General features: G+C 38.2%; 2 protein-coding genes, 1 long non-coding RNA gene and 2 pseudogenes across 14 annotated transcripts; 4 read left to right on the top strand and 1 right to left on the bottom strand.

Moving 5' to 3' along the window:
* The first annotated feature begins 113,791 nt into the window (after window positions 1-113,791).
* On the top strand, window positions 113,792-114,420 carry LOC132772850 (mediator of RNA polymerase II transcription subunit 20 pseudogene; annotated as a pseudogene).
* A 124,632-nt stretch (window positions 114,421-239,052) lies between these two features.
* CSMD3 (CUB and Sushi multiple domains 3) lies at window positions 239,053-900,448 on the bottom strand. 8 transcript variants are annotated; one of them, XM_060775789.2, is made up of 71 exons: window positions 900,129-900,447; window positions 762,979-763,201; window positions 724,411-724,523; window positions 672,796-672,990; window positions 628,732-628,939; window positions 588,770-588,882; window positions 566,570-566,884; window positions 554,238-554,315; window positions 542,390-542,477; window positions 528,995-529,119; window positions 522,525-522,646; window positions 503,236-503,339; window positions 494,671-494,783; window positions 477,434-477,616; window positions 474,767-475,093; window positions 470,244-470,438; window positions 467,949-468,087; window positions 462,929-463,116; window positions 459,000-459,188; window positions 444,356-444,472; window positions 442,202-442,417; window positions 441,390-441,578; window positions 437,656-437,825; window positions 434,555-434,711; window positions 434,166-434,357; window positions 432,380-432,506; window positions 429,788-429,990; window positions 415,924-416,115; window positions 409,878-410,016; window positions 405,707-405,894; window positions 403,800-403,994; window positions 401,168-401,284; window positions 378,952-379,065; window positions 376,582-376,677; window positions 375,403-375,606; window positions 371,864-371,988; window positions 370,111-370,207; window positions 368,518-368,622; window positions 365,513-365,631; window positions 364,685-364,754; window positions 363,352-363,468; window positions 362,212-362,421; window positions 359,306-359,494; window positions 358,605-358,782; window positions 350,136-350,281; window positions 346,073-346,153; window positions 343,686-343,808; window positions 342,424-342,612; window positions 342,004-342,150; window positions 337,588-337,776; window positions 332,419-332,604; window positions 330,552-330,746; window positions 329,556-329,729; window positions 314,270-314,443; window positions 313,170-313,343; window positions 309,299-309,484; window positions 302,208-302,381; window positions 296,460-296,642; window positions 292,997-293,173; window positions 288,997-289,176; window positions 285,803-285,976; window positions 281,961-282,134; window positions 280,530-280,603; window positions 267,282-267,393; window positions 266,395-266,574; window positions 262,404-262,469; window positions 254,152-254,310; window positions 251,994-252,106; window positions 248,941-249,028; window positions 244,545-244,680; window positions 239,053-241,448 (listed from the first exon to the last, which is right to left on the bottom strand). In XM_060775789.2, the coding sequence occupies exons 1-71, from the start codon at window positions 900,376-900,378 to the stop codon at window positions 241,289-241,291; spliced, it is 11,208 nt and encodes a 3,735-aa protein (XP_060631772.2). In that variant the 5' UTR covers window positions 900,379-900,447; the 3' UTR covers window positions 239,053-241,288. The 8 variants fall into 8 exon arrangements, with proteins under 8 accessions (XP_060631772.2, XP_060631774.2, XP_060631775.2 ...); XM_060775791.2 differs by having other exon boundaries at window positions 343,695-343,808; XM_060775792.2 differs by lacking the exon at window positions 554,238-554,315.
* Window positions 601,994-609,200, top strand: LOC132770211 (integrase/recombinase xerD homolog). 5 transcript variants are annotated; one of them, XM_067467325.1, is made up of 3 exons: window positions 601,994-602,185; window positions 603,664-604,166; window positions 606,591-609,200. In XM_067467325.1, exons 2-3 carry the CDS (start codon window positions 603,665-603,667, stop codon window positions 607,571-607,573), a joined length of 1,485 nt encoding a protein of 494 aa, XP_067323426.1. In that variant the 5' UTR covers window positions 601,994-602,185; window position 603,664; the 3' UTR covers window positions 607,574-609,200. The 5 variants fall into 5 exon arrangements, 4 of the variants coding, with proteins under 4 accessions (XP_067323426.1, XP_067323428.1, XP_067323427.1 ...); XM_067467327.1 differs by having other exon boundaries at window positions 601,994-604,166; window positions 606,591-606,736; window positions 607,593-609,200; XR_010909796.1 differs by having other exon boundaries at window positions 601,994-606,736; window positions 607,593-609,200.
* Window positions 845,680-846,376, top strand: LOC132772682 (glutamyl-tRNA(Gln) amidotransferase subunit A, mitochondrial-like; annotated as a pseudogene).
* A 142,400-nt stretch (window positions 900,449-1,042,848) lies between the features above and the next one.
* Window positions 1,042,849-1,043,244, top strand: LOC137096912 (uncharacterized). The gene is made up of 2 exons (XR_010909795.1): window positions 1,042,849-1,042,917; window positions 1,043,017-1,043,244. It is a non-coding gene; the product is annotated as an uncharacterized lncRNA (long non-coding RNA).
* The last annotated feature ends 110,189 nt before the right edge of the window (window positions 1,043,245-1,153,433 follow it).

Below are 1,153,433 nucleotides of genomic sequence, written 5' to 3'. Positions count from 1 at the left end.
TGATTTTGATGTACACCCAAGGCACCTATTTTCGTGTGTAGGCTAGGAACAGGCTAGGAACTGTGATTTAAATAACCAAGGTTAGGGTGAACTGAAATGGCCTAGAAATGGGAGAATCTGGCCTTAATAAATCCTTGGGACAGAATTCTCTGTCACATTTCCCTTAGTGGTTGCTCAGGGTTATTGCAACCGGGGACACAGGTGTTCCACCCAAAGTAGCTGAGGAGTAGGCTGAAAGGGTCACTACCTCAGCTTTACCTACACCAAGTTCATGACACACTTTAGAATTAGCTGCAAGTTACAAAGTTTATTTAGGTAACATTAATAAAAGTTGTCCATAGTTTAACACACTTCTGTTAATGTTGCCTCTTTATTTTGGGAGTTGGGTGGCAATCCAAAGTCAGGTTTCCTATAATAAGAGGTCTGTTTTTGTCTTCAAAAATTTTCCATTCAATTCATTTAGTTTCAAAATTATATCTCACTTCCAAAACTGGGAGAGGCATTAAAGGTGTGGGAAGAGGTGATTTAAGAAAAATGTCTGTGTAGATTTTAGCATACTTCTATTAAGGAATCTTCTTTCGTTTGAATCATTCTGGCCTACAAATTTTCAGTTTACCAAGGGAAAATGCTAAAGGTAAGGCAAAATATTAACTTAATTCAAAATAGGTGCTCTAAATAAATGGGAATATGATACATCAACATTTGTATACATTGTATTGCAATGCCCCATTAAAATTCTGACCAAGATCTTGCATTAGTCAGGCTATATACCCTGCAACAATCCATCACTTTACAATGTAGTAGCTCTGTCCACAGGGGCTAAAACATGCAAAATGAAATGTGATGATGTATATTAAGGCATAATGCAATGACTGTTCCCATTGTGCAGCAAATCCCATGGTGATCTGCTGTCCATTGAGCAGCGGGACCTATAGTGCAAGAGGCATGCTGTTGGCTGTGTTTGTGAAATGGTTCAAGTGATGTTGCTCCAGTACTCTTTCACTCTGAAATACAAGTATTGCACAGCATCATTTACATTAAGTTAGTTTATGGTGTCATAAAAACTAAATATATCAAAATACCTGATATGTAAGTTCCATTAATAAAAGAAAACTTACACAGTAGTTGACACGAACAATTGAACACAACAGCTGGTGGCCCTCCAGCTGTTTGGGCCTCCAACTCCCAAAAGCCTTGGCCAGCTGATTCAATGGTCAGGAGTTTTGGGACTTTGAGGCCCTAACAGCTGGAGGGTTCCATACTTCGAGGATCCATGCCCTAGGATGTTGTTAACTAGTGTGACAAAATAATAAAGCATAATGAAAAATATATTTCCTTTTTTTTATGGATCTAGGCATCAGCAAGACAAAGAAGTGGTATTTGTGGGACAAACTGAGAAAGATTTCCTCTTCCCTCCTTCCATTCTTTCCCCCCATATTCCTCAATATCTCATATTACTGTTGCTTAGCTTCATAAATGGAATGGGAATAGAACAATATTTTTTGGAGACAGGAATGATAATGAATCTCACAATGGACAAAGAGGAGTGGGCAGGCATTTTAGCCTTCATATATTATAACCTGATTTGAGGAAGGCAAGGTATTGGCTTGAATTGGATGTCAAGAGCTTTATGAACCCAATGAGTTTATGTGAGGTCCTAGTCAATAGAATCTTATAGCATCTTTAAGTGTCTAAGGAATTAATTTTTATTTGTCTATTTCTGTTGTTGTTTCCCAAAGGCAAAGCAAACTCTGTGCTATTCTTGTTAATTTCATGAACCAATGTTATGCTGCTAAAAACAGAAGACAAATATTTACCTTGCCAAGGTGACAAAAATCTTTGAGTTCTTGGTTAATGAGGTCCCAATATGCTCTTTCTGTAGATTTTTTTTCTTTATGAGGCTCCACTCATTTCCAATTATTTTTCTCTAATGATCACACTTGACAAATTTAATATGGTTATTAAAATGACTGCTCCATTGTTCTAGGTCCCAATATCATTCAATGAGAAAAATATAGACATCAACTTTGCCAGTGAAGGCTGAAGGAACTATAAAGGGGAATCCGATTTCACACTGAACATCGAAATAAAGCTATTTAACTTTTTAAATAGATAGAGTCATTCCAAGTATTATTTTCTTTTTCACATAGACTGCCTAAACTTTAAATGATCCATTACATCATCTGACTTACTAAATACTTGCACCATATTTTGTGATTACTTTTTGAATATGCTTTCAATCTTGAAGGCTGATTATAAGTCACCAGAATCATCTGGTTCTTTTCTCCTGCCTGCAGCTTTTTAAAAATTTCTTCTCTTAGGCTGTAAAGTTTCTGTCAGCACCTAAATCTGATAAATTATTGATGCCATTCAATCTTTAAACCAAAGGCTTGAGCCAATAAACAGAAAATGGTTTGATCTTTCATTGCTCAGAATTTGCTCATTCAGTTTTAGCAAAATGTTAGTACTCAAATATAAATAATTATATCAATAATGGACATAGTGCCCTCAGACCTAACCTTCAGTCTAGTTCTATTGTTTTCTCTGCTATTTTAAATCTTATGTGCAAAGAGTAATATGCCATAATTATACTTGGGGTCCCAAGGGGAAGTTTTAGAGTCTTCCCTATCGGAATTCTTCAAGGCCTGTATTATTTATGGGGATGGACACTGGTTATGGCTCACCATGTATTGATTAGTGGGATTCCATCTGAATTGTGACTTCTACTTCAGTAGAATGAAACATCAGCACCTTTTGCTTCTCTGAACCTTTATTGACTATAACAATTTCAAAACAGGCATATGCTGGAGGGTATTGGTGAAGCAGAAATGGAGGAAAGACGTAAGTGAAAAGATAGCTACATCAAATTGAAATTAAAGTTACCAATATATACCCATGCGTACATTGGGCACATGAGTATAAGTTAGAACAGGTTTGGGGCTAACATTATTGAGGAGATGTTGAGGTTTGTTCCATAGAGAGGGGAAAGCATCAATGCTGTCTTGGGAGGCCAGCTGCCTCTGACCACCATCACCATTTTCCAACCCTGATCAGAGATGCTGCCATGGTGGAAAGAGGAGAGGTGCTTGTTGGTGCTTCTTTTAGATTCCCAGGGGTGGACTTTCACTATTTTACTCAAATAAGTGAATGTTAGCTTTTAAATAAGATTTTAAGTACACTAGCCCATGGAAAAGTCAATCCAGGTTTGGAGGTTGTAGAAACTAAAGTTTCTACAGTTATATGTAAGCATATAGGGTATTGTAGCAGGAATTAGAAAACCTTCTAATGCACTTTGCAATCAACTAAAACAGATATGAAAGTGATCTATAGAAAAGATGTTGAGCAGTACCTGGACAAATGATCAAACTAGTTTTACAGGAATAAGTATTCCCAGTAGGTAAACTATTTTTTTTTCTGACAATGGGATGTCTTTTGAGATGTAGATTCTTTTCCCCCCAAAGGGAATGTAAGACTATTTTTCTGGAGGCATTATGCTAGTCAAGAAAGAAAATATTCTTAAAAGCTTTTTCACCATCTATAACATGAGATTAGAATTTGAAATTACTTTTTTAAAGAACTGTAAGAGTTAGAGCAGGTTTACTTAATCATGCTCAGGCAAGTGGGTAGATAAATGCTAAGAATTACAGAAAATAATTAAACAGCATATTTTGCACAGGGATTTGAGAAGAGTTCCAGAACAAAGAATTCAATGCTGGTGGTCTTTGCTTCTTCCAGAATGCTGACATTTGTCTGTCTTCCCAACAGATTTACAGGATTTTTTGCAGATAACAGTGATGGAATCTTTCTAAAAGTTGAGAGTGACATTTGTAGACATTTCATGTTTCCAAGTGTGCAATAAAGTTGGAAAGACAATAGCTTTATAAAGAAGCATTTTGGTAACCCTACAAATGTCCTAATCCTCTCTGTGTCATTAAAAAAAGTTGTATACCAAAATACTAAAGGAAAGAAGGGAGGGAGAATGATTAAAAAGAAAGAAGGAAAAGGGGGAAACCTCAAAAAAGATACTCAGGAGTAAAAAAAAACCCTTCAATTTATACTTTATTTTAACTTTTTCTTTTTTTTTTCTCTTTCTTTTCTCTTCATTTTCATCTTTGTTCTTGTTTTCCTTTTTGGCTTTTAATGATTTTAATAGAAATTTTCCAATAAAGATTATTTTTAAAATGTTGTATGAAGTAGAGCATAGATGACAAACTGTCTCAAAGGGCAGGAGGGTGAACACATGAAAATTAGAAAGGATTTGCATAACAATATTTCATTATTAACATTTGGAAAAAACAAAACGTTGACAGGCCATCTTAGAAACACAGAGGCCTAGTAAAGTCCATATCCTGTTTTTCTTTTTAAAAAAACAAAAACTAATTTTAATCTTCATTATATAGTGCTTAATACAGTCAGCAATTCAATATTGATTGGGCAATGTGTGCTCTTCCTGGGTATCAATATCATTATATTGAAAGCACTGGATTAATTAGATTTGGAAAACTGGAACTAATTCATCAATTTCTCTAGCAGCCCACAGCCATTTTTAAAATAAAAACTTTCACATTGTCATTGTTTTACTTCATAAAAAGAACAATATTTACTTCAGTATTTACATTAATCTGCTTCACAAATAATTTCATCCCAAATTCTTTTGTCGGGATGTCCATACCAACTTGGAACTAGCTGCTCTGTCCACCCTGTGTCATGGATGTTTAGAGGGGGAGGCTAGGAGAATGCATGAGAACACATCTTAGATAAAACCACCTGGACTGAAGAAAACAAAACTGTAGGATAGCAATTATGGGAATGGAATGTAGCCACTAGAGGTGGATGGAATAGTTGAATGATATACACAGGAGTTGGCGGGAAACTTTCAGAACTGTCTTCCTATTGTCTATGGTAAAACGGAAATAAAGCTTTATCCAAGGATTTCCCTTTGTGAGCATGCTTTTATTCCAAGAGCTTCCAGGTTCTGACATTCTTTGCTATTCAATATGGTAAATATGTGTCTTTTAAGAACAAATATAAGTTAAAAATAGGTTGTTTGTACAAATACTACAACTTTTCCCCATGTCAGTTTGCAAAACAAACTACTCATTCTTCAATAGGTTTCAGTACTTTTGTAGAAGCTTCTATTACAGATACATTTCAGGCATTTTTGTTTTTGTTTTGTTTTGTAGTAGTTAGGAACTACATTCTCTTTGGGTGGAGGCTATGGCTGAGAAATCACCTCTGTTTTTAGATTCATCACACAACTTGAAAGTAAAAGAGTAAAAGATTATTCAGATTATGAATAGCAGTTAGAGAAGAGGAAGAATCAAGCAAGGTCATATATAAACCTCTTAGGAATTAATTCTGAAGATCAAAATAGTAGTAATTAATCAGTTAAGTTAGAAAAAATCCCTTTTCTCTTATTTCTACATAAATATGACAGGAATCCAACAGAACACAGAAGAATGAAATCAAACCATGTAAATATGACAAGAGATTTTATATAATAATATTTTCCAGTAGTGTTCCATTATCCAAGCTGAGGCCTCTAGGGAGTGCGAGAGAGAGGAGGATAGTCCATTATGGGGGGGGGGGGGGAGTTGAAAAAGGAAAACTACTCCCCCATTTTTGCTGGTTATTACCACTCCCAACTTCCCATTTCATTAATGGGGGTTGTTTCTATGATAAGGACATGGGTGGGAGGACTAATAGGAAAACAGGTTTTTACTCCTTCCATCCACTCTCCACCCCCTTAAAATGGATTATTCTTCTCTTTCTAGTACCCCCCCCCCCCCCCCCCGCCCAGCCCCATTGGCCTGGATAATGAAACAGTACTCTTTTTTCATACAAGATATATGCTTTTATGTATTTGTTTTGTCTTGTTAGCCACTTTGTGTCCTGTGCTAGGAGAAAGAAGGGATACATATTAAACTAATTCTGTAAAACATTTTGTTTATGAGGGTGAAATGCAGATGCCGGCATACTTCTCAAGGCTGTGTCTATGCAAATGTTAGAACTAAAGGTAGTGCTCTGAGGTATCCACATGAGAATTGCCAAAACAAAAAAAAAAAGGGGGGGGGGATCCATTAACATCCTCCCAAAGGTTCAGATAAATATAGTACAACCTAATTTATACAGTTAGAGATTTGGAAATAACTTTGTTGTTAATTATTGTCAAGTCAACTTCTTACCCACTTTTTTTCACTATCCAGCTTTTACAATAATACCTATAAATTGTAAATTCACTAGTATTGATGATTCTAACTTTAGTATTGAAATGGTATACCTGTACCTTTCAGGATCTTGTCTAGTTCATGCATAGCTATCCTTCCAAGTCCTAATATCTTTCTGATTTCTCTATAGTTTTTTTCTGTATTTACTACTAGTTCAATGTTCCCTAGAGTTCTGTCTATTGGCTTTCCAAAAATACTATGTGCCAACACTACTATTGAGGCAGCAGCTGTATATATTTCTGCCACTGGCAATTATCAAATAGAGTTCAGAAACTAGACATAGGACACTGCTTTATGCAAAATGACCCAAACCTAAATATGCAAACCAGGTGGAAGTTCTTATGTTTAACCAACATGGGCATTCAAAAAAATTAGGAAGGGTAACCATTAGGAAGGTGACAAGAGACAGGGCCTTCTCAGTGGTAGCCCCTCAGCTGTGGAATTCCCACCCCAGAGACATCAGGAAGGCCCCATCCCTTCTGGTCTTCAGAAAAAAGATAAAGACCTGGCTCTGTATGCAGGCATTTGGAAAATAAGACTTTATGGATTTCAACACATTCTGAATAATGATTAAGAACAAGGATTATGGATGTATAGAAACAAGCACTTTATATTATTTTAATCTGTGTATTGTTTTATGTTTTTATTTGTCTATGTGTTTTAATTGTTTTATAGTTGATGTTTCTATTGCTATGTTGTATATGCCATTGAATTTTGCTGGAGTTGTATGTTGCCTTGAGTCCCCACTGGGGTTAGAAAGGTGGGGTATAAATGAAGTTGTCCCCATAATCACTGTTGCTTTCAATGCTTTCTGCAACTCTGACAACTCCTCCTCCTCCTGATTGCTATTGTTGTTGCTGCTGCTATTGTTTTATATCCTGCCTTCTCAAGACAAGTTTCAAAGTTAGAAAAACAGATACAGTTAAATAGTAAAAACATGATAAAAAAATAGAATCAAGCAATCCATAAAGTTAAAAGTAATTTAAAGAAAAACAAAAAAAAACTAAAAGCATAGCACCTATATTCCCTGAGCACTCAGGTCTCAAGGATCTGCTGAAACAAAGAGGTCATTGCCTGCCAATGAATAAGATAGCAAGGAAGATGACAGTTTGACCACTTCAGGAAGGGAGTTTCAGAACCTGTTTTTTTAAAGGTGAATCCATTTTAACACTTCTAAGCATTCTTATAATAGAAATAGTAGTAGCAGTAGTAAAGAATTCTAAAGAGAGATCAATATTTAAGTAGCATTTGCTTTGTGGCCATTAGAAAAGCTTTCACTGCACTTCATTTTCACATAGTATCATCAGATCACCTGGAGGAAAGGTATAAAGGGTTCCAGTATACACAGTAGCTATGTAATTGTTACTCTGAGATAGTGAAAGTTCATTACTTATTGTGCTGTCCAGTATACATTAATCGCAATATGGGATTCTTAGGATACTATCATATGAAGCTCATAAGGAGGGCTGCAGTCTCCAATCATGAATGGAATCAGGTACCATATTCATTCCAAACCAATTTGCAACTCATCTGTATCCAGTGCATTTTTTTAAAAAAAAGGACCCTGCCATTTTTAAGCAACTGACAATATTTTCAATCTATGTTCAAAGTGTTTTCAGTACTCCCTTACTTGCAGAATACATAAAACAGGGAGACAATAGTAAACAGGAAAAGGATAGTAAATGCAAAATACATATTTCCTTTTTGAAAATCACTATTTAAAGTGTTTAAAGGAATAGTGCTTGCAAACAGAAGCCTAGGGCACTTCCAGACAGGGCTTAAACCCACTTCAGCGTGGGTTAGAGAAACTCGCTCCAAAGTGGGTTTAAATCCCCACGACAGCCCAAAACAAACAGGCTTCCCAGTTGGTGTCCCTGCTGCACTCCAGGCCTGGAAACACCTATGATCACCGTGCCACACAAGAGTCCAGGAATATAAGCAATTCTGTATTTTTTTTTAAGTTGCAAATCACTTAAAGGGGGGAAAGTGGAGAATTCAGACAAAGGTTATTAGCAGCATCAAAGCATCCATTTTCGATACAAACTGTTAACAAAGATTGCAATATTTTGCAATGTTTTTCCAGGAATCCAAATGATATTATGTAATTGGGTGGCTATTTCCCTTTTCTCTATTTCCAGATGCTAAAGTGAAGCCAACTACATTGGGGCCATGAAAATAGGGGTGAAAGGATTAAACTCTTGTCATCCCAGTTAGGATTGGGGGCTCTCCCAGTGGCTGTAGATTTGTATGACAGAGAATTTGTTTGGAAAGGGAAGGCAATGATACAAACTGTCTGAAGGGAACAAAAACTCACTATTCCAAAATACGATTTCAATATAGAAGCAACAAGAGCTATCAATTAAGACAAAAGGCCTTGCAGAAAAATTGAGTTTGGAAGAGTTTTCCCAAGGAATAAAGTAGTCTTTAACCAAGGAGAAAGTCTCACACATATAGAATAACGCAAAATTATGCATAATTTGAGCCATAACTGGAAACATTTCCACTCCATTCTTTTTTCTCTTTGTATTCATATTTAAGGCATGGCCCGACTTACCAGGCCAGGGACGTTGTGGTGTGGGGCGTCCCCACCATCATTCTTGCTTCAAGGGGCCTTCTTCCTCCCAGAAGCCCCCTTGGATGGCGGGAAAGTTTCCTGCCATCTGGCCAAGTGACCAATGGCCAGCTGACCATGCCTCACTTCTGGAGAGGCCACAGCTGGCCTCTCCCTCCTCTCGGCCAGCCTATTTAAGGCTGCCTCAAGCTCCCCAGCAGGCACTGTGTCTGCATCAGCTGATCCACCCCACCCACCCTGCATGCTGTTTGCATTTTCATTGGTGGTTAGTTTTTGTTTGTTAGCTTTCCTGGTTACCTGTTAACAGTTGCTTGTGTCATGCTACTCATCACAACTCCTTGTTGGTGTGGGGCATGGTCCCTGGATCTGGCTTGGTATCCCCCCTAGCGGAAGGGGGGAACGTCTAGTGGTCCCAGGGGTGCCGGGTTTATGTAGGCCCGGTATTGTGCCAGCTGCACCCTGGCATTTTGCAGTACCGGACAGCAGTGGGCTGCCCAATCTTGATTCAGGACCCATGCATGGCTGCCAATCCTCGTTTCTGTTATCAATAAATTAGTTGTGGCCATTGTTTATGCCAAAAAACTGTGTGAGTGTATTTCTTGGGTTGGCTGTGGGAGTTGTATTGCCCTTGCTCACGCAAAGATACCTTCCTGCTAGAGGTGGTAATTTCAGTTGTATGAGAGGGTCAGTTCTAGCCAACAAAAGCATCAGTTTTTAATGAGTTAACTAGCCAGTTTCATCTATTCCACATTCTTTTTTTGAACTCTCAAGTTATTCTCATCTATCTCAACTTTAAGGTGCTACTTTTTATTGTACCATGGCAATAGAATTCCAATGGAATTTAGTAGGGGATCTTTTTAAATTCACCTTTCTGTATTATGAACACACATATGCTAAACTTCTTCCATAAAAATGCAATGATTTCCTATTGCAGAGTAATGGAAATAGGTGTTTCTTAGTATACATATGAGGAACACGTAATGTCCAGAAAAGGAAGTGATTTCCATGTACTAAACTCCATTGAGTGTGTAAATGACACAAATCCTTAATTTCCTGGAACTTTCTCAGGCATGCATCACAGAATCTGCCACATTGTGGAAAAACAGACAACTCAGATGTCAACTGGCACTTGTCCAATATGTCTTCCAACATCATCCTTGATTCTAATATATAAGACAAGCAAATGACTTTCTATTTCAGGGCTGTAGGCAGGGGACCTGATTACCAACTTTGTAAACTTTGAAGTTTCAGAAGACTGATTCACATGTTCAAAAACACTCCATGTGAGGAACCCCAATGGATGTAGCTCTGTTAAACAAATCCTTCGTGACCAGGCAAGACAATGTTCCCTGATATCTCTTTTGATCAGGTGACAATTTGTACAAAATAGAACACTAGTAATATGCATCACTATAGGGAAGGCATTACTTCAACTGTAGGGCTTGCTGATAGATTGCTCTATACACAAGAAAATCTATACAGTTTCTTCATCGCTCCACTTCCAAACATTGTCTTTTTTTCTGATGTTCTGGATTATTACACTCTCCATTAATGAACTCAGCCAAAGTATAGGGAATGTTCATCCATTTGGAGACCTTCAACATTCACCTTAAAGTTCTACCAATCTTTTCTGGTCACAGTTGCTATTTTCTTAACATTAAACTATAACCCTGTTTTTCTTACTTAACTTTAATTGGCAATCATACACCACCTCATCACAAAGGGCTAAAATTGGGGCATGAGCCAATTTTAGCCCAGGTTACCCATAGAGCTGTCCAGCTCCCATCACATGATGCTGTTCTGTGGGTGAAGGAGGGTGGAGTTATCACATGCCAGTAGCAGGGTCACACAGGAGAGCTCCCATGTTACCATACAATCTATGGAGGCAAGCCGCACACACCACATGCACTCACGCATCACCCTCACTTGGTTCCGGGCAATGTTGTGCATGGGGTGCCAGATTCCCCATGAACTTATACAAACTGGAGCACTGCTGGCCACTGGCAAGCAGCCATCTGATAAGGTATTTGCCATCTGATGAAATATTTGCCATTTTGTGCTAGTAAAATAAAGTCATTTTTTTAAGGTTCTTTCCCCCAGTTGCCAAAATGCAGTTTTTCCTTTCACCTTACCAAATGGAAACCACTATTTCTATCCATACTTTCTATAATGTATCCTAACACTAACCTTTGGTTCAGAGTGTAAGTGACGCATGAAGACACCCCAACTAAAGTAGACCCATTGAATCAACTGTTGAAGAGTGAAACAATGTTTGGTACATCCCAATTGAGTTTCTTAATTGGATTTATAGCCGATGTTAGGGAATTTATAGCAGAAGGTAAACTTGTGAAACACATAGCAGAATACTGATGAGAGCAGTGAGCAGGGTTTAATGGTTTAGAAGAAAAGTCCTTTCAGGCACCTAACTTCGGCTATACTTTGCAGACTAAAAGTTTTAAAAATTGGCAATTTACCAAAATAGAGAAATATCAGGTTAAGTACAAGCTGTTTTTAAAGCAAAACCTTTTACTTTTTTACTAAAAAGAAAGAAAAATATAGAAGTAACCCAATTGAACAGTTTGTGTTCAATGAAAAAAAGAGGATAAAGATAGCTAAACTTAAAGGACTTTAGACTAAATCAAAAACATTTTTTTTACTCAACAAAGTGGAGAAAACTCCAACCCAAAAGATAGGAAAGCAGGATGACTCAAAATAAAAAGGATCTTCAGAAGATTCTCTCTCTGGTCCCTTCTACACTGTCTTATATCCCAGGATCTGATCCCAGATTATATGATTATGCTTATTCCAGATTATATGGTAGTGGAGACTTATATAATCCATTCCAAAGCAGATAATCTGAGATAATCTCTCTCTCTCTCTCTCTCTTTCTTTGGGAGCTCTTTGGAAACCCCCTCCTTGCTTTGCTCTTTGGCCTAGATTTACCCCATGCTTAACTCGGGATCTGTCGTGTGGAATGAAGGAAACATATCTAGGTGGGGTAAAACACAACCTTAATCTTATACTATGGAGAGGATTGTTGTTGGGGTTTTTTTTGGGGGGGGGGAGGGGGTTAAAAATAGAAAGTCCCTATGTGTGCAAGGTGATGAGTGCAAAGCTTATGACTTATGATAAAGCTGTATCAAAAAAGAAAAAGAAAACAGCTATCAGTATGATCTGTGCTTATTATCTTCCGGGGATTGGTAACGACTCTTAGTTGGCCTGGGAATATGAAAGCAATGGAGCTGGACATAGCACAAAGCAAATCAAGTACAGATAGTCACTGGGTTGCAAACATGATGGGTCCTGGAGGTTTGTTCTTAAGTTAAATGTGTAGGCAAGTCTGAACAGACACATTTAAAAGGGTAACTCTAGCTACATTTTTTTTTAAATCTTTTGGATAGCATGGGGAAGAGTTAACACCGCTGTAACATTTGTTTTGCTGTCTGTGACCTTGTTCAGAAGATTTCAATTCCTTTCTGTCCCTGTGAAAACTGGGTTTTGAAAATTTTGGGTTGTTGTGGAAACAAGGATTGGTGATAAAGATTCAGTGGAGACACCTTTTTTCCTATCATAACTCTTACAGGATTGAATTTCCCTTCCTAGGAGAAGATTTCCTTTCACTTCCTGTTGTCTCATCCCCTGTTGGTAACTAGGAGTCATAAGATGTTTGTAATTTGGGGACTGCCTGTATAGACATTTGTCCTGTTTCAAATCCAGATGGGATTGTCCACTATCTCTGAAGAACACACAATACCTTGGGTTGTAGGTTTTTGGGGGATATATGGCCATGTTCTAGAAACATTTCTCCTGACATTTCACCTGCCATAGATGGAGGCAAAACGTCAGGGGAGGATGCTTCTAGAACATGACCATACTGCCCGATAAATCTACAATAACCCAGTGATTTCGGCTATGAACGCCTTTGACAATACACAATACCTTGCAATGAATAATATACCAGTCTAAGCCATTCAATACAAGTAACAAAGACACTTAATCACTGATTGTTCTCCTAATGTAACAAAAAGGCAATTTCCTTGTCAACAGGAAGGAGGGGGATTTTAGAGGAAAAATCAAGTTCCTCCTTTAAAATGAACCTTGACTTCCAAGATGACCTCGGATTCAGGCTCTCTTTTCCATACCCTTGCAGCACTCCTCTTACATAATGTGCAGACTCAGGGAAGAAGCAAAATCCCTGTCTAAGACATCAAAATCAGGTTGCAATCTATATTTATCAAGCATAACTCATATGAATATACAAGGCAATCCCCTTTGTTCCATAGTCATAGTCCCAGTCCAGATTGTATTAAGCAAAGAAGTCATTTCTGAAAAAAGTCAACCACACTTTAAAAAATCATGTTACTGCAACATGTAGGTGACCCGATTCAGCTTTATCTGACCACCTCCAAATTGACACATGAGACAAGTTCTAGAATATGCTCTTACTATTCACACATGGTTTATTTAAAAACAGAAGCTGCTTCAGAATAGCTTAGCAAGTAGATTCTGCTTTCTGACTTAAACTTAACTTTCAACTGAGCTTTTTTAGGCTCTGACCTGGGGCTAAAATGGATGTTGCTCTCAAGTAGTCCTCAGTTCTTTTCAAGAAGAAGAAAGCACACCTTTTCCACATCTTCTTGATCTTTCATGTTGCTACATAAACATTCATTTCACTCATTGATATCCATTTTTTTTCCTTTTCCCTTGTGTGTAGAAATAGGGCAATCCAAAGATAGCAAAAATAGCAACACTTTCAGAAAGTGTCTGAGTCAACTGAAATAACATATAAGGTGAAATCCTTTACATTTAAGCCATTCTCTCTTACAGCCTTTTGTCTGACCATCTGAGTCTTCAGGCAAATGTGCTGTTTGTTTTATGGATTCTGTCATCTCTGCTTTATCTCATGGTGCTATTGCCTGTCCTAGATTGCTTGCAAGCAGACTGCCTGGGGAATGTACACTCATGTCACATAGGTTTAAATAACCTAAGTGGTCCTACTGCTCTAATATATGTTGCCAAAAGGCAGCAATAAGTGACCAACAAATCTATTTCTTTCTTTGCTTGGCTGTCAGGGATTCTTTGTTTTCAGAGATGAGATAAAATGCCTATTTGCTATTTATACCCTTTCCAGGCTTCTAACTGCCAGCATGAAAACAAACGCCATCACCCTTCAACAAAAAAGCTTGATCAAATGATCCATGCTGTGGAAAACAAAAAGGGACAGTTCTTTGGTACATTTTAAGCATTCCCTAAACACTTCCTATCATTTCATCTAAAGAGTAAAACATTGTTGTTTATTATTCACAGATGTAGATTTCCTCCAGAATAGATGTGAAAAAGAATGAACAGTGAGTAAGTTGTTATTTCGTCTTTTTTGCACAATGTTTTACCAGCAAAAAAAGAGAGACACTTTTTGAAAACTTTTGCAGTAATTGGCTACCTCCTATATAGAGTGTCTTAATAGTTCAAAGATGATAAAATTTGTGAGTATTCTTTACATCCCTAATGCTGAGAAATAATTTGATGACTAATCATGAAATAATGAGAAAAGACACAGAAAACTGGGTTAAACAAGACCCACTTTATTAACCTATACCTATTTAATTAAGTTGTTAGTGGGGATAAACAGAGGGAAGGACCACATTCTCACCCCACACCTGGACAAAACACCTAAACCTGAGGACAATCCAGTCCTACAGGTTGCTCATCCAGCTGGTCCTATACTGGAAGGTGAACACAAAACATTCATTTCTCAAGTCACAGGACTTTATAAGAGAGATCTAACCCAACACCCACCCGCAGCCCTGTTTTCTCTGGGTCAGATTGTACAGAAGTACTTGCATCAAAGCCAGCGATTTCTATCTCCTTAGAATTAGTGAAACATGGCTAGACAAATGTCTTCCTGGTTTAGTTAAAAGGACAAATGAGTATGGGATTAGCTAAAAAAGGAAGAGGACAATCTCCCCATATTTGCAAACAAGAGTGACAGGAGTTACAAACTTTCCTGCCATCTGGGGAACTAAAGGTAGTATTCCATCACAAGCCATCACTCCCATCGTCTAGAAGAGGCTATGGCAAATATGCCTATGGCTGCCTGCCACCTTCTTGAAAAGGTAGAGAACATGATGGCATGTAGGCCATGCTGCGGCATAGGCAATAGCTCAATTCATTTTCTCCTGGAAGAACCACTGAACTGAGTATTAAAGAGCTGTCCTGTCACAGTAAGTTTGGGAGCTTTGGCTGCTTTCACTTCTGCCTATGGAATTCTGTTCAACATACTCCTTCCCTCTTCTTTTTGCAGAGTTGGGGAAAGACTAGAGAAATGAAATTTATAATCTCTGCAGCTTTCTACAGGATAATGTTTCATGTCAGAGCTCCACCGCACTCCACAATTTGAGGTGATTGCCTCGCTCAAGCTCAGGGTACAGCTGACCTTGAGGTGTGAAATCTGAAAAAAATAGCATTTGGCATCCTTTAGAATGCTTCCACCAGCATTGGAACCAGTGGTACCTGAGCATAGAACAGAGGCATTTCTTGTCACAACGGGTCTTTCACACTACACATTTATAGAGCAATGATTCCACCTTAACTGCCATAGTTCAGGCTTTGGGATCCTGGGATCTAGAGTAAGGAGAGATATTAAAGATTCTCACCTACAGAGATCCATCACCTCACCGATCTATAAATACTACAATTACATAGGATGCAACTATGACAGTTAACATGGAGTCATGCTGCTATAATAATGTGAAACAACTCAATGTTTAGGAGCACGGTTATAACCAGAACTTGGAAGTGATTAATTGCCTTAATTTGTTACTTTCCCAAATTGCTAAGGTATAATATGTTTGTTTTCCACTTTAAAACAGTTAGCTCCATTCATTTTACTGCATAATAGTAATTTTAATTATTTTTGCAATTATTTTTGTAGGAGAATTGTGTTATTAAATACTGAATAAAGAATGACAAGTTTTGCAGTATGGCTAATACTGCTGTATCATGCTCTGTTGTTGCTGCTTTAACAATGACAAAATGAATGTTGGAAGTGTGTGTTATAAAACATGGGCATATAGCATTCACAGTTTGGGAGAAGAAATGAAAAATAACTACTTTAAGCTATTTTTGAGATCAAGAGTTAGTTTTAAAATTCTAATTATAATGATGTCTAACTGCTTTCTGCACCTGGGAATTAGAATTGTGAACACTTCTTAAAGGTAATGTTCCACATTCTGAATAAGCTACTCCTTCTATATGATGATGCATGATTCCAGAGTATTTTGCTAGCATTTGATGAAATCATAAAATATATGAACATCTCTCACCCATATCTCATCCCTTGGTCATTGCTTTTCTAGCTAAGTAGCTCTACAAGAGGTGCAGTATGTTGTCAGATGATCTAAGCAGAGCCTTTATCTTTTCCTGGAAGAGATGCTTTAGTCTCATTGGCATAGCTTCAATACATATGATTGCAGTGATTTTACAGATACATTTCAAAGTGATGATTGCTGTGCTTAGAAAGATTATTGCAATGCAGCTTAATGATCACACAATCTCTGCTAACTCTAAGAGTGCCATACTTCGCTTTATAAAAAGAAATAATTCACCAAAAGGAGACATACCTGAGGTGGCGATTATTTCAGACTCTAACATTATTTTCCTGCCCACCTCTTCACCAAAGTTTCTGAGATTTTGAGGCCAAGGCATGCACAGATTTAATGTGTCCTCACCATTCCCAGCAGCACAGTAGAAATATCAAAGACTGAAAGAAAATCTTTCTTTTTTCCTTACCAAAATGAGTGTTGGGAGCTTCCAAATATGTAGATCCCATTAGAACCAATTCTCTTAATTGTAGTAAAGGGAATATGGGTGGAAATAATATTTAAAAATATTTGGAATAGGGTCAATAATGAACTGGAAAAATCTTATGAGGGAACATCCTGACTGACAAGATCTTCACTACTCAGGATTTATTCTGCACAACAGTTGTACATGAGTTTTGGTTTTGTTTTTTTGCACAATCATTCCCTGCTTTTACTTTTGAGGAAATAAAAACAAAACAGCAGCCAACTAATAGAACATGTAGTTTGACTTTAAACTTGAACCATCTTTTGTCACCAAGGAAATTCAATAGCCATATTCAAACTCTAGTAAGAAGGGTGAAGAAACCAAAGAATTCAATTCAACTGCAGAGAAGCCATAGGTAGAGGCAGATTGTCTAAAAAAAATACCAGCTTAAAGTTTATTCGGAGAAAGAGTATTGCAGAACTGGCAAAACATGGGTCATTCAGTCATCAAAGCTGAGTTTGCAGGACCTGCCTTAGAATATTCAGAATGTACTGTTTGGAGACATATATATATATATATATATATATATATATATATATATGGTTAATTACCTCTCCTGAAAATCACAGGGAAGAGGCAAGTGTTAGATCCCAAATGCACTGTTTAATCTTATAAAAGAAAACAATTTTCAAAACCAGAACAGAATTTTGGACCATGGGCCTCATCACGTCCTGCTTTGCCTGGGTTCGGGGAGAAAAGAGGGCTGTCACCTTGCATGCAGCTCCCTCTTGGAGATGCTTTCCCCCATCACATGGGGGAAGTATGGCCCTTCCGTGGAGGACCCATTCTGGCTCCATTGGAGTCAGCACAACATGGGAAGCCTCCCATGTTGTGAGGCAAACAACTGGTGACACTTTCACCCAGGTTGGGGACAGGGCCTCCGCCAGAACCCACGTGACAACATATCCAGAAGACAGGCTGAAAATGTCCTAGGATTATTTTTAGGTGAGTATGATGAGGTCATCAATCTAGAACTTTCAATTGAATGGCAGATGTCAAACAGTGAGCAAAAAAATAAGAAATCTAAAATGTCCTCACATTACCCAAAGCTGAGATTATTTGCAAACTCACACATTCTGTGGAATGCAATCAAGCCTCAAGAACAGGACACATACAATTGATTTACACATGCTACATCATCTCTAGAACTGTCTAGAGCTGTGGTTCCCAACCTTTGGTCCTTCAGGTGTTTTGGACTTCAGCTTCCACCATTCCTAACAGCTGGTAAACTGGCTGGGATTTCTGGAAGTTGAAGTCCAAAACAACAGGTGGACCAAAGATTGGAAACTACTGGTCTAGAGGAACTAAATATTTCCTTATTCCAAGCTCCCTTTTATCTATTCTGTAAAATTGGCTGTACTCATACTGGAGAATTTCATGTAAAGTTAAAATCTGCTTCTTATCAAAGGAAATTCTATCTTCAGAGTTACTGCATTGTGCACAGGCTTTACCCTATCTGTGGAGATCATTGTCACTATAATGGTATTACCTTACAGGTCTAGAGAATGGGGGGATGACAAATAAGCATTGTTTCCCTTTACAGTGCAGTAAAAGACTTTATGTTCCCATTTAAAACAATATTGGAGAGCTGAGCTGTCCTACCATGTAGTAATAATCTCAAAATGTAGACATTTTTCCCATTTGATGCTACTGTTGTTAGCTCAGGAAATTACTCTCTTATTGGGAATGGCCACTGGCTGCAGATTTCAGATTTCAAAAGGCCAGAATATCATGGAATAAATAATAATCACTACCCATAACTTAGATGAAAAGGAAGGACTAGAGAACCTGGATAATGTGTGCTTAGGGTTTCTTCCGTTCTCCTTATTCTTTTCTATCCATGCTTCCTTCCTTTTCTTTCTTGCAGAAATAGTATTTTTTAAACTAGCCAACAAATCAACAGAAGTAACAAAAACAAAGCAAAACAATCTTGCTTTAATATTTTCATAGGAGAAAATGTTATGTCTGCCTTTCTTGTCTAAATGGGAGAGCAATGGAGATCTGTTGTAGACCCTCTGATATTGTCCTTATATCTAGGTTATTTAAACATGACTAATGGCACATTAATATGATACATCTTTTTAAAAGAGTCATCTCCCTCCCACAAGTTTTATACCTGAGAATTGTACTTCAGCACTTCCTCATTGCCTTAAAAGGATATTAGGCCTGGGTAACAACGGAAAAAATTGTTTCTAAAATCGATTCGTTTTTTGGGGTTTTTTGCGTTTCGATATTTAAAAGAATTCCGAAATTTTTCTTTTAAAAAGTTCGATATTTACGAAATTTCGTAAATGTTAAAAAAATTACGAAACATTAACGAAACAAATACAAAACAATAACGAATCGATTCGTTAATGGCGGACGCGACCGCGCAATACGCTAAAAAACCTCCAAATGGGACAGGGGGAACTTCTGAAGCTTCCCTCTCCCTCTGTTGACTGTTGGTGTGATATTATAATTTTTTTCACTAATTAAACAGAAAACAACTATAAAACTTGCCCCAGACATGCGGAAATAATAACAAAACGACCTCAAACCGATAACGAAACGAATACATAACGAATCCGAAGCATTTACGAAACGAATTTAAAAATTCGTTTCATTTTTAAGTTGATCCAGAATGGTTCGTTATCGCTTCGTTATAAAAAAAACGAATTTTTAACGAATTACAAATTAACGAAACGAAACCGCCCAGCCCTAAAGGATATGTATTCTCCTTATCTTTCATCTCCAATTTTTCCTCATTTGTTTTATATTTATTTTTTTCACTGCCTATAATCAGTCTTCTTTCATATCATGCTGCTTGTTGCCTATTGACCAACATTCAGTTGCTAGTCGCAGCTAGAGGAGAACCAATGAATCAATGGGGTCTGAGTTAGATTTGATTAAGGTCCCTTACACATAACAGTATAAAATCCACACTAAATTGGATTATTTGGCAGTGTGGACTCAGATAACTCAGGTCAGTTCCAGACAGTGTCAAAGTATGCACTGATCCAGGTTTTAAAAACCCTGGCCACGGCAGAGTTTAATCCATACACCAGATCTCAAAGTCCGCGCTATCCACAGTGGGTGTCTAGATGCCCTCCCAAACCACTCCACCCAAAAGCCTTTTAAAAATAAAATAACTAACCCGGCCACCATTACACTGCTGCCAGAGGGATTTTGTGCCTTACCTTCCCCCCCCCCCACCCCACCCCTTCTCCTGACATATCATTTCTACACTCCAGGAGACCTCCGGCAGCAATGTAATAGCAGCCTGTTAAGTTATTTATTTTTAAAGGGTGGGGTGGTTTGGGTGTCTCGGTGCCCTTTGGAGGGTTCTGGGAGGGCATCCAGACACACACTGCAGATAGTGTGGGCTTTGGGAGCCGGTGTGCAGACTAAACTCTGCCCTGACCCATGTTTTTCTTTGGGGGAGAGGTTCTAGGGAAGTGTTGGTGACCTTGGAGTTTTCTGAGCTGATTCAGCTCAGAAAATCCACAAAAACTGCACAGACTATCCCCTCAGTAGTGCCAGGACTGAGGGGGCATTCCAGACAGAGTCCATACTTGATTAGATAAGACCCAGGGTTTTCAGGAAGACTCGGGTCTAATCCAGTACCTAATTAATTTGGGTCAAAGCAGGGTTTTCCTTTTACCTGAGATGTTGTTTGGGCACCTCAGGTAAATTTCTGAGAGAGCCTTGTGTGGATGGGCCTCAGTTCAAAGCAGGTATTGCGGGTTATCTGCTTTGATATTCTGGGTTATATGGCTATGTGGAAGGGCCCTAAGCAATAGTAATTGATTCAATGGGTTAACTCTAGCTGGGACCATCAATTGAATCTGAATTACAATCTTCAGTCTAATGGAATTAGTTCTAGTTTTAGACACATCCTTGAAACTTGTAGGTCTATTATCATGCATGGAAAGGCTTCCTCAGTGATGGGGATATCAGATGTTTTTGTCTTAAAGGTAAACTTTGTTTTTATTTCTAAAGAACACCTCCCATTTTCCCTATATTTATGCTTGTTTCCAAGGAAACTTTCTTCTTTCTCTCTTTCATGTTACAGTACTCCTTGAGCATCTGCATATGTATCTCAGTATGGAAAATTTATTCACTCATTTGGAAGAGAGATAATCAAAATCACACGCAGGAAAAATCTGATGTCACTGTTATTTATGGAAACATGAAACATTGCAGGTTAATAATAATAAAAAAAACCTCAGATCATTGGGGCCTTAAAAAACAAAACAACAATATATGATTGCTGCCAGAGCAGCTAGAATAAAAGGACAGACCATTGTGGGTTTTCCCTTTTGAATGCCAGAATTTTATTATCTTCTATATCTCTCTATAACTACCATAATATTTATAATAAAAGTGTATGCATGTGTGTGTGTGTGTGGGGGGGGGGGGGGGGAGGCAATGTATGTTTGTGGTTGATTTCCTATTGGTTCCCACTACCAGAGACCACTGTGACCCCCCCCCCCATCAACCATGAATCTTGACCAAACTTGGCACAAATACCCTCCATGACCCACTTTAAGTCCTGGTGCATTTTTTTTGGGGGGGGGGGTTGAACCATGGACAATGAGAGTTGCAATACCTGCACCCACATCTTGAGACTACTGTGAAACCCATCACCCATGGCTCTGTACTAACCTTGGCACACAGACCCTCCCATGACCCACTTTAACATCTGCTATAGCTTTTTTTTGGGGGGGGGATGAACCATGGACAATGGGGGCTGCAGTACCTACACCCACATCCTGAGACTACTGTGAACCCCATCAGTCATGGATCTGGACCAAAATTGGCATACAGACACATACCTTCTCCCACATCCAGAGAGCACTGTGAATATCATCAAAAATGGACACAGGCACACACACCCCCATGACTACTTTAAATACTAATAGAGTTGGGGGGGGCTATGTGACAGGGGGTGATGGGACTTCCAGCCCACCCATATCCTTGTTTATTTCCTAACAGAAGCATTAATAAAATCCACAAACAAACAAAGACTCATTTTAATATTTATCCTTTCCAAAAGACCTAACCCAGGCATCACCAGATACCTAACTTAGTATATAATAAAAGTTAAACAGAAATATCCTCTATTTTTTCCCTCAGTGTAGTTGATAGATCATCACTTGTCAGTAGTATTTATTTATTTATTTATTTTGAACATTTATATCCTGTCCTTCTCAACCCCTAAAGGAGGACTCAGGGTGGCTTACAACTGGCAGTCATTAGATGCCAACAAACAAACAATCTCAGGGCAAACAACATTAAACAAACCAACAAGATTATAAAAATCCATTAAAATATTGGCCATTAAGTATTAAAACACAACCGAGCCTAAGTCTCCAGTATACACAGCTATAGTCAATATAGCTGAAGATAATTGAGTGAAATCATCCTCTGGCTACTATAGGAAGTGACTCAGACTGAGAGAAATGTTTGCTACTGTAGTTAGAGAATGTCTTTGCTCTGGACTTCTCCAAGCAATTTAGCTATGCAACTATGAGGTATAGTATACTTGTTTTTCATTTTTTTAAAAACCTTATAAAATTAACTATAGTTACATTATAAAAATGAGTAATAATTCACACATACAGAGCTATTTAGATAATAGTAAACAAGCATTGTTTAAAGCCCTTTCCCAATCTATGTCTTACCTATCAACATGGAGTAAGATTATTGCTATCACACACCCTGGCCAAAAAAAAAAAAACCAAAAAACTTTCTGGACTGAGGCTGTACTTGTTGGCAAACAAACTTATCGTTTTTACTACTATCTTCAACCTCCCTTCCAGTGCCATTTCCAATAATGCATAATGCATGAAGATCCGAGTAGGCTGGCCTTTTTCAGCTGACAAATGGTAATTTTGTCAGCATCGATTGGATTTACGTGCAGGCCAAGGTCTTTAGGTACTACACACAGTGTGCCGATCACCACTGGGATCACATTGACTGGCTTGTGCCAGAATCTTTACAGTTTGATCTTTAAATCCTCATATTGTGTCAGCTTTTCCAGTTGTTTCTCTTCAATCTTGCTGTTGCCTGGGATTGCAACATCAACAATCCATACTTGGTTTTTTAATACAATCGTGAGGGTCAGGAGTATTGTGCTCCAAAACTCTTGTCAGTCTGAATTTGGAAGTCCCAGAGTCGTTTGATGTGTTCATTTTCTGCAACTTTTTCAGACTTGTGATCCCACCAGTTCTTTGTAGTTGTTGTTGTTGTAGTAGTAGAAGTAGTAGTTGTTGTTATTATTATTGTTGTTATTATTATTATTATTTGACTTGAACACACCCATACTCTCTAACAGTTAACTAAAACTCAAGCAACTAGAACTCTCATACAATTGGCAAAAAACTTAAGAAATAATACTTCAAACAATACATAAAATTCTGTTACATTAAGTTTGTTTTAATTTCAATATTAATATTATCTCAAAGTTATAGTATGGAATATAGTATTGGTTAGGCCAATTTTTAATCACAACTCTCAAGCAACCAGAACGTACATTTACCCAGCATCTACCAATCTACATGGAAGCCAGTTAACTGAGATGCTACAATATATGTAATGTTACTTATATGCTCTGCTGATAGTTTTGTGCAATATCCCTGTAAGCTTTTCATAATGCTGCTTCTAAGTACATATGAAACCCAGATACTGTATGTCAGCCTCTATAGTTCCCATTCATGAACAGTGCAGATGCTTTTGATGTGTTGTAAAGCATTTTCTTGTAATAATGTATTGGTGCATTACACATTTCTTCTTTTATTCTTTTCAGATATCCAGTCTTTCCTGTCCCAGATAAACCACTTTATCACATTGAGAAATTTCACAGTCGTAGGACATTTCAGCCTCTATTAAAACATGGAGAGGCACTGAGCTCATCACATGTACCAGGGTTTAAAAGAGCCTGAAGCATCCTCAAAGGAGTTCCTCTAGGACAGGGGTCCTCAAACTAAGGCCAGGGGGCCGGATATGGCCCTCCAAGGTCATTTACCCGTCCCTCGCTCAGAGTCAACCTAAGTCTGAAACTACTTGAAAACACACAACAACAAAAATCTTGTCTCATCAGCCAAAAGCAGGCCCACACTTCCAACCGAAATACTAATAAGTTTATATTTGTTAAAATTGTTCTTCATTTTAATTGATTTTTGCACTACAAATAAGATATGTGCAGTGTGCATAGGAATTCATTCATGGTTTTTTTTTTTCAAATTATAATCCGGCCCTCCAACAGTTTGAGTGACTGTGACCTGGCCCTCTGTTTAAAAAGTATGAGAACCCCTGCTCTAGGGGTGTGATAGAGCAGGGTAAAAATCAAGTACATAAATAAATAAGTAAACTCTGAACACATGCCATCAATCGGGTTCAGAGCTCCCATCTCTTATCGCACATTACTCACATCTTTACAACTGAAAAACAGATGTGATGGGAACCATCAAAGTTTCATAGGCCTGGATTTAGAGTCCTCATCAGTTGATTCCATTGCCATCAAAAGCCCAGCTATGTCCAATCTCAACTATTTCACACAGCACAGTTGTGATATCTAATGGCAATATATATCTGACAAGATTAAAGGAAAGATAGAAATAAGACTTTGTTTGAAAATCACTTCAGCCCTTATGCCATTAGTAAGCACTTTTTTCAGCCACTGTATCTTGCTCTTACTAAAAATTAAGTTTGTGCATTCCAAATTACTGTCTGAGATTGAATATTGATAAGGTAACTACTTGTGAACTTGCATGACAGTTGTGCAATGCTGTCTCACTAGTAAATTTCAATGTCCATGTATACCTGTTCACAATGTTTCATTGCCCAACCACAAGCAGTCTCTTGTATCCTATGTAGTTTGATGTAGAACCATAGGATCCCATAGAAAGAAATTGTTTTAAACTGGTGTCACTCTCTCCTTTAATGTAAGGGATCTCTTGGTTTTAGGATATTGTTGTTTCTCCTGATTAAAAAAGTAATAATGGTCTTGTGATGAATGTCAGATAAATGTTTTACCAGCTCTTAAGTTTCCACATGTGAGTGTGAATATGATGGGGAGGCAAACCACAAAACGGGACTGCTGAAGATGTAAGAGGGGTGATTCTCTACTCTTAAAGGACCAGTCACCCATGCTTTCCCCTCTCAATATGATGGGGTTGTAAGTCACAGTACATGGTCACTGTGTAATTAAAATATGTGTAAGGGCCACAAATTTTGTATTGACAGCTTAAGGTTTATTTAAGGAGTACCAGAAATTAATTTTCAAATAAGTGAATACTTAACACAATGGGAGAAACATGAAATACTGTATAATGTATTTGTATTGCGAAAAATCAACAATCTGCCCAAATGAAATAAAATAGTTATTAAGAAATGCTAGTACATCATTGCTGTTTAGTAGTCACTGTTAAGTTATGAACTGGAAATCAAAATACAAGCTCCAGAAAACTCATAACAATAAGTGAGATGTTAGAGGAAGATGATCCTTTCATGGTAATCTCATCACATCAAGCAATCAGTTTAAATTGGATTTCAGTTGTGTGAATTTCTAGTTTGTACCAGAAGAGGACAGAAAAGGAAATAGTTATGTGTGAATGGCACTGAACCATGTAAAGCTTCCTCTTGTTTTTTGATAACCTGAATGAAGCAGGGATGTTTGACTGCTTGTTAATAAGCTACTCATACAATGTTTTCTCACTCTTCTATGCCCCTTCTGTTACAGCATTCAGCTAACATGAAACTCATCAATAGAGAATAAATGTGGCAGCTACTGAGACCTGATTGATAGCAGCAGCAACATTGAAACACTGTCAGCAATAGCATCTTTCCAACCCATGAAAGACAACTTGCTGCTGCTTAACATCAGTGAAAAGAAGAAAACATTTAGAAAGACATAGGGGAAGACTCCATGCATGAGGCAGACTAGCCCAGAGCACACCTTGTTGATTGACCAGTAAGACTTTCTATTATTTTCTTCTACTTCCATGTACAGCATTTGTGAAGAACTGTCACCCAAAACTGGTCCCTATGGGATTTAGATGGCATGCTGCTCCCTGAGGACTTCCCTGTGCTTTCCTTGAATCAATGTGGCCCTCAGACCAAAAAAACCTTTCTGCTAGGAAAACCAAAACAAATAATCAACCAAAATAGTTTAAGGGCAGAATGGAAATATGAAGGGCAAAAATAAAAGACACTTTACAATCTTACAAGTAACTTACAACTTATTTTTAAGATGTACAACTTGCTTTTTTACAACCTCTTTTTTATTTTTCCACTAAAATGTGCTTATGGGGACATCTATAAAACACATTTTAACTGGACTTGTCTTTTCTGTACTGTTATTTCAAAATTGTTCATCACTTATGCTCAAATGGAAACCACTGGGGAGCCCTCTTTCTCTCTGTGAAGATTGCAGAGAAAATCACTTTTCACTCTTACATCCAAATAGAATTTTAGTGTTCATGTGTGAAATTATAGGCTAGGTAGAGAAAGAAAAAATTAAGGTACAGGGGTGTCTGGAGCATTATAAGCATGGGGTGGGGAGGAATAAACTACCTGCCCATCTATGTTTGTATGCTGGAATAAATATTCTTTGTTTTCTGAGCTGAAGTGTTACTTAAAGTGACTAGGTCCAATTCCTTAATACAATCCACGAATGAAATTAAGATGTAGGTTACAAAACACTAGTGTTATCATAGTTCTCTATGGATATGGCTATTGAGCATCTTTAAGTCATTCCAGTGGAATTTCTGCAAAACAATATTCTGTGAGTGCCAATCTTCTATTTCCCCAAGAAGGAATTTTCTATTATAGATGAACCTGTCCCAGCTGGATCTTATCCAGAGAAGTAGCAAATACATTTTTTTTTTGCTTTTTGTTTCTTTATGAGCAAGAGTTACCCTCCAATGTTTCATAAATGAAAACTGTGGCATTTTGCCAAGCAACATTGTGATCAAGATGTCAAAACAGATGAAAAATTGAAATGGTATGTAACTGTCTTAGTTTCTAATTGTCCTGGAAATGTGTAACATACTTTGCCCTCTGCCATCACATAGAGAGCTATCTCATGAATGTATCATTATTTTGCTTCCAAATGGTGATGGTGGTGGTTGTAAATAGTTTCTGTTAATAAAATCAATCTCTGTTTTTCATGTTGCGTTAAGATTGTCCCACATTTACAAGCTTTAGAATACTAAGTCATTGCAGATGTTAAATACCACATTGATACTGATGTTGCAAAACATCACCGAATAGAATTAGCAATGCATGGGTATCTGTATGATTCATAGAAGTTAGGCATGGTAACATTGGGCATGTTCTCTGAAAACTTGAGGCTCTCCATTTACGTACAGTATGGTAACAGACTTTGCTGTGAAACACCTATTATATTTACTAATGAGCAATACATTTTTAAACCAGTGACTTTCACTTACACAAATCATTATCAGATCTGTTTGATGTACCAATCAAGCCACCAAAATCTCCGGTGTATATCATTGAAGTGAAATCTAGGCAATATGAATACTCCCCCATGCCTAACAGCAGCAAGTGCCAGGGAAAGCAGTCTACAACAGAGAAAACTATTACAGATGAGTCAAGCCTATCTAAGTCATACAGAAGTAATCAAGGGAGTTCACCAAAGTTGAAGGGCAGTGCAATAATAGGGCTTCATTAGTTTCAGAATCCAGCATTGAAGCCAGACCTCACAATGACTAAAGCCAGCAGGGAAAGATAAAGAGACGTACAGCATAAGCTGATTCAGAAGCTAAGAATCCAAAATAAATACATGAGAAATGTAGTAAAAACCTGGTAAAATGGACAATTGTAAAATAAATCCCAGTAGTTCCTGGGAAATTTACAGATGCCTACTCTTAACATGTGATGTATCTAATTTCTCAGTTATTACCTCTTCAAGCAAGATTTGAAGCGCGTCCCCTTTTGATATACAATAAAGGTTGGGGCGTCTTTATAGTGCCCCTAGTTCCAGCTGATACAAGACCCCATCTTTTTTAGGCTGACCTCAAGCTGTTCAGATTCTTGGAGGGAAGTGACATCTGAAGTTTTGGGCCATTCAAGATTTTACTCCTCTATATCAGGTTCCACAGGGTGAGTTATGAGAGGTATGATATGATATCCTATGTTGAAGCTAGTTCCAATATCATTTCTTAGAGCTGGAAGACTATCAATAACTTCATGGTGAATCTAAATTTTACATTTGTCTGCAATAAACATATGAACTCTATGTAAAAGACACTTTTATTCCATGTTAAAATTACCTAATAACAGCCAAATCTACCCACATCAAATGATGGAGTTGGTCAGGATCAGGAAAGCAATCCAGTCCAAATCCTCACTCGGTGCACAGTTAAAACATGTCTCCTCACTATTTCTCTAGATTTTTTACAGTTGTGTGCATGCATGCAGTTGTTTATTTGCTGATATGGTTAGAGAATATGAGTCTGCAATGAGTCTGTTGATCATATTTTGGGATGTGAATCTGTCCACATCAAGTTCTGTTCCTTTAAGTCTTGAACCAAAAGGATTACTTCCCTCCACATTCAATGATGCAAAATCATTTTCATCATTCCCTCTTATATTTTCTTCTATCTCCATGTTAACCAGACATATTCTCCACATTCTATAACCATATGTAGTCTGCAGATTGCTCTTTTCCCACTCTGACAAATGATTTCTATACCTGCAGATTCATAGAAAGAAACAGATAATGTGATTTATATAATCCTCCAGAAGACATGCCTCATAGCCCATAATTTAAAAGGTGGAATATAAATGTTACAATAATAATATAATAAATCCAAACACTTAACCCCGTGGTTAGTTCTATCTAGAAAATGTTTCTTAATCATTGTCAACTTTTGGGCACAATCCTATGTACACTGATTTAGGAGAAACCCCTTTAAACCAGTGGAACATTCTTCTGAATAAGCACCACTCTGTAAGACTGGAATATTTTGTAGGCAAGCCATAACATTCTGCCATCATATTGAAACATCAACCCACTCTTTGATCTCTCTTAACATCCAGCTTGATGGGGGAGAAATAGTATAACTTAACAGATCAAATACTGCTTTGTGAACACTGATTGGTCCTAATAGAGATATTATCTCTCTGAAGCAAGGAAATGTGAGAGCTTCAACTTGTAGCATGGAGAAACACTGCAGCTCTCCAAAGGAAAATATCAGGCAGCTTCTAAATAATGATATCACCAATAAACTTCACAGCAATGGATGTTATGCACAGCTAATCTCTTACACTGTCTGCAGTCTTATGTTTTGATTGATGGAGATCACTTGATATGCAGCTACAGCAGCTGTCACAGTGCCAGCTAAGCCAACACACCATAAATTTACATTCTTCTCCTGCAGCTTCTGTTGTTGGTAACTGACTCGTAATAACAGGTGATAATCTATGATTGCTAGTTGCAAGAATTTCATCTCACCGCTGGAAGCTACCTCAAAGTAGGCCATATTGTTTATTTGTCTGTCAATAATGGGCATATCTGTGGTCAGAAACACTTTATGTTCTGTGGTGGGACTCTTTTCCATTTTGTCCTCCTTCCTTCTTTTAACAAGAGACACCTCAAATTGAATCCGGGACTTTCTATATGCAGAGTATTACTTCTAAAATAGAACTATACATTCATCCTCAAATAAGTGATAATTAAGCAGAATTAAAGCCTTTTAGTTGGGAAAATAGTAATCCAGCTTTCTGATAGTGTCTTACATATGTCCAGGTTCAGCTATAGATTGTTGTTGTGTGCTTTCAAGTTATCTAACATTTCTGGGAATCCTAAGAAGAGTGTATCAATGAATATTCTTGGAAAGATTTGTTCAGATGTGGTTGCCTTCCTCTGAAGCTGAGCATTTGTGAATTCTCCAAGGTTTTCATACCTGAGCAGGGATCTGAACCCAGGTCTCCAGAGTTACACTCGAGTGCCCAAAACACTACACCACATTGGCTATCTTCACATACAGAAAAGATTGTATATTCAGTACAAGATTGCAGAAGTGGAATTGTGCATGTTTTCCTGTTGTTTATAAATGCATGTTGCACACGCTTGCACAGACACATACATTGTGAACAGGTATACGTGGACATTGAAATTTACTAGTGAGACAGCATTGCACAATTGTCATGCAAGTTCACTTTCAGTGGCTGAAAAAAAGTGCTTACTAATGGCACAAGGGCTGAAGGGATTTTCAAACAAAGTCTCACTTCTCTCTTTCCTTTAATCTTGTCAGATATATATTGCCATTAGATATCACAACTGTGCTGTGTGAAATAGTTGAGATTGGTCATAGCTGAGCTTTTGATGGCAATGGAATCAACTGATGAGGACTCTGAATCCAGGCCTATGAACAGAAGCACATCTTAAAATCATAATCCCAGCTACATATAAGTGCAAGTACATTACACTGACAATTTTCATTTAGTGAAATTTATTGTAAATTGGAACTCATTGTTGCCAAAGTTGAAAATATTCTGTAAATATGTGATTTGAACTCTTCCCTTTCATTTGGCTATAATTTCAAATTAAGTGGTCGGTGAGTACTATGTAAGCATAAATGACAAACAGGAATATTGAATTGTAGGCCACAATTAGTATTTGGAAAGTTGATACTTTCCAAATGTCTGCTTGTAGCCAACACAAATAAGTCATTATTTTGTGCAGTTCTGGAAACAAAGGAACAGTACCAGATGACTTCTGTGCCTTGCAATTGCTTCTCCACATAGAAATATTAACGGTGTTATAAGTATGTTATAAGGGTATTTTAAAATGCAAGCAATGAAAAATTATGGGCTAGACAGACACTAACTTTAACAACCCGTTTAGGAGTAGAAATGTGAATGTCTCATCCCTTGATATAAGATGTTCTAGGCAGTGCTTGACAGAGCTTCTATCGCCTGTAAATACCTACTGCAGCATAAAGATTTTGCTACATGACTATGCAATTTTATCATGAGAAAAATGGCATGTTCAAAAATGACTAAATGCAAACTATTCATGAATGGAGACCTTTCCCCCTCTCTTCTAGAATGACAAAAATAGTATTTTCCAAGCAATCTGCAAATAATGTCAGCTCATGGAATACTAACAAAAGTATATTTGTTGCTGCTAATGTATACTCTACAGCAGCAGTTCTTAAAGTGTGCTCCACAGAGCCCAAAGGGCTCCACAAAGTACTGGGGGGCTCCACACTGCCCTCTCTTCCTTCCTCCTCCTCCTCCCCCCCTCCAAACATGCATGGCAACACACAGCTGCTGGCGGCCCATTTGTGATTGCTGCTGTTGGAACAGTCAGAGGGTGGCACATGCCCCATGGCGGTGTGCCCACTGGAGCCCTTCACTTGCCTGGCCTGTGAAAAGCCCTTCCCAAAACCCAAGCCCCCAATAAAGCACCAGGACTGGGTCAAACTGGGCTGCCCTGCCCTCCTCACCCACAGTGTCTAGACTCTATAGAAGAGAGTCATGTTGCTCTTCGGTTCTGAGTACTTTCGCCCAAACTCTGCTTTATAGAGTCATGAGAAGATATGAAATCATTCAGTTATACATATACATTTGTTGCAATTAGACATTTCTATTGAACTCTATGTTTAACATGGAGATTTTATTTAGGCATTAAAATTAGACATGATTAAAAGACATATTGATTTTGTGCTTCTGATTTTTTCTCACTTCATGTAGAACCTTACATTTGTCTCTGTTGAAAATCATGTTGCTAGCTTTTGTCTCAGTTCTGCAGCCTGCTGAGCTGATCTTTAATGTCAGTGTAGCTGAGATCAGGTGTCAAACCACAACAACCTCTTCAACTTATCTCTTAGGTCAAACAATGACTCCATGCACAATGCAAAGCTATGAGTAATTCACCCTGGCTGATCATTTACTGGATGTTCAACCCAGGATACTCCCTTTCAAACACCAGGACTTTCATCATCACCATGTGCAATCACTCATGGCTGAGTATGATTTTCTTCCAGAGGTAGAGTCTTGGTGTTGGGTTAGTACATGATTTTTACAATCCATGTAAAAAAGGTAGAAAAATTATTTCCAGTTCTGAGGTAATCAGTTAGGTAGTGAGAGCAGGAGGGTGGGCTACAAATGCCAAGACTTGGAATATCATGGAGGCCATCAAATAGCTCCCTCATCTATACTGTTGATCACCACATGGTCTTAGAAGCATAACATTTCAGTTTGAAGCAATCTGCCATTTTGGTGTTCATCTCAAATGGTTTTTCCATCCAAGTTCTTTATAAAGAAGTTGAACAGTACCAGGACAAAAACTTGAAGCACCCCAGTTGACACTTCTCTAGAAGATGATGTGAAAACACTGATACAAAGTCTTTAGGTATAGTCCACAAGTTAGCTACATATTCCCCTAACAAATACCACATTTTACCATTTTATGTTCAAGAATGTCATTGGGGAGTATTGTCAAATTGCTGTTGTGTGCCTTCAACTCATTTATAACTTATGGTGACCCTAAAGTGAACATGTAACAGGTCTTTTGGGGCTGAAAGTGTGTGACTTACCCAAGTTACCCACTGGGTTCCCATGACCAAAAAGGGAATCAAACTCTGGTCTCCAGAGTTATAGTCCAACACTCAAACCATTGTGCCAAGCTGGCTCTCACTTTTTCAACAGCCTAGTTGGTATTTACCCAGATTCTCTCTTTCCCCTTGTTGAAAGTAGACATCATTTCCAACCTCAACCTGAAGGGACCTTCATCAAGTTATCCAAGATTGCATTTTCAAGCTAACTTAGTAACATTGGACACATTTGAACTAGCTCTGGAGATTTAATACATTGAAGGTAGTTAATAGGGGTATACAGACCTCTGTTTGGTGAATAAGGATTTGAGAAAAATTGGCAATCCGGCAACCAGAACTCTGAAAATGGACAGGGTAGGATCCAGCTGAAGCCTTAACCAGAATGGATCACGAGCAGCCGGGTCTTTCAGCTAATGGGAGTGATGGGGCTGAGTGGCACTCAGCCCCATTGCTATTATGGTAAATAAAGTGTTATGGTAAAAGAAATTAAAATTTCCCCCAAAAAATCAGTGGATTGGTGACACGTTCTGAAGGTTGGCAGGTTTTCAGCCATAAATGTGGCCTACAACTGAGGCAAGTTTCTTCCTGATAGACCTAAAATGATGGAGAAATGAGGCTCTAAAGTTTCCCCATTGGCACCAATGGACTGAATCTTACTGGAACAAAAACAACACCCTATATGGCTTTGGAGCATTGTACACACCCCTAGTAGTTAAGTTGTTCCTGAACCATCTCTTTACCCACTTTTTGGCTGCAGCCACCCCATAGTATTCTTTTAATTCTGTTTTCAGTGGATTCAGTGGTTCTTTTCCTTTCAGGAGAAAACAAATGTCAAGTTATTTGGTGCTGTTTCTCTTTCCTGTAAGCATTTCATTATCATCTCCACACAGTGTTTTCCCATCTGCAACAGATCCACAGTCTCTATTATAAAGACAGAACATGGTTTTAAAGAGTCCCACCTCTATGTGTCACATTCTTCTTTCTCTACTCTACCCATCTTTCCTAATGTGCCTAAAGATGGATCAATGTGCCATACGCAAAGTGGGCTTATTTTATAGCTAAACATCTACCTTGTACTAACTCCAGGAATAAGATTTTATAACATTAGGGGAAAAAACATATGCAGTGAATCGCTGTAGCAGCTCCTTAACTATATAGTAGGCCTGGGTAACAACGGAAAAATTTGTTTCTAAAATCGATTCGTTTTTTGGGGTTTTTTGCATTTCGATATTTAAAAGAATTCCGAAATTTTCCTTAAAAAAAAGTTAGATATTTACGAAATTTCTTAAATGGTAAAAAAATTACAAAACAATAACGAAACAATAACGAATCGATTCGTTAATGGCGGCCACAATCGCGCAATACGCTAAAAAAACTTCTGAAGCTTCCCTCTCCCTCTGTTGTTGACTGTTGGTGTGATATTATAATTTTTTTTCACTAATTAAACAAAAAACAACTATAAAACTTGCCCCAGACATGCGGAAATAATAACGAAACGACCTCAAACCAATAACGAAACGAATACAAAACGAAATACGAAGCATTTACGAAACGAATTGAAAAATTCATTTCGTTTTTAAGTTGCTCCAGAATGGTTCATTATCGCTTCGTTAACAAAAAAATAACGAATTTTTAACGAATTACGAATTAACAAAACGAAACCGCCCAGCCCTACTATATAGGTCTCTTTCTCCAATGTAAGCAGTGACAGAGAACTCCTGTTCCTCCCTCAAACTTACCTGCTAAATGTTCATGCAACATGTCCTTGTTCATACATGGTTGCTTTTGAGATTCCAGAGACTGAGGACAACTGTATACGGCTACTGGATTCTGTCACCCTAACCAAATTAATGACTTCCATCTTCTCAGCAATCATTTCCTATTCCAGTAAACTTTCACGCTTCAAAACCATTCTTTAATTAGAGCAGAAATACATAAGCAAATTTCAAACAATCCAGACACTCAAGTAACAATTCTACCTTGTTTTCCCTCTTCCATAAATATTCACTCTTTATAAAGAACTTTGTTGGGACCTTTTTACTTTAATTCTATAGCTACAACTCTGTCTGCTCCATCTAAACTTTTTGCACAACTAAGATTTGAGGGTTAAGGAAACTGACAAATTGCTTAAGAGTTTAACTCAGATCTTCTGTTGGCAGGTTAAATATGGTCTATTAAATAATGAAGTAATGTTAGTGGCATTTCTAGTTAATCATAATGAGCACAGACACGGTGAGAATTTTTAACTCGGCACCTTTTGTTACAGAGTTGAATAATTGCAGAATTAATAATGTATATTGGTACTATTTGAAGATCATTCTTGGATAAAGTAAATGTGGAAAGTTAAAGCTTCCCACTTATAATATTGATGTCTGATGGCATGTTTATGGTTTCCACTACATTAGAATCATTCTGTAAAACCAATCTTCAGATTATATCTTATCACTGGTAAAATATATGAAATGACATTTGAACTGAAGACTTCCTGATTCACCATTCATTATATATGGGCTGTAGGGTAAGCATGTGACTGCTACCAATCATAGTAAGGGCACACAGTTCTGTCCTTTTCACCCAAGCTGCAAAACTGCTGATAACTTTAATAGTCACTAATGGGATAGTATTCTGTAGACATTGGTTCTTGCAACAATGAGTGAGGGTGACTGTACTAGAATCCATATTCTGAAGATTCCATATTTTACTTTCTGGACTTGATTCATAGAGTCACCGAGGTAAGAAACATAACATAGAAGAGACCACAAAGTCCGTCCAGCCCATACATTTAGACCAAATCCCTGCCATGTAGGAATACACAATCAAAGTGCTCCGAACCGATGACCTTTCACCCTCTGTTTGAAAACCTTCCACTAAGGAGTATTCACCACACTCCAAAGCAGTCTATTCCACTGTCAAACATCTCTTAGCAACAGGAAGTTTCTTCTTTTTAACTAGATAATATTACACTCAAGCCAGGCAGAAGAAACTATTAGACTTGAGCAGATTCATTTTGACCATTTTACTTCAGCTTCTTTGGCTTGTTTGGCTTCTATGGATGCTCATAATGGCAAAGGCTTCACCACCATGTTTTTTGACAGAGCCAGACCACATGACTGCCAGTCATGGGTCCTTCTGCTTTATTCAGAAGCATGCAGCTCATGGAGAAGCTGCCACATATTTTCATGGGCTTTCTCTGTGAACCTGTCTGTTCAAAATAGAAGAAAACTGTGACACGTCTTACACAAGCTGTGTCTATTTAATGGGGTAAGTGCCTCCATTACTCAGTTGCATCTTGGCTCTAGAGAGAGGTGCTTCAGTCTGATTGTCTTGCCATATACTCTCAGCTTTAGCTGTTGGCTTGGCTTCTAGCATTGGATCTTTTGGATTTTCCTTTATTTTCTTGATTCTTTACTTAGTGGGACTGGGAGTTAGAAAGTGTAGGTGTTGGTATTCATCCCCACACTGCTCAAGTTTGCAACCTCAGTGAGGAACAGTTAGTTAGCTTTAGGATAGGCTGAGGGAATCCCTTACCCCGACTCCTGAATGACAGTAGGAATGTATCTATTTGTCCTCTTCTTCTCTTATATCTCTTCCCTTCTCTCTTTCATCAAAATAGCACTTTCAAAAGATTGTTATTAATAATTATAGGAATTCCAGCAAACAACAAAGCCTCATTCTCAGAAAAACTACCTACCGATCTACCTATCTAAACTTACCGCTGATATCTAATAATTTCTGGCTCATACATTAGGGGACATGCTGCTTGCATGCTTGCTTGTGGATGGTGGGCTGCTGGCCTCTTACAGTATGCTGTGAGAACAAGAAATGAAAATTGATAAAGCTTTGGAAGAAGATACTGTTTTTTATTAGTAAAGAAAGTGTAATAGTGGGTGGGCTGTGTGGTGTGGAAGTGCATCTTTCACATTTGGCAGGAGGGAATGGTGCCCTGATGCTGCTCCTGGTGAAGTTGCAGAGCAGGGAAAGTCGGGGATACCTCTTTGGGAATTCTTAAATGAGGCTTTATTTCTAGAAAGAAAAAAAATCCTAAAAATCAGGCAATGACACAAATGTTATGAAACTTAGTGGGCCAACACTGATAGACGTGTCCTCCGTGTGTGGCCATGTTCAGCCCAATAGCCCTGAAAATGATGGGAAGGGGAGCCCATGAAGCCCCTGCCCCTCGATTGCTGCCAATGAGCCAGATCTAGTACAATTTCCAGCTGTGGGCAAAAAACACCAATTCAGGCACTTACCCATTTTCGGGAGGCACACAAAAATGGCCCTCCCCACTCCCCCCAGAATCTCAAGCCTAGAAACTACCCAGAGTTGTCGTTGTATATTGTATAAAAAGACAACTTAAAGATCGTGATAAATTAACAACTTTGAACAAAGAAAAAGGCTGTGGGATAACATATAGAAGAAATGCAGCTTGGTGACTGCAGATTATTGGGGGGTGAGGTAGGTGGCAGATATAAGGTAAAGATGTTAAAAATTAGCAGAAATTAATAATATGTAAAGTCAATTTTACTCCATATGTTTCTCATTTACTTAATAACTATCATTGTTGTAGCAGTAGTCAGGCATGTTGGTGGGGGGGGGGGGGCTGAATTATCAGGGTGATCTGCGAGAAGGCCTTACTGGTACATTATTTAAACTGTTATGTTTATTCATATCATGATCTGATCACCATACTCAATATATCCGATATGCATGGGGATATTGGGATAATGATACAAAAGGTTTGCTAGGGTAGATCCTCTCTCACTCAGACTCAGCCTCCCCCCCCCCCCCATCAAAATCCTGGCTACGGGCCTGGCAGTAATAGTATGTAGATGTGGAGGAGAGGGCAGGCTTTAGGTAAGAATGTCTAATGTAGGAATTGCCCCTAGCCTCTGAAGCAGCAAAAATACAAGATTGCTCTTTCTTGAATATGGCATCCTTAGACATTTTATACATAGCTATCATATCACCTCTCAACTTTCTCTTCTCCATGCTAATCATATCTATTTCCCTAAGGTGCATCTGATGAAACATTCAAAGTAATCAACAACAGTCTAAACCCAGACCTAATAATAAAACCAATTGACTCCAATGAACTCAATATTTAAAGTAACCACATTTAGACCCTGAGGAATGCTGCCTGCCCCCTCCAATTTTAGACCTAAAAACATTATACTATAGATTTTGGAACAGCAAGTCCTACCACTGAGCTACTGTCAAACATTGTACTGAACTAAATTCATAGACAGATCGCAGCTTAGTGGTAGAAACATGCATTGCACACATAATTTTCCAGATTCAAGATTTGCACATGCAAATTGGAATGGAACAAGCATAGTCAGAATTATAACATATGAATAGCAAGTTTTTGGGCATCTGTGCCCCAAATGATATGGGATCCACAAGATATTTCAGACTGAATGTAGTGTCCATATGTATCTAACTATTGCATATGATGGGGCCAGGATCATATAAAATGTGAAAGACAGGGAAATCCCACTTATCCATGCATTTAGTGTATGCTTTCTGAAGATCTGGAGGACTTCTGTTGTACAAATAGCTAATAAAAATGCAAGCAGAATTTTATATGTTAATCCCATTTTATAACATTTGAATTGACATTACTAGTGACAGATAGTGTTGGTTTAGTAAGATTCATAAAGTCATTTTGACAGAGGCTAAACTTCTCAGAGCAGTTGATGCAAAGTACCTATGAACTAGAAACCCCTTGAAAAAGCACACTAGTACTTGAATTGTTTGGTTTATTGGTGTCAATAAAACAAACATGGTTTGCAGGCATGGATGTTTGGACAGTTGAAATAGTTGCAAACTGCAGTAAGTATTTCCATATTAAGAGATTAAGTCCATATTTTCTGATAATTACTGCATATGTCCCTTTCTCCTGAAAGGTTAATATTGAGAATTGATATGGGAGCCCAATAATTGAATGTGTTCCCTAATCAGTGTTTCTGGAGACAAGTTTATCTTGGGGAGAGAACACAAAACATTGTGTTAATTAGCTTCATTATGGAATCATTGCTTTAGCATTGTTAATTCATTTGCCTAATTGGGAGAGAGAAACAATTGTTGTTCTAGCAGCAGCACTCCTTCAAGTAAAGGACATTTTTTGCAGAGTTCTTGAGGGTGGCACTCTGGAACTTCAAAGTGGTATTAAGGAATACAAAAGAAGAATGAGATTAGGCAGTCTACTCTACGTGATTATCCCATTACTGTCAATAGCTAACAGATTGAAATAATTTATATGTATATCCACATTGCAGCTGATAGATTTGAATTCTGCCGACCTCTACATCCATAAAATTCTACAACTCTAAGTTTGTTGAAATATAAACTATGATTTTCAATGCTAAATAAAATGGTTAATTTAAATATATGACATTATACATTTTTGTATCTTTGTTGTTCATTCGTTCAGTCGTCTCCGACTCTTCGTGACCTCATGGACCATCCCACGCCAGAGCTCCCTGTCGGCCGTCATCACCCCCAGCTCCTTCAAGGTCAGTGCAGTCACTTCAAGGATGCCATCCATCCATCTTGCCCTTGGTCGGCCCCTCTTCCTTATCTTGATCACATATAATGTTATAATAACTTCTTTGTATTGGAGACTGAGGATGTACCTAAACAATAGAATTAATACATCTTGACACCTGTGCTTAACTGTCATGACTCAATGCTATGGAAGCATGGAAGGTGTAGTTTTGCAAGGTCTATCTTTCTTTTTAACTGATTCTATTTTAATAGAGTTTGCTTATCCAATTTATATACAGTACCTGGTTTATGTAATGTAATATTGTTTTATGTTTATGTATTTTATTTTATGTATTATGTATTTGGTGTATGGCATCTTTGTGTGCTATTTAGTAAACTTCCCCGAGTCCCTATGGGAGATGGCGGGTTATCAATAAAGTTTTATTATTATTGTTATTATTCTTTGCCAAAGAATGTTAATACCTCACCAAGCTACAATTCCCGTGATTCCATAGTGATTTAGTTTTCTCTATGCATCATTTTTTTTCTTTTGATTTGTTGTTCTGATTTAATTTCTCTGGATTTGTTTGTGTGATTACTACTCTTTATATTTTTCTTCTTTGTTGTAAGCCACCCCAAGTCCCCTCGGGGAGAGGGGGTGGGATATAAAGCATTATTATTATTATTATTATTATTATTATTATTATTATTATTGCTGCTGCACCGGGCCATGTCAGTTGAGGCTGTTTCATACAACATTAATTCTACAGTAATTGTTGCCAACATTGTGTACCACCCTGAGTTCCCTTCAAGGTTGAGAAGGGCAGTATATAAATACAGCAAAACAATAATAATTAAATAATAGATGCACCCTTAAGTAAGTCAGCTTCTCTCAACCTAAGAGAATGATAATATCAAACCACTTGATACACCTTGAAAAGAAAACCTATGATATGGGTGGCTTAAATCAGACTTGCCTTGAAGGCATAAAACAATCAATTCCAGATTTAATTACAACATTCATTCCTACATAATGTGTTTTGCAAGTTAATAGCAGACCAGGCATATCTTTCTGGCATTTTCTCAGCCTAACTTTTAAAAGTTTCTTTAATAATTTTTTTAAAAAGAGTGATGTGAAGATAGATTTTTGTGACTTTAGGAACAGATTTGAACTATTTAAAAATGTTATAAATATAATGCATATTTTCTTTCTACTAAAAATGTTAATACATTTGGTCATATATTTTGAGATATTGGCCTGAATCCTACTGATAAATTGAACAAACCTTTGAATCAATTGTATTTACTTACATATTGACTAAACATCAGACAATTCATTCAGTGGGTCTACTCTAATTGAGGCTGGCACATTGGGTACAGGCTGTAGATTGGAAACCAAAGCCCAGTATAGCTCTCCTTTAACCATCTGGCCTGAATGTGATCATCCTTTTGAAGTTCTCCCATCTCCTGAAAAACTTGGTACTAACATGAGCCTGAGCAAAGCAAAACATTATCTTGGAATAATATATGTTCCATGGTTTTTCAGTCATAGCCTGGCACATTTTATTTCACCTGATATTTTTGCTCACTTTGCACACTTTTGATACTACTGTGATTGATATTGGGGGGGGGGGGGTGCCTTGCCCAGTCTTTTTTTAGTGGCTTATTGTATTGACTAAATCATTAATGGCTATGAGCAATTGAGTTTTGCATTAGTAACTGGGATTAAGGCAAATCATAGAACACTTTTCAAGTTGAGTACATATTGCACATATCTAGCTATACCAGTAACAGGGGGACAAGTATCTTCATTGTTCAGTAACAGAAAACATATATTTCTAAAAGGATTAGACTAGTTCTAACAATCCTGTGACTGAGTAGAGGGTTGGATTCAGTTCAAAAAAAGATCTTTGCAAAACAAGCTACTTGCGATTTCACACAACAGTTGAAGAACAATAAATTAAAACTGGCTTGTTGCTGTTGAAGAGATGAGTTTTGGCTTTCATATAAAGCAAGACAGAGAGCATTCAGGAGCCAGGCAAAAAGGCTGGGAACCAACACATTTCTGAGCAGAACAATGGACACAGCTTTTTGAGCTTAACACTGATAAAAAAAAGAGCTGGGAATGGGTGGAAGGACAGAATATTTCAAAAAGACATTCTAGCATGTGTTGAGTTGCTCAAAATGTCATGTTGGAAGGATAAAACAGACCCAATGTTTTAATGTTAAATTCCAAGGAGTTTATGTATAAATTTGCTGATATTAGGAATCAAAGGAAGGAGGAATCATGATGCTTCATTCATTTTTACTTTTCCAGCTCCGATAAGCTTCAAAAAGTCAAAATGAGTAAGAAATACAGTCCCTCTCTACAACTCAAGGCAAATTTAAAACTCCAGAATTTTTTTAAAAAACCTGTGAAAATATTGGCTTGAATCATATTAATTAGTTCCAAGTAAAACAAACCCACTGAATACACAAGTTGATGATAAATCAGCACACAAGTTAACATGGTATGGCTCTGATTTAATAATACTACAATTTATGTAAGAGCATGTCACTAAAAACCTGCTAGTTTATTAGGCAAGAGTAAGAAAAATTGAATACATTTTGCTAGTCTTATGTTTCATTTTTCTTTCTCAGATTCAGATAAGATATTCTTTGCTAATTAAAGTCAACTTTCCAACAATATCAACTATAAGGCCTCAGGAAAAATAAAATTTATGTCAATGCAAGTCTTTCTGTATGGGAAGCCTGGACTTAACTTGATCTCTGCTAAGGATGAAAAAATAGGTCAGTTTCTCATTAACTTTGCCTCAAGTTCTTTCCAGACTGAATGTGAACATTTGAAAATGCTGGCAAAGTTTTGTCAACAAAATTATCACCCATTTGCACTATCTAGATTCAATAGGCACAGCTATTCTCAACATAGAAAGGATTGTGTTGTTCTTGCTTGCTAGTCATTAAATATGGGTGGGGGGGGGGTGGATGTTAATCTTAATTAAGCACTAAACTGAAATGGATTCAGTTTCAAACCAAGCCTTTATAGAGTCAATCCCTTCCCCTTTCCAAGTTGATGGCTGAGAACCATCACTTCAGTGCTGGTGGTCTTTGCTTCTTCCAGCATGCTGACATTTGTCCGCTTGTCTTTTCAAGAGATTTGCAGGATTTTCTGGCGGCAGCGCTGATGGAATTGTTCCAGGAGTTGCATGTGACGTCTGTAGACAGTCCACGTTTCGCAGGCATATAGTAGGGTTGGGAGGACAATAGCTTTATAAACAAGCACCTTGGTATCCCTACAGATGTCCTGGTCCTCAAACACTCTCTGCTTCATTTGAAAAAATGCTGCACTTGCAAAGCTCAGGCAGTGTTGTATTTCTATGTCAATGTTCACTTTGGTGGCTGCCAAGGTAGCGGAAATTGTCAACATTTTCTAATGTTACACCATAAAGCTGTAACATTTTCTAATGTTACACCATTAAGCTGTATCTTTGGAAAGGGATTGGAAAGGGATTGGCTGGTGACTGCTGGAAGAGCACTTTGGTTTTCTCAATGTTCAATGACAGGGCAAGCTTCTCGTATGCTTCTGCGAAGGTGTTTAGAGTGGCTTGTAGGACTTCTTCTGAATGTGCACAGACAATATTGTCATCAGCATACTGGAGTTCTATAACTCAGATAACCCTGTTCAAAGCAGATATTCTGGGTTATATGGCTTTGTATAAGGGCCCTTAGTGGTGTTGACAGCAGTTCCAATGTATTACAATGTCCTGTGCACTCCCAGAATCCAAAACAATGTTTTGCATTTTTCAAAACACTGATTTTGTCCCCAAATTCCCTCTAGAAACTGTGGAGGTCATCTCTATCACCATTTTCCAATTTAGGTCTCAAAATAACTTCTGCTGACTTCCAGGTGTTAAAAAATTCTTCCTCTGGGACTATAATAAGATTCATTTTCAGGCAAAATAGTTTTTTTTTTCCAGGAGTGGGTATAGTTGTGATCATTATTAATCTGTTGAAGGTTAATTTCCCCCCCTAAATTTTCACTGTTGCCCACTCCTGAACTTTGAAACACATAAAATATAGTCAGCAGTTTTAATAATTGTTAATGCTCATATCACCATACTGACATGTGCAAAAAATATCATGAAATAAGGTATCACACATGAAATGCGTATTACCTGGAGAAGTCACTTAGACCCCATATCACAATGGGTCAAATAAAGCAAAACCTTTTAGCAGCTGCTATGAGGAATTATCATGATGTATGGCAGGTTTTGCAACAGAACCACTGCTTTCAGCCATTAATCCAGAACAAGGGAAACCAACATTTACTGAAGTTTGGGACTAGACTGATTCTGGGGCAATCAATGTCCACATATTAGGGAAAAAATATTTTGCAGGCCAGAAGCAGCTCCAAGCAATTCCCTGGTAAATCTGCTGAAAATAGGTTGGGGAGAAACTGTTGTCCTGTCTGGATTATTTTCAAGGACTTTCCAACATGCTGACCAATGTTCTGAAATCTATTATGTTGTTTGAAACATTTTTTCTTCTACTTCTTTGTGAATTTATTGACCTTCAGGGTGTTCTAAGGATTTAACTTTGATTGAGCTTAGGTGCTATATAGCTGTTGCTAGAAAGGTAGTATTTTACAGAGGAGAATGCTTCTTGTTTTCTCCTAGGTCGTGACTTTTGCACATGGTAACAATTACTACCTTGTTGCTGGCATGTCTTGAGGGAAATGTTGTCAATGACAGGTTTTCTTTTCTTTCTTTTTTTTTTGCTTCCTTATTTATTGCTCGTGTGTCTGAAGAAAGAGAGAGAGAGAGAGAGAGAAAGGGAGGGAAAATGGCAAAAATAAGTGTTCCTATAAATAAGGTTTTAAATATATTTTGAGACTCACTAAAAGGTTTATTGCATCAAATATTCACATCACCATTTTAACCCAGTGAAAATGGAATGTAGCAATGTCAAAAAGATCCTATCTTGAGAAAAAATTAAATGTTAATGCAATTTCTTCATTTTTCAAAATGGAAAATTTGCACAATGTGCATTTTTTTCTGCCTACTTTACATTTTTGTAGTGATTTAGGCAACCATTTCATCCATTTAATTTCATTTCTCACCACCACTCCTTTTCTATATATCAATCACAGTGTACACGTTTCTTTTTAATTAGTGGTTGAGCCAGACTACAAACTATAACTTAAATAAAAGCAAGCCATGGTAGTATGAAATGTTTCCTCCACCTAAGTTGCAGAAAACTGAAAGGTCACTTCCAGTAAAATTCCAACAGAACTCTTATTTTGGGCTCTGTCTGAAGGGGCCCAAAGAGATGTCTTTAGGGGAGGGAAAAAAGCCTTCTTCCCCAAGCTGTTATTATTTTTAAAATAGAATTATAATTTAGGAAGAGTTTCTATAAACCAAATGCTACCCTTAACAGGCTACATTTAAGCTATAAATCAAGATAAGTCTTGATGACTGTTATCAAAGTGAAATGAATGAATGATAACTTGGGCCCCTTCTACACTGCCATTCAGATCCAGGTTATCTGTTTTGAACTGGATTATATGGCATTGTAGGTTCAGATAATCTGGTTCAAAGCAGATGATCTGAATTATTTGCTTTGATGATCTGGATTATTTGTCAGTGTAGATCCAGCCTCACCCCATCTACACCATCAGATAAATCCAGATTATTTGCTTTGAAGTATATTATAGAGCAGTGTAGACTAATATAATCCAGTTCAAAGCAGATAATATGGATTTTTATCTGGCAGTGTAGGTAGGGCCCCTGATTTAGAAAAAAGGAATGGGAAATATCTTCTGAACAAATCTTGTGAATAAAACCCTGTGATAGGTTTCTTTTAGGGTTGCTTGAAGGTACGCAAACTACAAATGATAGTTAAAGAGCTATAAATGTGTAGTGTTTATAGGGCTCTTCTACACATGTCTAAAATCCTGTAAGAAACCAGGATTAAAAGGGGGCATGATGTTAAGGAAAAATCCACAAGGAATCAGGTTAACAGTTGAAAAACACGTTTAAAGATGTGCTTAACCCCGATTAGAGCCAAAAAAATGTGTACCTTTGCATGACTATATGTCCCTGAAGTCATGGAAAATACATGACTTCCTTTCTTATACCCTGGTGTGGACTGCTCCAGTACATGTGCATATTACAGAAGCCCACACAGATGACTCAATCTATGCACAGTTGGATAGCAATGAGAACTTTTTGCAACCATTCCTTTGTTCTAACATTTATAATATTAAACAGAGCTTGAATTTATAACTGGGTGAAGAGAGATAGCAAGAAATCTGCTTGTATGTACATTAGGATCTCTGCATGAGTGCATGGGAACTCAGCGCATCTCAGAAAATTTACAGGATTGTAAAATCTGCTTCAAAGTAAGGTGTGAGGATGGCAGAGAAGCATTTTCCGAATCTGACAGGTCTGTGTGTGGACTTGCTGTTAGGTCCTAGAAATTTTTCCTTCAGGTTTTAAACCCCCATTTTGACGCTGTCTGGAAGCACCCATAGAGTCCCGGGTGATTTTTTTTGTTCAGATATTGTTTCTACCTTTTCTTCTCCACATGCTATGAGTACATGCTCCTGAAAACCAAAAGGTGGGTATGGACCTTACAGACTAGGTTCATGTTGTTCTAAATATTCCACTTGTGATTATTTTATGTTTTTAAATTTAAATACTAACATCACTGGAAGTGACACATTTTAATCAACATGAATGTAGCCCCTGAGGCACATTTCATTAAACTATCATATGTGATTTGCTTCGAGACACTGAAGATCATAAAGTCCTGGGATGCCTAGCTGCTATAACAGGAAAATTCACTGTGGGATCTGCTGTCAAGGATGAGTAGGTCACAAATTATTTCACTCAGCTTCAATCCTGAAAAGGAGATCACAGCCAAAACATGGGAAATCAAAAGAAGTCATTGACAAAACAATAGTAGGAAGTGCTATTTATGGCTATCAAGTGACACAATTGTCATGACATGGCACTTGAAACAAAATAAAATGCAAATCATTTTAGAATTTTCATTACAGTATATTATTTTTGGAAGTTTCAGATCTGTTGCCCCTATTTTGTGTCTGAAAGTGTATAGTGAGTGTCAATTCAATAGGTTCTTCCTTCAGGAAAATAAGAAATGAGTCATAAACAAGCTGGACATTTTCAATGATAATTAGCACAGCTTTAAAAATGAGATATGCAAATTAGCAAATTGGTTCTTGGCTCACAGATTCCTCTTTGTTGAAAAAAAATGGAACCATGGGGCAAACTGCAAAATGGAAAGCTAAATACAATTTAGGTAGCATGATAGGAGTCTTTAACATCTGACTTGACAAAAAGACAGTTTGTTATGATAATTTGAGGGTGTTTCTTGTTTATGAGGTAATCACCATATTCCAAGCTACTAATCTCCAGGACCAACAGTGTATATTAGCCAAATATATAATTATTACTGAGTCAGGAAAGCCTCAAATTACAATTACTATGTAATAATACTAATTGTATATTATGGGACTGTGTAAAAGCTAGATATATTATAATTGACTGAAGAATAATAATGACTAGAAGTGGAAGCAAAATGAAGACAGCCTTTTTGGTTTGGGAATTATTATGAGATCTATAAAGTCATATAACTCTATAAATGATCCATACAGTACACATTGAAAATTAATTTTCTGTACAGCTCTACAAATTTTCTTAACTTGTTTTGTACTGCTCAACTTCAATCCAGTAGCCATACAGCTTCCTGAGATTGTGATTAGTTCTCTTTGGTTTACAATTCCAAGTATCTCTAACAGGTCTGGGAGTTAGTTGGTTTCATAGAACACATGCACACAGTCCTACTATTGTGAATATGTTGTGTGTCTTTTTAATCATGAGATATACAGAATAGAGGATGCCTGGCTCGATGACAGTACATGTGAAAAAGATCTTGGAGTCCTTGTGGACAACAAATTTAACATGAGCCAACAATGTCATGTGGCAGGAAAAAATAATAATGGGATTTTGGTCTGCATAAATAGGAGTATGATGTCTAGATCCAGGGAATTCATGCTACCCCTCTATTCTACCTTGGTCAGACCACACCTGGAATCACACTGTGTCCAATTCTGGGCACCACAATTGAAGGGAGATTTTGACAAGTTGCAGCGTGTCCAGAAGAAGGTGACCAAAATGATCAAGGGTCCGAAGAACAAGCCCTAAAGAGCTGGGCATGTTTAGCCTTCAGAAGAGAAGGCTGAGAGGATACATGATGCCCATGTATAAATATGTGAGGGGAAGCCATAAGAAGGAGGGAGCAAGCTTGATTTCTACTGACCTGGAGACTAGGGCAGAGGACAATGGCTTCAAACTAAAGGAAAGGAGATTACACCTGAACATGAGGAAGAACTTCCTGACTGTGGGAGCTGTTCAGCAGCAGAACTCTCTGTCCCTGTGTGTGGTGGAAGCTCCTTCTTTGGGGGTCTTTAAACAGAGGCTGGATGGCCATCTGCCGGGGTTGCTTTGAATGCGATTCTCCTGCTCCTTGGCAGGGGGTTGGACTGGATGACCCATAAAGTATCTTCCAACTCTATGATTTAAAACGAACTTTGCTCCACTTCAGGCAAAATTGGGTGACACTCTGGGGTTTGCTTATAACTCTGAAATACCCTGGGACTCATGGATGGTTCATGTCATTGTGCCTCTCCTCACTGGTCACAGAAATTCATCTGAGTAACTGGCTGACAGCCATTGCCTCTGTGATGTCTGAATGGAATAACCACATAACCAGGGCAAAAAAGGAGTTCAATCCCTTCCTTCTTGCTGGTCATTTGGACACTCCGTTCTGAAACCATCAGATGTGACCTCATCAGCCAAGCACTCAGAGTGAGCTCTGAGGACAGCTAGGACTGTCAGCAACACAGAAAAGCTGAGAGCCCAGTCAAATCAATGTGACCCTGGTCTGTCTGGACAATAGCCCCTGATTCAGCACATTTATTTTGGATCTGAGCTTGCTCCAGATTAAATTTGCACTGGGTAAATATGCATGGTGTAGTTGAGACCTAAGACTGATATTACCATACTTTAAGATAATTGACCGTTCTGTTTTCAAAGTGCTAGTCATGACATATAATACCCCACATTGCTTGGATCCAGACTATATTGAGGACCATATCTTTTTATATAAGCAGGCTTAAGTTATGAGATCTGTGGGGACAGAGGCTTTCTTTCAGTCACATAATATTTATTTACACATTCATTGAGGACCTGAAATATTGGGACCTTATAAAGTGATGGGCTTTATAGTTTGATGACTCACTGAGGTTCACTATTATTTCCTTGTTCTTAGTTCAAGACTCTTACTTCTACATTATATTGGAGATTTGTCTTGATCTTTGTGCTCCCATTATCGGAGACAAAGGATATTGCTGTGAAAAGTGAGCCTTCTCCCTAGCAATTTCTTTTATGTTTGAACAATTTGCCAAAGAAATTTCACCACATTGATAAAGCAAATTTTTAAGGGGACATGAATGCATGGGATGAACCAATGCATGACCTTGAACCCAATCTTCAAAAGATATGTTTAAATGTTTATGTGACACAAAAAGCAATATATATCTTTCAGTCTGTAACCAACTCATTGAGAAAACCCATCTATTCTTGGATAGTAAGGTCTTTAACTGTTACTACTTCTCTCAATGTTTTCCTGCCAAAACCCTTAGGCTCCGAGAATATTTATCAACTGTAGCCTATCCATTTTTGAGGAAAGCCTTTCAAGTATTAATATTTAGACAGATTTCATCCATTGTCTGGATGGTTGATATCTTCATATCATATGTAAGTGTAAACTGTGTGTTTGGGAAAATTGTTACTTGAAGGAACGGGTGTACTATTTACTATTCTTGTCAAGTGTAAGGCTTTTCCAGAGAATATTTGCTGTTTTATTATGTCTAACAATGCAGTGGGTAGCCAGTAGAGAATGTAGTGACCCCCTTATTATCTCTCAAGCAGGAACATTATCCAGTTGCATTGTATGTAACTGAAAGAAAGAAAATTAGAATAACAATCTTGAAAGATGGTAGTAGATTATAAAGGAGACTTGGTGATCTGAAAAGGATAATTTCACAAGTAACTGTTGGGAGTTTTAAGCATGAATGTTTTAAGACATTTTATTATATTCATTGTATTCTGTTGTTCTGCAATGGCCTATGGTGAAAAGCAATAAACTATTAATGTACCCAAATCTGCACAGACTCTCAAACAAAATATCTCTTCCCCTGAAAAATGAAGTATCCTGCATGGGGTGATTACATGTATTTGGAAATTCAGCCAACCTCTATATGCACAGATTCTGTATTGACACATCCCACCATTCATGATTTGAAAAATATTCTCTTCCCCTTCCCCCAAATCCATAAATCAAATCCTGATGTTGCCATTTTATATGAGGAATACCATTTCACAAGACCAATTATAAGAAGCTTTGAGTATCCATGGGATTTGGTATCCACATGAAGCTATGAAAACAAACCTCAATAAACACCAATGGCCCACTCTGTGGAATGACCAGGGTGGGACAAAGAACTCTTGTCTGTTGGAGCTAGGCGTGAATGTTTCAACTGACCACCTTGATTAGCATTTGATGACCTGGCAATGCCTGCAGCAATCTTTTGTTGAGAGGTGATTAGCTGTCCTTGATTGTTTCCTCTCTATTGTTTTGCTGTTGTGATTTTAGAGTTTTTTTTAATACTGGTAGCCAGATTTTGTTCATTTTCATGGTTTCCTCCTTTCTGTTGAAATTGTCCACATGCTTGTGGATTTCAATGGCTTCTCTGTGTAGTCCGACATGGTGGTTGTTAGAGTAGTCCAGCATTTCTGTGTTCTCAAATAATATGCTGTGTCCAGGTTGGTTCATCAGGTGCTCTGCTATGGCTGACTTCTCTGGTTGAAGTAGTCTGCAGTGCCTTTCATGTTCCTTGATTCGTGTTTGGGCGCTGCGTTTGGTGGTCCCTATGTAGACTTGTCCACAGCAGCATGGTATATGGTAGACTCCTGCAGAAGTGAGAGGATCCTTCTTGTCCTTTGTTGAATGTAGCATTTGTTGGATTTTCTTGGTGGGTTTGTAGATAGTTTGTATGTTGTGTTTCCTCATCAGCTTCCCTATGCGGTCAGTGGTTCCCTTGATGTATGGCAAGAACACTTTACCTCTGGGTGGATATTTGTCTTTACTCTTGTGGCTTGTTCTCAGTCTTGCAGCTCTTCTGATGTCTGAGGTAGAGTATCCATTGGCTTGTAAAGCCCAGTTTAGGTGGTTCAGTTCATCATGGAGGAGGTGGGGTTCACAGTTTCCTTTTTGCACAGTCTGCCAAGGCTTTAATGATGCTTCTTTTTTGACTTGGGTGATGGTTGAAGTTTTTATGTAGATATCTATCTGTGTGTGTGGGTTTTCTGTAAATGGTGTGACCCAATTGTTGATCCAGTTTACAGATTCTCTATTGTTTCTCCTATTATAAAACATAAATTAAACTATTGCCTAAACAGGAGAGCACTATACTCCATCATATTGAGATACACTTTCTTTCCCCTCATGCATTTGGACCATTAGCTACTGCCAATGTTTTTCTGTTTTTCAGGACTTTTGCCATCCTGGAATGTGGAATACCTTCCCAGAAACTCGAGTTTATATTATTCCCTTCTTACATACTACTCTTTCTCCTGTGTTCTCTTTAATTACCTTGGAGCATCAGGGATTACTGTTTTTTGTGACTAAATGTGCAATGCCTTGGAGCTGTTGTCTACTTTGTGTCACATTTTCTACTAGAAAATTCTTTTAACACATATCTGTTTTAAAGTCAAGGGGCAAGTCAGACTGGCTAGTAACCTTTTCTAGTCTTTCTGTCTATACCTTTTTCTCAATCTATAAATGGTTATTTGGTTAGGTGTCTTGTTCAGCTTATTTACTTCAGTCATCTGGAGATGCTTCTGCTGGGACCCAACTGATGTTCATTCTGTATGACTTTATGATATAATGATTTTTATGGTGTAGGCTGATGCAATAAAACTGGGAACCAATGAGCTTTATCCTGGATTTTTTGATCCATTCATAGCATAATGCAAAAGACAGGCAATATACTACAGAAGCAGGGTTGCAGGAGATAACCACATAACACATGGTCATTTTTCAGAGTGTGGTATAATTTGAACATACATTCCAGAGACTCTAGCCAAGTCTATCCTTGCAGAGAGTCAGGAAATATTGCATTGTCACTTTCAGTTGTTTTATTTTACTTCTACATATTGGGAAACTTCATAGTAAGCACAACTAACAACCTTGTTAGGTGATAATGTGTAATTGTGTTATTGTATGTTATTTTGTTGCTGCATTCATATGTTTTTTTTCTTTCTTTTTTGTTAATGTAATTTGATGCTGTTGCTTGTTGCTTATGTTTTGGTTTTATTTTTGCTGTGATATGTTGTCCGGGCTTGGCCCCATGTAAGCCGCTCCGAGTCCCCGCCGGAGAGATGGTGGCGGGGTATAAATAAAGATGATGATGATGATGATGATTATTATTATTATTATTATTATGTTGGATAATGATGACCAAACATCTAATTATCTACTAAAAAGGAGAAAGGGCCCCAAAGAACATACTTTCAAAATATTCATTCTCCATTCAGAAAGAAAAATGTATCAGTAAACTAATATTAGAATGATTGCCAAAAGTACATATGTTGTTACATAGGTAATACACACACTTGATGCGATATTGCAAATTTAACAGTTTGTAGTAATTTCTGTGCAACTGCAGCAGATGTTATGGTTTGTGCCAAGAATTTGAATTCTTTATTAAAAAGGAATGCAAATTGGAAATATTAATAAGCAATAGTATAGAATTGGTTTAAATATATTTTTATTCACTATTTCAAATATGTTACTGAAATGCAGAGGTTGATCAGATCCTGTACTGCACACCAAGCTTTAAATAATCCAAGGATTTAATGCTTCAGCCCTGACTACTAGGCCTGTCGGTTTCGTTTCGTTGATTCGTTATTTCGTATTAAAATCGTTATTTTTTGCATATCCGAAGCGATATCAAAACATATTTTCAAACCCGGAAGGGTATGAAAATATCGAAGCAGCAGCCCCATTTTTTTTACGAGTGGAAGCTCCGCTCGTTAATGGGATGGAGGCTGCTGTGCTGCAGTGCTGGTGCCTGGGAGCCAATCCGGTGCTCCCAAGCACCCCAGCAGTAAATGGGGCGGGCGGGGCGAAGGGGCGGCGCGAGGAAGAGGAGGGCGCAGGAGCGCGCGCGCCATCCGATCGGCTCGGCTCCTGCGCCCCCCTCCTCCTCCTCCTCCTCCTCCTCCCAGCTGGGAGGAGGAGGAGGAGGAGGAGGAGGAGGAGGAGGAGGGGGCGCAGAAGCCAGAGCCCATTGGATGGCGCGCGCGCGCTCACAAGCGGCCTCCGCACGCCATCCGGCTCCGGCTCCTGCGCCCCCCTCCTCCTCCTCCTCCTCCTGACACTTCCTGCAACACAGCTGGGAGGAGGAGGAGGAGGGGGAGGGCGCAGGAGCCGAGCCGATCGGATGGCGTGCGCGCTCCTGCGCCCTCCCCCTCCTCCTCCTCCTCCCAGCTGTGTTGCAGGAAGTGTCAGGAGGAGGAGGAGGAGGAGGGCGCAGGAGCGCGCGCGCCATCCGATCGGCTCGGCTCCTGCGCCCCCCTCCTCCTCCTCCTCCTCCTCCTCCCAGCTGGGAGGAGGAGGAGGAGGAGGAGGAGGAGGAGGAGGGGGGCGCAGAAGCCGGAGCCCATTGGATGGCGCGCGCGCGCTCACAAGCGGCCTCCGCACGCCATCCGGCTCCGGCTCCTGCGCCCCCCTCCTCCTCCTCCTCCTCCTGACACTTCCTGCAACACAGCTGGGAGGAGGAGGAGGAGGGGGAGGGCGCAGGAGCCGAGCCGATCGGATGGCGTGCGCGCTCCTGCGCCCTCCCCCTCCTCCTCCTCCTCCCAGCTGTGTTGCAGGAAGTGTCAGGAGGAGGAGGAGGAGGAGGGCGCAGGAGCGCGCGCGCCATCCGATCGGCTCGGCTCCTGCGCCCTCCCCCTCCTCCTCCTCCTCCCAGCTGTGTTGCAGGAAGTGTCAGGAGGAGGAGGAGGAGGAGGGGGGCGCAGGAGCCGGAGCCGGATGGCGTGCGGAGGCCGCTTGTGAGCGCGCGCGCGCGCCATCCAATGGGCTGGGAGGAGGAGGAGGAGGAGGAGGAGGGGGGGGGCGCAGAAGCCGGAGCCCATTGGATGGCGCGCGCGCGCGCTCACAAGCAGCCTCCGCACGCCATCCGGCTTCCGCTTGTGTGACTTCCGCCACACACACATCCGCCATCCGCTTGTGTGACTTTTCAGGGCTGTATATGACCATGTTCCAGAAGCATTCTCTCCTGACATTTTGCCCACATCTATGGCAGGCATCCTCAGAGGTCTGTTGGAAACTAGGCAAATGGTGAGTTATATATCATCTAATATTATCTATGGAATGTCCAGGGTGGGAGAAAGCCATTCAATGCTAATCAAGGTGACCATTACTGCAACATTCACACTTAGCCTGTTTGATCAAGAAAATTTTTTTTTCTAAAATGTTTTGTAAATAATAACGAAAATTCGTAAATAACAAAACATTTTTTTGGAAAGTTTTGTAAATATTTTAAATATCGAAACAAAAAAACACCCCAATTAAGAATCGAATTTAGAAACAAATTTTTTCTTGATCAAACAGGCCTACTGACTACATCTAAGTATTATCAATTTGTTCATCATGAAACTATAAAAAAAGAACAAAATTCCTGTAATGAATAGCACTGTTCAACATTAGTGATGCTCAAGAAAATTTAGTAAAGCCAATAGGCAGCCACTGGGGAATAAATCAGAAGAGGCTCGAGAAAGGACATTATTTATTAAAATATTTGAATCTTGCTCTGATTCACAACATCTCGGGGTCATATAAAGATAACATAGATGAAGGAGAATGAAGAATAGTTTAAGCAGTATAAGAAAGAATTAGTACAATGGGGCTGAAAGAGGAAATTATCCCATACTTGAGAATTACAGCAAAGAAAGCCATCTCCCATTTTTTCACATATTCAGGGGTGGGTCAACCCATTATGCAAAGTAAGCATTCGCAGTATAGTTGATTTTGCCCAGGGGTGCTCTTGAGGCGCTCTTGGGGGAAAATAGACCTTGACATATGCGAGTTGTAGTTATTGGGTTGTATAGTTCACCTAAAATCAAAGAGCATTCTGAACTCCACCAATGATGGAATTGAACCAAATATGACACACAGAACTTCCATGATAAACAGAAAATATATATATCAATTATTTGTTGGGGGGGGGCACCAAAATACTGTTTGCTTACCATTGAAAATTACCTGGGGCTGCCCCTGCACACACTGCATTGGTTCAATTGGAGCAGTGTTTCTCAACCTTTTGGTCCCCAGGTGTTTTGGCCTACAACTCACAGAATCCCAGCCAGTTTTCCAGCTGTTAAGATTTCTAGGAATAGAAGGCCAAAAGCATCTCAGGACCCACGGGTTGGAAACCACTGCATTGGTGGGACACATAGAAAGTTCCTTTTAACAGATCTTAGTCATTCGGAGAGGCATTACTTCACATACTGAGCTGCCAATATATCTATCCATGTCATCCTAAGTACATTGAATACATACTAAAGTGCAACTCATATAAAACCATGGTTTATGGGTATTATTTTGTGTTCATTCCAAAATGCTAACCTACAGCAATACAGCTACTGTGTTTTACACTAGCTCAAGCTTCAGAGGATGAGTCTACACATGTCAAATAAAATGGATTCGCTTTGCAAATGCAATGAGTAGCAAATACAACATAAAGCAGGGCATAAAAAAGAAAAAAAGAAAAAAGCAGATTATTATGCAGAGGCATAATACTGTTGCTCAGATGATCCACTGGAACTTGTGCTACAAATACCATCTGTCTGTGACACAAAAGTGGTGGGATCCCAAGTCTAAAAAAGTTACAGAAAATAAACATGTCAAACTACTCTGGGACTTCTGAATTCAGACTGACAGAATTTCGGAGCACAATACTCCTGACCTCATGATTGTGGGGGGAAAAAAATATGGTGTGGTGATGTTGCAATCCCAGGCAACAGGAGAATTGATGAGAAACAACTGGAAAAGCTTACATGATATGAGGATTTAAAGATCAAACAGCAAAGACTCTGGCACAAGCCAGTCAAGGTGGTCCTGTGGTGATCAGCACACTGGGCTCAGTGCCTAAAGACCAATTGGGGCTGACAAAATTACCATCTGTCAGCTGCAAAAGTCCACCCTATTCGGATCTGCACACATTATTCATCCATATATCACACAGTCCTAGACACTTGGGAAATGTTTGATGTATGATTGAATACAAAAAGCCAACATAGTGATCTTGTTTGCTGTGTACTAATCATGTCATGGATCAAATAATAATAATAATAATAATAATAATAATAATAATAATAATGCCAGATTTGCAGTAGAAATGCTGTTTCCAGCCACTGATCTGGCTCAAGGCGAAACAAAATGTATTCTAGAACTTTTAGAAAGCTTCAGAGTGACCCTAACATTTCTGACTTGTAGGTGGTTACGTCAAGCTGGATCTAGTGTTGGCACATCAAACAGAGCCATTGATATATCACTGATTAGAAACAGTTCTCTGGCAGAGCCTAGCTTGTGATGTCACGGCCTCATGTAAGCTGCACCGAGTCCCTTGGGGAGATGGTAGCGGGGTATAAAAAAAGTTTTATTATTATTACTTCTGTTGATCATATGGATAGACACTCTGTCCTAATCTCGCCAGGAATGACATGGCCAACAAGGTTTTACCAGAGATCTGTTTTTGGCCCGTGAAACAGTGGTGGTATTATCGGTCCCAACAGCTTAATTAAAAAAGGGCTTTGGGCCATCAACTCCTGAGCATAGTACTCCAGATTATTTTGGTAAGTGTAGATGCAGCTTGAGTCGTCTTCAAAGGCAGTCCTAGCACATGACTTTAATCTGATTGTGAGGTCACACTGTAATTTGTGTATGTACATTGTCTTTGATTCAGTATATTTTTAATTTATTACACTTTGGATTTTGTGTATTTATTCAATGAAATCAGATGTGTCTAATTGGGATGTTATCCGAACTCATGCAGCAAGATTATTCCTGTCCAGAAAAGACCATTGCTTAGAAGGGTTGCCTGGGCCACTATGAAGAAAGATGAAGCTAGAAGTCCTTCTAAGCTATGCAATTCTTCCTTCAAAGGAAATCCAATCCCAGCCAGGTCTGTAACAAAAAAGGTCCTACAATAACTGGGTCATTTATTTACCGCTGTTTTAATGGACTACTATTATATCATGTATTGCTGTTAGATTTTGAGATAGTTTCATAATTTATTTATTTTATTTATTTACAGTATTTGTATATTGCTTTTCTCACCCCGAGGGGGACTCAAAGCAGTTTACACATAAGTAATGGCTAAATTCAATGCCAGTACAAACAATTACAATTATACACTACAATTAGACATAAATCAAGTTAAAAACAGTGCATCCACAAGCAATAAAACAATAATTAAAACAATAAAATAGTCTCATCTATTGAATCACCATTCCAGTCATTGTCTTTCTGAAATGCAGCATACATTTACTTCTACTGCCCGAAGGCCTGGTCCCAAAACCATGATTTTATTTTTTCTCTAAAAGCCGGGAGGGAGGGAGCAGATCATACGTCATCTGGAAATGTGTTCCATAATGTCTGTTACATAGCGAGTTTTATCCCATTTAGATGTTCTTGTTGCTAGCTTATTTTATGGAAAGGCAGAATAATAATGCGGTACAAATCAACACATTTGTAAATTGTAATTTACAAATGTGTTGATTTGTACCGCATTACAAATACAATATTTACAAATACAATAAACTGAAGATACTTCTCACATTTCAATACTTAATGAGTGTGTTTAAAAATATTTTTTTCTAATCTACAGTACATGTTTCTCATGCTTTCATTCCAGTTTGTTTTTAGGCATTCCTTCATATTCCTTGCAAGCCACCAATTTGCTGTAGGTAAGTAAGTATCTTGGAATGAACACAAGATGTCACTGGGGAGTTTCCATACAGCTCCCTTATTAAAAGCTGGTCATTAGAATAAATTAAATAAATTTTATTTTATCGAAGTACCAACTTAATAAATGAATACTCTAAACAAGAAGGTGCTTCCATTTCCAAGCACCATATAGTTCATTAAGTGGAATTATAACTTAAATACTAAATGTTCTGAAAGATGTTTACAGTAAAGAGTGCAAGCAAATCAAATAACGAATTAATAATGGAGGGATGAAAGCAACTGACTGACAGGACACATTTTAAGGAATAAACACTTCATTAATATTTAATATTCCCACAAATTTATTGGTATGGAACAGAAATGTTATTAGCTGCTCCTGCTTTTATTTCATATACTTTTAATTATTCAATGGAAGCTGCCCTTTCCTATATACACTATTTTGAGCCACATTACACAAATTGATTATTCCATAATAGTGTCATCTAATTTAATTGAACAGTTAGGAATAGAACCGCATTGAGTCGCCTAATCTAGGCTGAAAAATGCGGTATAGAAATAAAGCAAATAAATAAATAGAATGGAAAATAATCTCATATGTATTGTAGTGGTGAACTATGAATCTATCAGAACAGGTCTGAGATAATTTGAAGCCTGATGAAAAAGAGGTTGATTTCCCATTCCATGTACAGAAGCTTATCATTCTGGGAGAAATGCGGGACATACATACTATGAATCAACCAGACAGACAATTAAATGGTATTTTGAATGGTTTATGAGATGGCATCCTCCATTACATATAAGGTATATGTCTAACTTATGGGATTGAGGGCAGAAGGCATGGTACATTTTGCTTTGTCCCATTCCCGAATAAAGGATCCCTTTCCCCTAAAAGGGACTCTGCATTCAGTGAGCTGTATGAGATCCCATATATCTTATCTTCCTAAATGGAGGAAGTAAAAATGTGAAACGGGGAAGTAAAGGGTCATAGGAATAGAGTAGGAGGGAACAATCTGGTCTTCAGGTTGAAAAGAAGTGATGCAATATGTGATACAATATGAAATAAAAGTGATACAATATGAAATAAAATTTGCAATTATTAGAATAGATATAGACTTTTTCAGGATACATCTATTCTGTATAATGAAATGGGATACCATTATAACTGTCATGGAATTACAGTTTTACAAAGGCTTTTAGCCTTCTCTGGTAAAGAGTGCTGATGCCTCACAAAACTACAAACTACCATGGAGTCATGTCAGTTAAAATGGTTTTGAATAATATTGATTCTGCAGTATAGATGTATACTTAACATGTCACAAGCTGTGTGGAACTGAGCAACTACTCCTAAGTATAAATAAACACCCTGAAATAATCTAGTGATTCCAGTGAAAGATACCTGATATTTGCATTATCCAAGTATTGTGATATGGAGACTGCATTTCTTCAGCCCTCTTCAGCAAGGCAATCCAACTTTATTGAATTGCAAAAACAAAATTAAAGACAATGAACCATTGTAAATGGATGCTATCATGCTCAGTATACTGGAGCTGAGAAAATAATTACTTGTCTTACTGAGATAACAGCTCGAGGCCATCCAGTATTTTCAGAGGCTGAGTATCTTGGCTCTCATGGAGTATAAACCCTTAGAAAAAAATCTTGTTCCTGTTGGGGAATAAACCATATTCAGTTATGGAGGTTAACAATCTAAAGAGTATGGAATTAAATAATTGAAAGTTTTACATCAAGTGGAAATTGACAGAGGATGCCTGAATTTGTTTAGTAAGGTCAAGTGGATATATGCAACTTTTGGGAAGAGAAAGCCTAGATCTTGAAAAAGTAGAACATGGAAAAAGTCTGCTATAGAATGAAATCAATCTCTGGCATTTCTACATTAGGGAACAAATCAATAATGAAAATCATGAGAATGGCCTCTACTGGAAACCCTGGAAACCAGTGGTTCTCAACCTGTGGGTCCCCAGGCGTTTTGTCCTACAACTACCAAAAATCCCAGGCAGTTTGCCAGCTGTTGGGATTTCTGGGAGTTGAAGGACAAAACATCTGGGGACCCACAGGTTGAGAACCACTGCTGTAAACTGAGCCTCTGCAAGTCAAATAGGTTCATCCCAACTTATATTTTTTTGTTCTGGCTTTCAGCATCTGCCCAGGATTACAAATAAAACTCTTTCTTAGTCCTACCTAGTGATCACATATTTTCTCTGATGTCCCATCCAAATGGAATAATGTTGACATAACACACCCAAACATTTATTAGTGTATTTTTTCATAAAGTATAAATTACTGCTTTGAGTCCCCCTAGGAGTGAGAAAAGTGGTATAGAAATACTGTAAATAAATTACAAAATATTCCAGTATGTAGAGTTCACAATAAAAGAAATCAATTTTAGTGAAGCTGCCTCTTATGAAATACTTATGGTCAGTCACAGACAGATGCTAGCACCTGGTCTCTCTGTGCAATTCTCATGTTTTTCTCTTCAATTTCATATACATCTTATAATTCACATTACCACACATGCTATTAATATAGCAAAAATGTAACAACATGTTAATATTCATTTATTTAACTGGCTTATATCGCCCCCATGAACTGACTTGACTACTTTGATATACTTTAAAATACAAAATAAGAATCAAATGTAATTCAGTGTTCCGGATATCAATAACTGAAATATGAAATAAGATAGCAGCAGATGGCATCCTAGCTTAAAAGGACATTGTAACAAAGGTCCACAGATTCAAGCAGAACGAATAAGGAAATCGTATGCATACTTCTAGTATAGTTATAGGTCTACATCCCCAACCCCACAAAAATAGTGTGCATTTTATGGATACAAAGGATACTTCTGATAATTAATTTTTAAACCATTCTTATGCCTAAAGACTCAAATCATCACCTCAAACCAGGCCCCAAACAAACAGGCAGCCAATACTGTTGGTGCATTTTGCATCTATTTATAATTTAGAACCTAGGGCTGGCTTATGCTAAGTCAGAAAATTGATCCACATACATTTATAATTTCAATTCTTACTGCCAGCATTTGCCTGGATTTCAGTTAACATTTTTTCTTAATCCTACCTAGAGATCATTGGTGTTCCTTAATTTTCCATTCAAGTACAAGTAAAGTTTGTTCCTATTTGGCATCAAAAATCGGGCAAGATTGGGTCTGTTTAAAGCGCTATTTATTTTTTGGCTGTCTTTCCCAGAGGTGCGACCACAGAGGTGCACCATTAATAGCTAAAATGGAGATCATCTGTTTTTGTGGAAGCTTTATTTCTATAGGGCTACAGTTGATGAACCAAGTTCTTGTTCTCTCATTGTACTGCTGATCCCAGAAGACTTTCAAAGTTGTATATTAAAGGAGCTTTTGAAGGGTCTTTTAAAGATAAATGAATATTATGACAAATGAAGGCTGTTGCAGGGACCTGAGAAAATCTCCTATTGCTGCACACTTCAACTTACCACCTTATTCAGAAGTATATCAAATTCCTTTACAATTTTTGAAAGCATTTTATGGAGATATTGACTATGGTTTTTAGTTCAGGAGATTTACAAAGATCGATTACACAACGTAACAAAAATCCTCCACAAAGTAACTAGATCCCCCATCCCCTTTCAGATTAATTTTGTCTTTCAGTACATGGCAATGGCAACAGACCAGATGCAGTATCAAAGGTGTAAAATTAGAGTGTCTGTCCTGTTCTTTCCATAAAGTCTAGGAATGTGAGCAAGGAGCAAGGAAACTCTCTCACGAAACATCTGCATAGATTTGGGGATTCAGTGTGGTCTTGGTTATCAACATTCTCCTATGTCATACCTTCCACACTTATGGAATCCCAACACATTTTAGTCCCAGTCAGTATATTGACAATGTTCCAAGTATGGTCAATTTCCTTAGAATGTAGGATTTGCCATCCAAAACAGTTGAAGGTCTCAGATCTGAAGCAGGGGGAGTGCATATGAATGCTTACTTTGTAGATTTGCCTGCCAATTGAAGTAACCAGCTTATCAAAAACCACGTGGGTAGTGAAACTGCTCCTGATTTTACCATTGTTCTTCTTTGAGTTAATTTGAATTGTGTGAAACTTCAGCTAGTGATTAGACTTGCACACTTTGGCTGAACCTCAATCTATTTCTGCTATCCAGATTCTGATACATCCCCACAGGTAGCCGGATAGCCTTTTTCGGTCCTAGATCTGGCCCATTGGCAGCAATAGAGAACTTATGAGGGTCCCCTGTCAATAATTTTAGGCATTGTTTGCCGTTATAGCTTTCATTAAGATCTGGATTAAAAGCATCAGAGTTAAGATACCATTCTTTCTGTGATCCTATCCTTTCTGTCTATAGAGGAGACTGAGTTTAATGCTTTGTTGAAGTGGAATCTTTCTACTCTAGAGGAGGCAGGCACTACAGGCATTACAGGTGCACACACTCTCTCCCACCATGCAACTTTCCAAGGTATTTTAAGGAGGTTTCTCACTTGCTAGGGAAGAAAGAGCAGTCAATCTGGAGCTATCTTACTGCGGGGTTCCTTTTAAAAGCCCTCTCTTTTTTCTTGATTTGCACCACAGGCCCTACCTGGAATTATGCCTTTTCTTTTTGTTTACTGGAATTACTATTATTATCAATAATATTTTTTATCTTTTAGAAGTATTTTCTGAAGGGGAGGAGGGGAGGAGAAAAGAAGCAAAAAAGGTTACTCTCCAAGCCCCCAAACACACATGTGCATCCCACCCACCCGTCTTGCATGTCCCAACTCCCAGTCAGTCCAACTAAATAAAAATAATCAAGAAAATAAAGAAAAATTTAAAAAAATTCAAAAGAGAAGCCAAGCCAGAAGCCAAGCCAAAAAATACTCTGAAGCCAGGACACAACTGTGATGCTGAATAGGGGAGGAGCAGCTGTGATCAGTTGCCTCTTGGTCCTGTTTTGGACAAGAATTCATGATGGCTGGGTCCTTACCATTACTGCCACCCGATCCAGCCAAAGAAACCGGATTGGCCAAAGGAAAATGGCTACAACAAATCGGTTCACAAGCCTACTAGTAATGATATTCTGAAAAGATAGGATACAACACTAGGAGAATGCTTCTATAATTTGGGAGGAATGGTAATGAAATTATTGGTGGATTCACTGTCCCTGTGATGGTTCACCCCACCTGTCAATCCTGCTGCTAATAATTCCCTAAGTAATTTCACATCCATTTTGTATGCAAAATAGATCACACATATAGAACTTTCATTCTATGTGCACTGGGATTTTTCATTCAAGGGACCCTAAGTAATTAAAAGATGTTTAATCGACAAAATGCTGTGCTTTTAAGCAATGAACATATTGATCAACTTATATACAAATGTACTATGTAAGTAACATTTAATTAAAAAACTTATTTCCTTTGGCAAATTGTGTACTTAGCATAACTTAAAATACATTGATTGAGTCAAACATACTACATGGTTTGCAGCATAACTAACATTTCTGGTATGGGTTTCCGCAAGGCTAGTGAAATATAAAAGCCAGTAATCAGTTTATCACTTGCTAAATTCTGATCAACCTGAAATCCTTTATCCAATTACCCTATGCCAGATATAACATATACAACACATATAGCAAATGCAGTCTATGCATAAAACATTGCATACATGTTCCTAGTTACACTCTTTTTGTGTCACCTGCTTCAGGAATTGGTCTCAGCTATTGGAGATAATTTAAGTTCTATAAAAGGTCAAATATATTTTCCAAATCATGCTTCCAGGTTCATAAAAGAGATATTTTAAAAATGTATACCACATAATTCAATTTAAATCCTACTTATATGTCTTTTTTCCAAAGTACCCAAGTTAGTTGTTATAATAACTGATCCCAAATGAAAAGACATTATTCTCTAGTGTATTAAGTGTAATGGTATGCAAAGTCTACAAGAGAACTAAATATTTTAAATTTGAATTACCTCTATTCCGTTCAATGTAAGGAGGGAAATACTAACAAGCAAACACACAGGCATGTTTATTTGATTCACAGGACAACAAGAAACTGGTAAAATTTCACCGTGAGAGGCTAACTCATGGACTGTAAATTATTTCTTCTTGATATAAATCAGGCATAGATATCTGTGGGCCCAAAGTGTGAATTATATATATATATATATATATATATATATATATATATATATATATTAGGCTTGGGTAATAACGGAAAAATTTGGTTCTAAACTCGTTTCATTTTTAGGGGGGCCCTTGTGTTTCGTTTTTTTAAAGAATTCTGAAATTTTCCTTTAAAAAAGTTCGAAATATATGAAATTTCGTAAAATTACGAATCGATTCGTTAATGGCGGACGCGATTGCGCAATATGCTAAAAAAACCTCCAAATGGGACAGGGGGAACTTCTGAAGCTTCCCTCTCCCTCTGTTGTTGACTGTTGGTGTGATAATTTATTTTTTATCATTGATAAAACAAACAACAACTATAAAACTTGCACCAGACATACGGAAAAAATTACGAAACAATTTCGAAACAATTTTGAACCAATTATGAAACAATTACGAAACAATACGAAATAAATTGGAAAACTTGTTTCGATTTTTAATTACTCCTCACAGTAGCCCTGCATGGCTCACTATTGGATCGTAAGCTAATTTAAATACGAATTAATAACGAATTACGAAATTAACGAACGAAACCACCCAAGCCTAATATATATATATATATAATGTACATACAATAACAACATACAGTGTAAACACAACACAAAACAGTGAACATTTTACAAACACATAGTCCCACCACCAAGGCCTGAACAAGTATCCTTTCCTTCACCATATATTTATAAATCAACCCTTAATCAAATGTCATATCCAAAATTCCAGATCAACAGGGTTATACTGTTTTCCATTTTCACTCTCTAAAGCATATTTAATAATGCGCGACCGCATCTCTGTATACGAACCCACACGATCCCTTCGATCATCCAGAGAGGCCCTGCTCTCGATCCCACCAGCATCGCAGGCGCGATTGGTGGGGACGAGAGAGAGGGTGTTTTCGGTGTTGGCCCCTCAACTCTGGAACTCACTCCCTAAAGACATCAGACAGGCTCCAACTCTGGTAGTCTTCAGGAGGAGCTTGAAGACGTGGCTGTTCCAGTGTGCCTTCCCGGAATAATGATCCCATAGCACTTTGTCCTCCAAATCACTTTACATTTTTTTTTATATCTGCTCGTATGCCCTTCCACAAACACCAGTATCACCTTTCGTCCATGTCCCAGAATTATTTCCAATTTTAACTCTACATTTGGCCTTCCCACTGTTTTTAATTGTGTGTTGTCTTATTGATAATGTTGTGTATTTTATTGTTTATGTTTTTAATTGCTTGTATTGTTGTTATTATTGCTTGTATTGTTGTGTTTGGGCTCAGCCTCATGTGAGCCGCACCAAGTCCCTTGGGGAGATGGTAGCGGGGTACAAATAAAGTGTTGTTATTATTATTATTATTATTATTATTATTATTATTAAAGACCAACCAGTATGCCTCAAAATCCGATCTGTTAATATCCCCCTTGAATACCCTCATTTCCATTGTTAATTTATCATTTAAGGCTACGTTCTATAACTCTGAGTAATTAAAAGGTATTGTAACTCCCAAATACTTAATTTTATTTCTAATCTTAACCTTAAATTAATCAATTGTTTTCTCTTTGTCTTTTCTCTCCAGTTTTATTGTCATTACCTCAGTTTTCTCCCAATTAATTATCAGGCCTGTTATTTTTCCAAACTGTTTTAAATGTAGGTTTATCCGGTCTAGTGCCCTATCTGGGTTTCTGACTGTCAAAAGCATGTCATCCACAAATAAGCTAATTTTGATTTTGTTGTCCACTCCCATTCCCTGTTGCATCTATATATATAAATTTGTTAGGGGCATCCAACGAGGAAACAAAACTCAAAAAACCCCCAACGAAACTTAACCAAAATTCCCATGCCCATAACACAACCCACAAGGTACAAACATATCTACTCAAAATGAAAAACAACACAACAACACACTCACAAAACGGCAAAAGAATAAAACTCAAAAAAACCCCAACGAAACTTAACCAAAATTCCCATGCTCATAACACAACCCACAAGGTACAAACATATCTACTCAAAATGAAAAACAACACAACAACACACTCAAAATGGCAAAAAAACAAAACTCAAAAACCCCCCAACGAAACTTAACCACAATTCCCATGCCCATAACACAACCCACAAGGTACAAACATATCTACTCAAAATGAAAAACAACACAACAACACACTCACAAAACGGCAAAAAAACAAAACTCAAAAACCCCCCAACGAAACTTAACCAAAATTCCCATGCCCATAACACAACCCACAAGGTACAAACGTATCTACTCAAAATGAAAAACAACACAACAACACACTCACAAAACGGCAAAACAACTGAGCATGCCCATTGGCGCCCAGCCGCAAGTTCCCTGGCGCGCGCACATGCCCTTCCGGCCAATGTTCCCTCTGCGGAAACCATGCCCACTCCAAGCCCCGCCGCGCTGCTTCCCGCACACACACACACACCCCTGCCACACACACACACACAACCCCTCACTCCATCACTCCCCCCGCTGCCGCACACACACACGCAACCCCACTCCCCCACCGCCGCACACACACACGCAACCCCACACTCCATCACTTCCCCCGCTGCCGCACGCACCCACGCAACCCCACTCCCCCGCCGCCGCACACACACACGCAACCCCATGCTCCATCACTCCCCCCGCCGCCGCACGCACACACGCAACCCCACTCCCCCCGCCGCCGCACACACACACACAACCCCACGCTCCATCACTCCCCCCGCCACTGTACACACACACACAACCCCACGCTCCATCACTCCCCCACCCCAATCTTACCTCCTTTTACTTCACGCCCCCTCCAAACCCCACCCCGCCCCTTCCCGCCCTGTCAAAATCTAGGAAAGACAGGAAGGAAGGAAAGAAGGAAGAAAGAGAAAGGGAGGTAAAGAAAAAGGGGGAAGGAAGGAAAGTTAGAGAAAGAAGGAAGAAGAAAAGGAAAGAAAAGGAAAGATGGAAGGAAAGAAAAGAGAGACAGCAGAAAAGAATGAAAAAGGGGGAAGGAAGGAAAGAGATAGAGAAAGAAGAGGAGAAGGAAAGATGGGAGGGAAGGAAGGAAGGAAGGAAGGAAGGAGGGAAAGAAGGAGAGAAAGAGGGAAGATTGGCCACAGCAACACGTGGCGGGTAAAGGTTGTTTTTTCTATTATTATTATTATTATTATTATTATTATTATTATTATTATGCTATTGTTCCTATGAGACCCTGGAGGAATGGGAGAGGTGTCAGGTCCCAGATGCAATGCATTGCATTATTGTTATTGTTATGATGGCGGTAAAATAAAAGGAAATAAAAAGTGAAAGAAGGAAGCAAACAGGGAGGGAAGAAAGGCAAAGGAAGAAAGGGGAAGGGAATGAAAGAAAGAGAGAAGGATGAAACCAAGTAGTAAAAGAAAGAAAGAGGTAGAGAAGGAAGAAAGGAGAGAAAGGGGGAGGAAAAGGGGGAAGGAATAGGTAGGTACCTCTCTTTCATAATAGTCCAGATATCTACCTCAACTTTGATAAGTTTTACTATAGGCCACAGCAACGCGTGGCAGGGCACAGCTAGTGTTTCCATGAATTTGGTATGGGTTTTCCCCTTAATATTTCATTGAACAATCTCTGTAATTTGGGTACTAGGAATTCTATATAAGTTTTATACATTTCAGCTGGAATACCATCTTCACCCGGTGATTGACCCTTCCTTAATTTGTGTATTGTGTCTTTAATTTCCTCTTGTGATATAGATTTCTCCATTTCCTTGCTCACCTAATATCTTACCTAAATTTTGTTCCAGATACCAAAGTGTGAATATAAATCTCTAAACATAATGCTCCAGATCTTTATACTTTCCTTAGGCCACATCCTTTCAACAGGCCACATTTAAGGGTTATCAATAATATCAGTATTGTCAAAAGAAGGAAAAGTTGGTGAAGCAATCTGCCTTTTTCTCTTCTCCAAATTCATAGGGGAACCTTGAAAAATTGGGAGAATGAGAATGCAACACTCTCCCCATATTTTGTCAATTTTATTTAGATTTTAAATACAGTTATAAACAATAATGCATCCTCCTTTGTTATCATTCTTTGTTTGCTGCTGTTTTGTGTACCTAGACTGAACACATCATAGGATTTTCTTGGCAAGATTTCTTCAGAGGGGGTTTGTGTATATGACCTATCCATGATCACACATGGAATTTCCATGGCTGAGCAGACACTTGAACATAGTTCTCCAGAATTCTAGTCTAATATTCAAATCTCTACATGATACTCGCAACTGCCCCCTCCACCCTCATTAAATTACTGTAATGAATTATCACATCTTCCACCTAGCATGTTTACATAATATCTAAATTCTACCCATTTGTCTCCATTCCAATTGTCAATCACTGTATCAAAAAGTACTATTCTAAATAGTGATATTGTTGTAGTAGAGCCTGTGAGTAATGTTACAAACAGTAGTATGTGTGCCAGAAGGGGGAAAGGGTTACTCGGGAATCTGATGATGAGCAGCAGAGAAAAAGGATCCGGGACATATTTACAGCACTTACAGATTAGGAGTCATTTGAGGGATTCTCTGGGGATGATGGTTCAATGAGTACGGGTGTCAGAAGGGGAAAAAGGGTTACTCAGGAGCAGGAATCTGATGATGAGCAGCAGAGAAAGAGGATCTGGGACATATTTACAGTGCCTACAGATGAGGAGTCGTTTGAAGGATTATCTGGGGATGATGGGTCAATGAGTGAAGGAGAAGAAGGAGACACCATGGATTGGACTAAGATAAGAGAAGTTCAAGTTATTTGTGAGGAGCCAACAACTAGTGATATCTTTATGGGGTTCTCTGGGGGTGAAGACTGGCAATCAGGGGATCCAACTGAGTCTTGGGGGTACCTAAGTCTTGATAGGAGATGGAGGACTTGGAGGGAAAGACGAGGGGGCTCATGTGAAGCGCTGGAAGCAGCTGCAGGGGATAATGATGGGGCGGTAGTCACAGTTCATCTTCTGATGACGAGTTGTAAATAAAAGTGGGTTCAGGGATGAGGGGTCCTTGCAGAATGCAAGGTGTTGGTATGCATTTGTGTTTTGGGTGCTGTATGACTTGCTGCTGCCAGTTTTGTGTTGAGCGTTGGTTTGGGATCTGCAGTTTGAATCTCTTGATTGTTTGCATGTTATTGACCTGGATTGGCTTCTCGTGAGTGTGGACTTCTCCCTTCCTGGACCTGGATCAGCTTGACTAAAGACGCTGCTTCTGCGGACTCTGGAGCTGTGCTGTTTTGGATTTCTCCCGCTTCGACCCTGGACTTCGTCTGATGATGCTTCTCTTCCTGCAGCTCCTCCTTTTATTAACCAGTTGTGTACTGTGCCTTTTTGTTTTACTTCAGAACACTTTGTTTGATTCGTTTCTTTTATCCAACTAATCTGGATTATATTATTGTTAACCTTTTTGAACCAGGACTGTTTCTTGAGTTTTGACCAGTGGCACTGCATTTAAGTGCTTCTGTGTCCTTTTTCTTTTTTTAATAAACTCTGTATTGAAGTCACTTTTGATTCTGGCCCTTTAAGATGTCTGTGATTCTAACAGATATATTGATGATCCATGTGTTGAAATCAGAATTGTGCAGGAAACAATGTTAATCAGACATCTTTTCTTTTTAAAAAAATAACCCATCTTCCTTTATCTCTTCCCAGCTAGTTGTAGATGAAATGTTAATGTTTCGGTTAGGGCAATAGAGAAAACTTTATAAGTGAAGGAAATAACAGAATGCTTTACTATACATAATACCATCCTGCCCATCTCTGATGAACACAATCAAAAGCTTTGCATAAAAATGTGTTTTTTCCCCATTACTGGAATCTTCCCAGAAGGAAATTACAATCTTTCATTAGTTGGTTTGATAGAGCTATTTGTCCCTTAAATTCTCCTCCATTGGGACAGAGTAAAGGCATGAGTCACACCAACCAATTTTTGGAATGCAGAACCCAATAGATTTTTCCCAAAGTAATGAAAAACATGATGAGAAAAAGTTTTCTGCATTCCTGGTGTATTTGATGAAGCTTTCATAGAGTAAACACAGAAAGCTATTAAGTTGTGTTATTTATTATGTTTTTTTGTTTCCTTTTATGTCCATGTGAGCTAATTTAACATTCTTGACAAAGGACACCTATTCATGGAGACTATCAAACAAGCACAAGTTAACTATTGTACTGTCTTGCCATAAGGGGTGAAGTGATAACATAAGCCGAGTACATCTGCAGGCTAATATTTCTAGGCAGTTAATGACTTCTGGTGGCACTGTTCATCATAAAACATGAAGGGTGGAAGTAATTAATGGATGCTACACAGATCACACACCACTAGCTTGTCAAAGCATATTTTGTACTTGGGACTGTTGGGGAGGATAATTTGACCCATAAACCATGTTAGTAGCATTTTCTTGATAACTGCAAGGATCTGATGGATTCAAATGGGCATGGGGGTAGTTTTTCTTACAACATGTTAAGTAAAACTGACTGCTGTGGACTGAAAGCCTGCTGGTATTTAACATTTATGTAGACTCAATGGGAACATACGCAAATTAAAGCCCTTTTGGTTCACAGCTAAAGTCTGTCTAGTCTATCATCCTGTTTTCTGAGGTGACCAATGGGTTACCTATAGGAAATAAATATGGAGGACAGTGGTATAATGCAATATATATGTTGTTAAAATGCTGCTAGATTAGAATGATTATTTTTATTTTATTTTTTCATTTTGCAATTTCTCCAAGCTGCCTATTTAGATCTTGCAAACCCAGGGCTATGGCTTCCTCTGTTAAATCAATTCATCTATAATATGGTCTTCTTCTTTTGCTACTGCCCTACACTTTACCAAGCATAATCCTCTTTTCTGAAATGTCACATCATCTCATGACGTATTGAAAGTACGACAACCTCAATTTAACCATCTTCACTAAAAGTTGCTCAAAAACTTTTCTTTGAAAATAAATTTCTCTAGATTATGTTGCAGACTATAATACCATTTATATTTTTGCACATCTGTTTAATTAGCAAAAGTTGTTTCTTTCACTGGTATTTGTGCAGCTGTGAAATACTTTCAAAAATGTATGATAGTCTTTCAGAGTAGGATATCTGAGTTGTCAGGAGAAGAAAGCGGGTCAAACATATAGGACATTTTATTAGGTTTGTGCCCAGATCCGTTCGGACCAAAAGTGATTTGTAAAATTTGGTTATTTGTTTCCTAAATCCTCAAAAACAGGATGGGGGCAGGGAGCCAGAAAGCTGACCGAAGCAAATCAAGAGAGCAGGATTTTTTGGCTACTGGAGATGATGGAGCTAACTGCAGTATACCTGAGGCAGGCGTCTGCCGCAGGGGCTCCTGGAGATGATGGGGTTAACTGCAGCATCTCTTTTTCTTCATCCACAGTATCAGCAGCAGCAGCAGCATCCATTTCTTCTGGAAAAGTTCCCTAGGCCCCTCCTCCAGAAAGGACCCTGCTGGGAACTTGCTTTCCCAGCAACACTTCAGTGGGACGGTTATTGAAAAGCCTCTGAGTTCCTATCAGAGCATGATGGGAATTGAAGTTTGTCACTTTCTCTATTTCTCAGACAATAAAAGGCCTGGTTGTGTCCATGCTCTGACTGGCTGATAATGGACACAACCAGCAACTACAATTCCCAGAACCCTCTCTTGTGGTTTGTCTTATATTTCAAAAATGTTATGGTAAAAAATTAAAATAATTCCAAAAAATCAGTAGATTGGTGAATTCGTCTGCAACTTGGCAGGCCTACAGTTGTAAACGGGGTCTAAAACTGAGGTAGGTTTCATGCAGATAGCCCTTAAAATGACTGAGTATTGAGCCTCTAAAGTTTTCTCATTGTAGCCAATGGGTCAAATCTTTTCCGAACAAAATGACCCCCCCCCCCCCCCCCCATTTGAGCAATTTCCTGATAAACAGAATGAGGGGTTATCTGAAAATAGAACTGAAAATGCCATGATTTTTTGCTGAATTGCACAACCCTAACATTTATGTGGTCTGCCCCAAAAGTAATGAGAATGATTTTTTTTTAAAAAAACTGAACATTCATGCAATTAGTTTAGCCCCTTGAAAATAGGCTCTTGTCATCCAATACAGCCACTTTACTATTTTTCCACACTTCATAGCAGTGGAAGATATCTTCACTTCAGTAATCCTCCTTGCAGCTGTCTGAACATTTTCAATTGTCCCAAAATAATGTCCTTTGAGGTGGGGAAAGAAATCATAGAGCCAAGGCAGAACTTTATAGTGGGCGAGGAAGCATTCAGAACAGCCTTCACATGAGCCACATTGAAGGACAATTGCATTTTTTGCCAGTGCCAAAACATAAAAAACTACCATGCAGTTTGCTAATACAGTGACTTCTTCAAAGGTGCAGACTCAACTGAGGAAGGTCAGATTGTATGTTTAGGTTCTCCCTCCACCTGCCTCAATGCCTACTTTCTTTTTCTGGCCCTTCTTTGCTGCACACAAAAAACCCTTTACTTTTGGGACAGACCTGTCATCAGAAACATCAGGAAATTATGTCATTCTGGAAAACTGTCATCTACAAATGATGAGCCAATAGAGCTATTGTGATCATCTCCAAAATTGGTACAAGTCATCTGTTGAGAAATGCAGTGTCAAAGTCTGATACGTTGCAGTTGTAAAGCAGTTAATTCTTACATTGAGTTTTCTGCCAGTTCAAACCCCCTCCAGTCATGTTTAATTACCACCCAGTAATTAATCAATGCAAGTTTCCATGTTTTCAAAAGCCAGACGTGAAGGATTTAAATTGGCAAGTTGGAAATTGAAAGCAGAGTGAAGAGATAACTTAGGTGAGATGACCTGTCTCAGTCAGTGTTAATAGGAAGCTGATAAGGTAACAGTTTTGCTTGCTGAGAGTTTATAATGAGGGTGTTTTTCTGAATTTCCTAATCTGATTGCAAGGCACCTGGTTTGTATAATTTAAGAGAGACAAATGTTCCACATTAGCTGTTAGCTGTAAAGTGAATATTTTCATCTTATTCCTCAAGACCTTCAATCTTGTGAAGATGTGAGATAGAAGCAGAAACAGAGGCTAAAGAGGAGAATCCAGAATCACTTAAAAACTGTCACAGCAAACTGTCTACAACAAAGAAATTCCTGTTCAAGAATTTTCAGTGTCTATTGCTGCAGAAGGCAAGAGGACGATGAAATGAATATGAGTAGCATCTATACACCCTTCTCATTAAAAACCAGCACAGTTAAACTTTTTCAGAGTTTTCTTTTCAATTAGTTTAAGAGGCTAGAAGGAAGATAAACTTTTTCTAAGGTCGCCTTAAAATCTGATAATTTCTCCAAGTGGAAAAGGATAATCAGTCTGACTAAATGTACCAAATGGACCATTGACTACTGTGTACTGCTTCAACCAACAACAGCCAAAAAAACAAAGTAAAAATGTAAGGTCCAAATCTATGACTGCTTCAAGACATTTGTTACAGGTAGCTGTGTAACCAATTGTGTTGAGAATGGCACTTAAATTTTCTCCTGCATGTTCAACTTTGAAGTAAATGTTTGCCTTAAGCACTAGGTCTAACTGGAACTTTCAGCAGATTTGTAAATCAAGATAAATTCCACTATTGTCCATAGTAGAACTTGCTATAGCCAAAAAGACTGTGTCCCTATTCAGCATGAATATATATTCATTAAACAGTTCTAAGACGTTTTTGTGTCCATGAAATCTGAGTGCTGTTGCCAGACTTTGAAAGGCTTGAATGCCTTTTATAAGCTCCTGCATTTGGTTCCTATTTAATATGAGAGTCACCTTGTGAGGACTGTGTGTTTAAAAAGAACCTTTATTAGGGAGGAAGGAAAAGGAAACATATGTTCATGGATACTAGATAAAAAATATCGGATGGAAAGCTATTCCAAAAGGAGAAGACAGATTGAGAGGGGGAAACAGATGACATGTAAGACAAGCAAGGGAGAATAACATGTGAAGAATAAAGCCTTTAGGAAAGCTTAAGTGAGGAAAATGTAGAAGGAGAGCTTGGTGGTAGATGGAATCTATTATGATACCAGGCATCACCGGAAAGAACTGCATTCATCAAACAGAGTGCAAAGGATTCACAAGATCAGATATTCCAAAACTCCTGGAGGTCTTCCACTAGAATGGAATGCAGATGGTTATGCATAAATGCAAGAGTTTCAAGAATCAGTCACATCTCTTCCAGCAAGACAATGCTTGAAAGATGGATTTGCAAGCCACACCCATTACTAAGAAGTAGAAAAAAGAAGCAGAGATGTAAGGCCACCATTCCTTGAAAATGGTAGAACTTGAACATTTTGGTAGGTGTGCAAATTTGAATTACATACAGATAATTAAAAGAATAGGAAAATAAAAGAAGAAGAAGAGAAGGAGATATATATCGACATTGAAAGTAAAAAATGTGAGGGCAAAATAAAACCACTCTGGCAAAAACCTTTTTTTTTTCATATTAAGGTTTTCCCCTAAAGTAATTAGAACTTCCTGCTCTTTTTAATAGATCTCCAATTCACATATGATGTCACTTTTTCCGTAATAATAAAGGTGAGGAGGAAAATATTGAGGGAGAGGAAGATGAACATGAAACAAGAAAGAAGATATATCACTGCTTCTTGTCTTTGTCTGTGAATTCAGAGCTGAATTTTAACACTTCCCTGTTTTCCCCTCCTTACAAATGAAACCTATTAGTCTTATAATTTATTAGAACATTTTATCACATCATGAACATTCACAGCTAAAATAAAATATTAGCCAAACAGCTGGATTTATATTGATTTGTGTCCAGCTTCATTTCTGCCTAGAAGAAAATTAACTGAGTATTGTTCCCAATAAAACACGTTGTAAAATGTGATGGCTTGCTGGCATATAGGATTTCTCAAAATAATTAACATATTGTACAAAAAAAAGGGAAAATACTCTGCTTCCTTGTATAATGTTGCAAGAAGCAAACAAAGCAGCAATAAGACCTTAATGTCTTGCCAATAAAAGAGTAAAGCAGGAGAGGGCCTTTCCTCCCTCCATTTGTCTTCAGCTGAACTTGGTGTGGTTTTTTTTACCTGCTTGATGGTTTCTTTGGCTAGCTCCACCTCACTTGGTTGTTCAAGTGGGGCCATTCAGGCCTGTTTGTAGAGCTCCATAGGCAATATTTTGTACTTATGGTATTACACTTGCCTTTAGGCAGCCACTTTTGTGACAGCTTTGGTACTTGTCATTGAGCGACCATATTGTACATTCCTTCGCACTTGTCTTTAGATGGCACTATTTGTCCCATACTTAGTATACCATACCTAGTACTTGTCTTTTGATGGCCATGTTGCAAGCCCCATGTTATTGTTATTGGGCTACTATATTGTTTCATACTTAGCATGTGTCTTTAGGTGGCCTTTTTTTTTACTTTTTAACACTTATCATTGGGCAGCCATTTTGGGTACTTCTTAGCACTTATCATCAGGCGGTCATTTTATAGACTTTAGGGCTTGTTATTAGATGACCATTTTATGTCTTTTCAGGCACTGGTCCTTGAGTGGCCATCTTGTGTTTTCCTTAGCAATATAGCAGGTGGCTGCTTTGAGGTTTTAAGTAAGCTTCACCCAGTATCCTTTGACACGATACTTAATTGATTGGGTGGCCATTTTGGTCTGGTTTAATGGACATAGTTACACATGGACCTTTACATATTAAGCTGTGATTTGATGGTGTCTCATTTAATATCCCTCTTTTTATTATACCCAACATGCCTCCTAAATTGGGTTTAGGTGGGAAGAAAAGAAAGGGCCTGGTCAAGAAGTTGTCTTCTAAAACACACACCTTCTGATTTGCAACAGTAGATAAAGATTCCAATGGGGACTAAATGGACTTCAACCATGCAGTTTTGCTCTCCAAGATAGAAAAGCTCAATCAGAAGCAGTTGGGAATAAATAAGGCCAAGAACAGGGCATCCTAAGATTCACATGAAGGATCATTTATGGGAATGGTTTCATTTTGCTTAGGTTCCTTGGAGGAGTGTGTTGTTTTGGAGGAGACAGGTGAGATCAGTACTTGAAAACCTAGTGGTCACATTTTATTTGATTCCTTCATTTTATTCTAACTATGTAACTATGATAATTTTCATCCTAGTGAGTGGAAAAACTCTTGGGATAAATGCAATACCTTTTACTTTTGTCTCATTGCCAAGAACAGTTCACTTCACTTCACTTCACTTTATTTCTTAATTAGTCGCTCTCCACCAAGGTGCTCCGAGTGACTTACAATCTAAAATAGCATTTCACAATATAAAAACATTCAACATAAAAATATTCAACAGTTCAAAATCCAAAACTATAATCTGGTTTTAGAGAAAATGACATTCTGAATAACTCAAAGTACTAAATGTGTACGTTCTGAAAAGTATTCTGAAATTGGTACATATATCTAGGTACCGTGGTACAAGGGATACATATAAATATAGTCAAAATTGCTCAAACATAAATCTATGCTAATGGTATCCAACAATCAGGTTCTCCACCATGAAATTGTGTTCTTTCTCCCACATGGAAGAAAAAAAGCAATAAACAGTTTTGTGTTGTGAAGGTGTTTGTTCTGAGAACCACTGCTATTGTTAGGTAGAATAAAATAAAAGTTGCTGACCTTAAGGGGCAAATTTTAACCAGAGCATTGTGAGAAGTGGCCTGGCTGGTTTAGGGACTCTGAGATTTGTAGTTCACTTTTGATGTGCTTCGTGCAGCTCAAGTTTACAGAAATTGTTTAAGGGAAGCTAAAACTAAGCTGAAACTATGTAGGTACCCAAGAAGCAATATTAAAAAAATCAAATATGTTCAAAGAAAGAGCTTAACCAGGCAGGCTGTAGGGCCATTTTTACATAAGGGAGGTTAACAAATCACAGTCAAAAGACAGAACTACTCAATGCCTATTTTGCTTCACTTTTCTCCCCAAAATAAAATTGTTTACTTAGTAGGGAAAAGTGGAGGGACCATCTTACCTTATTCTCTACTGCCGAGGTCGGGCTAAACATCCCATATCCTTTCCCCATCTTTTCCTGTTTCCTCCTCTTTCTTTTTCAGTTTGTGCTCCGTTTCCATGGAAGTGTCCTACATCATGTGATGGCTTCCGTGGGACGCTGGTTTTAAAGTGAGTAGAAAATGAAAAAGTCCACATGTGATGAGGTCTTTTAATGCAGCAATAGAGATCCTGGCTGGATCTATATTTCAAAGCAAAATGTACAATGAATTATTCTGGAACCATCTGGCTAAATTAAACTAGTTCAGGTGTTTAGAGCCAGATAAATTGCATCCAAATCACTGGATAAACTTGCTGATGGACTCTCTGTCATCACTTTTGAGAAGTCTAGGACCCCTCTACACTGCCATATGTACAATCCAGATTATTTTATTTGAACTGGATTACAAGGCAGTGTAGACAGATGTAATCCAGTTCAAAGCAGATAATGTGGATTATCTGATTTCATAATCTGGTTTATATGGCAGTGTCGAAGGAGCCTTGGAGAACAAGTGGGGTGCAAAAGGACAAACTGTGGACCCTTGGACACTGTCATATAAAATCCAGATTATCTGCTTTGAACTGGATTATATGGCAGTGTAGACTCATATAACCCAGTTCAAAGCAGATAATTTGGATTATCTACTTTAATAATCTGGATTATAATGCAGTGTAGACTGTGCCATTGCACTTTTCTTCAAAATGAAGATCCAGAAAAACTACACATTAGTTATCTTAATCTGAGTATCAGGGGGAAAAAAACAAAGCTTATAATAATGCTTTGATTAGCAAATTGATTGTTGAAGAAAATGGCTTTACTATGCAGATAGAAAATCCTGGAACCAGGTAGAAAATCCTGGAACCACAGAGTACTGATGCATATTAAGGGTTGTGTTTGTGAACTTTCATGGGTGTTCATTGTTTAGCTGCTGCAGTTTGCAACTAGTTTCAAACTGCATTAAATGATCAGTAGGGCCATAGATCATGGGGTGGATTTACTGTAAATTTGTTTTTATAAAAACAATCCACCTGCTATCATGTAATTCAGTTGAAAGTTTTTCTATGCATGAAAGCATTTGCAATAGGATAATATGTTATTTTTCTCAGGGAAAAAACCTAACCTCCTTTGCCTATCTTCCAATGTTACTTTCTTGGACATTAGCCACAACGTGGCTACATTGCTGATCGTATGCGGTTATTAGTCTTTAGCAGATGCATTGTATGGGCTTTCATTCCAAATCTAAAACAAACTGCAGTTATATTGTGAATTTGTTTTCCTTGGATTCTTTGTGTTTATCTATATGATAACAGAAATCCTTCATTTGCTCAGAGCTTTATGTAGTTAATTTGCATAGATCTTTCACAGTTGTAAAACCAAGTCTTAGTAATTTACCTGACACATTGAAATTATCTCTTTAATTCCAGGTGATATGCCACTTTTGTGAAGAAAGTAAAGATTGTATCATTTAGAGTTTATGCAAACAAATATCTTTTAAATTTATAATGCAGTGTCTTTCTAGTTATTTCATTTGCAGTAGCAAAAGATAGAATGCACAACTGTTCAAAAACAAAAACCCTTTGATTTGCTAAGTTTTTTTCTCTAACAGTCAAAACAAATACCATGTTTCAAAGTGACAATTCACAGTTAGATATACAAAATAATTAACACAATAAACAGAAGAGGAAGAAAGGAAAGGACAGAATAAACAAGTTAGAATTAAGTGGAAATGAGGGTACTGTGACCACAGAGCATTAAACGTATGCAGAGCCAGGTTGTCACTGTAAAAATGACAAATGAAAGTACAAAGAGTAACTGTTACTGTAACTGCTCTATATCTCATGAGTTTTCTAAAAAAAGTAAATGTGGAAAATGTTTTATGCAGATGAGAAAGGCCTTTAACAAGGTTTGAAATACTGCTCATTGGGGATTAAAATTACTTTGACATTGACCATTGAAGAAGGCTACATGTTTCAGAGGGTATTACAAGACTGGGTTCTTTTATAACAAGCATAGTTCAAAACTAAATAATGCTGTTGAATTGTGCATAAGAGCCTAAAAAATGAATTCACATTTTCCCCACTTAATACCAGTTCAAACTTGAATACACTGGTGAGTGTTTGGCTAGATAGTTAACCTTTTTTCTTGTGGGTGCACTCAATGTATTTTTGGCTTACAGTGATCTTAAGGTAAAGTTACAATGGCTTTATTGAATAGATTTTTTATTCAGAGTAGACCAAAAGAGTATGACTTGTCTAAGGTCACTAAGTGGGTTTATGTAGCTGAATGATGATTCAAATCATGGCCTACCAGTGTCTTAGTCCAACATTCAAACCACTCTACCTTTCTGGTCCCCCTCAATGGATTGTAACCATGTCATTGTGAGGGGGCTTGTGTTTTCCGGTGAATCTATGAATGAATATGTTGGAGTCATGTACTTCTAGAGGGATCTCCCACATTGGCAGGGTCACAGGGGAGGAACCAGATGAATCACAATCCAAAGACCTCAATGACAAAGCAGGTGGATGATATCGTACATGTTACAACCACTGTGAGGGCAGATGAAAGCTGCAAAAGATGAGAGGACACCAGTCATCAAGTTAACCATGCCACTGGATCAGAAAATTGATCTGAGAAAACTGTGTGTTTTGATCAGGTATGCACTGATCTCCACACATAAAACAAAGTCACTCACAGGTGTCTTCCAAGACAAAACCAAAACCAAAAACTCCCATGGCAATTGGCAAGTGGTAACAGGGACAAGACTGTGAAATCTGGAAGCCCCTAGCTAAGAACTGGCACATGGGCAGTGAATATGGATTCTGTCATTCTAACTTAAGATATGAGGCAGTTGATAAGTTTGGCAGGTGTATCCATGACTGAGCAGCCATATTTAGGATCTACTCGGCTCACACAACATGAGGATGGGGCTAGAAAAGGTGCCCTAAACATAGTCTAAATCTCTTACTTATTCCTGACTGGACTGCCACATCCATAGGGATCACCACCTTGTGGTCAAAGAAAAAAAAAGAGCTTTGAAATGTGGAACATACAGACATTTTTGGTTAATATAGACAATGAAAGACCTGAACATATGCCTGTTATTATTGAAAGGAAGCTGAGGAGATCAGGAGAGGGACAGCTGAAGGGTCTGCCTGGACATGGATGACAAAAACACAGAATCAGTTTTTCATTCATGAACGACCTGGTGAAGAATCTGTCTGAAGCACCCACTGCCATTAATGAATTACTCTCAACCCCAGCAGGCAACTATCATAACCTATGCACCAACACTAGATGTTGATGACATCAAGGAAAAATTCTACAGTCAGCTGGATACTATCCTTTCTGAGATACCTAAGGAGAACAAAATCATTCTCCTGGGTGCTTTTAATTAAAGGTTTTGACTATAGGAGCTATAGGGAAAAACATGGTTGGAAACAGCTACTTGAATGGCATCTTACTTCTCACCAACACAACCTTGTCATCTCCAACACTCTTCCACCAAAAAAAAAATGTTTAAGAAATCATGAAAGCATCCCTGGTCAAAGCATTGGTACCTCTTATACCATGTAATTATATGTGCCAGAGATTGCCACAATGTACTTTTCATGAGAGCCAGGACAAGTGTTGATGACTGCTGGACACACCACCTGGGCTGTGCAAATTTTTCATTAGCCATCATAAGTTGGATCAAATTTGTGAAATTCATAATTACAATGTGATATCTGGCACATAGGCATGGCCAGGGTCAAAAACTTTAGAATTGAAACTTACCCAATACTTTTAGTTAGAATTTTGTAAACCTTGGAAGCCTCCCAAAGTCAGTTTAATGTTCAGCACAAACAAGCAAAGCAAATCCGAGCAAAAAATTCATGGCCTCTTGCCGTTAGGAGACAGAAGCAGCAGGGAGAAAGCAGAGTTCACAGGAAAAGAGACTGAGAAAGCACAAAATTCTTGGCAATGTAGTTTGGGAAAGCAAGGAGCCTTATGCCAGAGAATTCAAAAGGCCCTAAACTACATTTCCCAGAATTCTGCTCAGCATCAGAAAGCCCCAGTCAGCATAGAGGAGAGATGTGTTCCAGCCAAAGTTCCAGTAAATTGTTGAATCTGCAAAGACCATTGATTTATACTTCTAGTAAGTAAATCTAATCTAAATCTAACTAATGCTAATTGTGAATATCTGATTAACTAATCTTGATATTGTCTATTAACATATGATTACAAAGTCAGAATTAATATTTACAATTATTCCTTAGAATGAAAACACAGAAAATTTTCAAACAAAGAATTGTACCATAAATATTGTTTTAATTCACTTTGATTTCACAGAAAGTTGCAGTACAAAATATTAGGAATTACCTAATTAGCCCATGGAAATCCAACCAGCCAATGTTTTTGATTTCTTGAATATGAACAGAGATATGTTTTTGTGTGTTTTTAATACTTGAAAATGTAGAGTCAATTTATTCTGTTTTCATTTAAAGTGCAAAGTCTTTTAAGAATAAGATTAGCAAGGTTAGGATTCTTTGGTCACCAGTTTTCAATGTATGCCTTATAGGAAGAACTGTACATGCATTTTTATTTCAGATTCCTTTACTATTATTATATCTTCTTTCCTCTTTTCTTAAAAAATAAACTCACAGCAGAATAGAAAGGAAATTTTAGCTCATATTCTAAGAAATCATGAATGGATGCTAGGATAGAAATAACTTTTATGGATAAAAATATGAGAATGCATAAAGGATAAATTGACCCTAGTTCTTTTGCTTTACCTACACATTATTCTAGATCAGAATTTCTCAAACTTTGCTCCTTCAGTTGTTTTGGACTTCAGCTCCCAGAAATCCCAGCCAGCTTACCAGCTGTTACAAACTGTAGGAGCTGAAGTCCAAAACATCTGGAGGAGCACAGTTTGAGAAACTCTGCTCTAGATATTAACCACCCTCTTCAGCCCTTACAAATTGAGAATTGCTGCTTCTTTGGTTGAGACAATCCTCTTATAATGTAGCCTTCCTCTTTTTCTACTGCCTTCAATTTTACCAAGGTTTATCATCTTTTCAAATAAGTCAAGTCATGTTATATGTCCAAAGACCATTAGTCTGAGTTTTATCTTTTAGACTAAAATCACTACATGAAGTTTGTAAAACATTTGCAAAGTCAAAGTAAATCGCATACAATTTGTACATTTGCAATAAGTAAAGTCTGTGAAAGTACTTCTAATATCAAAGTGCATCTGTCAATGTTCCTAAGGTGTGAAAGGCCTACTGTTTTTAACAATGCATTTTTAAATACAGTGTGGTATTTTGAAATACTCTGCAATTAATTTGGTACGTATTAATTAAAATGTCATTATCTTAATAATGCTAATAAGAAAATAATATGCCCTTGGCTGAAATCTCAATCAATCCACTGGAATGACAGCACAGTATGTGCTTTTATTAATGGTTTGAGGAAATGCACAAAGGGTAAACCAGAAACACATTACTATAACATTAGAAGGCACTGTAGATTTATCTACTGGTATGTCAAAAATGCATTCAGAGTTATAGTATAAGATCCTATTAAGCTAGTAAAAAACAATAAGCAAGCATTTTCTGTCATTATTTCAGTTTCTTAAAGTACAAAATGTTTATCATTAATGTACAAATAGTTAAACCTATTACAATGCAGTCTGAGCCCTCCCTTATGCACAATGGAGGACTTCCTTATAGCAACACCAGAGGCACTCTAAGTGGCCCGCTACTGGTCAAAGGACATTTAATATAATGCCAAGTTTTTAACCTTTTGTTTTTTAAATGCATTACAACTGTACCCTTGGCTAGCTTCTGATACAATCAATAAATTAATTCATTTTTTTATAAGCTTCCATTTATTTATTTATTTATTTATTTATTTGGGGTGCTTCTACTCCGCCCTTCTCAACCCCCTAGGGGGGACTCAGGGCAGCTTACAAAAGGCACAATTTGATGCCTAACAATTCACAAAATACAATTCCATTTGTCATTAAGCATACTACGCCTGCACATGAATTTGATGTGATTTATGTGTGAAGATCAGCACACAACCGATCATTGATCAACACACAGCAGAACTATTCTCCCTTTACAGTTTTTTTCTCTCATTCATCCATTAACCAAAACATTTTAGGAGTACCTCTTTTCCCTTCATACAAAGTCTCTCACAAGAATGATCTGGTGGCTATAATCTCTCTTTACAGCTGCTCATAAACTTGCCAGGTCAAGATAAAGAGTTCCTAGCAAATGAGAGAAATGGCATTTCCCCATCAACCCCAATATTCAAGACCACACATCACCCAGTGCACATAAAATATAGCCAATGCAAGTATTTTACAAAAGAAAATAGCAAATATAGCAAAACATACTCCTAACACTGCAGTTCACAAGTATGGAAATGGAAAGTGGATATACAAATTACACTTTACTGAATCATAGGCAAAATTTAGTCCCTTTTACAAGAGATTCCCTCCAAGACAAATGCATAGGAAAATCAATGAATTACTGAATATCTCAATGGACAAACATGTGGTTCAAAATATGTGTGCTAACTGCAAATTATCTCAGTTCTTGTCCTTGCACCACCCAACTCTGTACTTCCTGTAGAATTCCCCTAACCATTTAGTGACCAGTGGAGGACAGATGTGTCCAGAAAGCACTCAGTTGTGTTCTGTAACTTGGACCGCTTCCACACATCTGTATAAAATCCACATTGAACTGGAATATATGGCACTTTTAGCCCACCAAGTTACATAATGTTTGGGTCATCCCCCAATTTTTAGGGATTTCTTTTCTTTCTATAAATAAAATCTCCTTAAAAATACTCCCTCTTTCCACTCTTTGGCCCCACTCTCTAACTTCTCCAGGAGCAGACAGAGCTGTTCTCCTCCAACTGGCCCAACAGGCAGGGCGCTGAGGGAAAGAGCAAGAGGCAGTTCTCCGCATGTCGCATGACACAAAAAGCAGGTGAGGAAATGGTACCCACTCCTGCTTGCTTTAATGTTGAGCTTATTTTCGTGCTGGAGGAGAGGGTCCGGTTTTGTTCCCCCAAAGGAAATGAAAGAATGAATGAAACAGGATAAATGGGTACTATGCACTACTCTGCTATGTAGTAAAATAGTTAATTTTGAGGATTTTAATAACAACAACAACAACAACAACAACAATAATAATAATAATAATAATAATAATCAGAAGCTTCTGAGCCCTTGATGAAATATAGAGTTCGTTAGCTCAATTTATTGTCTCCAAAAGTACTTAGTTTTTATTAACTCAACATTTTATTTACTTGGATTACACTGGTTCTGCATCTATTACCTCTTATCTACCTGGATGGAAATAATTTCATTTTGATTGTATTGTGTCACAAAATTTACATATCATTCAAAGTATAATATTCGAACATTTTAAAAATACATTTCTACTCCTTTAAAATTGAAGATAAAATCAATTGGTTTGGAATGCACTACAACAAATCTGGAAGGTTCTATTGGTATTAGCATTTTTAGAAACATCATAAGTTTTTTTTTCTTTTAAAAAAGAAAACGAATATATCCATTTTCATGCAATATTCTGAGTTCTCCACTTTCCTTCTCTAATTGTGGTTCTCAATATCTGTATTTCTAGAGTTTTCAATTTCAGCAACACTCCTCCCCTAGCTTCAAATCATGGGTTTCCCAAATGATTTATATCTCTGTCAGTCATTTATACTCTGTGATGTCTACTTTTTTCTTTAAAATTATTTTTATGCCAACTTGAAGCATAGCTTGGAGGTAATGCACTACAACAAGAGGCTCATCAACATAGACTAAGGCCCCTTCCACAAAGCTGTATAAAATCCACATTGAACTTGATTATATGGCAGCATGGACTCTGATAATCCAGTTGAAAGCAGATATTGCAGATTATCTGCCTTGATATTCTGGGTTATATGGCTGTGTGAAAGGGCCCTGAATAACCCACACTCACAATAAAGGTGCTCCTGGTGGTCTTCATAATAATGCCTTTACCATGGAATAAATTGAGTTAATCCAGGTTAACCTCATGTTAAGAAAGATTAGGGGAGTGGTCATAACATTGGTTCAAACTCCAGAACAAGTTTGGGCAACATGAGCAGCACAACCAGGGCTGATGCAGATTGGCCCACTGCATCCATGGATCTGCTGCTATTGTCCCCTTTTCTCTATGCTCTAGGAGATAGATGGCTAGAGGGTTTCTAGCCTGAATATCAGCAAAGATGCCCACATGAACAGGAAGGAGGAGAATTGTCTTATTAACATGGGGCTTATCTGGATTAACTTGGCATATTTGATGATATCCTTATGCAGTGTAGATGAAGCCAAAGAAAACTTGTTGGAAACCAGAGGACTGATTTCACTAGTGCAGTTTTAAAATCAGGAATAGAGAACTTCACCTCACTGTAGAAAAATAAAAATAGGAGAAAGCAGACCGCTCAAGATATATCAACCAGTTGGCTATAAGATTTCCTGAGAAGTTTGGAACATCTATATTCTTCATTCCTTGAGGGGATTGTTCACATTTAGTATTCAGGAGAGAGCATCCACTTGTTCAACATTTCACTGCAGAAATGTTGAACAATTTCCCCCGAGGAAGAACACAGATGTTTGAAATGTGATGAGAAATCTGATCATCAATTTGTTAATCAGTCTTCTTGACTCTTATCAGATTTATTTATTTTTCTTAATTCTTCCCAGTGGTCTGAAATTAAATGACTTTGGAATATATTTTCATGTTTATAAGAGAAATAGGCATTTCTGCTTAAAGGTCAGGTTACTGAATTCTGCCAGTTTTATTCTCATGCAAAGGTACACAGGATTGGATAGACATAGGATATTGCTGGTGTGTTTTACATTATCACAAACTTTAGCCTCACAGAATGGTGAAGTTTATGGATAACCAATGGGTGCATTGACGCCTTACATCTGCTGGTTTGACTGGGCCATATGTTTTTTCTCCAGTACCTGAATCGTCACCGTTTCTATCACAATGGAGCCAAAAATAGAAAGTTCATTTCACTCTTGTTCTTTGTCAGCTTTTAATAGTTCTGATTGCCTAATTATCTGCTCCAGTGCAACAGCAAAATGTTGCAACATTTCATTTCCCCTAAAGGAATGAACACGGTCTCTAAGCAGTCACCATCTGCTCATTTTCTTTAAATACTAAGGTGAAAAAAAAATCCCAGTGCCTCTGTCATGTTCACATTTGTGTCATTTTTCCATTGTTATTCCACAAAGGGATCAAATCCCCATGAAAAGTAGCACACAGTGTCATTCTAAAGGGCATTGGACATTGGACATGGGCCAAGACTCATACTGCATTGAAGTTTATCGAATGCTTCCCCAAAGTCTTTCAGTAGTTACTCATTTTACACCAAAACACACTTCTTACATTCAAATTTCATGTGTGGGTAGTATGATGTTACCATTTGGTGAGAAATACTCTGGTGCTCACTTTTACTCTTTATTGTAGTAGGTCAAAGTTTTGTGTAATCCTTTGGGTTATATACTGTATCTAGAATCATTCTGAAGTATATACAACAATAAAGCATACTCCTTAGTTACTACTTGGGCTCCAGTACATGTCAACATTTTGTCACCTAATTCTTTTATATCCCTGTTCTTTTCAACCCTGATATTCATGAACCTTCCATTTCACCCCTCCCTAAATTACAGTTTATTTCAAACAGATGGTCTTCAACATTCCTGCTGAAAATTATTTGGGGGTTATAAATGTTTTAACAGACCACAGTTATGTGAAACCGTAGATATAACTGAACACCTCTGCATTATTTCACTTCTAGTTCCAGAATATTATAGAGCTGAACTGGAGGACCTATCATTTCCTATAGAGGTATCCAATGCAACATGTCCAAGTGAACATTTATATACATTCAGGAAGTGCTGTGGTTTATAGCTTTGATTATGTTTTTATAGATTATAACTGTGAATGTTTATATTATTATTATTATTATTATTATTATTATTATTATTATTATTATTATTTACTATATTTCTATACCACCATTCTCAGCCTGAAGGCGACTCAGGGCAGTTTACAAAATGGCACAATTTGATGCCCACAATAGACCCTGTTTCTCATTCCCGCCAACCGAACCTGTGAAGAAGGCGAGACCGAGAGCAGGACCTCCTCAGAAGAATATAATGTATATTTAATACTGTTTTAATGTTTGTATACTTGTAGGTTTTAAACTGTACTGAAAGGATTTGAATGTAAGCCACTTTGAGTTTCCTTATTAGAGAGAAAAGTGGGGTATAAATAATAATAATAATAATAATAATAATAATAATAATAATAATAATAATAGCCTGAATTTCAGAGATGAATCCTAGATGCTTGGATGCATGCTATGAGGTTATGTACATGTAAATAACAACAACAACAACAACAACAACTCTGGCACAAGCCAGTAAAGGTGGTTCCAGTGGTGATTGGCACACTGAGTGCAGTGCCTAAAGACCTTGGCCTGCACTTGAAACACAATCAGCACTGAGAAAAATACCATCTGTCAGCTGCAAAAGGCCACCTGTAATGAATTCCTTACCTTAGCAAGCTAGCTGAGGCCTAGGGAAGTGGGCCTGGTGAAGCCACAGCATCCATTTTAGGAAAGAGAGACAGGGAGATGCCATCTTAGGTTAGGTTTGCCTTAAGGGGGCATGTTCTAGTCTTGGAAGGAAAGTTAGAAGGCTAGAATTGGTAGGAAGATGGGGGGCAGAGCCTAAGTGATCTAAAGGAAAAAAAGTGGCTTTTAAACTGAGGTTTGACTTCCCAGTTTGAGAGTCGGACTTTGGATCAAGTAGAGAGAAGTGTGGCTGTTAGTGAGAGCAGTTTGGGTTCCTGAAGAAGAAGTTTGGGTCAGTCTTTTGTGTAGTATTCAGAACAGTTATTGAGTAGATAGCTGGAATACTGTGTGGAACAGTACCCCATTAGTTGACTGTTCAATTCCTAAGGAAGGCTAGTCCAGGGTTTTTGACTAGATTCCTAAGAGGGATTTTTGGGGAGTTACTATCAGAGATTCATTTCCTGAAGTAATTTTCTGTGTTGTAGCTTTTAAGACTTTTAACCCAGAAGTTTTTAAGATCCTTACTCAAACGCAACCACAAGCTTTTTATGCCAGTATTTTACTGAGACCATTAAGCATTTGCACCTGAATTATTCAAGCCTGTTCAATAAACGTTCTTGTCATTTTTATCAACTTATACCAGCCTCAGTGTGAATACCTTTGTGGTCAAAGCTTTATTCAAGTCAGCTTTTAACAGCCTTTAAGAAAACTATAGTGACACAGAGTGTGTTACTGAGCAACCTCTCAATAATACCTCAGCCTGTTTATTTATTAATATGGTGGCAGCAGAAATATTTTGAAGAATTATTTTAAGTTTCTAAGTTCCAGTTGTTCCCAGCTCCAACTGTATATGTTGAAAATCAACATATACAGTTGATTTTCAACAACTATACTCCCTCTGAATTTTGGTGAGCTAGTTCTGTAGTGGAGGTGTCATCATTATAATTTGAAGGAGCAGCGTTGGGATTATTTTTCTATTTTTCACTGTCTGATACATTCAATTTAAAATCTTACTACTACCTCTCACTGCGTCATTATACCGCCCTACACAGATCTGCACACATTATTTGCTGATACATCACACAGTCCTAGACACTTGGGAAGTGTCTGACATATGATCCAATACAACAGCCAGCATAGTGATTTTGTTTGCTATGTATTAATCTCGTTGTGTTTCTAATAATAATAATAATAATAATAATAATAATAATAGCCGCCTGATATTCAGAGATGAATCCCAGACAGTTGGACTTAATGTGCATGTGTGATGTGATATATGTACATGTAAATAATAATAATAATAATAATAATAATAATCAGGTATTTTGTGTATAGGCATAATGAATGCACAAGAAGGGATCTTTCCTTTCCTCCATTACTGCTTCCAATGGCTTCTACATGGAAAAAGTGAATATGAGAGCCTCCATTATGTATAACGACACATTATATAACTCAGACAAAATCAAGAAAAATGTTTCAGGTTTGATGTTTGTCATATTTTTCCCTCCAGCAGACTTCTTCATATATTACTATCAATGGGTGGAGACTTGTTTATCATGTAGGATCTACACAATACCATGTTTGTTAAAATATATTGGTTGTCTGTCTTGTGAGAAATACGGCTTACAGATAAGGGATAGAAAATCTGCAGGAAACATATGTTGTCCTATTACTAAATGGAAAAAAATACTTCTATTTATAACTCTGATTTGTCGCATTTGATTAATCTTTATCTTCCCTATTTGCCTGTTATAAAATTTTGTGTTATATGTCTGGGTGAGCATGTCTGCTTTTATTGAAGTCAGCAGTAAAAATTTAATGAAACAGGAATTTTGCTTTTATCAATTGCTGCCATCTTTTTAGCATAAGGAAGGTCGCAGCTCATTACAACTTTTTCTGCAGATGATAGTGTCATTTTGGAACTATGTGCCACTTTTTAGCTATGTGAGTTTTAGAGCATGTTGTGCTTTCTCTCTTTGGCACTTCATCTTCATCATTTGGTTTCAGAAGAATAATTCAAAAGCAGCAGAGCAAGACCTTGGTGTATTTGAACCATTTTTGTATAATTGCAGGCTTGAATTCTATTTTGGGGAAAGACCGGCAGATACAGCCACCTACAGATTTCTATGAATGCCTTTGTTTTTTATACTATATGATGAGATCTCAGGGTAGCATATAAACACAATCACTTTTAAAAAGTTATAAATCATTTGCAAATTAAAACAAAGGTAATTTAAACAGATTGGAGGGATCTTGAAAAATTTAATAATTTAAAGAGGGTTGAAAAGGAAAGAAACAAATAGTTTTGCACCAATTGTTTTATTTATACACGCAAAGACATATGGTTATCCTCATTAGACCTTCAACTGATTTGTGGAAATAACCGCAGAAAATATACAAGATTTCACAGGAAAAAAAAACATTTAATACTAAATGAGTATAAATGGGGGCTGGTAATTATTTTTCATAGTAAACTATCTTAAGATTTGAAGTGAGAATCAAAATGGGATATACAGATACAGTACATTTTGACATCTCAAAAGTCATCACAGAGTTGTGCAAGTTTTTTTTTCTTTTCCCATGCCTTCTGGTTAATGCTTTCCTTTAGCAGTTGGATTCTTATTTGCATTTAAATAAAATTATAAACATTTAAATAGAATTATAAAATACATTAAAACAATTTAAAACATATAAAACAATACTTTCACAATTAGTCATTTAATCGTCAAGCATAATCTGGGCCTTTCCAATAGTCATTTGACATCATTCCATATCTATCTATTACACAAGTCTCCAAAAACTTGGTCACAAAGCCACATTTTCTCTCTTCTATGGAAGAGGGAGGGGACTGATCTAATATCCCTGGGAAAGGGATTGCACAGCTGAGGGGCCACCACTGAGAAGGCCCTGTCTCTCATCCCTACCAAAGGAAGCGGGACCGAGAGCAGAGCCTCTCCAGAGGATCTCAAGCTCTCAGATAGTTTATAGGAGGAGATACTTTTGGGCAGGTAGGCTGGGCCAGAACCATTGTGGGCTTTATAAGCTAAACTGCCCCAAGTCCCCGTTGGGGGAGATGGTGGCGGGGTATAAATAAAGTTTATTATTATTAAAGCCAGCACTTGAAATTGTGCTCGGTAGCAGACTGGCAGCCAGTGCCAGGGGATTGTATGCTCCTGTATGCCACTCATTGGTTGCTTCATTCCTCTGAAATCCTCCTATTGCCTTGTTCTTTAATTCAAATTGTTTGAAGAGTGTCAAGAAAGATTTTCAGTTGGAATTAAAATAAGATATAACTTGCCATTTTTCATTAAGCATTTCCCGCATTTTCTTTTCAATTTCATTTTCACTCCTGTGCTTCACTAAAGGTGCTTTGAAACTCCAAAACAATTTATCACATTATTTTATTTTCACTATAAATGTTGTCATACTTCATTTCCAATTCCAAACCTTTGCTTTTTGTTCCCCAGAAGCAAGCTTTTTAAAAGTTTCCATCTTGTAATTAACTTTTTCCTACAACTGCATCCATTTCATTCTGACTGTATTTCACTGTTTCTATAATGGCTTCATTGGACAGAACACAAGAGGACAAATAAGAATCCTTAGTGACTGAGATGAAAATGGTGACAATAATGATGATTTTTAAAATGTATGTTATACATTTTTCCCAATAATGGGACTCAAGGTAGTTAATGATATTTTTAAAAAGCATTTAAAAGTATACAAAATGTTTTAAAAGCAATCAAACAATTTCTAAGGTTGAAACACTAGAAGTTAAAATTATAAAAGTCCATTAAAATTATATATCTAAGGTGGTCCTCCTGATGTTTTGACTTCAATTCCCAGAATTCTTGCCAGTTGGCCAAGCTGTTTAGGGCTTCTGGAAATTGAAGTACCAAACATCTGGAAGACCAGAGGTTGAAAAAACTCCTGTATACAGACCTTAAAAGGGGCACTGCACCACATTAAAAGGGGCATTGCACCACTGCCAGAAGGGACAGAGAGCTTCATCTTTGCTGATGATTGTGCCATTACTGCTCAAGCAGGGAGCTTTGAAATGGTAGAACAGAAGCTCTCCGAAGCTCTAGGTACCTTTACCGCCTACTATAGGGAAAACCAGCTGATCCCTAACCCATCTAAAACACAGGCATGTGCTTTTCACCTTAAAAACAGACAAGCATCCCGAACTCTGAGGATCACCTGGGAAGGAATCCCACTGGAGCATTGCAGCTCACCCAAATACCTGGGAGTCACTCTGGACCATGCCCTGACCTACAAGAAGCAATGCCTGAATATCAAGCAAAAAGTGGGTGCTAGAAATATCATACGAAAGCTGACTGGCACAACCTGGGGATCACAACCAGACAAAGTGAAGACATCTGCCCTTGCGCTATGCTACTCTGCTGCTGAGTATGCATGCCCAGTGTGGAACACATCTCACCACGCTAAAACAATGGATGTGGCTCAGGCATATAATAGTCTCTTTCAAAGCAGGAAACGTTGAAAGAATGGGTCATTTATGAAACCCTGGAACTACCCAGTCAGTCCCACTCTACTAAACTGTTAGTAGGTTAAACCTAGTAGAATGTACCAGATAATGAGATGGTGCAATAGACGCTTTGTTGAATTCTATAATAATAATGTTATCAGCATTATTGAAGCCAACGTAAGTAAAAATTTCACAAGGGCTTAGCAACATTGTTCTACTTGTGGTCCCCTTGGAATCCATCCAGGTTAGGCTGGAAAAGACTGCTACTAGGAAGGAAAGTGCTATCAGTCAATACAGAGAATTATTCACTAAAATAATCACTGATCTGGTGACAGAAATAACTTTTAGTCATATATTCCAAAGGCATGCCAGAATATATCTTCCTTCCTTCCTTCCTTCCCTCCCTCCCCTCCCTCCCTCCCCCTCCCTCCCCCCTCCCTCCCCTCCTTCCCTCCCTCCTTCCTTCCTTCCTTCCTTCCTTCCTTTGCTGTCATGGGTGCCATTTGTAAACTCATGAAACAACAATAAAATTATAAAGTGGTGCTTCAGAAAATACTTTTGCAATTTGCTACTGATGCTTTATCATAGCAACTACTTTGGATATTTTAGCTCAAAAACTGTATATGTATATTAATTTATTTTTTAGGGTAGGAGAAACATTACTTTCAAAAGCAGGGGTCCTCAAACTAAGGCCCGAGGGCCAAATACGGCCCTCCAAGGCCATTTACCCAGCCCTCACTCAGGGTCAACCCTAGTCTGAAATGACTTGAAAGCACACAACAACAACAGCAGCAGCAGCAGCAGCAGCAACAACAACAACAACAACAACAATCCTATCTCATCAGCAAAAAGCAGGTCCACACTTCCCTTTGAAATACTAAGTTTATATTTGTTAAAATTGTTCCACATTTCAATTATTGTATTGTTTTTAAGTGTTTTTTGCACTGCAAATAAGGTATGTGCGGTGGGCATAGGGATTTGTTCATGTTTTTATCAAATTATAATTCTGCCCCCCAACAGTTTGAGGGTCTGTGACCTGGCCCTCTGTTTAAAAAGTTTGAGGACCCTTGTTCTAAAGTATCCTCCTATTTTATGATACTGATAGATCTCCAGTTATCATAATTTTGAAGCTCCCTGCATGCTTTCTATTTCAGCATATTCACATTCCTTTAGAAACCAATGGCTGCCTGTCTCTTTGTTGTTTCCATACATCTGGGAGGGTTTTCGTAATTGACATTTAAAAATAATAGAAAATACTAATTATGATCTGAGCTATAACATCTGGCACCCAGTTTTCATTATATTGTAGAACGAAATTCCGAAGTTCCATATATCCATGGAGAGTTGAAAAAATGGAAAAGTTACTTGAGTGATTTTTATTCTTTCTATATACATGACAAATGTGGCTTGCATAATAGTAATAATAATAATTTGGAACAACAGAGATAAATTATTTTTTTCACCTCTTGACATGGATGTTACTTAACAGACTTTGTCTGCAGAATAATCTTTCCTGTTTTTGATGCATCCCTTAATTTTCATTCTCAATTTTCTTTTTCTTTTTACAATTATGTACTTCTAATTAAGGTTCCATAAATAAATGTGAGGTTAGAGACATCAAGGAAAATATCTATATGAAATCTAGTTATGGAAAATGTATTGACTTCCTTATGTTCCAGCTTCAGACAAAGTGAACTGTGACAAAAAGAGGTCATAGGCATCACTGAAAATCATGAAATAGTGGTGTAATATTTGTCATTTCTGATTTTAACTTTCATCCAAAGGGGGAGATATAATATTGCATATGTGTTTTCATTTATTTATTTATAAATGCAATCTCCCCCAAATTTTATTTGTGAATGTAATCTTCTCTCCTCAAAACAGTTGTCAATATAAAATTAAACATGATACACTATCACAATAAATGAAAAAAGCACATCATCAAATCAACATAAAATATATTGTATTCATGGGTCTGAATGTCTGAGAAAATAAAAAGCAGGCTACCTCACAGTCTGAATTATGTTAGGAAAAGTCAAGGAGCCCTTGAGAAAAACCACAAGCTCCCACCCCATTTCCAATTTTGGCCAAATTAAGGCCTGCTTAAAGATTAGATGAGGTGTCTGTTTTCCCTCCTGTATCTCCAGCACTTAATTGAAAGAGTTGTGAAATAAGTTTGGGATAGAAGAGAGTACATTTAGAGTGAGAGATGATTATAGCTTTCAAGCATTTGAACAGTTGTTATGCTATGGAACAACCTTCTCTCTGTTGGACCAAAGCGTAGAACCAACAGGTGAAAACTGCAGAGAAGCAGATTTCAGTTAAACATTTGGACAAATTTTGTAATTAATCCATTGTATGATCTAGTGTCCTTCATTAGATAAGTGTAAACAGAGGCTATATGACCATGTATCAAGAATATACTTTACAATGTAAGTTGAAAGGGACTCTAAGAACTATCTAGTCCTATCCTTGCCAGTCTAAGAAGCTATAGCTAAAGCATCGCTAAAAAGTAGTATTGCCATATAGCAATGCCCCCCAACATCAAATGCTACTCTGGGACCAGAGTAAAGAGAGAGGCAAAGAAGACAGTGCCACCTTGTCTTCAGTGTCATCAATTGGGAGCCCCTCTCCCCAACACCAACTGCTACTCTGGGACCAGAGTAAAAAGAGGGGTACAAGAAAATATCGTATTTATTTTATTTATTGTATTGTATATTACTTGTAAGCCACTCTGAGTCCCTTTTGGGGTGAGAAGGGTGGTATATAAAAGTCATAAATAAATAAATAAAACTAAATAAATGCCATGCAATGTTTACAATGAAGAAGTAGCTATTAATAGACCTTTCATCAAAGGAATGGCTGCAGAAGATCTACCTAAATTCAATGATAATTGTTCTTGTTTTGTTTGGTTTAGCTTTGCTATGCTGTGCTGTGCTGCAAAAAAGTAAAAGAAAATGTATCAAATTTTTAGAGATGATGACATCAATAACTCTGAATCTTTGGGAATCAGTTTGTAGGATTCATAAAGACTGTTGGCAGAGCTGCCCAGATCAACACAAAGGAAATACAATGCAAGGAGTTAAAAGTTGCCATATTCACATGGTGCATTTTATGGTAACCTGCCTTGTCAGGAGGCACAACGTTTCATACTCTGACAGCATAAATGCAAAGGAATGTGTGTTTTGCACATTGAGTCATGCCAACAAAAACTGGCAATTGCTACTTTAATTAGTGAGCATGCAAAAAAGTCTTGATAGTAGTGTAATTAAAAGTGTGATACTTTACCAGCACCCAAAACATTTATTTTATCTTTTCTTAATTCACAAAAACTTCCTTCAAACATTTTTTGCAACTCATGCTGAGAAACCTAAAAGAGATCTAATGACAATTACTAGAAAAGGACAAGAGAGGGAGGAACTGAGATATAAAAAATCCAACAATATAAAAATTAATGATGAATCAAAGCACTAATATTCCGATAAACTATGTTATTGCCACCAATTTTCTATTCCTTCTCATCTCTTTTCAAATTTTCATGCATATTGTATAGCATACAAAAAATAATTAAGGGTCCTATATCTCAGTACAGAGCTGTTGACATCTTTTTATGCTGGATGAGCAAAACCGATTCAATCAATCATCTTCAGTGTCATAAAGAATTGATAGTTAAAGAGCAGTGAAATAAATTCATTCACATTCTAAATCTGCAATGAGTTCTCTCTCTCTCTTTTTCACACAGTCACTGTTGTCTGTCCTTCCTTATTAAGTAGTTCCCTGTTTCCACCCCAAGACCTATTGTGATTAAATGATAGACGAACCAAAGGTTTCTGCAGCAAATCCATAAGCATTTGTTAGTTGGCAACAGACTGATGATTTGCAAATGAGTACACAGTACAGAAACAGCCATTCTCATATGTCTATCGAGTACTTTATGGCCTGGAAAACATAAAGGAAATCAATTTTTCTAACAATGGTACATATGAAAGTGATTTCCAAAAATAAGAAAATTAGATCTGGAATCTGGCTAGGGTCTTACACATGCTAAATTTACTCTATTAAAGCAGTGGGAGATGTCCCTCCTATGAATAACCTTCACATTCAGTTCAGGTTACAGAAGGAAAGTTGTGTTTGTGATGTCTTTATGCACACAGATGTGCATTCTCAGCGGATGCATATACATTTGCCTTTGACGTAATTGCTTATTAAGCTGTCCATTTAGTTGTTCAATGTTGTCACTTAATAAAAACGGATTGTGCAGGGCAATCAGAGCATAAATCCATGCATGGGATTTTATGCTGGAAAACATTGATGCAGGCTCTCAGCCAAGAGGTAACATTTTAAGACCTTATTTCTCTCCTTAACAGAAAAGAGAAGTTTATAATTCAATGCAATTCTATGAGCTGTACCCATTGCAGATTCAAGGTGAGTTTCACAATGTTATATTTTCTGAGATCTTTTCCACACTGAAGATTAAAGTATGCCCAATTATCTGAAGACAATTTATGACTTTTTTAAAAACAGTGTACCATAATACCAAGTGCAAGCCAAGCTCTTTTACTTGATTCAATTAGCTTCAACTTTGGTCAGTTCCAGTAGAGAAGAAGGTGCCACAATTCTATAAAGCTCAACTGGATAATAATACAAGTTTTATTGAACATAAACATAATTTGTGAAACCTTGAAGAACAAGGAGCTCAGAATCACCTTGGGACACTGTGTGAATACTGATGATCTACTTAGGAAGAGGTTTTTTTTCTTTGTGTGACAAGCACACTACTTTGGCCAACTTTAGTTTGTGATGGTTGCTGTTCCATCCCTTACTACTGTTTTGTTGCTATGGGGAAGGGACTCATCTCTTCATTATCGGCTGCCATGTTTTGCACAAACTTCTAGCTCTTTGTATGGAGAAGTAGATGACGTTTCATGTGTTAAGAAATTATTCATAGCAATGATGTTCTTATTTTGAAGAGGTCAGTAAAATCTTTTTTGCTCTATTTCTTTTAGAAAAAATATTTTTTTAAAAAATGAAAGGGCATGCTTTGACAGCACATCTGCAAAGAATTCCTTTTGCATGATGAACACACACACAGAGGTCAAAAGCCCTATTCTCTATGGGTAGAAATGGACAGCCTCTTCTATTGTCTTTCAGGCTAAATAAACACACAAGAGAGGGAACGTGCAAGCATTATCCTCCTTATCATTTCCCTACTCTCTGAAAAGCTATGAATCTAAAGGGAAGAGTTTGTGTGAAGCTGAAGCATAAGGAAGAGCCTCTTTTCACAGTTCTGATCTCCAACTTTCCAAATTTATGGCTTGCCAGAAGAGTCTTGTTAAATAGAAGAGGCTACCTGGAAATGAATCTATGAGGAATATTGATGACCAAAGATACAGAACTAATATGTTCCCCACTGTATCTTTTTTTTTAACCCAAAGGAGAATGCCTGGATAAGACTCTTAATGTGTGTTCATCATGGAAAGGGGCTCCATGAAAATAAGGGACAATAAAATCATGTCATCAGCCCACCCCATCATGTGTCCTCAATGAACTTGTACAGTTGCTAACTATCTACTTTGAGTCTATACATACTATAAATGGAATTTAAAAAAATATTTTAAAACTGGTAAAAAGAATAATTTGAATGTTCAAAAACTTTGATGAAGAGAATCCTGGACTTTTCACAGTTCTGTACTTAATTCCATGCAAAATTCGAACATTGCTGATTGCCCCAAAAATAAGATATTAGCATATGGTTGATTTACATTGGGGAAGTAATAGCATAAAGTATTCTGGGCAGAAATTAATATTTCTTCATTGTGATTATTTTGCATGGAGAATATGCTGTTTACTTTTAAAAGTGATGTTTTCTACACAAGACAACCACATAATATTATGTTCACAAGAAATTCCAAATTGTGAGTAGCTTTCAAAGTTGATATGATCATTGTTACCCCCAAGAAGAAAATTAGTAAAGAAGTTCAACCCTAATACATGTTCCTTTTTCATCAAGCGATGCAAATACATTTGCATTTTATGTTTCTAAAACAAAGCTTTCTTAAAATGTATTTGAATAGTATTTTGCAAAATGTTGCTAACCAGAAGATGTATCTTTTTTCAGTTTAACATTTGAAAAATGGATGCAGAAATCAGAAAAGTGAAAGAAATTATTTGGTTTTCATTGAAATCATAATGAACTGACAGAAACCTACTGCTGCAAAACTTGACTGATTGGGAGCAGTCAGCAATGAAAATAATTATTTCTTGATGAATGTATTAGAAGAGGGTATGAAATACCAGAAGAGAATTTTGGTAACCCATTATTAATTTCCATAATTTGAATGCTTAATGCAATAATGGTTAATATTATACTTTCAAAAGCTACATAACATATATTTCTATATGTAAATCCACAGCTCAAGAAGACAATGTTATCCAATCTATACACAATATAGAATGTAGTGGAGTGGTAATCTAGGTGTCATATGTACTCATGTATAAGTTGACTTGATTTATAAATCAAGGGCAGGTTTAAGTCACAAAATTATAGATATTGATATGAACTATTAATAAATCAAGGGTCATTCCATGGGAGGGAAAAGCACCAAATCTGTCTCGGGGGACACCCTATTTCCCCACCTAGGCATCGAGTTGCATGGTGGAGAGAATAGAGGGTGTTGGTGATTCTTCTAGATTCTACTAAGACTGAGTGAACTTTTGTCTTTCATTAATCTACTTAGAGAAGCTATATGGCCATGTTCTAGAGGCATTCTCTCCTGACATTTTGCCTGCATCTATGGCAAGCATCCTCAGAGGTAGTGAGGTCTGTTGGAACTAGGAAAATGAGTTTATATATCTGTGGAATGACCAGGGTGGGACAAAGGACTCCTGTCCCACCCTGGTCATTCCACAGATATATAAACCCTTTTTGCTAGTTCCAACAGACCTCACTACCTCTGAGGATGCTTGCCATAGATGCAGGTGAAATGTCAGGAGAGAATGCTTCTAGAACATGGCCATATAGCCCGAAAAAACTTACAGCAACCTAGTGATTCCGGCCATGAAAGCCTTTGACAATACTCAGAGAAGGTTGAGTCCTTTTTTGATAAGGTAAAGTATCGCACTGACCTGCAGATAAATTGACCTGGATTTTTTGGGTTGAATTTTTTTATTGAATTATCCAGACTTATACTTGAGCATATCTCATCAGACATAGGCTATTAGTTTCAGAATTTCAACTAATGTTTTAATTAAATTCTCTTGTAAATAAAAAAACTAGAAAAGTGGATAAAAACCTAGAAATCTTTTCATCTTGACATACTACTTTTCGAATTTGAAAGAAATATGTTACAGGTGGAAAATATTCCAAAGGGGAAAGTTGTAGTGTTGGTCTTTTAGGGAAAAAATCAAAACCATGCAGTTGAGAAATATAATTCTTTGGATAAGGCATAATGGTATGAAATAATGTGCAAAAGGTTAGGTTGTTCCACACTGTTAATCAGAGGAATATTCTGCAAAGCAGGGGATGTAGGAAGAGAGAGGGAAACAAAAACAGTTTTATCCATTGTCTATACTTGGGGTCAAGAAGTTAGGCCAAACTTTCCCCAGTCTTACTATTCAGGAAACTGGAGGGCTAGAAGCATGTGAAACATTGCCACCCAAAACTTTGCCATGGCATTGGCTGCACATAGACTTGATCCAATTGAGAGGGCCCTTTCTATTGTGGTGCCCCAGTTATGGAATCTTCCCTCTAAAGCCTAATTGAACTCCAATATTGTTCTCATGAAAAAGTGATTGCTTCTCAAAGCCTTTGGGCCTATTTAGTGTTACACCAGTCCATACAAGTGCATGGTTTTATATTATATTCAGCTCTTTTAAGCCATTTCAGTCTGTCTTCTTTTCATTTACTATACTATTAAACATGTTTATTTTTTCCTTTAAAAGGATTTTTATTTGGATTGATCAACTTGATATTATTGTACATCACTTTGAAACCTTTAGATAGCAAGCAGGATATAAATGTTTAACAAAAAAAGGTAAATAAATAAGTTATGACAATATTATGGAGACACCAGATTGTTGAAGAATATTGGCAAAGCAAGCAATGCAGACTGTGAAGAAAGCTTGAATAGGCCAGATGGGGAAAATGCCACATATCCAAAGCCACTTTCGGGGTGCAATGTCACTTAATCATTTTATGACAGAAAACATTATAATGATGGATAGAGCTAAGGATGTTCCTAATTTCCAGCTAAAATTTGAGGAAAGAAGAACTTGCTTCAGGTGTGTTCCACATTTCAGCTAATATGCAGAAGAAGAAGGAAGCAAGATGGTTTGCACAAAACGAGAGCATATTACTGAAGGGTGAATTACTTTATGATTAATGAGTCTTGCATGGCTTCATGAGAATCAGGGAGGCTGGAAAAATTAAGCACAGAATGAAAGAATGTTCTACTAATTATAATAAATTACAAATGTACGTAAACTGTGTAAATTAATTTTCAAATGGAGGAAGAAAATAAATGGGGGAAATTGCAGCTACTGAAAGAAGGAAGTTGTTTATGTAAGAAAGCTTACTGTAGGTAAGCAAGGGGTTGGGGGGAGCAGCCAATTCAGAAATATAATTGATGACTCTACCGTCTAGTAACAAATGCCTTCCTTCCAACTAACAGATGACGTACAATACTGATGACCAGCAACTAACATTGTTTAAATAAACAACTATCGCATGCCTACAATTCCCTCTTGTGCATCAGAAGAGGGAGATTTAAGATTTATTCATAGATCCCTCTCACATTCACAGTAAATTGGTACAAATATATTTACATTTCCACAATCCTTATCTTATAACAGGCAAATCTAGAACTCTTCTAAATAATTTCACTATCACCAATTTAAAAAAAATATCTTAAAAATGTGGACAATCCTTATGCAAAGAGAGCCCTCCAAATTATCTTCATAAATATGTTGCCTTTGATATTTTGTTGCATTCTGTCCCACTTCAAGGAGATACATTGGCACTAAAGCATATTTGACAAAGAGCAATTTCATATAATAGAGCTCTTTAAGTTGGCTCCATAAAGAGATAGGGAAGGAAAAAAATACACACCATTGGATTAACTTCCACAGCTACGGTACCACAGGTGAAAGGAGCCTGTCATTTTCACTGACAGTGGTACCTGGGTTGTACATAGATACTCTATGGACTTTATTGAAGGATCGGACAGATTGAAGATGGATGGTCCCTGAAATCAACTTGTTCTAGATTGCTCAAGGATTTGAATGTTACTTCAAGGCTGTAAAATTGGACACATAAATAAAGAAGTAGTGAATGTAATTGTTGTAAATGTTGTATGTTTAAGTACTTCACATCCATAAAAAATTAGGCACATACTTTTCATACTAGCTGAAACTTTCAATTCATTATTAAGAGCAAGTTTGCAAAGAACATATTGCAATGGTCACGTTTTCATGTGACTAGTAGGAATGTACTTATTTTTATTTATTATCTTGTGAAATTAATTCTTCATCCGATTGTGATCATGTTTTCAAAAGCCGCATATCTTTTGAAGAGTACTCACAGTTTAGAACTTAAGTCTTTGCAAAACTTCTCATGTTGTTTTTTCCCCACAAACAGCAGTATTTTCATTTCATTTCCTCTGCCAAAGATGATATGGATGGAGATGTACTCTGCACAAAATTCACACATGGTTTCCCTCATAGAAATCAGCATTTTGTACACAGGAAACAGTCTTTTCAGGTACTTCCTTCTTGAGTTACCTACAAGCCTGAATCTAGAACTATTTGCGTTCCTGTATCCAAATCTGCAGATTCTATAATTCACAGTATCTCCATCTTAGGTAAATCTTAGTTCATACTAAGATTTACCTAACATACACACTTATCCCCCTCCCCCCCAATAAAAAATCCTGATATAGTGAGGGAAATTTTTAATAACATTGTTCACAACTAATTGTATCAATGTTGTTCCTGCTGTGAAAAATTCTTTGAAATCTGAAGTTTTTAAGAGTCAGGACAGTTTCATTGGATAGGAAATGACTTTCTTTCAAGATTTTCTTCATAGCAGGGAAAATATGTGAGTATTGTGGGTGCAGTAATAATTCAAAGCCACAGTAATTAAACACAACAACATATGAAAAAGCAGATACTATAGTGATGTGTTTAATTACACTGTGCACTTTTCATCTGGTTTGATTCCAAAATTTATTTTCTTGTTTCTCATTTTTCTGTTCCTTTCCCCTATTTTTCCTTTGGTATGCAATGCATGAGAAGGTTTCACTTGCTGGAAAAAAAAAACATAATATGTGCATTGTGAGATCTGATACATAAAGCAGAGAATGTCGCTCATGTAATTTATTTTATTGAATGCATTATTATTCAATTAACCAAGCACATTGGCTGGCCACTGATTTTAACCGGCTTAATATTAGGTTTCTTCTATAGGTGATGTTTCTTGAATTATCAAATACTATATGTGTCTACATTTTAACAGAAAAAAATGAGCAGACATCTGAATTTCGGATTGTTTGAGCTGTTGATTTTCCAAAGGTACATTCTCCAGATAGAAATAAAAGCTTGTGTACATCAGTTCATGATAAACAGCTTGAAACAAAGAACAGATAACCTGTAAACAACTTGTTCAGGCTATTGGTCATCAGCTGCTGCAGGATAGTCAGGTGCCTGTGTCTCCATAGGCAGAAATTTCCCCATTAAATTCCAACTGGACTGACATTTGATTACTGTCTTCACAAAACAGAAAGCTATATGGAATGTATGAGGGGTTGTTTTACTTTCTTTCTGTTATCTCAAGCAGTTTCAATGCTTTGTGAAATACTCTTGCAGAAAGGCTTTCAAGGTTAGTATCTTTTAATCACAGATGTCATATAACCAGCAGCAGCTGATGTTGATGAAATGAATTTCATCTGTATTTTCCAGTATTCTTTATGATTCGTTGGGACTGATGGAATATACAGTCCAATATCACTGGAACAGTGAAAGATTTGTTGTTGTTCTTTTGTGCAAATCCCTGCCTGTCAGTTTTATTTCTGCAATAATGGAGTAATACAATTGTCAGTACCTTGGGTTATTGTAGGTTTTTTCAGGCTATACGGTTATGCTCTAGAGGCATTCTCTCCTGACGTTTCACCTACATCTATGGCAAGCATCCCCAGAGGTAGTGAGGTCTGTCAGTACCTTGTTAGTGTGTTGCAATAGCATTAGTCCAATTTATGCTATCACAATTTACTCTTACCTGAGATCAGAATTCTTCCACCAAATGTGCAATGCCTATTCCTTCCAAAGTCCACCTTTTAAGTAATGCACCCTACCACCCAAACATGACTATTTTCATCTCTTCAGGGAGCAGTAGGAGCTATAGAAATTTGACCCATTATTTTCAATGTCTCTAGCCTTTTACTTCAATTTCTGCTTTCACCTTCCTACTTTCCAGTCTGGAGTCATTTCTTTTCTTCATTGCCTTCCAGCACTTCTAATCAAAAGGCAAAAAGTGCAAAAAGTGCAATTAAGTTTAAATAGCAGAGCAAATACCCAACCAAAACCAGCAAACTTCCTTTTCTAGCCACCAATTAAAATACATAGTCCAATGTCCAGCAATCCCCTTTTGTCCCCTTAACAGTTAAAAAAAAAGGAGGACTGAAACTAAATATGTAAACATAACTATCACACATATTCATCTGTTTCTATTGTCTATGAATAGAAAAGGATAAATACACAGTTAAGGGTTCACCACAGATATCTCCTTCTCAGCTTCTTCTTCTTTTCTTTTCTGGGTTAATGTATTCTCCTGGATAACCACAGCACACAGGGCAAGCGTAATACATTTCCAAGAAGGAACCACCAAAATGTAATTGCATAATAGCTTGTATTTAGCTCTGTCTGAAACTGAAGACACAGAAGATACCGCCAAGGCCAATAGGCCTTTGCTATGAGTTTGAGAAGCTCTGTCTGGAGGATCTCAAGAGATGTTCTTAATACAATAGAATTTAGAGGTAGAACATTTCTTTCGATGATTTTTAATTTACCTTGGGTAGGGATACTCTGGGAAATGAGCAGGCTGCAACCAGCATCTGAGACACTGGTTCAGACAAGCTTTGTGGCCCAAGAGTCATGGCTTTGAAAACATAGAAGTTCATTCAATGATGTTTGGATTAGGCATCTCTTGCATCTGGCGACTGTCTTTATCACTTCACTAGACTAGATCTACTGTGCTTACTGCCAGCTTTGGCTGATATGCTAGTTGTGCCCCTTTCTAGAATTGGAGGGCTTAGAAATGGTAATTAACACACTAGCAACCTTGAGGTTAGATTTCTGCAATGTGCTTTACAATGGGTTACCTCTGCATCAAGTTCAAAAACTCCAATTAGTTTGAAATACGGCAGCCAGACTACTTACAGGAACATCTATGAGTGAACATATCACTTCTATACTAAAATCACTCCACTGATTGCCAATTAGGTTTTGGGCAAAGTACAAAGTGTTGGTTTTGACCTTTAAAGATCTACATGGTTTGAGTCCAGGTTACCCACAGGATCACCTCCTTCCATCTGAACCTGAGGAAGAACCTGATTGTGAGAGCCGTTCAGCAGTGGAACTCTCTGCCCTGGAGAGTGGTGGAGGCTCCTTCTTTGGAAGCTTTTAAACAGAGGCTGGATGGCCATCTGTCAGGGGTGATTTGAATGCAATATTCCTGCTTCTTGGCAGGGGGTTGGACTGGATGGCCCATGAGGTTTCTTCCAACTCTTTGATTCTATGATTCTTTCCAGACACTTCGATCCTATGATTCTTTCCAGACACTTCGATCCTATGAGGGGCATCTATTCCAGCCAACCAGGACCCGACTGACAACCATCACCCAGAGAACCTTTTCATTGGCCACCTCAAGACTATGGAATGACCTGCCAGAAGAGCTCCAACAGCTAAATTAGGTGTTGAAATTTAAGAGACAATTGAAGACCTATCTCTTCTGGCAGAACTACCCAGTCAATTTTTAACTATGAATTTTTAATTTATGTCATGCTTACTGTATTTTAATATTTTTCTGTGTATTTTAATATATGTATTCATAGAAATATGTTTTAATACAAAATATTTTATAATGATATGTTTTTAACTGTGTTGCGCCCCTTCTTGAGTCTCAAGGAGAGGCAAGTAAAAAATAAAAATGATAATGATGATGATCATCATCATCATCATCCCCTTTGTAAGACAATCATACATGGCCATGAGTGATAGCCTATGATGATGGGCATCATCATTTTTAAAAGCCTACAGAAAGACTACTTTTCATAGCTAATTGAAGGGAATTAGTAAAGATAAATGATATGATGCATTCTTTAAAAGATAATAGATTTAATAAGAAAACAATAGCAGCAAAAACAACAACAATATAATATAATAGCTCTATCAGTTCCTACAAAAAGAAAAGAACAATAGATGCCGGCTTGATAAAAGAAAATTACTGATAGCACTCTGCCAATCTTTTTCCGAAAGAATGCACTATAATTCTGAGCTCTTATGAAAAAGCTTGACATCTCATTTTAGCATCTTAACCCGCCTTTAATAAAGAACAGTCTACAAAGCATGCTGACTAGAAATTAATTGGTCACAGAGCCCATTTGTGGAGAGGTAATTCTTAATGATCGCCTCAATCAAGATTCAAAATCTGAAAAGTGGAAATTTGAAAGGAAATTGATAATAAGTGAAACTAGCATTAAACCATTTCAATATAGCCATTACTTACCATACCTGGTCTATGATATGCAGGTGCTGAAGCCATCGGCATCTGAACACATCTTCAGTGGCATCTTGGTTTAGTTCAAATTATGGAAATCAATCCTGGAATTGCAGAATCAAAGTCAACCTAGAAATGCAAGGCTCATGTTGGAAAGTCTAGGAGGGTAAATCTCTTTGCCCTTAAATTTAAATGGAAATTCCAGCATTTTTAGAAAATTCAGCCTGATTTTCAAGAACGGCTCTGGGTACAAAAAAAACCCTCTAAGCTACTATCTGGCTATATATATATACTAGGCTTGTGCAATCCGGGTAACTGCACTCCATTTTGGTGTCAGTGGAAATTTCAGTGGGGGTCCTAGTCCATTTTTGGGAACCTCCCAAATTTGGGAAGACAGAAATCCATTTTTGACCAGGAAAGATTCATTTTCTATCCTGCCCATTATGGGTGGGGTACGTCCCAGGCTCCCCATAATTGTAGGCATTGTTTGTCCTTATATCATTAATCAAGACCTGGATTAAACGCATCAGAGTAAAGATACCACTCTTTCTGTGATCCTTTCCTTTCTATCTGTAGAGAAGAACAAGTTCAATGCTTAGTTAAAGCTCTTTCTACTCTAGAGGAGACAGGCACCGCAAGCACATGAGTGCCCTCCTCCGACAGCACATAGCTTTCCAAGGCATTTTAAGGAGGCTTCTCCACTTCCCAGGGAAGGAAGAGCAATCTACCTGGAGCTAAACTAATCTGAGCTTCCTTAAAAGCTCTCTCTTTTCTCTTGATTTGCAGAACCTGGAGTGGTACCTTTTCCTCCTCATGCTTTTCATTCTAGCAGCTGCCTCATTTCCATACTCCACTTGTAACCCAAGGCAGCTGGTTTTTGATAGCCACTGTTCTTTTGTGGCCAAAGAAAATGTGGAGGCTGAGCCCTTGCCGTTACAGCCATCCAAACAAGCAGGACCAGCCGGATTAGCCAAAGGGAAATAGAATTCATGCAGAAGCCTAATGTATACATAAAGTATATTAGATACATCCTCTCCAGGTCAGCTTTTCTTATCAGCACAATTTCTGTCATGTCTGAAATAAATTCAGTCTGTTTCCCTAATCCAGTCAATAGATAGTGGTTCAGAACTGAGACAGCAATTAGCTACCCAACCCCAAAGGATATGCCTGATCCCAGTCCAGCATCAACAATAACAACACCACATGTGGAAAATGTGTGCAATAAACTCTGTGTTGAATATATTCCTGTAAATAACTGTATTAATTACAGAAAATGCACATGCATTTCCATTCAGGAAGAGGGGAAAACAAAATTTTACATGTGATTACAACATCTGAACTATCTGAAATCTAGAAATAATTTGTGCTAAATACTCAGTTAATGTCTATAGATATTAATGTTGTCACCTTGTCGTAGTGAGGGGGCTTGCGTGTTTCAATGAACCTGCAGGCACAATGACTGGAGTCGTGCACTCCCAGGAGTGGCCGCAGGGGAGGTTCCAGACTAAGCACAGTCCAAAGACCCAAAGACCTCAACAGTGGAGCAAGCGGAGGATAACATGGTACATGTTACAATGGCTGTGAAGGCGGAAGAAGGCTGCAGCAGATTGAGAAGCCACGGTCATTGTGTTAAACTACACCACCAATGGAACCTTACTCTGTGAAGACTGTGTGTTGATCAGTTGTGCACTGACCTCCACACATTAAAAAAACCTCATGCACAGTCATCTTACAAAGAAAATAAAAACAAACCAACAAAAGTCCCAACAAAAGATCAGCGAGTGGCGACAGGGGCAGGACTGCGAAATCTGGAAGCCCCTACTCACAGACTGGCACATGGGCGGTGGATATGGACTCAGTTGTTCTACCTCAAGGTCCGAGGCAGTTGAGTAGTTTGGCAGCTGTATCCATGACTGAGCAGCCCTTTTAAGGACTCACTCTGCTCACCCCACATGAGGAAGGGGCTAGAAAAGGTGCCCTAAATATAGTCTGCCTCTCTTATCCCTGACTGGACTGCCGCGTCCAGTGGGTTTACCACCCTGCATGCTGCAAGTTGCTTCTAGTTGCTTCTGGATCGAGAGAATCAGCCGTCTACGAAGACGTTGCCCAGGGGACACCCGGATGTCTTGCAATCCTGAGAGGAGGCTTCTCTCATGTTTGGGTATCAGCCAGCACGTCAATGACTTAAATCAAGAAATAGTTTTCTAAGATCTACAGAGACACTCCCTGGAACACCTCAGCAAGTGAGAGTCCAAACGTGGCAGGCTCAAACCCAGAACCTCAACCAATGGCTGATACCCAATAAGAGCCTCCCCCCCTGGGTACACAGAAAACTGGGCGACTTGGAAGGCGCTGAACAGACTGCGCTCTGGCACCATGAGATGCAAAGCCAACCTTCAGAAATGGGGCTACAAAGTGGAATCCACAACATGCGAGTGTGGAGAAGAGCAAACCACAGACCACCTGCTGCAATGCAACCTGAGCCCTGCTACATGCACAATGGAGGACCTTCTTGCGGCAACACCAGAAGCACTCCAAGTGCCCAGATACTGGTCAAAGGACATTTAATCAACTACCAAGCTCTCAACCCTTCGAATCGATCTTGCCAAAACCCAACAAGCAACCATCATAAGTGCCTATGCACCAACACTAGATGTTTATGAAGACGTCAAGGAAAAATTTTACTGTCAGCTGGACATTGGAGATACCTAAGGGGGACAAAATCATCCTCCTGGGGGACTTTAATGCAAGAGTCGGGTGAGACTTCAACCTGTGGGCAGGGACCATAGGAAAAGACAGAGTTGGAAACAGCAACTCGAATGGCATCATGCGTCTCACCAAATGTGTGGAACACAACCTTGTCATCACCAACATGCTCTTCTGCCAGAAAAACAAGCTCAAGACATCATGGAAGCACCCCCAGTCAAAGCATTGGAAACTCTTAGACTACGTAATCACTAGGCCTGTCGGTTTTAGTTCGTTAATTCGTTATTTCGTAATTTAATTGTTATTTTTAGCATATCCGACGCGATTTCAAAACATATTTTCAAACCCGGAAGGGTTTAAAAATATCGAAACAGCAGCCCCATTTTTTTTACGAGCTTCAGCTCGTCTCGTTAATGGGATGGAGGCTGCTGTGCTGCTGGTGCCTGGGAGCCAATCCGGCACTCCCAAGCACCCCAGCAGTAAATGGGGCGGGCGGGGCGAAGGGGCGGCGCGAGCAACACAGCTGGGAGGAGCCGGAGCCGATTGGATGGCGCGCGCGCTCCTGCGCCCTCCTCCTCCTCCTCCTCCTCCTGACACTTCCTGCAACACAGCTGGGAGGAGGAGGAGGAGGAGGGCGCAGGAGCGCGCGCGCCATCCGATCGGCTCCGGCTGCTGCGCCCTCCTCCTCCTCCTCCCAGCTGTGTTGCAGGAAGTGTCAGGAGGAGGAGGAGGAGGGCGCAGCAGCCGGAGCCGATCGGATGGCGCGCGCGCTCCTGCGCCCTCCTCCTCCTCCTCCTCCTCCTCCTGACACTTCCTGCAACACAGCTGGGAGGAGGAGGAGGAGGAGGAGGAGGGCGCAGGAGCGCGCGCGCCATCCGATCGGCTCCGGCTGCTGCGCCCTCCTCCTCCTCCTCCTCCTCCCAGCTGTGTTGCAGGAAGTGTCAGGAGGAGGAGGAGGAGGGCGCAGCAGCCGGAGCCGATCGGATGGCGCTCTTGCTGTGAGTTTTCAGGCTCTTCTTTTGCTGTGAGTTTTCAGGGCTGTATGTATGACCATGTTCCAGAAGCATTCTCTCCTGACATTTTGCCCACATCTATGGCAGGCATCCTCAGAGGTCTGTTGGAAACTAGGCAAATGGAGTTTCAGTTTATCTGCTACTGCACCATTAGCTTCCACTTCCCAATAATTCCTCTCACTCCCTTTCCTCCCTAGCAACCCAAACAGCGCCTTAGAACTACGTTTCCCATGATGCTTTAGGGCACCGCTTGAGTAGCTCAGTGGAAAAGAGGCTGGGTTGTCTCTGGTGCCTCGGAGCTGCCTTTAGCCTCCCCGTGCCCCTTGGAACTACGTTTCCCACAAGGCACCGCTCCAACAATTCTCTGGAGGGAGGGGCGGGGGACAGGGGAGGGAATGGCTAAGATTCAGTTCTTGTGGGTTTTTTCGGGCTATATGGCCATGTTCTAGAGGCATTTCTCCTGACGTTTCGCCTGCATCTATGGCAGGCATCCTCAGAGGTAGAGGAGCTACCTCTGAGGATGCCTGCCATAGATGCAGGCGAAACGTCAGGAGAAATGCCTCTAGAACATGGCCATATAGCCCGAAAAAACCCACAAGAACTGAGTGATTCCGGCCATGAAAGCCTTCGACAATACAATGGCTAAGATGGCGGCCGGTCTGAGGGGCTGTGTTGGGAGTCGGGGGCGTCGCGGCGGTCGGCGGCGCTGCTGAGGGGCAAGCAGTGCTCGGAGCAGCCGGCTAGCCATGTTCCAGAAGCATTCTCTCCTGACATTTTGCCCACATCTATGGCAGGCATCCTCAGAGGTCTGTTGGAAACTAGGCAAATGGAGTTTCAGTTTATCTATTAGGCCTGTTTGATCAAGAAAAAAATTGTTTCTAAAGTGTTTTGTAAATATTTACGAAATTTCGTAAATAACAAAACATTTTTTTGGAAAGTTTTGTAAATATTTTAAATATCGAAACAAAAAAACACCCCAATTACAAATCGATTTTAGAAACAAATTTTTTCTTGATCAAACAGGCCTAGTAATCACACATACCAGAGACCGCTGTGATGTGCTCCTCACAAGAGCCATAACAGGTGCTGACGACTGCTGGACAGACCACAGGCTAATCCATTCCACGATGGCTATCAAGATCGCCCCCAAGCGCAGACTCCAAGGAAGAAAGACAAGGTGCAAAATGAAAACCCAAGCCCTTCAGGGACCCTCCAGATGAGCCTTTCTCCAAACAGCACTCAAGGACCATTTACCCACAGAACACCCCAAAAATGTTGAGGAACATTGGAACAAACTGAAGACCTCCATTATCCAGGCCTGCAAAGAAACTATTGGATATCAAACCAAGAAACATCAAGATTAGTTTGACTAAAACGATGAGATCCAACAGCTAATTGACAAAAAAAGGAAAGCCTTCCAAACATGGCAAAGAGACATCAACTGTGCTGCTAAGAAAAGGATTTATGCCACTGCAAAAGCTGAGATCCAAAGAAGGACAAGAGAACTCAAGAACAACTGGTTGACAAAGAAGGCTGAAGAAATCCAACACCTAGCAGATACCCATGATGCTCAGGGATTTTTCAAAGCCACAAAGGTCATCTATGGACGAAGAAACCATGGCATACAGCCTCTACGCTCATCAGATGGAACCAAACTCCTGAAGGACCAAAACTCAATTGCACTACGTTGGAAACAACACTACCAAAGCCTCCTCAACCACAGCTCCAATGTGACCAAAGAGGTTCTCTCACAAATTCCACAACAACAAACCAGGGGTGAGCTTGCAGTACTGCCTAGTTTGGAAGAAGTCAGCAATGCCATCAGCCAACAAAAAAAAAAAAAATTAAAGCCAGTGGACCAGATGGGATCCCTGCTGAAATCTTTAAAGAGGGAGGACCTGAGCTGACACACCAATTCCACCAGCTCACAGAAAAAGTGTGGGTGACTGAGAAAATCCCAGCAGATTTCAAGGATGCCACCATCATCATCCTCTTAAAAAAGTGGAAAGAACAGACTGCGGAAACTATCGAGGTATCTCCCTTCTAACCTCCGCTGGGAAAATCCTCACAAGAATCCTTGCAAGCCGCCTTCTACCCTTCTCAGAAGACACCCTCCCAGAATCCCAGAATGGCTTCCGCCCCTCCAGAGGAACAGTGGACATGATCTTCACTGCACGACAGCTCCAAGAAAAATGCAGGGAACAAAATCAACCTCTGTATATGGCATTCACTGACCTTGCAAAGGCATTCAATACAGTGAATCGCAGCACCCTCTGGACCATCCTCCAAAAAATCGGGTGCCCTAACAAATTTGTGAACATCCTGCGGCTCCTCCATGATGACATGATGGCAACAGTCTTGGACAGCAATGGCTCCCAAAGTGACCCATTTAAGGTGGAATCAGGCGTCAAACAGGGATGTGTTATTGCCCCAACTTTATTCTCCATCTTCATCACTATGATACTTCATCTTGTTGATGGGAAGCTTCCCACCAGAGTGGAAATCATCTATCGGACAGATGGCAGGGATCTCAGCAGACCAAAAGCCAAGACCAAGGTTACAACAACATCTGTTATAGAACTCCAGTATGCTGATGACAATGTTGTCTGTGCGCATTCAGAAGAAGCCAACCCTTCTCCAATGCCAGAGATACAGCTTAATGGTGTAACATTAGAAAATGTTGACCATTTCCGCTACCTTGGCAGCCACCTCTCCACCAAAATCAACATTGACACCGAAATGCAACACCGCCTGAGCGCTGCGAGTGCAGCATTTTTCTGAATGAAGCAGAGAGTGTTTGAGGACCGGGACATCCATAGGGATACCAAGGTGCTTGTTTATAAAGCTATTGTCCTCCCAACCCTGCTATACGCCTGCGAGACGTGGACTATCAACAGACGTCACATGCAACTCCTGGAATGATTCCATCAGCACTGCCTGCAGAAAATCCTGCAAATCTCTTGGGAAGACAAGCAGACAAACGTCAGTGTGCTGGAAGAAGCAAAGACCACCAGCATTGAAGCAATCATCCTCCACGATCAACTCCGCTAGACCGGCCATGTTGTCCGGATGCCCAATCGTCTCCCAAAGCAGTTGCTCTACTCCGAACTCAAGAACGAAAAACAGAATGTTGGTGGACAGGAAAAGAGATTTAAAGATGGGCTCAAAGCCAACCTTAAAATCTCTGGCATAGACACTGAGAACTGGGAAGCCCTGGTCCTTGAGCGCTCCGAGCGCTCCAGCTGGAGGTCAGCTGTGACCAGCAGTGCTGCAGAATTTGAAGAGACACGAATGGAGGGTGAAAGAGAGAAATGTGCCAGGAGGAAGGCGTTTCAAGCCAACCCCGACCAAGACCGCCTTCCACCTGGGAAATGCACTCACTGTGGGAGAAGATGCAGGTCAAGACTAGGGCTCCACAGCCACATACGGATCCACAAGAATACTGATCATGGAAGACTATCCTACTCGTCCAACGAGGGATCGCCTAAGTAAGTAAGTAAGTAAGTAAGTAAGTAATGTTGTTATATAAATAATAACATGGAGCAGGCTAGATTTTTGGGGTTTTTTTTTGGGGGGGGTTGCTTGTGAAATCAGTTATAACCTGCTAATCTTTCTTTACATGGACCCACAAGGGGATTGAACTAGGTTCATTTTGGTGGGGTCACAAGGCATGCTATCTATTGTATAACTTGCATTTTGAAAGTATGCCATATCGTTTCCCAGTTCTTCTTTTATCATTTGTTCACTTGCGTAGAAATACTTTTCCTTTGTTCCTCTGGTGATGAGTTTCTGATTTACCTTCTCTCAAGTTCATCTGGAACAGCATTGGCAATATCACGTTCTCCCTCAGAGCTTTCCTTGAGCTGTTTCTGACAATCTATTTTGACATCAGTCCAAGCACTAAGGCATTCAAAGACTTTAGCTTTTCCTTTTTTAGCTTCTGACTATTTTTGTCATCCACAGTGGTCTCCCTACCTCCCTTCTTCTTTCCAGAAGGCAAATCCACTTTTGGGAAGCAGAAACACAGAGTACAAGTTTCTCAGTAAGCGTTAACATGTACTTTGTCAGATCCTTTGACAATTTAAATTGTATCCTTGAAAATGTTTTATTAGCAGCATTCCCTTGTCTCTTGCAGTCAGTAATTGTCTCAAAGGCCTCAGACAGCATCATAGACATTATTTTTGTGAACATCTTCTTCCCAGCCCACTCTCTTGTCAACTAATGGTTTATGATTTACAACATCTGTGTATGTGTCATTTTCTGTCTTTGCTGCTGGCCACTCCTCATCAATCAGTTTTTTTTTCATTCTTGGTCCTGATGTAGCCCATGATTTAAATTTACTATCCTGAGAAAACTATTTATTTAACTTAAGCCTTGTCTTTTGCTCCATCTGACAGTACCAGAAAATATTTGTTTCTTCCTTCTATTCCTTGGTCATCTGCTGTCAAGGTGGCCTGTTGCAATGAAAGCTGTGTTGATATCATGTCTTTTATTTTTTTCAGGATTACTTGCAATATGCTGTCGATATTGTCTCATCTGTTGAGCTTGACTGCATTTTGACTGCCTATCATCCTCATGGAGCTCACAAATCGAGCTCAACAAAGACTTGGGTGTAATTGAATTTGTAGCCTTCAATTCCCTTTAAAGCACAAGAAAAGATACCAGGGGAAACAAAGAAGTGGACTAAATGAAGATATTGTAGCTTTACAATTTCTCTCTTTTGTAAAAATAAAAGTAGGAAAACTGTATCACAAATATGGATCAACTTGTGATGCAATCTAAATTCAGATGGCCACCTGTGTGTTATGGTTCAGCATGCGATATGACCTGCTACCCACTTTTGAGGTACCTGTCCTAGGGATTTTTCCATCAATGAGTACTGAAAATGGATGGTCAAGAAGAATGTTGTTAATTTCTTACTATATGAACAACATGGGGAACATGATCCGAATGCATAGGTTCCTTCTGTGGCTGATATTTTAGTTATGCATAACCCTACTTAAGATGATATGCTTAGGCTTAAGCTCTTTAAGCTGATATGCTAGTTATAACCCTGCTTAGACGAGAGATCTGTACTTTGGGGATTTGTTCTTCAGAGTCCAGCTCAGAGAAGGTGTTTCTGTTTATAGCTCTGTGAAGTCACCACCTGAGGGAAGGCATTGAGGGAGATTTAGAAGCCTTAGGCAAAGTTTCCACCTGGGTTTAGGCATTCTCCCGTGGAAACAACTGAGGAAACATGGGTGTCACCTGCGTGTCTCAGATGCCCATAGCAGAAAGGAAGAGTGTCTAGCAAATCTGAAATCTTAATAAGAAAGCTAGAACTACTTAGAGCATAAAAACAAGGAACATTCTGTGCAGACTGTGAAATGTACCACACTGCAGCTCCACAGTGGGCAATAAAGGGCAAACTGCCAAACTGATGTATGTGATGCACAATTCTGAATGTCCCTTCAGCTGTTTCCTTCCCTTTGAAAATGGCTCCTGCCTCTTATCAGATGCCAACTTTGACTTCCCTTATGGTGAAACAGAAAGACTTATTTCAAATTACCAAAAGGAACAAGATAGAGAGCCGGGGCACTTGGTACCAGTACTATGATTTCTTGGTGAAGGTTGGCACTGTTACCATGGGACCCAGTACTCAAGGAATATCTGTGAAGGTGGAATACTGTCCCTCTGTGGTAGCCAATAACTGTTGGAACCTGCTAATGGAGTTCCACGGGTAGTCATGCACCGGGAATCCCTTTTGTGTTTGGCAATAACCATGACAGCATCTACAGTCCAGATGGCACAGTTCATGAAACTCTTCAACAAGATCTGCGAGCAGCAGATATGCCAATTGCAGGTATAAGATGAGGGATCTTTATAAGGCCTTTCTTCATGTGAACAACCACATTGTTGATTAGTCAGTCAACTGAGTAGTAGTTCTATTCTGGCACTCCAGATTGCTTTAGTTTCCATTTTAAAAATGAAGCCAGTCTGCCTTGGAGGTAGAATTAATACCATATCATCTCTAGCTCTCAAGGCCTCGGTGATAATGGCATGGGTGCAGGCATGTAGCCGGGGGGGGGGGGGGGGGGGCTTCAACCCCCCCGAAATTTTCATGGTGGTTCGCGAAAAGGCCTTATTGGTGCATTATTTAAACTGTTATGTTTATTCATATCATGATCTGATCACCATACTCAATATATCCCATATACATGGGGGTATTGGGGTAATGATACAAAAGGTTTGCTAGGCTATACCCTCTTTCACTCAGACTCAGCCCCCCCCCCGAAACTCAGCCCCCCCCGAAACCCCCCTGAAAAAAATTCAGCCCCCCCCCCCCCCCGAAACGAAATCCTGGCTACGGGCCTGCATGGGTGTTCCGCATACTCAGTGATTTGCCTTAGATTCTTCAAACAAGACTCCTACAACAGAGTGAAAATTGAAGGAAAAATGATCATGCAGGAAAGAATATGTGCAAATGGCAGGACAGGCTTTGGATTTGCTCAATTGGCTATGAGTTAACTTGAGATTTCTACAAATAATATTAATATATTTTAATGTTTATTTTCATATGATGCCTAAATGTATCCTCAAATTAGGCACATTTATGTTTTGAGTCAAAACAGTACTGTAGCATTTATTGCTAAAGCAAACAGACAGCAACAGAGTTTAAGTTCCTAGCCTTCAATTATCTTCATGAAGCTTGTTGTGGGGGATTAACATATTAGAGCGTTAGGATAATATCATTGGATCCTAGAAATTTAAATCCTTTCCTTTCTAGTCTAATGTAATTCTGTCTGATGGAACAGAGAAAGCTCCTCACTTTGGGAATTCATGTTCTGATAGCTCTTAGGTCGACTGTCCAATGTATGAGGTTTTGCCATCCAACTCCCTTAATAAAGAGACCACACAACAAATATGGGTTAAATTATGGGCAACTTTTATTAATGTTACCTAATTAAACTTTGTAACTTGCATATAATGCTAAAGAGTGGCATGAACTTTGTATGGATAAAGCTGAGGCAGTGGCCTTCCCAGATCTACTCCTCAGCTAATTTGGGCAAAATACCTTGGTCCCCAGCTGAAATAACCCTGGGCGACCACTAAGGGAAATGTGATGTAGAATTCTTTCCCAAGGATTTATTGAGGCCAGACTCCCCCGTTACTAGGGCATTTCCATTTGCCCTCATCTCAGTTATTTGAACCATATGTGAGAGTTTCTCTTCCTGGCCTACAAACAAAGGGGGTGCCTTAGGTGTAAACCAAAATGTAAAGCCCTTGCTGTTTTCCAATATGGCCTATTTAAAACCACAGCTTCTCAATTTGCCCTCTACAAAAAATATAGGGTAGGCAAAAAAAAAACCCTAGAACATGGGAGGGGGGGTTCCTACCCAGTCCCCAAAGGCAACCAATTCATTATACTATTAATGGGCAGGATGGTGGGTCAGCTTCCAACTCTCGTATGAGCTTAAGGGATGGACTGCTACCCATATCCCTCCACCCCCAGAAAGTAGCTGTGGCCAGAGCTACTTTCCTTTGGTCTCTCCCTTGGTGAAGGTGGCAAAGCACCTCCCACCCCCCCACCCCCCATCTGTGCAAAGGGGGGAGGGTTAATTGCATACAATTGTTTGAAGATGGCTAGAACCCTGCAGTTTGTTCAGAGTATAGAATGGTTGCTGCCTGTGATCATTATGGTCACATTTGCCCATTGTGTCATGTCAGTTACACTGCCTCTGAGACGATAGGCTAGTCCAAATTTTACACAGGTTCACATGTTTCATGCATGGATTAAAATTCTACATTTGGGTTGCATCATGCCTGCATGTAGAGTGATGTATCAATTGCATTATGCGACTTATGTATTGAATGGCAGCACTAACAAATTTACTGTGCAAAAGGATCAATTGAGCTAAAGGCACAGCTGAAGAAGCATTACCACTGACTTCAGAAAGGGATATACATAAGTTTTGGATACATATCCACATACACAGTAGGATTGTATGTACAAGTGAGCTACCATGACCCTGAAATGAATTAGGATGTTTCATATAAAAAAAACAAAACAAAACAAAACAGAGATACATGTAATACTAACAAAATGACAGATCCAGGAGCTTTAAGGAGGGGGCATTTGGAAACTGTTATGCTGTCCACTATGTGTTGGAAATGGTTGTTGTTGTTGTTTTCCTTCAAACCATTTCTGATTTATCATGACCCTAAGGCGAACCTGTCACAGGGTTATCTTGAGGCTTGTCTACACTGGTAGTCTATCCCAAATTGGACCTGAAGTTACTTCTGAATGTCCAGACAATATCAAAGGAGTCCCAGTCCTTAAAGTGGGATAAACTTGGATTAATCTGGCTTTATTCCATGTTCACCAAAATTCACCCTACACTTCAGGATGAATGTGAACATCATCACCAGCTCTAATCTGAAGCAATTCATCCACATGGGCTGGCACTGCCATCCTCTTTTCTTGTATGGTCTGGACTCCACCTTGCTGCCATTGTAAGACAAACATGGAGTGTGATGCCTCCTCAATATAGGTGTAGCTGAGCCCTTTACAAGATTTGTTCACTGTGCCTGTCTATTAATCTTGATATATAAAATTCTCAAGAGTCATAGAAGTTCTGTCTCAAGGTTTGTAGAAGGTAAGTCCCAATGTTGGTTTAGCCTTCTTCTGAGGCTGAGAGAATGTGACTCACCAAAGGTCACCTTGTAAATGTATGTGTTTGAATGGGGATTAAAATTCTTATCCCCATATTTAAACCATGCTGGCTGTCCTCCATTGAGAATGTAAAAGGACCCAAATTGAAGAAACTGACTGGGGAAGGTGGCAAAATCTAGTTTTCAGAATTGTGTTTGGTTGAAACCAACTCCATATAAGAAAGAATTTTTACACATTAGGAGTAAATTCATCATCTCACATTACTGGCAAAAGGGGAGTCTATAGTAGCATCTGAATTAGTCTTGAGCCTGTTGGAGAAAATACCAAACTATAATAAAATCATATTTTTTTCTGCTCACAGAACAGAATAGAAACTTACAAAATACCATGTAATCCAATTATTATTGTCCTAGCACTGTGAAATTCAGGATTAATGAAATCTTTATCATATAAGAAGCACGCTTCGTGCCTTGGGAATCCATGTGAGTCCATCTGTTGACTCAGAATCATTTTAGTCAGTAGAGACAGTGAAGCATTGTCTTTTGCAGTTTGCCACCTAAAAAGAAATGCATTCAATGGAATGCATACTTTTATATTCAGTAAAACTTGAAAAACTTGAGTCTGCATTTTTCTTATTCATTACTTTTCCCTTTCTTCCTGTACTGTATCCAAATGATTAACTCCATGAGATTTGTGCCAAGCAAATAAAAAAGAAGGGGAAAACACAAATACAAATAAAAAAGGACAAGAAGTACTAATGCCAAAACAAATGCAACCTTCTACCATTTTTATCTGAAAATCAAAGAGGGGTGATTAATCTCTTTATATAGATACACAGAGAAATAGAACAAGTTCTAATCTTTATGCCAGGCACATATATTTCTTCAAAATGAAACTGCACATATTCTGCTGAGTGCAGCAGCTGGAAAGTTCACAAGGTAAATCTTCCCTCAAAATGCTGGATAATGTATACAATGTCCAAGTAGATAAAGTTTTTAACAATTCCTCATTAGTATTGCTCTGTCCGACTACAATGAATAAGAGCAGTAACATCTTGTCTATCTCTTTGTATGTCTTGTTTATCTCAAAGTGGCAATATTTCAAAATTCAAAAGATATATTAGATATCTTTATTGAACAACTCCTACTGGATCTTTATTTTACTAAAGTTCACAAAGTATCATTCCACAATTTAGCTCAGACTGTGGATTGGTTATAAATTTGCGAGATGACATTACACAAGACTATAAAACATGAGTCTATTGTGCAGATTAGCATGAGTCCTCCCCATATGTTTTTGCATAGTCACATCAAAGTGATTGGGATCCTTAGTCTCATTCTCCCTTGCAGTGTTCACTATGCCTGTCTGCTAATCTTCATACATAAAAGAGTCATGGAAGTTCTGTCTAAAGGTTTGTAGAAGGTAAGTCCCAAGCAGAAAGAAATGAAACCTAGAAACTTTGTTTGCTGAGCCAAAGGATAAGATTGTGACCACTGCATAAAAAACAGCTGGATGGTGTAGCTAAATATATCTTCAATACAGGAGTCAATGGTATCCACTGTACCTGGAGGGAGTGGGTTAGCTTAAGATTTGGACAGAGGCATATGTGCCTTGCCTCTAATACCCTTCCGCTATCCTTGATGATTGGGTCACTGTGCCCTTCTGTTTAAGGGCTGTCATAGATTCCAGTTATATGGAAGAACCTTTATTAGTACAGTGGGTAGAAGAAAGCATAAAGTAGTCCACCTGCCATGCTTCTTCTTTGACATTAATCTGATTGCTTCAGCTCTACTATTTTCAGAACCTAGGTTTCCAATACTTCCATAGCCTGGGTAGAAACCGAGGTACACAATTATCTTATATTGACCATAACTACCTTGGCTTCTCTGAACAAAGTGAACATTTAAATGGATTGGTGAGACAATTTTAGTCAGTCTTGGAGAATTTCAAAAGCTGTTCAATCTGACTACATATACACTGCTCTTGACCCTTTAGCATGGGATCAGATGCAAAACGATGTGAAGGTTTTAAAAAACCAGTCCATACAGAGTAGATATGTCTATAAGTTGCATCCACTGATATCTTTTGATACTTGGACAGTTTTCTAAGTGCTTGGCATTAATATTTTTTAGTATCAGTATTAAAAAGTATGATATTACACATTACCTTTCCAACCAGTAAGAAATTCCAGGAGTGTTAATCCAGGTTTCCTTTAGAGGCTTAGAATTTCATGACTCATTGTGTGTGTTTAGCCACAGAGGTTTCTATATAATCCTCAGTCCATAGGGCATTCATGGAATCATAGAATCAGAGTTGGAAGAGACCTCATAGACCATCCAGTCTAACCCCCTGCCAAGAAGCAGGAATTGCTAAAAAAAATGGGGAGTTCAAAATTGAGAACCTTGTCTCCAAAATCTCATACAAGGCTTAGTTCTTTGGTTAGAGTCTCTTCTGAAGGAGCTTGCTACCTCAGTAAGTTCCAAAGCAAAATGTAACCGTCATGATCCTTGGAAGCCCAAAACTTGATAGATGCTGTCCTTGGATTGTTTGTAAGCAAATATCAAGCTTTATCGGGATTTAGGAATATAACTGTTTTAAAATACAAATTTCCCAAATCCTTTAGTCAATATAATCATTGGACCTGGGAGATTTTGGCACCTTTATTCCAAATAAGCTCTGAGATAGGGCAGCAATAAGGTAAACCTCAGCAGATGCATGCGGATGCCAATTTCTGATACTAATTCTGACCATGTCATGGTTCCTCCCCCAATGCCAACATTATCCTTATTGTCATTTATGGTAATGTTGGTATAGAGCGGAGTGATAAAATAAGTTACGCTGATATGTGCAGTCTTGTGGCTTAACATTGCAAAGAGCTCTAATGAAGTTGTCTCAGTCCCTCAGAAGTCATTTGAGAAAGGGCACATAAATCAGTGATCCAAAATGTATGTGGTCAAATAATGTTTCATGGGAACAGGTCTAAACCTCAAGGCATATATTTTTGGGAGTGATATTTTAAGTTTATTGTGAAAGTTGCAGATGATATAGTTGTTAACAGTTTTACACAATAAAGGAAAGAAATAGTTTAATTTCAAGGAAATGTGTACGACTAACCATTTAAGTATTAGAATACATTGAAAATCAAAAGGAAATAGTAATTTGTCTGTGAATCAACTTGGCACCTATTTAATTGCAACATTAAAGTTTGTTTATTGCTTCTGCAAAAGACACAATTAAACGAAAGGAGTTAGTCTTTTTTTTAAAAAAAATGGAATTCATTGTAGATGCTAACCAATAATATAGAAGAATTCACTAATGGTGACTGAGAACTAGAAAAAAGGAAGTTTTTACAGTGATGCCAGAGGTATACATAGATCCAATTAAATTGTCCTTATTCGAGAAATGAAAAAAATGAAATGTAGACAATAACATAAAGAAGTAATAAGGAAGAAATTGAACATTTTCTTTTTTACTTCCAGAGTTCAAAATGCTATAAAATGTACAATAACTGGTATTGCTCATGTAGCCAAAAGAGCTGAAAATCAGAAAGGAAATACCCTTTCAGATAAGAAAAAACCCCACATAATACAACATTTTGATGCTTCAAAGTACAAAGTATTTTATTTTCCTCACTTCCATCTTAGATCTTCCTTCCTCAAAAATACCACATTTACAGTCATATTTCATTTGTTCTAGGAATGTTTTGCCTCTTGCTGAGAAATTCACTACAGCTTATGTTTGCCTGTGTAACATCTACTGTAATGCTGGGAATGAATTTATGGTTTGATAACAGTGCTCTCCTACAAAAGTTTTCCAACACAGTTCTGACTACATCTCACTCTGGGTGCATCTACACTGTAAAATTGATGCATTTTGACACATGTTAACTGCCATGGCTGAATGTTATGAAGTCCTAGAATTTTTAGCTTGGTGAGACATAATAACTCTTTGACAAAGAAGGCTAAAGGATTCGTGAAACTATAACTTCAATGGCAGTTAAAGTGTGTGAGGCTATGTTAATTCTATAGTGTGGGTGCACACTAAGTTCAGTAGAAGTACTCAAAAAGAAACAAGATGGTAACATCAAGGTACATGGCATAGCAACTTCATTGAAATTTCATCTGTTCTGTAAATTCCTCAATAGTTGATTGAACTGGAGCACTATATTAAAAGCGGTTTCTATTTATTACTCTTTTTTCTGCTTCAATTAGCTTATCAGGAGTCTTCATTTTGAAGTCATAGAAAAATAAAATGTATTAGAATGGTAGACAAGATGGTTGAAAAGCAAAAGGTATTCCTAAATATGATGACCAACTAGTAAAAAGGGTTCTGAGATACACACACACATGCACGCACATTATCCAATCACACACATGCGCGTGCACACATGGGGGGGGGGGGTGGGAGGACTACCTGAACTGAATCTCTAACAGAGAAATACCTGAACTGAATCTCTAACAGGCTTTAAAAGACACAAAAAATCATATTACCCAACTGAAAAAGCATACAAATTTTCATCATTTTAAAGCAAGGCAAACAATAAAATAAATTTAGTTAGCTGTAATCTTAAAATGGAAGAAATATCTTTAAAAAAACATTTCTTTGAAAGGCATTAAAAAAGCAAGGGATACAGAACTTAATTCAACTATCTCACCCCTTTTTAATGAAACTGTTTTTTATTATTAGAATATTTTTATTATTTAGAATATAGCAAACTTCACGCAGAGGCAGTTCTCCTTCCAGTGAGTTTTCCAACTCACTCTATAAATGGATTACTAAAATAAAAAAAGGTTTGTTGTCAGTCTCAGAATAGTTCTTGAGATGTGCTTATGTTTTTAGATAAGTCCAAATGACATTATGTATAGAATACTATGGCAAAGTCATTTTTGTGGAAGAAAGATAGAATGTAAATGTCATTGCCCATGCTTTCTCCATTTATGCTTGAGTGGATCTAAATGCCATGTGTAAGAACTAATATTTTATTTTCTCACATTAGGAGAGAATTTCCAGAAACTTTGGTTGGATTGTGCCTACCATGAAGAGAACTCATCCTAGACAAATTCGCATCAATTACATTATTTCTTGAACATTTTGGATGAAGTTTTAAAAGTACAAACTTGTCCTTCTTTGTTTCTTTTTTGGCCTTTGGGTTTCATTTCATTCTTGGCCTTCAGTATGTTCAAGAAGTAATTCAATTTAGCACTGAACCATTACACCAAGGGTCTGATAAATTACAATACATTCCAAGTATTACCAGAACAGGAGATGGGAGTGTTTTTTTAAAAAAAAAAAATGAAATAAGCAATTCAGAATTTCAAGGACTGAATCATCAGGGTAATGACTTGGAAATTTCTTATTCCCAGATAATTATGACCCTGGCGAAGGACAATATTGTTTCCAAAATTGTCAGTTGGTCTTAGAGAATAAGATCTTACTCCTAATAATTAAAGCATTGAGCAGTAGTTCTTCTCAAATGCCTTGGCAGATAGAGAGAGATTCATCAAATGTTCATTCGTGTGTTTGAGGGACATCTGGATTCACAATGTGGCATCAAACCCATGGGCCCGATCAACAAATGAGAAGAAGAGACATTCTCATAGGTCTTGTTTCCATGCCATTATAATCTTTTACAATCATATCCTCTTACCTCTTTCTAGTCCTTGCCAATACTGAATTCTTCAAATCACTAGATAGGAGCTGCTTCATCGATTTGTCATTGTTCCATGGAAGTAGCCAAGTAAGCCAAGTTCTGCAAGGAACAGATGGATATTTTTAACTTGGAGAAAGTAAGATTGGAAGATAATATGATATAATTTTAAAAATATTTTAAGAGCTATCATATGGAGGATGCAACAAGCTTATTTTATGCTGTTCCACAGGGTATGAACCAAAGAGATAGATTGAAGAGATTCTGACTTATAGTGAACTTTCTGACAATAAGATGGTTTGCATTGCAAAGAATAGCAATCTATCCTTCTTTAGAGGTCTTTAAACAGAGGTTGGATTGTCATGTCTATAGAGTGTTGGATTAATGCCACCTGGTGCAATGCACCAAAGCTTGACACATGCTTGGGGTGGAGCCTAGATTATTTAAGGCAAATTATTCTTTGAGTCATGCAATTGTATTGTTTTTGGCACACTATTAAATACAAGGAATCTTTGGGATAGAGCATATGTGCCAAATCAAATATATAATTTGTTGTATTGTTAAAAATGCAATGTGACTTACAGTCTGATGGTTTTTGCAATAGTTGGAACAGCAGAAAGTGGTACAAAAACATAACATAACACAAAAAGTGCATAAACAGTAATTTCCTAATACCTGCTTAAATAAAAGGGCACATCACAGAGGGGAAAAGCAAGGGGGCAGCTTGGAGTCCTGTACAAGAGAATTCCAACTCTGAGCTACTTGGGTTTGTATAATTGTTGTTCTGTAGTCCCGAGTTGTCATTTCATCTTGACTTGCTCTTTTGTCCTGACATTTAGTTTGTCCCACAACTTCTGATTCCTGGCTGCCAACAGCCCCACTCCCAAGTCACCAATGTGCTGGGGACATTATGGAAACTTATGCAACTGCTCAATATTTTTCAAATATATCTAGTTAAACCAAAAACCATTGGAAATCTAACCACTGCTTATGTCTGGGTTGTGGTAAAAGGTTAATTACAATCTCCTTATTAACAGTGAGTTGTTCTAAGTTTCTCAAGCTTTATGGCCATGTTCTTGATGTTTTGCCTGCATCTATGGCAGGCATCCTCAAAGGTTGTGAGGTCTGTTGGAAACTAGAAAAATTGAGTTTATATATCTGTGGAATGTCCAGGGTGGGAAAAAGAACTCTTGTCTGTTGGAGCTAGGTGTGAATGTTTCAACTGATTACCTTGATTAGCATTTGATGACCTGACAGTTATTAGGTGTGGCTTCTTACTGCCTGGGGGAAATTTTTTGTTGAGAGGTGAATAGCTGTCCCTGATTGTTTCCTCTCTGGAGTTTCCCTGTGTTTAGGTGTTGTTTTGCTGTTATAATTTTAGTAGGGTTTTTTTAATACTGGTAGCCAGATTTTGTTCATTTTCATGGTTTCCTCCTTTCTGTTGAAATTGTCCACATGCTTATGGATTTCAATGGCTTCTCTGTGTAGTCTCACATGGTGGTTGTGAGAGTGGTCCAGCATTTCTGTGTTCTCAAATAATATGCTGTGTCCAGGTTGATTCATCAGGTGCTCTGCTATGGCTGACTTATCTGGTTGAAGTAGTCTGCAGTGCCTTTCATGTTCCTTGATTCGTGTTTGAGTGCTGTGTTTGGTGGTCCCTAGTATGTAGACTTGTCCACAGCTGCATGATATACGGTAGACTCCTGCAGAGGTGATTATGGAGATCATTGACTACAATTACATACTATGTTTGTACAAAACTAATGTTCGAGGTATTTCCATTCTTTGAGAGGTTCATCTGGCTATGGTGACACATTCCTTGATGACATCCTTGTCAGATAGCTGTATGCAAGACTGCTTTTGGAAACTGTAAACATCAGTGGTCCAAAACACTGCAGTCAAATCTCAAAAACGATATCTCACTCAACAACCAGCTTGAATGTTAAGACCTTTTTGTGGCAGTGCTTTCTCTCATTTCCAACACCATTGGAGATGTGATTGGGGAAGACTGTTCCTAAGTTATTGAATGCTCTTCCAGGAGAGATCCATTTGCTCCATTCCCAGTTTATCACCACCAGCAGGCTAAGCCTTTTTATTTAAGTAGGCCTTTGAGTTTTAAATCATTTGACAGAATGAAGTTCAGAAACCTGCATTATGTTTGTATACTCTTATCTATTATCTTGCTAATTATGTTTTTAATAAGTTATATATTCAATTAAATAATTTTAAAGTAAGTTATAGGAACACTGTTTAATTGTTTAAGTTTTCCAATATAAGATTTTCAACAGAACTTTAATTTAAATTTGAAACAATTGTAACCACTCCAATGTCAGGAGAAAAGCTGGTTATGAATTGAATATTTCAGATTAAATGTAAATGTACATTTTATTTAATATATGCTTTTAAAAATATGAATTGCATTTAAATATACTTGTAAACAAAAAAGCAAACCATAAAAGAACACATGAAAAGGAACACCTCAGTGCTATTCCAACTCTATGGTTCTATGATTCAACTACCAATGTTGCTCTGAATTAGTATGTCACCTTACACAACCAGTGCAAATAATGTGTATGAGTGTGTTTAGGCTTCATGACACAAAGTAATTTAAGAAACATCTTTCAGCTATAATCAATTCCCAGATCTTTCTGTTCTGGTGCTTGCTTAATGCTTTTTGTCCTTCAATATGATGAGCACATTTGCTTGAACACACAAGGTTTTAGTTAATTACCTAAGCATTTAGCACAACTGTTCTGAGCAGATATGTGTCAACTGAAAGCTTCAGATATGGACCAGCTATTGTATCAAGCTAAAAGAGGTTTTTCAGGCTGTCATTGATATCTCTCTGGAGGAAAGACTAGTCAGGCAGTTTTATAAATGTCCAGATCAGCACAGGGTTTCCTGTAATAATTATGATATGAGCCTAAGTATATTTTTCCAAAAATCTTTCAGTTCATTCTTGCTAGAAAAAATGTAGATATCCCTGTGGGTATGATGTGGGTAGCAGAAAAATTGGCAAAAAGTTAGGAATGTAAATTAGGCATATCTCATACAACTGTTTTAGTGTAGAAGAGCCATGTATTTCTATAAGTAGCAGCAATGTCTTTACTAGCTCTCTCCATTGGCTTACCTGATGCCAGGAGACCATAGCTTTAGATGTAAACATCCTGCAGTTATCTGTTGTCTCCTTGTTACTTCATATCTTGAGGAAGGCAATTTGTTTTCTTTTAAAAAGACTTCATATAGTTAGAAGGTCTCCAAAGGGCTATCTAGTGCAACCATCTGTCAAAGCAGAAATCCTCAGCCAAGGTAGCAATGATCTCAGTTTATCCAACCTAGGTTGAAAACACTCAATAAAAGAGAATTCACCACATTCTGAGGTAGTCTATTTTCCTGCCAAAGAGTTCATCTTGTGAAGAATTTCAGATTTACTTCTGATTTACTTGGAATCCCCTTTATAATTATTGGATTCTCTTGGCTTGGCCCCTGTTTCTTGCATTAAAAGGTGTTAAGTTTCTTTTTCCACCAGGAATCTTATTCATATATCTAAACATGCCTATCAAATGACCTCGTACTGTTATCTTTTTCAAGATAAACATTTTAATTTATTATTTTTTCTTTTTTAAAAAATAAAACTGTCTCCAGGGCGCACACAAGCTGCAGGAGGCAACCAGGATGCCCACAAGCAGCTGGAGGCACCCAGGGAATGCCAGGCATGCACCTAGAATAGCACGTGCTTATAGCCCCCGTGCCTGGGCACACAACACTAGGCCCAGCTTATCCACATGCCGGCCAAGACATAGGTGCTGCAAACCAATGCTCCGCTGTGCCTACCCGAGTCAGCCACCCTAAAGGACAGAAAAAACTGCCAGCAGCCGCTCCAAAAGTCCAAGCCGCCCTCCACTGAGGGCGATCGCCACCAGGCTGAAAGGCGCCAACGGCAGCTCACCCGTCTCATCTTTGGCCCGCCAACCGTAAACGGGCAGAAAATAAACAGGGAAGGGGAGGAAGGGGGGAGAGGCAGCCCACCGCCCGCCCGGGCAAACATGAAGCCTGCCCACCTCGGGCCCTGTAAGCCACCAAGGCGAGTGGCGGCCCTCCCTCCTGTAGATCTCCCAGCAGGGTGGCAAGGGGGTGAGGGCGTCAAGCCCCATGCCCCAGCCAGCCCCGAGACCAACCTGACGTCTCAAAGAGCAGAAGGCATCTGAAGGTAAAAAGGGGGGAAGGAGCCATGCAAGAGCCTACCCACCCCCCCCCCCCGAAGGTGGAACTATTTTCTTTCTTTGAGGGGCAGGGACAAACCCCTCTCCCTCTCTGGCTGTGCCAAAGAGGGAAAGCTTCTTGGCTTGACTCAGCAGTGTCTGAGGCCCCTTCCACACAGCTGCATAAAATCCACAATGAACTGGATTATATGGCAGCTTGGACTCAGATAATCCCATTCAAACAGATATTGTGGATTATCTGCTTTGATATTCTGGGTTATATGGCTGTGTGGAAGTACCCTGAGCCAAGCCAAGATCTGTTAGTCCTTTTGACATATGCTGCTGTCAGCTATTCTATATTTGTGTATCCAATTTTTTCTGCTTCCATTGATCCCAGTGGAACTTCATTTTGTTCATCTTAGCTGGGATCTCTAAATTATAAGGCCTTGTTTCTGTTATTTTTAAGTACCGTATTAGCAACCACTCTTTACAAATTAATGCTTTCTGAAAAATCCATGAGGATATGTGCCCTCTATTCCTTCATCCAAGAATCCTTAGTAATTGAGACTTATACGTGGAAAAGGCACTTATGGCAATGATATTATTGTGGAGAAAATTCTGCAATAAATGCCACATTTTTACATTAAATTGCAAATTATAAAAATTCCTTGAAAATTGCACAGTGTTTTTGCTACAAGAAGAAAAAATATAAAATTATTTATTTTTCCCAATGAGAATGAAATTTACGAATTACTAGCTTGTGATTAGAGGAAATGTAGTTTACCTGAACATACTTGCTTAAGATAAGGAAGGTCACAAGTTTTCTCTAGTGTTAAATGAACACCCTTCACTTATTATCAGACTTAATCCTTCAAAGCTTTCCACAAAGTTGTTTTCTGGAAGCATCTTTGCAATTCAGATCATTTGAGTTTTTGCAAAACAATATAAAAATAGATAAAGTTTGTTCTCAAATCCTGTTTAACCTGCTAAAGTCAAATAAGTACATGAGGATAAGAAGAGAGGAAATGGAAATGGATGGGGTGTCCCAAAGAGTTCTGCAAATTAATCTTCTGCTTCCATTTAGTTCCTCCGTATATCCTATTACTTACTGACTCTTCTCAAGAGAAGGTACTGTAAAGATGTTTTTGTTTCTCTGCTTTAGAATTGCCACTGGATTTGGATTGTCAAACCTCCTAAACTTTCACCTTATCCCAAGAGTGTTGGTTCCTATTTAAACAAGATGGAAGTATAGATGCACAAATCTGAAATGGAATTTTTCCAAATGTTTCCTTTTTGCAAATCTGGCAATTTTGGAAAGATGTGAATAGAATCAAAACATTCCAGAAATATTGTGCAGTTTGACAAGTGAGCAAATTTCAGTTTTTTGCAGGTTAAGTCTGAATTTCTACACAACTTTAGTCCTGACAAAGTCCTCCCACATCCATAGACAGATGATCTATTCAAGAACTTCATTTTGGTAGCAACTGTTAAGTAAAAAAAAAAAAAACTACAATCAGAAATGCCAGTGCAACTTCCACAAATTATCCAGTTTCACAATATTACCAAGATTCAAAAACTAGCTAACACTTTCTATATTTCATCCCTATAATTATTTGCCATTTTATACTTGCTGACATGCCATTGATTTTCTTCTGTACTATAAAGTTAGGAGAGAAATTGTTCTTAGGTGTTTTGTAGCTCAGTCCCCAAACAATTCTCTTTGCACGTATTTATTGCTGGAGGCAAAATTAAGTCCTTGACAAATATACAAGCCTTTTCGCCCTTTACAGTGTATTGTGTATCCTGATATGAGGCTCTAGAGTGTAATCTTAGGCAGTCAACTCACATGATGAAATCTGTGCCTAGTTCATTTTTTTTATTTACTCTTTTCACACATTGGCACAGATTTCTCTGGAGTTTAAAGACATAGGTTTTGTGCCATTAATGGTCTTCTCATACTATTTCTTTGGACACAATTTTATTGGGAGCTAGAAGTCCATACCTTTTCCACTCAACCAATCACAAAGCATGTGTATGCTATTAAATTTGCTTTGGCTGGTTTCAGAAATGTCTTCAGTAACAAACAGCAAGACTATAACTGCACTGCAACTTGACAAGTGCCTTTGTGACTAAGGACCTATCTTCTCCATCATTCTGCTTCCAAGCCAGTAGTTCCTGAAAGCTTATAGGGAAAGAAAAAAAATATTTCTTCCACCATTCCTTGCTTTTTCACAGATGCAATATCCCTGTATATTGAGGTTTTATTTCGCTATGATAGCTAATAGCTATAACTACATATATTGTCCACATTATTTTTCATCCATTGAATGAATACTGCTTAGCAAATCTGCTAGTCTACTATCCAGTTCAGTTCTGTATGATTCACTAATGTGTGTGTGTGTGCATGGTTTCAAATCATTTGGAGAATGGCCCTGCTTAGCTTCTAAGGTCAGATAGTATCTGGTAGCTTTAAGGTATAGTCAGACACACCCTCAAACATTTCATGAATAAAAAGTAGTACACATCTGACCAAGCAATATCATAGTGTGGTCAAAATGCTAAAGCTATCAATGCAGAATAACTGGGTTTCTGTAAGTTTTTTGGGCTGTATGGCCATGTTCAGAAGCTTTTGGAATATGGCAGGCCGAAAAACTTACAGCAACCCAGTGATTCTGGCCATGAAAGCCTTCAACAACACAATGAAGAATAAGCTAAGCTATGAGAAGATGTAGCAATTTGCTTTTGCCTGAGGTAACTAAGAAGAGGCCGGTCCCATCCCTTCTGAACTCAGTTCACAGTAGTTGATATATACTGAGGAGATGAGGTGTGGTGGCAGAACAATACAGAATTTGGGACAATATAACAACTTCTTTAAAAGTGATATAAGAACAGAATTTATCAGGACTGTCCCTGCCAAATGAGAAAAATGGGAAGGTATGTGAAGACATTTCATCATGGCCTATCTTTTTTCCTTTAAAAAAGTTCGAAATATACGAAATTTCGTAAAATTACAAAACAATTACGAAACGATTTCGAAACAATTACGAATCGATTTGTTAATGGCGGACGTGATTGCGTAATATGCTAAAAAACCCTCCAAATGGGACAGGGGAAACTTCTGAAGCTTCCCTCTCCCTCTGTTGTTGACTGTTGGTGTGATAATTTATTTTTTATCACTGATAAAACAAACAACAACCCTAAAACTTGCACCAGACATACGGAAATAATTACGAAACAATTACAAAACGATTTCAAAACAATTACGAAACAATTACAAAATAATTACGAAATAAATTGAAAAAATTCGTTTCGATTTTTAATTACTCCTGCATGGCTCAATATCGGATCGTAAGCTAATTTAAATACGAATTAATAACGAATTACGAAATTAACGAATGAAACCGCCCAACCCTACCATAATGGTCATTTCTGAATGAACAGTCGTAAGGTAAAGGTTGTCCCCTGACATTAAGTTCAGTCATGTATGACTCTAGGGTGTGGTGCTCATCTCCACTTCTAAGCTGAAGAGTCAGCTTTGTCCATAGACACCTCCAAGGTCATGTGGCCGGCATGATTGCATGGAGCGCCGTAGCATGTTGTAGTACGCAACAGTCGTAGCATGTTGAAAAAGTGCTCAGACCCCTAAATTCTCCCTTATTGAACTGTTGAATCCTCAAAGATGCCATAATTGTCCAACCATTTCAGACTTTATTGCAGACCATCCAATATTATAAAACAATCATTCACTTTGGCATACTACAGATGACTCTGTTTATAGAAAGAATGGAATGTCAATAGGAAAGTAATAACAGATCCACTCCTGGGAATCAAGGAATAAAGAAAAATGTTGAAGAACAGAAATGTAGATAATTTGGGAGAAGTTGGCTTCCAGTTTGTACCTGACATGGAAAAAAAAACAAAGCACACTGCCTTTGCCTATGGATAGAAAAAAAGAACTAAAACTAAACAAGACCACATCAAGGCATGCGCATGAAGAAAATAGGGAAAGGAATACAACATGATGGAAGTGAACAACTTGTAGAGCTTTCTACCAGGTGTCAGAAATCAGTTTTGGTCTTGAAAAGCAATCCTGTTAATTAAAAAAATGGCACTCTCTCTCCTTTCCATAGTCAGTCAGTACATTTCTAGTTTATTTTATAAATTTATAATATTAATTTAATATTCTGCCAAATGCTATCCACATTTACTTGGGTTTTCTTCTTTTTTTTATAAGAGACTAGCTTGGGGACCCGGCGTTGCCCGGGTTATTAGAGAAAGTGGGTAATGGTGGTTCTGTATGCCAAGTTTGGTCTTTATTGGTCTTTGGATAACGGTTGCATTATTTTCAGGAAGTGAGTGGAGGTACTTGAAGTCCCATCATCCATGGGCTATCCTCCTACAAACAGCAGCAGGATATAGAGTGGGTCATGGGGGTTCTGTGTGCCAAGTTTGGTCTTTATCAGTCATTAGATGAGGGTGGCACTGGTGTCAGTAAGTGAGTGAAGGTAGTGCAAGTCCCATCATCCAAAGTCCATCCCCTTTCAAACTGCAGCAGGATGTAGAGTGGATCATGGGGGCTCTGTGTGCCAAGTGTGGTCTTGATTGGTCATTAGAAGAGGGTTGCAGCAATCTTCGGAAGGGAGTGGAGGTACTTGAAGTCCCATCATCCATGGTCTGTCCTCCTCCAAACTGCACCAGGATGTAGAGTGGGTCATTGGAGCTCCATGTGCCAAGTGTAGTCTTGATTAGTCATTGGCGAGGGTCTCAGTGGTCTCAGGAAGTGAGCAAAGGTACTGCAAGTCCCATCATCCATCTCCAAAGTTTTCCAAACAACACCAGGACGTAACGTGGGTCATGAGAGGTGTATGTGCCAAGTTTGGTCTTGATCCGTCATTGGATGAGGTTTGCAGAGGTCTCAGAATGTGAGTGAAGGTACTGGAAGTTCCATCATCCATGGTCCACCCTTCTCCAAAACTGCAGCAGGATGTAGAGAGGGTCATGGGGGCTCTGTGTGCCAACTTTGGTCTTGATTGGTCATTAGATGAGTTTTGCAGCAGTCTTGGGTAGTGGAGGTACTTGAAGTCCCATCATCCATGGTCTGTCGTCCTCCAAACTGCTCTAGGATTTAGAGTGGGTCATTGAAGCTCCATGTGCCAAGTTTAGTCTTGATGAGTCATTGGCGAGGGTCTCAGTGGTCTCAGGAAGTGAGTGAAGTGACTGCAAGTCCCATCATCCATTGTTAAATTCTTCCAAACCGCACCAGGATGTAGAGTGGGTCATGCCGGGTCTCTGTGTAAATTGTGGTCTTGATCCATCATCATTGGCAGTTGTAATGGTCTTCGGAAGGGAGTGCAGGTATTGCAAGTCCCATCGTCCATGGTGCATCCTCCTTCAAACTGCACCTGGATGTAGAGTGCGTCATGGAGACTCAGTGTGCCAAGTTTGGTATTTATTGGTAATTGGATGAGGGTTGCAGTGGTATGAAGAATTGAGCAGTGGTACTGCAAGTCCCATAATCCATGGTCCATCCCCGGCCAAACCACACCAGGACGTAAAGTGGGTCATGAGAGGTCTCTGTGCGAAGTTTGGTCCTGATCAGTCATTGGATAAGGTTAACAGCGGTCTCAGAATGTGAGTGGTGGTACTGCAAGTCCCATCATCCATGGTTCATACTCCTCCAAACTGCAGTAGGATGTAGAGTGGGTGATGGGGGCTCTGTGTGCCTATTTCGGTCTGTATTGGGAGTGTTCTGACCCAGCCCCCTCTGGCCTTTCCTTTCCTCTCTTTCTCATCTCGGAATGTTGGATTTGAGGCTGGCCGATCAGAGACCATATGCAAATTTCCTTCTGTCATGCCGCGTTTCTGCCATGAACCCTCTTCTCCACCAGGGGCTCCTATTGAAGCTGGCCAATCAGAGACCATATGCAAATAGCACCACAGCGGCAGCCAATCAGAACGCTGCCACATACACCGCCCTCCACAATTCCTCTGTCCGATACAAACACTCTTCTTTATTATATATACAGATATTCTATTATGGAGTTTCCTCTCATACTCGTTCACTGCACATAAATTACCTTAGTACAAAGAAGCTGTCAAATTCAACCTGAGATAAACTACCTCAGTGAGAAATCTAAGAAGAGCTATGATTGGATGCAGTACAGGAAAGGGGGGAGGGAGGGAGCAAATGACAGTACAACATTGATATCACAAAATCACTGCAAATACCTTTAGAACCCTGAAAATAGGCAACCTGTATACAGGTTTAGGGTTACAGCATATTTAGACAATTTTCATGGCTTAAAGAGATCTTTCTGTGAACTGTTTTTTTCCCCAATCATTATAAGTGAGTTACAATTCAGAAAATCCTCTATCAAATAGTCCTAGTTCATCCTTGACTCATGTTTAGCTTATGGTCTACTAAAATCCTTAGGTCTTTTTCATTATAATGCTGCCTGGTTAGATGTTATCCATCCATGTAGTCTGAAGCCCTTCTATTAATATAATGTGTTTATATAGAAAGATTTTGCCTGCAAAGTATTGATTGCACCACTTGCATAGAGCAAGCAGAGACTGCAGTGTAAGGACTTTGAAAGTACATTCTTCCAAAGACAGTCTGCATTCACTGCCAAGTGCAGCTGCTAATAGGAAGAAAATAAGATAACAGTGCAAAGAAACACACTTTATCATCAGTCTCAGCTGAAAGGAATAAAAACAGTTGTATGTTTATACTGAAACATAAATTAGAAATAGAAACAATGTCCCATTCAGCCTCATCAAATTCTCAGGGCAGAATAATAGGGCTGTGCAAAACTTAATTTGTCATATGTTTGTCATATCTATTTCGTTAGATTTGTACATATGAAGCAATATTAAGAAATGGGAAAGGTGGCCACACACAAAAATTTAAGATGCAAAACATTGACCTATGACTTTCAGAAGAGTTATGTAGTCCTTTTTGCTCTTTCTGCAAAAAAAAAAAAAAAATATCAGAAAGATAGAATCATAGAATTGAAGGAGACCTCATGGGCCATCCAGTCCAACCTCCTGCCAAGAAGCAGGAAAATCGCATTCAAAACACCCCCAAACAGATGGCTATCCAGGGTAAGTAAAAATCCAACAGTCCTAATTATCAGGTAGCAGGTGCTGCAAGGAACAAGGGTCTGTTGCTTCATTGATTGGGATACGGCAGATTGATATTGTTGGCATAAAATAAGAATTACAAATTTAAATGTTCAGTTGTAATTGGTCATATTAATTCCAGTTTGACAAAAGCTGACATCTCACCCATCATAGAATCAAAGAGTTGGAAGAGACCTCATGGGCCATCCAGTCCAACCCCCTGCCTAGAAGCAGGAATACTGCATTCAAAGCACCCCTGACAGATGGCCATCCAGCCTCTGTTTAAAAGCTTCCAAAGAAAAAAGCTTCCACCACACTCTGGGGCAGAGAATTCCACTGCTGAACAGCTCTCACCACTAGGAAGTTCTTCCTAATGTTCAGGTGGAATCTCCTTTCCTGCAGTTCGAAGCCACTGTTTCACATCCCAATCTCTGGGGCAGCAGAAAACAAGCTTGCTCCTTCCTCCCTATGACTCCCCCTCATCTCTTGATACATGGCCCTCATCATGTCTCCACTCAACCTTCTCTTCTGCAGGCAAAACATGCCCAGCTCTTTAAGCAACTCCTCATAGGGCTTGTTCTCCAGACCCTTGATCATTTTAGTTGCCCTCCTCTGGACACATTCCAGCTTGTCAACATCTCCTTTCAATTGTGGTGCCCAGAAATGGACACAGTATACCAGGTGTGGTCTGACCAAGGCAGAATAGAGGTATAGAATGGCTTCCCTGGATCTAGACACCATACTCCTATTTGTGCAGGCCAAAATTCTATTGGCTTTTTTAGCCACCTCATCACATTGTTGGCTCATGTTTAACTTGTTGTTCACAAGGACTCCAAGATCATCCCCCATTCTGTATCTTTCCATTTTTTCCTGCCTAAGCATTGGTGAGCACCCTTTTGGGTTCATTTGCTTAACCAATTACAAATCCACCTAACTGTAGGTTTGCTTAGTCCACATTTGACTAGTTTGTTTGCTAGAAGATCGTGGGGGACCTTGTTGAAGACCTTACTGAAATCCAGATATGCTACACTCACAGCATTCCCTGCATCTACCCAACTTGTAACTCTATTGAAAAAAGATATTAATCTGGCATGACTTGTTTTTTGATAAATCCATGCTGACTATTAGATTGAATTAGATAAAATTGCCATCAACTGCCGTGGAGACTTTAAGGGTTAATTGGACCATCTTCCAAAATGCATTTTTATTATTGTTAACTTTTGCACTGTTTTTGCTCTTTGTGGGAGCATGATTATGGTTTCTATTTGGTATTTTTGGTGCCTGTTGCTCCGAGGGTACTACTGTGTGCATGTGATGCTTTTTTGTCATGGCCCTGGTCCCATACAGTGAATTATTTTGATGACGATGATCCTGATAGTTCTAAAAAGGAAGGAGAAAGGAGCCCCAGGAACTCCATCTCCCTTGTGCAATTACTTAACAAAAAAGTAACATTATATCATTATGGTTATGATACAGACCTCTAAGTATGTATTTTAGAAACACTTTAGAAATGAATCTCCCCCCTCTTCCCAAATTTAGTAATGAGCACTGAAACATTTTTTTATTGATCACACAGGCCTACTGAATAAACCTTAACATAAAATGCATAAGCAACATTAAAACAAAAACAAAACCTTGTGCTCTTGGTAACATAACAGTTCAATATTGTAACATGTGTATCCATAAGAAATACATGCAATTAATGTTTAAAATATAATTCCTGTACTTGTTACTTTCAAAAAATGATCGGGATTTTGCTTTGATCTTCCATCTCTTGGTGTTAATGTTTGAAACGTCATAGGTTTCATAATATATATGATGAAACAGTTTTGCTTTGGAATTTAATGGTCACAAAAGGTGAAAATGTATGAGAAAGATTTGCTGTTTTTCCTCCCCCTTTAATGGCTTTTATCTCACTGTTTGATTACACTGAGCTGTCTCTTCTTTTCTACTGTAGGGTATTCATGCAATTTTTGATTAGCTGAAGTGTTGCATTTATTTAGGGAAATAATAACATTACTTTGGACAACTTTGACACATTGCAAAGTAAAGACAAGTCATTTTAATTGCATATTGAAAAGGGTTCAAGGCTAGAAAAATTGAAATTTCTCTACGCATGAAATTTCAGAAACCATCTTTCATTGACTGTTAGAGGCATAAGATGTGAAATATAGGTTCAACAACTCAGTTCCTAAGAACTGAAAATAATAATACATGAACCAGGCATAATCTACCACAAATTTTAAGCAAGTGAGGTGTTCTTATCCACTGTATCATCCACAAACTATAAGGTAAAGGTAAAGGTAGTCCCCTGACATTAAGTCCAGTCATATCTGACTCTGGGGTGTGGTGCTCATCTCCATTTCTAAGCTGAAGAGCCAGCATTGTCCGTAGACACCTCCAAGGTCATGTGGCCGGCATGACTGCACGGAGCGCCGTTACCTTCCCGTCGGAGCGGTACCTATTGATCTACTCACATTTGCATGTTTTCGAACTGCTAGGTTGGCAGAAGCTAGGGCTGACAGCGGAAGCTCACGCCGCTCCCCGGAATCGAACCTGCGACCTTTCGATCAACAAGCTCAGCAGCTCAGTGCTTTAACCCACTGCGCCACCGGGGGCTCCACAAACTATAAATACTGTGCAATACTAAGTACCTCAATTTCTTTCTCATAGACAATCTCTCTCCCTGCACTTTATACTGCATTCTCTCAGCACTTTATACATATGCTGCTTATGTTATCCATGCTGCTATTCTCTTAGCACTTTAAACCAACTTCTCCATTTTATATCTTGCACTTTTTATTTATAATGTCTAATTTTTAAAAAAAACTGGAAATGAGGAAGAAACAAAAAAAAAAACAAGTCCAAAAACAGTTCTGTTGCTCTGACCAAGAGTTAGAGCTAGTGAACGTACACTAATTGAATCTCTGATGGCTATTTAGGTTTCAGGATAAATCCTCCCAGCAGACAAAGCCCTTTCTGTTCAAGAAGTCCAGCAACAGACTGTCTCTCACACTCTGAGGTTTTCAAATGTAAATGCTGGAGTTCTTAATATTTTACTGTTCATTTATTATTAGTGAAGAGTTTTAGAAATGTTTGAATTGGTGGTTTAACAGTATAATCAATGTAATTCATATTTTAATATGCATAATTCATTGTGCTTTATTGGAATCTTTTATAATTGCTTTGGAAGCCACCTTGTCGTCCAGCTTTGACAGAAAGGCAGAATTTATATTTAATATTTAACTAATTAATAAATTAAAATTCTACTATCATCCACGAGCTGTAATTCTATATATTAGTTTGTAGGCGAATGACATCTTGCCCTTTGCTTCAAGTAACAAAGTAAATGTAAGGAGCCACACACCTCCTGCTGATAACTCTCTTATCACATTCACATCTGTGGGTTATAACATTTGTGCTATAGCACACAGCTGCTCAGCCAATTTTGTGGCTCACTACCAAGGTTTGTCTAATCAATCAGTTTCAAAGGCACCAATTCTATACAGCTTTAAAAGCTGATGGTTTGTTCTACAATGGGTTGGAATTGCACTTTATTTTTATTAGACCACTTGTTGTTATCTTATGTCAATGATTTCAAGGCAACTATTTTACTCTACAGGAGAAATGCAAGGAGAGTATCAATAAATCTTCTGATAGCAATCTTCACTTTTTTTCCCAAGTCCTGTAGAAAACACCAGTAGACAAAACTGTCTATGATCCGGATATGCTTTAGATCAGCATGTGATTTCAAATATAGTTTAAGTGAAAAAAAGGTGATGAAGGAGATCTATAGGTGATAAGAAAATAGAATTTTGCTGGCTCATTTACCAGATGTCACTGCCTGATAAATACAGGTTTATATTTCCCAGTGGAAGATTTAAATGCTATAAACAGCTATTATTTACCTGATAAGCCTTGAACTTTTCAAATCCAATCACAGATTAACTTCATTTCTGGGTTGTTGTAGGTTTTTCAGGCTGTATGGCCATGTTCTAGAAGCATTCTTTCCTGACGTTTCACCTGCATCTGTGGCAAGCATCCTCAGAGGTTGTGAGGTTTGTTGGAAACTAGGAAAATTGGGTTTATATATCTGTGAAAGGTCCAGGGTGGGAGAAAAAACTCTTGTCTGTTGGAGCTAGGTGTGAATGTTTCAATTGGCCACCTTGATTAGCATTTAATGACATTACAGTTTTTAGGTGTAGCTTGTTATTGCCTGGGAAATTCCTTTGTTGAGAGGTGATTAAGTGTTCCTGGTTGTTTCTTGTCTGGATTTCCCCTGTGTTTGAGTTTTGTTTTTTTTTTATTTACTGTTATAATTTTAGCATTTTTTAGTACTGGTAGCCAGATTTTGTTCATTTTCATGGTTTTTTCCTTAGGCAAAATGTCAGGAGAGAATGCTTCTAGAACATGGCCATACAGCCCAAAAAACCAACAAAACCCAGTAATTCCGGCCATGAAAGCCATCGATAATACATTAATTTATTTTTTTATCCATTTTCAAGGTACATATAACTTATTGAAATGCTGCTTAATTTCTGAGCTATACAAATAACATTTCAGATCAACACATTGCTATCAGTTCAGGGTCCAGGCTAACAATACAATCCCCGCCCTTCTATTTGAACCATTTATTATATGTATAGGAAATCCATGCTAGTTCCAGTTACAAATAACCACTATTTACTTTTCCTGTTTAAACCAATTTGATGCAATTTTTTCTCCCAAAGTTAAAATAATTGTTGTTGATGGTATAAGGTGTTTTTTTTTTTTTAGTATTTTATCAAAGGAGTTCAGAAAACGAGCCCTTGACCTTTTTCCCAGTGGTTTTCTGAGGCAGTTTATAGGAACCAATCTTCAGCTGTAGAACTGTATTACGTGACTTTTAGCTATTTTTCTAATATGTTTAGGATCAACACTTGAAAGGATTAGGAAACCTTACTCCAGAAAGGGCAGTGGTTTTTTTCCCCCGATGTGTGTTTTTTAATACCATCTATTATGTGACCTTCATTTTCTCCTATTCTGTTTAAAGCCCTCCTCAGATTTATTCAGAAATGCTGTTTTGAAAATAATCTTCTAGGAACAAATGTTTCCAGCATCTTAATTATTCGATACTTCCACTTAATGCCATCCTATTATCTTACTGAGGAGCCAACACCCACTATATTTCTAATATAAATGGAGGGGGGGAAAGGAACTAACTCGGTAATTTTGCATATTTCTAATGAGATTCTTGTCACCCAGGCTATTCACAAAATGCATTTATGCTTCCCCATCACCCTCAATGCTCTGTGAATAGAGAAAGATCATCTGTCATAATCTTTCTCACCTCTTTTCTTCCCCGAAAAACTTTTTCTTTTTTTAAAAAGTCACGTCTTTTTACATCACGTCAGTTAGTAACAAGGAAGTAGGGATTTACAATTGCTCCATTGAATGAGCTAAAGTTTCACAGTATTGCTGTATTCAAATATTTTGTTATTGCTGCCATCCACAGCCATTTTTTTTTGTTTTCACTTATTAGGCTCTGTCTTTCAAATCATGAAAGCTTTGTCATTAAGTATTTGTTTATGCTTTGTCAACTGTCATAGATGCCTCTTCCAGTATATTCTTATATATAACAATGTTTCAGGGAAGCTATTTGCTAACTAGGCTCAAAATATGTTGGCTATCAGATGCTGGGGGGGGGGGGGCTTCGTATGATGCTGCTTATTAAGGTTAGGAAAGTAGAGTTCAGAGAAATTACAGTTTAGATTACAAGTCCAGGATTCCTCTAACCAGGTATGAATTCTGGGAGTAGTAGTCCAAAAACCTAGTGACAGAGCCCAATCTCTAAAATTATGGGCATATATACACTGACACTATAATGTGGTTTGTTACCATTTTGGGAGGAACCAGATGATAAGACTGACAATTTTGAAACTAGTATGAGGCCAGAAAGGTGAATATATTAACAATGAAACCTGACTTAAAACTGTTCTGTGGCTTCCCCCCCCCCCCCCACACACACACACACACATTTCTCCCCACTCCCCCAAACAGCTTAATTTTTTTTTAAAAAAACTTGCTGGTCTACCATTAAGCTTCTCTGGCAGACCTCCTGGCTCATGGAAATGACAAAATTCTTCAACAGTATAATCCTTTGTACATTTTATCAGACATATATGACAATCAGCTTGAACAAGGCTTGTTCCCTGGCAAATAAAACTGGGCATAGCAGGGGCAGGATCAAGTGACTCTCTGTACTGTTGTATTGCAACACCTCTTGATCCTAACAACTATAGCCAATGGTGAGAGATAGTGGAAGTTGCAGTTAATCTCTGATATATTCTAAATTTGCAATCTGTCTTGGCATAAATTTGTATTAAACAAACTATTGAATTCAATAGGATTTGCTCACAAGTAACTGTACAAGATTGTGACTTATGTCTCCATGATGGACCAAATATGAACTTGTTAGATAGATATGGCAAAACATTTCTAATCATAAGAAAAATGCTGTTTGATGAACATGTGGAAAATTGATATCACCTGGTTAATGACTGTGAATGTTATAATGCAACACTTAAGGAAATGTAGTAAAGGCTGAGTCATAAACATGTGCGGGTTTTTGAAAAAGAGTTGCATCACCCTTACTGATGACCTATCAGCAGCTAAATAAGGAGGATAAAAGAATCCATCTTTCCCTCTCCTGGGTGACTCAGTGTGAATATCTGCCTGTTATGTATATGACTATTTGATGATTCTAGTTGTTTGCAAGTACAAGGAAAGTGGATCTGTGTATCATGTTTATAAATTTGCATATAATACAGTGCAAATTTACAAACAGGTGAAGATTAAAGTCTCCAGATATTTGCGATGAAACCTGATTCTGTGAGTTTACTAAACAGTGTGTATAGATAAGGTCAGATGCTGGCAGTTGGGACTCTGCTGATAGATGGGATGAAACATGTCTTGGCTGTGAAAGGACTTTGCTGTATTTTTGCTTGCTTCTGGGACACTTGCTATCCAACTTGCAGCAATTCAGGGAGGTTGTGATTGCCATGACAGAACTTACATAAGAGATTCAGCAATGGAGGACACAGTTGGGAGATCAAAAACAGCATATTGAACTTAAGGCAAAAATTCAAGATGCAAATGGCCTATTCAGGAAATTCCTGAATAAACCATTTGTCATTAGCAAATCTATGCAGCACTCTTGGCTATCGAAATATGGATCATTCAAACTTATTAGCATTATCTCTATTCATAAGACACAATTTCCATGCAATATTTGCCAGATTTAATGTGATTTGAAGACCTTTCTGCAAAATACTTCAAAACCTATCCCAAAAATTTCCTACATTTTTTTCTCTCTGTAATTTGTCATTGCTTATACATTTAAATTTTGTAACGATTGGTAATTGTTTTTTAATTATGTAGTCTAAAAGAGGCAAGAAAGCCTTCTTTGGCATAGTTGATGTGATTGCCAATAAGACAGAAGGCATTCCAATGGGTGCAAAGGAAACATAGTAACAACAACAGTTGCTGTGTCAGAATACATGTTGCTCAAAAGAGCACACGAGTTGCTTTCTTACTGTTTTTTTGTTGAATATATGGACATTAGTGCAGATGACTAATGAAACTGGTCTAAGTATATCTGTAATTATGCAAAATGTTTTGATTAGCCATCATTTAAAAAACTAATATTAATAAAATAATCAGAATATATATGCATGTTGCTACAATTTGTGGTGTTGATGAATTTCATAATGGGCAGAGTTTTAAATCGCAATATAATCATGGGCTGAGCTAAAATGTTCTTTCAAACCATTAAAGCAGGCATGGGCAAACTTCGGTCCTTGGATATTTTGATCTTTGACTCCCACAGTTCCTAACAGTCTACCAGCTGGGTTGTTGTAGGTTTTTTCGGGCTATATGGCCATGGTCTAGAGGCATTCTCTCCTGACATTTACCTAATAGTTCCTAACAGTCTACCAGCTGTTAGGAACTGTGGGAGTTGAAGTCCAAAATACTTGGAGGGACAAAGTTTTCCCTTGTCTGCAATAAAGTGTTGCTAAGTGGATTGTTTGCAATGTACCAACTGCTTTGAAGAAATAAGGATGCAAATAGAAATATGAAATACCTTCACCATGAAGAAGCAAGTGGTCAAAACTTTACAGCTGTTGCTTTTTATTGATTCGATTTTCTACTGTCAATTGCACTTGCAGCATTTTCTGTTTTTATTGTGTTTTGTCTCTTTTTTAGTGTTTTAAAGACTGTATTCTATTGTATTCCTGCTTGTAAATTTCCTTGGTAGCCACCAGCTTTAAAAGTATTAAATCAGATAAACAGACAGTGTTTACCAATACCTATTCAGAAAGTAAAGGCCCATATGCATTATATGATCAGTGTAGACTCATAATGTACTTTAACCACACTGAATTGCATTGTATGAATCTCTACTGACCACATAATGTAGTTTAATAGAATGCAAGCTCAATGCATGTATGACAATGTAGATGAAGCCTTAGATGTTTGAAGGGGGAAATGCAGTTTAGCTGTTACTGTTGCTTCATCCCAGCATTGGCTTTCTATGACTTGGAGTTGTAGAAGCTCACCTCCAAGTAGAGTGAAGACAGGGAAGAATGTGAACTGGATAACAGCCTATTGATGATAGGGCAAAAGTAGAAGAACATTTTCTTCCTATACCTTACATCAGGGGTCCTCAAACTTTTTAAACAGTGGGCCAAGTCACAGTCCCTCAAACTGTTGGAGGGCCGGATAATTTGAAAAAAACATGAACGAATTCCTATGCACACTGCACATATCTTATTTGTATTGGAAAAAAACACTTTAAAGCAATACAATAATTAAAATGAAGAACAATTTTAACAAATATAAACTTATTAGTATTTCAGTGGGAAGTGTGGGCCTGCTTTTGGCTGATGAGATAGGATTGTTGTTGTTATTGTGTACTTTCAAGTCATTTCAGATTTAGGTTGACCCTTAGTGAGGGCCGGGTAAATGACCTTGGAGGGCTGCATCTGGCCAACGGGCCTTAGTTTGAGGACCCCTGACTTACATGGTGATTCAGTTGATTGTGTAGCAGTCTTCCGTTGATTGATGGCAGAAACTCTGTGAAATCAGCTGTGGTTGCTCTGCTCAATTGTGTTCAGTTACAGAAAGGCCAGAACTTTATGTAATCCCAAATAGTTTACTGCAACACACTCTATGTGGGGTTGCCTCTGAAGACAGTTTGGAAGCTTCAGCTAGTCCAGGTTGCTTACAGGAGCAGGGTATCAAGTGTGCACAATGCCCTTTCTGCGCCAGCTCCACTGGCTTCCTACTAGTTTCTGAGTACAATTCAAAGTGCTGGCTTTAGCCTATAAAGCCCTTAACGGTTCTGGACCAATCTACCTGTCCGAACATATTTCCCTCTACGAACCACATAGGACCTTAAGATTGTCTGGGGAGGCCCTGCTCTTGGTCCCTCCAACATCACACTAAGGTTTGGCAAGAACGAGAGACAGGGCTTTCTCTGTGGTGGCCCCCTGCTATGGAATTCCCTCCCAGACGAGATCATATCAGCTCCATCACTCCTAACCTTCAGGAAAAAAGTGAAATCCTGGCTATGGATCAAGTGTTCACAGATTAGACTGACTTGCTGGCAAAGATGCTGTTTTAATGGACTGTGATGGACTGCTTTTAAGATGACAGCTTAAAATGGCAAACTGTTTTAATGTTTTTTTATACTGTTTTATTATAATATGTATATTTATGCTTGTTTTACTCTGTTGTTGGCACTGTGCTGTGCCAGTTGGTAGCTGTCCTGAATCACTCTACGGAGGTTGAGATAGGATGGGATACAAATACCCAAAATAAATAAATAAATAAATAAATAAATAAATAAATAAACTGAGCGTTTCATGAATGAAAGATGAATCAAAAGCTTTTAGTGTAACATATACAAATCCTACACATTTTCCTAATTCACGTGACCATCTGATGAGCAAGATTTAGAAACACATTTTTTCTTGACTTTCTTCCATAAGATTGATTTGTATCTCTTTGCCCATTGAAAACTGTATATCCTCATGTACAAGTCTTGTTTTTTGCCAAAACAATTGCCCTACAAAAAACTGGTTTAACTTATCCGCAAAGCAGTGCACATATTGGGTTGTTGTGTGTTTTCCAGGCTATATGACATGTTCCAGAAGCATTCCCTCCTGACATTTTGCCTGCATCTATGGCAGGCATTCTCAAAGGTTGTGAGGTCTGTTGGAGATTAGGCATGTGGGATTTATATATCTGTGGAAAGAACTCTTGTCTGTTTGAGGTAGGTGTGAATGTAGCAGTTGGTTACCTTGATTAGCATGTAATAGTCTAGCAGTTTTTCTAGGTCTGGCTGGTTCCTGACTGGGGGAATCCTTTGTTGGAAGGTGATTAGCTGGCCCTGATTATTTCTTGTCTGGAATTACCCTGTTTTTGAGTGTTGTTCTTTATTTACTGTTATGGTTTTAGAGTTTTGTAGGTTGAAGTATGCGGAGTGACTGAAAATGTACCATAAACAGACAATCAAGTCAGTGGAATTTGCTTCCCTGTTGACTCACTGGTCATAAGTTGATTATTTATTGTTGTTGTTGTTGTTGTTGTTGTTGTTTTACTGACGCAAAAACATAGTATGTCACAGCAAACGAGATCTACATGCTGGATTTCGTATCAAAAAATCACAAGTTGAACACTTCCCAAACGTCTAGGACTGTGATATTATTATTATTATTATTATTATTATTATTATTATTATTATTAATGCCTTTTCTCTTAAAAGAGACTCAAAGTGGCTAACAGTACTAAAACAACACATTGAATAGTTTTAAAACTGAAGATATATAAATACTAAAATACTAAATACCAAACTACAGTTAAACATAAGAGTATTAAAAAAGTTAAAACCAGTAAAATTATTTAAAAATATATTAAAATACATAAAACACCCACTGGCTTAGTCTTGAAAACATTTTTAAATGAAAACTATTAGGGGCTAAGCAATACGATTTGAGTAAGAATTCCTTTCACACAAAGAGAGAAAGAGTGTTTTGTCATCAGCAAATTTTCCAGATCACAAATAACAACAACAAAAACAATAATAGTAATAATAATGGCAACACTTTATTTATATTCCGCCCTAACTACCCAAGAGGACAGGGCGGATTATATAATCAAATAATGTAATTAGTATTTTTTTAAAAAAGAAAAAAAGAACTGAGACAAAAATGTAGTAGAAGCAGCAAATGAAATGCTTAGGGTTGTTTATGCAAGAAGGTATAATGCTATAGCCTATTAAATAAAAATAACACTAATGTATCTTTTTTACTTCTTTGAACTGAACACTGCAGGTAAAAGGACAGTGTCTGTCCAAGGATTTACTTGTGTCTTGAACAGGCAGAAACTAGGTCATGGATACAGTTTTAAGAGCTGATAAGTGTGAATTGCAACATCTTTTGTGTTAAGTCCAAGATGCGTATACAATATCTTTACAACTGAACCATAAAATATTTTAAATGATCAGTAAAAAGAAAAATGAGTCTAGTGTAATTCTACACATCAAAATATCCTTTTAAAAGCTCTACTGCTTAGTGAAATAGCAAAAGAATACCTTTTGATTATTTCTACAGCCAGCTTTTATACTAATGACCTTGGTGAAAAGTGCCAAGATCAGCTCCTTCTATAGCAAATCTATGTTATTGTGTTCATTTTTGTAAAAAAAGAAGAAAAAGTCTTGCTCTGTGGCAGTTGAACATCTCATTTTTTTTCTGGATGGAAATGAATGAGTGTGCCTGAAATTGCCTCCTTCCCACCGCCTGCATTCTGAGTCACCTTCCAAATCCTCATGGGACTTCTATTCTTTTGAAATCTATAACATGTCTAAGTTGTATTTTTTCCTTCAATCAAATCTTCCTCTGGTGCTCCCAAGCCACTCTTATTCTTCTGTTTTATAATGTGTCCTGGCTTAGAGATTAGCAGAGATCTGGCAGGGGAGCCAAAGAAATTTCTGCTTAATGAATAGAGTTGGAGAACTGTTGAATTTTGAAAAATAATAGAAGCCCCCTGTGAGTCTGATATGTAGCTCTAGCTGGGTGGGTTGAGCAGATGATTGGCAGGAAGATGCCCCCTTTCCCCCCATATTTCCTTTAAAGGGAAGGGGCAGTATAGGAGTACTGTGGAACTACCTAGGGATGTGCACACTCTGCTGGTAGATAACATTAAGGCATATGTTATCTACCATGGACAGGAAAAGAGATTTAAAGATGCACTTAAAGCCTACCTTAAAAACTGTGGCATACACACCAAGAACTTCCCACCGAGAACTGGGAAGTCCTGGCCCTTCAGCGCTCTAACTGGTGGTCAGCTGTGACCAGCAGTGCTGCAAAATTTGAAGAGGCACGAATGGAGGGCAAAAGAGAGAAATATGACAAGAGGAAGGCATGTCAAGCCAACCCTGACTGGGACCATCTTCCACTGAAAACCCGAGGTCCTCACTGTGGGAGAAAATGCATATCAAGAACAGGGCTCTGCAGCGACCTACAGAACCACCACCAAGACACTACACTTGGAGGATAATCATCCTCAGGCTATGTGGGATCACCTAAATATTAAGTAACATTAAAGCAACCTACAAAAAACCATATCACACATCACTCTTTTAATTTAGGGTCAAACTACATGTTGCATTAATTTCATAGCATTCGTTTTCCCTTCTCATAATTCTGTTTACCACCCATAGAAAGAACAAGTATAATTATTTCCTCTCCTTTTTCAGAAATCCACCTCAGTTTCTTTGCAATGGAAAAAGTCTACATTGGTGCCTGTGGAAGCTTTTATTTCCTTTTAAAGTGCTACTTCCAGGAATATTTCAAAAGTGGCTGTGGAAGAAAGGGTTAAAACTGTATGGCCACTGATGGTCTCAAACTAATCCCAATTGGAAGGCTACATGCCTACTTTGGAGTAGTAACAAGTGGTACAGCATACTATAGTTAGGGACTCCATCAACACAGTGTAGATGAGGTCAAAGATATATTTAGTTTTCTCTTATGATTTTTAAAACTGAATATAGACTTTATTCTGTAAAGTAGGACACATGCCTCCTTTATTTGTTTAACTCTTTCGGTTTAGGATCTTGGTTCTGTTTTTCCTGTTGGCTTTGTTTATTTATTTGCTACAGCAAATGTATCCTTTCTGGTTAAAATAAGAACTTAAGGTGGATTCTAATTTTTAAAAATCACACAGAAATTTTAAAATGATAACTAGCAAAACATTAAATAGTAATTTGACTGGCCTACCACAATGCTATTCTTGTTCACATATGGATATATCAATTTGTGGTAGAATGGCAGGGAGGGGTGAAATCATTGGGCTTTTTTGTTGTTGTTGTGTCAGGAGCGACTTGGGCTGAATCCTATTGGTTAGCCTCAACTAGAGTAGGTTTCATGAATAAATGAACAGTGAATCAATAGGGAAAACAATCAGACTGACTTCATGGGTCTACCCTATTTAAGGATACCAATGGGATTCTGGTCATATCATTTGGGATTTTTATAGAAATATACCAGCTTCCATATCTTCTGGGCACAATTCAGTATGCTGATTCATATGACTATGGAAGGCCAGGGCATTCTTAATCTTACAGGCAGTTATGAACACTATTGTATGCTTTCTTCCCTGTTTACTAGTATCTTTGAAAAAGTTTTGTTTCTGGTATGCACTGTAGATAGGACACTAAGAATCTGGAATAGGATCTTCTCTCCTGGGGTGCCTGCTTGGGAAACCAGATTAGTACCTTATGATTTAGTTAATGAGTGAAAACACTGTTTATTCATGACAGCTTACTTCATGTTTGAATGCCCATGTTAAAGCTGTCTTACCACAAGACATTGATTTATTTTATTTATTTACTACATTTATATGCTGCCCTTCTCACCCCGAAGGGGACTCTGAGCGTCTTACAAGACATAATTATTTCAGATGTGTGCACTACATGGCCATACCATTGTATATTATTTATTTACAACATTTCTATCCCGCCTTTCTCCAACCCGAAGGTGACTCAGTACTGGCAATCGTTAAGGACAGCATCATTGACTCTTGATTGTTTCTCCTGAAATAAAGTTATATAGGCAACATGACTTCTCTTGACCTCACTAAACTAAAATTCATTGAAAAAACGAGCCTCTCACCAGTGACTACCTAAATTCAGTTATCAGTCCTGTCCAGTTAACTTTTGTTGAAAGAATGAAACATCATCTTGTGCTTCTTGTTTAGCAAAGCACACAATAACACCAGTAAGGTGCTTCTTATTGCAGGACTGTTAAAAGAATGACATCTTAAATAATATACTGCTGTAAAGTTGAATAACAAATTGTTTAAATTAACACGCATTTGTTGTTCATTCGTTCAGTCGTCTCCGACTCTTTGTGACCTCATGAACCAGCCCATGCCAGAGCTCCCTGTCAGCCGTCACCATCCCCAGCTCCTTCAAGGTCAGTCCAGTCACTTCAAGGATGCCATCCATCCATCTTGCCCTTGGTCGGCCTCTCTTCCTTTTACCTTCCACTTTCCCCAGCATAATTGTCTTCTCTAGGCTTTGCATAGGCATGATAAAATGTCATGAACAAACAATAAGGCACACCATTTCAGTCTGACCAATTGTTCTCTATTTTCCACTGTTAATGATGTTCGGATCTTGAGCTACAATATATTGCAGTGGCATGATGAGTCCACTCCAGGTTTTAGTCAAAACCTTACAGGACTCACCAAGGTAGTGAGTATTTTTGAAACAGGGGGCAGTACCTTGGAAAGTTAATTTTAAGTTCAGAGTAGAGCCTGGACAGAATTCACAGAAAGATTAACATGAAAAGCACCAGATGACTCTATACTGAGGGAAGATCTTTCCCATCAGCTGCTACCTGATTCTTTTCAACTGGGTTTGGAATTTGGCATGTTATTTGAACATAATATACATTCTTTATGATCTCACAGTGAAACGAATTCTGACCAACTGCCCAGTCAAACGCAGTCTAGCTTGTCAAATTGTTCCAAACACATGTATACATACCAATATTCTGTATTCCTGGAGTGATAGGAATAGAGCTCCTCAAATGTGTTTGCACACTGCATTTTTTTCAGACATGCGACAAATATACTAAAAACATAGATAGAATATGGAAGAAATCATAGGAATAAGTACAACTTCTCTTTAATTTCCAAAATAAGAGATTGAGGACTGCTTGCTTAACATCTATTTTAGAAAAGAAAGATAATAAACCACATATTTAGTATGAATAGCCAACATAATCTAGGCAGTTTCAGCTTTATATGATTCTTGAGAAACTGTTGAAACCATAATGCATAGTAAAGGTAAAGGTTTCCCCTTGACATTAAGTCGAGTCATGTCTGACTCTGCGGGCTTAATACTCATCTCCATTTCTAAGCCGAAAAGCTGGTCTTGTCCATAGACACGGCCAAGGTCACGTGGCCAGTATACATATCTCTATTAAATGTTATTAAATGTTGCTTAGATAATAAGGAAAATGTTTACTTGAATACCTGTACAGATTAATAGAATAGACATGCAGAATTAATATTACACTGTCAAATAATACTTTTCATTCTGCAAAGTGTCTGTGTAGAGCTTTCTGTAGCTCCAAACGCTTTCTTAAAAGCTATGAATATAACACATCAATGTCCTTCATACCAAATGTTACTGGCAGTTTGTTGTATATAAGTTCTACATTGAGTGTCTTGCCCTTCTCTTTCCCCTTTCTGATACTACCTTCCATGGTACATACAGGATACTGATCCATTAAAGGAATTTATGGACCACCAGCCTGATCAGCTATGGCATTTTTTTATCTTATTACCCTTTGAAACCCTTTTCATCTTCAATATATATATTTTAGGTACACCTTAATGGAACAATGTGTCACTTTATGGGTGCATATCATGGTGAAAGTGAGAAATGTATTTGTCAAAATGTGGAAGGCCGTAGTAATTCCCTTCATGCTGATTTACTTGCAGAAAATGTTATTATTAGGTGACTCAAAAACATGCTGGATAGGATGATGCAGAAGTCTAAGTAAACAGGGAGATAAACTATCTCAGAAGAGTCTGGATATATTCTAGAGTGTCCTGATATATTATATCTATAACAAGAACGCTCAAATAAAATCAATATCGTCATAAATATCCACCTTAACTATCCAGAGGTACTAAGCCATAAAGCATAGCTCTCTCTATAGAATTATGCCTTAGAAATGTGCAATTACAAGCAAAATAAGAACTTTTTGAAAGAACTGTCTATCAAAAGCTGAGCAGAAGAGAATCAAGAAAAAAACAATTGTTTTAAATTAGACTGGAACACCACAAATAGAACCCACAAACAGTTAATCCAAGTTAATTTGATTTAAGAAGAGGCATAGCTTGGTGATATTATGCCCTACAGTATTTTAGCAATGGAAATTAGAAATGTAGCAGTATGAAACCATGGATTTCATTTCTGAGGGGAAATATTTTTTAAAAAATTACAAACCTTTTTTCTACTAAGATGAGTAAGAAATTATTTTTAGCTGCTACATTTTCATTACTGATGCAGTGAACAGCTGTTGTTCAGGTGATAATTCTCTAACATAGGATACAAGAAGAAAGATGTGTAAAAAGTGAAAACAGGTGAGATCAAGCAACTCAATAGAGAAATGATTTCCAAAAATAAATGAATAAAATCTATTGATTTTTTGGATAATTTTGTGGAAAATTAGTCACTTTCATCTGATTTTATTGCATGAAACCACCATCCTGCAGTATTCACAGAATCATTGATCACAGTAACTCACCAAGATGGTCTATCTCTCTAGTACATCTCTCTGGACTGCCACAACTGCATTGCTTAACTTCTCCATAGCCCTGCAGCTGGGCATAGTATTGTGGAGGAAATTCAGCTCATAAGATCTTTCATTTTTAAAGAAGGTTTCTATAAAGATTTTTAAAATAAAAAAACCCTTTAATTACTGGAAAAAATGATGGGAGAGTGGCTTAGCAGGAAAATATCATCTTCTGACATCACTTCTGTGCTGGCATGCTGACAAAGAAGGGAATGGGGTTCATTGCTCAGGTAATGCATTACCTGACTTACCGGGCAATAGCCTGTTGCGACGGGGGCAGGGGGGGCATTCCCACCAGCCATGCTGAAGGCATGGGCCATATTCTTCCCAGAAGCCCCCTGTATGGCAGGAATTTTTCTTGCAGTTCGGCCGGCTGGCCAACCAGCAGCCAGGCCTGCCCCACCTTCCTGATTGGCCAGGGCTGGCCTCCTCCTTCACCCCGCAGCCCTTATAGGGCTGCCCTGGGCACTGGCAAGCATTGTGCCTGCTTCAGCTTGCCATCCCACCCGCCCTGCATGATTCTTTGTTTGGATATTGTTACTGTTGGTTTGCTTATTGTTAGCTTGTCACACCTTCAGGTGGCATGGGCCCTGGATCTGGCTTCCCCTCTACCAGAAAACGGGGAAATGTCCAGTGGTTCCCAGGGGTGCTGAGTAACACAGCCCGGTATTGTGCCAGTGGCACACTGATGTGTATAGTGGTATCAGTCATCAGCAGGTTGACCAACATGATCCAGGACCCATGCCTGGCAGCCAACCCCTTTGTTCCTGTAATCAATAAACAAGCTGTGTCCTTTTTCTTACCAACCTGGTGTTTGTGTCATCCATGGTTTTGGCGGCGGGAGGGGTGTTGCTCTCCCACAGGCAACATTGCAGTACCATGGCATGATCAGGGTTTTGCCCATCAGTAGCATATGTTTGTCACATGGAGAATGCAACTCAATAATGGATATTGCACAATTTCCTTCTAAGCTGGTTTGTTACCTTCAAAGATAAAGTCTTTGGTATAGACATAGGTATGAAAAGAATTTGGAATTTAAATAGGAGGGATGGTATTATTATCCAGAGTTCTGACACTCAACTTCTGCACTGCAGTCTTGCTCTGACAGTACCAATGTCCTTGGAGAAAAGTTCTTGATCAGAAGAGACATTTTGGTACTCTGAAAGCAAAGATCTGTCCAGTTTCATGGGTTCCACTGAAGCCCACATGGAAGACAAGATAAAGTTTTGAGCTAGGGCTGAATGTCTGGAAGCATATCACATCCCTATTCCAATACAGAGAGCTGGACAAGACAACTACTCCAGCTGCCTTCTCTTTCCCAGCTATTGACAAACAAATGGATAGATGGATTGATTGGCATGAACTGATAATTCCTATAATTTTTCAAAGCTGGACATGTTATGAGGCGATGTGAATCTGGCCAAGGATGATGGAAATAGCAGGATCTGAAGTCTGAATTATACCATAAGACTTTTAAAAAATGCAAGAAAATGAGAGGAATATTTGAGGATTTCCCTCTATTTGGTTGCGTATTTACAGATACCTGAGTTTGGCCAGAGAAGGATTTAATGAGAAATGTAAGTTCACACAACAGATAAGAGACACTTGATGCTGAACTCCATGGTCACTGTGCTGTAGAAGGGCATTAAAAGCCTCTGTTCACTATCTAATTTCATATTTTCTGCTGTGTAATATTTGGAAGATGTTATACTGAGGAGAAATCAAGCTTTTTCATCTCTTCACAGAGTCACATTTTCTCTGCCATTGCCCATCCATGTATCATGTGTTTGTTTCAACAGCTTTTGGAAAAGGAAATGTATTTCTTATAATGAAAGGATCTTTCTTGCATAAGCAATGCCCATTGCAATCCCAAAATATGCAGCTGAATGCTCTTGGGCAATAAAATAATAGAAGCCACGTTACTCTGATTTTCATTTTCACCTTTTACTTAATCGGTTTGATTTAAATAGTTCCGTGGGGTATTCCATTGCATAAAATGTTCTTGTTTGTCCACTAAAGCACTACATTTTAATATTTATGGAATTTTGCACCCACTTCACTTGGCAGGTTATTAGCCTCTGATCTGTCCCATTGCTTCCCCTTTTTTACATTTCATAATTGGAAATACAGTCCACAATAACCTCAGTATTGCCATCGGCCTATCTTCCCATGGGCCAAGCATGACAGGCCAATACCTTTGAAGAGTATTTATGCAGATTTCACAACAGCTATGTAAAAGAGCTTCACAGCTTAGACCTTCTGAACCTATTTAATGAGTAAATTTAAGAAAAATAACTTGGAAATGATAGTAGATATATATATAGAAGCAAACGGATTTAAACCCTGTTCTATAAGAAGGTAGTATTCTGAACTATGGAAATCTGCATGAACATAAAATAATTTCTTTGAAAGAAGCTTGGGAAGAGAATAATGTAGTAGGCAACCATGGTTGTAGTCACTTACCTATAGCCACTTTCCCATTAAGGACTACCTGGTCCCACCTCTACTCCCGTGAATATCATGGAATATCATGGAATGTAATTTCCTATTTTTTATGTGTCAGAATGTTGCCAATTGTTTATTCTTTTGTTCGTTGCTGTTCTTGGAAGGGAATGTCATTTTATGTTTTGGTTACATTATAGTGCTGTTTAATTTTTAGCTTTTCCATATTGGAATTAAATGATTGAACTGTGACTTTTGACATATAATGAGATGACATAAGTCAGCAGAAATGTTAATAATGCATAAAAATAGAAGGCAGTAGGAAAAAAGATGGGTAGATTCAGGCCCCTTTCACACTTTCATATGAAATCCAGATTATCTGTTTTGAACTGGATGATATGCTAGTGTAATTCAACTAAAAGCAGATAATGTGGATTATCTGCTTTAATAATTTGGATTATATGGCAGTGTAGAGGGGCCACTCTCCCATCATTTTTTCCAGTAATTAAAGGGGAGTCTGGAGAAGGGCTGTTGATGATAGAGTTATTTGGGATGCATCTACACCAGGTGTGGGCAAAGAAAGGCCCACAGAGCAGATGTGGTCCTTTGGGTGCTTCTGTCCAGCTCTCCTATTTCCCTCTGAACCCTGGACATTAAGATGTGGCAGCCCTCTGCATCCTTACACCAAAGAGAAAATTTGACTGGAAGTCAGATTCAAAAATCACCAAAAATCAAAAATTTCAAGGTCACAATGGGTTAAACAACATTCAAGAAAATTGTCATTGCAGATTATGATTGGCTAATATACATGAATGTGCAACACAGATTTAAAACAGGCAAAAAGTAAACAAATAAAGGTTATAATTTCCAATGGTACTATTTAAGACTATTGTCTGGAAGGTGTAAAATGAATTTTAAAAACCCTCTGTGGTTTCACACAGAATAAATAAGAGTTTGAATTACAGTTATGTATGGATGAACACCACTTGAATGGTAAAATGTATGAATTGTTAAGTTAGGATGGAGATGAAAAGGAATAAATTAAAGGATGGGTCAGTGAATAGACTCAAAATTTTGATTATAGTATTGGAATGTAACAATGGGGAAATGTGGCGGAATGGTTTAAGCTTACATTATGATTATGATTTAAAAGAGATTTTTTTTACAAAATAATATGTCAATGGTTGTTGACTCCAGCATAATTATGTCCAGCATAAATGTATAAAGCGGGCAATATTGTGTGTTACAAATGTGATTGTGAATGTAAAACTTGCACATTTAATCATATGTGGTGGTCTTGTGAAAAAGGGGTTAAATGAAGACAGATCCATGGTATGCTTGAGAAAATTTTGATTCTCCTTACCTAACATAGCATTGGGGCAGGGGGTCATTTTCCTGACTTTCAATGGGAGGAGGCCAGAGTGAGTGGCATTTTGTCATGTTGGGACAGAACTGAGCCTTCAGACATGCCATTTTGCTCCCTGTTCTCCTTTTTTGGACATTGCTGACTGAACCTCCCACCTTTTTTCACAGAGTATGCCCACCATACCCCCCCCTTCCTAAAGTGTTTTTGTCTATTTGTGAAATCAAAGTGCATTCTTGGTCTAACATTCCTTTTAATATAAATTATTCTACCCATCCAAGGACTTCCTGTGCAGGACTATTTTAAAAATAATGCTAATCTACCAATCTAGAGTCAATTAAATGCTTTGATTGTCAAATGGATGCATGAAATTTAATATATATATATATATATATATATATATATATATATATTGCTCTGTGCATAATGAGTACCTTAAAAACAAAAGAACCAATGAACGAAATCACACCAAATTTGGAAACAAAGTGTTTCACAACACAAGGAGTGACCATCACTCTAAACATTATGATTTTGTCATTTGGGAGTTGTAGTTGCCGGGATTTATAGTTCACCTACAATGAAAGAGCATACTGAACTCAATCAACGATGGAATTGAACCAAACTTGGCACACAGAACTCCCATGACCAACAGAAAATACTGGAAGGATTTGGTGGACATTGACATTGAGTTTGGGAGTTGTAGTTCACCTACATCCAGAGAGCACTGTGGACTCAAACAATGATGAATCTGCACCAAACTTGGCACAAGCACTCAATACACCCAAATATGAACACTGGTGGAGTTTGGGGAAAATAGACTTTGACATTTGGGAGTTGTAGTCACTGGGATTCACAGTTCACCTGCATTCTGAATCCCATGAATGACAGAATCGGGGCAAACTTCCCACACAGAACACCCACGACCAACAGAAAATACTTAAGGCCATCCAATCCAACTCCCTTCATCAGGGCAAGAAAACATAATCAAAGTCCTCCTGACTAAGAGCCATCCAGCCATAGATAGATAGTAGGCCTGGGTAACAACGGAAAAATTTGTTTCTAAAATCGATTTGTATTTGGGGGTTTTTTTTGTTTCGATATTTAAAATAATTACAAAATTTTCCTTTTAAAAAGTTTGATATTTACGAAATTTCGTAAATGTGAAAAAAATTACAAAACATTAACGAATCGATTTCCGAAACAATAACAAATCGATTCGTTAATGGCGGACGCGACCGCAAAATACGCTAAAAAACCTCCAAAATCTTCTGAAGCTTCCCTCTCCCTCTGTTGTTGACTGTTGGTGTGATATTATAATTTTTTTTCACTAATTAAACAAAAAACTTGCCCCAGACATGCGGAAATAATAACGAAACGACCTCAGAACAATAACGAAACGAATACAATAACGAAATACGAAGCATTTACAAAACGTGTTTAAAAATTCGTTTTATATATATATATATATATATATATATATATATATAATTTAAAAGCCAGTGCCAGTACTATTCCATCAGGCAAAATTCAACTACCAATGGCCAGAATTTCAGAGTGGGCCTAGGCTGGACTACTGCAATGAAGAAGAATAGGGCTGGGAGAGTGGGTAAAGTGCAGAGCAGCGTCCTAACTGATGGTCAGAGTAGGACTTGGAGCATCTCATTTCCAAGGTCTGCTGAATAGCTATAAGAGGGCTGGGCCAGGGCTAGTACAACGAGGTAGCATAGGACTGGGGAAGTGGTTAAAGTGCAGGGACCTAACTGATGGCCAGGGTAGGGCCTGAGACTAATCATTTTTATTGCATTCCTATGTATTCACATATGCGATAGAGTTTAGTCATAGCTTCCATGTCTCTGTGTGTGGAATATATAAAATACACAAAGCTGCCCTCTACTGAATTATATTGTAACATATGTTTGAAGTTACCTCTATGTTTATTTTTTTAGAAAGTAAATGTTTTCGTGTCCATAGTTACCAGCTTTAATGCAGTGAAGGAGAACATGCAATGCAAGTTGATATCCCAGTTTCAGATCTTAGCATCTCCAGATAAAACAGGACCAGGTGATATCTGAGATTCTAAGGAGCTGCCAGACAGAATAAATAATACAATATAGGTTGAGCATCCCTTATGAATAATTCCAAAATACTTAAAATCCAACAATATCTAAAGGCTGAGATAGTCACAGGTCTGCTTTCTGATAGTATACAAACTTCATTTCATGCATATTATTATTAAAAATGTTTTATAAATTTACCATCAGGCTATGTATATAAGATTTATATAAAACACAAATGAATTTCATGTTTATACTTGGGACCTATCTCCATATACAAATACAGATATTCCAAAATAAAAAAAATGTATTTCTGGTCCCAAGCATCTCTGATAAATAATACTCAACAAGATGATTAGTCTAACCTCTATACACTACTCAATTATTGTTATTAGTTCCTTCTTCTGGGAGCTTTGAAACATATAGAGTGGGTTACAGCTTCCCAATCTTTCAGCTAGAATGGCTACTGGAAGTTCTTTACCAACAAAGAAGTTTCCCAAACAATGTTTTTGTTTCTGTCCAACAGTGTTTATTGAAAAGAAAAGGATATGTCAATATGTGTTTGTGTCTTCAGGGTGAATATGCATAATAGTTTGATTAGTGTGTCTTTGGCACAGTTTTTAAGTATTCCTTTGTCCTTTATTACAACTACAATCTCCTTTATTGTACAACTCAGAAGATGCTTTTCTAACCAATCCTTTAAAGCACACTTTAGCATAGTGAACAAACTATGACCTACAGCAATAATTTTTCACTTAATATGAGAAGGTTAAGGATCAAATATTTAATAAGAATTATATGGCACTGATCCCAGCTCTCAGTGGAATGGCTGATGATTCAGCAAGTAGTGTTGGGTTCCAGTCAATGTTTCCCAAATAATTTTAAATGGTTGATGGTAATATTGGGCACATTTAATTAAAAATTGACATTCTTCAGCCTAATCACCCTGTTCCACCTTTGGTAATGTAACAAACACCTTATGAACATCATTAATCTGATGCCTTTTTCAATACTATGAGCATAATATGGATATGGATATACTGATGCCTCTGTAATGATAAGAACTCCAAAATCTGGGTGACAGATGAAGAAGTCTTGATAAGCACATTTTTAAAATCCTTTTGGGGGGATTATTTTAGAGAGGAGACAAGGATGTGAAGCATCTGTCTACTTTTGGTCGTGTCAGGAGCGACTTGAGAAACTGCAAGTCACTTCTGGTGTGAGAGAATTGACCGTCTGCAAGGACGCCCAGGGGACACCCGGATGATTTTTGATGTTTTATCATCCTTGTGGGAGGCTTCTCTCATGTCCCCGCATGAGGAGCTGGAGCTTGATAGAGGGAGCTCATCTGCCCCTCCCTGGATTTGAACCTGCGACCTGTCAGTCTTCAGTCCTGCTGGCACGGGGATTTAACCCACTGCACCACCGGGGGCTCCGTCTGTCTACTGAATCTAACTAGTGATCTGTATTGATTAATAGATTGAATTTGTTCCTACATAAAAACACATGTGATATAAAATTTGATTTACAAATTAATAGACACAAAAACTTGCAAGCAAATAAAAAAATCAGTTAAAATCTCAACATTTAAGCCTAAAATGTACATTTTAAATCTGAATATCTTAATTTAGCCAAAAGAAAGGTGCAAAAGCTCAGTGCCTATTGTCCAAAGAGCAATCCAGTATTGAGTGGCCATCCTAGAAAAGACTGTGTGCATTAAAATATGCATTGATTTAGCTGATTATACTCTGGAAAGGGTTTGTTTTGAAATTAGGACAAGAATTACACCAATGCTCCATTAGGTAATGGTGAACAAACTATTTAGGTCTTTGAAAAGAACAACTGGCACCTTTCCTTAATTTTGGAAAAGTGCCAACTCTGGTGGCGCAGTGGGTTAAAACACTGATCTGCTGAACTTGCTGACTGAAAGATTGATGGTTTAGATCAAGGGAGCAGGGTGAGCTCCTGCTGTTAGGCCCAGCTTCTGCAAACCTAGCAGTTCAAAAACATGCAAATGTGAGTAGGTCAATAGGTACCACTTCTGTGGGAAGATAACAATGCTCCATGCAGTCATGCTAAGCCACATGACCTTGGAGGTGTCTACAGACAATGCTGGCTCTTCGGCTTAGAAATAGAGATGAGCACCAACCCCCACAGTCGGACACGACTAGACTTTATGTCAGGGGAAACCTTTACTTTTACCTATCTTTATTATTGGTAACTAATAGCTTGGAGAAAGCAGGCTTGAGTATTGTACAGGGTTAGTCAAAATGCATAGGCCAATAAGCCATTCAATTGAATGGCTTATTGACCTATGCATTTTGACTAACCCTGTACTATGGCTCTGGAAATCAGAGTTGAATCCTGCTCAATCACTGCTCAATGAAATTCAGCTAATTACACTCAGTCTAAGAGGAAGGTAAGACAAACCCCATCTGAAAAAATCTTGCCAAGAAAACTCTTGATTCAGGTCACTATAAATTATAAATATCAAGGCACACAACTGTTACAGTAAGTCGTAACAAGATCGAGAATGTGTGTTAAAGAAAACCTTATACTGCTGGTTATTGTGTGCAGCTGCTAATGTAGGTCAGCAAATAAGTTTGAACTACACCTGGTGGGGTATAACTGTATGTGTTTTAGAATACAGTTTAGCTTTGCTCTGAGGAGCCTATGCTCACGCTTTATGTTTTTATGCTCTATGCTGTAATAGCTTGATCTCTGAGGAGCTCAGGCATTTTACTCAGCTATTTGTACTGCTTTCTCATTTGAATGAAGATGAAGAAGCCTTATTCTGTATTACTTACAAGGACTATGTAAGTTGTTGCACTGTTTGATTTTGTATGCAACACTGCAAATTTATGTTTAACTTTGCTGACAAGAGTAAAGTTTTCTGTTCTTTTTCCTCTTGCCTTTGTGCAAAGTGATTCTGTCTTTTACATTGGACCAGACTAAATTCCGCTTAAGCATAACAACAACAACTGCAGAACTAATAGCTTGTTGTTATGTGCCTTGAACTTCAGACCAATGTATAAGGATTTTTCCATAGAATGTTCTTGGCAATATTTTTCAGAAGGAGGTTTATCACTCCTATATTTTAAGGCTCGGATTATGTGATTTGCCCATGGCCACTCAACATGTTTCCATGGCGGAGCAGGAACCCCTGCTCTCCCTGAGTCCTGGGCCCCATCTACAGTGTCATGCTGTTTCATAATGCAGTTCAACTACTTTGAACTGCATTATATGTTCATACATTGCCATATAATGCAATTCAATGCTGTTCAATAGCATTATGAAACTGCATTATATGACATTGTAGACAGGTGTGATTGCCTACCTGTAGGCCAGGGGAAAGCTCGGGAAGTAGGCCCAAGTATTTTGGCAGCCATTTTGTGGGATGGTGTATGGAGGCATACATCTTAGGTTAGTCATTTCCTAGGGGAGGCAGAGCTTAGGAGCAGCCTGGAGGAAAATGTGGAGAGCCTTTGTTATGGGAGACTGGGAGAAAGACAGGGAGACTGGGAGAACGTGGGCGGAGCTTAGTTGGAGTGCAGAAAAAAATGCTTTTAGGAGTGCATTTTAAAATCTGACAGTTTAGTCAGGGTCTGAGTGTTGAAGAAGAGAGTTAGGTTTTGGGAGAGTTAGGAGAGGAGAAGTTAGTGAAGCCAAAGTGGTTAGTTAGAGAATATAGATAGCTATTAGTGAAGAATAGCTGGTATAGAGATTATGAACATATTCTAAGGGAAAGGACACTTTAAAGTATTAGGAATTCTAGTAAGAAGGAAGTCTGCTAGTTTCCTGAGAGAGTGAAGAGTTGTTATTGGAACCAAGCATTAAACTGTTTTAGAGTAACCAAAAAGCTTTGTCTCATTCTTGCAACCGTCATGCTTATGTGCCTGTGTTTTTGAAAACAACACAAATAAATAACTTTGTTCTTTGTTAATAAACAACTGTCTCAGAGTGCCTCTGTGTGAAGAAGTTACATAGCAGATTAGGGAAACAGAGTTCCCAGATTGGTGGCAGCGACTATTTAGAAGAATCTCACTGTTATTCATCTCAGTGTTCAGCGCCCTGAGTTCAAATTCAGCACATTCCAGCTTACTTAAAAGCTCTGGTCAAACAAAGACTGAAAATCCCTTTTGAATTTGGGTGGTTGCCTGTTTCCACATTAAAGATACCTCAGAATACAGTGTATTGGTGGCAAAGCATCTACAGCCTCCAAGCATTTAAGTTGTTTTTTTTAAAAAATAATCTGTTTTAATAGGCTCCTAGTTCTGCATTCAAACCGTTGGACTTTGCTGGTTCTCATACCCTTCTTCAGTCTAATAAAAAACCAATATAATTCATGTAGAATTAGTGTAATATGGACCTAATGTACCTGTAAAGATTCTAAGATTTTTTTTCACACAGACCATGTACCAAACTTAACAGTCTTCAAAAACTAAAGACTTTTTTTTGCAATGGGAAAAAATTACTAAAATGACTTGATTCCTTTGAGAATTAATTAGAAAATCATTACATTTACTAGATGTGGCACAGAATTCCATGTACTAAGTGAAGAATAAATAAAGAATTGCATTTATTAGTGTAACACTTACAAGAAGAATTTACTGGAACATGAATCACCATAGCAAGGTGTTCTGAATTTCCATTCAAGAATGCTACCAAGAAAGTTACACTTTGCCATGAATTAGCATGAATTAGTTACACTTTCATGAATTAGCATGAGCCTCTAATTTAAAATAATGATAAAGCCCAGAAAACTCATAGCAACCCAATGATAAAGTGGGTGCAGATGATGAATCGCAACATAATAAAAGTTACCTTCCTTCTAATCTACTATCAACTTCCAGATTGCAGCGGGATGTCCCCTTCATGGGAACTCACATGTTCTACATTTCAGGCCCATTCGTAGTCCCAGGACGGACATCAAATACATGACTATAAAGCAGGTCCTTTTATGCGTCTGCTATACTTAGCTGCCAAATAAAAGAAGCTTCTAGGAGCATAAATAATTAATTACAGATAAGACTCCCTTCCTTAGTTGGGAGATGCTACAAGTATGTGGCACAAACTAGCCTGTGAAATGCATTGATCCTAATCCTTTGGGTGTAATATGCTGGTGATTGTATTTTTCCCAAGACAGCTGGATAGATGTCAGGAAAGGCAGACAACATCTGAATCTTCTTTAAAGACAGACAGGATATGTTTAATTCGTTTACTCAATCAGTCAATCAATCAATCAGTTAGTAAAATAGATGCAAGCAGACAATTTCTCTAGTAAATTACAACCTTTACATCAGTTCCTTCTCCTGTTGTCACTGCTTTTGCCATTGGTGTTACACCACAGCACAATGTCAACAGGACTCCAGTCCTAATTTTTCAGAATGCCATAGTGGAGTAAAAGGAAGTTCAGTGCAGCCAGAATGTGGTTTTGCTTGTTCTACGTGTATGATAACATTTCCAAGTCCATTTCAGGCTGTACTATTATGTTCCATGAATGATTTATACGCAATTGTTTCTTGTGGTAGTTTTTCATATTCGCTACACAAGCCTATTTGTATTCAGCAAATGCTGCAGCTGGTGAATCTGACAAAGCTGGTAAACAGTATACCAGGCCCCAAGTCCACTTCAGTCTCCTGTGATACTGTTAGATCAAAAAGCATCCTCTGCCCAGAAAATCTGAGAGTGGGTTTATCCTTAAAATGCCTAGCAGAGCTGTCACAGCATCACTGCAAAGATCCCATTCTTCTTGACGTCCAGGTGTACCACATCCTTCATCATTAAAACAAATAGTTTGCTGGATGTGAAGTTATGGAAGTGTTTGACCATGGTCATCCAAGGCCCCATCTGCACTGTTGCTTTGAATCTCCTTTCGGGTGGGGAAAAAGGGTATAAATAAACGTAATAATCATAAATAATAATTGTCAAATAGCTGTTACTAACAATGCAATGAAATTTGAAAAAGCACAAATAGAGGGTGAAAGGAAGAAACATGCCAAGAGGAAGGCACTTCAAGCAAATTCTTCCTGTGACAGTTTCTATCTGTAAATTGACCTCATCATTGTGAAAGACCATGCAAATCTAGAATAGGTCTCTACAGTCACTTACAGACCCACTGCCAAGACTCTACACTTAAAAGACAATCATACTCATTCACAAGTGATCACCTATGAGATAATCCAGTTTTAGAATTCAGATTAACTGCATTGAACTAGATTATATGTCAGTGTAAACTCATATAATTCAGTTCAATGAAGTTCAATCTGCATTATATGAGTGTACACTGATCATATAATCCAGTTCAAACTGTTTCATTGCCCCACATTGATTTTCTGATAAGCTAAGGCACTATGGTACAGAAGGGGATGTTTGGAAGTATCAGCATTCTTTTTCCTCTCACTATTCCTTAGTTACACCAGACATCTAACGGGGCATCAACTATGTCCGCTCTAAAAATACTCCAGATCATTTAGGAATTCCTCAAACTCCATGAAACTCCAGAAATGAACATCAAAGAGATCCCTAAAAATTAGAAAAGTTGTGCATGTATATACTTTTAAGTCACCTGCAATTTATGTCAACCTCATGATTTTCCTAAAGCCTTTTTAGGCAAGGGATACTCAAAAGTGAAATACGCCAACATAACTTGTTATTCATTGGTGGTATTCCATTTAAGTACAAAAAAGAAGTGAACCTAATATAGTTTCGAAGATGAGATGAGATGCCTTACGGCATTTAGGTTACTGCCAATTACATTTCTCTGGAAAAAGTCTGCTGATGTCTGTGAAGTTATAGAGATACATTCTCCAATTCCAGAACTTATTAGCAGTTACAAAGAAGAGGTCCAGATTTTATTCATGTTTGAAATAGTCCTGTGACTGTTATGGCAGTCATTAATTCCTGCTAGGTCAACCCTGGCCATCACTAGCATGGATGTTGAAAGGACTACTTCAGTCCATGGAAGGGACTAAGAAGAGGCTTCCATTGGAGGACTGTAACCAGTTTTCCCTTGATCATTTTGTTTTGGTTTCCGTGCTGTTATGAATATTTCACCTGCTTGCAGGACAGACTTCTGATGAATACAGGAGATAAAAGAGTAAGAAGAAATGATAAAAAATCATCTTTGTAGTACGGGTGTCCCTTGTGAGTGAAGTTTCATGTGTAGATTGTTTCATGTAAATTGTTAAATTAATTCTGTGAATGCAAGGCTACAACTCAATATTAAGCAGAATTTTTATTCTAGAGACACAAAAATTGTAATATAAACATGGTGACTTGGTAGGACTTATTTTCATATGAAATGAGATGAAAATCATAGTAAAGAGATTTTGACAATAAAATACAGTAACCTAGAGATAACGGAAATAGAACAAAGCAGCAGTTTGATAAGAACAGAAAGCAAAATGATTGTTTGCTCTCAATACTAAATGCTGGGAGAGAAGAGATTTGCAGGGGCACTGTGGAAAGAAGATCCTTTTTATAAAAAAAAAGGTGTGTAGAAAGACAGAAAAATGTAATTAATCCTTCTTGGATCTTGGAAAGGCCATTATCTTATAGTAAGAAGTAAAAGAGAGAAAAAGGCTGTGAGGCACTGTTTAAAAAACCAAAAAAAAAAAAAGGAAAAGGAAAAAAAAGCTTTAAGTGAACTACAAAATAAAAACTAGATTTACAAAGTAGTGTAAAAGTCTTGTCTCATTATTTTAGTAAAACTAGAAGATATCAGTGGTTCTTTAAAATCAATGAGGTTTTCATCATCACTACTGCAGGCAAGGCAAGTTACAAGCTGTGGCAGATTTATTTGTGAATGGACATTGACTATACTGGCATCCCATGGTCCATCAGTAAGCATTCATCAAATAACTGAATCATGCTCAATTTGACTCTGCTTCAGAAAATTATTTGATGCATCACCACTGTGGCAATAAAATTTGTCATGACTGTTCTTTCTAAGCCTTCGACAATACATTGTTCTTTATAAGTTCTGCCACATTTTCAGTACAATTCTACACATGCCTGCCCAGAAATAAGCCTCATTTTGTAAGCTTAGGTTGCATGGAAGTTAATGCTGCACACCTAACCTAACTAAACCATGCTGAACTCAGTGGCATTTAATGCTTTTTATTATTAGCATGCATAAAACTGTGATGTAGTAAATAACAAGTTATTGTCTGGGTCATATGGCTGTGTGGAAGAGCTCTTAGATCAGTGGTTACCAACCTTTTTTTTTTTAACCGGGGCAGGGAGCACTTTGATTTTTGTTGTTGTTAGCAGGAATCACAAGGTTGCTGATCTAAAAACAAACTTTAATCAAAACTTTTAACATATTTGTTAAATATAATAGTAACACGAATTAAGAGTACTATTATATTATAAAAAAGAACATTTTAAATAAAAAATTAAATTTGGTTTGCATCAATGTGATTTTTGAGCTTGCATCTTTGAGCTAATATTATTGCTCAAAGCTACACATATATCATCACTTATTTTCAATCAATTACTAGACTTGTTTTTAATTACCAGTAAAGCAGAAAACTCTTGTTCACATAAATAAGTTGTGAGGAAGAGCACAAGGCAATTCCTCAAATGTTAATATAAAAATTGCTTTTTTACACCAAAACTCCTCAAAAGAATCAGATCAAAATTTATTTATTTATTTATTTATTTATTTACTATATTTGTATACCGCCCTTCTCAGACCTTAGGCAACTCAGGGTGGCAAAACCACCTGCAAAGAAGCCTTTCCTGGGGAAACCATCTGAAGTTCATGGGGTCACCATAAATCCCAGGCTTGTGTTTCTTTTTTACATATTTGAAGCTCTGAAAAAATAGCACTGGAAGGGAGTTAAAAAAGGAAGCCAGCTGTCAAATATGGGGGGGCTTTTCATACTTAGGAGAAGGAAGAAGAGGAAGAGAAGGAGCAAGAAGAGGAGCACAAAAAAGACAAGGATGAAGGAACAAAAGAGATGGGGGAGGAGGTAGAAGAATAATAAAAGGAGGAAGGAGAAAAAGAAGGAAGAGAAGGAAGAAGAGAAGGAGAAAAAGTAAAAGGGAGAGAAGGGGAAGAAGAAAAGGAAAAGGAGTGAGAAAAGGAAGAAATAGTAGAAGAGAAGAAGGAGAAAAAGTAAAAGGAAGAGAAAGGGAAAGGGAAGGAGAAGAGGAGGAGGAGGAGAAAAATGAGGAGAAAGAGGAGAAGAAAGAGAATGAAGAGAAGGAGGAAGGGAAGGAGGGGAAAGAAGAGGAGGAGAAAAAGTAAAAGGAAGAGACAGGGAAGGAGAAAAAGGAAAAAGGAGAAGGAAGAGGAAGAGGAGGAAGAGAAAGAGAAAAGGGGAGAAGGAGCAAGGGAAGGAGACGCCACCTGTAATGAACTCATACCTCTGCTTCGTAGGCCGCAGCCTGGGAGTCAGTGAGCTGGCCTCCATGTTGAGAAGGCAGCTCAGGATGGCTGACATGTTGGTAAAGGCAGAGAGGCAAGGGGAGGAGTCAGCTAACTCCTGATTGGTTCAGACCTCAAGGGGAGGAGTTGAAGGAGAGTGAAAAGGAGGCTGTCATTTTTGACAGGAGGGAGAGAGAAGGATTTGATCTAGGAGAGATAGGATTAGGATTTCAGACAGGGAGAAGAGTTTCTTAGTGAGCTAAGAATTAGACTGTTAGGGAATAATAAGAGCAAGGGCTTCTGTGCAGTTTGACTAGGGCAGTCAAAGTGAAGACGTGTTTACTTGTATTAGGACAGAATACAAGTGGATTTATTTCCCTAAAGTTTAGAGTAGTCCAGGGAAAACCTAGATACTCTAGGAGGGCAGCCAGGGGTGGCTGGTCAAAGACCCGCACTGTTACATGTTACAGGATAGTGTGAGGAAAGTAGCTCACGTTAAGGAAAAGTTACTCCTTCTAAAGAAACCATTTGCTTGATAAGTTTATGCTTCAGAAACAAACTACGCGTTGTACCTCTCAGTAATGAGTTGTCTGCTTCAAATATTTCAATAAACCTCTTCTCTAGTTTACTGTTAATCTGCCTCAGCTTTGTTTTATCATATAAAGTTAGATCCAGTCAGCCTCCACATCTCCACGGTGCAGTCACAAGAAAGGAAGCCAAAAGGAAGAACTGGTGTATAGGGACATTTTACCTCAAGTACAATGACCAGACAATTCCCCAACCTGTAATTTGGAGTGGTGGCAGCAAACCTACCATTACATACACACCATTCCTTCTCATCACCTGTAATTCCCTCATACATCTTGTTTACATTGGTGACAGTGGTGGGATTGAAAAGAAAGGTTCTCCCCGTCACATGCAATAAGAGACCCTTATCTTTATTACACCACCCTTCCCCAAGGAGGCCCAGTGCCCCTCCTGTAGGTCAGTGGCAGGGAGGGTGCGATCAAAGAGCTCTTGTAGTGCTCCGCAGCCCTGAAGTGGGAGAGAAGTCGCCTTGAGAGGCCTGCCCTCCTTCCTGCCTATCTGTTTGCCCAGGCTCCTCTCCATTGGTGGTGTCTTTGAAAGGAGGGAAGGAGGGCAGCCCAGCCACACTCAGGCTCCACTCCTGCATTCCCTGCCCTTGGCCATCTGTGATAGGGCTTCTATGACTTGGATTCCTCAAACTCTTGGGGGTGGGGAGGCAAGCTGGCCTTTGCTTCTTAGGCAGACTAATATTGAAACATAATTGACACACACACATACGTTAAATATATATTAGAACAGGAGTCCTCAAACTTTTTAAACAGAGGGCCAGGTCACAGTTCCTTAAACTGTTGGAGGGCTGAATTATAATTTAAAAAGAAACATGAATGAATTCCTATGTACACTGCACATATCTTATTTGTAGTGAAAAAAAACCACTCTAAACAATATAATAATTAAAATGAAGAACAAATTTAACAAATATAAACTTATTAGAATTTCAATGGGAAGAGTGGACTTGCTTTTGGCTGATGAGATAGGATTGTTGTTGTGTGCTTTCAAGTCGTTTCAGACTTAGGTTGACCCTGAGTGAGGGCCGAGTAAATGACCTTGGAGAGCCATATCCAGCCCCCGGGCCTTAGTTTGAGGACCCCTGTATTAGAATTTTAAATGTTTTGCAGATCAAATTTGAGTTCTTGTGGACCACTGCTTGGGAACAACTGCCTTAGACTGATGGGCAGAGGGTACTTCCCATAAGTTTGCTAATCTGGAATCAGTCTTGGGTCACCTGTCATCATCTTATAGACACTTGAGTACAAAATCTTGAAACAGGTAGTCAGAGGTAACATCAAGATTGCATATGTATTCTTAAGGATTTGAATTTTTAGGATATTAGAGTTTGGAGGAAATGCACAGGTTCTTTGATACCATTTTGTGTTATTAAATGCATTCATAAACAGAACAGCATTAGATTTTCTTTTAGGAAGAAACACAGACATGGCAACAGCTAACCTCTGCTTTATTACACTGCTTTGTACTGCATATAAGTCATCTTATATTCATTACGTTATATCACATGACCCTCAAGATTTTACCCTTTCATCAGGGCATTTCACAGGGACCCTATTTCTCTATTCAGCTCTTTAACAGGGTTGTTGTAAATAACATATATAGAACAGCAATATAGTTCAAAAATATATGTTATTCAATCCATAATTTCCTTTGGTTCTTTTGGGGCACCATGCAGACAGTTTTAAAAAATCACATACTTGTGGAATGAAACACAGGGTATCACATGGTTACAAAATAAAATAAATTCTATGATGGTCACAAATCTCAGTAGTAGGCATTATGTGGGCTGTATCTAATATGTACATTGCCAGAGACTTACATATCTGCAACATCATATGTTGAAGACAAGTGGGAAAAGGGACTTCCTGTATTACTCCCACTCAAATTGCTAGTCTTTCATAATGGAAACAATGTCTGAAAATAAGCATTATTGCTGCATTTTCCTTCTTAATGAGATTTGCCATTTGCTTTACATCCTGATTGAGATTCCCAACAGAGCAAAAAACAACCAAACAATTTTAGCTATCACTTTTATATGTTTCTTCAAAATGAAAACAATCTGAAAATATATTGCTTTCTCTGGTCTGTGTCATTCTATGGAGTGCATTAAGGGAAGAGTGTTTCATGAGCTGCCCCTTGCCCTTCTTCCCAGTACACCCTTATTTGGTTTTCTAGACATAAGAAACCAGTAATTCACCTTAAACATGAACAGCAAGATCTCTTTTTATTGTCAAACTACACAGAATTGATCCCCCCCTTCCCCTTTTTTCCTCCATATCTCTGAGCAGTAATTTTCTATTGTTTTGCTGCTGAGAAACCGGAGAGGAATGTGTGTAATTATATTAACTGGCATTTAATGGAACATTTGGGGATCTGAATGCCTACAGTGAAATTGTCAAAATATTTAAACAATGGTTGAAAGGCTCACATAATTACCTTATCCATTTGCAAGCATTCTCCCATAAAGCAGAAGAGATACTACCTAATCAAAGAGAAACAACAAAAGGGTTTTGCCAGGAGCAAACTAATTCTGACCAGAATCTGAAAAAATAGAATGATACAAGAATGAAATGTTCATGGATAAAAATAGAATTCATTCAGTTATTAGAGAATGTTCATTAACTTTTTCCTCCTTTGGGTGATGAAAAAAAAGGCTACAAGGAGAAGAAACAACCCAGTTTCAAATATAAATCTCGAGTGATAGAACTAGTAAATCAAGCAAAGCAGTAAAATCAAAGTGCTGTGCTTAGGCAGAAAAAAATGTACAGATATAGAATGGGTGAAACCTGGCCCAATAACAGTATGTAACTGTATGAAAGAGATCTAGGAGTTTTAGTAAATCACAAGCTGAACATGAATCAGCAATGTGATGTGGCATCTAAAAAAGCCAATGCAATTCTTCGTCAAGACGATTATAATGTCTCGATTGAGCATAGTAATAGGACCAGTGGTTCTCAGATTATTTCCACCATTTCTTTTAATATCCTTGGATGTAGTTCACCTAGCCTTGGAGATTTGAATTCATTTAGAGTGAAGTATTTATTTATTTATTTATTTATGATATTTCTATCCTGCCTTTCTCGAACCCGAAGGTGACTCAAGGCAGCTTACAACCAGGCAGCCATTTGATGCCTTAACAATATACACTTAAAACCACATTTAAAACAGAATTTAAAATTACATTCAACAAGACCTTTGAAAAACATATAAAAGCAATATATAAAAGCAATACTTTCACTGTTAACCTCATTGTACAAAATCATCATCTGAGCCATTCCAATATTCCATTTCACATAATTCTGTGTTTGTCTATTGCACTGGATTTCAAAGGCTTGCTCAAATAGCCACATTTTCACTTTTTTATGGAAGGTCAAGAGGGAGGGGGCTGAACTAATATATCTAGGGAGGGAGTTCCACAGCCAAGGGGCCACAACTGAGAAGGCCCTGTCTCTCGTCCCCACCAGTCGTGCCTGCAGAGAATAGGGCATCCCCAGATGATCTTAAATTCCTAGATGGTTCATAGGGAGAGATACATTCGGACAGGTAAGCTGAGCCTGTATTGCTGCATTGCCCTGTAGCTATTGCTGTGTTAAGAGTTCACATTCAGCTTGTTTCATTCCCATGCACTGCACATCAGCGTAAAGGCATTTACGACTATCAGTCACTCCCTCTAGCTGCTTACTTAAATTTATTGAAATTGATGGGTTAGACCTGCCAATTGAGATAGGTTTTCAGATGTATCTTAATTCTGAAGCTGATTTAGCTGTCCAGTCGCTTCCAGCAGGTCTTGAGAGAGCCAATGAAATGGTCTTCTGAAAAATGGCCAATTATCATTTCAGTTTTGTCTTTTGAATAGTTTGAATAGATGCCCCCCAGAGGACCTCAGTGTTTGGGGGTAGAGTTGGCCTTTTCTCTGTGTAATGTTTCAGCTATTATTTCCAGGACTTGTTGAACTTTTGTTTTCAATAATACTGTCTTCTTACCTCACATGTGCCAGTTATTCAGTCTGAAATAAAAGAGCTAGTTACAGTTTTTTTAAAAAAAAATTCCAGAGGAAAATCTAATTTTAATGGGATGCTGCTTGCAAGCTTGAGGGTTTCTTGTATATACCTTATAAGAGTATACCTTGTATATACTCGTAGCAGGTAGCCAATGGGATGTGTATGAATCTCCTGGCTGATTTTGTACAATAATCTCTCAGGTAAATCTCCCCAGCACTCTATACTTCCATTAAAATCCAAGAAAGGCATAATGAAGTCAGTCTTCCCATAGAAGCCTTCCCTTTTTCACATCAAGGGACATGTACAGCCAAAGAAGTATGAAATAATAGGGACATTTCAGACAAGATGGGGAGGCTCAGCACTCCCAGTGCCTTTTCAGTTGTAAGGTAAGTTCTAAAACACAACACAACAGAAATAAATATAAAGGTCACTGAGAATGAGGGAGAAAAATTGAAATCCTTTTTGCAGGTGAAAAAAAGTTTAGAAAAACTTGAAAACAGATCTCATTGAAAGTTATAGTGTCTCTTGTGTCTCCTTTCCAAATTCATGCTCAGAAAGATATATTGCCCACTTCTCAGTAAGTTACATTTTAAAAGGTGAATAATAAGCTTTGTCTTTTCATGCCATTGTTAGGTAGACATTGAAAGATTTAGCTAGGTGGCTAATAGATTAGTGAATCTGTATCACTTCACATCAATGATTTCCTAAGCCTTTTGCAGACTGCTAGATACACATCCCTGCGCATTGAATTTATTTTCCATGCTTTTCAGGTGACTGCCCTGTATATCTTTCCTCTGGGAGCCATGTTGTGAAAAAGATACAGTGAGAGCACAGCTGCTGAATTAATCAAAGTGAGTGATCTACCCTTTGAGAATAGAATCAAAATAAACTTTTTTAAAAAAAAATCCTGCTATTTTGTACTAAAGCTTTTTTTGTATTTATGCACAAGAGACTTATTTTTATGAAGACAATGGGAGATACAAGCACATGCCTGAAGAAACAGAGGTTAAAACATTTGTTTCTGTCATCCGTCCCTGACAGGAAAGGATAGCCTAGTAATAGAGGATTAGTACATGATGATTTTTAAAAACTACAATCTTCAAAGGAAAGGAAGAATTGTCCTTCATTCTGAATCAATTGTACATTTTGGAAAAGGACAATAAAGCAGTAGAACGTATTGTTTCAATATACAAAATTAATCAAATCTTTCTCTGATAGAAGAACCCAACATTCACTTTTCAAAATTTGAACCATAATTGCAGCTATGTGTATTTAACTAAATGGTGTCTCCTGGACCTCAATTCTGATGATTTATCAGGCAGGGGCCACTGTAAGCTATGGAGGTCCATTCTTTCACTGAACAGGCTTCAGCCTGCTGGCCTTTTCACCCTGCCCTCCAAGCAATCTCTTGTGTGATCTTAAAAAGAAAAGTCCATATGACAATTCCTCCTCACACTGGAGATCACTCATAGGAGTGATATTGAACACATATTTGGAAGGGTCTCACCCTGGAGGGAGAGGACCCTCAAATCCAAAAATGAGGATCCGCTACAATGTAGAATTTCCCTGATTCCCCAAATAAATCTTACCAAAGTTGAAGAAAATGCCACCGAGTTGATTTATTGTGTTCCAGCTGGAAAGAATGCAAACCTGCGATAATTTGTCATGCAAGCATAAAGCATGCAGGGCAAAACAGTACATTCTTATAGAAATACAGAGCTGTCGAATTTGAATTTCCCGCTCCCCACCCCTCTGCTGGCTTTGCGCTGATTGGCTGGTGCTTAACAGCTGGGAGGAGGCTAGGCTGCCTCTAGTGTGCCTCAGCCAATCGCCGAGGCACTGCTGCCTCGGTCTGCTGGCCAATCAGGAGAAGGGTAGGTGGGACGAGCGAAGAGAAAGCAGGAATGAGTGGATTAATGTCCTAATTGTCCTTGAATCTGGATTTTTCCTGTGACTTGCCATGGAGACAATAAGCGTGATCTGTGTGGCAGTTTCGGTGTGGAAGTAAACAAAGGATGAAGCAACTGGAGACTTGTTTGTCCCTTGTGTCGTGATGGGATTAAACAGATGGATGTATGCCCCAAGAGGTTCGGCTCCGAGGCTTGAGGCATATTTCCTTTGTATTATCCATGCAAGTCATTTCTGTCAGGATTCCTTTCAATCAAAGGATTATCTTCTCAGAGGAATGTGAAGTCTTCCCTAAGGCTTTGGGTGTTGGGGTCAAGAAGGGTGGCATTTCATATTTTATACATTATATATTATATAGGATGGGAAGGGGAGGGGAGGCATAGGAGGGAATCAAAGGGTAAATTCATAGAAAACATAAGGTAAAGAAATCATGTCCACCAATCTCACCCACCAGAAGTCTATAAATCATAATAGAATGAAAAAGTTCAGTAAAAGTCTCAAAACTCTGGCCGAGTCTGCCAGGGCTCGAATAGTAGCTGATAAGAGCCTTGGTCATGGATCAGGGTATGTCCATAAAGTTCACGAGAGGGGCCCAACATATCATATATGTGTCCATAGAGAAAATGTCAAAAAAAGGAAAAAAAAAGTCCAAAAGAAAGTTTGAAAAGACGTCCCTAGTTGGGGCAAAGGAATCCATTTGGGTCTGGGTGCAATCAGGTCCAAAGAAATGAATTCGTGAATCCACTGAGTCCAAACTGGGAGTTCTATAACAGCTGGGGCCGAAGCTTGCCCACTGTGGAAAGGAAACTGAGATTCCAGCTCCGGGGCCTGGATGGTGAGCCCTCTTCCCTGGTGTCTCAAGGGGTGTCCACATTGAGTACCCCTGGTCTGGGGGCTCCTGGATGGTGGGGAACCATCGGCAGGAACAGTGCGGCAGCAGGAGCTCAGTTTGACAACCAACTGTTTCTTCATGAAAATATTCTTAAAGACAAAAAGGTTATTCCCAGAGCGCAGGGGTCCAGAACGCAGAAAATGAGATAGCAGTTAGACTTAGAATTAGCCTAGGAAAAATATGACACAAAAATGGAGGCGATTGGTTGACTCATGGATATGGGGACCCGAGGGGTTTCCGTATCTGCGAGTCAAAGAAATGCAGTTTCGGTCTCCCCGGGATGCCAGGAAAGCATCCCGGACGAGCCTACGGCTGCCCGCGGCTCGCGAGGGGGAAGGTTCATGCTTTAGAGAGTTTGGGCCAGTGAATAGACACAATGTAACACTATGGAGAGGTAGAAGTTACAAGTTAATAAAACTTTATTGGGGGGATTTGTTACAATGTTAGGGAATGACTGAGCCTGCTGCTGAGACCCACTTTGATCGAAGCCAGCCCAACAGGGCATCCAGGAACTGCGGAACTCCCTGCTGCAGCTCAGATCAGCTTGAAGGCCGGGGTCCCTGCCCAATTCGGTCTCTGGAGGAGTGGAAAAATTGTGGGGTAGGACTTTTCTATCCTCCCAGGTGAGGCACAAAAGTTAGAATGAGCCCTGAAACTGAGGAGGATGGCATACAGACAACAAACAATAACTTTGGCCAACAGAGCCAGCAAATTCCAGTGCATGTTTCAGTCCAACTTATTCAAGCATAGGTCGAAATAGATAACGTTTATTCCATGCATAGGAGTTATACAGACAAACCGTTCATGAGCAATATCTAATGCATATATGATGGTTCTTATCTAAGATTGATGTGACTAAATGGATTGTATCCAGAATGCCTATTGTTTATAAGCATGTTCTCATAGTCTGGCACTACAGTAAATTAGAGGAAGAATCCCTGTCCACATAATATTGCAGGTACAGCATTTCTAGTACAGATCAAATGGTGAAGCTCAATAATCCAATACAAGTGATGGGTGAGATGTCAGCTTTTGTCAAACTGGAATTAATATGACCAATTACAACTGAACATTTAAATTTGTAATTCTTATTTTATGCCAACAATATCAATCTGCTGTATCCCGATCAATGAAGCAACAGACCCTTGTTCCTTGCAGCACCTGCTACCTGGTAAATTAGAACTGTTGGATTTTTTTACTTTCCATACATATTCCTTACACTATTGAGTACATAGGGATCATGAATACAAATCAGTTATTGATGCATAACTTTAGGCTCTACATGAATGTGAATTCCTGCCACAGTTTTTATATACTACATGCAGAGAATTAATGTTTTGTAAAGGATAGTGAACAGAATTCAGGATCAGACAGAAGGAAATCTTGTGGAGGCTTGATGTTAGATGAAAGGCAAGGGGAATTAATCTGTTTTTTGTTTCAGTAATACCTAATAATAATAATAATAATAATAATAATAATAATAATAATCACCATCATCATCATCCTTACTGGAATCTGCCCGCATCATTCACCGATACATCACACAGTCCTAGACACTTGAGCAGTGTCTGACGTGTGATCCAATACAACAGCCAGCAAAGTGAGCTTGTCTGCTGTGGACTCATCTTGTTGTGTTTCAAATAATAATGATAATGATAATAAAAAAACCTGTCACAAAATGAATTAAGGAGTAGGATTTCTATTTTACATTTGTGTAGAAGAATATCTGGGCATTATCTCAGTGATTCTGTTCATTTTAATAATGTTTATTTTGTAAGGGGTGGAGAAAAATTAGGGTTTTTTTCCTTGATGCATTCATAAAATAAAATTACAAATTACAAATATTTTATTCAGGAAGGACTAACAGTTACAAGATTGAGCCACAAAATTATCAGACACGAGGTCTCAATGGAAGGAGAAAAAGACTGCTGTTGGACTTCATATAACTATGTGTAAAAAGATGTAATTTTAATATTATTTCAGGCTGACCTTTCCCCAAACAGTGGGGAGTTACAGGTAATGTTTTGGAAATCAGTTTCCTCAGGAAGAACATTTCAGGATTATTATGGCTTTGTAATACAACTGCTTTGTGCACAGAAATGACATACTGAGAAGCTATAATTGGAATATGGCAGCAAACACTTCTAAACCTCTTCTTTAGACATGGGAAAGGTTTCAGCCTCCATTCCTTGCAGGCAGGCGGAATGCCTGATCTATGATATGGAGAGCATGGAACAAACTGTGATATAAGCAAATAAATCAACAATAAAGTTCATTGCTGTAAAGTCTGGCCTGTTTCTAGATTGAGTGCTATTTTTCCCTTTGAATATTTATTTATGATGTGTTCAAAGGTTCAGCTGCTTCATGTAATTGTGCAAGAAGAACAAGAGAACACACACACACATGCAATGCCATCAAGTGAGATGCAATGTTTTGCAATATAATTATTGAATTCCTGCAGCTGCCGGTCACTCAGTGTACTGTACAGTAATGAAATGTGAAATTTTGGCTCTATTCACTTGTATGGTACCTATAGGCAGAGCATGAAAATAGAAACCACATGCTCCAGTTATATATGATCTGTAATTGTCAATGTCTACAATAGCATTTTCCCTTTGAGCAATTAATATGAACCTGAAAAGAACACATACACATACTGATGATTAGCCAGAGTCCATGTTCCTATTGAGGAAGCTCATGGACATACATCTATATACATCTGTATATGAGTCTACTTATGGACAAAAAGTGGTGTGTTAATTAATTAATTAACACTTTAAAACATCTTAGACAGACAAAAGTGTGGCCAAGATCATAACCAATAGGCAAGTTTCCATTTTGGAGATGAAATTATCTGGAAGCCTTTCAAATGACCAAACTACTAACAGAGTTCTAGATGACATCTGTGTGTGAACCTGTGTATTGCACTATGTCAGTAGCTTCATCAAAAGTCTGAGAAAGAAAAATCCTTCACAACAAATCTAGTTCTTTTATGGTTAATTCATATTCCATTTAGTTTCAATATACCAGTAAATACTCAGTGTCATAGGCTTCATTTTACTGTGCAAGACCATAGCCAGAACTTTTTTAGAAGGGGTTGAAATCCAATAAACAAGTCCACAGAAGTTAGAGTTCTTCAGTTTCAAAAGGTTGCAAAAGACCAAAGTCCCTTGAAGAAACAGCAGCAAACTTGAACCGTTAAATCCCAGTGCAAGAGCTTGAAACCAGGACAAACTGCATATAAGAATCTCAGCATGAACGTGAATCCCAAGCAGAAGGAAACCAGAATCTTAGCATGAACAAGAAGGCATGGATACCAGGCATGAAACAAAAGGCATGGTTACACGTGGAAATCAAACATTGAACTCACTCAGGATACATTCACCTTGCTCAGAACACCACACTACACCAAGACTGAAGGTTTTGTAGTTTATTGAAGAAAAAGCAAAGTCTTTAACATAAAAGTAAGGTTTCAAACGTTCAATGACAAAAGCAGAGTCTTAAATGCAAAGGCAAAGTTTCCAAAGTTCAATGGCAAACAACATGAAGCATAATCAAAAGGCATTGGATTAGGTCATCGTCATCCCTCCTCACCTTTAGAAAAAAGGTTAAAACGTGGTTGTTGGACCAGGCCTTCGGGCAATCAGGTTAAAGGACAATTGATAATGTTTGACTATGGCATGGAAGAGGATTTGGATAAGTTAAGCGAAGTAATCATTAGTAGATGGCTAGCTAAACAGCCACCAGACTGGCAATAGTTAATCAGAGTGTAAGTATACTGTTTTAATCTTTATTTATTAATGTTCATGTTTAATTGTTATATTTGTCATTCTGTATTTTATGATGCGGCATTGAATTATTGCCAATTGGAAGCCGCCCTGAGTCCCCCCAGGGGTTGAGAAGGATGGGTTAAAAATGTTCTAAATAAAGAAATAAATAATCAAACAAGATTCCAGGGCAGCATGACAGAGTCCCAAGGAGCCAAGAACAAGGCAAAGTCCCAAGAAGCCAAAAGCATTGCCCAAAACCCAAGCAATCCTCCCTCTCTAAATCTGCAGAGCATTCAAGGTTGGATAGCTCATTACCCTGAGAATCGGCAGCCTAATAATCAGAAGGCTGAAAGCGCGCCTCCTCCACCTGCACCTGGGAAGTTTCACTAAGATCAGAAACATCTTCCAAAACATCCCTTGTCATGGGAAACTGAAACTCCTCGTCTTCAGTATCAACATCATCTGTATCAACAACAGGAACATGTTCAGGAATCTGAAACCCATCTTCTTCTTCCTGAGGCTCCAGCTGAGCCACAACACTGAAGAGTGTAGATTCACAGGTCCTATATTTATTCAGAAAGCCATGGCAAAAGCATTCCGTTTCCCTTAGGAAACCTCTCCCTGACCTCTTTTTTTCTCTTAATCTTTTGGACCGCCTTCTACCTCCTTCCAGGTGGCGATGTTGATTGATTTGACTTCTCCTATCAAAGAGTGTCTGATCCTCCCTCAGCTTGCCAATTAGTTAATTCCTTTCACTATCATTATGGCTATTTGACCTTGGCTGTTCAACCTTTTCCTTGGCCTCTTTTTCAGTTAGCATTGAAGCATCTCTGTCTTGTGAACCATCAATCCCAGAATCCTCAGGTTCATTCTGGCTAACTGTACTCTCTTGAACATCATCGCTATTTACAAACCCCTGAGAGTCAGCAGAAACCTGATCATTTAACTCTGCAGACTCATGATCATTCTCCTCAGAAGCCTGAGGCAAAGAGACAATCACAGGCTGAACCCCTACAATAAACCAGTGGTAGACACTCCGGTTTCCAGTTTCCTCAGTTTTTACCTGCAATCCACGTCAAATCCACCCGCCATTCTGCAACTTAGACTTTGACTGCCAGCTACCACATTTTAGCAGTTTCCATTATGTCATCTATTGTTGCTATCACAATGCAAATTGGAAGAAAGGTGGGTAATAATAATGTGAACAATCAAAATGTGGTTGATATATTATGTGGTTGATATGTTATGTTATGTAAAGAATGAATGTTTGGATGCATGCAGAGGAACAGAAGAAACAGGCCTAAAAGGAAAACCAACATGGAGTTCTCGCAAGGCATGATATGGGATGGCCTCAGCAGTCGAAGCGAGGAGGCAGCAAGGCATAACTGAATGACAATGAACAATAAGGTGTGCGGCCAAGCATGTAAGGAGGATAAGGAGTGTGCAGGTGTGTCCCATAAGTCATGAGGCCTGGAATGCAGATGTCCTGAAGTTGAAAAGAACAAGGACTTGAAAGGAACAGAACAACCTGATTATTAAAAAGAAGAAAAATCAATTTTTGCCTATAAATGCAGGGGACACCAAGAAGATGCGTGCTTCCTGATCCATGGCAACGGAGCGTCCACACCTCCTCGGTAAAGACTGATCATCTTTGCCGGATGAGACCTGTGTGTGCGTGAGTATGCATGAATGTGTGTGTGTACGAGAGCTCTCCCTTGATGTGATTCTGATATGATTCTGTGATGATTGTATTTCAATAAATGTTACATGATAGTGTTAAAACCAAATTTGGTCTCTAAAGTGTCTCATTGGTCTAAACTGCCTTACTATTCCTTGAACACTCTGCACAAAAGAACAGGAACCTCTTTGGTTTTATAACAGATATAGTGCTTGTAGTTCTGGAAGGAATCCAATTTTTGCTTCTCGTATTCTTGGCATGGAATTTGGTTAACCAATTAAATTTCATGAATAAACCTGGTTGTTTTTTTTTTACCTGATTTTTTTCAGGGTTGTTTGAACCCCTAAACTTTGGCTATGGGCTTGGTTGAGAGGCAATATAGTATCACATGAAGTATTTTCATTTCCAGTCTTTTTGTTACAGATATTCAGACAATAGCTACACAATGATTGTATTTTGTGGTTTTTGGACACATGAAGTTCAGTGTCAAATTACTATGGCAGTTAATTTCCTGAGAATGTGGTTACTGGGGCTGATTTGTGTAGAACTGTTCAGTGAAAGGATAGTTGGGTAATAATCTCATCTACACTTTTGAAAAGTGAACTGTATGGGGGTGTAATAGTAATTCAGAAAAGTAATGTCATAATGAAGAAACCATCAGAAGCATGAAGAAATCAAATAGAAATGGCCTTTGGATAAACCGATTGATGGATCTGAATTTCTACTAACTGACCCTTAATGTACTGGACAGGAAGAAACAACTTCTAAGTATGACTAGTCAGAGCAAAATATGCCATAGCTACTTAGCATTAATTCACTAAAGATACTGAATGAGTGAAAATTCGGTGCTTAGGATAAATAATGAGATCAATTTGTGAAAACTAGGATTTTTTTTTCACGATATCTCTTCATGAAGGTACCAGTGAGCAATGTCAGCAATATTCTCACTGCAATGAGGTCCTCAAAAAACACACAATTTTTGAGGTTTGTTTGCAATTTGGAGGCATTTTGCATTTACTTTCCAAGTGGTTGTTTTGCACACAAAACTGATTTCTGCATAGAAAACAGATTAACATTTTCCATGCAAATCAACCATGTGTGAATTTTGCACAAAATCAATTATCCACAGAGGCATTTTCTGGTCAGGAAACAGCATTTTCTTGGTAAGAAATAATATTTCTGTGTTGAAACATTATTCCCATGAATCCAAGATTCCTCACATCATGATTTCTCAATAATGAAAGCACACCCATATATATATATATATGTATATGTATTGAATCTTTTGAATATTGTTTAATGTTCTCTGTAGCCCTAAAAAAAGGGGGGGGGGTAGATATATTACCAGAACACATGGGCTTATATATTCAGTTTTTGAAAATAATTTTGTATTTTGTTTCTTTGGCATACATTTCATAAGATGTAAGCTTTCTTTCCATTACTAGATAAAAAGACATGAATTTTCAAAGCACATTTCTAATAGTGTACAGATTTTCCCATTGATGAGATCATGTTTGTGAATGTAATTTTTTTTTCATTCTCAAACACGAGAAAGGGAAGAGGAGAAAGAATCCCATTTACTGATAAAAAAATTGCATTAAATTTGTGGCCAAACTCCAGTAGTATACATTGCCAGCAGAACTGGGTCCTTCTGCTTCTTTTACTTGCATCTCTCTGTGATATAAAACATCTGGTTCAAGGGGGTTTAGGTTTGGGGGAGATAAAGAAGATAAGATCATACCATGGAACTTAGACTATGTTAGAATAATATTACACTGGTAATAGACTTGCAGTAGCCTGGTTGCAATGGAGATGATTCAACAGTAGTAATATTCACATTTAGGAAGTATGCCATACATACTTTTGGAATATGATCCCTTCCTCCCCCTGGTAATCCCTTAGTGAGCAGAAGATGATATACAGAAGATCCTTGCAGTTGCTGGAGTTTCAGAAAGAGATACTGGAGCATTGCCGGAGTTACTAACTGGGCTCTGTGGACCAGTGGAGTATGTTTTTTATGACATTTGCTTATGTTTCTGAATTTCAGTTGAGGTAATACAGAGAACAGATGAAGACTTCCTTACTGGTAAACAGCTAATTACATCCTTAGGGAACCTAACTTTTAAAAACACTTCTCAAGAGATTTCTTAAGAATATCAAAGCTTCAACATTTATGTTTCAAGGGATAGTAGATATGTGCTTGTGGTAGAATGCACATTTCTTTGATTCTAAGAAACCATCAACTGTAAGATACACACTAATTTCAGTACCACCAGTAAAAAAAAAAAGGTTTGATTCTAAGAAAAATACATTTCTTAGAATATCTTTAAGAATTTCTGGGAAATTTCTGAGATGAAGATTTACATCACTAATGTCAAAATGTCTACTAGCAGTTCTATTTCCATGTTCTTCTGCATACACAATATCTTTTAATTTCAGTACAGTTACATCGGACAATCTTCATGAGAACATTTTAATGTGCAATAATGGATCAAAATAAATGCAACATAGTAACTCAACTTTTTACATAGATGGTTTGAAAGCTACAAGTGACCCTATAAAATGTGTCTCCACATTTGCAAAGAGCAGCACTGTATTCAACAATGGAATAGAAAGAGTGGAATGGATAATCATCAAGCTTGAAGTTGAGGTTTCCACTTAAAAACAAAATGTGTACTGTCAAGTGCAGAAAAATTGGGGGAAACCCCTTGAGATTCTAAGATGCACCCCATTTTTTAAAAATATTCTTTATTTGTGTTTTCAGTTAAATACTAGGCCTGGGTAACAACGGAAAAATTTGTTTCTAAAATCAATTCGTTTTTTGGGGGTTTTTGCGTTTCGTTATTTAAAATAATTACAAAATTTTCCTTTTAAAAAGTTTGATATTTACGAAATTTCGTAAATGTGAAAAAAATTACAAAACATTAACGAATCGATTTCCGAAACAATAACGAATCGATTCGTTAATAGCGGACGCGACCGCGAAATATGCTAAAAAACCTCCAAAAACTTCTGAAGCTTCCCTCTCCCTCTGTTGTTGACTGTTGGCGTGATATTATAATTTTTTTTCACTAATTAAACAAAAAACTTGCCCCAGACATGCGGAAATAATAATGAAACGACCTCAGAACAATAACGAAATGAATACAATAACGAAATACAAAGCATTTACAAAACGTGTTTAAAAATTCGTTTTTTTAAAAAAAATTGCTCCAGAATGGTTCGTTATTGTTTTGTAATTTAAAAAATTAACGAATTATTAACGAATTACAAAATAACGAAACGAAACCGCCCAGCCCTATTAAATACATATACAAAGGCACAAAGGGACAGTGGGTGTTGGGGTGGTTGGGGGGGGGGAGAGATGGGGTGGGCGAGAGCGGAAGGGGGGGAAGTGGAGGGTCGTATGGGTGGACAGAGGGTAGGGATAGGAGGGTGGGAAAGTTGGGAAGGGGAGGGAGGGGGAAATACGGTTTGTTAAAAAAAGCTTGACTTCCAAAATAGTCGGTGGAGGGAGTTCCAAAATTTGTTATCTCTTTTCTTCTTCCCGTCTTGTTTACTTCCGCTACCCTAAGACCAGCAGTCTTGTACAATGTTTTTCTTTTCTTTTAGGTATGACCTTATTGGTTCCCAATCCGTCCTTCTTTTCTTATTTTTATCATATACTAAATTGGCCAGGGAGTCCATTTCCATTAGGTCCCTGATGCACCCCATTTTTTTGAGATGTTTATATGGTTGAAATTTCATCTTAGAATCAAAGAAATGCGGTATTACTTTGAGAAAATTCATTAATTTAATAATTACAGTCGTAAGTTAAGAAGCTAGAAACCGTTTTTACTATCATTTTGTAGCCGCACATTAGTTTTGCCCATTAAGTAAGGTATATTTTTTCTTGTTGTACTGAATATGTGTGTGTGTGTGTGTGTGTAATCTTCTTAGGGCCATTTCACATTAATTTGAATCCAGACATAATGACATCCAGAGCTTGGAGGCAGTTGCAACTCATTGCTTTTGGAAGTGGTGAGAATATAAACATTTTTTTTAAAAAAAATAACAGCAATTTATTGAAAGCAATTAAAAAGGTAATGATATTAACATATTTATTTTAATATATAATGTCTTCACTTTTTATTCCAATAATGTTGCTTTGTGCAGATTATTTGAAGGAACTTTGGACCACTTAAATTTTAGGGTTTCCCCCCAACCCCCCCCCCCTAAAAGTACCTAATTAGAAATGAATTATTCTACAAATATCAAGCAATAAGTATATAATGTTAATTTGAAATGTAATGTATGACTTTTAAGAAATAATGTTTCAAGCTCCGAAAATGACTAAATTTTCATGGATTTTTTTGGCTCAGCTCTATGGATGATTTAGTCTAATGCATACTTTTGTTTATTTAAAATACTTTCTGTCAAATACCTTTACTCACATGTATACATGAGAAAAAATAGCTATATTCTATATCACTTGGTTGCCTGTTTGGAAACAACTAATTATAAAAAAATAAACACAAATGTATATCTATCTGCCTGCCTATCCTTTCTGTCTCTTGCTGTCCATTGGGTCCTCTCTGATTTTTTTCCCCTTAAGTAGCCTTTGCCCTTCAAAATCCTATGCATTTCTCTAATATTCCACAATTCAAAATTATATGTCTGTCTGTTTGAAACTGGCAATAAGTACTTTTATCTTAGACATCTCATTTTGACCTTAAACACAGAACCAATAATGGGGGGAAAATTGGAAACTGGGCTCCTTGTGTCTTTTTAATGCTTCAAATCACAGTGTGTTAAGGAACAAGGCATTCTAAAAGCTGTTCAGTGATTTACTGAAGTTGGTGATAGAAGATCCTGGCAGGATAAATGACTAGCCTTGAGGAAATTAAATGTAAATGCCTTTCAGGTATAAAAGTCAATCACTCAATGGAGTGAGAACACTGACACCAAGAATAAACTTCTCTGAATCACTGGCCAGGACAGATGCCTCAGCAGTTTAAGCAGCATTGTCCCCAATGAACCTGAAAGACAAAAATAGGAAAAAAGACAATTTGTAAGACATCAATGTCAAGGCAATAGCAAAGTAACCTGAAGCATTATCTTCCACTATCTATTGGGAAATGCATTCCACAGACAGACTAACACACACATCACACAATGAACCCAAATGTGAATTTCTTTCTACATGATGTAAGTTTTGGATATCATGTAATGAATATTTCACCTTTCCATAATTATCAAGATCCCAATGAATCATCCAGTTTGGATGTAAAGTTTGCCAAACGAGTGAGTATTTTAATAAAAATCACTGTCATACAAACAGTTCTATTGCTTAGATTAAAGTTATGGCAAATTCCAGGCTGGAATAGATTTGCATATTGGGCTGGGGAAGAGGGGGGAGAGAGAGGCACAGAAGTCTCAGGGCTTATCCCAGAGGTGACATCAAGAGTTGTAATTCAGCTCCATAATTCCGGATTACTAGCAATTATAGTTCTGATGGGGGTACAGACCAATAATATCTGGTGGACCTTAACCAATATGCACCTGAAATAATAACAATATTTGTTTCCACGGCTTTATTTCTGCAGTTAATATTGCAATTTATCCTCCTTATGCTCCTATCACCTTTGTAAACTTGGATTACTTTTCTCCCTCCATTTCATCTTGATTTATGGCATGATGGTTTGTCATTTTCATAGGAGCTAGTCTTTGTATATTCTTGCTTCACTCTGAAATTGAGCATCCATCCCTATGGGGTACTGGGGGCCTCAGATGTTACACTTCTGCATGCTGTCTTCACGGGGATCTTGTCTTTAGATGCTTGATCACAGATTTGTCAGATGTTTATGGAATCTTTATTGTAAGCACAATTGTATTGAGATCTAATGTTCTTACCCATCCAATGGAAAATTGTGGGAATTTTTGTGATGCTGGTTTGGGAAGAAAGCCTTTGGTTTTCTTATTTGATAATAATTTGGTTCATCTACATTTTCATTATGGAACTACAGCCAACAATCCAGAAGCATCATAGTATCATGCAGTGGTCAATTCTGGTGGAGAAAAGAGTCATCCTCACAATTTGGCAGCTGTCCATGCATTGTGTCTGTTGCAGAACAGTTAAACAATTTGGCTTGAGTAAAACTATAGCAGTATAAATATTGTTGTTCATTCGTTCAGTCGTCTCCGACTCTTCGTGACCTCATGGACCAGTCCACGCCGGAGCTCCCTGTCGGCCGTTACCACCCCCAGCTCCCTCAAGGTCAGTCCAGTCACTAGTATAAATATAGCAGTATAAATATTGTGTATACTTTGCAATATCCAGAAGATTAATGTTGAACAATACCTGTGGGGTTGTGTGTTAAATTGTAGGTGTAGCTCTGTGTGTTTTTGCACCTGATGTATTATTTACAAGTTTACATAAGATGCCATTTTTCTTGTTCCTCCTATTTTCTGACCGGAAAATGGTTGCATTTGAGTCTTGCTTGAATTGTCATGGTGGCCATTGCCAAATTGTGGTCTCAAATGTACAGGTTGGACTATATAAACAGGAAACAATACTGTCCTTCTACAGATGTCACAGATCATAGAAGAAAATATATTGAAGTAGAGGAATGATAAAGTGCTTAAATCAAGATACCCACCACTTCCAGAACTCTGCTAGTATGAGTTGATAAATGTGTATGCCTCAGTTTCTAAGAATGGCATGATAATACTGTTAACTGCTCATTCGACACCACCAACAATAGCCAATGGGGTATATCTAATTAGGAAATGCTTGAGAGTCACATATGGTTACATGAAAAATAAGTATAGTCAATAACCAACTTAACAGGGTTAAGAATGAGGTGCAGCAAACATTGTGTCATTAGAAAAGGTGGTTGCAATGCATTACTGCTTGGCCACCTCCACAACCACAACAACAACAACAACAACACTATAGCAGGTTACCTGCCAAGGTCTTCTACTCCTGTCAATTTAGTTAATGTGAAACATAAACTAACCCTTAATACTTAGATTGTTTATTGTCCATACAAAAGTGCTGAAGTTGTGTCTCAAAACTCATCAGCCTTGTTATTAAATTGGTAAGTATAGTTGCGGTATTGTGTATAATCCTATCTGTGAACTGTGTTAGTGAATAAATTGTCCTTATGTTTGTTTGAGCAGAAAAATACCAAGAGTAATATTAAAGTGTTTATAGTTTCCCTGAAGCATGAGGACACTTTAATGTGTCACTACTTGAGACAGTTAATGCCAGCTGACAATGCTCTACTTGGAAAGAAAATACTATTTGTAATACACAGTGCTCATGCACATTTTTCCCACTCTATCCAATTTTATTTTTAAAAAAGAAAAAAAGAAATAAGGAAGAAGGGAAATGATCAAAACACCAAATTTAATGTCAAGCTTTTAATGAGTTAGTAGTTTGACAAATCTTTTACTGAAATGCTAATATTTTTTGTATATTTTCTTACTAAAAATGACAACAGAATGAAGCTAAAACAAGACTAGATTTTTCTGAGGAAATCATAAGAAACATGAAATGAAGGGGTGGTTGTTTTGTTGTGTGTGCCAGGGAGATAATAATTGGGATGTCTTGTCTTTCAAAAGTCTGGTCTTAATTTTAATTTTAATTTATTGTGTAAATATATGCATTCAAAATTCCTGTCAATTTATTGCTGTTTGCACTTACCTGTCTCTGAAAATAGCCCACAGCAGGGCTACTTACAGCAGTGTTTTGTGGGACAATGTGGGTTCACCAGTGATTGACTGCTGGGTCCTAGCAAGTTTTCAAGAAAGAAAAAAGGGAAAAAATAATTTAAGAAATTGGTATAAACCTTATACTAGTCCATAAAAGATTAGAAATCATTTAAGATTCTCCCAAGAAATTCTGGGTACTTCTTAACACAAATTAAGGTTCTATGGGAGTGGTTCAGACAAATGGTTTCTTCTTATTGAGATTCAAGTCTAACTAGACATAATTTGGGGAGGAGAAATTAGTGCATACTGATCAAGAATGAGAAGTGACTCAGTGGTATTGATGTGAGGGCCCAGGGGAAATATTTCCAGTAGGTTGACAAGGTTGGAACATGCTTAAAGTTCAATACGTGAGAAGCATAGGGATGACAACCCAAAATTAGCTGGGATCTAAAATTAAATAGTCACATAAATAAAAATAAAATGATCATACAATCTGTCTGTTTTGTTAAAAAATTGAATCGAGAGAAGAAAAGAAGAGAATTACATGAGTCTATTAGCATCCCCATGGTTTAGGATGAATTCAATTATTAAATTGAAATTACAGCTTCTAATATTTTTATAACATCTATTACTTAAGGATTTTATGCCCTGAAACTTGTTTTCTGCAGGCCTGCCAAATAAGACAATATTTTAGTTCTGTAGCAGGTAGTTTCTTTTTTTGTTTTGTTTTTTTATGATGTGACAAAACACAATTCTTTCCCAGGAAAAAGTAAGACAGGAGCAGTAAATCTATTTCCTTCAGTCTACAAAATCCTAAGTAGTAGGATGACTGACAAATGGAACAATCTGCATTTATTGTCGGAAGGGGACTTGAAGTATAGAATTGATGCTCACACCTAAGAGAAATGTTTCCTATGAATTAATGATACTTCAGGTTTCCTCTTATGTTTAACTTGCTCACTGAAAAATATGTGTCTCTGAAGGCCTGTTTTAAATTTGAAATTTTGTCACCCACTATATGTGAGAAATGAGAAAACCTTCCAGCTTAAGCTGAAAGAAATGTTACTTTTTGGACTTGTTATGACTTCTGAGTTTTTTCATGAATTTGTATCCCATTGGTGAGCTTGTTGACTCATTTGTGAGTCTTTGATTATCAACACAGTGGAAAAGATTTCCAAGACTGAATGATAAAGTTGCAGGGACATGATGTTTTGCCAACTTGGAGAACAGAACACTTTGAACACACAAATATGTCTGTGGTCCCTGAAAATATCTGGGGGGAAAAACTCAAAAAGTTCCCTTGTATAGCTAAATATAAATTTATCCAGTATCCGTGAGAAGTAAATTTACTCCCAGATGATTGTCACTTGAGGCAGAGATCTAGAGAACTAGTGCCTTAGAGCAAAGATTTATTATCTGTTGCAAGATAAGACTATAATTCATTACGTCTCATACAGAGTGTGTATAGGTTAGTGGCCTGAGGCAGGGTGGCCTTTCAGGAAACCTGACAATTGATACAGTGGAACTGGCAGGCATAAGGTACCTTTGCTAGTCTCTCCAGCTGTCTTTGTCCCTATGTTTCCTTATCATGACATATGGCCATATTAAATCTCTTTATATTCAAAGGAGCATAGCGACCATGTGGAACAGTGTCTTCTCTGTACTAACGCTGTGCTATGAAACCTGCTGCTAAGTGATAACCAAAAGTACAGAAATCATTTCATGTTTTTAAGCACACTGCTGCAGATAACTGGCAACAGGTTGATCATTGCTCTCCCCCTCCCCCAAGAACGGAGACTGAGGCCCCATCTACACTGTCATATAAAATCCAGATTCTCTCATTTGACCTGCATTATATGGCAGTCTAGACACATATAATCCAGTCCAAAGCAAATAATCTGGATTATATGGCAGTGTAGAAGGGGCCAGTGAGAGAAGTACAAAAATGGATGTAGGGCTGCATAGAGTCTGCATGTTCAATTTTAAAAATAATAAGTATAACTTAAACTAAAATACCAACACAATGGTGAAATCTTTGGCTTCCATTCCTGTATGTTTATAGTTTATTTTATGTCCCAACATTGAATGTTTGCCGTATATATGTTGTGCTCTGCCCTGAGTCCCCTTCGGGGTGAGAAGGACAGAAATTAATTGTTCTAAATATATAAAGAACAAATAAATATTCCTTTATCTGATGATGACCAGCATCCATTCACAGGAAATGGTAAAACTGTCACCCTAAACAATTCATTCTACCCCTATTACCACATGGTTAGTATTCAAGGTCCCTTTGGTTAGTTTAAAGTTTTCTAAGGCTGGATCTACACTGGATATACCAGGATCTTATCCCAGATTATTTTCTCAACCAAGATTATCTGGCAGTGTAGACTCATATAATACAGTTCAAAACAGATAATGTAGATTATCTGCTTTGCAGAAGCAAATGAACAAACCCATTCCACACTGCCATATAATTATCCCCCTTGCCCCTCACCTCCTTTCTCCTGGTACATAATTTCAATGCATGAGGAGGACTCCGGCACCAGTGAAATGGCAGCCAGGTAAGTTATTTTCTTTTTAAGGGGATTTTAAGGGGTTTTGAGGAGGGAGTTAGGGTGTCTGTTGTTCTTCTGAAAGGGTATGGGAGTGCATCTAGACACCCGGCACCGAAAACACAGGCTTTCAGGTTGATATGGGGACAGTAGGCCACCTTGATCTAGGTTTTTTAAAAAAACCTGGATCAGCACAGACTTCTTTCCTGTCTATAATTGGGCTCAGATAATCCAGTTCAAAGCAGATAATGTGGATTATCTGCTTTGATATTCTGGATTATATGACAGCATTGAAGGGCCCTTAGCCTGGCTCCTTAGTAAACCCTATCTGGGAAACCCTGCTAGAAGCACAGTTGCAATCAGCAAAATTATTACCTCATGGGAGTTTGCAATCCTAGCACTGCAGAAAAGCCACGTGAACTTGGTAAATTTCAGATGACTAAAACTCAAAACATTTTTCACTTTCAGGGTAGTCCTGCATGCCTAACCATGTTGAACATGGAAGTCTGACTGTAATGCCATACCTTTCAAGTGCAAAGTATGTTTTCTCCTAACTCCAGATTCTATTTGACAAAATGATCTGACATCAAAAGAATCCTAGTCTGTCCAGGGGCAGGAATCAGAGGATTTTATGATGGATTTTTCCAGGACCCACCACAGAGACCCATCAGAGTTGTATATAAGTAGAATTCACAGTGCTGTATACAGGGGAACTGCACTGAAAAACCAAGACATGAAAAAGGGAGCTCTGTGTCTAGCTTATCTTAAACTTTCTTGTATGGGTCAAAAGATAGCAGGAGCAGAAAGGAATCCTATAATACTGATATCTATAAAGTGAATGCACCCCTCTGCTCTCTCAGAAGAAACTTTGCACTCCAAATCTCCAGGGCCAATTCACTTTTCAGGAGCCAGGATTGTATATCAGCTGGAAGGCATTGTCAAGAGACACCAGGTGCTTTAAAGAATATCTCTATGAAATAGGGGATTAAAGAACTGTCATACAGAGTTTGATAAATTGGTACTTTTCCAATAAGTCAAGCCACCTTGAAAATGCTTGAAAAGTGAGAAGCAGAAAAAGAACGCATAGCATGAGGGCTGAAGGAAAGTGTGAAAACCTGGTGCTATTATAAATTGGAACAAAAATTAATGTTAACTGGAAAGATAGCCAGGTTTACTGCATGCAAGGCAAATGTTTCGTTCATACAGTGTCTTCCTTTTCCATCAGCCCATGCTGAGGACACATTAGCATTGATGACTTCCCCTTCTGGGGGGTTGCCAGTGCCATTGTTTTTAAATAGAAGCTGGTTGGCCATCAGTTGGGAGTATTTTGATTGTGCATTCCTGTATAGCAGAAATTTGAGTGAAATCTACAAATCATAGAATTTGGAAGGACTGATAGGGCCTCCTCAGTCAAATCATGTCCCTACAAATACAAAACTGAAGTGGTCTTGAAAGACAGTCATCTCCTTCTCCAGAAACAAATGTATTTACGTCATTATGCAAATTGCTAATTAGAGTATATGGTAGGATTTTAAAATCAAAACTGTTTTGTGGAGTGATAGGGTTAAATCCTATCCTTCCTACCAATTACTTTAAGTTAAAATAAGCAAATACACAATCATTTTATGGATTATATTTTTTGGCCATAGTACAGGACTGTGGAAGCAAAAAAGTATTATTTCATTTTCAATACCTTTTTTGTGCTCTGGAAAGAAGAATAGAGCTTTTTTTACATTACTGATTAAGGGCAGACATAAAATAGGCTAAATTAAGTACTTTTCATTCTTGTCCTTGCTGATTTCAAGTATGGTATTGCCTGCAGTCATTGAATCATAGAATCATAGAGTTGGAAGAGACCTTGTGGGCCATCCAGACCAACTCCCACCAAGAAGCAGGAAAATCAATTCAAAGCATCCCTGACAGATGGCCATCCAGCCCCTATTTAAAAGCCTCCAAAGAAGGAGCCTCCACCACATTGCTGAATAGCTCTCACACTGCTGAACACTGGTAGGAAGTTCTTCCTAATGTTCAGGTGGAATCTCCTTTCTTGTAGTTTGAAACCATTTTTCTGCATCCTAGTCTCCAGGTCAGCAGAAAACATGCTTTCTCCCTCCTCCCTATGACTTTCCGTCACATTTATACATGGTCATTCTCTTCTGCAGGCTAAACATGCCCAGCTCTTTAAGCTCCTTCTCATAGGGCTTATTCTCCAGACCCTTGATCATTTTAGTTGCTCTTCTCTGGACATATTCCAGCTTGTCAACCTCTATTTTAAATTTCAGTGCCCAGAATTGGATACAGTATTCCAGAGGTGGTCTGACCAAGGCAGAATAGAAGGTGGCATGACTTCCCTGGATCTAGACACTATATTCCTCTTTATGAAGGCCAAAATCCCATTGGCTTTTTTATCACATTGTTGGGTCATGTTTAACTTGTTGTCCATGAGGACTAGGGCTCCTGGTGGCACAGTGAATTAAACCACTGAGCTGCTGAACTTGTTGACTGAAAGGTTGGTGGTTTGAATCTGGGAGCAGGGTGAGCTCATGCTGTTAGGCCCAGCTTCTACCAACCTAGCAGTTCAAAAACATGCAAATGTTAGTAGATGAATAGGTACTGCTTCTGCGGGAAGGTAATGATGCTCCATACAGTCATGCTGGCCACATAACCTTGGAGGTGTCTATGGACAACACCAGCTCTTCAGCTTAGCCAGACATGACTAGACCTAATGTCAGGAGAAACCTTTACCTTTTACCATGAGGACTCTTGATCTTTTTCACACATACTGCTGTCGAGCCAGGCATCCCCCATCATGTATTTTTGTATTTCATTTTTTTCTGCCTAGCTGGAGTATCTTGCATTTGTTTCTGTTGAACTTCATTTTGTTAGTGTTGGCTCATCTCTGTCAATCTGTTAAGATTGTGTTGAATTCTGCTTCTGTTTTTTGGAGTATTAACTATCCCTCCCAATTTGGTGTCACCTGCAAACTTGATGATCATGCCTTCTAAACCTTCATCTAAGTCATTAATAAAGATATTGAATACAACTGGGCCCAGGACAGAACTCTGTGGCACTCCACTCATCGCTTCTTTCTAAGATGAAGAGGAAGCATTGGTAAACATCCTTTGGATGCTCTTCTTGTAGGTTAGTTTATTTAGTATCTCATCAAAATCAGTAAGACATAACACTTCTGATTTTTTTGGATGGTATTTCAAATTGTGTATTAAATGGCTGCTGAGAATGGTATGCTGTCAATTTTATTGGGGAGAAATTAGTAAAATTGTATGTTATTTTCTGCCATTAGCTCCTGAAAATAAAGGAAAGGCTTTAAAGTAATTTGGTGTCTGCCATTTACGCAAGTCAAGGATGAACAGAAGTAAACCACATACAAATATCCAGAGTGATCCTTTCAATTCACTGCCCCATTTCTTAAAATATGAAATATTAAACTTTCATATCTATCCTAAAACAATCAAACTATCATAACCCATAAGCCTCAAGGAGGGTGCAATGTGCTTTCTTAATACCTCTCCCTGAGAATTATTTGCTTTGGCAAAAAGGCCTGTTTTAGAAACTGGGTATGGATTCATCTGTTGTTTCTAGAAAAGTAAAACTGTATTTATATGTCAAATTATGTCCTGTATCTAGGTTTCTGGGATAGTTTTGTAAACACTTTTTGGGAACTCACAATTTGGATAGAAGTGGAGGATGAGATATTTGTGTTGCCCACAAAGGTACAAGAGAAGGTTGAAATGTGCTTTGGACTACCAGAATCTGCCCATCTATGATCTCCCTATTAATTTAGACATATTTTAGATTGTTCAGAAATGTGTTTTATCTTGACTAACTAGTTACTAGTAGCTTTGTGCACAGAAGCACACAGAAGCTCTTGCACAAGAAAACCATATTTCCCATTATCTTTTGTCAAAAAGCATCCCCATTTTAATTTTTCCCTGTGTATCATTTGTTCTCATCATCAAAATAAATAAATGAAATTATAGCTTGTGGACCAGCTGTAAATGTATGTGTCAATGTTGTGGAGGACTTTATTTCCTCTGACTGCATTTTATTAGTCATCTCGCTGCATCTGGTAAAACTGCAACATAATCTCATATTTTATATTGGTGAAATGGCCAATGCTACATTAATGTCTAAATAAATTAGAAACATTTGGTGTCTAGTTTATTTGCAGTCCTTTGGATAGTACAGCAGTCCATTGGAGAGACAATCCAGCACTGATCCAATGGGTAGTCCAAACTAAACTCATTGAATCAACAGAATTTACATTGATTCAGAGATACGAAAAAAAGTAAAAAGGTGCTCCTTTGTTATGCTTATGTTGAAAAACTAAAAAAAAATTCCAAAATTGGAAACACGTTTAATTAGATTGAAAAGACAATATTCTACACTGGTATTCAAATTCACATAGAATTCCACAATGTTGCTGAAATGAAGGGAAATGTTCCAATGTATGACTAAGTGCTCCAAATCCTTTTGTCTCTGTTTCGATCATGGAACAAAACAGCACATTAAAAAAAAAAACAACTTTTTCTCTCATCTATCCATTGAAAGAGAAATAATGAGATTTTTAAGATACACACGAGAAAGATACAGGAATTATGTTTCTTATAAGAGTATAGTAATAAGCAAGCAAAAGGATATACTCAGTTGACAAACTGGGGGCCCATCCAATACGTTTATCCCAGGAGCTCCTGCAGCAAAGAGGAAGGTGGCCAGATGTCGTTCACTGTAAACACAGAAGCAGTCAGTACAAAAGGCAAAAACTGCAAGATTTCCAGGTGCAGGAATATCATGGTTTTGAATATGCGGATCTTCACATGTCTGTATGTCCCTGTGTAATAAAGTGAAGGATCTTTTATCGCATGTGTGGCAGGGGGAAACCTTTCTTTTCAATCCCACCACTATCACCACTGTAATATGGATATATACGAGGGTGTTACAGGTGATGAGAGAGAATGGTGTGTATGTAATGGTAGGTTTTCTGCCACCACCCCAAATTAGGGTTTGAGGAATTGTCTTGTTGTTGTACTTGAGGTCAAATGTCCCTATACACCGGTTCTTCCTTTTGGCTCCCTTTCTTGTGACTGAACTGTGAAGATGTGGAGGCTGATTGGTTCTAACTTTGTATGATAAAACAAGGCTGAGGCAGATTAATGGTAAACTAGAGAACAGGTTTATTGAAGTATTTGAAACAGACAACTCATTACTAAGAGGTACAACGCATAGTTTGTTTCTGAAGCACAGACTTATTAAGCAAATGGTTTCTTTAGAAGGAGTAACTTTTCCTTAACGTGAGCTACTTTCCTCACACTATCCTGTAACATGTAACAGTGCGCTCTTTGATCAGCCGCCCCTGGTTGCCCTCCTAGAGTATCTAAGTTTTCCCTGGACTACTCTAAACTTTAGGGAAATAAATCCACTTGTATTCTGTCCTAATACAAGTAAACAAGTCTTCACTTTGACTGCCCTAGTCAAACTACACAGAAGCCCTTGCTCTTTATTATTCCCTAACAGTCTAATTCCCAGCTCACTCAGAAACTCTCTTCTCCCTGTCTGAAATCCTAATCCTATCTTTCCTATATCAAATCCTTCTCCCTCCTCCTGTCAGAAATGACAGCCTCTTTTTCACTCTCCTTCAACTCCTCCCCTTGGAGTCTGAACCAATCAGGAGTTAGCTGACTCCTCCCCTTGCCTCTCTGCCTACACCAACATGTCAGCCACCCTGAGCTGCCTTCCCAACATGGAGGCCAGCTCACTGACTTCCAGGCTGCGGCCTACAAAGCAAAGGTATGATTTCATTACACCCTGCAATCATAGATCATGGGATTTTTCTTTTTTCTGGGTTTGTTCCTGGGTTTTAGATGTTTGTTCTTGATGGGCTGGTTCCTAAAAAGAAGGTGACACTTGAATAGAAGGCAAAAACCTTGTTTGTGTGCCAGAAACTTCATGAAATGTGTGGAGGGCACATTTTCTCTGGGCAGGACAAATTGAATCTTTGCAGTAATTCACTGCAGTCTTTCTCCACATATCTTGATTGAAAATTTTCTTTGATTTTAAATGTAATGCATTGCATATGTATATTGCAAACTGCTCCAAGCCTCCGGGGAATGGTGGTATATAAAAATGATAAATAAATAAATAAATAAAAATAAATAAATATCTGCATATCCGGTACCTGCAGAAGTCCCGCAGCTGCCATCTTGGGAGCCTCTAAATCTTGCAAAAAAGCATCAAGTCTGGACAATGGAAGCAGAAATCCCAAGACCAACAGGTATGTGGACCTCTCATGAAGTCCTGGGTTTTTTTTGCCCCTATTTAAAACCCGTAATTTAGTGCTGTCTGGAAGTACCCTGGGTTAAATCCAAGTTAAATATTCTAATAAATTATGAGTTTGTTCCTGGGACTTTCATTTTTGAATGATGTAATGTGCAATTTAAGTAATGCTCTTCCTATAAGGGGTTTTCAAGGTCTATTTGCAGCTCTGGGTTTCTTCTACATAAAATTGTACATGAGAGATTCACACATCCACACACACAAAGACATGATAGAATAAACACTACAATGTTTTTTTAATCTTATATTTGGGCTCCATTTTTAACTTAATTCCACCAAAATCTACAGGGTTTGTGTATCCTACATTTAGATTTTGTTTAAAAAAATCCATATTAAAGAATCTTTCCATCCTTTGTAGGTCTTCCAAAAGCAACCCAGATTCTCAATTCTCCTTGGGGCTCAGGTGTCTCACTCAGGGGAAAGCTGGGGAGGAAGTCTAGAGATATTGCCTCAGCTACCCTTATGCTAGGCCTCGTCCCTTTTGTACATCTCAAGAGGATAAAACATAAATGGCTGGTTATATAAATAGAGTGGAACATATTTCAATCCAGGCTTTATGTCGTGCTCTCATTATTTCATGAGTTGTGGCCCTTTCACACTATACATATACTACTATGATTCCACTTCATCTCTAGAGCTACATAGTATGGAATTCTAGGGTTTGTAGTTTGGGAAGACACCAGGGCTCTCTGGATGAGAATTTTCAATATTACTCCCCTAACTGCAAATCTCAGGATTCCATAGCATGAAACCATAGTAGTTAAAGTGGAATCACAGTGCTATAACTGTGTCATGTGAAAGGGCTATTTGGATTTGAAAGGTTTCTAAAAGGACTACGTGGACCTTTAAAAACATTTAGAAGGGAAGAATTCATTGATCTAGCATATACAGTTCTTGACATAGTAATCTATACTTTCTCCTCTCAACATCCATATGCTTTTGACCAGTCAAATTATGATAATATTTGTTGGGGTACTTTTGAAATGACTGTCTTCTGAAAAGGGAAGGGAAATAATCCTAGAATCATCATAGATAGAATAATGTGTCAGTTGAACATTTTAAATTATTCCCCTTTGGAGCTGAAAGAGACTCTTGTGTCTATTACAAAACAACCTCAATACAAATTGAGAATGTACTATTCATTCAAGCATTTGTTTGCTTGCATCTGTTTGGCAACCCCAACATTTCCCAGTATGGTAAACTAATTAATTCAGAGTGTTTTAATTCTCTCTGATTTCATTTTCCATTTCATGTAGAGGCAGAGACTGATCATTATTAATTTAATGACTGTCATTTATATGTCTTGATATTGCAGTGTTGTAAACATTTTTTAAGCATTTTCCAAACCTGCTCTTTTCTGGAGATAGATTTTTAATGAGCAGTTTTAGGAAACATATATTAAGAAATATATATTTGATTCCATCTCCCCCAATTGGTTTAGAGAACTGACCTTAATTTTCTACATATTGGATTTTCAGGCATTACCATCATTAATTTGATCAATTTTCTCAAAATCTTTGTTCAAATTATTCAAGAATTAATTACAGCATTCTTTAGGTACTCTGTAGGCACTTTAGTTTTGGGTTGTTTTAGTTGCATTACTTTTGGTTTACTGTTATATGCTCTATCTACAGTTTTCTTTGAGGAGTGTTGAGAAGCCTCAGCCAGTCCATGTTTCTGGGGAGACCTCTACAGCATAACATTATGCATGTTAGCTTAAAATGAACACACTCTACTGTATGGATTGGGAAGAAACATCTGTTTGTTAGTGGTCCTAGCCTCTTGCACATAGGAAAAATATAATACTGATGATGATAGAATATGTATAAAATTAGAATGTTTAATCAGACTAATAGCTCTATAGACTGTATATCAAGCTGCTTTGTGAACAATTCCCTAGACCATTCTAGATCTCTCTTAAAGCAAATGTTGAAGCCCTGGATGCTTCAACATCTTTAACTTTAATGAGCCAGACAATAATATTTTTTAAATGAGAACAAAAGCACACACTCGGTCACAAACAAAACTAGTACCGAAAATTCTTTAAATCCATATTTTCTTAGTGGGGAGCTCCAACAGTTGAGATATAACTTGAACAGAGGTAGATATAGATAGATAGATAGATAGATAGATAGATAGATAGATAGATAGAGATAGATAGATAGATAGATAGATAGATGATAGATAGATAGATAGATAGATAGATAGATAGATAGATATTAATGGTCTTAACATCTTTTTCACACCAAAAATCTTTTTTGCCTTTCCACCTACTCCTTTAATCCCTGCCCTTCTAATTCCTCTGGACTGAGTGCACAGGTAGGGGCTCATGTAGAATCTTACATCAGGGCTGCGTCTACACAACCATTGAAGTACATCCAGGATGTGGATTAAAAAGACTCAATTCCTTGCAGAGTGCCTCCATAGGCAGTCAAGGAACTGGCTGGAAACTAGGACCGTGGGCACAAAGATCAATACGATCCATGGATTATTTTTTCTTCCTTGTTGGGTTGGATACACTCATAAGAAGCAGCCATTCTGATGAGGATCACTCATAGACAAAAGCAGGGTAAAGCAAGGAAAAGAAAGTGAGTGCTTCCATGGGAACAGACTGTAGTTTCCTCTTCAGGTGGAGGTGTTCCCAGACTGTGAAACTCCCTCCCAAAAGAAACCAGGATTGTCCTATCCATTCTGGCCTTCTGCAAGCAGATCAAGACCTTATGTCAACAGGCATTTGAAGAAGGGTTAGTGGCAGATTTTGGGAAGTGGGTTGGTTTGGGGGAGGGAATATGAGTTTTCAATGCTATTTTAGTGTGTTTACTCTATTTTGTTCCCATTTAATTGTGTGTTGTTTTTTTTTAAAAAAAACCTTTTGTATTGTGAAGTGTTTGCTGCCTTGAGTCCCCACAGAGAGAAAGGCAGGGCTTAAATAAAGATGAAGATGATGAAAATAATGATAATACTAATAGATGTACTGAGCTGTGTATCCAGTTTCTTCCCCACTCCCCCTAGCCCTGCCCTCATAAGTACTCCACATTTTAGCCTCAGATTCCTGCTCAGCACCAACTCTACAGTGATTGACTGCAGTAGAGATTATTTATTTACTTTATTTATATACTGCTTTTCTCAGCCCTCAGGAGATTATGACCTGTTCTGGAATTTCTAAAGAGTTTTTTAAAACCTTGTTTCTGGCTGAATGCATATTGAAGCACACATTAGGGATGTATATTTTGTGGCTACCCCAACCGTAAGATGGCTTGGAACTGGAATTTTGTCTCTGTTTGGAGGCACCCTAAGTGTTGGGTACCTCCACTCAGGCCACATTTCATCAATGGTCTTGCTCTAATTGAAACAAATGATTGGACCTAGCCCAACATTTATTTGTACAGTTTTTAGCTACCATGAAAAACAAAATCTCACAGATGATTTATCGATACCTGAGAATCAACACAACCATCGCTCATTTTGTCTTTAGGAAAATCATGCCTCAGAATGCAGCTGCTACAAAAATGCAGGGGTTTTTTGGGTAACAAATGTAGCTTTTTGAGAGAGCCAACATCTGATTTTATTTCCATTATTTCCTTTAAGCAGTCTTCAAAAGACAGGAGATTACTAAGTTATTGCTGGGTGCTACAGAACAATACAAACCATCCCCCACAACTTTCAGCTACAGATATATTGCCCCATTTAACTTTGTTTTATTTTTCAGATCTAAAATGAACATTCTCATTTTCCGTTGTGGGTATTATCTGGGATCTAAGGGCAGTGACAGACATTCTGAGAGATTTTAGGCTAAGTGGTGCTGAGGGAGAGCTGTAAAAACCACAGATAAATCTGTATTTCTTTTTTAATACAGACATCTATCTGGACTCAGTAGGATGAAAGTAACTACTATCCCCATCTATTCTCAAAATATGTTGAAGGTTACTTCTGGCAATAAAAACCAGAAAATTGCTGTTCATTTTAGGGGATAAAATAGGAATGATTTTATCCCAGACTGCCATTCATTAAAGGATAATGAATAAGTGTTGCATTATTGTTTACAGAACATGCATTTTGTTACAAACATCTGAAAACAGATTTTTTCCCAAACATATTTTTAATGTGGGCAATTCTGGTTGGCTGAAAATGTGCAAATAACTCATTTCACACTTGCTAATTCCACTTGCTTGGAAGTGAGCTGCATGTCAGTCAATGAAATTTACTCCTGAGTAAACAATTTTGAGGTGGAGATGCCAATCATTTCTCTCTTCAGATAGCAAACACTAACCCTGATGCCAAGCTGAGCAAAATATTTTCCCCTCTAGCGGCATCTGGTTTGTTGGCAGGCGATTTCGGCAGTTGCTTTGCCTTTTTTCTCCAAATGCCCCTGGCTCTCTCACATCATTATCCTGATGGCTTGTCTTTGCTACTGACTGCTCCTGCTTAACCCCTTCTTGCTTTGATTGCTTTGTCTGAAGAGTTTGTTTGTAGTGTTAAAGTATTGATTGAACTATTGTTGTTTTACTCTGAAAGACTGGAAGATCATTCTAGAGTTCAGAATTAGACATTTCGGAGAGCTGGAGAGGTTCCTGTTCTTTATTTTATTTTCTGAATTATTTTAAGCAGTACCTATAGTCAACAATCAGATAGTCCTACTAGATGCTGAAAATTACATGAACACAATGCCACTTTGCCTTCATCATGTGACAAAATTCTAAGCCCCTAGAAAAGACATAGAAAGAATTGACCAATTGCCAAGGTGCTATGCAATCCGAATATTCATTGGCCAAGTTGCCTACCAAGTTCCCTTGTTTTCCTTCCCCTCCCTGCTGCCTTGTATGGACTGAAAGGGCTTTTATAAGAAATCACTACTGGTTTTTTGTTGGTTGCTGTCTTAAGAAAAAAATTGCAATAGTTCAGACAGACTCATAATTTATAAACCTCAAAACTAGAAGGACGTTATCTCAAGACAACATCACATTAAGTGCTTTAAAGTGCCGGATACCACTATCAATTGCATGGCTGCTGTAAAGATCCCTTACCTTTCCAGCCTGGGTGGCAGGGCCTAGGAGAAGCAGGCCAGTTAGTTGCAGCTTTAGAAGGCCTGGCAGAGGGCAGCAGGAGCCATTTTAGTTTAGGGAAAGCACCATTTCAGAGAGGGGGAGTGGCCTAGGCCTGAGACAGCCTTAGAACAGCCAGGATTGGTTTATTAAAGGGGGCGGAGTTAGACTGTTTGGAGGGAAAGAAGAGGGCTTCTTCAGTCAGTCTGTTGTTGTTGGAGATTAGAGTAGGAAGGTAGATTAGGAGTTCGTGTTTTAAGATTAGTTTAGGGAAGGCAGTTTGCCTTAGGTTTGCCAGCAAAAGAAGCTGTGGCAAACTGGAACAGTTATCAGGGAAAGATAGCTGGTTTTGTAGTTAGCTAGGCCTCAGTTTAGGGTAGCTAAGCTACAGTTGTATCTTGGCAGAGATTCAGATCCTGTCAAGAGTACTTGTGTGTTAAAGAGAAGAAAATCTTTATATTTGTAACAAAGAAAGAACCATTCACATGTAACCGTTATGCTTGCAAGACAAACCAGAATTTCCTCTGTAGCCACCAAGATTTTTAACAGCATTTACTTCATTCTGTATTTTCCATCAATAAACTTTCCTTGATTATTTTATAACTTAAAAAGCCTGAGTCAAGTGTGCCATTTGTGGCTATAGTTCTTTTCCTTTCCAACCTCACCTGCTTCCCTTTAAAGAAGAAAATAAAACTCAGTACTTGGTGGTAATAAAAGTCCTTTTAATATTTTAAGTCGCTAGAGTGTTTCTGTACTTTTCAGTTATGGTGGCAGCGGAAGTTAATTAGAGAGACATCTCCTCATAGCGTTATATAGGTGCCAGTGAATTCTTTATATTGGAGGGACAGTTGGTGGGATCTGCTTTACCCCCTGTCCAGTTATTGTTTGGCCACACGACGTGCCTTTATAGCTGCCTCAGGCACAATTCTGGGAGTTGCAGTTTACGATGGAATCTTTGCAATTCTCTGCCTGGGAGGACCTCAGTTTCCATAAACTGCAAGCCACAGAATTCTGCAGGAACTGGCCATACGACTGAATGCTAATGTGATAAGGTTGAGCATAACTGGTCTCAAGGCTGACCTTCAATTTGATTCTGTTCATCAAAACTCTATGATACACTTTGCCTTGGACTGCTAACAATATAGAAAATAATGATCTATTCATTTTTTATTTATATTGCATATAAGTAAGGAAAATACATAATGAAAAATGTCATATGATTGGTATCATCATCACCATTATAACCAACTCAGATATTTAATAAAACTGTGTAAAAAAATAATTTGTGGGTCATAAGTGTGAATCATTAAATCTGTATTTATGATTCTAGAGGAGAGAGGAGCCATGGGTGCACATCTGGAGGAGCTAACCCTTGGGTGGTACTCTCCACCCTCTATCTCTCCCTGCAGGAGGCTGAGTGATGTCAGAGGATAAGGCACGTCTGCCCCATAACTGGTGGTGGTGGCAGCAGCCCCACACACTGCCTACACTTTTGCTTTTCCTGCTCCTGGCCTTGGGATGGACAGAAGGAAGATGAGGATTTGGAGGAGGAAGAGGAGGGGGGGAGGGCAGGAACCAAAACTCACAAAGTGCCTTACTGCTGCTCAAAGGCCCACAATGCCATCATGGCTGCCTGTGGGAGGCTGCTGCCCCACTACACTGAAGCTTTGAGCAGCAGTTAGGCATCTCTCGGCCTCCTGCAGGGAGAGAGAAAGAGAGAGAGGGAGGGAGGGAGGGAGGGAGGGAGAGAGGGAGAGAGAGGGAGAGAGAGAGAGAGAGAGAGAGAGAGAGAGAGAGAGAGAGGAAAGTACCACCTAGGGGTTAGCCCACAGCTCCTCCTCTAAAACTGTAAATACAGATTTAACAAAGCACAATTATGGCCCACAAATGATTTTTTTTTGCACAGCTCTAGTATTTAATTGAAGGAGCCCCCGGTGGCGCAGTGGGTTAAAGCACTGAGCTGCTGAGCTTGTTGATCGAAAGGTCGCAGGTTCGATTCCGGGGAGCGGCGTGAGCTTCCGCTGTCAGCCCTAGCTTCTGCCAACCTAGCAGTTTGAAAACATGCAAATGTGAGTAGATCAATAGGTACTGCTCCGGCGGGAAGGTAACGGCGCTCCATGCAGTCATGCCGGCCACATGACCTTGGAGGTGTCTACGGACAACGCTGGCTCTTCGGCTTAGAAATGGAGATGAGCACCACACCCCAGAGTCAGACATGACTGGACTTAATGTCAGGGGACTACCTTTACCTTTACCCTAGTATTTAATTGCGCAGATTGACACCTTTCCCTTTAACACATTCTCAGGATGTCTTTCAAAGACTGTTTCTGTTTGGGCTAGATCTTTTAGGGTAATGTTCCTGAAATTTGTAGTTGTCACCAAGCAAGTGATAAGACAATGTTCTACAGTACTTTCCCAATTTGTTGGCTGCTGTTATTCAGTCAGAAGGACCTGATCAGAATCACATTCTTTTCATATCCTCTCTTTCTGCTGGCACTGTTCAACAATTACTATGTGTTGCTGTCAGCGCTCAGCTAAAAATAAGTCATAGTGGTTCATTCTGTATGGTCTCTAAACAAATTGATAGCTGAAGCTTTTTAAAGTCTTTTCTCTTGAAAACACAATTACATTACTAGGTGACTTCCTACCCCGAAACCTGGAGATATCACTGTTCAGGAAGTATTATTTCACTCGTTCACTGTATATTGTACCAGTGAAACATTATATATCTAACTTTATATCTATCTGTACATCTATATAAATTTCACTGTTGCTATTTTCTACATCTCTGTCTGGATAATTTAATTTAATATTTGATAGAGAAGATTTTGTCATTCTCAACCCACTAGTCAATGTAACAGAGTGAAAAACTTGAGCCCAAATATCAGATCCAGGAAGGATGTTAAGGAACAAGGGAAAGGGTGAGCCATGGGTTGGAACTGCAGGGCCAACATAGATGGGATTTCTGTCAAAATCATCTATTTTAAGTGCTTTTAAAAACAGACTTGGAAATTGGCACCCACCTGAAAAACAGCAATTCACAGCTGTCAGGTCAACTCTTGAGTTACGGAAACCCTGTGAATGACAGAACTTCCAAGATCACCTTCGTCAAGTGCTCAAAACTCAGAATCCTTGATGAAATCACTCCAACTTGTCTTCTCTTCTTTCCAAATAGTTGTTTGAGTGTCATTTTCAAGTATTATGTCTTGTTTCCTAGGATTCATGATAAAAGACATCAACAAGTGGTTTTCCAGTGCCTCATTTTATGCAATACTTTTTAGAGTTAGTTCAAGTGCCACTGCCATTGTCTCTGTGAAATCTTCAGCTAGGATCACCTTCCACTACTACAGCCAACTAGTAGTTGTTTGATACCCTTAATATAGCTCTTCAGCAAAAAAACAACAACAACAACTTATTGATTTGGGAGACCCTTTAAGTAACAATGCTACTGTCAATATAGACTCTTACCCCCAATAAAGTATACAATCCAACTGACATGAAAATGCAGTGCCAGGTTCAGAGAAATTATTATACATTTACAATTCCTTTGATAGTTATTTTTAAACTCAGGGTGACACCAAAAGGATAGCCAAGTAAAGTTCAGTTTGCCTCCAAATAGGAAATATCTGATATTGAACAGAAATAGTACATTAAAATATATGATGAAAATTAATGTAAAACAGGAAATGACTACTTCTCGGAAGTCCTGTTGGAGATCTTTTTTTTTTTTTAAAAAAAGGTCAAAATAGTTAATAGTTAATAGAAGCAAAATAGTTAATAGAAGCAAAATAGGCAGCTCAAATAATACATCAGATATTTAAACTGGCAAAATATAATTGAATGTGCTTGTTAGGACCATTGTAGTTATAATTAGTAGTACACACTTCTTTTAAATCTGACTGACTCTGGTGAGCCACATTTTTAATGTGTTTGTTTATAAGCACTAGTAAATGGCATTCTGTGGATCCAGTCCACCATCCTTTTCGCATAGTCACCAACCAGTTGCTTATGTGAAACCTGCCAGCAAATCTTGAATAGAACTTCATCCTACTGCAGACTCATGTGGATTATCAAAGCTAATTAGATTTAAATGGCAAATTGGTCCAAGATTTGCAAGAGCAAAGAAGGTCAGCCTTGAAACAATATATTTGCATCAAATGCTGAAAATGCGAAAATAAGAAGCACTTTGACAAATTTTGGAGAGTAGGAGAACAATCTATGCAAGATAAGAGGTTTTGGAACAAATTTAGTCATGGTTTTTACCCATAATGATCCTGTTATAAAAGCAAGCTTTTTAACTATTATTACATGAAGTGTATTGGGTTGCACACTAATCTGTCATCTATAGCATGTTTGAAATTCCTTTGAGTGTCACAGAGCCAAGTTGTTCCTTTACCATAATGCATCACAGTAGAACTCTACACAAAAAAACATGGCTATTTATAGAGTTTTATCTGTGATAAGAATAGAATGCATAAATAGGCATGATTTTCTGTTCCCATGTATTTGTTCTTGCAGATAAGTGTCTTCCCTCCTGAACAGGCAGTAGGTTTTAAAAGCTTTCCAATTTTGGGGGATAAGGATAGATGGGTAGATAATGAGTGGACATCAGAACAGTTGTACTGAATAGCAATGAGTCCAAAACGTATTTTATTCATGTCTTTGGTTTCAAATGGGACACTTGATCATCATCTAATGCAGTTTCAGTTCACTCTATATCTTGTTTTCTTGGAAATGCTACACGGCATCAAGTCAACAGTAATCCCCCAATAGTTTCCCTTTTTCCTCTTTTTTTTTTTTTTGGATAAATGTTTAAAATGAGCCAATCTCTATTAAAAATCATTTAAAATACCCTATAAAAAGAAGTATAATATACAGAATTACTAGTTCCTGATAGAAGAGATACACATTGTAATAATTGTACAATGAGAAACTGCTAAGCTCACATCTCACATAGCAAATGAAAATACTTGGAGTTAAGAAATTTTAGTGCATTGATACATTAGAAGTTTATATTTTAAAAACTAGATTGTTGCACTTAGATTTAAAATAGTTATCCATTTTTTTAAATTCTAGCTACCTATACCAGTTACCTGGGAGTAAATCAGTCTCATACCGACATACTGAGAGTTAGCCCATCCTGCATTCAGTGGAACTGAGAATATATTCTGTGATCTGATGCAATGATATGTTGTAGAGATAAAGTATTGTGGCATTTGGAAAAAACACAAGCTATATTGTGATGTACAATTTGACTCCTGACCAAGGAATATAGGGAACTTACAATCGGAAAACATGGGACGGCTTTAAATATAATCTGTTACTGTGGTTTGTGAGGTGTTATTTGAGTAGCACATCCACTATGTCTGACCACTGGCCATGCTGGCTAGCTCTGTTAGAAGTTGGGCATCAGTTGATCCAGAGATTCATAGGTTGTACACTCCTGCTATTGATGTAATAAATACTAAAGTTAAATTAGGATCAAGAATATTTATTGCTAACTTTGCCTTTGGGGTATGCACTGTCTCTAGTAATACAATGAACTTCATTGCTCTTGCAATACACAACAGAGCGTAACAATTGGCAGGTGCCATCCTATCTTTTAAACCTCTGGGAGCACTGCTTGTTGCCTGAAGCATGGGAGGAGGAGGAGAAAAACACATACTTGCATGCTGTGTTTTCTAATTGGCACCAGCAGCCAGAAAAAGATCGCAGGCATACTTTTCTTTTGCTATGCCATCTGTAATTCTCTGGACTGTGCCACAGAGAGTCATTGCTGCTGAATCTGGATTCTGTCATTTGAGTTGCCTGGCACCAATTAACCCTAGTATATCCAGGAAGCAGCCCTAAATTTTTCAAAATAAATCAAAATGCATAAATAGGCAAATTTACCAAAACAATCTCCCTGCTGATTTCTTCAGGGAACCACCAAAGGGATACCATTGTGTCTAATAAACAGTGTAAGGCGAATGTATTTTGCATTCAGAAAGGATAAGGGTCAATCTCTGGATATTTCTAGTTCAAAGTATTCCAAGAAAAATATCTGCACAAGACTGAATGTTAACCACAGGAGATCATACTGGGCTGGATGTGCCAATGGATTGCTTCAATCGAATGTCCAGTTGCCAAAGCTCAGCTGGAATATTTCCTATTATGAAGAAAATACTTAGATTAGAAACCTGTAGGCAGAGTCTGCTTTCATTTTTATACTGATATAAGTGATTTTAGAGTAAGACAAATAAAGGTCTATTTATTGATTTTATTCACTTTTGTTACTGTTTTTCTTTTTAAAGGGTTCAACTAAGTTATAAACATGGAAGCAACCTTTCTTTCTTTTTTCAACCCTTGAAATGAGATATGTCATTTTGCAAAGTGTGATCAGGAAATGAAAATTTTAAAGAAAGGGTTTTTATTATCTCCCTAAGAGTTAAGGTGTTCTGAAATGACAGGAAATAGGAAAGCACCCTGGCAACTCAAGATATCATTTTACTAAGTTCAGTTATGTAGCATTATGCTACTTCTCTTTATATTCAGTTTTTTAAGCTGATTTCTTGGAGGTCATTTCTTCTAATGCACAAAGGCCAAGGACATAGCTAAAAGAAGGGCACAAAATTCAACAGACAAAGGCAAAGACAGAAAATTTCACAGTTTAGTGTATGAATGATTTTCAGTGCCCTATTCTCTACAATACCAAAAAAATTTAAGGCTTCAAGGTGCCAGGATTACCCTGATGCTGCTCCAATGCTGCCCAAATTTGCCACAGAGGCTAGTGAATCACAATGCTGGACCTCATCCATGTATGAGGTCATGAGGCAGATTAATGTCTTATACAATAGAGGAGCTATAACTTCTAAGATGTATCTCTTCTCTACAAATCTTCTAGAAATGTCAGGAGTTGAAATTTGGTATCCCAGTTCTAGAAACAATATCTCAAGGGTTGGGTGAGCATTATGACACAAATTACTCAAGCAAACTATTTGTATGGTGTTTTGTCTAGCATCCATCATCTATGTTTTATCAATGTACATAATACTTTAGAAGTACAACACTGAGAACAACCACGAGAGCAACAAATAGCTCTACCTTAAGGTTTATAATCTAATTATCAATCAGGAATAAGACCCAATGTGATATGTATGACAATGGACTGTATGACAATTGGGAATAAGACTCAATGTGATATGTATGACAATGGACTATCCCAAGCACTGATTTTAATCAAATGTTTCTTAATATTTTAATGAACTGTTTTAAAATATGTTTTATAATTGTGGTTAGCACTCAAATGAGTGCTTGTTGTGAAGCCACCCTGAGTCGTTCCCCCCATCCCCCTGGGGGTGAGAAGGATGGGATACAAATATACAAAATAAATAAATAAATAAATAAATAAATAAATAAAACATGACATAAAAGTAAAAGCAAGTGTAACTAATTTATCTTCATTAAGCCATTTTTTCTCTTTTTGCCTGTAGATCAATCTATTTGTAGCCAACATAACAAAGATCCTTTTCTGCTTTAAACTCTTAATATATAGTCAGATTAATTAACTAACTGTTTCAAGATTGATTCATAAAATTAATATCAGTCATGGCTAACCAACTTATTTCAATGGTTCTACTCAAAGTGTAACTACATCTGGAATCAAATCATATTTTCTTGTTTTGTGATTGGATACAAATGAGAAGCATGTAATTTCTAAAACCTGCAAACATATAGTGAAATTTGAAATGGAAGAAATGCAGCCTAAATAATCTATGATTAAACGGACTAAAATTTGGTTATAATAGACAGATGGATCAATGGAAACTTATGAGGTCAAATAATGAAATTTACATTATGTTATGTTCTTAAAGAGAATTGTTGCAAAATGATGTCCCAATGTTATATGTCACCAAAGCATAAAGGAATTTCCAATGTGTGCTAAAAATGAAAGGACATTTTATCTTATGTGTTGAACATAGGAAAAAGCTAAAAACTATACTGGATATAAATACATATGTTAATGAAGAATATTTTAAACATTCAAATTCAATTAAAACTGGAATAGTTGCATTTGAGAGTGATGGATATGCCACTGGAGAAGACCCACAAAAGAATATATGATCATGGGAGCAAAGCTGTTGTATGCCTGAAAATATAAGAATTCAGATGAGTCATTAGTGCAATAGATCAATTTGGAGAAAATTAATAAATTGCTTTGCCATTAGTCATTGAAAGAAGTGAGCTTGTTGTATTGTTAGTATGGGCATTTATGCATATAATTGTAACTGTTGAGAAGATCAGAAATCAACTTTTGGTTTTTTTTTCTGTTTTCTTAATGCTTTCCCTTTTCTTCCATTTAGGTATCTTTAATGATACTTTTATAATCTAAAAGGAATAAAAACGTATTTTAAATGTACTAGGAATGTACTATCTTGAATTGGACATTAATGATACATCAGCCTGAAATGTTCATCTTAAAGAAAACAAATCCTCTTAAAGCCATAAATCTAGAATCATAGAGTTGGGTCATCCAGTCCAAATATTCTGAACATATATAACTTTTTTGGATGTAGAAATATCAGTGGTATTAATAAGGAATATTCCAGAGATCTGTAATTAATAATAATGGATTACTCTATCTTAATCAATAAGTATTCACGATTTTTTAAATAAACTTATCCTCTTAAAATATGGTAATGGAAATCTCATTTCAGATGACTTTTCCCAAAGGAAGGACTGAGGCTTTCAAAAGGGTAGAAATCTATCATTAGGATGCTAATCCAGCTACGACCTCCCTCCACACTCAGCATTACAGGCACAAGTGGTTTTGCGCACCATCAATGCTTAAGTATCAGAAGAGCCAGAGTGTGCAGTGAAACAAAAGGAGGTGGGAATACCGTGTGCCTCTCAGAGAAATTGGTTCCTCAGAGAAAAGCGATTAAAAATCAAGCATGCAGCATTGCAAAACTAAGACTACTGAGATTATCATAAATACTGAATTAGTCTGCAAACAACAAAACCAGCCCTGTAAATCTTACCAGGAAGGAAGCACAGACATGGATTTCTCTGTTCTTAAAGGTTGTGGATTTTCCCCCTTTCACTTTATCAAAAAGGAATTGAGACAGAACTGGAACAATCCACTCTACCAGCATGTAAATCTACAAGATGCCAGACTACTGGCATCTGGGAGAGCCGTCTGACTAGCATGAATATTAATCCATCCTGCATCAGATATGCAAAAAATAAATCATTTCGACTATATTACCAACGCAACTCCTTACATTATAATGGAGCTTAGTGAAATAAATTCCATGTTCTTGCAAGCCTGGCTTTCTTTTTCTACCCTTCCTTTCCATGTTGCTGTGCCTCATTTAAATGTTAAAAGGTTTATTCAAAATGCAGAGCTTTAATACAAAGTATAATATCAAATAGCTTATTTTAAACTGTGCTAAGTTGAAATAGTTTAAATAAACAGCAGTGCAATCATTATTAGCTTGTCCTCCCTATCATCCCCTTACAGCATGTGTTAATGCGTTGATAAGGAAAATAACATTCAGAGTTTTTTTGGGAAGTTTGTTTTCTTTTGGCTGACTAATTGGCAGAAATTTGTACATTTGCATTGTACAAACCCAGTTACCAGAAGGTGACACAAGCATTTTTGTCATTCTGTTTACTTCATCATATTCTTAATAGCAGAAGAAATACAATTTTAAGACTGGAAAAAGGGTATGCATACACTTCAAAGATGCCTGCTGCTAACACAAGTTATCTAGAGTATAGAAAATCTTAACATTTTGCCTTTCCAATGTTGTTGGACCCCATTAGTTCAAAAAAGAACCAATGGTCAGGGATGATGGCTGTTTGGGGCCACATCTACACTGTCATATAATTAGGTTAAATTGCATTATTTAAGTCTATATTGAACATACAATTTTTTTCAAACTCTATTGCATGGCAGTATAGATGGAGCCCTAGTCCAATAGTCAAATGACACCTGTCAACATCTCCAATGTGGAAAACAGTAGTTTCCTAATGACAAAGAAAGTCTAATGGAATATACAGGCAGCCTCCAAGTTATGAACAAGATTTATTCTTGTTTCTTCTTAAATTGAGTTTGTATGTAAGTTGGAACACATACATTTTTAAAGTGCAACGCCGGCCAAAAATATTTCTTTTTAAAGCTTTAGATAGCATAAGGAAGGGTTAGAACTCCTGTGGTTTTTGTTTTGCTACCTGTGCCCGTTTTGAATATTTCACCTGGAAACAAGGATTGATGAGAAAGCTTCAGTGGAGACACCTTTTCCCCATGATAATTCTGTCCAGGGTGAATTTCCCTTCCTAGGGTTAGATTTCTCTCACTTCCTGTTGTCTCACCCTTGTTGTAAGTCTGTAAGTCTGATTCTTGTAACTCGGGGACTACCTGTATATACCACATACTTATTTTGAAAGATTTCAAGTGGGCTTTTGGATAAGCATGGAGCACCATTACCTTCCCGCCAGAGCAGTACCTATTCATCTATCCACATTTGCATGTTTTCGAACTGCTAGGTTGCCAGAAACTGGGGCTGACAGTGGAAGCTCATGCCACTCCCTGGTTTCGAACCTCAGACCTTTCAGTCAACAAGCTCCATGCAGTCATGCTGGCCACATGACCTTGGAGGTGTCTACAGACAATGCCGGCTCTTCAGCTTAGAAATGGAGATGAGCACCACACCCCAGTGTCAGACACGACTGGACTTCATGTCAGGGGAAAACCTTTACCTTTATCTTTATCTTTCGATAAGCAAGACTTAAAAAACAACAGTTCTGCCATTATAACCACCAAAATTGTATTGCTTATTTTAAAAATGGTAATGATTTGAATTTTAGCATCTCTTATTTACCCCAAAAGTTCTACAATTGTATCAAATCGCAAACTGATCTGACTGCATCATAAATTACATCAAGTTGGAAAGAGCTGGAAATGTGTACATTTTTCCTTCCACTTCCAATTTCTAAATATAACAGGTATATCAGTTAGCTGTTTCAAGCTCAAGAAAGCAGGTTCAGTTCTGTGCAGATATAAGCCTCAGTGTTTCCCATGCAAAGCACAATTAAGTTTATTTGTGCTTTTCCTGGCCAGCAAACAATTTCCTGGCCAGCAAACAATGGTTCAGTTGTATGGCACAGCTTCCCCGGTTGTATATAGTCCTTTAACTACTGTCACTGACCAGAGATATCAGCAGAAGTCGTCTATGGCTATCTTTTCACCTGTCAACATTTTTGTCATAGCCAATTAATTAAGCTGAATATTAGTTTATAGGGTATTTCTTTAAAGCCTGGATTAGGAAAGGGTATCAAGGAAACAGAACAGAAGCTGAATATATGCCAAATGACAAAATGTTATTTGCTACTGTAAGCATATTTTGAAAGTAGGATCCAAGTTCATAAAAAGCAATGACAGAAGGAAAGTTATGGACTTATGGGGTGTTTGAAATATAACCTGTAATCAAAAACTGGGTAGCATTTAAAAGACAGTTAATGCAAGGGAGCTGGGAATAAAAACGTCAAAATAGATAACAAAATAAAAGCTATTTTTATGTCAGCAGCATTGCAATGAACTTTGTCAATGACATAGTTTCTAAAGTGTTTCCAGAATAATGGTGAATGACAGGAAAAAACTGACATACTTACATGTTGAGATTTGTTTGAGTGGAAATCCATATAAAATTGATTATGATTCTTATAAAATGTTCAGACCTTGTCACAGTTATTTGAAAGAAATTTCAATAATTACAATGTTACTGTAACAATAGCTTTAACACTGCTTGTATTTGTGAGATGAAGACCACAATCTCCATGACAAACACAACAGGTACAGCTATGCTCAACACTGAGAAGATCATGTAGACTTGCCTGCCATTAGTTGTTAAAGAAGCTTCTCAGAAAAAATGAAGTGACAACCTACATCCAGTTCCAATACAGCTAAAATGAACAAAGATTCAAACTTGTATTTGTATAAGTTTGAGACCCCTGAACTTGAATGGGCAAATATTTTGGTTTTGGTTTCTAAAATATAATGTTTGCATGTATTTATTTGAATGTTAGGATCTTCCATCCAAAACATTTTTTTAAAAAAAGAATGTCAAAAATGAACAGGAATGAAATTCTCTTCCTTCCCTTTGCCATACCAATCACTGAAGATGTAGTTTAACACCACTTTAACTGTCAGGTTTAATGCCAAGGAATCCTGAGAGCTTTAATTTAGTGGAGCAGTAACACTCTTGGCTAAATACCTTCTAAAACTTCAGCCTGCAGAATTCCATATCTTGGGATCTTAGTGGACACCAAGATGAACATAAGCCAACAGTATGATGCAGCAGCTAAAAAAGCCAATGGGATTCTGGGCTGCACCAAAAGGAGTATAGATTCTTTTGATGCAGTCCAGAATCCTATTGGCTCTTTTATTCTGCTTTAGTCAGACCTCACCTGGAATACTGTGTCTAATACTGGGCACCACAATTTGAGAGATATATTGGTAAGCTGGAAGGTGTCCAGGAGAGGGCAACTAAAATCATCAAAGGTCTCGAGACCATGTTCTCTGATGAGTGGCTTAAATAGCTGGATATGTTTAACCTGCAGAAGAGAAGATTGAGAGGAGACATGAAAGACTGTCATAAGGATGTCATAAGGAAGACAATATTTGAAAGATTGTCATAAGAGGGAGCAGGCTTCATTTCTGCTGCCCTAGAGACTAGGGTCCTCATCACATAGGTAAAATTCCCTGTTTTAGAAGACTTCACCATGTACCCGGCATGGAGCCTGCCAGACCTCATCACATGATGCACATCTACTTCTGGTGGGAATCCATGCCATCTGTATCAGCAAAGTGTGCTACAAGAGAGACATCTGAACACGGGAGATTACACATGTTCATATAGAAAATCATGGGGATAGCATGGGAGCATGCCGGAAAGGTATGTTTTCCAGCATGTGATGGGCAAGTGGGTGGTGCAGGTGGTGCAGGGCACTGGGCAACAGATTTGTTCCACTGCCCCACAATTTTTTGTAGGCCTCAAAGCAATGGAAACAATTACAGAAAAGGAGATTTCACTTGAACATAAGGAAGAACTTCCTGAACACAGTGGAATTCTTTCTTGTGGTGTGAAGCTTCTTCCTTGGAGGCTTCTAAACAGAGGCTGGATGGGCTGGATAGGTTGGGGTGTGCTTTGATTGTGGTTTTCGTGCATGGCAGGAAGTTGAACAAGTTCACCCATTTGATCTCTTCCAACTCCATGACTCAGATTTTATGATTCTATAAATGAGCCTCAGCACTAAAAGCATTGTCAAACTGCATTAATGTAGATGCACGCTCAGATCAGTAGGGATGAGAACAATTCTGACCTGGTGACAATCTTTGCAGTATGTGATTTAGTCTTTACAAAATTTGCTTATGGATGTTTTGTGCAGTATCGAACAGCATTTTCTGCACAGAAAACAACATCTGTTTAGTCTGCATAGAAAAAAAGATAATTGGAATTTATTCTGTGGGTTGAAGTTTTAACTGGGATTGATTCTGCAAAATCCATACATGGTTGATTTGAAAGCCTTTTGGACTGCATTCTATGATTTCCTGCAACAATAGGAGTTTTTTTCTTGGCCTTTTCTCAGTCAACTTACATTAAAGTTGTGACTTTTAGACTTTCACTGTGTTGTTGTTTTTTCACCATCCACTTCAAAATCTGTGAATAATGCCGATGGAACTCTTTTTAAGAACCACGAAGAATGGATCATTTTGAATTTGAGAGAGTATGGCACAAGACAATCTGGAATGAACTGTCACCTGATGCCCAATCAGTTTCACAAGAAAAAGTGTGTACAGTATGGTTAACTCTGAAAAATTTAAATCTGGGTTCGATAGGCAAGTTTTATATAGCCAAGGGATCCCTATGGAAACATTCATTTGGTGAGTCTGGATCCTTGCAAGAATAAAGATTACCTGGAGACGGTCATGAAAGCAATAAGAAAGCAGACAATTTCCTGTTTCAGATTACAGGAAGAATAACATGATTTCCCCCCTTTACTTTGTGCAATCTTTTATAAGATACTTTAGATGATATCCTGTCATGAAATAACCAGTAGTAGTAAATGAAATGGAATTATGTCATACAAATAGGAGCTATTATGTTACCCCCAACCTGGCCTTCACCATAAAAATTTCATCCCTGACATTCAGCAATTTGTTAAGAAGAGAATTTAGAAGATATACTATGTCACATTACTTTAGGTATAATTTATGAGCTACAATAACTTGTTGAAAACCTTCAGAGTGCTATATATTTCTAACCACCATGCCAGTTTTTCCATCGTTTGTGTACTATGGAAACAATCTAAAATTATCCCAAAGAAGAATAAAATTACCTTTCCTAAATATGTAAATTAGGAATTTATATTATTTTTTATCAGGGTCAAGCATATTGATATACTTCCAAATAAACTGCTGGGCAGCATCCAGTGCTAAGTAAAGAACAGTTTAAATGAATTTCCATGGAAACCTCCAAAAGAAAGGCATATGTGTGATAAATTGGGGAGAGGGAAAAGTGAATGCTAGGCAATGAGAGGAACAAAGACTGTGGTCAGAAAATTACCCTGGGCAAATAAATTTTCTTTGTTCAAAGTAGTACGTTTCAATGTATCAACATAACAGAGATTAATAATGTGATCGGACTCAGATCAGCTTGTTTTTAAGCTAATAACAAAATGCCTGTTGAACAAGATTGTAGTCTTTGGCCCCAGTCCAATAGTATACATAGCTACTGCTTCAGTTTCATGATTATCTTCTTGTTAGAGAAAATGGGTATGGGCAAAGTAACATCTTTCTCCTCCTTCTTCTGTACTGCTAGTTTGTGGAATTGTAGTTGATTTTCTAAATGCAAAATTGTAGGGAAGCTGTGCTGGCATCTCCTTTTCTGCCAGTTTTTCCTCATTCTTGGTTCTCTGATGTCTTTTTAAAGGTTTTAAAGATTAGGAACAAGTACATGTCCATGATTTATATGTCATTCTTTTAAGGGATCATGTACATTCAACATATTGTACTCATGTAAGAAGCTAGAAATTTTAGTCCAAAAATCAACCCCAAAAAACTGGATTGATCTACCCACAGGTCAAGGTAAGTCCTGAGCTTAACATAATCCTTGAAGTTGCTACAGATGTTCCAATCACATTCTGGAACCACCTTTGAATTCTGGTCTCCAGAGTCATAAACCAACACTCAAACCACTACAATATGCTTGCTGAATTAGTCAGAAGTAATTAGCCTTTGTAACTGATTCCCCAATCACTTTCTAAAAAGAATACAACTAATAAAGGAACCCTATTATACATGAATTACTAAACTAAGGGATTGGGGAGGGTAACAAAATGAGATCATAAGGGAGGGAGCATGGGAAAGAAAGGAAAAAAATGAACAATGTATGTAAAAAAACCCACATGATGCTATCTACTAATTGGATTAGCTTCTTTAAAAAAGAGCACTAATAATTAACATGTTAATCCTTTTCCTATCTGTGCCAAGCCTCACCATGCAACATGCATTTGTTGTTTGGGAAAATGATGTGATATGAAATGATGATTACATAGAAAAATGAATGTACATATTTTTAAAAGTATTTTATCAAAAACATGGTAAACAAATTTTGAAAAATGCAAAAGTCATAGAATAATTATGTTCATTGTGCATGTCATTCAGGAGATATGAATCAGGTCAGTTCACTTTGCTTATCATATTAATGCTGAGTTTCCTGTCTCCAGTTTAGTGAAATGATAATGTGACATCTGTGGACCAACATATCTGACAATGTAAGAACACATGATCTGGGCCAACACTCTTTTCAGGGAGGAAGATAGGGACTGATCAGAATTTGTTTCATTTTGGTTGTGATGTGATACTACCAATGTAAATTTACCGAATGGAATATAAGATAATGGACCTCATCACACTAGAGAATGAATCCACTTTAAATCTGGTTGCTGCCTCTTGAAGAATTCCAGCATTTGTTGTTTAGGGAGGAGCCTATAGCAGACTCACTAAACTACAAACCCCAGGCAACAAAGTGAATTCATTCTCTCGTGTGATTAAGTTGCGTATATCAATGTATACTCCAAATCCTTGTTCCTATGCTAAATACTTTCTCTCTCCCCACCCCCATTTTCCTTCTTCTTTCTTTTCCTTTTCATACTCATACTTTCAAAACTCTATCACCACAGAATCACAAAATCTGAATGTAGAGAAAGATTTAAACTGCCTTTCCTAGAGATGAATGAGAATTTCATTTCAGATCATTTCTAAAATGAGGTTTCACAACAAAAAAAGAGGGGAAGCAATACCCTCTGATTTGCATTTCATATCAAAGTTTCTGTTCGCCAGAAGTTTATCTGGTTAATTGGAGTGTCTAAAAGAAAATTTGACCAATATTTGGAAACAGGTGGATTTGGCTTAGGCCTTCTTATTTTTAAGTAAAGCAGACACTTTTAAAACTGGCATAGCTACCAACAGAGGTTATTCAACCCAAAAGTCTTTCCAGTTGTCTCACTATTGTTCTTGTTGTTTTCTCTCAGGCCCAGAATTGATGGAGAAATGTTGCTGTGGCATTTTCAGAATGAACAAGGGATTTGGGAACTTTCAGCCTACACCCAAATTTTATCTGAAACGTTATAACTCAATTCCTTTCTATAGTGACAGAAATCAACACCTAAGGCAGAAGATGTACAAAGAACATGAATGCTATCCTAGTATGGTTTATTTATGGGGAGGAGATTAGGCTATTTGGCTGACTGCATCTCCTTGAACCTGATTTTCAGGAGAGGCCCTTCTTTTGGTCCTACCTCCATCGCAAGCTCAGTTGGTGGGAACGAGAGAGACGGATTTCTCAGTGGCTGCCCCTCAACTCTGGAATTCCCTGCCCAGGGAAGCTAGAATGGCCCCCTCTCTGCTGTCCTTCCAATGACACACTAAAACCTTTTTATTCAGGAAGGCTTTCTTAAGATCAAGTCAGAAGGTACTGTGGTTTTACTTTATAATACATTTTAATCAGTTTTAAGTATTTTAACTGTTAATTTTTAATTAATACAATTGATATTTAATTCTATTTTAATGCTTGTATATTTTTGGATTTTAAATTGTATATACATTTTTTTTAATGTAAGCCACTTTGATTCTTCTTTGTGGTGAAAAAAGTAGACATAAGATAGCAACACTTTTATTTTTACAAAATGCCCCCCCCCCCCCAGGGAGAATTTGTAACAATCATTAAATCATCTGACCTTTCTTCCCAAAAGTCAGAGCGGAACAACAACTGATGAGAAGTATATAGCAATACCTCTGACCAATTTGTTCTATTTAGATGTTTTTAGTTCAATTACATTAGCTTGGCTCATGTTGGATTCTACATAATTGATGTGCTTCTGTTGCACGACTTCTCAGTCCTAGGAGTTAATCACCTTGCAAATTAGAGCTGTTAACTAACAGTGCAAATTATAATAGTGTTCCATTTCTACAATATAAATGGACCTCTCCATCCACAGCTTGCTACATTTTCATTATTACAACACCTCAACTGCACCACTTCTAGAAAATTTCAGAGGCGTAATATGCAACAGTGGAAGTTGATGTAAAGTGTTTCTGACTCCCAGATGTATTTCCATGCACACATATTTGCCCACTTGAGACATGGATACAAAATTAATCCATATCTTCACATAGAGTTGGAAGAAACCATGAAAGCCATCCAATCCACAGAGACACCCCAAACACCACCATGCAGCAATACACAATCAAAGCATTCCTGACAAATATCCATCCAGCCTCTGCTTAAAAACCTCCAGAGATGGAAACTCTACCACATTTTGGGACAGTGAATTCCACTGTCAAACAGATCTTACCATTGAGAAGTTCTTCCTAATATTCAGGTGAAATATGTTTTCCTGTAGTTTGAATCCATGGTCCATATCCTAGCTTCCTGAGGAGCTCTATCGTCAATATGTTATCTTTCAAACATTTAAACAAGACTATCATTTCACCTTTCGATATTCTCTTCTCCAGGTTAAATATACTCAGCTCCCTATGCTTCTTCTCATAGGACATGTTTTTAGACCTTTGGCCATTTTGGTTAACCTCTCTAGACATTTCCAGCAGAACTGGGTACAATATTCCAGTGCAGACCAGTGCAATTTATTTATTTATTTGCAGCATTTATATTCTGCCCTTCTCACCCCACAGGGGACTCAGGACGGATTACAGTGCACACATATATGGCAAACATTAATGCCAATTTTGACATACAACATATACAGACATACACAGACATGCAATGTCTCTTGATCTACATTATACCACTAATAATGCATCCTAGTTTTTTATCTGCTATGTCACACTATTGACTCAAGTTCCTAAGATTTCTAAATCCAAACCAGGTGTCATCCATCCAATTCATTTTTTCTACCTATATTTACTAGCTGACATTTCTCCCTGTTGAAATTCATTTTAATAGTTTTAGCCCAACTTTCTAATCTGTTTAGGTCATTTTGAATTTTGATCCTGTTCTCTGGGGTATTCGATGCAGTTCCTAATTCAGTGTCATCTGCAAATCTGATAAATCAGTCCTCTATTCCATCATCTATGTAATTTGAAAAGATGTTGGATAGCACTGGACTCAGGATTGAATTTGTTAGATCTCTCCATTGTTGACCACCCTTTGGGTTTGGTTGTTCAACCAATTACAATTCCATTGAATAAGTACCATTATGTGACACACATTTTGCCATCTTGTTTGCAGGAATGTCGTGGGGAACCATACCAATGGTCTTACTGAAATCAAGATACATAGTACTACCTTCATCAGCCAAATTTGTTACCTGGGATGGTGGTGGTGGTGTTACTCTAGCATTACTTGTCTTTCAGAAATCCGTGATGAAGTTTAGTAATTATGATATTCATTTCTAAATCCTTACAACCTGCTTGCCTATAGTGCTCTATAATCACAAGGACAATTCCATCAGTTCCTGCTCAACATTTTTGATGATTGATTTAAACTCTAACATTTAAGGCAAGGCCAGTGATACAAGCCATAAAAAAGCATTATTGGAAAGTCATTTAGATAGAAAGCAAAGTAGAGTGAAAAAGCTAGGAACCCACAGGGGCATTAATGGATGAGGTTGGCAGTAATCAGCTGTCACAGAAGGATAATCAAGGGAGATGATATCCCTACTACTTTACTTCAGAAATTCCTTGCTGACTAAATTACAAGTTTGACTGGAATATATATAATCTAAAGAGTTGTCATTTCTATACATCCAGAAACACCCAGTTAAGACATGGACCAATCAAGTAATAACTGGCAACCTGTCATTAATTTTGAGAGAAGCAACATGTGCCAAAAGTATATAGGAGACTTGAAAGTTAAATAAAATCAGGAACCAGTACAGTACATGGTTTGTGAGGATAACAGCATCAAAGCCCATATCAAGTTATAATAGATGTGTATTGTAATATTTTCTACAAAATACAGTATACTGTGTTGCATGCAAGAAAAAGAGCATGAAGTAGTGATTTGAGTGATGGGCTACAACTTGATTTTGCTATTCTCTATGAGTATCAGTATTTCAGTGGACCATTTTACGGCATATATAATGAGACTTGACCATCCATGGATTTTGGTACCCAAGGGAGTCTTGGAACCAAGCCCCAGCAGATACCAATGACCTACTGAAATAAGTAAAATAATTAGTTCCCTTCAAAAGGCAACATTCCAAACTCACATGAGTCCGGATTAAAATAAATGTGTTGACAGTAGCTTAGAGAGGAGATGAGTGTGATGTAAAAGGAAGATTTAGATGATGTTTTAAAAGACCTTCACAACTATTTGAATTTCACCAGGAGCAAGATGGACTGGAAACCTACTATGGAATGCAATCACAAATGTAAAGCAAATTATTTTTAAATAACTTGATGGAAAATTGTAATCATTGTGCTAGTGCCTGATTCAACCTGCAGTAGGTTCGAGGATGAGTGTAAGGAATTAATAAAATAAAACTGTGTTCACAAGATATTTCTTGCCTTGAGCTTGTGATAAAATGGTCAAGTATGCATCTGTTTTCTTTCTGTTTCTTTTTTATTTATATAATATGATGCTATTTATTTCAATATATGAATATTCCAGCTCTTGACAATTGCAAAGATGGGTACTAAAATACAGACATACATTGTCAATGGAGTTGCACTACATTATCAAAAAGGTTTTTGCTACCTGGTGAGGCTGCCATCATTCCTAAGAAAGGGTTGTCTTATTACGTTTATATTTGGAAACACAAAGGGCAGGCTCTTATGTTTCAGCTGTATTGCCTGCTTGGAAAGGCACTTAGTGAAATAATAGCCTGTAGCATTTTCCCCATCCAGCTGAGAACAGATGTGCATCTTTGTAAAGTGTTCTGTTAGAAAACTAGCACTTCATTTCACTGAATTATATCATTACTCTGTGTTTTGACACGCCGTGAAATATTGCTTCCCCTGGTTAAACCATACGAAGAGAAAGACCCAATTCCAAAGGGAAAATATTAAACCTATTATAGGTTTTAATATGACAGATGTTCCAGCTGCACTCTGTTAGTCATGGCTACCCACTGCTAGGGCATCATATTGTCCTTTGCAAATCTTTGATGGGAACAATGCTGGGAAGTCCATGCACATTTGTCACAACTTTTTGATTTGTATAACATATTCTCCCACTTGTATAGCTGTTTAATTGGTTAAAGGGTTTATTTCCTCAGTAAAACACTTTAACCAACTAAAGCAAAGGATGAGTGATACTGTGTCAAAGGACACAACTGGATTCAAGTTGAAGTGATGTTTGGATGGCGACATTTTCAGATGTGAAAGCCCAAATCTGCACAGTTTTATAACAGGGATGTGGAATGTGAGAAGCATGAATCGGGCATTGTCAAAAAAGAAATGGATGGATGAATCCTGTATTACCATTATGCACTGTGTAGCACTATAATCATTTGTTTAGCACTATATACCATTATGCACTGTGTAGCACTCTGCGAGCGCAACATTTTTCCGAATGAAGCAGAGAGTGTTTGAGGACTGAGACATCTGTAGGGATACCAAGGTGCTTGTTTATAAAGCTATTCTCCTCCCAATCCTGCTATACGCCTGCGAAACATGGACTGTCTACAGGCATCACATGCAACTCCTGGAACGGTTCCTTCAGCGCTGCCTTCGGAAAATCCTACAAATCTCTTGGGAAGACAGGTGGACAAATATCAGCGTGCTGGAAGAAGCAAAGACCACCAGCATTGAAATGATGGTCCTCCACCATCAACTCCGCTGGACTGGCCATGTTGTCCGGATGCCCGACCACTGTCTCCCAAAGCAGTTGCTCTACTCCGAACTCAAGAATGGAAAACAGAATGTTGGAAGGTAGGAAAAGAGATTTAAAGATGGGCTCAAAGCCAACCTTAAAAACTCTGGCATAGACACTGAGAACAGGGAAGCACTGGCCCTTGAGTGCTCCAGCTGGAGGTCAGCTGTGACCAGCAGTGCTGCAGAATTTGAAGAGGCATGAATGGAGGGTGAAAGCGAGAAATGTGCCAAGAGGAAGGCGTGTCAAGCCAACCCCGACCGGGACCGCCTTCCACCTGGAAACCAATGCCCTCACTGCGGAAGAAGATGCAGATCAAGAATAAGGCTCCACAGCCACCTACAGACTCACAAGAATTCTGATCCCGGAAGACTACCCTACTTGGCCAACGAGGGATTGCCTAAGTAAGTAAGTAAAGTAAGTAGCACTATAACACTGCTATCATCCATAGTTGGTTATTTAAGTGCCTTACCACATGACACTGTGTTGCATTGTCTCATAATCATCACAACATTTTCATAGTAAAAGATATTCAGAAATGGTTTACCATTGCTTTTTCTGCCCAATACTAGCTAGCAAAAGAAACATTGCTGCTGTTTCTGAGAGATCCTCCATTAATGTCAGCCCACAGTATTGCTGTTACCTAGTAACCGTTTGGCACATTTAGCCTGGCTCCTCATCAGAAGCCTGTCTGATGTGGGAGACACTACCAGCAGCAGTGCTACCATTATCATATCACATTTACACTGAGATGGATTTCCCTGCTAATTTTCTCCCACTTTTTTTAAAAAAAAAGCAAACGAAACACACACAAAAACAAATTGCCTTTTCCCATTGCTATACTGTGGTACAACCAATGTAAAATACAGAGTGTTTCAAAAAGATGGACCCAGTTTGAAATTGCTGCATCTCTTCAAGCAATGGTTTTCTCACTTTTACTGGAGGGACCTCTTTCTTTCTCTCCCTCTCTCCCAACCATATAACACAAAAGGGTGCAAACAGCTTCTGTTTTATTTGTGTGGTCTCAAAAATAATTAAATAAAACAAATTTGCATTTATAAAATCCTCTTATAGGAGACATCAATAGCTTCTGATGTTCCAAAGCCACCACAAATGAGGGTAATGTACCACAAAAATAGTTGTCTAAGGGAGCTGTGCATATGCCCACTTAGAACATTAAGACTCAAACACTATTTGGAATGCCCTTAATGGCTGGCTTACTAGTCATTTGTCGCAGTTGTTGCAGAGGAAGAAGTCAGCAGGTTGAATTCAGCTGCTGTTTAGCTGTTTGAGAAGGGTTTTTTTTTAAAAAAAAATCACCATAGTAGCCTCAGCAAGTGGATTCATTTTTCTTCCTCCCACCATGCTGTCTGCAAAAAGTGGCTTCCAGCAGAATTATTCTGGGATGTGAATGACGTAATAAATCAAGTCTGTCTCCAAGTACCTGGAGGCTGATTCAGGTTCTGCCCACTGTGACAAATTTGCTAGCGAGCTTGTAGTTCAGATCATTCACATCCTGTTTGACCAACAATTTTATTGTAGGACTGGGCAGGATCTAAGGCATTCAGTCTTGTTTTGTGACTATAAATGGTCCTTCACCACTGGCAAGGTTTATGACTGGGATAAGAAGATTCAGAAGAAATGCTTGTGAGTTAAGTGGTAGAAGATTACAAAGAGAAAAGCTTTGTAACACAGCAAATAAGACCTTTCTAGAAAAAAAATAAGGGAAAAGCATACTTGTATTACCATACAGATTTCAAAGGAAGAGAGTTCTTTAATGGTATCAGTTTTGATTCATTTTTCTTTCATGAAACATTTTAAGATAAAATGGGTTTTATTACAAATTATGGCATCTAGAGAGTGCTAGCAGAATTGCAGTAGGAAGCATTATTTTATTTCTTATTCATTGGATTTCTAACCCTATTTTCAAATGGGACTAAGCAGTAACAGGGTTTTGCTTTGGTCAGGAATGACTTCAGAAACTGCAGGTCACTTCTGGTGTGAGAGTTGGTCATCTGTAAGGATGTTGCCCAGGAGATGCCCAGAAGTTTTACCATCCTGCAAGAGGTTTTTCTCACATCCCTGCATAAGAAGCTGGAGCTGACAGATGGGAGCTCACCCCACTACCTGGATTTGAACCACCAACATTTTGGTCAGTAGTTCTTCCAGCACAAAGGTTTAACCCACTGTGCCACTGGGGGCTCCTAGCAGTAATAGTGACCAGTTGAAATATTAGGAGGTACTCATATTTTGTGGGATACTTGAGAATTCTCACACTAGATATGTCAAATTCAGACAAGGCTGACAATGCATTTTGGTAATCACATGTTGATTCCATGGTCACACTGCCACATGATGCAGGTTGAAATTGGCATGACATCTAGCAGTGTTAAAGTATTGCAAAAAGACTTTTTGCCTGTTGCCTTCTGCAATACATTAATCCAAGAGATACAGGTGAGCTAAATGGCTCCAGGCACAGCATGGTCCTATGTGTTTTCAATGTGCCATGCTATGCTGAGGAAGATGTAGAGGTCTTGGGCTGAGGAATGATAATGCCACATCTTTCCCCGTTCACATATAAATACAGGGTGTCCCTGAGTTACAAGCATATGACTTACGAACGACTCATAGTTAAGGACGAGACAACAGGAAGTGAGGGAAATATACCCCTAGGAAGAGAAAGGATTTGTGAAGCTTTATCACAAATCCTTGTTTCCATAACAAGCCAAATTTTTCAAAATGCAATTATCACAGGGACAGAAAGTGAGGTGAAATCTTCTGAACAAGGTCACAGAGAGCAAAACAAAAAAATGTTCACCCTTCCCTATGCTATCCAAAGCTTATCTATCTATCTATCTATCTATCTATCTATCTATCTATCTATCTATCTATCTATCATCTATCTATCTGTAGATTTGTTCTTCAGCAAGAGCAAATCTACAGAACCTATCTGGTCTGTTCTTTGGGGACTGCCTGTACTCAAACAGTACCTGGTTCCATGGCTTACAGGCCATCAGTAGCCAGGAAAGTGAAACTGAGCTCAGGACACTCAGGGAGAAAGCAATCTAGATGGCATCTAGATCAGTAGCATAGATACTAGTCATTATGTGTCAATGTGGTGCACCAACTTGATTATGACAGTCTCATTGAAGCATTGTCTCTTTCACACAGGTAAAATCCCTTTTATTTATACCATCTTTTTATACTTCAGTGTTTACATCTATATGCACAATCAGATATGCATGCATTGTTTCAACTACATGGTTGTTGGCTTCAGCTACATAACTGACTGCACAAATACATTTGTGTCATACACACACACACACACACACATTTATATATATATATATATATATATATATATATATATATATATATATATATATATATATATGGTGAAATTATATAGGGAATTGTTTGCAGTCATGTTAAGGTGGGTAAGAAAATCTCTACCACTTCTTCAGGTGCATCTAAACTGTAGAATTAATGCAGTTTGATAACACTTTAACTGCCGTGGCTCAATGCAATGGAAGATAGGAAATGGTCAACTTATAAAGAATGCTCAAACTTTTGTACAGTGGCACTTCTTTCACATGCCAGTAATGTAATGCTCCAATTCCTGCAAGGAAGAGTCAAGCAATACGTGGGGAGAGAGTTGCCAGATGTACAAGCTGGCTTTAGAAAAGGCAGAGGATTGAGAAACCAAATTGCCAATACTTGCTGAATAATGGAGGAACGCAGGGAGTTTAAAAGAAAAAAGCATCTATTGCTGTTTTATTGACTATTCTAAAGCCTTTGACTGTGTGGATCATAATAAATTGTTTTTAAGTTCTTGCTGGTATGAAGATACCAAATCACTTTGTCTGTCTCCTGAGGAATCTGTATAATGACCAAAGGCAACAGTAAGAACTGACTATGGAACAACAGCCTGGTTCAAGATTGGGAAAGGTGTACGCAGGGTTGTATACTCTCACCCAATCCATTCACCTTGTATGCAGAACATATCATGTGATGTGTGGGGCTTGACAAATCCAAGGCTGGAGTTAAAATTGCTGGAAGAAACATTAACAACCTTAGATATGCAGATGATAGCACTTTGATGGCTGAAAGTGAGGAGGAGCTGAGGAGCCTTCTAATCAAGGTGAAAGAAGAAAGTGCTAAAGCTAGGTTGCAGTTAAACATCAAAAAGCCAATATTATAGCAACAAGTCCGATTCATAACTGGCAAATAGAGGGAGAAAACATGGAGGCAGTGACAGACTTTGTCTTTCTAGGTACAAAAGTTACTGCAGATGCAGACTGCAGCCAGGAAATCAGAAGACATTTATTTTTTGGGAGGAGAGTAGTAACCAATCTCGATAAAATAGTGAAGAGTAGAGATATCACAATGACAACAAAGATCCACATAGTTAAAGCAATGGTATTCCCCGTAGTAACCTATGGATGTGAGAGATGGACCATAAGGAAGGCTGAGCGAAGGAAGATAGATGCTTTTGAACTGTGGTGTTGGAGGAAGATTCCGAGAGTGCCTTGGACCACAAAAAGATCCAACCAGTCCATACTGGGAGTGGTGATGGCCGACAGGGAGCTCTGGAGTGGGCTAGTCCATGAGGTCACAAAGAGTCGGAAGCGACTGAATGAATAAACAACAACAGCAATAGGAAATGGTAGTTTTACAAGGTCTTTAACCTTATCTGCCAAATAATTCTGGTGCCTCAACAAACAACAACAGCAACTTTATTCTTATATCCCACCACCATGTCCCCAAAGGGACTTGGAGCAGCTTACATGGGGACAATCCCATGATTTCATATAATTGAGCCATGATAGTTAAAGTAATGTTGAACTACATTAATTCTACATTGTAATTGCACCCTTCATTCTCATTTGCCTCACCCAGGTGCAAATTTCCTTATATTAAGGGCTTACCCTTGGATGCCTTTTCATGTTATTTATCCTCAGGTTTAATCTATTCCACCTCAGTGCAGAAACATAAATAGGATATGAAATTTGATTCTTTGAGAGCTCAGTTGGAGCATATTGCTAATATTAATGGGAAATAAATTGTGCCATTGAAGAATTTATAAGTGAGCGCTGAAATTTTCATGGACCCTTTTATGAAAAGAACACTTACCGTGTACTTTATTTGTATCCATCTTTTATTCAGAATTCCTGAATGATGACAATTAATTCCATGCATATTCATAGAGCAATATTAAAGGGTTATTTTCATGATGAATTCGTTTACAGCTTACACATAAATTGTTAACAAACCCAGAGTCTATAAATAAACATTTAAAATGGTGGGTATTTTAGACTGGATGAGCTGCTTTTAAATTTAGTGGAATATAAATATTCTTAAATATCATGCTACTACTATTGATTTCACCAGACTGGTAAATCATTAAACAGTGGCTTGAAAACTTTTCCCATTCTCTGTTTGGCTGTAGTCTAAAAGTGCTTTAGCCTGGGCCCTTTTCCCAGCTAGAATTAGGTCATCATTTCTAACTAAGGCTGCAGTCCTAAATCCACTTGTCTGGCAATAACTCAACTGAACACAATAGGATTTATTTTTGAGTGTAAAGTATTATTACTATATTATTACTATATCCATTCTCATTGGTTTGAGTATGAATTTGCCAAGATTCAATAGCTGGTGCCATACTTCAAAAATCATTTTAGGCACAAAATAGTGTTTGGTTTGTTGGTTTGGTTGCTTGACTTATATTCCACTTTTCTCCCAAGTGGTACTGAAAGCAGCTTAAAATATAAATCAAAGCAGGATACAGTATATAAAAAATATGGAGTGCAATCATTTTAATATTCAGCCCTGCATCCAATTGAAATATTACTTTTCAAAATATTAACAATTAAAACAATCTATCTATCTCATACTAAAAAAACCCCAAAAAAACAACCCAACAGCGCACTCAATTGCATATTTCTCTTCCCGGGTTAGTAAAGACTAAAGGCCTATTTAAACAAAAATATCTTCCCTTGTTCCAAGCAATATGGCAGCAGAGAGGGGGTGGATTAAAGTCTCAAAGTTTAGGACCAGCCAAAGATAATGCTTTCTCTCATGTCCTCACCAGCTGAGCCTCACCCTTAAATTAGAAGACTTGCACATATGGGGAGATAGTGGCTTTCAAATAGTCTGGACTTAATTAATATAGGGTTTCATAATATCTGGATATTGAAAGAAGCAGCCCTTGGTGATATTACTAAGCATGATAATTTAACACAAATCATAGCTGCACAGACAATGACTTAAAAAAAACCCCAAGTCCAGCAACTGAAGGAATGTATACTAACATATTGACTACATACACAGACTCACTTTTTTCGAGGCAGTACTCTTGTCTTGAACTTACTCCTAAGGGACAGGCTCGGGATTTGGGAACCCTGCTTAGGACTCCCTTCATATTGGACCTTCTTCATACACTGTTTTATCTTTTCCAAAAACGTAATATTGGGTACTTACAAAATTGATGGGGAGAAGTATGGAGCCAATTAAAGACAAAAATCAGTCAGAATTGCCTATAAATAACCAGGAACATGTTGCACTCCAACTTTATTAGATACATTCAAGAACACTAAGGTGAATGTAGACATTAGTAGCAATCCCTCACCTAGCACATTTAAGTAACAGATGTGTCATAAGATATATACGTAATGCATTCAACACCCAGTACACTTCATCAATGTTAAAAGCGGTTCATGGCATGGGATAAAGTGAGTGATGCTGACAACTGTTCTTTCAGATAAAATATGAGTGATTAACAAAAATGCTCTTCATTGTTAGCTGGCTCAACAGTTCAGGGTGTATTCCAGGAGGAAGCAGATTGCACTAATACAGTGGACAAATGTACTATTAGTAACCCTGTCTATAGCTATTCATCATTTTTACCCATCTGCCTACCACTCAGCCATCTGTCTCTCCAACTTCAGGGAGCTTAACTATCCAAATAAGGCAGCATATAGCTTTAGTGATTGGAAAAATCTCAAGGAAGGAGATGTATTACATACAGAAGCTCATTTTTTTCATAATAGCCCCTCATCTTGAAGTACACAATACTTCCTAATGATTTTCTCTCTGTCTTCTGTCCAACTTGTTTTGGCATCATGAGATTTAGGGCACAATATCTAAAGCCAGAAAATAGAATACCAGCTTCAAAGAGTTGGTCTGGCTGAAGTTTCTCAAACTTTTGCTCATACTAAATATATATACTGAAGATCAAAAAAAAAAAAGATTAGGATGGGATATGGAAATAGTGATAAAAAAGAAGGCAGGCAAAAGGCATGTCAAAGTGGCAAAAGGAACCAGCAGGCTGGTGAAAATTACTGTACTGGTTCAAAGCCACTTTGAGTTCCCTTGAGAGAGAAAGTGGGAAACAAATACTATGAATAAATAATTACATTCAAATAAAGAAACTGTTAGAACCCCTTATAACACATTATAGCAAATTTGTGATGCTAGAATACCTTCCTCTTTCGAGGTATCTCAGGTTGCATATACACTGCAGAATTAATGCAGTTTGACACCAGGCTAACTGCTATGGAATCATGGGAGCTGTGATTTTATAAAACCTTCAGCTTTCTTTGCCAACTCCCATGATTCCAAAACATTGAGCCATGGCAGTTAACCTGGTGTCAAACTGCATTATTTCTACAGTGTACATTCACCCTCAGATTTTGACCAGAAACCTATTAAAGACATGCACACATACAGTAAGCATTGATTTCATATGCAGTTATTATTTTTTTGACATCTACACACAGAATTCAGGTAAAGTGTAGATTTGGAATTCTGGGTGTACTGGACTCAGACTTGAGTCTGGATGCCCAGGTTTCTGCATTGGCTGGAATACATTTGCACTGTTGTGCCAGCTGGGAATGACTGAGCTCAATATGTCTTAGGACCTCTTCACACGGGGGGGGGGGGGTTCAGACCCATTTTTCCAGTTGCCAATGGGGCCTGGACAGAGCCTGCCAAGCGACATAAGATGACACTAGCTTGGCCCCGCCCACAGTCCTCACAAAGTGGAGGGGAAGCATCACAAGACACTTCCTCCTCCACGACAGATGGTGGAAGAAGGAAGAGTGTATGGGGTACCATGAGACACTCCATGTGCCTTCCCTTTTGCCATGTGAAGAAATCCTTAGTATCATCTTATCTGGATTACTATAGACTGGTCTGTCTTTGAAAAGGGCTTAGAAATATCTATTGTTCCAAAGATCTGCAGTCAGATTGTTAACTAGGGTTGGCTACAGGAAGAATCAATGTCCTTGTTGCAATAACACCAGTTTGGAGCCCTCAGTGGCTCAATGCGTTAAACTCTTGTGCTGACAGGACTACTGACCAACAGGTCAACAGTTTAAATCTGGGAGAGAATGGGTTGAGCTCCCTTTATCAGCTCCAGTTCCACATGAGAGAAGCCTCCCACAAGGATGGTAAAACATCAAACATCCAGGCATGCCCTAGGCAACATCCTTGCAGACAACCAATTATCTTACACCAGAAGCAACTTGCAGTTTCTCAAGTCACTCCTGACCAAAAACAAAAACACCAAAAAAAACAAAAACCTCAAGTGGCTGTTACTCCATTTCTTTACTCATTTTTTTATTGCTGGTCATGATCTATAAAGCCCTATATAGTTCTTGTTCTGGCTATAGGAAAGCTCTTTTCCCAATGGCCACCCAGTTTCATTTTGTGAGAACAAGGAAGAGGGGCTTCTCAGTGGCCCTCAGTGTTGTTGTTTTTTTGTGGACAAGATATAACTTTTTGTTCAAACAAATCTATTAAGTTTTCCATAACTCTTACTATTTGCATTGCCCATCTTTAAGGACACCCTACTTAGTACATCCTTCTTAAAAGTAGATGTCCAGGACTCCGCATGAGATCAGACCAACACACAATATAATAGGCTCATTACTTCCCTTCTAATTTTTATTGAAGAACTGAGAGTTCAAAGCATTGTTGTTCATTTAGTGCTGTCTATCATGCAATATCCAGCAATCTGGCCAAAATTAATATCTTCACTATCTTGAATTCTCAGTTGACTTTTACCATATGATGAAAAGCACATAGTATGATCTACTCAGCATGGTATTCTGAAATCTTATTTATATTGGGTTTTGAGCAGAAGTCATGTTAAAAAACAGAAAGTAGCTGGAAGTCCGGCAACTCTAAAAGTAATTGTGATTTTTGCAGAGAAAGTGATAGGAAGAGATAAAGACCAAAAGATGATCTTAAACATATGAACAATTCACATATAGAGAATGAATATTCCTCTTGGATGAGGCAGATACATTTTTTCACTTAGGTCCAATTTGGTTGTAGTTTTGTGGTACCCCATTGTATAGGACAAGAATTGTTTAAGTTGGACAAGAAAAAAGATGTTTCATAGGTATCCTAGAAAGAGGGCCTAGAAGGGTGACTGGGTGAAATATTTTTTTTTTTACATATATTTGCTTTAGACTCTATCATGCTATAGGGTTTTTTACTTTTGTCAGATCCCATGTGAAGAACTTTGGCTCAATATATGTATATATCACCACTGTGCACTTCTATGTGTCTTTCATAAGGGCCCGTACAAATGTGCTTTGGGCCTTATCAGTAACATCATACAGATCTATTTTATTTTATTTTATTTAAGTTTAGCAGCATATACTTTCAGCTATTTAGAATCTTGCGTAAACTCATTTATACAGTTATCAAAACAATTTCTTTATGAAATGAGAACTTTGGGATAAGAAATGGAATATACAAATTTGAGATTATGTTCTTAAGTCATCCCCACATTGGATAAAAAATGTCTTTCATTCCTAGAAACATGCATATAAGAAATAGACAGTTCAGCATCTTTCTGGTGATTTATTGGAAGGTGAGGATAGACTCAATTACTCACAAGCTCTTGGTAGGTTGTCTGGTCAAATGATTTGAGTCCCATACAGAGACACAGCTAAACAATTTTAGGATAGAAAGGCACCACCAAGGGAATCTTTGCTTGCTTTGGAAATACTATAAAGAAGCTTATTACTGAAGCTTAACTGCATGTTCTTCTCCAGGAAGGTTTATAAGGAATAAGATAATTAAAGTTTTTTATTGCATAGGCTTTTGAACATTTGTGAAACAAGTAAAAATATTCAGTAGGGACTCATAAAATAAGGCATTTAAAGCCCACATTGAAAGAAGTATGTAATATTTCTCCCCTAGTATTGTATCAATTATGTAAATGAAAGAGTACCATGTTTCCAAGCACTTTCCCCTGTATAATAAAAGACTACTTACTGCCAGCAGAAAGTGCTTACCTGGGGAAAGTTGAATTTTATACTATACATATAAAAAAAGTTAACTCTGTCACTTTACAGTCCAGTATTTCCAATATCTCTTTGCCGATTCCATTTAAGGCAGGCAAATCTGCAATTTCAAATGTTAAAAGATGAAACAATGGCCACTGTGTTTTTTATGGTTGGTTCCTGTTAAGTATGGCTGAGCATAAAAATAATAGTAATAGTAATAATAATAATAATAATAATAATAATAATAATAATAATGATAATAATATTTCTTGCCTGCCTCTCCTCACAACTTAAGTTAATTTTATAAGAATTTAACACAAATTGTAAATTTCTTCCTGTTAAGGTTAGAATGAATATGAAATGCATTTATTTATTTATTTATTTTAAAAGGCACTAAAACCAATGCATATATTCAAAGTCCTAAATAGTCTCTATATACACAGCTATGTCAGTGCTGATATATAGCTACTCTTTTTTTTTGTAATGATAACTCACGCTTTTCAATGGTAGCCCATCTGTCACAGCTTTATCACAAGTACAACATGATTGTCTCCATGCTGGGACTAAATATAGATATAGATACTGGAACTGGCTAGTGGAGATTCAAAAGATTTTTTTTCTAATCACCTTTGAAGAATATTTCAAAATGTAGATATTTATTTGTACTGAGGATAGAATTTGGAAGTCTTTAAAATTGAATGTATGAGAAAGCCACTTGCTCAACTCTTGATGTTATCTTGTATTTAGACCATCTAGTGTAAGTGTGCATGGACACACTTACACTTAAATTTTATTCATTCCCCCAATGAGTCCATGTGGCATTTGCGGAGTCTTGGGGAAATTTCTTTTTAAATATGTTCTGTAACCCATGGTCCAAGAGAGGCCTTTATTTACAATGAGAAATAAAGAATAAGTAATCCCAGAGTATCTTCATGATAGGAAAAAGGGGTTGTCCTGGTTCTAGGAGGCTTGAGGAGACATTTGAGGGGGGGGGGGAGAATATTAGGTAGTAGAATGGGAAAAAAAATCTCCCAGGGTCTCCTGAGAGGCTAATAAAATATCCCGTACTTTAACAATTGTCCATCAATTTGTGAAAATAGGTGCAATAAATATCCATGTAGATGAAACAATAAAAAAAATCCAGCAACTGCAAAGCACACATCTATTGAAGCCACTAGTATAAAGCAGCTCACCATTTATATTAAAAAAAATAGGAGAAAGAGGAGGCAATAAGTATATATTTTTTGCAGTATTTCAGATAAATTGCACTAAAAGGTTTCCATTCATGTTTATCTCTAGATTAGAGATCGTGTGGCAAATTACCACCTGGTAGGCCTTAGTTGGTGCTTTTCTACACTAGCACAATCCCTTTATTTTTCTTATAACATGGAACCAGTTCTGTGCTCAGAACCAGCTAGCTTGGCACTGACATTTTAATTTACCCCAATGCACTCCTGAAGAATACTAAAATGGCAGCTTAACAGATCTAGTTGCCAAATAATGTTTCATAGAGCAGATGGTTTGAAACACCTTCATGAATGGCAGAGTCGGAGAAAGAAATATTACTGTGATCTTAGAAAAACATACAACAAAGGTCACCAAACAACAAAAATACAACTATTTTAATCGTCTGTAGCACTGTACAGTAATTACCTCCAAACAGTCAATTTAATTTATTATATTTTCAGTATAAAACTATGGCTAGCATTCAGTATCACAGATACCAACGAGTAGCGGTTACATATAGGTAATTGCTCCACTTTCACAGTCCCACATGGGGATTCACCAGTTTCCCAAATCAGTGCTGGAGTTGGTTTGGGAAGAAATAATTTCTGCAGGAAGTGGTATAGGAAGGAAAAATAACAAAGTTCCTACAGCTTTTCTGGAATGTTTTTCTCTCTTCCCAGGGCACATCTGCAAGGACATTCCAGATGCATGGAGCTGATTTGGATTACCAAGGGCCAAGACCACTTAGTGTGTCACTCTGCTGACCTAGCAGATGAAACTTCAGTTCATTCACATCACATCCAGTGCTCACTGCTACAATGAGAACAGGAAGGGAATGGTAAAGGTGGCCATCTAGTAATGCCAAAACATATTTGGCACTACTGGATGGTCAGGGTAAGGATTCCCTTCTGCCTTAAAAGTGACCTATGGACTTGTGGTAAGAACTGTCCTAGGGCTGATGCAGAGTTGATGTTGACACTCTGGAATAGTCGAGGAATATTCTGTAAAGAATTGTTCAATTCTATTGTTCAATTCTATGCTTTTCTATGACACATAATAGGTATAGAACATGTTTGGTACTGTTTTTCCACAACTTTTGATCTCCCGCTCCCACCTGCCAAATTATACAGAAATTATCAGGTGAGAGAAGGTGTTATATTAGTCAAACCAACTGGGGAAACTGAACAGAAGACAGTTCCTAGAAAGTTGAAAATCTTTTATCAGAGAACAGTAGCTTCTAGCAACTTACTGTGAAAGATTAGGTGGGATTGTAAAAAATTATTTTAGTTTCTTCACCCATTCCTCCTGTCAGTTTTCCACACTGAACCACTGAGGCTCGGGAGAAGGAAAATTGTCTGAAAACCAGAAACCAGATTCTCATCTGCCAAACTTCCACAATCTCATCCCCATTAAAGAATAGTTCCAGTTCTCACAAAATGCCTTGAAAAGTTTATTCTTCCCTGGTTTGACAACTAAAATGTCTTTTCACAGGCTCTTGTCAGGACAGGAACTTGACTAAAATAAAGTTACATGAAAAACAAAAACTAGATTGTTAGTGCTAAACATTCACAACTCTCCACAATCTGTAACTGTCTTCCATAGCTCTCCCCCCCCCCCCCGCCCCAATGTTTTGCAAAAATCCTGGCAACTATCTGCCATCTTCTTTCCTTTTATACAGGTCACAGTTGGTTTGACAGCTGTAACATCTTTTCATGGCTCTCAATTTCTGTGCAACTTTGCAGTAAAAGAGAGATGGGAGGGAGAGTTGCAAAACCCCTAGTATTCAATATGTCAGCTGAAAAAGCTGTGCACTTTCCAATGAAAGCTGTGCAGATTCCAGAGGCAGCTGTGAATCTTCCTGTCATCTCGGTGGGGAAATCCTTCATCTGTTAACACCACAAATATTAAAAATAGATTTTTGCAACATCCACTAGAATGGAGAAAATAGAGAATTAACATATTTATATTAACAGATATGAAGATTATCAGAGGTACTCTTCCAAATCAACTTTTCTGAGTATAAGATGTAACAAGAAAAAGAGCTCTGTTCTGCTAGCAATCAAGAGCTGGGCAGACGATGATTCTGTCCTCTCTAATTAACAAGAATGTGACAATTGAGAGCAGGACTCCATACAGTTCTTTATTGCAGACTCATTCACTGGTGGCAGTGGCTGGAAATATCACTGCCCTGGACCTCAATCATCAACAGGCTGCATATACTCAGTAAAGTATGGCTATCTCAAAGAAGAAAACAAAAAAAATAACATATGGTTCTATATAGATACATAGATAAACTGGATACTTGAAAAATAGAAACAGTTGTTTGTAAAAGCACATGATTTTTGGGAAACGGAAAAGGTATAGAGAGCAGACTGATACACAGAAATGCAGTTTTGTGTAAGAGCTTATGAAATTAGAAGTCTCCGTGGATTATCACACAACACCGTTAATGAGTTGGGTGTCCTGCTTTAAATTGTATGGCTGACTCCTGCTGAATACTTAGATTTGTAGTTTAGGGAGAGGGCCCTTAAAATTCTCAACCCAAGAAGTCTTGAGCCTCCCTCAACTACAAACCCCATCATTCTGCAGGAGGAAGGCACAAGATTTAAAATGGGATGCCAATTCTTTAAAGTATAATGTGAGAATCTCCTCTTTTCTGTTCCCTCTTCTAACTCAACCTGAATTTGCTTTCTCATTAACTCCCCTCTTCCATCTGAAGATGTAGCTGTAAGTCACATCTATGATCATCTCCAACCTCCACACACCAACAATTTTCTCCACTGCAGCTTCCAAAATATTCTGGTTAGTACAAAGTAGGAAACAACAGATACCTATGAAACTTTGGGGGTTCCTCTTGAAGTCCCTGCAAATGATACCCCCCCCCCCCAATTTGTTGATGTTTGTTTGCAGCTCCTTCTACACAGCACTACATCCCAGGATCTGATCCTAGATTATCTGATTTGAACTAGATTATACTAGTCTGCTTTGCCATCAAAGCAGTGTACAAGGAACACCAGTGTGATAAAGTGGGATGGGGCATTCTGGTCATTACATAGTTGTTAGTGAATTCCTAACTCTTCAGTGACCAGAAAAGTGACTTGCAATTTAGTAAATAAGTCTGTCACCATAATTCATCAAAAGTCCATGGGCATTCTCATTACTCCAGTTTCCCAACATTTGATATATATAATTAAAACAGTTTTTTAATATTCCTTCCACCCTTAATGGGGACCTGGCTTTTGTTTATGTGTTTAGTTATTTACTTAAGCTCACATAATAATGTAAAAAATATTAATTCACATTTATAATGTATTACGATGAATCATCTCTGTCCTAAACAGAGTACTGAAGTTCATAAAGATGGATTCATTTCTATTTCCCAAAGTAATTTAATTTTTTTGCTAATATTTTTAAATATACCAATATTCCACAAGGAAGAAATAACTGTAATTTGAGCCTCTCCACAGCAATATATTAATTTTTCACCATGAGTTTTATTAATTTTCAGTACCCCTACCTGTTATGTATTTATATGTTCTCTTTGAAAGGACACACAATATTACAAAAGCAATTATTCATTTTTATTTTGTTTACATTGCACTGAAAATTTACATCATACTTTTACAAATTCTTTTTTTCATAAAAATAGACTTCTTTACAAAATTGTATGCATTAATATAAGAGGAGTAGCCAGTTGCAGAAGAAACAAGATTTCAAACAAGGTCTCAAATGTATTAACCTTAACATTAATGAATGAATCATCATTATTGCAATCATTGGAATAAACAAGAATAAATAACAAACTGATGGTATAAAATATAAAAATGGCATTCTTTTAGTAGAAGACAGTTCCTGGACAGAAGTGTATGAGTTCTCCAAACAAAAGTTTGTAAAATGATTTCTAAGAAAATCCATTAAACACCATAGAAATCCAAGCAGCAATCCTGGGTATAATTATGGATTAGGGCATGGGGAAGATTTCATTTCTTTTTCTTTTGGTAGGCACTCTCTATAATGTTAATAAAATTTGATTTTCACAACGTTATGTGTGGGAAGAGACAGTACTACTCAGTAATTCACACCAGCTCATGTACAGCACTGATGAGTCCAAAATGATTTCATGCTATCAAAGTAAGACCATGAACTATGGCAGAGAATTACTCAGACTGTCATTTGATAATTCGGTTATGGAATGAGAAAACTAAAATTGCATTCTTTTATAGAAGAACAAAATGGGCCTATGATTACTTAGCTCAGACAAAAAGAGAGGATACTGTATTTTGCTTTCTGTACCCTTATATACACTGTACTACTGCAGATGAATAAATTGTAACTCAATAGAATTTATATTATGAACATAAATACTAATTTACATTCCAAAAATAACTAAAATTTCATATTATGATAAAGCACAGTGGGGGGGGGGGGGTTTGGGAGGGGGACTCAAACCAAAGACCAGTGAAACTCAATGAAGAACATTTTATTGATGAACTGTAATGAGACTGAAATCAAACAGACTGAAATCTACAGGACCAAATACTTTGGCTCAATTGGGTTGGGAACTGGATTAAACATTCTGTGTTTAAAGTATTTGTGCTGGCATAACCATTCGCAGCCACAGTAATGCCAGGCACTGCTTTGGCAAAGGATTCAGTATACCCACTGAAATCACTAATTCCTGGCAGAGTTCTTTATAATGAGGCAAACTTTGCAATTGCAAAATTATTTCTCCCCATGGGAAGATTGGTTTCTTTTAATGATATAAACAAATATCTGTATTTACTGGAATATAATGCACTATTGAATGTAATGTGTGCCTCAAATTTTTTAAAAAATGGATTTGCTGTGGAATGTAACGCAAGGAAGTGGTGGCTATGAAGAATCTGTTGGGAAGCCATATCTCTCTGTAAGATCTGGTAGGAAGCCGGTAGTGGCCACAAAAAGGCTGGTGGGAAGCTGTGCCCCTCCATTTGGCCTCCCTAGCCATTTTGCACCACCATCAGTACCCCACCTGCATTTTCATGGCCACTGTTGCCTCTCCCTCCTCCATTCCCAGCTAGGATCTCAATACAGACAAGTTTAGATGAGCGATTTTAATGCATCATCAAATTTAGTGCCTATCTCAATTTTAGCAACGTACTTTAGCTAAAGAAGTTGTGTGTTAGACTCGAGTAAATATGGTAATATTTACTTATCAGTTTCTAAAATGTAGGGAAAAATTAACATATTCTAGTTTTTGAGCTATAGATTTGTTAAGTCAATTACAATTTATTTGCCATAGAAGTAAGTTGAAGATCTAAGACCCAATTAGAAAAAAAATTATTAAGATTAGGCTAAATGCACTTCCAAAAGAATACACTATAAAATAATTTCAGTAGAGAGAATAAAAGGTCAGAGAGCTATGTGCTCTTGACTCTCAATGAAAATCCTTATGGTTTCCAACTAATATGAAATTCCATTAGTGTACCATGCTGCTGCATCTACTGGAATTAATGTGGAAGATCTGGGAAAGTGGAGGTGATGCTCCATGGATGCATTGGAGAATTAAATGTACTAATGGATTAAAGTCTATACTTTAATGGCTGCAGCTTCTCTGGCCTTTAATCATAACCTGTGTGCAGCATTTAACACAGTGTGGAAGCAGGACCTGTAGTGCAGATGTCTGAGTAGGATGTGAAATATAATGCTTAATATGCATTATTATCATTTGCCTCTGGACAGAAGGGCCAACTGTATGACCGGAGGGGAGCCTTTGAATCCTCCACCTTGACAAGACCAGGTTTCCTAGATTGGTGTTCTCACCAGTTTGCAGAGGAGAGGGGCTTAAAGTAAACTTCCTGTAGTTAGCCCCTCCCTGCTGCATTCAGCCTTTGGCAGCGCTACCCCCCCCCCCCTCCACTTCACTTCAATATGAGGTGATACTGGTCACAGTAGGGCCAGGTAGGATTTTTTCCCTCCTCAAGAGGAAGGGTTTTTTTGCCTACCCCATATTGAAGCTGCTGGGAGTAAGGATTTTAAAAGGCTGAAGCTGTCATAAATAGGTCTCACTGGCAGGAAGTGGGGGGAGAACATGGATTAATGCACACCTTGGCACCCCTCCATTTTGGGGTGAAGGGGAACTTTTGGGTCAACCTCTATAAGTTATATGGCTTAGGGGGTTTCCAAAATATCTCATTGGGGCTTACTTGGGGGGTTTACCTCTGTCCTATTGGGTTATGTTGCTTGGGAGGGAGATCCCCAGAGACAGCCTTCCAGTAATGACTGGCCAGGAGAGCCAACCATCAACGTGGAGTACCCTCGGAGTCAAGTGCTTCGCCCAGTAGTTGGCTTGGCAGGTGGTCAGGGAATGATACCTGGCCTCATGCTATTGCCCATGATGGAGTGTACCCCCACAACTAGTCATTTAGTTCAATTACCAGTTTTTAATTAGGTCAATAAAATGCCCCATGATTTCTCCATATCTTGTGTCTAGTCTCTATTTCGTGGTGGGGATTCAACTAGGTGGTAACATTATTGTACCATAATGGTTTCTGCTCATACGAAAATTTCAAAACAAAGACATTTGACTTGCCAGTGGAGTGGAGATTTGAATTCCTGTACAGGGAAGGGAACAATGTTTAATGGGAATTTTGAGAAAAGCCTTCAACATCATAGACTGTTGAAGAGTTGCAAAACTCAAATTAATTAGTACAGCACATCTCCACTCTTTTGAGACTGTTATCAGATTGGTGGTTTTGGAGGGAAATAATGTGACTGAATGGAAGCTGACTGACACAGGAGAAATTAGCATGAAGGAAACAGTGAAAGCTGACAATGTGCAAGGAATTAAACACATGAAATAAAGGAGACATGACTTATAATTATACCACCATGGCATAGAAATAATAGGCTGAACTTGCAAACCAAAGCCTATTAATGGTCACAGCATAATCTAAGAAATTCATAGGTACCCAGGAGTAGGGCAAGAGACACAAAATGTACCTAAAAGGGAAGATAGAACTGGAAGAGAATAGAAACAGATTTTGGGATTTTTTTTGTGGGGGGAGAGGAGGGGAAGATATGGTTTGTGATTGTTCAAGAGAAGTCAGTAACCCTTGTGGTCTCCTGTAAATAACTCTTAATTTCTACCATATATCATTTATTTTGTTGTTTTAAACCCAGTCCCTCTAGCATAGTTTATAAAGCACAGAAGTACTGATAGTGGATGCTCCTCCAATATATGCAAATATGTTTTATTTTTATTTTTTATTTTTTTAGAATAGTCTTCTTTTTTTAAAAAGCAAATAAACTGAGTAAGCACTCATGGAGTGCAGCAGACTTTCTGTAAAACACTCCACTGTAATCATGAAGTCAATATATTTTTTCCAGTTCATGAAAAAAGAAACCGACTCTTGTCTCTCCTTCTCTCGCATCTTCAGGAGATGGTGACCCAGGAAATCCTGAAAAGTGTGCTTTAAATTTTTTCATTTAGTTTTTTTTTAAAAAAATCAATGAACGATGTGTTCACTGTGTTGTGTTTCAGTTTTCTGATAACAGAAGTCAGGTCTTCACAACGTTATACCATTGTGCAAACTGTGTTCAAGTTGGGATCAAATCGTACGGCCTTCCCTTCAACAGATTTTGCATTGGTGTCATACATAGGGTTTTCGAAAGCAGCTTGTCCATTGTTATTTTCGTGTACAGAACAGCCTGTATATTGAGTTTTAGGTGCAGTTCTGGGGAGAAAGAAAGAGAAGAGGAAAACAAAATATTATTTATGTATTGAAAAAATGTAGAGTTTACTTTTTCAAGTCAACAGCTCCTTGAGTTCATTTCATTACAAATACAAATAGAAAGGAGAGAAGGAGTCTTATGTCTCCTTGATTTATTTTACTCTGAGCTTAGATGAATTACAGTCCACTTCTTCAGATCACTAATGTATTTTGTCCACCCACCCCCACACCCTTGTAGAGTATGTGCAAAATAGTTAGAACTGCAGGAAACTATTGCAGTGCCTAAATTAACCCATAAGGTATAGATTAGAGATGTGATCAATAGACTTCTCTATATCTTTGTCTGAGTTTTGTCATTATTGAAGACTTGAATAAAGTGCTCCTGAAAAATGTTTTACCTACTGAAAATGCATATTTCCTTGTGTACAAATCTAGACATTGTTCAGGCACTGAAGATATGATTAATTTGTGCTTCATTACATTTCAGAATTAGAATACTATTATTCCAATTTAGCCACCATGGTTCCATCTTATGGAATCCAGAGGTTTGCCAAGCAGCGGACCCCTTGTTAAACTACTAGCCCTGGGATCCAATTAGACCCAACCATGGCAATTAAAATGGGCAAGCAGTGATACAATTCTGTATTGAGAATGTGCTCATGAACATATGAAGGGGATAAACAGGTCAGCACAGCTGCCTCTATTGCTGCTCTTTTCACATGGTTAGGAATGGTCTGAAAAACAGAGGCTATTTGCTATGTGTGGAAACTTCCCCATGCAAGCCAGAACCCTAGAAAAGGAGTTCTTGATTGAAGAAGAAAATATCCTTAACAAATACAGCATTTCATCACTCTTCAGGGATTTTGGATGCATTACGGTGAAGTGGAACTACCATGCTCACTATTATCACACGTTCAAGTATATACTCTTTTACTCTCCTTCATAGGGCTTTACAGTTGTAAATATTTGACCCAGCAATACCTGATAATAGATAATACAGAAAATGTGACTTATCCTCAGAAAAAAATTGTCATAGGAAACAAAGTTCAAAATGATAGTTTAAAGGGGTTACTTGTACTTGTAAATCTAAGCCTATTAATGGTCACAGCATAATCTTTGAATATGATAGCTACTAAGGAACTTTCAAGTCACACCTAAATATTTTGTATAAAATGATCCATTGATATAGGACAATAAGATATATGTTAATACAAGGTTTATGATGGCAACATAAATGAAATAATGGTTGAATAGGCAATGAATATCAGCAAAACAGCTCTGTGAATCAGCCTCTTACAGACATAAATCCATTCTATGCATTTACAACCTAGTAAACTAGGTTGGGTACAGGAAAAATTATGCAGGAAATATGTGACATAATATTCTAAATGTCAAAAGCTATATATAGGAACAATGCAAGGTAATGCATCTTTATTGCATTGTTCAGAGCATTTTGAACAATGTTGACCCTCTTTAGAGAGAATAATTTATAACAGTTTAAGATGGAGGTATAGTGTAGAACAATAAGTCTACTTTTCATGCTTCCCTGACACTTCTAAAGTAATGTTATGCATGCATATATAAAACTAGATGTTTTGCAAAGGAGTCCCAATTTATCTTGAATAGAAGAATAGGAGGTAGTCACACTAAATAATTCAATGTAAAGGTCATATTGAGGACAGACAAAAGCTATTCAGGGTAAATAATGTTACTGAGTTTGATTCCCATATAGCTTCAGAGCCATTCCATACAGCCATATAACCCAGAATATCAAGGCAGAAAATCCCACAATATATGCTTTGAACTGGGTTGTCAGAGTCCACACTGCCATAGATTCCAGTTCAAAGCAGATAATGTGGGATTTTATTCAGCTGTGTGGAAGGGATCTTATTCTTGTTCCAGGAATAAGATACTGAAACAACTTCTCATCTCCAAGGTTCCCATCTCCAACCTTTCTCCTCCCATTCTTACCATTCTTGCTTGGAACCTATAGATGAAAAAGGTCCACTGTTCTGTCCCCTACTTCAGTAGGGTTCACAACAACAATTTGAAATCTATTATGCTTCTTAATAGGTTATATCTTCAACCAAAGTTGCAACCTTATCAAAAAAGTTGCAAACAAGTGTCCTAGTACACTTCTGCTCCAGTTCACCCATGGGCCTCACGCAACTCTTCAGATGATGTAGGGTGACTTCTGGTGGGGTTCTATAGGAAAACTGGGGCAGAAGCATGGTGGGATGCTGGCACCACCAACACAATAGCCTCCCTGTGATCCACAAGGAACAACGGGGCTTCATTGGACTCAAGCCGCATGGCAATGCTTTCCCACATGGGATTGAGTCAGCTGGGACTTAGGAGCAACATATACTTGAGGAAAAAAAAATTTCTTCTAGGCTTTCATATTTGTCCCAGAGCTCAGAGAGAGCAGCAGGTGAATTAACAGCATTTCACTTCAGCTCTGCCACTGGGAGAAAAGAACAAAAATTGTTCTCTTGTATCTGCAGTGATTCACTTGGGAGGTGCTAGTAGCATGGGAAGGCAGACAGATTTAGTGATAGGGGCAACTTTAATTAATTAAGACAGATATTGAACAATAATAGAAAGAATTCACTCATTTGGGTTTGCTTTCAACCTACAGAAAAACAGCAAAACATATGGCCACTAAAGCAATGACGATCAATGTTTTGCTATAGAGAAACCTCTGAAGATCTCAGGGAAGCCCTTCATAAAACATACTATATCTACAGATCAAAAAAAAACAAAAAAAACCACTATGGATCCCTAGACTTCAACCCACATTAAGCACCTCTCCTGGAGACGCACCCTTGCCTTACTCGAAGATAAATATATTTTTCACAACCTGAGATGTCAACTGCATTCTGTTCAGGCTTCTATTCATGAAAGAACCCACATTTAGAAATAGGGTCATCTTCAAGGGCATATATATGGCATATACTGCTAGACATAAATAAACTTGTTCAAATCAAGGAACAAGGACACTAAGCTGAAATCCTACACTTCTTCCATATCCACTTTAAAACTGCACAACAGCAACAACAACTTATGAAGCTGAATAGTATGTGCACAGACACAACTTACCTTTGTTTATAAAGGTAAAACCCAAATCCTGCTAAAATAAGGGCAAAGAAAGGCACGAGAATAGCAATGGCCACAGAACTGCTATTTGTTCCATGTGGTTGGTTTGATGAATTTGAACCTTCAGTCATATTAAGTCCTATAGAAAAGAAAATTATGGTCAGGTTTCCCATTCCAAATATTTAAAATGTCATGTGATACATTTTAGTGCAATAAAAGAAGGAAATACATCACAATCCTTTGTATTCATGGGGATATGTTCCTAGACTTTTTGTGTGGATATATGAAACTGTAATAATAAACAAAATGGAATGAAATATGGAAATGGCTTGTTACTCTGGCTTTTAAATTTTATCTCTTATTAGTCTCAATTTTTAAGTTTTGTTTTAAATGTTTATTCATCAAAATGTGAATTTTTAGTTGTGTGATACCTAATTTATTTTAATGTACCACTACTGTCTGAAGTTGATGTCTAATACGTTATTATTTGATTTATGGTTTATTTATTTGCTTTTTCAGTCACACTTTAAAGCATTGAATGTTTGCAGCTGCATGTTATGAACCGCCCTGGAGGCCCAGGTGTCAGAAGTGGCCAGGATGGCCTTTGCACAATTAAAACTTGTGCACCAACTGTGCCCGTTGAGAAGCAGATCTTGCCACAGTGGTCCATGCCTTTAGTTACGTGCTGTTTGGATTACTGTAATCTGCTCTATGTAGAGCTGTCTCTGAAGAGTGCTCAGAAACTTCAGCTGGTCCAAAGAGCTACAACCAGGTTGCTCATTGGGACTGGTTGCAGGGAGTGGACTAGCCATCTGTTGAAGCAGCTCCACTGGCTTCCAATCTGTTTCTGGGCACAATTCAAAGTGCTGGTTATAACTTTTAAAGTCCTAGATGGTTCAGGTCTAGGCTGTTTGGCCTACTGTATCCCCCTGTGCAAGCCTGCCCAGGCCCCGAGACCTTCAGAGGAGGCCCTTCTCTTGGTCCTACCTACATCTGAAGCTCAATTGTTGGGAATGAGAGAGAGGGCCTTCCTTCTCCATGGCTGCTTCTCAACTCTGGAACTCCCTGCCCAGGGAAGTCAGAACAGCTTCCTTCCTGCTGTCCTTCAGGTGGCACAGGTTAAAACCTTTTTATTCAGGTAGGCTTTTAAAGAAGAAAGTTTTTAAGATACTCAGGGGCTGCTGTGATTTGATATGCTTTAAATAATGTTCAATACTATTTTAATATTTGTATATTTTAGGTTTTACTGCAATGCTTTTAGTTGTGAGCCACTTTGAGTTTCTGAATGGAGAGAAAAAGGGGGATATAAATAAATGTAAGAATTATAATAACAACATTCCTTTGGATAAAATTATCATAGCTGAAAGAGACCCGGATGCTTAACAAGAAATTACAGACAAAACAAATAATTCCTCTTAAAAATTGTACAGATTGGTATAAATGGAATTCTATTGCCTGAAAAGTGGAACACTTAAGAATGTACTCGCATCTTTCCAAGATGAAAATATTGCAGCTAAATAGAAAGGAGCTCCAATAATTTATAGCTTAATATTTTTTTTTGCTACCTCGCTTTTTAAATTTTTATATGCTTTGGGATGAAGCAGTAATATTTTATTAGCACCAAGAAATCTGTGGGAATAATAGACAAACACAGACTGGTGCAGATTAAAAAGTAACACATAAACATTTCAAAAGGCCCTCCAGAGTGCTGCCTGAATCACCATGTAGTCAAACCTGGATATTTTAACAGACATTGATTTGAGCTAACAAGAAAATTTTAGAGCTAAACAAATACAAAGGTAGCTCTGCATGGCAATCAACTTATTTCGATGTGTCTTTTTTTTCCTTCTGCAAAATTTGATGACATTTAAAAGCAATAAATCTCTGGTGAAACATTTTCCAGTGAAATTGAAAAAATATTGTTCAAAAAGAGAGTTTGTTATCTAAAGATGGTGCTGATTTATTAAAACAACCAGGCATGATTAATATTGTAAGCCTGCAGACTTGCCTGTTTTAATTTTGTATAATTTAGCTATATTCTCCTCCTCCTTCATTTTCCATAATCAAAAGCAACAATTTATTTGTGAGACACAGAGCAAATGGGAATTAGCTTAGCCTTGCAACACTTCTGCAAAGTCACAAGCCATGGCATAACATTGTACATTTGCTGCAAGTCAGGATAAATGCAAATGTTGCAAACTGCAAGGAGAGGCATCAGGTGTTACCTGCATGGCGCACTACAATTAAAGTGCTAATCTGGAGTAGGTTTTGACATATGGCAGATGAGAGCAGAATGAGTTGCAATTATAAAGAGCTGGCCTCGGAGGCTTTAGCACTAGCAGACTGCTAGAATTATTTATGATGCTCAAGTCCATGGCCAGGAATATATTGTCAGGAATCTGGAAAGTTCTTTGGATTGAATGATTGTCAGGTTAAAATAGTAAAGTCATTATTTATTTGAGTTTATGTCTGCTTTAAATAGATTTCCTCCCTCCTTCTATCTCCCCCCTCTGTGTGTGTGCGCGCGCACAATCTTCCCTTAATTCTTGTATTTTTATAAAATAGTTCCCTAGTTTAAAATTAAATAAAGTTTCAGACAATCAGGGCACCTCTATTATATCTTTTTACTGAAGCCCCGATCATTTTGGTGAATGATCTGTCCAGGCAACTAAAGAGAGATAGTGCTGTCATTTTCATAACCTTCTCAGCAGCATCCACCAGAATCACCTGTAGTGTGGTACTGGATGTTTGTATAGGTTGGGATAGAAAACACTATAATAATATAGTTACACTTCCATTTGTCTGATTATTTCTGAGTGTGGTTTGCTTGGCCCTTTTCCCTTGAATTTCTTCCAAGATGTAATATTCTTCTTCATTCTTCTGAACCTTAGTCTGGGTGGCTTTAGATGTGGATAAATCTGAAATGTTTGTGCATGTTGTATAAATGCAAGCAAGTCAACCAAAAAATCTTTATGAAATGTAGCATTGCATCTTCTATCGTAAGGAGATTGTGTTAGGAAAATAATAATCAAGAGCCTCTCAGAAATGTTTGGTTAGCCATCGTCAGTAACAGAAAACTAGACTTTAATTCATGTCACCATTGCTTACATTTGATGTGTCTTTTGACACAATATTATTTCTGTTGAAGAGTATTACCTATTCTCACAACCAGGTCTACATATGGTAGCTTGTTGACTTTAGGTGCTCTCAGCCTATGGATCATTTGACTTTTATTAGCATGTTGTCACTAACCTGAAGTTGGGGTGGTCTGTAGTGATATGAACAACATTGAAAGTAGTACATATAGATTAGCAATAATAAAACCCAACACCAAGCAATCCTGTTCTGTAACCATGCCCTAATATAGATTTAATATACGGATTTTTTTTAATAGACATACATTTTTATTGTGAATATTGAAGTCATTTCTGATTTATAGGAGCCATAAGGAAAGCCTAGCACAGGATTTCTTGGCAGGATATTTTTTTGAAGGGGGAGGGGTCTTTGCTTTTCTTTTGGGCTGAGTGTGTGTGTGACTTGCCCAGGGTCATCCAATTCTCATAACCAAGTGGGGATTTAAACCCCAGTCTCTGAAATCATACTCTGGCACTCAAACCATTTTCACCACACTGGCTCCATGCTAAGCAGCAAATAGCGAATTTAAATTCACCCTAGCAAATATATTTAATTAATTATTACATTCTTAAGATGTTCATAAAGCATATTCTTTACTCTAAAAGGCCTACAATTTATGACCTTACCACATGTGAGGCTGCCCCCTGTGCCATTTTGCCTGCAAGCATAGCAAAACGGCAGGCACAGTGATGCTTCCCTTATCACACGGGGAAGTATCGCCCAACCAGAGCTAGCACAACACGGAGCCAGCACTACATGGGAACCTTTCTGTGTTGATGAGGAAGCACCCTAGGATGCTTCCATGCCAGTTGGGGGTGCGGCCTCTGCTGGACATTGAGCGACCTCATATGATGGGCTGCATGCCCATCTGCTCCTCAAATAGAGTAGAAGCATCCTAGATGTGATGACGTCCTTAAATATAATCACACAAGTGCTTTAACAACAAATAAAACCACTGATATCATATTCTGCTATTTAGAATCCCTATGCAGTCAATGTATAAAAGGCAGAGCTGATTCATGTCAAGAGTGCAATTTCTCAACCTACAAAGCATGATTTTTACAAAGCAGTAAATTAGCTAAATGTAAACTGTCTCTTTTAAATCATAATCCAGCTTTTTATGCTATTTGTGGCTATGTGTCTCTGTGCACACAGATCAAACTGGAACATGGGCATTGGGAATGTTCCCAATCTGCTTTCCATATATGGATTCCAAATAGCTGTGCAGAGTTTAAATAACAGAAAATCAATGCCTGCTGATTACCTAGTCTTTGAAGTCCAAATTGCCCATAATCTTTACCCTGGATAAATCCTTGGAAAACATAGGTAGCACCATCAGGCTCAGCAGAAACCTACAAAGACATTTCAATAAACGAACAGAATTATCCTGGATATACATATATTGGATTGAAATTGAGAAGCTCATTAGATTCAAATTGTAATGGTGGCACTTAAACTATTCTGCTGCTAGTATCCAATCTTCCCTTTTCATGGAGATACATTTTCTGGTAAGCTGCACTAAAATATGCAAGTTATTTTAAATATTGCTCTCTGAATTGCCATTAACATATATCTTGTCTTTATTAATATCTGAGATTATTAGCATACACATAGACACATACAAAAATGAGAAAACTTTCAATGTGGTTTTGCATTTGTTACAAACAGCTCCACATATAAGCTCAGATCCAAAAAGATTTATAATGTGCTATATGGAATTAATGTTAGTTCTTTTAAAAATACCCACATGTTTTATATATATATATATATATATATATATATATATATATATATATATGTGTGTGTGTGTGTGTGTGTGTGTGTCCGTGTATGTCCGTGTATGCATATGATAGGTAAAAGATTCATAGATAGTCAGTCAGATAGATAGACAGACTGACAGGAGATAATGGAAAGGATTGTGGACAACTCTCATCACAAAGATATTTGCTTTCAAAATACTTCCATGACTGGTCATAATTTGGTTGCAATAGTTTAAAAAGCCAACATGCAACAAATTAAGCAAGTGCAAGTAGGTGTTAAGGAGCTTCTTCAATATGCATTGCTCAATGTTATCTTGCGTCTTTTCCTATGCTAGCTGTCCACTAATATGTTCCTATTACTTTGCATCAGCACATTTCTTATACTGTTCCATATACTGTTGACAGGTTTATGGATGAAGTTATGAATGTTGTGTGTGTGCTGTATGTCTCTTCAAGACCCCTATCCAAAGCTGCTAAAAGTTTAAGTGGAGGAATCAACAAATCATTATACTTTGCCAGTCACACACTAGGATTCCGACAACTGCTTTTTTTTTTAAACCAAACTAGGAGGCATGGGATTCCATTATCAGTGTTAGTATTAATCATACATACCCAGTTGTGCTACCATAACTCCATGAGAAACTTCTATACCTCCGTTTTAAGCAAATCAAGCTAGACTAGGACACTGTTATTGAAACAAATATTACCTATACCTACTCAAACATTTTATCCACACTATTAATTTATGCTTTACAATTGCATGACTGCAAATAAAATTTCATACCATTTTTCTGCAACACATTTTCAGTCCAAGTTTATACTAAATTTGATATTTGTCCCTGGGCTGAATATTAGGGCTGTGCAAATTTCATTGATCAGATTAAATTCATTAATTTACGACACAATATCCGACATGTGGGCCTGGCCTGCACTAAAAACTTCAGAATCAAAACTTACCTAACCCTTTTTTCATTTGAATTTTGTAAACTTTGGGATCTTTCCAAAATCTGTTTAATTTTCAGCACAACAAATTAAGCAAGTGCAAAGCCAAAAAGGCTGCCATTCCTCCTTAAATTAACGGCTTCTCTCCATTAGGAGAGGGAAGCAGCAGGGAGAAAGCCAAGTTCACTGGGAAAGAGACTGAGAAAGCACAGAATTCTGGTACAAATTGTTTGGCAAGGCAAGGAGCCCTAGAAAATTCACAAGGCCCTGCCCTAAACTACATTTCCCAGAATTCTGCTCACCATTAGAAAGCACCAATCAAGATAGGGGAGAAATTTGTCCCTCCGTAGCAGCAGCCAGCCAATAAATGGTTGAATTTGCAAAGAGGAGGACTGACTGATACTTCTAGTAAGTAAATTTCCATGCTGGGCTTGGGAAAAAAAATCCATAAATGGAAGTTCTGTTGATTAATATGAGAAACATTCAATAGATAGCTGTTCTGGCTTTTAAAAATGTTTTTGTCAAAACTTTTTTTTAAAATCCCTAAGTTCAGTAGATTTATGAATATTTCTGAAAATTGGGGAAATGATCGCCCGTTATCTTGTGTCATTGCAGAGAAAATTCAAGGATATGGCTCTTGTAGTTTTGTTTTCTTAAAATATTGTTTATAATAACTTGATAAATTCTCCAAAACTCCATGGATAAGTGAAACATTCTGAAACTTGATGTTCTAACAGTGGTAAATGTGTTATACCATTGTAGCAAGCTTCACCCCAATAGGTGTAAATATGAAAGTGAATGGAGCCCCGGAACTTTCCCTACTTACACAATTACTACAACAAAAAGTAACACAATTTGTTACTCTTGTTATAGTAACAAAATTTTCACTAAATATACTTTAGAAACACTTTTGAAACAGCTAATTTTGTAATGAGTTTTGAAACTTGTTTTCATTGATCGCACAGCCCTACTGAATATAATTCATATACGGTGATACAAATAACAACCTGTGCTCCCACAGCAAGGGGTAAGAGCAGTTATCAGAACAATGTTCTTGCCAAACAGCGATGGTGTCTTAAGATTGTATTTCCTAAACAAGGATAACATATTCTGATAGAATACCTAGGACATTATCATTACTTATTTTTCCTGCCAATAAATAACAGTTCTGCATCATTCTAAATCTTGAGAAGGAACACTTCATTTTATGGCCTGAAATTGGAAATCACTGAATTTTACTATGAATATTTTAAAGGATATGGAACAATCCTATACTACTATAAAAAGTGATAAGTGCTTTTTTGAAATTAACATGAAAATGTCTAACTTTCTTGTGCGTTAAATGCTCCCTCCCTCTCTCACACACACACATACAGATACACAAATTATTTTGCTTTTGAAAACAACCAATAACATTCCATAAGCCCATTTGAGAATGCCACTGTATTTTAGTATCAACATTTATTTTTTGCTCTGTCAGCAACTGTCTGTATGATGCTCTTTTCCAGTACTGCTAATTAAACAATCATTTTTAAAATGTCTTTTTTCATGGTCTCATGCACAACCTATCATTTCCTATTAAGACAGCATTAGATTTTGTCATGGCTGTACTCACAAAGCCATCCATTGCCCATTTTTCCTCCTTCAGTTTGTTCAAGGCAGTTTGGGATGGTGCTTTAATGAAATATATATGGAGCATTAAACGTGCCTCTTGGCTTTTATACACCCCTGAAAAAAAAATAAAAGCAATTGATCTGTGCCACCTATTAATAGTATGCGTTTTTAAAAAAGAAAGAAAGAAAAGAACACTTCTCATCTACTTCAAAAGACACTATGTCCAATCCCAGGCATCTCTTGGTAGAGATGAAAAGGACAGCCAGATGTTCCAATGATCTGACTTGACATAAGGTTATTTTCTTTGCTATTAACACTATTTGTGCTATATTTAATGTAGTGCAGGTTTTTTAAAATTATATTTCCATCTCCCTTTGCTCAAGCAACCTAAGTGAAACATTGTTTAGGAAAGGGAATATATTTGAAGCATTTCAAATGTTTTTGGTAGGCATGACACAGGTAATGTTAACAGCTATGTTAGCAACTCCGTACAGCTGTTCATCTGCTTTTACATAGGCATAAACAGGTCAGGGATATGGGTGCATAAGCTCCTTTTTACAGAATCAAAATTTCTCAAACCTCTACTTATATAGTGAAAAATCCTATTTAGGGCTCAGTGACAACAACAAAGCCTTGTATTTTGAAATTTTATACACTGTAAAATGCAAAATCATTGTTTGCACTGCCCTTCTGGATATTTCTATATGTTGAGATATGGAAGCACTATGTCTAAGAGTTCCTTGGTATGGCTTTGGGGACATTTTGCATAATCTTTCTCCTTTCCATTCCTTCAATAACTCTGTGTTTAAGTACTGTTTTTCATATCACCAGAGGAACTATTGCATGATGGTGAAGACACTATTAAGTATGCAAGTTTGTAGGAGTAAATCTTAAATCTGTACTGCACTGTGATGGTGCCTAATATTATCCATGCCTAAACCTAATCAGCGAAGAGTTAGCACACAACCAGCTGTTGCCAGATGTCTCCTTTCATTGCCAAAGAATTGCTTGGCTTAGAGAAATATTAAAAGCTGAAGTTATACTGACAGGTTTTAGCAAAATGAATGAATTATCTTTCCTGATAAATTCCTCCGATAATTTTTTCTGGCAAATTATGATAGAACACTGTTCAAGACTTCAGCGAGAATGGCTGAATGTAGATGACTTCTCATTCAGATAATCTGCATTAATTATAGCCCTGCTTGGTCTTTTTGCATATGTCGATGCCACCAGTGGAAAACAGGACAGCAAGATAGAAGTTATTGGTTCATATCCTTTCACCTGTTGTAGATAAAAAAATAAAAAGTGCTTTGTGTATATGCTTCAATCACATCTTCATGTCAGTGACCTGAATCCAAGGGCATTGTTGTTGCCATTGAGAGTGTTTTGGATAGGGACAATAGGGCAATCGTCCTCCCTGACATCTCGATACATAGCTTCTCTGCATGAATAATGACTGGATGATTCATATTTGGATCATATTAACTGTTTTTCTTGCACGGTTTCTGTATTTAAACATGTTTACCATTGAAATAAAAAAGAAATTAGTTTACAACATAATATTTTAACAAATATTATAATACTGGTATTTCTAACAGCAGCAAAGTAATATATACTTTCAAAAGACAAATCAACGACATATTGAAAGATTTTATCATTACAGACTGTCTTTCCCTTCAGAATACTGCAGGCATAGTTTAGGCAAATTTATACAGTTTAGTATCTAACACTTTTTAATGTCACAATTTGTGGCATTATATTATGTTGAAGAACAGAATCATTTTAGAGTTTACATTGGGGAATGTACAAGTTCTTATTTTTCTTTCTGCAATACCACATAAGACTTTTTTCCATCTAGCCTGAAGAAATTTGGAATATCGAGAAACAGGAACACATAAATGCAAGAAAACTCTACTGGAACAGATGAATGGGTCATATAACCCAATAGTTAAATGAATGCTGTTTTGAATTTACTTCAACCAATTTTACTGAGTAACCAAACAGTCTAGAAGTATGAAAGAGAAACATTTGAAGTCCAGTTAGAGGATGCTTAGTGGTCTTCCTTATCTACATATTATTGACATTTATAATTGCAAAAGTCATACTGTTTTTTTTCCCACTAGTAAGTCTTTTTCTGGATCTCTAATACTAGGACATACCTGAAAGTAGTAGCTCCATATTGCTATTAGTAAGTGTTGCATTTACTCTTCCTGATGTTGAGTTAAAATTAGTAATTGTCAAGGTCATAGGCTGTTTTTTCCCCTTGTAATTGTAGGAACCTTTCCATATATAATTCTGAGCAAAAACATCATCAGGAACTGAGGAGAAAAAAGAAAAATGTCAATATATTTCTCCATATTTCAATTTCTGTAACTCCATTAAAAGATAAACAAGATTCTTATTCCTCTTCCTTTACTTTTCTTATGATCTTCACAAAACACTGTGTGCGCGATAAATACATAGTTAGCCCTTCTTAAACTAGTTCCTTTGAAAAGAATGAGAATTGGTTGTTGTTGATATGTCTCAAAGCAGATCTCTACAGCGGAATGAATGCAATTTGACATCCCTAAACACCCATGGCTTAATTCTATGTAATCATGGGCCCTGTACTTTTACAAGGCCTTTAGCTTTCTCTGCCAAAAAGTGCTGACACCTTACCAGACTATCGACCCAGGATTCCATAGCACTGAGACATTACAATTAAAGTGATGTCAAACTGCATTAATTTTGCAGTGTAGATCATTTCGATTATTTCAATGGATTTTTCTAGATGACATATTAGACTTGACAACATACACTACATATGCCAAATGCATAGTTATTGAGAAATCTTCAGCAAGCAGCCATGGCTGGTCTGAAAACGGTAAGAGACTGTATATGACTATTTAAGGACCTCTTCAAATGGGCTGTTTTTTGGTGGTGGCAATGGGGTTTTTTTTTTGGTCAGTTTTGCCATGAAGCCCAATGGCTCCCATCACACCCTTCCAGGGTGGCTCAAGGTGAGACTGGCAGAAAATCCCTGTTGGCAGTGCACAGCGTAGAATTCCCCCATCTTTCCATAGGGAAAGATGGGTTGAGCTGCCCTAAAGAGCGCCCCCCCCCCCTGGTGATGAGGTAGTTGGAAGCAAGGATGGTGTGGGGAAGGGGTGACAGGTCTCCACACACCCTGGGTGGATACTGCCGAGATCACTGTGATTCAAGGCGATACTTGCCGATTCCAGCAGCACATGTGAAGAGGTCCTAAAAGGTTATGTATAAAAGTCAAATCATAGATTTGTTTAAATATCTACATGCAAACCAAACATATAAACATAAATCTGATGTGTATTTCCACCTCCACTGCAAAAACTTTAAAACAAATTCTGATGATACTGTCCATAGGCAAAACATGAAAGTCCATTTCCCAAAGGAATACACAAAAGCACTGCTACTCCACCAGAGCCTTCCAAACATAAGATGAAATGTTGGATTGCATCATTACATTCAACAATTTTGTACATCAGCAAGGTTTTGTTTCCAAAACATGAGCCAATAATGTAATGCAGCAGCTAAAAAGCCAGCGGGATTTTGGGCTGCATCAAAAGGAGTATAGTGTTTAGGTTGAGGGACGTCATGGTGTCTCCTTCTTCTGCTTTGGTTAGACCTCATCTGGAATACTGTGTCCAATTCTGGGCACCACAATTTAAAAAAGATATTAACATGCTGGAAGGTCTCCAGAGGAGGGCAACAAAAATGATGGAAGATCTGGAGACCATGCCTTATGAGGAGCGGCTTAAAGAGCTGGATATGTTTATCCTGCACAGTTGAGAGGACAAATTATAGCCATGTATAAATATGTGAAAGGATGTCATAAGGCAGAGGGAGTAGGCTTGTTTTCTGCTGCCCTGGAAACTAGGGCCCCTTCCGTACAGCTGTATAAATTCCACATTGAACTAGTATATGGCAGTGTGGACTCAAATAATCCAGTTCAAAGCAGATATTGTGGATTGTCTGTCTTGGTATGCTGGGTTATATGGCTGGGTGGAAGGGCCCTAGGACTTGGAGCAATAGGTTCAAATTACAGGAAAGAAGATTCCACCTGAACATTGGGAAGAACTTCCTGACTGTAAAAGCTGTTCAGCAATGGAACTCTCTGTCTCAGAGTGTGATGGAAACTCCTTCCTTGGAGGCTTGTAAACAGAGGCTGGATGGCCATCTGTTAGGGGTACTTTGATATTGCTTTTCATGCATGACAGGGGGTTGGATTAGATGGCCCATGTGGTCTCTTCCAAATCTATGATTCTATGTGATATAATGCAACAACAAATAATTGTTTTTGTTACTTTAATTATTATCTATTACATAGCACTTTAAGAACAATTTTGGCAACATTTTTGCAGATTTCATGCCATTTTCATATTAGCCTATCTTCTTCCATGTAACAGAATGCAGAAAAATGCAGTATGTCATGCTGTGTTTGCAATAAAGACCTTAACCCACCCCAACTTTCCCATTTTCTGACAATCTTTTTACTCTGACTTAACCGAGTTCCACAAAGGCCTTCCCAAGATACACAGTTACTTCTGGTGGCTGTGCACTGAAATCTGTCTCACCAGTGTGAGAAGATAATCAGAGGAATCCGTTTTCAATTTGATTGAAGACAGAGGCAGGAAGCGGAGGAAAGCGGGAAAATGTTGTTGGATGCCTGGCCATTCTTGAAGATGGGTCTTGTTGTGGTAGATCACATCCACAATATTAAGGGCACTTTCCCCCGCTTTCCCCCACTTCTCTCCTGCCCATGGAATAAGGTCATAAGTTACATTTCAAACATAGTAACAAACAAACATCAGTGCATTGCTTTCAAAATATTATAATGAGTAACAGGAATATAGATATAGATATCTATAGATATAGATAGATATTTCAAGTTCTGTACATAATTATTAAAATACATGGAAAGATTTTCAGGGGAATTTACCCATGAGACACTTGGAGCACTGAAATCTTATGAACACCCCATCAGATATTTATAAGGCACAGAGATGGAAGCATTTTCTATCCATTCACAGAGTTCTTTTAAATTTTCAAGCTGTAAGACTGACTAAACATTCTACAGAAATGTCAACATCCCTGGTAAACAAATTAAATGAAAATGTTCAGCTGATCCTAAATTAAACTTAAAAGTGTTCTGCAAACAAACGGCACATCCTGCATTCATCAATACATCTAGTAAAAATAATCTAGAGAACTAGCCATAGCAGGGTAAAATATATGAAGGGGTGAAACAAAAATAACTTTGCAGCTGTGGAATTCCCACTAATTGGATTTTGAAGGGACATTTTCAGAAGTAACTGAATTATTCTTTTTTTCTCTTCTGAAAAAAGGTACTTGTGCATGAAAACATTAATTACTAGATACTGATGACCAACTATGAAATAACAAGATCAGACACAGAGAATTGGATTAAACAAGGGCCATTTTATTTGACCTATAGCCTATTTAAGTGAGTTGTGGCTGAAGATAATCCAAAGAGTAGGAAGCAATATGATGCAGATCTGCCTGAAGCAATGTGTCAACCTGTTGCCAACTCCTCAGCCATCCATTGGGTGAAACACCTGGCCTTGGGCAACCCAATGCTATGAGTTCCTCAATTGGTCTCGTCATTTCTTGAAATACAAGCCAAGACACTCCAACTGAAATCTCAGGGCTTTATAAGAGACAGAAAACCCTCAGGTTGGCCAAAAGGAACTAAAGAGGCCATTCCAGAGACCCATCTTTCACCAAAAGAGGGCCAAGATGCACATTAAACTTTTACAATATCTCCCTGTTATCTACCTGTGACAATCTATTTACTGGCACCATCCTTATGCAATCATGAAAGGGCCATTGATACAATTTGGGGCAATCAAAACCTTCAGGAAAATGGGAGAAAATTCCAACCTGGTCCTGAAGCAACAAGCAAAGTCACACTGAACTAAGGATGGGTGGTTTAGCCACAAGTCAAATAATGTATAGGGAGTTCATGAGAGATTGGACTGGCTTTAAATAACTGATGGCCCGCTGCCCTCTTGATGTGCCCTGACTCGAGCCCAAGAATTAACTTAATTCTGGCATCTGTTCATGGAGGCCATCAGTGCCCCCTCTCTGCAGCATTATATACTTGTGTAAACCTTGCTTAATATTAGAAATATTACGTCTTTTGTCCAAAGAAACAAAAACCACATGCAAAAAACATATACACATTTATCAAGGATAAGTGAAGGTGGTCAAGTCAATGTGGCTTCTTTGCCATTTGTTGGATAGTCCTGATTACATCAGTGCTAGGAGAGTATCTAGGATTCTGTATAAAACAAGTTAAATGCTGTTTCTCATACCAATAAAATCCAATCTATGATTATTTTCCCAAAAGCAAGTTGTGTTCAATTCAGTGGGGCTTTAAACCTAGCAAAGTGTTCATAAGTATGCAAGCTTGAAGTATATAAAGTGTGTAAATTCTTCATGACAAATTAAAGGAGAGTTCTAAGCTTTATTCTTTAGGGTATATTCCACACAAATGAAACAAATGATTCAATGTCTTCTTTTAGTGCCTTATAGGCATTTCTCATATTTCTACGCTCGCCAAAGAGTCCTTTTGGAATAAATGAATGTTAATCATTATAAATGGAGGTGCAGATTGATGAGCTAAGCTCTAACACAAAGCAAAATCAATGGAAAAAGTTTTACTCATTTCAATAACTCTGAAGTTAGACTCTTAAACCTGAATTGATGCCTACACAGTCACATTTAGATGCAAAGACAAAATTCTAAGGACTGTGAAGGAATAAAAACTATGAGGTACAGGCTAACACATATGCAATATATAGTTCAGGATAAATTGTGTATTAATGTTTTACCAAAACAATGTGCATTATTGTTTTGGTACTATTATTTGTATATGTTATGTCATACTATATATTATCTATCATATCATACATTACATTATGTGTCTTATTGCTTTGATAAAGCAATAATAGACATTTTAACTTGAACTACATAAAGCAATGTAGTACTTGGTTTTAAAGTATGTACTTATGTATTCTGTTGATCTGGTATCTAGGGTATCCAACGAAATCCAATTTCTTTGCTCAATCATACTCATTACCCTCAAATGCCACATGAAAACAGCAAATAGCTACAGTTTCTTTTCTGAAGCAGTGGATGTATAAAACTGTACCTTTAAAGGAAGTAAATTAAATGTTACACAGACTAGAATGTAGTTGGTGGAAGTTTTATACAGCTTCTATATTGTTGAAAACACAAATAAAAAAGCTTAGAAGGATGATTGAGATGATATTTCCAGAAATTTCAAATCCATTTTCCTTATATCCAGGTGGTATTTGTATTTCATTACTGTAGCAGGCCTCCTCAGGCCTTTGATAGGATCAGAGCACAGAAACAGGTGCCTGTGTGTTCTCATTCAAATACACATTTGAGAAAGATAATCTATAAGCAAAATATAAATAAATAAAGATATGCATGCATACTGTGAAATGTTAGCGCTTGGGGTAAAAATGTAAGTTCGATGACTGGTTAATGCATTATACTTTCTCAGTACGTCATTTATCAACTTGTACACTAAATATAAAAGTATATCTAAATAAGACCAACAAGTTAACAATACTCTCACAGGCACACACATTGTACCACAATATGCCAACATTTTCATGGATGACCTAAAATAACATTTCCTTAATCCCTACATCCAGAAATCTCTCTTCTGTCTGAGGTACATTGATGATATCTTCATAATTTGGATTCATGGAGAGGACTAACTCAAGGCATTCCACCAGAATTTCAACTCCTTTAATCTCACCATCTTGCCCTGAAACTAAAAACAGAATAAATCCACGTTCTGGACAACCTCATACAACTGTACCATGGACATCAGAGCACCACATTATCTTGAAAATCCCACTGACCACTACATTTACATATTTCCTGTTTTCCCCCTGAAAGCACTACCAAATCCAGAGTTTACAGACAAGCACCCTGATGCAATTGCATCTGCTCAGACCCACAAGACAAGGAAGCCAAACTCATGAAATTGCAAAAAGCATTCTTGAAGTAACAGTATGAAGATAGGAATTGAAATAAACAAAACACAACAACCAATCACATAACACGACAGTCTTTCATGGCATTTCACCAATGACTTTAGAATAGCTGTCCTCACACACACACATGTTCACACTCACACAGAATTATCACCCCAACCGCAAGAGGGCTCCCTTGGCCACTTCATCATATCTTCTTTCTGGTTCCCCAGGACCATCCCATTGCATTCCAATAACTCTTCTATCATTCATTTGGTTATCTACTAACCCTGGTTTAAGCTACATTTTTCCACTTGGATTTGTTCTCCATCAACAAATGTTAAAACTGAACTTGTCACCTCATTAACATACCCACATGTTTTGCTTTTATATGATTGTTCATACATACAGTCAGCATTCAATGCAACTGAGGAAGCAGGTGCATCTACTGTATATTGTAGAATTAATGAAGTTAGACACTCCTCTAATAGCTATGGCTCAATGCTATGGAATCATGGGAGTTGTAGTGGCGACACTCTTATTTGGCAGAGAAGCCTCAACACCCATGCCTGCACTCTAGTAGCTCAAATCTATAAAAGCTTGTACTACCAAGGTATTTATGTCAGTTACTCTCTTAAGATGCTATAGGATCCCTTGGCATACTGATATTCCAAACTACCACAGCTATGTATTTGAATTTTAAGTCCCCTTTGGAAATTTTAAAATGAGTCTGATCCCACCACTGTGACTTACATGTTTATTTAGAAATAAGTCACTATATTGGGGCACTCAATATGTAAATATAGACCGGATTTCAAATGGGATGCTTAGGATTTAGAATTTTGCTGATCTGATTTGTGCCTCTCAAAGTAAAGTGCAGTCACCCAATAGTTACACTTCCTAAACTATTGAAAACAACTTTTGGACAAGATTCATATGGAAATGAAGTTATCATGGCAAAATACGTTAAAAACCCATGAACACTTGGACCTCAAAACTGGGATGCTTTGGGATTATACTTGCAAAATTTAATTTATATAATGATAAAAATTATTTAACAATCTCAGATTTTTGATGAAAGAAACTGGAAAGAGACCCCATGTGAAAGGAATACAGACTGATGTTCTTATCTCTGATTGCAGCTATGACACAGAAAATGTTATCTATATCAGAAAGACTACAAATGGCTGTTTTCCAAAATGCCTGAGGCCTATGATGCAAAGCCAATTCTGTTTTCAGCATGTGTATTTATGATAAACACTTCACATATCAGTCTGTATATTTTAAAAATGAGGAAAAACATACTGGTCATGTATTCTCGAAGGCTTTCATGGCTGGAATCACTAGGTTCTTGTGGGTTTTTTCGGCTATAGGACCATGTTCTAGAGGCATTTCTCCTGACGTTTCGCCTGCATCTATGGCAAGCATCCTCTGAGGATGCTTGCCATAGATGCAGGTGAAACGTCAGGTGAAACATCAGGAGAAATGCCTCTAGAACATGGCCCTATAGCCCGAAAAAACCCACAAGAACATACTGGTCATGATTGAGTTTTTACTCAGATCTCTAATAGTGCATACCAACTTATGACCACCTACATCAATCAAACATTTCAATGTCGATTCAAATTTACATTCAGATACAGACTGGCACCTACAAATACAAGCTCACAAGAGCACACAAATCTCATTTGCTGGATTACAAGTGAACATTTGAAGCTTCCTAATTATCATCTTTATCAAGTCCCCACAAATGCTTCTCTTCTTCAAACATTTATTTGCACTTCAAACTTTTTAAAAGATTAATACATAATTTTACAATGCCCCAAAACAGCTTTATAATGTATATGCAACATATGTTTGTTTCACTTAAGTTTCACTATATGAAGAATCCATATGTCATGGTCTAGAAATACACAAAAATACATATGAATAATTTCTGAAAAAAAGGAAGAAAAATAATTTCTTAATTGCATTCAACACTGCTTGTGTTTGCAAACATATACTATTAGATTAAATTTACAACAGCGGATAATGAGATTTGAAAAGTATCAATAAGATTAGGCTTGAAAAGTATCAATAAGATTAATGTATATTATTTTTAAAAAGCACTGCAATTCTGAGGCCCATGCAGAGTGTATCCCATCAGGATAGCTCAACAAAAGTCCTGTAAGTCTGGATAGTTACCATATGGATTGAGGACATGAACATAACTATTTCCACTCCATACAGTTCCTTTTCGACCAAGTATACTTTAGGTTCTCTTTTTGTGCTCATTCTGTAATTATTAAATAATCAGTGAAACTGACTTCTGAGTAGAATTTACTGCAGATATTTTAATAAATAAACTGCCATTCACTCACCATTAAGTTTAGGACTTGGTGTTCCTAAAGCTGGCCTCGGGTCTTTCACCAATATTTTGGAACCAGCTGTTGAGATAAGCAATAAAACTTAATGTTATATATAAGTATATAAGTATAGCTATATATTGTATTATTATTTCACTAAAATTCACAAAATATTTGGAATTAAATATATTGCAGCCAATTATAAAAGTGAAGTTTTAACTGAAATAAGTTACTTCACACCTGCAGGTCAACATTCATTCCACATATCAGTAATATTGTTGAAACAGAAAGTAAAAGTTAGTGCTAAACTTGAGGATTGTAAAGCACCCCTTCTCCCCATGCAAATCTGGATCTTGAACACCTTGATAAGAATTTATTTTATCATTTGATAATAACCTTTAATCCTGTGCCTACTATCTCAACATATTACTTATTCTTTTGCTTTATCATAATGGCTGGGAAATAGACAAACAAAACTTGCCAAGTTAGAGCTCCCCTATTACCACCTAGAAACATGTCTTTGTAATGTAATCTTGTGAAAACTGTGGAGCACCTGATGTGTTAGGAAATATCAAAGTGTTCAGAGCTTCTGTTAATGTCACTGGTTCTATTCTTCTACAAGTCAAAATCACACTATTTCCTATATACTGGGATATATACATTTCAGGGATGAAATGAACCTTCATATCATTATCAAAAAGAAGTTCATGTATTGAAGACAGAGCAACTTTACAACTGCCACATGTATCCTTATTATTGTGGTTTCCTTTGAAATTTGAAGCATGAGATGAAAGCACCATAATTTTCCTTTTTAAAATCACCAAAGCAGCCATTTTTTCCTGTTTTTTATAAAAAAAATGTTTTCATCAGCAATAAGAGTGACAGGAGGACACACTGCTTTCTCTCCCAACAATGATTCTGTCTGAAAGTAAATGCTTTCTTCAGATTTCTGCATCTGTCAATCAGCACATGAAAAGAAAACCTCAAAGAGCTGCTGGTTTGTTCTAGAGCAAAGATTTTAAAAAGTTCAACTCTTTCATATTATTGAAGACATGTGTATTTTACTCTCCTCTTTCCAGTTAATTTGTTTTACTTCAACCCATATTTTTGACAAGTGGAAAATAGCAATGTATGAAAAGTACATTTTAATAATTCTTATTCAATTGGATAGAAACTATCTTATGGGTAGCATTTGTGAAATTAACAGGGTTATTGAATACCCAGGGCTGAAGCTGCTGCTGCTGCTGGGGTTAAGGGTTCAAAGCCCCCCGAAATGTATCAGATTAAAAAAAAGTAGTTTACTTGTGAACTTTAACTAGTTAACTGATTCATGAATAAACCAAGCTTATTTTAACCTGACATTTGTTTTTTTTTTTGGGGGGGGGTTACCCTTAACACACAGCCCTTTCTGGGTAAGGGCTTGTGAATACCATATGTCCTCACATTATAGTTGCCACCGTGTAAAATTGCACCTCCATTTTTAAGGTGGCATAATTTATATTTTTGTATTCTTCACACAATTACCATACCCTTCATTCACTAACTTGCACACCCACCTCCTTGTAGCTATGGGGCTTCACTCAGCTGATTGAAGCCCTGTAGCTGGAAAAATGGCATGCTTGCAGGTGAGCGAATGAAACTTCAATTGCTTGCCCACCCATCCCCTTGGAAAGGAAAAAACACACCCCACAAGAGCATAAAAACTGTGAGTATTGTGTGACAGAATATTATTATTTATTATTTATTTACAGTTCTTATATTCCGCCCTTCTCACCCTGCAGGGGACTCAGGGCGGATTACAGTAAACACATATATGGCAAACATTCAATGCCAGTTTGACAAACAACATTTAACAGACAAATACACCGAGGCTATTTAACTTTTTTTTTTCTGGCTGCCAGGGGAGCTGCTGCTTTTCATCATCCATCAATGACACCGATGAAGTTCTTCCACATTCCCTGGAGTCTTTTTTCTTTATGGCCTCATAAATTAGTTAAATTTAGCCTCCCACACAAGGTGGTACCTTATTTTCCTACTTGACAGATGCAACTGTCTTTCGGGTTGCAAAGGTCGACAACGGGCTACACAATGGCTGGACACCCATTCCAGCCTGGGCTGGCTTCGAACTCATGACCTTTTGGTCAGAGTGATCTTAATGCAGTTGACAGTCAGCCAGCTGTGCCACAATCCCGGTATGGTAGTTAAAAAAGGTTTTTGTCAATGTTTTGGACTTTGTTAGTCCTAAATAAAGTTGCCCCTCCAAATCTACAGAATTTATCTTTGTGTGGAGACTTACATTTCAACAGTTTATTTTAATGGGTTTACTCTAGTTAGAATGTAGAATTCAAGTTCTTCTCATTCATTTTATAATTGTCATTCTGTTTTCCTTGTTTCTTATAAAACTATGATTTTGGCATTTGCCTACACTGAGTTTCAATACATGATGTGACAAAATCACTACCTATGTATTAGGATGGTTTGAGCCAAAAAAAATAAATGGTTCAAAAAACGTTTCGGATGTAGGGGGCACTGGTGGTTCGATTCTAAAGTCAAAAATTTTACAGAAAAAAATGCTCAAAATCTTTTGAAACTTCTGAGACTTCCGAGTCTTTTCTTAATGGTTTGAAAGTGTTATTTCCTGTTTAAACGGGTGTTCTTTATTTTGAAAGTAGTTCTTTTAGTTCAGAAGTAGGGGGAGAAGCAAAGGGAGGGACTTCAACCACTCTGGTTTAAAGTGCTTCCCAGGCTTGAGACAGAAGCAGGGGGAGAGAAAAGGGAGGGAATTCATCCACTCTGGTTTAAAACACTACCCAGGCTTGAGACAGAAGCGGGGGGAGAGGAAAGGGAGGAAATTCATCCACTCTGGTTTAAAACACTTCCCAGGCTTGAGACAGAAGCAGGGGGAGAGAAAAGGGAGGGAATTCATCCACTCTGGTTTAAAACACTTCCCAGGCTTGAGACAGAAGCGGGGGGAGAGGAAAGGGAGGAAATTCATCCACTCTGGTTTAAAACACCTCCCAGGCTTAAGACAGAAGCGGGGGGGGGGGAGGGAAGGGAGGAAATTCATCCACTCTGGTTTAAAAAGCTTCCCAGGCTTGAGACAGAAGTGGGGGGAGAGGAAAGGGAGGAACTTCATCCACTCTGGATTAAAACGGCTTCTCTGGCTTGAGTCGAAGCCAGGGATCAGAAGCGGGGAGAAGCTGAATAATTTCCAAGTCACTTACTGTTAAGTAACAGAAATGATGGAAAAAGCTTCAGAAGGGCAAAGGGACTTCTGGTTTCCTTAAAAACTTTAAAATCCCTTCAAAAAGCAAATTTTTCCAAATTTATTTTGAATTACGAAGATTGTGACTGAACCTAAACATGCCTACTATGTATGTTTATTGGGTGGCAGAAGTGGAATGATGCAATGACATGCTACATTGCACTAGAAGAGTAAATAAAGTCAAAGGGATGGGGTACCGGGATTGTGGCGCAGCTGGCTGAGTGTCAGCTGCATTAAGATCACTCTGACCAAAAAGGTCATGAGTTCGAAGCCAGCCCGGGTTGGAGTAGGTTTCCAACCAATTGTATGTAGCCTGTTGTCGACCTTTGCAACCCGAAAGACAGCTGCATCTGTCAAGTAGGAAAACAAGGTACCACCTTAAAGTGTGGGGAGGCTAAATTAACTGATTTATGAGGCCATAAAGAAGACTCCAGCAAATCATTCCAGCGGGGAAGCATGCGGGAATGCAGAAGTGCTTCATCAGCGTCGCAGATGGACGACGAAAGCGACAGCTTCCCTGGAGGCCAGAAATAGTTAAATAGCCTCTGTCTATGTCTGTATATGTTTGTATGTAAAAAATTGGCATTGAATGTTTGCCATATATGTGTACACTGTAATCCGCCCTGAGTCCCCTGCGGGGTGAGAAGGGCGGAATATAAAAGCTGTAAATAAATAAATAATAAATAATTCTATAAATATGCTTCTTCTCCATAGAAACAACTGAATTATGTGAGAAATTACCTTGACACACAGGAACTTTTCCTGTCCAAGTGCCATCAGATCTACAGACTCTATGTTCCGATCCTCCTGCTAGAAAGAATCCTGGTTGGCAGGTGTATATGAGGGTATAACCAAGAGAGGGGAGATCCATTCCAGCAACATTTGTGTGAGCTGGTGATTCTGGCTGTTTACAACTGTGAGCTAAAAAGAAAGACATAATTTACTTTACATATGGCAAAACAGATAGAACTATCATATTAATGCGATCACCACCCAAGTCATAGATGGTGGGAGGATCCGTAATAAAACCTATAAGTCCAATCTAATTCACAAACCCAATCCTTAACTCTTGTCAACAGAGCAAATTAGACTCTCTCACCCTTCTAAATCAGTATCTAGGCATCTGGTACAAGAGTGAAGAAAGGAAATGAACAGAAATCTAACAAACCAGGTAAAAATGAATTTGACAGAATTGACTGTCCCTAAGAAGTGGGGGTTTTAACATCTTCTTTTTCCTTTTTGATCATAACCTCAAAAAAATAAAAGAATGTTGGTAAAAGATTACCTCTTTATTTTTGAGATACTATGCAAAGGATGAGTTGTGTAGCACAAGGCTAAACACTTTCATCTGGTAAACAGAAAGGAACCTTCTTCTTCTTACCATGGCCATAATATACTTTCTCCTTTCCCTCCAAAACTGTCAGGAGGGGTTGAATCATAGCTTTCTCAATGACTGTGAAACATTTGTCCCAATTTCATACATGTTAAAGGACTGTTTACATATTTTCTACAGATTTGATAAAAATAAAATGTGTAAAATATCAACAGACATTACTGGTGAAACTCCCAGTGATATTAAGCGTTATGAATCTATCTTTGTCTATTTCTACTATTTCCCCATAACTTACGTATGCATTCTGGCTGAATCCCACTCCAGGTAAGGTCAGGAAGGCAGGTTCGAGTTGTAGAACCTTGAAGTAGGTATCCTTTTCTGCAGTGAAACTGTACAATATTTCCTACCTATTGAAACAGAAAGAGCACTTTGATTTGTTAAAGGGCAAATAAAAAAATCAGCAAAGACAAGTCTTTTTCAATCCACTTCAACAATATATAGATTTATATGTTTGTATTTTCTTTAAGGCAAATTCAACAACTGCAAGGATTAACATGGCTTTCTGCAATCTTCATGTTTCTTCTAGAAAGGACTCAGAAAAACTTTTGAGGTTGTTCAGAAAAATGCAGAAACAAAGAGGAAGATGTGACAAGACAAAGTCATAAAATCTAGGTATTACTGTAACTAACTACCATGAAGTAGTGCACACTGGAACAGAGTGGGCCTCAATCTCCCCATGTTGCTGCTGGTGACCTCCCTCTGTTATTATCATTTGTTCTCTACATGTGCCTTTCACCTTGTTTCATGCATAGGGTGTATTACAATGCAGTCTGAGTCCTGTCACATGCACAATGGAGGACCATCTTACAGCAACACCTCCAAGTGGACAGCTCCTGGTCAAAGGACATTTAGTATAATGCCAAGTTTACCACTGTACCCTCAGTTTGATTCTGATATGATAAAGAAATGCACAGGGAAATCAGCCAGAAATGATGGACCATCCCCCATCCCACAACAATGGGGTAGGTTGGGTAGGAGACTAATTATTTGTAGTTAAAACTGTGTCACAGAAGGAGAACCTCTTCTATGCATCGTGAATTCCTAAAATTCCCACTCTTGAAGATTGCCAATCATGGAATACTGGCCCTCATATGAAAAAGTAGATAGAACCACTATAATATGGATGTTTCCCTTTGTCATCCAAATCTTTCCTTCTTGTCTTTTATAACTAGTATTCTTGCTTTAAGATGAGCATTATTTGAATCCCTGGGGTCCCAAAGAGAACTGTGTTTTTCTCTTCTTTTTCCTAGTACCAACTGATGAGGACAAAAACAGGAAGAGATGTAAACAGTGTAAGAGAGCTTGTTCTTTCTCTGTTTTGCTCTCTAGGCACTTAAGACTTTATTCTCTCCTTTTGTCTCATTTGCAAGTCCCTGGAATCACCATCATACTAAAAAGCTTATTTTCTACCTTTCTTTTTTTCCTAGCAATTAGAATGGATCATCCTATTGTGGAGATTTCCACTGAGAGCAGACATTTCTGGTTCTTTCTACAGTACACAGTGAATAGGGAATTGATATATAGGTTTGGATGGATATTAGAAAAGTTCTTATTTAAATCTAGTACAAAATTCCTGATGTCCAAGGCTACATAAAAAAAAGTAACTACTGTTATTAACTGCTAGTGTGATAATATACATATCTTCTCAATGTACATCAAATGGAGGCCCACTGTGGTTCAAAGGAAAAAAACTGGTCTTCGCTCTACTGCTCTGCCAGGGTGCAAAGATATTTCTAATCAGGAAAATGAATGCTTGTTCAAAAAGGTAACTTGTTGGCTGAAAAACTGGCTTTTAACATATGATTATTTTATATTTGTTCCCATGTTCCTGAATTCAATTTATTTATTTACCATATTTATATACCACCTTTCTCAGCCCAACTCAGGGTGGTTTACATTCGGCACAATTCAATGCCCCCAACAACATAAAAACAATTTAAAACATTAGCATATAAAAATAATTTCATATAAAGTTTTAAAAAACCATATATCCTCGGCGTCTCCTTACTAAAATCATTATTCAATCACATCGTCCAGTCATGCCGTGGGTCTATCTGTGCCTGTTACATTGCATTTGCAAATGCTTGCTCAAAAAGCCAGGTTTTAACTTTTTTGCAAAATGTTAAGAGGGAGGGGCCCGATCTAATATCCCTGGGAAGGGCATTCCACAGCTGAGGGGCCACCACTGAGAAGGCCCTATCTCTTGTTCCTGCCAAACGCATCTGTGAAGAAGGCAGGACCGAGAGCAAGGTGAGATATGTTCAGACAGGTAAGCTGGACCGGAACCATTTAGGGCTTTATAGGCTAAAGCCAGCACTTTGAATTGTGCCTGGTACCAGACTGGTAGCCAGTGTTTCAATATCTGTTCCATTTTGTTTTCATATAATATTTTTTGTGATTTAATCTTTAATTTTAAATGAGCATTAGATGCAACAGAGTACATCTCTGTTGCCTGGGTGTGGCTGTTGCCAAGGTATGTTGCATAGAACATTTGTGATTACAGCAATTGTGCTACAATTGAAATTTGCCCAAGCCCTTCTCCCTTCTATTTTCAATATATGTTTTGTTTTTACAGGAATGAAACTTGTTAGACAAAATGGTTCCCAAGATCTCCATTACATAGATACTGATTAGCATTTTGTGTTTGTGTATTTGTGCAAAGAATAAAGTCTGCTAGAAACTCCAAACAAACATACCTGCTCATGTAAATGCATGTTTTCTGACCTTGGATGTTTGAGTATTGTGGAGCACTCTTCATTTCACACCTACAAACTCTCATGTGAAAATGGCTTTTTTATATCTCAGAAAACATTCAAGCATTCATGCCAGTTTATGTAAATAGTAAATAGCAAATAGATGAAAAGGGAAGAGTGCTTTAATCCCACTCTATAAAATGCGACCACCTTTCTGAGGCAAAAAGTCGTGGTCTATGCATAAAAGCTTACCACGCAATTTGAAATTCTTAAATATCAGGGTTCAGAATAATGTGCAAATCCTCAATGAACCGAGGGTTTTCAGTTTTGGAATGTTGTTTTTCATGTGAAGGAAGTCATATTAGGTCATGATAGACAACCACATTGTGAAATGGTACAGAAATTAGCCAGTGAGTCTGAAAAGGAGCCTTATGTCTGAATACAAGGTGATTACTTTTGAATAAAGGATCGCTAAGGGCAGGATATCCACAGCTAAATCATCCTTGATATGTAGCTCTCCAACCTCTCTTTAATACATTGGATTAAGGGCAGTCCATCACAGTACATCAACTTTTATCTCCTTCAAACGGAGTGGGCACAAAGGTGCCAATCCGCACATTGAATGAAGGATGTCTTTGTTACCATCTAAGTTCTGTTTTGTTGACAGCTGTGGTGGAGGAAATTAACACTTCCTCTGTGTATTTATTTATTTACAGTATTTATATTCCGGCCTTCTCACCCCAAAAGGTACTCAGGGTGGATTACAATGCACACATACGCGGCAAATATTCAGTGCTGTTTTTGACATACAAGACATTCAGAGGTCATTCAGCAGTTTTTCTGCTTCCACTTCAGATCCTGGAGGTTGCTCGATTCCGGCCATGGGGGAGCTGTTGCTTCATCCGCTATAATGCCGAGCCTTTTGATCATAGTATTTCCTCCTTGCTCTCTGGTATTTTTATGGTGTCATAAATTAACCTCCTCGCTTTAAACAGACCCTAATTTCTCTACTCACAGCACAGCTGTTTTCAAACTAGGTTCTTGTGGTTTTTTTCAGACTATAGGGCCATGTTATAGAGGCATTTCTCCTGACGTTTCGCCTGCATCTATGGCAGGCATCCTCAGAGGTAGTGAGGTCTTTTGGAAATAGGACAATGGGTTTATATATCTGTGGAATGGCTGGGGTGGGGCAAGAAGCTCTTCCCTGCTGGAGCTAGGTGTGAATGTTTCAGCTGATCACCTTCATTAGCATTTGAAGGCCTGCCTGAGCCTGGGAAAACCTTTTGTTGAGAGGTGTTGAGATGTGCCTGGTTGTTTCCTCTTTGCTGTTTTGCTGCTGTATTTTTAGATTTTTTTAATACTGGTAGCCAGATTTTGTTCATTTTCATGGTTTCTTCCTTTCTGTTGAAATTGTCCACATGCTTGTGGATTTCAATGGCTTCTCTGTGTAGTCTGACATGGTGGTTGTTGGTGTGGTCCAGCATGTCTGTGTTCTCAAATAATATGCTGTGTCCAGGCTGGTTCATCAGGTGCTCTGCTATGGCTGACTTCTCTGGTTGAAGTAGTCTGCAGTGCCTTTCATGTTCCTTGATTCGTGTTTGGGCACTGCGTTTGGTGGTCCCTATGTAGACTTGTCCACAGCTGTATGGTATACGGTAGACTCCTGCAGAGGTGAGAGGATCCCTCTTGTCCCTTGCTGAACGTAGCATTTGTTGGATTTTCTTGGTGGGTTTGTAGATTGTTTGTATGTTGTGTTTCCTCATCAGCTTCCCAATGCGGTCAGTGGTTCCCTTGATGTATGGCAGGAACACTTTTCCTCTGTTTTCAAACTGTTTAGGTGAACAGTAAGCTGGGCTATTTAAAATTAGGAGCTCAACCCCAACTTGGGCTTTAAACTTACCACCTTTTGGTTGGTAGTGACTTATTGCTGGTAGCAATTAAACAGCTGTGCTACAATATCACCTTCCTCATTAAAGTTCAAAAAATATTTGAAGAATGGTCTAAAAACCTGTTGCTCAGGTGTTAAAAAGTCTGATAATGAGATTCCTGGACTGCCATGAATCTCTGCAATTCACTATCCATTTTGTATAAATTTTCAAGTAGGAGTTTCTGCAAAAAAGCGGTATCTTTCACACAGGAAATATTATAAATTTTGTACAGAAAATAAAAATTCAGTACAAAAAGTACCATTTTTTGCAAACCCCACTACTATCATATATGAATTTTGTACAGAACATTAAATTGTGCAAAGCTTTGGACCTCATTACATTAATGCTGGGATTTGCTATGCATTGTGGTGAATCCGGTGGGGTCTGACGGGGGTATGAGAACCTGGCACCCTGTGCCCCACATCACCCGCCTTCCCCATCCCATCCCATCCCATCTTTCCCCCATTGTTTTTAATGCAACACAGTAAGCTTGTGCTGCCACAGCTACCTCCAACTCAGATTTCACCCTTCTTCAGGCACAGAGCCACAGCAGAAGTAAATCAACATCATGTGATGGGAGCCAGCACACTCTATACCTTACTAGTGATGAAATAAGTGTAGGACAGCAAATTTTGCCCTTACGATGATATGATGATGTGCTCCAGTGGGAAGAAAAATACTAATTTTGCGATCCTTGCGACCCTGGAGAAGGTAGGTAGTGGTAGGCTCCATGGCAGTCCCCTTGATCTTAAGGTCCTGCTGATTAATGCCAGATCCGTTAATGGTAAGACCGCGGCCATCCAGGACTTGATCCTGGATGAGAGGGCGGATCTGGCATGCATCACCGAGACCTTGTTGGACGAGCTGGGGGGAGTAAATCTCACTCAGTTGTGTCCACCAGGTTTCGGAGTGCACCAGCAGGCCAGACAAGGGGGGCGGGGAGGAGGGGTCGCAGTAGTCTTTCGGCAATCCATCGCCGTGATCAGATGCGCTGTTCCGCAGGTTTCTGGGTTTGAGTGTGTCCACTTGAAAGTGGGGAGCCGTGACAGTGTGGGGTTCCTGCTGGTGTACCGCCCACCCCGCGACCCAGCAGCTTCCCTGTCTGAGCTAGCGGAGGTGGTCTCTAATTCGGCCTTGGTTTCCCAGCGCCTGGTGGTGCTGGGAGATTTTAACATCCACGCTGAGACCACCCTATCTGGCGCAGCTCAGGACTTTATGGCCACCATGACGACCATAGGACTGTCACAGATAATATCTGGTCCCACTCATCAAGCTGGACATACTCTTGACCTTGTTTTCGTGGCGGACAACGAAATGATTAGAGTGGAAGATCAAAACATCCTTCCGGTGTCATGGTCTGATCATTACCTGATCACTTTTAGACTTGCTGCGACTCTTAACCTCCGCAGGGGTGGAGGACAGATTAAAATGGTCCGCCCTAGGAGACTGATGGATCCGGACGGATTCCTGAGGAATCTTGGGGCTCTTCCTGCCTTGGAGCCTGGCGATTCTATCGACGCCTTGGTAACTCTCTATAATGGGGAGATGTCCAGGGCCATAGATACGATCGCACCCGAACGCCCCATCTCATTGCGTCGTGACAGGCCATCTCCCTGGTTCACCGGGGAGCTGGCTGTGATGAAGCATACGAGAAGGGGGCTAGAGCGCAAATGGAGGAAATCTCGGGACGTCTCTGATCGAGCACGGGCTAAAGCCTCTCTTAAGGCATACTCCGTGGCTATACCGGTGGCCAGGAAATCATTCACGACCACCTGTATAGCGTCTGCAGCAAATAGATCATCGGAGCTGTTTCAGGTCGTGGGGGAACTCCTCCACCCACCTGTGGTGGAGGAGATCACTGATGACCCAGCAGCTCGGTGTCGCGATTTCGCACACCATTTTGCAGGTAAAGTCGCCCAGATACGCCTTGAGCTCGACTCCAATTTCATCGCAGTGCCAGAAGAGGTGACGGAGGCACCTGCTTGTCCAACTTTGTGGGATTCTTTTAGGCTTGTTCTTCCTGAAACCGTGGAGGAGATCCTTGGGGCTGTGAGGGTGACCACCTCACCTCTAGACCCATGCCCATCTTGGCTCATTAAATCAGCCAGGGAGGGGTTGGTTGATTGGTTTGTGTTGATTGTCAATGCATCGTTGGAGCAAGGGATTTTTCCATCTAATCTGAAACAGGCTGTGGTTCGTCCACTCCTCAAAAAAGCTTCCCTTGACTCCACGGTGCTGAGTAACTACAGGCCAATCTCCAACCTCCCTTTTCTGGGTAAGGTGCTGGAGCGGGTGGTCGCCTCCCAGCTCCAGAGCTTCTTAGACGATACCAACTACCTAGATCAGTCACAGTCTGGTTTCAGGCCTGGTCATGGCACCGAGACAGCCTTAGTCGCCTTGGTGGATGACCTCCGCAGAGAGCTAGGCGGGGAGTGTGACTCTGCTGGTTCTCTTGGACATCTCAGCGGCTTTCGATACCATCGATCATGGTATCCTTCTGGGTCGTCTCTCTGGGATGGGCCTCGGGGGCGCGGTTCTGTCGTGGCTCCGGTCCTTCCTGGATGGACGAACCCAGATGGTGAAGCTGGGAGATGCCTGCTCTGACCCCTGGCCTTTGACCTGTGGGGTCCCGCAAGGCTCTATCTTGTCGCCCATGCTTTTCAACATCTACATGAAACCGCTGGGAGAGGTCATCCGGAGTTTTGGAGTTGGGTGCCATCTTTATGCGGATGACACGCAACTCTACTACTCTTTTCCACCTAATTCCAAGGAGGCGTCTCGGGTGCTGGACGAGTGCCTGGCCGCTGTGTCGATCTGGATGAGGAAGAACAAGCTGAAGATCAATCCCGACAAGACAGAGGTCCTCCTGGTCGATCGTAAACCGGATCGGGGTATAGGGTGGCTACCTGTGTTGGACGGGGTTACACTCTCCCTGAAGCCACAGGTCCGCAGTTTGGGTGTCCTCTTGGATTCTTCGCTCACACTTGAGGCTCAGGTGTCGGCGGTATCCGGGAGGGCCTTTGCACAATTGAGACTTGTGCGCCAGCTGCGACCGTACCTCGTGAAGGCAGATCTGGCCGGGGTGGTCCACGCCTTGGTCACCTCTAGAATGGATTACTGCAATGCGCTCTACGTGGGGCTGCCCTTGAAGACGGCTCGGAAACTTCAATTGGTCCAGCGGGCAGCAGCCAGGATGCTAACCGGGGCTCATTATCAAGAGAGGTCTACCCCTCTGTTTAAGGAGCTCCACTGGCTGCCATTTATTTTCCGAGCCCAATTCAAGGTGCAGGTGCTCACCTACAAAGCCCTGAACGGTTTGGGACCACCCTACCTGCGTGACCGCATCTCCATCTACGAACCCACACGCTCGCTCCGGTCATCTGGGGAGGCCCTGCTCATGATCCCACCCACGTCGCAAGCGCGCTTGGTGGGGACACGGGACAGGGCCTTTTCTGTGGCTGCCACCCGACTTTGGAGCGCCCTTCCAAAAGATCTTCGACAGGCCCCTACTATAGCAGCTTTCAGAAAGAACCTAAAAACTTGGCTGTTCCGATGTGCCTTCTCAGATTAGGAATCCCCCATCCCAAGCCCTAGAAGCACTTTAGCACAACCAATGTTACTGCACACCGCATCTTTAATCCTATGTTCCTCCTGCCATTTCAGCACTTTTAACCCTGTACCCCATTGCGCCGGCCAAACCAGTTTTAATAGTGTCTTGATGTATTGTCACTGTTGTTATTTTGCTTGATTGTTTTGATTTGCTTTGTTTATTATTGTGTTATGTTTCTATTGTATTATGTTTTGAGGCTTCGGCCTGTGTAAGCCGCATCGAGTCCTTCGGGAGATGCTAGCGGGGTACAAATAAAGTTAATAATAATAAGAATAAATAATTTTGAAGTTGAAATTACCAAAGAATTATATCTCTACATTTCATTCATCCGATGTAGCGGACACAGTGTTCACAAAAATGTATAATATTATTGATATTTAGGATGATATAGGATTCTTTGGGATCTTTTTGCTTCAACAAATTGTGACAAATACCTCTCCAGAAATCTATTGACCAAAATTCCTATGCTTTTGCATGCATAGGAGTGCCTTTCTGCAAATGAAGCCCATCACAAACTAGCAAGGTTATGCAACCAGTATGGATAACATGCTCAGTAAGGTGGGGCTAACCTCAGTGATTCATCCTACCCGCTACAATGTGTTTAGAACAGAATGGTTGAATATGATTATAACTGAAATGCAACTTTTTTAGGAGCAGCATGCTAGAACAGAACACCTTGGTTTCTTTCATCGTTTAAAGAAATAATCCAGTACGACATTTTTCTCTAGATAAACAAACTCATCTTTCTGTGACATAATTTTTGTACTTATGAAAGTATTAAATTCACAGAAAAAGATGGGTTTCAACATTGTACCTTATCATAATAATGAGTTTCATACCAAGTGTGAAAAAGCTGACCTGAGAGCAAATACAAGGAAAGTTACAAGTGTAATGAACAGATTTTTTCCCCTAAATTCCGATTGTGTCTTAGAGCCTTTCAGATTTAATATAAAAGATACTGCTGCATTTATACACAAGCATACATGCATACACAATAAATTGGTGAAAAGAACAAATCTTAAAATCTGCCTTGCGTATATGAAATATTGTTTTAAATAAATCTAGTTATTTCAGCTCAGTACTATGTTGTCCTATAATGGCTTATGGTCAGAGTGCTATAAACAATTTCCTATGTTACCAGCAATATCCCTGCAAAAATATTTCAAGCTCGCAGTTCATTTCGGGGAAGCAATTTGTTTTTGAAGCCTGCAGATGAAGTTGGTAAAAAATTGACATCCAAATATATATTGTCTCTGTAAAATCTGTGTAGCTGTGTAAAAGGAAAGATCTATGATATAGTTGGACAGGATAGCCCAAACATCAAATCCAAAGTATAATGGGTTGCATTATATTACAGATTTCATTTACTTGCAACAGATGGAAATGAATTCAAGGCTACCATGGCCTGAATTGGGATGAATATCAACCATCTACATTGATATCTACAGAAAACCACAAGAATAAAAATCAAGCCCAGAAACCAATAAGTTATATGGGTTGTTGTAGGTTTTTATCGGGTTATATGGCCATGTTCTTGTTGAGGCGTTATGCTTGTTATACTGTTGTTAATTGTTGATGTTATATTCTGTTTTAATTGCATTATACTGTTTTGTGATATTTTGCATTGTTGTGTAAACCGCTTTGAGTCGCCTAAGAGCTGAGAAAAGCGGTATAGAAATAAAGTAAATAAATAAATAAATAAAATGTTCTAGAGGCATTATCTCCTGATGTTTCGCCTGCATCTATGGCAAGCATCCTCAGACGTAGCGAGATCTGTTGGAACTAGGAAAATTGGGTTTATATATCTGTGGAATGACCAGGGTGGGACAAAGAACTCTTGTCTGTTGGAGCTAGGTGTGACTGTTCCTCTAGAACATGGCCAGTGATTCTGGCCATGAAAGCCTCTGACAATACATCAATCAGTTATATGTTGAACTTTTCCCAGATTTGTAAAATGAAGCTACAATGACTGCAATTACAATATTAATAATCATGGCCTCTTAATCCCCTTCTTTCTCTCTGTTTCCCAGCTAACATACAGTATAACAGAACAAAATAAGAATACTTTTTCAAATGGCTTCATATTACACAGGGGCAAAGAAGCAGATATTAGCATCTTTGACAATGTGAATTAAAAACAGCATAAGAAGTGTTTTTGAGATAGAACATAAATACTCCAAGGGAGTCAGAAGAGATAAACTGTAAAGTTTTGTGCCACCATTTTGTGTCTGTATTTTATAAATGGGAAGATGTTGTGTTCACGGGGTTTGATATTATGACTAGCAATTACCAGATATTCCTTCCCTTTCAGACAACACATTGCTTATAATAGCACAAGCCTGTTTTTTTTTCTCTAGTGGATACTACTTCCTAGGAAACAAAAGGTGATTCTTCTGTAGGTTTTGGAAGAGGAAAACAACTAGAACCTACAACAAGAAAGTCTTTCCTTATTGTTTTGCATCTTCAGATCCATATAAAAAGAGTGCAAGGAAATTGCAGGACCATTGCAAAATGCTTACAAGGTATAGAGAAAAGGGGAAAAAATCTACTCAACACTTTCTTTGCTTTCTCTTCTCCCTAAAGGAAAACAGTGTTCAGCCTGGAGGTAATAGAGCAGATGATTCAGTAAAGGAAAATGTAGTGCAGAGTAAGTAGTAGTACAGGAATACCTGGCTACTCTAAATGAATCCAAGTCTCAATGGACAGATGAACTACATCCAAGTATATTAAAATAACTGGCAGAAGTAATATTAGAACCACTGGAAATAATCTTTGAAAATATCTGTAGAGCAGGAGAATTCCCTCCAGGCTCAATGAGGGTAAATGTCATTCCCCTCTTCAGAAAGGAAAGAAAAATAGGACCTCAAGAATTAACACCTAGTCAGTTGATATCAATTCCAGGGATTTTTTTTTAAAAAGCAGATCATTAAATAGTTTGTAAGTATTATGAAAGAAATGTCATGATCACCAAAAATTCAATATGGATTTCTGAAAAACAGGGCATGACAGATTGATCTTATGTCTCCCCTCTCCCCCATCTTTTGTTTGATAGAGTTGCAAGCATGGTAGATGAAGAAAATGCTGTGTGTGTAACAAATCTTGATTTAAGTACAAACTTTCGAAAGGTTTCCCAAAATATTATTGCAACCAAGCTAGTAAGTTGTGAATTAGGCAATGCTACTGGTAAGTGGTTTTGTGTTGATTTAATTGATTACAAGGGTGCTAGTTCCTCCTCAACTTGTAGCAAAATTACTGATGCCACAGGGTTAAGTCCCGGGTCCATGGCATTCAACATCTTTGTAAAAGATATGGATAATGGAATAGGGAGCAGGTATATCAAAATTACCAATAACATCAAATAGGGAGAAATGTAAGGTTCTGTAGGCACATACAGGATAAGTAGCACAAGTATTTGTGAAAGTGATTTAGGGAGTCTAAGGACTAAGGACCAAGGGCAAGATGGATGAATGGCATCCTTGAAGTGACTGGACTGACCTTGAAGGAGCTGGGGATGGTGACGGCCGACAGGGAGCTCTGGCGTGGGCTGGTCCATGAGGTCACGAAGAGTCAGAGACGACTGAACAAATGAACAACAACAAAGGACTTTATCACACCAACTGGAAATCTTGTAGCAATCATGCTGTTTGCACAATTCGGAAACACACTTTATTTCACACACATGCCGCCACTGCACAATGTTGCTGTTCTGTTGATTTTGAATCCTACAAGAACTATTCTGCACAGTTCCGCTAGACTCTCTCCCCCGCATCCACACCCCAGGTTCATTCTGCCCTGTGCATTCAGCACAGTATTACGTGACTGCAACTTGTTTGGGGTTAGGAAGGGGACAGGAGAAGAATCACTGAGCTTTCTACATGTGACTGCATTAATTCCGGAATTGCTAAGGAAGGAAATAATTGCTTCAGAAATAGTGCTGCAACTACAGTGACGGTGGAGCCATTAATGGGGTTCCACCTGTTAATGAAAATACATAATCTAAGAACAAGATGGACAATATGCAACAAAGAGCAAAATGTGATATCATGTGGATCAAAATTGCACCTTAATACTCATGTGAAAACTTCTTTAGTACACAAAAACTGAACACGACTCAACATTTTGATGCAACAGCTAAAATACCATCAATAGAATTGTAGCATCTAGATCGAAGGAAGTAATACTATCTATTCTACTTTGATCAGATCTCACCTGAAAAACTGTGTTTAGTTTTGTGCACCAGCATTCAAGAAGAATATTGATAAACTGGAATGTGTCCAAATAAGAGAAACCAAAATGGTAAAAGGTATAAAAGCTAAGCCCTATTAGGAGAGGCTTGGGGAGCTTGATATGTTTAGTTTTGATAAGAGAAGGCTGAGAGGAGACGATAACCATAATTAAATATTTGAAAGACTTTCACATTCAAGATAGAGCAAGCTTGTTTTCTGTTACTCCAGGGCATGGATCAAGGAATGCAACCTACAGAAAAAGAGGATTAGGAAAAAAAACGTCCTGAGAATAAGAGTCATTCCACAGTGGAATAAGCTGTTCCGTTGAGTCTCCTACATTGGGTATTTTTAAAACAAGCTGGGTGGCCATCTGTCAGAAGTGCTTTGATTATGTGTTCCTGAATGAGAGGAGGTTGGACTGCATGGCCTTTGTAGACAACTCCAGCTCGAGATTCAATTATTCTGTTTTATGATTCTTTGTCACACTGATGTGATTATATAAAAAATGGAAACTGGATATTTGGTGTTTTCTTTCATAAAAAATTGTGACATTGAGCTTTGATCAGGCAAATTTGGATTTATGCCCTAATGCTTAATCACCATGTTCTCAGCCTTGGTTTTCACTCTGCAAAATAAGAATTATTATATTGTACCTGCAGTACAGTCTTAAGGATGCTTATACTCTCTCAAAAGCATGCCTAAACATTAAATTTGAAAGGCATTCAACATTTATGAGAACGGATATTATTTTCCTTGAGTATAGAAGTTATACTATCAGACTTTCTAATATTCAACCAGTCAAGCATGTGAAGTATTTCTGTTTCTCTTTCAAGCACATTATACTTATACCATACCTATAGGGCAATGTCTTACAAAAATCAGGAAATATTGCATTAATAAGTAGGAAAGGGTGAGAAATGCATTGCTGATAGCTTTTCTAGAGATACTGGCACATGTTTGATGAACCCTAGGTCTTGAAACACTTTGCAGAGACCAGAGCTATAGCATGAAACATAAATGAGCTACCTGATATCCAAATGTATCATTTTGCGATCCATGGCGAGGAACTCCGGGGTTTTCGCATGCTGTGCGTGAAGGCTCTGTAATACAGAAAACATTTCAAATGAAAATAAATGGTTATATTTAAATGCATTTGTAGCCAAATTCATGTGAATAGTCTTCAGAAGTGTCAATATTTAAACTGAAGTTTAAGTTGTAGTGAATTCCATTATTCATTTATTAAGCAGGATTTTAAGGGGGAAAAACATGCATGAAATACCTTGTATAGCCTTATCTATAAAAAGAAATATAGAAACAAAACAAAACAAAATGTGTAATGGAACCAAAAAAAAAGATAAAAGCATGCATCAACTCAGAGATTTGGGCTGTTAACCAAGGTTAGCAAGAACTGTGTATATATTGCTGACATAATCTATTTATCACACTCATGTACACAAATAATTTACCAATTGCCACTCCAGCTTGTATTACACATCAGCTGCATTATCAGGGTAGCATCCAGGTTTTGTTATGCTTACAAGAAAATTTCATTGATATTGAAATGGATGGAGCTCAGTGGTCCTTATCTAAGCCCGGCTTCATATAAAGCTCTTGTGTTCAGGCATGATGACAGCTTTTGTTTGAAGGTGTATGCATTTGATACAAAATGGAGTTGCCAGAATTTTGCATATACAGATCATGCACATCACAAATACTTTAAAATCTAATTATCCTTAACGTCATCACATACCAATACATGCTCTTAAAAGAAACAAACAAATCAATAAACAAATTCTAGTACAAACTTTATTTTGCTCCTGGATGAAGTTGAAAACCAAGTATCCCTTTTTATCAAGAAGGGTAATGGCAAAACCATAGTTTATCCCCAAAGCTTTGTAGTTTGTGCCAAAAAATTATCTATATTTTTTGCCTTCAAATAATGATTCTATGCAAGAAAAGCCTCACCCCTTTTGTAAAACAAACACTAAATTTTAGAATATCGTTGACAAAAATAGGTATTTCTCTTATTTTGCCTTGCCAGAGAAAATGTTTGAAATGCTTTGTTTTTGTGTGCACTAATAAGCGAAGTGTACCTCTTTAATATAGATTGGGATACAATGATGCTACATGAAGAGGAGCCATTTCCAGATTTATTAAGATTTAGAAAATCTTAAGGTCTATTAAGAAAAACACACACACACATATATATATGTATGTGTGTGTGTGTGTGTGTGTGTGTGTGTGTGTGTGTGTATATATATATATATATATATATATATATATCATTGTAGTCCTCATATTCGGAATTTCTTTACCATCTAGAGTCAGTTTTTATGAGGAATAGGAACATGTTCAAGAATGGTCCCTGAGTAAATGGATGTTGAAAATTATACCCAGTGAAAATGGCATTAAGCAATTCATGCAAAAGAATAGTTTAAGAAATATAACTCATCATACCTATGCAACGAGGGGAGGATCCACTCCAAGTACCATCTGCTTGGCATATCCGAGTACTAGAACCAACCAATATAAATGGGAGATTACAACTGAAGGAGACTTCTGATTGATAAATAAAGCTCTTGCCTTCCCTTCTGCCTTGAGCTGGTATTCCTGGATCACCACAAAACTTTGCTGTAGAAGAAGAAAACACATGAAAAATGTTCTGTACAATACAAAGTGGAATGTTAGAGTGTCTATTTGAACCTCTCAATTACATACAAAGTGTATACAGTACAACCCCAGTCTACATGGGAATGGTATCTTTGGTTGCATTTACCCACATCTGACAGAACACATTCTCTCTAGGCACTTCATAGGCCTTTATATTCTGGGGCCAGAGGTTCTTCATTTCAATAGGATCTGCTATGAGCCATAGTTCTGGGTATCCACATGAGGTATGAGAACACAATCCTTGCGAATATTGGTGGGGTGGAGGTGGGGAGGTTGTGTTTTAGATATTATCATATTGTAGCATACATTGAGACTCTTAAATTTCAGTTACACAGGTGTCAAATACAAGGCCCACAGCTTGAATCCAGTCCTCCATGTCATTTTATGTGGCCCTTCAGATGCTGGACTACAGCTCCTGCATTTCTAATAATCATTAAACATCATGACTAGAACTGATGGAAAAGGGGATACAGTAACATTTGAAAGGCTGCAGTTTGTTCTGTTTAGTCATGAGAGTGTGTTTGAATCTAGATATAATATGTGTGGATATGACATCTGACTTTAGAATGTCCTATAACTTTTTTCCCAACTTCAGAGCCACAAGTCCTATTGGGCTGCAATTCCCATTATCTCCAGTTTGCATGGCAGATAATAAAAAATAGGAGCTATCACTCAATCAGGGCAGATCACCGACTATGTAAAAAAAATACAGTTGACACTCTCTACCATAGATTCTCCATCCAACGCACTTTGAAGGCAACCATAAGTCTTATGTGGCCCTCAATGAAAACGAGTTTGACATCCCTGAACTATTAGGTATATAAAAATCTGAAAAGAATACCGGGTTCATATATACTATCTAAACTTTATTTTTAAAATATGCATATGTCTATAAGAATACAAATTTATGTAAATAGTTTAAATGCTCTTTAGAGAAATAAATTCTGAGCATTTATGTCTGTAACTTTGGTTATTTTTTATGTGAGGTTTTTTGGTGGAACTAAATCATTGTCTACAATCTTTTCAAAGTGCTATATGTACTATGGTTGGATGCTTAGTAACTCTCTTTGTGAGTAGGTAGCCATGGAAACTAAACACCACTGTCATTCACATCAATCTTTTTTCTTTTTTCTCTAGAATGGAAAAATCTACAGAGAAAACACTGTTTATTTGTAACAGACTACAAGTTCTAGAACTCTTTCTTTTTTCAGCAAAGTTTGCACTGTGGTTGCTGTTTTCCAAAGCCACCCAGATGTGTCTGGAAGTGATAATTAATACTGCTTCTATTTTATGCCACATAAGCATAGTTAACTGGAAAGGTGTTGTGAATCTGACCAATGCTTGGCAGATAATACAATCTAGGAACACAGGGAAGCAACAGCAATATATATATATATATATATATATATATATATATATATAGACCCTGAGAAATCCATGAATGAGGAAAAATAGAAAATTACTTTATGACACCATTCTGAGTACTGTATGATACCTTTCTAGGGATGCAGTCATGCTCGTAATAGTCAGCCCTTGATATGTATGGTACAGTAGCCATTTAATTAATTAACTTCATTTATAGTATTAGTATCCTTTCCAAATAATATGCCCAAATTATCTAACAACAATAATGCCTGCAATTTACAAAAAAGAGAGAAACATGAAGTCTTCCAAAATTTAATAATATAATAATACTGTATTTAGGTCTCATATCTGATATTAGAACAAAGAGAATACAAGTTTAATTATGAAGAATTTAAAAATATTTCACTTCACTAGAGCCTGTAGACATTAACTATAGCTGCAAACGCAAAATGTCATGCCAGTTGGGAGAGTCATGTTCCACGGTCTTGGAGTCATCTTCAATGGACATGAATTTGTCTTCAAGATGAAAGAAATTGCCTGTGAATGTGCCATAAAACCTGATATATGCACCTTGGAATATCTACAAAGTTTAGACATACTGGAATCTATAACTCAGAAGCCCTTATGATATTTGAGGTTATAAATTTAAATTAAATGATTCAAATTAATGAGTCAATAGTTTCAGATTGAAACTTTACATTAAATGCTTTGGGATAAGGAGAACCGTAGCTCACTGTTAGGTCTAATCACCATGTGGTTCTTATGCCACACAATTATGAAATAATTATATTTTAAGCCATGGGTAGTTGCTTCCACTAAGAGTCAAAATACTAAAGAGCTTTTCATTATCATAACGCTGGAAGACTGAACCAAACACTATATACTAGAATATATACCAAATACTGTATTAGAAGCTTGGAGAACTTGCATCACTTTCCTAATATGTAGTTGTTTTGGTAGGGCAAAAAATAGAAATAGAACAAAACTGGACTCTGTCTCTGTGTATGTTTTTTGCTTTCAGCATCACTCCAAATAATTACCAAATGCTTTTTTTTCAGAATCTTGGAGAGCTTACATCACTTTTCACATATGTAGCTTTCATTTGTGATGTTGCCTTTCAACCACATAGTATTTTGGTCTGCATTTCCTATATCCTAGGTTATCAAATCTACAGATTTAACTTTTTTAAAGGTTAGTACTTTTTTCTTTTTTTTTTAAGAAAAATCTATGCATGGAGCATAGTGTAGAGCCAGCATACATTTGTTATAGTAATGAAATCGGCAAGAGTGCAAAATCCATCACTGTCAGCAAATGTATGATAATATTTTTTTCTATAAAATAGTTAATTTAATATAATGTTGGAACAAAAATCCAATTCTCATGGACACAGTCTGCAGTTCTTTCTGTATTTCTGGCAGACAAAGGGCCCTTCTACACTGGCCAATAAATTGAGCTTCAGACCAGGTGTGTGGCTCCACAGGGACTCCATCAGCTGTGTTGGTGATGGCAGGCAATCCACACTGCCTAGCTATCACAAAACCAGCTACAGAAGCAACACAGACACCTATTTTATCCAGCAACCTTCTGGCAAGTCCTGTGACATGTGAAAGGGGCTAAAAGGGGCAAAGGAGAGGAGAAAAAAAATCCCCTCCCTCTCTCCTTCTTCCATACCACTATTATTGACCTGATTTAATATTACACAGTTTGTGATTAATTTTTAGGTTATTTTTAAAATAAACCTTCAAACTCTTGAGACACAGAACCATAATTTAGTGCACACAGGTGAAACGTAAGCTCAATTGGGCAAATCCAGCCTGCTATGTTATTCTGTGTGGACTATGAGGCTTTCAATGCCAGGGCAACATAGTTAAACTTACACAATCTTACAATTGCTAAAGGTGCTTCGAAGGTAACTATAATGCTGGTGTGATCTTCAGTGAGAATCAGTTTGTCACCCTGGTTTAAAATGATCACAAGTTAGCATCGGCCCTACAAATGGCATAAACGGGGTGGTGGTGATGATTATGTTTATTTATACCCTGCTTTTCATTTCCACAAAGAAGATTCAAAATGACTGTTATGTTTGTGAAGGAATAAGAAGTTCAGAAGGATGTTTGTGGTCCTGCATCTTGCCTCTGATTATGTAATGGATGTTGAAGTATTCTCAGCATGTCATGCTCAAATACATTAGCAAAAGTGCCTTTAAAAAAGATTTAATGGAAACAATTGTAAGAATACCATGTAATTATCAAATAATTACTTACGCAAGCACTGAGGTACTTCACCACTCCACGTTCCATTCCCAACGCAGGTCAAAACAGCAGGAAACGATAGCTCATAGCCAGGCGAGCAGATATAACTAATACTAAATCCCCAGTCAAAATTTGTTCCTTCCTGTCTTCCATTAGAAATCTGGGGTGGTGGTGGGCAGGTAACAGCTGCAACAACATTTAGAGTCATTAGGCACAGCAGCTGCAAATGTCTCCAGTGACTATATATACTAGGAGTACCATATGTGCTAATTTTACATTTCTTGAAGGGTAATATCATTTTTGTAGTAAATCTATTGGAATGACATTTTCTTGCTAGTGCTTCATGAAACACTATGCCTACTCATTTTCATGCTCTAATATATGCAACACGTTGCTATATCCTGCCACCCATTTTATATGTAGTTTTCTTCTTTCTCTTTCTCTTCCTCATGCACACAGGGAAATCACATACACTTGCCTTCACTTTTTCATTCAGTGCGTGGGTTTTATAAGCCTTTTATTGCCATAAGGATAGCTAGAAACAACCAGTTAATGGTTGACTACTAAGGTAAGTTAGTGCCAGGAAGTTGGTAGAAGGAAAATGAGATTTTTTTGTTGGGTCACTGAGGTCATTCTGAACAATATAGGATAAGGCAAAAAAAGGCTGGTGAGGGCGGGAATCACACTGAATTGAGAAAAAGTCCATTAAAGTTATCCTCAAATTGCAGCAGTACCCCATGAACAGCAAAAGGAAAAAAAGAAAGGTATGACAATATGTATCAAGCTACGAAATCTTCTCAATGGTCTCTATTCCCTATTGAACAGATTGGTAGATATGGAAAGAAGCAGTTCTTCAGGAATTGTAGTGTAAATCCATGCAATTCTTCAAAGGTATACACACATTATTCCATTGCAGGTTTTATAGACAAGATGCAATGAATATTAATATTGAGCAACTTACTCCCATTATTCACTGTAACAAAAACTCTATTTGTTAGGGACTAAGAAATTAAGGAAAATAGACAATGGCTTTGTATTATGTTATGCCTTCTTGAGAATATCATCACAGGCAAAAACACACTTGATGGAAGCACAGAAATGAGGCATTCCTTGCTTTTCTATCCAATTATAGAATGCAATGAGATTTGCAGTTAGTTCCACTTGTCTCTACTTTTAAGGAGGCTTCAAAAATCTCTTCAATTTAACCTTTCAAACCATTTCTATAGTTACAAAATACTGTTAATTATTTTAAGGCTTTTATTGCTTAAATACCCAGTGGCACAGTGGGTTAAACTACTGAGCTGCTGAACTTGCTGACCACTGGTTCAGATCCGGGGAGCAGGATGAGTTCCCGCTGTTAGCCCCAGTTTCTGCCAACCTAGCAGTTCAAAAACATACAAACATGAGTAGATCAATACCTCTGGTGGGAAGGTAATAGTGCTCCATGCAGTCATGCTGGCCACATGACCTTGGAGGTGTCTATGGATCATGCCGGCTCTTTGGGTTAGAAATGGAAATGAGCACCATCCCCCAGAGTCAGATATGACCAGACTTAATATCAGGGGAAAACCTTTACCTTTACCTAATATTTGTTAGCCTCCTTGAATATTACACTTTTGGTAAATGGCACAAAAATGTAATAAATAAACAATATTTCTGATTCTGGATTAATTTGAAGTGAAGCTGTATGCTGGAAAAGATAATCTTAAATTATAGCTTTGTGTGCAACACAAAGCCCAAAAGTATGAAATTGTATAAGAGTTCAGTAGATTCAAAACTGGATTGATTTTGCCTTGAATTTAAATATTGGAGACTAAGAGCCCTTCTACACTAAGCTAAAACCTGAGATGAAGCAGATTGTCTAGATGGTATCCTGAGTCAACCAAACGACACTCCAGGTAAACAACAAGACATGTCCCACATTTTGAGCCTGTCTGGATAACCATATCCAAAACCAACTCCTCTTGAACAAGGCAAACTATTCAAGTTAGACTGTCATGTTTTCAAGAGGAATCTTATATCTTGAAGCTGTAATTTGGTGTTTTCATTCTTCTGAACTTCAGACACAAGTAATTTTGGTTTATTAGTACTCAATAAGGTAACAGCAATGTTGAGCAGTTTCAGTGTAAATGTCGAAGTGCTGAACTATCCTGGGGCAGACATAAAGTCTAACTCAGTGAAAAAGCTAACTATGTGGCCTTGGATCATATACTCTCAACACAGCCTATGCTACGAGATGGTTGAGAGATTCAAAAGGCTGAACAATGTCTCAACCTACATGGAGGAAGCCAGATTATTCAAATAACAAATAAATGATGGTCAGAAATTATGAGTGCTATTTCTTTATTGAGATGGGTTAACCCTAGGGCTGGGCGGTTTCATTTCCTTAATTCGTTAAAAATTAGTTATTTTTTTTTATAACGAAGCGATAACGAACCATTCTGGAGCAACTTAAATACGAAACGAATTTTTAAATTCGTTCCGTAAATGCTTCGGATTCGTTACGTATTCGTTTCGTTATCGGTTTGAGGTCGTTTCGTTATTATTTCCGCATGTCTGGGGAAAGTTTTATAGTTGTTTTTTGTTTAATTAGTGAAAAAAATTATAATATCACACCAAAAGTCAACAGCAGAGGGAGAGGGAAGCTTCAGAAGTTCCCCCTGTCCCATTTGGAGGTTTTTTAGCGTATTGCGCGGTCGCGTCCGCCATTAACGAATCGATTCGTTATTGTTTTGTATTTGTTTCGTTAATGTTTTATAATTTTTTTTAACATTTACGAAATTTTGTAAATATTGAACTTTTTAAAAGAAAAAATTCGGAATTCTTTTAAATATCGAAATGCAAAAAACCCCAAAAAACGAATCGATTTTAGAAACAAATTTTTCCGTGGTTGCCCAGGCCTAGTTAACCCATCTAATATAGCTCAGAACTGAAGAAGCAGAAAGTGATCATTAAAATGCAAAGTAACAACAAGAACAGTTGTCCTTGTTTCCTTGAACTAGAGGCCAAAAATGCTTTCTCTAGAAAGTCTCTAGTACTTGGATCAAGACTCAAACCCTCATACATCCCTGGTGCCTTTATTTAACATTTGTTACTGCTCATCTTCTCCAATAGATCAAACAAGTCACAAGATATGATGCGTGCTGTATCATAATACTTCCTTGGAAAGAATACTCTAGAAATGCCCAATAAGCTTCAAATTGTACCTTTACATGCTGGAAGCATTCCACTCCACGTGCCGTTAGTGGTACAAGTACGAAATTGGGAACTGTTGGATTCCATTGTGTAACCAGGTTGGCATATATATATGACATTTTGTCCAACAACGTAATCATCACCATACCTCAGTCCATTGGCAGGTATACCTGGGTCCCCGCAACTGATTACTGAGAAACAAAAAAAAAAAGTAGTTGAAGAAAGGGTTTTTAAAAAAGTTTGACTGGATTTATAGAGCATATCTATTTTTCATTAGAGAAATCTTTCAATATTTCCAATGCACAAATATTTTTAAAACTATTGCCTTGCAACTATTCATCAGACATAATTCAACAGTTAGAAGAATGTGCACCTGTAATCACTATCAAATATGCAAAAAACATTAGATAGGCCATCAGCTAATATTAAGCTATATGCTTTGATCACAATCTTAGCCAATACATTTCTCTTTCTCCCTTCTATTTCTCCCTCACTGCATTTAATTTTTAAAACTCACTACTATTTATTATCAAAACATTAATAGTAGCACTAATAACAGGAATAGTAATGCAACTCATTACACTGAGAGGGACAACATGATAAAAAGAGCTGTTTATTAACACGGCAATATTGGTCTCTTTTAGAAAATAAGCATCAATTAAAATAAAAGTTATCAGAGCTGTACAATTGATTAATCATTTGAAACAACATGTTTCTAATAGTTGATAATGGGAATGCATTTAGAATCAGCACAATTGTGAAAATTAGGGCACAGCTGTTAAGCCTGTTCCTGCATTGACAATGTAACCATGATGACAAAACTCCATCTCACCCCAAACATACCTTTGGCAATGTCATTGACCAAAATGTTTCCAAGGCACTGGAGATCAGGGTACTAGGAAATGATATCTGCGGGGGTCTTTCAATTTCAGATTGCATTGAGAACAGGCATCTGTCGAGACAGGATCCCACAGAGCAGTTGAAGCAGCATCTTTAGATACCTGGGATTCCTGCCTCAGCTGCTTGTCCCAAGGCACCCCACATCCGGGAAAGAACTGTTAACCTCATTTCCCAGTAAACACCAATATGAAGTGCCACTTTGGTGAGACTTCAGCCAAGCTAAACTTTTTGTGAGGTTGTTTTTCATTGTGAATCCCCAGCAGATGTGAGATTGTAAGTCAATTTTATCATCACATTACTGCTAAACAGATTCAATTCAGTTACAAGGATGGCTGAACTAAATATAAGAAATAGAACAGGTACGATCTCCTCTAACGCAAGAAAAGTAAGGATAGTACTTCTAAAGCAATGGTTCACAATCTTTTTTTGACCAGGGACCACTTAACCAGGGACCACTCTCCAACATTATTACCAAAAGGGTTACAAATCAGTTTTTGGTCAACTTTACATTCAGTTTGGTTATTTGAGATGGTGATTCAGAAAATTGCTTTGAATAGACCACATCAGCTCTAGTTTCTAATACAGAACATATGCCAGTCACCATCTGCTCACCCACAGAAAATCATATTTAATAAGCCTTGGCACTATAAGAGGGTTTTGCGAGACCAGCTGCTCTCATTGCAATGTTGTAGTAATGGTGAGGCCATGGACCATATTTAGTTATTGTGGACCACTGGTGGTCCATGGATCACAGATTGGGAACAACTGTTCTAAAACATAGTATTTGATGTTGTGTTTTATGATACCACAATGCAAGATGGTGGAGCCCGTCCAAAATATCAAAACATGTTTTGAAAACAATCTACCTGTTTCATGGGGCTAGATGAGACACTCAGCTTTCAGTTTCCTGCCTTTTTGTAGCATGAATCAATATAACACAATTTTAACTCTAGTCTTAAACCTGCAGGATTTTTTTTTCATATCACTTAGTATGATTTAGACAGAGTAAAGATATCATGCATCTTTTATCTCTTTTTCAGTGTTACAAATCAAACTTGTGTTCCTTAACACTTTCTTTTATTAAAATGAAATCAATAAATATTTTCAATAAAGGAAACATTCACTCATTGTGACAAAGAAAAATAACCTCAGCTATATCCATATTTTGAGACAAAATTCTGTTAATTTTCCTAGCTGTGGGATAGTCATGGTTTCTCCAATATCTAACTTCGTTCTCTGATTTCTGTTTCATCTTGTTTTTTTTTAGAATTCTGTCTCCAGAGGCTTATATTTATACAAACTTCACTTCATGATTCTGCTAGATAGCTAAGAGGATACATTTTAAATATTTGTATTGTGCCCACAATTTGGAAACAAACAAACAAACAGAAAGTTTTTGCATTTCCTTTTAAAAATAGTTTTTGCCCCAAGCTGTTTATGTGGACTTTAATTAAAGCTGCAGGTATTACATGGAGAAAATACCAACACTGGAAATATAATACCCATTTTTTTAAAAAAAACAACAACTATAAAATCTCTTTAAACTGTATAAGGCAAACTGAATAAAAAGATATATTAAATCAGATTGCCTAAAGGAAAATACAGAAGAAGAAGAATATTGACACCAAGTACGTTTATTTCATGAATGCAGCTTATATTTTAGAGCGAACATGGTGTAGTGATTAGAAAGTTATATTAAGATATCGGGAGACCAGAATCCAAATTTTTGATCTGCAAGAAACCCACATATTGACTTTGGACATACTAAATCTATCTGAATAAATCTTGATAGAAAACCCCCATAAATCAGGAATGACTTAAGACACACAACAACAACAACCAATGAAGGGTGCACATTTCTATTCCCCTTCTTACACTGGCTAAAGAAAATGTGAAAGGAAGGAGAAAATGTGACAACAAACTCAATACAAGAATTTTTGAAGTGAGTAGTACATAATTGGATTCCCATGGGCACACTTCACCTATTTCTGTGTTCAGTAAATGATAAGCCTCTTTGTAACATAGAACAGAATACATTTTCAAAGGAACAGTTTTCATGTCATAATTTTGCACTGCCTCATGACACGTGATCTTCCATGGTGGCTAAGTGACAGAAAATCAATTTAGGGGTTGATGAGTTAGAGGTGTGTTTAAACTAAAAGCATTAAAACTCTGAACATGATAAAGCTGAAAACTTTCAAAATCTCAACAGGCCTCTCTGAGGACTTTATCGTACAAAGTCACTATTCCACTAGAGGTGCATTATCATTGTCAGCAGATAATACCACATTGAGCACCCTTAATAATACACCTCTCTTCGTTGGTGCAATTGTGACATTTTTCCATTTCATGGGCCCATAATTGTACACAAAATTAAAATAAAACAAGTACAACCAGCTTGGGAATAATGACTGCTGGTGTGCACTGAAGCGGAAGGGATTCATCACATCAAAGTAGGCGACAGGAATGTTGTGGGATTGGGACTTATTGACATTTGTTTTCCATTAATAGCTAGAGGCAGGAGAACCACATGGAAGAGGCAGACTGGCAGTAGGATCTGTATGCTCTCCACTACCAATGTCACTTTATATGCCTTGTGCAGTAAAGCACTGAGTATTTATCTTAATAGTGGAAATGCATAAATGCAAACTCTCTTGTTCCCCATTTACTTCTAATAAAGCAAGAAAATATTTTTCCTCATAGAATCAAAATAGAACAGAAGGCTCAGAAATAGTTCCTCTACAAACCAATGACAACTTGAGTTATAGTGCTTCCAGACAGCACTTAATCACGGGTATTTGTGAGGGGCAAAAAATCCCGAGACTTCAGCAGAGGTCCACATACAGACCTGTTGGTCTTGGGATTGCTACCTCTGTTGTTCTGAGATTTAAAGATTCCCAAAATGGCTGCCACAGGACTTCTGCCATAAACCGGCTTTTTTTTAAAACAACCTTGCCGGCTGTAGAGATTTGGATATATGGCTAACTAGAAAAGTTCTGTTGCTCAGTGCTCTCATTGGCAGTTTCCCCAAGTACAAAAAGCTGCAATTTCTCCATATTTTATTTTAAAAATAAATTAATTAATATTTCAATTATTAGTATGGTCACTTACTTGTGCAATTTGGCAAAGAGCCAGACCATGTTCCATTTGCAGTACACTGTCTAACAGAAGATCCAGATAAGATGTACCCTTCCATGCAGGAATATATCACAGAACTAGCGAATGTGGTACCATCTATTCGAAACACTTTCCCATTAGCTGGTGTCCCAGGGTTGCCACACTGGATAGCTAGAAAATCCAAATTGGAAACATAGAAAATGGAATCAATGAAAATGGAAAATATTTTTAAAACAAAAGTGGAACTGTTACAGCTTTAAAAAAATTTCCAAGGAATATTCTAGGAGGTGGAACTAATTCCAAAATCAAAATCATTTGCATTAGGCACGAGTAAACCTTCTTCAGAATAATTTTGCTAGTCTTTTGAATCCAGTTTTAATCATCAGAAGTTTCAATAGAGGAGAAACCTTCAATTTGCTCTAATATTTGCTTCATGTGCAATCCAATTACCCCTTTCAAATGTGAAGCCCTTTTCCAATCAAATTGGTTAGTCTTTTGAATAAAGACAAGTATTTGACTTCTCTTGTGATTTTACATACTTCCATATCAAGAAGAATTCTAGATACAATTTTGGAGGAGTCCTGCTGGATATAAACCTATCATCTATCCCTGAAGGCAATAGCAGCAACCCATGCCTTCTCCATGATCTAGTATTTAGATGTACATGTGCTGGAATAGTCTCCACAGGGAAGGCAAGGAAATCACATGCTTTTTTTTTTGTTTTGGTTGTTTTTTTTGGGGGGGGGGGGGTTTGTTGTGTTTTTGCAAATGCAGGAATATACAGTGATGTGAATATGCACATTTGGGGGGGGGGGGCAGAATCAAGTTAAAAGATAACCATTTTACCCTGTTTTAAATCAGTTGCTGTGAATACTGCTAGCATCATGTAGCCATCCCCCCATTTTTTAACTCAGGAAATCCAGTGTTTTAGGTGCGGTGTAGATGGCTTGAAATGTATCATGTGCCTTATAATATGAAGGGATAAAAGAAAACATCTACATAGAGTGCTTTCCAAGTCTTATGGCTCCAATAAATATGTCCTTGGTATGGAAGTTTCAAAATTGCATCTATAAACTAAAGTAAGATGTTGGAAAGAAAGGAACAAGAAAATGACTCAGTCATCAAATAGCTTCATACAAGCAATAAAGCTGATCTCTATCTATACTCAAGTAACAGGTGGACCTATACCCTGACCTTTTATGTTGACAAAGAGAAATGTCCATAAAGTAATCGATCAGCTGACCAACAGAGATGGAAGTGCTGGGAAATATCTTGGAAATCGAAGGAGAAAAATATCTTCTCAACCAAAAATAGAAGATAGCCAGGATTCTATAGCATTGTAGGTGAACGGGGAATTAAAGGCATATACAACTCACAGAGGGGTTTTTTTTTGTTGTCTTTCACTCCTTCAGATCCCCTGGGATGCCATTTATTTTGCCTTCATCAAAAGCGCAAATTACTGCTCCCAGAAGCCTCCAGGAGAAATAATTCACCTTTAAGATAGGTTATAAGATCTCCCTGAAAGGTCTAACATTTAATAAACCCACCCCCTTTTTTTCTTTTCATTTTTCTTCTCCTCATTTGTGGTGTTATTTGTGAGACATCCCAGGGGAAGAAAAATACCCATTAAGCATCATAGTTACCCACTCTGTCTAGAGTATCTTTTGTTAATTGAAGGCAAAACAGTTTACACTCTAATGCAAACAAATTTCCCCAAAACAATATATTTTTACTTGCCATTAGAATAAAGACTGGTAAGCTTTTGTCCATAAGGATAATGGCAACGTCTGTCACTACTACAACCACAAGGATCTTATATCACAAGAAAGATTGAAAGAAGTACAATCAAGAAAGTGCTCAGAAAAGGGGAGCTGCACTTCTGAAGTGGAAACTACAGTCAAACAATAATTCTAAACTTCTTTGTCTTGTCAGGAGTAACTTGAGAGACTACAAGTCACTTCTGGTGTGAGAGAATTGGTCGTCTGCAAAAACGTTGCCGAAGGGACACCTAGATGTTTTACCACCCTGTGGGAGGCTTCTCTCATGTACCTGCATGGGAAGCAGGAGCTCCCCGGATTCAAACCTTTTTGGCCAGTAGACTGAAGACTACCAATAATGACTAAATATCTTCTAAGCAGACGATCCAGAATCAATAATACTATCATACTCTGAAAGCAATGAAAGAGCAAGAATTTATTCAAGTATAGTATGGTCTAAGAGCAAAAAGGGTCATGCCGCTAGAGATTGTCATCAAGGACTACAAGAGTATATGAAATTATTGGATCTGTGCTAATGTTAATAAGAAGGAAGATTGGAAGTGTGAAAATGTCTTTGCAGTGAGTGCACAATCAATGTGGATAATAGTGGTAAAGACAGATAGGAACAGCCACTGTTAATTTTCGTGGTTAATTCTTGTCCAATTTGTCTCTTTCTTACCTATAAACATTTCCGGTTGAATTTGTACCCTTCCATAGTTACTGCTATCTTCTTTCTTTCCTAAAGGTAGACTTAGAAAAGTTTCCCAACCTTCCCTTCCTATGCTTAAAGTGAGTTCCTATAACAAGCATTATTTTCCTAACTACTCCAAATTGGTTTTGTTCTTCACATAAGCCTTCTGCATCCATCCAATATTGCCAACATTCATACATCCTGGCTTGAATTAAAATCTAAATACTACAAATTCCTTTCTACCTTAATAACCAAAACAGAAATTAAGCTTTGTCTCTTTGGATTTTAATTCTTCTTTTACTACCTTCCTTCTTCCCAAATGCCGACCACCATTTTCCTTCTTTGGTATTACAGCAGCAGTGGAAGAGAGAGAAAAATATGAAGATCTCATTTCAAACTTTACTCTTTCATGCTGATCATTGCTTCACTTTGTAAACTGGTTAGATTTCAGAAATTGTTAGATAAAGAGTTTCCACAATGGTGTGGACAGTAGTACTGGCAAAAAAGTGAGTCTGTAGCAGTATTCTACATGTCAGACCAGGGACACACACACATACATACACACACACACACACACACACACACACACACACACACACACAGAGAGAGAGAGAGAGAGAGAGAGAGAGAGAGAGGTCCTGCACTTTAATCATTTCCAAATTTTGATATGTTGTTTTATGTTGAACTAGTAATTTCCTGTGTTCTCATGTATGTTCAAGCAGGAACAGGACTGAAATAGATTGAGCACTCCCCCGGAGAATCTAGTTCATGCTGGAGGCTGTCTGTTCAATGGATGAAGCTCACATTGCTCATCCACTGCACTACACCAGGTCATGACAGTAAAATCTCTATAGAGAAAGATAGCACATGGTCTTTACAGCTGGCTAAGCTATAGCAGATGGATTTCACTAAAGTAATATAACAAATCTAGCTTTTTTCATCTTGATGGACCGAGTAGTGACGATTTATTGATATTGTACATAGTATTCTAATGAAAAATTTAATTTACCTTTACATTCTGGTTGCCTTCCTGTCCAACTTCCATTTGCAAGACAAGTTCGTTCTTCTGATCCATGAAGGATATAGCCGAGCTCACAAGAGAATTGCACAACACTTTTTACTCTGAAATTGCTTGCTTCTCTAGAACCATGACCAGGTATCCCAGGATCTCCACAAGACCCTGCTGTGTTACCTATAATTCATAGTACAAAAATGTTTTAGGGAAAATGTGACAAATGTGATACAAGTTGATTATCCTTTATCCAAAATTCTTAGGACCAGAAGTGTTGGATTTTGTATTTATTGAGATGCTGCATTAAAGGATTTCTGGAGACAGGCCTCAAATCTAAACACAAAAATCATGTATTTTGTAACATAGGCGTCCGGCAATTTTATGCAGTATTTTAATGATTGTCTATATTAAACAAAGTTTGTGTCCACTGAATCCTCAAAAAGGAAAAGTCTCAGCCACACATTTTGGATTATGGAGAATTCTGGATTTTAGAATTCTGGATATTAGATCCTCAACCTGTTTTATGTTTTTTTTATAAAACCAGCTAAAATATGAAAAACATTAAGCATAGACAAGTCATGTTATAATAATAACACAATTATTGTAAAATTGAAATCCAAAATCCAAAATATATTTATGGTGATTATGATATTTAAATTGCTCTCCTTTATAAAATGTTACAGTGATTTTAGACAGGGATTTTATACAGGAATTCATTGTATTCAATGAAGTTCCATATGCATTTCAAGTTGGTTATATACATTTATTTAAACATAGTGTTTGAAGAAAACTTTTAACTAGTGCCAAATTATACAGTTCATAGTAATTTCTAAAAAAATCAAGCTTATGTCTGCTCCATAATAATTAGGTAGATAGATAGATAGACAGATAGAATGATTACATTGCTGTGCTCCTTCACCAACTTATGGTGAATATAAGACAAACCTATTATAGCATTTTCTTGGTAAGATTTGGTTAGAGAAAGTGTGGTGTGCCTAATGTCACTCAGTGGATTTCAGTGGCTGGCCAAGTAGAAATTTTAATGCTGGCTCTCTTCATTGACGTAGATATATACAGCCAATGTTCTTCAAAAAACCTAGTGTCTGAATATTTTCATATAACTTGATTTGTATCATTCAAAGTAACATTTAAGAAGCATGGTATAAAATATAAGCAAGAATCAATGCTTTTTTCCACCAAGGATTTGAAATTCATCCATGATGTTTCAAGCAGGCAAGCTATTAACAAATGTAAAAGAAAGTGTGCTGTCTTCCTGACACAATTAGATTCTGAACATGAACAAACTTCCAATTAGTATTGTTACAAAGGCAGATTTAAAAATGCCCTTTAGGAAATATACACAGTTGTCACTATTTATCTTTGTAGATAACCCAAATGGTGGCAAAGAATCGTTTTAGGGCAGTTTACATGAACACCTTGTCCTAGGGCTGACCTGGAGTGTTGCATTCCAAACTGGTTCTGCCAGCACTTGGGCCACTGTGGAGATAAGATGTTACCTGGAATGACATTGGCTGAGACACCAGAGTGATGCAGGTGAAGGAAGGTGAGAATGGAGGAAAAATCTCCTTTCCTTGACCCCTCCTTTCTCTATTAGCCCATTTTCTACAGCTAATGTCACTCCAAGCATTGAGCTTTAGCAACCAGTCATGTTGCCCACTGGCTACTGCTATGATGAGAACAGGAGGAAGATGCTAAGTGTCATCCTACGTCTCTGACCACTTGCACCCAGTGAATATGGGAGGGCTAAATTGTCCAGCAGCTTAAATGGGTGCAGTCATGATCTGATCCGATTCTTGGCAAAATCTCAGGAAACTGTGACCTGTACTAAAGCAGTTCAAGACTGCATTTAAATGACCTTGGCCCACGTTGAGCCAAAACAGCTCCATGAGTCACGCAGCTGCAACAGAGATGATCTGCCCTTCCGTTCAGTATAAAGGGTCTGAGTAGTTGTACCCTTATGCATAATAGATTTGTGGGTTTCTATCAAGACCTAGAATATTATTCCAGCAGAGGAAAAAATCAGGAAGTTGCTCTGTCTACCTTAGGGAATATATTTACATATATCAGTAGGTATTATGCTTGAATAGACATGCACAAAATTATTCATGCCTGATTATATATGTATTTAGAAACAGTTATTTTGATTAATATGCCCTTTGTCATTCTAAAGCTGTGGTTCCCCATGTTTTTTGGCCTACAACTCCCAGAAATCCCAGCTAGTTTACCAGCTGCTAGGATTTCTGGGAGTTGAAGACCAAAACTTCTGGGGACTCACAGGTTAAGAACCACTATTCTAAAGACTCCAACATGAATGAAAACAAAACATTTTAAAATTCATAAGCAACAATAAAAAGCATTAATAGCATTTAGCAGTTAAACCTATCATTTGGAGAAGAGCAAAACAACTATAAATTTAATGTATAAACTTAATGTAGTTTTAACCCCTTTCAAGAATGAGGAAAGGACCCATTCTCTATCCCTTTCATAGAAAAATCTGTTTTCACCTGTGCTAGAGAAAGCAACAGCAATGACAAGAAACAAGGTTAATGGTATTTGGGATTAATATTAAGTCAAAAATTGATACTAATACCCCAAATCCTTTGCAAAGTTTGGTTATAAATGACTGGTTAATCAAAATAGGTGAAAACACAGTAAATACACTATGATCACTGTATCAGTTCCAAGATTACCCATGAATATCTGTAACTGTGGTAATAGTGAACCCAATATTATTTTGGGCCAGAGGCATATCATAGAATTGCACTGGAGGATCTGGAATGGTCCACTAATACTTCCTTGGGGAGTAATTGAATAAATGAAATTGTGGAAATTGAATCCACAGATAAGGAGGTAATACTGTATAAGGTAATTAAGCATGGTAAGCATGAGATAAAATCTTAACTAAATCAAGCAGAGGAAAACACATGTTGAGGGAAAAGATAGTAGCTAATGTTTCATCGATTGATTTTTATGCCATCTCTAATAAAATAATGGTATTACATCTACTCTGGGCTAGTGAGATATACACCTCTCTTATGAATTTTAATGAAATTATTTCATTGCAAATGTATCCAGAAACTTGGGGCAAAATGTCAAGCCTTGGTCTTATGCCACCAGTCTGATTTCCCTAAGCAATGAAGTGATAGCCCTTCTAAGCAACAATTAGCCACCTTTATAGCAATGTTGCCTGGACTGGAGCCTTGGCTCTGTTTCAGTCTGCCTGTAGTAGTGACTTTTTGTCTTTCATGGAGTCTCTGAAAGAAGTTAGAAAAGCATTGCAATTATGGTTAGTTTTATTTTTAGTCAGTTTTAATGAACAGATTTATATGTGGCTTCTTTTATCTTATGTCATAGAATATGTAAGGAATATTTTATAAGGAAGATAAATAAGTGATGCTTTTCAGTGACACAAATTCTGTTATGTTACTTATTTCCAGCACAAAAAGTAATGACCACATCATATGAACCACATTTATCAACAAAACCTCAATTTAAATTAGAAATGTAAATATTGATCATTCAGAAAAGTAATTCAACTTCTTACAGTGAGAGTTTGGAAACATATGTGGAACATATGTTTAAATGGCCACATCACTGTTTAAGGACCCAATTCCATTGGGGGGGGGGGGGGTTATCTTATCATTTCCTTTTCATTTTAAAGACAAAGTCCCATTGAGATCATAAAAATTCACCAAGTGGGCTGCTTTCAGTGGATTTTGCCTTTAAAGTGAAGAGAAACAGAGTCTAGTGTATCCTGGAAACAATCGACTTTACTGCATTCACTTTGCATAGAAATGGCTGAAATTGTGCATCTTAAGGTGAGATGGCAAGTGCTGTATTTTAAGGTGGGATGGAAACTATGGTTAAATTATCCGTTTTCTTTGGAAATGGAAGGCCACTGAATGCCACACTAAGGGCCATCCAGACAGGGCCCAAAACGCAAGAGCTGGTGTGCAAACAATGTCTCCAGAATTTATTTATCATATCAGGAGCTAACCAAGGGTACAATTGTGATGTATTTGAGAAAACACAAAGTTTAAAATTTTAGCATTCTATTAAATGTCCTTTGACCAGTAGCTGGCCACTTGGAGTGCCTCTGGTGTTGCTGTAAGAAGGTCCTCCATTGTGCATGTGGGTGCAGGTTAAAATCCACACACCTTCCCCCTAACCTGCAATTTCTGGAGGGGGGGGGGTTGCCTAGACACCCAACAACCACCCTCCTCAGAAAAATGGCAATTTTTTTTAAAAAAAACCTAAATCAGATTGAGCGCGGGTTAAAGCTGTGTGGAACCAGCCTTAGAAGATTATTCTGCCCACTTCTCCCCCCACACCCCATGGGATGAGATCGTAGTACATGATATCTTTATTATTTGTTACATACACAACTCTTTAGAAATTACAAAATTCTGATTCTATCTTTGTGCTATGAGAGCTGAACACATTGTCTCAAAATTTTAAATGTGCATTTTCATCAAAATATGAATTCCTATTATCTGTTAAAAATGATGATATTGAGAGTGTGGGGGCTAAGTGCACAGTTCCTTACAGTGCAATGATGAGGTGCCCTGCTTGGACCATGTTTCAGTGGCATACTTAAACTACAGCATGGAGAAATATGACATTTTAAAAGCTCTCATTGAGAAAATTGCAACATCAGGAGGAGATATATATCATGTTATTGCATGTAGAAAGGATCAGATTCCTCAACCATTCTTAGCTTAATGGGACATGAAGGATGCTTATTCCACCTTTCATCTGCAGTGTCTGTCTACACTAGAATGATATTATTGATAACTTCAAAAGTTGTGAAGTGGTCTCTTCAAGTTCTTAAAATTTGAAGTGGAGCATATTTTTCATTTAAGAAAGTTGTAACCAAGAATGGTAGCTTTAGTTACCTAATAGGTTTAGTTGCATAATCTCAGTCTTTTTCAATGAACTGAGCTCAAAATTCACCAGTCTGCCACTGAAATTAGGAAGCAGGATACTATACACACACACACACCTGAAGTTATACATCTGTTAATGGCTCTTCAAACCTACTGTTTTCTTGCATTTGGGATTTTGATTTAAAATGGAAAGTAAAAAATAAATAATGGATATATATATATTTAAAAATGTTAATTTAAATAGTCCCTTTTTTCTTTATTAATTCTAAAATAAGTTCAAGGATCCCAATCTGGATAAGGACTATACTATTTTCATATACTATTCTCTAGTTCAGCCCTCAGATGCCTGCAGTTTTCTATTGACCACATTGAGTTATTCTTCAAATTAATCATTTTGGGCATTATAAACTACAGATATGGTGGGTCCTGTACAGTTGCCTTGTAAGGATCTGTGTGTGTGTCTGTAAGGGATAGGAAGTGTTAAAATATCTTTACTTGACCCATTAGATCTCTCATATTTACTCTAGAATAAAAATATAGTTGTTCATTCAGAATCGTTCTTATCAATATGTAAACAGAATTAAAATATTTATTATCAACAGGTCAACTCTCACAGCTCATGGTGACAATTTATCCTTTGTTTTAAATATTACAAGAAATGTCCAATTTTCACTCTTGGTGTCCTTTGTAGAATTCAGCTTTGGCTGAAGGCAAATCTTCTGAACAATATTTGGTTTGATTTCTCAGTTCCTGAAAGGCAAACAAGTTGTTCTACCCAAAACCAATATAAGGTTAGAGTTGGTTTCAAAAGCACATTCACATACTTTAAAAGTGGTACCTGAGCAATGAGGCATAGATCCACTCCAGTGTCCATTTAACTGACATGTCCGAGATGGATGACCTATTAGTGACCGTCTTCCTGTACAAGAATAACGAACAGTGGATCCAAATGTGTATTTCTCCCCAGAAAGGACTGCGTTTGGAGGAATGCCAGGATGACCACAGTCAATCACTATGATGCATAAATATTGGAGATAAAAATGACATTACAATCACGAAACTCAAATGTATTCCCCACCTCCTCCATATTCTCAAGTTTTAGTGATCAACCAAGACTTCTAACATTGTGTCTTTATACCTGAGTTTCCCATAGTACTGTTGTAACAAACCCATGGTTGTTTGTTTGTATGTTTTCATAGGAGTAGGATGTGTAGTGCCCATTGTGATGTTTTTGTTTTTGTTTTGTTTTTTAAAAAAAATGACATTTAAAATTTAGTGAATGTCATTTTTTCTTACAGATAACCCAATCCAAGTCACTTAACTGTTTCAATAAGATTCATCTCTTTGTACTTCCTAAAGCCTTCATTCATAGTAGATCTGAGAAACATTATCATGCTTCCTGTCATACATTAGATTATTTAAAAAATGGTAGAAAACCCTGTTAGATTTAACAATAGTCATGCAATGTTTCCCAGGAGCCAAGATAGGGCTGGCATTTTTGCAGCTGATTTGCTATGTTGGCAAATGCAACATAAAGAACTGAGTTATGTAATGCCCATAAAGGTTTTTTTAAAAAGTAAAGTGTTTAGTAATATTGCACTTTTGATTCACTGAAAATATGGGCAAGTAAAAATGATAATACTTTTCAATTAACCAATTAGCTTTCATTTCTTGCGAAAAGTGGATATATTTACAAGTAAAGTTTACTTTGTAAATATATCCACTTTGTCCTTTTTCTCTTTCAGATCACACTACAATATTTTGAAAAGAAAAGGAAGCTATGTATGTCTTCTCCAACCACAAAGCGCAGCAATGGGCACAATTGCTTAGGTATTTTATTGGAAGTAAATAACACTTATTTTGTGGCTCTGGATAAATAAAAAATCTGGAGGCATGAGAGATAATCAGTTTGAAGAGTCATAACATTATAAAACATAATTCACTTTAACAGATCACGAAGGAAGGTAATTTAATTTAAAATTGCATTCAGCCCTAGTAAAGATTTGAGTATGTGATGGCTGCTATCTGTTTTGTTGCATTCATATTTGTTGGAAGTTAACTATTTGTGGCCGGCCATGCTTATATTAGGCAGAAATTGCTCATGGGCCATAATAAGGAAATGTCAAATTAGGTGACATATTCAGCATGTATTTCAAAAACATATTTGCTAAAGTGGTAAAATACCTGATTTTTTGGTATGGTTGTAGCTATCACTTAGCTTTTTTTCAGGGAGTAATGGTCATTGGAAGGTAAAGTGTTCTGGAACAGCTGTTCCAGGAGCTCCAGATTTATTTGCTGTGTTTAATGTTTGTTTGCAATCCCAGGGTTGGGATTTTGCGGCAGGGTGGCTTCCTGTTACAGGCTGCAATCATAGGGTAAGCCACCTGCCAATTATAGTTAGGTTCCCTGGTCCCGCCCCTTCTTGAGTTTTTGGAGGGAAGGGGCCATTTTTCAGTCAGTCACACAAGGAAGCCAGTCTATAGGACGCAGATCAGCTAGTCCCGTAGGAAAGGCTTCATTCCTCAAAACCTTCCGGGGAAATAGAAACAGCCATCCGGGGTCCATCCAGCGACCATCCAGGGGTCATCCACTGACCATCCAGTTCCAGGGAAACAGAAGGAAAAGGTCCCAAAGGCTCTGGCTGAGAGCTCACAGCCTCTCAGCCTCACAGCACCAGAGGGGAAAACAGCCCTGAAGTTTCCACAGGACATCACTGCAGAACCACAGAATTCCAGCTAAACATCTTCTAGCTTCGTCTGGTAGGTTACTCGGTTTCCAGACGCATTTGGGGATCGGCAGTATTACCCAGACCAGCGAGGCCTAGGTGATGGACGGCCTGGGAGGGATTATAAAGAGTTCTTCCTTATGAGATAGTACAGTCAAACCAAGTTAGTGCCAGTCTCTTAAAGACTTGAATAGTAAAGCCGTGAAGTTTTGTTTGAAGATTTGTTCCTTAATAAACTTTGTTGTACTTTTAAAGACTCTAAGGCCCATTACTTTTGGAAGTCTCTAACAATCTCTCTTCGGGCACCCCGGCTTCCCACTGGGTTTAAAGTGTGCGTTCTATAGAATAAAGACATTTTGTTCGGACCCAGTGGCGACAGAACATTGAGGAATGATGCTGGTGACCTTTGTCACCCGGGATTAAAAGTAAAAGACAGAGCTGGTGGCTTCTGCCACCCGGGAATAGAGAAAAAGGCTTTACAGCTACAGAACAGTGTTTTAAGAAGCTTGTACAAGCCATTTCAAGTCTTCATTACCTGGATCCATCCATCTGTGTGTGTCTGAGGAGTTTCGGCCATCTTGAAGAGGAGCCCATCTGTTCGTGCTTCTTCATTTTCGGCCATTTTGGAAGACCAGAAGGGAGGGGCTGGCAGCCTCCTTCTTTGCTTCAGCTCTCTTCCCACCATTTTGAAGATCTACTCAGTTTGCAAGTTGCTACATTTCTCCTCCAGCTTTTGCACAGCAGGTCTGCATGGAATTGCAACAGTTTGTTCCAGCTACAGTTTCCAGACAGAAGCAAGCTTTCCCGCTCTTTTGAAACAAGCCTTGTTTCTGCTTTGCCTTTCAGATTTCTGGAAAGGGTTTTTTGCAATCGCCTTTGGCTTTTTACAGCCTTTCAGCAAGAGTTTGATGTTCATTTGAATAATTGTGTATGCTGTGTCTATTCTGCCAGTAAAGTGATAAGGTTTTGAGTGTGTTTGCAACTGTATTGATTGAATTGCTTGCTTTACTTGTCATTATTGCATTGCTTCAAAGTGATAAGCCATTTGTGTGTGCATAATTGCATTGATATATTGCATTGCTCTATTTACTGTTATTTGCTGCATATTGCATTTTCATATTGATATACTGATATTATTTGTTATTGTGATTGTATTGCTATACTGTGTGGGCAATTTGCTGTCATGGCTGGCATCTCAGGTTCCCCAAAGGCTTTAAGTGTGCAGAGCAGTCAGGGAGGTGCTTCTAGCCAAAGCAAGCACAGCCACACCAGCAGGAGGCATAGCAGCAGACATGGCTCCGCGTCAGGATCGTCTGTCTCCAGAAGCAGCTCCTCATCTATGGTGGCCCTTTACAAGAGGGAAACAAGGCGTCTCAAACTGCAAGAAAAAATTCTTGAGGCGGAAGCTGAGGCAGCAGCGGCAGATTTGGGCCTGAACTTCGAGCGGGCTCAACTAGAATTAGAGGCGAAGCAAAAGAAGTTACAAGCCGAGTTAGAGGCGAAGCTAAAGTTGTTGCGCATCCAGCAGGAGGCAGCACAGAAGAGGGTCCGTGCCGACATCTTGGAAAAGGCACTGCAAGGAGAACTGTCTCAAGAAAATGTCAACCGTTTGCCAACGCCTCCAACCACACCTCTTCTGCCAGCCCACGTTGGTTTCCAAGACGGCAACCTGGTGCATGCGGACAGCGACATCACGCCAAGGCTGGTCGAGCAATTCAGGGCCAGGAGCCCACAGCCGCCAACTCAGGCACCAAAGCCCAGCCCAGAAATCAGGGTTTCGCCCATTCCTGAGGCCGCAGGTGTCCCCTGGAATGGACCTTCTACATTTCAGAAGAACTTCACTTTTACCCCCCTCCAGTCAAAGTCATGCGAAGAAAAGGTGAAGTGCAAGGTGTGCCAATCCGAAAGGCATTGCTCAGCTATGCATGACAAGGATTTTGTGCCCTCCAAGGTCAAGAGTGGAGCCACAAGTCCACGCTCCCCAAAAGCTACCCCAGGAGATTCAGCTGGACCTTCATCGGGCACTGAGGCACCCTCTGTGGCCTGCACACAGCTGTGCGGCAGTCCAAAGAAGACTAGGATTTGCCACCCCATTTGTTTGGCAGAGGTTTTTCCTGCCAGCAAGCCTTGGATGAAGAAGAAAATGTACGTGGCCCTTGACAACCAAAGCGACGGTTCCCTGGCCACCCCTGACTTCTTCAAAATCTTTAAAAGGCAGGCAAAGACTATTGACTATTGTATTTCTACTTGTACAGGCAAACAACAAAGACAGGGCTGCGTTGCATCTGGATTTATCATTTCGCCATGTGGCAAAGACATTTGTTTTGAGTTGCCTGACCTTATTGAGTGTGCATCCATCCCACGCAATAAGGACCAGATTGCTACTAGACAGATGATGCAAGCGCATCCTCACCTGAAAGGACTACAGGACCTCATTCCACCCTTTGAGCCGAATATTGACATAGTCCTGCTCATTGGATCCAACTGCCCCAGCTTGATGAGCATCCGAGCTGAAAAGAGAGGTCCTCCTGGTGCACCTTTGGCACAGAAGACTCTATTCGGATGGACCATACAGGGACCTGTATGTGTCGACAGAATGCATCCTCCATCTTCTCTGTGTCCAGATCAACCCAACACCCTCAATTGTGGCAGAGTCACCCTCATGCAGAGTTGCCTCAGCCACATTTCGGTTTGCTGCCAAGGAGTTTCATCTGAGTTCTCTTCCATCTTCGACGTGTCCCGGGACAACGAGAACACAGCGCTCTCCCAAGATGAGCAAGCGTTCCTGAACATCATGAACTCCGAGGTCACTCTCAGCGAGGAAGGGAATTGGATCGCCCCTTTGCCCTTCAAAGCAGACCGGCCTACCCTGCCTCCCAACAGACAGGTAACAGAGAAGAGACTGCAGTCTTTGAGACGCAAGATGCAGCGTGATCCCAAGACCAAACAGCAAATCGTTCAGGCTCAAGATTTACACCAGCTGAGCATCCCACGTCAACTCACGGCCAGGAGCCCTTTACAGAGCTTGCACACCGAACTCCATGTCTTTTACGACGCTTTGGAGAAAGCTATCACAGCTGTGGCTTATGCCAGACAAAAAGGCTCTAGCTCTTGCACTTTAGGTTTTGTTATGGCCAGGGCCGAGATTGCTCCATCTGATGCCACCATCCCTAAGTTAAAAGTGCCCCCAGATAGGACCCCAGTGTCAATAGGTATTTGAGTACAGAAAAGATTTCATGGTTGTTTAATGTACCGCATGCGTCTCACATGGGGGGTATGTGGGAACGTATGATTGGTTTGTATAGAAAGATTTTGAATGCTATGTTTTTAAAGTATAAGAATTTGACCCATGATGTTTTGGTTACTTTGATGGCGGAAGTGACAGCAATTGTAAATAGCCGCCCATTGGTGCCCATCACCACAGACTCTGATACTCCACAGCTTCTCACTCCTGTGTCCATTTTGACTCAAAAGACTTCAGAATGGCAGGAAATTATGTACCCTGTTCCTGAAGAGTCTTACAAAGTACTCTGGAAGCAAACTCAAATTCTTGCCAATCAGTTTTGGAGACGCTGGAAGGCAGAGTATCTGGCTCAACTCCAGAGTCGCAGGAAGTGGAAGGACTCTAAACCCAACATCCAAGTTGGGGATGTTGTGTTACTTAAAGACAAAACCTTACCCCGCTTCAAGTGGCCTTTGGCCAAAGTTACAGAGACCTTGCCAAGTCCGGATGGATTAGTAAGGAAGGTGAAACTAAGAGTGTGCCAAAATGGCAATGTTTCTGTCTTACACAGACCAATTTGTGATGTTGTGTTGTTATTGAATGGGTAATTGTTTATTCCAAATTGGATTTGCCGTTTATTATAGTGTAGATTTCTCATCGTTGAGAAATCTAGGCCAGGAGTGTTCTGGAACAGCTGTTCCAGGAGCTCCAGATTTATTTGCTGTGTTTAATGTTTGTTTGCAATCCCAGGGTTGGGATTTTGCGGCAGGGTGGCTTCCTGTTACAGGCTGCAATCATAGGGTAAGCCACCTGCCAATTATAGTTAGGTTTCCTGGTCCCGCCCCTTCTTGAGTTTTTGGAGGGAAGGGGCCATTTTTCAGTCAGTCACACAAGGAAGCCAGTCTATAGGACGCAGATCAGCTAGTCCCGTAGGAAAGGCTTCATTCCTCAAAACCTTCCGGGGAAATAGAAACAGCCATCCGGGGTCCATCCAGCGACCATCCAGGGGTCATCCACTGACCATCCAGTTCCAGGGAAACAGAAGGAAAAGGTCCCAAAGGCTCTGGCTGAGAGCTCACAGCCTCTCAGCCTCACAGCACCAGAGGGGAAAACAGCCCTGAAGTTTCCACAGGACATCACTGCAGAACCACAGAATTCCAGCTAAACATCTTCTAGCTTCGTCTGGTAGGTTACTCGGTTTCCAGACGCATTTGGGGATCGGCAGTATTACCCAGACCAGCGAGGCCTAGGTGATGGACGGCCTGGGAGGGATTATAAAGAGTTCTTCCTTATGAGATAGTACAGTCAAACCAAGTTAGTGCCAGTCTCTTAAAGACTTGAATAGTAAAGCCGTGAAGTTTTGTTTGAAGATTTGTTCCTTAATAAAGACTTTGTTGTACTTTTAAAGACTCTAAGGCCCATTACTTTTGGAAGTCTCTAACAATCTCTCTTCGGGCACCCCGGCTTCCCACTGGGTTTAAAGTGTGCGTTCTATAGAATAAAGACATTTTGTTCGGACCCAGTGGCGACAGAACATAAAGAAAGGGTTATTTTTCAAGTTTGATTGTTGAAGCATGTAGGCAGTATATGACTGATTGTTGTATGTATGCAGTACATGCAAAGGAGCCCCCGGTGGTGCAATGGGTTAAACTCTTGTGCTGGCAGGACTGAAGACTGACAGGTCGCAGGTTCGAATCTGGGGAGAGCATGGATAAGCTCCCTCTATCAGCTCCAGCTCTCCATGCAGGGACATGGGAGAAGACTCCCACAAGGGTGGTAAAACATCAAAACATTCGGGTGTTCCCTGGGCAACGTCCTTGCAGACGGCCAATACTCCCACATCAGAAGCGACTTACAGTTTCTCAAGTCACTTCTGACATGACCAAAAAAAAAAAGCATGCAAAGAACATTGAATGCTTGAAAGCATTATACAAAAACAAATCCCCACCATAATTAACAATGAATATTCTAAAATACTTACTAATGCACTCTGGCAGGGGTTTATCCCAGTGAGCATTGGGTTGGCAGACTAAAACTGAAGATCCAAATAAAAAATATCCAGGATTGCAGTCATAAAAAACAACTGTACCATAGGTGAAATTTCCATGTTCAATTTTACTTTCTCTTATAGAATTTGCAGGGATTCCTGGGTCAGTACAGTTGACCACTAAATAGAAAATAGTGAACAGAAGCATCACATGCATAGTTCATATTTTTAAAGAAACTGTACCAAAAATTGTTGGTTCTTGGAAAGAAATCTTTTCAAGTAATTATGTACATGATTCCAATGAAATAGCAACTAGTACTTAATAAGATACAATTTGACTATACCTAAACTTGAAACCAATAAAAAAATATTATAGCATACATTGTTGTTGTTGTTGTTGTTGTTGTTGTTGTTATTATTATTATTATTATTATTATTATTATTATTATTATTATTTCTACCCTTCCACCATCTCCCCTAAGGGATTCAGGGTGGCTAACAAAATACAGCAAAGTGCCACATATAAACAATACATAGATCTAAAATGATAAAACCATAAAATTACAATCACAGAAACACATAATTACATTATAAAACATTAAAATGCATAAAAAAACCTCATAGCTGCTGATAAAAACAGGTTGTTTTCAATTAACACATGCCTAGTGCTGAAGTGACACTAACAGTAAGTCCTTGTACTGACCCTTAAAAATCTACGTAAGATTAAAGGCTTGTTTTAAAAGCCATGTTTTTAAACTGGATCAGAATGATTGAAGTGAAGGGTAACCCAATCTCTCTAGCGAGGGTATTCCAGAGCTGGGGGACCATCACCGAGAAGGCTCTCTCTCATCCCCACCAACCGCATTTGTGTCGGTGGTGAGACCAAAAGAAGGGCCTCCTTGGTAGATCTAAGAGGCTGTGCTGGCTCATAGAAGGAGATGTGGTCTCGAAGATACATTGGACCTGAAGCATATAAGCCTTTATAGGTACCTGTACTTTGAATTGAGCTCAGAAACATATGGGAAGCCAGTGAAGCTGCCTTAACAGGGGCATAGTATGCTCCCTGAAATTAGCCCCAGTTAAAATATTGCCATCAGTTATTCAGTATGTTTTTTCCATTTGCCATCTACTGATCTTCATCAAAGAGGGATGATTTTCTGTGTACATCTGCACAGTGATTATATTAATAGATACATAAATAACCTCATACAGTCCTATGATGCCATCCACTAGAATATGAGAGGAAATAAGACATTCATGCACTTTCATCTTTGATGCAATTTGTGCCTACATAGTCATGTATTTTTGTCTATCAACAAACCACAGTCAGTATTTATAGAGAGAGTCAGCCTTCCATATTCACTGTGATTTGAGATATATGATCCCTATGAAGCAGAAAACCATGAATAAATATTTTTTTAACTTCTAGGAATCTTCTTTAGCGAATGGAGGAAATAGATATTCCTAGAGATAATGTTCAAATCAAATCTCTAAATAATCAAATTTGAAAAGTTGAATTCACTACTGTGGAGGACTCACAATATAATAAAACTTTATAGAGAGACAACACTTTTAGCCAGTTTCATATAAGCAATCAATTATAGCAACATAAATATAAAATGAATAAAAAACATTACATGCCAGAAACTGGAACTGAAATACAGTACTAAATAAAAGAAAAATGTTTTTCTCCTTTTCTTTTCTTGTATTCTGAGTATTTTTCTCTCTCATTTTGATTGCCATATTTTTCCTGTCACTTTGACAGGAGTCTACTAGAGGGAATACTTTAGCTTAACTTTATGTAAAAGCAACTTGCAAGCTTGCAGTTATTTGATAAGTTTACCAGTTTTCAACTGACAACAGCAAGTCTTGATTAATTTTAAAACAAATCGATGTAAATGTCATAGTCTAAAAACAAGAACTGGTGTTTGGTACCCCTTAGGAAGGACATGATTTAATGAACTTTATCAACCCAGTTTGACAAATCTCCTTTAAAAATGTGATTTGAAACTTCATGACTACTTTAGCTTCTGAAAAAATAAAGGCAGTGAATACACAGTTTGGGTTTCCTATCCTTAGAGCCATAAAGTATATAGTTTTATTTATTACTGACCAATGCTCCAGAGAGATTTATCATCATTAAGTGTTTTTGGAGTTTTTTGTTTGTTTTTTGTTTTAAAAAAACAAACTCCCAATCTTATTACTAAAGCTATATCTTCTGGCAAAAAAAGTTCTTCCAAAGATGTTTTTTCACCATAAAATAAAATAAAATATTGTATTTTGCTACAATTTATAGCTCAGTTTCAAGTATTAGACATACAATGTCCTCCATCTGTTCTAATCTATCAGGAACAGTACTGAATAATCCTCTCCTGTCCCAGGAGTCCCCAGCGGTGCAGTGGGTTAAACCCTTGTGCTAGTAGGACTGATGACTTGAAGGTTGAGTTGCTGACTCGGAGGTTGCTGGTTCAAATCCAACCCGGGGAGTGTGTGGATGCAGGGACGTGAGAGAAGCCTCCCACAAGGATGGTAAAAGCATCAAAATACATCCCGGCATCTCCTGGTCAACATCCTTGCAGACGGCCAATTCTCTCACCCCAGAAGTGACTTTCAGCTTCTCAAGTCACTCTTGACATGAAAAAGACTCCTGTTCCACGTTTTCAACTATTTTAAAAATGTCCCATTTTTCTCACTTCTTATTTCTTCCCTTCACCTCAATTTTGTTTCTATTATTGCAAACAGAATTTGAAACTCAAAATTAATTTGCACTAATGCCCTATCTACAACACCATATAATGCAATTTCAAAATGCAGATTAACTGTGTATGGCTGTGTATACTGATATAATCCAGTTCAATCTGCATTTTTTGAGTTTACACTAATCATGGTAATGTAGTTCAAACTGCATTATATGACTGTGTAGATGGTCCTCTGTTACTTTAGCTGGGGAGCAGAGGAGTGGACAGAATATAATTCTTCCCTGTAGACTAAAGCAAAGAGCAAATAGTAGATGCAATTTTCCTAGTCTCTTTGTCCTTCCTGATTAAAACTATTGCTATCCTGACCACACTCTGATCTTTTTTGGCCACATGAATCCTAGTTTTCATCAGTGAAATGTTGAAGGGCTAACATGTTGTATTGATTTAGCTTCCACAGCCTTCTACCAACTCATACATTTTGTATATTTTCATGTTAAGGTTGACCTCATGTATATGTTGAGGATAGTTTTGTGGTCAAAATTATGAATTTTTATATGACCCATAGATAGGTGGAGGGTCATTTTACAGAGGGGGAAAGCACCAATACCACTTCAGGGGACCATCGCCACAGACTACTGCAATTTCCTCACTCAGGCATTAAAAAAAGGCCATATATATATATATATATATATATATATATGATTTAATGTATAGAATTCACATTGATAAACTGGCCAAGATTTTGGGGTTGATTTCTTAAACTAAAATTTCTAGTCTTATACATGAGTATATAGGGTCAATCCATACTGGAAGGGAAAAGTGATGTATAGAAAAGTACATTGTTTTTGAATATAGGATTAAGATTTCAAATCTTAAATGTATCTATTTCAAATCATTTTTCTTTTAAGCCTATAAGAGACATTAGGCTAGAATAGTGTTGGACCTACAATGACAATATCATAAAATCCCCCAAGGGAGAGAGAGAGGTATTTTTCTTTTCCCAATAAGCTCTCTGTAAATTTCAAAAAAAGTTCAAAGGCACTCATAAATCCTCTCAATTGGCTTTCTGGGCACCTCTAAGGGCTATATGAAAATTAGAGTAGCTATATATTTTTAATTGTATAGTTTGGCTCATGTCACACAAACAACAGAGGTCTGACTCATACCTTTGCATATTGGAGGAGGATGACTCCACTGTCTGTTCGCTTGGCACTGAGCTTTGGTTGGTCCTTGCATAACATAACCAGTATTGCAAGAGAATGTCACAACATCATTAAAGTTGAAACCATTTCCACTCGTTCTTCCATAAATTGGACTACCGGGATGGCCACAGCTAATAGCTAACATCAGGAAAAAGCAAGATGGGAAGTTTATTGTTATCACTTCTCACACATGCAGTATAATTAAAATGTGTTAGTCTAATGTCTCATTTTGACATCTAAGAAAGAATACAGATTACTCGGTTGTGGAAGATGCTTAAAAGAAGAAAATGTTCAAAAACAAAACAACTGTTAAGAGTTACTAAGGACCTCATCACACAAAAGCATTTATCCACTTTAGTTGCTTCCTCCTGCAGACTTGTGGGGTTTGTAGTTTAGTGAGACCCAGGACCTCTCTGGCTGAGCAATTCAAAGGTCCCTTCCTAAATGACAAATCCCAGAATTCTTCAGGATGCAGCAACTGGATTTAAATTGTATAGATGCTCTAGTGTGATGAGGTTCTAAGAGTATATATTTTAATCATTTTTGATGTAAATGTTCTCACATACTTCAAAATTTCAGAAATCTAGATTGGAATGGAAACTTTAATATTCAATTATTAATTCCATTAATGCTATATAATACAAAATAGACATCGATAGTTTACGACTATGGCCAATAGCACACTATACTTTTCTACAAGTATACATTTGCCTAGTAAAAGATATATCATAACTTCATAGCTTAGGAGTAGCTAGTTACACAAAATTATTCCACTTTGGAACAACATGCATAAGATAATGAGAAATAGCATTACTCTTTTAGAGTGTAAATGTGCAATGCCTCCTTTTAACACAGTGTGAACACTAAAGTGCTGACAAGGTGAAAGTGAGACTTTTTTTTTTGGATTCTAGTTGTACGAAAATGAGTAAGTAAACAAATATCTGAAATGAAAGTTTGCCTTCCAGGCTTCAAGGTAGTAGCTGCTTATTAAATAGTTTTCCCTTCATCAAATTAGTAAAAATACATTATATAAGTCCTCTACAACCTCTGTCATTCTTACTTACGCACACAGGATGGAAGCTGACCAGACCAGTTGTGATCTTGCTGACAAATCCGTACAGAAGAGCCAATGAGTCGAAAGCCAGGATTGCACTGATATACAACAGTGTCTCTGTAGCCATAATTTTCTCCAATTACTTGACCATTGACAATAAACTCAGGAATTCCACAGTGGCCAGCTAAAATAAGATAATGAAATAACAATAACTCCAAACTGAAGCACCAGTTTTATTGTCACCCACCCAAACATTATTTGCTGGGGAGTTATTAAAAAGACACATAAATTTACCTTTTGTCAAATCACAAACACAGACATGTAAAGACAGAATTCCAATATCAACAATATTTCTTGTTGGTACCCAAGATCTACAATTTTACTGAAATCCAAATTAACCAAAGAAAGGTTACTGCACATACTCAGCCAGTTTTCATCATGAATTTTAAACTTGTGTTTTGTGTCCACTATATTTTAATCATTGTTCTGTGTGTTTTAATATATGTATTTTGTAGACATGCATTTTAATATATTTTATATAATGAGTGCATTTTAGCTATGTTGTAACCTGCCTTGAATCAAGAGGAGAGGCAGGGAAGAATGATGATGATGATGATGATGATGATGATGATGATGATGATGATAATGATGCTTGTTCCAGCAGATTATTTTAAGCCTGTGACCTCCCAGTTAATAACTTTCAAATCCACAAATACATACATACAACTGCCATATTTAAGATAATACTTCATGCATCCCATGATGCAAGCAGAACAGCCCCCAGAGGCCAGCCTTAGTTGGTCTATTCCATTTCCCCGTAGAGAGCTCTTTGCTGAACTCCTCCCTCTTTTCTGCAGCTGTGATTTAGGCTTGGGATTGTCTGGTAATCCTAGGCCCAAGCAATTCAAACAAATATCCTTAGCACCTGCATTCAGCAGTATTTTTATACCACAAGTCTAAAGGACAACAGAAGCTTATGACCAGCTTATGCTTCACAAGAAAGAAGATTGAGACAGTTTATAACCATCACTTTGCATCATAAGCAGAAGACGCCAGAGAGATGACTGCAGCCAGCAGAGGCTCCTTTTGTAATGTATTGATTTAAGTTACCTCATGATAGTCCTGGGTGAAGTTAACCCTTTATTCATCTTGTTTGCAGTAAACTCATTTTGTTATCTTTTCACCTTGCCTAAAGTGCCTCTGTCTGCTAAGGGTCTTAATCTTAAGAGAAGGTATACAGATAGCCCCCGAGAAAAGCCAAACAATATAGTCTTTTCCAAAGGCTCGGGCATGCCATCACACCCTACTCCTGGTATTTACAGCTGATGGAACAAAAAGCTTGTCTACAATATATCTTTAATCCAAAGTGGATCGGAAGGCAAAATGGGATGTCCAGGTGATGTCTGGGGACTTCTGTTTTTTTTAAAAAAATATAGGATAAACCCAGCTAAAACAGTTTAATTCTGCATTAAGCAAAGTCAAGAAATGCTCTGGAGTTTTGATGAAGCCCCAATGGAACCTTAGACTTAGAGGTGAGTGTGGAAAGCAGACAAGCTCCAAAGTGAACTGGTCTGTAGCGCCTTCCCTTTTCTCCTGTATTTGGCAGTGCAGGAAAAACGGAATCAAGGCTGTGAAAATGTAAGATAGCTAGAGAGAGATATATATGCAAAAGAGAGTCCTCTCACTGTCTGCCATATTGGTCGAAAAGAGAAAAAAACAACATCACTATAATATAGTCCATTATTTATATTAATATTGAACATGAGATATAAATCTGAAGTCCTCCAATCCTTTCCAGTCGAGTTCAGCCTAAAAATACTCAAACCCCAATACATTTTCAGGTCAAATCAAGCACCTTGTTGTATTTTCAAGCCTCTTGTATTACATGCAAACTGATTTCATTTTTACATGTTCAAAAAAGAAACAAACACTTGGTTCATATCTAAGTAAGCCTCAAGGGAAGGCAGATATTTCTATCTTTGATGTCATATTTTCCCAGTGCCCTCAGCCAAAATGTGTATCATAGATAAAGTGAAATATCTGGGCTGTATTTGTAGGTTGACAGTGTGTGTATGTGTGTGTGTTATGCTATCATTAAAGGAATGTCAAAATGAGTGTTTCTGTTGAAGATATAGATTCTCCATTTGAAGTCAACAAAAATGAACTGTGGAAGTGAAAAGCTGTGTTTCAGAAAAAGGCAGGCTATTTAGACACCTATCATTTACAGGCATTTCCATCATCAAGGAAACCACTTTATTGCCTGCTCACCTTGAAGAAAGGCTGTCTCATTATGGCATGAAAAAGGTGCACAAGCAAAAAAATTAAGACATGGGAACAGCAAAACTATTGCAGATAATTGGTATCTATTTGCTGCTTAGCCATTCAAGCATATCTTGTTTAATTCACTTTAGTCTCAATGATTTGAAGCAGATTCTTTTTCTTGTCTTTGCCTTTTTGTCCTCACTTTTCTTTGTGATGAAAGAGTTGCAGGGTCTATTTGATGCTGTCAAAATGTGAGAACACTCACCACTATAAAATGTTCTGTTGTTAATGCTCTTTTGATGCTTCTATTTTACACTTTTATTTTCAGAGCTCTGGGATTGAGGCAAAAATGGTTCTGAAATTCGGTACCCTCGCTCTGTTGGGAAATTTGGTAAACTCCACAATTGTTCAATTTAAAATATAATCATTCTTTAGTACGTCTTTGCTAGGCAATAACTTTTAATGTGTTTCTTTCTTACAACTCATTTTTTCTGGAAGAGGTTTCTAATCATGCAATCTTTTTCTAGATTCCAGTAAAGATTTTTATTATCGTTCTAATATAGAGAAGATCAGACTATTTATTAAAACGACTGTTCAAGTATTCATTTACACACATGAGTCTGGCGCTTACATGGAATGCCATGCATCATAATCTCCATCTGATATGTCTGACATGTCTCTAGTTATTTTATAAATGCCCTTTGTCCTGAGGATGGAAGATTCATGTAAGTTGTTACAGGTATGTTTGCTGATGGACTAAATCGAATAGGTGTTACATTGAAGTAAAACACCATTGATACTAGGGGCCTCTTATTACTTTCACCAATACCTATACCATGGTATTAATGCACTTTGGTACCACTTTAACTGCCATGGCTTAATTCTATAGAGTCATGGGAGTTGCAGTTTTAAGAGATATCTACTATCTAGCCTTCACTGTCAAAGAGTGCTGGTGTCTCACCAAACTAAGAAATAAAGTGAAGTGAAGTGAAACTACCACTCCTGTGTCCATTACTTTTAAGAGCACACTGACTGGCAGAAATTACTATGTTGATTAAAAAAATATTGCCTGACAATCCTGCAATCTTATTTATGTGACTGAATGCAAGCATGCAGGATGTCATTTGCAGTATATGGGTGAAACAACCACAGAAACCTTAAGTGTTCTATTTTAAGCAGGAAACTAGAGCAACCAATGGCTAAGGCTTTTCAGAAGTAGCCTCTCTGTTTCACTTGGAGGTGCCATTTCCTTCCAAAGTGACCAATTCTCTCATATCTCCAAGAAACTACAGTATCTTATTTCAAACCCTAATTTTTGGAGGAGGGGCTCATCCCTTAAATTCAGTACAGACTGTGCATGTCTGACGAGAGAGGGTTTTGGGCAGGGGAAAAGAGAGATTGAGAGACTCACGGGAGAGGGAAGAGTGGGAAGGGGGGAATCCACATGGGGGTGATGGATCCTCCCTCTTTCCCTCCATGAATTGGAGAAAGGCCCAAAGGATCTCTCTCATTCAACCCAAGCCTGGTCCTGTAGTGAGGAAAGGGGGCAGAGTTTTTGCTCCCCCCCCCCACACACACATCTATGAAAAGTGAAAGAAGAGGAGGAAGGTGTGTGTGTGTGTGTGTGTTTGTGTATGTGTGTGTGGGGAGGAGGAGGACAGGAGAAAGCATAATTTCACCATGTTCCCATAAACTTGAACTTTATAATTAACAATATGTATACATGGAATGAAACAATCAGGTCAGGTATGCCATTCTTTTCCACTTTAGATTAATTGAATTGTTTATTGAGGCAGTGATTGTTTATCCTTATCTATACTTTACACATTTCCCAATGTTAACTCTACAAAAAAAATCCAGATAGACAGAGGACAAGGACTAAATCTGGAGTGAGGCTGCTAGGCAGCCTTTGTTAAAAAAAGTTTCAGTGACTGATAATAAATAATATACTGTTTTATTTAATATTGTCAGTTCCTTGAACATTTGCTGGAGCGATGCCACATTGCTAAAATTCACAAAATGTATTAGTCCTTAAATTCATGGCTTAAATATAAGATATTCTGAAGAAAAAGAGAAAACCCTTACCACATTGCCTCAGCTTAGCGGATAGGCCACATTTGAATAAACAGTTTCTCATGAAGAAAAAAATTAAACAGTTTTTCTTTGTGTGTTTTATGTGCAAAAAGGAGGCCTAAGTCTTATTTTAGTCTAATCTAGAGCAGGCACACCAACTCTATTACATTTTATCTACGTTGACATACCATTCAATAGTTATATTATATTATATTATTTATTTATTTGCTCACTTTATTTATACCCCACCTTTCTCCCTATGGGGACTCAAGGTGGCTAACAATTGCATACTTTGGTCATTATTTCAAAAGTGCAATACAAAAGATGGCACCGTTAGAAAGGGAAAAGTTGTTATTTTTTTTCCCGTCAGTCACCAAATGCGTATTCTTTTTCATTTCAGAGTTATTTAATTCTAAAATGTTCCTTTTCATTCCAAGTAGACCATGTCTTTGCAATCATAAGACTGATTGGAAAAGGAATTGGTTGATTCTATGGTTTGTTTTCATTTATTTTTTTACTTAACAGGTAGAAAAGGGAAAGCATTTGACAATGATAAAAGAGATATCACCTTCTATATTAATGCAGTATGACTCAGCATACTAGAATAACAGGGCATCTTGATAGGAAATGGTATCATTCAATCATTATTTTATGTTTTATGAAGGTTGGAGTCAGTACGCAAAGGAAATGATCTTAAAAATACAAAATAATATTTCCTAGAGTAATCCCTTTTTAAAACAAATCTACAAATGAAAGGTAGAAGATCCTATCATAATGCTGTGGACACTTTCTAAAAGAAATTAGCACAATTGTGATGCAACTCATTATGTTTTATTCATGTACCTATTACATCACTATCATAGGGACAACAGCACAAGTCCTACAGTACTTGTGAGTTCAGTGGCAGGGCTATTAGCCCGTTACAAATTTATTGATTAATTATAAACTGCTACATTTATTAACAATGAAAATTTAGCCATTTAGTATATTACACAAAATGAGAAATGGTTATCAATTCATAAACAAGATTTATTACAGTGCAGATGTCAATGACAACCCACGATCTGAGCATAGGATGAGTTATAGCCATATGGTGCTTAAATGTAACTAGATTAGGAAGATTGTTTGGAAAACTCACAAACTTTGTTATCCTCAGCGAGAAAGAATGTATTGGAAAGCTGTGGCAAAGACCATATTTTTTCACACCAGCAGTAACAGGAATAAAATTCAATTTGCAAACAAAAAAAATGTGAGAACAATAAAATTTTGTAAAACTTGATTTTTTTAAAAAAAAGCCAACATATGAAAAAGCATCATAAAATATAAGATTAAAAAAATGAAGGTTTACATCCCTAAAAATTGCATACTTTGGTCATTATTTCAAAAGTGCAATACAAAAGATGGCACCGTTAGAAAGGGAAAAGTTGTTATTTTTTTTTCCCGTCAGTCACCAAATGCGTATTCTTTTTCATTTCAGAGTTATTTAATTCTAAAATGTTCCTTTTCATTCCAAGTAGACCATGTCTTTGCAATCATAAGACTGATTGGAAAAGGAATTGGTTGATTCTATGGTTTGTTTTCATTTATTTTTTTACTTAACAGGTAGAAAAGGGAAAGCATGCCGGTAGAAAAAAGGGAAAGCATACAGGTAGAAAAGGGAAAGCAGCCATGTTGTTAACAGGAGCAGGGCGTAGGGAGCACACAACGCCCCTGCTGTCCCAGCTCCACTGGCTGCCGATTTGCTACCGGGCCCAATTTAAGGTGCTGGTACTATCCTACAAAGCCCTAAACGGTTCCGGCCCAAAATACCTTGCAGACCGCATCTTGGCCTACGAGCCCACGAGGACCTTGAGATCATCCGGGGAGGCCCTTCTCTCGGTCCCGTCTGCCTCACAGGCACGCCTGGCGGGGACGAGAGAGCGGGCCTTCTCGGTGGTGGCCCCCCGGCTGTGGAACGCCCTCCCTGCTGAAGTTAGACAGGCGCCCTCCCTTATGGCCTTTCGTAAGAGCCTGAAAACATGGCTCTTCGAGTTGGCCTTTAACTGAGTGCTATATCTTGGCAATGATGACCGGAATGGACCACGACTATGAGACTGACTATGACCCATGATATGACGAAGCGGATTTTTAGTATAAGTATATGTCAAGTAGTAGTAGCATGTTATGTATTGTTCTGATTACTGTAAATTGTCTTTTCTATGTTGTTGTTCACCGCCACGAGTCGCCCCCTGGGCTGAGAGTGGCGGTAAATAAGTGCAAGTAATAAATAAATAAATAAATAAATAAAATAGATACTATAGTAGCAATCTATACTTTAGTGAAAATCATCATTTCCCATGAAACTTGAGAAGTTGTCATATCACCCTAGCATGGGATTAGTAAAATAGTGGTGTTATAGAAATTTCTTCATTATAAGGGTAACCAATAACCGGGATATTAAGTGTATGATTTTTAAAGAAGCTAAATTATTGTCTGGATGGTTTTTTTTTCTTTCCTAGTCTTTTGGATATGCAAAGCAATCAAATTATGGTGGCCATGTCTATTAAAGCTAAGATTCACATGAATCATTGTTGTTATGTTCCTTTATGTGGTTCCCCAGATGATGATGTATTAATAACCTGGATTTTCTCTATAAAAAGAGACCCAAAGCAGCTAACAACAATAAAAACAATGCAATATACAATTTGAACCATAAAAAGCTACAAACACTAAAAATAGGATCTGAATATGTCTACTGTTTAAAATAAATAGCTAAAACTTAAAAATAAATAACTAAAGCTGCTGAACTGAAAGTCTTGGAGTTCTTTCTAACATAAGCAAAGATGAGGAAAACTAGTAGTTGTATTTCAACAAAGTCTGGAAAGTTGCATAATTTCTAACCATATATTGAGGTGTTATGTGTACATATATGTATGTACTATGTGGCTATGAAAGGAATTCAGAGAAACAGTCATTCCTTTTTGTATTTGTCTCTGCTATACACTGAGAAATGTTTTTTCATTACTAGAAGGTTCTATATTGTAATTTTTCTCTCAGTAAGTGAATTGTGGAGGAGGAGTTGTGCTCAACTCACAGAAAAATACAGTCAAGAATCACAGTATAATATTTCAAAATGCTACTTTTTAATTCAATTAGCTTGACAGTGAAAACAGAAGGGATGATGCTCATAAAATTGCGGACCAAACTCATTTTATGTGTTGTTTTATGAGACATAGCTAGTTACATTTTCACCTGTAATGGTCATGATATTTTTCAGTGGAAAAGAAACAAATTGTCTTCCTTTGTTACTCAATACTCTCATTCTCTGTGCTGACTCAGGACTTGTCCACACTATTGGGGTTAGGTAAAATCCAGCAACCCAGCAGGAGGATTGCCAGAAATGGACCAGGTGGGAGAAAGCCAAATGCTCAGCTAAAGAGAGAAAAGGTGGAAAAGCTTCCCAAAGTATCTCCTCCAGAGAGAGGGCCCTGCTGGGAAATCGCTTTCCCAGAAGCACTTTGCATGGTGCGGGCATGGAAGGAGCCTCTGTGCTCCCTCCAGGGCATTATGGGCATTGAGGTTTCTCTCTCTGTGTGTGTTTCTCATGTTTCTTTCTCAGCCAATCAGAGGCCTGGTTGACTATGTCTATTCTCCTCTCCTCTTATAATTCCCAGAGCCCCCTCTTGTGATATTTTTTAAAAAAGAATGTTATGCTAAATCTTTAAAAAATTTCCCCACAATTAGTGGATTGGTAAAACTTAGCAGGCTTACAGTGGCCTACAAGTTTCATTCCAAATTTGGCCTCTAAAGTTTCCCCAATGGCAGCAATGAATCAAATCTTGCCAGAACAAAAACAGCAAAACAGCACCCCCTCCTGATTTTGGGAATTTCCCAGTAAATGGGATGGGAGGGGGGGCACACACTGAAAACAGAATTGAAAACGGTAAAGTTGTTGGCTGAATTTTCCAGGAGGATGGCCTACTGGCAAGGGATGGGGTGCATCTCACACAAGTAGGAAAACACCTTTTTGCTCACAGACTCGCAAACCTCATTAGACGCACTTTAAACTAGGTCCACCGGGGGAGGGGGACAACAGCCTTGCGAACACTACTTTACCCATAATGTCTGGGAATCGCCAGAAGGCTAAACGGAGGGCTGCACAAACACAACAAGGACCAAGTACCAAAAGCACAATAATCCCAATTAAACAGCTCAAGGGAAGATCCCAGGGGCTCACATGTCTTTACACTAATGCACAGAGCATGGGAAATAAACAAGACGAACTCCAACTTCTAGCACAACACCACAAATATGATATCATAGCCATCACTGAAACCTGGTGGGATGACTCCTATCGCTGGAATGTAGATATCGAGGGGTATAACCTCTTTCACAGAAACCGAACAAAGGGGAGAGGAGGCGGAGTAGCCTTATATGTCAAAAACTCTTATGCTGCAGAAGAAATTCAAGACAGCAATCTGGGAAACCAGCTTGAAATCATCTGGATAAGAATCAAGGGAACTGGGACTCAAAAAGATGTCGTTGTAGGCGTCTACTACAGACCCCCAAGCCAGGAGGAAGATCTTGATGAAGTCTTCTGCCAACAGTTGACCAAACAGGCACAGAGAAGAGATGTAGTAGTCATGGGCGATTTCAACTATCCCGATATTTGCTGGAAAACAAACTCGGCCAAGAGTACAAGGTCCAACAAATTCCTCGCTTGCCTTGCAGACAATTTCATGGTCCAGAAGGTAGAAGAGGCAACAAGGGGATTGGCTACTCTTGATCTCATCCTAACAAATGCGGAGGACCTGATCGATGCGGTCGAAGTGGTAGGATCCTTAGGGGCAAGTGACCATGTGCTCCTGCAATTTGAGGTACAAAGGAAGGCCGAAACTAAGACAAGTCAAACCCGCATTTTGGACTTTAGGAGAGCTGATTTCCAAAAAATGAAGGAAACGCTGAGCAGCATTCCGTGGACACAGATACTAAAAGACAAGGGAGCTACGGATGGATGGGAATTTCTCAAGAGTGAAATACTCAAGGCACAATTGCAAACCGTGCCAACAAAGAGAAAAAATAGGACAAGTGCAAAGAAGCCAGAATGGATGTCCAAAGAACTTCTAACTGTGCTAAGACACAAAAGGGACATGCACAAGAAGTGGAAAAAGGGAGAAATCACCAAAGAAGAATTCAAACAAATAGCCAACACCTGTAGGGAAAAGGTCCGCAAGGCTAAAGCAAAAAACGAGCTCAGACTTGCCAGGGACATTAAAAACAATAAAAAGGGCTTCTATTCTTATGTCAGTAGAAAAAGGAAAAACAAGGAGGCGATAGGACCTCTTCGAGGAGAAGATGGGGCAATGCTGACAGGGGATAGGGAAAAGGCAGAACTACTTAATGCCTTCTTTGCCTCGGTCTTCTCACAAAATGAGAGTCTTCAACCTCAGCAAGATGGAGTGGATGAGGGATTGGAGGACATCCAACCCCAAATTGGGAAAGAAGTCGTCCAGGAATACCTGGCCGCTCTTAATGAGTTCAAGTCCCCAGGGCCAGATCAACTACACCCCAGAGTATTGAAGGAACTAGCGGAAGTCATTTCGGAACCATTGGCAACCATCTTTGAGAGTTCTTGGAGAACGGGAGAAGTTCCAGCAGATTGGAGGAGGGCCAATGTGGTCCCAATCTTCAAGAAGGGAAAAAAGGACGACCCAAACAACTACCGTCCGGTCAGCCTCACGTCGATACCGGGCAAGATTCTGGAAAAGATTGTTAAGGAAGCGGTCTGCAAACACTTAGAAACAAATGCAGTCATCGCTAATAGTCAACATGGATTTATCAAAAACAAGTCATGCCAGACTAATCTGATCTCTTTCTTCGATAGAGCTACAAGCTGGGTAGATGCGGGGAATGCCGTGGATGTAGCGTACCTGGATTTCAGTAAAGCCTTCGACAAGGTCCCCCATGACCTTCTGGCAAGGAAACTAGTCCAATGTGGGCTAGGCAAAACTACGGTGAGGTGGATCTGTAATTGGTTAAGTGGACGAACACAGAGAGTGCTCACTAATGCTTCCTCTTCATCTTGGAAAGAAGTGACGAGCGGAGTGCCGCAGGGTTCCGTCCTGGGCCCGGTCCTGTTCAACATCTTTATTAATGACTTAGATGAAGGGCTAGAAGGCATGATCATCAAGTTTGCAGATGACACCAAATTGGGAGGGATAGCCAATAGTCCAGAGGACAGGAGCAGAATTCAAAACGATCTTGACAGATTAGAGAGATGGGCCAAAACTAACAAAATGCAGTTCAACAGTGACAAATGCAAGATACTCCACTTTGGCAGAAAAAATGAAATGCAAAGATACAGAATGGGGGACGCCTGGCTCGAGAGCAGTACGTGTGAAAAAGATCTTGGAGTCCTCGTGGACAACAAGTTAAACATGAGCCAACAATGTGATGTGGCGGCAAAAAAAGCCAATGGGATTTTGGCCTGCATCAATAGGAGCATAGTGTCTAGATCTAAGGAAGTAATTCTACCCCTCTATTCTGCTTTGGTTAGACCACATCTGGAATATTGTGTCCAATTCTGGGCACCACAATTCAAGAGAGATATTGACAAGCTGGAATGTGTCCAGAGGAGGGCGACTAAAATGATCAAGGGTCTGGAGAACAAGCCCTATGAGGAGCGGCTTAGGGAACTGGGCATGTTTAGCCTGAAGAAGAGAAGGCTGAGAGGAGATATGATAGCCATGTATAAATATGTGAGAGGAAGCCACAGGGAGGAGGGAGCAAGCTTGTTTTCTGCTTCCTTGGAGACTAGGACGCGGAACAATGGCTTCAAACTACAAGAGAGGAGATTCCATCTGAACATTAGGAAGAACTTCCTGACTGTGAGAGCCGTTCAGCAGTGGAACTCTCTGCCCCGGAGTGTGGTGGAGGCTCCTTCTTTGGAAGCTTTTAAGCAGAGGCTGGATGGCCATTTGTCAGGGGTGATTTGAATGCAATATTCCTGCTTCTTGGCAGGGGGTTGGACTGGATGGCCCTTGAGGTCTCTTCCAACTCTTTGATTCTATGATTCTATGATTCTATGAATTCCACACCTGTAATAGCCATTTCACTTCTGATCTGATTCCTAATAATGCCAAATGAGCTTTTTCCTCCCCTCTGTTTTTTTTTTTACAGCAGTTGCATATTTTACCAATATTTTAATCTACTCCAAGATCTCTTTCTTGCCAGCACAGATCCCATCAGTAAATATGTGAAGATGGGACTTTTAGCCACAATAGATAGCACTTTATATTCATTTCCATTTTTCAGAGAAGCTTGCATATTAGATTTCACTGTGCAAATATATTCCTGGTCAAAATTGAAATTCGACATCGTGATTCAAGGAGATGGTGAATTCATATTTCAAAAGGTAACGTAACTCCATCCAACATCAACTGAATTTCTATTCCCTGACCTGCTTTATTATTTAGTAGAATCACCTTTAGAGTTTCTGAATTATGACTTTAGCTTTAGGAACCATCTAGTCCGTGGTTCCTCAAACTAAGGCCCGAGGGCCGAATATGGCCCTTGCTCAGAGTCAACCTAAGTCTGAAATCACTTGAAAGCACACAACAACAAAAACAATAACTATCCTATCTCTTCAGCCAAAAACAGGCCCACACTTCTCATTGAAATAGTAATAAGTTGTTCTTCATTTTAAATGTTGTATTGTTTAAAAGTGTTTTTTGCACTACAAATAAGATGTGTGCAGTGTGCATAGGGATTCATTCAATTATTTTTTTCAAATTATAATCTGGCTCTTCAACAGTTTGAGGGAACGTAACCTGGCCCTCTGCTTAAAAAGTTTGAGGATCCCTGATCTAGTGCATCATCAATAACATACTGAATTAGAGTATCAGCAGTTCTGTCAATTTAGATTGAAATGATAGGTAGAGAGTTGGACATAATAAATACACTGTCATTAAATTCAAAAGCTCTGTGTTACATCTTCTGGCAGTTTAATGTACAAGCAGTTCCTGAGTTACAAACATTCGACTTACAAATGACCCATAGTTAAGCATGGGGGTGAGATAAAAGGAAGAGAGAGAAATCTACTCCTAGAAAGGGGAATGTACTTCTGGAAAAAGCTATCATGGGGAAAAGGCATTTCCACTGAAGCTTTATCACCAATCCTTGTTTTCACAAAAAGGCATTTTTTTTCAAAATCCAATTATCACAAGGACAGAAAGTGAGGTGAAATCTTCTGAACAGGGGCAGAGACAGCAAAAGAAACACCACAGGGGTGATAACCTTTCCCTATAATATCCAAAGCTTTAAAAAAACCAACATTTTTGGCTGGAGTTACACTTAAAAATGTACCTGGTCTGACTTGCATACAAATTCAACTTAAGAGTCTGCAGAACCTATCTTGTTCATAGCAACAACAACTATGATGACTTCTTATTGGATTATATTAGACATAATTTATTTAGTTTAATTTAAAATGTCTGGCTCTATATTACTATTTCACACTTCCATTTTAATCTCTACATTTATGAGAAAATGTACCAAAAGAGATACATAAAAAGACAGAACTGAAATGTCACCTTCTTAGCCAAGCTTCCTTTTAAATGTCAAACAATTTCTTTTGTGATCTATGATAAAGAAATAATCCAAGCTTCTCTACGAGTTTATATTTCTTACTCTGCCCTTGACTAATGATTCCCCAGAAATCAGAATCACTCACTTTTGTACTAGCATCAAACAGTGATGACCTTATTCCTCACATACCCATAATTGTTTATGGCAAGAGTTCAGCATAACTGATTTCTGTCTGTAAAAAAGTTCCCTACTTTCTTTAAAAATATGTATTTTAAAATCCAAAAGATAATAAATATAACTATTAGTCAAACAGTAAGAATCATTCCTTTTTTGCATGTTAAGTGCATTCCTCTAGCAAAAAAGAAAGAAAAAATAAGTTTATTCTGAATGCCAGTGTAGTGAGCATAGAGCAGATGATGGGTTTTGTCTCAACCCTCAACAAGATTATTGGTTTTGTGTGCACAAATTTGATGCATATACAATGATAGAATCTGTATGTACAGGGCCCATTCAAATCATGGAAATTGGGAAGTGGTTAGCAGATGTAAATCAGCACAAAGTTGATTATGTAGAAAGGAATAGTTTCTGGAAAAATACTTTCATAACAATGATTGCAAAATTCATAGAAAACTAAGATGGATAAAATTGGGACTGAAAACATTACCATCTTCTAAAAATAGACTCCCCCCCCCCTCTAAATATAATCTATTGTATATTGTTACTGGTTGAAGTCCTAAACAAATATATTTTTACATTCTATTTCATTGCATAGCTCACTATATTACAAACAAATGTTAAACAAGTCTTGATTTATCAAGGCTGATTCAATATATAGTTGTCATCTTAGATTCATTCAGGAAAAAAAAAACCTGAACACCATATTTCTTTATGTTGTAAAATCACCCTACTAATCCAGAACAATATATAGATTGAACATCCTTTATCTGGAATCCTGAGTCCTAAAATATTCCAAAATATTGAATTTTGAATACGATTTCCCTGCTTCTTGGCAGGGGGGTTGGACTGGATGGCCCACAAGGTCTCTTCCAACTCTATGATTCTAGGATTCTAATGTTTAGACCTTAGCACTAACTCCAAGATTTATCATTATTTACATATAGACAAAAATTAGTATTCCAAAATATGAAAACATTTGAAATCCAGAACACTTCTAGTCTCAATAATTTTGGATAAGGAATACTCAATTTGAACATCCAATTATCATTAATTCCTATTTATCTGCTTCTGCTACAAAGCTCTAAAGCTGGAACAGGTTCTTCAAAAAGCTTTATTTATTTATCTATTGTATCTAAACCCCATCTTCCTTGCAGAATGGAAGTAATTTGTCCTATGCAAGTTTATACATGTGTGTTCTTTGTTGATATTAATCTATAGGGGAAAATGAGGTATGAATCCAGGAGAATTTCAAAGCTTTGTGTATTTAAGGGACCAGTGGTTAGCTCTTCTAAAATGTTTTGGAAGACTCGAAAGACTATCCACTACTGGCTTTGCCAGATGCAATGGTGTGACTTATCACATAGCTTCAAAACCATTTTATTGCCAGGAAACAGATGCTCAATCCAAAAGACAAACATCTTTCTGATTAGATACATGACAGCTTTAAGCACATTTGAAAGTCACTGCATTGTTGTGGCTTATGGCAGTGTACAATTCTCAGTGGTCCACCTGTAATGAATTCAAATGCTGCAATTTGCTATAATCCTATTCAAACAATTAGATTGATATGCATGCATCCGATGTTTGTCTAGTTACATACAGGCAGTGAAGCATTCTATTACACATGTGGAATAGTCTCTTTACAAAAGCAGCTGTTCTTCATCAAGCTTTTGATGATATTCATGAAATCAGCAGCACCATGTATTATTAAAAAGAAAGCCTTTAAAAATAAGTACTAGTTTTCTATACCCTGTGTGATGTTTGTAACTTTTTCTTTGAGTATTCAACACATGCTGTCTCACAAATTGTTATTGAAAGTCAGTTCAATTGGAAAAAATGGTTCAAGTAGTGCTTGAAAAGCACAACCTTTGGCATGCAAGGCTATTAGCACAGTTCTTTGAGCCTTGATGTATGTGCTGTTAACATTAGTCTTTAATGTACTATAACTCTCATACTTTATCTAGAGAAACCATCAATATAATGTGCTCTATTCATCAGTGTTATATCCATAAATTTCATTAAATCCAATAAGTTATCGATACAGAGGCTATATGTGCAGTATACAAGTCAAAACATATCATGCACAGCTTCTTCTCAAATGCAGAAATCAACACAGGATAAAAAAAATATGAGCTCTCAAATTCACTTTTTTCCTAATCTATGCTCTGTAGTATACTCATAAATAAAGAGATGGTAGAAAAAAGCAATTACTTCCTTACCTAAGCACCTTGTTTCAGTTCCACTCCAAAGTCCAGAAGACAGGCATTCCCTTACAGCTGATCCCACCAGCATGAATCCTAAGTCACAAGTAAAGATAGCAGTCGAGCCATATGTGATCTGAGTTCCAATTTTATTCCCATTTGGTGGAATTGGAAGTTCTCCACAGGAAATAACTTGAAAAGTCAAAGCAAGAAGAAATACATTGAACACTCCATCCATATTAAAACAGTCAGTAATCATGGCAATGGAAACAGTAGCTAATCTAAGGGTGGAATGGAGTAACATCTCCTTGGTAAATTAATAATCCCCCAAATATCACATTATAATACTGTGATTTGAAAGAAAAAAAGTTCAAATTGTGCAAAAGAATGAATGGAAGTGTGTAATGGCATTTCCTCCCCTGTATTTATGACAAACTTCTCCTTGTATGTTGATGTGCATTAAGTTGCCTTTGAAAATTATTCAGAGTTTGGAAATGGTAAATGATAACCTTGTGTGTATGTTTGTATGTGTCGGGTAGTTTCACCATGGGTTGTTATAGCTTGCAAACTAAAAAACCTCAGAGCTGAATGATTTCCAACTTAGAGATATTTTGTAGAAACTACTATAAAGCAACAAATTTGAATAATGCTGTACTCAAAATTTGAGAGTTAAAAATTTGAGATCTCTGGATAACATAAAATACTGTCTTTAAGATCATTGTTGTTCTGTGGTTTCAAGTTATTTAAATTTATGATAACACCACCATAGTTTTGTTTCTTGCCAGGATTTATTCAGATGAGGTTTGTCTGCTTTCCTCTAAGGTTGAGAGCATGATATGACTGAAATCAACCAGTCAATTCCCATTATTGTACAGGCTATCACTGTATGAGTTGGAGACAAGGGAGTGAAACATTTCTTGGTTTTCTAAACTGTCACTGGCATAGTTAAAAGTAGACATAAGGGACTACATAATAACAACGAGACTGTAGACCTAGGGTATATAGAATACTTACTTTGGCAATATGGCCTCTCATTTCTCCAACTCCAAGTACCATTGGCAAGACATTCAATAGATTCTGGTCCCAACCCATGGTATCCAGGGTCACAATTGAAAACAACTTTTGTTTTGTATTCATAATGAGATCCATTCACTATCCTCCATCTTCCATGTTCCAAGGTGAATGAATTGATACTTGGGCATGTAACAACTTGAGAGAGCATGGGGAAAAGAAGAGGAAACGAAGTGCTGAAGTAAGAATGTTTCATTTAAGTGAGGTCAAATATTAGGGCAAAACAATTGCTCAAACATTGTAATTAATATAGCTTAATTCAAATTCAGGAATAAAATTTGATATTTCACTTCTTCCTTGGAGAGTTAGAGAGTAATCCAAAATCATTTTACTGCTTAAAATAATTACTCAATAGATTGCTTATCATATTTTAAAACTGCTCTGCTCATCTGGTGGGTCAATAAAGAGCGGGGATATCACTTTTATAAAAGTATTTTTTATTTCTACTTCTTAATATCAACATCATAACCTTTAAAAAATTGAGGATTCCCATTTCAACTTTTCCAGCTAGAAAAAAGTTTATTCTAGCAGAATAGAGTTATTATAGACTACATATAATTAACAAGTTCTTCAGAATATGATCCTATTATTAAAGAGTTCTCTTCCTTAATGGTGTTTATTAGCTGCACAAAAGAAATACAGACTACTGTGAAACAACTTGATGTCGACACCTTGCAATTGCAGTCATCTTTGTTTTTTTTTTATAATGGTTCTATTGTATTAAGTGTTGTCCCATATTTAACAAAACAGCAAAGCTTTAGAGAACAGAGAGGCAGATTTAATTAAAGAATGATCCACTTACATCTATTAAAAAGAGGTTCATGTTTCAGTTTCTCAGCACAACATATGCTTTGTAAATTAAAGACTTCATCCTCAACATGAGTTACCTACTAAAATGGTTCCTATTCTGTTGTCCCACACTTAGAGTGTATCTTCACTTCAGCTGTTCTCTCATGAACCAGTTCTGAAACATATGGTTGAAATTACCCCCCAAAGTCCTTTCAGACTAACAGAGTGCTCAAATCATTTATTTCGGTCATTGACTAATTTTCAGACTAACTTTTCTCTTATAATTTTCAAGTAGCTGCTTTGTTTAATATAATACTTTGTTCCATACACTACGGCACATGGTAGTGTGATTCTCTGAACTGAGAATATAGTGTCATATTTACCTGGAGCTAAGTCTCTATGGAGCTTTCATTTAAGATCAAAGACTTCACTTCACTTTATTTCTTAATTAGTCGCTCTCCACCAAGGTGCTCTGAGAGACTTACAATTTAAAATAGCATTTACACAATATAAAAACATTCAACATAAAAACATTCAACAGTGACTATTTGGCAAATTAGATCTGATCACTTTACTTAAATGCACAACCAAACAGCCAAGTCTTGAGTGCCTTTACAAAAGGTCACAACTTCGACATTGCTCTAATATATGGAGGCAATGGGTTCCACAGAATTGGAGCATAGGTCGAAAAAGCTCTACACCTTGTAGCTAAGGCGTAGACTAAGGCAACTATTCTCATAAAGGAAAAAATACACAGAATTGTATTTACTTACACAGGAGTATTGCATTGGTCAGCTAATCATACTTACATCCTAACATATAATTCTATGATCTTTAATAATTTTCCTTTACATACATTGTTTACAAGCATTTACAAAGATTTCAACATGTGGTATTCAACCATTCTAATCCTGTCTCAACATTTAATAGTTAAAGATCCAAATATAAATCCAAATTAAAACATAACTTTGGAAGATAAGATACACTTGTAATAAGAAAAAGTAATTCTAGATTCCCTTACCTACACAACGGGGTGTTTTGTTATGGTTGCTCCAGGTGCCATCTGGTTGACAGGCTACAGTTGTAAGTTCTTTAGATGACAACCTGTACCCATCATTGCAAAAATATGTAACCCGGGTTCCGACTAGATAATCTGTTGTTAATATTCCACCATATACTGGAGCTTTGGGAATCCCACAAGAGATAGCTGACAATATAAAACAGAGATACAACAAAACAACGTAACATTTGAACTCTATAATTATATGATTGTTTTCCTTTACTTTGATTCTTCTAATATTTAGGCCCAGAGATGGGAATGGAGGTAGAAAAAAAATGAAACAACTTCAACTTTCCCCAGCACTTGGCTGTCCTAAGAATATATTGTCCACATTATACACATGCCTTTATTTGTACAGCCAAAAATGTAAGATATATTTGGTTGGCTGAAAAATGTTATCACTACAATGTGTACCTGGATTTTGTTTCAGGCTTAATGTGGTATGCCTGTTTTCCTCTATCCAAGTAGTCTGAAAGAAGAATGAATTGTGAATAACATAATGACATTTCTATATAAACCAAATAGATTTGGGTATAGATTCTGATAACTAAGATCAAATAATTCTGTATGTTGTCTCACAGTTCCAAATGTTTGTGGTCTTACTCTTGTGGAGATCTTGAATTCAATTGCTTTGGCCTAGTAGTTAGACAGATATATTTTATGAAGCAAAATGTACCTCTCAATTCACTATTCACGCGCCCTACACCACTGGAGAAATTACACTGCTTAGCCAGTATTGCACCACCTGACATCCGCCGCGAAGTAGCAGCCAATAGTGAAAGGACCAAGGCAGAAACATCTCCAGCTCATCCCTTGTTTGGGTATCAGCCAGCACGCCAACGACTTGAATCTAGACATAGTTTTCTAAGATCTACAGAGACACTCGCTGGAACACCTCAGCAAGCGAGAGTCCAAAAGTGGCAGGCCCAAACCCAGCACCTCAACCAATGGCTGATACCCAATGAGAGACTCCCTCCTGGGCACACAGAAGACTGGGCGACTTGGAAGGCACTGAACAGACTGCGCTCTGGCACCACGAGATGCAGAGCCAATCTTCAGAAATGGGGCTACAAAGTGGAATCCTCGGCATGCGAGTGTGGAGAAAAGCAAACCACTGACCACCTGCTGCAATGCAACCTGAGCCCTGCCTCATGCACCATGGAGGACCTTCTTGCAGCAACACCGGAAGCACTCCAAGTGGCCAGATACTGGCCAAAGGACATTTAACCAACTACCAAACTCACAAGATGTGTATTTTTCTGTCTGTTTGCTTTGTTCTGTTAGAAATGTAATATATAATGGACTGGTTGCTCTGACACGACAAATAAATAAAATAAATTCACTATAGCATGATATACCTTTTATTATTTCTACACAAGTTAGGTTGGATACTAGGATTTGGATAACAACTTTCTACCCTGTCTATTAGAAACATGCACTTCAACATTTCACTTATGAAAACCAGGTCTAAGTGGGTGTTGCTGCCACTACAGCAAAGAGCCATCAGCTTCCTAAATAGGTTGTCATATAAGGCTCTGCAGGAGAAAATATGCTATGCACAAATAATTGCCCCAATTAGTTAATTTCCAAGAGAAGTCTAAGCAAGAACCATCACAGAGATTAAGATGTTCTGGGGATGCCCTGCTCTCGCTCCCTCCACAGTCATAGGCACGACTGGCAGAGATGAGAGAGAGGGCATTCTCAATGATTGCCCTTTGCTATGGAACTCCCTCCCTTGCAAGATTAGATTCTGTTCTTCAGAAAGATGGTAAAAACTTGGCTGTTCGACCAAGCCTTTGGGACAGTGCAATAAGCCAACAATAGGAAATTTTACCCTGCTGACTGGATCGAGTATGGGTGATCTGAGATGGTTTAAAACAATTAATTTTAAAGTGGAGAAAATAGATGTCAGTGTTTATGTATATTTATAGTTTATTTTATATTCTGGCATTGAATGTTTGCCATATATGTTGTGATCCACCCTGAGTCCCCTTCAGGGTGAGAAGGGCAGAATATAAATGTTTTAAATAAATAAATAAATAAATAAATAAATGAGAAAATAGCAAGGCAGTTAGTGCTGGACGCACAGTGAGATAAAATTTTTTTGAATATATTTTAAAAATGATTGAAAATGTGGTTTTCCTGTATATTGAGATAACCCGATGAAAGGAATCTAGGCCCAAAAAAAATCTTAAGAATTTGTCATGTGTTCTGTGTAAATTTCATGAATGTTAGGTTTTTTTTAACACAGAAAACAGTGTTTTCTGCAGAAGAAACATATTTTCTTGCAAAAAAAAAACCATATTTCTAGACAGAAATAAGATGATAGGCAAAAAAATAATGTTGTGAATTCTACACAGAATTTGCACATGGATGAGTTGCACCAAAACCAGCATTTTCTGCACAAGAAACTGCTTTTAATGAAATACAAATAGTATTCCTACACAAAAAGCTGGGTTTTGTGCAAAATAACTATATACAATTTTTGTGCAAAATAAGTAAAGGATTGCAAATGAACACTAAATACTACATGCTTTTAATTTTTTCCCCAAATTGGAGGAATACAAATTAAAAACTAGAAAGGTCCATATAGTAAGAAAGGACACCTTGAAATGAAAAGAGAAAATGGGACTACAAAGAGCAAATTGTGGCTGATTGATGGTACTGGAAGCAAATGCAAATATTGTTATATCCATCTTTTTTTCAAAATTGCTCCTGGATCACAGCTATCTTGTCTTTTACATGGTGATTGCTATTAGCCACCTCTGCCCTACCTATCTACTGCTCTTTTATCAAGACCTTTTTAGCATTTCATTTGTGTTCCAACTGAGCAAATTGTTTATAAGCTTTCCAGCAGATAATATGTCATTATTTCTTTGTTCTCCACAGGCCATGAAATACACTTAGTACTAAATAAATGTTCAATCATGATGCAGGGCATTGCAGTAGTTATCCTTAGTGCTTTAGTAAAATAAGAACAGTAGCAGCTATGAAACCTGGACCATGACAAGCTATATAGAAAGTTCTCTGATTTTCCCTTTTCCATGTTGTTAGCTTTAGCTTGTTTTAATAAAGCCATTGTACCCTTTCATCTATCTCATAACCATACCACATTCTACTTCCTCCTCTTGTTACTGTAGCAAAGGAGTACTTGCAAAAATTGTTTCATGCTATATTTTCTTATAACGGTTTTCAGTATTCTGATGTCAAAAGTGGTATTCATTTCGGGGAAATGAGGGTGAGAGAGGAAATGGTCTGCTGTAGCAGGCTACCCAGAACAGTGTAAATTGAACACTGAGGGCAGTATATACTATATATCCTCCACTATATTTTTGTTTTTGATTTTTCTACATTCTAATCAATGTGAATACAGTGATTTTCAATGCTGAAAAGGGGAAAAAGAAATTTGGGGTTGGCTATACAAATGCTTTCTTGCTTCCCAGTGATAGCTGAAAACACTTGGCTAAACATTAATCTCTTTGCCATTATACTGTTTGAGTGCAAGGATATAGATTGCTGAAACACAAGACAGGATCATGGTAGCCATGCATTTAACATAAGGTAACACATCTAACAATTATTTCTAACTAAAGCCATTCCATCGTTTATGATGACGTGTTATAATATTGACACCTGACACACAATAATACCGATTTTCTAGTCTGCTTTTAACTTGGTGGACTACAATTTGTGGAAGTATGGTTTAAAACAACGTATTACAATAAATGAAATTGCCTACTAAGAAAGTTTTCAAATAAACCAAGATGGGGAAACTTTTTTTATGGCTTTTAAATATTTATAGAAATTAAGGCACCACCATACCAAGGCATTTGACATTAATTTTGTTTCAAAATACATAAAGGGATTCCTGATCTCGGCAGCCTTGTATTTCACAGCAAAGCATTATTCCCAATGACTACTTATGAGAAATTAGCATTGATGAATTCAACATCGCATCACCCAAAAGGTCAGGAGAAAATGGGCTTGCATTTAAGTAGGAAAAACACTTAGGTGGCATTTCTGTAATAGAGATTTCCACTCAGATATGTCTGATATGTTAGAATCAATGTTGGTGTCTCATGCATCTCAATAGCAAATGTTTTGCTTTTAAGAAATATATACACAAAAACATGGCTGTTGTTAGCAAACACCAATCAAAGCGCTTTTCAGTCCCCAAGAGAGCTTCAATTAAACTGCAGATATATATTCTGTAACTCTGAGATTTATGTTGCTGCATTATAAATTTTTAAGGTTATTTTTAAAGACATATTTTATTATTAGTTTTAGTGACACAAATAATTAGTAATAATTCTCATTCTTTCTGTATGACAAATATATGGCAATCACATGAAAATATTTTTCTTTACTTTGAAATATAGTGAATCTCAGCTATTTTTAAAGATAATGTTTAGGGCAAATCAGGTACAAAAGTGAATATGCAAATTCTAGTAATTTCACCAATAAAGGATGTGACATCACATTAGAAACACAAAGCCCTAAGTATTAGGTGACACAGGAGTAAAGGAACACCCCCTCGAATAAACGGATTTCCCTAAAATAACAGTAATATATATATTCTACTCCTAGAGTTCCTTTTTATGGAAGTTATTACTAAAACTCTTCTACTTGGAAAAGAAAATGGGGGCTATAGTAATAAAATGGGGAAAAAAGCTTCTTGGCAAAGGGGACTGTACCTTCATGAAGTAGCCATTGTGATCATTTCCAAAGAAGGTAACAAAAATGTGAGGCACCAAGACTGAAAATGGCCTATTCACCTATTCAAAAAGGGTGAATTGGGGCTTCAATAAATAAGGCTTTGCAAGTAACTAGACCTGATAATGTTTAGACCTCTGAACCTGCAAACTTACTGAACCCAATAGGACTTACATCTAACCAGCCCTGTATAGGCTTGTACTGAAATAAATAATATCCAACACTTCACTGCATTTGGAACAGCCATCCAATCTGACTTTTCAAGAACTAGAGTTTGCACCTGTTACCACCACATACTAATGAAACTACTGCCTTTTGTGTTTAGTGAAGTGAGCAACAACACTATTGGACTAAAAACCATGGAGATTAGGACCACAGGCAGAGTATATACATCCAGATTTGTAAAGAAGAATATACCTTGACATGCTGGGACAGGTACATCCCATGCATAATATCCATGGGGAGACTTCCTGCACACAGCAGTGCTTTTTCCAATGAGCCGAAATCCTCGGTCACAAGCCCACCGAACCACACTGTTGAGCTGCCCACCTGTCTGACTAACTATGAATCCATGAGGCGGTGACTCTGGAGTACTGCAATAAAGAGCTTTAGAAAACAAAGAAACAAACAAAAATTATTAGAATCCATCTTGTACATGATGTTATTTAACAGCAAATATTTGTCTGTAGATGTTGGTGATCGGACCTGTTTAGCAACAGTGGCAAATTAAAGAAGCTTGTAGGGAAAGCAACAAGAATTGCTTTTATTATTGCGCATGACCAATAAAAATGTTTGGCATAATTATTGAGCAAAGAAACAAGAACTGCTTATCCTAATGGAAAAGATAACCATGGTCTATTCTGTCAACCATTGGGATTTGCCAATATGTTTAGTCATCATTTAACAACTGATTCAATGTTTTACTCTAGTTGGGATTAACCCAATACATCCTTCCTATACCATTTTCCAACAACCTAAAAGACGGCTTTATACATGGACCTCACCAGATGGTCAACACCGAAATCAGATTGACTACATCCTTTGCAGCCAAAGGTGGCGGACATCCATCCAGTCGGTGAAAACAAGACCTGGGGCTGACTGTAGCTCAGATCACGAACTTCTTATTGCCCAATTTAGAATAAAACTAAAGAGATCAGGGAAAACACACAGACCAGTTAGATATGATCTCACGAACATTCCTAGCGAATATACAGTGGAAGTGAAGAACAGATTTGAAGGACTAGATTTAGTAAACAGAGCCCCAGAAGAACTATGGACAGAAGTCCGCGACATTGTTCAGGAGGCGGCAACAAAGTACATTCCAAAGAAAAAGAAAACCAAGAAGGCAAAATGGTTGTCTGCTGAGACACTGGAAGTAGCCCAAGAAAGGAGGAAAGCAAAAGGAAACAGGGATAAGGGGAGATATGCCCAGTTAAATGCGCAATTCCAGAGGTTAGCCAGAAGAGATAAGGAACTATTTTTAAATAAGCAATGCATGGAAGTGGAGGAAGACAACAGAATAGGAAGGACAAGAGACCTCTTCCAGAAAATTAGAAACATTGGAGGTAAATTTCAGGCAAAAATTGGTATGATAAGAAACAAAGATGGCAGGGACCTAACAGAAGCTGAAGAGATCAAGAGAAGGTGGCGAGACTATACAGAAGATCTGTATAGGAAGGATAATAATATTGAGGATAGTTATGACGGTGTGGTGAATGAATTAGAACCAGACATCCTGAGGAGTGAGGTTGAATGGGCCTTAAGAAGCATTGCTAACAACAAGGCAGCAGGAGACGACGGGATCCCAGCTGAACTGTTTAAAATCTTAAAAGATGATGCTGTCAAGGTGATGCATGCCATTTGCCAGCAAATATGGAAAACACAAGAATGGCCATCAGACTGGAAAAAATCAACTTATATCCCCATACCAAAAAAGGGAAATGCGAAAGACTGCTCAAACTTCCGTACAGTGGCCCTTATTTCTCATGCCAGTAAGGTAATGCTCAAGATCCTGCAAGGAAGACTCCAGCAATACATGGAGCGAGAGATGCCAGATGTTCAAGCTGGGTTTAGAAAAGGCAGAGGAACGAGAGACCAGATTGCCAATATCCGCTGGATAATGGAGAAAGGCAGGGAGTTTCAGAAAAACATCTACTTCTGCTTCATTGACTATTCTAAAGCCTTTGACTGTGTGGATCATAATAAATTGTGGCAAGTTCTTGGTGGGATGGGCATCCCAAGCCACCTTGTCTCTCTCCTGAGGAATCTGTACAAGGACCAAGTAGCAACAGTCAGAACTGACCACGGAACAACAGACTGGTTCAAGATTGGGAAAGGCGTACGGCAAGGCTGCATACTCTCACCCAACCTTTTTAACTTGTATGCAGAACACATCATGCGATGTGCGGGGCTGGATGAATGCAAAGCTGGGGTGAAAATTGCTGGAAGAAACATTAATAACCTCAGATATGCAGATGACACCACTCTGATGGCCGAAAGCGAGGAGGAGCTGAGGAGCCTTCTAATCAAGGTGAAAGAAGAAAGCGCAAAAGCCGGGTTGCAGCTAAATGTCAAAAAAACCAAGATTATGGCAACAAGAATGATTGACAACTGGAAAATAGAGGGAGAAAATGTGGAGGCCGTGACAGACTTTGTATTTCTAGGTGCAAAGATTACTGCAGATGCAGACTGTAGCCAGGAAATCAGAAGACGCTTACTTCTTGGGAGGAGAGCAATGTCCAGTCTCGATAAAATAGTGAAGAGTAGAGACATCAGACTGGCAACAAAGATCCGCCTAGTCAAAGCCATGGTATTCCCTGTAGTAACCTACGGATGTGAGAGCTGGACCTTAGGGAAGGCTGAGCGAAGGAAGATCGATGCTTTTGAACTGTGGTGTTGGAGGAAAGTGCTGAGAGTGCCTTGGACTGCGAGAACATCCAACCAGTCCATCCTCCAGGAAATAAAGCCCGACTGCTCACTGGAGGGAAAGATACTAGAGACAAAGTTGAAGTACTTTGGCCACATCATGAGGAGACAGGAAAGCCTAGAGAAGACAATTATGCTGGGGAAAGTGGAAGGCAAAAGGAAGAGGGGCCGACCAAGGGCAAGATGGATGGATGGCATCCTTGAAGTGACTGGACTGACCTTGAGGGAGCTGGGGGTGGTAACGGCTGACAGGGAGCTCTGGCGTAGGCTGGTCCATGAGGTCACGAAGAGTCGGAGACGACTGAACGTATGAACAACAACATACCATTTTGCAGTGTGCTTGTATTGTGCATTGCAATTGGATTCACTTTTCAAGAAAAGGCCATCTTACTACTTGAGTTAGGAACTAGGCTTTCATTTATTTCTTCATCCACAGTGTGAACCTTACTTCTCTGCATCTGATAAAAATTTGCATGTGTTAATTACAAATGTAATCCACTTACACTGTGTCAACATCTAAGTTCAATTTTCTTTCTGAAGATTCTGCACATTGTAATTGATACTTGTTTTAACATGTATCCAGAATAATTAATATTAGTAAGAAGATCAAGAAAGATGACACGGGTCATTTCTGGATAAAGGAAATACAAATGCAGCCAGCATGAGGTAGAAGACAGGAAGAATTCCAAAAGATGTTGAAAGCATGCAAATCACTGAATGATATTATACAGTTTGAAAAAGGTTGTCTTGCATGGTTTATATTCTCATTCTCACTTGACTGAGTTGTGCATGCATATATTCTTCTGCTTATAATACTGGCAGTTACCTTCCTGATGTCTCTTTTGAGAAGTGAATGGATTTTGTACACTGTAAAAGAATCTCAGAGGAAAATCTAAATTGTTAATTTTACAGTGGAAATGTATTATTGGAATAGATCATAGAATAACAATGTGGCTGGAGTGGGAAGGTTATGTGTACTTGCTTTCTTTTCAACAGCAAATAACACTTTCATCTTTATATACATATCTTTTTGGAGTTTAAGAAATGCCTGGTGACGGCTGTTCAGCAGTGAGGCTCCTTCTTTGGAGGCTTTTAAACAGAGGCTGGATGGCCATCTGTCAGAGGTACTTTGAATACAATTTTCCTACTTCTTGGCAGGGGGTTGTCCTGGATGGCCTACGAGGTCTCTTCTAACTCAAGGATTCTATTATTCTAAGCTTCCCAACCTGCTTGATTTCATGGCCATCAGGACATAGCTATCATGAGATAAATAACTATATGAAGGTATACAGAAACCAGAAATGGTTTTCTATAAGCTTAAGTAAGCCTTGCTGACTACTTAAACTAAACATTTTCAAATATACTGAGGTTTTTAAAAAAGGCTTTGGGGTAATTTCATTCAATTTCATTCAAAGAATGAGGCCCCTATCTACACCGGCCCATGATGCAGTTTCAGAATACATTTTAACTGTCTTGAACTGCATTACAGGCAGTCCCCAATTTATGAACTAGATAAGCTATGCACTGCATAATATGGTCTACACTGACCATATCATGCAGTTCAATCTGCATTAAATTGTAAGTGTAAATGGGACCTGAGTATATTTGGTAAAAAAACATAATAATTTGAAAAGTTGTAGTCTTCAAAATAAAATGGGAACAAGAGTCACCTCTAAATATATTACTTTGGCCTTTGACATTGTTGGGAAATGGAACACAACTTGGTTGATTAGACACTCTTACCAACAGAATAAGAGCTTTGTTGTACATTAACACAGCATAGAACATTATTTCAGATACTCATTCTTGTCAACCTGCAACCTCTTTGTCCAGGTGGAAAATGTCATACAGAGATTAATCTACTGATTATATTGAAGAGTGGAAAGGGGAAATATTTGTGTTACCTACCTATATATCTTATCCTGAAACCCCTCTTGTTTGTTCCATGGTCTGCTGACCATCGGAGAAATACTTCATGGCCCGTGCTAGTTATATTTAGAGTTGACGAGTAATCTCCACTTAGAGAGATTAACAAGGGACTGTGACTATTTGGTCCTTAATAGCAGGAATAGACAAAAGAAATAGAGAGAACATGAAAACAATGATTAAAATTAGAGATATACCCAACGTGTCTCCAGGAAAAGTAGTTAGCAAAAAATACAATATCTTATAGTGGCATGTTGCATACTATAAATAAGATTTAAAGCATAAAGTGTGCACATCAATGACAGTATAATTAATGTATAAAATACAATATAGTTGTTGGGAAAATGTATATCAATATTAAAGCCGTCCAGTTGAATATACAGTTGAATATACTGTAGTTACCATCAAACACCTCAAGTATGTCAAATTCCTTTTCAGTTTGGAAGAATTCAAAATAAAGGCTGATGTTGTAACCCTTTTCCACAGTAATGGTCCATGCACACATCTGAAGATTTGGATAACTATCTGGATAGCCAGGGCTCATAATCACTCCAGTTGAATCCAGACGTAATTCATTTGCCGGACATAGTACTGCAAAGCAAAGAAGCTTTGTTATAGAAATTCAGATAACTGGAAAGATGTGAGTAGCATTTTTATTTTTGAACATTCACTAGCTATATATCAATATTTTCTTTCCTATGAGTGTAAAATATGAACCAATGGAATGTTTTAAAAGGTACACCTCACCTTATTTTAGAGATATTAATATATGCCATATTATATTTAATTAAGCCCTCATTATTTATTTAAGTTAACAAAAAGATGAGTGTTAGGCTAATTCAAATCCCTAATTTCTTCAGGTATTCCCTGATGCTACTGTATCTCAATCTTTCAGTTTCTCTATGCCACCATAATTTAAAAAGAAATGTTCTAACTATTAGATGTGATATATTTCATTATAATCCAGGAACTGTGATGAATATGCTCTATAACAGTTTGTAACTTGGTGGAAAACTGAACCTTAATAACATCCTGCCTAATCCCTAAATTCCATTTACAAGAAGGTCCAAAGTTAGTTTACAGCTTGATTGATTTCATTGATTTTTTTTGTAAACAATATTTTATAATATAAATTGACCACAAGGAAGCAGTAGAAGCATTGCTGAATAACCCTCTCCTTTTTGTGACTAGTTGCAGAAAGCTTCTGAGAACATAATTAGATGTAATTATGGTTTTTATCTGATGTAAGCAAGTCATCAACTTATGCATGGACAACATGTATGGAATGTCATGTATTAGTAGTATATGCGGCCTTAAATGTTCAATGGGCAAAAAATTAAAAATAATAATAATAAAATTATCACAAATTAGGGGAAAAATATGAAGCTAACAAACTAGGCTAAAAATCAGGAAGCTTGTGATTCATACTTCATTTCTGCCATTGACCCAAATCTTTTAGATCCAAATCTCTGGTCATTAGATTGCAAAACCAAATTACTTTACAGAAGTGTTTTAAGGTTATAATTTATCAATATATGAAAAGTTTCATATCTAAAGTTTTATATGTGTGCTAATACATAGGCCTCTGTTGTCAGCAAAATTTCAAAACATATCACAACATGGAATTAATATTGATAAGTTTGTAGAAAACGAAAGAAAAGTACACAGAAAACCTTGACAAGCAGGAGGTACTCCATCCATCTGTAGCCTCTCTCCCAGTCTACATGTCAGAATCTCATTACCAACCAATGTAAAGCCTGGTAGACACTGGTACCTTATTATGTCTCCTGTTTGATTTAAACAGAAAAGACAATAAGTCTGTAGTTAACCAACAATTAATTGAGAATTTTGACATTGACAGTTGCATTGATTAATGAAGTACTTTTCTCACCATGAGGAAATGACCAGTACACCACCAACTCTGATTAGAAAGAGGAAACATTATGGAACATGAGCAGCCACATTTATCATTTTGTGCCAGCTATACTATTACCATGACTCATGTACTTTGGATGGCTGTTACTTTGCAGAGCAAAGCAGTAGGCTGATAGAGTCTGAAAGCTCCGTATTTTGTTGCTGCCATGGCAGTAATTAATAAGAAAGCTATGAAGTTTCTTATACCTGATAGGTAGCCAGACAGGCAGGTAGGTAAGTAGACATATCAGCAAAATATCTATGCAGTTCAGATAATGTCTTACTGGAATTGAAGCTACTAGGCAATTTAAAAACAAGTTTTAAAATGCAGCCATATATGCAATGCTCATGAAACTTTTTTTTGTATTAATTTTTTTAACATGACATAGAACAAATTTTTGTAGCATTACATTCTCTTGTGCAATAGAAAGTTTTCCGTATGGGACTTTGTTTTGTCTCATCAAATTCAGAAAGAATGCATCTAGGCAGCCATATATGTAGCAGTAGCAGATGGATCTGTGTTCAGTTAATGAACATTCAAATATTTTACAGAAGGTGATCATCTGGCTGAACAAGCAAACTTTTTTTCCCTAAAAGAAAATGGTCTTGTCCATTCAGCCAGGTAATTAGCTTCAATAAAACCTTTTAAATCACTTCTGGCTGCATGCACATGTCTCCCTCATCTGCACATATAGTTGCTTAGTACTACAGCCAAACCCTCCTTACTAGATGATGAGGACCACAAAGTGCAGAAAGTTTGACAGTTATGGTCAACTGAAGTTCCACAAAGTACCTCAGAATTACTATAATGTGTCAATATATTGGAAATAAGGACTTCGATATATTTGGGTAGGCACCAGAAAGTGATACATGTCAGATTATTTTGTTAGTTAAATCTGTTTTGAAAAGTTGGATTTATTTCTGATAGTATGTTACAAAAATAATGGGTTTGATCTAGTCTAACATGGTGACTGCAATGGCTATACACAGAGAACCTGTAATGGTCTGAAACCATGCTCTATAAGGAACAACTTAAATAATTGATTTTGTTTAGTCTGGAGAATAAAACATTTAGAGGTGTCATGATAGCCATGTTTATACATTTAAGAGGATGCCACATTGAAGATGGAGCCATCTTGTTTTCTGCTATTCCAAGGACTAGGACATGAAGTAATGGATTCAAACTACAAGTAAAGAGATTCCATCTACTCATAAGAAAGAACTGTTCAACACTGCCTAGGAGTTTGGTGGAGTCTCTTTCTTTGGAAGTTTTCAAACAGAGTTTGGTTTGCCATCTGTTGGGAGTGCTTTGATTGCTACACAGGAGGGCTTTGGATGGGATGACCCTTGTGGTCTCTTCCCAGGTGGGGCTTTGGTACATATGTTCTTGTTTTCCTTTCCCTATTGCTCTTTTCTTCTCATCCCCCAATCTATGACATATGTGCACGCTAAGTCTAATGAAACTTGTTCTTCTCCCTCTTTTTTTGGCACCATAGTAGATACATTAGTGCCCTGTTCCAATGCATTTTAAATGCCCATTTCTGTCCCTAGGGCAAATGAAAATTTCCTCTCTCATGCTGCATTCACACTATACATATATTAATGTTGTTTGGCACCACTTGAACCGCTATGGTTGAATGATATGGAATCCTGGGAGCTGAAATTTCATGAGGTATTAGTACTCTTTGGCAGAGAAGACCTCTTGAAGATACTCCCATGAAAAAAGCCAACTCATTATCCTCTTCTATGATATTATCTTTCGAAGTGTCAGAGATAATACTAGAATGAATATGTAGAAAACATCATAATAATCAGGCCTAGTAGATAAGGAAGGCTCTCCAAAGACAGCAGAAAATTCATTAATGGGCCACAGTTTTCATGTATTTTGAGTGTCACCCCTTTCTCCAGGCACATGCTACAAAACAAACCCATACATCAATCACACTCTATTTTTCTAAATGTTTGATTATCTGGATAATTCTGAATTCTACAGGAACTTATTTAATTGGTGAAACCATTTCTAATTTTTCTCTTCATGCATATTGATATGAATTTAAAGCCTCAGAATGCTTGTGCCCATTCAGCAGTATTAGTTTTGGGAATAAATGTGTGTTATTTATGTTTAGACTGGTTTTACCTATTTCAAATTCATCATCCTCAGTCAGGATTTCAGCATTTGGTACAGCAGCTGGTGCCTGACACACTCGGAGTTGATATGCTGTGAAATGCAGTAGAAACATTATGATCAATAGGTTTGTAAGGTAACAACAAACACTTATGACTTTACTGTGAACAGATCAACTTCACACAAAACAAAACCCATCATTCATTAGGGTTTGGAATGTTAAAGGAACATTTCAGAGTTACAGGGAGATTATTTCTCCAGAGCTTTTATTTCAGTGTTGTACTCATCTGTTTAAACAAAATACTTAATGGTGATATCACTATTATATATAGGCATTAGGGCTGTGTAAAGTTATTGTTAGTCCTTGTAAATCAGATTAAATTCATTAAATTCATACTTATGATGTGATATCCAAGATGTGGGAGTGGCCTGCACCAAAACTTAGGAATTAAAACTTACCCAATATTTTTCATTTGAATTTTGTAAACCTCAGAAGCCTTCCAAAGTAAGTTTCATTTTCAGTGCAAGGACACAAAGCAAAGCCAAAAAGGCTGCCATTCCTCTTTAAATTAATTCTCTCTTGCCATTAGAAGAGGGAAGCAGCAGGGAGAAAGCAGAGTTCACTGAGAAAGAGACTGAGAAAGCACAGAATTCTGGGAAATGTAGTTTGAGAAGGCAAGGAGCCCTATGGCAGAGAATTCAAAAGGTCCTGCCCTAAACTTCATTTCCTAGAATTCTGTTCAGCATCAGAAAGCCCCAGTTAGGATAGGGGCGAGAATTGTCCCTCCGTAGCAGCAGCCAGCCAGAGTTGCTATAAATTGTTGAAACTGCAAAGAGGAGGACTGACTGATACCTCTAGTAAGTACATATCTGTGCTGGGCTGGGAAGAAATCCCTAAATTGAAGTTCTATTGGTTAATATGAGAGACAATCAATGAGATAGCTGTTGTGGTTTAAAAAAATCATGTTTTTGTCAAAACTTTAAAAAAAATCCTAAAATCATTATTTATTTATTTACTGCATTTCCTTCTATACCACTTTTCTCACCTCTAGGGGGACTCAAAGCGGTGTTTCATGTATGAACATTTCTGAAAGTTGAAGGGATTGATCCCTGTTATTTTGTACCATTGTATAGAAAATTCAAGAAGAGAGCTCTTGTATTTTCTTTTTAAAATGTTGTTTATAAAAACTTTGAAAATTCCCCAAAACTCTGTGGATGCGTGACACATTCTGAAATTTGATGGGCTAAGAGTGTTAAATGTGTTTTTCCATTGTAGCAAGTTTCACCCCAATAGTTGTAAAACTGAGGGAGAAAAGAGCCCATGAAATTTCCCCATTTGTGCAATTACTATAATGAAAAAGTAATGAAATGTAGTTACTCCCATTATAGTAACAACATTTTCACTAATGATACTTTAGAAACAGTTTAGAAATGAAACACCGGAAACACCTAATTTTGTAATGAGTTTTGAAACATTTTTTTCATTGATTGCACAGCCCTAATAAGCAATGTTAGGTCCCAAACCACCTCCATAGAGAAATTTGATGGGCTAAGAGTGTTAAATGTGTTTTTCCATTGTAGCAAGTTTCACCCCAATAGTTGTAAAACCGAGGGAGAAAAGAGTCCATGAAGTTTCCCCACTTGCATAATTACTATAATGAAAAAGTAATGAAATTTAGTTACTCCCATTATAGTAATAAAATTTTCACTAACAATACTTTAGAAACAGTTTAGAAATGAAACACCGGCACCACCTAATTTTGTAATGAGTTTTGAAACTTTTTTTTTCATTGATTGCACAGCCCTAATAAGCATACCTATATGTTAGGTCCTAAACCACCTCCATAGAGCCAATATCAATTTAAAGCAAACCACAGTCCTTTTTTTTTTTTTTTTTCACTTTTCAAGTGAAAGACTAAAACACATTTACATTATTATGTGTTCAGTGTACAACAGTGCTTGGCTTATAAAAATAAGGTAAAAATAATAAGTACATAAACTTCCACAATATGATCCCAAGGCATGAAATACATAAATAAACTGAGTGCATGTGCAATACTTTCGCTGTACTATACAATTGAAAAGTGCCATATTAGCTAATCACTCTAAAAGCATGGTATATCTATATTTTGGGGGATATGAAAAAATAGATCTCCAAGAATGCTCTGTCAACCGAGTCTGTCACTTTTAAGAGTGATAGCTTGTTGCCTCAGATTAATTAACATTTAAGGCAACAGAACATGTTGGAATATTATTTTTGGAAATCTAATTTTGGGGACTGTATAGCATGAGTACAGCTTCTTCTAGCTTCTAGCTCCCCAGAGTACAATTAGAAATAATATATTTCACCTTGTTGTAATTCTAAACTTGGTATCTAAGAAAGTGGTGACAAATACTTTTTAGAGGAAACTAAAGAAAATTACAGTGGACATACTTCTTCTTTGCCCTTCTGCAAACTTTTTCAACCACAGTTTTCCAATTGGAATACTGAAAGGGTTGCCCTCTTTGCTTCCAAATATTCTGTATATGTATATGCATGTGCGTGACAGAGTATGTTAATATGCGTATATTTCATTTCAAACTTATCCTGCATACGCAGAGAAGAAAAAAAAACTTAAGTGGAAATTTTAGGGGTAACTATAGAATCTTGCAAAAGCACGTATTAAATGGTTTTCACTTTTTGTATGAAGATTTCCCATGAATTAAAATATTTTTATACATTTTTAAACCTAAGGATGAAATTCAACAGAGATCAAAATCAAGTCCCCATTCAAACAAATAAATGAATAAATAAATAGGCACAGGAATAAGCATAGGATTGAGGAGATCTGAATCAGCAGCACCTTATGTCAAACAGATCCAAATATTGTTCACCACAACCTGTACACAAGCCACAAGGGAATGACATGAAACTGTTGCAGCTTTAAGAATAACATCCAGATCACGAGAAGCAAGAATTTTATCATATCTTCAGCCTTTAGGCTACATCTGGAGTACAGTTTAGGCCTCATATTTGAAGTATATTGACAAATCAGATTGTGTCAACAGTAGGACATCCAGAACATTGAGGAAACAAGAAAACAAATCTGGTGAAGAGCACCTGAAGAGCTGGATACACATATACAAGAGAAGAGGAAATTAAAAGGTGACATGATAGTTGTCAAAGAAAATCTGAAGGGCTGTTATGCAGAACATCCTTTATGCTGCTTCAAAGTGCATGACTAGAACTAATGGATAAAAACAACAAAGAAGCAGATTTTGCCTCACTTTGAGGAGAAACTTCTAACCATAAAAAAACGTTCAGTAGTGGAATGACCTTCCTCTGCAGACAGTGGTCTCTTTTCAATTGAATATAAAAGCAGAGGCTGGGTTGAGTTCTACACTAAGCAAGAGGCCTCCAAAGACCTGCCAAATTTAAAATTTTGATTGTAAGTGATGTTTTATTATTTTTTATTTTGTGGAAGATTTTCCTGAGTCATATTTTGGCTTTATTCTATTTTCCCCCCTCTTCATAAGTGCCATGGTTACTCTGTTACTCGCTTCTCCCTCCAACCTTAATTCATTTTCTACGAATTCTAATGCCATATTTTCCATTGCTGCTAGTATTTAAACTTTCCTATAACTAGGTACAGTAGAGTCTCACTTATCAAACATAAATGGGCTGACAAATGTTGGATAAGTGAAAATGTTGGATAATAAGGAGAGATTAAAGAAAAGCCCATTAAATGTCCAATTACATAATGATTTTGCACATTAAGCACCAAAACATCATGTTTTACAACAAATCAACAGAAAAATACATGGTGCAATGTTATGTAGTAATTACTGTATTTACGAATTTAGCACCAAAAGATTGCAATGTACTGAACCAGCTGTGGATTGCATTGGATGATATAGAATGTTGGATGAACAAGACTTTTCTGTACATGACTCTTGTGACAATCATATTAAAGGTTACCTAGTAGCTTTTTGATATAACAATAAATAATTCAGATGGCATTGAAAAGAGTGTTATTTTATAGATGAACATACATTCACATATTCAATAGGAAATCAGCAAATAGATCACACTAACCATGATAACTCAGCACAAAGAAGCCACTTGTTGTGAAGTCACTATGGAATTTTATGAGTATCTGATTTGAAGTGCTGTAGACAGATTCCAATGCTGTGTTTCCACTAAACTGACCAATCTGCGGTGAACTTTGGTCAGGTCCATCCCTGAAAAGAGCAATCACAATGCCAGCAACAAAGTTAAATAAAAGTTAAAATTCTCAAGACATACCAAAAATAAAACATAAATAAAGAAGAATGCAGAGTCATGTGTCAACAGCACAATTCTGTGATTTAGAAGTAAAACCCCTTGTTTTAATTACTCTCTAAGATAATGGTTAAAAACAAGTTGCAATGCAACAGGAAGCAGACAGCCCTCTATTCCATAATTGTTCATTGTTCCACAACTCTTATAGCTGGAATTTGGTATCTAGTAGCTCCTTTTTACACAGTTTCTACCACTTTGACCTTCAAAAAGATTCAAGATCCCTCCCAGGTGTACAATCTATGATTTGTTTAGATAAAGTGATCACTGCAAGGGTCCTCAGCACTACTTATAAATCCTGGCAAACAACACTTAATGCCATATTAAAAATTGTTGGCAATTTTCAATGGAAACTAGGATGTTTTGAGAAGGCATAGGTGATGAGTAGAGTGGCTCTTCTTCCTCTTCACTATGAGAAGTGAGAGAGATAGCAGGAAATTGTTTGGCGGCAGAATGAGATCTGAATGTGGGCAGAGAGATGGTTTATTTCTTTACAATAAATCTTGTGATAATGGGTTCTCCAATAAGGTGAACACACAAAAGACAGAAAATCCAGAGTACAGAAGGTCATTACACCAGACTTTTGGTGTCCATTGGGATTTGGTTCCAGGACCCTTTATAGTTAAAAAAGTGGATGGTGAAATTCCATTAGAAACAATAGCATAGTAAAATTGTGTCCCTTACATAAAATGGAAAAAAATCGAGGTTCATTTGTTTGTTTTTTTTGTGGGGAGAATATTTTCAAGCCATGGATTGCTGATTCTGTGAATTCATAATCCATTCATACAGAGAAAAAATGTACCGTATTTTCAATCTAACTGGCTAGAGCAATATTCACACACACACACCTTGGAGTATTTAAATAAGAAAATGTGAAGATGGACAAGTAAATGGACCCTGCTGATCAAATTTTTGGTATTCCAAGAAACACCTATATTTTATTTTGTCCTTTTACAAAGTATGAAACTACTTTAGAATATACTCATGCGTCCATAAATATTATGTCAACTGTATTTTACAAATATTCAATATTCTGAAGACAATGTTTATAGAGTATTCAAAGTCTTTGGCTAACATTCAAGTGGATTACATAAAGATGTTGGCATTGTCTGTTAACTATAAGATTTGTGGTCATATTTAGACACTGAAATGCTGGCATTTGAAGTAACATAAAAATAGCAGACCATTTATAATTATGCCATTTTTAACATTCTGGCAGATTTCTAATCAGATCAATAGTGGGCAAAATATCATTTCCAAAAAAAAAATAAAATCCTGTTTTTTTTCTCTGTTCCCAGAAATATCCTGCCTTTTTTTCAGGCACCATCAAAATTGACAGATCATCCAGTTTATCTGCTTTAAACTGGATTATATGTCATCATAAAATCAAAGTAAATAATCCGGATTCAAAAACTGGATTATATGGCAGTGTAGATCCAGCCTCAGTGGATCCATGCACCTTTAAGAAATCAAGCGGGAAAAGTACTAATTCAGTTCTTGGTTTTCATCAAAAACATAAATGTTTTGTATGACAATTCTCTAATTATTTATTTGAATTATATATGTTTTCTAATTTGTGATACAAGAAGAAGTGGTTCTCTATCAAGTTGATGGATTTCTTTCAATGGCTCTATCAGAAAGGGTAGCTATTTTAATTGCTTATTTTAAATAAGGATGCTGCAGAATGTAGATGTAACACTACTACATTTTTGTAGGCCAGAATCCAAGCCTTTGAATTCCCCATGGAAGGCAATTTTTTATGAAGATTTTTTTTCCTGAAATATTTTCTTTTCCTTAACCTCAATTTTGAGATATAGCCATTACTGACAACAGTAGTGCATGCTATGCATTAAAAACCATTGCTCCAAGAAGCAAATTATTGAAAATACAAGAAACGTTTCTCTGAACACGGCTCTGAAAAATCACTGGATCGGTTTCCACAATCATGTTTATAACAATCTATTATGGCTGCTTATTAGGCACCGTAACTTCTCCAATATTTTTCAGCAACATTTGTTTTTATATCTCCTCTTTGATTGCAGGTTTGTCAGTACGTAAGGCAGCACCTATTCAGTAAATGTGGATGGTTAAGTGGCAAAGCGAGATGATCAGCCTTCAGCTAGAGGAGGCAGCTGACTAGAATAAATATAGTTTGTTCATGCTGTGGGAACTGCAGGCAAAAAAGAAGAAGAAGAAGAAGAAGAAGAAGAAGATTTCTCTTAGACTCGCAAGGCTTTCCAGCTCAGTGTAGAGCTACCAGCATTAACCCCCTCGATGGACTGTCACCTTGTCGTGGTGAGGGGGCTTGCGTGTTCCGATGAACCTGTGGGCACAACAACTGGAGTCGTGCACTCCCAGGAGTGGCCGCGGGGGAGGTCCCAGACCAAGCACAGTCCGAAGACCCAAAGACCTCAACGGCGGAGCAGGCGGAGGATAACATGGCACATGTTACAACGGCTGCGAAGGCGGAAGAAGGCTGCAACAGACTGAGAAGCCATGGTCATTGTGTTAAACTACATCACCAGTGGAACCTCATCTGTGAAGACTGTGTGTTGTTCAGTTGTGCACTGACCTCCACACATTAAAAAAACCCACGCACAGGCGTCTTCCAAAGAAAATAAAAACCAAGCAACCAAAGTCCCATGGCGATCAGCGAGTGGCGACGGGGGCAGGACTGTGAAATCTGGAAGCCCCTAGTCACAGACTGGCACATGGGCGGTGGGTACGGACTCAGTCGTTCTACCTCAAGGTCCGAGGCAGTTGAGTAGTTCGGCAGCTGTATCCACGACTGAGCAGCCCTATTGAGGACCCACTCTGCTCACCCCACACGGGGAGGGGGCTAGAAAAGGTGCCCTAAACATAGTCTGCCTCACTTATCCCTGACTGGACTGCCGCGTCCAGTGGGGTCACCATCCTGCGGCCAAAAAAGAAAAATGAACTTCGGTACGTGGAACGTACGGACTCTGATGGACAACAGTGACAGTGAACGCCCCGAACGCAGAACTGCCATCATCGCAAGGGAGCTGGGACGCTTCAACATCGACATAGCAGCCCTTCAGGAGACCCGGAGAGCAGGAGAGGGACAGCTGAAGGAAGAAAAAGGAGGCTACACCTTCTTCTGGAAGGGACTGCCCGAAAAAGACCAAAGAATGCACGGAGTTGGCTTTGCCATCAGGAATGATCTGGTGAAACATCTGTCCGAAGCACCCACTGGCATCAACGAACGACTCTCAACCCTCCGAATTGATCTTGCCAAAAACCAACGGGCAACCATCATAAGTGCCTATGCACCAACACTAGACGCTGATGAAGACATCAAGGAGAAATTCTACTGTCAGCTGGACAACGTCCTATCGGGGATACCTAAGGAGGACAAAATCATTCTCCTGGGGGACTTCAATGCAAGAGTCGGGCGAGACTTCGACCTGTGGCCAGGCACCATAGGAAAAGACGGGGTTGGAAACAGCAACTCGAATGGCATCCTGCTTCTCACTAAATGTGCGGAGCACAACCTTGTCATCACCAACACGCTCTTCCGCCAGAAAAACAAGTTCAAGACATCATGGAAGCACCCACGGTCAAAGCATTGGCACCTCTTAGACTATGTAATCACACGTGCCAGAGACCGCCGTGACGTACTCCTCACAAGAGCCATGACAGGTGCTGACGACTGCTGGACCGACCACAGGCTAATCCGATCCACGATGGCTATCAAGATTGCCCCCAAGCGCAGACTCCAAGGAAGAAAGACAAGGCGCAAAATGAACACCCAAGCCCTTCAAGAGCCCTCCAGGCGAGCCCATCTCCAAACAGCACTCAAGGACCATCTACCCACAGTACACCCCGAAAATGTTGAGGAACACTGGAACAAACTGAAGACCTCCATCATCCAAGCCTGCGAAGAATCTATTGGATACCAAGCCAAGAAACATCAAGACTGGTTTGATGAAAATGACATCGAGATCCAACAGCTAATCGACAAGAAAAGGAAAGCCTTCCAAACATGGCAGAGAGACATCAACTGTGCTGCTAAGAAAAAGATCTACGCCAGTGCAAAAGCTGAGGTCCAAAGAAGGACAAGAGAACTCAAGAACATCTGGTGGACAAAGAAGGCTGAAGAAATCCAACACCTGGCAGATACCCATAATGCTCAAGGATTCTTCAAAGCCACAAAGGTCATCTATGGGCCAAGAAACCACGGCATACAGCCTCTACGCTCATCAGACGGAACCAAACTCCTGAAGGACCAAAAGTCAATTGCACTACGTTGGAAAGAACACTACCAAAGCCTCCTAAACCGCAGCTCCAGTGTGGCCGAAGAGGTCCTCTCACAAATCCCGCAACAACAAACCAGGGATGAGCTTGCAGCAGTGCCTAGTTTGGAAGAAGTCAGCAATGCCATCAGCCAACAAAAGAACAACAAAGCCAGCGGACCGGATGGGATCCCTGCTGAAATCTTTAAAGAGGGAGGACCTGCGCTGACACACCAACTCCACCAGCTCATAGAAAAAGTGTGGGTGACCGAGAAAATCCCAGCAGACTTCAAGGATGCCACCATCATCACCCTCTTCAAAAAAGGGGAAAGAACAGACTGCGGAAACTATCGAGGTATCTCCCTTCTAACCTCCGCTGGGAAAATCCTCGCAAGAATCCTTGCAAACCGCCTTCTGCCCCTCTCAGAAGACACCCTCCCAGAATCCCAGAACGGCTTCCGCCCCTCCAGAGGAACTGTGGACATGATCTTCACTGCACGACAACTCCAAGAAAAATGCAGGGAACAAAACCAACCTCTGTACATGGCATTCATCGACCTTGCAAAGGCATTCGACACAGTGAATCGCAGCGCTCTCTGGACCATCCTCCAAAAAATCGGGTGCCCAAGCAAATTTGTGAACATCCTGCGGCTCCTCCACGATGACATGATGGCAACAGTCTTGGATAGCAATGGCTCCCAAAGTGACCCATTTAAGGTGGAATCGGGTGTCAAACAGGGATGTGTTATTGCCCCAACTTTATTCTCCATCTTCATCGCCATGATACTACACCTTGTTGATGGGAAGCTTCCCACCGGAGTGGAAATCATCTATCGGACAGACGGCAAGCTATTTAACCTCAGCAGACTGAAAGCCAAAACCAAGGTCACAACAACATCTGTTATAGAACTCCAGTATGCTGATGACAATGTCGTCTGTGCGCATACAGAAGAAGATCTACAAGCCACTCTAAACACCTTTGCAGAAGCATACACAAAGCTTGGCCTGTCACTGAACATCGAGAAAACCAAAGTGCTGTTCCAGCAGTCACCAGCCATCCCCTCTCCAATGCCAGAGATACAGCTTAATGGCGTAACATTAGAAAATGTCGACCATTTCCGCTACCTTGGCAGCCACCTCTCCACCAAAGTCAACATCGACGCCGAAATACAACACCGCCTGAGCTCTGCAAGTGCAGCATTTTCCAGAATGAAGCAGAGAGTGTTTGAGGACCGGGACATCCGTAGGGAGACCAAGGTGCTTGTCTATAAAGCTATTGTCCTCCCAACCCTGCTATATGCCTGTGAGACGTGGACTGTCTACAGACGTCACATGCAGCTCCTGGAACGATTCCATCAGCGCTGCCTCCGGAAAATCCTGCAAATCTCCTGGGAAGACAAGCGGACAAACATCAGCGTGCTGGAGGAAGCAAAGACCACCAGCATTGAAGCAATGGTCCTCCAACATCAACTCCGCTGGACAGGCCATGTTGTCCGGATGCCTGACCACCGTCTCCCAAAGCAGTTGCTCTACTCCGAACTCAAGAACGGAAAACGGAATGTTGGTGGACAGGAAAAGAGATTTAAAGATGGGCTCAAAGCCAACCTTAAAAACTCTGGCATAGACACTGAGAACTGGGAGGCCCTGGCCCTTGAGCGCTCCAGCTGGAGGTCAGCTGTGACCAGCAGTGCTGCAGAATTCGAGGAGGCACGAGTGGAGGGTGAAAGAGAGAAACGTGCCAGGAGGAAAGCGCGTCAAGCCAACCCCGACCGGGACCGCCTTCCACCTGGAAACCAATGCCCTCACTGCGGAAGAAGATGCAGAGCAAGAATAGGGCTCCACAGCCACATGCGGACCCACAAGGAAACCCATGATGGAAGACCATCTTACTCGTCCAACGAGGGATCGCCTAAGTAAGTAAAGTAAGTACCAGCATTAAGTTCTTGCTGATGGCAGCGATGCCAAATGAGGATAACTGGAGCCTGAAGTAGAAGGCCTGGCAAATGAGGCAGTGAAAAGAGATGCACTGAATCATAGCTGCATCTTTTTCCTTCCTTGTTGTTAAAATCTTCTCTTTAGCCTCAACTACATTCACACGATTGGTCATTCCTTCTTGCTTTGCAATTATTTCCCTCAATTTGTCATCCTTCTGTCACTGAAAGTACTGCTCAAATCACTACTGATCAAGATTTTCAATTTAGACTTTTTGCTGCCATGCACATAGATTGAAAAAGTGGGCATTGGATCTATTACAAAGCTGGTTATATCTCTTTTCAAAGTAATAGTTTGTGGGCAAAATAACTTGCTTATTTGAGTCTTTCTAATGAACAATGTTATACAAAAGTAAAAAATCCAAAGGCTGTTTGATTAGAATATACAGCTAGATTTTTCTAGATTTGGATCTACCTATTTGACTTTAATGATGAATTCTAATCCACATACTGTATTTTTTGGAAAACATTTATTTATTTATTTATTTATTTATTTATTGTGATATTTCTATCCCACCTTTCTCAAGCCTGAACACGACTCAAGGCGCCTCAGCAACTCAAGGCAGCTTAATTATATTAATTTCTATCCCAATAGATGTATTAGGGCTTATTCTCAGGGGATTTTTTCATGTATCAAGTGCACACATTATTTATGCATTGTCTGTACTCCAATTGTGCATTCGGTAATAAGTCTCAAGTTCATCTATTTACATAGGCATTTACCTCTCATTGAAAGGTTCCCATAGAATCAAAGAATAGAGTTGGAAGAGACCTCATGGGCCATCCAGTCCAACTCCCTGCCAAGAAACAGGAAAATCACATTCAAAGCACCCCATACAGATGGCCATCCAGCCTCTGTTTAAAAGTCTCCAAAGAAGGAGCCTCCACCACACTCTGGGGCACTGAGTTCCACTGCTCTCATAGTTAGGAAGTTTTTTTCCCTAATATTCAGGTGGAATCTCCTTGGTAAATGAGTCCATCTGGCTGTCAATCTTAACTCGGCTTATTTTGGGAGTAGGGCTTATGTTCTGAGCATCCCGAAAAATCATGCTTGGGTTTATTTTCTGATTAGGTATTATTTTTGGTAAAACAGGATATATCTCTTGTGGTTTGGTTCCAGGACTCCTATATAACAAAATCCATGGATGTTCAGTTCCCATTATATACAATAGCAGAGTAAAATGGTATCCCTTAAATAAAATGGTAAAATTAAAGTTTGCTTTTTGGATCAAAAAGAAAATTCAAGCCTTCGATGGTTGAATTTATGGGTGCAACATCCACAGATATCGAAGATCAATTCCAGTTGATTGCTGTGAATTCTATGACTAGCTGCTGAATCAGTGAACCACCTCTCGTTCACCCTTTTATTGTATTAATGACAGCCTAAATATAGCATAAGTCATTAATAAAATGTATTTGGGAAGCCATCAACTGAAACATTCCCAAAGTACCAGATCCCATCTGATTTTGAAAGCTAAGCAGTGTCACCCCTGGTTAGAACTTGGATGGCAGAATGACAACAAATGCCATGTGATGGAGGCTATATTTCATGAGAAGGAACAGGCACAATAGCTTTTGAGTATTCCTTGCCAAAGGGGGTGAGAGCCATGAAGTTGATGAGGTTGCTATAAATCCACAAGAACTTGAAGGGACACACTTACACACACACATTTGGGAAGCACTTACACGTGCTGATTTTTTTTTAACAGAAAAAGATATTAGTGTGCTCATTGGGGCTTACTCGCTGGTTTTCTATGTTAATCATAACCTATCTGACATATAACAGAAAATGATAAAGAAATGCCAGTAATTATAATTTCCAAATACAGAATACATCTTATTAAGCTTTAGTTGACTTATTGAAGAATGCAAGATATTTTGTACTACAAATCTGAAATGCTGAAACACACCAAAACAGTAAGATGAACCAAAATATTAACTGTTATACAATAAATGGGTTGATCATGTTAATTTCTGCTTACCAAACAGTTATAAAATCATATATTGGTTCCGTCTGAAGAACAGTAAAATTGATATAAATTCCATTCCCAGGTGGTACTTTAACAAGCCAAAAACAGTCTTGGAAATTTGGATATTCATCAGGATATCCTGGTGAATATATAGTACCATTCATAGCAGTTATATTTCCACCGCAAAGAGCTGTAAAACAAAACAAAAGAAACTAACAGCAATAGTTTACAAATATCCTGTAATATTTCTGCATTTTTAAAAAAATAAAGTTAAAAAGAAATCAGACTGACATGAATGACAAGAAGCAGATGCACTACTCAATTGGTCTCAGCACTATTAAATATACAATGTGATCCTACCATATGATGAGAGGCAATATGAATAACATTTGGAAAGTGACCAGACTGTGCTAGTTCCTCCATGGTAAAGAAAAAGAAACTAAATAACAAGAAACTAAATTGACTAGTTTAAAGATGACGTAATTAATTTCCCAACCACATTTAAGATATTAGGAGTGGGGATTTGAGTCACCCGTTGCCTCCCTTCAATAGTTTTCCCCTAAGGGAAAACTTGTCTAAGCATCCCAAGAACTGCAGCTATTGTATAATACTTGAGTAATGTTCAATTTCCTTAAACATTCCCGTCCCCAAAAACACAATGTTTACTTCTTCCAAAATGATACATGTATACGAAATATCTACTGAAAACATACCTTCACACCTTGGTAAAGGATGGTTCCAGTTACGGCTGATTCCATGAAGACAAGTAAGAGCTGAATTTCCAATTAAAGTATATCCCGGAAAACACTCAAATGAAACTGTTTGTCCCACAGTAAAGTCAGTTCCAATGACAAAACCATTGCGAAAGGGTCGTGGATCAGGACAACTTTGCAACTGATATGCTAAAACAAAATGTTAAGCATCATTACCTCTTTAGACTACCAGCAATGTTTTTCTCCCTGAGATGTAATTTTCCAAGTTAAAACAGCTATAGCATCCTATTCCCTGAAAAGGTTGTGAAGCTTTTCAAAACATGTTGCTGGGTAAACTTCTATTACCCATAGAAGGTGAACTTGCCTTGTGAACCAAGCAATTTTCTACAATTCTCTTTCTCCCCACTTATCTTTCTCAACCACCCACTGACCCATCAGCCCCCAGTGGCGCAATAGGTTAAACCGACAGGTCAGCGGTTCGAATCTGGGGAAAGTGGGTTGAGCTCCCTCTGTCAGCTCTGGCTCCCCCTGCGGGGACATGAGAGAAGCCTCCCACAAAGATGATAAAACATCCGGGCATCCTCTGGGCAATGTCCTTGCAGATGGCCAATGGCCAATTCTCTCACACCAGAAGCGACTTGCAGTTTCCCAAGTTGCTTCTAACACACACACACACACATATACACACACGCACACCAATTAATTTCTTAAAAACAAACAAAACAATGGAAGACACTTTTATGGAAAAATTACATTTCCATGCCCTCCAGTACTGGGTTGAAAATTATATTGTGCTCAGACTGAGATAAAACCAATAAGTGTATGCAATGACATATACTGATGTCACATTGAGAGAGAGCTGGTTTCAGAAAACCTATGATCTAATTATACCACAAATATAGTATCCAAATGTTAATTAAGAAAAGGTTCTCTCTGCAGAATCCGCAGTCCAGATCAATATGTGACTTTCTAGTAACTACCCCTACAAATGCCTGCAGGAGAGATGGACAGATTTATCATCTTTAATTTTGTCCAGACCCTTCTGGTCTTAAGTTCATTCCAACCTATTTCTACAGCACTTTGCATTTATTAAAGTTGTATGCATTTGTGCATATCTCTCTTAATATAACATATTTTATGCTACTTGTATACATATGTATATATATTGTCCAACATATCCATTTGGGGTGATTTTCCCCGATGCCCACATTTTTATATGCACTTTGTTGATTGGAGCAAAGCACCTCACAATTCAAAGAAGATAAATCCCAAGGAATGACTGTATTTCACATTATATTTCAGGAAGTGTAATTTAGGGGGACTCACATTAAAATGTGAGCTGAATGAATTTCTTTTTTATACCATGTTCTCAGCCAGCTATAAAATGCTCACAGTGCTTCCTCAGGAAACTGATTGGATTTTAGTCATTCTGAACAAGTATAAACATTTTCAAACAATTTTACAGTCATATAGAAACATTATTCTTCCTCTGTTGTTGTTTTTCCTTTTCTTGATATCGGTTTGCTCTCTGACATAGTACATTTTGCTTCCTATTCCTCATTGATCTGCCTTTGTACTTCTGCCCTCTGGATAACAGTGCTAGCATAATCAATACATATAAAATTGGTAAAATTCTTAGGCTTCTCCAGTTTGATAGTGTTGTTGTATTACTGTGTTGGATCAGCATCCCCCTCCTTTCTTGAGTTTCAAACAGCATTCACAATTTACTCATATAATCCACACTCCATATGATTCCACTCTAAGTAGCAATGCTTGCACCTTCATAATGCTATTTTGCCCTACAGCTGACTGTACCTATGGCCAATTCAAGGACAAGGCTAGCTGTCTCATTGAAGTGTTTACTTTTTCTTCCTTTGCATTTCAGTATACTTTGTGAAACTGCTCTTTTTTTTAAGCAGCCCCATGGTAGAGGGGGCTATTCTTCTAGAAAACAAAAATCCAGTTAACTTTTTATGCACCGTTTTCTGAATTCTATGTATCACGGAATAAACTGTCATGGAAGTCTTTCTTCATCAACAAAAAAAAAAAAAGGGAGGGGGGTGCCCTAGTGCCTACCAAAACTATTTAACCTTTAATATTCCATTACAACCTATTTTAAATAACATCACCTTAAGCCAATTACCACATCTAGATTAAACAGTGTGGGATAGGTGGAAACAAAAAACCCAAAGCTACTTGGGAAAAAAATCCTACCTGGCCCTAACACAATCAGTTTGCACTCACACTGCCCATAGGGTAGAAGGGTGGGTCATGAACCCAATGAAAGAGAGTAAAAAGGAGTAGCTAGCTTGGCCTTAAATCAGCTCCTGTTCTGCCCCTCACCATACTGCCAGGGCTTATGAATCCAGCCGGCTCCAATTACTGCAGGCCAGGGGTCTTCAAATACCAACCCGCCTGCCACTGCCATCTCATGGTTTTAGATGTTGGCTGTATGTGGGGCTTGTGGATATGATATTTTCCATGCTTTTGACTATACATACATACATACATACATACATACATACATATGTTTATACCTATGGCATATTATCAAGTACATAAATAGGCTTTTGGAATTATCTAGTTCTGTAGTGAATTGTACTAGTAGAAAGTATTTATTTCCTGAATAATGGGATGCATAATGTTTTACAAGCCTACTACTATGCTGCTAACCTTCCAACCCTCAAGAGAACTGGGTTTTTTAAGCAAAAAAGCAAGCCATAGAAGATTGAAAAGAGGCACAAAAGTTCTGAGACATTTTACAAAGTCTTTAAAATGAGGTTTAATTGAACTGGCTCTATACATCATAACTATTACACAACCATTAGATGTAAGTTACCTCATTTTTACAAAATAATGTTGTGGAAAAAAGCCATGTACAAAAGAAATCCCTACAATATACTCACCTTGATAAACTATATGAAACCCTTGCTTATTCTGAGAATAGTCACTGTGAAAATATAAGCTAGTTTCATGTGTTGTACTGAAAAGAGAGGACGGTAGTTGTGGGCCACTGAGTCTCCCAATAACTGTACTAATATCTGTTGATCCACTTCTTACTTCCAAATAATCATGAATTGTCTCTGTTGAAAAGTTGACAAATTGCAAGTGGACACCTGAAAATACATATATTGATAATAAATAAGAAGGCAGGATGAAAAAGTATGTCAATTTGTAACTACTGATATTGTGCACAGAAAATATAAAAACACCGAGGAAAAATGGCAAAAAAAGATGCAATTTGATTGAATCCACATGCAAGTAGGTATCTATCCCTGAAGGAAATAGCTTTTATGCATGAAAAGCAATAATTTCATGTAAATATGCTATTTTTTGTTTAGAAAGTTTTTCACATAACAACTGCATGCAAATTTGGTGTAAAATAAATCCCAAAATATGAAGATTATCATTAATCCACATTTTTTCTTATCATGAATCCTTAACATGAAAAAATGTTTTTAGATTATTACTGAATATTCTCCCTGTCCCTATCATTTTGTTTCATAGTTATCCTCTTCTCCACTAACTTGCAGGAATTAGAGAGAAGAGATAAACAATCCAGCTGTTTAGAAATAGAAATAATGTCGCTGGTTCGGATTTAATAGTATTGTGACATGCCACTTAAAGTGGTACCAAACTGCATATATTACACAGTGTGGATACATCCAAAGTATGATTGGCCCCCTGCCCTTTTTTGTGGCCTCGTTTTACTGTAACTGCTGAGTTTTGTGCTAGCAATTATATTCACCACTTTACAGGAAAGGGGATTCCACCTGAACATTAGGAAGAACTTCCTGACTGTAAGGGCAGTTCAGGAGTGGAACTGTCTTGAAGTGTGGTGAAAGCTCCTTCTCCAGAAGCTTTTAAGCAGAGCCTGGATAGCCATCTGTCAGAGGTACTTTGATTGTATTTTTCCTGCATCGCAGGGGGTTGGACTAGATGGCCCAACTATTATTCTATGATATATATGCACACACATAAACACAGTTTCAAGAACAGAGAAACAACAAATCACTTAGTTTTTGTGAAGTAGGATTACAACATACCAAATCCAATAGGCAGCTTGATGGTCCATGTACAATCCAAGCTGCTGGGATAATTCCCAGGAAATCCAGGGCTAAGGATTACTCCACTGAAGTCTGACATAGAACCACCACACTGTGCTACAAAAAGAGGATAGAACAAATAAAGGCATGTTAAGAAACAAAATTAGACCCAAGGAAAATAGTTAAGCTAGCCTTCTTTGTTGACCAAATACCATTATTTACTTGAGTATAATGCACCGTTGAATGTTATTGCACCTCAAAAAAAACAAAAAAAAAAACAAATTTGCTGTTGAATGTAATGTGAGGCAATAGTGACTAGGAAAAGGCTGGTGGGATGTCACAACCATCTGATATTTCCATCAGCTTTTCATGGCCGCCACTGCCTCTGTCCCCAGCTGTGATTTCTTGCCCAACAGAGCAGATGGGCTTAGTTGTGTGAGCATCAGATGTGAGTAAATACGGTAAGACATTATTGTCTCTCTTGATAGTGATTGAGTTGCAACAATATTGTCACCAACATGGGACTAAAATCCTGCTGAAAATTGTGAGATGGCAGCAGGATGCTCATCTAGGAAATGTGTTATGCTTGGTTAACAAAGGAAATGAAATTATGTGTGGTGGGAGAGAGTATGGCCAGCTGAATCATCAACAAATAGTAGAGATGTAAACCTACAGTGGACCCTTGGTATCCATTGGATTGTGCCAATATCCATCAACAACGGGGGTGTGTCAAAAAGATTTGGTAATATTTTTGCAAAATTATGAAGAAAAAAAAACCCTGCTGAGATATTGTATAGGACAATGGTTCTAAACCTGTGGGTCCCCAGATGTTTTGGCCTTCAACTCCCAGGAATCCTAACAGCTAGTAAATTGGATGGGATTTCTGGGAGTTATAGGCCAAAACACCTGGTTCAGAACCACTAGTATAGAGATATCACAATTTTCAAAATTTAAACTAATTGGTCATTTAAACTAATTGAGTCTCATTAAGACAGAAAAAGTAGAATGATGATGGTAAGAAGAAAAAGGAGGAGGAGGAGGCTAGTAGTAGTAATTTGGACATACATTTTCTGAATCTTTTAATAAAATAAAATACATCTAAATTATCTGGAAACTCAAATGTCTGCTTCTACTGCTGATTTAAGCTATGTTACTCAATACATTCCTTCTCCAAATCTTCATGTAAAGGTCTTTCATTAATTTGATAATTCATTCTGAAAACATGAAGTGTAGAAGATAAAGCCCTGATACAATATTTGATTGTTTATCCTAAGCTTCCCAATATTTTTCAGTGTTCATACAAAAAACCAAATATAACACATAGGAAACATACCTAAGCAAATTGGTATGGGATAATTCCATCTTCTTACTGGTCCAGGCATACAGGTGATATGTGAATGTCCCTATAAATAAGAAGATTTTTTTTAAAAAAAATCATGACAATGAAGTAGAAAATGTATGGATTGATATGAATTTCTTATTTTGTTTTTCTTTTAGTTTTTTGCTGCACATTCATTTTCCTGCACAAAAGGGGTTGTCCAGATTTTGTTCCCTCTGGATCTGCAGTTTCTTTACTATGTCTATAATTTTTTTTATTTCTTTGGATTTCATATATAATTTTACAGTGGATTCACGACTCTACTGAGCCAAGAAAGCCTCCTCTGCTGGTTGGGCCAATTGCAGTTTGTGGAATTGTTATTACTAAACAAATTACACTATGTAACAAAATTTGAAAAAAAAAAGTTTCTCGTTTGAAAGTGTTAGTCCTGTTTAATTGTGCAGTATCTATTTTGAAAGTTGTTGTTACACTCTGGAAACTTCATTTTTGTGGCTGCCACAAACTACGTTGAATTGGTTGAGTCTCAGCGAAATATTCATTGAAAAACTATAGCAAAATATGTTGCAGGATGTCCCACAAAAACAAAGTTTTTGCAGTTTAATTATCTTCTCCCATGTTTTTTAATGATAGAACCAATTGGGAAATGACATTTATAACACAGGATCAAAAATCATGTTTTAAGAAAAAATAACAGAGATTTATCTATATCAGCTGAAATCTACTTGGAGTTTAACTGGAAAATATAAAAATAACTAAATCAAATATTGATAATGCTTTAGGTTTTGTAGTATTATATGATACAATGTAAATTCATATTCTTACCTGAAGAGAATATCCTTGGTCACACTGAAAGGAAACTACATCTCCAACCATGTATCTGTCTCCAATCTTGATTCCACTGCTTGGTGTCTGTGGTTCAGGGCAAGAGTCCAAACCTATTGCTGTGAAAAGTTAAAAAACTTAACAGTGACAAAATAACTTTCTTCCATTGTAGACACAGATTTTATTACATACAGAACATATAAGATTCATATCATGAAGGACATATATCTGCAAAGTAGTGTTTTTAGTACTTTTAATCTTAAATTAACCTTTTTCATGTAAACTACATTGGGCCTACTTATTCCATTTTAAACCATGATTTTTAAATTTGCATTCTATTAATCTTTGAACAATGTGTTCTAATATATGTATTTTATGATAATGTGCTGTAATGTATGTATTTTAATGTATGCACTATATGTATTTTATTGTGATTTGTTTTACTGTGTTGTGCCTAATCTCAAGCTATGAAAGTTGTTGTTGTTGTTGTTGTTAATATTAACATTATTACTATTATCATCATCATCCAACTGTAACATGGTCAAGATGGGATATTGTATTGGTATGGAATTCATTTTTCCTCCAAGCACCCAGCCAGTAACTTTCACCTGAAGAGATTCTATGTCACATCTTACTGGTTGGGAGAACCAAAGCGCTGTATTTTTAGCTTTGGACATTTTTAGTCAGTTTGGGGGTAAAAGAAATATCTTGATGCTTCTGTAGGGTTCCAAGGGAAACACGCATAGCTCCCAATGCCACATACAAATAGTGTTTTGTCCAGTGTTTAGGTAATGAGTGAACCAACTGAATGTTGCGGATTCCAGGAAGCCTTAGGACAGAGATGAACACAAAACTGTAGCACGTTTTCATACTGGAATTTCCTGCCATAACCAAGTGCAAAGCAATGTCTTGGGAAAGAAAAGAGACACAGATGCAAAATCATGTGTAAGGAGCTGGTCCAATTTTCTACTATACAATGTGAGCTACACTGAGTTGAACAAGACATGGGTTTTGCAATCAGTCCTCTCTTTTGAAACAGGCCAGGTTTCCCTACTCTTTTGTGTCTTACCCTTTCCCCCTGACCAAGTGAGACATTCAGCTTCATACTTCTGGATTAGAAAAAACAGAGAGCTAAAGAATTAAATGAGTTACCTCCCTTATGGTCATCCAATGCAACTCTACAGAACAGATGGTTTTTAGATTGCAATAGTGATGCCTTACTGAAGTCTACCAAGTTCCTTAAAGTCATTCTTAGAATTGGCATGAGTTTCCTTAAATTATGATTGAGAGAAAAGCTTAATGTTGCCATGGTTCATACATGGGGGAAAAGTTAAAAAAGTTAAAAAAATGTAAATCAGATGTTACAAACATACAATTTAGAAATGTCTCATAGTTAAGAACAGAGGTGAGCCATCAGGAAGTGAAAGAAATCTCCCCTTGGAAGTGAAATTCGCAGGGACAGAAAGTAAGGTGAAATCTTCTGAACAGGGGCACAGACAGCAAAACAAACACCACAGGGGTGTTAACTCTTCCCTATGCTTTCTAAAGTTACAGTTAAAATGTACCTGTTCTGACTTACAAACAAATTCAACTTAAGAACAAACCTACAGAACCTATCTTGTTTGTAGCTTAGTGACTGCCTGTACTTAGTATGGGTCAATTGCATTTCTGGTTATCTTCATCGCTACGTGTTTATATGAAGGCCAGCAACCTTGTCATTCTATTCTATTTCCAATTCTGTTCAACAGTTTTTCCACCCCTCTTTTATTACAATCAACAAATCAAGAAAGAAAGGGAGGAAGGAATATATTTGTGATAGTTGACTAATAATTGGAGACCTTGTTTATAGCTCTTCAGACAAATTTGTTATGTCTACTGTGTAGGCCTATTTCAATGTGACCTCTTCAACAAAGATAGCATTTTGAAATGCCTCATTTGCTAGGAAGGGTTTTGACTACAGAAGTGGATGATCAACAGCTCTACAGGAGCAATAAAAATACAATATATATACACCATTTAAAACAGCTGGATCAAACACTAAATTTGGTACATGGTGGCAACTCCTGGATGTTGCAACACTTTTTTTATTTCCACTAGTTGTCAAATAGCCAATTATCTGGATATCTTTGGAATAAAGACAGCAAAATAAAAACCCAATAGGATTACATGACAGCAGATCAAAAACTTACAGTAGACACCTTTATCACTACTGTTATAATATCTAAAATTCAGTATATATTGGTTACAACAAGAAAGCAACAAATATCGAACAAAAAAATCAAGTATTTAAATAATAAATAAATTTAGGTATTCTGTCAGAAATGTTGATCAGAATATCATTGTTTGCAACTCTAGTCTTTTAAACCTTTTTTTTTTACAAGAAGGGGCTTCAGAGAAGTTTTTCAAGCTTTTCAGAAGAATGTGGCGCACATAATCTCAGCACTACTTTAATCTATTTTATCAACTAGATTACCCCATGGGTACCATATCCATTTCACCATATCTTCCATTAACAAATTCAAATGGTGAGTGCTAACAGGAAAGTAGCCCAAGTGACTCCATTGAAACAGAAGAGGAAGATATTGCTAGACTTGGGGAATTATAAATGTATGTAGAGAAACATCTGATTGAACATGAAAAGTAGGGAGGTTGTGTGGCTTGGTTGAAGGAAACAGATGATGGTAACAATGAACATGTAATAAAGCATGTAGGTACATTGCAATATATTGCTGCAGAACATATAGAGTATTGCAACAAGGAAATGTAGGATAGTTTATAAAAGACATTATCTTTATAATAATATTCGTTTTCCAAGAAAATGTTCCCATTTAAAGATGGTGCTACTTAAGAGCAGAACGTAAACTCAACATCAGATTTTTAAAATGTACAGTGACTCCCAATAATAAAGCATTTGTGTTTTCTAACAGACCAAGATTTAGCTTGTTTAAATATAATTCTTTATGTATTGATTCCTGCAATAGCAAGACATATAGCAAGTATATTACCTGTGTACTCCAAGTGAAATCCAGCAGCTGACACACTAATATCTGACTGAAAATTAAGGTACAGGTTGTTGGATGTACTGTTGAGAAGTGGAGGTATTGTAGTCCCTATGGAAAGGAATGTTAACAAATTATTGAGTCAGCATTATAAATAATCCACCTGTTTTTTATTATAAGGTATCTGTTTGTGAACATGTATTAACAGGTTCTATGGTTGCACATTTTGTGCAGGATGTAAGTATGCATTCTTGGCTAGTCCCTTTGGTACTGAGCTAGCCAATTGTAAATTGGGAGTACTGTGAGAATTTAAAAAAAATCTTGATTTTGCCATTTTATACAAGGGACACCATTTTACTATGCCATTATAAATAATGGGACCTGACCATCCATAGATTTTTGTATCCACACAGGATCCTGGAATCAAATCATTATGGATAGTAAGGACCCATTTACCACTCTATTGGTAAAAAGAATACTCTGAGGTCGACAGAGGGTAATCCATATTGCAAATAGTACACTACAGCTCTATACAAATACAACCCTACATGAAATAAAATTGACATACACTCTGAATAACTAACTAATTCTGAAATTCTAGCACATTCATGTATTAAATGAATAGGATTCATAGATCATACAGTGGAACGTTTACTTACAAGAGTCCTTACATATGAACTTTTTGACTTATGAAACATCACTTGACTCAGCTTTTGCTTTAAGATACAAATGGAGATCTGAGTTACGAAGCCTCCTTCTCCATCATCTGCCCTCCCACAAGTTCCTTTCAAATCCCCTCTCTTCTCCCCCCCCCTTCTTTTTTTTCTCTCCATCTCCTCACAACAGTGGGCAGTGGCATTTAGGGGCCCGGGTAGGGGGAGTGTGCATGTGGCTATGAGGGGGACAGGAGCGAATGCATGAGGTGGCATGGGCAGGAGTATGTGGATAATGCAGCTGCAGGGGTATGTGTGCATGAAGCAACTGTGATGTGATCATCCCCTTCATCATCTGTCTTGTTGGTTTGCACTGAATCAATGGGACGGTTGATGAAGGGGATGCTCATCCCACAGCTGCCTTGCACAAGTGCTCCCATTGCAGCTTCTTTGAGCATACACTGTTGATGCGGAACTGGCCAGACAGCTTTTGGCTGGGGAGAACTGTGTGCGTGAGGAGGAGAGGCAAGGCAAATATGATGGGGCCTTCATTGACAGATGATTCAGCCAGGTCTCTCTCCAGCTGTGGGCGAAAGGCTTCGTGAGATCTGCCCCTCCATGACATATGGAGGTGGACAATGGAAAGGCAAAGGCGGGTTTGTGTGCAGGGAGGGCTAAAAAGGTGCCAAGGGGTCTAATGGGGTGTGTGAGGGGAAGAAGACCAAAAAATAGATGGTGTGGTCTTTGGAGTAGCTGAAGCAGATTAATAGCATTTCAAAGTATTTCAATTGGGAAATTTCCTTTTGACATACAATTGTTTTAACTTAAGAACATGGTCACAGAATGAATTAAATTCATACGTCAAGGTTGTATCTTCAGAAGCGGCACAGGTAAATTTGGTGTTACAATGTACAACATTAGAAAGGTACTTATTCTTTTTATTCACCTGAATAGCTTCCAAGTCTTGGAGCATTATTATCAGAGCCATCATAAAAGTCCAAAGAGTCCCAGTTATGCTCTGTTGCAAAGCTTATAACTTGCACCTACAAAAAGAGAAAATTAATTGTAAAATTACAGGGGGAAAATACATATTACACTTGTTGAGCACTTAGCCTCTAGAACAAAGTACGCAATAGAGATTTCATTTGGTTTAAGTATGTCTAATAGAGTGCTGGATTCAATAAAATATTTCCCTATGAGGGCCATTTTTGCACATTATAAATGAAGTTTTGCAACTCCTCTGCTTGCTAGTAAAAAGAACTCATAAATAAGCATGACTTTCATTATCAGTCAAGGGCACATTTCTAATAATGTTTTCTGCATGTACAGATCATATTTAATACAATCAGATCACTTAATAATGCAACTTTCAATGGCAAAAATGCTGAAATGAGGCCTTGTGCAGTTTCCATATTCCAGCTTTCTAACATTCACTACAATAATAAAAAGTCAGTTCTGATGAGATATCATTTTTATATGTGATGAGTGTTTGATTCAGGTATCAAAAGAATAGTACCTTCCATAATGTCTGCTGTTGCTCACAGCTCCACATCTTCGATCTTAAAGTTATCCTCCTATAAAGTATGAGGATTTTTTTTTATGAACTTGAGCCTATGGAGAATACCCATGAGTCTTGCTCTTTATAAGGGAAGAGCTGGATGTTTTGATACAGGATTTCCAACCATGTGTTTATTGCAAATAAAGTGGGAAATAACTGGTGTCTTTAAATTTCCCTGCCATGTGCATCTCCTTTTAAAGAACGTGATTACATCATAGTAGCCTAGATCAGGATCTTTCTATGCATAACCCTTTTCTGACTGAGAGTTTTTAATAAGATCCTAGGTATATGGGTATATAAAATGGGTATATAAAACAAATATTTTTGCTTAGTATGGTTATTAAGCCAGAGTGGAAAGCATTTGTAAATGTAGCAATAGCACAACAATTGTAAACATAAATGCTGACATTTGTATCCTTTTCAAACATTAACACTGCTCAACAGGATGCCAGCCACTCTGTTTACACCCAGGACTGTCATACACTTGACACTAGAAGTCTTCGTTTTAACTTGTAAAATCACACATTTCAAGATAAGAACAAATAATTTGTCAAGGTTCCTTCACAATTTTAATAAATATTTTAATTAAGCTTCCGTAACGGGTATTTGTAACAGTTTGCATATAAAGATGCACTGAAATGACAGAAGGTGCTGTAGAAATTTCTCCATTGCAGAGAGTGAGATACAAGATATGCTGTGAAAAGTATGATAACATAGTTTTCCTGTAAGTTAATTCTACATATTAATTATAAATATAATTGAAAGACCAATTATATTTATAATTTAGACATAACTTGATTTATGTCTAATTGTAGTGTATAATTGTAATTGTTCGTACTGGCATTGAATTTTGCCATTACTTATATGCAAAGCGCTTTGAATCCCCCTCGGGGTTAGAAAAGCAGTATACAAATACTGTAAATAAATAAATAAAAATAAAATATATACCTTGAAGCAATAAAATAAGTATTAGTAAATGGAACTATGCCTCCTAGAACTTTTCCCCCAGAAAGAACTATATAATTGTTATGCCTCTTTACTGCTATTATATTTGTTATAATTTGATCTCTTCATACTTTCAGCAAACTTAGAAATGATAGCCTATGGTGAGATAAGTTTTTAAAATTGATATGTTTCTTACTTGAATTCCAGCTCCTTCCGGCACTGTGATCTTCCAGACACAATTCAGATTGTTGTCATAAGGCTCAGGATATCCAGGAGACAATATGGTTCCCTTACGCTTAGTTAAAATTCCTCCACAGGGCACTAGAAATAAATTAGGAACCAGAGATATAATACAAATGATAAATATACAAATATGATTGAGTGTAGTGGTTTTACAATATGACCTTACAGTTCAAAATGACTGTGGGGTGGGGAACCAACAACATTTCTTACCTCTTTCTCTCTCGCTCCCCCCTCCATTTTTGTTTCAATGTGTAAATTAAAATATGTTTTAATATGAGATGAAACAGTAAAAGCAAGTTGAATTAAGCTTTTTGTTTAATATATTTAAAAAGTAAAGTGAATAAATAAACTAGTGTTAAATATATAGTGACATCTGGTATCTGCTGAGGCTTGATCCCTGGATTCCCCATGGATGCTTAAGTCACATTTGGCACAAATTTGGCACAAAGCAGGAAAACCCTACTTTGTGCCAAGGTAATTTGAGAGTGGATTAGATCCACGCCTTCTTGAAAAGTGCAGGTTGAACCAACTATGGCCTTTTGTGGGAGTGGGCAAGTATTGATTTGTCATCGTGGTGAGTAGAAATGCCAAAGGCAACAGACTTTTTAAAAAGAGTTGGATCTCCTATTCTTCAGATAGCATTTTGCACAAAAGTTATCTCACAGACTCTCATACCAGCAGAATAAAACTATGCATCAAAACCAATGACAGTAATAATAAACATAAATAAAAAGAATTCAGAAGGGTATTTCATTGGTATTTGATGCTAAACATGAATGATACTTGTGGTCAAGAAACTAGACATTTTAATATAATCACATTAGACTGTCATCTAAATACAGATATTCGGCTGGTGTTTTAATGGCTTGGAGAAATGATTGATGAGAAGTTTTATGAGTAGCATTAGCAGCCAATACATCACTCCTGAGGAACAGCATTATCAAGTCCTTGAGCTTGTTTCATTAGACACAAATATGAGGACTTGGAGAATACATAGTAGTAGGGAAGTTATCTAAGTAATGAATACAGCAGCTACATTTTGCAGTGCATATAACTGATAGAATCTGTCAGGGACTACATGAATAAACTAAAGGTCAGTGTCACTTAAATAGTTTAAATAATTACTGGTAAAAGCAAGAGCAGACACAATGACTGATAGCTGATATCTGTAAGAAAACACCAAGGCATTTACTAGAGAGCGAAGGCAATTTCAGGTGGCCATGTCTAGCATTTCAAGTATTAACCTGATTTTGTTCAGTGGTGTTTTATGCTCATACATATTTATGCACTAAATCATAAGGGAGATGTGCACTAATGAAGAGCAACTAATGCTTTTGGCTTATAAACTTTCCTTCAGGCAAAATAGCTTTTATTATTTTATTTTATTTATTCAATTTATAAGCTGTTCCTAACAAGAATTCCCTGGGTGTTATATAAGGATTTTGTTTTTTTCAAGTGGCAAAATTAAGATTACAATTACAGAAAACAGAGTTAAAATGTAGAAGAAAGCAAAGGTACAAAATTAAGACAAATCACAGAGAGCAGGAAACACCATGGCACCAAATAAAGAAGTAAGGTGAGTGGGACACACACTCAGGCTGGTCCCACCCACAACAAGTCTTGGCCAGGACTATCTGCCTTTCCCTTCACTGAAAGGGAGCAAAGCACTTCCCCGCCTCCATGCTGGGGGTAGGAAAGGAATTAGAACAGGAATAATAACTATACTAGCACAGAACTAAATAATGCAAGCCTTTATAATAAAAACAAATATTTTCAAGGCTAGAAATGTAAAAGATCCTTCACTTGTGCCTAAAGGAAACTAGCTAAAATCTTTCTTTCTTATATAGAGTGAGTTAAAAGTCATGAAAACTTCTTAGGAAGGGGCACATTTGTGTGAAGCAGAAAATGGGTACTATATATGAGATTTGATTGTTCACAAGTAATGTAAATTTATGTCCAATATTGCTACTGTTGCTGTTGTTATTGTTATTATTGTTATTATTATTTGTTACTTGCCTCTTTTCACAATTCAAAGTGGGGCACAACACTACTAAAACACATCACCATAGAATACGTACATTTCAACAACAATATACTATATGACACATACACTCACAGATGATACTATGGCATTATACATTAAAATCAAAAGAATAAAGGAGTTATTAAATATTGATACCACTTTGTGCATTTTAGCTCACCCAGTACAGGGATATGTTTACATGACAATGGAAGACATTTTTTTTTGGGATGAGGAATGTCTGTACTTGTTCAAGTCTGCAGAAACACATGGACATTTGGTCTGCTCAAGGTTTCAATTTAACTCAAGCATTGCCCATATGTAACTACACATGCAGAGGTTTATAATATTCAGGCTAATGTAGAATCTTGGCCTTTAAATCTGCTGACTAGTCATGTTTTCTGAAGTGCCATTCCATGACCATCGCTAAAAAGGTCCCTCTCACAGGGAAATTGAAAGTGTTTGAAGATTGCAATGTCCATCCATTGGCACTTGACCGATTGCAATGTCCATCCATTGGCACTCCTCTCTGCACTTTCCATCCATAGATACTAACTCTTTAAGGGGTGGGACGAAGACAATTTTGTCATGTTTTGGCCCCTTTTCCTATGCCTGTTTTAGAAAATGCTTTTACAAAAACAGGAAGCAGACTGGAAGTCACTTCTGGTTTATTTTGTAAGAAAGAGAATAAAAAATGGGGAAGATAAGTGTAATGCTATTTGGACAAGATGGAATGTTACAAAATTAGAAATAAGTGATTCCTGAAAAAGTTAAATCTGATGGAATAATGTTAATGACGCATTTGATTATGATTTTAAACATCTTTCAATTTGTCTATTTTTTAAGTTATCCATACTTATGTACGTTATACAGTCAGAAAGCTCAAATCACAAGAAAATGCTTTAATGCCTGTTCCGATTCTTATGGGGTTATTTTTTATTAATGTGAAATCATGCTGTGTGTATACATATATTGAATGTATCTTGATTGTGAAGATATATTTCCTGCCTTACAAAGAGTTCTTTAAAATGCTACATTAGGATTTTTGCATATGACATGGAGGAGAGGGGGGAATAGTTGGTGGTACTATTGCCATTATCCAGATTGAAGCAGTTTTTCCTAAAACATAATAAACAATAATTCTAGTTAAGAATAGTTTGCCCAGATTTTGCTTTGAAAGTGTCTTGAATTCCCATGAATGATAAAGTATGTTATGCTTATTTTGTACAAGTTTCCATTTGAATATAGATATAGATAGACACGTTTCATTATTTTTGACTGTATATTTTCTGATTGTATATTAGATTGTTTGTGTCAAATAATTAATAAAATAATTTCATAAAATGGATTCTGTGGAAGAAATTATTCAGCAATGTACAGAAAGAAACGATTCAGCAATGGATTCAAACCTAACGTAATACTTCATCACACAGTAACTAGATACAGCAAATAAAATAGTTTCAAGTACTCACCAACACATGTAGGAAGGGAATCGTTCCACTGTGCCAAGGCATTGGGCACTGTGTCACATCTAATTGCGATTGATCCATGGAGTATGTAGCCTGGATTACACTCAAAAAGAACCACTGAACCAACTGCAAATTCATTGCCAATTCTTTTTCCATATCGTGGTTCAGGAACTGAACTACACTGTGTTGAGCTTGTTCTTGGAACCGCTAGTAACACAAAAGAAATAGTATTTATGGTGGAAAAGAAATCTTTTAGTCTGTGGGAACATTTAAAACGCCTTTAAATGTATCTCATCATTTTCATCAGTATGCCACCTAAGAAGCTTAAGCTACTTAAGTTTAAAGTAAAATTACAGTTCTGATTAGATAAGCGATGTATCACTCCAACCTATTTGGAAAATGACTTGGGGATTGTAATGCTCTTTCTGAGTTATACACTGATAATGCAAAGTGTTGCAGTATCTACATATTTTTCTTATGTTTTTTAATTTAATATACATTCCTTCTTCCTCCCAACAGATATTTATATCTTATAAAGCATTAAATTACAGTAACATATATTGATATATAGGCTTTTTGTGTATCTCTACCTTTAAAAAAGCAAATAATGTAAGTAAAATAAAATGTCAAGAGAACAAATACAGTTCTGCAATACAGTTTCATATAACAACAGTTTCTCTCACACATATACACACAAGATTGGCAGCCTAGATAAAACAGATCTAACTAAAAGAATGCAGATTTTCTTTTTCCTAAACATTCCTAATTGTATTTTCCCTCTGAACTTTTCATATTTTAAATCACTGTAGTTTCTTGTTATGGATTTAGGAATAGCATTCTCTCTGAAGTATGCCAAACTGCTGCTTTGGATGCAGCTCAGTTTCTTGTTTAGCAACTGACGAAGACAGAAGCTCAAGTGTTTTCCTCATTTTAGATTTTGTCATTTTGGTTGTTAATGACTTCAATATATGTTGCATATATGTGTTGCATATGTCTCTCTCTGTGTGTGCATCCACACAATACCTTATTAGCCAGATGACATTTTCATTGTTCTATATTTTAAACTTTACTAATATATCCTATGTTAAACACAGGTTTGTTTGTTTTTTCCAAAATATATGCTTAGGAAACCAAAGGTGAACACCCAAAATGAACTGAAATTAGAACACTAGTGTCTCATACCTTGGTACACAAAGTGGAATCCCTTAGCTGTCACAGGTCCAACTGAAGTAAATCGGATGGTAATCTGGTTTCCTGAGCTCAGTGGAAGGGATTCTCCTATTTATTTATTTTTAAAAAATAAGCATTTTTATTGCATAAAAAATGATGTACCTATAATCCAGTAATAATATCTCACAAAGTTAACAACAGACATTTATGCCATGACAAAACTATTGTATCATTGTGTTGTTGAAGGCTCATGGACATTAGACCCATCAGTATGAATATCAAATCAGTATTCAAATCATGCCATGTTTATGTATTTCTCAAAGACAGTTGGCAAAAATATTGGAAACAGAACACTGTACTCTTCATATGGAACAGACTTCCATATAAATTGTATGAATCTATCTGAAGATTAAGCATAATAGTTTAGAAAGCAGGAACAATTGTTGTGTAAAGGAAGTCTGTTGGAAATGATCCTACAACCAAATACATTAGGCATGGGCGGTTTCGTTTGGAAGTTGCGGATGTCGGAACTAAAGTTGGAAGTTTCACACTTCCAGACTGGGCTCTGACGTGTACTTGCAAGTCAGAATTCCTCTGTAGTTTCGAAAGCGACCTGGGTTATTGGTTTCAATGGCTCGGAAGTTGATTCGGAAGTATGAGAAAGCCTCTATGATGAAAGTAAGTCTGCTGGGAGGCGCAGCCTAAAGTGCTTGCCTCCCAGCCAACCAGGGCTTATGTTTTGTAAAAGGGAGGAATCCAGCATCCAGCAGCCATTGCTGCTTATAAACCCAATGCACATGGTTGGAAAGTTCATTCCAGCTAGGGAAGGGATGAGAGTGGTGGGATCTCTTTTGCTGTTACTGCTGCTGTGTGGGTGGAAGGGTATGCAGGCAAAGGCACTGGAGCCAAAGGAGGTTTGGAAAAGGGAGGGAGAAGGAAGAAAAGATTTTGGGAGAGAGAGAAGAGAAAGAGAAAGAGAGAAGAAAGAAAGAAAGAAAGAAAGAAAGAAAGAAAAGTTTGGGAGGGAGAGAGAGAGAGAGAAAAATTAGTAAAGTGACTGTGAAATCTGAGAGAGTCTTTCAGTGCCTGGGTTTGGTCCTGTTATCTATTATCGCCAAAAACTCCGGTCCTGAACGTCACCCCCCACCCATGTGCCTTCTCAAAGTCAAGGGAAAGGCACCACAGTTATTTGGGGGGGGGGGGGGTTCAACTGCCTCCCTTCTCTTTGAAGGGGGAGAGAAGGCTCTGAAGTTGCACATGTGTATCCTCCATTAACAAATTGATTCAGAAGTTTCGGAAAGTTTCAAAAAAACTTTCAGAAAAAATCAGAAGTGACTTTAGAATTGAATCACCAGCACACCCTACTTTTGAACACAGTTTGGAACCATTTTTTTATTGCTGTGCCTAAAATACATTATTTTGATGCAAAATAAATTAAACTTTTTAACTTCCATGGAATCTGATAGGAAAATTCAATTTTTTAAAAATCCATTTCAGAATTTAGGTTTCCCAGAGATACATCACATTTTCTTGACAAGTGTGCGCAATGCATCTGTATTACACAAACCAAAATCATACACGGTGTAATAACCATCTTAAGTACAGTGTTACTTAATTTAGTTCCACACTGTACCTAAGATGTTTCCAAATTAGGAATGTCCCTTTTCTTTAATCGACTCATAATAAAATTAATACTGGAAGAAGGGAGGGAATGATTGGATTCAAATGATTTTTTAAGTGTAAAAATGCCATCCATTTGTGGCAATCATTAGTAAAAAGTGGAGGATTGTTGATTTTCCATTCTTACTGAAACATTATGTGCTGCTACTCTGAAAAGACATCTATATCTGCAAAGCAAATTTTCAGGAGACACAATAGGAATGAGATCTCTAAGGGAGAAGAAAAATACACCTTTCCTCCTAATTGATACTCCTAACTGAACTCAAATGACAGATTACCATTTGAACACATTTTGAATGTATCTTGCATTGGGGCAATCCTGAGACTCAGAGGTAGACTTGAGGAATGTAAAATTGGGAAAGTATTAAAGGTTGAAAATCTCTCTTCCTCTTGTGTAATAAGGAATGGTTATTTGCTCATATTGAGTTATTTCAGGTTCCAATCCTACATTAACCAAAATGTCAAAACATGAATGATGACTAAATTATATGCCACACAAAGCGTACAGGCTGTAACCAGATATTTGTTTTCTGCATTCAGTAAATATATGCAGGGTGGGACTTATCAAGAAGGACATGCAATATGATTTGGCATTTGAAACCATATGATCCACATTCAAATCCAACTGTTATTCACTACAATATTTACCATACAAATCTATGAAAGTAATAATAAAAATACAATAGTTAGGTTATGACATACCTGAATGAGATCCTGACAGAGAAGATAATAAAGATGACTGCTGAGTTGGACCGTCATATACCTCAACAACATCATGCAGTGATGTCTGGAAAAATACAAACTGCCCAAAAACCACTAAAGAAGGAAAGAGAAAATAAGAAAATAAATGGATTGAAATAAATATGAAACAATCTATATTTCCTTCCTGTATTATCCATCTTTCTATTTTTTTATTTACAGTATTTATATCCCACCCTTCTCACCCTGAAGGAGACTCAGTGTGGCCTTACAAAAGGCAACAATTCAATGTCATATCAAAAACAAATATAAAATAAATATGTATATTAAAACATAAATATGAAAGCCATGTAGAGATTAAAACACATTATTAAAACCACACAAACTAAGATCATAGTCAAAAAGCTGTTCCAGTTATCATTGCACATTCTCTACAATGTGTACAGTTAGATTAGATAGGCAACTGTCATATTAACCACTTGCAAGATATTCTGAGAGTCTTTATGGCTAAAAACCAAGGCACAAATATTTCAAATAAATAAATAATATATTTTTTCATATAATAAGCTAAACATTTATTTCACTTCTACAGATGAAATAGAAGACCATGGTCTGCCAGTGATACACTCAAGTATATTGCATATATACTAAAAAGGCATAAATGAAGATGGCATTTGGATAAATAAATACTATAGCGATGTGCCCAGATTACCAATATTCCCATTGCCTCCAGATACTACTGAATGAGATCCTTGAAAGATACCCTTGGAGTATGTGTTGTAGCTAGCATCATATCAGTATTTGATACTAGCAAGAGACAGGTAGACAGCATCACCTTTATTAGGAATGTAAACTCCCTTATTTTATTTAGCTCAGATACAAAAGTATTTCATTACTACTGATTAACTTATTGGATGTCTAATTAACTTCAAGGTGATTAATGCTTTCATCACGTGTGCCCCTTTGGATTTTAAATCAATTTTATCTTCAAGGTACATGATTACTATGCGAGAGGTCAAATGGGAAGGAAAAAAGAAACAAAATGAAAAGAAATATATTGAGTCAATGAAATGTGGCTTTACTAACAATTGCTCTGCTCTGGTATGTCTCTGTAGTACAGAACTACAAAGGATTGTGTCTCCCCACCCTTCTTTACTGCGGATAAAAGGTTATTGTGTGAAATTGGATCCAAAGTAAGGAGAAGAAAGAGAACAGATATTTGTAATGGGGAAATAAAGGAAGGTCATCTAGAATCTCCAAATTAAAAATATTTTTGAAAGATAAACCAGTGAAGGGGAAACAATCTAACTGTGCAAGACCTTCCAAATCTCATAAAAGAAGTACTAACACAAGTAGTAACACTCAAACCATCGTACAAAAATGTTCTGACTATTTTTCCAACATTAGTAATATAGAATTTCCCCACCCACCAATAATAAGCCCTGTTCCAGTCTTTGGCCTAGTATTGGCTATCACAGCCAATACATAAAAAGCAGCCATAACCCCCCCCCCCCCCCCCCAAAAAAAAAAAAGAATGTAAAGGCTACCTGCCTAGATCACATACCTGCTGAAATTTGGAAAATGCTCAAAGACTGTGGGGTTACCTTTCTGGCATCACTATTCAACATAATCATAACAGAAAAAAATCACTCCCCAAGGAATGGACAACCAGTATAACCATACCAATTTGGAAGGCCAAAGGAAGTATTTATAATTGTTCAACATACCACCCAATATGCCTATCGTGTCATGCAATGAAAGTATTTGAAAGAATACTGGACAAAAGGCTAAGAAATCACACAGCTGTTACACCAAACCAGAGTGGCTTTGTCAGGGGATGTGGCACAATAGATGATATACATGCAGTCTGGTTACTCATGGAAAAACATTGAGAAAAGAAGAAAACATTGCACTTTGTATTCCTTGATCTCATAAAAGGATTTGATTGGGTTCCCCATAATCGGATCTGGTGAGCACTACAGTCACATGGAATACCAGAAGACTATGTAATATGGATAAAGCTACTATACAATAATACAACAAGTATGGTCCATTGCCCTGCAGGGATTTCATCACATTTCAACATGACTGTTGGTGGGCATCAGAGATCAGCACTCTCACCATTACTATTCATACCCTGCATGTACAATGCTACAGCAAATTTGCAGACTATGCATGCCTGGACACTCCTATGTGCAGATGACATTGCACTTGTCTACCAAAAACGTGCAGCCCTCCAACAACAATTGCAGAAATGGAGTGATAGACACAGTGAAAGTGGGCTTCAACTGAACATAACCAAAACAGAGTATCTGGAATGTGGCCTTCAAACTGAAAAAAACAATTCAAATTAATGGACAAGCACTAAAGAAGGCAGCCCAGCTTAAATACCTGGGGTCACTGGTCTCCATAGATGGCGACACAATGCCAGACATGCAGTCACGAATAAATGCAGTCTGGCTGAAAAAGGGGCGAACTACTAGCATTCTGTGTAACCCAAAAATTCCTGAGCAACTCAAGGATAAGGTCTACACTACAGTTTGTTTGTTTGTTTATTTTAGACATTTATATCGTGTCCTTCTCAGAAATAATAGTAATAAAATCACAATTAAAACATTAGCTTAAAATATCGAATTATAAACATCCATTCAATAGTTAAACAAAATCCAAATCCAGATCCACAGTCATAATCCAAGGTCTGTCCGCTGTCAGTCACATAAATCATTTGCATTATTATTACTGCATCTGCTGCTTGAATGCTTGGCCCCACAACCATGATTTATGTTTTTTCCCCCTACAGGATAGGAGAGAGGGGGCCAACCTAATTTCATTAAGGAGTAAGTTCTACAGATGGAGGGCCAAGAACGCCCAGTCTCTTGTCCCTGCCAATCACACTTGCAAGGGTGGCAGTATTGAGAGCAGGGCCTCCCCCAACTATATTAACCGAGGTGGATCAGTTGTTCTCCCAGTAGCTCTCTACAAGGCAGAGTGCTGGCCAGCAACAAAGAAACATGAACAAGCCCTTAACATAATGGAAATGGAAATGCTTAGATGGATACTTGGCTTGACATTTCTTGACCGTGTGCCAAATGATGACATCCCTCAAAGACTAGGAATAAAAAAGATCAGCAAGAAAATGCAGGAAGCAAGACTATGGTGGTATGGTCATGTCATGAGAAGAGAACCAACATCAGTAGTACAAACAGCACGATTATTTATTTATTTACGACATTTATATGCCACCCTTCTCACCCCAAAGGGACTCAGAGCGGCTTACTATATACACACAGACACAGACACACACACACACACACACACACACACACACATACACACAATATATTATATTATTAGCATAGCACAATATCATTATTATACATTACTATATTGTACTATACCATTATATTGTAATATTATTAGTAATATTCCATGTAATATAAAATATATAATTATAATATTGTATTATTAGAAGTATTATCTTATTATATTATTAGTATAGCACAGGAGACAAGGTGGAACTGTCTTCCTGGCCTCCTCTCTTTTCACTCTGGCCCAGAGCAGCAGCTGGGGCTGGGAGGAGGGGCTCCAAGCTGATGGCATAAGCAGGAGACAAGGTGGAACTGTCTTCCTGTGTTCACTCTGTGTTCCCCTGTGTTCACTCTGTGTTCACTCTGGCCCAGAGCAGCAGTTGGAGATTGCAGGACACTACTACATTTGGAGATTGCAGGACAACAGCCATGTGGACATGCTAAAGAAAAGATGGATTGATACCTTGGGAGGCTATGGTCTTTCTGAACAAATCATGCCAAGAAAACTGCCATGCTAATGGTTCCAAATACAACAGCTGTTTATACATGATTCACATGGAGAAAGCAGAATTTGATTGATCCTTCCTTCCTTCCTTCCTTCCTTCCTTCCTTCCTTCCTTCCTTCCTTCGAGTTTGTGCTTCGGTTCTATCAACTTTCAGAAGCTTGCTATTTCTAGCCATGTGAAGTAGAAAAATTGCTTGTCATACCTAGCTAGAATGTATTGGTGACTATGGGAATTAAAACCAGTCATTTCCAATGATGAAATATCCTGCAAGACATTTGCTTTTGTTTCATAATCATTCTGTGAACTTCTCTGTACTGAACATCTGTCACTGCTATTTACATATGCAGAAGGCAGGAGTCTGGCTTCCCACACAAAGTGAACCACAAACTGCTATGAACCATTTCCCACATCTTCTTAAATCTAATAAATGTTTATAAATGTGATGCTCTATCCTATATCTGGTACCCCAAACACGAATTCTAATTCATTAAAACATCTTGAATTTCAAGAAACTTTTAGAACGGGGATCCAGAGGGAAATGTCAGGCCAGGACTTAAATAAGAATAAGAATATGTGATGAAAGAAGAGTTGGTTTCAGACTATTAACTGATATAATCAATTGATTGCTGGAACTGACCAGTCCATCAGGGCCAAACCAGAGATTGTAAACTATTGCTAATTGGAATATATGATCACCACCACCATAATCATTTATAGCCTTCTTTTATCCCAATAATGAGACTCAAGATGGCCAACAACATATTTCATAACATTAAACATGAAAATTAATTAAAATATACAAACAATAAAATAGCACATCATTAATAGCCCATCACATTAAAATTCTACTATCCTGGGGCCACAATTGATTTCAGTAGCTAAAGGAAGGAAATACCTAGAAAGGGAATGCCAGGACTACAAAATGAACTTGAGAAGGTAGTAGAACACAGTTAAGGGCCTTCTCATGTGATCTTAATGAGTAAATCTCTATAACTCTGCTCATTGCCTACGTACATATACTAGTATTTACTCGAGTCTAGTGCATCAATTTTGAGGTGCATATTACAAAAAGAATTATTTGCTAAAGAAGTAAGGAGAAGTAGTGCCTTTCTGCCAGGCAGAGGCTGACAAATTTGCCAGCTTTGGGTTGATGAAAGACAATGCCACTTCTGCATCTCTCAAATGAGAACTGAAGGAGAGGGGAGGGTCTTCACACAATTAAAACCCGTGTGCCAGCTGCAACCATACCTCGCGAAGTCTGACTTGACCATGATGGTCCACGCCTTAGTTACCTCTAGATTGGACAATTGCAATGCACTCTACGTGGGGCTTCCCTTGAAGACAGCCTGGAATCTTCAATTAGTCCAGCGCTCGGCAGCCAGACTTCTAATCGGGGCAAATTATAGGGAGTGGTCAACTCCCCTGTTTAAGGAGCTCCATTGGCTGCTGTTTATCTTCCAGTCCCAATTCAAGGTGCAGGTCATCACCTATAAAGCCCTAAACGGTTTGGGATCCACCTACCTTTGTGACCGCATTTCCTACCACAAACCTACATGATCCCTTTGATCTTCTGGAGAGGCCCTCCTCTAGCTCCTTCCACCATCACAATCCTGACTTGTGGGTATGAGGGAGAGGGCCTTTTCTGATGTGGCCCCCCACCTTTGGAACTCGTTACCTGGGGAGATCAGCCAAGCCCCTACCCTAGCAACCTTTAAGAAGGCTTTAAAAACTTGGCTCTTTTGATGTGCCTTCAGAGAATGACCACTCAACAGATTTGGCTATTTCCATCTACAGTTGTCCCCTTGATAAAGTACCTTCCCCTGTTTCCCTATAAAGGCCAAACTCCACTGCTCCTCCTTCTTGGGCTCCTCTCTCATAAATGCACTTTTAATTCCTAACTCATCCAGGGTTTTAAGCTTTTATCTCATACATCTGGCCTACCCTCTGTGTTTGATTTTATTATGTCACTTTATAGTGTTTATGTTATATATTATTTTTATATATTTTGTTATGACATTTTTCCTGTTATTTTTTGTGTAATTATGTTGTATTATTTTGGGCTTGGCCTCATGTCAGCTGCCCCAAGTCCCCTTTGGGGAGATGGAGGTGGGTTATAAATAAAGATTATTATTGTTGTTGTTGTTGTTGTTGGAGGTAGGTTATAAATAAAGATTATTATTGTTGTTATTATTATTATTAAAGGACTTGGTGAGGGAAGTCACTGCTCCACCATCAGACTGAGGCTGGTGAGTTTGCTAGGCTAATCCTGATGGAGGGGCACAGGCACCTTTTGGCATGCAAGTGTAAAGTGCCATTGAATTGTAATGAGCATCTCCATTTTGGCTAAAAAATTAAGCCAAAAAAGATGTGTATTACATTCAAGTAAATACAGTAATAGCCACTCCCTAAAGTATTTGACACCTAGAGAGTTTGGAGGTCATTTTGATGGAGATTGCCAAAGATGCCCCCCCCCCCCCCCCCACTAAGTGGCAGCAGAAAAGCTAAAAGACCGAGAGGTTCTTTTTAAAAATATTACCAAATGTTATTTTATATTTATTTATTTTATATGTTTTTTCTCTTATATTTTTGTGATATTTAGACAATAATCCTACAAAGTCAAAATAGGGCACTCACACTAATACTGTGTTTATTGTGTTACCATGCATGCATTGTATTATACATAAGAATACAGTATATATGAAGAGGGAATTCCTTCTTTTTTCTCTTGAATAAAAATGTAGCATCCTATTTGAATTGCTTTCTCTGTGGGAGTTTTCATGCTTTTAAAGTCAGTTTCTTTTCCATTATTTCTTTATTCCTTTCTCATAAATATTCTATATCTTCTGATTGCTCTCAGACACCAATCTGATCTTTATCATTTGCTATTATGCAGTAGAGTGTGTATAAATTGAAATTGATAAAATTGCTCTTTCTTTTTCATTACAGGTTATTTTTATAATTTGAGAAATTCTTTTGCATGTGTATGAGGTCCATTTAATTGTTCACATATCAACTGTTTTAGCGCTCAGAATATTTCAAATTTATAAAATAAATGTGCAATTTACAATGTTCTTGTGCACAGTCCGAATGCATAAATGTGACCAAGAGGCCAGGAGAAAAAAAAAACTTGTCTAAACATCTGTTGCTGTTGTTTTATTTTGGAATTGAGGAAATCCTGGGAAATCTATAGTAAAAATTGAGCCTTCATTAAAACTCTGAAAAGAAAAGAAAAACCAAGAGAGGCATAATAACAATAAAAAACATTGGGCAAGAAAAAAGAATCAAGGATTGGGATGTTTGGAGAAGAAATTCTGATTGAAATATCTAACCACCATCTACCCCATGCAGAAAAGGATTTAACACATTACTGAAAATAGATGTTTTTGAAGAATTAATGAAAATAGAAAAGAGCATTAATTATGAAAGATAAACCATCTAGGACATTATGATCATCTGAGGAGGCCCTGCTCTCGATCCCGCCTGCGTCACAAATACGTTTGGCGGGAACGAGAGACAGGGCCTTCTCAGTGGTGGCCCCTTGGCTATGGAATGCCCTTCCTAGGGACATTATACTGGCCCCTTCCCTTTTAACATTCCAGAAAAAAGTCATGGCTTGGCTTTTTGAGCAAGCATTTGAAAATGCAGTGTAACAGACATAGGAATATAGAATCATAGAATCATAGAGTTGGAAGAGACCTCATGGACTGTCCAGTCCAACCCCCTGCCAAGAAGCAGGAATATATGGAACTGGATGATGAGATTGGAGAACGTTTTAACTAGGAGACACAAGTGTCTTATTTATATTGTTATGGTTTTATATTATATGTTAATGATTTTAAATGTTTCAAATGATTTTATGGTGTTGTTGGGTATTGAATTGTTGCCTCTGTAAACCGCCTTGAGTCACCTGCAGGCTGAGAAGGGTGGTATACAAATATAGTAAATAAATAAATAATTAAATAAGGGACTAGGTCAGAAAATGACTGCCCAATTAATTGTTTGCCAAAAATTATTAACAGGGGTGATATTTAACACATTATAGTCCCAACTAATGCCAAATTGTTGCTGCTGTTGTCCTCCTCCTTCTCCTTATATTCATTTCCCTTTCTCCCAATGGAAGCCATATTTAATAATTAAAACAATAAAAACTGAAAAGTATACAAAAGCCAAATTAAAAGGGTAAATATAGCATGTAAAAACAATGATACAAGCTATAGGTTAAAACACTAAAAATATTAAAATGTGCTAAATGACTATATGCAAAGCTTTAGTAAAACCTTAAAAAACAGCACTGTGCAGCATTAAAAGGCCAATCCTAGACAATTTGTAAAAGCCTGTTGTTATATGTTTTGACCCCCTGACTGAAGGGGAGCAAGCATGGGCCATTCTGTGTGTTTTAAAATTGGGAGTAGCCATTGAGAAAAGCTTCTATCTTGTGGGGCAGAGAGAAGGGACTCTCTTGATGATCCTAGAATTCCTAATTTAAGAACATATATTCCTTTCAATAACCAAGTCACAACTGCAACTCTTTGAGCTAACTCCAGTTTTTGAGCACTTCTTTAAAAAGGCAGTCCCATGTAGATTGCATTACAGTAATCTAAGTGGGATGCAATTTAGGTATACAGTGCTGACTTCTCCAGAAAAGAATAGAAGGCAATTGCACAACATTTCGGATCATCAATTACTGTAAAAACAAACAAACAAACAAACAAATGTGCACAGGGGTGGCTCAACCCATTATGCAAAGTAAGCATTTGCAGTATAGTTGATTTTGCCCAGGGGCGCTCTTGAGGAGCTCTTGGGAGAAAATAGACCTTGACATATGTGAGTTGTAGTTACCGGGATGTATAGTTCACCTACAATCAACGAGCATTCTGAACTCCACCAATGATGGAACGGAACCAAATATGGCACACAGAACTCCCACGACGAACAGAAAATATATATCAGTGATTGGTTTGGGGGTGGGGTGGGGGTACCAAATACTGTTTGCTTACCATTGAAAATTACCTAGGGCCGCCTCTGAATGTGCATATAGCATAGATTGGCTAAGAAAGGAGTATTTGATTCTTTCCCACACACACGAATCTTCCGTGATTAAATCACAACAGGATCGAAACTGCAAGCCTCAAATTAATACTCCCTGAATTGGTTTTATTTGTTCTGAGTTACGATAACAGGAAATAAAATGGGATATGTGATATAGTGTCAAGGTGATGCTGTGATCTCTACATGATACCAACTTGCTAGAATCACAAACTATGGCTTTAAAAATGAAACTGTGTGTGTGTGCACACAAGTTTCTGGAGAAGAAAAAGAAACTTCACAAACACTAAATCAAATAAAATCAAAAGATTTGTGAAATAGCAGGGGATGTCTTTGGAGAAAGAGGACACCATTACACTACTGCATTTTATGTTTTCAAAAGGCTAGATGAGATGAAAAGCAATGAAGTGGGGAGGGCTCCATTTCTATGCATTGGGAAATTGAATATTTTGAAGAGACACATTAGCATAGGAGAGATTTTGTTTCCTGAAAGTATTCATATAATTAGATGCAGATCATCAGCTTGGCAAAACTGTGCCTAGTTTGCCCATATAGTCAAGAAGACCTTACTTTGACAAGCATTTCTTTCTTTCAAAGTCAATGCACTATGCTTATTATTCTATCACTTTAGTAGCCTGATCCAAAATGTGAATCATTTATGGAGAGTAAAATAGTTCATTACTACAGACTAGAATCAAATAATGTTATTGTCACTGCACAATAAAATTAAATGCTTTTCCCAGCACACATCACAAAGAACAACACACCCATCCAGCCACACTCCAGCCACCACCGCACAGCCCCCAATGCCAAATCAATGAGGAACCATGGAGTTAATATAGTGACAGCTTTAGTCTGTTTGTCCTTGTCCACCTTTGGAATGCTTTTTTCCCATGTAAGTACTGACAGTGAAAATGGGTAGTTAAGGCTATTTAACAAAATATCTTAAAAGCTAAAAACTTTTTTAGCTTTTAAGATATTTTGTTAAATAAATAAAAATAAGGTGCAAATTCTGATGTAATTATTGCATCAATACTATATCTTCCAGTATTTGGAGTAAGATTGGAAGCAGTTGCTCTGATCTTCTCCTCCAGGAAAGTATCACAAACTTCTGTGATTATCTGAAAGGTTTACTAAAACAAATGACAGCTGAGATATGATACAAGAACTTTTAAAAGAACAGCTATTTGTAGCAGATAATGTTGGACCTTTGTAACTTTGCCCTAGATCAGCATTTCTAAACCTGGGGGTCAGGATCCCTGGGGAGGGTCACAAGGGGGGTTTCAGAGGAGTTACCAAAGACCAATGGTGTTAGGAACCCCGTTGGTAGAAAAGACTGAAGATCTCTCCACCTGTCCTTATTTATTTATTTATTACATTTATATGCCTCCCTTCTCACCCCGAAGGGGACTCAGAGCGGCTTACAAATAATATACAATAAAATAAATACAATATCTTCCTGGACCCCTCTCTTTACTTTGGTCCCAGAGCAGCAGTTGGTGTTGTGGGGAGAGGCTCCCAACTGATGACACTGAAGACAAGACAAGAAAAGATGACACTGTCTTCTTTGCCCCTCTCTTTACTCCATCTCTTCCTTTTTGGAAACAGACAGCGAAACCTCCACCAAAAGCCTTCCTCCTGCTGTGAGTAGTCGGCCTCTCGGCTGGCCTCTCAGCCAAGGAAAAGGCTGTTTCTGAGACTCCAAGCAAGGAGGGAAGAGCAGGTGTGCTCGGCAGCATGGTGAGCAGGTGAGAGAAAGTAGGCTGTAGGGAGGCTTGCACCAGCGATCCCTTTAAGGCAGGGGATGTGACACTGAGAGTGGCCCAGCAGCATCAGGAGGAGGAGGAGGAGCAGAAGCAGCTTAAGTAATTTGTAATGCTATTTATCAGAAAAAGTCAGTCTTTCCTTTTTTTTTTTATTAATGCTCCCATTGTAGGTCAATCCTCCCCAAATCCCACCAGTATTCACAGTTGGCCATGTGGGGTCTGTGTTCCAAATTTGGCCCAGATCCGTCGTCAGCTGGGTTCAGTACTCTTTGGATGTGGGCCAAAGTCAATCATCCCCCAAATCCCACATCATGTTGGGTCTGGGTGTTCAGTTTGATTCAGATCCATCATCAATGGGAGTCACAGAGTTCTCTGGATGCAGGGAGAACTATAATTACCATCCTGTTGGGTTAGTCTCTCCCCCATCCCCAAACACCACCAGTATTCAAAGTTTAGCATGTTGAGTATGTGTGGAAACTTTACTAGTTCCATCACTAGTTTGGTACAGAGTGCTTTCAGAGTGTTGGTGAATGACAACTCCCAGAATTCAAAAACAGCACCCCCTCCCCAATCCCACTAGTATTCAATGTTGGTCATGAAGGTAGTGTGCCAAGTTTGCTGCAGATCCATTGTGGGCTGGTTTCAGAGTGTTCTTTGATGGTAAGTTAACTACAAATCTCTGCAACTACAACTCCCAAATGACAAAACCATTTCCCCCAATCTCACCAGTATTCAAATTTTGGCATATTTATTTATTTATTTATTTAGTACACTTGTATACCACTAATATCTCAGCCTAAATCGGCGACTCATCATGAGATATTTGGGTCAAATTTGGTTGAGATCCATTGTTGTTTGGGTTCACAGTGCTCTCTGGAGGTAGGTGAACTACATTTTCCCTTAAATCACTGTCAATTCCTCCCAAATCTCTCCAGTATTTTCTGTTGGTCATGGGGGTTCTGTGTGACAAGTTTGGTTCAATTCCATCATTGGTGGAGTTCAGCATGCTCTTTGATTGTAGGTGAACTATTAAACCCAGCAACCCAACAAATCCCAAATGACAAAATCACCCCCCCCCCAACCCCAACAGTATTCAAATTTGGGTATATCAGATATTTGTGCCAAATTTGGTCCAGTGAATGAAAATACATCCTGCATATCAGATATTAACATTACAATTCATAACAGTAGCAAAATTACAGTTATGAAATAGCAATTCAAATAATGTTATGGTTGGGGGTCACCACAACATGAGTAAACTGTATAAAGGGGTTGCAGCATTAGGAAGGTTGAGAACCACTGCCCTAGATCTTGGCTCTGCTGGTCCTAGCTTAGAGTTGTGGACTCTGAATTAAGTTCATGTTTCAGATCCTGCTGTATCCTAAATCCTTGACTGACTTCTGGACTGACTCCCTGGCTTGATTTATGGAATTAGATTTAACTGAGTATTTCCTGACTATCTGGCTTGATTTTGGAACTCCGCCTCTAGATTATTGGTCTTTGATTTATGAACTCTGATAAGTGAACTCCTGGCAACTGAATATTGAACTGAAAACTTGACTACTGTTTGTTCTTGTTCCTGGCCTGGTTCTGTAGTACTTGGCTTCCCTGCATTAATCAGACTTTTGACCTTGGCATTGTTCATTGTTACTTGTCTATGTGCTACACATTTTTCTTTACAATTAACATGGTATTGACTTACATTGTGTTCCTTTAAATAAAATTCAGCCCTTGATCCTGGGAGGGCATGCAACATGACTACCTAATGAACATACACATCCAAATTGACCATGGTGTCATATGTAAATAGTGTATTACACCAAATGTTAAACTTTTCAAAGATAATAATGCCACAACTCTTACTTCAACTCATATCTAAGTTTGTTCCAACCTATGTGAGAGAAGGAAATTACAAACCTTGGGATAAGCCTTGTATCAATTTACACTGTGGACAAAATCACATTATAATTCTAAAGCACAGGTCTCCATTTCCTTATTATATGGTTTGCTCCTGCAGAATTCTGGGAAATGTTGTTTAGGGTGAAATCTTTGGAATTCTCAGCCAAAGAGGTTCTCAGCTTCCCTAAAAGCCAAGGACCTCCCTGGCTAAATATAAGAATATAAATGAAATGCTCATTTTCATGTGAGGTGCAAAAATGAGATCACAACAGGATCTAGAATGCCTCTATAGCACTAGCCTGACTCTACCCACTATACTCTGCAAAAATAAAATTGCATTACTGAAGGGACTCTTATTCTTTTTATAAGAACTAAGAGCTATATTTATCACAAGCAGAAGGGGCTGAGTTTATCCACATGTGCTCTGATCGTTATAATAATAGAAACATATGGAAACCATTTTGGCCTAATGAGAGAACATCTGGGCCAACATGAGGGAACCTTGTCTATGTCATTTCATGGATACTCACCCATATGCACATACTGAGAACAGGCTGATAAAACCTTTGCAGCATGTTCATTTGGGTTGCAAATATTTGTTTAAATACTGGACTAAATCAACATTTTCTGAAAGCTTCAGGTTTATCATTCCCGAATTTCCAGGAGCTGGCACAAAGCAGATTCTCCTACCGTATAGTTCAGTTCAGGAAGGATGCAGTATATAAGAAAGCTATAATGCTTTTTAAAGCTGCTGTGCTCCTTACAGGCTTCTAAATGACCATGTTGGGAACAGAAAACTGGAGCAGATAAGTTTTGTTTCAACAAGTATTGGTTTTATGTTCTAAAAATAAATAACCATGTTTCATTATGCTTACCATTGGCAACTCTATCTATCCATAGCCAGAAGAATCTAGAACAGGTATCAAACACAATACTGTGAGTTTTGCTTTCTACACAAAACATCTGAGTTTTCTGATTTTTAGGAAATTCTTATCACTTCAAAACGAAATTCTCATCTTTTTACCATTTGCAGTGGGCTTGCCCAAAAAGTAAAATATTATGGATCAAAATCCAAAGAGACATAGAAACTAAGCTTTCTGTGCCTAGTCTCATTATTTCATAGCTAGTCATCAGAAGATGATAATGTTTTGTGAAGCAGAAGACAACTGAAAAACAAAACCACCATGTCATAGCTGGATTAACTCAACTGAGGAAATCACAGTCCAGTTGATGACCTGGGCTCCATTTAAAGGGTTGTCAAAAGTCAAAATCAACTGAATGGCAAATGACAACAGAAATGATTTTACGGTGCAGTGATACCTGAAGTTGAGTTTTGGTAGCAGTGACATTTCTTAAAGCATAGTGTAAGTTTTCAAAAGAAAGAAAAAAAGGTGCATACTTTGTCTTTGCTATAAATATTTATTTTAAAAGTAGCACTGAACAATCTCTTTCAAAAGTCACTTCATACGGATTTCTTCCTACACATCTGCTCACTTGGCACGCAAGCAAAGCCCTGAACAAAGTACTTCCCAGCTGTGAGTAACGATCTTGTTGCATAAGAGATGCCAGTTCTTTCCCTTGTAAACTTGAGATTTGAAGGTGATGTGAAGGGGCTTTTACATTAGTCAGCACCTAAAAGAGGAGGTGCTGACCTTGAACTAAAATGTAAGATATGGTGCCTCCTGCGTTCAAAATATGGTCTACCTATCCTTTTAAGTCAGGGAAACTGGTGTTCAAGTTTATGAAAAGCAAGTATGCTTTGAACCGTACAAAGCCATGCTATGAATTAGCTTTCTGTAACAGAAAGCCATTAAATCATTAACAAACGGGCCACATTACAATTGGATTAAAATATTCAAATGTTTCAGCCCACCAGGCGGACAGCAGTTAATCCTGACTGATTGACTGCATTTATAAGCTCGAAGCCTGTATAAAGAGAATTTATAACCCTTTCAAACAGCACACCCATTACTAGATGTGCTTTTTAATGAAATTATATTTCCAGAAGGTATTAACAAGCACAATATTTACTCCTTGGACAGTCCATGCATCAGATCATGTCCTCACCTAGCTTTATTCCAATCCATTTAATTTTACCATGTCTCAAAGCAAGGTCCTTCCCTATTGCTTGAGACTGGGATACCTCTGATCCATTGGCTGTGTCTGCTCATATCCCTGACATTGCTTTACTTCAATGTGTGCTCAGAGCCACATGTGCTTGCTTTTACTAAGTGTACTTTCCTATCCCTCTGCTGGTGTAATGTTTTTACCATCACCATTGCAACCTAAAGTTATCCTAAATGGTAAGAGGTCACATTTATCTGTGTTAGTAACCTTAAACAGTGCAAGGATTTAGCATCTTTAAGCTTTTGGAAGACCATGTTTTTGTCACCACAATGTTATGCTTTGTGATCATATGCATGAGATAAGTGTGCATTCACAATCCCTTTCTGCAACATGTATGAAAATAGTAGCTTTAACCAATATAATAATAATAATAATAATAACAACAACAACAACAACAACAACAACAACAACAACAACAACAACAATCTTTATTTATACCCCACCACCATCTCCCCCAACGGGGACTCAGGGCAGCTTACATGAGGCCAAGCCCGAACAACAGATTACAATAAAATTAAATACAAATTGCAATAAAATAAATAACACGTACATAAAATGATTTAAAAACTCAGGGTGAGATAAAGGAGCAGAATTATTTGTAAGGGAGAACTCATAGAGAGACAGGGAAATAAACAGACACATTGCAAGCAACCAAACAATGCAGTCTACCACCAATAATAAGAAAACAGGATTAATCAACTGAGGAAAGTAACATGTGTCTTTTATTTGTGTGTGTCTCTCTCATATACACCCCATTTTCAAGTAGACACATTGTGTATTTTTTCTAATGAATTTATGTTCTATGCAGCAACACTGAGGAAGAAGGAAAGGAAAAACACAGAGAGAAAGTACTGTAGCATTAGTTGTAAAATTGAAGCATCATTTAATTTGTTTGCCTTGCATATCATTTCCATTCGATTTTGTCACTTAATCAGCAATCTGTATCTGAGTTTTCACTTTCTCAAATACGATGTACATTGTAAAGCCAAAGTGACATTGCAAATGTAACTGCTAAATGAAATGGCTTTTGAACTGTCTGAAGATCCCACATTCTGTGGACTGTCTAATGGGGATAGTGTGCATTGATAATATTATTTGGTTGCTTTTGCTCAACTAGCAGAACACATTTTTGCTTGCATTTTTATTGGAAAATGCTATAGTCAATCATTTATGGACTGTTCACTAAGAAATTGTTTATGGCCTGTTGATGATATTCCTTACAGATTCAGTTTTATGTTGGCTTCTAGTCTGTGACAGAAGAGATCAAACGGGAAATATCTCACATGCCAAAATCTTCAGCAACAACAGAATGTTGTGGAAAATGGGATTCCTCTGCGGTGGATTAGTAATTTGAAATGTGTTACGACATCCTTGTGAGTGACACTCCAGGCTTTCAGGAATACAAATTAGACAAGATACTATACACATCTTAGAATTTAGTAACAGGCTTCAGATTACAGATACTTGAATCCTTGCCTTGGCATGTGCTTCCCATTCAAAAACAAAACAAAGCAAATAAAGAACTGGGACAAAATCTGCCTCTCCCTCATTGCAAGCAAGCTAAAACATACCTCCACCAAGGCAGTAAGAGTTGATTCAGGCAGCATCTACTCTGTAGAATGAATGCAAATTGATATCACTTTAACTACCATGGCTCAGTGCTATGGAATCCTGGAAGATGAAGTTTGGCAGAGAAGACTAAAGACCTTGTAAAATTACAACTCCCATCATTCCATAGGACTCAGCCACAGCAGTTAAAGTAAGGTGGAAGACAGTGTGGATGCATCCTCATAATTATGTTATCTGATCAGTACATAAAAATAAAGGTAAGGATCACAGGGTGAGAGGAATGAAAAATAGAAAGGTAAGAATTAAAGATGTTAATTGGCCTCCAAAATGATGGAAAGGATACCAATAGTAACACTGATAAGACAAAAAAGGAAAAATGAGCTAACTGCCAGATAGGTATTTTATTTAATTAATGTTATAAAAACTCTAATGTGATGTATCCATATCTTGACTATATTAAATAGAGCAATAGTGTGCAAACAGGCAGCACTCAAGCTATGCTCAGCTGCTATTCAAAGTCTATAAATGCATACATGCACACACACAACCTAATGGATGATCTATCAATCTGAATTCAGAATAAACAAATGAGCACACTTCTGTAGTTCTCTGCTTGTGTGCTATATTTTGATACACAAATTACATCTTGCAACTCAGCAAAGAGAGGGAGAGGGATGGAGGGATGGAAATTAAACAACCACCATTTAATTTTAATCAGAAAAGGACTGTGGTGTTAAACAATTAGCGATCATTGTGCCCTTCTGCAGGATCAGTGGGAGAATGTCAGAGATGACTAGTCTTCCATGTTTACAAAAGGTTCTGCCTATGGCATGCTGTGTGCTTTTGTGAATCATTTATCTTCTAGCTTATACCCGTCACTGTATGAAATATTGAAACTGTGATTCTGCATGACAGGATAATGAAACATTGAAAAGGGGCTATACTGCACTGATTTCTCCACAGAAAGTGGGGAGTGAAAAGATGAAAACCTAAATGCGAAATTGCTTTTATTTCTACCCCATAAAAAGTTCATCAGCCTAATAAAGCAATTGAAAGATCTGTTTGTTCCTATATGCTCAATAAAATATTGTCACTATCATGCTGTTTTTATTTCACAGATTTTTCTCCGTCAAATCAGGATTAATTTTAGAATTGACATTTATGATAGCAACCTACTTATTCAGGGGAAAATACCATAAACATAAGCAGACTTTTTTGTGTGCAGGATCATGAGATCCAGCCATAGCATATTATGTATTCTAATTACACAAAAATGGCTTTATTGTCAAAGGAAAGACAGCAGAGTGAGGAAGGGGAGTCTTGCCTCTCTAGTAAGAGAGTTCCTAAAAATAGGAGCAACCACATGCCTATGTAGGTGATGGGATTGAGGTAAGGATTTACCTCAAATATCTCAGGGACCAGGAGGGCTTTGATGACAGAAAGCTTGAACCCACATCAAATAATAATAATAATAATAATAATAATAATAATAATAATAATAATAATAATGACAGACAGCTTGGAAACACATTATTACTATTACTATTACTATTACTATTACTATTATTATTATTATTATTATTATTATTATTATATTTCTTACCCGACTTTCCTTGTGGGTCGAGGCCAAAACTTATACTTCAAAACTTAGCCTGGAAGAAACACGCAGGTAATACACTCCCTGCAAATAATCCCAATCTAACTATAGCTAAGGAGTGGGTTACAGTTATCCAAATAAGATATAAATAACCATATGTTGTCATCTTTAGATCTGGCATTTCCATGAATGGATGAAGTTGGAACAGTACACCCAACTATGCAAATGCAATCTCAGCTGCTACAGAGATATGGGTACCCAGATGTAGGACTCAATCCAGGAATTTTCTAAAATTGTATTTTAAGGGCAAGCAGAACTTGAATTCCTACTCCTTGATCTATCATTGAATCAAGTAGGAACAATTTTTCTTGTATATATTAAGCTTCAGTCTGTTCACGTTTGCTCAGTCTATTATTGATGTCAGACAATAATTTAGAACCAAAACAATGTTCTTGAAATGGAATGGAAGATAAAGTTGTGTTAAACTACAAACTCTCAGCAACCTTTCCCATCAGTTTCATGTAGAATGAATAGTATGGAGTTAAAAAAGTCTAGCAGCCAAGGTGTTGAACAGGATATTCCAGCACCAACTTCTAAATTCAAGCCTCCAGGGGCAATATCATGGTCTCAAAAGCTGCTGAGATGCCTCAGAAACTAACAAAATCTATTCCTTATAGATTATAGCAAAGCCTTTGATAGCACAGATCATGAAAACTATGGTTGATTCTTGAAGAAATCACTGTGTCACTGTCTGATGCATTCATTACTAATACTCAGAAAAACATGCTACCATAAGGACAGATTGTGGAAAATAGAATGGTTTCCAAATGTTAAAAGGGTTTGGAGGCAAGTTGCATTTTTGCTTATTAATGACAAATAATAGAATAACAAGAGCAGACAAAAAGCCATGTCATTTGATCTATTTCCTGGTTAAATTAACTGAGCCTGAAAGATGCAAGAAGAGGTAGCTTCGTGAAGCAGGTGCAGCTGAAGTCGAGTGCATATCCTAGACTGAATTGTCAGTTTTCCCTTGGGGAAAAAACATTGGAGTCTCAATGTTTTCTAGCCATCCATTTACTGAAAGGTAAACCCAGGGCATCCCCATTAAAGTCTCAGGACCCTATAAGTGAAAGCAAATCCTCCAGGTCAGCTTGAACTGTAGGCTCTCTTCCCCACCTCCTGAATCCCAGGATCTATGGAGGTTGTTTCTTATCATTCAACAAAAGGGTCCCAGGGTGTACAGCAAACATTTAAATACTCCTTCCATCTGTCATAAGCAAGGGCCAAGCATATGCTTAGTTCCTTTCCCTCACCAGGCTAGCCACAAGGCACTTGGCTATTGTTGCAAGATCAAAATGCCACCAGTCTTCTATAGCTCAGTACAATAAAATCAAATGTTAGGATTTTCTTCCTAACCATAGAATCATAGAGTTGGAAGAGACCACAGCCCAAACCTTTGTCATGCAGGAAAACCATAATCAAACCCCTGACAGCCAACCAGCCTCTGTTTAAAAGCCTCCAAGAAAGAAGTTTCCACCACATTCTGTTGAACAGCTCTTACGGTCAGGAACTTCTTCCTAAAGATGTGCAAGAATCACAGAGGGTGATTCAACTCTCTGTGTAAAGCATTCCAGATCTCTCTGTTAAGCATCTTCCAATCTCTATCAAGACAGTAGGGATCCCTCAACCATTTCAAATTTGGCATGATGACATGGTCAACCAAACCAACTTAATGGTATGGAATTCATGCATCACCTGCAAAATGTGGACCTTACCCTTGAGAAAACCCTAGTCCTTTATGCCATGATAAATGACTAAAACAGATGGGTGAGAGAATGCTTGTTTTCTTAAGCTAGACAAATAAGTGTCATTGAGCAAATCAAGCTTGAACTTTCTCTAGAAGCCAAGATGACTAAACAGAAGCTGTTGTACTTTGGCTATATCATGAGAAAAAATGACTACTTCCATTTTGATAATAGTAGGTTTAGATAATAGTAGGTTTAGATAATTATTAAACAAATCACCTCTATTTACACATCTTATACTCTCCCCTAAGTGTTGATGTTATGATGCCCCCCCTCTCCAATTAATAAACTGATGCTGTTTCTTTTTGCCCTTTGCATTGTACTTTGGTTATGAGACTAAATTTCCCTCTATCATTTTCTTATCATATAAAAGAATGAAAATCCAAATATGGGAAGCCAATACAGCAGCCTGGAAAGTGTGGAATAGTTCAAGGCAAATGAAATTGATCTCATTAATAGAAGATTTAAGATGTTCCAAAATCTATTACTTGCCATCCATGAAAAATAAGCTAAAACATTATCTCTAACAAATTTCGAATTTCCTGAAATCCCTTTGATACGGTCATAACATTCTGAAATGTCAATTATACGGAGTAATATAAACATTTGTACAAAGAATTATCAGTGCCTGAATATCTGGAAATACAAACTATTGAAATAAATGTTATCTCTCAGACTTTGGCAAACTACAGTCATGTATTCTACATCAATCCCATAGCCAATGAAGCTAATAGCACTTTAAAGCACAACTATTTCAACTTGTTTACAAATCTCCTGCATGCCTGGCTGAAAGCAATAAAAATTCATGTCATAAAATTAGATGGATTTTTATGTTCACCAACAGATAATTTCCTTAGTTTCAAGGCAACCAGCATCAAGTACCATTTATGCCCATTCTTATTCAATCACAAAACATTGATACATTTGGCAGAATACAGCATTTAAAACCAGTGATTTCCAAGTTATGCCCCTCAAGAGGTGCACCTATCATGAGCCATTCTTGATTTTTTTGGAGGGGGGGTTATCTTGTTTTCCTCTGAGACTGAGAGTATGTGACTTGCCCAGAGCGACTCAGTGGTTTCCATAATTGAGTGGGCATCCAAACCCTGGTCTCCTAAACCCTATTCCAATGCTCAAACCATTATACAATTCTGTTTCACAGTGATTACACCATGTCCTCACAATAGATCAGCCCACAATGCTTTTATGTGATCACTTCTATTTAAAAAGACATCCTGTTGCTCACTCTGGAAATTATCAAACCAAAGGATGTGACATTAAACGTTTGACCAAGGAATGAGACAATTAAAAATAAACCTTTTTGTTTCTTTGATGTCTATTTTATTCTAGGGAGCTAATAAGGAATTATTATACCTTCTATTGAACTGAAACTTAATTGGAGGAAATATCAAGTATTTTTCCAGAAACTGCTTGAATGAATTTACAAGTCACTCTATCCAGCATATTCAGTGATGAAGAAATGCAGTCCATAATCATCTGAATGTCTACATTATTTTAACTTGAAATTTAGAAGCAAAGTGATAACACATGTACCAAAGACCACTTGAAACTATTATTCTAGTATAGGTTTGTGTCTCATAACTGGTCTGCATAATACATATTTGTCCACATGAAATTCAAAGATTTAGAATCAGAGATGCACCATCCAAGATGACTTTCTGAATCTTTATTTGGAACCAGTTCCACCCAATGCCCCAGTAAATATTCTTAATAAAAAGGGGGCCGTTGGCATTATAGGATGATACAGATGCCAAAAGGAATTCTAGGGAGACCTGTTCAGTCTCTAGGCCATTAGTCATCTCATTTAGAGATATGCTGGAAATTCTCTATATATCTACCTCTCTATAGAAGCTTCTTTGATATCGAATTTCATAGACATAAATTGTTGTTGTTGTTGTTGTTGTTGTTGTTGTTGTGTTTTATACTATGCTTTATCTCCCCAAAGGGGACTCAAAGTGACTTGACATAAATGCATTGGTATCCAACTTAAAATATACAAATATACAAACATTGAAACAGAATTAAACACAAACAGTATTAAAAAATTCAGTTAAAATCCACCAAACATATTCAAAGTTAAAAACCACAGCACGCCCTGACCAGAACTCAAACACCTTCATCTTTAAAAGCCTGTTTGAATAAAAAGGTTTTAGCTAGTTGGTGTGACCCCAGTATGCTCAAAATGTGCCAGAACAAATAAATAACATGTCCAAAGGAAATGTTCCACTAACATCCACTGGATTTGTTTCCAAATGGTATATAAATTGTGAACTTCCCAAAAGTGTGCAGTTTCCTCAACAGATAAAGTATTAAACAAAACAGCATGGAATAAACCATTTTCAGCAAAATGTTAAAACAACACAAGATCTTTTGAGAATCTTATCCAACATACTGTTATATTGAAGTGTAAGACTAAGCAAAATGGAATAGCAAACTAGCATTCATAATTTGTACTATCAGTTTCAAGTGCATTATATAGACTTAATAATAAAATAAATATAGATCCAAGTAACACTATGAAACCATTAACTGTCAAATCAGTAAAGTAGTAGTGAATAAAACAAATATGACTTACCAAATTCCTTTGGTACTGCAATGGAATAAATGCAGTTGTGTCCTATACTGTAGTTTTTAGGGTAGTTTGGAGATAAAACTGTGCCTTCTGAACCTGTAGAACGACTTCCACAAGGTGCTAGGGAAAATGGAATATATTCAATAATTTAATACTGAAAAGCAGAATGATCTGCGTAAATATGATTTAGATACATGGAAAGCAGAGATACAACATGGAGCATGCTTATTTTAGTTTTTGCTCCCTTGTTTATCAATTGTTGGAAAAAAATGGATGAAAAAGAAAATCTTCTGATTACTATGTACTATGCAAGTGCAGTTATCTGAACCAGAGACATCTGTGAACTCTTTAATGTTCATGTACAAATTAAATGGTACCCTGCAAATGCTTTCCTGGCTTCACTGTAGTTTGCCTTCAAATCTAGGCATTTTAATATTGGCAAGATTAAGACTCAGCTGACTTAACTGATATGGTCTTTTGCTGCGGCTTTACTGTGTATTACCACACATGTGAAATATGTTTTCCTAAAGTAACCCAGTCATAGTTATATATCTATGACTCACAAAATATTTAACTAATATTGATTTTTTTTTTAAAAAAATAACTATTTAATATTCAGATTCTGATAAGAAATAGAACAATTTTAAGTACTAAAACACCTATACATTCAAGTACTACAAACCATTGGTCTGTACTACAAGTCACTGGTTTTTCATAGGAAGTCATTTCCTGGGAAGGAATCCCACCAGAGCATTGCAGTGCACCTGGGAGTCACTCCGGACCGTGCTCTGACCTACAAGAAGCACTGCCTGAACATCAAGCAAAAAGTGGGTGCTAGAAACAATATCATATGAAAGCTGACTGACACATCTTGTTGTCTCATCTATCCCAACAATCTAGAAATCTAAGAAGCAGATCTTTGCTTTGTCTGGGGAGTAATCATGTTTTAACCTACAACTCTCTACAATTCTGGAACTGAATGCCAAAACATCTGGGGACCCACAGGTTGAGAACCACTGATGTAACACAATGAATATACAGAATATTCAGCCTAGTAAACGTAAAGGCTTCCCCTTGAAATCAAGTCTAGTTGCATCTGACTCTAGTGGGTGGTGTTTATCTCCATTTCTAAGCCAAAGAGCCGGCGTTGTCCATAGACACCTCCAAGGTCATGTGACCAGCATGACTGCATGGAGTGCCGTTATTTTTCTGCTGAAGTGGTAGTTATTGATCTATTCACATATGCATGTTTTTAACTGCTGGGTTGGCAGAAGCTGGGGCTAACAACGGGAGCTCACCCCATCCACAGATTTGAACTGCTGATTTTCTGATCAGCAAATTCAGCAGCTTAGCAGTTTAACCTGCTGCCCCACTGTGGTCTCAAATTCAGCCTAGGGATATGAAAATCCACCAGTCTCATTCAGATTATTTCTCAAAAACTCAATGGGATAGTCATTTCTTCAGTATCATGTTGCAAGATACTGAATAAATGTAAGTATTTTGTGCACACATATATTCCCGAATATTTTGTGTGAAATCACATATGCTTTCCCCAATGAATGTATTTTTACACAATTTACAATTGATTAAAACAAAGTTGCATTACAGAAAGGAACTAGAACACATTACTTGTAACACCAGATGTTGTACTGTTTTTACACATTACTTCTGAAATATAACCTTTAAACCTTAGTTGTCATCCCAAAATTATGAACTACAGATCATCGTAGTACAAATGCTTTTCAAAATTAGAATCCCAAAATTATGGAGTAGACAGGTTATGCTTAATGCCAGGAGTGCTCGTTTCCTCCAATAAACTCCTCAAAACACCCTGGAAACTAAAGCATCTGAAAGCAACATAGTTTTTTTCAAAAGAAAAAAAAAAGAAATAGTCCTCTTTATCATCAAAGGCAGCAATGGTAAACAAACAAACAAAAAAACTGAAGGAAAATAAACTTGCTTAGCAGGCAGGAGTATTGGTAGCTCAAGATGTGAAGATTTCTAAAGGGCTTTCTGAGAAGAAGATACATCTGGAAGGCTCCAAAGCAGAAAGAGAATAGCCACATCTGCACATTTAAGATATGCACAGCCGCCCTCATTACTTTATTGAAGTTCTGCATTAGTAATATCTTAAACATTTTCAAAATCCCTGAACAGTGGCAGACAAAACATACAAACCAAGCACTGGTGCTTTGCAAGGAAGGCAGACAACTGGCCAAAAAAAAAAAAAAATGACAGGATTCTTCTAGCTCCTAATAACAAAACCATTGCATACATTCATTTTGTAGGTAGATATGTCCCTGGGCATTACTTGTTTAACAGAAAATTCAATACAAGAAGCACAATTAACTTGGAAATGTTAGGGATAGATCCCTATAGCACAAAAAGTGAAGTTTAACAAATTTATTTAGTTTGTATCGTGTTTTTCTGCATATAACTCTGTGGAATGGAAAGAACTGGATGGATGTGCTGGCCTCCAACTCACAGCCTGTAATGAGATAGTAAAGGGAAAAGCAAGGGCCCATGGAAATGAATACCACTTACTATAAGAAGAAATGCAGTCATTAAAAAAATCAATGTAACACCGTTTCCTTCCCCCCACAAATGAGAATGTCACCCTCTCCCCAAGTCTTACCATGGCAGCTTGGTAAAGCCCTATTCCATCCAGGTCTTCCATCATCTCCCATGATACATGTGAGTGTAGAGTAACCTTGGAGAATGTAGCCAGCATCACAGTAATATGTGACTGTTGACCCCAATTTATAATCCATTCCAAGTCTTGTGCCATTCATTATGTTCCCAGGATCGAAGCAGGACTCACGAAGTTTGGCTACGATTAGGGAAGAAAACTGGTTATATGGATTTTTCTACCTATCTACTAAGGTAATTTTACTATTAACACACAGATTACAGATAGTGTGTGACAGTAACTGTGATTCTTAGATAGTTGGCATATTAGCAATAATGACTTTAAAGAACCTTTTTAGAAGTATTTGGGGAGGTACATGGGGCTGGAGAATATGTACAAAACTTTGGGAAACACAGTGTCATGATTTACTTGGTGGTGATGGTGACATGTGAAATTTATGTGTTCATTGTATTTATCCTTCCTTGGTTTATATACCTTAGGGTAACAATTGTTTTCTTATATGTTGATCTGTGACCATAATGAAATACTGATTGATATCTTAGTTTCATTCCAATCATAAAATGATAATTATCATAATAACATTAGTATTCACTCTTCTTCTTTGAATCTTTTTTATTTTTTATTGAAATCTCATTGCATGTCTCTCCAAATCTAATCAAAGCAGTGAGGATGGAGTGCTTAAACCTGCTTTCATGCTACTTTCCCAGTTAAAATCACAGGACCCTACAGTATTTTCCAAATCAAAGAGTTCTTGTTTCTTTTCCAATAAGAAAAGAAAAGCAACTACATAACTATTTTTAATTAGAAGTAGAATTAAATGAAAGAAGTATGCTTTCCTATCCTTCATATACTGTCACTGAAAGCTGCATTTCAGTATATAACAGGGATTGAGAAATTAATTGTGTTCTTCCTAGTGACTACAGATTTGACCAAACCCATGTGGGTTGGCTTAAACACAGTTAAGTCAATCCAATGTCTATCTATGTCTGTTTTTAGCCACTGACGAGTTTCCTTCCTGTGCAACTACCAAGACCCCCCCCCCCCCCACACACACAAATAACATAAAGCTGCTGAAGCCCCCTCGCATGGTCATCTGTGTCTGGAAGATAGCAAGAGGGTGAATATCAGAAGCACTTGGCTATGTCTTTGTAGCAGATACAAAATGAGTATCTCATGGACTAAGACAGTGGTTCTAAACATGTGGGTCCCAAAACATCTGGGACCCAAATGTTGAGAACCACTGCATTAAGACTTCTGTTGGTACACTACAGCCTTTGGCACATGATGCAATCATTTCATGTCTGCTATGGGCGCACAACCAGATGCTTCCTCTAGGTATGGATGGCTGGAAGAGGGCTTCTGAGGCCACACCAAGCCATCTACATATGAAAACCTTGTGTTGTTTTCCCAAACTCTATGGAGATACTAAAATATCTGATTTTTTTCCTGTTCAAACAAACAAAAATTATTCCAGCATAGGGGCAATTAAATAAAAGGGAAGGGCAAAATTGGGTATTTCTCAATGTTGTATATCCTTTCTCTTTCTCTTTCTTTATTTCTCTCTCTCTCTCTCTCTCACACACACACACACACACCTGAGAGAACATTCAGTTATGCCAGGCTTTCCTTTAGATCAGAATGATACATCCCTGACATGCTTATTACTAGATTAAAGCAATATGCTTTATTAAGATTAAGAATCTCCATGTTATTTTATACCATGTGACAAACAATAGCTTCCAGCCAGGCAAAATAGAGTATTATGACCAAATGAACAAAATGATAGAAACCTTGATTTCATGCAGAAAATTTAAGAAGCTGTGTTAGATACAATGATGAATATTATGTTCAAGCTATGCAAGATATCCAAAACATTGCTTATATACATTTACCTTTATACTCCAGGTGGAAACCAGTAAAACTAACAGATCCATCACTTCGAAAAGCCAAGTGCATTGAGTTTGAACTACTTTCTATCCTTTCTGGTAGCTTGCTATCTTGAAAGCTCCCAATTAGTGCACTATTGCTGTCTGGCCCATCATAGATATAGAGAAAGTCATAGTTTGGTTCTATACTGAAGCTGGAAAAATGTTTAAAACAAGACAAATGTCAGATAGGACTATAATTCACCAATGTATATACCAAGAAATGCCTGCCAACTCCTAAAACCATCATTATTTTTATAGCCAGTTAAATGATTGATAGACAATAGATAAATATATAGAGAGATATAGTTTTACACTGGACTTCCTTCTTATAAATTACAAGTCAAAGAGCATATTTTTGTTGGAAAAAATACATTACACTGTAAAACATTTTTTTTGTGGATTACCATACTTCTGTGCATATTTTAGCACTATGTTTACATATACTTGATTTCCTGTGAGGTTCTTGTTTGCATTCACACATCTTCTTACATGATATTCATTATAGTATGAACAATAGATTTGCTTTTTAAAATCTCTGACATCATTTAAGGCACTGATTGTGATAGAGGATTTGAACAAACAACATTTAATAACCAGGATAGCACCTACTCACCTGAGCCTTATGAGAATGCAAATATGTGGCTTACAAAATTGGTCTTAACATGCCTCTGAGATTTCTGTGAAATCTCACATCCTGTAAAAGCTGTAAAACCTCTTGGATTTTAGTTATGGGTCAACAAAATGTTACCTCATATTGATTATCTTATATATCAGGTAATTTGTACGGGCTTGGTTGTATAATGCTACAAATCCATGTATTTCTAGTTTAAATTATGAAAGTTGGCAGGATTATAGTTGTATTCATGTATTACTCATGTGTAAATAAGTCAGTTGTAAAGATCACATACCCTTGAATTATCCCAATTTGGCAGGTATAATCCTCAATTAAACTTCTGTTACCACACTTCAACTATTTTTAAATGTCCTGGTTTCTCTTCCTTCCTTCCACCTGCTCCAGTTACACTCAAGTATACTTTAGTTACTGCAAACTGAATTCAAAATGTAAAGATAGTCTGATATTGGTTGGTTGGGTGGAGAAGAGATGAGGAGGTGGAATTTTGCCCTTCTTTATAGACCCAAACAAGAGCTAGTTGATGCATCTTCTCTTAGCTTGTGTCTTCTTCCTCATTAATAATTTTTTGCTGTCTTGACCACACCCTCATGCTGCTTGGTCACATAATGACCCATGAAAAGTTGGAGGTTCTCAGAGTTTCCAGACTTTTCACTTCAGTGTGCTGTGTGTGATGGCCTACAAAATAAATACAGTAAAGTACCACTTAAACATTAGGAACAATTTCCTGATGGTAAGTGTTGTTTGACAGTGGAATATGGTGCCTTGGAATTTGGTGGACTCTCTTTCTTTGGAGGTTTTTAAAGAGAGGCTGGATGGCCATCTGTTCGGAATTATTTTCTTGTGTATTTCTGCATGGCAGGGAGGTTTAAATGGATGGTCCTTGTGGTTTCTTCAAACCCTATGATTCTATGATATCAGACAAACATACTGAACACATGAGCAGTAGGCTTGGGCGGTTTCGTTCATTAATTTCGTAATTCGTTATTAATTCGTATTTAAATTAGCTTACGATCTAATATTGAGCCATGCAGGACTACTGTGAGGAGTAATTAAAAATTGAAACAATTTTTCCAATTTATTTCATATTGTTTCGTAATTGGTTCAAAATTGTTTTGAAATTGTTTCGTAATTGTTTTGTAATTATTTCCGTATGTCTGGTGCAAGTTTTATAGTTGTTGTTTGTTTTATCAGAGATAAAAAAATAAATTATCACACCAACAGTCAACAACAGAGGGAGAGGGAAGCTTCAGAAGTTCTCCCTGTCCCATTTGGAGGGTTTTTTAGCATATTGCGCAATCGCGTCCGCCATTAACGAATCAATTCGTAATTTTACGAAATTTTGTATATTTCGAACTTTTTTAAAGGAAAATTTCGGAATTCTTTTAAAAAAACGAAACGCAAGAGCCCCCCTAAAAACGAAACGAGTTTAGAACCAAATTTTTCCGTGGTTACCCAAGCCTAATGAGCAGTGTATCTATAGGCTACGGAGATAAAACCTGGAGTGTTTAGCTGCCCTTGATTAAAAGCTACAAGCACCACAGATATCAAAATAGGTGCAGCAGCCTTAGTTCTTTCTATGTTGATATTGTATATTTTTCCTGCAATGAGATGCTGCAGGGAGGAAACCTATTTGGTGGCCTCCATTACCAAAAATCATAGAATCATAAAATCATATAGTTGGAAAAGACCACATGGGACTTACAGGAAAAACACTATCAAAGTACCCCTGACAGATGGCTGTCCAGCCTTTGTTGAAAAGCTTCCAAGGAAGGAACTTCCACCATACTCCGAGGCAGAGAGTTCCACTACTGAACAGCTCTTACAGTCAGGAAGTTCTTCCTAATGTTCAGATGAAATCTCCTTTCCTGTAATTTGAATCCATTACTCCGAGATAAGGCACCATGTACCAAAATACTGCATGCAATGGGGATGGGGTCTCCCACACACTTGCCTCTTCCAAATTCTGAATGCAAACAACCTTCCTGCACTCAATGCACTGTGGTCTTATTTGATCATTTTGGGGATGAGGAGGAATTATAAGGGTTTTCTCACCTACCTCATACTGTATTTGATGTCGATAGTTGGTTACAGTGTCACCTATAAACACAATATCATCTGCAAGTATTTGAGTGGATATATGTTAAGATTTTGTGTTTAGGTTCACTTTTTAATGTAGGATACAACTCGGAACAGCCTCCCCAGTCTTAGAGGGGTTTGGAAAGGGTAGACACTTAAGGGAACCCTTGGGATTTCACTGTCACTTGGAAGTCATGAGGTTCACTTTCCAGTAAGTGAACAGTCGTAGAGCAACCCAAATTTTTGAACTGCTCTCAGGGCTCAGAGGATTTTGCCCAAGAGAAAACTGTAGAGGTGTTTTCAAGGTAGGCACGTATCCTCAGCTGAACCTGCTTCAGGTTGCTCCTCCAGTTACACCTTTTGGTTCCAAATAAATAAATAGGACTTAGGATAAATAAAGTAGTCCTTCCTAAACCCAATCTTTCTGTCTCACCTTGTTATTCCATTACAGGCAGTCCCCAGGTTAAATTGATTTTGTAAGTTGGAACTCCAGCCAAATACTTTTTAGCTTTAGACAGCATAGGGAAGAGTTAACTCCCCTGTGATGTTAGTTTTGCTATCTGTGCCCCTGTTCAGAAGATTTCCCCTCACTTTCTGTCCCTTTGACAAGTGGATTTTGAAAAAAAAAATAGCTTGTTGTGGAAACAAAGATGGGTGAGAAAGCTTCAATGGAGACACCTTTTTTGCTCAGGAGTGAACTCAGGAGTGAATTTCCCTTCTGAGGGGTAAACTTCTTTCACTTCCTGTTGCCTCATACCCATTCTTAACTATGTGTTGTTTGCAAGTCAGATGTTTGTACCTCAGGTACTTACTTAGCAATACTTAATGCATACTTCTTTCCTCACAAAAACAATGCTTTTTCAGCATGGACTCCTCATATCTAGAATTGTGGTTTGTGCCTCACTTTTCACAAAACTGAGAAAACCCTATCATGGGATATTCTTGGCAAAATGACTTCTTGCATTTCTTTGAAGATTGAAAGAGGGTGATTTGCCCAAGGTCACTCAATTCATTTGGGTGGAGATTCTATTATAGTCAAAAACTCAAGCTGCTACCCTACACTAACTTTTAATATTTTAATTTTGTTGTCTGGGCTATTCTTCATGCATTATCGTCCTGAGGATGAGTAGACATGAAAACACGTTAAAAAAACCAAACAAGTAAATGGAGTTTTGGATACTTGGCATACTAATACTTATCTTGCTCAATCAGAGGTACTCATTAAATTTTTAGGGTAACATGCAAATATTTTTCTTTCACTGGCAACTACGAATGCATTTGAATTAGCTATTGTTGACCTACCACAAAACTTTTACTCTGAAAGATGCATGTGTTATGACATGCAAGGCAACACATTAACCATGGTTGACAGGGTGCATTTCAGATGCAGCTAGTATTTAAAATCAGATTCAATTGACCACTTACCTGATAAATGCTAAAGATATCACATAATCATTATTAACAGTGATCGTCCAGTCACAGTCTCTACTATGGGGATAAGGATGAGGGAAGTTTGGTGAAAGAATAAAACCTGATGAACCTGTCAGATTTCCTCCGCAAGGTGCTGTGAATGAATCAAGCAATGACAACAACCAATTAATTCCAACACTTCTATTATATTTTACATATATTTTACACATATATGTCAAAATAAGCAAAAGAGGAAAATACCTCTTTCAACTTGTGCTGATGAACCATTATTATTCTGGTTTATTCTCCAAGAATAGATTACATTCTTTTTAATTTATGTGTCAAAATATGAGTTTAAGCACATTGAAGTTTTCCAGGTGGATTAGCATCACTAGACCTATTATGCATTAAGTGCTACTATGCATGAGGCATGTTGATATGAACTCATGCAAAAAGAACTCATGGTGTTTTAATGATAATTGAACATTACCAATAATATAATACACTAAAAACAAATGAGATCACATATGATATGAACAAAATAACAACGTAGAACACTGATCTGTGTGGGAAAGTCCCAGAATATCCAACTGTATTAACTGACATCACTAGATACTTCATAATGGAAACAGAGCTTGTTCACAGAGCCCCTGTAGCTTGATCCAAATATAAATTTAACAATGGCCTCTCAATCTGACGTGTCTCTAAGCCCAAAGACAAATTTAACCTAAGTAACTCAAGAGCTTTCTGAATGCATGATATTATCTAGAGGATTCATTTCAATCTGGTCCTAGGCAGAGACAGCTTTGCTGGATGACCTGCACAGGGAATTGAAAATAGGTGGTAGCTTTGTTGATTCTGCTGGATCTCTCTCTCTCTCTCTCTTTTTTTTAAATACCAACAGACATAGTATCATTCTGGGCTGCCTTGATTGGATGGGATTGTGGCTCTTTTTCCTTTTTTGGACAAGAAAACCAAAGAGGTGATGCTGTGGGACTCCTGTTCATTTCCCACTGGCTGTTGGTTTGTGCAGTCTCTTGGGGCTCTATTTTCTCCCTGAAGCTTTTTAGCATATACATTAAACCACTGGGAGAGGAGAAAGGGTTTTTTTTTAGTGTGGTTCTATCTCTATTTGGGTACCACTCAGATCTACCACTCCTTTCAACCCTAACTCTAAACAGATCCAAGTTGATAGTTGTGGAGGAAGTTTTAGTAGTAGTAAAACAGTGCAGTGTGTATCTAATTCAATTTGGTTCCAGAACCTGCCATGGATTACTAATTCTATGGATGCTCAAATTCCATTATATGCAGTGGTGTAGTAAAATGGCCCTCCTTAAATGAAATTGAGAAATCAAGCTTTGTGGTGGGTTATTTTTTTTTGGGGGGGGAGGGGGAGGGAGAGGGGATATATTATTTTCAAGCCACAGATCTCAGGATACCAGAGAACAAAATGTAGTTGTAACAGTCACATTGGATCTAGGAGGGAAAGACTGCTGCTTCCCTGGACAAAGATCATTTGTTTCCATATTATTCCTAAAATGGATCACCTTATTGAAGCAATTCTCATAAAGAGGATATAACATCAACCTCACTGTGTTTGTCTGAAGCCCAACAGAAACGAACAGGGTGTGTGTAATGTGTGTGCATGAGTACTGGTTATTTCATTATCCCACAATCATGTTAACACATAAAAATCATAATAAATAATACATACAATAAATGTAATTAACAGGAAAGGCACCCTGCATGTTAGTCAATATAATCACAACTGAGTACTGGAAAATCTATTTCAATGTAAACGTACCAGAATCAGAGATTTGATTTTAGAATTATAATAGGGTTTATCCATTTTTATTGATATTTTCAGCTGAGTGAGGACAATTAGCATGCAGTATATGAACCTGTACATGCACTATATGATAAATTGTTTTAAATAGTTTTAACTTGTCAAATGGTTTAATGTGCTTTAGCCACTTTTTTTTTTTGCATTTTAATATGAGATAAATTGATTAAGTTTATTGTGTTGTATTCTGCCTTGAGAGCTTAGGTTATGAAGTGTGAGATATCCATATTTCAATAAATAAATCATGTGAAATGCTCATAATTTAAATGAGAACACATCTAAAAACAGAAAAAGGTCTAGAAGTTACATAAAGCCGTTGTTAATTGTCATCAAGTTGGCTTTGAATTATCACCACCCTTTTTATGAGACCACTAGTCATCAATGGACCCTGTTTAAGTCCTGTATATGCAAGGCTATGGCTTCCTTATCTGTTTATCTACTGGTAATGTGTCTTTCTCTTTCCTACAAAACATTAATGTCTCCTCCAGTTATTCATATAAAAGACAGTTGACTTTGCACAGATTCTGTATTCACATATTCCATCATTCACAAAGTGAAAACCCTATTTTTGCTATTTTATATAAGGGAAATAATTTTACTACACCATTGTATATAATGGGACTTCAGCATCTATGGATTTTGGTGTCCATAGGGAGCACTAGAACCAAATCCCATCAGATAATAAGGGCTGACTGATATGGTTTATTCACTTACTTGCACAACAATTAGCATAATTCACTAAATGTCGAGTCAGAGCTACATTTTACTCTTGAAGCATAGAAACTTTGCTCTTGCTAAATAAAAGTTGACCTATCCCCCCCCCCCTTTTCATGTGCTACTCTCAGCCAAGCAGGAGGCAAGACTTGCCACACAACTTCACAAGATTTCTTCCTTCTAATTTGAAACAAACAAACAAACAAACAAACCTGACCAATTTCTTCAATTCTAGGATAGAAAGTTTTCTGATTTTTTTTTTCTGACCACTGTCCATCCAACTACTCCTTTGTTTTTTGTAAACACATGCACACCCATTAACCTCTGGGTATGCACACCCATTAACCTCTGGGTGTAGCCTATACCTACAGTTCTGTATTAGAAATCTCCAGGCATATAATCATCATCATCATCACCACCACCACCACCACCATCATCTTTATTTATACCCCGCCACCATCTCCCCAAAGAGGACTCAGGGCAACTAACATGAGATCAAGCCCAAGGGTACAATACAGCAAAATAAAATACAAAATGCAGACAACAAACATATGGCACTGTCTTATATTGAAGGGTAATTTGATCTGTGCTGCAGATCTCACACAATAACAGAATCTACCATGCCCACTAGCAGTGTCATTGTAGTACAAAATTATTGGCTGTCCATTTTGAGAGACAATCATAGAATCATAGAATCAAAGAGTTGGAAGAGACTTCATGGGCCATCCTGTCCAACCCCCTGCCAAGAAGCAGGAATATTGCATTCAAATCACCCCTGACAGATGGCTATCCAGCCCCTGTTTAAAAGCTTCCAAAGAAGGAGTCTCCACCACACTCCGGGGCAGAGAGTTGCACTGCTGAATGGCTTTCACAGTCAGGAAGTTCTACCTCATGTTCTGATGGAATCTCCTTTCTTGTAGTTTGAAGGCATTGTTCCGCATCCTAGTCTCCAAGGAAGCAGAAAACAAGCTTGCTCCCTCCTCCCTGTGGCTTCCTCTCACATATTTATACATGGCTATCATATCTTCTCTTCTTCAGGCTAAACATGCCCAGTTCCTTAAGCCGCTCCTCATAGGGCTTGTTCTCCAGACCCTTGATCATTTTAGTCGCCCTCCTCTGGACACATTCCAGCTTGTCAACAATGTAAGAAGGCAAAATTTAGCTACCCACCTATATTACATTTCTTTATTTTTGATAGGTTCTATAGACTTATCAATTCACCTTGTGTCTGAGATCACCTAGTCAGCCATCCCTTGTTAGGTTACTGACTGAAGATGAGTGAGGAAGGACAACTGTAACTCTTGCTGCCCGATAAATTTTGGCAACAATAATTCAAATGCTATTTGCATTTCAAGGGAAGATCTCATTAAAGCCAATGTACACAATGTTACATCTGCTAGGATATATTAATCAATTTGAAAGAAGACTAACAGTAGCTGGCATGTTTATGCTGCATCACACACAAATATGTGTTGTGAAGTAGAAGGTTTAATAATGCATGCTGAGAAGTTAGTTCCAATGGAGACTACTGATATCTCTGAATGTATTAGGACTTGGAATATTTAATCAAACCTCACACTATTTTAATTATTTTTAAAGTACCAAGTAAATGCCTTGGATGGGATGACTGCAGCACTCTGCCAAGACATGAATGAAAACATAGACCTTAACAGATGCTGCAAACCATAGTTCATTCAAATTAAAACAGTTAGGCCAGTGAAAATATTTTGAATGCACTGTTGTACTTGTGTTTTAATTAGAACAGACAGAATAGGATATAAATGCCTATGTTTCTTTAATCTATTTTTCTGTTTGTTTGTTTAATGTCCTTTTACATATAAAATATTCAGAGACAAATGCACAGTCTCTGTTCCAATTTTGATCTTCACAAAAAACAAAGCTGTTAGATGTTTGGTCATCTGCTGGCAATCTGAGCTATTGATGTAAAATATTTACAAAGAACGCAATCACATTTCTATAACACAAATTTTAGGATGGCAAAATGATCCGTTTTCATTACAATTATTTTTCCCCAAAAAAAGATTTGTTTAAAAGAAAATCCTCAAGCAAACAGTCCTCTGTATAATTTAATCAGTACAGAGAAAATTAATACAAAGTCCCTGCATGCAGACCTTGGGGAAATCTTGCTCTAAGAATGTACATCTTTAAAATTATATTTTTGTCCTCTTTCTATCTGTCTTTTGAAGTAACAGCAGCTGTCCCAAAGGGCCTCCTAACTTTACAGACTGGCTTTTGAGGACACATATGATCCTGTGAATAAAGAGGCTTGGCAGTTTATACACATGGGAATTCCATCATCTAGTGCAAAGGACACAGTGGAAAACTAAGGGAAACATCGTTTGGAGGGCTACAACCTAACTTAACCTGTTTCCACCAAAACATCATTTTAGCTTCCAAAACTCTAAAGTGCATGGGGGTGTTTTCACTATTTTGGGGAAAATTTAATGACATTTTAGGTCTTTACTTAAAACATTGCTTTCATCCTGAGAGACAATTTGGGATCATTTTTTAAAGAACTGCAAAAAAATTGAACCCAGGGCGGGGGGCACACAAATAGCTCTTGGAAACCACATGCAATTTGAAGGCTGAACCTTGTCCCGTCCCCCCCCCCCCCAATGTAATTTTCCACCAAGAGATTACTAATTTAAGTGTTTCTTTAAATATATAGAGACTGTGAAAAGTCAACATTTTATTATCACCAAATAAAATTGCCCCAAAATCAGTTATAATCAACCAATTCAATCCAACTAAACTTCTCAAAAACAGAAAGAAAAGAGTCAGACATCTACTCAATACAAACAATCCTTTCTCTTTTTTTACCTAAATGGCAAAGGAAATCTTTATTCATGAGACAACTGAACCTTTTCTTTTGATGGGAGGTAGCTATGTTAAACATACAAAATGAGCATGGTAACTAAAATCTATGTGCCTTTATGAATGAAAATCACCATATTTTACAAGATATACAGAGCATTACTCTGGTGCTATTAATGATCTTTTCACTTTCCTACCATCATTAAAAGATACAATTCCATCCTTCCTGAAGCCTCGTAAATTATCCTCCAAAAATAAATAAATAAATGGATGACTCAAACATTCTGAATCCTGGTGGGCTTTCAGTGATAATGTGTCCTCAAAGTGATAAGTGAGGGCATTTTCATCCTAATAACTCTAAAAATGATAGAAAAGGGAGCGTCAGGAGTTCCCTCATTGCCACCAATGGGCCAGATATTCCCGGAGCAAAAATGGAACTTCCAGCTGATGGATCAATAAACAGTATTGTCCCCTTCCAAATTCAGGCACCCCCCTCCCCCCCCCCCCAAAAAAAAAAGAACAGGGGCATTCGAAAATCGAACACCAGAAATGGCACAGCGTTTACTCGAATTGCTCACACCTACTATCAAGTCTTGGCTTTGTGACTGGATAATTAAAACATGTTTCCAAAGTCAGAAAAGCAGTAGTCTTCTCTTGGTTTCTGCATACCTATACAAACTGGTGGGTTGGGCTGCCAGAAGTACCGATTTTCTACCTGAATGCAGGTTATTCGTTCATCTCCTTGCAATTCATAGCCAGGGTCACACTGAAAAATGACAGTGTCTCCAGGTTCTCTTCCATCTCCATTTCGAGTTCCATTCATGGGAACTCCTGGATCACGACATGCTGTGGCCACAGAACCTAGGAAGGGACAAATAAATGTATCCACTCTGATTCATATTAAGTTGTAATAATTTTAGCACATGACAAAAAGATAAAATATATGATTCACTTAAACAAGCAATGAACATACTCATATTTTGTCACAATTAATGAAGCATTTCAATCTTTGGAAGTGGCTCATAATCGGATAGTATGAATTGCCTGAGTGATCTATTGAAAAGTTTTTTAAAAAAAACTAGGAAGGAATTTAAGGTAATATAAGTGGAAAATGTGTTTCCAATGTTTTCGCTGGATATATCACAATACCACATGGCATACCATGATGATAATTCTATAATTGTATCAACATTATATCCCTCTCTGGGCATAGCCCAGTTCAGTTGAAATCAATACAAATGCTTAATTCATCTTCATAATGGCATTTATCCCAGTAGAAAATTTACACAAGTAATATTTAGCCATAAGTTCATCATTTTATCCCATTCTAGGTTAAGAATATAGCCTTCCATCAGGCAATCAAATATCATTTGTGGCAAAAGATCTGTTTTCCTTAAAATGAAATGTGACAAATTAAATCTCATTTTTTTTCCTTTCAGTTCATCAACACACTCATGCTTCTGTAGCTGCCAATACTAAAGCAAAATTAATTTTAGCTTTCAGTTAGTTGTTAGCATGTTTGCTTTCCAGTGAAATGCCAAAGCTCACATAAAAATGTCAAGCAGTCACTTTAACTGAATACGAGTTAACAAAAGATATCTCAAACAAAGGTTTGACTAAATAACAACTGGGTCACAAGTCACCAGCCAGCTGTTTGAAAACACCCTATCCATTGTTGTAGAAATTTGTATAGTAAGCTTGCATTGTCAGAAAATGCAGCTCTTCCTCTTTTTGCTTTTACCTGAATCATTGAACAATGACCTATTGGACACCCATTGTTACCAATACTGTCTCTTCCAGAATTGGAGCAAATATCAGTGGAACAAATCACCCCTTACATTTAGTCAAATTTGGCTCTCTTTTCACTTTTCTCCATCTCTACAATTGCTATTGTATCACAAATATTTTATCATCAATTATTTTAATTTTCCTTTTTTATTTTATTATTGCTATTTTGTGTGTCAGACTCATTCTCCCATCCCCAACCTGGGTTTTTTTTTGTTTTTTGTTTTTTTGTTTTTTTGCATGTAGATACAATTCAATTATTCATATCTGCTACTTTTTCAAACACTTCCTTAGTTGTTCCCCACCAAAATTATGTAAACCAAGTCTATATTTCACCAATGGTAAAATGTCATATAGCACTACAATCCCACCTGTAATTCACTCTTACATTCAGAAGACTCAATATTGTATTATTACTGTATTTATTACTATCCTGCTTTATATACCTAAAAAGAGATTTGGAGAATCTCTCATACACACGTAAAATGATTTTCGATTTGTCAGGATAGCAATACTTTCCTATACATAGTCTTTCTTATCTCTTCAATGTGCCCTTCATACATGCTGAGAAACAAGCAAGAAGTAAACTTCTCTTTGTTTATTTTGAAACATTGTACTGATTTTCTGTATCATAACTCTTATAAAGATTGGCTGCACTGTTTCATTATATTTATAATATATTTTATGCCTTTTGTGCATTTTAATTGCATCATCTATATTTTATTGTTGGCTTTATTATATCACTATTCTTTTTTTAGAAGTTTTTATTTAAGAAATATTGCAATTTTACAACCATGGCAACTTCCATAATAATAATGTAATAGTATAATGAATATAAGCATAACATAAATGTGATGAATGGGTCACACACTTTAATTAACTTTTCATTAATCTATTTTCTATAACTCATCCTAAATATAATCGTATGTTTTCAGATTACTTTCCTCTGCTATTGGAGGAACAGTTCAAAAAGAAAGAAGCTTGGATAAAATATGAATATTTACTGAGATTATCCTGCAAAACAGTAAGTTTTTGAATTTAAACCGTCTAAAAATTCTTTGATATTTTGTCTATTAAAGGTTGAGCAATGCCCACAGTTAGATAAATCCCCAAGTATTTTACATTACTTAAGACTTCTGTACTCAACTGAAAATAAATGTTTAGTTCTTTCTAACAAATTCATATCAGTGTACATTTCTCCATGTCATATTGATTTTGATGATAGCAATGAGATATGAGGAGCAAATACTTCTGGAATGGGAAATGGGTTCAATATATAGGGCTATAGTATAGGGTAAAGATACAATCATTGGACAGACCGCTAGGATGGGGATCAACAGAAACGTTAGATTAATATGAGCATATATTGTTAATGTGGGTTATTATTATTATTTTATTTGTGGTATTTGTATACCACCCTTCTCAACCACAAAGGGAACTCAGGGCTGTTCACGGTGTTTATTTATTTATTTACTATATTTATATCCCACCTTTCTTGACTCCGAGGGGGACTCAAGGTGGCTTACAGCACAGGCAATAATTCAATGTCTTAAAAACAATATACATTCAATATACAATTAAATAAATATTTCAATTAATAATTTAAACAAGATTAAGAACATTAAAACATTGCAATTACAACTATAAAACCACATCATCCACACTGTGTTGGTAACAAGTCAATGCCATTGATAAAACCAGTATAAAACATCAAAATTGACCCTCCCCTGATAAAACATTAAACATTACTAAACACATTACACAAAATAACCTCTGTGGCCTGTATTCTGGCAGGCACACCATATTCCAAGATCCCCTGTTACCCTTCTGGGGAGCAGGATGTTACAATGCCTACTTTCCCCCTGAAATGAATCTCACCCTGCAAGTCCAAGGCCATAAAAATCAATTTGTAGGGAACCTACAAAAGGCACTTAATTAAGAATGAAACCTTCAGCAACTGCCATGTACTCAACAAAAGTCTCAGAGCCAAAAACCTTATTATTCATGTTCCCTTGCAAGTTGATGACATCAGTACTTCTACCTATGCTCCCAATTTATTGATGGTGGCAATCTTCTTCATCCAGTGCAGATGGTCTGTAATTGTTTTTCAAATACAATTTACCTTATGCTATCTGTGAATAAGTTTAGTGATATGTTCCATAATACATGTAGTTATATTAATTATATGAACTAACTGATCACAAATTTGTAGCTCAGGATACTTTTTTTAAAAAAATGTCAGGAGCGACTCGAGAAACTGCAAATTGCCTCTGGTGTGAAAGAATTGGCCATCTGTAAGGACATTGCCCAGGGGACACTCAAATGATTGATGTTTTACCATCCTCATGGGAGGCTCCTCTCATGTTCCTGCATGGGGAACTGGAGCTGACAGAGGGAGCTCAACCCACTATCCCCAGATTTGAACCTCTGACCTGTTGACACAAGGGTTTAACCCATTGTGCCACTGGGGGCTCCAGCTCAGGATACAATATCATCCTATATATAAATCACACAACTTGCATAACTGATCTTATTGCTCTGATTACAAAAAAAAATCAGATTACTGAATAATGGAAAATTTGCTGCGGTATGATTTCCTTTTATTACATCAATATAAAAACAAGAATCATTCTGTGGTTCACAATCACATTTGAAAAATAAAACCAATAACCCTATTAAAGATTGTGTATAATCTAATAAAATTAAAAAAATCAGCAACTGTCCACTTATAAATAGAACATAGTTCTATTTATCTCTCGTCCCCTGGCAGGGACGAGAGACAGGGCCTTCTCAGCAGTGGCCCCCCGGCTGTGGAATGCCCTTCCTACTGACATTAAATCGGCCCCCTCCTTATTGGCATTCAGGAAGAGAGTGAGGACCTGGCTCTTCGAACAGGCTTTCAACTAAGCAGTGAAATTGATTGATTACTGGAATATGGATTAATGGACAACGAGATCAAATGCTGATCTTATTGATGAGACGTGATGGATTGTTGTTTTGCTGTATTGTTGTATTGATGTTCTGATGTTAATTAATTGACATTACTGTTTTAAATGATTAATGATTTTGTACTGTGTTGTTGATACTGGTTATTAACCGCTCTGAGTCACCTGTTGGCTGAGAAGAGTGGTATACAAGTAAAGTAAATAAATAATAAATAAATAATAATAGTTGCTCTGTTCTCCTATTCTAATAGTTTGTATTCAGTTTATATGCCATCTAGTTTAGAATGTGTTTATCTTCTGTCAAGACTACTAAAATGCATTGCACACTGGCATTTTCTTCCATTTTTTGAGGTTGCCTCAAATAATATGCAACATAATTATGTTGGATTCATTTCAATTGGTTCAGCTTGAGGATGTGGACAGGATCCTTGGAGAGGTGCGACCCACCACATGCATCCTAGACCCCTGTCCTTCCTGGCTGATCAAGGAAGCCAGAGGGGGCTTGGCAGGGTGGGTGAAGGTGATGGTTAATACCTCCTTACAGAAAGGAGAGTTTCCAGCGAGCTTAAAGCAAGCTATTATAAAACCGCTGTTGAAGAAACCATCACTGGATCCCACTCAATTTGACAACTATCGGCCAGTTTCCAATCTCCCCTACTTGGGCAAAGTCATGGAACGTGTGGTGGCAACACAACTCCAGGGGTTTCTGGTAGACACTGATTATCTTGATCCGGCACAGTCTGGCTTTAGGCTGGGACATGGAACTGAGACAGCTTTGGTCGCCTTGGTAGATGATCTGCGCAGGGAACTAGACAGGGGGAGTGTGTCCCTGTTGGTTCTGCTGGACCTCTCAGCGGCCTTCGATACCGTCGATCACGGTATCCTTCTGGGCCGCCTCATGGACATGGGGCTCGGAGGCACTGCTTTGCGGTGGCTCCGATCCTTCCTTGAGGGACGGACCCAGAAGGTGTTATTGGGTGACACCTGTTCGGCCCCACAACCGTTGTTGTGTGGAGTCCCACAGGGTTCAATCTTGTCCCCGATGTTATTTAACATCTACATGAAGCCGTTGGGAGAGATCATTCGGAGTTTCGGACTAAGATGCTATCTCTATGCAGATGACGTCCAAATCTGTCACTCCTTCTCACCTGTCACCAAGGAGGCTGTCCAGACCTTGAACCGGTGTTTAGCCGCTGTATCGGACTGGATGAGAGCTAACAAATTGAAATTGAATCCAGACAAGACAGAGGTCCTACTGGTCAGTCGGAAGGCCGAACAGGGTATAGGGTTACAGCCTGTGTTAGACGGGGTTACACTCCCCCTGAAGACGCAGGTTCGCAGCTTGGGAGTGATCCTGGACTCACCGCTGAGCCTGGAACCCCAGGTCTCAGCGGTGGCCGGGAGAGCTTTCGCACAATTAAAACTTGTGCGCCAGCTGCGCCCGTACCTTGGGAAGTCGGATCTGGCCACGGTGGTCCACGCTCTTGTCACATCCCGGCTGGATTACTGCAACGCACTCTACGTGGGGTTGCCTTTAAAGACTGCTCGGAAACTACAACTAGTCCAGCGAGAAGCAGCCAGGTTGCTCACCGGAGCGACGTACAGGGAGCACACCACCCCCCTGTTGCGTCAGCTCCACTGGCTGCCAATCCAATTCCGAGCAGAATTTAAAGTGCTGGTCTTGACCTATAAAACCCTATACGGTTCCGGCCCAGTGTATTTGTCCGAACGGATCTCCCTCTACATCCCACCTCGAAGTTTAAGATCTTCTGGGGAGGCCCTGCTCTCGACCCCGCCAGTCTCTCAAGCGAGGCTGGCGGGGACGAGGAGCAGGGCCTTCTCAGTGGCGGCCCCCCGCCTGTGGAACTCACTCCCCGGGGAGATTAGATCGGCGACCTCCCTCCTAGCATTTAGGAAAAGACTAAAGACCTGGATGTGGGACCAAGCTTTTGGTCACTCTGACAATTAACTCAAGGACCTGGGAATAGACAAAGGCAAACGGAGTAGAATGGACTGATGGACTCTGATATATGGACCCTGACATGAGATTGTTTTAGGTTTTTAGGATTTTACTATGTATTGATGTTTTAATTGAAGTGTTGAATTGTTATTTTTTGTATTACTTGTTGTGTGTTCGGGCATCTAATTGTGCCCTCCCCTGTAAGCCGCCCTGAGTCCCCCCTGGGGTGAGAAGGGCGGGGTATAAGTGAATGAAATAAATAATAAATAAATAAATAAATAAATAAATAAATAAATTTCACTTTCTTCTAGCTTTTTTAAAGCATTCATTGCTCAATCATATTTTGTAATGGATAAATCTTTAGGTCTTTTTCTCTTTTCTCATCTCCAAGATCCCATAATCTGCAAAATATTAGTTTACTTCCAGCTGATAGACCAGGGAAAAAAAGATTTCTACTATTGTTGTTTCGAAATGCTCCCTTGTTCCCCCACCTTAAACACGGTACTAGCAAATTTCATTCCTTTTCAATTACTGGTTGCCATGAAGTTATCTAGTAACAGCATCCTAATCTTCCTATCCTCTCTGTTTCAACAATGCCTCCCAACTTTATGCCATTAGCAAATTTCATGAATGCATTGCTTTGTTCATTGCCAAGGTCATTACAGATGAAAATATTAAATAAAATGTTCCCAAGACGAATCTGCAATAATTTCAAACGTAAATGTTCTCCACACAGATTCAGCAGCAGTACTCCCTCTTAGGGAGATTTCCTCCCCCTTCTTTTATGTTCCTTCACTTTAATTTTAAACTTTTCTAGCTGTTGTTGCTGCTATCTTCAGCATTCCTGTAACTTGTACTAATCCCAGGTAGACTTGCCTGATTTGTTTCAGGTTACTACCAAATCCCTAGAAAGTGAGGCTACCATACAGTTGGAAGGGGGTGGATGGGTTAGAATCATTTCTATTTTGTTTCTTTGTTGTCCCATGTTCAGTTTGTGGTTCTTAGACTCCTTTCATAGAATCCTAGAGTTGGAAGGGCCTCTAAAGGCCATCTAGTCCAACCCCCTCCATGCAGGGAAAGCACAAGGTAGCCCTGACACTTGGTCATCCAGCTTTAATATTAATACGAATAAAATAAATAATAGATTTGAAAGACAGCTCTAAAGGCCATCTAGTTCAATCCCCTTCGTTCTGCCTTCATGCAGGGAAAGCACAATCAAAACACCCCCAACAGATGGCCATTCAGCCTTAATATTAATATGCATAATAATAATAATAATAATAAGAAGAAGAAGAAGAAGAAGAAGAAGAAGAGTTGGAAGGGGGCTCTAAAGGTCATCTAAGCCAACCCTCTTCATTCTGCCTTCATGCAAGGAAAGCACAATCAAAGCACCCCCAACAGATGGCAATTCAGTCTTAATATTAATATGCATAATAATAATAAGTATAAGTATAAGAAGAAGAAGAAGAAGAAGAAGAAGAGTTGGAAGGGAGCTCTAAAGGCCATCTAAGACAACCCTCTTCATTCTGCCTTCATGCAAGGAAAGCACAATCAAAGCACCCCCAACAGATGGCAATTCAACCTTAATATTAATATGCATAATAATAATAATAATAAGAAGAAGAAGAAGAAGAAGAAGAAGAAGAAGAAGAAGAAGAAGAAAAGGAGTTGGAAGGGGGCTCTAAAGGTCATCTAAGCCAACCCTCTTCATTCTGCCTTCATGCAAGGAAAGCACAAGGCACCCCTGGCAGATGGCCATCCAGCTTTAATAATAATAATAATAATAATAATAATAATAATAATAATAATAATCGAGTTGGGAGGGAGCTCTAAAGGCCATCTAGTCCAACCCCCTTCATTCTGCCTTCTTGCAGAGAAAACATAATCAAAGCACCCCCAACAGATGGCCATCCAGTCTTAATATTAATATGAATAAAAATAATAATAGATTTGGAAAGGAGCTCTAAAGGATATCTAGTCCAACCCTCTTCATGCAGCAAAAGCACAATTACAGTAGGGCATCTCCTGGTCTCTGAAGACAGGCATGCAGGCAGGCAGCGAGGCCGAGTGGAGCTGGCTAAGGAGGCCAGCACAGGCTTCCACAAGCCTCCACAGCCCCAGAATTCAAGCAGCCATACAGGCTGATCGCTGCCAAAAGCGAGGCCACATGGAGCTGGCTACAGAGGCCTATGCTGGCTGTGAAGGCCAGCGCAGGCTTGCGCAGGCGTCCGTAGCCATGGACGTCAGGCAGGCAGGCAGGCTGCTGCAAGCAGAGGTCCTCCTCTGCTGCGTCGGCTGCATCCTCCACTCGCTGCGCACTCCAGCACATGCCTCTGCAGGAGCAAGCGGAGGATGCAGCCGATGCAGTGGCGAAGGACCTCTGCTTGCAGTGACCTGCCTGCCTGCCTTTCGTGGCTGCAGAGGCCTCCATAGCCAGCTCCATGTGGACTCACATGAAGTGGCTGATGAGCGCACCAGCTGCCGCTCCCCTTCCAATGAGGCCACTCCCGGAGGCTGAAGATGGAGCCAGAGGTGGTCTTGCTGGAAGTGGCGGTGGTGGAGGGAGTGCTCACCAGCTAGTTCACTCGTCCAAAGGAAAATGGAGGCCCGAGGTGGCCACGTCGGAAGCGGCGGCAGTTGCGCTTGCCAGCCACTTCTCGGGCCCAAGGATGAAGAAGGAGGTGCAAGGCTCACCTGCGGGCTATGCTGCCCCTGCCGCCACCTGGCATATTTCACCTGGCAAAAAATAGCTTTCTCTGCAGGAATGAAGCACACCTAGCCATGCAGCTCAATATTTCTTGATATGTTTTATAAGGACCTTTTTGGGTGGAAGTGACATGAGGATCACTTTCTCAAAAATTGCTAGCCTCTGCAAACAAAATGTGTTGCCAAAACAGAGTTAATGCTTGTACCCAGTTCAATTTTGCATTAGTGTTCTCATCTACCAACAAGTGAGCCTTAGCTTATGATTATGAACAAGAAGCCACCATAAGGTTCAGTTGTCAGGAATTTCTGTTCCTGCAATCTTAGGCTGTTATCTTTTTTATTGAAACAATCCATCTGTAAAGTAATATTCCCTTTTTGCTACTGCCTTCCACCAAAAAACACTATTATCTTTTTCAGAGTTGTGTTTTCTCCTGACACCTCCAAAGTATGATACATTCCATTTAGACATTTATGAAAGCTTATATTTTGTTTTGCTCCTAGACACCCTGTCTTTTTTTGACAGTTCATGGTACCTGTAGACATCTTCTCCAATATCACATGTGAAATGGCTTGGGTATCCTTCCTTCCCTCCCTCCCTCCTTCATCCTGTACAACTTTCACTTTCATGCACTTGGAGGACAACTGGGAATTATTCTGTTTATCAACAGTCTGTCCTGACAGCGATTTCTTGTTCTCGGAATAATAACTGGGAAATAAAATTATGTGGTCAACTTAGTTCTTTTAGAATTATCTATAGTTTTTCACAAAGTATGTAAAATGTGTTGACATTTCATCTTATATATGTATTTTAGGATATGCTTGCCTGGTTAACAGAAACTTTCTAAGAAAAACCCAATTATTTGCTCTAAAATGAAATTAAATTCAGTTTAAACCATGGGAAGATAATTTGTGCCAACCTCTTGGCTAAATCAACACCAATAATAATGGATGAACTGGAATTACCTTTGTATGATGCCACAATTTAACTATTTGATTACCAACCATGACATAACAAGACCCAGAAAGTTGGGTTAAATATGGGCCACTTTATTTGACCAATTTTCCACCTAAATTATTTAGATCTGAAAGGAGCAAATGGGATGAGTAAACCTGATGAGGTTCCAGATGAGACCAGGTTTAAAGCCTGGACTACCTCTTCAGTCTTCTCTTGGGTGAAACACCTAAGCTCTTACTGCAATTAGATGGGTTGCTCCCAGAAAAAGCAATTTACTATAAAATAAATCCAAGATACTCCAGCCAAGTTCTAATAAAAGTGAGAGCAGATCAGCCACAAGGGTAAACTCCATGCTCCACCTTTAGATCCCAAGATTTATGAAGTTCAGTTCACTAAAATAGGTTTCAAGGTGTACACTGAAGTCTCACACTTTCTCATTGCTACCTGTCAAATGACAACCTATTTACAGATATCACCCTTAGCCGATCATAACAGTTGTCACAATAGAGTATTGTGTTGTAAAAACAAAAACAAACCAGATAAAGGAGATAAAATTCCTACCCAGTCCAAAAGCATCAGGAAAACTCACATTGCATTGGAAGCGGATGACAGTGCAAAGATGCAAAGAGGCACATGAGGGGGTGGGGCCTATGGCTTTGCTTTACATGTGAAAACCCGTGGCCTCCAACCATGGGGATTATGTAAAAATATCTTTCCTGGCAATGTCTTTGCTGCTCTTGTCAAAATACCAAAAACCTCCAGAAATAGTGTAGTTTGTTAAAATACCAGACTTGCTGAATAAAATTCAAGGATTTATATTTTCCACAAAAAGTCTTCATTTGATCAACTAGAAATCTATTTTGACAACCTGATTTGATACAGATCCTGCTGTGCAGCTTTCCTTCAGGAACACCCCGACATACTAAGTTTCTTTTGAATTGAGAAAAAGGGATAGAGAAAGTGGAATATGTGCAATAATCCAAAATCTTCAAAGAATTTTGACTGTCAACAAATCAAAGCCTTTGAATCATACTACCGATTACTATGGGAACATTCTGACTGTCTTGCACTTCATTTGGATCAGATGTCAACGTTAACAGAATTTAATGAAAGAGAAAGGATTAACGGCAGAGAAAGGATTAATGAGAAAGATAAAGAGAATTCTCTCAGAACTGAGTGCAAGAGCATTTCCGCTCTTTGATATCATGATTCTGCATTTATATCAGATATAAAAATGTTTTTGTAGCTTAATAAAGTATAGCTGCTCTTCATCAAAAATAACTCTTAGTATCTAGAATGATTTATGGTAGGAAAGGGTGAATGGATGTACCAAGCTATTTTTATCTTGAAAGGGCAAACTTTAATTTCAGACATTTGGTATGGACTTCTACATTTCCTGTATAAGACAACTAGCATATTTATCTGGATTTGAGAGGAGGGAAGTAACATACCTGGCACTAGAAATGTGTTTCAAATCATTCTCCAGAAATCATTCAAGGTTATATAGATGTGCTTATTGCTGCCCTGCTAAAAATAAACTGTTGCTTTCATTTTTATTATTTATTTTTGGTATATAGAAGAGAGCAATGTTTCTCCTAAGGATCTAGCACTGCTTGAGTGATACTGCAATATTCTGCAATAACTGGCAAAGAAAGTTCTGTGTAAAAGGTAAAAAATACCACCATTTTCCCCAAAAATCCTGCCTACCTGTCTCCCATGTATGGGGAGGGGGGGGTCATACTGTATGTTTTTGTTTTGTCTCAATTTGTTGAATGAGTATCTGTGACAGTGAAACACATTATAATCTATCTCCACAAAATTGTTCTTCTTTTTGTAGTTATTGAGGTATCAAGTAGAATCACAGAAAACACAAATTGTTGCCTGCAACTATTTTGAATTAGAATAAGATCACAAGATTCCTATCTGCTATTACTATCAGCAGCAAATGGGCCAATGTAAATAATACTGCAGCACCAGCAGCCCAGAATAACACCTTATGAAGCAACACCAAAGAGTCTTGCTGTGGATAGAAAAAGAATGAAAGCCAAAGCTGCCAGGAAGGTGGGATATCCAGTCTCATTATAAGCTAAACAGTATATTTGGAAGAGATCAGGTGGGGGATAGATTGACCCAAGAAAGACAGGTTTTCCAGTACCAGGCCAGGTCACCAAATGCTTTTTGAGAGACTGAAGAATTGTCAAGGGGGTCTGGATACTACCCACTAGTTTATTAATGACATAAAACATGCATAAAACATGTTTTCATTACCCAGTCTCACTTCCATGTGGTGTGACACTACAATGATGTTCTAGGAAGACAGTACCAAGAAAATAAATGTGTGAAATGAATTGAAAAAAATTGATCAGACAACCACAGATTTTAAAAAGCTGTTTTCGTTTGTGAAAAACAGCAAATATTATACTCAAATGAAAAGGAAAAAAAAACTAGAATCACCTGTCTGAAACTGGATGGTGCTAATTCCTCTTTAAGAGCCTACCATGTCTACACATTTTATGTAGATGCTAGAAAAAAGTAGTGACTTTTTGTTTCTCAATCCTCCCCTTTCTCAGTTATGAGAGAATGCCAATACAGTTTCCCAGATCTAGATTTGGATTTTGGGATCTATAACTGAACTGAGTGAGTCCAGATCATTCTAATCTGAATCAGGCTGAAATCTTAACCACTAAATTAGATTCTCTACCAATTAGGAGGTTTAGTGCACAGCCCTATTGAAAAACTGAGGAAAAATATTTATCTTCCAATAGTTTAAACAACAACATGAGGCTTTATGCAGAGCAAAGTCCACCCAAGAGTGTCAGAAGACATTCTTCCTGATGTCGCCATTTACCTGGGAATTTGAAGATAGCCCAGAAGCAGATCTAAGTTTTATGGCAACAGAGATATAAAGTATTCCTTTAAAAAGCCATGCTGATACAATGCCACTTATCTTAAAATAAGACAAATCACAATCTTACCTATTCAAGAGTTATGAGTTATGAGTGAATTGGAGAATACGTAAAGCAGATCACAAAAGTTTGTTTTACTTTCAGAATTGTTCATGGTAGAAAAAGAACAAAAAATACAAAGACTATAATCCTGGAAAACCTTTGTAGAAAGCTTGATTATTTATTTATTTATTTATTGCATTTATATCCTGCCCTTCTCAACCCTGAAGGGGACTCAGGAAGGATTATCAGCATAGGTGTCACAGATGGAATAAGAAACTACAAGTGGAAAGTCTCAACTGGATACTAAATTATGGTCTTTTTTCCCATTCCATAAATAGAAACTGATCTTTAACTGGAAGAATTGTAGTCTAGATGCAACCCTATATATGATTTGAAATCCAAAGTAGCACATTGTTGGAGCATGCAAGGAATTGGTGTGTGTGTGTTTGTGTGTGCAAAAAGATGCATGAAGCTGATTGGTCGGGCAATGCATGGGGTGATGTCTGAGCCTAGAACTTTGATACTGTTGCATTTTACAGGCTTGAGCTTGCAGGTGTTCAGAGGGAAGTCAGTTGGAAGAGAGAAGGAGAGATACAAACTGATTTGCTTCTTGGCTGCTAAAAAGAAGATCTCTCATATGGACAAAGAAGTACCAATTTAAATCTTTCTAAAAAGACATGTAGTGAGTTGATGCAACTGATAATATTGTACATATGTTATTCTGAATTAAAAAGAGTAAACTACTTGTTCTTTACTGTTCACGTGTGTGGCATATTTTCTTTCCTTGGCTGATCCAATGTGAACTACACATGGTTTATTTTACATTTTGCCACACACATTGTCAATACTGAGTCTCATATAAAGCAGATATACTTAAGGATTTCTTAAGCATTTGTGCACTGACAAAATACTATAGTTGAGCTCAGATATTCAAGAAGAAAATAATATAAATATATTAATTCTTAATTATTTGAACTGCATATGATATTTGACAACTTTATAAAGAACATCAAAATTGATAAATTTGTTGAAAAATATAATTGCCTTTCTCACAGTACAACAATTATTTCAAAATAGCAAATAAACCAAAGGAATATCATAGAGTCATGGAATCATAAAAACCCAAAGATGAATGCTTATTTACAGATTATCACTGTGAAGAAACAGTAATATATGAAGAAACAACATCTAGATCAGTCAATTCAGAACTGCATTAAAGCATGCATAAACTTACTTGAAAACTGAATGGCAAATCCAGATTTGCTGATATAGAAGTCTGTGTCAAATTGAATTGTAACTATGTTGAGAGTGCTGTGGATGCCTTCTGGAATAAGGGAGCCACTGATTTCTTTTAACAGCATGTCATTTTCAGGTGGACCATCCCAGACACGGAGAATATCATGTGATGCTTCAGTATCAAATGCAAGGAACTGGAGGCTGTTAATGACAGCACTGAATTATCATGTCACAGGACCTCTAATTACCGCAAAAATAACTGTAACTATGCTCAGAATAAAATCTATAATCTTAACATTTGATAAACAAGCTCTGTAAACATGGGGAAAATGTTTTAAGGAGTCAGACTTGGTCATAATGTCATTAATCACAAAGAAGAATATACACATAAATACACATAAATCAAAGTAATTCGTTAAAAGCAAGGAGTTATTACTTTCAATTTATGGCAACCCAATTAATTTGATAGGATTTTCTTAAACAAGGAATACTCCAATGTAAGGGCTTTCTGCTGAGATAAATATCTCACACAAAGCATTTGTACTACTGCAGATACAGGTTACCTAGTACCTGGGGCTGAAAACTTCTTCGTCTCTGGGAAACAGCTTCAGACACTATTGCTATCACACCAAGAATAGAATTTTAGTCTCCTATATTCCACCCAGTCATTCTTGTTCCAAATGTTGGGGTGGATAGTTAGATTGCCACTGTTACTGCTAGTACCACTAGTGGAGGGGAGGAATATTATAGCTATTAAATACCATGTATCTACCTCCTGGACAGAGCACTAGAGAGCAAAAAACACATCACCCATTCCGCCTAGCCTTGCACCACCTCACCACCGGTTTATTGACACAATTATATATAGAGGAAAGTTTCCTTTGAATAGCTTGTTAGATTATCTTTTTATGAGGAAATATTATATATGTGTGTGTGTATGCATGCATGCATGCATGTATGCATGCAATGCTTCCCAGTTCACAAGGGCTCCTAATGCAATGAAGCAACAAAAGCCAATTAAAGCAATAAAAAATATATTTTTTTGAAAAAAATTCTTGAAATACTCTAAAATGCTTTAAAACAACCCCCAGAATCTAGCTTTGAAATTGTTCGAACAGCAATTTCAAATATTGAATACCATGCAGAAAAAGTGCTGTTTTGGCTGCCCACTGCATTTTAAAGAGTTTGACCAGCCTAACTTCCTTGAATAGGGAATTCCAGTCGCTATATTTCTGCAGAGAAAGTCCTATTACAACAATTCAGCGACCTAACTTCATGAGGTATTGGGCTAGGATAGAGGACCTCCTCTAAAGATCTCAAATATCTTACAGGTTCATGTGAGGAGTTAGCTTTTCAGGTACCTTGGCTCCAAGTTCTTAAGGGCTTTGTAGATCAACAGAATTACTCTGAATTGAGCTCAGAAGCTAATTGGAAGCCAGTAGAGTTCCTGCAAAACTAGTGTTTTGCATTTTCTGCAGCTTCCAGTTTTCAAAGCAGCCCCTGTTAGAAAGGTCTGTTTTCCCCAACAAACAAAACTGGGTAAAGGGTATCCTGACCATTTCAGCAATCTGGTTTTCCTGAAGAAGTATGGGTGCAAGAGCACCTCCAAAATGCAAAACTGATCTTTCAGAGGAAGAGCATTGCCATCTAGAATAGGATGTAGTCCTAATCCCAAGTTGGTTTTTCTATTGACTAATGACCAGTAAGGTCTTGTCTGGATTATGCCTCAGTCTATTCTAAAATTGACAGGAGCTTTGAGAGTGAAAATTTTGAAAAAGCTTATTAGCACATTGGCCTCATTTCTTTTCTTTTCTTTTTACAAAAAAGGCAAAATGGAGAAAGTAGTATTGTGTTTGTTAGATGTATTTTGTCATGATTTGGAAGTTTAAGATTTGCAGCAGTCTAGTTTATTCATGTTGCCTGCCTATAAAATTTAGAACTTTGCACAATTAGGATTTTAAATGGCTCAAGGAGCCTATATGAAAATGACCAGTTTTCTGTTGCAATTCTAACCCTCCAATATGTAGAAGTCAGAGGGAAAAGGTGGTAAATCTTGAAAAAAATGAGCCCCCAAACTCTCCAATGCTGTTCTAATCCAATGAGGATTTTAGTGACTGAACAAGATTAATTTCATTTCATTTTGCTCCAGTATCCTCTGGATAATTCAATTGTCTTAGAGACAAAGCCACTTGCAAACAGTATTATTAACCTTGAGCTTTTCTGAGCCCATGAGCTAGAGCAGAAATGAAGGCAAATGCATAAATAAGTAAATGCTGAGATGCCATTGCCTAAGACAAATAGTCTATTCATGTTTCTCTGTGCTTCAACAAGTGCATACATCTATTGTAAAATATTGAATAGCTTGGCTTCTGATGATTTGCAAGTATTACACTGAATTCCTATATATTTCTACTCATAGCTATGCCCTATTAGGTTTAATGCCAGCTTCTCCCATGTGGGAATATAGGACTTTAGATTTAAATCTTATAAACTGCACTCAGAATGCCAATGATATTATTAGTTACCACAAATACAGATTTCTTGTTTTGGGGCTTTGGCCCTTGCACAAGTGAAGATTGCACTGGAGTACCTGACAATATTTCCTGGATCAACTTCAATCATCCACATACACCTCAGATTATTGTCATAAGGAAAAGGATAGCCTGGAGATAAGATTCTTCCTGAGGATTCTCCTTTAAAGCGTCCTCCACATTCAGCTGTTGAAAATAAAGTGGAAATGGAAGTTATTTCTGATAAAGTTTTCATTAAGATTTCTTTGCCACCTCTGTTTATGGCAATTACGACCTTTTCATGTATTAATCTGTCTCACAAATAAAGACCCTGAAGTTTGTACTTTACATACAAGGCCACAATGGGGCCCACCCATCTCCCCATCGCTCCCTCCTTTGGGAAAAGAGCTTCTCCTTCCACTCCACTCCAACCTCACCATCTTTTTCAGGGCCCTTTGGAGGAACCAAACTCACCCTTTGGGGAAAAAAGTGGTGGCTGTAACTGAGACCTGGAGTAACTTACAAAGCTTACATAACTCTTCTGAAAAGTCATAGTTCAGTGTTTTAAAACTTACGTTTTGTTTTTTTGTTTTTTTTTGCATGGGCACTGCCCACATTTCTTAATATCCTGTCCCATGTATCTATCTTATGAAATACATCCAACATACGAGGTAGAAGTGACATTTTGCACAGCTCTAATACCTATGTATACACTTAAAGCATACAAAATAAAGTGTGCAGATGAACAATGTTGGTGGCTGCAGAATGTAATTCACAGTCATGTTATGCAATTTTTAATTTAAGTGCTCAAAATATAATTAAACAGATACAAACAGAGAGCCCAACATGATCAGGTGGGTTGGGTAAAAATCACTTTTCACCTTTGAAAATGTCTATATACATATGTGTTTGTATGTGTAAATATGTATATACTTTAATTGTCTTATCTACATATCACCTCACAATGAAATGATCAATTATTCAATGGAAATTTTACTATAAAAACAATAAATCCACAGTAGCTACTGTATATATAAATGTATTTTCTTTTACAAACCTGAGATAGAAATCTAAAACAATTTTATCAAGAAAAAACAAGTATATCAGTAGCAGAATGCATGTGTCTCATGAATTAATACTGACTTAACTGTCAATGCTATAATACCAACAGAGTTTTCTAATAAAATAGCAAAAAATTGTAAGATATGTGATAAGGCATCTGGAAGAGAGAGATGTTTAGCACCTTTCCAGTCAGTCCGAGGACAAGAAGCCAGGTAAGTAAAAGTTGATGGATGGGGTTAGATTGGATGGCCCTTGAGCTCTCTCTCAAATCTATGATTCTGCCAAGTCTGCTGCCCCTTTTCTATGCAATCTACTTTGAGGACTTGCTCATTTTTTTTCTATTATACGGAAATGCCCTGATGCATAGCCCCTTTTTTCTGAAGAGTGTCATCACTGCAAAAAGATGAAGAATCATGTTATAACCTAAATGATCATGACTATAATTGCCCCGGTTTCTATTTCTGCTTTACTGTCACTGTGATATAATAACCAGAATGCAGTAAGAAAGTTTCTGCTGTATTCAGACATGGAGCCCATTAGATTACCTTGGATCATTCACAATTAGTCACCCTAATATAGACACCAAAAAGATAGATAAAAGGTAAGATCATATATATATTCTGTTCTAAAATGTAAATGGCGATGAGAGAAATGTAGGAGTGGTTAAACAAATGAATGAATAAATAAATGCATTTATTTGAGCACTTTGGAGGATGGGCAAAAGAGGAATTAAAAGTAATACCATTTACTATGTACTTTATATGACAGAAGGCTTTTTCAAAAGCTAAAAAAAAAATCTCCTACCGATACAAGATGGAAGAGGATAGTCCCATGCCCGTCTTTCTCCTGTCATGCACTTCAAGAGGCTACTTCCATGCAAAGTGTAACCAGGGTTGCATCCATAAATGATGGTACTACCAGCAAAGTGTCCTTGGTCACTTATCTTGTACCCAAACTGTGGCACACCTGGATCCTCGCAATGAGAAAGTTCAAAACCTGTGGAAGAAACAAAGGCCACCTGTATTATCGGATTAGAAATTGTGTTTGACAGAAACACTTTCCTTCTGTGTGATTTAAAGATCACATATTGTACAGAGTACAAAGTGAACATGTTACTTCAGTCTCATCATTTGGCGCAGAGTGGATCTGGCCATTTTTTGGCCTATTCTCCCCTTTTCCCATTAAATACTTACTAGTATAAACAAGTTGGAAACCTTCATCTGTTCCCTCCGAATCAGAATTAAACTCAAGCCAAATATGATTTGAAGTACTGCTTAGTGTCAATCCTCGGAGTGAAGCTCCAGTAAATGCGCCCAGCATGTGTGCTGTATTATCCTTCCCATCATATATCTGTAAAACAAATTGCCCCTTGATAATTTAAATAGTCATAATGGAGAAATGCAAAGTAAGCTCCATCTTTCAATAATGAGACAGATCAAGATTTCTGCATTTCCTTTGATAGGTTTACACAAGTAGGTCTATAAGCACAAACCTTTTTCCTTTTAAAGTCCATGCTGACTTTTGAAAAAGGAAACCCTACATAGAAATAGCTGGATATATGTGTTCAGTTTCCCACTGCCAATGTTTTAATGGTATTATCCTAACATAATAAGCAATTTTTTTTATCCATATACAAGTGTCAAAAGGATTGGTGGGATGGCAATGGGAATTTTTTCTATGTCCTTTCCCAAGGAGTTATTTTGCTATTATGTATTCTTGATTTTATTTATTTATTTATTTATTTATTTATTGGTATCTGGCCATGAGAAAAACAGGTGCCAGTTTTTTGTTTCCCCTTAACTATAATCAGTTGGAAGGATGATGTAATCTGTATGTAAATAGTTGATAATAGTTGATTACATTTATTCATTTCATCCCCAGCTCCCTAAACAGCCCCTAATACCTTTGAAATGTAACTGAGATGGAGGAAATATTTCAAACACATTCTGTGTTTATATTTTAGTAGTGAACCAGTTTCAAAGCCATTTATCAAAAGGAGCATTTAATTTTTCTAGAGTGGAATTGCAATTGTATTATTGGTAAATGCTGTAAAAGATATAAATGTTTAGAATATAGAAATAATTTGTACTTGACTCTGTTATACTTTCACTCCTAGTTTTTAAGGTTACTTTTTCTGATGAAAAGCTTTGACATTAACAGGTGTGGTACTTTAGCACCAGCCTTAAGGGAACATATATGTACAAAGCACATTTATAAGTTCAGTAAAGCTATTGAGAAAACACAATCTAGCCTCTTTGGAAGTTCTTTTCAGGTTCTGCTGCTATGTCTACTTGAAATACAATAAAATTTACAACCCACAAAATAGCAATACATTTATTGGGTTGCACAAAATGCAACATGTAAGCTTTTGAATTTCTTCACCAGGCAAAGATGTTTACAATCATACAAGAGAAGAAACGTAATGAGTCACAGGCCTACATTTTGTCTCAGATACTACTTCTGTTGTCAGTTAGAATAGTACTGAGGACTATGTTTAGTATTCTCCCGAACACATTTTGATACACACACAGTTAAATAAATACATAAAGCAATGGCACATACATTGTGTGTACAATCTAATTCAATACAAATAAATTCCGAGCCATTCTGGGCAAAAGCTACCAACAATATCAAGATGACATACAAAATAGTACAACTGTGAACAGTCCTTCAGCCACTAAAAATAGATACTAACTACACCACACTGAATGAAGGTCACTAGAAGGTTCTCTCGAAATATATATAACTTTCTTTTCTTTTGTGAAGAACAGCAGTATCATTTTCTTCTTCCTTGTGAAACAGGAGATGCAAAGTATCTTTATGTTAAATCAATACACCATGAAACAACCTAATTTACAGAAATGATGCTTTCAGAATGGCTTCCCTATGAATTTTCAGAATATATACAGGTGAATAGATTCTATGTTAGAATTAAATTAACTCAGGCTGAATCTACACTGCCACATAATCCAGTTTCTGAATCTGAATTATGTGCTTTGAACTGGCTTATATGAGTCTACACTGCCATATAATCAGTTCAAGGCAGATACTCTAAATTCAAAGACTGGATTATATGGCAGCGCAAATTGGGTCTCATACTATGTGAGTATTATTCACACTCTTAATCAGCTGCATTTATTGTATCATATGTACACCAAGAGAAAATTGTACTAATAAATGTAGTGTGAACTACATTCAGATTTGATTATCTAAAAATGAAGAGAAAGTTAGAACAAAAGTAAGAGTTATAAAAGAAAGCAGTGCTTTCTGTACAGACTGCTAAAAGAAATATAACTCACTGCACTACTTTATTGCAGGCACCACTTTCATCTCTATATATCTGATGGTCCATTCTATCCACTGGAAAATATACAATGTCCATCTGAACTTTGTTTCTGCCAAGATCTGATCTATAATTTTCCCATCATAGTGCTACCTTTTTTTAATTAATGGTAGGTTTATAAGGCACTGGCAAACCACTTTTGAATGTCTTTTGCTGTGAAAATCCCATAATGATATGACAGTACAACATGAAGCAAAAGAAAGCATGACAAGATAAACCTCCAAAACCAAAAGGCATTCAATCAGTTATTGTGAAAATGCTGAGCTCAAATTTAACTGTGGGCCCTTCCAGACATAGCTAAATCCTGGAAGGAACTGGGATATTAAATGTTAAATCACAGTTCCCTACATAATTTAGTGTTCACCCCTGATCCAAGCCCCATGCTTTCCCTGGGAGGGGTGTGTGGCTATATGCCCCCCTGAGATTTACCTTCCACCTCCCCCCACCTTCTGACACATCATTTTCATGTGTCGGGAGAGCTCTCCAGAGGGTGCTGCACTGCCAACAGTCCCCTCAGTAAGTTTGGATACCTCAGGTAAAACCGAGACAGGTCCCATGTTTTTGGCCTGTCTGAAAGAGCTTGATATCTAATAATGCAAGTGGACTTAAACCAAAAGGATGATCAGCTGTTGATATGCCCAGATGGAGAAAATAAGCTAAATAGTGACAAAAGCTGATAAGAAGAAAACCAGAAAGCTGTTAGGAAAAAAATCAAGTCAGCTGAAATGTCGTACTGGAGGAGAGTTCTATGAATATCATGGATCACACATTAACATAAAAATATAAAATGAATAATAGAAATGGAGAAAAAACAGTACTGTGCAGTGCTGACTTATTTCATGCTTTTACTATCAAGTCCACCCACACAAAAACATGTTTAATGTATTTATAATGGTAGAATGAATAACATATGTTTTTACAGAATGAACATATCCCAACATTGCAACATACCTTAAGAACATCTGCTTGTGCTAAATGAAACGTTCTGGCAGAAATATTGATTCCCTTCCCTGCTTGTACTTGAATGCTGTAAATACATTCATGGTTGTTTTCATAGTTGAGTGGGTAATTAGGGGACAACAAAATGCCTTCGTTACTTGTTGCAGAAGCCCCACATTCCGCTGCAAGTAAAACAGAATTTGATGTATAGCTCAATTGAGAACATCAATTATTTCAGTAATGGTAAATATGGGAGTGCAAATACAATCAAATACTATATCATTGACATATGTGGCTCTCTAGAGGAGAGCAGTTATACAAATCAATTTGTAATTGCGAGTCACTACACTATTTTGTTAAACAAACACACATAACTGCTCCTGTGCAGTCTTCCTATACAAACATATACTATTATGAATCCATTTTGAAAATCATCATGTTTATTTATTATACTACAGTAAACTGATAATTTTAGTGACTATGCAGCATTAATAACAGTAATTATTTAAATATCAGTTCTCAAATATCAATTCTCAACTGTTTTGGCTTTAGCTGCTTTTCTATGTTTCCAACTATTTGAGAAAACAAGGAAATAAACTCAAGCAATAATACTTGAGAAATAATAAATCATCTTCATTGCTGATTCAATAAAATGAAGCACAGTTGTGGATGGCATATATAACAATGTGAAAGGATGAGTTACCGTTCCAAACTGATGAACATAATCAAAGGGAAAAATAATCAAATATCTAAATAAAATGAAACAAGTTTCAGTCTAGAACTACACTAAGATAGAGTTAGGAATGTTTTATTAAATGTAATGAAACCACATTGAAGGAATTGAGCAACTGAGTATTATGTGCAGTATAACTCAAAGAAAGAATGGAGTAAGAGATGAAAATACTACGTTATTTCATTTTTAATGATCTTATTCTGCTGGCAGTCAGTAAAAAAGTTATAATGAACAAAGTTTCAGAATATTGGAATGTTCTTTTGCCCAAACTTATAACTAAGTTTAGAGTACAAGTAATGCATAATGGGTATTGTGGCAACAAGAAGCCATCTATAAAGAGTAATTTGATAGGACAATTTCACATTCAAAGGTTTTAAGTGAAAAAAATTGCCAAAATTTCTTACACTATGCAACATAATTTTGGTTTCTGGGTTATAAATGTAATTTCCTAATTGATTCTATCATAAAAACAAGGAAATGTTTTACTAAACTGAATTTTTTGTTGCAGTCTGCCCATTGAAAAGTTAAAAATTGCATATTTTCATTCAGGAAGATTACAAACGAAGTGCCTGCACTGAAGGAAATAATCGTACTACCCTCAGCCACAAAAATGAAGTTTCTGGAGTACAGCAACTACTTTCAAAGCAAGTAGCACACAATTGAATAGGAAATAACACTTTCAAATCCAGATTTATTTATTTTTTTCAAATTTTGTTACATAGTCTTATTATCCCTGGTACTACACAGAAAAGGAAACTCCCCTCCTACTGGTTTTTTGATGGTGGTAAAAAAACACCTCTCTAAATGTAAACATGTTGAGTTCAGTTACCCCAATAAACACTCTATTGCTGTTACTACTATATCTACCACTATTTTTAATAATTGAAAACAATATCATGTGTTGTTCATGTCAGTGTCACCTTGACTAGAAAATATATTTTATTAAATATACTGGTACTGCATTTTATATGTAAAGACATGAAAACAGTGTATGGGATTTTGCCTGGGATATAGCTGTGAGAATTTAGCTACATTTCATCTCCCTGACCCCCCCCCCCCCAAACCCACCTTAAAAGCCAGGCAGCTGCACCAAGACAAGGAGTTCTGCATTACTGCTAAATGAGATGTTGAATGATGACATATTCAACTCTCTCTCATCAGTGAAGCATCGTGGTTAACAGAAGATTGCTTTGTAACTGTTTGTTGTTTTAGGGCTTGTAGTAGGAGGGAACTGTGTATACATTATCCTTCAACAATTGGCTTGCCAATGGTGCAGAACTCCTTTGGTTGGTGAAGATGCCCAGGTCTTAAAAGGTGTTTTAGGGAGCATTTGCAATTATGGCAGTTGTGTCATTATCATAACTGTGAATCCCAAAATTTATGAAGCTGTACATTTAGCTTAACAACAGTGTAAATACAGAAGAGGATGTCTTTCTCCCTAATATGTCAATCCAGAAAACCACACTTGTTTGGTAGCTAAGAACATATTGGACATTAATTCTGTGGGGTGGGGTGAGCACTTGGGAGGGCGAGGGTGGTGAGCAGGGGAGTGGGCAGGGGGGCCAAGAGGGCAGGGAGTGAGCAGGTGGTGAGCCCAGTGAGGTAGAGCCCAGGGGTGGCAAGCTCAAGATGGGCAAACAGGGAAGGCAAGTGAGCAAGCAGGGGGTGCATGAAAGCAGGAGAATGGGGGGGGGGGTGCAGAGGGTAGGCAAATGGGGTGGGTGGGCGAGAGGGGCAGGTGAGAGGGGCAGACAGACAAGTGGGGGGGGGCAGATGGTAAGAGGGAAGACAGGCAGGTGACCACCTGCATGCCATAGATTCACCACCACTGGCATATGACAAATTACATTTTCATTCCTTATTTCCATTGTGCTGATACATATGTTCCAAGATACTTGGGCAGCTGTACACATTGCTGGCAATTTGCGTAATCATGTAGTTCTGTCTATCTATCTATCTATCTATCTATCTATCTATCTATCTATCTAAGTTTTTCAGATAGTCATGTAGTTCTTTTTTTAAATGAACTTTAGTGACCCCATCCAGACCACTGAGATAGGTGTGACTGATTTCATGAGCTGTACCCCCACCTTCATGATGCTCATCCACTAGTCCTGTGGTAGTCACAACAAGATTCCAAAGCATTTACAGCCAGGAATTTAAAGATTTCTATACATTCTTCGAAAAAGCAGTCAGATAACTGAACTCATCACTACAACCACATTTGCTCACATGCATAGTTGCAGTTACTAATAAAGAATAATTCTATGATTAGAGCTCACATACTATGGAAATATAAATAGATGGGGTCATTGTTTACCTGCAGATTGTGAGCATTTATATAATCCTAGAAGTTACCTGCACGTATAACTAGAAGGGCAATGCTAAAAAGCTACTTTGGAGTTGCTCAGCATCATTGTATGCTTCACCTAACAATTTCATCTTTGATTCAGAAGAACTGTGAAACCTTAATGGCCAGGTCAATGTCCTACATGAGTTCCAGGTGGGCTTGAGAACATTTCTTATAATGATTTCCAAATCACTGAAAATTCAAGGAGTCTTTAGTATGCAAGTTAACTTGAAACACTTTGTTCTAGGCACTACTAATCTGATGGGTTATGTTCAGTTTATTTTACCAACAAATCCCATACACCTGAACACTCCCAATCAGAAAGCAACAGATTTGTGCTGCCAAACATAAAACTAATATATTGATATACTGGGAGACATATATACTCAGGAGAATTTTAGTCAAAACTCAATTCTTCATGCAGATGATGTTTCTACAAATAAAACATAATTCTGTCTGAACATATAATGCAAAAATCAACATTAGACATCTGTGTAGGGAACCAAAACATCTCACAAATTAAGATGAAAAGACATGGGAGATGTAAGGGCTATATTGTATCAAAATTAATAGGCATGTTATCATGCTTATCCATGCGGTATAGTTGAAACTCCATGGACAATGACTACACATACAAGCAAATGAAAGCAGCTGACCACGTACCCACACACCTGGGCAGAGGTGCACTCCACACTCTTCGGCCGCCTCCAAGACAGATAATCTCTGACACCCCCTCTAAGCGATATCCAGATGAACAGGAAAAGATTAGAGTGTCTCCTACTCCAAAGTTAGATCCTATTCTGCTCCCAAATTGAGGAGTTCCAGGATCCTCACAGGGCTCGAGATTATATTCTGAAATTGAAAAAGACAAATAAAAAATCTTCACAATTGCTTTAAAGGTTTTTTTTTTTACCATCTTGCCTTATGCTTTATTACAAAGAATATATTTTTTATCTGAGCATCAATTTAACCTTCAAATAAATTGTCAGAACAAATGCTCATATAAGTAAATAGGCAATTCAGTATCAATTTAGAAGCTGCGCCAATAAATGTCCATAGCATTTCTGAGAGGAGTATGAACAATTCCTATAAGGGCAATAAATGTATCTGAGTCTGAAACATAAAATCAACCAAAATAACTGTACAGCATAAAAGCATGACCATTTTTCTCAAGGTCTGATTTAGAACATCACTTTTTGAAATTAGACTTGAAATCTCTCTGAAGCAGCATAATTTTCTAAGCCAATAATGTTCTGTACAATTTATTAGGATTTTCTTAAGCCACATTTTTCTGACCTACCAAATCCACAATCAACAAGCTAATATTTGCCTTATGTAAGTGACAACAAAAGCCATTCTAAAGGCAAGTATCTGTCAGAATAAACATTCATCTCAGATCTCTCACTCACAACAGCACTGTCTTATAAAACAGTTTTTTCTTCAGTTTATACGGATTGGATATTTTGTTCCCTTACCCGAGAAGGTAATATTAAATCCTTCATATGATATTGAAAAGTCAGAAATAAAGCGCAACTGAGCCCTGAAATTTCCATAGAGACCAGCATTGATTGCTGATGGAAGTTCAGAGCCAGTCAGGCGTGCCAACGGCTGAGTAAAACTGCGATTTTCTGTGATTAGTAAGTAGTCATGATGATCTTCCAAATGAAAGGTGTGAAAAGTGAACTGCACTCCTATTAGAAAAAAAAGATATATAATTAGACTCACATATCACATAGTTAACATGAAAGCAAATATATCACTGATTAAACTCATACATTCCACTACAAACACAAGCTTGGAAATTTAAACAAGATTTACATTGCTTTTGCCATAAGATCCCCAGCTTCCCCCATCTACCCTTTATAAAAAATAAAAGCATTTTTTTTTCAGTAATGAAAAATTACCCCCTGACACACACACACAAAACAAAATAAAAAGCTTTTATTCTACATCTTGGGACATGGGTGAGAGTAAGAAGATTCCATAAATTCCAGGTATTACTACTCATTTAACAACCACAATGTTATGTTTTAGCTCTCAGGAATATTTTTGTATATATCACTATAACTAAAATTGTTTTTCTTCTTCTTTATGGTTCACCCAGTGTCGTGTGAGTATATAATTCAAGATAAATTAATAGTGAAATGCACTCCAGATTTTGTTTTAAGTTATAACTCTTTCATCATCTGATGTAAGCAAAAGCAAAATTATTAGGACAAATGATGACCAGAATGAATTTATTACATACTAATAGATACCCATGAATATTAGATACCTATGAATGATGACGATGTCTTGAGGGTCTTTGCTCAGTTTTAACCGAGACAGAGGATTTCAAGAGAACCACCCAGATACACATTTCCACTCAAAGTTCACTTTGTTGAAATAATTGATTTTCAATCTTCTTTTTGTCATGTGTCTTCAAGTTATTTCTGACTTATGTTGACCTTAAAGCAAACCTTGGCAAGATTTGATCAGATGGGTTTGCTACTGCCATCCTTCAAGGCTGAGTATGACTCCCTAAAATACCTCCATGGGTATTCAAACATTGCTTTCCCAACAGTTCAAATCTGGCACTCTATTACACAACAATGGTTCTCTATTCTCACTCTTACCCTGCACCAAATCTCAATCTAGCCATGTTTAATGTGACAGAAATTTTGAAGAGACAGCAAAATGCAGCAAATTGAGCACCAGAAGCCAGCCAACCTGAAAGATTGTGTGTTTGTGTGTGTGTGCGTGTGTGTGTGTGGGGGGGGGGGGGGGGTTGTATATATCAGGGCATAGTCATAACATTGTACACAGTCTGAAAATCCTGGATACAGAGATATTTATAAGAATACTAAATTGACTCAATTTATCTATGTGTGTATATGCACCTTTAAGTTGCCTGTTGACTTATGGCAACCCCATGAATTTATTAGTTTTATTAGGCATTAATCAACAGCACCTGGTATCCATTGGTGGTCTCCTATCCACTAACTAGGTCTGACCCTAACTAGCTTCCAAGACAGGGCTTGGGACTTTTGGGGTAGGTAGGCTCAAAACGTCTTAGGATGTTGTAAGTTGAAATAAGCATGTTTAGCTGTGTCAAAAAAACAATCTAGACCCATGTACTTAACAAGATCTACAAATGGTACTCCTATCGAGACTAGCTCAATATCGTGAACTGTATTGGTTTAAAATGAGGAGATAATTCACAAGACAAATACTGTAATATTGAAATATTTTAGTCAGAAATAATTTACAACACTGGCGTGTATAAACAAAAAACTGTTTGCACCCAGCATTACAGTCTGAGATTTCTGCTGAGTCAATGCTGTCCCATGCTAGCACATCTCTGCACCTATTCCAACCTCTGTGCGTGAAATGGGTTTTTGGTACTGTTTGGAATTGTGAATTTGATATCATAGATCATTTGTTTGACTATAATAAACAACTTTACTGTTTCTCTCTTTACAAATTTTGAAATATATATACTAGGAACAGATGAGTACAAATATAACATAGTAAGAAATTGTCCCTGATGGATCACAAAGATTTATGAAATGTGAAAGAGAGGTGAGTTGGCAGCACTAAAATGAAGTAGAAAGCATCATGGTTATGTACAATATAGGTAAATTCTGTACCTTTTCCATGAGTAACATCCACAGTCCATGTGCAGTTGAGTGAATTGGGATAGAGTTCAGGGTAACCTGGAGATAAAATAGTTCCACTTGGTCCTCTCACATCTCCTCCACACAAAGCTGAGAATCAGGAAAAAAATGCAGCCATATAAAAATAGCAAGGCATAGGAACTCAACATTAAATATGCAAGTTGAAAATAGTTTGGTGTGCTTAAACAATAGTCCACACACAGGAGTGTTTACAGTTCCATTGGGGAAATATATATTTATCTGTAATTCTAGCAGATGTTTACTCATAGTGCTTATAAAGAAAATGCAGTTAATTAATTCTTGAGAAGCTTGGCTAATAAATATTATGAAACAGAGATGCTAGTTATACTAGTCCATTTCAAAGAGCTCTTAAGGAAAGTTAGTTTGCAAAAGTAAATAAAAATATTATTATTATTACATTGTGAATGTAAACATTCTGGACAATACTTTCATGGCATAGCCCACACTACTAACCAATGTTGAGAGATTTGGAAAGGATCAAAAGTTGTGTATGCATGCATGTATATACATGTATGTTCATTCAACAAACCAGAATGTTTTGTAAACATTTTTTGCAAAATCAAATTGTAATATTGTAAATTATGAATTTATGGTAAGTGACCAGCCTTCTATGTTGTGAGCATTACAGATGATCAGTTCACAGAGTTAAGTGACAACAACAAACTCAGATATTTCACGTCTGTCAATAGCTATCATTTAGATGAAAATGCCCTGCCTGACTTACTGGGCAAGGGTATTGTAGTGGTGGGCATGCTCCTATTCACCATTGTGCCAGGGAAGCTCCTTATTTCCAGGAGCCCCCTGCAGCAGGCACACTTTCCGCACAGTGGCCAGCCAGTTAATCACTAGCAGGTCCCACCCTGCCCCCTCATTGGCCAAGCCAGCTGACATTCTGAACCACTTGCAGCCTACTTAAGGCTGGACCACTCCCCAGCCAGTGCTCCTTCAGCTGTCCCACCCCCCCCCCCCTCAGAACCGTTTACATATTTTGTGGTTATGTTAAGAGTTTTGATCTTTGTCACAACTTGCTGGTGTTTGGCATGAATTCTGGATATGACTTGTGTAACTCCGCCTCCCCATGGGAGAAGGAGCGCCCAGTGGCTTAATAGGAGTACAGTGGTAATGGTGTCCTGATATTGCGTCGGCTGGTAGACAGCTGCACCACCTGGTGTAGTTAAGTGGCATCGGTCAGCAGTGGGCTATCCAGTTCCTGATCCAAGACCCATGCATGGCAGCCAACTCCGGTTATCATTTGAAACTAATAAGCAAGTTGTGACCTTTTGTCATTCTTGGGTTCTGTGGTGGGAGGAGGGTGGTCACCAATGCCTATGCAATTAGCATTTGTATTTGAAGGCCTGTTATTCTTCCCCAAGTTATAGGCCAGAATGACACTGTTCAAGAAAAAGACTGTGTTAGCGCCACTTGGGCTCTGTTGCAGATACACCGATAGTATCTGAGCAATAAAGATGTTAAGTCAGAAATGTGTCATTTTCACGACATTTGAATGCCAAAAAGGTTCTTTGAAAAATATAAGTATGTTATATGAGTATGCATTATTTAAGATAATTGAGACAAGACATATTAGGACACACACACACACACACACACACACACACACACACACACACACATATATATATATATATATATATATATATAATATTAATACCGTGAATACTATGAAGTACTGTGATACCCAATTGCACCAAACTGAACCCAGTCCAGTGTAAGTTAACTTAAAGTAATCTAATCTTCATGTCATTTGTTCATGCCCAACAATAACTGTGATCTCTGATGAGTAAGTTCTAACTAGCATATCTGAAAGTTGATTCATAAATCAAATCCCAACTGGGATCTAAAGAAAAAGAAAGGTAAACCAAAAAATAACCCCATACTGCAATCCCATCTACCTTCCTGTAGGTGTACAAACCAGTCAATCATCATCATCATCATCATCATCATCATCATCATCATCATCATCTTTATTTATAACTTGTCCTATCTTCCCGGTGGGAGTAGGGACTGAGGGTAGTTTCCAACAAAAGATGACAAACATTCAAGGGTATCCCTCTGGGCAACTAACCCAGAAAATCCCAACTGGATGGCCCCCACAAGGGTCTTCTTCCTGGGGCAAACCAAGAATGGGCAACTTGGAAGTCCCTGAACAGACTCAGAAGTGGAGTGGGCAGATCAAAAGACAACCAGGCAAAATGGCACTACCCTTGTGTGTGTGTGGAGCGGAACAGACAACTCCGCATCTGTATGCTTGTCCACTATGCCCTGCCTCATGTACAGATGAAGAATTGTTGGAGGCACAGACAATGCCATTGCTGTTGCCCGTTTTTGGTCAAAGATATTTAGCCGCCTGCGCTCCTTCTATTTTTATCAATTTTATACTAATTTATGCAATGCTTTTGATACAAAATGAAATAAATAATGACATAATAAACAGTAGAAACAAAATAAGCCGAATCAAAAGAGTAAACAAACACTTTCTCCAGCTTGCCTACATAAAGCTTCAGATTTGGGGTGTGGGTGGGAAATTGGATCTCACACACTCAAATCCATGGGGCAGTGGTGGAAACGGTCACTCCATGACCCACATCATTGCTTTCCACATCACGGATTTTTAGTTTATTTCTTGTGATGCTTCCAGAATGGAGCCCCACTGGAAGTAGCCCTGTGTTATGTGATGGGCTCTGTTGGGCTCTGTCCTGGCTCCATTTTGGAAGTGTTCTAGGATGGAGCTGGAGCCCAATGTGATGAGGTCCTAAATCCACATGAGAATGGATTCAAATAACCAGTTTCACCCAAGAATCTTCAGTACTTATTTACCATTTACCATTGTTGAAAAGTAAATGAATGTAAATACTAGCAATGGCATTAACAATGGCATAATTCATTTTTTATATATATTGCTAGCATAACTTCAAGGGACAGGGCAGGGAACCAAGTTAACTGGAGGAAGTGCCTATCAATCATTTCAGGAATATCATGGTCTGTGGCACAAGTTGGGATGGTCTTTGTAGGCTCTTACACAAACATGCGAAACCTTCCATTTTATTTTCCTACTCTCCGATTCCAATTCCTTCCTTTATGAATGGCAACTGTACACTTACTATGGTAGTAATGATAAATATATTATTGAAAAATGGAACCACAAGGCATGTCATAATCACTATATGAATCATCATTGTGCTTTCAGTGTCTTTACCATATTAATTAAATAGATTGTTGGATCTAAATTATGTTCTTTTTCCAGTGTTTGGTATACATATTTATGCCACTTTTCAGTATCCTAACTATATATTCTACTAAATTAAATCATTTCAATGTAGAAATAAAATCAGTAATTTAGTTTTCAAACATGTACGTGTGAAAAAGATCTTGGAGTCCTCGTGGACAACAAGTTAAACATGAGCCAACAATGTGATGTGGCGGCAAAAAAAGCCAATGGGATTTTGGCCTGCATCAATAGGAGCATAGTGTCTAGATCTAAGGAAGTAATGCTACCCCTCTATTCTGCTTTGGTTAGACCACATCTGGAATATTGTGTCCAATTCTGGGCACCACAATTCAAGAGAGATATTGACAAGCTGGAATGTGTCCAGAGGAGGGCGACTAAAATGATCAAGGGTCTGGAGAACAAGCCCTATGAGGAGCAGCTTAGGGAACTGGGCATGTTTAGCCTGAAGAAGAGAAGGCTGTGAGGAGATATGATAGCCATGTATAAATATGTGAGAGGAAGCCACAGGGAGGAGGGAGCAAGCTTGTTTTCTGCTTCCTTGGAGACTAGGACGCGGAACAATGGCTTCAAACTACAAGAGAGGAGATTCCATCTGAACATTAGGAAGAACTTCCTGACTGTGAGAGCCGTTCAGCAGTGGAACTCTCTGCCCCGTAGTGTGGTGGAGGCTCCTTCTTTGGAAGCTTTTAAGCAGAGGCTGGATGGCCATCTGTCAGGGGAGATTTGAATGCAATATTCCTGCTTCTTGGCAGGGGGTTGGACTGGATGGCCCATGAGGTCTCTTCCAACTCTTTGATTCTATGATTCTATGTTTGATTTCAGATTGCACCAACATATATTTTTGAATATTCACATTCATGTATATACATTCACAACTAAAACCAGCCTTATCATGGATTTATCCAAGATCATGGTTCAGTGAGTTTTGCCAATCTTTACAAAAACAGATGCTACTAGATGTGTGTGAGATGCCTACTACTGTTTGTTTGAGACTCTAAATCCTGAGAGAATGAAAACTCAGCACTTTCACCAGACATTTTCACACCATACTCATAATACTTCATACAATAAAGTCAACATGGTGCCAAGGATGAAATGAAATTCCCAAATGTGTCGTCTCTTTGCATCAGCAATCTGTCACTGAGTAAGGTCAAGGGATGCAACTTTTCTGCAACTGGACTACAACACTTTGACTTCCCTTGGGTCTGCTTTTAGCTATCTGGATTACTGACCTCATGCCAGCTGTCCAGTGTATCCACTTGCCTTTGATTATGACAGCCTGTCCTATTGATTTTCTAATGAAATGCCTTATGAGTACAAACAAGGCACACAGAGTTTCAAGTGACTGAGATATTAACTAAGTTTTATCCATTGGATACCTCCTATACAAAACTGTATTCACTAAAAACTATTAACAGGGCTAAAGGAGAAATTGCTGAGTCACTTATTTTTTATTTTATTTTGTTCTGGCCTAGGCCCCAACCAGCAATTTTAGCCAACTGTGTTACTGCAACACTTCATAACATAAACCTTCTGCTTTGTAATTCTTCATGTTTGGATTTCCTGACTGTATGAGCATCTTTCCACATACACTGTAATCAGGATAAAATTCTTAATATTAATATAAAGGGTTTTTTTGTGTGTGCAGGTAACATTTATCTCTATATATCTGATGGTCCATTCTATCCACTGGAAAATAGACAATGTCCATCTGAACGTTGTTTCTGCCAAGATCTGATTTATACTTTCTACACCATTACGCTACTTTTTTAAAAAAATGGTAGGTTTATAAGGCACTGGCAAACCACTTTTGAATGCCTTTTGCCATAAAAATCCCAAAATGGTATGACTGTACAACATTTTGTGTGTGTGTGTCAGGAGCGACTTGAGAAACTGCAAGTCGCTTTTGGTGTGAGAGAATTGGCCATCTGCAAGAATGTTGCCAGGGAATGCTTGGATGTTTTGATGTTTTACCATCCTTGTGGGAGGCTTCTCTCATTTCCCTGCATGGGGAGATGGAGCTGACAGAGGGAGCTCATCCATGCTATCCCTGAATTTGAACCTCCGATCTGTTGGTCTTTAGTCCAGTTGACACAAGAGTTTAACCCATTGCACTACCGGGGGCTCCAATATAAGGTTAACAGTTTGTCATTAGATTATGGCCACATTACTAGTATTTAATTTCTAAAATGAGACTTCAATGATATATCCAAACTACTTTTACACTTTGAATATTCTGTTTTTCCTTCTAAATTATATTTACCCAGAGTCCTAGCCCAGTAGAATATATGGTAACTTTATTATTTTAAAATTAGCTTGTGGAGAAGAAGGCGGTTAGGGATTTATCTTAAAGAATGGACAGAAAGAGCATATGCCAGTTAAGGTGAAATATATATATATATATATATATATATATATATATATATATATATTGTAGATTATAATCTTTCGGAATGCATTCACTGAAATGGTAGGTAATTTGCATACACTTGGCTTTAAAAGCAATGTTAGCCGTGATGTATTATAAATCCTTTAATCCATGAGAATAAAATGATAGATGGTCATAAAATGACTGGATGAAGAACAGAGTTGTGAAATATATACATGTAGAACAAGAAGTAGAGAGAATAAGACTGAACTATACAGGCATAGAAGCAGAAATAGGAGCACATGAACTACGTAGATACTAAAAATGTAGAAACAAAAATTATTGTATTTTTCTTTAGGAAAACTCTTAATATTCTTCATAGAAAGATACAACTGTTCTAAAGATGCATTCTAAAGCAGATGTGGACAATGTCCCCCCCCCCCCAAAAAAAAAATGTTGGATGTCAACTCCTATAAATATTGTCCGAGTTAGATAGGAATTTTCCAACAACATCTGAAGAGCTGCACTTTGCCCTCATGTTTTTCATTTGTTTTCTTATGTGCCTTCAAGTTGTTTCTGACTTCTGCCAAATGTAAGTACAATTCATCATGAAGTTTTCTTGGCCAGACTTGTTCAGAGGGAGTTTGCCATTGTCTTCCTTTAAAAGTGAGAGCCCTGGATTAATAAATAAGTTTCCATGACTAAGGTGAGATTTGAACCCTGGCTTTTCAGAGACCTGGCTGAACATTTAAACTAGCATGCCACCCAGTCACCATTGAAACGTAATGCAAATAACTGAGTGATGACTCAATTTGTTTCTTACACTTGTCCATAATGTAGAAATGCAGTTCAAATAGTGCCATGTGGAGGGAAGAATGCCACTGAACAATGAACTACACAATACAGTCATATGTAATAAGCCACTTTGTCCCAAATAAGAAAAAAGCAGGATAGAAACCCCCTCCTTCCCTCTCCCTCTGCTTTCCAAATATTAATGAATAACATTATTCAAACTATTTTTTCTGAATTAAAGATATGTATAAATATGCTTTCTTATGTTTTCTTAGGAAGATGACATCAGATGTTTGGCTAACCCATGAATTCCTTTGCCTATGAAATTTTTCACAAACAGAATGAGAATCATTCATTAGGAGCCACCGATGGTGCAATGGGTGAAACCGACAGAACTAAAAACCAACAGGTCGCAGGTTTGAATCTGGGGAGAGTGTGGATGAGCTCCATCTGTCAGCTCCAGCTCCCCATGAGAGGACATGAGAGAAGCCTCCTATAAGGAAGGTAAAGCATCAAAACACCTGGGCGTCCCTTGGGCAATGTCCTTGCAGACGGCCAATTCTCTCACACCAGAAGTGACTTGCAGTTGCCGAAGTTGCTCCTGACACAGAACAAAAAAAATCATTCATTCCAATCAGTGAAGGGAGGCCAACTAATTTACTGATTTCACCTGAAATGCACGCAACATATTCCTATTTTTTTTTAAAGCTAGAGAGTTTCTCAGAACAGAGTGCAAGGAGATCCAGCACCAAAGTCCTGCCATGTAAATTTTACTGAGTCTTCCCACACATGCATTCTCCTTGGGTCTGTGAATGGTCTAGGAATTTGGTCAGATATGTGTACGGACTTGAGAATCTCCTCAGGATGGTGGCAGGTGGAAGAGAAGCTGCAGTTTCTCTTACTCCCTGCTTTCCCTAATAAGACGCATTTATCTTCTCCCACCACAGAGAGAAACCTAAAATAAGCATTCATCTTTGCCCACAAGGGTGAGATAGTCAAGGATTTACACTCCTAGCACACAGCAGTAAAAATCCTGGCTAAATTATGCAAAACATTCTACCCATTTTCCAAGCATATTGTCAATGTACCACCTGGCTGCTCAGTGCTCTTGTAACTCAAATTGTGCAATCATTATGTCACATAGCTGCCGCTAGGTAATTTATAAAATACTGGTATAGCCATTTGTAAGTGTTCCATCTGAGGGCATTTATGCTCAGTTATGCTGAGATCCTAAAATCAACTCTCATGCAAAAAAAGAAAGAAAGAAAGAAAGAAATTTAATTTTAACCCAGAGCTAGCCAATTTCTGTGCTGAGGAAGGGACCATGTTTCAGTATTCTTTCCCCAATACCTTGGGGAAACGACCAAAGCTACACTCTTAGGGACAGCACACCAATGCATAATGCCTTCACTAGAGGAACCACCAAATTGACTGTAAGCTGATTTAAGATGTTATCTAGGGTTTTGAGGTAAAGTATGGTTGCCATGATAGTGGTACCCAGTTCTATTTCTTCATTTCATATGAATTTACTGGGATGTTACAAGAGATGAATAGGAGCTAAAGTCTGGTCATTGGCTAGATGCAAGCTAAATGATGATCAAGTTTAGACACTTTCTTCTCGGATTCAGATCTGAAATACTGTGGGTGAATATTTTAATGTCACTATTTTGGAGTTACATTTCATCTGAAAGATTAGATGCTCACAATTTGAAATTGATTCAGAGTTGTCACAAAACTCAAGTATCCTGAGTGACTTCATAGCTTATTTATCTGCCTAAAATGATACATGTATGCAGCAACATATCCTGGACAGTATAGTTTACTAATTTATGCTCATTAATGATGAAAATAATGACTCAATGTGGATTCATTTTTGACAGTGTTGCAATGGTAAAGAAAGATTTAGTGGTTCAAAATGTGGTGGACTAGATTTTAACTGGGAAGCATGTGCCAGGATGATTATTCTGTTGACAAGAAAAATAAGGTTTATTCAAACATAACATTTTAAAATTAAAATCTTTTTCAGTTAAGGTTTAGACACTACAAAAACATGGTAGTACTAAAACATAGAATACTAATTAAAATTCTGATTAAAATATTCTGATTAAAATAATTCGGTTTATAGTGGTTGACCTATTATAATACCTGCCCATCGCTGCTGCTCACAAAAAATTCTGGAAAATCAAGATATCTGTTTCTGTCAATTATTTTCAGCCACTTGTACTTTCATATTCCTAGAAAAAGGTCATTTTGCAAAACTCCACACATTTGCAAACTTCTGAGATTTTCTTCCAAGGTTGTCACTAATTTGACAGATATCCATGTGTAATAGAGCAGCCCTCTGCCCTTTCTTAAATTTATTTATTATTTAGTAAATTTCAGTACCGCCCCTCTCAGCCTTCCGGCGACTCGAAGTGGTTTACAAGGCAAGAATTCAATGCCACCAAGGGCACAATTACAATATAAAATATAAAAAACATCAGCAACAATAAAATCAGACATTATAATGAAACATACTTCAATCGATAATCATTGAAACAATGTCCAGTTCCGCCATATAGTTATTCCATTATTATATTCGTTACTCCATATTTTCAAATGCCCACTCAAATTGCCATGTCTTAAGATTCTTCCAGAATGATCAAAGCGAGGAAGCCAATCTAATCTCTTTAGGAAGGGCGTTCCATAGCCGAGGGGCCACCACTGAGAAGGCCCTGTCTCTTGTTCCCGTCAACTGTACTTGTGATGATGGTGGGACTGAGAGCAGGGCCTCCCCAGATGATCATAAAGTCCTTGCAGGTTCATAAGGGGAGATTCGTTTGGACAGGTAAGTTGGGCCAGAACCATTTAGGGCTTTATAGGCTAAAGCCAGCACTTTGAATTGTGCCCGGTAGCGAACTGGCAGCCAATGGAGCTGGCGCAACAAGGGAATTGTATGCTCCCTGAAAGCCGCTCCAGTTAGCAATCTGGCTGCTGTCCGTTGGACCAGTTGAAGCTTCCGGACAGTCTTCAAAGGCAACCCCACGTAGAGAGCGTTGCAGTAGTCTATACGGGATGTAACAAGAGTGTGGACTACCATGGCCAAGTCGGACTTCCCAAGGTACAAGCGCAGCTGCCGCACAAGCTTTAACTGTGCGAATGCTCTCCTGGACACCACCGAGACATGGGGTTCCAGGCTCAGCGATGAGTCCAGGATCACATCCAGACTGTGAACCTGTGTCTTCAGGGGAAGTGTGACCCCATCCAACACAGCCTATAACCCTATGCCCTTATGACTAACCAGGAGTACCTCTGTCTTTTCTGGATTCAATTTCAATTTGTTAGCCCTCATCCAGATCGTCACAGCAGCCAAGCACCAGTTCAGGACCTGAATAGCCTACTTAGTAGCAGGTGGGAAGGAGTGACAGAGTTGGACATCATCTGCGTACAGATGACACCACACCCCGAAACTCCGGGTGATCACTCCCAGCGGCTTCATGTATATGTTGAACAATATGGGAGACAGTATTGAACCCTGAGGAACCCCACAAGACAATGGTTGTGGGGCTGAACAATGACACCATCTGGGTACGTCCCTCCAGAAAGGACTGGAGCCACCGTAGAACAGTGCCTCCAAGGCCCTTTCCAGCAAGGCGTCCCAGAAGGATACTGTGGTTGACAGTATCGAAGGCCACTGAGAGGTCCAGCAGAACTAACAGGGACACACTCCCCCTGTCTAGCTCCCAGCGCAGATCATCAACTAAGGCAACCAAGGCTGTCTCGGTTCCATGACTGGGTCTAAAGCCAGACTGTGCTGGATCCAGATAATCCATGTCTTCCAAGAATACCTGGAGTTGTGAGGCCACCACATGTTCCAGGACTTTGCCCAAAAAGGGTAGATTGGAAACAGGCTGATAGTTGATGAATTGAGTGGGGTCCAGTGATGGTTTCTTCAACAGCGGTTTTATTATAGCTTGTTTTAAGCTCACTGGAAAAATGCTTTCCCAAAGGGAGGCATTAACTACCACCTTTACCCACTCAGCCAATCCCTCTCTGGCCTCCTTTAAAAGCCAGGATGGGCAGGGGTCTAGGATGCATGTGGTTGCCCTCATCCCTCCAAGTATCTTGTCCACATCCTCAGGTTTCTCCAATTGAAATGAATAAATTAAAACCGGACAAGCAGATGCTTGTGTTACATCCTCAGAGATTGCTGTTAACATGGTGTCCAGGTCAGAACAGATCAAAGCAACTTTGTTCACGAAGAACCGAGCAAACACTTCACAGTGGGCTGTTGAGTTGTCAGGGCTCCCATCTGGAGAGTTGGGATTTAATAGGCCTCTGACAACTCGAAACAGCTCCGCCAGACGGTTCTTTGCAGATGCAATATTGGCCACAAAGAAGGATTTCTTTGTGGCTTTTATTGCTGTGTCATATGACCTTAAAAAGGCAATATGGCGTGTTTGATTTGGCCCGCTCGGGTCGGAACACCACACGCTCTCTAGTTCCCTCTTCCTTTGCTTCATCGCTGCCAGCTCCCCGTTGAACCAAGGAGATGGTTTAGTTCGTTATTTGAGAGGGATGTTCTGGAGCAATTGTGTCTATTGCTCTAGTCATCTCCCCATTCCAGAGAGAGACCAGGGCATCAACAGGATCACCTACCGAGGTGGTGGGAAACTCCCCAAGAGGATATTAGTGAACAATACACATTACAAAGGAAAACTAAAGGAAAAAAGTGGAATGCACAAAATTTTGATATTATGCAAGGGAGGGACTGTGCTAGAATGGTTCTTATCTCAGCAAACATGTCCAGATCTGACACAATTCATGCAGAACATGAGCATCCAAAAGTGCCAACGAAGTACAAAAATTAAAATGGGTTTAGTCATGAGTGAAAGAAATCGACTAGAATAAATATAATCAAATATGCTTTTAGATTATATCAATTCAGCAGGAATCGTATTTAGTGGTGTGCTGGGGGTGGGGGAGAGAAAGGAAGATAAAATGTCATTTACTTAATAAATTGCCTACTAATACATCTCAAGAAAGAAATTTGTCACAATATGTAATGTACTTCACAGCCAAATATACCATTCACAGAGAGCTCCTTAATAGTGTTTATTTTTAGATGGTGTGCATGCAGTTCTTATTAGAATAAAGAAAAATGCTCCTACTTCTAGAGTCTATTCAGTGAAGAGAAGCTTATCTATACTCTTTCCAAATTTCACTTATTTGTACTACATTACTGTTAAGCACATACCTATCCTACATGAGATCGCAGATTAAACATGAATGCTTTCTGGCTCAGGACAAAGAAAGATTAAACCAGCTTCTGAAATGAAATTTGTCTCCAGTTGTCAAGTCACCCACCAGAAAAGAACAATGCAGAAATGTAACTAATAAATAATAGCATCTAGATATAGGAAGAAATCAATCAGTCATTAAGCATGAATACCTCATAAGTAAAGGGATTTACCCATTTCAAGGTAAAGCTATGATATGGAGATGATGTCAGATATGTTAGGTAATGTCTCTGTATAGTCTCCCTCAAGTGAATAACTCAGGATTATGGTCTTTTTCCCCCTTAAGTCAAGTACCTAGTAATGCCAGCTGGACAAATGTTCTGTTTGATCCCTTGTTTTAGGCCTCTTCTACACTGCCATAAAATCCAGATTATCAAAGCAGACAATCCACAGTGTAGAAGGGGCCTGAAAGGAGCCTCAGTTTCCAGTGATGAAAATCTTGCCTTATAATATTGGATAATTTATACTAAAACAGTTTTGAAACCATCAGTTTGAGTTGCTTAGTTCCTTTGGGGTGAAGGTACTGAAGCCTGGAACTCTTGGTTTGCCAGGAATCAATCTCTACTTCATCTTCCAAGAAACTGGGAATTTTAGATCAAGAAATCTCATATTTTCTTCTAGTCCTGGATTTGTTTTAGTGGAAGATGTAAAACATGTTTCCCCCCTTTAATTTCATTCATATTGCTTTAGGGTTTTCTTCCTTGTCACAATTAATATTAAAATTAGTAAGTTTTATGGCATACTATATTCGAAGGAAATAGATTTCCAATGCAAAAAATATGCAAATTTATGCATGCATGCATTTATTTCCTGGACTAAGGTTGAGTTTCATAGCTTTTTTCAGATTCTCAAAGGAAAAAAAATCACTTCCATAGAGTAAGAGACTGTATGTAAGGTTCTCCAACCTTACATATAACGAAGCCACTATATGTCTTTAAGAAAAAAACATGTTCAATTTGTGTTTTTTTCTGAAGAGGAGACCTGCTGGGGGGACCAAGAAAAATAGTAATAGGTCAATGATGGAATGCCTGCCAGCATGTTGGATGTATGTCACCTGAAACTCCCTTGCTTCATTATGTAAGTGCTGCAGCTCTAGCATTGGACTGTAACTGACCTCCCCAGCAGGTTGTCTAGCTTGATTGTGTCCCACAAGTGTGGAGTTGCTACTGTTGAGTTGCTGCCAAAAGAAGTGACACCAAAGGGGGTCACATGAGGCTAAGGATCAGTTTAACGGAGAGAAGAAGGATTACTTTTCTTCATGTGCCAAACATATTTGCTTAGTTGAATTTACTTAATTTGTAATGTATTTTATTTCCATCTTGGAAGGGTACATTTTCAAACCATATTAAGCAATTTATCATGTTAGAACAGTTTAAAACATGCATAAATTACATTCTCAGCTTTGATATAATCCTTCAGAAGTCTGTTTTTCCTCATAAAATGAGAAAATCTCACTTTGGTAAATCTTTCCTACTATTTTTCTACCCATTCAATTTATTCTTCTTTCCAGTCTGCTTCCACATTACACTGAAAGTCAAAATTGTACTCTTCTCCAAAAAACATGCATTTGAATATGTATTTATTTGTACATTAACCCATTAGAACATGTATTAAGTATGTTTTATCTCACAATATATTGTAAATGAGCATTCTGATGCAAGTCAACTACAGATTATTGCATCATGTCATTTGGAGATGAATGAAATCTAGTAGTTAGCTAGGCTTTATGCAAACATTCGAGTAAGAAAGGAAGATGAAGTCATTTATACAGATATTCACAATGATCTAATTCTTTTAATTCTTCAAACTATGTAGAATTCTGTCTTCTCAGCTGATTAAATTCTTTGAGTGATCCATTATTATCTCTCACATTTTCCAACAACCCAGAATTCACTAGCTGCAGAAACCCCTTTTGACTATGAGTGTTGTAGCTGACTAAAGCATGTTCAGAAATTATCATTCTTTGAAACCATATACTGTTATATACAGAAATCCTCATATTATAAAGTTCCTGGCATTTTGATAGAATGCAATCCTGTCTTTAAAAGGTCACCGTAAAACAGAAAGTATTTATTGCAGTACTTTAAAAAAAATCTCTTCTGTTCTTCAAGGTTTCATTTTCATTTTGAAAAAAGAAAACTATCCTTGGAAAAAGCCCACATGAAGCCATACTTCTAGCACCTGTAATCCGTTCTGATTGCTCCACAGACAAAACAGCTTAACTTTGAAAATGGGATGAGTCAGCAGATGGTACAGGCATTCCCCGAATTACAAACATCTGACTTACAAATGACTCATTGTTAAGAACAAGGGTTAGACAAAAGGAAGTGAGAGAAATCTCTATTGCCACAGAAACGTCACAAAGAAAGAATAAGCTTGTAACTGAAGTAATCTATTAAGGGAAAAACACAGTTTGAAGAAAAATAAGTTTGAAACCTGTTTAGTGAAAGGTAGAGTTCTTTCCAGAGTTGTTTATGAAACGTTATAAATGTAACCTTTGAAGATTTGTGCCTCTAAGAGTAAGAAACATTGAAACCCCCACGCTCCTTCTACATTTCCATAAACTTGTTACTGTTTTTTCCTAAAGCTCTGTTTCTGTTACAATTCCTTTCCAAGTTAAGTCACGCTACACATTAAAGAAAGACCAAGTCAATATCCTAGCTATTAGCTACGCTATCAAAGTAATAAACCCTTACAAAGGGGTGGCTCCTTTACAAACTCTTCAAATATTAGTGGCCTCGTCACAAATTGGTGGCATCGTTACAACCCATGACAAGTCTGATAACAGAAACCATATTATCTTCATATAGTAATAGAGATCTGCATTGAAAACAACTAACACAGAGAAAATTGTTCATTATTATGAAGAAAGTTCTATAGCATTTCTGTTCCAGTTCAATTGATTCTTACCATCACAAGTAGGAAGTGAGTGACTCCACCAATGGTTCTTTTCACATAGCAAAGGCTCTTCATGACTCAGTCTATAGCCTGAATCACATCCAAATGATACCGTTGAGCCAATGGAAAAGTCATGCCCATAACGCCGACCATGAACAGGTATGCCAGGATCCAAACATGAATAGGTATTAACTGTTACACCTGGAGGGCAAGGAACAAAGATTACATGAAGTAATCGAGAAATATTATTTTAAGTCAGATCCTAATCAGTCTAAATACAGTGAGTTGTGTAACCTACATTTAGAAAAACACTGGGAAATCTCTAGTATGAAGGAAAACAAGGGTGTGTGTGACATTACTGTCATGATGCTTTTTAGTCCAGTGTTAATGAGCCATGAGAAAGGCAGAGGATATAAATTTAAATACAAGCATATATGTTAAAATTAGAATGCTATAATGCAAAACCCCACATCTAGGAAGAAATTTATATAATCCTCAACAGCAGGATTATTGTGACATTTCTCAATAATAATACAATGCACATAAAGTATTAAAAATATTAATATTACTAATAACAAGATATCTAAATGACATTTGCAATTATTGAAAAACATCTGAGAAACTGATTCTACATCAGCTTCAGCAAATCCACACTGTAAGAATGCAAAGTTATACAACCTTTTCATTAAAATAAAGCAATCTAGATATAATCAAGCCCTTAATTGTTGAATTAGGATTTCACTATTTTGTTTAAAAATGTTGGGACTGAGATACTACTGGTTAATTAAGTGTAGATAACTCTGTGATTAAACTAATTATGATGTACAGTAATGTACAGTAAGCACTCCAGAGTTTTACCCAGGGAAATATTTCTTCAGCATTTTTAATCTTTCTTTTGTTCTGTGCTAATTCTTTAATTTGTAGGCTTTAGAAGAAGAACGGGTGTAATAGTTGAGAATATAAGGAACCAATCTTCTTTGTGGCCTCTACTATCAATTGCTGTAGGCCTTAACAGAGGCCTTACCTCTGTACCACACCTTCAATAAGAGAACCCAATATCTGGTCTTATAGCATTAGAGGAAATCTTGAAAGGTAATCTATACAAAATGACATGTTTGTTTGTTTGTTTGTTTATTTATTTATTTATTTATTGTATTTTATACTCCACCCTTCTCACCCCATATGGGAGTAGCCCCTGGTGGTGCAGTGGGTTAAACCCCTGTGCCGGCAGGACTGAAGACTGACAGGTCACAGGTTCGAATCCGGGGAGAGGTGGATGAGCTCCCTCTATCAGCTCCAGCTCCTCATGCGGGGACATGAGATAAGCCTCCCACAAGGATGATAAAAACATCAAATCATCCGGGTGTCCCCTGGGCAACGTCCTTGCAGACGGCCAATTCTCTCACACCAGAAGTGACTTGCAGTTTCTCAAGTCGCTCCTGACACGACAAAATAAATAAATAAATAAATAGAAATTAAAAAAAGAAAATAAAAAAGAAAATAAGCCATTCTTCCCACCAATTCAGTCATTAATTTTGGTGTCCTTTCTATCAGAATACCAGCTAGGAAGGGAAAGAGCAACCCTCCATTCTTGTTTGTGGTTCCCATTAAGAACAGTTCCTCTCTAACGTGCACACGCACACACACACACTGTTAAATGTAGAAATGTATTAGGTGAAATTGCAGCTAGCACATGTAAATTTACATGTCATTAGTATCTGAATAATGTTGTTCCATTCTGGGAATGGTACAGAGTAACAATGTACCAGATCCAAATGACCCAAAGCTGTGATCAGCTTCTCTTACAATAACATTTTTACACCTCTTTTGAAATGTTAACAATTTGCAAAACAATTGGAAAACATCTTTTTCCTCTATAATCATGGAACTATGCATGCTAGGGGAAATGACTTCATACCCTTCAAAAGCACTTGGTCAACAATGAGCTATGTATGTGGTAAGTCATGAATTACTATAGAAAAATATGGGCTTAAAGCCTTCAGCTAAAATTGAATAGCCACACTATATTTTTCAAGAAGCAGGTGTTCTCATAAAATTGGACACAATAGCTCTGTATTTAGTAAACTGGTGGCTAACTTTGAAAACTTGCCTCCCCTTATCCTCAAAAGTATATTTTATGTGATCATATCTTTGTATTGCACATAGGTTCTTATCACAGAAAGTCTGAAGAAATCATGACTGACCTAATTTAACAGCCAATGAAAAAGACAAAAAAATGAAATAAACTTAATATGTGTGACGAATATTATTTGTTTGTGTATTTTTATCCTGCTTTTCTCCCTGCAAGGGGACTCATTAATATAGTCTTAATGTATTAGACTTAGAAGAAGCCAACTTTTTTAAAAAATCACATACACATAACAATACAATACTTAAGATATCCCATTATATAATCTATTTCACTATTAACTGTATATTTTATATTGTTACTTTCAGAATTCATCCTCTGACCTTCTCCTTTCCCTTCTTGCTAAAGTCAGATATAGATGTGTAACTTTCTATGAGGAAAACAATGAACCTATGACACTTTTAAAAACTAAAAATTTAATTTGGCACAAACTTTTGTAGACTTTTGTAAATTTCTTGAAATGTGTGACATGTTGCATTTTATTATCTATAATCCTGCATTGTGTGTGAAAATTTTCTCTGGGTGATGGCAAGGATATTACAAGGAGGTAGATTTGTTTTGTTTGTTTTTTTAAAAAAAACTAAAATAAAATCAATACAGACACAAATACTACCGGACATCTGATCTGGACAGAGCTTTATATGATGACTATGGAATTGATATTTGATTTTTGTGACAACCCAAGGCCATTTGCAAAACATACACAGTGCCCAACATATTTCACTTCTACAGCTGCTGGCGAAAATTTGAAGTAAATGCATAACTGCATAAAATAGTTCCAAGATAAGGTTGTAAAAAAGTATTAATTGTATTTCTTGTCCTCCAAGACTTCAAGACATGCTTTAAAATTTACTGGGAACTATGCTGAGATTTTTCATATGCCATGTAAATATAAGAAGTGTCTTGATCAAAGTGTCTGATTCTGACAAGAAGGCTCTACCCAGAACCTTCCATTCTGATAAATTACATACATGTATCAGGCATATAAGGGAAGGTTATTAATTGACAAAAATACATAAACAAACATTACAATAGTTCTACCTTTCAGAAATTTATCAAAAATGGCAGCAACAACAAAATTTGTGTAAAGATTGGTATTATTATTTAAACAAATACAATCTGGCATATATGAATACTCTCTAGAAAAAAATGCACATGCTCTCACTGTCTGTCAAATAGACAGAAAATAATGAGATATTTGTAACGGACTTTCCTCCCCCAACTATCTTTGAAACAAAATTAATTGTTCCCTTTAGACTGCATTTAGGTTGATGTAAAAGACAACATCAAAATCATTCCTATTCTGAGAACTATCAGTAATTCTGAGGATGCTTGCCATAGATGGAGGCGAAACGTCAGGAGAGAATGCCTCTAGACCATGGCCATACAGCCCGAAAAAACTTACAACAACCAGTGATTCCGGCCACGAAAGCCTTCGACAATATATCAGTAATTAAATTATGCATGGACCTAAAAACAGTTGGATTTTGTGCATGTAAATATACCCAGGGGACATTACGGCACCCAAAGCCAACTTATATAGCAAATCAACAACAACAACAACAACAACAACAACAACAACAAGTTATTATAATGGCACGATGTGTCATGCTGTAGATACTTCTCTTCTTCCCAGGCAACTTTGACCGTGTGTGTGTGATGCCCAAATAATAAAATACATGGCATATACAATCAGCATTATGTCCTATGATATTAACACAACAGAAAAATATATATAAAAAGCAAAGGAATTAATAAAAACAAATCAATAAAATGAATAGCCTTGACTTACTTTCATAATGTATCTTGAATCCATTATTAGAACGACTGTTATCTGTTGTAAAAAGTAGGTAAATGAAATTGCTGCTGCTGAACAGAAATTGGGGGACTTGTGTACCATTGTAAGATCCCAGAAGTGGTGATAAAAGATTTGGTCCATCATGCACTTCAAGCACATCATAGTTGAGTTCTGTCTGGAATCTACGTTGGAGAAACACACACAAACATATAAAATATACTCAAAAACTAAACAAATAAAATTGGTTACAAATTTGAAATACATCTTTTGCTTCTATGAAGCAAGTATAACTATCTTACATTCTATGTCTTTCTTTAAAACTGGCACTGAAATTAAATCCCTCAAATATCAATGATGTATGAAATTGACATTTTTATGTCCCGTGATAATTTCCATCCCATATCTGAGTACAGAACAACTCAGATTACATATTTCTGAACAACTTCTTTGCACGTACGCATTTTACCACTCCAACAAAAACACTTGTCAGTTTCACTTCTGTGCTGGCACTGCTCAGTTGTCAGTTTTACTATTGGTATTTGCAGTCTTTGCAGTGGGGACTAGATAATGTGCAAAGGTCTATGATGAAAGTGACAAGCTTTCTCCCCATTTATGAAGCAAGCCTGGGAAAAACTTCCTCAGTGCAGAGTTGATACTGACAAGGCCTTTCAAAACCCTTGTCAGTTTCACTTCTACTCTGAAAGAACTTTTCTGGACTTGTTTCAGAAGATATATGTGCGGCAAGGACAGATTGACAGTTCCACCACTGCTGTCTTCTGCCTTCAAGAACAAGCCTTTGTCCATTTCCAAAGTTAGGCAAGATATCAGACATTCAACCTTATCTACCTTTCTTCACTGCACAGTGTTGGATCATCTATTCACCCTTTAATTAAATTAAACAGATAAAGGACAAAGAGAATCCAAGATAGGCAGACTTCAACATGCCTGCCAGACATAGAAATTGGTAATGCGTGTATCCTTAACTTATATACATTTATGATTTATGCAGGTTTTGCAAATAATGATCCAACAGATAACTTTCATTTAAATATTCCAGTGTAGGAGCTGCTGATTTGTAATCAATAATTTTGTCTGCATTATATATTTACACGTGGCAAAACATTGTGATACCTATGGAAAACTACAATTTATAATATTGAACTGTTATTACTGGAATAGCAACATTCATAATAGAAACAATATTTTAAGTAATTCCTCAGGACGTTTGTATGAAGAAACTAGATCAGTGAAGTCAGTCAAATATTTCCCTCACTATTATAGTTAAGCAGATACCGGTATATGTAGTTAATAATTTCTGAACAATATCTGGTACCCCAGGAAGCCCCTATCCTTCAAGTTCCAATGCAGAGATGAAAGCAACCATCCAAGCTCACGGTTTTAATGAAATGTGCTCAAAATAAGTTAAATTTCAAATTTATTATCAATAGTTGAACGAAAATCTCCACATTTTCAAAACCAAAATTAAACTAAAAATATGTGAGCATCACTTCTTTAAGCTGCACTTGTTCCCATCTAATCATCACATGAATTAATACAGAATGAAACAGCCCAGTGAAACAGGCATTTGCATGTTTCTTAGGAAATTTCTAAATGTAAATACCGGCTTGGATGAATCTAGTTAGCCATAATGTGAATAGCTCTATTGGCTCAAAAGAACATGTTATGATTATACCATTGATGGCTGTGGAACAACATGGACTAAATCTTGACCTAAAGTTTTAGCTCTAACATGAATTCTCAAATGAATGGATTGTTTATAAAACAAAAATTATCTCATATTAATAGCAAGAGGGAGGGGAATGGAAGGAAACACATATGAAAGGCTAATTTTATTAAAAGTCTTTATTTACAGTACAATGATTAATAGGGATTGTTTCTTTTTACATCATTCTGAAATATTCCATGACTTACAAAAAATGTTAATTATAGTAAAATATCTCAAAGCAAACTATTCTCAAAACTATGATAGAATTCACATTAGGAAATGCTAATAAAATCGTATTTTGACCACACTTTTATTTTGTTTGATGTTTGGGGTGAGAGTTTTACACACTCTATCATGAGAAAGGAAGATACCTTCTGATTTTGTATAGTATCATTATCCAATGAACAATTCTATGTCCAAACTACAAAATAGCTTGTAAAGCAGGTTTCATACTGTTAAGTTACACAGGGTTGGATGTAAATTACGTCCCCCCCCCCCAAATTGTGTATGCAACTTAACATTTTCATCATTTAACAGCATTTACTCAACACTACTAAGAAACAAAGCTATAGTTAGCAAAAGCTATAGTAACTAACCAAAGGGGTTTTGTCACAAAACCTGACATGAAAATGGAAAGACCAAATATAGTTTGAGCCCCCCCCCCCCTTATTTGAAATGCTTGGGACTAGAGGTATTTTTGGATTTCAGATATTTTTAATTTTAAAATAATTATTTTACCTTGTTTTTTTTTTTATTCCTGTCTTTGCATAAACATAGTCAATGAGGGATGGGGGGGGGGGTAGTCCCATTCCCATTGACTTTTTCCTTAAGAACAGATCACATACAACAGATGAAGTGTGTTGGAGAAAAGGGAAGAGAGGAGGATCCAGGTTTCTAATGTCAGACTTACACAAATCCCATGTAAAAAGCAGGTATCATTGGAGGAAAAACTCCAGACACATCAGGGAATGTTGCAAAGTTCCAAATGTGCAATCAACCTATGATACATTTGTGATTTAATTCAAGGATACCCACCTCTTTGATTGGGTGAAAGGAAAACATGACAAGTATAGATTCCTTTTCTACTTTTTCTTTGTGGTGTGGGTTAGGAACAGAAACCCTCACCTGTGTTTATGTTACCATGGTGAGGGAGAACGGAAATGGCCTTGAAACAGGGAGAATTCTGGCTCTACAAAATCCTTCTGACTTGGGGCAAAATTCTTCATACGTTTTCATAAGCGGTCACCCTGGAGATGTTAAAGTTGACTAAATTTGGGCACCCAGCTTAATCGAGGGTAGGTCATAGAGGGTCACAACCTCAGCATAAATACACAGCAGGTTCATGCCCCTTTAGTTGTATGTTGCAAGTCACATAAAGTTAATTCAGGTAATGTTTAAAATTTTTAAAAATCAAAAAAAATATTATGGTTATAGACCAGCATAAGGAGAGTGAGGTACAGTCTCATAAAAGCATTGTGCATTAAAATCTAAAAGGCTAGAAAACAGAGGTATGTTGAATGTTTTTTTTTTTTTTAAAGTTGCCCATATTTCAATCCAAGCTGTTGTCTGGTCTCTTATTGCAGTAGTGGGATGGCAACTGTGAGGTGGATGTATCATAGCAGTTTCTTGACGAATTTATTCAGAGTAGGGATGGACATGTACATGTGCATGAGTAATAATAATAGTAATATAGTAGTAGTAGCAGTAGTAGTAGAAACGTTGGCTGCGAATTTCAAGTTGTACATGAAAGAGGAAAATATGAGTATTATATATGGAGGGAGATCAAAGCTCTGTTTAGCTAGGCTAGAGGAGTCCCCGGTGGTGCAGTGGATTAAACCCCTGTGCCGGCAGGACTGAAGACCGACAGGTTGCAGGTTTAAATACAGGGAGAGTGTGGAGGAGCTCCCTGTATCAGCTCCAACTCCTCATTCAGGGACATGAGAGAAGCCTTCCACAAGGATGATAAAACATCAAAAACATCCGGGCGTCCCCGGGCAACGTCCTTGCAGATGGCCAATTCTCTCACACCAGAAGCGACTTGCAGTTTCTCAAGTCGCTCCTCACATGACACAAAAAAGCTATGCTAGAGGACATTCTGCAGAGTCTCAAAAAGGGATATGGCCTTGATGTCATTGTTTTCTTTGGAATTCCATGTGTATTAGTAATCCATTCTTTGCACTGAGCTGCAAGACTTCTTTTTCATGCATGGAAATGTTTTTGCATACAAGCAATACATATGTTGTTGTTTTGTTAACATTCCCCCTTACATTTTATTTGAATCTTAGCTGCTCATATTTTTAAAATGCTGACATGGTTTAATCAGCATTCTATTTCTCTGAAGTTTTCTTGTTAGGCTCAAAAATCTGAAAATTCCTAAGGCAAGGTAGTGCCCAATCCAACCCACCCATAGTAAGTCTCAAGTGCAGAATTGGATTATTCCATCAGGAATCTCAGCTCCAGTGAAATTCTGTTCAATTCCGAACCTCAAATTTTACCAGATCTACAACTTGGGATAATTTTCAGTGGTGATGCCTGATATTTTCTTCAACTATATTTTTATATTTTCATCATTCTGTTCATACAGTGACCAGGTGGAAACTCATAATAAACTGAAAAGCAAGATGCAAATGCAATGTGTTTGTGATGCTGCGATATATTTTCCTGCACTAGTGATAAAAATATATACCGCCTTTGATACTGGAGAAAAAAATAGACATTATGAAAAATAGATTTTGAAAGCACATGAATAACATTTTAAAGACATTTATTGCCCACATTTAATGGTATCACTTTCCATAGCTTAATTATTGTTGTATTTAAAAAGAAAACCCTACTTATTTGTGCCTGACACGAGTTCTTCGCCATTCAGCTTCACTGGATGGTCCTGAATTACAATATTATAGGACAGGAATATTTGTGAAAAGCCTGTGTCTTGCTGTTACACTTTATTCATTTCAGTAAAAGTTTTTAACGAGATATGGTGCTGATTAAATTAACAAATGTGGCCCTTTGAGTAAAAGAATAGCAAAGAAATATAGGACCAAAATTTGAGGTTCAAAACTTTTGTAGTAAATTGAAAGTATTTATCAATCATTGAATCAATAGGGTTAAAATTAGCTTACATTCCAATAGTTTTCAATTATGTTGACATATTTGCACAAATAAAAAAGAAAGGATAATGTTTGTTAAATGAAAATGATCTTTCCCTTTATATAAAAGTGGAAGTAAATAATTTCCAAGTTATTAGTAAGAAGTGGAAATATAAGGAGAAAAAGCTTTTGTCAAGACCTTTCAAATGTAATTTTGATAGAGTGTCCTGGTTCAGCTTCAATCACCCACTCACAATTCAAGGAGTCTTTATAATACCCAGGCCAGCCTGGAGAAAGGATAACTCCACTGGGAGAAGAAAAATGCCCACCACATGGAGCTGAAAAGAAGAAAACAACAAATTGTTTCTGTCAGCTACATCCGTTTCAGTCTTCTTGCTAAGAAAGAAAAGGAAGTCATAATGTGGCTGGGAAAAATGTTTACAGAATTGCAAACCTTGTAACTGGAGAACTGATGTTTCTTCATTCTTAAAACAACTCTAAAAAGCCTGAAGACAAACCAAGTCAAGAGCTAAAAAGAGTAAAATGATACATGCACTAGACTAGCACAGAGTATAGCATGCATTACAAGTATGTTTTATGTGTTTATTACATTTTTATATGTTGGAGCTAGACATGGATTATATGGCTTTTTTCTGGTCCTAAAACATAACTGGGGAAAGAAAAGTGGGATTAACAGTACTTTTTATTAAAAATTATATGGGGGTGGGAGTTATAGTTTTAGACTTTAGTCAGGCCTCTGAGATACTGAAAGCAGTATGTGGATTGCAAGTTCCTTTTCTTTTTCTGGCCAGTACACTATGTCATAATTTCACAATGGGATTCACATTCAGCTACCTAGTCATGCATTTAAACCTCAAAGACTGAGTTGTTGGGCATGAAGGTCTCACTGGAATTTTAATTGACCTATAATTTGACACTATGAATTGGTCCTAGGATAAAGTATCTTTGCAGAACAGCCACATGAGAATGCAAATCACAGGATCTACTATATTGGTCCTTCAACCATAGCACAGAACAAAGTAATGAGATACTTAAAGTTAGTGCAGTCCGTTGATAATGACAGTGGCTATTTGAACTGAAAAATATTTCATTTTCTCTGCCTGTGGTCTCCCTTCATCCATCTTCACTGGAAATTTCCATGTTCTGGTATTATTGCAAAGTGAGAAAAATATCTCTCTTTTCCATTAGATGCTTAGTTCTCTAGTCCTCTACTATTTCCCATCATGTTCATATTTTTTTTCTAAATTAAGCTTGAGAAAGCAAAACACCAAAAAGCAAACCATTCAACCAAAAAACAAAAAAGCATATAATCTTCCCATATGGGAGAATTTCCCTGGATCATTTAAGTTGTCTTTGTTTGCATCTGCTTCTGCTTTACAGTATGGTCTTAGACATGTGATGTGTACAAGTACTGTATACACAGATTTCAATTGTAGCAGCAAATGTAGTTGCATCATAATTTTCTATAAAGGCAGGATGACTCTGGGAGTTTTATTTACAATTCATTTTCCTGCAATTCATTTTTCCACACAGGCTGTATACTGCATCAATGTGCTTGTTTATGTTCTCAAAGACCTCAAAAAGGTTAGTGTGAAAGTACTTAGCTTTAGAAGTCATGTTGATTGTTCTTCAGCAAAACTTCTTTTATATACTTGATAACATTAGCTTTAATTATTCTTTCCACCAATTTACCCAGAACAGATGTTAAGCAAATCATCTAGTAATTGCCTGGATTCCCCCTAGATTGCTTTATACAAAACTGATGTTTAATTGGACAGTCTCCAGTCATCTGGCAAAAAAGGAACTTCAGATGTTAAATAGGCTGCAACAGAAACTAGGTAGGGAAATCTAAAATTTGGTGTACACCCAAGGCACCCCCCTCAAGGGTGAAGCCCATTAACCAAAACACTTGCCTGGTGAAATCAAATGGTCTAGAAAGGGGGAGAGTCTGGCCTCAATAACCTTGACTGAGACTTCCCTTAGAGGTTGCCCAGATAGGTATTCAGGGGACCCAGGTGTTTCGCCTTAACTAGCTGAAGGGTAGGGCAGGGATGCTACCTCGGCTTTGCCACATCAAGTTCAGGACCCATTGAATTAGATTCAGTTAAAGTTTAATAAGTAACAGTTAATAAATGTTGCCCATATTTTAATCCAAAAACTGTTGTTTGGTCTTGTTATTTTGGTTAATCAATGACACTGAAAATCAATGACACTGGCAATGTTTTTATATATTCTATAAAAGTAATGGTTTGTGTACCAATCAAAAATATGAAATCACACAAATATTCTGCAATGGAAGAAATGCAAAAAAAATCAATCAAATGGAATACAAGCAATAATATTCACCCTTCTGTATAGACTTGATAAAAGCAGACGCACTTAACGTACAAGCCATAAACTCCAAAACTACAGTCATGCAGTGCACATACTTATAGGATTATTATCTTGAATTAAACAAAGATACCAAACTTACCTCCACACTTAGGAATAGGCCCACTCCACATAACTTTTCCATCCACCAGTACACAAGTAATTGTTTCAGTTCCTTGAGTCTTAATAAAACCTTCTTCACAAATGACAGAGATTGAACTTCCCAACTGAAAGTTGTCACCAAACCGGCGTGCATTGATTGGTATTCCAGGATCAGGACACTCATTGTGCCCAAAAGCTTTAAAACAAAATCAGGAAGAATTAAATATAACTATTCTAGACCCCCCAATGTTAGCAATATTATTCTCACTGCAAAAGAATTGGCACAATTTTGTATGTATAATTCACAAATTTGTTTTGTTTTTTGACAGAAAATAACATTTTTGATACACAAAGTTGATAAATTATTATGTGCAAAATTCACAAACTTGTGTGTATGTGTGAATAAAGCAGCACTTTGCTGTTTCCTGTGCATAAAATGCTGTTTCTGCAACAGCAACAAAATCCTTATATTTTCAACATAAATCCTGAATTTCTACTCAGGAAAGAATGCTTTGCAGTTTCCTGCACCAAAAAAAAAAAAATCATATTTGAAATTTGCACAGAATACCTTCACAGAATAAATTCTGGATGGCATCTGTGTCTGGATCTTGAGAAACACATTTTTGCTGATTTAAAAATATTTTCTAGCATTTCCAATCCAGTTTGAGAAACACTGATCCAGAAAATGCAAATTTAGAAAAGATCAATTTTGTTTTCCCATATCACTAAATCAAACTATATAGGAACATAAGAAAAGCCAAAATTTAATACAGCATAATGTATTTATGCTGTAAAATTTAATACAGCATAATGTTCACACAATTATCAATAAGAAGATTTTAGCAGAATACAAATATAATTTTGTCTCCTATCACGATTGCCACCAATGGATATACAGGATCAGCTTGCCTTGGATATCTGAGGTGACAGAAAATAATCTTGATGAGCAACCAAAAACCCATTCTCCATGAATTTATCATTTTAAAGCTATCCAAGTTGGCAGCCAAAACTAAACTCTCTGGCAGTATATTCCAGAATCAAATCTATGTTGTATGAAGGATCAGGTTTTTTATGCTATGTAGCTTCAGAATAGCCCACAAAATCTACCATTATGAAAAAAAAAAGGGGGGGGGGGTTCTTATCTCTCTAGAATCATAAAATAATAGAGTTGGAAGAAACCACATGGGTCATCAAGTCCAACCTACTGGCATGCAGGAAAAGCACAATCAAAGAGAGTTCCACTGTTGAACAGCTCTCACAAACATTCTTCCTAATGTTCAGGTGGAATCTCATTTCCTGTCATTTGGAGCCCATTGCTCCGAGTCCTAGTCTCCAGCGCAGAAGGAAACCAGCCTGCTTCCTCTTCCTTAAGGTATTCTTTTCAAATATCTAAATATGGTGATCATCCTTCTATTCTGCAAGTAAAAAATATACCCAGCTCTTGAAGCTGCTCTTTATAGGGCATGTTCTCCACAAAATGCACAGTTTGAACAACCCTATTATGCTTGTCATATGGAGCTTCTTTCAAATCTAAATAGCTTCAAATGCTTTACTTCTGAGCTAAAGCTAAGCTAAGGTGCCAAACCTTATCTCACAGAGGAGTTGATTCATTATGTTGTCTTTTTTTTCTAAAGTTTTCCAAATGTACAATATCTTTTTAAAAGTATGATGATTCAGACTGCATATAGGTTCCACTTGGGAGCCTGTCATGGATTTGTATTAAGTCACTACAATACGAACAAATGCATCTCCAATGAGTTTTCTAATTATACCCAATATGCAATGTGTCTTTTTAAAATCTGTTGTTGATTTACAATACAATACAAAACTTTATTATGGTCACTGTCCAGCACAAAGCAGGGCAAAAGCACCCTGGGAAGGGGAAACTCAACTCCCAATGAAGTAATTATTTAAAAAAAAAACAGATTAGAAAACAGTTTAAAATCACAATTTTAAAAACACAGGTTAATGTAACAGATATGGAACTGAGGGGGGCACTGATAAGAGGGATCAGAACACTGGGGGCACTAAAGGAGAGGGGAGGGGCACATTACAAGTCTAGTAGCATTTCAGCTATAATATGTTGCTCTAACTACATTCCCAACAGAGTGCTTCTCGGTCTTTTGGCTAAGATCAAGTGTAGTATCTCTTGTTGATTTGTCATATTCATCAAGCAAGCTGCCTACCACCACAACAAGACACCCTTTCATGTTCCTATCAGCTGATATCTCTTTGGTGTAACTACATCATATATTTCCATTTTTATTAAGTGATTAAAAACAAATGGTAACAAATTTAAAGAGATTATCAGTCTATTAACAAATTTAAAATTTGGCAGGCATTCCTTAACACTGAATTACACATAGTTGTCATACAAAAAAGGTGAATATAAATATAAATAAGTCTGAACTCTTTTGAGTGCTTAGTTACGATCCACTGCAAAACTGGAACTTTCTACTAGGCAAGTATCCCAGGGTTATCAACATCTGAAGAAAATTCACATTTTAGGAAACTCGATTTCATTTTCCAGAATAAAAACAGGGTTTGAAATATCAAGGGTCCACAGGGTTTGAAATATCAAGACTACGTCTGGCTCTGAAAATTAATACTAGACTATATTTGGATGAAAAGCGCCATGTCTTAATTTAGGTTAACATCTAGCATCAGAAAACTTGACAAAATGTGAAAAGTAAAAAAGAAAGAGAATCCCTAGTGGCAAACAAGCAGCTTTATATAACAAACTGGTATGACATACGTCAAAGCTAATTTAAATTATAATGTTCTGTGATTATATTTTGACAACTTATTGGTGACAGCACTTGCCACCAGTGTCACATCAGAAAATAGTAAACTTATATTATTACCAATTGCATAAACTCATTGGATTATTTCAGATAAGCCTGATAGTTTTCAGAAAGGTCACAAAGAAGAGTTATCTACTATTTTTGCCATGAAATGTTAACATTCTTGTCTCAACAGTGACAGATACTAGCTCATAACCCTGGAGGGGAATTCTCAAAACATGAAACATCACTCAAGTCTATTTTGCCTTGTAATAAATACTACATGAAAGCATATAATTGAGAAATGCTTATAATATGCATTATATGTTGCATATGTTTCCTTTTCAGAGTGCTAATTCCTCTAGGGTTGGGTCGAAGAAACAATTATGAAGAATAGTATCAGATTATTATGGATGACTGGAAAGACTGGTTCTCGTGAGGGATTGTTAGACCATGTTCTAGGTATCAAAAATCATGAAAATCTACCTAGCATATTTCCCATTGTTTACAAGATATTGTCTACAGTAATGCAGAAATTCTATGAGACACCATTTGTTGTCCAATTTATTTTTGTATATACAGAGTGCATTCAGAAACAGGAACAACTTTTTTTAGTTAATCCCAGGGTGCAATGTGCTTGATATTACTTTTTTCCAGTTGTATGGATGTTTGTATATGTGTGTTTGAGTTGTTGGCCAACTTATGGTGACCATATAAATATCATACAGATTTCGTAGGCAAGAAATACTCAACACTATTTTGGCCATTTCCTTCTTCTGAAATATAGCACCTGATGTTTATTGTTGGTTTCCCATCCAAGTACAAAACAGGGTTTACCCTGCTAAGCTTTCAAGATCAGTCAAGATCTGATGATTTTAAGTTATTCCATTAAAAAACAATATGCCCTGAGCTGTGTAGAATTTGTCATTAAAGAGAGCAATCATGATTTGTAATTTTGCTATCTAGAAATTAACCCAATAATTTTTAGATTAATAAAGGCTACCCTTTGGTAATGATAAAAATGAAATTGAGATGGTGCAGGCTACTCTTTGGTAATGCTAAAAATGAAATTGAGATGGTATTTTATTGATTTGTTCTAGTTTTACACTAGCTTTCCTTTCAAAATAGGAATCTAGGGAGATAACACTAAAATGAATACACACACACATACAATAAAGCAATCATTAATATCATCTCAACATTTACGAGTGTGGGACTTGATTGAAATTCTATGGGAGACAATATGTGGTAACAATGCAGGAATAAGACGTTTCTGGTGTTCTTGACAAGGGAATCTGATGAAGTAAGTGATTATTATTTTGACTGAAATCATACTGCACATAAGGTCATTTCAAATTGTTACATCTGTGTGAAAGTTACATCTGTGTGAAAGAGGGTCTACCCTAGCAAACCTTTTGTATTGTTACCCCAATACTCCCCATGCATATGGGATATATTGATTATGGTGACCAGATCATGATATGAATAAACATAGTTAAAATAATGCACCAGTAAGGCCTTCTCATGGACCACCATGAGCATTTCGGGGGGGGGGGATGAAGCCCCTCAAGCCCCCCCCCCCCCCCCCCCCCCGGCTACATGCCTGGAAAGAGAGAATAAAGTAGGGAAAATAGCTTATATTGGAATGGGGGGAAAACACTATTTTCATGAACTCTGTACAATGGAATTATTTGACAACTGTTAAGTTCATAAAGCTAAATTGAATTAGAAAGCTACTCACTGTTATATGTGATGTTAAATCCCCGACCTGACATTGAGTGGTCAGCTTGAAATTCCAGACGCAAAATATGACTATTACTAGTCAGATGGGATGGCACTTCAGCTCCAGTGAATGTGCCAAGTACTGGAGAATCTGAAAAGTCACCATCTTTAATGGCAAGAAAGTCAAACTGAGATTCCAAGTCAAAATCATTAAAAGAGAGATGAATTCGGCTCCCAGGATCTGAGATGATTGTCCAGATGCAGTTCAAATTATTTCCATAACCTTCTGGGTAGTCAGGAGAAAGAACGGTTCCCATCGGTGCCGTGAAATTAGAAAGGCAAGGAACTATCAAAAGTCAGGAAAGAAAGGAAAAGTGATTAACTAGGTGAAAGTGGCCTTTCCAATCAATGTATATATGCATCGTTTTAAAAGATAAGAAACATATAATAAAATTTGAGAACCTAAGAAAGTCATGGACTCAGAGAACTATGTAGCTGATACAAGCTGATTGAACCTATGGATGCATCTACACTGTATAATTAACACAGTGTGACAGCACTTTAACTTCCATGACTCAATACTATAGAATCATGGAAGCTCTGGTTTCACAAGGTCTTAATCTAAACAGTGCTACAAACTTCACAATTCCATAGCATGAGAAGGAGAGGAAGAAGTGATTGTTCCTCTTCTCTCTCTTGTCTTGCATAACTTCTATTTGGTTATCATCACCACAGGTACTATTGTCATGCCAGATTATCACTGAAAAAGCCAAAACAATTGGGGCAATGTAAGGATTATGACTGAACTGGTTCCATCACTGCTTGGCCATATGACCATCAGCCAGTCACTGTGCAATGTGGGTGGCCTTTGGTGACACCAATGCAGAGTAAGTTACTCTGGATCAGCATTGTCTTTTCTGACCAGTGAAGATGGGTAGGGTATCCCTGATTTTGCTCTTTGTAATCTCAAAGGAGCATATCTGCAGGCTAAAGTCTCTTTCGAGAGATGATAAACTATAGTGAAACAGAGACAAGTATCTCACAAATGCATTTCCCCAATTATCTACTATTGTTTTCTTTCTAAACTAACAGCAAATTAAAGAGTAAAATACAGCAGTTATGGTGTACTGAAATCACAGTATACCTCACAATTTATCTATATCTAACAAATCACATGGCACTAATCATTTTCTCTCTTTTGGGAACTCTATAAATGAACAATTATAGACTGAGGACAATTAGAGTCAGAAGGCAAATATTGCAATGATAATTTGCATTTTACAAATAAATATAGGAATTGCATTAGAAACAAAAGGATTCAACGATTTTCCTTGTTAACTAGAAAATATTTTATAGTTAAAGCTGCTACTTCAATAACTATAATGCAATTTATATAATTTTCACTGAGTGATTATAATGTTTGTATTAGGCCTGGGTAACAACGGAAAAATTTGTTTCTAAAATCGATTTGTATTTGGGTTTTTTTTTTGTTTTGATATTTAAAATAATTACAAAATTTTCCTTTTAAAAAGTTCGATATTTACGAAATTTCGTAAATGGTAAAAAATTAACGAATCGATTTCCGAAACAATAACGAATTGATTCGTTAATGGCGGACGCGACCGCGAAATACGCTAAAAAAACTCCAAAACCTTCTGAAGCTTCCCTCTCCCTCTGTTGTTGACTGTTGGTGTGATATTATAATTTTTTTTCACTAATTAAACCATAAAACTGGCCTAGACATGCGGAAATAATAACGAAACGACCTCAAAACAATAACAAAACGAATACAATATCGAAATACGAAGCATTTACAAAACGTTTTTGAAAATTCGTTTTTTTAATAATTGCTCCAGAATGGTTCGTTATCGTTTTGTAATTGAAAAAATTAACGAATTATTAACGAATTACGAATTAACGAAACGAAACCGCCAAGCCCTAGTTTGTATGTATACTTCTTAAAGATTCTGTGCACATTGAAGGATCTTGTTCTACTTTTTCATGTATTCTATAAATTATAATCCATTCCAGAGTTAGACAATTTTACTCTGTATTGTATCAATACTAGACAGTCAAAATTTCTATATCATAGATTATGTACATATTAAAAGATATTCATGTATAATGCATTATGAGACGTGTAAATAATTGAAATCCTCATGACTGTAATTCAGCCATTTGCAACTTTATGAAATATAATAGGTTTCTATCTTATTTCATTTCAGCTATAAAACAGTACATCACAAAGATAAAATATAAGACACACTACTTTTAAATGAAATTAAACCATAGCAGCATTGTATGGAGAGACCCATTTATCCCTTTTACAAGTAATATTAAATATTACAGAAACTGAAATTTTATCTGTCAGGTCTCCATATACATAGATTCGGGATGGATAGATTTGCTGCTTTAAAATATTATTTTTTAAAAACCCAAAGGCAAACCATGATTTTGTCATTTTATAAAAAGGACACTATTTTACTAAATTATTGTATATAATAAGACCTGAGCATCCACAGGTTTTGGTATCCATGGTGAATCCTGAATCCAAACCTCAGTAAATACAGAAGTCTCACTGAACTCAGAATTCCATCTAGTGACAGCATTAAAAGCTTACAACATGTATCCATTTTTACTTGCACATTTCCTTTAAAAATAATTGCCATAAAAGCTTTGTACTCACAAATGCAGATCGGTATATTTGCTGACCACTGGTTGTTCTCTTGACAAACAATAGATTTTTCTCCAATGAGTTCAAACCCAAACTGACACTCAAACCTTAACACATCACGGTTGGAAAATCCATCCCCTTCTCTAATGCCATACAATGGAGTCCCAGGATCCCCACAGCTTTCTTTCTCAATCTCTGGTTTAAAAAGAAGCAAATACACAATTCACAGTCCACAACATACTTGTAATAGTAAATAAACATTCTTTCAAATGAAAATAAAAGTACCTGGTAGTGGGATAAAGGAACTGTAATGACATATATTTGTCATACTCCAAATTTTTCATGAACAAATTTTCATTACTTATACAATCTGCAAACATTCTCATCCAAGGCTTTTAATATATACACATATTTTTTTCAAGACAATATATACTGCTCTGAAAAAAACATATTAATACTATACACATTATTCATGCTTGTTCATTGTTGTTTTATGTATTGTCAAAGGCTTTCATGGCCAGAATCAGGAGAAAATGCTGCTAGAACATGGCCATATAGCCGGAAACTCCACAAACACCCCACTGTTGTTTTGCATCAATGAAAAGCTGATGATCTGAAAAGGGCTGGTTTAATGCTGAAATTTTAAACCATCTCAAATATTGGATTGTGACCAAGGTCAGTATTAGCTATATGATTGATTGGTGCTTGCAATGTCACATTTTCTCAAAAATGATTACTGGACTAAATCTTCATAGCATGAGTGAATGATTAGCAGTCACCGGGGGGGGGGGGGGGGGAGAGAGAGCACACACATAGCTATTCCTGACATTTTTTAAAAAGTCTTAAACATTAGATATGAATTGTATATTGAATTTCAAAATCAACTGAATTATTGTGCATGACTGCTATATTAAGTATACAACATACAGCCAGCCTTCCATCTCCATGGATTCTGCATTTGTAGATTCTACCATCCATGGCTTGATTTTTTTAAAAAAGAAACCCAAAAAGCAAATCATTATTTTTCATTTTATATAAGGGAAAATATTTTATAAGATTTTGTATATATAATACTCCCTGAGCACTCACAGATTTTGGCATCCACGGGGCCTGTCGTACTTTCTCTTCACAAAAATTAGATTAAATTTGGTGAAAATTGTTCTGAGATGTTAAGCAAACTTCTTATATGGCAGAGATCTGAAACTGCATCTCCACTCCAAAATCAAGCACATATTCCCCTGTTCTTGCAAGCTTAGTCACATTAGTCAATCGAACACTTGTTTATAAGTATTTAACATTAATTTACTGGACAGTCATTTTTGTTAATGGGTACAAAGTTTCCTGAAGAACACAATTCTGTGTTTAGTTGGGTTTGCATACAATACCATTCAAGTCAATGAATAAACTACCTAACAATTCTGCCTTAAAGTGGCTCAATTAGAACTATTTATTTCTTTATTTCGGAACCATCTTCATTTTCAAAATGCTGAAGCAGTTCAATATAAATTTATAAAAGAAGAAAAACAGTACCCCAGTGACACTGGCTAAAATGAACAAAAAACATGAGCATTACATGCTGGACTGCAAAAATAAAATTCAAAAATACGATCCAATTAGACCCTGAGCTATTCTTTTTAGGAATTCAAAGTGAATGAGTTAAATAAATTAATTCCAAAACATAACAATACATGTTTAGTAGAACAAGAATGTTATATGCACGATATTGCAAAAAGGCTGAAAAATAACAAGTGAAGAGTGAATTATAAAAACTTTTTAAATGGCAGAAATGGACAAAATGGCAATGATGTTATGGGGAAAAGTGAAAGTGATGATGAAAAGGACTGGGAACCATTTCTGAAATTGATCAAAGAAGAGAAAGATATACAACCTTGGACTGGGTGCTTCAAATAAGTTTTAGGCAGGAACAATTCTATATTAGAAATATCTATAAATAACATTTAGACCAAAGGACCAACTTAGAATTGTCATCTTGGAAGATAGCTTTTATAAATGTTTAAAGTAGTAATGTCTTCTTTGCAGAAAAGATGTAGGGAGGGAGGGTAAAATGTATTACATCTTTCAGTGACCAAAACATGTGATGCCTGTAATGCAATTGTGGAAGAAAACAAATATTAAAATTGTGGGGGAAAGCAGTAAAATTGCTACCTGTAGTATAACTGGGGTACATTCATACATTTGTAAGTCAACTGATAGTTTGGGGACCACATGAATCATAGGGCCCTTCTACCCAGGCCCAAATGCAAAGAAAACCAACATTTAAAATGCTGTTTTATCATGTTTCTTAGCCACACTGTGACCCAAAATCCTGCCTTTTACCTTAACCAACCCTGCAGATTTGTGATCCGTATTCAGCAAGGGTGGTCATGGGGATTGTCTCCCCTACCCTCCCTGACCCTTAAAGACAAAAGAAAAGCCTCCATAGGAGTCAGGAGGCGTCCCTTACCTTCTTGGGGCTGGAAAACGAAACTAAAGAATTTGGAGAGGGGAGGAGGGGAATCTCCCCTCCAAAGCAGTCTCTACTCTACTTTCATTTGGAAAGGGGTAATTCAAAGAAACAGATGAAGAGTTTATATTTTTCATGCCGCCTGGCCCCCTGCTGATTTTCCACTCCAAATCCCCTTCCTACCATGTTGTTTATCTTTTTAAAAATAAACAGTATTGAGACTTTCTTGCATGAATTTGCATTTAACATGTGGTTTGTTAGTCCCATAGCTTATAAACTTCAATGATCTTTTTGAAGCATAAGTCTTTTGAATCAAAACAGCTTGAGATTTTTCAAGTTCTCTTTATCATGGTCTTTATATATCAAATGACATTACATATTAATAAATCTTTTTGCTTTGCAACACAGAAAAAAAGTTTAAACTGTTGTTTTTCTGCAATACAGCTATTTCACATTGTCAAGCTATGAAGTTTCCGAATCCTAGTCATTTCAATGGGTAAAGGTTCCAGATTCATTTACGTATTTTGCCAGGGATGGCCCTTCCCTCTAAAATCCTCACAATGGGAATGGAACTCAGATTCAGTGATATGTGACATGTCCTGATTAAAGTGAATAAAAACAAACAGAAAGACCAGCCTTTAATAAGAGAACATGATACCTTAACAATAGCTTATAATGAGAAGGCTCTGAGATGTGCTTTTCATTTTTGGAAGTTTTAGCAGTATTTGCATAATATTTACCAAAAAATTAGCAATATTTTCACAATGTGCATGTCACTTAAAAAACAAGAGGTAATGTGACTGTCCAGCACTAATTGCCTGTATACTGTTAATTTCATGAAAAACAGTCTTGAGGCCATATGTCTTCAAAAACCATTGAAAAACATCCGTGGGGAATGGATGAGTTCAATAGATGAGTGAGAAAGGGCAGAAAGTAAACATGAGGAAACACACAATGAAGGAAAAGGGGAAACACAAAGAAGAACTGAAGAAGAGGTTTGGAACTATAACTCAGAGAGGAACATATTCCATAAAAGGGCTGAGGGCTGAGAAAAGCGGTATATAAATAAAATAAATAAAAAATGGGCTGTGTTCAACAATCAGTCCAAGAGCATGTCCAAAACAGGAACCTGCATCTTCAGGAAAGTATGACCCTACCCAGCACAGATTGAATCCTTATTTTCTGAATTGGAACATTTGTTTTGTCTGGAGTGACACTGATTTGTTTATCCTCATTTTATCTGTTACTGATGCCAAACACTAGTTTAGAACAAAAACAGATATTTTAGAGTTCTTTACAAAGGAGAAAATGAGTATCATCAGCATGCTGGTAAACGTAACAACTCCCAATAGTTTCATATAGATTTTGTAAGTGTATGAGAAACAGAACAGAGTCCTGAGAGACTCTACTAGACTTTCTCTGAGTCAGACCCAATGCCACTCTAGTCTCCTTCAGCACATTCTCTCTGATCAGCAGGTAGTGGGTCTGTCTCCCCACAAGAACTCTGAGATGTCAGTGTGTCTATAACTCTATTTCAGAGACCAGCTATTTGTGTATATGTGTGCACATGTGTATTCATAAATAAATAAAACATAAGTAGTTAAATGTTTTAAGTCACTTTTTCTAGTCAAAAATATTTTAATTATATATAATAATAATTATTATACACACACCATTGCTTCAATGATAGAGAAAAAAGCCCTATTCCAGCATGTATAACTATTGAGATTAATTTGAAGGCTTCTTTGTATTCCAAGCCTCTTGTGGATTCGACAGATACAAGGCAACTACTTATGGGAAATTCCCCTATAGCCATAGAATTTTCCATATTGTTAGCCTCCAAAATACACGTATTTTCCAAGATTGCTTATCCTCAAAATGCAGGACCTTCTGCAATGTCCAGGATTAAACCTTTCCACTTGGGACTCTTGGGATCATGACCCAGAGTTTAAGAAGCAGTGTCTAACACTCTAATGTGACTAAAACCAAACAAGCTGAATTCCAAGCAAGCATATTTAGAACATGAAGCTTTAATAAGTTTGTTTTATTTGTTTAGCAATAGTATTAAAATCATAAATCTCTATGTTGCTTTGTAAGCTTTCTATTACAAGATATCACTCTCATCAAATTTCATTAGCATGGCACTCCTTTGGTCAGTATTTGATGGAACTTCATCACTTTGCAAAAGCACGAATGTTTGCCCTTCAGTTTCTTGGCTTGATCTCAAAGATGAAACAATATATGTAGGTGACATACTTAACCCCAGGGAGACAGGATGGTCATTTGCCATACAAATTCATTTTGACAGAATGGCACTGGATTCAATCCCCAAAGACTTAACTTGTCCATCTGGTTCTTTCCATCCAAAGAAAACAGACGAGAAAGCAAACATCAAAATACACTACTTATAACAGCAATAAAAAAGTTTTCAGGAAAGGAGTGCAAAGAATTATGACAAATTGCTGCAGACAGAAATGTGTAGTATTGTCATTCACCTTTACTATTATTAAAATGTACTTTGAAACTTGGACACAATTTCTACAATATCCTATTGCTTTCTAACACAGTTATACATCCATTTAGTTAAAATTTTGAACAGAAATATCAATTCAGTTTTTGAAACAGAAAACGAATCCATGTTACCTAGAGAATCTTCTAAAAATTAGTTGATCCTCTTTCAATTATGCTGGAATTTCATACAGTTTTGAAGACAAGCTGGAAATTATGCACTACTAATCATGGATTCTGAATACTTTTAGCTTATTAAATATTTAATGCCTGGAAAACTAGAATGGAAAGATGAGGTAGCTATTTAAAATGATTCAGAATTAAGAAAAATGCAATACATTTTGTGAATCTCTTATTCAGGAATCCATAATGCTCCAAAATCTAAAAAAAAAAAAAACCCACAACAGGTGGCTGAGATAGTGACACTTTTGTTTTTTGATGGCTCAGTAGTCACAAACTTTGCCTCATATACAAAATTATTTAATATACTGTGTATAAAATTATCATTAGGCCATGTGTATGAGGTGGATCTGAAACATAAATATATTTTTTTTCTGTTTAGACATAGCTTCCATCTCCAAGATATCTGCATTGTGTATATGCAAACATTACATAACAAAAAATTTTTCCTAATTCCAAAACACTTCTGGTCCCAAGCATTTTGAATAATGGCAACTCAATCTGTATGTGTTAATATTTAGTTAATAGGTGAAGTAATTATAACAATTGTTCACTAAGTTCATATTGAATTGATGGACTGTATGGTGTTTTCACTGTATGATACTATAGCTGGTTTCCAATTTAGTCCAAAATGATCATCAGATGGTTCTCAACTAAGGCAGTTTCTGAGATAAATGGTGTAGTCTCTGGACAATTATGTCCACATGGGTAAAGCTTTAATTTAGTTGGGATTTTGAATCACTATCAGAATGTCAAGAGTGTCCACAGCAAAGCAAGGGAATTATAAAACTGATATGGAGAGAGCAGTTTGATTTGCTCTGGCCAAGAGCAGCTAAATATCAACCATACTTAGCTTATTGAGAGAAAGAAGTGTTTCTAAACCAGTCAGACAGGCTGGCTTTACGGAAACCCAAAGGAAAACAAGGAATCAAACAAGTAAAATGAAAAGACCGCGGCTAGCAGGGTGAAGAAGAAAAAGTAAATGAAATATCCCTTGAAAAAATAACTTTGGGATTATATAGACAGTTATTAGACACTTGAAACAGGGGCAAATGTTTGTTACCATAAATGTTAACTGTCCTTCAGTAGAAAAATAATAAAAGGTTGTTTAATGAAATATTTTGAGGGACAAAACAAAATATTTCTTTATATGACACATATTTAGTCGTTTCACGATAATAATATGTACAATTCAGAGAGGATAAGGTCATCAATGAACATCAGTCATGAAGTCTATATATTACTGCTAATAGCACTGGCAGTATAGAATTCAAATACATTTGCTAAGGAACATGAGCTCATTTGTGATATGAACTTTCATCTGGATACTTCATAACAAAGTTAGTCTAGATCCAAAGTCATAAACACTAAGAGCTACAAAACCATACTCACTGTGAATGCACTGTTGGCAATCTTTTAGATAACACAGTAATTCTGAAGAGTATCCAAAGTCTTTTTGTTTTTAGTTTGAATATGTATGTATTTATGGATTTTAACTGGATTTTTAATACCAATGATATTGGTCAGCACAGGAAAAGGGGATGGCTCATTCTTGTGTTGCTGCTGCTCCATGGAGCTCCATCTAAATATCTGATCACTGTGGTCACACCTGTTGATGTCAGACTGGAGTACCCACATGACCAACAAGAAAGAGGGTAGTTCTATCCCCAATGCTGTCCTGTATTTTTCTTTACAATGGCCCCATTGTGATGGATTTGGGTATGTTCTTGGAAAGATTTGCACAGTGCTAATCTACCTAGTTTAGGTGAGCCCTAAGGTGCAACTGAGTACTCAACTCCAAAAAGTATGTTGACTAAGATATTATGATCCTTTTATTGAAAAACAAGCAATTGTCCAAATCTACATAGGTACAGCATGATAAAAATAACATTGTGACATGCTTTACATCCTATTTCAGTGGCAGTCCTCACTGTTTGTCTTCTTTCATTCAACAGATGCATATTGAAGATGTCTTTTTGACACCAAACAAAACAAAACAACCCTTTAAGTTTAGATAATAATGATTGCATTACATCTAAAATTTAGTCTAAGCACAATCTTAATGAAACTACTACTACTAGTAGTAGTAGTTATAATTATAATTATTTTATTTCTTACCCACCTTTCCTCGTGGCTCAAGGAGAGTCAGAGCACACTCGAAACACACAAACATTGCAGAAGTTCTATAAATACACACATTAAAATGTAGTTCTATAAAAGGTACATATTAAACAGATGGACAGAAGGATGTCTAGAATCACAGCTGAAACAAATTTTATGTATGCTTCAAAAATGCTACCTAACACTATAAAAATTGTTATATATTGTGAAAATGTATAAATTAACTTTATTTTGACTAATGAAGAAGTAGTTAGCTTCCCAAAAATTGTTTTAGTACATTTCAAAGCCAGGCAATGCTCCTTTGTAAATTACAGTTATAGATTCTCCTGGCTGTTTATAACAATTAAAACATAGAAAGCGAGGAAATGAGCAAAATGCTTTTCTATGTCGGAATAGTAACAATAGCTGACAATTGGATTCTGAATCCAAAGATAAATTAAAGAGGAAAGTTACACTCATTTTCATAGTATTTAAAACCTAAACGAAATAAGTCCCATTAACAGATGGCACATCAATACAGCTGTCCATCCAAATAATAGCAAAAAATGCTAGAGAATAAAATAATGGTTGATAAACTGCAAATATTTAGTATATATTTGAGTCTACAAGAAAGAATACCAAGGATTGCAGTAACCACTTACCCTTGCAATAATTTCCCATGAAAGCAAACTAATACTGGAGATTTTATACCATATGGAGTGAAAAATGCCAGATGTCCAAGCTGAGTTCAGAAAAGACAGAAGCACTAGTGTTCATATTGAAATATAGTTGACTAGTGCAGTGGTTAGAGAATTAAAGAAGAAAATCATATAAAGCTTTTGACAATGTGGGTCATGAAAATAAAATAAATCGGAGTCCCACAATATGTTATTTTTCTGATGTATAAGATACGAATACTGTGTTTTCTCTGATGCATGAAGAGACTTTGTCTCTGAGCTTCAGGTTTGTGTTCATCTGATGAATTATCTGGCTTTTTTTGCAAAAAAAGATGCAAAATATTAGGCTCTGCACAAATGTACACCAGGACAACATTGGCTATCAATAATTAAAAATACATATTTGTTATATTTTAAAAATTATTTCCATTTCACTTTGATCTATTAGTGTTAATACTTCAGTTTGTAATGAATATGGTCACTAGGTTGAAACCAGCAGAATATGTTTCTCATTTAAAGTTTAGTGGACAAGGAGTCTCAGACAGATTTTCTTCTTAATTCTCATCCCTCATACTGAACACAATCGGTAGATGGTCAGGTTTATTGAAAAGCAGGAAATATTACTGAAAGGTAGGAGCACAGATCCAAAAGATATATCAATGGTACAGATTTCTCCTCCCATTCAAATAATGGAATTAAAGCTACATACACATTCTCCACTTTGGCCTAGGACAAACTTAGGGATGTAACAAATGGCAAAGCTGGTTCAAAGCTAGTAAATATATATTTCCCCTCACCAAAACTTACAGAAGGCTTTCCAAACAAGAGAATATATAACCTATACAAACTGTTCTCTTTAAATTGTGATTTGAATGCATATGGGACATGAAAGGGTTGGTACCAGTTAATCCAGTTTACCAAAGAAGATAAGCAGACTTAACTACTTAAGTTGGATGTTCAAAACTGGATATATTTCTGATTAAACAAGAATGATCATAGTCCAGTTATATCCACCTTTTTTTTTTACACTAGAGCAGTGATTCTCAACCTATGGGTCCCCATATGTTTTGGCCTTCAACTCCCAGAAATCCTAACAACTGGTGAAATGGCTGGGATTTCTGGGAGTTGTAGGGCAAAACACTTGGGGACCCACAGGTTGAGAACCATTCCACTAGAGAGTACCATGAGGGAAAGATTTTGCCTTCTGTAGATAGGAGTCAACAATTTTTAACAATAGTTAGAACAGGAATGAAAATAATGAGAACATATTGCAAACTTCTTGTTGAAAATATCACTCCTAGATACAATTCCTAGAAAAATTCCAGGTGGACAACATTCCCACCACCATCTGCCTCTTGTGAAAACAATCAATTAGTGGCTTAATTTACTTGGCACCTCATATAGTGCTGGACATATGTTATGACTGGTCAAGCAATTCAGTTTGCACAAAGTTGTTGGACAGCTGCTTTGCAGCTTTTTGACATTGTAAATTTCATTTTGTAAACATTTTGCATTTTGAAGCAAGAGAAATAGAATCTTGCCCAAAGGTTAAAATCTCAGCACATCTTTCAATATTATGAACACATTACTTCAGGAGGCAAGGCTGCACCATACTGGCATACCAAATGTTATTTATTATTCATCAACATTGTTTTGAAAAGCTGCACATGATGATTAAGACACTGGGTTGCCTTTCTAAGAGTGTTACAATGTCACTCGAGACAGGAAATTTGAGACTACCAACACGTTTTGCATTTTTGTCCATTTAAAAATTGCCAATGATTACTGCTTGTCCCCCCCCCATACCCCCCACCTCTCTCTATTTTTCATATTCACCAGGATCTTGTCTGTTGGAAGTCAGAAAGTGATTTCTTCCTAAATTCAATGTCAGAAAGTACATTGATTAGTCTAATTAATTAGCCATGCTGTCAAGCTAAAATCTTCAGCACAAAAACACACTCACTGAAGCCTTTCACAAAAATTCAACCAAGAGGGGGGAAAAACTTTATTTGACATGATATACATTTAAAATTCTAGCAAAATAAGTTGAATATATGAAGCTGATCACATGAAAATATACACCATTTCTGACCTTGTTTGCACACAAATCCCGATGGGTCAAATAGCATTTGTCCCCTGTCATCATCATCCCATTGAAAACAGTGTGCAAAAGGTGGAAGAAACAGAGTATTTTTGACATGGGTTTCATATCATGCTTTTAAAATAAAAATTGCATGAAATTTGTTGCTTTCATGTGTGATCAGCAAAACAGTAACCTGTCTTCTTTTGGGGTCGTGTCTGTGGGCGGTCACTACGGACCTCGGGATTTGTCAGGAAGGGAGCTGTCGCCATTTGACTCTAGCTACATCATGAGAGAAGCTACTTTGAAACCTTCAGTCCTTTGAAAAATGATTTTCAAAACAATTTGACAGGAAAATACCTCAAGATCTCTTAATACAGCACAATAGTAATCACTATTTGCCGGTTTGCGCCAAGTAACAGTTATAGTGGCTGTCTACTACGCATGTGTAAGAATTGCAAATCTTGTGATATCACACTTCTCCCTAGTAGCATCATGATTAATTGGGAGGAGCAAAGTATGGGGGATGTGATGAGCCAAACCAAATTACGCATCCTGTATGTATCCTGTCAGGATGCTGTATGCATTCTCTTGCAATAAAATGTAGGATATATACTGATTTAGCATTTTAAACTTTAAATGTGATGAGGTGCTATAAAGCAAATATATGTTGTTCTAAAAATAGTACTTCTTCAGCTTATTCAACCAGCTCAAATTACTTCTGCATCCTTTTACACATGGAAATATGGGGTATTTTAATATGCATTATATTTATCATCCCATTGTTTAAAAGAAAACAAAAAGAAAATGTCATTGCTTTCTATAAAATGTAAGTCAGCTCATACTTTCATACATGTCATAACAATGTGCACTGAGAATGTGTTTTAACTAAATAGGATAGTAAAAAAATCTTCAATTATTTTAGCAGAGAACTGTAGCGATGTGCTCCCCCTCCCCATTCCTGAGGGGAGGAGGGCTTTTTGTTCCCCTTCAGTGAAATGAGAGCAAGAAGAATTAGTCACATGACCCCATCTTGTTCTTCATTCTGGATCCAGCATTGGAAGAAGATGGACTCACCTTCTTTTGCCCCATAAGTAGGGCTTGGGGAGGGTGAGATTGGCCTGGTTGCCTGCCCACCTCCACCCCCCACCCAGGGAAAAGCTGGGGCTCAGGGCCGTGACTCCCACCATGGCCTCGGACCCCAAGGTCAGGGGTTGGGAGGCTGGGGGCTTTGCATCCCCTCTCCTCCTGAATGCTACTGATGGGTGTGGGGTTGCCCTTCCCCTTGGGTCTGGCTCCCAAGCTGCCACCTGTCCAGGGCCGATACAGTGCTGCCCCATTTTCTGGCCCCAGTGGCAGCATAGTCGTCACAGTTTGGTGCCACTGCTTCTGGGTCTATGGGGCTTACCCACCTGCTGGCTGGCTCATCCATCATCCCCACCTGCCAGCTGTGCCTCCTTCTGTTGGCTCAAGCGGCTTGTCCCAGGCCTAGGCCTGTGGGGGCAGAAGGTGGCTTCCTCCCAAATGACATCATGACTTGACCATGCAGTGTTTTTTGGGTTGCCATTTTTCACTCCTTCCCCCCCTCCCCTTCCTCTTCGAGCGTGCTGGCCTCGTGGCCTCAAAAGGCACCTGGGGATGAGCTGTTTTGTAAATAATAATAATAATAATAATAATAATAATAATAATAATAATGCAAGACCAAGAACAAGCCATGAGAAAAAAAAGATGAAGATCCACTCAGAGAAAAAGTGTTCTTGCCATACATCAAGGGAACCACTGGCCGCATAGGGAAGCTGATGAGGAAACACAACCTACAAACTATCTACAGACCCACCAAGACAATCCAACAAATGCTACGTTCAGCAAAGGACAAGAGGGATCCTCTCACTTCTGCAGGAGTCTACCGTGTACCATGCAGCTGTGGACAAGTCTAGATAGGGACCACAAAACACAGTGCCCAAACACGAATCAAGGAACACGAAAGGCACTGCAGATTACTTCAACCAGATAAATCAGCGATAGCAGAGCACCTGATGAACCAACCTGGACACAGCATTTTATTTGAGAACACAGAAATGCTGGACCACTTTCACAACCACCATGTCAGACTACACAGAGAAGCCATTGAAATACATAAGCATGTGGACAATTTCAACAGAAAGGAGGAAACCATGAAAATGAACAAAATCTGGCTACCAATATTAAAAAAACTCTAAAATTGCAACAGCACAACAACAGAGAGGAAGCAGGCAGGGACATCTAATTACCTCTCAACAAAAGTTTGCCCCAGGCGCAGCCAGGCCATTGTATGCTAATCAAGGTGATCAGTTGAAACATTCACACCTAGCTCCAGCAGAGAAGAGCCCTTTGTCTCACCCTGGTCATTCCACAGATATATAAACCCTTTTGCCTAGTCCCAACAGATCTCACTACCTCTGAGGATGCTTGCCAAAGTGCAGGCGAAATGTCAGGAGAGAATGCCTCTAGACTATGGCCATACAGCCTGAAAAAACCTACAACAAACCAATAATAATAATGATAATAATAATTTTGTATCAGGCATGGATTTTATCAGGCCACTGCCAATATACAGACAGGCCTGCGTGCACTTCTTCAGTTATTCCCATGAGTGGGCCTATGGGCCTCACATGGATGCCATTTTGGGGCTCGCCATACTGTCCTCAGGGGAATGGCCATTGTGCAGTGACAGCTATCTTGGATGCTATTCTGCTGATGGAAACTATATTTCTTATGCTTATGGCCAACTATGCTTTCTTTCAACAGCACAGTTCCTAAGAAGAATGGTGGGGTGCTTTGCCCAGTCAAAAAGGCTCCAGCCAAGTGCCTGCCTCCTCCAAACCTCCTCAGATGATAATGACACCACATCCAAAGCCCTCAAAGCCCTCATGGCTAGGTGGCTGCACTGGAAAATGATAAGGGGAAATAGACCCCTCCTCCAGTAAGGCTTTGCTCATTAAAAACCCTCTCTTTCCGTATTTCCACTTTAGAGACAGAGTGGTAAAAGGAGTGCAAGTTTGAGTCAGCCCATGGTCAAGCCTGAGGATCATGCCAAGGCTCCTGAACCAACTCTCCAGATGCCTGAACCTATGAAGGAAGTCATCAGAGCCCTGAGTGGTCCCTCTGGAATCAACAATTTGTTCCATCTGAAAACCTGGGTGTCTCGCCAATGTTAGCTGAGGAGTAAGTCTTGGATGGCCACTGCCTCAACTTATCCCACACCAAGTTCATGCCCTTGGCAGGTCACATAGAGGTTGATTGGTAATATAGTTTATCCCATACTGTTGTGTCGACTCATTATTTTGGTGGTTGGGGCACAATTGTTCATTTTATAGAGTTCAGGATTTAATTTTTTGATAGATCTGTTGCTGATTATTAGAACAGTTATGCCTACCAAAGGCATTGACCAATTTTCTGCACACTATAGTTCTTAGCAACTTCTCTCTCAACCCAGTGCTCCTTCTTTCCCTACATTCTTCCCTTCCTTTAACTGGCTGCTTGTACTTTTCTAATGTAGTTCTTTACTCCCTGTTCATCTCTCTCATGAGCAAAAAAAACTTCTCAATTTCCAAATTTTTAGCAGAATCTTGTGTTCTTTCCCTTGGGGCTCATTCAATGGTCTTCTTCCTCTTACCTTTCAAACTCTCACATACAAGTTCCCATTCCCAAGAGACTTATTAGAGAATCAAGAACTGAACATCATTCCATTCCATTTTTATTTTACCCTTTATTCAAGTAGGTGATATTTCTTCTAAATAAGATAGACAATGTTGAGAGTTGCTTTGGGGGGGGGGGGGTCACCCAGAAAGCCTTGCAGTTAAACATAGCTATTCCTCAGATCTGACTGCACAGCAAAACCATTGCAGTCAATAAAGACAAATAATTATATACATTTTTAAAAATATTGTAATATAGAAATTAGTCCTTTTAGGTATAAGTGTGTGTGTGTGTGTGTGTGTGTGTGTGTGCAGTGTTTCTGTTCAAGTTTCTTCAATGACTTTTCTTATGCATGTCAGAAGCTTTCCTTTTTCCCCCCAGTGGATTGCCACTGGACTACTTGCACCCAAAATAATACTTTAATAGTTGAAAATTTGTGTAACACAAAAGCCTTATTTTTGAGAAAATGAAAGCATGCTATCCGACATACTGCTTTCTAACTACATAAAATAGCTGCATGATGAAGAAATTAACAAGCTAATCCAATTCTTCTTTCTAGAACATTAATTAAATAATAACATTTGTGAATCATTAAATCTGCCAGGAACAAATTCTTCACAAATGCTGCAGAACTAATTCTTTAGTCCATAGTAATATTTTAATGAGCACTTCTCAGGCTTATTTTGATTACAGAGTTGATAACTGGACAGTAGCATAATCTACTATGTTAGTTGATAATCATTTTTGTCATCATCATTATCATCATCATCACTAACAATGACTTCAAGGTTTCTGTTTTTATCTGTGATGTAAAAGGAGATTCAAATAGATTCAGACTGATTAGTGATGGTTGGGACCAAAAGAGCTAATACTCATGTCAGTGCAGAAATATGTGACTAAAAAATCTTTAAAGAGAATACCATCCAGTCCATGTTTAAAAACTGCCACCAAGGAGACTTTGCCACATTCCAAGGTAGGTCATTCAATGAACACCTCCTACCACCTTAAAGTTCTTCCTAACTATTGGACTGGAATGCTATTTACTGTACATTAAATATATTACAGTACCTTGGATCCTATGCACTGGAGTAGCAAAAAAAAAAAGTTTACTTCATCTTTCACCTGAAAGATTTTTCAAAAATTCAAAAATGGCTATCATGCCACCTCCAAAAGTTTTCTTCTATATAATATATCTGGTATGAATTGGTCCTCATATGGATTTGTCTTCTTACTCTTCAGCATATTAAAAACTCTAGCATGTAGATATCCCTCTAACTGTCTTATACAGAAGATGGAATTCCTGTTTTATCAAATCATGTATAAAGATAGTGAACAATAGGTCATAATCCCGGAGAAACCAATTTTTCATTTCTCTGTAGAGGAGGCTCTACATAGACTCTTTATCCTGGAGCCATTTCACAGTGGCAAATGCTGGATTGGCACCAGGATGGTTTTGACTAACAACCTCCTGGTTGCTTCCAATGTGGGAAGGAGCCCTGAGCATCCAGCAGGGCTGAACCTGATTCAGTGCCACTGGGGCCATCCTTTCTTTCCTCTTCCCATTCTAATCATTGCAGTAGCAAGCAGGCATGACATGGCAAGTGTCCATCATTCATCACCTGATGTTCTTTGGGATGCCTTAGTGACATGGAATGGGTTAAGTGTGGAGAGAAGAAACTGTCCATCTTCTCCCCTCTCCCTTCTCATCATCTCATTGCTTCAACTAGTATAACTCCAGGCAGCGTATAACTGCCATCAGCTATGTTGCACCTGTTGGTTGTTATGTCAATAGGAACAGGAGGGAGATGATGGGTACCATCAGGTGTCTCCAGGTCACCCAAACCCATGAAATATTTGGTGGATATTCAAATAGTTGAGGCCAATGCCAGCTCAGAACCAGCTCAATTGCTTATACAGATCCATGGTTGTGTTTTGCTCTGGATTCTTGGGGAGAATTTTGAGCAAACTGCAACATTTGTTAACATGGTTCAAGGCCCTATTAATTTATTTATTTACCATATTTATACCGCGCCCTTCTCATCCTTTAGGGTGCGCAGAGCAGCTTACATATGCAGGCAGAAATTTGATGCCAACGTGAACATACATCAAATAAAACAAAACATATACATTAAAACCATCGCTAGAAACTTATCAAGCATTAAAACCACTTATTTAAAATCATGCAGTCCAATGCCATAATCCGGTGCCATTCCAATTGTCATTGTGGCATTCTGTATTGTCTTATTGCACTGTTACTGACCAAAAGCTTGGTCCCACACCCATGTCTTTAGTTTTTCCTGAAGTTCAGGAGGGAGGGGGCCAATGTGATTTCAGTCAGGAGGGAATTCCATAGCATAAGGGGCCACCACTATTAATCAGCTCTGGATCACATTAACCTGAATAAATTCTCATCTCTGTGTGATTTTTCCTTAATAGTTTCTTGATATTTGAAAAAAAATATTTCATTTACCAATTTTCAAATATTATAAAATAGTCTTCCCATTTCTACTTCTGAGATGTTATAGGGTTACAGAAATAAAAAGGTCACTTCAGTTCAGTAATAGAATTTCTGAAAAACAATCACCCCTAGACCAAGTAAATGCAACAAAATTAACATCTAACAAAATCTAGTCTTCAACATATTGATTTCTTTGCCACAGTTCAGCTAATGCCATGGGAGCCAGATACTAACTGAAATTTTCCCCTTATAATAAAACACTTATTTGAAGTAGCCTGGATAAAACAGCATCCAAGTCCATCTTGGATACATCTTTAGAAGTACAAAGAACTCTCTTGAGGCATACTAGAATGGAGTGTATTTAATGTCCCACAGATTTGCCAACTTGTTTTCAAGATTGGATGCTTTAGGAGCTGTGATCCTGACTTAAATGTTGTCACTAGTCATCAATACAGCTTTTATACTCTGAGCGAGGAGAAATATATATACACCCACAAGCTTCTAGCAGTAGTGGAAGAAAGAAATACAGCCAGGTAGATGGTAAAGAATCAATAATTCACACAGCTGTTTAGAAGACAATCCTGCAGGTATCTTTCTACAGTTCCTTTTGTACATCAGCACCTATGTTGTAAGAGTAAATAGTCTTGTTTCCAATAATGTTTACAACACTGCTCTTGGTTCAGCCTTTATAAGAGAAATATATGTCACAGTCTCTAGGATGTAGTTCTATTGTGAAGAATAAATGTCCCCAGCATTTGTGCAAGCATGCTTTTCATTTAATTCCTTCGTATTTTTGTTGAGTTCTCTTTCAGCCATTTGAGATCACGTAAACAAAACATTTAACAGGAAGGTTTTCAGGGTTGTTCTATTGTTAAAGCTTTCAAAGAGAGAACTGTCAAATCATAGACAGGCATTCACATTCACTTTTAATAGGTTAGCAATAGGTTAGCATTACAGGATAATTAATTGGATTATATAAGTGTGTCTCTGAAAATTCTGTATCTATAATTAAATATAGCTTCATAACTACACATTAAAATATGCTTTTAATATTATTTATAGAATGAAAGCTCCTTTTAAATGCATCTAATAGATTATAGTTACCTTTGTAGTTAACTTTGAAGCCAATTGAGCCCACACTTTCATCAGTTTGAAGGTGCAGCCACATCTGATTGTTCATGCTGACAATTAAATCTGGCACGAAGCTTCCCGTTAACCTAATCATACACAAAATAAAAACTCAATTAGCTTGGAAATTGACTTCAAATAAAGAGATATTAAGAAAGCAAGTAAGAGTTTTTGATCACAGCACTCCAAGGACCAAAACATTATAGCAGTGATGACATTTTTTAAAAGCCCAGTCATCAGGAAAAATGCAGCCAGCTGAACATCTCCGAGTTCTGTATAACACAGTAATGTTGTGAAGATAATCTGGTATAATTCTATAAATCTATACTTGAAGGTAAAGCAAAAGCAGTTCTGTTTTTAAGGAAAGAAATGTTTAAGAATAACATGGTAAGGTTTTGGCTGTATGTATGAGCCTTTAAAATGGAACCTGGAAAACACATAACAGATCCACTGCAATGTACATCCCATCCTCTTCCTTATATATCATTGCTATCTTGTGAAGGAAATTCTGTTGAAGGACCACACTTATAAAGAAGGTAATAAGTAAGTCAGAAATGGGCAGCAACATGTTTTAACCCACTTCCTCTCAGGTTTTAGTATAATGTAGAGGGGCCCTTAGAGAACCACAAAATAACTAGTATACTGGCAAATACAGAGAAATAAATTCACCAAGCAGCAGCATCAAGCAAGAAAAAAAGACCAAATCATTAAGACTATTCCAGCTTCTCTGAATTGCTGAAGGTTCAGAGGGTGTAAGCTAAAAAATAGACTGGCAAATAGCTTGCACACATAATGATATTTTATATGGTTGGTGTGCAGAAATTCTCTTTTATGTATTCTTGTTGTCTTTTCTAACTTCAGTTGTTTCTTCTTCTCGAAAACATTGTTTTTAAAGTAGAAATTTAGAAGTTTGACTTTCAGATATGGGGGATTACATGGTTGTCTACATTGCAAAATGAATGCAGTTTGACATCACTTTAAAATTAATTATTAAAGGCAAATGGGACAGGAAATAATCACAATAAATGATAACAGATATCTTCTTAAATTATCATAGATTAATTAGATGCTTATTTGATAGCTTACTCTCATGACAGTCTGAATTCACGTTGTATTTATCTTTTTCCAAATAGCTGCTGCATCAAACTGAAGCATAAAAATGTCTCAATTCTACTCCTGTGAATTCATATATGCATATATATTTGTGTGTGTGCACACCTGTGCATGTGCACGCATACACACACATGATGTAGATGGAAAGGTAGGCAGACAGATGATAGAGATAAAGATACCAATTCAAGGGAAAATAGTCCCGAGACAAATAATCTCAGGCTGACAGCACTATAATTTGGAAAAGATTCCTAGAGCATTATCTGTACATCTTTCACTACTACATCTTCTTTATTATAATATAGAGGTTCTTTACTTTGAAGCTTATAACAAATTAAATAGGGTGCTCATAATAGAAAAACATGTAGGCTTTTATTTGTATTAATCATAAAACAATCAGTCTTAGTTAATGTACCAATTGGCTCAGATAGGATGCTCTGAAACATTAATATCTTAAATGGAAGGATGGGAAGCATGCAAGTAATAGTTCATATTTGCACAAGAAGCAGAGAGAATTGGGGAAGAGAGAACTCAGGAAACAGTCAAAGATCAGCTATGAAACTAAAGGAAATCATAAATATTAGGGCTGGGCGGTTTCGTTTCGTTAATTCGTAATTCGTTAAAAATTCGTTATTTTTCTTGATAACGAAGCGATAACGAACCATTCTGGAGCAACTTAAAAACGAAACGAATTTTTAAATTCGTTTCGTAAATGCTTCGGATTCATTATGTATTCATTTCGTTATCGGTTTGAGGTCGTTTCATTATTATTTCCGCATGTCTGGGGCAAGTTTTATAGTTGTTTTTTGTTTAATTAGTGAAAAAAAAATATAATATCACACCAACAGTCAACAACAGAAGGAGAGGGAAGCTTCAGAAGTTCCCCCTGTCCCATTTGGAGGTTTTTTAGCGTATAGCGCGGTCGCGTCCGCCATTAACGAATCGATTCGTTATTGTTTTGTATTTGTTTCGTTAATGTTTCGTAATTTTTTTAACATTTACGAAATTTCGTAAATATCGAACTTTTTAAAAGAAAAATTTCGGAATTCTTTTAAATATCGAAACGCAAACCCCCCCCCAAAAAACGAATCGATTTTAGAAACATTTTTTTCCGTTGTTACCCAGGCCTAATAAATATACATGTTCATATATACTTAGAACTGGAAGAACATGGATACAAAATAACTTCATTGTCCTCCAATGTCTACTCAACCTCTAAATACTTTTAACATATTTGAAAGCTGAACAATATACTTAATGTTAATTCTTTTCTATTTCCATTGAGAAGCTAATCTCTTTGAATGAAAGGGAAAAAAACCCTTAAAACTATGGAAACAATAGTAACAGACTAAAAATAAAGTGATTTACTACTAAAAGCATATATGTCTTGATACAGTAGGGGTCATGGTGGCACAGCGGGTTAAACTACTAAGGAACTTGCTGATCAGAAGGTTGGCTGTTCTAATCCAAAGGACGGGGTGAACTCCCATAGTTAGGCCAAGCTTCTGCCTACCTAAACATACAAATGTGAGTAGATCAATAGGTACCGCTTCGGCAGGAAGGTAACAGTGCTCCAGGCATTCATATTGGCCACATGACCTAGAGGAATCCATGAACAATGCCGACTCTTCAGCTTAGAAATGGAGATGAGCACAAACCCTCAGAGTCAGACTCGACTAGTGTTAATGTCAAGGGGAAATCTTTACCTTTATTTATTGATAGAGTATAGTAGTAACAGTAGAATGAGTCCCCTCGGGGAGATAGGGTGGAATATAAAGTTTTATTATTATTAATAATATGCATTGCCTTTCCCATATTAATAAAGCATTGTCTTTTAAAATACACATGGAAAAGCACTAATACTACTGTGCAAAGAGGTTTTTGAAAGGGTACAGTGTCACAAAAAAAGATGAATAGCAGCTTTGTAGTTAAGATACATTGGGTTTTTTGCTGAACACAAATAAAAGGAGAATATGGAAAACTGGACAGATTAGCTACACAAATGATTTTAGCTATGTAAGTTGATTGAGAGACTAGGTGACCTTTGGCTTGCATGTGATTTCCATCTCCATCCCCAAAATATGCTTCTCCCTGTTCAACAACAAATTATACTTCCAAATTTTAAAAACGAATAATTAAAATCTCTTTAAAACAAGCACAACATATTCTGTTTGGATGCCCCATTTAGCAACACAGCTTGCAGCTAAATCATTCAAAGACCTAGGTGAAAACAAAACAAGCAAAGACTTGTTTGAAAGTGTAAACAATCTAATTTTTAAGAGAAAAGAACATACTGTATGCATGAGATCAGAAGAACAGCGTGTTTGCATTTTAGCTTATCTTTTGCATGCTATTTCATTTTTAGGATGATTAGCAACACTGATGCCTAACCATGCCAAATTTGCCTGCTCCTAAATCATGCATCATCCAAATAAATAAATAATGTATATCTTGGTCCCTGAACACAGGGTCTCACAATACTCTGAAAGAAAGATCAATAGGATAATGAATTTCAGTCTGATTTCTCTGTGCCTTAAAAGAACTAAAGTGTCTCGATTCATTGTTGAGACTACAGATCAAGGTTTCCTGCACTGAATACTGTATGTTGTATGTAGCCCCATAGACTTCTCTATTACTTGTTATATAATTTTTCTAGTTAGATTATGTCACACAAGTCACTGTAGCTGTAGTCTGTCTAAAGGCACCTTGCAAAGGGCAATTCCACACAGGTCTTTAACCCTGGTGCAATCAGGTTTCTTAAACCCGATTGGGCCTTGGTTAAAGTCCACACACCTCCTCCCAACATCCACACTTTCCTGAGTGGGGTGGGTGTCCAGTAGGCTTGGGTAACTACAGAAAAATTTGGTTCTAAACTCGTTTCGTTTTTAGGGGGGCCCTTGCGTTTTTTTTTTAAAAAAAAAGAATTCTGAAATTTTCCTTTTAAAAAGTTCGAAATATACGAAATTTTGTAAAATTACAAATCAATTCGTTAATGGTGGACGCGATTGTGCAATATGCTAAAAAAAAAAAACCCTCCAAATGGGACAGAGGGAACTTCTGAAGCTTCCCTCTCCCTCTGTTGTTGACTGTTGGTGTGATAATTTATTTTTTATCACTGATAAAACAAACAACAACTATAAAACTTGCACCAGACATACGGAAATAATTACGAAACGATTATGAAACAATTTTGAACCAATTATGAAACAATACGAAATAAATTGGAAAAATTGTTTCAATTTTTAATTACTCCTCACAGTAGTCCTGCATGGCTCAATATTGGATCGTAAGCTAATTTAAATACGAATTAATAACGAATTACGAAATTAACGAACAAAACCGCCCAAGCCTAGTGTCCAGGCCTTCTGGCAGGGCACCCAAACATAAAACACCCCCCCCCAAGAAAAGCCTTTGAAAAGATAAAATAACTTACCCGGCTGCCATTCCCCCTTCTCTGGAGGTCTCCTGGCACATAAAAATAATGTGCCAGGAGAAGGGAGGGCCATGAGCGATTCTGTACCTCCCCCTTCTCTTGGCACATCATTTCTACATGCCAGGAAAGCTCTGGAGAAGAGGGAATGGCAGCTGGGTAAGTTATTTTATTTTATGGCTTTTAAATGAGGTGGGGGAGGGGTGGAAAGGGGGGGCTGGCTTGGGTTTGTTGGGTTCCAGGAGCCCAAGAAACCCGAGACAGCTGTGTGGATGGGCACTGGAAGTAATGCAACATAATCCCCGGGCCCCATCCACACAGTGCCCACAACTGGAAAGATCTGGGTCTTTCCAGCTCTCAAATTACTTCAGCAAAAAATAGCGTTTTCCTGCTTTGTCTCAAAGGAATGCATTTTTACCTGAGGCATCATTTGGAAAATGTGAGAGGGCACACATTTTAAGCGCTGTCTCGATATGCCCTAAGCAAGAGCTTATAACACCGAGCATTAGCTGAAGGAAACATTAGCTGAAGGAATATATTTCATAAACTCCAGCTTTCCTCAGAACCTCCTTGCTTTTTATCCTTTTGAAATGGTGAAATTTTTCCTAGAATATCACAGGCATTAGTACAATATCTAGCTTACAGATAAGAAATAGGCATGAAAAGAGAATAATTCAATATGATTATTTTTAGCAAAATGAAATAATCAAAAAGACAAATTACATAGGATTCAGAGAACAGAATGAAAGAAAAGCATAATGTTCACCAAATATCAGGGCTTTGTTTTCTTTTAGGAAAAAGAGAGCCAGCAGAGTGTAAAGGTCTAATCACTGGACTATGACTCTGCAGACCATTCAGCTATGGAAACGCATTTGGGAAAGTCGCACTCTTTAACCTCAGGGAAAGGAAAAGACAATCTTCCTCTGAACTAATCTTGCTTAGAATATCCCATGATAGGCTCTTCCTTAGAGTTGCCATAAATTGGAAACAGATGGAAGGTACACAACAAACCCTTCCTAAAATATTATTAAGGACATCAGACTGATCAGACAGTTTGCCTTATTTGAAAGTATTACAGTCTAATCTGTAAGAGTCAAGATCAAATTGTGCATGTGTACATGATGTAAGAAGATTATTGGGAAAAGCTAGAGTCTATGTTACATATATTTCTTCTCCACAATTGCAGAATCCAAGCTTTGCAGCTAAACGAAAGAGCACTTGCAGTACTGTGATCAATAGTTCAACAGAATTCTTGTCTCTCCAAAGAAGAGTCTGCTTGCATTGTATCTTATCTTCTCACACGTCATTTCATTTTCAGCACCAAAGCACCAAGCTTTAAGTACAGAACAGTAAACTCCACTGGGATTTCTATACTTTAGGACTGTTTCCAAAAAGAGGAAACTCCATTCTAAAATTAATTATATGTTTCAGCTACAGCAGAGAAAGATGAGCAGGGTTATTCTGCTGAGAGACCAGCTGCTTTTGGCTCTTTTTATCCCTCCACTGTCACTTAGCAGCAGCAATTCCAGTTAGCTGCTTGAACTGTTTCAACACCAACTGATCATTATTAGAAATTCCAAACATAATATATTATTGCAAAATAAAGCAAAACAAGTATGATGCCATTTTAAAAACGTACAAACAAGGAATTTCATTTTCTGAAATCCATGCAACTTCTTCACATGTGTAAGCAGAAGTTTCCAAACGTGTATGCTATCCATCATGATGTTGTAATATATTATTCTTTAAAAATGCTTCTGTAAGAAATATAGCTTTCTTTCAATCCATCTCCTTGTGTGTGTGTCATGACTTTTAGACCGAAAGCCTGAGTCCTCATCTACACTGCTCTTTAATGGAAATCCAGGTTTATTCCAGGTTAAAATAATACCTAGAAAGATCTGAACCTTTCAGGAAAATATGCATATTTGCAGGTATGGGGGACTGCCTCTATGGGGACTGACTCTTGGGATTGGCAATCCTCGCAGCCATCCCACCTCAGCGGGCTCAGGTAGCCTGGGGAGGAGGGATGGCAGTGACATCCTCCCCTTCCTGCCTCCTATTTTGCCCCAAAACATACTGTAAACACTTCAGGACTGATGTACCAGGGGCTCTGTGTCAGGATTTCAAAACACCATGAAATTCAGGGACTCTTCACTCCTGTTAGGGAACCAAATACCTTCTTGCTGTGAAGTGGTCTTCCCAGGAACAAGAACAACACAGACATAAAGCTGTCTGTTCTAGCTGGAAGGCTTTTCTTTCTTCAGTTGCATAACTAATACAAACAGTGCAAATACAAACAGTACAAATACTAACAGTAGGTAGAACAAACTCTCTCCCTTCTCTCTTCATCCATCAAACTCCTAACACAGGGTTACTACAACCTATATAATATAGTCTTAGCACTTGCCACTACACTCCAATTAGAATGACACCTGGTTAGGCCTAAGACACTGATCCTGTTCTCTTAAAGAAAACCTGTGTAACTTAGAACCCTTCTACAAAGCTGTATAATATCCACATTGAACTGGATTATATGGTGGTGTGGACTCATATAACCTAGTTCAAAGGAGATATTTTGAATTATCTGCCTTGATGTTTTGGGTTATATTGTAAAACTCCAACTACCATCATTCGGTAGCATTAAGTCATGGGAATCAAAGTGGCATAAAACTGCAATCATTCTACAGTTCAGAATGTGTAAGAACTGAATCAATAATACGATCCCATGGATGCCTCTCACTGATTTTATGTCACTATCTAACTCTTAACTGACTCAGTCTAACTATGTTGGTTTAATTTATTGATGTTATGTTTAACTCACTGATATTCATTTAATTTGATGTTAGGTTTTTAACGCTGCTTTCATTTGTGGGGTCTTTCTGGGATTTTATGTCATTGTTTGTTTGTTTTATGAAGGCATTGGATGTAAGTTGTATATTGGAATCTGCCTTGAATCCCTCGGGGGAGAAAAGACAGAATAGAAATAAAGATTATTATTATTATTATTATTATTATTATTATTATTATTATTATTATTTTACTGACACCAAAACACAGTATGTTACAGCAAATGAGATATATGTACTGGATTTCGTATCACAAAATCACAAGTCAAACACTTCCCAAGCGTCTAGGACTGTGTAATTTATTTTCGAATGATGCATGCAGATCCAAGTAAGGTGGCCTTTTGCAGTTGACAAATCATGATTTTGTCAATGTTTATTGTTTCCAAATGCCGGATGAGATCTTTTGGCATAGCACCCAATGTGCCAACGACCACTGGGACCACCTGTACTGGTTTATGCCAGAGCCTTTGCAATTCGATTTTGAGGTCCTGATAATGGCTGAGTTTTTCCTGTTGTTTTTCCTTGTTGCAACTGTCACCCGGTATGGCAACATCAATAATCCAAACTTTTTTCTTTTCCACAATCATGATGTCTGGTGTATTGTGTTCCAAAACTTTGTCAGTATGGATTCAAAAGTCCCACAGTATTTTTGCGTGTTCATTTTCCATGATCTTTGCAGGTTTATGATCCCACGAATTCTTTACTGCTGGTAGGTGGTACTTGTTTCATAAGTTCCAGTGTTTGTAGTCCGTCTGTGCGATTTTCTTGCAACAGCTGAGGATATGATCAATGATTTCATCAGCTTCCTTGCACAGTCTGCATTTTGGGTCACCAGCTGATTTTTCAATCCTGGCTTTAATTGCATTTGTTTTGATGGCTTGCTCCTGGGCTGCACGAATCAGACCTTCTGTCTCCATCTTCAGTGTTCTATTCATGAGATGATGATGATGATTTATTTAATTTAATTTATTGATGATTTATAAAGTCACCAAAGGTCAAAGCAGACTTCATGGAATATGACATCAGTACAAATCCTAAGAGTCATGTCAAATGGCACATGAACAAAGTAATAAACAACAATGACCACAGATAAAATAATGTGTTTAGAAAGTTTAGAAATTATTTAAAATGTGTGTAGAAATTATGAGTACTTACACTTGAAGTACTGTTTTAGGATCTCCTACTTCTCCTCCATCACCAATTGTTAGAGTGTCATAACCAATTTCCAGATCAAATTCTTCAAAATTAATTTGAATAACCTGGCAGTGGGAAGAAAAGAATACACAGTTAAAGGACTTCTGTTAACGCTAATTCATCAACAGTAACACAGAGATACATGGAATCCAGAAAAAAAGCTCATGGTTATTTCAGAATAATATTTTTAGTCTCTGTTTTATGCATACACATGAGTGATATGTCTGGAAAAAAATAATGGAAGTATGGTACAATACTTATCTCTGGTGATATAAGGTATACCTCATCCCTTCTTTTTTTTTCTGGCTATGCACATTGAAGCTTAAGAAGATAATTGTGTCTGTAGAAAGTCCTGTAGAAAGTTCTGGGCCATTTTGCTTGGACAACCATACTTGAAGACTATATTTTAATTGACCTCCCTATATTTTAATTGATCTCTCTTGATCATAACTTATCCTTGTGATTATTTAAAATATTTCTTTAATTTATACTGGAAAGCTTGAACATGATTACATGGAATACAATATGCCTGGGTGTGATCATTAATGCCTGAATCCAAGACTGAACAAGATAATCCAAAGATCTATTCAGTGAAATTCCACAGAAGTTTGAAGGAGGGGGTGTCAAACTTCCATCTATTCTGCTTCAACCTGCATCATCTTTTCTGCTGCTCTGGATAGTTGGCAAGACCTCAAAAACAGAAAATCAGGGCTTCTTAAACATTTTCCACTGACAAGTCCTTTCTGCTTGGGAAATTTTTACATGACTCTGGGTATATAGGTATATAAAGTAAGCATAAATATCAAACATTTATTGACAATAAATCAGTATTTGCAAGGCTTGCTAAACTGGCTAATATGATTTTTGTGGACTACAGCGGAAGCATTTTCTGCTGGGCTCACTGTAAACACTGCATGTTGCTCCTAACAGATTTGTGTAAACGAGTAGCAGTCAGAAACTTTTTCATGACCCCAACATTGAGCTAAAGGAACACATTTAAGGTTGGGAGCCACCGTTTAAAGCCCCTTCTACACTGCCATATAAAATCCAGAATTTCCGCTTTGAACTGGATTATATGACAGCGTAGGCTTATATCATCCAGTTCAAAGCAGATAATGTGGATTATCTGCTTTGATAATCTGGATCATGTGGCAGTGTAGAAGGGGCCTAAGGAAGGGTCCCAAAAGCATATATCTCAAAACCCTTGAATGGGCCTATTCTTTTTTTCAGCCCCTTCCACACAGCTGTATAAAATGCACATTGAACTAGATGATATAGCAGTGTGGACTCAGATAATCCAGTTCAAAGCAGATATTGTAGATTATCCGCCTTGATATTCTGAATTATAAGGCTGTGTGAAAGGGCCCTTCATCACAGATATAGACATCAAAGCTGTTCATGCCAAATGTGACACCAATTTTGTAATGATATAGTTGTTACTTTGGTGGAAAAAAAATATAACAGTATCTTATTGGATATCAGTTTGGCAGGAAAAGGGTTCAATGGCTGGGAATGGGGGCAAGATCAAAGGTTATTTTCAGATTATGGGCTATATGTTTCCTATGTGTTATCCACAGAAATGGAAGGGAAAAAAATCTCAGAAAAATGCTATTTCATTCAATTCCTTCATTGGCATTTTATGGATTCCGCTAGCAACTTCTCAGCAAGTCCAAATCAAACCTGTAACATTGGATCTAGCTGACTGCAACAGGTATCACACTACATTATGCCATCATTCCTGCTTCTGTACCAGTTTCAACCTCCCTGCAATGACGTAAATGGACGGCATGAGAGCTGAGTAACACTTAATGACCCTAAAATGTCCAACCCTCAAAGAAACACAACCAATTAAACTTGACCACTGAAAGCAAAAAAGTAGATAACTCTTATCAAATGACAAAGGAAATAAATTAAGCAAAAATGAAACACAAAAGAAGGAGATTTACACCACAAACTTCAGTTTACAAAACCACAGCTTGCTTTTGGCATTGGTTTAAGCCCATAATTATGAAATCACTAACTTTCCATAGCAAAGTTTACTGTGCATTATTGTGTACTGTATTATGCCGTGCAAACAGAATCAAAGTGAAGATATGTAATCAGGCTGTTAGTCATTTGTGTTCTCTTTAAACAACAGTAAATAAGAATCTGTTTAAATCAACAAAATTTAATGAAGTACCCAGATTCATTTTAGAAAAAGATACTGTCCACATGAGGACATAAATGGGGACAAAATGTGAATAAATTGTGCAGCAAATGCATGTGCCAACCTGTTTATCGATCTCCTTCTATAAAATCGAATGAATAATTTATTTCATAAAAGTTTATTATATATCATGTGAAAATGTTGTTTAATTCAATGCTCTCACTGTTTAGATTGTTTATGGCATATCAGTGTAATCATCAATATATTTACATGTCTTCCATGTGTTTTAGATTCAGTGATTAGACAGCAATATTTTCCCTATAAACAGAAATACCATTATGTCATTGTGATGAAATAAAAAGCTATAGACATTTAAACTAGCTTGGCATTTGGAAGATTTGTCTGCTGACTACTGATGGAATGAGGTGAAATATACTGCCTCCAAGTGAGGTGGTGTCTTCATTTTTGTAGGTTTTAAACAGTGGTGAGGTGGCTATTTGCTGTGACTGTTCTGGTCCCTGCATGGCAGAAGATTAAACTGGATGGTCCTTGTGGTCTCTTTCAACTCTGTATTTCTGAGCCTCCCTGTCTCCCTTCTGGCTCAGTATCAAATGATAGAAGTAGGGTTCTTCCATCGGGGCATTTGTCATTATATATTTCCACTGCCACTTGAGAATGAAGCAGAACCAACTGCCCAGGGGTGATCCACTTCACCAGCACCTTTAAGTTTCCTTAAGGGGATGCACAAATGGGTAAGAGAGGCACATGGTCCTTGATCTTCCACCAAAATAGATCTGGTCTCATGCAACATCATTAGTTAAGAGAAGGAAACATTACAACGATAGGCACATCAGTTCACACTCAAAGTACAACAAAAATAAAAAGTAAATCTATGGAAAGGGAGCCCACAGGAACCCTTCAGAAGGAGAGGCTTGCATGCCCTAGGAAAAATGGGGGGCAGGCATGTAGCCGGGGGGGGGGGGGCTTGAGGGGCTTCACCCCCCCCCCGAAATTCTCATGGTGGTCCGTGAGAAGGCCTTACTGGTACATTATTTAAACTGTTATGTTTATTCATATCATGATCTGATCAGCATGCTCAATATATCCCATATGCATGGGGGTATTGGGGTAACGATACAAAAGGTTTGTTAGGGTAAACCCTCATTCACTCAGACTCAGCCCCCCCCCCCAAATCAAACTCAGCTCCCCCCAAAACAAAATCCTGGCTACGGGCCTGTGGGGCCGATACAATTGTTGGATGCTTCTGGCTTGGATGTAATAGTTTATGCAGGCCCAATAGTTATTATCTTGTATCCTGCTTATCGAATGTTTACTAGTACTTTTCAGTTTGTTTAGTCTAAAGATAAAGACAGAAGCACTGGAAAGGTAAGAGTCAACTTGTATTTGCAGAGCACTTGTCCTTCTCGGCACCCATCCCTCTTCCATTGTGAAAGGTAAGTTTCTGGTTATCTGAATAATTTCTACTGGCAAAATAAGCAAGCAATGGAATGATGATGAGGAAGATGAATATTGATAACTATAATTTAGCATACTGTTTTGTTAGATCAAAAACATATCAGGACCCATCTGTCAATTCAAACTGATCCAGAGGGTCCATTGGCCAATGGGTAAGAAGGCACAGGACTGAAGAATGCTCCCAGTGACTAACCACTGCCATAACAGCTTGAACTGAATTGTCAAATTAGAGTACTTCCTTATACATTCTTATCGGGAAGTAAGCCACATTTAGCTGTTTATTTACTTATTTCCATGTTTAATTAATTAAATGGTTCTCAAACTGTGGAGAAAATTGTTTTAAAAGAGCAGAACTAGGAGAGCACATAATCTTAAAAGTGTCTACTCAGAGACATCATTCTTACAGCAGAATCCTAAACATGTATACTCAAAATGTCCCATTAACATTTAAGATTCTGTGGCCAGTATTAGATGACAATTTATTGTACTTGACAGCTCTTTGATATTCACATATCTATCTATCTCTGTGTATGTTACAAAATGCTGCAACCATTTTGAACACCTACATGAGGTAATCTTTTTGTCTAGCTGTTCACCTCTATGCTAGATTTTTAAAAAGTGTCTCAGAGGACAACGCTTTTGTCTCCTGGCCAAGTCTATTAATATTCATATCTAAAAAGATTGCTGAAAGGAGATTACTGTTGCTATTTTAAGAATGGGTTTTTCTTGTTGTCCATTACATTCATTTAGTAATCTGTCTACACTTACAAAGATGATCACATGGCTTGTGTCCTTCAGAGAAAAACTTTCTAATCACATATTTGAAATTCTTATTCTTCAAACTATTCCAGTGGAGTGATCTTAAAATTAATACGCTTGAAATTACTGTAATGCAAACACCATCACTACCTTAAAATGACTGGAGTTATAGTCCAACTGTAATTTATGGTTTCACTCATCCACTGATTTTTTGGGAATTTTAAAAAGTTTTAATGAACATCTTTAAAAAAAACCTACAAGAGCTATCTCCTTGAATTTCCATTTTCAATGATACAACATAACCAGGGCAGAATCCCCCCCCCCCCCCGCAAGTTTCAGAAAGATTTGCACATCCATTTAACCAACCCCCCTTATGCCAGACAGGAAAAGAACTTCCAATGGACGCCCAATCACCCTTTGAAATAATAATAATATTTTTTTAATTTATCGTGTCATCAGCAACCATTGTATTACAATTCTAACAGAGCAAAAAAAAAAAAAAACACACACACAGATTAAAAAGAAAAAGGAAAAAAAAACAAAGATTTTGCAAATTTGGTAGTTGGTTAAATGTCCTTTGACCAGTATCTGGCCACTTGGAGTGCCTCTGGTGTTGCCGCAAGAAGGTCCTCCATTGTGCGTAATAAGAAGAAGAAGAAGAAACCTAGCATGTAAATTTTGGCATTATTGCCTCTCAGCTTTGCTTACTTCACAGAGTTGATTCAACTCCCAACAATCCCATTTTATCTCGAAATCCCTTTAGAGAATGAACACCAAAATGTTCAGGGAGGAATTCTGGGAAATGTAGTTTGGTAAGGCGACAACCCCTCTGCCATAGAATTCAAAAGGTCCCGCCCTAAACTACATTCATCAGAATTCTGCTCACTTCCCACATTAAAGCCTCTATACAATGGTCTCTGCTTGCCTCTCTTTGGGCTGGCCATATGCCGGAGGGGCTTCTTCCTTGCCCAGCCATCCAGCCAGGCATCCCTCCCTCCTGCCTTTGGGAGAAAGAGCAGGGCTTCTCCCGCCACACCGACCTCACCATCTTCCTGGTGGCCCTTTGGGGGAACCAAACTCAACACTTCAGGGGCAAAACAATACCCGTGACAGAGACCTGAAGCCATTTACAAGACTTACATAACTTTTCATAAAGTCATAGGTCAGTGTTATGAATCTTAGGGTTTTTGCATGAGTGTTCCATACTGGAAAATATACCCACAGCATTTACACCCAATTCCCAGGACATGACAAATGAGAGAAAACTGTCCACCTCTCCTTCCTCACCTCTCCAAGACCCAGGATTTGTGGAGGCCATTCAGGAGTTGGGAATTGTCATTGAGAAGAATTTTTCTTCAGCAATTCCAGAAAGATTCCACAGCTGAATACACTGGGCCCTTCCATATAGCCATATAACCCAGAATATCAAGGCAGAAAATCCCACAATATCTGATTCGAACTGAATTATGTGAGTCCACACTGTCATATGTTCCACTTCAAAGCAGATATTGTTGGATTTTCCACCTTGATATTCTGGGTTATATGACTGTGTGGAAGGGCCCACTGTGTGAATCTAAAAAAGTATTAAAGACCAGTCTCTTCCAGCAGCTCTATCCATTAAATTAAGAATCAAATTATGATGTTTATGTACTGATTATTTTAACATATATAGATTGTATATAATATTTTAAATTGATATTTTAACTGGCTTATGCACTATGTGTTTTTAACCAACTGTATATGTTGTATCCATGGGGAGAGGGTGATAAGAAATAATAATATTTCTCATTCTTATTTATCTAGGTAGCCACATGAAATGGTGCAGAAATAGTGATGGACTCATTTTCTTAGTAATGTAGCAAAAGATAATTTGTCTCTTTTATTTTGTTAGTAAGAATACAAAATGTAGAGTCTTTGCAAAGTAGCAGTGAAAATACACCTTTTTTCTGTGGACTTTCTGCATCATAATCAATAAAAGCTAGCAGAGGATTTATTGACATTTGATTCCTCCCCCAGAATTAGCTGTTATGCAATTTCTCTCCTTCTCATACCAGATATGAAAGTTATTACAGTCACTCTGCCCATACTTTTAAAAAATGTCTATAAGGTTCCTCTTTCCTTGCACAGGTGTGTGTGTGTTTCTAAGTCACCTGTCAATTTATGAAAACTCAGTGTCCTAGGGTTTTCTAAGACAATGAATACATAGAGGTGGTTTTTCCAGTGCCTTGCTTTGAAATATAGCCTAGAGCACATGGTATATGTTTGAAGTCCCACATCCAAGTGCTAACTAGGGCTGACCTTATTTAGTTTCCAAGGTCAGACAGGATCTGATGCCTTAGGGTTTTTAGATTGCCTCCTTGCACTGTTACTTCCACAGATTTCTTGAGAAACAGGTGTTCATAAGAAATAGGTATCAAACACTTGGCGAAAACAGGTAAAAGTGGAACTGACAAATGCATCTGAAAATAAAATCAAAACTAGCCCTTATAGACTTTCATTACTTTTTTGCATGTATAGGCCTGCATTGTCCTTGCATTAGCTCAAGTGCTATTGATGCTCAATCACAAACAGAAGATAAAAACGAATGGTGCATCTGATTAATAATGTAAGGATAATAGCATTGTTAATGGAATTGAAAGTCTTTGTTGTATAATGCTGCAGTTTTGTATTTCAATCAAATATAACATTCTGTCCTACTCAACACTGAGCACCAGATCTTTCCCCCCAACCTCCTGCTCCCCAGCCTGTCTTCTTTTCCTATCAAAAAATGGGAATTGTGAGCTGGTTTATTCTACAAAATACTCCATATTCAAACTTATAGTTATTCCCTCTTTTATTACACTGTACCTCACATTGAACATGTTTTCATGCATGTCACAAATGGTGTGATATGACTGACCCATATTTTTTTTCTCCCAATGGATGAAGCTAAGCAAAAAATTGACTCCAGACTTTACAGAGTCAAATTCAAATACTGCAGTAATTTCGAACTCTATCACATGAAGGCAAAAAAAAAAAAAAAAAGCCACAGATTGTGTCACTTTCCCATCACTTACTGCTGTGATGAGCCTATTCTGCCTCAGTGCCAGCATGTCATTCCTGAAATGACTGATGTGATTGTACTCTCTCATTGATTTTCAGGTTTTTTATTATTTTATTTTTAATAACCTTTGCTAGAATAGCAAAACTGATTTATTTATTTTTTTAAAATGGACCAGTCGAACTACAGGTGGGTAGAGTTACAATGCCAAGTGGAAGCATGCCTGTTGTACCACAGACCAGCACATCATCACAGTGTGAATGTGAAGTGGTATGATAATAAGGGGGGGGGGGCATTCTCATATGTTGCCACGATCAGCAATCATGCCACTGCCATGGGATGAAGGCTTCAGGTGATAAAGTCCTTGAGTACATTTAATAGCCTTTGCTGTTTACAGACCTAAGATTAAAATTCCAAAGTTTAAGTCCAAACAAATGTAAAATTTGAGGGCAAGGTCGAAGATAACAGAACTCACCACATGAGGAATTGTTGTTATAGAGAACAATACAATGCATAGGAATGCAACAATTTGGAATTAAAATATTTTTAAAAAGGTTTGTAATCAAGCTGATGTAGCACTTAATAATAAAAAACAAATCCTGAGAAAAGAAAATGCACTGTCAGACTTCTCAAAATACAATTTTATAATTTGTGTTTATATAAAACATTTTGATGTCTTGAAGAGTGGCTGATAAAAAGGCACTTAAAGCATTCCAATTTTACATCTAGACACTATGTCAATAAAAGCAGGAAGACTCAGGAGAATGGACAATTTAACTGCTGGGAGATTTGCCATTTTCCAAAAATGTTTAATGGATGCACTCTCCAATGTGTGCCAAGGGAGGGAAAGTGGATAGATATGGAATAAATTGTCTCAGGGTTCATCTCTATCCCTCCTCTGTCTTTCCTCTCAGGGTAGATTCCTTCAACAGCTTCATACTGTCTTAACAAATGTATGTTACATTCATAGCCATATAGAAGCTGTAGCTATAGAATGAGAGAATTTTCTTTTGATAACACAAAAAGTGAATTTTATTAGAGTTACCTCCCCCATATTTTGCTCACTGAAAAATATATTACTATTTTCTACATTAAAGATTAAGTATCTCTTATTCAAGAATCCAAAATCCGAAACACTCCTAAATCCAGAATTGTCTACAGGAAATAGTGATACCTTTGGTTTTTTTATGGTTCAATGTACATGAATTCTGAGTTGCTGCGAGTTTTTCAGTCTGTATGGCCATGTTCCAGAAACATTAACTCCTGACATTTTGCCCACATCCGCAGGCATCCTCAGAGGTTGAGGAGTCTGTTGGAAACTAGACAAGTGAGGTTTATATATCTGTGGAATGTCCAGGGTAGAAGAAAGAACTCTTGTCTGCTTGAGACACATGTGAATGTTGCAAAATAGAGTTTTTTCTCCCACCCTGGACATTCCACACTTGTCTAGTTTCCAACAGACCCCTCACCCTCTGAGGATGTGTGCCATAGATCTGGGTGAAACATCATGAGAGAATGCTTCTGGAACATGGCCATACAGCCCAGAAAACTTGCAACAACCCAGTGATTCTGGCCATGAAAGCCTTCAACAACACATTACACGAACTCTGTTTCATCCACACATTTATGCAAAATATTCTGCTTGTGATTACTTCAAGACTAAGCAGATCAGGTGGATATGAATTTTGTGTTGAGACGAGACCCATGCCAAGATATCTCATTATGTATACTGTATGTATACTGTATCCAGAATTTAAAACACTTCTGGTCCCAAGTATTTTAGATAAGGGATATGCAAACGGTGCTGAATATTAGTACAAATAATACTGGAACATTGTTTCATTTTTCAACATACATAACTCATTTTTTTCTAGTTTTGCTCTTCTGTTCATCACAATACCTAGCCTGAGGTAGAATATATAACTTCTTTATCCACTTTGTAATACTTTACCCTCTATGGTCACCAAAGATAGTGACTTGTATTTTGAGCTATAGAAGAAAACAGAAGCCAAAATGTCTTCCTGTATTTAAATAGTTCAGTTTGCTTACCACTATTGCAAATAATATAGTGGGTGATTAACTGCTCTAGCCTAACCAAGAAGGCTGTGTTATATCCAAGCTGATGTTTACCTCTGATGATGTTTTCTCAGGCTAGACCTCCATTGCAACTGATATTGCCATGGGTTTTCTCATTACCACTGATATGCCAGTGGTTTTGTCAATGAATCCCTTGACCGGAGATGCCTTTTTTCTCTCCACTGACTGATGAACCACTACAGACAAGGATGCATTGGGCAAATTGAGAAAATGACATTCTGTAATTCTCTGTTGACATGGATAGCAAAGTACATTAAGAGAAAATTATTTGTGACATATGAGCTGTCAAGGACTAAATTTCACAGTTTCAGACACTACTCCATGATAGCTATATCTGCCTGGACCTGTAGGAGGCCTTCTCAGGTAATAAAAGAAAAGGGAGGAGAGTCATGATGGTAGGCAATAGTTGGAACCAGAGGAGATACCAGCATTGCCCTGGTGGAAAAGGAAAGCATCTCATGCACCTCCTAAATATTGAATCACTTCATACAATCCTGTGAGTACTGTAAATTGAAATACCAGTTGCAAATGAAAACACCCTGGTGTGCTTAAAAGGAAAACTGTGAGGCAATTAGGCCAACTGTCTGATTTTATAGCTAACTACACAACCATGGCCATTCATTTTATTCAAGCAATAGCTCCAAATTTCTGTGTGGCCTTGTCTTACTTACATGCTCTGCATATTTTTGTATGAGCATTATTTTACTCTTTCAAGGGACTGTTTAACACTGAGCCTGATCAAGACTGCTTTTCACATCTACACTCTGTGTTACCTTCAATAATGTGCTCATTTGGGCTAAAGCTTTGTGCATGACTTTAAACTGGTTTGTCACTATCATTGCAAACAGTTAGCTGTTATGAATGTATTGATAAGTCTTTGAAGTCATACAGAGCTTTGTTGCTTTTGCTGCAAAAACTAAAACAAAAAACTTCTTCTAGAGAGTGTTTTCAGTACTCTAGGTGTTCCGGACTTAAGTTCCCATATTTCTGAGCATTGGACAAAGTGGTCAGGGCTTCTGAGAGTTGGCGTCCCAAACACCTGGAGGATCAAAAGTTGGATAACACTGTTATAAAAAGTATTACACTGAAGAAGACAAGGATAGCATACAGGTCTTTCCCAGTACTTTAGGAATGCTAGTCAATTTAAAAACTCCTCCCCTTTTATTAACCAAGTACAAAGAAACAATTTCACTGGGGCCCCTTCCACACAGCTGAGTACAAACAGACATAATCTGCTTTGATCTGGAATATATGGCAGTGTGGACTCAGATAACCCAGTTCAAAGCAGATACTGTGAGATTTTCTGCCTTAATATTCTGGGTTATATAGCTGTGTTGAAGGGCCCTGGGATTCTGTCAGAAAAGCAACTGCTCTATGAGAAGTGACTTGAAGAACTGAGTATATTTGGCCTGCAGAAGAGAAGTTCGAGGGGAGACATGATAGCGATATAAAAATCTTTGAAAGGATGTCATATGGAAGAGGGAGCAGACTTTCTGCTGCCGTGGAGACTAGCACATGGAGCAATGGGTTAAATTACAGGAGAGGAGTTTTTTTTTTTATGTGGGGCTATTTTGGGTTATTATATTTGTATTTACTGTTATTGAGGCATTGATTGTTTGCCTTCCTGGTTATAACAGCTGTTCAACAGTGGAACTCACCACCTTGGACTGTGGTGGAAGCTCCTTCTTTGGAGGCTTTTAAATGGATGCTGGATGGCCATTTGTCAGGATTACTTTGATTGTGCTTTTCTTGCATGTCAGGAGGTTGGACCAGATGGCCCAGGCAGTCTCTTCCAACTCTATGATTCCTATTCAGTAAGACTTTCAATGTCCGAGCATATTGATCAGTGGATATGCCCACCCCACCCTTAATTATCCTGCTTTTTTACTGATCTTTTTCTTGAAAACATTAATTATTCAATCAATCAATCAAACCAATGAAGGGGATAATTAACAAGGAATAATTAGAGGGGAAAAATAAGATATCAGGTGGGTAGAAATAAATGAAGTGGTTTTAAAATTGCCTTGTGTAGCAACATCATATTTTGGAGTCATTCAGAAGAATGAGAATGGAGAACTGGTACAAGAATAAGAATGGACAACTGGAGGAGATGAAACTGTTGTATGCGGCCAGGATATGTTGTGGTATGATGAAAATAACTGGAAGTGTACGTTGTGTTCTTTTGTTTTCTATAAGGAAGTGTTCTTGCAAACCAACATGAAGCAATGACTTCTGGGAGTGTCACTAAATATCTATAAATGCATGCAAATATACACAAAGTTTTCTAGAAATTCTCACAGTTTCCAATACCATACAATTTGATCTAAACTGTGCAGGGCATTTATACTCCCAAAGGCCTGAAAAAATAGTATACTCATATCCAAATCTGTTTCCTTTCCATTATATTTCTCAGTAATGACAGAGGGAAAAAGACTATCACATTATCCTCCAGTGCTAACTCTCTAGGATATCTGAAGCAGCCCCTTGCATAACACATAATTCTTGAAATGACAGAAGTGTACATCAAACAAGTCATAGTGAATTGATTTTAAATGTTTACTAGAATACAAGATTGCTCTGGAGAGAAGTACAAACCTCGCCTGGTTCAAAAACTTGAGAATTATCAGCACATTACAATGTGAAATGCTTTATTACACTTGTCGAAATCCGGCATGAGCTACCACAGAATTACTGTGTTTCTAATGTAACATTGCTGAAGTCATCAAAAATGTTATGCTATCTGGCACATCTTGACACACCACTGAGAAGCCTGAGATAAATAAAACATCTAAACTGGTTCCTGAATCTTAAAAAACTGCTGTCTCTATACAATTTTGCACTAGAATTAATAGAAAAAAAGTTCTGAGAGGGTATGTCGCTACTCACTTTATGACTTGCCTTTGAAGAGCTCATAAAAAGCAGTAGCACAATTGGGCACTTTTGTCATATTGGCAATAAATCACAGACTAATATGGCCAGTGTCATCATTTTATTTTATATTTCGGCTCCCTGGCTTCAGTATATAAAAGTACTCAGTATAAATCTATGAAGCTACTTTGCAGACTTTGTCTGAGGTTTATCTGAATATATATGTTTATATGAATCTGTACATGTGCTGCAAATAGTGGCTTTATAGCTTTAATCTGTGGAGCCCCAGGTAGCGCAGTGGGTTAAACATCTGTGTTAGCAGGACTGAAGACCGACAGGTCGCAGGTTCGAATCCAGGGAGAGGTGGATGAGCTCCCTCTATCAGCTCCAGCTCCTCGTGCGGGGACATGAGAGAAGCCTCCCATAAGGAGGATAAAACATCAAATCATCTGGGTGTCCCCTGGGCAATGTCCTTGCAGACGGCCAATTCTCTCACACCAGAAGCGACTTGCATGACAAAAAAAGCTTTAATCTATCTGCTCCAAATGCTATCTATCTATCTATCTATCTATCTATCTATCTATCTAGCATATATATATTTATACAGCTGGAAGAGGCTAGAGCTTCATATCTTCTTAACAGAAATATTTAGCATTTTTATCTTTTCCCCATAAAACTGAAAACCAATGGTTTCCCAAACTACCAAATCTCATTTCAGCATCACATTGTGCAGCGATGCAATGAAGAGAGAGAGGGCCCCCCTACACAGCTATAAAACCAAGAGTTTCAAGGCAGATAATCCACAGTATCTGCTTTGAATTGGGTTATTTGAGTCTACACTGACAGATAATCCAGTTCACTGTGGATTTTATACAGCTGGAAGAGGCTAGAGCTTCATATTTCCCAGGTCTTCTTTATCTTACTATTCCACAAGTAGAAAGTCACTACTATATATTGCCCTTAAACATTTCAAAGAAACTAGGTGCGGAAACTTCACTCAATAATATCAATCAAGTCATGTCTTCTTGAAGATTCTATGTAAACAAAGTTTTACAATGTATATATAAAATTTTAGCACTTTAAATTGATGCTTAGTTTTTATGCATGATTATGGTTTTATTCAGATATGTGATTTTGAAAGACACTTCTAGAGAAAGGTAACACCGGGAAGTCAAACCGAAAGAAGAAGGAAACTTAGGATCTTTGTTTCACAATGCTTTTAATACACACTTCTTTCTTAATTAGGCACACACTATCCTATTCCCTCCCAGCCCTTGCCCTTCCCCTTCCTACCCATTTAGAATATTTTTCTTTTCTCTTTCTTTTCTTTTCCTTTTTCTTGCTATCTAAACTTTGAAAATGTACTGCATTTTGACAAAACCATATGTAAAGAAAGGGAGAGAAGACACCAGTTTGTGTAAAAGAAGGATGCACCTATGTGCACTCCTCTGCCAAATCTTTAATATCTGAGTTGCTATGAGTGTTATAAAGCAGAAGCCTCTTGGCTTGGAAACACAGGCTGGAGTCTCTCTTGTATGAAACAAAGTATCAACATTTATTCAAACATTCCAAGCTCCAAACGATTGTGGTTACAATTACTATTTTTGTTGCAAACTTAAGTTTCAGTCACATATAGTATACTTGTTGCACTTTCCTGAAATAGGCTTTCAATGTTTCTCATTTATCAAGATGGTATTTGCTTTACACATACAGGACTAACAGTATTTTCCGATTCAAGCACCACTGGCTTTTCTTTAGGTTCCCAAAACTTGTACTCTATTTGACTAGCGGCTTACTTTTCTAACAGGATTGATTAACTACCATTCATGAACAGGAATCCCTAACTCTCTGTCCTTCACAAACTGCAATCCCTACTCAACTAACTCCTTTTTAAAACTCTCTCTCTAACTCCCCTCCTTTTTGAACTTAACTCCGCCCCTTTAGAATGTTCGGCCCTGCTCTTCCCAACTGTCATTTTGTCTCCCAACCTTTTGAAATCCTGGGGCTATGCTAATCTGCATATGACCAATCAGCCTCCATATGCAAATAAATCCGGTCCCTCTGTTGCTATCCTCTCTTGTCTCTAATCTTCCTTATCTGCCCCCTGCGAACATAGATCTATACACTAAAATTTTCACACAGAGTAACAAATTCGCTACATACGCCCCTTCCCTATAAAAATATTGCTGGAGGTGAGTGTTTTTAACCTCATCGAAAGCAATATTGTTAACTTATACCTTATCTAACAATTCTGTATTCAATTCACATTTAAAACCATACATTCAAACATTTACATTTCTATCATATATCACATGAAAACATTATTTAATAATTATACTATACAGTTATTCTATCAATACAATTTTATATAAACACATGTATTATATACTTTACCAACGTACATTACCAATAGTCACCTTCTTGTACCCGGTTTCCAACAAGTCTACATTTAATTCACAGTTTAAACCATATATCCAAATACTTATTTTTCCATCACACATTACATGGCATCATTTATTAGTAACAGTATAATTATCATATAATTTCTTACTACAATCCTGCATAAACATATGCAGTGCATGTTTATATTTTACCAATATACTTTACCATATCTTTACATTTTATATCAATGACCTCAAAAAGAAATTTCCACTTACATTTCAATATATACACTAGGTCTTATCAATGCCTATGTGAGTTTATCTGGCTATATTAGATTTTAAAAGCTAAATCCTTTTCCATGGAATCAGTATTGATGAAACACCTTCCAATGGAACTAACAGGTTAACACTAAACCTATATCTATATAGCTTACCTGAATAAAACTATCCTGGAGTCCTCCTCCATGTCCATGAGAAAATGTCCACCTTGACATAGTCACATCCTTCAATATACTATACATTGAAGTGATATTATGGAGCCTCCAACTCCCAATTCCCACCTTGACAGTTTGCCTGTCCCCTGGGCTCTCATCACCTATAGAAGCCCAAAACTCAGCACTCTTTATCTTAGAGGCTGCTATCTTAGACCTAACTCTTCCTCTTGAAGACTGGTTCTAACTTTAAAACACTTTCTCAAAATGGATTTCTGTCTTTACCTAAGACACACAACTTTACCTTTCATTAACTTTATCTTTACATCCTCTCGCATTTATTCAATTCTCCGTATCAACATCAAATATCCCTGTCCAAATGGGTTTCTATCACATTACAATATACGGATGGGAAGTTATGAGTTTTACATCATCCGTATTGATCCTATGAGTTATTAGCTCCTTTTTTTCCCCCTGGCACATCCCTAAATACATTTGGATGTTGCTTCAATATACATCTCAATTGACACCTTTGTCCCTCTGACAATTCTAAACAATTAAATACATCAGGTATTTTTCCTCTGTTCATTTAACTCTCCCCATTCTTTTCACCAGATAATTTACATTAGACAGTTTCTTAACTATTATATAAGCTAATCACAGGTTGTTCATTACTAAGAGTCTCTCGGTCTTCTCTGAAGTTACAACACTGCTGTAGGAAGTTCTCTTTTTTTGTTCTTCTTTACTGCCAGAGTTTTTTCTTTAACCTGGTCTTCCAATTATCAGGAACAGTTCTGCTTTTATAGAGTTTCAAGGCTTGAACAACGGCTTGCTCTAATGTAGCATCATGTTGTTGTGAAGAATCAATGCTTCCTTGAATATCTTCTCCTGGCCTTGAAGAGAACTCACCACCGTTGGAAGAATGAACATAAACATTGTCTTTCTGTACTGCAATCTCATCACTGCTGTCTGGACGAACTTCCAAAGCTAGAAATTGTAGCTTTTTCCTTTTATCACCATTAACATAGTCAGTGTATATCACTTTTCTTAAGAGTCCATCAGCTTGGTTTTTATTCTCTTTTTCTTCCTTGCTCAAAGATAAAGAATATTCTTCCTCCGATATATGATGATTAGATCTTCTTTTTACATTTATCTTCTTTTCAGTTGTAGGCATTTCGAAGTGTTCAGATTTGGTAATGAGGATCTTATCTAATGGTTTATCCTCAGCAAAACGTCTCTCTTCTTTCAGCTTTTTTTTCTCCTCAGAGTTTACCCCTTGCTCTGCAAGACCCATTGTCTCTATATTCTCATCACTGGCTCCAGCTTCCCTGGCAACCATGATGTGCCCCTTGGTAACTTTCTGTACCACTCCTTTGGCCACACCATCCAGCCTTGAGTCAGCTCCGCCATCTTTGTCTTTCTCATCCACTTGAGCCACCTTCCTGGCTACTTCCCCGAGCACTGTGGCTCTCCTGAGGAGGGACAAATGGCCTGGAGTCCCTGGCCGAAACTTCTGATGCCATTCCACAGCCTGTGCCACAACTTCTATAGCACTGTCTAAATCTCCTCCGCTCCTCAAACATGCCGCCATCGTCAAAACTAGATTTGAGTCACGCCTCAGCACTTCCGTATCTCTTACAATCATATATGCTTCAATGACATGGCCTTGACCCAACTTTTGTATTGCTATATCCAACTTCTCACATTCATTCTCTAATTCAGCCATGCTTTCTTTCTCAGCCTCCTTTTGTTCTTTATCTTTTCCTTGTTGATCTGCCTCAAATGCCCTTTGCACTTTTGGGTGTGACTCTCCACCTATGACTAAAGCTGTCTCTTTAGCCTTGGTAACTGCCATGTTGGCTGCCTCTGAGGTAAACTTTTCTCTTGAAGTCTCTGAATCTTCTGGCTATACCAGCCTCTGGTGTATTAAACCACAGTTCTTACTGGATAACCTATATCACAGCACTTCTTCAAGACTGGACCACCTCAGCCACAGTCCACAGCTTCTTCTAGGCACTAGACTAGATGTATTCTACGTATCACGTCGCTTTCTGAGGCACTAGATCAGTCTTGTCACACGCATCCCGTCGCTTTCTGATGCACTGGACCAGATATATTCTACTTATCCCGCAGCTTTCTGAGGCACTAGATTAGTCTTGTCACACGCATCCCGTCGCTGTCTGAGGCACTAGATTAGTCTTGTCATACGCATCCCATCGCTGTCTGAGGCACTAGATTAGGCTTCTTATACGCTTCCCGCCATTTTTTTAAACACCATATCAGTCTTTTTCTATGGATCCTGCCTCTTTCTGCTGCACTGAACCAAATATATTCTACTCATCCCGTCGTTTTCTGAGGCACTGGATTAGTCTTGTCACACGCATCCCGCCGCTGCCACCAATTATGTAAAGAAAGGGAGAGAAGACACCAGTTTGTGTAAAAGAAGGATGCACCTATGTGCACTCCTCTGCCAAATCTTTAATATCTGAGTTGCTATGAGTGTTATAAAGCAGAAGCCTCTTGGCTTGGAAACACAGGCTGGAGTCTCTCTTGTATGAAACAAAGTATCAACATTTATTCAAACATTCCAAGCTCCAAACGATTGTGGTTACAATTACTATTTTTGTTGCAAACTTAAGTTTCAGTCACATATAGTATACTTGTTGCACTTTCCTGAAATAGGCTTTCAATGTTTCTCATTTATCAAGATGGTATTTGCTTTACACATACAGGACTAACAGTATTTTCCGATTCAAGCACCACTGGCTTTTCTTTAGGTTCCCAAAACTTGTACTCTATTTGACTAGCGGCTTACTTTTCTAACAGGATTGATTAACTACCATTCATGAACAGGAATCCCTAACTCTCTGTCCTTCACAAACTGCAATCCCTACTCAACTAACTCCTTTTTAAAACTCTCTCTCTAACTCCCCTCCTTTTTGAACTTAACTCCGCCCCTTTAGAATGTTCGGCCCTGCTCTTCCCAACTGTCATTTTGTCTCCCAACCTTTTGAAATCCTGGGGCTATGCTAATCTGCATATGACCAATCAGCCTCCATATGCAAATAAATCCGGTCCCTCTGTTGCTATCCTCTCTTGTCTCTAATCTTCCTTATCTGCCCCCTGCGAACATAGATCTATACACTAAAATTTTCACACAGAGTAACAAATTCGCTACACCATACAATGGAGATTGGGTAAATACTGTCCTTTTTTGTTTTCAAAACAGAATATTTAAAAAAAACCCAGAATTAACAAAAAGTTTAACTTGTTCAACCCTATATACAATGACATTTTCAGTATGTTCCTTTAAAATCAATTAGTTTACATCTAATATTTAAATTTTTGTTTCAGGTTTTTAAATATGTATTCATTGTAATATATGCTTTTATTGCTGCATTTTAACTATGTTTTAATATGTGGTTTTACAGATATCTTTAAAATTTTGAGTCTCTTTTTTTGAGAGAGAGAAAAAACAGGGAATGAAGGAGGAGGAGGAGGAGGAGTTATGCCCCAAATCAAGTCAAAAGGAAAGGTGGGTAATATATAAAAACATTGTTATTGCTATTGTTACTGTTATAATTAGTAGAAGTAGTAGCATTACAGTATTATTATTTATCAATGGCTATGCTGAGAGACTATCAGCTTTATTTTTCTATCATCCTAATTTTTCTATCATGGCTACATTTTGAAAGTTCATATAACAACTCCTATGAATCTGTTTATTTATGAAGGTAGAGTACAAAAAGGAGATAATCTTATTATTCTGAGTGTACCATTATTCCCACCAGCAATGCAATTGACAAATCAAAGTTAAGTAAGGATCCAAATTACAGTTAATAGCTAACAAGCAATTAGGAAAAAAAAAAACCTGGTCTCTCCAAGTTGAAGAGCCAGCTCAAGTTGAAACCTGCGCTTGAGGCTCAAAAGAAAAGACTGAGCAACATTTCAAAAGAGCAGCATTCTACAAATGGACAATGAAGGTACTCACTTGAAAACTGAAGCTGCAAAATGAAACAAAAAATGAAACAGTGTCCTGAATTTTATCTTACCTTGTTTGGATTGATAGCTGTGATAACCCACACACACTGTGCATTACTGTCATACTGGAATGGGAAGTTGGGGGATGTGAAGGTACCACCAGGACCCTGAAGATTAGATCCACAAGTCTTTACTGTAAAAGAAAGAATTGACATTACATTTCCTGAAGCTTGTCGCATTTTGTTCTACCTGAATCACATTTTCCCACATATAGGTTTCTGTGTAAATCTGCATGATAGGGCTCTAATTTTCATGCTAGATGACAAAAGTTCTGATACTCTGCCTTGTAACAGCAGGTGTTTTATGTTCTTCATATATCTCAGTTTAATTTTGCATGCACAAAACATTTTGGGCTCAATTGGTTACTTTTAAGAATAATATTAAACTGTGATTTAGATCAGGAGAAATTTTAGAAAAGTAATAAAACATGTTGGGTATCTGAATGATACTTTCATCTTTTCATCCACGAATGAAACATCTTTTTTTTTTTCATGATTTACTTTTCCACATTTATGGTATGTCTGACAGCTGCTTCTGTTTACAGAAGGATTTCAGATATTCAATGAATTAAAATAATATATTCAGAAGTCATGTACCATAGTCACTTTTGTCATTGCCATCTGTTACACCATGTAAAAACTGCTGTATTTTTAATAACGAAAAATACTTCTTACAAATCCAGAATGTAATGAAATTTGTGTTAGAGTAAACAGATCAAGATTCATGCATAAGCTTTGCATAATTATTCTGATGTTTGTGCATTATTCAAATCACAAAAAATGTGTATTTCTTTTTTAAAACCAGGATTATAGAATGGAATGCAAGGTAGAAAAGTGTTTGCAGTAAAACTTTATCCTTAGTTTTTTAAAATAGCTCAACAGATGAACAAGGCAAACCTAAGAATGGTCATGATGCCTCCAATCTAATTTATCAACACTGATATATTTAAGGAGACCATCAACCATGATGTCTATGCTTTAAACCAAACATATATGCCTGTTGCATAGTGCAGTCTTATGAGAATATTTTCCATTAAAATGAAAATGAATGCATATGAAAGTCAGAGAATTATGGAATTACTGCCAAATGTTTTCTTTTTATTAATCTGTTTAAAATGTTACACAGAAACCACATCTATTGAGATACGATTGGACATTCCACCCTGTTTGGGCGGCTCTTTGAATGTGCAATAAGGTCTCCTAATGTAGCAAAATGTCTGGTTGCTCTAAACACTTTGACTGTGCTCTTGGCTAATGCTATAAAAAACCATAATTTATTGATAACAGTGGAGGAATGAGGGGGTGGCACTCTAAAATTATAACCAATGCCTCTCACTGTTCCACAAACTGACATGAAAATCACAAACTTGTTTCACAAACTATTAGGAAAATGATATTAGTGTTTAAAATGACAAGCCGCATTTGGAAATGTTACATTGGAGGCTTTAAAATGCTAAATCCTACCTTTAACAGATAACTAATGTCTTACTTTGAGAGCATACTTGATGTTTTGGATAACTATTCAAGCTCTTTATAATCTATTTGGTACCACACTATCACTTAAAAAAATCTTTCTTGACAAAAAAATTCATTACTATAAAGCCAGAATTTCCAGGTAACACTTCATTTTATCCCACAGTTTTTATTCTTTAATAAGGACTTCTTCACATGGGATTCTTTTAGGCATCAGCAAAGGGGTTTTTAAAGTTTGACCATGGAGCTCCCATCACATCCAGTACAACTACTTCTCAGCCGGCTCCATGGCCGAACTAGGGGAAAAAAAAAACCCTGCCACCACCAAAAATAAGCCAGTGGCGGACAATGGGAGTCTCCTTGTTTTTTCCATTAGGAAAGATGGGTTGAGTCAGAGACTAGTCAATTCTGGTGTTGCATGTGACAAGGTGGTCAGATATAATATTTCAGTGAGGAAATTTAAATTTCAAATGCCAATGCATTTATTTATCTTTATTTATTTACAGTATTTATATTCCACCCTTCTCACCCCACAGTAGACTCAGGGCGGATTATAATGTACATATAAATGGCAAATGTTCAATGCCATAGACACACAACATATATAGACAGACACACAGAGGCTTCTTAACATTCCAGCTTTTTGGTGAGGGCAATGTATCACTTCGCTGTGAAGTAAATAGAATCTTCTCCATGCAGTAATCTTTCTCTTTCTTTTTCTTTTGGTGCAATCATTTCTCAAAACTCAGGCAAAAGGTGGACAGAAATGCTGAATCATGAATTTGGACCAAATTTATTTTTTTTAAAGCTGAAGTCAAGAGCTAATTAACAGTTACAACACTATATTAAGTGACATGTTACAAAAATGCAACTCAGCAAATGAGTTTCAACAAGTATTGTAAAATATATGACATTGAGAAATGACTTAGGAAGGCTATTTCTTCAGATCTTACTGTTAATTCCAAATAAAGTAAATCCACTGAAAAAAATCACTGAATGCAGATATTCATTAATCGGTCTTATATGGTTGGGACTGACAAACAGTTTCAGGTTAATATGTGTACTCATTTTTAAGTACTGTGGAACCCCTTGTGGGACTACTAATAAACTACATTTCTGTTATGCAGCTTTCATAGTCAATTTCTGTTTGATCATCACTCTTTTGATTGTATAGGTTTAGGTGTGTAGTATGCAACTAAAATGCCCAATCTCTTAGTCACATCTTAACAAAATTGATACTCAAGAATACAGTGGCATACTACTTGCATAACAAGAGAAACTGGATATGAAATCATCATGTATAGAATTGTAACTATGCACTTTTATACATGTGTACTCAGAATCTGAGTACCATTCATTGCATGCCCAATGAGCAATTTGCTCCGCAGTCAAATTTGTTCCCAAGTGAGTAAATACAGTATTTCAGACTTAAGTTATTTTCATTAATGACACCAACAGAACTAAAGATTTATTGCATACCTGCACTGCATGTGCAATCACAGACAGAAAAGGAGTAAACTTTTCTGCCTTTGATTTTTAAAAAGTATTTTTGTAGAGCCCAATCTACTAGGTAAAATATGCAACCACCAATTATTTTATAATTAATAAGCCTACTGCTGCATTTTACTGTTTTTGGTCAATGAAGGATGCCATTACAACATGTGCACTGAATGATGGAAGATTTTTTATGATAAAAAATTGTATCTCAATTTTAGTTCATGGGTGTATGTGTTGGGGGGAGCAGAAAATACTACTTTAGCAATCCTTTCAGGTGAAATTTAATTTGATTTTCATTAATAGTTTTTAAATATTGAAATAATATTTTATGAATCCATGAAAATGAAGTCTTTTATGATAGGGTTATACATTGGGATACTGTGACTTATGGCAACCATATAAAGCAATCCAGTATTATTCTAAATTCTTTGCTGGATGGAGAGTGATTCAGAATTTTGCTCTAGTGGTGCTATCCTTATATTGAGTTTTCCACAGAATTCTGTACTATCATTTACTATATAAATGTAGACACAAGCAATTCACTCCTTCCCCCCATCATCATGTGCTGATCTCACTCCATTATGAACACTGATCACATTTTGCAAAATATTGTTTCAAAGTAAACACAAAGCATGAAAGACTTGAAGTGTGAAATAATCATATCTCACTGTCTTCACATATTCATGCAGTTTCATCAATTATCAAGTGAGCAGTCTCATTACAAAGTGTTTTGCTGTTTCTCAAGCTTCACTCCATTAGCCTCAACCTTACATATTATTAACTATCACAGTGCATATCAATTTCTTAAAGTCTATCTGATTACAACAAATGAGGCTTCTTGACTTTAGAACTTGCAATGTGTAACTGTTGGAGGTCTTCAAGGACACCAATCCCATCCATATTTTATTTCTTGAAGAGAGCAATTTATGTTGGCTAAGTTTAAATAAAATTCTCTTCTTATGCTTGAGAAGTTCAATTTCATTGCTAGTACCATCATTATGTTTAGCTTGCTAACAGTGCTTCCGTTTTGTTGGTTTTGAATTAATATTTTTAAAGCACATCACAAGCACTGAGATTTCATTTTTTGTCATTGCGCAGGAATGAAATGAATTCCAATAATAATAAAAAAAGTAAACTCTTTATTTTATTGTAAAAACTTTGGTATATATTCACTTGCCTTCTTCCCCTTTCCTTCTTCCTTTTGCTTGGGAAACTTAGAAATTCTTAAATATAGTCTCATGCAATCTATTTTTTCCCACACCAACAAGACTTTGATGAAGATCTTTTTGGGGGGTGGGGGTCATGGTGTCCAGATGTTGTACTGGAATTCCCAGTACAATACCTGGACACCGTGACCCCTACCCCAAAAGTCCTAAAAACCCCTTTAAAAGTAATGAAAACTTACCTGGCCTCCATTACAGTCTTGAAGGAGCTCTCCCGGTGCATAGCAATGATGCATCAGGAGAGCAGCAGGCGGGAGTGATTTCTCCATTTTCATTACTTTTAAAAGGGTTTTGTGGACTTTGGGGGAGGGGGTGGGAATTGTGTCTGGACTGCAATCCAGACACCAGAAGTAGTGGGTTTATCCCGTGCCTCCCAAGAAGGTGCGGAATAAACCCACTATCTAATTAATTCGGAATTGTCCAGAATGTCATCTGAACAGCCCCCTTTTTATTGTGGAAGTTTCTACAATAAAGGGGCTGTCTAGATCTGGCCTCAGTGATATGGGACATATAGTGTTCTAGATGCATCTACTTTTCCTCAAAAAGCCGAAAGGAATTGAGAATGCCTCTAGACCATGGCCATACAGCCCAAAAACCTACAGCAGCCCAGAGCATGGCCATACAGCCCAAAAACCTACAGCAGCCCAGTGATTCCAGCCATGAAAGCCTTCTTACAATACATCAAGCAATGTAGATGGGAGTGCCTGAGATTTACGTCTCAGTAAGTGACCAACTAGGGAACAACCCAAATATTTGGACTGCCCTCAAGGCTCAGGTGCTTCACCCAAGGAGATTGTTTCATGTGGTTATATAATCCTATTGCTGGTGTTTTTAATCTCAAAGCAAACGCTGAAGTTCTGAATTCAGTCCAATTGATGCTATTTTAAGAGTGCAAATAATTAATTAAAGCAAATGACAGAATAAATTGGGATGTCTCTGCAAATTAATGAAATAGACTATCCAAGTAATTCAAATCTCTTTCTATCTCTTGTTCTAATTACCATATATTAATTGATGTCACCTGCTGTAGAAAAAACCCCACTCTAATCTTAATGGCTCATTACTGATTGGCAAGTGAGGAAAATTTACAGACACTTTTCATCTAAAGAAACTTCAGTTCACAAATTTATCTTTGATGCTCAATGATTCGATAGTTATTTTCCCAAATTAAGTTTTCAAGGTTAACAATCTTCCTGACTAATTGAGGTTATTATTTTTCTCACATTCAAAGTGCAAGAAATCATGTATGGTTGCTTGAAGAAAAAGTTAAGTGATTATCTCTTGAATGGGATTTGTGAGAAAGAGAAAAACAAATTAATTTTTTTTTAATGTCAGGAGTGACTTGAGAAACTGAAAATTGCTTCTGGTATGAGAAGATTGCCCCACAAGGATGTTGCCTGGGGATGCCTGGATGTTTGATGTTTTACCATCCTTGTGGGAGACTTTTCTCATGTCCCAGCATGGGTAGCTGGAGCTGACAGAGGGAGCTCAACCCACTCTCCCCAGATTTGGACCACTACTATAACAAAAATGTAATGAAAGTTCATTACTCTTATTATGGACTTTTATAACAAGAGTAATGAAAGTTCAAATTTTAGCGAACAATAGAAATTAAATGATGGTGCCTCCTAATAATGTAATGACTTTTGAAACTTTTTTTTTGATCACTCACACAGCCCCAATAGTTACTGTACCATAAAACGGTGTCAAGGCTTTGTTACTTGAAGGACCATAATTCTCCCATGCGAACTGGATTGTGTTTGAGATCTTCTGACGAGGCACTTCTCTTGGCCTCACCATTCTCACAGGTACATTTTTTGGAAAAAACAAGATCCTGATCATCCAAAAATGTTCCAGTTAGTCAATAGCTTCATTAAACTGTTTTAGCCCAAACTGGACACACAATTCCAGGTTAGGTCTCAACAAAAGAGTGACACTTTTACTTGTCTTGATTGGGACATCTCATGTGAAAAAAAAATATTCAGAAGTATTTGAAAAATGTTTTTAAAAATCCAGCACTGTCCACTTTTGTAATTTAAAAATAATTAGAGAAATATTGTAAAAGTAATTTGAGTTCTTATTTGGTAGCACTGACATATGAATGTTAGAATTCATTGCAATACAGCAGCTCTGTTAAGAATGTACAGAAATAGTAAAGTGAGATAGAAAAGCAGCTTTACATTCAACAACACACACACACACACACACACACACACTTGTCATGAAAACCTTGTAATTGACTAAAATGGAAAACTAGAAACAAAATGTGTGTATCTCTCACATTTTTACCTTTGCACACAGGTCTATGATCACTCCATGCTGCAAAAACTTCTGCTATTCTTTGACAAGTGATACTTTTTGCTCCCTGAAGCACATAGTCTTCATCACAAGAAAACTGTACTGTTGCATCCAGGCTGAAATCAAACATAAAAAGCAGAAATAATTATAATTAACAGTATTTTCCCAAGGATTTTGCACCATAATATTCTCTTATTAATGTCAAGAGTGTGTCTGTATGCTATTGTCATAAGGAATGTAATAGCTGTGGTTGGAATGCTGAAAATAATAAATTTTCCCCAGGTCATTTTAAATATTTTATGCCATTTTTTCAATTTAGCATATGTACAAAATACTTGTGGATTACAAAATATAAGCATACATTGGCTTGTTTAGTACATTTCTTTAACTAAGTATGAATCAAACAAGACAAATTTGTGATCTGATTCAGAAATTAGAGAATCCACCTTACCATAATATACCTAGAAATGTAAAAATAATGCTTTTAAATATAAAGAAGATTAGTGAATAGCAGATCTGATGAATGTTACAGTAGACTACATCTTCAAACTCCTTCAAACACTCTGATGAATGTTACAATAGACCACGTCTTCAAACTCCTCCTAAAGACTGCCAACTCTGGCAGTCTTTAGGAGGAGTTTGAAGACATGGTTGTTCCAGTGTGCCTTCCCAGAATAATGTTCCCATAGCACTTTGTCCTCCAAAGCACTTTATATTTTAGGTCTGCTTGTATGTTTTCCAAACACCACCTTCACCTTTTCTCCCATGCCCTGGAATTACTTCCAATTTTAACTTTACATTTGGCCTACCCACAGTTTTAATTGTGTGTTGTCTTATTTGTTTATTGTTGCATATTTTATTGTCTATGTTTTTATTTTAATTGCTTGCATTGTTGTTATTATTGCTTTTATTGTTGTATTTGGGCTCGGCCTCATGTAAGCCACACCAAGTCCCTTGGGGAGATGGTAGCGGGGTACAAATAAAGTGTTGTTGTTGCTATTATTATTATTATTATTATTATTATTATTATTATTATTAGATATTAATATTCTCTTCAATGGGTATTGCACATCTCTTTTGAGTAGCTCATTTTTTAGTATTAAGAGTACTTTCCCAGGGAGGGTGGCTACATGTCAATTCATCCACCACCTCCCCCCCCCCCCCCAATCGCATCATTTCTTCATGCTGGGAGGATGTAAGGAGCACCTTAATGGCAGCTGGGTAAGTTTTTAAAAAAGTTTTAAAGGTTGTTTTGGGGGCTCGGGGTACCATCTCAAACCTTTGGCTCCAGGAGCCCAAAAAGGTTTGGAATGACAAACGAGGGCTCATCCCCAGGTAGTTCTGGGTAGTCCTGGAACTGCCTGGGGATGAGTCCCAACAGGCCCAATACACCATTAGACCTGCACTTTTCAGAAAGGCACAGGTCTAATAGGGCATTAATTCATAATAACTGGGAATATTCTGGATTGATTCATTTTTTTTACCAGGGACATCAGTTGGATGCTCCTGGTAAAAACCCAGATAGGTCTCGGTTTTAACGCCTGTCTGGATGGGCTCCTCGGTGGCCCAGAGTCCAAGGAGTTTTACTTTTGTGAAATAACTAGCACTCTTTGGTATATAAGGCTAAAGAACAGGAATCTTCATTTCTTCTAGTCCCAGTAATCTTAGGGTGGCTTGTAATCTCCCCTTCCCAACCTATAAGCTTCTAGAAAACACATTTTATGTAACTCAAACCACTTGAAGCATTTATTTGCCTCAGTTGAAGAGGTGCATCTAGTTGCTGATTTAGGAAATCTAGGGGCTTAAGAGCAAAAGACATTTGTCCAAGTCCTGAAGCCATCAACTGCATCCATTGTCAGCTGCAGAAGAAAACTGTCTTTGTTTTTATTGCTGCATCAATTCACAGCCTACTTATAATCAATAAAGCTGTATTTTGGAACATCAATTTCTTTGTTTTAGTTCAATGTATCCTTGAAATCTAATATAGCTAGTACCTGAGTGGATCAGACTCTGCAGCATATTACATAACCTTAATTCAGGTAATCAAAGAAGCTTTAAGTTTCCTAAGATTTTTGATCCTATACCTTACATTAACCAAAATTAATTCAGCTCACTAACTTGTCCTCAATCTAACTAACCGGTTTTTGAGAAAAGGGATTAATACAAAATCAAACCAAGGTGGTGTCATTTTCTCTTTGTAAATAAATGGTGATCTGTAAGCTAATTATTGCTGAGGTTTCCAAATTAGGGAGTTGTGGAAGTCATTTCAGTCCGAGTTTAAACTTTGCAAACAGCATGCCATGCTTACAGAAAGATCCTGAATGATACAGTATATATAACATCAAACCATATGGTGAGTATTTTTCTGCAATAGCTATCCATAATAATTTCTACATACAGCAACTTTATTCCCAATATGCCTCCAAACCACTGAATGTTCAGGGTTTCGGAGAGTTTATTGATATGGCCATTAGGTTTAAACCTATAAATAAATCTGTAAGTGAGCCAATCTCGGTGAGTAACCTTAACGACATTGTATTGGTTTGAGACCTCCTGAAATATATTATTTGAGGAGGAACAAGTCAGGTGACTGGACCATCTAGCTGACTATATGAGGAATTCAGAATCTGTTTTTGCTAAGGGATTGAATTACTGTTGTAGATCTGGGCAAAGCTAAAGACAAGGGAAGGACTGATACAAAGAATATGGCCAAGTTGGATAGAACCAGACCATAGATCCAGACATGTCTATAAAAAGGAAACCCCAAGAAAGAAATTCCTATGCTACAATTAAAAGTTTGTTCTGTGCATACTATTAATTGTTTAATTATTTTTAAATTATCCTGGATCACTGGTAAGAAGTAACAGCTTTCAATGAAAGTGGTCTTACCCACTTTGCCAGGGAATGAGCTTACAGGTATTACACATTCTTTTTGTTGTTGTTGTTGTTTAGGAAAAAAGTGGGGGGAAACAACAACTCCATCCCTTTCCCAGTTATAATTAATACAGGAATCCAAGTGATGCCATCCAGTTCCCTCCAGGATCTTTCACTGTCTACTCATTTTGTACATCTTCATCCCAATGGCCCTAAGTTCTAAAACTGATAAGTGCAGATACACCAAATGTAACAACACAGATTTTCATTCCATAGGGAAGACATATTTTTCCCCAGTAACTACAACTTCTTTCTTCGGGAAGATTATAAACACCTCAAATATCCTATTAACTCCAAGAAAGCTCCTACCTCACTCCAAGGAAGCTCCCCGGATCCTGCCTGGCAGCTGTGATGGACTGGATGAGGGCTAACATGCTGAGGCTTAATCCAGACAAGATAGAGGTCCTTCTAGTCAGTTGTGAGGCCAATTGGGGTATAGGGTGGCAACCTGTGCTCAACGGGGTTACACTTCCCCTGAGAACACAGATCCGTAGTTAAGGGGTCCTCCTGGACTTACAGTTCAGGTGTCAGCAATGACTGGGAGGGCCTTCCTACAGTTAAAACTTGTGCACCAGCTGTGACCGTACCTCAAAAAAACCTGACTTGTCGATGGTGGTCCACACCTTAGTTTACATCTATAATGGATTACTGCAATGCACTCTACATGGGGCTGCATTTGAAGATGGCTTGGAAACTGCAATTAGTCAAAGGTCAGCAGCCAGATTACTAACTGGGGCTGCTTATAGGGACCATATTACACCCCTATTAGAGCTGCTCCACAGGCTGCTGACAAGTTTCCAGTCCCAACTCAAAGTGCAGGTCATTACCTGTGAAGCCCTACAGGTTTTGTGTCCATACTATCTTTGAGACCACAACTCACCCCATGAAGCGATGTGGGCTCTAAGATCTGCCAGGGAGGCCCTCCTCTCGGTCTCACTTCTATCTCAAGCACAGGGGATGAGGGAGAGGGCAGTGGTGGCTTCTCAGCTTTGGAACATACTCCCCAGAGAAATTAGGATAGACCCCCCCCACACACACTCCAATGTTTTCAGAAAAAAATTGAAAACATGGCTCTTCAAGCAGACCTTCAAACATGATTAAACATCAGTTAATACTCCAGGACCAAGCAAATTGTCTGACTCCTACACTTTATGTTACTAAAATTGATATGGCCATATTTTACTCTGCAGCTATTGCTACATTTTATTGAAGATTTTATTTAAACTAGATTCGGTTTTATATGCTGTTTTATTTGTATTTGTTTTATGTAAATTGACACTGTTATATGTATTTTACTGTACCTTGTGTATTCTGTTGCACTACTATTTGCTTTCGTAAGCCACCCCTAGTCTCTTTTGAGAGATGGTGGCAGGATATAAATCAAGTATTATTATTATTATTATTATTATTATTATTATTATTATTATTATTATTATTCTAATGCATGTTTAGGTAGGATAAAGGTTATCCCCTGACATTAAGTCCAGTTGTGTCTGACTCTGGGCATTGGTGCTCATCTTCATTTCTAAGCCAAAGAGCCGGCGTTGTCCGTAGACACCTCCAAGGTCATGTGGCCGACATGACTGCATAGAGCGCCATTACCTTCCCGCCGGAGTGATACCTATTGATCTATTCATATTTGCATGTTTTTGAACTGCTAGGCTGGCAGAAGTTGGGGCTGACTTTTAGTCAACAAGCTTGGCAGCTCAGCGGATTAACCACTGTGCCACCGGGGGCTCTCAATGTTTAGACAGAAGTAAAATCTCTCCTCACAGTGGAACATGTTTCTAAACAATGTACCTTGAATTGAAACTTCAGACTTCAAATAAGTGAACTTATTTGGAATGTATGCTTTGATTTTGCTGGTTATAGAATTATGGTTTATAGAGGTAGGCAGAATATTCAAAATATTTTTTTTACAATAAACCCTCTTTTTAGTATTGAGAAACTGATGAGAAGCATTCTGGAGTGAGAAGAAACCTCACAATATGAGACTTATTCTGAATTAATTTTACATGTGATTGTTTTGCACATATACACAAACAGTACTATTATTTCCTGTGCAGCAAAAGTTGTTTTTAGGATGAAATAGCCACACGTGCAGAATGTCTTTAATTACTGGACATTAGTACAAATCAGCCACACGTGCTGAATGTCTTTAATAACTGGGTTTTCTTTCATTACAGCCTTTTCTGTTCCAGAAATAATATTTCAATGCAGAAATTATTGGTTTTATCTGGAATTGTTTTCAGTTGCTTAGATGACATTATAGAGGATTTAACAGCAGCAGCAGCAACAACAGCAACAACAGCTGCAACAATGAAACCACACCACATCTCAACTATTTGTCCATAAAAATCATTACTGGAGTTTTCCACCTATAACAGAACACAATGAATATTTCCCAAGTTTTCTCCTGGTGTTCAAATGCATTTAGGACCCTCTTCACATCCTAGTTCTTCAGAGTAAAATGCATTTCATCCTAATTTTTCTGTTTGCTGGCTGCCTTTTTTTTTTTTTGCTGCACTCACTGCACTGTTCCCTGCTTCACAACCTTGTAAAATGCAGAGTAGAGAGAGTTCTTCTTTGCAATATGTGTGCTTGACCTAAGCAAGAAGAAACTTCAAAATGCTGCCACAGAGGCATGGGCATACGGACATTAAGTGAAGTCTCTCCTCTGCTCAACCCCAGGGGATGTGCATGAAGATGCCAAGCAACCATTTAGAGAGATAAAGAAATGATTTACTAGCTGAGGCTCATAAAGATTTGTTTCCAAGCAGACATGATCATTTTCATCCCCCTTTCCACCTCTTTTTCCTTCTGCTTCTGTTTCAATAGAGCTATTAGTGCAATGGAAGAAACTTCTTTCAGAGATCTAGAATCACTCATTTGCCTACATGTAACAGCTCAGAGGGCAGCAAGAGGTGAGTTTAATCCAGACGGGCAGAAATGTAGGCATACTGTATGCATGTCTGCTTGATTGTGCACAGTACTGTAGTATTCTTGGACAGTCAGCAAAATGCTCCACAAATGTATGTGTGTTCAGAATGTAAGTAGCTGCTTGGTGAGGAAGAAAAAGACCCATTGGCTTGAACTCACCAAGAACCAGCAAGGGGAGGGGAGCATAATGCATTGCTTTTCCCCTTCTGTTTTTCTATCTACTTCGATTCCAAGAGAGACATTGCTAGCACAGAGGGATAAATCTCATTTACAGATTAGAAATGTATTTTTAACCAATTTTAGAAAGAAGCAGTGAGTATTTGAGCATTTTAATTTGTGCTGTGAATTAGCATTTCGTCCAGGATATCTGAAATATTGTATCTCCTCCTTTAAGATCTTGGGAGAGGTCCATCTAACCACCTGTTGTTTGGTGGAAACAAGAGAGACCTTCTTGGTGGCTGCTCTCAAATTTTGGAACTCATTCCCTAGAGGCCTTGGCTGTCATTCTTCTTTTTCAATGCACTAATCACCAAGCATATAATGGTCTTAGCATGATTCTAAAAGAGGCTCATGAACATACACATTCAATATGGAAAATTTAAAATACCTAGGGTATTTTTAGCCTTTAAATAAATAATATGTTTATGGCAGTAATTTAAGTGTGTATATTTTTCAATTTAGAAGACCTTCAGAAATACCTTGTTTATTGTTTTTGTTACATATATTCATTTTTTTTCCTTCAGAGTGCTTTCCAGATTTTTCAGGAGAATTGAGTAATTATGTATATTTCATTTAGTGAAGCAATACATGGATGTCACTTTGTTTCTTGGTTCCAATATGGCTAAGTATCTTGTGCTTCTTTTATCTTAAAGAAAACTTATCAGGTCATTTTTAAGATAAAACTTTTATATAATGCAATTGAGGGGAAAGGCAATTCTAGACTCAATAACAACATAGTTGTACAGAAATTCTTTGGAAAATAATAATTAGATTCACAGACCTGTGATTAAAAAACACCTTTCCCCCAATACTGCAGCTGTTTTAATGTATTTTCATTTTTTTTAAAAAAAAACCCCCAATAAAAATGTCATTCCACACACAGTCTTTTCACAAATATCCTTACCCATTTCAATCAGTCACCTCTTGCAACACAGAAATGTCTAAACATGTTGGGAAAAATATATTTAATGGACAAATGTGAGGTCATCTTGGATTTAGAATAAATTCCTATGAAACATTGTCCATTTAAAAAAAACAACTGTGAGCCCCGGTTTTGCAAACCTGTGATAAGATTCCAACATATGTGCATATCTAATTTGCAAGATCTACAATTATGGGAAAAATCAAATAAGAGTCAATCAAGTAATCAAGTTGGTTGATTCTGCTTGCTGCCAATAAATAGCATTCCAAGTTATTTAATTTCAAAAGTCAAATGTTTCCCATGACACTGATTGGATTAAATTGATTAAAATGAAATGATTAGACCCCAAACCGTGTAAAAGATATTATAGGTCGATCAATTTTTTCTCTCTCTTTTGCATGCTTCCTTTGTCTTTCCAGATGCAAAAGCCAACGTATGGCATTACAATACATTTTTGGAGGTTATATAAATGCTATTAATTTGTTGGTTTAGCAAAAACCTTCATAAAAAGAAACAAATGGCTAGCCCAGGAGATACATTTTACCAGCATAAGATATTTAAGGAAGTGTTCTTCATTTTGCCCCATAATCCACGGGTGTGTGTGTGTGTGTTGGGGGGTGGCATGCATGAATTAGGTGCAAGAAAAAAAAATCTTCAAATTCCTTCATAGTAAGTATGACAATTTAAAAATCTATTTTCAAAGGCTTAAATGTTTTCCTTACCAAACTTGCATATGTAAATGAAATCACTTTCCAATGCAATAAAATAAATACATGGAAGTTTTTTATATGAATATTTATCTTTTTAGGGAAAAGTGCATACCAGTTTGCAAAGTGGTCTGTCACCTTTTTAAAAGGCAATGAATGACAGTGCTAAAGTCAACAGCAGGTCTATGTCACTGCATTATTCTTGGGGCTATGGAAATGCAGTGCATTTTATTAATAATTCGCTAAACAATTCCTTCCGTCTCTAGGCAAGCAAGACATACCTAATGTTAAACTAAAAGCACCATCTATGTCTCCCAACAAAGGCTGGAGACTGACATCCCTTCAATATAATCCAGGCTATCCAAGCAGACAGTTCACATTATCTGATTTTGAACTGGATTATGAGCCTTCGCTGCCACATAATCCAGTTCAAAGCAGATAATGTGGGTTTTATAAGGCAGTGTAGAAGGGGCCAGAGATAACTGATATGGGATTAAGATTAGTGTATACCCATACTTACCAAGTTTTGTCCAAAAATTCCATAGAAATATGTTGTTTGGAAACTTTAAAAAAGTTATTGTGATAGAAGAGAAAATGGGCAAGATAATGAAAGAGTGTTGGGATGACTATTGGTATCCTTGCAATCTTTCAAATTCTAGGAAATGTCTTGAAAGATAGAGAAGAGTTTGAAAAGTTTAAGATGTATAAAGAAAATAAAATGTTGAAGATATTCGTAACTGGGCAATGTGATTAAAAAAAGATGTAGAACGAATGGTAAAGGAAGGAAGACAATAAACTGGGGAGTACATTATGTCTGCAAGTTATCCAGACATAGAAGTACTAAATGGAGTAAAATATGATTTATCAAAACAAGAACTCCTATTTCAGGTTTTGTGCTTTTTTTTTTAACAGCAAAAACTGGTAGTCCTGGGGCAATTATACACCATGCACTTGTATCTCTAGACTTCCAGTTTTCACAAAACCAGAACAAATGCAATTCAGTTCGGGTCATCAAACTCCTTGGTGCCAAAAGCAACAACAGATGCTTCATTCATATGGCTTGTCTGGAAATTACTTTTTAGAAGTCATGCCTGTATTTTATTATTAAAAAAAGCTTAGAATACTATATATTCACCACACCGTTGGCTTCCATTAGGATTTTCAAAACTATTTCACATTGATAATTTTAGTTTTGGGGAAAGGACTCCAACACTGGAAATTTTGCAACTCTTAAGCTTGTGAAAACTCTCATATTCAGTTTTGTTATATGCATATATTAATTATATATTTATCAAATCTTACTCACATTCATATATGGCCTTTCATTTATATGATTTTGCAAGATTATTTTTCTCTTCATGTACTGAAATCTGCAGGCATTTTAATACATTGTTCCTTTATTACTTTTCCTTCATGCTCATTTTAATGGATTTTACTGACCAAGCATGGGCTAAAGCCTCTTTTAGGGTTTATACCGTGGCTATACGGGTAGCCAGGGAATCTTTCACAACTGCCTGTATAGCGTCTGCATCCAATAGATCATCGGAGCTGTTTCGGGTTGTCAGGGAGCTCCTTCACCCACCTACGGTGGAGGAGACGTTCGATGACCCAACAACTCGGTGTTGCAAGTTTGCACACCATTTTGCAGGCAAAGTTGCTTAGATATGCCTTGAGCTGGACTCCAATTTCGCCACAGTGCCAGAGGAGGTGACTGAGGCATCTGCTTGTCCGATTTTGTGGGATTCTTTTAGGCTTGTTCTTCCTGAGACCATGGAGGAGGTCCTTGGTGCTGTGAGAGCGACCACATTGTCTTTAGACCCTTGCCTATCTTGGCTAATCAAATCGGCCAGGGATGGGTTAATTGATTGGTTTGTGTTGATCATTGATGCATCATTGGAGCAGGGGGGTTTTCCATCTCGACTTAAACAGGCTGTGGTTCGACCACTCCTTAAAAAGGCTTCCCTTGACTCCACGGTGCTGAACAATTACAGACCAATCTCCAAACTCTCTTTTCTGGGCAAGGTGCTGGAGTGGGTGGTCGCCTCCCAGCTCCAGGGCTTTCTAGATGACAACAATTACCTGGACCAGTCACAGTCTGGCTTCAGGCCTGGCCACGGCACCAAGACAGCTTTGGTCACCTTGGTGGATGACCTCCTCAGGGAACTGGACAGGGGAGTGTGACCTTGTTGGTTCTCTTGGACATCTCAGCGGCTTTCGATACCATCGATCATGGTATCCTTCTGGGATGACTCTCTGGGATGGGCCTTGGGGGCACGGTTCTGTCGTGGCTCCGGTCCTTACTGGAGGGTCGATCCCAGATGGTTAAGCTGGGAGACGCCTGCTCAGACCCCTGGCCTTTGACCTGTGGGGTTCTGCAAGGCTCTATTCTGTCTCCCATGCTTTTTAACATCCACATGAAACTGCTGGGAGAGGTCATCTGGAGTTTTGGAGTTGGTTGCCATCTCTATGCAGATGACACAACTCTACTACTCTTTTCCACCTAACTCCAAGGAAGCCCTTCGGGTGCTGGACGAGTGCCTTGGTGCTGTGGCTGTCTGGATGAGGCTGAACAAGCTGAAGATTAATCCCGACAAGACAGAGGTCGTACTGGTCGATCGTAAACCGGTTCAGAGTATAGGGTGGCAACCTGTGCTGGACAGGGTTACACTCCCCCTGAAGTCACAGGTCCGCAGCTTGGGTGTCCTCTTGGACTCATCACTTACGCTTGAGGCTCAGGCGTCGGCGGTGGCCGGGAGGGCTTTTGCACAACTGAGACTCGTGCGCCAACTGCAACCGTACCTCATGAAGGCTGATCTGGCCGGGGTGGTCCACGCCTTGGTCACCTCCAGATTGGACTACTGCAATGTGCTCTACATGGCCCAGAAAATGGCCCGGAAATTCCAACTGGTCCAACGGGCGGCAGCCAGGTTGTTAACTGGTGCTCCTTACAGAGAGAGGTCAACCCTCCTGTTTAAGGAGCTCCATTGGCTGCTGTTCATTTTCTGGTCCCAATTCAAGGTGCAGGTGCTTACCTACAAAGCCCTAAATGGTTTGGGACCCGCCTACCTGCGTGACCGCATCTCCGTATACGAACCCACATGATCTTTTCGATCATCTGGAGAGGCCCTACTCACGATCTCACCTGCGTCGCAAGCGCGGTTGGTGGGGACGAGGGACAGGGCCTTCTCTCTGGTAGCCCCCCGACTCTGGAAGTCTCTCCCCAAGGACATTAGACAAGCCCCAACGCTGGCAGTCTTCAGGAAGAGCTTGAAGACGTGGCTGTTCCAGTGTGCCTTTCCAGAATAGGAAGCTCCTAGCATCATGTCCCAAATGCACTTTACTATAGATTTAAGATTGTCTGCACACAGCACTACCTCTAAAAACCTATACATTTCACCTGTCATGCCCAGCACTTTTAAATTCTATTCATTACATTTGGCCCGGCCTTAGTTTTAAATTCATCGTGGTATTATTGTTTTTAATGTTTATTGTTATTGCTTTAATTTTTTTTTTGCTTTATGAGTTTTATTGCTGTATTTGTTTATGCTGTTGTTTTATTGAGGGCCTTGGCCTTTTGTAAGCCACACCGAGTCCTTCGGGAGATGTTAGCGGGGTATAAATAAAGTTAATAATAATAATAATAATAATAATAATAATAATAGTAATAGTAATACTGTTTTTACCTATTTTGTTTATTCACTGAACAAGTCTGTACAGCATTTTTCATTTGTACCCAACTTTAGCTATTGTTTAAAATGCATGTCTATGCAGCCAAGCACAACTAATTTTATCATTTTTCTCACAGTGAAGCAGTAATAAAAACTATACCTTATTTTTTTTTAAAAAAACTATTAATAGTTTATGACATATTCTGGGTAAAAACATTGCTTCCTACAAATAAATATTGTTGTTTTGTGATGAGAACATTATTTTCTGTGCAGAAAATGCTATTTTATACCCTTTTCACAGTTTCCAAACAGTGTCTCAATGCAAAACCTGGAGAGGCTAACCCATACACTAACCTTAATCCCTTATGTTCATTTTTGATAGACTAATTAGTATGATGAATTGGTATGATGATTAATTGAATATGTTTTAATGGTTTTAAATTGTGAATTTCAATACTGTTTATATTTAATTCTGTTTTAATATTTGCATATTTGTAAATTTTAAATTATATGCTAATGCTTTTATGTCAAGCCGCTTTGAGTCTCCCTTGGGAGAAATAAAATTGGGTATAAATATAATAGTAATAATAATAATAATCATCATCATCATCATCACCATCATCTTTGGATTTGCATTTGAGACTTCTTTGTGAATATATACCATAATGTTAAATTCCCAGCTTTGTTGGATTTTCCCTTGATAGTTTATATAACTACACAATGGATCAATAACTGGGAACCGACAAGCAGAGTCTGTTTTAAACAAGTCTTTTCTATTCATATTTTCTCAGGGGGTATTTTGGAAGGTAGAGAGTGTGTATCAGATAATTTATTTCATCTGTGGTTACTGGTCAGGCCAAGAAAGGAAAACTGATTAAAGTATGTTGGAGGCAGTAAGGAATTATCCATGGTAGTCTTTCTGAAGAGTGAGGAAAATAAGTGTAACATTGTAATGAAATAACTTGATTATCAAAAGGCACCTTTTTCTATATTTTGTGATAGCAGCACAAAATCAAGGCTGACAGATTGAACTTCATAGAATATTGTTGTATACACATTCTTTCTGGAATGTAATACACTTTATTCTTACACTAATACATTTTTCTTCAGAGACGACATGCCTCAATTTTCCTATGTTTCCTGATAACATATGCTTCTGAACATCCAAACAACCCTGATAGTTTTGCTTTCAGAGATGTGAAACTGGAATTAAGCACATAAGTTCAGATTTCTTGTAGTATTCTATCAAAAAAGATATAAGAGGTATAAAGGTTTTTCCTCAAGAAACAATATTCTGGGAGATACTGGGAATGAATTCTTTCCTCCAAAATGTTGCCCTTCCTCACATTTTGCTGGAATTGTAGCATGGATGTAACTGGAATATATTCATTTCTTTAGTTATGGCAGTAGTGTAATTGACTATATTTTAATTTCAAGATTGCTCACCCATTTTGACTATAAAGAAAGTGGCCATCTATCATTAATTTTGACACTGGTAAAAGTACATGCTTACAGTCTTGGTTTATCTCTAATAATGATCTTGGTGTGATTAGTACCAAGAGAGTAGAGCAAACTCTTCAAGTGAATATAGTCATATCCCAACTCATATACCTGGAGAATCGATATTTTACATTTTACAATTTGTTTACATTTTACAAGTTATTTTTGAAGCCTTCCTGATAGCAGGGGAAATGTACTAAAAGACTAACAACCCTAGTATTATATTACAAAATACACAATTGTGCTCCAGCATCACATTTCAATTGCCCATTTTTAATACTAAAGTGAGACCAAAAATGAGAAATTATTGAAATCTACCTCCAGCTGATGATTAGTTATCACTCTGATGGAAAGGAAAAGGAATCTATATTAGATTTAAAAATCCACTGACCATTTCCTTCTTGTTTAGCCATTCCAAGCAAATACTGGTATCAATAAAAACACAGATCAGAGTCTTGTGAAAAGATTTCCGATCTTTGAGATCTACAGATTTTACCTAAAATCTGAGCCTAGCCGTTTTCCATTTTCAGGTTCTCCAGGATCCGGACACAAATTGGATGCCTGTTTAATGCCTCCTTCATTTACTGCAAAAGAAAAAATAGAATACTGTAAAATGTGAAACACACTATACAGCAGAACATGAATGAAAAGCTTTGTCTTCACCCATTTGCACCATGCCATCATACATGAGAACTAAATACACATAGACAACTGATGAAGAACAGGCCTATTGTAAGCAGGAATTTGAGATCTTTTGGTAATTAGATTTACGTATTTTAACTGTTTACTGTAAAACAGAGCAAATGCATATTTTACAGTTCTTTTGTAAGTTTAATGTCTGAAATCAAATTACTCCTCTCAATATCTGTCACTGTTATTTTGACATCTGAATTTTCCCAGATTCAGAAGTAGGAGAGGCAGAACTGAACTTAAAAGGCACCTCAACGCTTAAAATATACCAAAATGAATAACTAGTGGATCCAATAGCAAAAGTTGGTCCTTTTCACCTGGGGGATACATTACCATAAAGAAAACAAATCCACTCTCAGGTGTAAGCACTGAGGATGAATCCCTAATATCCATTATTTACACTAAGCATGGTAAGTCCAGCAACATATCCCCTATTGATATTGTGGTCATATTGTATATGCTTATATAGAAATGTAGTTTAACAACATAAATCCTGAGAATTAACTTGAAACATATATCCTTCAATTTTATGATAATAGTTTGTAAACAAATTGTTTTCTGTTACTGGGTTGCTCTGTATTGTGAAATCTCTTGATTAATTGGAATCTGGGAGTGAGGGATGCTGTTAGACATGTTGCAAAAAAAGCTTTTTAAATATACAGTCTTAGTGAATGCAAATAATGCACAGACCATTTATTTAATGACTTCAAATCAAGTATATAAATTAAGTAGTTTCTATAATATGAGTGGGTTGCATTACAGTTAGACTTTAAAGCCATGTATTCTGCATTAGTGGTAAGATTAGAATAATATAATGGTGGAAAAGAGTTTAGGTTAAAGAGATGTATCATAACAGGTCGGATGCATTTCAAATTCAATCATAAATTTAATTCTGACCTAAAGTCTGGAACATCCAGTTTCATGTAGACATTATATGTGTCTCTTATTTCAAGATCACAATAGGATTGTAATAAATATTGAGGTAGATGACGTTCTGTGATTTCAAACAATAGATTTCCAAAGTAAAACAAAAAACAAATGTATGTAGAATGTGTGAAATTGTCTCATTCTGAGCCTGGAGATGTAGAAATTCACAATTTTGGTTTTCTCTGTGTTTTTCTAGTTCCAAGTGTGACTTATCCCACCAGACAATGTCCCAGAGGTCCCCAAATGTGGCATGGGTATTTGGGAAACTGTGATGACAAGAACAAATTATATTTTAAAATAGAAAAATAGAAAGAAATTGGGAACTCCAGGGCTCAATAAAAATAGTTCTGAAGGAGACATTTAGCCAATGAACTACATTAATCAAATGAATTTTATAATCTCAGCTGTATAGGATATGTGACTATTATATTTCTCTTCCTGTCCAATAGATCTCATTTGAATTTTACTACAGAAGTTTTTTTCAGCAATTGACATGTTTAAAGAAGTATACAGTATTCTTTGTTGTATGGCACTTGGTTGAAACGGAATAAAGGTATAATGCAGAGCATTTTTCTATTGGCTGAAAAAATGTGTGATCAAATAAATGAATGGCATCTTTAAAAGTATTGAGGGAAAATGTCAAAACAAATGCTTCTCAAATGCTGAGAAACCATACATTTGGACTGATAATTTTCACAATTTAGGGTTTATTTATCTCAATATTTAGACACAGTTGTTTTGTGCTGAAAGCTGCATTTTCTCCAACAGAAGCAGGATTTTCTGTGCTGAAATCAATATATGTATATGTTTCTGTACAAATCAACTATATGTAAGGTTTGCACATAAAAAGCCCCAATTACAGCATTTTATACACAGAAAATGTTTTACAAAGGTGTTCCTTGTGCAGATAAAATCTGAACATGCTTGACTTGCAGAGAAAACAGAATTTTCTGCACAAAAAACAGCTATTGCTATTTTTATGCAAATAGCATGAATTACATAAATTCTCTGCAAATTGTGCAGGGGCTTCAAAGACAATGTTGTTTTAGAAAACATTTTCACAATGGGAAGAAAATTGCTAACATTATTTGTTGTTTCTTTCAAGAACAAAAGTAATGAAAAATTGCAAACTTGGTCAGATAAATTATGATTTTTAAAAACATTTTAATAGTTTTCTTTGTTGTTGAAGTGCGACTTCAAGTTGCTTCTGACTTATGGTGATCCCAAATTGACCCTATATTTTCAAGATTTTCTTGGAGGGATTTGTTCAGAAGGGTTTGTCCTTGCCTCCCACTGAGGATACACAGTAGATTTCCATGGCAGAGCAGAGATTCAAATCCTGATCTTGGGACTCTAAAACACCACATTTAAATGCAGAATACATTTTTCATAACATTTTTTGTCATTTGAAAGTCTCAAGATGTCAAAATAAATAAACACATAAAGAAATTCAGATATGAGGAGAGCTTTACATTTTTGTGCAAGAATAATGTAAGTCAAAATCTGGATCTGCAACAGACATTAAATATGTTCTTTTTAGCCATTCTACTCTTATATTATCCAAGCTGACTGTAATGGAACTTGCTGCCTTGGAGAGTGGTGCAAGCTTCTTCTTTGGAGGCTTTTGAACAGAGGGTGAATGGCCATCTGTCATGGCCAGGTGTGCTGTGATTGTGCTTTTCCTGCATGGAAGGGTTGGAATAGATGGTCAATGTGGTCTTTTCCAACTCTATGATTCTATAATTTTCTGTATCTCTCCCATAGTCAGTTACCAATCTATGGCTTTTATGCACCAGACTCTTCTGAAGATTCTTCATTCTGTCAACATTTTCCCTATTTTTTTGTACTATTTTCTTTCGTAATCTGACAATTTTTTTAAAAAAAGTTCCCACAGTTATGGATAATGCTATTTAATGGATTGCTGCTACATAAATCCTGAAATTTTGAGAACCAGGTAAATTATTTGATTTAAAATAATCCTTTTTTCAAAAACTGACCTCCAGGGATACTTTTCCCTCCAAAGAGATCAAGTTAACATATAGTTCCTTCTAACAGCCCATTTTATTCTCTCAATAAAACTCAAACATATGTTGCCCTAGAAGCAGTGACTGATCAAAGCTCAGTGTACTTTATGGAAAGGTAATGATTTTCCAGTCCTACTAGAACACCGTAATTACACTGATTCTTAGAAATCCTAAATCTTATGCTTAGTGCTGAAAAATCATACAATCTTGTTCTATTCATATAATCTCTCAAATTCAGTGTAAAGAATGATAAGTAGATGAAAAGGAGGAGGAGGAGGAGGAGGAGGAGGAGGAGGGATAAGAGGAAGAAGAAGGAAGAGGAGGAGGAGCAGCGGGACAAAATTTTAAGTCAATAAACCTATTGTGCTCCTTTCTGCATTAATTCCATTGCCAAGACCCAAAGGGTTATTTTATTAATTGATAGACTAATAAAAGAAAATTGTGAGCCATTTTTCAAATTTTCTTCAAGTGCAGTTAATGCCATTTATATGCAAAACAGGAATGACAAAAATACTGATTGGCAGAAATGAAGAGCATTAAAAACATTACAGACAGAGGAATATAATAGATACATTGAATAAAAATGGACTGAGAAAATAGAAAGGTCTTTTGGCCACAGGAGAACTACCCATACAATGTCTCCTGAAAGATCATTCTGGATTTGGATGCCATAACTGAAAAGATTCTTCATGGATCACTGCCCGTCTCTGTAACTGGACAGTTTTGTCAGAGGGGAGACAGTCCTTAAATATTTTACCTCAGGCAAAACAAAGGACACCCAGTGAAATTTTTCTTCTCTTTAAATAAAAGATTTCTGAACCATAACACGCACTTCTTTTGACATTTCCTTATTTCCTTAAAGCTTAGGTAGCTGCTTTCAAAAAATTAGATCCTTCTTGGACATATGCAACTAGTGGGCATGATTCTACTTTATATGCTGTTTCTTTTAGAATAATAATAGATCCCAAGGGTTCATTTATAGATTAGTTGCTAGAGTGCAGTGAACCTATTTGTATATGGGTGGAATAATTACTGACTCCTCTTTAAGAGATAACAAATATTTCTGCCTTGATTGATATGTCCTTTAAACCATTAATGACATACCACATGAGTAATGCTGAACAAGAAACCATTAAACGTTTCAATAGTGTATTATAACTGAGACATGTCATGTCTTCAAATGCTAAAATGATAGCAAAACATGTTAGTACTTGTACTTCTGTTACCATCATTGCTGGGCTTAATTAGTTGCTTTTTTATTTGGCTTTTCTTTGATGGTAAGTTTCTATTTATATATCTTTAAGAAGTTTTGCACATGTGTATGTCATAATTTACTGTATTGGCTGAAACTTATGCCATGAGACAATATAGCTCATGAAAAATGAAATTGTTATACACCATATGTATGGATCTTGCCACTATAGCTATGCTTGAAAGTTGACTTCATAGTTCTCACTGTCACAAAAGTGTTGTTGTTTTTAAATGATCAGGTTATACTAACAGGTTATACTATGCCTAGTACTACTCTGATGTCCAAGATATATTTTCTTTTCTTTTTTCTTTTTCCCTCCATTTCTTTGTATTCACATTTTAAGAGAATTAAAATATTTCCTTTAAAATGGAAGGTTTCCCCATAAATTGGGGCTCTAAATGGGGACAAATCAGGATATTAGTTATAATTTTGGTCAAATGAGTTATTATAGAAAACAAAAATAGATTCTTGCAGTGGTCTTTTCCTAGCAAGCCACAGACCTCCTTCCAAGTCCTGGTCATTGCAGTCACCTCTGCTGATGGCAGACCAGGGTGCCCATGTGACCTGTAAGAAAAGGCAGGTAATCTCCTCTTCTTCTGGCTAGCCACACACATGCCTCATTCTTTCATCACAGATGTAACAGGTGATGGCCAGGAACTCAAATGGTGCTTTAGAGCAGTGGGGGAGGGCTATACAAGCATGATCCATCCCCTTTCCTTGTACTGATTAGCACAAGGTAAATGTGGTGCAAAGTCAATCCAAATGGAAAGAGCCCATGGTACTCACCAGAAGCTGCTATGCGTTATGAAGACTGCAAGTGGTCCCTTCACAGGGAGAACAGGGTTTGGGGCCAGTGTAGACAAACCCTTTATCAAACCTCTAGACCTTCAGTATTATCTGTATTAAGGTAAATCCCTTTCATCATGCCCACATTGTCCAAGTTGCCTTTTGCTGATCTAATTTTGTAACACACCTTTAAGTAAATATTACATATAAAAATATAATCTATCATACTAGTGTTGATTTAATATGAGGATATCTAAATTTAGAGCGAGGTGCTGCCATAAAAAGATTTATCAGTTATTTTTACTGAACTAGATTGTACAGGTGTTTCTTAAACTGTTCTCCTCCAGGTGTTTTGTACTTCAGCTTCCACAACTCAACTGGTTGGATTTCTGGGAGCTGAAATCCAAAACCCCAGGAGGAGCTGAGTTTGAGAAACACTGGTATAGATAAACAGCTATGCAAAGTCTGAACCAAGGTTTTCTGGTCCAGTAATATGAACATAGAAGTACATAAACATTTGCTAATGAGAATCTCACAAGCATAATGTACAGGCCTGACTGAGGAGGGGAGGTTACCTCCTCCCACCCAAATGTTTCAGGTTAAGAAAAACCTCCAATTTACTAATAATTCATGTGTAAGCCAGGTTGTTTTGAACCTGAAAATTGGGGGGGGGGGTGAACACTTAAAACCCCTCCCCCCGGGGTACAGGCCTGATGACATGAGTCAGAAACATAATAGTGGGGGTGGCATAGTGTAGACATTGCTCCTCTGAAAGAACCACCCTTCATGAAACTTTTCTTCAGTCTCCAAATTTCTAGCACTATAGAGAATCACTGAAAATTGTATATACTTAGAATTGTTATATATGCTTTGCTCCCATTCCCATTTCTTTTGATGCCTAAACTGTACTTCCAAATGTTCAACTTAAGTTTTTAGTTACTGCAATATCGAGGAACAGAATGCTTAATGGGACATTTAGCCATGCCACTCTGTACAGTAACTTCCACCTGACATGTTACAACCTCCTAAGTATATGCCATACTGGACCTGTTACTGGAAGGAATATATATATATATATATATATATATATATATATATATATATATATATTCATCTTCTAAGTATGTAGAAATTGAAAGCTAACTATTCTTCTACTAAATAATTACAGTTATCATTTTTATCATATACAACTATGAATGTCTAAAAAAAATACCCTGTCTGGGGAAGGTTAAAAGGATTAGCACACCATGTATACTCATGTATAAGTTTATCTCATCTAAAAGTGGAGAACAGATTGGGAGCCAAACTATGGAGTTTCATATGATCTGTTTATAAGTCAAGGCTCGTTCTGAGGAGAGGGTACAGTACCAATGCCAACTCTGGGATGACTGCCACTGTCATTTCCCCATCCAGGCATTTATAAAGTTCATAAGCAGTGCCATGGCAGAGAGTTAGGTTCACCCAGGAAAGACTTAGCTCTTGCCTTGGATGACTCTCTGTACAGAAGGGGACAGTTACCTTCTTCTTTTTATAACGGTTAAGGTAAAAGTACTAACGCTGACATTTGGATAGGTAGACCCAGGATTTTTTTTGGGGGGGGGGGGCTGGTTTTTTGATTAAAATTTCTAGACTTATACATGAGTATGGAGGGTACATATAATGTCAATATGGAGCATTTTATTAAAGTAAAATTTCTACTCAGAAGTTTGCACAGTTTGTCAATTTGCCTATATAATTAGGATAAACTGGCTATATTGAAGGTATAGTTTAAATTTTACATTTTCTAGGTTATGCCACTTTTATACTCCAAGTAACACTGAGCTAGGGAGCTGTCTTTGGTATTAAATACATGGCCTACCAAACAAAGGTGAAACTAAGCAGTCATTGGAGCTGGATATTAGTAGCAATGGCATTAGATAGAAATTTACCTAGTTTAAAACAATTTTGGTTATTGTATTACAACAAACTGTGTAAATTGCTCAAATAATCACCTGCTTTTTCATATTTCATGTCTAAAAACATTTTAACTAGATATCCAATGTATTGAATAGTTCCTTCCCTTGTTCATGTGGAGGAAGATGGAGGAGATGGAGGGGAGATAATAATTTTTCCCCCTTTTCCATAGCCTATCTTCTGGAATTTCTTGCACATTTTTCCCAAATCTCTCTTTAATTTATTACACATATCAAATACAACATTCTCCCATTCCAGAGTCACTTTGTTTTATATATCAAATTAGCAATAAAAACTGCTACAAAAAGAGAAAGTAACCTACAGCAACTGTTGGCATGTATGAAATTTTAAAATCAAAGATTGAAATTGAATTCCTGATGCCTCCAGTTAAAATGTGGCTGGGGATGACCCCTGCTTGACTCTATGCATATTTTAACAGGAAGAAAATACTGGGCAAGCCAAATGATCTGATTCTGTAAAAAGCAGTGTTGTTTATTTATAGGAAAAACAGGTCTACTTTATTTGTCCTTAATCAAAAAGGAAAGATCATTATGGGTCCATTTTATAACAGAGGTTCTTCTGCACCACCCCCTGCAACACTACATCTTGGCAAAAGATTTAAAGAGCCACACCAAAGCATATGGAGTGTGGTTTTGTGTGTGAGTGATTTCCTCTACAGGATAATATGACTTGATGGACTGCTTTCAGAGCGGTATCACCATAAATGTCAACCCAGATCCTTTGGGTCATTGTTTGTCACATATACAATTGTATGTGAATTTAGTATACCACTGTGTTCCCATAGTAGTCAAGTGGAACACTTGTACATTTCTACATGAATAAAAAGGCATTTTTCCTCTGATTTCAGAAATAATTGGTGATATCATCACTACTGTGTAGTAGTCGCACATCCTGCACTTTATCCCATGCCCTGTCTCCATTACTGCAGCTGGCACTTATTTTATTCCTAATGTTTACAGTCTGGTCATGGTTACAGTAATATACCGCCACAGTTAGAGGATTGCAGCTTGAGTCTGAATTGATATTTTTAAAATTGTGTGCGTGTTTTATTTTGTAGTATTTCATATTGTGTTCACTTTTATGTTTGTTTTTAGGCACTTTGTGCCATCTATAAGCTACCCCGAGTTCCCTCAGAGAGATGGTGGTGGGATATAAGAAGTTGCTGTTGTTGTTGTTATTATTATTATTATTATTATTATTATTATTATTATTGACTTTTTATCCATGAATTTGCCTACAGACATTGTGTATTTAGGTAATGATTTCTTCAATTTCAGTAATTCTGTTGTGCAAGAAAATAATTTACCTTTCATTATTCAGCCTCATTGGAAGTATATGTGTGAAACCCATACAATAAGAGAAATCCTTATGCAGTTTCTCTTGACAGTAAATAATTTTAGATATTTATTTTATCATTTCCTTAAATCTCAGTGAAACAGACTCAAACATTATAATCTTTTCCCAAAAGATAATTTTCTAACACCCTCCCCTGCCTCCTTCATTTTAAAACCATTTTATGCACTATGTAGGATAACAACTGAATGCAACTTTTCAAGGAAAATTCTTGCCATACTAAATATAGAAAGTTTTTCCAAGATACTTATTGTAGCTGGAGATAATAAGCTTGAATAAAATCTGCCTGAGGTCCACACAGACTCGAAATATCTCATTTTCTTAGTGAAGAAAAGAAACAGTGCATATATTATATGCAATGCATACAGTCATATTTAAATGTTTCAAAAGAAGTTACACTTTGAAAAGTGACTGTAAAAATGGCAAGCCATTGTTAACATTTAACTTTATTTGGACTTCAGGTATTTAAAAGTAATCTTCCTTTTCCTCAGCCTTGTTAGTTTTGCATATTCAACTTAGTTTAATTAATAGAAAATAAAATGTATGCTTTTTCTTCTTCTGAATTTTTCAGATGTCAAGCTGATAGATATGCAGATCCTCTCCATCTGGATTCAAGCTGAAGTAGATCAAAGATTACTATGAATAAAAGATAACCTATTTACACTTTTGCAATGTTGCTAGTTAAATAATGTAAGCACACACAGAGAAGTTTTCATTTCACTGATGTTGAGATAGATAGATTGGACATTTTATTTTAGAATGAGGATTGGTGACCATGTTGGCACATCAGAAAAGTGAGGATATAATGAGGATCCTGAGCAATAGTTCCAGTTTAACATGGGAATCACAGAAGATGTAACAGTAGCTGGATCTTTGAATGTCCTCACTGAGATTATTCTCTGTTCTTGAATTAGCTGCTTAAACCTCTAACAAGCATGACAGATATGCCTCTTTTTAAAGGGTCCCATTTTCGTTCCATGCTGAACACCCTTCTCCTATCATCTTCCATGTTCTTTAAATAGTATCTTGGAAAAAGGGAGATTTCTCACAAGAAAAGAATGCAGGTAAAATCCATTTTTTGTTCCAAATCTTTCTTACTATAATGAATACCACTTTTAAAAGTTGTTTTTATTACCACTTTTTATACGAGACTTAATGGTAATAGAAAGAGATTCAATGTTTACAAACTCTTTTTCCCATTTAAAGCGAATAGGTTGGCAAAGCCAATTCATCACTATCAGCACCATATATATGCAATTTAGAGATGGATGTGAAAAGTAGGGATGTATGTTGTTTTTTTTCTTGGATGTGATTTTTTTTCAGACATTTTCTTTTTTTCCCCCCCTGAAAATCATTGCAGGAGTTTTATGCACCTTGTAATGGTGTCCTGAACATTTTATGAAAAATCCATTTGTGCAAAAACTCTCAATATAGCTATAGAGGGAAATGGGTGAATAGCATACTGGTCTGTATTATTTTCCTGAAATACAAATCTCAAAGCAGCTATTAATAATCTTTCAAATAGGTTGTTTGAATGATAACATATCTAAATATTATTTATGAACATATTCTCTGCATTCCTAGTAATAGATCATGTGATTTAGAAATGTGTTTGAAAGGAAAGGATGCAACTGTCTCTACATCTATGTGGGTCTGAGTCCCTTGGGGAGTTGGTAGCGGGGTACAAATAAAGTGTTATTATTATTATTATTATTAGTAGTAGTAGTAGTAGTAGTATGGTAACAACATCAACAGGGTTAACCCAAACTCCATTTTGCATCATTGTTCCAATTGTGTGCACATATGTAATCATACAGTGGGCTTTTTCTGTGCTTGTCTCAAATTTGTAACATAAAGAGCAATGGCTTCCAGACTGCCTTACTGAGCAAGCAGGAAGTGCAAAAGGTGGTGGCCTCATATACATTTTGGAAGCGACATTCATGTTTTCTCTTGAAGGTTGGGGTTGTTTTTATTTACTTATGCAATGCTTATTGGAGCTGCTTGTCTCACTTCAGATGTGCATATTGTTAGTATTGGATTAAAAAGTGTGTTGAAGCCTCCTGAACAGTTCTACTTTTTGTGGAGTAGTAATATATCCTTTATTTTGAAAAAAAAAAACAAACCCTGCCTTCCCAAGAACACATTTACTTTATTAACAGAGGTATAGATGTATACCATTTTCCTGCTTCTTCTCTAGCAACAAAATCCAAAAACAACCCTGAAAAGCATTCTCAGGGATCTTCACTTGGGTAAATTTCATTTCTAAATTGGGATTGAAGACTCTGTATTCCACAACTATAGTAACAAAGGTAAAACAAGGAATGTATTTTAATTCAATTGTAGTTTTTTTCTGCTTTTTTATGATTGCTTGTTTGTTTCAAGGCTTATAAATGTCTTTGGCATTTCGTTGTGCAAAGGCCCTTTGGAAATGTTAAATAAAAATAGAATCAATTAACGTATTTCTAAGGAATCTGTGAAGAAAATTAATTTCAACTACATTTTTTTCTTTGAAAATGCATTTAAAAGACTAGGCTTGAAACAAATAACCACATAACCAGAATGCCTCTCTTGATCTTAGAAACAAGGATGAATTTGTTCTTTGGATTTTCTTGAACAGTTTTTGATTCTAAAAAATGATGCCAATGACTCTTTCTGGCTGTCTTATCAAGGAGTTTTACAAACATCTTCCTAATCAATTGGGAAACTGGAAAATAAAGTCAGATTTCATCAAATAGGATTTCTTCAACTTTTGGTGAAGGATTATTAAATGCAGTTTCTATCTGTCTCTGAGCATCCCTCTTTTCTCTCTCTCTCTCTCTCTCTCTCTCTGTCTGTGTATCATACAAGTGGGAGGTCATGCTCTTGTAATGCACTGATGTAATAAACCTTTTTAATCAACCCTGGAAGGAATGCTAAAGAAATTAAAAAAGAAGCCCTTTCAAAATCAGAAGAATTTGCTTCCAAGCAGAAATGTTTAGGCATTGCTTTGCATCAGTGCTCAAATTAATATAACTTCTAGTAAAAGCCAACCTTTAGGGGAAAATGATAAGCATTTCTTATTTGTAAAGCTTATGAATTTAAATGTGGAGCATTAACTATCTAAATAATGTGGAATATTAGGGAAAAGATATTCCAGTGATGCCAGTTTTGTACAAAGTCACTCTTCAGAGCACAACAACACTTTGACATTCACCATGCAGATTGTAGAAGTAATATTCAATACAGTTAAATGCTTAGATAATGTGAACAATATTGAAAACACACACACACACAACAACACAGACAGCACAAACTTCACTCTTGCACTAGAAAAAAGTAACAAAAAGGAGTACACTCACAGATAGAAAACTTGTTGCTGTTGTCTTTCCCTGGAAACAATTTAAATCCTCTAGATTTAAAATCTATGGCCTTTTTCACTAGTTAAGAAAACAAACAAAAACACATATCAGATAATACAGTCTAGCAAGAGTTCATTTCAATTGACAATTCTTTTTATCATGGCGGAGTAACTTAATATAAGTTCCTTGCCAACAGTATTGTGTTCCCACAAAACCAGGAAAAAAGTATCAGAGGAGTGTTGTTGTTTTTACACAAAAGGCAAATATTAAAATAAAAAAAGATAAACAGGAAAGAGAACAAACAAATAATATCTTTTCCTGTAATGAAAGTGTGGTGCCTTTTATGCAAAGTTCAATACAGTTGTAAACATTCTGGTTTCCATTTGCCTCAACTGATTTTGTGCCATTTTGTTAAGAATCCTAGAAACTTGAAAATTCAATAAAGAGACACAACAGTGTTTCCAAAAGCTTTTTTTAAAAAAATATTCTCATTTATTTCCCTTTTTAATGGGGACAATAGTTTTTGTCCCAATTTTTTAAACTTCTGCTGTGACATTTTCTTTGAGTTATTATATTTTAAAAATCCAAATTGGGATCCATTCTATATGGTAGCACAGTTTCATGTGGGCTCAAATTTCAACCCATAAGGACATATGGAAATGTACCTGATTGTCTACTAAAATATTGTCCAATAATTGTTTAAATAAAGCACTGTCAAAATGGAGTACAGCATTATAGTTGAGCTTTCCCCCTCTTTTCCTCTCTCCTTTACTTAGCTGTTACCTTGATATCATTTAGAGTAACCTGCACTTTCATTATGGTAAGGAAAAAATATCACAGCATCATTAAAATATTGACAAAATCAGATCATTTGAGATGGCTCAATTACTCACTGGCAACCAATCTGTATAGCAATTTAATATATGTAATGCTGTAAAGGCTGTCATAACATGCTTAATCACAAGAACAGGCATAGTTGATTTTTGACATGATGAAATAGATTTATAGCTTTAAATGGTTGCACTTTATCTAATGTGTAGTGTACCTAGACTGCAGGCTACTGCCTCCTTGCACATTTGGCCAAAGGAGATATCATATACGGATACACTAAGGAGGCAGTCTGACCAGTCCAGTTTTGTGTTTTCATTTCTTGAAATGCTGCGAAGGCTTCAGTCCCAACTTTCTGTCACTGAATTAGGAACTAACAATCATTCTGAGTTAATGTTTTGGGTAGTCTTCTCTAAACAACATTTAACTAAATGGAAATTGAATCACTGTTATAATAGATTAAATATGGCAAAATCAATGGAATTTAAATTGAATGATTTGTCTATCAATAACTACTAACTCAAGTCCCATGTATTTCAGTAATTCTGCTCTAAGTATGTCTAAGTCTCGATCCATCCCATTTGTATGACTATTTTGATGACCATGTTACAAACCCTGAAAACCCAAATATTGCAAGATGAATTAGTCAACAGAAGGTAGATCCAACTGACCTTCATCCAAAATTGTAGTTGCACTGCAACACCAGTTCCTTTATCCTTAAATAGACCAGAAACAATTTCCAACAGATTTTCCTATGCTCCTGTGCAGGTCTTTTTTTGTGTGTGTGTGGGGGGGGGGCATAGAGGGGCTTGCAGTTGGAAGACAACAGTGCCTGATCCTGATTCCATTGTTTTACCCACAAAAATCCACTGCTGGAACCTGCTCAATGTGACATCCTCTCCTGCATGTTTATTTTAAAACTAATTCAGAAGCACTGCTTTCAATCTATATTTATTATAAATTTTGATAAAATACATAACCTACCAACTACAACTCTGACCTCCCCTACTATTGTTGCTGGTGGTGTTGTTATTCTTTTTGTAGCTATGGAAGTTAGTATATAGAATACAGAAATAACAGAAGTCATGGAGAAAGAAATGAGAAATATAAAATGCTAGAAACAAAACAGGAGGCAAAGCAATCCCAAAAACAATATGGAAGGTTCTTCTATGGTAGCATGTAGAGTTAATCTATTCAGAGTTCTCACCACAACTATCCACCCTACTTGGGAGTATTATAGATATTTTTCTTTCTTTTTTTCAAAATGTGTGTGAGCAACCCACATTACATAAACAAGCTTAGTCTTAATTGAGCACATATTGTGTGTTGGGGATGCTTTATCTAGCTCATTTTCCCCCTAAATATTTGCCCTTCTACCACCAAAACATGATGTACATACTTATGCATGCCTAGCCAAAGATATACTAAAACCTTGGGATTTCTACTAATTTCTATGGGTGTTCTGTTAATATTTGTCCCTGGGAGCACGTCAATGAAAAGAAATGAACATTAAGATAAAATAAAATAACAAAAAAGTTTTACAGGGTCAAAGTTGATCCATTAAATCCTTAAGCATACACACATGCATGGCTAAAAGAAAAAGAGTAAAACTGGATGAGTTCCACTTGAAGATTCTGCCCTTGTGTGGAGAGCAGAGAAGAAGTTTTAAAATCTGTCTATGATTTAATCCTCCCCACAATCACAATAATTAAGCCTAAGAGAACTTTCAAATCTAAAAATTACATACATTGTGTATTGTTTTAATTGATCTTTCATGTCAATGAACAAATTCTAACTGTATTCTTTTCTTCATTGTCATATATATATATATATATATATATATATATATATATATATAGGCACATATATACACACATCCCCTCCCAGTTTACACATCTCCTTGACACTCAACATTTTGTGTTGATTTCTTGTTGTTCTCCCCCCCCCCTTAGCGTTTAACCCCCTCAATATTTCTTGTATGCATTCATCCTACATCTTCTGACACTTTGTACTTATATATGGGCCATTAGATTTTCACTACATGTATACAAATATGGGATGATGAATCCAAAAGAGATAGAGTGATCCTGTCAAAGTTGAACAGTTTTAAATCCAATTTACTTCAACTGAAAATCCAAGAATTTACTTAAGAATGCAATCTGATGACTACTTGCATAAAAATTAGTGTCACTCAGAACATGGAGGCTTATTATCGAATGAGTTAATGTGTGGATTTTTCATCAAATCTCTCACATAAAAATTAATGTTACCCAATGGAACAAATGAAAAGGAAACATGTACCATTCCAGACTTTATTGCACTTCAGATATCATCAGTTCTACCCAGCATGTCTAACTGTCAAGGTTTATGGAAAGTGTATTTCAGCATCTGTGGTGGGCCATATGTGACCTCAGTGACTGTATATGTTCTTATAGCACATAAATGATGCATCTGCAAGCAAATGATGAAATATTAAAATAATTTTGTACTAAGTGCTATATCAGTATTCTCTCATTCATGTCTATTGGAATATGGAAAATTCCTTTTTAGGTTTAAAAGCTAGAACTGAAACTTCATGCTATGATAAACAGAACCATTTGAGGAATTGTGCAGTTCTGAGTGTTTGCATATTTGATTTTTAAATGGTAAAGAAAAATACCATAATACCATATTTATTTGAGTCAAATGTTCACCTTTTTTTGGCTAAATTACATCACCAAAATTGAGGTATGCATTACATTTGATGGTGTGTTAGAATTCTGCACATAAACCCAACTGTGTGAAAAGGCCCAGAGGCCAGACAAGGAGGTAGGGAGCAAAGAGGCTTACTCTGGTGGCGGCCTTGAGGCTCTGTGGCAACTGGAGCTGGAGGAAGAGTGCCACTTAGCTATAGAAGGGCTACAAGGTCTTCAGGTCTCTTTGGCTAAAGGAGCAGGAAGCATCTACCTCACCATCTCTCTCTGGGCCAGGGCTTGGCCATGCTTTCTACTTCCCAGGCAGCTCTCAGAGTATTTCACCCACCCAACTCCTGAAACTTAGTCCTGTGTTGTTCCCAACTGGCTTCATTCATGAGGCCTTCAAAACTGATGTGGATGTTAGATGTATATCCAGTCTAGGCCAGGTGAGAACCTTTGACAATTTCCTAAGCCTTCCTTTAGGTAAAACGCCTAAGTCTGTGGGTAGTCCAACAATTGGCTTGATTCCCTGGACAGCCATACACTGGAAGATAAACCCAGGGCACTCCCACCCAATTCCCAGGGCTTGAGCAGTGAAAAAATCCATATCAGCTCAATGGTAGATTTCCTCCCCATCCTCTGGGTCCCAACAACGTTTTTTGTATCCTGTCCCGTCTCCCCTCTGGGGAGTCACAACAAAAAATGACAGCCATTTGATGACAAATGTACATAATAAATAAACCAAATAATTAATATAACACAGGTTATATTCCAGAGCCTTGGTCATTCCAGAGCCTTGGCCTTCACGAACAGGCTGCCAAGGTACATATCAAAGCCATATAATCCCAACTGCACACAATCTGTCTGTTAACAACCAATTTACAGGCACCAGTAATCAAAGTCGACCTGATACAGCACAAGTAAAAGGAAGAATGGCATAATATTTCATAATCAACTTAAATATTTTTGGGGAGACAGAACCATTTTAATTTGTTGTAGTTGCCTTGTTTTAACATGCCTATTTTAAATATGCTTTTAGTCTATTTCACTTACTTTTTACTATTTTATATTGCATAAATGGATTAAACTGAATTTTCTATGCACCACCCTGAGATCATTATGGTATACTCTATGATGTAAATAAATAAATAACGTTTTACTGGAAACTCTGCACCATGTATGATCAGATCTCTACAAATCACTTTTGATAGATAAATTGGATTCCCACCAAAACCCACTGTCACCAAAGTTCTTTATCACAAATAAGAAAAAAACCCAATTGAAAAAAATTAGGCTGTTGGAATTATGAAACAACTGAAGACGTTGACATGACATAAAAATCCTAGAAAAAATATTTTGTTTAAAATGACAGGACAGAACTTAGGTGATGAGTCAGACCAGAGCTGGGCATCAAAAGAAATGGGTAGCACCTTCCATATTGGTGTCTGCTTTATTGTATCAAGTCTTACCGTTCCTCAAATACATCTATTCTTCTAGATTGCCTCTGGATTATTTACTGAAACACTTTTTCAGTAAGTTTTTAATTAGCCTCAGAGCTTCATTTTATTTGTGGAAAAATAAAAATGCATCTCTTGAGAGATGCTATTTTAATATATGAATTTATCTTTTACCAATTACGTCTATGCAGTTTTGCTATTTTTAAAAAAACTACACAAATCAGTATACGAACAGTATGGGTTGGACTTAGCTAGATTGCATAGGAAGAGAAATCTATAAATAAGTAAGGTATACATAGGTGAATGCTCATCAGTCAGTTCTAGGACAATAAACTCATATAAAACATTCATACACTGAGCTGAATATAGAAACATTTATCTTCGTCTCGGTGGATTAAACTATATCAAGTAGTGCACACTTGTACAAAGCCACATTTACATTATAAATATTCTAGTACATTATGTTGTTTTCATTTTAATTAGAATAAAATGTTTGCCAGAAAATAAATATTAAGAACAATGTCTGACCCTAAAGTTGCCAATTAACAAAACTTGATGATATGGCATGTGCTATATATACAACTTAATTTATCTCTCTTGATATTTGTTTGAGTGAAAGAAACACAAATGAGTTGCTTCAGAATTGTAAGAAAACAATTTACTGTTTTGCCTACTAAATAACTTATATGGAGGACAAAATGATATTGAAAAGAATAGTATTCATTTGGGCACTGTCAACAGAATGTATTTTAATGGTGCAACCCATTGCTTTGTCTAGTAAAAAAGCTAAAAGTTACCATAAATATTATTAATTTTACTTTATTATTACTTTGATATAGCTTAATATAAATACTATGAAAATGTTATCAAATCATATGCATAACATACACACCATCTCAAAATTAAGGATAAAGGAAGTACCCAAGTTAAAAACATCTGACTCATAGTTAAGGACAACAGGAAGTGAGAGGAATCTACCTCTAGGAAGGTAAATTAAGTCCTGGAAGAGCTATCATGGGAAAAGACCTCTCAATTGAAGCTTTATCATCAATCCTTGATTCCATAATAGGCCATATTTTTCTAAATCCAGTTGTCACAGAGACAGAAAGTGAGGTGAAATATTCAGAACAGATTGCAAAACAAACTCAAAAGGGGTGTTAACTCTTCTGTATGCTATCCAAAGCTAAAACATAAAAATGTACTTGGTCTGACTTAAGTACAAATTCAACTTAAGAACAAACCTTGTTCGTAACTTGGGGTATTGTCCTAATCTTAATTTAAAATGAATAATTTAACACTTTTGCCAGCATTTTTGTTACAATTGCCAAGATCCTTTGAGGTTGCATAATATGAGGCTGAGAACATTTTAAGAAGGTGCAAGAAAGAAAAGTTTAAAGGTATAATCAAAATCACCCCTGATTGACCTACATCCATTATAGAAGATAAAACTCTCTAATAAATAGAATTGGCATCAGAGTATATAATTGTTATCAATTATACAAAGATTTTAATGCAAACACAAATGGTCTTAAATTAATTTGATTACTTCAAAAAAGCTGTTCTTATTTTTTCACATACTTTTTTGTCTTTAAGTCAGTTGCAACTAAACTAAAGCATGGATTACTATCTCTAGACACATTAAGTGGATTGTCCAGTATCCTCCCACACATATAGTAAAAAAAAAAAAAAATTTTGACCCTCAATCCCTTTATTGCAATCACACAAACACAGCTTTGAATAAGATCCCTTCCCCGCTTTTTATCAACTAATTAAGAAACTTATCAACTGATAACAAAACAAGTAAATAATAGCAGGAATCAAGTAGAATAGTAAAATATGGCAACAAAGTATTTTTTCAAAAAAAACCTAGATATGTGATGCAAAGTATTATCAAGAAAAAAACACACGATTACCAGTAAATCGGGAAAGTCCTTATTTGAAGCTTTGAAACGATACACAAACTGAAGAGGCCATGCTAGAAATATTTTCTTGACTAAATATATGGTAATAACAGCAAATTCAATTGACTACTCTATGACTCTGTAAAATGAGATCTATTCTGGGATGAAGTAGATTTGTACAATTTCAGTACATCTTCTTGCAATACAAAAAGAGAGGGTGGGTTAAAATGAAATTATTATTATTATTATTATTATTATTATTATTATTGCAAGTGGCTGTACTGACATGTCTTTGATAAATATATATGACCCATTTACATTGTAATGCTTTCAAAGATACAGGGCTGATACAAATAAATAACCTCAAACTTGGGTGTATAGAAGCCTTGATTCTTGTATATTCAAAATAAAATATTTATTAAATTGTGAGTTGAGGTTATGCTTCTTAAAATAAAAGAGGTAAATATGGTTTGTTGAGACTGCATGCACATTTTATCTTGAAAGTATGTGGATAGTGCCATCTGGAAACCAATGCCTTTACTGCAGGAGAACATGCAGATCAAGAATAGGGCTCCACAATCACCTACGGACTCACCGCCTTTGAGGACAATCCTACTTGGACAACAAGTGATCGCCTAAGTAAAGCATGTGACCAAAAATTGGACTGTTTCATCTTTGGAATAATTGCTACTCTGCAGAACTCTTGGAGCTCCATGACTGATAGTGAGCTCCACAGCACCATGCTGCTCCTGCCTCCTCCTCTTTCATCTTCCTCCTCTGAGAAAGGCCGGGAAATTAAATAAGGATCATATAAGTGGGAAAGCTCTGCAGCTTCAGATATCAGGAAGGCAATTGCTACTTTTGGAGTGAGGAGCCCCCAGTGGTGCAATGGGTTAAACCCTGTGCCAGCAGGACTGTTGACCAAGAGGTCAGCAGTTTGAATCTGGGGAGAAGGGTGAGCTCCTGTCTGTCAGGTCCATCTTCTCATGCAGGGACATGAAAGAAGCCTCCCATAGGATGGTAAAACACCCAGGCATCCCCTGGGCAAAGTCCTTGCAGACGGCCAATTATCTCACTCGAGAAGTGACTTGTAGTATTTCAAGTCGCTCTTGACATGAAAGAAAAAGAAGTTTGGATTGGCAGCATTTCATGCTGTACTACTAAAATATGCTTTAATATAATGTTTAGTTGTGCCTTATTTCTTCCTATCAGATTATTTCTAATTTTAAGTTGTTCACAAAATATCTTGTTGAAGGAAGCTACAAATGTACTAATTCAATTTGCAACTTTTAATAACGATTAAAAGTAAGAAGTAAGCATGAATAAAATCACTTTCAATTCATGTCTTCTGACTTAGAACTGATTATGGCATTCTGTCTTAACAACAGTTAAGACTAGTAAATAAGTCCACCAATTACAAAAATTAAATCCATCAATGTGTAAGAGAATTAGTAAGATTATCCTATAATATCGACATCCATTAAACAAACCAATTAATTAGCATTGAATACTCTTACATGGCAACATTGTGATGTGTTTCTGAGATGACCATTACATAAGACCACAATCAAACTTAAAAGGATTCTACCAGTTATGAAAACCCAAGTCCAATGATTCTTAAGTCTAATCAGAGAAAAGGAAAACCAATTCCCCCTCTCTCTCATACACACACACACACACACATTCTCTCTCTTTTTATTTTAAAAAATCACACACAAAATCCTAGCTCTATCATTATTTTTTCTTAAAATGCTAAATGACACAGTGTGAGTTGAGTGTTAGACAATGATTCTTGGAGACCAGGATTCAAATCTACTCTCAGATATGGAAACCCACTGGGTGATCTTTGACACGTTACATTTCCTCAGTCTCAGGGCAAGAACAATGATAAATCCCTCTGAACAGATCTTGTCAAGAAAAAATAATAATAATAGGTTTGCTCTAGGATCACCATAAGTCAGAAAAAGTAAAGATAAACATTAACAGCAGCAACCTGTTAAATAACCACAAAGTCAAGCAGGTAAAATAAAGGAAGACAGAACTGAAATTTCCTTGTACTGAGTTTTGCAACAGTTGAAAACCATCTCTATTTTTCTATGTTATTCTAAACAGTGTACTAAAACACTGAAATAATTTAGGCTCTGTTGTTATAATCTGTTGATAACTCAAGACCCATACAATTTTATCACCAATAACATGATACAATACATCTTACATGAATTGAATGGCATTGTGAGCAAATGAAGCAAAATAAAATAGGAAGAAAGAAGAAAAAATGTGAAGAGTAACCAAAAGAAGAAAAGAGAATGTTATTTCCCCTATTTTCTTTCAGCAGTTTATTCTGTGTTAACTTGGCCCAATATTATGATAGGGTTGTTGTAGGTTTTTTCAGGCTATATGGCCATGTTCTAGAGGCATTCTCTCCTGACGTTTCATCTGTATGGCAAGCATCCTCAGAGGATCCTCACTACCTCTGAGGATGCTTGCTATAGATGCAGACGAAACGTCAGGAGGGAATGCCTCTAGAACATGGCCATATAGCCCAAAAAACCTACAACAACCCAGTGATTCCGGCCATGAAAGCCTTCGACAAAATATTATGATACTTTCTCACCAAGAAACCACTGATATAGCCAACTGAAATAAACAGATCTTTCATTCTCTCTTAGGGCCCTTCCACACAGTAGCTATACTCTGGGAGATAATGGGTTAAAGGGAGGGGGGGTCAGATGATGCTTGGATTGCTCGCTCAATTGCAGCAAAGGAGGGAAAATTCATTTCAAAAAGGCTCTTGACAAAAAAAGTGGATTTTCCCATGACCATGTGGGCCTGCAGTCATGTCAAGTTCAGGATTTCCCTCTTTACACCCCGTGGAGATTGCTTCCCACCTGTGCTGGTTTGAAAAAGCCCAAAACAGCTGATCAGCTGTTCGGGCTCCCACAGAGACACAGCTGATTTCCAGTTGGTTTAAAGAGAGGAAAAGCGGAGAGCCATTACATGCATCTGAAAGTTTTTGTTTTAAACTTTCTAATATTAAATAGATTGTAAATAAACAATTGGGAAAAGATAGAAATTTGGCGGATTTTTAAAATTCCCACTGTTATGCATTGATGCTTATATGTGCACATGGGAACCTTTATGTTTTTTACATTGAGATATTTGTATGTTGGTATATGAGCATCAGCACATAATTGAATGATTTTGTTTTTCAAAAAACTTCTGGCAGATGTCCCCCCATCTGCCCTTCATTTGATCCCAAGACATGGAAAGGCTGTGAGAACGGTGGGGGAAGAAAGTCCAGAACTGCTCTGAGGTCTCAGGTTTTCTTTAATCCCCCCTTTAAAATCTGTCTGGAAACACCCTTAGGCAAAGCATGTGGCACTGAAACAATGTATATATGAGTATATATATACTCATATATAGGTCTAGATGTTTTAGTCAAAATATAACCCCATGATATTTACTGGGGTTTGATTCAAGAGTGCCCATGGACACTAAAATCTGTGAATACTCAACTCCCATTATATTCAAAGGCATAGAGCATGCCATCCTAATTTAAAATGGCAAAATCAGTGTTTGTTTTTTGGATTTTTAAAAGCATTTTTAAACTGTGGATGGCTGGATCTGTGGATAGAAAATTCATGGTTACAGAGGTCTCTCTCTTCCTCTTTCTCGATACATCCATTTCCATGCTCAACCCACTGCTTAATAAATTAATATTGTACTTCAGTTCATGTCTATGTTGTTAAATCACACTTCCCATTCTCAATATGTTGTTGGATACTTTAACAATGCAATCCTATATGTTTTTACTAGAAATAAACCCTGCTGAACTATATGTAAGTATGATTGCTAAAATGAATATCGACTGAATAGATGAAGCAAAGATCCAAATACATAGCACTATCTCAACCAAATTTCTGGAGAGGTGCCAAGAAGCCACAGTTTAATACCTGCAGATTTTTTTCTTTTTACAAAAATAAACATATTTTATGGGCAAAATAATGCCCTGAAGTGATGTGTCACCTCCATGTATGACTAGGCTCAGTGTTCAAAGATGATCTCATAACAATCTCACTTTGAACAGGCATAACTTGTTAACTGCATTACAGTTGATTTTTAATTTTTCAACCTTCATAAAATATATGGTTGAATGTATTAACGACTCAGATGTGATTTCTCACACGACTCCATGACACCTAATATGACATAATTTCAGTACCAGCAAGGTTTATGTGTGCGTGTATCTCCTTTAAAACTTAGCATTTTCTTTTAAAAAGATAAACCTTTAAAACTATACTGTTTTTATCTCTGTTAGTGATTTCATTTTAGGATTTCTGTTTTCATTATTACTGCATTTAACTGCCTTGAATCTCAGTAAGAATGTATTGGAAGGGTCAGGGGTACAATTCACATAACAAATAAGCAAGAAACTCTACATTAATATAATATGTCAAAAACAGAATAGCATTAATTAACATTTGTTATCCAAAACTTCAGGGGTTTCTAAGTTTACATTATGGGACTACTCCTTTTTAAAACCTAGTCTTCATCAAAGTGAACTCCATTTGATGCAATGAAGATTTAAGTATTTTCTGTGTTACTTTTTTTTGAAAATTATATACCTGAAATTGCATTTCAGATTATAAATTTCAAGGTGAAACAAACTGCTATAGTAAATATTTATTACTTTTCAAGATAATATTTGGAATAATATTTTGTTCCCTTTCTCTAGTTGGAAGTTGGCCAATAGTCAATGCTAAAAGAGCCATATGAAATAGGACAAAAGATATTTCCACAAAACTGAATTTTATAATTTTGTATCAATCATACAAAATTATTAAAATTTTAAAGTGCATCTGCATACACTTATTTATCAACTATTTTAAATGCTGTTGATAAAAGTCAGTTCTCCTACTGTGCAGCCATATAGAGATATGACAGCCAGTTTAGCTTGGCTCCTTGCCTATACAATGAGCTAGGGACGGTTGTGTTTTCTGGTCATATTCCGATTTGTCTAGTATTTTGCAAATATTAAAGATGGTGGCTTAAAGGCAACCACAAAGACAGGACTTATCCCCATGACAAATAATACAAAAGAAAAATATGAGAAAAGAATGCCACATGAATGGAAACAGTTTCATTTGAATTCAATGCAGAAGCCATGAATTATGTTTAAAGGTACTATATCTGTACTCGTTGCAAAATAGTATTTGCTTATTTAAGTGAGCAGGAAGGGGCCACACTGGATTGTCAAATTTCAATTAATATCCAATCACTTTTAATGATAAACCTTCCATCCCCTCCATTTTCCAGATCCTGATAGCTGAGTACATCATTTTCCATTTTCCTTTCTTACATAGCCCTTTCCTACACTTTCATTGATGGAATCAGGAAAGAAAAAGAAATACTGTAGATGACACATCTATGGCTGCAGACTAAATGGGCACAAGTAAAATAAGGTCCAATACCTCTATGAGTAACAACTGCAAGCTCTTTAGTTCTTTCTATCTGCTCAGCATTTCGTGGTCGTCTTCTGGTACTTTGGGTATTTGCTGATTGAAGGGAGAGCGATTCCTTTGAAGTGGCGAATTCCAGATCTGATTTCCTGAGATTCACAGCTTGCCCTCGCTGTTCTTCGGAAACTCTATGGTTGGTGACAGTAGTAACACTGGATACAGTAACATCAGCAGATGTGCTAGCAACAGAAATGTCACCAGCAGTTGCCGCAATATCCTCCTCTAACTCACCAGTGGAGGCAGTTTGGGTCAAAGTGGAAGAAGAACCTGTGGGACACATAGTAGCACTGGATGCTAACTTTTTTCTTTGGAATTGTGTTTTTCTCTGCTCAATTTCATCAGATAAAATTCCACTTTGTTCATCACATTAAAGATACATTATTTGGCAAGTGGCAACTAACTAATTTATTAACATGAGGTTAACCATTGCATCACAATGCACAGTTCATTTGAAAGTAGACCAAATATATATTTATATATAGAAGACGAACAGAAGATATAATTGATGAGTGTCAGCAAAAGAAAACTACATGTTGACTTGTCACCACTCACTGCCAAACTGACCTGATGATAGCCTTTTACATAAAGGCTATGAGGTACCTTTGAATAAATAAAAAGACACATGAGCGCTGACAATTCCTTTAAAAATACATTGTAGATTGAAGACTTGTCTTTCTGTTATGACTAGAATCATAATATATGTTTTATTTTTGAGCAATTGGCACTAGCTTCTTTATATCCATTTCAGACCTATATGTTAAACATTTGCTTTGCAGGAGAATACACTAATAACATGATGTTTATGATTATTACCTGACCAACACAAAGACCCTCACAGTACTCTTGTTATTCCCTCTCAGCTCACAGTGCCAAGCGTAGGGAATGCATAAGAACAATGATGGTAGTGTCCTACAGGACCACAAATTTCTGGAGCAGATACTGAGGATATATGGAAATAGTTATTGCACTCCTTGTTTTACTACTATGTCCTGAAAAGTTAAATGGTTTCCACTCATAGTAGGCAATGGTAATTAAATTATGGATGATGGTAGTTCTCCCTTCTGCTTAGTCTAATGCACAGTGTTCAAAATCTTTGAGTCGACTATAGCTAAGGAGGAGGAAAACAATCCTTTGTGGTGAGCTCCAAGTCCCCATTGGGGAGATGGTGGCGGGGTACAAATAAAGATGATGATGATGATGATGATGATGATGACGATGATGATGATGACGATGATGATGATGATGATGATTATGTGCTGGGTAAGATATGACTCTCTTTCCCTTTACAGTATTAAACAAAGGAAAGAGGATTAGAGCTGATCAGGATGGCTTTTTTTTAAAGTTTCTTCTTTTGTAAGTCCATCTGATATGCAGAATAAATATGTGACGTGCTACATAATATTTCCATTCATCTTGAAAAATTATTTGTCAAAATACATAAAAGGCTTTTTTAAAGGGGGGGGGTAACATTTTTAAAGTGCCATAAAAGCATGGTAAGAGTTGGCCTTACTTGTGGCATGAATTGCTGTAATTGCAACAACTGTATGTAACACATGCAATATTCCAGAGCATTTTCCCCTATTATGGATCTGGGGGCACCAACTTATAGTACCAACCAATCCATTGTGTCATCACAGTTTCAGAAGATGGTTTATTTGGGATGCTTGCATCTAGTTTAAATAAAGCTTCTGCTATCAGCCCCGGCTTCTGCAAACCTAGCAGTTCAAAAACATACAAATGTGAGTAGATAAATAGGAACTGTGCTGGCGGGAAGGTATCAGTGCTCCATGCAGTCATACTGGCCACATGACCTTGGGGATGGCTATAGACAATTCTGGCTCTTCGGCTTAGAAATGGAGATGAGCACTAACCCCCAGAGTCGGACATGACTGGACTTAATGTCAGGTGAAAACCTTTATTTTTACCTAAAGATGTTGAACCTAAGATCTGCTTTCTGTGCATGTTAAATGTGTTAAACGTCTCATCCTGATATTCCACATCTCTCACTACAGCACACACCATTTTATTCGGCAATGTTATCCAACTTCTATATAGCAGGATTGGTTTGGTGGAAAGATCCACCTTTGAAATGAAGTCAGAAAGAAATCTGCCCTGGCTAACAGAGTTGTACACACCTACAATGTGAGTTCAGCAACTGAGAGTGTGAATATCAAAACTTCTAAACAATTCTCTTTTTTGCTTGCATGATTTTTAATAATTATTATTTATCATTCTAAATATTTTTTATCATGATGTTGATCTCCTTGTGATGAAATTCTCTCTTCAGAATGAATGGGAGAGTCCCAGAAAACTGCTACTTGTAGCATGTTTAGTTTTCATAAAACTAAAAGTAACAAAAATCAAATTGCCATAAACATGTGTATAAAAATACATGATATAGAGCAGAATCAATACTGTTCAAACAGAAGTCTGCTTTCACAGCAAAGCCTTCTCCTCCATGCTAACTCACAAAATGTGTCCTAAAAGCAGATACTGAGGATATATGGGAATAGTTATTACACTCCTTGTTTTACTACTATGTCCTGAAGAATTTAATTGGTTTCCACCCATAGTAGACAATGATAAATTAAATTATGGATGATAGAAATTAAACACCGGATGAGGTCAAGACAAGGGGGAAAATATGATTTGGGAGAAAAAAAAAATCACCATATGCTTTTTAAAAAAGAGTTCATGGATCCATCTTAATATAACATCAATTGTATGTTAAACATCTCATGAAAACTCTACCATCTGTTTTATTCATGAAGGAACAATTGGCCAGAAGACTAAATATTATTTTACCTTGTCCTGAACAAAGTCAAAGTGCAGTATAATTAATTACACAAGATGCTGACTGGAATTGCTATAAAGAGACTTCAAGTTTTTATAATGAACTCTGGGAACGAACATTGATTTAACAACTGCTCTGCACTGCAGTACTTCTAAACTGCACCACAGAACTTTGCCCTGACCTTCTCAAAGAGAAAGCAGCTACTTGTACAAGGACTAATTCGTAGGACCTTAGTGGCAAAGCCCCTTATTATAAATAAAACCATTTTGTTGAATACATCTGTTAAAAAAGTAGAATGTGCGAACAGCTGATTAATTCCTCTACCCAAGGAGTAACAGAAATTAATTATGAATGTATGTGATTTAAAATGAATACCATGAACATATTTCTCAATATGATACCATTGTAGTAAAAGAAATGCCCGCTTCTATTAAAAGAGCATAACATGAAATTAAAGCAATTAATCCTTATAAGAGTAGTTTTCATCCTTTGGCTCTCTAGATGTCCTGAAAGTTGACTCCCAGAATCCCTGATTACTAGCCACATTGTCCAAAATGTTAGCAAGGCTAAAGGTGGAGAGCCATTAATTTATAGTACTGTTTTTCATCACCAAGAAAATGCTTTGGGATGACCTACAACTACTTTATATAGGTATTTTGGAGCTTGAAAACCCACTTTTTTAAAAAAAGTTTTTTATTATGTGATTCCCTAGCCTTTAAAATGCAATAAAATGGGGGAGAGGGCTTTACTCATTAAATTTGCATTATGTTTCCTGTTACCTAGCTTGAAAAAAGCCTCATGGGGATAATAACAGAATGGGATGCAATATGAAAAATTACACTAACAATGTCACCCATGTCTAAAAATACCCTAAACTGATTTTAAAATGCCTAGAAAAGGTTACTTATCACACATACATATAATGAAAGAAGTTGCCATTACGGCATAATTCTTGAAACATAATTGTATCCATCCATGTTTTCATCCTGCTGAAACAATTTGTTACAGGTCACAGATTTTAAACTGAAGGTTCATCATTTCTGGCAGCTTTCTCAGACTCTTTGACAAATAATTAAAATTCCTGTTTAGGCTATTATTTTGCTGAAACCATATTTATTCTTTTTTCTTCATTAAAAATGTCAGGGCCTCTAGGACACTTCACAATCCTCTAATCCAGGGGTCCTCAAACTTTTTAAACAGAGGGCCAGGTTACAGTCCCTCAAATTGTTGGAGGGCCAGATTATAATTTGAAAAAAAAAAGAAGAAGAAATTCCTATGCACACTGCACATATCTTATTTGTAGTTCAAAAACACTTAAAAACAATACAATAATTATAATGAAGAACAATTTTAACAAATATAATCTTATTAGTATTTCAATGGGAAGTGTGGGCCTACTTTTGGCTGATGAGATAGGATTGTTGTTGTTGTTGTTGTTGTTGTTGTTGTTGTTGTGTGCTTTCAAGTCATTTCAGACTTAGGTTGACTCTGAGCAAGGGCCAGGTAAATGACCTTGGAGGGCTGTATCCAGCCCCCGGGCCATAGTTTGAGGACCCCTGCTCTAATCTATGAAAATCTGAACATGAAAGAATACATTCATATAAATTGCTAAATATCTCTCTTTGATGAATTCTGAAATAAAATACATGTTCTCTTAATATCAGCATGAAAGAAAGTAGAAGAATTCTACCTCTAAAAAGTTGGTTTAAATAGAAATTTAGTCTATCCATTTTTACACAGCAAAAATAGAACCTGAATTGTTGTATGTACTCAAATTACTGGAGTAACAAGTAGAATGACCATCATTTACACTTGGTAATTTTTTGCAAAAACCCCATTAACTAACATGAAACAAATTACAGGGGTTGAAATTTGAAAATATGTCATTGCTTTCTCATTATAATCCATATCATATAGTCTTTAACATGTCCATACTATTTCTGTATCTTTTTATCTGAAAGAGTGGCATGTTTTGAAATAACAAAACTGAGGGCAGGACTTTCCATTGTGGCTGTTCACACATCACTTTTGACTTTTAACTGGACTTTTGCATTTTAACACATTGATATTGGTTTTGCTTTTACTATAATTTGTACATAGATTTAAAGAAAAATAATTAATAATTTTACAAAAGGCAGAATTCATTGTTTTATTGTTGTTTTTTTAAAAAACCTGGACAATTGGATATATTTTTAGATATTGCCACAGCGTTGGTTTAAAACGATATATTAATATCATATTGCTAATCAAAAAAATCTAAAAATATAATTTATCTTGTTATTCACTTTCTCTTGATATATTATTTCCTTTTGTCACTTGTTACCAGTCCATTAAACCTTATTTTAATACATTTTTATTAGGTTGATATTATAAAGTTCATTTTTCTACAGAACATGGAAACTGTAATATCATTGAAGCAAGAAAATATTATACTCTTTTTTTTTTGTAATTATCATTTTTCTGCATCCCTTATATGTATACACAATAACATTTCTGCTAATCAACTGCTGCCTCAAACAAGACACGTGCCTTAGTATTGCTTAGACATCCAGGTTGGTGTTCACTGCCTTTACTGGCAGCTTAAATTCCTGTCAGCACTCTAAAGCAAGACTTCTGTCCCAGGATTACCCTGCTCATGCAATGTTGTTTTAAAAAAAATAATCAAGAAAGAGAGTTTTAAAGTTTTTTCTACCCCTGTAAGTTGAAGTTTGTAAAGGGGTTGTAATTCTGTTCATATGAACAGAGTAACACATTTCCACAGGACAGGCAATCCTGCCTTATTAGGGTTATACTCCTGCTATGTTAACAACTCATTCAACATGGTTCGAAACTTGTTATTGTTTTGTATTTTCAAGTCACTTCTGACTTTCAGTAACTCTAAGGCAAACCAATCATGAGGCTTTCTGTTTAGGGAAAGTTTCTCTTTGTCTTCCTCTTAAGACTGAGAGAAAGTGACGTGTCCAAGGTCATCCAGTTGGCTTCCATGGTCAAGGCTGAAACCATTATGCTATATTGTCTTGATTTGAAACTGAGGTCAGATCTACATAGATCAACCATTCAGGGCCAAACCAAAATGGCCTAACCCAAGACCAAACCAGCATGGAATCTGTCTACAAAATATTGCAGAAATGGAGTAATTGCACATTGGATTCTTATCATTCTTTTTGATTTACTACAATTATATACACTGCTGAGGAGCTATTTTTATGTGTGATTGGTCTTCTGTCTGCTAAAATCTCATGAGATCTCATGAGAACATGATGTAGGGAGGCATTTGAATGGATTGGGAGGAACCAGCTGTCCATGGCGTGATGAGTCACAATATTTTCAAATCAGAAGAATTGTTGGAATTGGGTGTGAAGTACTCATCTCATCTGAATACAATATGCATCTAGTCCTTAAAAAGTATGGGATGCATACTGATATAAACTGATTATATCCCAATGTAATCGGTCCTCAATCTTTATTCCCATCTATCAAAGAAGGAAGGAAGAAGATGCCTATTTTATGTGGCTCATTGATGAGACAGATGCATTAGTCTCTGGATTCATTATGCTGACTTCAAGGTAGAAGAAGAAACTAGACATTACTAAAGTCTGCATTCTGCACCAGGCAATAATAAATATTATTGATGTTGACAAGAATATTTGATGAGTAGTGTGGGAAATTACTTGAATCACAATGGTACTTGGTGGGTCAAAAGATTTTTTGTATCAGGAGCAACTTGAGAAACAGTAAGTCGCTTCTGATGTGAGTCAGGTGAAGAGTACAGACAGTCCCCAAGTTATGAACCAGATAGGTTATGTTGGTTTGTTCTTAAGTTGAATTTGTATGTAAACCTTAACAGGTACATTCTTAAATGTAACTCCAGCCAAAAATATATACAAGTTTTGAATAGGGTACAGTCAACATCAGTATCGTGTTTGTTTTGCTGTCTGTGCAACTGTTCAGAAGATTTTATCTCACTTTCTGTCCCTGTGATCACTGGATTTGGAAAAAAATGGCTTGTTGTGGAAACAAGAATTGGTGATAAAGCTTCTGTGGAGACACCCAAGGTTAACTCTTTCAGGAGATAATTTCCCAATATAAGGGGTAGATTTATCTCACTTCCTGCTGTGTCACTTCCTGCTGTTCTTAACTATGAGTCATTTGTAAGTCAGATTTTTGTAACCTGGGGACTGCCTGTAATGTACGAAGTTTGAACCAGAAACCTTATGTAGGTAAGTTTTCGGGGTTGTGGACGACATGACTGTTTAAGTGTGGGTATGGGTTAAATATGATATTTATAAAAACTGCTCCAGTGCACTTCTAATGATACCATCAGAATGCACTGAAATTTGCATTCTGCAAGTTTGGAAAAGGATTAGAATTTGGCTTTAAAAGTCAGTTATTTTGTGACATTTTAAGCTCAGAATTATGTACATATTTGAAGCATGCATATTATCATATACAATTTTAAACCTTTTGAAACTTCAAACACAATGACTTTGGAGCACAAAGTGTATTCATCTCACACATAGTTGAAAAATCGCAGATGGCTGTCAAAGCGAGCAATGACCCTTATCCAAACACCTTTTTTTATTTATTCTGTATTTCATGTAGAAAATTCAGAGAAAGACAATAAAGATATAGAGACTTCACTTGAGTACCTTGTATTTGCTCCCATGTATTTGCCTTTGATGTTTTGAGTTGGGGGTTAGGGATAGGGACTTAGTGAATACATCCGATATTTACTGTAGACAACCAATTCAGTGATGAGGAAACATCATACCATCACTGGATTGGAGCATTTTTAAACACCCTCATCCTCATGTGATTCCTATGCAGTGAAGGGGACTTACTGCTGAGTAGACTTTCCCTCTCATGATGTACACTTGCAATTTACCAAGGATCTGTAAACCCACTTCCCCCAGAAATTATTACAGAAGCCATTCAAGTAGCATTTATCCTTCCACCCATCATTGCTGATAGATATATAGTTTTTGTCCTGCATTTATCTGCTTATATAAGATGCTGGCATTTTGGCCTAGCTATGCTCCCCTTGCTGTTCTTTTCCCCTTCCTGACTGATTATATTGCTGAATAGTAATGAGTGACTGTGATCATATTATAATAGTCCATTGCTATCTCAATAACAACATGAGGCCTGTAAATACATATATCTGAAACACTTGACAAAATTGCAGATGACAGTATGATGGTAATGAAGACATAGAATCATAGAGACCTCATGGGCCATCCAACCCCCTGCCAAGAAGCAGGAAAATGGCATTGAAAGTACTCCTGACAGATGGCCATGCAGCCTCTGTTGAAAAGCCTTCAAAGAAGGAGCCTCCACCACACCTCGGGGCAGAGAGTTCCACTGCTGAACAGCTCTCACGGTCAGGAAGTTCTTCCTAATGTTCAGATCATAGAATCATAGAATCATAGAATCAAAGAGTTGGAAGAGACCTCATGGGCCATCCAGTCCAACCCCCTGCCAAGAAGCAGGAATATTGCATTCAAATCACCCCTGACAAATGGCCATCCAGCCTCTGCTTAAAAGCTTCCAAAGAAGGAGCCTCCACCACACTCCGGGGCAGAGAGTTCCACTGCTGAACGGCTCTCACAGTCAGGAAGTTCTTCCTAATGTTCAGATGGAATCTCCTCTCTTGTAGTTTGAAGCCAATGTTCCGCGTCCTAGTCTCCAAGGAAGCAGAAAACAAGCTTGCTCCCTCCTCCCTGTGGCTTCCTCTCACATATTTATACATGGCTATCATATCTCCTCTCAGCCTTCTCTTCTTCAGGCTAAACATGCCCAGTTCCCTAAGCCACTCCTCATAGGGCTTGTTCTCCAGACCCTTGATCATTTTAGTCGCCCTCCTCTGGACACATTCCAGCTTGTCAATATCTCTCTTGAATTGTGGTGCCCAGAATTGGACACAATATTCCAGATGTGGTCTAACCAAATCTCCTTTCCTGCAATTCCTTAATGACACAGTAAATTACTCATATAAAATTTGAGGAACTTGTTAACCAACTTTACTTCTAACTTCCTTTCAAGCACTGCTTGGATTACTTTATATTCTGTCATTTCTGTAACAAATAGCAAATGCAATTATATTATATTATATTATACATTATATTAGCATACAGTAAGATTGAACCTCAACCTATGTTTTTAGCTTTTTATGAGCAAATGTATGTAGTTTAAATATGCACTTTGAAAGCTGGCTTTCCCACAGTACTCTAGTATAAACAATGAAACAGAATACACTGTAATTGGTCATGCCATTCCTTCAGCAGGAATAAGATGCATTAAATGAAACTCTTGATGAGTTCTCTTTACAGCAGGTTTGAGGAGATGTAATCTACTACCTCCTAACAGACTAATACTGTAAATTATTGTAATTTCAGAAGGAGAGCTTTTGAAAAGTGAATCATAATATTCCAATGACTATTTTATTGCAGGAAGATTTATCCCACAGCAGTTATGTGATCACTGACAGCAGCAATGTGCTGGTATCACACACTTGCCATCACACTTCTCTGCATTTGCACAAATGTGGTGATTTGGTGATCCATGAACCCACTCCCAATGTGACATAACCTTGCAACCCCACCTTTCCTCACTCCTCCTGCTTTAGCCATATCACCTAGGTTTAATTCTTTTTTAAAAATCCAACAAAACTTTAAATCCAAACATTACAGCCCTGTCGATAGAGAGAGGAGAGAAGAGGTAAATCCCATCCCTTGGTGTTGATTCAATATCTTCATATCCACACCAAAGCAGACTATCCCAATTGTAAGTTATGGGAACATGGCATGATCTGTGACTACTAACATGTTTCCCCATCAATAGCATGGGACAAGTTTATTACTGGAAAAAGGAAAGCACAGTTTATAATTGGAAGAAGGGATGCACACCATAGGATGTGATAGGCACTGCGACCAAAGCCAATAGTCCTGCTTCTATACTGGCTTGCTTCCTTCTTGTAATAATTCCTTAATAATCCTACAAATGAATACACACAGGGGAATCAAGTTCTATTTAAGTATTCTAGGGTTTTCATACCTATTGGTACAACAGTTGTTATAACAGTTACTCATGTAGAGAATGTTTCTGAATTAATGATAAGCAAAAGTGAATTGCAGAGGCTTCACCTACCCAATATTTACCAGCATGCATTGATTCTACAAATAGTACAAGGTAATAAATTGTGTTTTTAGTGTATCTAAATAGATCTTTTTTGAATGACGACAACAACAAAACTCAAACAATAAAATATTTTGTTTACTTCTAAGGCAAGACAACAAGTTCTTTGATGAGTTCAAAAAGAAAATGTAGCAAGTATATGGATTACAACAATGTTACAATAATAGATGCAAATAGAAATTGCTATGCACATTTTATTGTTAAAAATAGCAAAGTATTAAACAGCAAGGATGGATTCAGCTCACAAAAAGGGCTTGCTCTAGTTTTGTTTACATTTCTCTTTTTTGTAATTATAAGCTCTTTTCAGTTGGTATTGCTATATAGAAGATGGTTAAAGAAAATGCATGTACTCAATGCTTGCAGTTTGCATTGCTATAAAGAAGATGTTTAAAGAAAAACAAAAACAAATAAACACCATATTTCTTGGGGGGGGGGAGGGGGAATCTTGGTTCCTTGGATCCTGGCATAACCATTACCTGATGCATAAACTTTGAAATCAAAGCCTGAGAAGAAATTTAACCTGTTGGGAAGCTCTGTTGAGGTTTATGTGCCATTCGTTTACATAGGATATTCATTTTCTGTGTGATGTTATGGGAAGGGCATTGTGTGTATATACCGAAGTGATTAACAAATACAACTATGGTATATATAAATATCAAGAGAAAAACATTTCAACTTCTGCCTTCAACAGTTGCTGAAGATAAAACAGGACTGCATATTAGGTGGCAGTTTAGAACACAATATTATCAGCATTCTTAGTGGGAATTATTCACCAAGATGAGGTAATATGGTGTTATACAGACCCAAAAAATATTCCTTTTGTCCAAAAATTTTGAAGCAGATGGTACCTCAATGCCAAATAGAGACAAATCACAGATATTGTAATATTCTGAACTGAAATGCCTGGTCACTGACTGCTCCAGCTTCATGTTTACAATAGTAAGGTTATGGCTCCTAAAGCATGAATATAGGTTTCTTGATTATTTTGCATACATACTCCAGATGATATTCTAAATGTATAGCATTCCCTCACATGAATAAAATTACAGGACTATTAGGTGATGTTATGTTTAATGTAACTCCTGGCAGTCGCTGTTCTTCTAAAACCGACATTTTGCTTGGATCCAACATAAATTTGGGAAAAGGACATTATTATATGTCTTCAGGCTGATTCTAATGTATGATGACCCTGGCATAGGGTTTTCTGCACAAAATTTATACAGGATGTGCTATTCCTTTCTTCAAATCTGAACGCACACAAACTACTACAAATGCTGGCTTTCTTGGATGTTACTGCCTATTAAAATAGGCAAAACAGAAATACTCAGATTTGGAATTAGATTTCACTTTCTCAGCAGCAATTTCAAGATTAGTGGTATGGAAGGAAAGTTTCTGAATATTTGCATGTTGTCTAGAATTCTATAAACATCTGAAATTCTAGGAAAGTCCACTTAATTGAAGGTGCCGGTTCAAGATAATCCTGAGGCTAAGGTGATATTCCCCTGCAATCTCCAAATACACATACACTGGTGAGGCCACATTTTATTCTCTCTTTCAGACTTTTAAATAAAGTCTAGGGATCCCTATTCTCTCATTAAATGTCTTCTTCCTTCCCAAGCCATGGCTTAAATTGCAATCAACTGAGTGCTCATCCAGGATATATTTTTTTTTGTCATGTCAGGAGCAACTTGAGAAACTGCAAGTCGCTTCTGGTGTGAGAGAATTGGCCGTCTGCAAGGACGTTGCCCAGGGGATGCCTGGATGATTTGATGTTTTTATCATCCTTATGGGAGGCTTCTCTCATGTCCCTGCATGAGGAGCTGGAGCTGATAGAGGGAGCTCATCCGCCTCTCCCTGGATTCGAACCTGTGAGCTGTCGGTCTTCAGTCCTGCTGGCACAGGGGTTTAACCAACTGTGCCACCGGGGGCTCCCATCCAGGATTATGATTTGTGTTGATTCATAACACATCATTTGATCTTGTTTCTTGGTGCTTCTGGTCATTCCCCTGTCAAAATGTTCCCCTGGTTTAGACAAAAAGCCCTTTGACAACACATTACAATATGAATCTTTCAGATCTATCTAGATAGTCTTCAGTTTTCATGCAGTCACCTAGTGCATGAGCTGCTGTAGCAATTGATCAATATCTAGACTTCTTCCACAGCTTCTCTTTGGTGAAAATACCCGAGCAGCTGAGAGGAACCCTTTTCAAAATCTAGGGTGCTTCCAGGCCAACCATTTTCTAGATGGCCTACCAGGCAGTTCTTTGGTGACAACCCTGTGGAATAAAGAGACCATACAGAGATATAGACTGAAATATGGGTAACTTTGTTTATGGTCTCTTTATTCCAGAAATATGTCACCAAAAAACTTCCTGGTAGTATGAGCTGTTTGATAGTGGCTTCCCCAGAGTATGGTGGAGATTCCTTTTTAGAGGTTTTTAAATGTAGTCTTGCTTTTGAACTATAGTGTTGGAGGAAAGTTCTGAGAGTGCCTTGGACAGCGAGAAGATCCAACCAGTCCATCCTCCAGGAAATAAAGCCCGACTGCTCATTGGAGGGAAGGATACTAGAGACAAAGTTGAAGTACTTTGGCCACATCATGAGGAGACAGCAAAGCCTAGAGAAGACAATTATGCTGGGGAAAGTGGAAGGCAAAAGGAAGAGGGGCCGACCAAGGGCAAGATGGATGGATGGCATCCTTGAAGCGACTGGACTGACCTTGAAGGAGCTGGGGGTGGTGACGGCCGACAGGGAGCTCTAGCGTGGGCTGGTCCATGAGGTCACGAAGAGTCGGAGACGACTGAACGAATGAACAACAACAAATGTAGTCTGGGTGGGAGTGCTTTGATTTTTGTATGGCAAGGGATTACAGCTGATAATGCTTGTGGTCTTTCCAATAATGCTGTTATTTAGGCAAAGACAGGTTTCGAGTACATGAAGTGGGGGAGGAAGACTAAACCTAATCTATATGTTGTAATCTACATGTTATAGATTAGGTGTCTAAACTGTGTGTTGCTGTGTTGTGTTATTTATTTATTTATTTATTTATTTATTGCATTTATATACCACTTTTCTCACCCCTGGGGGGACTCAAGTAATGGCAAGATTCAATGCCAACATACATACAAAACAAAGCATAATATCTAAAATAATGACATGTAACTATACATTAAAACCATTAAAATCATATTAAACATGAAACATATTAAACATGGCATGGAGGAAAGTACCAAATTAGGGCAATCAGGTCATACTTTTAATGGCACTGAAATGACTAGATGGAAAAGACAGTTAAAATGTTCCTCACCCTCCCCTCCCAATTATGTACATAAATAGACAAATACTACAGAGATTAGTCCCCATACTCTTGAGGCTTAAAACAGTCATGAGTTGAGAAAGCTTATTGAGTTAGTTATCTGGATTACAGATCAGAGACATGGGGAAATTACTTCCAATCCCATACTAGAGAAGAAGGGGAATAGAAGTCCCAGTCCCCATGGCACAGTGGTTTTCCCACCCTATGTTTTATGAATTATAATGTACAGTACTATTACAGAAGGGTTGTCTCTTAGACTGATCTCATCACTGCTAAGCTGATAAAAGTACTGAGCCTCTAAAACAAATACAGATTTTCATTTTACTCCAGATTCCCAGAATCAGACAATTCCAAATGTTTCAATGCTCATGTGACAAATGTGACAAAGGAAGTGGTTTAACTTGGCTCCTGGACACTATCGTTAAAATTATGCAACAAGAATGATTGATAATGTTAACTATAAATTGTCGATAAACTTGCCAATGAATGCAACAAATATAAAGGAAGATGATGTTTGGCTTTGTCCAAGGTAGTAAACTCTAGTTTAAAGTCTGGAAGAAAGTTGTATAACTAACAGAGTTGCACAGATTATGCCTACTGAATTTGAATATCATGGCTACTGAATTCCCAAAGCTCACTCACTGCCATGGTTCATATTTCTATTCCCCCTGAGGAAAGCCTGTCGAGGCTTCAGGATCTTAAAGTTATGACACTAATACTAATTATTTCATATTATAAATTAGACTTTTCAGCAAATGAACTCAGTGATTTATTTACAGCAGTTAGTGATTTTTTTTTATTTTAAAAAGGGGTCATGCTACTTTGAAGTAAAAGATAGATATTTATTTTCTATAGAAAAGGGAAAGAGAAATACTTTGTGCAGTGAGAAATAAGAACTTTCTTGCCAGAGAAAGTAATTTCTTTTTAGCTGTTAAATTAGTATATTATTATAATAACTAAGTGTTAAGGCTTCATTTGGTATTTTCTTGCATAATTTGATCCCAGTGCAGAAAACCGAAAGTCTCACTATAATATGAAGCAGCCATGTGTCCTAACTTAGAGGCAGAGCTCTACTTGAAGGGCTGTCTAGTCCAAGAAGATTTCAGAAAAAAATGTAAGCCACAGAGGAAAGAACATGAAGCTTGCAGTTACCTATCAGTAGTGGAATGAAAAAGCACATGGTCTTCTTGACTGGGATGATGATGATGATGATGATGATGATGATGATGATGATGATGAGATGAAAAAGAATAAGAATAATAACTTTATTTTTGTATCTCGCCTCCATCTCCCCGAAGGGACTCGGGGCTACTGACATGGGGACAAGCCCGATCAACATAGTTAATATATAACACATTAAAATTTGTAAAAGAGCATGATGATGATGACAATGATGATATTTATACCCTGCTTTATGTCTCCCAAAGGGAATTGTATTAATATCGTCAAAATTCTCTCTCTCTCTCTCTCTCTCTCTCTCTCTCTCTCTCACACACACACACAGACACAAATATCTTGACTTAAGAGTTTAATTTGTCCTACTCTTATCTTAAAGTGAATTTCCCCATTGCAATGTACTAAATTGCTATTAACCCATTCTGTTCCCTCAGCCCCCCCCCCACACACATTTTAACATGTTTCTAAATAAGAAAATGTACTTTATAAAAACAAATGATGTAAAAATGTACATTTACATGGACCAATAAAAATGAAAGATGAACTTTAAAATGGTGAAAGCCCAAAGCTGTAGCAAGGAAGCACCAATAGAAGAGGAGAAAACACAATTTTCTTCATACTGTATTCATTTCAGCCTCCCTTCCTGTCTTGCTCTCTTCTCTCCCTCTCTTCATGCAACCAAACATCCCAGGAATAAAATCTACACAAAATCAACTAATCCAAAGTTTCTCAAAGCAGATGGAGTAAAGCTAACAGCAATCTCCCAAAGCTGACAAGTGAACGAGTCACTGAGGGTACTCTCTTGAAGCCCTAAGGTCCTGTACTTACACGCTAGCACACTCTCTGGCACTAGCTCTTAACTCAAAATGCTGCTCCTATGTCAAAGCAAAACCTGAGCCAAGTGACCTTTCTTATCTCAAAACGCTCTTAATTTGGGATGCTCTTAAGTAGAGGTTCCTTTGTGTGTGTGTGTGTATACACATGCACGCACACACACATATAATATACAGTTCTGTGTCCTCTTTTCTCATATTCCATTTGTAAAGCATTTGGATGACCCTGCTTTTTTTTGGCAACAGATAAGTGGAACATTCTGTTGCCCTTTATCACCTTAATTTCTGTACCTTTTATGTGTTTCTGGTAACTGAAGATTGAAAAGGTAGAGATTCATAACACTCTTCTTCCCACTCATTTTCACCAATATACCTAATCTGCTGCTTCAGGGATACATTATTAAATAGTCTTTCCTAATTAATCATCCAGAATTATGATGCCAGATCAATTGTGTCTTAAAATTGGAGCAGCATAATGTGGATGACCAATACGCGGCATTTTCCTTCCTCTCCCTCCATGCAGAGAGTCAGCAATGTAAAGTTTTTACTTATCCTCACATAGCAAATCTGATTGGCAGAGGCACCATGATCTCATCTTGTGATTTCTGATTCACAGGGCAATTGAAGCAATGTGCACAACACACTCTAAATGACACAGAAATTGCAGCATAAACAGGCTGCGAATAGATGTAAAGGTGCTAAAGACCACTAAACAGAGTTTTCCTGATGCACTTTTGCATAATTTCAAGTGCTTCAATTTTTTGCTAAAATAAAAATGTCCCACAAATTTAGGAAACCACTTGTATCATGTTAGTATTTTCCCACTGTAGTTGAATTGCATGCTTCTATGAGTCAAGAGGCTATGTTGAAGGTAGTATAGCTACTGGTAGGGTTTCTCTAAGTCTGACAGACTTTTGCTGAACCAGAGTAAATGTGCCAAGCACTTGATTATGATGGGTAGTAGCAATCATGTCGGATGACACTTGAAGAGGACCAAATGTCAGTGGTATTTTTGCTATCTGTTGTGAACACTGCACTATAGGAGAAGACAATAGTAAACCATATTTGAATATCTTGTACCATGCAAACCTATATAGTAACAATTCAGAATGGAATACATAGATAAATAAATCCCAAATAAAGCGAGAGATAGTGTTGGAAGATGATAATTCCTAGGTCAGAAGTCAGCTAACCAGCTCCTGGCAATAACCAGAGGACAACTATGAATAGCACTGTGTCTAATGGCACAACTGGCTTCGAGCCAAAAAGTACATTCATTTAGGGACTGAAACTCCAAGTGCTGAAAGAAAAGTCGCAGACCATATTTAGTTAAAGCATGGAATGCAAGAAGAATGAATTGGGAAATGCTGGAATTCATAAAACAAGAAATAAAATGCAATGACTGAATAATATAAATAAGACTCCAGACAAAACTAATCAATATAACTGTGATCCAAATTTATGCTCCCACCACAGAGGCAAATAAGAATAAAACCAAAAGATTCTATGCGAGTACCGAAGAGAAAATTGATCACGCATTGAAATAGAATACCATCACTGTCAACTGGAGTACAAAAGTAGGAAACAGCAGAATCAGAAATTGTAGAAGATTCTGGGCTAGGATCAAGAAAGGAAACTTTAGTAAGGCTAACAGCAAACACATTGTTTGGGCAATTGAATGGTATATATGTATGTACACATGTATATCATTGAATGGCCAATATAGAAACTAAATAGACTATATTATTAGAAGTAGAATATGGAGATGTTCTTCTTTTAATTTTTTTTTTTTACAAAGTAAGGGGTAGCATAGACCATGAACTGCTAATTTCTTAAAAAATGTATTTCCCTCTGTGAACCATCTCAGATATTATGATAGTATGAGGAGGCCCTATTCTCAGTCCTGCCTCCTTCACAGACATGACTGGTGGGGATGACAGACAGAGCCTTTTCAGTGATGCCCCCCCCCCCGGCTGTTGAACTCCCTCCCCGGGGACATTAGATCAGCCTCCTCCCTCTTGGCCTTAAGAAGGAAAGTGGAAATGTGACTTTGGGATCAAGCCTTCACAGAATAATTGTAGTACTACAGCAGATATGTAATATGTGCAATGGATTTTGGAGTAGCCTCAGATTATGATTGTAGATGGCATGATTTTAATAGTGATTGTAATGTTTAAATTATTAATATGTATTAATTTTAATTTTCAGTTTAAATGTTTATTTTAATTGTATGTTTGTTTTAAGACATTGAATGGTTACCTATATGTAAGCTGCCTTGAGTCCCTCTTGGGACTGAGAAAGGCAGCGTATAAATAGTGTAGATAGATAGATAAATAAATAAATAAATAAATAGCCACTTATTGCTAATTCAAAAATTAATCTGTTAATCTAAAGGTATAATTTACCCTTAGACTATAATAAAATATGATCTTTGTCTATTAAATGGAAAACAATCATTTTCATTTATTGTAAACACTAGGCTTGTTTGATAGTGTTCGTTAGTTTCTAAAGTCGTTATTAATTCATATTTAAATTAGCTTACGATCCAATATCGAGCCATGCAGGAATAGTGTGAAGAGTAATTAAGAATCGAAACAATTTTTCCAAATTTTCATTATTATTTCGTAATTATTTCGTAATTATTAAGATGGGAAGGGAGAGAAAAGGTGCCAGCATTGCCTTTCCTCCCCATCCTCCTCCTCCTCCTGGAGATATTTTATTATCTTATTACTTATTTTATTATTTTATTATTTAATTGATTTTAATTGATTTTAATTGATTTTAATTTGTATTTTTACTAACTTAATGTATTTTAATTTCATCCTGAATTTCAGAAGTTCCCCCTGTCCCGTTTGGAGGTGTTTTTAGCGCATTGCGCAATCGCGTCCGCCATTAACGAATCGATTCGTAATTAACGAAATTTCATAAATTTCGAAATTTTGAAATCTTAAATTTCAGAAGTCCTCAGAAATTCGAAACGCTGGCGCCCCCTGGAAATGAAGCGAGTTTAGAACCAATTTTTTTCTTAATCAAACAAGCCTAGTAAACACTAAAACAATAGTAATTCCTGAATTTTAAATCTCACTGGTTAAAATTAGACTGCCATTAATCAATCAACTGGCACTTCAGCTAATTAATATAGGTAGAACATCACTTAGCCTAAATTTCCTGTGACTTTAGAATTGTATATATAATTTATTTACTTATTTAGGAGATTTCTATCCTGCCTTTCTCCAACCCAGAGGTGACTCAAGGTGGCTTTACAGCCATTTGATGATTCAACAATGTGCCGCAAAAAACAGCATTTAAAAACAGAGTTATAATAATAATAATTATATATATATATATATATATATATATATATATATATATAAAGACAGTTTTAAAAACATATAAACAATACCTTCACTGTTAGCCTTGTTATCCAAAGTCATAGTCTGAGCTGTTCCAATATTCAATTGAACATAATTCCATATTCATCTACTGCACAAGATTTCCAAAGGCTTAATCAAAAATCCACATTTTCACTTTTTTATGTAAAGTGAGGAGGCAGGGAGCTGATCTAATATCCCTGGGGAAGGAGTTCCACAGCTGAGGGGCCACCACTGAGAAGGCCATATCTCTCATTTCCACCAGTTGCGCCTGTGAAGAAGGCGAGACTGAAAGGAGGGCCTCTCCAGATGATCTTAAAGTACTAGATGGTTCATAGGGAGAGATACGTTTGGACAGGTAAGGTGGGCTGGAACTATTTAGAGCTTTATAGGCTAAAGCCAGCACTTTGAATTGTGCACGGTAGCAGACTGGCAACCAGTGGAGCTGATGTAACAAGGGAGTTGTATGCTCCATATATGCCACTCTGGTGAGCAATATGGTTGTGGCCCATTGGACCATTTGAAGGTTCCGAACACCCTTCAAAGGCAACCCCATGTAGAGTGTGATTGAAATAGCAACACCTTTGTCTCTTGATGGTCCAATATTACAGATGTTGTGTCATCCTCAAAAATATTTTAAAAATGTGTATAAAATTACCTGCAGTTTATGTGTTTAAAGTGAATATGAAACCTAAATGAATTTTGTATTTAGACAGGGGTCCCATCTCCAATATGCAAAAAGCAAGTATTCCAAATCTGAATAAATAAATAAATAAATCTCAAATCCACTTCTGGTCCCAAGCATTTCAGTCAAAAGAAACACAACCTGTATACTAATTTTACAGTGGAATCAAAATATATAACATCCTTTACCTCTGCATTATATTAAATCCATAGGTATCTTCATTTTGTTTTGAGGAGGAAGAACTATGTTTGTGAGGTTAGCCATAATGTGGACCCTCCATAATTTGCTAAATTAGGAGCCTGAAAGGTGTCATTATTCATATTCCTCCTAGTGTTTTAAAATACTGATATAATGGATTGTCGCATCAAAGCAATAGTTAGCTGTGTCTTATAGATGACATAATTTTATAGATCTGTTATAGTTTCATGAGAAACTTCTACTGTGTAAAAGAAAAGAAAGAAATAATATTTACAACACTTAGGTGAGTTGAAGTACCATCTAACTGTTTTCAGGAGAAAGAAAAACATTCACTATATACATGAAATAATCTGTACTGCAATGTAATATGTATCATGCCCCCAAAACACTTGTATTTTTTAAGACAGAGTTCCCTACAAATGTATTCTCTACTATAAAAAAACAAAACAAACAAACAAACAAAACACTATAGATATTAAACTTTCTTGGCAGTGTTTTCCTTTGCTTTCTTCATATGTGTATAAATTTATTTAAATTATATTCAACAGTAACATTCCAAATGTATATTCTGAGATTTATTAACGCTCAAACTATCTATGTAGTCGGCAGGAAATCCAAAGCAACTGAGGGCCCTTCCACACAACCATATAACCCAAAATATCAAGGCAGAAAATCCCACAATATCTGCTTGGAACTGGGTTATGAAATGTTGGTTTTTATTCAGCTGTGTGGAAGGGGCCTGACTCCTAAGTAAGCATTTAGGTGATTGCAGTTCTAAAGTTCATTCTTTAGGGATCACAAGTTTAAAAAGTTCAATGTGCACAGCTATGAAAATACAGTATAATATAAAACACACTTATGTTTTCATTTCTAACCTTAGTATGCTATCCAGGGACAAAAATGAACACCCATAAAGGCTCCCAAGTACATTTTTGAATTTTCATGGTTTTAAATTACAATATTTACAACGTACTCTGCAAAGTTCCTACTTTTATTTTATTTGGAGGATAAATGACGGCGAGACTCATATTCCAAGAGTATGAAATCCAAAATATGAATAATTACAAAAAATATTGATAATATCCACAAAACCCTGATAATATCCTTGAAATAGAGCTACATTATAGGAATATTTGTGCAAAGGTAAATAAAATCATGCTATCTGGAAGAGTTAGGTGTTTTGTGAAGATTATCTCTTATAGGGTGGGAGCTCACGGAGCAGCAGTGGGAAGAGTGTAGACCTTGAAACCCCTAACTGTGCTGAATTTTAAAAATCCTTTATATTTTAAAAAGTTTATTTCAAAAGGGGGCAGCACTTGGGGTGGGGGGGGGGTTGTTATCTGAAGGCTCCCCTGAAGCAATCAAAACGACCAACAATGCAATGTTTTCCTTCCTCCAAACTTACAGCAACTTCATTCCCATTCTGTCCACATAAGGAGAAAAATGGATAATCTGTTAGCCAAAAGTGAAAGATGTCTAGTGCACTGAAACTTACTTCATATGCATAGGGAATTAAAGAAAAACCTTTTGTAGTTGGGCAACCTTGTCACAGGCTGTATCCATACTGTATAATTATATCAGTTTGGCACCAAATCAACTGCCATGGCTCAATACCATGGCATTTTGGGATTTGTAGTTGTTTGAGATATTTAACTTTTCTCTGCCAGAGAGCTCTGGTTCCTCAATTAATGACAAATCTCAAGATCCCATAGGATGGAAGGGACCATTTTATTACGATTATGATTTTATTTACGTTTATTTACACCCTGTTTTTTCTCTACTCAAGGAGACTCTTGTGATATCAAACTGTTCTAATTTTTCTGTCTGGATGGGATGATAGAAGATTCTGTCTCTGCCAAATCTACAAGCCTTTTCTATGTCTTACATTTGTAGGTACTGGCTAAACCCTAAACCCAGAATGTAGCCAGCAAGCCTTCAAATCAGTGACTATATGTGCTTCATTCTTCTTTCCTTTTCCTGCTGCATGGAAAAGTGAAGAAGAGCAAAGCCTGGTTCTCAATCAAACTGAGATGTAAAAAAACTTCACCCACAACAATATCTGGGCAAAGGAGAGTAGCAGACATTCGACCACCTGTCTTCAACAATGCTTCAGCAACTCATTATATAGATTAAAATAAATTCATAAAAATTGAGTTTGGAAATGAAAAATTACTCTAAATATTTCTACATGGATTCATTAATTTTTTGGTGTTGCATACAAGTGAGTGCAGCCAGTATTAGTTTCAAAAACATGATTCCAACAGTTTCATTTTCTTTCAAAAGATGCTTATTCATTTTAAACCACAGTGACACAGTAAAAAAGTAAATAAGAAGAAAATACTGCATGCAATGAAATGAATTGTACTTGACAAAAATTCAATTTAGTAACGCTGCTATTATGCAAACATACACTGCCTTCAACAAGAAAATGCTATAGTCCATACCATAATTTGCAACTAGCTTGTTCCCACTGGAGGAGATTTATTGTCCCAATCTTTTCTTTTTTTCCAGTGCGAAGTATACAGTTAAGTTTATAGAATACCTTTCTCACTTTGGGAGAGAAAATCAGTTTTTGTTAAATATACCTTGATAAGGAGCACTAAATCCACGATATCGGTGGTTGCTGTCTGTTACAAAATGAAGTCTTAGCCAGTTTTTGTTGCTGATAATTGGAGGTGGTATATTCATTCCAGATAACCTACGAGAAGGGGAAAAGGAGGAGAAAACATTTAATAAGATCACAAACCTCAGTCAGGTGCCAAGACAACCATTCTGTTCAAAGGTTTTTTTATACTGTATTTAAAAAGTATTGATTGGAGTCATGTTGGTTGTACCAGGATAATTAAACCAAAGATGGATAGACGGATGTGGTATCTTGGTACTGTTTTTAAATAAAGAGTAAGTACAGTAGCAGTGGGAAAGGGATGTCAAAGTTATTGTTGGTAGCAAAAAGAGCTACTTGTTTTCAATTATGTATTTCTGAGGCAGGGTCAAAATACATTGAGATGGATGATTTATACAGTTGCTTTTCTCAGGAGGTCATAACATTCAAAAGCCATTTGCCTGTCCTCATCTAAATATTTTTTCATGAGATACATTGAAATAGTGCCCCAAAAACAAATACAGTGTGCATATTGTTTTGAAAATACTGTACAGTACAAGGAATTTAATTCCCACTACAAAATAAAGAGGCCAGATACAAGATATGAAATAAAAGGGGCATTTATTGACATATTTATTTACTTATTTATTATGTCTTTTTATGAGAACTTTTGTAAATCTGTAAGGAAAAAAATAATTAGGTTTGTAAGCCATCTAGTGGGTCTACTTCACAGGTCAGATGCCACTCCATAGACCACCTCCCTGGACCATCTTTGGTCTAGCATAAAAAAACCCAGCACCATCCAAATTATTTGGTTGCACACCCAACCAGTCTTGAGTGGAAGGCCATCCTGAGGGTGCTCCCTCCCAGACCACAGAGTTTTACAAAGGGAGCTTGCTTCACTGCCTTCTAAGCAAAAAAAACCCCAAAAAAACAGAGAGGCTGTTATAGAAGCCCACCTCTAACAAAGGTGGTGCCATGATGCCCACTTGATTTTTTAAACATGCCATGACCACCTATTTAAGTGACACCATCCTAAGCTAATTACTACAACCAACCAAAACAGTATGAAGTAGGCAAAAAACAAAAAACACAAACACAAACAAAACCCAAGCACCTCTTGATTCTTGCAGATGGAATGCTGGCCAGGAACTGTTGTTTTCCAAGCCTTGGTCGAAATTTAAACAATGTGTTATTTGTACCAAAATTACAACGTTCATTGTTAACTGCTTCTAGTATGTGTTTTCAGGTTTATGAAGTAACTTTAAATGACCAAGGGTGCAAAGTGCTTAAAAATGGACAGCAAAGTGCATCAGGGGAATTATGCTATGAGTTATATATCATGTCTGACAAATTACCAAAAAAAAAAAAAAAGGGCTTTGTCATGTACAGCTAACAAACCCTTACATAATGATTGGGTTCATTATCTCACCAAGTAATGAGCCATGTAATTTTTTGAGAGCTGCAGAAATTGGCAAAGGTAGTTGATGCGGAGCTAAAGCCATGTGGAAAGTACCTTAATTGCTCAGTTTGTTCTAAGTCAAAAGTGAGTGAGTGTCCTATAATAAAGGAAAGTTACTACACCACATAGAGGCCTTTTGAAATAGTGCATGCAGCATGTGCAAGCTCATTTGAGCCCAGTGAAGGAGATTCAAAATGTATGGTAGGATTGGTGGATGATTGCACCCAATTTTACTGCTGCATAAAGTTTAAATCTGAAGTCCATGTTTCAGTACAAACAGTGGGTTGCAATGATTGAGAGAAAATTCACACACAGAATTGATTGTTTAAAAAACTGAATGTTAAGCAGAGTTTATGTGTGCTCAGTTTGAAAGTTGGCTAAAAGATAAAGGAATAAAGCATCAGTCTAAACTCTCCTGTTGGGGTGGCAGAGACAAAGATTAATGTGATAAATAATATCAAACAGTGCATGATGCTCGATGCACTAGTATCTGAAAGTTTGTGGGCCAAAGCTGCTGCATCAACAGCATTTTTGTTAAACAGAAGGTGAAATGTAAATGTAAATGGGACTGATTGATCAAAAGAAAGCCAACATTGAAATACCTTAGTGTCTGGAACCATTGCTAATGTTATGGTGCCCAAACAGCAAAGAAAAGAGGGCAACACAAACAGCAAAAACTAAGATGTCTGGATTGTGATTTGAAGTCAAAAAGTTATAGATTTTATCATGGAAAAGGAAATGTGGTGATTTCCAGGATTGTCAAGTTTAAACCTACAGAATGGAAGCATGACCATTAGAACAGTTGCCCTCCTAGTGGAAACTGATGTGTCTTTGAGCAATCCTATCTTAGAACCTGATGATCCAAAGAACCAGGAACCAGTACCTAGCAGCAAAGTGCATGTGGAAAGTTTCAGCGAAATTCAGGAACATGTGGCTGACCAGAGGCAGGCAGAGGAGGATCAAATGCAAAGCACCAGAGCAGGTGTAAAAAGGGGACATTCAATTAGTGATGAGGACCTTTAAGTTATTGAATTTATTGAAATCCCCAGAAAGACTAAGAGAGTGAATAAAGGCAAACTTCCTGAAAGATTTGTGATTCAAAGTGTGAGAACTTAAATCTGACAAATTTTGGGCAAAAGAAATATGGAAAATTTGTTATGTTTAAAAGTCAAATGTGTTGTAAAGTGTACTGTAAGACAACTGGCAAGGAAATTGTTAAAAAGTCCAAGAAGGGGAGTAAAGCAGCTGCTGAGCTAAAAGTCAGATAACAGAAGAATGTTAATTGCCATGGCATTTCTGAAACTGTCTTGAAAGTAGTTCAATTTGGAACAGAAAAGGAATTAATGTGTTTAACACAAACGTGAATGGAATACAGCAAAGTGGTGATGGATTATGAAATGTAATGTTTAAGTGTATGAAATCAAATCTGCCTTGTGTTATGATTTTCATGAAGGGAAAATGGAAATATTTTTCAACAGTGATGTAACTGAACATGTGTGGACTATATTGTAATGTATTTGTGAAAATGTGTGTGTGTAGTCACTTGCCACCAAAGATAAAAGGTGTGCCAGAGTTTTTTATACTCTGGTATCTTGAATGGCAAGGGGCAGAATAACAGAGACCTAGCCACATCGTAATATGCTTAAACACTTGGATCATGTGCTCACTGGCTGATGCAATGAGGAAGAGTATAAAAAGTACCCTCCATGTACTGGTGTGGAGAGTTTGGTTGGAGTATGGTGAGTTTAGATATGGTTGTTGGGGTTTGGCAAAAACTGTGTGTTGCTGTAAATACTTTGTACATATTGCAACTGAAGATATAAAGCAGGGGTCCTCAAACTTTTTAAACAGAGGGCCGGGTCACAGTCCCTCAAACTGTTGGAGGGCCGGATTATAATTTGAAAAATCTATATCAATAAAAATGTAATGTTCGTTTATGGGATTAACAGAACTCAAAAACCACTGGATGAATTGACACCAAATTTGGACACAAGACATCTATCAGGCCAACGAGTGACCATCACTCATAAAAACACTGAAAAACACAGTGGAAGAGACTTAAAAAGCAACCTCCACCCCCAAATACATTACAATGCATGCGCAAAACCACACACACACACACACACATACACAAACACACACATCTATGTATATACACACACAAAACACATACACAGAAAGGGGGAAAGAAGGAAGGAAAGAGAGATGGAGGGAGAGAAGGAGGCAAAGAAGGAGGGAAGGAGAGAAAGAAGGAAAGAAGGAAAGAAAGAAGGGTAGAGAAGGAAGGAGAGAAGGGGGAGAGAAAGAAAGAGGGAAAGAAGAGGGAAGGAGAAAAAGAAGGAGAGAAAGAAGGGTAGAGAAGGAGAGAAATAAAGAGGGAAAGAAGAAGGGAAGGAGGAGGAAAGGAGAAAAAGAAGGGTAGAGAATGAAGGAAGGAGAGAAGGAGGGAGAGAAAGAGAGAAAGAAAGAGGGAAAGAAGAAGGGAAAGAAGGAGGGAAGGAGAGAAAGAAGGAAAGAAAGAAGGGTAGAGAAGGAAGGAAGGAAGGAAGGAGAGAAGGAGGGAGAGAAAGAGAGAAAGAAAGGTAAAGAAGAAGGGGGAAAAGGAGGGAAGGAGATAAAGAAGGAAAGAAAGAAAGAAAGAAAAAAGGGTAGAGACGGAAGGAAGGAGAGAAGGAGGGAGAGAAAGAGGGAAAGAAGGAGGGGAGGAGAAAAGGAAAGAAAGAAAGGTAGAGAAGGAAGGAGAGAAGGAAATAAAAAGTGAAAGAGGGAAAGAAGGAGAGAAGGAACGAAAAAGAGAAAGAGGGAGGGAAGGAAGGAAAGAGACAAGAAAGGATGGAACCAAAGAGAGAACATCAGGAGAGAATGCTTCTGGAACACAGCCATACAGCCCAAAATCTACAACCCAGATGATGTGTGTGTGTGTGTGTGTGTGTGAAGGGAGGGGGTTCTTGCCCAGCAGCGGAGGAGGAAGAGGAGGAGGAGGAGGAGGGTCTTGGCGGGCGCTTCCCTGGTGGAAGGAGACCCCCTCCCTCTGCTCCTTGCCTTGCAGGGAAGCCCATGGAGTCCCCGCCCTGACAGGCAGAAGCCCGGGAGGCACCCGGGTCGCGGCTGCTGCTCCGCCTGGCTCTGATCTGCGGAAGCACGCAGCTCGTGGCCCCTTCCCAGCAGAAGAGCCAGCTGGGCCTAGGGAGGCAGAGGACGAAGCAGCCCAAAAGGTGCTTCGCCCGCCGCCTCCCCCCCCCCCTTCTCCTGCTGTCGGGATGAGGCCAGGCCCCTTCCTGAAGGCAGGAGAAGAGCCGGCTGGGCCCAGGGAGGAGGAGGAGGAAGTGGCCCCGAAGCGGCTTCGCCCGCTGCCTCCCCCCCTTCTCCACACCAGGCGGGCCGGACAAATGCCCTCAGGGGGCCGGATCCGGCCCCCGGGCCTTAGTTTGGGGACCCCTGATATAAAGCCTTCCTGTGTTTAGAACAAGCATCTGGAGTCTGGGTCTTGTGTTCCTGCCACAACTACATGGAAGGGAGCTTGGACTCTAGTTGCTATCTGCTTGGAAAGCTTATAGTACTCTGTTAAGGTAGCAGATATTTCTGAAACCTCATGGGGGTGGGGGGAATTCCTATCCTGCTCTAAACATAGCCTGTTGACACTCACACTGTCCTTAGGATGGGAAGGTGGGACAGCGAGTCATGCATCATTTGCAAGAAAGCAACAAGGGATGAGCAGCCCTAAATAGATCTGAATCTGTCCCTGGATGGGGATAATTGAACCTTAGACTATTCCAACCAAGTCAGGCTTCAATCACAGGGGTCCTCACAATTCCCCCTTTTCCATTGACTAAGGGTGGGGCAATCAAGCCAGAAAGTTTCCAGCAGTGGGAGGAAGAATAGATAGTTAAGTCGAGATCTTTTAAACCATTTCGTCTTTGGTCACACACATTAACAAAATCTATATGTTACAAAACAATTCTAAAGCATCTTAAATTGTAACATAATGAAATGAAATACCAAATTTGCACATACCACTGCTATACATTTCAGTGTTTAGTGGGTTATAGAAAAATCACATTGAGATCAATCATATTCTAACAAAAATAAATCATTTGTGTCTTTGTGTTTTGGCCTGTTCCTGGAGTTATTTGGGTGTTAATTCAGAAAATTACATTTGATAGACTGCATCAGCTCTAGTTGTTTTTTTTTTTTTCCTTTTAGGTATGGGTATCATGATTTTCTATGGGTGGTCAGATGGCAATTGGCAGGTTTCCTATGTTTTATAATTCAAAAACGAGAGCTAATTGAAAAAAAAAGTTACCATTTTTTGAAACAGCAGGTCAAATATACACAAAAGCAGGTTGAACATTTGAGACATCAAAATGTGTGTTGGCCAGTTTATTCTGTCAGGACCAGGGGCAGAAAAAATAGCAATCTAGTGTCATCAATCTCAAAACCATGCCCAATAAGAACACTGTTTTGACTCTCCTAATGGTGCCAAATAGTGTGTTTTTCAGCTGGATTGCAAAAGGCAGTAAATAGAGTTCCCCAGCTTTGCAGGTCACACTTGGAAAGGTCAAGGGATCTGAGGGCCACAGGTTGTGCAACTGCATGCAAACTCTCATTCAAACCTGAATCGAGGACATCTAATATATGCTCCAAGTGCAAAATGTGCAGCATGCCAGGTAATACACCATACAATCAATCAATAAGCAAGGGGAATGCACAAACATCATAGTACCAGAAAACTGAAAATGTAAGTAAGAGAGCATCCAGACAGCCACTTTATTGCGGGAGTTTCCACAATAAAAAGGAGCCTGTCCAGATGACATCCTGGACAAACCCCGAATTAATCCACTACAAACCAGGAAAACCCTGGTTAGTGGCAAATTAATTTGATAGTGCATTTATTCAGCACGTTGTTGGAAGATGTGGGATAAACCCATTACTTCTGGTGTCTGTACTACAGCCAAGACAATATCCCTATAGCTTTCCGGGCTAAATTAGCCTGGAAAACTGTAAGAATACCAACATCCTTCCCCAAAGACCCTCAAAAGCCCTTTAAAAAAGAAAAGTACTTAACCTGGCCACCATGAGAGAGCTGCATGAGCTCTCCTAGTGAATAGAAATTTTGAGTCAGGAGAAAGGGGGAGGGAGGAGGAAGATCACTCCCTTCTCTTGGTGCATCATTTCTACATACCAGGAGAGTTGCAACAGCTCTCAAATGTAGGTCCATTGAATACTTTTCTTTTTAAAAGGGCTTTTTGTGGCTTTGGGGGAGAGGGTTAGAGTATCTGCATGTTCTCCTGGGAAGTTCCAGGAGAACATCTGGACACCCACCCCAGAAAGCGCATACGTTCTGGAGTGTGTATAGATCATCATCATCATCATCATCATCATCATCATCATCATCATTTAATTACTTATTAATCGCCCTCCATCCGAGAATGCTCTAGGCGATTTACAGCTAAACTGTAAAAGATAAAATACATACATACAAAAATTAAAAATTAACAGGGATCGAATGCTCTAGTAAAAAGCCAGGTCTTAAGTGCTTGAGTAAAAGGCCCTAAGTCACGCATGGTTCTCACGTAGGGCGGCAAGGAATTCCATAAGGCAGGGGCAGAAATAGAAATAGAAAAAGTCTGAGCCTCCGGGAACATCCGTGTTTTTTAATCACGGATGCTCCTGGGAAAATGACCTGTCTGGAAGCGCCCTGAGAAAGTGCTACATGCTGAGTTGACCAGGTGCCATTTCTTCTTTTTCTAATTAATTTTTCATAGTTGTTATTAAAAATGTAGTGTGGTAATTTAAAAACATTTTGATAATAAATCAATAAGATTCAAGGCTACATCAATAGAAGTACAGTGTCTAGATTCGGAAATGTATTAGTACCATTTCATTCTGCTTTGGTCAGACTTCAGCTGGAATACTGTGTCCAACTCTGGCATTATAACTCAAGAAAGGTCTTTACAAAATAGAATGTGTCCAGAGAAGGTGACACAAATGGGAAAAGGTCTGGATACCAAGTCATATGAGTAATGGTTTGAGGAGATTGCTAAGTTTAACTTGGAGAAGAGGAGGTTGAGACCATTATAGCCATGTTTAAATTCTTGAAAGGATGTCATGCTGAAGGGGAGGTAAGCGTTCTTCCTGCTGCTCTAGAGATTAGGACACAGGAGCAATAGATTTGAACTGCAGGAAAAGGGATTTCACCAAAACATTAGGAAGAACTTCCTGATGGTATGAATTGCTTGACAGTGAAATATGGTGCCCTGGAATGTGATGAATCTGAAGAATTTAAACAGAGGCTGGATAGTCATCTGTCAGAAGTGCTATGACTATTTATTCTTACATGGCAAAGGGATGCACTGGATGGCCCTTAGTCTCTTCCAATTCTAAGATTCCATGATCTAAAATTATTTTTATTATTATTTTAGGGTTATTTTAACTTGATGCTTCAGAACCTCGCATTTTATCAGTATCTCTTTCATCAGTCTAAATGCAAATTTGTGAAAAGCAGTCATGCTGCATTTTCAAATTATGGAAGATACCGCCTTTCTTAAAAAGAGTAAAGAGCAATGTTCCAGTACTGTGGTTATATTATTTTATAATCCACCTGGAATTGAAGCTACCTATAAGCTACTTCTTCATTCATCTGTGCAACCTGACAGGTGTGTATGGTTCTGATTTATGAAAGAGCAGTCCAAAGACACCGTAAAAGTTGAATGTGTCAGCATATTTTTTGTTGTAATGAAAGAAACAAAGCTTGTTTAATTGTAAAGTAAACTCTTTCGGGACTTTTACCATAGACATTTCATGTTGGGAAGTGGAATAAGAGAAGGCTATTTTCCCATTTAGGGATGAAGAAGTAGCAGGAAATATAGGGGGGGGGGGGGGGAAGCATATAGAATTCCAGAACTGAAAAAGTAGCAAATTCCATTTGGTTACATTGGCAACATGTTTTCTCCATTTGAAACTAGTATTAAAGCAGTGAAACTCTACTAAAAGGAGGACTGAACAGAAAATATGTAAGATCAAATTTCACACTAGCAGAAGCAGATGAGGAACTAGGACAGGTCAAGAAGGAACACATTGAAGTAGCCTTAATGTGGTGGATAAAAATGGAAGAATTCATACATTGTAGACAAGGTTGAAATCAGTCAGGTCAATAGGTTGAGAAATTTCACTCTCCTTATGTGCAATTTCCTCAAGACATGAATGAAACTGGTGAGTGAAGCTTCAAGATAACAGCTGTGGCCTTAGTATCAGGAAGAAGCAGTGAACATAAAGTGACTGGAGTCTCTAGACTGAAAAAGATGACAGAACAATAGACATGTAAAGAATAGACTTACATTTTTCATCTTTGACAGCAAGAATGTCTGGCCTTTAGTTGTGTGTGTGTGTGTGCGTGCAACCACTTGCAAAAAGCCCTTTTTGGAAATTGTACTAAAAAAAGATCCTGAAATGAGGAAAAATTAAATAATTCAAAAATCTTGCTTGATACAGATAAAACCTATATATTTTATTCTATTCCATGACAACTGAAATAACTGAAGATTTGCACCCACACTGAAGATGTCCAGACAGAAGCCTTGCATTATCAAAGCACTTACAAACTCAACTGGAAAAACACAGCAATGAACCCAATCACTCCTGACCATTCTTTCACATAGAGTGGATTCAAACTAGACCCAAGTAATCCTCCAATTATATTGATTACTGAAGCAATGAGACTAATAGTGTGTGCAAGGTGACAACCCCTACTGAAAAAACACAAGCCACATATGGGTTGGGATAACAAAACATCACAACGTTGTTTATTGGTTGCAGCTGATATAAGGTTGGCAGCCCTAAATGGGTTCTGCATCACATCATCAGACATCCCAGTTGCTGGTTCGACAACACTAAGGCCAAGAGAGAAGGGGCACGGTGAAGGCTCCCATCCAGCACTACTTCAGGCTCCCTGCTCCACCACACCCACGGGTACAGCATCAAATGACAATGAAGGGGAGGAATCCAGCACTGGATACAGGGCCCAAGCTAAATACCCAAAGCTGTGACAAAGAAATACCACCAAGATACAATAACAATCGCAAACAGAGGGTGGAAGAGTGGGGAGATCTCGAAGACAACTGAACTAGCTGAGCTACAGAGTGTCGCAATTCATCTCCAGGAAGCGGATCTGAGTGAAGAAATTTTCAACTCAGGTCTGCTTGAATTGGCCAATCAGCATGAGCCAGGTGGCTCCTTCTGATTAGCTGTGGTGCCTTTGCATGCTACTACTGGGCATGCAAAGAGCAGAGCCCTTTAGGAAGGAGACCAGGGGCAAGTGGAGGTTGAGCCCACAGCCACAACTGCCCTGCCTGGTAAGTCAGGCAGGGACTCTAGTAGATAATCACACTACATATGTTGGTATCCCACTTTAAAATCTATGCCTGCCCTCTTTTGAATCCTTGGATTTGTAGTTTAGGGAGGGGGCTATAAATTCTCAGCCAGATATACCCTGGGCCTCACTAAACTACAAACCCAAGAATTTTGTGGGAGGCAACCACATAATTTAAAGAGAAATGCTAACTCTTTAAAGCAGAAAGCCCATTTTTGACAGTTTAGTGTGATAGTCTCCAAAGGCTTGGAGATATTCAGTGTAAATCTGATTAAGAATGGTCTGAAGTTCACAATGAAGCTTATTCCTGCCAGCATTGTCCTTCCTCAGAGCAATCCAACATAATCAAACACCTTAATGCTCAAGGGCCTATTACATTTTGGCTGTAGAATTTAGACTACTTGAAAGCTTGTAATGAACTGCTGGTAAGACACATTGCAGATAAAATCATTCAGATCTATTCTAACATGGACACTTCAGTCCATACAGTTCTAGTGGATGCCACTTTAACTCCTGTTTGTCCAAAAGTAACTGATGCTATTCAAATTGAACACCTAAAAGATGAACATAGAATCTTCTGAAAGATGAAGCCTTGTGTTGGATTCTTGTCTTTCTGGTTATTAAAAGTAATAAATTAGAGGGACTAGAGATTTAGACTACAGAAAGCTTTGCCTGCCAACCCTCGAAATAACGAGACCACACACCAGTATTTGGGTTTAAATATGGGCAACTTTTATTAACTGTTACCTATTAAACTTTGACTGGATCTAAATCTACGGACCTGAACTTGGTGGCAAAGCCGAGGTAGTGTCCCTGTCCCCTCAGCTAGCTAGGGCAAAACACCTGGGTCTCCTGGAAACCTAATCCTGGTAACTTTTAAGGGAAATGTGTCATAGAAGTCTCAGGGTATCTGAGACCCAACTCTCCCCATTCCTAGGCCATTAGAATTCCCCTCACCTCATCAAATTGAACCTTAGGTGAGTGTTTTAGTTAATAGCCTTCACCCCTGAAGAGGGTGCCTTGGGCGTACACCAAATTTTAGCTTTCCCTAACTGTTTACCGTAATCACCTATTTAATGACACACAATCCCAATTTGCCCTGGAAAGTATAGGGTAGGCGAAAAAACCCTCTTAGAGCATAAGAGGGGGGAAAATCTTACCCGGCCCATAACAGCAACCCTAATATAATGTTTAATGGGTGGGAGTGATGGGTCGACACTTGGCTCCAGAATGAAGGGGGCAGGCCAGTGCCGAGGACCTGGCTCCACCCCCTTTTAAAGTAGTTCCAAAAGAAGCTTTGTTGTTCTCTCCTCGGGGAGGAGACAAACGTCTCTCCCACCCTAGCTGTGCCAGGGTGGGAAGGCTTCTTAGTTGCCTTGATGGATGACCTACACAAGTACACATAAGCTGAAAAAGGGACATTTGAATCTGTTGATTCTGCTGACCCTCTTGCATCCCTCTAATACCATCACATCCTTTCTGGTATGTAACCTGAGGGCACCATTTTTACCACTTTTATATGATGAAAATACTTCCTAGAAGAGGTTATCAGAAGGAAATTGTTCAACATTTGTCTATGGAGTTCCTCAGGAGTTTTTCTGCACCACCATGTTCATAGATATGATTGATGGGGGTATAAGATATAGTTGAGGGTTTTTTTTTCTTTTTTTGGAAGGTGCTCCTAGACTATGTGATGCTCTTTCCAAGAGATTAGGTTAGCTCTCTCCTTGGTATCCTTTGACGAGCAGGGAACAACTTTTGTTATTCAGGCAGGTCTTCCTTAACTGGACTATTCAGAGGCTTTATAGTGGTTGTTTTGATGGATGTTTTAAAGTAATGCACACATTAATATTTATAATATGCCATGTTTAATAAGATGCTTTAATGTGTGGCATCCCAACTTCATTCCCCCTCTCTCTATAACTTTGTGTTTTGTAGTGTGGTCTTATGGTTCCAATTCAAATACCAGAGTTTAAGTTTAAAGTTCAATTAAAAGATGTGTTATAACATAGTACATCTTTACTGCTTTAAATGGCAGGTTCCCAGCTAACACCAACAGGAGAGAATATCTCTGTGTTTAACTGTACTAATGTCTCTTTAAGTTGAAGATCAAGGCGGTTATTCATTATCAGTTTTTAGACCTGACGGCTTTGGGTTACAGAGAAGATATTTCTAATTAAGCACATGCTGGTATCAGCAGTGCTCAAACTAAAATCATCCTTTGCATTTTTTTAAAAAAATCTATTCAGTTTATGATTTTTTGTAGGATTATTTCCATTTAAGTAGTTCTGCAAACTGAGAGGATTTGCAGTGGTTACTGGCATGAAATCTTTGCTTATTCTGATCAAATAGCATCCTTTCTTCTCATGTAAATTTATCTTCTAAGGAAATTATAAAGTTCTTGCTGACTATAATGCATTGGGAGTCCATTCCTTAGATGTGTGCCAAGTGCCATTTGACACACAGCAATGACTTATATTCTGCCTTTAAAAAAATCTCCTCCCATGGGCTCACCATTTTGTTGCAATTGCCCTCTTCCTGACCATTTAGTGACTGGTGATCAGCAATGGTGTCAGAGAAACATCTGGTTACCTCCATAGACAGATGCAGAATGACATCATCTCCCACAACCTTCAAGGATCCTGACAGATTACATAATTGTTTTGCCTCTGACTATTGGGACCTACACAGGGCCCTTCCACACAGCCATATAACCCAGTGCCCTTCCACACAGCCCTATATCCCACAATATCTGTTTTGAACTGGGTTATCTGAGTCCACACTCAGATAATGTGGGATTTTCTGCTTTAATATTCTGGAATATAAGGCTGTGTGGAAGGGTCCCCAGAATTTAAAAGTAGAATAACCCACAATATCTGCTTTGAACTGGGTTATTTGAGTTCACACTGACATATATCTCAGGACCCTTCCACACAGCCCTATATCCCAGAATATCAAGGCAGGAAATCCTACAGTATGTGGACTCAGATAATCCAGTTCAAAGCAGATATTGTGGGATTTTCTTCCTTGATATTCTGGGATATAGGGCTGTGTAGAAGGGCCCTATGAGTCCTGGGTAAACTGAGAGGGGAGCTATAGCATACATCCATATATTATACTTTAACAGCAAACTTAGTAATGTAGCAGCTTTGCCATAATATTTATACATACACACAGATCCATGTTCTGATTATGAGAACCAAACAATGTTCTAAACCACCCCCCCACCCCCAATGCTTCAGGTTAAAATGTGATGACATACAACAGGCAAAGTAAACAGCTACCTCCAAAATCATAGGTCGAGCATGTGTGAAAAGCAAAACAAAAAGAACACAGTGGCCCTTTTTGAGAGGTCCAGGGAACCCCTATTAAAATTCCTTTCCTACCTTCAGCATGAGGGTGGGGAAGTACTTTGCTCCCTTCTGGCGAAGGGAAGACAAAGAGTTAAAAGTCCCAGCAGGGGCTTGTTGTGGGCGGGGCCCAGGTGAATTGAGCTCAGCCCACCTCACTTGGCCTTAGTCAGTTGAAGAGGAAAGACGTGCTGCTGCTCTGCTCCAGTCCCTGGCCACGTGAGTATTGGGGGGGTGGGGAGGCCCAGGCCAGCAAGGAGCTGGATCTACCTCTCCCACCCTCACTTGTGGAGGACTTAGGGGCTGGGGTTCACGAAGTTATTAGCTTGTAGCATTATTTCTTTGTTCTGTTTTCTTAAGTTCCTCATGTTGGGAAAGGGGCCGTTGGCCCTCCTTTGTGTGTGATGCTATCCTTTGTTCCCAGGCTTTGTGCCCTTCAAGGAGGGTGCAGGCCTGGTGCCCTTCCCTGCTTTTCTGTTTCTAGGCAGGGGTTGGGGCTCCACAGGGCATGGTAGGAGCTGAGCTGCTTTTCAGCCAGCAAGCTATTACATTTAGCAGGATGCTTTTGTCTTAACAGTCAATAGCTGCTCCAATAGTTGCAAAATAAAGGGAGTTAAATACCTTTGTTGTACTGGACATTTGGTGAAATGTTTTGTTGGGGGGTATTATTTTCGCTGTTGGTTTCATTGCTTTTCAAGAACATCCTAAAGTGAAAGGAGGGTGATTAATTGGTGATCCTGCAATGTTTAATTTGTAACTCCTGTAAGGTTAGGCCATTTCGCCTCCCTGTGCCCCCCCCCCCATTTTTGTTTGGAAAGGGAATTAGGATCCTTCTCTTTCCTCTTCCTGGCCTGGGCTTTGTGGTTTTGGCTGCGGAGGCATGAGCAGGCTAGTAAGATGGGTTTAATGTAATGTGGCCACTAAGCTATTATCGCTGCAGGGCTTTGCTTTCCTTTATCAGCAGGCAGTTTGGAGATAGAGCCTCGTGCTGCAGGCCAGCCAGCACGAGTCTTGGGGGCCATATTGGTTTTTGCCATGCGGTCGGTATGGAGGCTGCCATTTCGGAAGGTGGTGGGAGGAGCCATGGCAGCCATTTTAAGAGGCATTTATTTACAGGGTTGTTGCATCTCAATTGTTATATGGGGTCACATGGGAACTTCAGGAGAAGGGGATGGTTTCCAATTGCATTTGGTTCACGCTCCCTCCCCTCTTTTTGAGCTCCTCCCTCAGAAACACACTCTCCCACTATTATCTTCTCCAGGGTTTTATCAATTTTATCCTGTGCATTTGGTTGGCCCACTGTGTATTTATTTCTTTATCATGTTATTCGGTAATTGTTCAATTATTTGGTTATCTTATTTTGATGTTATTTTGCCTCTTTGTATTTTATTTTGCGGCTTTGTATTTTTGCTGCTTGGCCTCAGGTTAGCTGCCTCGAACCCCATTTGGGGAAATGGTGGCAGGGTGTAAATAAAATGCTATTATTACTACTTATTATTGCACCAATGCAGTTTGAAGTCAGCATGTCTCCTAAGAGGGTTATGCAGCTGGATGGGCAAAGCTTTGTGGAATGCGTAGGTCTCTAACACCAGGATCTTGGTATGAATGCATCCACGGAAAGGTAATGCAACCATGGTCATTACAGAATGTTTTAAAGAATAGTCATTCATGGCATATCATGTTCTTCTTATCAACAGGATGCCATCGAAGAAGAATGTGGGGGGCTCCAAGGGCAAAGGCCCTGCAAAAAGAGCTCCAGCGAAGAGGCCACCACCCACTGAGCATGCGTGCGAAGGAGAGGAAGCAATATCTCCGGAAGCCCTTAGTGGCTTTCGGGCCCTGTTGGCAGCAGTACAGAGGGGAGCGCCCCCTGCCGCCAGGGCTAAGACAGCTAGCACCTCCAATCAGGAAGACATATTAAATGCCATTTTGTCTCGTCTTTCTGCTGTAGAATCGGTGGTGCAGCAAGTTGCAGCCGTCGCTTCCCATAGCCGGGCTGAGGAGCCTCAAGTTACACCAGGAGCTGCCCAGGCTGAGCAGCAGATGACTGAACAGGTGGTTTCGGCACAGCCGATGGGGGGAACTGAGGTCAACCCAGTTCCTCAGCAGTCTGCGGTGTCCATGGTCAACCCGGTCACATCGTCGCAGGTATCCACAGAGACACCAACGACGTCGCAGCAAGAGGGCGATGGAAGTGCAGGTAGTAAAGACACAACAGTTTATCCCTGGGGGAGCGTCACTGCTCCGGCTAACGGGGCACAAGTGTCCACAGAGATGGCGCCCCCTACAACCAAGGTGCAGGCAGTGGAGGCCGAGGCCATCGAGGCACAACTGTCAAGTAATAAGGAGAAACAATTGGGTAACAAGCAATTTTGGGGCACCCCAGAATGGCCCCAGAAGGCAGACCCAGATTCTGATATCCTGCAAATAGACAGCCATCTTTCCCCAAAGACCATAGAAAAAATCCGAAATGCAGAGTATGTCGATATGTTCTCTTTATTATACAGGGATCTGGATAAGAAACAGATTGAGGAATTGGGGGATGATCAAAGGGAAAAGTTTAAAAAGAGGAAAGTGGAGGAGAGTTGGACCAACTGGTTCAATGGGTACTTAATCTATATGTCAGTTGTTATGGAAGCATACCCATCCAGGGGCCGTTCTCTAGTGCACTATCTCAACATTATTCACTCTGCACAGGTGGACTATACTGGCAACGCGTGGTTGGAATATGATAGGCGCTTTAGAGCATTGGCGGCCCTTAAGCCTACCCTTAGATGGGACAGGATCCACGGCCATACATGGTTGCAGGTTATGACCGCGGCTAAGACAATACAAGGGGAGAAGACGGATAGTGGGCACTCCATCAGAAATTCCAGAGGGGTGCAGCCCTTTCGTCAGCTCCTTCCCCAGCAGCAGCAGCAGCAACAACAAAAGGCAGCGTGTTGGGAATTTTCAGCCCAGGGGGCATGCAGCAGAAGGGCCTGTAGATTTCAGCACTGTTGCGCAAGTTGCGGGGGAGCACACTCCGCTAGGAACTGCAACAAGGGCAAGCCCTTCAAGTTCCACCAAAAGGACAATCAAAATATCAGGAAGGGGCAGGGGGCTGCTGCCCTTCCCAAAGGGCCCCAGCCCAATTAATACAATCCAGCTGCAGAGCTGGCTGGAAGCCTATCCTGATACCGTAGATGCAGAGTACTTACGGAGCGGTTTTCAGGAGGGGTTTCGCATTCCAGCACAGGGGCCAAGGGCCCCATTTACCTCAAAAAATTTGAAATCAACCTTAGGAATGGAAGACATAGTTCAACAAAAAATTGACAAGGAGGTTAGGGAAGGTAGAGTTTTAGGTCCCTTCACTTCACCTCCCACAGATAATTTTAGAGTTTCACCATTAGGGATAGTCCCAAAAAGAGCCCCAGGGGAATTTCGGCTCATACATCATCTTTCCTACCCAAAAGGGGGATCGGTGAATGATGCCATTCCAAGTGAGATATGCACGGTTCGTTACGCATCATTTGATAGAGCAGTCCATATTATCAGGAAGAAAGGGGTGGCTGCAGATCTGGCTAAGTGTGATATTAAGTCTGCATTTCGGCTTCTTCCAGTTCATCCCAATGATTTTGAGCTTTTGGGCTTTGCATTCGGTGGGGCTTATTATATGGACAGGGCTCTGCCAATGGGCTGCTCTATCTCATGTGCGGCTTTTGAAAAGTTTAGCACCTTTTTGGAATGGGCCCTTAAAGTAAACACGGGCTTAAACGGGGTGGTTCACTATTTAGATGACTTTTTATTCATTGGGAGAGCGGGCACATATGAGTGCAGGGAGCTGCTTTGGGCATTTAAGAAACTGACCAACCAATTGGGTGTCCCATTAGCAGAGGAGAAAACAGAAGGGCCAGCCAAGCAGCTGACATTTCTGGGTATCGAAATCGACACAGTGCAGCAGTTTTCAAGGCTGCCTAGGGAAAAGATCAATCTATTATTGGACAGAATACAGCATTTTATGAAGAAAGGTAAGGGCACGCTTAGGGAGTTTCAAGTTTTGATCGGCCACCTTAACTTCGCATGCAGAGTGGTGGCTCCTGGAAGGGCATTTCTGCGTAGGTTATGCAATGCCATAGCTGGAGTGTCACTGCCACACCACCACATTCGTATAAACAGGGCCATTAAGGCTGACTTGAGAGTATGGTTGCAGTTTTTAATGGACTTCAATGGGATTTCATTTTGGAGGCAGGAACTGTTACTAGGGAAGGCTCTCCAAGTAGCCTCAGATGCTGCGGGGTCAATAGGATTCGGAGTGTATTTTGATGGCCATTGGTGTGCAGAGAAGTGGCCATCCTCATGGCACAAGGAGGGCATAACATCGGATCTCACTTTTTTGGAATTTTTTCCCATTGTGGTGGCAGTATCAGTGTGGATGCGGGAGTTTGCTAACTCTACAGTACATTTCTGGTGCGATAACATGGCCACTGTACAAGTTATTAACTCATTGTCTTCAAAGTCGAAGAGGGTCATGGAGGCGGTGCGTTATTTCACGCTTCACTGCCTAAAACACAACATATGGTTCCGCGCATTTCATATTGCGGGGACGGATAATACCTTGGCTGATGCTCTTTCTCGTATGCAGATCGAACGCTTCAGACAACTCGCACCCAACGCAGATTTGAGGCAGGAGAAGTTGCCGGACCATCTTTGGCAGATTGGAACGAGGAGTTAGCCAGGGGGATGGGCCTAGCCCTGGCTCCAGCTTCCAAGAGGGCTTACATCAGGACGGTTCGCGAGTTCAGCGAGTTCAGGAATAAGTATAGATTGGGTGAGATGGTTCCGGTTCCCCCTGAGCATGTTATCCAGTTCTGTATACTGCTCAGGAGATCAGGGCTAGCTCCACGTTCCATTCAGGGCAAGATGTCCGCATTGGCCTTTTGGTTCAAGGCCCAAGGGTGGCCAGATGCCACAAATGACTTTCGTATTAGGAAATACCTGGAGGGGTGGGCCAGGGAGCGTGGCAAGCCCCGTGACGATAGACAACCGATTTCTCCAGGCATCTTGAAGGGTATGTTGAAGGTCTGGCCATCGGTTTGCTCATCACCTTATGAGGCAGCGCTATTTCATGCAGCCTCCCTCACGGCATTTTTTGGAGCATTAAGGGTTAGTGAATTGGTGGTGGGATCGAAGGCTGACAAATCAGACAGAGCACTTCATTGGTCAGACATCAATTTGACCCCAACACAGTTGCAAATTGTTATAAGAAAGTCAAAGACTGACCAGAAGGCCAAGGGAAGTGTGCTGAAACTCTCGATGTGCAGTGATGAAGAGCTGTGCCCGATAAGAGCCATGACTACATACGTGGGTCACAGAGGGAACAAACCTGGTCCCCTCTTCATACATGGGGATGGGGCCCCTCTTACTAAATACCAATTCTGGACAGTTACATCAAAGGCACTGGAGGCCTTGGGCATCAAGGGGCAGAAGTTTGGGACACATTCCTTTCGAATAGGAGCAGCATCAGCTGCAGCGGCAATCGGATATGATGCTGCAAAAATTAAGGCTTTGGGGAGGTGGAAGTCGGGGACTTATCGGACTTATGTCCGCCCCGTGACACTGTACTGACTATTAATTGCTGTTGTAGGTGCAGCCCAGCTGGGAAAAAGGCGACGGGTTCTCATTTGTGGACACAGTTACATCCATTGGGCCGAACGGCATGCGAGCAAGACATCCTTTGGCCAACACCTGGGTCTAGCTGCAGATGTGGCGATAGAATGGAGGGGCCGCAGAGGTCTACGGTGGGAAGGCCTGATGCCGCTTCTGTTTCCGTCTGGACGTGGATCCAACCCGCCCGACATGCTGATAGTTCATCTGGGAGGCAACGACCTAGGGTTGCTTAAGGGAAAAGCACTCAGCGAACAAGCGCTGGCTGATTTTCGGACAATAAGGGAGGCATGGCCTCACACAAGACTGGTCTGGTCCACAATTATACCCCGTCACAAATGGCCGGGCGGCGGCACTGTAAAGCAAATGGATGAGGCCCGAAGACGGGTCAACAGGTCAATGCTGAAGGCTTTCAGCGAGGGCCTGGGTTATTTCATTAGACACCCCGAAGTCACTCGCACGAGGCATGAATTTTATAGAGCAGATGGCATTCACCTGTCTGATGCTGGTAACAGTCAGTTTCTATGTGATCTCCAGGCAGGTATTCGGGTTGTTTTGAAAAGTTGGGGAACGATAGTGACTAAGTAGACACTTGCCACTAATCTGTGGCGGTAAAACAAACCCTCATGAGGGGGGATGAGCGTTATACCCGTTACCTGATAGAGTCACCACAGGAGCAACATGTGGGTTGCATCCGGGAATTATGGTGTCTCGCCCTTGTCGGAGGATGACGTGGTCAGGCGGGGCCACCGCCTCATCTGATTAATAACAAATTCAAGTTCAAATTCATGTTCAAGTTCACTGTCAAGTTCAAATTCATGTCAAGTCTATGTTGATTGATAAATTGGATTGGATGATCACACAGAGATTGATTGGTAACATATAATAAAAGTTGCCCATAGTTAACCCACAGCATGGTCTTGTCTGGTGATTTCGCCGGTTGGAGAGCAATTCCTTTCCTACCTTCAGCATGAGGGTGGGGAAGTACTTTGCTCCCTTCTGGCGAAGGGAAGACAAAGAGTTAAAAGTCCCAGCAGGGGCTTGTTGTGGGCGGGGCCCAGGTGAATTGAGCTCAGCCCACCTCACTTGGCCTTAGTCAGTTGACCCACCCACCCGCCACCGCTGCAGTGTACTTATCAAGGGTCGCCGTTAGGGGCCGGGTAGGAATTTTTCCCCCTCATATTCTGGGGGGTTTTTTCGCCTACCCTACACTGCGCATTTTCGGCAAATTGGGTTGAGGGGGGTCTTAAATAGGCATCAAATTTATGGCAGGCACATGCAGGTACTGGTGTGCACCACAGGAAGGGGGAGTACGCTACAGTCTCTACCTGTTACCTGAAGAGTTCCCTCAGGAGCAACATGTGGGTTGCATCCGGGAATTATGGTGTCTCGCCCTTGTCGGAGGATGACGTGGTCAGGCGGGGCCACCGCCTCATCTGATTAATAACAAATTCAAGTTCAAATTCATGTTCAAGTTCACTGTCAAGTTCAAATTCATGTCAAGTCTATGTTGATTGATAAATTGGATTGGATGATCACACAGAGATTGATTGGTAACATATAATAAAAGTTGCCCATAGTTAACCCACAGCATGGTCTTGTCTGGTGATTTCGCCGGTTGGAGAGCAAATAGCTCCTGCAGCCATTCCACAGAGTGGCTTATGCACTAAAACCTTTATGAAAAATGGCCAGTGCTATTCCAATTACTTCAATTAGCCAAAATGGCAGACCTCACCACATTCTTCACTTTCACACATTTCTTCTGGATGTTGTTCTGTAGAAGGAGTGAAATGAAAAAAGAAAAGAAAACTGCCTCTGTTTATCCGTTTAGGGCAAGGGAGCAGGAATAGGATAGGAGTCTATTGCCTCTGCCTTTTGGCATACCTTTGTGCTGAATCCCTATTCCAGCACTGACTTGTGTCACTGACCCAGTTATGGGGTGGGGGGGGGGGTGTCTTATCAAAAATTATACATATAGTATTTTTGTTGCCTGTGATATTGCTTTGTTTATATTAATGAAGACTGACAAACACCTAAATGTTATATTCAGAATTTGCTGGTATTTTAATTACATAATATTACCATTCAAATTTATAAGCTGATATAAATTGGTCATTCATTGCAACATCTATATTTTTACACCATATAATCAAACAGCAACATCTCAAAAGCACTGCAGTCATAGTGTCATCAATTGTTAGCATTATTTTTTTTTCCTGTATAGCATATGCATGAGCAGTTTGTGTATTTCTATTAGAGGAACTTACAGCACAGTCAACAGGACAGACAGATAAAGGGTGAGGAAATGCTTCAGACAGTCGATAAGTTTAAAACTTGGTCAAGTATACAGTGTGCAGAGCAGTGTTCAAAACATATTTGTATTCTGTGCTGCACAGCCCGTTACCTACCGAAATAAATTATGTATGGCTGGTGATCTGATTTATCAGCCTGCCAGTGTAATTCAGAAGCAATATACCAGAAACAAAAGGACTGCTACTGTTTTAAATAGGAAAACAGTATTAAAGAATAAACTTCCTCTTCTAATAACTAAATAACACCGCACAAATGCTGTAGTCACTCCATTCCAAGCACGCATATAAAAAGACCTGCATGCCAGCTCTTTCATTTATCAAATACTGCATTGTTGTTATTCCATGCACATTCTCCTCTTCACTTCCTGGAGCTTAGGCTTCACTTTCATGTCATAAGCATGTGTCTAATAGAGATCAAACTTGGAATGAATTAATCTCTCTAGAGAAAGTTTTGTTTAAATCAAATCAACATTGAATAGCTTAGATTAAATCCAAAGCATCTGATCTGCAAATTAATCTATTTAAAAGCACTCTGGGGATCAAAAATAGGCTGCATGCGTTGTTTGTATCTCACTCCTATCCATCTCTGTTTGAATCCTGGGATGAGCAAATATCTCCTTTTAGTTAACTAAATTATCCCATCAACTCAAAAGTTTAATTTGTTACAGAGAACTTCAGAGAGTTTTTTATTTAATTATACAGCGACTAGAAAAGAAAAGACATTTCTCTCTTACACTGAGTTATTTGGTGATCTCATGTTCCCAATTCGAAAAAAGATATATTTTAAAACATCCTTTATCTTGAAATGAAGACAATACATGCTATAATCAAATGCCACAAACAGGATTGATTCTGGACTACTTTTTATAATCCTATTTGATATAAAAATATTTAAAATAAAACTTTCATATTGCTGTCACTGTATACTGTATTTCCAGTTAAACACATCTAAGATTATCAACTCTAGATTGCCATGGTTCACAAAAACATTACCTTAGTTTATCTCATTTTAGGGGAAACTTAAGTCCTCCCCGAGGGGAACATTGAGCAGCGTACAAGAATGTGAATAATATGACATAAACAATAATAAATAACCAATTTACATCAAATCAACAAAACTAATGGACAAATTGATAAAAGTGAACTAAAACATAATAAATAACACACATCATCCATAAATAAAAAGGGATTATATTATATAAAAGCAATTAAAATATCTCAGCCATTGTTCTGGTTGATGGAACCAATGAAGTCTAGTTAAGAAATTTAATTCCATTTAATTTCTCCATCCATTGTGCATTATTATGTTTAACCATTTATTATTATTTGATCGTTAAGCATTACACTTCCAAAGTACTGTCCATCAAAAATCATGGAAAAGAAGCTATATGAGAAACTTCTGCTGCCTCATGAGATCCATGGTTTAACCTGGGCGAATCCAGTGCTTTAAATAAGAGTGGGATGAACTAGCCACAGGTCAAAGGAAGGAACAATATCCTGTTAGACAGAAAAGAAAATTTTCGGGCTGAGTAGATCTGGGATTACCAATTCTTTCCTTAGCAATAGTTCCAGTAAATTGCAACTACAGAATGATCATAAGAGTACCATCCCAACAACATCTGGAAGAGCACAGGAACCCACCCATAATAGGACCAATATTCTTTGGTTTATAGAGGAGCCTTATAACCAAGGTGAAAGAAGAAAGTGCAAAACCTGGGTTACAGTTAAACATTTAAAAAAAAAATCAAGATTATGGCAACCAGATGGATTGATAATTGGCAAATTCCTCTACTCACAGCTCACAGCTGTTTTTGAACTGCTTAGGTCAACAGTGAGCTGGGCATTTTTAACAGATATTTTATGTAATGTTTTTAAATGTTTAATATATATAAATCTTAATTTAATTTATTTTAAGCTTAAAATTTTGTTTGTGATCTAAGGCATTGGATAACTGCCTATATGTAAGCCACCTTGAGTCCCCTTTGGGGTAGAGAAAGGCGGAGTATAAATAGGGTAAATAAATAAATAAATAATAAATTAATTAATTGACTATGAAGAACATAACTGCAGTGGTAAGAGCTGCTTGTCTCCTTTTATGGAGTTTCTTCCCCGTTTTTTAAAAATGTCCACAAACTAAATCACAAGAAACTCCTGTCTCTGTGTGTCTATGCATGTGTACATATAATCATGCACATAAGTGGTGGTAGGAGTCAGGTAAAAACAGAATAAAACTTCTTATTTACTGTTCATTTAGCCCAGTGCCATTTATAAAACATATTCTCTTTTCCTCACTAAATTACATCCCTTTGTCATTATGGCTTGACAAATTGACAGTAAAATATATCAGTACAAACATCAGGTTTCACATTTAAACTCATGCTACAAAAAGTATAGGTTTCATACTATAAATCTACCACACTGCTGTCAATGATCCAAATTCATGATGCATTAGCTTTCAACTAGACATCTGAAGGATTGTTTGACAGATCAGAAGATAGAAAATATAGAGCAAATGCACATTTATAGTCAGTGCACCTTTGTGTGTCACTGCATTCTATTTTCCTTTCAATACTCAAATCCAGTATTATATTCAGTCATTTACACACAAGGACAAGAAGCAATTGGTTTGACTGTCACAGGTATATACAGGTCCTACTTCCTTAAATAACTAACATGCTATGCTTTGAACATTTTCAATGTACCATATAAGCATGAAGAGTAATAAATTAACAGTAAACAGGTTAGCATGACATGGCTACAAGAAATTGGATTGTAGTTCTATGTTAACGCTTAGCTCTCCGCTGAGGGGAATATCAAAGAGCCACCAGCAAGCTTTTCCCATCCAGTCAAGATGGTCTATGCTCTTGCCTTTCATCACTGTACTAAGGAGCCACGGTGGCACAATGCGTTAAACCCTTGTGCTGACTGAACTGCTGACCTGAAAGTAGGTGGCTCGAATTTGTGAGACGGGGTGAGTTCCTGTCTGTCAGTTCCATCTTCCCTTGCAGGGACATGAGTGAAGCCTCCCACAGGATGGTAAAACATCTGGGCGTCCCCTGGGCAACGTCCTTGCAGATGGACAATTCTCTCACACCAGAAGCGACTTGCAGCTTCTCAAGTCACTTCGGACATATTTTTTTAAAAATCACTGTATTCAGAAAAGAGAATGGTTGCTTTTTTGATGAGTGTTAATACTCTGGCAAAGTTACGCTAAATATGATTTACAATATCTTGCAAGCTAAACAATACATTGAGATGATCCATACTTTAAGCTGCCGCACGTCCTAATGCAAAATAGACACATAAGGCAGGGGAGGTGAGTATGTAGATTCCCAAAACATTAATAACTGCTATTTCTATCTTCCCTTATCACTGGCCAAGATTAATAAGAACTGTAATTGAGCAAGATTTGGAAGAAAACACATTCCTTATAAATACCCAAAGGGAATCCTTAAAGCTTTTTGGTGCAAATTGACAAACACTTTTTATAACATTACTTTTTTTTTCATTTGCACATTCATATCTTGACTCCTTAAGGTAATTTACAATCAATATAAAATAACATAAATATGATAACACAGAATAAAATCATGTCATTAATAATAGGGGAAAATGGGATTTCATTACAGACCTAAACTAGCTGAAATACATATTTTGAGTGCTATTAAAATGCTTCTTGAAATAGGAAAATATTAGTTATTCCTCCATCCCCAAGCAACCTCAGGATTCAGAACTTTATATGTCGGCAAAGAGCTTATCCATAGCTCCTGGGCAATATCAGAAAATGTCACCTGTGCTATTTCCCAAAACTATGTTTATCCCTCAAGTGGCTAATCCTATGTGGCTTGGAATTTTTAAAAAGCCAATATACATTCAGAAATACTTATTTAGAAGAAAATACATTTTAGAATGTCTATTTAGATAGCAGTTTAAATGTCCATATTAATGCAGATGTTTGTACACACACACATATACACAGATCAAATGTGAGGGTGTTCAAGAACTCTGGCTCAACAACTGCATTCATGTAAAAATAAATCCAATAAATGATAACATTAAATTCATTTTTGACACAATTATACATATACAAGTCCTTGTCAAGTCAAATATGTCACAAACAGCTTGACTTATTACAATTAGCAGCAGCAGTTGCCCATTTACAGAAATGGCAACATGCTGAAAGACAAGTGTAATATACTTATTTAAGGAATGACACGCAAATAGGTTTCAATATTAGAAAAAAATAATCACCACATGAAATGCAATCAGAGATATCATTGCACATGTCAATTTAAGTAAAACCTACTTTTGTATTTGATTTTTATATAAAACAAAAGTTTTAAGCTACCACTGTCTGAAGATTTGTTATCATAGGTATTTTAATATTCAAAAAAAAAGAGGCTAATCTAAATGCATTTGCCCTGATATGACATTTCTTTAAAAATGAGTAGTATAGAAACGGAATAGTCTCACAAACATGTCAAAAAAATGACTTAGAAATCCATCATTAACAATCAATACACACAGACACACAGACACACACACACACACACACACAAATCCATTTGTGGTGATCCCTTTAATGGGCCAATTTGCTTCCCATGCCCTGCACACAAGGGGCAGGGAGGCCTTTAGCCACCTACACTGAAGGGAGGTCATACGTTTTGAAAATAGTTTCACGGGAACAAATCTCAGGGGCATGTGTGCATTAGTGAGCAGCTCACCCCCCATTGAGTTCAGCTTGAGCTCATTGTTGGTCTGTCCTCCTGCCCATTAATAGTATAATATATTGGTCACCTACTGTCCTAGCAGGGGTTTGGCCCACCCTATACTGTATGCGAGTGCAAATGGGGAGTGGTGGGCCTTTAAGTAGGCCTGCCTATGGAAAGCAGCTATAGGTTTACATTTGGTGTACTCCTAAGACAGCCTTTTGTGGTGCAGGCCAGGAATGGAAACCCTCACCTGTGTTTGTGTAACAAGGGTAAGGGTGAATGGAAATGGCCCTGAACTGGTGAGAGTTCTGCCTCTGTAAAATTCTTTGGACTTGGGGCAGAGATGGAGTTAACATAACTAAAATATTTTTCAGTACTGGGCTTACATGCAGATGAGTGTGCAGCTGGTCATCTAAAATAGATTCCAGGAATTTGACAAATCAGATTTTCTTCATATTTGTATAACAATCATACATCTAGAAATGTAACAAGGCAACTTACTTTTTAAATTACTTATTAATTTACTTGTTTTTTTTCAAGCCAATTTTTGTTCCTTGCTGCAATGATAAAAAAAATGATTGCTTGCAATATTGCTTATTTTTCCATTCCTTTTGTTATGTTTACTGAATAGAAAATGGCATAAACCATGCCCCAAACCTATTGAAATGTCCAGAAAAAGTGCCATTCCAATGGTAAGTATTGAAAGAAAATAAAAAGTAAAGTATTAATTGTTACACCACCAAATAAATTACTGGTTATGTTATTTTGAAGTTATTTTGAAATGCCTTTTAATTACATTCTTTATGATTCTCAAATGACTAATTTTGGGTTGCTGTAATGTTCTTATTTCCTTTGCATTATATATTAAGGGTTTTCAGCTACAGCATTAATTATATCCAGGGTTTGAAAACAGTAGTATTTTGTTTGTGGAACTAGTTATGCAAAAATGGTGGACATGTGTTGCTAAATACCCAAGAACAATATGAGGAGCCTAACACGTGGTAGTTTATGGATGATTTAGCTGAGCAGTTCTTTCTCTGATCCATTCCACAAAACTTCAGCAAGGAGAGCAGGATTTTGAACAGAATGAAGCAGTATGTAAACATGTGTAAAGAAATACAGATATTCCAGAATCTAAATAAATCCAAAAACCCTTCTAGCCCTAAGCATTTTAGGTAAGGGACACTCAAACTGCATTTTCAATTGAAGAATGAATCATGGGTACAACTGTTAGACGTTTTGTAAAATTGCAATACTGGCTCATCACTGATTTATTACAATAATTAATTTATAACTAAAAATCATACTAAACGGATCTTTGAAGAGACAAAAGTAACACTATATAGAACACACAGTTGTTTTGTAAAGTCAACAATTCTGGTTGCATAGAGGTAACCAGACAGTTAAAATGAGGCTGCCTGAAGCTTCCTATGACCCAGTTTATGAAGAAACAGAAGTCAGAACTCTACAAATGAAGCAAGATACAATATTTAAATCCACTGCTTGATTTATTTTATTGCTGAGTTGTTAAACTCAAAGTTGAAAAAGGCATCACAATTTAGCATTCAAGTCTGTCATTCCATCTGGTTCCATGTAATTGCTAATTTAGATTGGAGAGAAATTAATTTAGTTGTCAGATTTTAAAACTAACTGCCAATTTGGGCCTTCAAAGTAATCAAGAATCCCAGAAGCTTGTGCAACTTCATTTTCTGCACCTTCATGGAGCTTCATTGTAGATTTTCTACATTCTCAGATATTGTGCTTGAATTGTCCAACCACTTAATATAGGATAAGTGGTGATTTAGATCAAAGTTTTAATAACTCCCTAAAGTGTGAAAAATAGTTCTATAAGACATATAAAAAGCACATGAAATATAATACAGAAAACTCTGTGTACTGCAGAATACATGTGTGATTATATTCACTAAGTGATAATTTATATATACCCTATTGGTGCAGTAAAAACTGTATTTGATCATCGAATGAAATGTTGGCAGAAATGACAAGATGTTCAGGCCATGTTGCAGAGAAAATCAAGAAGCCAAAGTTAAACTTCAGCTTGCCAAAAAATGACAAATTACAGAAAACTAAGGATGAAATCAAAAAGTGGGAAACAAAACTTCAGCAAGGAGAGCAGGATTTTGAACAGATCTCCAAAACAATATTAAAAGAAGTAGGGAGATTTGAGAAAGACTGTCAAAACTGTTCAAAACTGTCATAATAAAGTATTTGGAATCAGCAGTGTAAACACAACAGCAGCTGATACAATAATAATAATAATGATAATAATAATAATACTTTATTTGTACCCCGCTACCATCTCCCCAAGGGACTTGGTGTGGCTTACATGAGGCCAAGCCCACAATACATCAATAAACAAAAGCAATAACAATAATCAATACAAAACAGTTAAAATAACTCAAAAACAGAATAATACACAATAAGCAATAGACAATAACAATATCAAACATACAACATTTTAAAACCTACAAGACTCAGAGGCATTAACACCTGAAGTCAAAGTCATTTCCTAGAAATAAGACTTTTAAATCTGAAGACTCTTTAGCTGTGTGTCCCAGTCAAGCTAAATTCCACAGTGAAATCACTTTAAAATCATCCAAATAAACCACTATATATATATTTTTTTGAATTTAACAACTGGCTTTTTCTGTACTACAGCATTTTATTAACAGTTACATATCATGACCCTATTTGAAGCAGACTGTTGCATGACTTCTTGGAGTCTTAGAATCATAGAATCATATAATCATAGAGTTGGAAGAGACCTCATGGGGCATCCAGTCCAGCCCCCTGCCAAGAAGCAGAAAAATAATGTTCAAAGCACCCCAACAGATGGCCATCCAGCCTCTGTTTAAATACCTGAAAAAAGAGCCTCCACCATCCTCCGGAACAGTGAGTTCCACTGCTGAACAGCTCTCACAATTAGGAAGTTCTTCCTAATGTTCAGATGGAATCTCCTTTCCTGTAGTTTGAAGCCATTGTTCTGCATCCTAGTCTCCAGGGCAGCAGAAAACAAGCCTCTTACCTATGGCTTCCTCTCACATGGCCATCACATTTCCTTTCAGCCTTCTCTTCTGCATGCTAAACATGCCCAGCTCTTTAAGTCACTCCTCATAGGGCTTGTTCTCAAGACTCTTGATCATTTTAGTCACTCTCCTCTGGACACCTTCCAGCTTGTCAATATCTCCCTTTAGTTGTGGTGCCCAGAATTGGACACAGTATTCCAGGTGAGATCTGACCAAGGCAGAAGAAGCCAAAGAAGCAAAGAGAGTCCTTCATGGCTGGAAGTGTTCTCCTTGTGAGGAAGGGCTATCATGGCTTTTTTGGTTATTAATTCAAATGACAGATTTTTCAGAGTTTTAAAGCAATTGATACCTTTCTGTCCATGAGGGACTGCCTCTTAAGAATTTCTTTATGGATGACCAACAAGTATCATCTTGCTCATGCCCTCCAGTGTGTTTACAAGAGTGCCTAGTGGTTACTTTCTCAGGTGATGGGAAACTTGGAGTCATGCTGGATGATATTACTCTTTGCACGCTTTGTTCAGGCCAACAGCAAAAGCATATTCAGTGATTTCAATTTTTAACATGGATAGAAACCATAGCTTTTTTATTATCAGGACCACCCATTTATATGTCCAGTCTTTGATTACGCCTCACTTGGATTACTAACCTATTGACTGATTTGCCTTAATCCAGAGCAGCGCTGTCACAGTTATTTATACCCTATCACTTCTCCATGGCTACCAGTTCATGCCAAGGGTAATTTAAAACTTTGGTTCTTGTATTTAAGGATCTGCACTCTCAGTCTCCCTCAGTACCCTGGCAGCTCGGTATCTATAAATTAGGAATCTAAGATCTACAGGCAAAAGATCATTATCTGTCCAGCATATTGCACAGCTCTGTCATGGTGTTATAATTTCAATGCCTGGCTCTTCATTTGTAGAAGGAACCACCTGTGGACCTTCGTATAATTAGGATATCATCTGTTAAGTCAAAGACTTTTCTCTTTGACTTGCCAGATTAAGCTACTGAGTAGTATCTTAGGTTGCTGAAATGGGTAGTGATCACTTGGGTGTTCAGGATTTAATAATTCTTATTCTTGATTGTATAGGTTAATATTCTGCCCATCACTGAAAAGAGTGTTATAATGTGTTAACTATAGAAAAGCCTGCGAATATAGACAGAGAGAAAAAATCATGTGAAAGTATAACAGAGTTGTTGTAGGTTTTTTCGGGCTATATGGCGATGTTTTAGAGGCATTCTCTTTTGACATTTCACCTGCATCTGTGGCAAGCATAGTCTGACCTCACAACCTCTGAGGATTATTGCCATAGATGCAGGCAAAACGTCAGGAGAGAATGCCTCTAAAACATCGCCATATAGCCCGAAAAAACCTACAACAATCCAGTGATTCCAGCCATGAAAGCCTTCGACAATACATTGAAAGTATAACATATTACTTGTCATATCCTAGATACTGAATGCATGATGCCATGCACACAATGTAATATAAGGAAGGCAACATTGACAGGTCTGTGTTTCTCCCTAAAAGGAGTGTATATAATTTGCCCACAACGCTACATAACACTACTTCTGTAGCCTAGAAGTCTAATAGAGAGCTTGCTGATATTTCCATGTAAATATTCTGAGATTCCAATACTTATGTATGTCTAAATAGAGTGTTAACTCTATCTACATATCTGAATTTTACTGAAATCACAAGTTGAATGAGAGATAGAAAGAGATTAGCTAGAAAATGACAAAAAAATATCAATCCCTCAGTGTACAGAAATAGGCGTGGGAACCACACCTATTTCACACCCACCTCCACCACATATTGTAATTTTACACATTATTTCAACACTCCCAACAAATCCCCATAATATAAGTGTTACATCACATATATTTCATATACTTAAGTCGATTAAACTGAATATCACCAGAACATTTGACTAAGGGAAGGATGAACACATCTTGGCTTTTTGATAACCAGACAAAATATTTTCCTGTGGCCCCCTTCTCTATAAAAAGACAGGATGTTCTGATATGGCCTTGAGCTTAATTTCCAGAATAACTTGGGTTGGGGAATACTTGAGCTGCTTAACACTGAGAAAAATTAATTATAGCTCATCCTCACCTCAGTAAACCTTAGCAAGAAAGCAGGAAGAATCCCTAAAGCTATTTAATTATTGGCTAGAGGTCACAGTAGTATGAGAGAGCAGGCAGAGTATCTATGTCAAAATCTCACATAATCCATCCCTTACATTCAATTCCCTTTGAGAGGCATCGACTTTTGTCAACCAGAACTAGACTCAGGGGACAGATATAGTTATTCCACCTTCAGACTGTAGAATGATGTGCTGGAAGAGATTTGTCAATTTGAGATGCTGTCTCAGTTTAAATCAGCAGTAAAGACCACTGTCTTCTGGCAGGCCAATCAAGATAGCATTTAAATTATTCTTTTAAAAGTATTTATTGATTAATTTTAATAAGTATTGGTTTTATATGCTCTTTTAACTGACATAATATCATTGATATTAGTATGTTATTTCTTGTTATTCCCTGCCTTGATCCACTGAGAGAAATGAGTAAACAATAACAACAACTTAGTTGAAGGAAACTTTCTCCTATTTTGATATCACTCGTCTCAAGCTGGGTGAAAGTAAATCACCATCTACTTGCACCATCTACTAGACAATCCTAAAATCTTTCACTGACATACTCTACTGGATCCTGCTGATAAGTCACTATGGGAATTGCAGATGTCCTTACAGAGAACTGTTGTTGACTGCTTTAAAACTCAAAAGCTCTGAAATCTCACAATGCTACTCTGTAAAGAAGAGTACAGGATATGAAAAAAAATACTGACTACTCAAACAAGCAAACAGGTCAGAGATAGATTTGTTCATTTCTTATATATTAGGCACAGTTAGGTATTGTCGGAATACTCGTAATTCGGAATAAAATCAGAAAAGCTACCTTTTTGAAGCAATTTCGAAGTTATTTTAAAAACAGGAAGTCCCTTTGCTCTTTCAATGCTTCCCTCACCATTTTTGATATGACTCAGTAAGTGAGTCAGAAGTGAGACAGGGTTATTTATTTATTTAAAACTTTTATATCCCAATCTTCTCACCTTCATAGAGGGACTCAGACCGGCTTACAGCAAAGATTCAATGCTACTAATACAAGTTAAAACATCATACAACAATACAAGATTTAAATACATATAGATTAAAAACATATATATTGAATCGCCAAGGTAAAATCATGTTCAACTCAGTCCGCATATGTGGTCACTCACTTTGGTCTGTAACCAGTCTCAGCCATTATTCTGGGAATGCGTCATTCCATAACCAGGATTTCACTAGCCTCCTGAAGGACAAGAGGGAGGGGGAAGATCTAATCTCACTCAGGAGAGAGTTCCATAGCCAAGGGGCCACCACAGAGAAGGCCCTGTCTCTCGTTCCCACCAAACACGCTTGCGAAGGTGAAGAGCAGGGCCTCTCCAGAAGATCTTAATGTCCTTGATGGTTCATAGGGGAGAATACGTTCGGACAGGTAAACTGGGCTGGAACTGTATAGGGATTTATAGGTTAAAACCAGCACTTTGAATTGTGCTTGGAAGCTAATTGGCAACCAGTGGAGCTGGTGCAGCAAGGGAGTTGTGCGCTCCCTGTATCCAGCACTCGTCAGTAGCCTGGCTGCCGGGCGTTGGACTAATTGCAGCTTCTGGGCAGTCTTCAGAGGCAATCCCACATAGAGAGCATTGCAGTAATCTATACGGGATGTAACCAGAGCGTGGACCACCGTGGCCAAATCAGACTTCCCAAGGGCACAGCTGGCGCACAAGTTTTAACTGTGCAAAAACTCTCCCAGCCACCACTGCGACCTGGGGTTCCAGGCTCAGTGATGAGTCCAGAATCACTCCTAAGCTGCGAACCTGTGCCTTCAGGGGGAGTGTAACCCCGTCAAGCACAGGCTGTAACCCTATGCCCTGTTCGGCCTTACGACTGACTAGGAGTACCTCTGTCTTCTCTGGATTTAGTTTCAATTTGTTCGGCCTCATCCAGTCCGTTACAGTGGCCAAGCACCAGTTCAGGACTTGAACAGCCTCCTAAGTAGCAGGTGGGAAGGAGTGACAGAATTGGACATCATCTGTGTACAGATGACACCATACCCCAAAACTCCGGATGATCTCCCCCAACGGCTTCATGTATATGTTGAATAACGTAGAGGACAGTACTGAACTCTGCGGGACCCCACAGTACAATGGCCGTGGGGCTGAGCAGGAGTCCCCTAATGGGAGCAACCCTCAAGGAAGGACTGGAGCCACTGCAAGGCAGTACCCCCAAGGCCCATTCCTGTGAGGCATCTCAGAAGGATACCGTGGTTGACGGTATTGAAGGCCGATGAGAGGTCCAGCAGAACCAACAGGGATACACTCCCCCTGTCAAGCTCCGGGCATAGATCATCCACTAAGATGACCAAGGCTGTCTCAGTACCATGTCCCAACCTGAATCCAGACTGCACCGGACCCAGATAATCAGTGTCTACCAAGAATTCCTGGAGTTGCGAGGCCACCACACGTTCCAGGACTTTGCCCAAGTAGGGGAGATTGGAAACTGGCTGATAGCTGACAAATTGAGTAGGGTCCAGTGATGGTTTTTTCAACAGCGGTTTTATAACAGCTTGTTTTAAGCTTGCTGTAATATTGCCTTCCCGAAGGGAGGCATTAACCACCACCTTTAGCCAAACTCCCTCTGGCTTCCTTTACAAGCCAGGATGGGCAGGGGTCTAGGATGCATGTGGTTGCTCTCACCTCTCGCCAGCATGCAAGCTGCTTGCCTCCCAGCCAATGAGGGGAGAAGGTTTTTTTTTGGGGGGGGGGATTTCGGCACAGTAGCCATTGCACTATATAAAGGGCAGCACATGGCTCGGAGGCTCATTCGGAGCTGGGAAGGGAGAAGGGAAAGAGAAAGGAAAGGGAGGTTGTGAAAGGAGGTTGGAAGAAGAGCGGTTGGAAGAGCAGGGCAAGCAGAGAAGGGCTGTTGCCTGGCTGGACTGCCTGCCTTACTGCTTGTGTGTTGTTGCTGTTGGGGTTTGGAACGGGTGGACAACGCATGTGTGGGTAATATTGGGGGTGAGGGTGCATGGCGTGGCATGGCGTGTGTGGAAAGAAGGAACAGCATGAAGGAAACAAAGCACTCCAACATTTGAAAAAGCCCCAGCATTGTAGCAGATCTCTCTGGCATGGCCTCTGTGTTGTACAATGCCTCAATAGATCTAGATTTCCCATCAAGCCACTCTTTGAACACAAACTATCCTTTCTAAAGGTGTGAAATGAACTTCCAAAACCACAAAGGCTGATTTTTCTTTGTTTTTTTTTCCTGCTGTTTTTTTCCCTGCTGTTTTTCCCCCCTTTGTTTGCTTTTCATTGCCAGAAGAGCAAGCACTAAGGATGGAAGGAAACCCCCTTCCCCCCACTATCCATTTCCCCTAATGTTTGGAAAGCTGATAAAGCAACTACTTCATTGCCACTTGAAATGTCTTTTCTTCAAGGCATCTAATGGATAGTTGGGCTCTCTGCAGAAATTGCATATGTACATTTCACTGTACCTGTGGCAAATGGCTAGGGGGGTGGGGTATTGGTGCTCCTTGTTTTACATTACTCTATATGTTTATATTGCTTTTTTTAAAAAAAATATTTTATGCTGACTTCAGCAGACCTTAAAAGCAGCCTAAAATCCTTTCATGTAAGGTTAAAACACATGCAGGTAAAACGTATTTGTCAAAACTAAAAAAAAAAAAAAAGCTATTTATGGAATTAAAAAATAATATTTACAACAAATGTGATGATTTTGTATATAGTTTTGTCATAAAAAGAAAAAAAATATGTATTCTATTTTTGTGCTGTTCTATTCCATTATTATTGGTGCAGGGGAAATTGCTATTGGAAGCCTTATTCTTTCACATGGAATTTATTTACTTGGTTTCCTTTTAAAATTAAAAGCCTGCCCTTGAAAATAAGCAAACTGTTCAGCTAAACTACTGCAGGAGCTACATGCTGCTACCAATAAATCAGACAACAAAGTCGTGATCCATATTACTGCTTTTTAACCTCTCCATTCTTTGGCACTGACTATCTCGAAGACCATCATTGCCAGTCAAAATTATCCCAGAAAATAAAACAGCATGGTCCTCATTACCAGAAATGCTGCTGGAAATAAAATCCAATTTCTTTGTTTTCAAAAAGCAATTTTGACACACTATGAACTAAAAAGGCAATAGAGAAATTTCATAAAAATTAAGCTTGAACTCTATTTCACCACTGGACAATTTAAACCAGAATTGTATTTTGCTGCAAAATTCACTAACCAGACGTACAAGACAGATATTTTATGATATTGTGCCTTGAAGAGCTATAAACATTTCCCAAAGTTTGAGTCACCAGAAATGTACTTTTAAAAAATAGGTGGAATAAAAACTGTCCTAATAAATATATTGTATTTTCCTACTCGGGTTCTTTTTGTTCCACACCATAAAATATCTGGGGAGAAATAATGTTCCGTGTCATTTTGTGGTTGAAATATATTGTAGAGAACCTGTTGTAAGTGCTAGAGTGAGAAACAACCCCTTCCCTTGCCCAAAGGTAGGAGAAAAACAGGTACATACTTCCTTGAACTTGTGCCACAAGAAATATGTGGAGATATTGATGTCTTCAGAGGCGGGGATCAAGGGATATGGCGGAGTTCATCACAGAACACTGAAGATCCTTCCACACAGCCATATAACCTAGACTATCAAGGCAGGAAAACCCCACAATACCTGCTTTGAACTGGGTTATCGGAGTCCACACTGCCATATATTCCAATTCAAAGCAGAAAATATGGGATTTTATTCAGCTAGGTGGACGGGGCCTAAGATATATCATTATGAAACCCATAGGGCCAAATAAAGATAAAGACAATGAAACAATTATAGAAACTTTTGAACTGTCCTTCATGTTATTTACCATATAATATAATATGTGAAACAAGATAGGTCCAGATGTAGACCCACTAGTCTATTCTGAGTCACTATGAGATTGCCACCATAATTTGAAACAGTTCTATCAGGTTAAGAAGAATTAATCTAATTACTGTCATCCATAGCAGAAATTACTATACCAATACATACATCTAACATATGCTATCAATGTTCAAATGGTCAAATAACCATTCAGTCCACTGTATTTGGCAAATCAGCTGTTCAGTATCTATGGACAAAATATGAAAAAACAACTCTGCTCTACCATTTGAGTGACAGGTTTGGACCTGAACACAATGCAGGTAGATGTCAAATCCACCTATGTGTAAATCACTCTGTAAATAGGCATTATTTTTCAGTCATAATGCTATAGAAAAGAGACAGCTCTAATGGAACAAATGTAAGCCCCTTCCACACAGCTCTATAAAATCCACATTGAACTGGATTATATGGCAGTGTAGACTCAGATAACGCAGATATTGTGGATTGTCTGTCTTGATATTCTGGATTATATGGCTATGTGGAAGGGCTCTTAGATGCCTGATTGATTATGTAATTGTTTACAGGTTTTCTGCTGCAAAACGCTTAGAGGGATTCAAAGTGGTGCATCTATATTTTTAGTTCAAACCCATCTGCCCATTAGATTTAAAACTTAATACTTTATCTGTTGTGATAAATACCTCTTCATCCAGTCCTGAAGAGCTGTTTGCTTTAATTCATAAGCATCAGAACTATAAAACATTAATTTTATCTTCTTATTAAGAAGATTGCCCTTAATTATAATTATCTCTGAAAAAGAAAAATGCAGCAGCTGCATCTATTCTGAGAGTGGCTCCCAAGACAATGTAATTAAGTTAGTTTGGTGAGAAGCTGTCTGCACAGATTTGAAAGATGCTAAATATCAGTAGTATCTTAATTTCCTATGTTTATAATAGTGTTAGATCAGCTACTGTTGTGTGTACCAGTAAATAAAATCAAAGCAACTAGTAGCTGCCCTGAGTGGCACCCTGGAATTTAAAAGAAATATAATGTTAACACAGTCAGAGTCCAATATAAGCTTATTTCAAGGAAGGTCCAGTAGAGAGAGATTTGTAGTGTTCCACATAACATGGGATAGAAAAATATAACCTCCAATGGCTAAGCTATATTTTTAGCTGAGAAAATGAAAATTCACATAAAAATTAAGCTCTATTTGCTTGCAGAGTCTGAAAAATATTAATTTGTAAGTCTCTTAAGATAGAGAACATGTTTCAAAAATTTAGAAAAGATTGAAGATTCACATGTATCACATGATTCAGATCATTGTCAGTATCCCCCAAATATCTGATGCTACCTGATTTTTTTTAATGCATATTACATCCAAAAATAAAGTTAGAATAGCCTCTTCTCTGGCCCTAAAAATATTATTCAAATATTATGAGCATTAATATTAAATTCTAACTATCTTGATTAAGAGTAAAATATCTATTGGCATATTTACTGAATTGCTATCTGTCTTCAAGTCCCTTCTAACTATTGTGGCCCTAAGATTAAACTATCCTAAACATTTCCTTGGCATTTTTTGATCACAGGGATTTACTTTTGCTTTCCTCTGGGGCTGAGAGACTGTGACTTCTCCAAGATCATGCAGTGAGTTTTCATCCTTGGGTGGTTCACTATCAGTTACCATTGTTTTCCTATTATATATATATATATATATATATATATATATATATATATATATATATATTGGATTGCAGAATGTTTATTATTGGACTTTTGTTCTTTACAGAATTAACTTCTTAAAAGATAAAATATGAAGTAGTTAAAATAATCAGAAGATAGAATTTCAAATTCTATAACCTTACTTTTGGTTTCACCAGGATTTTGCATGATCAATTCCTTCTGTCTTCTAAAGCATAGGTTCCTTTGATAGAGTATTTGTTGAATACATAATCAACATAGCTATTAGAAGTGAAGCTCAATATTATTCTAAAGGGATAAGAAGTATTAGCATAACAAATCTAATTAACAAATCTCTGCTAATTAAGTTTTGTAGATCTATTTTTTCTTAGCATATGGAGAGGTGCTTTTGCATAACCAAGTGCATCAATCTAATTCCATAACATGAATGACAAGCTTGGGATAGAATGTCTCGTCAATCTGCTCTTTGAAATTAGCAATTATTAAATTAGCATTTTAATGCTGTACTTTAATTTATAGTTTGAACTTAGGTAATAGGAACATTTCCATCTTTATATGTTTACTCTATTCAGTCTTTTCAACATTAAGTTTCTTGCATCTATGGGGGAAAATTAACAGAAGAAAATTAGCTCTTTTTTCTTTTCTAGTGTCAGATTAACTCTACACAGAATTGCTCCATAAAAGCCAATAAAGATTTAGGAAACCGACAGATTAATACCATCTTTATGTTATTTGTGTTCTTCTATTAATAGTAGTAATACATTCTGGATTTAAAATGATTATGCTACTGATATGCCTAAACAATTTACTAGTATGAAGTATCACTGATAAATATGAATCTTTTCATTTCAGATAATTGCCTTATTTAAATACTAGCAAAATTATTTTCAGCAAAGCATATATCAGAACATAAAGAATGCAAAATATTTTGATATTATCAGCAGGACAGAACCTGTAGTCCTCTCTATATGTTGTTGGACAAGAGAGCCCGTCAACGCTTCTTCTAGCCATATTGGCTAGAAGTGATAATGCAGTCTGGCAATGTCTGGAAGAGCACAAATTTCTCATTCCTCAATTAGTGAAAGGCCATTTCATCCCACATCTATCTGTACTGGAAATGTCACACTGAAATTAACTAGAGATATGAAAATCCCTAGTCATATTATATTGATTTCCTCTCTTTGCTCCAATTATATATTCATATAGCAACACAGCTTTTGGCTAGACAGCCCTCTACAAGCAGATTTTAATTCCCTATATTGGTAGAATGCTGGGATAAACATAAAGCAAATAAATACATAAGTGTTGTAGCAATTTTGTTTTCATTACATTTTTCAGAACCACACTGTCATTCATGCCCTATTCAAGTTTAGTGCTAGGTTCTGAGAATGTTGGGGATTACAGGTATCTTTCACTGAAGTATATGTTACTGGAGTGTGTTGAAACAGTTGCCCCTGAATTAATACACCACTGGTAGCTGGGAAATAGGAGAAACAAACAGAAATGTGTTTCAATACAACACTAAGGGCCCTTCCAGACAGGTCCTATCCCAGATTATCCCAGATTATCTGGCAGTACGCAATGTGGCCAATGAGATCTATAAAGCGAAAAAGAAGACGGGCAGGACATATAGCACAAACAAAATATAACGGATGGACATGGCTACTGCAACTAAAAACTGGATACCAAGAGATCAAAAGCAGCCCTTGGGCAGACCTCATACTTGATGGGACTTACCAAAGATTAAGTTATTTGGCCAGAGATGGAAAAGAAAAGCACAGGATCATATATTTTGGCAACTGGTAGATTTGTGTGAAGCCCAAAAGGAGTGGATTGACAACAGATAGAATAGAATAGAATCTGGCAGTGGGGATTCATATAATTCAGTTTAAAGAATAAAACCTGGGATATAATGGCCTGTCTGGAAGGGTCCTTAGACAATTCAATGAGGTTTTCTTACCATTTATTTGTATTCCCTTCCTATATAAAACAAATATACTTTTTAAAAAATTCTTAGTCTTTCTAGCTTTAATAAAATGAGGATCCCAGGTATTGTTCTATAACCAAATATGTATATTCAGATCTGCATACTATGCATGTCTTGTTCATCCACAGCTAATATCAGCAGAGCAGTTTACGTCAAGGGAACAACACAGAGGGAAAATTTGAAGTTTCCTTCGCAGAGATTTCTGTTTTCCACACCCCCCACCCAATACACACATTTTTTGAACAATCATGTCTTCTAGATGTCAGGTGCATTAATAATACAAACTCTCAAGAAATTTTCAGAATTTTTAAAATGAGTTAGATGGGATTCCTGATATTTCACCAAAGATAGCTTTTCATAACAAAATTTCACTCACCAAATGGTTGGTGGTTCTGATCCTTCTATTTCCAAGTAATCATATTTTTCTTCCATTTGAAAATCTGTAAATATGAGGGAAATTGTGTCTCCAGGTTCAGCCACGATGGTCCATGTGCAGTCTGCATTGTTGTGGTACTCGTTGGGAAAATTAGGGCTCGAGACGATGCCGCTGGATCCCCTCATTGTCCCTCCACACGCATCTTCAGCTGTTAAAAACAGTGAATAGAAAAAGGAGGATATCCATAAGAGGAAAATATTTAAATTTATGTACTTCCCCTGAAATAAAAAAAATAATTTCAATAGAATAAGCTATTAAATAATAGCATGTGCTACCAGCTAGAGGGAAATGCAAAGCTAGATTGTTCCATCCTACTGGGAGACTACCTTCATTGAGTTATTTCCTCAGTTTATATCTAGAAGCAGCCATTCCATGAGAGTGCAAAGACTAGAAGGAGAGCTGTCACTATCAATTGTATTAAAGCACCAGATTTGATAGACTCCTCTATTTCAGCTGTTTATATCCATTATAAGAATTATATAACTCACTAGAATTCTATAGTGACATATTCTTGTTTCACTCCTCCCTCCTCAACCAGCTTTCTTCTTGAATTGATCTTTAACACATGACCTCTATTGATTAGCATCAGTGCATGGAAAATGGGATTGTGCTTGCTGATCAGATTCTGAACTCCACACATTAAGCCAACAATGAAAATGGTCCTATATCTACAAGCTGAGAAGGCACCAGCAGATAATCTGGATTTTATACAGATGTGTAGAAGGGACCTGAGTAGTACATTTGGCCCAAAAAATACCGTGAGTGAGGGCACAAGTAGGAAATAACTTAAAAGTAGAAAGCAACAACAAACAGACTGAGACTGACATAAAGCTAATGGTCTTCCATACACTTGCAAATATGTGAATGAAGGAAAGAATATGACTTTTGAGTGGTGACTGTTAAGAAAACTACAGGAAGGGTAGTGACATTTGCTTGGTAACATTTGATATGTAGCGTAACATGAATATTATGCATTTCTACTGATATTGAACTTTCTCAATGAAGCTCTTCTTGTGCAAAAAGAGTGTCTGTGGTCATGTCAACAGTCTAAAATGTGCCATATGCTATACTGACCAGAAGACAGTATGAACAAAAAGGAGGAAGAGAATGGGGAAAAAGATTATGGCAGCACCTTCAAGACTAACTGGTTTTGATTTTAGTATAGACTTCCATGGATATAACTCATTTCTTCAAATGTACAAAGTAATTTTAAAGCTTTAGATGTAAAAATATTTTTTACAATTTTGGGATTGGGACTGAGTGCAATAGGATCCAAAAATATGCAAATTGTGCCCTCTACCCTTCCATACACTGGAGCTATCTGGAGTCTATTATATTCTACTATAATTTTATGAATATGACCAAATAAGGCATAATGAAAAAAGGACAAGCCTATAAATGAGTTGCAATGATAACAGCAACAGAGTAAAGCAGAAGAACAGAAAAAATGGAGCACAGCACTGTTACTTGTAAGTATTGGAATTAAGACAACAAGATGTAAACATAGGTTTTGACAGAAGCTCCAGGTGCCTTACTATCTTATCACATGGAGTATTGGAAGTGTCCTAGCACACTACCAGGATGTTTCCTCCATGGCAACATGCTAGGATGCTTCCCTAGAAACATGGGAGGCTTCTCATGTTCCATAGAGAAGAATGGGGGGAAGCCTGTTGGAGACATTTTCCCCATGAGCTATAGTAAGAGGTACAGTGGGCGATGTGGGACAACAGTTTTCTCCTGCTGCCCCATGAATTTAGACCTCAATGTTATTAGGTCCTTAATCAGAACAGCTGTTTCTTTTCCTAGCATGATAAACTACAGCTAACAACTTGGTTCTTGTCATGCAACTTTCCTACGTACAGACATTCTTCAAGAAATAAATGCAGTAATTGTAGTAGAGGCACCTCCAGAAATATATGGATTCAAGCGTGTGACAAATAAGGATCACTGATATTACAAAGACAAACAATTAAATCCCTGTTCCTTGGGCCTTCATATGGTAAGAGAGAAAGGGAAATTGCCCAATAACGGCAATGGCTTGGGATCTGGATACTTTTAACTTGGAGAATAAAAGCTTTAGAGGGAAATGATAGCTATGTTTAAATATTTGAAAGAATGTTCTGTTGAGGATAGAGCAAGTTTGTTTTCTGCTGGCCTAGACACTAGACCATGAAGCAATGAATTCCAACTACAGGAAAAGGGATTCCACCTAAAAATTAGAAAGAAACCTCTGACTGTAAAAGGTGTTCAACTGTGGAATATGCTGCCTCAGAAGGAAGAGGAGTTTCTTTCTCTACGGGTTTTTAAGCAGAGGCTAGATGGCCACCTGTCAGGACTGCTTTGCTTGTGTTTTCCTACATGGCAGTAGGTTGGATTGAATGACCCTTGTGGCCACTTCCAGCTCTATGATTTTATGAATATGACCAGTAGTTGGTATTTTTTAGTTCTTGATTTCTAATTATACTGGGGGTGGGGAAGAAAAAATTGTCTGAATGACTTAATTGTCTGCCTAGTCTTGCACCCCTTTCCTAAGAATGCAAAATATGGACTTTGTAACGCAAGTGACAAGTCGCAATACCTGGTGGCATTTTGCATTTGTCATGACTGTGTAAATTAGGTCACCCTCTGTTTATCTTGATCTATCTTCACATGTGAAATACATTAATCTGCAAACCATTCTCACAAACAGTTCACAGTTATTATCTTGAATGTCATGTTCCCAGCACAATCACGTTTCTACTTCTTACAAAAGATCTGCTTTAATAAAGTGAATTATTTCAAAAGAACAGACATCTCAAAGAGTGAAATACACAAAAAACTTGAATAAATGTCCCACTTCATAATGCAAGCAAGGATGAAATACCAGATTACATACAGATCTTTGTTGGTAGACCCTTGGGTTCACAGTTCTTATAAAAGAAACATGCTATCTTTAAAGCCTTTATACATTTTTGAAAAAGAATGATATGACTGCTATTGGGTCTATTCCTTCAGTGTAAGATACCCAGAGGTCAAGATTCTTTAAAAGTCATATCTTCTGCATCTGAAATCTAAGCCATAACTTCATACATTTAAGAGAGAAAAGTAAGGGACATCTGAAGATGTGTCAGTTCAACAAGGCACACCATAGAGTGAATAGTATTTCAACACATCAGATGTCTGAATTTCTAGTATCACACCATTGACATGATATGAATAGTTGATGGACCTGAATTAAAACCCAGACTGGCTTTGGAAAAATGGATTGTCACTCTCCCCACAGAGCACTACAAAATCAAATCAAATAAAAAATACACAGTCATTGACCAGCAAAAGGAAAGTGGAGTACAGTCTCATAAAAGCATTGTACATTGAAATCTAAAAGGCTAGAAAACAGAGATATGCTAAAAGCTAAAGCACAAAAACTATTTAGATAAGAGAAGGGACTAGAAGGGGATGGAGAGGGAGGGAGATTGACAGAGGGGTAGGAGCATTCAGGGCACAAGTCTAGAAGACTGGAGTGGGAAGAACTGATTTACACTTCAGTTAGCTGATAGTTAGATTGATAACTTTTGGAGGCAATAATCATAACAGAATTTAATCTAATTGTATTTGTATTATGCAGAATGTGTCACAATATCATTCACTGACCATTACTTCTCTAAGAAGCATTCTCAAAAAATCTCCAGAGGCCATGGTATCTTTGATTCCATCCCCATCTCCATAAATTAGTAAGAACAGTTGGGTCCTGTATCACCTTTATAGAAGCTGTATTAGCAATCTCTCCTTGCCAGATTGTCACCTTGTTGTACATTCCAGTGAACCTATGAGAAAAGCCCGTGGGAGCCATGTACTCACAGTGGGGCCACTCATGGCGACAAGGTCATAGGGGAGGAACCGGATGAAGAATGATACAAGAACCTCAACAGAGGAGCAGGGAAATTATAACACTGTACATGTTACAACAGCTGTGAAGGCAGACAAAGGCTGCAACAGATGGAGGCTACCAATCTTCAGGATAACCATGCCGTTGGATCAGAATTTTTTTTTTCTGTGAAGACTGTGTGTTGGTTGCTGTGTGCCAACATCTACATATAAAACAAATTCATAGACAAGCATCTTCCAAGCAAATCAAAACCAACAAAAGTCCCATGGTGATCAGTGAGTGGCAACAGGGGCAGGACTTTGACATCTGGAAGCCCCTAGCTACGGACCAGCACATGGTCAGTAGATATTAATTCAGTTGTTCTAACTCAAGGCAGTTGAGAAGTTTGGCAGCTGTATCAACGTCTGAGAAGCTCTATTGCAATGCTTAATGGTCAATGCTAAAAAAACTGTTGACCATTTCCATTACCTAGGCAGTCAACTCTCCACAAAAGTTGACATTGACACTGAAATACACCACCGTCTGAGCTCTATGACAGCAGCATTTTTATTTCAAATGAAGCAGAGAGTGTTTGAGGAGTGGGACATTCACAGGGATATCAAGATGCTTGCCTTCCACCTCTATTGTTTACCTGAAAATAATGAGCCATCTACAAACGTCACTCTCAACTTCTGGAAAGATTCCATCAGTATTACCTCAGAAATTACCTCAGACGAACATCGGTGTTCTGGCAGAAGCAAAGATCACCATCATTGAACCAATTATTCACTGTCACCAACTTTGCTGGACTAACCACATTGTTCAAATGCCTGATCAATGTCTCCCAAAACAGTTACTTTATTCTTAGCTCAAAAATTGAAAATAGAATGTTGGTGGACAACAAAAGAGATTTAAAGATGAACTTAAAGCTAACCTTAAAAAATGGCGAATAAACACAAAAATTGGGAAGTCCTGGCCCTCAAGCATTCTACCTGGAAATCAGCTGTAACCAATGGTTGTATGGGCTTTGAAAAGGCACAAAGAGGGTGAAAGGGAAAAATGTGCCAAGAGGAAGCCACATCAAACAAATCCTTGATGATCACCTTCCGTCTGGAAATTTACATCCTCATGGTGAAAGGCCACGTGGCTTCAGGTCTCTTTGCAATCATCTTTGGGCACACAGTCAAGGCTCTACCCTTGGAAAACAATCATACTCAGCCACAAGTGATCACCTACAGAATAGAAATTAGCAACCTGGTTGTACCAACAGTATTGAGTTAAATTATTTGAATTATTAAGTGATGCTGCTCTGTGTTCGATAAGTTTTTAATAAACCGTTTATTTTCTCTATTCTGTAAATACCAACATTGAAAATTTTGCTATATTTTCTAATCAATAATATTTTATCTGTGCTATAAAAGTTTTCACACTTGGATTACCTTAAACTCATGTTAAATAGACGATCTTATGACCAAACTTTATTCCCTTTAAATTACAAACAATGAAGTTTTCTCAAAGGTTTCCCTTTTCCAATTCTTTTTTCAAGCTATTTATCTATCACATTTTCAATTAAATATTAGATCACCATATATTGGCCATGTGACTGGTATCCTAAGGTCACAGAATGAGGCTCATAGCTAAAAACTGTTTGAAATCCAAATCTCCCTCTTCCTTATAGCATAATAGATATACCTACAGCAAAGATAGAAACATGCATTTATAATTCTATTTTAAATACAATAAATTAATGATAGAAATAATTTTCTATGACTAGTATTTTACGTATTCCAGTCTGAATACAAACATTTTAATAAATGTGTATATCACTTGAAATATAGAAAAGAGAAGACCTTTTTTGGCAGTATATTCTTGTCTCCTTCTTTAATCGCACAATGGTTATTTACAACCCCCTACTTTTAGCTCAAGATAAAAAGTCTTGTTTGGCAAAATACTTCTGAGATTCCAGACTCCTTTCATTTCTGGGTGAGTATAATTATTCAGAGAACTTAAAATTCAGCCTTCCAGAATGTGATTTCCGATTATCACTTTTCCCCAGAAGCTACAAATAGGACTTGACCTATTCAGGATACATTTTCAGCCAAATTACAGAGACTGCTTTGTCAGCTCTTTTTTCCTTCCTTCTGCCAAAAGCTTTATCAGCCAAAGTCCACTTTCATGTGGAAAAGGTCGCAGTCTGTACATTTAGAATAAATAAGTAGGTGATACATTAAAGGTAAAAGAAAAAGATCTCTATATAACTTCAGCAAAGCTTAATGGGATATGAATAATTTCATTCAAAAGTAAACAAAATATTATAATACTAGCTGTACCCAGCCATGCATTGCTATGGCCCTCAGAAAACAGAGGAATTCTAGACATGAAACAATCTGGGCTAGAGAGCACCTCCACACAAAAGTTTACAGGAGGAAGTCAGGCCATTAAGCTGCAAGGCTTTTCAAAGGTAATCAAGGTGGGCAATTGTAACATTCACACCTGGCTCAAGTAGGAAAGAATTCTTTTTCCCACCCTGGAGCTTTCACATATCTTTAAAGAGAAGCCTCTCACAGGATAGTAAAACATCTTGGCTTCCCTTTGGGGAACATTCTTGGAGATGGCCTATTCTCTCATTCTGGAGGCAACTTGTAGTTTCTCAAGGTTTGGGAGATAGGAGGTCCCCACAAATGAAGAGTACATTTTTAATAGAATCTCTGCAGGTATATGCAGCTGTGTATATATAATGTGTGGCTATGTTTGTGAGTATGTGTGTATATGTGTCTATATGTGTGTCTGCAGTCATGAAACAAAAGGGAGGGAGGGAGGAAGGAGGGAAGGAAGGAAAAGAAGGGAGGAGGATAGGTCCAAAGGGAAGGAAGGAAGAAAAGAAGGAAGAGCCCCCGTGGGGGGTGACGGGTGGGAGAGAGAGTGGAGAGACCCCCACATTGGGGGCCTGGAGAAGTTGAGGGTCTGCCTGCCCAGCCCACCGAAGCCTTCCATGCTCTCTGCAGCTGTTTGTATTTTCACTTTGTGCAGGAGGGGGTGGGACCAGGGGAATTGTTTTCACGCATGCGCTGTATTGTATTTTTGGGGGTTTTAAAGTATTTCTACTGCGGGTTTTTTGGTATTTTTTATGAGTTGGTTTGATAGGTGTATTGTGTCCAAATTTCATGTTAATTCATCCAGTGATTTTTGAGTTATGTGCATCCCAAAAACTAACATTACATTTATATATAGAGAGATTGAAATATGCTTGAATCATTCCTTCAGAATAAAAAAAAACCTAAAAGTAAGTATAGGTTGGAGCCCCCGGTGGCACAGTGGGTTAAAGCACTGAGCTGCTGAGCTTGTTGATCGAAAGGTCGCAGGTTCGATTCCGGGGAGCGGCGTGAGCTTCCGCTGTCAGCCCTAGCTTCTGCCAACCTAGCAGTTCGAAAACATGCAAATGTGAGTAGATCAATAGGTACCGCTCCGGCGGGAAGGTAACGGCGCTCCACGCAGTCATGCCAGCCACATGACCTTGGAGGTGTCTACGGACAACGCTGGCTCTTCGGCTTAGAAATGGAGATGAGCACCACATCCCAGAGTCAGACATGACTGGACTTAATGTCAGGGGACTACCTTTACCTTTACCTTAAGTATAGGTTGAGTACCTTTCATCCAAAATGCTTGGGACCAGAAGTGTTTGAGATTTCTTGAATTTTGGAATACCTGTATGTGAATATATGTTCACAATGTACAGCCAAACATGAACTTCATTTGTTTTATTTATATGTTATACACATTGTTTGAAGGTAATTTTATACAATATTTGTAATAACTTTGTGCATGAAACAAAGTTTGTGTACACGAAACCATCAAAAACCATGTGTTACTATCTCAGCCACCGAATGGATTTTGGATGTGTGAATCCGGAATAAAGAATGTTCAATTTATGTTTAAAAATGGAACAGAAATCTTAAAATGTCAGGGTTGGTTTGCATTTTTACCAAACTCATTTATGTGGATTACATTTTATGTTTCCTTAAAACATCTAGTTACAAAATACATACATTGGCATTGTTGAGATTTTCCGGAGTAGTTGTCAGGATAAAAACAACAAAGGGCTCCAATATCTTGAATATTTGTGTAGAAGCAAGGATTTCAGCAGCTATTGCTTTTTAACTTGCAGTTGAAATTCTCTCTTCCATGCAATCATTAATGGTGGTGGAGTCATCTTCAATTTTTTGCTCTGGTAAAACTCTATAACTATGTATTCTTTAAAATAACTGCTAAGCAACCCTATCTAAATTCAATGTACATGCTGGTTTTCAAGTTTTCTAAGTTTTTAATTTTTCTCAACCCTCCTCACTTTGTGGTCTCAGTCTCCCCAGAGAGCTTCCTTTTCTAATCTACAATATTCCCCATAAGACTCAAGTACTGTATTTCCATTTCCCAATTGATAAAGTTGGAAGGTCGAATAAGAGAAGTATGTCATAACAACAGAGGTGCACATATTTCCATATTTGGAAAGAGAAAATCATCTATCTAGGGCAGCCATGGGCAAACCCAGTCCTGCCTTTGGGCTTTTGGCTCCAGCCCCTATCACTTTGACTTAACAGAGGCACATTTCTCTCCCTCCCCTGGGACCGAGGAAGGCAGGCCATTGCCTTCCCGGACCCCAGAGAAAAGCTGGGTAGACAGAAACATGCTGCTGCCAAGCATGTGTAACAGTGGCATGTTTCTCTCCCTCCTCTGGAGCCAATAAAGATGGGTAGCTGCCTTCCTGGGCCCCAGGGAAGAGCCGGAGAGAGAAACATGCTGCTGCCAAGCTTGCTTGACAGTGGAGCATTTCTCTCCCTCCTCTGTGACTGAGGAAGGCAGATCGCTGCCTTCCTGGACCCCAGAGAAGAGCCAGAAAGAGAAACATGAGCTGCCAAGTGACAACGGCATGTTTGTCCCTCTGGAACCAGACCCACACCCCATCCTTCCCTCTGTCAGCACCAGCCCCTCTGAGGCCCCAGCTCCTTTCCATCTACTCCCAGCCCTTCCTCTTCCAGGCTTACCCCAACCCTTTCTGGCCATGGCCCCGCCCCTTCCAGCTCATAGTCCTGCCTCTTCTGGCCTCACACTCCCTCACAGCCCAGCCCTTCCAGTTGGGCCCACAAGGTGGCCCCAGGGCAAAAAAGTTTGCCCATGGTTGATCTAGGGCAATTTTCAGTGTTGTTTTTTTTTTAAAAGTAAGCATTTGGTGATGGAAAATAATTGTATGTTCATTCTGTAGGTTCACTTCTTTTCTTCTTTGTAATTTATTGAGGCACTATAACTCTCTGAGGCTTGATACCATTTCTGAAACTACAGACCCCAGGATTTCATAGGACATAAAAATGACTGTCAACGTGGAATGATAGCACTATAATTCTGAGGTGGGGAAGAGTCCCTTGTTTATTACAATATGAAACCAGTGAATTAGCAATCTGTGTGTCTCCCAAAATATTTTCTCTGGTTATGTAATTGCTATTTGTAGTCACCATTCCGGATGCATCCTGAGACTGAATAAATTTGCAAATAGCAAGGCAAAGTACGGGTCCCAAATGAAGAGCAAATTGGAAGAATCTATTCCTAGAGTAAAGTTGGCAGTCTAATAATTTCATCTCTCTTTCAATTAACAACCATTTTGTGACTTATAATAAAATATTTATTAATTAATAGTGTACATTAGTTGCCTTTCTATTGAGAAATTGAATGTCCAATAAAAACAGGTTTAAAACTCCTTCCTGTGCCAGGACATAATATGAACCATTTATCAATTACAGCTTATTTGCACATTATCTTCCTAATGAAGGCAATGGGTATCTGAATTACATTTAACTTTTGATATGCAAAAGGGGACTATAATCATAAATGTCAAAAACGCACATAGGAATTCCACACAAATGTAGGAAGCTAGAAAACACTGAGTATTTCTTATCTTCCAAATTCCAAAATTGTTCTCGTGGAATAGTGACACCTTTGCTTTCCGACGGTTCGATATACACAAACTTAGTTAAATATGCATAATTATTTTAAATGTTGTGTATAATAATTATCATTAGGCTATGATAAGGAAGGGCGAATCTGGGTTTTCATACCCATGCAGATTTATCCTGAATTATGGCATGATAGTTCTTTTTGAAGAGCTGTCAGTAGATTGCTGCTGTTCCAAGTGGTGGTCTCCGGAATTGTGCTTATACATAGAACATTGGTTACTAGTCTTTGGAAGGTTTCCAGGAAAGAAACAATTTTATCCAATAGGTAAAAATGTAGTACTGGCCACTAGCACATTGGGGAAGAATGTCTCCTACATTAAGTGGCCTAGGAAACAATGATGCAGATCAGGCTTGCACAACTTGTAATGCTCCAGGTGTTTCTAAACTTCACCTCCCAGAATCCCTGTCTAGAACTTCTGGGAGTTGGAGGCCCAAACACCTGGAGGGCTGAAAGTTGTGCAGGCCTGATGTAGGTGATGAGATGGCTATTTTCTGCTGTTCCAGAGGAACTGCAAGAAAAGAGATTCTGATTTAACAACAGGATGATCTCAATGGTGGTAAGGGCTGTATGGAAGTGGAATGAGCTACCTCAGATGGTGGTGGCTTCTAATTCTATGATCTGAAGAAGGCATTCCTAAAATGGAAAGAGATAAATAGGAATAAATGTATGCACTGCAATTAACCACTGCATATCCAGTAAGTGCTGTCAATCTTGGTTTTTTTCTATTTGAAAAGCTAACACAAGGACTCCTTCTTTAAGGTAGTGTTTATAAAAATACATTTGCTTTCTTTAAAATATAGATTGATGAAATCATGTGTGCTCTCTGCATAACCATTAAAATGATTTATCACTGCAAAGTGAATTTGGTGTGTAATGATAAACTGTAATTTATTATACCAGTTGTAAAGGGCACATAATGCAATTAGGGCTGGGCAAAACATTTTTCAAAACTGAGCACAGCTCCAAAAATCACAAATTTCCATTCTCTGTAAGCTAACTTACCCTTCACATTCTCTTTATGCCAGCTACTAACAATAACTCTAAGCTAAGCTTTCTGCATACAAAATGGTTGTATTCTTTACTATACTGACAGAATGGAAATGAGTGCAATACATCAGGTTTGGGAATGGGAAAAGACCCTATTATTTGAATGAAAGAATGAGGGCAAAGGGAGATTGGATGACTAGTTCACTACCAGAAACACAAGGGGGGAATTTCAGCTAGTGTAAGGATGAGAGGAAAATGTGCCTTTCTGTTGACCTTACCCTAAACACTGATCAGTTACTAGCAACATATGCACATTATTTATTAAGATAGTATTATGCTACTTATTATTGTCAAAAAAGTCGAGAAAATCAGTTCCATCTTAATAACTGAAAAAAAGAATACAGGATTTCCCCCAGGTGAATAAACTTTTGTAGCCTAACTTTTTGTAGCCTAACTATAATCTCTGATCCTTTGAAAATGACAGATATGGTTGGTTTACTCTCACTAGTCAATAGATCACCACCCTCCAGGTATCTCTACCAGATATTCATGTTCCCTGTGGGGTAAACAGCAAACAGAGTATATTGTTAACAAGTTTTTTTGCTTGTTGTAACATAAGTTCAAGTTGCTTCCAATTTACAGCAATCATAAAGTGAGCCTATCCTAGAGTTTTCTTGGCAAGATTTCTTTGGACATATTTGCTTCTCACATCTTAGGCTGAGGGAGTGTGATTTGAACCAGAACCCAATGCTCACAAAAGCACAAGTGCTGTATTCTGATTAGACTAAATGATGTAATATAAACTTGATTTAATAAGTTCATTTTGCATTGGAAATGTGTGACCCAATAGAATCGATCTAAAGCTGATGTGTTCTTGGTGGTGTAATTTAGGATCAACTTCCAGTCACCTCTTTCAGTTTGTGGTGAAGGCAACAGGGAATTCATCTTAAGTCCCATTTTTAAGGTATTTGACACAAAATCTACTAATTTCTCAGTCTCTTGTTATAGCAGTTTATCTAGAGAAGTACTCCTTAAGATATCAGACGAGGGGAAGCTGCAAGATATTTTTCTTGTGCACAGGAACCATCTTTGTGCCTTCTTATGAACACTTTTTTTCTTTCATGGAAATTTACCAGCCACAAGCTCATAGAAGCCATCTACTGACCACCACTTTAAGTAGCATTGACCTAGACTATTGTTTTTTTATCAAGACCTAGCAAGGCTTTGTTGTCCTTCCATTTTTGACATCAATGACAACCACTCAGACTAACAACAATATTGAATGAGCACATCCTGGTCCAAAAATACAATCACTTTATACCAAAGCTTCAGATATAGTGAGGTCTGTAAACACTACTTAGATTAAATGAAGCTGAAGATTCATTGGAGAAAAAAGGCTGGTATTTTTATTCTTCCTTTTGGAGTCTTTTCTCTTTTCTTTTCCTCCTCAAGCAAAGTCATTTTGTATTCATAAATGCAAAGACACAAAAAAAACTGCAATGCAGCAGGTTTACCTGTCTATTTTAGTACCTTGAAAAATGGATTAAAATGGATTTCTCTAGGTCCTATGAAAAGGCTTTAATTATACTGTCATGATTGATGCCACACAACCACAAAAACACAGTATTTGTCTGTGTTTAAATATATCTGAAAAATGCATTTTGTCAAATAGCCCAAGTGACACCTGGACTGCTCATAAGGGGTGTGTGTGAAAGAGAGAGAAAGAAAACACATGTCAAGATTTTTTTAAATTAAATTAACTACAGTAATACTTTTAAGATAAAAGTAGTTAGTTGCCGTAACTTAAAAGTTGTTAGTTACTACTGCGGTTGTAACGCGTGAAAAAACAACTTTGTTTTTTTTTTATTTCCTTGAAATAACTAACTAGTTATGGAGCTGGTTAGTTAAAAAAAACCTTATGATCTGTAAAATAATAATAATAATAATAATAATAATAATAATAATTATTATTATTATTATTATTATTATTATTATTTTATTACCCGCCTCGCCTTGTGGCTCAAGGTATTATCCTTCCATGCATGTGTCATTGCTTCCACATTCAGCAGTATGTGATGTAGCATTAGCCAGCAGTGGAATGATTTATTTGTCACCAATTAGTGAGGCCACATCTCTGTAACTATAGAGGTAACTTAAATGTTAGAATGATCCTCTAATCTCTAGTTATTGACAAGTAAACTCTGTCAATAGGTTCCAATCCTACTACATTCCTGCTGCATACTATAAATCAATGGATCACTACCATTTTTATGTCGGCTTGCTAGCAGTAATGTCAATCAGGGAAAGATTTGTCCTCCTCTCTTCTTTTCCTCTGTCCTCCTATTATTTCCAAACTGGCTTTTTTTCCTTTTATTTATTTTATTTATTTATTACTGGTACTTTTACCCCGCCCTTCTCAACCCCCGGAGGGGGACTCAGGGCGGCTTACAAAAAAAGGCAGAATTTGATGCCTATACATAACAATACAAAGTATACAAAAATATAAAAGAACGATATACAGAATATAATTAAAAACGGTTATCACAATAAAACATCAACAACTGGTACCTAAGACATTGTGTAAACATCGTATATTTTATTTTACATATACTAGCTTAGGTACCCAGAGATGCCTGGGTTAAGTCTTTTGTAATGATAAATATTAGAAGTAGTCATTGTTTATTTTTGGATTTTATGGATAGTTCCATTAGAAAATGGATAATGAAGTTTTTGAACTACAACTTCCATCATTCTGGGTCTATTCCCCCTAACACTGTAAGTAGTTGGCAATGTTGGGTAAACACACCAAGTTTGGTCCAGATTTCTTGTTGGTTATGTTCACAGTGTGCACTGGATGCAGGTGTACTATAACTCTCAAAATTCAAGGCCAGTTCCCTCCAATCTTTGTCAGTATTCAAAGTTGGCCATGATGGGTATGTGCACCAAGTTTGGCCCAGATCAATCATCAGCTAGGTTCACAATGCTTTCTGTATATGGGTGAACTATAGCTCCCAAAATTCAGGGTTGGTTCCCCCCAAACTTCACAAATATTAAAAGTTGGCCATGATGGATATACATTCCAAGTTTTGTCCAAATCCATTCTCAACTGATTTAGAAATATTTTTAAAAATATTTTATTTATTTATTTTTAAAATTATCTTTCCATGGTTTTGTTTGTATTTGCTCATTGCCTTGGGAGTTCAGGCCAAGAGACAATACATAAATATCTGAAATAAAGAAAAAAAATATTTTCACAGATCTTCTTTAAGTAGAGCATTGCACAAACCAAGTTGTTGCTGCTATTGATGTTGTGTGCATTTCAGTTATTTCTGTCTTTGGCCATGATAAGGCAAACCTATCTTGAGATTTTCCTTGCATTATTTTTCAGAGAGAGATTATCCTCATCCTCCTTTGAAGCTGAGAGGTTGTGACATGCCCAATAGGTTTCTATGGCCAAGCAGGGATTCAAACTCTATTTTAATCTAGTATTTAAGACACTAGACAACTCTGGGTTTTCATACAGTAGATACCTGGTCTACATCACACTGGTCTGGCTCGAAAACAACATGAAGATATTGTTTTCGAGCTGGCGGTCCACCGCGAAGCGAGCTACCGCCTGTCCCAGCCCCTGCCTCTCGGTGCTCCCCCTTTGGGAGCCTCATCAGATATTAAGAATGTGAAAGAACTACAGAAAAAGAGACTCCACCTAAACATTAGGAAGAAATTTCTGGCAATATGAGTGGAATAGGATGCCTTGGATTGTGGAGGTGGTTTTTATACAGAGATTGGTTTTTATAGAGACCACAACGGCCATCCAGTCCAACCTTCAACCATGCAGGAATGTACTATCAATGCATGTATACGGATGGCCATCTGGCCACTTTGGTAGTACATTTCTGCATGATAGAAGGTTGGACTGGATGGCCCTTGTGATCTCTTCCATCTCTGTGATTGTATGATTTTATATAAAAAGATGTGCAGAGGAAACATCCAACATGAACATTTATAGTAACTGATGTAGAACTTTCTCGTCTTCCTCCCAAGTCTCATTAGAAAAGAATTCCTGGATAAATAAAAGCATTTTCACAGCATACCTTAAAATAAGAAATGAAGCACCTATTCAACATTTACAATAAATCTGCAAAATGTATAATCTTGTAAATGAAAAAAAAAACAGCTTGTGTATTCCACTGTCCAGCCTTTTAAAACACTCCACAGTGTGTGATACTGTCTTGTAGCCAAGATCAATATTTTATTTTAAATATTATAGCTTTATAGAATTTGAGCAGAGGAGTAATTTCAGTGCTTGAGCACTTGCAATATCAGTGCTAAGGATCATCTATAATATGCGCTATGATGAGCTGCAGTTCTGTATATTTCCTGCACATGAAAATGAGTAGTGGGCATATGGAAAGACATATAAAAGAAATCACACTACTTTGGCCATCAGCTAAAGTCACACTGAATGAAATGGCAATTTCTGTAGGACGCATCAGAGACCAAACAATGGAGAAATAGCACAAGACGGCTTCCACCTGGACTATTATTATGGCTATTATTATGTCAACTGAGAAATAAAAAGCTTTAGAAACATAATTTTGAGCCTCTGCATTGTTAGAATAATGTAGCATGGGGAAGTGCTCTCAGCATAATAACATAAAAAGATGAACAGTGAAGAGAACTAGAAAGATTAATTTCAAATTAAGCATTTTTGATGCAAAATAGCAGAGGAAGGTTGAGAGTAAGCGGTTGTATTAGAGAATGAAGAATCTGAATAAATAACATGGCTCAGGTTGAGGTGGAGGCCTGGAAGAATGATTGGTCCATGGTTGCCTGAGATCTCACAGGATCCTCCTCAAAACCAAGAAAATAAAATGTATGACTTTAACATCAATTCAAGTGTCTCATGGAGTTAACAAAATGATTTAAATGTGATTTGTAAGGTTGTGTGTGTGTGTATGTGTATGTGTGTGTGTATATATATATATATATATATATATATATATATATATATATATATACAAAAATCAACTCCAAAAACTTGACTCATTGTCTATAGGGCAATGTAAGTGTTGGACATTAACTGTTGTTGTTGTTGTTTTTTTTAAAAGAGAACTGTCCCCTCCTCAGAGAGTGCTGAAAGACAAGACCTTAGTCCATCCTGGGAGAATCTGAAAGAAGCATGCAATCCTCTATACTTTCCTATTCTGGAGTTTTTGAATGCCTCAGTGGGAAAATGATGATGGGTGGCTGTCCCAATGATGATGATAAATCATGCATCAAAATATATTCTTTCTTTCTCTACATTTGTCTTCAGATGTTAAAGTGCAGAAAAAAAGAGTCCCTAGAAAAAGCTTCTTCTTTGGAGTCTTCTAAACAGAGGCTGGATGGCCATCTTGTAAGGGGTACTTTGATTGTACTTTTCCTGCATGGACAGGTGTTGAATTAGATGGACCATGTGGTCTCTTCCAACTCTATGATTCTATTATTCTTTCTCAAGACCTGTCCCTGAGATTGGGATCTCTTGTCTTGCTCTCAGTTCAAGGACAAAGAATCCCAGGCTGAGAGCAGTGCAGTTTGACTGAGTGAGTTTGTGTGTTTCATACATATTATTCTGTGTTATCTGTCTGTAGTATATATGAGTTGCTGGTCTGCTGAGGCAAATTGATTTGTAACGACTGCTGCACTCTCCAAGGATTCACTTAGGTCAGTGGTGGTGAACCTATGGTATATGTGCCAGAAGTGGCACATAACACCCTCTCTCCTGGAACATGTGCTATTGTCAACCCCTCCCCCCCACACACACACACACATCTCACCACTTGCCTGCCCACTCACCCTCCCTGCTTGCTCCCCAGCTTACCTGCCCTCGCTTGCTCACTTGCTCGGCCACTCCCCCTGCTTATCCACTCTCCTTGCAGCTGCTTTTAGATTGCGGTTTTGCCACCACTGATCTAGGTCCTCTTCTTTTGTCCTTCTTCCCCATTAAAACTCCTATGGGGATTTCCCCTAAGTCTCAGGATTTAGATCCTGAAATCTCAAGATTTTGCATGATCCTGAGCTGGCAACTCTATTCTAGGGTTGGTATATTCTACCAGCTTGAATCTGTTGAGCTATTTTTCATATTATGTAAATATTACAACTATATGTGTTATTAATGTGCATCTTAATTATGAAAATTCAGCACATTATTTTCCCCTACCACTGTGTTTGTTTATTGAAACATTCTTATAACATCTACTCTTCTGAGACAATAAAGATTTAAAATTTTCATCTTGGAACAAAAGATTCAAGTTCAAAATCGTGTTTGGTCATGAAATTTGCCATGTGATCATGAACCATCATTCCGTCATATCAGTTATATCTTCAAAACTTCAGAAGAGATTAATATCAATAAAGGGATTGTGTACATGGCTACATATATGACTGGGAAGGTTCCCTGTCATTGTCATCATCCCATAATGGACATAATATTTGCATTCTGAAAAACAGCTTAGAACCCCAACTTTCCATATATTCACACCCACCAAATTCACTAGCTGTTGAGGACAAGGGGAAGAAATGCCACAAACAATCAAACAATAGTTCACAGGAAGCATTTTATATTACACTAGCTGTGCCCTGCCACGCGTTGCTGTGGCCTATAGTAAAACTTATCAAAGTTGAGGTAGATATCTGGACTATTATGAAAGAGAGGTACCTACCTATTCCTTCCCCCTTTTCCTCCCCCTTTCTCTCCTTTCTTCCTTCTCTACCTCTTTCTTTCTTTCACTACTTGATTTCATCCTTCTCTCTTCATTCCCTCCCCCTTTCTTCCTTTGCCTTTCTTCCCTCCCTGTTTGCTTCCTTCTTTCACTTTTTATTTCCTTTTATTTTACCACCATCATAACAATAACAATAATGCAATGCATTGCCTCTGGGACCTGACACCTCTCCCATTCCTCCAGGGTCTCATAGGAACAATAGCATAATAATAATAATAATAGAAATAACAACCTTTACCCGCCACGTGTTGCTGTGGCCAATCTTCCCTCTTTCTCTCCTTCTTTCCCTCCCTCCTTCCTTCCTTCCCTCCCATCTTTCCTTCTCCTTTTCTTTCTCTATCTCTTTCCTTCCTTCCCCCTTTTTCTTTCTTTTCTGCTGTCTCTCTTTTCTTTCCTTCCATCTTTCCTTTTCTTTCCTTTTCTTCTTCCTTCTTTCTCTAACTTTCCTTCCTTCCCCCTTTTTCTTTACCTCCCTTTCTCTTTCTTCCTTCTTTCCTTCCTTCCTGTCTTTCTTAGATTTTGACAGGGCGGGAAGGGGCAGGGTGGGGTTTGGAGGTGGTGTGAAGTAAAAGGAGGTAAGATTGGGGTGGGGGAGTGATGGAGCGTGGGGTTGCGTGTGTGTGTGCGGTGGCGGGGGGGAGTGATGGAGCATGGGGTTGTGTGTGTGTGTGCGGCGGCGGGGGGAGTGGGGTTGCGTGTGTGCGTGCGGCGGCGGGGGGAGTGATGGAGCGTGGGGTTGCGTGTGTGTGTGCGGCGGCGGGGGGAGTGGGGTTGTGTGTGTGCGTGCGGCAGCGGGGGAAGTGATGGAGTGTGGGGTTGCGTGTGTGTGTGCGGCGGTGGGGGGAGTGGGGTTGCGTGTGTGTGTGCGGCGGCGGGGGGAGTGATGGAGTGTGGGGTTTGTGTGTGTATGTGCAGCAGGGGTGTGTGTGTGTGCGGGAAGCGGCGCGGCGGGGCTTGGAGTGGGCATGGTTTCCGCAGAGGGAACGTTGGCCGGAAGGGCATGTGCGCGCGCCAGGGAACTTGCGGCTGGGCGCCAATGCGCATGCTCAGTTGTTTTGCCGTTTTGTGAGCGTGTTGTTGTGTTGTTTTTCATTTTGAGTAGATACGTTTGTACCTTGTGGGTTGTGTTATGGGCATGGGAATTTTGGTTAAGTTTTGTTGGGGTTTTTTTGAGTTTTGTTTTTTTGCCGTTTTGAGTGTGTTGTTGTGTTGTTTTTCATTTTGAGTAGATATGTTTGTACCTTGTGGGTTGTGTTATGGGCATGGGAATTTTGGTTAAGTTTCATTGTGGGGTTTTTGAGTTTTGTTTCCTCGTTGGATGCCCTTAACAAATTTATATATATAGATGATCCAGGTAAAACATCTATGTTCTAGGAAAGAAGCCACAACACTAAATTTTCAAATAGCCATGCCCATGCAAGAAAAATTATATTCATTGACCTTATCCTAAAGGCCCATGGATTCACCCTGTATTGGGATCAATCCATGGGCTCCTGGGTGGCAGTGTGGAGAAGCCATCACTCCATGCCCTGCATTGACTGCCTTACCTTGCCCCTCATCCCATAGGGAGAAGCATTGCCACCCAGCTCCATCCCACTGCTGGCAAGGCAACACAGGAAGGTTCTTATGTTGCTATCGTAGTGGAATGTCCTGCTTTGTCTCCCTTTTCAGCACAAAGCCTGACCATAAGTGCCTATGCATCGTGTGAAGGGCTCCATGGGGAAAATGGAGGTGAAGCAGCAAATAGGATCATGTGATGAGGTAACTTGTCATTATTTCAAGTTGGACCTTTGTGATTTCAGCAAGTAGGGGGAAATATTTCATTTGCATTTGTGATGAAGTTAATTTGAATATTAAATGATGGAGTTTGGTATTTTTAACTGTACTTTGAATTTGAGTACATAATTATTTTTTTCATACTTTCATAAAGGAAATATTAGAATAGCTGTAGCAATCACAGAAGCATTTCCATGGTATCTTCTGAAGCTGTGAAGGTTAATATTTGTTTTCTTACCAACTTGAAACAGCTGGGACTCTAATTACTCTATTTGTCTTCATCTGTTGTGTTAGTTTTTCAGTTTGTGAGGTAAAATGATACCTCAGAACATTAGAAAAAAATCCTTTGGAGACAGCAGAGACCACTACTTTAATTTAGACAGCAGTAATTTATCTTGAGTATTTCATTATTCTTTGTGTATTGATACTATATAAGGGTTGCCTTGCTGGGATTGGACTTGGGGGCACCATGTCCCCTTCCACACAGCTGAATAAAATCCCACGTCATCTGCTTTGAACTGGAATATGTGGCAATGTGGACTCAGACAACCCAGTTCAAAGCAGATATTGTGGGATTTTCTGCCTTGATATTCTGGATTATATGGCTATGTGGAAGGGCCCTATTTTACAATAACTCCATTCCTTCCTTAAAAGGCAAAATAAATACTGGGAACTCATGCTCAATCCCTTCACCTGTTGGGTTTCTCAGGGTTGGATTTTCTACTCCAGACTGTTTAACATATTCATGAAAAACTGGAAGAGTTATTTGAAGTTTGGGAGTCCACTGCCATCAGTATGTGGATGACACCCAATTCTTTAATTGCTTTACTTGACCCAGAACTTCTTTTTAAATTACTATCTTCTGGGCCATTTTATTTCCCAAAATACCTCAAATGCTGCTATTCCATGAGCATTATGGGAAATTAAATTGTAGATATAGATGTACTACTGGGTATGTGCAGTGTTGCTTCTATCACATCTGCTTAATGCGATAGCTGCCCCTCAGAGCTGAATCGTGGCTGCTTGGTGAAGCTATGAATGATTCATTTCACTAATTTTATCTCCTTCCTATAAACAGCCACTTAAAGTAATAATTTAATTCAGTAGAATTACTAAGCAATGAATCTAGGTTTTGAAACACCTGGATTTTAAGGTATCACACTCTGAATGGATCACTGTTCTGAGCGCCTGTCTCATCAAGACAATAAAAAGAAAACTGATAGAACTGAAGTCACTTCTAATCTGTGAGTTGTCTCCTAATGATGCAGGTTTCGGTGAATACCCAGAAGAAGATTTATTTTAAGAAATTATTTTACAGCAGATGATTGATTGCCTCAACCTCCAGAGATGAGGACTCAAGCAAGGACAAAATGTACACTACCTCAAGGAGTAACTTAACGTCCAAGATATTTCAAGTAGATACAAATTACACTTGGAGGAGGCAATCTAATTCTAGTACTTCAATTGATACAGACTGCTAGCTGGAATGTGTTTCCTTTCTAGGTTCACATCTGTTGAAAGAAATTTCATTCTGCTACTGATTTTCAGGCTAAAGAGCTAGAGAAGTTCAGATGGGTAAAGAATATTTTTGATAAGGTGTCAGCTCCACCCCCACCCCAAAAAAGGAAGGAATCCAGTAGCAGTGATTGAGAAGCAAAATCCAGGCAGGATAAAATTCTTATACATATAGTTCAGTGCCCAGATGCTGGTTGAAAAGGTACACTGCAGATTATCACCTCTATCAAATCAGATGATCTTAAGAGCAAAATTAGGCCCAAGTCATTAACACAGGAGAAAAAAGAAATAAGCCTCTATATCTTACACACTGTTAACAATATCCATTATATGTCTCACACAGGTCTCTTTCCATAAAAGAGCCAAATAATTATTTGTAAATAAAATACTTCAATTATACAACCTTCTGGTAAATAAAATAACTTCAATTATACAACCTTCTGGTTGTTTTGATCTACTCCACTGGCGAGTAGAACTATTATATGGTACTGCAAATGTGAATACATTTCATTTGATACCTCTGAGAGATCAACATTATTTCCACTCCTTGGAAACAGAAATGATTTTTGAATGCAATACTTGGGAGGAAGAGGAACAACTGTATAGAAAAAAATTTGTGGCTAGCATCCATAATGCACAATTAGCAAGAATGAAATTGAGAGAGATGCCTATATAGGGCTTTGAGAGATTGGCAACATTTCCATCAGAGAGAGGGAGTCCATTTCCTTTACTGTCTGAGTGCCATGCATCTTTGCAAGGCAAAACATACGCACACAACATTTTAAGATGGGTACCAAAGGTGGAAAAAGTGAAAAGATGATGTTCTACATTTGATTGTATGCTATCATGAATATATCCTTATCTTTATTATGTATTATCTATACAAAGAACATTTGTGAATGTAGAAGCCCTGAAACTGTTCTGCATGTCAAAGGAACAAAATGAAACTATATCAACAATTGGGTATAATGCAGATTTAGAATAAACAAAGAGCTGACATAAATAAATAAATAAATGAATTATCACTGTTCATGAAACTGTTTATTGCCACAAATGTTTCCTGAAAACATAATTTCTGTCTTATGGCCTTCTTAACCTTAAAGGAGTAATCCATGGGAATTCTTTAAACAATGTGACATTAAAGCTACATGGTAAAGAATACCCTTGTTATCTAAGCTTATAAGATTACTAGAACAAGTTCTGTCACTAGTAGGACATGAGGCAAGGACTTGCTGATTTCTTCTCAAAAGAACAAAATGTAGTGTTGGGTCAGAAAGACAGAATATTCCATTGAAAAGGAGTATTTTACTTTTTGAAATTGTGGGCAGCTATCCCCCATTCACTAAGAATTGATTCCCAAATACAGAAAGGAAATTACAAAGTGATTTTAATTGGTCTGCAGCAACATGGGAAGTGATGGATCCCAGATAAGTGCACAAACAGGTTATTTTGGCTCCTCAATCACAATATCAAAAATGGCAATAACATCACAACCTTAAAACCGGAAGTAATATCTTGAGAGAAGTCTTCCTGTTTCAGTGAAGGTGTAACCGTTTGTTTTACACCCCAGAGATGCATCAGGTAATATTGAAGATAGCTTATATTTAACCTAACCCATATTGCATTAGTTTATGAAAGAGAAATGTCACTCTGTCATCTGATATCTTTAGTGTTAGATATAAAATGGTATTTTTCTGCTTGCTTTATGAAAACCCTCCCTATTATTTTCAGAAATGTTTGTGGAATAAGAAAACAGTGGAGTGGAGTTCATTGTGAAAATTCTACGTCCATAAACTGAATTTAAATCTCATTTTATTATAGCCATAAAATGTCTGCCACATGAAGAGTGAGGATATAAATTTGTTTGTATGCAATTCCGTGAAAAATAAAACAATCCCAAACACTAAATAACATATTGCTATGAAATCCAATGCATAAAAAAGAAATTCTTTCTCACATCAAAATGAAAGCAAAAGAGACACAGAAAAGCTTGGATAGCATTTTTAAGAATGCGACCAACCAACAAGAGAAATCACTTGAAACATTTTAACTGAGAGCATGGTTCAGATTACAGAATTGCCAAGCAATCACTAGTTAATTCTAGTGTGTACACTCCTCATGGATAAAACTCCAAGGGGTCCCCACCATATTGTTTATATGAAGAAAAAAAAAAACATTTCCAGTGCATGTTTGAGATAGAGACAGGAAGATCTCTATATTTCAGGGATAGCAGTGAAATATTTCACCCTACAACATTTTTAGAGTCGCGAGAGATTTTGAAGGTGTACACATAGGCAAAAGTAAAAAAAAAATTAATAAGGGAAAAATGCACAAAATTCCATACACATTACTGAGCACACTTTAGTTTTCATTAATCTTACTACTTTCACAAATTAACACCCAAAGTAATCTGTTGGATATATGGGAAAACTTGGTAAATAAATAAATATCCAATTCTATTTAATAAGGCAATCCTTGATGTTACTAAAACATGGCTAAAAGATATTTATAAAAGCAGGTCACATAAATAGGAAGTCTGCCAGTCTGAAATTAAGTTAAGATATTTCTGAAATCCTACACATGTTTGGACATGATCAGCTGATTTTTAAGTTTCAGTCTTGTATCAATAGTTTGTTCCCATAACTTATCTGGTGGAAGATATTGTATTCCATATAGATTAGTTTTGCTTTTATATATTTTAACATGAAACACCCTTGTTAGAAACGGGTCTCCAAATATTGGAAACAGCAAATATATATAAATCACATATAGAATATATTGAGATGAGGACAATAAAAACAAAGAAAAACTGGGAAACAGTTCAGGACAAACAAAAAATAACAATTACAACCATTTGGTTTGCTTGTGTGTATGCATGCTGGGTGGCCCCCTGGTGGTGCACTGGGTTAAACCGCTGAGCTGCTGAACTTGCTGACCAAAAGGTTGGTGGTTTGAATCCAGGGAGTGGGGCGAGCTCCCGTTGTTAGGCTCAGTTTCTGCCAACCTGTCAGTTCAAAAGCATGTAAATGTGACTAGATCAATAGGTACCACTTTTGCGGGAAGGCAACAGTACTCCATGCAGTCATGTTGTCCACATGATCTTGGAGGTGTTTGTGGACAACGTAAGCTCTTCGTCTTACAAACTGAGATGACACCACCCCTGGACTTAATGTCAGGGGAAACCTTTCCCTTTACCTTTTATGCATGCCTGAGATTTCAACCACTTGAAAAAAATAGTTTTCAAAAGTAACAAAAAATAACAAAATAGTGATTATAAGAAAAATGAATAGGGCTTTTTTCTTTTAAAAACAGTTCTAGCCTGTTTTTAAGGATTATACTAAAAGCAGCATGCAGATTTCTATATTAACACAACATACACACACACACACACACATAAGAGATATTTTTTTTCAGGATAAATATGTGTTAATTAAGGACTATTAAAGCTGTAGCTCCCTTGAAGCATCAGCATAAAAGTCCACTCAGCGTCATTTGCCTGCAGCATCATTCACACAAATGTATACTGTTCACATAATAATTCACTTTTATTACTAAATATCTGTGTTTCTGTCATTTTTATTGTGAAATAATGTTGTCTATGCTGTTTTAGGAAATAAGTAAAGGTAATGCTATGTTTGTTTATCCCTTGAAAGAGGAAGCTATATTTAATGACTCAAGAAGGATGGGGTTTCCTTCATTTTGTTTTTCACTTTCTCATTCTCAGAGCTATCTCTCTATCCTCTATCAATCTTATACTGCTTTTCTCCTGAATAGGATTCAAAGTGGCTGCAATTTACAATTTTTTCCAGATGATATACCGTGATTACTAGGCCTGGGTAACAACAGAAAAATTTGTTTCTAAAATCGATTTGTATTTGGGGTTTTTTTTTTGTTTCGATATTTAAAATAATTACAAAATTTTCCTTTTAAAAAGTTCGATATTTACGAAATTTCGTAAATGGTAAAAAATTAACGAATCGATTTCTGAAACAATAACTAATCGATTCATTAATGGCGGACGCGACCGCGAAATACGATAAAAAACCTCCAAAACCTTCTGAAGCTTCCCTCTCCCTCTGTTGTTGACTGTTGGTGTGATATTATAATTTTTTTTCACTAATTAAACCATAAAACTGGCCCAGACATGCGGAAATAATAACGAAACGACCTCAAAACAATAACAAAACGAATACAATATCGAAATACAAAGCATTTACAAAACGTTTTTGAAAATTCGTTTTTTTTAATAATTGCTCCAGAATGGTTCGTTATCGTTTTGTAATTGAAAAAAATTAACGAATTATTAACGAATTACGAATTAATGAAACGAAACCGCCCAGCCCTAGTGATTACATTAGAAGATGGCTTAAAGTGCTGCATTTGTTGTTTCCATTCTGCGTATTATACATCTCTTCATCATTTTCCAGCTCTCATTGGAACCCACTATACCTAATCTGGAAGAACCCTCAGATAACTGTTATCTCATGATGCTTTCCTTTGAGTGTTCCTGAATATAGAATTCAGGTTGTCAAAGAAATGGTCAGGGCATACGTTTCTCAATCGCCTAAGCAAAGCAAACATATGAATCTTTCATGCAATGCATGAGAATTTATCTAAAACCTCCTTCTCTAGAATTATTTTCAAAAAAGAGTATAAATAAAAAAGAAACCAATTTCAGCAAATCAGTAGGTTCAAGCAAGGCACTTGCTTCTGTTGTTTCTCAGGCTACACTGAGAAACATTTTATTATTTCAGTGCCAAATAACCTCTCCTGGGCTTATCCTTGTTATCAAAGAGTAAAAGGCCTTAAAGGGACAATGTTTTGGCCTGAAGCACAAAAATCTCCCTCTTTATGTGAATTCTCATCAGGTCCTTGAGAAAGTGCTGAATTTCCCCCTTGGGTACAGTGGTTTGCTTGAGTGACAACTAGCTTTGTTGCATGCTGCCTATATACCGTTTCTGGAAAGTTTACTCATGGAAGCCTGAAGGCATCTACTGACACATCACAATATGTCATTATATTTATTGGATACTAGCCGTCCCCTGCCACTTGTTGCTGTGGCACATTCTGTGTATATGTGTTTTGCGTGTGCGTATATATGTGTGTATTTTGTATATATGTATGTTTGCCTATACATGTGGTTTTGCACAGGCATTGTAACGTTTTTTTTTTTTTTTGCTTTTTAAGCCTCTTCTGCTGTGTTTTCCCCTGTTTTTATGAGTGATGGTCACTACAATGATAGTTGTATTGTGTCCAAATTTGGTGTCAATTCGTCCAGTGGTTTTTGAGTTCTGTTAATCCCACAAACAAACATTACATCTTTATTTATATAGATAAGTTTTGTGATGAACATGGCATGAAGACTCCAGCATGTTGATAGTATGCACATGAACCTGCAGTCCCCCCATGACAGAGGAAACAAAGTTCAAATTGAAATAGGTTTATTAGAGGTCTCCTGAAACCTTTGTGAGTTTTAATTATTCATTCAGTGACAATATGCAGATTTTGGGTTTTTTTTCAGTTTGAATAACCCAACTGTATTGTTTTTCTGTAGTCTCATTTGAACCTTAAATGAGAATCCCATATTAGAAAAAAAATGTGGGGAAAGGCCCCTTTCATGTTCTAATCTAGAGGATGTAGTGTGTGTGTATATAATGTAATACTTATTGGGTTGCGTCTAACTAAGTGACAGGAAAAAAGTAATATCAGAAAAAGAAGAACTGGTGAGACCTGAGTGATAAATTATTTTCATGTCAGTTTTTATAAGAATTAACTTTTTCACATTTGGATGGAAATAATCTGGAATATTTCTTCTTAAAAATCAAATGTAAGAGAAACCATGCTTTGTTGATTCTTCCATCTAGGGCCGGATCCAGACAGGCCTTTACCCCAGGAGAATCCATGTTTAAAAAATGTGGTTTTTCCTGGGGGCCTGTCTATGCCCACCAAAGAAAGAACATGCTTTCTGGAGTGGGTGTCCAGACATTCTCTCGGGACTAGCCTCTCTCTCTTTCTCTGTTCTCAGAGATGCTTATTTTGAGCAGTCATCTATCAGGGACACTTTTCCATTTTGACATTTATTTCTTTTGGTATAATTTTGTATTGATTTGTGCAATGGGAGGGACTATGGCTACTCTGTCCTGGGGTATATCTTCATTGACCACTTACCATGAAGGAGCCCTGGAAGATTAAAAAGCTGGCCTGGGATTGTTTGTTTTTCATATCAGGCATGACTTGAGAAACTGCAAGATGCTTCTGGTGTGAGAGAATTAGCTGTCTGCAAGGATGTTGCACAGGGAACACCTCGATGTTTTGATGTTTTATCATTCTTGTGGGGGGCTTCTCTCATGTCCCCACATGGAGAGCTGGATCTGGCAGGGGGAGCTCATCCATACTCTTCCTGGATTTGAACCTCCAACCTGTTGTTCTTCAGTCCTGCTGGCACAAGGGTTTAACCCACTGCACCACCAGGGGCACCTTGATCTGGGATAATGCGGAGCAAGGTATCTTTAATGTAGGCCAGAATCTGGAATATCTCACAGCTTTGGGCACATGTAAACAGTTGGGCTGGTTCTGAGGTGGAACGGGTCCAACTGTTTACACTGTCATTCTGTGTCCCATGGGCTCAGGAGAATATCCCCTCCCATTCTCTATTTTTTAGTCATCTCCTGTTGGTCAGCCATTGTTTCCAGTGATGCAGCCCTGGGCAACCAGGTGATAGGAGCAGGGAGAGGAGGGGGGGTGTTCTATTGTGACCCTGTTGCCGAGGAGACAGCACTTCAGGTGATGACTGTGTGGCAGGACCTACATCACACCCAGAGACTGCCATGAGATGAAGAATGAGAGAGAATGGTAAGGATGGCTGTTCAGTGGCAGCAAACTGTATTAGACACAGCTGAGAGATCAGTACTATACTCCTTTCGGCTTCTGCAGTGGGAGTGGGGTAGCTCTGTAAATCATCCTGGGGCCAATCCAACAAACATTATGCTTGGCTTGCCCTGGGATAACGAATCAGTGTAGATTCACTCCTGAATACCTATGGAATGTTGTGAAGGGTGTTTGCAATGAAGAAAGAGGAGATGAAAAACAAATTAAACTGAGTTTCATTTATTTTTCAGAGTTTGGACAACTGGGTAAAGGCAGATTGATGTGTGTGTTCAGAGAAAAGTTAGCAAAAGGTATAATTATAATTAAGGGGGCACCTACACTGTCAAACTAAAGCAATTTGAAACCAGTTTAACTTCTATGGCTCAATGCTATGGGAATCATGTGAATTGTAGTTTTACAAGGTCTTTAACCTTTTCTGCCAAAGAGTGTTCATGCCTCACCAAACTAAAACCTCCATTATTCTGTAGCATTGACCCATGGCACGTATGATGTGATCATCATATTTTCATCTAGTATAACCCAGTAGTGAGTCAAAAGGAAAGCTTGAAATGACACAAAAGCTCCAGGGTAAGGAAAAGAAAATAACCTCAGGCTCTGTCACAGTTTATGTTTGAGCAATGTACTGAAATTTTGAAATTCATTTATATTTGGAATAGAACAACCTTGAATTGTTTTGTTTTAAAAAAGATGGGAGAAAGGGCAACTGGAATATGTTCCCATTCCAATTGGCACAACCAATGTCTAACAACCACAATGTACTCCTGTAACTAACTTATATCCTACTTATATTAGATGATCTTCTTTTAAATATGAATTAGCATGATAAAATGTTAAATTGGGCATCAAGGAGACCAGCTAATCTTGATCATTCAGGAAGCTTTAAACTGATAACACAAATATAGGTGCATTTCATTTGCTTGAATTTTGGAAAGGAATAGGGACAACTGTAGTCCCCCCATGGTGCCATGGACTGATCCAACCCCATGACACCAGTCAGTAGTAGTCAGTTTTAATCAGTGTTAGAGGATTTGGAGCTAGAAATATTAAGATCCTATGTCTATTGTATACAACTTTAAAGAACATGGGACATTATTTTTGTCTGCCATTACGTTAAACCCAGGAGAAATAGTCCTGTGATTATGATGTTGTTCCAGACATGAAAAGTATGAGCACAATCTTTACCTTACATATTTGAATATTAACTTATTTCTAAAGATCAAAGTTCTATTCCAAAACTTTACTGTTCATCGTTTAATTAACTCATTACTTCCTGGTGTGGTGTGGGTGAATTAGGTCGATTATGGTGTTGACAGAAACTGAATCCCACACAGTCAAGGTGCAGAAATTAGCATTCTGGTTCAATTCTGGATCAGGATTAAGGAAGCTGGTATCTGTCAAAATTGATCTAAAATGATCTTTCCACACCTGGGCTGGGATTACACACCGTGGGGCTTTATGGGGGGATCGTGTCAGAGCTATTTGTGTGATTAATGGGAGATTTAAATTGTGTGTTTAAAGCTGATAATGTGTTTACAAAGCCATCCAGTGAGGATGGAGTTAAAAATGCTCAGCTTCCTAGAAAGGACAGCACTAATGTTTCCTGCTTCCTCTGATGCAAATGGATTTTGTGTCATCACATCGGTATGCAATAGGCGTATACTTTACTGATAAGACTTTTCTACAGTCGCCATTGTAAAGATGTTCCTGTAAGAGAACAGACTTGCTGCTTAAGCCAGTAGCTATGTTGCTAATTGACCGAAGCAACAAGAGACTGCTAGTTTTTCTGTATATATAGTGTTAATAGATTTATGACTGCAATAAAACCTTTGCTGATTTTTGGCTGCTGGACTGTGAATTACTTCAAAAAGGTTTTGATGTAGGATCAGCAGGACTGTCGAATCCTCACTGAAAGTGATGGATGGTAACACTTCCACCCAATCTCCAACAAGGGTTATGGGCCCAGATTGCTGGGCTCCTGATACAAGTTTCCAGAAGTTTTTAGTATATTGTCCAATGAGGCATTGATCAATAGCGCCTAGGTGTTATGGTCCTGTTGCCATTTCTTCTGCCTTAGAAGAATTTTGTATTCTCTTTTTAATTGGAACAGAGAAGGGGGTGGGTATCTCAAGCTGTTGTAAATTTTACTCATCTCTGTGTTCAATCAATTGGTTGTTCTTAATTTCATTACCTGCATACCTTGAGACTGAAACATGCCAGTACTTCTTGTAGTCCTTTACCTATGTTTTTAGGTATTTTAAGCAGTTTTTACTGTTTGTAAATTTTATCCATTTTTGTGTTCAATCAACTGGATGTTCTTAATCTAATTCCCTGCATGCCTTGTATGTCTACAGTGTAATAAGGGTCTTTGGACCATAATAAAATGTTGTTGTGTGGTGTGGATAATATGAAACTATCCATAAGCTTAGATTTATATGTCATTTTGTCAGAAAAAAGAGAGAAATTAAAAAATAATCCCACCATATGAGTCTTTTTTGCATGCTATGTTAAGGAAATGGGAAGTACCCTGTTTCCCCTAAAATAAGACATACCCCATAAAATAAGCCGTTGAAGGATTTTTAAGCATTTGTGAGATATAAACCATACCCTGAAAATAAAACAGTTATAGGTGTGGCTATGCAGCATATACGGCCAGCTTCCTCTGTCAGGTTTCAGTTGTTCTGTGCATTCTGCAAGCTGAGGCATACAGGGAGACATAGAAAGTGGATGTAAAAGTCTCCTCAGAGAAGTGAGAAACAGAATGCTCTGCTTTAGGTGTGTCTTCGGGGGGAAGAAGTAAAGCTGTGGCTGCCATTCACCCCAGCACTGTGGGTCTCTCTCCCCCAGCACTGACCAGCAAAATCTGTGAGTCTCTCTCACCCCATACAAACACCAGGGGAGAGGGGGAAAGCTTCAGCAAGCACTCTGCTACTGAGCCTGGTGAGCTCATCCCATAAATGCAGATTGTTGTACCATACTTAATAAAATATATATTTATTTACTTACCATATTTATTTACCACCTTTCTCAGCCCAAAGGCAACTCATGGCGGTTTACAGGCAGCAGTCAATGCCCCCAATAATACATCCCCCCCCCCCAAATAACGCATTCCCTAAAAATAAGCCATAGTGTGTCTTCTGGAGGAAAACTAAATGTGACAGTGTCTTATTTTTGGGGAAAGCCAGTATGTGTTGATCAGTTAAATCCACCTACTTAGGTAACATTGGGAGACAGTAAGGGAAGAGATTAGGAAGATCTCAATTTCTACCTGGCAATGGCAAAGTCTGGATCCAAGATATTATGCTGTGCTATATGACCAAGAAATAGTAAAGTTACATTGTGTCAGGTCCGATTGTTTATCCAAATATCTCAGTATTGTATATTTGGAATGAGACTTCTACATGACCCAAGACTTGATCCTCCTTTAACTGGAAATAGTAGTTATTGATCTTGGGATGTTCTGCACATAAACCATGTCCTTTTACTGAACTGTGGTCCTTCCATAGAGCAGTTGGGCAAACACATTATAAGAGGATGAAATCTAAGATCAAACAAATCTTATTTTATGTTTGTGTTTAATGCTCTGTGTCCCCAATGCCTGTCATATTTAATTTAACTTTTACAAAGAATTCTTTGGCTAATATTATGAGCACATATCTGCCAAAGGTAAACTCCTGAAAGTCTCATTGATTCTAGTGGAAGACTGAAACATTGAAAATGAGATGCCAGAGCATGTTTCTTACACTTTTTTTAAAAAAAGGACAAACACTGAATTTTCTTTGAACAGGTATCAAAATTAAAATGCATATCCAAAGCGAAGTAACACAATGATTATTTCATAAAATAGGTGCAGTTTTTTATCTATAAATGAAGCAACCTTTTAATAACACAAAAGTCAGATTATTATCACTGATTTATCAAACCAGCTAATTAATATAACCTTTACAAAGAGATAACACTGTATATACTGTAACTATGCTCTTATTTATTACCCTTCTGTGAATTACTCCTGCTATTTTGTAGTATGCCAGAGTCTGCAATTTCTACACTATCACAGAAGTAGAAGGTGACATGATAAAGTTGCTGTCAAATGTCATGGTTTAAAATGCCCCAATCAAAATGAATATGTCAGTAGAGAAAAATGTATTTAAAAACTGGTCATGGGCCATGCACAATGCAATTGACCACTTCATAACACCATAAATCTAAATTGTTCTACCTTCATTTAAACTTTAGTGTGTCCAATATACCCTCGTGTAATCATATTATTTTAATTATGACTTGACAGTTTGAGAAATAGTGGTAAAAAGAACCCTACCTTTTTAATGTTCATGATCATTCTGCACTACTGTAGCATTGGCAACCAATACATTTGCCACCTTTTTCTGTAGATTATTGTAAAGATGGAATGGGAATCCATCAATTTCCCAAATGGGGTTGAATTTGGAGTTCCTGTCTCCTTAAGAACCCTGAGAGGAGCCAAAATCACAATACATCCCAATAACTCTTTCCACCATTCATATGGTTATTTACTCACCTTGTTTCTAGCTACATCTTTCCCCAACAATATTTTAAAATGAAAATAATCATAATTATTATATTTATTATTTTATTTCTTATCCCCCTCTTCTCAGGCTTGACCTTTAAAGCCCCAAAGTAGGTTACAACATAGCTAAAACACATAATCATCCATCTTGTCTTTACTAATAATATAATATATATTATTATTATATTATATTATATTATATTATATTATAATATAGTATATTGTATATATATATATATATATATATATATATATATATATAATATTATATAATATTATAATGTAATACAATATAATACTAGTAATAATAATTCAATATTATAATTATAATTATATATTTACATTACATGTAGTATTACTAATAATATTACAATATAACAGTATAGTGCAATATAGTAATATATACTGATATTGTACTATGCTAATAATATAATATATTGTATGAAAATATATATTGTAAGCCGCTCTGAGTCCCCTTCGGGGTGAGAAGGGCAGCATATAAATGCCGTAAACAAACAAACAAATAAATAATAAAATAAACACATTACAATGCATTGCTCCAAAATACATATATTTAAATGCACAAAACAATGACTGAAATATAGTGGACACAACAGATGAGTTTAAAATTCATGATTAAAACTGGCTGGGTGAGTCTGCCAGAAGAGATGGGTCCAATTGTGTCTTAAATTCCAATAGCTCATTTAGCTTTCAAAGCTCTTCTGACAAGTTGTTTCACAGTCTTGGAGTGGCAGATATAAAGGTCCTCTGGGTAATGGTCACCAGACGGGTTCTGGCAAACTAGAGTAGCCACCCCCCAGAAGACCTGAATGTTTGAGACTGATTGTATGGGAGAAGGTGATCCTATACGTAACCTGGATCCAAACCATGTAGGGCTTTAAAGGTCAAAACCAATACTTTGTACTTTGCCTGGAAACTACTTGGCAGCCAGTGGAGTGACTTTAGTATGTGTGTAATATGCTCACTGGATTTTCCTTTAACCAATCTGGCTACTGTATTTTGAACGAACTAGATTTCTGAACTTGGTACAAATGGAAAGCAAATTCCAGAAGTCCAACCTTAAGCTTACCAGCATATGTACTACCATCTTCAGGTTCTCCAAATCTAGGAAGGGGTGCAGCTGGTGGATCAGCCAAAGCTGATAGTAAAAGCTGATGGATCCAGGAGTATTCCCAAGCTGCGAAAACAGTCTTGGAGTGTAACCCCATCCAGAACTGTTTGACACACCTCAATGCCCAGATTAGACTATTGATGGCAAGCACATCTGTTTTGTCTGGATTCAATTTCTATATGTTTTTCCTCATCCAGCCCATGACCTCCTTCAAGCATTCATTTAGAGAAGCTACACTATATTTAGCTTCAGCTGTTTTGGAATGCATGAAGAAATATACCTGGGTGTCATCAGCATACTGATAACACCCCTATGCATATGGATGATCTCGCTGAATGGTTTTATGTAAATATTAAAAAGTATTGGGGATAGAATGGTGTCCACCCCCCACCCCCCTCAGCATTCCAGAAGGATACCATGGACAATAGTATTGAAAGCCACTAAAAGACCATACCAGTCTCAACTCCCTATCCTGCTCTGAAATGGGTCAAGGAAGTGTGTGTCATCCAAGACTGCCTGCAGTTGAAGGCCAGCGGCTTCCTCAATCACCTTGTCCCAAAAAGGAAGGTTAGACACTGGTCTGTAATTATTAAGGTCAGGGGATCCAGGGAAGACATTTTCAGCAGAAGTCTAACTACTGCTTCTTTTAAACAGGATGGAAAATTCCCCTCCTAATGAAGTAGACTTCAGTCTATTTAACGTTATGACACCAACATCTCAGTCTCAAAGGTGCTACAAGATACCTTTGCACAGTGATTTAGACTAACATGGTTACATTTTTTAAATTCTACTCTGGATCAGCATGCAAAGGGATATTGTAAACAACTTCGAGAGACCATAAGCTTTTGTAGCTAGAGTCTATTTCATCAAATGCGAGAACCAAAGGTAGTCTTGTTAGCTTGTTTGTCTTATAAAAGAGAGAAAATGTCATTTTATCTTTGGTAACAACCAATTAATTTCAGCATAACTTTTTGTGAGCAAGAGCACATGAGTTCTGACGAAGTAGCCACTAAAGCTTGTACTGGGAAAAAATGCTTATTAAAGCGCTGAAAGGCTTATTTTTTTCCTTCCCCTTTTACTCTCAGGAACAAACTATTTTCTGCCTTCCTAATTAGTGAAAATACTAGCTGCATGCATATAACACCTAAACTAGTTCTTCAGCTTGACTCATATTTTTACATGTGAAATGCTGGATAACAAGAGTAGAGGCATAAGACTGTGTCTGAACAAATGCTATAATGTAAAAGTCTTATCAGCATATGGCATGTCACTCACAGCATGCATCACAAAAAAATACCCAAATTGACAGACACATAACAGAACAAGGTACAGATGTTTTTTTAAAAAAAATGCTGTTGAAATATAGGTGACAGTCTTCTCAATAGGTAATCACAATGTTCCATATACATATTTTCATTAATCTATGTAATGTTATGGTCATTTATTGCAAAACAATTCACAGCAGATGGGACGTTTTGGTTTTGATTTATTCAGTTCATTGGACTCATGAACTTGCAGTTTTACTCTGATAAACAAAGTATTGCAAAAGTTGTAAAATTGTTATTCTATTGATATGAGAAGTTCCAGGCACTGCTTCCCATAAGGAGAGACAGGAATTACTTGGGGGCAGTGCCACTTGGCTGCAGCTAACACAAAAGTTTGTAGATAAATTGAAAGTCAGCTTTTTATATGGCAAAGATATTCCATTATTTAATAACAAGGTCATTCTTATGAGGTTTTAAGATTAACAAATAGAACTATCTGAGGAGAATCTTTTTAAAGAGAATCTTTAGAAGAAATGTAAGCACTAGGCCTGGGTAACAATGCAAAAATTTGTTTCTAAAATCGATTTGTAATTGGGGTGTTTTTTTGTTTCGATATTTAAAATAATTACAAAATTTTCCCCAAAAAAAGTTCGGTATTTACGAAATTTCGTAAATATTTACAAAACATTTTGTAAAGATGGCGCCCTTTTTTAAAAATATTTTTAAATATTTTTTAAATTTAATTATTAATTTAGTAGAATAGGGAGGAGAAATTATTATTGAGGGAAGGCAGGCACTCACTCTGGCGGGCCCTCTCGCTCGCCGCTCGCTCGCCGCTCGCCCTCTCGCTCGCCCTCTCGCTCGCCGCTCGCCCTCTCGCTCGCCGCTCGCCCTCTCACTCGCCCTCTCGCTCGCCTTCTCGCTCGCCGCTCTCCCTCTCCCTCGCCCTCTCGCTCGCCGCTCGCCCTCGCCGTCTCGCTCGCCGCTCGCCCTCTCACTCGCCCTCTCGCTCGCCGCTCGCCCTCGCCCTCTCGCTCGCCCTCTCGCTCGCTTGCTCAGCCGGCACCGAGAGAGGAGAGCTCCCAGCAAGCCAGGCGGCCATCTTACGTATTTCCGAAATGGACGGAAATACAAAATTTTTTGGCGCCTGCCATTTTGATATTTAAAAACACTTCCAGGTTTAAAAATAAGTTTTGTAATCGTTTCGTAATTCAAAAATTAACGAATTTTTTAACGAATTACGAATTAACGAAACGAATTGCCCAGCCCTAGTAAGCACATGAGGCCACTGAGTGAAGAGGGGAGAGCCAGGAAGACACACCTTCATTGTGTCTCCTGCAACATCAGGAGGGTGCTCACTAATGTTTCCTCTTCATCTTGGAAAGAAGTGATGCGCGGAGTGCCGCAGGGTTCCGTCCTGGGCCCGATCCTGTTCAACATCTTTATTAATGACTTAGATGAAGGGTTAGAAGGCAGGATCATCAAGTTTGCAGATGACACCAAATTGGGAGGGATAACCAATACTCCAGAGGACAGGAGCAGGATTCAAAACGATCTTGACAGATTAGAGAGATGGCCAAAACTAACAAAATGAAGTTCAACAGTGATAAATGCAAGATACTCCACTTTGGCAGGAAAAACGAAATGCAAAGATATAGAATGGGGGACGCCTGGCTCGAGAGCAGTACGTGTGAAAAAGATCTTGGAGTCCTCGTGGACAACAAGTTAAACATGAGCCAACAATGTGATGTGGCGGCAAAAAAAGCCAATGGGATTTTGGCCTGATTTAATAGGAGCATAGAGTCTAGATCTAGGGAAGTAATGCTACCCCTCTATTCTGTTCTGGTTAGACCACACCTGGAATATTGTGTCCAATTCTGGGCACCACAATTCAAGAGAGATATTGACAAGCTGGAATCTGTCCAGAGGAGGGTGACTAAAATGATCAAGAGTCTGGGAACAAGCCCTATGACGAGCGGCTTAAGGAGCTGGACATGTTTAGCCTGAAGAAGAGAAGGCTGAGAGGAAATATGATAGCCATGTATAAATATGTGAGGGGAAGTCATAGAGAGGAGGGAGCAAGCTTGTTTTCTGCTTCCTTGGAGACTAGGACACGGAACAATGGCTTCAAACTACAGGAGAGGAGATTCCATCTGAACATGAGGAAGAACTTCCTGACTGTGAGAGTCATTCAGCAGTGGAACTCTCTGCCCCGGAGTGTGGTGGAGGCTCCTTCTTTGGAAGCTTTTAAACAGGGGCTGGATGGCCATCTGTCAGGGGTGATTTGAATGCAATATTCCTGCTTCTTGGCAGGGGGTTGGATTGGATGGCCCATGAGGTCTCTTCCAACTCTTTGATTCTATGATTCTATGATCACTTGGAAGCCCCTCAATATATACAATATAATAATATATAAAAATAATAGCATTGTAATGTAATAATACTAATATATTATATATAATATTAATAATTTTATAATCTAATATCTGTATATATAATAAAGAAGAGTGTTTGTTTGTATCGGACAGAGGAAGGGCGGACGGTGTATGTGCCAGCGTTCTGATAGGCTGCCGCTGTGCTGCTATTTGCATATGGTCTTTGATTGGCCAGCTTCAGTAGGAGCCCCTGGTGGAGAAGAGGGTTCATGGCAGAAACGGGGCATGACAGAAGGAAATTTGCATATGCTCTCTGATTGGCCAGCCTCAAATCCAACATTCCGAGATGAGAAAGAGAGGAAAGGAAAGGCCGGGGGCTGGGTCAGAACACTCCCAATACAGACCGAAATAGGCACACAGAGCCCCCATCACCCACTCTACATCCTACTGCAGTTTGGAGGACTATGAACCATGGATGATGGGGCTTGCAGTACCACCACTCACATTCTGAGACCGCTGTTAACCTTATCCAATGACTGATCAGGACCAAACTTCTCACAGAGACCTCTCATGACCCACTTTACGTCCTGGTGTGGTTTGGCTGGGGATGGACCGTGGATTATGGGACTTGCAGTACCATTGCTCATTCTTCAGACCACTGCAACCCTCATCCAATTACCAATAAATACCAAACTTGGCACACTGAGTCTCCATGACGCACTCTACATCCAGGTGCAGTTTGAAGGAGGATGCACCATGGACGATGGGACTTGCAATACCTGCACTCCCTTCCTAAGACCATTATAACTGCCAACAATGATGGATAAGGACCACAATTTACACAGAGAGCCCGCATAACTCGCTCTACATCCTGGTGCGGTTTGGAAGAATTTGACAATGGATGATGGGACTTGCAGTCACTTCACTCACTTCCTGAGACCACTGAGACCCTCGCCAATGACTCATCAAGACTAAAATTGGCACATGAAGCTTCAATGACCCACTCTACATCCTGGAGCAGTTTGGAGGACGACAGACCATGGATGATGGGACTTCAAGTACCTCCACTACCCAAGACTGCTGCAGAACTCATCTAATGACCAATCAAGACCAAAGTTGGCACACAGAGCCCCCATGACCCACTCTACCTCCTGCTGCAGTTTTGGAGAAGGGTGGACCATGGATGATGGAACTTCCAGTACCTTCACTCTCATTCTGAGACCTCTGCAAACCTCATCCAATGACGGATCAACACCAAACTTGGCACATAGACCTCTCATGACCCACTTTACGTCCTGGTGTTATTTGGAAAAGTTTGGAGATGGATGATGGGACTTACAGTACCTTTGCTCACTTCCCGAGACCACTGAGACCCTCGCCAATGACTAATCAAGACTAAACTTGCCACATGGAGCTCCAATGACCCACTCTACATCCTGGTGCAGTTTGGAGGAGGACAGACCATGGATGATGGGACTTCAAGTACCTCCACTCCCTTCAAAACATTGCTGCAACCCTCTTCTAATGACCAATCAAGACCACACTTGGCACACAGAGCCCCCATGATCCACTCTACATCCTGCTGCAATTTGAAAGGGGATGGACTTTGGATGATGGGACTTGCAATACCTTCACTCACTTACTGACACCACTGCCACCCTCATCTAATGACTGATAAAGACCAAACTTGGCACACAGAGCCCCCATGACCCACTCTATATCCTGCTGCTGTTTGTAGGAGGATGGCCCATGGATGATGGGACTTCAAGTACCTTCACTCACTTCCTGAAAATAATGCTGCCATTATCCAAAGACCAATAAAGACCAAACTTGGCATACAGAACCACCATTACCCACTTTCTCTAATAACCCGGGCAACGCCGGGTCCCCAAGCTAGTATAATATATACTACAACTTATGAAATAGTACAATATATTATATAACATGAATAGCATAATATACTGGTAGCGTAATATATATAGTAAAAGTAAAGGTTTCCCCTGACATTAAGTCTAGTCATGTCTGACTCTGTGGGGTGGTGCTTATCTCAATTTCTAAGCCCAAGAGCTGGTATTGTCCATAGACAACTCCAAGGTTATGTGGCCAGCATGACTGCATGGAGCGCCGTTACCTTCCCGCAGAAGCAGTATCTGTTGATCCACTCACATTTGCATATTTTTGAACTGCTAGGTTGGCAAAAGCTGGGACTGACAGTGGGAGCTCACACCGCTCCCTGGATTCAAACATGTGGCCTTTTGGTCAACAGGCTCAACAGCTCAGCGGTTTAACCCACTGTGCCACCAGGGGGACCATATTATATATATATTGTGGTATAATGATACAGTACAATATAAGAATATATAATAATATAATAATTGTATAATGTATTACATATATTATATTGAGGTACAATACAGTATGATATAATAATATAGTATAATATAATAATGGTATATAATTATTATATTTATATATTAAATATTAAATATATAATACATACATTATTATATTTACTATAAATATATTAAATATATTTATTACACACATATAATATTACTAATAATATTACAGTATAGTTGTGTATAGTACAATATAGCAATATATGATACTATTATTGTGCTACACTAATAATATTATACACACACACAGTATTAATGATGATGTAATGTAATATAATATATAATATAATATATTATAATATAATTATATTTACATCAGATTTGTATGTATTTAAATTTATTATCGTTTTTATTCTTGGGAGGGGTACGTGTTAGATTTTTTGGCTTCATGTGATCGGCTTCGGACATTATGGCTTAAATGCAATGGTTAGTCTTAGGGTAGACTCATTGAATCAATGGCACTGAATCAAAGGGTTTGTGCTATTTTTGACTAACAATTGGATTTAAGGCAATATATCTTGCATTTAAGAAGAAAAATACATTGGATTGATCCTGACATGTAGCTTTGCTTCTTACTTCTATTTCATGTTGCAATAGAAAACAGATTCTTAGTTTATTCAATGGACATAAATTCCTTATTCTCAAGCTGAATCCTCATCTGTTCACTTCAAGGTAATGCACTTCAATGACCAGCATTCCTCTTCCCCTTATATACCATATTTTATCATATAATAGTCAAACTCCCCCCCCCCAACCCTTTATCAAAAAAAAAAAAAAAGAGGGAGATCTGAATATTACACAAGAGGAAAACATTTTTTAAAAAAATTCTGAAACAGTAACTTTCAAATAAAGCAAAATTGAAAACAACCTGAGAAAATATATGTGTCCAGAAAAACAAACTGATATATTTAAACATTTAAATCTTCCATGTCAGAAGACTCCACACCACTGCCATTGCTTTTATTATCTGGTGTGGTGTCTCAGCACTGCTCATGCGAGGTGTTTTTTTCCCTTCCCATCACTCCCCGACAGTGCATCATCTTCTGCTCCATCCAGTGCCTTAGATAAGCCAGCTTGTCACAACAAAATTCTCTGTGATAAGGTCCCAACTCTTAATGACCCATGTGTACATCAGTTCTAAGAATGGGTGCTTCACATTTCCAGTGAGAATCAATTGCTGATCACTGCTCATCATCCATTTATTATATGAACACCACAAGTGGTCTTTAAAGAGCTTGTTCACCAATACATTCAGTGGCTGCAAGAGAGAAGTTAGGCCACCAGGAATCACTAAAACCTCTGAGATGGAAACCATGGTGGCTTTTTTATTGGACCTAGCTATGAGGATGAGGGAGAATTATCCCTTGTCAGTTATTTTCTCACTGACAAGCTTTATTTCCTTGACAATGAGACTTCAGAAACTATCCAAAGCCAGCTGCTTTTATAGTACACCTGGTCTTCTGTTCCATGCTGTTTTAACCCCATTCACTCCTTGACGTTGCGTTCCTAGATCAGGCAGACAGATGGGCATGCAAGTGAGTGTTTATATGAGTGTAGTGGTGGGGGAATGGGTAGGGGAGTAGATGGACACGAGAGTGAGTGGAAGGGAATGCTAGGCTGTTTACAATGGGGGAGGCAGTCTAAATCATGTGTATGAGAGGAATCATAAAATATCAAAAACAGGTCTCTATCAAGATGTGTGACTATTATGTGATTGTGACAATTATACAATCAAAAATGGCTGTATGTGCCATAAAAGGGGGAAATGGTACTGTACAATAACAGGTAGGTTATTATGGAAAGCTCCCCCTAATATTCAAGGGCAAGTACTATTTCCTACTATTATTTGTTGAACATAAATAATACGCTTTATCTGGCACTGATAAAGCTTCAGTAGCTTTTCTATAGGAACAGTTTCTATAACTCTGTATTTATAGGAAAAATGCACTGTACATGGATTCTGACGGCACAAGGACAACCACAAAGGCAGCTGTTAGATTTAAAGGGATTGTCTAAAGAATATTAGGATGAAATATCTATGGATCTGTTACACAGAGAGATAAGTCATGCATTTTGCAATAAAAAACATTCTTGAATGACCTTACTAGAAAAATATTTCTCAGCTCTTATGCACAGATAGTCACCTCGCTCTCTGTCACTGTTCAGTTTCTGCTGGCTCTTTACTGCACTTACTTTGCTAATGTATCTTTCATAAACGGCAGCTTGTTGATCACCTACATTCAGCCACAAACACAGACACATGCCCTTGTGCATACACATATCTTCACCAAACATACATTCAGTTCTTAGGCTGACAGTGAATTAATTTGTTACTGTCTAGTTACTTAACCACTTTAATTCAAACAACATAAGGCTTCACATAAAAAAGTGCATTTGCCTTATTTTAATAAGATAACTGATTCAATTTATCAATTCATTCTGATCATAGAGCCAGATAAAAATGGTTTTAACATGAAATAAAATAAACAAATAATAGTCATATTGAATAGGGTTGTGCAAAAATCCAGAGGTGGGTCATAAGTGATTCAGTAAGTCTGCACATACCACGTTATAAAGCCAATGCCATGTCCCCCCCCCCCACACACAAAAGAATAAAAACAGCAATCTATGGAGATTTTGTAAGAAGTTTGTTACTTTTGTAAGTTGCAGTGATCAGTGTGAGCAAACTGTACTGGGCGATACAGGTAAAATTGGTATGTCACATGCTCTCCGCAGCCTATCAGGGCTGAGGGAGAGGTAAGGGAGGAGGAACTCGCAGAATTTCCTTTAAGTCTAGGACCCACATTGTCTCAGTTGCCATTATGAGTGATCTGAGAGAGAGCTGGAGATCTAGGTTAGTGAGCAATTCTGTTGTGACGTGTGCCATGCAAGCTGAGTTTGCCTTAGCTTAAGATTCCTTTTAGGATCATTTTTCTTTGCATGTGGGGAGGGTCCATTTCAGATTCTTGCTTTCCTTTGGTTTTAAAGGTATAATTCAATTCAGTGCAAAGTGCTGTGAGTGTGTTTTAATATTTTCTGAAATCTGCAAAGTGTCTCCCCCCCCCCAAAAAAAGGGGGTCTGTGTTTTGTGGAGTTAGGAGAGAGAGAGAGAATGAAAACTTAAAAATTCTCTAAAAATCAGTAGAAGTACATTTTTTCCTTAAACTTGGGGGGGGCGGGGATTGGTGTCCAGGTTATATTGTGTTGTTGTAGAGACATTCAAGGGAATATTTCTTGTACATCCAGTATTATCCAACTGCAGGTCCCCCAACAGGAATGATCTTCTGACGTTCCTCTTGCAAGGACAGAAAAGATCCACCATAATCAGAGTAAGCCCTTTTATTCTGAAAGCTATCAAGAAAAGAGCACATTTCCTGAAAGAAGACCCAGGAAAATAAGATTCTGACTGTAAATAGACGGTCAGCTGCTGTCCTCTCTCCTTTCTGCCTTGTCTTTTATTCGTGTTGTATTTTGACCAGTTAAATAAATAAATAAATAAATAAATATTATAATTAGTTATTGTAGTTTTTTTTAAAAAAATCTTGTTTGTAAAAATTACAAAAAAATTGTTAAAATCTATGGATGAGTGAAATGTTTTGAAATGTGGGGGGCTTTGAGTGGTTAGTGAGTACTACAATTGGTCGGTGTGCTCTAAAAATGAGGGACAGAAATATCCTCATTGGCAGGAATGGGCAAATAATGTTACAAAAAACTAACTAATTTTTGGAACTTCTTTTTAGACAAAACACAAATCCATTACTATTTTTTCAAAACACTTAAGAATCAAAACAGGGCTTGTCCAAATTTTGTAAAAAACAAACAAACAAACAAACAAACAAAGCAGATTTTTGGCTTCATGCACACCCCTAATATTTAAAAGTACAACACTCTTTTAAGATCAAGGTTTGTTCATAAGGATACCTACTCACATCTAAGAGATTCTTTACTGTTGCTATCTTCTACTGATATATCATCTTTCTACAGGTCACAGTGGAAGTAACTTATCAATAATCTGTTTATCCTTATCAGAAAGTGAAAGAAAAAGATACAATTCTTCCATCTTTTGCTCAATATATTCTGATGATTAAAGCAAGACATTGCCCTTAGTAAAACAAGCAATATAAATGTTGCTGAAAGTTTCTACTGCCTCATTTGCACAAACACAAATATGCTCATGATGACTTATAGATTTCTAAAATCAAATATGGTAATAATAGCTTCCCTTCTCTTTGTTGTAATAATTAGATGTTTGCATTATGGTTTGGAAAAGAGTGGAACATAGACAAATGCATAACATATTTCATTCACAATTAATTTTCCACAAAGTATGTACTATAAAAGTATATATTTGCACCTTTTATTTGGCAGCTTGAATTAAACACGCACTATTAAGTAATGACAGGTACAAATCCACCAAAACCAAGTAGTTTTATATACCAGAGATTTCTTAGCTCAGATCTTTCACAGTACTTAAATTTCAGCTCTTAAGTGGCTAATTAGTGTCTTATCTTACCTCTGCAGATAGGAACAGGGAAATCCCAAGAGGCTGTGTTTATTGTGTTGGCTATACAGGTGAGTTGGGGGTGTCCATCCAGAATATATCCTGTCACACAGCTGTATCTGATTTTGTCACCAACATCAAATCTTGTTCCGTATAAAACACCTTTGGGTGGAACTCCAGGATTTCCACAAGAACTGCTCTGTAATTCTGTAAAACAAGATAAGGATAGTCATTAGTATATGGAGAACCTAAATCAAAATGTTGCTGCATAAAGTTCTCCTATTTAGGATTCCTATGAGCTATCTAGTCAGTCATTTCTCTGGTACTTTTTCTACAATTATCCATTAACATTCCACAAACACTGTTTCTGAACTGTGTTGAGGTTCTGCTCCTTAGGCCCCATCCACACTGACCATTTAATGCATCTCGAAGCTGGTTGCAAATGAAGGTACCCAGAGAACAAACACCTACAAAAGCAGCAAAAGCAAGTTATAAATATGCAAATGCTCTGTGGTTTGTGTGTTCATTATCAGGGCCTCAAACTGGTTCCAGAATTTCCTTTGTAATTATCTGCATACCAAAACCATTTTCTTCAATACTACTGTGAAACTGCATTAAACTGTCAATGTAGACAGGGCCTTAGTGATTGTACCTCAGCAAATCCTGTGTGTTTTTTGAGATTGAAAGGAACTTTCAAAATTAGCATTTTGCATAAACATCTAATGTTGGATGTTTACAGTAAAAGCATCCTACTTGTGGCATTTTCAGAGGGAAGCATACACTCTTCAAATATTTCTGTTCATGCTTCAATAAGTCCTACTAAATCCTCTCTTTTTCTCTTCCTTCTCTCTCTGGCTTCTATATTCTTTGCACTCCCCTCCTGTATAGCAATGACTATAGTTTAGTAAGCTTGGCACAGGTAACTGTATTTTGCTGCCAGAAGAGGAATGGTAAATAGCACCAAATCTTCAACCAGACAGGTAGTAATTATTATCATACATATTCTAGAACCATGGTGATCCATGTGATTCTTCTGGTAATGGTAGACCATAATTATAGCTAACCAAAAAAATGTAGAAATTCGTATTAGGAATGGAATAAAGAGAGGGAAAAGAAAGCCCATAGGGTGCTCACAAGTACTATGCCAAGTGTGGGCAGGAAACGACTGGAGCAGAGGAAGACAATGGTAAACCAAACCACTTCTAAAAAAGTCTCACCAAGAAAACCCCATGATAGATTCACCATAAGTTGGAAACAACATGATGGCACACAATAACAAAGAGTAACACACTAGAACTAAAATACAGTAATTTGTAGTTACACTCAACTAAATTTTAGTCAACTAATCTAGGATTTAAGGAGAAACAAAGAAACACCATTCAGATGCAGAATAAATTTTGCATATTTTTTTTAATCTGAGCAGTGGAAGTGGAAGCAAGTTGATTCTTTTTTCTCCTTAATTTTTACCATGTAATTCATCACATGTGTAGAACAACAAAAACACAGCAGTGAGGCCAGTGCCAATTCATGTCAAGATGATGATACCACATCACTGAAGAATTGATGCAAGACAGGCAGACTTGGCATATGGTTATAAAAATCAGTCTTATTTGTTCAGCACCTTTTAGAACCACATTTGCATTCTAAGCATGCCCTTGTTCTTCATCAGTTTGTGTGACTTCTTCTCTCTACATGGACACTCAGATATTCTGGCATTTGTTTTTCTAGAATGTATGTCTCTTCCTCGCCCAAAATAATCTTATTTTGAGAAATGCATATTCAGTGGTGGCTTGTGCTTTCTATGTCAGTGAAAAAGTAAATCCAAGTGGAAGTTCAGCTTGAAGAGGAACCATCCAATGCAATGAACCCTATATTCAAAAGAAGTTTAGCACCTGGAATAGCTAGTTTCAAACTGAAGTAGATTCACTGCTACATGACATGAAAAATGCCAGTCATCACTATGAATACTTTTTGTCAAATATATGCATCATTTTCTGGGTGGTTTTAACCACTAAAATGCATTATGGGTTTAGAGATGTATAGATTTTTTCGGTTAAAAAAAGTATTTCATTTATGATCACTTCTGATATGGATTCAGTAGATATCTTCAGAGAAACACAAATTAAGACCAACTAATTCTATGAAATTAGACATAGAAAACTGGGTTAAATTGGGCGACTTTATTTGACCTATATAGGATTTAAGTTAATTGGAAATAAAAGAGCAAGGGGTAGGTGCAACCTGATGTGGGTCCAGTTGAGGCCAAGTGTTCACCCTAGACCACCTCTTCAGACTTCCCATGAATACAAGACACCTGAGCCCTTAAAATTCAGTAGTTGGGTTGCTCTTCAGCCAATCATCTGAGCAACCGTGTTATGCCTCTGCTTGCAGTCTGTCTGCACAATCTTCTTGCAGCAGCTGAGGATGTGATCTATTGTTTTATTTGCTTCCTTGCAGAGTCTACATTTGGGATCTGTTGTCGACTTTTCAATTCTGGATTTGATGGCATTTGTTCTAATGGCTTGTTCCTGGACTGCCAGAATCAGGCCCTCCATCTCCTTTGTCAAAGTTGCATTTGTGAGCCACAGCTATGTTTTTTTCTTTTTCAGTTTGGCTCTCAATTTTTCCCAGGAACTGTCCATGGAGAGCCTTCTTCTGCCAAATTTCTCTTCTTTTCTGCATTGTGTTTTTATGGTATTCACTCTTTGTCTTTTGCACTTTAAGCAGTTTACTACTATTAATTTCCTTCAATGTTGGTTCTTGACTGCCTTCTTCTTCTTCTTCTTCTTCTTCTTCTTATTATTATTATTATTGGATTACAATCTGTGCTTTAAATGTAAAAGAATGAAACTTTGGAGAATACAGAAATTTCACTCTATTAGTAGCTGCCTTAGTGAATCTGTATTAAAAAGAGGAGATATGGCAATGCTACTTAAATGTAGTAGCATATGGATGGCACCACTCAATAAACCATTTCTAATTAGTTTCTAGCAAAAAAAGAAGCAATTGTAGCCAATAGGCACACACATAATCCATGTTTCTGACCCTTCTGAAATAATAACAATTGCCAGTTTACCACATTAGTTTGAGAAGCACGGTTGTAGGAAATTGAAAGAGAGCCACAGTCCAGATGTCAGACAGGAAAATATATGGAAGTGAACTATGCACTGTAAACACACCCTCAATCACATTTTTACAACAAATATAAAACTTCACCTCATTTTAGGAACTTTGTTTGTTCTCTTAAAAATTAATTCCCACAACTAATTAGAAAGAAGAAAATGAGACAAGCAAGTACTTCTCTTTTTTTAACCAATTCCTTTTCACCTGAGGTACAATACTAAGCCCCAAGCACAAATAATTAGACTCAATCCATTAATTAAAGGTGTTTGTACAGAGACTTTGAAAGTACTGTAAACTCTAATTGCATCTAGCAGCTGTAGTAATTTATCCCCCCCAAAAACCCATCAATCCATCCTCTTACTTCATTAGGCGCTATGCATAGTAAAAGCATGACTAGTCCTGAAAGCATAATTTTTATCCCTTGAAGACCATAAATTGTGTTTTAATAGGTGTTTATACTGAATATTCCAGGAAGACTGTCCTTTAGAAAGTCATCAGGCTAGTTTGCCCTGTACATAACAGTAGTGTTTCCAGTGATAGGTATCTTGTTTCTCATGTAAGTTTCTGAGTCTTTTTTAAAAAACACCAATTTATTTAAACAAGTAAACTTAATGTTCCCAAATAAAACACTAACTGCTTTTTAGGCTCCAAAATAATTAGGAGGTTCTATAGGTTAGTTCTTAAGTTGAATTTGTTTGCAAGCCGGAACAGGTATTTTTTAAGTGTGACTCCAGCCAAAATATATCTCTTTTAAAAGCTTTGGATAGCACATGGAAAGGTTAACACCCCTGGTGTTTGTTTTACTGTCTGTGCCCCTGTTCAGAAGATTTAAACTCACTTTCTATCCCTGTGATAACTGGATTTTGAAAAAAAATGGCTTGCTGTGGAAACAAGGATTGGTAATAAAGCTTCAGTGGAGACCCCTCTTCTCCATGATAAAATTCTTTCAGGAATTTCCCTTCCTAGCGTAGATTTCTCTCACTTCCTCCTGTTTCACCACTGTTCTTATCTGTGAGTCATTTGTAAGTCAAATGTTTGTAACTCAGAGACTGCTTGTATTTAAAATATTAAAGAGAGAGATATTCCACCATCACTAGTCTACTTCAAATATATTTTAACGAAGGAGGAACACATTTATGAGTCTCTATTTTCTTTGAGTAGCTCTAAATCCCACTCACATTTCCCCCTAAACATTTTAAATGAATAAAAACAAATTAAAAGTTATTATATATTTTCTATTATGCAGCAACAAAATTCTGCAGGCAATTTGCTCATAAAACATTTCCAGCATGCTTATGCCTTTCTTATTCCATTCTTGTTCTGCATGGAGAACTCTTGTTAACGTCAATGGAGGTTTAGAGGTAAAACATGGAGTAAAATATGTTCCAGAGATGTCTCCTCAGTTGAGATGGGCAAAAATTCTTATATTTAATTAGCAAAATTTTCCCTGTTTTTAATATTAATTTAAAATATTCATATTAAATGTTCTCACGATGATACTTTTAGATAAAAACTATAAACATAGGCAGCATTTTACTCAGACTAGTATAAAGGTGTAATAAATATCAATGAATTTCTGATGCTTCAGTGTGTTTGGGATCTAAAATTCTGTTGTAGAAAAAACCCCTCTTTTGTCAGTGATCTGTTCCAAAAAAGGCAGGAGGATGAGGAGAAGATACGGAATTGTTTTAAAGAGGAAGGAGGAGGAGGCCATATTGAGATCATATAAGTATATACTTTGACAATTCAAAGCAATAAAGCTAGAACTGTAAAAGAATGAGGTTCTTTCTCAAGCCAAACCTATTGTGACTGTATGTGTCACTCTACACTAAAGCAAGGTAAACTGCACCTGCATCCAGAATCCCTTGCTGAATATGAACAGTGCAACAATTAGAAAAGGGGAGAGATGTAACAAGTGTATTGCACAAATCCTTTATTCCACTAAGCGTGCAGTATCATTGATGATGGAAACTAGGCATGTGAAATTGATTAAAAATGTTTTGAAAGGCATTACAAAATTACGGGGTGCTGACGTTTCAGTTCTAATGTGTTTCTAAAGTACAGTTAGTGAAAATTTCATTACTATAACAAGATTAATGAAATTTTGTTACTTTTTCATCATAGTAATTGTGTAATAATTACTATGATTGGGGAAACTTCAGAGGCTCCTTTCTCCTTCATTTTTATAACTATTGAGGTGAAACTTGCTACAATGGTAGAACACATTTACCACTGTAAGCCCATCAAGCTTCAGAACATTTCACATATCCACAGATATTTCAAAAATTTTATAAACAATATTTTAAAAAATACAAGAGCTATCTCCTTAAATTTTCTATTCTAGACAACAGGGAATTATCTACACAAGATAACAGGGAACCATTCCCCCCAACTTTCGAAAATAATCATTCATCTACTGATTTTAGGGAATTTGTTATAGTTTTGAAGAAAACCCACACCTTTTTTTGAAAAAAAAAAGCCACAACAGCTATCTCATTGAATGTTTCTCATTTTAACCAAGAGAACTTCCATTTAGGGATCCCTTCCCAGCCCAGCATAGGGATTTACTTACTAGAAGTATAAATCAGTCTTTGCAGATTAGTAAACCTAACATTCCAGGTACCAGCAGGGGCAGGGAGAGATCCTATCTCAACAGGGTTGGACATGGGACAACCATCCTAAGTTCCTTATTACCTCTAATACAAATCTACTAACAATGCTGGTGGGGGGGCTGGGATGTAATAGTGCAAGCACTACAAATAATTATAACAAATTCCCCATTTGGTCATTCTTTTGGGGAAGCAGACATTCTCTCTAGATGAACACCTGCCACAATCTACTAGGGAGAAGATATTGCATATATGAGCTTTTCCCTTGCCCTATTAAGAATTAAATACAAAAGAGAAAAATGAATTAGATGATAAGAAAACCAGAAGCTATAAGGAATAGAATGGACATGGTTGTTGTGGCTCAGCTGGAGTCTCAGAAAGAACAGGAAGAGGATGATGGGTTTCAGATTCCTGAACATGTTCCTATTGTTGATACAGATGATGTCGATGCTGAAGATGAGGAGTTCCAGTTTCCCATGGGAAGGGATGTTGTCTTAGAAGATGTTTCTGATCTTAGTCAAACTTCATAGGTGCAGGTGGAGGAGTCAAGCCAGCCTGAGAGCGCTCTGCCTGCCGAGTCGAAAGAATTCCATCCAACCAGATGCACAGTTTCAGCAACTCCTCCAAGTTGTCCGGGACAGGCACTTGAGCCACTTCCAGCTGCATTTTGCAGGTGAGTCCCGCCTTGAACTGGTTCACCAAAGCAGCATCATTCCAAGTGAACTCCTGCACCAAAACGCGGAACTCCAAAATTTACTGGCCCAACCAGCCCTCCTTCTGCATCAGAGCCCGCAACTTGCAGTCTGCCCCCTCTTTGACCATTTGCCCCCCTCCCCAGGTGTCCCGCAAATGTTCCATGAAGCCCGTCATGGTGGCCAGCACAGGGGCTTTGGCCTCACATAAAGCCATAGCCCAAGATAGCATGGGGGCCTCAAACAGGCTGTAAACGGAACCCACTTTCACTGTCTCATCAGGGAATTCTGTTGTTCGCACGTGGAAATAGGCATCACACTGCCCCATGAAGTCTTTCACCCACTGACTCTCTCCAGAGAATTTGCTTGGCTGGAGCCTTATGAAGAGCAGGAAGAGGATGATGGATTTCAGATTCCAGAACATGTTCCTATTGTTGATACAGATGATGTTGATGCTGAAGATGAGGAGTTCCAGTTTCCCATGGGAAGGGTTGTTGTCTTAGAACAGTGGTTCTCAACCTGGGGTCCCCAGATGTTTTTGGCCTACAACTCCCTTAACTAATGGCTTAACTAATGCTCTGTCCCACATGCAGATGAGGCATTTGGAGGCTTGGAATGATGTGATACTTTGGGTCATTAGCCTATCCCTATGGCCTAGCTGAAGGAAGTGTTAAATTTGAGCTGTACTCTAAGGTGAATTTGAGGATTTCAGAAGATGAAAGCAATTGTGGTATGAGTGGCTCATCACAGTTTCTCACTTTTTACAATGTCGTGTCTCCCATAGGGGTAGAATTCTTGTAGCTCCTGCTTTTTTGTCTTAAAACTCAAGGTTTCCTAGATACTAGACCTGGGCGGTTTCGTTCGTTAATTTTGTTATTCGTTAATTATTCGTTATTTTTAATAATAACAAAACGATTACAAAACATATTTTCAAACCCGGAAGGGTTTAAAAATAACGAAACGGCATCCCCCATACTTTTAACGAGCTTCCGCCCGTTTCGGAAATGGGATGGAGGATGCTGCTGGTGCCCTGGGAGGCTGGAGCCAATCAGCAAGCCAGCAGTGCACCGTGGCAGTGTCTGATTGGCCGGCAAGGCCTTTAAAAGCGGCTCCGCGTGGCCGCGGAGCTCATTTGCACGGAGGCGAGGGAGGAGGAGAGAGGTCCAGGAGGGCTGCTTGCTTTGGGTTGGCGTGCTTTGGGTTGGCTTCTGGTTTCTGGCTTGGTTGGTAGGAAAAAGACTTTTTTTGGATTGGCTTCATTGGGAAAGACTCTTTTGTGTGTGATTGCTTCACATCAGGGCCAGTTTTTGGTTATTTTCCATTTTTGAACATTTTTTTAAAATACCTGTGTTTTATTCTTTAAAAAAAATACAAAAAATATTCTAAAAAAAGAAAAGAAACTTCTGTTCCTGTGTGCTCTCGTTTGCACTGTCTTTTGGCTGTGTTAGCTGTACATTAGGGCCAGTTTTTGGTTATTTTCCATTTTTGAACATTTTTTAAAAATATCTGTGTTTTATTCTTAAAAAAATACAAAAAATATTCCAAAAAAAGAAAAGAGTCTCCTGTTGGTGTGCGCTCTCGATTTCCCTGTCTCCTGCCTGTGTCAGCTCTACATCAGGGCCAGTTTTTGGTTATTTTCCATTTTTGAACATTTTTTAAAAATACCTGTGTTTTATTCTTAAAAAAATACAAAAAATATTCCAAAAAAAGAAAAGAGTCTCCTGTTGGTGTGCGCTCTCGATTGCCCTGTCTCCTGCCTGTGTTAGCTCTACATCAGGGCCAGTTTTTGGTACATTTTCCATTTCTGAATATTTTCTAAAAATACCTGTGTTTTATTCTTAAAAAAATACAAAAAATATTCCAAAAAAAGAAAAGAGAAAGAAAAGAGTCTTCGTTAATGTTTTTTGCGCATGTGCTAACGTGGGCGCAATCTTAACAAATCGATTCGTTATTATCGGGCTAACGAATAACGAAATTTCGTTAATGTTTTGCGCATGCGCTAACGTGGGCGCCATCTTAACGAATCGATTCGTTATTCCCGGATTCGTCGTTTAACGAAATTTTGGAAAAACGTTTTGCGCATGCGCTAAACCGCAGGGCGCCATCTTAACGAATCGATTCGTTATTGCCCCCAAATAACGAAATTTCGTTTATATTAACGAAATTTCCTAAATACCGAACTTTTTTTTTGGAAAATTTTGTAATTATTTTAAATATCGAAACAAACAAACACCCCAATTACAATTCGATTTTAGAAACAAAATTTTGCGTTGTTACCCAGGCCTACTAGATACTACAGGTGACTTTCATATTCACAAGATCACTTTTCCCAACTATTTTCAAGGATCTGGAAGGGCTCCTGGAGGCACCTATCCTTCCAAAAATATCCATCTCTCAAAAAAATCAAGTCTTCTGTTCCATGCAGCTTTCTGCATTATTCAGAGCCTTGAGAATAAGTGAATTGATAGTCCAGTCAAAGTCATGTAACTTCACTGTGGGAGATCGCCCAGTTCTCCTGAAGTTCAAATATACTTTGGCTTCCCCCCCCCCCCCAAAAAAAAGTTTCCATTATATCCTGAAGTTCAACATTTTTGATATACTAAAATATCAATTGAAAAAAATATATCTTGCATGTTGGACATTAATGTGGTTGTGTGAAAGGAGAAGACAAGAGAAGAAAGAACTTTTTTTCAAAATATGATGGTTTGAAACTGTGTTTATCCCAACTATGTATTGCTCTTGATTGCTATTTCTATACTCAGCACCATTACTGCATTAAAATGGCCATGCCTACTCCACTGGAGCTCTCTGCTGTTCAATAAAGAAACAACATTTAGAGCAACCTGACCTATTTCCTTTTTCCTTTTGATTTGCAGACTTCTCTTTTTAAAAGAGGCTATTTTATAAATGGAAATAAAAAAATCTCTAATTTCTATCATGTAATGCCAATCACCATTTCCAGTTTCATGCTTCATATGCATATTGGAGGCCTCTATTAAATTCATGAAGACCCCTACTCTTTTGAAGCAGGTATCTTTTTACAAAGAGTGTATGTGCTTTACATTTTAAATGATGCTTTAAGAATTCCACAGTACTATGTTATATGAGCTATGATCAAGAGGCCAGAATTAATCCAATCAGGAAAATCCAACCAGCAAGACCTGGGAAAGAGAATACTATTTTTGACTAAAGCTCTGAAAATGATTCATCAAACATAGCTATAGGACATGGATATAGAGTATCATTTTGAAGCTCTGGTAATAAGCAAGTTAAATTGAAATCCACTGTGTAGGTTTTTAATATAAACATTTATATGGACATTTAGTTAGAGAAAGGCAGAATGCATCTCTTGACTATACATACACATGTACTACATGTAGTACCATACATGTACTACCTACATGTATTAAACCCTACATGTACTACTATGCTAACATGTCATAGCTAAATGCCATAAAATAAAATAATAATAATCAAAGCAAGTTAATTTATGACTATGCATTTGTGTGTCAAAGAAGGAGTATTTTAAAAGGGCTCAGCCAGTCAAAATATTCCCACATATTCTCACTGTTGGCACTTTTATTTCAGAGGAAAAGGAGTCAAAAATAGCTGCTGTACTTTCCCCTTCTGTGCCTGCAACATGTGTGGCATCTTTATTTATAGAACTAAAATAATGTGTTATGCTCCATACTGAAATGCCAGCTTCAGCATTAACTAAGTTTAATCATCTCCCACGCTAAGTGTTCAGATTCTTCCTAAAGAACTGGGACTCTTTGGGGTGAAATTCCACAGGATATAGAACTTAAAAACTCTTGTCAAATAAGAACATTTCATTAATTTTTTTGGAATAAGTAGTAAAGGATGAATCATGCCATATTTTTTGATCCAACTGTTCTACAGGATGGGTTCAGAAAAGAAAATTCTATCACACTTTTACAAAAGAGGAAAGGATACAAATCAGAGCTGCACTTGTTGAATGAAAAAGTGGAAAGAGAGGAGAAGGAATTAATGAAGGATTACCCATGTGGATTGTCAACATATATTTTAGTCATAAATGAAATGTATTGGTTTGTCAGTTTCTACAAAAGATGATAGATTTATATTTTCTTTGTTCTAAAGATACAATATGGAAATGTACAAAGTACAGACAAATACAGAAAGTTTCAATCTTATTTCCTGCTGATTGACTAATTTATACCTGGGCCTGCCCTACCATTAGGCAAAATGAAACGGTTGCCTCAAGTAGCAAATGTTTAAAGGTAGTGGCAAAGTTTTGGAGAGAGAAATATATATTTTATGTGTAATGCAGCCTTACTTAACCTAGATAAAGATAGGTCTATTAAGCTTGATTTAATTAATGTCTTCATTTTGTCCAGTCTTGAGTACATACTGTCTCTTGCTGTTGAGCTGTTGTTTTCCACATGGAAGTACATTTCTACCTTTATGTGCATTTTCTAAAATAGCTGGATTGGTACAGATAAAAAATTTAAAACAACGTACTTTCGGGGCAATTTTTCAAGCACATATAGTTTTTCCCCAGTCATTTACACAGTGAACAAAGTAGTTTTGTGTACATTTTTCTATACTTGCCTTTTCAAATATATAAATTTCTGTATTGAAGAAGCAAATTGTATGGAAAACATCAGAAGAGGTCATATATGTGTTTAGGTTTCCATTTTTGTTTCAAAAGTACAAGGCTTGCGCTGTATGTGGCGTAATCCCTCACCCAGTTTAGGTAGCCCAGTGCAGTTCAATACAATAGAGTTGCTCCTCTATCACGTGTTGAAATTCAAATGTCAACGCAAACAATATTTGTGCATAGAAAGGGCACAGGGAAGATCTTGTCCTTCACATCAGGACATAAAATATCTTGTGAGCCTTTCAATCACAAGAAATCCATCATGCAAGGCGAGTCGAAAATATAGGGGGCTACAAGCTCACGGAAATGTGGCGGAAGTCCCTTCGGATGGCAAAAACATCCATTTTTTTTTTCGAATTACACCACATCGAGTGAACCTATCCAACCCTTATTAACAGTACTAAAATCATTGCAAACAATGAAAAACAAATTGGACCAGATGCTCACCCATGAAAACAAGTTGAAGGAAACACACACACCGACAAATTGCATCACCTTGGTGTTGTGATACTGTAAGCCATATCTTCCTCTTGTTGTTCCTTTCCCCTAGGTTTCCACTATCTTTCTTGTACAGCTGTTTCTGAATGCCAATAAAAGCACGAATTCCACTGGCAACCTCACTTGCTGTTCAATCACCATTTAGCTTCAATAATGCATGTAAGGATATTCATATTACAAACATTCAGCCATTGTTGTCATTTACTATTAGCTATTAAAATTATGTATGATCTGGTTTTTAATTGAGCATAACAACTGACAATTGTAGAGTTTTAATTATGTGGCCTTCTATGGCTCCCTTGTGTATGGAGAAATTTAAGTAACTTGATATTACTGATTTGGCGCTAACTGCTTATACATCAACCTTCTGAGATAGGAGGAGGAATCAAAAGAGATAGGGACACAGGGACTAGACAGAAACAGTGCAAACATTTATTGTGGCTATTAAGTACTGGGGATGTTTAATTTAATGCAGATAGCCAACAGATGGATTTTCATCACTGGGTCTATTCACTAAATTTGTTCCTCAAAGGGGAAGACCATTTAGGAAAAGAATAACTGTAATTAACTAATGATACAACTCCTATGTTTAACCTTGTTAAAAATAAACAAGCAAATCCCAATGATAAATTTATTGCCATGTAGTAGAATCATACATATGCTGTGAACGTAATATTAAAATGCTCACAGAGACACTGACTATTACTACTAATAATGGTATATAGTATTAAAGTAGTGTATTCCAGGAGTTCAAATTAATTGCCCTATATTATTTAAGCAGTTCTTATATATTATTTCAGCAATCTTGGCTGGTAAAGGAGGCCAGAGGGGGTATGGTAGAGAGAGTGAAGGTGGTGGTTAATGCCTCTTACAAGAAGGCAAGATTCCAGCAGGCCTAAAGGAGGTAATCATAAAATCGCTGTTGGAAAACCATCACTGGACCCCACTCAATTAAACAACTTTTAGCCAGTTTCCAATCTCCCCTTTTTGGGCAAAGTTTTGGAACGTGTGGTGGCCTCGCAACTTCAGGTGTTCTTGGAGAAAACTGATTATCTGGATCCTGTGGAGTCTTTTTGGCCACATGAATTTTTAAAAAATCACTGATTTATGACACAATTGTCCTATATTGAACCTTGTCAGCACTACTAACAATTTGTGGAATTATTTGCCCCTATCAAAGGTGAGTGTGCTTTTCTGTTCCTAAACAGCTCTACTTTAATTGGTTATCTGCTCCTCTAAAATCTTTTTGACAGCTCTACTTTCCGAAATGCCAGTGGCAAAATCTCATGTTGTCCTCCCATTAACATTCCAGCTAGCACATAAAAATACCAAGGAGATTTAAAACAAACAAACAAACAAACAAACAAAAAGAGGATGGATAAGAATATACAACCATCATGAAGATTTTTCTCTCACATGTAAAGTAGATCAAACACATTGACCAAGTACCATAAAATAATCAAGGAGGTTAAGCACATTTCAACTCCTAATAAATATTTCCTTCCAAGAAAAATGAACTAGATGAATTTAGGAATAATGTCTACCAATATCAAGGGTAGAGTTAAAAAAATGAAATCTCTAAGTATAAACAGAAAGCATGTAGAAAGGATTATTCTAAAATATCAATAACCATGTTTATGGCTACATAACCAATGTGAACAAAAATGATTATGCAATAAATCTTTTAAAGGCCAACCATTCTTCAGCCACAGCATTAAATGCAGATAACTGAATTGCCAAACCTTTGATGGATTTACTCAATTTTAAAGTGAGAAACTGGAAACCAAAAATAATTTAAAAATAAATAATCACCAACAGATGAGAAAAATGTCCAAACTGGCTTTAATATGCCCATATGATGTATAGAAATATGGTACTGACAACAGGTTAAATGACTGTCCTTATCTAATTATAGTAAGTAAGTACCGTAAATAAGTATAACCGTAAATATACATATTTCTACTATAAATAAGTAGCATAAATAAGTTTCTTTTTCTCTCTGTTTTTAAAAATGGGACAAATGCTGGCTTTAGGTTATGAGCAGTCAATGTGTGTAGACACCAAAAATAAAAAGGTGAGATGCATATTGTTCCATCAATTTAGAACCAAGACCTGCATATGACATTGATTCTGTGTATGGTGCCATTTCATATTTTAGCAATCCACTATGATGATTAGTATATTTGATCAAATCTGCTCTGTCCTGTAATGAACGTAGCAATTAATGTAATGAATGTAGCAATTATGATAGCCATGTATAAATATGTGAGAGGAAGCCACAGGGAGGAGGGAGCAAGCTTGTTTTCTGCTTCCTTGGAGACTAGGACACGGAACAATGGCTTCCAACTTCAAGAGAGGAGATTCCATCTGAACAATAGGAAGAACTTCCTGACTGTGAGAGCCGTTCAGCAGTGGAACTCTCTGCCCAGGAGTGTGGTGGAGGCTCCTTCTTTGGAAGCTTTTAAGCAGAGGCTGGATGGCCATCTGTCAGGGGTGATTTGAATGCAATATTCCTGCTTCTTGGCAGGGGGTTGGACTGGATGGCCCATGAGGTCTCTTCCAACTCTTTGATTCTATGATTCTATGATTCTAATAACACTCCTGCTAAAGGGGACTCTTCATATGAGTAAGCCATCTCCTCTCCTGGAGACTCACAACTCCAGGAGAGTAGATAATACCTGAATAGGAACTATCATTAGCTTGTCAAATATATTTTCTACTCAACTACTCAACCACGCACATACATCTCTACCCCAGTTTTTCTGACATATCTGATTTAACAGTGGCAACCCCAGTCTTACCCTTCCATGGAAATAAGCTACAAATCCCTCCTTTGGATTTAACCAGATATTCATACACTGACACCAAGGCCGCATCTACACTGCCATACAATACATATTAACTGCATTGAAGTGGAATATATGGCAGTGTAGAGACTCATATTTCGTTAAACTGTCAGGATTTACTTATACAGAGAATGGTTTTATATCATGAGTTTCTTGAAAACAGTGTTCCACACAAAGGAATACAAACAGGTGTTCTAAACCTATTGAATTCGCTTTCTGTGAGGTTTCAACACCAGCACTCTAAAACTATAGAGCAGGGGTCCCCAAACTTTTTGAACAGTCCCTCAAACTGTTGGAGGGCCGGATTATATTTTGAAAAAAACAAGAATGAATTTCTATGCACTCTGCACATATATTATTTGCAGTGCAAAAAACGCCCCCCAAAAAATAAAAAATAAAAACCCACACTTCTATATAAATAAAAATGTAATGTTCGTTTGTGGGATTAACAGAACTCAAAAACCACTGGACAAATTGACACCAATTTTGGACACAAGACACCTAACAACCCAATGTATGTCCTTCACACAAAAAAATGATTTTGACATTTGGGAGTTGTAGTTGCTGGGATTTATAGTTCAACTACAATCAAAGAGCATTCTGTACCCCACCAATGATGGAATTGAACCAAACTTGGCACACAGTTCTCCCATGACCAACTGAAAATACTGGAAGGGTTTGGTGGGCAGTGTCCTTTGGTTTTGGAGTTGTAGTTCACCTACATTCAGAGATCATTGTGGACTCAAACAATGATGGTTCGGGATCAAACTTGGCACAAATACTCAATATGCCCAAATGTGAACACTGGTGGAGTTTGGGGAAAAATAGAATCTTGACATTTGGGAGTTGTAGTTGCTGGGATTTATAGTTCACCTACAATCAAAGAGCATTCTGAACCCCATCAACGATGGAATTGAACCAAACTTGACACACAGTTCTCCCATGACCAACAGAAAATACTGGAAGGGTTTGGTGGGCAGTGTCCTTTGGTTTTGGAGTTGTAGTTCACCTGCCTCCATAAATCACTGTGGACTCAATGATAGATCTGGACCAAACTTGGCACTGATATTCCATATGCCCAAATGTGAACACTGGTGGAGTTTGGGGGAAATAGAATCCAGAGATTGTTATGAACTCATACAATGATGGATCTGGACCAAACTTGCCATTGATAATAATAATAATAATAATAATAATAATAATAATTATTATTGATGTGCCCAAAAGTTTCAAACCTTTTCAGAGTGGCGCTGCGGGTCTTGTCCTCCTGGCACGGCTAGGAGTGGAGTGGGAGGCACCTTGTGGCCACGGAGAGCAGGGTGGGCGGAGCAGAGGGTTCCCGGTGGCTATTGGCGGAGTGGCACTGGGTGGGCGTGGCCAGGGAATGCCGATGTTCCCTGGCCATGCCCACCCGCCGCCGCTCCGCCAATAGCGCCCGGGAACCCTCTGCTCCGGCCGCTCTGGTCTCCAAGGACCCACCTGGGAGGCTTCTCCCTCCCACACGAGCAGAGCGGCCGGAGTAGAGGGTTCCCGGCCATTATTGGCGGAGCAGCAGCAGGTGGGCGTGGCCGAGCCAGGCCATGACGTGCGGGCCGGAGAAATGCCCTCGGTGGGCCGCATACGGCTCGTGGGCCATAGTTTGGGGACACCTGCTATAGAGGCTCACTATCTTTCTTCATCCTTCTCCCTGAAAGTTTTAACTATTTTTCTTTCTAATAGGAGTTCCAAAACTCTTCCTTCCTTCCTTCCTTCCTTCCTTCCTTCCTTCCTTCCTTTCTTCCCCTTCAAATCTCCTAACTAGCTCCCTCTTCAAACTCCAAATTCTAATTCTAACTGACAAAACTCTGGCTGCATAGCTCTGAACATTAATGGGAACGGTTTAGAAGTGGAATAGGCCACCTAGGAAAGTAGTTAGTACTTCTTTCTTGGAAATGTTTCAGCAAAGGCTGAAAGGCCATCTGTCAAAGATCCTGTAAGTTACATCCTACATTGACCATATGATTAGAATAGCTGGTCTCAAAATGATTTCCAACAATATGATTCTATAATGATCTATCATGTGTTTTGAACTGAAATGTCTTCCATGTAAAAAATCCAATGGTGGCTGATATTCTGAAGCAAGAAAATGTTGGATATTTATACATGATGATTTTTATAAATGCTGTTTGTTTGGTCTAAGTAAAGATAGTAATAATCAGTGCAAACACAAGACTTTGAATTCCTTTGCTTTTCTAGCCTGAAGATAAGCTAACCAATCCTCATTAGCATTTAGCAAATGGAAGCACACAGAACGGAATTTATAGACAGAATGCTGTAAAGTAGCAAAATGTAGCCATGACAAACAATCTACTTTGATTTTTTATGGTGGTGTGGAGGCATGGGGTTATGTCCATGATGAGTTTCTTGTATGAAATCATTTTTCTATGTTGAAGAAAAGATTTCTCTGTGTTAATCAGTATCATTTTCCTGTGTTTAAACACTTATGAATGTAGGTCAGTATATGATTAGAAAATTTACTTACGTAAAATGGGCAAATTTAAAGTCATTTCACTCTGGGTAGACTTCTTGAAAAGAATGTGACTTATTAGGACTTAGAACAGTCTTCAATGGTTTTACTCTATGTAGACATACTGTTGGATTTAGACACTGTAAATTTTAATACAACAAAAAGAAAACAACATCTGGTAGAAGGTCCTTCTCTACATATTTGAAACTGGGGATGAGCAGTGGAACAAAGCTTTCAAGTGTAGTATTTATTTATTTATTTGATACACTTGTATACCGCTAATATCTCAGCCTGTGCGGCGACTCATTGCGGTTTACAACTTGTTAAAATACAATAGTCACTTAAAAATATAAAATAAGATATCAAAATACAAGACATAAAACATACATAGTATGAACATACTTAGTATCGGGCCACCAATACAAGTCGAAAACATCTCATAGTTAAAATCGTAATTCAGTTCGTTATCCTTGGTTGCAAGTCCATGGTCAAAATAACCTTACATCGGAAATTAGTTAAAAACTTGCTCGAACATCCAAGTTTTTAGATTTTTCCGAAATGCCATTAGCGAGGTGGCTGATCTTAGTTCAATAGGGAGGGCATTCCAAAGCCGGGGGGCCACCACAGAAAAGGCCCTATCTCTCGTTCCCGCGAGCCGCACCTGTGAAGCAGGCGGGATGGAGAGAAGGGCTCCTCCTGAAGATCTTAGGGTCCTGGTGGGCTGATAGGCCGAGATACGTTCGGATAGGTATGTAGGGCCAGAACCGTTTAGGGCTTTAAAGGTCAAAACCAGCACTTTGAATTGGGCTCGGTAGCTGATCGGTAGCCAATGGAGCTGGTACAGCAGAGGAGTTGTGTGCTCCCTGCGCCCTGCTCCTGTTAATACCATGGCTGCCGCCCGTTGGACTAGTTGAAGCTTCCGGGCCGTCTTCAAAGGCAACCCCACGTAGAGAGCGTTGCAGTAATCAAGGCGGGATGTAACCAGAGCGTGGATTACCGTGGCCAAGTCAGACTTCCCAAGGTACGGTCGCAGTTGGCGCACGAGTCTTAACTGTGCAAATGCTCCCCTGGTCACCGCCGAAACCTGGGGATCCAGGCTCAGCGATGAGTCCAGGATCACACCCAAACTGCGAACCTGTGTCTTCAGGGGGAGTGCGACCCCGTCTAACACAGGCTGTAACCCTATACCCTGTTCGGCCCTGCGACTGACCAGGAGCACCTCTGTCTTGTCTGGATTTAATTTCAATTTGTTCGCCCCCATCCAGACCGTCACAGCGGCCAAGCACCGGTTCAGGACCTCGACAGCCTCCTTAGTAGCGGGTGGAAAGGAGTGACAGAGCTGGACATCATCTGCGTACAGATGACACCGCACCCCGAAACTCCGGATGATCTCGCCCAGCGGCTTCATGTAGATGTTAAACAACATGGGGGACAATATTGAACCCTGAGGAACCCCACAAAACAACGGTTGTGGGGTAGAACAGGAGTCCCCCAGTAACACCTTCTGAGACCGACCCTCGAGGAATGACCGGAGCCACCGCAAAGCAGTACCTCCGAGGCCCATTCCTGCGAGGCGTCCCAGAAGAATACCGTGGTCGACGGTATCGAAGGCTGCTGAGAGGTCGAGAAGCACCAACAGGGACACACTCCCCCTGTCGAGCTCCCGACGGAGATCATCCACTAAGGCGACCAAGGCTGTCTCGGTACCATGTCCCGGCCTAAAGCCAGACTGCGCCGGATCTAGATAATCCGTGTCTACCAAGAATGCCTGGAGTTGTGAGGCCACCACACGTTCCATGACTTTGCCCAAAAAGGGAAGATTGGAAACAGGCCGATAGTTTACCAATTGAGTGGGGTCCAGTGATGGTTTCTTCAACAGCGGTTTTATCACAGCTTGCTTTAAGCTGGCTGGAAAAATGCCTTCCCGAAGGGAGGCATTAACCACCACCTTAACCCACTCGGCCAATCCCCCTCTGGCCTCCTTTAGAAGCCAGGATGGGCAGGGGTCTAGGATGCATGTAGTAGCTCTCATTCCTCCAAGCACCTTGTCCACATCCTCGGTTTGAACCAATTGAAATGAATCCATCAAAATCGGACAAGCAGATGCTCGTGTTACATCCTCAGAGACTGCCGTTAATGTGGCATCCAGTCCAGAGCGGATCAAAGCGACTTTGTCTGCGAAGAACCGAGCAAAAGCTTCACAGCGAGCTGCCGAGTCATCAGGGCACCCATCCTGGATGGTGGGTTTTAAAAGGCCTCTGACAACCCGGAACAGTTCAGCCGGACGGTTCTTTGCAGACGCAATAGAGGCCGCGAAGAAGGTCTTCTTAGCGGTTCTTATTGCCGCGGCATATGACCTTAAAAAGGACACAAACCGTGTTCGGTTTGGCTCGCTCGGATCCGAACGCCACACGCTCTCTAGTTCCCTCTTCTTTCGCTTCAACACCGCCAGCTCCTCAGTAAACCAAGGGGCTGGTTTAGCTCGGCTACTTGAGAGGGGACGTTCTGGAGCGATCGTGTCTATTGCTCTAGTCATCTCCCCATTCCAGAGAGCGACCAGGGCATCAACAGGATCACCAACCGAGGTGGCGGGGAATTCCCCAAGAGCCATCAGGAATCCCTCCGGATCCATAAGCCTCCTGGGGCGGACCAATTTAATAGGTCCTCCACCTCTGCGGAGGTTAGGGGGTGCAGTAAGTCTAAAGCTGACCAGGTGGTGGTCGGTCCATGGCAACGGAGAGATGGATAACTCCTCAACACCGCCACCTTCCTCCCATCCCTGACAGAAAACCAAGTCCAATGTATGTCCAGCACTGTGGGTGGGGCCAGATACTTGTTGGGACAGACCCATGGTCGCCATGGTAGACATGAAGTCCTGAGCCGCTCCTGTTAGGGCAGCCTCGGCGTGGACATTGAAGTCCCCCAGCACAAGCAGCCGTTGGGACTCCAATGCCAGGTCCGAGACTACCCCCGCTAGCTCAGGTAGGGAGACTGTAGTGCAGCGAGGTGGACGGTACACTAACAGAATCCCTAAACTGTCCCGGTCACCCACCCTCAGGTGGACGCATTCAAAATTTGTTGACTGCGGGATGGGGGTCCTGGTCAGAGAAATGGAATCTCTATAGACTACTGCAACCCCGCCTCCCCGCCCTCCGGATCTCGGTTGATGCTGCACAGAGAACCCGGGTGGACAAAGCTGGGTCAAGTTTACACCTCCAGCTTCGTCCAGCCAGGTCTCTGTGATGCACGCCAGATCTGCCCGTTCATCCAGGATTAAGTCCTGGATGAAAGTTGTTTTGCCATTGACAGATCTGGCGTTCAACAGCACCACTTTCAATCCCGAGGGACCGCCATCCTGGTTACACCTACTTACCGTATCAGGAGACCGGTTTGGAATTACTAAAGTTGTTCCCCGTAATCAAAGACTTATTTTTTCTGACTCAACATAGTTTTCCTTAGGGACACTAAGGCAAAAAACTGTAGTAACACCCACTTTTTATCTCAGTTTCAGTCATTTTGTTCATTTGTAAATTATTCTTCCCACCAATGCTATAGATTGGTAGCCTACATGTGTTCTACATTTCTTTAGTTATTTTCTCTTTTATTTTGTAAAATATAACTCTCCTTTGCTAGGTCTTTCCATCTCATTTGATGCCCTCTACCAAGGTCTCACCTATCACATTTACCCACCCCATTCCCATTTCATCACTTCATCATTATTTATGGGCTACTCAGCTAAACAGGAGAGCAGGTTGACCACAAGGCAGTGAAATTTGGATTTTCTGTCTTCACTGCCTTCTCCCTGTTGCATCTGTAATCTGTCAGCAAATAGTGGTGTGGATGGGGCTGAATGGAAGAAGACAGCAATCTCTTCTACCATTACCACCTCACCTTGTCCATTTGCAGCTTTCAGAAGGGGAGGAACAAGAGGAAAAAGGGAAAAAAAGGAAAGAGAGAAAGGAAAATAAATAGAAGAATGAGGGATGGATGAGAAAATAAAATGAGAAGAGAAAGATGGAGAGACTAAAAGAAGTATTAATGGGAGAGAGAATGTGGCAGCAAGAATAGAAAATGGGAAGAGAAAGGGTAGGGAAAAACATATAAAGGGACAGTGAGACAAAAATAAAAAAAAGAACAGCTATAATGAAAAATTAAGGAAACGGCAAGCGAGATCAAGAATGTTGCTCTAGTCTCATCCATGCTTGTCTCCATCTACTGGTTGATTTGGCCATGCCCTCTGCTGACATGAACTTCATGAAAGTTATTCACAATTGAACAATAGAAAAATTGTTTTCTCAGTGATGCTTTTAATTAGCAAACTCAGATATGTCACAGGGTAAGACGTATTTCATGGGGCAGATCCAGTCAAGATTTGTGGGAGTCCTTTAGATATTTTTGGTAGCTCTTGCTCTCTAATTTGGTGTGATGTTGACATTCCTATTACACTATGTAACAAAATTTGAAAACTTTTCTATTCCTGGCTTGAAAGTGTTATTCCTGTTTAATTGTGCAGTACTTACTTTGAAACTGGTTGCTATACACCAGAAACTTGATTTTTGTGAGTGCTGCAAACTATGTTGAATTTATTAAGACTCTATGATATATTAATTGAAAAACTATAGCCAAATGTGCTGCAGGATGTCCCACAAAAACAATGTTTTTGCAGTTTAATTAACCTTTTCCATGTTTTTATGACAGAGTCAATTAGGAAATCATATTTATAATGCAGGAACAAAAATGTGTTACATAGTGTTCTAGATTGAGGATGTTTAAAGAGCCTGGCTGACAGTTCTGTAATGAAAGTTTTCAGCCAACATTTGGATCAGGCTACTAATAATATTATTTCATTGTCATCAGTTTTGGAGCAGCCCTGGACATTCCTCTCTGCAGCTATCACCTGCTGGCTGTCATTTTTTTTTTTTTTTTGCAATATCAGATTGAAATGAATCAATGTCATTATATGCTTCTAGCACATCCACATCTACCAGACATCTCCTTAGAATAAAACCATACAAAGATTACTGCCAGAAAGGCAATATGAACTCATCCCCAAAATTTGGACACTAAAGAAGTTTTGGAAACTAATGGTTTCGGATGCTCTCATTTTGGACTCTACTACATACATTGCCTCTTAAATAGCAACAACTTCCAAATACTGAAATGCCATTAAATGTTTAGATGTTCTCATTATGGTATCTTAAAACAAAAGGGGCATCTCAAATGAATCATGCTTTTCTATGATTTTATGTCATAGGAAACAAGCAAAGGGATATTATTACTATTATTATGGCGCCTCCAGTGACACAATGGGTTAAACCCTTGTGCCGGCAGGACTGAAGACAGACAGGTCGCAGGTTCAAATTCAGGGAGAGCACGGTGAGTTCCCTCTATCAGCTCCAGCTTCCCATGTGGGGACATGAGAGAAGCTTCCCACAAGGATGGTAAAACATCAAAATATCCAGGTGTCCTCTGGGCAATGTTCTTGCAAACAGCCAATTCTCTTGCACCAGAAGGAACTTGGGAGTTTCTCAAGTCACTCCTGACATTTTTTTTAAAAAAAACTATTATTATTATTGCTATTATTGCTATTATTATTACCCCACTATCTCCCCAAAGGGAACTCAAAGTGGCTGAAATAAGTATTGAAATTAAAAACAGTGTAATAGTATCATGAGTATTTCACAAACACTTAGTTGATAATTTTCTTGTAATTCTTCATGTCAAATGAAATGGTGTATAAGCAGCAGTACACTCTCAACATTATAGTGTTTGAAAATAAAATGTCCTTATAAACCACATATCAAAATGGTGACTATGGAAAATCCCAAAATAATGGAATGGAGATCCTGAAGCATCCTTGAATCAGTGGAATCAGATACATTATACAATGCCATCTAGTGGTACTTCATAAAAAGACAGATCTTTCTGAAAAACGTTTTTAGGAATCTTACTTTATAGGATTGTACAAACTATTGCCTAAATAAGGAAATGCCTAAGTCCTATGTGATCTTGGAAGCTAAGTAGAGCCACTTTGGTTGGCAGTTTGATGGGGAAACTGCCAAGAATACTAGGTGCTGTGGACAATGTTTCAGAGGAAGGGAAAAACACTACTAAATATTCCTTTCCAAAGAAAACCTTATGAAATTCATTGAGTCACTATAAGTTGGCAGGCAACTTGAAGGCACCTAGAAACATACACTGGAGAAACTAAGATACAAGCAGTGCAAGAAACATCACTGCTACTTCACATTTCAAGGCTTTGAGGGAATGCATTTATATAAACATACAAGTGGTTTTCTGTGAGGAAAATGTGTTTTTGGGAGAAAAATGTTTTCCTGGAGGAAAAAAAAAGCTAGATAGCATCGAATTCACTGATTTTTGTACAAAAACATGCTTTCTAGGGAGGACTAGTTTACTGGCACACATTACATATATTTAGGTATATTGTGCAAATATTCTCAAACTGAAAACATGCTTTTGTTTTTCTCACCCCGTATCTGAGGAACTACTTTCCTTTACAGATATCTGACAAAAATATGTCTTCTCATTTCCTAGATCTTTTACTGTCATTCAATGCTATGCTTCTCCTGGAACTAGATCATAGGGTTGCACTGGAGGACCTTCCAATGTATATAAAGGTTCCTTTCTAGGCATTTCCTAAATCCTCTCATGCAACACTATCACATGTGTTCTCTGGAAGTAATATATTGAATGTAGTTCACTATTTATTTGTGATTTTCCCCCATAGATATTGGGAAATGGGAATGTACGATATAGGGTCATACTGCAGCAACAATAGTAATGCCTTTATATGCCATCTTTCTCCTACAGTGGGACTAAAAGAGGTTCCTAAAAGGAATCAGTAGAGATATAACTTCATTGGGATAAGATGGAAAGGCAAGATAGAGTTGGGTGTCATCAGCCTATTGATCCCCAAAACTCCATATGACTTTTTCAAGTGATTTTATGTAGATGCTAAACAGTAACAAGAAGTCACGAAAGCACAGCTATTGGGCAAAATCTTGACATTTCATAATTGATCATATTTGGAAGATTTTTCATTGCCGATTACTTTTTTACCTACTTTCATGTATAAAACATGGTATTTATGTCTCTCTAACTCATTTTGTGTCTTAAGAATATTGGTTTTTAAATTACCTGTTTAGCTGAATAGTGGCAAATAATAATGAGGTTATATATTTTTCTTCTTTCATGAGAAGATGAGAGGTTTTATTTATTTATTTTATTTATTTACAGTTCTTATATTCCGCCCTTCTCACCCCGCAGGGGACTCAGGGCGGATTACAGTAAACACATATATGGCAAACATTCAATGCCAGTTTGACAAACAACATTTAACACACAAAGGCTCTTTAACTTTTTTCTGGCCGCCAGGGGAGCTGCTGCTTTTCATCGTCCATCAACGACACCGATGAAGTTCTTCCGCATTCCACATTCCCCGGAGTCTTCTTTCTTTATGGCCTCATAAATTAGTTAAATTTAGCCTCCCACACAAGGTGGTCCCTTTTTTTCCTACTTGACAGATGCAACTGTCTTTCGGGTTGCAAAGGTCGACAATGGGCTACACAATGGCTGGACACCCACTCCAGCCCGGGCTGGCTTCGAACTCATGACCTTTAGGTCAGAGTGATCTTTAATGCAGCTGACACTCAGCCAGCTGCGCCACAATCCCGGTGCAGTTCTTTTATTTGACAATATTACATTATTTTGTTTATGTAGAATGTGTTTAACAGTAGCATGTCTGAGAAATAACATTTACAATTTACTGAATTGTAAAATAAATCAATAAATTATGTCTATACTTGTTGCTACACAGATCTTAAATTTCAGCATGAAATGTAATGCATTATGTAAATCAATATATCAGTTTCTGGAAACTGTTTAAATCAGCAAAAATAATTTGAATCCTTACTACTCCATCTTCAAAAGAAACAATGCTTCACTAAGCAATTAGATTTCACTCTTTTCCTAAGATGGGACAGTATTAGCTATGCTAAATTAATTTACCGCCCTACTCTTAAGATTCATTTCACCAGAAAACAGATAAGAGACATGTGTTGGGTATGATAAGGTCAACCATAGAAAAATAAGATTTTTTTTTCACTCTTGATCAGAAAGGACCTCTAAACACACTGAGACATTTTGTTAACAAATCAGCAATTGTAGCTAAGTTTTTCATCTCCTGCAGGAGAGTGAAACACGTTTCCCTGTCAGTTTTGCTGCCATTTGCTGCCAAAGTACACAGGCACACACCGCGCAAATAAGAATTATTGATCCAAAGGACACAAACAACTCACCTAATCCATCAGCTTTTAGGAAGTCCATGCAATGAAGTATCAACAAACATTTTATTCATAGAAGTAATTTAAACAATTCTTCTGACCTTACTGGGTTAGAAATGAAGTAGGAAATTGAGAGATGGCAACTGAGGAAGCAGAAATGGTTTAGGGAAAAATCCCAGCAGTCTTCCAGTATGCAGAAGTTGCCAGGCAGAAGACAATCCCTTCTACTCCATACTGAATGAGACAATGCTCTTTCTACTTATCTTAAATAACCCAATTAGGAAAAAAGGGAATATAGTAACTGATATCCTTTTTTTCAGAATAAAGGCATAGATACCTCTTGTATCATACATATCATCTTTACAGTTCTTTCTGCTATATGAGATCTATATGAGAATCAGTATCAACAGATCAATCTCAACTGATTTTCTCACATTCTTATCAGTGTACTATATAACTGGAATATAGATTTCAAGAAATTACATTTTTACACAACTAGTTAACAAATGTAAAAGGTAGTATATCTTCACTTTGTACTTTATCACTGTTTTGTTTTTACAGATACATGACAGGAACAATAATTTGCAGTAATGGGGGACCTTCAATTACTCTTATATTTGTTTGAAAACAATGTCTACAGTACAAAATCCATGAAATTTCTCACTTGCCATGCAGACAATTTTATTTTCCAGAAGGTATAAGAGGGAACAAGGAGATCAGTTGGTCTAGATCTGATCCTAACCAACAGTGAGGATCTGATCAATGGAGTGGGTGGTGGGATCCTTAGGTGGAATTGCCCAGAGTTTGTGATACAAAGGAAGGGTAAAACTAAGAGAAATCAAACATACATTCTAGACTTCAGAAGAACTGATTTCAGGAAATTTCAGAAAATACTGAGTGTGGTTCCATGGACAAGAGAAGGGAGTTAATGAGGAATAGAATTTTCTTAAAAGTGAGAAACTGAAGGCACAATTTCAAACAGTGCCAGCAAGAAGAAAAAAAATAGGATAAATGTAAAATAACCAGAATGGATGTCCAAATAATTTTTAACCGAGCTATGATTTAAAAGAAACATGCACAAGAAATGGAAAGGGGGGGGGGGTCACCAAAGAGGAATTCAAACAAATAACCAACATATGTAGGAGAAAAGATCATAAAGCTAAGATTAAAAAAATGAACTCAGGTTTGCCAGAGAGATTACAACCTGAGCAATATGGAGCAGATGAGGTAATAGGGGAAATGCAACCCAAAAGAAGTAAAGAAGAAGTCCAGAAATACTTGGCTACTTTAAACGAATTCAAGTCTCCAGGGCTAGATGGAACTAGAATAACAGAATCATAGAGATGGAAGAGACCTCGTGGGCCATCCAGTCCAACCCCCTGTCAAGAAGCACGAAAATTGCATTCAAAGCAACCCTGATAGATAGTCATGTAGCCTTTGTTAAAAGCCTCCAAAGAAGGAGCCTCCGCCACACTCTGGGGCAAACAGTTCCACTGCTGAACAGCTCTCACAGTTAGGAAATTCTTCCTAATGTTCAGGTGGCATCTCCTTTCCTGTAGTTTGAAGCCATTGTTCCGCATTCTCCAGGGCAGCAGAAAACAAGCTTGCTCCCTCCTCCCTATGACTTCCCTCACATATTTATACATGGCCATCATGGCTCATCTGACTCTTCTCTTTTGCAGGATAAACATGCCCAGCTCTTTAAGCTGCTCCTCATAGGGCTGGTTCTCCAGACGTTTGATCATTTTGGTTGCCCTTCTCTGGACACATTCCAGCTTGTCAACATCTCCCTTAAATTGTGGTGCCCAGAATTGGACACAGTATTCCAGATGTGGCCTGACCAAGAGTATTGAAGAAACTCGCAGAAGGTATTTTAGAACCACTGGAATAATCTTTGAGAATTCTTGGAGAACAGGAGAAGTCCCAGCAGACTGGAGGAGGGCACATGTTGTCCCTATCTTCAAGAAGTCCTTTCAGCCTGTCATCAATACCACGAAAGATTCTGGAGCAGATCCTTAAGGATGCTGTCTGCAATCACTTAAGAAATGAATGCTGTGATTACTAAAAGTTAACATGGATTTCTCAAAAACAAGGCATACCAGATTAATCTTATCTCTTTTTTCGATAGAGTAACAAGCTTGATAGACGAAGGGAATGCTGTGGATATAGCATATCTTGATTTCAGTAAGGCCTTCGACAAAGTCCACCATGATCTTTTTTCAACCAAATTAGTCAAATGTGGGCTAGGCATTACTAATATTATGTGGATATGTAATTGAGTAAGTGACCAAACCCAAAGGGTGCTTACCAATGGTTCCTCTTCATCCTGGAAAGATGTGACTAGTGGAATGTCACAGGGTCCAGTACTGTTCAACATCTTTATTAATGACTTGGATGAAGGTTTAGAGGGCATGCTTAACAAGTTTACAGATGGCACCAAATTAGGAGGGATAGCTAATATTCCAGAGAACAGGATCAGAATTCAAAATGACCTTAGCAGATTAGGGAGCTGGGCCAAAACTAACAAAATGAATTTCAACAAGGACAAATGTAAAATACTACATTTAGGCAGGAAAAATGAAATGTAAAGGTACAAAATAGGTGATGTCTGGCTCAACAACAGTCCGCATGAGAAAGATCTTAGAGTGTTCGTGGACAACAAGTTGAACATGAGCCAATAGTGTGATGTAGCAGTTTAAAAAGCCAATGGGGTTTTGGAATGAAAAGAAGTATAAGGTCTAGATCGAGGGAAGTAATGGTGCCTCTCTATTATGCTTTTAAACTGCATTAAATGGGTCTACGCTGACTATGACCCCTTCTACACTGCCATATAATTCAGATTATCAAATCAGATAATCTGGATTTTGTACGACTGTGTAGAAGGGGCACAAATAATGCAAATAAAGGCAGTGGAAATCCAGCTAAAGACTTATCCCTGCCATTATTCTCTTTCTATACTCATTATGACACTAGGAGTAAATGTTAAGCTGCTGCATTTATGGTTTATAAATTTATTGTCCTTGTTTATATGTGTGTATGTTTTAAAAAAACATACAGACAATATTTCTGTTAACACTGAGAACCGCACAGCAATTCCCAATAGAAAGGGCAAAATTTGATTCTCACTCAGTATGTTTTTTCCTTTAAAATCCAGGACTTATAACAACAATAACAACAATCTTTTCTATAGTTTGTATGATGTTTCTTAGCTATTTCTTCTCCTCAGTGCTTTGAGGATGGGACAAGAAACATATTCCTAATTATTTCATTAAGGGTTTTTTTTTTTTGAAAAAAAAATATATAACTGAAATGCAACAGTAAAACATGGGCAAGATCTGTATGTTGATTGGCAAAACTGCCAACTTTCATGACAGCTAAATGATGATTGGCTAAGCTGTCTAAAATATTTTAGCATTATAATATGAAGGCTAAATGAAGAGACACCAACTGGTAACAAGCATGCCTTTCATTAGCAAGAGATCTTATTTTGGGGGTAAAATGAAAAGACATCAACTGTTAACAAGCAAGCAGCTCTTATTTCTTCTTTATTTCTTCTTTGTTTGCAGCTCTTATTTCTTTTTTTAGTAATATAGAATAGTCTGTCCGTCCCCCCCCCCCCCCCAGTATTTCTCCAAGGGCTCAAACCACCATTGCTATCTCCTCTTGACCCCAGCCAAATATTTATCCCTTTTCCAGTTCAGCTCTTGATCTTTAAATACAGGGAAATTATTTGAAAGAGTAAGAGACTTCATGACACCAATATGCCAAGAATCTTTCTTTTTGCTATCTCTTGTGATGGACTGAACTGTATACTGCCTGTGAATTGTGGGATCTGATGTCGCACATTGCAATTCTCCTCTGTATCTGAAGGAATAGAGTTGACCATATGCAGTTATATGCAGGACAGTAAATTATGTTAAAAGATATTAGATATCAGATTTAAATTACAGAGTTGCTTGGCGCATTTACATTTTTCTAGACAAGCTGGTTTTATCTCTTCATCATGTTGTGCATTATTTTTCAAGATATATATTCATATGTTATGGAGATAAGGGTATATTTTGAAATACGCATTCACTGCCACTCAGAGCCAGATCTATTTTTAAGTAGTCATTGCAGGAAGCAAATTTGAATATTATAAAGATTATCCATTCTTTTCTGTATTATTGTGATTTTTATGAACAAAGACGGGAAGGGATTTCTGTGGGATTTTCGATCTCATGCAGCTAAAGATGTATTTTTTCTTTCTTTCGTGTAACAATGAGTAATTTCGGTAATTTTGTTCCAAATATGAGAAAGTATATGAAAGCCATGGAATTTTCAAAACCTATTTACAAGTTGGGAGTGCACAAAATTGGCATATGGTTGTTTTGCATGGAAAGTATTTCACTGCAGAAATATTAATTGCAGTTTTTATTGAACAGAAAACAATATTTCCTGCATAGGGATTATTGTGTTAACATATTTTATTACACATTAAAAATTATGTTTTCTGTGCAGAGCCACCACACACAAATTTTGCATGCAGTAAGTTCAGAACTATGAAAAGTTTCATCAGGCCAGGATTCTTTTCATTAGCATTTCTCAACACTCAAAACAGTATGAATACCCCTTCTATCCTTACATATTATAAAATAACTTATCTGAATATATATATTGTCGAAGGCTTTCATGGCTGGAATCACTAAGTTCTTGTGGGTTTTTTCAGGCTATATGGCCTCTAGAATATGGCCATATAGCCCGAAAAAACCCACAATAACTTATCTGAATATAGTTAGTATCTACCTTAATGTAAGTGAAGGGAAATGCTATTTGGTGTTTTACAGTTGGAGACAAAATTGTTTAGGATGATCCTATTAACATCTTTCTTTTGGAAGTATACATAGCTCCTTATCACAACAATATGTTTATATATTGGTTTCTAAAAGTAGCCAGAGATCCCCTGTTCATTCCTATCCATACTTTTTTGTTGCATCAAAAGATTATCTATGCTAGGAAAGAGACAGAGAATGGTTTCCCTAACCCAATCAGAAACCATAATATCATTCTGGACTGCCTGTCTGGTTTTAAGTTATGGCTTTATAGTGGTTACAGTCCTTTTGGGAGGACCATTTTCAGAAAATGGTGACTTGATACTTCAGTATGATTCTTGCGAACATATTCCAGAATGATGCAGCTATTGACTGGGGCCAGTTGTAGGGATCAAGCACTTCCTTGCTTCAACAATTTCCTGGTCCCCTGATACCAATCACTTTCCGACAACAGTTCAGAATGCTTGCCATGGTCTGTAAAGCACTGTGTAATTTAGGATCCAGTTATTTGAAAGACTGTATTCTCCTGTCTGATTCTGTCCAAATTTCAAGATCCCAGAGGAAGAACTTTCAGTGAAAACATAAAAGAAGGATGCCATGATGTCTTCTCCTAGGTTGTAAATTTTATGCCGAGAGAAATCAGGAATTCTTATTCAGACAGGTATTTGACTTATCTGATTTTCTGAAGTAGGCTCGAATTGGAAATTGCTACATATTTCAACACATGCAATTGCACTAATGTTGTCACTGGCTCTCTTTGTAACCCACCTTTCCCTCAGAACTGGCACACAGGGTGGGGGGGGGATATACTGGATAATTTATATTTTGATTATTTAATTGTATATATCTTACCCACTTTGAACTCTATCCACAACAAAAAAAAAATGATGGCAACAGGCTTGGACATCAATGACTCCCAAAGTGACCCATTTAAGGTGGAATCAGGTGTCAAACAGGGATGTGTTATTGCCCCAACTTTATTCTCCATCTTTATCGCTATGATACTTCATCTTGTTGACAGGAGGCTTCCCACTGGAGTGGAAATCATTTATTGGACTGACGGCAAGCTATTTAATCTCAGCAGACTGAAAGCCAAAACCAAGGTTACAACAACATCTGTTATAGAACTCCAGTATGGTGATGACAATGTTGTCTGTGTGAATTCAGAAGAAGACCTACAAGCCACTCTAAACACCTTTGCAGAAGCATACGAGAAGCCTGTCATTGAACATCGAGAAAATTCTTCCAGCAGTCACCAGCCAATCTCTCTCCAATGCAAGAAATACAGTTTAATGGTGTAATTTCTACTAACTTGGCAGACACCTCTCCACTAAAGTCAACATTGACACCAAAATACAACACTGCCTGAGTTCTGCGAGTGTAGCATTTTTCTGAATGAAGCAGAGAGTGTCTGAGGACATCTGTAGGGATACCAAGGTGCTTGTTTATAAAGCTATCATCCTCCCAACTCTGCTATATGCCTGTGAAACATGGACTGTCTACAGATGTCACATACAACTTCTGGAACGATTCCATCAATGCTGTCTTCGCAAATCCTGCAAATCTCTTGGAAAGACAAGCGGACAAATGTCAGCGTGCTGGAAGAAGTAAAGACCACCAGCATTGAGCTGATGGTCCTCCGCCATCAACTCCACTGGACCGGCCACATTGTCTGGATGCCTGATCATCTCCCAAAGCAATTGCTCTACTCCAAACTCAAGAATTGAAAACAGAATGTTGGCGGGCACAGGAAAAGAGATTTAAAGATGGGCTCAAAGCCAACCCTAAAAACTCTGGCATAGACACTGGGAACTGGGAAGCCCTGGCCCTTGAGCGCTCCAGCTGGAGGTCAGCTGTGACTAGCAGTGCTGTAGTATTTGAAGAGGCACGAATGGAGGACGAAAGAGAGAAATGTGTCAAGAGGAAGGCGCGTCAAGCCTACCGCGACCGGGACTGCTTTCCACCTGGAAACCAATGCCCTCATTGTGGGAGAAGATGCAGATCAAGAATAGGGTTCCATAGTCACCTACAGACCCACTGCACACTGACTGTGGAAGACCATCCTACTCGGACAATGAGGGATCACCTAATTAAGTAAGTACAAAAAAAATATAAATCTATTCTAAATGTACTTATTGGCATAAAATCACAAATATGGGGTGGACAAAGTGAAGAGCTTATACTCTAAATGGATGTATGAGATCAAAGTTCCATCAACTAGACATATATTAATTATGGCATTCACATTAGTATGTCTATTGACAGACTTTTTACATATGTGATTATTGGATTGAATGAATTGAATGTCTGGAATCTAAAAGACTGATGACACCATTCTAAAAAATGAAAACTGGAAAACTGCATTATGGTGAACAAAGGAGTTGAATAGGTTGATGAACTTTGGAAAGAAATATGCTGGTAAGGACTGCTGACCTGAGAACTCTAGTTGTAAGCAACACATGTTTGCATAGTCAAAGACAATTTACACTTTAAGAAAGAAGTTAAACAACATGTCTGTTCCAGAACTGTTAAGACTCCAGCAGGTCTGAGCTGAATGGCAGAGGTTGTCTAAATGACCAAGTCATGAATAACCAAACATTGGTATATAAGGAGACCCTTTTTCTTTTCAACTGTATTGCAGATCTGGCAAGGATCTGGATCTGAATTCAAGCTGGATTTGTACATGCACCTTCTACTACTTTGGTTTCTTTCTTTCTCATGTAATGTAAATAGGTTTGTTAAGAATGGGGTAGCAGTTAATCCAGAATTTATGCTAAAAATGATAAACCAACATGAGTACTTTCCAGAACTTGGAAGTAATGTTGTAAGGAATAATTTAGCTAAATTTAATGAACATTAGTTATTTAGGGAGGCATGGTTAGTGTGATAAAAATGCATTTTAAAAATAAATTAAGGAGTTTCAGTGAAATAATAACTAACAGTTTCTAGTTGTTTTAAAAATGCATTTAACAGCAATTTTAGAGGTATTTTGTAGGCCTGGGTAACAACAGAAAAATTTGTTTCTAAAATCGATTTGTATTTGGGGTTTTTTTTTGTTTCGATATTTAAAATAATTACAAAATTTTCCTTTTAAAAAGTTCGATATTTACGAAATTTTGTAAATGGTATAAAATTAACGAATCGATTTCCGAAACAATAACGAATCGATTCGTTAACGGCGGACGCGAACGCGAAATACGCTAAAAAACCTCCAAAACCTTCCGAAGCTTCCCTCTCCCTCTGTTGTTGACTGTTGGTGTGATATTATATTTTTTTCACTAATTAAACCATAAAACTGGCCCAGACATGCGGAAATAATAACGAAACGACCTCAAAACAATAACGAAACGAATACAATATCGAAATACGAAGCATTTACAAAACGTTTTTGAAAATTCGTTTTTTTAATAATTGCTCCAGAATGGTTCGTTATCATTTTGTAATTGAAAAAATTAACGAATTATTAACGAATTACGAATTAACGAAACAAAACCGCCCAGCCCTAGTATTTTGACATGATTTTTCAAATGTTGTGCAGTTCCCTCAGGACAGAAATGGGAACAACAGAACATCTGAAAACTTGAAGTTCATTCCCCCATCCCCAAGAACAAAAGAAACAAGTACTGGTTTGGGGAGATAGAGGAGAAATTCAAGAAATTATCATTCAACATTGTAATTGGCACAACAGTGAATAGCTTTTTAAACAGTATAATGCATAATAGGAAAAATACTTTGAAAAAGTAACTTTCAAAGATGTGGTATTGGTAACTGAATCAGATGAGCACAGTCTTTGTTCCCAGTTGCAACTCTGCCACGAGGGCAACATATGAATTAGGGCAAGTATTTTGTAGAAGGAAAAATAATTTAGGGAACAAAATATCTGACATGATACATATACTTATATTTCTTCATTTTCTTCACCTCTGTTTCCCTGTATAGTGTTACAAACACAGCAGATCTATCATGTTGTCACTTAAAAGCTAATGGCTTGGGAGGCCATTATGCCTCAAGCCATGAAATTGGCTCTTTGATTTGCTTCAGAATTCTGTCTAATGGCCTTGCCCTCTCAGGGTCATGCATTATTTGAGCATTTGTTTTTTGGCAACAAAATATATCACACTAAGATCTTACAGCCTCTGTCTAATGAGAAGTTAGCTAACAAATTTCACCATCAATCATATAAAAGAAAAAAAATGGATCTAAAAGCTATGGTTAGGTACCCAAATCTGTGTCTCCAAATCTCGAAAACAGAATTTAAACAGGAACACAGTATTACCTACATTATTTCTAAAATTCCAAGTGCAGCATTCTAGCCTGTAAACAGGGCCAGAATGGACCAGAATGGAAAAAAAGACATGAACTGCCTCTCATCTGTATCCATCTCATATAATTTATTATTTATTTATTTCCTCTTCTCACCTCCAAAGAGGAACTCAGGGTGGCTTACAAAAGGCAACCATTAGATGCCAACATACTACATTAGGAACCACAGTTAAAATTAACGATTAAAACAATTATAAACAATTCAATTTTTCAAAAGTTTGCTGGTTCAAAATCATAGTCCAGGTCCATCCATTGTGGTCACTTAAACATTCTCTTCCCAGTTATTCCATCTATTGTTAAAATGCTTGTTCCCACAGCCAATTTTTCATGAAAGTTCTGGAGGGATGGGGCATAAAGTTTTTCTTTGTTTTCTGTTCTGTTCTATTTCACTTTTACATAAAGGATGTTAGAAACAGAATATAGTATATTTGTTTAAACAAGTTTCAAAATGGAACCAGGAAATAGTTGAGCTTAGAGAAGAGAAGTCTGAGGGCGAATCTTCACTGACGTGTTATCCTGAAGGGGGGCAAATCTGCTTTGGGGCAGCTGAATAATTCACAGTCCTGATTTTGCTTAATATGGCCTTGAAGTCATAGGATTTTCTGGAGCTTCCCCTAAACTCTGGAGTATACTATGACTTTGGGCACATGAAATTAGCTGTGCCACTTACTATTTGGAAAACAGCCATTGTTGTTTACACCTCCATCCTCTTTTCACCAGGCTCAGGCAGCCTGGGCACAGGGGGTAACACTTACCTTGTCTCCTCAGTTTACTGTTTCTTGGCATGAAACAGTATGAAAATGGAGCTGGATACTACTCAGCACCTGAGGCAATCGCAGAAGGGAGAGCGAGAGGAGGAAGTGAATAGGGGATAAGTTCCTTATGCAATTTCACTGAAAATAAGACATGAGCTGCCTCTTAGCCCTATCCACCCCATATAAGCCTCAGGAATTGGAAAGGCAACTTTCTTTTTCCTTGTCCCATCTCTTGCATCATATAATCACTCCAGGCACCAAGCAATGTCATTTTAATGCCTGATGGGTACTGCACATACCAGATTTAGGGTTGAGGTAAAGTAACAGGTGAGAGGCACCAAACCAATTCCGGCACTCTTTGGACATGCAGCTGCTATTTAGATCCCGAACTGACTCAGGAGCACAATTTGCAGCAATGATGATGATCCAGAGTACCTCATTTCAGATCAGCATTTATGATTCTGGCTTGACAAGATATACCCTTTTATTGCATTTTTATACCACTTTTCTCAACCCTGGGGGGACTCAAAGCTGTTCACATGACCCTGAGAGTCATGTGATAGCCATCTTTAAATATCTGAAGGAATGTCTGATGGGGAAAACAGCAATGCGGCAATGTATCTTGACACACTTTCCCCTGTCTGATGGGGGAAGGGACAGGGCACCTTGTCCTGATGCCATATGATAGAGGAAGGAGGGAGGGCACGCAGGTCTTCATGAGGCACCACATGTGCCTTCCATTTTGCAAGTGATTGCTGGTAAAATGGAACAAAGGGATGGGGGGCATCAGTATGATAGAGGTCCCAAGAGTGGTGGATTCTCATTCTTTTGAGATTTCTAAATGGGAGTTGGAAAGTCATGTCTCAGGAGTGTTTTAGTTGTACATGATGTAGGGTTAGACTAAATGGCCTTTCTTGTTTTTTTCCAACTCTATGCTTCTATCACAGACATAATGGAAGTAGAAGTGAGGTTACAACTGTTCTCAGATGGTGGGGTGAGGGGAGGAGGGAGAGAGGGAGGGAAGGGAGAAAAACAGTTGGACACAAGTGGGAAATAGGTGTGGAATTGGTGAGGTTAAGAAAATAGGACAAATCAAAGTGAGATGAAATATAAGTGCAATATCATCATGGGATTGAGATTTGCATCATTCTACTTGTGTTTACAATAATAATAATTTTGATTTTTTTAAAAAAAAACCCACCTCAAAATATAATGGAAGTAGAAGAAGAAAAACTGCCCTCAGAAGCAATTATGGGAAACTGAAGTTTTTCTTAAACATAATCCTGAAATTATTCTTGAACTGAAAGGTCTTATTTATCCAAAGATAATAAATCAGAACGCTGGAGGTATGGAAGGACATCCCTTAGCATATGGAAGAAAGTGAAATGCTTAATGCCTCAGAGCCAGGAAAGGTCATTCAAATAGGTTTTGAGTTGGGCAGAGAGAGGCTCCGTCATTTCATAAGAAGGGCTAGACACACATTGAGAAGGAAGAATCAGATGAGTTATTGGATTATTGTCATTATCTGTAATTTGTAGATCTCTTAATCTCTTATCTTTTTGGTTATTGCCCACATGATATTTGGATCATCTTTTTTATTCCCAAGACAGTATAGATTCCTATTGCAGAGTTATACACAGATAAGTTGGAAACCTTGAGAAGAAACATCTGCTGCAAGGTCTTACATTTCTGATATTACATTATTAGTCATATTGCATGTGGGATGGCAACACAGTCTGGTCTTGCCTCAGACACGTTTTTCAGAATGCACAGTGAGTACAAAACATTAAATAATCATGTTTAATGTTCAGTAAGTTGGTACCACGGTCTCTTGAGTAAGCACTAATGAGATTGGCAATGCCATGAGAAGTATCAGAAAAGAACATTTTATATTGAACAACACACTCACACGCAAATACACCAAAGACTAAAGAATAAATCAGTGCCAAGACTGAAAAGAATTTACATGTCTTGAAAAACACTGACTTGCCTGAAGCTTTTGTTCTCTGGCTCTATTGGTCCCAAGACACATAAATGAAAGTAGAGAGAAAGGAATGGTGTTAAAAGGTTGCATTCTGTTGAATCAAATAATCTAAAGACTTATATACCCCATTTTGGACCTATGATATACTGGGCAAGGAATCAAGTGAATTAGATTGAGTGAATGCATGGATGAAGCTCAAATACAGTGTTTGGCAGAATAACAAAATCCCCTAGATTCTTTCAAGCTATTGTTTTGCCATTGAGACTATTGGCTCATCTTTGTCACTATCATATCCTATGACAAAAGTGACTCTCCAACAAGGGCTGTGAAAGATCAATAACTTTGTATTTCTACAAATCCTACATGTATTGGAGAAACACAGCTAGCCAAAGAGCCACAGAAGACATCTGAACAGTGAGAACTGCGGGATTCATTTTGGTGACTTGTTCTTTGATTTTTTTATTGTTCCATGAACCCATTTGATTGGTGAATACATTGTAATTTGTAATGCAATTAAAGTAAAATGCAAAGAAAATATTAATAATTTGTTTGTTGTTTGGTTTGTATGAAGGGGAATAGCTACTACAATAATGAATGGGAAGTCCAATGTGCCATTTGAACAAGTTGTTCCTATTAGTGAATAGTGGTTTACACTTACATATTTAGATGAGGCATGGATAATGATTCTGATTTTGGACTGCAATATATGGTCCTATAGAAAACTTTGATTGCCAAACCATTTACGCATTAGAACTAACTATGTGAGGAAAAACAAGGTGGCCAGGGATACTATAGTGAAGAAAAGAGTGAGAGATGAAGTCCTCAAGCAAAGTAATCTTAGACCAATATACCACAAAGAATCAAAGGTAGTGATTCTGAAGGAGCTTCCACTTTCGATTATGTGTAGACACAAAAAATACTTCTTCCTAATGAAACACTATATTAAACATCATAAAGTGGTTCACATAAAATGAGGTGTGGCCATAACAGTCCACAAGAACAGAAATGCTAAGTGTTGGGATCAGATAGACAAGTAAAACCTGAAAACAACCAAGGAGGACTTTAATTAGACACAGCAGCCTGACAAAAGGACTGCATTATTCCAACTCCTGAATGGGCTCAACAAAGTATTGTGTGTTTTTCTAGGATTTTTTTCCAGTAAATTGAAAGCCCATAAGGAAGTTTGAGAAAGCTTTCATATCTCAGTTGATATGGCTATCTAACTGGAGTATACAATCTGACTTGCAAATATTCTGGCACAGCATTGCCTCTATTAGACAAATTGTGGGCCCTCACTGCTCTATTTTCCTATCCCTGCATTTTATTTTGAGTGAGTATTACTTCTTTTTCCTTTTTAATGTAGAGAGTGAGATCTGTTAAGACAAGATGAGCAATGTTTGGACAATGTCTGCAACTACATGAACACCCAGGATCTCTAATAAGCCGTTGGGTTGTCTTAATTTTTGATGGCAGTGTTTCACATGAGGTATGTGGGATTTTTGTGGCCAAATTCCAGGAGGACAAATGAATGATATTTCTTTCAACACATGCCAATCAGGTAGGAAACAATGAATGGAAGCTTTCCTTACAGCTGCATCACAGCAAGACCATTGATGCCTTATTAGTAACCTGTTCTGAAGTCGATGCTTTTTTCATCTCCTCTACTGTCCCTATACTCATTATTTCCCTAAAGCTAAGGAATTAATTCCATGAGGAAGCACTGGCAATTTATTTTAATTACATGATTGGTCTGTTAGCAAGCTGCTAAAGAATACACCAAGTAGAGAAACTATAAAATAAAATGGAATTCTAAGGTATTCAGTGTTGTGAGAAGATAGTAGTATTCAGGGGAAGCTGATGGCTTCCATGTCGGCACAACAAGTCAAATCTCCACAACTTATTTGACTCAAATCTGTTTTAGCAGGAAAGTCCTAGTTTGTTTTTATACAGAAAAACACAGAGTAACACTAAGAATTCACCATATATTACAAATTGAAATAATTAAAAGATAAATAAAACCATTTATTTTGAGTGTTGAGAAACCCTGACAAAAAATAATTCTGAATTCATAAGAGTGTGCAGCATAGTGCAAGAATTGTTCTGTACAAAATTTGAGCGTAATTCTTTTACACAGAAAACAATATTTTTTAGGGTTTCCTGTCCAGAAAATGCTCAATTGGACACTTACTCAATGGAAAAATTTGCATGTAGGTGGTTTAAATACAAAACAATTATTTGTGCAGAAAACAATATTTTTACCCAGTAAAAGAATCTATCTCTTTACCGTATCATAATATGTAAAAGGAGCATGTGTGAATTTTGTGTAGAAGAAATCCTAAATTATGAACAAGCTTCCATAATTGCTTCATTTTAAAGATTTTAATGACTTTACTTATTGTTTCCTTAGTGAAGTTAGTGCAGAATTATATTCTACCCATATAATGAGTAGTAAACACGAATCTATCATGTTTTGTACTGTTAGAAATCCCATTGCAATTAACTGGGTTTCCTTCTGAGCACATAAAATATGGTAGTTATGTGACATAACTGACCATACAGAAGCATAAGAACTTATATTTTACTAAAACAGACCATTGCTCTATCTAGTTTTGAACTGTCAGCTATGAATGTCAGCCCCTTGTCAGGGATTCGCTCATGCTAGGGCACTTCACACACTACTACACAGAATTGGAAACAGATTTCACCAAGCTTACATGTGTCATGGGAGATGTGGGCAAACGTTGGCCCTCCAGGTGTTTCAGACTTTAATTCATAGAAATCTCAGCCAGTTTACTGGCTGTTAAGAATTGTGGGAGTTAAAGTCCAAAATACCTGGAGGGCCAAAGTTTACCCATGCAAATTGTAGATGGTAGGTGCAGTGATTCATTTGGAATGAATGTTATGTTTAGAAAGGAAAATAGCTTGTTTCATCTTTCATCATACTAAGGTTTACAATTTCACACATTAGTCTTTCAAGGGGAGAATTAGTCACATATATACCTGAACTTGTGTGGTGAAAGGTGAAGAACGTACACATTTGATGTTCTCCAGGAATGGAGGATGTGCACCAAGAGGCTTTGATGAAGAAATGGATTCTAAAGCTTAGGCTCCATCTACACAGCCACATCTTTCAACTGGATTATATGGCAGTGTAGACTAGTATAATCCACTTGAAAGTGGATAATCTGAATTCTGTATGGCAGTGTAGATGGGGCCAAAGTCAGGCCATTTTAGAACCATTTCAGGCAAATTTGGGTGGTTTTGGCTCAGGCCTTACATCTGCCTTCAGACTAAGTAGCGGTTTAGAAGGAATTTATGCTGATATATAAAATGTAACCATAGCAATATAAATCTCAACAAGAGAAAATAACAAGAAAAGAAAAAAATAGAAACAACAAGGGGCAGGGAGCAGTCCTCTCAAAAGCATTTAACCCTTATTAATCAATGAAGACTTCAGTATTCCTCTTGTAAGCTAAATCATCCACCTCTTTTCTGTTGAATATATTTGATAGTCGTTTAAATAAAAATTCAATGATCACATATATATTCTTTACAGAAAGTCAATCAGGTAATTATGCATCATTTTAAAGTGTTAGCAAACTTTCTTAACACCTTTTAGCTATCCATTTTAAATCTCTCTGAATAAAGTATGTTAAATGAAACATTATCTCTTTGCCTCTGTAAATATTTATGTTAAACTGAACGATGGAGCTGTTGTTCTCCCATTAAACACCTAGAATCATAGAATAATTGAGTTGGAAAAGATTGCGTGGGCCATCCAGTCCAACCCCCTGCCAAGAAGCAAGAAAATGGCATTCAAAGCACACCCAACAGATGACCATTTAGCCTCTGTTTAAAAATCACCCAAAAAAGGGGCCTCCACCACATTCTGCTGCAGAGAGTTGCACTGCTGAACAACCTGCACAATTAGGAAGTTCTTCCTAATGTTCAGGTGGAATCTCCTTCTCTGTAGTTTGAAGCCATTGTTCCGTATCCTATTCTCCAGGGCAGCACAAAACAAGCTTGCTCCCTCCTTCCTATGACTTCCCTTCACATTTATACATGGCCATCATGTTGCCTCTCAGCCTTCTCTTCTGCAGGCTAAACATGCCCAGCATTTTAAGCTGCCCTCATAGGGCTTGCTCTCCAGATCCTTGATCATTTTAGTCACCCACCTATGGACACATTCCAGTTTGTCAACATCTCCCTTCAATTGTGGTGCACAGAATTGGACACAGTATTGCAGGTGTGGTCTTCCCTGACTTCCCTGGATCTAGATGCTATTGCTATACTCCTATGTATGCAGGCCATGACATCGTTGGCTCATATTTACCTTGTTGTCCAAGAGAACTGTAAGATATTTTTCTCACATACTGCTGTTGAGCCAGGCATCCCCCATTCTGTATCTTCGCATTTCATTTTTTTTCTGCCTAAGTAGAGTATCTTGTATTTGTCCCTATTGCACTTCATTTTGTTAGTTTTGGCCCATTTCTCTAATCTGTTAAGATCATTTTGAATTTTGCTCCTCTCTTCTGGGGTAATAGCTATCGCTCCCATATGTTTTGATGTCATAACCTATCTGTTATGACATCAAAACAGCAGCTGTATCTCCTTGGCTTCTCCAAATGGCCTCCAATTGGCTCTTTGGGAAGTATGGGCATGATACCAAAGGCTGATCCTTCCATAAATAATGTTTGGGGAGCTGGGGAATCTTATTAGTCCAGCGAAGCTGAACCTCTGCCTCAAGGATTCCAGACAGGAGAGTGTGAACTAGGTAAGTCTGGCAATGCAAATTACAATCAACTGCTCTTGGGGAACACCATGGGGTTAACTTGTGACTTCCCTTCACAGGGAGAGGGACAACTGCCTATTTTATTCGGTCCACAGAACAGCAGGCCTGAAACAGGCACAACTTGGTCAGCAAATTTCATTAACTACTCTATAGGGGATGAGAAAAAATGGAGTAGGAGCTCAATAATTAGAAAGGAAAAATATAGAAAACAGTGAGTGGATCAAAAACTAGCACCCAGATGGTATTATTTATACTTTGAGTATAAAGGGAGAATGCAAAGCAGGCATGCTTTATCACCAAGATATTTCACTGAGATTATTGTGATTCAATGGAGACTTCATGAGGCATAGATAGCCTTTTATGATGAATCATTCAGCATAACACTGTGATCAACCCTTCCCTTGCTAAACTTGCTGCAAACCTAGTTACCTATTCTGACTATCAACAAGGTATATATTCAACCTGTTATTCAGCTAGGGGCATGCAAGATAATACCTTTTACAGTGGACATATAATTAACAGAAACTCTACATCAAAAGGCCAAGCAGGGAAGGCTATCCAGTGTTTATTATATTTATTTGCTTTTTTAATCCTGACTTTTTCCCAATATAGGTAGCTAAAATGCTAATTGAATACGATAAAATACAAAAATTAAAAACAATTAAATTATTTATGTCATTAGTACATTTTAATATTTTAATGTTGCATTATATCTATGCTAAATACTGTCAGGTATTTTACATCAGCATTGCTCTGCTAGTTCAAAGTAAAAGTCCATTTCCAATACAACATTCTATATTTCTTGGGAACAAGCCAGATAGCTCCAGAAGCCAAGAAAATGCAAAAGCAGGGCATGAAATTGATGTCCTTTATTGTCCCCAGGGTCTAGTAACCAGAAGGTTCTATTTAGTATTCTTGGCTCACAGCAGACCTGCCTTCCATGAATTTTGGGTTTTCGCTAAGCTAAGCTAGCAGTGTGAACTATATCTGTGGCAGTGCAGTCAAGTGATTCTTCACTTAAATGTGTGTGCTTTCCCCAAAACTGCTGCCAAGCAAGTTGCTACTAACACTTGACATAAAATAGAATTCAATGCAACTTGAAGGTGGATTTTCATTTGTGAAATACTTGAATTTCGAGAAAGTCACATAATACTTGTGACATTTCCTCAAGGGGATGTCTCATATTCCTTCTGCAGTACAATTACACCAAATAAACAGATGGTGTCACTGAAATACCACAATGTCTTTTAATACAGTATAAGTAAATTCTGAAAACACATTAAATTTGTGCTTTAAACCTGAACCAGTGCTTGAGGGAACAAGACCCAAATACCTACAAGAATATCTCTTAGCTAATTTCTTCTAACCCTTTACAAGAGTGAGCAGTTCTTTACAAGTGAAATGGAACTCTGCTCTGTACTTGTTACCTGCTTAATTACAATGAAAAACAGCTTAGAAAGAACAAAGGGATATCATGCTAAGCAAACAGAACAAGGTTCAGAGAGGCTCCTGCTGTGTTCTGTATGCTGTTATTTTGCTCTCCTTCTGAAGAGCAGTATCTCTTGTGCACAGACGCATGCTGACTGTGGCACACTGCATATACCACTGGACTACAACTAGAAAAAAGATCAAAGTAAAATCATCTCTCTTTTATTCCAGAACTAATCTAATTTGAAAAAAGTATGTAAAATGGATTAAAACCGACCAAGTTCTCTGTTTCAAAAATGGGTGGGCAAGCTGCCATATTTCATAGGTGAATATGTGTAGTCATCACCTGTTGGCTAGACAGAATTAAATTACTGGGCTGCTGTGAGTTTTCTGGGCTGTATGGCCATGTTTTAGAAGCATTCTCCCCTGATGTTTCACACATAACTATGGCACGTATCCTCAGAGGTTGTGAGGTCTGTTGGAAACTAGGAAAGTAAGGTTTATATAACTGTGGAATGTCCTAGATATTCCACAGATATATATGCCTCACTTGCCTAGTTTCCAACAGACCCCACAACCTCTGAGGATGCCTGTCACAGATGCTGGCAAAATGTCAGGAGAGAATGCTTCTGGAACATGGACATATAGCCCAGAAAACTCACAGCAACCTAGTGATTTCGGCCATGAAAGCCTTTGATGGTTCCGGCCCAGTTTACCTGTCAGAATGTATCTCTTCTTATGAACCTTCTAGGAGCTTAAGATCCCCTGTAGAGGCCCTGCTTTCAGACCCGCCTTTTTTACAGGTGCGCTTGGTGGTGACGAGAGACAGGGTCTTCTCAGTGAACTCCCTCCCTAGAGATATTAGATCCCCCCCCCCTCCTGACCTTCCGGAGGAAAGTAAAAACTTTGGAAATGAAATGCAATAGATTAACATGTATCAATGTGAAACTAAACTGGAATGGCGTAGACTATGTTTTTGGCCAACGTGATGAACATTGATGGCATTGGTTTTCTATGCTGTAAAAGGTTTCATTGTATGATTTTAGAAAATTGTTTAAATGTTTTAAAATCTATACTGCACATAGTTATGGCATTGAATGGCCGCCGGGTGGTAAGCCACCTTGAGTCACCATTGGTTTTGATAAAGGTGGATAGAAATAGTGTACATAAATAAACAAATAAAATTCGACAACACATAGAATCAAATTACATGGCAAGGCAATGTAAGCACAAGAGATCCTTGGTTGTTCATGTATTATATTTACATGTTCTCTTGCTCATTCCCACTTTTCTGTCAAGAAGTGGGCTCAAGAGAGTGCACAATGAAATAAATGCAAAGTTTAAAGCACAATTGAGAAATACACCAGAACATACAAATGCAGTAACCATTCAATTAACCTTTTCCGAATCCAGTAAAGGGTGTTTCTGAAGGAAAAGTTCATTACTGCAGTAAAATAACAGAGAAATGACTCATCTAACCTTCGTAATGGGGTTCTAGAACCTAGAGCTGAATGTCTGTTATTCCCATGCATCTTTCAACACAGGAAGTGTGCAAAATTCAGCATACTTTATACTTATTAAAATGAACTTAATTCCAGGACCCCTCATTGATGCTGACGTCCAATTATATGTGATCGGGTAGTAAAATCGAATTTCTTATATAAATGACAAAGTCCACGGAATCCATGGAAACAAAATCTGTGCATATTTAGGGATGGGTTGTATATTCTTAAAGTAGAAGAAATGTAGGATTTAAAAATGTGTGAAAGAAACCAAAATTGATGGACCTGTCTGTGAAAGGGACCTTTGAATGATTGGACTGCTTGTGTTTTGAACCATGTTTATGGTGTTGAAGTATGGTTGCTATTTTCTGTATATATTATATTAGCTTCTCATCTTTAAAGATAGATAACACATAGATACAGCACAATATCCCAATGCTGGACAACTTAAATGCCTAAGAATTTTGGTATGTCTTACATGCCCTGCGGAAAGCTGGTAAGTCCCGCAAGGCACGGACTTCAGGTGGCAGAGTATTCCAGAGTGATGGTGCCACTGCTGTGAAGGCTCTGCATCTGGTTGCTGTTAGATGCAAGGTCTTGACACTGGGGACTTCCAATAGATCTTGGTCCTCAGAACGGAGGGATCTCTGGGGTTGGTAGGGGGTGAGGCGGTCCCTCAGATACATCGACCCCAGACCATGCAAGGCCTTAAAGGTGAGTACCATCACTTTAGGAAAAAACTGAAGACCTGGATCTGGGATCAAGCCTTTGGTCATTCTGACAGCTAACTGAAGGATCTGATGTTAGACAAGGACAAATGGAATGGAATGGATATATGGACTCTGAACCCTGAGCATGAGACTGTTTTATTGTTTTTATTATGTACTGATGTTTTTAATTAATTGTTGAATTGTTTGTATTTGTATTGTTTGTGAATTGCCTTGGGCATCTAATTGTGCCCCCATTGTAAGCCGCCCTGAGTCCCCCTCGGGGTGAGAAGGGCGGGGTATAAGTAAATGAAATAAATAAATAAATAAATAAATTTGAAAGTGATCCGGTGCTCAATTGGTAACCAATGCAGCTGTAGTAAGATTGGTGTTATGTGGCATCTCATCGGAATTCCCGCAAGAAGCCGAGCAGCTGCATTTTGTACCAACTTGAGCTTCCGGATCACCGACAGAGGAAGGCCAATGTAGAGGGCGTTACAGTAGTCCAGTCTTGAGATGACCGTGACCTGGATCACCGTATCAAGGTAGATAATCTACAATTTCTGCTTTGAACTGGATTATCTGAATCCATACTGTCATATAATCCAGTTTAATGTGCATTTTATACAGCTGTGTGGAAGAGGCCTTGGTTTAATTACCAACTGAGTAACATTTCTTCTCAGACTTTCACTGGTTCAGAATTGAAACATAGTGCCTTTCTTCCTCCCTGGTGCCTTGAGCACAGCAAGAGCAGCATGTTTTCTATAGCAACTGAGTCTTTAGTATGGATGTCAGGTACCCAAGAAACTGCATGTCACCAGGCTATTCCTGAGCATTTGAAATGTTTACATGTATTGCTTTTCAGGTTTAACCATCTTCTCAAAGCAGCTTATAGGAATATTTAAACAGTTATATTTAAACAGATTACTGTAACATTTAAACAAAGCATCTGCCCAAAAAGTTACTGTTAAGGGCCTGGGGATATAAATCTTTGCTTGTTCCATTTTCACAAACAGCATATTTGTTACCTCCTTCCCAATGGGATTAGCAAAATATTTTATGTCAGTCCTGAAATAATGTTAATATTTGTGGGTGAAAATTGTAACTTTTTTAAAACTGCATAGCTAAAATACAAAAGGCAGAGCTGCAGCAGATAGATCATTTGCACCTTTTTGATCAATCAGGCAATCTTTCTATACTTCCTCTGTATTGGATTTTTATTTCACAAAATGAAGAGATAGTAGTTCTGCTGCAATATTTTTGTGCAAATTGTAGAAATCTTGAGGAAAATAAAAGTGTTGTTTGTCTTACTCTAGGTCTAAAAGCAAGAACCCGTGAAAAGGGTCACTCTTTCTTGGCAAGTTGTTTCAACACAGTTTCTTAGGATGAATGAAACTTTTGGGGATAATCTTCACATTTCTTTTTAACACAGCTTCGACTTATGAAAGAGAATATTCAAGAGAGAACAACGTGACCCAACAACTATTCCCCCCATTCTCTAGTCTTGCCCAAACATGGAGGAAAAGTATATTTCTGATTTATATATTTTTGAGGAAAGATATGTGTGTAATAAAAGCATGTGATTCTTAGAGAAAATAATTATTCACTAATTATCTTCTCAATTGAAGCAACACATTATTATTATTATTACTCAATAATTTTAACAAATGTCTTCCTGCTGTAAGAAAGTATTTGAAAATTGTGTTGATGATAAAAACAATTCCCATTTTGTGACTTATTCTGCACAATATTTGCAAATGGCTATTTGCAAATATTATTGTCTGTAGCAAATGGACAATAATACTTTCTATGAATTTTGCATATACAAAGAACTGAAAATTCTTTTTTCCTATGTTTACTCCTTCATTCCTTCCATCTTTCCCTTTTTCTCTAATTACTTCTTGACTGACCCTTCCATTTAATATTGCATTTATATCTTACATAGAAAAAAGGAAAGGAAGAAGGGAGGAAGGAAGGAAGGAAGGAAGGAAGGAAAAGAAGGAGGGACAGGAAGGAAGGCAAAAGGAAGGGAAGGAAGGAGAAGGGAGGAAGAAGGAAGGAAGGAAGGAAGGAAGGAAGGAAGGAAGGAAAAGAAGGAGGGGGTGAAGAAAGGAGGAAGGAAATGAAGAAAGAGAAAGAAGGAGGAAAGGATGGGCAGGAGGAAGGAAAGGAAGGAAAGGAAGGAAAGAAGGAAGGAGGGACAGGAAGGAAGAGAACGAGGGAAAGAAGGAAAGGAAGGAAGAAAAGGAAAGAAAGGGGGAAAAGAAGGGAAAGCAGTGAGGGAGAGAAGGAAGGTCCTTCACTCAAGCACCTTTGACCTTCCTCGCCTCCTCCTCCTCCCCTTCTTCCTTGCCTGGGGGCTCCACTGCTGCCACTCATCCACCCCTTCCTCTTCCAACAGGGAAAGGAGGAGGAGGAGACCGCCCTCCTGACATAGCAGGGAAAGAGAAGGGGCTCCATGCAGCAAGCCTCCACCTCTACTCCCATGGTGCTCACTCTTACGTGTGTGTGTGTGTATGGCTGTGCACGTGTGCCTGGCTCCTAATGCTTTAACTCCCCACAAGGAGGAGAAAGGGGCATGGTCATGGGTCTCTTTGTGGGCATGCAGTTTCTCCTTTGTGGACATGCAGTTTAGAAGTCCTTTCTGCTTTTTGTTTTCATTGGAGTTTTTTGAGTGAAGGACATACATTGGGTTGTTAGGTGTATCATGTCCAAATTTGGTGTCAATTCCCCCAGTGGTTTTTGAGTTCTGTTAATCCCACAAACGAACATTACATTTTTATTTATATAGATTACAGAAATTAAGAAAAGAATCACAAAAAAAAGAGATAAGCAATTTCTACATACCTATCTCATTCTTTAAAGGATGATTTCAGAAAACTTTTAGCAATTAAATTCACTCACAAGAAAAATCTTGGACATTTCTTTAATGCTAGGTTACTACTATATAACAGTTACAAATGCAGAAAGTTCTCAGTTCAAGACCCTTCCTCAAAGCCTCACCCCCCTCAACTCCTAAAAGTTCCTGTGTCCTGTCTCCAGGTCTTCCAGTCTTAGCTGGTTCACATCATCAGGCTCTTTCCCACGTTTTCACTCTGTTTTCATCCCTCAGTCTTGGTTGTGAACTCATAGTATGGAGTTGTTCCAGTGTCTTGAACACACCAGATAGGGAGTCCATGACACGTCTATTCTTTCTAATAATCTCAGCCAAAGATAACAAAATCATTTTTGAATGTCACAATAAACTACCAGCCCTTCTTTTAAAATTAGTGTCCCTTTATCCATGTATAACTTCATTACACGGCACTCTTGCTAAACTAAAATTTTATGAATTGTTTGTATTTTGTCCATTCTTATTTACAGAGAGAAGGCAATTCACTGAGGCTTTGCTCTCACTGCTGTTTGGAAGATTTCTCTTCAATTGTAAATTAGGTAGTTAAGATGTTATTAAGAAAGAGGGGTTTTTCACAGTTTCAAAGTCCATAAAACACTTGCTTAGCAGCTTGAGACTAATGTTAATCTCCAGGCTCCCCACGATTCAACTTAACCACTGAAGTTTCAGAAGAGTCCCAGAGAAGAGCAACATTTGGGAAACTAAGTGGATTATTTCACAATGTTTTCTTGTCTGAAGGAAGTTTTCACTGCCTCCTAGCTGGCTTTTCTGCCACCTAACTTTTCCCTGCTATAGAGTGCCTTGTAGGGGCATCAACCCAAAAGTCCAAACTATGAAGACTCTACTCACTCCAGGGTTTCTCCTCCCCCCTTTAAGAAAATATTTTGGGCCATGCTTAAATACTGTATGTTGAATGCTTTTTCATCTGTGTCCTTATAGGTCCTTTTTAGTTCACTTATTTTCTTTTTCCTTACATGACAGATGAAATTGAATTATAGCAGCTGTATAATATTAATTCCACACTGTGTAGTGTGCATGGGCTTTGGCCATGATTTGCTTTTGTCAGTATAGAGGCACAGGTTTTCATAGGGCATTCAGTTTGTAGTGTGCCTGTCACATATCCATGGAGTTCAACCAGTGAAAAAAGCAGAAGAAGGGCACAATGGACACATTTCAGTGATGCTGAATCTGCACATGGTTTTTAATTGTAGCAAGCAAGTACCCAAAAATAAAAGTGGAACATAGCCCATGTGTTGGAAGAGTTGGATGGATGCCACACTCAAATTTAATCCTTTGGAGTTATGACAAAAAAACTTGAGAATTTGTTACTTCAACCTCTTATCCTTCCTTCTGTGTTTGCTTTATTTATTATAAGAAAAAAAAACAACTGAAATAGTTAGAATTATAAATAACACCCTGTGGCATGTTGTGGAGCACTAACAAAGTCAAAATATTCCTCTCTACACTTGATATCAAAGTAGTTCATAAAATGGAAGAGCCATGTTAGTTGGAATCAGTGATTTAATTGTAAAATTTGATATATGCTTGAGAAAAAATCAAATGTAGTCAATGGTCCCCCTACACAGGAAAACCCCAAATCTGTATTTGATAGGTCAAAAAAGGGCAATGGAGATATTCCATCTTTTGTGTTGTCTACAACCTTCCATCAGATAAAGGGGGTACAAAATGCAGAGAGTAGAGGAAGTAAATAGTATGACTTGAGGCTGAAGTCATGGTGTTTGGATGATCACAAGTCTTGACATGAAACAGGAAGAAGACATCTGACGACATTCAAACAAGACTGTAGCCTTCATTCACATAAAGCTGCAAGTTTTAAATGGAACTAATTCTATAGCTGCCTGAAGTGAGCAAGTTCCTCCTTCAAACATTTTTTTATATTTAAAAAATATAAATCCAACTGTTATGCAGTAACAGAGTTCCCTGTTAGCTAGAAGCAATGAAAACAGTTTTGGACTCTTCCTCTGGGGTAGCATCCCAGTAAATCATACAACAAAGAAAACTAGTCATGTGTGCTATGCGAGGAGAGGGGGGAATCAAAATATGTCTGTTGGGGTATCAACCTCTCCTGGTCTAAGAAAAAGAATCCAAAATGTGCAAGCTTTTGATATCTTTAGATCATTTCATCAGACTAAAAGCAAGTTTAGAGAAGAGATACTGTTTTACACAGAAGTCTTTTTTTTATGATCACAGCTATAATTACTATGGTACTCTTACAGCTCCTATGGCTAGGAGAAGCTTAGATCTATGCTTCAGAAAGAAATGACTAAAGTGGTGCCTTCAAGTTTTTCCCATCTTTGTATGCATTAAATTCCTTTTTAGATCTTGGAATCCCCACACAATATGACCCTTCCTCCAAAAAGTTCCTTAAGACTTTACCACATAAAGATGGCAAACTGACACGTAAGCAAGACCCTCACCTTTGTGCAATCAGTTGGTGGTAGGCACGTCTCATGACAAACTTGCCTCCTGCTTTTACTTTAAACTATACATTTAACTGTGAACTCAAAATAAAGACAAACAAGGTCAGTATCAAATGGATATGGTTATTTTGCAAAATAACTCACACATGACTGAGAGACACATTACATTCATCCAATCTACTGAACTATATGAGAGGATCTGTACTGAAGTCTAACATTCCACTTGCCATATTATATTAGAAGCATTTTGCAAGATGTAAGTAGCAAGTAAGCAGCATCAGAACACTTGAAAGAGCCAAGATTGTAGAATGTACTTTTTGGATTAATCTTTTCACAAAGCTAGGCCACGTGCCAACATAATTTTATTGTCAGTCTTGACTAAGGAAGGGAAAGGAGCCATGACTTCTGGTTGCCAGGTTAAGCTCTGTGCTGTTAATCTCTGAGTGAAGCCATTCATATGATCAATCTAGGAAGAAAGAAGAAACAGCAACTGGGGCAACAAACAGCACAAATGTGATTGATTCTGGAAATATGTCAAATATGACTGGGAATCTAGTACTGTGATATCATCCTCTTCACTGTCTGATTTCTCATTGTGTGGAATAATCCATATGACCAAATCAGAAAGTGCTGACTTCACCATTAATTACTGATCTTGTTCTAAGTTTGGAGTGATTGGAAAACCACAATGAAACAGTTCATATCTACATGAAATTATGTATTGTAAAACACCCAACATGCCTCTAAAATGTCTTAATACATAGTATTATCTTACCTTCATAATATACTTTAAATCCATGGGCACTCACTGCAAAGTCACTGGTCAGCCTTAGTGAAAATACAGATTTTGTACTCGTCACAGGTGGAGGAAGATGAAATCCCGTTAACCTAAACAACAACAACAATTAATTAACTGCTAATTTTGCATAATCACCATAACAACCATAACAGCAACCCAGTTTCATTCTTGATGTTGAGATGTCCATTCATTCTTTTCTGAATAACCATTAGGGGATTAGATAAAGTTCTAAATATTTGATGGAAATGTCAGGTAAGAATCAAAATAGAAAAAAAAACCTAGCAGACAGAATGTGTAATTCTAAACAGAAGTAGCTACCACTGCTGAAATAAAAGCTTACATTAAACAAAATGTGTCATTATGTTCATATTGGGGGTGGGGGGTGGAGAGGTGTCAGAAAGCATAAATCTTTCAAATCAATACAATGGTGTAAAGAAAATGCAGGTGACAGAGAATCCCAATAGAATCAAGGCTGAAGACACACATTTTCACATTTCCAAATTTGTCAAATGCTTAGGAGCGCACAATGTTTAGAATATGCATGCATTGTGGTGGTAACACCCAGGTGAACTTATGTACATATAACTTCAAAGCAACTAGATTGTCTTTGCCCATACTATCAACAAATGTGTCTTGGCTGTTTTTTAAGAGTTAAGTAAGCTTTCAAATTTAGTACTTTAGTTGCTGCTATTAGCCAATATATGTGGAGGATCTGAAATTCAAAATAATTAAATCCAGCTATAATCTTCTCATAGGCATCTGGTTGACCACTGAAGGAATGTAATGCTTGACTAATGTGACCCCTTTCTTTCTTAGTTCTTTTTAAAAAATTACTTGGGTGTTTACTTTCCGTGCTGTCCAGTTAGAAAGACGAATGCTAGTGTCAGTCTATGCAAGTACCCTGTTAAAATTGAATAGGCATCCTTACCAATATATACCCTGAAATCATTTGGTACACATTATGGATGGACATCCACAACTTCCATAACTAAAATATTCAATACACCAAAGAATAATCTAATAGTGAAAAGTGTGAAAACATGTGCTTTGGTACTTTTAAAAGTGAAAGAGTGCTGACTGTCGAAGGTTTTCATGGCCGGAATCACTGGGCTGTTGTAGGTTTTTTTGGACAATATGGCCATGTTCTAGAGGCATTATCTCCTGATGTTTCACCTGCATCTATGGCAAGCATCCTCAGAGGTAGTGAGGTCACCTCATTACCTCTGAGGATGTTTGCCATAGATGCAGGCGAAACATCAGGAGATAATTCCTGTAGAACATGGCCATATAGCCCAAAAAAACCTACAACAACCCACTGCTGTCTGATTATTTAATTTCTGCCACAACTAAAGTCAAGTGGACAGTGCATTTGTTGTTCCCAAATCATCCACAAATTGATTGAGGGGATGGACCCTGTACAGTTGAAGTTCAGTCCCTTAATCTGTACAGCACAGTTCCTAGTTCAGTTCCAGTTTTTGGATAATTTTTATATGTACTAGGGCTGGGCGGTTTCATTTCATAATTTCGTAATTCGTTAAAAATCGTTATTTTTTTGATAAAGAAGCGATAACAAACCATTCAGGAGCAACTAAAAAACGAAACGAATTTTTAAATTCGTTTCGTAATTGTTTCGAATTTGTTTTGTATTCGTTTCATTATCGTTTTGAAATCATTTCGTTATTATTTCCGCATGTCTGGGGCAAGTTTTATAGTTGTTTGTTTAATCAGTGAAAAAAAATTATAAATATCACACCAACAGTCAACAACAGAGGGAGAGGGAAGCTCCAGAAGTTCCCCCTGTCCCATTAGGAGGTTTTTTAGCGTATTGCGCGGTCGCGTCCGCCATTAACGAATCGATTTGTAATTGCTTCGTAATTGTTTCGTATTGTTTTTTAATTTATGAAATTTCATAAATATCAAACTTTTTAAAAGAAAAATTTCGGAATTCTTTTAAAAATTAAAACACAAAACCCCCCAAAAAACAAATCGATTTTAGAAACAAATTTTTCCGTTGTTACCCGGGCCTAATATGTACATATAGTGGCTATATGTGATTTGAAGACTCAGTTTCTCTACATCTCCCATGGTAATTGTAATGATGATGGCAATGATGATAATGTGTTTGAATGGTTATTGAATGGTTATTGCATGTGACATTTACAGACGTCACATGCAACTCCTGGAACGATTCCATCAGCGCTGCCTCTGGAAAATCCTGCAAATCTCTTGGGAAGACAAGCGGACAAACATCAGCATGCTGGAAGAAGCAAAGACCACCAGCATTGACACGATGGTCTTCTGCCATCAACTCCACTGGACCAGCCACGTTGTCCGGATGCCAGACCACCGTCTCCCAAAGCAGTTGCTCTACTCCGAAGTCAAGAACGGAAAACAGAATGTTGGTGGACAGGAAAAGAGATTTAAAGATGAGCTCAAAGCCAACCTTAAAAACTCTGGCATAGACACCGAGAACTGGGAAGCTCTGGCCCTTGAGCACTCCAGCTGGAGGTCAGCTGTGACCAGCAGTGTTGCAGAATTTGAAGAGGCACGAATGGAGGGTGAAAGAGAGAAATGTTCCAAGAGGAAGGCATGTCAGGCCAAACCCAACTGACTCCGCCTTCCACCTGGAAACCAATGCCCTCACTACGGGAGAAGATGCAGGTCAAGAATAGGGCTCCACAGTCACCTACGGATCCACAAGAATACTGATCCTGGAAGACTATCCTACTTGGCCAAAAAGAGATGGCCTAAGTAAGTAAGAATGGTTATCATTAGGGGAATTAAGGGTGGAACTTGAGAACATAAATGTTTTAACCATGAAGACTTAAATAAACACAGATTCGCATAACATATCCAGATCAAGATATCTGCTATAAGAACACTTAGATCCTCACAGAATTATAGTTAAAGGTACTGTATTATCAAATCATCATGAAGGCATTTGGTGATAAGAGAGCTTCTTTTTCCTTTAAATATACATCTTAATTTATCTGCTTATATATAGAATTGTCATCCAAGAAACATGATGGTACTTTTAAAAAATGCACGAGGAAAGTAGAATTGTTTTGGGGGTTTTTTGTCTGCCATATGCAGCATTGGCCATGCAAGATAAGAATGCAGTTCATAATATATTTGGGGGAGGGATTGATACTGCACTGCATTCGTCATTAAAACAAATAACTGTAACGCTTTCCCCCAGTTTGGGTTTCAATATATTTTAATGCTTTGCAGGGAATGATGCCCCTTTGAAATCCCATTGCCCCTCCTTGATGAAATCTGAAACTGAAGGCAGGGAAGAGAAAGAACAAAGAAAGGCATCTTGTACTCTTACAGATATATGAGCAAGCTACTTCCTGTACCATAAAATTGTTCCAAATGATTTGTTTAATGAGTTAAATACAATAAAAGTCAGACATTTCCATCTGTTTCGTGCTTCATCCAACACCCCTGTCATATTTTAATTTTCGCCTTGACTGAAGAAGTGCTTCATATGGAGCTTCTATTACATACTGAATGTTATGAAAATTAAATACTCCTAATTCAAACTAAAGAGGAAGAAATATTGATATTTGGCATGCAAGAGACAAAGGTTCCTGTGCTAAACAGAAAAACCACATTAACATGACAAGATCCATTCTATCTGGAAGCTCAGATTGTAAAAACAAACAGCCTCCTATCTTGATCATTTCTCCTTCAGGCTAAGAATATTATTTGATTTTTTATTCAAAGCCATTTCACAATGTGTCTAGGAGACAGTTCATACATTATAAAGAAGCAAGGGGTGGTAGGAAGATCTGTAATCTGTTTTTGACATCCACAATGACAGGTGAGTTGCCCAATAGCTCAACAGTGAGCTATTCTCCATGTCTCACAAATGACATATAAGTTGACAACTGTAAGTCCCCTATCACGTAGTGTAGAAGCAGAAGACAAAACACAAGTCAATCAATTTCTCCCCACAAAATTGGAGCTACTTTTAAGTGATCTTCATAGTATCTCCTGAATTGATCATCAAGCCATCAAGGATTTGCTCACATACACCGATACAAACAACATACTGGTAATACATTGATTAGAAGAAAAAAGGGACCAAGCATTAAAAACACAAAACTCTGAATCAATGGGCACATCTTCTACACTCTAGAACTAATGCAGTTTGGCACCACTTTAAGATTATCTTCACAAAGGTTCACTATTGCAAAATCACAAGAGTTGCAGTTTTATAACATCTTCCTTTTGTGCCATGACAGTTAATGTCAAACTACATTAATTCTGTGGAGTAGATGCACCCCAAAAAAATAGAAGGAAGAAATAAACTGGCTAGTTTCCTTCTGTATCCACTCTCTCCCTGTAATCATAATCTGAGGAGATGGGAAAACCTTTGTAGCTAATTTTCAATACCATCAAGTGCTGGAGCACCACTGAATTAAGGCTATGACAGTCATGATGCCAGAAACCTAACAATGTCTCTGCTAACAATGGTTGCATTTATGAGATTAAGACTTTGTCGACAATGATGTAATTAGGGTGGATTTGTATCCCAAGTTTCATATTCTTACATCATGATGAATGTGGAATGAGCTCTAGCTAGAGTCTTGGATTTGAGAAATGGTAGAAGTTGCAATCCAACAACTACAGGTGGGTCACATGTTGCTTGGATGTTATGAAGATAGTGGTTCTCTACCAGAATGTTCCAAGTGTTCACAGATTTCAACTCATTCCATTGTTCACCAACATAGTAAGGAGTAATGCTCCCAAGTAAAGTTTCCTGCTAATTGAATCAAAGCACTTTCCTTCTCTGTTAGCCAGAACAGAATTTTGTCTGTTGGAAGACTGGGTGGTTTTGACAACTGGGTTGGAGTCAGGATGGTGTGTTATCCAGTTGAGTCCCTCATTGTCAATTTGGTACCAGGCCTCAATTTTCTTTAAGGTTGGTGGGACTGAGGATGGGTTTTTCCAGGATACCTAAATGACCTCTAGGAGGTAGGGTGGGAAGGGAGCCGCATCACTGAAGGGGCCTCTCCATGTACCTTCTTGAAGACCGGGTCACTGACTGGCTTCGAGACCTGTTTGACCTCCATACTGAGGGCCTCAGCCATCTGGACCAACTGGCCAGAGAAAGCACTTTGTCAGTAGGGGATGGTGGGTCGATGCATTAGGTATCTGCCTCTGGAGAAAGTTCTTGTTAGTCATTGGATTGGTGTGACTCCTCAGTCTGTTGAGCTTCCTCTGGCTGTGGGGTTTTCTGGGCAGATCTCGAGGTCTTCTCAGGTCTCTGAGAAGGTGGGGATCTGGTGCTGGGCTGTTGTTTTGAAGCCAAAGTCTGTGCTGGCTTTGCTAAGTTGTTGGTCTAGAAGTCCTTTTTTGCTCTTTGGAGGATTCTTATATCATGGTGGGAAAAGCTCTGGTGGGCCGGAGATGGTATATCTAGGGCAAGTTGGCCCAGGCTGGGCTGAGCACCCTGACTTTTTTTGTGTGGTGCACAAAAGTGAGTCTTGTAACTTACTGTCCAACAGGGCTTCTGTGACTGACTTGGGACAGGAGTGCAGGAGCTGAACCAGAGGAAGTGATGGTGAGGACCTGTGGAATGACATGGCTCTTGAGGTGCTGTGTTCGGCTCTGGAAGAGGAGGAACTGTTGAAGTCTCCTTTTTTGACAGATTTTTTTTTGAAGTACCACTTTGTTGAATTTGCCTAGCTTTGAGGGAACTGGTGGTGAGTTCCCACTCTTCTGGTCTCCTCATGGGAGCATTTGAAGCAATTTTCATTGATGAGGAAGATTGTAGTGTGGCAGTGATAGATTGAAGGCTATGGAGCCTGACATAGATGTTGCCATGGAAGGGACTGACTGCTTCAAGGGGGCTGCCTTTGGTGATGATGATTTCAGAGCCTTTGAGAACTATGAAGTCCTTGAGGTGATAGATTTCTGCAATTGAGCTACCAAGGGTGTACATCAAGAGAGCCAGGCCTGCTGATAGAGTACTGAACTAAGTCTTGTTTCTCTATTTTTCTTGGATTGAACTGTAAAGGTTTAGAAGTTGGCAATACTGGCAGGAGACAACTACGTGGTTTTCTCTGAAACAAGGAAGGCACTTTGCATGGCCATTGGAGTCAGGAATCTTTGTGGTACACTGGAAACAGAATTTAAACTGTTTGGTAGGAAGGAACATGTGAAGCATAAAGGCAAAGAGAGCTGCTGTAGTGGCAGAAAAAAAGGAACCCGGGAGTTGCCGGCCAGGGCGCCCTTTATGCCCTGGGTAGGAATGGACAAGGTTGCTGCCAAAACTTAAAATCAGAGCTTAGGAAAAAGTTTCTGTTAGAGCCTGCACAGGCACAGTAAACCTAATTGTGTAATACACACAGAGACCACAAAGAAGAAGTTAAGGTACATATTTATTATTTTTGTGGTTCTTTCTAATATACAATAGTCTTTCTGCACGACTGCCAATTCTAAAACAAAGACAAAAACAGTTTTCAGTGAAATGAAAAAAAAAACCCACATAATTTTGTGGCTAGCAAAATGGAGGAAACTTTAACATTCATGAATGTTTTTACAAATAGAAAATCCTTAAAATATAGTCATCAACATGCTGTGGCATTGCCTAAAATTCTATACTTCGATCCAAATGCATCTAAAAAAATATTCAGATTTCAATGCTAATGCCACGGAGGCTTTGAAGAAGACTGAACTCTAGCAGGCATGTCAACTGCTATCTATATATGCTTAGCTGAAAACATATGCCCACAAAGGCCTTACCCATTTGAACAGCTTCGCTGAGTCTCTTCCCATCTAAATTGGCTACAATCACCACCTGATGGGTAGCTGGAGCATTCAGTGAGAGTCAGCATGAAATGCTGAATTGGCTTGGTGAACACATGAAAAAGGAGAAACTGGAATAAGGTAAAAAGCTTCAGTGGTTCTCTGTGTGTTCCATATTCCATCATGAGAGAGAGAGCTGGTGGTCTCTTTTGAGCAAAAAGCTCATCTCTTTGCTGGTAACCTTCCAATGAGGGACCTGGTGAGATTCAAAAGTTCAGTGCCAACAAACAAAATAACTGGCACTCCATATGGTTGCCAGATATCATAGGACACAAATCTTTCACAAATTGCATTTTATACAAGAGAAGAAAAAATAATTCCACATCCCTTATAAATGTAGGTTGGCTTGTGTTTTTGTGTGTGTGCTAAATCTCTATTTAAAAATATAAATAGAGACAACAAATACAAATCATATTTCTCACCAGGAATATATCTCGAGTGTGTTTCACCTTCACCTGCAAGATCTACTCATCAAAGACATTACATCAATAGTGATGTGGGGGCTGCATCCATTTGTAAAATATAATTTTCCCCACCATTTTGTATTGCCAGTGAACAAAACAGAAGTAATTGCCATGGCAACAAAGGCACCTTGTGCCATGGGAGAACTCTCTTGCATAATGGTTAGCAGATGCTTTGGGTTACTGCCACAAACATTCCTCCTTTGCAGTTCAATTCTTCTGTTCCTCTGCCCTTTCACAAAAATGATAAACAACTATGTGATCATAAGAGCACAGGGATTTGCCTTGGCAGAGCAGACAAAAGGTCCATCCCATTCAGCCCTTTGTTTCCAGTAGAGGCCATACAGATGCCTCTGGAAGATCACATGCAAGGCATGAAGGCCATCAGCTTTTGATCCTTCACCATCTGGTGCTTCATTTAGCAAACATTGCCAGAAGCCAATGATAGACTTGGTCCTTCACAGATTTGTCTAATTCTTTTTTAAAATATATATTTGGAGATTCTGTGAGTTTTAAATTACATATCCAGGAAGCCTGATGAAAAAATCTATATCTCCATATAGAGTGCATACAGACATTATTATTACTCACATTGTCCACATGCACTCACATACACACTACACACTTTTTTCAACGTTCATTTGTTAAGTGGTATTGGAAAGCAACAGAAAATTATAGGCTTGGAAGAGACTTCGTGTGTTATATAGCTGAACTGTGTGAAATATAGAAATGCACTACTGCAACTTCTCTATAAAATCATAGAAAAGTAACATCTTGAAGATATTGAGAGCCAGGGCTTTTCTTTACCCATTGTCATTTTAGGACAAAAAACATAGTTTTGAAAAAATGATTTTTCAAAATTTAAGGAACAGAAAAATTGAGATGTGATCTGTTATCTGAATTCCTCCAGAAAATGTCCAAAAGTTGTTGTGGCATCTATTACTGTAAACCATGATAGTAGCCCTTGCTTTTCTTCTGTTTGCTTTGCATAATATATTTTTGTTGGTTGATTAATTTCTGTTTTTGCTTTCCCTTCCCTATAGAACCTCTATTTTAACCTGACCACAGTTTTGCATCTTTCACAGCATGCCCAATTTAGTATATTTCTAAGGTCCTGTGAGAAGAAAATTATGGCTGTCATATGCATTGTAAAGAATTCTTTAAGTGGATCTACTTTTTGTCTGTATGGTGGAATAAAAATTCCTAATTTTCAGAGAAAAAAATATTTCTGAAAAATGTGAAAACTTCTCTATGGGAGATAGAGCTGTTATTAATCATAGAGCTAAACACTGATATGAGTAATAAATATGAGTAATAAATAGCTTTTTGATGATTATACAAACCAAAGCTTTCTGATAAAATAAGGTTAGAACCAAAGCAAAATTCACCAGAAGAGACTCATAAGCTGCTCAGCAGTAGTCTAACTTCAGAAAATATTCAAAAGTAGTCAAACATGTAACACAGTCATCTAGACCTGATGTAACCAGGTCATGGATAGCTATGGATAGGCCAACTCAAGCTCTTCTTGAGCTAGGTTAATGAGCACTCCAAAGGCTGAATCCTTTATGAAGATAATTAATGATATAATAAATATTGAACTGAAGACCAGTTTTTTAAATCAAATCAACCACCTAAACAGTACCACCAACTTCAACTTCAGATTTTAATTCAGCTTCTGATTTATGACTAGACAATTGCTTAACTCACTTCAAAAAAAGAAACCTGAAACTATCTTCTATTCTGTTAAGACAACACTTTTTTTGGATTATTATTCCCTTACTATATATCAAAAGCTGAGAAGAGCAAGGCTCAAGCAAACAAGTAGTAGGCAGTTTGTCATTAAGCACACAGTCCACATCTTCAGGCCACAAAAATGTAAAATAGCAAAATAAAACTGGACCAGATGGTGTCTTGGATGAATACTTAATTCTGTGTTCAAAGATTCACTGCTGTGTCCAGAATTAACTCTAGTGAAGGTCAAGAAGAAAAAGTCAAACCGAGCAGATAATTCAGTCTGTAAATAATATGTCTTGCCTTCCTATTCCTCCAAGAAGCACTTGGTACAAAATGACTAAACTGAAACTATGATACTTTGGATGTATCATGAGAGGATGTGACTAATTGGAAATGACAATAATTCTCAGTAAAGGGAGTAGGAAAAAGGGAAGATAGATTGACTCAATAAAGCAAGACCTGAGCAGGGCTCTTACGGTCACTCACTCACAGGGTTGCAATACATTGAAGACAACTTGACAACAAATAACAACATCAAAGTGACATTTTATCCTCTTTTACTCTCATAGCAAGCCTATCAAATAGGTTAGACTAAAGATTAGAGTAAAAGTATCTTACATTAGTTTAAAATATTTTTATACATAATCTTAGTGACTGACTAGAAATGTGAATCTGGGACTCCCTAATCAGTTCAGCACTAGCCACCAGACATCATATGCAATTCTTCAGTTGTAGACTCACATATACTGTTCTTGCCTTGAAATCCAGCTGGGTTTCACTGATGAATGAATACTTTCTTCATGCTCATAATTATTCTCAAATGTTCTTGTCACTCTACAAGTAAAATTTAGTAAGCAGCACTTCTAAAAATACTGCTCTAAAATCTTCAGAAAAAAACTTAGCAGTAAATGGTTTTGCTGAGCATGGCCAATTATAAATGACTAAGCATGTGTTTGACATTTTTATGTAGCTATAGTTGTCAAATCAAATAATGATTGCACTGAGACCACCCCTGTCAACAAGTTGTTTCTTTTCTGTACATAAAAAAAAAACTATTTTTCAAGATTTTCACCAAGGTTTAACGTCTAATTAGATGGGTCATCACAGACAATATATTTACCAGATCTTAGAAGCTACAGCCTTGAGTCTACATGACCTGAGCAGAGATGCTAAGCATAGAGTGACTTGGAAGTCTCTCATTCATAATATCCCCATAAGTTGAAGCTGACTTCATAACAACAGAAGGCTGCGATAGTCCACCTGTTCTCAAGAGTGACTTCATGTGTTTGTATCAAAATGTTGAATAGTGATTAACTGTTTATTTAGTTCTTTTTTGAAGAGAACTAAGGATACAAAGAATATTTAAAAGGTTTTTTTTAAAAAATAAATGATATGACATATAATATATTTGGCTGCACTTTCCCTACTTCCATATTAGAAAACTTTAAGAAAGTATGTTAAGTTCATAGGCCTGAAAAAAATTAATAACCCCAAAGTGACAAATATTATTTTTTCTATTTTTTTAGAGTGCAGATTTCTCAGATTGTTTTAAAGATAAGGTACCTCCATAATTACTTCTGGTTTGTCTGCATGAAAGAAAGGAGAGGACAGATTTAGGTGTGTGTAGTCAATCTGAGGAATTTACCTTTACTGATGAAAACACATTTCATTTAGTATTCAAATTTACTTTCAATTTCATTCTAGACACAATCTCAGTTAGAATTCTTGATGTAATACTCCATGAGTTAGTGTTAGAAATTTCATTTGTGTAAAGTTAGGGGACTGTATCTTTGAGATAGGTTTACAATGTGCTATTGAACTCCAGGAGAACATCACCAGAGTCAGGTGTCAACTGCATCCTGCTGCAGATATTAACTTTAACCAACTGAACCAACATGAGTTCAATAGGACTCTCCAGGGAAGTCGATTTTACAACTATAAAATATGCTCCACTGAAAATAAATTGCATGTAGCATCCTGTGGCCACTTGAATGAAATTAGACTTGAACAAAGGAATTGCTGGAACTACTGCATGGGGATTGTTTTTGTTAAACTGGTTCAGTAAGACGTCATATTTTCTTTTTCATTTTTCTTCATTTTCTGCTTAATTACAAGGTCACCTTGTCCTGTAGGCATCACATTTTATCAAGATTTATTCTCAAAGTTGTGCTGAAGTTATGGGGATAGACATTTAATTGCATGTCAAATAAGCATTCTGCTTCAAAACTGGACTCTAAACTCATTAGCCCTAAAGGAAAGATGCACTTTCAATTGCAAGATCAAATTAGAGCAGTAGCTTCAAAACTCCTAAGCCAAAATGACGTGAAACAGTCCTGATTTGTCACAGCAGAAATGCTCCCAGAGAAATTGTTGACATTAGACTGGAGTGATGTAAATAAGCTGACAGCTCTAATGCAGCTGGTAATTGTAGACTCTACAGCAAAGGATTTGTAATGGAGAGGCTCAGTTACATGTTCAAAGCCAGATCATGTTCAAGCAGCTTGTTTAATATATAAAGCTAATCAACAGCTTCATGGTAGAGGATAATCTTGACTGATAAACAAGCATTTAAAAGGCCATGGCTTTGCATGTACACATTATGCTGATAACAATGATGGTGGTAATGGTGATTAGTTTTTTAAATTTTGCATATCCAACACTGTTTAACATTCTTTTTCCTTCATTTTAGTCCTGGTAAAACATTGAAAATTCAAAAAATCCCATTGTCTGATTACTATTGCTATCTCCAGTCAGAACCTAAGCATAAACATTTCACCACAAAAGAGCACCAAAAGAAGTCTAAAATTGGTTTGGATGCTCATAAAGTTTTCACATACTAATCTATGTGTTGTTGATGCCTTTTATTCATTTTTGATATATGGCAAAAAAAAATCATCATGTTTATGTATCTCAGTTATATGTATATGGTGTGTGTGTGTGTGTGTGCATGTACGCATTCAGTGCAGGTGTATGGGTTTATGCATGGAAGGTGGGGTTTTTTCTGTGCCTCTAGATTTAGATGTACAAATGGAATAGCAATTGCAAATTGCTCTTGTTTGTTTTGCTTTTACTGCATTTCAAATACTGTCCCTCTTGATTTATTTTCATGAAGTAGTTATATAGAAATCTGCCTTCCATTATAGGATTATTTGTCCATCAAGGTTTGGCTTGTCTATAGTGAAATGCCGCATCTAGAACTTTTTGCATGCACTACAATTCAGCCTGGAACTGAATTATGGAAGTTCAATTGAGAGGTGTCCTGAATCTTCAAATGTGAAAATGGAGTTTCTGTGTTCTGATTTCATCATTTTCTGTTACATACTGTCTCTACTTTCCCAGGTTTAAATTTTGTGAGCATTGAAAAACTGTTCCACTGCAAATTGGGAATAGTTGAAATTTTACTGCAAGCTAATATTTCCTGCTGTTCTTCTTTACATTCATTTTCCCCTTCTGATCTCTGTCAAATCTTTGCTTCACAATAGTTTCAGTCCCTGACAAATACAAGATGATGGCATTTGGTTTTTCTTATGACTGAGATAACAAGGAAGCTGCACAATTTCTCAATAAAGTAAACATTTTAAAAGGTCAATGGCTTTGTCCATCTTGACATTCCACACCAAGGCAAAATTAAACATTGTGGTGCTGTTTAAAATCACTGACAGTGAAACATACAACTTCCATTTCCTTTCAGCCCATTGTGAGTTATGCTTGTCAGTAAATCTGTTGAAGAATAAACATCTATCCAAATTGTCATTTCTGTATCTCCATATCACCCATTTCATACAACATCTCATAGATTAAATTATCTGCAACCCTCTGTTGCCTCCCCTCAACAAAATTTACAGGTAAACTAAGTTGCTTAATTAAACATTTAAATCTTATTTACAGGAGGGCTGCATAGAGTGGTGGATGCAGAAGTGGACAAAGCCATTTTCCTTGATTGTATTGATCCTCTTGGATCTCTATGAAGCCTTTGTCACTTTGTACAATCAGATTAATATATTGCAGTTGGCATCATTGGGAATAACGGGAAAGACTTTTTAGGACCAGGGGTCTAAAGAAGAGTCAGAAATATTCTCATTTTGACCCAAGAATACAATTTAATTAATTTGACAACTGACTGAGCAAGATCTGCAAGACACCTTGAAGACAAAGTTGCTTGGACTGCTCTGATCTGGATGCTATTATTGATGAATTAGCAGGAGGTGCACAGATACAGGATGGGTGACTCCTGCTCGACAATGGTGGATCTGAAAAAGATCTTTGAGCCTTTGTGGACAACAAGTTGAACATGAGCTACCCATGGGTCCAAATTACAGGAAGAGAGACTCCAACTGAACATTAGAGGGAACTTCCTGACCATACAAGCTTTTAAACAGTGGAATTCTCTGCCTCAGATTGTGGTGGAAGTTCCTTCTTTGGAGGCTTTTAAACAGAGGCTGGATTGCCATCTGTTGGGGCTGCTGTCATTGTGCTTTTCCTGTATGGCAGAGGTTTGGACTAGATGGCCCATGTGGTCTCTTCCAATTTCATTATTATATCATTTTATTACCAGACACCTTTCAATTTGTGTAGCCTGAAAAAGTGGAGAGGATCCTTGGAGAGGGACTGGCTAAGCAGATAAAGGGAGTGCTGTGTTTTCCCCTGCATCCAAGGCAGAGTTATGTCCTGCTTGAAAAAGCCTGTGGTGAGACCTTAGGAGAAACAACTGTACCTGAACTACATTGTAGTACATAAATACTGTAGGTTCTGGATGGTGTCGTGGACTCCTTGTTTCTGGGTTACTGGGTGCAATTGATTATTCAGCTTCAGGTCAAATTGCATAGTTCCCTCAAAAATTCTTGGTGCCTTGGTTTTTTGGCCTGCTTCTGGGATAATTCAGGGTACTAATTCAGAAAATTGCAGTGCAAAGACCGCATTAAGCTTTAGTTTCTTAGATAGGGTTTTCTATGGGTGAGCAGATGAGGACTGGTAGATACCATATTCCGTATCTCAAAAACTAGAGCCAACAAGAGGAAACCTGATGCCATTTTTAAAATTAGCAGGTGAAATATATTTGGGAAAAGGGCTACCATTTTAGGTACCAAAATGTATTTTGCCCAGTTTTATGGAAGAACTTTGGATACTGTAGAAGATATGTGTATGTATCTTAGAAACTTTGTTAACGCAACATTTTTTATCTTTTGTGCTCATTCCAGCACTCTTGCATAGGAAACAACATTGTATTTAGTGTCTTCCTTGGTATTGATTTTAAAAAAAAGAATAAAAGTCATACCACCACAGTTATTTCACACATTCTACATTTTATCAATGCTTGTTTTGATGTGTTGTTGATGATAATCCAATGCAATTTCTTAGATGTTTGTGTATCATATCAGCAAATTAAAGCATTTTGAAAGTCTATGAGAAGACATTAACCATTTCCTTACTGTTTAGTTTTTACTCCCCAAAGAAAGTCACATATGATAAAATAATCCAAGTTGTGAATAAGGGTAATGCAAAAAATTGAAGGTTTTTTTTTTTTTTGGATTTAGAACACCAAATTTCTATAAAAAACAGCATACTTAAAAAAAAGTTTTTATGACCCTCAGTTTTGCAGTTCTATGTAATCATTGGACTTACGAAGCCTACTGAACCCACCTAGCTTGGCAATGGTCAGAGATAATGGAGGTGGAGTCCAGCAACACCTACATAGCTACCAAACCTGCCTATTTTCTGAAGGAAAAGTCATATCAGATTCATCTAAACCTTATTCCAATCAACATGATGTTTGGATGGATTTCAGTTCTATTGATTCTAAAGTTTTAAAAAAGATGTCCCAGATGTGTTCTGAAGTATGGGCCTCAGGTTTAACCATCAGAATATGATTTATGAACTAATTTATTTTTGTGAAATTATAATTTTTCCCTGTCAAAATGTAAAGTCATTGAATCAATTAATGCATTCTTTTAAAATAATGATCATAGGTCAGAGCCGAACAGTTTATAATTGAGTAGTAGCTTTGAACTAAACAAGTAATTACTTGTCAGCCCCTGGTACAATCATTTATATTCTTTCTAAAACAAAGGTTAAAGGGGTGTGTGTGGGGGGGGGGGGGGTGGAGACTAAAACAGAAAACCTCTGCCTCATTATGAGAGTTGAGCTTTCGTTATATAACACTCCATCTGTCAACTGTGAATTTAATTGATCAAAACGCTTTTGATTTTCCATTTCTTTTTTAAAACCAAAATGAGTACTTCAGAACTTGGGGGTTAATACAATTCAGAAGGCAATGTGAAACTGCAAGAGGTTTGTGCACATTCTCAGTAAAATATGCAGATGTATACACCGCACATAGTACGAAGATTAAATTACAATTACCATGAATAGCAGTAAAAAAAAAGTATGAAATCTCTGTAATTTCGAGTACAATGGGTGATGTCTTGATAGCACCATATTGTGTGTTTTATCTCCCCTGTTCCACATCATTTCCTGCCATTGGAAATAACTGACTGGAAATCTAAAAAGCAATTTGAGAGTATGGGGGTAAATTGTACTATATATTAAAAAGGGGAAGAGGAAAGTCCTTGGTGCTATTTTTCAGGTACTTCCCCATGTTTATAGTGTTTTACTGATGTAGATACTACATTACTCCTTGTAGGCAAAACAAAATCAGAAAAAAGAGCATGAAGATAACATCAATGCTGATTCCATTTCTGGCACTAGTGAATGTAAGAGATGGCAACCTCTTGAAAGACAGTATGATGTAATAGATTTTTCAAAGGGAAATTAGTTTCCTTTATTTGGAAATTAACATATGAGGGGTATTTTTTAAGTAAGGTCCATTTGAACATAAGTACACAATGAAAGTTTATTTCAAAAAAGTGAATTTATTTTCAGAAAGTACATATTTCACTCTATTTTTCGACATAGTTGCCAAGTTTGTTAAACACTTATCATACCTCTGAACCAATTTTAAAATACCCTCTTCATGAATCCTCGCATCAACTGAAGCCACCAAATCGTCTGTAATCAAAGAAGGGCGACCGGAGCGGTCCTCATCATGGACGTTGTCATGACCATCTTTGAATTGTCGTGACCACTTATGGACTTTGCTTTCATTCATAAAAGTATCACCGTACACTTCACAAATCTGTCGATGAATTTCTGCAGTAGGCAGGTTCCTTGCTGACAAAAACCGTATCACTGAGTGAACCTCACATGCGTTGAATGAGTTGATAGTCTTAAACATTTTTAAAGCACAGAACAGAACCATACAGGTTAGCTACAGAGCGGAAACTGAGCACAGATGTTCCCAAGGCATGCCGGTACACGATGCATGAGCTTGTTGCGGTATGCATGTGAACTACTAGTATCAACAACAACACAGACCTTACTTTAAAAATACCCCTCGTACAGATCTGTTGGGAGGCAAGAAGATGAATGTTAAGAATTGATTTTGAATTAGTCTGATGTATAGAAGTTGAGGGAGATTAAAGACGGCAGTCTGATAGGGTTAGTTGCTTAATAATAATCAGGAGAGTTGGAGAGGGTTTGAGTTAGATAGAAGATGAGACTCTGTGAGGTGTTTTCACAGCAAAATGTGTTCAGAGGGGGGTTGCCTTTCCCTGCTCTGAGGTCAATGGATTTTATGGCTGAGTGGGAATTTGAATTCAGATAACCCATCTTAGTCCAAAATTTAAACCACTATACTATGTCACCTCAAAAAGAATAAGACTGTCCTCTTTAGGACTGTTAATGAATAATAATAATAATAATAATAATAATAATAATAACAATAATGTAGACTCTGCAAGGAAGCAGATGAAACAATAGATCACATCCTCAGCTACTGCAAGAAGATCATGCAGACAGACTACAAGCAGAGGCACAACACCGTTGCTCAGATAATTCATTGGAACCTGTGCCACAAATACCATCTGCCTGCGACAATGAACTGGTGGGATCACAAGCCGAAAAAAGAACGAACATGTGAAGCTACTCTGGGACTTCCAAATTCAGACAGACAGTTTTGGAGCACAATACTCCTGACCTTACGATCATGTTAAAAAACAAAGTATGGCTTGTCAATGTTGCAATCCAAGGTGATTTTTTTTGTCGTGTCAGGAGAGACTTGAGAATCTGCAAGTCACTTCTGGTGTGAAAGAATTGGCCGTCTGCAAGGACGTTGCCCAGGGGACGCCCAGATGATTTGATGTTTTATCATCCTTGTTGGAGAATTCAAACAAATAGCCAACACCTGTAGGGTAAAGGTCCGCAAGGCTAAAGCACAAAATGAGCTCAGGCTTGCCAGGGACATTAAAAACAATAAAAAGGGATTCTTTTCTTATGTCAGTAGAAAAAGGAAAAACAAGGAGGCGATAGGGCCTCTTCGAGGAGAGGATGGGGCAATGCTGACAGGGGATAGGGAAAAGGCAGAACTGCTTAATGCCTTCTTTGCCTCAGTCTTCTCACAAAAAGAAAGTCATCTTCAACCTCAGCAAGACGGAGTGGATGAGGGATTTGAGGACATCCAACTCCAAATTGGGAAACAAGTCGTACAGGAATACCTGGCTGCTCTAAATGAGTTCAAGTCCCCAGGGCCAGATCAACTAAACCCAAGAGTATTGAAGGAACTAGCAGAAGTCATTTTGGAACCTTTGGCAACCATCTTTGAGAGTTCTTGGAGAACAGGAAAAGTTCCAGCAGATTGGAGGAGGGCTAATGTGGTCCCAATCTTCAAGAAGGGAAAAAAGGATGACCCAAACAACTACCGTCCGGTCAGCCTCACGTCGATACCAGGCAAGATTCTGGAAAAGATTGTTAAGGAAGTGGTCTGCAAACACTTAGAAACAAATGCAGTCATTGCTAATACTCAACATGGATTTATCAAAAACAAGTCATGCCAGACTAATCTGATCTCTTTTTTCGATAGAGTTACAAGCTGGGTAGATGCGGGGAATGCCGTGGATGTAGCGTACCTGGATTTCAGTAAGGCCTTCGACAAGGTCCCCCATGACCTTCTGGCAAGGAAACTAGTCCAATGTGGGCTAGGCAAAACTACGGTGAGGTGGATCTGTAATTGGTTAAGTGGACGAACACAGAGAGTGCTCACTAATGCTTCCTCTTCATTCTGGAAAGAAGTGACGAGCGGAGTGCCGCAGGGTTCCGTCCTGGGCCCAGTCCTGTTCAACATCTTTATTAATGACTTAGATGAAGGGCTAGAAGGCAGGATCATCAAGTTTGCAGACGACACCAAATTGGGAGGGATAGCCAATACTCCAGAGGACAGGAGCAGGATTCAAAACGATCTTGACAGATTAGAGAGATGGGCCAAAATTAACAAAATGAAGTTCAACAGTGACAAAAAGATACTCCACTTTGGCAGGAAAAACGAAATGCAAAGATACAGAATGGGGGATGCCTGGCTCGAGAGCAGTACGTGTGAAAAAGATCTTGGAGTCCTCATGGACAACAAGTTAAACATGAGCCAACAATGTGATGTGGTGGCAAAAAAAGCCAATGGGATTTTGGCCTGCATCAATAGGAGCATAGTGTCTAGATCTAAGGAAGTAATGCTACCCCTCTATTCTGCTTTGGTTAGACCACACCTGGAATATTGTGTCCAATTCTGGGCACCACAATTCAAGAGAGAGATTGACAGGCTGGAATGTGTCCAGAGGAGAGCGACTAAAATGTTAAAAGGTCTGGAGAACAAGCCCTATGAGGAGCGGCTTAAGGAGCTGGGCATGTTTAGCCTGAAGAAGAGAAGGCTGAGAGGGGATATGATAGCCATGTATAAATATGTGAGAGGAAGCCACAGGGAGGAAGGAGCAAGCTTGTTTTCTGCTTCCCTGGAGACTAGGACGCGGAACAATGGCTTCAAACTACAAGAGAGGAGATTCCATCTGAACATGAGGAAGAACTTCCTGACTGTGAGAGCCGTTCAGCAGTGGAACTCTCTGCCCCGGAGTGTGGTGGAGGCTTCTTCTTTGGAAGCTTTTAAACAGAGGCTGGATGGCCATCTGTCAGGGGTGATTTGAATGCAATATTCCTGCTTCTTGGCAGGGGGTTGGACTGGATGGCCCATGAGGTCTCTTCCAACTCTTTGATTCTATGATTCTATGATTGTGGGAGGCTCTCTCTCATGTCCCCGCATGAGGAGCTGGAGCTGATAGAGGGAGCTCATCTGCCTCTCCCCAGATTTGAATCTGTGACCTGTCAGTCTTCAGTCCTGCCGGCACAGGGGTTTAACCCACTGAGCCACCGGGGGCTCATCCAAGGTGATAGCAGGATTGAAGAGTAACAACTGGAAAAGCTGACATGATATGAGGATTTAAACATTGAACTGCAAAGATTCTGGCACAAGCCAGTCAAAGTAGTCCCAGTTGTCATCGGCACACTGGGTACAGTGCCTAAAGACCTTGGCCTGCACTTAAACACGATCGGCACTGACAAAATTACCAGCTGCCAGCTACAGAAGGCCACCTTACTAGGATCTGCACACATTATTTGCCGATACATCACACAGTTCTAGACACTTGGGAAGTGTCCAACATGGGATCCACTACAACAGCCAGCAGAGAGTCTGCTGTGGACTATAATAATAATGATAATGATAATGATAATAACAATTTTATTTTATACCCCGCTTCCATCTCCCCGAAGAGACTTGGGGAGCCGAGAGAAAGTGCAAGATTCAATTCAAATTCAAAAGGCCCAGCTAGGAGGGTAATGTCCTTAGACATTTAAAGTGTCAGGATTACAGGAAGGAGGGCCAAACAAAAGTGCAAGAGCTTTGGTGAGATCAACCCATTTCTCTGGTGAACTCTCTAGTCAAATGCACAACGGAACATCCAGGTTTTTAAGTCCTTGCAGAAAATGGATAGAGTAGGTGCCAGTGTGATATCCTTAGGTAGATAGTTCCAGAACCAAGAGGCCACCACCGAGAAGACCTCTCCCTCATGCCCACCTACCCAGACAGCCTTACTATTCATCTTCTAAATGAAAATAACTTGGACATTCAAATATTTTCTTGTAGGGATAGATTCCAGAATAGAATTTGAATATAATCAGTAATATGAACCCAAATCTTATCTATTGGTTATGCATTTTGTTGAAAAACAAATAAAAGGAGGCTATCCTGTTAACCATAACTCTAATACCCAGTCAATTTATATGGGATAAATGTAACAACAAGGCTTGTTCCAATATCCTTTTTTATATACAACTAATTTGCTAGGCCACAGCACAAATCAAAACAGAAAAGTATCTATGATTCTTATATTGATATAATAATTACTATATGTTGACTTCCCATTATCTGAAATGCTGGGGAACAGAAGTATTTTGGATTACAAATTTTTCTGGATTGTGTGTGTGTGTGTGTGTGTGTATACATATATACATACATATATACATGTATACATATACAAACACACACATACACACAATCACATACATATTAGGAGATATCATGGAGATAGGACCTAAGTCTAAACATGATTTCATCTACACTTTATACACATAGCATGAAGGTAATTTTACACACAACCTTTTAAATAATGTTGGGCATGAAACAAACTTTTCATGCATTAAGAAAAACAAATGTGACAGACACCCATGTGGATAATTTCAGATTTTAAAATCCCTGATAAGGGATGCTGAACTTGTATTCCTGCACATCATAATGTAATATATGTAGTTTCAGAATTCATTGCCAAACAGGGCCTCTCTCTCCTGCCCCATACTTCAAAATGATTCTCATGTAGTGATAGAATCAAGGTCCAATGTAGAGTCTTTAATCTGAAGGTTCTTTATTCATTAAAACCTGCATTCAGCACAACATAGAACAACAAGAAACAGACCACACGAACCTCATGGTTAAAGGACCATATGGAAGGAAAAGGTGGCACATTCTTGCTGCCATCATGTGCAATTTCTAGAGGCCGTTAGAACAACAGGAAGCTCTGCCAAGAAGTCTGTGAATTTATGAAGTGCATCCATAGGCAAACTGCCAATGGCATCATTCCTGCCAATCGAACATTACAGTAAGCAGAGGAAAGAGTGTCGAGAGGAATGGAGAACTACAAATGTCCCCAAATGTGTGGAAATTGATTGTGTTAATGTAATATGGAAAAAAAGGTCTACAGTTCTAAATGATATTTGAAAGGGGAGACTTGAGATATTGTCTCTCATTATAAGGCATAAGAACAAGAAGACAAACCTCACAGTTATATTTAGTTTCATAAACTGTACTGGCAAAAGGAGTCATTCTTTTCAAAATAAATAAAAAGTACTTTTTTGTTATTTTCTCATCGCTGTGGGAATGCCTTCAAAAGCCACAAGGTTTTCACAACTTATTTGCTATTTAATCTTTCCAAAATTTGCACAGGATTGTTCTTTGCAGAAAACAACATTTCCTGCACAGAAAATGTTGTTTTCAACTGCATGTGAATATCAAGCAAAGCAAGTCCCCAGTTCCAGCTTTTTTGGCACAGCATCCTATTTCCTTATATGGAGACTGTGTTCTGCACAAAACAGTCATGTGTAAATTTTGCACAGAATAAGTTCGAAACTGCTAATATTCTTGTCCATCCAAGATTTTTCTTGACAGGTTTTCTCAATCCTGAAAAATTTATGTTTTTCAACCATTTTTCAAATATTTCTGAATATTATTTCCATCCATATGAGTTCTCCAGATTTTTAGAATTAGATTTCTTTTCATCTATGTGTTACGTTGTTATTCCACTCTGTTCCAATGAACTGATAATGGCATTCAAAAGGATATTCTAATTTTTAAAAAAATACTAACAGTTCTATAGAACGCAGTACCGGAAGCCGCCAAGTTACAAATATCCAAATTACAAATGACTCATAGTTAAGAACAGGGATGAGGCAATGGGAAGTTAAAGAACTCTACCCCTCAGAGGGGAAATTCACTCCTGAAAGAGTTATCATTGCGGAAAGAGGTCTCAACTGAAGCTTTATCATAAATCCTTGTTTCCACAATAAGTCAAATTTTTCAAAATCCAATTATCCCAGGGGTAGAAAATGAAGGGAAATCTTCTGAACAGGGGCACAGACAGCAAAACAAACAGCACAGAGGGGTTAATCCTCCCCTATGCTAACCAAAGTGTGTGTGTTTATCTATATATATCTATTAGGCCTGGGTAACAACGGAAAAATTTGTTTCTAAAATCGATTTGTATTTGGGGGGTTTTTTTGTTTCGATATTTAAAATAATTACAAAATTTTCCCTTAAAAAAGTTCGGTATTTACGAAATTTCGTTAATATTAACGAATCAATTCGTTAAAATGGCGCTTGCGCTACGTGAAAATAATAGTTTTAACCTCGGAGAAGGAAAGCGGGGGAAAGAGAGAGAGAGGAGGGGTGAAACAAACCACTTTCTGCCTTCGTGAATGTATGGGACAGTCAAAGCAGTACTGAAAGATGGCCATCCCTTCTTAATAATAATAATAATAATAATAATAATAAATATAATTAATATAATAGTTTTAACCTGGAGAAGGAAAGGGGGGGAAGGAGAGAGAGAGGAGGGTGGGTGACTGACATCTCTATTCTGGTTTGACAGTGCTTCTTCTCAATAATAATAATAATAATAACAAACCACTTTCTGCCTTCGTGAATGTATGGGACAGTCAAAGCAGTACTGAAAGATGGCCATCCCTTCTTAATAATAATAATAATAATAATAATAATAATAATAATAATAATTAATATAATAGTTTTAACCTGGAGAAGGAAAGGGGGGAAGGAGAGAGAGAGGAGGGTGGGTGACTGACATCTCTATTCTGGTTTGACAGTGCTTCTTCTCAATAATAATAATAATAATAATAACAAACCACTTTCTGCCTTCGTGAATGTATGGGACAGTCAAAGCAGTACTGAAAGATGGCCATCCCTTCTTAATAATAATAATAATAATAATAATAATAATAATAATAATAAATATAATTAATATAATAGTTTTAACTTGGAGAAGGAAAGGGGGGGAAGGAGAGAGAGAGGAGGGTGGGTGACTGACATCTCTATTCTGGTTTGACAGTGCTTCTTCTCAATAATAATAATAATAATAACAAACCACTTTCTGCCTTCGTGAATGTATGGGACAGTCAAAGCAGTACTGAAAGATGGCCATCCCTTCTTAATAATAATAATAATAATAATAATAAATATAATTAATATAATCGTTTTAACCTGGAGAAGGAAAGAGGTTAGGCAGGCAACAGGCAGGTCTCTGAGTGCTGCACTGCTGTGTCTCTTTGCCCAATGCACGCAGGCCAGAGTGAGGAACGAGGTGAGGTGAGGACAGGAGGAGAGGAGAATTTGATCCACTTAAGCAGAGGCCAGGGACCCGGAAGTGGGGTAAATGCAGCTTGCAACCAGGGAGAGGGAAACAACTATAAAACTTGCACCAGACATACGGAAATAATAAGGAAAGCCCTCTCGCTCGCCGCTCCCCCTCTCGCTCGCCCTCTCGCTCACCACTCGCCCTCTCGCTCGCCCTCTCGCTCGCTTGCTCAGCCGGCAAGAGAGGAGAGAGAGGAGAGCTCCCAGCAAGCATCGCCAGGCGGCCATCTTACGTATTTCCGAAATGGACGGAAATACAAAATTTTTTGGCGCCTGCCGTTTCGATATTTAAAAACACTTCCAGGTTTAAAAATAAGTTTTGTAATCGTTTTGTAATTCAAAAATTAACGAAATTTTTAACGAATTACGAATTAACGAAACAAATTGCCCAGCCCTAATATCTATATCTATATCTACACACACACACACATATTTTAGCATTATGCTTAAAAATGTCCTTGTGCTCAGTTATATACAAATTCAATTTAAGAACCAACCTACCAAACCGAATTAGTTTTGTAACTTGGAGACTATCTGTAACTGACCATAGAGCAGTACAGAGCTACAATAGCACACAGGATTTGAGCTAGATTCTGCCATGATAACAAGAATCCAAACCTATTAGAATGTAATTAACACTCAATGAAAATCAATGTCAAAATACTTCTGGATACTTAAATGGCCTAATATAGTGATGTGGCTATCTGTTTAATAGTTGTGAGCCTTTGTATTAAAGTATGAAATCTTGTTGAATTCCCGAGCTTGCCAAAAGAGACAGTGCCTTCTCAACTATGCATCTTCATTCAACCACCTCCCTCAAGTCATAACATTTTGCAATATAAATAAAAAGACTTGGTTTCTTGTGGGAGGAAGGGTGGGGATCCTCAAGAATCAAAATACCTGAGAGCAGATAGATTTTTGGCTTTCTTGATTTTCCTGCCATTATTGCTTGATAGATTACTGTAGTCTAAATATTTTTTGTTATGTCATGTCAGCAGTTTTCAAGCTGTGACTTCTTACTGCCTGGGGGAATCCTTTGTTGGGAGGTGATTAGCTGTCCCTGATTATTTCTTGTCTGGAGTTCCCCTGTTTTTGAATGCTGTTCTTTATTTACCGTTCTGTGTATTTTAATATGCATTTATAGAAATACACTTTAATATGTATTTTAGAAGTACATTTTAATATGTGTATTTATATAATTTTTCAATGTTTATGAGCTTTAATTATGCTGTATCCCACCTCAAATCACAAAGAGAGCAGGAAAGAAATAAAATCATCATAATCATCATCATCATCATGAACAGCCATGGCTAGACATGTTTTCTCATGGATTTTTCCCCTTAACACTGACATCACCATAGCATTCTGATAACAGGCAGCTTCATCCATGAGAGGTTTTAAAGTCAAAGGAGAATCATTGAGTAACAGCTATTTCATCACAGAAACAGAGCAGCCTGGGAAGTTGGCAGGTACATTTAAATGGTTACAATGGAAAGGGGAAACATCTGACACAGTGACATTAAAAGACAAAGAAAGCATAAACAATGCAATATTTGATTGAGTTGCTGTCAGATAAAGGAGAGAGAGATAGATGATCTGGTGTTCCAGAGCAATACAGAAGTATTTAATTATATCCAGTTTTTGGACTTCCAAGCTTGTATATTAAAATCTCTTGCAATGCCAAAGTTATCATACAAATCCACTCATTTGTGAATTCTGCACAGTGAGATAAAACAGGAATGGTAATAGCACTGAGTTTCAACCATCTGAGAAATCTAGGACAACTCTCTGATTTAAATATATCAAAAAATGATAGATTCAGACTGTTGATGAGTTGACCCAGACATCCTTACTATTCATGTTCTAAATGCAAATAACTTGAACATTCAACTATTTCCTTGTAGGAATTGATTCCAGCATATTATTTAACTATACTCAATAATATAAACCCAAAATCCTATCTATTAATTTTACATTTTGTAAATTTAATAGAATAGAACAAGTGGTACATGGTGCAAAAGTATAACCAATAGGCAACATTTGGTTTTCTTTTTATCTGTGGAGTTATGTGTGGGTGTATTTTATAAGGGGCTGGCACATATAGAAAGATTATAATCTTGGAAAAAAGATTTTGTGAGATGTCAAACAATCATAAAGCGAAATAATCATTTGTGATGTTAATGCAGCCCCCAAAACAGTCAGAGAACACGCTATGCAGCTCCGTGGAAACAATATATTTTGTCAGCAAAATCTGATGGGAACTCTATGATCTGAGTTACAACTGAATATTCACGTTTTAAAAACCCCTACAACATTTATGTATATGACTGTACTGTTGTGCTTACATCCTTTAGAAACCTACCCAGGAAAAGAGCATATTAAATTCAGTGCTATTTCCATCTAAGTAGGCACACATTGGACTGTCCCATTATTCTATATTTCTCACCTATGTTACAAAATGCAGTGCTAATTTAGAATACATTTCAAACAATAAGGCAAAATAATTATCCAAAAAGTGGTGGACAAAGGAATCTATCATTGAAACACTGACAATCTGGTACAACTAGGCATTATAAGCCATTTGCAGCTCTAAGTGCATAACTTACAACCCTAAGTTCATCAGATGTACATCGAATTCCAAATTGCCATTCCATTATATATTACTGTCTCGTATTTAGGATGTGACATTTTTGCTAAATACTGCTAAGGAACAATCCATCATGAAAAGGTCTTTCAGATTATAGGCTCCAAGAAGCTGCCCTTTTACCACAGACATAAATTTGCTTCAGCTAATAACATGGTCTGTTTGGAATGTAATCAGCACTCTTACAGGAAAGAACATTCCCGGAGCCTATTATAGCTTTTGAAACTAGAACAAGTCACCTTGAATGATGGGGTGCACAGAAAAATATTGTACCCTAAAAAATTTAACCTTAAATAAAAAGTGTAGCTCAAACATGAGTTGTTACAATGTGCATTCAAAATAGTACATTTTGAAAAGTCTTTAGGAGATGATGGAAATACAACCTAGATGCTCAATCAATCAGAATGACATTGTCATTGGCAAACTGTGAAATATGCATTAGCCATTAAAAGAAACAGTTCACATGACACTTTCCTTTCTGAAAAAGCAAACAGACCCAATATATTTTAAACTGGTTTTAAACTGCCATGTCCATATCCTATAGAATTCTTTAATTTGCAGTTTGATGAAGGACCTGCAATTCTCAGCGGATAAGCACTAGAATTTTCTAGCAAAAAATTCTGTCTTATCAAACTTACCAGTTCTCTATGCTTAGCATGAATTTTTATCAACACTCAACTCTTTTTTTCTTATTAGTGGGACATGCTATGAAATCCTCTTTTGTATACAGCATTAACTTTGTTAAATGAGTCTCCCGATTTCCACAAAAACTGCTCTCTGTCTAAAAGCATTGTGACTAATTCAATTGCTACAGTTAACAATTTTATTTAAACTCTGACAGCTTCTCTACTGCCATTTAATGCAGTGTGGTGTTCTCATCAGTCTATGTCCAGTGTCCACACAGCACACGCTGGATGGTGTAAGTTAACCTGGGGTAAGCCACTTAAAGCGGCTACACTCCAGTTAAAAAAAACACAGGGCAAAGTCCAAATCATGTGTTGGTAGAGTAGAGACAGGTTTTGCGGAAAATTGGTGTACTGGGGGTGGAAACTCGCCTCATTACCAGCTGAGTTGAACTGGTTTTGGTATGGCCAGGCCCTATGGTCACTGTTCTGCTATGGAGGCAATTGACAGCATCCCTGTGTAGCCCCAGTTTGTTTCATATTTGGTGGGAGCTGTATTACGCACCTGTGCATAACTGCCCTATGTGAACAAACCATGAACAAATCACTTTGAGTCCCCTTTGGGGAGATAAAGGGGCTACATAATAATAATAATAATAATAATAATAATAATAATAATACCTATAAGGCATTAGTGTGGTATAGAATTTGAATACTGGACTGGGACTTTGGAAGGCCAAGGACTGAATCTTCACTGTAAATCCACTGGGTGATCTTGGTCAAGTCTGGAGGAAAACAATAGAAGACTCACTCTGGATATATCTTGCAAAAAAAAAAAAAACCATGACAGAGTTGACTTGAAGCCTCATAGTGAGAAGACAGAACCAGTTTCCAATAAGCCATGTTAATATATCCAGACAACCCATATTTTTGGCAACATTGTCCAGACTTCTTGTTATGCCTCCAACAGTTGTGTTGGATTCACTTCCATATTTTATATTTTTTCTATCAAAAATTGTCTATTTAATATTGCAGTTCCAAAGTCTATCATAGGACATGAAGCAATAGATTCAAACTATATGAAAATATATTCCACCTAAACATTAGGATGGTAAGAGCTGTTCAGCAGTGGAATATGTTGCCTCAGAGTATAGTAGCACCTCCTTCTCTGGAAGTTTTTAAACAAAGGCTAAATGGCCATCTGTTGGGAGTACTTTGATTGCATGTTTCTGCATGGCATGGTTTCTTGTGATTTCTTCCAATTCTATGATTCTATGATTTTCTGAAAGTAGTGTTCCCCTGCAATTTATTTCTGTTTTCCTTTCTAGACGTTTCAGGTATTTATTTTCAACAGGTTCGGACGTTTTCAAGCTCATGTAATCATTAATAAGGTGACTAAGAATATTATGCCCCGCCATTTTAAATGACACATTGGTCTGTAGTATCCTTTAGGCCTGGGTAACAACGGAAAAATTTGTTTCTAAAATCAATTTGTTTTGGGGGGTTTTTTTGCGTTTCGTTATTTAAAATAATTACAAAATTTTCCTTTTAAAAAGTTCGATATTTACGAAATTTCGTAAATGTGAAAAAATTACAAAACATTAACGAATCGATTTCCGAAACAATAATGAATCGATTCGTTAATGGCGGACGCGAGCGCGAAATACGCTAAAAAACCTCCAAAAACTTCTGAAGCTTCCCTCTCCCTCTGTTGTTGACTGTTGGTGTGATATTATAATTTTTTTTCACTAATTAAACAAAAAACTTGCCCCAGACATGCGGAAATAATAACGAAACGACCTCAGAACAATAACGAAATGAATACAATAACGAAATACGAAGCATTTACAAAACGTGTTTAAAAATTCGTTTTATTAAAAAAATTGCTCCAGAATGGTTCGTTATTGTTTTGTAATTACAAAAATTAACGAATTATTAACGAATTACGAATTAACGAAATGAAACCGCCCAGCCCTAGTATCCTTAACTGTTCCTGCTTCCTGAGCTAGAAAGAAAATGGCAGAAATTATCAGAATGCATTCCCCTGGGCTTTAAGTGAGAGAAACAAGGGAGCATGCAGACTAATCAAGAGATAATTGCAAAGTGAAATATAAGACAGCAATGCACACCCCTCAAGTGTGTAATAATTAAATGATGGAAATCCATAACCCTTCCATGATAATTTTCCCCTTAGAAAATTGAATGTTTCTATCCATGGTAGCAAAAAAAGAAAAAAAATGTTGATGTGGTATAGCAGGCTATTTGGCCAACCATATCCCCCTGTACATGCCTGCATGGGCACTGAAATCTTCAGGAGAGGCCCTTCTCTCAGTCCCAACTCAAGCTCAATTGGTGGGAAAGAGAGACTAGGCCTTCCTACTTGGTGGCTGCCCCTCAACTATGGAACACCCTGCCCAGGGAAGCCCTCTCCCTGCTGTCCTTCAGGTGATAGGTTAAACCCTCTTTATTCAGGCAGGCTTTTAAAGAAGGTGGTTTTTAAGATCGTCAGGGGCTGCTGTGATTTTATAAGCTTTTAATGATGTTTTAATACTCGGATATTTGTATGTTTTAAGTTGTATTGCAATACTTTAGTTGTGAGCCACTTTGAGTCTCTGTATGGAGAGAAAAGGGGGTATATAAATAAACAAACATAATAATAATAATAATAATAATCATCATCATCATCATCATCATCATCATACAGCATTACTATTAAATCCCTTTCATCTGCTCTTTGAAGTTACTGAGATTATTAAATTCATAGAAAACTGATGGATGGCCTTTGGAGTCTGTTTTTTTTTCTTGCTATCCTTTATCAGTAGTCTAAATCCTCATAGTAAATTCTATTCCTCTTTTTTGTTTTCTGCATACACAGAAGCGGTCACCTAACCTGCAGTGCCATGTGAGGTAGTTAGGAGAAAATCAATAATTCTGTGCTCAATAGTTCCAAGGTGTGTCAAAAATGCTGAGCCCTTAATTTGCTCCTAATCATTTCAGGCTACTTTTGCTCAGCTGGTCAATTTAGACAGAGAAGGAGCAATGAAGAGAGGAGAAAATTACCTAGACCTTCTTGTAAGGGTTATGTGCTTTTTTGAAAGAACTTCCAAGGACCTTAGAAAACTCAAGAGGTCTCTGTATATCAGCTAAAACTTCATTCAGATCAACAAGTACTACAAAGAATGCACAGATGAGAACTATCTGTGTGGCCTTCAGAGAAGTCAATATGCTATTTATCATGACACATATAAATAAAAGATATTTCTGTAGGTAGTATATATTTTTAAGTTTTCTCATATTGAAAGAGGAAAGGATCTTCTTCTTACTATTGTTGTTGTTATTATTGTAAAAGCTAATTTGTTAATAGAAGACATGGAAACATTGTATAGGGTAGGCAATCTTCATTTATCATGCAACATATTTTGCATGTTTTGGCAAATCATAAAGGCAGCATAACTGTGTCTTGCAGTTACTGCATAGATAATGAAAAACAAGACTGAATATATACAGGTAAATGAAGAGAGCAAGGAGTGATGTACATTAAATACATAAACAAGAACCTAAAAGTTGATTAGCACTTTCTTTCACACAATCTGACTTAAGCTCCAATTGATGTTCAAATGTAGATCTTCAGCACTAATGCCTCAAGCAAATGCTTGAGATTAATTTTTTTTCCTGATTAATTAATGCAAAGATTCTGGCATCAGCAGGGGTTTTCCTTCAATTGACAGGTACCAAGAGAAAGTCCTAATAGGAAAGGCAGAAGTTAAATTTATCAGATTAGTTTTTGAGAAGCCAAAAGATGTACAGGGTGGGATCAGCCGAAGATAAGCAAGAGATAATACAATGAAGTATCAGTAATCTTCTGATGCTACTGGTGATATTGATAGTTGTTTAGATGAGTGCTTCTGCAGCTGAATGTTGGGATCATGATAAATTTTCTGAATGTCACCTAGTGGCTATTTTAGACATTGACACGGATTGGTTGAGCAGTATTTACAGCAGATTCTGCAGAAGATGCTTCAGCTGTACTCCACATAACGGAAAATTAGTCTGTTTAGCAAACCTTGCAAATGCTGATTTGTTATCAGTAAGTGTTTGATTTTACATTTATTTTATACATCTATATACCTGGGGCCATGAAAATGTTTCTCGGGCCAAAAAGGGTCTGAAGTGGAAAAGTTTAAGACTGAACTGTCAGTCTTAAGACAAGATGTAACTATAGTTAAGGTAGGTAAACAGTGAGGTCCTACACATTAAGGCCCCTTCCACACTGCTGAATAAAATCCCACATTATCTGTTTTAACTGGGATATATGGCAGTGTGGAATCAGATAACCCAGTTCAAAGCAGATATTGTGGGAGTTTTTGCCTTGATCTTCTGAGATATAGGGCTGTGTGGAAGGACCCTAAGTGAAGTTGTACTAATGTTTGGGATCAATTGACAAGGATTGTCACCTTTGACATCTTAGTAATTAGAAGTATTTTACTACAAACCAACTTTAAACAGTGATCCTGCTAACTATGGAATTCTGGAGCTTGTTACCCAAAAAGCAACTTATTCAAGATCATTACACCTGTAAAACCATGTTATTCCCATCCTTGTCATTGATGAGGCAGAAAAGAATTATTTGGGATGTATCAGAAGAGATAGAATAACTGGAAAATACTCTAGGAAAGCCTAAATCCCTAGCAACTGATATATGCAAGAAGATGTTTGCTTCAACTTTTTAAATACAAGTTCAGAATATTAATGCTACTGTAAGCCTCCCTTGAAATGCAAATCGCATCTTTGAGGTGATTCTTCTAATAGAAAGTGAAAAAGTTCATCTCTCTCTCCTAACTATCGGGGATCTCTAAATTACTCATCTTTCCTAGGCTATAACATCAGTTTAAAATGTGTGTGTGAGAGAGTGTTATTTACATTCATGTATAGGTAATGCCACAACCAATTCACTAAAAGCTATTGTGTTGAAAGGTAGTATCCATCTAACCATATGTCACACTTAGGCCTCATCAAGCACAGTTTAAAGCTAGTTTCAAATGTAGCTGTTAAGACAACAATCACCTGTGATAGTACAAAAAAGAAAGCCCCTTATACAGATCAGTGTTTTGTTTGTGTAATCGTCATGCAGGCCTCAAACTTGTCCCAGGATTTCCTATGTAATAATCTTCACAAAGAAAACACTTTCTTCAATACTGGTTTGAAAGTGGTCAGTGTAGATGTGTCCTTAGTTTTCTCTTCATTCACATATGCTAATCCTCATGCCATTTTATAATTTTTTTTATAATTTTTATTGTTTCATAGTGTATGCAGAAAACTAAACAAATGAACAAAAGAAAAAAATAAACAAAGAAAACATATGCAAAAATTTTTACAAAAGAGTCAACGTTCAGCACTCATGCCATTTTATAATGTGAGTGATGAATATTTATCTCCTTGGCACTACCTTCCCCTGAAGGTGGGATTGTATAGTCCTATCAGACAAGACTATGCTGCTGGTATAACTGCTGCTGGTAAGGGTCCCACATCAGATGGCCTTTTGCTGAAGAGCCAGGCTATATGTGCCAAATAGCTAATGGCAGCAGTAGCAGGGTGTGTGAAAGAGAGAATTACACAACAAACACAAGTTTAACTAACAATTTATGAAACCTACCACTATATTAATAAAGAATTTTAAAAAGGCAAAAAAGAAAAAAAAAGAAAGGAAGAAGAAGGGAGGGAGGGACGGAGGGAAAGAAAGGAAGAAAACATCCAAAGTATCGGTATATTGGGTTGTTGTAGGTTTTTCCGGGCTATATGGCCATGTTCTGGAGGCAATTTTTCTCCTGACGTTTCGCCTGCATCTATGGCAAGCGTCCTCAGAAGTAGTGAGGTCTGTTGGAAGTAGGAAAATGGGTTTATATATCTGTGGGATGACCAGGGTGAGACAAATGACTTTTGTCTGCTGGGGCTAGCTGTGAATGTTTCAGCTGATCACCTTAGAATCATAGAATCAAAGAGTTGGAAGAGACCTCATGGGCCATCCAGTCCAACCCCCTGCCAAGAAGCAGGAATATTGCATTCAAATCACCCCTGACAGATGGCCACCTTGATTAGCATTCAATGGCTTGGAAGGGCCTGGGGGGAATCTTTTGTTGAGAGTGATTTTATGTGCCTGTTTGTTTCCCCTCTGTTGTTTTGCTGTTGTAATTTTTGAGTTTTTTTTTAATACTGGTAGCCAGATTTTGTTCATTTTCATGGTTTCTTCCTTTCTGTTGAAATTGTCCACATGCTTGTGGATTTCAATGGCTTCTCTGTGTATCGGCATATTATTAGTATATTAATAAAAACAGCCCCACACTTGCTATTCCTTGTAAGCTAGTAGTTTTAGCATACATGCACAAGCCATTGAAAGTGAGATAAAGCTCATAGGCCTGTTTGATCAAGAAAAAATTTGTTTCTAAAATCGATTTGTAATTGGGGTGTTTTTTTGTTTTGATATTTAAAATATTTACAAAACTTTCCAAAAAAATGTTTTGTTATTTACGAAATTTCGTAAATATTTACAAAACATTTTGTAAGTGTGAATGTTGCAGTAATGGTCACCTTGATTACTAGCATTGAATGGCTTTCATTTCTCCCACCCTGGACATTCCATAGATAAACTGAACTCCATTTGCCTAGTAGTTTCCAACAGACCTCTGAGGATGCCTGCCATAGATGTGGGCAAAATGTCAGGAGAGAATGCTTCTGGAACATGGTCATCCAATCGGCTCCGGCTCCTGCGCCCTCCTCCTCCTCCTCCTGGCACTTCCTGCAACACAGCTGGGAGGAGGAGGAGGAGGAGGAGGGCGCAGGAGCCGGAGCCGCGCGCGCCATCCAATCGGCTCCAGCTCCTGCGCCCTCCTCCTCCTCCTCCTCCTCCCAGCTGTGTTGCAGGAAGTGTCAGGAGGAGGAGGAGGAGGGCGCAGGAGCCGGAGCCGATTGGATGGCGCGCGCGGCTCCGGCTCCTGCGCCCTCCTCCTCCTGGCACTTCCTGCAACACAGCTGGGAGGAGGAGGAGGAGGGCGCAGGAGCCGGAGCCGCACGCGCCATCCAATCGGCTCCGGCTCCTGCGCCCTCCTCCTCCTCCTCCTCCTCCCAGCTGTGTTGCAGGAAGTGCCAGGAGGAGGAGGAGGAGGGCGCAGGAGCCGGAGCCGATTGGATGGCGCGCACGGCTCCGGCTCCTGCGCCCTCCTCCTCCTCCTCCTGGCACTTCCTGCAACACAGCTGGGAGGAGGAGGAGGAGGGCGCAGGAGCCGGAGCCGCGCGCGCCATCCAATCGGCTCCGGCTCCTGCGCCCTCCTCCTCCTCCTCCCAGCTGTGTTGCAGGAAGTGGGTGTGCGATCGCGCCGCCCCTTCGCCCTGCCGGATTGGCTCCCAGGCACCAGCAGCACAGCAGCCTCCATCCCATTAACGACACGAGCTGAAGCTCGTAAAATATATGGGGCTGCTGTTTCGATATTTTTAAACCCTTCCGGGTTTAAAAAAGTGTTTTGATATCGCGTCGGATATGGTAAAAATAACGAATTAATAACGAAATAACGAATTAACGAACGAAACCGCACAGGCCTAAAAGCTCAAGTTCTGAGTCTAAGTTGCTGTGGTCACATTGGAAGTGTTTCAGAGTTCATTCAGGAAGAAATACAAACCAGAATTCCAGTCCAACATCACCAAAACTAGTAGTCTGAGAACAGCAGAACCAGAAGTTCAAATCAGAAACCAAAATACAGTCCAGGATCAACAAAGTTGCTAATCCAAAAAGCATCAGAGTCCAGATTCACACTAGGAAGCAAAGACATCTCCTTTAATAAGGGTGCAGTAGGGCCCATTTCTCTGCTAACCGGACAGATCTGCCGGCCTCAGTACACTCCCATCTCATTTAGATGGAATTTCCTTTCTTGTAGTTTGAATCTATGTTATGACCCTTAATGTTTCTGCATTAAAATATTATTTTACACGTGAAAAGCTCTTTCCTTTGTAGAAAATACTGATTGTGCACAAAACAATTTTGCAAGAAAATAACTCGTGAATTGTGAATCATCTTCAAAAACTGTGTGATTTTCCAAGACTTTCTCATAGCAGTAAGAAAATTGCTGAAATTACTTTGTGAAGAAACTTAGTGAAGAATTATACATCTCTATCTTCTTGCCATTTACTGTCATGGTTAAATGCTTGAAATATGATGAATATTCATCTGACAATATATTTGACATGTCACATACCCTGTTCTTATTATCCATTACAGAGTCATTGCTAATTGCATCAGCTTCAAATGCACGTTGAGCTGCATTATCTTTATTTCAGCCAAATTCAATTGTGAGCATATCTATTGATTCTCACAGATCTGTTTTATGGATTATGCAGTGCAGACACAGTACAAATGGCAGTAGTAGCTGGCAATTCCCATATCAAAATACACCAAAGACTTTGAACTTTAGAGATGCTACCAGAGATCCTGAACCTACATTAGCAATTGAAAGTTCAAACATAAATCTGAACTAATATGGTAGCCACCAGCCAGCAACTACCATATTTTGTGGATTCTGGAAAACACATACAAACATATTGCTTTATTGATCCGTGCCCCTCTTGGCTGGTTGTCCAGGGAAGAGATACCATTCAATCTCAAATACAACAAATTATTGATGCATTTCTCAGGGAGGGGAACTTTCCAACTTGCTTAACAGAAGCAGCTATCAGACCACTGCTGAAAAAGCCGTCCTTGGATTCTCTGGACCTTAATAATTATAAACAAGTCTCCAACCTTCCTTTGTTGAGCAAGATGATTAAGAAGGCAGTTGCCCTCCCTCCAGGTAGTCTTGGATCACACACCCTTCCTTGACCCATTCCAAATTGGCTATAGAGCAGGATACAGACATTAGACTGATATGGTCATCTTAATGGATGATCTTCATCTTAGCAGTATCATTATTGTCTATGTATGTGTTCCTGTTGGTGCTTCTAGATCTCTCAGAAGCTTTTGATACCATCAGCCATGGTGTCCTTCTCGAATGCTTGTAGGGGCTGGGAATCGGAGGTACTGTGCTGTAGTGATTCTGGTTGTACCTCTCATGGTGGTGCTTCAGGATAGCATCTCCTCAAAAAGGGAACTGTTATATGGCAGGCTGCCTCTGTACCAAGTTTGGAAACTTCAAATAGTTGAAAACACAACAAGATTAATAGGAACATCCAGGAGTGAGCATATTACACCTAAATTACAGTCACTCTACTGGCTGCCAATTAGTTTCTGGACAAAGTACAAAGTTTTGACCTTTACAACCCAACATGGTTTGGGCCCAGGTTACCAACAGGTTCACCTTCTCCCATACAAAAAATAGAAGTTCACATTTGTTTTAAATAACTGTTGTTTTTTTTTTTAATCTGGGGGAAGTTTCAACCAAATTGGTGCTCCTGGGTATTTTTAGAGAGGCAATTCAGTTCCTTTGGACGGGAATTTTTAAAAATCGGTCCAAAGTGTTTAGAGGAATTAGGGTCCACAAAACAGTCTTGAAGGAAAAAAATGGCACCAGAGCTCCACTTTTCCAACCTAAAGATTTCCAAAGAGTGGTGTGGAGGAAGAGATTGACTCCTCCAGGAATGCAAGTTCCATGGCTACACTGTTCATAGGATAGACATCCACACCATTATTAAAGTGGAAGTTCCTCTCCTCTTCATTTTTCTCTGTGAAGCCACTCAAGACATTTGATAAATCTTTGCTCTTCTCTTCTCCAGGCTAAAGAAATCGAATTATTTCAACTTTTCCACACACGAAATTTTCCCATCTCCTAACTATCACTGTTGTCCTTCTCTGAATCAATAGTAGTTCCTCTGGAGAAGAAGTTTACAATCACAGTGTTAGTTAATGTATGCCCCTGGGGAAGGAGTACACTACTGAAGTTTGGGATGAAACAGAGCTGCAGTGACAAACTTTTAAGGCACAATTTTTTGAGGATAAGATGAATGAGATGCAAGGACTCAGGGGTTCCTAAATGGTGCTGCAGCTGCACCGCCTCTCCTATTCCACAGCCTTTACATGGAACAGATCATCTATAGAACTTGTTCCTTATGCCTGACATATTAACATTGACTACCAGTTCAACAATAAAGACAGGTAGAATCACAATGGCTCATGGACTGACCAGGAGGGCACCTCCACTGCCAACTTTTCTGATTACTCATTGCCTGCATAGATCATGTGATACTTGAAAACAAAGAACTGTGTTTACTGTTCTCTTTTGTTCAGTATTGTTGTGTAATTACTAATGGGACAAAGGAATGCGTTTTTTTTTAAAAAATCAGGATTTTGTGCCCAGTTGTGTGCACAATTCATGCATTTTCTCTCTTTTAAAGCTTATTTTTGTTAGCAATTTCCAAATATTCCACGCTGACTCTTTGGCTTAGAAATAGAAATGAGCACTACCATCCAGAGACAACTAGACTTAATGTCAAGTGAAACTTTTATCATATATATATATATATATATATATATATATATATATATGTGCGTGTGTGTATATAAATAAAAATGTTCATTTGTGGGATTAACAGATCTCAAAAACCAGTGGGCGAATTGACACCAAATTTGGACAGCATACACCTAACAACCCAATGTATGTCCTTCACTCAATTTTTTTTGATTTTGTCATTTGGGAGTTGTAGATCTTGGGATTTATAGTTCACCTAAACTCAAAGAGCATTCTGAACTCCACCAATGATGGAATTGAACCAAAGGTGACACACAGGACTCCCATGACCAACGGAAAACACTAGAAGGGTTTGGTGGGCATTGACCTTGAGTTTGGGAGTTATAGTACACCTACATCCAAAGAGCACTGTGGACTCAAACAATGATGGATCTGGACCAACTTGGCATGAATATTCCATATGCCCAACTACGAATACAGATGGAGCTTGAGGAAAATAGATCTTGACATTTGGGATTTGTAGTTACTGGGATTTATAGTTCACCTACAATCAAAGAGCATTCTGAAGCCCATGAACGATAGAATTGGGGCAAACTTCCCACACAGAATCCCTATGACCAATAGAAAATACTTAAGGCCATCCAGTCCAACTCCCTTCACCAGGGCAAGAAAATGTAATCAAATACTGTTTACCCACATGCAGAACACTTTCTCATTACTTTATTTTTCAGATCACCAGACTGGGCCACAGCAACGCGTGGCAGGGGATGGCTAGTGTGTGTGTGTGTGTGTACATGTGTGTGTGTGTGTGTGTGTATTCAGCCTTGCCTGCTACTTGGATGGACTATTATAGTGAATGTGTATACGAGCTAACAAAACTGTAACCCTGAAATCACTCAAAAGCATTTGCCATTACAACAGAAAGACTCCTAATAGGGAAGTAGTTTTAATGCATATGGGAAATTGACTTGATTTATGTTCAACAACTCTTAATTTATGTCTTTCTAAGATCAGTGCTGGATTTGTTTGAGTTTTTTAAAAAAATATTCAGAGAATGAAACTGAAATTATTTTCATATCAATTTTCATACAACCATGGATCTACCTCAGTGAAAACAAGTACATCAGATTACCAATAAGTTAGCCTTATCCCAGTATAAAAGAGAGATTTGAATACGTGGAGTTTCTCATTTTCCCTTAATATAAGTATAAAATTTGTGTTCACATGCATGTACATACATTTGCATTTCAGTCAAAGAAACTACCCAATTGAAACACTGATTCTAAAGGTAAGTAGGCAATATTATATTTTCATAAACCTTATTTTATGATTTGACTTTCATATCTGCTACTAAAAAATATAGATACAGCTTGTATAATACATTTCATGTTACTAGAAAAGACATTTCTATCAAAGAAAGAATTTGTAGAAACTCATATTTTGTCAGGATGAAAACAGCAATTACCTTGTCCTGAAGTTTGTAGGATGAGGATGTCCATCATATAATGATAAATAATCATATTCTTCTTCTAGAGCAAAAGATTGAAAAACTATCTGTATTCTGTTTCTTTCTTCTGCAATTATTACCCACGTGCAATTTGCACCATTTGGATATCCATATGGGAAGCCAGGGCTTTCTATAGTTCCATTGAGTCCTTTTAAAGTTCCACCACATGTATAAATAAAACCTGCAAAAACAATGAACAGTACATTAGTGATCCCTCCGAGCACATTATTGAATCAGGCTTCCCCTAAAAAGACCAATGAAATCGAATGATGCAATCTTTCCATGAATGTAACTAGTCATTTGTTATTTTCCTAATATGTCCATGCTAAATGGGCCTTAAAATTAGGAAGTTTTCACTGGTGGCCTATATATAATGAAACATATAGTCAAACAGATTCATTTGGGATCAAACTGCAACATAAAGCTTCCTGTTAGTTCTAATATTCTAGGGTCACACCTTCAGTCACCCGATCCCCATAAAGCTAGATTTTGTGACCTATTTGCTAATCAGTGTTTCTCAAATGGAAAGTGGAGCACATCACATTAGTGATATTGAATGCAAATAGGTTTCCCAAAGTATTCTTATAAATCAGTAACACCCTAAACAGTTTGAGACTTTATTGCCAAAGAGATTGCCCTTTCCTTCAAGCAGTGTAGCAGTCACTTGGCCTTGGAGACTTGAATTCATTCAGAGTAGCCAGGTATTCCTGGACTACTTCTTTACCTATTTTTGGGTTGCAATTCCCCTATTACCTCACTCGCTCCATATTGCACAGGTTGAACACCAATCTCCTTTTGGGAGAAGACAGAGGCAAAGGAGTTGAGCATCACTGCCTTTCCCCTATCTCCTGTTAGCATTTCATCACCCTACCATTTACTTTTTCTTCCTTTTTCTACTTACAAAACCAAAGAAGTCCTTTTTATTGGTTTTAATCTCTGGCAAACCTGAGTTCATTTTGTGCCTTAGCCTTATGAACCTTTTTCCTACATATGTTGGTTATTTGTTTTAATTTCTCAATGGTGATTCCCTCCTTTTTTCCATTTCTTGTTCATGTCTCTTTTAAATCTTAGCTCAATTAAAATTTATCTGAACATTCATTCTGATTGTTTTACACTTTTCTTATTTTATCTCCTTGCTGGCACTGTTTGCAATTGTGCCTTCAGTATCTCATTTTTAAGAAACTCCCATCCATCATTAACTTCTTTCTCTTTTAGTAGTCCTATCCATTGAATTACACTGAGTATTTCCTTACATTTCCTGAAGTCATCACCTCTGCCCTTGCAATTATTTTCACAGGACACTGAGAAATGACATGAGTTTGCTCTCGAGCTTCCCCATCTCTTAATGTGCTCCACACTGAAAGAAAGCTAATAGCTGTAAACTAGCTTCGAAGTATGGCCCATATCAGCTTGGCCTGCTTGCTCTCAGCTGTTACCAAAACTGATTGTCAAAAGAAGTCCAATTTCATATCCCTAGAACAAGTCTCTGCCTCATCAACTCATGATCTATTTTTTAAATCCCGTCTGAAAAATTATCTATTGTTATTTATTATTTAACTCTGACTGCATTACTTAACTCCAAAAAAGCCTTTGGGATACATTTGGTTCAGATATCACTTCTTAGAATGAACTTTGAATTACTTATGAAGAATGATGTTGAATTATTTAAAATGAATGTGCCTCGGGGTCCTGGAAGAAATTATCTGATTTTTGAGACAAGTGGATTCCATATTTTTGCCAGGAATCTGAAGGACTCCACTTTCAATGACCTTCCTCTCGTGATTTTCTCTAATTTTCCCCACAGGGAAAGCCAGAAGGCTTCTCAGACACGCTTAAATTCACAGCAAGTTAAAGAATGTAAACACAATCAAAAAGCTTTCCTAATCTAAGTACTTTGAATTTTCTTATTTAAAAATCTAAGCAAGAGCAAAAGCAATACAACACTTAACAGCATAAAACAAGAAATAAAAAAAAACATGTCTCTTCTGATTTACAAAGGAAAAGTTATTGTGCCATCAGATACAGAGAAAGATTTGTTGTGTGCCTTGAAGTTGTTTCCAACTTATGGTGACCCTGAGGTGAACTATCACAGGGGTTTCTTGGCAAGATTTGTTCAAGGGACGTACGCCCTTGCCTTCCTCTGAAGATGGGAGAATGTAATCCTGAATGTCACTCAGTGAGTTTATGTGGGTGAATGTGGATTTGGGCCCTGGTTCCCACTGGCATAGTTCAATGCTCAATCCCTCTGCACTACACCTGCTCTCCCTGGAAATAGATCCTTCCATACATCCTCTTAAATAAGGCTGGGCAGAAGTGTCCTTCTTAACTTTTTGAAATCACACACCAGTTTATTTACAAATAAGAACTACATTCCTTGATGGAAAAGAATTGGGTCTAAGGGTCTTTCTAACTCCATAACTTCTAAGTTCCAAAACAAGAGAAAGACACTACATCTCTTCAAACACAGGTCAAAAGAGAGGTCTGCATACAAAGATGGAAAAAGCAGAAGACTTAAACAAAGGCATGCAACCTGAAGAGTATCAATTCTACACTACCAATCAGGATGGGAGGAGAAAGATAGAGAACAAATGTATACATTTCAACTGACATTCGGAATCCGGGGGAAGAGATTCCCTCAGTCTATTCTAAAGCTAACTAACGGTTCCTCATTGAAGACTGCAGACTTGGGCAGTGTGGGACTGAATTCCAATAGTGAGAACAAGAAATGGAAATTGCAAAAGCTGTGGAAGAAACTGCTGCTGTTTTTTTATTAGTAAAGAAAATGTAATAGTGGGCTGTGTAATGTGGAAGTGCACCTTTGACATTTGGCAGAAGGAAGGAATAGTGCCTTGCTGCTGCTCCTGGAGAAGTTACAGGGTGAGGCCAGCGGGGGATACCTTTCTGGGAATTTTTAAAGGTGATATTATTTTTAGAAAGAAAAAAAACCTAAAAATCAGGGAATGACCCAAATGTTATGAAACTTGGTGAGCCAGCAGTGGTAGATGTATCCTCCAAGTGTGGCCATTTTCATGCTGATAGCCCTGAAAATTACAGGAAGGGGAGTCTGTGAAGCCCCCATTGCTGCCAATGAGCTGGCCAGCCATTTTCAGGAGGTGCACAAAAACAGATATGTGGGTCTCCTAAAATCCAGATAGCCAAAATGGCTCAAGGTTCAGCTGAAATGCACATGCATACTATGTAGGCTGATCCAGAAATAAAAAGGATCAGCCTTTTTATTTGCAGAGTCAATCCAGTAGAAAAGCCTAATCAATAGTATTAAAACCACTGAGAGTTTTATGAAGATCAACAAGGTAGAACTCTCTGCAATATTTCACCTATAATATAATATTACTTAGAGAAATTACCAGAAAACAAGCTGAAATGCATCAATATCATGTTTCTTCATAGAATGAGTGAAGTTTCCTAGCTGATACCTGTTCAGAAACTAGCCAAACTGTTTTGCATTTTTGTGCAATCGAGTTCGGTTTTCCTATTCTTGGGATGATTTATTTAGAGGCATTTTGCCATATTTGATTTTGCATAATTCATTATGAATGCAGGTTTAGTTCTTTCCTTGATAGCTGGGAGAGTGACTTACTCAAAGTAACCTAGCTAGTGTCCATGGCTGTGCATGGATTTAAACCCAGGTCTCCCAGAGTCCTAGTCCAACATTAAACATTGAACAACCACACCATGTTGACTGTCTCAGAAAGAAATGCAGCAGCTTATTTTCAACTGATCCAATATGTACTGCTTAAAACCCCGAAAAGAAGTGATGATGTAAGTTTTCAGTTTGAATTTCAGTAAGAGAGAGAACACAGAATTAAACACAAAGAGGTCAAGTAAATTAATGAACTTAATAAAAGATCTTTTACACACATAGAAATGAACAAAATTAGGAGCCCACATACAAGGAAATCACGTGGCTGGGACGTACATGGATGATTCTATTTCCATTGTACATGGATGATTCTATTTCCATTGACCTTAAATCCTTATTCAATCAGGCTAAAATTTGGTAGAGCTACAACTGTGGTTCCATTGGCATGGGTTGCTCTCATAAAAGCACCTAGCCTGCTCATTGGAGGTGCATTGTGGTTGTGTTGAGTTTGATACTTTTTGAATCTATGTGACCACGTCATGTTGGACAACTGTAGTGGTATAGAACGTTGGGTACCTGGGAGTGATTATGAGAGCAAACCAATCTCCTCACTTTTAAATCCAAAACCTAATTCCGCAGAGATTGTAAATTGTATCTTGTGAACATGACAAGATCTCACTTGTCTTTCAGTGTTGGCCCATGAGGTGGGAGAGGGGGAAGATGCTAACTAGAATCATTTTTTCTCTGGCATGCTACTTGGAGATCCCCAACTTTTAGGTTTCATTCAGTCCACAGGTAATCAAAATTAAATTAAAATAGTAAAATATAATTATTTTCTTTGAAAAGGCAACCAGAGCGGAGCAGGCAAGCTGAAACATGATATGCAAATACATTTGATTTTGCATAATCCATTCTGAAAGCAGGTTTAGTACTTTCTATTTTGAGACTAACACTGGGTGTTTCAGCACAGATTTTGAGTCCTTGTCTCCTTGCTATGTCTGAGATGTATTTGCACTGTCATTCTAGTTTTCATGGCCTATGTGACCTAGGGTAAGGCAGATAAATCTCCGTAGTAGGGGCTAGGATTCACAACAAGTGTCAAAGAGCTCCATAAAGCAATCATTTCAGGCAGAGGTGGATGTGAAGAATCTTAAGAAATTGTTCATACTCAGCCAAATGTACTGGCAAAATGGGATTGCCTGTTAAGAATTTATCAGCCCATTGAGATTTCTCACTTTCAGTCTTTTCCATTAAGGTTTCTGCAAATTGTGCAAAATGTCTTTCTACAAATTAAGTGCAACACAAAGTAGAAGGGCTGATCAAAATATGCAAAACTAATCTAATGTTTCTGATTTTCAAAAAGGTCATGCAATGTGGCAGCAACTATCATAATTTGTTTATGCAAGTTACACAATTAATGCAAAATAATTTTCAAATACAGATATTCCTCCAAGACCACTCTCCCCCCCCCCCCCCCATCACATTCTCTCAGACAAGGAATAAATTACCTTAAAATAGAAGTGAAACAATCATTTTAGATATGAAGTACACTCCTATCTTGCCAAACTAATTTCCTTGACACAGTGGGGCTAGGAAAGCAGAATTCTATGCTATATTACGTACTGATCCAAGGAAGGGGTTATTTACATTTTGGGTTTTAAATTAAATTGTTATTTTTTTTTCTGTAAGATCGTGTGCAGATATGACTTAGGCCTGGAAATAGACTATTGAGAATTACACATGTTCACTTACCATGAATGTATAATCTGCAAACTTGTCAATCAGGAAACAGAATCATGAATGCAGTGAGAACAATGTGTGTGTGAAGATGCAGAACATTGCATGAGGGCACAGGAAAACCTGTTCCCTACTATGGCACTTAAGGTGCCAAATCTCAGAGCCCCATCCTGGGTCTCCAGTTTCATGGTGTCATGAAACATAAGACCTGTGAGCAAATCTCCACTTGAGAGCTTTCTGCAAGCCACATGCATGTGGATTTATTTTTATTTATTTCTTGATCTGCTTTTTTAAGAAACTCTGTGCTCATTTTTGCTGGATATGCAACTTGCTGTAATTTGCAAATCTCACCTGATTTCAATTTCCAAATTGCATTCCCGAGTTAGTGAAATGTGTGTGTTGGTTATCTTTTGTTGTTAAAATAAATGTTCCTCATCAAATCTCCTTATGCAGGAATACTGATCACTTTACCTTGATCTGGGAAGAGCTCAGATTCTGTTTTTTTATTTCTAAACAGGAAAGTATGTTTTGAAAGACAAATGGTAGGCAACCAGGATTGCTGATTAAAACATAATAGCTAATGAAATCAGCAGGGCAAATTCCCATGATGATGATTCCCACAAGATCATCTGGTTTTGGCTAGACAATATGAGAGCCTGGGATGATTCTGACCTGGCAATCCTAACACTACAGCAATTAAGGAACAATATCTCATTGAAGATCAATCGGTGCCATCTCTCAGTAGGTTAGATGTTATTTTCATTCTGATCGTAAGTAGAAACAAGGCTTTCTATCACCCCTTTTGAGGCACAATGAACTTCCCAGTCTATATAAGGGAAATGATTTTAAACTGTTCTATTTGTTTCAGGGGATAACATTCTGAGCCAACTCAAAATTGATTTTATTTGCATGAGACCCTGATATTTTATTGTATGGGCAGAGTATAAATAAACACACATAAGGAAAACATCAGAAAAATACATGATACACATGAAAATGTGTAGCCAAATTGTTGCCTTTTCGTTACACTTTTATATTCCCTGGCAGTTACGATACTGAAACATTGCCCTGTATATCAGCAGTTTTAAAAAGCACTTACTGTACTCTTTGCAAAATACTATTATTGATATTCAATAAATTCACTAATAAATAAAGCTACGTCATATCGATACTGGTTTCATTAACATAAATTGTTATCCATTATGCACAGAAATCTTGAAGAAAATAAGTTCACCACTGCAGAAAATGATGTGTTTGTGTGGAGACAAGATCAATAGAAAAGTTTATGTTTTTCATTGAGAGGCTCCAAGATCTAAAATGTTCATTTAAAAAGATCAGACAACAGTTGATGAACAGACTAGTACCATGGAGAGCTCCTGCCAATCCAGGTAGACAAGCCTAGGCTAGAAGTATAAATAGTGTAACCTAGTATAAGAAGAATTGTATTTTTCTACCCTGCCTCCATCTCCCCAAAGGGCCTCAGGGCGGCTTACATGGGGCCAAGCCTAAAGCAACATACAGTTAAAAACAGAACAATAACAAATTAAAATAGCATAAAACAGTATAAACAATAATAAACAAACATCAAAAGCAACAGCAGACTAATTTTGGCGGGGAGGGAGGAGGCCACTATACAAACTGGTTAAAGGATAAGGTGGTTCAATAAGGTGGATAGAAATGTATAGTAGCATAGGAAATAGCATGGAAACAGAGCAATTGAACAGGGTAATTCGGCTTAACTTCAAAATATAATAATGTAATATAGGAATTGAGATTCAGGTCATGATTCAGGTCATGATCTGAATATTTTGATAAATGTTTTTTAATGTTTATGTATTGTATGTGAATCTGTGTCCCGGCATTGAATGTTTGCCGTGCTTATGCTGTGCTCTGCTCTGAGTCCCCTTCGGGGTAAAAAGGGTGGAATATAAATGTTTTAAATAAATAAATAAATAAATGATACAGTATAAATCAGGGGTCCTCAAACTAAGGCCCGGGCGCCGAATATGGTCCTCCAAGGTTATTTACCTGGCCCTCGCTCAGGGTCAACCTAAGTCTGAAATTACTTGAAAACACACACAACAACTACAACAACCCTATGTCATCAGCCAAAAGCAGGCCCACACTTCCCATTGAAATACAAATAAGTTTATATATTTTTTAAAAAATTGTTCATAATTTTAATTATTGTATTGTTTTTTGTACTACAAATAAGATATGTGCAGTGTGCATAGGAATTCATGCATGTTTTTTTTTTTCAAATTATAATCTGGCCCTTCAACAGTTTGAGGGACTGTGACCTGGCCCTCTGTTTAAAAAGTTTGAGAACCCCTAGTATAAATAGTATAATATAGTATAACTAAGTGTTCACCAAGTTGCTAAAATACTTTTTACATTCTTTTTACCATTCAAAGTTGACCTTCTAAATCTACTGATTCTGCATCTACAGATTCAATCAACCATATCTTGGAAATATTTGGGGGATTTTTTTAAAAAAACAAGCAAACAAAACATAACTGTAAGCAATTACTCTTCAGATAAATTCAGTTTCTTATCATCTAAGTCAGACATGGGCAAACTTAGGCCCTCCGGGTGTTTTGGACTTCAACTCCCATAATTCCTAATAGCCTACTAGCTGTTAGGAATTGTGGGAGTTGAAGTCCAAAACACCCGGAGGATCAAAGTCTGCCCATGCTTGATCTAAATATTCAACACCAATGTGCCTTTTAAATATTAAAATGTTCAAGGTCCATTGGGAAAATGAAAACAATTAAGTATGCCTTGGGCTCATTCACATTACATAACAAAACTATTTTTTTCCATTTTATGTGACTTGTGGTCTGATGAGGCATAAGAATGTTCTGCCTAACATTTCTATAAACCAATAACTAAATCCCAGAATTAAACAGGATAAGATCATGGCCATTAAAATGAAATGATAGCACTTTAATTTTATAATGTGAATGCATCCCAGGAATACAAAATTATTCTTGCTTTCCTGAAGTATACTCGAGTATAAGCCTAGTTTTTCAGCCCTTTTTTTAGGCTGAAAAAGTCCCCCTCGGCTTATACTCGAGTCAAGGTTACTTATTATTTTACTCTGTTGTTGTTGTTATTATTATTATTTATTTATTTTCATTTCATTTATTATTTTATTCTATTTATTATTATTACATTTATCATTTTATTCTATTATTATACATTTATTATTTTACTGTATAATTGTTGTTATTGCTACATTCATTATTTTACTCTTTTTTATTATTATTACATTTGTTATGTTGCTCTCTTTATTATTTTTGGAAGGATACGTAAGCACATTTACACTGAAGAAGGTAAATAATAATTTAATCAGAGTTGGGCAGTCTTATCTTAAATTACCATTTTTGTAAATATTCAAAAATATATAATCTACTGATTCCTCAATTAATGTAATTTAATTGGTATCTATTTTTATGTTGCAATTTACCAGTAGCTGCTGCATTTCCCACCCTCGGCTTATACTCGAGTCAATCCATTTTCTCAGTTTTTTGTGGTAAAATTAGGTGGCTCGGCTTATATTCGGGTCGGCTTATACTCGAGTATATATGGTACATATCAGAAAAGGACATTAATATTGGGTAATCAGGTGATGAGAAACTGAAAGTCCAAAGATGTACCATTCTGCGTAGAGGTATGACTATTGAGCTATACATTAATTATTATGCTATAATGGTAAAGTGTAAATGAGTCCTGGTTTCTATTAATTTATAATGAGAGAAAATAATCCAGTAATTATTGTTGGTCTTTACATAATTTCCTACAAATGCCTTCAGATGAACCTATCATATAATTTTCTTGGCAATATTTGTTTGGAAGGGATTTCTTACACACTTCAAAGGTTGAGACAGTGTGATATGCTTAAGATCACCCAGTGGTTTCCTGTCTGATTGAGAATTCAACATCACTTTCCCAAAGTCCTAGTTCAAATACTCAAACAACTTCAACCAAACTGGCTCTTTAAATGTATTGTGACTTTATTTCACAACTGACTACTATGTTGTGAAATATAGTGAGTGGATATCTTGTGGATATCTGAACCCATGGATAATAGAGTGAACCCTATATTTTGACTATACCTGGACCAGAGGCATACCATAGAGACATACTATTCCCTGGAGGACCTAAAGACACTTCTGAGGGGAGATATTTTTGGAGCCATGGATACTGAGTCTGCAAATACTGTAGTTAAACAAACAAACAAATAACATGACCAACAAATCTAAGAGCTCAGTGTTTAGTTTTCTAAAGAAATGCAAAATAAGGTGAAGTAGAAAGGAAGAAACCAGAGTGAAGAGGAGTCGCTTGACTGGTAGCAAAGGAAAAAGACCACGTACAAAGAGAAAGAGCATTATTGAATGTTCCATGTGCTCAACGCTTCGGAAATCAAAGTAGCATGGTCAGATTGCTTTCTGCTGACAATACCAAAAAGCTGCAGATGAAATGATTGTTAGTGTTACAGATCAATGAGACAGTACTTTACACAGCATTCTTTTGATTTGCTTTGAAGACACTAGAAAAAGTGCTTCTACCATTGAAGTTATTTATTTATTTTTATTTACTATATTTCTACCCTACCCTTTTCACCCTGAAGGAGACTCAGAACTTAGACAAATCTATATACAACATAACAGTAAAGTATGTCGAAATAAGAGTAACTTTTTTAAAAAAAATACCGGAAAGCAGCTGTAATCTCAGATTAAGTTTATCCTAAAGGTTGGTGCCATGCTTAGCATTATCATTTGCTTCCTGTTACACAACTGCTTCATTAAACATGCAAAATTTTAATGATATTTACAAAAAATAAAATAGCTATTGAGGATAAAGCTGTCTGGAACGCAAAAGTAGCACCAGCCAGTTGTGAGGTGACAGAATTGTGCAGAACTTTGGGTTATGTTAGCATGTTAACATCAGTTTTTTCCTGAACAGTGAATCCCTTCAAAAGCACAGAGGAATATGATCCCAAAGAAGTAAGACATCAACAAATTAAAGTAGCAGCAAGTGGCATAATGTAAGTTCCAGTATTTATCTGAATATAAGCTATCCGATGGATGGGTTGAAATAAGCTTCAAAATCAGTGACTGTACAAAGTGTTTGCATGCCATCATATTAGATAAAAATACCATGTAAAAGATATCACTTTTCAACCTTCATCCACAAATCTTTATCTAGGAGAAAAAGCAGAATATCTGCATGAATAACCATTCTAGAATTAAATCATCCGCTTCTTATAGCAATTGGGATTTGTTAGTTTGTTGCACTTATAACTCATTTTGTGTTCATTGCATCTAAGGTGGTATACTTTCACATAGCAGCCTGACCTATCTAAGAGTGTTGTTGTGAATGATCTCTGGCACAAGATTACTCACTAGAAGCTGCATGTTTCAAATCCCAGTTGAATCATTTAATTCAGTGGTTCTCAAAGTGTCCTCCATGGAGTCCTTGAGTTTCCATGAAGCACACTGAGGGTCTCTCTACTTTTCTCCCCCTCCCTCCCTCCCTCCCTCCCTCCCTCCCTCCCTCCAAGGTTTTCCCCTTCTTTTGTGCTTCTCTCCCTGCCCCCACCTTCCTTGCCCCCAAAAGCCCTTTTCCCAAAGCCATCCCTCATTCCAAAAGCCCTCTTCCCTCACCTCCATCATCCCCAAAAGCCTTTTTTGGTCACCTTCCATGCTATCCCAGTCTTTTCCTCTCATCATCCTTGCTTCCCAAACTCTATTTCCCTCCCACTGCTCAGGAGGTACTTTGATTATGCCTTTCATGCATGGTAGAAGGAAGTTGAACTGGGTGGCCCCTGGGGTTTCTGTTGTTGTTGTTGTTGTTACAAAGGCTGGGTGGCCATCTGTTGGGCTTGCTATAATTGTGCTTTCCTGTATGGCAAAAGGCGGTTGGATTGGATGGTCCCTGGGGTCTTCCTCCAAAATACTGTTAAGTTTATATTGGTTAAAAAAGTTCTTTATACTAAATATTGCATTGTTATTTCTTTCCTTTTTTTTTTTGGACTACAAACAAGATATGTGCAATGTGCACAGGAATTTGTTCAATTTTTTTCAATTAGTTTACACATTCATCTGTCAAACTGGCCTGGTCCATTTATTTATTATTTATTTATTTACAACATTTATATGCTGCCCTTCTCACCCCGAAGGGGACTCAGAGCACCTTACACAATATAGATAGATATAGATAGATAGATAGATAGATAGATAGATAGATAGATAGATAGATAGATACAATATATTATATTGTTAGCATAGTACTATATCAGTATTATATATTATTATATTGCACTATACCATTATATTGCAATATTATTAGTAATATTACATGTAATATGAAATATATAATTATAATATCATATTATTATTAGTAGTAGTATATTGTATTACATTATAATATTATAAACATTATATGTATAGACAATATATTACATTACATAATATTATATTATTAGCATAGCACAGGAGACAGGTTGAATTGTCTTCTGGCCCCCTCTCTCTTCACTCTGGCCCAGAGCAGCAGTTGGTGTTAGGGGGAGAGATCCCCAACTGATGACATATGCAGGAGACAAGATGGAACTGTCCCCTGGCCCCCTCTCTCTCCATTCTCAAATTTTAAAATACAATGTGTCAAAAAGTATGCCCATGCCTGATATACACACATTATACTCCTGCTTTAATCGAACTATACCACATTAGCTTCGTCTTTCTAAAAGCTACAAATCCCCTCCTAGTCACTCATTCTTTTCTTCCTGCAATTAATATCACATGAAAGGGACAGCAGGAATAGTCTGGTTGGATCCACTTCTCCATCACCTAGTTTTTTTGCATTTGTAGGGTCTGCGATGAGAAGCTTGCTGTGTTGAGTTTATAAGGATTTGGAATTGCACCAAGAACTGGTGCAATTGAACCACCAAGAACCACCAAGAACCACCAAGAATTAAGCAACTTTACATCAGGTTTTCAAACCTTAAAGTGAAAAAAATGGGGATCCAGGGAACAAATATCAGAATTATAATATCAAAAACTAATTGATAAAATCTAACAGAAGGCAATGGTCGAACATGCATGAAATTGTCATTTAAGGCATCCCTTGTTGCACCCCTCAGAACAAAAAAGTTACCTAGCAACACTGGAAATGTCAGACTCTGAGGTCTGAAAAGGAATGCAAGCCATGCCATTTAGCTTGATATCCCAAAAGCAGCAATCCTTCTGTTAAAGGATAAGAAGATTTTATACTGAATGAGATTCTGAGATCCACTTATCTTTGATCTTTAAGATATCCTAAGCTATGGCTTACCAAGCATATTGGTTGACAGCAGAAGTGGACTTGGCAAAAGACAGATATTAAGGTTCCTCTGCTTCCCATTACTTTAATTCCTGTGTCTGGTGTCAAAGAGAGCAATTAGAATTATTGATCTCAATATACCATTGCTACACATTCATTTCATACTTGATATTAAAAGGTCTTTGATCCCCTGACTTGGCTGCCCTAAGTCTGACCTTAAGCCAGACAGTTTTAGCTTTGCTTTTGCAGAGAGACCTACAGGAATTGCTGTTTCTCTCAAGATCACAAGGTCTGTTGAATTCATAATTAAAGCTTAACTAGAAGGTTGAATCAAGTAGATAAGCTTTAACTGTCTGCCAAAGGTATATTATTCAAGCTTTTCTTCTGGAGGCGCATTGGTGTGAAAACAAATAAACAAAATACTTCTTTAGATCATGCACATGATCAAACACATATTTAGGATAAACTTGAAAGAAGCACAGTTTCTTAGAATTATTTTTTCAGGTAGATAGCTACATCCTCTCATTAATATATAAAGATACTATTTAGTATCTTTTAATCAGCATATTATTATACTACATTTCTTATTTATTTGTTGGTTTGAAGGATGGAATATTTTACTCAGGCTTCTATGTTTCTGCAATCAAGTCAACAGGTATTTCTCCTTGTGGAGAGAAAAGGCAAGGTATAAATAACAATAACAACAACAACAACAACAACATACCCACCATATAAACAGTCCAAATTCTTAATCTGACTGAGTACATCAAGAAAGGATATCAGAAAGTTTGCATTACTGGAACAATTTTTGTCAACCTTACAGCAGCCTATGACACAGTGCAACATAGGAAGATGCTGCAGAAAGTCTACCATTTTACCTGAGACGATGATTTTACTAAAACTATCCAGACACTCCTAGAAAACCATAGCTTCTATGTGGAGTTTCAAGGCAGGAAAAATAGATGGCAGAAGCAAAATAATGGTTTACCCCAAGGCATTCTTGCATCGACCTTTACTACAGATCAGCCACAACCACCACTCACAGATAGCTTTATATATGCTGATGACCGTGGCCCAATAACACAAGCAAAATACTTTGGAACAGTTGAAATTCAACTTACTAATGCTTTGAAAGATCTCTTCGGCTACTGTAAAGATAACTACCTGAAGCCTAACCCTGCCAAGACACAAATGTGTCCTTTCCACCTATGCAACCATGAAACCAACAAGAAATTGAAAGTCACCTGAGAAGGTCAAGGACTTGAACATTGTTTCCATTCTAAATATCTCACTATCACCTTAGATTGAACACTAGCATATAGGAAACACTGCTTGAACACCAAGCACAAAGTAGCTGCACACAATAACTTACTGGCAGCACATGGGGCACAGACCCAAAATTAATAAGAACATCAGCCCTGGCCTTGTCTTACTCAACTGCCGAGTATGCCTGCCCTGTTTGGCATAGGTCTGCCCATGCAAAGCAGGTGAACATAGTATTGAATGGAAAATGCAGAATAATCACAGGATGTCTTAAAACTACTCCTGTTGATAAACTCTAGCTAGTATTGCCCCCCCCCTCACCCCAATGTGCGATGGGAAGTTGCTGCTAAATGAGAGAGAAATTAAGTTGAACACTGTGAAAGCCATCCACTACATGGCTACCAGCCTTCTCCCAGTAGACTCAAATTAAGGAAAAGCTTTATGAGAACTACCACTCCTCTTGGCATCCCCCCAGCAACAGCAAGGGTATCCCTATGGGCAGCTAAAGCAGGAAATCCCAACTGGATGGCCCCCACAAGGGTCTTCCTCCAGGGGCAAACCAAGAATGGGCAACTTGGAAGTCCCTGAATGACTCAGAAGCGGAGGGGGCAGAACAAAAGACATCCTGGCAAAATGACACTGCCTAAAAGAATCTCACACCTTGTGTGACTGTGGAGCAGAACAGACAACTCCACATCTGTATGCTTGTCAACTATGCCCTGCCTCATGTACAGAGGAAGAATTGTTGGAGGCTACAGACAATGCCATTGTTGTTGCCAATTTTTGGTCAAAAGATATTTAGCTGCCTGCACTCCTTCAATTTTTATCAGTTTTATACTAATTTATGCAATGCTTTTGATACGAAATAAAAACACATAAAAACACAACTTATTGATAATTAAACTGTGCAACTCATACAGTTTTCCATTATATTAATATATTCATAGAGAAACGGGGGGAAAGCAGTTCCCCACACACTAAGCCATGATAAGAGGAGAAGGACCTGGACTACCCCATTATGGCCTTAACATAGGCTCACAACACGCTAAGCAAAAGAATAGCACATAATTATTGTGGATGAGATAGCAGTTAGCAGTATGGCTGGAATCCCATTTATGATTTAACACTAACAACAGGACTATTGACTGGTAGTCATGAATGCAGTATTTGTTTCTTTTGTTTCATTCCTTTTGTTTCATTCATTTTGCATAAAACAGTAACACCTCCTACAGTATGGAAATAGGCTCCAAACTGAAAAAAATAGTATGAACAGTTACCATCTATTTGGCCTTATTTTCATCTCTACAGATTGAGAGGAAAACATCTCAGAATGTGTAGTACCTTAAGTCCTGCCTTTAACCTCAGGTCTCCTCTGCAGATTGAGAGGAAAACCTCTCAGAATCAGTGGCATCTTAAGCCCTTTCTTTAACCTCAGTACTCTTCTGCAGATGGAGGGGAAAACATCACAGAAATAGTGGTATCTTAAGCCCTGCCTTCAACCTCAAGTATCCTTTACAGATTGAAATGAAGGGAAATGTTTTTAAGGAGATTTTATTATAGAAAGAAAAAAAATCCCTAAAAATCAGGGGGTGACCCAAATGTTAAAAACTTTGGTACATTAAGAGTGATCGATGTGCCTTCTATGTGTGGTAATTTTCACCCATCTAGTCCTAAAACTGAGGGGAGGGTAACCTGGAAAGGCAGCTCATGTTGGCCAATGATCTGAATTTTTTTGTTATTTCGGACCCTGAACCAAAAAGCTCAATCAGAAAGGCTCCAGTTTTTGGGAGAGTCACTTGAAAATGAAAACAGGGCCTTATGAATGAAACAGACTAAAATGAATAGCGATTCTATACAAATGCACACGACTACTAACTAGTACTTAGAAAGAAATAATACAACAATTTATCAAGAGACTCAAAGGACTTCCATAGCAGCACACAGTAATAGAACACTCTCATTTAATTTAAAGTATAATTTTAAAAATAAGTGCAATAACACAAAACACAAAAATAAGCCCTCCTCCAAATCATTATGATACAGATACATTGCCTTCCTCCGTGTATTTTTTTTCTGTGTAAGCCCTGTTCATCCTTGGCTTTTTTCCATGTTTGACAAAATGTGAAAAGTAATGATACCTTCTGAGATCCTTGAATCCTCTGATTGTATTGCCTCTTCAATCCTCTTCACTGTTAGCTCTGCTATTTCAGATTTTCCCAATACCATTACCCCCATTGTCATCACTGCTACTGTGATATATCAGCACTGTATTTTGAAATGTAGCACACAAAATTAGACGTGTTTCTGGTACTAAATCATTATTCTCTGCTTAGTACAGAGAGAAGCTGTGGATTGTGATCTCCTGTTCACCTGATTTCTCTGCCTTGGTAGGGAGTCACCATCATCTACCATCAAGTACAAATACTGCATGCTTTGATCCATGCACAGGTGAATGCATCAAGAGTGATGTTCAATCATTTCTTTTCATATTTTATCATTTGTTCCCTTCTTTCTTTCTTGGAGCTAAGAATTAAACAGATCATGCTCACCCAATAAGCTTTCCCAGCAGGATGATGACCTGGACCCAGCCCTCTTAAATTCTAATCCATATTCCAAAGATTACATCACATTTGTCTTCTTAATTCTTCTATTTCCTCCATAAATAAGCAATTAAGTCATTGCCTAATTCCACATCACAGGTGGAAAAAAACAGAGGTCATGGCAATTTTTGTACTGTGCATTCATCGTAATTAGAGATGTAGTAGTCATGGGCGATTTCAACTATCCCGATATTTGCTGGAAAACAAACTCGGCCAAGAGTACAAGGTCCAACAAATTCCTCGCTTGCCTTGCAGACAATTTCATGGTCCAGAAGGTAGAAGAGGCAACAAGGGGATTGGCTACTCTTGATCTCATCCTAACAAATGCGGAGGACCTGATTTATGCGGTCGAAGTGGTAGGATCCTTAGGGGCAAGTGACCATGTGCTCCTGCAATTTGAGGTACAAAGGAAGGCCGAAACTAAGACAAGTCAAACCCGCATTTTGGACTTTAGGAGAGCTGATTTCCAAAAAATGAAGGAAACGCTGAGCAGCATTCCGTGGACACAGATACTAAAAGACAAGGGAGCTACGGATGGATGGGAATTTCTCAAGAGTGAAATACTCAAGGCGCAATTGCAAACCGTGCCAACAAAGAGAAAAAAAAATAGGACAAGTGCAAAGAAGCCAGAATGGATGTCCAAAGAAATTCTAACTGCGCTAAGACACAAAAGGGACATGCATAAGAAGTGGAAAAAGGGAGAAATCACCAAAGAAGAATTCAAACAAATAGCCAACACCTGTAGGGAAAAGGTCCGCAAGGCTAAAGCAAAAAACGAGCTCAGACTTGCCAGGGACATTAAAAACAATAAAAAGGGCTTCTATTCTTATGTCAGTAGAAAAAGGAAAAACAAGGAGGCGATAGGACCTCTTCGAGGAGAAGATGGGGCAATGCTGACAGGGGATAGGGAAAAGGCAGAACTACTTAATGCCTTCTTTGCCTCGGTCTTCTCACAAAAAGAGAGTCTTCAACCTCAGCAAGATGGAGTGGATGAGGGATTGGAGGACATCCAACCCCAAATTGGGAAAGAAGTCGTCCAGGAATACCTGGCCGCTCTTAATGAGTTCAAGTCCCCAGGGCCAGATCAACTACACCCAAGAGTATTGAAGGAACTAGCGGAAGTCATTTCGGAACCATTGGCAACCATCTTTGAGAGTTCTTGGAGAACGGGAGAAGTTCCAGCAGATTGGAGGAGGGCCAATGTGGTCCCAATCTTCAAGAAGGGAAAAAAGGACGACCCAAACAACTACCGTCCGGTCAGCCTCACGTCGATACCGGGCAAAATTCTGGAAAAGATTGTTAAGGAAGCGGTCTGCAAACACTTAGAAACAAATGCAGTCATCGCTAATAGTCAACATGGATTTATCAAAAACAAGTCATGCCAGACAAATCTGATCTCTTTCTTCGATAGAGCTACAAGCTGGGTAGATGCGGGGAATGCCGTGGATGTAGCGTACCTGGATTTCAGTAAAGCCTTCGACAAGGTCCCCCATGACCTTCTGGCAAGGAAACTAGTCCAATGTGGGCTAGGCAAAACTACAGTGAGGTGGATCTGTAATTGGTTAAGTGGACGAACACAGAGAGTGCTCACTAATGCTTCCTCTTCATCTTGGAAAGAAGTGACGAGCGGAGTGCCGCAGGGTTCCGTCCTGGGCCCGGTCCTGTTCAACATCTTTATTAATGACTTAGATGAAGGGCTAGAAGGCATGATCATCAAGTTTGCAGACGACACCAAATTGGGAGGGATAGCCAATAGTCCAGAGGACAGGAGCAGAATTCAAAACGATCTTGACAGATTAGAGAGATGGGCCAAAACTAACAAAATGAAGTTCAACAGTGACAAATGCAAGATACTCCACTTTGGCAGAAAAAATGAAATGCAAAGATACAGAATGGGGGACAATGCCTGGCTCGAGAGCAGTACGTGTGAAAAAGATCTTGGAGTCCTCGTGGACAACAAGTTAAACATGAGCCAACAATGTGATATGGCGGCAAAAAAAGCCAATGGGATTTTGGCCTGCATCAATAGGAGCATAGTGTCTAGATCTAAGGAAGTAATGCTACCCCTCTATTCTGCTTTGGTTAGACCACACCTGGAATATTGTGTCCAATTCTGGGCACCACAATTCAAGAGAGATATTGACAAGCTGGAATGTGTCCAGAGGAGGGCGACTAAAATGATCAAGGGTCTGGAGAACAAGCCCTATGAGGAGCGGCTTAGGGAACTGGGCATGTTTAGCCCGAAGAAGAGAAGGCTGAGAGGAGATATGATAGCCATGTATAAATATGTGAGAGGAAGCCACAGGGAGGAGGGAGCAAGCTTGTTTTCTGCTTCCTTGGAGACTAGGACGCGGAACAATGGCTTCAAACTACAAGAAAGGAGATTCCATCTGAACATGAGGAAGAACTTCCTGACTGTGAGAGCCGTTCAGCAGTGGAACTCTCTGCCCCGGAGTGTGGTGGAGGCTCCTTCTTTGGAAGCTTTTAAGCAGAGGCTGGATGGCCATTTGTCAGGGGTGATTTGAATGCAATATTCCTGCTTCTTGGCAGGGGGTTGGACTGGATGGCCCTTGAGGTCTCTTCCAACTCTTTGATTCTATGATTCTATGATTATATGCAACACAAAAAGTTGGACACATGGCTATTTGTTGGTGTGTGGTAGCATTAAAGGATCTATCTCTGGGGCTGTCCAGAAAGGAAAAAATACTATCAGGAAAATTTAGAGTTTCCAGTCCTTGTTGTTTTGATTTTAACTGCACAATTTTATCTAAACTCTTTCTTGAAATATCCTAGTTTTTCTTCTCTCCTTCATTATATTTCTCCTCTCCCAGATCACATGTTGTATTTAGATTCATGCAGCACTTCTGAAATTGATTTTTACTAAGCCTTCCAGTAAGTCTTCATTATTACCGTTATCTTAATTCAGGAGATACATGACCTGTTTACACCACCAAAAAAGAACTTCAGCTGTAATTCAGACTAATCAGTCCTGGAGCTGCTCCAAATTCACCCTGTTTCCACCACATCTACCTGTAATATACCACAGTGAAACTGAATTGCTGTCCCTCCTCCAGGTTTTTACTGCTTGCTCAAAAGTAAGTGAATTACTCCCCCCTTGCTTAGATCTTCTCCTTGTTTAGCTCTGGCAAAGTGCTCCTCTCCTCCTATTTCCAGGCAGCTGGAGAGCTGTGGGGCTAGTCTGGAGCTGCTACCACTGTTCCTATGGAGCCACCAACACTAGCCCTTGAACCCATCATGACAATTTTGCTACTTGGGTGAGGAATGTTTGTGACAGTGGCTGCAACTGCAGCAATAGATGAGACAGGAGCCAGCCAAAGCAAAATTAGGAGAAGAGTGATTTTAAACTCTCTTACTTACTGTTCTTTCCCCACACTGAAAGGAAACTTTGGTGTTCACAAAAATTTGTGGGATTTGTAATGTCACAAAAATAGACTCCAGAAAGTAGCATTTGGCTTTTTAAAATGGTAGCACTTGCTACTCTGCAACTTAGAATCATAGAGTTGGCAGAGACCATAAGCACTATCCAGTCCAAGACACAATCAAAGCACACTGGACAGATGCCCATTCAGTCTCTGCTTAAAAACCTCCACAGCAGGAGTCAACCACCCTGTGAAGAAGCATATTGCATGGCTGAACAGCTCTTACTGTCAGAAATTATTTTCTAATGTTTAGAGAGGGAAATACCTTTTCCTGAAATTTGAATCTATTGCTCCATGTGTTGGTGTCTAAAGCAGCAGAGAACTCGTCCCACCCGTTTCCACCTAAATCACTCTGATATAGATTAGACTGCATTTTCCTGGAAACTAAAAAAGATGGCAGTTTTATTATATCACATCAAAACTTAAAAGACGTTTTTCACTACCAAATGGGTTGTATGCCATGTGTCAGGATGAAGTATGACTGATTTATTAATGTATCATGTACACACAGGTCCACAGACAAAATGACAAAAGCTTTATTAATATTATACTACTTAAACATTAGGATAATTTGTTGTGAAATAAACATTCATCTTACCCACACTGTTGAATCTGTCCTGGAAATAATAACCGTGTCTATTAGTGGTAGCCCTCTTAGGTAGTTATGGAATAATACAAATAGACAACCGAGTAGATATACATTGCATTGCTGTAAATGCCAACTTAAATCAAGAAATAGTTTTCTAAGATCTACAGAGACACTCACTGGAACACCTTAGCAAGTGAGAGTCCAAAAGTGGCAGGCTAAAACCCAGAACCTCAATCAATGGCTGATATCAAATCAGAGACTCCCTCCTGGGCACATAGAAAACTGGGTGACTTGGAAGGTGCTAAACAGATTGCACTCTGGCACCACGAGATGCAGTGCCAACCTTAAGAAATGGGGCTACAAAGTGGAGTCCACAACATGCGATTGTGGAGAACAGCAAATCAGACCACCTAATACAGTGGTTCTCAACCTTCGTAATGCCGCAACCCCTTAATACAGTGCCTCACGTTGTGGTGACTCCCAACCATAAAATTATTATTATTGCTACTTCCTAATTATAATTGTGTTACTGTTATGAATCATAATGTAAAAATCTGAAATGCAGGATGTATTTTCATTCACTGGACCAAATTTGGCACAAATACCCAACAACAGAACTCCATGCTGTCATGTCAGCCACATGACCTTGGAGGTGTGTATGAACAACACTGGCTCTTTGGCCTAGAAATTGAGCATCAACTCCCAGAGTTGGACACGACTGGACTTAATGTCAGGGGAAAACTTTTACCTTACGTTATCCAATATGCCCAAATTTGAACACTGGTGGGGTTGGGGGGAAAATTGATTATGTCATTTGGGAGTTGTAGTTGCTGGAATTTGTAGTTCACCTACAATTAAAGAGCATTTTGAACTCCACCAATGATGGAATTGGACCAAACTTGGCACACAGAACTCCCACAACCAACGAAAAATACTGGAAGGGTCTTGTGAGCACTGACCTTGAGTTTGGGAGTTGTAGTTCACCTGCATCCAGAGAGTATTGCAGACTCACACAATGATGGATCTGGATCACACTTGGCACAGATACTCAATATGCCCCAATGTGAACACTGGTGGAGTTTGGGGAAAATAGACCTTGACATTTGGCATATGCAGTTGCTGGGATTTATAGTTCACCTGCAACGAAGAGCCCTCGCCTGCTCCGCACCCCTGCCGGCCGGCGGGAGAGCGGAGCAGGCGAGGGCGCCTGGCGCAAGGCCTTGCCCCAAAGACCCGCGCCTGCTCTGCACTCCTGCCGGCCAGTGGGAGAGCGGAGCAGGCGAGGGTGGCTGGCGCAAGGCCTTGCCCCAAAGACCCGCGCCTGCTCCGCACTCCTGCCGGCCAGCGGGAGAGTGGAGCAGGCGAGGGGCGCCCAAGGAGCCACTCGCACATCCCTCACCTCCTTCTGCCATCAGAAGGAGATGAGGAACAGGCGGATGGCTTCGCGCGTGGGAATGCCAGTGACGCAGGGGGTCGGCCGCCATTTTGGAGGGGCGTGGCCAGCCAATTCGGCTTCGCGACCCCCAGAAATTGGCCAAACGACCCCCCGAGGGGTCGCGACCCCCAGGTTGAGAACCGCTGACCTAATACAATGCAACCCATCACATGCACAATGGAGGAACTTGTTATAGCAACATCAAAGACACATAAAGTGGTGGTCAGCTATTGGTCAAAGAAAATTTAATAGAATGCCAAGTTTTCAAACTTTGTGTTGTTGTTGTTGTTTTTTAAATACAATACATCTGTTTGGTTTGCTCCTGATACAATAAATAAATATTGCAGTAAAAACTGTGTTAATTAAACTAATCTGGGAAATAAAAATGAAAAGGCTATGGTAATTCCATGAGATCCTAGGAAATACTTTGGGATGAAGAAAACATCACATGGATCTCCAGAATAAAATTGGGTTGAACAGGGACAACACCTGAGACTTTCACTAACTTTTTTTCTCATGTGAAAGAGTCTAAGATTCTGAAACCTTTCCGGAAAATTGGTTAAGCACTGGAATACTTACTTTAAAATATGGAAATAGAGCCAATATGTAGCATATTCATTGTGTCCCGAAATTGAAGCTATTGCCAATCTTTCCTTTTTAATAAGGTTAATTCCAGTGTTTAAAAGACATGCAGGCAAACTGCAATTCACAATTCTTCAAACCGGAATAGATTTGGAACAATACAATAATATCAACAGAATACCCTTTTATTGCTCTGAAAGGAGAAATTACCATATACTAAGTTGACTCACATATGAGTGGGTTTCTGTATTGTGTTATTTCCTAATCGAAGACTCTAAAACAAATACAACTCTATTTCATTCTTTAAAAGAAAGTATATCTGCATAATTAAGGATGTATACTTTTTATTATTGGTGCTGTGAAACAAAAATGAAATGCACACCCAGAATGAATAATTTACACCATGAGTATAAAAATAATCAAAAATTCAAACAAAAATGTAATTATGCTTTTCTGTTTTTCACGTAATTACTTAGTGGTAATTTAAGGAATGTGACTAAGTTATTAATGCAGTGTTCTAAACCGAAACCAGTGAGCCTAACAAGTTTCAGGAAAAACAACACTTTCATCACTGGTGTTTAGGATGAGATGACTTTGTTGAATTACTGCAGTATAGTGTGAATGATTAATGGAAAAAAATATAACTTGGTGCATTAAAACAAAGTGTACTGCGGTAATTGGATGTTAGAGAAACAGCACATTACTTAATGTTGCAAAAGCAATTCGAAATGTAATATGAAGAATGATAGAATAATATTAGGAATGAAAAACTGTTGTAACTTCTGAAGCAGCTAATAGATATTTGGTGTTGTTAATTTACACTGTATTTCTAGTTCCTCCTGTTTTGAGCGTAAGCCTCATTGAGTTCAATGGGCTTCTCTGTTTTGGCATGCAATGGCATTGTGCTACTAAAAATGTTAATTTTACATGGAGAAAACCAAAGGGGAGACTGTGTACAGAGAGTTGTTGTTAGTTTTTTAGGCTGTATGGTCATGTTCTAAAAGCATTCTCTCCTGATGTTTCACCTGCATCTGTGGCAAGCATCCTTAGAGGTTGTGAGGTTTGATGGAAACTGGGAAAATTGGGTTTATATATCTGTGGAAGGTCCAGGGTGCGAGAAAGAACTCTTGTCTGTTGGAGCTAGATGTGAATCTTTCAGTTGGCCACCTTGATTAGCATTTGATGGCCTGACAGTTTTTAGGTGTGGCTTGTTCCTGCCTGGGAGATTACTTTCTTGAGAGGTGATTAAGTGTTCCTGATTGTTTCTTGTCTAAAATTCCCCTGTGTTTGAGTTTTGTTTTTTTTATTTACTGTTATAATTTTAGAGGTTTTAGTACTGGTAGCCAGATTTTTTTAGTATTGGTATCAAATGCAAACCTCACAACCTCTGAGGATGCTTGCCACAGATGCAGGCAAAACTTCAGGAGAGAATGATTCTAGAACATGGCCATACAGCCAAAAAAAAAAAACTTACAACAACCCAGTGATTTTGGCCATGAAAGCCTTTGACAATACATTGTATGGTGAGGCATCCATACCATTTGGCAGAGAAGGCTAAAACTACGAAACCCATGATTCCATAGGATTGAACCATAAAGTGGTGTCAATTTCTGTTGTGCAGATGCACCCTGATATAATGGAGAACCTGTGAGGAATTCCATCAAAGCACAGCAAAAACGGGAATTTTGGAGGAAAATAATAGTGTAGCCAATTTATTTAAAGGATCAGAAAAATATGAAAAACCAAAAAAGTATGGTGTTAACTTAGGCCCCCGTTTTTCACAACTGTAGGAGCTTTATGTGAGAGTAAGGAGAGTAAACAAAATTCAAAAGTAGATAGTACTTAAATGGCAAATTGATTGGTCCTAGGACCCTCTGGTGGCACAGTGGGTTAAACCGCCAAGCTGCTGAACTTGCTGACCAAAAGGTTGGCAGTTTGAATCCGGGAGAGCGGGGTAAGCTCCAGCTGTTAGCCCCAGCTTCTGCCAACCTAGCAGTTCAAAAACATGCAAATATGAGTAGATCAATAGGTACCACTTCTGCAAGAAGATAATTGTGCTCCATGCAATCATGCTGGCCACATGATCTTGGAGGTGTCTACGGAAAATGCTGGCTCTTCGGCTTAGAAAAGGAGAAGAGCACCACCCCGAATCGGACATGACTAGACTTAATGTCAAGGGAAACCTTTACCTTTTTACTATAAGCCTTATTGCTTACAAGCAGGTCATCTTCCAAACAAATAGGAATAAGATAACAGCCTTAATTAAAAGGAAAACAAACTCAACTTAGCAAAAATGCAAAACCCTAGAAAGTTGCTATCAGTGAAATAGCCAGCATTAGACTCCACAGTTTATTTGGCTGACTCAAAACATGACAGCTTTTCATATCTTTCCACTTTATTTATTTAGACAGGTCTGTGGATAGTAGAAGGCCTTTTCACAGTGGAGAGTCAAGGTTTATTGCAGGTTATTTGGATACAGGTTAGAGTTCACCTCTTCCAAGGTGTTATATCATGACTCCTACTATGAGATGAGATTTGATATCTCATTAATTTCTCTACTAGCACAGTAAGGGCATTAAGAGATTATCCAGACACAAAAGACAAACAATGAGAGAACAAGAAAGGACATCCACAGAAGTACTGCTATAAAGGACTTCTAAAACCTTTATCCCTAAAGAACAAAGAAACTGTTATTTGAGGAAACTGGCACACAGCTAATAGAGGCTGCATCTACACTACTATTTAATGCATTAGCCTAGTGCATGCATATGGCTTTAGAGCAGTTCGTGTGAAAAAGATCTTGGAGTCCTTGTGGACAACAAGTTAAACATGAGCCAACAATGTGATGTGGCGGCCGGAGTGTGGTGGAGGCTCCTTCTTTGGAAGCTTTTAAACAGAGGCTGGCCATCTGTCAGGGGTGATTAGAATGCAATGTTCCTGCTTCTTGGCAGGGGGTTGGACTGGATGGCCCATGAGGTCCCTTCCAACTCTTTGACTGTATGATTCTATGATTCTGTGACTGAATTCAGGATACGTGAATTAATTCAGCTTGGTCCAAGGTTTAAAAACACCAAGAAATATCTGAATCATGCAGACAGTTTTGGACCTTTTCTGGTTTGGGGCAGAAGGCCATCTTTGCAGGCTCTGTATTTCCTGAATCTGCATCATGCAGGTAGAAGTAGAACTAGGGAGGAGGTGGAGGGCTTACTCCTCCCTGCTTGAATGACACAGATTCAGAAAGTACAAAGCCTGTAGGGATAGTAAGGAGGATTTTCTGTAGTTTGAGGAGAGATCAGGGTGCAGGAAGAGAAGGAGGGCACTGCCCATGCACAGCCTTGCAGAACTGGCTTTGGCACAACTGGGCTGTATGGCTGCTGACCCATCATGGAGGCAGTTTAGAACTCCATGCAGCCTGGTACAAGCATTTTATGCCAGTTCCAACCTCACTTTGTGGCTGTATGGAAGACCCTCCAGCTGTTTCAGCCTCCTGACCCGTAAACAAACTGGATAGCACTTCTGGGATTTGGAGTCCAAAACACTTTGAGGGCCACAGTTTGGGGATGGCTGGTCTAAGAAAACGAAGCTATTTTTCACAATTTTGGTGTGGCAATTTTTAAATTCTTGGATTTTCACTCTCATATACTCCACAATGTGTCAAACTGGGTACAAATATGCCAAAAGGCATATTTTAGATTAAAATGTACAAGAAAGGGAAATATCACATGAAGAAATGCATAAAAATAATACAGATTATCACATGGTTGAATGAGTTTATGCAAAACAGAAAATAATGGATCAATCACATTTAGTTATGACATATTTGCATTAAGGATTTCAACTTCTCAATTTTTCAATTTAAATCTTTCAATTTCAAAGATTCAAAAAGAAATATAAATTAATATTAATATAACATAATTGAAGAACTACAGCAACAGATTTTGTTCTAAGCCACTTTGAGTCTCATTTATGAAATGACAGCAAGATATTTATTATTAGTATTATTTATTATTTAAGAATGAAATATCTCCAACCAAAACAGTAACAGCATCATTAACTATTGGAAACAATTTACTGAATATTTTGTCATCACATATTCAGTCATATTTCTAATACAATATAATGGTATAGTACAATATAGTAATATACAATACTGATATTGTACTATGCTAATAATATAATGTCAAGACCCAGATGCTTGTAAACAATGCCAGACACAAAATAAAGGTTCAAAACACAGCTTTATTTGAAACAAAGGGAAAAAAGCACTTAACAGCAGTGCAGAAAGTCCTGTGAGTGATTTGGCACCAAAAAGAAGCAGTTTCAATAAACAAAAATATAATCCGGATTATAGCGTTGCCTTATAATCCGCTTTAAACAAAAAGTGAAGCAAACTGCTTAAAAATCAGGATATAGCAAAAATACAGTCAATGGATCATGAAAAACACAGTTTCAAAACTAAGGAAGGTTTTAGTCACCAAGATATAAACAAGTAAAGTCCAGAAAAGCCAGAGCGTAGTCAAACCAGTCCGTTGGTCAATCCGAAGTAGAACAAAACTGGAACGCTGGAGAAACAGAAGTTCAGGAACACAGGAGGCTGAATCCCAGGACCAAAGGGTGAGAGTTGGCAGCACAACGAATTAAGTCCCATTAAGACACTTTGCTTCCTGCAACTAGATGTGCCAACAGAACCCCCTTATATCTAAAAGCTCATCGTCAGAGCTTGATGAGCTCCCCACCCTCTCGTCATCGCTGTCACCTGCTCCCAGGTCTGCAGCTGAGTGCCCATCCCTCCACCTCTGCCAATTACTATCAGGGTTCAGATTCTGCCAGGAATCACCTGGCTGCCAGTCCCCCGTGAACCCCTCAAACTCCTCGCTAGACGTGGGCTGGTTGCAGATGTCTCTTATGTTTTGCACATGGGTCCAATCCAATTCCTCCCCCTCCATGTCACTACCAGACCCAGAACTCCCTTCAAAACCCAGGAAGTCATCCTCATCGGTTGGTGCACTAAGTATTTCCCGAATATGCTTCCTTTGCAATTCCCCCTCAGACTCTGGCTCGTGAGCAGTCCTTTTTACACCTCAGCTCACTTCCCCATTCCCCATGTCATAATCTGAGAAGCCAGGAAATGTATCGGTATCACTTGGAGCCATGATGAGTTCTCTAATACACTGACGCTGCAGTTCTCCCTCCGACTCCCGAGGAGACCTTTCCCCTCTGCTACTGGGAGTAGCAACGCTGTCAGCACGCTGAACTACAACATATAATATATATTGTGTGTGTGTGTCTTGTAAGCTGCTCTGAGTCCCCTTCGAGGTGAGAAGGGCAGTATATAAATGTCGTAAATAAATAAATAGATATGCAAAAGCATAGTGTTATGTTTTTATGTTGCGATAAGATTTCAGGAGACAACTTGACTGGGAAAGAGATTTTTTTATTGTATCTATTACCACACTTTGGGTTTCAGTGGCTGAGGAATATCCATATTTAGTTACACTTTGAGCAGACCCTTTCATACTTGTTCTTGTTCATGGTGTAATAAAGATCCAATCCATTTTTTAAATGTTTTGCTAAAAATATGTATCTGTGCTTTGTCCCACTAAAGGGCCATCTAATTGACCATTAATGATAATTCCTAACATATTTTAATAAACATATTGTATGTTAAATGCATATACAGTATGAATGTCTGAACATATATTTCTATCAATATATCTTTTTAGAAATGTTTTTGGAACTCCTTTTCACAAAGAAATGAGAGTTAGACATTTGAAAAGAGTGCACAGCAATGAATGACTTAGCAGGGCACTGTGAACTTTAACATGGAAGATAAAATCAGATCAATATATATTGAGGTTCTATTATCAGGGTGGAAACCAGATTGAAATGAATTTAGATAATCCATTTCATCTAGAAACCCTTAAACTGATCTTGGAGGCCAACACACATGTTCTAATACCTTGCCCAAGATAGTTAGACACTGACTGATATGGTATGATTTTTAGGGATGACTTTTTCCTGCAAAAAGTTCAAAACTGCCTCCTTTACACAGATTGGACCCCTACTTTGTAAGGAACCATCAATTACTCCCTTTCACCCACTCAGCCAATCCCCCTTTTTCCTGCATAATGAGTCAGGAAGAGCAAAGGTCTAGTATTCCTGTGGTGGCTCTCATCTATCCAAGGGCATTGTTCACATCCTCAGACTATACCAGGCATGTATCAACTACAGTTACTGTGTGGGAACAAATCTAAGCTATTTTATCTGCGAACTGCCATGCCAATTTTTTCAGCAGGCTGCTGAGAGCTCATATTAATATAATCGAAAGATCTGCTGACCATACACGAGAGGTTGCTACAACGTGAGAATATTTTATGTATTGATATTAATTTAGCATTACAAAGTTTATAAACTGAGAGGTTGCCCTAAACAGCATACTATTGAGCTGTCTCTTAAATTGTTCTTAATTCTTCTCACCTCTTTGTGCTGTACAAAAATGTAGCAAAAGCCAACCTGTGATAATGGCTTTCCATAGCTTTGGAGCCATTATTGAAGTCTCTCGACCCCATCTACCAGCCAATAAAGTGTCTGTATAGTTATTAGTGTTGTGTATTATTAGTACTTCAATCTGATGTCCTTATATTATATTAACTGATCCTATTAATTTTCTCTGTTTCCACGATTTTTCCTATGTCTTAATATGTTGTCATCTACCTTACTAAACCACTTTATCCTTTAACTAGTTCACGTAGTGGTTTTCCTCCCCCCTCCAAAATTAGTCTGCTGTTATTGTTGTTGCTAGCTATTTTTATTATGTTGTTTTATGCTGTTTTATGTTGTTTTAATTGTTATTGCTTTATTTTAACTGTATTCTGCCTGGGTTTGGACCCCATGTAAGCCGCCCTGAGTCCCTTCGGGGAGATGGAGGCGGGGTAGAAAAATAAAGTTCTTCTTCTATTATTTGTGTGTGTGTGTGTGTGTGCATGCATACGTGCACATACATAGTTTTTTTATTACTGATAAAAACATCTAGCTCTACTCTGAAAAGTTTGCCAAAGAGAAAGCAAGTCTGAATTCTTCCATTTTCTATGCCAATGTTTCCCAATCTTTAGACCTCTAGATGCTTTAGACTATTCAATGTTTTGAGCAAATATCTTTTGCAGATCTTCTGCAAGCTAGGCCAAGAGATGATTCTATGTAAGTTTCACTTTGTTCTTTACTCAACTCATTTCTATGGAAATTACAATAATTTTATTTTTTCAAAAATGTCATGTTAATTTATGTGTGTAGATGGATATATAGGGGAAATATATATCTATTCAATTGGCTGTCTAGGTAATAACTGAATGGGCAGCTTCACCTTTTTGTGGTTATTGCTCTTTAAATGTGGGCTAGACAGGGACAGATCTCGAGACTGAGAATAGTCTCAAAGAGGAGTTTGTCCTCAGAAAAAAATCAAATACTGGATTGTTCAGTACCAGATGGGAACTCTGTGTTGCTTTTTTCCCACTAATAAGAGGAGTGTTTGCTGGTGGCAAATTAAGTATCAGCCAATCTTCATTTCGGAATGGTATTTAGAGTTCTTTAGTATTGGGGAAAAGATGATAAATGCTACTTTGAATTTCATAATTCCTTCTGAAGCCTGGATAATAATGTGACATTTTCATAGGCTCCTGGGTGATATAAAACTAGATATAATTACCCCTTCAAATCTTGGTCAAGGACATGCTAGGAGATCAATTGTCAAAAGACAAAAAGCTGAAAGTCAGTCTTTTTTAGAGGCCATATTTTGAATTCTGGAGACCTATATCTCTAAATCAAGCTATGCCGGGAATTGGTATTGATAAAGTAAATGTGCTAATACATGTTCAGATGAATTTTTCTATATTATGTATTCATGTTTCCTGAAGTGCCAACATGTTTACATGTTGGCAATGAAAATACATTTTGGAGCTAAATTATGGCTCAAGTGAATGGAGCAATCCTTTTCAGGAGCCATCAGGATTACTTCCAATTAAATAGGTACTGAATTATGGTCAGTAAATTACAGCATGAGCCAGAACATTCGCTGGAGCTCCTCTCAGATAATAATCCATGCTATGCACATCGAGGCATGGCTTCAATCTGATGTCTCCTCAGAATAGTGCAAATAACTATGTATTGACGATTGACACCTTTGCATTATTCTTTATGCTTTATGCACAACACATAATAATAGCATTCAATATAGTTCTTTACAAAAGTTGAAGACTGAAATATACCTTATCTTAGTAATCACAGTGATGCCACGTAGGTCAGTGTTATTATTTTCATCAGACCAGACACATGTCAGATGAGGCTGTAAATGTGACATAGCAGAAGATAAGATTTTAACTGTGGGCTTTCTGGTTTACAATCTTGTGTGTTGAGTAGCTCTTACATCAAATTCCAATGTCCAAAATCCAAAATTGTCCACAAAGGTAGGTGAGATAGTGAGTTCTTTGCTTTCTGATGGTTCAGTATACACAAAATTTGTCTCATGCTCAAAATATTTAAAATATTGCATATAAAATTACCTTCAGGCTGTGCACATAACGCATATATAAAACATTAATGTCGCATTCTAAAATATCTCATTATAAATATGGAAGTATTTCAAAATCTGAAAAAATATCTGAGATGCAGAGCACTTCTGGTCCCAAGCATTTTGGATAACAGATACTTGATGCAAAAAAGGGTATAATAATGCTGCTCACTTTTGCCTTCCTTTTCCCTGATTCCTTGTCTTCTTTCTCTTGCCTTGATCATTCCCATACAGAGATGGGAATTTGGGAGATATCTACAGAAATGTTATGCATGGAAGGTTCAATTCCTTGCTCAGCCTTGGAAATCCACAGTGTGACCTTGGGCAAGCCATTCTCTCTGTTTCAAATGAAGGCAAAGTCACCCTGAACAAATCTTGCCAAGAAAACCCCATGATACATTGATAGAAAGAACTCGGAGGCACACAACAACAAAGGTAGGTTTCTCCCCAAGGAGAAAACAATATGAGGTACAGCTTGTCAAAACAAAACTTTCATTTCCAAAAAGGACACCCCACACACAAACACAATAAACTTTCTTCTGTTTTCCTCTTTGCTGTCTCTGCCATCCTACCTACAGTCCCTTGACAATCTCTTAACATAGCTTTCACATTACATTACTAGCTCTAAAAAGGTCTGAAGACAAAACAGAAGTGGTTTTCTTTTTAATATCAGACCCAGCCTTCTAGTCACAAAATTAGCCACAGGAATTGCATTGCTCTGCTCTGACCTCTTATTTATTCTTAATCATTTCCATTTCACTGTAGCCTAGAGATACAACAGGCAGTGCATTTCTGAGAGTTATTGCGTTTTGTCGGGTGGCTAGAGTCAGTTGCCTTTAGAAGTTGGGACTTAAATCTGCCGACAGGCCCATAATGCATCTTGGGTGCCTAACAATCCTGAAGACATGAGCTGCCTGTCATGTCTCTTTTTCATAATATTCTTTTGCTTTAACGTGTTCAAATGCACTCAGATGGAAAGGGCAGCGAAAACCTCTCTCTTCAACAAGACAGGCTGCTCCTCGATTCTGAGATACAGAAGGGTTATCTGTCACACAGGAGACAGAGAAAGAAAGAAAGAAAGCAGTCCATCAAGGATACCATCCACAGACTTTTATCCCAGATCTATTTACCTGGAAGAAAGGAGCATTGAAAGCAATGGGACTTAGTTCCACATAAACATGAATGGGGTCGCACTGACAGCCTAAATCATGACAACACTGTGGATGCCACTGCTCTCATCACCCATCGTGAATCAAGCTGTGGATAAGTGTTAATGGTTGTATTCCGGTACCTTCTGAAAAACTACAAATGGATCAAGCTCCTATGAGGAGTGGTTTAAAGAGCTGGCCATGTTTAGCCTGAAGAAGAGAAGGCTGAGATTTATTATTTATTTATTTATTTATTTATTTATTTACTGCATTTGTAGACCGCCGTTCTCAGCCCTAGGGCGACTCACGGCGGTGTAAAACATATAAAAAACAATTTACAATAAAGGCAATATCACAAACAACAATAACAACATCACTATTAATAATACAATTACACTAAATCATTCGTGACGTCTCATTGTAGAATCACAAACCAATCTCGTTATCCATATTCCGTTCCAATCATCATTGCCAATTGTTGTAGCACTTAGTCAAACGCCTTCTCAAACAACCACGTCTTTAGTCTCTTGCGGAATGTCATAAGGGAGGGCGCCTGTCTGATGTCTACAGGGAGGGTGTTCCATAGCCGGGGGCCACCACTGAGAAGGCCCTATCCCTCATCCCCGCCAGGCATGCCTGTGAGGCAGGCGGGATCGAGAGAAGGGCCTCCCCAGACGATCTGAAAGTCCTCGTGGGCTCGTAGGCCGAGATGCGGTCAGACAGGTATTTTGGGCCGGAACCGTTTAGGGCTTTGTAGGCCAACACCAGCACCTTGAATTGGGCCCGGTAGCAGATCGGCAGCCAGTGGAGCTGGAACAACAAGGGCGTTGTGTGCTCCCTGCGTCCCGCTCCTGTTAGTAACATGGATGCCGCGCGCTGGACTAGCTGGAGCTTCCGGGCCGTCTTCAAGGGCAGCCCCACGTAGAGAGCGTTGCAGTAGTCAAGGCGGGATGTGACCAGAGCGTGTACTACCGTGACCAAGTCAGACTTCCCGAGGTACGGGCGCAGCTGGCGCACGAGCCTGAGCTGTGCAAATGTTCCCCTGGTCACCGCTGAAACCTGGGGATCCAGGCTCAACGATGAATCCAGGATCACACCCAAGCTGCGAACCTGCGCCTTCAAGGGGAGTGCGACCCCATCCAGCACAGGCTGTAACCCTATACCCTGTTCGGCCTTGCGACTGACCAGGAGTACCTCTGTCTTGTCTGGATTTAATTTCAATTTGAGATGAGACTTGATGGCCATATATAAATATGTGAGGAGAAGTAAGAGGGAGGAAGGAGTTAGCTTGTTTTCTGCTGCCTTGGACACTAGGATATGTAATAATGGCTTCAAACTACAGGAAAGGAGATTCCACCTGAACATTTGGAAGAACTTCCTGACTATGAGAGCTGTTTAGCAGTGGAACTCTCTGGAGTGTGGTGGAGGCTCCTTCTTTGGAGGCTTTTAAGCTGATGTTGGATGGCCATCTGTCGGGGTGCTTAGAATGCAATTTTCCTTCTTCTTGGTGGGGGGTTGGGCTGGATGGTCCACGAGGTCTCTTCCAACTCTGTGATTCTATGAAACCACATATTGCTTGGAAAAGAATAGCAGGGTGCAAGCGCCACCACTTATAAAACCCTAATGCTGATTTCCAATCATCACAAAGAATTTCATAATAAACCATGAAATATGTATTCTTGACACAGAGACAAGTTAATATAATTTTAGCTACCCTTTCAAATAACTTGGAACTATAGCCATTTAAAGTCAACACCACAACTCTTTATTGTATCTCAAAATGCACTGGCAAAGGCTGAGGCAAAGAATTACAGAACTCCTGTTTGGATGAACATGGACTTATACTTTTCTAGAAACAACTAGCTAACAGAAATACAGTCCACTTCCCTAAAGTCTTTTTTTTCCTTTAAGGGATTATGTTCCAGCTAAACAGTTACATGATCATTTTCATGTAGTCAGGTTTTTCCTCAGGATATTTTTGCTTCAAGAAATGTCAAAATCATAAAACTATACGTCTACTGAGTTCTCTTTCTCATTTCTAAATATTTTCCAAGATATTTGTACCCAGGACTGCTGTTTTGACAATTGTACATATTCAATGATTGTGCGACAGAGCTGTAGGATTGTACAGACTGGCAATAATACCCCAATTCAAAATGAACCTGTAAAATCCTGCTCATTTAAAAACTAGTAGAAAAGAATGCAAATGTATGCATGTAGGGATTCTCTATATGAGAAGGAACCTTGACTAGCTGTGGTTTCCTCTGCCAGAGAGAAAGACTACCCATATGCATAGGAAGACAGGTTGCTTGACATAAACATAAACACTGTTAATCCAATACAGAGTAGATCCACTGAATATGGTTTACATAAGCATTGGCTCAACATTCAAGAATGGGTTGCATGGCTTATCTTGAGAACACAAATAAGGTTCAAGTATTTTTTTTAAAAAAATGCACTAGCAAGTTGGGCTAGGGATGGTCTTATGATATACAGAAGATTCATTTGAATAGGCTGCATGGCATTTTATCAGGAAACTATATATTGAAATTCCATACATGATTATTGTTTTACTGTTTGCATTATTGATTTTCAGTTGCTCTAATTGCATATTATATTTTATATATTTACTATTATATCCTGTATTGCCGGGGGGTGGGGGGGTGGGGGGGGTTACTCATACAATTTGCAAAAAGTCACACAGCATGATGGATTTTGTACAGTCTTTCAACTACACACTAGTTTGGGAATAGTTTATAAAGTGCATATTGCTGTGCTACTGTGTGTGTCTATTTCAGTACAGTAGACTCCTGCTTATCTAACCTTTACTTCTCCTACATTCTGTCTTACCCGATACTCTTATCCAATGCCCCCTTTTCCTCCAGCATATCTCCTTCATTAAAGGAGCACTCCCCAACTCTCTCTCCATTCCCAATAAGTGAAAAAGGCAAGATGAGGAGGAGGAGGAGGAGGAGGAGGAGGAGGAGGAGGAGGGAGGAAAGGGTGAAAAGAAGCAGGACTAGAAGCGGAAACATCCTCCCTCCTTCCCTCTGTGATTTGCACGCTCCTCTTCCATATCTGGACCGGGTTGTGGAGCAGCTGTTTGGGAGTCAGCTGCATTAAAATCACCACTGAATGGAAGGTCATGAGTTCAAAGCCAGCCCTGGTTGGAGTAAGCTCCCAACCATTTGTTTATCTTGCTCTTCAACCTTTGCAGCCTGAAAAACAGTTGCATCTGTCAAGTAGGAGAGACTAGACACCTAGAATACTAGAATACAAGTAGGAGATGTGCTTATGCGGAGAGGCTAATTTAACTAATTTATGACACCATAAAAATCTCCAGCAGCATGGAAAAGAATGAGAAAATACTCCATCAGTGTCATAAGTGGACGGTTAAGTGACAGCTCCTCCGGTGGCCAGAATTCAAGTATACCCTCATCAGGCCCGTAGCCAGGATTTCGTTTCGGGGGGGGGGGCTAAAAAATTTTCAGGGGTTTTTTTTGGGGGGGCTGAGTTTCGGGGGGGGGCTGAGTCTGAGTGAAAGAGGGTCTACCCTAGCAAACCTTTTGTATCATTACCCCATTACCCCAATACCCCCATGCAAATGAGATATATTGAGTATGGTGATCAGATCATGATATGAATAAACATAACAGTTTAAATAATGCACCAGTAAGGCCTTTTCGCGAACCACCATGCCTGACCCTCATGAAGTTGGAAAGCCTTAACCCTTTGTGTCTGTCTATATATGTTGTGTGTCTATGGCATTGCATGTTTGCCATGTATATGTGCATTGTGATCCGCCCTGAATCCCCTGAATCTAGGCACTTCCTGCTGGACCTCTCTAGCTCCGAGACATTGCCTTGCCTTAACCGTTTGAGTCCCTTTTCTTAATATTCTAGGTGTCTAGTGTTGCGTCGGATGGGTAACAGTAGGAGACTCCGTATTATCCAACATTTTTGTTTATCCAATTTTCTGCTGGCCAGTTTATGTTGGATCAGCTACACTCTACTGTGTACATAACATCTGTTTGGATTCTTCTGGCTGCGAATGACTGTGATGTTCAAGGCTGACTGTAGCATGGAAAGGCCAGTTCAACTGTTCAAAAGAAAAAAAATGGGAATGGTTCCTTTTCACACGTTTCTCCTAAACTATGTATTTGTTGCAAACAGGTTATGTTAACCCTGTGTAAAAATAAATAAATGGTGTGATCTCTGTCTGATTCATGGTTCTGATAGAAGCAATACATGACGCTTCTTTTTTCTCAATGCTGCATTAATAATCCACCTCAATCTCATTAAGATGAATTCGGCAATTGTGTCAAAAATCATTGCACATATCAACTTGCTTTGTCCAATAAGAAATGGTAACACAAATCAGAAGTATTTCTTTTTCCTGATGAGATGCCAATTGAAATTCCACCTTCCCTGTTCCATGGCTCAGCAATCCAAGTAGCATAACCCACTGGGTCCGAGGTAATGATAGATACAAAACCCAGCTGTGTTCAAGGAGATTTACTGCAATTATAAACTGTCAAAGCAGTATAAGAGTAAACAGGAGTTAGCCAGATGGCAACAATGAATTTGAAGTAACCTAAACCAGCTATTAATTGGTCATGATAAATATGTTAGTAAATGAGCCTTGTGTTATACAAGTAAATATCCACAGTTCCATGAAGCTGCTCTAGAAATCTTTGGACTAAATAATGAATCTTAAAATAAATGAATACACAAATGAATCCCTCTGCATGCAATAGGTGAAGGCATTCTTCTTGCTGCGAATGACTGTGATGCTCAAGGCTGACTGTAGCATGGAAGGGCCAGTTCAACTGTTCAAAAGAAAAAAAATGGGAATGGTTCCTTTTCACACGTTTCTCCTAAAGTATGTATTTTTTGCAAACAGGTTATGTTAACCCTGTGTAAAAATAAATAAATGGTGTGATCTCTGTCTGATTCATGGTCTTTCTTTTTTCTAAATTGGGCTTTTATCAGTTAGAAAAGGGCCCTCTTTTGTGTACTAAATTTATCTACCACTGTGTGGCAGCATAAAGCCAATTCCGAGACTGCAATAAAATAAAATAAAACAAAAACAAAATTGTGTTATTGCGTATGCCATGAGCATCTTGCCTCTATATATTATTACTCAGTATTGACTGTTCAGACTCATTTAAATGTGAAATGGCATTTCATTTAAATGTTTAATTTAAAGCACTGAAATGGAATTATTCTTTTTTGAAGGAGTTATAGTACCTGGGCACAGTGAGTTTGTGCAAACAAGCTCATGTATTTATCTGTTTTTATTAGCTAATCAATGGTTCTAAAACACTAAATAAAGAGCAGATAACAAGGTTGTTTGTTTGTGTCTGTGCAGAAGCAAAATTAAACTGTTATGCTATTGCATTAAAACACTCATTTTGTTCTGTATCTTAACTTGTATACATCAAAATGTGATTCAAGCCCTTTATGTGTGCCATATTATTAAAAAATGTACATTAATATCAGAATAGAGGCTAACCTCTGACAGTAGAATTGCCACAAAAAATAAAAATAAGCTAAAGAAAAATGTGTGGGTGTTGTGAAAGATTGAAAAATCCCTAATAGAACCATTCAGGAATATATTTAATAGAAGTGCAAAAGTTCAACATAGTCCTCATTTTTATTACCAGCAATATTTAACAGATTTTTTTAAAAAAAATAACTCAACATGGATTTTGAATTTCATTTGAAAATTTTCAAGAAAAGCTCTTATATCCCATACATTTATCAAAATTGCACTTATATGGATCTTGAACCTTTCCTTATGGATTTTCTGCTTACTTTTGTTTACTATTTAAACAATTTTAAGTGATATATATTGTCTAGTACAATGGCTCTCAACTTGCGGGTCCCCAGGAGTTTTGGCCAACAACTCTCAGAAATCCTGCCCAGTTTACCAGCTGTTAGGATTTCTGGGAGTTGAAGGCAAAACATCTGGGGACCCACAGGTTGAGAACCACTTGTCTAGCATATGTTGGATTCAAATTGCAATACTATCAAACTTCCACTGAGTAGCCTCTAGAAACTTGGTCTTTTGCCCTTCATCCCTTCATTATATAGGGACAAGCAAAAAGACAATTGTAAAATTGTAACCATTTAGTCTCAATAATTTTTAATTACATCTATATCCATTCTAACTCTAAGGGGTTAGCAGGAAACTAAATATATGATTAAATCTGGATCCAGGACAGTGTGGCAGTTCCAGACAGGCCTGTATCCCAGGAGAACCCGCGTATAAAAACCCTACACTCACCCCAGAAAGCGCACATTTTCTGGGGTGGTGGGTGTCCAAATGTTCTACTGGGACTTCCCAGTAGAACACCAGGACACTGTAACCCCCTCCCCAGAAATCGCCTAAACACAGTAAAAAAAGAAAATAACTCACCCAGGCTCCATCAGATAGCTGCTGGAAATCTCCTGGTGCATACGAATGCATGCCAGGAGAAGGGGGGCAGGAGTGATTCCCCCCCCCTTCTTCTAGTGCATCGTTTGTACACACCAGGAGATCTCCAACAGCCATCTGATGGAGCCCGGGTGGGTTCTTTTCTTTTTTTACTGTGTTTTGCCCAGTTTTCTGGGTTAATTTAACTTGGAAAATTGTCAGAATACTGTCTGGACTGCAGTCCAGATGCCAGAAGTAGTAGGTTTACCCTGTGCCTTCCAAAAAGGCATGGAATAAACCCACTATCAAATTAATTTGCCACAGACCAGGATTTTCTTGGTTTGTGATGGATTAATTCTGGTTTGTTCAGAATGTCATCTGGACAGCCTCCCTTTAATTGTGGAAGTTTCCACATTAGAGAGGCTGTCTAGATCTGCCCTGACTTCGCCAAATCAATTCTATATGAGAGGAAGCCCTGTTCCTTTAATTTAATGGGACTTGCATCTGAATATTGTCAGCCATTTCATTTCTGAGCAGATATGAGAATCCATGTCTCCCCATTCCATTTTTATAATTCAAATATATCCTGAACTGAAAGACCAAAGAGAGAGCCTTGTTTGGATTAAAACCATACAAACAAAGAACTTCTGTTATGTGTTAAGGCCCTTCCGTCCAATCTGAATCTCTGTTTTTAAGGATTTTGGCTTTTATTTATATATGAAGCTTTCCAATTGAAAGTAATCACAACCTGTGAATATAGACTATGTAAAGGTGGGACTAGCATGCTTCACTTCTCTATTTATTGTTGTTAACTGCCATGAAGTCAATTTTCACTTATGGAGACCCCATGAATGAAATACTTCCAAGTCACCCTATCCTCAACAACCCTACTCAGGTTTTGCAGTCTCAGGACCATGATTTCTTTAAGTCCATCCTTCTATAATGTGGTCTTTCTCTTTTACTACTGTCTTCTACCTTACCAGATTTCTTGTGTTTTCTAGTGAATTGTATCTTTTCATAATATGGCTAAAGTTTTTAGCCTGAAAAGAGAATATCTACATAAGATCTCTCTATCGATGACCTCTGTGAAGCTGAATAATATGCAATAATAAGCTTTTTAAAGAGAATTACCAGTAAATATTAATAGGGTTGCATTGTAAGTTGTAGACATCAGTAAGCAAATTTACTATTTTCTAAATTTAGAACAATGAGCATTAACTTTACTGCTTTTAGAAATAAATGTTTTGTGTGACTGTCATGACTTATCACTGTTCTTTTTTCTTTCTCTCAAAATCAGCATGGTTCCAACATGGCATTTATTTTGATGCTCACACGGGAGTTATATTTTGAGAGATGCAGACCTTGGTAGCTGTGAAAATTTGTCAAAGGGATAATGGAGGAAGTAGAATTTCAGAATATTAAACAATATGTCAAATATCTGCTCTCTGAAAAGGTCAAGCTTATGCCTTTTCAGAACTTAACACCCCCAGCATTCTGGCCTGTGAAAAACAGATGATGAAATGCTGCCTTTTTAAAATTCAATGGGAATTACACCTAAATTCTTCAAAAGAAGTTGTCACATACAAAAATACATGAATACACCACAGAGGTAGATAGAGCATTCTTTTACACAGTTCACTGTCATTTCAATTTGGTTTGCACAGGAGGATTTCCCGGTGGATTGTGACCTTCCTGAGAAGTATGCTTTCAAAACTGTATTTTAGATCTGCACCACCTAATCTCTCAGTGGCAATGAGCAGGCAGCAGTACTGTACAAACATATCAGCAAGCAGCATTACAAAATCTAACTGAGTGATAGCAAACAAGTATAATCCCCTCCTGGTTTGCCTAACATTGTAGGGATAGCAGCAGAAGAGATGAGCAAATGGTCCATGATCAGGTACTCCCAAGAGAGCAGATTTATATGTTTAAGCAATCAAAGGATTGCTGAGATTGTCAAATGAAGAAAATATAGGTAATGTACAAGAAAATCATGTACAAGACTCCCTCTCAATAATCTCACCTTTGCCACCCAGATTCTGACCTTTGCCACCCAGAAGAATCAAATTTGCCTTATCCCTGACCTCAGACTCCCACAGAGAAGAGCATTTTTTCTTTTACATAAACTCGGATAAGGATTATTTGCCCTTGTAGAAATCTTACACATATCTTTCAAAAAACCAAATTATCAATGGGCAATTGCCTGGGAACAAACAAACAAACATCAATTAATTCATTTTATATTCCACCTTTTCCACCGGACTGGAGCTCAAAACGGTTTATCACATAATTTAAAAGTAGATTTTAGATAGCTGGTTAAATTGTGATATTAAATCATCCTATTTATAATTCAGATTATTCTATTAAGACAACTACAAAATTAAAACAGTTTTAAAAGATGCACAAGAAAGCATGTATAGTATGGTGTAGTGGTTGGTGTGTTGGATTTTGAGCCATCAGGGTTTGAATCCCTACTTATCATTGGGTCACGCTGAGCAAAACACACTTTCCTGACAAATTATTTCTGAACAGATCTTGTCAAGGCAACTTCATGACCTTAGGGTCAACAGAAGTTGGAAATGACTTGAACATACAAGTGGCAAGCAAAAGCTTAAGGATTGTGTGTGTGTGGGGGGGGGTGTATTTGAAAGCCCCCATGAAGGAGGCCAGACTTGGTGGGGCCAGTTGCCTTCACCACTCCAATCACATGACAGGGATGGAACTCACCATAAATTGAAAATGATTTGAACATACACAGTGACAACATCCATGAGTTAAAATGACCCTCCTCAGCAGCAAGTTGATTAGTTACTATACTAATATAATTATATAATTGGCTGAATTTTCCACAAGCAGATTTTTGACCTCCTAGAACAAAAGGAGATGATGGAACAAGTTGAGAACCGCTGGGTTATATCAATCACAGATTATTTCACTTACAACCCCCTCTCCCCATGTAAGTGAAAGAATCTGAGATTGATATAGCCATTCAACAGGCAATGCAGTATGTCCAGAACTCATTCCACAGTTCTTATTTGAACAAATAAATAAAAATGCAACTCTCTCTTTTTTGTCTTTTCACCCATTTCCTTTATGAACTTCAGATAAAAAGGAAACAGGATGTTTCCTAATATTATTGCTGCCTTCCAATGCAGGTCTTTTTCCCTGGACATTTTTTTAACCATAGGTTGACGCATTGATCCATTTGCTTCACCTATACTGGGAGTGAATAATTATACAGTACTATTCCAGGTCCCAGAAGCAGTATATCCATCTTAACATTAAAGTAGCAATTTAAGGTGCTGAACCTATTTGAAGGATAGGCTTCAGGGCAACAGATAGTTCTCCTAAAATTTAAAGAAAAACCTGGACTGGATTTGCCACCTTCATGACCTAGAACAATTCAGCTACTCATAAATGACATGTTTGTTTTCAACTGACCAATGTGGTATTACTTGCACGGAACGGAATTGTCACTGACAATTCCATTCAAAAGGAATAATTTTATTCCTCCAAAATTTGGGTATTCTGATCTATAACAGAGTCAATTCCATTTTTTATTTTCCAAATTGTAGTTCTTTCCGTCCATCTTTATATGGATGTTTATAGTTGTGGTTCACAGTCTACAACTAACAGGGACATTTTAAAGGGATTGGGGGCAATTAGGGCTCCGGCCCAGCTTACTTGCCTGAACATATCTCCCAATACGTTCCACCTCGTAGTTTAAGATACTCCGGGGAGTCCCTGTCCTCGGTCCCACCAGCCTCCAAACATGTCTGGTGGGAACAAGGGATGAGGCCTTCTTGGTGGTGACCCCTGCTTGTGGAACTTGCTCCTCAGTGAGATTAGATGGGCGTCCTCCATCCTTTCCTTTAGGAAAAAACTGAAATCATGGCTCTGGAATGAGGCTTTTGGCTAGCAGGCATAACGACACTTTGGACATTGAATTGGACCATATAATTGCTTTAATAATGGAAATGGCTATATGATTGTATAACTAATATTATTGTTTTTAATCTATTGTGTATGTATGGTTTTATATTGTTGTTTACTGTGATATTTGTGGCATCAAATTGTTGCCAGTGTTGCCGCTCTGAGTCCCCCCTCGGGAGTTGAGAAGGGCGGGGTAGAAATGTTGTAAATAAATAATTTTTGAGGCTGATAGCTCCTGCAAGATATTCACTTCCCTTTCACCACTTGAAAGAAACATAGTGGTGTTGTAAGACCAAGATCTCAGAAACAACTTTCTGAAGGCAATTTGCATTGCATTTTACCCATTGGGGAAGGGCGTTGTGGTAATCTTTCTTTGCGGAAGTCAAAGGCTCAACAATGTCCTTCTATTTAGGACACAATAAAGACTTAGCTTAGATGTTTTTTAAAAGGGTTAAAAGAATACATAGATGGTAGAATAGTTAATAGCAACTAGTTAAGCCCTGGATGCTCAACAGGAAAGGTGGTTGACTTCACTTCTTGACTGAGACTACCAGAATCTTCAGGTTCACTGGGCAAGTTGTTCTCTTATTATGATTCAGTTTTTCTTGTGTTCATACTTTACAGCTGATCTTAGCAGTATGATTCAGAAAATCTGTATTAAATATTATTTTGCCATATTTTCCCCCTCTCTTTTGTCACCCACTACTGTCACTTAACTAAACCAGAAATAATTCTCATATGCTTCTTCTTTGTCCCTCTGACCACAGATCTAGAGTTCCATAGTGGGAGAACTATGTGGCCATGGCAGGGAAGTTGTTACATGAGTAACACAATCTCAAACCATCTTCTGTCTTCTTTTCCCACTGCCTTTCAATCCTTCTCAGGCTGATTAATATAACCTTGGGATGCGTCATCTGACAGCTGGGAGAATCCGAACAGAGAAGAAAATTCATTGCCTTAAGTAATCCATCTGTTTCCCTTATCCAGCTGTTCCTGTACTCAGAGTGTTTGGTTCAAAGGTTGTTCCAAGTGCTAGGATGTGGATCTTCAGCTGCAGAACCATCCAGTGAGGAAAGAAAGAATGATCTCCACCACAAACAGACTATCTAATTTCCCAGTTAACAACAGCCCAATAGACTTCCAATTTATTATCTGAGAAAGACTTTTAGAAATTTTCAATTATCCCCTTCTCTTCTCTAGGGCATTCACCTCCTCATTAAAGATAATTCAAAAGCCACAGAAATTAATTTTGTTGAGGGCAAAACTGAGGGATTGAATACATATGTACACCATTTACATAATTGGCTGATTTAAGGGTGCACTTGTTTAATTAAGGAAATGTAGTCAGTACTGTGAAAAATTGCAGTATCTGCATCCCAAGAAGAATAAACAATTTGTTGTGTGTTTTCAAGTTATTTCCAACCTATGGGGATTGAAGGTGCATCTATAATGGGGTTACTTGGCAATATTTGCTCAGAGAGGATTTGCCTTTGCCTTCTCCTGAGGCTAAGAAAATATGAGCTCCCAAGGTCACTCTAGATTTTCATGGTTGAGGAGGTATTTGAATCCTGCTTTCAGAGTTGTTGTCCAGTGCTCAAATCACTGCACCACTCTAGTTCTCTCACTACGTGCCTACTTTTTAAATGTTGAAATTATTAAAACAGTTCGGATGTGTATTATAACTGTTTATAGAATGTAGCTAAATTTCTATGACTTGTTTTATAAAGGTATCTCATGATCTCACTTAAATGGTTGAGATATCTACTAATGTGGAGGAATATACATACACAAAAAGTAAATATGTGGATTCAATTTGTCAAATCCATAGACAGGAATTCTGCCTCATTATGTGGATAATTCTAGAGATATTTATTTCTATTCAATTCATAAGGAACTAAAGTTTAGAAGTCCTTCTCCATCCATTTGAAGCTGTCAGTACTTGAATTAGAAATGTAGTGTGGTTTTTACTCCTCCTTCTCTGAGTTTCATAAAGGCTCTTTGACCAACTTTTAAACACTAACAGTATTTCTTGCATCTACAGTCATTAACATAATATCCCTATGAAATATTGGCAAATACTTGTTATTTTATTTATTTATTTATTTATTTATTTATTTAAAGCATTTATGTTCCACCCTTCTCACCCCAAAGGGGACTCAGGGCAGAGCACAACATATAAACCGTAAACATTCAATGCTGAAACACATACAAAAGCATTAAAATCACTTATCTTGACATTAAAATCTTCTAGTTAAACTGTCTCAACAACCATATCGAATTTGGTTGGCATACTAAGGGTTCCTATCGCTGCCTCATTGCCCAGTCCCAAAGGCTCGGTCCCACAGCCATGTTTTTATCATTCTTCTAAAGGACAAGAGGGAGTGGGCTGACCTGATCTCATTAGGAAGGGAGTTCCATAGCCGAAGGGCAACTACTGAGAAGGCCCTGTCTGTCATCCCCCCACATGTGCCTTTGATGGTGGTGGGACCGAGAGCAGGGCCCCCCAGAAGATCTTAATGTCTGTGGGATTTCATAGGAGGAGATGCGTTCGGACAGGTAAATTGGGCCAGGGCCGATTAAGGCTTTATAGGCCAAAGCCAGCACTTTGAATTGTGCAGCCAGTGGAGCTGGCATAACATGGGAGTTGTGTGCTCCCTGTACGCTGCTCCAGTTATTAACCTGACTGCCTCTCACTGGACCATTTGAAGCTTCCGAGCAGTCTTCAAAGGCAACCCCATGTAGAGGGTATTGCAGTAATCTAACCTAGATGTGACGAGAGCATGGACCACCGTGGCCAAGTCTGACTTCCCATGCATAATTCTGCGCATCATTCATTCGTATGAAAGGAGTAGGCATTTCTTCTGCATATCTTTTGGGAGCCCTTTTCCACCTTTGGATATGCCTGGCTAATCACAATTGTTCCACGCTACCCCAGCTCATTCTTTGCTAGGTTGCCTGAGTTGGCAAAGGAGCTACTTCCACGTGGCCTATTTTTGGTCTATATCAGTGTAAGGTAAATAAGGGATTCACCTATACTTCCATTATGACCTGCCTTTGCACTTTCCATAGGGCTTAGGTAATGCTAACACTATGTTTAAAATAAGTGAATTCCAGGACAAATTCCACAAACCAATCCTTTTATGGAGTGTATCAGTGATGTGCAGTCTGACTCAAAGGAATGTATTTTATTTCAGAAACTTACTAAAAAGTCTTAAAACCTTTGCCTCTAGTTCTTCCAGTTCAAAGTAAGAGACCAGAGTTTTTCTCTTGTTGTCAGCACTCCTGGAGTATCTCTGCTGCCTTCTGCACTGCTTCTGGGCATTTACACAACATTTGAAAGTATTCAAGTGTAGTTTATTATATAATTTATGATTTATTCCACTTGATTCTAGTAAATGTTTTGCTTTCCTCAACATTTTTACCACTGCTGCTACATGCTATTCAGTAAGGGTGAATTCAGCCTCTGGAAAATGTTTCCTTATCTTTTCCACCCCACACTTATCCCCCTAAATTTTTTCTAGTCAGCCTCATATCTCTAAAAATACCATCACATGCTTGAAGAGACATTCACCCTTTCATGTCCAAATCATACTTAGTGGTACTTCTGTTTGACACAGAATCAGAGAGTTGAACAAGACCACAACATCTTACATTGTCATCAAGATATTAGCACATAAACTTCCCTATAATCTGTTCTAATGTTTTCAGGTACTGAAGTCAAGTTGACTGCAGATTTCTTCAATCCTCTGGAACTTCATTTCTTTTTCAGAATTTGTTGGAGAGTCTATGATTAGCAGATTTAATCTCTCAGCATATATTAGGGTAACTGAAGTCCTCTCTTCCAAACTACTAATTCTTGTATCTTTGACATTTCTGGCATTTGTTTATGAAAAGCTTTTTCTACCACCTCGTCTGTTCACCCTCATGCATTTCTGTATGAATGAATATGTCTTTGACTTGATTTCTCTTCAATTACATTTGTTCTTTCTGAATAGGTTATATCATTTAATTGTAATATTCTCATCATGGAGGCCTTTCCACCTTGGGTCTGTTATGCTTATAAAGTCATGTTTATCTTCCTACACTAGGGTGTCAAGCTCATATGTTTTTTTTCCTAAACTGTTCATTGGTGTATAGACATTAGAAGCTTTCTTTATTTTCATTTATTAATTTATTGTTGAATTTCCTGGGTATTCTATTCTCTCCCTCAGCTTTTATTCTAGAATCCACATCCATGTGTGTAGAAGATGCCTTTGGACTGGTGTTTGAGCTGTTATCTCCAACTTGTCCAAGGTTCAGCTTCAGATTAGTTGGCAATGTAGATGAATCTCTTACAGTGAAGATTTGAGGTGTATACATGCTGAAAAGGTTAACATTCTAGTATAAGAAATGTATAGGATTTCACATATGGATGGTAACTTTTGTTTGCTTTGTCTTGCTTTGTCTGCAAGTAGTGCAACTAGAGAAGACCCACTGAATCAATGGGATTTACAGTAGTGTTTGTGAGGATAGCTAAAAGGATTCAGGACTTACTTTGTATGTAAAGAAAAAACCTACAGTTCTGCTTATATACATCACACAAAACATGCATGTAAGGAAAACTGAATATGCCATTCAGCTGAGCATCTTTATTTTCTTGGAATTGGATGCTGCTGCTATGACGGTGAGCACGTCATAGCAGTAGCCTTCAAACACATTCTGCCATTAATCACTGTTCTAAACATTCATTAGGCACATAAAAAAAACCCCAAATAAATGCAGCAACATTTGCTAAAATTCTTGTGGGAACACTTACAGTTATTACATTGGTTCCAAACCTTTCTCAAATAAAATTTAGCGGGAACCATTAGTGGGGTCCCCTGTGCCAGATTTGCCACCCTCCGTGGTGATCCTTCACCCTGCACCATGCCCTGCTGGCAGCAACACTTCCCCATCACACGTGGGGAAAATGTCAGCATGTGGCTTGCCTCGGCAGTAGCTGTAGCGTTCCAAATGGAACATGGGAAGGCTCCTGCGTTCTACCACACTGCTACCCCAGTTGAGCAATAAAGCCCCAGAAGAAGTGAGGCTATGTTGTGTGATGGGTAGCGTGGGGCTCTGTTGCTCAACTGGGATGACAGCATCCTAGGAGGCTAAAAATTCATCATATGATGAGGCCATAAATCTCTGCAACCTCCTGCTGTGACTCTGTTCATCCTGGTATTAGACACCTGCAAAGAGGATACTACTTCTAGATGTACAGAGATCTGAGCTTTTTCAATATAAGACTTAATTAAGACTCTTATTATTTTCAAATCCAAAACACTGGAATGCCTCTGTGTGGCAAGTAAACTGCGTATTACTTTTCTCCCTACCTCCCTGCTATTGATTTCAGTATGAAACATTTGGCATGCTGCCTTATAATCTTTTTTCACACCACTTTCCACTTTTCTTGAGAAGTGTTCCATCTGCAAATCAGTGTGGGGTACTCTCCATGTTTCAGTAGGAAAAGAAGCAAAAGAGATTTCAGTGATTGGGGCAAAACACTTACTTATGAATTTTTTTCATAAGTAATTGGTTATTTTTAAGAAAAGCTTTTTAGTAACTATTAATTCAGGTTTCATAGAGTATGTTGGGGTGTAAATGTTGACCTTAGATGAAACTGATAGTGTCAGACATTATAGCACTTTTGATCTTTATTTTGGCTATTCTTTAGCTATATTACTAATTATTGCACAATGGAGTTTATGTTACAAGAAGAAGAAAATATAAAAGTTGTTTGAAAATTATCTTTACGGTTTTATTCATATGCATGTGCACCCTCACACACAATATCTTGAAATGATTTCATTAGTTTCATACATGAGCAAACAGTATGTGCATTTGCTTGCAAATACATAATGCCATTATATTCACTGTCAACTGTTAAGATAAATTTACCTGAATAATTTTAGTCATAACAGCACTAATACATAAGTTTTGCATGTCATTTATGCAAAGTAAAGTAATTACTGTCACTACCAAATATCCTGAAGACATTTCTGGAACTCTTTGTATAGATTCGCTTTCAGATTGTAAATGATTAAGCAATGTGCTATTTCCTTCCATATATTTTAAAGCAGACATTGCAAATATCTTTCTCAGCAATTGGAAAGCTCCATCTGGTGGATCTCAGAGACCACAGCAAAGGTACAATATTTCCTTATGCAATCAAACCTCAAAATGATATGATATTCTAAAACAATATAATATAAAATCACTTAAAACTAAAATCTGGATGAGAGAGGGATGAGAAAGCTGGAAGGGAAGGAATGAGGAGGGAGTTGGATTGAAAGAAAAGGGGCTTAAATTCTGGCTGAGTGGGATAGTGGAGTTAGGGACTGGAGCTGTTGGTAGGACATGGAAGGACAAGGGTTAGACTAAGAAGTGAGCTGAAGAGTTTGAGTAAGTTAAACATTAGCTATAATGTCATGAATAATCAAATCTGCAAAAGAGAAAACTTGCAAATGTGGGGTGGGTTGGGGAGGGGAAGCAACTGTATTGAACTCTTCAATTGTTACATTGGAATCTGGGGTTTATAGCTGAATTATCTAAATACTTTGCCCTAAATGATAAATTCCCTGTATCCACAGGATGAAGTTATTAAAATTATGACCATTGACTTATCCACAGTTCATATGAGTATATATAGTACTTTGCTTATTTGTAGCTAAAGCTTAATTCTGACAAATGTAAGATGAAGAATTTATGGTTTTGGGGTTTGTTCTGTATGTTCCTGACTGATCTGCAATACTCCAGAAAGAGTACCTGCACATTTCAGTAGTTTTCAGCCTGTGGGTGCCCAAATATTTTGGCCTTCAACTTCCATAAATCCTAACAGCTGGTAAAATGGCTGGGAATCTGGGAGTTGTTGACCAAAACACCTTATGCAAGGTGGGGCCTACAGATTGAGAACCACTGGTCTAGAGGTTCTTTTGCAATTAAAATATCAAGTCCATCAATGATATGGAGTATCTTTAAACAATTTCAGCTAGTTACTCAGGTAAATCTATTTCTGCAGAAAGATCTGGCTATCTCCCAAAATGGTTGTTGTAATGTTTTACAGAGGAGGGTGCCACTGAAAACAACTCAGGAACTTCAATTAGTGTAGAATATAGTCACCAAAATTTGAATCTGTATAGATGGTGTATGCATTTTATTGCTTCCCTATATGCTTCCCTAGAATCCTACATAAACAGAATACTTAATTAATTAAGTAAGTAGGGGCATATTTTTCCAACACTACTGGCACAGGTGCCCCAAAATACTTTAAAAAATAATAGGTGAAAATCATAGCAACACTGGGTCTTCAAGGCCAAGGGCTGGGACATTTCCACCACTAAACTGGCAGCAACTGGTGTGTCTAGTTTAATAGATTTCTTAACTTCAGGAGATATGTTGAATCACTCTTCCCAGCCATTCCTTTATCTGATTTGTAGTTTACTGAGGCTCACATTTGGACCTCAAACTGTCTGGGTCATGTTTATGGCTCAAATGGCATCTTAAAATACATTGGAACTACTTGATTCCTTCACTGTAGATATATGTACCTAGGTGCTTGCTATATTTAGGATTAGCAAGGTTATAAAAATTAATTAATAACAAGAAGCTAAAATAAGATAGTTCTCCTGAGAGAGGGAAAGTATGACTAAGGAATATCTTTAGTATTTACCATGCAATACTTATCTTGCGGACAAAAACAGGGAGATCCTATTTCAGGAACATTCTGTCAGAACATTTGTTGCAATACTCTGCATTTTCCTCCAGTAAAGATGGCATTTTAAAAATGCAGGACTTTAAAAAAAATCGTTAACCATAAAGTGGTTGAGGTGAAAGGCTAACATCCTGCCTGCCCCCAAGAAGCTGGTATTTACATAGGGAAGTGATCCGTCGGTATGTATCTGGTTGTAGATGCCAGCATCAGCCGATTAAAGGTCAGTATTTATTCCACGGCAATTATCGTCATATCATTACAGAAGAAACATGCATAATTATTCCTGGCATCTGAAGTGCTACAGAGGTCAGGCAGCAATTAGTTGGAGTCCACTAAGTGCGGCTGAGCAAGTAGTCAAAGCTCAGAAGGAAGGAGAAGACTTACAACAACAACAACAAGAGAGCAGGAAGGTACAAAATAAAAGCATAAAACAAAACGATAATAGGAATGGAGACTGAATTGTCAGCACAGCAAGGAAGAAGGAGAGGATCTGTAGTAAGAAGCCATTTAATCAAGCCATCCCCATAGGCCATAGCAATTTGCAGCTGCTTCCTCACAGCTGCCCATTTGCTCCTCTGCAGGCCAGAATGGGCTGTGGAACAGAGTGCCATGACAAATTCTGTCACCTGCCTTTGTTCATCCTTAACAGATACAGGCACTTAACTGTGTTCTAACAATTGAGATGATACTAAATCCATCCCTTAAGTACCAGACATTGGACCCACTTCATACATTTTCTATTTACACCTGCACTAGACCTCCTTCTAAAGAGACATTTTTACTGGAAGGAGAAAAAAACAAAGGTGCACACATAATTATATTGAGACAAAGAAGTATCCGTACCCACACATTTTTACCTGGGGATATCAAAAAGAAGTCTGACCTAAGGATCTCATGTTTACAGCTCCTGTGGCAATGTACAGCTTTCCTTAAGCATGCCTTTGAGGCTCTTTGCCTTAAGGCAACATTTCATCTCTAGTACTATTTTTACTGCTGTCTGCTCTTGGCTTCTACATCTGTATCTCAGGAAATGAAGATCTAATGTATATGCATAATGTTTCAGAAACTATAATTATTTTATGCTTGTTTTGCATTCCAAATGCAGGTTATTCCTGAAAGTCATGTTGAATGTAAGGTCAGTATATAGAACAGATTTCAAAAAGTGGTGGGAAAGGGAAGAGAGAGATTTCAGCTTTAGGCTATTTTGCATTCCAAATACATGTTATTCCTAGTGAATGCATGCTGTCAAATACTAAGTGTATTCCTAGTGAATACATGCTGTCAGAAGATTGTGTATTTGGCTGTGCTGATGGGCAATCAGGGTTTTCCATACCAGTCCCTAACGAAAACCTACATGGCATTGAAAAATACAATTACCTCCTTGTCCATATTTTGCAATTCTTTCCTCATAATTATCTGAATGTTTAACTATGACAGCCCTTCAGATTTATATATTTTTTAAAAAACAATGAGATTTCTCTGCAGTATTAGAAGATAGGAGTGCTACTAGAAAATGGCATCCCCATTTTAAAGCTATAATATGTAGAATGCATTACTATCTGGATGGACATCATAGTGAAAAGGGAAGTGTTCCCAGCCATGACTTGGTTGCTAGAGACAAGAAATCTATCTGCAATCTATCTTTCCTCCCACTTACAATTTCTATGATGGGGTGTTGCATGGTTTCTGGCTGTATGGCTGTGTTCCCAAAAAGCACACAACACCCCAGTGATTCTGGCCATGACACCTTTGACTACAATTTCTCTGATCCTTGCAGAAAATGACATGTGTAAGAGAACTTCCTCCAACCTTTCTTTCACAAGTCAAGTCAATACAGATTTATTGCCATTACATCAACGGCCATTGTAATTATAAGTACACTGCATACCACAAATATGAACATTGTAAGAGTGACATTAACCCAAATCATGTAACAAACAGTCAGAAAGATAAATTGATAGATAGGATATAGATATATTTGATACTAAAGACAAAAAGCATTGGCAAGCACACAAAGCAAATTCACTTAAAATGATATGGTAAAATATAAAACTTGTGACTTGGGGCACATCTATACTGACCACAAAGCTGATCTTGGATAACATTAACCAAAGTTGGAGGATAAGCTCAATTCTGGCCCAGTATTCTGAGTACCCCTAAAGTTGGGTCAGTTTGAAACATGAGATGGCACTTACCATTCACGCTCATCACATATACCATGGCAGTCTCAAACCACAACATTGATCCTACTTGTCTGCCATTGCCTGCAGTGACATCAGCTGGGGCAACAAAGCAATTTAAGAAGAGAGGGAGGATAAAAGGGGGTCCCCCCCCCTTATCCTCCCACCACCTCAGCCAATGTCACTCCAGGTGATGGTAGGCAGTTTGGGCCCATGTGGCTGGTAAGTGCCACAGCATGGGGACAACATGGGGAGGGGACAGAAAGGGTGGTCATTGAGCAAAAATCAGCTGTATTTGCCACCGCTGAGTGGTCGGGACTTCCTCTTGCCTCTGCAGCAGCTAGGGTAGTGCCTGTCTGATCTATCCCAGGTATGATCTGGCAAACACCATGTTGGATCACCTACAATATAGTGGGTCAGTGTAGATCTCCCCTTAGTAGTAGCCTGCATTTTAATAGGAATTGCTATTGCAATACTTCACTCCTCAAGGAAGAAATTCAGACTTTAGCCATCTGAGTGCCCTCAGTGAGACAGCAATAAAGGGACAATTAACTATTCATGTGATTCTCTACAGAAGGAACAAAATGACAAATATGTGCTGTTTTAATAATTTTAATAAGCAGTTTCAATACTCCAAGGTTGAGTGCACTCTAACCCTGTAGCATTTTCTTTAAAAATCCTGTTATCTCTTCTAAGAAACACTGACTTTACTCTAGGGTACCATTATAGAGAGTTATTGTTATGGTTTGTGCATTTGCACTCACCTTTAGTTTGCTTGTACATTAACTGTAACAGTGAAGTATCTGAACGGTGCATTGTTTTCAGCACTGCTTTTCCATACTAAGGAAGTATTGATTATTCCTATATTTTCTTCCAGTCAATAAAGAAGTTACTGCCTTTGGAAAGACTACTTTACACATTCAAGAATATAAATCCTCATGGTTTTCATTCTCGCATAAGAGAACATGTAGAATATTCTCTCAATATACAATTTTAACTGCCCACCCCCTTTTTTGCAGCAGAAATATTATTTTGTGCACATAGAACACTGGCTCCTGTGTTTTGTTCAACAAAGTCCTCTTCTCAGTGAAAACCATGATTTTTTTAAAACACACACACACAAAACCCACTCTCCTTTTACATAAAACATTTTTAAGAAAGACTTTGCAAAATAAGTAAAATCTTCACAACTGGCATTTTCTTAGGGTTTCTCAGGTAGTGAGAAACATACAAAGGAGAAAAAAACTATTATTCATATCCTTCCATTATGTGCATCTACAGGTATGTACCTAGAATGCCAAAAACAGTTCCACTGCTTTGTCGAAGGCTATCATGGCTGGAATCACTGGGTTTATGTGCGTTTTTCAGTCTGTATGTCCATGTTCCAGTAGTATTATCTCATGAGGTTTTGCCTGCATCTGTGACAAGCATCCTCAGAGGTTTCACCTCATCAGTGGCAAGCATCCTCAGACCTCTGAACAAATGTCTAAGGACACTTGCCACAGATGCAGCCTAAACATCAGGAGAGAATGCTAGTGGAGCATGACCATACAGCCTGAAAAACACACAGTAACCCAGTCCCACTGCACTTTCATTGCTATGTCCTCAAACCTATGGGACACAACGCATAAGGATGCAATCAGATGTGAGTTAGGAAATATACAATGTGGATGAGCTGATATTTGGAGAGGGCTGACCTATAGAACTCTCAATGTATTATTTATCCCCTTAAACAAAAAAAAATTACAGGGAATAATATATGATAGATCATCTGTGTCATCAGAACAACTCTGAGATATTGTCCTGCTAAGCTTGGTTTCATAAAATTACATAGATGGAATAGATTGCAAGGTCCATTAGTCCAGCACTCCTTTCAGAGAGCCATCCAGCCACTGTTTCAAACCTCCAGAGAAGGATACACTCCACCACACTTCAAGGCAGCATATTCTCTTGCCTTAAATCTCATATTTGCTGTAAACTAAGTAGGTTTTGATTCTGCATCTGTAAAATGTGTGCTAATAATGTTGACTTACCTGTACAACACAATTGCTATCATAATTATAAAAGAACACTAAAAGTAATGCATGAAGTATCATGGACACTGCAAGTATAAGTAGCAACTCTTAAATACCAATGAATTCTTAGCAGTTGTTATATTTACTCATATCAAGAAAGAGGGTTTACAGAACAAGAGCAAAAAACAATGATGAGGGATACCATTGGGAATACTATTGCTGAGTGTTTGACTATGCACATTCATCCTTGACAGAAATCTTTCACTATGTTTCATGTAAATTTGACTTAATAATATGCAGAAAGTTTTTGACCTCATTGTGAGCCCCAAAGCTATTTCCAAAGGAACTTGTGAGAGAGCTGCAGAATTCATACAAATGAAATTGTTAAGGAATAAAACATCAAAATGGAAAAGACTGCCTGTATTGAAGCAACAATAAAGTGCTACTTAAAACAATACCTCTATAATTTATGAACCATCTTTCAATTGTAGTAAGCATGAAAAAATACTATTAGAAGATGAAGAGCAAAGAACGAAAAGCACTCTGGATTATTCTTAACACGTTTTGGTGAAGTCATTTAAATTTAGATGTGCCTTTGGCAATGTCCCAAATATTACATAGGCCAAAGTTTTTTTTTTTTACAACTATCTAGGGGAAATCTAAAGATCAAGACTAAAAAAATAACCCAAAATATGCGGGCCGAGGGGCGGGGAGAGGAAGTAGTGGTTCTACATCAGAAACTCTTGTCATTTACTAATCTCCATCAGGTATTGCCAACACATGTGGACATGCCGATGATGCCAATTTTGGGCTTTCTCACTGCTGCCAATTGTGGGCTTTTTTTTTTGTCTCTTTTGTCCTCCCATTGAAATCAGAAACAACTCTGTTAGATGAACTCTTTACATCTCTATCTTCGTTTTAGGAGAAAAATTGGGGATGATGTGCTGGGGATCAAGCAAATCCATTTCTCAACCACTTCCATGCTTCTGAAAAGCCTGTTTCTTCCATCACTGGGGGCAATATTCAAAAATGAGCCATGCAGAAATACAGTATCTGCAATTTTTATAAGCGGACCAGATGCTGGATCCATACATTTGAGCTGAGAGTTTAATTGAGAAGGAAGAAGGACAATTTGTTCTTTTCTAAAGACCTTGGATTTTTTCTCAGGACCATGAGATGGCATTTTCTCTAGAAAGGGCATTCTCTAGAAAGGGCATTTTCTCTAGAAAGGTTGTTGTTGTTTATTTGTCGGTCACTTCCGACTCTTCATGACCTCATGGACCAGCCCACACCAGTTGGCCATTATCACCCCCAGCTCCTTCAAGGTCAATTGAAAGGTAGTTCCTTTCAATTACTGAATATGGGTATCAAGGGTCTGTAGAATCCATAAAATCGCAATGGTCCATGGCAGCCATTATATACTAGGGATTGGATTATTGCCACAATACAGCAAATGTGTACACCCATTTTTTTAAAGTATATGCATTTGCAACATATAAATATTTTTCACATAGTCACATCATATATTGTAGCTATAGTCCAACAACCAATATTCCCACAACTAGGCTTTCAGATACACATCCAAATGCACTCTATATGAGTATACGACATTCCTATATGCAATGCTTTGAGTTGGATTCACATTATAATGCGAAATCAAATGCACACTCTCGTTCTCAAGTAACTAGATATGAACATCCAATGAAATTACAAAGTCAAGCACTGTAACATGTGAAATGTGTTTGTTCAAGAGTGTCCGATTCACAGTTTAACAGTGAGAATTACACTCAAAAGGCATAACTTCAAACTAATAATGAGTATGGACTCCCTTCGTATCTCCCATAATTAGATTAAGATAATTGGATTAGTTCTCTATGCATCTACTAGATGTCAAGCAGAGCACACCAACTATAGAAAAAGACAAGTGAATCAAACCAAAGCTCTATTTAGCCTAGCATTTTATTTTCACAGTGGCCAACCGGATTATGGGAAGTCCACAAACATATTTGTATGCTCCAACTCTTGCTATCCAGCAACTGATATTTAGAGGCGAAATGCCTCTAATCCAAGATGTAGATTACCACTAATAGATAGAAAAACCCTTAGTCTGTAATCCTGAGTTTCCCTGATCTCACCCACATTTTCTTTCTTCCCTCCCATTTGTCAAATTCCAAATTCCATGTAATTGTATGTTTTAAATCACTTATTTCTCCATTTTGTTGGCCTTACGCTGGATCTATATTGACATATAATTCAGTTTCAAAATGCAGATTAATTGCTTTGAACTGGATTATATGAGTCCACATTGACATATAATCCAGTTCAATGCAGTTAATCAGCATTGATAGTATAGATCTAGCCCTTACTCTCCCCTACTGACAAAGGTGTGTATGTACACATTTTTGAAGTTAGTTCAAATGTATTCTGAGGCATGTCTAATTTTTGTGTGTGTGTTGGAAGACAGGTTGGGACTGAGAGAGCTGTAGATCGAGTAAATTCAGGTCTCCTTCCTCTTCAGTAACTGTCACACATCAAATACAGACAGTCCCTGAGTTACAAACATCTGACTTACAACTGACTCATAGTTAAGGTGAGACAGCAGAAAGTGAACAAAATCTACCCCTCAGAAGGGAAATTCAGGCCTGAAAAGGTTATCATGGGGAAACGTCTTCACTGAAGTTTTATCACCAATTCTTGCTTCCACAACAGGCTGATTTTTTTTTTTGGGGGGGGGGGGGATTTAAAAGCATTTGGCAGGACCTTCAAAGGTGTTACACTATTCCCCTATTCTTGTTTTTTAAGTAATGAAAAACAAAAATCAGCAGGAAACACAAGTAATACACTATATGTTGCCACTCCAGTACCGTGTAGCAACAAATAAATGTTAACAAATTTATTTGCAAATATTATAAGAATAGAAACCACAATACTTGAGAAAAGAACCACATCTTTCCAAGATCTATGCAAAATTATACAGCTGTGTGCAGGGAAAGTCAAAATGCATGGATATTAGGGTGTGTTCACCTTTGCTGGTTTCAGGTTGGATAGTTGTGTTTCACATGGGTTGCAAATTAAAATCCCAGAACTACATTTGTCATCCACTGTGGAAGGAAACACTTTGGATACCCAGTAGAAGTTGACCTGGTTGCAGCCTAACAGTCTATGGGTTGGGTTGCTGTGAGTTTTCCAGGCTGTATGGCCATGTTCCAGAATCATTCTCTCCTGACATTTCACCCACATCTATGGCAGTCATCCTCAGAGGTTGTGAGGTCTGTTGGGAACTAGGTAAGTGAGGTCTATATATCTGTGGAATGTACAGTGTGGGAGAAAGAACTTTTGTCTGTTTTGAGGCAAGTGTGAATGTTGAAATCGGCTTCCTTGATTAGCAGTTAATGGACTTGCAGATTCTAAGCCTGGCTGGTTGCTACCTGGGGGGGGGGGGGGGGGAGGGGATCCTTTGTTGGGAGGTGTTAGCTGGCCATGATTGATTCTTGTCTGTGATTCCCCTGTTTTTTGAGTGTTGCTCTTTATTTACTGTCCTGATTTTAGAGGGTTTTTTTAAAAAAATACTGGTACCAGATTTTGTTCATTTTCATGGGTTCCTCCTTTCTGTTGAAATTGTCCACGTGCTTGTGGATTTCAATAACTTCTTTGTCTATGAGTCGCCTTCAGACTTGCACCACTATGGAATTTTATGCCACAGGGGACTATGGAACCTGGAAGTAACAGAATTTTCTTAAAAGTCTCTTGCTTCCAAAATTAAGCCAAATGTGCTAAAATGCTTTATAGGCTGTAAAGATATACCTCATGACTACTTTGCAGACACTACATCATTGTTACTACCCACTTTGCTATGTATTTTATAATAGATTAGCAAATTAGGATGACATTCAGGTTAATTCATTCTCTTCTGTCCCATATATTGTGCCTAAACTGTTTAGATTGTATGGATACAGTATCTGAATAACTGCTCTGCTGCATATTAACTTTTACATTTTCGTTTCAATATTAGTGTTTTTCCTCTATAGAGGACAATTTGCAAGAGTGTTCTTACAGACAGGAATGAAAATGGCAATTTTAATTCTAGAATAATGAGTATGAATATTGAAACTACATTATAATGGCCTTCTTTGGATGTAGGAAATGGCTTATGCAGGGTGAGGCAGCATAACTTCCTTTTTTCAAAACTTAATAAAACCCATTATATGAATCAGATTTTTTTTATTTTTTTTTTTGATAATGTAGGTGCATGCCTAAAGTTTTGTTTTACGTAGTTTTGAAGATCAAATTAGGTAGGTGACTTCCCCCATTCTCCATTCTCCATACACTGAGTAAACCAATTTCTGGTATTTGTTATGACTCTTGCCAGCATTGCAATTTCTTCCTGGATGTTGGTCTTCAAATCTTGTAGGGTCCTTGGACGGTTCACATAAACATGGGATTTCAAAAAAACCCATAGAAAGAAATCATAAGGGGCCAAATCTGGAGAGCGGGGCCAGCCACTCCAAATACACTCGAAAAGTAGGCCTCAACGGTGAAAGCACACTCCTCACTGTTCCAATGCATGATGGCAACTGAACTGTGTCGGGACAAAACTTTATACTCCCGCCTCTTGAATAAGACCACTAGCGCTCCGCTACGTCTTCAACCGACTGAATGGCACGCATTTTAAAAAAGGAAGTTATGCTGCCTCACCCTATATAAGGCATGGCCCGACTTACCGGGCCAAGAAGTTGCGGTGCAGGGCATCCCCCACTGCCATTCTTGCCTTAGGGGGGCTTCTTCTTCCCAGAAACCCCCTCTGTTGGCGGGAAGGTTCCCGCCGGCGGGTCAATGGGCCAATGGCCATCTGACCACGCCCGCCACGGGAGAAGCCTGAGCTGGCCTCTCCCTCCTTTGTGGGCAGCCTTCATAAGGCTGCCCCAGGCTCCCCAGCAGGCACTGGGCCTGCAACAGCTGAACCATCCCACCCACCCTGCATGCGGTTTATGTTTTCATTGGCAGTTAATTTTTGTTAGTGTTTACCTTGTCATGGTTACCTGTTAACAGTTACTTGTTTGTTTTATGCTCCTTGTCACAACTCCTTGTTGGCATGGGGCATGGGCCCTGGATCTGGTTTGGTATCCCCCCTAGCGGAAAGGGGGGACGGCTGGTGGTCCCAGGGGTGCCGTGTTGCGTTTGCCTGGTATTGTGCCGGCAGCACCCTGGTGTGCGCAGGATTGGGCAGTATTGGGCTGCCCGATCGTGATCCATGCTTGGCTGCCAACCCTTGTTCCTGTTATCAATAAATGAGTTGTGCCCATTGTTCATCCCAACAACATGTGTGAGCGTACTTCTTGGGTTGGCTGTGGGAGGTGTATCACATTTGCACATGCAACAGGCATGATGGTTTGTCCTTTCTAGTCCAGTATTGCCTAATCAGAGTTACATATCATCTGCAACCTAATCTTTTGAGCAAAGGATGTCAAGGGTTGACTCTAGAATCTCTTGCAAAGTATATTTTAACAATGAAATATGGCTACTCTTGCATGAGAAATTGTGATGACAATTACATATAGCTACCTTGTTTCCCCCAAAATAAGATATACCCATAAAATAAGTCACAACAGGATTTCTAAGCATTTGTGCAATATAAGCCATACCCTGAAAATAAGACATAACGATCGGCATGGCTATGTAGCATGCAAGGTTGGCTCCCCCTGTTATGTCCTGGTCATTCTGTGTGTGCTGAGGCATAGAGGGAGACATAGAAATAGAAAGTAAACGTCTTCTCAGTAAAGTGAAGAGCAGGACACTCTGCTTTAGGTATTGTGTGTCCTCAGGAGGAAGAAGTAAAGCTGTGGTGGCCGTTTTACTCAGCACTATGGGTCTCTTTTCCCCAGCATCAACCAGCAGCACTGTGGGTCTCTCTCACCCTCCACAAATACCAGTAAAGCTGTTGCTCCCCAGCACTGACCAGCAACAGTCTGTGGATCACTCTCACTCCACACAAACACCAGGGGAGAGGGGGAAGGCTTCAGCAAGCAGTCTACTACTGAGCCCAGAGAGATCATTCCATAAAAGCAGACTGTTGTACCATACTTAATAAAAACAACACATCCCTTGAAAATAAGCCATATTGTGCCTTCTTGAGGAAAGATAAATATAAGACAGTGTCTTATTTTGGGGGAAACATGGTACTTTATATGAAAAATAATTCTGATACTGATCTCCCCCCCCCCCCCAAAGTAAGCATAGGACACTGTGAAGACTACTAGGATATGGATCATTTTCATAGGCCCAAACTTGTACATGATTCAATAAGTTACCAGAGTCTACTTATTGGTATGCTCAACTTCAACTCTTTTTTCTACCTTTACCAACAGGTAGACTGACCATGTACCCTTCAAATGTCTTGTTTGCTAAGGATTAGTAAGGAGGACACTAAAGGTTAGTAAGGAATTGTGTGTGTGTGTGTGCCGCAATGATTCTCTGCAAATGCAGCAGTAACAGATTGCCTTCAAATATCAATCAGTGAATTAAGGGTGCATAATTCTTAATCAGGGTGTTTCACATTCCTCTGAGTGTACACTGACCATTTTTCAGCACAGCTAAATTGCTTTACCTCCTCAAGGACAAACAAGAAGTGCAGTCTCCAAATATCAGTGGTGCATGCTTTACATAAAGGATCCATTGCCCCCAAATTTAATTGGTGTTATCTTCAATTTAAAAGTCAGCTATCAAACAAGCACACTATTTCCTGTAGCCAATGTAGCTTAATGATATTTTGTTTAAATCTCCTATCCGTGTACTATAAGGATGAGGAAATAAAGAGATAATTGGACTATCCATTTTGTTGTCTGTCTGTGTTTCATATGATACATACAAAATGCTGGAAGGAAAGACTGAAAAGGCCACTGAAATAGTCGAGGCAATTATACTGAGGTAAAGGTGGGTAAAATGTAGAAATGTATTTATTTCTTATTTTATTTACAGTATTTAAATTCCACCCTTCTCACCCCACAGGGGACTCAGGGCAAATTACAACGTACATATACATGGCAAACATTCAATGCCATAGACATACAACATATATTGGCAGATAGTCAGAGGCTTTTTAACATTCCAACTTTTTCTGGCCACCAGGGGAGCTGTCACTTCACCATCCATCCGTGTCACCGATGAAGTGTTTCCTCATTCCCTGCATGCTTGCTGGAGATTTTTATGGCCTCATAAATTAGTTAAATTAATCTCCCCAAATAAGTAGTACCTAAATTTCCTACTTGACAGATGCAACTGTCTTTTGTGATGCAAAGATCAACAACAAGCTACACAAATTGGTCAGAAGCTCACTCCGACCTGGGCTGGCTTCGAACTCGTGCTCTTTCGGTCAGTAGTGATCTTAATGCAGCTGAATACCAGCCAGCTGTGCCACAGTCCCGGTGAAAGGGGTGAAGAAAGAGAGAGAGAGAGAGAGAGAGGAGGAAATGGTATGTGTGTGTGGTGGGGGGGGGGGGTTAAAAACTTATCCAAATACCTATCACTATATGAGCAATAATATATGCTAAAGGGATGTGAAGAAATCAATTGCTGGATTAATATACAATTGTTAAATCCTGGGCCTTTGAATTGGTTGGGATTTTGTTCCAAACCTTTCTGTGGATTACCAAAAGCCACAACTCATTGAGTCCCATTATATACAACAGCATAGTAAAATACAGGAAGTCCCCCAGTTTGTTCTCAAGTTGAATTTGTATGTAAGTCGAAACATTTATGTGAAGATAAAGACTATTCTGGAAATGCTTGAGTTTCAATTTTTGAATCTGAAACAAATATGCTTGTCATTTCTGTGTCTCAATGTCCTATGATTCAAGACCATTTTCTCCTAACGGCGGATTTCTCTCTTTGTTCACTGCATTTATTACATGCATGACAGCTGATTAGGGATCTCATGGTGACAGGCCCGTAGCCAGGATTTTGATTGGGGGGGGGGGGCTGAGTCTGAGTGAAAGAGGGTCTACCCTAGCAAACCTTTTGTATCATTACCCCAATACCCCCATGCATATGGGATATATTGAGTATGGTGATCAGATCATGATATGAATAAACATAACAGTTTAAATAATGCACCAGTAAGGTCTTTTGTGAACCACCATGAGAATTTCGGGGGGGGGGGGGGCTGAAGCCCCTCGAGCCCCCCCCCCCCCGCCCCAGCTACATGCCTGCATGGTGAAATGACATACTATGATATTATACAGTCCATCCAGTTGGGTAGCAATATTTGAAGATAAAGGGAAGCACTGTAGTTGTGAAAGCAAGTGAGGCCAATATGTTCTGAAGTAGCTATACTAGTGCCCCAGCCAATTGGAGATCATATTATAAATGTTCTAATGTAATGACACTGACAGTGGCCAATAACATTTCACTCCATGATTATGTTTCTGAGGCCACATGAAAGTGAAAGCAAGTTATGGAAATATAGAAAATGAACATTTTTAATAGGAAACTAAAAACCAGCAACAAAAAGAAGTTGGGTTTTTTTCCCTTTGGCATTGACCCAAATGTTCATGAAAAACCAAGCTGCATTTGTTGAAGCATGCTTACTATCTATATGTAGTAAAGACACAACAATTCATTCCTAGGTACTTTCTTAATGATGATTTCAGAGAATGTATTCTGAGGAATCAAAGCTAAGTTTTCTCAACAGCTTACTCTAAGAGTGCAGATGTAATTACCTGCGCAATTGCACATGCTTATTGCTAGCGTTCTCCAAAGTGCAATCTTCCAAGTGTTTAATGCAGTTGTAATAAACGTCTGTGCCTCTTTTTTCCCATGCTTAACTGAACATTCAGCAAGTCAATGAAGAACAGAGATATCCATATACATACATGCACACACATTCCTTAGGATTTAAAAAAGTGTCACAACTCAGTGCTCATCAATGCCTGCCATCACTATTTATCCCCTTATGCTTTGCGGTGCATGAATAAGGGCTTTAAAGTGTTCATCGTGACATTAGGAAATGGAAAATCTGTGCAAGTTAGCTTGTTCCTGCTCAAGCACTGTTGCTTGAAAATAAGTCACCCTGACTCTCAGAGTGTTAAATATAATAGGGATTTGTCAAAACATTTCCAATAGACTGTGCAGATAGTCCCAAATTTTCTGTTTGGCACAAAGTGACACGTTGATTTAAAATTCATTTGCCAGGAAATACTCTTTACTGCTTTATTATTAAGATTAAATCTAAAAATTGTTGAATCGGGCAGTTAGAAAATGGTGAATGGATTTGCATGTTTTGGTTCACCCACCCTCCCAAATGTTGCAGTTAAAAATAGGGCTATGTTACACCAAAGAACACTACTCGCACTGTACCCCATCCAATCAAGGTCAAAGCATTCCTCTACTTTATGACATTTAAAAATTATATAAGTACAAAAAGTCTGATTGGGAGCTTAGAATACTAGATTTTAATCCTCTCCAAGTGCTGTGGTCCTGAATTGGATTGGCCTTCCTATTTATATTGTAAAATGATTGTCTATGTGATGGTTAACTATGGAAATAACAAGATCAGATACAAAATGGGTTAAATAAGGGCCATGTTATTTGACCTATCTTATTTAAGATAGGATGAACCTGAAAAGGAGCAACTTGGTGTGGGTTCAGCTGAGGCCAGGTGTCCACATTTGACTACCTCCTGCAGTCTTCCCCTGGTTGAAACATCTGAGTCCTGAGAATAATCCAATAATTGGTTGCTTCGCAGATGACCATTTACTAGAAGTTAAACCTAGGCACTCCCAGAACCTTATAACTGAGAGGACAATCCTGGACAGCCTCAAGAGTAGACTCCTTCCTGATTCCCTGGGTCCCAGAGCTGTATCCTTCACCTATGGAATGCCAAAGGGTACACATAATTTATTTATTAATTATATTTTTACCTCACCCTCTCTCACCTCAAAGGGGATTCAGAGTAGCTTCCAAACTGGCAACAATTCAATGCCATACAAAAAAACATAAATACAAAAATCATATAGCTTAAAACAGAACTCCTATATTGTTCCTTTGCTATCTGCTATAGTCAAGGGACATATATTTGACTAGTCCCTTTCCTCCACTGGGCCAGCCAATACAATATTCACCCTCTTGCTGATCTCCCAAGAAGAGTGTATTTCCTTCTTTGGATAAGTGAATGCCATCAGTCCTTTAGAGCTCTGGCCATCAAAACATTGTATTAGCATGTGAAAGATATAGTAAGGAATTCCATAGAATCATAGAATACAATAACAGAGTTGGAAGAGACCACATGGGCCGTCTAGTCCAAACCCCTGCCATGCAGGAAAAGCACAATCAATGCAGTCCTAACAGGCCATCCAGCCTGTGGTTCTCAATCTGTGGGTCCCCAGGTGTTTTGGCCTTCAACTCCCAGAAATGCTAACAATTGGTAAACTGGCTGGGATTTCTGGGAGTTGTACGCCAAACTACCTGGAGACCCACAGGTTGAGAACCACTGGTTTAAAAGCTTCCAAGGTAGGAGCTTTCACCACACCACCGAGGCAGAGAGTTCCACTGCTAAACAGCTATTACAGTCAAGAAGCTCTTCCTAATGTCCAGGTGGAATCTTCTTTCCTGGAATTTGAACCCACTGTTCTGAGTCCTAGTCTCCAGGGAAGCACAAAACAAGTCTGCTCCCTTACATCCTTTCACATATAGTCATGGCTATCATGTCTCCTCTCAATCTTCTCTTCTGCAGACTAAACATACCCAGCTGTTTAAGATACTCCTCTTAGGGCATGGTCTCCTGACCTTTGATCATTTTAGTTGCCCTCCTCTTGACACCTTCCAGCTTGTCAATGCCTCTTTTAAACTGTGGTGTCCAGAATTGGACACAGTATTCCAGGTGAGATCTAACCAAAGTTGAATAGAGAGGCCCCATGACTTCCCTTGATCTACACACTATACTCCTTTTAACACAGCCCAAAATCTCATTGGCTTTTTAGCTGCTGCATCACACTGCTGGTTCATGTTCTACTTTTTGTCCACGAAGACTCCAAGGTATCTTTCACATGTACTGTTGTTGAGCCAGGCATCGCCCATTCTGTGTCTTTGCATTTCATTTTTTCTGCCCAAGTCTAATATCTTACATTTGTCCTTGTTGAAATTCATTTTGAAGTAAATTGAGCAATGTCTAATATTGACTGATAACTAAAACTGAGTAATGGATAGATGTAGTGACTATTTTTAAAATTGACTTTCCAAGTTCTGATTAAACATAAACAAATGGCTAAATTCACCATCAGCAATTAGAATCTAAACTACAAATCCATGAAAAGTATGATTAGATTAGCCTTAAAACTCCTTGGTCCATGAATTGTTAACTTGAGGCCCATGGCCCCCTATAAGCATTGACAGGCTGCAGGAAAACATTATATAAGTGCTCAAATATTTTCCCACATTTATTTTCTTAATTTGCATTTTTTCCTGTCATACTAAGTTTTAAAATAAAAGAAAGATATGCCTTTCATTTTCCCATTGTATTTCATTCTTAAATCCAGATTAATATATGAAGAGGTGATTGATTTCCAGTGCAAAAAATAAAGTATATGCAAAATTTTGTGTACATTTGTTGATGTGTATTCTGGGGGGTTTTCAAGAGTTTTCATGAGATGCTCAAGGTTTCTTGTGGCACACACATTAAGAACCTTTACTTCGCCTATCCCCTGTCTTTGCTGTTGTATGCCTCCTATGATAAATCTACACTGTGGAATTAATGTAGTTTGACACTACTTTAACTATCGTGGTTCAATATTATGAAATTATTGATGTCACTGTTTTACAAGTTCTTTAGCCTAGTCTGCCAAATACTGTTGGTGCCTCCTCTAACATCAACTCCCATGATTCCATAGAATTGAGCCATTGCAATGAAAGTTGTTTCAAACTGCATTAAATTTACAGTATAGACCAGGGGTGTCAAACTCATTGTCACCAGGGGCCACATAGTCTTATGGTTGCATTCAAAGAGCCAGGTGTAATTGTAAGAATATAAATTGTAAGAATATAAATATAACTACATTGCCTTGGCATTGAAAGCCTTGTGGGCCTCATAAAATGACAGTTCAGCCTGCGGGCATTGCATTTGACACATGTGTATGTATAGTCCTGACTTAAGATGACCCTAATGGTGACCCTATCATGAAGCTTTCTTGGACTGAGAGCAGGCATGTAGCCGGGGGGGGGGGGGGAGGGGGCTTGTGGGGCTTCGCCCCCCCCCCTCTGAAATTCTCATGCTGGTCCACAAGAAGGCCTTACTGGTACATTATTATCCCATATGTATGGGGGTATTGGGGTAACAATACAAAAGGTTTGCTAGGGTAAACCCTTTTTCACTCAGACTCAGCCCCCCCCCCCCCCCCGAATCAAAATCCTGGCTACAGGCCTGACTGAGAGGGTATGATTTACCCAAGATCACCCAGTGGGTTTTCATGACCTGGGAAGAAATTAAACTCTGGTCTCCAGAACCATAGTCTAATGCTCACACCAGTAAATTACACTTACTGTATTCTGATTACAATATTCTGAATGAATGGTAACCAATATGTTATTTGCAATACTATGTACCATTACTTCCATAATTCTCATCACTAGCAGTCTTCAGGGTTGACAAACTTTGAAATACAAACACACTCCCATCCATGCTTTTTAAAGATACGGATGAGAACTGACTTGCTTTTGCTCTCCAGTTTGTCATCTCTAAAGACTACTAGTGACCACCCACATAATTTAGAATCCATCTGGAATACTTTCCTTCTATGGAAGACAGTACAAATTGTTCAAGAACCTCTTATACATTTTCCCTGATTTATGTGAAAAACATTCTGAGAAAAGCTTTTGGTGGATTTATTTTTTCTGACAACTGATAATAGCACTTGTAAAAATTCCAAAAGGCAAATGTTTCTCTTCCCATGAATAGCATTGCAGAAAGTGAGAGTTCGGGGAACAGAGTAGGCAGTTGCCACTTTTTGAATATTATCACTGGCATAGAGTGCTACTATGACTACTAATTTCATTGTGATCCAATCTTTAAGAAATGGCTGGCTTCTCAATTGACAAAAATATGAGTTAACTTGAATGGAAATTTATAGAAGCTCAATATTCAGAAATTCCCATTCTCGAAATCAGAGATTTCTCCTTCTCTACAGAAAGAAATTGCTAGAAACCTTATGTTCTAACTTTATATGTGCTATGAAGCTACATTGCTTAGTTGAATGAAAGGTGGTTTGCTTCTCTATAAAATAAATATTTGCCTTCTGTGGCTCTTATTTTGGTTTCAAAGTAAAAAAACTGAAGATATTGTGTGTATGTATGAAGTCACTAATTGAATTAGGGTGAAACCACGAATTTCATGGAGTTTTCTTAGGCAAAGAACATACCAAGGTGGTTTTTGCCAGTCCTTCCTTTGAAATATAGCCTACAGCACTTGGTATTTATTGGTAGTTTCCTATGCAAGACTGATTGCAGAGGGGATCTGCCTCTGAATGAACCTTGCCAGAGAGAGGATTAATTTGAAGGCCCTTCCAGACAGGCCTTAGAACCCAGGTTCTGATCCCAGGTTTTCTACTTTAAACTGGATTATATGAGTCTGCATTACCAGATAACCTGGAATAAACAGAAAACCTGACTTCAGATCCTGCGATATAGAGCCTGTCTGGAAGGGCCCTAAGTCAGAGATACCTTTGAGATACACAACGTTTCCATCAACTAATTTCACCTTCGGGCTGAGAACTGAGGTATATAAGTAGAGTAAATAAATAAATAAATAAACAACAACCACAGCAACAACAAACAAGACAACACCAAATTCATGGAGCATGGAACTAGAAAAGAAATCCACTATAAATCTGGTCATCTAAATTAGGGCTTCTTAAACTTTTTCCACTTGTGACCCCTTTCTTCCCGAGAAATATTTATGTGACCTCAGGTGTATAAAATAGGTATAAAAATCAAACATTTACTGATAATAAATTAGCATTTGTTAGGCTTCTTGACCAGGCTGACTTTCCTTTTTGGGCAGTATAGTTGAAGTTTAAGAAGCAGTGACCTATATGGTTTGGTTTGTGGTGGTGATTCTAGATTACACTTGCCATTCCTGGTTCTCATCTTGTGAGAAAAAATAACTGAACAAATAAAACTTTTTCTGTAGAATTCACTGTAAACACTGTTGTGTAAACAGTGTGTAAACACTGTAAAAACATGTTGTTGCTAACAGATTTGAATTAATAGATAACATTCAGAAACCTTTTACTGTACCAAATTTTTCGTGACCCCAACTTCAAGCTAAAGGGACCCGATTTGGGATTTAAGAAACAGTGATTTAAATGGTTTGGTTTGTGGTGGTTGTTCTAGAGCAGGCTTGCCATTAAACCTATGTTCCCGGTTCTCATCTTATGACAAAATAATGACTGAACAAATGAAACTTTTTCTTCTGCAGCCCAGCATAAATTCCCTTGTGTAATCAGGGAATTTTAGTATTTTGACATAATTATCTTACACTGGAATGTAATTCTTCATTGCTTTTCTTCTTGAAGAAAAACATTTAGAATTCTTCTTCCTGCTGCACAATTTCCCCATCTTTTTCTCATCTTCCAGATAGCTTTCCATGCCTAATTACTAGTTCAACCTAGTTGATATGTTGAACAACAAACAAACAAAAATGCATCTTGTAAACTCTGATCAAAAGAATCTGTGCAAACATGAATTCTATTTTAAAATGACTTAAATCATAGCACTGGAGGGACTAGAAAAATAATATGGCATTTCCCTCTCCTATCCTGATGCTAAGTATATGAACTCAAGATGAAACCCATTTTTTTCATAGCGTAAGATATTGATCCAGTACATACACTACTGGTTTTCAGTTGATTGTAAATATTAAAAATAAAATAAGAAGAAAAGATGACAACAAGCATCAGATGTTCCCTAACATGCTGGTTCACCCTTGATGGTCCATCATGTTTTATTCTTCAGCAGGAAAGTCATTATTTGCTTACTTCATTTCTACATGGATGAAGGATTAATTCCAAGTAAATAATGTTTTCTCCCTGCAGCATGGAAATAAAATATATATATTTCTATAGCATTTTCAACCACTAAACTTCATACTTTGAAACTCCCATGGTAGAAATTAATTTGTACAAAAATCCATATGTTTTTTCTATGCAGGAAACTTAGGACCCATCTACAAGGCCAAATGATGCAGGAAAGGGATGAATGGAGTTTATGCCACCCATATGATGCGCAGAGCTCATTTGCCATACATGTTGGGCAAAGGCACTTAACATGTTATTGCCTTGCAATAGCTAAAGCTGGGGAACACTGGCCACAGGAACACACTGGAATTGGTTGCAGCTATTTACAGTGTCATCTTGTTTTCCCTGGGCTTGGGAAGCCTGTGGACAAGGGATGACACTTACCACCACCATCCTCTTCATGTTGTAGTGGTGACCATGGAGCACAAAATTGCTCCTGGTTATTTGCTTGCCACAATGCTGACTTTCAAAAATCTCATTTTTTTTTCTGAAAAAGTCCCAATTCATATCGTTTTCTCATAATATTCTGCAGAATACTCTTGAGTATCAAAATACCCTTTGTTTTGTACTCCTGTTCACTACAAAACAAATGTCCGTGTTTTGGGTAGGATTTAAATAAAATCTTCTTGCTCGAAATTCAGAGTTGGTCGTTAACTTGACTTAGGCCAATCTAGAGACTATGGATGCATCAACATTTCAGTATTACTTTAACTATCATGGCTCAGTGCTATGGAATCCTGGGCACTGTAGTTTGCATTCTTTGGCATCAAAAGCTAAATATCTTGTAAAACTAGAACACCAATGATTTTTCAGCATTGAGCCATGGTACGAAGTAAAGTGTTTTCAAACTGCTTTATTCTATAGTGTAGATAAGAGGTTCTCAAACTTTTTCAGCCATGGAGTCCTTTTTGAAGCAAACGTTTCTCATGGAGCCCCAATATATATTATATATAATGTATATATATCAAACTTTTGGACTCAGGGGTGTCACTGCATTTTAAAATGTGAGAGATGGGCTGGACCAGTGGCAGATGGGTGGAGCATATTTGGATGAACTAAATGAAAAACACATAAACAAATTGCACAATACACATATCTCATTTATAGTGCAAAAAGAAAGCAAGAGCAATACAATACAATATTTTAAATGAAGAACCATTTTAACCAACACAAACTTAACAGTATTTCAGTGGAAGACCCCAGAGGCCATCCAATCCAACTTCCTTATGCTATGCAGGAAAAGTACAATAAAGGCAAACCCATCAGATGGCTAGCTAACCTTTGTAGTAGTAAGAAGATGAAGCAGAAGAAGCAGCAGCAACCCATTTCAAGAACCCTTATGCTAAACAGGAAAAGCACATAGCAGAAGGCAATCCAGCCTCCGCAGTAACAGTAGTAGTAATAATAGTAATAGGAGCAAATCCAGAGGCCATCCAGTCCAACTCCCTTCTGCCATGCAAAAAAGGACAAAGCACACCCTGAGCAGTGGGAGGGAAATAGGGTTTTGAAGGCAAAGGGAGGGGAGGGTCTGGGTGCAAGGAAAAATGTATGGGCAACAAGAGAGGTGCGGGAGAAAAGGTCTGTGCCCTGGAAGGATGCTGCTGCAGCTCAAAACTTTAATTTCCCTGCTCAGGAGGAGGAGGAAACAGAAGGAAGCGGGAAGTGGCATGACAATGCAGAGCCCCTGACTATCACTTATGGAGCCGCAAGGGCCCCTGGTGTAGATGTATCCTGCATGAATTCTGTAAATACTGTAAATTCCTGTAAGATGGGAAATTTGGATTGTTATGGGGTGTGATGTGAAAAAGGAAAATACATCTTCATTTTTTAACCAACAGATGTACATTTAGTACCATTTCCTTAGGAGACTGATCCCCAGGAGTTCATTTTCTCAGATGGCTCTTTTTCCTTTTTTTTCGGACCACAAACTTCTATGTTTGCATAATAGAGCCAGCTGCGCCAGTTATGTTCCTCTTACAATGTTATTCTTCTCAAGAAAGTGCAGAAGACTATAACAAAACAGTGGCTACCACCTGGACCATCTGTTCCCTTTCATGTTCTCTAACCCATTGCAAGAACTCTGTGACCAAGAGCAGGTGGTAAAAGAAGATCTATCAAAGAGTGACAGCAATTGGTTGCTGTGCTCTTAGACTTTTTGTGTTATACTGATTCTGAAGTACTTTTAGTCATTGTCAAAATTCACTTAAAGGAAAATTTTAGAAGTATTTTTGACACTCTGCTTTAACAGAAAACGTTTCTCCCATCACCACCACAAAATGAGTTTAGAAAGAACTGGACATATTTCTCAAATGATTTCCACTCAATTACTCCTGAATCTTAACCAGCAACATTTTTTACTCAATGTACCAGGGACCAGTACCATATTTATGCCCACTGACTGCTATTGCTACTTTCTTTCCTGGAAACTCATTAGAAGCCTATGGAATGTGGACTGGCCCTGGTCAGTAGACCAACATGTTGAATAGCATTAAATGGTCAAACACTAAGAAATATTAATACAGTAATTTCATTGAGTTTCCAAAATTATCATAAAAGCCTCATGCTATCCATCATTTGCCTATTGCCTTAGAAATAAGTTACAAGAAAAAAGGTGGGGACAAGAATGCATCTTCAAGTGCTCAATACTATTCCCTTTTTTCTTAGGTATTGTTTTGGGTCCTCTCCATTATCGAACTCTTTTGGAAATAAAATAAGCTTGATCCATGGCGGGGACTTATAAATACACACTGTTTCTCTGAGTTTTGATATGTAAGGATATTTGAATTATAATGGATGAGAGAAGTAATTTGCTCTCTCTCTCTCTCTAATTACTTGCAAGTAGGAGTAATTAATAACAGCCTGACTGCCAATATTGCCTCCACCTTGTTAAAACAGTTGCAAGTTCCCTGAGCAAATGTATGGCAATCTCTTTCTCAAGACTAACATGTTAGGTATTGGAGATACAGGTGAAGGTGCCAGTTTAAATCTATACAATCAAAATAGTTTAGGTCTGGTATATAAACAAAATGGCTTCACATCACAATAGATTCCAGTTAGTCATACAATCAGAAATACAATGAGTGAAGTGCATTGGGGGAGGGGGAGGGTCTCACACTGCAGCTTTTATCTAGATTATTTTTAAAAAATAAGAAATGGTTTGAGGGTAAGAGTGGTACTATGTGCCACCAACCTTCACAATTCAGTGGCAGGTATGTGTGGTAGGCACCCTTTTCTACTTGTGTACAGTCCCAACACAGTACAGAACACAGCTTTTCCAGAATTTTTGAAATCCGTTCAGGCATAACATAGCATGCTTTCATTGACACTGATTCAACAAATGCATAGTCTTCTCCCTTCTACTATCGCTTTCTTCATGCCATACCTGTTTCTTTACAGAGGTAAATCAGAATTATTACATGCACAGAAAGCCTCCACAAAAACTAAACAAAACAATGTTTTGCGTGACCAAAGGTACAGCACAATCCCTGTATCCATGGATTGTACTTTATTGTATCCATGGAAGATACACTCCAAAAACCCCCGTGAATAACTGAAACAGCAGATCATCATCATCCTCATCATCATTTGTACCCCACCACCATCTCCCCAAAGGGATTTGGGGTGGCTTACAGAGCAGTTCAAGTGCCACATGCAGGCAACAATTCATAAGGAGAAATACAATGATACAAGCACAATCAACAGTGCATAAAATTATCAACAATAAAATTTGAAAATTTGAAAATTATAACATTCCTAAAACACTGTGGAATCAGCTGGCTAGCTATCTGTCATAACAATCAATCAAAGTGAGGGCCAGTACTATCAATGATTCATCACATTGGCCACTGATTACTCAGGGTCAAAGGCCTGTCTGAAGAGCCATGTTTTTAGACTCACCAGAAGGCCTGAAGTGAGGGAAATAATCTAATTTCTTTAGGGAGGGTATTCCAGAGTCAAGGAGGCACCACTGAGAAGGCCCTCTCTCTTGTCTCCACCAACCATGCTTGAGACGATGGTGGTACCGAAAGAAGGGTCTCTCCAGCAAATCTTAATGCCAATGCTGGTTCATAGGAGATATAGTCTTAAAGATAGGTTGGACCCGAAGCATATAGGGTTGCACCTTGAATTGGGCCTGGAAACTTATCGGGAGTCAGTGGAGCTGCTTTAAAAAGAGAGTGGTATGCTTCCTAAAGGTCACCACAGTTAATAATCTGGCTACCGCTCTTTGCACTAGCTGCAGTTTCTGAGTTGTCTTCAAAGGCAACCCCATGTTGAGTGCATTACAATAGTCCATTCTGGATGTAACTAAGGTGTGGACCACTGTGGCCAAGTCAGGTACAGTCGCAACTGGCGTACAAGTATTAACAGTGCAAATGCCCTCCCTGTCACCGCCGACACCTGAGCTTCAATCGACAAAAGACAACACACTCCCCCTGTCTAGTTCTCTGCAGATCATAGTGAATCCTATATTTTGACTATATTTGGGGCAGAAGCATACAGCAGAATAGCATTAGAGGATCTAGAGAGTTCCACTTCTGCTGGAAAGAACGGTTTTTGGAGCATGGGTAAATTAAATGATGGGTATCGTGTCCCTGACTAAAGGGTCATGGTATATTTGCACGCCATTAATGAAGAGAAGACTGTTTATTGAAGGTGATGGAACTAGCACCTCATCTTGCTGTACTCATCCCATGAGAAAGTAAAAAAAGATAAAGATACAGTCATAGAGTTGGAAGATATCACAAGGGTCATCCAGTCCAATCCCCTGCCATGCATTCAGCCAGGAGTACCATCTCTACTTTGGTTCTTTCAAGTAGGCACATGCAGGAGAAAAGGAAAGAGGTTGTCTTTGAGATTCTGAGAAAGCATATATCAAATTCAACTCAAATCTACCATATTACTTTCATAAGTGAGATTAACTGTTTGGCTTTGGGAATTGTCCTTGGGACATGTACAAAGTGTGTAAAGCTGAGTTGGACTCTCCTGAGAATAGTTAGTTCCTGCCTAGAAAGACCTATCACCTACACAAAGAAATGTTTGCTCTGAACACTAAGCATCATCTTGTGTAATTGCTTGCTCTGGAAATATGATTGGTGCCTGTGTCAACTCTTTGGATTGTTGTCAAGGGAGATTAGTTTCAATTATGTCACTATTGCAAATATTCTAATTTCAATCATAGGCTGAAAAACAGATCTATCTTCTATCACAATCATACAGCTTCTTGAGAAAATAAATATTTTCATGAATTACTGTGATAATCAATTAGATAAAGATTTTCCAATGAATACATGTTACTTACTGGATGTAGTAATATATCTCTTTTTCAGTTCAATGTAGAGCAGCAACCACTATCACCTGTTTCCCAAAGTCAAGAAAAGACTTCATAGACTTCTACCGAAACTCCCAAAACTCAACGGCAAACACAGGTCTAACAGACATCATTTGAGAGTGTAAGTATCTTCCACGAAGTAGGGGTCTGACCAGAGACACACTGTAGAACCACTGTTGTGATTTTGTTTGAGTTTCTTATTCTCCTGGAATTTCTAAATGCAAGGATACAGGGCTCTTGGCTTTTTCCATAGCATGTAACTGTAATTTGTTGGGGGAAGTACTATACAAATGTTTCAAGTCCAAGCTACATCCCCAACTTATTTTCTCTCTGTGTGTGATTCTGGGCTTTTTAGATCATAGCCAGTGAAAAATACAACCCTAACTTTTCATATTAACTGCCTTGGGCCCCACACTTGGAGAGAAGAGGTGCATATATGAGATAGATGATAGATAGATAGATAGATAGATAGATAGATAGATAGATAGATAGATAGATAGATAGATAATTGTAGGTCACCGTGTTCCATTTTCACATATCTTTTGTTAGATGGATAAGTATGTAGAATAGCAGATGGGTGGGAATGATCATAATAAACTCAATTCACTGCAGGGAAGGAATTTTCAGAAGCATTCAGATGCATCTTTTATATTACTATTTGTGACATGTGCTCTAGCACTAAACTCTGACTTTGTCTGCCAACAGTTCACCTGAATGTAATTCCACTAGAACCTGGCAGAGGGTTCCTCTGAGGGCAGAGTCCCTATGGCCGTTGGGCACTGCCACATAATCCTGATTCAGCAGTCAAGTAGCATCTGCTGAAAATATTGCTATGAATGATTATGTTCTCTCATCTAAAATGCATCACGCCATTTTATAGGAATAACAATTGTTAGACTGAGATTTACTTGCTGGTGCAATTCAAAAAAATTAACAGTAAGAATAGTAAATAAAGAAATAAATCTATAGCCTTCTCAGTTGATATATTGAAACTGGAATTATTACTTTCTCAGATTCGGGATTTGATGAAATCCCTAACTATATCATACAGATGTTGCACACTAATTTTAAAATATTCAGATATACACTTTTATATCTGTATTTTATCATTTAAGTTGAGGTCCTTTGTACCTATCTTTCAGTCATCTACACTGAATTCATCTACACTGAATAGGAAATGTATACAAGATACTGTAAGACTGGTTCTCCACCTGTAGGTCTCCAGGTATTTTGGCCTACAACTCCCAGAAATCCCAGCCAGTTTACCAGCTGTTAGGATTTCTGGGAGTTGAAAGACAAAACATCTGGGGATCCACAGGTTGAGAACCAATGTTCTGAGATTTGTTGACATCTATATGTTTGATTTTGGCGAGGTTGAAATATAATAAGCACAAGCATGTACATTCCAAAAACAATAGGACAGCAACCTCAAATACTGTCCTATATCCTGTTCTGTCCTCATGTTTTGATATTGCTTCACTGTATTTTATTATTGTTTTTATAACTTCTGTGCACTTCAGAAGATAATGGTAAAAAGTGGTAGAAATGATTATTAAATAACTAATGCATTAATATTAAATGTCCTTTATCAAGTGCTGAATTCAAAGACTACGTGAGATGTGAAATGTTCAGAAAATATTCAGCATCAACATTTGTCGAAGAAAAGGATACTTTAAAACTATAGAGTTCATTCTATTATTTATATTTAATATTATTTAAATTACATTTTCAACCTTGATTTCTTTTCTCTTTTGGAATTGTTAAAAAAGGCAAAGTAAAGCCAACCATCCTAATTGCATGCTTTATGTGCATAGCATATCTTAGCTGCTTCTGAATAGAAAGGTGAGGATATGAAAGGGGTGTTTCTATGTGGATAAATGCTTAGTACATCCACAGAGCATGAAACTCATGAATCACTTCCCATCAGTTAATTATATATAATGAATAGTGCAATATTGAAAGTTGCTCACCTGATTTTCTTTTTGGCAGACTAGTAGGTTTTCCAATTATAATGGCTAATTGGCAAGCATGTGGTTTACATTTTCACTTTTCTTTCAATTAGATTATAGGTTCCTAAACCACTCCCAGTGCAAAGCTGGTGTGATAATTAATAGGCACAATCGCTTGCAGTTTTTCAAAAAATGAGGCAGAATGATTGTATTCCTGAAATCAAACCAATGTAGTATCTGTTGCAACTAAAATAATGAAACACTAAATCAATGTGCTTTATAAGTATGTGTACAGAAGGTTACTGAGGCCATGTCAAATGATAAATGAATATCATTTGCATGATGATAATGTTCAACGGTCCCAGACAGTGCTGGGTAAGTACATAAGCAATAATGATCCTGGAGTTCTAAATATATTTACAGTAAAGAACAGTCTCCAGTTTAAAGCAAAACAATATATTTCAAATAAGACTACAATAAACTAGATGGGAGGGAGAGTACTATAGAACTGATGATTATTTGAGTTTATCTTGGAAAGGTGAAGCACTGAACCATTTTTTTAAAGTGATAATGAGGAGCACAGCGAGTCTAACTGCACCACTGTTAGTAAGTGTGTGTGTCCTCTTTGTTCATTTCAGGGACTGAAATAGAATATTTGTGTTCTGTGTTATGTGGCTTTTGAATACAAGGAGCCCCTCTCTTCATGGAAAGTATTGTATTCAGCAAATGATTATGTTAGTGGAAGATAGGGGTTTAACAGATCTGTCAACAGGCAAAAATTATTATTATTATTATTATTATTATTATTATTATTATTATTTTATTTTATTTGTACCCCGCTAGCATCTCCCGAAGGACTCGATGCGGCTTACATAGGCCAAGGCTTCAAAACACAATACAGCAATACAATACAATACAATACACAATACAGCAATACAAACTCTGTGTTAATATATAGCTGTCAACTTCTCAGCCGTACTCCTGGCCATTCTGGTCATGGAGTTGGAAAACATAGCTTTGCTCACATGCCTCAGTGTTGCAGATTAATGAGAAACTATTTGTACTGAGAGTTGTTGGATATCTCATTATGCAACTATCTAAATAAGAATAAGTACTGGTTGTAACCAGGAGTTCTCTGATTAAATGTCTAGACATGATTCTTCACATTACTAGCACTTTTTCTGCAGAAAACTGCACATAAGCAGGGTAACTTTAATAATGTTTGCTTCTAACTGTTCTAGTTCAAGTTGTTTTTATTCCACCATGAAGATTGCAGATTTGCACTGGTGAAATGGTTCACCATCCCTTCCCAATTAGAAATATAAATATATCCTTGACTTATTTTAAATTTGCCTGAGCATTATCCAGTATTCAAGCTAAACAACAGCTGTTGTTATGTAAAGAGAAAAATGTCAAGAAACATGGAAGGTTCTTGGAATTCAGAACTGTTTGGGTGAGCCAATCTCATTTGCATGGCTTTTGGGATAGTACAAAAAATAAAGATGGGGTAAGTAAGAGAAAATAAATTGCAGTATTCCTGGGTTGGGCAGAGGAATGCATCTGTGAAAATGTAGCTCTGAAAATACAGCAGCTACTAGTTCAAAGGTGAACCATAAAAATGGAAAGGGAATGGAGAGTTTTCCATAATGGAAAGGAAAAACTATCAAGATTCTTCAAATAGGATTATCTCTAATGAGATTACTAATGCATGTGTTCTAATCTTTTGTACTTTCTTTCTGACCCATGAGAATTGGGAAAGTAATGCATTTTGGAATAGCTGTCCTTCAATGTATTTACTTTCCAGCTCCTTATTTGGCAGTTTGGGAGCATCTGCTTATCAGTGAAAGTATGAAGAGATCTCAATCTGGCATCTTGTTTCACAAGGTTAAATTTCACATCAGCTAAATTTAGTGTGTATCGATAACAGAGCTAAATAAACTATCCCTATAAATGGAAACACTGACAGAAGTATTAGATATCACTGGCACCTACAATGCATGGCACTCTGTTTTCCTTTAATTTTTTTGCAATATTAATTGTCTTCCTTTCTGCAAAATTGCTTGCTTATAATAGAATTTTTGTCCTAAAAATTGTGTGGGATGAAGTGAGAATTTCTCAATCTCTGTCTGTAAGTATCAAGTCAGAGATGATTGTGGGGAAAACATTTAAGGAACAGACATATGAATAGTGTCCATTAGGATTGGATGGCCCCTGTGATCTCATCCAGTTGGAGGAGAAGTACCATTTCTAAATGTGTACATGCATAGGGATGAGCAAACTAAAGATTCAGACCTGCTGATGATTCTACTCTATGTGGTCTAACGTATTCCAAATTAGCATAAATACAATCGGTACATCCTATTGAAACAAATTTGACATGGAATGAAGAGATGGTTTGTAAAGCTAGAGAAAATTGCCACACATGGAGGGCACACCTACCACTCTTAGCACACCAAGTTTTATAACATGTTGGTCATTCCCCAATTATTAGGATTTTTTTTCTTTTTCTAAATAAAATCTCCTTAAAAACATTCCCTCATTTATTTATTTATTTTCCTTATTTATACCCTGCCTTTCTCTACCCCAAGGGGGACTCAAGGCAGTTTACATATAGCAATTATTTAATGCCCTAAACACATACAATATTAAGCTTAAAATCCATTGAATTAAAATTAATACATATTTAAAATTTTAAAATTACATTCAATATTAAAATCACGCCATCGAAAAATTGTTGTCTGAGGCCATTCCATAGTCATTGCACATATTCCAATCATATTATATTATTGCACGCCTTCTCCACAGGCCTGGTCCCAGAGCCAGGTGTTTATTTCCTTCTGAAGGCTTGGAGGGAGGGGCCTGATTTAATGTCACTAGGGAGGGAGCAGTCTTCTCCACACACACACCCCCCGCTGACCCCACCCTCTAATTTCTCCAAGAGCAGCAGCATGAGGGAGGCAGGGCAGAGAGGCCTTCCTTCCTTCCTTCCTTCCAAATGTTGAAGATGCTCCACATACCACACAAAGCCCAGTGCCTACCCCTAATATTTCACTACTTCTTTAACTGGCGGCAGGCCCGTAGCCAGGATTTTGTTTCGGGGGAAGCTGAGTTTGATTCGGGGAGGGGGGGGCTGAGTCTGAGCGAAAGAGGGTCTACCCTAACAAACCTTTTGTATCGTTACCCCAATACTCCCATGCATATGGGATATATTGAGTATGGTGATCAGATCATGATATGAATAAACATAACAGTTTAAATAATGCACCAGTAAGGCCTTCTCGTGGACCACCATGAGAATTTCGGGGGGGGGGGGGAATGAAACCCCCCAAGCCCCCCCCCCCCCCCGGCTACATGCCTGACTGGCAGCATCATTTTTGGCAACTGCATGGTTTGTCCTTTTATCCTTCATTACGAACTAGATTAAAAGCATCAGAATTACTTAAGATACCACTATTTCTGTAATGTTTTCTCCTTCATCTGAAGAAGACTATTGAGATTTAAAGCAGGGCCTAAGACACCACTAAATTGGAGATGTTTTCCCCTCCATCTGAGGAAAAGACAGGGCTTAAGATATCAGTATTTCTGTGATGCTTTCCCCTCTGTCAACAGAGCAGGGGAGGTGAGGAAGGCAGCAGGCAAGGCTGAGGGCATTCCTATCCTCTTATTGATCCAATAAACAGGACTCAGAGATAAATAAATAGCTTATGGTAATTCTCAGCAGGCCTGCATGTGGCCTAAAAATAAGGTGAATGGACAGTAACAGTTCACACTTTGTTTTCTGACCTAGGTTCATACCCTAGGAGGCATTACCATTTTGTGTACAAAGAATTAAACAACAAAGGAAACAAAAGAAACAAATACTCTGGGCCAGAGTGAAGAGAAGGGGGGGGGGCAGGAGACAATTCCATCTTGTCTCCTGCATATGTCATCAGTTGGGGACCCCTGCCCCCAGCACCAACTGCTGTTCTGGGACAGAGTGAAGAGAGAGGGGGCCAGAGGACAGTTCCATCTTGTCTCCTGCATATGTCATCAGTTGGGGACCCCTCTCCCCAGCACCAACTGCCGCCCTGGGCCAGAGTGAAGAGAAGGGGGGGCAGGAGACAGTTCCATCTTTTCTCCTGTATATGCCACCAGTTGGGGACCCCTCTCCCCAGCACCAACCGCCACTCTGGGCCAGAGTGAAGAGAGAGTGGACCAGGGGACAGTTCCATCTTGTCTCCTGCATATGTCATCAGTTGGGGACCCCTCTCCCCAGCACCAACTGCCACTCTGGGCCAAAGTGAAGAGAGAGTGGTCTAGGGGACAGTTCCATCTTGTCTCCTGCATATGTCATCAGTTGGGTACCCCTACCCCAGCATCCACCACTGTTCTGTGCCAGAGTGAAGAGAGAGGGGGACAGAAGACAGATAAACCTTGTCTCCTGTGCTATGCTAATAATATAATATAATGTATTGTATATGCATATAATATTTATAATATTATAATACTAATACTAATAATATATTATAATTATATATTTATATTACATGTAATATTACTATATAATGGCATAGTACAATATAGTAATATTTAATACTGATATTGTACTATGCTAATAATATAATGTATATTGTGTGTGTGTGTGTGTGTTGTGTGTATTGTAAGTCGCTCTGAGTCCCCTTCAGGGTGAGAAGGGCGGCATATAAATGTCGTAAATAAATAAATAAATAAATAATGCCGTGCACATATCTAGTATTCACTAGGGATTGGTTTCAGAAACCATTGTAGATATCATAATTTGTGGATTAATAGTCTCATTGCTGCCCTACCACAAGTTATGTAGCTACTTTATTTATGTCCAAGGACAGAACCAAAGGACTCATCCCTTGATGTAGTTTGATCATAGAATGCCTCCTTCTATTTCCATTTTTTCACTAGTTGTCATTAATGACAGCATAATTTTGAAATGGGTCAGAAAGAAAAATTATGCAAGCAAAAGCTGAATATTTCCTACATGTTTATGAATCCAAGGAGAAAGAGACATTCTTTGATTCTGTTGCCATAGATATCAAATTTTCTAATGTTCCACATCATAAATTTACAGAATTAAAACTTTAAAAAAACCTTTAGGGTCACAGTTTCAGCTCCATGTCTGTATTAAAAGATTAAAGATCCTCGTCTTCCTGAAGCCCTGGAGGGACAAATCTCTGAAGAGAAAGGCAGCCAAAACACTTTTAGGTTTCCTTTTATCTATTTCCAGACAAGTTAATTGTGATGACCCAGATAGTGACTGAATATTATACTCCTTTGTTATTTCATGGAGTAGCATTTAATGGGAATTGCAGAGAAATTGGAAAAGGGATGCTAGTATTTGATCATGGATTGATGATTTAAGCAATAATCATTTCTTTCAGAATGATATGGCCATGTAATATGCAGAATAGATAAGGCCTATGTGATTGCATATCAATTAATATTGGCCCCTTGATCAATAATTTACAGTTCAATGTATTTAGCTAGCCATATGGTTGAGAAAGGTGGGCTATAAATGTCATCAATCAATCAATCAATAAAGAAATATCTTTAGAACCCCTGTCAATTTTCTAATGCAACTCCAGTCCTGGTATAGTGTAGACCTACAAAGTATGGTCTTGTTATTCATTGCTGTTTTCATTCTTCTGCACCCAAAAGTGTTTTCATAATTGTTTTTAGGGACACTACAGGGAGGCAGGGACGGGTGCTGAATAGGGCTTCACGGAATGTTCCATCTGACTCTGTGGGGAAGATGCTCCACGCTTCGATCTGAGAGATTTCTGCAGCACTAAAGAAAGACCAAGTAAGTCCAACACAGCTCTGTCAGAAGTGTCTCTTCCTCATAAAAGTCACCAGATTCCTTAATGCATGCATCACTGTAGCAGAAGAGACAACATTAAAACAAGCTGAAGCATTGGAAAAGAGGTACAAGAAAGGTCAGAGCCTAGGACCTTTAGATGGTATTCCTGTTACTGTGAAGGATAACTTCAGCACAGCTGGAACTGAAACAACATGTGCTTTTCTTATGCTAAAAGGATATGTTCCCCCTTTCAATGAAACAGTTGTCCAGAAATTACTAGATCAAGGAACTATACTTCTTGGAAAAACAAACATAGATGCATTTGCTATGGACTCAGGGGGTACAGATGGAGCCTTCAGACCAGTTAGAAACCCCTGGAGTTACTCTCAGCAGTACAAGAGGAAATGCCTGCAAAACCGTAAGGTTCAAAATCAAGACAGTAACTGGTTGATAACTGGTGGAAGCTCAGGAGGCAGTGCTCCTGCAGTGTTGTCTTTCACAAACTTTGTGGTACTGAGTTCTGATACAGGCAGATCCACCAGAAATCCAGCCTCTCTATGGAGTTGTCGGGTTGAATCCAACCTATGGCCTGGTTTCCTGTCATGGTCTTATTCTGCTTGTTAATTATTTTTATTTTTTTAACTATTAAAGTCTTATGCTACTTTATATGATTACTCATTTTATATTCTCCTGCTGTAATTCTTAAAATAGATCTTATGCCTTTTTAAATTATAAATACAATTTCAGAAATTTATTCTATGGGGCACTGAATAAACATAGTAATTAGTAATCCATATATAAAACATATTTCTAAGTTGTTTTTTTAAAAAGGAGAAAATGTTCTTGTTAATTTAAATGTGAACTTCTCAAATCTGCACTTCCTGAAAAACAACAGGAATGAACTACACAATTATAGTATTATAATTTCACTTTAATTGCAATGGCTACATTCTATAGAAAATTGCAGTTAGCAGTTTGTTGAAACAATAGGACTCTGTTGAGAATTCTAAGTATTCTTGCCTACACTGTAAATCCCAGAATACCACAGTAAGGAACCAATGCCTTTAAAGTGGAATAATAGCAGTATAATTTTATAGGCCCCCACACTATCTTCCTTCCGCAGGGATTGGAAGACTTGAATGTTTTAAACAAGCCTTTGAGAATGTCTACCCACAATGGTCTGCACAACCTCTGAGGATACTTGCCATAGATGCAGGCAAAACATCAGGAGAGAATGCCTCTAGAACATGGCCATATAGCCCGAAAAAACCTACAACAACCTTTTAAATTGTTGTTTTTAAATGTGATTGGTTTTATTTTTTTTGTATTGCATTGTTTGTTATTTTATGTTTTTAGGCATTTTGTGTCATATGTAAGCCGACCGTTGGGGAGATGGAGGAGGGGTACAAAAATAAAGTTGTTTTTGTTGTCTGAAAGACCCCTTAGATTTCCAAATAAGAGTCCATTTGGATGCATTTAAATCTTATTTTTGAGGTTTGTGACTCTGCTTGCCAAAAGAAACCCCCCAAAAATCCTAGCAGTATGTGCACCAAAGACTGTGAATATGTGAAATATGTGAAATACCTTGTTTTGGAAAAAAAAAACATGCACAAATATTTTATTCAATGCGAAAATTACTTGAAAATCTACTTGAAAAAGTGTGGAAAGAGAAAAATCACATATATCATTTAAATTATCCAAATATGAACAGATTTTAAGAAAGGAGCACTGCATGTGCGCAGACGTCTACACAAAATAATCTGAAACTAATGTAGAAACAGCATGGAATTAATTTAAGATTAGAAAGACAAGGACCTTGGCAAAGTTAGGCCTGGCATATTTATCCATCTATAATCATTTATTGTTTGTACAATGTATTTGATGTGCATGTTACTTTGCAGAATAACTTCAAAAAGGACTCCTGCTGTAGGAGCTTAAGTCCAAATCCTGAGAGTAGGTCAGAAAACAAACAGAAACAGAAGGAGAAAAAGATGTAAAGACAGAGGTCAGCACTGACAGATGAGCACAACCTTCAATTTACCCAGGGGAGTTTACCTGACACTCTTATGTGGTAAATATTTCTTCCCTGTAAGGCCTCATATGGAAACATCACAGAATAGAGACGGGATATTTTCAGAATATGGCAAGTTCTCCAAAGATAAGAAAAATGCTGAAGCTTGACACTGGCAGCAAAAAAATCAGCCCTGACAGGACAGAATCCCTGAAGTACTTGCTTACCTGTATTTTAAATCACCAGATCAAGGACTTTTTTTCTAGCTTTTGCTTGCCTAGAAGCACAATGCTCATTCCAAAGAGCACCCTACTCTTACTTAACCCTACAGTGGCTTCTGAATAAGGGATATACAGACCCTATACAAACATCTTTTCGTCTATTTCCTGAAGATGTTTCACCTTCTTAAACCCCACTTTCTAATAGCATTTTAAAGGCATCTTTTAGAGAAATGGAGAGAAAGCTAAAGCCTGAGATCCTGTAGATTAAAAATAGTTAAATGGTATTCAATTCCACACTCTATTTCTTCTCCTTCCAAGCACAAAACATATAACCCCAAGAAAATATAAAGCAGCAGTCAGTGCTGATCTGTTGGTTAAATATTGCTCAAAGCTCTGCTTTGGGTGATGCTTTATTTGAAATTTGTCTTTTTTTCCCCAAGAGACAATGCACTAAGCCAAGACTCCCCTTACGTGCCACTTTCATACAATCATTCTTTGATTTACTCTTTACCTTTTTAAAATTTTCAGACTGCTTCAGAGTACATTGTTCTGACTTTGGCAGGGATGTCTTTAGATATGTATTTAGGCCAATTCCTCATTCTCTGATTATCTTTTTTTGGTAATGCCTCATATGTATTTGGTAAAAATATCCACCTAGTCTTCAGAGGATATACCCAAACAAATGGTGGCATGGAACAGTTCCAGTGCACATACTGCTTATTTGAAAATGGAAAGCAGTAGAAGGAGAACTGGGCAAGGTGACAAAGCAGAAGAGCAAGAAAGCTGTTAGTCATAATATAGAAGTAACAAAAATAGGAATCAAGAAATTGGGACATGATTGACATGTTGGAGTCCACTGTTACACTACTAAAATTGTTAAAAAAGAATAGGGTTAGATACTTCTACAATTTCACTTTCTTACACATTTAAATGGTTTTATAACCATTCTTCCATGTTAATATTTTTGACTTTTGCAGATTTGATTATTCACAGATTTGATGAAAATGTTGTCTCTAGGAATCTCTAGGTCCCTCAATGAAAGACTTTGGTCATCTTCTAGTGGATGAACTCCCATATGGTTTTCACATGTCGGTTCAAATAGATAAATGAAAAAATGCATATTTTAAATTGTGCAACAACTTCATAACTACAGGTTTCCATTCACATTTGCAATTCAATCTATGAAATCTGAAATATAAGAATTAGATGTTGTATTAAGACATAAATACAAATAAAAATAAAATACATACATTCAAAGCTGGATTCCAATGTCCAGTGCCCATCTATTTCGGATCTCAGTGTAAAGGGTGATAGAAGGAAAAAAGCACAATCTTGGAGAAAGCACAACTACTTAACAATTTCAACAAAATTGTGCTTCAGACAGAAAAAAACACCATTTTAATGTCTGCCACCCTTTTAAAATTGGGCATTTTTGTGTGTGTACAGGGCTGATTCCCTGGACATGTCCTCGATATTAAAATTAAATCAGCACCACAGAAAACAAATACAGATGTAAATATAAGCAGAAATGGGTTTGAGACTGCTTGTTACTTCATCTGCCAATTCAATCAAAAGACAAGCATTTTGTGCTCATCAGAATCAACTGGGAGGCATTTGAGGAGGAAGGGAAAATACCCAACCAGCTTCTGTGCATTTAACATGCACTGAAACAGCTTTCTGTGTTAGGAGGAAAAAAATGAGTTGTATCCTTTTTATTCTTCCTGTATAGCAGATATTTCCTTCAAAGAACATTTTTACATAGTCTGCAAGGAAAGAGCTCATGCAGCCCACTCCAAACTTGCTGGTGTATCTTATTCTTCAGAAGAAGGGCTCCAAGGGCAAGTCCATCAAAAGTCTAAACCAGGGGTCCTCAAACGTTTTAAACAGAGGGCCAGGTCACAGTCCCTCAAACTGTTGGAGGGCCAGATTATAATTTGAAAAAAACATGAATGAATTCTTATGCACACTACACATATCTTATTTGTAGTGCAAAAAACACTTAAAAACAATACAATAATTAAAATGAATGATTTTAACAAATATAAACTTATTAGTATTTCAATGGGAAGTGTGAGCCTGCTTTTGGCTGATGAGATAGGATTGTTGTTGTTGATGTTGTGTGCTTTCAAGTCGTTTCAGGCTTAGGTTGACTCTGAATGAGGGCCGGGTAAATGACCTTGGAGGGCCATATCCGGCCCTCAGGCTATAGTTTGAGGACCCCTGGTCTAAACCCAAGTCCAAGTATTCAAATGAGAGTAAGCCAGAAACAACATTTTAAATTCTAAAGAAGCAGGGTTTAAGCAGAGATAATATAAACCAAGAAAGGATACCCCAAAAGCTGAAATAATGACAGTTAAAGGTCAAAAGGAAAGAAAGCCAACAAAATGAGAGCCAAAGAAGAAAGAAGACGATATCAGGGGCTACAGGCAATCTGTAAACATGTTTTTAAAATCAATCTATGAGAGTTATAAAAAGTGAGCTGCAAGACTTTAGAGACAGACCTTTCATTAGAAATCCTTATGGGGAGAGCTTTGTTCAAGATAGACTGTCATTCCTAAGGAATCTTTCCCTGTAAGCAGACACTTTTAAAGGTAGTTATCTTTATGTGTGCTCCTGATTACCAGCACTTCACATGGATCAGTTGGGGTCATACTTCATTCTTTGACTCAGAAACTGCTTTCCATCCACTTGAGAAGAGGCTGGTGCCATCAATTCCCCAGAAGTCAGTCCGGGATCTTCAAGAAAGCTTGGTTTTCGGTGCCATCTTCTAGTAAATGATAGTCTTGTGTCCTCCAATGAAGAAAGCCCTTCCTGTTTGAACCTGACATTAAATCCCACATCCTGATTTATATAACACCATTTGAACTGGTGTGATATTTAGAATTATGGATGAAACCATATGATATTATTTGGGAATAAAGAGTGTATATAGAAGAATGCAGGACCAATCTTCAAATGCTAAATGAATTGTCGAAGGCTTTCATGGCTGGAATCACTAGGTTCTTGTGGGGTTTTTTTGGGCTATAGGGCCATGTTCTAGAGGCATTTCTCCTGACCTTTCGCCTGCATCTATGGCAAGCATCCTCAGAGGTAGTGAGGACTTCACTACCTCTGAGGATGCTTGCCATAGATGCAGGCGAAATGTCAGGAGAAATGCCTCTAGAACATGGCCCTATAGCCCGAAAAAACCCACAAGAACCTAGCTAAATGAATTATTTAGGGCAGAGTATTTATGCCTATAAGGTACACACACACACTCTGATGGTCAGATGTAAAAGAGAATAAGGATCCTGTTATCTGTAATAGTTGTGAAAGAGAGGAAAATTCAATCCTTACCACCTGTCATTGGCTGAAACTCTGTCTTCTTCATAGTTATTAAAGGTGCAGGAGCTTTATCTTGCATCTGAACACCTATGTGAAAGCTAAAGAGCCTCTGATTACAAAGCTCCTCTCCATTAGTTTTAGAATTTACTCAGTCTGATTTGAAAGGTATCAAGATACCATTGGTATGGATACCAAAGGCACATTTAATATATAAATTGCAGTCCAGACAAGAAGAGGACATGAGAGAGATGAAGCAGCCAGCCCTATCATGCTTGAAAAAGCACAGCCTGTTGCAGAATAAGCTGATTCTGAATGCAGATGAATGGCCTGTGATAATTAAAGTGCTCCCTGGAATACAAATTCTCCCCTTACAAAGTGACATCATTTCTGTCTGGGAATTAAAGAATATACAGCAACTGCTAGGCATCCTGAATTACTTCTTCAGAGTTACAAAGAATTAAATACAATTTTTAAAATAATGGATGGAAATCCTTGTATGTCAGACATTGTGCATGGCATCTCTCATCATTCATCACTACTGAGCTGGTGAAGGCTAATGGAAATTACAATCCAACAGTATGTGGAAAACCTTGGGTACAGTTGCAAATAATTTGTGTGTGTGTGTGTGTGTGTGTGTGTGTGTGTGTGTGTAGAGAGAGAGCTTTCTGTAATATTGTAAAAATGGCCCTTCAAACTCACTTAGCCAAAACACCCCCCCCCAAAAAAAAACCCCAACAACACTTGGACTACAAATGTAACCTTTGTCAATAGAATTAGAATTTTACTATAACAGTGTAAATCTGTTCATAGGTGAAGCCATTTCAAAGAGATGTCCAAAAATCATTCAAGCATTTGATAACAGCTTTGAAAATTTACTTTTTGGATGAAAAATCCCAAAATGAGGGAGGGAGAAGAAATCTGCTTTAAGAAAGTTATTTTTAATTAATGTATTCACTACATAGTCTGCAGCCTATTAATGACAATCCCCATAAATCATTTGGTTTCTCATCATCTGGAGAAAAGTGTCATATTTATATTTCATTTTTTGAATTATAGTTTTGTTTTTTTTAAAAGATGAACAATTAAATAATTTGAAACTTGAAAAATGTGCACACAAATTGTTTGCTCATTGAAAAAGTGCACCAAAAGGCAGATTGAAAAAGTACAGTGCAGTCATCTCCCTTATCCAACCTTTGTTCACCCAATGTTCTGTATTATCCAATGCAGTCTGCCTCCCACCCAGATCCCCACCTGTTTTAATATATTGCAATATTTTGGTGCTAAATTTGTAAATACAGTAATTACTACATAGCGTTATTGTCTATTGAACTGCTTTTTCTGTCAATTTGTTGTAAAACATAATGTTTTGATGCTTAATTTGTAAAATCATAACATAATTTGACGTTTAATAGGCTTTTCCTTAATCCCTTCTTTTATTTAACATTTCCGCTTATCCAACATTCTGCCAGCCCCATTTATGTTGGATAAGCGAGACTACTGTATTATGGAAAAATGTGTCCATTAAAGATATAGCATACATTTTATTGTAGATGGATGTTCATCCATTAAGGCAGGTGCGATATCATACTCTGATAAAGGTTTATATGTTAAAGTATTTTTGCTGATTTGGTAGGTTTTTGCTTTTAATTAACTACAATCTCAGAGCTATAGCATTACAAGATACTAGAGATGAGATGCAGGCAAACTTCCTTTCTCCTTCTCCAGATCATAAAAACTAGGATTCCTAGATCTTCTCTTCCCTTCTGTTCCCTTCGGATCTGGGTGAGAGGAAGAATCTCAGGGAAAGAGCATTGCTCTGAAAATATGTCTTTTAAAATGGGCATTGCTGTTTCCTATTGCTGCAAGCTGTTTCAAAATGATTGCCAAAGACTCTCCAAAAATTTAATCTCCCCTCCTTCCTTTGTCTGATTTGTTACATTTTGGTGTTTGCTCTGAGCATTTGAATCTGCTTTTAATGTTATTACCAGACTTTGTTCTCTGTGATATGACCAGGCATGGTCCCTATGTCTCAGGTTTTGACTTTGAAAAAATGTTCCAGACCTGACAACTCTACATGCAACATTTGAAAAAAAAAGTCTGCGCTCTAATTGAAATCAACAGAGCATTTCTTACAGTGCTTCCAGGCAAATGTGCAGCTGTTCTTCCTTCCTTTCCTTAATTGATTTTTTCCAATAGATTTTTAAAAAAAATGGAAGCAGGAGTGGGGAAAATGGGAAGGAAAGGCAACGATATCTAGGTGTTTCATAAAATCCCCATGAATGAGGCAATGTCTGCATAATAAAAAAATCATATGGTTTTAGTAAAATGCAAATGGAGACTACAGTATCTTAAACACTCCTCCATTCTTTCAACATCAAGTAGGTATGTTTTGTAAGCCTGATATATCCAGGTTTACAGGAACAAAAATGAATTAGTCCTAACTAGAAAAGTATATTAAAAAGAATAAACCATGTCTTCCAAAATTAATTTAAATATCATAATTTCAGTTTATTTTGGATAAGATTGACACTGGATTCAGCACACAGGAAATTTGAAAAATGTAACCTACACTATATTTTGTAAATAAGCAGTTTCAAGAAATAGCTATAAACTAATTGAGGTGGGCATACGTTATAGCCATTCTACACATGGTGTGTTGAGGGGGAAGTGAAGGGAAAACACATCAGACTTTATGTAACACTGAAATAAACACTTTCCCAAGGGCAGCACATTTTACTGATATGAAGTGTTTTTAAACATATGCTAAATATTGAGTCATAGTGCTTGCTATAACACCTCGTTGACTCTGAAGTTACCATCATTCACAGAAATCCCTAGCTGGCTTAGTTAATATAAAACAGTATTCCTTAATGTCCATAATATTAAGTGTAGTAGCCTTCATTCTTTCCAAACCTTAACTTTTGCAAGATGGCTCATTTATTTTCCTCTCTACTGTCTGGTGACGTGTGTGAAATATTCAACCTTTACATCAAAGGAATGGGTGAGAGGGATCATTGGAGACCTGAGAGACTCACTGCCTCCATTGCTGACTGTACATTTGTCACACATGAGAAGGACATCTGTTATATACCTAAAACAGATGCAGACATATTTTACAAAAGGGGTAAAAGTAGTCTTATTGTGTCAGCAGTGCTGTGATGGCATGCCCAAGCCTCTGGGAAAACTATATTGTCTGGCTTTTCTTGGGGGCTATCTGTATACCTTCTGTTAAGATTAAGACCTTTAGCAGACAGAGGCATTTATGCAAGGTGAAAAGATAACCAAATGACTTTACTGAAACAAGATGAATAAAAGGTTAACTTTACCCAGAACTATCATAAGGTAACTTAATACATTACAAAATGAATTTTTGCTGGTCGCAGTCACCTTTCTGGAATCTTTGAAAGTCTCTTGCCTCTGGTGCAAAGCGGTGGTTATAAACTGCTTCAGTAGTCTTCCTTGTGAAGCTTAGGCTGGCCAAAAGCTTCTGTTGTCCTTTGGACTGCTGATATAAAAATGCTGCTAAATGCAGATTCTAAGGATGCCTGTTTTTAGATTGTTTGGCTTAGGATTACCAGACAATGCCCCAAGCTTCTAGTGACTGTAGAAAAGGGAGGAGTCCAGCAAGAGAGCTCTGTACAGGGAAATGAAATAAACCAACTAAAGTTAGCCTCTAGGAGGATTTTAAGCTCCACCCAAAACTAATACAAAGAAAGGTTTCTACACTATTGGGAAAATCTATGAACAGGGGGAACTGAAGCAAAGGAGAGGAAAAGGCAGTGCCAAGACTTCACAACTGTCTTTATATAAAAGCACTGGGCTGGCCTGAAGTGGGAATTCAGCTTGTTCTTATTCCTATAGATCTTCCTTATCTCTATAGAAAACAGGAGGCTGCAAATACTGGGAGTAATTTTTTAATGACACGAAGTGTTCTAAATTCTCTGGGTTAATTATTTAAATACCAAATTAATATTTACCTGCACTGCATTATTAACTGGAGACTAGCCAATTGATGAAATGGCAAGCCCCCAATTTTTTAATAATGGCTTAGAGGCATCAAATCTGGCCATGGAAATTAAAATGAACAAATACAGCAAATAATTGCTATCGCTGTACTCATTGCTGCTAATAAACCCTTTCTTCATTTTCTATATTTTGAATTTGGTAAATTCTAGTAATTAAACTGGATTGTTGCTGTTGTTTAAAGATATGTCTCACCATTCCAAAATGTGGAAAGGATTCAAATTTCACACACTGCAACCACTTAATTGCTTGAATGACTACTTAAGATTTTATTAGAGTAGATAAAGCACTAATTAAATGCAAAGGATCAAAGCAAGGAATAGCTATGAAAACATAAAACAAATGTAACTGAAGCAAAATTTCAGGTAGTAAATTGCCTTTCCTTTTCCTCTCCCTTGAAATAAAAGACAGCATTTCTTTTTAAAGAAAGATAGAGATTTTGTGTATATGTTACTCAGACTATTTATTTATGTTAAAATGTGAACTTGGCATAGAAGAAGCTTGACTTTAAGAATGTCTTAAGACTTTACATTTCTAAAGTTTTCTATTATAATATTCAAAAGAAAATTGTAACACTTTGTGGGGTCACATGGCTATCATACACATTATTTGTTTATTTATTTATTTATTTATTTGGTTTACTTGTACCCCGCCCTTCTCACCCCGAAGGGGACTCAGGGCGGCTTACACATCCAAGGCACAATTCGATGCCCATAGCATACATCAATAATAACAATACAACAAAATAACAAATTAGCAAACAACAACAATACATTGCATCTAACCCATTAAAACCAATAAAACCAGTAAAATTCCATACAAACCGATACAAATCGCTTCTTCCTTATTGCCAGTCAATGTTCACTATCTCATGGTTCAGAGTTTTCTTCCACATTTATCAGTCCACATATATCAGTCCTGCCGGTCCTAATTGCCTGGTTGTCCTATCTAGTTAGCAGATTGCCCGAAGGCCTGGTCCCACAACCACGTCTTTGCCTTCCTCCTAAAGGACAGGAGTGATGTCGATGCCCTGATATCCACTGGGAGTGAGTTCCACAGGTGGTTTGTTGCTGTGAGTTCCACATTGGTTTGTTGCTGTGTCTACAATGACCTTGGACATTCGTTCATTACTCGTGGTGGTAGTGAGTGATTAGGTCTTGATGGCTGTGACATCCAAGCAACCAAAGGAAGTCATGAAAAAGGCAACATTTGAATTGTCTTTATCAATCACTCAGTCCCTTATGTCCAAGGTAGATACCAAGTGGTTCAAATAATGTGCCCACATGTAGGTGTAATCCTTGCCCATCCTTGGTCCTAGCCAGGGCTGTAGCCTTTGGGGGGGGGGGGTGTTAGAGGTTCAACCCCCCACCCCCACCCCCACCCCACCAAAATTTTTCAGGTAAAAAAAAACCCCGGTTTACTTATTAATTTTAATTGGTTAACCAAATCCCCATGCAAAGTCAATGAGAAGTAAACATTAAATTTATTTAATTAAGTCTATATACAATATAGAATGAACCATACTATTTAAATTATTTTGTGTTATGAAACTATTCTTCATGATTGTTTTTTACACACACACACACACACACCCCATTTTTTTCTGGCTTTGGAACTGGTCCTAGCCACTATTCACATTTAAAAGAAAGCTCTCATTGATCCACTGCTAAGACCTTTATCACATTGCCCATGGGAGAGTGTACAAATGCAAAGGACAAAATTCTCATTTACTGGGAAGTAATGGTGCTCCTCTATTCTGCATTGGTCAAGCAGCATCTGGAAAACTGTGTCCAATTCTGGGCATCACAATTCAAGAAGGATATTGACAAGCTGGAACATGCCCAGAGGAGGGCGACTAAAATGGAAACCATGTCCTATGAGGAGCAGCTTAAAGAGTTGGATATCTTTTGCCACAGGAGTGGATGTTGAGGGGAGACATGATTGTTATATTTAAATACCTGAAAAGATTTGGAAGAGGGCACAGGCTTACTTTCTGCTGCCATTGAGACTAGGACTGTTTGAGAATGAAGAGAATGAAGAGGTCTCCAGCACACAAAGAAGGAGTCCAGAATCTGCTTGAGGCTTACCAGAAACCGGGTTGTAACATTGTGTTTTCAACTATTTTAATTGTATTTATTTGTTTTTATCTGTTTAAATATTTGTATTGAAATGAGGCATTTAATTTTGCCAAATTGTAAGACACTCTGACCCCCCCCCCCTCCCAGGGTGAGAGAGAACAGGATAGAAATAGAATAATAAATGAATGAATGAATGAATGAATGAATAGGACTAGGTGCAATAGGTTAAAATTACAGGAAAGAAGATTCCATCTGAACATTAGGAAGACATTCCTGACCATAAGAGCTGTTCAGCAGTATAACTCTCTGCCTCAGAGTGTGATGGAAACTCCTTCTTTGGAAGCTTTTAAACAGAGGCTGGATGACCATCTGTCAGGGTTGCTTTCATTGTACTCCTGAATAGCAGGAGTTTGGACTGGATAACCCATGCGATCTCTCCCAACTCTATGATTCTGCTGTTCTAATCTAGTTTGCCTATTTATCCCCTATTTTATTTAAAAATAATTACAGAAAGTCAAGTTTCATTTCAAATTTCATATTTGCCATGTTTTGTAATTCTCTGCTATAACTTGTATGTTCCCCAGTATATTTCCAAGGACTTTTAAATACTGATAAATACAATTACAGTACAGTAAAGTACAAGATAAAAATGCTTTTGGAAGGGACTTGTTGCACACCATCATGTCTCTCCCATTGAACCATGATTGGAACCCATCCAATGAATCTAATATTGTTGTTCTCTGCCACACTTCCTTGTGTGATAATTAGCTTTTACTGCTATTGTGATATCGCAAAGCTGAGAAAAGTCTTGAGAGAATGTCAAAACAGCAGAAAAATGGGGGAAACTGGGGGGCGGGGACAGAACATCCACTAGTTAGAGCAAACTCAGGTAGGAAGTAAGGATGTGAAGTAGACTGTGGAAATTTTCATTAACAAAATGTCAACATTTTTTAAAATCTGTGCCATGAGAAGGTCATGCAACAACTGCTCATGCCACACTCTGCAGCACAAATGAATCAAAGACAGTATTCCCAATATTCACATTGTAATTATTTCTGAATGATTGTGACTATAATTGTAAATAATTAAATTTGTTACATTTTGGTTTTTTTTAAATAAAGTCCATTTCACTTAGAGTGTCATATATTTTATTGTAGGAAATACACCATTTTGATTCTCTTAGATGTGTCATATGTCATCCCAAAACATATTAAGTGAAGATGGAGGTTGCAAGTGTCAAAATAGTAACTATTAAAGTGACTCATGATAAGCGAATGGATGTAATACTGGATCCTTGTTTCTTCATCTGGTTACTATATTTCATCAAACTACCAGTTAGGGTTGCAATATATTTTGGTTGTTTTTCTGAGTTTTCACTAAATGATTCCACCAAACAGGACAAGACAATGAACTAAACACTCAACACTCTATAAACAGCAACAGTTTTGCAGTTGTGCCCTCAGAGTATTTTTGTCACAGTAAATCTCCCAGGGATTCAGTATTGGATTTATTAGGACAGATGAAAGCAATTTCCACACCACTCAAAAAAGGTCAGTTGGACAACTACTTTAATATGCAACTGCAGTGTCAAAATAAATCTTCTCTGGCACTTTCACTGTTGTGCAGTAGATGAAAATATAGCCTAAAGCATCGCTACCATGACAGTTTTTATGTCATTTGCATCTCTTCTGCTGTCCAAGTTTGATTTCTTTGGTAAATTAATAGGCAATCTAGACTTTACAGTGGCTGGCACTCCATAGCATAAGAAATTCAGTAGAATCATGAGCTCTGACTACAGGAAAAACTCCCAGAACATAAATGTCTTGACACAGGTTATGTTAATGGTACTACTTCTTTACAAAACCATTCACTTATTTGTTTTTGTTTTACAGTCTTGTGTAAACCATTGTGCATACTCAATGTTGTCAATCATCACTTCTTCAAGCTAAATTAAATGGACCAAGGAGTAGTGAACACCTCATTAAATGCTGGAGCAGTTCCCTCTGATAACATGCTTGAGAATAATGGGTGTGCTTCAACTACAGGCAGTCCCTGAGTTACAAGTCCCTTAACAAATGACTCAGGAGTGGGACAACTGGAAGTAAGAGAAATCTCCCTCAGAAGGAAATTTCACTCCTAAAAGAGTTATCACGGGGAAAAGGTGTCTCAAATGAAGCTTTCTCACCAATCCTTTCTCATCATTCCACAACAAGCCCAATTTGTCTGCTAGTACAGATATTTCTAAATGGAAATAATTGTCTACAACTGTTCATATCTGAGTTTGGGACCACTGTTGGTATGTAATTGGTGCTGGTCAACTTGATGCATGACTTCCATCAAAAGAGGAACAGAGGGAGTATAATTTTCTCACTAGAACTTGTTATCTCTGTCATTGGCAACCCTTCTTCCTGTAAATGTGTGCAAATTATGAAACAGAAGCAACATTTTACAATGATTTGGGGTTTGCTAGTGCATTCAATTTCATAGAGTAATGTTGGGTTACTGTGACCTGAAACCATTTCAGACATACTGTAAAAAACTTCAGTGCATTATTTTTTGCCTGGTGTTGTTTAACACAGATATGAGGCCACTAGAAGCAGATAACTTGGGCTGACACTAAGCACCATTTTCCTCCTCTCCCATCTAAATCAGGTGTGCACATTCTGAGCAATAGTCTGGCTACAATGGCTGAATAGCATCCCACTAAATTAAAAGATCCAGTTTGGAGTGTTTCTGAATTAGGGGTGTATATAATGAGCTGTAGCTTCTGTGGACACATTCACACAACAGCCTCAGGTTTGGAAGGGAAAGTAATCACCTGTACCATCCAAAATGGGAGCTACTGTGTACATCTCAATAGCAGCCTCATCATCCAGAGATGAAGAGAGGGTAGTGATGATCACCCCCCCCCCCTTCCCTCCAGTGGTTCTCTCAGCAGGGAGTTAGCTCAGTGTCTGATAAAGATTGATGTTGGGAGAGTATGAAAAAAGCCACACTCTACCCTCTCTCCCTCAGCTGTCTATGGATTTCCCTTTTAAGGTGAGAATACAGAGGGTATATGCATCTTTCACACACCCTGGGGTGGGTGAGTTGTAACCAGCTGCCAAGCACTCACTCCTCTGGCTCTTTCGCTTAGTTACTGTGGTTCAGCATTTGTAACCTCTTGTTTAGAGTATTATAAAAGACTCTATGCTCTTGTGCTTGAAATGTATTCTATTCCTTTGTGTATGGAGTGGAAATTGAAGCTGGTTCAGAATGAAGTAGCTATGGTAAACAGTGGGTCACTCTGCTACACACTGACTGACAATTGGCTACTGTGTTATATTAGCAAGGTTCTGTTGGTATTAGAGACATAGAATTAGAGTTGGAAGAGACCTCATGCATAATCCAGTCCAAATCCCTGCCAAGAAGCAGGAAAACTGCATTCAAAGCACCCTCAACAGATGGCCAAACAGCCTCTGTTTAAAAGCTTCCAGAGAAGGAGCTTCTACCACACTCTGGGGCAGAGAGCTCTACTGCTGAACAGCTCTCACAGTCAGGAAGTTCTTTCTAATGTTCAGATGGAATCTCCTTTCTTGTCGTTTGAATCCATTGTTCAGAGTCCTAGTCTCCAAGGCAGCAGAAAACAAGTTTACTCCCTCCTCCCTATGACTTCCTCTCACATATTTTACATGGCCACCATGTCTCCTCTCAAACTTCTCTTCTGCAGTCTAAACATGCCTAGCTCTTTATGCTGCTCCTCATAGGACTTGTTCTCCAAACTCTTGATCACATTCCAGGTGTAATCTGTCCAAGGCAGAATAAAGGGATAGCATGACTTTCCTGGATGTAAACACTAAACCCCTATTTATGCAGGCCAAAATCCCTTTGGCTTTTTTAGCTGCTGCATCACATTGTTGGCTTATGTTTAACTTGTTGTCTATGAGGACACCAATATCTTTTTCACACATATTGCTGTTGAGCCAAGCATCCTCCATTATGTATCTCTGCATTACATTTTTGTCTAAGTGGAGTATCTTGCATTTTTCTCAGCTGAACTTTCATTTTGTTAGTTCTGGCCCATCTTTCTAATCTGTTAAGATCATTTTAAATTCTGCCCCTGTCTTCTGGAGTATTAGCTATCCCTCCCAATTTGGTGTTGTCTGCAAACCTGATGATCATGTCTTCTAAACCTTCATCTAAGTAATTAATAAAGATGTTGAACAGACTGAACCCTGTGGCACTCCACTCATCACTTCTTTCCAGGATGAAGAGGAATTATTGGTAAGCAGCACACTTTGGGTTCGTTCACTTAACCAATTACAGATCCATCTAACCATAGTTTTGCCTAGCTCACATTTGACTAGTTGTTTTGACAGAGGTCATGGGGGACCTTGCTGAAGACCTTATTGAAATCCAGATATGCTACATCCAGGGTGTTCCCTGCATCTAGCCCAGCTTGCAACTATATTTTAAAAAAAGAGATTGGATTAGTCAGGAATGACTCATTTTTGATAAATCCATGTTGACTATTAGTGATAAACACATTCTAAGAGGTTGCAGACCACTTTCTTAGCAATCTTTTCCAGAATCAGCCTAGTATGGATGTGAGGCTGACCAGACGGTAATTGTTTGGATTGTCATATTTTCTCTTCTTGAAGATAGGAACCACATTTGTTCTCCTCCAATATGTTGGGGCTTGTCCTGTACACCAAGAACTCTAAAAGATGATTGCCAGTTGTTCTGAAATGACTTCCGCTAGTTCCTTCAGTACTCATAGTAGATCTGGCCCTGGCCCTATAGGCAAAACTCATTAATAGCTTCTGAATAGCTTCTCATAGCTTCTCATCTTGTTGCATTCTCATGACAATGAGTTTCTTCCCCACCTGTGCCGACATGCCATAACTAACATAACATCAACCACCTGCATTCTTCTTTTCTTCCCAGTTGATGGGTATTCCCATGGTAGTTACCATTTATTTTGTTTATACAGTTACCATTTATTTTGTTTATACAGTAGAGCCTCAGTATACCAGTACCCATGGGAATTGGCAGAGGCCAGTAAATATTGTTTCTGGTTGCTTGAGAGTTATATGCTATATTACATATTATACCATGCCATAAACTCTGTATTCACTTGATATCAATATTGATATACAGTAATTAAAACCAAATAAAGACTTAATTTAATGTAACAGTTTTACTATATTATAAAACAGCTTTGTGAATAAAGCATTATTTTTTTAATGTTTCTTTGAAGGTTGCTTGAGAGTTTCAGTTGCCCACCTTCCAGTTAACTAAGAGTCTACTGGTTATTTTTTGTCATTTTTTAAAATGCTAAAATTAAAAATATACAAACTATAAATGAACTGCAAGGTATGCTAAGTAAGGTATAGTGCCAAAAGGTGATGTTATGAAGGTGGAAGGAAGTCTAATAATAGTGAAGTGATTCAATTATGCTACTGAAGAGAGATGTGATATGGAAGGTGCTCAACTCAGTATGTATCCATTATCTACACTAAGGCGAATGTTGCAGCACAGCAGGTTGGTGTGACAAGGTCCTTAATTGGCTATTCCATAAACAATGGAATGACATCATGCAATATATTAAGCCAGTCTTTAATAATGGATCAATTTTATGGAACATTTTTCCATATTTGAAAAAGCGAAAAGCATGTAGGTTAGATTAAATGTTTCTTGTCCAATCCCCCTAAGTGTGAAATAATAGTTTTCTCGTTTCACCTTGACTGATGGACAGCACCTTTAGCTAAGATTTCTGTCTCAATTTCTAATGAGGAAAATATGTTCTCTCTCTTTCTATTTGTTTCTGTTTTTCAATGACAAACTGAGCAACTGTGGATTACACTTAATAAATAATGCTCAATGACATCACCAAGGGTTGTTCCTCCATCTCTATTTTTGGCCCAGAAACCTCAGGTTGTACAATGATCTTGAAATAACAATGGTTTTTTGTGCTGTAGAACTCTACAGTTTTATGTGAAAATGGAACCGCAACTTTGACTCATGTGCTGACATTATAAAGGCATTCAGTGCTTTATCAGATAAAATCAAAATTAGTAAATTTGGCTTATGAATTGAAGCTTATTTGAAGGAATGTCAAATGGACAGTTTCTCTTCAGACATTAGACTTTATTGATAGTTGTAATCATTAGCTGGTTTGTACTTGTAGAATATCTATTTACTTCCTAGGACTTTTATTTATTTTGCACAACGCTTTTGCATTTTAAATTGAATTTGCTTTTTTGGAAGCTCTACAAAATGTTTTCTAATTAAAATACAGTTATTGCATAGTTATTTCTATCATTGCTTATGGAAACTTTTCACACTGAGACCTCCTTTGTAGATACCCAACTTGCATACCTTCCAATTTGTATCTCTGCAGCCTTTCTTAAATACACTGGTACATCTGTCCTAATAATGAAAGGAACTATAGTGTCCAGGGCAAGACAGAAGGAATGTTGAAAGCAGAAAAACAGTGTATGATATATTCAAATCACAGTTGAGTTAGGGTTAGTGGAGGTGAGGGAGGAGTTGATTTTATCTCTCAACTTTCAAAAGAATCAGAAATGATGAAACATATCTACATCTTCCTTGTGTGGAGGTAGAAAAGATTTCAATTTTGATGCTAAAGTTGCAAAAATGTATTCTTCTGCCGATAAAAGTCAAATCCAGCTGTTTTAATTTTAGCAGCAATGCAGAAAAGAGAAAGATGGTTCTTTTGCCATTGACAGACTATAAAAAGGCATACCAAGGTTTTCTACATACAATCTTGCCCAAAATAGAGAACCTTTAATCCATCATCACACAAAGGGTTTGCAGGGATGCTGTTAGGGGAACCAAAGTAGTTACTGATTGTATTGTTAAAAATACACAGCTGTTTCATGCATGTCCACTGAATTACTTTTGAAACATTCAGACATTGGGTTTTACAAATTGAAGAAAATAGAAAACCCGCTAGAAAGCTTGCTTTTGTGTTTTGTTCACAAACAAGTCACACTGAGCTTGCTGAGTAACAACCATATTCAGCATTACAATGTTATGTAAACATTACTCAGCTATAGAAGCAACTCTGAATTGAGATCTATGATTAAGGCAGATTTTCTGGTAACCAAAAGAAATAAAAGCTTAAGAATTTAAGCATTCTTAAACAACTACAAAGCATAACGCAACACAAAATATGTAAATATGTGTGCGCATTTTTATTTTCAGTATACAACTTTGCTGAAAAGACATTGCCCAGAGGCTGGCTGCCTGAGATTACTGCTTCTTTTGTGCTTAAAATTCCAATGCCACATAATATATCCTTACTTCACCTCACCCCATTTTTGCTAGCCATTCCTAACACAACTGTCTCTTCACTGCTACCGCAATTGTCCTTACTTTACCAACAAATGTCACTGGATTTTGCCCTGTGTTGTAAGATTTCACAGAGAAGCATGCTGTAGCATCCTAAAATTGTAATTTCCTTCCAAACATGTTAGGGTGAATATTTGTACAAGATGGAACAGGATTTAAGGCAGTTTTGCCCATTTCTCATTTTTAGCCACTTAGTACCATCAGGTAAACTTCTGACTAAAATCTGCATGTGTAGGTGAGTGCATCTATACTGTAGAATCAATAACGGTTTGATACCACTTTAACTGCCATGGATCAATGCTATGGGATCATGGGAGTGGCAATTAACAAGGCCTTTTGCCTTCTCTACCAAAAAGTCCTGGTGCCTCACCAAACTACTAATCCCAAGATTCTATGGCAGTTAAAATGTTGTCAAATGGCGATAATTCTACAGTGTTAATGCACCTAAATGGACTTTGACTTTGTAAAGGCCCCTGATAATAAGGATGGAGACTACGTGTATGCTCTCTTCTTGCACTTTCATGTAGAAACATACCCAAGTCTTTGACTATTAATTTACAATTGGAAAAGGTCTTTTAATAGGAGTGTGCTGCATTTTTATCACTATTACTATGTTGGACTTGCAGTTGCAAGCAAGTATCATATCTCCATTTATTTTAATGTAGCACGTGAAACAGATAAAATTAATAAAACAAAGAGATAGGACTTTCATTAGTTGTGTCTAACAAAAGCTATTTATTTTAGTGGATCTATTCTAGGTGGATTAAGGTTGTACTTAGGTCATTGTGAATGCTTTCATTAATGATACTAGTGATTTTAAAATATGCATAAAATACTAATTGTTGTTATTAGCCACTCATCATGGAAAAGCTTGAAGCTCAACATGATGCAACATGTTATTTTGAATATTGTTTGCTTAAAGAAATAGCTTCTGCATGGATCTCAAATCAGAACAGAATCACGACACTTATGGAAGAGGTAAGGTTAGCATTTGATAAATTACCAGCATGATATAACTTAGGTTGTCTTCATTGTTGGAATATTAATCACAAATAACTAATTATTTGCAAGTAGTTGCTTTCAGACTTCCACATGCTGAATCTACATAAAAGTGGCTTGATAACTGTCATGTTACCATTGTATGAAATTCTGGGCTTTGAAGCTTGATAAGGTTTATTGGAAAGTACTGCAGATCTGTAGAAGTGTCTAGGAGAAACTTCTAAGTAACTTGCCAGACTACTAATCCAAAGATTCTGTAGGATAGAGCCATGACAATTAAAGTGGTGTCAGACTTAGGGCTGGGCGATTTCGTTCGTTAATTTTGTAATTCGTTATTAATTCGTTATTTTTTTATAACGAAGCGATACTGAACCATTCAGGAGCAACTAAAAAACGAAACGAGTTTTTCAATTCGTTTCGTAATTGTTTCGTAATTGTTTCGAAATCGTTTTGAAATCATTTCGTTATTATTTCCACATGTCTGGTGCAAGTTTTAGGGTTGCTGTTTGTTTTCTCAGTGAAAAAAAATATAATTATAGCACCAACAGTCAACAACAGAGGGAGAGGGAAGCTTCAGAAGTTCCCCCTGTCCCATTTGGAGGTTTTTTTAGCGTATTGCGCAATCGCATCCGTCATTAACGAATCGATTCGTTATTGTTTCGTAATTGTTTCGTAATTTCCAAAATTTCGTAAATTTCGAACTTTTTTTAAGGAAAATTTCGGAATTCTTTTAAAAATCGAAACGCAAATCCCCCCTAAAAACGAATCGAGTTTAGAAACAAATTTTTCCGTGGTTGCCCAGCCCTAGTCAGACTGCTCTAATTAAGGAGTTTTGATACAATTCAGGTTTTGTTGGGCTTACTCTGACTTACTGAGTGCAGGATTGGAAACACTGTTGTCATAGCTTTTTTCAGACATCTAGAAAATGAAGTCAAATTAAGATAGGTGTTATATGAGCTACATTAAACACTTTAATATGCTTTCTGTATAGAAGAATTTACAGCCAGTTGCTTGTAATTGTTTCCTATGGCATTTTCTCATCATGATACAATCATCTAAAAAAGATACAAAATGAATATACTTTCACAAGTAAAAGGGTTTTAAGTATAGATCATTAATAAGCATAATTTAGGAGCCACAGTGGCGCAATGGGTTAAACTCTTGTGCCGGCTGAACAGCTGACCTGAGGGTCATGATACAAATCTGTGAGATGGGGTAAGCTCACATCTGTCAGCTCCAGCTTCCCATATGGGGACAAGAGAGAAGACTCCCACAGGATGGTAAAACATCTAGCATCCCCTGGGCAACGTCCTTGCAGACGGCCAATTCTCTCACACTTGTAGTGACTTACTTGCAGTTTCTGAAGTTGCTTCTGACACAAAAAAAGCATGCTTGGTTTGATAGGAAAACAGCTCCTTAGTTTCAAAAATATGAATCATCTTCATATGTTAGTTTGAAAATCAGAGTTTTGCTTAAGAGCTGACACATAGGAAGTAGAATGGCACAGCTTACTATGAAATATTGTTTCTAACCAAAATAATCTTGTCATCATCTCCAAAACCTCTGACAGAAGTTAGAATCAAAATCTGCATCTTGATAACATATTGAGTTTGAAGCTGCTTTTCCCACTTGTGATCTCTTTATATGCATGAATATTGCCTTCATTTTCTTTTAATACTTGCTCATTATCCTTTTATCTCTTGGAATGTATCACAAACTCTTATGACAAAGCAGCTGACCTTTTTTAACCAAACTATAGTATTCCTCCCATATATGTGTGTGTGTGTGTATGTGTGTGTGGCACACCTCGACTCCAGTTTTATTTTATTTTTTTTTCAAAAAATGAGGTTTTAGGTTTACCAGAAATTTCCTTTGCTGTCTAACCATTAAAGGTACAACAGCCATCTCCAATTTTGAAAAAGGTCCCATAGCATTATACAGAAAGAACAATTACTACATTATTAAATCCCATTATACTTCATGAAAACATTTTCATAAAAATCTTGTGTGTATATATAAACAAAGCTCATGCTCACTTTGTTTATGCATAGAGTCTTATTCTTCAGATCCACATTTGAAAATAAACACTCTCCATTTTCACAGGAAAGCATTCTCAAAGAGACATCATTTCCTTGTCTTTTTATTGTTGTAATGTAGATGTTATAATAATACCACTTAGCATTTCATAAGAGTCTTGAAGCAGAGCAATCACTTTTTTCTAAATTAGCTTGGTAATATTGTACAGAGGATGATGGTGGTTATGTGGACATCCTGATGATGAAATGAGGCCCTTCTTTACATTGAGTAAAAACTAAAGTGCACCATCTACTACATTTTTAAAAATGTAGTTGGCTCTCTTTATCCATGAATTCTCCATCCATAGATTCTGACGGCAGCCATAAGGCTGATCTGGCCCTTGATGAAAATAGATTTCACACCCTTGGTCTAATATCTCCTGCACATGATTAACTCCTGCCCTAAAAAACCCTTCTCATAACTTAGTTTATCGCCTCCTCCAATCACAGCAAAAAATTTCCTGCAACTTCTGGGAAATGCAAACCATCATTTACCAGAAATCCACCTTCATTTTCATTGCTGCATTGAACACCAGCCTTAAAGGTAGAATGAAACTACCTCGCTGGGAAACCAAACACCAGCTCCTGGAGGGTCTTCATTGCTTTTACCTTGCCTCCTTCTCTTCCTTTCCTTTCTCTTACAGCATCACCATTATTTCACTCTTCTTTCCTTGTACTTTTGCATCCATGTTCCATACACTTTGTGCACCACTACCATCAGGCCTCCCACATTCTGTTCCTTTCAACCTTCCTCACTTCATGCCATTAACATTGTCAAAATGTGCTAGTTGCACGATGCAGCCTTTGATGATTTAAATAGAGTGTAGTTGTGAAGGCAGGTATGTTGTGTTGTTGTCACCATTGCAAGGTGAAGAGCAAAGCATGTAGGGAAGGCAGTAGACAAGGGGAGAAGATGGCAGCAATTCTTTCTTCTACTACTTTAGATCACAGAAGAGGCTGGATGCCCTTGTGGGCAATACTACACTTACTTCAAGAACTGGAGATGTTTTACTTATTGAACATCTCTATCTCTGCAACTTTTAAAGGAAAGAGAACTTGTGACAACAAAGATAGTTAAAAGGTGGCAAATGTTCATGGGTAGTGCAAATAGCTTTGAATAGGTCAGACACATGTGAACTTGGGTCTCAGGTTATGCACCGATGTGTAACAAGCAGAGAAGCTAATAAAAACAGATATTTATTTTCTATGTAGTGAGCAATTTTAAATGAATATCTTTGAATGGGAAGGTAGCAGGCAGTGAATGTGCTTTTTTTTCACCACAGAATCTTCATTAAGAATGTATAATTTACTTAACATGCAGCTATGGCTTCTTGGATCTGAAGGGTTAGAATATGGCAGCCAATCAGAATGACACACATAAATGCTATTTGTTGTCCTAAAGACTAGCTTTTAATCATTGGTGATCTCTCCGGTTAAAAAAGGAGGGAGCAAGACTGTCTTTCCAATATTTCTGGATTTCAACTCCAATGGCACTTCCAGACAGCACCAAAATGCTGGTTTTAAAAGGACAAAAAAAGGGACCTAAGAACTTGTCCTCACTGAGAACTTGACCTCACACTGAGGTCTAGAGGGGATTTCTTCCCCTCTAGACCTCACAGGTTTCCTCTGTATGGGAACAAGATGGCGGGCAGATGGGAGACATCAGTCGGAAGGTGTTTGATAAAAAAAATCACTCCACTATGTGCTAGAATGTATATGAAAACATAATATCTTAATATAAATAAAACAGGTTCCTATGTGTGCATATCAGGTTCAGCACATAATGGAGGGATTTGTTTCAGAGAGTTCTAATTGCTCTCCATTCATGCTTCCTTTAAATTACCCATGTGTTCATTTCACAGCCCAATCAGCTGATTCATAGAATCATAGAGTTGGAAGAGACCTCATTGGCCTCCAAAAAAGGAGCCTCCACCACACTCCAGGGTAGAGAGTTCCACTGCTGAACACCTCTCACAGTCAGGAAATTCTTCCTAATGTTCACATGGAATCTACTTTTTTGTTGTTTGAAGTCATTGTTCTGCATCCTAGTCTCCAGGGCAGCAGAAAACAAGCTTGCTCCCTCCTCCCTATGACTTCTTCTCACATGTTTATACATGGCTATCATGTCTACTCTCAGCCTTCTCTTCTGCAGGCTAAATATGCCCAGTTCTTTAAGCCACTCCTCATAGGGCTTGTTCTCCAAACACTTGATCATTTTAGTCACCCTCCTCTGGACACATTCCAGCTTGTCAATATCTCTCTTCAATTGTGGTGCCCAGAATGGGACACAATATTCCAGGTGTTGTCTAACCAGGGCAGAATAGAGGGATAGCATGACTTCCCTGGATCTAGACACTATACTCCTATTGTTGCAGGCCAAAATCTTGTTGGCTCATGTTTAACTTGTTGTCCATGAGGACTCCAAGATCTTTTTCACATGTACTGCTCTCGAGCCAGGCATCCTCCATTCTGTACCTTTGCATTTCATCTTTTCTGCCTAAGTGGCATTTGTCACTGTTGAACTTCATTTTGTTAGTTTTAGCCCATCTCTCTAATCTGTTAAGATCATTTTGAATTATGTTCCTCTCTTCTTGCCTATTGGCTTTCCCTCCCAATTTGGTGTTGTCTACAAACTTGATGATCATTCTTTTAAAAAGTGGATGTGTGCTGAAGAAGTCTCCACAGAGAGAGGGTAGTAAATCATGTGTGGAAAGGAACCTTTCTACCCTGTGTTTTTCATTTGTTGTAGCAAATCAGCCCAGATTTACCTCTAGCATCATGTAGCCACCCCCCACTTAAACTCAGGAAATCCCATGTTTTAGGTGCTGTGTAGATGGCCCCTATATTGCCTTAGTACATTTTGACAATTGTATGGTATGGTTCATCTGCAAGTTGTCCAGTGAGAAGATCTGGTAGCCCTAATGGGGAGGGGGGGGGCAGCCTAATGCAGAAATGAAAATGAGTTCCATGTTTCTACTTTTCAGACATCTGTGAATATCTAGAAAATATTGAAATCATGTAACATTATTGTCTGCAACTGAAAATGGTTGTTAGCACTTTTTCCAATTCCTTCCTCTCTTCCTCTTTTGTTCTCATCAATAATACAGTGCTCACTTCATGGCACTAATTGTGTCCTAAGCAGATTGCCTGCATTTGAACTAGATTGCTAGGTCCCCTGGGCAGTGACAATGCTGTCTTCAGTTGGACAAACTTAAATGAGGAAAAAGAGAGAGAAATGGTAGAATGAAATTATTTGAAAAATCAGTATATAATGAAATTATACTCCAAATGTCCATATTTTGTAAGGATAGTTCATATTTCCAAGAGTCTATCCATGCTTTTCCCTTTTAAATGTGACTTTGCAAAATTCCATTAGAAGCAATTCACCCCAATAGGCTCAGAAGGCCCAGTGCAGTGATTCACTGAATGTGGTCTCAGAAGTTAGCATTGTTGAGCACTTGTTTAGGTACATTACATCACTGTTGACCCCTGGAGCTTCATGGCCCTGCAAAGCTTCCTCTTCCTGCCAGTTCAAATGCTTGTTCAAAGAATGCAAGCGGTGACAATAATTAGGAAATGAAACCGTATCCTCTATTTATACTGCACTCCAATCTGTGTGGCTGGCTGTACAGGTTTGACCCAAAGGCAAAAGCATATGGGTATGAGTTAGAATTTCCTACTGTCAGTGCTATTAAAATTGCACTGTAAAATATAGGACAGGGCTTCTGTTAATGATTGTGTTGCATAAAACACAAGCATCTACTGATATTTCTTCTAGTCATCCCTTAGAGGTTGTTTCCAGAAGGTGGTATTGGGGGAGGAGGTCCTGTTCAGCCCCATGGACTATGGACTGTGGGGTCCTGTGGAGACCATCTCTATCCCCAATGTTATTAAGCATCTACATGAAACTGCTGGGAGATATCATCCAGAGTTTTGGTGTTCAGTACCATCTGTAGGCAGATGATGCTCAAATCTACTACTCCTTTCCATCGGATGCCAAGGAAGCAGTTCTGCACCTGAACCATTGCTTGAGGTCAGTAATGGACTGCATGAGAGTAAACAAATTGAAGCTCAATCCAGATAAGAGAGAGGTCTCATGGAGGATCAGTCTGGAAATAGGGTTACAACTTGAGTTGGACAGGGTTACGCTCCTCCTGAAATCCCAAGTATGCAGTCTAGGGGTGATTCTGGACTCTGCCTTAAACTGGGAAGCTCAGGTGACTGCAGTGACCAGGATCACCTTTGCACAATTAAAACTTATGCACCTGGAGAAATCTAATCTGGCAACAGTGGTCCACTCACTGGTCATATCTAGGCCTAGGTAACAACAGAAAAATTTGTTTCTAAAATCGATTCGTTTTTTAGGGGTTTTTGCATTTCGTTATTTAAAATAATTACAAATTTTTCCTTTTAAAAAGTTCAATATTTACAAAATTTCGTAAATGTGAAAAAAATTACAAAACATTAACGAATCGATTTCTGAAACAATAACGATCGATTCGTTAATGGCGGACGCGACCGCGAAATACGCTAAAAAACCTCCAAAAACTTCTGAAGCTTCCCTCTCTCTCTGTTGTTGACTGTTGGTGTGATATTATATTTTTTTTTCACTAATTAAACCATAAAACTGGCCCAGACATGCGGAAATAATAACGAAACGACCTCAAAACAATAATGAAACGAATACAATAACGAAATACGAAGCATTTACAAAACTATTTAAAAATTCGTTTTTTAAAAAAATTGCTCCAGAATGGTTCGTTATCGTTTTGTAATTTAAAAAATTGACGAATTATTAACGAATTACGAATTAACGAAATGAAACCGCCCAGCCCTAGTCATATCCCTTTAGGATTACTGTAATGCACTCTACATGGGGTTGCCCTTGAAAAGTGTCTGGAAACTTCAAGCTGGTCCAGAGAGCAGCAGCCAGGTTAATTACCGGTTCTGATTCCAAGGAGCATAATACTCCCCTGCTGAAACAACTCCACTGGCTACCTATTTGTTTCCAGGTCCAATTCAAGGTGCTGGTTTAAACCTATAAAGCCATACACAGCCTCAGTATAGGCTACTTGAGACATCGTGTCCAATGATACATACTGGGCAGACCGTTATGGTCCAGCAAGGAGACCCTCATATCCACTTAATTCAGGGCCAACCTGCACCTTAAAGTCTCTAGAGAAGGCACATTTCCAGGGGTGGCTCTGAAAAAGTTATGGAACACATTACCAGGAGAAATTAGATTGGCCCCCAACCTGATATCTTTTAGAAAACATGTAAAGACTTTCCTGTTGGAAAAGTCTTTAACTGATTTCAACACTTTATGGTTGTATGGAACTATTAATTCTGTTTTTAACTTGTATTGTTTATAATGCTATGGATCATTCATGGATCTTTTATTATTTGTTTGAGCTAATAGTCTTATCCTAATGGATAACAATTAACCAGGTTAAGTGCAAATGATGTGGAAGAAGGCAATGAAATGGAAGTGATTTCTGAATTTTAATTATAGTTATTTTAATAATGTTTCACCATGCAATATTGGTATTAGATGTTACTGATTTTATGTATTTGAATGTAATATTGGATATTAAACGGCATCAAATTGTGCCATATGTTAGCTGCTCTGAGTCCCTTGATGAGGTTTTGAAGGCAGGGTATAAAACAAAATAAATACATAAATACATAAAATCCTACTATGTATATTTTTAAATGCTGTGAGCCGCTCTAGGTCCACCTGGAGAAAGGCAGCATAAAAATCTCCTAAATATATAAATAAATAAATAGTTAATCGATAATAAATACCAGCCTATTCAGCTGGATTTATGCTACATTTAGGAATAGTGGCTAACAGAAGAGTAATTAATCTTACCAATGGATTTCTCTGTGACTCTTGTCTATTTAAACAAACATCATTTCATATCAAAACCTTTACAAGTATGGAAAAACTATCTCCACACCATACAATAAAATGTATTCTCTCCACTATTTTTATTTTATACCTCTTCTACTTCAAATTGTTATATACTAATTTTCTTTCTAATTACTATATATAAAACTATACAACCATGATTATTGAATAACAACTAATAAATCTGGATTCATGGTTCTACTTGGACATGAGATCTGCCTGGAGACCACTCAGAGGAGAACTTTTTAGCAAATTACTCCCTGCTCTATGGAACTCCTTATACATTGCTATTAGACATACCATAATATTACAGTGTAAAGGCAAGATTTTCGTAACTAAAATGGATTATGACTGTTTAAATATGGTTTAGCTATAAATATAACTGTTCTAACATTTTCAGAATTTTCTGTTTTAGTCATTTTTGCATTTGATCTTCTTATTACTTGTAGATCCCTTGAGATTTTTTCTTAAATGCAATGTGCCTTATAATAAATAAAAACATGCATAAATAACAAATAATAAGCAAAATCACAGCCACAAGGGAAACATAGAGACAAAACCCATAAAAGGTAAGTAAGTTTGGAAAATGTGAAATTGCCTCTGTCCAGAAACAAACAATAAATATGTTACCTAATAACATTCCTTCAGAAAAGTATCCCATAGTTTGGGCACTTCCCATCCCAGGAAGGCTCTCCTCATGATAGCCATCATCTAGGTTTTGGAAGAGGTTATTTTAATTATAACATCCAGAACCTTCCATTCATGATTGCTGGTCATGTCAGATTGGGAAAGTAGATATGCAGCCAAACAGTACTTCAAGCATTTTTGTCTCGCATGGAAAGTTTTAATGGATATTGAACAAAGAAATGGGATTTAAGATACAAAAACAACAACAACAACAACAGTGCAATTAGATATGCCAGCCCCAGTTATTAATTTAGCAATTACATTCTGAACAAACTGCTGTTTCAAATGAAACATGTTAAAAAGTAACAATGACAGCACCTGTCTTGGTAAAGTTAAAGAACATCCAATAACTGAACAAAGCCAGTTGTACCAATGGAGGCAGATGGAGTTCAAAGATACACAGAAAACAACAGAACTATTTAAAGAGGGTTTGGGAATCCTCAAGACAAGCACAGAAGAGCCAAAATGAAACTAAAGCTACAAAACTAAACAAAAATGAAAATCTTTTGGAAAGATGTTTCAGTTTAACAACAGAGATGGGGTTACATAACTTTTAATATGTTCATTGAATAGCCAGACTAGCTGTGACTGTGAGTAGATTTCTAACATATTTTTCAAAATCAGATTCTGGAGGGAAGAAGATTTGGTCTGCTGCCATGGCATGGAGGATACAAGTCTAAACATTTGCTGTGTTACTTGTATATAATATGAGATTTATTCTATTTGGTTTGCTCTTGCATAGTAACTGCTATTTTGAGGTTTGTGTTCAAGCAACTTGACCAATTAAGATGGAGCAATCATTTCATGGCAGCTTAAGGTAAAGGTAAAGGTAGTCCCCTGACATTAAGTCCAGTCATGTCTGACTCTGGGGTGTGGTGCTCATTTCCATTTCTAAGCCGAAGAGCCAGCGTTGTCCGTAGACACCTCCAAGGTCATGTGGCCGGCATGACTATATGGAGTGCCGTTACCTTCCCGCCGGAGTGGTACCTATTGATCTACTCACATTTGCATGTTTTCGAACTGCTAGGTTGGCAGAAGCTAGAGCTGACAGCAGAAGCTCATGCCGCTCCCCGGAATCGAACCTGCGACCTTTCGATCAACAAGCTCAGCAGCTCGGTGCTTTAACCCACTGCGCCACCGGGGGCTCCTTCATGGCAGCTTAATCTCTAGAAAATAGATGAAGGATGCCTCTTTTTTTATTATTTACAGTAGATTGAATTTGAATACTGGGAAATCTTTGGTCTTAGTAGATTTTGTTTGTGTCATCCCTCAAATAAAACTATTAGACAGCAGTGTGTAAACTGATACACATGGAACAAAAAGAACTATTGGTTTCTACTAGTTTGGAACTATGTATTTGTTCAATACATAAGAGACTTATGAGAAATGAGCATGAAAGGCACAATAATTATTGGGAGCATCATACATAGATACATAAAATGTACCCCAGGGCCATCTCATCTAACCATTGTCCATGCAGGATTCCATTTCTAAAATATCCTTCGAGGTGGGCATCCAATTTCTATTTTAAAAGTCCAGTATTCTTACTTTTTTCTCATACCAACACTCCTCTTACTGAAAAGGGAACAGCATTTAAAGAACTCTGACTGGATGCAGGTAACAATAAACTTAGTGCCAGGTGAGCTACACTGGTTAGAGTTTTTCACACTTTGACATCAACATTGAGGCCCCTTCTATACTGTCATATAAAATCCAGATTATCTGCTTTGAACTGGATTTTATGGCAGTATAGACTCAAAGAATCCAGTTCAAAGCAGATTATCTGGATTATCTGATTTGATCACCTGGATTATATGGCAGTGTAGAAGGGGCCTGAGAAAACCCTTTCTTGACAGCTGCCTCACTTATCCAGAACTTGAAAAAAAATCTTGGGGAAAGTTAAATCTGCAGAATACCATCTCACTAACTGGCTAAGTTATTTCCTGATGCACACGAAGGCTAGATCTACACTGCCATATAATGCAGTCTGGAGCTACATTATATGGTCAGTGTAGACCCATATAATGCAGTTTAATTGCATTGACCTTCATTATATTGCTCTACACCAGTGGTTCCCAACCTTTGGGCCTCCAACGTGTTTTGGACTTCAACTCCCAGAAATCCCAGACATTTTACCAGCTGTTAGAATTAGTGGGAGTTGAAGTCCAAAACACCTGGAGGCCCAAAAGTTTGGAACCACTGCTCTACACTGTTTTAATGCCCTCAGGAATGGATATGCAAGCTAACCATAGTAAAATGTCTGATCTGGACATCCCTGCAGGAAGCATTCCACAAATATACATCCTGGCTGATATATGAAAACCTACTGAAAACAGGCAATGATAAGAAACTATTAAAATCCCTATCAGAACTACAAAGCGATGGGCACTTGATCTCCTGGTTCCAATATTTTCAAATTCATCAGAAATGGCAAGATAACCAAAAAGTGCATGTTCAAGAAGCAAATACAGAATTTGAACTACAACTGCAAAGAAAGGATAAACCGATTGCTTGAATCTACAAAGTATTACTAAAAAAACACATGAATAAATGGGCTCAAAACATTGGACATAATATTTAAATGTGTACATGGGAATACATGTGAAAAAGAGGGATAAAATTCACCCACAACTATTACCTCCATGAGAGTTTGTATAAGATAATCTATCATTGGTACATGACACCAGATCAACTAGCTAAAATCCAACCTAAGAGAAAGAATATTTGTTGGAAATGTAATGCAGCCTTTGGCTCCTTTTACCCCATGTGGTGGCTATGCCCACAAACTAAAAAATATTTGACAAAATTAAACAAAATAATGAAAAATATATTAAATATAAAATTTTATTTTAAAGCCTGAAACTTTCTATTAGGTCTCATTCATTAAAAAAATTCAAAAGAATATGAGAGAATTTTTCAATACATGGTATCAGCAGCCAGGATATCATTTGCAAAATATTGGAGAAAACAGACAACAGTGGAAGAATGGAAGACAAAGATCGTGCAACTCTCTGAAATGGACAAGCTGTCCAGACAGCTACAAAATCAGGTTTCCTAAACTGTATAAAGAACATTGAACTGACAAAGGATTCAAGCTGAACAACAACTGATGGAAAGAATTTTCTAACATTATTGAGAACACAAGGTGGAGTTGCCTCTATCCACAAACATCAAGTTACCCATCTTCTCTACCATCCCTACATTTTTGTAAATAGAACAATACACTAAGAATAGATTTTTTAAAATTAAAAAAGTAAACCATATTTTAATTATATATTTCATGTATGTTTTTCCTTCAAAATGCTTATATGTGTGCAAGTGGGACAGAATGGTCTATCTGTGAGGTTGACATTAATCCAACATAGGTTGATTTATCTATCTCTGGCTCCTACACCTATCTGAGCTTTCACTGAATTTCATCAGAAAAGGATCCTTTAAGATGGAAATTTATTAAGTGTATTGATTTGTCTTTGTGTTCTGTTAAAAAGAAGTCATCTGGGAAACACTAGAAAACCATGTCATCAGTTCTCTAGACAGGTCTTTGTATAACCTAGAAAAAGAAAATCCCCTTACTATTTGTGAGAAAACAGCAGACAGATCTGTCAGAGATATTATTTCCTTAGAGCTCTTTGAAATTCAGTTAGCATTAAACATATTAGCTTCAAAACACAACTCCTCCAAATATGCTTGAGAGAGCTGCTATAGTTATTTAACATGTTGAATAAACTACAGTTCTAATATCAATTCCACCAATGACATTTGCATTGTTTAACATGTAACAAAGTGGCATTGTGCTTCCTTTCTCCTGTATACTTCTTTAGTATTCATCTTTGAGGAGAGGAGATAGGTCTAGTACAATATGCGTTATAATTGGAGCAAGATTTTTCTAAGCAACCATAAATGTTGTGTCACATACTGGTCGTTCATACGTGATCCTCTTTATATTTGTTTTGAATGTGTTGGGCTTTAAAATAATCCTATTTTTATTACAGCTTTTGTTATGGAGTCAGTGGCAATCATCTTGATAAAATATTATTTCCTCGAGACTGTCAAGAATTGCAAGGTGAAAGCTCTGGTTGCTGTAAGAATCTTCTGGATATTATTCAAGACAAAATGGAGGCCCAGGTTGGTAAGTTGTTTGAAAAATCAGGGAGATAATTTTCAGCTTCTTCTGAACAGATTATAGTGCAAGAAGGGAAAGCAATGTCCTCAAGATTGCATGTTGGCCACAATTAATTCTATGCCCTGGGACTCAGAAAACAGATCAAATATCAGTGAGTAACAACCCCAAACACCGGTGAGGTGTTATAGGACATTTCTACATTAGAAGACCTCTTCCCACCACTGCTGCTTTGCATCCATCATGTTTTTACACCTGGATAAGAATTCCTTCCAAGCAGGAAGAAACGGATCGGCAAAATAGCCAAAAGTGTCCCTCAAGTCTTCCCCCTCTCTTGCTCATTCGCTTACTCACTTTTTTGCTGAAATTTTCATGGAACAGGGCTGTTGAGTACATCCCATCAGTGGAGCTGTAGGAAGCTGATGTTCTAAAGAAACTGCTGTGTGATTTTAGATTTAGTAGGACCCATTATTACTATAAGTGGAATGAGATGGATGCACTAGATCAGTGTTAAGGTGTTCATCGCTGGTGCCATGTGTATCATTTGCTCTGCACTTCCATTAAATTGAGAGTCAGCCAGTGCTTTTCTCAGCTTTTGTATGTGGAAAGGATAGTGGTGGATAGCCTCTTGTCCATGGCCTTAGAGATAAAAATGTCTGGCTTAAAAAATACCATTGCCTTTGGAGACCCAGTTAGATTTTCTGTATGAAGTACTTTCCTGTTGATTTATCTGCATACTGTGGTCTTGATCCAAGTTAAACATGAACACTGAAATTTGTGAAACAACAAAAGTACTACTGCATAATATACAGTATATTTAAAAGAATAATTGCTCCCCAGTTTTCTCCCCAGGAAATGTGATTAGACACAGAGTCAATACTTTGAACATTCATTGCAGAAGTCTGAATAGAGCCTGTGAGTACACCTTCCAAATCTTAGATTGCACAACAACCAAGGAGACACCTGCTGGCAGAACATTTCTACATTGAGATCTGATTGCTTTCAGATGAGACTTTTTTAACAGTCAGAATCATAGAATCAAAGAGTTGGAAGAGACCTCATGGGCCATCCAGTCCAACCCCCTGCCAAGAAGCAGGAATATTGCATTCAGAGGTTTGTGGAGATCATTCTACAAGGACCAGTACTGTTTCTATAAAGATAATTGTTGCCTTTGCTACCCATTTACAAGTATTATAAAACCATTGGTATCTATAGTGTGTTCATGTCCATATCATGTAATAGGCTTTCACAATTAAAAATAATAAGGCTAAGCAGTTGTGGAAATAAAGGATATACATCATATAATGGATTAGTAACTACTAGTTAAACAAAAGGAACCCAAAAAAGAGGGAACCATAAGTGAGCAGTTTTCAAAATAAGGGACATTATTCCATTTTCTTTTTCTTGCGTTGTTGCTTCCCTGATTATTTCCTTCATCTCAGAACTGCCTTCACACTTTCTATCACAGCTATGACAGTATCTTTCTAGTAGTAAATTATGTTGTGTGCCTGAGATTATTACCCCACAACAATCCTTATTACACTATGCACATAATAATTTTGTGAAGGGGTTTCTTAGGCAGGATTTACATTGCCCTATATCCCAAGATCTGATCCCTGATAATCTGCTTTGAACTGGATTATATGAGTCTCCACTGTCATTTAATCTGGAATAAGCAGATAATTGAGGATCAGATCCTGGGATATAGGGCAGCGTAAAAGGGGCCTTAAATTTTAATGCCCATGGCTAAATGTCATTACATAACATGACAAAGATAATGAAAATGGGTTTTAGAATTCTCTATTGGAAAATCTTCTAAACTTGTGAAGTACTTCAAAATACATTTTCAAACTACATCTATCCATCTATATAGAGAGAGGGAGGGAGTCTGTATGTATGTGTGTGTTTATATATTATAAACTTTGTATCAGCCACAGTTGTAATAAATAATATGCAGAAGGACTTGTGCCAAAATATTATTCTATTTATTCTGTATATGCATCAGTTCCCAAATGGAAAAGAAAGCTTTCATTGGCAATGAGATGAAATGCCACATTACATGTGCAGTGCAGAAATATTTGCATGCAGTCATGTAGCAAAACACTGATCAGAGGATGCAAATGGCATGCTCAGCCTTTATTAAGGCTGCCATAAACATCATCACTAAATATGAAGTGTAATGAGGACAATCTGCAAATGGTATGCATGCAAATAAGATGCTGCTAATCTTCGTGTTTTGCAGTACGTCCTCTTAATTGGCCACAAGGCACGGTAAGAGGCAATAACAGTAGGGAAACACAGAGGGAAACACTTGAACACTCTCAAAGGGGACACTCAATCATTTGAGGTTCAACATTTGACTTACACTGAGATCATCATAATGTTCCTAGGAGGGAGAAACATTTCTGAACAGACACTTTAGTTCAGAGGGTCTTTGACTCTGCGTGGAAGCTTTGTGCTCTATACTGTTGCAGCAAACATTCCTGTGGATCTAACATACTCTTCATTCACCAGAGGTCTTGTTTCCAGCTGTTTTCTACAAATGGAAAAATCTCTTCACAGAGGTGAAGAGGAACATAAAGGTGAAGGGACATTGCAACTGCACACTTTAATTCACTTATATGCCTCATGGGTAACCAAAATGAACATTCAATTTTACCTTGATATATTCATTTTTTAAAATAATAATAATAATATAAGAATACGTTTATTATTTTTTGGCTTACTTAATTATTTATATAATTATATTAAGTTCCCTTGAACCATAGGGAGCAAGTTTTCTATTAGGCAATTTTTTCCTCTGTTGTGTATGCATAGTTTATACTGGTTTACAAATCTCATCGAAATGAAATTATTTTAAGTTATTCAAGTTATTGTATACACTTGCTGTTTGATCTTTACATCTCTATTTTTGTTGAGATGTTGGTATTCTATAGTAATAAAGGAGAGAAATTCTATAGTAATAAAGGAGAGAAAGTCTGACATGTTTCCACCTTAGCTGCAAGAATGTAAAAGCAAGATTAAAGTAACATCTTCACCTACTTGATAGGCAAATCAATTCAAATTTATGTAATAACTTGTAGTACCACCTTCAGTCATTAGGAGGCAGCCCTCCATAATGACTGTAGACAGCAATTTTCAAGACAAATTCGCCTATTAATCAGGCAAAAAAAATAAAACACCACGGTAAGAGTGCTATAAGTGGAAGATAAGAAATAGGGTGGAAAAGGCTTTATCTAGAACAGCTAAGATTCTAGAATAAAAAATTGCAAAGCAAGAGGCAAACAAAGCAGATAATACACAGAACAAATCCAGCTAAGATAACAACCTGGAAGCTAACAGACATGCAGCGCCAAGTATTAAGACATATTAAGAAAATGCTGTATTCTTCTATAATGTGGTCTGTTAATTACAAGTAACTCAATGTCACCTTTTTACACACATTACCAGCAATGAGATGTGCGTGGGGAGGGGCTGTGAGAGTGGAGAGGGATTCCAAGCAGAAGTTGCAAAGTCCAACTGCTCCAAGCCAATGGCACTCCCAGTGATAAGAGGTAAGAAGTGCAACAGATGAAGAGGATAAGTGAGGGATGCTATACTGTCAGAATGAGGGATTGGTGGATAATAAGGGAGAAGGAACTGTGGTGGAGTGGTCATAAGGGACTTCCATTTGATATGAAACTCAACACTTTAGTTGGTTTATAAAAGAGGGTATATGTATGTCCACCCTCAGCATAGCTTCAAATTGTGAAATCTAGACAAGACTTGACATCTATAATGAAGTAACTTTAGTGTGTTATTCTTTGAGGATTTCAGAAGTTACACACATGTCCATGATAGCCATGCATAAATATGTGAAAGGATGTCAAAAGGAAGAGGGAGCAGGCTTGTTTTCTGCTGCCTTGGAGACTGGGACTCAGAGCAGTGGGTTCAAACCTGAACATTAGGAAGAACTTCAACAGTGGAACGACTCAAGAGTGTAGTGGAAACGCCTTTTTGAAAGCTTTTAAACCATTGGTTCCCAACCTGTGGTTCCCAGAAATCCTGGTAAACTGGCTGGGATTTCTGGAAGTTGTAGGCCAAAACACCTGGGGACCACAGGTTGAGAAGCACTGTTTTAAACAGAGACTGGATGGCCATCTGTTGGGGTGCTTTGATTGTGCTTTTCCTGCATAGCATGAGGTTGGACTGAATGGCCCACGTGGTCTCTTCCAACTCTCTGCTTCTATGTGGTTTCATTCATTGGGATCACATATGATGCATTGGTCCTACTTACCCCACTCCTGTGCAATCTGTGGGGCTCAGCATTTTCAGCTCTTGCATTTTAGTCTGGACTGATATTGAAAGACATAATCTCACAGCTGTTTGCCGGACAAATAGCTGTTTCTATTTCTAATTTAAGAAACTGAATCAAGATAAAAGCTTTCAGTTACATCATATAGAATCCTCCTTCATCAAATGTTCCTACCCAGTTTCAATTTTATATTAAACAATTGTTTTACCCTCAATTGCATCTAGTGAGCCATACCTGTCTGATGATCCTTACCTTGCCCATTTATGAAAAGCCAATAATGTTGAGTAGATATGGAAAAATGCATAGCATCGTGGAGCATCTAAATGATTTTGCCCATTTTGATGGCAGTCTATGTTATTAATTAGATCATCAGATTTTGTGAATTAACACAGGAGAGAAAGTAATTAATGCTCCTATGCTCTAAAATTCCCTTCCTGGAGATTTTAGACTGATACCTTTTTTACTGTTCTTCTGTAAAGAAAGGAAAGCTTCTGAAGACATCATTCAAGAAAATGAGCATTTAAAATATGATAATCTATTTATGGATTGATTTTAGTGATCATATTTTAACTGGCTTTTATTATATTTCTAATTTAGTTATATATTTAATTTTTTATATACAGGCAGTCCCTGAGTTACAAACATCTGACTTACAAATGACTCATAGTTAAGACTGGGGGTGAGACAATAGGAAGGGAGATAACTATATCCTCAGAAGGGAAATTCACTCCTGAAAAAATTATCATGGGGAAAAGGTGTCTCCAATTAAGCTTGTTTCCACAAGAAGCCAATGTTTTCAAAATCCAGTTATCACAGTGAGGTGAAATCTTCTGAACAGGGGCACAGACAGCAAAGCAAACACCACAGGGATGTTAATTCTTCCCTGTGCTATCCAAAGATAAACACATACACACACATATGGCTGGCATTACACTTAAAAATATACCTTTATTTGTTGCACCCTTTTAAACTACCTTAAGTTGTAAACTAGGGAAAAGTTGGGATATAAACAACATAGCAACAATAACAACAAAAATGTCTTCCAGCTATAAAATGCAAACTATATTGCAAGTAATAATTTGTAGAAACTCTTCAGAACTAGGGTTCCTTTATGAGTTCCCTACTGTCTGTTTTGCAAAAGTTCAAGAATATGAGTGTTGTGCTATGTGTATATGTAATATTTTGCCCATAAATTTTCTCTCTGCTTAGAATTTACATTCTTGAACTTTTTCATAAAAGATGAGAAAGATAGAGAATCACTCGACAGAATCACAATAAAGGTAATTATGGTTCTGTCAGCATTTCCATCGTGAACTCCATTTAGCATTGAGGGCTTAACATTTCCATCATTTCCAAAAATGTCAGTCTGAAAGCTGGCACTCAGACTAGCAGCCTGGATGCAAATTTGTTTACACAAAATATTTAAATCTGTTCAGCTGCCGAACAGCCAGAAACTTTAAACTTCTAGAGATCCCCCCCTTTCCATGGGTTTCTGCCAAATTCTCCATAAAGGTACAACCATCTGGAAATGCTTAATAACAAAAACTGATCTCATTTGTCATCCTAAACCACCTTCACATACACAACTCGTTGTGAAACAAGTAGTCTGGGTTTATGAGAACAAACAAAATATTTTGAAACTGCACAAAGCTCCTACTTCTCTGCTCACATCCCTTTTGTTACTGAAATACCAAATAACCAGGCCTGTAGTGAGGGGGTGGTTTTAGGGGTTCAACCCCCCCCCCGAAATGTTTCAGATTTTTTTTTAAAAAAAACCTGGTTTATTCATGAATTTTAACTGGTTAACCAAATTCCCATGCTAAGTCTATGAGACGCAAAAAATTAAGAGTCCCTCCAGAACTGTAAGCACTATCTCAAGCAAATATTGACAATTTATTCACACTGTCATTACTTGCAGCAATAGCTGATGTAGTGAAGCAACCAAGTTGAGGTGTGTGTGTTGAATGCTCTCATTAAGGAGGCCAGACTTGGTGGAGGTGGTTGACAGGGGCGGAGCTGCAGGCTATGGAAGGTTGCTCTGCCCCTTGCTGTACTCTTTGCTTCAGCGTGAGCTAGGAGGCAGGTTTCAACCCCACCCCCCCCACCCCAAATTTTCAACCCTCCCCAAAATTTTCAAACCCCCCCCCCCCAAAAAAAATTGTCAACCCTCCCCGAAATTTTTTTTTGGCTACGGCCCTGCAAATAACACAATGTCTTTCACCAGTTGTGGAATACAAAATGCCATATTTAGGTATTAAAATATGCAATCATAATATTGGGTGATATTATGATTACATATTTGAATCAGTCTTAGTGTAGAACTTTACTTCTAACATGTGTGGCAATGGGAAAGAAGAGTGTGGAGTGGACTACTCTTGGAACCAACATGAGCAAAAAGAATGGAGTCGTGCTGGATGTCTTTAGTGCACTGAACATATACAACCTTGTTTATGTTGAATTTTAAACAGCAATGTGTTTCAATGGTACTTATATTTGAAACCTCCAGAGAATATCAGGGATCTTCATATAGGGCTAGGAATGAATGCTGCCTGAAATCCTGAGAACTGCTTCTAAGAGGAAAGAATATCAAAAATAGACCAATCAATATTCTGATTCATAATAAGGTGCTTCCCATGTTGAGATGCCACTTGCATGGTACTGCTATCTTTATGAAATCTCAGCAGAACTCTTCTGTTGATACTGAGAAATGTCAAGTACTGACTATGATTAAATAAGCTTATGACCCCAAGGGAGAAGTATTGGTAAAAAAGAAAACATAGAAGGCTATGGGAAAACAGAATGGCTCTCAATTGGCAAAGGAGTTGAAGGAGCTGCATTTTCAGATATCATTTATGTTATAAATGATCTGTTAATTTGTAATTTATATGCAGAACATAGCATACAGAATTATTTTCAGAAGGAAGAAAGCATGAAAATTTGAGTAAGGAACATTACCAGTTTAAGTTATGCAGATAGAATCATATAACTAGCAGAAAATAACAAAGGGTTGTAATGACTGTTGAAGAAAGTCGAGGAAGAAAGTGAATATATGTATATATTAAATATGGTATTAGCAACAATAATGGCTAATGCTTATTTACACAACTTTAGAGTGGATCATGAAGATATCAACATTTTCTATGCCTCAGTTCAGTCATAAATTATAATTTGAGACTGTAGTCAAGAATTCAGAAGACTAGGACTCAAAAGGGCAGCTATGAAAGGACTTAAAGATATGTTATTAAATACCAAAGTAAGATCATCTGTGGCATGGCATTTCTGATATCTGTGTCTAGTTATAACTGAACAGTGAAGAAGATGACAGCTATAGAATCATTTAAATGTGGTACTGAAGGAAGATTTTAAGAATACCAAAGATTGCTAAAAAGACAAATAAATGAGTCAGAGACAAATCAAATCTCACAATAGGCAAAATGATTTAACTGAGCTATTGTACTTTGGCAAATCTTAAAATGACATTACTCATTATAAAACACAATGCTTGGGAAAATGGGAGGCAATATGAAAAGAAGACTATAGATTCATCTACACTGTAGAATTAATACAGTTTGAGACTATCTTTAACTATCATAGTTCATGCTATGGAATTCTGGGAGTTTATTTTGGTGAGACACTGGCACCCTTTGGCAGAGAAGGATAAAGGTTTAGTAAGACTGTAAGTCCCATAATCCCATAGCACTGAGTCACAGAAATTAAAGTGGTGTCAAACTGTATCAATACTACAGTTAGATGCACCCTATGTTACAAATTGACATGCCCAATTAAAGGTGAAAGGGAGAAACATAGCAAGAGGGAGGATCACTGAGCCAACCCTTGTTGGGATCGCCTTCCATCTGGAAAGCGATGTCCTCACTTCAAAAGAACATGTGGATCAAGAACACGTCTCTCCAATCATCTACAGACCCACCACCAAGACCCTACACTTGGAAGGCAATCATACTTAGCCATCAGTGATAGCCTATGATGACAATATGACTCAATTAAGGATGCCACAAACCTGAGTCTGCAAGTCCTATGCAGGGCTGATAATAAGAGGGTGTCTTATTCATACATTTGCCGTATGTTGACAACAGTTAAAGACAAAAAGCTATTTTACAGAATTCCCTCTCATAACACCAGGTCTAGCTCTATTCATTGATACACTTCTCCATTCAGTCTATGAGAACTTTAAAAATGCTCCAAAATGGTAACAAACATTTCAATTAAAATTTCATCACCATCATGCATAAAGGTATAACATGTGCCAGAGAATCTCTTTGAAATATAGGAGTTTGGTGGAAGACAGCTTGATTTGAAAATGGTGCTAACTTTGTAATGCAGAGTTCTTCACTGATTCTTATTTATTTATTTATTTATTTACTTTATTTGTATACCGCTCTTCTCAGCCCTTAGGCGACTCAGAGCGGTTTACAACAGTTTAGATATACAGAATACAAAATCATTACGCATTTAAAAACAAGTATGGTTCGGGGGGGAGGGGTCCCCTGGCCTCCCCTCTCTTCGCTCTGGCCCAGAGCGGCAGTTGGTGCTGCGGGGAGGGGTCCCCAACGGATGGCAAATGCAGGGGACATCCATACACATTCAAGTTGTTTATCCATTTCTGACATTGCTTATATCTTATTCATAATGGGCTTGCTAATGCCAGTGATTATATTTGAAATCTCCCCCCCCCCCCGTCCCCCACACTACCTCCCAAAATGCTCATTTCTTTCCTGCCCTTCCTTCTTCAAGATTATGGGAGATATGTGAAGGATCATCTCATACTAGCCTTAGAACAACCTTGAAGTAAATTAGGTGGAGAAATATTAATTTGCTGTGGCCACCCAAGAAGTTTCAAGGATGAAATGAAATGAAAAGAGATCAGCTCAGACTTTCAGTAGTCAATCTCACACACGTTCTTCAGCAGAAAGTGATAATTTTGCTCAGCTCGAGATACTGTGATAAGAATAAGCATAACAGCTGCTTCTTCATTTTCTCTTTTTTTTCTTTTTTTAGCCTTTCCCATTGATATGATTAAACAATTCCCATTTTAGGGCTCTCTAAGCTGGTATGAAAAAGAAATATATTCCATTAATGTAATTAAGCGTGGGAGCATTTTTAAATCCAAGGCTTAAAGGAGATCCATGTTACAGCACCTCCATTAGTTTCTACAAAATACTTTACTGAGCATAACTAAGATTTTAATCAAAAATGTTGAAAACAGGTTGAAACCTGGCGGTAATTCAACTAATGTCCTGCCAGGAAATTTTTTTAAATGAAGGCTCTCTATGGCCCAGCAAACATTAAATAAAAGATTAATTATTCTGTTACTATTCCATTAAACTTAGCGAGCTCCCCTTCACATGTTCAGGTGCATGATAAAGGAATGCGCTCTAATTGCCCGCTATGTGCACAATTCACCAAATACCAGGTGGAAGCCATATATTATTGAAGTCAACAGTAAACAGAAACAACATTTGAGTTTAATGGCTCCTGCTTACTCACTGCTACTCTGTAACCTCCATGCTTTTAAATATAGGTTGTATCTTAGCGACTAGCTGATGTCTCAGCACAGGACTATTTGTTGAGCTGGCTCTAGAAATATATTTTTCTGAAATGATTTATTTACCAACATGGAGGTCCAACAATCTTTCATGGGGTTGTGTGGGTAGGACTTTTAAAAAAAACCCCTGAAAATGACTTATGACAAATCACTTTTATATCTTCAGAGAGGAAAATGCTACCTGTATTTTTATTGCCCCAAAGATTTATAGATCGCAGTCTGTTAGAAGAGGTTTGAACACAGTAATGACCTCTTAGAACAATGCATTTATAATGGACTAGTTGTCATTACTTTTGTGTAGATAACAAAATGAAAAGAAAGTATTTCTCAAGGAAAAACTCTGTCTTCAACAAAACCTACTTTTCCACAAGTAAACTGTTTTGTTTTAGCACTTCCTACACAATTAACAGCCTGGAAAACTTGTACATTACCTTAAAGGTTTATGCTAAAGAGGTCAGATCAAGATATATAACGAGTGTTATAATTGGCTGTTTTCTGCTTCTTATTTCACTTTGGTCATACACACATGACTATGTGTACACATAACTGTGGTCTGAAAATTATATAACATCAGTGCATCTTAGCAAACAGAATGCAATCCACCAATCTTCATGCTAAAATAAATCTGTTAGTTTCAATTAATCTTTTGTGTCTCCACCATTCTATCTCATTACACTGCAAGAAACTAACAGAGCTATCAGAAAGTTTCAATAATCTCAAGCACAGGTCTCAAGCAATTGAGAAACTGCTGTCCATGGTCCTTAAACAATCCTTAACATGAACAAAAGTAAGAGCTTTGAATCCATGCTGTTTAAAGCAAGTTTCAGTCTCTAAGTAATTACAAATTGTTCTTTATATGTAACCTACATAAAAAGGCAATTCCTCCTACCAGTGTGGTGGAGTGATTTGAGTATTGGATGATGACTTTGGAGACAAGGGTTCAATTCCTCACTTGGCTGTGAAACCACTGGGTGACCTTGTATAAGATACACTCTGTAATCCAAAAGACTCCATGATAGGTTTTGTTAGAGTTGTCATAGGTCAGAAATAATTAGAAGGCACACAACAAAAACAAGAATAATATCAGTCTACCACATACTGCATACTGCCACCATGCTACACTAATGCTATTTCTCCCTTTGATGCCTTATTTGCAATGGCTGACAAAGTAATTGCAACCTACAGGGGCAACACTATGTATGTTCCAATTTAGCTGTATTCTAACTATAACTGATGGGATGGCTTTACAATTACAGAATCCATTTGTAAATATTTTCCTCATCTTTTCCTTTTACAGTTTTTTTAGAATTGCAAGCAAGTTCTGCAACAATCTTCTATCTTAAGTTCTTACAATAGACAGTTGTTGGAATGCATCCAAGATGATCAAAGGTCTCAAAGTCAAGCCTTATAAAGACTGACTAAGAAAGTTGTATATGTTAAGCTTTAAGAAGAGAAAGCAGAGAGGTGACATGATAGCAATTTTTAAATAACTGAAAGGATGTCATGTAAAAGATGAAGCAAGCTTGTTTTCTGCTGCTCCAAGACTAGAACATGAATCAATGGATTTAAATTATAAGAAAAAAAAAAACATTTCACCAAAACATTGGGAAGAATGTTCTTACTGTAAGCACTGTTCAACAGTGAAATAAACTACTTTTGATGGTGATCTTTGAATCTATTCAAACAGAGACTGGAGGACATCTATACCCACATAGACTAGGTGGCCCCTGTGGTACATTCCTTGCTGTTTCTTCAGGTAAATTATGCATTAATCTAAGGTTGCCCTTCCCCTTAGTGTTTCTGTGGGGAAATAAGATAAAAGATGGAAAGAAAGGGATAAATTGCAAGGAAAAGCAAAATGAACAATCTCTATCTTCATCAGAAGAGTGACTGCTGAAGTGTTTATTTGGAGGGATTGGCATCCTTCTATGTGATGAATTCACTCCAGTAAATTAAGAATCTACAGATAGACACATAATGGAATCATAGAATCAAAGAGTTGGAAGAGACCTCATGGGCCATCCAGTCCAACCCCCTGCCAAGAAGCAGGAATATTGCATTCAAATCACCCCTGACAAATGGCCATCCAGCCTCTGTTTAAAAGCTTCCAAAGAAGGAGCCTCCACCACACTCTGGGGCATAGAGTTCCACTGCTGAACAGCTCTCACAGTCAGGAAGTTCTTCCTCATGTTCAGATGGAATCTCCTCTCTTGTAGTTTGAAGCCATTGTTCCGCGTCCTAGTCTCCAGGGAAGCAGAAAACAAGCTTGCTCCCTCCTCCCTGTGGCTTCCTCTCACATATTTATACATGGCTATCATATCTCCTCTCAGCCTTCTCCTCTTCAGGCTAAACATGCCCAGCTCCTTAAGCTGCTCCTCATAGGGCTTGTTCTCCAGACCCTTTATCATTTTAGTCGCTCTCCTCTGGACACATTCCAGCTTGTCAATATCTCTCTTGAATTGTGGTGTCCAGAATTGGACACAATATTCCAGATGTGGTCTAACCAAAACAGAATAGAGGGGTAGCATTACTTCCCTAGATCTAGACACTATGCTCCTATTGATGCAGGCCAAAATCCCATTGGCTTTTTTTGCTGCCACATCACATTGTTGGCTCATGTTTAACTTGTTGTCCACAAGGACTCCAAGATCTTTTTCACACGTACTGCTCTCGAGCCAGGTATCCCCCATTCTGTATCTTTGCATTTCGTTTTTCCTGCCAAAGTAGAGTATCTTGCATTTGTCACTGTTGAACTTCATTTTGTTAGTTTTGGCCCATCTCTCTAATCTGTCAAGATCGTTTTGAATCCTGCTCCTGTCCTCTGGAGTATTGGCTCTCCCTCCCAATTTGGTGTCGTCTGCAAACTTGATGATCCTGCCTTCTAACCCTTCATCTAAGTCATTAATAAAGATGTTGAACAGGACCAGGCCCAGGATGGAACCCTGCGGCACTCCACTCGTCACTTCTTTCCAGGATGAAGAGGAACCATTGGTGAGCACCCTCTGGGTTCGTCCATTTAACCAATACTATATCAATACCTAACTATGTGAACAGCTATTCACTCTGTACCTATAGCTACTAATTATGATGCATTTCATTTTTTCAGTCTGTGTTCCTGAACAGCTATTCAGCAGCTGGGGTGCACGTGCAGTTATCAAACTTAAAATTAAAAGAAAGCAACCAATTTAGGAAGTGTGCCCTCACACTAATCTTGTAGATGGTACAACCAATGGATCTTTCAAATCCAATTACAACACTAAGTATTGGCATAAGTCACTTGAAATCAAAGAATAATAAAATTCTACCAATGGAAGAGGCCACAGGATAGCTAGTCCCAAATCTCTCCCATGCAGGAATGCAGAATGCACAACAATCATGATCCAGAAAGATGCCCACCCAACCATTGTTTGAATAGCTTCAAAGATGAAGAGTCTAGCACCCTCTAAAGTAAACCATTCCATAAAGTTCTTATAATAAAAAATCTTTTGAATATTTATGCAGATAATCCTTTCTTATGATCTGAATCCATGGGTTCATGCTCAAGTTTCTAAAGCAGCAAGCTGGTTCCATCTTTCACATGTCATCTGTCCAGGCATTTGTTGTCTCTCAGTGGTCTCCTCATGCAAATTAAAATACAGCCGGGGTCCCAAGTCTTTCCACAGAATGCTTCATTTCCATATCTTTGACCATTCAGGTCACCCTTTTCACATATGTCCCAATTTTGTTGGCATCCTTCTTGAACTGTTGTGCCCTGAACTGGACACAATAATCCTTTGTACTCCTCTGGTGGCTTATCCCATTTCTTAAGCATGTTTCTTCTAATTATCAGTTCATCTGAAAATTCTTTGTACATCCACCCTGGTTCCTTTAGACTATACTCAGTTTTCTTCTTCTGACTGTACCATTAAAATTTCACCTTAGAAAACTCCCATACAACATGAACTCCTTTCACCTTGAAGATTTCTGGCCATGAGATAGTATTCATTAAGCTTACTAAAAGCAGCTTTCTTGGAAGTCCAAGATGAGTCTCGTGCTATGTTTGGCTTTGTTTTTGCTCTGTATAACAAATACCAAATGGTATGGTCATTTCCACTCAAGGATCACATTATTTTCACCCCACTGAGTCATCTCTGTCAGCTGGGATCAAATTGAAATAGTTCATCCATTTGTTGATTGCTTCACCTTTTGCACAATGAAATGTTGTAAAATTACTGAGGAATTTCTTAGATCTTACATACTTTATTATGACGCTATGTTGTACTCATTAAACTGTGCCTTAGAAATGAACGATGCTCCAGGACAGATCCTACCATAATTTCTCTGGAATTCATCCTATTTACTGAATTGTGATGAAAATAATTTTCCTTACTTTATGTAAAATGTACCATCACAACAACACTGACAATTCATATGAGGTATAATATCCAATATTCCCGAACTGTGACTATTTTAGAAAAAAGAGTTTGAAAGAAAGTGGTTATTATTATATTTACTATTTATACCCTGCTTTATCTCTCCTGGAGGAAACTCAAAGCATCTTGACATAAAAACATTAGCGTAGGATTCAAAATATACAAATATTCAAACACTGAAACAGAATTAAATATAAACAGTATTAAAAATTCACAGTTAAAATCCAAAAGTTGAAAACATTCCTACTGTGATTAACATTCCTACTGTGTAGGAAGACATATCAAGCAGAAATCTATCTATATGCAGTCTATTAACAGCTTTTCTTTCAGTCCCAACACAATTTTTAAAGAGCAGTGTTGACCTCCTTCAATCTGAGATTTCTCTCCACCCTATCCACTTCACTCTCATATTGTGTATTCTACTTATTCATCCATCTTTCTTTACATAATAAAGGGTAGACAATGGAGACTTATAAATATTGCTTTAGTTTAATCCACTCAACACCTTCACCTAGTGAGCTATAGGAAGATGTATGTAGAAATATAAACAACTCTTCAGTGCAACTGTATTTCTGGGTAATATTTGGAAACCATATATGATCTCTGTGGACAAGAGATACTCTGGAAGGGCAGGTTAGCTAATCCACTGAATGCATCAACCTTCTCCTGAAAGAGAATTTTTCATTTGTTGGCATCTTTTTGAAGTTCATTCTCCCCTTCTCTACTTTGCCATTACTTGTACTGTCCTCCTCCCTTCCTTACCATTTCTGACATATCTAATATTCTTTTTAATCCTCCTGCACCCACACTGATTGACATTTTTGGGTAACAGCCTTCTCACTGTCGTGCCATGAAATCAGAGTTGAAGCAATGTAGTCTTGAAGGCACTGAAATGGAATATAAAATATGCATACAAATATGTCTATATTGCTGAGTATTGATGTCTCTCCTCCCACACACTCATGCTAGAAATTTTCCTAATATCCTTCTACATAATGTGATAAGGCTCAAAGCTGAGGCCAACCAGCAAGGCCAATCATAAAAACAGGCTTCATCACTGTTATCGATTCACACTTGTTAAATTCATAGTCTTAAGTACCATTCAATGGAGCTCCAAGTCATTATCATGAAACTGATGGAGTTGATGGCAGGACTGAGATAATTCACAGACCTGCTCCACCGCAACAGTCAAATAATTTGAAAGGAATACAATTAACAAGGATTTAAAAACTTCAGTTCTCAAACATCCTCTTCAATAGCAAATACAAAGAGTTTGGGAAACAACAGAAAAATGTGGGAGTCAAATTAGGGAAAATATTCATAAACTTCAAATCTAGATTTTTTTTAAAAAAAAACACACAAACAAACCATGGTAATGAATAAAAGAAGCAACCTAAGCCAAAATATGCATTCATTTGATTATGTTTACATCCCTAGGCTGAGAAGAACAACAAAAATGTGTTTGTCTTTGACATTCAACACTTAAAACTGAGAAAGTTCAACTTGAATATTCATTTTTCTAGCTTTCAGATAACTAATTGGTTTGGGAATGTTCATAATTAAACAAGAATAGGATTCCTTAGCTGCAATAAAGGCCCAGGTCTTTGTTAGACTGTAACTTCTGCACAGTAAGGAATTCCACATACTAGGGATATCTATGGGTGATGTGGGACTGCCTTTTTTCCAACGACTCTTACAGTTGAAAAACAAATAAACATCTCCCAGAGCCCCCTTTCCTTCTTTCCTTCTATGTCTTTCTATCTCTTTCCTGCTTGCCACTATCTCCAGCCTTTGCTAGGCCAAGCTCAACTTGTCTTTGCCTTGTATTCTTGAGGCAAAGACAAGATTCCTGAGACTGTAGTAACCTGTTTCCCCTCAGGTATTAACAAGATCATGGCAGCCCCTCCAGTTTAGGGCTTAAGAATGCGGGTGAGTTCAGTTTACAATTCCCAGCCACTCACAACTGATTTTGGGCAGCCATTGTACACTTCCCAGAAGAATATTGGTGTTGAGCCATCTCCAGGCTGCCTTGTTAACACTAATACTATTTGGCACCCATATCGCTCAGATCTCAAGTGGACCCTCTTTCTGTGCTTCAGTCCTGTTAAACAGAGATGGCAGGAGCTGAACCTTTATGTAAATTCTGCGGGTGCTCCAACACTAAGCTATGAAAACTCTGAGCTGAGTCAGACTCTGCAAAGTAGCCTGCAAGGCAAAGGGGAAGCTTCTTAATCAAACATGGGCCTTTTCATGTCATCTCTTCTCCGCAAGCTTTAAAAATCCAGCTTCTTTTTTGCTGTATTATTAAAATGCATGAAGTGCTATAACTGGATATTTTCTTGACATAATAAGAACATAAATCTAATTTGTAAAAGATCTTTTTTCCCAGAATCATGAAGGCTATAAAGCAAACACTAGAAATATAGGCAATGCTGAAGTGAACGAACCACATGTTCTAATAATCATGTTTAACCAACACTTTTATGGGTACACCAGCAATCCTAGTAAATGCAAGCTGATTTCCTAGGTACATTTTAGAAGGCAACAAAAGGGAACATGTTGATTTTCAAAATGACAACTGGAAGAGAATCCAATAACTTTCAGGAAGAACATATTGGACGACATCAAAAAGGTCACAAGATGCATATACAACACAATTACTGTAATCAGAGAATCTTATAGTTCTAGAGTTGATTGGAGTCTGGGATGTTATCCACACTAAATCCCTACCTCATGTTGGAATATTGCAACTACTATGGCATCCCAAAAAAGCAATCTTGAACTTTTTCTTTTAAAAACTGAGAGAAGATGAGTCTACCACAATGGTTCTCAACCTGTGGGTCCCCAGATGTTTTGGCCTTCAACTCCCAGAAATCCTAACAGCTGGTAAACTGGCTGGGATTTCTGGAAAGTGTAGGCCAAAACACCTGGGGACCCACAGGTTGAGAACCACTGGTCGACTGTATGCCAATTGATTTGCTTCCACAATCAACTAGATGTTGAACAGTTAGGACATTTCTCTTCGTGTTTAGAAACTAAAACTTAAATCTGCTTCCTTGAAATACCATCACCCAAATCTAGAGTGATCTGTGCCCCATGGCTATCTTCCCCTTCTGTGCCTGGTTGGTTAGACACAACAATGTATTTCAGCATATCTGAAGTGTTGTGATGTCATTTCCGGCTGCCATTTTGGTCATTTTTTTTCTTTTCTTTTCTTCTTTTTGTCTGGTTTGGGAGCCCCAGAAGTTATGGGGCTACTCAGGAAGAAATGGGAGATCTGGAACCACTTAGGAACAAAAAAATCACCCCATAATCAGCAGACTCTAAAAATAAATATTTGAAAACTTTGCATAGGTTTTGGGATGTCCCATAGGCTGCACCAAGAAGTCTAGGGGCTATATAGGACCTACAAAACAAACTCTGCTTACCCATGTTTTAGAACAACAGAAAACAACTCTATTGTAGATCTAGAATGACAACTATTAAAATACTGGTTTATAATACTGAATTGTTTCAATAATAATTTCTGTGTAAATTCAGGGGCTAGAAATTTCTAATCTAGAGTTTTAAGCACCTACATTAAATTTGCAATTCCCATGAATTGTTGGTAGGGGAACCCATATCAATTTATAGTATAGGCTCAGAAAGACTAAGAATGCTAAGACACCAACCCACTGTCTTCAAACAAGACCACTCTACCCTTGACAGATGAAGTGCATCTACCATTATCTCTATCTCTGTGTCTGTTGAGAGCTGAAGTCAAACATCTGAAAGGCCACACATTCCCCCTACTCAATCTTCTGTTGGCAACAGTGATCAGAAAGTTTTCTTTAAATCATGTTAAGCCTGCTATTTAACGTGCCCCTTTCACTATTTAACCAATCAGTCTTCCTTTCTACAAATGCCACCACCACAAATTTGACAAAAAGCTTTCTTGGGCAACATACCTATGCCAATCTGACATGTGACTTTCTCCTAGCCAATCATCTGTGAGCCCATGATTCATATGTTGCCTATAATGCTGATCCAATTAATGCTGCAATCCTATTCATACTTATTAGGAAATGAATACCAGTGAACTCAATTGGACCTGAGGGTGCATGTTTAGGATTCTCTTGCATAAGTTTTAAACTGTTGTGGTAGTAGCAGTTGCTGCTACTGCTACTAGTAGTACTAGCAGTTGTATGCATATGTGTTCAACTGCTGACTAATAGCGACACCATGAATTTCACAAGGTTTTCTTGGGCAAGGAATACTCAAGTGATGGGTTTCCAGGTCTTTTCTCTGAAATACAGCCTACAACCCCTGATTTGCACTAGCAGTCTCCCATTTATGTTCCAACCAGTGCTGACCCCATCAAACTTCCATATCAAACATGGTTTGATGTCTTTAGGGTATTTAAGTTATAGTAGTATCAGCAGAAAATGTGAATACTTATAGGAACAGCTCATTGCTTGTGTCCTTCACTGGTGTTAGGATGGATCTATACTTCCATATAACTCTGTTTGAGAATGTGGATTAACTGCATAGAACTGGATAATATGAGTCTACACTGCCATGTAATCCAGTTCAGTTAATCCATATTCAGTTAATCTTTATTATATAGCAGTGTAGATCCAGCCTTAGTATCTCCTCCCTCACTCCCACCACATTTCTTCCAATTTCTTTTGAAATATTATAGGAACCATCTCCAAGTCCCCCATTTCCTATTGGCAACAAGTAATATTTCCTTTCCTCTTTGGTTCTCTTTATTTCCAGAGCTATTTCCCCAAGTCTTCTTTCTGCCGCCATAGTATTATGTATGTCTCCACCTGGACAGTCCACTTGTTTGAGTGTATTGTTGGATTTCTTAAAAGCTACAATTTAATGTGTGAGGGGAACTCGGTGCTTTAGGTAGACTGATTGTGTTTGGGGCAGCACTGAGTGACATGGAAGTTCTGCCTGTGCTATCTAATTCATGATGGCTTCTGCCCATATCAGTCAACCATCGCTTGATGTTACAATCACCAGATGTTGACCACCCATACGTAAGACAACAATATTTTATCTGTAGCACTTTCTTCTATTTTTCCATCTCCCCTTTTGCTTCAACAGGTGTTTGGAAACCACTCTTCCAACCCGTCACTCTCTCCTGTCATAGCAGCTGTGTATGTGTCTTAAAGAGACGGTAAATTCACTGGTGCCTTGAATGACTGTAAAAGACTGCCTCCACTTGACCCTTAGTTATGAAGACAGGTTCCTTCCATTCTCCTCATTGCTACTTCACTGGTCCAATTTCATCCTTTTTAATCAGAATATATTTTCTGAAGGCACCGTATTTATGTATATTTCCCCAGACCCGCACACCCAGAAAGACCACATAGCTCTGTCTTATGTTAGCTAAGCAAGGAAATCATCCACAAGGAATTGGAAAGGAGATGGAAAGAGACTCAAGGATGTTGATTAATGAGTTCTGTCCTATTTTTTAAAAGCTGCCTTGCACACCTCCATGTGCACACATACATGAGTGTGGCTGAGGATAAACGGTCCCTGGATCTCTTCGCTGAATCATTTCCCTGAAAAAATTGGGCAAAGGATGACAGGGAGGCAGATTGCGTCAACAGCTACAAAGCCAGACAAGCTTTCTGTAATTAGAAGGTACATTAAAATTCCAGGCATGTCCCCTCCACTTGGGCTAAAAGATGGGGGGGGGGGGGGTGTTGAGGTAAATCCTCCCCCCTTTTTTCCCTGCCAGTATCATCAGCCCTAGGCAACCCTGAATGATCCTGGTCCTTCCCCCCTCCCACCATGCAAAGCAACCAGCTGCAAAGCAAGACAATCAAGTGTTTCATAAAAAAGACTCAGCTCCATTGCAAGGGGGGGGAGAGCAGTAAGAAGAGGAAAAAGCAAGCTCCCTTTCAGAAGAAAAATGCCAAACAGTCCAGTGGGAATGGAGGACTCCAAACTCAGAATTCTTCAAACTCCCAGAAGCCTCGTCTCTCTCCTTCCTTCATCAGTTTCTTTTGGGGGGGGGGCAAGGAAAGAGGAGGAGAGGGGGCAAGGAGAGAGGAGGGGAGGGGGCAGGAAAGACAGAACCCCCTTTTAATTGCCAGGGATCCTCAAGAATATATAGGCACTCTGATTATACGAGGATTCCCTCAAGTAGAAAGTAGACCTTCATCAAGGAATCCATTCATTTCAATCCAATGTATGGAATGCCAATCCATCCGCCCTCCTCGCACCTGACCAACCATCCATCTATCCTTTCCAAAAGCTGCCTTAAGGATCCTCTGGCAGCCCCCCTCCCCAATTCATTAAGTCAGGAAAGGAAGGGGAAGATCTTTGCTCTCTCGGTGACAGCTCATACCATCTGAGAGGCTTAAAAAAAGATAAATGGGGGAAAGAATACCAACTGCGTCCTTCAAATCCCACAATTGTGCCTGGCTCAAGTGCTTCTCTTCCCACTCCACCGCTCCATAACTTAGGAAGGGAATATTTATTGCTATTCCATTTTTTTTTCTCTTCCAAGAGAAAGAGAGGGAGGGAAAGTCCTTCGGTGCAAATAGCGACACATTTGCGGTGTGTGTGTATGTGTGTGTGTTGCAAGCAGAGCTCGGTCTCCCTGTCTAGAAGGGGGAATCAGGGGAGATAAATGCCCCCCAAAGAGCCTCAAGCCATTCCTTGCACCCTGTAGAGCCTTGCGCCCCAAAGATCACAACCACTGGGTGGAAAAAGAAATTGCAAAAAAGGTGGAAGGGAAGGTGAGAGAGGCAGAGGCATCCTCCAGCGGCAATGGTCTCGGAATATCCTCCGTGGAGGAGACTGTGGGACCCAACTCACGTCTCGGGTTGGAGCTGCTGCAAGAATATTTATGGGGCGCCCGTTTTCACTCAACTGCATTGAACGCCAGGCTTGGCAAGCAAATTGCATTTCCTATCGCAGGCGAGGGAGCTGGGAATTTAAACACATCACACACACACACACACACATCCTTCTTTCCCCTTTCCCTTTTCTTTCTCCTTGGTTTCAGAAAGCAACCACAGTCTAGATCTCCCCAAAACCAAGAGTTTTATTTCCGAGGATTCAAAGGAAGGGGGAAGGAAACCTTGAGGAAGGACAAAAGCTCCCACTCCCATCCATACACATTACACACCCCCCTCCCTTGGGGTAAAACATCCCCTGTCTCTGTTTTTCTCCTTTCCCTCCTCCCTTTTCGGGGCGGTGATGGGGCGAAAAGGGGGGGCCAAGGGATAGGACGCAAGACCCCCCCCCCCCTTCCTTTTTTCCCTCCTTCTCCCCAATTGGCCCCCCTCCCTCTCCTCTCTCCCCTCCCCTCTTGCGCCCTTACCTTTCACGCAGGACAGCATCCAGAAAAAGACGAGGTTCCCCAAGGTAAATCCACTCGGCATGCCCATGATCTTGCCCAAGATGAGACCCAAGAAGTCCGGGCAATGGGGGCGGCGTTGGCGTTGGCGTCTCACACATCCCCTTTGCCCCAGATCGGAGGAGGAAGAGGAAGAAGAAGAAGAGGAAGAGGCGGTGGTGGCGGCTTCCCTGGGCCAGGTGGCTCCTTTGCAGTAGCAGCAGATCCGTTGCATCTTGTGCTGCTGCCTCTCTTTCTCTCTCTCTCTCTCTCCTCGGAGGGAGAGGGAAAAGCAAGCGGGAGAGCGGCCGGGAGTGGAGCGTGCCCCCTCCTCCTCCTCCTCCTCCTCGGCGCCGTTAACGCGCGTCGGGCTCCCTTTTCTGCCTTGCCCAAACCTCCCCCTCCTCTTCCTTTCCTTTCCTCTCCTCCCTCCTGCTTCTTCTTCTTCTTCTCTTCTTCCTCGTCTTCCTTTTCGCCTCCTTCCTATCCTTCCTTCCTTGAGACGGAGAGGACTTGGCGCCGAGCTCTGTATGTGTGTGTGTGTGTGTTTGTGCGATGCGTGGGTTGTGTGTATGTGTGCGCGCGTGAGTGTGTGTGTGTCACAGCTCGGCGTGGAGAGCCTTCCTGGGATCCCACCCCAGCAACCTTGACGCGGAGGAGGAGAAGAAGAAGGAGGAGGAGGAGGAGTACTCCAGCATCGCGCTCCCCGACGGGGGCAAACAGAGAGAGAGAGAGAGACACGCGTGTCGACGCGCTCACACGCAGAAAAGGGACCTGCGCTCTCGCTTTAGCGGCCCTCCTTCCTGTAGAAGCGCTGGCATTGCCTTGGGGCCACCACAGCGCCTTGACGGAGTGGCACCCCCTTAGAAAGCCTATCCAAATGGATCTCTAAGGGGAGGATTCCCATCAGGAGCAGCGACGCCGTTGGGAATGGCTCGGGATGGCTTCTTCTTCTTCTCTCCTCAGAGGAGACACCTTGGGGTATCCAAGAGTGCACTAAACAAACCCCAAAATATGGTATCAATGAGGGAAATACTCCTCTCAGCAAAGAGGCGCCGTTGAGAATGGCTCTGGACGGACTCTGGTGCCCAACTCTGCACCCCAAACAGAACGAGAGGAGCACAATATTCCTCTTAGCAAAGCGGCGCTGTTGAGAATGGCTCTGGACGGACTCTGGCACCCAACACGGCTTTCTCTCTCTCTCTCTCTCTCTCTCTCTCTCTCCCCCCCCCCCCCCTTCCTCTTTCTATCTCCCTCCTTGGCAGTGAGGAAAGGAATGGAGGTCTAGTGAGGAAGTGTTTTCTTTCTTTTCTTACTAAAGGAGAAAGAGTCTTCCCATAATGTACTGTCGAAGGCTTTCATGGGTTGTTGAGAGTCTCCTGGGCTGTATGGCCATGTTCCAGAAGCATTCTCTCCTGAGGTTTCGCCTGCATCTATGGCAGGCATCCTCAGAGGTTGTGAGGTCTGCTGGAAACTAGGAAAATGGGGCTTATGTATCTGTGGAATGCCCAGCGTTTTGTAAGGGTGGGGGGAAGAGAGAGAAAGAGAGAGAGAGAAGCTCCCTTAACAGCGTTGGCTTTGCTTTCCCTCATCCCTCTCCCCCTCCCTTAACATTTCTTCTCTTCCATGAAAGAGAAAAGCTACTGAATTGGCTCCTCTCCTTCCTCCCCCCCCCTTTCCTGCTTGAGGTAGGTGTGAATGTTTCAAATGGCCACCTTGATGAGCATTTAATGGCCTAGCAGCTTCAAGGTCTGGCTTCTTACTGTCTTCAGAGACACTCCCGCTGCAGTAGCAGTGGTGCCCCTTCTCTCCTTAACACTCATCCCTCTCTCCCTCCCTTAACATTCCTTCTCTTCCATGAAAGAGAAAAGCTACTGAATTGGCTCCTCCCCTTGCCTGCTTGAGGTAGGTGTGAATGTTTCAAATGGCCACCTTGATGAGCCTCTAATGGCCTAGCAGATTCAAGGTCTGGCTTCTTACTGTCTTCACAGACATTCCCGCAGCAGTAGCAGTAGCGCCCCTTCTCTCCTTAACCCTCATCCCTCTCCCCCTCCCTTAACATTCATTTTCTTCCATGAAAAAGAAAAGCTACTCAATTGCCCCTTCTCTCCTTAACCCTTTTGGGGAAGAGAGGGAGAGAGAATCTGTCCAGAAGACCCCCCTCAAGCAATGAGGAAGCTTGCCACAGATGTGGGCGAAACGTCAGGAGGGGATGCTTCTGGAATGTTACCAGGCAAGCCCGGGAAACTCACAGCAACCCAATCTCCACAGCACAGCAGCACCTCCTCCTTCCTCCTCTTTCCAAGGGGGGGAAAAAGGAGAGGAGCCAATTCAGTAGCTTTTCTCTTTCATGGAAGAGAAGGGATATTAAGGGAGGGGGAGAGGGATGAGGGAAAGCAAAGCCGACGCTGCTAAGGGAGCTTTTCTCTCTCTCTCTCCCCTCCATCCTCACGAAATGCTTTGCTGTGGGAAATTGTAGTAGTCTCGAGCGTGGGGTGACACCTCCGTCCACGCAGAAGCACGAGCGAGAAAAATACACACTCCATACATCAGGTATGGGCGAACTTGGCTGAGGGGGAAAAGGAAAGGGCCTGAGGCTGATAGGAATGGCTGGGATTGAACTCCAAAACACTTGGAAGACCCAAGTGCGCCCATTCCTGTTCCACACCTTTCCCACCCTTTCCCTCCCAAGCACATGTGTTGCGCTTGGAGTTGAGGGGTTCCTCCTGGAGGCTGAGCATCAAGGGGAATGACCAAGGGGAGGATGGAGATACAGCTGCATCTCTCCCTCTCCCCCTCCCTCATTTCTCCTCTTCCCGCAAGGCTGCGACTGCTGGAGGAGACCCTCTCTTCCTCTTCATCCTCCTCTTTCTCCTCATCCCAAGGACGCTTTTCGAGAAGACCAAGCCCTAAGGAAGCCTCGGGGTCCATTTTCCACGCTGTCAACAAAGGCGAAGAGATAGGAGAGGGTCCTTTTTAAGGGGGGATGAAGAGAGGGACGGAATGCCAAGCAGGTTGGAAGAAGAAAGGGTTAAGGTCGCGCCAAAGAAGAGCGCGGGCGCCATCTACCGGCGACTCCTTTCGGCCGTGCAAGGGAGGAATTGGTTCACGCTTTCTTGTTTGTGATGATCAGGAGGGCTATTTCCATAGAAGATCAATTTTTGCCCCCCACCCCTTTTGCGGGGAAAAGGAAGGGTAGGTGGGCGAGCGAGGAGAGGCGTTGTGAAGAGGAGGGGATTTTAAAACAACCCCGTTTTCCTTTAACTTGCGGGAGAGACGGATCAGAGCTGAATCAGGGTGGAGGAGACACAATCTGTGCTGTGGTTTGCTGAGCATCAGCTCTGGGTCGGTGCACAGGCAAGAAGGCAGCCCATTCCATTTCAAAACTCGATTTCAATGTGATGATAGTGATGATGTCGATTTGTAGAGAGGAGAATGCATTTCTGTCCTCCAGTATTTGATTTAGCATGTTTGTAACTAAACTGGGTTAAAGGTGCATAGAGAAACAGGTGCTCCTATATCTAGGTTTTTTTATACTGTTCCATTTTCCAGGCAGAGGCCAAAAGGGGGCGCTAGACAGAGAAGGATAGTCCATGTTGGCGGGGATGAGAGACAGGGCCTTCTCAGTGATTGCCCCCTGGTAATGGAACTTCCTTCCTGGCAATATTAGATCAGTGGGTTGTTGTAGGTTTTTTCGGGCTGTATGGCCATGGTCTAGAGGCATTTTCTCCTGACATTTTGCCTTCATCTATGGCAAGCATCCTTAGAGGTAATGAGGTCTGTTGGAACTAGGAAAAAGGGTTTATATATCTGTGGAATGACCAGGGTGAGATAAAGGACTCTTATCTACTGGAGCTAGGTGTGAATGTTTCAACTGACCACCTTGATTAGCATACAATGGGCTGACTGTGCCTGGAGCAAACTTTTGTTGAGAGGTAATTAGATGTCCCTGCCTGCTTCCTCTCTGTTGTTGTGCTGTTGCAACTTCAGAGTTTTTTAATACTGGTAGCCAGATTTTGTTCATTTTCATGGTTTCCTCCTTTCTGTTGAAATTGTCCACATGCTTCTGTATTTCAATGGCTTCTCTGTGTAGTCTGACATGGTGGTTGTGAGAGTGGTCCAGCATTTCTGTGTTCTCAAATAAAATGCTGTGTTCAGGTTGGTTCATCAGGTGCTCTGCTATGACCGCATAGGGAAGCTGATGAGGAAACACAACATACAAACTATCTACAGACCCACCAAGAAAATCCAACAAACCCTGGTCATTCCACAGATATATAAAACCTTTTTCCTAGTTCCAACAGACCTCACTACCTCTGAGGATGCTTGCCATAGATGCAGGTGAAACGTCAGGAGGGAATGCCTCTAGACCATGGCCATACAGCCTGAAAAAACCTACAACAACCCAGTGATTCCGGCCATGAAAGCCTTCGACAATATTAGATCAGCCCCCACTTCCTGTCCTTCAGAAGGATGGTGAAGACCATGCTGTGGGACCAAGCTTTTGGGACAATGCAATGAGGCAAAATGGTGTTCTGAGATGGTTTTTAAGTAACTTTTAATGTGAATATAATTTATTATTTATTTATTTATTTTATGCATTTCTACCCCGCCCTTCTCCCCCCAAAGGGGGACTCACATAAGCATTGTGTGATGCTGTCAGCATATAACAACAAAGATTACAGTTTAAACAGAAAAAAAATAATTAAAAACATTAGGCCAATGGATACTCCACCTCAGACATCAGAAGAGCTGCAAGACCAAGAACAAGCCACAATTATACAAATTCATTCACAAGTTCATAAAACAATAAATTAAAACATGCTGATTAAAACCAAGATGTAAAACCAATGTCATAAAAATTCCAAAATTTCTTTTTCTATTGCCACTGTCCTTTAGTCGAACGCCTGGCCCCAGAGCCAGGTCTTCAGTTGTCTTCTGAAGGACAGGAGGGAGGTGGCTAACCTGATGTCCTTAGGGAGGGAGTTCCACAGACAAGAAGGCCCTGTCTCTTGTCCCCACCAACCGCGTTTGCGAGAGTGGTGGGATCGAGAGCAGGGCCCCCTCTGACGATCTTAAGCTTCATGATGGTTTGTAACAGGAGATATGTTCTGACAGTTAATCTGGGCCAGAACCATTTAGGGCTTTAAAGGTTATAAGTGATTTTAATGTTTGTATATATTTATTTATGGTTTTATGTCCCGGCATTGAATGTTTGCCATATATATGTTGTGCTCTGAGTCCCCTGCAGGATGAGAAGGGCAGAATATAAATGTTTTAAATAAATAAATTAATAAATTTTATGGGGGGGGGGTGAAGGAGGAAAACATTTTCCCCATTTTTTCTGGTTATTCCTCCTTCCCACTTCCCATTTCATAACAACGGTGGGGGGGGGGGGGATAACAGGAAAACAGGAGGGGAATGGTTTTACTGTATTGTCGAAGGCTTTCATGGTAATTCCTGAACCACCTGAACAGCATCCACCCAAACATCCAATTCACCATGGAAAAAGAAAATGAATGAAAATTGCCATTTCTAGATGTCCTAGTCATCCACAAACCAGGTCAACAACTGGGCCACACAGTTTACAGAAAACCTACACATACAGATAGATACCTACATAAAAAACTCCAACCATCACCCAAGTCAAGAAAAGAAGCACCATTAAAGCCCTGGCAGACCTTGCAAAAAGAATATGCAAACCCCGCCTCCTCCAAGACAAACTGAACCACCTAAACGGGGCTTTACAGGCAAATGGATACTCCACCTCAGACATCAATGGAGGATGCATGGCACAAGAGCAGTATGTGTGAAAAGATCTTGGAGTCCTCGTGGACAAGTTAAGCATGAACCAACAATGTGATGCGGTGGCAAATAAAGCCAAAGGGATTTTGGCCTTCATCAATAGGAGCATAGTGTCTAGCTCTAGGGAAGTCATGCTACCCCTCTATTCTGCCTTGGTTAGACCACACCTGGAATATTGTGTCCAATTCTGTGCACCACAATTGAAGGAAGATATTGAGAAGTTGGAATGTGTCCAGAGGAGGGTGACTAAAATGATCAAGGGTCTGGAGAACAAGCCCTATGAGGAGCGGCTTCAAGAGCTGGGCATATTTAGCCTGAAGAAGAGAAGGCTGAGAGGAGACATGGTAGCCATGTATAAATATGTGAGGGGGAAAGCCATAGGGAGGAGAGAGCAAGCTTGTTCTCTGCTGTGCCAGAGACTAGGACAGAGAACAATGGCTTCAAACTAGAGGAAAGGAGATTCCACCTGAACATGAGGAAGAACTTCCTGACTGTGAAAGCCGTTCAGTAGTGGAACTCTCTGCCCCGGAGGCTCCTTCTTTGGAGGCTTTTAAGCAGAGGCTGGATGGCCATCTGTCAGGGGTGCTTTGAATGTGATTTTCCACATGTGATTTTCCACAGCACAATTCAAAGTGCTGGCTTTAGCCTATAAAGCTCTAAACAGTTCTGGCCCAGCTTATTTGTCTGAATGTATCTCCTTCTATGAACCATCATGGAGATTAAGATAGTCTGGAAAGGCCCTGCTCTCAGTCCTACCTCTGTCACAGGTGCGTATGGTGGGAACAAGAGACAGGGTTTTCTCAGTGGTGGCTCCTCAGCTGTGGAACTTCCTCCCCAGTGATATTAGAGCAGCTCCCTTCCACCTGACCTTCAGAAGGAAAATGAAAATCTGGCTCTGGGGTCAAGCCTTTGGACATTAATCTATAGTGCAATAATAGCCTCAAAATATCTTTGGAACAGCCCCAGATTACAATTGAGGATGGTGTGATTTAAATAGTGAATGCAGTGTTTTATATGTTTTAATGTGCATTTAATTTTAGATTTAATTTCAATTTTAACTTGAGTGTATTATGTTTGTTGTCCAAAGGCATTGAATAGTTGCCATATGTAAAGCCGTTTTGTGTTCCCTTCTGGGTAGAGAAAGGTGGGATAAAAAAGAGTAAACAAACAAACAAACAAACAAACAAAGGGTTGGTGAACACAGACCACACACAAATGTGTAGCTATTTGCATTGGATGGGTTTCTGCCTCTCTCTTGACCAAATGTAATACCAAGAAGCATTAATTATCAGGGGAAAGGGGGAGAGAGAGAGATGTACTTCATCCAGCTAAAATTATAGTTTCAAAACTATATTGTGATACATTTGTTTTTATTTTTTTTCTGAAATATAAACCTCTCCAACCTCATAATCTATCACTGGGAGCAAAAATAACCAGGTAAGTAAATTGGGTAGCTGTGTGTGGTCCCCTGAATATGCCAGTAGGTATGCACAGGACACAAACTGTGATCGACTGTTAGGGTCACCCTGTGGTAGACCGGGGGGGGGGAGGGGCTTTTCTTTTGCTTCCTCAGCCTCCTGAAGCTCTTCAAAATCCATATTGGACTTGCCACAATTGACTAATTCACAATTCCTTAAAACATTCAGAAGCAACTGATAGCTCAATAACATTTAGCCCTCCAAACAAACAAAAATGGCCCCAAAACAGGTGAAACCAAAAACCAGAATAATTCCAGTTACATTTTCAATGACACTTACTGGGGGAAGCAAAAGAAAAAAAAGATCCCCATCACAGACATTTCTCACTCTTGTTATAGATGGGCATTGTTTGAGAAATGTCTTGCCAAATGCCAAAAACGTAGGGTAGAGATGGCCAACCCATAACCCTCTAGATGAGTGGTTCTTAACCTGGGGTCCCCAGATGTTGTTGGCCTACAACTCCCAGAAATCCCAGCCAGTTCACCAACTGTTAGGATTTCTGGGAGTTGAAGGCCAAAAACACCTGGGGACCCCAGGTTGAGAACCACTGCCCTAGATATTCATTGGATCTTATAAGCCAGGGGTCCACAAACTTTTAAAGCCGAGGGCCAGGTCACAGTCCCTCAAACTGTTGGAGGGCCAGATTATCATTTGAAAAATAAAACATGAATTCCTGTGCACCCTGCACATATCTTATTTGTAGTGTAATAAACACTTAAAAACAATACAATAATTAAAATGAGGAACAATGTTAACAAATATAAACTTATTAGTATTTCAATGGGAAATGTGGGCCTGCTTTTGGCTGATGAGATAGGATTGTTGTTGTTGTTACGTGCTTTCAAGTCGTTTCAGACTTAGGTTGACCCTAAGCGAGGGCCGGGTAAATGACTTGGAGGGCCGCATCTGGGCCCCGGGCCTTAGTTTGAGGACCCCTGTTATAAGCCCTATAGAGCAAACCCAATGGACAGGAATACTGGAAGCTGTAGTTCAAAATTATCTAAAGGGCCATAGGTTCCTCAATGTTGTGTTAGCAAGTGTTTCAAAAGATGGAGAAACTGGGGTGTATCCAGTGGAATCCAGAGGAAATAAATCCTCAAATATCCTGGAAAAACTACTGATAAGAGAGAGTCTGATAAGACTCTCTCTTGAACATCTTGAGACATGCCACTTGTTTCTTCTTAGGTCACATTGCACTATGTATTTGATTTGGCTGCCCTTCTTTCTAGAAATGCTTGTGTGCATTTAATGATGCTCTAATACAGAGACATTTTCACAGATGGAGGCTTTTCTGACATGCCATTGTATGTCAGACTGCTATTAAAGGAATTAGAGCAGGACCCCAAAAATGATGACCAAGCTGCTTCCTTATGCAGAGTCAAATATTTGCCATTAGGTCAGTACCAGCTAGTGCCTCCCATTTCAGCTGGGTTATGGGCTTTAATTTGATCTTTAGAGCAGCTATTCCCTTTTATTCTGATGTGGGATAGAATTCAGCACCTTGAATAGCTTGTTGTAAGCTTGGAATAAAGCAGATTTACTACCTTGATGACATAGAACTCATCATCCTCCTCTGCAGTTGAGGAATACATTTATTAAGAATGTGGGAATGCTCCATTGCTCACCTCAAAGAGAGATAGGATCCTTCTGGTCTCCACTGAAATTACTCTGTTATAATTCTGCTGATAATGTCCATAAATTATGTGACCCAACAAGAGCACTCATTCACCCTATGACCTTTGGCAGACAAGTATGTCACTGGTGCTATAACTCTACAGTATCTTTTCCACCACTCAAATTGTGCAAGTAAATGAGAAGACTGATTGGTTTTTCCCATGTTGGAGAATTTCTGCCTATGGAATGCACATCTCTAAACACATCTTCCTCTTGGCATATATGGCAGGAGATTCTACAAGTGTGAGATGTGGACAGAGGAGATATGAAGAGTCTCTAAGGTAAGCTGCATCCTTCTTCCTTTCACTCTACTTTCAAGAATTCAAATAGCTCTGTTTCTCTTGAGCATCCCTGATGAAATTCTAACATCTTTAATATTTTAAAAACCCATATCTGATATAGAATCAGTGCTGGTAGTGTGACCTCTGAGCCATTAAAAGGCTTTTTGAAGTCCAGGAGGACAACAGGTTTCAGGGAGATTTCCAATGGTGATGTCTAAAGATGCTAACAATATGGGGAATATGTGTTTGGAAATTGTATGACGGAGCTGAAAGGATCACTGCCCATTTTCTTATCCATCAAAATGGTGGAGGACAAGTCATGTTGGAAGTTGGTGTGAAATGAACTATAGCAGATATATCCCCCTATGGAAATACCCCTAACATATAGAGAAGTGTGAATATGCAATGCTGAAATGTATTTTTATTTTTTTCCTCAACCACTTTAAACAGTGGACTCATGCAGGTCTGTCAGCTATTGGCTGCAGATACATAGAAAGTTTCCAGGAAAGAAAGAAACAGATGGATCTAATGGGTACAATGATAGGACTGGACTCTGTCACACTTGAGGGAAAAAAACAACTGTGTTAATTCCCCCCTCTTACTGATCAACAAGAAAAATGCAAACAAATAAATAATTAAAACACAAGGGAACAATTTAAGGATACTGCCAACAATAACAATTAAAATCATTACTCTTTCATTATGGGCATGTCTTGCCAATTTTACTGAATGACATTCCATTTAAGCCATGGCAAAAGACCTATCAACATGTATTTGGCAAGGAAAAAGACCAGGGGTCAAACTCAAAGTACTACAAGATGATCAGAAAAGAGGAGGACTAGGTCTAGTCTCAAAACGTACTATTGTGCATGCTGTTTGACTTGGTTGAAGAACTAGTTATTCTTGAGAAATAAATGTTTTACTACAACTAAGAGGAGAAGGTCTGAAACTTGGGATTCATGCCTATCTCTGGTATGATAAAAAAGGCAGACTGTAATTTTAATAACCACTACATAAGGAGATAATTATTAAATGTTTGGAATAAATATAAGAAAAGATATTACAGCAGAAAGTCATTCTTGTTCTCCACATGAAGCTGTGTTTAGAAGGGAAATTGCCTTGAAAGAGAAACGGATGACTTGTTGGTGGCGGATAATGATCAGTATAGAATAAAGACGAGAGATGAACTACTGCCGTAAAACTTCCCAATATAATGGCTTCCCTACAGATAATTAGGAGAACAATTTAAAATGGATAAAATCTTATTTGGATTTGTTATTGACAACCCAAACTTGAAACCATTTTAGACTCTAGAGATTACTACTTAATTTCATATTGCCAAATATGAAATGGGGGAGGAACTGGTGAAAGATCATATGGTTAAGTGGGCACACAATTTTGGTAAACAAATACAAATGGAACAATGGGAAAGGATCTAGACAAAGAGTTTGAAATTTACACTGAGTAATGACTTGAAAAAAAAGTTTTTAAAATGATACACCCTGTACACACTGCCCTGAAATTGCAGTATACTTTAGAGTTTCAAGCAAGCTCCAGGGCAAATCCTGATTTTTAATTTTGATTTAGCCTGCAATACTCATTGGAAGTGGATAAATAATGTGAAGGCTGCCAGGAAACAACTCAGAGTGTCTTAATGTTCATTTAGATGAGCTCTAAGTTTTCATGCATCTGAAGAAATAAACTGAGTACAAACACTTATGTTTCCAGTTTTTTTTCTCTCAGTCTCCAAGGTGCTGAGTGATTGCTCAATGGGATGCAGTGAAAAAATCCCAAATAGCCACTCCAAGGATCATATTCAGATGGTACTGTGCAGCTGATTTGGCAGAATCCAGAACTTAACTGAAAATCTTGTTTTGGTGTAATAATTCACATTGTTATAGGCCTGTCTGCTCTGCTCAGAGAAGGCTAAGAAAGGAAGCATAAAAATATCTTGTTACATATTAGATAATGCAAACACATTTATAGGGATGGTTTTTAGAACTCCAGCTTATCAACACAGTAAGCAACCAGAGTCACTCACAGAAACATATTTAGAAGCTATACTTAGAAGGCCCTTTTCATGCCAGCTGGGTGTCAAAGAGCAGCAAGGGTACAAAAGTAGCTGCCACAGAATTGTGTTATGTTTTCTGACAAGTACTAAGAGTATTCCTTCCCACATACTCCAAGCTATAAAGGTTAAGGCTATGCCAATGTTTCAGTGAAATCATGAACCAAAACCTGATTTGGATTGGCTTCAAATCAGCTCAGTTGAGTTCCAGTCAAGTTAAAGAGCTGAAAGGAAGTCATGTATTTCATTATGGCGGGGGTTGTGGATGAAGTGGGGAATCCATCATCAAGGACAGCACACCAGATTGGTGATGTAATGCAGGGGACATCATGATTCTGGAAGCATGATATGGATGAGGGAAAAGTGGAGCAGATGAACCTGGAGGTTGTTGTAAGCAGGAGATATTAATAGGTAACAGAGGAGGGAATGGGTTGCTGTGAATTTTTGGGCTGTATGGACATGTTCCAGTGGCATTTTCCTCTGATGTTTCACCTGCATCTGTGGCCAGCATCTTCAGAGATCTGTCCTCTGAAGATGCTGGCCACAGATACAAGTGAATGGTACTGAAGCATGGCCATACAGCCCAAAAAACTCACAACAACCCAGTGATTCTTGCCATGAAAGCCTTTGACAACACAGAGGAGGGAATTACAGAATGAAAGACTTGGAGAAGGTGAAGATGAAGATACTGAGGACAGTTAGACACTTAGTTCCCCACTCAATCTGCCCTACTGTCATCTGGAGCAGATGAACCTTGAAAGTGTCAAAGATGAAGATACGTCCATCCTGTATTGAAATACAGGGTGAACAATGTTACCTCTTCAGTGGATCCAGGCACAAAGAAGCACAACATCTTCATAAAATGTCTTTATTCTCCATGTGTGTTAGAGCGATATGTTTGAAAGACTGATTGGAATTTATTTAATTGTCATCAGAGGTGGCCCTAGGTAATTTTCAACGGTGAGCAAACAGTATTTTGGCATCTCTCCCCCCCCCCCCCCCCCCCAACCAATCACTGATATATATTTTCCGTTCGTGGGAGTTCTGTGTGCCTTATTTGGTTCAATTCCATCATTGGTGGAGTTCAGAATGCTCTTTGATTGTAGGTGAACTATACGTCCCAGTAACTACTACTTGCATATGTCAAGGTCTATTTTCCCCTAGAGCGCCTCAAGAACATCCCTGGGCAAAATCAACTATACCGCAAGTGCTTACTTTGCGTAATGGGTTAAGCCGCCCCTGATTGTCATTATGTCTTTCTTAGTCTGACTCACTGCCTCAGTCTCATTTTGGTTTAGTTCTTCTCTATTTCATTTTAGTTTTTGTTTTGTTAATAGCTTTTTGGTTTTTGTATTTATTTGCTGAGTTGACTGTTCAGTTTATTCTTAATTCTCCCTCCTGCCCACCACATTAGTCTCAACCTAGTTTTGCTAGATTACTTTTTAAAAAAAGTCCTTTCCAAGTACTGTCTGTGTGTGCATATGTGCATTTGATTTTACTTTTTAAATTTTATGTTTGACCCCCCCATTAGCCCTAATTTGTTGGGATGAGTTACTGTTGTCTTTAAAAATTAAGTTCTCCCTTCCCTCCACCTCTGTCCTTCTTCATCATTATAGCACAATTATTTCTTATAAGATCTTATAGTAGCATATAATTAGAACACAGTATAAACAGTTAGAAACAACACCAGATAAAAATAGAATATATTAATGATATTAAAAACATATTGAACAGTTGCCAGGTTAAAATAACAAAAAGCTAAAACAGTTAAAAATATGTACACTCAAAATAGTAATGAGTAGGCGCCAAAGGCTTTAATCAAAAGTCATGCTTTAACTTGCTGCCTAAAAGAGACCAATGCTGACATCTAACAACCCTCCAAAGGAAAGATATCACAACAGAAAGAGCCCTTTCCTATTTTTCCACGTGATAACTGTTTCCACTAGTGAGATGCAGAACAGCAACCCATAAAGCAAGCCTCAGTTCTCAAGCATATGCACATACACAAAGAGATGTTCCTGGTTTGTGTGAATAGGAACAGGAATTAGGATTAGATACATTATTGCAAATAAAGTACAAGTATATAATTCTCTGCATGAGTTTTATTGAGCAAGGTGTCTATATATTTTTAAATAATTTTTATTCTCATCTCTCTTTTTCTTTCTCTGTACTTTACTCAGCCAGTGAGCACCTACAATTCACATTTTTGTTGATCAGACTTGAATGCACAATTATTGTTGCGTGTGTACTGTGAAGCAAAAACACTTTTCTTTTGTTGCCCACTTGATTCATATTATTGACTAAAAAACATCACATTTTCTCCTTATGTCCTTATTACCATTTATTATTAACAGACCAGTAACTTTCTTATTCCTTGTCCTCCCCTCTCCCCCCCCCCCCCCCCAGAGAGTGGCAGGCTGATTTTCCCTCTTCATTGTAAGACTAGTGAGATCCAGTGGGAGTGTTGTTGAGAAATAGCAAAGTAGGATTCTTTAAGACCACAAAAATCATTTATGGCCTATTAAATTATGGCATACACCTTCAACATTCACCAGATGGAACCAATCTTCTGTTGGAAAGAACACTACCATAACCTCCTTAACTGCACTTCCAATGTGGTTGAAGAGATTATTACACAAATCTCTCAACAAGGAACTCCACAAGCCCATTGAAAAAGTGTGGGTAACTGAGAAGATTGCAGCAGACTTCAGGGATGCCATTATCACCACCCTTTTCAAAAAGGGAGAAAGAATAGCCTGTGGAAACTACTGAGATATCTGCCTCCTAACATCTGTAGGAAAAAATCCTTGCAAGGATCCTCTCAAACTACTTTCTAGTACCTATCCTCCCTGAATCCCGAAATGGTTTCCACCCCTCCAGAGGAAAAGTGGATGTGATCTTTACTATGTGACAACTTCAAGAAAAATCCAGGGAACAAAACCAATCTCTGTATATGGCATTCATTGAGCTTGCAAAGGCATTTGACACCATAAATCACAGTGCTCGGGACCATCCTCCTAAAAATCAGGTGCCCTGACAAATCTGTCAACATCCTGGGGCTCCTCCATGATGAAATGATATCAAAAGTCTTGGATAGCAATGGCTCTCAGTGACCCATTTAATGTGAGACAAGGTGTCCAACAGAGATATGTCATTGCCCCAGTCTTTTCCAGCTTCATAGGTATGATTCTCCACCTTGTAGATAGGAAGTTTCTCTCCAGTATGGAGCCCCCAGTGGTGCAATGAGGCTCAAATCTGGGGAGAGTGTGAATGAGCTCCCTCTGTCAGCTCCAGCTTCCCGATGCAGGGACATGAGAGAAGCCTCCCACAAGGATGGTAAAACATCAAAACATACAGGCGTCCCATGGGCAACATCCTTACAGATGGCCAAAACTAAGTTCCCAATAACTTCTGTTATAGAACTCCAATATGCTGATGACAATGCAATTTGTGCTCATTCATTGTGTACCAACAAGCATTTGCAGAAGCATATGAAAAGCTTGGCCTCTCACTGAACATTGCGAAAAGCAAAGTGCTCCACTCGAAAGCATAAAGCAATCCCTTCTGCAGTGCCAACAATAAAGCTTAATGGTATCCATTTCCACTACTTAGGCCTTTCCTCAAAAGTTGACCTTGACCCTGAAATACAACACCATTTGAGAAGTGCAACATTTTCTATTGAAGCAGAGAGTGTTTGAGGATCAGTACATTTGCAGGAATACCAAGATGCTTGTTTATAAATCTTTTGTCATCCCAACTCTGTTATATGCCTGCAAAACATGGACCGACTACAAATGTCACTCTCAATTTCTGAAAAAATTCCATCAGCACTGCTTTTGAAATATTCTACAAATCTTTTGAGAAGATGGATGGACAACCATTAGCATTCTGGAAGAAGCAAAGACCACCAGTATTGACGTGATGATTCTCTGCCATCAACTTTGCTGGATTGGCCATTCCTACAAGCAAGGCAACATCTCCTTAGTGACTACACCGCACAAGGTCTCCTCATGGGGAAACTTGTGAAGGCAACTCTGGAAGAAATGGGGTAGAAAGAGACATGTGACCATGTAAAAGTCTAATTTACACTTAGTAGAGACACTGAAACCAGTGGATCAAGTTAGTCATAGTCTTATTGATTTCTGTGACATTATTCAAGAAGGATGAATCTCAAAACTATAATATGTTTACAGCTATACCAATTACAGTACTAAACTTAGTAAAATTTAATTTCTCTGTTCTTTCTCTCTAATAGCAGCCTAACCTGCAGAAATCAGTAGATAGATCTTTTCCTGGTGTGGAGATAATTTTCTTCTATTGATGGAAAGAATATTGAAAGACTCAAAAGGGTAGAGGAAATCAAAGGGGAGCATCTCAGATACAAAGAAGCTGTGATGAAGAGAATTTCCCACACGTTTCTCATTTTTTTCCACATTCTTAAATTGACTTGAGGATATCCCAGCCAGCTCAGTCTAGACTTACCCTCCATATGTTCTGTACCTACCTGGCTATATAATTAATGGTAGGAGGATGGGGTTGGTGAGTAAAGAAACTGATTGCCAGTGCACATGCTGACAATATCACCCTGCAGGTCCTCTTTGCTGGGTAGGATGGCAATCTTGGCTCAAGTATCCTTGTTCCTTCTGACTCTCATACAAATAAGAAAAGATGATGAAAATAACAATAACAATAATTATTATTGGCTATGATTAACTGTCAACAGGCAATCATCCTTTTGCCTGCCCCTCCCCCTTTCCTGCTCTCCACTACATCATCATGTTAGTGAGAATGACTGGGTGGTGAGGATTGTCATCAAAGGCTGTGATAGCTTTCCACATTTCCTCTAGTGAACTTGTATGTCTATGCTGGTGGAAGGAGACAGGAAGGATAGCCAAGTGGGGATGATCTATCAATACAATAGCTATTATAGCTATTGCTGAGTATTCCTCTTCACTCAACTTCTTGTCATGTTCTTCTTGGAGGAAACATCCTCAGATGAGGAAGAGAGAATCAAAATAACAGGCTCCAGTCAAAGCACACAGGAAGCTGGCCCTCCTGTTGTAGCTCTAGGAGAAGCAAAGCTCCTGAAAATCATGAGGAAGATATGGCAGCACTTTATTCTGTGGAATAGCATAGATGTAAACACAATGATGTTTACTTTTATCCCTGTTTGTAATTTTTAATAATGTGATCTTTAGAAACAAAGTGCAATAAAATAAATGGACAGAAACATTCATACGCACTCCTTCTTTTAATATATATAAATTATTAAAAATTGTAATGCTATCATGAAGAGAAATATGTAAAAACATAAAACTATTAAAATACTGTTTTTTTTAAAAAAAGATCCACTTCCCTTTTTCCAGTTTGGTCTTAAAATTATGTAACATTCAACCTTTGAACATTCTTGAGAAACTTGCTGTCCTATATCAGACTCAGTTTTTGAGATTTTTGAGTGGGAATAATGGTCTATATTACCTTCCTACAAACACTTGGCAAAGCTTAGTGTTATCTATTTGCTTTTTGGCATGACCAAAGAGCTTGGTCCCTTGGGTACAGGTCAAGGATGAAAATGACTTGGCAAGGACCATTAATTCAATCACCATGATTAAATACTCTCAGGAGCTTTTAGAGTGGGTTGAGTTGGGAAATGGGCAACTGCTACTTAAAGGGTGACCTATCAGAGACATGATTACAAAAAAATGCCAACAAAGAGTAACACTGTATGATTAATTCCTTCAATAATGTGCTGCTTTAAGCTACAAACCTTAGAAGTTCTTCCTAGCCACCTGGGAATTATAGAGATCATCATAGTCGTCAACTGATTGCTTTTGATGATTCATAATAAGGAACACACATTCATCTCTGTATTGACAAAGAACATAAAATATACCATCTGGGGACCAATCCTCTAAGAGCTCATCTACATTGGGCAGTTTTGGACAGCATCTATTCACTGGAGTGACCCATATTCAACCTCGTTTGTGTCACTGCTTCCAGTCCTAGCCAGTCATGGAAGTCTGTTTGAGCTCCTGGCTATCGCAGATGGCTCTACCAATATCAGAACAGTTGCCTAAATGACTACAAAGAAGAAGGGGGCAAGCCACCCCTTTTCCCAGCACCAGTGAGCATGCAGAAAGGGCAATGGCATTGGTCTCAAAACTGGATAATGGATCAGGTTGATTTGGACCCAGTCTTGCTGTCTGGACTGTCCCAAAGCTTTGGGATACTCTGGAGTTTTCCACAAACTCCAGAGTACTCCCTGATTTGCTAAAAGCAGGGTAAAGTCAGTTTAATCAAACAAATAAACAACAAAAGAAACCAGAGATCCAGTGGTCCTTTTGGGGTGAGTTTGGCCTCCTTTGAAGGAGATTGATTTAAGATTTATTGTCCGATGATCAACCCTGCCAGAATTCAGTCCATTTTTGTCCTCCTGAAGTATTCCAAGCTTCCATGTCATTGGGGTAGTAAATTTATTCCAGGTTTTAGTCTGAACTTTAAGTCAACAGAGACTGAACCTCAACACCCAAACAGATTTAGTGCCTTAGTTTCCACAAAGCTATTCCAGTCAGAAAAAAAACAACAAATACAAAACATCTTGTCCTGATGTCATAGAATCTGGATCATAAATGTTATATTAGCTTATGCTTCCCCACAATGATTTATAAAATTCATAAACATTTTGTGCATTGTATCAGTTTGGCCAAGCAGCATCATAAGCCTCACTGCCAAAGTCATAATGCAGTGTCAATATTGTACTTCCCATATAGTCAGGAAGATGTACATAACAGCAGAGTTACTGATTGTGACTGGGAAAACTGCTAGGCTCTGGACCTGCATGTCATCACTATTGCTGCCAGGACAAAAAAAAAGCATCCTAAAACAGTTTGAGTGCATCTAGTGATATTACTTTCAGGATGTCTATTGCCTACTCTCAGGTACTCACCATGCCTCTGAACCTTTTAAGCATTCCTTGGCAGAGAAGGCTAATAACTTTGAAAAACTACAATTCCCATTATTCCATTGCATTGAGCCATGGCAGTTATTGTGGTGTCAATTTGCACCAATTCCATAATATAAATGCACTCCAAAATTACCCAGCATTTGAAGAAATGGTGAGGATCATACAGCCCTCCTCAAGCCCTCCTTCTTTACTGGTCGAATTCACAAGGCTGCTTGTTTGTAGTCCAATAACATTTGATGGATCACATGAATCATACTGTCATCTATAGCAATGGTTCCTAACCTTTGTTCCTCCAGAGGTGTTTTGGATTTGAGCTTCCAGAATTCCTGACAGTTGACCAAGCTGACAGGAACTTATGTAAGCTGAAGTCTCAAATAAATGGAGGAACAAAAATTGAGAACCACTGCTCCAGATTTGGTTCCTCATCTTCATATCTTTAGACTGAAAGGTGTGAAGAAGACACTCACAGTTCTATACTCATTTTCCTTGCAGTAACAAATCCTTGTAAGGCTGGACTTATTCATCATTTTTTAGAAAGACCTGCATATGCACTGAGAAAGCCTTGCAGGCACACAAATTGGATTGGAATCTCAATATGAATAGTAAAGAATGTTGGCCTCATATACCCCAGCAGATTTACAATGTGATATGTGATGGAGCTGTGCACATGCACATTTTCCATTGCCTTGTCCTAAAGTGAAAATGATCACACGGGTTGGAATTCTGTTGGTATTTCACACATCTTTCTATGACTGGGCATTTTTGTTTTATGCACAATATCTGCATTCAGTTCAAAGCTGTGGCATCTAAGTTGCATGCACAGTGCACTGAGCTATGCAATTGATTCACTGTGCAATTGATTGTATTGTGCATTTGGTTTTCTATCCCATTGTACATTTCATTGTGCAGTGCCACCAGTTAACACAATACTCGGATAATACAATAAACATTGAAATCCAAGTACATGCAAAAAATCTTAGGCATGTAAGTTGGTCTCAAGATGCCCATTTATTCTGAACTTCAATGTGAAAGGTTGTTCTATAGCTTCATTATAGTTCATTTGATATTACTGTAATCATACTTGTTAGTACATTTAACATGGCTGTCTAGTGAACATGCATGATTAAAGACATTGTCACATGTCCCTCCACCTTGTACTGTTTCACCTTGCAGCACCCCCCACACTCTTCCTTCTTTCCCCATCACATTGGGGAATGAGACAAGGCATGTTGGAGCCCTACCCCTGTCCCCATCAGATGGGGGAGGCAGAAAAGTGAGTAGCTTAAACACAACTCACCTTGCAATGGTGACAAGGAAGCAACTTGTGATGCTTCCTCACCACTTTGTGAATCATTGGGCAGGGCCAAGCCAGAGTCATCTGCTGGCACTTGACAGGCCCCATCCCAGAAGTGGAGAAAGGAGCCAAAATGCCCCAGTGTGATAGGTGGTAAGACTGTGGTGTAAAGTTTGTTAGTGTGTTAGAAAATGGGTATTGCAGATTACTCTATCATTGTTCTTTGTCTACTGTACCACAGCTGCTCCTGTTTGTCCAGAGAATGAATTAATCCATTTATTCTTGGCATAAAACTTATGACCTTTTCTAATTGATTCAGTATTGATATTTGCCATTGTTATAATTATCCATTTCTTGTCAGCTTTATGTTGGAATAGTATGGTGAACACTATGCTGCACACTCTGTAAAAACCTACTTAGACATATTAGAAAAATGATTAAAATGTGTTTTCTTGCTCTGGAAGCTGGGGAGAAAGCTAAAACTGAATATGGGCCAATGGAAGAAGGAAGAATAAAAAGAACAGAACATATACATTTCTAGGATTGGTCCATGTCATTGGAAGCTAAATGGATCTTGAACAGATGGGTTGGAAATTGCAGTGTACAGCGGTTACCTTTTTTTTTTACATCAGTTCCCCAAATTCCCAGCCAATGTTCTTAATTCATAGTTAAAATGTATTTTTCCAGTTATATTGGGAAGAAACACTGCTTCTGATCCAGGTTAGCTTCTGCCAGGTGCAACAGATATTACATGGCAAGCTGAGTTAGTGGCCTAACACAGTATAAAGCAGATGTATATGTTTATACTGGAAAAACAAAGAGAGATTGAAAAACATCGGAAACTGCATTTTAAAGACCTGTGAGTGAGGAACAAAAGAAAAATGGAATATGTTTCTTTAGTTTTTTTTTTAGACCTGGCCTTGTACATCATCACTGCGTTTTCCTGAATAGCTGCTTCTGAATGCTGTTTTGCTGAACTGGTAGTGCCATTACATCAAAGGACAACATGAATGCCAGCACAAGAGTCCTTTCATCTACTCATCCTAGGCAGTTCTTGCTCCTTGGGAAAATTTCTAGCAGGGAATAAATTACTGCTGTACCACTGTGCCAAATATCATGAGGAATTTTGCTTATCAAAATTCCTTTGGCTTCCCTGCACATATTCTTATGCACATTACATAACATAAAGTGTTCACCTCATATATTGAGTGCATGGATGCAACAGTCAGTGCTAAATTTGCATACATACATCTTTCTGCTTCATTAAGGGACTCTTAGTAAAACAGAATAAATAGTCATAAAAGATATGATTTCAAGTTTTATGTAACTGGTTTTTTTAAAAGGAAATTATTAGAAAAATATAATTCTTTCCTCTTTTTTAGGGGCACAGGACTCTGTGAAAGTGAAAAACCCACAAATAAGAAATCTGCTTTTAAAATCATCTCTGGGAATCTGAGTCCTTCAGGGAGACTCTGTGATCAGATGCACCTGAAGATGACCATAGAATAATCTTGGAAGACCCAGGGCCCTTCCACACAGCCCTGTATTCCAGAATATCAAGGCAGAAAATCCAACAATACCTACTTTGAACTGGGTTATCTGAGACCACACTCAGATAATGTGGGATTTCCTGCTTTGTTATTCTGGAATATCTCAAAGAAAAATGCAGGGAACAAAATCAACCACTGTGCATGACATTCATTGACCTTGCAAAGGCATTCGACACAGTGAGTCACAGAGCTCTCTGGACCTTCCTCCAAAAAATTGGGTGCCCAAGCAAATTTGTGAACATCCTGTAGCTCCTCCATGATGACATGATGGCAACAGTCTTGGACAGCAATGGCTCTCAAAGTGACCCATTTAAGATGGAATCAGGTGTCAAACAGGGATGTGTTATTGCCCCAACTTTATTTTCCATCTTCATTGCTATGATACTTCATCTTGTTGATGGGAAGCTTCCCACCGGAGTAGACATCATCTACCGGACAGACTGCAAGCTATTTAACCTCAACAGATGGAAAGTCAAAACCAAGGTTACAACAACATCTGTTATAGAACTGCAATATGCTGATGACAACGTCATCTGTGCGCATTCAGAAGAAAACCTACAAGCCACTCTAAACACTTTTGCAGAAGCACACGAGAAGCTCGGCCTGTAATTTAACATCAAGAAAACAAAGTGCTCTTCCAGCAGTCACCAGCCAATTCCTCTCCAATGCCAGAACTACAGCTTAATGGTGTAACACTGGAAAATGTTGATCATTTCCACTACCTTGGCAGCCACCTCTTCACAAAACTCAACATTGACACTGAAATACAATACCGCCTAAGCTCTGCGAGTGCAGCTTTTTTCCAAATGAAGCAGAGAGTATTTGAGGTCCAGGACATCCATAGGGATACCAAAGCTATTGTTTACCCAACCCTGCTATATGCCTGTGAGACGTGGATTGTCTACAGATGTCACATGCAACTCCTGGAATGATTCCATCAGCGCTGCCTCTGGAATACCCTGCAAGTCTCTTGGGAAGACAAGTGGACAAATGTCAGCGTGCTGGAAGAAGCAAAGACCACCAACACTGAAGTGATGGTCCTCTGCAATCACCTCCGCTGGACCAGCCATGTTGTCCGGATGCCCGACCACCTTCTCCCAAAGCAGTTGCTCTACTCTGAACTCAAGAATGGAAAATGGAATGTTGGTGGACAGGAAAAGAGATTTAAAGATAGTCTCAAAGCCAACCTTAAAAACTCTGGCATAGACACGGATAACTGGGAAGCCCTGACTCTTGAGCACTCCAGCTTGAGATCAGCTGTGACCAGCAGTGCTGTAGAATTAGAAGAGGCATGAATGGAGGGTGAAAGAGAGAAATGTGCCAAGAGGAAGGTGCATCAAGCCAACCCTGACCAGAACCACCTTCCACCTGGAAACCAATGCCCTCACTGTGGGAGAAGACTCAGATCAAGAATAAGGCTCCATAGTGACCTACGGACCCACCACCCGTACACTGATCTTGGAAGACTATCCTACTCAGACAACGAGGAACTGCCTAAGTAAGTAAGTATTCTAGAAGATAGGGCTGTGTGGAAGAGCCCCTAGAGGTTCCTGGAGCACGTGAGGATTCCCAGAGAATGATTCTTTCTAGAAATCTTTAGGACTTCAGGATGATTTTACAGTCACCTTCTGGCAGAGATTTATCATAGACCACATCTACACTGGCATATAATGCAGTTAAACTGCAGTGAATGGCATTATGTGACAGTGTAGAGTAGACCTCTGCAGGACCCTATTCACTGGCAATACAGCCATACAGTACATTAAGCTCTGACCTCCAAGTGTCAAATAAATAAATAAATAAATAAAATATTATTATTATTATTATTATTATTATTATTATTATGTAATTTCAGCTTTTCATTTTCTAGAAGAGTTTGCTAAAACTACTGGAAATCTTTTTAAATTATTTATTAGGAAATATTTTCTTTGCTTTTTTTCTGTTGTATTATTCATTGCATTATGATTTTAATGTCTTTGTATTGCAGGGCAGACAGAAATTAATTATTAACTATTATAAGCAAAATGTGTAGGAGTTATAGATGTAAATTTTCTCATGTTCTAAAGCTATAGTAGACCATATTTGATACATTGGTTCCCAAAGGTAACTGATCATGTAATAAAATTGATTCTGATGCCTACTACATTGGTTTTATTTTGATAAATGAAACCGTAGTTGTTTATAAAAGACCTTTGAGCCTAACTTGTTTTATAAAGATCTATGTATGTAGATATGAGGCCCCCGGTGGCACAGTGGGTTAAAGCACTGAGCTGCTGAGCTTGTTGATCGAAAGGTCACAGGTTCAATTCTGGGGAGCGGTGTGAGCTTCCGCTGTCAGCCCTAGCTTCTGCCAACCTAGCAGTTCGAAAACATGCAAATGTGAGTAGATCAATAGGTACCGCTCCGGCGGGAAGGTAACGGCACTCCATACAGTCATGCCGGCCACATGACCCTGGAGGTGTCTACAGACAACGCTGGCTCTTCGGCTTAGAAATGGAGATGAGCACCACACCCCAGAGTCAGACATGACTGGACTTAATGTCAGGGGACTACCTTTACCTTTACCTTTATGTATGTAGATAGTTTTATATTGTTTTTAAAAGTGTGTTAATCTATTTTAACTTCATAATTTGTTTAACAACAACAACAACAACAAACTTTATTTTTCTCTTACCACCATCTCCCAAAAGGGACTTGGGACACCTTACAAGACTCTGCAGTGCAGAATATAACATAAATGATACATGGGTATAAAACATATCACATAAACATTCTGAAACAACTACTATCAACACATAAAATAAAATAATACAATTTAAAATGCAATACAATCCATAGTTAAAACTAGCTGCCATCAATTCAAACTAAAGTACCAGAGTGTCAACCTCATATGGGCCTATTTCAGCCTCCTCGAGGCCAAAAGCCTGCTTAAAAATCCATGTTTTTAGGCTGGATCAGAAAGATTCAAGGGTGGGGTCTAATCTAATCTTTTTTTAGATGGTATTCCAGAGCTGGGGAGCCGCTACAGAGAAGGCCCTCTCTCTTGTCCCCACCAATTGCGCTTGAGATGGTGGTGGAACCAAGAGAAGGGCCTCCCCTACGGATCTCAAAGCCCACACCAGTTCATAGAAAGAGAGGCAGCCTCGAAGCATATAGGGCTTTATAGGTGATAAACTGCATCTTGACTTGGGCCCAGAAAGTTGTTGGAAGCCAGTGGAGCTGCATGAGTAAGGGCACAGTATGTTTCCTATAGCTAGCTCCAGTTAGTAATCTGGCATCTGACCTTTGCACTAACTGCAGTTTCTGAACCATCCTCAAAGGCAGCCCCACGTAGAATGCATTACAGTAGTCCATTCTGGATATAACTAAGGCATGGACCACCATGGCCAAGTCAGGCTGTTTCAGGTACGTTTACAGCTGGCACACAAGTTTTAATAAGTTTTTAACAGAACAGAGCCTTTTTGTGGCAGCATCCGAATTATGGAACTCCTTACCCAAGGAAGTTAGGCTGTCTCCATCTCGTTTAAGCTTCCAGCAAGGAGTCAAAGGACTGCTGCTCCTGTTAACTTTTATGTTTGAAATTGTTATGTTTTAAAATTACATTTTAAGCTTTTCTTAATGTTTTAAAAAGCATTTTAAAGAATGTATTTGTATTTCTATCATTTTGACTGTTTTTCTTTATTTATCATCTCATTAACCCTTATGGGCTGGGCAGTGATACAGAAATATCATATTCAAATACATCAATAAATCAGCGTACAAATATAGCCAATGACCTAGGGTATTCTTGGAGCAGAAAACCAAAACATCAAGGAGAGCAGAGTTTGAGAACTATTCCTGTAAAACACTCTGTCTGTGGTATAAATAAATAAATGTTGGCATTACGTATCTTTAATCCAATGGTGCAGAAAAGAAAACCAAAACAGGAGAAATCTGCCTCATGAGATTCTTTCATAAGCTAATATTTCTGCTTTCTGCTTTCTTCCTGAGCTGCTCTGAATTTCAGTCCTTTCACAGATTGCTGGAGTCAGAAATGGAAGCACACAGCTGTTGCAAGCTGCTTTCATTTTTCTTATTACATCTTCCAGTTTGGGTCCTGGTCTTTCATAATCCATTAATGGAGGGTGAAGAAGGCATAGGGAGTCTCATTGTTATCCAACAGTATGTCTTAATAGACTTCTTTTCTTGGAACTCAGCAGTATATTGTTTCTCACAGAGTGCTTGGAATGATGGGCAAATTAGAAATGTAATGGATCATTTTTTGGAATAAACGTTTCCATGCATATATTACCATATAAACATTTCAAAGAAACAAGATTATAAAAAAGATACAATAAAAGTTAACTTACTGCATGCATGTGATGAATATGTGGCATCTTAAAATATTTTCAATATATGTATTAATGTGAAGACCAATCCCTGTTTAAAACTGGGACTCCCACTGAAATCATGACATTCTGTTCAGTTATGTGTTTTATCTCACTGATTAGGAATACTGGTTTAAATCCAATTAGTCTGATCTAGAATACAGCAGTTGTCAATCATTCTTGTTGCCATAATCTTGGTTTTTTTGATGTTTAGCTGCAACCTAGCTTTTGCGCTTTCTTCTTTCACCTTGATTAGAAGGCTCCTCAGCTCCTCCTCGCTTTCGGCCATCAGAGTGGTGTCATTTGCATATCCGAGGTTTTTAATGTTTCTTCCAGCAATTTTTACCCCAGCTTTGCATTCATCAAGCCCCGCACATCGCATGAGTGTTCTGCATACAAGTTAAAAAGGTTGGGTGAGAGTATGCAGCCTTGCCGTACACCTTTCCCAATCTTGAACCAGTATGTTGTTCCGTGGTCAGTTCTTACTGTTGCTACTTGGTCCTTGTACAGATTCCTCAGGAGAGAGACAAGGTGGCTTGGGATGCCCATCCCACCAAGAACTTGCCACAATTTATTATGATCCACACAGTCAAAGGCTCCTCAGTAGTCAATGAAGCAGAAATAGATGAAACTCCCTGCCTTTCTCCATTATCCAGCGGATATTGGCAATTTGGTCTCTCGTTCCTCTGCCTTTTCTAAACCCAGCTTGAACATCTGGCAACTCTTGCTCCATGTATTGCTGGAGTCTTCCTTGCAGGATCTTGAGCATTACCTTACTGGCATGAGAAATAAGGGCCGCTGTACGGAAGTTGGAGCAGTCTTTCGCATTTCCCTTTTTTGGTATGGGGATATAAGTTGATTTTTTCCAGTCTGATGGCCATTCTTGTGTTTTCCATATTTGCTGGCATATGGCATGCATCACCTTGACAGCATCATCTTTTAAGATTTTAAACAGTTCAGCTGGGATCCCGTCGTCTCCTGCTGCCTTGTTGTTAGCAATGCTTCTTAAGGCCCATTCCACCTCACTCCTCAGGAAGTCTGGTTCTAATTCATTCACCACACCATCAAAACTATCCTCAATATTATTATCCTTCCTATACAGATATAGTCTCGCCACCTTCTCTTGATCTCTTCAGCTTCTGTTAGGTCCCTGCCATCTTTGTTTCTTATCATACCAATTTTTGCCTGAAATTTACCTCCAATGTTTCTAATTTTCTGGAAGAGGTCTCTTGTCCTTCCTATTCTGTTGTCTTCTTCCACTTCCATGCATTGCTTATTTAAAAATAGTTTCTTATCTCTTCTGGCTAACCTCTGGAATTGCACATTTAACTGGGCATATCTCCCCTTATCCCTGTTTCCTTTTGCTTTCCTCCTTTCTTGGGCTACTTCCAGTGTCTCAGCAGACAACCATTTTGCCTTCTTGGTTTTCTTTTTCTTTGGGACGTATTTGTTGCCGCCTCCTGAACAATGTCACGGACTTCTGTAATAATTAAAAAAATCAGTATACAAATTTAAAAAGCATATAAAGTGCATAGTTCAATTCATCCATAACACTGCTCATCATCCTTAATCCAGACTGTGTCAAAACCATAGAAACTTATTGTTCGAATGCTTGTGCGCAGAGCCAAATTTTCAGCTTTTCCCTGAAACCCAGAAGGGATGGGGCCTGCGTGATGTTACTGGGGAGGGAGTTCCACAGCCAAGGGGCCACCACGGAGAAGGTCCTGTCTCTTGTCCCCACCAGTACCACTTGCGAAAAAGGTGGGACCAAGAGCAGGGTCTCCCCAGAAGATCTTAAAGTTCTAATAGACTCATAAGGGAGATACGTTCAGACAGATAAGTTGGACCAGAACCATTTAGGCCTTTATAGGCAAAGACCAGCACTTTAAATTGGGCTTAGTTGGCTTATGGTGAGCAGCCTTGTCCTTTTGCTATTCTCCTCTCCTCAGCATGAAAGAAAAGTACAGTCACCAGTCTAAGAAATCATTACAGTAGCTTATTTCCTAAGTGGGATCTGACCATTATTTTCAAATGTCCTTGTTCTCTTTGAGAAATGATGATTCAGTTACTAGGAATGGAATGGGTATTCAATAATTTCCCCAAAGTAGTCAAAATTTGGTGTTTTGGTGAAGAGGGTAGCAGTGATGGGAAGAAAAACAGGGCTTGTTAAGTTCTCATAATTTGAAGTAACCATTTTGTTTTGTTTTCTTTTTGGAACAGAAAACCAGTAAAACCTTGTCAACAATGCCTTGGAGCCTTCCAAGGCAAAATTGCATGCTTACAATTTTCATAAATGGCAGGTGTATTAAAAATTTCACAATGCAGTAGCCAAGAAGTTTTTTTTAATGTATTCTCTTCTTATTTTTGACCCCTTCTTTTTTATGAACATTTGAAATTTCTTTACATCTGTACAATATCTAAACCACCACCCCATGAAAAGAAATTAATGCATTGAGAGATTCTGTTGATTTGTGCTTTTCTGGCTTTCAAGATAACAGAAACAATTTATCCTGGCTCTTTTCAAACCATATTTACAAGTATCAATTTTCTACACAGACTGCTCTCTGTACTTTTGCACAGAGCCTATGGTTTTTCTCAAGTGCAGTAAGATACTTCACCACATTAAGTAGGCAAACATGAGGCTACTTCTACAGATGTCATGATCTCCTTTTTATGTTTTCATTAAAAATGTGGTACATAGAAAGACAAAATTGTAGATCTGAAATCTATATATAAGGACATTTATGGCAGAATATGCTTTTTTCATACTAGGCTTTCCAAAAGATATCAAGAACTATTAATAATAATAATCTATATAAATAAAAATGTAATGTTCATATGTGGGATTAACAGAACTCAAAAACCAGTGGGCGAATTGACACCAAATTTGGACACAAGACACCGATCAGGCCAATGTATGTCCTTCACTCAAAAAATTGATTTTGTCATTTGGGAGTTGTAGTTGTTGGGATTTATAGTTTGCCTACAATCAAAGAGCATTCTGAATCCCACCAACGATGGAATTGAACCAAACTTGGCACACAGTTCTCCCATGACCAACAGAAAATACTGGAAGGGTTTGGTGGGCAGTGTCCTTTGGTTTTGGAGTTGTAGTTCACCTACATCCAGAGAGCACTGTGGACTCAAACAATGATGGATCTGGACCAAACTCTACAAGAATACTCAATATGCCCAAATGTGAGCACTGGTGGAGTTTGGGGAAAATAGAATCTTGACATTTGGGAGTTGTAGTTGCTGGGATTTATAGTTCACCTACATTCACAGAGCATTTTGAATCCCACCAACGATAGAATTGGGCCAAACCTCCCAAACAGAACCTCCATGTGGGCCACAGCAACGCGTGGCAGGAGATGTGTAGTTATTAATATAAACATATTCAAATACATCTAAAAAAGCACATATTAAAACATAGTTGAAATACATCCATAAAATGATGATGATGATGATGATGATGATGTATTACCCACCTCTCATTTTGACTCAAAGTGGTCACAACATGGTCAAAGACATTTATAAAAGCACATATTAAAATATACAAATTTTAAAAATACATGAAACAAAAGTTTAAACACAATGAAATAGAATGTGATTTTAAAATTCATAGAACTGATTAGGTAGGCCTGCCAGAATTCTAACAGCTGATTTACTCATAGTAGCTGTTTGGTTTCTAAACAAATTACAGTATTTTGGATTATGAGTAGACATAGTAAATCAGATCTATGTGACATTGCCCCTAATGACTTGAGCGTCTTCCCCATCAGATTTAGTTGTCACGAGCTTTCACTGTGAAGTAGCACTATGACATTTCTCCATGGATAAGACCACAGTTCTTGTTCACTATGCCTGTCTAGATACAATTAGATTTGAGGGTTGGAGGTAGGAAACAATATGGTTTGTTTTTAGTAAGTTTCCAGTACATTGCAAAGGAGATACATGTAACTCTTAAAGAACCACACCAAGATGTTCACTGCTACTAAATTGTAAGTCTAACATGCCTCCCAGGGATTCTGTAAGGACAACTGTCTTCACCTTACTTGTTGGAGACTTTTTAGCTGGGTGGACTATGGAGCAGAACAAACAACTCCAAGTCTATATGCTTGTCTGCAGAGTCCTGCCTCATGTACAGAGGAAGAGTTATTGGAGGCAACAGACAATATCATTGCTGTTGCCTGTTTTTGGTGAAAAGATAGTTAGCCACTAGTGCTCCTCCTATTTTTATCAGTTTTACACTAATTATGCAGTGCTTTTGATATGAAATATATAAATAAATAAGCTGGGTGAATGATGCATTTCCTTCTGCTGGTGTGCTTCTAATATTTTCCTGCTTTTATACATTTTATAATTGTATTCATTCTATTTCATTTCCTTGGGACCCATTCTTGAGAGAGGTGCAAGTTAAAAATTGAGGTAAACAAATGGGGCAGTTATACATTGTAATAGCATGAGCCCGGTAAAGAAATATCAACATAACTGTCTTGAGTTGCCGATAGGCTGAGAAAAGAAGTATACAAATACAGTAAATAAATAAATAATAAATAATATCAAATGTATTTGGTTAACAACAAACCATTCTGTCTGTTACTAGTGTCCTTTTTTCTAGGTGTGTTTTTCCTTCTGTCAAAATACCATTCATCTTCCAGAAAAAAACCAATAACCCCTCTCACCCAACACTCACAATGTAAAATGTCTCCCTTTAAAAGTAGTCAGACATATTTCTGGTTTCAGTCTGGTTTCTGTCAGTATATATTTTCATAACCATTACAAGAATGACATCAAAATAGGCTACAGTCCTGACTTCTATTGTTGAATGGTTTCTCTGCCTTTTAAAGAAACTCTTTCAAGTTGCGAGAAAACAGTCTCAATTGTGACATGCCAATGGCCCCCGGCAAAGACTATATCAGGGAAACAGTAAGTGGCAGACGAACACATTTTCCCCCTAAATGATAAATCAAGCTTCTCGTGGAAATAATAGCAAAAATAATACTGCACGCAAAGGCATCTACAAAATGCTTGAAGCTTAAAACTAGAGAATGCTCAGTTCATACATATCCCACAATTCACTTCACATGCACTGATATAACCCAAGGATTCTCAATGCTGCTTCAGTGCATATGCTGCAAGATTATACATTGTTCCAGTTATATATGTTCATAGTAGTCATGTCACTAGCTAGTATGAAAATTGTCCATGCCATATGGCAGAACCACATGCTGGACTAGATTGCCTTTTCTGTACAAGCTGTCACCAGATACCCTCCCTTTATGTCTTTTACCAGGGGCAGCTCTAGGATAAATCACACCCCAATGAAAAACATCTCTAGTGTCCACTTACACCAGTTTATAGCTTTCACACACACATATACAGGTGTGTTGTGTTAAAACATTCATGCCCACAAAGAAGATGAAATCAAATTTTTTCCTCCACTAATAGACATCTTTGAAAATTACACAGTTTTGAAAGCAGTCTCACAGTAGGTAGAAAGTGACTGGAAACAGAAGGGATGGAGGGATGGCTCCTTAGGCCCTCCTCATGTCACACCAAGAGGAGATAAGTGAGATCTTTCCTAAGACTGGCTTTCTCCAATATCATGCAAGTGTTATGAAATGTTATGAAATCCTAGGCAAGACCATGGAAGGTTATAGACTTCCAAGATTCTTTTTTCTTCCTGCATGGCATTGGGAGATTGGAGAGACGGTCAGATGAGGATGAAATACACTATGGCCTTCTAGGAACATCTCTTACCTCCCCCACAAACCCTCTTGTGATTTCGGGAAGATTAGGGAAAGCCATATGAGGACTAGGAGCCAAGGATTCTCTCTTGGCTTCCATTGCTCATGCTCCACACAACATTGGAGAAATGTGACAAGAGCCAAGTCACTAATTCATTAATTTGATTATATATATACATATAACCAACCTTAGCTGCAATTGCAAAATTGTGGTTTTTGGGGTTTCTAAAAATATATATTATATATAATAACAGAAGGATGGAGTTATTAGGCTAAGCAGAAATATGGCCATGGGACCATGAACTGACAAATCAGCACAGTGTTACAAAAGCAAAGGTGATCATCCTGATATGTAATCACTAAACACGCTTGTACAACTGCTGTGGGATAGTGGTTTCATGCAATAAAATCCATTATATGCTGATAGTTAATTGTCATTGTGTGCCAAATATCGAACAAAGTCGATGAAAATTATCTACCTCACTGGATTGCTTTCTATCACCATGGCCTAAGGAAACAAGCAAAACTGTAAGTTGTGTGGATGCACAGGAATATTTCTTATTCTATTTAAGAATAAGATGAAGGAGAGAAGGGTTAAGAAGAATTCTCCTAATCTAACTTGAATTGCACTGGGCAAAGTATATTCCTTGGCAGCTCTCAATTTATTCAGATGTTCTAAACCACTCTTCTTGCAAGTAAAAAGTGAGCAAGCACTGATTAATGTTGTGGTGACAATTCACCTTGTTAGCAGACCACAAGCCCCTGACCCTCCTCACCGTTTAATACACAGAAAAGAAAAGTTGGATGTAAGGAGAATACCAGTTTTTAATGACATTTTTGGCAGCCCATGAGGCACCCAGCTGTGCCTGGGTAGACAATTGGCTCCTGAACCTGTTTCTCATCTATTTTCATCTATAATGAATGTCAGCAAGCTGCAAACCAATGGAGAAACATATTTTAATGTTAATGAATGGAAGATTGTAATAAAACAACACAACATCGAGCTTTGAAAGAGAAGATTATAGACACACAGGATAGTATCAGACATCATCCCATCAGCTCAAATGACATTATGCACACAGACATCCTATGCACTTTCCCATTGCAAACTGAGTACCTCAGATAGATCCCTCAAAACAGTATTGTTCAATGGTAAGTCACAAGTGTGTCTAAAGCACCATGGTCAAGATCCTGCATCAAAAATATAGCTATGCTTTAATTTGCCACTAACTCCCTGGAACTAACCTTAAAAGGTAATTAACCACCTAGACCAATGGAGGTCTGTGTTGACACTGAGTAGGACACTGTAGGATGATGAGACCAGTCCATTCCCTACAAAAGAGTGACAATGTGATTAAGAGTTGTAGTCTTCGCTAAGGTCTTAGTTCCTGCTCCTTCCAATGTTGCCTCCCAGGGGAAGAGGGCTGGTTATTTCATCCTGCATCACCCTGCTGGACAGCAGTTCAGACACCTATTCCACATTTAAGGCTGGTTTAGGGCCGTTACTGCCACAATCCCAAATATGAATATGTAGCAATTATAACATCACAGGTCTAAGGACACTGCAACTTACAGAATGCCAACCCATGTATTTCAAACACCAAAATACATTTGGATTGAATGAAATGTGAATTTTCTGTAGACACCTATTTATTCAAAGAGTATATATGCACCTGAAAGTGTGTCATCATGTCACCAATAATGGTTCCACTTCTGAACACATGTACAACCATGTGTACAATAATTGCAAGGAACATTTGACACATTTTTTTTTCATAATCACCTCCTGTGTAGGAAATATAAACAAATTTGACTCATTAGAAAATATACAATGTATTCTTAGTGTGCTGAATATATTATTGGAGTTTATGTATTGGGCTTCCCAGGCTAGCCATCTCATTCCCATACCATTTTCTAAAAGTGTTGTATTGTAATTGAAGACAGAGTTCTTCTTTCTGTCCTGGTTCATCTCAGGGATATGAATATTTCTGAGGATAGGGAAGCCTGGGTTGGGGAGCATGTGCATTATGCTTTGGGTCAACTTATGTGAAAACTTTCCCCTGCTTCAAGGGAATACATACCTTGCATTTATATATTTAAAACATTGTTATTGTTCTCACCCCCATACTAGAACAGCTGAAACACAAAGAGACGAAAAGCAGTGTCATAGGCCTACAACCTAAGATGTCAACTTTTTCCTCTGCCCTTTCCAGTGGATTTTTATTCTGAAGGTTATTATGTGAAAAACAGGAAACAACCTATTGAGTTTTGCTTGCATAGATATGTAGTTTTCTGACCAGACAATAATGCCTTCAGTTCAGAAAATGATATTTTCTGCTTACAACCTCAGGTATATAGTAAGTAGTAAATTTGTGTAGAAACCCAAAATTAGGAAACTACATTTTTAGAAACTTCAACCAAGTTGTTGGTGCTGCTTGTCAACTGCTGATAAGTTGATTTTGACTTATAATATTTTTTATGAATGGAAAACTTCCAAAATATATTGTTATTAACAGCCCTGTTGAAATTTGGGGAAATTCATGCTTCATAGAACATTGTCACACAGCCACCAGAATCGACACACTTCGGGGGGGGGGGGGGAATCCTGCCACCACATGCCCCATATTGCCCAGCTCCTGATTTAGTTGATCCCATGGAGGAAGCATTGACTAAGCAGCTTCTCCCTATTGATTCCCATGGCAACACAGGAAGCCTGCCATGTTGCCGCGGTGGTGGCATGCACCAGCTCTATCCTAGATCGTTCACGGAGCTCCATCGGAAGTTCCTCTGTGTCATCTGACAGGAGCCGTTCGGCTCCATGCACGATCTAGAGCTAAACCGGAGTATGCTGCCAGAACAAGCTCTTTGTGATGAGGTAGATAGATGAATTATTAATCTGCTGGGGATATAAGCATCCTTTCAAAATGAGAATGTTATTGCACTTCAATATAAGGGTAAGATGCATCAAGGTGCTAGTCACTGTTTGATGTGAGGCTGATGGATTGGGTGAGTTGCCAGTCACAGACTAGTAATCATTGTGAATTTTGATGAAGCAAATCTGAGTCACTTAGCTGGCACAGATGCTATTTTGTAATTTAAATGGGTACACAAAAGAGCTATTTAAAAAGCATCCCATTGTATCATTATAAGCATCGGAAGGAAAAACAACCTAATTTATAAAGTAGTTAGTGCTTTAAACATCAAGGATTTTGCCATACTTATGAGTATGGTTATTTTAAAGCAGTCATTCAATGAATTTCCACTGTTTCCATTAACTCCCTCTCCCTCTATATCTTCTCATTCCACCTGCCTCCCTCCCCCCTCTTCCTCTCACTCGTTCACACTAATCTACACACATGCACACAACACAAAGCCTTATCAGAATGGAAGGTAAGAAAAAAAAGGTACCTATTGCTTTTACAACCAAAAAGGAAGCCAGAGTCCCATATGAAAATGGTGCTGGACACATTATACTTGTATGATGAATCACTACTTTATATTGTAGAGATATAAGTTTAATTTTGTGAGCTTTGATTTTTGAGTTACTATATATCAAATAAATGATGAATGAATGAATGTGGGTATTGGCTGTGTGGGCTCTAGGTGCAGAGGAATAACTGGTAGAAATACCAGTGCAAAATGCAAAGAGTTTTTGTCCCTCAAATCCCACAACTCTGCCGATCTCAGTGTACAGATGGCTCCTCCGTGTGTACCTTTGAGTAAGAAAGCAACAATTAAAAATTGAACCAGATTAATGAAAACTAACATTGTTTTGAATTCTGTTTGTAATAGTGAGTAACCAAATACTTTGGAAAACTCACAAGGAAGACATAATGTGTCATAGCTTCCAGTAGGCTCAGTGTGTTACATAAAAATATGTTTTCATTTTTTTTGGCTCAAACATACATAAAGAGAGCATCTAGCTCTGAACCATGGAGAGTCAGATAGGGGCTCTATATCAGTTTGCTCTCTTCTGTGACACTCAAAACCATCTCTCTTCCCATAGAATTCAAAGATAACATTGAATTCTTATTGAGGTAATGTATGCTTGTGTTTTCCTAATCAAATTGCAGGAATTGCTCCAAATTGCAGGAATTTCCATAACAGTGGAAAGAAAATTGTAGCCCACTTACTGTCTATGCTTTAGTTTAGATAAGAACTTGACAAGTGAACATATCTGGCCAACAATATTATGTATTCCAATTGCTGGAATATGCAATTTGCACTTAAGTCTTGCAATTGTTTGGACACCATATAAATAGAAAGCTGGAGGAGATAAGCCTTCAGTTTGATCTAATATGGTTCTTATGTTCTTTGCTGTGTGTTATCACTTCATTCACAGCAATATACCAGCATAGATGGCAAATGATTTTTTTAAAAATGCTGGGTTGTTGTTGTTTTTTTTTAAAAAAAAAATCCTTCACAAATAACATCAGGCATATTTTAAAATAATCAATAATGTTTGTAGTTGAGTAGTTACTCTGGTTTTGGTCAGTCTTACGATCTCATTGGACAGTGTGACTTTCACTGCTTCCTCTACAGTTTTACAGCAGAGCCTGCTGGCTCCCATCCCACAGTATTGAATTACTTCCGGCAGGGCTCCATTGTAAAATTGTAGAGGAAACAGCACACGTTGCTGCCACACCAACACGGGAGGACTACCATGATCAATGGTGATCAACGGGGGGAAGCTGGTTGCCTGATGCTTCCCCATTAGGATGGGGCAACAAGTTAGTCAGGCAATGCAGGGCATGGGGCAATGAATTCCCCTCAATGGGCACTGCCAGATTCGCCATGATGAGTGGCAATTCCAGCAGCCTGTCTGATAGGGTTGTAAATCAAAAGTGTCTCTCCATAACCTACCAATTGCAATGGGAAGTTCCAGTGTAGATTCTTCATTAAAAAGGAAATGAACACATTCCAGTGCTTTTAATCATCCAAGATAACTAATTTTTTTTCTTTCTGAGAGATCATCTGAAGTGAATTCTAGCTTGAACAGAGAAGAGATATTTTTCTTCAATCCATAATTCTAAACTACATTTTGTTTTTCAGCAGCTGACTGGTGGAAAACTACAAAATAGAAGTGGAAAATAAGATTTGGATTTTGTGGTTCAGGGGCCTGTATAATAGATTACAGAAGTAAGAAGATGGAGAAAAATTAATATCATTAACATAGGAGTGGCAGGTGCATGAGACTGGTTGTGCTGATCCTTGATCAACAGCCATTTCTGCTTTGGAAGTTGCTGATGCACATATGGTCTGTCTTTCCTAATCTCCACCAATGGCATTAGCTTAATGATGGAGTCAATGCCAGTAGAAGATTGGATGCTGTCAGGCTCAGACAAACCCTTCTGCTGCTCCATAGTTCTTTCTAATTTTTGTTGGGGCAGCAGCTGAAATTAAAAAGAATCACATGGGTGAATTGGAAACATAGCCTACCCAAGGGAAATTTGCCTATTGGGCTCAACTTACTGTTAGAAATTGTCTTCCTGTCTCTAAGTGAACCAAGCAAGGAACAGAATATACTCTTAAGCACTGTCACCTCAGACAAGCAGTTGGCAGGTTTATCATAAATGCAAATAAGTGAACAAGAAGCAATGAGACAATCACCAAGTCATAGGGTGACCTTGTCAGTTTCATTTCATCAGAAGTGATGTTCATAAGAACCAGGAATATTGAATGAGAAAAAAACTGCCAAATACTATGGGGACAAAAATAATGAAAGAAAATCTCAGTTAATTGATGAAACCAATTGTTTAATTTTTGCAGCATTTAAATATAGCTCTTTCTTTCAAAGAGGTAAAGGTGACATGTATAGTTATTTCCAGCCACATTTTATTTTAACCATAAAGAAATTTAAACAGAAAGTTGCAATCTACAGCAAAGTTGGCAAGTAATCTTGGCTGACCAAGGGTTTAAACCTAGATTTTCTAGCCTGTGATGATAACCACTATGCTACACGAAACCAGAGAACTTATTTAAATAATTATTGTGTTGTGAAAGGCTTTCATGGCCAGATTAATGGTTGCTGCGAGTTTTCCAAGCTGTATGGCCATGTTCCAGGTGAGAATGCTTCTGGAACATGGCCATACAGCCCAGAAAACTCACAGCAACCCAGTAAATCATTCTTTATTTATTACAGTCTTTATTTATGCATTTTCTAAAGAGCTGTGGGCCACTATAGGGCCCACTTCAAAAGATACTTTTTAAAGTCTCCAGCTCTAGAGACATCTTTTTCCCTTTTTATGAATTCAATGTACTTCTAGAAGTTCAAATGCAAAAGCACACGTCTTGGAGCTGGAAAATTATTTTTAACAATGGGGAGTTCATTGGCCACAGAAATGGCCATGGGGGGACTCGTGTATCCAGTTTACTAAAGTTTGCATGCTCTTATTTAAGTCAAGCTCCCTGTTTTGTGATTCATGATTCCAATATAAGGATGCTTTGAGGCTCATAACTAAAGAGAGTCGTTATGAAGAATGCTGCTTTATGACAAGTCAGACATGTGCCCATTTTACATAGTCTCCTACATGAACTAGCAGTGGATATCCACATTTTTACATAGGAGTCTTTTGAAATTTAACTTGAAGGTGAAAAGATTAAACTATAAACCATCTGGATACAAAATTATGTTCCCTACAAGCTGCTAACCTTCCTTATCAATACTGCTTAGAAACAGATTTTTAAACTCTTTGACAATGAAGTCTGCATAGAATAGAATAAAATCTGTTTGGGTTGGGCAAGAAAACCATTAGGCTTGGATGATAGATGAGTCACATTTTGTAATGAGAAATCTGCATATTTATGTTTTTTCCAAAATATTTTCAAAATATTTTAAAAGCCACATACAATTAAAACCTGCATTGAAAATTCATACCTTTGAAAAATACTTTAGTCAATGGTAGAAAATTGCATACATTAAAAGGGCAAACAAGTGTGTGCATTTGCTTTTCTATGTACATGTTTCATGAAATGTAAATGGCATCCTGCTGGGCTTATCAAATCATAAATATTCACTTTGTCCCCAATAACAAATAATAAAAATTGAGTACATAGCTTGTTTTCTCATATTCATAAATGTATGATATAATTTGTTCACATCATAACAGGAAAAAAAAAACCTTAAACTCACATCTTAGCAGATTTTGAATAGGATCCTACACACTTTTGTTTAAAGTAAACATATGTCAACAAATTGTATTCAATCCTTCATATGTGCATCTGATTGAGCAATTGAAAGCAGGCCTTATGAATCAAAATAGAAGACCAGGCCTTATGAATCAAACATTCAACTTTATTTAAGGAAAGAATTGCATTTGTCTCCCACCCTGACAGACTGCAAAATGAAGGGAATGAGATTTCTGAAGGTTTCCAGATTACTATTGCAAAACATATTTGTTGGAAAAATTCTATGAGCATAACAGCAATGATAGAAGTCAAAGTTTCTAGGGATCAGTTGGTCATGTATAGCCTCTTGCAAGGTGAGCAACCATTTCCCAATCCCTTGGGATTGTAGGGAAAAAATATATGATGTAACATTCACAGTGTCTGTTTTTGCTTCTTCAAAAGATTAGGAAATACAAAAACACTTGGGTAGGTCAGACCATGCAAAATAATAACTTACTGGAAAAGAGGATAATGCTTTGCATAGTGAAAGATAGTAGAAAAAGAGGAAGACTGCATTACAGTTGGATTCATTCAATAAAGGAAGCCATTGCCCAAAGTTTCAAGGCATCAGTCAATGTCCAGGGCTCTTACAATTCAAGGCTGAAACAATAGAACTATAATGTCAAGATCAAGGAAGTCGCGGGACCTCATGAGATGAGGTAATTTGAGCATCTTAGGATGCTTCCACCCAATTGGGGGATGGAGCCCTACACTAGCCATCACACAATGCCATGTGACTTCTGGGGAAGCCCCTCCTCCAACCGGGGTGGAAATATCCTTAGACACTTTCCTCACAACAAGGAGCCTGCCCAATGGAGCCAGCATGGGACCTTGCTGGGAGGCTTTGATGATATGTAATCTGCTTTGATTACATATTAACTCAAATACTCTGTCCAGTTCTGGGTACCTGTGGAAGTTTTTCCCCTCTTCCTTATGCAACTGGACTGTAGGAGCAGTAGCATGCATAATTTACTACTGCCCTATTCCCAAGCCATGCTTAATAAACACCAATAAGCTTCACTCCTATTTATTTCTTTCCAGCATTTCAAAGACAAATTAAACACAACCTCCACTTTCTCCTCCTCTGGCTTCTTGTCATCTCTTCCTTTTATACCTTCCACCCTCCTAATCCTACAGCTGCTTACCCTCAAGGTGCTTTCAGCATCAGCTTCTGGATCTCTCTCTGGATTTAAATGGGCAGTACATTCAACAGCTCTTACACTTTCACAGCACCACAATTCAAAAATGATATTGACAAGACAGGAAAGTGTCCAGATAAGGGTGACAAAAATGAATAAAGATTTAGAAACCAAGCCCTAAAAGGAATGGCTGAAGGTAGTCAACTTGGAGAAAAGAAGGCTGGCATGATAGCCATTATTAAATATTTGAAAGGATGTCCACTGAAGATGCTCTGGTTTACAGAGTTTCTGGCCAAAGAATTATCCTACGCTGGCAGAACATTACCTTCAGCAAAGACTGGTTAGTTATTGAGATAACCTCTATTGAGCTGCTCCAGGTTAGAATTTCATTATTATCCTTATACTTTTGAGACCCCCTCGAGTTGAGAAAAGTGGTATACAAATACTGTAAATAAATAAATAAATACATTTTGCATATACAGTTGACTTTAAGGAGAGTTGAAGTATCAGAAGTCTTTCTAGATTGCTTTCCCCTACTTGTAGCTCGGTATTATATATATACTTCATGCCCAAGTATTTTATTCATAGGCGGTTTGTGGTTGCAGAGATACAGCAATTTTCAATTGGGTCCATCTTTTTGAAACATCCAGTATTGTGCTAGTATCCACATGCTTAACTATTTTCCATTACAAACAAGGCAAGAAAACTGATTGCCTTGGTCTGATCATGTCCATAGTGAAGAATGAACATAAAGACTGGATATAAAGGAAGCAATATTAAAAAAAAAACAAAAAAAACCTGAGCTCTCTATTTTTCCCTACGCATTCACATTTTAGGGAAAGTTGATCTGAAATGACAGACCAGTAGACATGTAGCAGAAAATAATTTTGGATCCTTTTTACCTTTCCAACTAGTCATATCAGTGTTGTGCATATCACAACAGATGCCTGCCCTGTATGAGTTCTGTTTATACACAGAGACCTCTTTTCAGGACAGTCATTGCAGGAATATCAAATGCATTTGCCATTTTCAAGGGAAAGGAGAAAGAGAGAAGGAGGGGAGGGAAAATAAATGACAGATAAGTACATTTTTATGTTCCTTTTAAGCCTCAAGCAATATTTTTAAACTAGAAACAATTTATTTCTTTAAATGTACAAATTTAACTTCTCATGCAACCATGTGACTTGACTCAAATTTCCGCAAGTTCTTTTTACAGTTACATGGCAAGGAGGAGGGGGAGGAGGGGGAGGAGGAGGAGGAGGAGGAGAAGGAGAAGGAGGAGGAGAAGGAGAAATTTTATTTGGTGAAAGTATGATAGCTGGGACTCAGTGCTGGTAGTGCTAAGCTGATTGCGTAACACAGCTCTGAATTAAAGAAGGGAACACGTGCACCAGACACAGCACCATGTGCGTGAGGGACCACATGCAGTAAGAAACGCAGGTACGACAGTTGACAAGGTAGTTCAGTAGAAGTGTGTGTGTGTGTGGGGGGGGGGGGGGGGGGGCAGCTAAGCATACTGATGTAGGCTATCCAGAGATCCTATGCAATGTAGTTCAGTAGAAAGGGGCAGGGGAAACAGCCAAGCATACTGATGTAGGCTATCCGGAGATCGTATGCAAACACGTTCAAAAATGTTGTTGCATTGGAAGGAAGGATAAAAAGGAGGGGAGATATATGAGCAGTGGTGAAAAATGAATCAAATACAGTCACTCTTACATTACTTCACTGTTATCCTGTCCCACCTGCATTATATTACTTCACTGGTATCCTGTCGCAGCTGCGTCTCTCACTCAGTGTGCTGTCTCGCGCATGTGTTCAGAGTCACGTTGCGCAACCAGTGTAGCACTACCAGCACTGGATCCCAGCTATCATACTTTTACCTTTCATTTATTACCCGCTTTTCCTCATGGTGTATGGTGAGCTACTACACAATTTAAACACATTTTCTCAAGTTGCTCCTGACCAAAAAAAAAACCCACTTGTTAAAATAAACATATTAAAATACATCATGCAATGATTCAAACACAACACAAATATAATGTAAATATAAAGTTCATAGTTTAAAATTGACTGGGTTGGTCTGCCAGAAGACCAAGCCTTTAACTGGGTTTTAAATTCTGACAGTTCATTTAGCTGTTGGATTGCTTCGTGGTTTCAGGTATCCATTGGGGTCTTGGAACATATTTCCTCATATGGTAATACATAATTCTAATTCAGTATCTAGTCAAGCCAAGGTATGCCTTGACAAATTCAATCTGGGAAATGCTCAGTCCTTGGATAGCACGTCATAAGGCATATTGTGTCAAGAATGGACAAGGTTTGATTTCAAATGGTCTCATCTTTTCCTTCTTGTTAACCATAACAGCAAAATGTAAGTGCTTAAGTAGAACTGTGTTACTTCATTTTTAAAAGGCTGTTTCTGAATTGATTGTCTAGAACTCTTTATTTTTAGTGTGTTTCAATAGGTTTTTGCTTTGTTGCATTAAGCACTGGATTAATTAACAAAAACAATTTATTTTTTTCTTTTTAAAACTGATATGTGTTCTTTATGCTGCTGCAGTTGCTGTATTGCAAATTGATAATGTATAATTTCCTCTCTTCTGTTCTGGGTACTTGATAGATTCATGAACTGTGTTGTATTAAGCGCAGTTAATTACAAAGCAAAGTAGCATTTTCATTTTTCAAAACTACCTTGGCAAGCAGTTCCAGGAGAGTTCTATAAAAATAAACATAAATAACACCATGGAAAGAGTTTGCAAAGTGTTGTTGAGCTGCTCTGCCATCAAGCAGAACAAATGAGCTTCAAATGTTGGTGGGTTTATTCTCACTAAACTATGAAATACGTGAGATAAAATTGGGAGCACAAAGATGGCCCATAATGTGGATCCATATACAAAATATATTAAGTTTGTCAATGTGTCCAGTGAGGTTTACTCCCAAGAAAATGGCTATAAGACTTTAGCTGAAGCAGTTTCTTGTTAATTTTTTTTGAGAATTCGTTTTCAAATTAGACGTATTTTTTGAATCCTGTGGTCCAAACTCTGCAGCAATTACATCCAAAGCTTGAGGCAAATGCAATTAGTGATTCTGAATGTTCCTGCACATCTTCATTCAGTCATCAACTCTACATTGAACAGGACTTAAACTAGCATTGCGGTTTGTAGGGGAAAGCAAATTTTGATCAGATTTGTAGCTGAAGTACCAGCATGGGTGAAAGACTAGAAGTATACTAATCTCTTGTTGTAGTAGAGTGTGCTGAGTAACCTACAACGAGTAGTAGAAGGGCAAAGAGAGCTGCTCAAGTGTTGGATCAAGAGCAGCAAAGGAAGCGAATTAGGGAAATATTAATGACACCTACAGATACTGAGTCATTTGAGGGGTTTACAGATTCTGAAATGGAGGAGGAGGGAGAGGAAGGTAGAGGTTTGAAGTGGGTTACTTGGGATAGCGAGTCAGATGAAGAGAGGGAAAGGAAGTGGATCCATGAAATACTTAATGCTCCGACTGAAGAGGAGGACTTCATGGGGTTCACGGGGAGTGATGGGACTGGGAGTGATGTTGAGGAGTAGGATGGACTAGATTGGAATCGTGTACAAGAGATCAGGGACATATGTACTCAACCCACCTCAAGTGAAGAGTTTGAGGGGTTCTCGGGAGACTGGCAACCTGGAAATTCATGGGGTGATCTAAGTCTTGACAGACGCTGGAAGAGCTGGAGGGACGGGCAGTGGCAGGCAGCTGTGGAAGCGAAAGCACCTAAGAGCGATGATGACAGGGTGGAGTCCAGCTCCACCTCTAATGAGGAACTATAGGATAAAAGTAAGGTATCAAAATATTGGAACTTTGCAGTAGGCAAAGAGTTGTATTGGGCTTGGGACTTAGTTGCTGCCTTTACTGTCGCTTTGGGTCCTGGGACTGCAGATCGCTGTGCTTCCATGTTTCAACCACTTGGTATCCTGTAAGTCCTGACTTCTACCCTTGCTGACTTCGGATTGCTTCTTGACGACATCGCATTTTGGACTGCTATTACAACTTTTGGACGTGTTTTGACCCTGGACTGTTTCCTGACTTTGTCTTTGCTTGTTCCCACCTTGTTTTGTTGTGCTTCGTGAACTCTGTTATTTTCAAGCAGTTTGCTGAAGGTTTTTGTTATACTGGATTATATCTCCGTATAATATGGGTTATTCTCCAAGTTGCGTTTTTTGCCTAGCAGTTGCTACAGACTTTGTTTTATTGCTAGACTCACTGAATTGAAGTGTTTCTACGCTATTTTTGTTTGCTAATAAACTTTGTTTGCATCTTTTACTTGTGTTTGACTTTGTTAAGGCTTCTGGTTCACGACATCTCTCTTGACAATTGAAGGCATAAAACCTTGATAGGTTGGTGTGTAGGAATTTTCAGATATTGCTAAGTAGATATAGTCAATTACCAGAGAATTAGAAATGACCACATTTTATCAGGCCAGTGGTTTTATTGTTTATTTATGTATTAGCCATGCCAAAAGGGCCCATTTAATTGTTCAAAACATTTAACCCTTATTTCCAAAACACAGAAATGAATTCAGTATAAAGGGTTTAGTAAGAAAATTTTAGTTTCTGTACATTAATGATGTATATGTGAATATATGTACATAAGTGAATATTAGTAGTAGCAGTTTTGGCTTGAGACTTCCCTACCCAAGAAACAGCATCCTGAATAAAATATTTCTGTGGAGGTTTGTGGGGGGCGCAATGGGAAACGACCTAGTATTTTATCACATGAGGCTAGCATGTTGGCATTGCAGCTAGACCATCACCTTTGGTGATGCTCCGGAACTCATTGACAGAGAAAGCAAAAGACCTTATAAAAGTTACAATTTACAAGTTCCAAAGCATTGAACTATGGCAATGAAAGTGAACCATGGCAATGAACTATGGCAATGAAACTGCATTCATTAACAGTGTAGGTACACCAAAACTGTAACCCCCTCCCTCATTATTTTCCCAATTGCAGCTGTTATTATTCTTGCAGGAGAAAAATAAAAATGTGCAGGGAGAAAAGGCAGAATTTAGATTTTTAGATTTTGAAAAAAGCAGCATGGAAGAAAGGATTATACACAGCTTTCCCTGTGTGCTTCTTTTGGTCACATTTCCTGCATTCTGAAAAATTGAAATAGTAAATGAAATAAAATGTAACCCAACAAAAGTCAGAGAGTATTGAGCAACCCAAGACATGTAAAATTTTGTGTTCCAATGTACCCTAAAAACATGTAAAGTCACTGAATTTTAGAAATAAAGGCACTCCTGTATAGTCAACCCAGTTATTCAGTGCAAGAAATACAATGCTGCATTTGGCAGCCACATAATCACTAATAGCCCTCAAGCCTCAGTTTAAATATATCAAGAAAGGAGAACTTCCCCAGGTACTTTGTTCCCTTTTGAATAATCATTATCTTTAGAAAAGTTGTCCTAACATATAGCCAAAATCTGTTTATCTGCAATTTCCACCCACTAGTAATTATCCTGTCCTCTTGAGCAAAGAAAAACACAGCTGTCCAATCCTTCTAATTGTTTTTCATATGAAATATTTGTCTGATCCATCATGAATCCACTCAACCTTCTCCAAACATGATCCACTCCATCTATGTTCTTCTTAAACCGCAAGGTCCTGAACTGGACAAGATATTTCAGATGCAGCTTGGCTAATACAGAAAAGAATATATGAAGATCTCTGCATTTTTAACAACCTTGCTGTCCATTAATTGAAGAAAGTTAGCCAACTGGAAGTTCCTTTACTGTCAGTGTAACTGCTAATGGAAGGAGGGGGTCATTCTATTCTATTATGAAGGGCTCTCCTTTGACAACATCATTGCTGCTTGAAAGAAATTACTTATTTTATTTTCCCTGAGTGTGAATTCAAGGCTGTAGCTTGCCAGAGCAATTTGTGGTGACTCATATAGCAAATTTATGAATGCAAATAGAGAAGATGAACTGTTAAAAAAAGCCAAGGTCTGTTTTCCTGGAGTCAGCTTGGCAACAGTGTGTGAAGGTTAAAACAAACAAAGCAGGCATAAGTTATTTCTAAACTAAAATTACACTACTTACTCTGATGAAACAGTACCAAAGGCTGCTGGAAACTCTACCCAAGAATAATATCAATACATATGAAATGGTTCTAAATGTTAAGGATTTGGAATTCAATTCTGCACTGAATTTTGACATGCTTAAATGTGATCTGGGAAACAAATAGCAACAGCTGTCCATTGAATGGGGATTCAAATTTCAGGAATATGACATTAAAAATTTCTGATTCCATACCAAAGGCACAAGTCAGATTCAAAATAAGGCAAATTCAGCATTATATAAAGTATCCATGATTTTATTTAGGTCTATAGCCAGTTCCTTGGTGAAATGGTCAAGATAATGAGAAATGGACAAAAGACCTAATCTACAGTTCTGTCATTCTACAGGGGATGTATCTACTATACTGCAGTTTGACATCACTTTAACTGCCATGGTTCACTGCTATGGAATCAGGGAGTTGTAATTGTATGAGGTACCAGAACTACTTGATGGAAAAAACTAAAGACCATATGAAATTACAACTCCCATGGTTTCATTGTATTGAGCCATGATAGTTAAAGTGGTGTCCAACTACATCAGTTTTGCAGTGTAGATTCTTCCAAAGATATTTAGGAGAGATGGCACTGTATATCAGGAAAATAATATGGATCAAGCCCTAAATATGAAGTATTAATTAAAATCAGTTGAAATTTCAATTAATGAAAATTACAAACTCCTGAATTTCTTGCAGCCAGAGGTAGCTCAAACATTATTACTTCAACCAGAGGTTCAAGGAAAGTTTGTGGACCCAAATGATGAGGAAACCTTGTAAGCTACATTTGGAACCAAATGGTATTCCTTCTCCACTACTGAAAATATGTTGCAGCTGTAAAGGTAACTAAAATATATACTTACACCATAGGCATAAGTCACATTATACCTCACTCAGTTACAATTATGATATAAAATTGTTAAATCTTTATTTCTGGGGAAAGAAATCAGTCACAAATAATTTATAACCATTTACTTCAAACTATTGATTTCCAAGGACGCTCACTTGTACAATCTGTCTGAGCACAACCAAGATGCTGGTTGAATTAGTAGTATGTTCTGTGATCCTAAAAAAGCTTATTGGTGAATTTCTGGAGCTTCCAACAGAGCTCTACAATTCATTCACCGTGAGACATTTCCATTATAATATTAAAGCTCTTTAAATTCCTCTGAACAACTTCAGGTGAGTATAAAATCCCCTTTGCAATGTGAACTCAGAAGTATTGCAAGAATTATAAAAAAGAAAATGCATAGTTTGTTAAGATTGCAGCTATCTTGTGAAGGCTAGACACTTTGGCTGGACAACATTTTAAAGTGGATATAAAGGTTTCTACGTGGAGTAACATCTGAGGGATTCCTACATGTTACAAATTGGCATACCCTTTTTACTGTTGGAGTCTTTATCAGCATCTGAATTTGCTATAGGTAATATTCAACAACAACAGTGACATTCATAGAATAGCTGCATGATGGATGAGATTGTTCTAAAAGTTAAAGCATCAGTAATTTAATCTTGAGAGCCAGAGAGAGGTGTACTGCTTCAAGAGAATAAGTCTCAAATTCCTGCTTGGCTAGGAAGGCATCTTGGGTGAACTTGGAAAGGTTGCGTTCTTTCAGCTTTAGAAGAAAGCAATGGCACCTCCTGAATAAATCTTGCCAATAAAACCCCATATGAGCCACATTAGGGTAACCCTAAATGTTGAAGGCACACAACAAAAACAATGGAATCTTTCCTTTGCCCATTATATTGATTGTACTCACTTCATAGTAGTCTCTCCTCTGAACAAATTTTATCAAGAAAACTCTGTAATAGGGTTTCCTTAGGGCCACCATAGATTAGAAACAATCTGAAGGCATACAATAGCAAGAAGGAACTACCATATACCTTTGGTACCTATCACCACCACCATCATCATCATCACTACCACCATCACCACCACCATCATCATCATCACTACCACCACCACCACCACCATAATTTTTGATTCAATGAAAGCAAACTTCAAAAGATGCATGTTATGGGTTCTTCTTGTTTTTATATCTTAACTGTGCATTTCTAGTTGTCTTAGAGTTTGTATTTTTATTGCATTATGAATATTTAAAGCCAGATATTAAAATGATCAATTCATTTGGATTTCATTACTATGGTGCTGACTCAGCAGGGTAAATAATGCACCCAGAAGGAAGATGGTATAATTGCTTCTAAGGCCTGTGACCTGAAAAGAAGAACATTGTGACCCATGAAGTAGTTGTGCTTCTGACAACTTGAGAAGCATAAGAGCTATGGGCACAATAAAAGGAAGGATAGACAGATAGAGTTTGCACCTCCAGTTAATTGATGCACTTGTTTTTGTTTGTTTTATCAACTATCCTTCATTCCTTCCTTGCCTGTATATCTGTTCTGAGGTCAAGCATCCCTAACACTTATCACAAATTTAAGAAAATAAAAATGCATAAAAGATGCATCTACATAAAAGCAGTTCAGAACAACCTGGGGCACAATCACATTTGAGAATTATAACTCTTTTTTCATTAGTTTTCATGGGCCCTGGGATTTACAGTTCAGGGACAGACATTTGACATTCTTACCCAGAGAACTTTGGTGCCACATTCAACTCCAAAATCCAGGAATCCATATGTTCCAGCCATGGCAGTTAACATCCAATATCAGCACTTGTTCTAGTGGGCATATGAGCCTAATATTTAAATCTGAAGATTTCAGATCTGGGCAGGTTTATAAAGGTACATGCGGTTCTGAAGATAACCAAATAACCTGTTCCCAAGTCTATGGGGGCTTTAAAACATTTTAAACTGGATCTGTGAAAACACTTAGTATCCCTATAGAATTGGCAGTATATATTCAAATCAGCAAGACTTCCTGATCAGCTTGTACTTGAATTCAGACCCTGGTACATAAATTCACTTCCCTACCTGTTTGTGGGCACTTTCAGGGTCCCTATTTACCTCCATTAAAAAAAACAAACAACACTTTAAACCAACTTGGACTAGATATCTTTTCAGATGTCATGTAATTATGTTAATAATGTATTCCACAAGGTATGATATATGCTCAACCTATGGCCAGTTCATATACCTAGGCTATCCAATCTGTTGGAAAAGTGAATAAATCCAGCACTCATAAGATTACCATGTTCAAAATGAGAGAAACAATCAGGTTCTCATGCATATGAAACACCTGGGTGAGTCTATACTGGCCAGTAAATCCATGACTAGTCCAGAGCAGAAATGTTTTGGACTGATCCTGAAGGTGGCAGGCTATGTGTGTCCTGCTGAACCTGCTGTTGTAACAGGTTGGCATTTATATGGTCCAGCTAGGCTGAGATCTCATAGGCCTTGCTGAACAACCTTCTGTGTTGCTATCACCAATCCCAGGTCGCTTCTGGCTCCACAATGAAGACCCATTTAGTGAGCAGACTATTCAGGCAGTGCAGAGCGTTTTGTCCTCCATCTCTGAAGCCAAGAAAGAACACTGGATAAAGCTGATAACAGAAGTCGACATGGGCAGGAGCAGCCAGAAGGCGTGGAGGCTGCTAAGACGGTTGAGCAATGACCCCTCACAAACTAATACCCATGCCAACATAAAGGCAGATCAGATAGCATACCAAATCTTGAAGAATGGGAAACCCAACCTTGCTACCAAAGTAGGAAAGAAACCAATAGTCAGACAACCAGATAATGTGAACAACAACCTTCATGAACCTTTTACATTTACTGAATTGGACATGGCTCTCAATAAATGTAAAAATGGCAAAGCAGCTGGACTGGATGGCAAACCAGCTGATCCCTAACCCATCTAAAACGCAGACATGTGCTTTTCACCTTAAGAACAGACAAGCATCCCGAGCTCTGAGGATCACCTGGGAAGGAATCCCACTGGAGCATTGCAGCAAACCCAAATACCTGGGAGTCACTCTGGACCATGCCCTTACCTACAAGAAGCACTGCCTGAACATCAAACAAAAATTGGGCGCTAGAAACAATATCATACAAAAGCTGGCTGGCACAACCTGGGGATCACAATCAGACACAGTGAAGACATCTGCCCTTGCACTATGCTACTCTGCTGCTGAGTACGCATACACAGTGTGGAACACATCTCACTGCACTAAAACAGTAGATGTGGTTCTTAATGAGACATGCCGCATTATCACGGGGTGTCTGTGCCCTACACCACTGGAGAAATTACATTGTTTAGCCGGTATCGCACCACCTGACATCCACCAGGAAGTAGCACCCAATAGTGAAAGAACCAAGGCAGTGACATCTCCGGCCCACCCCGTTTGGGTATCAGCCAGCACGCCAACAACTTATATCAAAAAATAGTTTTCTAAGATCTACAGAGACACTCGCTGGAACACCCCAGCAAACAAGAGTCCAAAAGTGGCAGGCTAAAACCCAGAACCTCAATCAATGGCTGATACCAAATGAGAGACTTCTTCCTGGGTGCACAGAAAACTGGGCAACTTGGAAGGTGCTGAACAGTCTTCACTTTGACACCATGAGATGCAGAGCCAACCTTAAGAAATGGGGCTACAAAATGGAATGCACGACATGCAAGTGTGGAGAAGAGCAAACCGCAGACCACCTACTGTAATGCAACCTGAGCCCTGCCACATCCACAATGGAGGACCTTCTTATAGCAACACCAGAGGCACTCCAAGTGGCCAGCTACTGGTCAAAGGACATTTAATAGAATGCCAATTTTGCAAATTTTGTTTTTTGTTTGTTTGTTTTTTTATGCAATACAACTGTTTGGTTCACTCCTGACACAATAAATAAAATACCAATCCCAGGCAGCCACAGGCCTCCAATAGGGTTCTGATCCAGGTGTCCACACTGTTCCAAAGCTGCAGAATACACAAGAGCTACAAGTAGACTGAGGAACATCCACTGATTTAATGCAGGGTAATCTGCAATCCCCTGTGGAATTACAGGAATTCTGTGAGGACAACCAGGAGCCTGCGTTTTCATGCCTATGTAGATTTACCCACTCTTTGGAAAGTGCTTACTATTACTAGATATGTTCTCTTTTTAAAAATTATCCTTGGTATCCAAACTCTCAATAAAAAAATGCCATATTGTATTATATATAGGTTGTGGGGGTTGAGGCTGGATGCACCTAATGAATAGTATCATTGGGTAAGGTTAGGATGTGAATCAGTCTATTATTGTAACTTCTGACTCAGACATGCTTATTGTACACCCCTCCTCCCTTTTTGAAAAAAAGTACTCATTCTATTGGTACTCATGTCATGACAGACTGTGCTCTTTGAAGGTTAGTGCAACACACATTTCCTTATGTAGGTGTATGTGATGGTATACTCATTCCTATAATTTTGATGATATTGGATGACTTACTTTATATTTTATAAAAGAAAAAAAAGGAATGAAGACACCAAAGGATTGAATGTAGTATCCTGCTATCTTTTGTGACAGATGCTGAAGTTTGATAAAACAAATGTACATAATCTTTTAAGTGTCTAGCCTCAACTGTCAATTTCCAGCAGTTACATTTATATTTCAATTTCAGATATATGCATAGGTATTGAGCAGTCATTCTCCGAAGTAGTTGGAAATTGGGTTGTTTAGACATTTAAGGGAAACAGGGCATTCAAATGGATAGAACAAGCAATACACACACATACACAGACATATATACTAGGCTTTTGCACAGATTCATTTTGGGTGTTTGCCTTCGGCTTGTTTGGAAGCCTGTAACGTCATGGGCTCCACTGCCATTGTTTGCCAGTTGCAACAGAATATTTATTTATTTATTTATTTTATTTACTTTGCTTGTATACCGCAATTTCTCAGCCTTGTAGGCGACTCAACGCGGTTTACAACAAGAGCAAAAGTCAATCCAACAGCATACAAAATTTAAAAACCATTAACAGCATAATATACAATAGTGGTTGTCTTTGGTTTCTTTCAGTTACACCTTGAGTATGGGGAGGGAGGCAGCTGCTAGAAGGAAAAGGATCCCGGGAAGCAAAGTTTCTTAAGCCCTTTAATTAATCTCAGATCCCCTCTACAGACAGAAGGGATAGGATTCCAGGAAGCAGGTCACTTAAGTCCATTATTAAGCTCAGGTCTCCTCTATGGACAGAAGGGAAATGATCCCAGGAAGTGAGGTTTCTTAAGGCCTTTATTAAACTCAGGTCTCCTGTACAGAGAGAAGGGAAAAAGATCTCAAAAAGAGTGATATCTTAACTCTGATGCTTTTAATCCAGGTCTTAATGAAGGATATAAGGACAAATGATGCCTAAAATGATGGGAAGGGGAGCCTAGGAAGCCCCTCCCCCTTATTGGGTCAAATAGAAAATGAATGTTTCAGCTTCCCTAATCAAAAAATGGATTTCTGTGCTCCTGAATTTGGTACAGAAAAACAGATCGGGACCATCACCGAAATCCAGGACACTGAAACGGTGTAGTCCAGCTCCAGTAGTCTTCCCTTTTGTTTATATTGGCTAATGTTTCCGGATGTTGCAGTTTAACAACATGCTTGAAAACTACAGGATTCCCATCCTTGTCCTAGTATATGCATACTATTGGGCAAAGATATACTGGATCGACTTGTGCCTAAATTTAGGCACATCTATTGGAAACATTTGACCTTTGCAATATTTCTGATTTTAATGAAAAAGAGTTATAATGGTGGATAACCAATTTCTACACTGAATAGCTTTCCAAATTTTATGGTAGCTTTTATGATGTATATCACTGGCATCTTTAAAATATGGCTGCCAAGAACACTCAATAGTATTAATCTGAAGTAGGGGGAAAAGAGAAAGTCAAATTGGGAAGAAATAACTGCATAAGCAGCCTAAATTAGCCAGAAAAATTACTATACTGAAAAGATACTTTTTAAAACACACACACATCTACACACACAGTTTATGTTGCAACACTTCAATAAAGATAAATTGTAAATGTGAAAAGATCAAGTGCTGCATTTTAAAATTACACATAATTACCATTAAGTTATACATAGATTTGATTAAAACAAATAATAGGATTTTAACTTCATGAGTTTTTCAGGCAAGTAAAGGATCTTCATCTAAATTAACCCCCTTTCCTTAATTATGCCCCTTTCTGACAGATTTTTTCTCCAAGTTTTTATTTGAAAGGCATAATTCTGTATGAACACTTTCAATTGATAGAAATGTATGATACCAAACAACTTAAACTGATGGATTAATGGAGAAAAAAGCATGATAAGATATAGGAATTCACATTTCTTTTGTCCATATTACAGGAATTTGAGTCAAGGAAAGGGAGAACAACCAAGAGATTCTTCCCAATTTACGATGTCATTTAGAAATCTCTTTTGCCCACACACACACATTTCACTAAAAATGTGAAATGGACAGAAATCCTCCTCTCCAGGAAGCAGTATTTTTTGTACAGAATGCTCTGATTTGGTCTCAGACTATATCTTTTTAAAAAATTCTGTAGCACAGACAAAAGGGATGGATTGAGTTTTATTTGCCCTTCCATCACTAGGCAGACACTATAGAGTACTGGAGAGATCCTGTCCATCACTGGGCACCTCTGTTGACAATATGCTGGTGTCCCTTTCTTCTCTCTGGTTTTGCAATCGCCTTTGCTGATGTCACCAAGTGTGTGAAATGATCAGGAGCAATCCCAAGCCCCAAATAAATCCTTCAGCAACAACAGTTAAGGTAACAGCTCAGTGAAGCCAAACTGATTTTATCTCCTTTGGATGTTCTGGTCTCTGCCTCACCACTGCTATAGGATGAAGATGAGTAGAGTAGCTGCCCCCAGGACCAGCCCAGAGTTTTGCTACTCCAGTCTGACCTTGGATCAAGTGGCTTGAGTAGATGAGCCCTAAGTGTACTGAGTTGATAATGGACTAAGTTAAGTTCATTGCATGCAAAAAGAAAGTAAGTGAAGACTGACTCCCAAATACATGAATCTCTATCTTAGGCTGGATCTACACTGCCATATTATCAGGATTATCAAATCAGGCAATTATCTGATTTGAATTAGATTATATGAGTCTACACTGCCAAATAATCCAGTTCAAATCAGATAATCTGGATTTTTTTATATCCCTGTAGATGGGCTTTTACATTTCCACTGCATCATGCTCTGCCCCAGTTCAGGCAAGAGTCAAATTCCTTGCTCATTTAGGAATTTGACACAAGCTTAAGCTCCTACTCTTTGAACCACCAATAGCATAATGGGTGTCATGGGCTTGAGCTTACCTGTTTGCAAGGGTCTTTCAGCTGACCACCAGTCAAGTTAATTGTGACAGACAAGGCTTTGTAGGTGCTTGAAGAACATTTGGTGGCACAAGGGATCACACTTAAGCAATCATTGAGAAAGCACAAGCACTTGCAAAACTATTTTTATGTCAACATTGTGTTCCAATAGGACTTTGGCATATGACCCCAAATTTTCCTTTATTTTGTTTGTCCCATCTTTGAGAGCATGTCTAGTTACAAATCCCATTTTTTCTCCTCCAACAGTTGACAGCTAACATTCCCCCTCCTTTTCTTCTTTGCCTTGTTTCTTCGTGTCCTCCATGCTGTTATATTTTCCCCATGATGATGGTAGAGCTAGTTATTTATCATTTACCAGCTGTCTTAGTTTTCAGACTGTTCTTTTGCTTCCGCTTTCAATGGCCCTTCAGTGGTAAATGAACCTGAATGATCCTCAGTTTGTGTCTCATATTGATTTTCATGATGAGTTGGCAAATTCCACCAAGTACCAAATGTTTAAATCATCCACACTCAATGCTATAGCCTTTGGTTGATGTGTTCTTCTTTTGTTTTATAGGGAAGAGAATGGCTGTTCTGTAATTTAAGCACTCTGCTGTTTCTTCATTACCTCTGCCACTCATTTCTATACCTGTAATTTGAATTTACTATTGCCAAAAAATCCATTTGTGCCTTTATTTTCTTTACTAAAATAATTAGTAAATAGTGCCTTATTTTCTTTACTAAGATTTCTGAGCCTTCCCCATTTCTGTAAGTTCTAAGGAGCAGTCTATGAGTGATACTGACCTTGATTTATTCCAGAGTTTGAAAAAGTTTTGTACTACAATTTCAAGTACAATTCCAGCCAAGAGGTAAGATGCTGGGGATTGCAGTCCAAAGAGGAATATGATCAAGCTTTGATTTAGCCAATTTCTTTTTTCTTCCACACCATATTTCAAAGAAGAAAAATGAAGGAAGTACTGAGCAGCATTCCATAGACACAGATACTAAAAGTCAAGGGAGTTACAAATGGATGGATTTTTTTCAAGAGTGAAATACTCAAGGCGCAATTGCCAACAGTGCCAAAAAAGAGAAAAAAATAGAAGTGCAAAGAAGCCAGAATGGATGTCCAAAGAACTACTAACTGTGCTAAGACTCAAAAGAGACATGCACAAGAAGTGTACAGCAAACAGGGAAACCCGCGTGAAAGCATCTGGATAAGAATCAAGGGAACTGGGACTCAAAAAGATGTCGTTGTAGGCATCTACTACAGACCTCCAAGCCAGGAGGAAGAACTTGATGAAGTCTTCTGCCAACAGTTGACCAAACAGGCACAGAGAAGAGATGTAGTAGTCATGGGTGATTTCAACTATCCCGATATGTGCTGGAAAACAAACTCGGCCAAGAGTACAAAGTCCAACAGATTCCTCGCTTGCCTTGCAGACAATTTTATGGTCCAGAAGGTAGAAGAGGCAAGAAGGGGGTCGGCTACTCTTGATCTCATCCTAACAAATGCGGAGGACCTGATCAATGCGGTTGAAGTGGTTGGATCCTTAAGGGCAAGTGACCATGTGCTCCTGCAATTTGAGGTACAAAGGAAGGCCGAAACTAAAACAAGTCAAACCCGTATTTTGGACTTTAGGAGAGCTGATTTCCAAAAAATGAAGGAAACACTGAGCAGCATTCCGTGGATACAGATACTAAACGACAAGGGAATTATGGATGGATGGGAGTTTCTCAAGAGTGAAATACTCAAGGCACAATTGCAAACCGTGCCAACAAAGAGAAAAAATAGGACAAGTGCAAAGAAGCCAGAATGGATGTCCAAAGAACTTCTAACTGTGCTAAGATACAAAAGAGACATTCACAAGAAATGGAAAAAGGGAGAAATCACCAAACAAGAATTCAAACAAATAGCCAACTCCTGTAGGGAAAAGGTCCTCAAAGGCTAAAGCACAAAATGAGCTCAGTCATACTACCCCTCTATTCTGCCTTGGTTAGCCTGAAGAAGAGAAGGCTGAGAGGAGACATGATAGCCATGTATAGATATGTGAGACGAAGTCTTAGGGAAGAGGAGCAAGCTTGTTTTCTGCTTCACTGGAGACTAGGATGTGGAACAATGGCTTTAAACTACAAGAAAGGAGATTCCATGTGATCATTAGGAAGAACTTCCTGACAGTGAGAGCCGTTCAGCAGTGGAACTCTCTGCTCCGGAATGTGGTAGAGGCTCCTTATCTGGAAGCTTTTAAACAGAGGCTGGATGGCCATCTGTCAGGGTTGCTCTGAATGCGATTTTCTGCTTCTTGGCAGGGGGTTGGACTGGATGGCCCATGAGGTCTCTTTCAACTCTATGATTCATTGATTCTATGATTCTAAGATGCCCTGTTTTGTTTCTCTACCAGGACATTTTAAGGGAAATACATTTTATGAGCCACTGGAGCTCATATATTCAAAAAGAGAGAAGAGTCCTTAAAATTCTTTTTGAAACTTAGAAAAATAGCTTCTAAAACACAACTGCAACCACACACATATGTACACATATGAGTAGTCTTTATCCAAAATGCTTGAGACAAGAAGTATTCCCCTATATATCTATATCTACATACACAGACACACGTGCACACACATAAAATGAGATATCTTGGGGACAGAACACAAGTCTGAAAATGAAAATCATTTATGCTCCATTTACATCTTATACACATAACCTGAAATACATATTATATACTTTTATGTAACATTTTAATGAGTTTGTGTGCATTGAATCATCAGAAAGCAAAAGGTGTCACTATCTCAGTCACCTCTGCTGATGATTTTGGAATATTTTGGAATTCCAGATAAGGGATGTTCATCTATTTTTTCCCCTTAAGGAGTTTTTCCTCTTCTTCCTCTGTACCCTGACGTTTTTTGCCGAAGCAAAGGCTATGCAATGGAAAATTTTCTGCACTGACAATGCTGTTTTATGCAGTAATGCTCTTTTATACAAACAAATACTAAATTACAGTCTCTGTGCAGCATTCAAAAACTTTGTATCAACATAAAGAATATTGTTAAAATTACTGATTGTTTTTTTAGAGAACAGAATTAGCAAAAACATTACAATTCTAAAATGGTTTCGAGGGCAGGTCTTTCTACTTCTTGCACTCCATCCTGTCCCTAAGTGATAGCCATAGACATGACATTAAAGAATAGAAATTTTAGAATAGAAATGGTATGTATTTCAGGCAGGTTTAAACTTTTGGGGTTTGTCACTTTCCTTAAGTATTTCCTATTAAGGCCTAGTCTGTGGACATATGACAGATTGCACATCACAGTGTACAGTCAGAGAGATTTTCTGAAGAAGGGTTTTTTTTTCTCCCTAAAGGAATGGTAGTTTGAAAACATCCAAATAATTATTATGTGATACATTTCTATGCTATGATGTTTTAATCAGTTTCATTAAAATTTCAGTCCACTCGTGATAATTTCAGTAGCTTTTAATTTGAATATGAGTTTTTGTTGGCTTATTAAATATTATGTGTCCATCTGTTTCCACTGGGTGTCCAATTGCCAGGATTGGGTGTCCGTTTGGATCTACATCATTAATTTAAAAATACATTGATCACTCCAATTGGAAATTTTAGAGACTGTACATGACAATCCAATTGAATATATGGTGATGGGGTTTTTAAAAAATGTTTATGCATAAGTAATTGCCATTTTCCCCATTGTGAGACAGGCACACTTTCTCTGCAAATGCTAATAGTGATGTTGGTCATTTCAGGCTTTCATTACCATTCGGCTTAGCTCAGAACATGGAAAGATAATTTTGGGGGTTCTAATTTCCAAAATTCCCAACAAAATGTTTTCCGGTTTGATAGCTTTAATAATAATGCATCCTTTCCGAGTCCTGGCCTTAGCTGCACTGTGATTTGCTGCTATCCCTACAACAGCAATTCCTGCTTGGTCTCAGAATTATGATACATTGGGGACTGGAAAGTAGATACTGCAATGATGGAGTTGACTGGAAGTTTGGAGAAATTCTACAGAACTATTACAATGGAATGCCTTTTTCTAATGTAGCATGATTTCATCTTTCTAATAATAAAATCAAGTACCACATAATTGTTTAAGTTCCCTTTCCTCATTTAATTGCTTGCTTTTGTATTAACTACACTCCCACAGTAATTGCACCCAAATCATTGTGATTACATTGAAACAAAGACATTCATTTTAATTCTCTGTGTTGCAACCTTTGAGCTTCTTGCTTGATAAAAACCATTGTTTTCTTCTATAAAATGGCCTTATGTAATTTTCTTGCTTGGTATAAACCACTGGTTTTCTTTTTCTTCTCTTTTTTCACTCATCTTCTCAAAGAAAGTATCATATTTTTGATCAGAAATGTATTTTTTTTTAATTTCTGGAATCTTGTTTCATATTTCTCTTGTGATATCTGAAAAAAACATGTTTTCATGATCTATGATCTCAAGTCCCTTGATGAGTTTCTTCTGTTGTCCTTCAATGATGCTGTCTCCTTTTGATCTGTCTCTTTTAATATATGTAAACAAACTTTAGTAGTTCTCAAATGAAACACATATGGTTGTCTTGTTGTCTTCTTAGAGTCATTCATTTTCCCCCTTTAAACTGGGTTCAGCTAATAAGTTGTCTTCTTAGTTCAAAGAAAAGTACTGTTTCATTCATAAGTTGGAGGCAATCCTCCAGCTTTTAATGGCATTCAAGATATCAAAGAATCTCACACGGTAAAACTGGGATGAAAAAGAGGTAGGACTGTTTTACAAAAGTGATGAGATACATCACTTGATTTCTTTATTGTTGATGTTTGATGATACAAATAAATGTTGTGAAGTATTTTCAGTGATGTTTGATCAGTGAAAGATTATTTAGACATGCATGTCACTAGGTCTGCCAGAAGAAAGATACATTGATAAAAAGATAAACAAAAGAAGATATGAGGATTATAATGTGTGAAACTTTAAAAATGTATTTGTGTGATCATAATTTAAAACTAGGTCTGAAGTGATTCCTCCCACATTTTTTTTTGCTATTGTCCTATGAAAATACACTTTTACATCTTGATGCTCTTGATTGAAAACACATACACACATATCAAATACTTTACACCAGGGCACTTTCCAATGATCTCTTAGCAGCCAAGCCCCATTTTTCCCTCATGTGAATTTTCTTGGCCAATAGAGAATTTTGTAGTACAACCAAAACACATAGACTGGAAGTCAATCAAATGAAAAAAAAAAAAAACATTGGCAGAAGTGGAGGCAAGCAAACATCACAACATTTGTCTAATTAAGTCTTGGATTTCAAGTGAAAAATTTCTACAGAGCTTTCCGTTAACAGTTCCAGAGTGAGACAGAAGGCTACCGTATATTTCAGAGCGTAGATTTCAGTTACCATGGAGGAAATGGGTCTTTGCCAGTGGGACTGATATTTTTTTAATTCTTGAGATTTAGAAGATGATATTTAGTTTCAAATAAAGGGTGCAAGATTTTGACTGCTTTGACTTTGAACATCCACTTGACCCAATGCAATTAGCAGGTGATAATGTTTAGATCCATGCCATGAAAAACCTCAGCTCTTAATTTCTGCAGACACAAGCTCAGCAGGGCAGGACAAGGCAAATTGGTAACCCTGCTTCAGATAGTTGGATCAGTAGAGATCTGTTGGGATAATGGGATTCCTTCCAATGCAGTTGCTTTCACTTAGAGTCATAATGCTAAAATTGCTAAAAAGAAAGAGGGTTAGGAAGAAAAAAAAGAAGAAGAGGAAGAGGAGGAGGAAGAAGAGGAAAAAAGTGAGACAAAGGAAGAGGAAGAATAGCTTCAAGTTGGTTCACAGCCCAGACTATAGATCAGTTCAAAATGTGGTGCATATCACTCCAAAATATGGATGGAACTAAGATACACAAATCAAGGACAATTGATGAATCCAATATTGGTGGGAAAATCAATCTGTGCAAGATTATGATAAGTTTAATTGTAGTCCAGACTTTAAAGGAGCCATCCAAGTTTCTGGATCCAGTTCTAAGAAACAGCTATCAAACCTTCTATTCTACATGCCAAAACCACAGTCAAGTCCTTCTCCATCCCACACATGTTTGCATTCAATGCTAGCCATGGAAAGAATCAAATTCACTACCATCACATATTCCTTTGACTTCCCTCTTGCATTACAAATCTCCTCCTCTCAAGACTGAAACTATAAGAGAGGTCATTTTTGAATAGCTGTCTTTTGCTCACCTCTTCCACCTCTTCTATTTTCATATCAATTTGTAAGGGCTTCAGAAGGAATCGTGGCTTAGCACTACCTAGTTTCTTCTTCTATAGCCTTCCTTCTAGCAGCTCCACTCCAATCAAAGCACCCCAAACCTTAGATATCTTTGTTCTCCCCCACTGTAACATTTTCTTTGAATATAGAAAACCTAGTGCTGAAAGCTGACACACTGCTATTATGTTAGATTATCTAGCCTTGAGGTAGGAAACTCAGTAACTGTACAAACATACATCCTTTTCCAAGAGGGAAGTAGTCTGATTCACAACATAGCTTTGATAGTAATGAAAGTGCTTTAAGACAAATCCACTAGGTCTAACAAATGAATAGCTAGACAGAGAGATATGACAGAAGTTGATTTACCCCTTAAGAAACCCTGAGTGAATTTCTGAAAGAACAAATATGCCATATATAATGCCACATGTACACATAAGAGCCAACATTTTATAATGGCTTGAGTGTCAGTCTAGGTATCCACATACATTGCAGACCTTCTAAGTTCATCAGATGGAACCAAACTTCTAAAGGACAAAAGATCCATTGCACTATGTTGGAAAGAGCAGTACCATAACCTCTTTAACTGCAATTCTAATGTGGCCAAAGAGGTTTTCTCACAAATCCTGCAACAACAAACCAGGGATGAGCTTGGAATACTGCCTAATTGGGAGAAAGAGAAGCAAAGTCATCATTTAATTAAAAAATAACAAAGTCAGCGGACTTGATGGAATTCCTGCTGAAATGTTTCAAGAGGGGGGACTGAGCTAACACAACAATTCCACAAACTCATTGAAAAAGTGTGGTGACTGATTAGATCCCAGCAGACTTCAAGGATGCCACTATCACCACCCTTTCCAAAAAGGGAGAAAGAGCAGACCGTAGAAACTATCAAGGTATCTCCTTTTAAATCTCAGTTGGGAAAATCCTTGCAAGAATCCTTGCAAACCATCTTCTACCTATTTCAGAAGACATCCTACCGAAATCCCAGAATGGCTTTTGCCCCTCCAGAGGAACAGAGAATATGATCTTCACTGTACAACAGCTCCAAGAAAAATGCAGAGAAAAAATCAACCTCTGTTCATGACCTTGCAAAGGCATTCGAAACAGTGAATCACAATGCTCTCTGGACCATCCTCCTGTAAATTGGATGCCCTGACAGATTTGTGAACATCCTGTGGCTCTTCCATGATGACATGATGACAACAGTCTTTGACAGCAATGGCTCCCAAAGTGACCCATTTACATTGAAATCAGGTGTCAAATAGGGATGTGTAATTGCCCCAACCTTATTTTCTATCTATGTTGCTATGATTCTCCACCTTGTTGATGAGAAGCTTCCCACTGGTATGGAAATCACCTATTGGACAGATGGCAAGTTATTCAACCTCAGCAGGCTGAAAGTCAAAACTAAGGTCATAATTTCTTCTTTTATAGATCTCCAATATGCAGATAATATAGTTGTGCTCATTTAGAGGAAGACTTACAAGCCACTTTAAACATCCTTGCAGAAACATACAAATCCCTCTACAATGCCAGAAATTAAACTTATTTATTTATTTATTTATTTATTTACAGCTTTTATATTCTGCCCTTCTCACCCCGCAGCGGACTCAGGGCGGATTACAGTGTACACATATATGGCAAACATTCAATGCCAATTTTTGACATACAAACATATACAGACATACACAGAGGCTATTTAACTTTTTCTGGCCGCCAAGGAGCTGTCGCTTTCATCGTCCATCTGCGATGCTGATGAAGCACTTCTGCATTCCCCGCATGCTTCCCTGCTGGAATGCTTTGCTGGAGTCTTCTTTATGGCCTCATAAATCAGTTAATTTAGCCTCCCCACACTTTAAGGTGGTACCTAATTTTCCTACTTGACAGATGCAACTGTCTTGCAAAGGTCGACAACAGGCTACACACAATTGGTTGGAAACCCAGTCCAACCCGGGCTGGCTTTGAACTCATGACCTTTTGGTCAGAGTGATCTTAATGCAGCTGACACTCTGCCAGCTGCGCCACAATCCCGGTGCTAAATAGTGTAACGTTAGAAAACATTGACCATTTCCACTACATAGGCAGCCCCCTCTCCACAAAAGTCAACATTGATGCTGAAATACAACACTGATTGAGTTCTGCAAGTGCAGCATTTTTTGAATAAAGCAAAGAGTGTTTGAGGACCAGAATATTAATAGGGATACCAAGATGCTTGCTTGTAAAACTACTATCCTCATAATCTGTTGTATGCTTGTGAAACAATCAGAATTACTCATGTTAGTATATGAAAAAGTATCTTGTAGTGCTTATGAGATTCACTGAGGGAAAAATAAGAAACGTTTGTAGCATAAGCTTTTGGAAACTGGGGGTCAGTTATGTTTGTAGAGGAGAGATTCCTGTTGTTACTTCTACATGCCCTAAAACCAGAAATGCCTTCATTTCACCTGCTATTGGGGTGCAAGGTTACACCAAAGCCACCTCTAAGTATTCTTTGTTTAAGAAAACCGTCTGTAATTCATGGAGATGCCATAGGTCAACAGATGATTTGAAAGCATGTGCACATAGTGGCTTTTTTTTTACTGTTGTGACACATTAAATTAATGTCTTTAAAGGCAGTGTGGCACTGTTTCCAAACTTAGTGGACTTAACAGAGGTGACCAACTGCCGATACAGTGCTAAATGAACTTTCAGTCTGACTCAGCAGTGTTTTGATTGCATTTCTATGTTATCAAATGTGGGTCCACTGGTGACACAGAGGGTAATACCGCTGAGCTGCTGAACTTGCTGACTGAAAGGTTGGCAGGTTCAAATCTGGGGAGCAGGGCGAGCTTCCACTGTTAGGCCCAGCTTCTGCCAACCTAGCAGTTCAAAAACATGTAAATGCGAGTAGATCAATAGGTACTGCTTCGGTGGGAAGGTAACAGCACTCCATGCAGTCATGCTGGCCACATGACCTTGAAGGCGTCTACGGACAATGCCGGCTCTTTGGTTTAGAAATGGAGATGAACACCACCCCCCAGTGTCAAACAAGGCTAGACTTAATGTCAGGGGAAGCCTTTACCTTTATTTTTGTGAGATCAAATTAGCAGACTCGATAATCTTGGCCATGTCTTATATTGAATCTTTATTCTTCTTCATGGAAATTTGCATATATTTTAATGCATTTTTTGTATATTTTTTTCAATTGTATGTTTTAGTATAAATAGTTTCTAAATTTTAAGGCACATTTGATTGTACACAAGTGTACAACTAGATAAATCTCTTAGTTTGAGTTTTCTACTTTATTTGACCTTAAGTTCTTTGCCTTGAATCAATAAAGAAATTTGAAACCTCTGGTAAATTCTTATTGAAAATGAACCAAATGAAAATTTCAACTATCTACATTGGTTGGTAGGTACAACTATTGCTGATATGGAGAAATCACACATTAGCCTTGAATGTGTAAATATGTTAGTTTGTCTCACATCTGAATTTTAACTTTCTGAATTATTTTAATGAAATTAAAGAATAAATTGCATAGATATTGGAATGTTCTTATCAGAAAACAAGACAAATAAAATACTGACCCTAACATGGTAGCCATTTTATCAGAATATGTATGGTTCTTTGAAAATTTTATTTTGTTAAAGACATTACATGTCTCATTAGTGTAGGAATTTTCAAGGCAAACTGTTCTATTGGTAGTCTTGTGAGGTGTAATATGAATATTTATGCACCAAAGCATGAACCCAATGAATATCTACCTAATCCATAATTCCAATCATGTTATGACTAGAGTGCACATCACTGCTGGCATGCCCATAGATACTCCATTTTATTCCTGGAACAGGTGTACTGTTCTTAGTGTTATGATGTTTTCTTATCTCTGCTGACTCCCTTGTGCTGCATCTTATGCCTTTCAAGTAGAATAAGTCCTATGGGCCAAAGTGCATATGGCTGGTCTGAGTAGCAAATTATGTATACAGGTAGCTTTGGAGGCTACTTTGGCATACTTGCTTGAATGAATAATTGCTTCTTGAATAAACAGCTGTGGAGCAGAGCCTTATGTAAGATGACAGACATATTCAAGGAAATTAGCAATTAATTAATAGCAGCCTTGGAGGAATGAATAATTTATCGCCAACTTGAGGGTTAGTGCAACCCAAAAAGGAGAGACACACTATCAAGAATGGAAATTTTCAAAGGAGAGATTCATGAAAAGAAAATTGCACCCTTTCTTGCTCAAAATCAGAATTTAATTGTCTTCTTCCTGCAGTCAATGGGAAAGAAACGAAGTCATTAAGACTGTCATACATTAACGAAATTTTTATTGAGCTCTCAAATCTACTTGTAAAACTAATGGTTTCCTCCTATGAACAGTTGCACCATTTTTCCTGTATGAGGACAGAAATCATGTGTCAAGCACTGGATTTCTACTTTATGAGTAAACAGTATCACAAAATCCTCAGGGCTCCTGGAAGCAAGACAGGCCCCACATGCCAGCCTTTCGAAGCAGACTCAATCCAATCCTTTGCTTCAGGGTCGAGCAGCCACATGAGTATACCACAGTCCCAGACTGGGCCAGAGCCAGGGACCCTGTATCCCTCTCCAAATTTGTTTATTCACAGGGGAAAGAAATTCTGGCCAAGGAGAGGGATGGAGCCCACGCTGGAGGATATGAGTTCTAAAGGCCATTTTAATGTCTTTCTGTATTTTAATTCTGTTTTTACTACACTGTTATTATTTTTTTTTAACTTTTGTAACTTGTCAAGTGTGGATTGTTAACTGGCTTGATTCCCCATGGGGAGAAAGGCAGGGTATAAATAGAGATAATAATAATAATAATAATAATAATAATAATAATAAGTAAATGAAACTGGATATCGAGTCTGTGGATAAGACAGTTGTGTTGTATTGCCATGTTGCACTTTGGCATACTAAATACAAAATAATATTGTAGCACTCTGAGACTAATGTAAAAGATAACCTTATACATTTCTGTGGACCTAGGTCCACTTTATCGTATGTGGATTGGATTTTTTTAAAAACAACCTTGTGCTTGTAATTTTTCCCTCAGTCTCAGTAGTTGTACAAAATTATTTTATATTTAGTTATGCAACATGCAACATTTGTCATATTGCTATATGCTGAAACTGATTTAATATGACTATGTACTACAATAGAATATCCCGTATTCTTTATGCAGCTTTTCAAAGGCTTTAAGGGTATGGCCAGTATTGCAAATCAGCTACTTAGCTACCTTAGTTAAACAGCTAAACAATGTATTCCAGCCGACATCCTCAATCTGGTCTTATCAGCCCCATCCTATTTTTCTGTTGATTGAAATGTAGTTCTAATATCCTGATCCACTCTCTGCTGAGATCTGTGGTGTCACAGTCAGAAGCAGGTTGCTTGTTTCAATTTGTCTTCACAAGGAACATTTATTGTGGTGGTAAGGTCAATCTGTTGGGTTCCGATTGACAGGAGAATAGATCTCCATCATTTGCCTGATAAATCAAAATTGAAGAATTTCCCCAATCTCTTCCTAACACCTACCCTATTGAATATGTAGGGATCATGAATATAAATCAGTTATGAATGTGTAACTCAGGGTTATGCATTCATAACTGCTATCATGAATTCCAACCACTATCTGTAATTCATAGCCAAGTTAACTAGCTTTATGCACCCAGCTTTTCCACCTCACAATTTTATGAGAATATAGGGATTACCCCCAATAGCGAGTTGATTATGTGCAAATGGATCTGAAACCAGTAGATATAAAAGTGATTTCCATGCCTGTCTAGTAGCTGTCACTGGAGGATTATACTATGAAGGGTGAGAAAGATACATTGAACCCAGGGCTGCCTGCCTAACTTTGCAGCACAGCTTCCATAGCTGCTTCTATTTCAGATAATTCCAGGATTTAACATTCCAGCCTGCCAATATTTAGCTCGTATTATTAAATATGTATTATAGTAGCCTCAAAGACTAGGAAGATTAAACCATCTTGCAATATGGGTAATTTAACTTTAGCATATGAGATACATGGTTTAGCCTCTGAACCCCATAAATATTTCCTGGAATGTTGAACAATCTGACTAAATCATAGTGAATGAGTGCGAATAATATAAAGAAGGCCTGTAGAAATGTAAAAACTACCAGCATTTCAATGTTCATTAAAAAAAGGTAAATATATGCATGCATTACAGAAATTGTATGCAAAGATGCACACAATTCCATACAGAGAAAAGAAATGGAAGTCTCAAAAAAACCATATAGAAAAAATGTAAAGAAAGGGTATAGGTTGGTTTTTGGAAATGGCAAAGAAGCAAGAAAGAGGGTTTTTGTTTTGAATTTGTAGAAAATCAGCTGAGTGAAGAATTGATTGATCTGTTCATCTGTAATATGGAGAGTGCTTACAAGAATTTATTTTAGAAATAAACAAATGAAGGTAATGTTGTAGGTTTTTTCGGGCTATATGGTTATGTTCTAGAGGCACTCCCTCCTGACGTTTCGCCTGCCTCTATGGCAAGCATCCTCAGAGGTAGTGAGGTCTGTTGGAACTAAGAAAATGGGTTTATATATCTGTGGAAAGACCAGGGTGGGACAAAGGACTCTTGTCTGCTGGAGCTAGGTGAGAATGTTTCAACTGACCACCTTGATTAGCATTTGATAGCCTGGCAGTGCCTGGGGCAATCTTTTGTTGAGAGGTGATTAGATGTCCCTGATTGTTTTCCCTCTGCTGTTTTGCTGTTTTAATTTTATAGGTTTTTAATACTGGTAGCCAGATTTTGTTCATTTTCATGGTTTCCTCCGTTCTGTTGAAATTGTCCACATGAGAGAATGCCTCTAGACCATCAGGAGAGAATACCTCTAGAACATGGCCATAAAGCCTTCGACAATAAAATGAAGGTAAACTAACATGAGCCAATCGGTTTAGCATTTTCACACAGATTCCATCAATTCTTTCAAGCAGAGTCATAATGCATAATGTACTCTCCTGACACTGCAAAATTACTTCTCAATAAAGAACAATGGGATGCACAGGGGGGAGGAATACATGTCTTAAAATTCAGATCTCTAGGCTCTGTGTCACCTTTTCTACAAAAAAAAAATTATTTTATTCAAAAGACAATTCATGTAAGAAGAAAACTTTTCTTACCTTACTCCAAGAATATAAGAGTCCACATTTGGGAAAAGAAAAGAGAGAGAGAGGAAGAAAAAAAAGGAAGGAAGGAAATGGGGAAGCATTTTTTTTGAATATATCATTTTTATATAAAGTATACATCTGCTTCATTTCATTTCCAGATAAGTAAGTAAGGGCTTGATACTAGATTCAAGGAATAAAAAGCTTTGATTCTGGTGCCCTTCCACATAGCCATATAACCCAGAATATCTGGACAAGCTGGAATGGGTCCAGAGAATGGTTACTAAAATGATCAAGAATTTGGAGAACAAGCCCTATGAGGAATGGCTTAAAGAGCTGGGCATGTTTAGCTTGAAGAAGAGAAGTCCGAGAAGAGACATGATGGCCATGTATAAACATGTGAGGAGAAATCATAGGGAGGAGGGAGCTTGTTTTCTGCTGCCCTGGAGACCAGGATGAGGAACAATGGCACTAAAGGAAAGGAGATTCCGCCTGAACATAAGGAAGAACTTCCTGACTGTGAGAGCTGTTCAGCACTGGAACTTTCTGTCCCATCTGTGGTGGGAGCTCCTTTTTTGAAGGCCTTTAAACAGAAACTGGATGGCCATATGTCGGGGTGCTTTGAATGCAATTTTCCCGCTTCTTGGCAGGCAGTTGGATAGAATGCCCCACAAGGTCTCTTCCAACTCTATGATTCTGTGATCAAGGCAGAAAATCCCACAATATCTTCTTTGAACTGGGTTATCTGAGTACACACTGCCATATATTCCAGTTCAAAGTAGAAAATGTGGGATTTTATTCAGCTGTGTGGAAGGGGCCCCAGAAATATTTGAATGAAGCAAACAACATTGATGAGATCGTGAAAGTAGCACAAAATTTCCTCTCCATTGTTTAACCGATATTATATTAGGCCATTATTGATTGTTCCACTTTGATTCTATATCTAGTTGCTATCGCTCCATTTTGATTTGCATTACTGGGAGTTTCCCTCAACAGTGAACACTAAAATGGGAGCATAGTTAATAACTCCATTTCCATTGTACCATGCAGGAATACTTCCTCAAACAAACCATGTTTTTTTCTCACGGTTTTGTTTGTAATAAACATTTACACTTTTATTTTTGGTTTAAATAAAATGTCTATAAAGCCCAATAATCAAAAATACTCAAGGAGATTTTTCTTCTTGACATATCACCAAGAATTTTTGACCCAGTGAGATGTAAAGTTCCCCTTAAGTTATGGCACAATTGCTTAGTGGTCTGCTAAAATTCAGTAGAGTGTTTCTCGTTCATGATATGTTTTGGCACTCATTCCATGTTCAGGCATGCATTTTTAAAGTAACCTTGCCAAGTTTGAAACATCCAGCATCTGATGTGAGAAATCTGATGATATCATATTCCGTACATAACTTTTTTTTTGTTTTTGTGCTCCAGCTTGTCAAATATTGAAAAGTCAAAATATTCTAGGACTGAGAAATACTTACCTAGGAAGTAAAATACTTGAATCAAGAAATGTAAATATGAGCAATCAATTATTAATTATTATGCACACAGAAAACTAAAAAACCCCTGCACTTTAACAAATTAAGATTTTTATGTTCAACTTATTTCCATCAATTTTGAATCATATATGATCTGTGGCTATCCAAGAACAATTCCAAAATAAGGGAACCTCAAAGCCCATGATGCTTAACTTAACAAGCTCAGGATCATAATTTTTGGACATTACTGTTACAATAATAATTGATTAGCAGTTGGTATTAGCATTCGGGCTGGAGGTTTACCACAGCTGGTAAATCATCAGTAACTATAAGATCTGTCAACCGAAAGGTTGCAAGTTCGAAACCCCAGGTCAGCATGAGCAGTCAACTGTCAACCCTGCTCACTGTTTACCTAAGCAGTTCGAAAACAGCTTTAGCTGTAATTGGAGAAATTAGGTACTGCTAAAAGTGGGGAAGGTGTTTTACAACGCTATACCTACCTATCTAAACTTACCACCTGCCAAATAATTTCTGGATCATACAGGAATGCTTTTCTAAGAAGAGGGTATGCTGCTTGCTTGCTTGTTTGCTTGTTTGCTTGTGGGTGGTGGGCTGCTGGCCTCTTCCAGTATGTTATGAGAACAAGATATGCAAATTGCAAAAGCTTTGGAAGTAGTTGCTGGGTTTTTTAAATTAGTAATACAGTGTAATGGTGGCCTCTGTGATGTGGAAGTGCATCTTTGACATTTGACATGAAGGAATGGTGCCCTGGTGCTATTCCTGGAGTAGTTGCAAGGTGGGGCCAATGGGAGATACCTTTTTGGGAATTTTTAAGGAGATTTTATTTTTAGAAAGAAAAAAGTCCTAAAAATCAGGTGATGACCCAAACGTTATGAAACTTTGAGATCCAGCAGTAGGAGATGTTTTCTCCAAATGTGGCCATTTTCATCCTGATAGCCCTAAAAATGACAAGAAGGGGAGCCCTTGAAGCTTGCCATTGCTGCCAGTTTTCTGGATCTAGCCACATTTTCTGGCTGAGGACTGAAAATGGCTATTCAGGTATCAGTCCATTTTTGGGAGACATGCAAAAATGGATCCATGCCCCCCTCCCCTGAATCCAGAAAGCAGAAATGGCTTGAGGTTCAAATGAAATGCACAAGCCTAGTTGTAATGCCGATTCAGACACATCCCCAAATGATGTGCACAAAATCTAGTTTTGATTAGATTGGCATGATTTGTTTGTGGACTAAAATAGAATACTCTGAAGCACTTAAATGGATTTAGATATTTGGACATCAAAATAAATGGGGGACAATGCCTGCAGCAGTATCAAATAAGGAAAACTTCAAGGTTGTTTGATACAGACACAAAGGGCAAAAGGTGGAGTTAGTCCATTGCAGTTTCAATTATGCAATCTTCAGCAAGGACCTTCAATAACTATTTCTAATTACAGTACTTTGGAAATGGAACGCAGCTATCTCATGCATCTCTCCAGCAGATAAGCTGTAGAAGATTGGAGAATGATGGTTAGAGTTTCAGTCATTGTTTGTCATTGGGGTTTGATCCCTCTGAGTTTTCAGATGAAATCCAATTGTAAGTACCCATTAGAGAAGACCTATGAAAGCAATTGAAATAGTGTACATAATGACTTATCAAATTCTTATTGAATAGATATGTCTACTAGGGGTGTGAAATTCAGAAAAATCCCATACTGTTTTTGGTGCTGTTTTTTGGTTAGCCCTCATTCCATTTTTTGGGGAACTTCCCAAATTCAGAAGGGAGGAATATCATTGCTCATTCTATCAGTTCCATTTTAGTTCCAGGAAGAGCCAGACCATTGGCAGAAATGAGGGATATTCCAGGGCTGCCCTTTCAGTCATTTTTAAGGCTATTGGGACAAAAATGACCACACTTGGAGTATACATTTATGACTGCAAGTCCCCCAAGTTTCGGAAAGTTTGAGTCAGCCACTGATTTTTAGGAAATTCTTAAAGTTTTAAAGAATAAAATGGCCTTTAAAAAACCCAAGACAAGGCTAAGAGGGAGAAAAACCCTGTACACATGACTGCTGCACAGCACAGCTGAAAGCAGCTGATTTCTGCTGCCACAGAGTCCATTTCTGCCAAGTCAATTCAAGCCCAGTCACTTGTCCTGTTTGGAGAAAAGTTACTGTGCACAGCCCTAATATCTACTTTCGGTAAAGTTAGGATAGTACCTTCAAATTTGTCAACTTTAAGTCTTCATAGTCTTCTTTGTTAATTTTATAGTAACCTTTTTATTGTGTGTGTGTGTGTGTGTGTGTGTGTGTGTGTGTGTGGGCGGGGGGGGGGGGGCTCTGTATTTCAGATAGAAAAACTAACCTCCCCCATTCTGTACCATCCCAGGTGGCCCTTATTGTTAGATGCCTGACTGGCTTTTTTCAATTGATTTTTTTCCCCAGAAATTTCTCCAGTTCTTTTGTCTTTTTTTTTTCAACTGTGCAATTCTGCATTCATGTGCTGTGATCATTTTATTCATATTAGTTAAACAAGCAAAGTATTCAATTTAATTCCCATTACATTTTCTCATTTCTTAAACATACATAATTTAAAGTTTAAATCATTTTTGCTATTGTGACCATTACTTATAATTATTAACTTTACTTAATCAACTATAAATTAATATGTCCCCGGCAATAATTCAAAACATACAGTGCATCTGGGGCCAGAAGAAGTCAGACTCGTTTATTCCAGGATGATTTACAAAGGTTCATTGTTTTGGTGAGAATGTGCACAACTGGCTTCATTACTTCACAATACTGTTGTAAGAGCCAGTAGGTTGTGTAGTAATGGAAGCAAATCCGCTTTCATTTTCCAGAGAGCCCTAAACATTAGGAGCAAATAAGAGGCACCATAACAGAAGCAGTTTCAGTCTGTGCAGAAAAGAACATTTGTGTTTGGCACTACACTGAAGTAAGAACAAATCCCAAAATTGCTAAGTGCCTTCATACAGCAAATGAATTAGGATCCATTTTTAGGGCATTATCTATACCAACAGTTTTGCAAAGCAACTTGGCAGAAAAAAAACTATGCCATGAAAGTGTGGCCGTCGGGCAGGAACAAAAAGTACTGCTAAATCTCTTACTAGCAGTTCTCAGAATTCTCCCGAATCACTGCGAGATGCTTAGTCAAGCTGTCATGATGGGGGATGGATATGTGGGGACATGGGATGGAGGTTCTAAACCAGATCCTCTAATGCAGTGGTTCCTGAAGTGTTTGGGACTATAATTCCCAGAAACCCCAAGAAGATTGGCCATCTGTCAGGAAATTTGAGATCTAAAAGACAAAACACCTAGGACCTCATCACATTAAGGATGGGATTTGCCATGCATCATGGTGAATCCGTTGGGACCCAATGGGTGGGGTCTGGTGGGGAAACTCCCTGCCCAGCATCACCCACCTTGTCCCTCATCTCAACCTCATTGCCCAACATCCACCCATGGCTGCCTATGCAACACGGGAAGCCTCCTGTGTTGCCTTCAATGCTTTCACTTCACTTCTGCCATGGAGCCCCGCCAGAGGTAGACTGACATCATAGGATGGAAGCCAGTAGGTTTCATGCTGCAAGTGAAGTGAAAGTGACATACAAAGGGCAATTTTGCCCACCTGAAGAGGTCCCTAGGGGACAAAAGGGGAAATCAAAGAAGGGAGTGGAAAAGGAGGAATGTTGCTTTGTTATGTCGAGCGCCAACTACCACCAGTCTCATGCTCAATGGTTGCTGATAAGGCGAGACTGACAGGGGGAAGATAAGGGTGGTGGTTCAGAGACACTGAACTGGCCTTTGGACCAGAGTATCTGTTCTGATCCAGGGTACCCCATTCTAGATAAGCTGCCATTTCTGCCATGTGTATATGTCCCCCTAGTTTAAGGGAAACTTAGTTTAGGTATGTTTTGTTTGTTGGATGAGAATCTAGAAAATAACTTAATCATGGCACATTTTTATGTAACACTCATTCCAAGGTGTGACACTGACTGGTGTTACTTTTGCAGTCATCTCTTCACCAGGTCATGACTTGTATGTTTCCCCATTAAAATCTCATTCAGTAGGGTAATTTTATAGCACTACTGTGCCCTTTAGAAAATATTTTGGGGTACAATGAGAATTTGAATGTACTGAAGATTAGGTTTAGGGTTATAGTAAATTGTCTATATTGTAGGTATTTCTGTAAATTTCCAATAATCAATGCTTTTGTTTTGTTTTTGTGGTGTTGTTTGCTTTACTTATTTGCATAACTGGTTTTAATTGGTTTTAAAGGGGTGATGAATTGATAGATTATTCTTTAAAAAATGCTCCACAGTAGAAACTTACACTGACAAATTATATTAATACATTTTGTGTAACAGACAATAGTACATTTCTTTCAGTTTTGTAAACATATAGATTGCTCTAAATTTCAAGCTTTGTAACACCTAGAGAATATTAGGCAGATATAAAGGGATGAGGGACAGATTACTTTGGTGGATGCAGACTTTATTTTCTTATCATTCTTTATTGATGCTTTCAATTTTATGAGAACTCCTTTGTAAATTTAATTATATTGATTTTTATACCTGCTTTCGGTCTTGATTCAAGGAGAAGGATAGGATATAAATATTTTAAAAAGGCAAACAGATGAATACATTAAGAATGTTTTCTGTGCTTCTTATCACTCATAGAAGTATTTATAGCCAGGTCACCATATCTGGTAGGGGTTCTATGCAGTCATAAAATTCCCTATTATTACAGAAAGGACTCTATAAGCTCCAGTTAGGGAGCCAGATAACTTTGGGCAGTTGTAGTCGTCTTCTCCAGGAACAAGAACATGTAAACAAAATTGTTTCTTTCAAAAGGAAGGTTTTTCTCCTTAGTTGCAGCAGTATAAACATAGAATATATAATATATACAAACTCTCTCATTACGATGCTCTAACCCACATGATACTCTCATCCTTCAACAAACTAACACAGGGTTACTAGAACCTATACACTACAGTCTCAGCATTAGCCATCTCCCCCCAATGACACCTGTGGTTAAGCCTGACACACTGATCCCATTATTACTTAAAGAGATGCTGTATAACTTACAAATCCTGACAATATCTACCAATTCTATAGTAGGCATGGGCAAATTTTGGCCCTCCAGGTGTTTTGGACTTCAACTCTTATGTCGGTTAGGAATTGTGGGAGTTGAAGTTCAAAACACCTGGAGGGCCAAAGTTTGCCCATGCCTGTCTATATTCAACCACAGGTTAAACCACCTACAGGTTTAAAATATTCCACTACCATCACTCCTAAAAAAAAATTCTAAGGCTAAAGACCCTGTAAAACTACAGCTCCCTGCATTGAACCGTGGAAGCTCAAGTGGTGTCAAACTGCATTAATTCTTTAGTGTAAATACACCTATATACTCTCTGTACATTAATCTGTCCTGCTTCCAAACCTAGCCCAGAATGACCTCTGTGGTAGGTTTATCATAATTTCATCATAGAATTGGGTCCTGAACTCTACATTACCCCTGCTGGTTACATTCAACAGGAGTCAAATTTCTAGATCTCTTTGAATCCATTACTATCGTTCTCTCTTTGAGATAGCAAACCATCACAAAAATGGCACTTCGGCATATTCCCTGAATATAAAATCATCTCCAGAACCACACTACATGCCAGTTGTGACAAAACACAATAACCAATCAAACTTCCATGACTTCACCTAGTTCCAGCTCAAAAATTTCTTGGAGAGGAAAGTGTTGAAAAATGGTCCCTAGACAATAAAACCTGGAGGAACCAGGGAGTCCCATGAGATCAGTCATTTTCAGGCTTTAATTTCAGACCCACAAAGAAGCAAGGGAAAACCATCTTCTATGCAAATATCAGAGGAACTAACCTACATCTGATAAAGTTTTCTATTTAGATTTGCACAAAAATAGCACTATTTGAGATTGCCTAGATGCAATCCATTTTCTGGCTGCGCTCTGGACTGGCATTTTCCCATTTCATACATCATTTGCCATTTACTTGTTGCTGAAATTCTTCAAAATCTGTTTACACAACCTAATGTTCAGAGAGATGGAAAAGAATCGCAAAACAGCAAGAAATGACAAGCACACTTAGGGAAGGGAAGGAAGCAGTTTAGTGCTAAGAACCACGACAAAACTTTCAACAGAAAATGTGCCACTATCTTCTTAACCATGCAAACTGCTGTTGTTTTTTTAATTCACCAACACAAACATTTAATGGGAAACCATAAGATACTTGAGAATTTCATGTTAAATTACTGTGTAGATGATTTTGTTTCGACATGCATAAGCAAAATCAACAATACATAAATGATGCAAAACATATCTTAATGGCACTTTTTTTAAAAAAAAGATCCAAAGTGAAACTAAGATGGCCTTGAAAAATCAAGCATAGAAATGCATTTTAATAATTAAAAAACAAGAAAGCTTATATTTATTTAAAATGTATCTTATTTTTCCTCTACAAATTAAAAGCTTATTCATTATGAAGAAAGTCTATTGTCATGATTGAAGAGACCCATTAGTAGCAGGATATGTGGTGATGTAGATGTAAAGAAGCTTTTCAAATTTAAAAAGGTAGCATGCTAAATAAATCTCTGACTCTGTATATAGGTCTGCAGTTGGAGATCAATTATTATTTCCTATACAATTTCTAAATTAAGAAATTAGAAGAATACATTTAAGGGAAAAGCAGATGATATATCTATGTTGTATTTGCTCTAGGGATGGGTAATAAACTTCTATTCACAAGTAATTTGATTTTCAGGTTGTTGTTTTTTTGCACATCTGTTGAAAGTTTTGCTTTATTTATTTGCTTATTGGGAATTGTGTTTTATTTTTAATGTCACAAAATCCATTAATCCCAACTAGAGCAGATCCATTAAATCAATAGAATGCATCACTGTTGGTTTGCCGAATATTCATTGATTCAGTAGGTCTACTCCAGCTGATATTCACAATTGAATTTAGACATCCATATTTATTTTGTAATGCTTCATCTACCAGATATTAAAACAAAAATAAAATAAAAACAAGAGGAATATTTGAAAAGAATAGAATATGTATTTTAAAGAAGTCACAATGTGTTATTATTACTTCAAAATATATCTTTTCCACAAGTGAAATGGTTTGCAAGCTTCACGTTACATGTGGAATGAAGATACTTGACTCATGTTACATTCACAAGGAACCTTGAAAAAGAGCATTATGGACTAGATCAGTTTATTTCTGTAGTGTAGACTGAATTTCAGGGTACATGAACTCTTCTTTGGGGAAGATAAATCAAGAAACATCAGCATACTGGCAAATATCTACCAGTAAACCATAGGGTTGGCTTAGGATGGAAGAATTGTTCACTAAACTTCAACTTTAGAAGAAAGAAATGATGCCTCTAAACTCACTTCAATACCCCCAAACATTTATTTTTATTTTTAAATGTATATTTGATTTTGTGCTTAAGTAAGTGTGAACCTTACACACTTTGCCATATTGCTTGCAGTGTGGTGCTTTTTGTATAGGATTAAAACAATTATCTTCCAGTTCCTCATATCCATGCTCATGAATAAAGCTCTGCCCGCTGTATATAATTATAGCATTTTGATATCACTCCTAATACTAATGATTTTTCATACTGAGCCTGGTTGTTGGAAACCTGGGATTAGACAAAGAAGTCCTTAAGATGACAGCAAACTAGTATTTTAATAATACTAATGATGATAAGAGATCTGTATATATATGGAAGAGGTATTGGGAAATAATCCATAAAATAAATCTCAGAACATGACTGGAAAATCATCATATACTGGAAGTGCTTACCATAAGCCCCCTTATAGTTCAGACCCATCTCAGGGGCCGGAAGGATCTGTCTCGCGGCCAAGTGACAAGGACTTTTTTGGATTCCACAGCTCTCATTTGATTGCTCTTTGTTAGTCAGGTCAATGGACAGGCATATGAACACCATATTGGAAGAGCAGGTGGCTTATCCAGTCCATGGATCTGTGATTCATGGACAATGCAATAAAAGTTGGAAGCAATAGAATTGTGGTCTCCTTTTCTCCCAAAACAATGCATTTGTATACTTGCTCCTGTGCTAGGCCACTCTGCCACAATGTTTACAAGAGTGTATTTACATATTTATAGAAGCTGCATCCTACTTCTGGTGCAGTGAGCTAGAGCTCTGTAGCAATGAATTCCAAGTACCTCATCAAGCCCCAGGATTCAATTGAACAGAATTTTGGGCCCTTTCTTGTTACCTAAGCACCATGTACACTACTTATAATGCAGTTTGAAACTGCACTATATAGGCAATGTAGCTTCATATAATGCAGTTTAGCTGCACTGAATTTCACAATATGCTTCTACACTGATCAGATAATGCAGTTTCAAACTACACTATATGTCAGTGTAGATGAGGCCCTAGTTAATCATGGTATGATTCCAACTGTTATAGCTCTATTGTATGAATCCTGGGGTATATAGTAGTGGGATGCACTAGAGCTCTCTAGCTGAGACTTCTAGATGTTCTTCCCTTAACAGTAAACTCATGCTCATAGCACTAGCATAATGTGAAAGTGTATCATGACTGCTAAAATGATATCAAGCTATCATAAATGTGTAGCAATATGCACACAAATCATTCAATGGCCACTCAGAAGTCTCAGTTTGCTTTGTGCTGTTTGGAAAGTCTTCTTCTTGCTTACAATGGTATTTCCTAAATGTACTCATGCAAAATTTATGATTCATACAACCTTGATGACATCTCCTTCTTGAAGATGGATGGTGTTAGTTGTGCTACACCAACAGGAGCATAATGTCCAGAATTTACCTGGAATACTGTGTTGACTTGTGGATATTACAGTTTAAGAAGGGTCTTGACAAGCTGGAGTTGCCCAGAAAAGGGTAATCAAAACCTTCAAAGGTCTAGAAACAGATCCTTTGAAGGAAGCTGAATAAGTTTAACTTGGGGAAAAGAATACTGAGAGATAAAATGATACCATTATATATCAGAAGAATTAGGGCATGAATGGATTACAATTACAAGAAAAGAGATTTAACTGAAACATTAAGAAGAACTTTAATATAAAAGCTGTTTGGAAATGGAATAGATTGTCTCAGATAGTGGTGGGGTCTTCATTTGGTGGTGGAGATCCTTAAACAGAGTTTATTTCAGAAGTGCAATAATTGTATATTCCTTCATATGTGGAATTTGGATTATTATTATTATTTTTACTGTGTTTATTTATAACCCACTTTATCTCTCCTGAAGGAGACTCAAAGCATTTAAAGGATGACCACATAATTTAAACTATACAAATATGCAAACATTAAAATGGAATTAAACAGTGTGAAAAATGGTATGGTCGGAAGCTTTCATGGTCAGAATCACTGGGTTGCTGTAGGTTTTTCGGGCTGTATGGCTATGTTCTAGAAGCAATCTCTCCTGAAGTTTTGCCTGCATCTATGGCAGGCACCTTCAGAGGTTGTGAGGTTTGTTGGAAACTAGAAAAATGGGGTTTACATTTCATATCTTTTGTCTGTTGAAAAATTCACAGATAAACACCATTAAAACATAATCAAAGCCAAAAACACAGTACCACCTGATTTGATCTAAAAAACCTTCTTCTTTAAAAGCCTATCTGAATAAGGTTTTAGCCTGGTGCCAGAAGGACAGCAGGGTAGGGGCCATTCTGACTTCCCTGGGCAGGGAGTTCCAGAGTTGAGGGGCAGCCACAGAGAAGGAAGGCCCTATCTCTCATTCCCACCAAATGGATGTGGGACTAAGAGAAGGTCCTCTCCTGAAGATCTCTGGGCCCAGGCAGATTTGTACAAGGGTATGCAGTCAGTATCTTACAATCCATCCCAACTCAAAGATTTTATGATCTTGTCACCAATAAATGTTAGGATATGAATGTTAGAAATAGAGGGACTTCTGAAAGAATGTATCAGTAAATGAATATGCCATCTTTATGAATATGCTGTTCTTTAGCAGCACAAGAAAAAGACACCAAAAGAGAACTCGTATTCTTAGATAAAATAATATGAAATACACTTTTGCCATTTGTTTAAGATGGTTCTTTTTAATATTTACAAATTATTTTAAATTGGTTTTGATACTTTTATCTAAATTCCAATGAAATATCTGTGGAAATGGCTGAAATACACAAAATACCATGAGGCTGAATGCACAAAAAACAATTTTCAAATTTGCAAATATAGCAAGCTGCAAAGGAAAAAAAAAATATAGTCCAAACCTCTGTGTATCTTGTGAACAAATGCCAAATTCATAAGCCAACTACATCATAGTATCTTGTTATAAGCAACAGTTTGTGGGCCTAAATCCAATTGTTAGAGGAGTCCCAATAAATCAATCAGGTTTAGGCATGTATTGACCTAGCATTCAGCAGTTGATTCAGTGCGTCTACTCCATCTGAATCACTCTGTCTGTCTGTCTTTGTATCTACCTTGCCCACAATAACTAATCCCCCTTGCCATCAGAGGATGCACATAACACAAAGAATAACTGAATTCTGGACAATTTCTAAATTTGGGAAGTCAAAATCTGGCAGGTTCTTATTAAACAAACATCCCCCATTTTCATTTACCCAGTCTTAAACCTGGTTGTATCCTGAAATCTCCATAGCTCAGAACATATCAGAAGACCAAAATGTTTGTTAGAAACTTTTCTGATGACTTTTGGATTCCTGGACAATGTGTCAGGAGCCTTATACCAACTCAGAGAAAGAGAAAGGAAAAAAAGAAAAGGGGTGTGTGTGTAGAGGTCATAAGAGTTTTGAAGATTTTGACAGTCTTTATAAAATAGTAACATTACTTTGCTCAGTTCAGAAACAATTTTGATTTAGATCAGCTGTGTAACCTCTGATTCAGCATGCAATAGGCTTACCAGTATTCTGAGGCTGGATTTACATTGCCATATGATGCAGTTTGGATTTAATGAGTCTACACTGCCATATAATCCAGTTAAATACAGTTTGTCCGCATTCTGAAACTGCCTCATATGGCAGTGTTGATGCAGCCAAAACTTACTAGAGTCAATTTATTTATTCGACTGATGGACTGAACTTTTAGCAGTGTTCAAATTTTGCTCTGTATATTTATTTATTCAGTGTTTCTTTTCTTTTTCTCCCAGAATGGGACCTATGTGCAAGACTATGCCTTGTTAACTGGATAGTCTAGGATGATATATACATGTGTGTGTGTGTGTGTATTAGGTGAAAAAAAATGTGCGATCAATTAAAAAAAGTTTCAAAGCTCATTACAAAATTAGGGGATGCCAGTGTTTTGTTTCTAAAGTGATTCTAGTGTTGTTAGTTAAAATTTTGTTACTATAACGAGAATTGGATATCGTGTTGTAAGTATGTAAGTACAAACTACATTTCCCAGAATTCGGTGCTTTCTCAGTCTCTTCCCACTACTTCCCCCTCCTAATAGAGAAGCCATAAATTTAAAGAAATGCAGCCCTTTTGTCTATGTTTTGCTTCCTTGCACTAAAAATGAAACTGACTTTGGGAGACGTACAAAATTCAAATGAAAAAGTATTGTGTAATTTTGGCAACTTTTTGGCATGGGCCATTCCCACATATTGGATATCACATCGTAAGTATGAATTTAACAAATTTGATATGATTTTCAATGACTAACAAAAAATGGCGTACCACTAGTGTGCAAATATATGTTAGGCCCAGAATTCTGCTCACTTCCCATGTTAAAGCACTTGGGTTTTCCCTCTCCAAGTTGGAGAAGTTACTTTTGAAATGGAGGTACTGCATGAGCTCTAGGTCAGTACTTACTTACTTAGGTGATCCCTCGTTTTCCCAGGAGGACTGTCTTCCAGTATTCTTGTGGGTCCGTATGTGGCTGTGGAGCCCTATTCTTGCTCTGCATCTTCTTCCGCAGTGAGGGCATTGGTTTCCAGGTGGAAGGAGGTCTTGGTCGGGGTTGGCTTGACACGCCTTCCTCTTGGCATGCTTCTCCCTTTCACCCTCCATTCGTGCCTCTTCAAATTCTGCAGCACTGCTGGTCACAGCTGACCTCCAGCTGGAGCGGTCAAGGGCCAGGGCTTCCCAGTTCTCAGTGTCTATGCCGGAGTTTTTAAGTTTGGCTTTGAGCCCATCTTTAAATCTCTTTTCCTGACCACCAACATTACGTTTTCCGTTCTTGAGTTTGGAGTAGCGCAACTGCTTTGGGAGACGGTGGTCGAGCATCCAAACAACGTGGCCAGTCCAGCGGAGTTGACCATCGCTTCAATGCTGGTGGTCTTTGCTTCTTCCAGCACACAGCAGCAGTAGTGTCAGATAATTCAAAAGGCCCAGAATTCTGCTCGCTTCCCATATTAAAGCCTCAATCCTATTGTGGTCGTTGCCTTTCTTTCTGGGCCATATGCGAGAGGGGCTTCTTCCTTGCCTGGCCATCCAGCCAGGCATCCCCCCTCCCTCCCCAACTTGCTGCCCCCTTTGGGGAAAAAGCAGAGCTTCTTCCTCCACTCCAGCCTCACCAGCCTCCTTGGGGCCCTTTGGGGGAACCAAACCCAGCTCTTTTGGGTGAGATGTGGTGCCCATGATGGAGACCTGGAGCCATTAACGAGACTTACATATTTCATCTGAAAGTCATAGGTCACTTTAAGGTTTTTGTATGGGGGCCCCTGGCATTTCTTAATATTGAGTTGTAGGTACAAATCTTATGAAATAGATCTGAAAAACTAACTATAAATGAAGTTCTGCACACCCTTTGTGTGTGTGTGTGTGTGTGTGTGTGTTGTGGAGCTTCTCATAAGTCACAAAAGATACTGCTGGAAGATAAAATTCACCATGATCATGAGCATGACAAAACTCAGTGAGAACAAGACTGGGAGATTTCTGCTTCCCTATATCTGTTCTACTTTTTTTTAACTTCTCCCATCATTTTTACATTTTGCAATATTTTTAAATTTCACTTCATTTTTATTTAATGTATAATTTAGCATTTCTTTTGCTGTAAGCTGCTCTGAGAATTCTTTTACAGCATGACTTATAAATGTTATAAACAAACAATGCATTTCAGCAATGGAATGGATGTTTTTGATTTTGCTTCAAGGGAGGACTTAGCACCGCTCCCTTCACACTCATCGAAAGTACTTTAAGAAAGGCTCCATGGCAAAACTCAAATACCCTGTCACCACTGAAAAATTGCCAGAGGTGGAGGTTAGAGGCTTCCCATCTTTCCATAAGGGAAGATGGAGTTAGCTGGCTTAAAGAGGTTTTCATCTGCGTGATGAGGTAGGGTGAAGCTGGGACAGTGGGGCGTGACAGGTCCCCATGCCCCCTAGGCAGGCTCTGACAGAGTCGCAGTGGTCAGCTGCAATTCTTGGTGATTCCGGTGGCACGTGCGACAAGGTCCATAGGGACAATCAAGAATGACATTCTGTTCTTCTGTGCATTTCTGATTCCTGTTTATTTTGATGGCTACAATCAAAACCAGTAATTCTACCAGACACAATGAAGCCCCCATTCAGACAGTAAAGATGCCTTTCCAAATGCCAGGCTTCAAAGAAGGACCCAGTAGAGCCAGGCATTTAAAGACTAACCTCTGACTGCAATAATAAAAGCTTTCATACTCCTGCCTATCCAGGGGTCCATTCACACTTTATAGTTAAAGCCCACTTTAGCTGCCCTTGAATTAGCAGTTTAGGGAAGAGCATTTTTCCAGAGTGCTCCAGTGCTTCACCAGGCTACAAACCACTGGATTTAATAGGATAGAGCCATGACATTTAAAGTGGAATCATAACACTCTGATTAAGTAGTGTGAATATGCCTCTCGTGACCCAATGCTCATTTTGTCTGGACAGAATAAGAATTAATTGAGAAACTGCCATTTCTAGTTCAGTGATTTATTACATGAAGAATTACATGAAGAATCCAACTGCAGACCTTATTTGGTCCTCACAAAAAACTCTTTTCAGATACAAAAGAGTAAAGGGATGTATAGTAGTCGTGGTACTGTGGTACAGAAAACCATGACATGTATACCAACAATAAGTTTCAAAAGGACATAAACAGTGCCTCTCATATATCTCAAATTTTGGAGTAATTTAACATTGTTGTTGTTATTTTATTTCTTACCCGCCTCTACCAATTTGTATGTTTAGATCTTGGAAAGTTCACATTTCCCTGTTATTTGTATTCTCTCCATATGTTTTACAAATAGCAATGTCAAACATTTTTAGATCTTTAGGCAATAACAAGAGTTTAATGTCAGATATACACATTTCTTAATACTCACCATAGCCTTAGTTTGGGTATAGTACATGTTTTTTTTTTTACTTATAGTCCCTCAGATTAAATAAGGACAAGAAAACAAGTTCATTTAAAACTTTCATCAAGCCCGTTAATTAAGCACATAAAATAATTTGGATTCAGACTGACTCATGCAGATCTATTAAAATAAATGAGAATTATTTCAGTTATGACCCATTCCACATCCAGCCCCATGTATCTTTTGACCCTTGTTTGCCTGACATTGGCCCCATCTATACTGATACTATAATGTGACTTCAAGATGACTCAAAACTATGGTGGTGGTCACAAAATACCTGCCACCAATGCTTGTTGCAGGCACCTTTAAGGATTGATGATGCATTAAAAAACACAGATTCCAGGGGTAAATCATTGTCTCCACTTTTCCCCTATTTCTGGCCTGAAACAGTTCCAGACCTGTCAATCTAATTGCCCACCCAGCAAAATCAGTTCTTCCCAAACCAGTTCCAAGCTGCATTATAATTATAGATGTGCCTATTGTACCATACTGCTTTCTGTTGGCACTATAGGCACATCTATACTATCTATCATATTATATGTATTTACTGTATTTACATCTTATCATATGTATTTACTGTATTATTATAAGTGTCTTATTTTAACTTTCTACGTGGAGTGTGATCAGGTCTTGTCAGGCCTTGTTGTTCTGTTTCTTATTGTGATATGGCCTAAGGGCTAATCAATAAAATTCCTACTACTAATCAAGGGCTAATCAATAAAATTACTACTACTACTACTGCTTTCTGTTGCAAAACTGTACACCAAATTGTCGCAAAACTGCACACCTTAGCTTTCACATCCAGCTACATTATTTTATACTATCCAGCCTTTTCTTTTAGCAGAAACATTATGTCAGTAAGTATTTTCCCTACCTCACTCCAACTATTTCCTCCTCTTTTAGAACCCGCATTATTTTAGACTGCTGCAATATGATCCCTTATGTTAAAATTATTCATGTAATTTCTTCAGAAAACTAAATAATGGCTTAGCTTCTGTGAACGTCCCACAATATGCAGTTTGCTTCTGGGCTAATGGGTTTCTATGAGACCTATTTGCAAGTAAGTGCATTTATACCTCCTATCTTGGAGAATATCTTCATGAATCTGCAAAGAAGAGACCGGTTGTGTATACACAAAAGCTGTGCAATCCACATCTTTGCTTTTAAGATCAAATATATTCCTGCTGATGTCTTTAGGTCTCAACATTCCCCCAGAAAATGCCTGAATTTTCCTCTTTGTTAGCTATTCTTACTGTCTGTTACTGGTACATTATACATTGCAATCTGATCTATTCTGTTATGCCTTCTTCCCCCTTTTTCTGAAAATCCTTTAGTTGGTTCAATTCCTAACTTGCATTTCTAGCTATAATCAAGATTATACTTATCTATAATTATCTGTGTGCATAGGAGTTCCTTGCTACTGTTGGCTAAGATCCAGAGTATATTTGTATGCATGTGTCTTCAAGCTGCATGCACACTATAGCAACCCCATGAATTTTGTATAGATTTCTTGAGTAAGGAAAACTCAGAGATGACTTGCCTGTACCTTGCTCTGAATTTAGCCTATGGCACCTGGTATAGCCTGGTGATCTCTGATGCAAGTAGGAAACAGCTTAGTTTCCAAGAACATATGGGATCTAGTGCTATCAGGCTATCAGAACTAAATATCCTCCTGGAAATTGATGAAAGGGGTTCAGCAGCTTGTACATGTTTCGAGTGTTATGATCATTTTATGATCTAATATTTATACAAGTAAAATTATGTGTTTTTCTGTTTTTGCACAACATATGAACACCTGGACTAATTTTTAACAAATTTGGATGGATTATTTGGGATGATTTTGCTGAACATATTGTGATGTTGGTTATGCAATATGCATAAAATTCATCAAAGCTTAGGAGCTGATAGACACATACAGAATAGGGTTTTAGTAGCTAATCAAGGGAGACATTTTTCTCAAGATTGATGTACAATGTGAGAAAATTTTCAGTATTCAAACAAATAGACATTCACACTTCAGGGTAGTTGAAACTGAGCAGTAATGAATGGTAATTAGTGATTTCCCCAAGCACCCTTGCATACTACAGTTAGTGATATAATAAATTAGAGAAGATCTATACAGACACACAAGCCAATTCTCCAGCAAACATGCTATGTTATTGAAGATACAGTTGATGTAAATAAAAGTAACCTTGATAAGATGGTGACTATGGGCCTGCAATGGGACTCCATAGAGCAGTCATCCTCAAACTTTGGCCTCCAGTTGTTTGGGCCTCTAACACCCAGAAACCCTAGCCAGCTTGTTCACTGGTCAGTAATTCTGGAAGTTGGAAGCCCAAACAGCTGGAGGGCCGCAATTTGAGGATGACTGCCATAGAGGCAAAGAAAAGGTTTAAGTCACACTCCAGAGCCCTTCCAGAAATACAACCTTGTCACATGTGCCACCAGGATGCTGGTGTCTCACCACTTCCCAGTGGTGGGAACACAATAACTGTGTTGTGTGGCTGTTTCCCCATCCCCCATGCCTTGGTCCATGGTGGCTTCTCCCTTGCCTCATCACATGGAGGATGCCTTCTTGAAGCAGCTCAACCCATATTTCCAAATGAAAAGAAGGGGAACATGCCATGTCTGTTCCTGCCATTATTTTTTTGGTGGTTGTGGCAGTTCAACCACAGAGCCGCCCCAGAAGTAGTTCTCTGGGGTGTAATGGGAGCCATCAGGCTCCATGGCTGAAATTGAAAAACTCTGTTGCACTGCCAAAAAAGGTAAGTGTGAAGAAGTCAATATTAAATCCAAGGAGGAACTGGGATATCCTCATCCCCAGCCCAAAACCCAGGCTTTCCCTGGGGGTAGGTGGCTACATGCTCTTTCAGGTCAACCTCTGGTTGATCCAGGAGGGCATGTAGCCACCGCCAGCCTCCCATTCCCCACATAAAAAAAACTTACCTAAGGGGCCTGCCGACAGTGCTGGTCCCTCTGGGGAGCTCTCCTGGTGAGCAAAAATGACATGTCAGGAGATGGGGGACAGTAATTTCTGTGCACTGTCAGGCCCTCAGATAAGGTTTTCTTGAGGGAAAATGGGGGGCTGAGAGTGGAGGAGGTGGGTGCCATCTCACTCCTTCAGACTCTTTGGAGTTTTAATTTAAAGTCCTGATTTTTCCAGGTGTTTTATTAATCCAGAGCAAATTGGGAAATATCTCCAGATTGGTTTGGTTTTACCTGAGGTGCCATTTGGACACCTCAGGTAAAATCAAGACAGGTTCCCATTTTGGACTTGTTTGGAAGGGCCCTCAGAAACATGTGTATTGTCCCACTTTACTGTCTCCCAGGTTGGTGGAAAATTGTAAATCATTTCTATCACTGCACAGAAGAGGAGGCTGCCTTTGGAGCTAATGTTATATCACATGTCTCTGTCCATGTCTATAGAAGTAGTTATGTGCTTAAGGGAGTCTTGTAAAAATTGATAATTGTTCTGTCAAGCTGGCCAAACAAAGAATTGGAAAAGGAGAGAGTAAGAATGGTGATCTATAATAATCATCACCATCACCATCACTATCATCATCATCATCATCACACAATCCTAGATGCTTGGGAAGTGTTTGACTTGTGATTTTGTTATATGAAATCCAGCATATATATCTCGTTTGCTGTGATATACTGTGTTTTTGTATCAGTAAAAAAATAATAATATTAATTAAAACTTTATTTATGCTTCACCACCATCTCCCCGGAAGGACTCAGAGTGTCTAACATGGGACCAAGCCCAAACAGTTACACTAAAGCAAAAGTACATATAAAACAGACAATAATAATATCAAATAAAATGCTTAATAATGACATAGTAATGAAATTAAAATAACAAAGACATCATAAAAACAAATGATAAAATACTAATGGAATTAAACAGAACGAGCAAGGCCAAAAGCGATGGGTAAAAATTTATAATGTGCATATAGAGGAAACAAGCAAGAAATATTTTTATTTTCACAATAGCACATTGGGTAAGACTTCAGAGCCTGTACTTTGAACCTTAATGTCTTGTTGAATTAACACATTAAAAGGGAGTGCACAAGACACATATCTGTCTCTATATCTCAGGGGTTGTTACGTTGGATCTTTCCAAGTGATTGGGAATCTCATTGGGATTTCTAATTGTATGGAGAGGCACATGTAAGCGAACATGGCCATTGATATAATGAGAGTTCACCGATCTCCTAGACACTATTTTTCTCTTGAAAAGCTCTTATGGTCAAGGGGTTTTCCCAATGTTTAGTGGAAATATACTTCTCGTGTAATTTGAATCCATTGGTTTGTGTTCTAGTTTAGAGCAGCAGACACAACAGGCATAACACCAAAAGATTATACCGTATTCTGCACAACATTTTGGTTAGATATTTAAAGAATGCTATCTTATCACTTTCTGGTCATCTTTTCTCAAGTTATTTGGCTATGCCATGTGAAGAACAATGGAGATGGATGGATAGCAATTTCCTTGTTTATTTGTTGATTCAATAAAAAATGAGCAGGAAAAAAGAGATTGAGAACCAGAGAATGAAGGAGAGCACAAAGGGAAAGTTCAGCAACATTTTAAAGTAAAGTAAAGTAAATAAAGATTTTGTTTCAGAAAACTATTGAATGACACTGTATTAAGTGCCTAATACCTTTGTGCAATATACTCCAGCTGCCATATCAATGGTATTTTGCTGGCACTGAAGAGGGCAGGATATAGTTATAATTTTCTATGAAGCCTTTAGACACTTAATGTGATATACTGTATGTCTGGCACCAACTTTCCTGTGATCTTTCTCTAGCTTTTCACTTCTTTTGGCAGCTGTGAAATAAAAATACAATATACCATCATTTTTGAAATATACACATAGCAGAAAGCTTTTTTTTCTAGCTGACAGCTTCCTTGGCAGACTGATCTTGTAGTCCCCAAAAGGACACTGATTGAATTTTCCAGCTGAACTACAACTCAGCTGTTTGGAGTGCACATTTCCTTTTTTGATTTTTTTCCCCTTATTTTAGAAGAGTATCCTTCCCACAAACTTCACTGAACATCTGCATTTGTCAGTATTCCAGATCGAGTTAAAGATGTTTGAAATATGAGTTAAATGTTGCCTCTGAATTTTGAATGAAACAAACCAAAAAATGGGAAGGAGGGAATTATATAGGCAAAGCATATTTTGGAATATTGGATTATCAGTTTGTCTGTAAAATGTACAGAGAGTTGTTGAAATTGGTGAAATTTCTCTAGAAAATCTCAGAGTTGTTTTTTTTATTAAGTTGTTTATTTCTTAATGCATTTATTTCACTCTGGAGAACTATATGGGATTAAAAATGGACATGGTCATCTGGTGTGAATGAGCTTCAACATGCTGTCATAGTGTCAGAGAGAAAGATTATGTGCATGCAATGGAGCATATATGTGTGTGTGCTAGATTTCTCTTTCACTAAACTCTTACTGATGCCTTAGCTACTAAAATGTGGAAACTATAGTGAGCTGGACGACTGCCAGGTAACCACATAGAACTATAATGATTTTATTAGACCTCAGCTTTACTTGATATCTTGTTTTCTTTTCTAGTTCTTAAGTAGTATAACATAAAACCCATGCCATCCCTTTATGACATGAACAATAACCATAGGATAATCTTTAAATTGAATCATATAAATGTATTCCAAGTTTTATATCAAGGAGGCTTATGGAGTTGTTGTTCCAAACAGTGTTATCAGACCCCAATAATTCAGAAGCTGTGATGACAAATATGTCAAATCAGCTTATAGAGTTTAGTCAGAAGACTGTAAATAAATAATGATTATCTAATATAAATTTAAATTAAATCCCAGAGGCTGGCAAATAAAGAAAAGTCAATATTGTTGTTTACAATGAAAAGAAAAGAACAATGGTTGAAATTGTGGTCCAAGATATCAGACATTCAAGGGTGTAAAGCTTCTTAAGTGATGGCTAGTAACGTGATGGATAGTCTTTCTTTCCACACATCAAGGATGGATACCGTGACAATTCTTGTGGATCATGATTTTGGTTCAGACTTTTGTTTAAGTTTGACAGTATGAACTGACATTGGTACTTCTGAGAAGTGGCAAGACTTTGTAGAGTGATGGGAATCTGTTAGCTGTTTGGGGAAAAGCAGAAAATAACTTCTTCTGGTCTGCACCAGCAAAAATTTTCTATACTGGTTGTTGTTGTTGTTGTTAGTGATCTAGCAAATGGTGATGCTAGATCTGTGTTCACATTCATTAACATTTCTGGTAAGAAAAAAGAATTCCAAAGAGAAGAAAAAAGAAATGGAAAAACAAAACAAAAGTTTTCTTTTTGAGTATTGTATTTGTAGTCACCTGACATGGGTCATATAGTTATTTACTTAATATATTTCAGAATGCAGATGTGTTATGTTGTAAAGGTTGAGCATATTATACCATTTAGAAATTAAAAGATTCTGCATTTAACATTTTGTGTATTAAACTGTTGATTACTAATGGGTGGAAATGTGAGATGTTCCATTTCCTCTCCCCACTCCCCTTCTTCAAAGTAATGTTAGCACAGTTACAATTTTCCAAATGTTATAATTGTGACTGAGTGAATAAAATGTCAGTTGGGATAATGAAATAAGTACAGCAGGATGGTGTGTAATAATAATTGCTAAGCTAGTAGTTGCATTAGCATATTATTTATTCTTGCTTACATCAGTGACTCTTTGCAGAGTTGTAGGGTGCTGAAGAAAGGTGGCCTGAAGAAACACACCTAGTGGACAGTCATTAAGCGTCTGCATCTAATAGATCTTCAGAGTTGTTTCGGGTTGTCAGAGAACTCCTTCACCCTCCTGAGGTGGAGAAGGTCTTCGAGGACCCGACAACTCAGTGCTGTGAGTTTGCACACTATTTTGCAGACAAAGTTGCTCAGATACGCCTTGAGCTGGACTCCAATTACATCACAGTGCCAGGGGAGGTGACTGAGGCATCTGCTTGTCTGATTTTGTGGGATTCCTTCCAACTTGTTCTTCCTGAGGATGTGGGGGAGGTCCTCGGTGCTGTGAGGGTGACCACGTCGGCCCTGGACCCTTGCCCGTCTTGGATAATTAAATCGGCCAGGGATGGGTTGATTGATTGGTTTACGTTGATCATTAATGCATCATTGGGGCAGGGTGAATACCTGTTTCTTTAATAAATAGGATGTGAACAGCGATGCTATTTTGTAGAAAGTTTGAATGGTGATGTCACTTCCATTCTGAAGAAGTGATAAAAGCTATCAATCTGAAGATTTAGGGCTTGGGGTGGCACATCTACTTTTGGAAAGGATACATTTTACCATCAAACCTCTGGCTGGCTATATTATTCTTAATATTTTTGCCTGTGGCTTGTTCTTATTATTCTTGAAATATATCTTGATATTATTGGTTTTAGATTATATTTTTCATACTTTAAATTGCCTTGAAATTTTCGGCAAAGTAGAATATGCAAAAATAAATGAACTAAATTTATAGCAAAGGCAATGACAAATTTGGTTAAACTAGCAAAAACAATGAGATGAAATTGCCCCTATTTTGAGGACTGACGTTCTTATAAAATGTTTGCTGTGGCAGCCAGTTGGGTGCTGTAGTGGTGTTTTGGACCATTATCTATACCAGTGATTCCCAACCTTTAGATGTTTTGGACTTCATCTCCCAGAAATCCCAGACAGCTTACCAGCTGTTAGGAACTGTGGGAGCTGAAGTTCAAAACACCTAGAGACCCAAAGGTTGGGAACCACTCATCTATACTCAGTGGAAATTATACTCCAACTTATTTTGAGTGCCCCCATGGCCCCATCTACATTGAAACATGATACACTTTGAAGCTGCATTAAATGTTCAGTATAGACACATATAACCCAGTTTAACTACACTGACCATTTCAAACTTTTATATATGGTAGTGTAGTTGGGGCACATGTTGCCTATGAGATTTGAGAGGTCACCAGAATCACAAATCAACCAGCCAAGATGAACAACCCAAGGTGACCAGCACAAGACTCTAGTGGCAACACTATTCAGATGTTAATAAAACATGCTGAATCAACACAGGGGGAGCAGAGTCTTTGTAGTCCTCCCTTTCTCTTCCATGTCTTAGGACACAATTGAAGGGATGCCTGCATCTTCATTTATTATACATGGAAGATGTAGGTCAAAAATGGAAAATACATGAGCAGGAAACCCGGAAAATCAAGGTTCCAAATCACAGTGAAAGCCTTTATTAGCAGAGACTCTTCACAATATAGTTTTCTCTACTCATAGGAGTACAATAGAATTGAGATGAAAGGAATGGGGACAGCATGCTATGTTTCTTTTACGGCTATACAAAGCACTTCAGTAATGACTGGTCTTCTGATTATCAAGGATTTCTCTCCCCATAAAGACATTTTCCCACAAATTTCAACAATGCAGACATAGTATATTGAGTGTTGTCAAAAGTATTTCCCTAGTTAGACAGAACAAGCACAAACATATCTATTGCTAATTGCTTGTAACAATCCTAATAACTAACTATTGACCACTTTAGGTTAAAAATGTTGAAAGTCTACAGCAACAATCTCCTGAGCCCTTTTAACTCTGCATTAGTAGCAGATGTCTTAAACAATTGGTTAAAAATTACTTGGAAAAAAATCAAGAGCATTTATCTCCCTATAGAAATTCAATGCATTATCCCAAGCATAATATTGTGCCACAGTAGTATAAATATTCATGTTCCCAATTATAATACTGGTTCAGATCCCTAATTATCTGTATGTAAGTATTGATATAAACAATCTATTAGGTTTTTAGACCCATTCTCAAGGAGTACCTTTCTAGGAGAAATCGCCTTAGCTGGAAAACCCCACCTGTTTATGAAAATTATATTATCTAATGATAGCATTAACTCCTTGGTAGGCACATTATCCTTTGCTTTTATAAACAAAATCCTATAAAACTAGATTTGGAGCATTTGTAGGATTCTGAAATTCTGAGCGTGGTCTTTCTGAGCATTTTGGATGCTACTAATAAAAAATATCAATTTCTTGTTCACAAAGCCATAGATCTCTAAAGTGATTTCAGAAAGTATTTGCTTCAGGGTTTATCCTGTTCATACAGTATGGGCAAGATTAGCCCACATCCAACACTAATATCCAAGACTATAGCTTTTGTATTTTGACTACCATGTGTAACTCTGTGTAACTCTGAAACAATACCATGTGTAACTCTGAAACAATAAAGTGTCTTGTGGCACCTGAAAGACTAAATAGATTTTATCTGGCACAATCTTTTCAGGACTCCAAAACACTTCATCAGATATATCCCTTGAAATGCCATTGTCACAGTGAGTCTTTGGCCCTCAGTTTTATTTCTAAAGCTATAGGTTCAGACATTGGGATCAGGTTTGCTTTGAAATGAGAGGACAATCTATTTACACACAATGGACAAAGGATTTACATCTTTGCTGTGTGATACTTCTGTGGCAAATGAAACAACCCTTCTACACTGCCATATAATCCATATTATCAAAGCAAATAATCTACATTGTCTGCTTTGAACTGGATTACATGAGTCTACACTGCCATATAATCCTGTTCAAGCAGATAATCTGGATTTCATATGGCAGTGTAGAAGGGGCCTCAGTTAAGTATACAGACAGTATCCAAGATATGAAAAAAGATAGATTTTGTAGGTTTGTTCTTAAGTTGAATTTGTATGTAAGTTGGAACAGACACATTTCTTAAATGTAAATCCAGATATCTATCTATCTATTTATCTTTGGATAGTAGAAGGAAGAGTTAACATCCCTGTGGTGCTTGTTTTGCTGTCTTCACCCCTGTTCAGAGAATTTCACTTTCTGTCCCTTTTCCCTATGATAACTGGTCCAGGGATGAATTTCCCTTCTCTCACTTCCTGTTGTCTCTCATTCTTAACTATGGCCCCTTCCACACAGCTATATAAAATCCCACATTAACTGCTTTGAACTGGGTTACATGGCAGTGTGGACTCAGATAATCCAGTTCAAAGCAGATTTTGTGGATTATCTGCCTTGATATTCTGGGTTATATGGCTGTGTGGAAGGGCCCTATGAGTTATTTGTAACTTGGGGACTGTTTGTACTTAGTAAGTGATTATGTAGCAGTCATTAATTAGGAAACATTTTGATATTTAGTCATAATTGTGATACTACTGCAACAATTGTAACTACCCCTAGCCTAGTTTTCTGGAAATCAGCAGCACAGGGACAAGGATGTACATTCTGCCTGCCATTAGAGCATAAGTGAATGATGTTTCTTTCAAAGAGTAGTCACATAATCTTATGCTATTGTTCCCTCAACGTTCTTGTCCTAGGAGTTCACCCCCCGCCCCCCTACGAAGGTCTGTTTATTTCTCTGTCTCTCTGAGTTCTCCCTTACAAATAATTTCTGCTCCTTTATCTCACCCTGAGTTTTTAAATCATTTTATGTACATGCAGCCCGCTCATTGCCATTATGTTTGGTTTACTGCTTTTTTTTCTCTTTATGTTTTGTGTATATTGTTTATATGCTTATATGTTTTATATTTTAATGCTATGTTGTTTATTGTATTGCAATTTGTATTTTATTTTATTGTATCTGTTGTTCGGACTTGGCCTCATGTAAGCCGCCCCAAGTCCCCATTGGCGGAGATGGTGGTGGGGTATAAATAAAGTTTATTATTATTATATTATGTTTCTGTTGGTCCAGGAACCAGTACTGACCTTAATATTTCATATGCTACACAAAAAAGTTGCCTGAAGCCTACTTATTATTTGATAACACTGCCCTTTGGAAGACTGCTAAATACAAGTTCAAGAGAACATTGTGACTTGTTTTAAAAGAGAATTGCAATTCTTGTCTGTCAGCCAATTTTTGTGAGGGGAGTATTGGAGGGATCTCAGAAGAACCTGGGCCCATAAAGAGTACTCTAAACGTTCTTGTCACTTGGGGGAAGCCTATGATTATACAATGTAGCACAATTTTAATACATTCAGAATACTACATACTTCTATGACAGGTTGAGTATCCATTATCAGGAAAATCCAAAATGTTCAAAAATACAAATTTGTGCATGTGGATAGCTGAAATAATAGCACCTTTTTATGGGTTGATGAACACAATCTTTGTTTCATGCACAAACTTGTGTATAAAAAAATCTTCAGGTTAAATATTTAAAGCATATATGAAACTCAATGAAATTCTATGTTTAGACTAGGGTCTCATCTTGAAGATATCATGTTACAGTGTATTTGCAACATTTGGAGGGAGGATATGAAGTCCAAAAAACTTCGGATAACTGATATTAAATCTGTATTACTGCTAGGAGAAGTAGTCTCAAAGGAAAAAAACATCACACCTAATTATGAAACAGAGATGTATGTTTTTGCAAATAACAAGATGAGCCAGGAAAAACAAGAGCAGAAAGGAAAGCATAAATAAAAGCCCAAAGAATAATCTGGATTAGTGGTCCATTATATCTGATTCACTCCTGTATTCAGGCAGCTAAATGAAAATGCTTTTGGTTCCATCAATAAATGAGAGCCAGTATGTCTAAACTTCACATTCAAATTCAATTACTCTGACACTGCAAGATGAAGATTGTAGTTCCAAGCTTCTGTGCAGTTCAAAAGGTTCATCACTATATTGCTTTGGATGCTATGCTTTTTGTTAGCTAAAAGGTTTAAGGAAAAGAGAGTGTTTTGTTTATAGATTCCAGAATAAAGCTGGATGTTCTGCAGTACTGTGCTATTTTTCTTTGCACATCAAGAAAATTATAGGAAGAAATTGCAGAGTTCAAAATATATAATTACAGAATTGTTATTACTTATTTTACATTATATGATGCAGTCCCAGTCCACTTATTGGAACAAAGTAGAAAACAATCCTTAGCAGAAAAGGGGACATGAAGTGAGGTTGTGGGATTTTTTAATCCACCCATTGAACACAATAGCTATAAGTTAACAACCTGAAACTTGCTACAACTGGCAGATATACTTGAAAGGTCCCTCACAGCAATAAAGGACCACCTTGGAGCACGTAGAGTTCTGCCTCACTCTTAAGCCTAAATCCTGCTATTAGTCTTGATTGGAATATATCAATTGAATCATGGGGCTAGACCTATGCCTTGACCCATCATTGAACAACTGATCGAATGGATTTACTCTGGTTGGTGCTAATTAATATAATGATACCAGACCTCGAATACTGTGTTTTATACTTATAGTCCATGGGAAAAATAGTAGTGGTAACTGGGGGTGTTCAATTTGGCAAAAACCCATGCCATTTTCAGTGTCCAGTTTTTGGCTGCCCCTCTTCCCCTTCTGTTTTTAGGGGAAGCTTCCCAAATTCAGTAGGGATTTCAGTTTTCATGCCAAAAAGATTTGGTCCATTGCTACCAATGGGGAAATTTTAGAGATTAATTTCTCCATTATTTTTAGGCCTATCAGCATGAAACTCACCTCTCTTGTAGGCCACATTTACTTCTGCGAACCTGCAAAGTTTCACAATGTTTCACCAATTTATTAATGTTTTAGACATTTTTAAAGTTTTTACCATAACATTTTTTAAAAAGAGAGAGGGTTCTGGAAATTGAAGTCCCAAATGCATGCCACAAGAGGAGAGGAGAATAGACACAGTCAACCAGGTTTTGGATTGGCTGAGAAAGAAAGTGAGAAACAAAAAGAGAGAAAAAGCTCAACTCCCATTATGCCTCGAGAGGGAGTACAACCCTTCTTCAATGCTTGCATAGCACAAAGTGCTGCTGGGAAAGGGCATTCCCATTTGTCTCAAGTGGGTGTAGGATGGAAGGCCTTCAAGAAGGGATGGAGGAGGCCGCTGTGCAAGAAAATAAAGGAGGAGCAGAAGATTCCTGATTAGTGAGTCTGCTCTTCCCACATGCTGCCACATCTGCCTCAAGTAGAGTCAGTGCCACTTACTCAGGCCCATTGGTCCCTATTAGCCCCCATTAGCCAAAAAGATCCAGCTGCTGTGATCTGTTCCAGCTAAGGCTTTGGCTGCCCCCACCTGGCTCATTTTCATGGATTCAGCAGTCAAATTCTCCAAACCATCTGGAGCCCATTTTCTAAAATGGAAGTATGCACAGTCCTACTGGTCACTATATGCCAGAGAAACTTTGCATGGGTTTCAATGGAGCCTCTAGGTGAATGTCCCATTATAATGGAGCTTCTCTGTGCCAGTGGGATAGGACAATACCTTATTATATTCTTTCCTGAACAACCACTTCCAAGTTATGAATGCTTTGTTTATTAGTGTATTAGGATAATTGATTGCATGATTTGGCTTTGTGCAAATTCCAAAGGGAAACTAGTCCATAGTCATATCAGAGGCAAAACAAATGTAGTTTCCTTGTCATTGTGCTGTTTAAAGTTTTAAATTGGTTAAACTCACTAGATTGTATACTGTCCTGAAATCCCAGTTGTGTTCTATGTACATATAAGATCCCTAGTGTTAATCCCAACTAGAATAGGCTTATTGAGTCTCCATATGGAAAGAAAAAGCGGGATATAAATAAACGTAATAAACATAGTAGTAGCATTAGTAGTAGAATTCAATGGGTCAAAGACCGTAATAAATCATTGATTGATTGAACAATGGGATTTATTCATTTATTGATTCATTATTCAAGAATTGATTTACTATTCAACAATTGATTGATATGTATATTTTAGTTGAGGCAAAATGTTAGGGTTTAGGGCATTGCATAAGCATGCAGCCAGCTATGTGCATTCTATAATTTTTACCCGTGAAGAAGACATCAGTAAAACACTGCTAAAATGACATGTGCTATTTTCAGAACTAACTCTTTGGCAGGCAGTTTCATATATATGTATGTGTTTGCACATATGTGTGTGTGCACATGTATGTATATACACATCTTAAAAACACTAATTTCGTCATTAAGTTTTATTTTGTAAATGTTTGTATAAGTCATATTTAAATTGCCAGTTAGAACTCAGAAATGCTGGACCATTCTAACCACTACCGTGTCAGGCTACACAGAGAAACCACTGAAATCCATAAGCATAGGGACAATTTCAACAGAAAGGAAGAAACCATAAAAATGAACAAAATCTGGCTACCAGTATTTAAAAAACTCTAAAATTATAACAGTAAATAAAGAACAACATTCAAAAACAGGGTAACTCCAGACAAGAAACAATCAGGTACAGCTAATCACATCTCAATCAAAGAATTTTCCAGGCAGTAACAAGCCATACCTTGAAAACTGCTAGGCCATTAAATGCTAATCAAGGTGGCCAATTCACACCTACCTTGAACAGACATGAGTTATTTCTCCCACCCTGGACATTCCACAGATATATAAACCCCATTTTCCTAGTTTCCAACAGACCTCACAACCTCTGAGGATGCCTGTCATAGGTGCAGGCGAAACGTCAGGAGAAAATGCTTCTGTAACATGGTCAAATAGCCCAAAAAACTTACTGAAAACCAGTCCTTGTTAACAATTTATCTGTAGCTCCTTGGAGCAGCTGAAGCTTTGACTCTTCAAAGCCAGGCCCCAAATTGAATGTAAATAAAGTATGGCCAAGTCTGATTTCCTAAGGTGTTGGAGCAGTTGGCACATTACTTTTGATTTTGAAACTGAACTTTTGGCTATTTCTGAAACCTCAGCCTAGAGGGTGAGTCTAGGAGTACTGTGAACCTGCATTTGCATAGTGAGTGTAACCCTTCCAGCATAAGTTCAATCTGAGCAGAAGCACCTCTTTGTTGTCTAAACTAAACCCCCTTCTCCCCCGCCCATGCTTCATTTTTATAAACAGTCAACAGTTGGAATCTGAATGAATATTATTAGGCATGGGCTTTTCTACTTTTGTCCTAAGCATCATGCAAACAAATTTCAAAGGAAACATACCTTACTTTATTGAAATGGTTACATTTTATGGAAAGCAACTGGCAGTTAATTAATTTCTTTTATGAACAAGTGACTAATCAAATTCCTTTAAACTGCTTCAAAGAGGTAGCCATTGCTTTTCTTGGACAGAGAAGCATAAGGATATCATTTTGTCTCCTCCTTTCCATGTTGATTCAAGTTTATAGCATGGTGTCATCTGAAACCAAAAAGCAAAACAAAGGGTAGAGATGGCCAAGAAGGGACATCCAATAAAATTGGTGTAACAAGAGAGTGGAGAAATATAGGCAGCTTGCAAGTTACAAACATCCAGGTTACAAACAACTCATGTTTACAAATGAGGATGAGACAACAAGAAGTGAGAGGAATCTACCCCTTAGAAGGGAAATTCACACCTCAAAGAGTTATCATGGGGGGAAAGTGTCTCCACTGAACCTTGTTTCCTTGGATTTTCAAAATCCAGTTATCACAGAGACAGAAAGTGAAGCCAAGTCTTTTGAACAAGGGCAGAGATGGCTAAACAAATACAAGAGCAGTGTTAACCCTTCTCCATGCTATACAGAGCTAAAAAATATAAAGTTTTGGCTGGAGTTACACTTAAAAATGTATCCATTCTAACTTCTATTAAAATTCAACTTAAGAACAAACCTACAGCATCTGTCTTGTTCGTAACTTGGGGAGTGCATGCATATATAGAGAGACTGATTTCAATTTACCTCATATGCAAGTTATTCAATAATAATAATAAGAAGCTTTACCTCCACTGCGAGCTGTGGAGGTGAAGCAGTTTGACTCCTCCTTCGAAGGAGAGAAGCCAGTTCCAGTTGGAACCATCTGGAAGGGGGCGGAGCCAGGCTCTCAGCTCTGGCCAGCCCCCTTCCTCATTCTGAAGCTGATCATCGACGAGGGAGGAAGCAGGTTTGGTCTCTGGGCCCGGAGGGGGAGGGGGTGGTTTTCCCTGGCTTGGTGCCCCCCTCCCATTCCCTAAGTCTCAGCGACATTCCGCTGGAGACTCCCCAGGGCTCCCCTCCAATTTCTTGCCTTCCTCCCTTGTCTTCCTGGCTCCTGCGCCATGCCTGCGGCGCCGCCATTTTGGGTGCCGCGGGAGCCGCTTTGCTGCCATTCCTGGCCCCATCCTCCTCAAATTGGCTAGTTGCCGAAATGTTTTGGTGAGGAGGGCTTGGCGCAGGGCTGGTGGCCTTCGCCGCAAGTTGCCTCTGGAGTTGCGGCTTCCGCACAGGCATGCAGGCCGGGGCGGGGTGTTTCAGCTCCTGCTGGTGGCCTGCCCCAGCCTGCCTTTTACAGCGGAAAGGAGCCTGGCCTGGGCTCTCATGGGCACCTAGCGCAGCGCGATTGATGTGCCAACGTTCAGTGCTCGTTTGGGTGGGCTGCTCCTGCTTGTTGGCCGGCACGGGCTTGAGAGCCTCACCGGATGTGCAACGTGGGGCCTGTTCTGCCCCTTTGGACTGCAGCTCTCCTGGCACCTTGGCTGGCGCTCCTCCCCCCTCTTGCCGTTTGCGCTGCTTACGTGTTGGCGTGGGCAGCTTTTTGCCCGGGCACAGCGTGGTGGGGGTAGGCATAGAGATCATTTCTCCCCCACCCACACATCATTAGCAGGTGTTGCCCAGCAGGGCTGGTCCCTATAATGTGTCTCTGGAGACCCCCACTTTCTACCCCCTGACCCACTTGTATGGCACCACAGCCATTGGAGTGGAGCTTGGACTGCGACTCCTCCACCTGGTGGGTGTTTAACCATCCCCCCATTGCTTTTGATATCTGGGCCATTCGAGAAAGGGGTTAGTGTGTGCGTGTCTGTCGGCCATCTTGGCCACATGGCCAGCACCAATTTAGCTGAAAAGCTTGGCGCCATCTTGTCCCCAGTGGCCATTTTACCTATTACATCAGCCACATTGGGCTGCATAGCTGGCGGCCATCTTATAAGGGGTGGGGTGATATCATGATTACCCCCGTCTACCTTTATGTCACACTGACTTTAGTGCCTGCCCAATTTGATTAAATCAACAATAATGATTGAGGTGAACTATAAATCCCAGCAACCGCAACCCCCAATTGTCAGGTTTCTGTTTTCCCCAAGCTCCACCAGGGTGCACATTTGGGCACATTGAATATTCATGTAGAGTTTGGTCTGCATCCATCATCTGAATCCGCAGTGATCTCTAAAGGGGATGAACTGCAACTCAAAAACCAAAGGACACTACCACCGAACCCATCCAGTATTCTTCTGTTCTCAAACAAAACAAAACAAAACAAAAACAAAAACAAAAACAAAAAACTGCCAGGTTTGGTTCACTTCCATCGTTGGTGGGGTTCAGAATGCTCTTTGTTTGTAACAGAACTATAGATTCCAGCATCTGCACCTCCCAAATGTCAAAATCAATTTTGAGTGAAGAACATACATTGGGTGTTGGGTGTCTGGTGTCCAAGTTTGGTGTCAATTCGTCCAGTGGTTTTTTGGTGTCTGTCAAGGCCACAAGCAAGCATTACAATTTAATGTTATACTTGATATATTATCGATGACCATTTTTCGGGGGTGCTTGCAATGCAACCATCCTGCTTTTAAAACACACATTGAGTATTCGCGTAGAGTTTGATCCAGATCCAGCATTGTTTGAGTCCACAGAGATCTCTGGATGGAGGCGAACTACAATTCCAAAAACTGAATGGCCATCTGACAGAGATACTTTTCCTGTTTTCTACCAAAAGTCGTTTGGGTGGCCTAGGGGGTCTCTTCCAACTCTATGATTCAAGTTTTCTATGTTTAAACAAATATATATATATACACTATTCATAAGAATTAAGTCAACAATATTTAACTAGTACATAATTATAAAAAGACAAGGCCCAATCTCTCTCTTTCAAAAAAAAAAAAAGGAAAAAGAATAAGAATAAGAAAAAACAAAGAAAAAGACAGGGTCATCTAACAAATTCTAAGGCTCATATGGACATTGCTGGGTTTCCCATTACTATAGCTAATCATTATTATCTCACCAAAGGTTCGTCTACTCAACAGTGAGCTACTTTGGATGAAGAGCACATGACGTGGCCGGCTGCAACTGCGGTTGTGAGTTTTATACTTCGCACCAGCGAGCTAATATAAGTCCAACCATTAAACACACATTGTTCTTATTGTTTGTCCCTACAGGATGTCACCCAAAATGAAAGTTGGGAGCTCAAGAAAAAAGGGTCCGGCCAAGAGAGCACCAACAGAATGTCATCCGCCTCCTATTTTGCCATCACTAGAGGATGAGGGCGCTTCATCAAAAGACCATGATGCCTTCCTGGCCCGTATTAATGCTCTTAAGAAAAGGGGGGGATATCAGCCCTGGCTGCCCCACAGATATTGGGGCAGTCACAAAAGGTGACAATGTTTTAGGCTCTTCATATATATATATATATATATATATATATATATATATATATCTGTTTTAGAGGCTGATCAATGTGTACAAATGTCCAGTGAGGTTGAGCCCAGCTGCCTAGAGGCCATGAAATCACATATACTCAATCGCCAACTACACCTCAGCCCAGCTGAGCCAATCCCAAGCCACTGGAGTTCATTGTTGGCAGATGAGGCATCCACATAAACAGGTACCGAACATGCAGACACCCAGCATTTGGACGAAAGCCCGGTCCTGGGATCAAATACATGGTTATATCTGACAGAATGTCACTTGACCAGCTGTTGCCTCACTCCCAGATTAGAACCTATTATAACCAGCTTAGCGGATAACTGCTTTTCCACCATCAGACATGGTGCCAAACCAACGGGTTACAGACACTCAGTTTGGAGATATTTAACCACTATGAATCGTGATTTCTTAATGATTAGCTTTCTATACTGGGGCTTACTTCTCAACCCGAAAGACAATATACTTTAGAGAGAGAGCCTCGCTCCTCCCTCCCTTTGTGAAGGGGCCCAGCCATGGGGCTGATGCAATAATATTAAAAAAAAAAAAAAGAGAGAGAGAGAGAGAGAGAGAGAGATTTAGGGCTACACAATACAGCCACAGCTACTAGTTGTTAACGGTTTTTTGTTGTGTTTTCCACAATTCAGACGAAGGCTGATTTACAAAAACTTTAAAGTAACTGACGTTTCCCCCCTTCTTCCAGGACATACGGGAGACTTATTATACACGCACACACACACACATTTATTAGTGCTGAAGTAGACACTTCAGAACATGTCAGCCATAAACCCTAAAAGCGCCATCCGGTGATTTCCATATTATAGTTAACGAGGGTTTAGACAAATATAGGGCTGAATAGATTTTGTTAACAACTTACAGGTTGCCTAAGACTGCCATGGGCCAATATCAATAATTTAGAAAAAAGGGGGGTCTTATACATTTTTGATACAAAGATTGGCCCATTCTATGTCATTTCGCGTTGCCCCCTTCAGTTTGCAAACCCGTTGGTTGGGGTCTTATATCTAGTCGGCCTGACCACGCCCTGAGTGACTTTTATAGAGCTACATGAAAAACTGTTCGAAAGCAGTGGTGTCAGGCCTAGCCTTTTCTATGTTGTGATGCCATTTCACACACATGGTTGCCCTATTTGGTCTGAAGGACACATTTCAACAACTGACCTTGGCTTGTTATATTAAATTTAAAACTCAATTGTCGCTCATCTTGGTGACAGGGCTAGACACAACATCATGTTTACTGTTGGCCTCTGAGGCTCCATTGGTGGTAATTATGTCAATCGACATTGATGGACTCAAAGTGGACACCTAAGTTCCAGGAGTTGACATTTACCTATAGTTAACCCCCAGAGCTCAAGCCAAGAATCTGATTAGTGCCTCTGGCCTTCATTACAACAGTATGGCGATGACTCAAGTCACCAAATCAGGCTGTCCATAATTCCCGAGACAATGAGGGTTTTGATATTCTACGCCATGTCATTCAAATTATATTTGTTCAGATGATTAAATAGTTAAATGGACGAGTCATTACCAAGTTGCATGTCCCGCATATTGGTGGGCGCGTTAGACAATAGCACCGCGTTGTCATCTCGATTAAATGATAATAAGACAAATGCTATGGGCTTACCATCGTGCTCCTGCAAAAGCTTTGGAACCATGTCTGAACCCCTAAAACATTTATGATGACAAAGGGCTCCAACCTGACGGAGGTGACACGAGCACCTACACACTTACGGCCATCACCCAAGGTATATTTAGGGGGGCTTTTATCTATTTAATTTCGACGCCTTTTCTTGTCACAATGAGGGCCAGCTAACAAATAATGTTAGGATAATGGTCATTAAGGCCCTTCTTTAGGGCTTGAGATACACAACTTGAGATATATTTATATCCATCGGGGGGGCCCCCGAAATGTATTTGATCAGGTGGAATATTATTCAACCCCGAGATCTTCCATCAACTAACTTGTTTTAAAAACAGTTGCTCTGGCCATATATGGAGGTCCACTCACTTTTTGGTATAGTGCCACTACTATGCCCACAGAGAGGAGCGGCAGGCTCACTTGATTACACATGATGACCATTTCAGACTTTGTTCATGGTCTCAGTTCAATGAAGAGATGAATGAAAAGGAGGTTGGGATGATTGCACCCCCTTTTGTTGTTGCAACAGGGGTGAATCCCGGTTATCAATGATTCCATGCCCTGGGTGACATAATGATGGTGATGTCCAGAAGCTGGCTAAATTAAGATGAGAGCCAGGTGCTTTGTGAGGACCCAAGAAAAAGAGGGTTCGCTGGCTACACTATGCTTTTGACCCATTCTAAGACTTAGTTTGTGAAAAAGATGGTATCTTTCTTTCTGACTTTACCAACATGTTTGGTCAAGGGGGCTGCTTTTAGAGCCCATCGGATGTCCTGGTCATCACTGATACCTTGCCGTGTGTGGCATGATGATAGTGATGTCCGGAAGCTGGCTAAATCAAGATGAGAGCCAGGTTTTTGTGCGGACCCAAGACAAAGGGGGCTCGCTGGCTACACTATGTTTTTGGCCCGTTCTAAGACTCAGTTTTTGAAACAGATGGTATCCTTCTTTCTGACTTTACCTACATGTTTGGTGAATGGAGGCTGGTAAAGGGAGGCTGGTTTTAGAGCCATGGTGAGGACTTGGTGGGGGATGGGGGCTAAATAGACATCTGCCCCCAATCCGTGGCGATAATCAGTTAGGAAAAACTAAAAATTGGTATACGCCCCAGGCACCCCCTTCAGGGGTGAAGGACATTAACTAATACACTCACCTAAGATTCAATTTGATGAGGTGAGGGGAATTATAATGGCCTAGAAATAAATAAAATATGGTCTCAGATACACTGAGAGACTTCTCTGACCCATTTCCTTCAGAGGTTGCCTAGAGTGGGTGTCCAGGGGACCCGGGTGATTTGCCCTACCTAGCCGAGGGGTGGGCCAGACAGGGAGGCTACCTCGGCTTTGCCACCAAGTTCAAGATCCATAGATTGGGATCCAGTCAAAGTTAAACAGGTAACAATAAATAAAAGTTGCCCATATTTAAATCCAATCACTTGTGTGTGGTCTCGCTATTTCGGAGGTTGGCAGTCAATAAACTTTATTACTATCCTTCACCTATTTCCCTGAGGGCACTCCGGGGGGGGGGGGGGGGGGTTCCAACAAAAGATTGGTAAACATTCAATGCCGTAATAAACCAAAAATAATAATAAATAAAGAACACAACCAAATCTCAGAAATAAATCCACATATAACACAAAATTATAGCATAATCAAAAATTAAATAATAACATAACTGATCCATTACTTTACATGAAACATTAAATTATTAAAATTTTATGCTCAAATGATCTCCCAATTTCTACATTCTAAATATGAATGTGGATTATTTTTAAAAAGAATGAAATTTTCATCTATTTGTTCAATGGATTTCACATAAATATTTTATTTATTTGTCGTGTCAGAGCAGCCAGTCCATTATATTACATTTCTAACAGAACAAAGCAAACAGAAAAATACACAACTTGTGAGTTTGGTAGCTGGTTTGACCAGTATCTGGCCACTTGGAGTGCTTCCGGTGTTGCTGCAAGAAGGTCCTCCATTGTGCATGTGGCAGGGCTCAGGTTGCATTGCAGCAGGTGGTCAGTGGTTTGCTCTTCTCCACACTCGCATGTCGAGGATTCCACTTTGTAGCCCCATTTCTGAAGTGGTGCCAGAGCGCAATCTGTTCAATGCCTTCCAAGTTGCCCAGTCTTCTGTGTGCCCGGGGGGGGGGGGGAGTCTCTCATTTGGTATCAGCCATTGGTTGAAGTGCTGGGTTTGAGCCTGCCACTTTTGGACTCTCGCTTGCTGAGGTGTTCCAGCGAGTGTCTCTGTAGATCTTAGAAAACTATGTCTAGATTTAAGTCGTTGGCGTGCTGGCTGATCCCAAACAGGAGATGAGCTGGAGATGTCTCTGCCTTGGTCCTTTCACTATTGGCTGCTACTTCCCGGCAGATGTCAGGTGGTGCAATACCGGCTAAGCAGTGTAATTTCTCCAGTGGTGTAGGGCGCAGACACCCCGTGATAATGCGGCATGTCTCATTAAGAGCCACATCCACTGTTTTAGTATGGTGAGATGTGTTCCACACTGGACATGCATACTCAGCAGCAGAGTAGCACAGCGCAAGGGCAGATGTCTTCACTGTATCTGGTTGTGATCCCCAGGTTGTGCCAGTCAGCTTTCGTATGATATTGTTTCTAGCACCCACTTTTTGCTTGATGTTCAGGCAGTGCTTCTTGTAGGTAAGAGCACGGTCCAGAGTGACTCCCAGGTATTTGGGTGTGCTGCAATGCTCCAGTGGGATTCCTTCCCAGGTGATCTTCAGAGCTCGGGATGCTTCTCTGTTCTTGAGATGAAAGGCACATGTCTGTGTTTTAGATGGGTTAGAGATCAGCTGGTTTTCCCTGTAGTAGGCAGTAAGAGCACCTAGAGCTTTGGAGAGCTTCTGTTCTACAGTCTCAAAGCTCCCTGCTTGAGTAGTAATGGCACGATCATCAGCATAGATGAAACTCTCTGTCCCTTCTGGCAGTGGCTGGTAATTTGTGTAGATGTTGAACATGGATGGAGCAAGCACGCTCCCCTGAAGCAGGCCATTCTTCTGTTTCCGCCATCTGCTTCTCTGGCCCTGGAAGTCAACAAAAAAGCTCCTGTTTTGTAGCAGGTTTCCTATGAGGCGGGTGAGGTGGTAGTCCTTTGTGATATTATACATTTTTCTCAGGAGGAGGCAGTGGTTCACAGTATCATAGGCTGCTGACAGGTCTATGAAGACAGCTCCTGTGATCTGCTGCCTTTCAAAGCCATCTTCTATGTGCTGAGTCAGGTTCAGCACTTGCGATGTGCAGCTTTTGCCTTTCCTGAAGCCAGCTTGCTGTGGAATCAGACATGGGTCTATTTTTTCCATAATTCTATGCAAAATAAGTATCTCCAGAACTTTGTAGAGGTGGCACAACAGGGAGATTGGTCTGTAGCTTTTTGGGTCATTACGGTCTTTGCCTGGCTTCAAGATGGCTATGACTCTTGCTTTCCTCCAGATTTTGGGGATCTGACAGGATGCCGTGCATTGTTCATCAGCTCCAGCAGCCAGCGCCTTGCTTTGGGACCAAAGTTCTTGATTTGTTCCATCCGTAGATCATCCAGGCCAGCTGCTTGGACATGAGAGAAGCCTCCTCGCAGGATTGCAAGACATCTGGGTGTCCCCTGGGCAACGTCTTCGTAGACGGCTGATTCTCTCGCCACAGAAGCGACCAGCATGCATGCAAGCAAGCAAAACATAAATATTAAAGATGAGAGAAGCACTCTTAATGCAGTAATTTATTCATAACCCAAGGTTATAGATTCCTAACTATTCTGTATTCACACCCAATATGTAGTCATCATTGTGGAGCCACTGCAATAAATGCCCTCCTAAACCGACTTTACTGGCAACAGCCCCACTGAAAGATGGAGGTGATAATTTGATGTTCTAAACACCACTCACGAATAAAATAAAGCTGCAACAATCAGAAGCAGGACCCAACTCACAATTCTTGCTTTATTGACTGGTGGGAAGAGTGTGGAACTATTTTCTATTTATATTTCAGTGGACAGATAAACAGACTTCTATCTTTGATTGTAGCTACTACCTGGTAATTTGAGAATGTTGAAAAATCAGAGCCCCCAAGTTGCTAAAGGATTCCTTTACACTGGGTATCAGCTGGAATTTATTTTCAGGACCTCCTGTGGATAGCAGGAGCTTCATTATATATAATGGCATAGTGAAATGGCATGGCAACATCAAGATTTGTTCTGGATTTTTAATGTGGCTGTAGATGGTTGAGTCTGGGAGGCAAAATCTATGAATAAAGAAGGTTGGCTGTATATCCTTTTATGCTGAAACAGAATAATACAGGTATCTTTTAAATTCTTCAAAATGGTTGAAGAGCATCCTTGGAATAAAGGTACACCTAAAAAGGCAGAGGAGAGTGTAAGGGCCATTCCACACAGCCCTATATCTCAGAATATCAAGGAAGAAAATCCGACATTATCTGAGTGTGGACTAAGGGCCAGTCCAGACAGGACCTTTATTGCAGTATCTACCATAATAAAGGAGGGGCTGTCCATACAACATTCTGGACAGTCCCAAGTTTATTCACTACAATTCAGGAAAACCTTGGTTTGTACCTAATTAATTTGATAGTGGATTTATTCCATGCCTTCTTCGAAAGCACAGGATAAAGCCACTACTTCTGGTGTCTGGACTACACCAGTTTACCAGGCTGAATAAGCTAAATACAGAAGTGAGAGCAACAAGGTAACATGGTAGTAACCCTGGATTGGGGGTGGTGGTGGGAGGAAGAGAGATCTTGTACTCTGTTCCTTTAGAGAAAGGAAAAGATAATAAAGTTATAGGTTTGTAGAGCAGAAGATGTTATGATACTATTACATTTATTACTTCAGGCGGATATTTGACAAATTCATGGAGGTTGGGGATTTTGCTATCTTTCTGTCATTATAGCTAAACAGAATGCCAGCGTTCAGAGGAAGCATATCATAAAAGGCTATTTACAATGACAGCTTATTATCATTCCCTGTTGTGAAATTCTAAGAAGCATTTGAAGCCATAGTTACAGTCTGCATAGATTACATAACATGTTGTACTTGGGGCTGCTTTTGAAAAATGCATGAAAACTTCAGCTGGTCCAAAGAACGGTGGCTGGCTAGAGGTGTCACACAACTCCCTGTTACAACAGCTCAATTGGCCGCCAGTTTGTTTCTGGGCACAATTCAAAGTGTTAACAGAAGTTAGGATCTATAAAGCCCAATGGCTCAGGTTCAGGCTATTTGGGAGATGCTAGGGTACCTGTATGAGATCTCCGGGAAAGCCCCTTTTCTCAGTCCCACCACTACCACCATCGCAAACATGGTTGGTGGAGATATGAGGACCTTTCCACGCAGCTGTATAAAATCCACATTGAACTGGATTATATAGCAGTGTGGACTCAGATAACCCAGTTCAAAGCAGATATTGTGGATTATCTGTCTTGATATTCTGGGTTATATGGCTGTGTGAAAAGGTCTTGAGAGAGGCCTTCTTGTGGCTGGGCTCTGGAACAACCTTCCCAGAGATGTTAGAATGGTTTCCTCCCTGTTGTCCTTCTGGCGAGGCAAACATCCTTTTTATTCAGGCAATTTTTTAAACAGAAAGTATGTCAGAATGGAATGGAACGGATGTGCTACTTGATTTTAATGAATTGCTATTAACAGCCATTTATTTATTTTAATTGTATAGTTTTTTTTAAAAGTTGTGAGCAACTTTGGGTCTCATTCTTGAGAAAAAAAGTGGAGTACAAATGACATTATGATTATGATTGTGTGGCTACTATATGAAACAGGTCTCTGGTTTAGGTGAACCTTCAGTATTATTCCACAGGACTATTCTTGTTGCACCTCAGAGTAGAATCACCTTGCTGAAGAACACCAAACTGAACACAGTCAGTAGTCTTTATGGTTTATTAAAAATAAAAGGTAGAAAGTTCATAAATGAAAAGGTAATGTTTCAAAAGATCAGGATATATAGCACTTGAAGCATAATCCAATAGGCATCAGTAAAGAAAGACCCAAGAGTACATGACAAAGTCCTGGAACCATGAACACAAAGACTCCAAGGTAATTCCAGCCTAGTTTAGGCAAACTCCTTGGGTAAATACAAAAGTTGCTTTGACAAAAGATCTGGTCTCAAACCCCCTGTTTAATACCCTTTGCAAAACATGAAGGTGTTTCTTTGGCCTCTGGCCTTCCTCTTGTTAGCTATCCTTTCACTCCTTCGAACACGGAATTCCAACCGGGCAGCCCTATCTAAAGTTCCCATATCATCAAGGTCAATCTGCTTGTTAGCAGCATTTTTCCTGCTTGCTCATTATCAGGCTGAGAACTAGGCAAAGAGCTATCCTCTCTTTCGGTGTCAATCTGCACGTGGCTGCTATCTTCAGTTTCTACACACTCATGCCTTGCTGTGGGAAACTGCACTTCTTCTTCACTGTCTATAGTAGGGACATCTTGAACCAAACTGTGAGCCTGAGTCCCATCATCCTCACCAGAAACACTCTCTGATTCCAGGTGTGTCACAACAATTCTTATTATTTTAGTAACTCTTATTGAGCACTTCTCAAAAATAGAAAAGGGGAACTTCCTGTGATGAGTTTCTATGTTTACTGGTATTTAATGCATTGATTTTGTGAAGCATGGAAAGCTGAAGAAATGTGTGAGAAAAAATAAAAATGCACTAAGATGTAGTAGATTTTCAGGTTGGTCAACATGTTTGGAGAAAGTTTTTTACTCAAAACCCATCAATGTATTCATTTTGTAGCTTTAAGCTTTTCTTTGCGTTTTAAGCAGTGCTTCCTAGAATCTGATTTGAAATTGCTGTCAAAATACTTTTTCATTTTCTATAGCAATGGCATTTTAAACATTGTAATTTTACTGGAAAACCTTTGTAAAAAAAACTCTTCAGATTCTATTAAATAGAAGAAATATAATTTTAGAATTCATTTGCTTGATTCTTAAAGAGTTTTCGACCACAAAGTTTGAAGCAAGTAATATAAGTACTAAGCCATTTCTGTATTTAATACACAATCTAAGAAATAGGTATTTTAACACAGTTTTCAGCCACAGAAGTATCTGTTTTGAAAGACTCCATCCAAAAATGAATTATTATAGAAATTCAATACATGTAACAGGGCTATCACACAATTTCTGAAGTTAGCTGAAAGATAAGGAAAACTTAATATGCACCAAAATAACTGAGTGCTGACAAGTCACTTAAAATCAGGGCTAAATAACACCAAGAAGTTAAAAGCTGTACCAGTTCTCCTGGATACATGGTCAGCATGTACCATTTCTTCCACTTCATACCCTTATCCACACCTCTCAAATGGCCTCAAATTGCCCGGTCACTCCTCCAGGCATTTGAGTTTTTCCCGTACAAAACTGGAAGTGAATAGTGTATTGGAAAATAGCACACTGCATATATACCCCAGGCTGCAGTTTGCCTGTTTCTAATCCACAATATAAGATGACAGACTGTAAACTGTGGCTGGAATCCTGTTGCTGTCTTATTCATAGATAATTTCCATACAGAAAGAGGGTTTTTTCATAAAAAATGTGAACAACTGAATTTAATACAAAGTTGGAGAATAAGAGTTGTGCATTCAAAGTGCATTAGTGTTTATTGTGCATTGCACATGGATGCACATGCAGTTGTCTATTCAGTTGCACATTTGGCATTTTGGTTTGCTTGGGTAGACTAGCAATCACCCATTAATTATTGGATAACTAAATATATTGAGTTATAGCATACACAATCATAGAGTAGGATCTCAGTTTTTGTCTATTGCATTTGGTTGTCATGAAGAAAATAAATATGTCGTAGGGGGCTACAAAATCTATTAAGTCTCTGCTGCTTTCCATACTATCATACAGGAAGTGGAAAATAAGAGTGCTCTTTATAGCTTCCAGAGGTAGCATTTGAATCTAACCATTAAAACTAATGGGTTTAAGTTATAGAATATAAGATTTTATTTTAGCATGAGAAAACAGTTGGGCCCAAGAAAGAGTCATGGGCTCTTCTTCAAAGCTGGCATTCAGGGAAGCTCACCATATGTTGGAGATGCTCTAGTTTTGGATTTCTTACTTCAAGCAAGATGTGGGGCAAGAGAGATTTCAAGACCCCTCTGTCTCCTGTGGTTTTGAGAGGTCTCCAGTTAATAAGCTAGTGCAGGAAGCAAGATAGGTTGGGTTACCCTCCAAAAAGCACAGCAAAAGGCTTCAGAAGCTCATAAATCTCAATATAAAAGAGATATTATCGCCACAGTATAATTCTCATTCACATCTAGAATTTGTATATTTGAATTCAGGTCCATCCAAAGAAATTTTGTTTCCTGCTCTTTTTCACCAAGCCATAGGATCCAAGAAACTAATAACTTAATTAATAACTATTAATTAATAATTAATAACTGGGGCAGCATACAGGGAGCATACAACTCCCATGTTACGCCAGCTCCACTGGCTGCCAGTTTGCTACCGGGCACAATTCAAAGTGCTGGCTTTGGCCTATAAAGCCCTAAATGACCCCGCCCCAAATTACCTGTCCGAACGCATCTCCCCCTATGAACCATCACGGAGATTAAGATCCTCTGGGGAGGCCCTGCTTTCCATCCCGTCATTGTCACAGGCACGATTAGTGGGGACAAGAGACAGGGCCTTCTCGATGATTGCTCCCCGGCTATGGAACTCCCTTCCTGGTGAGATCAAGTCGGCCCCCTCTTTCCTGTCCTTTAGAAGGATGGTAAAAACTTAGCTGTGGGACCAAGCTTTCAGGACAGGGCAATGAAGCGGCAGTGGAAAAGATGACAGGGCCAATAGGATTTGATGCAGATGGCTAGGACAGTTTTAATATTTTGATAAATGTTTTTTAATGTTTATGTATTGTATGTGAATTTGTGTCCCGGCATTGAATGTTTGCCATGTATATGCTGTGCTCCGCCCTGAGTCCCCTTCAGGGTGAGAAGAACAGAATATAAATGTTATAAATAAATAAATAAATAAATAAATAAATAAATAAATAAGAAAGACTGGATTACTTTGGAACCAAAAACAGAATATCAGCGCACATAATCTCCTCTAAAATATAGGACATTACATTGTCAAGCCTCACTTGCCTTAATGAATGGGTCAGCCCTTTTTGTCTTATGTTGAGCTGTGAAGGGTTTTGATAGGAAGGCCCTTCAGTCCAATAACAAGGAGCAAAAAAACACTCCATATGTATTTCACTCCTGTGTAGCAAACCAAACAGCGTACTTTAATACACTACAGCAGGAGAACCCTGTTGCATTTCTTTTCAAGTCATGATACTTAATGGCCTCCCCACTCATTACAACAGTTCACAGTGGGCTTTCTATATATCTTTATATCTTTGAAGATATATTGAATAATAATAAGATATGTTATATACTCTTTCAAGGATTTTGCAATATGTAACTTGACTTCAGCAAACACAGATCATCATAATGATGGCATTTTGTAAGTGTTCAATAATAATCACAATAATTCCTCTTTGTTCCTATTAAAGTAATGGTTCACTACACTTAAAATGTCACATTTTGTTATATGGAAAGGTGGGGAATGGATATTCTGTTACTGAAGACACCTCATATGGTAAGTACACAAAAATCAATATTTTATAAAGCATATCTATGGATCATAATCTAGAAATTAAATTCCAAACAGAATGTAGCCCATCAATTTAGCAGTCTCCTTGCTTTACTCTTTATACAGAAATTTTGGGAGACAGGGTAGGTCTAACAAGATGTCACATGACGAGGAATCATATGTCAAAACCTCATTAGTGCTCCAGTAAATAGTCTAACACCTTTTGAACAGTGATGACAGAACATGCAATGAGATTTTGTTTATCTATAATGAGGATAAACTTTGGAAAAGTTGCCTCCTCTGAAGCAGGATGTGGTGAATTGTATCTCTGCACAGCATTCTGAAAGAGCATTTCTTCATCAATGTCAGTTTATTGCAATATACACAGAATATATAATGTATAGGTTGGGCAAGAAAATTATGTGCCACGAAAGGAATATGGTTAAGGAACATTTTTTCTTTTGTTCCATTGGTCCTGATTGTTTTTAGTACCAATAAATACTTGTTAGTCAAATCTTCCCATTACTTTTACAGATCCTATCAGTGATAACTACCAGTGTACTCTTCTGTCCCATCTAACAGAATGGCTTTCTGTCTCATTATGTTTCTCAGGTATTCCAAGGACATTGATAGTGATTCAAATGCCACTTGATATCTTAATTGAATGCAGATCACTGTACATTTGCAGTTCTACCATGCACAGAAGCTCATATATGCACTGGTAAGGAGGATGAATGCAGTGGAATAATGGGATACACTGTGCTATACACATAGAGTGTTTTTGTTTTGTTTTTAAGGGATGGCTGCAACAGTCACACTACATTGTGGGACTGGAAAAGTATTTTAAAATGTCCTCAAATTTGTTGGATTTGGGTTTTTTTTGTAAGTGTTGAGAAACCTTGATGAGAAGAATTCTGGACTGATGAAAAACTTTTCAGTTTGGTACTTATTCTGTACAAAATATAAAATGCTTGCTGTGCTCAGAAAACAGTACTTTCCAGGTTGAAAGTGATGTTTTCTGTGCAGAAAATAATACTTATACATAGAAATATTTCCTGTGCAGAAAGAGCTATTTCCTACACAGAAAATACTGATATTCATGCAAAACAGCTATGTGCAAGTTTTGCTCAGAATAAATCTGGAATTGTGGCTACTTATGTGATGTTGCTTTCTTCAAGAAGGAGCTTAATAAAGAATTCCTATTGTTATATACAAGAAATCCAGTGTGGTGTAGTTGTTTGAGTATGGAGCTCCAGGAGACCAGGTTTCAAATCTCCCTTCATCCATGGAAATTCCCTGAAATGTCTTGGGCAAATCACATGTTTTAGTCTTGGAAGAAGAAAATGACAGACATCTTCTGAATGAAATCTCACCAAGAAAACCTTATTATAGGGTTACCCTTCATCAGGAAGGGATTAAGTTCAGCAGATACTGCCTCTTCTTCTCTCTTGAGGCCAGGAGAGTGGCAGCAAGGAAGGAGAGAGAGCCTTTCTTTAGTTTCTGGGCACAGAACATGATGGAGCTGTGCATTCCCATTCTTCTCTCCATCACAGTCAGCAGCACTGGTAATTGGAATGGATGGATTGTGACTTTATATTCTATATTCTCCAAAAACAAATAGTAGAAATAGAAAATTAATTCACTTTCAGCTATTTAAGTCACATTGAGATGATGTCGGCTCTCAGTCATTATACCTAATGATGTCACAGAGAATCCTATTACCAGACAGGTTATTGATAGTCTTAGACCATTCAATTACTTGACTTAAATTTCAAGTAAGGTTTGTAATCTTTACAGATGTGATTACTCACTACTCATTGAAGAAATTATATTTTCTGTTACCTAAGTAACATATTTCCCACATTCCAATGGAGGTTGGCACTTCTTCCTTCTGCTTACTGCCATCAGTAGGTTTGATATATAGATTGATCAATATAAAGGAAACACCTTGGATGCTAACAAGGTTGAAGTTAGGTAAAATAAAAATAAGCCATGTTATTTCTGGAGTCAGCCAATCTGAACAGATCCTGAACCAACTAATATATATTGAGGAGAGCTAGTTCTTCAAAATACTAATGCTGCTGAACGATCATATCATCATTCTTTTCTCACTACACTTTACTCAATGTCCTCCAGGAATGTAAAATGTTGGCATACTTACTTGGCTTGAATCATCAAGCAAACTACCATGAGATTCTTATCATTTTAGGGCTATTTTTTTCTTGTTTTGTTTGTCCGAAGAATATATGTCTAAGTACAAAATACAAAAACATATAAAGATGTTAGGTTTTGGCAGAAAACCTTAAGTGCAATAAGCAGTTCATAAAAATGATCAGAACTCTCACCCAGCAGGGACAAAATGTTGAAATTATGTTTGCATGTAAGAATGAAACAAGTAAAAAAGTATATCTTTGTGAATGCAGGGGGAAGAGAAGAGATAGGGAGCAGGGAGAAAGGGAAGAAGAGAGGGAGATGGATACGAAGCTGGATATAGAGGATAAACATATCAATTCTGAAAATAATGACAAAATTGTTTGGAAGGCAGAAACATGAAAGCAAATTGATTATAATGCAGGTAAAGTCACAGCATGGGACAATAATAAAAAATTGAAGATGGAATGTCTTCTCATTTCTAAATTCCATTGAACAGTAACCAACAAAACATGTTTATGGTTTATATCCTGCTACTTGATAGAATTTGTTTCCCTGCTGTGGCACAATTTTTCTCATTGGCTGTTGTTCTCCTCCAAATAATCATATTCAAACAAGATCACACATTTATGGATGTTAATGTTTGTGTCCAACTATTCCTTATTAAATCATACTCATGGCGACTGAGAAGTAAAAATGTATGTCAGAGACAAAGTGGAATTCTGACCTGGTCCAGTATAGTGCCTCCTTCTGATTCCAAACAATTCCTCAGGATTCTGAATCAGATTCAATTGGTAGAATAACTTCAAGAATAATTCCATATAAAATGTATTACAGGAAACCAACTGGGAAATAACTAGCATATGAAAAACATATGCTAGAAAATGTTTACCTAGAAAAATAAATGGGAAAGCATCAGGAGTTTGTAGAAGGCATCTCAGTTCATCAATGTCACTGATACATTCATATCGGTGAAGATTTAAGGAATAAATCACTATACCTGGCTTCTTTGTAGTGAATGTAACCAAGTAACTCAGATTGCAAATCTTTTCCAGGACTGTCAATATGACCAGCTAACAGTGACTCTGAATGATGTGAAGTTGTCTTAATTTAATTTTCTCCACTAACTTCCAGATTGAGATGGATCTGTGCCACCTCGCTCTGCTGTGGGAGAAGCTTAGATGTGGTGATTATAGGCTTGAGGAATCACCAACTTGCCCAGACTACCTTCCACACAAGAGAAGTGTGTAGGATTAAAGCATGTATCCATTTCCCATTCCTGGCATCTTGAGAACATGTGACAGTGATAGCCAGAGAACAGGCAGGTTGCGGTTAGTACCATCATGCCCTGATACATACCAGTCAGTTACACAGTGTGCACCCATCTTTCTAATTTCTTTAAAACATAAAGAATCATATTTAAGGAGGTTTTCCATCTGATTTGATCATGTCCAGCACTGACACTTCTATAATTAAAATAGTCAGTAAATCATCTCCAGATTTAAATCTTTGAAAGTAGGATAAAAGTGCAATTAATTTAAATTAAAAGTGAAACATTTAAATTAATAAGAATATGATAGTGTTGCAGATATTCAGAATAATTTGAGTCAGATATGCACAGTGCCTATAAAATACCAGTCAGGTCAGCCTAAGTGAACAGGACATGATGAACAAGCCATGAACTGTGGTCAAACCAGCCCAACTGACTGATCCTACCACAAATATGGCTTCAATTGTCATATTCATAAAACTACTGTTGATGTTTGATATTGACAGCTGCATTTTATGCATTCCATCTTCCCTATGAGTCAAAACAAGAGCCACAAGACTGCAAAGATGGAGTAACTGCTGCACCCTCCCCAAAAAAAGGGCCCCCCAAAAAGGAGCTTGGGGAGAAGGTCCCAGAATGTCAGTAAAAGAAACAGGTTAGGCAAGGCAAAATTAATTTAAAAGGTGGGGGGAGGGTGCAACAGAGATGTTTAGTGCAGAAGGAATCAAGCACCAGGTCTTGTTCAGTCCCCTCAACTGTCCAATACATCCAAAGAAACAGCTAATAAGTTGTCAAACACAGCATCCCCACTCCGGAGATTTATAGTTCTCCAAAGACATCAAGCCAAAATGAAATAAAAGTGATATATTTTCCTTTCTCCGTGGAATCCATACCACCTTGTGATGAACAAGCAGCAGCCGATCCCCTTAAAAGGTCTATCTTCCATTTTTAATATATATATTTAATTAAAGGTCCCTTGGTATATGCTTGTGCATATCAGTACATATCTAAGGGAAGCAAGCCTAATGCTGGGAGCCTCTCACAAAGAGCAACTAACTACCCACTTTTCCAAATAAAATGTATATTTTCTATTACTACAATGTGTCCTCTTTTATGGCCTCCTTATATCTTCATTTCCTTGCTCTGGCCCACTCCATATTTTGGCTTACTAATTATGAGCAAATTTGCTGGTGATGCGTACATGTGCAGGAGTTACCAGTCAGGAAAAATGACAATATGCCATACCTCTCAATGGAATACATCCAGTGTGATTTATTTTAACACTATATCGTTTGCATTCTTTCTCTATTTATGGTTATGAAGTATATTTTATTTTTAAAAATGTTAAAGAAAGATAAGCAGCATTGACTTCTTCACCTCTGCCTGACCCAGGACAGAGGGAGCAACCCCCAGGAGTGTCTTCCTGTGCCTCAAGCAGAAGTTGCAGCTTGAACAGGAACCACCTAGCCACTAGGAACAAACAACCGCAGCTGATGAGCTTATGATTTTCAGGTGTGGTTGAACCATGAGGTGTACAAAACCCAGCACAAAAGGACCTTTGGTCACCCAGACCAATAAAGACATTTTTTATTTGCCCAGCCTAGGACCAAACTTGAAAATCATCACCCATGATTCCTTGCATCCTGGACTCTGTATCTGCATAATCCTGCCATTTCCATGCCCAGACATCAATGTTCTTCAAATTACAGTTTATGCCCTCCAAATATGGACTTTATTTCCTGTGTACTCCCTCCACCCAGGGAGACACCCCCAGATGGCTAATTGCACCCCCAACTTCCCTATCCAGCAGGGGGGGAGATCCCTGGCTGCATTACTGGAACATCCACCAATCTGAGAGCGAGCTAGCTTGCTACCATCCCCTGACCAATCAGGACCAGAGGTGCTGCTGGCTGGCTGCTCACATTTGACCAGTCACAAATGCATAATCAGAGTCAGCCTTTTTATTCTGAAAGCTATTAAGAAAAGAGCAGATTTCCTGAAAGAAGAACCAGGAAAATAAGATTCTGACTATAAATAGAAGGTCGGCTGCTGTCTTCACCTTGTTTCCTTGTTTTTTACTCGTGTTCTATTTTGAAATGGTCATATGACTGATCAAATAAATAAATTATTATTATTATTATTATTATTATTATTATTATTATTATTACCAGTCACAAATGGGGGAGGGAAAATTCAATGGAGACTATGTTAGTGGATTAACGTTTACTGTACAAAAATGCTTACAAGTTCCAATATGGTTATGCCTGCACATTTTAGCATCTTTTGCTATACATTGCATCCTTTCTGCAGATTGAAATAAAAAGCCTCTGTCACTTGTCTTCATTTTGGTAAGTATCTCTCTCTCTCTATTCAGGAAATATTGATGGTTAGCATAGTTCACTAAGCAGGACCCTCCTTAAACTGTGGTCCATACTTTAAACTCAGCTTCAAATACTGCTGCTAATTTCCTAGGGATAAAGTCAAAATAGAGGGAGAGGAAGATCAAAGCATCTTTAAATAAGCTGGCTTGGCTCTGCCCCCTCTTATATAGGACTCTGTGCTCTGAAAGCAAACAAACCCCCAACCCTAACCTTTCCCCTACTGTGCCAAGAGTGGGAGAAATCATAAAATCCCTGATTTATGGGGAAAATATTAGAAGAATGATGAAAACTCTAAGTGTGTATGGAGAAAATAGTTAGCCTTCTCTTCTTATTGCAGCAAGGTCACCTCAGGTGTTTTCTGGAAAGGAAGTAAACCTTATTTGAACAGGCCATTAACTGAGCTAGCCTTTCAGACTGGAGTGGAGAGTATTGACTGGAAATTGACAAAGATAGTGACTCCCAGTGGTAAGAAAGATAAATTACAACAGAATTTTTTTTTTGTTCTTACATTATTTGACAACTTTTGGAAAGGCTTCAGACTGAAAAAATCTATCAGCTAAATTGGTTGACCGGGACCAAGTGGTTTTGGGAGGAAAAAAAAAAAGGCGAGGTTGGCAGTGAATAAGATCCCATCTACATTGTCATATATTCCTGTTTCTGGTCCCAGATTATTTAATTTGAACTAGTTTATACGGCAGTGTAGACTCATATAATCAAGTTCAAATAAGATAATCTGGGATCAGATGCTAGACTTTATGGCAAAGTAGATCCAGCCTATGATGGGATTCGATTTAAAGAATGATCTAAAGATCTGAAAATTGTACTTTGAAGATTTGACGATAGAAATTACAGCAACATTCAAGGAATTAAAATGACCCTTGATTCAGATAAGTCCTGATTTCAAAAGGAATCAATAATGGATCTGAAAGGTGGAGATGCATTAAAAGTTCTTCTTATCATAGAGAAGTGGAGATATGTAAGGAAACTGGAAAATTATTAAAGAAGAGTTTTGAGAACATTTTAAATTAACCAGCTGGGCCAGAACCAAACAATGTTAGATGGAAGAATGAAGGGCTGGAGAAAAACAATGAAAATGCTGTCTGTTGTGGAGAAATTGTGAACAATTTGGAGAATAGTAGTATGGTTTTAAAAAGCCTCAATTTGATTGAGTCAGCTCAGCAAGAACATAGAAAGCCAGACCCAGCATTTAAGACTAATGACATAATTCAAGCACATAAAGATAAACATGAAGTCCATCTTATCCAAAAACTAAAATGTGGAAAGAAACCTTTTTCCGAGTCTTGTTATAGTTAATAATCGTATGGGCTTGATTTGGTTTTAGGACATTATGCAAGATTTTTAGGATTCTAGATCTAATGCATAAAATTGAGGTAGGACTGAAGATGAGATGTATAAAGAAATAACTTTATTACACTTATGTCAAATTAGAAATACAATATGTTTAGTCGATGATTTTGCTCAGAATGGAGAAATTGATGATTTTTATAAGAATAAGCTGTTAAGTAATAAAACAGATTGAGAGGAAAATGTTTTTTGAAGGACTACAAGCAAAATTATAACTAATAAGAATTTTTAAAATAGCAAAGATAAAATAATGCAGAATTGAGTTTAAGTATACAGGGTTAGTCAAAATGCATAGGCCAATAAGCCATTCAATTGAATGGCTTATTGGCCTATGCATTTTGACTAACCCTGTATTTTAGAAGACACAGGATATGTTAATATCTACAACAGTGGTTCCCAACCTGTGGGCCGTGGCCCACTGGTAAGCTGCAAGACCTAAAATAAGGACCATGACACATGCGGGGAAAATTGGGGCTGGGATGTGTGCTGCCATTGCAGGAGAGTGAGAGAGAAGGACAGGGAGAGAAGGAAGGAGATGCCAATGCATTGTCCTCACCTTCACTAGTGTTTTCTTGTTCTTGTGGGGCTTCCCAGGGCAGTATGGAGAAGACTCACCCGGGGGCAATTTTCTGCAATGCAATTTTCTGAGTCAGCACCCCAAATAACCAAACCAAATCTAAAGTTGGCTAACATTGGAGCGTGATCCCTGGTTAAAAAAAAAAAGTTGGGAACCACTGATCTACAACCATGAGCTGGAAAGTTGGCTGTAATTTATCTTCCCCTTTTTTGTTTTTCTTTATAGTATGTATGCTTTTACAGTACTTTTTAAAAAATGTAATTGCAATTTATACCTGTCTAACTTCTAGTTTTCCTTGCCTGTTCTATATACAAAAATTGTGTTTTAATATTGGTATGTTTTAAAAACTTATTCTAACTTATACCCACTAAAACTGATCCCAGACAATGATGTATTACTTAATTTAATTCAGAGATATTGAGAGCTGTTTTGTGTAAAAATCATCATTAAAAGCTAATATTTATACAACCGTTCCATTGGCATACCGTCAATAAATTGCCTTTTTTTTTTGTCAGGAGTAACTTGAGAAACTGCAAGTCACTTCTGGTGTGAGAGAATTGGCAGTCTGCCCAGGGAACACCTGGATGTTTTGATGTTTTACCATCCTTGTAGGAGGCTTCTCTCATGCCCCCGCATGGGAAACTGGAACTGACAAAGGGAGCTCATCTATGTTCTCCTTGGATCAGAACCTCTGACCTGTCTGACCTGCTGGCACAAGGGTTTAACCCATTGCACCAGTGGGGCTCCTAATAGAATGGATACATTGCAATATTAGAAATCCAATTACAACTGAAGGTAGTTTGTTTTGCTTTTACTTGGAATAGTGGCTAGTGCCATCTATATTCTCATTATAAAAAGGCAGGTGTATTTTTTGCCACAAGAGGAGGTATTGACTTTTAAAAAAAATCACTCAGTTGGGTACTTTTGTGTATTATAAAATATAAAAATATCCCCTAGCTTCTACTTCCAAGACTGTCTGGGTAGATTCCCTGGTAATTCATCTTTGTTATAACCCCCAGGGTTTACATGGAAGTGGACTAATCGCTTGACTAAACTCTGTTTATGTCTTTCTCTTTTCACTGAAAGTGTCAATCTCCCAGTAAAATCTGATCCTGTCCCAACCTTCTGTAACCACAACATGACATTACTCCAGGAACTGCAAGAATAATTTGTTATCGCTGAAGGAAAAATCAGATTTGCAAATGTTACAAGTGTAGCTCCATTTTGCACAGCATATTAACAAAAGTTTTTTTCCTTGCCTACTTATCCTGTATCTCTGAAATGCTCTAAGCTGTTGCTTAATATTTGTCGATATTCAGCCTTTCTAGACCTGCCAAGCTTGGTGGTATTTAGTTCAGCTATTTAAATGTTAATGGGCGCAAAACAGAATGTAGCAATGGTTTCTTCCTTTTAAAACAATGCAATGAGAAAGGGGAAGGGGGAGGAAGAAGGAGGCAATCTCATTTTGTGATAGCATATCTTGCAAAACTGCAGCCTATTATCTTTAATTAATTTATTTTGACAGCAACACCAGTGCTTTTTATGGTTGTAGTTATCTCTGAATTTTCATTATAAGCCTTCCATTTTGATGTTTGATATTTTGGTCAATCTGCATTGCCTGAGGCTAAAGCTTAATATGCAAGCCACTTTAATGTGCAAGATGCCTGCACAGATGTAACTTTGGGATTAGTTTTGTCAAGTTGCATTCATCAGTTTGAGTCACAATTCATGGACCTTGGCATATTGGGTTGAACACTGTTCAGGCTTTTAAAGATGCTTGTGTGTCATGTATCTGCTAAAAATAAAGAAATTGGCTATATACACTATTCAGACATTCTTTGACTCTATTTCCTTTTGTATCTGAGAGGTTTTATCCCTTTCCTGCCTTTTAAACACATATCATCATCTGATTGGAGGATATCAAAAGGAATGAAAGATAAATTAAGTAGCTTCATAGGCTGTTTAGAAAAACAGAAAGTGCTACAAGAATGAGGAGCGGCTTAAAGAGCTGGGCATGTTTGTTTATTTATTTAAAACACTTATATTCTGCCCTTCTCACCACGCAGGGGACTCAGGGCGGAGCACAATATATATATGGCAAACATTCAATGCCGGAACATAAAACCATTAATATACCCAAATATTAAAATCATTTATATCCACTATAAAATCAGTTGCTTAAAAACATCTCAGGACACCATTCTATTATTGCCTCATTGCACTGCCTCAAAGGCTTGGTCCCACAGTCAGGTCCTTCTGAAGGATCAGGAGGGGCTGATCTAATATTGCCAGGAAGGGAGTTCCATAGCCAGGGGGCAATAACTGAGAAGGCCCTGTCTCTCTTCCCCACCAAATGCGCCTGTGACGGTGGTGGGACCAAGAGCAGGGCCTCCCCAGAAAATCTTAATCTTCATGGTGGTTCATAGGAGGTGATGCATTCAAACAGGTAAACTGGGCCGGGGATGTTTAGGGGTTGATAGGCAAAAGCCAGCACTTTGAATTATGTCTGGTAGCAAACAGGTAGCCAGTGAAGTCAGCGCAACATGGGAGTTGTGTGCTCCCTCTATGTCGCCCCAGTTATTAATCTGGCTGCCTCTCGTTAGACCATTTGAAGCTTCTGAACTTAGAGTGTGTTACAGTAGTCTATCCTGAATATAACGAGATCATGGACCACGGTGGCCAAGTCTGACTTCCCAAGGTACGGGTGCAGCTGGCACACAAGTTTTAATAGTGTGAAAGCCCCCCTAGCCACCACAACCTGAGATTCCAGGCTCAGCAATGAGTCCAGGAGAACTCTGAAGCTGTGAACCTGTGCCTTCAAGGGGATTGTAACCTCATCCAGAACAGGCTGCAACCCTATACCCTGTTCAGCCTTGTGACTGACCAGGGGCACTTCTATCTTGTCAGAATTAAACTTCAATTTGTTTGCCCTCATCCAGATTTTCACAGTGTCCAGAAGATAGACATGATGGCCATGTATAAATATATGAGGGGAAGTCATAGGAGGAGGAAGAAAACTTGTTTTCTGCTGCCCTGGAGACTAGGGTGCAGAACAATGGCATCAAACTACAGGAAAGGAGATTCCACCTGAACATGAGGAAGAACTTCCTAACTGCGAAAGCTGTTCAGCAGTGGAACCCAGTTTACCTGTCTGAACATATCTCCCTCTACGTCCGACCTCAGAATTTAAGATAATCCGGGGAGGTACCGCCCTCTTCGAAAGTGTGTTTGGTAGGGACGAGGAACAGGGCCTTCTCAATGGTGGCCCCCTGGCTGTGGAATGCTCTCCCTGGTGAAATTAGGTTGACTTCATCTCTCCTCTCCTTTAGAAAGAAGCTGAAAACATGGCTTTGGAACCAGGCATTTGGACAGTAGGTCTGACAGTATTTACAATGCTTGAACTCTTACAAGGACAGGCTTTGGACTGAGTCGTCGGTCACTAAACTGGATCTGTATCTGGCTATTTGATGAATAATAATGTTTTAACGTATTTAATCAATGTTTTATCTATTGCATAATGTTGTTGTAATGTATTTTGTATGTTGTCAGCATCAAATTGCTGCTGTTGTAAGCCACCCTGAGTCCCCCTCTGGGGGTTGAGAAGGATGGGGTAGAAATGCTGGAAATAAATAAATGATAATAAAAACTCTCTGCCCTGGAGTGTGGTGGAGGTGCCTTCTTTGGAGGCTTTTAAACAAAAGCTGGATGGTTATCTGTCAGGAATGCTTTGAATGTGATTTTCCTGCTTCTTGGTAGGGGGTTGGACTGGATGGCCCATGAGGTCTCTTCCAACTCCACGATTCTATGATTCTATGAATGCCTTGCACTCCCCCGGTCTTCCCTCCATCCTTACCCTCATCTAATAAGGTGCATATGACCCATGTAGGGGCCAATTTTATAGAATGTAATTTCTGGAGGCATACACAAATATATATTTTTTTGACAAAAAACAATGCACATACTCTTTTCATGCTTTGTTATAATGTTATTTTCATTTCAGAATGCTTCTGTTGCTGCATTTCTGTGACTGCAGAAATTGAGGAAGGGTGTTTGCAGCTGTAATTGGATTACTATAAAGTACAGCTGTAACTGGATAACTAAAAGTTACAATGAAGAAAAAATGTTCAGCTTTGACTGGAAATACTCACTGAATAAACCAAATCCATTCTGGGCACAGCTGTGGAAAATGCTACTAGAAAGCTGTGTTATATCTCTGCAGATATAACAGACACTTGGGGAACAATATATATGGAGATTCCAAATGTACAAAACATGACTGTATTAGACAATCCTTAGAGTTATGAAAGATCATAAAAAGCAGAATAAAAACATGCTTTCCTAGGAACATGGACAGGCATCTGTTCTAAAATAGGTTGATGTACATAAAGTGTAAAAATTGTTTACCCTACAGAAGGGACTTTACATATCACAAATATGAAGTAGTTTAGCAAATTGGATATTGTTGCTATCTTTACTGATCCAGATGTCCATGAACAAAAGGATGAGACTGACATTCATAGAATCACTGAGTTGGAAGACACCACAGGGACCATCCAGTTCAACCCCATTCTTGCATATAGGGTCAAAGCACTCCCAACATATGGTCATCCATATGGCTCTGTTTAAAACATCAGAAGAATGTGATTCCATCATATTCTGAGGCAGTTTATTTCACTGTTAAACAGTCCTTACCACCAGGAAGTTATTTTTCCTAATGGTGGAATCCCTTTTCCTGTCATTTGACCCCACTGCTCCATGTTCTAGTCTTCAAAGCATCAGAAAACAAGGCTTGCCCCCTCCTCAATATGATATCCTTTCAAATATTTAAACATGACTAATATGTCCCCTCTTTACTTTCTCTTCTCCAAGTTAAACATACCCAGTTCCCAACCCATAGTGACTACTCTTCATAGGGCATGGCTTCAGTCATTTTGCAATGCTGGTTGCCCTTCAAATACAGAATGGGGAAAGGTTTAAGAGGAATCTTTCCAAGCAAAGAAACCATGGCTTCCTGTCAGTTTTTAAAGCCAGATTGAAATATGAGAGCATTTTCCTCCTTATTCCAACAACTGCTTTCTTGCCGACACCAATAAGAAGCTGGAACTTGACCGGGAAGGCCAACCAAAATGATCAACAGATCATGTAGATTTCTATCAATGGGATGATTGTGTTACTCAGCCATAGTGCTATTTCACCAGCTATTGCATTGTGTTATAGCACAAGTTGAGTATTCCTCATCAGAAATATGAGGGACAAGACGATTGTTTTCCATTTTTTGAACATCTCTATATATGTACAATGAGATGTCATGGGACCCCGGTGTATAAATACAAAACTTATCCATGTTTCAAATAAATAGTTTACATTTATTGTGGCTCAGCTGGCTGAGTGTCAGCTGCATTAAGATCACTCTGACCAAGAGGTCATGAGTTCGAGGCCAGCCCGGGCTGGAGTGGGTGTCCAGCCATTGTGTAGCCCGTTGTCGACCTTTGCAACCCGAAAGACAGTTGCATCTGTCAAGTAGGAAAATAAGGTACCACCTTAAAGTGTGGGAGGCTGAATTTAACTAATTTATGAGGCCATAAAGAAAGAAGACTCCGGGGAATGTGGAATGCGGAAGAACTTCATCGGTGTCGTTGATGGACGATGAAAAGCAGCAGCTCCCCTGGCGGCCAGAAAAAAGTTAAAAAAATAGCCTTGGTGTATTTGTGTGTTAAATGTTGTTTGTCAAACTGGCACTGAATGTTTGCCATATATGTGTTTACTGTAATCCGCCCTGAGTCCCCTGCGGGGTGAGAAGGGCGGAATATAAGAACTGTAAATAAATAAATAAATAATAAATAAATATAGCATGAAGTAAAGTTTGTGTAAACTGAACAATCCAAAAGCAAAGTCATTATCTCAGGCAGTTTTGTGGACACTATAAAGACTCCTTTATGATATGTCACCAACAATATAACTGGACAGGGGGCAAACAGATCCCACCAACTGCCACCAATTATAAAGACTGCTTTATGGCTGTCTGGGCAGGGGGTCAAACAATGCCACCACTGTTGCTACTAAGAGGTTGCAACGTACTTTATCTAAGTTGTTGTAAGGATCAATGTTGTTTGTGCTATACCTTTAACTTACTGTAAGGTTCAAGGCTGTTTGTCCTACAGCTGTTTCAGTTAATTGAAGAGTTAATTGAGAGTATTATTTTCATGTGTATAAAGATAGCTACTGTGTGTTTAGTTTTTTGCCATTGTGCCTTAATGCCATTGTGCGTTATTGCCATTGTACGTGTTTGCTTCTGTGCCGTTCTGTTGGGGACTATGCTGCAGATGTCCTGTGAAGACACAGCCTTGAGAAGAGGACAAGGATTCCTGCTTATCTCAGCTGAGTGGTGATATCTCTCAGAAGATATTGTTTTATGTTACTTTTGTGGAAACAGTAATCCTGCTACTTTATTTTGTATGCTGCCAATACAACAATATTTTCTTTTCTACTTGAAGTCAACGTCTCATGTATTTTTTCTTTTATGAGCCAATTCATCACACACTGTTTACTGGGCTAGAGTCTATCCGCATGCTTCTCATGCTAGCGCATGACATAGGTTATGGGCCCAGCATAGCGGCATAAGGACTCCAAAGCCCATAACTCTGAGACTTTGGGAGAGTTTTTTGTGTGTGTTTTTTGTGCTTAAATAGAAAAGTAAGCAGCTATGGCTCATCATATGGCAAGCTTACCATTTGAACGTTTAAATGCTGATAATTACATGGCTTGGAATGTGAAAATGAAGAGTTTTCTCATAAGAGAAGATTTGTGGACTGTGGTTGAAACCCCACCCACAGAAGCTTCGAGTGAAGAGGTAAAAAAGCAAGACCGAATTGCCAGGGCGAGCATTTTTCTCGCCGTTGAGGACGGGCAATTAATTTACTTAAGGGACACTATATCTGCAGCAGACTGTTGGCAGAAGTTAAAGGAAGTTTATCAAACTGAAACTTCTGGCATAAAAATTATTTTGACCCGGCAGCTCTATAATTTGAAGCTGAAAAGAGGTGACAACATAACTGAGCATTTGCAAAAGCTCAGGCATTTGTTGATGGAGTTGGAAAATAGACAAATGGTGTTTACCGAAACACATAAAGCTTTCATTTTGTTATCTTCTTTGGACTCTAGTTGGGACAATTTTGTGTTTAGTATGCAGAATGTGCCTGAAGTACAATTAACCTTGGATTTGGTTTCTGCAAGGCTTCTTGAGGAAGAAAGAAGAAAGCAGTTTCTTAAAGAAACAAACACCATTTCAGAAAATGCAGCTTGTGAAGGGGTTGGATGCAGAAAGAACCCTGCTGTGTGTAACGTAAGGCGGTGCTTCAGTTGTGGAGATGTGAATCATCTTGTCAAGGCCTGTCCCAAGAAGAAGAAGAAGAAAGAAGAAATGAAGAGGAACCCTGGGTGGCATGACAGAAATGCAAGGGGAAGAAATGCTGATGTAATGACTGTGTTATCAAAGGCTAAGTATGATGAGACCACATGGTTACTTGACTCTGGGTGTGCAGAGCATTGTGTTAATAACTTAAAATTGTTAAAAGACACTAAAAAGCCAGATATTAATCATGTTACTTTAGCAGATGGATCATTAGCTGAGTGCAAGCTTGTAGGCTCAGCATTTGTTCCTAGTTTAGGAAGATATTTAGATAATGTTATGTTGGTTGAAAAACTTGATTTTTGTTTATTAAGTGCATCAAGTTTGTGTCTGCAAGGATATGACATCAAACTTAATAGTTCTGGGTGTACTGTATGGAAAGAAAATAAGTTGTGTGCCAAAGGTAAATTAGTTAACAAAGTATATGTGATGAGTAACAAAGATAGTTCACCAAATGTTTCCTGTGTAAATAACAAACCTATACATAATGATTGTATTCATTACTTGCATAGAGTTTTTGGTCACGTGAACTTTAATTATCTACAAAAACTATCAAAAGTGACTGATTTAGAGGTAAAACCATGTCAAAAGTATTTAGACTGTGCTGTGTGCTCTAAAGCAAAAGTAAAGGCACATCCAATACCTAAGAAAAGTTTAAACACAACTACCAGACCATTTGAATTAGTTCACGCTGATTTAGCAGGACCATTTCTTCTTTCGCTTGGAAATGCAAAATTTATATTTGTGTTAGTGGATGATTTTTCACGATTCACTTATTGTATTATTTTGAAATCAAAGTTTCAAGCTTTCAGTAAATTCAAAGAGTGGGTAGCCATGGTTGAGAGAAGATTTCCTTTTAAGGTATCATGTTTAAGGACTGATCGTGGTGGAGAATTTATGGGGACACAATTTCAAGACTGGTTAAGAAAGAGAGGAATTAGACACCATAAAACAAACCCATATTCACCTGCTGAGAATGGTGTGGCAGAAAGAAAAATAGGTGTTTTGAAAACTATGAAAGACTGCATGTTAGTAGATGCGAAAATGTCTAATAGGTATTGGGCAGAAGCAATTTCCACTGCTACATATATCTTAAATAGAAGTTGGAGTTCATGTGTAAATAATACTCCATATTATTTGTTGCATAAGAAAAGGCCAGTTCTAAAACATCTTAGAATATTTGGAAGCTATGCTAACGTGCTGGTACCTAGACAAACTAGAACAAAAGGTCAGAAAAAATGGCAGAGACTACGTTTTCTCGGTTACCAGGATGATACCAAGGGGTATCGTTTTATTAAAGACAATAATAAAATTGTGATTTCAAGAAGTGCAAACTTTGAAAAGAATACAGGTTGGGAACATGTTCATCAGAATAGTGAAGTGTTTTTTCATTTAAAGGAACATACGCCATCAAAGATAGATTTAAAACCTGAGTCTGAAAAACACATTGAGGAACAAAGTGAGGATGATATAAAAGAAGAGCCTGAATTAAGTTTACAGGAAGCTGATGCTGAGGAGCAAATTGTAATACCAAGAAGGTCACAAAGATCTAACAAAGGTGTACCTCCAGATAGGTTCGTGATTCAGGGGGTAATGACTTGTCAGCCTGAAATGGAATCTGAAACCTTTCAGGATTTAAATAATTGTAGTCCAGAAGAACAAAGAAATTGGAAAAAGGCAATGGACGATGAATTTGATTCTTTGCTAAATTTAGAAGTGTTTGATATTGTTGATGTTCCCATAGATAAGCCAGTGATTGGGTGCAGATGGGTTTTTAGGAAGAAACTATTACCCGATGGAAGTTGTAAATATAAAGCTAGGCTAGTAGCTCAAGGATTTGCGCAAAAGCAATTCGTAAATTATGATAACACCTTTGCCCCTACAGCAAAAGCTGAATCAATGAGAATTATAATTGCTTTAGCTGAGCAAGAAGGATTTAAGTTAAAACATTTTGACTTTGAAACAGCGTATTTAAATGCCACAATTAATGAGGAGATATATATGAGGCAAGCGCCTGGATACGAAATTCAAGCAGGAAAGGTTTGTCGGCTTCGCAAAGCATTGTATGGATTGAAACAATCGGCCCGGAGGTGGAACCAGTGTATACATGAAGTATTGGTGAAATTAGGATTTAAACAAAGTGTGGCCGATGCATGTGTTTATACGCTAGGTGAAGGCAAAGATAAGATAATTGTGTTAATTTATGTAGATGATCTATGTATAGCTGCACAAACTGACTCTAAAATACAAACTGTATATACGTATTTGTCAAAACATTTTAGGTTAAAAGACTTGGGATGTTTGAAACATTATTTAGGCATCGAAGTAGTAAACAATGAAGGGGTGATATTTCTAAATCAAACAAGGAAAATTTTAGACCTTGTAACCAAAGCAGGTTTACAAGATGCTAATGCTGTTAAAACTCCTTTAACAGGAGATTTCTTAAGAATGGAAGACACAAGAGAACTAAAAAACACAAAGTTATATCATTCTTTTGTTGGAAGTCTTTTGCACATTGCAAATTGGTCTCGGCCAGATATTGCATATGCAGTGAGTTTACTTAGTAGGAAAGTATCAAAACCAACTATAAGTGACTGGCTAGCATTAAAAAGGTTGATTAGGTATTTAAAAGGAACTGCTAATTATTGTTTATGTTTTTCTAAAGAGGCTGACAAAGAACTGGTAATGTACGCCGACAGTTCTTTTGCTGATGAAAAAGATAGAAAATCTATAAGTGGTTACATAGTTCTACATGGAAAAGCTCCTATCTGCTGGAGGTCCAGAAAGCAAACAACTGTTGCAGTTTCTACGGCTGAAGCAGAATATGCGGCGTTGTCTCAAGCTGCAAATGAGTTACTTTGGATTAAACAGTTATTTGATGATTTAGGTGTAGAATGTAAATTGCCTATTACTGTGTATGACGATTCTCAAACGTGTATAGCCATGTCAGAAAGTGAAAGTTTAAAGAACACAACAAAATACATAGCAGTGAAGTATCAAAATATAAGAACCTTAATCAAGGAAGGATTTATCAAAATGGTTTATTGTAGGTCTGAAGATAACTTGGCAGATATTTTTACAAAACCTCTAACGGTAGCTAAGCATGGTGAAGCAACCATAAAGTTAGGCCTAGTAGAATTAAAACAAAATTTGTAAATAATGTAACTTAGATAAAGTGAAGGGGCATGTTGCTACTAAGAGGTTGCAACGTACTTTATCTAAGTTGTTGTAAGGATCAATGTTGTTTGTGCTATACCTTTAACTTACTGTAAGGTTCAAGGCTGTTTGTCCTACAGCTGTTTCAGTTAATTGAAGAGTTAATTGAGAGTATTATTTTCATGTGTATAAAGATAGCTACTGTGTGTTTAGTTTTTTGCCATTGTGCCTTAATGCCATTGTGCGTTATTGCCATTGTACGTGTTTGCTTCTGTGCCGTTCTGTTGGGGACTATGCTGCAGATGTCCTGTGAAGACACAGCCTTGAGAAGAGGACAAGGATTCCTGCTTATCTCAGCTGAGTGGTGATATCTCTCAGAAGATATTGTTTTATGTTACTTTTGTGGAAACAGTAATCCTGCTACTTTATTTTGTATGCTGCCAATACAACAATATTTTCTTTTCTACTTGAAGTCAACGTCTCATGTATTTTTTCTTTTATGAGCCAATTCATCACACACTGTTTACTGGGCTAGAGTCTATCCGCATGCTTCTCATGCTAGCGCATGACAACCACTGTCCCTCCAATATAAAGAATTTACACCACTTTGGCACCAATAGAACGTTTGAGGGGATGTCTCTCTATTTAAACTTTCGCTGCCACCATAAACTAAATGAACAGGAACCCTCTAGCTGGCTAAACTATTAAAAAGGCTTTTTAGACCACCAAGTACTGTGTCTTTTAAATGGCTTCTTTGAAGGAAAGCAGGTGAGGTTGAAAAGGGAAAGAACTATAGCCACAAAAGCACACTGGACTCAGGCTTTTAAGTTTCAAAATAAACAAGGAAAGTTTATTGAATAAGAGTACAGAATGAAGTGAATGCTGTTTAATAAGCTTGGCTGTTACAGATAAAATGTTTTGGTTCTTGAAAGAGTAACGGTTGCATGAGAATGGTTCTTTCTTTGTTACAAATATAAAACCCAGCTATTTCTTCCCTAAATAGCTGTACCCAGTTTGCCACAGCTTACTTCGCTGGCAAATTTCAGGCAAACTGCCTATTCTTAACACGAACTCCTAAAAACTTCTGTAATCCTGCTCTAACTCTAACATCAACAGACTGCCTCACTGAAAAAGCTTCTTTCTTTCCCTCCAAACAGTCTAACTCCGCCCCCCTTTAATAAACCAATCCTGGCTGCTCTAAGGCTGGCTCAGGCCTAGGCCACTCCCCCTCTCTGAACTGGAGCTTTCCCTAAACTAAAATGGCTCCTGCTGCCCTCTGCCAGGCCCTCCAAGGCTGCAACTAACTGGCCTGTCTCTCCTAGGCCCTGCCACCCAGGCTGGTAAGGTAAGGGATCTTCACAGACACATTTGTATTTTGGGGCATTTCGCATTTTGGAATTCTAGATAAGGGATGCTCTTTATAACCGGTTGGCTATATAGGATTCCACTTGAATTGGATTCAGCCATTTCTGAGATTCTTTCACAGAGCACTATAATTCCATGTTACTTGTTGAATCCTGCTTAGTGGCTTAGAATATATATGTTCAACAATAACTAAAATTGGAACACTTAAAATTTCTTAAATGTCAACTGTCAAGTACCAGAATTTGTTAATGATTTCCTACTTCACTTCCTCTCTTTTTATCCCATTAGCATATAACAGATTCATATTTGATATGCATGATAAAGAAGGTTTGCATCACATGATCTTGCTGTCTGTTATGTTTTTATTACTACTTAGATCTTTTTGTAAGGATACGTTTAGCTGAAGATAATTACAAATGCTGTATCTTGCTGTTGTTTATCTGATACATAGTTTAATTCGAATTTTCACAGTCTTTGGTGGAGTTGTAATGTTTTAATATATCTATGCAATTGGCACTGTTAATCATCTTAGCCATATATTAAACATGTTAATGAAAGTTAAATAAAAATAAAGGTTCACAGGATGACTGCTATAATACAATTAAGGTCTCTTCTTTCATTGAAAGAAGTTATCATACAGAGACACACATTCTGTTCCTGTTTTCTACAAATAATTTTCACTATCTAGTAAAATATCATAGATGTTCTAATGCCATAGACCAGGGGTCCTCAAACTTTTTAAACAGAGGGCCAGGTCACAGTCCCTCAAACGATTGGAGGGCCGGATTATAATTTGAAAAAAGTCATAGATGAAAGGCTGTTTCTTTCGCCATTAAGAAAAGGCCTAATCGGAGGCATAAATTTATAAACATGTTCTGAATTAGATGTCACTTACTGAAAGAGGGGTGGGTTTTTTTTTTTGTCGTTAGCATATTTTGGGGGCAGAAATTACCCTTCTTTTACAAAGCAGAGCAAAGAACTATGCCACTTCAGGAACAGAACAAAATAGCATTTCTTGTAATTACTAGTGTTTTTTGTGAGTATAGTAGTCTAATTCTTGGAACCCACAGCAAGATGCTTTATGATTAAGCTTTTATTTGCAGGCCATATACTATTGTTGCATATACATTTTACATATATTCATAGTGCATTTGTTTGATGGGTATATCACAGTCTGCACCACATGTTGCTTTCTGCTCATTGCTGGAAAACATGGTCAAATATACTACTAAAACCAGTTCAAGATTGTTTTCTGCTTCAGACAGTTCACAGATGGTAATTCACCTATGTATTCAATATCTATCTATATCTATCTATCATCTATCTATCATCTATCATCTATCTATCTATCTATCTATCTATCTATCTATCTATCTATCTATCTATCTATATTATCATTACAGTTGTTTGGGAACTGAAGGCACAAAATTGCATCTTTACCTCTTCAATTCCCTGACAACAGAAATGCAACAAACCTAAATGAAATAGCAAACAATTATTTGTCATTTCAAGATGAGAAAGATTAGCAAACATTGAGTTGAATTCCTTTGTTGGCACACCAGTTGAATCAGCTGGAATCACACAAGTTGAATCAGTCCCCGGTGGCGCAGTGGGTTAAAGCACTGTGCCAGCAGGACTGAAGACCGACAGGTCACAGGTTCGAATCCGGGGAGAGGCGGATGAGCTCCCTCTATTAGCTCCAGCTCCTCATGCGGGGACATGAGATAAGCCTCCCACAAGGATGATAAAACATCAAAAATCATCCAGGCGTCCCCTGGGCAACGTCCTTGCAGACGGCCAATTCTCTCACAACAGGAGCAGTTGCTCCTGACACGACAAAACAAAAGCTGGAAAATATTAAGTCATCTCTTATGTACCACTATCTTCAATTGATTCAAAATATCTGTTTGACTTGAATGCTACATTTGGATTTAGCTCATTCAGTGGTACTTCTCAGATTGCTTATAGTGGGTTTGTAAAGTGAAAGTCAAAGCTTTGTAGAACATAACTCCTAATGCTGAACCATCACCCATCAATTAACAGATGGAAATAAGCCTTGACTGGGCATAAAACTAAAAAGCAATATTTAAAGATCAAGAGAAACAATCTTAAAATTAGTGTGGGTGTGGATCTTTGTGTATTTTTATGTACTTTGTATTGTTTCCACTTTCGACCTCAAACTCACAAATTATTTACCTGTAAGAGGCGTTTGGGGTGGCAACTGCCCCTGTAGTACTATTTGGTTCAACAGGAGCAACATGAGGGATATAAAGAATATTTACAAATGTGTGTTTTCCATTGGGAGAAAAATGTTAAGCTGCTTGAGGTTTTGGTTTTTTTGGTTTTGTTTTGTTTTTTGCCCCACACAAGAGCAACAGGGTTAGCATCTTTTTCATCAGCAGTAGCAGTTCCCACATCAGGAATTTTTAAAGGCCCCAATCTTAATGATTTTGCTCTTGGGATTCCAGTATGTACAATATCTATACCTACAGGTATAGCACATTAAGCTATCATCTATCAGCATGACACAGCTATCTCCCCATTTTATCTCTTTTAGAAAATAACTCCTTTTGCCTGAAGGCCTCTTTGCAAGCTTAGATCCATGAGAGATGGTTACTGATGCCTCTCTTATTAGATAGATCTAATAATGTCCCATTTGAAAGCTATCTCTCCCTAGTCCCAAATTTCTTTAAACTGCGCTAGAGAGATTTCTCTGCAGACACTGATAAGATATCAAGGCATCTTATCAGAGGGATCATGTTCCTGACAAAACATTCATGTTCTGAACATGATTAATTATATATTTGCTTCAGAAATCAGGACATCACCTTCTCCCCTGTTATTTATATATTTAGTTATTTACTTGTAACTGCAGTCATATATTTGTTTATAATAATGCTCATTTATAACAACTTTCATTTATTGATTTGTAATAGCATTCTCGGAGCCAGTGTGGCACTGTCTCATCCTTAGAGAAATTCAATGGGAAACCTCCTCTGAATTAATCTTGCCAAGAAAATGCTTTCAAAATGTTGCCATAAGTCAGAGTCATCTTGAAGGCAGAAAACAACAACAATAACACACATTTTCTCTAAAACAGATGCAGGGGACATATAGTCCTCCAGATATTGTTGGACTTAATTGACCCAGCCAACTTAACCAATGATGTGGTCTTACAGAGTCTGTAATCAGCAATATTTGGGATGCCATAAATTCCACATCCCTGTTGCAGAGGAAAATAGCATCATTTCCAAAAACCATCAGAAATCCTAAATTGTCTATTCACAAAAGTCAATCACATTGTTTTCAGTGGGTTTGCTACCATTGCAATTGAAATGAGAACATAAAAAAGTGAATGTATGTCACCCTGGTCATATAAGCATGATGTGGCAGATAAAAAAAAGCCAGTGCAATTCTGGATTGCATCAATAGATGTATAGTGTTGAGATTGAAAGAAGTCATACTCCCACCTCTGTTTTGCTTTGATCAGACCTCACCTGGAATACTGTGTGGTGTGCAGTTCTGGGCACCACAATTTAAGAAGGATATTGACAAGCTAGAAAGTGTCCAGCAAGGTGTGACAAAAATGATGAAAAGTTTAGAAAACAAGCCCTATGAGGAACAGCTGAAGAAGCTTGGCATGTTTAGCTTGGAGAAAAGAAGGCTGAGGTGAGATATGACTGTTGTTGTTCATTCGTTCAGTCATTTCTGACTCTTTATGACCTCATGGACCAGCCCACGCCAGAGCTCCCTATCGGCCGTCACCACCTCCAGCTCTTTCAGGGTCAAGCCAGTCACTTCAAGGATGACATCCATCCATCTTGTCCTTGGTCGGCCCCTCTTCCTTTTTCCTTCCATTTTCCCTAGAATAATTTTCTTCTCTAAGCTTTCCTGTCTTCATGATGTGCCCAAAGTACTTCATCTTGTCCTCTAATGTCCTTCCCTCCAATGAGCAGTCGTGCTTTATTTCCTGAAGTATGGACTGGTTGGATCTTCTTGCAGTCCAAGGCACTCTCAGAACTTTCCTCCAAGACCACAGTTCAAAAGCATCTATCTTTCTTAGCTCAGCCTTCCCTATGGTCCAACTCTCACACCCGTAGGTGACTACAGGAATACCATAGTCACCTAATACAATGTTCATAGAGATATTATAATCCTGATTAAATATTTGAAAGAGTGTTGCATTTAGGAGAGGGGAAGTTTGGTTTTTTTTTTTTTTGTGCTGCTTTGGAGATTAAAACACAGAGTAATTGATTCAAATTGCAGGGAAAAAAGCTTACACCTAAACTTTAGGAAGAACTTCCTGTTTGGCAGCAGAATATCCTGCCTCAGAGGGTGATGAAATCTTTTTCCCTGTTTTTTTAAAGCAGAGGTTGGATTCCATTTGTCAGGGGTGCTTTGATTCTGTGTTCCTGAATGGGGTTGGACTGGATGGCCTTTTTATTCTCTATTATTCCATAATTCAACGATTCTATAATTAATAGATTAATAGAATCATTTCAGCAAGCAGACTTCATGACATTTGAAGACACTGAGGACAGTACTACTGTTCTCAAACACAGGTTCAGAAGGAAATCCGAACTAGATTAATCACAGCTTACATGTAAGCACATAAGGAGCCCCATCAGCTCCTTCTTTGGGTCACCTTCCACTCCCTCCTCACCTATTTATTTTATTATTTACTTACTCTGTCTACCACCTTTCTCTACCCCGAAGGGAACTCTAGGTGGCACATCTAAATGGATATTCCAGCCAGGCTCCATAGAGGAAGCATCCTGACATTCAAGCAAGATTCAAACTGTAGCACCTACAGAACACACACTGTCAAAATGTGCTGCAGCATGAATCAAGGCTGGTAAAGTACGTTAAGCACAGTAGAAGAACACTGAACCCACCTGAACTGAAGCACTTTGTAAAATTCAAAACATGGGGACAGGGACTGCTGACACCCAATGGCATGGCCAGACTGCAGGGGTTAAATCGCAACCTTGGATGGATAATTTATCGCCTTCACTGCTAAATACCACCCTCCCCCTCCCCCTGCACCACCTTTTATGTCTCCTGAGGGCTAGTGCATACCTCAACCAAAAATTGGCAGAAGGGATGTCAGCAGCAGATTCTGCAGATTCTGAAACTGGTTTGAGGCCAACTTCAGTGGTTAATGTAATCCCCTTCCTGGCCTCAAACCTGCTCCTGATATATCAGTTTAATCATCTGCACAACAAAACTGGTTTCTCCCAAACAGGGTCCAAATTGACCTAAGCGGACAGTGTAGAAGAGTGGCAAGGCAGCCCAGGCTTCCTGCAGAGCCTTTAGAAATAAGTCAGATTCCACTTTATACAAGTGAAAGCTTCTGAAGATGGGACCCAGACAAAAAAAAAAGGCAGAATAAGTAATGTAAGCTCATCACTTTGCTAAAAGCCATTTCCCCCACCACCAAATTTGCCCATTTTCCAACCTTATCAAAATCAATTGTGTGAAAAGCATTTCTTCAGATTCTACAGTACATTCCAAAAGCTCTGTGTGAAGGAGGCTCTAGCCAGACTTGACTTCAAGACAGCCCATTCAGTGAAGTGGTGGAGTTGGTGGCTATGGGGAAACAAAATATATCGAAAAGAAGCTTGTTTCGTAGTGTAATAGACAGGATTTTGAATTGGCAGACAGAAACTTGGATTTCAGATAGAAGTGCTGACTTCCTAAAGTTGTATGGAGCTTAAAGGGTTATCATTAAAAGTAGACTATTTTTGTACTTGCTGATATCCTGATTTGTTTCTCCAAAAGTAATTGACAATTATAATCATTATATAGGCTGACAGAGGCTTTGGGCCAGGCCCTCTCTGGCCTTTATAGAGGCCAGAGAGCAATGAGCATCCCTTTATCCCATTTCTTTCATAGCTAGCTTTACTAATTTGGGACTTTGGCTGTATTCAGAAACACAGTCCTATAACTCTATATCAGCATAAAAAGACAGAAAGAATCCTAAACAGCTTTGAGACTGAGAGAAAGAAAAATCTCCAATTTAAGACTATCGCACAGTGGGGGGATGGGGGGGGGAAGAGTGTCATATTAACGTGGTGTTACCATAGCATTATAAAGGACATCCTTCCATTTCTCATTCCTCTTCACATGTTGTCTTTTCTAGCTAGTTTTACCAAAATTATCAGTTTTCAGATTAATCCCATGAGCTAGTATAATCTCTGCCCACTGCATTTTTAAAAGAAAAAAATGGGGGAAAAGTTTCTGGGATGCTTTAATTTCCCTTCCAATCCTGCTACTCTACAATAGACCTAAGCAGCTGATCTTACACCAGATCCCACTTGAGGGAAATTCTGACTAAAAAAATTACCATGCCAGACTCATGAAGCAAGATTTTGGGAGAGAAATATCTATGCTTGGTAGCAGACTGCCCATAGGAACGTCCCTTACCCAACATCGCTGAAGCAATTCAACCCAGGCAAATTTGACATCTCCTGCCCCACATTTTTTTTGGTGTTTTCTCTAGTTGTATCCTGGGTCCTGAGTCCAAAAGACCATCTTCTTTCCCTTCCTTTCTTTGGACTGTTTCAGATGCTTCTCTAATGAAGCATGACAGATGCTGACAGACCCTTGCATTGTGGAACAGCTCCATCATCAATAATAAAAACCCAGGGTGAGGGCAGTGTGGGATAAAGTCTTTATACTGCTGCCTTTGGTTTACTCATCTACTAGTCGTCATTCTTATCAACATCATTATTGCAGCAACAACAATAATAGCAACAACAACCACATTAACACTAATGATGATGGTATAGTGGCAGTATCTGAGCCAGTTTAGTGGATCCTGAAAGCTATCTATGAAAGAAATGAGAGGACAGGGGTGTTTGAAAGCTCAATTCCAATAACCTCTGAAGTAGTTTTAAGGAGAAAGTTATTAATTGATGCTTTCTGTGCTGTTCTTGAAGCTAGTAAGAAAGAAAGACTTAAAGGAGAACTAGAAAATGATGTCAGGAAGGCAGGGTGGATGGGATTAGAGTTCACACATATATATTACTAGTCCCTTGGCCTCTAACCAACTCCTGCCCAGACTGTCCCTTCTGCCACCTGTTGAAGTTGATATTCCTACAAGCCTGACCTTCAGCTATTTCACACCAAAGTAAGCTTCAATTGAATCCAGTGTTGCTTGTTTTTTCAGAAGCATTCTATCCTCCGCCCTTCTTAAAGGTGGTGATCTTGGCAAACAAACAAACAAACAAAACCACACACAAACTCCTCAACCTACTTTCCTAGGCATTGACTGCATAGGGAGAGGGAATACCATTTTTCCAGCAATTGCAGCACAGGTGAATAATGTTTCCATGAAATTTGGGTGGGGAGCTGCTCAGAAGTTACTTATTTAAATATGTTTCAGTAAATAGCTGATCAGCACAAACACAAAACAGTCTATGTAGAATGTCAAAATATAATGTCAAAAGAGCATATAGTATGCTAATTAACAAAATCCCGAGTATATAGCTCAATTCAGTGGCCCAAAACAAAATCAAAAGGAGCAACCGCTCTCAAATGTAACAGTTCCAGGTCTAAACAAGGGTACCACTGTATATAGGCTTCAGGGATACATACAATGAGGTAAATCATACACAAAGTAAGCATAGAGTCCTGAGGCTATATTGAAGATGGAGCACCACTCTCAAAAATCTTCATGGAATAAATCCAAATTAAGTCCAGTGAAAATGGAGCACTGCTTCTCAAAATGAGTCTCTGTAGGAAAAGTCTGAATGGCATTCAACAGGGGTGCCCGGGTATTTTTGTACCCTGTTTCGGGGAAAGAGATCCCCTTCTTCAGGAGTTGAAGTAATCAGCAACTCTTAGACTCTTATCTATAACAAGATATAACATAACATAACATAGAGTAACAAGTATTCTCCAGCAAAATTACAGGGAGGACAACTGAAATCCAGGGAGGACAACTAAATTACAGGGAGGACAACTGAAAGCTCTGAAGCCTCTGACACACCTTCTTTAAGACGATCTAACAGACAAAGAAATATGAACCGATCATCTTCCACTACTACTTTTTTTCGACGGGGCCAAAATCGAAGACGCCTGACTTGATTGTCAATCTATCCGATTACAAGTTATCAGATTTAGAAAGGTCAGTAGTAAATAAAGGTCTATCATTTGTTCCCACCCCAAAATTTAATGCATTCCGAGCACGCATAGATTTATTTAAATTGTTTAGAACCATCCGCCTAAGAGAGGTTTTCACAAACAGCATACCCAATTCCACCATAGATCCCTTCAAACCTAAAAGCAAGTTTTGCCCCTCCACAGACAGCATACATATCAAGTGCTTTGAAAAAGTAGTAGAGAGGGACTTCAATAAGTTAATCACCCACAGACAACCATTCCATTCTAATTTGTCTGACATTGAAAGAACCACTTTGAACAAACTGAGTAACCTTAAAGAGGTAGTCTGGAAACCAGCAGACAAAGGGGGAGCTATAGTGCTACTCAACAAAAAAGATTACATTAAGGAAATCAACTGCCAGTTATCTAATAGTAAATTTTACAAACCTGTTGCTACAGACCCCACTAAACACATACAGTCCCTTATTAGGGTTGTGTGCCAAGAGGGATTATCCCTGGGATTTATCTCTTCTTCTACATTTAAATATCTTCAGAAAGATTTCCCTAGAATACCAATCTTTTATACTTTACCTAAGATTCATAAAGGTGTTATTCCCCCCCCCCAGGCCGACCCATTATTTCAGGTTCTTCTTCAGTGTTGGAACCAGTCGCTAAGTATCTGGACTCTTTCTGCCAACCCTTTGTCCCTCTCTGTGATTCCTATATCAAAGACACTAAGCACTTCATTAATATTATAGAAAACCTCAAAGTAGAGGAGGATAGTGTTTTAGTAACTATTGATGTCACCTCACTTTATACCAACATTCCATTAGATGAGGCCCGTACCACCATAGAGAATGTCCTCCATAACAGAACCAAGTTACATCCACCCACACATTTCCTTATGGACCTGTTGGATATAGTTTTAGAGAAAAATTATTTCCGTTTTCAAAATCAATTTTACTTTCAGGTCTTTGGTGTGGCAATGGGCAGTCCATTGGCCCCCTCAATTGCCAATTTATTTATGGCAAATTTAGAGAACACTGTATTATTAAATCCATCTTCAAATATGTATCACACCAATATTATATATTATGGACGATTTATTGATGATATATTCATGGTATTTAAATCAACCGAGGCTGCAGTAGGTTTCTCTAATTGGATCAACACCATACATACGTCTATTAAGTTCACCAGCCATTTCAACCTGGCACATATTAATTTTCTGGATGTCACAGTCTATAAAGATCACAATAAACTTTTAGTCAAGAACTTTAGAAAACCCACAGATAAAAATTCTTATCTTCATTACAACAGCTTCCACCATTTTAGTTTAAAAACCAATCTTCCATTTTCACAGCTCCTCAGACTTAAACGGAACTCAAGCACCAAGGAACAGTTTATTCAGGAAAGTGTCACTTTAAGCCATGAGTTCAGAAATAGAGGCTACCCCAAACATGTAATAAGGAAAGCATTAACCAAAGCTGATAAAATAGATAGGACCACCTTACTGAAAGAATGCCCCAAACCCATAAAAAATCAAATTATTTGGACACAAGAACTATCGCACTATTCCAAACAGATTACCAGAATCATCAAAAAACACTGGCATCTTCTTCAAGATATTCCAGGTTGCCAAAAACCACCCATTTTTGGTAATAGGCGTACTAAAAACATAAGAGACTTGTTAATTCATACAGATTTAACCACTACTACTACTACACCTAAAAGCACTTTGAGAGGCCATTACCCCTGTGGACGCTGTAAATGTTGTCCGCAATCATGGAAAACTAAGGAGGTACACAACTATAGGAACAAAGTGGGCACCACACTCAAACATTTTTCCAATTGTAATAGCAGTAACCTTATCTACCTTCTAACATGTGACTGTGGTTTGTGGTATATTGGAAAAACAACCAGACCTTTGAGAATTAGAATGTCTGAACATAAATCCAGAATAAAATGTTTATCTACTGAGTCCCTCCTATATTCACACTTTACACAATACAAACATTCACCCAACTCCTTTAAATTTTGTGCTCTGGAATGCATCATTCCAAAACCCCATATGGACTTAGAAAAACTACTATCCCAAAGGGAAATGTATTGGACCTTTAAGTTGAAAACCTTTTCCCCTCAGGGACTTAATGAGTCACTCAATTTTAGCTGTTTCCTTTAAGTTTCCAATTACCCTTTATAAACCTGTGGTTGAACCTACAGAAGTACTCGCAGTGTGAATATACTACTAGCAGAGTCATTTGTTGTAAATGCTATCTGGCATGATGTGAGTATATATGTTTGTTGTATGGATTATTTTTACTTCTGTAATTTTGCTGGAGAATACTTGTTACTCTATGTTATGTTATGTTATATCTTGTTATAGATAAGAGTCTAAGAGTTGCTGATTACTTCAACTCCTGAAGAAGGGGATCTCTTTCCCCGAAACAGGGTACAAAAATACCCGGGCACCCCTGTTGAATGCCATTCGGACTTTTCCTACAGAGACTCATTTTGAGAAGCAGTGCTCCATTTTCACTGGACTTAATTTGGATTTATTCCATGAAGATTTTTGAGAGTGGTGCTCCATCTTCAATATAGCCTCAGGACTCTATGCTTACTTTGTGTATGATTTACCTCATTGTATGTATCCCTGAAGCCTATATACAGTGGTACCCTTGTTTAGACCTGGAACTGTTACATTTGAGAGCGGTTGCTCCTTTTGATTTTGTTTTGGGCCACTGAATTGAGCTATATACTCGGGATTTTGTTAATTAGCATACTATATGCTCTTTTGACATTATATTTTGACATTCTACATAGACTGTTTTGTGTTTGTGCTGATACCCTACAAGTACTCTGGGACATTGTATAGCTATATCAGTAAATAGCTGATACAAAGGACTGGGTGATATTTCTGCATGGAAATATTATTTTTAGAAACTATATGGCTTCTGATATCTTTCTTAGAGTGGGAAGATTATTACTGAAATTATTCATTGCTTCCTTTGAGAAGAAAATCGGTGAGAAATTGCATCCCTACAGATTGATTATCATCTGATTCACAGGGCAAGATGCAGCGGACACTAAGGGCAGATGATAGTAAGTGAAGGTGGAGAAACATAAGATGATTTTCTTTAGAGCCAAATAATAAATATTTTATTATAACAAAAAAAAACCCCACTCTACCACAATTATCATTCACTGATTTCATTTTTCATCAAAATGTGCATACTAAGCAGCTTATCTATACTAGGTTGTTTGTTTTTTCTTCTTCCCAATTGTTTGTTAATGCTTGTTGAGATCCTAATAAATGTTTGTCCTTTCTATATTTCTATTTCCTCTTATCTTATTAATTGTATCATTCCACCCCAACAATGTGAATAAATATCTGCCAGCTGATGCACTCCTCTATGAATCTGCCAATAGCCTGCAAAGAGAACAGATTTTGGTGTTTTTACGCAGACGGAAATGGCTACCCCCTGCTTGAACTTTGGAAGGTATTCCTTAGTATAGGGGGGGAAAAAAAACTGAAACAAATGTCAAACCAATATGCTGACATGTCTCTCCATCCTATTCCCAAAAACCATCTTTATACTTCTTAACATTAATCTTATCCTTTCTTTATAATTATTTGGATCTCTTTTTTCCTTAAATCCAAATACTCACATCAAATATTTTGGGCAAAGTCATGGAATGTGTGGTGGCCTTGCGACTTCAGGTATTCTTGGAGGAAACTGATTATCTGGATTTCACGCAGTCTGACTTTAGGCCAGGTCATGGAACTGAAACAGCCTTGGTTGCCTTAGTGGATGATCTGCATAGGAAACATGACAGGGGAAGTGTTTCGCTATTGGTTCTCCTGGACCACTCAGCACCCTTTGATACCATAGACCATGGTATCCTTCCGGGATGCCTTGTGGTATGGGGCTTGGAGATACTGTTCTACACTGGCTCCGGCCCTTCCTGGTTGACCATTTCTAGAAGGTATTGCTGGGGGACACCTGCTCAGCCCCACAGCCTTTGCCCTCAGGGCTCAATATTGCCTGCCCCCCCCCCCCCCGATGTTGTCTAACATATACATGAAGCTGCTGGGGGAAATCATTCAGATATTTGGAGCTGGATGTTATCTGTACTCAGATGATGTTCAACTCTACTACACTTTTCCACCTACTGCTAAGGAGGTTGTTCAGGTCCTGGACTGGTGCTTGGCAGCTATGACAGTCTGGATGAGAACAAACAAATTGAAATTGAATCCAGACAAGACAGTAGTACTCCTGGTCAGTCGTAAGGTCAAACAGGGTATAGGATTACAGCTGGTGTAGGATGGGGTTACACTCCCTCTGAAGACACAGGTTCGTAGCTTGGGAGTGAGCTACGAACCTGACCCTGGAACCACAGGTCTCAGTGGTGGCCAGGGGAGCTTTTGCACAATTAAAGCTGATGTGTCAGTTGAGCCTGTACCTTGGGAAGTCATACTCGGCCATGGTTGGCCACCTTTGAAGACTGTTTGGAAACTCCAGTTGGTCCATTGGGTGGCAGCTAGACTGCTTACTGAAGTGGGATACAGGGAGCACAAACCTCCTCCACTTTGCCAGCTCCACTGGTTGCCAGTGTGCTTCTGAGCACAATTCAAAATGCTGGCTATAGCCTATAAGGCCCTAAATGGTTCCAGCCCAGTTTACCTGTCCAAATGTATCTCCCTCTATGAACCATCTTGGTGGTTAAGATCATCTGGGGAGGCCCTACTCTTGGCCCCATCCCCCTTGCAGGTGTGACTGGTGGGACGAGAGACAGCGCCTTCTCAGGGGTGGCTCCTCTACTATAGAACTCCTTTCTGAATGAAATTTAAAGCAGAAAACCTGGGATCAGAAGTTGAGATATAGGTCCTATCTGAAAGGGCCCTTACTTCTCCCTCTCCTTGAGTAGTTTGTAATGATTTTTGCCCACTTTCGACCATCTTGCCTAGAGATTTATCCCATACCCAAGTTTTTACTTTTTTTCTGAATGGATTTGGATTATATGAGTCCACACTGCCAGATAATCTGGGATAAGTAGAAAACCTGGTTTCAGATCCTGGGATATAGGGCCTGTCTGGAAGGGCTCCAAGACTCAATAGGCAGTCAAGACAATAATAAAGGGCAAGTGAACAGTCCAGAAAACAGGAGAACTCAAGCATAATTAATTGAAAACCATGGAAAAACCACTATTGCAAACAATTGCAAACAATATGCCCTAATAGCATTGGGATAGGAGATCCTGAATTCCCAAACACCACTACATACCACTGAAAGTAGCACTGAAAAGAAGACAATTCCACCAGCTAATCTTTCCTTCATACCGTGTGGAGACAGAAGTGGCTAAAGAGTAACGTTACAAACATAAATAAAAGCCATCCTTTCATAAAAATTAAATTCCCATGGGAAAATGAAGACGTGTGTAACATCAATCCAAGAATTTATATGGCAGGGTAAGCCATCCTCAGGCACATTTCAGGAAAAATGAGCCATGCAGGTCAGTGTATAAGCAATTTGCAAACTTGCATTTCTCAAATCTGAACACAAACCAGAAATCAAAATCCATATGTTTCTGATGTTTATGATGCAGTAAGCAAAAATAAAATTAACTGAATCTGTTCAAACATATAGAAGCAGATTTATAGCATGGTAATTTTAGGAGAAAATGTGGATAAGCATAACCTAGTGATTGAAAAAGAAATTAAGATGCATACTTTTGAAAAAGTGGTGGCTTTGTGCAGAAGTATTTTTTAAATAAAATATAGCAAGAAATACATATTATTTTTTTAAATGCCCAGGAAAACAAAAATGGATTTACATGTAGATTATTAACTAGTTGCTGTCCCATATGAAAAACAGATTTAGGACTTAACAATGCCAGTCAATTATTTTGGGTCAATCTGGAGATCTTCCTTCTCCCTGGTTGCATGAATCTCTTTTTTGATGTTAGCCCAGGGTGTCTGCAAAGGATTAGAGTTCTCCTAGAACTCTGTGGCCATTTGCTGCTGTGACTGGAGGCAATATGGCGCAATCTACATGGCCCTACCCATGTGAACCGCAGACCAGTTCACGTTAGAACCAGACTGCTCTTCACACTGTTAAAAGTGTTGGGCTGTTCTGGAGTTTTGATCATAGAATCAAAGAGTTGGAAGAGACCTCATGGGCCATCCAGTCCAACCCCCTGCCAAGAAGCAGGAATATTGCATTCAAATCACCCCTGACAGATGGCCATCCAGCCTCTGTTTAAAAGCTTCCATTGAAGGAGCCTCCACCACACTCCAGGGCAGAGAGTTCCACTGCTGAATGGCTCTCACAGTCAGGAAGTTTTCCTCATGTTCAGATGGAATCTCCTTTCTTATAGTTTGAAGCCATTGTTCCATCTCATGGTTCACTTCAGGTTTTGTGACTGGTGTAGACAAGGTTTTAGTCTTGGGAAAATGAGATTCAGTTTGGGGAAATGAAATTATTCACCAATTCAAAAAAAAATTAGTATTCAACTTTCTGCTCTGTCTTTTCATTTCCCAACTTTTGAAAAAGCAGTCTTTCAATGCCAGTGGGTCTCCCGCTGGCATTGATTTCAATATATTACAGCCAGTGACTGTGTATATGTGTATAGGTATAATTTATCTTTTGTAGGGACAGTTGGACAGTTCTATAACATTGTTTTTGTTTTACATATAAGCCACTACAAGTAAAAGTGCTTGAGCAAGTCTCTAAAATGAATTAATCAATCAAGAAATAATGCCAATTTCATGGTGCATTGAGTTGGACTAAGAATCACAAAGCTTAAAATTATACTAATTTACATCATTCAATGACCATTACTAGATTGTCATCATCACCTTCAGTAGCAACAGCAAGAGCACTCTAATGCAGCATTGATTTGCTGAAAATTCCTTCTTTATAGCGGAAATTTGTACTAATTATTCTTATTGCTCAGCTGTATAAATGTGAAGCTGCATCTTGTAGTTCAGTAAAACATTGCCCCTTCCATTATATGTTCAGTTATTTGCTGGTTAATGTCTCTTGCCATTTCTTTGATCCTTTACTTTCCCCTGTCATTAGAAAGAACTGCTTTCAGCTCTTTTCCTGCTGTTGTACCCAGGTCCCCAAACAATTCTACTCCCATGTCTATAGCCAAAGGCAATAACAGTTCTTCACAGATAGATGAGGCTTTTTAACAATCTGTAACAGGTTGTGGAACGAGGCAAAGAAAGCTTTTGAGTGCTTATTCCTTGACAATAAACCCACATGACAAAAAAATCTGTTTTCATTTAACAAGATGCTCTTAGTCCTTTTTTTCCCCTTAAGTAAAATATGATTTAACATTTAGGGCCTTTGTTTGCTAAATACAACACTTACGAATATTGCTCTTTTTTGCCATAGCTTTAGTACAATACAGGAGATCCGTGGAACAGAGGAGATGGCAGGAATGTAGCAGTCAACCAAACTGTCACATAGAGGATCACATTTATTGCAATGAATTGCTGCCAGTCTAGCCTAGTAAATAAATGACACTACAGATGACTCCATTTTATTTATTTCATCAGTTATGGCTGATACATACTCATTCCCTTTCCATTCCCATAGTTCTCTAAAAAATACCTCCCAACCAAGATGAGTTTCTAAAAATAAGTCAATAAAATCAATTTTCTTTTTTTAAAAATCCTGCCACTTGATTTCTGACCCTTTTTTAAAAAGTGCTTTCAGAGGTGGTTGGGACTCCCCAACCCCCAAGATTGGTTAATCTTTGTAGTAGCACCATATTATGAAGTAAAGAAGAGGGAGCACAAGAAGCCTTTACATGTAGACAAGGTTGCCATGGCTCTTTTGTTTTGTTTTAAGGTAAAGGTTTTCCCCTGACATTAAGTCCAATCATGTCTGACTCTGGTGATTAGCGCTCATCTCCATTTCTAAGCCGAAGAGCTAGTGTTGTCTATAGACACCTCCAAGGTTATGTGGCCGGCATGACTGCATGGAGCACAGTTACCTTCCCGTCCGAGTGGTACTTATTGATCTACTCACATTTGCATGTTTTCGAACTGCTAGGTTGGCAGAAGCTGGGGCTAACAGTAGGAGCTCATGCTGCACCCCAGATTCAAACCTGCGACCTTTCAGTCAGCAAGCACTTTAACCCACTGTTCCACCGGGGACTCCTTGTTTTATTTCCCTTCTTTTTCCTACTTTGAACATGATGGTGGTGCTTATGACCATTTCACATGTTAACCTAGCTCCCCAAAACAGTCTATAATGCTATGAGAGCAATAGGGAACGGAAATGCCACCCCATGTTCCTAGGTCTAGAAAAAATGTAGAAGAGCAGTGGGGACATTTGTGCCCACTTTCAATTTGGAACTAGCCCAACTGTCCCCATTGGCCTGATGTTGTGGAAAAACCTGAATTCTGAGTCAGAATTTGGGCTTCCCCCATTTTTGGCCACATTGGAGCAAGACTGCACTAAGGAGGCCTTGCATCGTGTTACTGTGGATCAGTGCCATGCAGTGTGAGGCCACCACAAGGGTAGTCCTAATCTACATTGACCTAAGTGATTAGTGCAGATGAAGCCTATGTCTAGTTACATCTGCAAAAGTCTTTTTAGGGACTGCATAGGTAATATTTGTCAAATGAAGGCTCAATGAAAATGTTTTACATTTATTGGAGGTAGAAGCCTAGACTCTCCTATTGTCACAACTGACATGTGTATCTCTGGATTTTTTTGTTTTTATTTAAGGATATTGTATTTTAGACACAACAGGGAACCAAGAAGGGAGAATCAAGAGACCAGGACTTACTCTTTGAGAATTATACTTCCAACAAAGGTAAAACTTTTTCACTGGAATTGTGTTTGGTAACTTTTACCTATATAGCACTTATTTTTCCAGATGCAGTAATACACAGGCCTCCAGAGAAATGCCATGTTTTCTGCTTAATAAATGGGCAGGTAGCCTCATTCAAGAGAGAAAAGCATGGATCTCAAGGGATGTTGCTTTTTCTGTTTTTAGTAGAATTGAAATTTGATTGCTTAGATTTTCTGACTCTTGGTTGGCTCACAATGATAAAGAGAGAAGGGTTCCTACATGCATTCATAGGCCTCATTATACTGTGCACAGTAGAGTCTTGCTTATCCAATATAAACACAGGCCAGCAGAACATTGGATAAGCAAAAATATTGGATAATAGGGATGGATTAAGGAAAAGCCTTAAGGTTGGTTAAGCAAGATTCTACTGTACCCGAAGATTAAACATCAAATTATGTTATTATTTTTCAAATTATTTTTCAAATTAAGCACCAAAACAGCCCAGTACTAATTTGTTCCAAATCTACTAATTCTGCTATTTTAAAGACAAAACAATGATAGGTTGATATCTTCTTGTTAAATTCCATCTACAATAGACCCACCCAATTAATTGTTGAAAAGTGAGTCAACACAAAGATAAGTCTTGCTGAGTTAATGGTTTAACTCTAGTAAGAATATTGGTTTAAGTTTTCAAATGAGTTGCCTGTCCCATACCAGAATTAAAAAATGTGTTTTTTTCCCTACTGGGAATCTATGTCATCACTGTCAATAATAGACTGGTTCAAACAGAAATGTAATATAGCTTCCTTTCAAAAGCTATTGTTTTATAGGACAACAAAAGAATGTGTGAAATAAATTGTAAAAGAAGAGATAAAATAATTGTCTCAGGAAATTGATTTATTTATAACACACTGGAACAATAAATTCCAAGTTAATGTTTGTATATCCCTACACATCACTCTTGCAGCTCCTCTTGTTAATTTATATTGTATGTAAACTATGTTGTTTAAAAAATGAAAAAGGTCCATGTTTTCAACCAATAACTGGCTTTATTTAATCACAGATTTCCTTTTACTATCTTCAAAAACACTCCTACAGAGGTTTTGGTACTATGCAAATTCCTTTAAATCCAGTCTATTAATCAGATTGAAGACAGATGATCAATCAGCTAAGCAGTTTTAATTAATGAACAACCTTGCGTCATGGAAGGCAGGGAAAAAATGAAACGTCTATTAAAAATAACATTGGAGAACGCAGGTTTGAAATAGAGATTTTACATTCCTTCCAAATATGTGTGGAGAATTCGGCAATTTGGTTTTCCAAAATTTGTGCACCTTTCATACAATTTGGAATTGGGTTGTATTTTTGATTATTTTATTTGTTCACATGGGAAAAAGAAGAAAGAGCAGAACAATCAGAACTTTTCCTGCCCAGTGACACTACAAAATTTTGTACACTACCTTTATGATATTTTGCATTTTGGGGCCTTTTGGGGGTCAAAAAATCATTTGTACAGAACAGTTTACTGTATGCATAAATATATATTTATCCAAAGCTAACCTTTTAAATAAAAAATATTGCATTTTGGCCAAAATGCAAAGTTTTTGCAATTTTATAAATTAAAACAGAGCCAAATGTCAAATTGTCAAACACAGAGGAGCATAGGAAGCCTGCGTAAAGCCAGCTGATCACAGTATTTGGAGTATTGTGAAAAATGCAAAATCAAAGGCTTGTCAGGTAAGTGGCTGGATTGATAGGGCCCCTTAGCAACCTGAAAAAAATGTTATGGCTAGGAAATTCCTACAGTCATTATAGGTACTTTGGTAGGAGTGAAAGAGTGGAAAGAGTTTGAGGGGGAAATGTTACTTTTCAAAAAATAAAGTCTTTATATTGACTTACACTACAGTCAATGTACTTGATGGGGACACATTCCTGAGTTTCTGTGGAAACAGAAAACTGTGCATAATGGTGAACCTTATTGAAATGAATGGGTTCCACTAGAAGGCCTTCTCTATGATTTTGCTAGATCCCCCAGGTCAACTCTGAGATAACTGTGGTGGAACCATACCATCGAATCACCTGAAGAACTTAGAAAATTCCCAGAAAGGACATAATTTGTTGAATGTAAGTAGGTAGGTACTAGATCTGTAGGCACAGTAATGTGTATATGTAGAACCATTAAAATACTACATGTTATAGAATAAATCAGTGTTTTATTTTCTATATCTCTTAATTCACTAAGAATTGATGACTTGAATGGGGAATGATGTTTAATGGATTGTTATAATATTATTGTTTTAATTGTTTTTAACTGTTTTATGATGTCTTAAGCATTGAATTTTGCTATTGTGAACCACTCTGAGTTGCCCAAAGGCTGAGAAGAGCAGTATACAAATATAGTAAATAACTAAATAAATAAATGCTTTATCCCAGGTGTCCCAGGTGTCAATTCTGTAAAGCAAAGCAAGGCTTTTCCTAAAGTATCTCGCAAACAGAATTAGAAATATGGTTTTTCTTCCCCTCAAAGTCCAACCCAAAAGTTACCGACAGAGCAAAAAGAGTGAATAAGTCAGGTCCAAGGTCCAGATGAAAAGAATAAATTAAGAAGTCCATCTGGGGCAATCCAAAAGAATAAGTTTTGTTGAAACCAAGGTCAAGTCACACACAAGTCAAAGACACAAGCAGAGTTGTTGCCTTTATCAGCAATAGTTGTCAGTAACAAAAGTCAAAGTTACAGCTCCCAGATTTATAGCCTTATCTGCTGCATTTTTATAAAGGTGCCAGGACCTTCTGAGGCCCCTCATTTCTTGCCTGTATTCTAGCAAAGTAGCTACATCTGTGATTTCCCTTTGAGACTGCTGGAAGCTGTTACTCCCAGGCATTGCTTATTGTACTTCTAGCTCCAAGTTTGGTGGCTTCTGGGAGTTGCACTTCTAAGACTCAATAGCTGACACTTCCACCTGTTCTTCCTCTTCATTACCTACATCAGGTAGGTATCTAACAATGAAGTCAGTGATAGATACTCATAATTAGCTTTTTGCTAAGAGTCATTTATTTTCAAATGTTTTTCTTATGAGAAGATGATGTCTCTCATGGACAAAATGCACATTAAATGGTGGTGTAACTTGAATAGTTGCCTTACATGGAGGAACCCCACCATCAACAGTAACCAGGAATTTGGAATCTGGAAGCTAATAAATGGCATTATCCACCTCCTATTGCCACTGCTTTCAACCAACTCTCTGCAGGACCTCAAATAAAATATGATGGCTAGTATGGTTATTCCAACATAATGCAAAAACTGGATTCTGGCACTATTTTGGAATCTTGCTGTTTCTATCTCAATTTCTTAGTTCCAGTAAGTTTTATCACTCGTGTGATCTTCCAGTAACCTCCTCCTACACTCTCCTCCCAGTCTATTATTACATTCTGCATTGCAACTAGAACAGCAATTTTGAAGCAAACCATTGAATTTCCTCATCCTGGTTGCCTGCATAAAATATAGTTTATAAAAGGTGTCCATAATATGTATACTGAGAGGAAATCCTGAATGCCTTTATTAGCATGAGTACAAAGAAGGCAGTTTTTTTTTTGAAACTGAATAGTGTGTGTATGAAGAATTATTTTGTCTCACTTTTCCTGTCCTCCTTGATGTGAAAGGTAAATTCCTCAGAAGAAGAAAATAATCCTTCTTCCCTGAACACAGTATGTTTAGTCAAGAGACAGAATTTGAGAGCCATGGTATAATTTACAGCTAGTGATGATTTAAAAGTTCTTAGCTTTCTTTGATAAAAGCTCAGTAATTATGAGGATTGTAAATCTTGTTTGCCATTTGGAATAATAAAAGGTTAAAGCTGATGGAAATTAAAATAATGTTTATCTGCTACTTTAGCTCACCACATGTGAGGAGGAACCCAAGTTGCAAATCATTCAATAAAAGAAAGTCAAGAACATGCAAAAATTAGCATTTATTTGAAAAAGTAAATGATAGTCATTTACTTAACTCCTGTAAGTCATAGTTTAATTTCTCAATCACTGCAAATTATTCTCATAGGAACATAATATTTTAACTAGGGAATAAATTCCATGGATTGAGGAACATCCTATAGAAACCTACAGTTCCTATAACCTTGCTGATAATCCATATGTGGACCTGAGCAATGAATGACAATGTGGAAGAGGGTATGCTTCTGATAGCCTTTATGGTTAGAGGTCAGAGGGTATCACCTGGTGGTATGTAGCACCAAGATGGGACTATTGAATGTCTTGCCATCTCCTCTTGTACATTTTTTATCTTGGGTTTACTATTCAGTAAAGGTTCAACTGGGAAGAAATGAAACTATCGAATTGACCTCAGAACTCTGACGTTTCACCCAATGGAAGGCTGATGACATAGACGAGGGTAAATATGTGGCCTCAGCTGAACTCTCAATAGGTTGTTCCCATCCTTTTGTTCCTTATCGGGTTCAATTTCATCTGAAATAGGTTCTAGGTCAAATAGTGGCCCTTATTCAACCCAACTTTATGTGTCTCATCTTGTTATTCCATGGTTTGTTCCCAATCTCAGTCAAATATTTAGCATAAAACAGAGAATAAAATGTATGGATAATGATAATCCCAGTGAGCTATGTTGGAAGCCGGGGGGGGGGGGGGGGAGGATGTTAGCTAGGTATGAATCTTCTGATTTCTGAATCCTGATCCAGATTTGGGAATTGAATGAAAACAGAATGACTCTGAAACTGTCCAAACCAAAGCCAGATCTTTTTAAATGCCCCAAATCAATCTCCAAATTGATTTCTGGGCTAGATGCACAGTTCTTGCATCCAGTGACATGGATATCGTCTCCCTCACACACTTGCTTTCTTTTTAACTGGAGGGTTTTTAGTTGGTTTGTGTAACAGGGACAAACATTGTATTCAGCACACCCCAATAGATGTGAAATTTTCAGGGGGAATATGCCTTCTCCATTGAGATTTGGGGGACATTTCTTAATAGCATCACAGCCATGTCTTTTGTGAAATTCAGTAAAAGCTAAGCCATGCCTGCCAAAATAATATGCAGATTCAAACTTATTCAGTGGTTTCACAATTTATGTTCCAATCTATGTATTGACATTAAAATGTGTATTTAAAATTAAATACAAATGTTAAGAAAAACATTTTTAAAAGACATTTAATAATTAATCTAAAATCCATTTTTACAAAGCGTAGTCATACAGAAACTTAATGGAACATACTTATATTAGAACTATGTGAGAGACATGGGGCAGAAATTGATTTATTTATCCCTAATAATACGATATACATTTTAGCATCAGTGTTTTCTCCCTGTTTGTTCCAAACCTTAATACATTTTCCCCAATTCTTATTTCCCCTGCTACATATACATGTTGATCTGACTTCCTATGAGCAAGTGTGACAGCAATTGCCATGAGCCAAAAGAATGGCTGATTATTGAGAAGCAACTCCATTGAACCTTTTAAAGCAAAACTATTGATTTTATTTCCTAGTCTGCCAAGATGTGGTTTTGATAATAGAACCACATCTTGGCACTTTCTGAACAAATGCATCTGCTGAATTCTGGATAGAGCCCCTGCCATTTTATTACAGACATGGCTTATTTAACAAAGGACAGGTCTACACTAACTCGCTATCCCAAAAGCAGGGAAATTCAGCTCTCTGGTAGCAAAATGATGAAGAAAGCTTATTCAAGTTCATCCTGGCCAAGACTGAGAGCTGTTCAGCAGTGGAACTCTCTGTCCAAGAGTGTGGTGGAGGCTCCTTCTTTGGAGGCTTTTAAGCAGAGGCTGGATGGCCATCTATTGAGGGTGCTTTGAATGCAATTTTCCTGCTTCTTGGCAGGGGGTTGGACTTGATGGCCCATGAGGTCTCTTCCAACTTTATGATTCTATGATTCTATGACTGCTTAATGTGGTCTTGAGCTACACAAATAAAAGCTGCAGGTTGCTCTGAATTCTCCCCAAGAATCCAAAGCAAACAGTGACTTTGGGGCTGTGTAAACAGTTGGACTGACTTCAAGATGGAAATGGATGCAACATATTTATGAAGCCAGGGACATAGGATGCCATTCACACACCTCTCCCATTCTCGTTGTATTTGCATACACTATTTAGTGTTCTTTCAAGGAATCTCTAGGTCACCCCATGCAATTATATGGCAGAAGTTGACCGTAGTCGCATTGAAGTTCCTACAATATCCCAGAAAGAAAATATTAAACTAATCCACAAAAGTGAAATTTCCATATATGACGAGTTGACTATATATAAAATCCAATTTGTGAATTCTTGGTCTTAAATATAACTGTGAGTTCCAGCTGAAGTATAGCAGTTGAATCAATTGCTGAATGATAAGTTGAAACTTATGTAAATCCCATTGATTAAATAGATCCACACTAGCTTGAACTGGCAATCGGATTTAAGCCATAGCAGTTGAAACAGTACAAAATACTAAGGCTTCAGTCCAATTACATATTTCCAATATGTGAAAGCCCTTTTTGTACTACATCAAGTCTTAGATGTACTCAAATGTGTCTAAGGAAATTGATTCTTCCTGCTAACGGCCTTTTTGTCTTTTCTAAGCTGGTATATCTTCCAATCTGAGAGAGGTGAGACAAACTCCAAGACACTTTTTGCCTTTTTTTCAGGGGTAATACCTGCAACCATCATTTTGACTTTTTAATAACCCATGTCTTAGACAGGGAAGAATCCAAATTTATACACCTTTAAAAAATTGAGTGATTTTCTCAAGAGCTCCCTTAACATTCCTTAGAAACACAACCAAGCTTAGGTTGTGTTTCCCAATAGACTCGCTTATGCTTGAAACCTATCCTGGGGCTGCACAAGAAAACCAAATCATCTCCAATTTGTATTCAACATATTTGCTAAAGGATCAAAGCAGGAAAAAAGATTTTGAAGTAGTTGCTTTAAAATAATATGAACTTAAACATTTAGCTAAAAATATCTCACCAAAGCCATTGCAGGAGAATGGAAACACGTGGCATACATTTAGGACTGGATCTGCTTTTTCACTGTGGACACAAAGAAAAACCTAAAAGAGCAAAAATAATTTCTGTAGGAACAAGAAAATTCAGAATGATCAATTAGTATATTTTATATTCTTTGTGGCAACCACAACCTTGATAGAAATGTATTTCCCCAGCTGCAAAATATAGCACTTGGGAAATCATATTCCCAGAACAACAAAAATTACTTTCAGGAGGTATGTGAGGACAATACACAACTATTGCATTTCTTGATCTAAATATAACCACGCCATTTGAGTTCATTTTTCGAGTGTTACTGTTTCTTTTCAATATTGTTCTTCAAAGCATCTAAACTAAGCTATGGTTTGTCCAAATTCAATTACAGAGCTTTGCTTCTTACTGCAGAAACAGTTTTAATTATTGTTGTTCAGTGCAATTTTCAAAGATGTGTGATTTCCTTTGAAAATCAAATTCCATCTTCATTTTTAAAAATAAAACAAATAAGCACTATGCTTTATAGTGTTTTTGTGTCTGCTCAGCCTCAGTCTGTGCTCGTACCAGTATAATCATGGGAAACAATCGCCTTTCTGCCTGGTATTCCTCTCATTTTCCCCTTTAATGCTATGATTTATTCATGCTTTTATTATTATTCTATTCAAAAAGCAGCCCTTTCTCCTGGGAATGTTGTTCTTTATTTAGGTAAATTTGAACTATAGTTTCCCCATCTAGCATCACTCAACAAAATGACAGATTGGTTACTGGTGGATTAAAAAAGGGTTCTCTTTTACATCTTCTGAAGCGATGTTGTTTTACTCTCTCTGCCACTTTTTGGTCTTTTAGTTAATTTACAGACTCTTTGATGTTGCTTTCAAAGCTGTGGATATACATATATATATTTTACAAGGCTATGTTTTAACCATAATCTTACAACCTCAAAATATGTCCTCAAGAGGGCTTGCAGGAAGTTAAAAATATTTAGAATGAATCCTCTATAAAGACACAGTCAAATAAAATAGGAGGAATGAAAATACAGCATCTGTTGATAGATTGATTTATTTAGGAAAAGAAAACTTCAGATCAATAATGTTTGACAGCAGATCTCTACCCACAAATACTAAGTGTATCTAGAGTTTGCTTCACAAAGGGCACATCTACATTGAAGAATTAATTAATGCAGTTTAAGATCACTTTAACTGCCATTGGTCAATGCTATGGAATCACCAGAACTATAGTTAGTAGTCTCGCGCATTTGTATGGAATTGCTATTGGTTTTATTTTGTTTCATTTGTTTGGCCCCATTTTCATTTTTGTTTGCCACTTCCGAAAATGGGGTGCCTATATGAATGGGCTTTTGTTCTGCATTGGAAAGAACAAAAAAAAATCAGACCATTGGTGGCAATGAGAGGGCTTCCCAGGCTCCCGCTCTCCTCCATTTTAGGGTTAGAGGGGTGAAAATCTCCACACATGGAGGGCATACCAACCCCTTTTAGCCCATCAATGTTTGAGTCTTCCCCCGATTTTTAGAGATTTTTTAAAATAAATAAAATAGCCTTTAAAACAATCCCTCTTTTGTATTGTCGAAGGCTTTCATGGCCGGAATCACTCAGTTCTTGTGGGTTTTTTCGGGCTATATGGCCATGTTCTAGAGGCATTTCTCCTGACGTTTCGCCTGCATCTATGGCAAGCATCCTCAGAGGGTCTGGTTGCAATTAGTACAATGGGTTTATATATCTGTGGAATGGTTGGGGTGGGGCAAGGAGCTCTTCCCTGCTGCAGTTAGGTGTGAATGTTAGCTAATCACCTTCATTAGCATTTGAAGGCCTGCCTGAGTCTGGGAAAATCTGTTGCTGGGAGTTGTTAATCTGTGCCTGGTTTCTTCCTCTCTGATGTTTAGCTGTTAAAATTTTTGAGTTTTTTAAAACTGGTAGCCAGATTTTGTTCATTTTCATGGTCTCTTCCTTTCTGTTGAAATTGTCCACATGCTTGTGGATTTCAATGGCTTCTCTGTGTAGTCTGACATGGTGGTTGTTGGTGTGGTCCAGCATTTCTGTGTTCTCAAATAATATGCTGTGTCCAGGCTGGTTCATCAGGTGCTCTGCTATGGCTGACTTCTCTGGTTGAAGTAGTCTGCAGTGCCTTTCATGTTCCTTGATGCATGTCTGGGCGCTGCGTTTGGTGGTCCCTATGTAGACTTGTCCACAGCTGCATGGTATACGGTAGACTCCTGCAGAGGTGAGAGGATCCCTCTTGTCCTTTGCTGAATGTAGCATTTGTTGGATTTTCTTGGTGGGTTTGTAGATTGTTTGTATGTTGTGTTTCCTCATCAGCTTCCCTATGCGGTCAGTGGTTCCCTTGATGTATGGCAGGAACACTTTTCCTCGGGGTGGATCTTCATCTTTACTCTCGTGGTTTGTTCTTGGTCTTGTAGCTCTTCTGATGTCTGAGGTGGAGTATCCATTGGCCTGGAGAGCCCAGTTGAGGTGGTTCAGTTCATCTTGGAGGAGGTGGGGTTCGCAGATTCTTTTCCCTGGTTGGCCCAACCCTCTAACTTCTCCAGCAACAGGAGGGCATTGCCAAATGTCAAAGATGCTACACACACGCACAGCCTGGTGCCTAGCCCCAATATTTCATTCTTAATAAAAAATATAACAACAGCAAACAACTACTTTCAAAGCTTTTGTAGCAGAAGCAGCAAGCATTAGCAATAACAGACTTCTCCCCTTATTTTACAAACAGAGGTGATGCACAGAGGGTATGGAAACAAGGAAATACAGAGCTTGAGGGAGAAAGAAAATGTAGTTTTCCCAAGGGCCTGCACAAGGGCCACGTTCTGTGTACTGCAGTGAACCTTAGGAAGACTGACTAAGCATGGCCGGACTCCCTTGAGGGGGACACAGGATCCCTTTTGCCCACCAACCTAGCCAGAGGCTATTGTTATATTAAAGTAAAACAGGGGTGATGCATAGAGGGTAGGGTTTGGAATCAAAACAAGGAAATACAGAGATTGAGAGAGAAAGAAAATGTAGTTTTACCAAAGGCCAGTTATAGAGAGACAGAGACTGAAGGTTTGATAGAGAGGTAGTAGTTTTCTACAGTGAGAAGGTATTATTCAACAGAAAACCAAAAATGTCTTTCCTCAGAAAAATATTTGTTCTATAACAATATTTATTATATTTGTTCTATAAAAGTATAACAGAGCCCAAAGGAGAGGGAGGACCAAGCTCAGAGGCAATGCAGAGATGGAGTGGGAGAAAAAAAGAGTTGTTTTCCCAAGGGCCAGTTATAGAGAGAGAGAGACTGAAGATAGATAGTGGTTTTCTAAAGTGAGAAGGTATTCAACAGAAGCCCCAAAATTTCTTTCCTTTGAAAAATATTTATTTTTGTTTTAAAAAATATCACAATACTACCCACCAGAGGGGGGAGGGGGTATTTTATGATTTAAAAATAAAATAAAGATTTAAGGATTTTAAAATATTAAAGTACCGCAAACAGAAGAAGGCAGCTAGCTGCAAAGAGTTCCCCTTCTCTGCCCCCCCCCCCAAGCCTCACGCACGCTCCCCAGCACCCAAGCCCACACCCATCCCTTTAAAAGTCCGAGCCCCTTGAAATTATATATATATATATATATATATATATATATATATATGTGTGTGTGTGTGTGTGTGTGTGTGTGTGTGTGTGTGTGAGCTCACAGCAGCCGGGTTCAATGATGACACAGGACCTCCTTCCGTTATCAACAAAGAACTTTACTGGTAGATGCATAGACATAGGAAACACCGAGATTGTCCAGCCACGGCTGGCAACCCCTTATATACATGCCCAATCATTTGAAGTGTGGATTCCCACCGAACCCAAAACCCCGCGTAAAGCTTCCCGCCACCAGGCAACTGCCTCCCCCCAAGGTCACCAGCTGCGCGCTCCTTATCAGGGCGAAGCGTCAGGACTCTAGTTTTCGGCGCCAAAGCCCAGGCTCCAGAAACTGGATCCTGACACACACACACACACACACACACACACATATATATGATGCCAAGCAGCCAAACTACTAATCTTTCCCTGCTGGCTGGCAGCAAGGCAACTTAGGCAGCAATGAAGGCAAGGCAAGGCAAGCAAGCAAGCACTGCATGCAGGAGAGAGAGCATCAGCAAACTAGTCAGATAGCAACACCAAAGGACATGCCCACAATGGGCACTGGGGAGCAGGGTCACCCCATAAATTGCCTAATAATATCATTGTTTTCTTGGGCTCTGATTGGCCCAAACACCACCACGTCCTCCTCTGAGGCATGTTGAAGGACTCCCGGGGCCACATGAGGGAAGCCACGTTGCCCAAAAAACAAACAAAGAATGGTAACCGTGCAACTTTCTCTTTCATTTCGCCCCTTCTTTACAAAGCAGACTTTCCTTTTGAGCCATCCAAATAGATGGCATGAAATGAAAATCCAAAATAAACAGTTGAGACAAATACCAGGCCCATGAATAATAGTTAGTTAACAGTGTGGTGGCTGTATGAAGAAAAATATAATAATTATAATTTGAAATGAAAATAATGAGAAGTGAGGGGTTACCTGTCTGTTTTTGAGAAGGAAAGCAGAGTCTTTGGTAGAAGGGAAATTTTACAGATGACTCAGAAACCTTTCAGGCTGGTTCTATCTTTTGTCAATATTTGAATAAGCCAAGGCCGGAGCTGGGCTAAAAATGTGGAAGGTTACAAGAGTTGGTGCCAAGAACAAATTGATAATTATTAATCTAGGGAGAAGCAAACATCTGAAGATATGGTATAACAGCGCCACCTCCTGTCTGGTTGATGCAAATAGCAGGCAATTAAATATACCTTTTAATTGATCAATTGAAAGAACTAATGTATTATGAATATATTGTGAATGTATTGTGAGGGTAATTAAGGAGAATTAATAAGGAAAATGCTTGCTTTGAATAAATTAAAGATATATATATGAAGACATATGTGTGAAGAGAAATATATGAAATGATGATTCATTCTAAAGATTATGTAAGTCCTCTGGGAATGTAGTCAGCTGATGGAAGGGAAAACAGTGGAAATAATAGTATCTTGCCAACAAATGTTCTTGGCTGCGATTCCTCGAGGACAAACGGATGTTGATTAGATTGTGTAAATGTTAGGACTCTTTTGCGCATGTGTAACCCTGAGAATTATGCTATAAATGCTGGAGCAAATCTGACTCCCAGTGTGTGTCAGATATTGTATTCTGAACACCCGATCAAGCTTGATTGAATAAAGAGCCTGGAATCAGTTGCTGTCTCCTTTCTCTTCCTTCCTGATTGCACTCATCTGATCTCGGGTAACGAACCTGCTGCTACAAACAGTTCCTTTAGACTTTCTCTACCAAATAGTGCTGATGCCTCATTAAACTACAACTCTCAGGATTCCATAGCATTGACTCATGGCAATTAAAGTGGTGTCAAACTGCATTAATTCTACAGTGTAGTTGCTTTGCCAGAAAACAATATGATGAAAATCATTAGGCAGCTCTAAAGCAAAATGATAAATCAAAATTTCACCCAGAATAGAAATTCCAAATTTATCCTTGCACAATACTAGATAATTGTAAAAGATAAATATCCTATTTTCATATACCCTGTAGCTTGTACCATAGAGTCCTCACTGATTTTCATAACATATGTTTCTCTTGAGATGACATCAAAGATAACAAGCAAAAGCCAAAAATCACTAAGACAGATCCATCAACCATGCTAGTTGTGTGCAAATCTTTGTCAGCATACCTATGCCATTGTGATAAGAGGTTGTCGTCATTGTTAATTTGTTCAGTCGCTTCCGACTCTTAATGACCTCATGGACCAGAAGAGGTAAGGTAGCATTCTGTCCCCAGTTTCTCTTTAATATAACAGCAGAGCAACATAGGAGTTTCTACGTACAGATCAATTCTCCTGGCCACTGATTTCCATTCAGCTGCATTCTGGCAGAGTAATTTCTTTTCTAATACAGTTTCTATCCCTTTTCAGGATCAAGCTGGAATGAGCCTAGGAGTATGTCAATGCGCTCCTAGCGGCCAGAAGACTTGAGCCATGTCTCAAATTTCCCCAGTTGCTCTTGCACATTGGGATTGACAACAATATGCAGGGAGGTAAAAGATGTTGTCCTTGCACAAGATCAATCAAAGTATATATCATGGAGGGTTAGGGTTGCATATGTCACCAACAGATTTCTTGCTTTGCTTTGCATAATTATCTTTTTCTCCATAACTGATTTATTTCTATTGGCATTTTCCCACCAAATAACATTCCTGTGTTATACATTTTTATGCATTTTAACACTGAGTATGACATATGCTTAAAAGTGTTTTTCTTCTTCTTTTGTCATGCACATTTTTGAAATGTACACAGAAATTTCTATGAACTTCCTCTGAAAATGCATCACAGGTCCTCCAAAATGTTTGAATACTGGAAGCAATCTATGAATTCCTTTTCTGTCCCCATCTGTAACCTAACCACCCTTTAACAAAGTTACTCTCTCTACATAAATGGTAAGCAGAGTATGTCCTGCTGGGTTTTTTTTTTGTTCTGCCTATTGACCTATGGGTCAACTTGAACTTATGAAAGCCCTTGTAGCATTCCTTGCCTGATTATGTTAGTGTCAATAGGCTAAATAAATAATTCTGTTCATTTGGGCTTTCATCAACTTGAAATTACATCTCTTATTTAGAATTAGTTTCTATCACTTCCTAATTAGTGAGTGACCCCCCCCCCACCCCACACACACACCAGATATAATTACTAGAAGCTGAAAGACACATTGGCATGCATACTCTGCATTCTTATGAAAGTTCAGAACAAGAGTAAACATCACAAAGCCTTCCAGATGATTTTAGACAGTAACTTCCAGCATTTTTCACCATTGGCTCTGCCAGCTGGACTTGCTAGTAATCATAGACCATCAACATCTGAAGGACTCTTTCCCCCATTATGGGAATTAGCTTGTCTAGCATCCGTTTCCATATCATAACACTGTGACCAACCTGGGTTCTCTGTCATACCAGATAGGATAACAATATGGAGGAAGTATTGATCTTCAATTACCCATTCATCTATCAAGTTGATAGAAACATTCTGAGTCAGATACTTTTTCATGAGATTGTTGTAAAATAAAATGGATGTGGGTAGAAAGAAGCACCCCCATTTTGGCCTGCACGGCCATCACAGCTGTAGGGATGTGATGACCTTGTGTGCAGCATAAGAGGAAAGGGGATAGTATTTGTAAAGTAACACCTATCACCATGCCACATAGGCTCATGGTTGGAAGTAGGGAAGAAGGTCTCAAAAGCCTACTACTTTAGTTCTGGCTTCTTTCTTCTGATGCAGTTCACCCATCTTCCCACCTTATATGTTCAGGGGAAGTCTTGTGGGTTGTCTTTGAGGCTGGAATCCTGAACATATTTCACCTGATCAATGTATTGAACCCAGGCTGGCAGAGAAGTTTTTTTTTTCTATCCTGCACTGCCTTCACAACTCTGGGAGTATTAACTAGGGTGGTTCTATAACTAGGTGGTCATATAGACAGGAAATGCAGAAGATGGAAAGGGAATATTGATGGTACCAAGCAAGCACCTGTTTTGGTTAAAAAAAAAGGAGTTATCTGACTGGTACCTCATAAATAATGGAACTCAAGCACTTGGAGGGAATGATGTTTATGACTGGATCATTACAAGAACCTTTTAAAGCTGTGGATTTGGTATGTGTGGGGTGGTACATCTACCATCTCCCAGGCCATATGAAACCACCTGGCCAATTATAGCCTGGTATCTGAATGATGATGCTCATCCTGGTAACTGAGGAGGGGATCAAGGAAGACCATTACCTCAGTTCTGGGTGCATCTACACTGTCAAATGAATGTAGTTTTCACAGCACTTTAACTGCCATGCTCAATTCTACAAAATCCTGGGATTTGTCCTAGCACTTGTGGGCAGAGAAGACTAAAAGCCTTGTGAAACTATAACTCCTTTGAAACCTTAATGATTACTCAGTGCAATCATTGGATTTAATTAAAATAATTGATGTGTTGCTGACTTAGCCCTTCTCTTGTGCCTAACCTTGTTATTTTTGGTGGATGTGCAAATATTATGCTATGGTCAATATGCCTTGTAGGAGTGATTTACAAATAGAATGCAAAAATGCTTTCATTTGTGCATTCTGAATTGTCACCTTAACGAGAACAGCAGTGTTCATCAAACAGAGAAAATACATGTCATTACAGATCTTGCTGTATAAATAGCATTGTAACAATTTAAATTTCAAAGTGGGATTTAGAAAAAGAAATCCTGTTTCCTAAGCCTGTTTCAAAGCTGTTAAATCAAACTCCACATTTTGAAAATGTGGCTTGAACAGATTCACTTGTCTTCTCTTAGATTCATTATAAATGTTGAACATGCACTTTGACAATGGAAAGATTTTTTTTGAGCCAGGCACTGATGAACATATTGCATTAGTAAATCAATAATCATATTCATAAATGGTGAATAATACCTTAATAACCTAATAAAGATTATTTGAAAGTATGCAGATATAAATCCTACAGCAGCAAGATGTGCAAGTCAACTATTTGCATAGTTATCCAGATTCAGGATTAAGTCCCACACATTTTAATGGTATTTACGTCTGAGAAAGTGTGCATAGATCGGCAGTCTTGCCTTGACAAGGAGAACTTTATCCATTTCAAGAAAATAATAGTGCTCTAACCACCAGCATATTTTCTCAGAATTGACATCTATTTCTTTAGGACTTAATGTGGCAAACTCTTATTTACTGGAAGTTTTAAAACAGAACTTAGAGAACAACCCTTCAGGGTTGCATTAGCAGTCGATTTCTGACTAGGCAGGAGATTGGGTTATATTGCCCTTGGGATTCTTTCCAACTTCCTTTTAGAAAGGGCCTTTAGTTGGAAGATATGTTTGCATGCCAACCAGTGTGACCTATATGAAGAATGTGTATGAATACCTTGTTATTAAGTACATTTTCTGGACTTCATGGACAAGATTCGATTTCATATAAAGGCCACATGGCTCAACATACCAAAGTACTGGTACCTACTGCACACAGATCTAGGCTATTTAGTTATCACTCTTGTTTCTGGGGACACTCTCCTCCTCATCAGTGCTCTGTGCCCAATGAGGAGCAAGAAGAACTGCAGGCATATTTGGTTACATCCTTGAAGCCAGATGTGCAATGATTACAACAGTACTAAGATCTCAAGAGGATCACAGTGGATTTCAGCACTCACCATTTCGTGCAGACATAACCAGGCACTTATGTGATACTATCTGCTTCAAATGATGAGCAGAATGATGGTTCAGTGGGCTTCAAAGACTATTAAATAAATAAATCTGGGTAGAGTGTATTGGGTGTTGTGGTGCTGAAGGGAATACTAATCTCTGGAGTGCTAAAAGTTTTAAGCCACCCTGAATCCCCCTTCGGGGGTTGAGAAGGACAGGGTATAATTTTTTGAAATAAATACATAATAAATAAATAAAAAAAGAAAGCATTAAAACATATAAGGATACTTAGTAGCTGTGCATATATTCCTTATTGGATAGCAGCTCCTGAATGTATGAAGGCCCAAATTCAGGAAGCAATGTACTCACACAGATTAGGCTTTGTACACATGGTGTGAAGAACTCATTGTATAATGGATGAATTCAACAGACACTTGTAGAAACAAATGACTGCAGAGCATGACACTGCTCAATGGACACATTCAAGAGAACATGGCAGGTTTGATTCAGTGATTGATTGACATTGATTGAATTTTTATCTTGCCTTTCTCTCAAGATGCATAACCAATGATTTCACACTCAAGAAGCACTACTGGAAGCTTGTCTTCCTGCTCTACACCACTGCCACTTTGGGGTCATTGTACATTGCAGTTTGGATGTTTCACAACTTAATAATACATGTATATCCATGTTTATTATAATCTGAAGATAGCGCCGAGACAGTAGGAACCTTACACCAGCTCTAAGAAAGAGAAACTGAATATGGGAAAGAGAAACTGAATCTGAGCCAATCAACCTCCTCTGTCTCCCTTCCAACTTGGAAACCTCCCAATCGACCTGTGGGGCCTCGGAAGGGGTCCAGAGGTGAAATTTAGGGTGAGTTTTTGCGAGGAAAAGGGATAGAGAGGTAGACCAAGAGAGGAAGTTAGAGCGTGGCTGCTGTTTCCAATACAGTCGAAACGCTCCCTTCTTTAAGAACTTGACCTAAAGACCTGAGAGATCCGAAGTGAACTCAAAGATCTGAATGAAAGGAAAGAAGATCGGAATTCAGGTTCCTACTGAAGGAGTGGGTGAGTGGCCTGGTCTTTGATCTTGCTTCTCCATCTGGTCTCCCCTCTCCGAACATCCCCACACATCAATCTTTGCCGGATGTTCTGGGCTGTTACCTTTTACTGCCTTTTGTTGTTGCTCTCCACCACCACTCCACTGCTGTTGCTTCTTGGCATTTGACATCTGGCAGCGTTCTGTGATTCAGCTGACTCTGGTTGTTTCAGCTGCACTGTGCTGTGCTGAGTCACGCCATCACCTCCATCTTGGTGCACAGCCCTGGGAGCAACAGCCTTGGGTGGGATGGCTTTTCATTGTTTTCCATTATTGCTGACTATTCTACCACAACCAAAGAACCAGAGAGCCTGCTGCTGCGGTTCATCACATCAGGATCCTGTCTGTTCTGCTTTTTCATCCCGAGCCCTGCCAACAATTCCACTCATAGAATCATAGAATCAAAGAGTTGGAAGAGACCTCTTGGGCCATCCAGTCCAACCCCCTGCCAAGATGCAGGAATATTGCATTCAAATCACCCCTGACAGATGGCCATCCAGCCTCTGCTTAAAAGCTTCCAAAGAAGGAGCCTCCACCACACTCAGGGGCAGAGAGTTCCACTGCTGAACGGCTCTCACAGTCAGGAAGTTCTTCCTCATGTTCAGATGGAATCTGCCTCAGCGTCTTGAAGGTCATGGCCATGTGAGCTGATATCTCCAGCTACAGTCCACCTCATGCTGCACACTGAAGAGCTGCTGTGGGCCCCTGCTACTGCCTGGTTCTGCCTCACTACTCTGGGAGGTAGTTTGATTATTTGAGGACAGAATCCTTGTATCATCTTGGTCACAGGTCTAGGAGAGGCTCTGGACTGGAAATTACTGGGATTACTATTATATTGACATGCTGATTGCTATCTACCAGTAGTCATAGTTTGATAACTACAAAGAGACAATATTACTGATGTTACCATCTCGCAGTCTCCATATCATCGTCCTCCTCTAGTCAGAATAGTCACTCTGGCACAGTTAACAGTAGTTAGTTTGGAGCAGGGCAATGTGCTGCGCTGTGCTTCCCTCGGGCCCATCACTATGTTTTGAACTTCTGCTGAAATTACTAGTGCTCTCCTGACAATTAGGAGGCCTTGTGTAGCTCCATCAAGACTGCTGGGAATAGGGTAAGGGAAGGCCAAGAGGACTGACAGTTTGTTTAGAGAACTGGGATTAGTGCAATAACTGCTTGTTGATCATGGATAACTGGCCAACCCATTCAAACTCTGAACTTTCAAACATCTGTGATCTGCTAGGTCAGATGATGTGCCACATCTTTCAACATCTAGAGACCGTAAATAAGAAATTAGATCATTTGTTCGGAGGCATATCTTTAATGATAGCCGACCCAGTGAGAACGCGATACAAACACAATGAAGGAGAGGTAGGAAACACATTTCCAACTACTGGCGGTCAAACATTGGGCGAGGAAGGGGAGGTCTCGTACTTAATTGAAGGGGGAGGGGAGGGACAAGATGATGACTAATTGAAGGAAGGGGAAGGAGGGGAGGGGAGGGAATATCTTAGAGTGGAGGGATAACTCGAGACCGTAAGAATCTACTGCCCCTTCCAATTTCCACTGTAAGATCTTAGACAGGAAGAGTAATACCCTTAATAGTCAACAACAACAAACAAAAACAAAAACAGACACATCACAGAATTCTCCAACCCAAAAAAGTGGCTCTTGAGGTCTCTGATGCTTTTTGGAATAAAGGCAGGTGGAATACCCTCCAATTGGTTAAGAGGTCCCTAGGGCAGATTCTTATGAAACATCCATCGGAAATAAACATCGAATCAGTAACATGGTTGAACAGGGATTATAACACAAAGATCTCATGGTTGCTACTCACTATTGGTAATATTAACTCCTCCAGGGATATTTTGTTGCATAGATCGTCTTTCCAAGGTTGGGGGATTCAAGCAAAAAGAGTGTTCCAAGACCTAGTCACTCGCCCACTACTAGAGGTTTTTTTTTTTTTGTAGAGTACAGCTGAAGGCCCACTGACAGGCTCCATGCTTCCCTCCTCCTCTTCCTCCTCTTGCTCCAAGGGCACACTGTTTCCTCTTGCCTCACAAGCGGAGTTTGGGGAAGCCAAGCTTAGAATCTGTGGTGAAGACAGAGCCTGCTGTGTGAGAAGCTGAGGAGAGGATCTGCGACCACCATGTTGTTCTGCCACTTCATCTCTTACTGAGGGCAGGTGGGCTGCCTGCCTACATACCTTGCTATCCCATCCCCTTTAAACAGGTGACAGCTGCACAGAGAGAGTGTGCACAAACCTACTTAAAGGGGGAAGAGCTAAGAAGAAAACATGCTGACCAAAAGAACAAATGAACAAGCATGTGCTTAAAGGAGGAGGAGGACGAAGTGCAAGGCTGCGTGCTGTTGGCATAGCTGTTGCCCATTTAAGAGGGAGAAAACAAGGGCACACATCTGGCTAGGAAGCTGTAAAGGAAAGGAATGTGATGGTCGCTGTGCATATGCTTCAAGGAGAGACATCAACCGTCTCTTTTGCGCTTTCTCTCATGTGTGCTCTCCCTTTCTGCAAACAGCCCTCACGTCCTCAGTAAAAGACTGCAGAGCCTCTCCTCAGCCACTCATCCATCTGCCAGAGTTCTCCTCCATGTGCCCACCCTTTCTCCTCTTCCTTGCCACCTTCTTCAAATTGGGCTGCCAGGGTCCTCTGTGCACCCACTTTTTCTGCATGTGGGCAGCCACCACTACATTCCTTTCCTTCACAGCTACCCAGGGAATAGGAGGAAAGAGGGAGGAGGGGCAGTTGGCACAACCGTGTGCACTTGGAGGAAGAGCTAGAAAGAGGAAGGTGGGAGGAGTTGCTTCCACCTGCACTTGAAAAGGAAGAAGGGGTGAGGAGGAGGAATGCACAGAGCCCCTCAATTTGCTTCATGAAGTCCTAAGATCTCCACGGAGCACAGTTTGAGAACTGGTGCTTTAGAGCAACTTTCAATGAGCTTTTGAACCATTTAACTATTCACAACTGAAGATAAATAATATGTTTATATCCTTTGATATTGAACTGACAAATAGATCTTGCAATTGAGTTGAATTTAATTGTTAATTTATTTTCGATTTTGTTTCTATGTTTCTCTGCTTTTTCCATTTCTGTATGCAATCCGTTTATTCCTAAAAGTTGGGGGAAAATAAACCAAACAAAAAAGCATCCTCAGAAAGTGAATCCTTGTGCTTCACCAGAAAACAGACCCCCAAGATTCTATAAAATGTAACCAAGTGGAACCCCAATGCTATTTATATTGTAAAAAGTACCTACAATTGTATATTTTAAAAGGGCTCTCCAATTCTAGGCTCCCCCCCTTGACCTATTCCTCGTTTCCTCCTCTTTCCGTGAAAGGAGAAGTGAGGATGTCCTCTGCTAGAGAACGAGAATAACTGATGGATACAATTTACTCTGATATCTAAATAATGTCATTATAACCAGTCTATATAACAATATAATAATAGCAAGAGTTATATTGTTTCTAGCACAATATAAAGAAAATCAAATAATGGTAAACAAATCAAAGCAGAAAGTGGGTGCTATTTCTTTTTCTTCCCTTTTCATTTTGGATGGTTTTTCTTCTTCACACTAGCAGTTTAAAGGGTAACACTTCTTTGCAAGACTGCACTTCTAATTAACAGCTAAAGATTGGATTTAGCCGGCTGAAGAACTTATGTTAAAGTTCAAGGTTATACAATGACTGAACTTCTGCTATCAGAAATAAGTATCAACAGAGGTTACTCCTAGGCATGACTAGGATTGCAGTCATGGCCTCATACCACATAAGCATAATTGAGATATTTTATTATTTGTTTGTTTGGGATTTGTTGTTGAGTATGTTCCTGACATTTCTGAGTTATGATGATAATAAGGTGAATCTACCATGGGGTTTTCTTGACAAAATTTCTTCAGAAGCAGTCTGCCTTCCTTTGAGGCTGAAAAATGTGACATACTCAAGTTTACCTAGTGGGATTCAAACCCTGGCTTCTACAGTTGTAGTCCAATGCACAAAACCACTACACAGTATTGGATCTCTTTTTGTTTTGGTTTAGATGGTTGAGTGATATTACAGATTGTTACATCTTTAATATTATAATTGAAATTATAAATGTATTTTAATAAATAAACCTGAACAGAAGCCTGACTCTCCTAGGAGTGTGTCAATGGATTCTCCTTAGTAGTATTACCACTTCCAAAAATCTTTAGTCTTACAGGGCAAAAAACACAATACAATCCAAAGAACCTAGCAAATCTCTCATTGTATCAAAATTGGAAGGTCACAGATTTAGAATTTCAATAGGGAGCACATGCCCAAATTTGTTTCCTTTGCCATTTGATTGCCTGTATCATTTTCTCTCTCAATTTCATTTATAGTCTGCCTTTCCTCCTTACCTAGGAGCAATTCTACTTTCTCATAGAGATAGATACATAGAATGGAAACACAGTCCAATCCTACAACAAAAAACATCACCTTTTGAGCCTGCATCATAGGGACACCAAGCTTCTTGTTTAAAAAACTATTTTCCTTCCAGCTCTATATTGTATATCTGTGAAACAGGGACCATATATAAATGATGCTACTGGAAAAATGAATTTAACAGGAAGACGCTGGTGATTATATGTTTTTAATGGGGTTTTTTTGTAAGCTGTCTTGAGTTGCCTTTGGGCTGAGGAAGGTAGGATAGAAATACCATAAATAAATAAACATCATTCTCAGCTTTTGCTTCCAAATAATCCTGCAAATCTCTTGGGGTGGGAGATGGACAAACATTAGTATTCTGGAAAAAGCAAAGACCACTAGCATCAAAGCAATTATCTTCCTTTGCTGGACTGGTCACATTGTCTAAATGCCCGATCACCATCTCCCAAAGCATTTACTTTACTCTCAGCTTAAGAACAGAAATCATAATGTTAGTGGACAACAAAATAGATTTAAGCATGGGCTTGTAGCTAACAGAAATGTGGAACAAACACCAAGAATTGAGAAATCCTTGTCCTTGAACATTGTAACTGGCAGTCAGCTGTTACCAACAGATTTTGAAGAGGTACAAATAGAAGGTGAAAGGGAGTAAAGTGCCCAGAGAAAGGTGTGTAAAGCAAAATCTTGTTGTGGCCACCTTCCACCTGGAAATGTATGTCCTCACTGCGAAAGACCATGCAGATACAGGATAGGTCTCTACAGTCACTTACAAATCCACCACCAAGACTCTACCTTGGAAAACAATAATACGCAGTTATGAGCGACTGCCTATAGATAGATAGTATTATAACTTAAGAGAAAGCAATTCCTGCTTTTTATCTTCCTGGAACTGAAAATGCACTGTCTCTTTTGCCCCTTTTCTGATATCTCCCAGTGTTCAAATTTGTTCATTTTTCATTATTTGTCATATTATAGTCAAAGGTAGTTGCGTGAGTCCAAAACTACAAAATATATGGGATGCAGCTCTGCAGTCCTAAATATGTATCTGAGGGGGGAAAAGCTTAAGTAGAAACAGTGAAAGTTAATGTATTAAATTTAAAATGTATTAATATTAAAATTAAAGGGGCGGGAGTCTGTGTCTTCCTTACCTTTTATGGTCTCCTAGTAGTTTAAGATCATGGGAAGCTGGGCAATGTGAGGATTCTGGATTTTATTAAGCTCCCCTGGTTCCTGCCCTTTCCAATTTGAAACATGAAATAAATATATATTGGATGATTTCACTATAAATCCCATTGTGATCAATGCCGCTTGAAGAGCTAGGAATCAAAAGAGAGCCTCTAGCATGTTTAATCACAGTTCATAAGGAATCACTTTGAACTTCTGCTATATTGAATTTATTAGGCAGTAGAAGATTCTGATATCTGGAGTAGCTGGGGAGCAGTCTGTGAAGAATTTACCATGTGATTTGAATACTCACCACACATAGATGCAAACATGGTTATTTCTTCCAGATTGTGCCTAAGGATATTTTTAGCTGTTATCTCAGATCTTCCTACAATATTTACAGAATCGCTGCATTAAATCTTACAGAAAAATTTTGGTTCCCTCAGGATATAAAATCTTGAGTATGCACAACACTTGTAAACAAAGCCAAATAGCATTTGTCATCAGAACTAATTTTCAGGGAACATCTATCCAATTTGAATAATTTATGTGTTTCCCACTCCTTTCTTTACTGAACCCTTTATGCAGATGGTAAAACACAGCTACATCACATACAAACTAATTGGAATGAGTCAATAAAATTAGACTGAGAAGCGTATGGTTCGTTTCCTGTTTTTTTAAAAAAAATCTATATTTTGTAGTCTATTATATTTGGATTACGATTCCAGTTATGAGATGCATAGGATTGTTATTGGTGGCCCAATAATTTGTACTGTATATGTGTTTTATGCTTTTAACTGAATATTGTTTTTTAAATGTTGTAAACCGCAATGAGTCGCCGATTTAGGCTGAGATATTAGCGGTATACAAGTGCATTAATAAATAAATAAATAAATATTATATACATGCACTGCATGGCATTCATTTTTGTAAATTGATGGTACTGATTTTGGCACAACCAAAATATTGTTTATTTTTGCCAGTGGACACAAAAGTGTACTGTTACTATTATTTCTGAAGAGAAAGGACTTTATTGTGCAAAGCAAGCAAGCCAGCATCAATGCTGGACTGTCACTTTGGTGACAGTCCTCACTGTAAAACATGTGCATTCTACTACTGGACTTCCACCTCACCATCGATGTGAGGCTAACCGGACAGTAATTGTTTGGTTCATCCTTTTTTCCCTTCTTGAAGATAGGGACCACATTTGTCCTCCTTCAATCTGCTGGAACTTCTCCTGTTCTCGAAGAACTCTCAAAGAGATTGCCAGTGGTTCCAAAAAGACTCCTGCTAGTTCCCTTAATACTCTCGGATGTTGCTGTTCTGGCCCTGGAGACTTGAATTCATTTAGAGTGGCCAGGTATTTCTGGATGACTTGTTTACTTATTTGCGGTTGGACCTAATCCTTCATTCACTCCATGTTGCTGAGGTTGTGAGAAGACTATATTGCCATCTTTGCCTCAGTCTTCTCACAAAAAGAAAGTCATCCTCAACTTCAGCAACATGGAGTGGATGAAGGATTTGGGGAAATCCAACCCCAAATAAGGAAACAAGTCATCCAGGAATACCTGGCTGTGCTAAATGAATACAAGTCCCCAGGGCCAGATCAGCTACAGTATTTGTGAAAAAGATCTTGGAATCCTCATGGACAACAAGTTAAACATGAGCCAACAATGTGATGGGGCAGTTTAAAAAGCCAATGAGATTTTGACCTGCATAAATAGGAGTATAGTATCTAGATCCAGGGACCTGCATAAATAGGAGTATAGTATCTAGATCCAGTATCTAGATCCAGGGAAGTCATGCTACCCTTCTATTCTGCCTTGGTCAGAACACACCTGGAATACTTTGTCCAATTCTGGGCACTTCAATAAAAGGGAAATTTTAACAAGTTGGAATGTGTCCAGAGGAGGGTGACCAAAATGATCAAGGGTCTGGAGAACAAGCCCTATGAGGAGTGATTTAAAGACCTGGGCGTGTTTAGCCTGAAGAAAAGAAGGCTGAGAGGAGACATGATGGTCATGTATAAATATGTGAGGGGAAGTCATAGGAAGGAGGGAGCAGGCTTGTTTTCTGCTGCCCTGTAGACTAGAAATGCGGAACAATGGCTTCAAACTACAAGAAAGGAGATTCTACCTGAACATTAGAAAGAACTGTGAGAGCTGTTCAGCACTGTTCAGCACTTCCCCGGAGTGTTGTGGAGGCTTCTTCTTTGAAGGCTTTCAAGCAGAGGATGGATAGCCATCTGTCAGTGATGCTTTGAATGAGATTTTCCTACTTCTTGGCAGGGGATTGTACTAGATGGCTCATGAGGTCTCTTCCAGCTCTATGATTCTCTGATTCCCTAATTCTATTAACCTATCTCATTCATGTAGTTTTTTATCCTCTCATTGAGTGACTATCTTGGAATAGTGGCTTTGTACAATAAAGACCAAAGTCTACTGTTCAGTTCAGACAATCATAGTAATATTGAAGACTTTTCTCCATGCTTTCCTTCAACACTGCTTACATAATCAGTGATCCAGATTATGTCTTTTGTTAGTAGGTGTGACATTTGGCTAACAGATATTGCATTGATGATGACAATTTATGTGAAAATTACTGACATTGTGATGTGTAAAATCTGTCCATACTGGATCAACACATGAGGGAGAGGAAGACACCCATCCCATGACCTTTGTCTTATAATTACTGTACTTGCTGCACCTTCTTACCAAGGTCAGGGGAAGGTATTGCTATGCATGTCTAGATTTTACACTATGGACAAAACCTGAGACCATGCACAATTTTTTGAATAATATGGATAACAGAATGTGCTTGACCTCTATTCTCATTTCTGCCAAATGCAAAATGAGGGAATAGGGCTTCCCCCCCCTTTTTTTTTGTTTTGTTTTGTTTGCAAAATGTTGAAATTGTGATCAGATAGAATTTTAATGGATTACATTTTGGTCTTAGCTGCTCAGCCTGGGACATTTTATTTCTTTTGTAAGGAAGAAAAGTACATGCAGAGCAAAAATACACAGTTAGGTGGTGATCACATGAACCCTGACATCTACAATACATATATTCCTTTCACAAGATTGAGCTTCTATTTCACCATGCATTATTACAATTGCACCAAAATATTACCTTAATCGTCTCTCATAATCTTATATACAGTGCAGCCATCATTATCTACATACATGCATATTTTGTTGACAAGAGATGGATTTAGAAACCCTCTTAGACATTGATGATTTACATGATCTTTCATGTAAACTTTTCAGTCTTGCTTATTCAAGAATGCAAAGTACCATCATTTTGCAGTGACATAATTTCTTCGGAAACTGCTCCTATGACATCAAGGGCTTGGAAAATATCAATTGAAAATGACTGCAGAATAGCATTTGCAGGTTATATCAATTTTAATAGTTTTCCCATGAAGTGTGCCAGAAATACAAATCTTGAATGACTGATATTTTGTAGAAGTCCTGTGGTTTCAGTGCTGCTGTCACAGTCAGTATGACTCAAAGATTTTGAAAAATTGTATCTACAATAGCATCTATTGATACAGAATATTCTCTTCAAGATTTTTCAAAGAGTTTTTTCCATGTCATGCTATTATAATTTTCTGAAATCATTGACATATGAATTATAATAATATAGGCCACATCACAAACTTGAATTTCTGACTATGGACAGTGTGTTTTTTTTCTTGGAAAAGAATACACTATCAATAAATGCAACTACTGCTTAAAGCAATGAAAATAGAACTCTATTTTGCAAAAGTTTATGAACACCCATGTTTCACTGCCTGATATTTTTGTAGATGTGTAACACTTCATTAAATTTTTTGATGAAGAAGTCAACCAGTCATTTTAGTCATTTTTTCCTGCAAGGAAGGAGTTTTTTTGGAGTAAATTCACAATCTATGGCTTATTTAACAATATTTACACATGGTTGTTTTTCATAAGCATCATTTTTTGCATGTGAAACAGCTTTTTATGCACAGAAAATAGTATTTCTACACTCTCTTCTGTTCCTTATGCAGACAATGCTGCTTTTTATGCAAAACAACCATGTGAATTTTGTGCAGAATAAGAATTGAATTGTGAAGATTCTCTTATGTCCAAGACTTTTATCTGACATTTGAAAAAACAAAATGGCTATTCAGTGATGCAAATATGTAATGAATCCCTTATCTAAGCTGGCTGGCTGAAGTCTAAGGGAGTGGGCTGGGGAAAGCCATGGCATCCATTTTAGAAAAGGGAGCTGGGTGGAAGCCATTTTAGTTAGGTTTGCCTTGAGGAGGCGTGTTCAAATCTTAGAGTGAAAATAAGGAGGCTAGGATTGGTTAGAAAGATGGGGGCGGAGTGTCCTTTTAAAACAGAGGCTTGAAGTTCCAGTGAGTCAGTTTGGAAGGTGGTGCTGGAGTTGTTAGAGAGCTGTTGAAGAGCTGGTGTTAGTTCAGAGTGAGATTGGGTTTATAAAAGAAGACTGGGTTAGTCTTTTGTGAGGTATTCAGAGTAGCTATTTAGTAGATAGTTAGAATACTGTGGTGGAGCAGTACCCAGTTAGTGGACTGTTCAATTCATAAGGAAGTCTAGTTCAGGGTATTTTTGGCTAGATTCCTAAGGGGCGGTTTTGGGGAGTTACTTTCAGAGATTAATTTCCTGAAGTATTTTTCTGTGATGGAACTTTGGAGACTTGTAACCCATAACAGCTTAAGATTTTACTCTAATGCAACCACAAGCTTTACATGCCAGTATTTTCTGAAACCATTAAGCATTTGTACCTGAATTATTTCAAGCTTGTTCAATAAACATCCTTGTTCTTTTATTAACTTATACCAGCCTCAGTGTGTGTACCATTGTGGTCAAAGTATTTCTAAAGTCAGCTTCACAGCAGCCATTAAGAAACTATAGCGGCACAGTGTGTTTTACAGAACAAACTCACAATATTACCTCAGCCTGATTAATACTGGAAATGGTGGCAGCAGAATTCATTTGAAGAGGCATTTTAAGTGTCTCAATTCTAGTGTTTCTCAGTTCATATCTTTTAAAAGGCTAAGTGTCTCTCCCGTTCTCTGCTCTAATCTCCCCTGATATTGGTATAATCAGTAGGATATATTCCAACAATTAAAATAAAGAGAGATTTAAATATACAGCTGTTTCAATGACCATACTCCCTCATCCTTTTGATGGCTTCATATTTTTGGTGAACACACATTCGTATTTTAGGTGGTACTGTGCATTATAAAATACAGATTTATAATTTAGAGTTATGGATCTGTAACTGCTTAGTGTTCAGAAATCCTACATAATCACAGCCCTCCTTGATTGTTCATAAACTACCTCAAATTTCAATACCAAATTAAGCAAAAGAGATCCTTTCAACTAGAGATTGGGGAGGGAAAATATTTCCATTCTCTCTCAGCAAGAAGCAAACCTGAGACAATCTAAAGCAGCATCTCATGCTTTCTTCTCATGCTTTCACTTCTTGACAGGAGAAGTTGAAAATGTGATAGATGGGGGAATTTAATTAGTTAAGAAGACAATCTAGGATATTTAACATTTTAAAATATTATTTCTATCCTTCTACTTGAGACATCATAGTATAGATGTATAATCTTGTTGTTCATCAATCTATTCAAATTTCAGTGCTTACAACACGGGGGCTTAAATTCTGCATCAGGAGATATAACATCAGCATGTAATACTGTAGTCTGCCAGTGCAACCCATCTTGTAAACCTAACTCTCTTTGGCTCCTCCCACACAGCTAAATAAAATCCCACATTATCTTCTTTGAATGGAATACATGGCAGTGTGGACTCAGATCACCCAGTTCAAAGCACATGTTTTGGGGTTTTCTGCCTTGATTTTATGGGTTATATGGCTGTGTGGAAGGTCCTTGCATCATAACCCCACCAATATAGCCATATCAATGTTGTTGGGGAGTGTGAGCACCAGAGATGCATCCAGATATTTTTCCAAATATTCACTTACCTGGTTCAGTTACTTTGTTGTGTTTGCCTGTTACGCATTATTTAGTCTTCAGCTGACTATATGAACCTTCATATATTTTAGTACAATGTAGCCAAAAGTGATCAGCTCTGCCATGTCACTATGCAATTTACTATAAAGTCTTGATTGACTGTGGTGCTATGGAACTGAATCATAAAATACTGTTCTCATTCTGAATTGGTTTTATTGGCTCCACCAATAATTTACTGGACAGATATAATGAAAGGATTTCATTCCATTCAATGTGGAGATGACTTTAATGGTTATGTCAACATCCAATGAAATGCTGGAGTTTGTAGTTTAATAAGTTTGTAGTTTAATAAGAGAATATCTCTTTAGCTGAGAGGTCTAAATACCACCGGATGACAATTAAAGTGAAATATGATTATGTAATGTGAAAGGATCCAAGGGGGAAGAAAAGACCATGAAGTAACCAGATGGAAAAGTAAACAGCATGAAGTAAATAAAGTAGATTTTTTTTAAAAAAAAAAAAAGCCCATAATGAAGGTTTATTAAGGGAATTTCATGGATTTTTTTTTGTTTTTCACAGTTTTAAATCAAAATTCAAAAAGAATAACTTTGGGTTGTAGGTTTTTCCGGGCTATATGGCCATGTTCTAGAGGCATTTTCTCCTGACGTTTCGCCTGCATCTATGGCAAGCATCCTCAGAGGTAGTGAGGTCTGTTGGAAGTAGGAAAATGGTTTATATATCTGTGGAATGACCAGGGCGGGACAAAGGACTTATGTCTGCTGGAGCTAGGTGTGAATGTTTCAACTGACATTGAAATCCACAAGCATGTGGACAATTTCAACAGAAAGGAAGAAACCATGAAAATGAACAAAATCTGGCTACCAGTATTAAAAATCTCAAAAATTACAACAGCAAAACAACACATACTAAACAATCAGGCACTTCAAATCACTCTCAACAAAAGATTCCCCACAGGCACTTCCAATCCATTAAATGCTAATCAAGGTGGTCAGTTGAAACATTCACATCTAGCTCCAGCAGACAAAAGTCCTTTGTCCCACCCTGGTCATTCCACAGATATATAAATCCATTTTCCTACTTCCAACAGACCTCACTACCTCTGAGGATGCTTGCCATAGATGCAGGCAAAACATCAGGAGAAAATACCTCTAGAACATGGCCATATAGCCCGGAAAAACCTACAACAACCCAGTGATTCCGGCCATGAACGCCTTCGACAATACAAAGAATAACTTTAATTCTTGTTCTTGATTCTTGTTCACATTATGTACCTTTACGTAAGCTGCGACCTATGGCAACCTTATAATAGGGTTTTCTTGGCCTGTTGGATTTAGAGGAGGTTTGCCATTGCATATCTCTGGGAGTAAAAGATTTTTAACTTGCCCAAGGGCACCCAATGATTTTCCAAGGATTAGAGGGGTTTCAACTCCAGCATCCCAGAATCCAACACTGAAATAATTACACCATGCTTTCTGTTATAATGTTGCAGTATTTAAAAGAGTCATAGAAAAGGAGCTGTATTTTCCTGGTATTTAAATTCCATCACACGTACTGGTCCTTTATGCTCCATTGACTAGTATTGTAAGACATAGGTGTTACTTCCATAGTATGTTTTCTTCGCCTCCACCATAGAGCTAAAACACTGAGCTTCTTTTCTTTTTTGTGCACATACATGACAACGCAAAAGAAAAAAAACAAGAGTAGGTAGATAATGGTATGTGTGTTATGTGTGTATGTAATATCAAAATAATGAATGTATAGAAAGAAAATGTTGTGGAGTGTGTACATCACAAACACAATGAAAAAGAAATGTAAGTAATGCACCAACATTTAATAGCATTCCCCCACATTTTTCTAGTCTGCTTTCTTCTTTACAATATTTGTGGCTGGTTCCTTAATAAAAGATTCTCCTGTAGCTCCAGGCTATTTTTCTTTATTTTTTTCTTCAGTCTGGCATCTACTAAACTCAAAAAGTTTGAACAAACTTTGATAAGAATCACAAATGTTTCATTGGTTGTTTTTTTTCTCCTTCTTCTCCCAAACCTGAGCTAAACCCAATCTGTTAAACTGAGCCTTTTGTTGTCTGGAAAGCATTGGTTTTGCCATGCCTGAAAGGTATGTTTTCATTTCAAACTCCAGTAAGGACAGAAGGTCATTCCAGTTAGTGAAGGACTCTTCCAGCTAAAAGCAAGAACCTTTCCAAATAGTTTGACAAATAAACGGCTTGGCAGAAGACAAAAATGCAAGGCTGTGCTCACTGTCTACAACAGAGGAAACCTGAAGCTGAAACTCATGCTCATGAGATCTATCAGCAAAACCAGAGCAAAATACAAATGGCAAATGCACCTTTATCAATACTTTTTAATTGAAAGATAACTGTCATCTAATTCCACAGTGTAAGACCTGATTGTACATGCCAGTTTATCATAAAGCAGTTTTTTTAAGTATGGGAAGAGGGAGGAAAAGAATTAAAAATATAATGGACCTTGAATAACACATCAACTGTAATGCTGTATAATTGCACTCTATCCTTTCTATCAGCAGTGGAGTTTTAAAATATTGATCAAAGACTAACACCTTATCCTTGGGCTGTAGCAAATTGTGGCTTTTTTAACCAACTCATCCTCTCTAATAAATGAGCCACCACAAGGATTTTTTTCCTTTCTTTTCCTGCCCTTTTCCACAAAATATAGAATTTTCAAATTAGGGAGATAGGATTAGTAGGCTCTGACAGGAAAGATATCAAAGCCTGTCATATGGAATTAACTGTGAATCTTTTACATTACCAAATTGTAAAACACATGAGTATTACTTACTACCAGCTAGATATTTGTGAACAAAGGCATGGAAATGCTACACTTTAAAAGTATTTAGACACTTTGTGTACAGATGCACCAACAGAATCCTATGTGTCTACAGCTCTACTTTGATGAAAAGAAGGATGGTGTCATTCCCCCCTTCCCCAAAAAAGTATATTTTCCACACTATGGAATTACCACACTTGGTTAATTGGTCATAGTTCTTTCAGCACAGTATTAATCTGAGATGCAGCTAGGTGTAAATATGTCTGTGCTATAAATGTATTTTCTTATAAACAATAAATAATGATTCTTCATTTCAATTAGAACAACACTGTGCACATCTTGTTGGTTTTCAGAACATAATCCACATCTGGTATGGAATAAATGTTTTTCCAAATTAGGAGAAAAAAGATTTCTAAAGCTTCTAGTCTTTTGTTCCCATGACTGTTCTTAAGAGACTTGTAGTGCTGCAGCTGTAGACATCCTCTATGTTGCCTATTGTATCCTATTTATAGCAGATGCCGGCTGAATTACACAAACAGTATATTCCTGATACCTGGGGTGCATTTGCATTTGTAGAAATAGATCTAGGGCATTGGAAAAGGAACATTTTCTGCAGAAACAAAGGAGGATAGCACTTAACGGCTACCCCTCTTTTGACCTGTAGCAGACTTGTCAATGCAGAAAGAGTTCCCGGAAGGTAGAAAATTTGAAAACCACTGTAATAGTGCATAATAAAACAAGGCAGACTTCAGTACCTGGCAGCACATTAGAATATGTCAATGAGTCATTTCTAAAATTATGTTTATCATATTCTGTAGAAAGAGAAAAGGAGTGATGATGCTTGATACCAATAATGTTGCAATATCTCACATCATTTTTTTTTCTTTTAAAAAAGGGTAAACGATCTATCAAATGCCTGGCTTGTTCTAATTATTAGCCCCTACCTGTTTTGTCAAATGACTGCATTTCCATGTCTTGTATGGCGAATAACAATTAAATGTGATCATTTAATTCCCCCTCCCCCCTTTTTTTCTGAATTATTCATTCAGCAAAGCATTTCTGGCTCATTTTGGAGAACAGTTTGTATGTGAAACTGAGATTCAATAGGGATGTAACAAAATATTTTGACAATTTAATTTGGGGGATGAAACTACCAATTTTGCAAGGACATAATTTTATTCCCCAAAAGGGGGTGGGATTTAGATGTTAGTTTCCTGTTTTTCTTCTCCAATTCAGCAGAACAATTCAGCTACCCATATTCCTCCCACTTCTCTAACTAAATTAGTCATATTATTTATCCCATTCAAATGAATACCATACTGTGAAATGATCATTGCGGTAGTATCATGTAATAAATTTATGACCAATCACATCTAAGTACAGACAATCAAGCAGCGGAATTTAAACTAAAATATGAACATTTTCTTAGGGAATGTCACTTTCTCCCCAACCAACAACAATAACAAAACTCCACCCTAATGAGAGTTTTCCTCCCTATTTTGTTTTGGGTTATGCTTTTGTTCAGGTGTTTTGGATTCACTTGATCAAATGTATATTAATTAGTATATTAATAAGAGTCAATATTAGAGAGTGTTTTGGACTGAGATCTGCATTCAAATACCATCTGCTGTAATTGATTCTAACTCTGATGACTGACATTGAGTATTGCAGTTGAATTCATAACTGCATCATATTTAGCAAGACTGCAAAGTTTTACTGTAAGACTACATAAATGGCCCCCACTCCCAGTTCATCTTAACAGTCAGCAGGTAGATTGAGTTAAGGAGGCCTGTTCCATTACTAATCAGATCACAAGGAAGATGATATTTCTAATCTACTTCCACCAAAGAGACAGAGGACATGGTTATACACCATCAGAAACAGGACCCCTATCTCTTGTAGTTGCCTCACTTGCAGGTGGAAAGGAGTTGGAAGCATCATTCTTCTGAATCCTGATTAGTAGAAGAGTCATCTTTTGCCCATTCTGGCTGCTGGCTATTAAGATATGCTGGCAGGAATTGGGCCAGGAAATGTAACTAAATGTACAATATAAGTAGATGTCCTTGTGTATAACCAGATGTGTCAGTCGCAATATTAATGTTTTCTGCTTACCTCTTCTGGACAGGCTGATTGTTCAGAGGCCTAATCTACACATCCACATAATGTGGGATAGGAAACTGATTACCCTGCGGTGTCCAAATGATCTTTCAGACTAATCTGTTTCAACCTGGAATAAACTTGATTATCCAGGTTTATTCTAGGTTTCAAAGCTCTGATTTTGTTGAAAAATTGAGACCTTAGCAAGTATGGAGGCAATGGGAAGTGTCTCCTAGGAACACAAATTGGCACAGGTGGGTAATCTGACCACCCTCTCCCCCCCACCCAAGGAAAAGGGGTTTCAGCCCCCTGTGTGGGCCAAGAAATGGAAAGAAAACTGGCATTTCAAATATCGGCTTTCTTTGCATTTGGGCTTGTGTAGAAGGGCCCTAAGAAACGTTCATTGTGACTAATTGAAGTGACAGGGGAAATGAAACCCAAAATAAGTAAAGAAGTAGTCTGGGAATACCTGGCTACTCTAAATGAATTCAAGTCTCCAGGATCAGGTGAAGAGTATTGAAAGAACTAGCAGAAGTCATTTCAGGTAACAACTATCAGTATCCACCATTTTGGTATGAATCCACTATCTAGAGCTGAATACCAACTGAATCTATTCTTGCATGAAAAGAATACACATAGATAAGCTTTGATTTCAAAGGGTGCAATCTAGTTGGGACTAATAAAATAATTTAGGGTCTCATTTCCTCGAGATATAACTCACTCATTTTTTTTATTTATATATGTGTATGTGTCTGTGCAGGTGTCTTCAAGTAACCTCTGATTTTATGAATTTTAAAAGTTCTTATATTTTTGTTAGGCAAGGGATGTTCTGATGTGGTTTTGCCAGGACTTATTTATACATTTTATGAAATCACTAAAGGAGGCAAATTACAAAGTCAGAGTGAAATAGTTTAACAATTACAGATAGAATGGCTTGAGGAGTAAAGAGTGGGTCACCGCAGAAGAAAGAGGAAGGGCACAAAAACTCTGTTTAATTTGATGCAACCTAAACTTGTTTAATCATTATACATGTAAACTCAACTGAATGCTGATTAATCAAATTTGAATGTTAATGAAAATTTTAATTTCATTAGAGAAAACACCATGAGTGTATGTAGGTGGAGATATGGTAAAACTGTTATTGTTGCTGCTGTTGTTTTCGCTTTCTCTAATGTGCACAAGTTTTTAATTAATTTTAGGAACTCAGAGTGAATGCCTTAAATTCAGACAGTTGCCATGTTGTAATGAATTGTGAACTTTCTTCACTCCGGCATGATGGAACAATGCTTTTAGTATGCAGTTTCAGTCGATGAAGACATAGTTTTAGCATTTTGAGCTCCTAACAGGCCTTGCTTTTTATTCAGCAGTTCACCAGCAGAATATTAACATCATGCTTGATAATGCAGAAACACATGGTGAATTTCTTTTGTCTGTAAATGTCTGTTTAACAAGTCTTTAATATTCAGCTGGAGAACCTGGATTCAATACCTAAAGTAACACTCAAGAGTCAGAATGAGTTATTAGCAAGGTACAATAGTGTTAGATACCTTTTTAAAAATCGGTAAGCTGCTGGTATGAGATTTTCTATTATATGTAATCACTGTTATATTTCAGAACAGAGGAACAGCCTCAAGCTTGTGCATCTTTGCAGAGGCATCAGACCTGTTCAAGTGAAGGCAAGCCATATTTCAAGCTTTCATTTTATTTTATTATATCTTCCAGTTGTCACTTGTGAAAACAATCATCCCTTCAAAAAGCCTTCGACAATACATTGAATCATCCCTTCCTTCCCCCTGTCTTTCTAGGAACAATCTAAGAGTAAAAAAAGAATATTTCACAAGGAATAATTTAATTGTTTTAATATGAGATCTAGGACTCATCTATGCTACACCAAAACCTAGAGGCAGTGAAAGCAGAAATGCTTTGGACCATCCCTGGAGGCTACTGAGTTGTTCAGAAAGAAAGCTCATGAGTTGTTGTAAGTTTTTCAAGCTATATAGCCATGTTCTAGAAGCATTCTCTCCTGACATTTCGCCTGCATCTGTGGCAAGCATCCTCGGAGGTTGTGAGGTTTGTTGGAAGCTAGGAACATTGGGTTTATATACCTATGGAAGGTCCAGGGTGGGAGAAAGAACTCTTGTCCGTTGGAGATAGGTGTGAATCTTTCAATTGGCCACCTTGATTAGCATTTGATGGCCTAGCAGTTTTTAGATGTGGCTTGTTACTGCCTAGGAAATTCCTATGTTGAGAGATGATTAGGTGTCCCTGATTGTTTCTTGTCTGGAGTTCTCCTGTGTTTGAGTTTTGTTTATTGACTGTTATAATTTTAGAGGTTTTTCAGTAGTGATAGCCAGATTTTGTTCATTTTCATTGTTTCTTCCTTTCTGTTGAAATTGTCCATTGTGGATGTTAATGGCTTCTCTGTGTAGCCTGACATGGTAGCTGGTCCAGCATTTCTGTGTTCTCAAATAATAGCTCTTGACTATCATTGAATGTATTAGCTGACATCAAGAAGGTCAACTGCAAAACCAGGGAGAAGGAACAGGGATTTCCTCCAAGTATAAGGTTAAGGAAAGAAGACCAGTTTAGATTTTAGCCAGTTGTTCTTTTCACATTTAATCCAATTTTGCTTAACAGAAGGCTAGATGTAGACTGGCTCAGTCTGGTTTACCTTGCATCAAGAACTGGAAGAGCTTGGATGTGATCAGGACATACAAGTTCAACTTATATTCCACCTGAGGGTAAAGGTCTGGTGCAGACTAATCCCCTGATATATTTATAGTTATATTTATAGCTGAGTTCTTTGTTTGTGGTCCATTTTGTATTTTACCTGGTTTCCAGTGTTTCTCATGGAGCAAAGATGTTTCTGATCAGCCACTCCAACCTTAGAGGGAAGTCAGACCCTAGGAGGGGAGACCTGATCTTGAGGTTTCTGCAATCCATGTCTCCTTGAACCCCAACACTGAAAAAGGCAAACAGGAAAGTATTTTGTGGGCACGTTGAGGTCAGCGAGGAGGAACATTATAACTCTACATAAAGGATAGACAATAGGGTCCCCAGAAATTCTGTGTTCTGCAGCTTTCAGAGCAAGTGCCAATATATCCATTTTCCTCTGCAGTTTTTTTTTTGAAAATTGCAACTTCCTATCATCATTTTGAGAAAACAACAGGCAAAGTCCAACAGGCGTGCATTTGGTTGCACATTTGGTGCCTTGCTTCTGTTGCACAACACTGCCATATAATAGAAAGGTTATATTGCACATTGAGTGCATCATTTGAATTGAGAGATTTCTATTATCCCATTGTAATGTCGGATGTCAGCCAACATTTTAATTATCTGTATTCTATTCTGAGTCACTGTTTTAGTGGAAAGGCACAATGTCAATATAACCAAGAGTTACATGGGCAGAATAAACCTACATGTTACAGAACAAAGTTGAAGCACTTAGAACTTGAAGCCTAGGTTTGGTTATTATATTTAATAAATCACACACACACACACCCCTCGTGCCCTTCTCTGTTTCTTCTATATAAAAGTCATTTTCTCAAAGTTAAGGGATGAGAAAAATAAAATAACAAGGGAGTTTTCCTTTTAAAATTTTTACTAGGTTTTTACCTCTCTTTATATATTTTAAACAGACTGCAACATCTGCCAATTTTATTTTTAAGGTGTAATTTTTGATAGATGGGTTTTGTCATCTGTTTCTTTTATCTTTGAATGATGTTTGAATAACATATCTTGGGGATCCCTTTGTTTGCCTTGAAATAAAGTCCTGTAAAATAACCTGTCTAGATGTTCATGTGTGGTCCATGTTCTTATGAACATTGGTATTCTATTTCCATGGCTCTTGCACTTTTGCTGCTCCTGTCCAGACTACATGTCCTAAAGTCATGACACAAAATGAACTTGAGTTCTTATGACATTCAGTTTTCTGAATATGAGATAAAAAGAACCAAAGTGAGACACACAATGAATCTACTCTCTGTATGTGAACCTCACATATGAGTATGAAAATTTATTTTACCATTGTGATTCAGTTAAGCTAAAGGGCACTGATCCACAGCTAATACAACAAAAGTATCTGTCTGTAAAGATCAGTCAGTGCAGAATTCTTAATCAGAAATGTTTTTAGTTTCTTTGTATGCAGAACATTTTTCTATAGAGTGGAATCACTACATCTCCTTTGTCTAAGAAATCTGGCATGTAAAAACCAGTGGTAGAGCACATATTTTGCATATAAGAGCCTGGGATCCCATGTTCTATCAATGGCAACTTCAGTTAAACTATGCGGTCCAATTTCCTCTGGCAATGTCTTAGCTTTGTACTTATTTATTTACAATATCAGAATTTTGTACTGTATCATAATATTATGTGACACTTTGTTTTCTGTCCTTGCTTCACATGACACTTGTGAAATGCTTCAGCAAAGGATTAGCTGAAGAATTGTTAATATTCACTTAATCATCAAATCAGCTCAGAAAACCAGTTCTGGCAGCCTAGCTATACTTGTTGTCTATGGCAAAGTCTGAGACGATCCCAAATTTTCCCTCTTGATCAAAGGGCACACATGATGGATTTCTTCTGAATCTATCCTTTTTCTTGGAGGCTTTTATCATATTGGATCTGGCAGAATGAGCCACCCTAAGTCCTAAAAAATTCTAACCACTTCAAATAATTAGCTGGTTAAAGTGTAGAATCAAGTTCAGTGTTAATCAGAAAATCTATGAAGTTCAACAAGGTGGGTGGAAGAATCCGACAACCTGATAATTTGACAGATTAATTACTGACTCCTTTCTGAGCTTTGGAAATGGAGCTTGAGAATTATAGAATCAAACATTTGTATGGCATTTGATTAGTGGGACATATTTTACATTTTAGGGGAGATAATATATATAATATAATACTCTAACATAACATAATATTCTAACCCCTGGTGGTGCAGCGGGTTAAACCACTGAGCTGCTGAACTTGCTGAATGAAAGGCTGGCAGTTTGAATCCAGGAAGCATGGTTATTTATTTATCGTGTCAGGAGCAACCAGACAGTTGTATTATATTTTTAACAAAACAAACAGACAGACAGACAGACAAAACACAAAGTTTGCAAGCTTGGTAGTTGATTAAATGTCTTTTGACCAGTATCTGTCCACTTGGAGTGCGTCTGGTGTTGCCGCAAGGAGGTCCTCCATTGTGCATGTGGCAGGGCTCAGGTTGCATTGCAGCAGGTGGTCTGTGGTTTGCTCTTCTCCACACTCACATGTCGTGGATTCCACTTTGTAGCCCCATTTCTGAAGGTTGGCTCTGCATCTTGTGGTGCCAGAGTGCAGTCTGTTCAGCACCTTCCAAGTCACCCAGTTTTCTGTGTGTCTAGGGGGGGAGTCTGTCATTTAGTATCAGCCATTGATTGAGGCTCTGAGTTTGGGCCTGCCACTTTTGGATTCTTGCTTGCTGGTGTGTACCTGCGAGTGTCTCTGTAGATCTTAGAAAACTATTTCTTGATTTAAGTCGTTGACGTGCTGAGAGTTATAGAAGCAACCAGAAGCAACCAGGAAGCATGGTGAGTTCCCATTATTAGGTCCAGCTTCTGACCTGGGGCACTCCTATGGCAGCATTGGTTAAGAGGGCCCTGAAACTCCCAAGGAACCACCAACTGAATCAAAAAGTGCTGGTGACTTTCCATCACTGTGCTATAAATAGTATCCTTATCTACTGCATCTACATATGGTTTGGTAGCTGCACGGTGCACAGTGAATAATTGGCTGCCTTTTCTCCTCATTGGGAGAACTTTATAATTCCTGCTGCCTTAGGAAAGCTCAGAGCATTCTTAGGGATCCATCTCACCTGGCATATTTTTTAAAATTATTGCCACCTGACAGATGGTATAGAGTGACAAAGACAAGAACAAACAGGCTAAGTTGAACTATGTGGTTTTGCATTGATGTGGCATTGGGGGCTGTGTGGTGGTGGTAGGGGTTTTTGAGGGATGGATGTGTTGTTTTGTGGTGTGTGTGGAGGAAGGCATGTAATGTTGTTGTGAAATAACACAATGAAAAATAAAGCTATTCTATTCTATTCCAGACTATTTAACAAAACTGAAATGTACCAGACACACTTGTGTATGCTAACTGGAGTTTAACAAGTCAAAGACAGGTTTGGGGGCCAAAATTATAGATTTTGATATGACTTGGGAATATAACACTTGCCTTGCTATTTTCTCAGAATGCTGATACTTCTGGAATCTCTGTAGAGTGGCTCAGTTATCTATGGATTTTCTAGATAGCTTTTGTGTACACTCTCAACTCAGTGCACACACATAAAATGATTCCTTCTCCCTTCCCAAATTTAACTTATGATTTGCACCATCAGTCGCAAGTTCTGTATAGATGAGTGCTAATTGCAGCTTATCTAATCTTTGCAGAAAGCAATGGTGAAACTGATTAAGTTCCACTTCTGTAACCAGTAAGAAAAGGGCACTTTACTAAGGCAGGTGGAATTAACAAAGGGCTCCATTTCGTCATTTGATTTCCTCAGAATTTGTTGAAGAGCTGGGTGGAGAAAGATTGCCAGGTTTATCACAGCTTTTTACAACTGTGGCACATGCTTTTCTGAGCTTCTTAAAGATATTGAATATTACAGAGTTCACATCACCATGTCCTCAGAGATCAGGGATTAATATAAAAAGCTCAAAGTGCTTTCAGTATATATTCTCAAGCTACCAAAAAAACAAAATGGATGATTTTCAAACAATTGCTCTTTGGCAAACTGAATGTGGATTATTGGGCTCTGTCTCTCTCAGTGTCTCCCACTGAAACAATCCTTCTTCCCTTGAGCCTTCTGAGGCCCATTTTGGCAATTAGGCTGCATATTCAGTTTTCACAAAGCAAACAGATTCAGTTTGGAGGCACGTTTAGGCTTCCAGTTAATCTCTCATTAATGAGAAGACTGATTGAGAGAGATTGAGAGAAATCCTCAAAAGTGTTTGTGTGTGTACTTATGTACATGCTTGTGCTCAAAATTACAGTAATGCAAAGAATGCAAATGACTCTCCTTATAGAAAGCCCCATTCTTCCTGCTTTTGAATGGTATGCCCCCCGACCCTCTTTTGGTTATTCTGAATATCATTTCATAATTATGCAGCACAAGAATGCTTGAATGGAGGGCTGGTGCTACTTCTGTCTTTGTACTTACTTACTTACTTAGGTGATCCCTCGTTGGACGAGTAAGATGGTCTTCCATCATGGGTTTCCTTGTGGGTCCGCATGTGGCTGTGGAGCCCTATTCTTGCTCTGCATCTTCTTCCGCAGTGAGGGCATTGGTTTCCAGGTGGAAGGCGGTCCCGGTCGGGGTTGGCTTGACGTGCCTTCCTCCTGGCACGTTTCTCTCTTTCACCCTCCACTCGTGCCTCCTCAAATTCTGCAGCACTGCTGGTCACAGCTGACCTCCAGCTGGAGCGCTCGAGGGCCAGGGCTTCCCAGTTCTCAGTGTCTATGCCAAATGAGGAGAAGATACTAAAAGGGACCTGTAGACAGATATAGATTTTGTCTCAAATTTAAAGTTGGTTCCTTAATCTAAAGAGATAGCAGTGGAGGACCATACCTGTTTCAATGGTGGCAGGGGATATTAGGATATAATTGCTTAATCCTGCTTAGTCTCTTCATTAGGATGATTTTGTCAAAGCAGGAAGACATCAGCTAGAAGAAGGATAAGTAATAGAGCATTGCAAATCATCAGTATAGAGATGCATATCATAGGAAATCATATTTCATGTGTCAATGTTTCCAGTTGCAACTTCAGGAACAGTATATTTATGGCTATAGTGGTATCCAGACACAGTTGTTGTTATGCTCTAATTGCCCTTTCATATTAGCTTGCCTTAGGCAAAGAACACAGTAGACCAATTGATGCCAACAGATGATGCTTGTAATTTCAGGAGGTGTCTCAGTGGTATGTTTAATTGGCTTGGAAAGTCTCATTTCCAGTGAAGTTATAAGCCTCTGCCTTCTATTGCTCCTGGAAAATACTACAACATTTTCTAAAAATCACTGGAATCCACTTTGGAATGTGATTAGTTCATTTAATAAGTACAGCTTGTATATTTTGGGCATTTCCGATGATATCTTCCTATTGAAACAAATTTAGAAAATCAACATTGCAATGATGTTGGCATTTGATTAGTTCTTTATATTTTTGCATTTCATGTGCCAGTTTTCAAGTACAATCTTCTAACTATTTGCAGTAATGAAACTAAGCAGCCATGATCTAATATTATACGTTAGAGAAAAATAATTAGAGAAATGGAATTGGTATGTGCACACACGTGTGGCATACATCTTTGAGAGTTTTCAGATAGATTTGGCTGAAATAAGGTTTTAACATTTGCAAATGCTACTGAAAAAAATCATATAAGATAGGTTGGCACGTAAGAGAGTAAGTTTATAGACACTATTCCAGTTTAGGTAACTATTTAACTAACTACTATCCAAATTTTAATAACACAACATCATATACTGAGTCGCCTGAGGGCTGAGAAGGGCGGTATAGAAATACAGCAAATAAATAAATAAATACTTTGCCAGCATCTTTCTCTTTCCACATAGGTAGAATGCTATCAGTAACAATTACACATTTATACGTTTCTAAGGTATTGACTAAGCTTTTGTGGTATCATGCAATAATGATGATTCACACATCAGTTCAAATGTTTGAGCAAAATATAAATGATTCTGTCACAGTATGAAAGATCATAGCTATTGTTAGCAAAATATAACACCTGTACATATGAGCAGTGAGATGCACAAGAAGAACATCACTGTAGCATTCTTTAGATTAATATTAACACATATCTGCAAATGTTGCAACTATTTTTGTCTTTTTAGATATTACATGTAGAATGGCCCAAATTCATTTGTTAGTCCCAACTAAGTAGACCCATGGCCAAAACCTATATAAATCTTATTGATTTAATGGGTCTACTTTAGATGACATTCAGATCTTTATTGTTTTCTTTCCCCTTCAGTTGAAGATACAATATAAAGTCATCCTCCTTGACTCAGACATCACACTGTGCCTACACCATGGAGTACAACAGCGCTTTAGAAAGCATGATAAGAGAATCTCTAAATGTGCAATCCTAACATATTTCAAGAAGTAACTGAGCAATGAAAACAAGGGGCTTCCCACAGCTTTAGATTTGATGCAATGTGAATCCAGATCAGAACTGGGTCTTTGAATATTAATTGCATTAATAGCAGTGAACAGACTGAGATAGAAGGAGTGGGAAATCACTTTGTGTTGTAATATGTTTCCCTGATTGTCTCTGGGAATTATATCGCCTACAGGCATGTTTGTGAGACATCTTGTTCTTCACTATGAGGCATATCCCAACACTGCTGTATCCAGGCTTATAAAAATAATTCTGTTCCAGTCACTCTGACCAAATATATTGTTATGACTTAATAAAGAGAATTTGTCCTTTGATATGCATCCTAACAGGGTAATGAAAGAAAGCACAAATGATGGGATACTTATACATGAATTAGAGATTGTGGAACTGGACAAGTGAACTGGAAGGCACTCTGACTACTCGCAAAGCCTTTGTGGTCATAAACCAGGAGGCTTTGTGAGTGGTTCAAGGTTCCAGATCGTAGCATGTAATGGAAGTAGGGCCCTAAACTATTTAAGGCCTGGCCATCCCATCATGTTTCTGTTAGGATTGTTACTGTGTCTGGTGTCCTCCCATCCTCATTTGTTTGTTCTCCAAGAAGGAATTTTCTATGTTTCTTCTGTTTCTCTAGATCTGAAATCTTTGATGGTTGGCTTAGGGCTGTCTCTGAAAATAGGCTGCAATTTGGCAGGTAGCAACAGAAGAATGTAAGAATTTGGTGTACACCTTGGCACTCTTCTTAGTGAATGGTAGGGCTCTAAAATGGCCTCTACATGTCTCAGCAGCTGAGATGGGTGAGGAAGAAATCCTGAGGTCAACAAGGGGATTTTGCTCTCACTTATAAAATCTTGGGATTTGAATCATAGTACCTAGGGCTTACCTTTGAAATTGTGGCTAGCCAAGGAGCAACCCAACTGTTAATTGCCCTTCAGGCTCAGGAGGTAGTTTAGGGCACAAACTTTATCCCGCATCTTACTCCTTTAAGTTCAATTAGCTTAAATATGATATGGTTCAAATACAGTGGCTCATATTTAACCCAATTATCTCTATCTGCTGCTGTTATTCCTTGCTTATTTATCAAATTACTTTTATTGGAACTGTGATTTTAGTAGTGGGTGCATATCCAAGATATATTCTGGCCAGGTAGAGCTTATAACGACCTTGAGAAATCGCTGGTTACAAGAGTCCTAGGCAATAATTTGGCACATTAATGTTATAATTCTTAAAAAGTTAACTTCTTATACTATTTGCTAGTTTTCTTTAAAGGAAGGATTATTTTAAGATTGACATAAAACCTAATAATATGTGCTCAAAGTACAGGCCTAAAATGAAATTAAAAATCATTTTAAAAGTAACCTGAGGGCACTAGGTATCAGAGACATATCCAAAAGAAAATGATCCATTATGTTATTTTGAAATATAATTTTCTTAGATCCCCATTACCCTTGAAACTCATTACCCTTGAAACCATGCTACTTGTAACTTGTTATTTCAAAACTCTGATATCAGTAGATTTATTTTCAGGTGGCACACAGGTGATAGGTGGAGTGGAATGTTGGTAATCACAGCTGAATAGATAGCTGCTATCTTCTAAAACTCTTGCATTGGAAGAATTTAAGAGAAAGTGTTTCAATTTCTACTTTCAACACAACCTACTTTGCACTGCTTTGAAGGGCAGTGCATATTGCTAGTATATCTCATAGTAAAATCTTTAACTTTTAATCCTTTGACTTTCATGTGACATCTTTGATTCAATCATCTATATTTTGTCTCCATAGGAAAGCCAACTTAAGCATGTGTAACTGAATGGTTATTAATCTGAAGTGTTAAAAAGTAGTTTGTGAACTTTTTATTTTGATTAGCAATCATATTGTAGTATTTTCTTCTATGACTTGTCCATCTTTTCTGTATTTTTTTCTATTTTTCCCATGGTCTTCCTACATCCCTGAGCCCATAATACTCTGCAATTCTGTCATGTCCAGACCACTGAAGAATAAGAAAATGGTACTCAGACTGCCAATTTACACGAACAGAAGATACTAAAATCCTGAAGAAATGCTACACCTACTAATATCTTTAATGCTGATTTCCTACTCTGATATATGCTTGTCTTTTTCCCTTTCCTCAAAGAAAATCAGTGTAATTGTCTTATTTTTCTTTCCACAGAGAAGCTGACAAGGCCACTGGCAAACAAATTTTAAACTGAGTTTGCATAGTTATACCACATATTTTTCTCCCTCCTCTTCCTCTGTCTTCCTTTTCAGAAGCTTAGATAGTTAAATCCTTGTGGTAGTAGTGTGTCATTTTTATCATTGTGTTGAGATCCTGCATCAGCAACATGACCACGATATCACCAAAGATTTTTCTGATAACGCTTTCATTTGAAAACCTACATGTCAGAATCCCAATTGCTGCAGATATGGGGACTTGGAAATAACACATACTGTGCTTTTCCAGTTGCATGAAGCATTGCCAACAGGTAGTTGGGGAAACCCCTTGAGATCTTACCACAATTGTTTGTCTCAAGTGTTGCATAACTGGAAAAACATTGCAAATGTTATTACCTAGTGCCCCGGTTTGCAATGTCATGGAAGTATTTCAGTTGAGATGCCATCAGACTGAAAATGTAGCAACTTCTCTTGGCCATAAATGTAAATTTCCAGCAGTTGTGAGAACAGAAGTCCATCTGATCCTCTCATAAATACTGAGCAGGATACTGGATTTTATGTAGAAGCTAGCTAGTCGTAAATGCCATTTAGTGGCTGGTTATAAAAGTAAAAACACCAAGTCCTTAAAGAAGGATTTCTGAATAAAATTAATAAAGTTATGGGACAAAATTAAACTGTCTAAAATGGATCAAAATCAGAAAAAAGAATAAAATTGATACCCTTTTGAAGTTATCACAATTATATTTATGTGTGCTAAAATGAAGTACTGTGTTTAGAATCTCTCCATCTCTAAATCAGATTCCGAATGATTCATACAATTAATTCTAGGACTTAGAAATAGAAGAAATATTCAAAAAGTGGGGAAAAAATAAATAGGTTGTCAGGAAACTAGAATATGCAGGAGAAACTTACTTAGGCTACAATTTTCACAGTTCAGGAATATGTTTCATAGGGAATAAGTGCCATTTTCAAGACAAAAGTGCTTTTTTATCATCATAGATTAGATCCAGAGTTTCAAATAGACTTTGAAAACTGTAGATTGTCAATTTAGTCACAGCAAAAAGAAAAATGTTAAAATGCTTTGTTCTTGTTTCTGTGATCATGAAATTTAAGAAGATTTACATCTTCATTATGGTTGTGCACAAGCCTTCAAATCCAATATGGGCTAAATTCAGTTTTTCAGATTGTACTCCAAGCTGCTCAAAACAGTCTGGATTCAATGTGACCCAGAGTTTGTTACTGACAGATCTGGACACTGTTTCTGCTATCCACTTCTCCTTGGAGCTGAAACAGATAAAATGTTGGTTCCATCACACATCTGGATGGAATTTGGCTGTACACTGGACTGAAAAGAGGATATTATCTCTACCAAATGGCAAACAAGCCTCTCCAGGGATTTTGTATGGGCAGAGTTAAATTTTTAAGCCTTCAATGTTATGCTAATTTCAAAACAGAAAACTGCTTTATCTTGCCTTATTTATACTAAATTTTCTAGCACTGTCTCCCTGGTCCAGTGTGCAATCTGCTTAAAACATGTAAATTTAGCTGTGTGGAGAAGATGGCAAAATGCTAACAAAGGACAAAATTACTCAACACCTTCTTTGCCTAAGTATTTTTCTAATCAGAAGAAAGTGGGGGTAAGGCAGCAGATGATGTAGTACTGAAAATGCTTTGCTAAGCTAAGGAGTTTGCTATGCTAAATGAATTCAGGTTTCCAAGGCCAGATGAATTACATTCAGTGGTCTTAAAAGAGCTGGCAGAAGTAATCTCAGAACCATTGACAATGATCTTTGATTATGCTTGGAGAATTGAAAAAGTTCCAGCCAACTAGAGGAAGGCAAAAATGCCCCAACTTCCAAAAAGAAAAGGGGGGAGGGGCCCAAACTATTACTAGTTAGACAGCATGACATCAGTACCAGGAAATTCTAGAGCAGAACATTTATCAAGGAGTCTATAATCACTTAGAAAGGAATACTAAAAGTCAGGATAAGTTTTTCACAACATCATGCCAGACTCATCTTATCTGGTCTCTTCTGGTTTTTTGAAAATATATAGTTTTAAGCTTGGTAGATGAAGGGAATGTTGAGGATATAGCATTTTTGATTTAAGTAAGTTCTTTTACAAGGTCCCATAAAATGTTCTTGCAAACAAACTAGTAAAATCTAGGCAAGGCAATACTACTGTTAAGTGGAATTATAACTGGACAACCAACCAAACCAAAGGGTGCACTGTTTACCAATGGCTCTTCATCATCCTAGAGAGAAGTAACCAGTGGGGTGCCACAGGATTCTGTCCTATTCAATACTTTTCTCAGTGACTTAGATGATGGAATTTAAGGCATATTGTCCCAATAGCTCCAGCATCTTGAATGGCTGTATTTAAAGGTTAGAATAAAACCTTTAAATTGACCTGTCACATCACTGGTATGACAGCCACTGGCAAGCATTGGCTCTTACGACCTCATCATATACCCAGGTGATGCATCCCATTTTGCCTGGCATCCAGAAGGAAAGAAGGAGTAGCAGAGCAAATCAGCCACTCTGTGTGCCACTCTATCTTTGTGACGCTTTCCCCATTACATGGGGAAACTGTTGCCCTCCTGGAGAGGCCCTGTGCCAGCTCTATGGGCATCAGGACAACAGTGGAAGACTCCAGTGTTGAGAGGGAAGCATCATAGGATGCTTTCCCTCCAGTTGGAGGAGGGGTGTCCCCAGGAAGCTCCTTTGCATCACCTGATGGGCAGTGAACCCATCAGTCCTCCAGCTGGAATGGAAGCATTGTAGGATGCTTCCTAAGGTAAATGTGATGAGGTGGTAATTCCCATGAGGATGCCCTGAATATCTTCCTCAGACTAAAGAAATCACAATAGGGTAACAGCTAGGTGCTTCTGTCTACATAGATTGATTCACACCAGGTATCCAAACCCGAACAAAGATATTGCTTCCTTGGCTTTGACACTAGGTGTGTGTTAATGCAGCGTTAAATTGCATTAGATATTTCAGGTGCCATATCATACTGTCAGCTCATTTTCAGCTTGTGATTCAGTTTCTGTGCTGCTTGAGAAGATGGATCTTCAATATTCCCTTATTCTATCCTTGAAGTGATGATAGTATCTGTAGCAACTGTAAGCAGAGAGTTAGCAACAGAGGCAAGAGTGGACTCACACCTTATGGTGGGAGTGTCATTTTCTTTCCTTGCCAATACATCAACTGATGACAAGAAAACTGCTGTCTTTGTTTTCCCTATTTGACATTTGAAGCAGATTGTTCATATAAGGTTAGGCCTGTCATATTGAACATCTTTGCTTTCAGAGTCCCGTCATTTCTCCTTCTGACAGATGCTGTTTGAAAGCCCACATTTGTACACATCCCACCCACCATCTCAGTGTTTCTTATTTCTTTTGAAATATTTCACTCCGGAGAAATGTGAACGAGGCAACTCTGAAAATTAATGGCAAGTGGAGGTGAGACAGAAAACACTGAACTCAATGAGTTTTGTGGAACATACTGGCATGAAACCAGTTTCATGTTCTTATCAAAATAAACCAATACACTGCCTCAATTTAGTACATTAAAAGGCTGTGATATTCTGCTCTTTTGGGAATAATTAACATAAGCAGGAAGAGTTTTATATGAAGTTTAAGGAGCTACATTGACTGCCGTTCATCTTCCGGTCCCAATTCAAGGTGCAGGTTCTTACCTACAAAGCCCTGAATGGTTTAGGATCCCCTCCCCACACCTATGTGACCGCATTTCTGTGTGCGAACTCATATGATCTCTTTGATCATCCGGAGGGGCCCTACTCGTGCTCCTGCCTCCCTCGCAGGTGCGATTGGTGGGGACGAGGGAGAGGCCCTTCTCGGTGGTGGCCCCCCGACTCTGGAACTCACTTCCAAAGGATATCAGGCATGCCCCAACATTGGCAGTCTTTAGGAGGAGCCTGAAAACATGGCTGTTCCAGTGTGCCTTCCTGGAATAAAGGAATAATTCCCAGCAAAATGTCCTTACAAATGCACTTTAACCACTGGATTGCGTTGGACTGCGCCCCACACTTTTTAAAACCCTACTACGAGATATATCCTATCTTGTCATACCCAGCGTTATTTTTAAAATTTTAAATGATTACATCTGGCCTAGCCATAGGTTTTTAAATTATGCGTGTTATTGTTATATGTGATTTATATTATTTTGTATTGCATTGTATTGTTTTGTTTATTGCTTTTCTGTTTTGATATGTTATTGGGCTTGGACTCATGTAAGCCGCTCCGAGTCCCTTGGGGAGATGGTGGCGGGGTATGAATAAAGTTTATTATTATTATTATTATTATTATTATTATTATTATTATTATTAAGATGATACTAGTTATATTGTTCGTTCCAGTTTTGAATTTGCTTATGTTCCCATTATGCCAGTATACATACAAATTATCTAGTTATCTCTTCAGTTTAGGAAGTTAAAATGTATGTAAATGTATATGCCTTTTTAGTGTATTGCTGAAAATATATATTATTTGTATACAGATTTTGTATACACATTTATGTAACATAATTTTGCATATTGATTTACTAATGCATATTCTTCCATGCAAGATTCCTTTGCTGGCCACATTCTACATATGCATTTTAATGCGAGACCTGTATTGAAAAAATTAGAAAATTTAATTTCAAAGCATGACTTCATTTGATTGATGTAGTTGCTTAGGAAGCACAAATTAGGTAAGTAAGCATTAAAATGCAAACTGGAAGAAACATCTTTCTTATCTCTAGTCATGTTCGTTGCTACTTTGAGAATTCTGTTACATGCTACATATTAGTTTTTAAGCCACTCTATTAGGCTTGTGATAGGTAACAATAGACTGAAACACAAATATTAAAAAATGTAATTGACATACAATTAACCCAGCTTAAACTTCATACAGAACTGGAGCAGAAGGAGTTTAAAGAAGGAAATTGGAGAATCTCACAGAGCTTGGGTTTAACAGATCTACATTTCCCTAGACCTATAATGTGATGGGTTTTTTTAACTACAGTTCTTGCTTATGTAAGAGAGTGGGGGGAATTCAGTAGACTGACTCTATTCATATAGATGCTTTATTAACATGAGATTTCATCATGGGGAAAGTTTCCATGCAACTGATAGTTTATGAGAATTGGCCCAAGGCCCGGTAAGAGAACGTGAGTGGTTAAATGCATCTCTATTTGCCTCAGCTCTTGTGATATGGTACTGAAGGATCACAAGATGATATGATACTTAAAACTTGAGGGAAAAGAGAAAGAGTTTGCAAGCATGGTCAGCTTCTTAATATTGGGAAGTTATATATTGGGGAGTAACAACTGGTTATAGATGACTCTCTCAATTTCTGTATTTAATATAGCATACATTAAATATTCAAATTAGTCTAGCCTCTTCCTGAAACAACAGATGCTATATATAGACATTCATCTTGCCTGTCATATGCATTTTAGCATATTTTAGCATAATGCATTTTTGCAAGTAATACTTTTGTTTGTATATAGTTTGTATATACTTCCACAGACATACATGTGTTTGTGTATCATTTGTCTAGTGTGTGCAATATTATATTAATATTTTTTTGTTTCAATCTAAACAGCTTGTTTCAAAAATTACACTACAAAATTTCAAACTTCGGTGTGTGCTTGGGAAGTGGGTCTTTTGTGAGTCCAGAGGTAGGAATAGTTATCTTTTAGTGTACAACTCTGAGAATTCCCCAACTAGCATGTCCTATTTGCAAACTCTACGATCATATTAAAAATGCAAATCAGATGAAATTCTCAACCATTTAAACCTACCCAACATAGTTGTTAGATACTGAAGAGGATATAGGTCACTGCACTTACACCATTTATTTTCCTTAAGCCACTAAAAGAAGTCCACATCAATCTTAAATGAATCTACAGGATCCAAATAACAGCCGAATCCCTCACCACATTTTTCCCTGAGGCTGTATCAACACTCCATTATATCCCAAGATCAGATCCCAGGTTATCTACTTATCCCAGATTATCTAGCAGTGTAGACTCATATAATCCAAAGCAAATAATCTGGGATCAGAGCCTGGAATATAGAGCAGTTTAGATCCAGCTTGAGTCTCTACCAAGGGTTACTTAACTAGCATATAGACTGGGCTAATGAAATCTTTTCTTTTCACCTCGTTCTTCTCTTTCCTACAATACCATGTGCTGGGCCTTACATAAGTGGGAAATAATAAATCTCCAAGTGATTTTGTAGATTGTTGGTTTAGTCATTACATTGCATTGCTTGTTCTGAGTGCCTTTATGTACTTTCAACCACTTTTAGCTATTTTTCTCTCAAGAAGGTCAGTGACTGATGCCTTTCAAATCCATCCAGCTTTCATGAGTCCTTTACACTACTATTTCTTAGCATGAGTCCCTTATTCTACTATTTCTTGATGATGGGGTGGTGCTACCTTAACGTGACTGTCCCCCCTTCCTTTATTATAAAGCTAGGAAGCAGCAGATATTGCATGTCTAGGCTTCTTCCATACATTTTTAGCCTACTATAAAAGTATGCATATCTACCCTAAAAGCCTAATGAATATAATTATTCCTTCTCGCTTTTGCAAGATGGGGGAAATCAATCCTTGGAAATAATTTTCCCACATTGTTGTGTAAAGAACTGTGCAGAGAGACTGAAAAATGAAGGAATTGATCAAAGAACATGAGTTAAGCTTTGTCTTTTTAGTTTTTGAAGGTAATGACCAGTATCCAACAGGGGTGTATATGGTTGTGTGAATGCTTACACTTTTCATAACTCTTTCAAGAGGAATGAAATCAAGATGGCTTTGATTGTCCTAGAGTGGAAGGCTGCAAATTTATTAATGGCTCAGACTGATGAACCTGAAACCCAGCACATGCTCATCCTCATTATCATCATACATGTTGTTTGGTAACCACCTCTCCTGATGGCACAAGATAGGTTGCAACGCAGTTAAAATAAAAGGGTAAATCATAAGACCATTAAAATACATATATAAGACATAGAGTAAAGATTAAGACACATTAAAATATGCATACCAATAAAATCTAATTTTACAATTCATAACTTAAAATGGACTATCTCATTTAGGTTCTGATTAAACTGTTTTTCATTTTGAATATGTGCACTTACTTGGCAATAAAGTTAAACATGTAAACAATTAAAACAACACACACAATAGAATGAGATCACTAGATGGTCTGGAAAGGAAAAAAATGTATTAGGGTCCTTAAAGCACAATGGTAAATCATAACTATTGAGGGGTAAACATATGATGTATTGAGACTAAAGCAAAATAAAATGTCCATTATTGACAACCTTTGAATCTCATTGAATCAGATTGAGAGATTGTTAGAAAATAGTTTTCCATCTCCTTCATTGGAGCTTGCTAGAAGCTTGAAAGGCTATCAGGTAGTCAATAAAGTGGTCTCATGTCATATTTTGGGGGACAGGGAGGTAGTATGAGTCCCTTGATTGGTATTGTTGAGTGAATTTGAAAATAACCATAGCCTCCCATTTTTATCACTCCACGGCTGTTTATAAAGTTGCTTAGAAAAACATCTAATAACTGTGTACAACTTTGCTGCTATATACATTTGCTTAAGGTGATCTTTTTTTCAGGAACCCAGGATCATCAAATTCAAAATGATGAAAAGCCACAGCTTCGGGAGATACTTGCAGTGCACACAGCTTCTCTTTAATGGAAACATTATAGACAATAATGGAAGGTTTGTGTGATTAAAAATCTGTTCCCCCAGGAGAAAAAAAAAAAGAAAGAATGTTGGGGAAGTCTAATCCAAAGCAATGGCAATTATATTTTAAATAGAATTAACATCTGTCAGTAATTTTGTGCAGATTTTTCCCCAATGTTAAATAATTAAGGAACATTATCTTACTCTAGCCTCTTATGTACATACTTAGCACATTTCAGGCCAGCACTTTATATTTACACAAAGAGAGACAATCTTGGCTAGGAGCAGTAAGAGAGGCCAGTTGGCTGCTGACTGACCAATCTTGTTAAAGATCTGATATTATTTTTAAAACTGATCTTCACCACCCTCCTTTTTAAGTGTTTCAGCATTAGAAATTAGAAAAATTTCTCCGTCTGGCACGCTGTACACTAATGTAGGCCAGGGGCATTCAGCAAGGAGACATATAGGAGAACAGAACTAAATTACTTAAGGACTCCTTTTTATTAGCATCTTTCAGGTACTTTGGTGTCCATCCATAGGGTTGTTCGATTTCTGCGTGTAGCTCAACATTTGCTTGTGTATGTGATTTGACATGGCCACATTTTTTGGAATTAAATGGCTTTTATATCTTAATTCATCCAGGTCATTAATTAGATAAATCATTAATTTATTTCTTCTATCACCAACATTGCTGAACTCGTTAGATTGCCTGATTAATGAGGGAGTCATTTTCTACATTTGAATTAGGTATTTTGGGTCATTGACATTTTTAGGGATTTATTGGGGTTCTCTCTGCTAGATACAGTAAAGCTGAGACCCACCCACACCCAAGATGAGGATTGGAGGAAAACTGTCACAAAATTCTGGGTCAGGTAGCATCTCCCTAATTCCTTGTGGATTTCAAAAGTAAACCCATTGAAAGGAAGAGAAGATGTGAGTCCCACATGGAATAAAGACAAGAGACCATGGAGGAGCAAAGTCTTCTTTTCCATTTTTGAAATAAAGCCATCAAACGATCTTGCCACCTTTAGAAAACTGGGCACTTTAGGGCTGAAGGCTCCTTCCACCCTCAGCCAGTTTAGGACCTGCTATGGCCTTTTGTAGAGTGGTATTGGGGAGGTCCTCAGTTCTTCAATTCATTTTTTCTAACAACCACTTGCTTTCTAATTTTGTGTATTATTATTTGGGGTGAGTGGCGATGGGCTCATCAGGTCTCCTTGGTGTGTTCATTCTTCACAAAATGCCAGACATTGTAAAAAATACAATTTGCAAGTAGCAAACAACTAAATAGAAACAAGTGGTCAACAAGAAATCCATATCATTTTTTTGTAAATTCCATGTTCCAAAACTAATTGTTTAAATAATGAATGAATGGACATAACTCCAAAAATTAAACATGACAATCATGTTGATTAACCATTTTTGAAAGCAAAGGAACCACAAAATTGAAAGGCAATCCTCCTATCCTCCAATACTTAGGAATCATACACAGACTAGACTCTTGCTGGTGACACCATTCTCATTTAACCCAAGGATTGAGTGGCACATTTAGTTGATAATTCCATAAGCAAACATTGAACTCCAGTGTAGGATCTTGACCACAATCATAGGCATGAAATTCCCTTTTGCTCCATTTGCTCAGCATAATAATAATAATAATAATAATAATAATACTTTATTTATACCCTGCTACCATCTCCCCAAGGGACTCAGTGCGGCTTACATGAGGCCGAGCCCACAATACATCAATACAAGCAATAACAACAACAGTAAAACAATTAAATAAAACTCAAAACAAAAAAGCAATATACAATGACAGTAATACAACACACAATTAAAATCTATGGCTGGGCCAAATGAAATTAAAGTTAAAAATAATGCTAAGCATGGATAAGGTGGGAGAGATGGGTCATTGGTGAGAGCATACAACAATCCTAAATCAGTGTAAAGTGCATTTGGAGGGCACAATGCTGAGAATTCATTATTCTGGGAAGGCACACTGGAACAATCACATTTTCAGGCTCCTCCAAAAGACTGCCAGAGTTGGGCATTCCTGATGTCCTTGGGAAGTGAGTTCCAGAGTCGAGGGGCCACCACTGAGAAGGCCCTCTCCCTGGTGTATTAACATGGAAAAGCCATCTACTTGATTAAGCCTGGCAATGCTGGATACTTCCCTTCTTTTAATATTGTTTATTACTCTTTCCAATTAAAGGCCACAGATTATGTGTACATTATGTGTTCTACGTATTTCAGGTTTCATATAAAAGTGTTATTCTGCATGTCTTTTTTGTCAGAAAAAAAAGTTTTTTTCCATGAAATTGTTAGAATAAAGTAGAATTGCACAAATTTGTGTGAGCCTTTTGATACTGTAAGAGTACTTGTCTTTATCTATGGTAAATTATTTCATAAATGGATTAAGTGAAAGCATGGAGCATTACGGAATAGTCCTGAAAATAATAATTTTAATGATTTAAGACATTGCAAGTATAATGAGGATCTCTTTTTCCTTTCCCATTACAGGAATGTGTTTAGCCTGGTGCTGAAAGATACTTCTTTCACTTAATGTACTATTATGGCAATGCTCCATGTTCTGCCTCAAAATAGAACTGAGAAGTATAGTTTTACTTTTTAAAGAGAAGTCTGTTGCATAGTAAGTAGGACTGGAATATTGTGATTTCTTATTATGGAACTTGGATACTAATAAAATAATTAGGCAAGGAATTAAAATGTATCTCAAGATCAAATGGGCTACAAATTATTTTTGTATATCTTAATTGGAAACATAAACATTTGTAAACATATCAGTTTATAGTTATTATGATTGTTTGGTATTTCAGAAAAAGAAATATCTAGATAAGCAGTAAACAGTAGTGACCGAATCACTTAAAAGGCAAGACTTACAAGTAAGAAGTCAATCAGAAGTCAACATAAAGTAAATGAATCCTTACTGCCTTTTGAGAAGTGTCACCTCACAATCAAGAATTAGTTGAGTATTCAATCAGACAATCACCAGCATTAGATTAAAATATGCTATGTGAGTGCCTCTAATGTTCAAATTCCTTTTTTTCTTATGCTAAACTGCAATCTGCATGTACAAAATGTGACAGCTGATGTTTTTCTATAGCAAGAAACCAACAGACCAATGGAGTGTAAACATCCATGCATAAAGACTATTTTGAATGTTGCATTTAAAAATACATTATGTATGCTGTAATATTCTTTATCCTTATTATTTTTCTTCCATGTTTACATTTTATTATTTGTGTCTCTAACAAAGAACCATGAGAGTGGGAAGTATATAGCAAAGGCACTGAAACAGCATACTGTATTTCAGCCCCTGCTGAGCTGAACTCAACAGGAGTTGGTTTAATGCAGAGTTAGCAGACTGGTTGATGAGACTGCCAACAGAGTGGGGCAGCATGCACTTTAAGCACTGTGGGCTAGCCCTGACCATTGACTTAATGATAATAGAATGCTTGGAAGGAACTGCCTTGCCCTTTGCTAATGCTCTAGATAAGGAATGCAATTGCTCAAGACAAGCAACTGAGTCTTCTTTGGTAGATTTACTCCCCCCCCCCCTCTTCTTTCTTTTTTCCTATGAGAATTACTGTACTATGGTATGGTCACCAATAAAACTATTTTAAATGGGCTTTCACAGAGTCAGAAGCATGTTCACACTTTACTGTTGTCTGAAATCTTGGGGTTTGTCCAGCATGCCAAGTTCCAATCAATTCCAAGAGTCAGAGATTGCTTTATTATTCAGTTGGCCAAGGAAAGATTCCAAGGAAATTTTCCCAGTGCTGACATGCCTCACATTCACAGACATGGTCATATTATAAACATTGGTAAACAACAGGCATTACTTTGAATGGTACAAATTACGACCCATAGTTTCATTGATTCAAAGTGCATTAATTGTTCTCATGTTTACAGCTTGTGAAAAAATTGTGGAAATTTCAAAAAGTTATTTTATTGGAAGAACCTTGAGTCCATCTTCTGTATCCCCATTGTCTCCTTTCTGTCAAAGGGGGCTTGGAAAGGGTCTCTGATTGTTATCATGGCTGGAAAGTGAGAGTTCCGCAATGAGACAATAGATAGCAGTCCTGAAATGATGGGATTGGGATTCCCTTTGGGGAAAATTCATTGTGCCCCAATGGGATCAATAAGTTACCAAAATGAATCTGCATTTTAAAATCAGTTAAGTCCAGGGGAGAGGCTGAAGTGGAAATTCTGGTATCCTGAGCCCATTATGTGGATGTGAGGAAAAAGAAGTTGGCAGTGCCACATGACAAGGGGTGTTTTCCTGCTGCTGAAGCCAAGCAGGGTAGACATCATTTACCTGAGCTCTACTTTTAGGGTCCCAGTTTCGGAGAGCATATCTGCCTTTACAGATACCTCATGCAGCCCATGACTCTTCCAGTATTTCTTCTGCCATTGGGTGGGTATGAAGCAGGAGCAAGGTTTAGAGTCTCTGGTCAAAGTTTCTATAACTGGTAAAATCAGGGGAAGAAGCAAAACCATGTTCTCTATAGAGGTGGTCTTAATAATAACAAGATCTGTGTCACACTCATAAAAATAAAGGTAAATTCATTGCTAGCTGTTTCTTGAATATTATCTTGTCTGCTTAACATCCACCATGGCTCTGTGTTGGGGTGGCCTAAACCCAAATTAGAATTCCAACTCGATAGACCTGTGTATTTGACTGAAAGGGCAAAACAATGCATATGTAAATAAATTACATTGATTCAGTGGCTATTTTCCAGTTGACATTAGCAGTGCTAAAGCCAACATACCAGTACATCCATTAAAATTGATATAGGCGAGATAATGGTGGAAACAGGAATATTAAGGCAGTAATAGAAAGGGAGAGTATGAGTTTATTTCTGTGATATGTGCTTCTGCTTAGCTACAGTTGTTATTGTGACTCAACTATGTGTCACTTTTGTTGTTAAAATAAGACCCAGCCACCCACTTCTTCCTGTGTAATTGGTCCTAAAAACAAAGGAACTCTTCACAGGAATAGCAAAGACTGACACATATCTTTCTTTGGGTTGACACGTTTATATTGGCAACATGGAGCATTAGGCCAGTCTTCATTATTGTGGACTGTGATTGTGAAGATTTAGATTTTCTAATTAAGTCCAATGGTTGATTTAAGCTTAATTATAATAGCATCATAAAAGGGTGCTGTAGGATGCAATACACAATGACAACTATATTGTTCAGTGAAATTCTTCAAATCATGATTAACTTAATTGGATTAATTTGCTCAGTCTCTGAACTTTTCTACTTATCTGCTGATTGCTAGAGCTGAGTACTTTTTCTGACAGGCAAACAGAGTCATTTGTCAGGAGTACAGAATTGTTCATATAGATGGAAATGTTTATTGGTAATGTGTTATTAGATAGTATTTGTGGGACAATGTGAGGCTAGTTAACCCATTGACCATAGCAATCCCAGGCTCTTCTTTGAGGAATTGCTTTTAGACAGAGAGCAAAGGCTGCATATTATATATGATATATATCAGTTGTATATTTTTAAAAACTGACTTCTTAATCTCATAGAAGGAGAAAGGTGATAAGTGTGTATGCTTGAATGTAACAGTGTAATAAGGGTCCAGGTGGAGAACTCTAAACCTTATTATACTTTGTGTGCAAAGATAATTAATGAACAGGGTCACTGGGAAACTTACATTTATAAACCATCTAAATTCACCATAAGTCTGGGTTCACACATCCACCTTGGAAAATTGGGATTCTGTGGTAGAACTTAAGGGTGCTACCTTGCCATCTGTGGCTATGATGTTGCATAAGGCTCCTTCCCATGGGCTGTTGTCATGACTAGGGACAAATGCAGCTTTTAAAAAATGAATATCTCCAAATTCACCAACTCTTCTCTCATTCATTCGGCCTCATAGTCTCACATCCTTTTCCTTCATTCCATCTACCCAGTTTTACTCATATTTGTGCGTAAACCACTTCTTTTTTGGACAGGGGTGTGGATTATGTGGTTGGTCCTCCTGATGTTATTGAACCTACACTATTCCTCTCCATTGGCTCTAATGGTGAGGGCTGTTGGTGTTGCAGTTCATCCACTTCTGGAGAACAAAGCTACCATGTGCTAGACATCTATCTGAAAAGTGCATCCACATGTAAAAATGCAATTAGCCTGTCATGCAGCACTTCCAGTCTGTTTTTTTGTATTTTGTGTCAAAAGCATTACATAAATAACTAAATTTAAAACTGATAAAGGGATCACAAGTAGCTAAATAGTTTTAGACCATAAATGGGAAACAGTGACTGAATTGTCTGTAGCTTTAAACAATTCTTCCTCTGTGCATGAGGCAGGGCATTGTGGGCAAGCATACAGATGCAGAGTTGTTTGTTCTGCTCCACAGTCTCACAAGGTTGAGGATTCTTCTAGATAGTGCCATTCACCCAGGTTGTCTTTTGATCTGCCAATTCCATTTCTGAGTCAGTTCAGGAACTTCCAAATTGCCCGTTCTTGGTTTGCACTTGGAGGAAGACTCTTGGAATTGCCTGATTTTGCTGCCCATGGGGATATTTTTGCTGTTGCTGGAGGAACATTTAGTAGAATGGTGGGTCTCATGAAACTTTTCCTTTATTTAAGTCTACTGGGAGGAGGATGATAGCCATACAATGGGTGGCTTTCACAGTGTACAACCTTATTTCTCTCGCAATTGGCAGCAACTTCCAGTTGCACATTGGGGGGGGGGGGGGCGCTATGCCGGTTAGCTTATAGAGTCTATCAGCAGTCTAGGTTTAAGACATTCTGTGATTATTCTACATGTCTAATTCAGTGCTTCGCATGAGCAGATTTATGCCAAACGAGCCAGGCATACTTACCAGTTGAGTAAGACAAGGCCAGGGCTGATGTTCTTTTCCAGTCTGGTATGTTTTTTCTACCTCTTCCTACAGGCCTTAAAAACAGGCATAGGAAAGGCTTTGTTACCTAATAATTCTATTCATGATTCCTTTTTATCCTCTCCATCTGTTTCCATAGCTCAGCAAGATCCAAGCATGGTATGTGTGTGCTAGGAGGGATACATATATAGTTTACAGAAGTTTGTAAGTTCAGGGAAGCTCAACCTGGTCTTCAATCACCTCTCTCAAATGAACCTTTTAATAATTAATCATGCTTCAGGAAGTTTCCCAAAACTTATTTGTTCTCTGTTCAGAGTTCAGATCATATGAGATGGATGGTTGAAGTCAGTCCATGGTTTGAGGGTTCTTCAAGATGAAGCTGGCTTCAACAATTGTGTTCAGATCTCAGAAGCTCCTAACATTAGGAAATTCTAATAAAATAAAGTTTAAACATGGAAATGCAGGGTTGCTCTATCACAGTAATTCAAATCCTGGAAGCTAATTACATATTATTAAAATTATTATAATTTTTCATAATATGCATTCTGATTTTGCAAATTCAGTATATTAACCATTGCTTGTTTTGTACCAATGTGTTTCATCCTTTCAGGATTTATTATAGTAACTACTTTTCTCAGAGAAACAGTATAATCAAGTCTATAGTGCTGGACATATGTTCAAATTCATGTGTGCTTATGGAATTTACCAGTTGATCACGAGCTACCATTATATCACAGCAAATCTACATTTAGGGTTGCTCTTCTTCAGCACCATCTCAACTAGTTCCTAAAAATTAAGACACCTTCATATACCACACTCCTTAACACAGCAGCAGGCCCGTAGCCAGGATTTCATTTCGGGGGGGGGGGGGGGCTAAAAAATTTTCAGGGGGGGTTGGGGGGGGCTGAGTTTCGGGGGGGGGCTGAGTCTGAGTGAAAGAGGGTCTAGCCTAGCAAACCTTTTGTATCATTACCCCAATACCCCCATACATATGGGATATATTGAGTATGGTGATCAGATCATGATATGAATAAACATAACAGTTTAAATAATGCACCAGTAAGGCCTTTTCGCGAACCACCATGAGAATTTCGGGGGGGGCTGAAGCCCCCCGAGCCCCCCCCTGGCTACATGCCTGCACAGCAGCCCCCTTGACTACTTTGGTAACCCTCTTTCCCCTTGAGACTCCAATCTTCTTTTCCCTGCCATTCTGATTTTTGTTTGTTTGTTTGTTTGTTGGCAAACTTTTTGCAGTTTTACCCACCCCACCCCTTTGAAATGGTCTGCCACTGGGATGGTCCCCATGCCACTATCTTTGAGGAAATTTGTGTATGCATATGTGCTCCTGTGATGCAAAGGAGGAATTTAGAGATTGCTCGATCAGCTGGTAGGGGACATCCTTTAATTTGAGATTTTCTTGGTTTTTCAAGACAAATGGCATCACTATGGGAACTAAAAGGTGAGTATAATTTTTTTCAGTAAAGTAAAACATCACACTGGCAAAGAAGATCCACATAGTTAAAGTAATGGTATTCCCCATAGTCACCTACGGATGTGAGAGCAGGACCATAGGGAAGGCTGTGTGAAGGAAGATAGATGCTTTTGAACTGGGGTGCTGGAGGGAAGTTCTGAGACTGCCTTGGACTGCGAGAGGATCCAACCAGTCCATACTTCAGGAAATAAAGCCCAACTGCTCATTGGAGGGAAGGATAGTAGAGGCAAAGATGAAGTACTTTGGCCACATCATGAGAAGAAAGGAAAGCTTAGAGAAGACAATTATGCTGGGGAAAATGGAAGGAAAAAAGAAGAGGGGCCAACCAAGGGCAAGATGGATGGATGGGATCCTTGAAGTGACTGGATTGACCTTGAAGGAGCTGGGGGTGGTGATGGCTGACAGGGAGCTCTGGTGTGGGCTGGTCCATGAGGTCATGAAGAATCAATAAGTTAACTGGCATCCATGGGGCCTATAGATGCTAGATAAATGTACTTTTTGGTTACTTGAGAATAATAATTAAAAATAGGCCTAACTAATGGGTGAATGAGGGACATGCTTCTAGGGAGGTTGTGGGTTGGATTTGGGGGAGATTATCGGTTTTAAAAGTAATTTTAATTGCATTTATTAGGTTTTAATTGTATTTTAACTTTATATTCACACATAAATATTTAATTGTTTTCTTTTTTTCTATTTATTTTGTTTTAAATTAATAGATTTTGTGTTTGCTAGCTGCCTGGGGAGAAAGGTGGGATACAAATAAAGTTAATAAAAATAAAGACACAATACTGTACTCCATACTATACCATAAACTCTGTATTGGCCAATACTAATATTGAAATACAGTAATTAAAAGCACATAAATATAAACTTAATGTAACATTTCCCTTAAAACAAATTTTACTTTTATTTAAAGTATAAAGTATTATTTCTTCAATTCTTTGTCAATTGCTTGAGAGTTCTGTTTGCCTGAGTTCCAGTTAAATGAGGGTCTACTGTATCGAAGAAACATGATGGAGAGGAGAGACGTGTCACACCATATGACCATGATCAATAAAAGAATGTTTGGCCAATATTTTCCTTTTTTGTCTCTGAAAGATTGTGAGAGGCAACACACTATATAGACAGTTGATGTTAGGTTTGATTTAACAAATTCTTTTATACTGACTATTTCTATATATTTCTATGACGTACAGAAAATATGTTCTGTTATTTATCTCTTTCTTTCTGTAGCTGTAAGGATCAGAATACAGAAACTCTTAAAAGTCAAGCAGAAACTGCAGGGAAAATGACCTGTGGCCATTTATATTTTGGGTGAATTGCCAATAATGCCTGTGTTCATATTCCTGTTTTTCTTGCAGTTGTTTGGGGCTTACAAAAAATAAAAAGAATCTAATTACTAAATGGTGTTTGAGAAATAACTGTCTTTTTTCCTGCTGTGTTGAATGGTTGTGTTGACCTTCCTGAAAAAATAAAGCTAACAGTACAATGGTTCAGGGTCCTACCCTCAATTTTCAACTCCAAAAGCCTTTTATAAATGCCTGCTGAAAACATTCTGCTAACTGAGCTGATGCTGGTGGTAAACAGTAAACTTAATGCAGTGGGTTGATTCTCCAGTGGAAGTTCATTTTTTTTTTCCTGAAAATGAAGGCATATCAAAAACAAAAGAAAATGACAACCCCAAATAAACTCATGGTCAATTTAGGAGGTCCTTATTAGAAAAATGTATTTAGACCCATTTGAAATTATGGTTCAAATATCACATTCACTTGACTCATGCTATAGATTTACCGCAGTAGTTCCCAATCTTTTTTGACCAGGGACCACTTTGACCAGGGACTATTCTCCAACATTTATTTATTTATTTATTTATTTCAAAGTTTTATATACCGAGCTTCTCACCTCATAAGAGGGACTCAGCCCGGTTTCCAACCATAAAAACACATACAATCGGTAAAATATCAAAATACACATTACAATAAAACATTTAAAAAGCGCATATATTTAAAACTACAGTGGTCAGTCGTCATATTAAAATTGAATATACACCGTCTTCCATCCAGATCATTGTCTCATTCTTCGAAGGCCTGTCTCCATAACCATGACTTCTCCTGTTTCCTGAATGTCAGGATTGTTGGGGCAGTTCTAACCTCTGGCGGGGGAGAGTTCCAGAGTCGCGGGGCCACTACCGAGAAGGCCCTGTCCCTCGTCCCCACCAGCCGCGCTTTTGAGGTCGGTGGGACCGAGAGCAGGGCCCTTCCAGACGAATCAGTTTTTGGTCAACTTTAGATTCAGTTTGATTATTTGGGATGCTTTCAGAAAATTGCATTGGATAGACCACATCAGCTCTCATTTCTGATACAGAACATATACCATCCAATAGTGTCCATCTGCTCACCCACAGAAAACCATATTTAATAAGCCTCTGTACTATAAGAGGGTTTTGTGAGACCAATCACTCTCCTTGCAATGGTGTGGTAATGATGAGTCTGCAGACCATGTTTTAATTTTTGTGGACCACTGATTTACAGGGTTTTCACTCACCAACAATATGGAACAAAGGAGGCATTGGGAAGTAGAAGAGGAAGATTCATAGCTTTACTTGCTGCTAGGCATTCTAATATACCAATAAATAAATTCATCTTGTGAATTTTAGAGCCAAAGAGTCCCACAAGAAATATTATTTCCTTTCAATTAGTGTAACTGGGCACTGTTGATATTATCCAAAAAATTACAAAGAAATAAGATTTAACAAAGAACCAAAGAGGTCCCCTAGAGCTCGGAACATTCATTTGAAAGCAGTCAACCAAAGGCATTGTTATGATGTCCCTTGGCTTGTGATCTTGGACAGCTTATGCGGTCTTCTTTTTTCAAAAAAAAAAACCTTTTAAAAATTATTATTCTCTTTTCTTTTGAGAAAATAGCTGGTTTGCTTGGCAAATGTTCCAGCCTACCATTTATCTGACAGATTAAATGCCCACTTATTGTTAATACAGTCATTAGCTTTGCAATGCATTTGGGATTGGGTGATTCATAAGGCACACATTTTACATGTGTCTGTCAAAACTGGGATGCTGGAACAATGAAACAGTGTGGAGGGGGATCACAGTGGGTTTTGTGTTTTTGCTCTTAAAATGGAAATTGGCATATGCAGAAAGGCAAAAGAAGTAGTGATAAAAGAGGGGGTTGTTCATCCAGGACAGTGAGTGCCCTACTAGAGGTTTTAATCCATTCTGAGCCAGGCTTGAATCCAGGACACAAGTGGGATGATACAGGGCAATTATTTATTTATTTATTTATTTATTTATTTGCTATGTTTAAATATTGCTCTCTCTCACCCCAAGGTGGACTCAGAGCAGCTTACAATATGGCAATATTCAATGTTGTGTATACAATCAAATAAAATATGATGCATCATATAATAAGTACAGATAAAAACATATCAAATACTATTAAGATTGTTAGAACTGTGATACCTATTCCAGGGTTGTAATTTGTGCTACCACAATTATACCAGGTCTATATTGCACTATCCAAACGGCTAGTCCCTTAGCCAGTGAAGCAGGGCTTTCTGAAAACATTTAAAACAGGATCGCCTTAACATTAAACAGAAGGAAACTTTGAACAGCAAATAGTTATTTAACTTTTTATATCCAGGAAAAACAAAGTGTGCCTAAATAATTTTGGTTAGCCTTGAGTTCTCTCTCTTCTGCATTCATTTATGGGTGCATTGCAACCATAGAATTAATGTAGTTTGATAATACTTTTACTGCTATGTCTCAATGCCATGGAATCTTGGGAACTCTATTTTTACAAGGTTGTTAGGTCTGCTAAAGACTGTGTACCTAAACGAACTAGAACTTCCAGGATTCCATTACATGCATGTTTGGGAAGCCAAAAAATTTCCCTGAGACACATGGATTGCACTTTGACCATTCCTTCTCTATATCTATAACATGGCTTTCCGATTAAGATCATCGGGGAGGCCCTGTTCTCGATCCCACCTCCTTTGCAGGCATGACTGATAATGATAAGAGACAGGGCCTACTCAGTGGTGGCCCCTTGACTATGAACTACTTCCCCAGTGAAATTAAATTAGCTCCCTTACTTCTGTCCTTCAAAAAGAAAATGAAGACATGGTTGTGGGATCAGGCCTTTGAACAATAATCCGCAATACAATAAGTGATTATGGGATAGTACAATTTATGACTGGAAAATGCCTTGAACTGCGTGGTTTTTAAGTAATTGGTTTTATGATTATGTTTTAATTATTGCTTTTAATGTGTATGTTTTGTTTATCTTATGTCTAGGTAGCATCAAATTGTGCCTTTTTTGTGAGCTGTCCCGAGTTCCCTTTGGGGTGAGAAGGATGAAATAGAAATGCAATAAATAAATAAATAAATAAATACAATTTTTTTTGCATTTCACATCATGCTCTAACACAGGGGTCCTCAAACTTTTTAAACAGAGGGCCAGGTCACAGTCCCTCAAATTGTTGGAGGGCCGGATTATAATTTGAAAAAAACATGAATGAATTCCTATGCACACTGCACATATCTTAATTGTAATGCAAAAGACACTTAAAAACAATACAATAATTAAAATGAAGAACAATTTTAACAAATACAAACTTATTCATATTTCAATGGGAAGTGTGGGTCTGCTTTTGGCTGATGAGATAGGATTGTTGTTGTTGTTGTTGTTGTTGTTGTTGTGTGCTTTCAAGTCGTTTCTGATTTAGGTTGACTCTGAGCGAGGGCCGGGTAAATGACCTTGGAGGGCCATATTCGGCCCTCGGGCCATAGTTTGAGGACCCCTGCTCTAACGTAAGCATTAAATCTAATTCACAAAAAACAACCCTTTCAAAATTGCACAAAGTCTTTTTCTGAATTACCATTTCCTGGATATGGATAATAACTCATATTCTACTCATTACTGAACACAATTACTTACTGAAATGTCCACTAAGTCAAGACATTATTATCCTATAAAAGAGTAACAATGCAATAATTTGTAGTCATTGATATTAATAATCCCCGTAATATTATTTAGTTGGCTCTGTAATCATAAAATAATATTTTTGCCTTTTGGGATTTCTTAAATATAACTCATTAAAGCTTTCACTAGTAGAACAGAGCCCAATGCTATGCCAGATAGTGAAGTAGGATTTACTTTTCCATGGAACTGATGTCTGTGGTTTAACTTATCCACTTCTCCATATATATATATATATATATATATATATATATATATATATTCCCCCTTGAAATGTTTGTAGACCTCCAATGCAATTCTATTATATGATCCTATCTCATATATAGTAAAAATATATCCACTGTTTCAGGCATCCACAAGTATGTACCTCACATGGTTTTGAGAATCATCCTATATTTAGTGTTTAGTTCAGTGCTTTAGTATGATGTATCAGTGTAACTTAATGTTGTTAGTTTTAATTGTAGTCAATTACATGGATATATATGCATGTGTGTGCATGTGTGTGTGCGTGCGTGAATTGCTATGTATATGTATTCCTTTTCTCTTTTTTCAAGTTTGTTTTTTATCTCTTCTATTTTTGAGACTTGGGGACTTGTAGTGTTTGGTGCTTTTGTATAGTCTTTGTTTTAAATATAATAATATGTATAATATAAACAAAAAAAACCCAATGTATTGTCAAAGGTTTTCATGGCTGGAATCACTGGGTTCTTGAAGGTGTTTTTTTTTGGGGGGGGGGCTATATGGCCATGTTCTAGAAGCATTCTCTCCTGACGTTTCACCTGCATCTATGGCAAGCATCCTCAGAGGTTGTGAGGTTGTGGGTTTCTTAACCCTGCTCCGAAGAGTCATGGGCAAACACAGGGGAGATGATACAAAGAGCTCTTTTTCTTGATACCCTTTGTAAGGGTGAAGGGTATGTCTCTGGAACAGCTGTCTATATTCTGGGGCCTGAGGAATTTGGGAGAAGGCTGCCCCTGGGGCTAAACTGGGGGGCTGTCTTTCTCTTGTAAAATTCTGAATCTTAGGAGGGAGTGCACCTGGGATGGCCTTCCACTAAATCAATGGCTGCCATCAACAACGTATGCATCAACGTAGGTAAAAGTAAAGGTTTTCCCTTGACATTAAGTACAGTCATGTCTGACTCTGAGGGTTGGTGCTCATCTCCATTTCTGAAGTGAAGAGCCAGCATTGTCCATAGACACCTCCAAGATCATGTGGTTGCATGACTGCATGGAGAACCATTACCTTCCTGCTGTAGCAGTACCTATTGATCTACTCACATTTGCATGTTTTGGAACTGCTAGGCTTGCAGAAGCTGGGGATAACAGCGGGAGCTCACACCACTCCCCAGATTCGAACCTGCGACCTTTCATTCAGCAAGTGTAGCAGGTGGCCTCTTCTCCCAGTTGCAGAACCACAAGTGACTCTATCCTCCCTTCCCTAGGACTGCACACTCTAAAACATGCAAACAGTTTTCTGAACCCTGGGGAAATGCACAGCACTATGCCCAATGTATTATTATGGTCTTTATGTGCATTGTCCATCTTCCTAGGTGCCTAGGTATGACAGGTTTGACCTAGAGGATGATAAGTTTGAATAGTTACTGTCTTGAAGTATATGGATTTTGTGGCAATTGGGTCATCAGAGCAAAAGACCAGGGCTTCTTCTCCAGCTATGAAATGGGTGTTGTTTTCACTGCTGTGGCAATGAAAGCCAATCTACATTAGGCTTCCAGCCAAGCCCAATTTGCTATGCGCTGTGCGTTAACGCAATAATGTCACCATGATGATGAAGGAAAGCAATGGTATTAAGACATACGGCATTTTTAATAACACACTAGCCATTTCTCACTTTACGTAAATGAGTCTCGTGGAACATCTGAGCCTGAGTGCATTCGATATGGTTACCAGCTGTATTTGCACAATAGATATGAATTTAGCTATATGTTTCTCCTATATATGCATGCAACAGCTACTGCTGCCTTAATTCCTGTCCTGGATCTGTAAATGGGAATTCTATTTATGCAGTCCTAAGCCAAACATATTAAACAACTACCTTTCTTCCTCTTGTCTTGTATAACTAATCAATATTGATTATTGTTGTTTCTGAAAGCATCTATTATTCTGAGTTGTTGTAGGTTTTTTTGGGCTATATGGCCATGTTCTAGAGGCATTCTCTCCTGACATTTCACCTGCATCTATGGCAAGCATCCTCAGAGGTAGTGAGGATGCTTGCCATAGATGCAGGTGAAACGTTAGGAGAGAATGCCTCTAGAACATGGCCATATAGCCGAAAAAACCTACAACAACCCAATTCATAGACTCATAGGATCATAGAATCAAAGAGTTGGAAGAGACCTCATGGGCCATCCAGTCCAACCCCCTGCCAAGAAGCAGGAATATTGCATTCAAATCACCCGACAGATGGCCATCCAGCCTCTGTTTAAAAGCTTCCAAAGAAGGAGCCTCCACCACACTTGGGGCAGAGAGTTCCACTGCTGAACGGTTCTCACAGTCAGGAAGTTCTTCCTCATGTTCAGATGGAATCTCCTCTCTTGTAGTTTGAAGCAATTGTTCCGCGTCCTAGTCTCCAAGGAAGCAGAAAACAAGCTTGCTCCCTCCTCCCTGTGGCTTCCTCTCACATATTTATACATGGCTATCATATCCCCTCTCAGCCTTCTCTTCTTCAGGCTAAACATGCCCAGCTCCTTAAGCCGCTCCTCATAGGGCTTGTTCTCCAGACCCTTTATCATTTTAGTCGCTCTCCTCTGGACACATTCCAGCTTGTCAATATCTCTCTTGAATTGTGGTCCCCAGAATTGGACACAATATTCCAGGTGTGGTCTAACTAAAGCAGAATAGAGGGGATTCCGGCCATGAAAGCCTTCGACATCTATTCATAGAATCATAGAATCAAAGAGTTGGAAGAGACCTCAAGGGCCATCCAGTCCAACCCCCTGCCAAGAAGCAGGAATATTGCATTCAAATCACCCCTGACAGATGGCCATCCAGCCTCTGCTTAAAAGCTTCCAAAGAAGGAGCCTCCACCACACTCCGGGGCAGAGAGTTCCACTGCTGAACGGCTCTCACAGTCAGGAAGTTCTTCCTAATGTTCAGATGGAATCTCCTCTCTTGTAGCTTGAAGCCATTGTTCCGCGTCCTAGTCTCCAAGGAAGCAGAAAACAAGCTTGCTCCCTCCTCCCTGTGGCTTCCTCTCACATATTTATACATGGCTATCATATCTCCTCTCAGCCTTCTCTTCTTCAGGCTAAACATGCCCAGTTCCCTAAGCCGCTCCTCATAGGGCTTGTTCTCCAGACCCTTGATCATTTTAGTCGCCCTCCTCTGGACACATTCCAGCTTGTCAATATCTCTCTTCAATTGTGGTGCCCAGAATTGGACACAATATTCCAGATGTGGTCTAACCAAAGCAGAATAGAGGGGTAGCATTACTTCCTTAGATCTAGACACTATGCTCCTATTGATGCAGGCCAAAATCCCATTGGCTTTTTTTGCCGCCACATCACATTGTTGGCTCATGTTTAACTTGTTGTCTACGAGGACTCCAAGATCTTTTTCACACGTACTGCTCTTGAGCCAGGCGTCCCCCATTCTGTATCTTTGCATTTCATTTTTTCTGCCAAAGTGGAGTATCTTGCATTTGTCACTGTTGAACTTCATTTTGTTAGTTTTGGCCCATCTCTCTAATCTGTCAAGATCGTTTTGAATTCTGCTCCTGTCCTCTGGACTATTGGCTATCCCTCCCAATTTGGTGTCGTCTGCAAACTTGATGATCATGCCTTCTAGCCCTTCATCTAAGTCATTAATAAAGATGTTGAACAGGACCGGGCCCAGGACGGAACCCTGCGGCACTCCGCTCGTCACTTCTTTCCAAGATGAAGAGGAAGCATTAGTGAGCACTCTCTGTGTTCGTCCACTTAACCAATTACAGATCCACCTCACTGTAGTTTTGCCTAGCCCACATTGGACTAGTTTCCTTGCCAGAAGGTCATGGGGGACCTTGTCGAAGGCTTTACTGAAATCCAGGTACGCTACATCCACGGCATTCCCCGCATCTACCCAGCTTGTAGCTCTATCGAAGAAAGAGATCAGATTAGTCTGGCATGACTTGTTTTTGATAAATCCATGTTGACTATTAGCGATGACTGCATTTGTTTCTAAGTGTTTGCAGACCGCTTCCTTAACAATCTTTTCCAGAATTTTTCCCGGTATCGACGTGAGGCTGACCGGACGGTAGTTGTTTGGGTCGTCCTTTTTTCCCTTCTTGAAGATTGGGACCACATTGGCTCTCCTCCAATCTGCTGGAACGTCTCCCGTTCTCCAAGAACTCTCAAAGATGGTTGCCAATGGTTCCGAAATGACTTCCGCTAGTTCCTTCAATACTCTTGGGTGTAGTTGATCTGGCCCTGGGGACTTGAACTCATTAAGAGCGGCCAGGTATTCCTGGACGACTTCTTTCCCAATTTGGGGTTGGATGTCCTCCAATCCCTCATCCACTCCATCTTGCTGAGGTTGAAGACTCTCTTTTTGTGAGAAGACCGAGGCAAAGAAGGCATTAAGTAGTTCTGCCTTTTCCCTATCCCCTGTCAGCATTGCCCCATCTTCTCCTCGAAGAGGTCCTATCGCCTCCTTGTTTTTCCTTTTTCTACTGACATAAGAATAGAAGCCCTTTTTATTGTTTTTAATGTCCCTGGCAAGTCTGAGCTCGTTTTTTGCTTTAGCCTTGCGGACCTTTTCCCTACAGGTGTTGGCTATTTGTTTGAATTCTTCTTTGGTGATTTCTCCCTTTTTCCACTTCTTGTGCATGTCCCTTTTGTGTCTTAGCACAGTTAGAAGTTCTTTGGACATCCATTCTGGCTTCTTTGCACTTGTCCTATTTTTTCTCTTTGTTGGCACGGTTTGTAATTGCGCCTTGAGTATTTCACTCTTGAGAAATTCCCATCCATCCGTAGCTCCCTTGTCTTTTAGTATCTGTGTCCACGGAATGCTGCTCAGCGTTTCCTTCATTTTTTGGAAATCAGCTCTCCTAAAGTCCAAAATGTGGGTTTGACTTGTCTTAGTTTCGGCCTTCCTTTGTACCTCAAATTGCAGGAGCACATGGTCACTTGCCCCTAAGGATCCTACCACTTCGACCGCATCGATCAGGTCCTCCGCATTTGTTAGGATGAGATCAAGAGTAGCCAATCCCCTTGTTGCCTCTTCTACCTTCTGGACCATGAAATTGTCTGCAAGGCAAGCGAGGAATTTGTTGGACCTTGTACTCTTGGCCGAGTTTGTTTTCCAGCAAATATCGGGATAGTTGAAATCGCCCATGACTACTACATCTCTTTTCTGTGCCTGTTTGGTCAACTGTTGGCAGAAGACTTCATCAAGATCTTCCTCCTGGCTTGGGGGTCTGTAGTAGACGCCTACAACGACATCTTTTTGAGTCCCAGTTCCCTTGATTCTTATCCAGATGATTTCAAGCTGGTTTCCCAGATTGCTGTCTTGAATTTCTTCTGCAGCATAAGAGTTTTTGCACAATTATTACAGCAGAGCCAAAACGTATGTGCTATCAGTCATCCAAATTTGTTTATGCCCAGAAAGCTCTTTTCAGAGTTTAGCAGTTACTGGTTACAAATTGTTCATTTTAATTTTTGCAGAACCTATGACATTATTAAATTACATACCAAAATAATGAAGGATGACACCACTGCTTTTGTAAGTAATGTTAGTTGTTATAGGTACTTTTAAAGATAATGGAAATGTGTTAAGCAAGCGTGTAGCCAAGGGGAGGGGGGTTATGGTTTCAACTCCCCCCCCCCCATTTTTCAGGGTTTTTTAAAACTGCTTTACTCATGAGTTTTAACTGGTTAACCAAATCCTCTAAGTCTATGAAAAGCAAAATTAAGAGTTCCTCCAGAACTACAAGCACTATCTCAACCAAATTTTGACAATTTATTCATACTATCATTACTTACCTTTCCACCAATTTACATAGCAATAGCAGCAATACTCGATATAGTGGAGCCAAACCAAGTTGGCCTACCCACAACTGGCAGGCAAAGCCTAAGGTACAGAGGAAAGTTTGGAGGCCCTCATAAAGGAGATCGGACTTTGTGGGGCTGGTTGAGAAGGGTGGAGCTGCATGCTATTTAAGTCTGCTGTGCCCCTACTGTGTTCTTTGCTTCGGCTTGAGGTAGGAGGTAGATTCATAATTGGGGTTTAGGCATTTCCTGCTTACCTATCGGAATGTATCTCCCCCTATGAACCATCTCAAAGATTAAGATTGTTTGCTGAATGATCTCAGTCCCCCCTCCTTTGCAGGTGCGATTGGTGGGAATGAGAGATAGGGCCTTCTCAATGGTGGCCCCTAGGCTATGGAACTTCCTCCCCAGAGATGTTAGAGCAGTCCTCTCTCTCCTAACCTTCAGGAGGGGGGTAAAATTTTGTGGCTTCTGGATCAAGTCTTTGGAGAAGAACTATAGTGAAATAGATGGACTGGATTATGTGCAATGACTATCAGAATGACCTGGACTATGATTGTGGATAGTGTGGTTTTACAGTGATTGTAATGTTTTAAAAATATTTCAATGTATGATCTTAATTTTAATTTAAATGTTTATTTTAATTGGGTGGTTGTAGGTTTTTTCAGTCTATATGGCCATGTTCTAGAGGCATTCTCTCCTGACATTTCACCTGCATCTATGGCAAGCAACCTCAGAGGTAGTGAGGTCTGTTGGAACTAGGAAAAAGGGTTTATATATCTGTGGAATGATCAGGGTAGGACAAAGGACTCTTGTCTGCTGGAACTAGGTGTGAATGTCTCAACTGACCACCTTAATTAGCATTTGATGGCCTGGCAGTGCCTGGGGCAATCTTTTGTTGAGAGGTGATTAGTTGTCCCAGATTGTTTCCTCTCTGTTGTTTTGCTGTTGTAATTTTAGAGATTTTTAATACTGGTAGCTAGACTTCGTTCATTTTCATGGTTTCCTCCTTTCTGTTGAAATTGTCCACATGCTTGTGGATTTCAATGGTTTCTCTGTGTAGTCTGACATGGTGGTTGTTGGAGTGGTCCAGTATTTCTGTGTTTATTTTAATTTTATATTGTTATTAAGGCATTGAATTGTTGCCTATCTGTAAGTCGCCTTGAGTCTCCTTTGGAGTTGAGAATGGCGGGATATAAATAAAGTAAATAAATATATAAATAATTTTCCCTCTTTGCTCTCTCTCCTCCCCTCTTCCAAAGGAAGAGACAATTACTTTTCAATAACACAAACATTACTTTTAAACAGTTCTGCTGTAAGAACAAATAACTATCTTTTTTATTGTGTAACTGTAATTAGCATTTTTTAAAAAAAAGTATTTTTCTATGACTTTTGTCTTTTCAATCTAAGAAAAATATTGCAAATAATACCTCTTGTAGCTCAATATATGGATGAGATTTTATACCAACTGAACTAATATGATTTTTATGAGTATTTTTTTAATCCTCAAACATTAGTGATGCTAATTTCCTTCGAGTAGTTAGAAGTGAATTCTACATCCAGACATTTCTAATTTAGTATTACATCTCTGCATTTAGAGTAGAAAGGAAATGTGCAAGCAGGCATAGACACAGCCACAGTGGGCTGAGTCTTCGATTCCTTCATCAGATAAATTATGGGAATTACATTTCTTTCTCATTGTATCTCCATGCCAATGTGGTCCTGTTGTAATGCCTCTGATACCATCAGGAAAAAAATGGCACCATGAGCATCATTTCTTATTTTCCAACTCTAACTTCCCTTGTCTGTAACCTTGTACACCTTTAAACCTGATCAGAGAAGCATTCTGCTAGCAAGGAGGTCTTTTCACTGAGGCTTGAAATGGAAATCAAAGAGCTCTCTGCTCCATACTTCCTTGATCAATACAGCCCTTACTTAGGATGGTAATCCCTCCAAGCTGTTTTGAAAGAGCACTGCATATAGTAAGTTGCTGGATGATTCTTGTATTACAACAGCAGCTGGCTTCATAACTCCCTGCCAAAAATCCAGAGGCAATGCATGAGACACATATTTTATGAGGAAATATAAGACATTGTTGTGGATATCTCAAGCAGAGCTTCTGGTGTACTACAAAAAAGTTTGAACAACCCACCAGCTCACTCCACACACAATATCTAGCAGAGAAAGAAATCAAACTTTCTTCTTTGTAAGAGATGCAAATGTCATTTTACTCCTGAATTCTTTCTTGTGCACTATCAACACAGGTTCATTGATAAAAAAAAAAACGAAAACATACTGTACTAATTGGTATCAGGAGACTTGGAGCATCTCACCTAATGATGTATTTGTTACCAGAAGAGACTGTGGAGAGAGAAAAAGGAAAGGATGACTGATGCAGGATAAAAAGTGAACAAAGCTCCTAGAAAGTGTCCAGTGAGCATAGGCATGCAAAGGCTACAAACTCCAACACTTCTAGACAAATGAAATATATTATGAGTGAGATTTCTACTACACAAGATGGAGATCAGTATACAATTAGCTAAAAGGAAATTAATTCGGAAAAATTAATGTGTTAATTAATCATTAGTAAGCTAAAATTAAATTCATTTTCACTTACATTATATGGCATAACTGTTGAATTTAACTGTTAAATTACTATTAAATTCCTATTTGCATTTAATTGGGATGTCTGCATTAAAAACATTACCAGAAAAAGCTAAACGAGCATGGATTGGATTTTATACCCTATCATGTTCTTGTGCCATTTTGTGAGCTTGAGAAACAGAAAAAGGAAACAGCTGCATGGATTTCTGAAAATTCAATGTCTTATTCACCTAACACAAAACTAGCAATATATGTAAATTAATTAATATATAAAACTAATTTGAATACAGGTGCTATCCATTCATGTTCTTTCTCCTGATGCTTAGAAAACAACAATATTTTGTCTAAGTGAACAAAGACAATTATCAGGTCTTATCTGGAGGTAAAGAGGAAGCAGAGGAGAAGCTAAGGCTAGATCTACACTACCCTGTAATCCAGTTTCATAATGCGGATTAACTGCATTGAACTGGATTATATCAGTCTACACTGCCCTATAATCCAGATCAACACAGTTAATCCAGGCTAGATCTATACTGCCATATAATCCATTTTCTGAATCCAAATTATATGCTTTACCCTGGATTATATGAGTCTACACCACCATATAATCCAGTTCAAATCAGATAATCTGAATTCGGAAACTGGATTCTATGGCTGTATAGATAGGGCCCACATTCTAAAACTGGATTACAGGGTAGTGTAGCTCTAGCCTTAGGGCCCTTCCAGACAGGCCAAAACACAGAGAGGATCCAACATTTGGGCCATATAATGGGCCAAAACCATGGAATTTTTCAGGGAGGATGGCAAATTTCCTTCCTGTGTTGATCTGAGATCACCAAAGGTCAGAAAGAATACTGCCGTTCTTCCCTCCACTTCCCCTTCCACTTACCAGAGGAAGAGTTCAGTGTAGACCTCGAGACTTTTTTCCTCTCCCACCTCCCTTCAAAGAGCCAACAAGGGCTTTGGGGAGGGAAAGGGTGATTCCTCTTCCAAGGCCCTCTATTGACTGTTCAAGAGAAGAGAGAGAGAGAAGGGGAGCTTTTAAGTTTCCGTCTGAATATTCTTCACCTAAATTGAAGAGGAAATGGAGGGCAGGGAGGCGAAGCTGGAAATGTCATCCCTCTTTCCCATGCTGCCTGAGCCTGAGAAGGAAGAGTGCTGTGGAAACAGACATTGAGATTCCAGAAGGTGATCCACAGGCCCCATATCTCCAAAGATCTGGATCTTCAAGGAAGGTCTGGATCTTTAGAGGTATTTTTTAAAAATGGATTAAACCTAGAAAATCTAGTTTGTTCCAAGTTTAAAAGGCTTAGCTTGAAATGTCATCTGCATGCCTCAGGCTAATCTCTTTCCCAGCCTGCCATTTAGAGCTGTGTAGATTGTGCCTTAGACAAACAGGCTCCAGCAGCCAGAGGAAGATTTGAAAGCTTGAGACCATGTATAAATCCCGAGACTTCACAATGCTGAACTTCTCTTTCCCTTAACATTTCAGCTGAAAAACTGGCTGGGAAAGCTTTGACTGGTCTTCAGAAAAACACAGAAAACTGTTTAAGCCAGCTGTATTGATTTACATCCAGCAATAATGTAGTGTGGCCAAGGCCATTAGTGCCAAAATCTCTATGCTGCTTTATTTTGTGCCATCTGCCCTATTGGCTTTGCTTCTCTTTCTTGGCTACTCCTGGATTAACACTGGAACCTAGTAAACCTCTTTTTCATTTCTGGCCTGATGTGGCTATGCTTCTGTTTATGCCTGATTCCCTATGTATGACCCTAATGCAGGGGTGTAAAACTCATTTTCATGGACAACACATCAGTCTTATAGTTGCCCACAAAGGGCTGGTTGCAAATGTAAGACTGTATATAAATGCCTCTGTGTTGCTCTGACACTGAAAGCCTCATGGGGTACATAAAATGATGTGGTGGGTTGGATTTGGCCTATGGGCCTTGCATTTGATACATGTGCCCTAGTGATTTTGTTTTTCTTTTCCTTTTCCATTGGTCTGAAGGACCACTGATATGGACATTTGTTCCCCATAAACATTACAAACATCTTGAAGACTAAAAGAACATGAGTGAACCCAACAACATTGTCCCTCTATGTCCTCAAATAGTCCAAAAAAGCTCTTTTTCATATAGGCTGGATCAAAGGGTAAAACAAAGAGTTTGTTATAGATAGTGAAATAGCTCAATCAGAATTAGGATAAATTCAATCTCTACAGCAAAGGAATCTGCCTGCCAGTTTATTGCTTCTACTTGTGACTGCTTGTGAAAGCAAAGGGAGGGAGAAAAAAACCCAACAATATCTTTGGTATTTCTGAACAGTATTTCACCTAATACTGTTCAGAAAAACCAAAGATATTGACGGGATGGGATGGAGTGAAACTAATACAAGCTCTCTTGTTGTCTGTACTCGTAGGCCAGTTTTTGTGTTCTTAAAGTGGGGAAAATTTGCAATAAAGTCTAGATAATATAGAGACAAGTGGAAATACCATAATGGAGAGTGAAGTGTTTCTTCTTGCTGGATATCACTTTCAGTCTGTTATAAAATCAATGCTCCATTTTCTTTTTTTTTCCCATTCTCAGGGTACCATCAGCGCTCTTAGTGAACCCTTGGGCATGGATGATATGATTCACATTCTCAATGTTTTTACCTTACTCGTCTTTTTGCCTCCATTTTCTCTTTTGCTCACAGAAGGGATTTTGGTTCTGCTTCAAATTATTTATAGGAAGTCTCAGTTTCTTAGAAATGACTTATACCTTTCTATCTGTATAGCTCAAGGGCTTCCCTGGGTCAAAGCCACTCCAGAGAATATGATTTCCTACACTAGAATAGTGATAGTATGAGAATCAATCTCTCTCTTTCTCCTCACTCCTTTTCTCCCTCATGATTTAGGGAAGGAATGAAAGATTCAAGGAAATGCAGAAAACCAATTTCTGTTACTTTACAAATCAGATTTTTTTTAAAAAAAGAAAAGAAATATATATCACTCTGCGATACCATTGTGATGATTTCTATCATAATTTTATAAACAGCAAGGTGAATGTTGGTGGATCAGAACAGTATTTGCTAAACTGGAACATTGCATAACTGTATGGAATGGGTGCAACACATACCTGTATAATTCCTATCACCATGTAGCCAATTTTTGTAAGCCAGGCAGCTAAAAAAGTAAAACATTTGTTTTTTAAGTGGCAAATTGTGTTCTTTCCGGATGTCTAGGCCTACAACTCTCATTAGCTCCACCAAGCATGGCTAATGGTAGGGGATTACGAGCCCGGTAGCTTATTGAACACAGGCATGCTCGGCTCTGTTTGAGTCAGGGGAGTCTGTTTTGTACTGTCTTTTAGGTGATCCGCATAGTATTCTTGATTGTTTGGGACTCTTCTTGGAGTGTTTTTGTTTGATTTCTTAGCATATCAGCCAGATGTAGACCACAACATCTGTAAACGCACATGTAATAAAATGTTAGCCACTCTGTTATAAGCTCTAATTACTCCACAATATGTTTACATTGGGTATTAATGATATGTTCCAAGATTTGTAAAACACTGTGAAAAGTTGGAAGGAATACTATAATTATGGATGGTCAGAAATAATATCTTTCACTTTTCTGTCTATATGAAGAATGGGCAGAGGGAGCGGAGCATCATTTGATGCCTTGTCGGACGTTTATCTACATTCAGGGAAAAAAACATTTTTACAAATAATAGACTTAAGTTGTTCCTCTTTACTGAGTTATGGGTACATCTGCACTGCAGAATTAATGCAGTTTGACATCACTTTAACTGCCATGTCTTAATGCTATGGAATCATGGGACCTGTAGTCTTAACTGGTCTATAGCCTTCTCTGCCAAAGAGTACTGTTACCTCACCAAACTACAACTCCCAGGATACCATAGAATTGTGCCATGGCAGTTGAAGTTGGATCAGACTTCAGTAACAGCATTAACTCTACATGGTAGAGAAACCTGAGTCTTCAGAATTTTCAGGGAGAATGGTTATACTCCTGACATTATGTGGATGGAAGGAAAACTTCCAGTTTTAGAAGATCATCTATACTAAGTGAGCAACTGACAGTGTTATAGGGATAATGACTTCACCTGAAGTTATTATTACAATGGACAGTTTGAGTCTTAAGAAACTATGATTGATATAAGAGTCTACGTGCTGGACATTCCTGTCTACAATGGTTTAAATGACAGCTTTGTCCTAAGAAACCTTAGCTGTTAACATTTAGGAGAGTTCAGACTCTGAGTTCATTAAATTCTTTAATCTGCTTTTGCTGGGAAATAGCTAAGGATGTTAACCTTTGCTTATTTTAATCTTATATCATGAATTAATCATTTCAGTGTTTAGTTTTTTTGTGTATTTTTATTCTTTTATAGTCCAACATTTGATAAAAATCATTTGCACATACACATGTACACCATTATTCTTAGCAAAGAAATGATACTCATGCACAAGCACAGACTGTCATCTATGCAAAAGTGCATCTTGTGTTGTAAACCTGAAAAAAGGACAAGGAGAGGAAAGAAAAGGAAAAAAAGAAAGAAGAAAGAAGAAAAAAACTTAGATTTTTTTTAAAAAAAATATTTCAGATTAGTTAATAATTTTCTTGCATGCTGGATGGGAAAACTGAGGATAGGAAAAGATTTGAGCATCTTCATATCCATCATCTTAGTGAGAGGTGTGTAAAAATACATTTGATGAGATTTTGCAGGTTATCTTGGAATAGAATTATAGTCAATATGGACTATAATTATAGTCCATTTACAATATGGACAAATAGGGAAACAAATCAATCTCAAAAATATACAAAATTGTATGACAAAAAGATATGGCAACTTTGCAGGCCGTTGAGTTTATATACAAATTTGTTGTTGGTATTGTGTGTTTTTCCACTTTCCTGTTTATAATCCTAGTCTTATAATGATCGAATTGCCACCTACCAGTAATTAAATTGTGTTTCAGAATAAATTAGAAGTTGAGGAATAACCAAGGCTATGTGCCATCTATTTTTTTAACCAGAATATGAACCTAGAGTTCTCCTTTTCATTTCAAAATATTGTCCACCAACATTATCTAATATAGTATATCTTACTGCCATAAATGAAAATCCTCTTTTGGATTATAGGGGAGGGGGGGTCACATTTTTTCCTATTACTGAATGACCACCATATTTTATTGCACTCTTACTTTCAAGGGATAAGGCTGCAATTTGAAGTTCTTGAAGAATAGGTAGTATGTCACTTGCTAACAAGTAATTGTGTACTACATTTATTGACTTGCAAAGAAAAGCAGAGGCAGATTGTGAGAGGAAGGTGTTATTCTTGAAACAATCAATACATATAATGACTAGCAGAATGAGTTAGATTATAAAATGGATCATATTTTTTCCACTGTGAAGGGCCATTTTGAAATAGGTCCTGCAATCAGCCTTTGTTAAGTCAGAGAATTAAGACGAAAATAATAACAGAAAGGTTTTTTTCACTAAAAAGTTTACCCAGCATGGCAGGTTACTTGCTTTAAGTAGACAATGGCATCATCAGCTTGACACCAGAAATATTGCTATGGGTGTACTTCACTGCACATTTATAGCAGATTGATTCTACTTTAACAGCCATGCCTCTATCCTATATAATATTGGGATTTCTAGTTGCTTTCAAGAGAATTGGATTTCTCTACTGTCATTCCTTGAATTGTGGCATCTGAGCTCTCTAGCTGAGAAGTTTGTGGAGTACAAATATATCATATATATAGTATAATCTACACAATTGTTCTCATTATTAAAAGATAGTTTTAGTTTGACCCATCATGGCAAGTAACTAATGGGAAATCAAAGAGTTTAAAAAACATAATGAGAAAATGCATCTGAAAGGACACTAGAACAAATCAGCAGGAAGTTCCCAATGTTTGAATATTATTTCAATATAAATATGCTACTTGCATTGGAAATCTATAATTTCCATAAACCACAGTTTGCTTACATATTACTAGCAGTGCTTTTCATTGTGTCTTAACAAATATGATTTATAAGTAAGAAGTTAACCATGTGCAGTCTGTTGTGTTTATGCACATGGCTAATTTTTGTGTTCTGCAGATGCTTTGCCATTAATTTCTACTTGTAAAAATGTACAATATATCTTTTAAAATAAGACACAACTTTAAAATAAGACACAACATGTCCTACATTTGTTTTGACAAAATTACTTTTTTAAAACACTTCTTTTAATGGGACCCGCACCATCTCTAAACCACTAATAGAAACAGAAGAATTAGCAGACCACCCACATGAATGTTCATACTGAACTGCCACAAAGTAATTGTACAACTTCCCATCCCAGGGAAAAATACACTTGTTAAGCATTTCTATGTGCTGGGAGAGGATTTCTGCCCATCTTCCCATTTCTGGAGACTTTGAGGAGATTGACTCTCACGAGCAACCATTGGAAGCAATCCAGCGTTGTTTAATGGGCTCTGTGGGAGTTCATCTTTGTAGTATGTAGAAACTGGTAAAAACAATGGGGGAGAGCTTACATATGAAGTGGTCCTGAGATTGTGTGACTTCCTCAGGGTCACCTGGTTGGTTTCTGTTGCTGAGTAGGGATGCAAGCCCTGACCTCCAGAATCATAGTCCAATACCAAAACCATGGTGGCTCTCCAAGGCAACAGACCATTGAGGTTTCCTGCATGTGACACAGGAGAGTTGCCCATGCTAAATGGATTTTAATTAACTCTAACAACCTGATATTCTAAAGCATTCTTAACTTCAATGTTAATTGAAGATTCTTCTCAGTATAGGGAAATTATTGGAAAAAGATAATGAATTAACAACTTCGTGAGTTAATTAATAAATCAATTTTATGCACTGAAAGAACAAGGGAGTTTCAATCCCATAAATGGCTTGCCAGCCAATTCCAGTCTTCATGGAATGAGAGGATGTGGGAGGAAAAATAGGGGGCAAAATAGACCACCAAAATTAGTCCATATTTATCATGTCATCTTGCTTCACTATGTTTGGTATCATGCCTTAATGAAGCCATTATTTTGATTAAATTAATAAAAAGCAAATGGCATACATTTTAGAAACATATACGTGCACACACTGATTTAAATTACACAAGTTACAAATTCTGGGAGAGAGAAAACAAGGGGCAAGATCACTGAACCATTCTCATGTCGAAATTCAATACACAAAATGGAATTCTGCATAAACTTCATAAACTTTCAGACTTAAAAGAAATTGCATGGGTTAAATTACATCCAGTCCAACCTGTAGTTTCAATCTATTGCTCTATTCTGTTCTTTGGAAGAAAAAAAAAACCTTGTTCCATCTTCCATATGACTTTTTTTTCCAGATATTGAAATATGACTATCATGTCTTTTCTCAACCACTTCTTCTCCAGGCAAGAAATGGATTGCTGCCCTATAAGCAGGGGCAGCTCAACTCATTACGCAAAGTAAGCATTTGCAGTATAGTTGATTTTGCCCAGGGGCGCTCTTGAGGCGCTCTTGGGGGGAAATAGACCTTGACATATGTGAGTTGTAGTTACTGGGATGTATAGTTCACCTACAATCAAAGAGCATTCTGAACTCCACCAATGATGGAACTGAACCAAATATGGTACACATAACTCCCAAGATGAACATAAAATATATATCAGTGATTGGTTGGGGGGGGGGGGGCGCACCAAAATACTGTTTGCTTACTGTTGAAAATTACCTAGGGCCGCCTCTGCCTATAAGGTTTAGCTTGCAGATTTTTGGATGTTTTGGTCAGCCTCCTCTGAACACATTCCAGCTTGTCAATATTCTTTTTGCCTAGAACTGGACCCAATATTATAGCTGAAGTCTGATCAAACCAAACTTGAATGGTATTAATATTTCCTTCTATCTATATCACATGTGTGGAAACCCAAAGCCCATGGGCTAAATCTGGACCTCCACATCATTTTATGTGAACTGTGAAGCATTCAATGCCTGGGTAATATGGTTATATTTATATAGGCATACAATTACAGATGTAAAAGCCAAGTCATTAGAAAGTTAGGAAGTAAATGCTACCAAACACAGAAATTTAATTTACTGTTGATTAATCATTTTTGGCTACATTAACACTTGCTATTTTCTAGACCAGGGGTTTTCAAAAAAATTTAAGCAGTTGGATGGTTCACAATCCCCAAGACTATTGGGGGACCAGACTATAGTTTGGAAAAAAACATGAACAAAATCCTATTTTATTTGTAGTGCAAATAAAACATCAAAGAACAATACAATATTTAAAGTGAAAAACAATTTTAACCATCATATACTTACCAGTATTTAAAGCTCTAAACGGCTTGGGTCCAGGTTATTTGACTGATCGCATCTCCTATTACAAACCAGCCTGGGCACTGCGGTCATTGGAGGAGACCCTGCTCTTGGTCCCAACCCATCCCAAGCACCGGCTGGTGGGAACGAGACAGAGGGCCTGCTCCATGGTCGCCCCCACCTCTGGAACTCCCTACCTAAAGAAATAAATCTGCCCCCTCCCTCCTCTACTTTAAAAAAATAGCTGAAGACCTACTTTTGCACTCTAGCATATGGAGAGGAGGAGATTAGTTGGTTAAGAGATGGTTGAAAGAGCATCGCTGGGCCTCTGGTTAAGAATTATTTCTATTTTTTTATTCATGTGTTTTATGTAGGCACATCAAGGTGAAAGAAGAAAGTGCAAAAGCTGGGCTGCAGTTAAACATAAAAAAAAACCCAAGATTATGGCAACAAGAATGATTGACAACTGGGAAATAGACAGAGAAAATGTGGAGGCCGTAACAGACTTTGTATTTCTAGGGGCAAAGAATACTGCAGATGCAGACTGTGGCCAGGAAATCAGAAGACACTTACTTCTTGGGAGGAGAGCAATGTCCAGTCTCGATAAAATAGTAAAGAGTAGAGACATCACACTGGCAACAAAGATCCGCATAGTCAAAACAATGGTATTCCCTGTAGTAACCTACGGATGTGAGAGCTGGACCTTAGGGAAGGCTGAGCGAAGGAAGATAGATGCTTTTGAACTGTGGTCTTGGAGGAAAGTTCTGAGAGTGCCTTGGACTGCGAGAAGATCCAACCAGTCCATCCTCCAGGAAATAAAGCCCGGCTGCTCATTGGAGAGAAGGATACTAGAGACAAAGTTGAAGTACTTTGGCCACATCATGAGGAGACAGCAAAGCTTAGAGAAGACAATTATGCTGGGGAAAATGGAAGGAAAAAGGAAGAGGGGCTGACCAAGGGCAAGATGGATGGATGGCATCCTTGAAGTGACTGGACTGACCTTGAAGGAGCTGGGGGTGGTGACGGCCGACAGGGAGCTCTGGCGTGGGCTGGTCCATGAGGTCACGAAGAGTCGGAGATGACTGAATGAATGAACAACAACATGTAGGCACTGAATGCCTGCCAGTATTATGCTGGAATCCGCCCTGAGTCCCCTCGAGGAGATAGGGTGAAATACAAATAAAGATTATTATTATTATTATTATTATTATTATTATTATTATTATTATTACTATTATTTTTAAATGGACAGTGTGGACCTGCTTTAGGCTAATGAGATAGTTACTTAGGATTGTTATTATTGTTTGCCTTCAAGTCATTTCAGACTTAGGGTGACCCTAAGTCTAAAGTTTAGGGTGGGAGCTGGATAAATGGCCTTGGAGGGCCGCCCCTGGCCTGCAGGCCTTAGTCTGAGGACCTGTTCTAAATACTAATTTTAGTAGTTCAAGTCTTAACTGCACATTTTTTCCTTTACAGAAAAATAAAAAAGCTTTTTATATAGTTTTTGTGTGTGTATGTATCGTGCTGTGTTGGTTGGTCATGCTTGTATTTCTTTCATTTTGTGAGAGTGCCTTTGGAAATGTCATGTTTTCTTGTTTCATAAATCTGTGTAAAATGTGAATGCTACAAACCAAACAATTTGATGTTTACTTGGCTCTGTTCCTGTTAACATTTCTTCTTTCTGTTCTGTCTTTTGAGGGAAAGCCATTGATAGCATGCTATAACATCTCTGTTCCGATAAAGCAACAACCTAAGGATATTTTAACTACAGAATAGCACAAAGCAAACCCGAATCAACTGATCTATGAGCAGGGAAGGAATTGGCGCTTTATGCTCTAATCTGGGATGCAGCAGAGGACCTTGTTTGTTTCATGGTATTTTTTGATCTGTCTGTAGTTGATTCATTTCATCTTTCCCCCTTCCACAATAATGTTTATCAATGAGAGATTCATTCTGTCAAATTTTGTTCTGTTTCTCTTACATGGCTCTGTAAAGTGGGGTGAGAGCTAGTTTTCTTTTACGTGGACAAGGAAGAATCATTAATATATGTAATAAGAGAGTGTAAAAGATTATCAATCTCTACTTATCTAGTAACCTATTTTACAGACTTGCTGTCCCTTAAGTGTGATTGTGACAATGTCTGCAGCATGCCAGATTTCATTTTCCAGAAACATTTTTTTACATATATTTGCATGTACTTATTTTCTCTCATATGGGGAATTTTGGGATAGCCTTTGTACAGCAAATCTCTGGTGGAGTCTAATGACCTCCTTCCCTAATTTGAAAAAGATATGTTTGCAATAAAATAGTTTTTATAACACTACATGTGCTAATTGAATAACAATACTAGCACTGACTAATGGATAGAGTCTGGACATTTTTTATTTTATTTCTAACAGTTTATAGTCCTATGTGTACATCTGTAGTGCTGCTTTACAGTATTGTGGCTTGTTTTGTTCCAACTCAGTAAGATTTTATGAGCCCCCAGTGGCACAACGGGTTAAATCCTTGTGCTGGCAGGAATGAAGACTGACAGGTCGCAAGTTCAAATCCGGGAAGAGCGCAGATGAGCTCCCTCTGTCATCCCCAGCTCCCCATGCGGGGACATGAGAGAAGCCTCCCACAAGGATGGTAAAACATGAAAACACCCAGGTGTCCCCTGGGCAATGTCCTTGCAGACTAACAATTCTCTCACACCAGAAGTTACTTGCAGTTTCTCTTGTTGCTCCTGACACAAAAAAGAAAAAAAGATTTTGAAAAAGCAAAAGTTAACCATACCTTTCAAAAAATAAATCATTCTAAAAGTATCTACATTGAAAAGCAAGAAAGTAAATAACTGCTTTAATGCAACAATTTCCAGTACAACTTATTTAAAGAGACTGTAACTGTAACTGGTTGCTTTTTTTAAAGTAATATTCCTCTGTTTTTCTTCATACAGCTGATTAAGTTCACTATAGTTCACAAAGTGTTATCTACACTAACTTATTAGTCAAATTTTTCCAAGACTCTTTGAAATGCTTCCCATTTAAAGAAACAATCCAGCTTGTTGCAATACAATAAAACCCCACTGACGTAAAGACAAATATTAAACAGTTAAAAAACATATAAACTCTATAAAACTTTTAAATGTAGCTTTGTGTTGCATTTAAGTGCTTCATTGAATTTCCCAGGTTGATCCTTTCCAGGTCATCAGGGTTTTGTGTTATCTAGTGTCTACTGAACCAAGGTTTTCATTTTCACTGATGCTCTTGAAAACAGTGTAATATGATAAATTATGTGTTCCTCATCCATTGTGTTCCTGCTCATCAGATAACAGTCAAACATACAATGAGCAATGGGCAGCCCAATGACGATCATTTCTGCATGTGCCAAATACATCAACTATGATGTGAAATCAATTATGATATGTACAGTCTTTAAGAACTATGCTTGATATCATGTCTTAATCAAGCTATTATTTTTTATTAAATTAATAAAAAGCAGAATGGGTACATTTTATAAACGTATGCATGCACACTGGTTTAAATTACACAGGTTACAAAAATTGGAAGAGAGAACAAGAAGTGATAAGGTCATTCAACCATTCTCATGTCCAAATTCCATACACAAACTAGAATTCCATATACACTTCATAAACTTCCAGTCCTAAAAGGAATTACATGGATTACCAATTATTGAAATTGCATCCAGTCCAACCTGTACTTTGAGTCTATTGCTTTGTTCTGTTTTTTAGAGCAGTAAAAAAAAAACAAGCTTGTTCCATCTCCCATATGACATTTTTTCAGATATTCAAATATGGCTATCATGTCTCTTCTCAACCTCTTCTTCTCCAGGTTGGAGAAGAAGAATTCTTTAAGCCTTTCTTGGAAGAACATTGGCCAGATTAGTGAGATATCTTGGGCTTTGTTTGTTTTGTTGTTTATTCGTTCTATCACTTCCGACTCTTTGTGACCTCATGGACCAGCCCATGCCAGAGCTCCCTGTCGGCCATCACCACCCTCAGCTCCTTCTGAGTCAAACCAGTCACTTCAAGGATACCATCCATCCATCCATCTTGCCTTTGGTTGGCCCCTCTTTCTTTTTCCTTCCATTTTCCCCACCATCATTGGCTTCTCTAGGCTCTCCTGTCTTCTCATGATGTGGCCAAAGTACTTCATCTTTGCCTCTAATATACTTCCCTCCAATGAATAGTCAGGATTTATTTCCTGAAATGTGGTTGGATCTTCTTGCAGTCCAAAGCAGTCTCAGAATTTTCTGCCAGCACCACAGTTCAAAAGCATCTATCTTCTTGGGCTATGATTGTCTTTTCTAATAGCAATAAGCTCCCAAGAAGAATTGTTATTGGTTAGGAGTTCCCCATCCAGGGTTAGCTGGAAGTTCTCAATTTGCATAATAAAGGAATGGCTGCATCTTCTGTAGGATTAGAATAAATATTAATTCTGTACTCTCATGTCTTGGTCTGTTCCTCTCCTCTCAATTTTAATACCAACACTCTTAAATGCATTAAGGTAGCATATTCTGTAAACATTACAATCACATTCAAAATTTCCATAGTTGTTAAGGGGTCCAAGATGAGAGTTTTAGGGGCCCAACTAGGTAATGGGCCTGTCTTTTCAGCTTTGTTTGTTTCATTTATAAGAGAGGAATATGCCTCTCAAACTCTACCATGTAACTAAACTATATTCACTTTTGTTTTAGCCATAATTCATCTTCAATTTGTTGATCTTCATGCACCCATAAATGGATACTTCTTCCACAAAGCACTGATTCTGAGAGTATTTCTATTGCGCCTATACTAGGCTTAATGTTGGGAATAATCAGTTAGGATTTAAAAGGACATTCTGAATATTGATTGTACATAAACATGTTTTCCTTTTGGCTCAGTCATGTAAAACTGAATTAGGAACGAAACTTTGCAAAGTGTCTCATAAGCCATGTTGCTGAAAGGTGTGTAGGAGTAACAAACAACCTTGATTTATATTCCAAACAGTGAAGAGAATGGTTTTCAGCTTGTATAGTTAAATCTTTATCTGATTTGTCAGCAACGGCCTGTGTACTCTTCTTTCTGTGGTATTTGTTCATAAAGACTAAAGGGTATTCTAAGTGGGTAGGGTATATGCATGTGAATAGATTGTTAAATCTATACATTATCACATCATTATTTATCATGGATACTCCTGAGATGAAAAACATATTATTATTTACACTAAATATGTAACCAAATGTATAACTGTCAGTAGAGGAGGCATGAGATCCCTGTATTACCCATGGGTACACCCCACTGATTTCTTCAACCTATGGTAACTTTATAAATAAATCACAGCTCAAAATAAAGTAAGGCTTTAAAACACAATGTTTTAAATAGCTGTTTATCTATACACATAATAAAAGTGAAAGTATGTATATCTTATGTGTGGCAGGGGCTCCCATTTACACAGAGAGGCTCCCACTTCCACAAACAACTATGAATCCCACCAATGAGGAGCTACCAAAGGCATTGCAAGTTATAGAGAACAATATGAACATGTCCAAGAACCATCAACCCCTGCCAATGTCCTCCACAAACACAATACTCCCCACCACCCAAATGAATGCTTTCATATGGGGACAGTTTCATCCTAGATTGTATGTGTTTCCTCTACCACAGACATCCCAGTGTTTCTTACTCAGTCCATTTGCATGATCCCACCCTCTGCCTCTCCCATAACCCTTTCCCACTTTTTTTTTCTATGGCACAAAACAAACAGAGAGGAATTGATCAGCAACAGGACATACTGGAGAGGTTTCGGGACTGACTCGACATGATGGAAGCTGTAGTTCACCTTGCATCAAAAAAGAGCACTATGACCCCCACCAAAAATGGACCTGGATTAAATTTGGCACCCAGAACCCCCATGACCAATGCAAAATACTGAAGAGGTTTTGGGGGTAATTGACTTTAATTTATAGGAGTTCACCTACATCCAGAGAGAACTGTGAACACAAACAACTAGACCAAACTTGGCACGCAGTTGCATGCCCAATATGCCCAAATTTGAATACTGGTGGGGTTTGGTGACAATTGACTTTGACATTTGGGAGTTGTAGGTACTGAGATTTATAGTTCACCTGCTATCAAAGAACATTCTGAACCTCACCAATGATGGACCTGGACCTAATTTGGCACTCTGTGAGGCAAGTTTGGGGAATGCATCTGATACCAACCCTGTTGTGGAACTTATTCCCATTGTGATGCTCATTCCCTTAGTAAGTCTGTCAAGTTTCTTCCCTTCTGAAGTTTTAATGAGCAGATAATGATAGAGGTCTTTAGACTGCTCTGCCAAAGAATGCTGTTGCCTATCTAAACTAAATATCCCAAGTTTTTATAGCATTAAACCATTACTTTTACTTAGGCAATCCCTCGTAGTCCGAGGATGATGGTCCTCCAAGTTCAGTATCCTGGTGGTGGGTTCGTAGGTGATTATGGAGCCCTATTCTTGCTCTGCATCTTCTTCCGCAGTGAGGGCATTGGTTTCCAGGTGGAAGGCGGTCTCGGTCAGGGTTAGCTTGACGCGCCTTCCTCTTGGCACATTTCTCTCTTTTACACTCCATTCATGCCTCTTCAAATTCTGCAGCACTGCTGGTCACAGCTGACCTCCAGCTGGAGCGCTCAAGGGCCAGGGCTTCCCAGTTTTCAGTGTCTATGCCAGAGTTTTAAGGTTGGCTTTGAGCCCATCTTTAAACCTCTTTTCCTCTCCACCAACATTCCGTTTTCCATTCTTGAGTTCGGAGTAGAGCAACTGCTTTGGGAGACGGTGGTCGGGCATCCGGACAATGTGGCCGGTCCAGCGGAGTTGATGGCGGAGGACCATCACTTCAATGCTGGTGGTCTTTGCTTCTTCCAGCACTCTGATGTTTGTCCGCCTGTCTTCCCAAGAGATTTGCAAGATTTTCCAGAGGCAGCGCTGATGGAATCCTTCCAGGAGTTGCATGTGACGCCTGTAGACATTTCGCAGGCATAAAGCAGGGTTGGGAGGACAATAGCTTTATAGACAAGCACCTTGGTATCCCTACAGATGTCCCATTAAACCATTATAGTGGTATCAAACTGTATTAAATCTAAAATGTATGTCTATGTGTGACTGGGGCTTTCCATCCAGGATTTCCATTACATAGAGAAATGCTCAGCAGTCCCTCATTCTGACTGCTTTTCTAGAATAGCTTTTAGTTTACAAATAATAATACCAATAAACAAAATCCATCTCCATATTTAAACAGTCTTCTTTCTTAGTAGCTGGAGTTTAAGGAACTTACAAATATTACCCCTGCTATAATCCTAATAAAATAGTCCTTCAGAATTTCTGGCTTCTGAAATAATAGCTTCTGTAGAATAACAATGTAAATTTTTGTTCATATTCACATGGTGAGGATGAATAGTTTCCATAGTTTCACTGTGGGAAGGGGGAAAAAGGTAGCCTTGTTTTTTAACACTTCTCAAGAGGCATTTTTCTCTTGGTTATTTTTCCCAGAAACCTATATGGTTTATCTCAGTAAAAGTCATTTTTTGCATGCTTTTTAAATTTTATTTTATTTTATAGAAAACCCGCATCCATTTTTAAACATTCAGAATTCGCCTGACGACTGCGGACTGAGGGCGCATCTGGACAGCACCGAAAGTGTGCACCCTCTTGCATTTTCAAACAATGCTGCCATTACTCTGCTGCTGGAGCTGTTTTGAATGGAAATTATGTGCCAGAGAAGTGGGGGGGGGGATTCTCCTGGTGTGTTTTTTTTTACGCCCCAGGAGAGCTCCAGCCGCAGAGTCTGGGTAAGTTATTTTCTTTTAAAAATGCTGTTCTGGAGGGTTTTGAGTTGTTTCCAGGAGCTCTGCTGGAAAGTCCTGCAGGGCATCTGGACACCCTCCCAGGAAAGCACAGATGTTGGAAAAAACGCAATTGCACTCAGGTTAAAGTGCTGTCTGGAACCTTCCTGAGAAGACTATAGATACTGCTTTATTCTTCTTAACAGGAGATTTCTGAGAACTGGAGAACATACTATTCTTCCAGGAAACGAATTGAAACAAAAATGGTTTCATGCTACTGCAAGATCCCTGAACCATGAAACTTTCTGGCTCTACAAAAAGGAAATTACTTCTGATTATTTTATGTGGGAAAGTATTTGGGAAAAACTACAGCTGCATGGATAAAATACATCAGCTATAAAACACAATAGAGGAGAAAATGACCTTCACATTTTCTTTATAAACTTTTAGAAGAGGTTGAGAATAAGCCTCTCAATACCAACAATAAATCTAAACCCCCAAAATCAATTCCATTTAAAAAAACCAGTTATCTAGTTTATTAGTTTTGGTTAGTCCTCACAGATATTACCTTATGCTTTGGGGGGCAGTCTTATACTTTTTAGTAATAATAATGATGATAATAATAATAATAATACTTTATTTATATCCTGCCCCCATCTCCCCAAGGGGACTCGGGGTGGCTTACGTGAGGCCAAGCCCAACTAATACATCAGTACAACAACAAAGCAAGCAAGCAATAAAACAATACAAATAATATACACTAACATATAAGCAGTAACACACAAGAAATTTAAAACACTGTGGGCAGGCCAGATGCAATAGATTAAAAAAATAAACACTGGGCTACTATAATAAAAACCATATACTGATATTTGTATTTAGACATAGACCTTAAAAACACAGTTAGTTGTTCATGTTAAAATGTACAAATAATTTGCATTAGTTGTTAATATTATATAGCTGAATTTGCAAAATGTTGTTTCCCATACTGCGTTATGGGATTGCCCATACTGTAAATTTTCCTTTTTAAATGATACTGTAAGGAAAAAATATGATCTGAAGTTAACTTACTAAAATAGGCAACAGAATATTTAAGAAAAAACATTGTCTAAAAACATGTTTAATGTAAAAAAATACTCTGTTGGGCACCCAGTGTGAAGGCAGTGACAGTGTGCGGAGGAAAGAAACCCTTCCTTGTCCAAACTAAAGAAAGAAAGGCAGCCATCCCTTTACTTCTCCCCTTTTTTCCACCTGAGGAGCTTCCGGGAGTAACAGGGAAGACCCACAAATATTGCAAATCCAGTCTTTTGGATGTTTGAAGTAGAGCATTGTGGCAACAGTCATATTTAATAGAGACATTTCTACTGACCACTTCAGGACTTCTTCACATGGCTCTTTCAGGCTGTGCCATTGTGCAGGCAATTGCCTGTGAAAGGGAAGGCACACGGAGCGGCTCATGGCATCCCACATGCTTTCTCCCCTTCCCTCATCACATAGTGGGGATGGGAGAAGGTGCTTTGGCAGAAAGGGTGGCAACACATGGCAATGCACATTGCCCTCCTGCCCTTTCTGCCATCAAATGACAAAAAGGGGAGGAAAGTGTGGGTAGCTCCATCAGAACTACCCAAAATACACTTTCCTCCCCCGTAGTTGTGGAGGAATCACTTTTCAGCACTTCCCTCAGACTTTGGGAGGAAAGTGGGTAGGGCCTGCCATGCATCGCGTGAAGGTGCATGGCAGACCCTGTCCTTGCCATAAAGCAAAGTGTCAAAATGGAGCAAAAATGCCTTGTGTGAAGAGTCAATTTAAACACAGTATTGGAAAATGTGCTTTTGCTGTGCAGATGTTTACATAGGAAATTCTGGAACCAGTTAGAGGCCCAGACGAAATTATATAAACCATAGAGCACTGGTGCACATAAAGGGCTTTCTTTCACATGCTTTCATGAATGTTTGTGTTCCAAGGATCCTGCAGTAGAAGGTCACAAAAGGCCAGTATAAATGTGGCCTTACAATACAAACTCTGTATTCCCTGCTATTTTTGGGTACTTCAGGTGGAGCAGAATATTGTAAGTAAACATTGTTGTGATTACATCAAGAATCTATGAGTTCTCAAAAAAATAAACACCAAGTTAGAAGTAGTCACATGGGTATATTGGGTAAAACTGGGTATATGACAAAGCAATTGACAAATACATTTCAAATATATATCAGTTGAAAAATCTCTCTCTCTCTCTCTCTCTCTCTCTCTCTCTATATATATATATATATATATATACACACGCACACACACACACACACATGTGCATGTGTAATAATATTTACATGTTTTATTTTTTATGTTTTGCTTTTGATATATAATTTTAGGTTTCATTTAATTGCTTCAATAAATATACAATAAATGTATCTCTCTTTAGTGATTAACTGCATTTCCTCTGTGATCCAGGACAACTGGGGAGAGGTGTCATTTGTTTGCTTTTTAATCACATATACAGACATACATATATATGCAAAATAATAATTCAAAAACAATAAATGCAACAAAAAGCTTTCCTCTTAGTGCTGGAAAATAAAATGCTTACTAAAAGCAGCTTTCATGGAAAATCATGTAAGCTGTTTGGTTTAAAATCCCTGTTGTTAAAAAGGCAAAGGGTGAATAAAAATGTCTTCACCTGTCACCAGAAATTACTGTTTTCCAAACTGTCTTAAAATGTATTCCTGTTTTTAAAAGGTATCAAAGAAGTTAACATTATTAGTTCCTTTGATTGCTGGTTGTATTTTATTTTATAAACTGATCCAAAAACTCTTCCCAGAGATCCTTTATGGATATTATTAAATAGATAAATAGATGGGTAGGTTGCTAAACAGCAGGTAGATGTGTAGATAGATTTGATCTTGCATGCCAATGTTGGAATTATTTTGGGGTATGAACTCATCTGCTACTATAAAGTAGTCTTAAAAAAACTATTTAAGTGACCCCAATCCAAATCTTCTCCTTGTTCTCTGTCTGTTTTAGACACCTTGGCATTGATAAAATATTTAAGGGGGGCTAGAGTAACAGACTTGTGCTGGGTTGCAGCAGCATGTCTGCAGGAAACTATGCAATAAACCTTGAACTGGGAAAGAATGAAGATAGTGTATTGGTTTTAACTGCTGTTAGCCATCTCGTATGGTATGTAAGTATTGAAAAAGTGGGACATGAGTTTGTCTTTTAAAACATTTGTTCTACTCAGTATTGCCTACAGGCAAAAGAAGAGAAGTGCTGCGTGTTTTTGTGGTAGCCATGGGACTCCTATAATTTCTAATTCCAAACTCTGCCCTTAAATATAGAAATGAATGTTTAAGGGTGCCATAGGACCTTATCTCACTATATTTTTTCTCATTTTCTTACCATCTTTGTATGTTGGCAAAATGGATTCCAATGGAGGTTTTCCCCTGATGCACAGCCACTTTTGGTGGTTGCCCATGGAAATCCATCTTGCAAGTGTGTGAAGATGGAGAGAGTCCATTTTCAGGAGCTGGGTGTTCCCTGATTCCCGATTAAAGAAAGTGGTGGGAAGTGGAGGACAACCAGAAGATGATGGGGAAATGTGGTGGGATGGCTGGCTATCCTCGAAGACAGCTCTTGCCAGGGCAAATCAGGTCCCCACACTTAAGAATACTTTTTCCTGCTTTTATCTGCTTTCATTCCCTTTCGTCCTGCCCATGGGATAGAGTCCTTAGAAATGAACTGGCATGGGAATAAGAACTGCCATTAAGCATGCTATTCTCCACTACATCCAACATTGCCCCAGGATCATTGTTGAGCTGCCTGAAACTCTTATTTTGTATTTATGTACTGGATGTTTTTCACTTTACAAATATCTATAAGACCTCAGGAGAAACAGTTTCGTGGTAAGAAGCATATGACAAGGCAGAACAGCTAAATTTGATGAAATGAATCTTATAGACTAGAGTTGGATAGGTTCGTTCAGAAGAGCCTGGAAGTTGGAAGAAAACTTCCGAATTTGGACTTCCGGGGCAGTTTTGAACAATGCAGGAAAGGTGGGAAGGGGAATCCAAATTTGAACTACTTACCTTTATTTTCAGAAATATTTCATAATGTTTGGATGTCTCCCAAGGTTATTTTAATTTTCGCTACAATTAAGCAACTTTGGTAAAGCCTAAAAAGTTTTTAAATTCCATGTTTTCCCTCCCCCGGTGATCCAAGAGAGGGATGAGGTGGGTGTGGCTAAGCACAGCCATTGTTGTAGTTTGTGAAGGCCAGGCCCCCAATGGTAGAGATTGCAAAAGACCCTGCTGTTAATCTACATTTCCCATACTGCCTTGCTGCTCATTAGCCAAAATGGCTGAAGGGCCAAAAAATACTATAGCTGTTTGTAGCAGTCTTCATCTAAATATAAAATAAACTGATTGAATCTACAAAGGTGTCTAAAGAAGGCAGCAAAGCAATAAGAAACTTTTGCAAAACCAAGAGAACATAAACTAATTAAAAATCAATCATTTAACTTTGGCCTGATTGCCATGAACAAAGCCCTTTACATCAGTAACAATAAAATAAAATGATTGGTTGCATATGCAAATGGGAATGATGTGTCTTGAGGGTCCCCTCCAACTCAGTAGAGGAAGCAAATGGATGTCAGGAGAGTTTGGATGGTCCCTTTCTGTCCAGAAAAAGGGGCCCAGTCTATATGTCCCTTGATGGGGTCTGTACTAGGGCTGGGCGGTTTCGTTTCATAATTTCGTAATTCGTTAAAAATTCGTTATTTTTTTACATAATGAAGCGATATTGAACCATTCAGGAGCAACTAAAAAACGAAACGAATTTTTCCAATTCGTTTCGTAATTGTTTCGGAATTGATTTATTATTTCCGAAATTTCGTAAATATCGAACTTTTTTTAAGGAAAATTTCGGAATTCTTTTAAATAACAAAACGCAAAAAAACCCTAAAAACGAATCGAGTTTAGAAACAAATTTTTCCGTGTTTGGACAGCCCTAGTCTGTACTATGATTTCTGTTCTCCACCAATTTAACACAGTTTGTGCCACACAAAGTTTCTGGAGTAGAACAACTACTTTCAAAGTAAAGACCACCCAATGAAACAGGAAATAATGCTTTCTTTATTATTAAAATGTTTTTATATTAAAAAAATTGAATGGATATGTCAAAGGTTATGAAATTTGGTGAACTAACCGTGGTCCATGTGTTCTACCACTGTAGCAAGTTTCATCAGGATTGGTCTAAAATGAGGGAGGGAGAATCCCCTGGAGTTTCCTGAGTGCCAGTACTTTTTTTCCCTATTAATGGCATTAATGAAGTGATTCAGAAATTTGGGGAAGTTTTGAATTGTTTTTTTTGAAAAAATTGGAATTAATGTTGGAATTGAACCACAAGTGCCCCCTACATCTGAAATGGGTTTTGAACCATTTTTAATCAACTAAGCCTATTATATACATTTCAATAATGCAGAATTCTGCATTAAAATTTTCCAACCTGTGCAAAACAGAAAGGATTTCAAAATAAAGCATTGGAAATTACTTTTCAGATGAAGTAGCCTAAAAGATACTAAAGTCTAATTTCAGAAAATGCTTTGTGGATAGATGGTCCTCAGAGATGTAAACAGTACTGCAAGCAAAACAAGTAAATATTTTACAAATACAAGCAGAACATGCTTTGGGGTGAGAGCCCTCATTCTACTAAAGTGAGATGAAGCATCCCCTCCTATAAGGCTTCCGTTAGCGTAACACAAGCAAAATTCTGGAGAAATAAATGTAGATGACTGAATATAATCAGTAAGCCATGTGCTAATGCCATCAAAGTGCTGTAGGTCACAATTCAATTATGTTTTCATTTATGGCTTCTCTGAAGTCTCAGTTTGGTTGGTTATCTATTTATAATAAGGAATACTTCATGGCAGTCTTTTGGGAAAGACAGAACTAGGAGGAGGAAGATAAACAATTGTCAACAGAAATGGAGAATAATTAACATTGCAAAAGGAACATGAAGTGCTCAAAACCTATAAGTCTATACAAAAGCTCAAGTTGAATTCTAAATCTTAACTAGGGAGTGCTAGTTGTATATTGAATAAATTAAGCATACAATACTCCCACCCACCCCCCACCCCCACACACACTCACCCAATCTGCTCAGGTGTTTGCTTACAATACAAGTGCAGTAAGAGTTCCATATCTGCTGGGAATAGATTCCTAGGCAGGCTACTGTTATCTGAAAACATGGGTATGATTTTTCTTTGTCGTGCCAGGAGAGACTTGAGAAACTGCAAGTCGCTTCTGGTGTGAGAGAATTGGCCGTCTGCAAGGATGTTGCCCAGGGGACACCCAGATGTTTTGATGTTTTATCATCCTTGTGGGAGGCTTCTCTCATATGGGTATGATCAAATGCTATTATATAACAGGACTCCCAGTCCCAGCATATCATAGAGTTTCATTGGAGGATCAAAAGATTCCTTGAGAGGTATCCTTTCCAGGAAATTGTTAGGCCCACCGACACAGCTCAATGGTATTTTCTGGGATAAGCATACCAAAGAATTGCATGGAGGACCTTGTAAATTTGTAGAGAGTTTATTTTACTTAGGATGTGAGTGTAGGTTCCACAATTATAGGAGTGTTATTATATATCTAAAAAGTGGGTATGATGTGTACTTTAACATTCAGAAGTTCTCATAAATGGATCATGATGTAATGTATATCTACAGGCCTAGGGGCATTGGAGGACAGAAAATATCTTGTAGGTGAAACTTTTTTTAGATTGCAAGTTTATAACTATGTACAAACTCCTTTCCTTGCTCACAGCATTAAATCCCAGGCTTGAAAGAGTGTGGCCTGCTACAGGAAAATCTTATTTTACTCAAAATTATAAATCCTCCTTTAGCTATTCTATTATTATTTCTGAAGAGGGCTGATCTCTGGGTCATTGAAGATCTGCAGCTAGACAATTGTTTTTTGTCCTTGCTTTCCCTCACATTGCATTATTAAACCTAGAGAAAATTTAACAGCATTTACTGCATAGTTGGCTTTAGCTGGCAAGAGGAAAAAGAACTGGATATCACAAGTATACAATGACTGTTCAACCCAAAGTTTAAAATGACATCTTCCTATGATTTTCTATCAACACTAAATTATGTGATTAATAGAAGACAGTCCCTGGAATGCAATGCACCAAGATCCATGGTCCTGAACATGGCAAAGTCTTTCCAGGAGCCAGTCACAAAGATTGCAAGTAATGGAACATGGTGCCCTAAGAACCCAATACAGCAAAGGATCTGAATGGAGGCCATGACTGATGGTACTAAAACATTGATCCTGAAACACTTGCAGGGCTACTTTCCCTGTGCCTAGTCACCATAATAAGATGCCATCTACCAAAGCAACCAAAAATGAGATCCCAGCCAAGTTAATTAGTTGCCCAGAGATTTCCCAACTTGTAGTGCTTCCACTACCACCTTGAAAAGAATGACATATTCAAGGTCTGTAATTCATCAATACTTCTGGGTTGAAGACAAACTTCTATAATAAAGCTCTTGTTTGGAGAGAAGGAATAACCTGTTTCCATTAAAAACATGGTTAATCGCTTCATTCAACCCTTGCATCTGCTTCATCCTGACAGATTTAATCAATCAGAAATGCCAAATAGCAGGAAAACAGGTGGTAGCCCTCACTATTCTAGACACTCTTTCACTTTGTCAAGACTCAGGAGTGGATAATATTTACATGTTGTCAGACAAGCAGGTGTCAATGTTTTAAAAAATTCTTTAAAATTAAGTTCAAAGTAAGTTCTAGCATGGGTTGGACTATATAGCCCTCAGTTTCCCTTCCACCTCTCTAGTTCTATGACTCTATAATGGTATGAAATGTACTATTTTTCCAATTACATTTATTGGCTCAGGCATGTTCCATTGCCAAATCCTTAGCGAATGTCATTGTGATGGAAACAAAAAGAAATGGTAATGCAGTGGCTCAATTCTGTTAAATGGCATTATGCTTTAAAAATAAATAAATAGAAGCATTAAATGAAAGATTCTGAAGGAAAGGATCCCTTCCTGCTCCCACTTAGTCTTCAGGCACAGAACGAAGAAAAATTGGAACAAAGCCTCCATTCAAAGTATTTGATTAAAATATGACTTGAAGAAAAAAAAACTAGGCTAGGAAATGAGAGCACTGCTATGAATACTGTCCAATAAAAAGGGAAACATGCCTAATCTTCTTTACATTATTTTCATTCCACTGCTGAATTATTGAACAGCAATTTTTTCCTACTACTTTGAACTCTGAAATGGCATTTTCAGCAATACTGATACTTTTGTCTGTGCAGTATCAATCAAATCAAACTGTCATGGAATTTGGAAAACTTGTTGGGGTGATTTCACAGGCTTCCAAGTTGCAGCCACTTGACAGACTTCTAAAAATAATGAGAGTGTTTCCATTAAATACAGTGGCCTACTACACTATGTTGAATTAGCTGAGACACTGTGAGATATTTATTGAAAAACAATAGCAAAAAGTGCTACAGTTTAATAAACTTTTTCCATGTTTTTATGATAGAACCAATTAGGAAATGACATTTATAACCCAGGAACAGAAATTGTGTTACATAGTGTTATTGACTGCAGAATTGAAAATTACTTGATTATTTGCACACGAAATAGCCAAGATTATTAAAATACTTGTCCACCTTTACTTTGGGTTTTGGGAATGCACACATGGATGCACATACACACAGAGGCCAAAATGTAATTACTAATTCCATTTACAATACACCCACAGAAACAATGGGACTGTCTTTACATGAATGTAGACTTCCTAAGTTCTCACTGATTGAATGCTTCTTCTATGGGTAGGACAGCAATTAAATTGAGGTCAAAGTTATATCTGAAGTAAGCATTTAACTAAAGTTTACTTCAAGAGTAAAAGAAGGATAAACAGAAGGAAGGTGCTTCTCGCAATGTATACTAGTAAGTTGTATTTCTTTTAGGAACTTTAACTATGTAATTAGCAATCTTGGAAGATATCATAGCCTAAATCCAATTGCTAGTTTCAACTACAGAAGACAAATACAATAAACAAAACTTACATAAATGTTGGCATACAATTTATTCAAATTCCCTTTGATTCGTGTTCCATTGAGACCATCCCATTAAATTACGGTTTCCCCTGAAATTTTGCACAAACCTCAGATACCTCCTGCCAAGGTGGGAGAGAAGGACACATCCCATAGCTAATATTTATTCCTCCAGGCCTCACCTGCACATAGCGCAGACTGATATTACTAACTACTACTATCTGAAATATTACTACTATTTTTATATAACTGTCTGATCACTAAAATCATAGAGAGGGGGATCACATCTATGTTTCTCAATTAGGAATGGTCCATGCAGAGAAGTGGGAAGTGACCTTTTCAGCTGTAATGTTGTGATAGTAGAATGGCCTCTTCCTGGATATACAATGAGCACTGGCACTGGCCTCATTTAGAGTCAAGTTAAAACCTGGCTATTGCTCAAGCATTGTGTCCTAGTGAGATCACAGCATAGAATTTAATTTTATAAGGTGGTAGCTGTCCTACCCCCATGCTATCATAACTACTTGGAAGGTAAAATGGCTGTGCAGGGAACCAATTGGAGACTATATAATTGAATCAAACAGGAATTTATTAACTAACAAGAATTTTAGATTTCCTTTCCTCCTGAGTTCCAGCAGATTGGAGGAGGGCAAATGTGACTCCTATCTTCAAGAAGGGAAAAAAGGATGACCTTTTTCTGGTCAGTCTCACATCAGTACCAGGCAAGGTTCTGGAAAAGATAATTAAAGAAGTGGTCTGCAAACATTTAGAAATAAATGTGGTCATTGCTAATAGTCTACATGGATTTATCAAAAACAAGTCATGCCAGACTAAACTGATCTCTTTTTTTGGATAGAGTTATAAGCTGGGTAGATGCAGGCAACACCGTGGATGTAGCATATCTGGATTTCAATAAAGACTTCAGCAAGGTCCGCCATGACCTTCAGACAAACAAACTAGTCAAATGTGAGCTAGACAAAATTATGGTTAAGTAGATCTGTAATTGGTTAAATGAACAAGCCCAGAGGGTGCTCATCTTCCTCTTCATCCTGGAAAGAAGTGTTGAGTGGAGTGCCTCAGGGTTCCATCCTGACCCCGGTCCTGTTCAACATCTTTATAAATGACTTAGATGAAGGGTTAGAAGGCATGATCATCATGTTTGCAGATGTCACCAAATTGGGAGGAATAGCCAATATTCCAGAAGACAGGAGCAGAATTCAAAACGCTCTTAACAAGTGAGAGAGGTGGATCAAAACCAACATTGTAATGTAACTGTGTATGAGGCTTTACAGAGTAATTTCAGGAAGACTGGTTTCTTTCTTGCTATATTATATATACAGCCATCTCAAAAATTCTCTTTAGATGAAATTAGCAGATTGAACTCCACTTACACAAACACCTTATTACATACTGATCACCATGTAAGAAACCAAAGCATGGAGAATTAAAGAGAATTGGGTCATTGAATGATTTTAAACTACTTCAGATATGTGACATATGGCCCTCAGTAGATGACTGCATGAAAAAATGACTAATTGGATGTACCAATGAGGCAAGGGCATATGACCATATCTCCTTGTATGTACTTACTGAATGACTTTTTAAAATTTGCCCTTTATGGTAGAAATGTGCCCATGAGTTCAATGTTATGGTTTTGTAGCTCCCAAAATGAATAGTATAATAGAGATAAAGAGCATAATCCCCCAACCTTTATTGGTTTCTCTTCCTTGTTAATAATCCATATCATTTGATAGTTTTACAAGAAGAGCTGCTTCATGCATCAGGGTTCCAAAAATAAATCTGTCCATTCATTCATGCTTGAGGCAGTTCAATAAATGAAAAATAGTTTGAGTCCATCATGCAAGTTGCAAGGTGCACTCTTGCTTGCAACTTGTTCGGTTTGTGTGGCAAATGTAGTTGTCCTCTGGAGCAGAAGCAATTTAAGCTGGCGACTTGACTATGCCAGCTGAAAAGGAACTTATCATTTTGAAAATGAAATAAGTCTTATTGATCTTAAATGGACCAAGCCTTTCTGCAGGTGGTATGTGTCAGATGGAATACTAATCTCCTTTCATTCATTATATGCTTAGATAGTTGATCATTTTCAAATTCCCAGAACAAGTGTGCAGATGCATAGCCATGGATTTTTGATACCCAATGTTAGCCAACACACTTAAAAAAATCAATTCCCTGCATGACAGGAATTATGTACAGAAAGAGAGCCATTTAAAATTCAGTGAAGCTACTGACGTGCAGCCATTTGATATACAAAATGGTTCAAGCAAGATCAGATCAGAATCACAGGTAAGCTTTGAGTTGTGTCTTCTACATGAGCAAGAATTTCAATGAAAAGAGGAAAAGAGAAGCTGTTGAATCCAACTCAATCTAACTCAGACTGTTTACTCCAGCTAATCAGAGAAATAAGACAGAGATCAATTCATTTCTTGCTGAGTTCTGTGTCCTTCAACTCCTTCAATATTGCGCTATCATTCCTCTGTCAAGGGCTGAATCTACATGAACAGAAATGCTCAAGTTCTGTAAGACGTCTGATGTTACCCAACAATTAAATCTTCATATGGAATAAATTTATTCATCTTGAACATCCTGGTCCCAGATTAAGTCTTGAAAACTTATTGGCGGGGAATCATATAAGTAACTATTTTCCTTACAATTATAATGAAGCAAAAAAAAAAAAACCCAAACAAATAAAAAACAATGTGTTTCCAGTTTCCTGCCTGGGGTCTACATCCCACTTTGTCCTATGTTACAGCCTATCTCACAAGGACAGGGGAATAAAAGATAGTCAATAAATTGATATAAATTATTTTTCAGTTCAGAATTTCCATGGGGGAAAAAACTGCATGGCATCACTGTGTCTGTGTGGGTGTCTGGGTCATTTGCAGCTTAATTAGGAAAACTGGTGAAGCTGTAGAATAGGTAGGAGAAAAACAAAGATGAATGTGATGTCCTGTTTCAATATAGCTTTCCATCCTCAAAATTTTACCCTTTCTCCAAAGGCAAGGCAAAAAGGTATTTTCAGGACTACCCCCAACCATGCTTGTTTATCAGACAACCACAAATTAAACACACTGGAAGAAAGAGAACTGATCCCTAGGCCACAATATGATATCTCTTTTCAGATGATATACTCTCCCCACACACACATGCACACACACAATATATTTACATTCCTGTTTTCTGTAAAACCAACTTCTACTTTCACAATTGCCCATAATAACCAGTATCTTTGCTAAGCCACCACTTCGCAGTTCTATTTATGGCATTTATCTCTTCTTTTATCTTATAAAGCAAGAACATTAGATTGTCTGCTGGATGGAAATGAAAGATAAGAAAGAAAAATGGAGCCAGATGATTACAAAAACCTTTTTTAGAGCTCAATTTTTCAAGTGGATTGGTATTGTTCCTTTGAAGCTACTATTAAACAAGTTGTTCTCTTGCTCAACAGAATGTTAGTGGAGATTTTCATCATCCCTTGTTCCCCATATCATTTGAGAGCAACGAAAACTGTTTCCCAATGGTTCTCTTGTACAATCATTGAACAAAAAACTGAATTTCTTTTTTAACTCCAAATAGAGAAGGCCATCACTGTTATATCACTTTCCCCTGATATTTATTTATTATTATTTACAGTTTTTATATTCCGCCCTTCTCACCCTGCAGGGGACTCAGGTTGGATTACAATATACACATATATGGCAAACATTCAATGCCAGTTTGACAGACAACAAATACAGACAATACAAAGAGGCTATTTAACTTTTTTCTGGCCGCCAGGGGAGCTGCTGCTTTCATCATCCATCAGCGACACCGATGAAGTTCTTCCGCATTCCACATCCCAGAGTTTTTTTTCTTTATGGCCTCATAAATTAGTTAATTTAGCCTCCCACACAAGGTGGTACCTTATTTTCCTACTTGATAGATGCAACTGT

This window comes from Anolis sagrei, chromosome 4 (genome assembly GCF_037176765.1).
Source record: "Anolis sagrei isolate rAnoSag1 chromosome 4, rAnoSag1.mat, whole genome shotgun sequence".
Lineage (NCBI taxonomy): Eukaryota > Metazoa > Chordata > Lepidosauria > Squamata > Dactyloidae > Anolis > Anolis sagrei.
This window is presented reverse-complemented; position numbering and strand designations above follow the sequence as displayed.

Coding starts and splice junctions, on each gene's coding strand:
- CSMD3 (XM_060775789.2), bottom strand. CDS start 900,378: ATGCAACGGATCTGCTGCTACTGCAAAGGAGCCACCTGGCCCAGGGAA. Junction 405,895..409,877: donor ATATCTTTAGCATTTATCAG/GTAAGTGGTCAA, acceptor ACATTTTTCCAG/CTTCAGTATAGAACCAAACT. Junction 365,632..368,517: donor ATTTCACTTGGAGTACACAG/GTAATATACTTG, acceptor AACTTTTCACAG/CAATAGGTTTGGACTCTTGC.
- LOC132770211 (XM_067467324.1), top strand. CDS start 603,635: ATGGCATATCATGTTCTTCTTATCAACAGGATGCCATCGAAGAAGAAT. Junction 604,167..606,590: donor AGAGGGCGATGGAAGTGCAG/GTAGTAAAGACA, acceptor TCTCGTATGCAG/ATCGAACGCTTCAGACAACT.